The sequence below is a fragment of the Vicugna pacos genome, chromosome 2, assembly GCF_048564905.1.
Source record: "Vicugna pacos chromosome 2, VicPac4, whole genome shotgun sequence".
In the NCBI taxonomy this organism is placed as follows: domain Eukaryota; kingdom Metazoa; phylum Chordata; class Mammalia; order Artiodactyla; family Camelidae; genus Vicugna; species Vicugna pacos.
The window spans coordinates 41098052-42131220 of record NC_132988.1 but is presented as its reverse complement, the minus strand read 5'-3'; the positions used below and the strand labels follow the sequence as shown (position 1 = coordinate 42131220).

The 1033169-nt window shown below is 36.7% G+C and overlaps 3 protein-coding genes, 5 long non-coding RNA genes, 2 other non-coding genes and 4 pseudogenes across 27 annotated transcripts; 5 read left to right on the top strand and 9 right to left on the bottom strand.

Moving 5' to 3' along the window:
• The first annotated feature begins 48530 nt into the window (after nucleotides 1-48530).
• Nucleotides 48531-55198, top strand: LOC140686034 (uncharacterized). 2 transcript variants are annotated; one of them, XR_012059460.1, is made up of 5 exons: nucleotides 48531-48593; nucleotides 49221-49466; nucleotides 52958-53101; nucleotides 54761-54895; nucleotides 54988-55198. It is a non-coding gene; the product is annotated as an uncharacterized lncRNA (long non-coding RNA). The 2 variants fall into 2 exon arrangements; XR_012059461.1 differs by having other exon boundaries at nucleotides 48543-48593; nucleotides 49304-49466.
• A 61983-nt stretch (nucleotides 55199-117181) lies between these two features.
• On the top strand, nucleotides 117182-638256 carry ANK2 (ankyrin 2). 4 transcript variants are annotated; one of them, XM_072938391.1, is made up of 48 exons: nucleotides 412282-412646; nucleotides 444051-444152; nucleotides 465713-465811; nucleotides 467949-468047; nucleotides 497541-497639; nucleotides 502101-502286; nucleotides 505769-505867; nucleotides 507082-507180; nucleotides 513604-513702; nucleotides 519157-519354; nucleotides 521554-521652; nucleotides 521817-521915; nucleotides 527126-527224; nucleotides 533968-534165; nucleotides 537406-537504; nucleotides 538028-538126; nucleotides 542224-542421; nucleotides 546493-546591; nucleotides 547277-547375; nucleotides 552763-552861; nucleotides 553727-553825; nucleotides 562270-562342; nucleotides 570678-570822; nucleotides 576308-576410; nucleotides 577087-577190; nucleotides 588057-588281; nucleotides 590014-590112; nucleotides 591102-591256; nucleotides 593794-594005; nucleotides 594320-594524; nucleotides 596688-596784; nucleotides 599447-599675; nucleotides 600498-600623; nucleotides 604017-604139; nucleotides 606110-606142; nucleotides 608068-608089; nucleotides 610890-617147; nucleotides 618692-618766; nucleotides 620913-621044; nucleotides 622077-622220; nucleotides 624904-625177; nucleotides 626817-627108; nucleotides 629452-629544; nucleotides 630028-630111; nucleotides 630223-630387; nucleotides 631381-631563; nucleotides 632977-633068; nucleotides 635962-638256. In XM_072938391.1, the coding sequence occupies exons 1-48, from the start codon at nucleotides 412512-412514 to the stop codon at nucleotides 636143-636145; spliced, it is 12429 nt and encodes a 4142-aa protein (XP_072794492.1). In that variant the 5' UTR covers nucleotides 412282-412511; the 3' UTR covers nucleotides 636146-638256. The 4 variants fall into 4 exon arrangements, with proteins under 4 accessions (XP_072794487.1, XP_031547059.2, XP_072794491.1 ...); XM_072938386.1 differs by lacking the exons at nucleotides 412282-412646; nucleotides 590014-590112; nucleotides 606110-606142; nucleotides 610890-617147; nucleotides 632977-633068 and adding exons at nucleotides 117182-117341; nucleotides 193765-193825; XM_031691199.2 differs by lacking the exons at nucleotides 412282-412646; nucleotides 590014-590112; nucleotides 610890-617147; nucleotides 629452-629544; nucleotides 632977-633068 and adding exons at nucleotides 117182-117341; nucleotides 193765-193825.
• On the bottom strand, nucleotides 122335-128471 carry LOC140686036 (uncharacterized). The gene is made up of 2 exons (XR_012059463.1): nucleotides 128401-128471; nucleotides 122335-123234 (listed from the first exon to the last, which is right to left on the bottom strand). It is a non-coding gene; the product is annotated as an uncharacterized lncRNA (long non-coding RNA).
• Nucleotides 207021-214306, bottom strand: LOC140700107 (uncharacterized). The gene is made up of 3 exons (XR_012078328.1): nucleotides 214240-214306; nucleotides 213630-213741; nucleotides 207021-208176 (listed from the first exon to the last, which is right to left on the bottom strand). It is a non-coding gene; the product is annotated as an uncharacterized lncRNA (long non-coding RNA).
• Nucleotides 214148-214219, bottom strand: TRNAG-ACC (transfer RNA glycine (anticodon ACC)). The gene has a single exon. It is a non-coding gene; the product is annotated as a tRNA-Gly (tRNA).
• Nucleotides 216370-216847, bottom strand: LOC102532950 (large ribosomal subunit protein eL29 pseudogene; annotated as a pseudogene).
• Nucleotides 314623-323081, bottom strand: LOC140700106 (uncharacterized). 2 transcript variants are annotated; one of them, XR_012078326.1, is made up of 4 exons: nucleotides 322999-323081; nucleotides 317202-317317; nucleotides 315426-315507; nucleotides 314623-314837 (listed from the first exon to the last, which is right to left on the bottom strand). It is a non-coding gene; the product is annotated as an uncharacterized lncRNA (long non-coding RNA). The 2 variants fall into 2 exon arrangements; XR_012078327.1 differs by having other exon boundaries at nucleotides 317202-317284; nucleotides 322999-323072.
• LOC116283385 (peptidyl-prolyl cis-trans isomerase A pseudogene) lies at nucleotides 364293-364778 on the bottom strand (annotated as a pseudogene).
• LOC116285611 (RNA-binding protein 42 pseudogene) lies at nucleotides 456063-457474 on the top strand (annotated as a pseudogene).
• On the top strand, nucleotides 463041-464270 carry LOC140688526 (nucleoporin SEH1 pseudogene; annotated as a pseudogene).
• LOC140686038 (uncharacterized) lies at nucleotides 547382-549173 on the bottom strand. The gene is made up of 2 exons (XR_012059464.1): nucleotides 549101-549173; nucleotides 547382-548503 (listed from the first exon to the last, which is right to left on the bottom strand). It is a non-coding gene; the product is annotated as an uncharacterized lncRNA (long non-coding RNA).
• A 7816-nt stretch (nucleotides 638257-646072) lies between the features above and the next one.
• On the top strand, nucleotides 646073-733163 carry LOC140688736 (uncharacterized). The gene is made up of 6 exons (XM_072948514.1): nucleotides 646073-646155; nucleotides 646533-647086; nucleotides 647179-647294; nucleotides 703501-703678; nucleotides 731683-731811; nucleotides 733013-733163. The coding sequence occupies exons 1-3, from the start codon at nucleotides 646073-646075 to the stop codon at nucleotides 647283-647285; spliced, it is 744 nt and encodes a 247-aa protein (XP_072804615.1). The 3' UTR covers nucleotides 647286-647294; nucleotides 703501-703678; nucleotides 731683-731811; nucleotides 733013-733163.
• Nucleotides 696430-990904, bottom strand: CAMK2D (calcium/calmodulin dependent protein kinase II delta). Of its 13 annotated transcripts, none has more exons than XM_072938444.1 (19): nucleotides 990146-990904; nucleotides 988447-988541; nucleotides 901157-901216; nucleotides 842080-842134; nucleotides 784250-784315; nucleotides 780043-780115; nucleotides 770572-770674; nucleotides 764314-764397; nucleotides 754129-754223; nucleotides 751108-751230; nucleotides 750751-750834; nucleotides 750263-750305; nucleotides 746941-746978; nucleotides 738191-738239; nucleotides 715066-715141; nucleotides 710236-710330; nucleotides 701491-701719; nucleotides 699602-699697; nucleotides 696430-698425 (listed from the first exon to the last, which is right to left on the bottom strand). In XM_072938444.1, exons 1-18 carry the CDS (start codon nucleotides 990208-990210, stop codon nucleotides 699631-699633), a joined length of 1500 nt encoding a protein of 499 aa, XP_072794545.1. In that variant the 5' UTR covers nucleotides 990211-990904; the 3' UTR covers nucleotides 696430-698425; nucleotides 699602-699630. The 13 variants fall into 13 exon arrangements, with proteins under 13 accessions (XP_072794545.1, XP_006217404.1, XP_015105933.1 ...); XM_006217342.4 differs by lacking the exon at nucleotides 780043-780115 and adding an exon at nucleotides 781063-781135 and having other exon boundaries at nucleotides 990146-990902; XM_015250447.3 differs by lacking the exon at nucleotides 780043-780115 and adding an exon at nucleotides 781063-781135 and having other exon boundaries at nucleotides 746941-746975; nucleotides 990146-990902.
• On the bottom strand, nucleotides 761432-761535 carry LOC116276858 (U6 spliceosomal RNA). Its single transcript, XR_004186372.1, has one exon. It is a non-coding gene; the product is annotated as a U6 spliceosomal RNA (small nuclear RNA).
• Nucleotides 990905-1033169: the final 42265 nt, after the last annotated feature.

Genomic DNA, 1033169 nt, shown 5'->3' with positions numbered 1-1033169 from the left:
GTGTTAGACACTGTTATAGTACCTGGAAGACATGAGTGAAGCACATCAGGGATCATTCTCTACAGGAGAGAGAGACAAACAAAAGTAAGTAAAAAATTACACAATTTGTTAGATAAATCCTAGGGACAATCAAAAAAAAGGTGGTGGAGGAGAAAACCCCATTTATTAATCTATGTATTCTTACTTAATCAAGGGAATGCTTATTTATTTACCCCTGCTACATATTAGAGCTGTAAACTATAGACATTAGAGATACCAAGAAAAGGTAAGAGCTCCTGCCCTTGAGGAATTTACCACTTTTGGGAAGACAGGCAAGTCAACATAAAATTGCAGTACAATGCAAGTGACTTGACAAGTTAAACCAGATGATATGAGTTGGGTTCCTGACATCATAATTCTGCATGACCTTTCAAGATCACTAACCTTTCACCCTCTGGGTAAGTGTATTCCTTCCATTATCCAATAGTTAGCACATAGTAATTGCTTACTAAATATTTGTTTAATTGAGCTAAATTGAACAGTGTACTTGAGGATGGTCCCCAAGGTCATGTGTTGATTTAGTTGCATAAATGATATTTTCATTTCAAGTTTCTGGTTCTCAATATTCACATTCCTTTTTTTTTTTAAAGTACCTACTTCGGACCTGCCAGTGTGCATGCATACCAGTGGAGTTTGCTTCCTTTAACTGCAACACTTAATTTTATATAAGCACCTTGCTCAATATCACTTTCACGTATGCTGTACACCAGAAATTGATACAACATTATAAACGGACTATACTGCAATAAATATATGTGTGTGTGTATGTATATATATATATACATATATATACCTAAATGAATAAATAAATGCCAGAGCAATGAAAAAAAAATCACTTTCACAAGGAAAACCTCATCTCAATGAAGTAGGTACCATTGTTATCACTACTTTAAAAATGAAGAAACTGAAGCACTTGCCCAAGGTCATAATAGTTAGCTAGTTTAGGAATTAAACTCAGTTCTCTTACTGTAAAGACCACGCATTTAATGATTAGGACACCTCCCTTTCTCCTCACCAGTCCCTGCTTCCTTCCTTTCTGCCTTCCTTATTTCCATCTTTCCAACCAATGCTTTGCACCTCACAGTAGAGATGCACTGCAGTTTATATAACTGTGCTTTTGCTGGACTTGTAGTTGTCTGCTCTATTTTACTACTAAAAGCAATGCTGCAGTGAACATCATATCCTCCACCTTTGTTGATGTGTGTGTGTGTCTGCAGAACAGATTTCTGAAATAGCAATTCTGGAGCAGATACATTTTATATAGCGTGTCTGAAAGAGTCCAAAAATGCTGTAGAAATTTTTACTGCCAACAACAATTAGTACATTCCTCTAAATACTTTCTCTCATTCAACCTCTTACCTTTCATCTTGGTTTAAAGGACAGTTGTTGTATAGGTATTTTATATTTTTATAAGGCTATATCTTTTAATCTGCTTTTAACAGAAAATCATTTCCTAGTCTGGAACCTGTGAATCCTATCTGTACTTCACTTCTTGTTTTTTTATGTCTGGCAGATTGAGATTTAAGCAGAGATCATTCTTGAGTTAGCATGAGTGACTCTGTTCTTTGCAGCCAAATATAACCTTAGTACCATTTAAAAAAAAAATCACATCTTTTTAAATGCCTTAAGAAGCTTATAGAAAAGCAGTTGGAGTGAAAAACTAGGAAAGAGTCAACATGATTACTTGTACTTAGTCCCCACTTGTCTGTTGACTTTCTTAATGATACTGCACAAATAAGACTGCCTTATTCATACACAAGTCGTGCCTTGGCATCAGCATTTGCATAGATTACAATATGAATGGTGTTCTTGGATTTGTGCAGTGCACAATCTGCACACCATACATGGCAGCTCAGTACACAAGGGTGTTTAGCTTTTTGTATTTTGTATTTGAGAGAATTCTTCCACTACTGAAGGAAACAAAACAAACTAACATTCTTATAAATCCTTGCAAGTAGTACAGGTCTGTGATGATCCAAACCTAGAGGTATGATTTGTGTTATAGACCAGATCATCATCTAAGTAGAGACTTCAGGAACAAGAATTAGAATAGGGATCTGTAAATGTGGTCTGTCTCCCAGAGATTTTCAGCCATTATAGGACAGTGCTTTTCATGATTAATCATTCTGTAGCAATACTTAAAGCCATAATTATAACTATTTCAAGGTTATGGAATATAGTTTTAAGTTACTGGAAGGCTTTAGATTTGCTTTATCTTGACTGAGCAGGTCTTGGTCTTAAGAAAAGTGTTTTTGTTTTTAATCCTACAAACCAATGAGTAAAAGTTAAACAACTTAATAGAAAAATAGATGAGGAAGGAGAAGTATAAATGGCCAATAACCTAATAAACAGACCTATAAACTCATTAGTAACCAAAAAATGCAAATGAAAATAAAATGAGGTGCCCTGCCATTTTATGGGTCAATTAGATTAATGAAAATAAAAAAGATTAGTATTATCCAGTGTGGTCAGGAGTAGGGTAAAGGAGTAACATAATACAGTGTTTTGTGAATTGATAGAACTTTACCACTATGCACCTGGAATCCACAGTAGTATTTACAGTAATAGTTTATGTTGATGAACAGTTACTAAAAGAATCAACTGACAATATCAACATGCTTATATCCCTACAATGGGCTTAGCTGATGCCAGGAAAAGAAAAGGCTATTTTATGCCTTGAATCCATTTGATAAGCCTCTTGCTTTGTTATCTTTTCACTGGAATAGATCTAGATTTGTATTTCCATGAGTTTCTAGTGGCATGAATAAATAAAAATTGTTAGGAGTTGGGGGGAGGCTGTAGCTCACTGGTAGAGTGTATGCTTAACATGTGTGAGGTCCTAGGTTCAATCCCCAGGACCCCTATTTAAAAATAAATAAACCTAATTACCCCTTCCCCCTCAGGATTTAAGGAGTTTTTATTTTCCTGTATTTGAAGAACATTTCATGGAATTAATGAAGTAACCTTTCAAACACACACCTGCCTAATCCTTATTTTAATATAAAATGATATGTACCAAAATAGGATGGACATTTAAAAATTAAACTTCATATCTTGTAGGGTAACTAGTGAATTCATTATTCAAGTAATAAATTACATTTTGAACTGAGTTTGGAAAAGAATAATGTGCATCTTACAGTACTTTACCTAAAGTATTACAAAATCCATTATTTCTATTGCAATATAAATCTCAGCTCACAAACTAAAATGTGCAAGAAATAGAACTTTATTTTCCTATAATTCAACTCTATTTCAAGTCCCACATCCCACAAAGTTTCATAATCTCAATCACTTTAGTGTTCTGTCCTTTTCTCTTAGTGTTTAGTCAAAATTCTGGAGGCTTATAGAATACCAAGTTGAGGGGACCCATTTGTCTCCAGAAATATATCTGAGAATGCCACTGTCCCAATTATGAAATCCCAAGTCTTGAATTCACTCCAGGTGCATAGGTATTCCTGTATCCCTGGCCCATGTAGTTCTCATGCTACTTCTTGGCCATGAGTAGGACAGAAGAATAACTCCAGAGCTTTTGTGCTGTAATGGAACTTGCCCGGCTCATGAACTGAACACTCAGTGATGCTGATACTCTTCTCTTCACCTATCAATCAGAGTAAGGACCCAGCAAACGTATTTACAGAATAAATGCGAGAACAAATGAGAAAGAAATTACATTATTTGCGATTTTTTTTGGTTGTAAGAAACAAATTAACGCCATGACATTAAGCAAAGGAAACGTTATTGTAAGAATACAGGGGAGGTACATGAAATCTGAGGAAGAAATAGGTGAATAATAAAGCCTCAAGAAGTGCAGAAGCCCAGGCAGTCTGGACAGTCAGAGTTTTTAGAGAGGCTGCTTGACGTCGCTGTGCAGCTGACTCAAGCAATGCTGTGTGGGCTCATGGACTCTCACTTCAAAATCTCCAGTTCCCAGGAGGCAGCCTGACGGACCAAGTCTGAGTCAAATGCATACTTAGACTGGTCAGTTGTGGCCAGAGGAATAGATTTTATGAATACTAACTCTAGGACTACGGGTTTGGAAGTATTTCTTAAAGAGGACAAAAGTTGTTAGCGGAACATTCACTCCACTAATTCTTTTATAGTAGAGTTAAAAGAACAGCACATATAAAAATACTAAATTTGGAACTTGCCTGGCATGTCTGGGACATAGCGAAGAATCTCAGCAGCTGAAGAAGGTTAGGAAAAAGTAGGAAAAGATAAAGAATGGGATAGGTTGATAAGGATCAGTCTATAGAAATGTTCTGAATGTCAGACTTGGGGGTTTTCCCTGGAGGCAATTGAAGATTCTAAACAAGGGAAAGATATCATGAAACACCAGTCTAACAGAACCAACATCAATATGTCAACTCTTTGAAGTGAGGAAGGAAAAACCAGGTATCAGTGAAACACGATTTGAAAACGACTAGAAATTTCAGACATGAAAAAATGGAGTTCAGTGAAAATGGAAAGCGTATTATGAATGCAAGTCCTAGGTCCAAGGAAAAGCTTACAATCCTTGGTGATGTAAATGTTGATGGAAGTGGAAGAGCCAAAGCCTGAGATTTTAGGCTGGATGGCAGAGCATAGCAATTGATTTAAAAAAAAAAAAAAGGTTAAGATGAGAGTTGATTTTTAAGACGTAGACTGGTAGGGTGGGGGTATGATTGTTAGGTTTTTAATATGTGCTATTTGGGGGTGAAATTCTAAGTGAAAATGTCCTACAGACTGTTGGACAAATAGGAACTGTGATCAGATAATATCAAGAGGCCAAATCCAGGAACTTGGATTCCCCCATATAGCTGTACTGTTGAAGCTATGATGCTAGAATAGTACTCTGGAGAAGACAGTGTAAGGTTACATGCATCAATCATATATTTGTAACTATTATATATTTAGTCATTTAAATATGCAAAGCACAAAGCTAGAACTCAATAAAAGTAACTCAAGTAATCATTGCTGCAAAAAGGATCAGTGTTTCACAAGCAGCAATTTCACTAACAACTAACTCTTTTCAACTTACTGAAATACAACATGGGTGCTGAAAACTGTACATTATTTTGGGGGTGGGGGATGGAGGGGGAAATAATTAGGTTTATTTATTTTTTTAATAGAGGTACTGGGGATTAAATCCAGGACCTCGTGAATGCTAGGCACGTGCTCTACCACTGAGCTATACCCTTCCCCTGAAAACTACTTTAAAGCTTAGTAAAAATCAATGACACTTTACAAAAGGAACACACTTGGGTAACTAACATCCAAATCAAGAAACAGATAAGCAACCTAGGAACCCCTCTTCCAGTCCCTTCACCAAGGGAGGACTCTTAGCAAAGATTAGTTTCACCTGAATTTGTGCCGTATCTAAACAGAATCAAACATTTAGATGTTCTTTTGTCACTGGTTTAGTCATTCCAGGATTGTTTCTAAAAGAAAAATTCAAAATCATCAAAAAGAAACTAGTTTATATTATAGTACATTTATACAAGTGAATACTGTAGCAATTAAGATTGAAATGGAGAAAAGATGTTGCAAACCAGTAATAGAGTATGAGTCCATCCATCTGGGTAAACATATTAAAGACAGTATGTCTCCTTTTAAAAAGCATATATCATATATGTACTGTTACATACACTAAACACATGCTAGAATAACTCACAGGAAATTGATCATAGTAATCCCTTTCATGAAGAACTGAAGTAGTGACAAATACTTTTAAATTTTATGTCTTTCTGTCCTATTTGCATATTTTAATAAACAGGAGTTGCTTGTATATAATTTTTAAAATATGAATAGAAAGTTAAAGAACTCTCCAAAAACAAACCTTACTTTTAATACGAGAACACTTCTTGACAACTGTACAATAAGACACTGGCCCTTGAACTTAAATTGTACTGTTAGAAAATGTCTGAAAATTCTAGGAGGAAATGGTGACCCACTTAAAATTGTTTATTTAAACTGTTAAAATTGTTGGTTTAAACTTTGAATCAGGCCATTTTCACAGTCATCATTTTCAAGCTCCTAGAATAAAATTGGACTGATAATTAGTATGCATATCTATTACTCAGGAAATCCAAACAGTTTTAAAAGAAAGTAATGGAAAAAACAAAAAGAAGAGAATGTTTGTGAGCTTTAGCTGCTATTACTAAGGAAACCAACTTTATTTGCCCTGTCTCTAGATAAAAAAAAAAAAAAGGCAAAAGAGTTTGATAAAGGATAAGGAAGACTAAATAAAGGAATGAAGATATATTTATTTTTAAATTATCTCAAGTAATGAAAAATAACTTTAAGTGTTTTAGTAAAAAAATTTTCCCATTGCTTTATTTCAGTTATATAAATAACACAAAATCTGAGGAAAAAATTAGAAAATAGGTAAGAAAAAAAGAAAAGGGAGTCATCAAAATTGTATACATGTTGTTACACTGTTTTATAACTTCCTATTTTTACTGAATAGTCTACTGAAAAGGTTTTCTGTCAGAAAATATCTTGAAGTCAGGCTTTTAATCTGCAAAATAGAGATAGTAATATCTACCATCTAGCACATGCCTGCAATGTGGTAATCATTTATCAAATCTCTCAAACCTAGCATCATTGTTTTTAATAGCTATCTGGTATACCATTGTCTAGTTTTTATTGTAAGTATCTGCGTGTGCTTAGGATAAATTCGTAGAGGCACTGATGGCAGGCAAGAGGTAGAGTACAGAGGAGGTGGTCCATGAATTCTTAAGTAAAGGCCTGCTATTTCTAAAAGTTCTTTATGCTCCTCCTGTGAACTAAACATGCCTTGAGCCAGGCATGTCAGGAAACTACCTTGCTCCTATGACTGTGACTGATAGGCCAGAGCCAAAGGCACACAGGCGTGGGCTGACTTGGAGGAACCCAGTCCCGTCCAGTCGGTGTATTACTGGATCCAGCATCATCTTCTCTCTTGGATGGTAGGTTGATAAGGAGCAAGCTGAACTCCTGGGTTGTTCTCCCACAGAACTGTTTTCATCACAGGCTTGACTGGAATGGCTAATGAGCTGACATCTATGTCATATTCTGAAATAATCTGGGTATGTCTGTCTCCTACCACTTTTAAAGAAACTAACCTTCCACCTTCAAAACAAAAGAAGAGAAACTGGAAGAAAGAAACACCTTAATTAGACATTTCTAAGAAACTTTAGGCTTTTCTTGGTTCTGAATATGCCTGTCCTGCTTCTGAGCACCAGCTGAACTCACTATCTATGCCAGCATGAATATTCATACATGCTGTTTCTTCCCAAAATTGTGTTCATTGTTTTAGTAATCTGATTAAAAACACTGCCTTTCTAAGAGTAAGCTGTCTGCAAACTTCAGACCACATTATGCTATTCACTTGCATTCCCCACTGATCCTACCTAGGATCTAGCCTTCAGGACTGTCCTCTGCTTCTATGGGCATATTTTGGTTTGGATGCATCAAGCATTAGTCTCAGGCTTAGTATATCATATATCAGATTTTTGTAGATTACTTTTAAAGAAGAAAGGCTGACCTCAGTAAATGTTGTTGAATTAATAGATTTACTAGCTAAACAGAAGACCATATTCTGTATTACACATTTATCCTCTTTAACCAGAAATTGTCGAACTTGGTTCAAGGCAGCCTGGAAGTTATTACCCTATCCATATTTGATTATGAGTATCTGTGAGAGGGGCTTAATTTATGTACAGTGTATTTAATTCTACATAATATGTGGTGACTCTTTCTGATTATAAAATAAATATAGCTAAGTGAAAAAATAAGTTCAAGAGCAGAATGATCCCACTCTTGTAAAATAATTATACACATACATGTAGATTTAAAATTTGTATATGCGTATAAAAATATAGACAAATATCAACCAAACTGTTAACACAGATTATGCAGAATGGGGTGGGATATGGATTTTCACTTTTTATTTTATATATTTCTGTATTAATTAATAATAAAAGTGAATACTCACAGCTGTTACCTCTGCCAGGCACTGTTATAAGCACTATGCATTTATTCACTCCTAACAATCCTATGAGATGAATACATTTTACATGTGAGGAAGCAGGATCAGAAAAAGTCACATGCTTGTCCATGGCCACACAGCTAGTAAATGGCAGAGCTGGGATTTCAAACCAGGTTTCTTCAGTGCCTAGATGTATAGGAAGCATCAAAAAAGATGTTGGTTATGGTTACTGAGAGGGAAAGGAGGGGTGGTAGAGGGATAAATAGGGAGTTTGGGATTTGCAGATACTATTTATAAAATAGATAAACAACAAGGTCCCACTGTATAATACAGGAAACTATTCAATACCTTGTAATAGCCTATAATGAAAAAATATGAAAAGGAATATATATATATGTATATCTATTCTGATAGATATACATGTCTGAACCACTGTGTTGTACACCAAAAATTAACACAATATTGTAAACTGACTATATTACTATTAAAAAAAAAAGATATGTTGGTCATTTCAATATATGCACAAAAAGAATTTACCGAAATGCAACATCTTTTCACAAAAGAACTGTCAACAAATTGGATATAGAAGGATGTATATCAACATAATAAAGAAGAAACACTAAAAGGGGAGGGTATAACTCAAGTGGTAGAGCACATGCTTAGCATGCACAAGGTCCTGGGACCTCCTCTAAAATAATTAAACCTAATTACCTCCCCCGCCCAAAATATAATTAATTAATGTTTAAAAAGAAGAAGAAACACTAAGAGTCAAGTTTATCTAGGGAAAAAAATTCCCCAGGAAAACTCATTCTTTAACCTTAACAGAGCCAATTTTCCCACCACTATTAGAAGCAGTCCATGTTCCTTCAAGACGTCCCCAGTGTACATGAGGGTCATGTCATATGACAAATGAATCTTGAAATGCTAAAACACACTCAAGTCTAGTCCCATGTTCACACTCAGAGAGGAATGTGGAAAAAGAAACCAAGGAAGAGCATATTACCATTTCCCAATTAAGTAGACTTTCCCATACCAATTACATTGTTACCACACTCTCTTTCTTCCTGTCCCCCTCCTGCCTTTCCTGCACTCCCCCTCCTTTTCTCCCTCTCTCCTTTCTGAGCTTGTTTGTTATTTAAGGTTAATGTACATATTTTCTGACTCTACCATAGTTGGTGGTTCCATAGGACCACAAGAGGAACTGAAATAGCAGGAACAGAGAAGAAAATACAAAAATGATATGCATCTTCTGGCAAGGAATCTACCTAGCGATTTCCTTTGTTTTATATCAAGTAGGAAATCCCTACACTTCTTTTCTCACTATCCCAATGATTTACTCTCATTTCTCAATACTGAACACAGTTTCGGCAAAAAGTTAGTGCTGACCCTTTAAGCGTGTTGAATGAAACCCATGGGTTCTGTTTTTCAATACTTTGCTCTCTCCAGGTCTGAGAGTCCTGGACAGATTTGGAAAAGCTTCTCTTTGAAATCATCACTTCCTAGGCTATCAAGTCTTGACAAAAATTTCTACCCCGATTTATTATTCATCAAATCTGCTCTTGGTTTAAATTCACCACAATATCCTCAAGTCATGTGGACCCCAGAGTGAACAATTATAGCTCAATTACAGATGGTTTCTTAGACATGTAGAATATCAAAATTTTAAAAAAATCAAGATTAGTAGTGAACAGTATAGCATCACATTTTTCTTTTGTTCAATGTCTTTGACATATTCAAAATATCAAGGTTTTAATTTTTATTTATTTTTTATTGAGGTACCATTAGTTACAATGTGTCAGTTTCTGATGTACAGCACAAAGTCCCAGTCATGCATATAGATACATATATTTGTTTTTGTATTTTTTCATTAAAGATGATTACAAAATATTGAACATAGTTCCCTGTGCTATACAGCAGAAACTTTTTTTTTAATATCAAGTTTTTAAGAGCTATTTTCAGCCTTGTTATTGCTCCAGTTAAAAAGACAGTGAAATTCAAGTCTAGATGCAGTTGAATTAAATGAAGCTGACAGTGTTTGCAAAGGACATAGCAAGCAAGGATTTCACTGGTTAGACTAAGGTTAAGTGGTACAGCCTTCACAGCTCAATGCAAGTGGAGTTTCAGAAATGTAGTTCAGAAATACAGTGTTAGGATTAGTTCAGAAAAGCCTAAACTACTTTTGCATGATAGAACTTGGTATTAGAGGTTATTTTTCCCAGCACAGATGTACATTAGAATTATTTTACACTCTGATGCTGGGAGAAATAGGGCAGAGAGTTGTTAAAGCACATTAAGTATACACACAACAGGAGAAAGACATAATAAAGCAAGTAATTATTATATGTTTCACTCACAATTCCTGCTTTGAATGGCTTATGTTGCCAACAATATAAAGACATAGACTTTACATCTATAACAGTATTCATGTTGGATGTCAACCTTTTTTTTTTTATTGTTATCATAACACTGCCTCATTGTAAATCTACCAGGATTCCCTGTTTACTGGTTACCATCTCTCTCAGTTTAGCATTCTGGGCTCACTGTCAACTCTCCAACCTCCACTTTTATTATTCCCTAACATGACCTTCTTCTTGAGCCAAGTTAATTGGCAGATAGCACCCAGCATATGACTTGCTAGTTCCCCTCTTTTGGCCCTTGGAAAGGCCATTCTCTAAACCTGGAATGGCTTTCCCACTCTCTGCCAGTCCATATCCATCACTTCCGCTCAATGCTGATCCAAAACTTAACTTTCTTCAAGGAGCCTTCCCATTCTGATCACTTCTTTACTGCATATTCCCTAATCACTTAAGCTCTGTGGTGCTTACTAATTTCCTTAAATTACTTCATATGACTGTTGTCTCTACAGAACTGGGACTGATTCTTTGTTTCTTTGTTATTTGAGTTGAATTTAGCACATGGCAGCACTCAATGCTGTTTTCTGCAGGAGATTCTAATGCTATGCCACTGTAACAAAAATCAGAGTTAGTTGTTTTCCATTTTTAAGCCACTGAAAAGAAAACACACAGAAAGATTGTAAAGCATAAAAATGGTAAGCTTATTGGCTAAACTGATAAATGGAAGTGTGTACATAAACCAAGTGAAAAAGAAGCAGTGGCCTCAAATCTTTGATAGATAAAGGTAAAGCATAAATAAATAAAAAATAAAAATCATATCACAAAATTAGTACATACACACTGATTTCAACTCAGTAAAATATTATGTACATTTACTTCATACAATGTAAATAGTATTAGAGATTAATTTTTATCTAAATTTATTTTTAAATTGAGGAATAGTTGATTTATAATATTTTATTAGTTTCAGGTGTATAGCAAAGTGATTTAGTATTTTTGTAGATTATACTCCATTTAAAATCATTACAAAATAATGGCTATATTTCCCTGTGCTATACAATATGTCTTTATTATTTATTTCTTTTATACATAAAAATTTGTATCTCTTTGTAAATTTGCTTGAGTATAACCAAAACGTGAGAGATGAGTGATGGAAGTGGGTAAACTCTGCTTCTTTGATATATGAATATGCCCCTCCCTTCCTTCTTTCCATTCCTCCACAAACCCACAAGGATTGATAAAGAACCTGTTCTGGACAGGGCATCAGATGTTGTGATCTATGTCCAGGTGAGGATTCTGATGCTCACTAACATTACATAACTACTGCACTAGGGCCTAGTTGACTAGTTTATTGGTTCTCAAACTCCAGTGTGCAGCAGAATCATTGGAGGGCTTGGTTGCTGGGCTCCATTCACAGAGTTTCTGATTCAGTATGCCTGGGGTGGGAATGACAGTTTGTGTCTTGAACAAGTGCCCAGTGATGCTGATGCTGCTGGTTCAGGGACCACACTTTGAGGAGCACTGTTCTCCTGATTATCTGATGCTTCCTACATGGGAATGTATAATTATCTCATACAACAAATTTTTGTATATCATTTGACTTCTGCTTGCTTAAGCCCCACATCATATTCCTTTGTAAGCTAATCTTTTTTCTGCTTCCAACATACCCTCTTTCCATTTATACTTACTTTTCCTTCCCCCAAGACCTTTATGTAAAAAAGACCACTATCCTCTAAATAGCATTTCCCTCCATCCCTGCTTCTTGTCTAACTTACCTATGCCAAGAAAGAGGCAGCTATAATTAAAAGTTTTCCAAAGCAAGTTTTGGATGACTCTGCTTTAATTGGCACCCAAAGCTAATGTTTAATCCTAGAGTTGTGAGACCCTGCACACAGGCCTGAACAAGTGTTCGATTTCCCCACACCTTTGGCCTCAAACTGCATAGTGTTGAAATGTAGTCTCTACTGATCCTATACTTAAATTTTGAAATGGTTTGAAAAAGTAGAAGGGGACTTAAGATCTTTCTCATGTTGTTCTGATCTTAAAAGTTTCTTGAAAATAGACTTTACAAAGACACAGAAGCTAGAAGAGGCCGTGGGTACTGGTTTGAGAGTGTGCGTGCTATCATAAGTGAGAAGAATGCTGTCACCACATGACAAATGTTCTTGCAGCAGCTGGGAAGGCATACAAGGCTTCCAATATGATACAGTGTATTTTTGTCTGGAGTCACGTAGCCCCGGCCTTTAAATATCCGGTTTGCACTTTGAAAGAATGGTCCAAATACTAGATCATTTAAAATTTCTAATTATTATATGAAAAATGGAGAATTGCAAATGCTAAGTTTCTTAAACTTTCCCATCTCAAGGTTGAAACCAGAAACAACATAATCTGTTTCTTGTTGACAGGATCTGACTTTGGCAGACTTAGACAGTCTTTATTTCTTACAGTATGATGTGGCTATATTTAGATAAGTCATACCCTTCTGGGCCATTGAAGTAACTTTTTTTTTTTTTTATGGCTCTACTGCTCTTAGAGGAAGAGAAGAGATCTATTAACATGAATGGGAAATAGCCACAGAAGGGTTTTATTACAGTGGTGTATCTGAGATGAGGTTTAGGTGTTCTTCAGTTGCCAAGATTAAAGCAGTATTATTTCCAGCCCACCAGAGAGGATAGGTCTTCTGCAAAATGAAGGTAGACAAGTTTATTTTCGGACCTCTAAGACTGTCCCATTCTGTGCCCTTTACCTCCTTGGCTGTTCCATCTGATTCTGATGCTTCCTCTCATGATTATATTTTCATTAAAATATTTTCTTAGATAATCCATTTCAAATGGTGATCTATATGATTCATTCATTTATTCTTTCAGCCAGTATTTACTGTGCAGCTATTAAGGGCTAGGCATTAACAACAAAATATATACCTGCCCTTGTTGAGCTTCTGCTATAGTGAAAGGAGATAGTAATAAATATATAAATGCATAGTCATTATGGAAAACAGTATGGAGATTCCTCAAAAAACTAAAAATAGATTTACTATATGAGCCAGCAATCCCACTCCTGGGCATGAACCCAGAGGGGACTCTAATTCAAAAAGATATATACACCCCAATCTGTAAAGCAGTACTATATACAATAGCCAAGACATGGAAACAACCTAAATGTCTATCGACAGATGACTGGATAAAGAAGTTGTGGTATATTTATACAGTGGAATACTACGCAGCCTTAAAAAGAATAAAATAATGCTCCATTGGTTTAGCTCCAGTGGTAGAGTGCATGCTTAGCATGCAAAAGGTCCTGGTTCAACCCCCAGTACCTCCATTAACTAAATAAATAAACAAACCTAATTACCAGTCCCTCACAAAGCAAAAACAAAAACACAAAACCCTCCAAGAATGAAATACTGCCATTTACAGCAGCATGGTTGGACCTAGAGATCATCATTCTAAGTAAGCCAGAAAGAGGAAGAAAAATACCATATGATATTACTTATATGTGAAATCTAAAGAAACAAACAAACACACACACACACATGAACATTTGCAAAACAGAAACAGACTCACAGACACAGAAAACAAACTTACGGTCTCCAGAGGGGAAAAGTGGTGGGAAGGGATAAATTGGGAGTTTGAGATTTGCAGATACACACTACTATTTATATAAAATAGATAAACCACAAGGTCCTACTATATATAGCACAGGGAACTATATTCAATATCTTGTAGTAACCTATAATGGAAAAGAATATAAAAAGGAATATATGTATGTATATTTATGACTAAAACATTATGCTGTACATGAGAAATTAATACAAAATTTTCAACTGATTATACTTCAATTTAAACATATCTATATATCTATATCTATATCTATCTGTCTCTCTCTCTATATATATAAATATATAAATATAAATGCATATATACTATGTTGGATTATGATACATACTGTGGAGGAAAATGAAGCCAGGAAGGGTTGGCTTCATTGAGAAGACGACATCTGAGCAAATAGCCTGAAGGATGTGAGATAGGGAGAATATAGATTTTAAATCCAGGAACATCAAATGCAAAGGCCCTGAGATGGGAGTGTGAATCAGATGTTGAGGACAACAGGAAGGCCAGCGTGGCTGGTGTGGCATGAATAAGGGAAAGACTGGTAGAATGTGAAGCCAACCAGAGCTGGAGATCAGATGATACAGGGCCTTATGGGGAAGGAGGTCACTGTAAAAAAATTTTAATTTTGATTCTAAGGGAGATGAGAAGCCACCAGAGGGTTGTGAGCAGAATGATGGATCTAAAACATCTTAAAGTACTGGCCCTTCCAGGACTACAAAACTGTAGAGATAAAGTAATGACAATATGTAATATTACATATTATATGGTAATAGAAATAGCTATCATATATTGTACAATTAACATGTACAGGCACTATGATAAGCATTTTACAAGGAAATTCTGAAATAGGATTTCAGGGATGGGAAGATATTTTTAGGCAAGTGGTGTCTTCTTTCTGAAATCACCTCATTTTTCCTCTTTCCCTGGAAACAGACAAGATCAGCCAAGCAGTGCCCTGAATTTTCCTGGTGATGTGAAAATGAAACTATTCTTTTAGTGATGAGAGGTAAAATAAGAAATCAGAAGAAAAGTTTCAAATTACATTGCTCCAGAAATGTTATTCTTACTGTAAACCCCTCATTAGAGGGCAACTCATCATTGCTAACTCATCATAGAAGACGCACTGACCAACTCTTAGCACTTTGTATCCAGTTAATGCTATGTGTACGGCTCTCTCCTCTTGGATCCTAAGTTCTTTCTAGGCTGAGGCAGGAAGATTATTTCTCTTCTCTTCCCTTTCTAAATTCTCTGCCTGAACCAGATTTATATTGAGAGTCCCTGAAGCTGATGGCTAATGCAAAGTCCTATGTAACTTTGCCGTCAATTCAGTAATGTAGGCTCTATGACAACACACTGGAAAATTCCTGAGTGTGTGTCCTCCTGACCACTCTTAAATTCTCAGTCCCCTTCTTTTCTGACCTGAACCCAAGTAGACTCCATAATCTGGGGTATTAGAAGTGGGTGGCAGTGCTCAGCACCATTTTGCAACACAGAGGGACCAAGGAGTTTTCTTTCTCCTTCGCAAAAGTTCTCAGATAACTATGCTGGTAAAGAATTGAGCTCATGTCTATATGCGTTCATCTGTTTAATTCAGTTGCAACAAATGCATCTGAGACACCATTCTAGCTGTGATAAGAAATAAAAGTTTAAAAACCTATCTGCTTGGCACTCTATTAATATTTTTGAATATATCATTTCATTTAACACTTAAGTTTGCAGTTAGGTATTAGTAGCTCCATTTTGTCTAAGGAAATTGAACCTCAGAGAATGAAAATTACTTAGTGAAGTTCCCACAGTTAATAAGTGCCAAGGTCAGGAGGAAGATTTCAAGTTTTTCTGACATCAAAGCTCATGTTTTACCATCACAAATGATAGCATTTTATAAAACAGAATATAAATATCAACATATAATCCATACACATTTGCATTATTTTGCGGAGCATTAAACATAAGTAAACTATTTAAATACCCGTGGCAAGAGATTTCTTTTATCTTTTTTGAGGTGAGAATGTTGCCCCAACACAAGGAAGTCCCCTAAAGCAATGCTGATCATTAGCAACCCTGATAGGTCACTCGGAACCAGCCTGAATGTCATGGGCATTTGCATTGTATGCTTAGTACAGGAGAGTGGAAGTTTAGGCTCACCATTTTTTTTTTCTGTTTTTAATTGAAGTATAGTCAGTTTACAATGTGGCATCAATTTCTGATGTACAGCATAATGTTTCAGTCATACATATACATACATATATTCATCTTTAACCATGTCTTAACATGTGTCTTGTCAAGTCAAGGACAGAAGGGAGGAGAGGGGTAAAGGGCAGGCACTGCTATCCGGCAGGAGGCCAGGTGCAAGATGAGAAGCCACAGCAGCTGAGGACCCAGGGCCTCTGAAATGCATCCTTCCTTTTTGACCTTGACTTATTTTTTCCACTTCTTTTATGTCCAGCATCAACCTTCTCTCACTTTGTGTTTTCTGTTCCCTGAACTGAATAGGTGAGGCTTCCTAAATCCCTTTGAGAAAAACATAGCAACAATATGAAACTTCAGTTTAAGGAGGCAGGTTTTTTTTCTCCAAGATTAAAAATTAGGTTATTCGCCATTGTTGACGACAAATAACACACACAAGTGCAGGTGAGATGCAAGGGGTATATATACATTAAAAAAAAAAAAAAGATGTAGGAGGAAGGGTATAGCTCAGGGGTAGAGTACACGCCTAGCAAGCACGAAGCCCTGGGTCAATTCCCAGTACCTCCATTTAAAAATAAATATATAAACCTAATTACCTACCCCCATTAAAAAAAAAAACATAAAAAAGAATGCAAAAAATGTTTTTAAGACTTATAAAAAGAACTATTAAAAAAAAAACAGATGTAGAATGGTATATGTCAGGAATTAGCATTGTTGCTTGGATTATAGTTTTTGGATTTCTTTTTCCTTTTTCCTTTTTTTTCTTGTCTATTTTATAATGTTCTTAAGTGAATGGGTATTTTTTTTTTAAATAAAGATGAAGATTATATTTATTTTAAAATATGCCTATATGATGACTTACCAATATACTTAAAAATGGAAAACTAACATATACATTGGAAAGGCTGTATAAGGACAGATGCAGCAAGAAACTGGAATTAAAGAAACTAAAAATAATAGGTGAATAGTTAAGGAAAATCTGTAGAGGACTTAGCATGGAAGCTTCTGTAAGCCTACTTTTGGGGAAATCTGTTCAGTGGACCCTAATGGGATGCTAAGGGAGGACTGAAACAATGGCTTAGCTTGACAGGTCAACCTTATTAAACTCTGATGGATTGGTTAACAACAGTAAAAAATAGGTCATATTAATATCCAAGTAAATTCCACAGAACATTAAAGTCATTAAAAAATTTTATTTATGAAAACTATTTAATTATATGGAAAAATGTTAAGTGAATAAGTTGGGATGTGAAATTACATTTATAGGAGGAATACAAATAAGTTTTAAAAAAATAAAAATAATCTAAGTATTAAAAATAGACTGGAAGGAAGTCAATCCATCAATAGTCTACCAGTGACTATGACTGAGGGTGGGACATGAGTAAAAGTGTTTTTCCTATGTCTATCTCTCTATATTTCTAAAAAGTTTTAAACAAGTATGTTACCTTCAAAATAAAATAAAGTCATAGTAACAAAAATTTTTTAAATAACTGCATTTTCACATATTAAACAATTTGAGAAAGATTTTTTTGGGGGGATGTTTGACTGAAAATTTAAAAGCTTAGGCCTCCATAAAATTTTTATGTTCACCAAGTTCAGTTTAATTTTGGTCTTAGTTATGCAATATATTAATTACAGAGATATAACTGAAACAATTTTCCAGATTTTTTTCACTCAAAGAAAATAAATCAAATATGTAGGAATGGTCAAGAAAAGTTTGGTATATTCCTAAAGTGAAGTAAGATGTAGCCATTTAAGATAACATTTCTGCAAAACTTTAAATGACATGCTGAGGAAACTATGTTGAGTGAAAAAATATTGGGTGCAAAATTCTATACAGAGTGTGACTCCAATTACATTATGTTACATTTATCTTAGACAATATATACATTAGAAATAAAAAGACAGGAAGAAACCTTGTTAAAATATTTCAAGGAAGAACATATGTTCAAATTTCAAGACTTCAGTACCTTGGTGGGAATTTTAATTTCTTTGTTTTCCTCTTCCTCTTAAAATATTTTCAGGGAATATTAGTTTTATAATCAGGTGAAAAAGGTATTGAAAAATATGCTTCTAAAATTCACTAGACTAGAGGGGAGAGTATAGCCCAGTGGTAGTGTGCATGTTTAGCATGCATTAGGTGCTGGGTTCAATCTCTAGTACCTCCACTAAGATAAATAAAGAAATAAACCTAATTAGTACCCCTACCCACCCCAAAAATAAGTAAAAAAAAAAAAATTCACTAGAATGAAAGGTTTTCCTTCCCTTGCCTTTCCAGCATCCATCTCATTTACTGGCATTCTGTTCGCTTACAGAAATACTGGATAAATAAATATATGAAACTACTGTATATAAAATAGATAAACAACAAAGTCCTACTGTATAGCACAGGGAACTGTATTCAATACCTTGTAATAGCCAATTATGAAAAAGAATATGAAAAGGAATATTTATATGTATGACTGAATCACTATGCTGTACATGAAAAATTAGCACATTCTAAATCAACTACACTTCAATAAAAATTAAAAATAAATTTTTTTAACATTTTTTATTGATTTATAATCATTTTACAATGTTGTGTCAAATTCCAGTGTAGAGCACAATTTTTCAGTCATTCATGGACATATACACACTCATTGTCACATTTTTTTCTCTGTGATTTATCATAACATTTTGTGTATATTTCCCTGTGCTATACAGTGTAATCTTGTTTATCTATTCTACAATTTTGAAATCCCAGTCTATCCCTTCCCACCCTCTACCCCCCTGGTAACCACAAGTCTGTATTCTCTGTCCATGAGTCTATTTCTGTCCTGTATTTATGCTTTGTTTTTGTTTGTTTGTTTGTTTTTGTTTTTGTTTTTTAGATTCCACATATGAGCGATCTCATATGGTATTTTTCTTTCTCTTTCTGGCTTACTTCACAAAAATAAATTTTTAAGAGTAAATAAATAAAGTGCCTTCTAAGACTGGAAAAAAATAAATATATGAAAAGATGAGTGAATGAATGAATGAAGCAATTAAGGCAAAGTCCTGTGTATTCAGGCCACTTTAACTGCAACCTTTTTTCCACATCTCACATCCAATCCATTCCCAGATTTTGTCAGCCTTACCTCTATAAATAACCCAAATCTGGCCTTTCTCATCACCAGTACCATCCTAGTCTAAGCTACCAAACTTGCACAACTGGGCAAGTGGAATAGCCTCTTAACTGACCTACCCCCGCCCCTAGCTTTCATCCTTGCTGCCTATAATCTCTTCTCCATAAAGCAGTAAGAGTGAGACTCAGACTTTCTCACTTGTCTGCTCTAAAGCCTCCAGTGACTTTCGGTGTCAATCAAAATGAAATCAAAATTACTTACAGAGGCCTATCAGGCCTTCCACCCCTACCCCATACCTCTCTAACCTTGTCATCTACCCTTGGTTTCTCCATTCTGGCCACAACAATTTTTCGCGCCTGCCTTAGGCCCTTTGCACCTGCCTTTCTCTCTGCTTGGAGTGCTCATCCCCAAAATAACTGCAAACCTTGCTTCATCACTTCATTTAGGTCCCTGTGTAAATGTCAGCATATCAAAGAGGACTTCCCAGATTCTCATACTAAAAATAGCACCATCTCCATCCATCACTCTCCTCTCATTCTCGGTGCCTTTACTCTGCTTTGTTTTCTTCATAGCTCCTTTGACCACCTGAAATGATACATATTCATTGTCACATCTATCTCCCCTCCCATCCCTCTGGCTAGAACATAGGCTCCATTGAAGCAGGGGAATTTCTTGTTGGTTTTTCACTGCTGTACACAAAACTAATTTTTTTGAAAATTAAAACACAGTTACTAACTGTCAAAAGATTAATGGTATGTTCCCTTCTCTGAATTATCTCAAAGATTTTAATAAGGGCACCTTAAACTCATTTCTTGCTTAACTTCAATTTTGAAAGCTGAAAGTTTCTAAAATATACTAGTACTGAACTGTACAGTGAGAATTACTACACATCTGGCATAAAAGGTAATATAATGTACCATGTGTACAAATTAGGAATAGTTTTGGTTGATTGCATCACAATTTAAAATATGTTGGTTAATATTAATTTATGTTAAAAATGATAATAGCTTATGATAGAAGAAATATGGCAACAGTTATTGCTTGATAGTTTTCTGACATTGTGTCTCTATGAAAATGACTGCTGGGGACCTGAAACTTGATGTCAACCTCCTTGCTACAGATTGTCTTAACAACTACCTGGAAATACTGGTTCCACAGAGCATGCTCCAAACAGTTGTCTCAGGCAATTTAGATGCACTGAATATTATGATCCTTCTTAATGTACATATTCTGAGATAGTTTAGCTCCTCACAGGCTTTGTGATCTTGGCCAAAGGACTTAATCTCTCTAAACTGCAGTATCCTTGTCTGTAACATGGGGATAATAATAGCGGGCAGCTAATAGGCTTATTATGGAAATTAAATCAGTTAATATCTATTAAGTACTTCAGGAGGTAGCGGCAGTGCAGGAAAGGGACATGTTATTAGTGAACAGACAGAAAAAGACCAAAGGATCCACATTCATTGAATTTGTGCTACTACTATGTGTCCGGAAGCATTCAGTACTTTGTGCAGATTTAGAGCCCAGTGGGAAGAGCTTGTGCCCTGCGACTGGACCACCTGGTTCTAACCCTGCCTCTAATAATATCAGAGTGATCTTGGGCAACTTGCTTCAAGGAGAGCTGTTCCATGGAAGCATAATATGAGACATACAAGTAATTTAAAATTTTCTACTAGCCATGTTAAAGTTAAACAAATGAAATCAATTTAATAACGTATGTCACTTATGCCAATATACACAAAATGTTATGCAATCAATGTGAGCTACTATTAATGAGATATCTTACAGTCTTTTAATTTGTGTTAAGTCTTTGAACTCTCATGTGTGCTTCACCCCAACATCTCAGTTCAGGCAAGCTACATTTCAAGTGCTCAACTGCCACATGGGCTTGTGGCTACTGTATTGAATAATGCAGGCTTAAACTTCTGCCCCAGAGTTCCTATGTGCAGTGTATGTAAGAACAGTACGGTCTTGAGGGTGGGTTGGTGGGTGAAATGGGTGAAGGGGGTCAAAAGGTACGAACTCTCAGTTATAAAATAAGTAAGTCATGAGGATGTAACATACAGCATGGTGACTATAGTTAATAATACTGTATTGCATATTTGAAAGTTGCCAAGAGAGTAAATCTTAACAATTATCACAAGAAAAAGAAATTTTGTTACTATGTATAGTGATGGATGTTAACTAAACTTACTGTGGTGATCATTTTGCAATATGTACAAATATTGAATCATTTGTTGTACACCTCAAACTAATATGTCAATAATAGCTCACTAAAAAATAAATGAAGATAACATAAAAAAACAGTACCTGTCTCATGTGATTAAATTAATATATATAAAGTGCTTAGTAGATTCAGAATTTAAAAAGCAAAACCCTCTCCAGGAATGGCCTGGTGGTCTGCAGGGGAAGAGGAGCTTTTTGCCACTCAAATAGAGTAGAGGAGAGGAGATCTCCGGGCTGGAGGCTAAGCAAGGCTGTAATCGTAAATTAGCAAAGGTCACCAAATTGCTTGAAAGAGACACTGATAGCGTACATTTGAAAGGGGTTACAAGATTTGCCCAGTAAATCATTAATGATCTGTCATTTTGCTAAGACTGTAGCTCTCTTTTTCTAATTACTGATGTATACCCTTATCTTATTTTGCAGGTGCTCTTTTTTGCAAGAGAAAATGCCAAATAGGCAAATGCTCTTAAATTATAATCTTTAAAAATTTTTTCATTTTACTATGGTAAGTCCACTTGAGAGCTACTCTCTTAAAAAGTGTTTAAGTATACATACAGTACTGTTGACTATTTAAATTATTATCTTAATCTATTTGCAAACAGCTCACTAAGAAGAATGTTTTTATCTCCATTTTTCAGGCTAGGGATCTTATGGGCGAAATCAAAGGAGAATAGTGAAGTTACCCAAAGGTCACCCAGAGAATAAGGAAGGATTTGGGTGTAGATTTATCTGTTTCCAAAGCTCATGCTTTTTTCATTTCATTGCATACTGAAGAGTACTATAGGTTGTGCCAGATATTTAAATCAAATTGATTTTGTGAGCTGACTTTTCACAAACCGTATCTTACCACTATTTCCCAAATAGGTACATGTTCAAATATTAATTTTTATTTGTGGAATTTGAGTTTTTGAAATGATACTAAGTCTTAACACATTAAAACCATTCCTATCCAGAGCCCAGAGAATCATGAAGTAAGGAAGTATTATGAGTAGGCAAAAATAGTTGTCATTAAGTTCACTGACCTAGAGTTCATGACCGTTCACACAACAGTCTTCAAGACCTAACTCTGAATATGTTTGTATTTTGCATGTAGTTACAGGAATTTTTATGATATGTCTTCCAAACTTGTAACAGATCAGAATGGCGATGTAGAACAGATGCCTCAGGTGACATGTCAATAACAGTAACAATTTCATGTCAGCAAGGAAGGAAACAGACACATATAGAAGAAAACTTAAGTACTTCAAAGACTAGTAAAAAGGAGGCATTTTGAAGGGTCAAACAGTCTTAGCATTTTTTTCAGAAGGTAGGGAGGTTGTAATATATCTTAGAAATTTTTCTGCATAATGTTTTTCCTTTTTGGGGGGAGGTAACTAGGTTTTTTGTTTATTTATTTTAATGGAGGTGTTGAGGACTGAACCCAGGACCTCTTGCATGCTAAGCACACACTCTACCACTGAGCTATACCCTTCCCCTGAAATTTTTTTACATAAAATGACTAATATAAAAATATTTTTGGTGCTTATAAGGAACACTATCAGCTATCCTTAAAACTCCCTATCCATCCATCCATCCACCCACTGGACACTGGATTCAAACTGAATCCAGCATCCAGTGAGTTTACATTCAAATCAGGAGGAGAGACACATAAATCATCACCACATTATGATAATGTAATATAATGTCTGGCACATGATAGACACTCAAATATTTGTTGAGTGAATGAATGAATGAATATCATAGGTAAAATGAGAGCATAAGACAGAGGAATTTAAGTAAGACTGATGTGTGGGTGGGGGTTGTAGAATCCCAACGAAGGAACTTAAGCTGGGTTTTAAAGAAGGGAAGAGCATTTGAGTCATAGGGAGCAGGATGTCTGAAGGCGGGACAGTGGAAACTGTGCACTGTGCAATGTGTATAAATGGTAAATGAGGATACAAGAGCCACAGGCAGGGACCAGACTGGGAAGAGTTGCGTGCATTGAACTAAAGGGTTTAGATTTTTTTCCTGAATACTATGCAGAACCTTTGAAGGAGTGGAAGCACAAGTGCCCCCAGATTAGACATTTGTTTTAGGAAGATCATTCCGGGATAGATCACAGGATCAGTGTTGGAGAGATCAGGAAAAAAAAAAAAAAGAGCAGAGCCTGAAACGAGATTGTGATAACAGTGAAGAAAGAGAAAGGGGCTGATTGAAAAGAAATTGGTATGAAGAAAATTTAATGACTGATGTGGGGTAATTGGAGGAAGAGAAGAAGGAGGTTGTGATAGTTGCTGAATTTCTGGTTTTCACTATGAGTACACAGAGATGCAGTCAAAATGGTTGTGGACATCCTGAGTTAGAGATGCTGACTCTGAATAGTTGACCTGTAAAGGATGTTTTATCCTCATTCTGGTCTTTCAGTATTATTTTTCTCTGCATTCCCTTTTGCACTGTTAAAAAAAATGCACAGAAGTGAAGAAACTATTTCAAGGACACAAACTGAAATTTGCCTGCATGTCATTGAAAAAAATAGATATTAATCTTAAAAGCTAACGTATAAGCACTTTTTGCAGAAAAGGAAAATAATTGTTTAGTTTGGGGATCTAGACATTATTGTCTTTGTCACTGAAATAAACTACTCTCCATTTCTCTCCCGTTCTTTTGATCTATTTTTACAAAGTCACATTTATGTGCCATCTGCAAACCAATGAAATTTGCTATTCAAATTTTCCTAGTTGCCTATGAATATTCTACTTCTATTTACAGATCCTTAGATCACATTTTAATTGATAAAAAACATAAAAGGTCAAAGGCACGTTTCTCCATCTATAAACCTATGTCTAACTTGATCTCCTGTACTTGTAGTCCCTCCATGACCTCACCGAGAACTAACATCTCTAAGGAAAGAAATCCTATCATACGGAAGAATTCTCATGTATTTGTACAATTGTTTTCTATTCCTAGTTTCCTCTTTTAGAACAGTGCCTTTTGACAGAGTGCTATTTCACTGTTTCTGAAACACTTTATATAGCTGTTTGAGCACATGTGAGATTAAATATGTCCTAAATTTGTAGTTTTCCTTCATCTTCCTTTTCCTTCCCAGTTTCCTAACTGCTCTAATGGGCGATATTATCTTAATATACTCCCTGTTCTTCACCAGAAAGTTGTTTCAAACACTAGCATGAGTCCATAGAAGGGTACTTACCCGTTTGACCTACTCAGATAGCTGGTTTTCACTTGGCTTTTCATGTACCAGGCATTCTGCCCTGGATGAACTGGAAAATATCCCAGTGGAGAAGAAGGTCAGAAGTCTTCTGGGTTTCCTTCAACCTAAGGTTACTGTTTTTGTCTCTACAAGTTAAATTAATTTAAATTAAATTATGTCGGCCAAATGATAAAACACATATGAATGCAATGGTATTTTTGAACGTTTACACATTTCCTATTAGAAAGACTGTCCTGGGCCTCACCCGGAACCATATTCATAAAGTTACCAGTGCATCCCTCGAAGCAGACTGGCCTATATTAATTTCATAACACCGTCCTTAACTTTTAGAGTCACTTATATTTGATTTCTTAAAATGTGTTGTGATAGAAAATGCTGCGGTATCTGATAAAACCTCACTGCTTATGGTATTAAGATTCTAACCTCTCTGCAATAAAAAGGAATGAACCATTGATGGACGCAACAACTTAAAGGGGAATTTAACAAAAAATTAAATCTCAAAAGGTGACATACTTTGTGATTCCATTTATATAACATTTTTGAACTGACAACGTATTTAGATATACAGGACAGATTATTGATTACCAGGGGTTGAGAAGTGGGTGTCTATAAAAGGGCAGCATCAAGGATCTTTGTGGTGCTGGAACTGTCTGATGTCTCCTCTGAGATGGTGGCTTCTGAATCAACATAGGTGATAAAATTGTATAGAATTTAACACATACCTACCCCTGCCTATACACACACACACACACACACACACACACACACACGAGTATAAATAACACTGGGGAAATCTGAATATAATTGGTAAATTGTACCAAAGTCAATCTCCTGGTTGTGATATAATTAAACTATAACTTAGTAAAATGTTACCATGGGGGGCACCTGGGCAATGTGTACAAGGGGTCTTGCTGTATTATTTCTTAACAACTGCAAGTGAATCTATAATTATCTCAGTAAAAACTACAATTTAATAAAAAGTAATGTCAAGAAATCCATAGTTTGATTATACCAATATAGGCTCATCTCTTATATATATTATTATATATTTGTTATATAAGTTGTTTGTAGGCATCAAGTATTATAGGAAAATTAAAAAAATAAACAAAGTAGATGAATATGTACTTATATGGAAACATGCTATACTGCAAAGTGAAAAAAAAGTAGGGTGCATAACACAATCCCCGTATTATATCTTTGCAGAGATGTGTGATAAGAGCTGTGGAAGGATAAGTAAGAAACAGTTTATGGAACTTTACTGCTAGGACTAGAATAATGGGGAACAGAGGACTCTTGTCTGTCACTTTATGTAATTCTGCAGTGTTTGTACGTTTACCATGAGCAGGTATTACCTTTATGATTAGTATTTTACCAAAAAGATTATAGCTCAATAATTCTTTAAAGTCTTCATAAGAATTTGTGAAATACTGAGCTATACTTGTCAATATGAGAGTCAAAAACACCTGGAATAACTTTAAGAAATATGGTATCAATATGTTGTCAACTGAAAACCAATGTGTTCTTCAAAACTTGCCTCTCTACACTCCCTATCATTTTGAAGAAGCCAAACATGACTTGACAATGAGAAAAATAATCCTTTCTTAAAGAATTCCTATGTAAAAAAAGTCCATTTCTAGTGTTTTTTTCTATTTCTGGTAACTTCTTCAAATCATCAACAATCATCATTTATTTCATGCCTACTGTTTGTAGAACATGTGCTCAGTTCTGAGAATAAAAGCAAACATATGACATAGCCTCTGACTTCAAGATGTTAATGACATAGCTCTGGGTAATAGAGTATATACATAAAATTTAGACAACTGTTCAATAAATGTTGTATGTATTATGTATGTAAGAATTACAAGGTTGCTACAGACAGTAACCGCTAATAAATGATCAGAGGATGAGGTAGTTACAGAAGACTAGGGAAATCCAGTAATACTTTTGCTAGAAGGCTGAAATAAATGTGGGGATTTATTTATGAGTAGACCAGTTCAGCTTTAAAAAGGTTTATATAGAGAAAAGATAGGAAAGAAAATTGGAGAGAAGCAGAGCAGTCCTGATGTGTAGTCTTCAATGTCAGCTTCCAAACATTCAGTCTAAATTTAATATGAAATAGAACTTGGAGCAAGATCTCTGTAAGCTAGAATATCTGAATTTCAGTCTACTGATGTGTTTTGTGCTGCTGAAACTCCTGTCCTTTTAGTTGATTAGTTTTAAGATTGTTTTGGACCTTATGTATATTGGTTTAATATGTTTATTAGGGAATAGGTCCAATTCTCTTTAGAGACTTATGACCCTTCTCAATTTTGTCTGGAAGCTGGAGAGAGACTTTTTAAGCCTTTGTTAGGGTATAGTCTGGAAAGCAAGGTCTAGGGCTTTAGACTACAAATCCTACCCAAAATACCAATTATATTGTATTAAAACTATCTTCTCTTAGGAATAGGATGGGTCCTTAACTTCTTTTCCAGTTCTATATGGAGGTGGAGGAGGAGAAAATGCCTATAAGCTAATTACAAACACTGGCCAGGTGGTGTACTGGGAGTAATACTCAACACTCGTATGCCCCTTATCGTTTGCAGTGTGCTGTCACATATATCTGATCCTCTGGAATGCAGCCCTTGATAAACATCAGAAGGCCTAGAGCAATGGCACATTACTGACAGACCTATCACTTCCTAGGAAGTTGATCTGGTGTCTTACACGATCTAGCCAGATTACACACTGAAGCTTTTATTTCATGGTGTTCAGGGTCTTCAAGCCTCAGAGTAAGAAAAGAAAAGAAAAAAAAGAAAAGAAGAGGAGAGAAAAGAAAAGAAAAGAAAAAAAGAAAAGAAAAAGAAAAGAAAAGCTTTTTAGTTGGAGTCGTGAGACACGTAGGAGAGAGGGGTAGATAAAGGAACTTTGTGAGTGGTGGATATGTTCATTATCATGACTGTGGTGATGGTTCATGGGTGTATTCATATGTCTAAAAGCCATCAAATTGTATAATCCAGATGTACACCATTTACTGTGTGTCAATTATGCCTCAGTAAAACTTTAAAAATGCTTTTAAAGGCATGCTTACCACAGAGTTATATTTATATGATGTTCAACAACAGGCAGAACTAATCTGTGGTAGTAACCAAAAAAAAAAAAATCAGAAAACACCTGTGAGTTTTAATAAAGCACCGTAATAGTACAAGTCAGCAGGAAGTGATTAACAGGGGCTCTGAAAGCAGTGCTCACTGACCACGTGACTTGGGTCATCGAACTAATCTTCTCTGGGTCTCATTTTTCTTATCTATAACATAGTGAAATACTGTCCTGCCACTCCACATAGTAGTTGGGTAGATCAAATGCGTGATAAGTATAAAAGCCTGCAAATAAGAGCGTAATTCTAAATGACAGCTTCATGGGGGTGGCTGTAGCTCCATGGTAGAGTGCATGCTTAGTATACACAAGATCCTGGGTTCAAGCCCCAGGACCTCCATTTAAATAAATAACCTAATTACTGCCCCCCCAAACTAACCAACCAAACAAAAAAATAAATGGGAACTTCAGATTAAAGAAAAAATAAAACCTAATATTGTTTCTCACTGACTTAGTTCCCAGATTCAATAAGTGTTTTATAACCCACTCAGACCCCCTACTCCAAACAGACACACAGGCACACACACAAAACAACCTCTGAGGTTTAGAGAAGTTACTTGCCTACTGTCACAGATTATAGAAGACAGAATCCAAACTCAAAGCCAGGTTTGTCACACCAAAATACATACCTTTACTTTTGGAGCTGCACAAATATTTCTGTGTTCTGGCAATGATGGTAATGAGTCTCTGCTATGAAATAGAAATCAGGAGTTAATTGGAGACATTGGAGGGTTTGGGAGGGGCCTGTATTTTTTAAAGCTTGATTGAAATGCTAATTAATGCATATTTAAAATATATAATTAACATATATAATAAGATGTATATAATACTATTTGAGGAGTTTTGTGAATCTAATAAAATATAAGATCATAAACTTATTTATAAATTTTGGGAGGAGAGTATAGCTCAAGTGGTAGAGTGCCTGCTTAGCATGCTTAGCATGGGAGATCCTGGGTTCAATTCCCAGTACCTACTCTAAAAATAAAAACACCTAATTACACCCCCCCAAATAAAATAATTAAACAATACAATAATAAACACATTAAATTAAAAAAGTAAATTTTTATTACTGTTTAAGAAGTTATAATCTCTTAGAGGAAACAAAGCATCCATCATTGTGAAGTGTTGGACTGTTTTCTGAGAACTGTAAGTTAAGAATTATGTGGTTATGGCAGGGGAGGGTATAGCTGAATGGTAAAGTGTGCACCTAGCATGCATAAGGTCCTGGGTTCAATCCTCAGTACCTCTCAAAATAAATAAATACCTAATTAACTCCCCTAAAACAAAAAACAACAAAATGAAACAAACAAAAAAAAAGAATTACGTGGTTATGTTTCCTTGCTTCGTATTTGATACAATGGTCTCTCCAAATTATTTATACAAAAATACACTAACCTACATACACATGCATACACACACTGTCACACACACAAAGTTTGGTTGAACATCAATGCAATCAGCTATCTCTAGTTATAGATTATGATTCAATATTGTTTCAAGTTGTGCTTTAAATCACAAGCTTTACTGAGTACTTATTAAATGTGAAGAACTATGCTAGGCACTGGGAATTCAGAAAGAAAAAAAAAACAGAGTCTTAACCCTTGGGAGCTCATAATCTGGTTGGGGAGATAATTGTGTAGACAGACAAATTACAGATGTACAAATATTAAAATAGAACTAGGAAAAATTGCTTTTGGGACACAGAACAAAACCCGTCTGTTTAAGGGAGTCAGGAAGGCTTTTTCTTTATCTAGGTCTTGCAAGGCACACAGACGTTAGTCAGGTGAAAAAGAGAGGTGAGGGCATTCTGGGTGGATGGATCCCAGCATGTGTGAGGCCACAGTCATAGGCAAGGCTGGCTTTCAAGGAGCAGGGAGTGGCAGGAACAGAGCATGAATGAGGAAGAGCAGGAATTCAAAAGACCAGTTGTGGAAAGATTGGCAAGGGCAGGCACTAGAAAAAAAAAACAAAAACAAAAAACCCAACCAACTAGTAACTTGAAACAATTTTATTATGACAACTATACCCAAAACATTTGCCTAAAGTATTATGTGAATGGTTGAATAGCATTCCATTATAGATCCCAATATGTGGAAGTGTTTTTTTTAAGGTTTTTTTTGTTTCGTTTTGTTTTTGTTTTTTGGTGTGGGGAGGTAATTAAGTTTATTTATTTAATTAATTTTTTTTCCCTTTGGCGGGGGGAAGTAATTAGTTTTGTTTGTTTGTTTATTAATGGAGGTACTGGGCACTGAATCCAGGACCTTGTACATGCTAAGCAGGTATACACAGCTTCTGAGCTACACCCTCTCCCCTATTTAAATACTTTTTTAATGGAGGTACTGGAGATTGAACCCAGGACCTCCTATGCATGCTAAGCATGTACTCTACCACTTGATTTATACCCTCCCCGCAGGAAGTTCTATAATGTATGCACTCAATTTTAACTTAAGAATAGTTAGGTGATTTCCAGGCTGTTGTGGTTTATTTGTTTATGTTTTTACTATTATAAAGAGTGCTTCAGTTAAACAAAAAAAAATCTTTGCTCTTGCTCCTTATTTTCAAAGTCAAAAGTTATGTGCATTTTTAAGGTTTTTTTGCACAGAGTGATAAAATACCTTTGAAAGAGTATTTACCAATTTATACCTCTGTCAGCAATGCCTAGGTATACTTTCTGAAGCTCTGGAGAATTTTCATTGCTTGAAATCTCTTCTCTAACCGTTTATAAGTGAAAGTAGTATTTTTTCATTTGAATTTGTATTTCTTTGATATCTAATGAGTCTAATTTTTTTTTTGAATCTGATCATTGGAAATTACTGTTCTTTTCTGAGTTTTCCTGAAACCCCTGCTCTCTTTTGATAAGGTACTTGTCTTTTCCTCATATTATGGGTATTAACTCCATCTATAAAAATTATGTAAATATTTTTTCATGGGATCATTTAACTTTTAATTTTTTTCTCTTCATTCACACAAAAATATACACACATTTATGTGTATTATACATTTTCATACCCAAATTATAAGAGTGAGATTTGACAGAAAGAAGTTTCATAATTTTGTGAGAAAAAAATCTATCAGTCTTTTTCTTTTTTATTATTTTATAGCTATCATTCTTAAAAACATCTTCCTCAACACAAAAAGTATCTTAATATCAAGAAGGGCTTTTACTTCAAAGCAAAGGGACGTTTAAGGGATTTTTATCCTGAGGGCAATCGAAAGCCATCAGGGCTTTTGAAATGAGAGCATTCTTTTTTTTTTTTTTTTAAAGGAAGATAACTCTGGCTGAATTATGCAAGATGTTCCAGGATAGAAAAAGTTCTACAGGGTCATTATTAAGAAACTACAATTCACTAAGGGCAGCTGAAAGCCTGGACTAAAGCCATGAATATGGGGAAAAAGAAGCAAGTCAAATTACCATTTAAAATTCATGGGGTTTGGTGAGAGATTCTAGAGTGTGAGAGATGTAGAGAGGTCTAGAATGACAGTAGTTTCTAGTTTGAGCCACTCAGCTGATGGTGAGAATCTTCATCCAAGTTAGGAATGAAGAGGATAGAGGAGACTTTGAATATTTGTATATATGGATGCACAGATGGGGTGGATAAAGAAAAAGAGATGTGTTGTAATTTAACTATCTCATATTATAGGGACTGAACAATGCCTTTACTTAACCCACTGGAGTGAACTCTTTCCTGGAACGCTCTTCACTGTTGCAGCAAGTGACAAGTACTACCAGGATTTATGATAGTAAAGAAGGAAATATTTTCCCACATACAAGATTACATTATAAATCTATCCATACCTATCAATGTCAATATCTACCTCTTTTTATGTACCTAGTACTTACCTATCTGCCTACTTAAAACCTTAACGTTATTTTTGACATGTTCCTTTTTTTTTTTTTTTTTGGTCAATTTGAATTAAGTACCCCAGGCCAGTAGAGATTAAAGACCCTGATTCAGGGCCAATCATAATACAGAAGAGCAGGAAGTCAGAGCCGAAATCCTGTCACTTGTGTCACTAAATTTCCTCTGATTCTCTAAAATTGTTTCTTTTTTAACTACCTCTATTCTCAGCATCCTATTTTTCTCTTTTTAAAAATTATAGTTGATTTACAATATTGTGTTAGTTTCAGGTGTCAGCAAAGTGATTCTGTTTTTTTTAATATATATTTTTTCAGGTTATTTTCCATTACAGGGTGTTATAAGATATTGAGTACAGTTCCTGTGCTACACAGTAAATCCCTGTTGCTTATCTATCCTATTTATAGTAATATGTATCTGTTAATCCCATACTCCTAAATTTATCTCCCCCCAACTCAGTCTCCTATTTTTTAGGTAGCTATCATTACATAAAAAAATAGTAGTAACCACATAATTGAGAGTTTATGTTATGTGTTTGTAATGTTTATGTAGATTACCTCATTTAATAGTCATAATAACTCTATAAAGTAAGTACTATTATTATTTCCATTTCACAGATAAGGAAACTAAGGTATAGAAATGTTAATTAACTGGGATTTCAAAGAAGTAACTGACTTAAATTCACCATCTTAACCAGCATACTATCCTGCCACCATAAAAAGTGTCACGTTGGATGACTTGCAATGCTTACAAAGGGAAAAAAAACCAGTTTTTATAATGTAGTTTCATATAGAGTTGTTCACGTTTGACCATGAGTGTAATTCTTATCCACACATTTGAGAAATAATGGTACAGTGTTTGCGTTATAGTATAGACTTTGGGCTTTAAGATTTGAATGAGTTCAAATCATGGCTCTGCAGACTTTTAAATAAACTTGACAAAAATATTTAATTTATCCACCAGATATTTATTGAACATCAATGTGTCAGGCACTGTTCAAGGTGCCGGAGGGTCTATGGGTTTAAAACAGTGAACAAAACCAGTTCCCTGTCCTCATGGAACTTACCTTCCAGTGACAAATGTCAACAAACAAGTAAATGTACAAACTCTGTCAGACAGCAGTAAGTGTATAGGAGGGATGTACTACTGCAAGGTAAGAGGAATGAGAAGGGTGGAGTGTTATTACCTTGTGGAATATATTTGTTTTCTAGGGGGTCCTATAACAAAGCACCAGAAACTGGGTGGCTTAAATAATAGAAACCGATTGTCTCACAGCTGTGGAGGCTAGAAGTCTGAGATCAGTTTCGACAGGGTTGGTTCCTTCTGAGGGCAGGGAGGGGGCATCTGTTCTGTGCCACTTTCCTAGATTCTGGTAGTATACTGGCAAACTTGGTCATTCCTTGGTTATAGAGGCATCATTCCAATTTCTGCCTTAATGTTCACATGGTATTCTCCCTATGTGTGTGTCTATGTTCAAATACACCCTACTCCAGTATGACCTCATCTTTACTGATTACATCTTCAACAACCCTTCCAAATAAGGTCACATTCTGAGGTACTGGGGATTAGGATTTCAACATACGCACTTTGGGAGACACAATTTACCCCATAGCATAGGATAATCAGGGAGACCTCACTGATAAGGGGATATTGGCACAGGGGCCTGAAGGAAGTAAGAGAATGATCCCTGCAGATATCTGGGGGAAGAGTGGTCCAGGTGCAAAGGACCTGAGACCAGAATAGGCCTAGAATGCTCAAGATTTAGAAACAAGACCAGTGTGGCCATGGGGAGAGAGTGAGAAGATGGCTGGACATAAGGTTAGAGGGGTGGTGGGCAGAAGTGGAGGATGGATTACATAGATCTTATCTTAGAGCAAAAGATGGAAAGACACTGTTCTTACTTCTGTTCTTGCCCTGAGTGAGATGCAGAGATATGAGAGGGCTTTGAGCACTGCTAGGTGCTCTGTTGCAGGCCACCTGTGAGGAACGGGGGTAGAAAAATGCAGGCTGGCTAGAGATTTTTGCTCTCAGGCGGGTGAAAGATAATGGTGGCCTGGACTAGAGGGACTGTAGTGAAGATACAAAAGTGGTTGGATTCTGAATTTAGGTAGCAGCAACAGTAATTGCTGTTAGAGCAAATGTGGATCGTGAGAGCAAGTGAGGAATTAAGAATATCTCTGAGGTTTTTGTCCTAAGCATCTGGAAAATGGGAAAAGCCATATCAGAGCGATTAATCTGGCAGGGGAAGGTAACCAGAAGCTCAGTTTTGCACATGGTAATTTTGAAACTCCTAGATATCAGATAGAGGTGAAGGCAGTTGGCAATAGGAGTTTGAACTTGATGGAGAAGATTGGGGATGGAGACAGACATTTGGAAATACAGTATGTATCTGAATATAGATTCTATTTAAAGCCATGGAACTGTATGAGATAAACAATGGAGTGAGTACAAATAGAGATGAAAAGGAGGACCAGAACTACTCTTTGACATTTCAAAGTTTAGAGGTCTGGGAGATGAGGAAGAACCAGTAAAGAGGCTGAGGAGAAGCAACCAGTGAGATAAGAAAATGATCAAAAAAGAATGGTGTCCAGAAGTCGAGGGAAGACATGTTCAAGAAGAAAGGAATGATTGGAAAAAAAATATTTAGAGGTCAGGCCAAATGAGGACTGAGAATTGATCATTAGATGTAGTAACACAAGGGTCACTGGGAACCTTGTCAGGAGAAAGTTTGGTGGAGGAGGTGAAGGAAATTCTGAATGAAGTGGCTTCAACAGAAAACATGAAGAGAAGAACTGGAGATATTAAAACTTTGTAGAAGATCTTGATGAAAAGCAGTGTAAACACTATAACACTAGCTGCGGGACGGGGAAGGAGGCTGAGAAGGGAGTCTGTGGTAAAGGAAAACATTTTTTAAAGGTGGTTCTATGTTTGCATGGAGAGCAATAAGAAAGGAAAAGCATTCATGAGAGGGAACTAATCTCTTGAGGGTCATCTTCTTATCTTTAAAAAGCCATAATAATTCCCACCTCAGCGAAGCAGCTGAGCCAAAGAAAGGAGATAATGATCTGGTCCTGGAAAGTGTTTTGCACTCAGTCAATAACTCCAACGACATGACATCCCTGAGACACAGTGATGCACACAAGGCTGCCGTCCCCCCACCCCTACCCCGTGCGGGGACTCACCGCTCCTCCCACAAGGCCTGGCACAGTTTGAGGTCTGCTAAATCCGGTCCTGGCCCAGAAGACAAGCTCTCTGCCTTAGTGAGGATGGGGCCATCACTAACCTGGACAGTAGCTGGAAGATGCTTTCTCATAGTGAAGAAGGTGGGAAGGGAGAAGCTGGATCTTGGGGAAGGCAAAAACGCCCAAACCATAGAAGACACGGCGCTTAAGTCACTTGATTCACCAGCTCACATCTGACATGGGTCGAAGTGTCAGTGGCATTTCACACCGTGTTCACTCCATCAATTTATTCCTACTTATCAAGAGCGAGTGGTTGGCAGAACAAAGAATGTGTGTCTGTGGAGGCCAGCAGTGGGTGGGTGCCTGTCACAGCGCGAAAGGGGAGAATGCGTATGAATAGGAAATGTGTGCACGGTATGAATGGAAAGAGCCGAGTGAGTGTGGCGTTGGGCAGGGAGGAGCTGGACGTGCCACAGCGGCCGCGGGCCTCCTGAGGGAACGAGCGTCTGCCTGTGATGCGGGAGCGCCCGCCGAGGAGCCTCCTTATCCCCACCCACCTCCCTAACTCCGGCAGTCAGTGGTGCATATAGACATATTTCTGGGAGCTGTCCATGAGCTCATCGCTTTCCCGGCGATAGCGGCAGCAGCGAGGGAAGCAGCCTCATTTCTCCGGGAGCCTCTAGAATAAGCCCCGCCGCTCGCACATTCAGACACACGCGCGACGCGCGGCGCTCGGAAGGAGCAGCCGCCAGCCCGGCCCCGCGGCCAAGGTCGCGCCCGACCCCGGCCAGCCATGGCCCCGAGTCTCCCCTCCGGGAGGTAGGTGGGCGCAGGCAGGGGCGACGGGCTCCGGCCAGGACTCCCGGCGGGCGAGCCAAGGGGGCAGCCGCCCCTCGCGCTGGGCGGGGCCGCGGGCGCGGCGGCTGAGGAGACTCCCGGCCCATCTCGGGCCGCGGGCCGCAGGCCCGGCGCTGAGGAGTCGCAGGGGACGCGGGAGACCCGGGCGTGACAGGAGGAAGAAACCCGAGCACCAGGAAGATGGCTTCTCCCACCTCCCCGGCCCCGGAAGGCGGGGCCTCCACCCCGCCGAACCCGCCGCGGATTCGTCAGGTGGGTGCACAAAGTGCGGGGAGGGGCGCCCGCACCCCATTGTCCTCGCCTCCCTGGGGACCGGGACCTCGTCCCAAGGCAAAGGCTGACTGAGGAGCGGGACTGACACAGGCATACTTGGCCTCATTGCCTGGCCCAGGACCATTCTCTGAATCCCTTTTTCTCAGTCTCGCTTCACACATGGACGCAGGAACACACACACACAAACACCCTTAGAAAAACACGTTCTCCAGAACCAGACGTGTAACTTCTGCACACACGCGCACACACACACACACACACACCCTCAAACACACCCCGCAAACTCATCCCCCCGCCGCGCAGAGGCACACGCCCATGTCACATGACCCACTGCGGAGCTACACCATTAGAAGGAGCCCGTGGTGCCCTCAGGGGAAAATTCACCCCACACCCCAAACCCTAAGGACCTTGAGGGGGACCGCTGGAAGCTTTCACTTCCCACCCGCAGGAGAGAAGAAACCGTGTCTAGAGGTTGCTTACCAGTTCTCAACTTTCGGACAGAGCTACACCCAACAATTGCAGCCCTGTATTAGACACTAGTACTAGAAAACATGTGTGTGCTCTCCCGACGTCTGCAGACACAGTTTTCCTCAGCACTGCAAGGGGGCGGGGGGAGGGGAAGGACGCGCATTTCTTTGGCTGTTTGACTAAGCCCTGTTTTCTGTTTGTATGGTAATATTAAAACATGGGAGTACTCCATCTGGTTGTGATCTGTGATTTGGTATCTAAAAGAGCTTTTTTGTGTCTGTGCTACCATTGCCAGGAACTACAGCATTAGCACTTTAGGTTATCACAGTAGTAACGCCAAGTGTCAGCTTGCCCTGTTCATTGTAGTGTATGGATGTGAGAATATGATCCACTGACTGCAGATAGGCAACCTCTTTACCAAAGATAATCGAATTGCTGTTTAGAAATAGAGTAAAATTGGTTGATGGAGCAGGAAGATAATGCCCAACAGAATGGTTTTTCTTCACGTTAATGTGGAAATTTTGAAGAACCCAGAAGCTTTAATGAGAATTTATAAAAACATGATAGTAAAATTTGGTTGACATTTAACAAGGTGTTTGTCATATTTGAATTTTAATATGTATAGATAATGTTATTTTAGGGGTAACTTGTTTATGTTTATTTTTAATACAGTAACTATGAATCAATGAGTGCTTTTTTTTTAATGGCACCCTGTGTCTCAGTGAAATTGTTAAGGTTTTAAATTCTTATAGAATCGAAGACTTTAATTTTATGACAGTGCATTTTTAATTGCAGTTGCAGCTAATTTTTTTCCCCCTGAAGAACTGTGGTAGCATGCATCATTAAGTCTGTATTTGTGATATTTATGCATCTAAGAATGAAGGTGAAATGATTGCTGTTTGCAATATAAGAAAAATCACATCCTATGGGAAAAGTCATTTTTATACCTATTTGATTAAGTATGTATATATGTGTATATAGTTATATAAGCATTGAGGAAGTAAAATATGTTAATTTAAATAGATTATATGCACTAATAAGAATCTCTGTGAAATCTCATTCTATATTTAGAATACTACTGATCTAAGAAATAGTATGCATGAAAATAGTTACTAGAAAAAAAACTGCATGAAAGGTCATTGCTATTTTGCAGAGTAGATACTCTACTTAGAGGACCTCATAATTAGAAGCTGTATAAATGACATCATGCTGCAACATTCAAGTAATTGGTGTCCTCTGCTCAGACTTTCATTTCTGTGACCTTACAGAAGTACTGTTTTAGTGATTGGTGCATTAATTTGCATAGGATGTAGAAATAGGTTGCTGGAATTATTGGAATCATTCCAGTCTATCTGATTCATCCAGGCAGGTGGAACAGAAGTACGGACAACTGCTGACTGCAGCATCACCACTTTTCAGCAAGTGATTTTGAGCAAATTAGAAATAAAAAAAACCAGAAGAGATAACAGTGTTTTCTTGCAAAGTGGTGAAATTTTTAGGTCCTAGTCCCAGTATATTTTAACTGTGTCCCTGACATATTTCTCCTTGTTCTTTAGCAATTCCTTTCTGAATCAATTCTGTGTTGAATCAGAATTGAATTAAAATCTTGATTGTTTTCCTCTTTCTAAACATAGTTACAGAAAAAGTATAATTGAAAAAGCATGGAAGTCCAATCCAAGGTTGAAAGATGTTAATTAAAGACATCTCATGAGTTTTAGCAACAGATAAATTTATTGGTCATAATTTTGATTATACAATAAAAGTTTAGAAATAAAAATATTTTAGAAAGGCTTCCAGTGACTATAAATATAAAATATAAATATATACTATAAATTTCAGTAAATTAGTATATTTAACTGCTAATTTCACTGAAAATATGCTATGTGAAGATTCATTTATTCAACATTTATTCAGCGCAAAGTAAGGTTTTATACCCTAAACACACAGAAATGAAGAAGACAAAAATTTTATCCATTAGGAGCCATAGTTATTTTTAGTGAAGACAAGCAGTAAAGAATTTGAAATTTGAATTGCTTGTAGGGCTTTTCCATGTTATTTTTAAAAATATATATTTATTTCTCAGCTTTTTGTCTTGATCATTCCTCTAATAATGAGTCTAAATAATACCTAAGTTTGCATATACCTGAAAAGTCATTGTATGACTGAATTAATATTTGCATCCACTTGACATATGTTTCTGTTCTCTTCATCTTTTGGAAGAAGTTTTTTCTTTTTAAGCTTTTGGAAAATGCTGATATAGCATGAAATAGCTAATGTAGTTCAGTGCATTTACACAATGCAGTTAAAATCTAGGTTCCCAAAAATGAGAAGATCAAGGGAAATTGACCTTCAACTTCATTCTGTAATGTTAAGGAAGAAAAAAATATTAATATACTGTGTCTTCTTAGGCTCCTAAGATATTAGACATTTTTTTTCTCTTTTAAGAAAAAGGTTATTTTTTCTTTATTTTATATATAAGATAATTATGGTACAGAGGTTTCACTACTTTTTTAAAAAACATTTAAGTCAAAAAATTTTTTTTTCTGCTTTTACTTTTATTTGCATTTATTTTTTGCTGAATTTATTCCTGGGCCATAAGTTTTTGTTTCTTCAGTTTCTTCTGGGATATCTTTTTCTTCTGTGCAACCTCCTCTTCTGGTTTAGGAACAATCTGCTCTTTTTCAGTAAGGATCATCTCAATGTGGCAGGGAGAGCTCACGTAAGGGTTGATCCGACCATGAGCTCTGTAAGTCCTGTGCTGCATCTTGGGAGCTTTGTTCATCTGGATGTGCTCAATGACCAGTGAATCTACATCTAAGCCCTTAAGTTCTGCATTACTTTCTGCATTTTTGAGCATGTGCAGTAAAAATTCAGCACTCTTTTTGGGACATCGATCCTGTGCCCAGCCCCACTGTTTTGCCTAGGCACACCTACCAACTCCACCATTGTAACAACTGAACGGCACACATTGCTTCTGTAAGTGACGTCCTTCAGCTGCTTGGTGGCTTTTCGGATATACATACCCTTAATGGCCTGGGCAGTTTGACAAGTGTTCTTAAAGTGAACATGAAGATTTGAATCTCTTGATTTGCATGATTTTTGGGGGTTTTCTGGGTCTAGTGAATAGCGAACCATTTTTAGAGGTCACCTCAGGCCGCCTACTGGAAAAGCCATTTAAGTCAAATTAGTTACCAAACTATGGAGACAGATTTCCTGAATTTCATTATCTGTTTATTCTTTATTCATTTTCTGACTTTGTAAAAGAAAAGATTTAGAAATGGTAGTTTTGCAACTAAGTTTTTAAACAGTTTGTTTACATGTGTTATGTACATTAAGAGACCCATGTGACTTCTAAGGCCACTGCCAGAAAATTTAAATCAATTAAATGAATATTATTGAGATCTTGAAGTTAAGACGCTTTGCTAGCATCTTTTTGGGCCTCATCATCTTTCTAGTGAGCTCTGATGGGAGTTTCCAAAGCATTGGTTGCTTTGAGAATTGAGAGGTCCAAGACATCTGTTATAATTGGTGCCGGTAAAATTTAGTGTCTTTCTCTTATTTCATGATCAGTCCTTCTCCAAGATCTGTGAGTATTAGTGTTATTTCATTTATGGAAGCAAACCAGTGTTCCTTCTTTGTTTGCTGTGGAAAGCCAGAGACCTCCCATATGGTAATAATAAAATATGTGCAATGAGTTGGTGTGATGCTAAGCTAGTTACAGTTTTCCCAACAGTCCTATGAAGGAGATACTATTATTCCCATTTTCGAGATGAGAAATGTAGGTTTAGTGAAACTAAGCTACATCCTCAAGGTCATAGCTACTAAGTTGCAACTCAGAGATTTAAAATACATTTAAATCACTATTGTTTTATTGTCTTCCCCTTCTAATTCTGAGACATTATGACAGGGGAGATCTTCTTAGCACTCTTGCTACTTTGAGCCATTTGTAACCATTCTCAGGAATCCTTCATTAGGTTGCCTTGATTAACTGAAGGATTTACAACAGAGTTGAAATAATTTTCATTACTCTAATTCATTAAATGAGAATAACTTGAATTTCATTTCTACTTCTGTATTAAGAGAGCATTTCTCCAGCCTCAGGGTTGCTGAAAGGAGAGACTAAGGTCCTTATTTAGTTTTCCTTTTCCAGAGAGCTCCTCAGTTATTCCTGCTATTTCCATGATGGTCCTGGGAAAAATAATTCTAAGAATGAGTTGAGTTAGTGGAGAGTCTTCCTGAACAGGCATAAATATATAGTAGGCCTGCATTTTCAAGTGTTTCAGTTTCTTCCAATATTGATTCCATTTTTTGTTTATGCTTGTCAAGGTAAGCTATATATTTTGAATTTTCATGTTATGTGAAGTATTTGAGTTACAAAAGAGAATACTTTAGACAGTGAAGGGATGAGAGAAGAAAGCAATAAATGAATACAGTGACACATTGATATAATTGGTATAGAGTTTTAAATTTTGTTTTTTTCATCTACATACAGTAAAATTCACTTTTCGTACAGTTTAATGAGTTTTTTTTTTTTTAACATTTTTCATTGATCTACAATCATTCTACAATGCTCTGTCAAATTCCAGTGTTCAGCACAATCCCTCAGTCATTCATGGACATATACACACTCATTGTCACATTTTTTTCTCTGTGATTTATCATAACATTTTGTGTATATTTCCCTGTGCTATACAGTGTAATCTTGTTTATCTATTCTACAATTTTGAAATCCCAGTCTATCCCTTCCCCCCCCTCTACCCCCCTGATAACCACAAGTCTGTATTCTCTGTCCATGAGTCTATTTCTGTCCTGTATTTATGCTTTGTTTTTGTTTGTTTGTTTGTTTTTGTTTTTGAGTTTAATGAGTTTTGACAAATACTTAGAGTTATGTATCTACCACCACAATCTAGGTATAGAACAGTTCTATCTCCCTGAAACATTCCCTTGTGCTAATTCCACTGCAATCAAACAAATCCTCCCGCCTCCAACCTCTGGCAGCCACTGAGCAGTCCTCTGTCCCTACATTTTTGCCTTTCCTAGAGTGTCATATAAATGGAATCATCCAGAAAATTTTGGAGTTGACTTTTTTCATTCAGCATAATGCTCTTAATAGTCATCTAACTTCTTGCATTTGTCAATATTTTGTTCCTTTTTATTGTGGAATAGTAATTCATTGTATAGGTATACCACTGTTTAGCCATTCAGATGAAAGACATTGGGGCATTTCCAAGTTGGAGCAATTATGAATAAAATTGCTATTAGACATTTGTACACAGGTTTTGTGTAAACATACATTTTCACTTCCCTTGGGTATATACCTAGGAATAGGATCACTGGATCATATATGGTAAGCGTATGTTTAACTTTATAGGAAACTGCCAAACTATTTTCCAAGGGGGTTATACTGCTTTTGCATTCCTTCCAAAAATGAATGAGAGTTCCTGTTGCTCCACATCCTTACTAATTTTTGGTGTTGTCATTTCTTTTTTTGCATTAGTCATTCTGATGGGCAGAAGTAGCTCATTGTGATTTTAATTTGTATTTCTTTAATGACTAATGATGTTGAACACTTTTGCCAACATTTCCTTTGTTGAAGTGTCCAAATATAATCCAAGGGCAGAACCTAAGCCCAGGACTCATTAACAATTGAAAATCAGACAACATGCAAACGTACAGTGTTTGCATATAGTGATTTATGAATATTTAAGTGGGAAAAAATTATACCTACTTTGGCTGGAAACTCTTTTTCATTGAACTCCATTTTTTCCTTAGATCACTTTAGATTATTCAAATTCTGCAGTATTATTAACAAGTACTGTTTCTGTTCACTTTTCAGAGTCCTGCTTTCATTGTAATTCTTTGCAATCACTTAATGACCAATATGTGTAACAACTTGGAAAGCAGATAATCCATACTTTAGATTTCAGATTAGTTTAGTGGATGCTCAAGGAGTATAAGTAATTTGCTCAGGACTACCTAGCAAATGAATGGCAGTCTGAACAAGGTCCTGATTAGTAATTGTTTGCTCTTTAGCCAATGGAATTTTATTACATTTCAAACAACAAGATAGCAATCAATCACAGTTTTCATTTTAACTGTCATTTAGTGGAAGATATACTAATAATGTAACCTTCCTTTACATTTTCGCTTGGATATAGAAAGTATATATTTGGATACATAGAAAGTGGCCCTTAAAATGAGAAATCAAATTTAAAATGTCAGTTGTCACCTGTAGAATACCCCTTGGTGGTCATTTTAAGAGATAACTTAGATTTTTCAAAAGAAAAGTCACCATTATATAAAATAAGTTATGGTTCATTTGAAAAATTCTTGCTAAAAAGGATATTAGATCTATCACTGCTCTCAAAAATCTTACAATCATAGAAGAAGAAATCCAGCAGGGTACACAGCTCACTGTAATACAGATAGAATATGGGACGTATGACAGCAGAGTACAAAGTACCGTGGGAGGACAGATAAAAGTTTATTTTGTTCGGAGGAAATCATATTAGGTTTAGTGAAACACTTGAAATCTGAGTGGGATATTGATGAATGCATTTAATATTGACAGGTAAAGATTAGATAAAAAGCATTTCAGATCCAGAATGAACAGCGTGAAAAGACACACAGAGATGGAAAAATATTGGTGGCTAGACAGAATGGTTAGTAATCAATCCCAGTTGGCCACAGAGTAAGAGACAAGGAGAGATTGGTGAAAGATAAATTGGAAAGATAATACATAGAACATCAGGGAGAGTCTTCAGGTTACCAGAGTTTGGTTTTTATTCTGTAGAATGTGAATACTCCTGCTAGGGCTTATCCCTCCCATCCCCAGATAAAAGCTACCTTCAAATAAAATCATCATCATCATCATCACCTAATCATGGATGAGCCATATTTTCACAATCTTAACTCAATGTAAAAAAAAGTAACTTTAGGAAACATTGCTGTTTTCATCGATTCTGTAACATAAAATCTAAGAAAAACAATGTTTACTTTCTGCACAAATAACTTCGTGCCATGCTCCCTTAGATTCTGTCTTCTAATCAGATCACCTTCTCTTGAATAGAAATTCTGGAGCTGTTGTTTCATGTTGGGTTTTGAAGGAATAACTTTTTTCAAAGGCTGACCAATAATAGATTTAAGATCATAGCTCTCACTAAGATCTCTTTGTGAAAATGTAACTTGTAGAACACTCAGAAAAGAGATGAACATTGTAATAGATATTGCTTATCTGGCTTGGCTCATTTGAGCACCAGGATCTTGATTAATGTCCGGGAATTAGTCCAGATATCTTTTGGGAACAATGCTTTCAAAAAGTTCTTTAATTTGGGACTTTTTGAAGGTAATAAAACAATGCATAAGGAATAATGGAACTCACAATATAGAATGAAAATTACGAGTATTTAAAGATGCAATAATTTAAGCGTATCTTTGCAATTATTAATACTATCCAGTGGGGTTTTGGTATGAAGTTCTGTGCATATTCAGTAAGAAGTTTCAGTCCTGTCTGGATTTCCTTTCTTCCAGATGTAACCTGATGACATTCTAAATCCCATATCTTTCCCGGCAATGTCTGTGCTGCAGTTGATAAATTCTTTGTTTAAGGCCATTATCATTATCTGCATATTAATCTTATTTGATGCTAATGTGATTTAATTTGAAAATTGTTAATGTGGTTAATTTAATTAAAGTTAATTTAAATATTATTTGAAGTATAAGTTTCTGGGGTGTTTGCCTCTGTTGCTTTACTCTGCAAATCTTCTGCCACTGTGTATCTACTAACCTGTTAATGATATATCTGTAATCAGTGTCTTCTGTCTTGAGAATGTGTATTTGGTCACGATCACCATTTGGTGAGCTGTACGTGATGGAAGGATATTTTAAGTTACAGCTTACTCGGTCATTTCTTGATGGGAGTTCGTGCTGAAAACAAAACTCTATGGGCAGACTGATGGTACCTCCTTGTGCTACACATGACCAGAGTAGAAAGTTTAGGGAATGGAAGCCAACAAGAAGCCAAAGATGCAATCATGCTCATTGAGAATGGTATCTCACAGTTTAAAGAAATTGGAGGAAACATCAAGATCTGAGTTTTTGTCAAGTGTGACATCTGGAATTCATTTTTTCTTTTAATGGAAATTAAACAACATTCTTTTGTTTTACCTGAGGAGGCCTGAAAACAGTTTTCTTCTTTTAAATGCTTTATTTCACATCAACTAAAGTAGTAACAACTCTCCCTGAATCTTCTACACTATCTTTATATACAAGTTATTTATCACAACAATTTTCCCTTATAATAGATAGTAACTTGCCAGCCACTTGGTATTAAAAATCAGACTCCTGGAAATGCAATATTTCAAATCCGTTAATCTTTATTCAACTCTTACGGTAATAAATGTAGAACGATCACATCATTTTTTCTGCAGTGTATGATCTAATATAACTTGAGTTTGTCTGACCTTTTTTCTGACTGTCCTAAAGGATAGGCTCACAAAACTAAAAGAAATCTTCCCACAGGTTTTGTGAATACTGTGTTTCTCTTTTGATGTCTGTCTTTGCTTTAATATCATAAAGCTATTTCACCCTAGTTTATTTTGGTATCAGGAAATCCAAAATAAAACTTTTCTGGAACTAGATTTAACCTGGTTTAACCAATTTGCTGCCACATGTAATGGCTGATAGTCACAAACATGAGCAAAAATATTAGCTGCATAGTATTGTGATATTGCTTAAATTGTGTGAGCTTATAAATTTAAGAATAACAGATATATTTAACATAAATTATATGGACTTATCATTTTCATAATGCAAGTTTATAAAGAAAAATATTTGTTTTGTACATTTGCACAATTGAGCTAAAAATAATATCCAGTAAATTAGTATATTTAGTGTTATTCCCTACCCATGATAGTTATCAAGTATTTGTGTAGCTTTGTTAGAAGTTCTTATAAATTTTATTTCAACACTAATGAATAAATATTTAAGAAAACATGAATTTATAAATATAAGAATAGGTATAATGTAGAAGAGTAACAGGGCTGTTGGCTAAATCAGACTTCTAATTGGATAAAAGATCTCGTATGCTAACTTAGAAAATCCTACCTCTATTTTTGATAAAAGCTTGGATTTTTGTATCACTGGCTTAATTCTTTCATCTGAGAGTACAAAATGTTTTATTCATGAATGCTTCTTTCATAGCCACCCTCTTCAGTTATAAAAGAAAGCCAGAAACACACCTCCACCTCTAAACATTGTATTTTCACATATTCTTCCTTTCTTCCTGTTTCAGAGGAAGAATTATTCTGACCTTAATCACACTCATTTTGCCTCTTCTAGGACTTGATTTTGTCCAGGAGTTGTTTTCTTTTTTCCTCAATTTTTTCATCCTCATTGTTATAGAGACTGGAGCGGGGATAAGCCTGATAAAGAGGTTAAGGAAATCCAACTGCCATGAAGAGAAGGATGCTTTGGTTGAGAATTTAACAAACTGACAGCCTTAATCCTTCTAGACTCCTCGGCAGTTTTGATTCTGTTGAGCACCATTCATATGTTCAACAATTATATTGAACTCCTCTGAAGTAACGATACTCACACTTAACTGACCCCGAGTATGTGCCAAGCTCTGTGACAAGTTCTTTACCTGTATTATCTCATTTTACTCTCCCATCCATTCTAGGAGATAGGTACAGTAATTATCCCAATTTAAAGATAAAGAAAATGAAGCTTAGTATTTTGCTCAAGATCACACAGCCAAGTAAATGTCAGAGTGAGGGGTTCATACCCACATGTTAGGCATCAGAACCCCTGTCCTTAAACAGAGCGTATGATGCTACCTTTTCATGCCAGGTGCCATAGTAGGGACTGGAAATACAGAGGTGAAAACACTCAGTACTCATGGAACTTAATCTATAGTTATATGGCATATATGTTATCAGGAAAATAAACCAAACAGATAGAATGTCATGATTTTGATATGGAGGTATGATCCAATGCAATGGGGACCTTTTATTTGCTTAGGGAATTCAGCAAAGGCCTTAAAGAGAAGCTGGTGCTTGAAGGAAAGAGTAAGAGTTTGCAACGTGACTAAGATAGGGAGGGAATTCCAGGCAGAGGGAACACAGGTGCAAAGGCATGGAAGTAGAGAGCATGTTGCATTTGGGGGAATTATCCGTAGTTCAGAATGGCTGGAGTACAGTGTTTGGAGGAGGTCACCAGAAATGAGACTGGTGAGTCAATCTAGAGCCAGATCATAAAAAGCCTTATTTGTTATGATGACTCATTTGTGGTTTTCTTCCTAGCGTTTTCCTGGGCAGTTCTTTATCATTCTCCTCCATCATTTCCTCTTCCTTTGCTTGTTATCTCTATATTAGTGTCTCTCAGAGTTCTGCTTTCCATCTTTGAGTTTCTTCTCTTACATATTTATACTTCTTCCCAGACTACCACCATATGTTACCACCATTACCACCCATATGCTAACCTTTCTTCCATCACTATCTTAGTGCCAACCCCTCTCTTGACTTAATATTTTCATCTGACCTCTCTAAACCTTCTCCTTTTTATTCTTCAAGTCCTTCAAACTTAATATGTCTAAAAGGATACCACTATTTGCTCCCCACCCCACAAAAAGTCTCACATATGTAGACTAGGTAGAAGGGAGAAAATGGAGTTTGGTTTTATAATGTACTTTTAATAAGTAAGGTATTTCAGAGCACTTTACTATGTAATGGATAACTCACATATTTTCTAGATTAAATTTCCGTTGGTAAATGGAAAAGCCATTATGAACTGTAAAAGAACTTAAATTTGCCTGTGAGTATTCGTGAGGGATGAAGGATATAATGGGTTCATGATTAAGAAGTTTTCCTTATCTGTTGTTTTTCTGAAAAGTTCTGGGGGAGGGTATAGCTCAAGTAGTAGAGCACATGCTTAGCATGCGTGAGGTCCTGGGTTCAATCCCCAGTACCTCCTCTAAAAATAAGTAAATAAACCTAATTACCTCCCCGCCACCAAAAAAAAAAAGTTCTATGGTATTATCTTAGTATGCAAAAAAAAAAAAACCCAAAACAAAAGAACCCCATGACACTCCGTCAACTTTGTGGGCTCCTTTTTCTCTCTCCTTGAAGTTCAAAAGCTCATGCTCCTGGATCACTCTAAAGGTTCAGTACCTGAAAGGTAGGGTGGGAGGTAGGATGCTGAGGAAAGAGTTAGGACGGAAGATGGAGAGTTCCTTTGTGCCTCTTAGACCTGGGTTTGCCACTGTGATGAAGGTAATAAAGATTCCTTTATCAGCCTGGAACTGACTAGGAGTTTGGCTGCCCTGAGGAAGTCAGTGTCCCTGTACACCTGGAAAAAGGCTGTGACTTTCCAAATTAGAATGTGGGAGAGGTGGAAAGGAGAGATGATTCTCAAGTTATTGCTCTTTTCAAAGAGGAAAGTAACAATGAAATTGTGAATCATGAAATGAAAATGTCAGGATTTATTGTGTCTAGCTAGCAACTCTATGCAGGTGTGGTGGAAGTGGCATTGTGGGCATTAATAGAAAAGATATCAAAAATGAGTCATTGTTTGAGTAAATGAATCACCTGGGATCACCTTAATCCAAACTGATGGCATCTAGAGTGATTAAAATGAGCTTCTCCTAGAAGAGAAGTAAAAGCATCAGAGAAAGAATTTTCATATCTTGCATGTTTTATTATCAGGCTTCATTTGTTGTCCTCAAATTTTATAGAAAAAAATATAATCTCATAAAAGTTTTTGTTTTATTAACTTTCATTAAAGATTTTGTTTTATTAACTTCTATGCCCACAGATTCCTGACCCTGCAGACATATTATTTGAGTGATTTCTAACCAGCTACCACAATTTGGTATGCTCTAAATTGCTTCAAGGCTGGCAATTGATCCCTACAGCTCCAGCAAAGATAATACAGTTGCAGTTTATCGTTTGGTCTTCAACTCTCTGTTAACTTGTCCTTACTCTGGCCCCTAAAGCTTCCTTGTCTGGATCACCTAACAGTCTTTCTTTCTCTATTGTTGCAAATGATGAAGTTGTGTTCTAGAATCACAGCTATTTAATGGAAAAGTCTACCTAAAACACACACATATCATTAAGATGTTTCATCTAATTATGCCGTAAGCCATAAAGGTATCTACTGTTTACCTATCAAGGAGGCCAGAAGTTATTAGTCCTAGGATAGTTGCTTCAGTGGTTCAGTAATGTTATCAGTGATTGAAACTTCTCTGATCCTTCTGCTTTGCAGTCCTTGGATGTTTTGCTATCTCTCTTGGTCACGAGAAAGCTGCCACAATTCCAAGCATCATGTCTTTATGTAATATCCAAAACCAAAAGCAAGGTTGGGGGAGGGTGGCAGGTAGTGGCCAGGTCTTTCTCTGGTCATACCTCATTTTTTATGAGGGAGGAAAATCCTGCAAAAGCCTCTTTTCCTTTCATTGTTAGAACTGTGTCACGTGTCTGCCTATCCCTTGAAAAAAATCCCTAGAAATGAACAGGATGCCATGTATTGGGGTTGGGTACATTGTCATCCAATCCCAATGGCTGGAAAAATTAGAGAAAGGTATTTGCTAGCCAACCAACAATATACATCTACATAGCTAGAACTCAATTGAATTTTAGGTCTCATGAATCTGCAATTAATTTACTGGGTATTTACTACTGTTAGATTGAAAGGCTGAATCTTATGTTCAATTTATCTACCTTTAAGGAAGGAAAAGTAGTTTTTAAGTTCTTTTTCTGTTTATCTGTTTCTACAAGGGCTTGATATAAACATTGTGGTTGATGTTTCCATGGTGATGAAAAACATTATCATCTAAGAGCATTCCTTTTGAACCTAACAGCAAAAGACACAGTTTAGATGATGATTACAGGAACAAACAAATACGGTTCTTGACAATTACAGAGAATGTGTTTTGAAGAAATTTGTTTTCCAGTTGATGTTATGTGTACAGTGTATTACTGAAGTTACATCTGCTTTTAAATTTTAAAATACCATCAACAGAGGTAAGAGTCTCAATTTTGCACTCAAATTTCCGAGGGAATCTATTAGAGGTGGTCTGTGTAATACTTCCTACTATAACTATTCTCTTATCTTTTCAGTTTGAAAGTTATGCTAAGATAAAAGAAATCTTTTAAGGGGGATGAGTTTAGCTCAGTGGTACAACACATGCTTAGCATGTAGGAGGTCCTGAGTTCAACCTCCAGTACCTCCATTAAAAATAAAAAATAAAAATGTTTTTTAAAACCAAAAAAAAAATGAAATCTTTTAAGATGGGCTGTTATTAGTTCATTCAACAGATATTTTTTGAATGCCTAGTAAATATGTGTCAGGCAGTGCTATAGGATTTGGAAATAAAACTGACAAAAATTAAATCCCTCCCCTCATGGAACTTATATTCTGGTAGTTAGGAAAGATAGAAAATAAAGGCATAAAAATATATATATAAGATCTCAACCACAAGCAGAATATAATAAGCGTTGGTGAGGATGTGGAGAAATTGGAACCTGTGCACTGCTATTGGGAATGTAAAATGGTGCAGGTGCTATAGAAAACAATATCGCAGCTTGTCAAAAACTTAAAACTAGAATTACCATATAATCCAGCAATCCTACCTCTAAGTTTAGAACCAAAAGAGTTGAAAGCAGGAACTTGAGCAGATATTTTTACACCTATGTTCATAGAAGCATTATAGCCAAAAGGCGAAAGCATCCATTGATGGAATAATGAATAAACAAAATATGATCTATAAAGTTGTCCCTTGGTATCCACAGGGAATTGGTTCCAGGACCTCCCTGGATACCAAAATTGTAGGATGCTCGAGTCCCTTATAAAATAGGGTAGTATTTGCATATAATCTAAGCACATCTTTCTGTATACTTTAAATAATCCCTGGATTGCTTGTAATATCTAATACAATGTAGATGCTATGTAAGTGTGACAGATGCAAGTTTTGCTTTTTGGACCTTTCTGTAATTTTTTTTCGAGTATTTTCTGTGTGCGATTGGTTGAATCCATGGATGTTGAACCCACAGATATGGAAGGCTGACTGTACATACAATGAAATATTATTCAGTCTTAAAAAGGCAGGAAACTCTGATATGTGCTAGAATATGCATGAATCTTGAAGACAGTGAAATAAGCCAGCCACAAAAGGACAAATACTGTCTGAGTCCACTTTTATGAAGTATATAGTAGTCAGATTCATAGAGACAGGAAGCAGGATGGATGCTTGTTACCAGGGACTGTAGGGGTCAGGGGGGTGGATGTTTTGTTTATCGGATACAACGTTTCAGTTTGGGAAGATGAAAAGAATTCTGGAGATTGGTTGCACAACAACATGAATGTATTTTCACACTACTGAACTGTACACTAAAATTTAGTTAAGATGGTAAATTGTATGTGTATTTTATCACAATTAAAAATATAAATAAAATGTCAAGTGGTGATAAGGACTATGGAAAAGATAAAACAAGAAAAGTGTGGGAGGACATGGGATGCGGTCAGACAAGACCTCCCTAATGAGTGATAGTTAAGCAGAGGTCTGAAGTACATGAAGGAGGGAACACACATCTGGGGGAGGAGCCTTTTAGGCAGATGTTAAAGCAAGTGGGGATGGTCAGAGGTAGGACCAGTTTGGTCTGTTTTAGGAATAGGGAGATTGCCAATGTAGCTCAAGCAAAGTAAGTAAGGAGGAGAGTGGTGAAGGTGGACAGGTCATGTTTCAGGTTATGACACTGAGTATGTATAAATGCATCCTTGTATGAATAAAATACGGGTATTATATTTCTTTGTAATTGTAGGCATAGTGTTGGTTTGTTTGAAAGCAGATGGCTATATTGACCTAAAGCATGTGTGTTCACTCTGTACCTCTACAGTTAACAGATGAACATTTGTATTGGCTCACACAGTGCCTAAACACTATTCAGTATAAGTCTTCCTCACTACCCCACAACCGCCCCTACTCTGCCCCATCCTGCTGTTCTACTAAAGGAATATTTTCCCATGTTTTTTAAATCACAGATTTAATATTGTGTTTGTATCTTCAGATAAAGATATGGTCAGAAATTAAACTTATTTTAAGAATTCTGTTACTGCAAACGTAAACTAAAAATGACAGAAATCAAAGTGTAAGCCTTACTGATTTCAGTATCACGGGTGATTCACTGGAATATATGCACTAAGGTGAGTTTCCCCAGTGTTTATAAATATCCAGCTACAGCTTTCTGTGGACTTTATATACAAAATTTTATAATACATACATGGTTCAGTATATAGTAGCTATAGTATGCAGTATAGAGAGTTATTGTTAAAGTACTGTAAGTTAACCCAAATTTTTACATGGAACTGAAAAAGAGAAAAAACCCAAAAGAAACCCTCTTCTAATTATGCCATAATGTATGACAGTGGAGCAAGCCTAAGGTTTAGCCTCAAAAGACCAGATTAAGTGTATGTTGTATTATTTACTAGAGGTATGTCCTTTGGGAAGTTATGAATCCTGTCTGAGCCTCAGTTTCTTCACTTGAAAATAATATCCACCCAATATGGTTGCTGTAAGGATTCACTGAGATATTGTAAGTAAAGCACTTGAGATACACAATAATTGTTATAAAATTATAAATCATGTATCATTGATAATGTCATTCAAATAGGAATCATTCATGCTTTTACTTGGTTCTGCTCTATCTAGGAGGGGAATAAGGGTGGAAATCTGATTAGAAGGAGCAGAGACATCGGGGGAATCTGTCTGGAGCTGCATTGGCATAGTAAACATACTGTTTTAGTTAGGTTATAGGTTTTTTGGGGGGCCTCCTGGGAAGTAGGACCTCCTGGGCACTACTATAAATTTAGTTATTCTGAAAATTATAGTGTATTTGAATGATTCAAAATCAGAGGAAATACTGTCATATATTATATTAGTATATATAGTAACTAATATTTACATATTGTATGTGTGTGTATATTTATAAAATGCTTACCAAGTGCCAGACACTTTTGTAATACTTTACATGCAGTGGTGTGTCATGTACCAGCTTGAGAGAGCCAGTTGTTAAAACATCAGGTATTCTGTGAGCTGATTGGCTTTATGTTGGTAGCTTAAAATTGGCCCTGGTAAGAAGTAGGCCATTTGCACAAAGCATCCTTATCCCCCAGGGTGATTGTTAAACATTTATCATCACATCACTATATCAAGAAATTTTAATTTCAAAATTACCCCATAAAAGGGATACCATTATTCTCATTTTAACAGATGAAGGAATGGAGGCTAAGGAAGTTAAGGTCAGTGGCCCATGGACACTCAGATAATGGGTAGCAGAGTAGGGATTTTAATTGCAGCAGTCAGGCTCTGGAGTTCATGGTCTTAAACATTTTGCATTGTTACTACTGATTACTCCCAAAGAAGTGTTCTCGCCTTGTAGTGTTTTCTGCAAAACAGCCTCACAATTTGAAGGTTGGAATGTCCTCTAAAAAAATCACCTTTTTGGTTCTTCACCAGCACCAGACAATATGGTCTGCTCTGGATTGGAAAGAGCCTGGGTCTCTCTCTGCATCTACATAACATTCACTGTTCTGCCTGAGGCTGATTCCTCACCAAAAAAGTGAAGAATTTGGATTTGATTACGTCTAAAGTGTCTTCGAGGTATAAAATTCTTATTTAACCAAAGCTTATCCATTCTGCCTCTGGGCCCTGATGTTTGGGGACTCGCATCTGCTCCACATGTATCCTATAGCTGTACCAGTGATTAAGCATTTGAGTCCACTGGTAGTTTTTCTCTAGTTGTTTCATACGTGTGCATATTTTTCACATAAATTAGGTAGGTTTTACACTATGCAAGTTAGACTTTAAGCTTTGTCATGGCAGAAACCCTGTTTCTTTGGTTCACTGGTGTAGACTCAGCATCTGGCTGAAATTAGACATTTGTTGAATGAATAAATAAAATTTTCTTCAATTCAGTCCAACAATTCAACTTCAAATCCACAAAGATGAATACTTATGGATATAGGTATTAATAATGATACTTATAGATAATACTTAACGGAATATATCGGAGGTGGAAAGAAATAGGAAAACTGAACACAGATCAGTTGTATGATGTGATGTAATGTGTCTATGTAACATACATATTTTGCATCTGTATACACAAAATATGAAAGAAAATGTGAGAAACTAGTAAGATTGCTTTCCTTTAGGGGTGAAGAGTGTGAGTTCAGTTGTAAGCCTACTCATAGTCTCTTCATAAGAGAAGATGCCATATCTTCTACTTTCACGGGGAGGGAACAAACTCCCCATGTTGGATCACTGATGGGACTTGACAAGTTATATAAAACATTCTCCTTAGCATAATAAGTGATCGGAGCATTCCTGCTGTTCCCCTTTCTAGTTAAGTTCAGGGCCAAAATGCCCCGCAGGGATGGCTTAGTGCCTTCTGTCTTCTGTGTTCAGAGTCATTAATCGTCAAGAACTATTTACTGAGAAAACTATGCTGGGAAGAACCTGGTTAGGGGTATGTAAAATCAAGGAAAAGCAAGTTACCTGCCACCATGTAGCCATAATCCCCACTTTGCTTGGTGATACACAGATGCAGAGCGATCTGAGAAGGCTTTGAGGGAATCTGACTGAAAGAATGTCCCCTCATTTTATCAAAGAGGATCCCCATCATTTTCCCTTCAGGACCTCAAGAAATACTTCTTTCATTTTCCAGTGTCATTCACTATAATGGGAATTTATTTCATTAAATGTTTTTCCATTAGAAAAGGTGTTCATGCTAATTTTTAAAACAGAAATAAAAAGAAACAGGGAAAAAAGAAAAAAAAAAGTCTTCCATTGTTTTACCACCCAAAATATAACCACCATTACTGTGAGACATTTGTTTCCATTTTCACTTTGTACAGTACTTTGTTGGTTTGTGTAGGAAGTAATCTGGGCATTTTGCCCAGTTTGGCTTAATTTTTGTTTATTTGTGAAGTGTCTTAGATTGCATTACACTTATTAAATCATTACTGTTATTAGCTGTTACTAATGGTATGTGATAATATGTTCTTCTCAATCTAGGATTGAAGCAATAAAAAGTTCCTCCCCTAAGGCAATCTCAGTTATGAAATGCTGCACAGAGGCGATATAACTCTAACTGCAATGAAGTTAAAATTCCCAGGATTGTGGTTCTTTAAGTATTTTTCTCTGTACTCATTGTTTAGTGCAAAATCAGAATGGTTCTCTTCCAGTCCCCCATACACTGTGGCCTTTTCTGCTTCCCCAGTTTTTCTCATCTCTTCAATTTTTCCTATCTCTACCTCTCAGGACTCAAGTCATCTTCAAAGACTGCCACCAATTTTACTTTCCACAAAAAGGTTCTCATCACTGTAACGTTCACACTAAACAAACGGATCTCTCATTCCCCGAACCCCTGCACTGCGTACTGTCTATACAGTTCAGGTGGTATTTATATTCTATTTTCTTTCTTTTTTATTGTGGTAAAAAACTCAACAACATAAAATTGACTACTTTAACCATTTCTAAATTCACAGATCAGTAATATTGTGTTCACATTGTTGTGCAACCAATCTCCAGAACTTTTCAACTTGCAAAACTGAAATTCTATTCCCATTAAACACCAGCTCCATATTTCCACCTCTTCTCCAGCCCCTGGTAACTACCAGTCTGCTTTCTGTTTCTATGAATTTGCTTACTCTAGATACCTCATGTAAGTGGAATCATACAGTATTTGTCTTTTTGTGATTGTCATTTCATTTATTGTATTTTACTTGATTGCAATTATTCACATATATATCTTTTCTTTCCTACCAGATTTAAAGCTACCAGAAGAATATTGTCACATACATATTCTTTTTTTTAATGTACATTTTCTGATCATTCATGTTGAATAGCACAGAAAATTTTTCATTAAATATGTTCAATAAACTCGTGTTAAATGAATAAAACTAGACTTTTAAATTTGACCCATACATAGAATTGCTTTAGCCACATGCCGTGCATACTGGTGGGGACCATGAGGCTACTTATGGAACATTTCTTACTCTCAGGTTTAAAAAAATTTTTTTTTCAACAAGTTTTAACTGCTGGCGGATTTAATGTAGATAATTTGTCTGGGAATCACTGGTACTAAGGGTTCCCTAAATACTCCTTTTTCTTTTAGGTTTCACACTGGAAATATACCCCATTTATTATGAGTACCTTTCATTTATCATAATATTTTATAGTCCTTTACCTAATTTAATAACTTAGGCAGCCAAATTACCTAATTTACCTAACTTAATGACATAGCTGCTAAATTTATCTTAAATAAATAAAAAATAGAACCACAGAATTTAAAAAACAAAATTCTCTGATTTTACATGTGAGAAAATTGAGTCCAGAGAGTTAGGTGTACAGAAGTATGTGAGATCATTGTCATTTCCCCTCTGTGATGGTACATTTCAGGCATCTACCAGTTGGGGAAGAAATTTTTGGTCAGACAGGTTTTCTTTGCAATCACATCATTTCCATAGGTGCTGAATGTTAGCAAGGGTGACTCTCTTTCTCCAAACCCTTTTTAGAGGCAAAATAATGCTGATTGTCCCACTCGATCAATAGTTCTGGAGGAACTCTGCTGAAACTGGAAAGAAGAGTGGTTGGCATGACAGATTTCTGTCTTCCTCCTTTAAGAAGCACAATTAAATGGTTCTGATGATTGGATGTCAGTGGTGACGGTGTTGGTAGTTCTTTTCTGAAAGTCACCATGGTGCTTTTAAGATCTTGGGCTCTGAAGATGCATTGTCTGAGTTAAATCCTGGCACTGAATCTTGCTTGCTGTGTGACCTTAGACTGGTTACTTCATCTCTCTAACCCTCAGTTTCCTCATCTGTAAATTGGGGATAGTAAGTGATACATACATGTAGGTGCAGACACTTTAGACACTTCATAACACTTGATTTAATGACACATCAGACTATTATATGTCCAGAAAATATACAAGTTCTTTCTATAAATTTGCTGCTTTTCGTTGAAGCAAATCTTTGTGTATGCTTGTGTATATATATATATCTATTGGGTTTGTTATTTATTGGGTATTATTTGTATGGAATTTAATATCTATCAACCATCTATCTCAGTTATCAATTCCTGCATAATAAGCCATTTCAATATTTAGTGGCCTAAAACCACAGCAGTCGTTTATTTGTTCGTGATTCTGCCATTTGGCCCATGTCTCTGCTCCATGTGGCATCAATTGGGAACACTTGACTGGCGTTGGATGATCCACTTCTGAGATGGCCCATTCACATGCCTGAGGAGTTGGCGCTGGCTGGGGGAGAGGTTCAGTTCTTGCTCAGTGGAGTCCTCAGTTCTTGCGTCGGCTGGGTTCTCAATGCTCTTCCGTGTGGTCTCAGCATATGGATAACTTAGGCTTCCTCCTAGCTTGGTGGTCTCAGGGCAGTTGGACTGTGTATATGGAGAGGAGCTTCCAGCTGTGCAAAAAGGGGAAGCTTCTAAGCTTTCTTAAGGCTTAAGCCTGGTTACTGGCAGAGTATCTTCCACTGTATTTAATTGGTTAAAGTGGGTCAGGAGAGGGGACTGCATGCATGAGGATGTAAATTGCAGGTGTGGTCCATAGAGGCCACTAATGTGACAGACTGCCACACCTTTCACCTAATAGAAGTATTTGACTACCCTTGGTGTATAAGAGAATATTCGTTTATTGTTTCCACAGTTATTTACTGAGCATTTGTCCTGTGCCAGGGTTTGTAGTAGGCACCAGGATACACAGTAGAACAAAATGTACAAGATCCTTGCCTTGACAGAACATACATCAGGCAATGAAGCAAGTGATCTCATTACCTGGTGATTCCATGGGTGCTCTGAGGATGATAAGAGATGTATGCTGGCAGCATTCAGCAGGGGTCTTAACCTAGTCTGCGGGTTCAGGAAAATTCTGAATTGTGAGGTAAAGATAATGCATTCCATAGGAGTTCGATGAAAGGAGGGAAGCAGAGTTAAAGTAGGCAAAGAAAAGTCTGTTTTGTCTGGATATTAAATGATGTGGAACACTTAGAATGGTAAGGTGTAGGGAGGGAAGCATTCCAGATAAAAAAAACCCAGTGCTGAACCTGGAAGCAAGTGTGTGTGTGAATGAGCTGAGTGGCTCCTTTCTAAAGCAGGAGCGCGTGGTTGTGCTGCTTCTTTACTGGTCTCTCGCTTAGAGCCAGGGGCCTGTGCTACAAAACAGCAGCAGGGAGGAGTGCACTTGGTACTGATGAATCTGGGGTTTAACCCTTCGACCTTGAGGTTATCAGCAAAATTCCCAAGTGATTCCAGAGAGGGAGAGGCAAATGTGTGTGGGCTATGTATATATGAATCACTTTGCTGTATACCTGAAACTAACACAGTGTCGTAAATCAACTATACTTCAATAAATACATAAATAATGTGCACGGGAAGGAAGCTTTTAAAAGCTATCTCTGCCCAAGCCCCCCTTATGCCAAATTACCAAATTCCTGATGTCCCCTTGGGAGCAGGGGAGCAATTTCCTCCTACCTCCCCTCCATTCACTCTTTCTGATAAACCTGTTTTGTTGCCTTCTCTTTTGTTAGCAGAGGAGAATATTAGAGAACTACTGATTTAACTCAAGCACACTAAGACATTTCCAGAAAAATATTTCTTAATGATATCATTGTCATCATTGAATATAACCATTGTACAATTTCCTATTGAAAGTAGGAGTTCTTATCCATTAGAATAAAATAGAGGCCAGTTAAATCAGCTCAGGCATCGTCACCTGTGTAATGAGGCAGTTGGATTAGATCCTGTAGTTTAGGTTTCATACTGTGCGTCTGCTTTAGGAATGGAAAACAGATAGTTCGGGTTTTATTTCTCAAATATATTTGTTTTATTTTTAAACATTGGAAAAAACATACATTGAAATATGTTACAAATAAAAAATACAATAACAGGATATCAGAATTTGAGTTAAATTAAAATCTCCATTTACTTCAACCCTGCACCTCACAGTTAAATTTGGCAACAGTGGTTCCTGATTTCCCTTTAGATTCATAATCCTGAACCTCCAGGTGCTTTTCATGCTGTCCAGAAATGTCACTGCACTTCCCTCATCCATATACTCAGATTTCAGTGCATCTCACCATCGCCTGGGGGCCTTCTTAGCACCAGACATCCAGAAGCACCTCACCTCCACAGTTTCTGATCCAGTAAGGCTGGTGGTCCTTGAGATTTGTAATTTCTCATAAATTCCCAGGTGATACTAGTGATGCTGGTCTAAGCACCATACTTGTAAGCTAGTATCTTAGACCATTCACCCTCTCACTCTATTTTATAATTTCATTTCTCTACTCTCTTAATCTTCTAACATCTCCTCCTTCACCCTCACTGTCTGCCGATGACCTTGCTTCTGTACTCACTGAGAAAACTGAAGCCATCGGAAGAGAACTTCCACAAGCTCCCATCAGCACCAGCATGCTCTGTCCACCAAATAGAGCTAAATATATAATCAGCTCCAAGTTATCATCTTAGATTAAATCTTATTAAGTGTCTTTGCAAAAAAAAAATATATAGATTTGAATTTATATAAATTCCTATTTATAGGAATTTAATCCACATTTATCCTAATAAAACACAGCTCATATCACTTATATAAAGTGATATATATATATAATTGGGTTGCTGTGTAGTTGTTCATATGAGTTATACTGCTAAAAACAAAATTGAAAAACTACTGGAGTTTACGACCTTTAAGATCTCTTGCAGCTGAATCATTTTCAGACTTCATGTAACATGGAATAATGAAACAGGAATTAAAATGAGAGAGAATATAATCCTCAAGAAGGGAAGGAAGGTGTTTCATGTCCATTGAAAAATTTGAAGAAAAACTGCAAAAATTGCCCTGTTGGACAGAAAGTCACTGTCATGATGAAGAACTCTGTGTAGAGTTGCTTATTAGAACTTGCTTATTAGTATCCACATTAAAAGATACTATGTAGGTGAATGACATCATCTGAATTACTTTTTAAAAAATTCACTCACTACTGTGGGGAGATTAGATGTAATGGGGACAAGAGTGCTAGCAAGACTGGTTAAGATAGTTTAAGTAATCCATGGAAGAGATAATGTGACTGGGAGTAGGGTACTAGCAGTGGACATAGAGAAAGTGGATGGTATTGAGTGTATTTAGGAGATAGAGTTGCAGACTTCCTGATGAACTGGCCATGTTGTGTGAGGGAAAGCAAGGAAACAACAAGACGCAAGGTTTGTGATTAATGATAGTTTGAATAATTTTATTTTTCCTCAACACTTTCTGTATTTCCCAAGTTATCTTGCATTGATAATGTTAAAAATAATAAACAGAGTCTAAACCATTTAAAAAGAATGGTAGGCACAGGGTGAAAGTAACATCTGAAATACCTGAATGCTTTGTACAATCAAAACAAAAGTATGGTAATGAAATAAAATTTAAGATTTATCTTTTATGAGGATATATATAAACTTCTTTTTCTTCAAGTATAAATTCCACAAGGATAGGGATTTTGTTTCATTTTTCACTTTTCATTTCCCCTGAAACCTAATTGGAGCTAAATAAATATTGGTAAATTATATTTATATATATATATATATTTTATCTGTACATATTATATATATACATATAATATATAATCTTACATACACTTTTGAAGTTTGTATCTAAAATATTTTGATGTGGGGAGGGTATAGCTCAGTGGTAGAGTGCCAGCTTAGCATGTGTGAGGTCCTGGGTTCAACCCCTAGTACCTCCATTAAAAAAATAAATAAATAAACCTAATTACCCCCCCAAAATTAAAAAAACAAACTATTTTGTTTATAGTAAACAATTTTGAGCTATTTATTGACTGATAGATACTTGAGGAGGACAGCCTTCAAGTCCATCAGTATGTTCTTGTGTTATTAGATTTTCTTCAGAAAGATGTGGAAAATTCAACATACTCCCAATTGATTGGATCACTGTTAATCCTAGGATGTTCTTTCTAGCTCTAAGAAAGCCCAGGTAAATGTCAGGTTACTTTTTTCAGTTAGTAGTTTCTCTGCTTACTTCCTTCCATGAGGCTAATAGTTTGTCCTGAATTAGAAACCTGATCTACTTCAGATGCCAGTGCATAATTAGCATAAAGGCTCCTGCGGGGCCAGGAAGCACCAACATGCTTTCTTTTGGATTTATCAGGAAAGCATGGTTGTAGTTTCAGGGCTGGGAGAAGAGCTGTGAGATACAAACATTTTGATACTGAAACACTAGATTAAAATTTAATTCTTGTCAGTTTTCCCCCCAGGTAGGATGATCAGGTAACATCTCTTACCTCTCCCTTTGCTCTTTTGCTCTCCTTACTCTGTCTCTTGCTAGCCTGTCTCCAGTGTCCCCTATTTTGTCCTTTACTTTGCTGCCAGTGATACCTTTCTAAAACTCAAATTTGAGCCTGTTATTTCCTTGCCTGAAACTCTTCAATGATTCTTTATTGCCTTTACGATAAAGTCCAGATTCTTAATAAGGCCTCTGAGATCCTCTGTGCCTTCTGCGCAGGGCCCCAGGTCTCTGAAGGGACCATGCAAATTTTGCTTCTCTTACAAATTCCTTTGTTTGAATTCCAAGCTTTCCCCCTCCCTGTCACCCAGGGAGTCTGCTTCTCTCTCCAGACTCATCTTAAGAGTCACCCCTCTATAGGAGCCTTTTCTGAGTCTCCCACAATGAATTGATCAGTCCTTCTTAGTGCTCCGCCTCCACCTTTACAAGCTTTCATTATCTCTAACAGTTTAATGCACTTCTTTGTTTTACTATCTCTAACATCCTTGAGGGCAGGGACTATGTCTTTTTCATTTTCTCCCTAGTGTCTAGCATGGTGCATGGTACAGAGAAGGCATAAGATATATGTTATATGAATTGTTAAATGGTAATGTTTTTCTTGAGAAAAACCCTTAAGAAATAAAAATCTTGCTTGCAAGCTGGTTTTTCTGGCTAGGCTATTTTATTTTCCAAATTCTTGCCACCAATCTGCTCCTTTTAAGTGTGGTTAGCTGTCAGAATTTGTAGTCCAGGTTCTGATGAAGGGGGAGGGGAGAGGAAAAGCAGAAATAAATGGCTATTACCAAAGGGCAAAAGCATTATTCTCTGAAGGATCATTATCACATATGACAACCATTCTCTTCCTAGCAACAGCCATTTATAATGTGCTTCTGTGTACAGAGATCCAGCTTTGCCTTTCTGACCTTGGCATAAACACCCAGGAGAAAGAGATGAATGTAACTCCCTTTCATTCAGTGATCTAACTGCTCCCACTGAGCTTTTCCCTCATCCGTAGGCTTTCCTCTCTTCAACAGCACTGTCCAATAAGGCCTCTTCTTTCCAGTGAGTCTGGCACCCCTTCCTTTTCCTTACTCGGTCATCTTGACCAGGCAAGCCTGCCCTGTCTATGCTCTCTTAGGGCTGGAACTGGGAGGTGTGGGTGGCAGAGCTGTTAGGCTGTCCCCCACCACAGCCAGCTCTCTCAGGCTAGGGTCTGTAGAGTTATCTAGTATAAGCACCCATGGTCAGATTTTGTTCTGGGTGTAATTTTATAATCATGAATTTATTTTTTGTTCTCTATTCCATTTGGATTTATTATACTTGTGAAATGGCTAGCTTGTAAATGTTCAAAATTGCCCTTGGATTCAAAACACTTCTCAAAGCACTTTCCTTATACTTACTTGAATAGGTTACTGCTTAGAGCAGACAATAAACACTTAAATGATGTGTGATAAATACCACACAAACTTAGGAAAGTCTCCATAGAGGGGATGAAGTCCACGTGTTAGCACTGTGTCCTCATTAAACTTTTCACTGAGTTGTGTGTGTGTGTGTAGGTTGGGTGTGGAGTTGAGTGAATGGAGACCCTAGATAAGACTGGTTAAGTAAGGTAGGTTGGGGCCAGAATGTTTGCTTTGATAAGGAAGACTTTGGGCATTATCCTTTGAACAATGTTTACCCATAATAGATTTGCAAGTAGAGAAGTAATAGGATCAGAATTACTTTGTTTCTTCTTAAAACAAAGTAAAACTAAAATTGAATAAAAGTCCCCCAAAATGAAATGCCAGATGATCCGAAATTCTATTACAACAATCCATAAACAGATTTCGGGGGTTTCCATCTTCATTCCACATGTCTTTTTGAGATCTACAGAGGCTACCAAATCAAGTCAAAGCCCAAATGTTGACTGTGATCTTTTGCATGAAGAATATGGAACTTTAATCTTCATCAGGCTATAAAAGCAAATCTTTCCCACATCAGCTCCCTACATTGCTTGGTCAATATTCCTGTTGTTAGAGAGCTGGCTTCTTCCCCAGTCTCACAACATTTAATGATGTTCTATGATGTTTCCTTTCTGTTTGGGACAGGTACATGAAAATATGGGCAGTGGTCTGTGGCTGATACCTAACAAGTCCATAATCACAGAATCTTGCATGAGTAACTTTGTTTAGTTACTAAATTATTATTTACAAATTTTATTTCAGTTCTACATATTGAATTTTATATAAAAATATGTATTTTTTTCTGGTTACAGCATAATATATACTTGTAAAAACTTCAAACACTATAGAAATATATTAAAGGAAAATATAAGTCCTTTATAGTTCTCTTCCCTAAAGATAATTTCCTTAGTATACACTCTTCCAGCTTTTCTTCACGTGTCAGTTGTTTAAACCAACACGTATAGGTGTTTATTATTCTGTAGCTTATATTCCTCACTGAACATTTTAGATAAAATAGCACAAATTGATTTACATAATGGCTATAAGGTATTACATTTAATGGGTGATTCTACTCTTTGGGTGCATTTCTATTGTTTCCAGTTCTTCATGTCACCTATAATATTTCCTTACATGAGATCCTAGGAGTTGAATTTCTGTGTCAGACTACACGTATCTTGAATTTTAGTATTTATTATCAAATTGTCCTCTATAGTTAGAGTACAAATTTATGTTCCTGCTTGAAGAATATGAGACCATCTATTTCAACAAATGCTTGCCAATGTTTAGTATTTTCTCTCATTTTTTATCTTAGCAAATCTGATAGCCAAAACACATTTCATTGGATAAACATGTATTTCATCTTTTGTCATTAGGTTAAACATATTTTTGTGAGTTTGTTAGCCATTTGATTTTCCTCGTTTGTGAATGTCTGTTCAGTCTTTGTCATTTTCTGTTGGTGCTTTGGTCTCCTTCTAATTGACCTGTGAGACCTTTTTGTGTATGTTGCACATGTGATCAAATAATTTTTCCCCAGTTGGATTGGAATCCTTGGATTCCATTTATCATATATATATATATATATATATATATTTTTTTTTTTTTTTACTATGTTCATAAGTAGGTGGTCAAATTTATCATTTTTTCTTTCTTCATTATATACTTCTTTCCTGTCTAATTCTTAAAAAAAAACCCAGTTACATATTGTATGTATATGCAAAACTGGTACATTGTGCTGTATACCCAAAATTGACACATTGTAATTGACTGTACTTCAATTAAAAAAAAAGAATTGCCTAACATAGTAAGATGGATGTACATGATATATATGTTAAATTCTACCTTGGAAAACAGTATTTTTCCCAAATTACAAAAAAAAAAGTTATATATACAACTATTGTACAGGTCACAACATATATCAAATATAAATTTACACATTAAAAAGTATAATACTTTTTTTCCCAATGCAGTATTGATCTTATCCTCTTACCCAGTCCTCCTCAGTTCAGCCCTTTAAAGGAACCTACTGAATATTCAATTATACAATTATTATGATATTTGATATTTTGGAAGTTCTTAGATAAGATTACACATATTTGGGATGACAATTAAATTAGCATGCATGGCCAGGTTTCACTGATCATTATAATGTATAGGAATTAAGAAAATCTAAAAATTATATGAATCCTAAGAGTAGTTTCCTAAATATATTTAAAGAGCACATTTTTGTGTTGAACTTCAGTTAAAACTGCTTTTTTTTTTAAGCTCTTACATATGATGCAAATAGAGAGTCCAAATAAATTGTTATTTGGATTATGGGGGTAGTAGAATTAACTTGAGGGCCAGAAAATATCTTTAAATACCTTTCTCTTTCTAACATGCATAATTTTCTGGATGAAGAAAGACATCATTATTTTTCTTATATTTGAAAGGTGCAGATGTGCCCCTTACCTTATGCACGTACTTTACTGTTAATATTTACTTTTATTAGAAGATTTGTAATATGGGGGCAAATACTTGACACATATTAATCTAAAAATTATTTTTATTAATTTAAAATAGGTTTAAGAGAGGAGGGTATAGCTCAAGTAGTAGAACGCATGCTTTAGCATGCATGAGGTCCTGGGCTCAATCCCCAGTACCTCTTCTAAAAATAAATACACCTAATTCCCTCCCTCCTGCCAAAAAAAAGCAAAAAAAAAAAAAATTAAATAGGTTTAAATGATTTATTAATTTAAATGTTAATTATGCACAACAGGGAAAACCTGATGAAGGTTATTAAAGGTATTCCTATCCAAAATAACCAAAAAAAGACATGGTCTTATTTTTCTGTAAATACTTCAAATGTATTCAAATGTCCAATTTTAAGCAATAGCTAGGTCTATAACTGTATTCACATATTTATAAAATCCCTAAAATGAATTTTAACATGTGTTATATTATTTCAGGAATTAAGTGCAATTAACAGTATCACTTTCAGATTTTCCCAAAAGAAAGGAGTAACAGTAACCAGGTCTTTTGAGACTGAGGAATTCCTAAGAATGTAAGTTATAATGAAGGATATCAACATCCTGAGGTGATACATTCTTCACCCAAAACTCTGTGGGGATTTTCAAAGTGAGAAATTCTTTTGTATCTTTGAAAGCAGGAAAATCAAAGGAATGTCTTTTAATCTGGTTTACATCCAGGCCAGTGAGTGGCACTAATAAGGAACAAACACATTAGCACCAAAAGGAGATGATAATTAGAAACTAAATCTTAATCCAGAGACCACAGGCTGGGATCTCTAAAGCCACTGGACTTTAAATGGAAAAATCACATTTAAATGTGCTAAATGGTAAAGTACAAGAATATTTGCATGTGAAAATGGGGGTTTATGGGCAAATTGGTTAGGTGAATACCTTTTGTTGGGGAGATGGAAGGTGGTTTTTCTCTTGGGGTAGAGGGGGTAGGGTAGCGAAGCTCTACCTGAAAGCTCTAAATTTACAAGTAGATTTATTTTACAGATTGAAAGTTATTATTAAGTGCTGACAGTTAAGCAATTTGAATTTACTCTTAAGTGATTTATTTTAGTGGTGGTTCTCTAATTTCTGATTTTACATATTGGAATTAAGCTGCGCTTTTAGTATTGAGAATTAAAAGAAAGTGGAAGATGTGTGGAGCGTGATAGGACAGAAGTAACAACAGACTTTAAATGATATACTAATCCTCCAGTATCCTAGGGTTGGAAGGGAGAAATAGTAACTGTGAGATAAAAGGTAGAAATTGACTAAGTATTTCTAAATCTAAATGTTATCAAGATAATCCTAGCACAACGAGTTAGAAAGTTAATAGTTCTTTGTTTTAGTGATTCCCAAAGATGTCATTATGTAAATTTACTTGTTTTTAATCGATGAAAAGATCTGGGTGTTATCCTAGAATATAATGAGTTCTGCATTAGCCAGTGAGATATAGTAAAAGCTATTTTCATACATACACTTTTTTGGTAAGGCATCCTCTTAGTGATTCAATATTTTCAATACATCAGGAAAATGTAGTGATTAATGTTGTATGATGTAGGACACTAAAAGCCCTTCTGGAACACTCTCTTGTTCCTGAATTTCTATACTGATTTACTAGGGATACCTGAGGCACAAAACAGTTTTTAATCTGGAGCTAAATCTCCAAATTTGCCTTTTTATACAAATGTTTCCCATATGATAATTGTTAGATAGCAAGTTAAAATGATCATTGTGGGTTTTATAGAGTAAATGTGGCAGTGCAAGTCAGTAATAAAATTCAAATTCCTAAGTGGTGGGAATTCTAATTCAGACTTGCTACAACTGAACCTTCTATGGAAACAGAGAGAACATCTTCATAACAAATCTAAAGCACATACTATTTTTTTTTTAGGGAAGTATGTGACTTGTGTCCTTAATTCCTGGAGAGGGTTAGTTCACAATGATAAATTCTTCTTTCCTTAAATATGCTTTTTTTTTTCTTTCTAGTTGGCTGTATCATCTTATGGTTAACCTGTAAGTGTGTGTTGATTTCATACACATGAAAAACACTCCTGTTTGACCTTACTTCCTTTCCTCTAACTCCTGTTCCTGTTGGGCCTGAAGTTTCTCACACACAACTTTGTCCTGCATGTGTTCTGACAATGGATGAATACAGGATACTCATATATGTGCTTTATGGTCCCCTGAAGCAAGGCAATTAAAAACCACTTGGTTGGAGAACATTTTGAAAGACACTCATGCTTTTTAAATGCTTAGAAGTATTGGAAACAAGAATTTGCAGATAATCAGCTTAGTAAATAACAGTTAAAAGTAGAGATAGTTCTTTAAAATAAAGATATTGGACTGAATAAAGATTTCATGATTCTAAGTCATCTTGATTCGGTTCTTCTATGACCCCCACTCATTTCAGCAGTTATCACCATCTATAAAGTCTCCAGTGATGTCATTGGTAACGTACATGTGAGGATTTCAGATTTCTGGTGGGAAAGTGTCTTGGTTGACTTTGCATTTAGGTCTAAAACTAGATCCATAGATAAAGATTGGCAAGCATTTGCTTATGGACCTAAAGAAACTTTGAAATTTGGGAGAAAATTTTACATTCTGAAAATATATGGGAAAGCATGGCCTGTTTATTGTAAAATTTCCCAAAGTCAGCTGTCCCCAACCCTGCAGTGCTTGGGAGCTGGATAGTCAGCTACTGAACAGAGTCAGTGGATTGAAAATGATCCCAGCAGTATTTTCTAGGATTGCACCATGATGTTCTAGATGGTGCTGCATAATAAGGAAGCAAATTTTTGACATTGAGATTCATCATACAACATAAAAGGTGTTCCTTTCACTGTTATTTGACTCTAGTCACCTTCTAATACATTATTTTCTCATTTCCATAAGTTTTTATTGGAAGCTCAAGAAAGATGCCTCAAACCCCAAACTTTTTCGATTACCCTGGTGTCCTTGAATGAGAAAAATTTAAACAGATCCATAGTTAATAAGCAGCTGTTTGTTTTCATGCAGTAGAGCGTGGATATTATTAGGCTTTATTTTATCTGTAAGAACATTCCCTTTTTCTGAAAGGGAGCAGATATTGAAGGGGTAAATCTCAGGGTAACTGAAGAGTAATTAACAGGAGGAGTCAGTGTGTATAGAAAGCCCCCAGGACCTCCTGCCCCATTCTAAGGCTTTTGTGGTTGAGCATATCAAGGAAAGGCAAAAAGAAAATAGAAGCCCTTCAGACGGAAGCTCACTAAGTGGGAAATGTTTACCTCTTTGTTTAGACATATTACCCTTCAGACTTTAAGTATTTAGGTCTGGATGGGTTATAACTGCAGACAAGAATCACAGCACACTGCCTTTCAATGAGACTTATTGTTTGCTGTCTAATATTCCTATTTACCAGTAATAAAATTATGTGTATCTATTGTATGTATCTGTGGGCTTGGAGATTTCTCCAAATCTCTGAGCCCAGGAGAAGCCCCCAGGTGAGGCTTTGAGAAACAATGAGGTCCTCTCTGAAGGAAAGGGCCTTCAGAGAGGACCTGGAACTGAGGCCTGAGGAAAGTGAGGCACCAGGCTTGTTGGAAGGTCACTGAGAACAGCGTTGCTATGAAATGAAGGCAGTGGTGGGAGAGAGACAGGTGCAGCCAGGAGAGTGTTGCTTCAAAGAGGGGGAAGGAAAGACTGGTGTACTCTCCAAGGCCAGGCCTAGAATAAAAAAGAGGCACCTATTGCCCAAAATTTCATGACCCAAAGAGCAAGCATCTCTCTTGCTTATCTTTGTCCCAGCTGTGTCCCAGATGTGAAAGGAGTGCTCACTTTGCACACACCTGTGCATGCCTTTCAAAGAGGGTTGGTAGAGTTGAGACAGATGGTAAGGGGCAGAGAATGATGTTAGTAATCAAATGAGGACAAGGAACCAGAGTGAGGTTCCTCACAGTGTCCCTTATAGAACTCAGTAGAGGACTGATGAATGAACAAAGGATTGATTTTTTCCCCCCTTGATTTTTTCTGTCTCCTAAAGAAACCATAGTTCCTCAGAGTGGGGATTAGGTTGTGCCATGTGCATAAGAAGTTTTGGCTTCAGTGATCATGTATCCTCAGGCAATAAATCCTACGAATTATAGCTAAAACAGCAGAGTGTACCCCAAACCACATTCCCCCTATTCTTTGTACTGATACTAAAAGTGACTCCCTAAGATGTCAGTCTTCACTGAGCTGGTTGCAACATCCCTTCTTGAGACCTCAGCACATCCCCCACAAGAAAAGGTCCAGAAATTTGCCCCACTTCTTAAATCCTTAACAACTCCTTTGGGATTCCTTATGCAGATGGACCTCACTTCCTACTTTAGAGATAAGATCTCTGCCATCTGGTGTAATCTCCCTCCACACCTACCTTCGCCTATCTCAGGATGCATTCCTGGCTCTACATTTTTGCTAAAGTTGTTTCCTTCAGCTCCCACCACCCCTCTTCTAATTCTGTCACTCCTCCCCTGCTGCTTAATCCTTCTCATCCTTTGGGACCTAATCTAATCCATAATTCCTCTGCAAAGTTTTCCCTGATGTTTCCTGCCCACAAAGATATCCTTCCTCTTTGAATTTCAATGAAGTCTGTCATAAAAAGTCTTAGAATTAAGGAACTGGCAGCTCCTTAACTTGCCTTCCAATCTAACCTCATCAGTTTAGGTATTTGCCTAGTCCTTGAACTAGTTAATGGCTTAGCTAGGACTAGATCTCTGCTTTCCTATTCCCAGGGCGATGTTAGCACCACCACCATACTTTTAAAATGAAAGCCCAAGTGTTTCTTCTCTTGCACAGGTTGCCTGATTCTGGCACATGGCATTCTAAGGGCTGGGAGCTTTCCTCCATGTTTGCAAGCATGGCACATTTTATATTGCTACATTTCCTTTGAGGGAGGGGTTGGGGTTGATTTTAGGAACAGGAGGCAGCCTGGTGTAGCAGGAAGAGCTTGAGACAGAAGAAACAGGGTTGGGAGGACAGACATCAACTGACCATCAGAGAGCTGACTGCGTCCTTCTTTGTTCTGTTTCTGTACCCTGAACGATCTTCTCTTATTGCATGGGCCTTAATAAAACTGATTTCCAAGTGTTCATGGGTTCTTTCTTCCAAAAGCTGCTGTGAGCAGATTGAGGACAGTCTTTGAGGACATCCCACGTCCTCTGTCTGGCATGTAATTTCAACCGCAGTCAGCACTGATTTGCCTGCACTGGAGCTGTATCCTCTCTCTGGGCCCCAGTTCCCTTTTTGCCATAAAACAAAGTTTTTGGTTTGCTTGGTGATTTCTAAAATTTTTTTCAGTTCCAAATTTCTGTCGGCAATCTAAAGTTTTTGGTAAATCAAAAGTGTAGGTGGCTGTCAACTTGTGGGCTGAGTTGAGTTCTTGTGTTTTTGTTGCATGTTTTTTGGGCTGCATTCTGTCAAAAACTTTTTGCTTCCAGAGATTAAAAGTCTTCATATAAAAGTATGGATTTCTAGCTTCTCTCAAAACAAACAAACAAATAAACAAACAAACACTTTCCTTCAGATAGCTACTCTTTTGTGGCCATCACCTGCAGACTCTATGAAGTTCACTAGGCCCCAGGTCTACAAGCCTGTTTCAGTTTTTCATCTTATTTCCCAAGCACTGTACTCACTGTGTCTGAGTCCCTGCCCTAAAGCTGCTCAGGAAAACTGCTAGAAAGGAAAGTGGTATCTCCATTAAAACAGATAATAATAATAAATAAATAAACCTGATTGTTTTTCTCATCACCCCCCCAAAAAGAAAAAAAAGTGGTAAAAGAGCTAGAATAGAAAGCAAGCATTGATAGTTTATTTATTTATCTCTTTAAAACACTTTTTCCGTAATACAAAGTAACATGTAAGTTTTTTCTTGTAATTGGAGAGACTATGTTTTGTAGGCTTCTCAAGAAACTAATATTTGTTGCCTATGGGAATAGGAGCTTATATTGTCGGAGAGGAAGGATACTTCTGAATCTTAAAACATTTGAATGTAATAATTAAAATAGTGATATCTTCTAGTTGAGGAAAAATACAAATAAGAAAACAAACAAAAAGAAGAAAATAAAAATCCCTGATTTTATTAACCTGCAAATGATAATTGTTAACATTTTGATGTATGCTTTTCTGTTTTTTCACCCATGTATCTAATTTTTAATATGAAAAGCAGGCCAAACATATATGTGTAGAGTTTTAGTTACACTAATTGTCTGAGAAAAATCAACAAATCCCTGTCTCATTCTCTAGAAAGACAGGCTACTTTTTGTTGGCAAATCTAGTCCTTTTTTTCCCATATCCTTTCACTGTGAAGTTATAGAAAGCAAGTTGTAATCAGCCTATGAAATGTAGGTGATAAATAGTGTATCAGTGACTGAGGAAACCACTCTTCTTGCAATCAGAAGTTAGAATATTTTAGATCCAGGAAGAACCTAAAAGATGAAGGTCACATCCTTCATTTTTAAAGTGAGTAAACAGGCTTCTGAAAGGTGAGTCACACAGCTGGTTGGTGGAGGAATGTGGCCTGGATCCCAGGAGAGAATACCTCCCACTGCATTGTGTCACCATGTCCTTCTAAAAACCTTAAATTCCAATGTATGGCCAGACCACCCAAGAGGAAAGCATAGCAGAAACTTGGCTTCTCTTGATATTGAAGAAATTCTATTTTGATTTATTTAGGAATCTGATTTAAAGTAAAAGCCAATAGCACAGGGAACTATGTTCAATATCTTGTAATAACCTTTAATGGAAAAAAAATAATGAAAATGAATTTATGTATGTATATGCATGACTGGGACATTGGGCTGTACATCAGAGATTGACACATTGTAATTGTGCTTCAATTAAAAAAAAAAAGTAAAAGCCAAGATTACGAATGTTAATAAATCCAAAGAAGAACAAACCAGCAACAACGAAATGACTACTGAGTTGACTGTAACCTTTTAAGCACTCAATAGATTCAACAATAAGTAATAGTAATTATATTGTTGTTTTAAGAGTTGTGCACTTCTTAATACTTTTCTGATTTTTAAGATTACTTGTCTTATTAAAAAGGTTTTCAACCCTACAGAGAAGTAAAGAGAATATTTTAATAATCCTCGGTATAACCGTCACTTGACTCAACAGTTATTAACATTTGGTCTTGCTTCATCTAAATCCTACCTTTTTCTTTCCTCCTATCCTTTATTTTTGTAGCTACAGTATTTTAAAGTCAACCCCTGACTTCTTGTCATTTCATCTTTTCCGATTGTGATTACATCATCCTGCAATTCCCATATTACAATTTCCTTGTTGACTGTTTAGCGCACTTTCCTGAGGCCATTTAATGACGGTGATATTTCTTATCAGTAATTAACAGTATTAATGAGAATCTATGTAGATGGCACACCATGTGTTGGGCACGGGTCCAAACATTCTACATGCATTAATTTTTTGAAGTCTCACAACAATCCTGTGGGAAGGGATCTGCTGTCATCTCTGGTTTCTAGATGAGGACTTGGAATTACGGTTAGTTTGTAGTAGATTACTTCTGAGCAGCTCATTGCTTAATTAAGATGTAATCTACTGTTTAAAGGTTATTTATCCTCAAAATGGAAGTCATGGAATTTCTCAAGCATGAATATCTTACACTTTTTGATGTTTTTGCCTGCTAGATTTTAGGGTGAATCTTATTTTTGTATCAATAGCCATCTCATCACAACACAGGAATAAAGTCTGTGGACTGAAATATGGTGTGTGTGGTAAAAGACAGAATATAAGGGGCTTCATAATTTGGTGTTGTTAATTGTAGGAGAAGAAAAGTTTTCCTTGACCCTTTTAGGGTCCCTGACTGGGTCTGCAAATTAGACTGGCAAAGACAGATAAATAGGAGAAAGCATACAAATTTATGTAATACAAGTGTTACATGACCATGGAAGCCCTTGTACGGAAAGATCTGAAGAAGAGGTTAAGCTTCAATGTTTTTATGCTCAGTTGATGAAGAGTCAAAGGTCATGGGAAGATATGATGGGACAAAGGGTGTGAAATAGTGGAGTAAACTGGGGGAAACATAGCACAGACTGTGCATTCAGATTTCGCTGTGTCCCATTCTCTTTGGAGATACGGATGCTCCTTTCCACTGGGTATAGGAAGGGCATCTCTCACCTGAGGAACTGAAGACCTGCTTCAGGGGAAGGCCAGAAAGTTCTTCCTGCACCTGCTATTTCTCAGATTCCTTCAGCTTAAAATATTCAAAATGCCAAAGTGCCCTATTGTGGTGTAGTGTGTCCTAATAATAAACCCTGTCATACCTTTCCAAAAATGCAGTGTTTTAGTTGTGTCGTTCTGAGTTACATACAAGTTTTAAGTTAGAAAACTTAACTTATTAAGTTAGTAAAATAGAATTTATTTTTCTATTGATAGTTTAGTTTGGATTTGAAGTACAAGCCTAAGTATATTCTTTTCTCTGATCAGTTTTGAGTATCATTCCTTCCAAATTAGTTTTTCTATTTATGATTTTCAGTAAACAATACCATGGATCAGATCTACCAAACTGTCAGAACAGTCTTCACAAGGCAGCAAATCTTTCTAAAGACCAGACTTGAATTCCTCTTTTCTTTACTTTCCTAGGAATTGTTATCAGACAATAAGAACACAAGAAGTTGCATAAAAATAAGAGAATTCCCCCTGGTCTATTCCTTGGTGGTAAATTCCATCTCAATACTGTAGAGAAGTAGGGGGTGAGTAAATTAGCATGTGAAAGGAAAGCTCCCTTCCTCTCTCTCATTCTCAACTTCTCTAGTTTTGGTTGGTTTCAGTGGTATCGCTCCAGCATTTCCCTGTCATCCAGACTTGGAATCCTATTTGATTAATAGGGATTATCAGAGCTCCGTATGTTGTGGAGGACTTTATGCTTTTCAAAGTGCTTCTGCATCCATGCTATATTTTTTTCCTTTTTTCCCTTCATCTTCTTCCTATCCAATTTGTGTTAAGTTCCCATTGATTCCCTGACTATCATGTCTTTTAGATTTAACCCCTCCATTCCAGTACCTGATGCCGTAAAAATCATAGCGTGGTGGGGCTGGAAGGATCCTTAGAGCTCATTTAATGTGAACGCCTCACCTGTTGATGGAAGAAACTGACATATGAAAGTTAAACAACTTTGGCAAGATTGTAGGTCCGTCTGAACCTCCCACCACCCAGGTCCCTGGACCACTGCCTTTCAGGCTGTAAATCACAGTCTGGTGACTTAGTTCCTTACCCCCATCGACTTCGATTCCAGTTCATTCTGTGTGGAGTTGACAGGAAACTATTTTTCGTATTCCATTTTCTTAGAGCTGGGCTTTCTGCCCTAGACTTAACGGGACTTCTTATTTTCTGATATATGAAATCACAAGTATTTTAGGTGGGTTTATTATGTGAACCTTCTTTATAAACTATTCCTTTTTTTCTTGAACATGTATGCATTTTCTTTCTAGTACACACGTTACATTTAAATGTATATTGCCTTTGTAATTTCTGAAGTTGTGGGTGTGTATGTTTTATTTACTCAGTATGCTTAAAATACCTGGAGTTAGAAACTGTGCCATTTATTCCTTTTATATGCTTCTTCACAGTATTTGATACAGTGTTCGGAATTGGTACTCAATGAATAAAAATAAAGTTCTCTTCCAAGTTGAGTGCAAGGATTAGTGCTTGGAAATATTTCTTTCAGTAATGAATGCCTGTTTAATGTTTACTCATCTTCCTCTACTTCTTCCATTACTATACACCTACTTTTGCATGTAATTGTATTTTTTTCCTCATGTCACTCTATTACCTATCGTAAGGGAGAAAAAACTTTTTTTTTCCTCTGTTCTTTTTAGTTCTGGACTGTGACCACTGTAAAAATAGAGTAACAAGAGAAAAGCATTTAATATAAGTTTTATAAAACACCAGAGCCTTTATAGGGAAATGAAAACCCGATGAAACAAAATGGTGCAACCTGAGTGTTTTCATGCTAGATTTGATGAAGAGGGGAAAGTTTTGGAAAGATACGATGGGATGTGAGGTAAGTGCAGTAAACTGGGGAAAGCAGCAGGGCCTGCTCCTTCAGATTTCTCTGTGTCCCTTTCTCTTTGGAGATAAGGATGCTCCTTTCCTCTGGGTTTAGGGAGGGCTTTATGATCTGCTTTAGAGGAAGGTTAGAAAGCCCTTCCTGTCCCTGCCGTTTCTCAAATCCTTTCAGCCTGAAATATTAACTATGCCAATGTATGCTACATGTACGGCAAGGTGACCCGAACCCTATGATATATAAACTCCTCGAGGGAAAAAACTGAGCCTCTGGTGCACGGCACAGAGTAGGCTCTTAAGAAATATTTCCTTCGTCTGATTACCTTGAAAACATCAAGTGTTGTAGGAGTACAGGGAAGCACAGAGGAAGGAATGTTTAATTTTTCTACAGGTGACATAGTGTTAAAGAGAGCTGGATCAACATTTGAGCTGGTCCTTGAGTTTACTGGCCTGGGGGAAGGACATTTCAGGTAAAACAGTTGTGTCACCAAGGTAGGGAGAGTTCCAGCATTTTAGGTAGACTTTATCTAAGTTGCACCAGTTGATCAGTGCATTGGCAGACTGAGAATATAGACCTCTAAGGGCTATTCTGTTTCTTAGGAATAAAAGAAGTAAAAAATGTTTTGATTTTTGATTGAATAAATTTCATTGGAACATAAAAGAATGCAGGGAAATATGTTGGCTAAGGTGAAAATGACTAAGCTCAAATCTGCCCTCTAAGTAAAGTGAGGTAATTTATTTGGTTAAGCAGAATAACTTCTAATTTAAAATTGTAATAAGCTTGATAATTTAATTCTGATTATTTACTTTTGTAACAGTTTCAAATATTTAGTGTCAGTTTTTAAAGAATCAGTTTAAAAATATTTTGTGGAAGAGAATAAAATTAAGCTATGAGTTAGATTTTCTTTTTTTTGAGTTAGATTTTCTAAATATTTTGACATTCTAACCTGTACTCTATTTTTTAAAACATTTTTTATTGTACTCTTTTTTTAATACTTCAAAATTGAATTTTTAGCAACTTGAAAACGTTGGTATTTTTAAAATGCTTGTGCGTCTAAGCTTTTGGTGCCATCTAGTGGCAGGAATGAACTATGACATCCCTAATTAAGTTTTGAAAATGCTCAATACTGCTTGATATAGTTAATTCTATGCATATTCAACATTTCATTAGGAGACAATTAAGCTTGCAACTAATGGGAAGAAAGTACTAATCTAGATTAGCATAAAGTAATACCTCCTAGAAACAGTGTTGGAACACTCGATGAATATTCAATTCATTTAAGGAAGAAAAAGAATCACTGGGCTACAGTTCTCAAAACGTATTGAGGTACACAGTTTGGAGCTGAATGCCGTGGAAATTTTATCTAGGAAGCTAAGTATATCAAATCAAGAGGATGTCAAGAACATACAAAGTGGAGTGATAATTTACATAGTTTCTTTCATCTATAGATTTTTGATAATTAGGGAATTTTGCCCCTGGGAGGTGGTAGTCTGCTGCATTCAAAAGATAACTAAGTGCAGTGGAATTTTCCCTGGTCCCAGAAATCAGATTATAGAGGCACAAAGTATGAGATAAATGGTTAGGTTTCTTTTGAAAGACTCAAGGCAGAATCATGCAGCTGAAAACTTTAATAAAAATCTTGGTTCTAGTTTAAGATCAGCCTTTAACCAGCGGTCACCCGTGGGAGGGTGGTGCCTCAATATTTCAAATGCCCTTGTTTGCATCACCCCAATGGGGTTAACAAGATCTGGAGTCTGGAGACTGAGTTTGGACACTTGCTTCAGTTCTGGCTGGTGCTGTTTATCCTTGTTGCGCTTTAGTCTTCTCATCTGTAAAGTGGAAATAGTAATAGTTTACTGTTTATTAGTTTGATTCTGTGTCTTAAATGAAATGTGTAGATAAAGCACTTGCTCAGATTTTAAAACAACTTTAAAAATGAGGTTATTATCATTGCTAGAAATTGTTGCTATTGGTACTAGGCATAGTGTGAGGAGATAGAGAGAGATGGAAGACTATTCAGAAGGGATATTTCAACAAAGCTTCTGGTGCCTGCTGAGAAATTTTGAAAATTTTGCCACTCTCTCTGTTCAAAACTGTAATGCATAAGGTGGCTAGGCCAGAAAGGTAAGTAAAGGCACGTAGAATTAGTCTCGCAAGGGAGAGGAACCAGAAGTTTGTCTCTGGATCTGTGAACAGTATTTGTTTTGCACCTTTCTCTTTTTTGCTAAGTTTAACTGTTAGGGCTTCATTTGGGTCTTTGTTGGGGGCTCTGGGGTGTTTCCGTTTACCTTTATGAATTGTCCTGGAAACTTTTCAAAACATATTTCATGTCAGTTATCACTTTATTTAGGATACAGCCATTAAGATCTAGGCCCCATGAAGAACCTCTGCTTTTCCCTACTTGAGTCTGCCTGTGGATGTTAACACCATCAGACTCCAGGGAGGTTCTGGAATGGAGGGTTCACTATCCTGAGGGTTCATTTTGCACTTTGACTAGATCTACCATCTGGCAAACAGGAAGTTTTCCCTCAAAGAAATCGTTCTGTTGGAATTCACAGACTTTTCTTCCACTGAGATATTCCTCTGTATCTTCTAACTGGTCTCCTGACTCCACTCTCACCCGTCTAACTCAGTACTTCATAGTCCCATTAAGGGAGAACCCATTACACCTGCCGAAGCTAACTCAGGAGTTCCGGGGGATCTTGACGAGTAAGTCAGAGGAACCTTGGCCATGTCCACATTATTAAAATAACTTAAAACAATGACAGTCGCAAGCATTTCTGGGGCACAGCTTCTCAAAATAACTTGTCTTTTCTTTCTCCTTTGTTTTGCACTCCCTCTGCTCTCTAGTATTTCCCAGCCTCTCTTTGTACTAAGAATGCTGAGACTCTGCTCTAGCTTCCTACCTGGGTCTAGAGTTTTTATTTCAGTTCTAAATGGAAACTAATCAAGAGGCAACAATACCCTCAGTGGCTACATCTCTTGAATTCTCACACAGACTTTGTTCTCCTAGGCACTCCATTGTCACTGATACGCAGCCTCCCTTTAGAGTCTACCAAACCATTTCCACCTAATCCTGATTTAGCTGCTTTTGTAGTGAGTGCGTTGGTTAGTCTAGCTCTTTCAATCAGCTGTTTCTGGGTTCCTTTCTTCTTAGACTACTTACCATTCATATATGAACAACGGACCTGCATGTGTACTCACACACCGTCTCGTTTGACCTTACACTATCATTATGGGATAGGTTACAGTGATCCCATTTTACAGATGAAGTTCAGAAACAGTTAATGATTTGCTAGTGTAGGGGAGCAGAAAATTATTTTTCCTACTGCCCTCCAGGTTCTCTGGCTGGGGTCCAATAAATTGGACTGACAAGAGGCAGATTAACAAGAGAAAAGCATACAAGTTTATTTCAGGTAAGTTTTATGTGACATAGCAGCCTTCCTAAGGAAATGAAGACGGGAAGAAATTGTTAATCCTGAGAGTTTATGAATTAGGTTTGATGAAGAGTGGACAGTCATGGAAAAATGTGGTGGGACAAAAGGGTATAAGCTAAGGGTAATGAACGGGGGGAGACTTAGCAAGGCTTGTTCCTCTCTGTGTCCCTCTGTCTTTGGAGATAAGGATGCTCCTTTCCCCCAGGTGCAGGGAAGGCACCTCTCACATGAGGGTCTTAAGACATTTCAGGAGAGGCAGGGGAGGTCAGAGAGTCCTTCTCGCACCTGCCATTTCTCAAATTCCTTCAGTTTAAAATATTCAGTATGCCAAGGCACCATGTTTTGGCATGCTTTGTTCCCTAGATAATGGCAGAGAGGAGACAAGACTCCACATCTCCAAGATCTTGGTGCAGTGTTCTCTCCACTGAATTCTGTTTCTCTTTTATCTTCTTGACCTCTTACCTCTTCTCTCTTTTTGAAATACCTATCTGCCTACTGAGATTCTTCAAGGACAAATGTTGAGTGTTTACTACTTCAGTATTTTATATACAGTGTCTCATTTAATCCTCATGACCTTATGGTGAAGTTATTACTATTTTTTTTTTAGTATTTTGAAAAATTGAAGTATAGTTGATGTACAATATTATGTAAGTTAGAGATGCACAATATAATGATTCACAAGTTTTAAAGATTGTACTCCACTTGTAGTTATTTTAAATATTGGCCATATTCCCTGTGTTGTACAAAATATGAACTTGATGTTACAAATGAGGAACTGGATGAAACATGGAAAAATGAAGTAAGAAGGATGCATTCCAAAGTCATATGTGTAATATCCAGCAATATGAACATGTGAACCCAAGAAGTGTAATTTCAGAGTTCTTGCTAGGCAGGCTTTTTTTTTTTTTTGGCTTTCTTTTCTTTCTTTCCTTCTTTCTTTCTTACTTTCTTTCTTTCTTTTTCCCTTAAAATCCTTCCCTAATCTTGTCAATGTGTTCTTTTCCTTTCATCACTAAAATTACATCCATTATCTCTATTCCCTTATCAACTGCTTACTCTTCCATTCCCTGCATGCTGACTTTCTATCAAAACTTTTTTTTTCCAGATCAGCAGTTACCAGTTGTCTAACATATTTTCTTTCTTCTTTCCTTTATTTTTTTCTTTCTTTTAACCTTCACTTACTCTTGGCATTATTCTCTCTTGAAGTTTTTCATTTTCTGTGATGCATTAATCTGACTGGTCCTTTTCCAAATCATGTATTCAGTCATTCATTCATTTAGTGTGTGTGTGTGAATGTAAGAGAGAAGGTGAGAGACACTGTACTAGTTATTGAGATTGGAAAATGGGTTCTGTGGTGTTTTATGCTTTATTTCTTATCCTGATTACTTATTATTTGGATATGTTTGTGCAAATTTGTCAATCATACACCTTTGTGAGTGAAATATAATATTTACAACTAAAAAAAAAATGCTTTATTTTCTCTTCCCTCTGCGTTCTACAGAGAACCAGTGAATCTAATTCAGTTTTTCCCAAAGGATGAGTATCACCTAGAGTGACTGTGGACCAGAGATTATATTTTACTAGGTTTTTGATAGGGCTCAGGAATTTGTAGTTTAAGACTGTCTAATCTAATTCTTTCTATATTCACTTGCTAAAGTTGTATTCGTTAAGCACAGATCAGGGCTAACTTGTGGTTTCAGTTTTCTCAAGTGCAGTGAACATGGAGTGAGAGGCATGTGATTAAGATTTGTCTACATTGTTTATTAGCTCTGTGAACTTGAACAAATCCTTAATATCTTTGAACCATGTCTGTAAAAGGGGATGATAATAAGTCATATTAATAATCATAATATTGATTTCTTATCTGGATCAGAAACTTCTTCCGTTATGAAGATCTTTTATATATTTACATTCCACTTTCTTCTTATAATAATGTGGCTATTGATAACCACTCAGTTTCTCTCAGACTTCAGAACTGGGTCATAAAGTGAGAATGGCCCTAGAAGACAGGGTAGCCAAATGCTGAGACGTAGGGTCAGAGCTATTAAAAAATCCCCTCTTCACTCAAGCCAGTGTTAGTTCTGAACTGCAGGATGGTATCAGGAATTTGATAGGGCATTGCCCAGACAGGGATGGGGAACCCCACATCCACACATGAATGCAAAGTAAAATTTGGGTCAGTGGTTCTCAACTTGGCTGCTCACAGGATGCACACAAGGAGCTTTACAAACTGCCGATGCCCAGTTTCTGCTCCCAGAGTTTCTGATTTAATTTCCCTTGGCTGAGGCCTACAAAGAAGTTTAAAATACTCCCCAGAACCCAGATTATTTTAATGTGCAATTATGCTTTAGAACCATTACTTTAGGATGTCTCATGAGGAATTTGCTTTTTCCTTCCAAATTGTCAGTTACTAAACTGAAATGATCTTTTAAAAAAGAATTTACATACAGTTTTGTATGTACCAGGTATCGTTTTAAGCATTTTACAAATATTAATTCTTTTGATCTTCTCAACAATGTATGAAATAATTATTATTTCTATTTTACTAATGAAGAAGTTGAGGTATTGAGATATTGAGCAACTTGCCCACGTTTTGGATTCAGGTAGTTTGGAAATGATGTTCTGAAAGTGTAGGCCAAGCTGTTTTTGTAGATTTTTTTGCGGGGGGGGGAGGTGATTAGGTTTATTTATTTATTGTTTTTTTTGTTGTTTGTTTGTTTTTAACAGAGGTACTGAGAATTGAACCTAGGCCCTCCTGCATGCTATGTGCTCTACCACTGAGCTCTACCATCCCCCCTGTTTCTGTAGATTTTCTTCAGCCTTAAAAGGAGGGGGGAGATCAAAATATTATAGCACAGTTTATGTCCTTCAGTGTTTTTTGAAATAAACATTTATTTTAAAAAATAGAAATTGGTTAAACTAATTTTAATATGTTACCATTACATAGAAGCTATGTAGGGCAAGAAATAAAAGGAAATCGTAGAATGGATGCATATGTATTATGTCTTCAATTAACTCTGATAAAGTTCTAATTTTTTAAAGTGACGTTTTATTGTGAAAAAATTTCTAGTATAAAGAAAAGTAGAATAGGCTAGTAAAAATGATATATCCGGCAGTATTTAAACAAAATAATTTAAAAGGCTGTTAAAGAGAGAATTAAAATGCTAAATTGAATCTCTAACACAATATCCTAGCTTTAGCAGTTATGAGGATTCTGCCATGTTTGTTTCATCTGAAATATTTTAGAGTGCTTACAAACATGATTGTCTATCCCTAAATATTTAACTATATATCTCTAAAAACATGAAGTTTTTCTATATAACTACATCAAACAAAATTGACAACTTTTTTTGTATTTATTATATATTTTTATTGAAGTATAATTAGTTTACAATGTTGTGAAAGTGTTATACTTTTATTTTGTTTTGTTTTTTCTTTTTCAAATGGAGGTACTGGGAATCGAACTAAGTACCTTGTGCATGCTCAGCATGAGCTGTACCAACTGAGCCATATCCCAGCCCAACAACTTCTTAATATTATCTAAGATCCAGTCTATGTTTAAATTTTCCCGATTGTCCCCAAAATGTCTTTTACAGCTAATTTGTTAAAATCAGGATCCAAGCAAGGTCCACATATTTATTGCATTTGGTTGTTTTGCTTCTGAGGTCTGTTTTAATCTAGAACAGTTCTCACTGCCCTCCATCCCTAACCTTTTTATGACCTTGCCTTCCTGAGAAGGAGGACCAATTGTCTACTGAACATCTCCTTTTTGAATTTGTTAGATTGAAGCTCTATTTTATTATTAATTTGTTTAATCTTTCTCCTGGCTACTTGTGACTGCAAGCATTTTTTCTCTTTTCGTCTTTAATCATTTGCTATTTTGTAACATATCTGTTAATTGAAACCCTTATCTACCTTTTACCTTCTAATAGTAGATATAACCCTGTTCTGCCTTCTGGAACAACTTTTCCTACTCACTGTTTTCCCCTGATGGGTCCTTCTGACATGTTTTTTATATTGGATATGCCTCACAGCTTTAAAATCCTTCGTTCATGATCAGGAACTTTCTGCTTCAGTTCAGTAATTCTCAGTTGGAGTAGTACTGCCCCCTAGAGGAACTTCTGGAAATATGTGACAATTTCAATTGTCACAGTGACTGGGGGTTTATTGGCATATATATGTTGGCCAGAGGCCAAAGATGCTAAATGTCCTTCTCTACTTGGAATAATCCTAAGCAATTAAGAATTATTTTGCCTACAACTATAATAGTGCTTATGTTGAAAAACACTGCAAATAAAATGGTCCTAGTTAATTTACTCTTGGTTGACTGATAGATCGACACATAGCAGGTGTTCAATTTACTGAAGTAATGAATTTTGAAATATGACCTTTTAAAGCAGACGATTTTGCCACATACACACATTATACACACACATTACACAAAACTATTTTGTTAGAACTCCTTTAATTACAAGTGAGAAAAACTAAGTTCACAGTGGCTTATGTAACTGAAAAGTTCAGGGGTATCTGCCTTCAGAAACTGCCAGATCCATGGGCTTCAAAGGTATTATTGGTACTTGATCTCCTTTCAGCTTTTGGCTGCTTTCTACTCTGAGTATTGACTTCACTTTCTGATGGTCTCTTTCCTCAACAGGGTGTCCAGCAGCTCAAGGGTTACGTCCCTTACCCTGAAGTCCAGCAGAAAGGAGAATTTCCTCCTCCTAATAGTTCCAACCCACGCTTCAGTCTTGCTAGAGTCATTTGCATCATCTGCTTGTGTGTAAACCAATCACCGTGGCCAGAGGAGGTGGGGAGCATTGATAGGTCAGGCAAGATTGTGTTTTTTTCTCTCACTCAAGGCAGGCGTTGAATGTAGCTCACCTGCACCAGTGCTTTTATCAAAAGAAAAGGGGAAGGATGCTGAGCAGGAAGCAAACAAACAACAAAAATGATACACATTTCCAGTGCTGAAACCCATCACTCAGTACAGAGCACCAATCAAATGTTCATTCAGTCATCATCATCTGTGCCAGGCACAGATTTTTAAAATGTAATTTTACAGTGTAATTTTAATGTGATTATACAATACCAAACATAATTTGTGTATTTTGAATATCTTATGATATAAAGCATCATTTCTCTCTTACTACAAAACTATAAACTAAAAGAATAGTCCAAATAGAACTGAAGTCTTTAATTTTTTTTCTTTTTTTTTGTGGAGGGGTAGGTAACTAGGTTTATTTATGTTTAGGGGAGGCACTGGGGATTGAACCCAGGACCTCATGCATGCTCGTGCACTCTATCACTTGAGCTATACCCTTCTCCCACTGAAGTATTTAATTCAGTTCTACAGGTGTTTCTTGAGGCCTCCTTGTGGTGTCAAATATCTAATAAAATGGTTGAGGAACAATTCAAAGTAGTATGAACTTAAGAGGCTAAATTTAATCTAACTACTAAAATATTCAGTTTAGTCCATATATTCCTAGCTTTCACCTCTGGGGCAAAGGGAGTGGGCAGCAGGCAAATATTTATAGACTAAATTTTCTTTTTGGATATGCCTTGAATATGTAGATGCCATTGTTAAATATTATATGTCTCCTCACTGATAGCATTTTGGGCCATTGTTGTTCCCTTAGAAGACACTAAGAGTAACATTGTTTTTTAACTTTAAAAGGACTTAATAGCTCAAATAGGCTGTGATTCCCAACCCAGGCAAATACTCCTTTTACAGGAATATCTTTTCCCATCTCCTCAATCCTCTACCAAGGTCTGAAATACTTCCCTTTTGCCTTTTAGCTGAAAACAATCAGAGGAAGAAAGGAATAGGGTCAGAAAGGCTCAAAAAGGGAAGGAGACAGGGAGACAGCAAGGAAGAAGAAACCCGGGAAGACAGCATTGATATGCAAGATTTGTTGAATGGCTGCTGTCAAAGGGGAGTTAGGCATATGGATATAAAGGATATTTGAGTTTATATGTTGTCCTTTCTATCTGCATTGACATTACTCCATAATCAATAGGCTTATAATCTTTCAGTCCTCATCGTAACTGAAATGAGAAGCATTTGGTATTATTGTTCATGCTTACCTTCTTGAAATTCTCTTTTTCTTTATATTCTGCAGTAGTATTTCTTCTGAGGCAGGAGAGAATTTCTGTTTTTCTGACTACCTTTTAAATAGTGTTCCCCAAATTTCTTATTTTGCTGTTAATAATAATCTTACTCTTTGTACTCTCTGAGATCGATTTATGCTGATGTTGCAAATGTATGTCACCAGCTCAAAATGTTTTTTGGTTCTAGACTAATGTTTCCGTCTGACTTTTGGATGTTTTTATTTTTACCCAGATGTCCTATAATGATCTCAAACTCAAGATGTCTAGACCTGAACTTGTGTTTCTCTACTCACATGCTCTGCCTGTTTCAAAGTCTGTAAAAAGAACTATAGGGTTTCTTACTGTTTTCTGTTGCTACAAAAAAAAAACTGCATAGCAGTTCTCTCTGAAAGTTCAGTGGCTTAAAATACAGTCATTATTATGGCTCACAGGTTTCAGCCAGTTTCATGCATTGAGTGTGAGGTCAGCTGCCCTTTGGTTGCATGGCTCTGCTGATCTAGGGTGCAGGGTGAGGGCTGGGGGAGCCTATCAGTGCAAAGACTCTGATAGTAATCCAGGAGAGTGATGGTCAGGTCTTAAATCAATCAGCATTAGTGTTTTACATTTTGACGGCCAGCTGGTTATGGCTGGTCTAAGATGACCTTCATTGGATAACTGGGCTCTTCAGGTGTCTCTCTTATGCACGTGTTTCTCATGTCCCTCTAGCAGACTAGCCTAAGCATGTTTTTAAGCAAGCTTAGAGAATACACTCATAGTGATCAGAGAGAAGCAGAAGAAGGTGGAAATCCTTAAAAGTTTTTTCAAGTCACTGCTCGCTTTAAGCTAGCTAGTGTCCCATTGATGAAAGCATGTCACATAGCCCAGCCCAAAATCAGAGTAGGAGAGAACTAAACACAAGTATAGGGTAAAAGGTGTAGATATGAAAGGCCATTTAATTGGGGCCATTAATGGAATCAATCTATTGCACTTGTCTAAGTTCAACTCAGAATTATCCTTGGTTTCTCTGTTCCCTTTACTTTTCATGCAGTTATTTGATCATGTCTTCTTCCTTCCTTTGAAATAGAATCAACCCTTTCTCTTCACCAGTGCCCGTGAATGGTGATTGATTTAAGACCTGACCATCGCTCTCCTCCATTACTATAATTGTCTTTGCACTGGTAGGCTCTCCCAACCCCCACCCTGCAGCTTCCTATCAATTTGGTTTCCCTTTTCTGGAAATTCCAACCCACAGCCCCAGAGAAATTTTAGCTCTCTTGGTCCTGTGCCCCATCTGGGGCTCTGGGGAGTGTGGACATACAGTTTGGGTGAGCCTGTTACAGATTCTGTGCTGTATGTTCATCCAGCATTGGATATGGTATCAGAAAACATCCCAAGGACTCATATTCCATTCATCAGTAATATCCCTGGTTAAATGGAAGGGGAGCAGTTTTTACTGTAGTCAGTGCTGATGAAGATTCCAGTTCCCCGCAGAACACTCATCAGCAGAGCATCAGCTCTGGATGCATCAGATGCATCCAGCTGCATCAGCATTGGAAACAGATTCTGGAGGCCTCTAATGCTGGGGTCACAAAAGTTCACTAAAGCAGATCTTGATTGCGAATGCAGTGTCTCTCTGTGGTATCTCCCTTTGAGCATGCCTCTGCTGATGCCTTGTAGAACCTTAAATCTTCATTCTTTCTACGAGAACAGCAGTTGGTGCCACAAACAGCAGTTAGTGCCTCTGGCTCAATATTTCTAAAAGAAAATCTCTTATGGCCAAAAATCTGGGTTGGATACTGGAATATTTCCACCATGAGGATGAAGTGAGGAAGTGTTTGAGGAGGACTATGACCTCAGGACCATCATGGTGGAAATTAGCAAGTGTCTCATCCAGATCCAGCCCAGTGTCTTCTTTTTGTTTACGGCCCTAGGACACAGGGGATGGAGGAAGGAACTGAAAGTTTGATGCCAATTTACCATGCTGATCTGAGGAGCTCTAGAGCTTTGTGGCAAAGAATGAAACCCTAACTCCTCAGCATGGTTAATAAGGACTTCCATAACTTGACCTCAGGTGTGAAGACAGGCGATTTTTGCCACAGAGAAATGACAATGCAGAGAGCATGAATTAGGCCATCCCTCCTCTGGTGCCTCACACATGGATTACCCTCCCCTTTTGGCCAATATTTAATCTCCTAAAATCTGGCTTAAAAGATTATGAAGAATTGTTTTGAGGGGACAAGAAGGCAGTAAAGGGAACTGTAGCCTCACTATGCTATGTAATACAGCGTAACCCAGGGGAAGAAGTGTATGTTCAGGAGGAGAGGCCCAAGACCCTTGCTGTCTGGTCGCTTTTATAACCAGGTTACACCATCAAGTCCATCTTATTATCTGCTGGTGAAGTTGCTTTCTTCTTCTGTTACACTTTCAACAGAAGTTACCTTGCCCATATCCCACCAGAGGGAGGAGGTTATTGTACTGGGGAGCACCTGTCCTGGGGCTGTACAAGAATCATGAAGGGAGGTTGGAAAAAAATGCAGATTCCCACTGCAGATTTACCAACTGAGAACCTCCAGAATGAGGCCTAAGAATCTGTACTTTTCTCTATATTCTATTTTACTTATTTTTAATTTATATATATATTTGTAATTGAAGTATAGTCAGTTTCAATGTGAAGTATAGTCAGTTTCTGCACAGGACAATGTCCCAGCCATGCATATACATACATATATTCATTTTCATTAAAGGTTATTACAAGATATTGAACATAGTTCCCTGTGTTATACAGCAGAAACTTTTTTAAAATTATTTTTTATATAGTGGCTAGCATTTGCAAATATCAAACTCCCAAATTTATCCCTTCCCATTCCCCTTTCCCCTGGTAACCATAAGATTGTTTACTATGTCTGCGAGTCTGCTTCTGTTTTGTAGGTGAGTTCATTAGTGTCCTCTTTTTTCTTTTTTTCTTTTCTTTTTTTTTTTTAGATTCCATATTTGAGTGATATCATATGGTATTTTTTTGTTTTTCTGGCTTACTTCACTTAGAATGATGATCTCCAGGTTCATCCACGTTGCTGCAAATGGTATTATTTTACTTTTTTTTATCACTGAGTAGTATTCCACTGTATGAATATATACCACAACTTCTTTATCCAGAAAAATCTGTATTTTTATTTAACTTTTAAACAATGTATTAGGTTTTTTAAAATACAGAAAAATAATAAAAAAAACATAAAATGACCCACATTCCTCTATTCAGATAAACCATATCTGGCAGTAAGAAAAGAATAGAAATATGAACAGAATTTGGAACATTAATATAGTAAAGCTTCCCTCCACCCTCCTCCCTTTAGTCCACTGACTAAAAAGTAATACCTCATTGCTTTCCTGTGTTTCTATCTAGATAATATTTTGGGAATCTACTTTTTGGGGAAGAAATATACATACATAACGTACAACTATTTTTATTACAACATGAGAACTCTAAAACATATCTGTGTCCCTCGCTAGTTCCTCTTCCCTCATTTCTTTCTTTTTTTTTTTGCTTTTCACTTTTTTATTACTCAAAAAAGCTTCATTTTTAAATTTAGCTTTCTGACTCTGTGCTTGTGCTTTCAACACCTTCACACCGATTTTCTGCTCCTCAGTAAGGAAAGCATGCCTGATCCTGTCACAGACACATTCAGCACACATGGAACCACCATGAGTCCAGCTGACGTGTTTTAGACAGTCTCATAAGAACTTTAGGTCTCACAGTGTGAACTCCTCAAAGTCGGCCTGGGCACACGCCACATGTGGATTTTGGTGCTTTCCCAACTTTCTTGGTATAAAGGTAAACAATTCTATTACCAGGGGTTCAGGACAGCCTAGTTTTGTTAGAGGCTGTATTGTAGGCCAGCCTATGACCATATGTCAAAAGCTGGACCAACCATTCTGAATGCCTCTAGATACTGTCTCTGAAAGGGGAAAAAGGAGTCATTTTCTTCTTAAACTGGGCACTCTGCAAAATCCACTCTTAGCTCTCTTCTTTCACCATTGGCCAGGTGTGATAGCCCCCATCCTGGAGAAACCAGGAGAGACACCTTCATGCATTCAATTTGTGCAGAGACAGGTTGGGTTGGCTTAACCTTTGTGTGGTAATTGGTACAATTTATATTTCCACTCAGTGTTTATTGAATGTGTCTTAGTCTGTTCGGGCTGCTATAACCACATACCACAGACTAGGTAGCTTATAAACAATAGAAGTTTATTTCTCACAGTTCTGGAGGCTGGAAGTCCAAGGTCAGGATGTCAGCATGGTCCTGTGAGGATCCCCTTCCTCACTGCTAGCTTCTCATTGTTTCCTCACATGGCCAAAGAGGCTAGGGAACTCTCTGGGCCTCTTTATAAGAGTGCTAATCCATGCATGATGACTCCACCTTTATACCTAACCACCTTCCAAAGGCTCTACCTCCAAATGTTATAACATTAAGCCTTAGAATTTCAAAATATGAATTGTGGGAGGACACAAACATTCAGACCATAGCATAGTGCTTTCAAAGTGGGCTAAGTAGCATAAGAGATAGATATGAATTAAGGCTTCCATCATGCCCTTAAGGAAGGAGCTTCCATCCATGTGTTGTCAGAGAAGTAAATAACTAAGTACCATATGCCTGGAAGCCAGGAAGCTCTCATAGAAGTGTAAGAAATGTGCCATAGGCGGCACAAAGAGGACTGATCCATGAGTTCTGACAGGCAAGTCACATTTGAGCTGGTCTTTGAAGGATAGAAAGTGAAATGGTAAAGAAAGAGGAGTGGCAATGGAAGGTGAAATCCAGACCCAAGGAGAAGCATGAGTGAAAGCGTGGAGTAGGACCACACTTTCCACGGGAAGGCAGGTGTTTAAAAATTTATTGTCAGTTTAAACAGTTGAGATTTACAGACAGTGGGAAGTTTTGAAAGTTTTTGAGAAGAGATTTAACAGGATAAGACTGATGTTTAGAAAATAACTCTATATTATTTGTGAGCAACAGGGTCACAGAGAGAGTTAAGTCCCAGGAAAATCATCTTTTGGAAATCCCAGCAATGGGATGATATTGTTATACAACACGATCTTCTTCCCTCTCATGGGTTTTGTCCAGCAGAAGTGTGAGGGATGGACTTGCATGGAGATCAACCAGTGATGAATAAACCGGTTCCTGCAGTGCAGTAGTGAGAGTAAGAAAGGAGAGGAGGACATAAGAGACTTGCTAAGGTAGAGTCACGACTTGTGACCAGCTGGGGCAGGTAAGAGAAGTAGTCAAGTATAATAGGTGACTTTTAAGATTTCTAGGCCAAGAGACTAGGTGAGTGTTAGGTATCATTCACTGAGATGGGAGAGCAGGAAAAGGAGCAGGCTGTAGGGTAGAAGTGGTCAGGGAGAAGGGTAGGAAGGTCGAAGCTTATTACTTTGCTGAGTGTGAGTTACCTTGGGGATATTCAGTGAGAGAGCTTTAGCAGGCAGATAGGAACTCATATCTGGAGCTCACAAGAGAGGTCAGAACCAGGAAGTACAGGTTTATAGGCAGAGGCCTTGTGAGGTTGAGATTGCCTGGCAGCAGTGGTTTTCCACACTTCAGCACACGTCAGAGTTACCTAGAGGCCTTGTTAAAACTCATTGCGGGGCCTTAACCCTGGAGTTTCTGATGTAGTCTGGGATGGGCCCAGTAATTTGCAGCTCTAACAAATTCCCAGGGGATGCTGCTGCTACTGACCTGGGGAACACACTTGGAGAAGCATCAGCCTAAGCAAACGTAGTGAAAGAAGAGGGCTGAGAGTGGGAATTGGGGGGGGGGTGTCCAGGTTAAGAAGCAAGTAAAGGAAGAGGAGCTAGTGAGAGCTATTATGGATATATCTTCGAGTTCCCTTGCATAGTAATGAAGATAATTATACCTTAAATGTGTACATTACACCTATATATTTGCATAGAAGATATGCACATTTTCAGTATACAGTTAAGTAAGAAGTATCAGAAGAGAGCTGGAATCTCAGAAATCTGGTCTTTTTTTCCCAAATATTTTATTATTATTATTATTTTTAATATATGTATATTTTTAAATGGAGGTACTGGAGATTGAACTCAGGACCTCATACATGCTAAGCATATGCTCTTCCACTGAGCTATACCCACCCATGCATCCCCACTTCCCTGAAAGTCCGGTCTTTTTTGAGGAGTCCCTCTCACTTGGTTTAATCCCTGAATGGCTTTCATTTGGGAGTCATCCACTTCCTACAAGTTTCAGCATTTAGTTCTCCATTAACTGATCAGCTTAACCCATTCCTGGAATTAAAAAGTCAAACCAAGTTAAAATCTGAGGATTCATGTGAGTTGCTTCTAGAAATTGAAATGGATTTTAATTTTTCTTATGAGGAAAATGAAAATATTGGTAACAAAAATAGCTCAGTGAGTGTTGGTATAATATGTTCTTGCTAACTGGGGTAAGTGGTTTCGATATATAGTTTCGTTTGAGGGGTGAGCTACAGCTGACCAGAATATGCACATAGAAGACTCAAACAAACAAAATCACATTGTGAGGAACTTGCTCATCAAGGTAAATTTTTAAAAACCCCTGCTAATAAAAATACTGGAAAGTATAGAAATTAGTTAAAAAATATATCTATAATTCCATATTTGAGAAACAACCACCTCACTATGAAGATTTAGGTATTTCTTTTTAGTCTCATATATATTGTAGGGGAAGAAAACATTTTTTTCTTTTTTTTTACTACCTGCTTAGTTTCTCTGACTGGGGCCCTATAAACTGGACTGACAAAAGACAAATTAACAAGAAGAAGGCAAACAAATTTAAGTTTTATGTGACATGGAGCCTTCTTAAGGGAATGAAAACCTGAAAAAGCAGTTAAACCTGAGTGTTTTTATACTAGATTTGATGAAGAGTAGATAGTCATGGAAAAATGTGATAGGGCAAAAAAGAATGAGCTAAGGGTAGTAACTGGGGCAAACTTAGCAAGATCTGTTCATTCAGATTCTTCTTTGTACCTCTCTGTCTCTAGAGATAATGATACTCCTTTCTTCCAGGTATAAGGAGGGCACCTCTCATGTGAGGGTCTTATGACCTGTTTCAGAAGAGAGAGGGGAAGTCAGAGAGTCCTTTCTGCATTTGTCATTTCTCAAATTCGTTTAGTTTATTCAATATGTCAAGGTGCCACATTTGAGGGTCAGTATATTCTGAGCTCCATCAATATTTAGAAACTTGAAATCAAATAATTGATTTAATTTATATCATGCTTTTTTCCACTGACCATTGTAATGTGGATGTGGACATGTAGTATCTTTTAGAAACTTTATTTTTTTTTGGCGGCACTGCATTCTAGTTTACCGTTGTATCATGATTTAACTATTGCTTCAAGTTATATCCTTTTTAAAATTTATTCTATTAAAATATAGTGAGGTAAAGATTAATATTCTTTTTTGTTTGATGGGGAATTTCTACTAAAATGCCATGAACAGAAATGAACCTTTGGAAACATGCTCTTTGCTGTTTAGATGTTTAGATGATACCTCATCTTAGTCTCATGGATGCATCTAGTGCTTACATTTGCTTAACAGTTTTACTTTTCTCAGTTTCTTTCATTTTGTTAGACGTGAGTCATCTGCTTGAGACAGTTTTTTTTCCTAATTGTATATGTGTACTTTTAACAATACTCAGTAGCAAACATGTATTAAACTCTATGTATCAAGAAATATTAGGTGTTATGGGAAATTACAGATGTAAGTAAAATGGGGCCTCTGCTCTCAGAAAGATCATATGTAGTGAGGCAAAAATATGCTAAGACTATAAATGATAATCAAGTTTAGTTTACTGGTCAGCCACTCTGATCTAAAGTTCTAAATTAAAAGAAAGCAGTTGTTAAGCAACAGAAATTACATGTGTGTTTCCTCCCTTCTCTAGTGTTAGGGAAATAAATCATTGTGCTGAGAATGAACATTGATTATAAAATGCATCCCTGTTTCAGAAACATTAAATGTGAAAACATATATATTTCAGAATTGAGAAACTATAATTTATATGTATGTGTCTGATATGTATCTACCTACTCACCTATCATTTACCTATGTTTCGGCTTTTGAGCTACATTTCTTTTCCTCTTATATTACTTAAGGGAGTCTCATTTTCGGGCTGTTTTCATGGCCCTTTAACTCTTCTACCTGCCTCCAGTCACTTCTGAGCTTGCTTATTACTTCCAGACTAATATTCCCAATCCTCAGCTTTCATCAGAACATAGTGATAACAAAGTCCATGCTGGCCCTGCGGCCACAGCTGGTCCTGGGATTGTCAAGACAGTTGATCTTTGTATTGGTCACAAACAAGACTATGGTCCTTCTGATAAGAACAGCAGAACCTTGAGAAGGCAATCAGGTGGCTGTCGCCAGCCCTTCTCTTTCAGTAGTTGTTGAAATTGGATAGCTCAACAGATGAGGTATGGAGAAAGCACACTGGACATAGTATACCAGAGTTTGAAGCCCGCCTTTGTTACCTATCTTGGTGTGTTTAATGAGGTCCCATGTAGTTTTGGTCAGCTTTTGTAGATCAGGATAATAACCATTCTAGCTCCCTCTGAAGACTGGTGAAAAAGAAATCAGCTCTGTGTAGGAAAGTGCTTTCAAGAGGATATGTTATTTTACAAGTATATAGAAGTTAAATTTTGTCAGCACCCTGCTGCTTCAGGGGTTGGCTAAACACAAATCCTGAAATGTTATGATTTCCAGTCAATTGCAATGTCAACAAACAAACATCTATGGAGGATACAGTGAGACCTCATAGTGCTCATTGGGTCCTCTACTGGGGAGGCAGGGGCAAATAGAGCACAGTTCCTTTCCTTAAGGGGTTTGTCATGTCTGCTTCCTCTGAAGCAGGTCCCTGTACCTTGCTTACCCCCTTGCAATAAATAGTTGTGTCACAGAACCACATCTTTGAGAATGGATACCAGGTTGCTGGATTATTCCTGTTTATGTTTGGGGGGTGGGAGCAGGATGAGAGAGTGGCTTGACTGTCAGATAACCATCCCAGACACCGCTGTCTGGAACTGCATTTGTTGCTTTGCTAATTTTTTGTATGGCGAAAACTGAACTTGTAATAACTTCTGCCTTCTCAACATCACCTTTCTCAGGAAGCTCTAGTACTTACCACTGATTTCTGACTTGCTAGCCTTTATATCCAGCTGGATTCTAGGGAAGTCTAGTTTGTCCCAGAGTGGTCAGAAATGAAAGCCTGCTTCTGTGCAGGTTTCCTTATTGTCACTCAGTTTGTGTGATCTGCAGCTTCAACACTGTCTTCTTGGACTGTGGAAATAACTCTTTGGGTGAGGTCCTGGTATATTTTCTATAGCTACATATGTCTTATAAATGAGGAATAGGTAAATTTTTTTGAAAAGTCTGGATTTTCTTTAAAAATCGCTTTGTTCTTATTAACAATTCAGTGTAATAGTACATAGATCATTTGCTTCTCATTTACTCACATAATTATCTCAATTTTACAATGTACTAGAGACAGTCTCAGGCTTTACCACCAGATTTAGCATTTTTCTCAAATTCCTGGAGGGTGTAGTACTGTACATGACTGTTTTATGTAAGCATTTAAATATATTTTAATTTCCTTTACATGATGATTTTATCAAACCATCTTCTCTTGCTTTCACCTGAACGTAATTTTAAAGCAAATAAAAAATTTATGATAGAGCCTGACTCTGTTTTCCCAGAACAAGGGATGTATTGTAGAGCATCTTTCAAGGTTCCCTTTCCCCAGGAACTCTGCCAGAAGACGGCGTCCTCCTCCCAGAGCCCCTCTTTGCTGCACCCAGTCTTTAGAAGTCAATGAAAACTCTGCAGTTGGAAGGCGCATTAGCCTCAGAGAGGCTGGCAGGAAGTGAATTTGCTTGTGTATCCCCAGTCAAGGACAATGCCATTAAGGGCTGCAAAACTACAATATCGCAGAGTAAAGATTTTCAAATTCTATTACTGGCACACCATTAAGACACTTTCATTTCATTTTGACCCAGGGCTGGAAACCCAAGTAAGAAAGCACAAGTAGTTGAGGTAGAACACAACTGTGATTATGATGAAAACAAGTGAATTCTACAAGGGAATCTCTATACTGAGTTAACTGTAGAGTAGCTCTCTGGGTGTTTGTTATACTTTTTTTTTGTTTGTTTATTTGTTTCTTATTGAGTCGTATGAGCTGCTTATATATTTTGGAGATCAAGCCTTTGTCGGTTTCACTTGCAAAAATTTTCTCCCATTCCGTAGGTTTTCTTCTTGTTTTATTTCTGGTTTCCTTTGCTCTGCAGAAGCTTGTAAGTTTCATTAGGTCCCATTTGTTTATTCTTGCTTTTATTTCTTCTAGGAGAAAATTTTTGAAATGTATGTCAGATAATGTTTTGCCTATGTTTTCCTCTAGGAGGTTTATTGTATCTTGTCTTATGTTTAAGTCTTTAATCCATTTTGAGTTGATTTTTGTATATGGTGTAAGGGTGTGTTCTAGCTTCATTGTTTTCCATGCTGCTGTCCAGTTTTCCCAACACCATTTGCTGAAGAGACTGTCTTTATTCCATTGTATATTCTTGCCTCCTTTGTCGAAGATGAGTTGACCAAAAGTTTGTGGGTTCATTTCTGGGCTCTCTATTCTGTTCCATTGGTCTATATGTCTGTTTTGGTACCAATACCATGCTGTCTTGATGACTGTAGCTCTATAGTATTGTCTGAAGTCTGGGAGAGTTATTCCTCCAGCCTCTTTCTTTCTCTTCAGTAATGCTTTAGCAATTCTAGGTCTTTGATGGTTCCATATAAATTTTATTATGATTTGTTCTAGTTGGTGTTTGTTATACTTTAATGACCATAGTTGAATCTGTTTTTAATTTTCAATGGTATTTCCCTTTTAAAAATGCTATTTGTTGGTAATGCCTTGAAAGACTGCACTGGCAAATTTCTGACTTCCATTCCTGCTGCCAGTGATAACAGTATTTTACATATTCTAGAAGTAATGAAAAACATCTAAGTTGTCTAAAAAGTAGAAATAGGCTCATATCCTTTAATATTCATTGAAAAATTAAAAATTATTGTGTAAGAGACTGTCAACCATTAGTAAGATTTGACCCTATCTGGGTCCTGATTTAAAAAAAAAAGTTGTAAAAAACACAAAAAACCCAAAAAACTTAACATATTATTTCTCATTCCTGGCTGGTTACACGGGAATGTTCACTTTGTAAAAATTCAGCAAGCTGTGTACTTACAAATACTGCAACACAAAATATACATAAAAGTATTTATGAGACAAACAATGAAATTGAAGCAGTGATCAGATATTTCATAATGTTAACATGTTGTTAATTCTTAAAATGTGAAAATTTTTTATCATGTTTCTAAAAATCCTTATATTTTAAAGATATATAATGAAGTACTTATGGATGAAATCTAGAATTCCCTTAAAAATAATCTAATGTATGTTTCTGTGGAAGAGGGTAGAAGTGAAACATGTTGGTCATGAATTGCTAATTTTAAAGCAAAGTGACTGGTACATTTGGTTTATTATAGTAGTCTCCTTGCTTTTGTTTATACTTACTGTTTTCCATAAAAAGAAGTGAAAAATATTTCTATGAAATAGTCCAGCTGTCCAAAAAGCTATAGAATATGATAGTAGCTGAATAAAATAGTGCTTTTTAAAAAAAAATTAATCACCTCTAACTTTTATTTTGTATTCAGGGACACAATCAACCAGGATAGGAGGATTCTTTGCTCTGTCAAGAAGGCATATTTAAAAGCTAGCAAGCATCAGAGCAAAATTAAGTGCCAAGTCTATAAAAGAGACAGGGGGAAAATTACTAATAGTTATTTACTGCTATGCAAAGTTAACATATTACAACATAATATAAATATATTCAAAAGCTTCATTTCCAATACTTGACATTTCAGATTTTGAAAACACTAAAATTATTGTCAAACAAAACTCAGACCAGATGATGTGCTTAATAAATGTTAATTTATTTAATCTTCCCTATACTCCTGTAAGATATATATTATTATTTTCCTCATTTTACAGATAAAGAAATTAGGTTAAACAAATTGTCTAGGGTCATAGAGCTAAATAATGGTGGATCCACATGGGTTCCTGTGAACCCATGTGTATCCTCTTTTAGCTTAAGAAATAAAACCTTTTTAATAGAGTCAAAGACCACTTACATGTGAGGTTGACCCATATATGACATTGCTATTTTTGTAGATCAAAAATTGTGGAACATTGGCAATGTCATGTGGTTTAACCCAACACCTTGTCCCAATTTTATCCTCCTCCCAACCCCCAGATAACTACCATCATTCCTATGCATTTATTTGTCCTCTTACTTCTTGTACATGTGTCCCTAACAGTAGATAGAATTGTTTCTCATGTTTTAAGATTTTATATGAATGACATAATACTGTTAGCATTTTAGCAATTTGCATTTTACCCTCAATTTATGTTTAAGATATACATTTATGTTGATATTTTATGAATATATTGTGGTATACTCATACTCTGGGGTACTATACAATAGTGAAAATACATAAACTAAAGCTAAACTTTCCATTTTCTCTTATTTACAGTGTCACTTGTTAGTCTTTGGTGTACTTTCCATTTCAGAAACACAGATCTACATCATTCCTTTTCATTAGCTGCATAGTATCTATTCATTGTATGGGTAAAGTAAGTGATTAGTTTATAAGTTAAACATTTAGGTGGTTTTCAATCTTTTGTTACGACAAGCAATGCTCCTACAAATATATATGGCATACTTGTATAAGTATGTTCAAAGGATAAACTCCCATCAACAATGGCAACTTATATACTTTAAAATTAATGGGTAAAAATGCCTCATTAAACTTCTTTTGCTTCTCAAATATATTTGATTGGATTTTACTTGCTGCTCCCTGAAAATAGTCCAGATGGTTCTTTCTCACTGATTCTCATGACAGACTATATTTCATCTGTTCTCACAGAAAAATATAGCTCCCCATAAGAGCAACTGGAAGTGTACATAGATAGACAAAGCAGATAATGTGGTTGAACTGGAAGAGGTTTACTCAGTTAGACACAGTGACCAATAAAGTAAAACAAGAGGGAAAGAACCAGAAATATATATAGAGAGGGAGTCTACATATAATAATATGTTATCTTGTAGAAATAACCTCAGTGAAGCTTTGGTGAAACAGCTGCTTGCTCTAGAGAGAAATCCATCTTCAAGGGTCTGGGGGCTGTGGATGTAAATGATGGAAGAGCTTGTACATCTGCATTGTTGGTGAGGCTATTTATCCTTTTCTACTGCCCAGTCTCTCATGCTTTTTTTGCTACCTCCCCTTGATTGGTAATATATCTTTTTGCCTCAGTCTGGATTATGAACAGCCTTTCTGGTGACCCACAATGCTTGAGACTCTTGGAAGTAGTGACTTTTTCTCTCATAAAACCTGAAAAGATAAAAGGAAGCCTGAGCCTTAGTAATGAATATTGGGCACACCAAGGTGAATCTTCTCTGCCAGGCTGCTGTGGCCCTTGTGCTGTGGTACACACATTTGTAGAAAGAGGTGAGAAGTGCTGGAATGACTTTGGAAAATAAATTGTTACCACTTTTCTTTTTTTTTTTTTTACTTCTGGGAATGTGTGTGTGCGTATATGTGTGTGTGGTCTTAATTCTTATTTTCTATTGAAGTATAATCCTGATTTGCAACATTAGTTTTAGGTGTACAGCAAAGCAATTCAGTTATACATACATGTGTGTATATATATATATGTATTTTTTTTTGCAGATTCTTTTCAATTACAGCTCATTACAAGAAATTTAATATAGTTTCCTGTGCTATACAGTAGGTCCTTGTTTATCTGTTTTGTTGTCAATCTATTGCTATATAGTAATGTGTATCTGTTAATACCAAACTCCTAATCTATCCCTCCCTCACCCTTTCCCCCCTGGTAGCCACAGTTTGTTTCTATGTCACTTGGTGTTTTTTTTTGTTTGTTTTTAATTGTAAGCTTTTCTGTTATTCCCATGTTAGCAATCCTTAGTAGCCAATGTTCCTGCATTGTAGGTTGATTCTTAGTTGAGATTATTTTGGAAAACTGAATACTTGCTTTTTTTTCCCCCTGACTATTAAGCATGTTTTGTAAAAGATTTCAGCTTGTATCCCTGCCCTCATTTCAGAGAGAGTCAGGAAGATATTTCAGTTAGAGAATTATGGTTAAACATTTTCTTCAAGTGTAGTACTAGACGTAAGAAAGAATTTTAACATCTTATTTCTTTAAACTTTCTTGCTACTTATGCTTTAAAAATCCTTATAAAGCAGACCCAGTTATGCATTACCAATTGAAACCATAAAGCCTTTAATATTTAAATTCAACTACAAGAAAAATCAATCTTATTTTGAGATAGCCTATAAATTTTTTACAATGTTGACCAAAATATTTTGGCTTGCAAAATCCATTCTTCACTGTGTGTGAAAAAAAAAATATATGGCAATGTGAGATTTGGATGTAGATGTATATCTTTTTAAAAAGAAAGCTTTGCTCCTTAGAGCAGTTTTAAGTTCACAGTGAAATTGGGAGAAAGGTACAGAGGTTTTCCATAGACCCCTTGCCCCAACACAAGTATAGCCTTCCCCATAATTGACATCACTCGTCAGATTGGTACATTTGTTACCAAGGATGAACTTCCATTGACACATCATTATCACCTAAAGTACATAGTTTACTTTAGGGTTCACTGTGTTATACATTCTAATTCTATGAGTTGGACAAATCCTGTCAGAAAAGAATGTGAGTTGCTCTTGCTATACGTCCTTGCCAGTCTTTGATGTTGGCCAGCCTGATAGGTGTGTTGTGGAATCTCATTATTTTAATTTGAATTCCTTTGATGACATATGATGTGGAACATCTTTTCTTATGCTTATTTGCCATCTGTATATCTTCTTTGGTGAGATGTCTGTTAAGGAACTTGGAACTTTTAAAATCTGGTCATTTTCTTATTATTGAGTTTTAAGAGTTCTTTGAATATTTTGGATAACAATCCTTTTTCTGATGTGTCTTTTGCAAACATTCCCCACCCACCCCCAGTCTCTGCCTTGTCTTCTAATTCTCTTCATGTTGTCTTTTGCAGAGCAGATGTTTCAATTTTAATGGAATCTAGCGTATCAGTTATTTCTTTCATGGATCATGCCTTTGGTGGTGGTGTATTCAAGGTCACCTGGAAATTTATCTTTATTCCATTGTATTGCCTTTGCTCCTTTGTCAAAGATCAGTTGAATATATTTATTTGGGTCTATTTCTGGGCTCTCTATTCTGTTCCACTGATCTGTCTATTCTTTCACCAATACTACCCAGTTTTGACTACTGTAGCTTTATAGTAATTCTTGAAGTTGAGTAGCATCAGTCTTCCAGCTTTTTTCTTCTCCTTCAATATTGTGTTGGCTATTCTGGATCTTTTGTCTCTGCATGCAAACTTTAGAATCAGTTTGTCAATATCTATAAGATAACTTGCTGGGATCTTGATTGGGATTGCATTGAATCAATAGATCAAGTTTGGAAAAACTGACACCTTGACAATATTGAGTTCTCCTATCAATGAAGATGTGCTATCTCTCCATTGATTTAGTTCTTTGATTTCATTCATCAGAGTTTTGCTCACATAGATCTTGTACACATTTTGTTAGATTTATACTTAAGTATTTCATTTTTTTGGTGCTAATGCAAATGTTACTGTGTTTTTAACTTTAAATTCCATTTGTTCATTGTTGGTACATAGAAAGCAGCTGACATTTATGTATTAACATTTTTTCTGCAACCTTGTTATAATCACTTATTAACTTCAAGAGTTTTTAGTTTGATTCTTTCAGACTTTCTACATAAGTGATCATGTCATCTGCAGACAAAGACAATTTTATGTCTTCCTTCTCAATCTGCCTGTGTACCTATTTCCTTTTCTTGCCTTACTGCATTAGCAAGGACTTCCAGTACGATTGCAAAGAAGTGGTGAGAGGGGATGGCCTTTCTTTATACCTGATCTTAGTGGGAATGTACATCTTTTTTGTGCATGAGAAAAAAAAGATTTAGAGAGCATCTGCTTATTTTGTTAATGCACCCCTTGATTTCTTTGGTCTATTTTTGGTGGGAGGAAGTAATTGGGTTTGTTTGTTTGTTTGTTTGTTTATTAATAGAGGTATTGGGGATTGAACCCAGGACCTTGTGCATGCTAAGCATGTATTCTACCACTGAACTGTACCCTCCCCTGCCCCTAGATTTTTTTGATAGCTTTGGTTGTCTGTGACAAATAGGTATAAAATCAATACAGCCACAGTGGGGCTAGGGCTTTGGCATATGAATTTTGGGAGGACACAAACAAAATGGGAAAATCCTGTGTTGGACAGTTTAAACAGAATCTAGTTGCCAGCTATCAGAAAAGTTTTAGAGGGGATCCTCAAACTAGGAGAGGCTTGACCATATGATCTCAGTTTTTTAAAATCTGAAGGAACAATTTAAGGCTGTAGGTTTTTGGAAGCAGGCATATATTGCAGCACACGTTTGAAAAAAAGGTTTGATTTTATTCTGGGAACTTCTTAGGAACCAAAATTATAGGTGTTAGAAAATCAAGGTGGAAATAAAGAAAATCTCCTACCTCTAGAGCTGCCTATCCTTGGTTAGATATGAGAATCAAAAATGTTAGAATCTACCTAGATAGAATTTCCCATACCATAATCTTCATAAATAACAAAAATAAAAGAAATACATATATATTTGTCATGTAGCTGGTTCTTTAAAGATCAAATTCATAATTACATTATAAATATATTGTGTAATTAATGAAGGTTGACAACTACTTTTTGAGAACATAAACTGCATTTCATCTTATTCTTTAACACATAATAACATAGTTTGTTTTCCAGTAGGCAATGAGGTAAATTTTGCATCAGTTAGGATATCAGATTTGGACCTAATAACAACTAAACAATTGAATGACTTGAAAACATTCTTAAATACAGGTTATACTGCAATGGAATTTGAATCCTTTTAGCATGAAAAATAGATGGTGGTCTACATTGTTCAGTGTTGTTGATGGTTACTGATGGTTAGTAATGGTTACTTAGAGGATGTTCATCATCTTAGGTGGTTGGTATTTACTTTGGGTCTCACAAAAATTTATACTGAATGCTAACTGCTGCAGAAAAAAATTTGGTCCACTACAAGATATGCAAGAAACATATAGATGATACACATTATATAATTTTCTACTTCCTTGTTTAGTTGATTTGCTAGTATTTAGAAACATGGAGAAATGAAGGGCCAAAAAGGAAGGAGAGAAATAGAAAAGTTTTGTCCTGATATAAAGGAGGATGTACATTTTATTTGAGTGGTATGCTATTCTTTTGTTTTTGCTTTATTATAAATTTGATACTTGCTTATTATAGAATGCTTGGAAAAGAGTGCATTATTTTTAAACTTACCATCTGTTACCTCAAAACTAGAATTTTTTTGGATATCATGGACTCATCATCCCTTTTGATCCAGATTTATAAAAGAAAACCACAACGATATGGCTTACTTTTAAAAGAACTACAGTTTTTACAGTTAAGAACCTTAAAGTACTAAAAATATAAGAAAATCTTCAAATTAAGTTTTTATCTTTTGATGTCATTTATTAAGTTATTTTATCAAGAAATTAAAACAAGTCACAACTGAGCCAAAAGTTAAGCTGTTAAGATTGTTCATATCGAGACTATTGATATGAAAGGCTAGAATATTATTTACATTTTGTTTAAAGAATTTAACTATACTAGTATATACTTGCATATTAGTTATACAATAATAACTTAGAAAAGTAGTTATAAGACAAGTAGTTTTATCATATTTTTTACCCTGAAGACCCTTTGTTAAGAATTTTATCTCATCATGCATTATTAAAAATTAAATAGGAACTATTTTATATTGTGGTTTATCACATTGCTGAATAACCAAATCATAGACATTTAAAGACTGAAATATTCTTAGAGATGATTTTGTTCATTTCTATCTTTCATAGATGAGAAAACTTAAAGCTCAGATAGAAATGAGGTGATTTCCTCTGTTGAGTAACTAGCAGCTCCTCCCGCCTCCAACCCCACCACATTTTATCACTTTTCATTTGTAGGGTTTATTAGAGTAACTAATTGTTGATTTCCCACCCCAACCCAATGTACTTGAAGATATATTTAACAATGCAAGAGAGCTCTGAAGTGCTTCTATTACAAAAGTAGATTTCATTTTAAGACAAGCCATAAAAGTTCATGAAAATCCACTGGAAAAATTTTCATGCAGTTAAGAGTTTATTTGCATAGATTTCTAACTTTGATGTCTTATGAAATCAATTGCTGTGTATTAAGGTTTCATTTATAAGAATTTGATGTATTTAATACAGTATTTTGATAGACAAGTCTCTTGTCTGGAAGAGGAATCAGGTCATTTGTTGGAGGAAATTCAATTGATTAAATAATAAAGGCAGAGTATATGGTTATCTCATTTGTTTACTGCTTTGCCTATTCCTAGCCAATAATAAAATAAGTCAATGCCATAAAAAATACTCCTCAAAATTCAATTTAAGTATAATTGAGTCTATAAGTTCTAGAGTGCTTGTAGGGGAGTACAGTATCCAAGCCTGAGTTAATACTAAGCGATCAGGTTTAATTTCTTTCATCAGTATGAGTTGTTAGCTGCTTTCCCTTTGAGCCAAGGGAGGTGCTGAATGCAGAGGTAAGAAGCACTTTATTCTGTTGCCTCTAATTATTCTAGCTGGGAATCAGTTCTTAAGTGCATTCATCAAATAGTGAACTTGCTGCCAGGAGCCTTATTTGCCTGCCAACATGAGAATTTGGGTATAGATTTTTGATTTCAGGGTAGCACAGTTCTTTGCAAGGAAGAACCAGTGACAGAAATTGACTCTATAGGCAACTGTGAGACAAAACAATAAAATGAGCCTGGGCTATAGAGTCAGAAAATAATTAGGTTTGAATTCTAGTCCTAGGACTTGCAAACAGTATGACTGGGAAATACTAATTGCTTAATACTAAGCCTTAATTTGGCCATCTATGAAATGAGGATAATAATAATATGTTTACTTTGAGAATCAAATGAAATAATGAATGTCAAGCCCCAACAGCAGCATCTGGTACATGTTGCATGTCTTAATTCCCTCCCTGTCTCCCTACAAATCCAACTCTACTTTCTTTAGATTCTTTTAGAGACTAAACTGCAGAATAACTGAAGTGGGGACAGAGAGCATTGGGCTATTACAGAAGTCATCTTATCTGTAGACATTGCCTTCCAATATGTGTAGGAGGGGGACTGAAATTACCATTCTCCACTGTGCTCTCAGCCTAACCCCTGCACTGACTGTAAACAGTGCAAATCCAATTAATTCCAATTCCCAGAAGCCTCATCTCTGGCTCTATTACTCAGAGACTTGACATGATGACAATGAGTCCTGCATTCCAGGGTGAAGTGATTCAAGATTGGTTCTTTGCTTATAGAGTCCCAGTGCTCAGGTAGGGTGGGTTACTATTTTTCTCTATGAAAGATGAACAAGAGCCATAGATGCTAAAGTAAGATAGATGTCAAGATCCAAGGACAGGATCAGAAAGGACAACTGGATAATCTTTAAAATTGTGGTAAAATGCATATACCATAAACTTTACTATTTTAACCATTTTTAAGTAAGAGTACAGTTTGGTGACATTAAATACATTTACATTGTTGTGGAATCATCACCATCCATGCCTGGAACTTCTTCATTCTTATGAAATGAAAACTCTATACCCATTAAACAATAACTTACCCCCTCCAGCCCCTGGCCACCACCATTCTGCTTTATGTCTTTATAAATTTGACTACTCTAGATACCTCATGAGTGGAATCATACAGTATATGTACTTTTGTGACTGGCTTATTTTGCTTACCATAATGACTTTGGGGTTCATCTGTATTGTAGCATTTATCAGAATTTCCTTCCTTTTTGTGGCTGAATAATATTCCATTGTATGTATATACTATATTTTGTTTAGCTATTCATTCATCAATGGATACTTGGGTTGCTTCCACCTCTTTGCTAGTGTGAATAATGCTTTTACAGACATTGGTGTATAAATATCTGTTCAAGTCCCTGCTTTCAGGTCTTTTGAGTGAATACCAAGAAGTTAAATTGCTGGATCAAATGGTAATTACATTATAATTTTTTTAGGAATTGCTGAACTTTTCCATAGTGACTGCATCATTTTACATTGCCACCAGCAGTGTACACATCCTTGCCAACACTTGTTAGTTTCTGTTTTTTTTTAAATAATGTCATCCAAATGGGTGTGAAGTGGTAGATTAATCTTAAAGAACATGAATTATGATGTCCCATGCATAACCTGTTTCATTTCCTAGCCTAGGCTCCATGCTCATAGTAGGTACTTGTTAAATGATGAATGAGAACCCATACTTCATAAATGAAATGAAATACTAATAGAAAATAACCCTGGAAGTATTACAATACAACTTATTCATCTATCCATTCATGAAATGGAGTATGTGACAAGCACTATGTTAATTGTTAGGAGTTCAAATTTCAATAAAAAGTGAAACCAGAACAAATGTAGTTCCTTCTCACAAAGACCTCATAATCTGTTACCTGTAGGAAGAAAAGCTGAACCAAGATATGACAGCTTAATTAAAATATCCTTAAACACATCTAACCCTTTTGGTTCTAGGGTCTGTATTTTTCAAGGCAAATAATGATTAGTAATGATACTGTATTTTGTTTTGGTGACACGTGTATTTTCTTTTGTGAATTAATGTATATCATACATACATACATGTATGCATATATGTGTATAAATTGGATAGATAGATAGATAGATAGACAGACAGATATAGTTTACTTCATTGGATTCAAGGACTCAGGAGTTCTGGCAGTAAAATAAGCCCTGATGGCTGTAAGGCATCCATTGTATGTAATGAATTAACTTCTCTTTGCATCTAGAATGGTAGTAGTTATTTGCCATTCTTGGGAGAATTGAGAAGTAATCTCTCATATAATTTTTGGTATTCTGTACTTAGATGAAGAACCCCTGTTGTGAAAGTCTGCCTCAGTGACTTTCCACTTTTGAGTGAAGTAATAAGAATTGATCTTGTGAACCTACAAAGTGGAGGAATATTCACTGGACCATGGTAATTGCAGAGACACCCAGGACACTAAAGGAGTCAGTTGACTCGACTTGTACATTACTGCTTCTGCCTTCCATATACATTCAGAAGGATGAGGAGGAATAGTCTGATTTTCTTCCTGTAGAGAGGAGAATTGGGCTTATTTTTTTTGAGGGGGTGGGATTTGTTTTATGCCCAAGTCAGCAACATGCTGCAAACATTGATGCTGCCATTTTGTTTATTATACTGAAGCCACACACTGAACTGCCTCCTTGAACATAAATGTACAGTGCCTTGCTACTGGGATCTGCACTACTCTTTCTACCTATTTAATTTCACTTATGTAACAAGTATTTATGGAGCTCCTTCTCCATCCCCAGTACTATGCTATGTCCTGAGAATACAAAGGTGGACTGATCCTGTGGTCTAGTGGTGAAAGACAAGTGAATAGCCAGTTATAATTGCTGCTATTCATAAAGCACAGGAAGCTGAGGTAGCACAGAAAAGAAACCCCTAATTCAGATGAGAAGAATGAGTGGGGAGACTCCCTGGGGAAACTGATAACTAAATTAAGATCTATCGATTGATTAGGAGTTAGCTAAGCAAGGAAAGGGAAAACTTTTTTAGAAGAAACAGCACATACAAAGGCCCAGAATGGGTAAGCATGCATTCCTAAGAAATGAAAAAAAAATGTAATCCTGGTTTGAGACCAGATTTGAGGGTGTGAGATGAAGCCAGAGAGATAAGCAGGCGCTAATCTAGGATATTACAATCCTTCTTCCAGACTTTGGTGACTTTTTGGATATGTGATGTGGGGGGAAAAGGGTGACTCCCCCTGGTTTCTGGCTTGGCCACTGAGTGAGATGGAAAACAGTAAGAGTATCAGGTTTCCTAAGGAAGATAGTAAATTCAATTTAAGGTAATTTGTATTTGAGGCGCCTGTGTAACAACCAAGGAGGCTTTTAGGGTGAAAGTTTAGGGGGAGATTAGGAGAAATTATTGTTGTTGATGTTTTAATTGTTGCTCTTATTGCAAATCTTCTTTTAGGATGCCTCTGTAGAATAAATAATTTACGAATTAGAGATATTTCCTGTGGGATTGGATCCAAAGAGTATAAGAAGAAAGAGCATATAACTTGCTGCTTCTTGGGAGCATATTGGGCATTGTTTTGATGATCATTTTTTTACCAACAGCGAAATAGTTCTCCTTCAAATTTCCTTGTATATATATGGTTATATATACATAGATAAGGTCTTTTTTATGAATTAATTTTTTTAAAGTTTACAATTTTATTTATTTTTACTTTTTTTGTTTTTGGGGGTAGGTAATTCGGTTTATTTATTTATTTTTAAAATGTAGGTACCAGGGGTTGACCCAGGACCTTATGCATGCTAACTAAGCACACACTGTACCACTGAGCTATACTCTCCCCTTGATAAGGTCTTGATATATTGGCTGATGTGCTTATCTTTGGGAAGTGGGATTAGCTGGAGGAGAGGGAAATATTACTTTATGTCACTTTATATTGCTAGAACTTTTTTACACAAAGCATTTTATTTTTATGAAAAAATAATCATTTGAAAATTATTGAGTAAACATTCTGAGTACGTTGGATGGATAAAAAATAATTGAAGGGGTAGGGGAGTTTTGAAGGGCAATGTAGAAGACATTGAAAGAAAAAAAATGGCTGGAAGTGAGTTAGGAGGTTTGGGGATACTGCACAAACTACACGGGGAAGTCTTCTTGCCTCCCTAAGTGGTTTATTAGGAACCATGTGTAAAGGAATTTTTGTGATTGAGTTGTTACTTCTTATTTATCCTCCTGTAGCAAACCTCCAACATTATACGTGTTAGCAAGACTCAACCAGTACTCCCTGTTAGGCTGTCGTGGTTATTTATAGCTAATGTCTGTTCTGGTTGGTTTGATTACTGGTTGTTATTATTACTACTGCCTTAGTAATTTACATTCTGTGGCATCACCGAATTAGGAAACCTTTTGTGACATCTGCTTTTTCTTCCATCTCCTTTTAAGTTGAGCTGTTAGCTCCTTCTCCGTTTATTCAGTATTCCCTGATCCATGCCTATCTTGGTACCTGTGGTGGGTTAAATAATGACCCCCAAAGGTATCTGGTCCTAATTCCTGGAACCATTACATGTTACCTTATGGAAAAGGGATCCTTGCAAATGTGATTAAGTGAAAGATCTTGAGATGGGAACATTATACTTGGTTATACAGATAGACCCTAAATGCCATTACAAGTGTCCTTATAGGAGATAGGCAGAGAGAGATTGACACACAGACAGAAGAGAATGCAATGTAAAGCTGGAGAAGACAGAGATTTGAAGATACTGGCTTTGAAGATTGGAGTGATGTGGCTACAAGTCAAGGGATGCTGACAGCCACTAGAAACTAAGGGGTAAGGGACAGATTCTCCCTGGAGCCTTGGGAGGGAATGCAGCCCTGCTGACACCTTGATTTTGACCTCTTGAAACATTTCACGTTTCAACTCCAGAAATCTGAGAAAATAAGTATCTCTCACTCCATTGGTCACTTTTACATTTTGTTGTTTGTTTTCTTTGCTTTACAACATTTGATATAGTACCACTTGTTTGTTATTGCTTCTGTTACCTGTGCTTTTGGTATCGTATCCAAAAAATTGTTGCCAGAAGGTTGTTTTCCTATGTTTTCTTCTAGGAGTTTTACGGTTCCAGGTCTTCCATTTAGGTATTTAATCCATTTCAGGTTAATTTTTGAGTATGGTATAAGATAAGGGTCCAATTTCATTTTTTTTTACATGTGGCTGTCCTACTTTCCCAACATTATTTTTTGAAAAGATTATCCTTTACCTATTCTGTATTCTTGGCACCCTTGTCATAGGTTAGTTGACTATATGTGCATGGGTTTATTTCTGGGCTCTCTATTCTGTTCCATTGGTTTACGTGTCTGTTTTCTGCCAGTACCATTCTGTTTTGAATACTGTACTTACATAATATAGTTTGAAATCAGGGAGCATGATGCCTTCAGCTTTATTCCTCTTTCTCAGGAGTTTTTGGGTATTTAGTGTCTTTTATGGTTCCATTTGAATTGTAGTTTTCTTCTATTTCTACGAAAAATGCTATTGGAATTTTATAGAAATTGCATTGAATTTGTAGATTGCTTTGGGTATTATGAACATTTTAACAGTATTAGTTTTTCTAATTTGTGAACATGGAGTATCTTTCCATTTATTAGTGCCGTCTTCAATTTCTTTCTGTAATGTGTTATAGTTTTCAGTGTACAAGTCTTTTACCTCCTTGGTTAAATTTATTCCTAAGTATTTTATTCTTTTTGATGCTATTGTAAGTGAGATTTAAAAAATTTTCTCTGATAGTTTGTTGTTAATGTATAGAAACACAATTGATTTTTGTACATTAATTTTGTATCCTGCAACTTTACTGAGTATGTTTGTTAATTCCAATAGTTTTCTTTTTTGAGGTGTCTTTAGGGTTTTCTGTGTATAAGAGTATGTCATCTGTAAACAGAGACAATGTTACTTCTTCCTTTTCTGTTTGGATGCCTTTTATTTCCTTTTGTTGCCTTGTTAATGTGGCTAAAACTAGTGCTATGTTGAATAGACCTGTCAAAAGTGTACATCCTTGTCTTTTTCCTGATCTTAGAGGAAATGTTTTCAGCTTTTCATGGTTGAATATGATGTTAGATGTGGACTGTCATATTTAACCTTTTCCTGTGTTGAGGTTCTACACCCAATTTGTTGAGAGTTCTATTATGAAAGGATGTTGAATTCTGTCAAATGCTTTTTCTTCATCAGTTGAGATGACCAGCATATTTTTCTGATGCTTTGTAAGCTCTAGGCACTGACCTAGGCACTGAGGAGACCATTAGAAAGGATCCAGACACTAGCCCAGTGCTCCAAGAGCTAATATTCTGGTTGCAGTCTAAGATCACAAGGATGTAGGGACTGTGACAAAGTAGCTAGGTCTGTGGATTTTTGTATCTTTGTTTTTAAGATTGTGTGGGGCAAACAAAATGAGTCTGTAGGGGAACCTGGCTCTTGGGTGGCCTGAAGTTTCTTAGCATGGTTTCCAAGACCCTCTCTGATTGAGGTCCCTTTTAAGCACTTTCCATCCTTATTTCCTGCTACTCCATAATTCTCAGTCCAGCAGTACAGACCTGTTTCTAGTCCCTGCAAAACACTATGCTGTTCTACACCTCTGTTTCTGTTGTCTTTTCTATTGTCGCTCTCTCTCCAGTCACAATTGCTGTTAAAATACCTGACACTCATTGACTGTAGGTTGAACTGAACTGAATATGACTCAAGTGTTATTTAAGTAACTTACAGTCTGGTTGAGGAGACAAATGTGTATGCAAACATCTTCACAGAAACACATGCAGGCACCAAAATAAGTTCACTGCTCTAATTGGAATGATATACCACAGCAATGAAAAATGTGCAAATGTAATTTACAGTCACTGTTCTTTGAGGAGAGCTGGAGAATGGCAGAGATTCTGTGTGATGGGTGATTTTTATTCATATTTTTAGAAAGAGGTTAAACTTTGGATTTTGCTGTACAATAGGGTTTGACATTGGTCCTCAGCAAAATTAAAAATGAATTTTAAAATAGGAAGTGTGTGAGGATTCAGATTGGGGAGCAATAATCACTAGGAATCAGGGTGGGTTTACAAAGAGTGGATGAGATCAAACTCATCTTGCTCCTTTTATTCATAGGTCTCTTAATTGGTAAGGAAATGCTGAAGATCCAATGTTTCAACTTGGCCTTGGACAAAACCCCAGAAAGAAGCATTTAGTTATTTTGTCATTGGACTTGATTCTTTACTCTTTTTCAGACTTCGTGGATGAGGCTAAAGAAAGACATGTTAATTAAATTTACAGATGACTATGTTTTAATTCCTTTCAAATTTCACAAGGGTACATGTAACCATATATGTACAAATAGATTCAGCATTCATCTGCTTATATTCAAGAAAATGTAGATCTATTTTAAGAACAATTCAGTGGAAAAGGTCTTGTGACTTTAGTTAACTGCAAGCTCATTATGAGCAGATAGTGCAGAGGATTGCCAAGAAAAGTGAATACAAATCTAGGCTGCATTGGGGGTTGGAGGTTGTAGCTCAGTGGTAGAGCAAGTGCTTGGCATGCATGGGGACTGGGTTCAATCCCCAGTGTCTCTGTTAAGGGAAAAAATAGTAAAAAAAATTTTTTTTAATTTTTAAAAAATAGTAAAGTTTTTTTAAAAATTAAAAAAGAATCTAGACTGCATTAATAACAGCTGATTTTCAGGATAAGATTACCACTTCTTTGTGCTTCTTAGACCAGATATATTTGAAGTCTTGAGTTCTTAGATCTGGGTTCCACATTTCAAGAGGAAACACTGACAAAATGGAGCATATTTGGAAGTAGGTAAGCAGGACAATGAAGAGAGTGAAAAATTATGTCAAACAGAAAATGGCTGAGTAAACTGGGAACTTAATTGCTTTCTTCAATTATGTGGAAGAAAGGGTACACAAATTTTATGTCACTCCAGAGAACAGAACTAAAACAGTGGGGCTGAGGAATTTGGAGAAAGCATTTTATAACTCAATATTAGGAAGAACTAAAAACTAGAGCTCTTAAAATTTGAGTGAGATTAAGTATTAATTGTCAGTAATGTAGAGATGATAATTCTTTCCTATTCAATTTTAATCAAACTCTAATAGAAAACAAACAAATGAAAATGGGATTTTTTTTTTCTAAAGTTGGGGGCAAATTTCAAAAATTACCTGAAAAAACAAATGGACAGAGAAGGACAAATACTGTATGATATCACTTATATGTAGAATCTAAAAAATAAATCAAACTAGTGAATATAACAATAATAACAAGAAAAACAAAGGGGCAAAAATGGCTTTAATTGAAAAGAGAAGGTTGTTTCATTATTATATAAAGCTATAGTGATTAAATTAAAATGGCGCTGGTATAGACAAATCAATGGAATAGTTATCTCAGAAATAGACTTTGATATATCAATAATTTAATAAAAGACGAAAGTATAATAAGTGAGGAGAAATAGATGGATTATTTAATAATTTTAAAGGATAATTGGTTTCATAATGGGGAAAGACAAAAATACTCAAAAAAAAAATCCTGGTAATTTAAATTGTTATGTGATTAAAAAAAAATCAAGCCATAAAAATTAGAAAAATTGGAGGTAAATATTTAGAAAACTCCTAGACTTGGGAAGAATTTTTCTGTGTTATTATGTTTTACTGTACAACCTATCAAATATAAAAATAAATAGGGTGAATAGTATGGCAAATACCCATACATTCCTACATAGGTTTACTAATCATTAACATTTTGCCATATTTTCTTTCCTTTTTAAAGCATATGGAAATAAATTATAGTCATATTGTTTTACCCCTACATTCCATGGTATGTATCTCTAAGAAAAGGATATTTTCCTAACTACACATAATATTATTATCACATCTGAAAAATTAATAAAAATTCCCTGATATCTTCTAATAGTCTGTACACATTCAGTTTCCTCAGTTGTCCCCAAAGGGTGTCTTTGTTGTTTTTAGCAAACTTTCCCAAACCAGGATTTAATCAATGGCCAGCATGGCTCTTACCATTGGGCTTTTTTTTCGGGTATGGGGGGTAAATTAGGTTTATTTATTTGTTTGTTTGTTTTTAAGACAGAGGCACAGGGGATTGAACCCAGGACCTCATACATGCTAAGCACAAGCTCTACCACTGAGGTGTACCCTCCCCACCGCAGTTTGGCTACAATAGTTCTCTTTTCTGTGTTAGTTCAGGAAAGTCCTCCCCTCCCCTCTTCAAAAAATTGTATTTACTTATTGAAGAGACTAGGTAAATTTTTTGGTAGAATTCCACCCTCCGGATATGTATGATTGTTTCCTTCAGGTTTCATTTAACTTTTCGTTCATTCCCCACTATATTTCCTGTAAACTGGAAATTTCGATTTCAAGTTATGACTAAAGTCAGGTGAAACATTTTTGTCAAGAATATTTCATGGATCATGCTGTGAATATTATATTGTATTATTTTAGGGGTTGCACAATACCTAGTTGTTTTACTTTTCATAATGCTAAGCCTCATCACTGGGTTAATGGTTAATGTGAAAATTGCAACATCACTCCATTATAAAGTTATGATTATTCCCCTTGAGACAAGGAAATATTCTGTGTTGATAACTTGGCAGCAGATTAGTATCCAGTCCCTTGTCCACCTTATGCTCAATGCTTTTAACATCCACTGCTGATTCTTGCCTGAACCACTTATTCCATTACAAGTTGCAAAAACGGTGATTTTCCAATTCTGTCAGTCCTCTTGCATTCATTAATTAGAATTCTTCTGTCAAGAAGAGGTTCCCTCATCAACTAGAGCTAATTGTTATTCTGAAATAGATTTCCATGTGAGAAAGAAAGAATTAATTCTTAAATTTCTTTCTTTACCAATTTTTAAGTAAGAAATTGGTAATAACTGTCATCTCAATTAGTGGTAAATGTGATTTCTTTCCCCCTATGTTGAGTGTCATTAGGATTTTTATATATTCAAGTACATCAATCAGTTATAGTATCCTTTATGATGCTGTGATTGTGTTTACCAAAGAAGGCTACACTAATATATTTGGTCCCACATGTTCTTCTTACAATGTGATGTTGACACTTCTCCATCACTTCTGCCCAGCAGAAGTGGGACATATGCTTTTAGTGAAATCCAATCACCCTGAAGCCATTGTATTGGAAACAGCTCATGGTAAGACACTATACAGCTATAGAGAGTTAACTAGGAAGTCCTAAGTGTTCCATTTTTTAGCTGTTCAAGTCCAGGCAACAGACATGCAAGTGAACAAGCTCTCAGTAGATTTCAGCCTCCAGCTTTTGAGATGCCCAGCTGATACTGAGTAGACACCAGCTGACCCACTGAGCCTTACCCAGACTGAAGATTTGAGCAAAGAATGAATGTTGTTTTAAGCCAAGTTTGGTATGGCTCTTACATAGCCATAGTTACTAGAACCGATGTTTTGATGAAGTTGGCCTTTGGGAGCCTCCCTAAATTGATTCCTGTGTCCTTTGACACAGTGCCAATGTTCTTCAATAGTTTCCTTGCTTTCTGGCATAAGACAGTGTCCTAAGTTCACCTTATACTTTCTCTGCCTCAGATGTGAAATCAGCCTTTTCCCCGAAAAACCCTGATTCTTTTTAGTGGGTAATGGTATTTAGTTTCAAAATCTGGGCATTAGGAATGCTTTCCATGGAACAAGTTACAATAGGAAAATTACAAATTTGATGACAATAAAACATATCAGCATGTCTCCCCAAAGCAGAAAAACTATGAAGCTCAATAGAATGGACAAGAATAATACTAAAAAACCAATAAAAATGAAAAACATGAATAAGGAATTCTCAAAAGATGGAATACCAATGAATACAATGTTTAACTTCCTAATAATAAAAAGAGAACATATACTGTTAATTTTCCTTTGTCAATTTGGTAGATTTTCTTTAAAAGAAATAAGCTTCAATGTCAATAAGAAGGTGGTAAAACTGTAAGCTTTTTGGCCTTCTGCTAAGTGATTGGGCAATATGAATTAAGTTGCATTATTAAAAAGTTGTGACCACTTGTACTAGTTAGGACAGAGCTTAAGATATGGTGATGAAGAGGTGCCAAATAAAGTGTCTTAAAAAGCAAATTTATTTTTTTCTCACACAACAGTCCATAGTGAGTGGTCTTGGTTGGAAGGACAGCTCTGCTGTCTGTGGTCATTTGGGGATCCTGTTTCCTTCCATTCTCTTGCTCTGCTGAATTTCCAAAGTGTTAGCTGTGTGATTGAAGCTAGGTTACAGGCAAGTCTGTGTTTCAGCTTGCACAAAGGGGAAAGAAAGAAGTCTAGGATAAGGAATTTTCTTTTAAGCAAGAGAGGTAGAATTCTGCTTACAAGGCCATGTATACCTAGCTGCAAGGGAGGTGGGAGCTGTGGTCTTTGGACAGTCAACTATGTATCTAGCTTAAACATTATTATTTTGGAAGAAGATGGTATTCTTTGATTCAGTAATTCCATTTTCTGGTAATCTATCCTAATGAAATAAATCAATCACAGAAAGTAAGTGTTAATTACTTAAAGAACAATAACTCAGCCAAGGAGAGTAATGTTCAGTATGTTACTAGAGAAGAAAGCCTGTTGAGAAACATCTGTACACTATTATTGAAGGGTTTTAGAGACCATGGTAAGGAATTAAATGAGAAAGGAAACTGGTGAAAGGTTGTAGGTTAAAGAGTGATTCAATTTGACTAAGAACATTCTGTTTCCTGTATGGAAGACAGAGTGGAAGCAGTTGCCATAGTCTAGGGAACAAATGATTATGCAGTTTGAACTTGAGTTTTAGCAGTGGTAGTGATAGTTTTTTGACTATTAAATTTTTATTAGCTGTTTAGATTTTGGAAGGAACATTTTGTCTGTGAGGCCAAACTTCCTACTTAGCCCATGTGGTAAGAGATAATGACAAAAGATCACTAAGTGGAGTGTTGGTACAGACACATATCTGGGAATTATTATTTTAAAGTGCTCAGAGTTAATTATGTTTATAAAGTTAAAGATGAGTAAAATGCCAAGAAACTATACAAAAAGATACTTTCCGAGTAGAAAAATGTATCATTTTCATTTTCTTATATCTTAGTTTATTGATACGCTCTTTTCTACAGAATAATAAGAAACATTTTAGCTTTGTTCTTTACGTTTAAAATGGACACAGCTAGTATGTGATAGAGTTGCCATTCAAATCCAAGTCTTGTGACTCCCAGTCCTGATGATATTCTGGCTTGATTTTCAAACTTAATTTATAATTTATGGATGGCATAAGGACTGAGAATTCCTTAACATGTTAAATGGCACTCAGTATATTTCTAAAATATCAAAAAAGTGGATTATATTGTTTTCTTTTGCCCTTATTAAAGCTATAATATTAGTGTTTAGATAGTATCTACATGTCCTCTTTGTTATGAAAACAGTCTAATCTAATAATAATCTGTTAATCTAATTATTAATCTAATAATTGATCTGTAATTTTATATGTAATATTTAAGTTATTTATTTATTTATTTCCTCCTGTATTTTGTATCAAGCTTGTGATGTTTTCCTGTGAGAAAATTACCTGGTTGCTTGCGATTATGGAATTCAGTATGAGATGCCATGGGGCAACTAATTTCCATTTCATCTCTGTTGGGAATAAGCCACATAAAGAATAAAACTGAGTCAATTCACTTACTTTATTTTTTGATTGTTAATTAAAAAATTTTTAATTGAAGTATAGATGATTTACAACGTTGTGTTAGTTTCTGGTGTACAGCATAGTGATTCAGCTATATGTGTGTATGTGTGTGTGTGTGTGGGTGTGTATGTATTCCTTTTCCTATTCTTTTTCATTATAGGCTATCACAAGATATTGAATATAGTTCCCTGAGTCAATTCATTTATTCTTATTACTTGTTGAACACCTATTATGTTTAGGTGACTGTAAATAATACCAAAGTGCATGACATTCAATGGGTTTATAAGCTGGTTAGGGAGATCTTATTTCTACATAAATATCTGAAATGCAGTTGATAAGCCAAATTCACAGGAAGTAATACAGTTAAGAGTGCATTCTCCTCTTGGTTAAGGAAGAATTACATTTCTGGTCATTGCTGCCTAGCTTGGCTATGCTTTTGCTTCATAAAAGCTTAATAATTTTGGTTATTCTTACCTTAAAGGTTATATTACCATTTATCATAATGAATTTAGGGTAAAACATGGGTTTTTTTTTTTTTATCAGCCTTCAGATTTAGTATTAGATACAGTACATATTATAAGGAGCCTTGATAAAGCCATTACTTCCAGAACTTATTACAGAAATAGAATTAGAAACCCTATGCCAAATCAAAGAAAATCTTATTTGAAATTATACGTATTGTTCAAATATTCACCTCCCTCAATTCTAATATTGGTAATCAATAAATGGTTACTGAATGAGTGAATGCAAGCATGAATAGATGATCCTGACTTTCTGCCTACTTACGGACCTGTCTGTCCGTCTAGGTGTAGAAATTTATTTCTGTTGGACTGTATCTAAGTCCTCTTATGGTGGAATTATTGTATGTGGCACTGAATCTAGTGGTTACCTCCCTGAGATCTTCCATGAACTAAAATCAGTGGTGACTAGCTTAAATAAAATCTACACAAAATCTATCAATATTTTATTGTATATATCATCATATGAATATGATCTAAAGAAATGTGGGGGAGGCGGTGGTGATTTGTGGATGAAATCACTCCCATAGTATTGGCATCTTGACTCATTCTTCACCCTCCCTGAACCAGGGGTGGAAGTTCAGTTACTTTCCATATAGCTGATAAATTCTGGCTGCTAACAAATCCAAGTGCTCTTCTTGCTTATTTTTTCCTTCTGTTAGAAACAGAAGCAATCAGGCAAAAAAAGAAAAAAAATCTTGTGAGAAAACAACAGTTCCTTACTCTGTACCACCTGCTTAAATGCAAGCTAAAGGCATCCAAATGATGCAACTCTTGAGTGTGGAAGAGGCTGGCGGATGGGCTGTCACGTCTGGCTGATCTGATGTCAGAGCAGATCATGTGGTGCTCTGTGGGCAGCTGGGACTGGCCCGCCGAAAGCACATGGATTACAGTCTGAGGCTGTAATGGGAAAGTCGGCTCCTGGACTACCGTCTCATAGACATCAGCCTGCGGGGAAGCTAGGGGCTCCCCGATTTGCCCTGTTCTGAGGCCCCTCCTGCTGCGTGACTCACAGGCACAGTGCTGAGAGAAGCTGCCGCTCCCTGTAAGTGCTTAAAGAAGGTCTTTATTCAGAGCATTTTGGAAGCGTAAAGGAGGCATTGTTGTTGATGGGGGTTCCTGGAAGCCTTTTGTAAAATACTCTCCCAGGGTCTGGGCTGGGCAGCTTTGCTTTCTGTGTCACCCTGGAGTTCACAGGCACAGCTGGTATGCAAATGTCCCTCCAGCCACGATTTCAGTTTGTTCTCCACGTGATGCATTTTTCTGAATTGTATTTTCTATTTTTGTAATTGAAGGATAGATTTTTTAGATCTGGTTAATGTGAATCAGTTTCAGATTTGCAGACCCTTGAGTGGACTTGGTATTCTCCATATGGTGAGCCGGGAGAGGGGAAAGAGGGTGGTGGCTCTCTTGGTCAGAATCCCTGATTATGTTCAGATACTGGCTGTGTCTGTGCTGGAGAAATATTTAGTGGTTGCCGCCTCTTTTCTGCTTTGGGTGAGTAGGTGGTGAGAGAGAAAGCAGGGTGAAGCAGCAGGGAGGAGTGTGTAGCTTTAGGTAGTTACTGGTAAATTGCCTTCTTTTAATGGTCAAATTGATATTAGGTGGTGTCAGCTGGCAGAACAGGTGCCGGTAGTGGGAGAATGATGGAGTTCTCTCTCGCTTTTTCCAGCAAGCAAATTGTCTTTCCTGCTTCAAAAACCTGATTAACGAGTGGTGAGAAGTGCGAGAGTACAGATTTCTAAGTGTTGGTTTTTGTTTTTTTGCTGGTAACAAGCATCACATTCCCACACCCATGCATCAGGAGCGATCCTCACCTTGGCTGTTTAGGTGTGGCCTTTTGGGAGAGCAAGGGAATAAATCCAATTAACATCTTTCTCTTCCCTCTAGGCATATGACACTAAATTTGTTTTAGAGACTGAAAATAAGTGTGTGTGATTGGAAGGGGCTCTAAAGGGAAATTTAGGAGAACAAATTGTTTATTTGCCTTCACACTTTTCTATGAACACTTAACTGAATTTTAGCTCGAGGTATAGGATGTCCACTTAAAAGACAATGGCAAATAAAATAAAATATTTATTTTTCGTTTTATTTTGAGGGATGATCCTAGTCTTTTCTGTGAGTATCTGCACAAACTGTAGGCTTTGGGGCCAAAGACTGATTCTAGAAACATTTAGGCATTAAAGAAACTTTTGGGTGGGAATGATGGTGAGCTGGGAGCAAAGACAGTAAGGTTAGATGAGGTCTATTCTTTTTTATAGCCTTTTGCAAGAGATGATTTAAGTCACAGAACATCACACAACAGACAAGGACTTGCCCCACCCATAGTGTTGTGAACATTATTCACTTGCCATTTTATTCCACTGAATTGCATGGGCACTAAGTGCAGAGAGGGTTCTAATTCATCCTCTGAGTTCTGTGAAACAGAGGACAAGTGAAATAAAATGAAGCCATAGGAAAATGAAGATTTCCCCGTCCTGCCCCACCCACCCTGTTCTCCTTCCATATTGTTGAGTGAAGCTAGATTTGTGCTGGAAAGGGACCTACCACTGCTTGTCGTTTTTTCAGTTATTTCAGAGAAGCTGACAAAGCGCACAGGACCTACAGCTAGTACTTGCCAGGGGTGAGTGGGTGAGCACAGTGTGAGGAATGTTTTCGGAGGTGCTCTTACTGACCCTCAATCTCTGCCTTCTCTGCCGGACCCGAGACCACACCCCCTTTATTGGCTACGTGCCAAACACCATCTCTCTCTGAAGGGAAGCCTGATGCAGCGATGCCCGTGCTTGGGTGTGTTAATTCTTTGGACATAAAACCGAGGAGCCCTCATCTTTCTGTAAGCAAACAACATCTGCTTCTCAGGGTAGTGATGCCCATTTATGGGAGTTTTAGAATTTCTTCTCTTCAAAAATTGATCCACTACTATGAAAAGAAATGGAAGAAAATTACACATTTCCCAATCTCACTCACACAAGCTTCATGTTACTGTCTTTTTGTTCCCTTGTCTTAATCGTCACTTTCGGCAGGCTATGATTAATGCAGAGGCCATCTACACCCCAGATTGCTACTTTTCAGGGAAGGCACATGCAGTTAGGGACTTATTGCTGAACAAACCTTCAGGACTGACAGTTCATCCCCTTCCCTTTTTTTTTTTTTTTTTCGCAGAGGGGAACACTGGCCAGAGTTATACATGAGTGACAGAATCAGGACCAGAACCCAGATCTCCTGATTTCTGACTCAGTGCACCTTCTGCAACCACATTACTTAAGGAAAGAGCATTTTCCTACAAACTTAGGTGTTTCTTCCATTTTAGGTTATTTTTCTTTTTATTGAGCTGTAATTTTACTAGAATACCACTGCAATTTCACTTTCTAAGAATATCTTGGAATAGATTGAAAAGTCCTTAAAAAGAAAATTATTTTATTTTTTTAGAGGCATAGCATGTATATATTCTTTGCAGGTCACGTGATGAGATCTCAAAAACGTGATCATTAGTCTTCCAATCTTGCCTTACTGGGAATGAGGACCACCCTAATTAATAAGGGGATTATTGTTCAGTTTTGGCCATCAAATCAAATGCCACAAGAACATTTAGAAACTTTTTCCAATTTGGGTAGTTTTCTGAGTCATATTAGTGTTCTTTCTTTATGCAGGTCCTGTTTATGGTGACATATTTAAAATCATTTAAGAGATGTTTAATTTAAAATAAAGCTTCACTCTAATTCGAAAAGATACAGCACTATTTACAATAGCCAAGATATGGAAACAAACTAAATATCCATCAGCAGATGACTAGATAAAGAAGTTGTACTAAATATATACAATGGAATACTACTCAGCCATAAAAAATAACAAAATAATGCCATTTGCAACATGGATGGACCTGAAGATCATCATTCTAAGTGAAGTAAGCCAGAAGGAGAAAGAAAAAGAAAAATACCGTATGATATCTAAAAATACCATGTGGAATCTAAAAAAATTATGCAAATGAACTTATTTACAAAACAGAAATAGACTCACAGACATAGAAAACAAACTATGGTTACCAGAGGGGAAAAGGTCTGGGAAGGGATAAATTGGGAGTTCAAGATTTGCAGATACTAACTACTATATATAAAATAGATAAATAAGAAGTTCATATTATACAACACAGGAAACTATATTCAATATCTTGTAGTAATCTATAATGAAAAAGAATATGGTAAAGAAATGTGTATATATGTATGACTGAAACATTACACTGTATGCCAGAAATTGAGACAACATTGTAAACTGACTATACTTCAATTAAAAAAAAAAGAAAAAAAATAAAGTAAATCAATAAAAATTAGAAATAATTATAACTGTACATGAGCTTGAAGAATAAAACCCAGCTCAATCTGTTTCACCAAATGTGGAAGCCATTTATCAGTTAAAAATTATTTTCAAGCAAATGCTGTTTTCAGCTACTTTAATCAATAAAATTTTGCCTGGAAAAAAGTAAAATAAAATAAGCCTTCAGCTTGACTAACTCTCCTTAGATTACTGCTAGACTCAAAAGAGATTTTTGAAAAAATACTTATTGATTGAATGAAAGAATTTACAGAACACTACAATGCCTGCTGATGAGTATAATGAATTTTAAAAGGTAGTGCAATGTTATGCCATCCCTTAATGGTACTAGAAAGCCCATCTGTTAATTAGTCAATCTAATTTTAGTCAGGGTGAGATTCACATATTTGTTTGAAATCAATATACATATGAATAAATGTCACATGTAATTCATCTATGTTAATGCTATTTGTAAAAGCAATAAACACATAATTAGATTGGGTGTGTTTTAATTATATTTTTTGGAAACCTTGGCTACTATACAGAAGCCCTCTGATTATATCCTTAATGTGCAATAATCAGTTTCTACTGGTCTAGTGAGGGCATCTTTTCATTCTAGATGTTAAACTATAGTGATATATTGGGAGAAATTAGTTCTGGTCGCTTTGAGTGGTTTCAACAAGAATAATTGGAACACTGTTCTACAGAGCCTGCACTCTCTAGCTTAGAAACAAATGATTGCATGTGTGACATTTCTAAATGGTGACATATTCAAGGAACCCTCTAGCTGATTTTTTTTTTAAGCTTCAGGTTATGGAGTGGGGGAAAAACACAGAAAAGGGAAATTAGGCATTAATGTTCCTAATATGGAGAGACAGAGACTCCAAATAAAGGTACCACTTATTTTAAAAAGATGTAACTGAGAGGAAATGGAAAAAAGAAAAAAAAAACAAAAACAAAACAGATGTTCAGTGGATCCTCAGTACAGTGAATAGCTGTTGTCTTGGATATAAATTTCACTCTTTAAGGTCTTGGGTGCCTTTAACTGGTTCCATTTAGGCAGAAAGCACAAACAAATATCTCTTGTTGTAAATAAAGCAACAGATTTAAGTTCATGCTAATGTGTTCACAGCCATAGCCAAAAGCTTTTCAGGGTTATTATAACACACTGAGCTCTTAGCCTATCCATCTAAATGTGTAACATAGACTGAAGTTATGGATCAGTCCATTGTATACACCATCCTACTTGAGAGCCAGATGCTACTGTTTACTGTGCTGGTGACTTTGCCAGCTTCAATATGAAATCTGAGCTTGCTGTTAGAAGTTACAGACTGATTTTTCTGATCATGAATTCAAGGCCCTATATTCCAGTCTGTTTTGATTAATGCTGCTTTTTTAGAACAATCTCTTAAATCTAATTTATACCCAACTGTCCAAACTGTTTAGATGGAGGGCTTCCTTATGAAAACTATTGTCTTTTTGGCTCTGGGTTTGATGTAGGTCTTCAGCATACTTTTAAAAAATTTATCAAATTTATTTTTTATTATGGATATTATAGCAGAATATAAAAATTGAATGATAAAAATTTCTTCTAAGAGTACGGTTTAACTTCATCTTAAAAAAGGTTCATTTTTTTTTTAAACTATACATACTCAGGTAGAAAAAGGCTCTTTGACTTAAACTTATGGCTTCAGAATTAAACAGAAATAAATCCTATGGCCATCTAAAAGTTTATATTGACAAATTGCATGTATTTCCAAATTATAATGCAATATTTGTACACAGAATAACTATATATACACTTCACTTACATTGCTGATATATAATAGTTACCCAAACTGTCTTGAGAAATGAGGCTTAATATAGATTCAAACTAAGTAGATCACTTTCAATTACAACATTTCTTTCACAACTAAGAAGAGGTAATCCAAACATTTGCTGAATGTAAAATAAAGTCCCATCCTTCATGGTGTGTTCTGGGAATTCCAGTATATTTTAGATGAGATGTTGACCATAAAGGGGTTCACTGCTGTGCTCACTTGTAAAGTTGGAGGAACTCTCGTTCAAAGGAAGGGATTGCCCTCCATCCATTGGCCTCAGTGCAGCTCAAATGGAGATCTGACTGAGTGAGTGAATGCAGCCTGGCCGTTTGGGAGGCCTGAGTGGAGGGGAGGGAACAGCACAGCTTTAATATAAGGGCCCACTCCTGGGAAAAGGACCATCAGGACTTGGTGCTTGGTCCCCTGGCTGGTTTGTAAAAGCCCCTTGTGATGTGCTGATTCTCATGACCTCTTCCAGGAACTTGAGCACTGTTAGCATCTCTGCCATCGCTTCTCATGTAGACTGCAGGGATCTCTCTGTCTTCAGTTCTTGGAGGAGAAAATTGATTTCCTTCCTCGAACTCAGGTTGACTGTCATCAACTTTCTGTAAATGTCAGCGAGACTGGGTATATTTGCTGGCCCCTTCTCTAGCCTGGCATTCTTTAAAGTTGTCTCCATCTTGGCATACTCCTTTTTAGCCACACAGATCTTGTCAATGAGGTGGCATTTCTCCTCAATCTGTGCAGCCAGTGTTTTTGCCAGTTCTTTTCATGTCTTCCATTAAGTTGACTTCAACAGACTGAATAAGTCTGAAAGAAAGTAAGACACCCACCAATAAGCTGAGGACAGGCAGACTCAACACTGTCTCCCAGTGGAGGCTCTGGAACATGAACTGAGAACACAGGCCATTGGGCAGCAGCAAAACCAGGACCGTACTCAGATTCCTAAAGATCAGCCCAAAGCCAAGCTCCACAGAGGACAGCAGCCCCTCCATGGCACTGATCCACTACAGGGCTCTGCCCAGTTACCGTGGATCCACCAGCCACAACAAGCCCCAGGGAACACCCCAACATTCTACCTAGAACCCAACCAGCAGCTGACATACTGGATTGGTCAGTTATCTGGTCATTGTCGGTGGGGAGGAGGGGAGGTTGTCAGAGGATCTTCAGCATACTTTCGTCCTTTGTCTTGAGCATGTAAAAGAAGTCATGAAGATCTATTGCACCAACACACCACTACTACACAGTCTTTGAGAAGATTGGGTAGAAAAATAGTTCTATGTGTACAGATAGAAAACGGCTATCTACTGCTCTCAGTTGAAAAGAAAATTCCATTATTCATGACCCAGTACTGGGTTTTATTGACTCAGTTAGATCCCTTGTTTTAATCTTACCCCATTTGATTTGTGCCTTTTTATCATATTTTGAGGAAATATCATAAGCAGTAATAATAACAATAGCAACTGCCATAGGCTGGCACTTCCTATATGCTAGGCCCTTTCCACATTTCCTTTATTTATGGACATTTCAAAAATAGGAAGATGAAGTTGCACCAAAGTACACGACTTGTCAGCCAGGATTTCCAACCAGGTCTTCCCAAGTCTAAAGCTCTCTCTCTCTGTAAGTTAGAAACTTATGCTTATTGTTTCAACTATCAATTTCTGTTGAGTTGTGTACACAAACATAAAAGTTATGACAAAACAGTTTTTATCTACATACAACACAGACTTGGTGATGGGGGGATGTTGACTTACAGATGAAGAGAGAATGCCTTTATTTTAGAGAAGATTTCATTATGTTAATAAATTGTGGTGTGATATGGTTAAAAGGTATGGAGAATGCTTGGAAGTAACACTTACTGCTTGTTAGTTCTACTGTAGGTATCTAGAAGATAGTCCTCATAGCAAGTTCCTAATGAAAATATCATAATTTAATAAAAATTTGCATTATAGGACCTTATTATTAGAAGGATACTTCTTTTAACTTTATCCAAAACATGGTAGACTTGAAAGCCCTGCAATGATTAAGGACTTCCTGAAGGTAATCAGTGTAACTTAATTCATTAATAGAAATATTTCACAGAGCAATATTACTAGAAGTCTGAAAAAGCACATTGTCATATTTGTTATATTTTCCTCCTTTTATGTGTCAGTTCACGTCCCTGAAATTGTGTCGCCAGTTGCCCACATACCTTAGATTTCCGTAAGTTCCTTGAGAGAAAGGCCATGTTTTACCTGTGTGTTCTCAGAGCTGGTCGCAATGGCTGGTACAAGATGTTGCTTGTTCACAAAATTGCCACCCACCTGGAGGGCAGCTCTCTAAAAAATGTAAGCTTAGTGGTTGAAACTTCAAAGTAGGATTTCTTTGACTTTTTAGGAGAATATGTTATAGAAAAGCAGGAAAAAAATCTAAGTAATCCAAACTGAATTGCTTGTGTCTTGTGTTTTAGCAAAGCAATTTGACAAGTCCTTTCATGCTAGCCATTCAGAATACCTACCCATTGTTGCAGGTCTTGTTTGTGAACTTAAAAGTGTACCTATAAATCTGCTATTCAAGTATTAATGAAAAAGATGTTCCAGGAAGTTTTACATGATTAGATCTTTTCTCATCTTGGTGTTGATACATCAGTTCTACAATTTATACTTTTTTCTTACAGCTCAATGTCATTGGGTTTTATAATAAAAGAACCATTAAGCCATCCCTCATGAAGAATGAAGCTGAGTTACAAAGATTCTGCGTGATTTTACAGTTACACAATTATTTTGTTTTGCCCGTAAAAGACTATTGTTCCTCCATGTTGTGTACTTAATGCTTACTAAAACTGTTGGTATGTATAAAAGCACATTCTTTCTAGTTGTAAAGTTCCTTGTAGAATAATACTGCAGAATTTCAAATGTCTCATCCTGATATTGTACGGTATTTAATTTCAGAATAAACTAAATCTTATAAGAACATTTGGCCCAGATGTTACTAAAAATAATTGTTGCCCTAAAATTTCACAAAAGGAATAACATTCCATGATTTTCTACTTTTTATGTACTCTGGCTTCATTTTCCATTTGGGATTGAAAAAAAAATTTAGAAAAAATATTTTAAAAGGAGATGTGCTTTATAAACTCCCAGTATGCTGCCTCAGTTAAATCTAAATTGTTGCTATTAAAGACAACTGTACACTTGTGTTTAGGCACTAATCTGTTTAAATTATTTAAAATTTAATTTGGAAAAAAGACAAATCCCCTTAACAACAGCTAGCCCAGTATATGTTACTTAATCAATACTTAGCTAGGTTGGAAGGACAGAAAATGATCTGTAGCAACTGGACTGTAATACAGATCTCATTTGGATGTGGGACAATTTTGAAAAGTGGTCTTGCTTTCAGTTTAACCACCAGAGAAATAAACAGAGGCTTTGCTCTACTGAAGAAAGACTTGGAACACAAATATAGAAAGATTTGAACCGGAATAAGCCAATCTTGTCATAGTAGGTAAAGGAGATGACAGTACGTTGAAGTGGCGATCTTTTAGACCACAGTAGCTCTAAAACCCGAACACAGTATTGGATTAGACAGATGACTGGAGATTTCTGATTTTAGAGATAGCAGGGTAATTTTCCAATCTAAATCTGGTAGGATACCAAAGTTAGATTATTTTAAGCTGTGACTGGTAATCATAGTTAATTGTTTGTTTTAATGATACATGATACATCAGGTGTCTGTACATTGTTTTTTTCTTTTAATTTATGAATGATGTATGTTTTTGAATAGATAATATACCATCCTGAATCCAAAAGATGCACAAGGATAAACGCATCTTCCTTCTTCCCTGGTGCTTTAGTTCCCCTCCTCAGAGACAACTGCTGTTTTTATTTCCATGTGTACTTTCCAGTTATATTTCGTGACTCTCTCTCTCTCTCTCCACACACATACACACACACACCTCTATATATCTTGTTAAACCCAAATTGTAGCATAGTACATATACTATCCTGTGTCTTCTTTCACTTAATATGTCTTGAACATTGTTCCATCTTACTACACAGGAAGTTGCCTTATTCCTTAAGCAAATGTTTCTTCATGAAAACTGTCAAACATACACAACATTAGAGTGTATAAAGAACCCCCCAGGTATCTATTATCCAGCTTCAACATATATATTGATATTTTGACAGTCTTACTGTATGTTAGAAAATATTGAGACTATGATTAACTTTGATGTGATATTGGCCGAGTCGTTATGTGAAAAAAAGTCTCCTTATTAATTGATGCATGTTGATATATTTATGAGTGAAATGATATGTTGTCTGATGTTTGAGATTTACTTTAAAATATACAAGAAAAAACTACGTGTGAGAGGAGTAGCTTGAATCAAGATTGGCAAAATGTTGAAACTGGATGACTACAGATTCATTGTATTACTTCTCTGCTATTGTGTATGTTGGATGATGTCCACAATACCTTTCCTTTGGTAATCTGGCTTCATCTATAGCTTCCCTTTTTTCTCTGGAGTATATTAAAATAAATCCAAAATATTATGTAATTTCACCCATAAATACTTTAGTATGTACTCCCAAGACATAAAGACTTAACAGAAACCCATTATAGTGCCATCATCACATCTCAGAAAATGAAATTTTTAATGTAATCTAAAATTTAGTCAATTTTTCAATTTCCTTGATTTTTTTCAAAAATGTCATTTAAAAATTATTTTGTTTGAATCAGGAGCCAAATTAAGTCCACATATGGCATCCATTAAAACTTTTAAGCTTCAATAATTTTCTTCCTTTAAAAAAAAAAGTCATTTATTTGTTCAAGAAACTAAGTTATTTATCCTGTAGAAGACCCCACCTTCTGGATTTGACTGTTCCCTACAGGTATTGTTCAACTTGTTCCTCTGTGCCTTGTATTTGAGGCTTGATTGGATTCAGATTGAATATTTTTGGCAAGAATCCTTCCTAGGTGGTGCTTGCTGTGTTCTTCATGCTGTGTCACGTTTGGGGGCTCCTATATCTCATGTTTCACTTTGAGTGATTCTAAGATTGAGCAGAGGATTTGGGTGGTGTCAGCCTTATCTGCCCATTGTAAACTTTCCCGTCAACATGTTATCTAATGTTTTATCCAGTGATTATTACTGCCTCGGTCCATTATTCCATTAAGGGTTGCAAAATGATTTTCTAGTTCTTCTACTCCTTTTCAAGATTTATTTTGCCTGGGATTGTCTACAAAGAAGTACCCCTTATCAACTTGTTGATTAGTCTAAGTACAGTTGGTTTATTCTTTCTAAAGACCATATAGCATTTTACTATCCCATAATTTAACTGGTGCTCTATATATGGGTACTTGAGTGTTTCTTTGACTATTTCTTGGATTAAATGTTTTTTCTTACCATATTTACTATTCATTATAGATACACAAGTATATGAATAAACTACGGAATTTTAAGAGATTTATATTTTGATGGAAAAATAATTATTGGATTTTTTACCTTCCACACATTAGTTTGGTATAAATATGAGAGTTAGTCACACAGACCTGTATTTTAACCCTGGATCACTTATTAATCATATGACCTTGGGCAAATTATTTATCCTTTCTAAGTCTTATTTTTGTCATTCATATATTGGGAATAATAATATCCAATTCCTGATTTTATTTAATCTTTAAAACAATCTTTCAAAGTGCTTGGTATAGTGCATACTATATAGCAAGTGCTCAGTAAGAGGAACTTTGTTAGTATTTCAGGTTTACATGAAATAGCACATGCGAAGTCCATTGCACAGCCCCAGGCAAATAGATGCTCAGTAAATATTGCTACTTTTCTCCCTTTCTTCACTTTCCTCCCTGTCTAAGCATTAATGATTATTTTTTTTCCTAGACCATTTTTAGGAATGAAAAAAATAGAAAACAAAAAACCTGAGCTGCCCAGAGCTTTTTGCTGAGAGAAGTCATCTTATCATTCTGTCTGCCCTTGTAGATACCCACCTGGAATTTCTGGGGGTCACAGCTTACTATTGCAGAGGCCTGGCTGCATACTGAGAAATGGCTACTTTTCAGGTGTTCTCTGTTCCAAAAAAAGAATGCAAACAACACTGGGTGTTAACAGTGAGCTGTGGAAATAGAATGTTCTTCTCCTCTGCCTGGCCCTCTCTGCCCAGTAGAATCATGACAAATGAACATTCCCATCAAACATAACCTTATAGGGGGAGGGTGTGGCTCAAGTAGTAGAGCACATGCTCAGCATACACCAGGTCTGGGTTCAATCCCCAGTACCTCCTGTAAAAATAAATAAAGTAAACCTAATTACCCCCCAAAAAGCCCAAACAAACAAAAAAATTCTTTAAAAAAAATGGCATTTGCCTGAAAGCTGATATGCTAGCAACGCATGAGAATTGTTTTCGCCTGCTTTCTTGGCATTTCTCTTTTCCATCAATCCCTCATTTAGTGAAATCTTTTTTTTTTTTTCAGTGCATCTACCTAAAGTTTGTTTGTTTGTTTGTTTTAATTGAGTTATAGTCAGTTTACAATGTGTCAGTTTCTGGTGTACAGCAGTGAGGTCTTCATCTTGACTTTATTTCTCCACTTTCCTCTATCAAATCATGGCTGCTTTTCCTCTCTCCCCTATGGACTTAGGTTTCTAGCATCTCCTCTTCTTACTTTTGCTATATTCTTTCAATTCTCAGAAGCACCATCTGTCCATGAAGGAGATGTTTTTGCATGACTCCTTTGTCCATGTGATTGGATAAAACTGGCATTTCTTAGCATTACCTCATTTCTTTTTCCTGTGTTCCTATAAAATAGCTGACAAGCACTGTTCATTCACTGGTCCCATGTTTTTAGATCTACAGAATGCAGAAAGGTTGAGTGATTTGAAAAGATATGCCGAAGATAATAACAGAGTCAGCACTGCAGACTCTAAAAGAACAGTTGGCTCCCGGACACTTGGGATCAGGCTATTTTCAGTGAAATCTGCTGAAGGAGCACACACATATTTTACTAACAGCCTGGTAAACAAGAGGTGCTTTTGGTATTTCTAGTGATGTTCTATCTACTTGGAGAGAAAGATGAACATGTGCTGAGTCTTTAAAGAGTGGTAAATTAAATATTTTGACAAATTTGAATGATTTTCATATTAAAGTGTGATTTTGGTTAAGATTAATTCCATTTGTTGTATTAACTGAAATTTGGACCATCATAATCTCTCATGAATGTCATCCCTACTTAACTAAAAAAGTAAAGTATAAAGCAGAAGAAAAAGATCAGGAACACAGAGACTGCTTGTTTTTTCAGTCACCTTATGATTAATCCATGACGAGTAAGTTCAGATGTCAGCAACCAACTTTAAGCCATAATGACCCATGTCTGCTCTTAATCTTTGGTGTAGATATTTTTCTATTGAAGGATGAGTTGAAAATTATATGTAGCAGTTGAAATTTTCTCTTGCACAATCTCTGTACCTGGGACTCCTTCAGAGGAAAACCTGTTTAAAATGCTGACTTGTGATCTTTCTCTGCTAGTTTTGCACTCCTCTGTATGTTGGGCAGTGGATTGTTCTCATCTATGAAGGACAAGTGTTATTCCTCCTGCTCTCACTCATTGATGCAATGATAGTTCATTAAGCAACTACTATGTGCTAGATCTGGTGCTGGGTGCTGGCAGTGCAAAGATGAATGAGACATGGTCCTGTTCTGGGAACTATATTCAATAACTTGTTATGGCCTATAATGAAAAGAAATATATATTTATATGTATCACTATACTGTACACCAAAATTAACACATTGTAAGTTGACTATATTTCAATAAACAAAACAAACAAAAAAATGGTCCTTTTCAAACAGCTGGCACTATGTTAAGTGTCTCTGCCTGGAACAGGCAGGGTTTCTCAGAGTGTGGTCCCTGGCCTCTCCTAGGGCCCTACCCCAGCTCCTGAGGCAGGGTCTTGAGATAGATCAGTGATCTGCATTGTCATCAGATGGTTCTTGTGCACTGGCCCAGAGCATGATAGGAGTCAGGTGGTTGAGGGGGAGAGTCACAGCCTGCATGCAATGCAGGGCATCCCTCAGAGAGAGCTTTCCACTCAGCATTAATATTTCTGGGAGGCTCCTCAGAGGGAAACACCTTGTCTGGCTTGAAGGAGCTTCCCCTGGAGGGGGCATGCTGAGTGCTGAGATAAAGACTTCTGGGTATGGTGTAAAGTCTGTCCTCCAGGGAGTCTTAGTCCCAGACTGAGGGGCAGATTCTGGGTTAGGCAGGGAGTGGTGGTGGTGGGGATTAGGGCCAAGGTCTTACATCCCTCGAGGGTCCATAATTTAGCCTCTGGATTCTCCAAGGGGAGAATAGAGCTGACAGCTGAAATTTTGAGGATTCATTTACAGAGAGAATAATGCAGATATAAAATCATAAGAGCTAGTACATATACAGTGTCTTGTTACTCCTAGGTTCTTAGAAGCACTTTACATATATTAATTCACTCAATCCTAACAACCTTATTAGGTGACTCTGTTAGTACCATCATCCTCGTTTTCACAGAGGAAGAAATGGAGAGGTTAAGTAATGCCCAAAGTCACCTAGCAGAGCTGGTATTCCAACACAGGTGGTGTGGTACAGAAGGTAAGCTCATCACCACTGCAGTCAACTGCCTCTTAGAAGCATCATCATTTAAAATGGTAAAAGCAGAAGTACATAGACCATTCACACTGTTCTACTTAAGCACTGATTTCCCTCAGCTTTCCACCGAATTGTATCCTCCTCCGCCTTGGACCACAGAAAGAACACTTCTGGGAGCCCTGACAACTGCCCTCTTAAATGCCTTCAGAACTGGTTTCTTCTGTTTCAGAGAAGAGATTACATGCTTCTTTTTGCTATTACTTTATAATCTAGATGCATGTGAAAATCCCCATTACAGAAGATCTGGTCCTTCACTTCGCTGCCTGAGTGAAGACTGGATGCACTGTTTTTAGAGATAACCCCCCAACATCCCAGTCCCCAACATCCCAGTCTTTAAGGAAGTGTGTGATACCAGAAAACCCCAGAAACCAACCTACCAAACAAAAAGCCCCCCAAAACTCACAGCACATATTTAGAAGGCTGAATAACCTTTCAGTTTCTTTTATTTGATTTTAATTTCAGATTGGGTATCTAAAAGCTTTCATATTGTGTATTCAGTAACTTGGATAATTATTAACAAGTTTAAAAAATGTAAACAAGGGAAAATACTTTCGAACTTTTGAACTGTGTCTCAGTTTCTGACATGAAAAGTTATTTGACTTGAGTTCTTTTTCAGAAGCCATTTAACATTTTTACATATTGCACCAGTTGACAGAAACCTGGCTTACAGACTGATCTGAAGGTATCTTGAATCAGAAGGAACTTGATGACTGAGATCACTCTCTTTTTTTTCTGTAGAATGAGGAGCAAGAGGCCTGACATTTCTTGGAAATTTTGCCCAGTAACCTGGCGCTATAGACATCTTCCTGGCTTCCTTGGTGGAAGAATTACACCTGCAAAACATGATCTTATTGACCAAATCATTCTTAGGTACAGGTTTGCTGCATAAACAATTATTCTTGCACTCAACAATAGCCTTGCCTTAATGGGTCAGCTCTTGTAGCTGTAACTGTAACTGAGGGCATGGTTATTTCTGACTGTGAAAAGATGCATGAACCTCTGATAGACAGCACTGAATATCCAAAACCAAATTATTTTATTAATTTAAAATAATTATTTTCTGTTAAAATAATATACTCCTCTTATAAAAAATTCATTAGAAGAAATGTTTGAAGTAAAAGGTGAGTGATCCTGGCCCCTCAAATTCTTTTCTTTTAAAAAATTATTTTTTAGTATGTTTTACTATTTATAGTATGGGGAGGTAATTAAGTTTATTTATTTTTTTTAATTTAATTATTATTTGATGGAGGTACTGGAGATTGAACCCAGGACCTTGTGCATGCTAAGCACATACTCTACCACTGAGCTAAATCCTGCTCTCCACTCCAAATTATTTTCAATGTCCACAGATATCTGGTGCTTCTCTTAAAATAACATTTCCACTGAAGAAAACAATAGTTTAAACTTCTGAAAACTAGAGTTATTGATTCATAAGAGTAAGTTTTAAATTTTTGACTATTAAGAGATTGTATTAATTTCCTACTGCTGCTGTCATAAATTTCCACAAATTTAGTGGCTTAAAACAACACAACTGTATTACCTTACAGTCTGGCGATCACAAGTCCCAAGTGGGTTTCGCTGGGTTGAAACCAAGGTGTTGGCAGGGCTGGGATTCCTCTGAAGGCTCTAGGGGAGAATTTGTTTCCTTGCGTTTTCCACATTCTAGACGTTGCCTGCATTTCTTGGCTCCTACTCCATCCACCATCACCCCGACCTCTGGTTCTGTCATCACGTTGCCTTCTCCCTTGTTGACCCTCTTGCCTCCTTTTTATAAGGATCCCTGTGGTTCTATTGGGCCCATCTGGATAATCGCCTGTCTCAGAATCCTTAGTTTCATCACACCTGCAAAGTCCCTTTTGCCATCCGTGGTGACTTTCACTGGTTCCAGGGATTAAGATGTGGACGTCTCTGGGGAGGGAGCATTACTTAGCTACCATAGAGAGATATAACTCTGATTTACTAAGGAATTTTGTGTGGGAGAAATTCATATTAAATTATCACTTCTCCCTCAACTATCCTTTCTGTTTTCATCCAAATACCAGAAGCTCCATTAAGGTCTCGCATTTGGTTTATCTAAGAACACCTGATAGTAATGTGAAACGGGCCCCAGAGCAAAGTTTACCAGAGTTACCAAACTCGTGGGAGCTCTAGTGGCCCATGAAATGTTAAAGGTGTTCTGTGTTAAAAAGTATTCTGAGTCAATAGGATTGAAAATCATTGCATGCTTCTTCCTGCCCACCTTCCTCTTTAATACACATTAGCATATAGGAAAGGTACTGAGAATTCTTACTATTGCCTGTGATTCTGAATGTATTTTACAATGAAATCTTTTTTTACTATTTTTTTAAAAGCATGCTTATTAATGATTTTCTCAAGGATACCAATGTATCATGTTCAGGAAATGTCCTTAATGTGGTCTTTCATTCTAAAACTTAACTATACTGCCCTGAAAAAATAAATAAAATTAAAAGGGTATATTGGAGCTAACCCTTATATCTCCTAAGTGACATCTTTCCTATTTAATTCTGTCTCTGCTACCTATGTGGAACTTAGTTTCTTTAGACTTTAAAGCAACCAACTTTCATAATTTAAATTCAAAACCTGATATTAGGAATAACTTATGTTTCTGTTAATAAATATTTAGAGTAATATTACATGCATATAAACATTTTGTGACTATGACAGCACAAACAAGATAGTTTTGAAAACTGAGATAATGTTTTGATGTTTTTCAAGGTGTATAAAATAATTTTCTATTGTGAATACTATCCCTGAAACATTGGACTGGGATCCATTAATTTCTTAAAAATTATATTCATCTTTTTCCTATTTTGAGAAGACAGTTCCTCTAAAGTGGTCCAGAATGGTACTTGATAACTTATGCTCACCCAAAATCTCCCAACAACGGTGTGAGGACAGCTTTAGCTTCCTCTACTGGGTTCAGGGAAAGATGCCAACCTGAGCGTAGGTTGGCAGTGCAGTCTTCGTCAGATAAGACTTTCATTACACTTTTTTTTTTACCTTTAACATTTTTTTATTGATTTATAATCATTTTACAATGTTGTGTCAAATTCCAGTGTAGAGCACAATTTTTCAGTTATACATGAACATATATATATTCATTGTCATATTTTTTTCTCTGTGAGCTACCACAAGATTTTGTGTATATTTCCCTGTGCTATACAGTATAATCTTGTTTATCTATTCTACAATTTTGAAATCCCGTGTATCCCTTCCTACCCCTCACCCCCTTGGCAACCACAAGTTTGTATTCTATGTCTGTGAGTCTGTTTCTGTTTTGTATTTATGCTTGGTTTGTGTGTGTGTGTGTGTGTGTGTGTGTGTTTTATATTCCACATATGAGCGATCGCATATGATATTTTTCTTTCTCTTTCTGGCTTACTTCTCTTAGAATTACATTCTCCAGGAGCATCCATGTTGCTGCAAATGACATTATGTTGTCGAATTTTATGGCTGAGTAGTATAAATTCCATTGTATAAATATACCACATCTTCTTTATCTAGTCATCTGTTGATGGACATTTAGGCTGTTTCCATGTCTTGGCTATTGTAAATAATGCTGCTATGAACACTGGGGTGCACGTGTCATCCTGAAGTAGGGTTCCTTCTGGATATATGCCCAGGAGCGGGATTCCTGGGTCATATGGTAAGTCTATTCCTAGTCTTTTGAGGAATCTTCATACTGTTTTCCACAGTGGCTGCACCAAACTGCATACCCACCAGCAGTGAAGGAGGGTTCCCTTTTCTCCACAGCCTCTCCATCATTTGTCATTTGTGGATTTTTGAATGATGGCCATTCTGACTGGTGTGAGTTGTAGTTTTGATTTGCATTTCTCTGATAATTAGTGATACTTAGCATTTTTTATGTGTCTATTGATCATTTGTATGTCTTCCTTGGAGAATTGCTTGTTTAGGTCTCCTGCCCATTTTTGGATTGGGTTGTTTATTTTTTTCTTATTGAGTCGTATGAGCTGCTTATGTATTCTGGAGATCAAGCCTTTGTTGGTTTCATTTGCAAAAATTTTTTCCCATTCCGTAGGTTGTCTTTTTGTTTTACTTCTGGTTTCCTTTGCTGTGCAGAAGCTTGTGAGTTTCATTAGGTCCCATTTGTTTATTTTTGCTTTTATTTCTTCTAGGAGAAAATTTTTGAGATGTATGTCAGATAATGTTTTGCCTATATTTTCCTCTAGGAGGTTTATTGTATTTTGTCTTATGTTTAAGTCTTTAATCCATTTTGAGTTGATTTTTGTGTATGGTGTAAGGGAGTGTTCTAGCTTCATTGATTTCCATGCTGCTGTCCAGTTTTCCCAACACCATTTGCTGAAGAGACTGTCTGTATTCCATTGTATATTCTTGCCTCCTTTGTCGAAGATGAGTTGACCAAAAGTTTGTGGGTTCATTTCTGGGCTCTCTATTCTGTTCCATTGGTCTGTATATCTGTTTTTGTACCAATACCATGCTGTCTTGATGACTGTAGCTCTATAGTATTGTCTGAAGTCTGGGAGAGTTATTCCTCCAGCCTCTTTCTTTCTCTTCAGTAATGCTTTGGCAATTCTAGGTCTTTGATGGTTCCATATAAATTTTATTATGATTTGTTCTAGTTCTGTGAAATATGTCCTGGGTAATTTGATAGGGATTGTATTAAATCTGTAGGTTGCCTTGGGCAGTGTGACCATTTTAACAATATTGATTCTTTCAATCCAAGAGCATGGGATATCTTTCCATCTTTTAAAGTCTTCTTTAATTTCCTGCATCAATGGTTTATAGTTTTCTGTGTATAATTCTTTCACCACCTTGGTTAGATTTATTCCTAGGTTATTTTATTACTTTGGGTGCTATTTTAAAGGGGATTGTTTCTTTACTTTCTTTTTCTGTTGATTCATCCTTAGTGTAAAGAAATGCAACTGATTTTTGAATATTAATCTTGTAACCTGCTACCTTGCTGAATTCTTCAATCAACTCTAGTAGTTCTTGTGTGGACCTTTTAGGGTTTTCTATATATAGTAACATGTCATCGGCATATAGTGACACTTTTACCTCTTCTTTTCCAATTTGAATCCCTTTTATTTCTCTCTCTTGTCTGATTGCTGTGGCTAGGACTTCCAGGACTATGTTGAATAGGAGTGGTGATAGTGGGCATCCTTGTCTTGTCCCAGGTTTTAGTGGGAAGCTTTTGAGTTTTTCACTGTTGAGTACTATGCTGGCTGTAGGTTTGTCATATATAGCTTTTATTATGTTAAGATATGTTCCCTCTATACCCACTTTGGTGAGAGTTTTTATCATAAATGGGTGTTGAATTTTATCAAATGCTTTTTCTGCATCTATTGAGATGATCATGTGGTTTTTGTCCTTTCTCTTGTTGATGTGATGTATTACATAGATTGATTTGCATATGTTGAATCATCCTTGTGTCCCTGCGATGAACCCCACTTGTTCATGATGTATAATCTTTTTTATGTGTTGTCATTACACTTTCTTTATCCCTTTCTTATGACACTGGTCATGTTTAACCATACATTATTAATTATGTATTATGGCTTATCTGTACAAAGTAAAGTTCCTGAGGGTAGGAGCCATCCGTATATCCCTTGTGTGCCTATTTCAATGTTTTCCCTTAGCAGGGACTGGACCAGTGTTTGTCAGATGAATGCCTCAATGAATGAACTTAGGATGGGCATCCTAGCAATATCAGCTGTGTTTGTCAGTCATCCATCAGTTGATCTATCCATTTATATCCTTCCCTTAAAAATTTGAGGAAATTCTCAGGGTATATATAGAACAAGGAAAAAGTAAATTAAAATTAGGTAAGATAATTAGGCAAAGGAAAGATAAGGGTTGGAAAGTAAAATGGATTTAGGACTGAGCTTAGTTCTGAAAAATATATACCATAAAATCTTATGCATTTGCAAGGGTAGAACATTAATTTGGTGCTAAGCGTACTAGAAGCCTATGGAGGAAGCAGTGGTTATTTGATTTTCAGTATCTAGAAAATTAGGATGTCAGTTGCTCACATGAAACATAGTTATTCCTTGAACTAGGGCCAGAAAGAAATTCTTCTCATGGTGTATCAGAAGGAGTTTACTGTGTAGTATAAAGAATAACATATTCAGCGTATCTTTACACTAAACACAGCAGTGCATTTCAAAAAGAAATTTCTTATATTACCCTCAGTTTATACTGATAGTGCCCTCCCCATAACCCAAATAAAGAGTACAGCTGTGGAGGGGGATAAACAGTGGTTCATGAAATCCTGTTATGCAAACAAAATTGCAAAACAGCTATCAAACATTTCTTGCAAAATCCATACTTAGCAATTAATGTGGATGTAAAATTTCACTAGAAGGTAAAAGAAAACAATGTGGAAATAAAGCAAAATCTAGTGCCTAATTATTAGAGAAAATAAATTGTAGTCAATTAAGAGAATCAGTTATCTGAAGATGGGGCTCAAATATTGAGAAGCATCCTTTACTGTGTGTTTTCTTTTTTTACTTTTCTCTCTTACTATAACTACAGAATGCAGCAAATAGGACTAGTTATTAAACAACAGGGAAAATTCAGTTAAATATAGAATAAATTTCATCCTTAGGCTGCAATTTGAGTTCCTTTTTAGTAGAAGGAAATGGACTCTAGTGAGAACTCATTGTTACCAATTAACCCAGAAAATGATGACATGGAAATGGAAGGTGAGAATAGAAACCAATTAAAGAAAGGCATGCACCTGGAGCCCTCTCTTGGGGATGGGGAAGTTGGATGGGAGTGTCATAACTGTAGGGATGTGATAGATGGATATAGAGTATGTTTTGGGAAATTAATCATCACTCGCCTCCCATCTTAACGCGCCTATGTGGATTTTATATTGCCATCTTGTAACAGAGGTGCCACCAATGTCAGTTTGGAAATATCTGTCAACATGTAAAAAATTACTAAAGAATTTACAGAAATTTGAATTCCCAACATTTATTATTACATCTTAGAGATTTTTCTTGGAATGTGGTCTTAATATTGGAAGTTCTGAGGTTAGGATAAAAACTCACCCTAACTTCCTCCTTTACTTCTGACTTCTGGTGTTGGTACTGACAAGTGTACCCAGTCAGATCTAGGATGGTAAATAAGCCCTCTTATTTGGTTTCTAATTCCTTTGAGCCACTATACGTTTAGAAATTTTAAGCCTATTTAAGAAATTGTAGGTGGGGAGGGTATAGCTCAGTGGTAGAGAGCATGCTTAGCATGTACAAGGTCTTGGGAGGAAAAAATTAAAAAAAAAAGTAATCCTGACCCTCAAAATACTTTTCTCCATCTCTCTTCTCTTTACTTCTTGAAACAGTAGTCTTCCCCAACTGTATCTGCTTCCTTCCTTCCTATTAAATTTTTTTTAGTTGAAGTATAATTGATTTACAGTATTATGCTAATTTCTGGTGTACAGTAGAGTAATTCATTCATATACACATATATATTCCTTTCCATATTCTTTTTCATGATAGGCTTTTACAAGATATTGAATATATCTCCCTGTGCTGCACAGTAGGGCCTTGTTGTTTATCTATTCCTATTAACTTTTAATAGGCCATCCACCCCCACTACTTCGCTGACTTTGTTCTGGCAAAAGTCACCAAATTCATTAGCCTCTTTTCAATCTCCATCTTAGTTTTCCACTGCCCCGTTTTTATTTCTAAACCAGTCTTCCTGTCTGAAGTACCCTCCTCTCTCTTGATCTCCCCCACCTCTGTGGCTATTTCTTTTTGGTCTTATAAAACAACATTTTCTCACTTTTTAGAGACTTTTGTTCATTTTCATGTTCTTCTAAGTTTTCTCTCCATTTTCTGGTGATCTCTTTCATCCTGAAGTTTCAACTATATGCTGATGATCCCTGCGTTAGTCAGAGTGAGGCTAAGCTGCTGTAACAAAGAGGTAGATGGGTGATTCTGCTCCATGTAGTCACCCAGGAACTCAATTTTCTTCTCTCATTGCTCCACTAAGGTGCTGTCTTTTTCTGCACAATCCACGGTCGCCCAATAGCACCATGTCTGTGTTCCAGCACCCAGGAAGTGGAGGTCAAGAATTTCCTTCTAAGGAAGTGATAAAGAAATTGTGTGTGATATTTCTACTGAAATTGCATTGACAAGGACATAGTTTCCTGACCCCATGTAGCCTCAAGAGGGGCTGGGAAATGAGTGGCCATATACTTTGTGAAAACAGTGAGTTTAATAAATATGAGGAAGATAGGGATAAGGCAAAGTTTGTGGTCTCTGCTAAAAATACCTTCAGCTCTACTCTTTATTGTTCCAGATTCATAGATCTGTCTACTTTGTGATGTCTTTTATTATGGTTCATTAGTTAAAAAAACTTTTTTAGCTTCATGGAGGTATAATTGACAGAAAATTATAAGGTATTTAAAGTGTACATTGTGATGGTTTGATATACATGTACATTGTGAAAGGATTCTTCCACGAATTAATTGACATGTATCTTCTTCTGTGTGTCCTGCAGACACCTCAAACTCAACATATTAAAACAAAACAAATTCTGAACTAATTGTTTTCTCCAAGCCAACTCCTCCTACAACTTTCCCAATCTTAATTAGTGGTCATTACTCTAGTGCTTGAACTAGAAGTCTCAGCCATTCTTGATTTTTTAAAATGTCTTATTCCATACAGCAAATTTATCACCAAGTACTATATATTTTAAGTATTGAATTTACCATTCTAACACTGTCTGTGTCTCTCTCTAGACCCTAAAAAGCTCTATCTTGTATTATTCCTGAAGGCCCTGATTGGCATCCAGCCCCTAAGTTGTTTCCTTAGATGACTGTCCTCCCTACACAGCCACCATATTTATCTTTCTAAATCATATCTGGATGATCCACTTCTTTTTCTTAAAAGTCTATAATGATGTTCTGTTTGCTCCTGTGGGTCTTTAAGCATGATTTTTAGAAATGGAGCTCTTTTAAAAAAAATCCTACCCCAAGTTCCCCACATAGAGAATATGCAGAACTTCTTGTATGGGCATTGTCCTTAGAATGTCATTTGAATATTACTGGCATACAAGATTTTAATTCAGATGACTTATTGCTAATTAGAGGACCCTTAACCCAATCCCAGCTGACTTTTCCAAACTTACCTTTAGCCAGTATTTCCTCTGCTCCTCTGCTCTAGTCACATGGCATTAATCACTCCTCTTACATGAGGCAGGCATTCAGGGATCTGTCTTTGCTCCTGTTCCTTCAGTCCTGTTGATCACTGGGCATACCTTTACTCACCTGAAAGAGCATGAGCTCTGGCTGACGCAGATTCAGAGCTCATCTGAGCCTTGGTTTCCTCACTGGAAAAATGGATTTAGTAAGAGAATCTACATAAAGTACCCAGGTCATAGGAGAGTCTCAAATGTCAATTTTCCTTTCCCTCCATCCTCAAATGTCACTTCTGTTTTTGGTGTGTGTGTGTGACTACCACAGGAAGAAGTAGGTTTTCCCAATCTATGTTTTATAGCATTTGATAATGCTATAAGAGAACTTTTATTATTATATTTATTTATGTATGTGGTTATCTCACTTGTTGGACTTTGAGCTCTTTGAAGGTAGGAGTCTTCACTCACTCACTTTTGATCCTTGGGGCCAGGCCAAAATAGACATAAAATAAATGACTTTTAAACCGAATTGCATTGCATTGAATTGAAATGGATTTGTGGTAGAAAATAAAGGTCAATCAGTTTCCTTGGCTCTGAGTCACCCTCCCCACAAGGAATGGAACAAGAGTTTGATGGATGGGCATATGCTATTTTGTAATAAAAAGGAGCAGTCTTATGATTCTGAACATGAAATAGCAACTGCTGGACTGTGAAACAATCTGCAAAATTGCATTTATCCTGGAGTGTTTTGTTTTGGCATCAGTAGGGTAGAATGTTGTTTCATAGTCCATGTTTATTGAACCATGTAAGGGATTTACAGTAGCATCTGTATGGAGGCCAAAGTTAAAGTGGGGCACAGTCCCAAAAAAGTGACATGTAAGACAAATTGATGTGTTCAAGCATTCAGAGTTGACAACATAATCTGCTATTTTTATAGAGGACATTCTGGCACTAGGAGCAGGGTGTGTATACATGTGACAAAATCAAGCTAAACATCTACTGCCCCCATCCCCCCCCAAATAAACACATTCCTCTTCTTTACTTTTCTATGTTTAAAAATTTTTTTATATTTTTATGATTTATAATCATTTTACAATGTTGTGTCAAATTCCAGTGTAGAGCACAATTTTTCAGTCATGCATGAACATATATATATTCATTGTCACATTTTTTTCTCTGTGAGCTACCATAAGATCTTGTGTATATTTCCCTGTGCTATGTATTTCTGTTTTTTTAATGTGGTAAAAAACATAACATAAAATTTATCATTGCAACCATTCTTAAGTGTCTAATTTAGTAGTGTATATTCACATTATTGTGCAAAAGATCTCTGGAGATTTCCCATCTTGTGACAGTGAGATTCTACACCCACTAAACATGAATTCTTCCTTCTCCCTTCTCCTTGTCCGTGGCAACCACCCTTTTACTTTCTGTTTTGGATTTTGACTACTTTAGATACTTCACATGAGTGGAGTCAGACAGCACCTGTCCCTTTGTGACTGGCTTATTTCATTTACAACGTTCTTAAGGTTCATCCATGTGGTAGCATGTGACAAGATTTCCTTTTTAAAGCTGCATAATATTCCATTATATGCATATACCACATTTTCTTTATCCATACATCTGTTAATGGACATTTGGATTACTTCCATCTCTTGGTTATTGTGTTAATGCTGTGATGAACATGGGTGTGCATATATCTTTGAGATCCTGCTTTGAATTCTTTTGGATAAATATCCAGAAGTGGGATAGGTAGAACATAAGGTAATTCTATTTTTCATCTTTTAAGGAACATCCTTGCTCTCTTCAATAATGGCTGTGCCATTTTATATTCCTACCAATAGTGCACAAGTGTTCCAATTTCTCTTCATTCTTACCAACACTGTTATTTTCCATTCTTTTGATAGTGGCCATCCTGATGGATGTGAGGTAATATCTCATGTGATTTTGATTTGTATTTCTCTAATGATTAGAGAATAATATTGGCTATTGGGGAGAGGGTATAGCTCAAGTGGTAGAGCACATGCTTAGCATGTATGATGTCCTGGGTTCCATCCCCAATACCCCCACTGAAAAACCAAATGAATAAATAAACCTAATTACCTCCCTTGCATATATATATATATATATATATATATATAGAGAGAGAGAGAGAGAGAGAGAGAGAGAGAGAGAGAGAGAGAGAGAGAGAGAGGGAGAGAGGGAGAGAGGGAGAGAGGGAGAGAAAGAGTATCTTCTTTGGAGAAATGTCTATTCAAGTCCTTTGCCCATTTTTTAATCAAATGTTGTTGTTGTCATTGAGTTGTGTAAGTTCTTTCTGTATTTTGGATATTAGCCCCTTATCAGATATATGATTTACAATTATTCTTTCCCATTCTGTAAGTTGCTTTTTCGCCCTGTTGATTGTTTCCTTTGATGTGCAGAGGATTTTAAGTTTGATGTAGTTCTCCTTGTCTATATTTGCTTTTGTTGACTGTGCTTTTGGTGTCCTATTTAACTTCTTTCTTTCTTTTAATGGCATTACCAGTCTTTGTATTATACACGTCTCAGGTTTTGAAATGATATCTCTCTCTTCTCTCTTGTCCTCTATAGTTAATAGCTGCCTAAGACCACTCAATTCTGTAGTAGTTCTCATATTCATTCTCTCTCTCTCTCACTCCATTCCACTGCACACCTGGTTTATCACTCCTCTCTGGATTTCTCTGTCTCCTCCTTATTTGGTATCTCTCCCCTTTCCAGGCTAGTGGATATACTGCCTTTATGCTTCTTAAAGGCGCACATGTCTAGTCATAAATCTGTTCAGAATACTTGTGGTTTCCCCATTGCTTTCCAAAAATGTCTAAATTTTTCTACAATCTGGCTCTGACTTACCTTTCCAACCTTATCTTTTGTTCTTTCCTTCTATTCCCTACATAGACTTTATAGTTTATTCAGCAGATTTAATAGTTTAATCGCCTTTGTCTTATATTGCCTCAGTTTCCTGACTTGGCCTGTGTTGGTCTTTTTGTTTTGAATGCACTAGAATGCGTTAGTGATCCTTGTTTGGTCATTCATCTCTCTGTCTTCCATCCTCTGCTCTTAATCCTTTATTCTCACTCCTAGGGAATCAGCCTTAACTTTGACCTATATATTGATATTTCTTAAATCATCATCTTTTTATATGATTTCATTGCCTGAAGAATATTACTGAGGTTTTAGGGGGCCAATGGATAGAACCCATCTTCCACACCCAGGATATGAGCCAGTTAAGGGATAAGAGTAAGACAAATGAAACCAAAAATGCCATCTTTATTATTAATAAAGCTGCAACTGGAAAATGTGGCTTATACTGGGATAAATTGACTTCTTAATACTGGATGTAAAATCAGACAGTCCACTTTAAAACTTATTAAACAGGTGGCATAGAGCAGGATGCATTTCCTACTGGCAATTGCTGCCCAAAGATAAAGAAAAAGGAGAGATGCTATAAGTGTCCAGCTTTTGCTCCCAAGTTCCCTGATCAGCCTCATGTGGGGAGGAATGAGTGAGGAGGTAGAGTGAGGCTGAGGGAGTCACACTGCTGGGCAGTCAACCACATGGAGGAAACATCGGGAGTGGGAAGAACATTGCTTACCCCACCCCCACATATTTCTGTCCAGATATTCAGCTCTCATCTCACATCCATTGTCATTCATCATATTGTCCTCAGCCTTCCTCCCCAACTACTTTTGTTACACTAGAACTTTTCTTCCCCTTTGACTTGACTTCCCTCATATGCCACAAAATCGAGTATTGTCATGGTTTTTCTTTAAAATGCTTCTGTTATTTGTCTATTCTCCAACATTACCACCACTGCTTACAACAAACCCTTAGCACCTTGAATAGATTTTTCCAATCTGTAAGTGTTCTCCTTTGCTTCTGGTTTGCTGCCTACAGAAGATTGTTCATAAATCTGAGGTATTTTGGATTAGATGCACACTGGCATTTAAATGTCTCTTCTTTGCCCTAATAAATGACATTCTTTTACAACATCCTCCAACTTAGACGAACAGCACTTTAGAAAGCTAATGTTTTTGAAACATTTCCTGCTCATTCCTGTTGCATCTTTGCCCAAGTGGACATTTATGTGTGGAGAGCGGCCTTGTGACCCTTTATATTCTTAAATTTCCAATTCAACTTCCATTTCTCCTAGATGGCTCTCTGTGTACTCTAGTTGGCATCTCTACTATTGTATGAAAAATTATTATTTTATAATTCTCAAATGGTTTATTTTTTGGTTTTATGTTTTTCAACTGATTTTCTTGAGGATTTCCTTTACTTCTTATGTCTGGCCGCCCTTTCTCTGTATATCTAGGATTGGCTAAACACAACAAAACATCAGCAGAACTGATTAGTAGAGAAAGTTAGAGTAACATGAATTACTTAATATGTTTGAGGTTAAATTTCCAGGCTAAGAAGGCTTTTACTTCTTAAATAACAAAAAATTTCTGTATTTCCTAGTTAGGAATTCCTGTAAATGAATTGGCATTTACATGTGTCCTATCTAAAGTTCTTCTGATGCTTCCTTGTTGGATTATAAGACCCTTTTCTTTGGTGCATCCTAAGTGAGGGAATTGGAATAGAATACTGACAGGACAAAAAAGCTCTCAAAAATAACACATGGCCTCAATCAAGAAAGCATCAGAAGGAATTAAGCAGGAATTTGGAGAAAAGAAATGTCATCTGGGCTCACTGATTTTAAAAGAAAACATTTGGATACATGCAATATTTAAAGCCACTTTCTGAACTCTTCATCTTGGAAAATAAACCAAATTATTTATTTATTTGTTTATTTATTTATTTGTACTGACGTATAGTCAGTTTACAATGTTGTGTCAATTTCTGATGTACAGCATAATGCTTCAGTCATACATGAACATACATGTATTCATTTTCACCGTGAGTTACTGCAAGATATTGAGTATAGTTCCCTGTGCTATATAGTATAAACTGGTTGTTTATCTATTTTATATATATACTAATTAGTATCTGCAAATCTCAAACTCCCAATTTCTCTTCCCATCCCCTTCCCCACCGTGGTAACCATAAGTTTGTTTTCTATGTCTGTGAGTCTGTTTCTGTTTTATAAATAAGTTTGTCTTTTTTTTTTTTTCAGATTCCACATGTAAGTGATATCTCTTTCTTGTTTACTTCACTTAGAACAACAATCTCCAGGTCCATCCATGAATTATTTATTTATAATGATTCTGGTTTCTCTCTGATGTATATAATAGTAAATTTGAATTGACCTTGCACAACAGCATAAAATATTATAATGGAAAGGTCAACAAGTACTCTGGAAATATCTACTAGAATTTAGTTACTAAAAGAAAACCTTAAAAGAAGAAGCTTTTGTCTTACTTACATCCCCATAATTGTTTTTTATAACAAATGCAGAACAACTTGAGAGATTGGTTCCCTAAGCTTTTATTTTATTTATTTATTTTTGCTGTTTTTTTTTTTTTTAATTGACATACAGTCAATTACAATGTGTCAATTTCTGGTGTACAGCATAATGTCCCAGTCATACATATAAATACATATGTTCTTTTTCATATTCTTTTTCATTAAAAGTTATTACAAGATATTGAATATAGTTCCCTGTGCTATACAGAAGAAATTTGTTTTTTTATATATTTTAATATATAGTGGTAAACCCTAAGCTTTTATTGTTCTAGACTTTCAGTTTAAAAATGTGTTTCTTTTAATAGCAGAAGAAAAAATATTACAAGTTAGCTAACCACTTGAGTCTTCCATGTTTATGAGTATTTTGGACAGCTAAGAATAGGAGGAAATCTTGGAGAAATAGGGAATGCTTCTTAATTCACAGGATTTCAAGATCCCGGAGAAGGTGCCATTTCTAGGAATGACCACAAGATGGTGTCAAAATAAATCCCTATACATGTGTCATTCATTCATTCATTCATTCAGTAAACAAGCATTTAATAATCCCCAACTGCATGCCAGGAATAATGTTAGGCGCCAGAGATACTGAAATGATTCAGATACAGTTCTTGTCCTCAAGGAGCCTAGAGTGTAGTAGAGGGAGATGTATCTGTATGGAAATAAGGGCAACAGAGTGTCACTGGGGCTCTGCTAGAACTACATATGACAAAGAATGGGGACCCAAAAGAGGGAATGGGCACTTCGACAGAAGTTGGGGGATGGAGGAGGGAATGTGGGTTTGTAAAGGCACAACAATGGAAATGATTCTTAAATAGAATCTTAGAGACTTAGGAGGGGATTACTAGGAAGTAGATGACATAGGATGTAGAACAGGAGGAGGTGGGACCTGGGAGCAGAGGCAGTCTTTCAGGCAGAAAGAGAGACATGATTGAAGGATCAAAAGTTTCAGAGCCCATCTGGCATGCTTAAGCAGCCTAATGTGATTAAGACACATGGAAGGAGAGGAGGCTGTAGACAATGCAAGTAATGGATGGCCCAATGTGCTGTGGTGCTGTGCTAGCCTTGTGTTCGAGCTGGCTCACTTTGGTGGAGGTGTCCATAGGTGGTGGCAGGGAAGCAGGGACATAAGTTGGGAGACTGTTGTAGACTCCAGAGGACAGATGCTAAGGGCCGGTACAGTAGGAATGAGAGGTTAAATCCACACGATTCAGCAATTCAACTGTCTGGAAGAGGTTGTATTTTAGGAAGGCATCGAAGAGTTCTTGCTTAAAAGAGAATGATAAATGATTGACCAAGATTGGAGTTACAGAAGGAAGAGTGGTTTCAGGAGCAAAACATTAATGATGAATTCATCATGAACTTGTGTCTGGAGGGTTCAGTTTAGGACTGATGGTACAGAAGTGGGGACAGGGGTGAGAATGGGAGGACCATGTGCTGAGAAGGTGCCCAGCATGGGAGGACTTGGGTAGCATGGGGGGTGGTTATTTATGTTTTTGTATTGCTTGTGTTTCTGATTGGGTGTTAAAGATTTAGGTTGAAGGCATATAGCCGAACCTCAAAAAAAGTTTTAGTTGGTTTCTAAAGATTAAGCTCAGAATGATATGAGTGTTGACTTTGCAGTTCAGTTTCTTAATCCATCAAATACATTGATTAAGATAGGCTGTCCCGTCTCTGAGCACTGATCATGAACTCAGGCCCTACATGACGCTGGACAAATTAATGATTCTTTCCTCAGTGTCGTCATTTTAAAATGGGAAAATTTATTAAGCAGGGGGCTAGTATAGAATACTCCTCTTCTCCCCATGAGTTGTGAATTAGCTGAGAATGACAAAGGATTCAGGCAAATGGACAACAAAATTCTACCTTCAACCCTGAAAAAGCTGAATGAAAGGATGTGGCTCAGATATGTGGAAACGGGAAGCTTCCTAATATTCTCCTTCTCTCGGTGGAGACCCTGCAGTAGATAAGTTGCACTGTAAGAAGGGATACTTTCTGCAGTATTTTGTGAAGACTGAAAACAAGTGTATGGACTGAGGGCTACCTTCCAGGTGGGCTCGGCCCGGCCTCACGCGGTTATGACTCCTGCCGGGTTGCATCGCCTCCTGCAATCACCTCAGTGACAGCTCCTCGGGCCCAGAGCCCAGTGTCCATCTGCATTCTCTCAGCACCCACCAGCCTGCTCAGGCCAAAGTGTTACCGACATTTCCATTCTGTCGTCTTTGTGCATTTTAAGCACCTGCTGGGACCACTTCCAGCTATGTTAAGTTGTCTGCCAGGGCAGTCCAAGCAGTACCAGCTGTAGTTTTTGGTAGTGCCCTGAGGACAGGATGCGTAGGTTCTGAGAGGTCCCCCAGGCCTCTTTTTCCCCGCCCATAGACCATATTTTAAAACACAGTTGTGTAGAATACAGGATTTTTTTCTCAGAAGGTATACATCATGCTATAGCAGAAGTACCTTTAATTATCATAACTAATAGCTCTCTAGGACTTAACTGTGTGCCAGGCATTGCCCTTCTCGAGTTACACACCACCACAACCCTATGAAGTAAGTAAGTACGACTCTAGGCAAGGAAACTAGAGGCACAGGAAGGTTAAGTGACTCATCCAAGATCCCACATCTGGACAGTGGCAGAACCAGGGTTCAGACTCAGGCAGACTGGCTCCAGAGTCCCTGTGCTTAACCACTATGGCACCCATCTCTTCAATAAAACAGCAAATGGCAAACAACCGTAGGTGCCAAGATCACCTCTATTCTCCTCCCAGTACTCTGCTTTCTCCAGTCCTCTTCCCATTTTTCTAGTGCCCTCAGTGATTGTGTTTCATCTTTCTGAATACATGGGAATGGGAATTGCTTGTGAGCTGCTGCCACCAGGCTGGGCTTTCCCAGTCCTGTCAGGTGCAGGTATGTCGCCTCAGCCCCATGGGCCACCTGAAATGCCTCTCATCCTTTGTGCCTGTCCCAGCGGGACTCTCCTCTCACTTCCTAACTCTGTAGTAGTGGCTCTTCTGGGTGACTGTAGTCTACCTGTAGGCTCTCCACCTTTAAGGGAAAAGCAAAATTTCCTGATTTTTCTATTTGTTAAGAGATAAGAAAGTGATGCTGGTGGGGTGTGTGTGTGTGTGTGTGTGTGTCTGGTGAATGACATACCTTAGTCCTATCCTTTATAAGCTTCACTGATAATGTAACACACCCTTTCCTCCCAACTCCTCCACCTTTTCTTTCCCCAAGAAGATGAAGTCCTTACCATAAGGTTTAACAATTTTCGATGTGTGATTCACAATGTGAGATTTAAAGAAGGGTTCTGTGGCAATTGCATTTGAAAAAACCTTGGATCAGAGAAAATTATACAGGCTCCTTTCCTTCAGAACTTTTCAGACCCATGTGAGTTAGAATCTTTTATATGCTAATGAACACATGAATCTTTAAGCAGGGAGGATTGAGCATGCATTCTTTTCCAAGTTTACTTGATCAAGAACCATATATATATATATATATATATATTTTTTTTTTTGAGAACATGGCCTCGGGAAACAGGTGTGGATAATGAAGCACACAACCAAGGAGATGCCTGTAAAAGTGGCCTGAAAATGTCTTATTATCTAACCGTATTTTAATATCTGCATCTACTTTGACCTATGTTGTTAATTTTTGGACCTGGGAGTCTTTAGAGGTCTTTTAGAAAATATCCCCAGTGGGGCTGCTTGATATGATGGGCAGTGGTGTGTAGAGTGCCCCGCCCTTTGGAAATGGACTGCCCTGATGTCATCTTGACAGCCTTTGGGGAGACGTGAGAAGAGTCTCCTGTTTTGGGACTTAAATAGAGCAGTGTGAGTGAAACTTAGATGTGGGTACCTGGCCAAGAGGTGAGTTAATACAGGATCACTGGGCCTCTATTCAGCTTGCTCATTTTGATTTATACTCCAAACAGAAATAGATCATTAACATTTTGGGGCTTCACATTTTTGGACTGTTGTTTAGATGTTTGATTTTATTTAGACTATCTCTAACATTCTGGGTCAAGTCAAAGCCTTGCATCGCTTAACCTGTTTTTGTGAAGTGCAACAGTCTCAAATATACTTCTAATAAAATAAATTTTATTCAAACAAACTGTTCCGAGAGTTTTACAGCTGTCTATAGATAAGCTATAGTTCTTGCCAGTATGTCTGTGCTCTGGCTGCTTCTTAATAAGAATTTAAAAAATGCATTGTTAAAGAAAAAAATTATTCTGACGTTTGTTAAAATGGTAAGGAAGACTATTTAGGACTATTATGAAAGATGTCAAGACTATCGTAATAGAGGTGAGAGATCAGGCTCAAATCCCAATATAGCAAAGAGAGCTGGGGATTTACAGCCAATGAGCAGAGTGAGGGGTCAGTGGATGGAAAATTACTAAGAGGAGACAGCAAGGGTAGGAGGATTCTTGCTGAGCAGACTTAACAGGATTCTTGCTGAAGGCAAGCTAGGGTGACTAGACATCAAGAGTGGGAGATGGAGAGTTTGGTCAGATGTCCAAGGTGAGAGATTCTCTCCAAACTGACATCGCAGGATTATTTCTAAATGTGTGCTATCCAGCCCCAGCAAGGATAGGGGCCAAGACTGAGGCTCAAGGGAGCCTAACTAAAGTTTGGTAAGAGAGTCTTTGTCAATTAGTACCAGAAAAAAAAAAAAAAGATAAAAATTTTAAAAGGACTGTGAACAATAGACATGTGGATGAAATTAGTTTTCTAAGAAATGGATGAAGGTATTCCTCAGACTTATTGAGCATTCATATTTCAAAAAGTCAGGGGAACGTCAGGAGATATTGAATCAGCAGTGCATGTAAGATAATCTACCTTCTGAGTTCATCACTAACATATTATGTAAAATGAGGTCCTACCATATAGCACAGGAAACTATATTCAATACCTTGTAATAGCCTATAATAAAAAAGAATAAAAGGGAAAGAAGATGTGGTATACACACACATGATGGAATATTACTCAGCCATAAAAATGAAATAATGTCATTTGCAACAATGGAGGGACTTAGAGATTATCATAGTAAGTGAAATAAGTCAGATAGAGAAAGAAAAATATTGTATGATGTCATTTATATGTGAACTCTGAAAAAATGATAAAAATCTTATTTACAAACCAAAAATAGACTCATGGACATAGAAAACAGACTGTGGTTACCAAAGGGGAAGAGGTGGGGGAGGGATAAATTGGGAATTTGAGAATAACAGATACATATTACCATATATAAAATAGATAAACAGCAAGGACCTACTGTGTAGCATAGCGAACTATACTCAATTTCTTGTAATAACATATAATGGAAAAGAATCTGAAATATATGTGTATATACATATATGTATGTAGCTGTATAACTGAATCACTTTGCTGTGCACCTGAAACTAATATTGTAAATCAACTGCACTTCAATAAAAAACAAAATTATGAAAAAAAGAATATGAAAAGGAATATATATATATATATATAAATATATAACTGAACCAGTATGCTGTACACCAGAAACTAATACCACAACGGTTTTTTTTAAATTGAAAAAACCATATTATGTAAACTGTATTCTCTGCTACAATGGCCATAGCATAAAAGGCAGAGATGCTCATGGTTTGGCTTAGGCAGCTTGAAAAACCATTAGGAAATACTCATCTAGTATTCTGTCATCATGTTTAAATCCACAAGAACATATTTGTCCAGAATTTGGCAGCATGGATATTCCGAGCCTTTTACACTTTGTACAAGGCCCTAATTGGGTTTTTAAAAAAGAAGTAACATGTTACTATGCTGCAGTGATTTACTTAGTCACCTCTTACTGATTAGAAACAGAATAACAGCATACTACCACTCCAAGTTGGTTGGGCTTAGAGTGTCATTAAATATGCAAGTTGGGGAATATGGATAGTAAGGGATTCAGTGCTCCTCAGACTTTAAAGTGCATGCAGATCACCTGGGATGTTGTGAAGATGCAGGTTCTGACTCCCTAGCCCTGGGATGGGGCCTCAGATTTTGCATTTCTATCAAGCTCCCATGTGATGCTGATTCTGCTGGTCCTTGGAATGTGCAGCAAAGATGTGACTCAAAAGAAATAGCACTAAGTGCTCTTTTGAGCTCTTTATTTACTTGTCTCCCCTAAAATTAAGATGAGTAGTTCTTAGTTTCAAATCATATATACATTTGTAGGGGAAGAGAAAAAGAACTTTTTCTCTACCCTCTACCTTCTGTTATTGGGATGTGCAAATTAGGCTGAAATTGACAAAAGACAGATTAACGGGAGAAGAGGCATACAAATTTCATTTGATGTTAATATTTTAATTTTTGTGGGCACAGAGTCCTTCATAGAAAGGAAAAGAAGATCTAAAGAAGCAGTTAGGCTTGAGAGTTTATATACCATTTTAACAAAGGGCGATGAATTGTGGAGAAGTGATTAGACAAAGAAAAACAGGTTTGGGCTTCTAGGAACAGTAGATTGTGGGAAGGTAGATATATGGGAGGAAGTAATGGAAGATAAAGGTTATTTTAGTAAGGTTTGCTTATGCAGACTCACCTTGGTGTTGTCTTCCTGTCTCCAGTGATAATGGTTGTTTTCCTTTTTATGGTATGGGAGAGGGAAGAGAGAACACCTTCACAAAGGGAAATTTCTGTTTTGCTTTTAGGCAGGTAGGGTGAAGGCAGAGATATCTTTCTACATCCTACATTCACTGCATTTTAATTGCCTTCGGCTCAAAACAATTCTGATGCCAGAGTGGCATATTTTGGGGTGGCATATTTTGATCCCCTTCACATTCTTGTCACATAGTGAAGAAAATCAGAATTATAATTTATTTATTACCTCCAGGAAGTGACTATTTCATGGATATGTTGTGCATTATTTATAGGTAGCACTGCTTCCTTCGTTCTAGTAGTTCTTGTTAAGAGGAAGCATTTTTGTGGATATAAGCAATATTATTATTCACAAAAATAAGGTCAATCACAAAAGTAATAAAACTGTCACATACTGAGCACAGACTATATGTGAGGCATTCTTCCAGATGCTCTTTATATATTATCTTTATAAGTCCTTACAACAACATTGCAAGATATATTGTTAGATATGTTTTGATTGATGGATGAGGAAGTCGTAGTTCAAAGAACTTAAGGTACCTGCAATCAAAAAAGGAAAATTTGAAGTCAGACTTGCTTGACTCCAAAGTTGTTTTAATCTATAAGAATAAATTTGGAGGCAGTAATAGGAATGATACTCTTTTATTTTCCCAGTGGGATTTTATTCTATTCTTCACATTCCATCTTAGTTCTTGTATTGACTGAAACAGAAGGAAATTAGAAAGGAAGACCAGCTTGGCTAAATGATTCCATTCAGGGCTGTGGCTGTTGGTAACATCATTGAGGACATAGATGATTTACAGAATATTTATACTCTTATTGAAAGTTTCTCTTTTCTTGACCTGGAATCTTGATTCTTGATTACGCACTACAAATGCTAATCAGTCACTTCTGAAGTATATTAACACGCATACACAAGTATTTTCTTCACAGAAGTGGGTTCTGATTAAAAAAAATAAACAGCAGCAAAAGGCTTAATATATAAGCTGACAAGATCTAAAAAGAAAACCCAAAGCAAAGGACCTGAAGGATCCTATTTACTGTAAGGGACGTGCATTTTACAGCTCACCAGACCTTCAGAGGCCCAGCCTCCAGCCATCCTGGACTCCCACCCTGATCATCTTAGCAGCAGTCAGTGGGATTAACAGAGTACGTCACCCATATATACCATTCTTGTCTTTACTGTTTTATCATTTTGCTAAGAAGATTGGAGATTCTAGAAGTAAATGTAACTTCACAACTTTTACAGTACCTTGTTCCAGAGGGTGACCTAAGTGTAGGAAATTTCCCATTTAATTTCCCCCCATTCAGGAAAAACAAACACAAGCAGACATGGGCAGTGGTGGGGTCCAGTGGCACATCTCTTGAGAGCGTGGCCAGTCATGGTTCTCAGGTTCTTTTTGTGCACAGAGTAGCTGCTCTGAGTAGAGGAAATGAGGGAGGGTTGTTTTCTATTCTGTCTGCACCCTCATTACCATGTGATGTGATATAATAAAAATGGGTGTCGGACCAAACTGTGTCCCATGAACATGCATTTCATAGCGAGTAAACACAAAAGCAGTCGTACAACCTGGAATGCAGCTTCTAGTCTACAGTCTCCTTCATGCATTCCTGCGATCCCCAACATAAGGGAGATCCATCTCAGGTAAATGTTATGATGATCTGGCAGCAGGGTTCCTAACTGTGTCGTTGGATCAGGTGACAGAATCCTCTGATATGTGACAGACACAGGAAGAAATGAAGCTCTAGTCATAAGAACTGCCTCAAAGTTGTTATGCTGCTGGGCAGACAGGTGCTAGACCCCGCAGGGCAGAGCTGTCTGTCTAGTATTTCCAGCCAGTTCCCGTTGCGTGAGCACCACTCAGTTCACTAGTCATAGATTATATCTCAGGCCCTTGTGTTAATTCATGACCCATCTTGCATAGATTCAGAGGGAGATGCTTGAAGTTTTTTCCTTGGGAATTTGCACTTCTGGTCAGGGTTTGTCCAAAGTGAAAAGCCACCCCTCATGAAACGTGGTTTAGCTGCCCTCAGAGTGTAGAGTCAATGTCCAACCACGTCGTCCCACTGACGACCATGAAGTCTTTGAAGTAAATGACAGATAAATGTGTTTGGGCCTTGGGCTAAATAGTCACTTGGCTAAATAGTTCCTGGGCAAAGCTAAAGAGCGAACTTAGGAGTTCTCTTAGCTATACTCTCTCAAAGGGTTATGGTTTTAGATAAGCTCATTCTGATCATTTGTTTCAATATTCACGTTAAAGTCTCATGCCTTTTACACTCCTGGTACCCTTTATTTTGTGTGTTCTGGATTTGGGAAAGGATGAGGGGAGGTGGACCCAGATAGATGTTGGGGTTTCTGAGTGATTTGGCCTCAGCAGTCTCTTCCCCTGGGTCCAGGCGGGCTCCAGCCCTCGGGGGAGCTGTCTTGCCCTAAGCTTGTGCTCTTCTGTTGTCTCTTATTTGCTGCCAGCTTCAATGGCAGGAAGCCAGAGGTTTTTGTTCTGCTACTTGAAGTCTCTTTCATAAAGTCTCTGCTGAGGAGCAATCAGCATGGGGGCAGCTGCATTGCTACTCATCTGTGACCACCCTGCCCAGCCTCAGCGCCTTCGTGGGGCTCCCTCTCACCTGACCAGCTTCAGCTTAGATCATTCAAAGGGCTAGTACTCTCCTGAACAGATGACCTTTATTGCTTGAAAAAAAACAAAAACAATGAAAAGATGAAATTTTAGTTGCTTACTTAATTTGTCCTGGTTTCCATGATGTTGGTTTGCTCCCTAGCAGACTGGACTGCACTGGCTGGTTGCTGCTCTGCTGGTCATGCAGCGACCATTTTGCAGAATACAGAGTACCACTCTCTACATCGGTTGGGTGGTACCTACCAGCAAATCTGATCCATTCTGTTGGGGAAAATAGCTCTAGTGAAAGGAAGGTTTATGTCAGTGTTTCATTATTACAGCATCCTATCACTCAGAGAATAAAACATTTATTTGATTAAGTGCCATTCACTGTACTGCTTTTCCCTGTCTCTCTCTCCTCCACACAGTCCCTTGGAGTCAGATTTACCATTTAATTGTGACCCAAGTTTTTAACAGAGGTTTTTTTTCTTCCTTTAAAAAAAAAGTCTTTATTTGAACACTAAGAAATAATTGAGAAGATCTGGGTTCCGGACCCACCCTGGTACTAACTGGAAAAGACACTTGAACCCTCTGGGCCTTTGATTAAGTATCTAGAGAAATGAAGCAGTTAGAAAAATGATTACTGATATCTATCTTTAGGTCTAAAATTCTATCACCAGAGAGTTACAACATAAGGCAATACTCTAAATTAGGAGCTTGCTTCATTATGTGGGTTTAATAAGTACTGGTAGAGTATTTAAAAAATTAACCTCTTAAAGTGGAAAGGTTTTACAATGGCTAATTTTTGGATGTAAGTTTTGCTTTCCAAGCTTGGGTGACTGGGGCTATTGTGATTTGGGGCCCTTAGCCATAGGGGCTGCCAAAGGGTACAAAAGAATTGCTTCACTGTGAATTCTGCTGGACTTTTCTAAGGGTAAACAAACTTCCTTTGACATGCACAAGTTTCCAAAGCGGTGCTCTCCTTAGGGAAGGTAGTTGCAGCTAAAAGGAGCCAAGCCTTTTTATTCAGTGGGTGAACATGAAAGCCACACATAAATTTTAGAAGAACTGTGCTTTGCTGGGAGGCAGAGAATTCTCCCTGCACTCTGATGTGGGATATGCAGGAGGAACCCAGGAGGTCCCTGGGAGGGTGCAAACCAATTAAGTAAAAGTCTTGAGCTGAAATAGCTTTTTATCATCTGGGTGAGAAGCCACAGTTTTAAAGAAAAGGACTATTGTTTGACAAAGACCTAATTAGCTGGGCTACACTCAAGCTCTTGGATTTATGTCTTCTTAGGGAAAGGAAAGGTTGAAATTGCATATGGACTACTAATTAGGTTGGGATTCCTTGAAATTTGGAACTTCTAAATCCATTTCTGAGGAATTAGGATTCTCCTAAAGGCTGATCATATTTGACTAAGGAGGATTTAGATTGAGACCCAAACTATATATGTGGTTACTCTGATTTACTGAGGATTGTTTTAAATATTCTCTTTACCGCAGGCTTGGTAGTGCACATATTTTAACCTATTAAAGAGCATGGACTCTGGAGTAAACAATATGTGACTTTCAAATTCGGCTGTACAAAACCTCAGCTTTATAAGTAGCTACTAAATAGCTATTTGCTGTGAAGGGAGTTACTTAAATTACTTGAGCTTATGTATAAAATGGGGTACATAAAGGGTCATTGAAAGGATTAATACAATTTGATGGTATGGTTTGGGTCCCGGGGCACCCGATGGGGCTTCTAATCCTTACCTGGTATGATGTTTTAACACATAGCTCTTTCAGGGTGGCAACATTTTATCATAACACATAGCTCTTTCAGGGTGGCAACATTTTATCATAAACACGGATTGAGGTAACTCTTTGTTAAAAACAAGCAAATAAAGAGATGGTGAGGGGAAAAGAGGGGATAAGATGGGGAGGGACTCAGAGCTATGTAGAGAATATAACAAAGAAAATTTTTCTTGTTCTATAAGAACATCAAGAACTTGGCCCTGAGTTCAAATCTAGATTCAGATCTAGAGTGTGTCACTTACTAAGTGACTGAAGCAAATTATTTAGCATCTCTGCTTCAATTTCCTCCTCTAAAATGCTGAAGATGGGGGGCAGGGTATAGCTCAAGTGGTAGAGTGCATGCTTAGCATGCATGAGGTCCTGGGTTCAATCCTCAGTACCTCCATTAAACAAACAAACAAACCTAATTACTAACCTGTCACCCTTCAAAAAAGAAATGAAAAAAATAAAATTAAATGGTGACAATAATAGTGGTCTTAGTGTTGTTCAACCTATGTTTGTGAGCATGATGCACTGTGAGGCCAAACAAACTAAAATGTTGGAGTTTGGAGCAGAGAAATGTCTATTTCAGGGCTGAGCAAGGAGAACGGGTGGCTCTTGCTCAAAAGATCCAAAGTCTCTTTGCTTTCAGGCCAGGATTTTTAAAGACAGTGTGAGGGGAGAGGGTTGTAGGATGTCTGATCAGCTAGTGGACCTTCTTCTGATTGGTAGGTGGTAAGATAACAGGGTGATGCTTCTGGAATCTCCACCTTCTGGTTCCAAGCAGTATGGGGTCTATGTGCTTGTGGTCAGCATGTGGCCACCATCCTCCACCTGGGTGGGGGGGTCTTAGTTTCTGTAAAACAACTCAGAGATATATTCATCAGATTGTTATCTATATCCATTCAGGAGGAACTAGGAGGCCTGCGACTCTATTGTCCTAATCAATCATTAAGTGTTGAACCTGCTCCTTGGAACTTGGGGAAGGCCTTGGAGACTAAATCCTTTTTTTCCCCTACAAACAAGAACTGGGGGTGGGGCACAGGGGGGCTTTTGTACCCAGGAAGGCCTTATAGGATCCTGCTCAGTTTCAGTCCCCCTTTTTCTTAGATACTCCTCAAGCCTGGAGGGGAACAGGTGCAGGACAAGAAGAGGAATGAAGTTTTGGATAGAGAGGTTCATCATAAACTCAACAGGGGAACTCAGTTTTAGGGGGACTCAATTTCACTAGAGTAGTTGTGAAGATGAAAAGAAATACAAGTTATAAAGAAAACATCTGGCATGTGCACAGCACCCAGTAAAAGTTAAGGATCATCATTACCTTCACGACCAACATTAAACTGCTGAGCTCTCAAAATCAAAAATAGGGACAAACAGCTTTAATATAGTGGTATTTGACAGATTTAAGGAATGATGCCTCTTCTTAAAGTAAATTAATTTCATTATATTTTAGCACCCAGTAATTACTTTTTTGATTTCATAAAGAGAGAGAGATGTTTTGTCCAAAGAGGACAGTTCTAAGCTACATTTTTAAACATGCTAATCTGTCATGTGAAAGCTGGGCTTCATTATTTCTGGAGTGTTCCTGGCCAAGGCAGATCAGAGCTTTAATTTTTGGAATGCTAACAAGGGCAGCTGTATTCCAGAGTCCCAGTTGTTTTTATGGGATTTTGTTTTAAAAAGCACGGAAATAAAACTAATGGAGAAGATGTTTATAGACCCTGGTTTGAGAAGGGTTATTTCTCTTCAAATTATATGGCAATAAAATTAGTCAATCTAATACTCAAATGTGAAGTCTTATGACCTAATCATATTTTAGATGAACTAGTTTTTTTTCTTTGCAATTATTTTATATATTTGACTTGGAAAGCATTTGTAAGGCATGAGATAAATGTTTTTCCTATGAGTAAAAAATTAAATGAAAACCATTTACTCTAGAGGATTCAGGAAATCCCAGAATTTGAATTTTCTTGTAAATAGTTTTTATATGTAAAATTATATGTGTACCTTTAGTGATGAAGATTTTGGAATCTATTAAATGCTTGCCATGTTGTAATTTATTCTAACCTATGTTTGTGTTTTTTTCTAGAACAAAAGATTATCTTTTTTCCCCAAATTACACTGTATTTCATTTTTGAAAAAATGATTTTGAGATACTAATTTCTATGTAGTCAGTGTGATTGTAACAATGAAAATCTAAAGGGTCTTTCAGTAGAGAAAAGGCTAGGAAGAAGAGTGGCCATGTGAAGGTAGTGGAAGCATTGGTGATTTAGAGTTTTTTATCTTTCCAATGTTCTTATTAAAATTGTTTTGATGATCATGTATTACTCCCAAATTAAAAAATCATCATTTCTAACTTTATGTAAGGTATACTAAATTCAATAGCCTGAGATTTCAGCATCATCTTAAAGGTTGAAAAATCTTGTTTTTTATTTTTTTATTCCTGCATAACTTTTAGGAAAACTTCCAACTTTAGTGTACCTTTATATATTTTTGATGTAGTATAACTATAATTGGTCAACTCAATTTTGTGTATTATAAGGAAAATAATCAAATATTTGTAAACAAAGGAAGGTCACATATCATATAATAAAATACTATTATTAAAGGAATTAACGAAAGATGAATGACAGTACAGTCGGGTATCCCCACGAGCAGGAATACATAGCAACCAGAATGACTCTCTAGATGGAGAGGTCATGAGAAGAAGAGACAGGGATTAGGTAGGGTATTATGAAGAAGAGCCAAAAGTTATTTGTAGAAAGAAGAACAACAGAGTCAGAATAATAGGGAGGGACTAAAACAAGAGTTCTGGTTAAGAAATGAATGTTAGCATTCATTTAGCATTCATTAAAGATATTGTTCCAAGTGGGATCAAGTTATCCTTAACCAGATACATTACTGATTCTCAGTGCCAGCTCATCATTTTGACATTGTGACATTTTGGGAAGGACCAGTAACATTTTCATTAAATGGTAAGGATTTTTTAAAACTTAAGTTTTACTGACTTATAATCGACATACAAACTTGTAAGATATTTAAAGTGTACATCTTGGAGATTTGGTACTTGTATACATTGTGAAAGGAATCTCCCGTCTAGTTAATTAATGCATTGATAAAAATTGTTTAAGATTTTTTTTTGACGGGCATTGCCAATATCTGCATCTATGACTTCCCTTTTGTGTTCTTCCACCACTGATGAATTCTAATTCAAAATAGTGTATTCTTACTTTAGATAAGTTCATATAGTAAATGAGATCTCAGAATGTTAATGATCTCAGAAACTTGCCACCCATTCATTAAACAAATATTGTCAAGTCATGAGGCTTACATTCCTTCTCTTTATTTTAACTTCTGCTACTCTACCTCTTTAAGATGACTTTGCACTATGGGCTGATTTTATAGGTTAATTCTCTGAGGCAATCAAATTTCTCATTTGTGACTGTTAACATTATGTACTTCCTGTAATACAAAAGAATAGGCAATATCTTTTATTAGGGTTTTAGAAAAGGGAGAAAGACACGTTAAGTTCATCAGGTGATTACAGTCTTGGAGTCCACACCTCCAAGATTTTTTTTCTCCAATGTTTACTTGGTTGAAAGTGATTCATGAACTCATGCTGTATTTTGAAATCATATAAAAACAACTGGGTGCTATGCTGATGGCCCTTTAATTCGAATGATTGCTAAGAGTAGAAACTAGGGATTTGTTAGCCTTAGAAATGGCATTAGCTGAGACCTGTGCGTTGTGATGGCTTTGGTCCACCCAGTGTACAGGCGACTTCGTTTGTTGCCAAAGTAATGGGGAGAACTCTGGCTCAGGATTTTAAGTCATAATCTCTCCTGTATATAGTCCTGAAACTAATGTGGAGAGTTTTAAAAACTGCAGTAAAGAAATTAACCTTCCCATCTTTCATTTTCTCAAAACTTTTTGAGAGCTCTGTTGCTTGCAATTACAGTGAATTTTGGTTTATATCAAACTCACAACTGTGGAAGGTGTCAATGAGAATGCTTGTGTATTGTTTTAAATTCAGGTTTGTTTTTTAAATCTCTTTTAAAAACATTTCTGGCTGTATGAAAAGCATTACTGTATCACTTAAAAAGGATGGACTTTGTTGCAGTAATTTCATACTGCAGTTTCACCGATGAAAAATAGATGAATAAAATACTTATGGAATGGTGAGGGCAAAACAAAGTGTGATGTGGGGATGTGGAGGTGGGAGCATCATGAATCAAGTTGAATGAAGTTTTGCTGCAGTTAGAATTTATAAAAAGTGAAATGATAGGAAATATTATAGATATCGAATTAAATTACACACCATAACCTTAGAAGTATACGTAGTCACTTACCTAAGATTAATTTCCTAACATAATACTTTAAACACTGAAGATAAATGAGTTTCACATATTTCCTTACAGCTCTGAAAAGTTCTATGATTGGTAGGATTGGTTTACTAGGCTTCTTATACATTCATTCCAAAAAAGTCATGCTCCAAGTTTTAAAGAAATTAAGTACCCTGTTATTTCCCATAAAATGTGCATTTCAATTGTTTAATAATGTTTTGTGGGAAATTAAGATTAATTACACACAGGTACACACAAACACACACACACTTTTGGCCTTAAATCTTGGGTGGATCATTTTACTACATTTATGAAGCATTTTAACAAGAGTCAGCACTGCTGTTTTTCTTAAATGCCAGCCATAACTATTTTTTAAATTGGGATGTGGTATATGGAACAGCAAAGAAAAAATATCTTTTGGAGAATTAAATATTCTTAACTATTTGCTATTTGGCATCTACTTTGTGACTGTATTTTATGTCCTCTTACTACTTGTAAATCCTGGGTGGAAAAAATCGTTAAGCAGCGTGATACAATGGGTGCTGCTTATCCAGCTGCTGGGTCAGAACATCAAAATCTTGATCATAGCAGAGGTCCTGTTAAGGTCCTAGTCAACATACCCGAGGGACCCATTTGTGTGAGATTATAGAATGACAATAAAAAGAGTGACTAAACCCAAACTTCAGAATAGGAACGACAGGAAGATGAGAACGCTTCAGGTACCTTAAACATAATTATATTTACATAGCAAACTAAGATTAATATATGGCATTGCTCTTTTATGTTCTTTTATTATGACTTGGTTATTGCTGAAAAATGATAAAAACATTAACAAAACAAGAGCAAAATGAAGATAATAAAGTTCATTTATTATCCAACCACCCAGAAATTAACAGTTAATTTTTGACATTAGCACTAGTATAAACGTCTTATATATTTTTCCTCATGTTTATCATTACTTTTTAAAGAGCTGGGAGCACTATACTTTGATCCTGATGTTAAAGTCTTAGATTTTCCTTAAAAGTGAGTTATGTCTAAAAGAAAACTATGGTCTTTTCCTTTTCCCCTCACAATTCTACTTTGTCTGTTGATAATCTTTTGTGGTGGTTTAATCTTGGTCTGTGTCAGAATAGTTACTTCTTTGTATCAAAGCTTATCATAAATTGTAAATAAATCTATGTTTCTGCAATTACTTCAAACTTACTTTTCATGCAGTTAAAAAATTATTTGTATTTCTATAGGTCTAGCTATTTCCCAGATCCACACTATACTGGGTTTCTAAGTTCTTTAATCTACTTCAAAAGACCTTATGTTTTGTCTGTAATGTTATTCTTTCTGCTTTCACAATGATTTTCCTTTTTGAGGTATTTTAATTTTTTCTTTCATTTTTTTCTTGAACTCTGCCAGCTCATGTTTTTTCTTCTGTGAAAATATTTCCTTATCTTACCTAAGTACTTTCTACTTTGCAGTCTTATTTTATAAAGGCAATCACTTTTTAAAGTTAAAAAAAATTATATTAATATATTTGATTAATTTTGTCTCTTTTGGGGAGCATTTTTCTGGTGAATACTCTTAATTTGTTATTTATGTTATTTATTTCTTCTGTTTTTCCTTCATTTTTCACATTATTTTTGTATAAATTGTTTTAAAAAATTGAGATGTGATAGATATACCATAAAATTCACCATTTTAAATCATACAGTTCAGTGTTTTTTTTTTTTTTTAGCATATTTACAGTTGTTTGTGGTGTTCCCTTATGTTCCTTTCTTATTCCCTGTAATATTGGTAGTAAAGTCTCCTTTTTTATTCCTGATTTTAGTAATTTGAGTTCTCTCTTTTTTTCTTGGTCAATTTATTAAAAATTTGTCAGTTTGTTGATCTTTTCAAAGAACCTATTTTTGGTTTTGTTGATTTTTTTCCTCTTCTCTATTTTGCTTATTTATGCTCTAATCTCTATTATTTCCTTCCTTCTATTTGCTTTTGATTTAGTTTGCTCTTCTTTTTCTAATTTCTTAAGATGAAAGATTAGGTTGTTGACTTGAAATTTTTTAACATAGACGTTTACAGCTATAGATTTCCCGCTGTTATCGTTGTATCCCATAAGTTTTGATGTGTTGTATTTTCATTTTAATTCATCTCAAAGTATTATCGACTTTTCCTTGTAATTTTTTCTTTGATCCATCAGTTATTAGAAGTATGTTGTTTATTTTCCTCATATGTTTGAATTTCTAAAATTTCTTCTGTTATAGGCTTCTAATTCATTTTATTGTAGTTGGAGGGTATACTTCATGTGATTTCATTCCTTTTAAGTTAATGACTTGTTTTATGGCATAATATACTGTCTATGCTGGAGAATATTCCATGTGCCAAATGACTTAGTGAACATTTAAAAATTCATATTTTAATTTTAAATATGATAAATAATGATAGATATAGCTCATAAACTAAAGTTTTTTGAGGTTCCCAGTAACTTGAAAGAATGTGAACAGGTACTAAGCTGAAAATGATTGATAACCATTGATCTAAAGGAATGGTGAGAAATGACTCTGGATATAAATTTGACTCTGATTATGAAAAATGGTAATTGCCTTGCCAGTAAGTATAGACTTTCCTCTGTAATCAATAGGAGTCAGTGAAAGTTTTTAGAAGGAATGAATAATTACAATATCTGCTTGTACTTAGCAGCTCAGCAAATGTTTGTGGGTTGATAGTCTGAAGTGTGGATTGAAACATTGAGAGACCAGAGGCAAGAAAACCAGTTTGTTTTTAGAATTTTAGGCGAGAGATGTTTAGATGAATGAAAGCCATCCTGAGAAATTATGTTTCAACTCCAATTACTTTTTAATTTCTCTTTATCATTAAAGCAAAGGTGAAATAGTCCCTAGATATTTGGGAGGTTTTTTCCTGTAGAACATTCAATGTCTTTCCAACAGTTTAAAGTGGTTTCTTGAATAAGAATAATCAGTCTTTTGCCAATGCTATTTTTCAGATGTTTCTATTTTGAATAAATAGAAAGCCAATATGTAAACTGAGCACAAAACACCTTAAAGGTATTCACTATGGTGATAATCACAGTATCTCTTTCAAATAGAGAATCCTGCTTGGAGTTTCTTGACTGCTTTGAAACATCAATTTAAATCGAGGTAATTTTGCATATATTGAGGGGGTATTTTGAGATTTTGCAGCCTATGAACCAGGATTCCAACAGAGAGCAGCTGGCACACTGAAAATAGGATTAATTAGGGAGAGGTTTTATTTATGTTGAAACTATTTACAGAGGTAAAAAAAAGAGGAAGAGGAAACCAGAGGAATGGCAGATATTTTAAAAGCAGGGAAAAAAATACGTGTGGGATGGAGGGCACAGGTATAGGCTTTAACTTTGAGATGAGGCGTACCACTTCCTTCAACCCTGCAAGAAAGGATTAAACAAACAGACATAAAAATGGATATATCGCAACGAAAAGGTGATGGGAAAGCACATGCTGCTTATCTGGGACTGGACTAACTCTTGCCTTTGATTCTCACAAGAGCTGTTGGCTGGTAAAGGGGAGAAGTTATCCTCATCCTCTAGTCAAACAGAAAGTAGTTTAATTTGCTTATTGTAGAGACAGAGACACCCATACAGGTCTACATGGGGTTAATCTTCCTCTCCCCTACACCCAGGTGTCAGGTAGCACACACTGTGGTGTCCAGGATCACTGATGTACCCCATCCCCTTTAGCCGAGATACTTTGTGGCACTGGAGAGATGAGAAGTACAGTCTGGTTGTTCTGAAAATGACACAGATCTATTTACTCAACCTATAATTTTAAAGTAGCTTTATGAAATTATATACATTATATTTAATATGCAGAATTTGGTAAATTTTGACATGTATGGACAACCATGAAACCATTATCACAATCAATATGGTGATCATATCCATCACCCCAAGTGTTTCCTCATGCCCCTTTGTGTGATTCCCCACCCCCACCCCACCCCGCCCCTCCTCTACCCCTAGGCTTGTTGTCACTATAGATTGATTTGCATTTATAATGTTATATAAATGGAATTACACAGTCTACTCCTTTTTTTCATCTGACTTCTACTCAACATAATTATTTTGAGATTTGTCTAGGAAAAATATTAAAATACGAGTTAGACTCTCAGTTCAAATCAACCTTTCACCTGCTTTTGGTGAACATTCTGTCCCATTTCCTTCTGGTTTAATATCTTTTTCTTATCAATTTTCACCTTCTCTATCCAACAATCTCCTCTGCCTTCCTATGAATACATGACTTTTGTTTCCCTTCATTGAGATAAATAAGCCTTCAGAACAAAACTACATTACTTTCTCCCCATTTTTACCTTTTGTTCTCTAGTCTCAGGGATGACGAGTCCACCTGGCTCTGTAGTATTCGTTCCCTTCTTTCTCATCACTTTTTGACTCTATTACCCATCTCTTCTGTCTTCTGTACCTTTAATTTCTTTCCACCATTGCCTCATTTCCCTAAGCCTGTAAGTCTTTCACATCCTAAAATAAAAATGTTAACAACAACCAGAACAACCACAGTAATTAAATAGAAGAATGTCTGCTGTCTGTACTTCCTCCCTAATCCCTCATCTCTCTTGCCTTGCTTGGTCAAGCTTCTTTAAAGTACGATCTAAACAGATCTGGCTACAGAATTTGCAGAGCTCAGTACAAAAGGAAAATGCGAGGTCTCTTGCTCAAAATTTTTCGGGATTTCTAGATGGCAACAGCAGATTAGTAAACCAAGTGTGGGCACTGGGGCTTGTGTAACTGCGTAGGTTGCATGTCATGAAGTTGACTCTAGGTCTATACTCCTCACTTCTACTCACTGAGTGCCCATTCACCTCTCACCCCACTGCAAGCTATCTTTGACCTCCTTCTTAATGTCATGTGGGATTATCACCCAGCTAAAATCAGTGAATAGTTGTCAGTTCTTATTTTGAATTTTTGCATTAACCTAATCTTGCTATATATTTCCATTCCCAACTTCCTTTCATGCATTGTGGTTGCTAGAAAATTATCCCTTGAGTGAATGAATGGGGTCATTCTTGGACTTCTGCTCACTGGATTCTCAGGATCCTACAGTCTTCTCACTTACTCCATACTTTTACCCTAGTCCTTCCAGGTTTTCATGTAAGCTTGTGACTTCAAAATCTATATGTAAACTAGTTTAACTCTTCCCCTAACTTTAGGCACACACACACACACACACACTCTCTCTCTCTCTCTCACACACACACACACACACACACACAGAAATACATATTTGTTGTCTCTGAGATGTCATTACTTCGCTGATCAATTGATATTTCAAATTCAACATTTCCCAAATCAAACTCATTTTTATCCCCTACTCCAAAGTTTTCTTTTTCTCCTGTGGTTCTTATTTTTAAATGGCATGTCTGGGCACAAAATACTAGGGAGGAATCCCTGAGGGAGAAGTTGTATTTTCTGACCAGTGTAAGGAGCTCAGGAAAGATGACAAATCTGAAATAGGGCTTGAAAGGTGACTAAATTTTGAAAGATGTAAGTAAGGTGGGAGTTGCATAACAGAGAAGACATTTTTCTTCTCTTGGAAAAAAAAAGATAGGATTATGGTAACCAATTTCTAAGACAGTGTCTAATGATTCCCACCTCCTGATATTTACACCCTGTGTAGTACTTGTGAACATACAGGATATTGCTGAAATAATGAAATTTGACTTCTGAGGCTGGGTTATAAAAGATATGTGAGTTCTCTCTTGTTCTTTTGGATCATTAGCTCTAGAGGAGGCTACCTTCCTTGGTGTGGGGCACTCAAACAGCTCTGTAGAGAGGTCATCTGTTGAGGAATTGAGGCCGCCAGACAAGAGCCATGTGAATGTTCCTTCTTGGATGCAGATCCTCTACCCCAGGCAAACCTTCAGATGCTTGTACTACTGGCCTCTGTTTTGATGCAACTTCCTGACAGACCCTGAGACAGAATCACCCAACCACACCATTCAAATCCCTGACCCACAGAAACCATGAAATGATAAATGTTTATTGTTCTAAACCATTAAGTTTTAGAGTAATTTGTTACATAGCAATAGATAACTAATGCAGAAGGCTTTTTGTTGTACACATTTTTAGAGGTATTGAACTTTTGAACCATGGGAGTATATTATCTGTAAAACAAACGCAACAGCAACTACAAAGGGAGCTCTGAAAATGAAATCCCTGCCTAAACCCCCCAATGGTTTCCCATTGCACTGAGAATTCCTTGCACTTACCCATCTATGTGATCTGGTTCCTGCTTCCCTCTTCTGCGTCTCCAGCCAGGAGATACTTAGTGCTGGTTCCCCTGGACTTTCATCTATGTTCTGACATTTCAGAATTCCAGGATCAACAAAGATCAGCCTCTTGAATTGAAACTCCATCTGTATACCCTAAAGCAGCTCTTTAATGAAAATGATATCCCCTCCGTGTTTCTAGCACAGTGGGACACACACACACACACACACACACACATTTACAGCTTTATAGAGGTATAATTAAAATAAACTAAACTACGTATTTCAAGCATATGCTTTGATAAATTTAAAATACATCTGAAATCATCACTCTGCTCAAGATAGTGAACATATCTATTATGCTTAGAGTTTCCGCCAAGCCCCTTCCTCTCACCTCATCCCCATCTTCTCCAAACTGCTTTGACATATGATGCTTCTCTGTATAAATTATAGAACATTTCCACCATTACAGAAAGTACTATTGGAAAGCAGTTGTGTAAGTCTGTTAAAAGCATACCCCATTTAATTTTGTTGTAGTTAATATACTAGTTGCTTCCAAAGTCAGTGAGCGTTGGAACCTAATAGTGCAGGGAAACAATTCCATCCATTGACAGCTGCTGATGAGAGAGCTCTTGCGTTTTAGAGATCTGTTTGCCAGATCGGGTGAAATATAGGAAGTTTCCACCACTGTGCAGTGTGAAATGCCAACAGTAAAGCATCAGTTTCCTCCAGGAAACTAGCTCTTGATTGTAATTAGAAAAGTTAGCTTTTTAGGTTGAAAGAGAGATTTGAAGTTTTTGATGGAGGTGGGGGAAAAGCAGAACTTGTTGCATTCATTGAATTATTGCATACGGATTTGATCAGAGTATCCTCTGTATCCTGTGATCCTCTTTCCTTTCCCTCTTTTCTCTATTTGGTTAGATCAGAGGTTGGTAACTTCCCTATAAATTCCTCAAAGAGATTGATGGAATTAGGAGGGGTCTTGTTCGGTCCCTTTCACCTTCACTTGGAGGCCTAGACTGAGGGGAAAATGGGATAATACAGTCTTTTCTTAGAGAATAGCTCTGATTTTATTTGTTTCTTGATAAAAAAGTTTATTATTAAAAATTAGATGTACAGATAAACTAAAAAAAGAAAGTAAAAATTATGAGTATGCTTAAACACAGGAATAACTACTTTATATATATAGTTTTTTAATAATTATTGGTTTGTTAATTATTTTATGTTTAGTATAAAACTGAATTCTCATTCTTTATAAGAATGAAAATACACTACACATTTTAAGTCTTACTTACTTATTATATATCGTGAATGTTTTAAGTTATCAGTTATGTTCTATAGCAAAATAAAATAACCAATGAAACTATATACTGTCATTTAATGACATTTGAATATATTAGCTGCTATGAATAAAGACTTTTTTTCCCTAACCTTCTGACCCTTGAATTGTTTTTACAGTCCCACATTTAGGGGAATTTATACAGAAGTTATTTCCAGCAATGTTAGGGGCAAGATTGCCAGCTTAGAAAAGAAGAGACTATTAAATCTTTTTTTTAGTTGCTGAAATAGTCATTAGTAGTTTAAACGTATTTTCAAACTCTGAATGGTGTTTACTAATTGGAATGGTTGGAAATTGGAATGATCTGGGGAATGGAATTTGACAGCTGTCCAGTGGTTCAGAATAATAAGAATGTTGGTTTAGGATTGGACTCAAAGGATGCCATATCTCACTGAAAATTTGGGCAACTTTATGTAGGCAAAATGGAATTACCCAAACTAGAATTAAGCAAGAATACCAGGTCTAATGCATCAATGTTTGAAAGATCGAAAAACAAAACAAAGCAAAAAAAAAAAAAAAAAAAGAAACCAAAAACCCTAGATTCTGTTGATTCCATCACTTAATATAGGCTGAAAATATTTAATTTTTTTAGGAACTCTGAGAATATGAAAAATATTTCTAGACAAATTCCATGAAAATAGCAGTGTCTTATACAAAGGATACAAACCTTTATTAGCTTGTAACAGGGTACAGTAAGTGCTCACAAAGTCATCAGGCTGGATTAACCTATATGCTCCTCTCCCCTGGAGATTATGTTGAATGGGGCCGGAGTGCACTGAATACATGTGGCTAGGGGCCACTGTCTGGTTTGCCTGGGAGTTGAATGCTGACTCACAGTCAGGTGTGTTTCTGTCTACTTGTATTTGTTATTATAATTAGGCAGACTGATTAAATGGTACATAGGCAGAGGAAACATATTTGAAAAAAAGTTAGTTCTATGAAAAATGAAATGCTTTGATAAAGATGAGTCAAGGTGGACCAGAAACTGTAAAAGATTAGAGAGATGTTCCTCTTAAATCTTGAAGGATCTGTATTCAGATTGCCTCACATTTGGCTTGACATGTTCCCTCCATTTAAAGAAGCTGAAATTTGAAATAGTACACTATCCATTGAAGATGTGGTTTAGCTACGAAGAAGACTGGGAACGCCGTATTGTAGACATGAAATTAAACAAAGGGTCTTGGCCCTATTTAATAAAATGGTGAATAAATGAATGTTTAATTAAAATAAAATGTTTAAGCTCTTTATGTATCTTTTAAAATAATTCTCCATCCTAACTTTTTCAATTTGTCAGTCAACACCTAGACCTGATTACTCTACATTAGGAGATAAGAGAGTGAGTTTACGCTGTGAGTGGTTTTCAATAGAGATTAAAAACAAAAAAAAAGATTCAGTGAGGGTTCAACCACATTTAGTCTCATTTCATAAATTCCCCTGAGTGACTATGAAAATGTGACTTAGCCTCATCAATGCTTTTGGTAAGTAATTACAGAAAAACTTGAAATTCTGGTAAAAGATTTTCAAAAAAGTGATAGACAATAATACGAATTTACAGTCTTTAAAATTCTCTCTAGTAGTCTTATCACAAAAATGAAACAAACTGACCTATTTTGACTTAACTTTTTAAACTTGTTGGTCTGTGGGTAATAGACTAGATTAGGAGTCTCAGTTTTTTAGACCATGGGTTGCAACTTTTTTGGTGAAGGACCAAAAAATAAATATTTTTGGCTTTGTGGATTATATGATTACTACTCAATTCTACTCTTGTACCAGAAACAGCTATAGACAACACATAAATGAGTCAGGATAGTTGTGCTCCAATAAAACTTAATTTATGGGCACTGAAATTTGATTTTCACATAATTTTCACATGTCATGATATATTATTCTCTTTCAGATTTTTTGGCAACCATTTAAAAATATAAAAACCATTTTTAGCCCACAGGCTGTTAAAAAAATGCAGTAGGCTGGATTTGGCCCTAGAGCCCTTGTTTGCTACCCCCCAATCTAGATCTCATTCTAGTTTTCTGACATTGCCTTTTCATGACCTAATCAGAATGTTTCAGTATCACAGAAACACATTGTGTTCATATTTGCTTACACATTTTTCACTCATATTTTTCTTGCCTGAAATAACTTCTGTTGTATCTTCTAATCCAGAATTAGCTGATTTCCTCTGCCCTTCCTCATAAGTTTTCCTAGCTTCCCTCAGGAGTCTTGCTGGCCTTCAAATTCTTTTCAGTACCTTCAGTCTCTTTTCTGTGAATAGTGGGAATTTTTCCTTTATTATTTCAAATCTGTGAGCTTTGATTCTTTTGATTATAACTTCTCGGATCAGAGATCACGTATTATACTCCCTCTAATTCCCCTCAGCATAGTTCTGAGCACATAGAAGGATAAATGCTTATTAGATTGGCATGTTTGCTATCAAAATACAGTATTTATTATTCTTTCATTAAGTTTTAGAGCATTTTTATTTGGGTCTTTGGTCTCGATATCCTTTCCTCCTCACCTATCTTTACTTAATCTTTCTCCATTGAGTTACTTCCTTGCCCATAATCGTGCTCAAGTCTCCTCTTTATGAAAAACTAACAAAAGTAACAATAAAACTTTCTGTTTGTATTGGTATTCATCCATTCCTTCCTGAGTTAAGGAATTTGTTTTTACCCTGAGATAATATTTTTTTGGTATCATAGGATAGGGAGGAGGTGGCTCTGAGAACACTTTCCTGCCATGACACATGGAGATGGAGCCCAAATGGAACACAGTCTTACTGGGCTTAGGAGGCAGAGATCAGAGATTGGGCCTGCAGAAGCAGCTGGACGTTTTAGGGTTCTGGAGAAGAGGAGGAGACTCACGGAAGTCTTCTTAGGGACTCACTGTGCATCCTCGGCCAAAGGCAGCCCAGCATGTGTACCCAAGACTCCATGGGGTCTAGCAGAAAGTGCCTGCTGCAGGGCTGAGAGGTGCACATGATAGAGCTTGTGCTGTGCTGGGAGGTGTTTCGAGTTCTGGCCCAACAAGAATGGAGACACCACATTAGACACCTTAAGTGTTCAATTGACCTCTTCAAAAGACTACATTTCAGTGAGTGTGTGGAGAAGGGATGAGGACTATGCCTTAAATCTAAGGTCAAAATGAACAGACTTGCCCTAACAAAGAATGCAAAACTGATTCTGATGGGACCAAAAGTATCTGTGAATCACTTAACTGCTTTCCAAAAAAAAAATAAAGCTTGACACACTTTACAGGAAGATGTCATAATCCAGACTTCTTACAATATATCACCCACGGTGTTCACCAGATATTAAAAATATTGCTAGTCATGTGGAGAAGTTGAACAAAACCCATGTCAAGAAATAGACACAGTCAATAGAAAGAGTACCTGAGATGACCCAGATATGGCCATCCCACAAAAACCCTGTAGTACCTTTTCCCTTTTTTTTCAGTTAATATTTAATACATCCTTCAAGATCCTATTCAAATGGTAGAAAAATTTCAAGAGGCTGCCCTGAATTCCTCCTACTTGAAATAATTTATTTCCCGTTTGACTTCTCACTGATTTATGTCTCTTCCATGGTACCTAATTGTATTACATTATAATTACCTCCATGTATATTTTATTTTCTTGGTTGAGGTCAGGGACTGCATTTCCATATCTTTTTAGCCACTAACGTATTTACCCGCCAAAGTCGTATGGTAAGCACTCAAAAATTATTTTTGAATATATGAGTAAAAGATGTATGTGTTCTGTATTCATCCTGTTTTAAAAATATTTACTTTTTGAAATCTTTGTATTTACTCATGTATGTATATGTATGAGTAGAAAATCTTCCTCAGTTTTAGCATGAACTGTGAATTTTCATAGAGGTTTCCATGAATTAACAGGCTAAAGTGATGGATCTTTTTTCCCTTTGTATACATGGAAAAAGTAATAGCTTATTGTTTTTATCCTAGAATATTAAATATAAATTTATTTGTTTATCTTTTCCACTAAAGTGTAGGCTCCTTGAGGATAGAGACTTTCTTTGTATTCCCCAGTATTTTCAACAATTTGTGGCACATAGTATATGCTTCATAAATATTTATTAAATTTCTTACATTGACTAGTATTTGGCCAAACTTTGATAAATACAGTACACATTTTACTATTTTCACGATACTTTATTTTAAACCATTTGAGTGTGTCAAGAAAAGCCTTCAGAGTTTTCAAACAATTTTTCTCAGAAATGATAGTTGCAATATAAGGCCTATTAACTAAAATCTATATTTTAACAAAAATTAAGTAGTCTTTTCCTTGTTACTTTTTTTCAAGTTAGTTTTTTTCTTAGCTGTAGATTTTATTTGCTATTTATACATATTATACTGACAGTAATTTTATTCTCTCTTTGATAACAGCTTACAAGTTAAAAAAAATCAGTTGGTGGCAATGGTTAATAAAATTTACTGTCATCATATTCTAAAGCTAAAATGGCCCCTAGATATTCATTTAATCACTAGAGGTGATGAAAAATGATTTCCAGAAAGTTAGAGTGGTTCACATATTTTGGATAATTAATAAAACTTTTTTCAAACAAAAATACAGAAAGAAGTTTTTTTTTGCATTCTGAAAATAAACAAATGTTTACATTTTCAAATATAACTCAAATAAATACTCAGTATAAAAACATATTTTCGGGGAAAATTTTTAGCAAGATAAACAGTTCTAAATTACTTTAATGTTGGTATTTTCTTTTGACTTTACAGAAAGGGAATCCTGTTTTCTAACCTCTTATCCATCCACCCCCCAAAAAAGAAACAAACTAACAATGCTCAAAGAGATAAATCCAGCCTTTGTTCCACCAGATTCTTTCAACCTGGCACTGGCACTACCACTGGCTTGGTCTGATTATAGTTAATCCACTGCCTACAACATGACAAATGTTTTTGGTCCAAGTTGAATGGCAAAGTCTTTTCAAACAGGAAAAGCAGTGGTCAGCTGTCGTTGTTGTGGTACCAACATGTATCATGTCAGGATAGCCCAACAAAGAAGAGGATGATTCAGAATGCTGACCCCAGTACCCTGAACCTTATTGACTCTGGTGGGTTTTCTGGAAGGCTTGTTAATAGTGCTAGAAAAAAAAAATCAGAGCATAAAACCCATATTATGTTTGGTCTCTTTGATGAAAATTTACCAACTAACTTACATCAAGTGGTGTTACAAAACTGTGAACTGCAACTTCTAATGACATGTTTCTCTTCTCCTTAAAAATCTCAGTTTGTGAAGATTTGTAAATGACATGTTTCTCTTCTTAAAAATCTCAATTTTGAAGGTTTTCATAGAGTAAAAATATTTTCTAGTATTTTAAGCTTGTCAAATAGAAATGATTTCAATTACAGTTCTTGAATTCTATAAGTGCTTTTTCTCTTGAAGTACTCATTCAAAAAGATAAACTTTAAATTCACTACAACACTAGGTCTGCTTTCTTTATGGGAGGCATTGGCCTCTTTTCCCTTTGGGGAGACTGGTGTATGATGTTGCTTTTGTAATACAGCACTACATACAGACTGTTGGACATGTTTAGAGATGTGTGCTCTATGTGGCCTCCAGTGATCCTTCTAGGGACAGTAGAGCCCACAGTTCTGCAGAGCTACCCTGAGTAGAACAGAATAAACACTCATGTCAACTGTATTTTAGATATCCCTCTTCAGATTTGGAGTATCGTATTTTTAAAGCACTTTCTTTTTTCCCCATTTTTTTGGGATGGGTTCCTAATGTTTTTCTTTTTTTTTCCTTTTAAAAAATGGCCAATTTTTTATACTTTACTAAGTTTATCTGAGAAGTTAAAATACACCATGATACTTTCTTTATTAGTAAAGCATGTTATGATACAATAGGTTTATGTTTTAATTTATCCTTGAAAAGAACTATATTTATCGTCTTTATTTCACATCCCAGCTGTTAGGGAATTACTAAATCCATAGGGAGTTGCATGAGTTATGTTATTGGCATGAATTATTTAAGTTTAAAGAAACATAATCACCCCACAATATGATAGCCAGTGCTGGATAAATCCACATTCTTCAAGGAGTCAGGGTTCCAGAGGTCTGTGGGACTGGGATGTTTTCTTAGTTGAGTGCAGTTTTAAATTTATTTCTTCTCTTATAGGTGGAAACACATAATTCCTTAGCACTCTGTGTCATGACTATCAAGCTAAGCCATGTTACGAAGAGACTACTTAAAAGATGAAATAAACAAATAAATAGGCTTAGAAAATGTTAAATTAATGATAATTCGTGGTTTATAATACATTTAGACCCCCTCCATTCTTTTCTACCTCTTTTTCTTCTTTCACAAACAGTATTTCTTGCCAAATAGTTCAGTTCTTTTAAGTGGGAGAAAGGGAAAGAGTTTCATTTTACCTTGCTGCTCAGGGATTTCCTGTTCCCTCAAGATGTCTTGAAATTTGGCTCCTGAGTCTTTGAAGTCCCAGAGTCTAGAATAAAAATGAGTATCCACAACCATGGTGTGGTTTTGCTACTTCAACCTACATGGTAAGACCACCCTCAATGAGCTGATACTTGGGCTGTCCGAATATTGTGTGGCCTTTATGGAATGCATTATGGAATGAATTTACTTACATAATAATTCCCAGTGCTATCACCCTGAAGACCACAAATTATAGCAAGACTTAATGGTATAAAGTTCTGTTGGCTCTGAATGTTAGGTGCCTATCCAAAGGCTGTTTAATCCCTCAAGAACTCATCTTCACTTGCAGTACAAAAATCATGTAGAATATAAGAGAAACTGTTCCAAAGAGTGACTTAACATCTATTTTTTAGAGACATTGTCATGTTCCAGGTACTTATCCTATGTAATCTTTTTGCTGTGTAATCTTATGTGCTTTTCATCACAGCCCTAGGAGTTGGTTTTTTTAAACTCTATTTTATAGAGGATATTAATTCAGACTCAGAGTATGCATCTTGGCTGACGCCACATAATTAACTAGTTGTAAAACCTGGTCTTGAATCAAGGTCTCTTGACTTCTAGTTTTTTGTTTTCCCTTTTTCTCCGTACTCCCTTTGTATCCCAGTTACTATGCTATATAGAATTCCTGTGCTGTTTTCTCTTCCAGCCATTGATTGGAAATTGGGTGACAGTATAATTTATTCTTCAAAGAAGGTCCCTTTTGAGAGTGAAAGGGGGTACTACTAAATATTCTAAGAAAACAGGCTCCTCTCAGAATTATCCCAGGCAAATTAGAATGTATGCATGCCGTAATTATAAAAACAAACAAAACACCCTAGAGCAAGTATAGCTTATTATGAGTAGCAGCTCTCAAGACAGAACTTAGTTCAAACCATGATTCTGCTATTTGTTAGCCAAATAATTTTTGTCAAAATATCTCACCACTATGCTTCAATTTCCTCATCTAGAAAATGGGAATAATACTGTTAGTACCTATTTTATAAGGTCATTGTCTGTTTTAAATGAGGTAATACATGTATAGCATTAAAACACAGTAAATACTTGGTGAATATTATCTACTGTTATACACAGAGAAATTTGAGTGCCATCCAAACACTTGTCTGACAATAAATATAGCTTCATTTGTTCTTAGAATTAAAGCATTAGTTATTTGGAAGTATTACATGATAAGTTCTCAATAAATATTTATTAAATGAACGAATGAATATACTGTTCCAGAGGAATAAAATGCATTAGCATGCATTTGTGTTACAAAGGTAATCTGTATCTTAAAGAGACAAAAGCCTAGCGATGGGTAATAAGTTCTGACGACGGCAGTGGGAGGATGGGAGTTTGGGTGGGGAAAATGTGGTATGGAGCTTCTGGGAGGGCAGACTCAGCTGGGATGCGGGCATTCTAGACAAGATCTCTGGGTTAGTGAACCTTCTGGATTTTGGGTGGAAGGAAGGGGTAGAAATGGCAGAAGCCCTCAGACAAATGTTATTTGCACAAAGATTTTATTGGCATGATATGCTCAGAAAAGAGAAATAGCTCTGGCATAACAGGAAAATTTAGCCCTTAAAATCAGATTATCTTTATTAATCTTGAGCAAGTCCCTTGGGCAAGCAGCCTCAGCTGCTCCACTGGAAAGCTAGGGGTAATAGTATTTATTTTATACGGCTGTTGGAAGGATGAGAATGAAGTATGTATGTGCTTGTGTGTATATAATGTTTGCTCACAGTAGAAATTCAACAAATAATAGCTTTGTAATTCCTCAGGATCACAACGACTACCTGACGTAGAATTTTGAAGAATTTTGCAGTCAAGTACTTGAAAGCTCTTTGTGACTGTAAAGTGCTTGACAAAGATATGGCTTTGCTATGAATGCTGACATTGTCCCAGTTAGAAGCCCCGGCCCTTGGGTGTGCTGTTCTTAGGAAACAGTAGTGTTCCATATTCACATGAGCTGAGCAGAAAAGATTCAGAGTTGAGGTTGTGACTGATGTGTTTGCTAAGAGGGTACTGAGGTTAAACTTGAAAGCATTATTACTTTTTTTTTATTCCCTTTAAAAAAATATCCCTTTGAGTCCTGGAGTCATAAGATATGGGGCTTGAATCATTTTGAGCTTAGTAACAATTTTTGAAAAACCAGTTTGACTCCACATATTTGGCCACTTAATGCTGTCATGTCAGTGGCCTTTTAAGGTGAGAAAAGGATAATCTTCATGCATTTACATGCTCTTCAAGTATCTTATTTATATATGTATATTTTAAACAAATTATTCATTAAACAGTTAATATATTCAAAAAATAGTCATTTCAACTGCATTTTGGATAAATCTTTAAGGGTTTTTCAGTAAATTGTTTTTATGGTTTTTTAAGAGTCCATTCTGATAGTCTGACTCAATCTTGTGAATATACCTAGAATTATGAACTTCAATTTTCTCAGATATAAAATGGAAATTATACTACATTGTTGATTGGGTTAACATGATAAGCATTATAAGATGGTTAGAAAAGTGCTTTATACCTATAAGCATGAAATATTATTATTATAATAACATTAATATTAAATGTTAAAATGATTAATAATTATGTCAAATCTTAATTTGCTATAAATAACCTTAGGAAATGATAAAATGTATTAAATTTACCATTTTGATACTATTTATCAAATTCTACATTTTACATGTATTCTCTGTTCTATAATAGTCTTGCTAGATTCTTCTTTTTTCTTAGAGATGGACGAAGTCTCTACAGAGGTTGAGTTACATATTTAACATCACACAAACAGGAAATGGTAAAATCAGGATACAAACATAAGCCTGTGTGACCCCAAAGCTTGTGCAGTTTCCACCATGTCATGTTGATTCCTAGTCTCTAAATCCCGTGAAGTCCCAATTGAAGATGTCCTCATTGACTACTTGTAAGCATGTTTTTTAAAACCTAATTCTTTCATTTCTTGAGCACCTTCCATGTGCCAGGTGTGTACCAGACCCCAGCACTGTAGAAGTGAATATGACACTGGCTCTGTCTTTGAGAAATTCTGTGGGGAAGGTGGACTCCATGCATTTGTATAAGATGGCATCTTCTAGGCTTTTCTTTTTAAGGAGACTGATATTATTGACTGAGATAAAAGTTTGGGGGCTACTTGTTTTCTCTGGGTGTGCTATGGAATGTTCCACAAGTGCCTGCGAGGTAAATGTAGAAAAGACGCTACAATACAAATACTCAAATCACCATGTCGTTCCTCGTTGGAAGCATGATGTTCTCTTGGATTTAGTCGCTGCCCCAGTCTTTCCACGACCCCCTGCCTGTTCCAGCATGACTTCACAGGAGTGAAAACAAGAGGGGAATTTGTTATACTCATGATTTTGCTGTGGTATCTCTGAGTCACATCAATGAAACATGCTTTAGAACAGCAGGGCTCATGGATATGGTGAGGCTGCATGGGCGGATGCCAAGTCTGAGATATAATATTTCTTTTTTTCCTCAATCTTCATGACCAACAAGTGATAAAATTTCTAGCAATTCTCTAAATGCCAGGCAGGGTTAATGTACAAATTATACCCCTGGTGACATCAGAATGCTGGTGCATTAGACACATTTCGTGCAGTAGTTTTATAATGCCACTTTCGAGGGAGACGCTTAGAAATGAAGCATCAACATCCTGGTAAGTGACCTAAGGGTAATTTAGTTATCCTGAGTACTCTTAAACACATTTTCCTAATGGAAATTTTTATTGTGATATGCATTAAACCACTTAGTACCGTTGTGATCATATTCCATTTGTCTGAGTGAAAATACAGCTGGCACTAAAAACAGGCCTAAAGCATAATTAGCCTAATGCCACAGTGGATGACATCAATATAGTACTTAGGGAGAACTTGATACACTCACCATAAAGCTGGTGAATCTTCCCTTTCACAGACCTGAGTGGGTATGCCTATTTTCAATTTAAAAGAAAAAAAATCATTCAAAACAGGGTTTGCAAAAGGAATTTTTATTCATTAGTAAAGATCCAGGATCACTTTCTGCACCAATTTGATGACCTTTTCGGTGAAGAATGCCATCAACTTCTCCCCAGAGTGGCAGAAAGTCATCATTGTCTATTCTATGGGGAAATTAAATAGATTTTTTAAATGCTCCACTGAGGTCACAGGTTTACTTTTATGCTTATATAGTTCCAGAGCTTGCAGATGCTGGCACTTGTCTGTTTTTCAGACAAGTGATACAATCACCATAAGAACCCAAAGGAACACTTGTAAGTCATAAGCAACTGCGTTTCATAGTTCAGTTACTTTGAAATTCTGCCTAACGCCCTTCCATGTGTCCCCAAACTAAAGAGTCATGCAAGACTGATGTTTAAAAAAATGCCAACAACAACAACAAACCAGGCTACATGTCCAGTCAAGTCTAACTTCTTAAGTATTCATGAATTCCAAAAGCAAAATGTGAACAAAAGCAGTTTAAAAATAGTTTTCTTGGTTGGCAGTAATTTCAGGAACAAGCTAGAGAACTGTTCGACTCTGGGAGTGTGTGTCAAAGTGAAAGCATTCAAACCGTCTGTGTTTCGAAGTTGGCGCACCATGGCCTCTGCGCTGCCCCTAATTGTGTTGTATTTGTGAGTCAAACCCTCATTTTGTCTCAGCGAGCCACACAATGGAAGTGCTTGTTCTCAGTCTCTTGTCACCCCACTGCTTCAGTTCCAGGCCACTATGCCCAAATTCTAACGGAGAGAAAGGAACCTACTTTAGGGTGCTCTGAAGGGTCAGCAGGATTGCAGGACTTGGAGTAAAGCACTGACTTAATTTTTGTCTCTTGGTGATTTTGAGAGTTTAAGTTGTTTGTATGTTGTTTCCCAGCCACAGGGGGAGGAACTACTTTCAGAAGTTATTTCTTTTGCCATGTGTGATATAGACTTTGGATTGAAAAAGTTCTGTTTAGAACAGAGCCATTTATTCACCAGGGTCATATTTTCAAGTGCAACAAGCATGAATTTCTCCTGCATTCCGTTTGTTGCCAAACCCTTTGCTTTGTCTAAGAAAGTAACAATTCTGAGAGATAAATCTGTGCATTGGAAAGAAAGTTCAGATCTTTTTCACCAGAACAAAATAAAGAGAGGGAGAAAAAAATTGAGGGACATAGCAAAAAACTTCTCAGTTTATTGAGACTGCTCTATCCTTGCAGAAAGAATAAATGAACATCTGGGTGCTGGTAACCCTTTTCTCAAGGTAAAGAAAGACAGCCCTCGAGTTCTCATTTAGGGCATTTCAGATGCTGAGAAAGTGGTTAAAGAGCTTTTGGCCAAGGTTTTTATTGCTGCTCTGGGGCTGGTTTGGACAAACACTATGAATGCTGGACTCACAGTGGTGGCTTTGTCCATTGTCACTTATGTTGTCACCAACCTGAGACCTTATTAGGGGCTTCTCTCTGTTTTCAACCTTGAAATCGTGGCCATGGCCACTTCCCTGCTGTAAGGACAGCTTCTTCCAATGGGTCATCACTGACTCTGTAGTCAATCTCTCCTTGAGAGAACAAACCACTTCACTCCAAGTAGGAGGATGCTCGGCATGTTAAGGGTACACAGACATGCCCGTTAAAGGGCAGCCTCTTGTATTACAGGCGAAGATCATTCCTCAGTCATGAATTCCCTTTTTCAACTTCCTTTCTCCAGTGCACTCTCCCACTGGTTCTCTTCCAGCTAGTGATCTGACAAGTCTTCTTTTTCTTACAGCCAAGGCTAGAGTCCCCTCTCCCTGAGCTTCTCTGTTAACTGGTCACTGAGAAAGTGGCCAGATCTTTAGAGGTCTGGCAAGGGGAATTCAGGTGTTCACTTAAGTAAAACAAAAACCATATCTGCCTCCAAAAAGCTTGTATGGCCATGGCTTCTGGTTCCCCATGACAGAACTTTCTCCCCTCTCCTGGGTTTTCCCGTGAGTCTCAAGTTCATTGACATCGTCTACCAATCCTCTCTTTCTTTGCCCAGAGCCTCCATTTGTGACTGTGTGCTTGCTACTGTTTGCATTTGCACCCCCCTTTTTTGCTAGCACATCAAAGCATATTTCTTTTAATAAAAAATTGACAGTATGTACATTATTTACAAAAGAAAGAAAGAAAATGAAAGGAAAGAAAAAAAGAAAGAAAGAAAGAAAAGAAAGAAAGGAAAGAAAGGAAGGAAAGGAAAGAAATCCAAGTTAAAATTGTATGTGTGAGTGAGAGAGGGAGTAAAGCCGGTGGGTGGCCCTAGGGTAGACACGTAAAGACACAGGCACAAAACAGTTCCACGGGAGCTGAACCAGAGTTCAGCTCTGAGACTGAGAACCAGAGGAGGGAGTAAAGGGTAGGCAGCATGGAGTTGTCGGGAATCAAATCCACAAGATGAGTTCAAATGGAAAATCTCTTAAGCAAAAATTATTTGCATACATGACGATAAAGAAAAGAGGCTGATTTTCCTCTAACCTCTTAGAATCAGCCTCTTTGTTTTTCATGTTTCAAAAAGGGTTGAGAGGATTACTTATCAGAAATTAGTTGGCCGTTAAAATTCTCTCATCTGTGAAAAGGAAGAGATTCGAGCAAATGACCTCTTAGGGTCTTTCTAGCCCTCAAAATTGCCGTGCTCTGACTATGTTCTGTCTCCTTGTGGGAGAGGACAGATGGAGGCTCGGCTTCCATACGGCGCATCTTTTTGATTGATGGGTTGGACATCTGTTTGGGATCTCTGATCCCACTGCACCGCAATTCCCACACTCACCCTTTCAGCTGGTAGTGGCAGAAAGCCTCTTGTCTCTGGAAGAGCTTTTTTTTTTTTTTAATTGAAAAATACAGTTGACTTACAATATTGTGTCAGTTTCTGGTGTCCAGCATAGTAATTCATATGCATTTTTTTCATTATAAGCTTTTACAAGATATTGAATATATATTCCCTGTGTTGTACAGTAAGACCTTGTTGTTTATCTATTTTATATATTGGGAGAGCCTTTTATTCCTATTATTTCCAAGAATAATATAAGAGCTAGTTTCCTCCAGATTTCATTTCTGAGACTGGGATATCTATTTTGGGGTAGTGGAGAAAAAATATATATTCTTCTCAAGTACCTTTAAAGAACAGAGATTTAGTATCCAGTCATAGTATTAATTTATAAACTATAAATTTAAAAGGTAAGGATATCTTTTGACTTATTTCATCAAGGGAGAAGCAAACCTTTTAAAAAATTAACAGACTTTATTTTTTAGAGTAGTTTTGCATCTACAGAAAAATTGAGCAGATAGTACAGAGAATTCCCATATTACTCATCCTCCTTGTATTTCACATATTATTAACATCTTACAATAGTGTGGTGTATTTGTTATAAGTAATAAGAAATTATTATTAATTATATTTATTAGTTATATTATTATTGGCTAAAATCCATAGAGATCACCTTAGTTTAACCTAACGCTCCTTTTCTATTTTAAGATCCCATCCAGGAGACCACATTACATATTGTCCTGTCTCCTAAGTCTCCTCACTGCAGTTTCTTCAGGCTTTCCTTGTTTTTGGTGACCTTAATAGTCTTGAGGAGTTCTGGTTAGGTGTGTTGTAGGATACCCTTCCATGGAAATTTGTCTGATGGTTTTCTCATGATAAGATTGGGTTCTGTGTATTTGAGAGGAAGATCACAGAATAAAGTGCTGTTCTCATTACATCATATTAAGGGTATTACTCTCAATATGACTTGTCACTGTTGATGTGAACCTTGGTTGCCTGGCTTGAAATAGTGTTTGTCAGACTTCTCCACTGAAACCAACTAGTTTGAAACCAGTGTTGACTATTTCTTCAAATAAACATTCTAGATTCTAGATTTGGAAATTAATTTGGAAAATAACCCGAGGAAAGGGCTTTTGGCATAATACAAAACAAATGACATAATCTGTTTTCCTTCTTCCATCTAAAGAGCACAGACCTAGATAGCCAAGCTTCTGACTTACTCAGACCACTCTCTCCATGGGAGGTAAGTTGTGTGTGTGTGTAGTTGACACACCAGAAGATAAAAAGGGAGGAAGCAAGAGATGATCTTTTCCTCTGGGAAGGGTTAACCCCTTGAAGAATTCACTGTCCTACTGATGGTGACTGTTGACTCAAATATTTCATTCTGGTCTGAGAGACATTTAAAGAAATGACCATGCCGGGGTACTTGTAGCATTTTGAAAGACCTTGCTCAGGGAAGGAGGGACAAAGCATGTCCTCATCCTTGTCTGCATCTTTCTAGCCTGACTCTACCCAGGTTGATGGGGTTGGAAAGCCTTTCCTGTGGCTCATTATTTTTATTTAAAATTGGGTGAAAGAAGTATTATGAAGACTAATTCTGGGTGTGTAGTTAACTACATATTTTACATAAAATATTACATATTTTAATATTTGTGAAAGTTAAGAAAGAAATCTCCTTGACAGAATACAGATGTGACCTTAGTAATTAGATTTACTTTGTAGCATTTGAATTCTAAATATCACATATTTGACTTCAGTAAAAGGAGTGTCCTTTAAATAAAACCCATTGCATAGATTAATGTGTATTTACATACTTTTTTGTGACATCCAAAATGATTTTCATAATGTTTATTTATGTATTTCTCCATACTTTTTTTTTCTCATTTTGTTAGTTAGTATGTACATTATCACTGCTCTGCATATGTATATACAATTTCCTTTTTCCTCCTCTAGCCCACATGTACAAACACCCTTTTCTTAGCCATTAGCATAGATGACAGGGTCAAAAATGTGATTTTCTTTACAGAATTGGGTACAAATTAGGCACCCAATAGAGATAGCTATTTTATTATTATTAAGAAAAATTATAAATACTATGAAGAATTCTATTACTTCCTTAAAATTTCTTTACATTTCTTTCTTTCTTTTTCTTTCTTTCTTCCTTCCTTCCTTCCTTCCTTTCTTTCTTTCTTTCTTTCTTTCTTTCTTTCTTTCTTTCTTTCTTTCTTTCTTAAATTGAAGTATAGTCAATTTACAATGTTGTGTTAGTTTCTGGTATACAGCATAGTAATTCAGTTATACATACATATATACTAAGTGAAATCATACAGAGAAGGACAAATACCACATGATACCACTTATATGTGGAATCCTTAAAATTTCTTGTGTCCATCCTTTCTTTAGTGCTGCTACCTCAGTTCCAATCCTCATTTCCTCTGCTTTTCTTCTGTCTAGTAAGTACCTTGCAGCTGGAGTGAATTTTCTAAATGTTAAATTTAATTACGTTCTTTGTGTCCCCACTGTAACTTGACTATATCTGATTGCTGTCACTAGTTTTCCACCGTGCCTCCTCTGCAGGATTGGGAGATTTCTGAGGGTAGAGACAGTGTCTCATTCACTTGGAATAACCCCCAATACATTGTAGACTCAATAACCATGGCCTGAAGGAATGAATGCGTGTAACTGTATTTGGAGGGCACCTGGTAGACATCCTCATGCATAGACTAAAATATTGGCATTTTTTTTTCCAGCCCATATTTTATAAGCCTTTAAAAAATCTTTTATGGACATTTTCAAACATGGACCAAAGTAAGGAGAATACTGTAATGAATCCCCATATATTCAATAGCTTCAAAATCATCATTTTGCTAATTTTGTTCCATCTGTCTCCCATCTTACATTTTTTGGTTTGATTTTGCTGGACTAGTTGAAAGAGAACACCAGACATCATGTCATTTTACTTGTAAATATTTCACTATGCCTCTACCTAGAAAGCCCTTTTTTAAATCATGTCATTATCGCACCTCTTTAATATAACTTAATAACAAATATCTAATATTCATATTTTCATGATGGTCTCAAATCTGCCTTTTTTATGGTTGATTTGTTCAAATCAGAACCCAAGTAGGGCATGTACATTCCATTTGGTTATAATGAGGCCTTATTTAATCTTCACGTATAGGGGAGTGTGATTTATGTCAAAGATGGGTAGATGATGATCTGTATAAAAACCTCTTCACTTTTTCTCTCTTCTACCTAAACATTTAATAACATTAAGCCTAGAATTAGCCATTTACATGATTGAGCATTTTGGCTCATGCGTTCATTCATTCAATACGTATTTACTGAGTTGCCTTCTCAGTGTTAAGCACTGTTCTAGGCACAGAGGTTTAACAGTTAAAAGAGCAACTGCAGTCCCTACCTCATGGAGCCCATATTCTAGGGGCTGAGGCCTCTGCAGGTGTTAGCCCTAGATTTGACCTGGAGGGAGGAAAGGATGTGCAACCACCAGTAAATCCAGGAGATTTAACTGATGTAGATTTGTTTGGCATTTAGGAGCTGAGGTATAATTCTTAAGCCTCCAAGTGTTTGGCAGTTGTCAGGTCCTTATTAGAATATTATTTCTGTTGTAGTTATTCCTTTTTAACCCCTGTCCAAGCTGCCTGCCCACTCACTAGATGAATATCCTTAAAACTCCATTTTGATTATGTCTTTCCCTTGCCAATAAACCTGAAGTATGATTCGTCATACTCTATCAATAAAAGTCAAACCGCAGAGCTTGAGACATAAGACCTTTAAATGACCCTAACTTACATTTGCAGTTTGTCTTTCTGTTTTGTTACCTATACTGCAGCCGGACTGATTTCTTGAACTTGCCTTGAGAAGTCCTGTTCTGTCCCTTTATGTTAAACCAACATGAACTCATCTTACTTTCTTCTTTGGGTCTTTCTCTTCTCTTCCCTCTCCTTCCCTCCAATTTCTTGTTCTTTTCTCACCTCTTTACTACTTCAAAGCTCAGCTCAAGTGTCATCACCTAAGTGAAGATTACACACCACCAAGCCATTTAATGCTCGATCCCCATCAATATGCCACTTAGTTTATATTACCTTCATTTATAAAACTAATTGCGGCAAAGGCCTCTGTTTTATAAATCAGAAAGACCTGGTTTGATTTTCAGTTCAGTCACTTATTAGCAACATAGTCTTGGGCACATACCTTTATTTCTCAGAGTCTCACTTTCTGTCTATAGAATGTAACTATAGGATGATTTTCATGGGGCTGTTTTTGAAGAGCAATTGAGATGATATATGTAAAGTAGTCAATGCAGTTTTTGGTACTTGGAAACATTCTATAAGTTATTGGTTATTATTATTATTATTAATTTTTTATTTATTTGTATCATCTCCAACTGGATTGAAAGGCCCTTAAATAATACCTTGTACACTGTTGATACTATCATTTTGTGAGCAGTCATTTTTTCAGGTTTCTGACCTACCACTTTTAGCCCCTGGGGTTCCTACATAGTCATCTAAATATTAATCCAGTTGTTCAGGTATTGTTTTTAGTAGTCAGTTGTGAGTAGATAACTATAAGCTATGAATGAACACATATGTTCTGAAAAATGACTAGAACACGAAGGAAAGCAACTGTACTTATTATTCCTATTAATGCAGTTGTTAAAATTAGGCAAAAAATATGATTCAAATTAGTGAGTCTCTATCTTCATGTAGGATTTCTATTAACTAAGAAGGAAAGAGGCGTTGAGAAACTGATGCTGAGGGTATCTGCCTTGTTAGTATTTTATTTGTTGCAAATGGTTTTCCAAGCTGTTTCTCTGCCAACCTCAAAGCAAAATACTCTGTCTTGAAAGAAGAAAAATCAGAGGTGTGGTATATTTCTACATGGGAAGCTATTCACAGTCAGAGGCCAGGAGAATCCAACTGAATTGTGGATTTGAAGAAGGCCAAGAAAGTACATTTTAAACCGAGCTAAGCATAAGACACTGCCTCATTAAGAGCAGAGAGTTACAGGAGAGGAGAGCACGTCAACTGCTCTCGATTCTCCTGGAGACGAATAAACACGTCTGCAGAGGCCCAGGAGCTGGTTTTCAGTTTCAAAAGGAAATAATGCCTATTCTGTCAGTGCAGCTCAAGCTATTCAAAGGCTCCACAGAACAGCCCGACGGGAGCTGGATGCAAGGACTTCATGCAGTAGCTCTGTGTCATTGGCAGTCTCTTGAAATTGGGACTAAAATTAAAAGTAGTTGAGTGCAACCAATTCTGAAGGTCAGATGGAACACTTTGCTCAGCATGCGGAGTACAACGTTGATTTTCCTGTTGTGTTCTGCATTGTTGCATGAGATGTTGAACCAGGTCCCTGTGAGTGCATTCACAAATATAAGAGCTGGAAAGCAACTCGGTCCACAATGACTATTCTGTGATGTTATTTGCTATTTGCCTTGAACTTTAATTGGGCAAGGTTTTTTTGTGAACTTCTTTTATTCTTTTGACACCTGGAGGCAATGTTTTTCTTTCAATTTGATTGGTCTTTTCCATGGAAACATCTTATGAATGCTTAAATGTTGTACTTTCTAAATTGGTGCTAAGGCGCAGAGAGGATTGTTCATCACATACAAAGTGAACCGGGGAAGACTTTTTCTAAGAAGTATTACACAAACTATGTGGTCTCTATGGTTACATACATGATTCTAAAGGAATCTGAAATGATGGTTCTGATTTAAGTGTTGATGATTTTGTTGGCTGCTAGTAAGATTATGTGAATGTGAGCTCTGCACCTGTTGAAACTTTAATCTAGACATAAGGTAGATCAAATAAGATAAGGGCAGGGAAAGAGATGGTGGTCATTGAATACTGTATGTACCAGAGAGGTCTGTTTTGTGGAGTTAAAGAGCCTCCTGGGAAAGTGAAAAGTGACAGTGCCTTGGCTCCATAATGGCTCTTCAGTAGTCCATAAGTGGAAAAATGTGAATAGGACAAAGGATCCAGGAAATGGCTTCACAAAGGGCAGCGGTCCTTACACTTTCACTTGCATCAGAATCACTTGGAAGGCTGGCTAAAACAGATTACTGGGCCTATTCCCAGAATGTCTAATTCAGAAGATCTGGGGTGGGGCCAAGATTCTGCGTCTCTAATAAGTTCCTAGGTGATGCTGATGTACTGCTGGCCCAGCAATCACTGAAATAAGGCTTTTATTCTTGCCTTATTTTCTCAAACTTTAATATGTGGGAGAATCACCTTGCAGAGGGTGTAAAAAGTATAACGTCTTAAAAATTATACTGGAGTGAGGTTCAAGACTCTGTGGTTTGAAAAAAAAACACCCCTAGATATTCTGTTGTAACTGGTCCAGGGACACTGTAGGAACTCCAAGCCATTGGAACATCACTAACCCTTTAGTACTTGGGTCCTTCATGTTTTCATAACTATTTACGGCTTGACTATCAGGTAAAGACTGTTAAAGTTTTACTATTTCTTGACAAGTAAGAGAAAATAAAATGGAAACATTATGATATTTTAATGACTTAATAATACCATGGACCAAATCACATCTTATGAAAATATGATGTATTTTGATACAATAGGATGAGCATTTAGCAAAACCTGATACAATATAACAAAACTTGGGCATGATATCAGGTAAAATGTAAGTATACCCAATCTTTTATAGGAGGCAGCAAGATATAATGAAAAAGAAGAGGAATTTGGAAAGGGACAGGGCAGTTCCTGGCTTCAGCACTTGGAGCCTAGGCACATTACTTAACCTATATGATGATTAGTTTTCTCATCTGTGAAAGGGATTTAGTAATTCCTGTCTCACATGGCATGAGGAATAAATAGATAATATAGATATAGAGAGAGACTTACTGTAGATGTTTAATAAATGGTAGATATAAAAGGAAGAAGAAATGATAGGACAGACTGACTCTGAAAGTAAACATTTCCTGTCAAGTTTCTTTCATGTAAGAATTATGAATACAACCCTTGAAGATATAAATTAAAACTAAGAAAATTTTAAACTGATTTTTTTAGATAATAGAAAACATATCTTTCTTTGATTAAATAGATATGTGGTATATGCATATTTTCTAGAATGCTTAGAAAATATTTAAACAGATGAGTGAGGTTGTATATACTGACTTGGCCAAGGTCCATCTGGATAAAAGGAGCAATGTTTTATAATAAGAATATTATATAATATTTAAGACAATAATTCTATGTATGTATATAAAGTGAACTCTGGAAGTAGTGTTTCTTGTTATACCTAGTTATTCCAAGAGCATCTTTCTCTTTACTTTTATATGCTTTATACATAGAATGTCTTCTTTTATGCTTTATATGCTTCCATTGTTTTTGAATGAGAAGGAATAGATGAAACACTCAGTCAGGATTCTTTTTTTTTCTTTTCTTTTAACATTTTTTTTATTCAGTTATAGTCATTTTACAATGTTGTGTCAAATTCCAGTGTAGAGCACAATTTTTCAATTGTACATGAACATACATATATTCATTGTCACATTTTTTTCCCTGTGAGCTACCACAAGATCTTGTATATATTTCCCTGTGCTATACAGTGTAACCTTGTTTATCTATTCTGCATATGCCTGTCAGTATCTACAAATTTTGAAATCCTAGTCTGTCCCTTCCCACCCCTTGCCCCCTTGGCAACCACAAGTTTGTATTCTATGTCTATGAGTCTGTTTCTGTTTTGTATTTATGTTCATTTTTAAATTTTTTTTTAGATTTCACATATGAGAGATCTCATATGGTATTTTTCTTTCTCTTTCTGGCTTACTTCACTTAGAATGGCATTCTCCAGGAACATCCATGTTGCTGCAAATGGCGTTATGTTGTCATTTTATAGCTGAATAGTATTCAACTGTATAAATATACCACTTCTTCTTTATCCAGTCATCTGTTGATGGACATTTAGGCTGTCTCCATGTCTTGGCTATTGTAAATAGTGCTGCTATGAACATTGGGGTGCAGGTGTCTTTTTGAAGTAGGGTTCATTCTGGATATATGCCCAGGAGCGGGATGACTGGGTCATATGTTAAGTCTATTCCTAGTCGCTTGAGGAATCTCCATAGTGTTTTCCACAGTGGCTGCACCAAACTACATTCCCACCAGCAGTGTAGGAGGGTTCCCTTTTCTCCACAGCCTCTCCAGCATTTGTCATTTGTGGACTTTTGTGTGATGGCCATTCTGGCTGGTGTGAGGTGATACCTCATCAAAGTTTTGATTTGCATTTCTCTGATAATTAGTGATATTGAGCATTTTTCATGTGCCTATTGATCATTTGTATTTCTTCCTTGGAGAGTTGCTTGTTTAGGTCTTCTGCCCATTTTTGGATTGGGTTGTTTGTTTTTTTTTTTATTAAGTCGTATGAGCGGCTTATACATTCTAGAGATCAAGCCTTTGTCGGTTTCATTTTTTGCAAAAATTTTTTCCCATTCCGTAGGTTGTCATTTTGTTTTACTTATGGTTTCCTTTGCTGTGGAGAAGTTTGTAAGTTTAATCAGGTCCCATTAGCCAGGATTCTTGATGAGACTTTAATGGAGAGATGGTTTAAAGAGAATTGAGTTGGGGTGGGGGAGGATATATAGTTCAGTGGTAGAATGTATGCTTAGCATACACAAGATCCTGGGTTCAATCCCCAGTACCTCCATTAAGTAAATAAATAAATAAACCTAATTACCCCCCACCTCAACAAATTTAAAAAAACCCAAAAACCAAAAACCCAAACAAAACAAAAACAAAAAGCAAAAAAGAAAATTGAGTTGGGTTGAGGGAACCATCAAGAGGTGGTGAATTACCATGGGGCAACCACCCTAACCCTTAGGCAAGACCTGAAAGACCAAAGGAAAGACCAAGGTGGAGGAAACTATGTTACTCGAATGTAGAATGGGAACCACCTGATGGAGGCTGTAGTACTAGAGGAATGCAGCTACTGCCATGAATACAGATTTCAATCTCTGTCTCATTCCACTTTGGGATCCGTTGCTGGTACGTCCTACTGAATAAATGCAAATGGAAGCCAGTGTGCAGGAGAGCTTGTGTGACACAGTGTGTAGAGATCAGCCTCACAGGATGAGAGCAGGGCAGAGAAGAAAAGTGAGCAGATGGGAGCTCAAGAGAGCTGAGAAAATAACCAGCACAAACAGTTACTTCTTTTGTAATAAATTAAAAAAAAATGAATTGTCTTGAGATAAAGCCTGAGGATAAGAAAATGAGATCAAATTTTGCAGGTACGTAAAGGGAAATAGCAAAGAATTTGGTCTGGTTGTAGGACAAATAAAGGGAAGTAGTGATGATTAATGTTGGAAGAGGCATTTTGAATCAGACAGATAATAATTGTTTTTAATGACAGTTTCAAGATTATAGACATTATTCACTGGATTTTAATGTAAACTTGAAAAGACTCTTTTTCAGTCATTTTAAATTAAAAGGAAATCTGTAGAATATTATGAAAAGCCAGAGCTTAGTAGGGAAAGTAATGAAACCAGGAGACAGGTGGCCATAGTGGAGACAACATTGACTTAGGATCAGAGAGCCAATGGCTAGAATTCTGAATCAGCATTGATTATTACTGTGAACTTGTTCAGTATAGACTCTGAACTCATTCATCATGGACTAAATGTGCATAATATTTCACATGGCTATTGTGAGATTAAATGAATAAACATATGTAAAATGCTTAGAATGAGGTCAAGACATAGCTTTCTGTCAATGGATGATGATACCTACCAGTCTTCAAGTGCCAGAGTTATGCCAGGTGTATCCTACCTACTATCTCTAAGCCTCCAAGTAAACTCACTGCAGGAGAACTTGGGCTCGGAGTTAAGCCCTTTGCGAGGGGCCTGTTGTTAGCAAGTGGCAGAGTCAGGTCTTGAGGCCAAACCAGTGGGATTCCAAAGCCAGGCTCTTCCTGTGAAACCACAGTTCACATCCTTTGACTCTTTCTCCTGTAAGGTGCAAACACACCTAAAATAGCTTTCTGAGAAAAGCCAAAGGATATAATTGTGTAGTAAGTTTTCTTTAAAAATCTGTTCAGGGAAACTATTTAGTTTGGTACTTACAGGCTCCTAATGCAAAGGTATAAAATATTTGAATATTTGAATATTATATATGAGGTCGTACAATTTCCAAATGGAAGGACACACTAGAACCAAAGCCTGCTTTTGAAATGTGGCTCAGTAAGTCATCTTATTCATCCTCACTCATTAACTCCATATTGTTCTGCATATCACAGTCTGTCTAATAATATTAACTTCTGTAATAGGAATACTCTGGAAGACTTTGTGAATTTTCCTTATAGTTTTAAAAATTGTGATGTAATTAGAGAAATGTCAAAAACTTTCAAAAGCCTGTAAACTTTCTAATGAGAATAAACACAAAATGACAGTGTAGGAATTAATAATAGTAATGTATATCAGAGAGAGAATGTAGTGAGAAAGAAGATTCTGTTGATATTGCTGGAAAAAGCATTAAGTACTTCATAATGAACTTAGCAAAGGGTATGCATGGACCATACAAAGAAAACTGAACACTTTTTTGGGGAGATGAAAAGGGAGATTTACATAAAGGATGGATGAGATGACAATTATTGGGATGTAGATTCTTATCAAGTCTATTTATAGACTGAATGCAATGTAATAAATCTAGTTGGACTTTAAGGAATTAAACTGTCAACAAATTGATACTAAGCTTCAATTGGGAAAGACAGAGGCATGACTATAAAAGTATATTCTGGAACGATAAGAACGAGGAAGGATATATTTTACTAGATGTAGGGACACACATAAAGCAGCAGAAGTTAGGACTAAGGATGAGTGGAACTGAAAAGAGAAAAAGGATATGTATACACACATACTTAAATTATTATTATTTATAGAAATTTGACAATATTTAAATATCATTAAAAAGATAATGGCTAAGAAAATTAGGAAACAGCAGCTCAGTGCACAAATTTGCAGATATTACAATGACATGTAAGAACAGTAGGCAGTGACATGGAAAATAATTATAATAATATTAATAATTATAATTTATAATAATCATCTCATATTATATAATTTAATTATATGATATTTATTATATAAATTATGTTATATAATTTATAATATATTGTAATTATTATTTATAATAAAATAATAATTATAAACAATAAATAAGAAAAATAATGCATTTTGTACTTATATATCTTGTGTATGATATGTTTAAAGGAGAACATATTTGTACTTGTGCTAGATGTATGTTCACCTGTTTAAACAAGTACATATTTATATTCGTAGATTGAAAGAGAAAGAACATGGATAAATAAAAAGTGTTAAATTCAGATAGTGGAATAAGAGTGATTTTTGTTGTTTCTAAAATTATTTTACTATTTTTGTAATGTTTAACATTAAAAGTTTTAGTATAGATTATGTGAACTTTCATACAGAATATAACAAAAGCATCAACCACAGTGTATTGGCTAAATATTGTTTGGCATACTAAACTTGAACCAATGAAAATAATTCTCAAGTATAAACACAAGAATTTACCTTGTTCTCAATTATCTTGACCATCTCAAATCTGTTAATGTTGCTTAAAGTTCCTTATGAATAGATAAACATTTTCATAGTTTCTTAAATCTGTTCCTCTTTTTTAAAAATATATATTTTTATTGAAGTACAGTCAGTTTACAATGTTGTGTCAGTTTCTGGTGTACAGCACAATGTGTATGCTGTTTTTCCATCTTTTCATCTACTCTGTTTTGCCTAGTTTTCTGAGCTCTTGAAATATTTACATATTTTCAGTTGCTCTTTTGCATTTATAATGGAGTCACAATTTTCTTATAAATGAATTTATTAGTGCATACTATAGACCTATTTTTATTATAAATGTAAAAGCTGTTCTTAATGATAAATTGAAGTGATTTCAAACTTATATTTCCTTTTTTGTTCTTTTAGGTAAGTAACTGAACAGGGACATGAAGAACTGATATTTCAAATGACAGCCATGTTGCAAAAGGTACTTTTAGTATTCTAATATTATTGTAGAAGGAATTCTATAAAAAGACACAGAGGTTGGAATGTATAAGTTCTAGTTTGGTAAAAACAAATTTTTGTGTAAACAGAAATATAAAGATGTTATAGTTTTAATAACAGTGTAATTATGAGAAATGTAACACCTATATGATAGGGCATTTCTTTCTGTAGTCTAGGAAATTGTTGTCAGCATTATCTGGGAAGGGAAAGATGAATAAGTTGATCACATTGTCAACATATTCATTGGTGGAATGAGGGAGGTGGGGGAAAGAAATTAGATGCAACAGATAAAATGAACATATTGGGATTTGTGCATCAAAGTCATCTATTTTCCCTAGGGCTTATGATTTGTTTTCTGTGATCAAAAAATTATCTTCAAAATAGCTCATAAAATTGATTGCTCTAAGCTTGTCAATAAGGCAGTTTGATTCTGGATAATTCAAATAGATTGCATCAGTGTGGAGAATTCTCCAGATTCTATTTATATTAAAAATTTTTAAATAAAAGGGAGGGAAATATTACACTTAAAGAAATAATAGAACATAAATGTCTTGGATAGCTATTGTATGCACGGTTTGGGGAAATCTGATTTCTTTCTAAAGTTATAAACCTTGTCTAGAAGAATCTCTTTATTTCCAAGAAGAAATATTTAAAGTATTATAGAAACCATGGTGTCTGGTTACGAGGAAACAATTGCATTATGAACTATTTCATGAGCTGTGTGATGTCATTAACTGCAGTCATGCAAAAGACCAGTGACATTTTAGATGCAGTGAAGCGTATTGGTCCTTTATACTAAATTAAAAATTCATTACAGTGAATAAAAGATATATGAGAATACTAAAAGAGAAGAAACCAACTCAACATTTATATAAAATTAGAATTTTAAAAAATTTCTAATTTTTGCTTAGAAATTTCCTGAAGGGCCTTACAAAACTCTGGGCAGGTGCAATGAAGAGACTTAATTTGGAGAGAAGTTAAAAGAAAGGAAAATAATTTTACACCAATAAGCTTATACTCTTCTAATGGTCATTTAATTAGCATGAATTTTATTTACTTTGTGGTAATTTTTTGAGTGTCAAATGAGAAATTAAGCAATTAATTAGTACTGATGATGAGAGAGCACTAATCAGCTTGGGCTATTTTTAGGAAGGGCAGATATTCCCCTGTCTTATTGTATTAATATATTACAATACAATTTACTTCACTTGAGACACCAGTAAGACTTCTGAGTGTAAGTGCTAAGCTGGCAGTCAAGTAGATGAGTCTTAGAAACTCAGAGTAGAGATCTGTGGTAGATTTTGGAAACCATTGTCTCACATTTGGTAACTAAGACCATGGGGTTCATGAGACCACCTTTGTAGAGATTATATAGAGACCACTTTTGTATAGAGACCACTTTTTGTAGAGACATCTTTATCTGATAAAGAACAGAGGACCAATTCCAATACTTAAAAAAAGGGAGAGAATGTAAGATGAGATGGAGTGGCAAATGTTGTCAACAGGTCAAGGAAGATGAAAACTTCAGTAAAACTACACTGGATTTTTCCAAATAAAGGTCCTTAGGGTCCCTTTGTCTTAGGGAAGTTCATTCCAAGGGAAGTTGTGGTGGCATGGTGGGAGCATAAGCCATCTTGGAGTGGGCTGAAGAATAAATAGGATGTAAAGTGATAAAGTTAGCAAAAAATATCGTTCTTGTGAAAAATTTCATCTGCGAATAAAAGTGAAGAGAATCCAGTACCTGGACCAGGATGTTGGGGTGACACAGGGTCTCAAACATGTTTAAATGTTAATGGGAACAGTGCAGAGAAGGGGAGAGCTTAAAGGGTTTCTGAGAGGGAAGGAAGGGACGGAGCAGCAGTGTGGGAAGGGGCATTACCCAGAGCTGATGGGAGGATATCCGCCTCAGCATAACTTGGGTAGGAAATGGACAGACACAGATAGGCTTGTAGACTTGGTAGGGGAGGTTTAGGGGAGTATCAACAAAGGCTTCTATTTCCTCTGTGAAAAGGGTGTGGCCAGAGTAGTTAGGAAGCATTTGAGGAAAGGAGAAAAGTTGGAAGTAGAGTTTGTGGAGGACGAGAGAGGGAAAGTTGCATTGGGGACACTGTTGTTAGACAGGGCTGGTACCAATGACTAGGAATTTGTAGTGTCATCAAACTCCTTAAATTTTTCCAGTGGTCCTAAGCTTCCAACTTTGTTACAATTCTCAGTCAGCCACTGTAGATCATGACAAGCCTTAGGTGGGAGAAGGATTTTTTTAAACCTAATACATAATGACCTTCTGCCATAGAAGAAGAGCCATATTAAAAGACATATAATCATATTAAAATAGAGCCATATTTGAAGACCTAGAAGACCTTAACCTAAGTAAGGTGTTTTCCTGTAATTTGCATGAACATATGTGTGCTTGTAAGTGTCTATATGTGTGAATATTTCTTTCTAAAAGTCAGAAATCAGAGATCTTTGGCTTGGAGGTGAAGGATGAGAAAGATATCGAGTATTCTTTTTCAGGTACTCATTATTGGTGTGTGTCTCCTAATGATAGTATTTGTATGGCAAAATTTCAGAACACTATTTGACCTTGAGGGAAAGATGACTTTTTTAAAAATCCAAAACTTATGTCTTGTTTGCCACGACCGAAGGGAGTCTGCTGTTTGTAGCTACTCAGGTGTCTTGGCTTGGCGCGTTCTTCTTACTCTGGTGCATGACCTTTGTGTGGTAGAGTTAGACTGCTGAAGTATTAAACAGGCTTGAAGATGAAAACTTGGTTCATTGACTCTGAATATGCCCATTTAAATAGGAACTCTAAATTTCCACTTCCCATTTTGATTTTTTAGAGTGTTTTTTCTTGAGAGTGTAGAGCTTTTTATAAAACTGAAGAGATCTTTTAGTCCAGAGACATTCAAATGTTTTCTTAGCTGTAAAACCACTTTGCAAGATAAAACCTGGTGTAAATAAAGATAAAAACAGAACTATTCTGGTTCCAGTAGGCATGGGGGAACTGGAACCCACTTACTTGGGTCACCTCTTTTCTCTCTTCTTTATCCTACTTTTGGGTAGGTCCCCTGAGACATCACAGTTGAACCTCCATGAAACATTGTTTGAAAATTACAATCCTAGGTGGTCACAACTATATTGAATTTCATTAAAATATAAAGTCCTTAAGATAAATTAACTGTGGTTTTAAGATAAGTTTTCTTCTCTCTAATAAAATAGGTTAGTGTCTATTTTGACTCAAAGTGTATAATTATCTTATGTTGCTAATTTTAGTGATAATAGATACTAATTTTGGCCAAAGAAACTCCATAAAAACTATTGCTATGTATGTTACAAATCTGGGGTTTGAAAAGCCAGGTACTCAATTTAATTAGTTCTCATTTCAGGATGACAAAAGTTTGTAAATGGGAACTGTTTACTAAGCTCCAGAGTAGAACTCTTCTTTATTGTCTTCAAAGGATGAACATATGACTATGACAAAGAGGATTTAACTGCCTTGATCTTGAGCAGCCATGAAAGTATGTGGTATAAGTTATGAAGATGTTGCTCTTCCATGAGGGTTTGACTTTGTCTAAGGCTAATGGTATCCACAGACATGGAATTGGATGTTTTCAAGAAAATAATATTACCCTTTTGGGAACTAGACATTAGATAAGGTAGATACAGGGAATGGTGTAAAAGAAAAAAAAAAGCTAAATTGGAGTACATAGAACTCAGGGTAATAATCTCAGACTAATATGGGACATTATTGAATGTATGATTGGTGCCACAATGTCAAATTGTCTTCTTGAGTTATTTTTGATAGTCATAGCAACTGAATGAGATAAATGTTATGACTTGATTTTATATTTGATACAGTCTCATAGAGGTTAAGTCGTTCTTCCAACTTGCACAGTAAATTATCAGCAAATGTAGTGGTATCAAAATTTAGATCCAGATCATTTTATTTCATCACCAGAGTGGCCTAGTGAAGTCAGACCCAACAGCCAGCTGGGGTTAGAAGTCACTGAAGTGAAGGCGACATTCAAAACTGTTAGAGACGTAGCAGAAGAGGGCTGGTCTTTCACTGCAGAGTTCTTCCCAAGAAGTTAAGTACCTCCAACAGCTCACTGAGAAAGAGTATCTCTGACAGTCCAATGAGGGTTTGTTTCCTTAGAACCTATTGCCTTTTTCATTGCCTCCAAACAATCCTTTTTTAATATTATGCTGATTAGAGGACTGTCTCTCAGGGATCAGGCCACTTGGGGCTTATGCCGCCAATAACTTTTAATATTGAGGCCAGGTGGGAAGAACTCTGGCTGGCTGAGGACTCCTTGTGATATCACTGGCTTGGTAATCTGGCCATTGAAGGGGAGAGCTTTGTCTTTTCATTCCAAGATTCGTTTCCTGGGAAAAGAAAGGGAGTTCAGTTCTGGGTTATGTCCTGACATCTTCTACTTAGTGGTATATTCCTGAGTGACACATTAAGATCTATATCTACTGGTCTGTGAAATCTTGTTCTAGTTGTAGAGAAGAAAGTGATGGAAGGAAATGAGAACAATTAAAAGGGTTGAATGTGACATCATGTGGGCCAGATATAAAATTTACAGTCTTGACTTTTTAAATGGTTTTTCAAGGCTTATTTAAACTGTGTAGGACTACCGGGAGAAAATAGCAAAGGCTAATAAACTTCTCTCATGTTAAGGAATAGAATACCCTGCATTGACATGATTATTGCTAATGTGTGTATTTTTGTTTGCCTGTGGTGTCAAAAAACACTTAGACCACAGTGGTGGCAATTTCTTATCTTTTTGTTTAAATCAAATGTAGTATTTGAAACATTTCCTACAGTGATGGATAACTGATGTTTGTTCTGATCAACAATTATAACAATTTGCTTAAATTTAGAAAACTCAGGCTCTGTATTTTCTATAATATTTTTCCCCTGGTGATTATATATAATTGGGAGTAATGACAGAATTAAATTTGTTCCTCTTAATCCATTTAAGTGTTACCAACCATCAAATCAAAGTGGGAGTTTCTAGTCTCTTTCTCTTTCAGCCAAATATAATAGCTATATTATCCTTATATTATTGTAACTGTATTTTACATACAATTCTTGTGACTGAAGACAAGAATCTTTTCTTTCATCCTGTTTCCTGTTTTGTTATATTTTGTTTTTGGTTAAAGCTGTTTATGTTTGGCATAAAAACCCTTTTTCTGTCCTCACTGTGAAAAAGGGAGAAAATGAAAATTCAGTAAACCAAAGTACTACCAATTTTTCTGAAAGGAAAAAAATTGGATTTTTGAGGGGGAAAGTGTTTGCTCTATGATTAATTTTTCTGGAACCAATCCCTTATTCTGTATTCAGTCTATGTACAACATGGACCATGTAGAAAGAATTGGTATCCGATAAAGTGAACAAAGCTCTAATGAGCTAATTGATCACTTAATGTTTTCAAAGCAAAATTTGCCTTCCTCTCCCAGTCCCTCCATTTGACTTGTACAAATTATTTGTAATTCTAGCAATGCTAGTAATTTTTTATTACAGTTACCATATTGGTCACATAATTAATCAGGGGCACAACAGTAAAATTTGTGTTAGTTATTTATATCCACCATATCCTTTAGTGTTTAAAATTTTGTAAACAAATAAACAATAGAGTAAGCATGTTCTTCTTGGGCAAGTTGGAGAGCCTTTTTTCCCCTACAAACTTATATAAATCACAGTGATCTCCAATGTCTGAATCCCCATGCTTAGAGGCAAAGCATATGAGGAAAGCAGGACCTTACCCTCAACAGTGGACTAAAGCTGGAAATACTGATCTCACAGAAAAGATCGTGCCCTTCTCAGCATACATCTGGCCCTTTTCATTTTGCTTTCATCAGCTGGGGCTGTTCAGTGATGCAAAGAAAACATTGTAAAATGCTTACAGCTTTTAGAAGTGCTTCTGAACTCTTCAAATAATGGTAAGAATTGCAAATCTTATAGGAAGAGCTCATCACAGAAAAGCTTTATTCAGCTCCACAGGGAACAGTGAATGCCAGTTAGAGAGCTGCTCTAAAGTAAAATACTTATAAGAAGGGGATACTGAAGTATGCATTGTTGTAAAGCTTAAAGGGAACAAATGTGTGTTTCATCGCATGTCCAAACCTAATATCTGTGAAGGGTGTCTGTGACCGCCAGCAGAGGGAGAGTGAAATTTTGCAGATGGAGAAAAAGGAACTTTCAACAATCCAGCTTAGTTCTTTGGCCAAGATCCAGTGCACTGGGAATTCTCCAGCAAAATGGGTTGAACTTGGCAGATCTGCAAATATGCATATTTCTACTCAGAACAATAAGGCAAACATGGAGACTTCCAGAAGAACTAATTATCTTTAGTATTTTTTACCTTAGAACGAGGGTAATATTTGGAAGACAACTGCTAAGAGATTTTAGAAGCAGCGTTTGAAAAATGTTTAAAGAAAAACCTATTTTTAGCTTTTTTCAAAAAGGTTTTTAATACCCACTTGTGTTCCTCAAATAATTTATCATAATTGACAGACACCCAAGCCATATGGTTTACAATTTGAAGACATTTGTTTATTATTTGCTGTTTGCCTTTTAACGAAAAATTCTATTTCATTATCTTTTGTTTTTCTTGCTGCTTATTGCTATAGTTTCATCATTATGAAACTAGTGCCATTCTTTCTCTTATGATGTGTCCTTATGAAACAAACCCTGTTTACTGACTTACATTACAGAAAAACAAGCTACAAAAGAGTAACAATGAGTTTATCTCCAAAGAATACTTTCTGGAAAATATTGGCATATATGAAAATGTTCTGTATATATCAACATTAACAGATAGTAAATGTTTTATATGTGTTTGCATGACTATATATGAGAAGAGTGATGCCATGGTCTTTCAGAACAAATTGCTATAGTAATTTAAAGTAATTTGACCAAAGTGTTTTTAAGTTCTAATATACATATTTAAAGTATTTTATTATAAAAATTAAATCATACAAAACAGTAGAGAGGATGACTTATTTGAAGTGTAAATCCTTGATTTTTCACACTCCGTAGAATTTTTTAGTTACAGTTGGGGCATTACAAAATGTTTAATGTGCTTAAGATAGGCACCTTAAAAGAAAATAGGCATGTTTAAGAGTGGACTGGTGAAAGAGAGCTTTTTAAAGAAAATAAATAAATGTGTATGTTCTGGGGTGGAAAGATGGCCAAAGTAAAAAAAAGAAAAAAGAAGAAAGAAAAAAAGGTGTAGAATACTATGCTTGAATCTGCTTCTGTGCATCGCCTGCGTAGCCATAGTAAAGCTCTGAAGGACACGAAACTGTCAATGGTTGGTTGCCTTTGGTAAGTAGGACTCTCTCAAAGTTGACATAAGCGATCTTAATAAATACATTCTGTATTGCTTGGATTTTTTTCAATGAGTGTGTTATCAATACATATGTATTAAAACAGACATATATACACATATAAGGGAATGTGTATATATTTTAAAGGGAATAACGTAGTGGAAAGGCTACTAGTCCTGATGTTGCGATTGAGTGTGTGACCATCCAAAAAAGTAAACAGATCTATTTATTTTACATGATTATTATTATGTAATTATATATTTTGTAATTATTATGTTATTATGAGACTCATTTGAAATTATGGATCAGGAAGAGAAAATTAACTTTTCTGCTGTTAAATAAGGGCACTGACAACTAGAAAATGTGTCAGTTCTATTGAGAGAATTAGGCTAAGAACTTACCCTATAGGTCTGATTGACTTTGCAGAAAGTGTAGAATTAGGGTAGTGTCGAGAGTAGCACTGACATAAAGTTATTTCTATTGGTAAATATTACTCTGAAAGGACTAAAATTAGGGAATCACAAACACATCAGCGTGATAGAAAAGATTAGATTTGGTGGAGTTACAAAATACATCATTAGCCATTGTTAATGAGTGGAAAAATAATTACTGATTAGGTTTTTATTTTCCTACATAACGCATGTAGAGTTTTGGTTTGGGTCTATCAGTTTCACTTACTACAAATCTACATTAAACTGCATACGGACTGTATCCTTCAGAAACATGATAATGACTACATCTAGAAAATCATCATTAGGGAAAAAAAATCTACTAGACTGAAAATCCATTGACATCTCTAAGGTTTCTTCCAGATGTATAATTTTCTGATATAATAGCTCAATCAATGATTAGAACAAGATACACCGTGAGGCCCAGGTTGCCTGTGTCACAGTAAAAGAACTAACATTACCTTGTGTGTTGGGGTAGTTTATTTACATAGTTGTTCACATCTGTTGTTGCTAGTTCTTCCCATTGTAACTATCCACACTATCTGATAGCACTAGAATTGTGCTATATTAAATATTGCCTGAATAGTTAATATTTATGATATGAAATATTTATATAAAATTTCAGTGATCAGCACTTCAGTATCTTTTTGTGTACAGTTTTATGGCAAGAGGAAGCTTGTTTTAAAGGCTTTTAACAAGTATAATTCCTTTCCCTGTTCAATAGGTAAAGTTACTATCATTCCTACTTTCTAAGCAAGGTAATTAGGATAGTGAGAGGATAAGAGATTTGCTCAATATAATAATCCTTAATAAAAGTTTAAAAAAATGAATACAATCTCTACCATTCTAAAAACAAAATAGGCAGAAAGGAAGGGAGAGATGGAGGAAGAGAAAGAAAGTGAGAGAGACTTTGCAGTGAATCATATGAGCACTTTATCAAGTCCATATGAGCCCCTTTTAAATGGAATATTTTAATGTTGAAAATTGATTTGAGTTTGTACTTTTTACTTATTTTCTTAACATTTTTTTGATCAGGATTACTTTTTGAGTAATATATTTTGAAAAATAATATGTTTGAATTTTTCCAGTTAGATTTTGGAGTCTATATTTGAGTTCAACACCTTGAATTCTCTAAATGTTTCAAAAGTCTCTTCTATAGATTCTATTCTCCTTATCTGTATTGGCCTCATCTATAAATGTGTTAGACATATACCATAAAGTTGTTCAGATATACCTATTTTTGTTCAATAGCTTAAAAGCCCTATTTGGAAACCATAGGGAAGTTGTAGTGTTTGGAATGGAATTTGAAAAGAGATCCAAGTCTTATAAAAATGGGACAATTTGCTATGACATTTAGAGATAATAGCATCTTCAAGTTATTTTTTCTGTACTTATGTTTTCTTATATTAGGGGACTTTCCACAGATACTTATTCTGTGTTCTCTTCAATAGCATGTTTTATTGCAGTAATAGCTGACATCTTTAGTGCCTACTAAGAACCTCAGACATATCATACTTTGATGTAGATTTTTATTATTCCCATTTCATAGAAGTGGAAACTGAAGCACAGCATGGCTGTAGAACTTGTGTGGATCACATCAATTGTGACATAGCTAGGCTTCAGATCCACACTTGCCTGATTTCAAACAGTTTGATAAAATCAAACTGTTGCCTATGTATTTATATACATAGATAATTGTCCTATGTCAACATAATAATGTGTGTAACCTTTATTGCAGCCTATCATTGATGGAAATGACGTAGGGTAAAATGAGATGTGATTTCATAGGGTTTCTAATGTGAATTACAATTTGATTGCACACCTGCTCAGTTATCTTTCTGTAACCTGAGGGAGAAAAGGCCCCAGCATGTGGGTATTCAGATTGTGAAGGAGTGGCACCTGCTCTTTCCTAAAATTTCAAGCCAATAGGGGCCTTAGAGAGCTAGTCCAGCTCCTGATTTTTTTACATTCAAGTCTCCGAATTGTGGTTTAAATGATAGTCTAGGAAGAACATAATGTTTCTCTGTTGGAGGAGAGATCTGTTGGGGATACATAAAGGAACATGTGAATTTGAAGATGTGAATCCTATTTTTGGAAAACTTAATGCAACACAGTCTTAAGGTTGAGGGTAATGACTAGTGCTGCTGGGGCTGAGTGCCAGTGACTGCTGATTTCTCCTAAATAGTTACTAGAAAATACATCTAGACTAAGGTTTGTAACTAAATTTAGGGTCTATATTTTCTGATTTTCCTCAAGATAGGTATATGACTCCAGTGAATTGAATTGAGTTGTAGAAATTAGATTTTGACTTCTTCTCTGGTTATTATTGCTCTTTCTACTTCCTTGTGTGTTCTAGAGAAATCTTTTTTGTGGCAGGAGCCTTATCTGTTTTTTCAGTCGCAGGATCCTCAGTGCCTGGAAGTAATGATGGGAGCTCAGTAAACATATTGGGATAAACAAGTAAGTGGTAAATGTCAAACTTGATTTAAAGAAATCTTTACCAAGAATATGAATTTGACAGGAAAATTAGACTCCAAAGAAAATTTTTTAAAGGAAAAGTTAAAATTGTCAAAGAAAAATATAGACTGGAGTGTATCTTGAATAATATTTTCAGTTTTAAAAACCGGTAACAAGATAACATGACTTGTTTTTCAGTTTGTTTTGTGTTTTAGTCTTGCACTTGCTGTCATTATCTAGGCTTTGCAATTTTGTTTGTGGGCCCGTGACTTTGCTTAGTATAATTATTAAGTATACTTTGTATAATTTTGTATAGCATTTGCCTGTTAGCACAGAATTTTATACCTAGAATGTAAAAAATTAGCATGCAAATTTTTTCCTTTTCTGTATACTTTTTAGTGTTTTTAATCGATATTTAGTTGCTACATTGAGAAAAGCTGATATATGAATTTAATTAAGATAAAAAAATGTTGTTAAACTATCTAGTACATATATTCTTTTTAGGGATCAAACAACACTTCTGTTTTGTGGATTCTAAATGTTACAGTTCCTGAATTAATAAACCAGACACATGAATCTGTAGCATTTTTGTTTTTTGATGTGGTTTTGAAGAGGAAACGGGCTAACATTAAACTGAATAGTTTGGACATAAGTAATAAAAATCTGCCTTTGATTTGGTTATTGAAGGTTAATGCACTAAATGTACTATTTCATCATTATCACTGAGCAAGTCAGTGAGTCTCAGTAATGGAAAATTGGGAGAATGTGGGGTTATTTGTCAAATTCATCTTTGATGCACATTGTAGTTCTATGCTGAAACTATATTTATTAAGCAGAGGAAATTAATCTATAAATGTTGCCAAAACTTGGCCCTCGTACCCCACTTACTGAATTGAGACTCAAGAACAGAGTTTTGGAAGAAGCAGCAGAGACAGCTTTATTTCTTTGCCAGGCAAAGGAGGTCACAGTGGGCTAATGCTTCTAAGACTATCAGGCTACTGGGGAAAGAAGACAGGGGGTTTTACAGTAAAAGTCCGAGAGTTCAAGGGGCAGACCTAGTTTCCATAGAGAGATCATATACAAGGTAAAGAATTGTTGCAAAGTTGTTCTTGTTTTCGTAGATGCAGTGGTCCCCTTCCCTCTGCTGGGTGTGAAGTCTACCTCCAGCTTTGGGATTCTCTTAATATTCTTGTACCTGGAACAAAGGATGCCTAGGAAGGGGCTCCATGGAAGAGAGTTCTAGTGAAAAACTTGTGCAGTTTAAAGTCAGGCTGATAAATGCTTTTAGACTTTTAGGCAGGCTGAGGCTTGGGACCTCCTGCTACAGGCTGAAGCCTGCAGCTTGAACAACAGGATACAAGGAAATCGCAAAGAGTCAAGAGCAGGGCACTGACCATGATCCCTGCACATAGCATCATGAGGTATTTGGGTGGACCACCCAAGCCTCCCTCCTCTCCAGCCCAACCTTGGTCAGCAAGAGCATGAGAAAAACCCTTTAAACCATTATGCAGTTAAGCAGTTATGAGCACCATTACAGATATCAGATGGTCACCAATGATGACAATATGGTCCTGCTCAGTTACATAAAACTTGATGAATAACCAATGCATAAATTAAAATTCTCACCTTTAATCTATTATTTAAATATTTCAATGAAACATTTATAGTCTATGTGTATTTTGTGGGAATTTGGATAGCAACATGACTGAGTAAAAGTGTCAACTTTCTGCTAAGACTGTAATTTTCTTAATGGTCAAGATTGAGTCACTTTCATATCTCCCATTCCTGGCACAAAGTCTGACACGTTAAAAAAGTAAAAAACAAAAACCTCAATATGCATTAGTCAGATAAGTGAATAAATATCTTCAACCATTATAAAAGCATCAAGATTTCCCATCAATATATTATAATGAGTAATTCAATGATCAAATTACATATCTCTTTACTGTACATAAAGTTCTGTGAAAGGCACTTTAATGAAATGGAAATGACATAAAAAGGGCTCTGCTTTTAAGGAACTTACCCAATTATAAAGGAAATATACAGGGACAATTTAAATTCCAATTCCGTAAATGCTGTGGGAGCAGAAGGAGGGGAAGGCTTGAGTAAAGGGATATTTTGGAAAAAAGGAAAAGTATGTGCGAAGGCACAGGAATGTGGGAAACATACCAATTCCAGAGCAGCAAGTAATCAAGATAGCTAGACCTAGGGTTTGTGCACAAGGTTGGTTTGAGTAGAGGGGTACAAGAGTCACACAGCTGCATTCAGCTACCGTCTTTCTACCAAAGCACGAAGCATCATAATACAACAGAACTCCTAAAAGTCTCTTTATTGATAGAGCTTTTGGATCTAGACCCATTTTTCCATATCATATTACAACGAGGTTAATACTACAAGCTTTTGATGCTCCCAACTTCCAATGTTGTTTATCATTCTCCTATTTTATATTTTGCTTCATAACTTGAGATTCTATGCATCCTGTCTTCTTTCACCAACACTGCAGTGGGTGACACTCCTGCTGTTGGTACTAACTGTTGGACCTCATCAGAGGTAAAATTGGTTAAAAAAAATGAGGCTCAGATCACAAGGGACCTGTCTTCCGTGTGTTAAATTTTGAGGGTCTGGTGGGAAAGAAGTTGCATTAGCAATAAATTCCAGCTATTTCCTTGTTATGATACATCATAAGATGACATAGATTTTGGGGAGAGCATCATGGTTCTGGATTGAATTCTTACTTTGTAGGCTCAGAAATTATGTTTGTCAACACATCAAGAATTGACCAGTTTCTTAGAGGTGAATTCATGTTAACTGACCTCACAGGAAGTGATGTATAAAACAGAGTTCCAATGTATTGTCACATAACATTTTTTTTTTTTACTGTGGTAGGTATTTATTGAAAGAAAAATCTGCCTATAAGTGGACCCATGCAATTCAAACCCATGGTGTTCAAGAGTCAATTGTAATTGATAAACAAGTATCATTATTTCGGCTTAGTGAGAGGAAGGCATTTGGTGTTGTGTGGGTTGCAGAGTGAACTCGTTTTGTTCTCACTCCGTTACAGTCCCAGAGTGACCTTGTCTAACACTGAAGTTCATGTTCTGTTATGTTCTCCAACAGCAGAACAAAGCCTAGCTGTTAATGATAGTCCAAGTTGAAGTGGCGTGCGTGTAAGACCTAGTTGTGAGCATCAGACCAGTTTCTGGAATATTAGAGGTTACTTTTCTTCTCTCCTACTGTGGAGTCAGTGGATGGGGCAGATCTATGACTCCAAGCTGCCAAGCTTGCCTAGACCTCAAATGGAATGGCTGGGTCACTGTAAAGAAAACTTTTTTGAAATCTGCTTTACAAAGTCAAACCATCGGATCAAAGCAGAACAAAGCAGCATTTCCTATCTACTAGCGCCACAGTAATGTAAATTGGAAAGCTAGCTAAATCTGACACCTGGAAAGAATTAGGTTTGAGTCCTGGCACTGCTTCTTGATTACTGTGTGACTTGATATATATATGTGTCACATAACATTTAAATAGTAGTGCCATCATGGGCGTGGTATTCTAACTCTATAGGCAAATAAAATTGTATGGAAACGAAATATTAACAGAAGATTTTTACATAAGCAGGGGACCAGGGGAAGAGGAAGATAATTATATAATTGATTGTCAATGGCATCAGCCTAGGATCGCAAGACACCATCAGCATAAAAGGATTATCTGGCCAGCACGGTAAAAATGCAGGTGACATGGAGCCCACGCATCACTTTCCTTACTTGGACTGGCACTGTCTACATCTTTCTTCTCTGACTCTGCCCTACCTGTGAATCCTCTGTTGCCTAGACCCTCCTCTGGGCAGAGCACTCTTCCAGTTAGTGTATTCAGGAGGCAAACAGGTTTTATTTCATGGCCATCTTTGGTTGATTGGAAGTGGCTGACTGAAGCAGTCTTGAGAAAAACTCCCAGACTCAGGCAAGCTAAGTGGACCAGAGTGCCTGGGAGGTTGTGGTTGAAGAATGCTCTGGGCTCCTGAAGAGGGAGAGTGAAGATGAGTTACTGTATTTGCCTCCCTTGCGTGAATAATTCATATTATGCACAGCACCTGAAAAGAGTATAAGCAGAAAAGTAACATCATCAAATTTTCAGGGGAAGGGTCCAGCTCAGTGGCACAGTAAGTGGTTAGCATGCATGACATCCTGGTTTCAATTCCCAGTACCTCCCTTAAAAATATAAATAGATAAACAAACCTAATTACCTCCACTTGCAAAAAAAAAAAAAAAAGAAAAGAAAAGAAAAAAGAAAGAAATTTTAAAAAAAGAATCTAAACAAAAAGATTTTCATTTAAGGAGGGACACAAGATGATCAAATCACCTGCCCAGATTTGTTGCACCCAGTACCACTCTGAGGACAAGCTATTGGACTAGAAGCAGCTGAGGGACAGAGTGGAAACATCTAACTTCAGACCCTAGTTCCCTGTGATTACCTTCACCATGGCTGGTGGCATTGGTTGTCCCAGTGAATACTATTGTATACTATTTTTTCCTGTTTGAATAATAATGAGAAGCATATTAAAAATCTTGGCTTTGTTGGGCAAAACTGAGGAACTTTTTAAATTCGGTCAACACTCCTCAATTATAAAGCGGAACATTCCTACTTAATTCTTAGTAATTGTTTATTGAAAGACAAGTCTATCATATTTTATGGCTGAAATCTACCTACTTGTGCCTTTTAATTTGAACACTACTAGTGTTCAGACCATTCCACTAAGAGCTTTTAATGCTCACTACCTCACTTCCATGTTCACGTCTGAAGATTTATAGTCTGTTTGTTGCTTTATTTCATTAGTAAGTGGAATAAATTTGATAAAAGACTACTTAATTGATGAAGAGGGTCATTTTCATCAGTTTTGCTTTGGTGGGATTAGGCAGCCCTGGACTGCAGATGAGTTGAATGCACACCTCACTAACAGAGTTAAGCTGAGAAACTTTCTTGAGCAGATTTCTTTCCTGGAAATAGGAGACTTTTTAATGACTTGAGTCTCATTTGCCTGTTAAAGATTATTTATAAAATATTATATATGACACATTCTGCTTAAGGATATAATTTATTGTAAGACATGGTTATTTTGCCAAGTAACTACAAGCTAGTAGACTTGGGCCTTTTAAGAACCAGATGCTTTTTATGTGCTAGACATTTTGTGGATGTAATTTTACATCCCTACATCTAATCTTTGAGGGAATATTATTAATATTCACTTTGAAATGTACATTATAAGGAACAGTGATCTAATAATTTGCTCAAGTTTAGACAGCTAAAAGTGATATTTAAATTGGAACCCAGGCCTGATTTAATGACAAAACCTACAGTCATTATAACTTCATAGGAACATATGTGAGGGAGGATAGTTTGCAAAATACAATAATTTGGGTTTTTTCCTTTTTTAATTTCATTAAAAATTTTTATTTTTTTAATTTGAAGCATATTCAGTTACAATGTGTCAATCTCTGGTGTACAACATAATGTCCTAGTCATACATGTACATACATATATTCATTTTCATATTCTTTTTCATTAAAGGTTATCACAAGATATTGAATATAGTTCCTTGTGCTATACAAAAGAAATTTGTTTTTATCTATTTTTATATATAGTAATTAATATTTGCAAATCTCAAACTCCCAAATTTATCTCTTCTCACCCCCTTACCCCTTGGTTACCATAAGATTGTTTACTATGTCTGTGAGTCTGTTTCTGTTTTATAGGTGAGTTCATTAGTGTCTTCTTTTTTTTTTTTTAGATTTCACATATGAGTGATATCCTATGGCATTTTTCTTTCTCTTTCTGGCTTACTTCACTTAGAATGACCATCTCCAGGTCCATCCATGATGCAGCAAATGGCATTATTTTATTCATTTTTATGGCTGAGTAGTATTCCATTGTATAAACATATCACAACTTCTTTATCCAGTCATCTATTGATGGACATTTAGGTTGTTTCCATGTTTTAGCTATTGTATGTAGTGCTGCTATGAACACTGGGGTGCATATATGTTTTCGAATTTGAGTTCCCTCTGGATATATGCCTTGGAGTGGGATTGCTGGATCATATGGTAAGTCTATTTTTAGTTTTTTGAGGAATCTCCATTCTGTTTTCCATCAAAATACAATAATTTGAATTATTTGTGCTGTTGTTCCCAAAGGATTCTGCAGGGCATAAATTGATTACACTATTTACATTCTGTCTCAAAATCTCTTAATCTGAAGATTATGCCACATTCTAACAAATAAAATAAAAAAGCGTGACAATAATACTAATGATATTCTCTGCCATCTTCTTAGTGTTTTGCATTTTAGATTTATGTTGTTTGGCATGCTAATAGAATTATTGGTTTTGGATTGCAAATTGGTTTTTTGTATCCTTTAATTTTTTTATTTTCAATATTCATGCTGATTACTCTCTGTTTTTGAAAAATTGTTACAGTTTTTCCATGGCAATTTATTTTCCTATGTTCCTACCTGTTGTTTAGTTGGCTATTGTTTATTTGGCTACTTCTGGGACTGGGATTAGTGTTTGCTTATCATCATTTCTGCATCATTATTTAAGTCTATATACTGCTAATCAGGGGTGGCAGTATCCTCTGCTTTAATTGACTTCCCCATTACTTAAGCTTGCTATTGAATTTCTATTTTCTTCTACTTTGTATTTAATAAATATTTATCATTTTCTACACGCAAATACCTTTTGGATTGACCAAAGTGGAACTTTTCTTAGCTTAGTAGACATTTATTAGTATACTGGGATATGCATATTAGGAATGTCCTCTGGCCTTAGTTCCATATTGAAAATTGGCAGAAACATCTTCTAGAGTAAATGAATTTATAGGTGACAGTGAAGACTTGTAGCAGCTCTACAGAACTGTAGTTTATAATTCCATTAGCTTTAGTCAGGTTACATTTCTTTATCACAGATATTTTTCTTTATAAGTATTAACTATGCTTTTAAAAAAACAAATGATATTTTTAAATAAATAGGACACTTAACATTAGCTCACTCATTGGCTTTAACATTGGTTGAAATCCAACCTTTCAGGTGAGGAAATAAAACAATTCGTTTATTTTATGAAAGCCAATAAAAATAATTAATGTAACTAATTTTAATATATAGTGAATTATTTTTAATGCACCTAAATCCTAACAATTTGAGATGCATAGAGCTTTTAATATCTTTTTATTTTTCCTAAGACAAATGAAATAGGCGTATTACAAGATAGAATTCCCTTAGCACAAAATAACAAGTAGAAAATTCATAAACCAGCATTTTGTTCATACTTCTGTAATAGGGAATAATCCTTTGTTTGCTTTAATCATACTAAGTGTCTTGCTAATGCTTGCAAATGTAGCTAAGTGCAGCCAAACTAAAGTTGTAGTTAGGAAATGCAAAACTGAACTTTAAATGCACTAAAATGTCTGCCAGTAATGAAAATTGAACATCATAATGAAAAAATTGTTTGTCTAGGTAAGAATAAATATCATTTTAGTTAATGAAGCTGTCAGTATGCCTATAGTTTTTCCTTATGCAGATATTAATATAATTTATTATACTTTAGAGGGGAATAATAAAATTATAGAATTTTATATCTACCGGAAAGGACTCTTACAGATCATTCAGTCCAGTGATCTTACTTTAAGTGCTATGGAAGTGAAGGTTCTCCACCTGACTGGTTAGTGGCAAAGGTAGGTTTCGAACTCACATCTCCCACTTCCAAGCCCAGAACATTGTTCCTCACACAATGCTACCTCTGATTATGGTATACAGTACCCACTAAATCTTTTATATGACCCAAAGTAAATCTGCATTCCTAATATTGAGGAGACTCAGCTCATTTTTCTTTTCACGAATATTTATAAAATACATTCCGTGCAGGTAGCAACTCCTGAGATGGTGTCAGGTATGAGGCTTGATCTTATGACATCTGAATGGGAACTGTCAATATAAATATTCCCCTTCCCACAGCCAAGCACAATGTGTTTCTCTATCAAAAAGCAATTAGCTAAACTCTTCATAGAAACAATGAATAGCTCATGTATGTAAATTTTAAAAATGTACAGTGAAAAAAATTTTTTAATCCAAAAAAAGAAAAGAAAAGCAATTAGCTAAGAAATAATAAATGTCTCTAGAATATCAGACACATGACAGTGGATAGAGAATGTAATGCTAAAGAGACAAGATATATTTTTATGAAGATCTGTGCTTTTAAAATCTGAACAAAATAAAGCAATCTTCAAGGATTTTTGATTACTAAAAATTATATATATTATTTTCAGCTATGAATAACAATTTTAGCATTAAAATCTTAAATTCTCTTGGCTTTTTAGAAGGATTTACCACATTGTTATAAATAACGTGCAGACTGGCAAAGAGAAGCCATTTATTTGCTTAAGTTCCTCATAGATACAGTGTGTGTAGATTTTTATACTGCCACCAAATATGATCTGTTCTGTTCTTATTTAATTAAATTGTCATGTTTACTCTGTAGACTTGCTCTAATTCTGGCTACACCTTATTGCACACACATACTTAAGAATCAAGAATTCTCCTTTCCACCCTCCTTCCCTTTCTACTTAATATTGCTTTAAATGCTAAATATAAAATTGTTAAATTTTACATTTAAAACCCAACCTTAAATCGAAACTTTGGCTTGTATAACTCAGATATATCTCGTTAAGAAACATTCAGAGATTCTTATTTATTTAAATTCATCATGTTATCAGAGTGTTTTTAATGGTGACCAGTTCAAATGAATAATTCTAAGTATTATTTTCTTATGAGAAAATTTTCTGCGTTAGGTTTTCTTTCAATCTTTTTATAGTCGCTATTATATACTCTGATACAGAGTTAAGTAAAGATATTTTGAGAAATATGAAATACCATTTCTCTAGTTTTTATCAGGTTTTTAAGAGTGAATTTAAGTACAGTTCCACGTTTTTGCATCTTCCTCTATTTGTTCCTGTATTTAAGTTTGTTACCACGGCAACTTAGAAAAATTTATTACTTGTTCCTTTCAGAATGTCAAACAGCATGATCTCCTCTGTATGGTGGTTATAACTCACAGCAATTCAGCTCTCATTCATTTGTCCTTGAATACACCTGCCTGGGGACCATCATCTGACAGGCAGCAGAGGGAACAGAACTCTGGTCTGGAAGTCAGAAGACTGGGATTGCTACTTCTAGCCCCCAGTGGTGCTTAATCTTGTGGCCTTGAACACCTAACCAACATCTTCGGGCCTCAGTTTCCTGAGTTGTTAAATGAAGACGTAGGACTGAATGGTTTTTAAGGTCCTTGTAGTTCAATTATTCTTAATTAATGAAATCGTAGGGCTGCTGTAAATGATCTTGGGAGTGCCTCAATATACTAATCTCTAGAACCCTCGATTCCCTTTAAACTGGACAGTTAGAGAGGGAAGGCTGGTTCTTACCTTTGCAATTTTTGAGGAGAGTAAGCAAGTTTTGAGTAGATCTCTATTGGGTTGCACTTGAGTTATCCATCTACTGACCTGCAATTTTCTTGAGTGGTTGGTCTTTCAATCCTCTTTTTCATGGAGTCCGAGAGTTCTAGGTCTGCTCAGTATGCCACATTCAGTTCTGCGACCAGGTTCTTTATTATCCCTGTGAGCCATAAAGTGATAGAATAGTTGACAAAGAATATTCCCCAACTGTGAAATCTTTCTCAACTGACTTAGCCCAGTCAGGATTTATGTTGGCAAACTTTAAACTTTAGTAATGTTCTCAAATACTGCTCTGTGTAAAGTGATACAAAGAAGCTAAAGAGGGCTTGAATTAAGGACATTTGAGTAGGAGCAACTCACTTCTCTGTGTCTCCCCTTTACTACTCACCCAGAACACTTCACCTGATACTTCTGGACACCAAATTTGTGACCTCCTCCCACCCCTCGCCCCAAGCAGGGTGTTCTACAATTTTTTTTAAAGTTTTTTTCTTTTTTCTTTTTTCCCCGGGGAGAGGGTTAATTTGGTTTATTTATTTATTCATTTATTTATATTTATTTACTTTAAACAGAGGTACTGGGAATTGAACCCAGGACCTCACACATGGTAAGCATGCACTATACCACTGAGCTATACCCCCCTACCCCCCAAGTGTCCTACAATTTAACTCAGTTTTGACAATATTTATCTGGAGATAATGTCAGATCCCACACACTAAGGGCTCAAGACTGCCTCCACCCTTCTGATGTCAATGGCAAGCCCAGGTTGTTACTGGTGTTTCTGACCGGCAAACTGTCAGTTGGAGGTTCCCATGACTCCCTCTTCTGCATTCTATTATTTTGCTAGGGGGGCCCATACAACTTGGAAAACAGTTTACTTACTGTTTCCTGGTTTGTTACAAAAGAATATGATAAAGAATACAGATGAACGTCCAGATGGAAGAGATGCATAGGGCAAGATATGTGGGAAGGGGAGATGAGTTTCTACCCTCTCTCCTAGCGTGCTACTCTTTCAGCATCTCCATGTGTTCACCCACCCCGAGGCTCTCCAAACCCCCTACTTCTGGGATTTTTTTGGCAATTTCATCAAGTAGTATGATTCATCATTAACTCCATTTCCAGTCCCTCTCCTTTCCCTGGAGAATGGGGAATGAGGCTGAAAATAACAAGTTTCTAATCAAGGCTTTATCTTTCTGGTGACCAGCCCCCATCCAGGATCCCACTAAGAATCACCTCATTAGAACAAAAGGCACTGAGATCACACAGGAAACTCCAGCTCTATGTCAGGAACCGGGCTCAAAGATCAAATATTGAAACAGAAGATACTCCTAGTACTCTTATTATTTACATGAGTTTTAGGAGCTCTGTGCCAGGAACCAGTTGCAGAAACAGATATATATATATATATATATTTTCCTATTATCTCACAACACTAAAGTGCACATTGAATAATGTAGTTTTGCTTAGGGTTAGTTGAGATAGTTGCAAAGATGACTCAGCCTGTGTCACAGAGTCAGAAATGGGGTGGGTCACTTATTTTGCGCAAAGATTCCACAAAGAATTTACTTAGAATATCAAAAAGAAGATCTTGACGTTTGATGCTGACTCAATACACTAATCAATTCAGACAGTTCAATATCAATGTTGCATTTTAATCAGGTATAGCCAAACCCTGGAAAAAAAGCTATAATTAAAAATAACTATATTCATTGTCACTGACACCAACCTAGCAAAACTCAAAATGTGGTAACAAAGGGAACAGAGTGGTTTTTTTTTTTTGGATATATGTATTTTTATTGAAATCAGTTTACAATGTTGTGTCAGTTTCTGGTGTACAGCATAATGCTTCAGACTTACATGAACATACATATATTCGTTTTCATATTCTTTTTCACCATAGGTTACTACAAGATATTGAATATAGTTCCCTGTGCTATACAGTATGAACTTGCTGTTTATCTACTTTATGTATATTATTTAGTATCTGCAAATCTCAAACTCGCAATTTATCCCTTCCCACCCCCTTCCCCTCCTGGTAACTGGAAGTTTGTTTTCTATGTCTGTGAGGGAAACAGAGTTCTTATTTTGGGCTGTCTCCTCTTTTTCTAGTATAAGTTGTTTTTAACATTCCTTTAAAAAAGGAAAAAACAGTCTCATGTAATGCTACAATTATTTTTCTAACTACAAAGAAAATAATATCTTAAATGTATTATTAGAAAGACGTAGATTTAAATGTCACAAGCTATGTACTTCCAAAATGGAGGTGCAGTTTCATTTATCAGTTTAAGCTAGTGGACATGTTATTCTGTTTTTAACAGTTTCATATTTTGGCATTTAATAGCAGTAGATTCAAAGCCATCTAACTTAACACGTAGCACTAAACTACACATCAGTGAAATTTTATTTATTTATATTCCAACACTTTAAATAATTGCTGTAGAAGATAGCAAAGAGTTTTTTTTAAATGTCTTTAATATTGTTGCTTCTTTGCCTTTCCAAATAAAATGCTAAAACAATTGCTCTAGTTGGAAATGTGTGTTGTGGGTCCTTAAACCACTAACTAAAATGTTAAACTCTGTAGTATGAAATTACTTTTGGAATGAGGCTGATTATTAAGCAGATTGTTGATATATATATATATATATATATAATATATATAAATTTTTTTGACTGAACAGATCTTGCCTCAGGTTTATTTGTACAAACAGCACAGGTAGACATGAGCCCCATGCAGGCAGCAGCCCAGGGGTCACACTAGTCCTTCTATCCTCACATCAGTAGATGAAAGCCTCTACTCTGGAGACTTTGTAGGGGCCTGGGTGCCATTGGGAGCCTGAGCTGGAGCCAGAGCCAGAGCCGGAACTGCAGCTGAAGCTGTGGCCTTGGTCTGAGTCTTGTCCTTGGCCTTTGGCCAACAAAGCCTGAGACCCTTGGTGATGCGGGCAGGAGCACGTTCCCCGAGCTTGGAGTGAGCACTGTAGGCAAGTCGACTGAGCCTGAGGCTGCTGCCCTCTGAGATCTTGGGCTTGACCTCCTTGGGCTTTAAGAGAGCCCTGACAGCCTCAGCATGTGCACTCGTGGCCTTGGCGTTGTTGGCCTGCATCTTCTTCAGGCCCTTCTTGTACTTCTTGGCAAAGCACATGTTCCTCAGAAACTTGGGGTCCACCCCCTTACGAGATTCGTATAGTTGTGATCAGGGTTTTTTTGATGCTGTTTCTGTGCCATTTTCAGGACTGGTTGTGTGTGGTGTGATTCTTCTACATGGCCATGTCTGCACTGGAGCCGGGAGATCCTGAATCGCCTGGGACCGGAAGAGAAAGAGTGTTGCTATATTGTTTTAAATGAGCATTGGGCCAATAAAACCCAACAATACCAAGCTCAAGTAACACATGAAGTTGGGGGAAAATAACAGGAACAAGATATTTTTGAGAAGAAAACAAGACCATCTTTTGCAAATATGAATTAGATATTAAGTAAAAAAAAAAAGTTCATGACTGCTCTAAAATTAGAATGTTTATTTTAAACACTCCAAAGGGCCAAGTGCTGTAATTTGAACAAAATAGAACCAAAATATTAATATTAAGTAATCTCTTGAGTGCAACTGTAAAAAAAAAGAATTGGTCACTTTTGTTATGTTGTTAAGATATTTTAGATATTGGAATAGAGAGGGATGAAGAATTTGGAAAGGAATATAATGAAACGCCCAAATTCTTGGAATTTGGTTCAAACCAAAAGGAAATGATCTCTGAAATTCAGGACGGATTTAAAAATAATGATTCTTCCAGTTGTGAAACACTTTAGTCACACCTCTCTTTTAGCGACACCAAAGATAATTCAATAAATCCTGGTGTGAAAAACAAAAGCATGGTAAGTTAAAATGATTTTTCATATTTAATTATTTATTTAAAAAAAACCTTTTTCCCATTTTATTGAGAAATAAATACATCACTGTGTAAATTTAAGTCATACAGTATAATGGTTTGATTTACACATATTGTGAAATGATTACCACAATAGGTTCAACTAAAATCCAAATTCTCATATAGATATAATAAAAGGAAAATAAAGAAGAAAAAAGGAATAAAATTCTCCTTGTATGATAAGAGCTCTTATAATTCGCTTTTTCAGTAATTTTCCTATATGACATTCAGCAGTATTAGCTATAGTCATCATGTTGTATATTATATCCCTAGTACTTGTTTATTTTGTAACTGGAAGTTTGTATCTTTTGACCACCTTCCTCCAATTCCTCCTCCTCACACCCTCCACGTCCGGTATCCAGAAATCTAATCTCTTTTTCTATGTGTTTTTTTTTAATAATTCCACGTATGAAAGAGATCATACAGTATTTGACTTTCTCAGTCAATTTATTTCACTTAGCATAGTGCCTTCAAGGTCCATCTGTCTTGTCACAAATCCTCATTTTTTATGGTTGAATAATATTTCATTGTATATATTTATACCGCAACTGCTTTATTCATTCATCCATTGATGGACACTGAGGTTGTTTCCATGTCTTGGCTATTGTAAGTAATGCTGCAGTGAACAAAAGTGTGCAGATACCTTTTAGAGTTAGTGTTTTTGTTTCCTTTGGTTATATTCACGGAAGTGGGGCAGAAGTGGGATTGCAGAATCATAGATAGTTCTATTTTTAATTTGTGGAGTATCCTCCTTTCTGTTTTCCATAGTGGCTGCATCAATTTACATTCCCACCAACAATGTACAACCATTCCCTTTTCTCTGCATCCACACCAGCATTTGTTGTCTCTTATCTTTTTGATGATAACCATTCTAACAGGCATGAAGTAATATCTCATTATGCTTTTAATTTGTCTAAAAATCATTTTGAAATTAGAAGTATATACTGACATTTTAAAACTAAGGGCTTTTTAGATTTCTTGAAACATCTCCAGAATATTCAAGTGGTTTGTCCATGGGTAACACTTCATCTTAGACAGCTAGTGCATAATATGAATATTATTTGGTGAGAAAACAGCTTTTTAAAAGCTGATTTACAATTATTATAATGACTCCAAATGGAAAATTATCTAAGTATTTAATAATAAGGAAATTGTTAAATAAATTATGGTTTATCCATGAAATGGAATATTTTGTAGCCATTCTAAAAGTAGTTTTTAAAAGAAATTTTAATGATGTGAAAAATACTATTTATTAATTTAAAAATTCAGGGTGAAAAAATGCATGCAGTATGCTCTCAAGTATATTACCCATATGCATAGAAACATACAAAAGAAATACATATATGTCAATAGTAGTTTTATTAGATACTTCTCATTTTTCTTCAATTTTTTTTGTTAATTTCATTTTTTTTACAGTGACCTTTATTACCTTTTATACTTAGAAACTATATATTTTTTTAAGCTTACTGAGTCCAAATATTATTGCAAACTACAGTGGTCAAAAATAATTATTATCAATAGCATATGTTAAAAGTTAGTTTTTTTTTTTCCTGAAACATGTTGGGGAAAAAGCAACAATGAATGCAGAAATACCTTTGTTATTCTGAAACTGGGACCGGCTGCTTCAGTTCACCTCTCAAGATTAGCAGTCACTGTCTTGGAAGAGTAACATTCATGTTTTCCATCTGCCATGGAAAGTTGTATGACATTTTTAGAATTGTGTATATTTTTATCATATTAATACAGGAGATACACCTGCCTAATATAGATCCCACTGCCTATACGAATTATGTCCTGAAAGAAAAATGTCACATGATTGTAAGAAAATAATAGCTTAAATCTGGCAAATCCCCACCAAGAGGAACCTCACATAGTCCTCCTAATACCCAATGATAGTGATAGTAAGTACCTCAAAGGAATTTTTAATTAATAAAATCCAATGGTGCAAGTATACTATAAACATTTTGAGGCTACTTGAAGTGGTATAAACTCAGAAGAACTTTGAGAGGTTATTCAGAAGAGTTAGCTGGTACAGACTGTAATAATTTAAGTTATAGAGCATGAAATAAGTTTCTTTCCTGGACTTCACTGGTAATCAATCCATTCTTCCACAGTTAAATGAAACTATGGGCAGGTAAAGGAGAAAGTCTGTAGTGATCTTGAAAAGAAAATATAGTGATACTTTGGTTTTAATAGAATAGTTGCAAGTAAAGTCAGGCATTAGTTTGTGTTCTGGACTCCACAGCAATTTGAGAAAATAACTTCTTTGAACCATTTCAGTCAACCAACAGCATGTCTTTCCTGTGGCTACACATCAGAATCATTTAAAAAGTTCAGAAAATTGGATTCTGTGCCTGGAGAACCTGATTCAGTAGATTTCAGTAGGGTCAGGATGACTATTTAAACAAAATAAAACAAAACAGAAAACCCATCTAGTCATTTTGATGTGTAGCTCAAATCAAGATTGACTGGGCTGTATGTGCAAGTCATGCAGGATACGAAGAAATACAACGTTAGGCTGGTCCTCCCATTGTTTACTCTCTGAAAGAGCTCAGAGTCTACTCTTTAAAATAGATAAAATATTTATTTTTCTAATAGAAATATCTTTTCTCCTACATGCTGATAGTTTTTATGTCTATTGTCTAAGGTTTTACCAGGCCAGGAATACAAGGGCAAAGAACAGGCTGATTGATTGATTTAACTACATCAGAATAAATTGTCAAAAGATCCGAAACCAGCAGAAGAGATTAATGGGTGTCTGTTCAGTGGCGTTCTGGGCATTGTCTAGCAGACCTTCCAGGAATTATGTGATTTTGTAAGAGTTTGCTTATTTAATTCTCTTTCAAGTCCATTTTACAACTTTGTAGAGGTAAAAGTTAATTTGTAGAAAGCTGTTGGGGGTTGGGTATAGCTCAGTGGTAGAGCATGTGCTTAGTATGCGAGAGGCCCTGGATTCAATCCCCTGTACCTCCATAAAAAAATAAAGTTAAATATTAAAAAAAGAAAACTGATAGGAATGCAAATGATTTTTTCCATAGAAATGCTAATAAATTTTGTCCAGTATGAAAACAATTAATTTGTCTTATAGAAAAGGTAATCCCAAACAAAGTATTTCATTGCCAAATAGGATATTAACTAGTTTTGTCTTTATTAGCAAATGATTTGAGCATATGGCTTGTTTAATGGTCCATGAATAAATCTGTTCTTCAGATTCTCCTTTGAACACTTTTTAACATCTTACTGATCTTGTCATTAATTAGCAACAGCAAATCTTTGACATGTTTCATCTAATATTTGAATGGTAGGTGTGATTTTACCTTTTGGAAAATTGTGCTTTCTCAGCCATAAATCCCTGCATAATTTCATTTGCCATTGGAGAGGATTTCCCACCAGGGACATTTGTATACCTGCTGCTCTTCCAGGTGGAAACTGTTTTCTCACTTATCACCACTTGCCACTTGGGCTGGAGAAGCTCTATATCCTCCTTGCCCATCACTCTTTCTTTTATAAATTGAGATGATTCCTTCCCTGATATCACACAGAGAAAATTCATAAAATCATCTACCCTGGCTTTTTCTGAAAAATTTATTCTGGCAGACTTATTGACAAAAATTAACTATCCTGCAGGGTTTGATTACATCATAATCATTGTTACATCTTGTACTAAGCTATGGTCATAAACCCCATTGCATTCACTGGAGAGACATTTCTTGCTACTATAGCAACAGGCAAAATATGTCAAGTTATATGTATATTGTACTTATTTCTTTGACCTGTTGTGTGGAGATGTGGCTTTGCTCTTGAAACAATTCAAAGATATTCTCTCTTGCTTTCCGGACCAATAAATTTTCTCATACAAGATGATCAGAGCCAATATAAGGCTGTCTCTAGGTACTCTTCATATTTAATTAAGAAAGTCCCTGCTAGAGCCATTAGCCTATAGAGTTTATAAGCATTTTCTGATTTTCTAATTGTCTTGTACGTTCATTTTGATTTAAAAAGTCAAAAAATAAAATTAATATGTACACTTTGGGAAATATCAGAAAAAACATTGCCATAGAATCATCTGTGACAGCATATTTAATAAGTTTTAAAACAATAATTATAATTGCATTTTTAAGTAGCATAAATATACAGGAAAGAATAATACATTGGAGTTCAGAATAAAACAGTTGCTGTTTTTTTTTTGAACCAGCTTTTGCAGTAATTGTAACTGACAGGAGGAAGTGCCTTTCATTTTCCTAAGCTGATGCAATTAGGAAATGTTTTAAATAGGAAAATACTATGTCCTCATGTCATTAGCACTTATGGTAGAAAACACAAATGACACTATGAGATATTTCCATAGTCAATCATAAAAATATACATTTTTCTTAAAACATCTAAGGTAGGAGTTTTTTGAATAGTAACTGTTATGGGCTGAATTGTGTCCTCTCCAACTCAAGTGTTGATGTCCTAAACTCCAGTACTTCAGAATGTGACTATATTTGGAGACAAATCTTTAAAGAGATAATGAAATTAAAATGAAGTCATAAAATGAAGGGTAGGCCCTAGTCCAATATGACTGTTGTCTTTGTAAGAAGAGTTTAGGATACAGACACACCCAGAGGGAAAATCATTTGAAAATCCAGGGAGAAGACAACTGTCTAAAAGCCAAGGAGAGAGACTTCAGAAAAAAACAACTCTGACTTCACTTGATCTTGGAGTAATTGTTGAGAAAATAAATTTCTGTTGTTTAGTACACTTAGGCTTAAGTTTTTTTTTTTTCTCCATTGAGTTCAATGTTAAATAAGGAACCATATATATTAGAGAGTCTGTAAGTAGATTAATTCGTACTTACTAGTCAATATTTATTTGACTTTTTTTGGTCAAAGTCAACTTCTGTTTTTAGGAAGTCCCTGATTTATACTATTATATATCTCTTCCTTTAAAAATGATTGACATACTATTTATTCCTTAGACATGTATCTATTTTAACAAGGGTTTGCCGTCATAAAAACAAAGTGCTTTTAGGATTATGAAAAAAAAAAAATGAAGAAATGAACTGAGCAAGAAGCTCCCGAACTAGAAGGCTTGCTGTGACAAATACTCACCTTCCTTTTTGGATTCATTTGTAATTGTGTTCATATGCAGCCATTGCATTAATCTTTCTTTTTTTTTGTTTCTGTCTTGACCGGCATAGGCACTCGCCAGCTGGCCAAGCTCATTTCCCCCTAGAGATCTTCTGTTTCTTCACCTCAGATGACTGTCTCTAGGTGAACTCAGAGATAAATGAGTCTGAACTACAAGGAGCGATTGTTCTTGCGTCCCGAGGTGGGAGCGCACCCTGACAGTCTGCACTGCTTAGCCTCGATTCTCCCTCTCTGATGACCGCAGACCTAGTAATATCCCTCTGTGGGGTGAGCACTGGTGGGGTGGCCTGTTCTCTCTTGCTCCCAGAAAGTAGTACTCTATACAGACTTTGGAAGGACTCTCCCAAACCCTGTTTATAGTGAGTTCTAAGTTGCCCGGTGAGGAAACTGTGATAGAGTCTCTGACTTGTGAAGTGTTGTCTCTTTGAGTGAGTGTTTTGCCACTGGCAGAATGATGCACTTTTTGTTTCCAGGCCCATAGAATGGAGTTGATGAATAAGATGGTGCCGAAAGGGTAGAGGAATAGAATATTTGGATGTGGAAGTTCTTGTCAGAATGGGAGCTCACATTTTACAGGCACTTTCCTGATTATTGAAAAGGTTTAATTGTTGTTTCAGTGTGCTACCTGTGAATACCAGGCAGAGGAGTTAGGTGTGAAGGGCAGAGATAGAAGGCTGGATTGGACTGTGTGGGTAGGGAAAAAGTGATGTAAGACTAAGGCTCAAAGTGATAAAGGACAATGGACAGGAAAAGCAAGTGAGGTCTCTAGACTTTTACAAATGTAAAATGTCTAAGGAGGGAAACTAAATTAAGCAAGGACTGAGAATAACTGCCAGGGTTTGGTCAGAGTACACTGGGATAGGACATAGAGGCATCAAGGTATCAGGGGTGTAGGTGAGCAGAAAGTTTGCTGTTGTGTAACAGTACTTTAGTCCTTACCTTGTTGCAGAAAAATGTGTTACAGCTCAGTTGTGACAGCAACCTGGATCTGGGCGAGAGACCAAGCAGCACTCGGAGGGTTGGAGTACTCAGGTTTATTATGCCAGTGGACCCAGAGAAGTTAACACTCCAAGCTCTGGACCCTGCCTGTAGGTTTACATAGCTTTTATAGGCTGCCAGTCTACACTTTGCAACATCATATGCAAATAAGTTGTAACAAAGTTGACTAATTAGTAATGAACTTTGTAGAAATGGACCAATCAGGAGTGATAGAAATGGACAAACCAGGAGTGAGCTCCATGCAAATGAGGCACTACAAATGGACCAATCAGGAGTTAGCTCAGGGAACCAATAGAATCTTAGGGGTAAGTTCCACTTTCCTAGAAGTAAGCCATTTCAGAGGCAAAAAGTGAGATAATGCCACTGGGCCAGGGAACCAGATGGTGCTGGCAGGAGAGTAGTGGCCCTGCCTGGGAGTCCTGCCGTCTTTTTCATAGGGCTTCCCACCTCAACCTCTCAGTGATAAGGACTTTTAAACTCATTGTGGACTCTGCCTGTGACTAGGGAGAAAACCTGGTGCAGATGATAGGGGAACTTCTCTAGGAAAGTGGTTGAGCAGGACAGAGTGTTGGAGACCAGAGTCTCAGTGCTTGGAAATAGAGAGACTGGCATCCTGCAAAACTGATCTTCCCCTCAATCTCATTTTATTATAAACTTAAGCATAAAAAATGAGAATTCAAGAAGCCATATATTTTTTGTAAGTTAATCTTGATTGCATACTCTTATTTTATGTACAGTTCCAGGATTTCTACCTTAACAAGTCCCATAGAGGCTCCTCCTTCACTTAAAGTAACTGCAGGTTGGTCTTGCTGCCTTGATTAGAGAATCACGTGATAATTCCATCGAACAGCATCTCATGCTGATTTATATCTTAGTACAAATGCACAGTTTTTACAGGCAATATTTTCACTCATATTTCGGAGCTGTCATGAAATCAAACAATGAGAGCTTACTGTGACTCTGAAAAATTGGAAATTGCTGCTTAGTATAGGTGTTGATGATTCAGATTAATCCATATTTTAAAAGACAACAGAATATCATAATGTTCCTACTGCTAAGAACCAGCTACTTATCAATGAGTGTAAATTGGTTGTTTAATAAGTGCAAGGGTCAGCCTCTAGCCTGGTGAGTGATAAATATAAAATATTTGGCCAAAGTGTTGAACAATCTTAAACAAGTTAGCCTCATTCTCATGTCTGCAGCTTAATCCAAAATTTAAGTTGTTTGTAATCAGATTTAGTAGAATATTTTAAGGCCAATGAAAAAGAAAAGTTGAAAATATTTCACAGATTATTGCATATAAAAATTCACTCTTGTACCACAGTGTTCATAACAGCACTGTTTACAATAGCTAAGCCATGGAAACAACCTAAATGTCCAGCAACAGATTACTGGATAAAGAAGATGTGGTATGTATACACACAAACTTACACACACACACACACACACACACACACACAGGAATATTACTTAACTATAAAAAAGAATGAAATAATGCCATTTGCAGCAACATGGATAGACCTAGAGATGACCATATTAAGTGAAGTAATTCAGACAGGAAAGACAAATATCATATGATATCACTTAAATGTGGAATCTAAAACAAATGATACAAATTCAATTTACAAACTAAAACCAGACTCACATACATTCAGAACAAACTATGGTTACCAAAGGGGAAAGGGTGGGGGAGGGATAAATTAGGAGTTTGGGATTAACAGGTACACATTACTATCTATATATAAAATAGATAAACAAGAATCTACTGTATAGCACAGGGAACTATATTAAATTGCTTGTAATGAGCTGTAATTGAAAAGAATCTAAAAATAAAAATATACATGTATGCGTATGTATAACTGAATTGCTTTGCTGTACACCTGAAACTAACACTGCAAATCAACTGCACTGCAATAAAATTTTTTTTAAAAGTCACTATTCAAAAGTCTCTTTCGGGAAGGAGGGTATAGCTCAAGCGGTAGAGTGCATGCTTAGCGTGCCCGAGGTCCTGGGTTCGATCCCCAGTGCCTCCACTGAAGAACCGAATAAATAAGCCTAGTTACCTCCCCACTGCAAAAAAAAAAAAAAAAGCCTCTTTCAATTAGTTTTCAAAGTAGTTTCATTCTAGATAAGATTAAAGTTTCTCTAACGTAAAGCTAAAGGAAAATGATGTTTAAGTAATAAAACGTTAATGAAAGTTTGATAATATAACTTTCCCTCATTTAATCAAAGGAGTTAACTTCATGACCTCTGATATTCTCTTATGTCTTCCTATATTGAGGAAAATGTAAAAATCAGTTAATTGATTTTTCAACAATTTCCCCGTCATCTTTGCTTCTGTAAAACATACCTTTTTCCATTTTGTTCGTAATCCCCATAGTAGAAATAAAAATAGATCAAGAGTTAAGGAATATGACTCATTAATAAATTAATTGCAAAGAAATCCAGCTGTTGGGAAACAAGTGGAGAAATTTGAATATGAAGAATTAGGTGATATTAATAAATTATTGTTAATTTTGTTAGATGTGATACCAGTTCATGGTTATGTAAGCAAAGGTCCTTATGTTTTAGAGATGCACACTGAAAGGTTTAGTGATGAAATGCCACGATGCCTCTGCCTGAAATTTGCTTTAAAATAGTTTACCAAAGAATAAAAAATATTTAGATCAAGCAATGTTAATAAATGTTAAATCTAGGGAAAGAGAATATAGATGTTCACTTTATAAATCTCTCTTTGCTTTTTGTATGTCTGAAATTTTTCACAGTGAAAAATTAAACAGAAACAAAACTAGAGATAGGTATTTGTTATCAGACCTACACTCTGTCATTTTGGATATGTCAACAAGCCCCGCTGATTCTCAGTTGTTCTGATTTCAACTTAAAATTGAAAAAAAATTTTTTACAGTGAGTATTACACAATATAGTTCACATGAAGGAACTCCGAAAAAAGTAGAAGGTGATTCCACAAATAAGATACAAGTTATTAATGTAAACATAATCACTTAACTTTGGCCTATCTTTGTTCAAATAATTTTTTAAAGAAGCAAATTGAAAAATTATGGTAGCTCTAAAGGAGACTGATTAAGAGGATGACCATCTGGAAACTATGTCATATAGAATGGCCAAAGACACTGGGGAGATTTAGCCTGGAGGAGGAACAGTTGAGGGGGTTGGGGCCTGTTTATTGATTTTGAATATTTGAAGAGTTGTGGAAAAAGAATCAACGTGGTTCTAGAAGGCAGAATGTGACCAATTTAAAATAAAGTGGAAGGTTTGGGTTCAGAATTTGGAAGAACTTCTTAGCGGGAGTTTTCTCCAAATAGAATTTAATTATCTTGCGAAATAAGACTATTTCTATGTTGAAGCTTTCAGCTGAAGCTAGTGACCTACCATAGAGCCCCGCTGAGGTGTTTCTGTCTTTAAACAGGAGGTTAGATCCTCTTGAGCTCTGAGGAACCTTCCAGCTGTCTGGGTTTCATTGATCCCTGTTACTCCATATCTTTCTATTTTTCATTTTATCCAAGACATGACTCTCTCTCTCAACATTCTTTTCTTCTCCCTCTGGTCTCCTAATTCCTCTTTACTTGAATTTTTAGTCAACATCTCTATTTTTTCAACATTGAAGTCAATTCGATGGTATTTTATTAGATTCCATTATCATATTTTCTCTTTAGCCTCTAAAAATCACTATCAATCCACCGCCTTCCTTTTTTCAATATTTATTGTAATTATTTCTTCATATTTTGTTGAACACATATTAAGAAGATGATGTAACATTAATTTGTAATAAACAACTATTGAGCATCTTCTACACGCCAGGCCATATTTTGGTTACTGGAGATATAGCACTGAACAAAACAAACCGAAAATCTTTTCTCATATGGAGTTTATATTCTTGGAAGAAGACAGAAAACAAACAAGTAAGAATATATTTGTTAGATGGTAATAAGTGCTATAGATTAAGGAATAGGGAGTATAGAGGATTTTTTATATAAGTATAAAATGGACAGGAAAGATCTTTCTGATTAGATGACTTTTGAGCCAGGATCTGAAGGAAGTGAGAGAACAATGTGAATACTGGAGGTGGGAACCTTCCCTAAGCAGGGAACTGGGAGTAGGAGCCTGCTTGGCTTGTTTCAGGATTCCAAGGGAGACACTGTGGCTGGAACAGGGTAAGTAAGGGAGAGTGTAGAAACTGCAGTCAGAGACATGTGTGTGTGTGTGTGTGTGTGTGTGTGTTTAAAAGGTACAGCTGGGGCACTATAAAGACCTTTAGTTTTCCTCCTAGTGTGAGATAGGGTGCCTAGCTGTGGAGGGTTTCTAGCTGAGAAGTGACAGGATTCAAATTGCCTTTTAATGTTTTCTTCTATTCAGGATTTGCACCCTTGTAGGTGAAAGTAAAAAGCAAAACAAACAAACAAAAAACTTACTGTAAAGCCCTGAAGGCAAATATGATATCATCTTTGTTTATTTGATTAAGTATTTTGGGGCACCTACCATGGGACTGTAGCACCTATGATTTCTGATCAGTGGTATGAGAAAAAGATTATCTAAGCCATGTCCCTGTCCTTAAGACCATCCCTCTGGTGTCTTTTCTTCTCAGTTCTGGTGTTTGGGGGAGTATGCAAAAAGCATAACAAGGATGACAAAAACACCCTTTGAGAGTCTTCCATGGTCAATATTATGAAGGCTATAAAGATAGACAAGACCCTTTCTCCAAGGACTCTAAAATCATTCATAGCAGGAGACAAAGACATACAGAAATTAAAATTTAAGAATGACAAAGGAATAGCAGTGATGTCAAACAGAGAAAGATTATCCTTCTTGGGGTAGAAAGACTTGCTAAAGTAATTGGTCACTGGTTCAAAATGACTATCTGTCAGTGACCACTGTCACCATCTATCAAGGAGAGACGCTTTTCTTGTAGAGCGTTGCTTTGTCTGTTGCTGGAATTGTGTTAACTGAGAGTTTGTAAGTGGGGGTGCTTCTGTACTGAACAGCACTAAATGGCAGATGATTTGGCACCAAAGTGTAAAGAGCTCATGTGACTTGACTAGTAGGAACAACAAGAATAATGCTAACATTTATTGAGCTCTTACTAAGTGCTAGGTTCTATTTTAAGCATTTTCTATGTATCAACTCATTTTCCTCTTGCAATTCTAAGAGGTACTTGTACTGTCCGTATTTTACAGATGCGGGGGTTAATAACTGGCCCAAATCTTTTAACTGGCAAATGGGGAGCCAGAATTCACCAGAACAGCCTGTACTCTACAGATAGATCATGTTCCAAATTATTCTACTGATAAAGTTTCTTTGTATGTCAACATTTGAAAAATTACCAACAAATAGACCTGGGGGTAGGGATGGGGGGATATAGATCAGTGGTAAAAGCCTGTGCTTAGCATGCATGAGGTCCTGGGTTCAATCTCCAGTACCTCCATTAAAAATAAATAAATAAATTTACCCTGCCTCCCTAGAAACCAAATAGATCTGAACTTGCTTTCAAAGAGCTTACAAATATTTGAAGATCTGAATGACATAGCCATAAATTATCTTTCATAACTTACCTTTTGGATGGCAGGATTTGTGTTGGAACAGCTATAGAAGTACCCAAGATATGTGAGTATAGACTTTACTTGTATGATCACAGTTCTCAGCTCTTTCATTTTTAGCATCTTGAGGCCTGAGTAGCTTGATCTTCATGTATGAAGCAGTTACATTCATTACCCTGTCGTACTCTGAGAATTCCTGTTCTTTAGTTCTCACATACCCTTGATGTTCTGTTGGTTATGATGTTTCCAGTGGCTCCTTATACAGTAGTGGATGTGGTTTAGAGAAATAAGATGGTCCTTAGGAAGAGATAAGCTATGGCATTTAATAGTTGGGTGGCCTCTGGCAAGTTATTCTCTCTCTGTAACACAGTTTCCTCAGCTGGAAATGAGGATAATAATAGTATCTACCTCACAGTGTTAAATTTAAAATGTCAGATGAAATAATATTTTAAAGCAGTTGAAACAGTTCATGATATATAGTAAGCACTAATTAAAATACCACTTATTATGTTTATAATTCCAAAAATCATATATTTTCTCCTAGTCGAAATATCTTGTCAGAACCACATAGCTAAATGTGTCCTCAATAGCACTTGCACCGTCTTTAAATCATTTAATCTTTACAAGACCCCCTTAGGTGAGTACGGATATATTACTCCAAATATTTTTCTAATGAGAAACTTAAAGGTCATGGGATTTGTCCCATTTGGCCAGGGTGAATTGTCCCTGGTTTCTCATCTAAGGTGGGTTAAAGGTGAGCTAAAACTAGGACATGAATGCATAGCTCTAGACACCTTCTCCAAATGTCTGTTCCATCATTCCATCCTATACTATTTCTTTTTAGGAATTCTAGTCATTTGTGGTGAAGAGTCTATCCAACACCATGTGTACTGGGGAGTGTTGAGTGATGGGTCATACCTTTACTTGGCTTGTTAGAAGGTGGTGTGTTCCAGCAAACTCAGACTGATATCTCATCTTATTGGATATATATTTTTTGTTTTCCTTCAAATGGTATATTTTAAGCTATGTTTTGGTCATACACACAGAAAGCAAGTTAAAAACAAAACCAAAGGAGACAGGAAGAATACATTGGAAACGACCGAAGTTACTTTTATTCTGATTAGTGAGACAGTGCCACCTAGTGGATTTTTTCTAGATAGCTGATCTAAGAAAAATTAGAGGAGGCAAGAAGATAGAGTGGAAAATACTGAAATAATTGGAAAACAAAGGGGAGGTGTAAGACATGGGGTCTGCTGACTACCTTAGAATCTCTCGTATACTGTTAACCATCCATCAGTGGAAAATTACCCTGGAATGTAAGCACCATAATTTTTCTTTCCTGTTCACTACTGTATCCCCCAAACCCAGGACAATGCCTGCCACATAATAGGAACTCAATCAGTATTCACTAAAGAAATTAATTGTTAAAGGTGAATTCTTACTTTTGTGAACAAAAAATACTGCAAACCGTATCAGTAAATAAAGAATGCTGAAACCATCAAGTCATCAGTGGCTGCCGCCACCCCCCAGTGAGGACAGGCCTGCAGCCCAGCCTCTGCAGCCACTCACAATGGTGCACCCTGAGGGGACTCAGGATAAGAAAGGACAGGATACTGGCCTTAGATAGTTAGGTGCTTGTCAGAGGAATGAATTCAATGAGCCCAAATGTTTGCTTCCTCCCATACGTAGAAAAGCGCTAAATTCTTTAATTTGAGATGCCTGGTTTTCTTTAGATAACAAGTAATCTTTTAATGTTCCAACTACCTGGTCTTTGTCGTAAAGCTCCTATATATCCTAGCTTCTCCCCTACCTCTTTGGAGCAGTCCCCTACAGCGATCTGGGAGGCTGTCATCCTGGGCTCGAAGGGGTTCGAGTCCTCAGAAATGTCCACCACATAAAACATAACTCTCAACTTTTAGGCTGTGCATTTATTTCAGTTGATACTTTTAAATTTAAAATATTATTCATGTTTTTCCTTTTACTGGAGAATTTTCTATAGTTCATATATAAAAACAAGTTTGTCAGTTTTATTCGTACTTTATAATTTTATATCCCAGCTCCTATCATAAAGTTAGTTTGCAAAAAAAAAAAGTTAGTTTGCTAATATTTGGTGGAAATTGAAACACTTTTTTTTTTTAACTAAAATAAAGCTTGTGGAGATATTTTCATGAGGTTGTTAAATTTACTTAGGCAGTGAACGGCAAGTTCATCAGTAGAAAATGAGAAAGCTAGTAGGTATATTAATCAAGTCAAATTCAGGAGAGACTGAGTTTAAAAAACATGATATAAAGGAACAATCCATTCTTTAAAATTTAAATTCTATTTTAAAATTAGTTATTCATTACAGTGACTCAAAATTCAGAAAACATAAAAAATGTGTGCTGTGGAATTTCCTCCTCTCTGTCTCTGTCCTCCAGCTACTCAGTTCCCTCTCCTGGAAGCCACCAATGTTATTTTCCCATGTGTCCTTGAGACTTTTTAGAGTTTGCAAGTGAATATGCCTTTCTATAAAATTGCACCTATTATTATAAAGAACTACTATGCAATTTTAACCTATTATTATGAAGAACAAAATTTGATGGAAAACGTAGTTGTCTCAATTTTCACAATAAGCTTTTAATTATCAAAAATGGCAGTATTTCCCCATTGAAAAAAATTCCTTTTAGTAATCCTTGAATTATGTTTAAATAGGAATTTTTATTTTAGTTTTGTCAATGTCTTAAGTTAGTTTTCATAATAAATTTGTATTTGTAAGCTTTTTACACAGATTTTCGGTATGTTGGTTGACAGTTTCCCCAGGTTGATGGAAGTGTCCACCAAGCAATCTCATGTTTCCAGTGCCTTCGTAATTTTCTGCAGTCATATCAGCAGACAAGAGAAACACAATTACAAGCATTTTACCTTATCAGATGTTGCTTGCCTGTTACCCAGGCCAGTTTTTGCCCAATTTCTTTATTTTGCTATTAGGAAAATGGTAAAGATGTAAGACACATATTCATTTGACAAGTCATTCTTAAATACTCCGATGAACCTAAAACTATGCAAGAGACTATAGAAATCACCTACTAATTATGCAGAGTATTTGTGGTACAGATTCTACCGAGGGACACATAAATAAAAGAACATAGTGACGTTTAAAAAATTGGCTCTATCTGAATACACGCAGGGAATGTCTAATTAAAAAAAATTACTGACACCAGATCACTTTCAGTATTTGGTTATAATGAGAAGTGACGTCATTAGCATTTTAAAGACTCTTCCAAATGCCAGAGGCATTGTATAGAAAATAAAATTACCCATTCATGTCGTGCGTTGGGGTTTGGACTGTCTGACACATGCTCGGTTGGATAACTGTTGTAGGACTTCATTTATTTAGCAGAACTGCCTCTGAATCATACCTACAATGCCAGCGCAGTGTTTACATTTCAACCAAAGGGACCCAAGGTGGGAGTCAATTGAAAATCTTTGAGGATTTTTTTGGTTTGTGTTTTGCATGGAAAAGCAGCATTTTTACTTCAGACAGCTTAAAGGGCATTGATTTGTCCCCGAGGCATTGGCCTGTCTTGGTAAATGTGAAGCCAAATGGGGATTCTTGTGTCAAGGCGGATGATTTATTTATGTGCTGGAGCATAGACTTTAAAGCTCGAATTCCTATTACGGACTTAAGATCAATGGGAGGAAGGGACAGAGACTTTCAACCCACACAGACTGCTGTAGATAAGATACTGGCATTTTTTTAAAGGTTGAGAAAACATATACTGAAAAATTGTCAAAGGAGTTTGGCTACTTCATCTTAAATGTTACTAAAAGCATCTTTAAGATATTTATATTCTTCATTTCTATAATACCCTATTAAAATCATATGGCAGAAGACTAGTGATTAATACGGGAAAATGTTCATGCTATTTTGCTGAGTAAAAAGAGCATATTAAAGCATATTAGAAAGAAATATGAACTGTATTTAATTTGGGTAAAAAGAAAAAAATATATATGCGCAGAAAAAATGGAAAGCTATACATCAAAATTTTGGTGTTTTATCTGTGCCTCAGTTTCTTCAACTTAGGATAATGACAAGACCTATTTCATGGGGTTGTTATAAAGATTAAATAATAGTTATAAAATGCTTAGGCTAGTGCCTCCTATAAATGATAGCTTTTATATTGTCATCTTTATTGCTGTGAATAGTGTTTTATTGGTTATTGTTATATAGATTTATTTTGTTTCCTTCATTTTCCTAATATTCCATAATCAACATATTAATTTTATGGTTAAGTTATTTAAAAGTGTATTATCTACTAGGATTTTTTTTTTTTAGTTCCCAAACACTGTCATCCAAGCATTACGGGGGCAGATAGGATATTATCATTCTCCTTTGTAGCACATACTGATACTGTAATTCATTAATTATCCATTTGAGGATTGTCTTCTTCCGTAGCTGTAAGCTTCATTGGGTGGGGTGGTGTGGGTCTTGCTGATTTTGGTTTCTTTTGTGTCTAATGCTTTTCCCGTCCCTAGTCTGTTCTCAGTAGATATTTGTTGAATGAATGAAAGGTAAGGCTGTGTTCAAAGCAGTTCATAGTCACTTAGTACTTTGCGATTTGGTTTTATGAATTATGTCATTTAATGATATTACTCCCATTTGATAGATGAGAAAACCGAGATGACTCACAATAAGTAAGTAACAGGGTCAGGATTTGAACCCAAGTAATCTTATTAAAGGGTACTGCCTCCCATAGGAAAAATGAGGAAAAATGATGAAAGCAATACTATTAGGGAATTACACCAACAATATAGGACTTTTTTGAAATATTTATTGGGAATAAAACAATAAAACTGAGAGGAATGGAACTGAATGAATAGCATATCTAGCATTCTTCAAAATGGGTTTGCATGTGAACACACACCAAATTCTTCCCTTATAATTTCCCCGAACAAATCATTTTTATTTATATAAACTTTAATTTTATATTTATTTGATTATCTCTTTATATTACCTCCTACTTATAAAATAAAATTAAGAAAACAATTTTCTCCATCAATTTCTTACATACTGTCTCTTTTCGGGGAGGGGAGCTTTTTAAAGTAATGGTAAAGTATTAGCAATGTCGACTGAAATAAATGAGCAGCCTAAAAGTTGAGAGTTGTTTTATTTGGCGGGAGGACTCGAGCCGGGATGACAGCCCCTCAGATCGCTCTGAGGAAGTGCTCTGAAGAGGTAGGGGAGGAGCTAGGATATATAGGAGCTTTACGACAAAGACCAGGTAGTTGGAACATTAAAAGTTTACTCGTTATCTAAAGAAAACCAGGCATCTCAAGTTAAAGAATTTAGTGCTTTTCTACGTATGGGAGGAAGCAAACATTTGGGCTCATTGAATTCATTCCTTTGACAAGCATCTAGCTGTTTAGGGCCAGTATCCTGTCCTTTCTTATTCTGAGTCCCCTCACAGTGCACCCTTGTGAGTGGCTGCAGAGGCTGGGCTGCAGGCCTGTCCTCACTGGGGGGTGGCGGCAGCTGCTGATGACTTGGTTTCAGCATTCTTTGTTTACTGATATGGTTGCAATATTTTCGTTCACAGCAACAAGACAAATTGCTAACTTGAACACAATTTTACTTGCTCAACATATAAATAATTAACCTTGGTAACCATCTTTGCAGCTTTTAATCTTTCTTTTCTTTCTCTAGATTTCTGTGGGCAGGGGGATGGCAGAGTCTAAGTCTCATAATAAACCTGTAACTCTGAGATCAGATTTAAGCTTAAAGAGGGGGTTTATCAGGTGGCTAATTCTTCTTATCCTGCATCATAGATGCTGATGCCTCAGATGTAAAGCTTGAAAGGAAAGTGTATTCTCTGTGAGAATGCTCTCATAATAAACTGAAAATTTCTCTCTTTCTCTCCCCTCCCCTCTTTCCCTTCCCCTTTCCCTCCGTTTCTCCCTTCCTGCCACTTGCAAATGTAAGCAGCCTCAATTAACAATTAACTATAATGACTGAACAACTGCTGGGAAAAACATTAGAGATATTGGGAGAATCAGAATCTGTTTTTCTTCTCCTTTCTGTTTATTGTCACTTGTGGCCCTGTGCCATGGTGGGAGCAGCCCTTGACTAGAAGTTCTATAATCTGGATTCCAGTGTTGGTTTTGATTTCTGTAGGAGTCTGTCTTCTCATTTTTGCAATAGTGGCATTAGGCATCTAAAGACCCTTTCAGCTCTGAACTCCTCCAGTTTTATTGTCTATCAAAGATCTCTCTCTGTATAAGCTAATGTCAGGATTAATGGATTAATGAAGTCTCATATAAATAATAGTAAAATCTAACCTATAATTTTTTTTTACTTTCTCCTCTACCTTGTTTCACTATAAACATTTGGGAGGTGGAGTAGGAGTGATGGAAAGAGAAGATTACTCTGAGGAAATATAATTTAATTTGTTTCCTGGCATTTTGGGGGTAACAATTTTTAATTGGGAAGGCAGAGTTGATATTCAGTAATAAGCTCTATGTATTCAAACCTAATTTGTACATCAGATGTAATTTAGATGACTTCAGACTATTTATACGAAATGGGAATGGGTTTTGGGAGCCCTTCTTTAGAGAAGCCTGAGCTATAGTTTGCAGAATTTTCAGTCCATTGAAGTAATACTTATATTTAGCAAGGACTAGAGAACACATGTATAAGGTCATCTACATTGGACATCAGCCATTAAGGCCCCTCCCCTTTCTGGACAAGCCTTTCACTTATTGTTCTGGGGGGGGTTCAGGCTTGGTCTGCATTTCTTTGTTATGGTCTATTCCTAATTGACAAGAAATGATATACTGTATTAGCTGCTCTGTCTATTTGTCTACCATGATCTCACTGACAGACAAGTATTTTCATTTTCAGTTAATAATAAACTGAGTAAAAGACTTTTCCAGTTGTCAGACCTGCCAAATATAGTATTTTCTTTAATGTGGGTAAGTACAATCATCCATTAATTTGGAATTTTTCAAAAATGCAAACATATTATCTCTTTGTGATAGGATAATGGGAAATTATTATGAAAACACTGAATGAATGCTACAGTGCATAAAAGGTATCTTCAACTTTAAGAGCCTAGGGCCATATAACCCTAATTTTCTCTTTTATGTCCACCTCCTCCCTCATTGTTGATGACCTCCGAATAGGTAGATCCCTGAGGTTTGATGAGCAGAGTAGTTGCTTGCATATGGCAGTTGGAAAGTGATTCCAAGGTTAAGGCTTAACATAGAAAAAGGAATGAAAATACAAAGCAAACCAAGCTGAGGTACATAGTATAGAATAAACATATGGCTTGTAGAGAACATTAGAGGGAAAGAGAGGTAACACAGCCATCAGTGGACTGGTGGGGATGACACCTCACCTTTGAGGAATAGGATTTAGTGCAGGAAGCTCTCCTTCTCAGGGCTGATTACCTTTTAGGAAAAGGTAGCTTACTGAAAAAGGCAATGCTGTAGTGAAAGTGAGCATTCTCAGATCAAGAGTATGATATCCAAGTGTTTTATACAAGTTATTACATAATATTCAACCATGTACCAGTCAAAATGGGCTAGGTTATACTGAATAACAAGGACAAAACTTACTGACTTAAAACCACAAAGATTTGTCTTTTTCTCATACCACATGCGCATCTTGGGTTGGTGGGGCCCCTGCTCCACATTGCCCTCATTCAAGGCACAGGCTGGCAGAGCTTTGACCGTCTGCGGTATTGCTGTCTACCATGGCACTGGGAAGCAGTAGGGTGAAATGGGTACTGATTATCAAAGGCTTTTCCTTGGAAGAGAGAAATGTTACTTCTACTCATACTTCATTGGCCAGAGCGAATGCAGGAAAAGGGCAGTCCCACCTTGTTTCCAGAAGGAGGAGAACCAGAAATATTGGTGAATTACACCAACCTCAACCAAAAGGAGCAACATTTATTTCCAATTACTTTTTAGAATCAAGATTTCAGAAAAATGGACATAGTGACTAATCACGAAAGTTATTTAATAAATCCCTGGATCTGGGTTCTCTCGTTCATTCTCTTTCTTTTGATTTTGCAAAAGGAATCCAATCTATTCAATGTAGTAGTCTGTGGGATTCTGGAAAGAGGCAATATTGGTCAGGTCTCAACACTCTTGGCATCCCACAACTGGGATGCCTACTAGATGCATTAGGATGTTCACTCTCTGTAAACCCACGACAGCCCCACATGTCACTTACACTGTCAAAAAACCCAAAAAACCAAAAAACCAAAAAACAGTTCTCCTCCAAACCAAGGAGGACTGGGTGATAGCTAATGATGGAGTCCACCAAATGCAGCAGTGCTAAGTGGAGATGGAGTGGGGAGCGTAACGGGCTGCTGTTTCTTATCGGTAACTGTATAGCCATCACTCGGAGAAGTATATCTGAGAATGCTACCAGATACGGCAGTTTGAGGAGCCATTTAAGATTCAGCCATTCAGATTTAAGAAACGGAAGTTTTATTTTCTGAAAATATCTCTTAATTGCAAATTATCACTAAGGCAAAATGTATTTCCTTTGAAAGGGGTAAAATAATTCAACATGAGTACAATAGCAGACACAGGAACCCACTCCCTCCCCCTAAGGATTCTGTTCAGCAGACTTCAGTTAGAGAAATACAAGGTTATATCCTTTGGTACTTACAATAAGTGATGGAGGTATTATAATGTCTGTTTTGTAGACGAGGCACGCAGGCTCTGGGAGATGAAGTAACGTTTCCTGAATAGCACAGAGCTTTGCGGGTCTGGCCTCGAAGTGCACGTGCTCACCCACACCTTCCCCTAGCTTGCCACACGCCTGGGCACGCGGGATACCTGACCCCTGGGGCCGTAGGTGGGTCAGGAAACAGCGACTGGGGGAGAGTTGGTGTGGCTCAATCAGTCGGACTCGGAGGCGACTGACTGATTTCGGCACTCTGAAAGAGTCGTGCTCAGAATCTTACCAGAAAAAGATGTATTTTTAAATTAGCGGTTTTCTGGGCTTTTGCCACAGAAGCCCAGCTATTGTTGTCTTTCCTGGGCCTGGGAGAGGAGCCGTGTCAGAGGCTGGAAGCCAGGAGTATCCCAGAAGATGAAGACCAGAACCCTTCCTGGAAAAGAGCCCTTGCCCGGCAGAGCTGGTCTGATGCTCGGATGTGGTGGGGCGGAGGGCGAGGGGGGGTGGCTTTTATGAGCCGGAGCGCTGGGGAAATGGACCTGCTGAGTGATAACGCCCTAAGTGCTGCTGAAGTCAGAACAGGGGTGTAAATAGCAGGGCCTGTGACGATTCTTGTAAGTTGAAGACCTCCTATAATTTGATTAAGGCACAGACAGCTAATGGACCTTTAAAGGAGTGCTTAAAGCAAATCAAACGAGGAAGATGGCACTTGGGGAGAATTAAACAGCAAATAGGGTGAAACTGTCAGTCAACCAGATGCAGCTGTCCATTATTCACCATTCCTAACTTAGAAATGGATTAGGTCTACATCATTTATTCACCACGAACAACATCAGACCAACTAATTTGGGGATTTGGAACAGGGGGAAAAAATCTACTTTTTCTTAAAACTGACTACTAAACAGTGCCAGGTACTATGCCAGACACAGATTGTTGATTGACTCCTCAGGACAACCTTATGAAGTAGGTATTATGATTCCATTTTATGGGAAAGCAGACTGAAGCCTTAAGAGAGTAAGTAATTTCCCCCATGGGGATACGGCTGGAAGGTGGTGGTGCTAAATTTCAGATATCTGCTTTCTTCTGAAGTACACCTGCGTAGGTGGTTATTTTCCATGGATCAGTTCTTTTAAGTTGAAGAATTTTATCTTTTTGAGTCTCACTTCACCCCTCATTTCTAGACTACCCTCCCCAGTTAGCACTGTTAAGAAACCGATGCAGAAACAGCAAAGCAGTGTTTCCTCTGGAATGATTCACTCTTCCAAATGGGTGCTGCTGGCTTGTTAAGTCCGTATTATCTTCCACATAATTTTGTATGCCCTTTGGGAGTAGGAGCCATAGCTAAACAGTTATTTAATCCCCATTATTATTCTTAGTGTGGTGCCCTTCAATTAATGCTTGATTTTATGAAGTGTAGTTATTTTATGGTTAGGCATTTTATGTAGCTCATTAACTGATGACATATGCCCAAAATTTTAATGAAAATCTTTGCTTTGGGATCTTGCTATCAAATAAGGTCCTTATAGTTTGTTCTGTGTTACACCAAAAAATGACTAGAATTATTTAACTATGCTATGATAAGCTTAAGATATGAACAAGGGAAGCATGCAGGCATCTGGAGCAAAGCCACACGAAATGGGTACTGAAATCTGCACATTTGAAGGTTATAATTTTATTGTTTCCAGATGATGAGAAAGTATATATTTAGCATAGATGTTATACTGATAGAGTCAAAAATATTAATTCATAAAATGAAAAAAAGGGTATAATTTATAATAATTAGCAGAGAGCTTGTGGGAAGAAATGAAAAGCACACAGGGCAAAGCCTGTCAGGTAGACTTGGATTCACACCCAGGCTCTCTCACTAATAGCTATGTCACCTACAGCAAGTGAAATAATCATTTTGAAACTAAATTTTAAAGATTTCTTACTTGGAGTTTGCAATTCTAGCTTGTAAGATTGTTCTGAGGACCAAACGTGTAAAAACCTAAGCAGACCCTCAGTAAACAGTAATTACTATTATCATAAATGAAGCCCAGCACTCAGGACTATTTTAATAAGTTGGGGAACCTAATGAAGATGCCATGTTTTCTGTTTTTCTGGAGAACACATTGTGGCAAATAGGGGGATCTGACGATATCTGCCAACCTCATGACGAGGTTTAAAATTTCTGGTCTTAGAACGTGCTCAGAAACACTCTCCCCTTGTTAACCCTGGTCACCCCTGGTTGACCCTGGTCATTGTATTACATGCATTTCCTAATGTCACAGGCAGACCCATGATGATCAATTTCCTCTTCACACTTTTCTGCCCAAATTAGAAATCAGAGTAGGGAAAGATGGGAAATGGAGATTTTTTGATGGGTAGGTTATGACACAGGATTAAATGTGTGCCATTTGCCTTGAGTAACTGGGCAATAACAATCAACAAGGCTGCTTGAGGGGCTGGCAGCTGCCTTTTGCCTAGTTACTAAAAATCAGCACCTTGGAGAAGTCATATACATATATGTGTAGATGTATACCCTATGTCTACTTTCTATGGTTCATTTTTGTGAAAATTATGAAAGTTTTTAACTGTTTGGATTAAATTTGAACATATTTGTTATTTGTGTTTGAGCAATTTTAAGTAACAATAATTAGTCATTAAAACTGGCCCTGGTGAAGGGAGAGACAGACAGATCAATGTGCCAAGATGGAGTCCAGAAAGAAATCCAATTATATGATACATGTGTAACTGGCTTGATTCAATGAAAGGGTTGCACACAGGAAACAGCTTTAATTTTCTCTCAACATTTCATTCAAGCTCTGTCATCTCTCTTTCCTGGCCCTGGATAGCGTCTCAAGTCAACCGATAGTGTTTTGTTCACTTTCATGTGACCAAATGGTCTCATTTTCAGACCTTAAAAAGTCTAGTGTGTGTACATTGGTGCTGTCTCCTTTTAGCTCAGGTCTGACTTTTGGTTAAATTTGTAATCAGCGTGGGGTGAGGAGTATGGGCTGTTCTTTTACTCTTGTTGCCTCACATTCTCCTCACTTTTGGATCTTCTAGGGCTCTTTTAAGGTGCATGCCATACAAAAGTCTTTAATTTTTGCATACCTCAGTTGAGCATTCCTTTCCTTTAAATATGACACAAAAAGGAACAAAGGCTCAATATTTAATAGGCAACTCAATAAAGAAGAAATGCAGTTGATCAGAAAGCGTAACTATGATTACATGTTCAGTCTAACAAATGACTTGCTGTTTGGTCTCCATTAAATATTCCCTTCCTTTCCTCACAAATTTTATAAGCTTGATTCCTTTTCCCTCAGGCCTTCACTCTAATGCCCCTCAACTCAGTAACCTTCTGTGTCACTGCTTACCTGTCTGCCTCTGTTTGTATAGAAGCTTTTTAAGAAAATTATTTGACAAGTGCACAAAGATATATGCACATGGTTGTTTATCAAAAATACTATATGTGATAGAGAAAGTTATTAGCAAGTGAAATGTTCATTAATAAATAGAAAATTGATATGTTGTGGTACATCCAAGCGACCAAATACTCTGCTGTCACTAAAAATAGATCTGTATTTCTTGAGAGAGAAAAAATGTTTGATACTGTAGGGGAAAAAATAAAATTATAAATAAGTATGTGTAATATGACCTACAAGGATATTTACCAAAATATTGATAGCACTTAATTCTTTAGTCATTTTATGGGTCATTTTACTTAATTTAAATGGCCTAATTCATTTTTTGAATTTTTTATACTGAACATGGGTTATTTTGATAACTAGCTAGTACAGATTTAAATTAGTCATAATTTTCTTTTCCAATATTATTTAATGAATCAAATGAGAAGAAAACAAATGAAGTAATTTCTTTGTAAATTCCTTTTTCCTTCGTTTTCCTGAGATTTTCTTAATTCTTTTACTGCCACCTAGTGGATGAGGAATTGTTTGCTTTTTTACTGTTTGAGAGTACAGCTTGTTTTTTCCCCTCAAAGATAGCTCCTTCTATTAAAGAGTTTAAAAAATCACCAGTGGTGTACTGGTAAATGTCTAACAACCAGCTCTCCAAAAAACTGTATCTATCTATAAATTTTTAACAAATTTTACTCACATAAAAGATGCACACAATGTATGTAAAGGTAGCACACAATTTACAAGTAATAATAAAATAGGAAGTACTTTTTAAAGCTATATATCTAATTAATTATGACAAAATACTTCAATTGATTTTTGCTGAGCTCACATGTCTGTAGCTAACCAATGGCTGCAGTTGAACCATGATTATTTCTTAACTGAAATATAGTTGATTTACAATATTGTGTTAGGTTCAGATGTACAACAAAATGATTTCATTTTATATATATGTGTATATATTATATTTTCAGATTATTTTCCCTTATAGGTTATTACAAGCTGTTGAATATAGTTTCTTCTGCTATACAGTAAATCACTGTTGCTTATCTATTTATATATAGTAGTTTGTACGTGTTAATCTCATACTCCTAATTTATTCCTCCCCACCTCTCTTCCCTCTCTGGTAACCATACATTTGTTTTCAATGTCTGTGAGTCTCTTTCTATTTTGTATATAGATTCATTTGTATTAGTTTTTAGACTTCACATACAAGTGATATCATATAGTATTTGTCTTTCTCTCACTTACTGCACTAAGTACAATATTCTCTAGGTCCATGCATTACTGCAATTGGCATTATGCCATTCTTTTTTATGGCTGAGTAATATTCCACTGTATATATATCACATCTTCTTAAGCCAGTTGTCTGTTATTGGGCACTTGGGTTGTTTCCATGTCTTAGCTATTGTAAATAATGCTGCTGTGAACATTGGAGTGTATGTATCTTTTCCAGATACATACCCAGGAGTGGGATTGCTGAATCATATGGTAGTTCAATTTTTAGTTTTTTAAGGCACCTCCATACTATTCTCCATAGTAGCTGTACCAATTTACATTCTCACCAGCTATGTAGGAGGGTTTCTTTTTCTCTGCACCCTTGCCAGCATTTATTATTTGGAGGCTTTTTGATGATAGCCATTCTAAATGGTGGGAAGTTCAACTTCATTGTGAGTTCAACCATGATTTGACATGTAAGAGTTGTATCCCAGTCCACTAACTCTTTTCCCAATTATGTATGATCTACTGTATAACTATTTCTCACTCTTGTACAAATTATATTCATTCAATTCAAAACTCAGTCTTAGCGTTATATCAAGCCCTTATGGGTAGCACTTGTAAATTTCCATTGTGTAAATATTCCCACCATGGTCAATCTCAGTCTACCAATGTGACATCACTGAACATGGATTTGGGAAATGATGCATAATAGCATACCATTATATAATATTTTCACTATACAGATATGATAGGCATTGGTAATAGTAAAATGTAGTAAACATAGTAAAATAAACATGAAGTGATGAGTTTGAGGTGTACATTTATCTTACTTTTAATATAATGTATTTAATTGTAAATTTGTTAATAACTGGCTTGCAGAATTCTTGAAAATTTAACACTTGGCTCTCGCAAGCTTGTGTGAGCCAGTGCACCACTGAATGTTGCTGTTATCTTTGCTTTCTGAGTTATCTTTATTGTTCTAGGAAAACTGTAGAACCATGAAAGAGAACCATTCTTTGTGTTTCTAATCTGTATTTGTGCAGCATATTATGGCATGTTATATTGTTATCTACCTCTAGTACATGTTAAGGAAGAGTAATTGCTTCCTTAACATGCACTAATTAGGGAGCTTACTCTTCCTTAACATGTGTGTTTTAAGCCCTTGAGCTTCTTGTTTAAAAAAAAAGGAAGAAAGCATAAAAGAGATATACAAAGTTCTCAATTATCAAGTGAAATTATTACCATACAGATACAATTATCTGAACTAAAATATCTCGTGGGGATGCTTTTGTAATGTAGTCCTTTTACTTTTTAAATTGTTTGTTGATGTTGTCTCATTTGACCTTCTTAACAACCCTGTTTAGGGGGATATTATTACTCTTATTTTGCAGGTTAGGAAATGGAGATACAGTGAGATTAAGTGACTTGACCAAGGTCAAAAGAGATTAGGAGAGATATAATAATAAATATTACAGAGCAGCAACAGTCACTATAGGAAACTTTGGCTGACCGCTGGGGATGTATTAAGCATTATTCTAGACACACTGCAGGTAGTGTTTCATTTAATCCATTCAACAACCTTATAAATCTCCATTTTTCAAGTAAGGAAACTAGACCAGAGAGGTAGAGCAATTTGCCCAAGATTATAAAAGAACTGGGGAACATGGGATTCACAGCCGGCCCTTGAGTCTAACTTCAAGAGGTGCTATAATCTCCCGCCCCCCATTTCTAATCTGTACTCTGCATATGCAGATAAAGAACTAGAAATGCAGTTTAGTGTTCTACCCACTCCTCAGGCAGGTATAGCTTATTATAGCTTGAATATTGCAAAAATAGTTCCAGGAAAATATCATTAAATACTACCTTTCTCCTTAAACAGGATTGTTTTTCCTTTTTATTTTTTAAAATTTCTATTATTTTAAGAGGCTGTGGGAGATTTTTTAGCATCTTCCCTATAAGTAAGTAAAGAAATTATGATGAATAGCTTTAAAAATTTTTTCCAAATATGGATTAAAACTATTTCTAAAACAAAGATACTATTCTGATTTCTGTTTTTCTGGTTTTAACTGTCTATACTTTTTTTCTCCTTTTCCTTGCTCTGAGACTTTCGATCTGCTCTGCTCACCCTTGACTTCACCTGAGAGTCTTCTCATCCAAGATTTAATGTGTGGAGTAATTTCTCTTCTTTTAACATTTTAATACTCAGCAGAAAAATGCACCATAGCTTTTCTTTATAATAAATGAAAACTAATTTCTTACAGCACATATACTCTATCATATCACATCTTTTTGGGGTCTTGTTTGTTGATTCTGGTTGCATGTGAGTTTCTCTCTGCTAACTTGTTAAACTTAATATTCTGTTTTGGGGATTGCATATTTTTAAACAATTAGTCACTCAGTAGTACAGTTTCATTGTTCTCAGCTACATATGTTCCTATTTTGCATCATTCTAGAAAGAAGTAAAGTGCAGAATTCAAGTATTTGATTCTATGTGAAACTCAAGGACCAGAGTTCTTTTCTGATGTTCCAAGGAGGGAGTTGTTCACAATGAGGGCCACCCTGCCTGTTATCCCCCAAGCCTCCTCACATGGAAGTGGTGAGAATCCCATTAGTTTGCTGAGAAGATTACATATGTTTAGTTCGCATTAATTTAGGAGCTTTGACATTAGTATTTCTCATATGGGACCCTTTCTGATAGATACTAATTTCCTATTAAGGAAATTGAGCTTTTGGCATTCTCTAGAGGTCTAATCCCTGGCTCTCTACTCTGCTAGAAGGTAGTTCTTTTGCTTGATTGGCGCAAACGCCTGCCCCTTGAATTTTGATAAGGATTATTACTGAGGGTTTGATGGTCTGACATTAAGCATTTCATACATTGTGAAAATAAATAGGAACTAGCCACAGAGATCTTACCTACCTTGTTCAAATACCCTAATAGTTCAGATTTCTGTTAGGTGGTTAAAATTACACAAACAGATATTTTCTTCTTTCATATAAATGTAACCTCTTTGTCCGCCCTGACTCAGAGCCTAGAGAACAGGATAGGTTGGCACTTTATAGACTAAGAAAAATGCAGCAATTTCTGTCCATATTTTAAACACAAACAGGATTTCATTACTTAATTACTATTGCCATGTGAGTAATTTGGTTCCTTTTTATGGAATTACATTTGCCACTTATTTATACCTTTTTCCCTCCCATTTCTTTCCCTTCTTCCTTCCTTCCTTCCTTCCTCCCTCCCTCCTCTTTCCATAAGTCAGTTCACTAATATATCAGCCCTGAAAAAGCATAGTATCCCTATAGAGTTAGAATGGCAAAAAAACACTTCCATTAACTTATTTCCTGAACCAAGGAAGAATATTATTTGAACTCCAGTTATGCCATTTACTGTCCATGAGAGTAATTAGATAAAGTATTTAAATGGAAGGGATGATGCACCAGGAGCCCAGATGGCTCATATCTAATACATGATTCAGATGTTAGCATACTACTAAGAGCGCCAAATCGTTGCACAGGTGGTGGCTTTGCGGCTTCATTTAGTAGAAAATAGTACTCGCTCCCTAGACCAGTAATTCCTGGTTTTCAAACTCCATTGATGGTTTGATAGATTTAATTTTATTTGACCATTAACTGATATTTACTTCAAACAAAAAGAAGAGCAAAATATAAATATAATCCAGAAGACAACATCTTCTTAAACTAGAAAGATGCTAGTTTTAGAAGTGAAAAAGTTCAGAGAATAAAACAAATCTGCTTTTTGTATGTAAATACAAATTCTATGTAGATATAGTATTATAAATAGAGCTTGTCTGCTGGTATGATTATAAGATGGGGTAATATTTTTTTAAAATAATTTGGGAATATATACTAAAAACATGAAAATGTACATAAGCAAGAAGTCAACTTCTATGAATCAGTCCTAAAGAAATAATCCTAAATATATTTTAAAAAAAACCCAAAACCCTGCATGGCCAAATATGTTTATAATTGTGAAGAATGTAAATCTTTGGCAAGAGGTATAATTATGCTAACCATGCTCACATTACAGTTATATTAACAAAAACAAGGTAATAAAATGAATTTTATGACGATGTAAATAGAAAAGAAGATATAAATCTTTTTTTTGATCGAATCATATAAAGATCACTAAAAATAAGCAACAACTTAAGCTATCTATGGAAGAAAATGTTCAATATTCTAATAGTAGTTGTGGTCTAAATATTTCATCTTTTTTTAAATTCAAAAGATCATATTACTTTTATAATAAAGAATATGAAAAATAAGAAATTGCATTCCTAACCCAGAACTAGGCATCAAATTACTGTAGGCCTAATGATTGTACAAACCATCTTTCACCCCTATCATAGTTTAAGATTATGCTCAAGGTAAGAATTTTTAACAGTGAAAGGGCCAGAACCTTAGAGATCACATATTCTAAATTTCCATTTGACATGTAGATGGTACGACTTTGGTAGCAAGGAAGACTGAAACTCTAGTCTTTTCATTTTTAGTCCAAAATCTTTTAAACTCCAAAATACCTTATTGTAAAAAAACTTTTTTAATGAAAGTGAAGTTATTGTGTACTTGATTACATCAGGAATTACCAGTTTACTGCATGGCATACAGCCTGATACAATGAGATTCTCATGAATGTTACTTATTGAAGACAAACATATTATACACAGTAATATGTTGGGCATAGTAAAACATTAAATATATAATTAACAATATTTATGTACTAATCTTCGATTAGTAAGATTTGAGAGAGGAGGCAAATGAAAGACCTATCTCTTTATTTAGGAAACTTTATATGGATGTCATCTTGTTCCCTAAATTTTTTTTTTTTGCAGCAAGCACAGGCATTTATTAATTTATTCATTCACTTAATAGGTACTTATCAGTCACCTACTATGTGCCAATTGCTGTACATAGTGCAGGAGAGGAAATGGTTAGCAAAGACATATGAAAACCCTAAAAAAGAATTCCTTTTTTTATTCTTCCCTTCAAAGAGAACCACTACATTTTATAAATATGCAGCACCCCTAGATAATCATTGTGGATGATCCCTAAGTCATTACCACCTTGGGTCTTGATGAAAAACCTAAAATTGACTGACAGGAAAAAAGTGGATAAAGACATTGAGTCCTCTGGGTGTTAATTAAATGTAATGGGTAAGAATAGGAAAGTGGACACTGTCTCTACTATGTATTACATAATATAGTTCTTTAAAGTGGCCTTTAAAATTTTTCCAAAGTGAATCTGCAGTATTGCTCCTGTCTTAAAGATTTAATACGTACAGCATAAGATCAATTGTGTTTGAGTTGACTGTACTTGAAAAACATGTAATGATGAATTATTATTAATATATGGAGCCAAGTGCTTGTCCCTATCCTATGATAGTGATTCTCTTTTTGGGAAAAAGGGGGTTGAAATGCAGAGTGGAATCCTAATTTAACCACTAAAAAAGCAGATATTTCTGGAGAAAAAAGCTTCAGTATTTGAAATGTTATTTTCTTAATGAAGCCCTCTCCACTGCCATAAGTAAGAGGATATTCCTTAGGAATTTAAAAAAAGTTATTTTTGAGTCTCTAATGCTGTTATCGTTTGCCTAGTTGAATTGATGCAAAGGTGAACTCTTGGGAACTTCTGAAGTCTTGGGAAGTCTTGGGAACCTTGTGAAGATATTATGGGGCGCACGTGCATATAGAGAGGTAGATAGATAATAGTTTGTTCTACTTGAGATAGTCTGTGTCTGCAGTCTAATTGCCTTTTATGACCAGAATTCTTACCTCAAATGTATTGACGTGCAGAAATATATATGCAAGTTTTCATGTTTGTAAACAGTACTGCTATTACTGAAAGTGCTGGCAGTGAGATTAAAGAATGAAGGTAAAAGAAATACTGACTAATAGACTTTAGAAAGATTGGGAGAGGAATTGTCAAATCCATCTGCCAATACTCTCTGGGTGCATGAGGAATACATTATATCAGCCCAATTTGAGAGACCTCTTCTTTGAAATCTGCCTCCAAACTGTCAACAATTACAAATGTTCCTGGAGTCTGGAGGCCAAGGCTTAGACTGAGTTAATGTTAAGCAGCTGAAATAGCTTGCAACTGAAAAACAAAATGCATAATGGAAGCTCTGATGAGTCTTTCATTGTGTTGGTCTCCTGTGGCGGTACTGGCAATAATAATTTATTTAAAATAACCTAGGTGGAGATGGATGTCTTTGTATATCTAAGTCAAACAACTCAGATGAATAATATCATCTGAGAGAAAGACTTTTGAGAAAAGCATACTGTGGTAATATGAAGCTCATCTGTGTCAGTAGTATAGGGAGGTGCCACAAGGCGGGAGGACCTACATATATGGTCAGAGAGCCTCCTTCTGGGCAAGGTTGTCTAAATGGGGTGACCATGAACATAGAGAAATGTATGTAGAGTAGATTCTAAACCAGAGAGGAACAGTGTGAATGTTGGATGTATTTTTAAAAAATATTATTGTTATCTTTTGGTATCTCATTTTCAAAACCACTCAAAATGACTGAAAATAGATGAGTTGAGGATTACATCAGACACATAAGAAGTTTCTATTTTCTAACATAGTTTTTGTGGCTCCCCAGTATAATCACTGTTTGTTTTTTCCTGTCTTTTGTTTGTTTTTTTAAGAACCAGAACCCAAAGCATCTTTTATTTTAGAAGAATTTGTTATTCCTAAACTTTGGTGCAATCATAATGTCTTAAATTAGATTGTATTTAGCTCAAGACCAGAATTAAATCAACTTTAAATAAACAAACACTAATATCTTGATAAATTTACTCTTTAAAAAATAAATTAGCAATAATTCTTCACATTAAAATTGAACTCTACCAATGGTTACCTTAACTGCAGCATTTTAATTCTATTAAGAGTAATTAATTTTATATATTGGCTTGCCAAGTTTCCTCCCAGGCTCTTCCCCTTTCAACTTTCCCAGCATCCCTATGAGGATATCAGTGTAGGTATCATTATTCCAATTTTATAGATAAAACCAAGGTTCAGAAAAGTTCATTTTTTTCCTTAAGGCATAACTTCCAGGTTATTCTCAGTTTGCCACAATTGCCTTTTCATGAGATGCCTTCATAAATTATCAGATTTGTAAGGTATTTGCAGTACTCAATTTTCATATCAATCTGTATAGCACTGTTATTTTTTTTAAAAGGTATACTGTGAACTCTTTAGCTTCTGTAAATTATTTAAGTAACTGCTATTATAATGGTGGGCTTAATAGAGACAAACAGACTACAGATAAAATTCCATTGCAAAAATGTCACTAGAGAGAAGAGTTCTGTACCAACAGCCATTTCCTTATCTGGGCAGACAGCCCATGGAGTGTCTGATCTAGCTGCAATGAATTCTGTGTGAAGAAAAACCAGTGCTTTCCCTGGATTCTAAAAGTCAGTGCAACAAAAGCTACAGTGCTTTTGTGTGCTATTTTCAGCGTCAGTAGGAAAAGAACTGAATTAAGGTATAGTTTTGGAGTATATAGCAGTAATAGTTACTTGTTTCCATCTCAAAAAAATTTACTGAACAGAACCCAGAACCTGTCTTTACTTCAAAATTACCAAAACAAAGCTATGGACAAAAGAATTCTGAACATAGGTTATAGAAAGGAGATGTAGGTGTTTAATCAGTCCCTCATTTCTTTAATGGTGTCTAAATACTTTAAAGTGCCTTAGAGCCTGGGCCTTGGCTTACCTCTGGGTACTATAGGTAGAGAGTAAATACCATTTGCTTTTCTGCAGACTATGACTCCTGTAACCAGAATGAAAGCATGCTGAATTTCCCTTCATGTTTAAGACTGTTAAACCATATGTCAATGGTCAACTTTTTGTTAGCAGTGTTCTCTCCTTTTTAAATTAATGTAAGGTAATGTGTTAATGATCTTCAGATAAAAAATTGCCAGCATGGTTAGAAATGACCAGAGCAATTTAAAGAGCTTTCAGTAAGTCAGATAATGCAGTGGTTCTCAACTCTGTCTGACCATTATGATGACTTGAGGGCCTTTAAAATGTACTCATACATTCTCCACAGATTCTAATTTAATTTGTCTGGGATGGGGCCTGGGCCTAGGAATTTTTGTGACTCTTCCAAAGTACCTCCAATGTGCAGTCAGAGTTAAGAACCACTGATCTAGTCTGTAGTCCTCAAACTTTGGTTCCCTGTAGATAAAGGGAACTAATTAAGGAAACATGTCTAAGCCCTACCCCAATGTAATGAATCAGAATCGGTGGGGAGAGGACTGCCAGCATCTGGATTCGTAAAAGCCTTTGAGAATCACTGATTTATGGCAAGAGTAGAATGACATGACTTCACTAAACCTTAATTAGACTTAAATTTTAGTCTGGAGTCACTCTGTGATAGAAAAGGAAATTATTTACTCTGGGAATCTACTGTAGGTTGCTGCGAATCATTTATGTGCTAAATGATTCTCTTTAAACTCTAGCCTTTTTTCAACCACTGGATGAATATTTCCTGATTATTTACTTTGTTTTCCATCATTTAACTTTTTTTTTATACTGCTTAATAGTCAGTTACCTAGGAGAAATATTTAAATAGATAGTGATGTGTTCTGACTCTGTTGTCCTGGTGATGAGATTGACCTTTCTAAGTGATCTTAAGCTGTATCCTTCTCTGAAAGCAATATGAAAATGTATTTTGACTTAATTTTCTCTTTCAAGACCGTGTGTTTCCAAGTATATGTTGGTTTTATTGGTTAATTCTCTTAATTTTTAATGGTCTCGACAATACTGAAGCCATTTCCACCTTTATGCTGTATGAGGCAAAATTATTCTTTTCTGGGAAATAGATTTCATGCATCTATTATTGCCTTTTAACCTCTAATAGTCAAAATATCACAGCACCAAAGGTAATTACATCTTGGGTTGAGTGGGTTTTGGTCATCCTTGAAACTACAGAAATAATTTATTAGTTCAAAATTTTGGTAACTAAAAATAATCCCTGGGCCACAGTAAGAGAGTAGCACTTGGCTTTACAGTGGATGTTCAGAGAACAGAGTTGAATTTCTTTCCCAATTTAATCACTCTTTCTCTCCACAATATTTTTCAGTCTCAGTGGGTGTCTCTATAAAATGTAAGTAATAAAATATTTGTTAACTTCTTACAGATTTTCTTCAGGGGAAAACATACCTTAAAAATCCAGCATAGAATGTGGAAGCTGAACTGTGTCCCTACAGAATGTGATATTTACAAGAACCAAACAGTTATATTTCAAAACATCTAACATTACTTTAATACAAAGTGAAAACAAAGACAATATCCACATACTAGCACAATTTCATGTTTTGTGACCCTTTGCTGTCTTTGTCACCTTTATTTATAGTAGCTAGCTACTTACATCTATTAATGTTGATGTCTTGTAATCACTTCATAATTGTATACAATCTTTCTATACATCATGCTAATAGCTGCATTATATTATTATTCAGCTATATCCCTGGTGTGGATTCTTATATTATTTACAATAAGGCATGACATTCAACTTTTACTATCCTTTTGTCCAAATGATATCTTGAATCACATTTGTTAGAATACTCCTGTTATAGCAAACAATGGAATGCTATTTTTTATAATAAGTTACTACCTGATTTTACAAAACCATTCAAATTCATAAAAAGAGTTTTAATAATACTTTTGGATTAAAAAAGTCCTCAAATTCAATATGTTTAGATAGGATTATACTGTCACATTGTATAAAACTTAAAACAATTGAAATCTTATAAACATCTTTAATTATAGTAATTTAATTATTTGTATCAACTAACTTTAAAAATACTTTAGAAAGAAACTATGATGGTATATTTCCATTGCCTCATGAATACTTATGCTGTGAAATCAAATTATATCCTAAATTTTTGATTAAATTTATGATATCTTTTGCTTCTTCCTAAAACACTATATGATTCATTAAAAAATTAAAATATACTAAAATAATTTGTTTATGCAATTTGAGTATAACTCTTTTCAAATGTATTTTTTATTATAAAAATTTATTGGTAGATAATTTAGAAAATTATTCCCATTAGTCACATTAGTCATATAAATTAGTGTTAATGTTTTATTTTTTCTAGTCCTTTTAAAATGTATGTATATATATATACATATACACATACACACATATCCTTTTAAAACTAAATTTGTAATCATGTTGAACATTAACCTTTCAACTTAATTGTATAATGAGAATTTCTTCATGTTTGTAAATAGTCTCAGAAATTGCTCTTACCAGTGTTGCTTTTTTTTTTCACTATTTCAAGTAATGCTACAGTGAATGTTTTTGTACATAGAGTTGATTTCTAGAGAATTAAAGATGTCCCATATGTGAGTATCACTGAAAACCACAGCCATACATAAGATGGTAGATATAGAAAACAGCATACTCTACACAAGGCTTTTAAAAATCTATTATATAAAACTGTTCTATATATGACTAAAAAATCTTGATCTGTTATGTTTGGTTGACAATGCATAAAGTGTTGTAAAACCTTATTAAAGAAAAGTGTTACTCCTCTGACCCTTTCCTCCTGGAATGGCAAAATCTCATTTTCAGCCTGAACAAGCACTGTCAATAAATGTAAGAAAGCTGGATGAGAGCCTTGGGGTCAGCATGTCAGGGCAAATTGCTGGTTCTGTGGCATAGCAGTTGTTTGGGGATGTTCTTAAGACACATTAAGCAGTTCTGTGTGGTAGGAGAAAATATATTCTCTACAGTTATTTGGAAATTTTCTCAGAAATATTCTACAGATGAGTTAGAAATGAAGTAAGTACTTATTAATTTAAAATGCTGAAGTGTTATGGTATTGTACTGAGTTCCAAACAAAGAAATATAAGTGTAATGTAATCTCCACCTTCCAGGGAGGTGCACCTGGCAAGTTTGTGTGCGTGGCCTGCTCTCCCTGGTCAGGTACAAGGGCTGAAAACCAAGAGTCAAGATTAGACTAATCCAGATCTTTTTCTTTTTTCCTTTTTAACAAGTGAATAAAGTGATGCTTAAAGAAGGTAAACAATTCCCCAAGACATATAATTCCAGGCCAGAGTGGAAACCTGTATTTGTGGGCTCCAGTTTGATCACATTTTCTCTCACCATCATTTAATACAGAGGTTCAGAAGTCTCTTTCCTTCATTTTACAATCAAAATAGTAGTTTAGATAATGAAAGTTGCCCAATGTTGAATGGCTTTTGCCTTTTTTTATCTGTGAAAATGGCTGCTGAAATGATGTATACATTGCCAACGGTGTAAAAAAACAAAAATGATCAGAGATGAAACCAAAGTTGTAGTAAGTCAGAAGTGTTAATGATTTCATATTACTCTTTTTTTTAAAGAGTCAAGCCAGTACATTTTTTATGTTATATTGATTTTTATTTTAGTTAGATCCTTCATTTCTAGCTTGTTAATCACACTCAGACAGATCTTAAAAGCAGTCTTTGGTGTGGGTGGCAGAAGCAGAGAGATAGCAGCTTGCTTATTTTAATATTTAATCATTTCTCCTCTCAGTTTGAGGTGAACAGATAGAGGCTTGTGGGTATGTCAAGGAAGATTATGGAATCCATTGTCTCTCATAAAGGGAAATCTAGCTGATCCATTTTGTCTACCATACAGACATCTTTCCCTAGTAGTCGATGGTAGATTACTTATGCTTGGAGGCAAAAATATGATTCCTATAGTGATTTTATTTTCTCTTTGGCTTTTCTTTTTAATTCCAGAGAGACTTATTTAGTCACAGAATATGTAAATTGTGAAGGCCTTGAACTTTCTTTCAATTGATTATTCATGTGAAGGACTTTCCTATGAATCATTAATTATTATTTAACATGAATTATTAGTGGGTTAGTGCAGATCTTGGACTTAGATCTGTATTACTGCACAAGGTTCAAAAAGGCAATAGTGCTATTGATTAATGGTCAGATGCATTGATCCTCTTAGCCACAGATTTTATTTTCAGGTGTTAGAGCATTTTGACTGGGATGTCTGTCACTTCACCATCAACAGGGCTCATCAGACTGACTGGATAGTGCTTTCCCTCCCTGAACTCTCCTATACCATGCCCTTGGCTGATGAGGAGAGCCATCCCGGAATAAAGAGTGAGTCTTTGGTTGAGCAATTGCTCATGCAACCCTAGGCCAGATTTTTTTCTTCTACTTGTCTCTAGTACATTTATCTGGCCACCGAAATGAAGAACAGAAGGATAAGGATACAGAATTTCTGCAAAGACAGATTCCCTGTAGAAGCATCATTTTCTGTTTTTCCTCTTTTCCCACATTGTGACTGCCGTTGCCCATAGCAACTGCCGTTATAACATTCACAGCAATTTTTACTATGATGGGAAGGAATCCCAAATGAGAAATTATATGCTTTTTCCATATAGAACACAATCCTTTATTACTTAATTAGCTTAGTATAGGGTTAAAACATTACACAATCTGTTCCAGAGAGCTCAATATTTTTACTTACCCTTTAGTTGCTCATTTCCTTACTGATTGTTTACCTTTCCTGATTGTTTACACCATTTAAAGCTGCTCCTGGATTTCTGGAGAAACAGGCTCTTTTTGTGTCTTGGCCTCAGATCCACCCCCTCAGAAAGGCTCTCTTCCATAATAATTATAGTTTAGAGTTATTTAGTTAGCACTGTATAGTCCAGGAACTGTAGTGGAGGCTCTGCATACATTGTCTGATCTTCACCTTATTCTTACAAGGTAGGTGTGAACATCCATATTCCACAAATGGGAAAACCAGGCTCTGGGAGGCATTTAACCAAGGCTACATAGTTAATAAGTGGTGGTATCTAAATCTTTCAGACTTCAGGCACTGGAGCTCTTTTCTTGAACCCACAGTGATTTTGTTGGTGAGAACTACTTGTAGCTCTGCTTAGTTTTCAGGCCTTAGAAATGCCCTGAATACTCTTTGCCCTGGACATGCAGCATCTCATTTCTCCTGGGGAAGAGTCTACCATTTCCTGAAATATCTACGGTATAGGGAGCCGATTCTCATCATTTCCCTCTTTGCTTCCAAATCTCTCTCTTCAATTCTTATCCTTTCATCCTTCTTTTCTGACTTCTCATATCATTGGCCTTGCCGAGGACTTAAGTGTTGAATACTTTATGCTGTTTCCAAAAGAAGTTTAGATTCTGCAAGGGCAAAGCTTAAGGAAAATGAAGGGTAGAGAGGAAAAGAATAGAAGAGTGAACTTGAGGCTGATGTTCTGAAGAGTCAGAATATGGACTGAATGGTGTGGAGGCCCGAACAGGGACCTGAAGGGTAAGTATTCTCCCTGCGGAGTAGATAGGCTGTCACCTAGGGTGCTGCAGACCCCTCTGCATAAGATAGGTAGGGTAAGTGACGGGTGACTAATCCTTCAAGAACTTTTGAGAAGATTTTTAAGGCCCTCTAGTATAAGGCTAGAGAGATTTAAGAAATAAGCATGGGTCATACTGCATCAAAAGAAAGGAAGCTTTTTACAGAAATAGTGGGACATATGCTCTCAAAAAGAGGTATCAAAGTGACCCATGGACAGTTGAATCGCTTTTTTCATTATGTGCAAGAGCAATGTCCTTGGTTCCCGGAAGAGGGGACTGTTAATGCTGAAACCTGGCAAAAGGTAGGGCAACAATTAAAAACGCATTATACTTTGCAAGGCCCAGAGAAAGTTCCAGTAGATGCTTTTTCATTATGGAATTTAATTAGAGATGCTCTGGACCCCTCTCAGGAGGTATTTAAATATCCCTCTCCTGTGAATTCAACAGAAAAAACCTTTTTACTTTCTCCCAAGCCTTCAAATGTTATGGCTGCTGAGAAAGGGCCTCCTCCATTCGATGATGAGCTATCTCCTCAGGATGAGGAGGATCTTGAGGAGGCTGCAGCCCGATATCATCAAGATGATGATGACTGGGAATTTTTGGCAAAAAATGGAGATGATAGGGTTAAAGAATTGAAGGTAAAAGAAAAGAAAACTCCATCTGCACCAGTTCCTTCTATATATCCGGATTTAAATCCCTTTAGAGGGAATTCTGGAGCCTTGCAACCCAAGAAAATATCTTTAAGAGCTAGTCATCCTCCTCCTCCAGGATATTCAAAGGTGAATAGGGGAGGTTCTTTGTTTGGGGCAGCAGTTAGAGCTGCTCAAGCAGATGGAGATTTAACCTTTAGAGAATGCTATCCTGTGGTGTTTTCAGGAGAATTTGGAGATGACGAAGTGTCCTGGGAGCCTTTGTCTTATAAACTTCTTAAGGAGCTTAAGACTGCCTGCCGTGACTATGGTCCTTTGGCACCTTACACTACAACTATTTTGGATTCTTTAACTAGTCGGTGGCTAACTCCCTATGATTGGGTTCAAATAACTAAGGCATGTCTGACTGGAGGGCAATATTTGCTATGGAGGACAGAGTTTGAGGATCTAGTCAAGCAGCAGGTAGCTATAAATAAGAAGAGTAGAAGACACTATGATATCACAATGGATATGTTACTAGGGGAAGGATATTATGACACAGCTCAGAGCCAGATGACCTTACCTAAGGATGCATTGCTACAAACTACTATATGTGCAGTTAATGCCTGGAAGAAATTACCTATTACCCCAGGAAAAGCTGCTACATTAATAGAAATTAAGCAGAAGTCTGAGGAACCTTATGAAGACTTTGTTTCTAGATTGATTCAGGCAGTTCGCAGAGTAATTGCCAATGAAGAAGCTGCAGAATTACTAATAAAGCAATTGGCTTTTGAAAATGCAAATGCAACTTGTCAGGCTTTGATTAGACCTATAAGGAAGCCAGGTACAGTCACAGATTATGTGAAACAATGTGCTGATGTAGGTCCTGCCTTTGTGCAAGGAGCTACAATAGCTGCAGTTCAAGCTTGTGTTCAATCACCTAATGCCTTGCTTTTAAGTCAAGATATGTATGAAAGTAATCTTAAATTGTTCACAAAAATTCTGAAAAGCTTTAGATGTGTAGGCAGGGGCATTATCTGTCTTTATTTGTTTAGGCATTCCCAAATATGAGAAGGCTAGGAAAATATGTTGCACTACATCTTTGTAGGCTTCACCAGTTCTAGCTGATGCAATTATTACATGAGAAAATGTATCTACTATAACATGAACATAAGACAGTTTCCCAAAAGAATTAACATGAGTAACATCCATTTGCCAAATATCATTAGGCATCAGACCTCGAGGATTAACTCCCATAGAGAGAGTTTGAACAGGAGTAGGACAGTGTATACATTCCCTCACAATCTGCCTAGCTGTTTCTCGAGGAATATGAAATTGATACTTTAAAGAATTAGCATTCTGATGATGTAATTTATGTGATTCTTTTGCTAAAATAACTTTATCTGCAAAGAAAATCATCTGTTTAGTAAGCTGATCTGCTCTATTATTTCCCTCACTTAAAGGACCAGGCAAATCAGAATGAGCTTATCTTATGCAGAGGGGTCTGCAGCACCCTAGGTGACAGCCTATCTACTCCGCAGGGAGAATACTTACCCTTCAGGTCCCTGTTCGGGCGCCACTCAAGCAAACCTCATCTAAGCAGCTTTTCAAAATATTTTAGGAGATTTTGTTTATGAAGTATTTGTTCCTACATCTCACCCAGTGTTTGCCCTGTAGAGTGAGCCAGTATCCTCTTGTTCTGTCCTAGATGGATATGGTTAGAAGTTATTCAGCAACTTCCTTTTGTATTTGATAATAAGTATTATGTTTCTTCAGAGCTGACTCCTCACATAGTACTTTAATATACTATTTTCATTAGTGATAGGTATAAGAGGACTAATATCTAACTCAGAATACTGTTTTTGAGGCAAGCCCCTGTCATATTGTTTTATTTGACAACACTTCTAAACTATACATATGATATAAATCACTCTCTATATGTTATCTATCTATCTATCTATCTATCTAAATATAAAAATGATATATGACATAAATTACATGATTCAGGATAGCTTACAACAAAATACATATAACAAAATGGGAAACTATAAATAGAAATTAAAAAATAATGATTACATAAAATATGTTACAGTATGATTTTAAAAACAAAAGAACCCTAACTCATGAAAATATAAAATGAATGCATGTCATAGATTTCATTCATCTTATTAATTGATAAGGGAACCAGTAAAATGTTAAAAACTAGTCCAAAGAATATTTGGTTTTTGTTACAATTTATTTTAGATTGCTAGATTAGATGCAAAATTGGCTACTGTCCAACAAGGCCATAAACCATAACCTTCTGATTCCACTGGAGAGAAATTATTTACATTTCTACTGAACAAAATATCCACATTTTAACATCTGTCCCTACAGAGCCACTAAATGAGACTGTCAAGCTCAGTACTGCACTGAAAGCATACCCAGTAATTTCTTGCCTATTTCCAAGTTTTGGATAATGTTTCTGACAAATAATTCCAAAAATTAGGGTAGAGGATCAAGATCAACGTGGGAAATGGACCATAAGTGCATAGTCTAACTGTAAGTTCCTGTGTAATGGCTATGTTTGAAATTTGCATTTAGTTGTGGGTTTTCTGGTAGCCAAAGTGAATAGAAGATATAAAAGATTATGGTTGGACAAAAGAAATATTGATATATTCTTAAGAAAAGACAAGTCTACCCTGAGAAGCTTTATATTAGGGACCACGGGGTGGGGGCTTGGAATTACACATCCCAAAATCCTCAAAACAGTCCTCTAACAAATGCAATAACAGATGTCATAGGGCTATCTTCTTAGAATACCCTGTGATGGAAGCCTCAAACATAACATTAAAATCCACTCAGAGAAAGCAATTCCAGTGGGACGGGGATAGGGTGAGAAGGAAGTGGAAACAATAATTATAGTCCAAGAATCCGACTTTAAGATGGCCTGCGTGATCCACTTCTAGCAATGGTTCATTGCTATCAAAGGGAAGTAGAAGAATCACTCAAGGTTCAATGGGCCCTTTTCACAATTGTGCCAAGAGCAATGTGAAATTTAAGGGGGAAGAGTCCTGCCAGGGCAGGAACAATGAGGTGATATTGAAAACATAGCATGGTGCCTGGCATGAATTAAGTGTTCAATAAACTGTAGCTGCTAGTATCATCATTATAATTATTACACTTTTTATAAAATAAACTTTTATATGCTTCTTAGATATGCAAGTGGAGATTTCAGGTGGGCTGACTGAAGTTCAGAGGGGAGAAGGGGCCTGGTGATGAGTGTTTGAGAGTTGTCAGTGTATAGGTGTTATTCCAAGCCAAGGGTAGGTCTGGATGGGAAGGGTTAATGTGTGGTAGTGGCCTTGGCAGTAGGACAAGCACAAATAGTGAGTGTGGGAGTGGTAGTAATCAAACAGTATTCCACAAATATAATCTCCTAAATAAAATTTCCATATGAAGAGAACAACAGAGAATTGAGGTTATTTTCTCTAGAATGCATGTTCACCATGTTTTTATTTTTAAAATCAAATGAGCAAATGTGGTTTGAGTTTCACAAAACTTTAACAAAGAGGTGTGGTAGGAGATTTTTATCCCCATTTATAGTTTATAAATTATAAAAAAGCAAAGTGATGTGCTCAAGATTGAAATATATTTATGTGTAAACATATATCTTATATAGTTATAATAATACATTACTTAATACATATTACATAGTTATGTATGTTGGCAGAATTAAGTCTTGACCTCAGAGCTTCTGATGAGCTCAGCACTTTCCTGTCTTATCTTTCCTCCCCTCACTGTGTTTGTTTGTACTCTCCTTGCTGAGTTTTGATGTGTTGCTTTTGAGAAGGATCCAATTATACATGGTCACAGAGAGCTGATTAGTATTTTCTCAGATGCTAATCACTGCCTTCCTTCCAACCTGGCTTCCTATGCAGACTTAATAAGCATTCTCCTTGTGCCATCATTTAGGATATTGACTGATATTAACTAATGCAGATGCAGGACCACTTCTGGCCATTGTTCCTTCAGGATAAATTGTCACACTTTGAGTGATGGGTTGTGTGATGTAGGTGGTTCTCCATTAGGGGACTGGATTAAAATGAGAAATTTATTCCTTACTGGCCACTGCGCTGTCGTTAGGGGTCAGTCACTGTCCATCTGACTGAGTAGATAACAGATTCATTATAATCTTAGGAAGGCCTCCCACTACTCATATCACCAGCTACCATACTTGAAAAAGCAAGTCATTAAAAGGTATAATGATTAAAGCAATGCCTCGTACTGACCTTGTCGCTTGATTCTCTGAGACATAAAAATTGTTTGCAACATCAGTCAGCTTTTGATTTGTGATGTCTTTGAAAAGTAATTCAAATCACGTATTGGAAAGAGGCCAGTAGACCCATCTGCTGAGTTTGTCTTTCTAAATTGAGTGCAGTGCGTAGTGCTGGGGGAAATGACACACCTCTCTTACGCATATTTTCATGAACCTTCTCAGTCTCTAGAGAACCCACCCATGCACTGTTAAATTGTGTCATTTGTGGGAACACAATGACAAGGGCCTAAATTGGAAAGCAATGTAGATTTAGCAAGAAAACGTTTTTCACTCAAAGGGGACCCTGCTAATTTCCTGTGTCCAATATAAAGAACTAGAGGAATCAAATGAACAACAGAAAATGCTAATCTAAAAGGCCTACTTTCTCTTGTTACTAAATTAAGATACTGCCTGATATTTCATATAGATCATCACACAGAGTGAAATGGAATTGTAAATGTTTGTGAAAAGAGGGCAAATAAAATGAAAGAAAGGAAAGAGGACATAGATGATCCTGGCCTAGTCCTGTTCTGCCGTCTATCTCCCCACCATGAATAAACAATAGCAACGAAGGCTGGAATTTATTAAGTGCTGTCTATGCAGCAGGTTCTATTCAGCAGGGACTACATATGGATTATCTCATTAATCCTTGGGGTAATTTTGTTATTTCACTTTATAGATGAGGACAGTGAAATTTACAGAGATCAGCAAATTGGTCTAGTTTCATCTCCTTGGTTAGTTTTCTATAAAGAACTCACATTCTCTATGGAAATGTCTTCTCTGTTTCTTCTCTCCAATTTTGCTCCAGTCTTGCTTTGGCAAAAGTAAAAAAAAGAAGAAAAGAAGTGAGCACAGGTATGGTCCATTCCTATTCGAAAGTGGAGAAGCAGCGTTCTCAAAAGAAAAGAGAAAATAACATAGGAAGGAATTTTCAGTTTATTTGGTTCAAAATTTTCATTTTCAGATGGCTTAACTATAGTCAAGATAATAGAGTAAAACATTTAGTTAGAAGTAAACCTCGATTAGAAACTAATGTTTCTCATTCCCTATTGAGTACTCTTCATATATCACATTGCTTTTCTTCACTTCAAACCCAGAAAGTGCCCCCCACTCCAACCCCAAGAAAAATTTAAGTTAGATGAGGTTATTTATCTAACACTGTCTTTCTGTAAAGGAGTGTACTGCTCAGGGGCTTCCATTTAGCTGCCTGTACAAGATGAGTATATTCCATTGATGTTTATGATCACTTAGCAGGAATCGTAATTTTCCTAAGTTCATGATGATTATTTTTTATAATTTTTTTCTTGCTAGAGTGAATTTGAAGTTGCCATTGCTCCTTCAAATAAAATGATGTGTTTATAGTTTTCAGACTGCCAAGTATAGCTGAAGTAAATATAAACTTGAAAGGAAAAAAAAAACTTATTGGACCCTAAAAAAACATTTTGGAAAATGCACACAACTTTAAATGATTTTTCATTCTTTGATATATTCCATAATACAGAAAAAATGAGTTTAATAAAATGGTAGGAAATAAAAGTAAGGGCTGACAGTTTTATCTAATATGACCTATGAGTTGAAAGCCAACATCATCAACCACTCTAATTTTCGTTCCTTCTATAAACAATATATAGCAGAATTGGGAGCAAATAAACTCCCTTTACCATTCTCCACTCCTTTTTCCCCCCACACAAATGCCTTTCTTTACGTTGACAATAATAAAGAAGCATGGTTCAAGGTGGTTCCTTTATATTGTGATAATCAGATATTTCATTTAAATTAACAACTATGAGATTACAGCACTGACTACTTTTTAGAGAATTCTCTAAAAGTGGTAAATGGGTACCATCTATGGGTACAGCTGGATATGACCAATCTGCATCTGGTGTTAATCTTTAGTTTTTTCATTATGCAGAAAGCCTCAGATGCCTAAGTCGTTCCCATCTTGCATTTAATTGATGTTTCTCAATTTGAAAATGATATGCCGACACATGCTTATTACATTCTTCATTTCATTTCTTGCAGACTTGTTTCTGCAATCCACAAATTCTCTATGCCTTCCTTTTGTAAGTGTACTGGTGTGAAGCTCAGTGAGGAAGCAGTTCAGGAATGAAAAGTGTTTTTTTTATAAATAGCCCTGGAATTTACTAGCCGCATAATTCTGAGCTGGCTGCTTTTCTGAGAGATACCTTCTTCATCTGCAATATGGGAATAATCACAGAGGCCTCTGCAGGTTATTTATACACAACAGTGTGTGAGAAATCCCTTAATAAATTTTACAATGGAACTTAAAGTGATGTTGGAAATGTAAGGTGATATTAATGCTGATATTTGCTTTTTTTTTCTCTAAAGACCTCCATTCCAAACTGGAGAGACTTGTAATTTTCTTTTTCTTTTTTTCCTTTAAGAGAGCTTCAGAATCATCAACTTAGAATTGACTACTTGTTTGTGCTCGTACTATATTCTGAGTCCACCTCTTTTATTAAGTCTACCTCTTTGAATCTCTACCCACAACATGGAGTTGCATTTAAGTGCATGTTTATGTCTCCCATGGGCTCAGTTCCTTGAGAGCAGGGAGCAAGGGTCTTAGTCATCTTTGTATCCCTCACATCTAGTACTAGGGTTTGCCAATGTAAGCTTTTGCAAGTCTGTGTTGAATTAGATTTAATTTGGAAGACTAGAAAGAAGGAATTTGTGTTCTATCCTTTCACTTGGTGTTCTTTTCTTGAAAAAAAAACAAAAACAAAAAAGGTTTACCCTTCTAAAGGAATAGTTTATACTGGGTCAAATTTATTTTAAAAGTTAGATTTTTATGAAAGTGGGGGCAAATAGTAGGAATTAGACTATATTCACAAGCCTTTCTTTCATCTTTATTGTAATCTTTAAAGAAATGAGTTGATGATGTCAAATTGATTGTTTCAATAAGGATAACATTACTTTTAAGTTATTTGTTAGGAATAATTACCTTTCTCCCTTAAAGAATACTGTTGAAATAAATAATAGCCAAGTACACTCTTCTTTTTCAACAAGGTACAAACTTGTTAGGAAGTATTTTGTGAAATTCAATTTCAAGAATAGTTTTATATTGATTTTAAAATATAAAGAAATTTGAAAAGTGAGTTTGAAACATTGATTGTGATGTCTTTTCTGAATTTCATTTAAATGTGATTATTTTTCTAATATCTTTAAGCACTTAATAAACATTAATTCATTGATTTTTTCCCCCTAAGATTCTCATGAGAAAGTAATTATTAGTCTTTTTTTAAAGTTTGTTTTCTGTTACTTTCATTTAAAAATTCCTTTTACTCTGAGTTTTTAAATGTAATTTTGTTCCACTTTTTTTAAATTGTGGTAAGATACACATAACATAAAAGTTACCATTTTAAGCATTTTTAAATGTACAGTTCACAGGCATTAAGTACATTCACATTGCTGTGCGAACATCACCACTATTGCTCTCTAGAATTTTTGCATCTTCCCAAACTGAAACTCCATATCCATTAAACAATAACTCCTTTTTCCTCCCTTTTCTCAGCCTCCAGCAACCACTTCGTATCTCTATGAATTTGATTACTCTAGGTACTTCATGTAAGTGGGGTCATAAGATAGTTGTCATTTTGTGACTGGCATATTTCACTTATCAGTGTCTTCAAGGTTTATCCATGTTGTGGTGTGTGTCAGAATTTCCTTCCTTTTTAAGTCTGAATGATATCCCATTGTATGTGTATACCACATTTTGTTGACCCATTTACCCATTAATGGAAATTTGGGTTGTTTCCATTAATTTTAAAACATTTCCCAGTAATTTAATACTTCTGGGGCTGTTTTAGCAATTTGAAAATGCTTCAACAAGTATAAAGTTTACCTAATCCTTTGACCTTTTATACAAATGAGACGATAGAATGCGGTTAGGCTCCATATGGGCTCAAATTGAGACTCTGCTGATCATTAGCCATGGGACCTTAAATTACTTAGCTTCTCAGGGAGCAGACGTCTGCATTTTTACAATGGAAATAATAATAGTGCAACACTTGATTGCTATGAATGGTAAATGACACTTAGTTCTGCCTATGAGAAGAGTATTGCAAACTAGCCCCACCACTTCAGTTAATTAAAACATGTATGTGCTGAGTGCTCTAATCAGTATCGTGTTAAGTGATCTAGTGTATGCTAACAGGTAGCGCTGTCCTTCCTCTTTGCGATGCTTAGGGTTGTGTGGAAGCCATGGTAGGAATTACTGAGCACAATAAAGCAGAATTTATGTTATTAAAGATAAATATAAAGGGACTTTTTTTAATTGTGAGATTTTTAATTGAAAGAGTTATTTCAGAATAGAAGAAATTGGGAAATTTTTCACTGATTATGTGCCAGAAATGTATGTGTGTATGTATTTCACTTAATCTTTATGAAAATCTATGTCATAAGATTTTTAACCTCATTTTTACACATGAGGACACTAAGGATTAGAGAAAGTGTATAGTTAATAAGAGTCAGAGTTGAGTGTGAGTCAAAATCTGCCTGCTTTTATCAAGCTCGTACATACCTGGGCTCACCATTTTACTACAGTATGCCTCAGCCTGAAAGTGTAAATATTTGAGATGGATCTGGAAGAAGATATGGGAGAAGAGTGTGGAGGAAGGACATTCCAGATAAAAATGGGAGGGATGTACTCAAGTATAGTACATGCTTAAGACTTCACTGGGATGTGCGTAAGGGAAGAATGAGCACTAAGGCAGGAAAAGCAATTTGGATATGAAATTGTGGAGTACATATCTTAGGCAGAATGTCAGTTTGCATTTGACTTGGTAGGCAATGGCAAGATATCGAAGATTTATGTACAGAAATGTCAGAGTTGCCTTTGTGAAAACTAATCAGTAGAAATGTAGAGAATGGAGAAGGGGAGGTGGGAGGCAGATTGAGAACAGTGAAGAGGAATATCAGAAGAGTTTATATGGAAAGAGCTCGATTAAAGTGATAGCATGGAATGAAAAAGAAGGGATTAATTCAAAAGACATTGCAGAAGTGAAATCCAAAGGATTCAATACCTTATTGGATGAGAAATAGAGGAGAGAATGACCAACTAAACTTTCGGGTCAAAAGGACTAATAGAATGATAGTTCTATTAACAGGAATGATAAAATCAGAAAGAGGAAGCAGCTGGGGAGAAGGTAGCAAATTCTGCTTTTGATCGTTTTGAGTTTAAGAGTCCAGCAGTTAATCCTTTTGCTAACAGACCTAAGGAAGAAATACTGAGGGAATACCGACTTTAGTGGAAAACAAAAGAGGTACTGCAAAATTGAAGGGCAAGAGAGTTTGGGCTAAAGGTAGGAATTTGGGATTGTGAAGTACTGCCTCTTTCTTAAAAGCAAATCTTTAAATTCCAAGGTTGGGAGAAGGTCGGATTTTGTGATTCTAACTTTATTAATTTCACAATCATAAGAAGCATCTTCCTGGAAGGGAGGTTATGAAAGGGTTTCTCTGCCTTTTAACAATTGTCTCTGCTGGTATGATGTCTGTAAAAGCAGTGGGACTTTCACTTTGACTCCAGAGAACAGCTGGGATAAGGTTTAAAAATCCAAACAAAGCTGTGCCAAACTCAGCTCTTTTCAATGTGTTCTGTGAAAGGAACATTGTTGGTCTGTGGGGAAAGAAAAAGGTCTATGGTTAAAAGAGCTTGGAAATGCTGGAATTAAACAAAGATATCATTTTTTGAAAATTACAAAATCTTGTTTTATTCTACTTCATTTTTTTTTTACAGTGAATATTAGTAGTATTCACTGTCAATCACTGAGAGGACGCTATAGAATGCTGAATATTTAAGAGACTTTGAAATGGAAAATACTTTTTAAAAAACATGAAGCATGACATAGATAATTTGGCTTACAAAATATTTTCAGCTTCTTTTTAGCTGGGGCCTGCTATAGGCACTTTTTTTCCTCCATGGTCCCCAGACTTCCTCCATGCAATGTCCATTCCCAAACCCACCATCCAGGAACCCAGTTCTAATATATTTATCATCAGGGTATCATTAGGATCTCAATCCTCATATTTTCTTCTTTAGATTTTTTACCGAGATAGATAGGCCAGTCCATGTCTCCTGCCTGGCTGGGGCTCATTTTGATTTTTGTGTGTGGATCTACTTCTCTCTTGGGTCTTTGACATGAAGATGAGTCTCACTTAGATAATATTCTTCCCCATGATAACAGTAAAATTTTGCCATGCAGAAACTTTTGAGTTTAATTAGGCCCTATTTGTTTATTTTTGCTTTTATTTCCTTTGCTTTAGGAGACAGATCCAAAAAATATTGCTACTATTTATGTCAAAGAGTGTACCACCTATGTTTTCTTCAAGAGTTTTATGGTTTCTGGTCTTACATTTAGGTCTTTATTACATTTTGAGTTTATTTTTGTATATGTGTGAGAAAACATTCTAATTTCATTCTTTTACTTGTAGCTTTCCAGTTTTCCCAGCACCACTTATTGAAGAGATTGTCTTTTCTCCATGGTATATTTTTACCTCCTTTGTCATAGGTTAATTGACCATAGGTGTGTGGGTTTACTTCTGGGCTCTCTATACTGTTCCATTGATCCATATGTCTGTTTTGGTAGCATGTTGTGTTGATTATTGTAACTTTGTAATATAGTTTGAAGTCAGGGACCATGATTCCTTCTACTCTTTTCTTCTTTCTTTAAATTGTTTTAGCCATTTGAGGTCTTTTTGAAACACATGTATATTTGTAAGGAGGGATGTTGAAGGGAAAAACTGGAAACAATCATTTTTTTTTTATTGAGGTGGGCATCTTCAGAGAGGACATTTCTGAAGCCATAGTAAAGGATGAGGTCATTGAGGAAAAGATTATAGAGAAGAAAATTTATCAAAGGGAAAAACTTCAAGAAATGTCTATTTTAAAGGGAAAGATAGAGGAAGAAGAGCATGCAGGAGATATGGTCATTGAGAGATAGAAGAAGAAATAGAAAATTGATGGGAAAACGTTTTTAGTTAGAGGTAAGTGATCTCCAGCATTGAATTTTGAAATATGGTCATTATCTTTGACAGACACTGAAAAGTCATATTACTATCCTATATAGAACTATCAATATAAAATGATCAGAAAGGCAGAATAATCTTATTTGTATGAATAACATGAATTTGGCAAATTCTGAAAATCTACCGGGGTCACATAAAGACAGAATTATTCTCCACAAATGAAACTTACTGATTTTAAAAAGCAAATAATTATTACCATATACTTGTAAAATAAAATGGATACAAGAAATTTTAAAACATTTTGTTTGAAAAAAATGTTTTTTGATAAAACATCTTCGGTAAAGGAGGAATTTCTAGTGCCTCTGTCCTAGGGGAAAAGTTGAAGATAACATGGGTGCCAGACCTAAAAAGGGCCTTTGAGGGTTCATAGAAGACAGAGGGCACTGTGGATGTGACCTGTGACTCACCCATGACCAAAGAATTCCTTTTGGAAGCTGTGTCCTGCAATAGGGGAAAAATGATGGAAAAGCTGGCCATATTTGAAACTACACCACCAAGAATGCACTGTTTACGCCTTTTGGTTAAACAGTTCTAGAAAGTTCCATCAGTTAGTGTACATTTTGTGGCTCTTCCTGGTAGCTGAAGGAAAAAAGCAGAGATGAAAAAGCTGTTTTGCAGTCTGTGCAGTGGAATTCATTCTTTCAGTCTTTGTTATTGATTGCAGAACTGATTTATCCTGTATTTGAAGAATGTAACAATACACACCATGGCAACCAGTGCACCAGACCCACACAGTGTTTCAGCCACCCCAACAAGACTAATAATAGTCATCATTTTCATTTCTCTCATTAACTTTAAGCAGTATTTTTAGCCATCTTTCAAGTCAAAATTCTCTTTATTATCTTGAAGAAAAACTGTCATGCTGAATTTTAAGAGAATATGCATTTCTAAATATAATGGGTTTATTTCCTCACATCATTGTCTATTTTATTTTATTCAACATATTAGATTCTTTCTTATTTCTGATATGTATGTACATATTATAAAATAATTGTTCAGATGGTGACAAAATGATTGTTTTCTTAGCATTTGCGTGCATTAAATCTCTATTTATCTGAAGTGCACAGACTTGTAACATCATTGTGCTAAATGTGGGCTAAAAAAATTGAACTCCCTTTATAAATTTATCTCCTGCTCTTTCTTTTCCTCTTTCTCTATATTTTAATGGATAAAATGGAAGAGATGGAACTGAGTTCTAGGCCAGTGAACAACTGTCTTTCCCTTTCTCCCCTTTCATTGTCCTTACACGATTCAGTACACACTTTGGGAATTTTCAGAACCTCAGGGTCATTATTCAACAACCCAAATATTTTTCTGTAGATATATGGAAGTTAATAAAAACAGCTTATGCTTAAAAGAATGTGTCTATATTTTTAGTATTCTTGAAAAAAATAGTGATGATAATTTGATGTCCTACTGCCTAAAGGCAGTTTTAAAAGTTCTAGACAGTTCTTTGCCTGGGCAGAGGCTCAGTCAATATGGAATCATAACCAAAGTTCTCCTGCAATGTGTTCAACTGTGTAAAGTTGAAAATAGCATCTTGATTTTTCTGATGTGTGGGGAGAGGATCAAGATGAGTGTGAAGTGATGGGGTCAGGTCACATAAATAGAGAATTATTCTCCACAAATGAAACTTACTGATTTTAAAAAGCAAATAATTATTACCATGTTCTTGTAAAGTAAAATGGAGTTGATACAAGAAATTTATATACAAGAACTATAATTCAGAGCCCAGGTCTTTATTTCTAGGCCTCTGGCTTCCTATGTAGAAAATAAAGATGACTGATGAGCCCCAGAAATTCATCAAATTCCAGTGAGTCACTGACTAATTTTTTTTTAAATTTCAGCTTTATTGAGGTATAACTCAAATAGGTGACTTGCACATGTATACATTGTGAAAGGATTTCTCCTCCCCATCTAGTTAATTAACATATCCATCACCTCCCATTTTTATCCTTAATTTTGTTTTTGTTTTTGTTTTTGTTTTGGTGAGAACATTTAAGTTCTACCCTCTTAGCAAATTTCAATTATACAATACAGTGTTGCATTAGTTCCTCAGACCGTATTCATTTTATAGATGAAACAACCTCTCCATATTTTCCCTAACCCCCTAGCCCCTGGAAATCAGTTTTCTACTCTTTGTTCCTATGAGTTTGACTCTTTTTAGCTTCCACATGTAACTGACACCATGCAGTGTTTGTCTTTCTCAGTCTGGCTTATTTCACTTAGCATAATGCCCTCAAGGTCTATCCATGTGGTCGCAAATGTTGCTGACTATTATCAAAGTTTATCCTAGCAGTCAGGAGTGAGGTCATGCACCTCAACCTGGGGAGAATATTCAGACCGTCTTTGGATTTGAGCTGCTCAATTATGATACTATTGGAGCCACATGTAGTCCCTGATAAACTAAGTTCAGTGAACTAACTCTTTTTCTGTAGCTTGATTTCCCCTTCACCATGTTCAACATTTTAATATGAAAAAGTTCATATATACAGAATAATTGTACTGTAAGCATTCATAGATCCACCATCTAGATTCTACAGTTAAACTTCTGTGTAACTGTTTTTTAAAATATTGGTGATGTCATTTGAAACTGGACTGTATTCCTATAACTGCTGTTATTAAGATAGAAAATTTCAATTTCTAATTTGTCTGCTGAGTCATCTGAAGGCCTCCCTCAAAATATCCACTTTTGAAATACTGCTTTATGCCTCAGACACTCCAATTGAGATATATTTCCAGCTATTAATCAATTGAGTGTGTCTGCAAACTTGTCATGTTTCATTCGCACAGGTTTTGAGACTACCCCACAACACCCACCTGTGCCAATAGACTAAGAATGCTAACACAAGTCTGTTTTCTTCCCCACTTCTCTCCAGCCATTTTTCTAAGGGTGAAAAATAGGCAGTGAGAGCAAATTGTCTTCTAGGGAAGGCTCTCTCATAGTGGTGTGCTGTCCTTCAGCAGGTGTGTTGTGGTTTTTTTGATTGAAGTACCATCAGTTACAATGTGTCAATTTCTGGTGTGCAGCGCAATGTCCCAGTCATTCGTGTACATACATATATTCATTTTCGTGTTCTTTTTCATTAAAGGTTATTACAAGATATTGAACATAGTTCCCTGTGCAGAAACTTTTTAAAATCTATTTTTTCTATATAGTGGCTAACATTTGTAAATCTCAAAACCCCAGTTTATCCCTTCCTACCTCCTTTCCATGGTAGCTATGGTTTTGACAGAAAAAGACCTCCTTCCAAGCTTTTACTGAGCATAGTCTTTGTTCTCCATATTTGTAAAGTGGTTCTCACCTGGAGATTTGTGAGGACATTTGCTGTTCCACAGGGATTTGCTTGGGTTAACGTTAGCTCCTTTGATGCCGCTAGTTTCAGAGGACATCTGTGTATTGCTAAAGTATTATAACAGTCTACTTGTAGTCTCATCTCTCGAGTTATCTGGTAGACATTCTGATTAGGCTCCACAGTTCCCCCTGGGAGGCAGGATTTAGAACTGAAGATTCAGAAACCCTGGGCTTTGATTAAAGAAATATACTCTCGTCTAAGTTAACAGAATCAAGGTTAAGATCCCAGTAAGTTCAGTTTAGCTCTCTAGTTTCTGTTTGTAATTGAGTTGTGCTATACATTTAGAGAAATGTATAGCTCCTATATATAAATAGCTAACTTTTTCTAGCTGAGTAAGTCATGTCTGTATATACCATTCAAATGCATCTTAATATTTAAAACATAGTAGAAACTTCATTATAAAAAGTATAAGCTTACAACATTTGAAGTGCTTACAATGCTAGTTTTATATGAAGGCCTGTGTTTTGTTAACCTACATGAGTATAAAACCAGCAAACTGTAAAAAACCCAGAAAGGTAGCCAGCAGAGGTTTTCTCATAAGTTATTCCAGCCAGGGAACTGCTGAGAGTGGGAGACGAAACATGTGCATAGAGGAAATGGCTTTTGACTCTGGGGAAGAATCTTCCTAGCAACATTTGGTTTGGAAAATCTTCAGCACATCTAAGATGCCCTATATATTGTGTGACTGCAACAGATATCTTTGTAGGTGACATTTTTACAGAAGGCAGTAACAGAGTGTTTGCTTTTAAGGCATTTCACTGTTAAGCATTCCAGTATCTTGGATTTGTGAAATATCAAATAGGAAAAAACTGCTAGAGTAATAGTATTACGGGTGATAAAGTAGGCATAACTGTTTAGAGTAAACACGGAGTGCTTGCAGGCAATAGGACTGTGCCATGTTCCACTTTTCCTGCTCAAATTTCACTTAACTTGCATTTTGGCACATTAGATAGACATCAGCACACACTGCAGATATCTAATTCAGTTTTTCATATATCAGCTACCTAATGATTTCAAGATATTGCATGGGTCTGCAGTCCCATCTTCCCATCTTGTTTATGCTTAATTAGCATTACAGGGCAGATATCCACTTTTCTGGCTCAAACTCTCTCTCCCCCAGTGCTGTGGGCAGTGCTGGGCTGTAAGAATGTAGCAGTGCCCTCTCTGCTCACCTCTCCTGGTTGGTAGGACAGGAGGTAAGTATACTCAGGTATAGAGCTCATTATAGTTTCACAAAATAAATCTCAGATTATCCTTTGCATCAGGTACTAACCAGGTACAGATTGAATGGCTTTCTGACCTGCCTTTGTTAGAAGGTGGCGTCTCTTGGGGCAAGGAATGCCTGATTAAATATGGCAGGACATGGACATAATCAACTGGCTCCCAGGTCAGCAATTACCAGAAAACTGTGAAAATTGTTACCCACCAACAGGATTCCTTGGCCCTGGAAAAGGCAGTACCAGAAAGAAATTTGACTCAGGCATTATTATTTTTCATGTTTGATTTCTGAGTGAACAACTCTAACATGCAGGTCTGATGTCTAACTTTCAGACACTAAACTTTGTAACATTTTTTTCCAGGGATACCTTCTGGTCAAAAATAGAGAATTTCCTACATATCATTTCAGATTTCAGGAAGTGACAGCATTTATGTGCAACAGCATAGAATATAGAAGCAGGGGAGGTGACTCAGACACTAGAGTCACTAGCATGACAAAGGAGGAATGGAGTCCAAATTAGGATATAGTTCATGCTCTAGCCTTTCCTCAGTGCCCAAGTGAAAAGAAATCAGTGGTTTCTACTGCAGGGTAATAACAGCTATACATATGTGGATGCTATGTGCAAAAAAGAAATCTTATAGAAGGAAGCATACTTGAAGCAGGTTAATTTGTTTCATTAGATATTTATTGAGCATTTACTATTCCAGCAACTGGGATGCAACATTAAACAAAAAGAGAAAACCCTTTGTTCTCTTCCCATTGTTGTGGTAATCGAAGTCTTTAACAGATCTTTGTACCTGTTATTCTGGTGACCCTGTAGGGATTATTGCTTACAGGATGATGGCAGAAGTACCTGGAGTGGGTGATCCACTTCTTACGTACGTGATTCATGTTTTACTTCAGGCCCTACTCAGGTAGGTTCTGAGATGTAGAAGCAAGGATCTAGGAAATCAGTGGAAAGAAGGATTGAGCTGAGAAAGAATACAGCAAATACTCTCAACGAGGGAGGAAACAATTTGCTACAGACCAATCAAATATAGTCACCCCCAGTCCCCAGATTTAGGAATGAAAATGGTGATACAATGACTGATTAAACTTGGGATGTATTTTAACTGTTGTTGTTGTTGTTGTTGTTGTTAAATAATAACAAATAAAATACACACAATGCCTCATATCTACAATCTTTTTTCACCTAACTTATGTTTCTGGAACCTAACAGAAACCTTGTTAGGGAAAATGGGAAAGGTAATATTAGCCCTGATGGGTGCATGAGGACAGGTAGATGAACTAGTAGAAGGAGGTTAGAGCCTTTATTTTACTCATAGCTCTTGACCAGAGGCCAACACATAAGCTTTTTCAGGGTAACCCAAATGGTAAAAAAATTCTGATGGGAGAGAAAAAGAGCTTAGTCTTAAAACAGTCTGATGGGAGGAGACAGATTTTCTAGGTGAGCCAGGTCCCATAGGAATGATTCTGCTAAACACTGTGTGGACAAATGCTACTTTAATTTATGTGTAGCTATGTCTCCAAGTTGTGTTTTTCTTAAAGCAGATTAAAACCAACACCACGGCTAGAGGTAACCCTAGAGATCTAGTTACCATATTTTAATAAGAAAAGTGAGACACAAAGAGGTTATCAGTTTCCCAAGTTAAAAATTCTTACTTAATAGTATAATAGAGACTCAAAAATAATTTTAATAGGATGTTATATTATAATACTGATGAAAATGAAGACTGTAGACACAAACATATGATAAAACATGTGGTCTTACTGATTCATTGATTCCTCTTAGCAATAATGTTTATGTACCAAATTTCCTTCTATTTGTGATGGTGTTTTATATTTATTGTAGCTAATTGATTCTGGGGATAAAAATAAGACCTGGTGTGTCTGAAAGGCTCGGCAGCATTGTACTGTAATGCTCATTATAGTTTCATAAAATAAGTCTCAGATTATCAGATGTTAAAAAACAACACAGTGGGGCAAATTTTAAATGAATAGTTTGGAAACATCCTGCAGCCTTGTGGTGTAGTCTTGTCAACTCCCCCAAATGATGGAAATTCATCAGAGATCTTCGAAAAACTGTAGCTTAAAAGGGAATGGTGGGAGGTCAGAGATCTTGATGGTTTAATGGTAGTATGTGATAAGTCAATAGTCCACCAAGTTTTGTACTTTGGGAATAATACATGCTTTTAAACCAATGGATCATAAGGAGACGTGCACACACACAGATTTTTTTTGACTGGATAGTTTATGACTGTATCATTCCAAGGTGAAATTCAAAATTAACATTAAATTCCATAGCTCAATAGATATTATTGTAATTACATTATCTTATCAAACTGAATTAATAATTTTCTAAAATGATGTACGTATTGAGCTAAAGCAATAGGTTTGAAGCCATAAGAAGGCTGCCATGATCAGAATCTCTAGTGTATGAGTCCCTGCTCCCAGATGTTAGATGATACCTCACTCTGAGTATTATTCTTTAAGCCCAGATACTTCTTTGTTCTCTGAAGTCCAGCATGGTTGTGAAAGGGTTTTTTTTTTTTTTTAATCTTGGTTTTTTTTGTTTGTTTTTTGTCTTCATGTATCTTAGAGTTACATATCTATGTTTGGGTCCAGAGAAAGGCAGTCCAGTATATCATCTCCAGCACACTCATATAAATCAACATTTCAATTTTCAAATGATAGGCACTTCAGAAAAGAAGATGGCAATTTGAGGGGCAAAATAGACAAAGAAAGAAAGGATGACCCACTACTTGTCTGATAAATTGCCTAACCTTATCCCAGGAGAGAATACATTTAGGGCACCAGCATTCCCTCTCCCCACTGCCTCACCACACCCCTGGATGTGCATGGCTCGTGTGGTGGTCATTTTGATGTGTCCACTTGGCTAGGCTAGAGCTCCCAGTTACTCCATCAAACTGTAGGTGTTGCTCTAAGGATATTTGGCAGATGTGATTAAAGCCCATTATCGGACTTTTAAATGAGGGAGAGTATCCTAGATAGTCTGGGTGGGCCTGATTCAATCAGCTGAAAGGCTTTAAAACAGAACTGAGGGCTTTTGTTAGTTTTTGTTTTGTTTTGTTTATTTTTTATTGAAGTATAGTTGATTTACAATGTTTCAGTTGTACAGCAATGTGATTCATTTATACATATACATATATATATTTTTTCAGATCCTTTTCCATTATAGGTTATTATAAGATATTGACTATAGTTCCCTGTGCCATACAGTAGGTCCTTGTGTGAAGGAAAATCTGGGCTGGTCTAACAAGATAACTCACAAGTCTAGGAATGTGAAGGAGAGACTGGGCTGGTCTAACAAAATAACTCACAAATCTAAGTATTGGAATACTGATCTGAGTTCTGCTGGACTAACTTGTAAATTTAAGTTAATTAGTGTTGGTTTGCTGTTCATGGTTTTTGCTAGCCAGATGGATTTTCAAAGATACATATCTGGCTTTGGAATGTTGGTTTGCTGCTTCCCTGCCTCCACTTTTGTGATAATGATGCTGCTAAAGCTGTTCCATGCCTATTGGCCAAATACCCCAAGCTTGTACTTTACCCTATAAAACCTCATGCGCATGTCTTGGAGGTGCTCAGAGCTTCGGAGCAGAAGCCCCTCTGAGCCTGCCGGCATAATACATCTGAGTACTCCAACCCTCCGAGTGGTGCTTGTTTCTTGACTGGCCTGTCCTTTCCGTAGCACTTGTTGTTTATCTATTTCATATCTAGTAGTTAATCCCAAATTCCACATCCTTTCCTACTTTCATACAATGCTGGTGGGAATGTAAAATGGTACAATTACTTTGGAGGAAAATATGACAGTTTCTTAAAAAGTTAAACATATACCTCCAATACCCAGTCATTCCACTCCTAAATATTTACCCAAGATAAATGAAAGCATGAATCCATCCAGAGACTAGTATGCAAATATTTACAGCAGCTTTATTTGTAATAGCACCAAACTTGAAACTACCCAAATATCCATCAACTGGCGAATGGGTAAACAAAAAGAGACAACTATTAATACATACAACAACACTGATGATCTCAAAATAATTTTCTAAGTGAAAAAAGCCAGACATAAAACAAGCACGTGCTGTATTATTCCATTTATGCAAAACTCTAGAAAATACAAACTAATCCATGGTAACAGAAAGCACATCTGTGAGTTCCTGGGACAAGGTTGGGAGTAAGGAAGGACAGATTACAAAGAGGTATGAGGAAACTTTTGGGGGTGATGGATGTGTTCATTATCTTAACTGTGGTAATAGCTTACATTTGTCATATGTACATACATATGTTAAAGCTCATCGAATTGTATACTTTAAATATATGCAGATTATTTTGCATTAATTATACTTAATAAAACTATCTTAAGAAAAGGAAAAGGTATATACTCACACATCAAACATGTACCCTGCTTATAGAATACAATAGGAACACATCCTTTTATTGCACCATTCACTTAATTTGTATTATAATACTTAATTCGTTTTAATTTTACATAAATTTTAGGTTCTCTCCTAGTGCTTTTGCACGTGTATCTTCTCTAGTTAAGATTGTAATGGAATTTATTTTCCTGTAGAAAGAACACGTAAAGGTTTTCAAACTGCACATACATCCAGCTCTATGGAATCTGACAGACCAAATCTAGGAGTTTCCCTCCCTTAACCCGCCTCCCTCATCCCACCCCTCCCGCTCTCCCCCAGGAAACCACTCCTTGGTTTGGACTTAATATGCTTAACAAACACACTAACAGTGTCAACCAGCTCTTCACCTTAAAACCCTTCATAGGCTGAGGTGATGCCTCCTTCACATCTCTTGGAATTTTTTTCCCCTTGGAAGCTCGTTTCTAGTCAAACACTGAAAAAAAAAATAAAAGATCAGTAGAACTCCCCTGTTTTTGGAAACATTATAGCATTTTGTTTTATTGTCACAGTAAATATGCACACAAATATTTTGGCCATTATTTTCTGATTGTGCATCAGTTTTCACAAAGCTTTGGTGCCACTGACTACTTTGTTTAATTACCTAGCATGTGGGAAATTGGAACACATACAAAGGTCATCTTTTGAGCATGTGGTCCTAAATATGCAGTTTTATTCTCAAAAGTTACGAGAATTATAAAAAGTCCATTAGTTGAGACTAATATTTTTATAGATTCTGGTGCACTGTGAGTTTATCATAGATCTCAGATAATCCAGTGGTAATAAATAATTGCCGTTTTCAAGGTACATTTGGCTGTTTTGCCAAGGGCAAACTGATTTTCTCAAGCAGAAGTCAATTATGCCTGCCTCCTTTAAGATGCAATTTTCCCCTCACCCACTGGGCCCTTAGGGTATAATTTAGAAGAGGTCTTGTGTCCAAAATGAGTGATGGTATATTAACTATAATACTTTGTACCATTTGCCAGAAGTGCCCTCTGCCTTTCATTCAGTCTCAGTCACAACGTGGTACATTTCATTTGCATTTGCCAGGGTTTTCCAGGACGAGTTTTCGGTTGAAGTGTTAATGAGTGAGGAAAAGAGTACTCAGCCAGCCTAGTTGAGAGTCAACACTGGGTATCTTGTATTTTATAGTGACTGCTGCAGGTTTGAAACAGATTTCAGCTTTTCCTACATTGTGTTATACAGAACACTAGAGGTTCATAAGATATTAATAGGTAGTTTGTTAAAAAAAATTGAGTGTCATGGTTAAATAAATTTGGGAGACTGTGTTAAATAAAGTTGAACAGATTCCTCTGTTGCAGGATTTCTTGGAACCTTTCATAAGTCGCTGTATTTTTAATCTCTAAGATAAGCATATAGTCCACAGCATTGACTAAACATATTTGATCACAGCACCTTTTTTTAACAACAAAAAAAAATTCCCAATTTTTATCTTGCTGAAAATGAACACACTTCTAAATTAATTTGGAGAAATCTTTCTGTATATGCTCCTTTTCATATATATTTTCATTGCAAATCAAAATAGGAGAAATCAGAACAATAATTATGAATTTACCAAAAGTAGCCTTATGTCTATACTTGTATATGCATAAAGTATATACATAGATAAAGTATTACAACCCTATGTTAGACAAAATGTTCTGTATGTGCACATTATGCCTTTTTAAATATTGAACAACTTCCTGTCATAGATTATCCTCTCCCATTTTCCTGTGCAATGCAGAGATGCTCAGACATCATTCCTTCATGGTTGAAAACATTTTACCCTAATTTTTGATAATGAAATAATGATAAGGAATAGAAAGAGTAACTTTATATTTGTATGTCAGTTTACCAAGCAATTTTAAGTGTATCATTTAATTTAGGTCTCACAGCCACATTGCAGAGTAGATAGGCACAGCCTAGCCTCCTTTTACTCTGAGGAAATGGAGATCAGAGAAGTTAAATGACTTGCTGAAGGTCACACAGCCTGATCGAGGCCTGCCTCTCTGCCTCTCACTTGACACAGGAGGCAAAGGGACAAAATTCCTAGTCTCTACACAGTTTTGAAAAATTCTGTGCTTTTACAAACTTTTTAAAAGAACATCTAAAATTTTATACTGCAAAAACAGTAGGCGATTTCTAGCAATATACTAAGTCTCCCTTCCACCCTCACCCCCTCTTCCTCTTCCTCAAAATAAATGAATTGAAAAAAAAAACATAAGGGCCCATATCCACTGTCAGAATATCAGCCATGAAGGGTTTGTTGGTGGCTTTTAATTTTATTTGAACCCCCCGGAATTCTTTCTGGCTTTTCTTGGCAAACATCATACAAAAATTAATTTGGGAATGTGAAATCCGGTGGGTCTTAGAAATGACCAAGGTCTAGAGAAATAATATAAAATACATATTCAATAACATAAAATAAAGTTGTGGCAATTGGGAGTAAAGTCTGGGTTTCTTAATTCACTGTTTAATACTTTTCCTGTCATACTACACTGGCCAGTGTGTTAATGGAGGAAGATAATATGATAAGCAAGCTGAAAATTTTTTAGGGATATAGAAAGGTATGAAAAAAATCCATGAGAATAGAAATTGGGAAAAGTTGAACATAGTGGCTAAAGATAGATACAATCAGAGTAAATCAAGAAAACTAGGTTTGTGCACACAGCTCCTGGTGAAGGTGTGTGGTTGGTTCAGATCAACTACCAGCAAATCGACTCAAAACTCCAGATACCTTCACATGGCTCCTTATTATAGTTTCATGGCTGAACAGTGACATTAGGATTGTCAATTTGATTATTTTCCTTATTACCCAAACCGTCATCACTGTGAAGAAGAACTTAAATGGATAATGATGACTTATTTGTCACTTTTTCTAATTGTTTACAAAAGACAGGAATAATTTCTACAAAATTTTGAACTCATGTCTGTCATGCTAAAGATGAGATGCACGTTGAACATTTTCTTTCATTCTGTTGCATTTTCTTGCTTTTTTCTCTCTTCTTTAAAATAATGTGAAGCTTTATAATTGACTATTAATAAGAATACCTTTATTATACAGAAAAAATAAGTTATGAAGCAAAGGCAAGATAGTGATCAAATGATTGACATATTCTTGAATATTCTGGTAATATGTCAGCTTAATAAATATTTAACTAAGATTTTTCCTTCCCCATCCCACTCCACCCCCAAAAAAGTAAAGCATTTCAAGTGTTCCTATATTTCTAATTAGGTGAAAATCATTCGAATATTGTTTTACCTTTGATTCCAGCAACTGCTCAATCTTTGTGAATTTGATCCTGCCCTGAATTCTGAAACACTGCTGAGTCAATTCCATTTACAGTTCTGGTTATTCCTTAGTCAGTCTTATGAGGATTCTCTTCCTCCACCCAACACTTAAAGTTTGGGATTTTCTAGGACTCTGTTGTCAGACGTGTCCCCTCTCCCTCACCTCTTGGGTGAATGCAGGTGAAATAAACCACCACCATATGAGTATCTTGACTGTGAGAGTGTGTTTCCTCTGTCTCCAAGTGTTTACCTCCCTGAAGTGATCTCTCTAGTCCCTGCCAGGCACATGCTTAAGCCAAAAAGCTGAAACCCTCCCTCTTACTTTTTATATTCTATTAATTACAAGTCCTAAAATTCTACCCCCTTAGAGTCTTTAATCCATTCCTTGAGCTTCATATTGCAGACCTCCTACCTGAAGCTTAAAATAGTCTCCTATTTTCCTAATTTCTGAGCTAGTTCCTTCCTGGGGCACTTTGGACCTTCCCTGTTTGTAACCCTTCAATATCTCTTAAGTCTACACACCTTGGCAGGACACAGAGTTCTCTTGTCATTGGGCTCTTGTTCACCTTTCAGCCTCATCTCTTCCTGCTCCCTCTAGAGTCTGACGGATTTGCTCTGGGAAACTATTTACAGTCCATCAAGTCACTTCTTTCTCCCAGGTGTCTGTGGCTCTGTACAAACTCTTCCATCCATCTCAAGTGCCTTTGGCCACTTTGCCTTTTGGGAGACACCTATTTATCCTTCAGGAGACCCTCCCCTGTGCAATAATCTACATGGTCTCATTCCCGTAGCATGTTTTTGCAGACTTTTTTTTTTTCCATGGCATGTATCACATTATATTTTAGTGGTTGTAACAACCTGAATGTTCTATTATTGGAGCTTGTACTCTTTGAGTATGGAAATCTTATCTTGCAACTCTTTGTACCCCCAATTACAATAGCAACAGAAAAGATAAAGTAGTTTAGAATAAATAAAACAAGCAATATCTGAGCTCTTATGAAAAAAATGTAAATTTGTTCCTGAGGCCTCAAGAAAAAATGGAAAGGCATACCATGTTTCACATAGGAAAATTTAAATCATATACATTTTCCCTAAGCTATATATTTAACATGACCTCAAAATAATATTACTGATTTGTTTTTTGAGCTAGACACACTGAATCTGACATTCAAATGAAAAAAAAAATAATCAAAAATTAAAAGGTTCTGGGAAAGGAGAATAATACACAGGGAGAGGAGAACTAACTTGGATATTTAAAATATTTTAAAATATTATATTAAATATTTAAAATACTAAATATTAAAAAAACTCTAAAACTATAAAAACATAGAACATAGTATTGGAATATGAAAAGAGACAAATCAACGAACCAAATGGAAGGCCAAGAAATAGACTTGGATACCTATGAGAATTGAATGTATGTTTAAGGTGCCATCTTGAGTCTGTAGGGACCACTCACTGATCAATTTTGAAAAAAATAATCTTATGTGACACCACAATAGATGGCAATGCATTAAAGATTTAAATATGAAGAATGAAACATAAAAGAAATACTTCAATAACCATAGGAGAATAGTTTTATAAAATTAGGGTAGGGAAAATCTTTCTAAGTATGACATAAAAACAGTAAGCCATAAGACAGAAAAATGACAACTTTGACTACATGTGAAGAATTTCTGCATGCAGAGATCACCGTAAGTCAATTCACGAAATAATCTCTAATTCAGGGAAACATTTGCAATTCGTATCACAGACATAGACTAATATACCTACTATATAAAGGGCTCTCACATGTCAATAAGAAAAAGTCCAATTAGCCAATAAAAATAGGTCAAAGAAATGAGTCAGTAACAGAAAAGGAAATATAAATGTCTCTTCAACGTATGAATAGACGTCACTCATAAGAGTAGCTACACATTGAAACTCACTGGGATATCATATATCATCTTTCAGAATAGCAAATATGAAAAAGTTCTGATAATAATTTGTGTTAGAAGATGTGGGAAAACAGTTTTTCTCATAGGTTGTTGGTAGGAGTGTAAGTGGGTACCACTTTTATAGAAGGTAATTTGGTAATATCTATCAACATTACAAATAAGCATACACTTTGATCCAGTAATTCTACATGCAGGGGTTTAATTCTCAGATATATTTAGAACTTGTGTTAATATATTTCCTATATTAGAATATAAATAAAATTTTAAGTTAAAATTAAATGAATTTTGTTTAAAAAAACCTTTATTTCACCATCTTTTAGGCCAACTTTGTCTTTTTCTTCCCATCTTTCTCCACCCTCTGCTGGGACAATGTGTCTCCTTAGATTTTGCTTCAAACATAAAAGACTTTGTCATAAATCCACCATGAATCTGACAAATGCATTTCCCCCAAAACTCATACTTTAAGAATAGCTAACAATTAGAAAATTTAGAGGAAGGAAAATAGTTACTCTTCTTATTGTCTATTTTGAAACTGAAATGCTAGCATTTAATTTAGCCTGAGAAAGTAAATGGTCTAAAAAAATTGTAGATACACCATACATTGGTGAATACCATCCATTGCTTTTCCAAAATACCTATTTTTAAAGTCAGATATATCTTTTAGGCTACATACTTTGATGAAATGTTGGTCACTTATTTTAACTTCTAAGACAAATGGAAAAATCTGTAATACATGGAATTACCTGACTTGAGAGTTTTGTGGAGCAGTTGGTATAAATATTTTGACCTTGGTCTTGGCCTCTGGGGAGCAGTGTACGCTTTGAGCTTTGTAGAATGGAGTACTCACACACATATGGCTACATGCTGTGCCGTCCTACAGAAGCAGGTGGCTGAGTCTAGCTATGAACAAAAAACTCCCAAAGGTTTACCCTTACCTGTCAACCACACTCAGAAACTGTGTATAATCAATAGTTGCCTTACGGGACACCCAAAGTGCCATCTGCCTAAGTGGGTAGATGGATTTTTCCCATGTGCTTTATTGAGAGAGTTTTATTCTCCTCATCCCAGGAGAAAACTATTATTCAAAGAAGAGAAAGAGCTCTGAAAGACTTCGATGTAGGAAAATATTATTCAGCATCACATCACGTTTAACTAATTAAAGATTTAGGTTGTTAAACAGAGAGCATGCTATCAAATTTATTGCTGGTGAGGAAGTTTGTATCTGGAAGTACAGCATCAAGATTTAAAAACAGAAGCAAAAAAGATGAGAGGGCATACAAAAGGCAATGTTATACCAACATAATCATAGGTAAAATGCAAACCAGTATTGGAGTGGAGTGCAAACTTATTATGAAACGATACTGTCATGTGGTAGTCATACGACATGAAACAATAAAGATGCAGTGAATAGGAATTGTAGGCTGCTGTTTCTCGTACCATGTAAATCCAGGCTACTGAGCTTCAGGATTCCACTTCACCTCCTCTGAAATCTTTCCATTTTCTGAAAACTGCAAACATTTTCTTCTTTGGAGCCACCATCTATGTACAGTTTTAATTCTTACATTTTTCAGTAGTTTTTACCCTGATAGTGTTGTACCTGCACCATTCACTTCTTAAGCTTTTTCTTTTCTTTTTTTTTCCTGAATGGAATGTTCTTATTTTTCCTTTTGCACTACATTTTCAATGGAAATAAACTCAGGTTGTAATTTCAGGGTTTCCCATTTCCATAGGACTGTAAACACTGCATACAGCTTTGTGTGCTACACTTTATTGGCTTTTAAAGGCAGTTAAATGGAGGTTTTTGTACATAAGTCTAGTTGGAGGTAAAATTCACATGATTACCATCTGTTTGTTTTTGCAAACGTAGCCTTAGAATTTAGTTCTGATATGCTGAGGGAAATGTTATTTTAGCTTTAGTCAGGACTGGAGTTTTTAGACAGGAAATTTAATTCTCATACCAGAAAGAATATTTGTGACCTTTTCTTATAAGCTAGGTATAGGCTAAAATTTTGAAGATCACTTATGAAAAATAAAACAGATGATATAAGAATGTTATTTTGATTCATGCTGTTCATAAAGTTGGGGTCCCTGAAATAAGCCTTCGGTATTTAGAGAGGAATGAGGTCTGCTGTAGAAAAATAAAACATAAGTGTATCTAAATACTATTTAGAGAACAGAGGGGAAATTTATTGAATCAAGTGGATATTTTCCATTTTGTGTCATTAATAGGATAATTTTCATATCTAATATCCCTGACACTCCATTACTTAAAGCAAGCACCATTCTTGCTGGCCGTGGGCAAATGTGGCTCTGGGATTCTGTGTTCCATGTCTAGGTGGTGAATTGGAGCAATCCTGTCCAGCTGCCCCATAGCCTGTTCATTAGGGAAAAGGGCTCAGTGACCAGAGCTAACAAAGACAAGTGGGAGAATAAAACAAAAAACTTGCAGCTGCTGATTTTCAGCTGCCTCACTTAAGGGGCCTCAGAGAAAGAATTCAGTGTTCCAAACAGCATGTTTTAAATAACAATACAACACACCTGCCCACCGTAGTCTATGTGCAGGGGCTGTTGGGAACTGATTCTGTCCACCAAGCTGGAACCAAAGATTTTAAATTATAAACCTGCAGACATGCAGATAAAGGAGAACTCTGTTCTGGTGAGTGGTTTTGTTTTGTTTTGTTTTGTTTAACTGCCATTAGAATTAGAGCAAGAACTAAGTGAAGTGGATGTGGTATCAAGTGATTCCTCAAAATGATGACCAATCCGGGCTGTTCTTCGGTTTAAATGTATTCTGGAAACGACAGTGTCCAAAAAGTCTGAAACTGTTTTACATATACACTAGTTGTTTTAACATTTTAGGTGATTAGGATGTGTTTCTTCATTGTCCAGATACCGTTTCAGTTGAAGTAACTCTAACTTTAAAGTCGTGAAAAAGGTACAGTAAGTACAAAACAGAGTATGCAAAAAAAGTCTGCCAGCACCAGGATGTTTAGAGGTAGTTCACCTGAAAACATGTCTGGAGGCTGAAGAAAAGTATATGGAGAAGGTTTCATGTAAATGTGGCGATAATATAATACAGCTTTTCTGTTTCCGGACGCTCTGTATTTCTAGAGGCTGCATGCGGCTGGTCAGAGGACACAGGGTGCTTTCTCTTGCTCAGTGCTGGGCCGCTTCTGAGGATAAAAAGTGTCTTGGGAATAGATTTGGAATTTTCAGCATTTGGTTGTATGTGTCCTTTGTAAAATAATCCACAGTAACTCAGCATGATAAATCAATTTTGGAAATGCCTCATTGGATATTTAAAAAATGTTTTTCTTTTATGAAGGAGGTGTGTTTTTCTAATTTCCATTCTATCTTCATAAATGAGGCCAAAGTTATTGGTAGATTTCGTGTTTTTGAAGGCCCTGTTGTTGGAAAGATCACACACACACACTATTATGCTTGTGGTATACATAATATGGCAGCACTTTGGTCTGAAAATTAGGCAGGAGAGCAAATAACATCATAATGCACACATGGTGAAGAATTAAAAATTCAAAAGAATTGACGAAAATGTGGAACCTCTAGAGAGGCTCACTTTTGTCTTTCACTTTTATTTTGCCTGGCTTCTCATTTTGAGGGAACTGCGCTGTGTAATCCTGACTTGAATTTCTTGAGCGGTGTGGGAATAGCTTAAGTGGTAGAACACGAGGTCCTGGGTTCAATCCCCAGTACCTCCTCTAAAAATAAATTAATAAATAAACCTAATCACTTCCCCCACGAAAAAGAATTTCTCGATAGCAGGAAGATTGTGTACTTTTTAAAAATGATAGTAAGTGCTTTCAGAGAAGAGTTTGGTGTAATGTGAATTAGTTTAATCTCTGATACACCAACCCCTTAAAAATTGCTCCCTCTGTTACAAAAAGAATACTTTTCATAGAAAATTTCAAACATAAAGATAAGCTTCCAAAAGAAAAAAATCCCTACTTCTGCCAAATTGTTAATATTGGGTATTTTTCTTTTCTTTTTTTTTTTTTTAAGTGAAAGCAGGTTTATTTAGAGACATACACACTCCATGGACGGAGTGCAGTCTGTCTCACTCAGAAGGGAAAATGGCTTAGGAGATATACACTCCATAGGCAGAATGTGGGCCATATCAGAAAGGTGAGAGGGAGAGAAATCGAGAGGTGTGGGGTGTTTAAAGTAGATACATACTCCATAGACAGAGTGCAGGGCCTCTCAGAATGTGAGCACTGCAGAGCGAGAGCAACCTATTTTTTCATTTTTTAATGCACACATATTTACAAAAACTCATTTGTTCAGTCATTCATTTGTTCAACAAATATATACTGAGCCCAGACTCGGTGCCTGATGTGAGATGCTGGAAACACTGCAGTGAACGAGGCCAGTAAGGTCCCCGTCCTCTTGGAGCTAGTTGAGGGGAGACAGTCACTGGATTTGAAGCAAAGAAACAAATGAGGTCACCAGTGGTTGTAATAAGTGTTGTGAAGGAAATAAACCACATGTGTGATGGAGAGTAACTTCAGGGATCCTTTTTAGACACGGTAGTTGGGAACCAACCCTAGGAGGAGATTTATAAAGTCCAGACCTGAAGGATGAGAAGAAGTAAGTCACATAAAAGTCAGGGAAAGAGTATTTCAGGTAGCGAGAACACCACATATATCACAGGTTTTTTCCTGACTTATTTCACTGGATAGAAAGGTCCACAATTCTTTATATAGAATGCAGATTTTTTTTTTAAACTTTTGAAACGTCATATGTTAAATTCATGTACTAGGAAACATTTTCAGCAGTTTCTGGGACAGCACCCTGTAATCAAATGCATGAATATTTCTGCAGTGAAGCATAAGAATAATCACACTGTGTGAGATAAATAAAGCTTCGGAATAGTCTCCCTTCCCATTAGGTTTTGGTGTCAAATGAGTTCTGGTCAGATCAGGTTTTTCTGCCAACTAAGTTATATATAAACTTTTGGTGTTTTGTACTTTTTGGGTTTCAAATGATAGGTAAGGGGATTGTGGAGCAGTATTTCATGATACAAACCATTGTAATTACTTTAGTTAATACCATGTTTTTATATATTTAGACTGTTTCCACTTCAGTTATCTGTTAGACTGCTGGGATGAACGTTGCATTTGTGCGCATTAATGATTTTCTTACAATACACTGAATTGTTGTGTAAGGGATGTGCAGAAAGTTTTTGATGCAGGTTATTAATATAGATTTGATATTTTAAAGTAATTTATTGAAATTGGAGATCTCTCTAAAGGGCTTTCTAATTCTGTACCTCAGCTGAGAGTAGTTGTTTTCATAATATCCATGGCTCAAATTTAATAACTCTCAAAGGCAATGACAACAAAAAATGGCATATCTTTGCTTCTGGTTGTTTTTCACCTTAATTCCTTCCCACCACACTCCTCCGTTTGTAACAGAAACTGCATATATTGAGAGATCGGATTATTCACCACGAGAATGTAGCCATTCAGGAGGGGATGAGAATGTAATTGATTTCTTTTCCATATCAAAACAGACAGAATGATTTGGTATCTGGGCTTATAGAAAAGCACCCTTCCTTTAATTATAAAACCAAGGGTCATGTTTATAAGTTTCTGGGCTGTCACTGTCTTTTATGAGCCTTCGTAGATGTGATCCTACATCTGACCTTCCTGATTAAGATCAGCCTGGGGATAACTCCAGATTTAGTCTTCAAGTCTTATCCTGCTTGGAATGTGACAGATCCTTTTCTTCAGAGCAATAATTCAGTCAGTCCCCCATATCAGCTCTGGTTTAGCATGTGTGATACCAAGGCCACATTTCTGCTGTGCACCCTCGTAGTTAACCATACATACCCTCACTCTGAATAGTGCCTGTGGCTTCTCAAGTGTAGTCCCAGTTCTGATGAAAGCATTAGCGTCAAAATGTAAATTGCTGCTGTTTGTTGCGAACATAATTTTATCATTATCTTTGTTAATTTAGTATGAAATATACTAACTTGTCTGAGAAGCACGTAAACTTTAACTACTACAATATGAAATTCAAGGATTCTGCTATTATTTATATATACTCCAAGAGCCAAAGGAAATCTACAATTTTTAGCCATGTGGAATACACCTTAATATGTGTTTACTCTATACATATAGGATGTATTCCAGACCCAGGTATATTATTTGTTAACTTACTATTCCATTGGATCTCACAGGCCTCTCATCTCTAGAGGTCTATCACTGAGATCTGTATATTTTAGAAATTGGAATGTCATCATTATTCTTCTTGGAATAAATGAAGGGACTCCGTGGGTGTGAGTTGTGGCTGGTTGCTAAGAATATCTAATCAGATTGCATTGCTATAGCAACGGTGTTGCTAGGACTTTCAAGTTTCCCTGCAATCAGCTGGAATTCATAAGTGAAAGACACTGTTTATCTCAGTGGTATTTTAAAGTGATCCTAGGTAGCATAAGGCAGGAACTCCATACTTTGGAAAGGATCTCATATTCCCAGTGAGTTGCACTCTAGTTTATGATTAGTTCAGAGTAGGTAACCTACAGTAACAGGGTGGTAATTTAGCAGCCTGTTTTGCAGAGTGTTTTGATTTCACAGATACTACCTAATTTAAGGTCATTTCCATCTGACTTTCCCAAGGGCTCACAAAGCAGTTAGACCATCAGTCATCACATGTTGATTATTTGAATGTGAAAGTATCGTTTCATGTTTCTATCACACATCAGAACACTTGAGAACTCCAAAAGTTGTATTAGTTTTTGTATTTATCTCTTTTCCAAAATGAAAAACAACTCTATTTTAAAATTATACTTATTATATATTTATTATCTAAAATACAGAAAGTTCAGCAAGCATAAAGCAGATAGTTAAAAATCTTCTGGAGCTAACTGCTTTGTACATCTCATGGTAAAAACCATGTATGTCTATAGTTGCTAAATAAAGATATATATAACATGTATGTATTTCCTTGACAGTGTTTTTTAAAGGTATCTTTACACTGGATTTTTAAACTGCTTTGACGCTGTCTTTATGTTTGCTCTGTTGTGGTTTTAATGCTGTTTTTTCCTTCACAAGTACACTGAAACATTGAAATGGTCAGGGGTTAGTCATAAAGTTGAAATCCTCTGTGTTTGCTAAGTATCTGTTCTGTCCTGTTCCAAGAGGTATTCAAAATATTTGGTTTAAGGATTTGGTTAATCACCACCTTCATGGAGCATAAAGCCAGCATTTTTTCTTATTTTCGTCACTAAACTTTTGAGTGAGGGAAAGAGACTGTGTGACTGTTTCATTTCAACTTTGTAATGAAGAATTTGACTCAAGGTATGGAATTATAATTAATACATATTTTAACAGACTGAGCATTGAAGCCTGGAGAGCTGGTATTATGTTGGCTGTACATGGGGTTGAGTCAGGCATGAACTATTAAGCATCATTCTCTGTCTATTGTTTGTCATTTCATGGAGACCCATAAGTGAAAAATAAAACAGCCGATCTTTGAGGATTTCATAGGCTGGCTGTCTGGCTGATCAAAAAAGGTTGAGCTGCTTGTGGACCTAAGAGAAAATAATAATAGCCAACATTTGAGAGCCAAGTATGTGCCAGGCACTGTTAATAAGAGTTTCATTATTAACTAACTGAAGCTTTATGATACCATAGGAAGGTACTGTTTCTAATGATAACCCTATGAGTAGCCAATTGTGATTCCCATTCTACAGATAAGAACACTGAGGCAGAGTAAAGTTGAACAACTTCCCAAGGTTACATGGCTACTAAGTATCAGAGCCAGAGTTCAAACCTAGGGTCTGTTCCCGAGGCCCTCTTCTCAAACCACTGTGCTTTGCTCTAAGGGATACTGGGTGGTAGTTTTAGGTTAAGCCATTCTATTCATGGCCCTTGATTTTATCCAGTTTTGCTAGTCCAGAAATTTGTTTTTGTTTTCTATGAGTTCACCCAGGGCTGGAGTATATTTACCCATTTGCTCACAGTGAGTAAATGTTAAACTAATTACACAATTTACAAAGGAAGATACAACCTTTTCAGAAACATAGACTTGTCATCTCCAGAGCACACCTCATTTTCTGTGCACAAATCTACTCAGGGAACCAAATTACAAATCAGAAAGTTCTGGTGAAAATGGAATTAGAATGAATATTTCTCAAAATACGTTTTCATTTTTGACGTATCTCATTTTATTTCATTCTAAGAATATCTTACTGGTAAAGGAAAAAAAAGGTCACCTAAGATCAAAACACTTTCTCTTCATGTTAGTACTGAATAAAAGCTACTCAGTGGTATTAATTGGTTCTTATTCATGCATTTAGCTCACCTTCTGTAATGATAAATGACAATTCACTTCATTTGCTGACCAGCTTCAAGAGGTTAAGGCAATATGGCAAAGTGGTTTAGGACCAGGGCTTTTGCAGGCCAGCAAACTAGGTTCAGTCCTGACTTTGCCACTTAATAGCTATGTGCCTTTGGGGAAAATACTTCTCTAAGCCTCAGTTTTCTCATCTTTATAAATGGAAATAAGAAGTAACTCTGCTACAGATTGCATGTGTCTTTCCCTGCCAACCCCCACCTGCATTCATATGTTGAAAACCTAATGCCCAAGGTGATGGTATTAGGGGGTGGGACGTGTGGGGATGATTAGGTCATGAAAGTGGAGCCCTCCCCCATGAGTGGGATTAGCCTTTGTAAAAGAGACCCCAGGGAGCTGCCTGCCTCTCTGCCATGTGCACGTACAACGAGAGCTCAGCAGTCTGCAGATCCAAAGAGGGCCTTTACCAGAACCTGGCCATGCTGCCCTCTGATCTTAGCCTTCAACTCCTAGGACTAGGAGACATAAATTTCTGTTGTTTATAAGCCACTTAGTCTACAGAATTTTACTCTAGCAGCCTGGATGGACTAAGACAGTCTCTTAAAGTTGCTATAAAGATTAAGTGAGAAAATGTACATAAAGTACTTACTACTTAGTCACACAGAGCTCTTAATACATAGAGGCCAATAATCTTGACATATGGATTGGGATTTAGGAGATATCATTTCTGTAAATAGGGATCATATAAAATTTTATCTATTGTTTATGGAACAGGTTGAAAGAGATTTTAGGAATAGCCCTGGCATCCAAAAGCATATGACTTTTGGCAAATCCCTAACCTCTTTTAGGCCTTAATTTCCTTCTTTCTTTGAGAAGGATATAATATACTAATTTTCAAGGTTGTGATAAAGTTTAGGGATAACAGAGAACAGACTTGGCTCAGAGCCCTAAATAAATGGGAGTGACTTTTTAAAAATAGTGTAACTAGCTGAAATCTCAGAGGGTCTTCACTTTCCTGATCATACGCCCAAGCTTTGAGAGCTTCTAACCTGTAGTCCTCTATGCACTATTTACTGCATTTTCAATTGTTGAACTAAATGTTATGCTTTAATATGTTCATGAGGTCATTCATGATACTGGTTTATTAGTTTCTCTTTTTGCTTCCTGCAGTCTTGTTGCCCTTAGTTCTACTTCATGAATAATGGTAAATATGTGGGTTGTTGGATCATATTGAATCATGCTCCATTTTCCACGCAAACTATATGGTCTAGTGATTTTTGTTATGGAGGGTCCCATTTCACAAAAGGAATTTAGAAGTACCGTAAAAACCTGACAGATTTTGAATTCCCAGTTGGGTATATACTTTTGGGTCCCTTGTTTTTTTTACTATCATGGATTTTTGCTCATTTATTTCCTAGAGAGTTGAAGATAATTCAGCATAGATTTCAAAGTTTTTGCTCAAGGTTTGAGGAATAACATCTTGTACATTTGGGGAGACAAGCAAATCATTAATAAGAAGGTAATGATATGGTCTTTAAAAGTCAATATTAGCAGAACACACATACAAATTTTTTCAGAAAAAAATGTAGAAGCATTCAAGAGAATTATCATAGAAAATTCTCCTCACATGGCTTTGTTTTTTTTCAAATTTCCTAGTAGATGGCAGATTTCTGGTCATTAAGGGCATTTAGGGAGTGCTCAGGGGGCCTTAGAGAGATAGAAGCCTCATATATTGTGTGACCCATAGAATCTTTCATGTGCATTTTTTAAACTTTATTTATGTATTTATTTTAAAATATCGTTTTTCAAGTTGAAGTATAGTTGTACAATATTATATGTTACAGGTATACAACACAGTGATTCACAATTTTAAAAGATTATACCATTTATAGTTATTATAAAACATTGGCTATATCCCCCCTGTTGTACAACACATCCTTGTAGTTTATTTTATATCTAATTGTTTGTGTCATGTGCATTTTTAATGTCCAGGAAGCACAAACTCTTGTGTGTTCTTTATGCACCAAGTTTCTGCTCAGCAACTCACAGTTCCTGTGTTAGACAGTGATGCATGACAGTTTGGGGGAAATGACACATTGTCATGTTGTGTCTGACAGCCATCCTTTCCATTTTCAGAGCTCTTACCATCTCTTCTCTGCTCCAGATGCTCTTCCCTAGGTCTCCTCTTCTTCTCTGGACTGCCATCTCAGCCCTGCAAAAGGCCAAAATACTAATGAAGGCATTAACAGCTAATGTGATACCTTGCCACCCCCTACTCAACCCCGGGGCTCTTATGTTAAGAGCCATGATCCATCTCCCCCACCACAGGGTTTGTGCTCCTTAAAAGGGCTGCCATCAAGACCCAAAGGAATGAAAAATTTTACAGTAGGAAAATGGGTCCAAGGTAGCAGTGCGGAAAGGAAGCTTAATGCCGGTTCTATGGAGACCACCTATACATTCTGCTGGAGGGGCTGTAGAGAGGTAGTGAGGGCGGGAAGATGGGAAGAGCCTTACCCTGCTGAGTCTCAGTCTCTGAGGGACAGGGGAGAGCGGGTTGCCCCTGATGGCCCTACCTCACAACAACCTGGAGGGCTGGGGGGGTGGAGGGGGCACATCTCCATCCCCCAGCCTGACTCCTCTCTCCAGCAGGCGAAGGGGAATTAGCATGAGATTCTTTACTATCCCCATCCTTTCTAATCAAGTATGTTCTCAGAAAGGTGGCAGACCACTTCTGAAAATTTTCTGGGCACCTGGAGTAAATAAACAGCTCTTAATTTTGAATTTCAAAGTGTCTCACAAAGCTTTGTAGCTAATTTTTGACCTCTATGTATGCTACTGAATTTTCTTTTGCAAGGGTTTAGTTTCCCGTTTCGTTTAGGTAAATATTAAACTTATGTCATAGTCCTTGAGCACCTTATAATAGTGGACACTCTGACTTGAACAGTTTTCTATTTTGTGAACAACACTTGCAGAATATTATGGTTGATGATATAACCTCTGCAAAAAATAAAAAACAGAAAAACACAAAGGGTGAAGCCCAGTGTGCTGCATGTAGCAGTCTTTGATCTTTTTTCTTTAAAGAGAAATTTCTGCAAAACTGAAGCCTCGATGTCAGTCTATCATGAAAGAGAGAATCTCAACCAACATTGCAGAAACGAGAGCTATCACACATTTTTTGAAGACTCTGTTCAGTTAATGGACTCTCTCTTCATGAACTATGCTGCAACTATAAATCCTTTAGAAACTCGTATTATTTGGGTTCCATCCAAACTTTGGATTTGCATCTCTCATTTACATGCAGATTTCTGCATGGACCTTTATGTTCCAATCGTTTTAAGTGCACTTAAAAATGGATTAGAAGAACTTGCCTGGTGAGGCTGCATTTTAGCTGCAGCATGCAGTTTTTATGGAAGCCCCTATTAACTAGACAGTCTGAGCTGGTGGTATTTGATGTGAGGCGATCCATGCCAATTGCTCTGAAAAGCTCTTCCTCCCTACCTTTATTTCAGTGTCAAATGACCCATCAGACCTGATCCTCAGATACTGAAAACATTCATTTTCTAAATAATTGGATGTGGTGGTTTTAGGGCAGAGGGCTGCTGAGGCACTCCTTCTTATGTGAATTTAATGGCTACAGAGAAGCAAAGTTCAAAGTCATACTTGGGAAAACAATGGGAATTTATCACAGTTCTCGATTATATTTCCCTTGAAAATCACAAGATGAAATGTTTAGGATGTTTGATTTTTAAAGAGTGCTTTATTTGTCAGTCAGTCTCGATGTCCGTGTGTTTAAATTGACAAAACCAGTATTCTGTTGCCTGAGGCAGCTGACTGAAATTAATGATCTAAAACACAGGCAACTTGACAGGAAGCCATTTTACAAAGCTAGCGGTTGTGACTTGGAGAAAATTTGAAATTAAGTCTATCTTGGAGTAAGGGCAATATTTTAAGGAATATTAGTCATTGACCACCAATCAAAACAACGGCTTACAATTAAAAACGCATGCTTTTGCTTTAGTAGCAAAATTTCTAAGGAACCATTGTGTTAAGGATCAACGTCATAGGAGTTGATCATTCTCTTAGGAGAAAAGCCTGTGTGAATGGAAGAAAAATGAAATCATTCTTTACTACGTGACAGCTCACTAGTCCAGAAACTTAGAATTTAAACAGTGCTTCCTTTAGCACTTGCTCCAAACGTGATGAGATGATTTTTCAGGGGATATCCAGGGCTAGCCAAAGCAGAACTGTAAGGATTATAGCAATATAGCATCAGCATGGTTTCCTCTCCTATCATCCCACAGAAGCATAGGCACCTGAGTCAAGGGTATGTTTCTCCAGGTTGTCCCTACCCTTGTTTCAGCCACCAATGGGCAACTGCATCCTTTTAGATCTTTCTGATGGGATAATCTGTGGGCAGCACTGTTGCTGGGATTAGGTTCTTGCCTCGTTGCAGAAAGAATTCAGAGAGGAGACTCGGAGGTTGGGAAAGTAAAGTGAGGATTTATTAAGGGATGGATAGGACACTCCCAAAGGGAGAGCTGGCAGGCTCAGGTGAGCAGCTGCCCTGAGTTTCTTTGGTAAGTTGGTTACACGGAGTGTAAAAATGAATGGATGGAATGTTCACTGGGGAGGGAAGAGTCTGGCGTCATATTCCCTGATTTTAATCCTAACTCCATCTTCCTGAAGGGAAAAGGGATTTTTGTCCCTATTTAGTCTGGATTGGAAATGTCAGGGCATCAGTGCGTGATAGGTACTTTTAGTCTGCAAGGCTAATTTTATTGAAATGAGGGCATAATGAGAAAATGTTACCATTTGGATACTGGAGATTCCTGCCTTTTCCTACCTTTCTTTGTCAGTCTCCAGGTCACCTGTCACCCCAAAATGTGTGATGGCTTATCAGCCCAGAGGTTCCTGCTTTTGTCTGTCCATGGACCCCCTGTTGTTAACTTGATGTATTGTTTCCTGCCCCTCCTTTTTGCCGAGTTCCTGCCATTTGGCCTAGTACCCATTTCTCTGCACATATCTAGCTGCCTGCTCTGATAACACCACTCTTTTCACTTGCCCCATTTCTTTGGGATGTGAATGGATAGAACTGAGTTGCTGATTCTTGCAAGGATATCACTTTCTTCCATTAGTCCTACAATTCTCTGTGATTATTATTCTTTTCATCTAAGTAGACACATAAATCCAAGGTGTAGCTGAATTTCCTAAAACACTGGACTTCTTCCCAAAATAACCAACTGAGGGGAACTATGTGACTTCCTTATTCTTGACCATTTATGGCAGGATTTCAAAGCTTTTTATTTAAGTAGCAATTAAAGATGTGTGTATACATTTTTATATTTTAAGATATATGTACTTACAGATTCTGTATATTAAAAAGGTGGTTAATAACCTACTGCTGATAGGCTTAAATTTTTTTAATATCCTAGTTTAAAATATTTTGTATTTCTCAATAATATTTGAAGTTCTCTGTCACTACACATACAGTGTGAAATAGATACACAGAAAGTGTGTTACTTTAACCACACTTGTAAATAAAGTTATGAGCATACTTTTTGTATCTATAACCTGCCCTATGTATATAAAAGTCAGTTTTTCCAAACAAAATATTTTCAGTTAAATGTTTTTATTTGATCCTGTGTAGTCTTTGATTTTTTGGACGGTAATAAATCAGGTAAAACAAAACACACAAAATATTCCAGAAAAAAAATTGTAGTTGTTTTTGATGATTGAGTAAATACAACTATTTTTGTTCATATTAATAGAATTCATTCTTTCAAAAAAATTTCATCTTGGAAAGAAATGAAAATGTATGTTATTCATGAACACAGATTAAAAATCATTTTGAGCATTAAAATATCTTCTGTACATGAGAAAATTATAATGTTATTCAACAAAATTTCAGTACTTCTGAGAATCTGCTTTTGGATCTTTGATATGCGTTAGGGAGAAAGTTCCCATTTTTCTGTTTCCTAAAAGAGTTAGAGCACTAATTTAAAATCTGCAATAGCAAAATTATTTTTTATGATCATAAAAGTCCAGAAAAATAGTGGATGTATTCCTAAATACAACTGAATATATGTATGCTGTGGGTTTTATTTCTAAACTACATGTAGACGAAGGCATTCTCTATCATCTAATACATATAGTGCAACGGTAGGGTTACAAACTTCAAAGGTTAGATGTTGTTAATTGTATTAATAATGTATTGGTCTTGCTATGATAACTGGGTTACTGGTTAGGCTTTCAGTGATTATATTGATACTAGCTGTGTAGAATTTTTCTATTTTAAATATTTATCATTTAAAAAATCTATATGCAAGACATTTCCCATTTTCACTGTCTTTTTTTTTTTTTTTGGTCTGTTTGTTTATGTTTTTTTGACTTCCTGAGCCAAAAAAAAAATGTTATTTTTGCTTATGAGGTAATTTTAATGATAAAATGTTTCTGGTCTTTATTCCACCAAAACACAAGAAAGGATTTTCAATGAATTTATTTGAAAAATGGAGAGAATAACATAGCAGATCCTTTAGAGGATAGGGATATAAAATCAGGGTATTGCTTTGGGTTAGGGAAATAGAGAAAATAATGATTTTTCTTTCTTTTTACTCTTTCTGGCAGATATTCATTTATTATAAGGCAGGACCTATCACATTAATTAATAAATAATAACAGTGTGGAACACATTCTTTGGAATGCAGTTCATGGCTTCTTGCCCAGGACAGCAGAACAGCTGTTTCTGCTGAATTACTGGAATGTGAGAAGCAATGATGTAAACCCTTCAAAGCACAGAGAGTAAAGGGGATTTTTTTCCTCTTAAATCCCAATGAATAGAAGCTTTTATACCCAAAGAAGGAATTCAGAGAGCCCTGTACTCCTTGAGAATAAGATTTTTCCCCCTTGCACATCTCCATTATTCTACCAGATCCTTAATGTAAAGTGTTTCACTGGTTTCTGGTCTCACAAGACTATTCTGTTCATCCACAAATCACTCAGAACCAGAGCACCCTATGGTCAGCCTACGGTGAACCCATAAGATCTCTGCAGGGAGAGGGTGGAGAGCAATGCCAGGCTGGGGCGTGGCCAGCAGGGCGTACAGTGTGGCAGAGGCTCCAGAGTTGAAGGCCTTCAGAGCAGATCCCAGTTCTGCCTCACTGTAGTGCTGGGACCTCAGTCAAGTTACTTAACACGCACAGCATGTTGCTCAACTATGCCTCAATTTTTAATCAACAGCATGAGGATAATAATAGGATTGATCTCATAGGATCCTGGATGAATATTAACAGAAACAATCTGTGTAAAGCAGAATGCTTGGTTCATGTAAACACTGAATACATGGTAGTTATTTTTATTAGGCATTTTATTCCAAAGCATTTTTCAATAGGTTTGTTGTACAAAAGGGCACATTTATGGAGTTGAATAATGTCCGTTTAAAAAATGTACTGGAATGGAAATCAAGCCAGACTGGGATCAGACACCACTAATACTTGCTGTGTGATTTACAAAAGTCATTTAACTTCTCTTAAATCTCAGTTTACTTCTCTGAAAAAAATGGATGTAGTGATGGTTTCTGTTGATTCTATGCTTATTACATTCTGGGTACTGTGCTAAGTGTTTTACATGCCTTAGGTGATTGAATCCTGCAAACAAGCTTAAGTGATAGGACCTACTATAACATTTTACAGAGGAAGAAACAGGTACAGAGAAGAATGTGATTCCACTCATTTAAATAGTACTTACTGAGCATCTATTATATGCCAAGACACTTTTTCTTGATACTGGAGATGTAGCCATGAATAACACAGACAACAGGGGCTGGGCCCAAATATGGCTATGTTCTAATAGGGAAGGGGAATGAACAAACATTTAAAAAAACATATATCCTATATTGGAGTGGTAAGTGCAAAGAAGAAAAAGAAAAAAGAAAAAGAAAGCAGTGAGGTGTGTGCCATGATTAATAATTTTAGGTGGGGTCACCAGGGATGGTCTCAGAGAAAAAGGTAACATTTTGAGGGTAAAAACCTAAAAGGGTTGAGGAAGTAAGAATTCCAGGGAAAGGAAAGAAGCAAGTATTTGCATTTTCAAATGATTACCTATGTTACTGGTATAAACCTACCTACCTCTTTGGGCTCTTGAGAAGATCAAGTGAAATAATGTAAATAAACTTTGTAAACAATAAAACACTAGGTAAGTGATAATTCCAAAGAGGAAGAGAACATTGTGATACAATTTAGTATCAGACAGAGGTTTATCAGGTTTTCTCTACTATTTTCCTGTCCTTTTGTTTCTTAAAAGTACATTTTCAAAAAGTGTTCTAGTACAGAGGATGATGTGAATTCACTTCCTAAGGCAATGTCAATAGAAAAGACACATCACGCCTGTTCCAGCTGACGTAAACTCATCACTGAATTTCAATAGCTCCTCAGAAAGATTCAGAATTGTTCTTTGCCTATAATGAAGACTGAACATGTCTTATAAAACCATTCTTGATTTCTCAAATGAAGGCCATTTGGGATATCAGAAATTTCCTTATTCTTTTGCTGATATTACCTATGAATGATGCAGTTCATTCAAAGTCAAGAGTTTTTTTTTTAATAGTCAATGAATTATTAGGTCACCCATATGATTCACCCCAGCCTGACTAAAAACTAGCACTGAAAACACGTGCAGATGTTGTTCCATGGTTCTATAATGACCTGACTGAGACCCAGTTAGCCAAAATGACTGACCACTTATTCCAGGGATTGAATCCAGTATATCCTCCCATTCTTCATTCTAGTTTTGCTTTTTAAGGTAATGTGGCTTTAAGTAAGAATTCCTCCAGTATATTTACTGAAGTTTAGGAGTTTGCAAAATAAAGGAATACATTAATGAGGAACAGCCTCCTGTAAGAAGTTTTTCTTCTAGGAGTGCAAAACTTGCAGGTATGTAACCTACAAGCTACAGGTCTTGTATTACTTCCAACAATAGCGATTACTACTCTCAATTACGTAACTATTAATACCCTAGGCGATGCTTCATGCTTCTTTTTTTTTTAATTTTTAAATAAATTTTAAGTATATCCTATTCAGTTTTGTGGTGAAAAGGCTTCCCAAATGTATGGGGGGTGGGAATGATGTAGAGAGAGCCTCTGGTGATGGAGCCTGAGCTGAGAAAGCCAATTCACAGTAGAGTCAGGGAAGAAATTCGGGCTTGATTCCAGAGAAGCAGAGAGGTAAATTCTGTGGAGGTTTTTTATTTACACTCACTGGATTAGATTCCCTTTTATCTACTGTCTAATTTTTTTAAATGTCAAGAGACATGATCTTGAAAAATCACTGCCATCTTTAAAAGGAGATGCCTTTCTGAAATATATACAAGTGTTTGTCATTCAGTCAATGAATTACAGAGTTTGTAATAAATATTATGTATTTATGGCGGTCTCTCTATTTCCCTATGTGACTGTTCGTTAAAGCTGTGTTCACATATAAATATGTATTAGACAATTTGAGCCATGGCTTTTAAGGAGCTTGGAATCTAAAGGGAAAGAAAAGACACTTAGATAAATCTGTTTTAAGAATTAACTATTTTAAAATATTAACAACAACTAAAGTTAAACAATTTAACATTAGGCTTCCCACTTTGAAGTCAACAGTCCTTGGATTGCTTTCTTGTTCTCTTCCATTTTTCTCTTTTTCCACTCCTTCGGAGCTTCTAAATGTTTCCCCTGTTTCAGTATTTTAATAGGTAAACACTTTAGGGGACCAGCAAGTTTGCTTGCACAAAGAATATGTACGTGTGTGTTTTTCCTACCTGAGAAGGGAAAATAGGGTTGATTATCAATCTGTCCATATGATGTTGCTGATCATATGTATTTGGTAACACACATAAATTAACTGATCAGTATTTTAGGGGCAAATTCAGCAACATTGCTCCTGTCATTTATGGAATGCATGTTTTACCAGATTGCAAACTAAGGCCTAAGAGAAAAAGCCTTATTTTTTATTAAAATCTATTCTAGTTCCTGGTCCTTAAATTGGACATTCTTCACCTATATTGTATTTGATATTTGGTTCCAAGATAACAGCATGTTCCAACTAGAAGGGGCTCTAGTACAAACCTATCACTTTTCATGGTGACTTCCCAGTTCTTGGTAAGTCTAGAGTCCTGGTCACATCCTCCAGGCACTTGCCATTGCCTGCCAGCAGGCACTGACCATATGTGTAGAGCTAATCATGATAGAGAAATGTAAAACTAAAAATACAATTGCTTACTTCTATTAATGTGGCTGATGGTAATTCACTTAACCTTGAAGGGGTTAGGGGAGTGCTTTAGTGTCATAATTGAACCATGGTCTATTTTTAGCAGAGACTTCATCTCACTTTTCATTGGCTGAGTGATGCAGTGATGAGTCCTGAAAAATTAGCCCATTTCCCCTCATTATACTTTTTCTGACCTGACGGGAGCTGAATTTCAGGAGGTTAGTGTAATCAATACAATGAAGTTACAGCAAAACAGATGATTTCTCCTTCCATTACTTGACTTTTTATAAAAGTAATAAATATTATTGGTTTTTAAAAAAACCTGTACATAGCTCTAGGGGGTGTCTAATTTTAAAAAATAGTTTAGAGTATTGGTGGGAGAGGAAAGGGGATGAGTCAGCTCATGAATGTGGACCAAAAAATAGGGTGAATTCAGATCAGAGCTTAAATTTCATATTGTTCTTTCCCATTAAGCCCACATCTCATTTTACAGACTCCCCACCAATAATCTAACCCAGCAGGAGCCAGGCTCTCCATGGGTGGTCCCAGCTACCTCAGCCCATCACTCTCCGCCTCCCATCCTCCACTCTGTCTGCTTGGACTGCCTTGGAGTTTACCAACCACTCCACGCATAAGTACTCGACTCTGCTGCCCTGAAGTCTCTGTACAGATGTGCTAGTGGCTGGCTCCCGCACTCATTTCCGGTCCCTCAGCAAATGTCACTTTCTCAGAGCCATTGTATCTGCATCCTCATCTAAAATATCTCCACTCCTATTGCTCTCTATCACCTTGCCTTGTGTTGTCTTTGTATCACCACTCGCCATATTTCATCTGCATTTGTGTGTTTTCTGAATCCTTGCGCTGTCGCACAAACTCCATGAGATAGGGTCTCTGTTTTGTTCACTGAGACATTCCCCAGCACCTAGATCAGTTCCTGGCACTTAGTGGGTGCTTAATAAATAATTGGGGGGGATCAATGAATTCCTTCACAAGAAGATAATTTTGAAAGTCAACAGAGAAGGAAACAGATAAAGTCCCTTCCTTCCTGGAACTTAAAATATTTAGCCTCTTATTTTAGTAACTTAATGTGTATTCTAGGCTAGTAACACAGAACATATGCTCATATCAGGCTTAAAGACACCAGAAAATGAGAGTAGAAACAAAAAAAGATACATTTAAAGGAATTTGTTAACAGCACAAAATTGTATATTTACCCAAAGAGCATCCTCTTCCATAGCAGAGACAGGGTTTAATAATGAATAGTATATGTTCATCTGTTTTACATAAGAATTTCGAACTTACTAGACATTCTCTCAGATGGACACAGGTGACATAGTCTGATGTTCAACAGGATACCAGGTTTCTTTTCTCTCATTAAAGTTTTCCCCCCTCTACTTGTTTATTTTGTCAATTTGTCACAGAAAAAAAAATGCTGTTAAAGGATGTTGAAAGGTTCCTTTATCTACAAAAACAGACAAATGAAACACTAAAGGGAGAAAAAAATAACCCAAGACACTCAAGGGAATACGCCTCCAAACAAAGTGTCCCTGCCAGAAGTTAGGTAATTGTAGCAATCGTCACGTGGCCTGTGGCCAGCAGAATAGATAGCTGTTAAGTTTGCCAGTACAAACCATTCTCCTGTGTCTTTGTAAGGACTCTGGAGTTTGTATCTTAAAAGACTCCGAGGACCTAATGCAAATTTAAACCCTCCTCCACTTACCAGCCTTACAAAGAACATATCATGAATGCTGTGTATAAATTACTGTTTGAAGCTAGAAGATAGTACAATTTATGTTACTGATTCTAAATATTTGTTAGTCACAAAACTTTAGGCTCTGTGATTGTAGTTAAAAAGTATGAGGAATATATTATTAAAAATGTTAGAGATTAATCTTTTCCACCGTACATTTTCTTTTAGGATGTAAACTAAAAGAAATCTCTACTTAATATTATTTATTTTTAAAGCAGTTTTTGGTTCACATCAAAATAAAGAGTAAAGTACAGAGACTTTCCGGTCAACCCCTTATCTTTAAGTTCATAGTTAATCTCTTTGTGCCAATTTTTAGAAATTATATTTCCTGTTAAATTTGTACCTCTTGTTTTTGGTAGCATACAACTGTTTTTTACTCTGAGAATGTTCTTTTATTACTATTTTCAAAATCTAAAATTCTGAAAGTCATCATCTGTTTTTCCCTAATAATCCTTATTCAAAGTACACCTCAATATTCCTCCAACTCTCTTCTAATTTCTTTTCCTTTGCTCTTTTCTGCTCTCTTTCCCAGTTTATCCTAAACATAGCATACAGGATCAATCTTTAGATGCCACTCTAATCACACTGCATTTTTTTATGACTAGGCAACATGTATAAAGTGGCTACCTTCATGAACTCCCCCACCCTTCACTGCTCCCAACACACACCCATGATAAAGGCAGAGTAAGAAAGCTGACTGTGTATATGGCTCATCTCCAATTGTATTCTTCACTTCATCCAAACAGATGTAAATTTCTCTTTTCTTTTGCCTTTATGGATAATCTCCAAACTCCTAATACATAATGTTTCTTCTATTCAAAACATTGCTGAAAATTAATTTCTGTGACACTTTCTAAAGCTTCTTTTCAATTATAGCCACATTCTTTCACAATGAATGAAACTATCTCCTTATGCAGTTATAATTAGCTTTTTTCATTCTTTTTTGGATTCTTAAGAATGATTAATGAATACATCTTCCTTTCTCTCTGTGAAATCTGTAAATATAAATTGCTAAGGGGATCTAAGGGTTTTGGGGAATTGGGGAGTCTCACTCTGTTGGAGGGATCAAGAATTATTTTGTGAAGAAAAAGTTTTTCAGAGATGTGGAAATATGGATGGTGTAACTAATAGTGGTGTGACTTTAAATAGTGAGAAATGAGGCCTAATTAAACTTATGTAGATTACCTCCCCTATATATGTGTTAATTTTCTAATATATAAAATTAGGAGATCAGGAATGTAAATTAAAACAGGAACAGGCAGTTTAAATAAATCAATAAAGATAGATGGACCTAAAAAGAGTTACATTGTTTCTTGGTCATTTTGCACTTTGACGTTTGATAGATGCGTAACAGAAGGTAAATTTCTTAAGGGAAAAACCGCCCACAAACACAAGTGCCATGATTCATGGCAGCCGAGGCTTGGGCCCTGACGTGGAAAACAAATGCCCTGTCTGAAAGGAACCGTGGCACTTTAGCGTTACTTACAGTTGTCACATAGAGATGCGAGCTCAATGTTGCCAGATCTGAGTTTTCAAAAGAAGTAAGCAATTAGAATTTTGATAGAAAACCTCCTGACTTTTTAAACTGAGTTCTAACAAAAACAAAATCCAAACTGTGTCAGCCAAACGAAACACAGAGAGGCCATACCATGAAGCTGTTTCCAGCCCAAGGCCGGCCATGATGCTTCCTAAAGACTAGATCTCCTCTGAGAGTCCTTTCTGTGCCAGAGAGCTCTAGTCTAAGTTCCTTGAGGGCAGGGATGGTCTAGCCTTTAACTATATCAACAAAGCACTACTATTGTGGATCAACAACCAACCATCAGAACTATTGTAATCAAAACTTTAGTTGGATTGAATTTTTATGGAGAAATTTGACCTACAGAGGTATTTTTAGTGGACAGAGTACATTGATAATTGTGAGCTCAGCCGTTTATAAGAAAGGGCCCAAGTGCTCAGCTCAGATTTTGTTAGAAAAGATTTAATAGGAAGCAAAGAAAAGTGACAGAAATAGTTGTAGAGGACGGAATTTTGTCTGGAAGTACAAGACCATGGGGAATCGAGGAGAAGGGAGTTATTCATGATAGTGGGCTGTGGTGACTGGCTTTTCAGAGGAAAGGACTAAAATGATTATAATGATTAGTCCAGGGAAGAAGCAATTTGATTTGGCTGAGAGGAGGTTATTGGAAATCTTGGAAAGGGTGGCCCTTTGCATTAGTTGTGATGGAAGCCAGGTTGGAGAAGGTTAATGGAGTTAGTGGTGAGAAATTGGAAGCTCCAGCAGTATGCCACTTTTCCAGGAGCTTGGATACAAAGAGGAAAAGGACTAGGGTGAGAGTGGAGGAATCCATTGGTTTCAGGGAAGAGGGTGTGTTGGCAATGGGGAACTCCTGTGCTTGCTTGGAGTTGGATGGTGATGTACTCTCTTCATTGTCACTGGTATCTTGGAAAATAAGTGATTTCTTTTGACTTTCATGTCTAGTGACACATGTGAACCCCTCTATGGTGTGAATAGTTGAAACATAAAATTTCTTGTTAGCTCCTGCATGGGATGATTACTAAAATTATGACTCATTATTTGAGCATATTTGGAAGGTCCATATCTTTTCTCACAAGTTGTGGGAGATAAACTGTCTCTCCTATGTGTGAAAGTCACTCTAACATGTCATATGTGTCTCCAGACTCATGGTCTTAGTTCCTTAAAGGTGGGTTGTACTTCAAGAAATATTACTGTGGGGCCAAGCTGAGCCCAGAGTATTCTGTGGTTATTTTTGCTGGCTATGCAGAACCGATCTCTACCTCTTTACATGTAGTCCTTCTTCTGAAGTCCACATCTGTCCCCTTCTTGCGGCTGCCATTACCCGGGCTGAACCACACTCTCCTGCCCTGGGACTTCAGCACTATATCAGATTTCCATAAGCTAAGGACGAGCTCATGTCCCCAGGTGTCTCACAGCCATTTTCTTTGATCTCTGTTGAGTAGTATGGCACACTTTGACCTTCATGAATTTTAAAATTCCTGTTAGCCTATTTGCTGAAGTTAAACACAAATCCTCTGTTGGCTGTATAGGAGATAAAAATGGAAATCTGTCTTTTGTTGAAATTCCCTAAAAACCACAGAAATATAGCTCATATAGAAGAGGGGAGACTGGTGGACTTATCTGGAAAGGTGACTTTGGATGAAATGATTGCTTTCTTTTACACTATCAATACACTATTGTATTGTCAGGTAACGTGGCACAGTTTTGTTGATGTTAAAAATAACAAAAATGTGATGGTGTAAAAATGAGCATACCTCCAGCTCATCCATTTATTTGTTTTAGAGTTCAAATTAATTTATTTCAAATTAATTTCTTCTACTGTATAGCACAGGGAACTATATTCAATATCTAATAGTAATTTATGGTGAAAGAGAATATGGAAACGAATATATGTGTGTTCCTATATGACTGAAGTATTGTGCTGTACACCAGAAATTGACACAACATTGTAAACTGACTGTACTTAAATAAAAATATATTAGCCACCCCCCCCATCAAATGTATTTCTTCTGTTCTGGTAAAGATATTAAAATAGGTGACTGACAGACACAAAAGGACAAATACTGTATAATTCCTTTTATAGGAAGTACCTAGAGTAGTCAAATTCATAGACATAGAAAGTGTAATAGAGGTTACTAGGGGCAGGGGAAGGAAGAATGGGGTTATTGTTTAATTTCAGTTGGAAAGATGAAAATGTTCTGGTGATGGATGGTGGTAATGATTGCACAACAATATGGATGTACTTAAAGCCACTGAACTGTACACTTAGAAATGGTTAAAATGGTGAATTTTGTGTTATGTATGTTTTACCACAGTACATATTTTTAAAAAACAGAATAAAACAAAATAACAAACAAAAAAGTGACTGAAAGTCATCCATCCAACAAACATTTATTTAGCACCTTCGTGGATTATGCCCTAGTGGTAATGGTAAATAATTCTCACATATTTATTTATATCTCGCAGGGGTCATGGCCAATTAAGCGATTGCAATAGTGACAGGTGCATGGTAAGGAGTGCAAAGTACCAGGAGAGCACAGGGTGAGCAAGTAACTAATTGACAGGACAGAGGTTTCTCAGAGGAAGTCACCTTTGGCATCAGACCTGAAGGAGCATAGAAAGGAGCCAGACAAAGGGGGGTCCTGAACAGAGGCAAAGTCAGGTGACACTGTCCCAGAGGTCTGTCAGGGCACAGTAATTCAGAAAAATGGGGAGAAGTTATGATCACTCTCATTCATTCAACACATAGATATATTGAGCACCTATTACGTGCAGGGGCACTGTACTAGGCACTGGAAATTATAAAATGCAAAGGGACTGGCTTCATGGTGTTTACTCTGTAGTGAGGAAGTAACATTAACACATTAACAAATAATTACAAGACAGTATATAGTATATAAGTACCAGAATAGAGAGACATGTACAAAGGCTGCAGTAGAACAAAGGAGGAATAGTCAATTTAGAGGTTTGAAGGAAGGCTGGAGATTTATTTTCCAACCATCCAGATGTTAAGGGGGCTTTGTTAAGTTTTATTTGGAGGATTCATTCTGAAGATAATATTAATTGAAGGCAATATGTTGTGCTACCAAAAGAATATGTTTGTTTTCAGCAGATTTCAGACTAAGAACCTAGAAAAAGTGAGAAGAATGATGCTTGTGGAGTGTCTGCACATTCTATTTGGGGGATTGTTTCTATGATGGAGAAAGACGATTTGCTAACCCCAAGGTTGCAGGAGATACCTCAAAGACCATCTACTTCCATTATATTTTGCTTTATGTGAACCCAATATGTGTGATCTCCTCAGAAAGAGGATTGAAGTACATAATCAACTCAAGTACCATGTACTCATATAAATTAATATCTTGGAATGACATGTTGCTAGGTGTTTGTTTAGTGCAATTTGGCTTCTGAAGGCTTGATCATATCTGGTGTCAACACAACTGAGTAAATATAGAAGATTAAAATAAAAACCTGGATTTAGAGTAACTGGAAAAACTTCAGGCACTTTTAACATATAAATAAGAATAGATTATATATTACTTGTCATTAATTCCTAGAAAAATAATATTTTAAGAAAGCAAAATTATACTAAAGCAAGGACTTTTATGATATGCGGGGATTTGGGTATTTGACAAAAGATACTTCAAATGAATGTGTTTGAAGTTTCCCTTAAAAATGGACCTTTAGTTAGAGCTTAAGAAGCCATGGTGACCAGCAGGTCTGAGGCCAACTGAGACCCAATGAGCTAAAGTGACCTGCTCAGAATGACATACCCCCAGGGAGAGCCTCCCCTGTACACTTTTCTTGTCTTGCCTGTGCTTTTTCTCTGTACATCCATGCCTCAGAATGACATACTTACCTTGGCTGCCCCAATTCCGAGTAGATTAAGAAGACGATTATAGAGGTAACGTTATGGGGACGTCTGTTGACTTCTTAAATTATAAGTGAGAGAGATAATAAAACATTTATACCTTATCACTTAATTAATAGTCACATAATTTTACGTGGTTTTCTCATTGTTCTTTTTGAAATTGAAATGTAAAATCTGGTTTGCTTTTTAGTTTACCTGCTACTAAAGTTCACTTTTTCAATGAAAAGTAAATAATTCTATTTATTATTTAGAATAAAACACATATTAAAATAGTATCTAGTGTACTGTGTGAATTATAAATATCATCAGAAGGCAACAGGATGATGATGTACAGATGGGTAATATGGAAAATGAAGCATGTATTTCATCTATGGAACTAAAGTAAAATTAGAAGAGAGTACATCCTTTATATAATAGTAAAAGAAATTGGATAATTTATATGGACGGGCCAGCCATCTAGAGAATGGGAAGTCCTGTGTTTGACACACTTGATAGTTTCCTGAACAAAGTAACCGTCTCTAGCCTGGCTGACCTGTTGTGAAGAGGAGAGCACTTGAAGCAAGAACCTAGCCAGTTCTCTGTAGCTCAGTTCCCTTCTTACGGGATATCAAGCAATGGGACTGGGATCGGGGCCACTTGATTTAACATCTTTACAGAGGACCTGGGAAAAAGAATCTAGAATATGTTTGTCAGATTTGTGCTTGATGCTTAAATCCTAGGTGAGACCCCAAAGGGTAGAAATAAAGTTCAAGTTGTTTTGTAAACAGGATAATGTTTCCATACAGACAGGTATGGGGCCCTTTAAAATGTAAACACAGGATTGGACTCAGAGCAAGAAATGAAGAGGGAGAGGGTATAGCTCAGTGGTAGGGTACACATGCACAAGGTCCTGGGTTCAACCCCCAGTACCTCCATTAAAATAAATAAACCTAATTACCCCACAAATAAGTAAGTAAATAAAAATTGGCATTAAAAAAAAAAAAGAAATGAAGGAAAAGACCAGGAAAAAAATTGGGTACAAGCTGAACAGGAGTCAGTAATACAGTGCCATTGTTTAAAAATGCCTACACCATGCTGATTGTGGTTTTCATTAATTCCATGTTTGTGAATGGCCAACCTACTTTAAAAAATAAAAGATAAAACTGAAGAATGTTGAAAAGTAATACAAGTGATGGAAAAGAAAGAAAAAGGAAGTCATAGATGAGCACAGGTTTAAGAAATTAGGATAGTTCAATCCAGAAAATAAAATAAAAACAACCAGATAAGCTGAAAAATTACTTATATGGATGCTTTCGAGTACAGGAAGTTTTTTTTTTTTTTTTGGAAGGTGGAGGTCGATTTTCTTTCTTTTTTAAATTGAAGTATAGTCAGTTTACAGTGTTGTGATCATTTTCTTTTTATATTGAGATAGAGGGAAAATGGGTTCAGCGAAAGCAAAAATATTTTGGTGACTGTCAGAGTGATAAATATTAGAAGAGACAAAGAGAAGAGTGAAACTACCATCCTGGAAATCTAGACTAAGACAATGAATGATCATTTTTCCTTAAGATTTGAGATGTTGACTTGCTTGAAAATGCTTTGCAGATGACTTGAATTGTCTCTTCTGCCATTCTTGTGACTGTAATTTGAAGTTTGCCAAAAACTCTGAAATAAATGATGAATTTTAATTAAAAGTAAAAAGGCAGAACTATGTAACATTATTTTTTGAGACTCCTACAGAGGTGCATTAGAAAAACTTAAATTTTATAGTCAATTTATGAATTGGCTCAAAATTTCTCTTTATTTCATCTTTTTGGGAGATATTTATCTGTGAACTGTCCATTCATCTTGCCTTAGATTGATTTATTTAAGGGGAGAGAGGATGCCCAGGGGACCCTTGCAGAATAATGGGCAGATGGGCTGATTTCTTGCTTATTAGTCAGCTGGAATGGTTTGATTTTAAACTTCTTCCTAAGGGATAGGAGCCACTTAAAATGAGGTTTACTCAATCATGGAAATATAATTAAAAATAAAGATATTATTTTGTCTCCCCCACGCCCCCCACTTATTTCTCATTTTTGGTATTCTAGTTGGACTTGATGACTTAGTGTTATCACGGATGAAACCTTAAATCGACCAGTGGTTCTTTTGTTCTTTTGTTATCAGAGTAGGACAGATGTAACTGCAGGGTTCAGCGGGAGCTAGCTAGTAGAAGCCTCTCATTAAAGAAGAATTGGGAAATCCCATCTGAACACCCCTCCTCCTATTATTTAGTAAATGGAAAACACATGATGAATAAAACAGTGAGATCCTTAATATCAAATGCAAGAGTGAGAACTGCAGTAAACCTTATTCTTTCTTTCTCTCCTGCTTTCTTTTCTAAAGCAAATCATTTGTATTTGCTCAAGTTCAGCACAGCATGTTTTGAGGTAGTCCCATTAAATGTAATTACTATGTGATCAAGTTGTAGTTTAACTCCTCCCTGAGCCCAATAGAGTACTTTAGAAATGAAGAGCTTCTCAACCCAAAGCATCCTAAATATCCATGGCAGGAATGTTCATACTGTCACACATGAATCAAAGCATTATTTTGACTCTAATTAACAGTTATCTGTATGGTATCTACTGTACTACTCTTTGGCCACACACAGTATTTGAAGGATATATGCAACTTAAATCTTACGTCTGGGGTTTGGGAAGGGAGAAAAATACAAAGAATGTTTTGAATTCATCTCTTCTTTCTTCTGTTTTTCCAACTGGCTTCTACATATTAGAAAACCTATTGTTCCACGGATTTATCCCAGACCTTGGGCATAAACTGTGTGGAGAGTCAAGGGCATGGGTTAAATATGAGGAATGTGGAACAGTGGAAGTGGGAACTGGAGGACCTGTGTTGCAGCCCCGTCTCTGCCACCGCCTGGCATTTGCTTTGGTTAGTACTTAACCTCTCTGAGCCACCTGTAATATGGAGGAACCAAGGAGAACCTCTTCATAGAGGGTTATGGTGTAGACTGAGGGCAGTAATCTACACACAGTCGCCTCGTGAATGTCATGTGCTAGAGTACCAATTTGGTTTCTCATTGGGAACTGAAGTCCATTTTCCCAGTGGAGCGTAAGAGGAATTCCAGAGCAGTGAGAACTCAGACTTTCTTGTCTCAGAGTCCCTTTTTTGTTGCCAGCTATTCTCCATTCCCACCTTCAACCTTTTTTATTTTTATAATTTTTAAATTTTTTGTAAGTAATTTTTATTTTTAATTGAAATATAGTTGATTTATAATTTTGTATTTTTTTCAAGTATACACCGTAGTGGTTCAATATTTTTCTAGATTTTACTCCCTTTATAGTTATTACAAAATAACGGCTCTATTTCCCTATGTTGCACAATATATCCTTGTTCCTTATCTATTTTATACATAGTAGTTTGTATGTCTTAATCCCCTTTCCCTATCTTGCCCCTCTCCCCTTCCTTGTCCCCACTGGGATCCATTAATTTGTTCTCTATAGCTGTGAGTCTGTTTCTGTTTTATTTTTTAGATTCCACATATAAGTGATACCATACAGTATTCACCCTTTTAACTGTTTTCCCAGAGGGATTCCATGCTGAGAGTGTAGATTATTAATTTCCCAATCTGATACTTTTGGTGTTGGGGCCTCTAGAAGTAGAGTCTCTAGAGATGTTTGTGGGGTTCCCAAATCTTCCGCTTAGCAGTGAGGAAGGCTGTAACACATCTATGAAGTGTTTCCCAAAGGTAGCTTCTTCTGTTTTCTAAAGTCAATGATGCCAGTGAAAGATGCAACAATCAGTTTAGAAAGAAGGAAGGTAGTCTTTTACAATTAAGCAAGTCTCATTTGTATTATCCAGAGACAGCCACCTTGTAGCGTTCTCTTTTTTAATAGGTTATTGTTCCTAGGCTGAGTTAGAATACTCACTCAAACACTTGTAGATATATATTTTTTGAAATTATCTACTATCATCCAAATGAAACATTCTTTTCCTACCCAGGAAAGCAATGAGTTCTCCCCAGAAGAATCAAATTTCAGTGAGTTTTGGAAGAGGGTCGAGTTGACATTCACTATACTACAAAAGAGCTTCCTTTATCGGGAAAGCATATGCACCCTAGTGGAATCAAATACTGCTCTATTTGCCCACATGGACCATTTAAATTAGATTACACTTGAGAAAAAATGAAACAGCCTCTTTCTTGTGTTTGGAATACCACTCACTATCTGGATTTAAGGAACATAATAAATAGTGATCCAAGGCATACCATGCAGCCACCAGTGTGACCCGGTATAACATCACAGTCTTGTATTACATGAGGTGAGAATGACTGAGTGTATACCAGGATTACAAGCCTGTAGAACAACCTTGGAAATCATACCTAGAGTTTAACTTTCTTATTTTAGAAATATAGGCACTGAGATTCAGGTAAAATGACTTGCCCATTTAATCCAATGAATGGTTGATCCAGGAATGAGATTCTTGAATCCTGACTACTCATCCTATGGAGCAGACCAAAAACGCATGGTCTGTAATGGCATGATAGGAAAAAAAAAGTGCTCTCTAGGAAATTAAACCTTAGAAACTAGAGAAATACTTTAAGAAACAAAGCAAAACTTTGCATCAAATGTGAACTGTCTATTATTATCATGTGCCTTTATATATATTATATTATATTTGGGAGAAGAAAGATTTCTTTCTCCGATAAAAGCTACTTCAGTTTCAGGTTTGGTCAGAGGGAAGTTGTCATCATCCCTATTGCCCTCATCCAACATTATCATGAAGCCCAGCCAGGTATGTGAGTCTTTATGATTAAAAGAAAATTAAATGGGCATTTCCCATTTGTTCTAGGAGTATAGGTTCTGAGGCAGACAGCCTTGTAGGGACAATCTAACTGCCCACTTGTCACTAGCACTTGACCCCTATATTGACAACTTCCAGCAATCACCTGCCTTGATTCTCTCTCCTCCATTATCTCATTCCTATATGTTGGATGAGTTACAGGAAGAACTTTCTTAATGATCTAGAAGCACGTGTCTTGGCTTCCTGGTTGAACCCCCTAGTAGAACCTAGTGCGTAGACGGGTACTGGGACCATCTCTTTTCCTGCTTGCTTCATTTTTCTATAGTATGCTGCCATGTCAAATTAGCTATCAGAATGGAATGAGTAATTTTCTGGGAATTACCAAAAAATGGTCCAGAGGAAGAGGCTCTGACTTCAAGTTAAGATCCAGGTTGAATGGTGGAATGGGAAAACCTTGAAGATGGGTGAATTTGAGAATGAAATTATACCAAGAGGGGAAATCAAGATCAATTTTAACTATGTCACAAATGTGACATAGGTGGGCCCAAAAGAAGAATCTCTGCTATTTGTATTTTTATTTAGCTTAAAACTGGATGGAGTTTTCCAATTAAAATAATAATAACTGAGTAGTCTTGACTTATCTGCAATCTATTCAGTTGATCAAGAAATATGCACTGTCTGTTGTATGACCAGAATTACTGGAAAGAAAATATTGATGAGAAAAGACTGCAACCAATATAAAGGAATCTCCTGAGGGTGGTTTTAACCTTCTGAGGTTAAAGTGAAGGCAGAAACAGAGAGTTCTCAATGAGAAAAGAGTGTCTTTTCATGTATACCCTTGAGGGCAAGAATCATGTCTTAATTATCTTTATGTCTCTAGAATGAAGAACAGAACCTGGCACTTAGCAGGTGCACAATAATGTTTGCTGAAGGAGTATTGACAATCTTTCTGAGTAAATGTAGAGAATGAGTAAATTACCTGATTCTTTTGTGCCTAATGACATCCCTGTCTCCACTTTTCCCCATTTCCCTGCTTAGATTACCATGATGAGGAAGTACATTTTGGCATCTCTAGTGGAGAATGAAATTCCTTTTCCTATGGAAGACATGTTTAAACAGAAGTTTAGATATAATTGAAAACTGTTTTGGGGGATGCAAAGGGATTTCCAGGAAATCATCAGGTCACATATAGTTTCTAGGACAAAGTGTGTTCAAACTTGGGAGCCCAGCCTTTTCTAAGTTAGTTTCACATCCATCTATTTTTTTAATAGGCTTTTCTACTATTCTTGCTGCTATGAGTCTGTAGAGGAAATAACAGATATCAAGAGTGTCTTTCACTCAGGATAAAAAGATATTTATCAAAGGATAACTGGTGATAGGGGGGTTGTCCTGAGTTTATCCATGGTTATTTTATTTGACATTGCAAGGCATTTAGTTGGGCATAAAAGATAGTTGCATATTAAGCAGTTAACTAGCTTGTGTGATTAACACTGAGAAGTGGGATAGTGATCTTGAAAGAAGGAAATTTTAACGTAGTTTTTTTGTTAGAAAAAGTGAATTTGGCTAGATTTTACGGAGAAGGTTGAAAATAAGAATTGATATTTTTTAACTGGGAATTTTTCACTGACTCACTTCACTGATGCAATTCATGGATGCTCCTCTTTTTGAAAGCTCCAGTCACGTTTCCTTAACAAAATTCTGAAGACATTATATTGTGATTTTATCTATCTCCCTTAAAATAGACCACTGAGTAAAATACTTGAAGACAGGAATGTATAGATGAATTTGAGGAATCCCTGGGGATATTTGAACTTTATTCTGAGGGTGCTGAAGATTAGGAAAAAATGTTTTATGAAGAATAAAAGTACAACAGTCTGGAGGTCAGATTGAAGGATAAAACCTGAAGGTAATGAGACAGCAAATCCTGTTGATTAAAATAGTTCAGATATGAGAGAAAAAGAGGTGGTACAGTGGTGATAGGAATAGATGCAAGAAGTAAGACTACATTCATGTATTTCTAGGGTAGAGACAAAAGGTTGTATTTGCTGAGTACGGGAGCCTGGAAAGAGAAAAGGAAAAAGTGACAAAGCTTTTAAGCCTAATAGACTTTTTATTTTTGTCCCACATGGTGGGTAAAACTCCATAGCATTTGTACAAATGCCAAATTTGTTTTCCAGGTCTAAATAATTTGTCTCAGAACTGTCAGCATTTCTGTTTTCTCTCATTATTTTCTGACTTCATTTACTGACCTTGAGAAAAGTTAGGTTCTGTCATCTCATAAGTTTTCCAATGTCCTTGTTTTGTACTAGAAAAAAAGGAAGGGAAATTGAAAATGAAGACAGCTCCATCACATTCTGTTTGATATGGAATCACTGGCTATTTAATCTGCTCATTAAATTCTCTTTGAGTCATTTTTTTCCCCTTTAACAGGTAGGTCCATAAATTCAAGGACTTCTAGCAATAAAAAAGGAGTAAAAAATTATCTAGGAGGAAAATAAGAGAATGGTCACACATTCTGAGAGATGTAGAAGCTAAAGTCTGGGTAAATGATATGATTTGTTGTGAGCCATGTTATCAGTTAATGACAGCATGCTGATTAAAAACCTACATGTACTGACTTTCAAACCATTGCTCCTATTGTATGCTATAGTAGTTCTGGCAAAACTATAGATAATGTGTGAAATCTTCCGTATGTTTACAACTAAGCTAACTTAAAAGTTACTGCACAGACATGTATGTATGACTGCAGAGAATTTGCAGGAAACCTCATTTAGTTTCCACTTAAATTTAGACAGTCACAAAGAACAATTTAACATTTATCTCCTCAACTGTAGGATAACTTCTATTTATTGAAACTTTCTGTCAAAGAGATAATTTTCTGTGGGCTTCTTACCTTCCTGTACACCTTGCAAGCAGAGGCACTGGCTGTCTTTGTTCTAGACTATTTTTTCAAGATATTGGTATAGCAAACAGCCCTGGAAGATAGAGGAACAAAGATCAGGCATGCTTACTATCCGATATAAAAAAGAAAATGGCTCCCTTTGGAGCAAAGTACAGATATGCTTATTACCTACTATAAAAGATTCAGGGTTCCTCTCCCGTGTACAATCCACAAAGTGAGCAGGCATCCATTTGGACCATACAGATTTACCTCTGTGAGAGTTGGGAGTAAGGGAAACTGACACAAGTATGTTGATGTCCATGCTGCTTGCTGTGGTGTGAGTAATAAAGTTCTTTGTCTTGGACCCAGGAGTCTCATATCTTCTGCCAGCATCCATGAAATTGTAGCAGGCTAACTTGTTAGCTTGCAAGTAGGATCTCAATCCATCACAATTCTTAACACTTTCTAGGTAGAGGGATTTATGGATCTTGGAAAAAACTGATAACTAGCTAGGAATAAAGGTAATTTGAAATGCTGTATGTCAGTTTTCACTTAGATTCATATAGTTTTAGATAGAACAGTCTAAGATCCAAATGTGGCATTAATATCCCGGGGCTCACTGATAGGATTTGTGAAATAGTGCTTGCTCTCACCCTTTACATCCTATATAGCATTGCATATATTGTTGTTATATTCTAAATGTTTTTGTGAATTGACAGTCTGAAAGTTTTTATTTTTGGACACTTATGCAGGGTAAACTGGGAAGCAGATATTATGTAGTAATTTCCATATGTAGTCAGTGTGACTAAAATGGGTGAATTGACCATACTTTGGTTCCTGAATTTTGCAATAACTTCCTTGAGGAAGATTCTCCTACCTACCTGAATTTGGAGACCCCCTTTCCAGGTCTGTTGATCACTATATTATTAAGGCCTGAGGCATGATTTATTCTTAGTAGTTAAGCAGATTGACTAATTAAAATAGACACTGTCTGCTTTAGTTTTACTACTATGCAATAAACACTAAATATGAGGCCTAAATAGAAGAGGACAAATATTGAATGATAAAGGGAACCCACCAGATACCTAGGGTTTGTTAAGGCCTAGAACAAACATATCCAACTTTTACACAAATCACTAAATACTAAATTCTGGGCTGTAGTAACTGTGTAGGTAGCAAGTTAATAATCTGGCTTCCAATTATTTTCCTGGTATAGGATTTAAAGCTAACAATAAATACACTGCATGTCTCTCTTTTTAGACATTAGGGGAAGTAAGTCCTAAGTTGTAAGATACTTTTATTTTCTTTTTAAGCTTTTTCTATTATCAATTTTTTTGTGTGTGAACAGTAGAATTTAAGGTTGTTATCAGATCATGTTGTTGTTATATAGAACGATAAAATGGATGCAAGAGTGGGTGAGAGGCTAAGGAGGCTGTAAAGAAAGTGAGAATTGAAAAAGTGTAAAAGAAGCTGTTCTTCAAAGATAAAAAGCTTCCTGTGAGGTTGTTAGCCACAATGGCTTATATTTAGAAAGTACAATACGTGAAACATCTTCTGAGATCAAGAGAGACTTCGCTTTGAGAGGAAATAGTAGAGTTTGACTCAGAAACATGTAGTTAATCATTCTAGAAATTAACATTGATGACCTTTCTTCTAATAAAATAAATAAATAAAAGAATGCAGATCCCTGCAGTTCTAGCAAGCAGAGGCTGTTAATTTGAGGGAAGACCTTGTGTTTATAGTATGCAAAATCAGCCCTGTACTTCATCTCCCTCACGGCCTACTTACTTGCTAGCCATCTGTGGTGATTACACTTTCCAAGATGGCTCCCATCCCATATGCTCTTCTTCAAAGTGACCTTTCCATCCTTCCTATCAAGAGGTAGAGTCCACAAATGAACTTATCTACAAAACAGAAACAGACTCACAGACATAGTAAACAAACTTACAGTTACTAGGGGGAAAGGGGTTGGGAAAGGATAAATTGGGAGCTTGAGATTAGCAAGTATTAACTACTATATATAAAATAGATAAACAACAAGTCACTTCTGTATAGCACAGGGAACTATGTTCAATGTCAGTGACCTATAAAGAAAAAGAATGCTGGAATGTATATATGTATATGTATAACTGAAACATTATACTGTGCACCAGAAATTGACACAGCATTGTTAACTGACTATACTTCAATTAAAAAAAAGAGGTAGAGTCCATTTCTTTATCTCCTGAATCTGGATTGGCCCCGTGACTTCCTTGACCAATAAAATATGGCAGAGCCCTTAACTGCCCCAGTACTTTCCACATCCCTGCCTCTTAGAAGCCAGTTGTCCTGGAAGAATACAGCCACCTTGAGACCCACATACAGTGAGAAGCCTGAGCATGTGGAGAGACCCTGGAAAATGAGATGCCGCATGGATAGGCCAGTCAGCGCCAGATAGATGAGTGAGGATGCTATTGTGGAGGTGGATCCTCCTGCCCTAGCTGCCTCACTTGACATCACGTGGATACGAATGAATCAGTCAGCTGAGCCCCTCCCAAATCTCAGGCCCACAAGTTTGTGAGCAAAATAAAATGATTGCTTTAAGCCACTTAGTTTATGAGGTAGTTTGTAATGGCAATAAATATTTGGAATACCATCAGTCTGGACTGGATGGTAGTCCGAAGTCAGAGAGCACTAACAGATGATAAACTCTTCACTTTGACCTTATATTCTAAACAGGAGGAATAGTAGTGTTTGTTCATTAATAACTCATTCTCAGGAATGATAAGATAGCAAACTAGCTTCATTTGTCAACTGTCTTTTTTATTATAGCTATCTGTTCAAAGGCTCTTTGAAGCTTTAATGTTCATATTTCCACTACTTCTCTATCATTCTTGAGGGTCTTTGGCAAAGAATAACATTGTGAAAAACAGTTAATCCTCCTTTGACTTCTACTGTGATTCTGTTAAAGTAAACCCTGATCTAAACTTGGGATATTTTTCAACTTTAAAAAATCAATTATTTTGTCTATTTGTTTCTCTACATCTAATGCCTGAAACATTTCTGACTGATATATAATGACTCAAATAATTTTTCCCCCATTCTGTGAGTAACTGAGCCATCACTGGGCCTGTGTGTTTGCTGAGGAGGGAGGACTTCTTGAAGTTCATTTTAGTAGAGAGACACCCCATTGGAAGACATTGATAATGGATTAGGAATGAGAAAACCTGGAATTTAATTCAAAGTGCTACTAACTGTAGGTACAGTGTTGAGTAAGTAGCTAAGTAGTGCTCCAATTTTCTTACTTGTTAAAAGTGAGGAGCTGAATATAGTGGTCTCTAAGTTACCTTCTAACATTGTGATTTTTTTGTGGTTTTGTCACTTCTGTTACCACCATGGTTATACATCTTTTAAAGTATGGTTTATATTTATATAAGATTTAAGCCTCTGGATTATTAAATTTTATTATTATTATTATTTTTAGTGGGAGGCATTTAGGCTTGCTTGCTTATTTATTTATTTATTTATTATATTTAATGGAGGTACTGAGGATTGAACCCAGGACGTCATGCATGCTAAGCATGCACTCTACCAGTGAGCTATATTCTTCCCACTAGCTTATTTTTATGCTGAATATTTATCAATGGACACATACTTTCTCTTTATAGTTAAAAAAGAAAAAAACATTTGTTGTAACTTTTAAGCTGGTTTAAGGTTTAACATGTTTACAGTAATAAACTTAAATTGTATTGGAAAAATATGTCTGTCAAGGACACAGCCTGCCCCAATGTGCTATTCATTTGCATCTGCTGGGAAACCCAATTATAACAGCTATTTTCAAGAACTCATATCACTGGAGACTGAGCAGAGTGACCCTAGTAGAGCAAGCAGATCACAGTGTGTCCTAAAAATCTGACCTAGACAGGGACATGTACATGGTGAGCTCACCCACATTTTGTTATTCTCCAATGAAATTCTACATTTGATCCAAATTATCATCACTGATATTGATGTAAAATGAGACTATAATTACTCACTCTGCTAATTTTAATTCTTGTGTGTCTCAGGTGAAGTTAGGTGCTAAAATTGTTTGCCATGGGTCCCAAAAGCTCCTTTTTAGGTTGGACATGGTAAGTTTCACAACCAAATACTTTGGTAAACCTTATAGAAGACTGGCTTAAAGGGAAAGAAGTAGGGCCCTAATCAGTTGTTGTTGCTGCTTCTTTAAGATCCATCTCAATGCAACCTTTACTGAGTCCACTCCAATCCAGAGCAGGACACACACCATGTTTACATGAGGAACAAGGGTCCTTCTTCTCAATCATTCCTTGAATGGCAGGCTTATTTAGTGGACTAATTTCTCTCTAATTTCTGTTACAACTTACATAAGAGCTGAGGGTTCTTTAATTTAAAATAAAAATTGATAATATTTGACATAGGCTTTCTAAGTTTACCCATGTGAAGATTACCACAGTGTAAAAGCTGCTCAGTGAGGTGGCATGTGTCCTTGTCTTCCTTCTGCTCCTAACTAGTTGCGGAATCTAGGGAACAATCTCTACTCTTTCTGAATCTTGTTTCCTCTTTGTTAAATGAAACAGATTTCAAAAATGTTTCTCTGAGGCCTCTTCTCCATTGGAGACTTTAATGAAGATGAGATCTCTTTCCTCTTGCTATTTAGATGGGATGTCTCCCCACCACTCTCTTCTTGCTTCTCACTTCCTGCCAGAGCTTGTGACTGTAACACCGTTAATGGTGACAGACTAACTAATGCATCTGTCCGCTCCGCCATCATGATTCCCCTAGACTGCTGATATGGCCTTTTATTTTATTTTATTTTATTTTTTTAATATGGTTCTTTTTTATTGAAGTATAGTCGATTTACCATGTTGTGTTAATTCCTGGTGTACAGCATGGTGAGTCAGCTATATATATATATTCCTTTGCCTATTCTTTTTCATTATTGACTATTATAGAGTATTAAGTATTGTTCCCTGTACTATACAGTAGGACCTTGTTTAGCTATTTTATGCAGCCTGTTAAACACATTGCTTCTCATTCATTCTCTGTTTAGGTCCCACTGAATAGTTCTATATAAAGAATCTTACTTTTAAAAACACCGTATCTTATCATTTCACTTCTCTCCTTAAAAAGATAAAAATGGCTTCATGTGGTTTTGCAGTCTGAATCCCAAATCCTTAACATGGCTTACTGGATTCTTTACACTTTAGTCCCAGACTATACTTCTGGCCTCTTCTCATGTCACCCTCTTCTCTTACTTTGCTGCGGCCTAGAGTTGTCCCACAGAAGACTGAGATGATGGCTCATTGCAAACGACTGCTTCATTTTAGTTTAAATCTGCTGCAGTAGGCACAAAGAGAAACTTTTGTGAAAGGACACCTGGTGATACCAGGCTGAGGGGTGTTGCTGGGTGTGGCTTCTTAAGTCTTCCCATTCCTTCATGGAAGGTGTGCTCAGTTTTGTGGTCATGAAATTTTTCCCATCCAGGTTGAGGACTGGTTTGTCTATCTCCAAACGTGTTCCCCAAAACTCCAGAATAGGTATGCTACATGGTTGCAAAATTTTTCTGGCCATATCTTGGTTTTAACATCCTAGTTCTGGGGACATATTCTTCATAAGCTAACAAGGTCATCTTGTTGCATGATTCACAAGTTATATATTAATGTTTAGGTATCACACTATGATACCTACATGGGGCAATAACCAGTCATGGACAAGCACACTTGGTGATACACTAAGGCCTAGGATGGGGTCCCACTGTGAGCCTGGCTAGGGGCTACCACACAACCAGGTGGGTCTTGGCTCAGTTCTGCCAATGCCATGCTTCTTCCCACCAGAGGCATTCACCGTGCTGTTGATTCTGCTTGAATCATTCTTTCCAAACTCCACTTTACACCTTTCTTTCCACTTAGATAATTCCTAGTCGTCATTCACATCTTCTCAATATTCAAGTCACTTCCTCTCAAAACTCATCTTATTCTTTCAGACTAAGTTGGATGTCCCTTTTTGATGCCTCCATAATACCCTTAACATCTCCTATAGAATTATTACCCTTCTAGTTCAATGACAGTCACCACTTTTACACTGTAAACTCTTTAAAGGCAAAGATGATCTAATTCATGCTAAAGCCCCTAAAGCAGGGAGTCTGGCATGTAGCAGTCTGCCACCCAATAGAAGACCTGTTACTCAAATAAAGGGAATAATGAATGATGGAAGAGGAAGACAGATGAGAGGAAGGAGAGGACCACAGGGAGGGAGAAGTACTTCCTGAGGATGCTGATGGTGGAACAGCAAAGAACTGGGAGAGAAAAATGAAGGTTTCCTGTCTGGCCCTCGAGCCTGACTTTAGCTTCCAAAGAGGTGTAACTATTAGACAGACTCTCCCCACGTCTCCTACGGAAGAGAAACAATATGGAATAAGACTTGTGCGGAACACCTGGCAATTCAGGAAAGATACTGGAGGAGAGCAGTTCTGAACCCAATTCTGTGTACATTCCAACTAATACCAGGACTTTTTTACTGTGAAATTTGAGAGACTAAGTTTTTCCTTTATTTGCTATCTTCATATTTTCCCCAATTGATAACAAAAGTGTAAAAGAAAAGAAAAAGAACATCCTTAAAGAACCTCAAGAAGGCGTTGTGTTTGCTTATATGATAAGCTAGCATTCTACGTTTCTGTTCTCAGTGAGGCAGAGAAGGGAGACTACCATGGGCAGAAGCACGGAAAAGAAACAGGAAATAGGAAAAGAAACAAAGGCTTTATCCAGGAAGGGAGAGAGGGGGAAGAGGAAAGTGGACAAAAGCTACTGAGATACAGAATATGAGATTCTGATCCCATTGACCTATTGGGCATCCTTTTTTCTCTCCTACCTCTAGTCCAATGTTGCTCTCCTCATCTCTTATGATTCCCCTCTAATTATTTGTGGTCCTCTTTTTTTCTTTTTTTAAATCAGACTCGCACCTTTGCTCCCAGATATAGGACCCATTCCCAATCACTCTGCTTTGATGCACTGAGAGTGTCACTCATATAGCAGGCATCCTAAAATATAAAGGTGACTACACGTTCCTGGAAAACATGAGTAGATATAGTAAGCTACCAACGACAGGCTGACTGTTGTAACAAACACCATAAGCACAAAACCCTCATGAGAGAAAGCTACTCAGGTTTAAGGAGGGTCAGTGGAGGAGGGAATGGGAGGCAGAGGGTCCCCGCTCTACCCAGGGATTCAGGGACTCAGGCTTTTTGAAACCTGTTGCTCTTCCACCTTCTGGGTTATATCTTCCTCTATATTCAGCCACTAGCTGGGTAAAGAGAGAAGATTGCTCACGGGCCGTTCGTATTAACTCGGTCTGGGAGTGTGCACGCTTCCACCCACATGCCACAGGCTGGAACTGGGTCAGATGGCTGCGCCCATTCGCTAGGGTGGCTGGGAGATATGACTGTCCTAGTTTCCTAGAATTGCCATAACAAACTACCGCAAACTGGGTGTCTTAAAACAACAGAACTTTATTCTCTCACAGTTACGGAGGACAGAAGTCTGCAGTTAAGGTGTTGTCAGAGCCCCGCTCCTTCTGAATCCTTCCTTACCTCTTCCTCGCTTCTGGTGGTTGGGAGCAGTTGGTCTTTCTTGGCTTGCAGTTATGTTGCCCCCATTTCTGCCTCAGTCTTCACATGGCTGTCTTTCCACGGTGTGTCTCTGTGCCCAAATTCTCTTCTTTTTGTAAGGATACCAGTCATTGGATTAAGGCTCACCCTAATCCATTATGCCCTCATCCTAATGTGATTACAACTACAGAAAGCCCTTTTCTCAAGTAAGGTCACAGACACTGGAGGTTAGGACTTAAACATAACCTTTTTTTGGAAGGGGAGACAGTTCACCCCATGACAGTGGGTTATCTAGCTGGCCAGGAGGAAAAGGGAAATTGTTTGATGCCCTGCTCTCCAATCTCTGCTGAGTCGTTAAGATTCTCTACAAGTAAAAGTGACTAGGAAAGACTTTTGAGGGTTTTAGAGAACTAAGCCTTTATTAAAAACATGGTTTCTATGAAAAATGTATTTTGAACACCAGACAACTTTGACTGACAAATGAGCTTTTGGAAGATAACCTATCTCTCAGATGTAATTGCTAACACTTCAGGGAACTTTATCCTGCTCAAATAATGTTGCAGTTAAAAAAAAAATAGTATGTGTCAGATTTTGTAGTACTATTTTTTTTATACAGTTTATTTAAAAAAATTTTTTTGGTGGGGGGAAGGTAATTAGGTTAATTAATTAATTAATTCTTTAATGGAGATACTTGGGATTGAACCAGGACCTCATCCACACTAGGCATGTGCTCCACCGCTGAGCTATACCCTCCCCACTGTAATACTACTAATTCTAATGATTTAACAGAATAGAGTAGGCTTATTATAATTAATATAATCACCTCTAAACTCCATGCCTGTAAAATATGCTTCACATAAAGCTAATAAAGATTTCACTTTTCTACTTGGGTCACTGTCTTCTCTGCCTGTGGTTTCTGCTCTTGGCATTTTCCATCTAAGTCTCTGCCCATCTTACTTACTGTACTTTATTAAGTGGCTGCTCTTCGTTGAAGCCAGCCATGATTTAATAAAAGAGCAGTGACTTTAGAATCAGAAGAATGTTAGCTCTGTAGGTTATTAACCTTGTTATCTTGGGAAAGGCACCCAAACTGCTTTTCAACCTCAGTTTTCTTACCTGTACTATGATTGATGTAAACCTTTCCCCTGTGTGGTTGCAGGAATCCCCTGAAGTCACTAAACATTTGAGTGCCTGCCAGCTGCCCATATTGTTACAAATGCTTGGGAAATCTCAGTGAGCAAAAAGCTCAGTCATCATGGGTCTTCCATGCTAAGAACCAAAATCAATCCGTTCTAAACTGCTTAAAAATGTAAGGTACTCTCATCACTACTTTTCTGTCTGCAGCAACTCCAGTCTCTCAAATATCTTTAAAAGTCTTATTTGAAATTATGCATAGCTCTTAGATGTCAGAACATACAGAAAATCACCTAAGAAATGAAGAATTTACCCATTAGAAGTTTAACCATAAATATAAACTCATGGTAAATATTGAAAATGTTTTCTTATTGTACTTTAAAGTAAACCTTGGGCTCCTATTATATGCCATACAATGTGCTAGGTTCCATGGGGGGGGCAAAGATAGACACTCATCCTGCCCTCAAGGAGCTTAGCGTCCAATTGGACACATGCCCATGAAAGCCTGCACCACGTGGACAGAAGGGGAAGAATTTCCAGTAGAGAGGCACAGAGAAACTGATAGAAAGCTTCAACAGAGAAACACACTCACACCACCACCATGGGGGTGATTGACATGCTCTTTATATGTAAAGTATATCTTCTAATCCTATAATGAATGTATTGCTACTAGCACCTGTTTATCTACTTGCTGAGATCTTTATTTCACACTTTGAATAGAGGTGTTTACCTCTATGATATGCTGGTCTAGTATGTGTACAATATGTCCACTCTGTAAAGAAGGTATATTGTATAATATTTTGGAAGGAGCGGCCAGGAGGTGGTAGCTCATTGTCAAAACTGGAGGCCTGCATCAGAGCGTTTAAACTGTGTTCTATATATTTGGGTGTGGACAAAGAGGCACTGTTTTAAGAGGCTGATCAAACATAATCAGAAGTTGCTGACTCGTGAAGTAGTGAAATATGAGTACATCTGTTTGCGATTTACATTGTAAAGGTGATGGAAAAACAATGATTAGGTTCCTAACCGGGCTACCCAACCCATTGATTGAAAAACACATTCTGGCATCAAATGAGAATGAAGAGTGTTAGTAAACACATCTCTCCTGTAGTTCCAGTTGCTAGAAAAGTTTTCCTTTTCCCTTCTTTTCCGCCTTTGGGTGTCATAGTTTTTCTAACACATTTGACAAGAAGTGCTCACTTCAGGACCTTTGACCTGCTTTTCTCTTTGCCTAGAATATTCTCCCTCCAGATAGTTGCTTGGCTGGGTGTCTCACTTTGTTCAGGTTTCTAGAGAGCAGAGAGCGTTCCTCAGCTCCGTATCTATTTAGCATCTGTCTCTCATCTCTCTTTATCCTGCTGGTTCCCCCGTAGCTCTGACCACTATTCCTTTTGTTTACTGTCTAGTGCCCCTGTTAGAATAGAAGCACCATGATCGCCAAAAACGTTGCCTGTTTTGCTCACCACTCTGTCCCTGGTGGTTAGGGCACTGTGTCCCTGGTGCTTAGTTTCTGGCACAAGGTAGGCATTCAATAAATGTTTATTGAGTAAATTAATCCAGTTTCCAGGCTGAGGGTGCTCCTAAGAAGGTCAAGTTCACGGAAGTGCAATGGGGATGGGTGAGGGAGTAAGTGAGGCCTGGAGTGAGGGGGAGCGAGGGAGTAGGAGGATTTCAGGGGGGACTTTGGTGAGGGCTCTGACAGCAGTGGGGGCTGGGCTTTGAGAGGCTGCTGTGAAAGTTTCTCTAGGGTTTTGTTTTGGAAAAACAGAGGCCTATGGCCTCTCTCCTGTCTGTGGGATCCAGGCATGACTGGTGGGATCGATCTGCTCAAGCAGAAGGAGGGTGGAGGGAATGAGAGGCAGCAGGATAGGATTGACCCCAGATGGGGAAGTGGCCAGGGTCTTTGGGGCAGAAAGGCAGAGAGAAAAAGCCCTCTCAACAGCAGTGAGGGGAGAAGGTGTTTTCTTGCTGTATTTACTGGAAAGATGAACTCCCAATTTTGGTAGCCATTTTCATGTGAGAAGCATTTTTTAGATAGGCTTTTCTGACTTGAAAATTACCTATATTGGTAATAATCATGAGATTAGCAATAGCAATGACACATTTACATAAGTGCCTTCCATTTTCAAAGGGTATTTGTATATGTTATCTCACTGGTTTAATCCTTACTCAGGTTTTACATTTAAATATTCTGTGTGTTATACTTTGAGTTGTTTTCTAGGAAGAGGGATGCATATTCAGTGTGCATATATGTGTATTTGTATAAAACATGTTGGGTTGCATCTACAATTTAACATGTATAAATACACAAATAGGGCCACCTCAGTCCAGTAGATGAAATTGTGTTTCTTGTTATAAAAACAAGCCCGGATTTCTTTTCTTATCAAGAAGAATTCTGGAACTTTATATTATAAGCACCTTAACATCAGGAATTGTGATTTATTCATCAGTTAATAAAGAAAATTAGGTTAGGAAGATTTGTAAGATCAGTTATAACATATTTTAACTCCACAGCTTTCTTATATTTGTATTACCTGAGATGTTGTACTTATATGTCCGACAAAACTTCATTAACTTGTCTTTAATATGCTTTTGCATTGTGCTTGGTTCCTGGAAATTCAGTGATCTCCCCTGACCCAAACACACACACACACACACACACACACACACACACACACTCTGGCTTCAAGAAATTCCTGGCCTGTCAAGAAATGACAGCTGGGTAAACGTGCAGTTGTGCAGTGTTACAGGTGCTCTGTCAGAAGCATTCAGTGAAAAGAGGAGGCACAGAGGAGGGAGTGGTCTGTGTCACCTGGTTGCTGGGGAGCCTGTTGTCCAGGCTTTGTAACAGAAGTCATCCTTGAGCTGAGTTTTGAACAATTATCCCCTGGAATCAAGTGAATAACATCTTAAAAATGTAACTTTTACATTTACTTTAGGATACGAATAGCTAATCCTTTTCCTTGAGTAGCCTCTTCACCGGCTAAAATGTACCTCTTCAGGTTGACACACAGGCAAGGGTGTTAGAGTTTTCTCATTATGCATTGTGTCTGTTCTGTGTTGAAGTACCTGTAGCAAGAAAATTAAGTGGAGGTTTTGTGTGTGGGTGGAGAGAGCTGATCGAATGCGGGTGTGTCAAAAACTAACCAGCAGAGTCCCCAAATTGTTCGAGTCCCTGGCATTTTTTCCCCCAAGGCTTTCTTCATTGTAACCCGTCCCTGGCGGTAATTGGTTGAATCAGATTTAACAATGCAGTCAGATAAACAGTTGTGGCAGCTGCTGCCATAGCAACGTCACCGTCCTCACCCTCCCAGCGCGCGCCCCTTCCCCACCCCTCCTCCTCCTCCTGCTTTCCTCCAGTAAGTGCATCTTCGCTAGTGGTCTGTACAGGCGGCAGGGTTTAATGGCAGAGATATTTTATTTCCAAACTGTTCAAAATGATGAACGAAGATGCAGCTCAGAAAAGCGACAGTGGGGAGAAGTTCAATGGCGGTAGTCAGAGAAGAAAAAGACCAAAAAAGGTAAATTGCTGGAATTAGGAATGTCTGTATATAGGGGTGTGTGTGTGTGAGCGTGTAATGTCAGTGAGGCTTTAGAATCCGTGGAGTGTTGTGAGTAACTATAGAGTATATCAGTGCCAAGCATTGCTGTTTAAAGAGGCAGGTGCAAACGCTGCTTTTTGAAAATAGGAAAGGGACCATGATTCATAATGGATTCGTGGACTGGAGCATGGTGAAGTGAGCAGAGATAAGGTGTGTTCGGCATGAGGATTGTGGCCACTGCTGGATGCCTTTGGTGTTAATTGGGTACAGAGAGGGTCATTTTATTTTTAGAATGGGTGTGTTTCAAAGGAAGTGTTAAGCAAGGTGAATTGGGAAGCAAAAGGAAGATTTGGGGCCAGATGTGTTTGCTCTGTGATGATCTTGAGATGGCTAGACAGCAAATGCCTTTTGGTTCCATGCAAAGTGTCTTCTTCCTAAGGAGAAAAGACTGTTGTGACAGGGAAAATATAATCCCCAGCATGATATTTTCTTTGGTTTGCTTAGCTCCTCTGCAGTTTTCCCAGACACTAATGTGACAGACAGCTCATTCACTGATTAAAATAAACAGCTAACGATATTATGGGGTGGGGGCTGTTGGGCACACAAAGCGGTCTGTAGGATTTCTTACCCTGGCACACATTCCACACCCTTGATTTTCATGGAAATGATACCAGTGAGAAACAGTGGGGAAAGATGTAAACTATTCAGCCCCACCCAATGCCAGCACTTCTTTCTTTATGGCCTGACTCCTGGTAAACTGTTGCAGCCTTACAGAGCTGATTGAGCCCCACCTCCGAAAGAGATGCCTTTTAAATAAAGTCTCCTAAAACCCATTTATTCCCTGAGTCAATAATATGGGCTGGATCTGTGATTCTCATGTAAATGGATTCCAGTAGTAGATGGTATGGGGTTTTGAATGAACAGGTTAAAAACATAAGGATCCTGAGCAAATGAGTATGTTTTATTTTGATAATGTTGAAATTGCATTGTGCTTCACAATGATAGATCTCTGATGTACTAAATGTCTCATATTTCAAAAAAAACTAAAATAATTCAGAACCTCTGATATTTAAAAAATCATTGTATTAGCAAACAAGGGATTAGTATATTTGCACAATGCCATGTAATTTGATAAAAATAAGCATGCCACATATGACAGCTTTTAAATAATAGCATGAAGATAGTGATGCAATCTGATAAAGGCTAAAGGATAATTCAGGGCAGGCGGGAACATTGGCAGAATGTCCTTCTGTACCTAGGGATTCTGGATCCCCCAGACCTGGAGGGCATTTTATAGAATGTTGCCTAATTGAGCAACATTTTTCTTTTAAAGAAAAAACAATTAGAAAAGAGGAGAGCAAGAGATAGGGAAAAAGAAAGGAAAAGGGAATTTTTGCTTGCATTCACAATATCATTTCAAAATTCTCTTCATTTCTCTCTGAAGTCCCTGTGCTGTATTAGAAACAATATACTCAGAAGTCCTAAAAGGGTGGAGAATGTATCTCAAGGAGATTTTAAACTCTGAGTGATGGCATTAAATTCACACACCTAAGGCATCTTAAAGTATATGATGGGGTCAAGAAGATGAAATTATCATATGTGATAACTATAATATTTTTAAAGCTCCATTTTCCCAAACATATTTATTTTAGGGGCAAATTTTTTTCCAAACTTGCAGTCAAAATGGTAGCAATTAATCGCAAGTTTTGAATGTGTTGTGTATGTTTGTGCCTACATGAAGAGGCATGTATTAAATGAGCTGTTAAAACACGGTGCAGTTTGAGAGTTAAAAGTAATTTCACTCCAAAAGAAAACACACACACACAGGTGAACATCCTTCAGCTGGGCAAGTCAGGTGTAAGTGGGTTTGAATCTTAACTCTCCTTTATATGGCGTGTTTGGAACCTATCAATTTCTCTGATCCAGGTCTTCATCTGTAAAATGTGAATAATTATGTATACTTTCGGTATTTTGTAAGGTTTGGAAATAATGTATATAAAATTTTTAGAGCAGTATGTAGTTGATGATAGTAACTTTAAGGTTTTGTTGCTGTTCCCTTAAATAGAAATTATTTATTGGAATAAACCATGTAGAAGGAAAGTCTACTTATATTTTAGAGAGAGGTAGAATATAATACTGGTACTTCGCAAAGGCTTGTAGTCATTTTTCAAAATGTTGAAAGTTATGGTCTATAATTGGAAACTTTTTATCTCATACAAATTCTTTTTTTAAAATTAATTTATTTTTTAATAGCAGTACTGGGGATTGAACCCAGGATCTCATGCATGCTAAGCACACACTCTACCACTGAGCTATACTCACCCACCCCCTCATATAAATTCTTGAGATTTACATAAATGTACCCTAGGTCTTTAGATTCCCACTTCACATCTTTTACATAGCAGGCAACTTAAATTTTCATATTTAGAAACTTCTAAATTGTCCAAGCCACGAAATACAATACAATGCCCTCTCCTGGTAAATTTAATAGACCATTAAATGTGCTTTGTTAAGGAAATAATAATCAAGAGATAAGCATCCCTAATAAGGATGAAATCTGAGAAAGAAAGTCGAAGAATTGGAGCAAAGTCAATGTCCTCTCACTTCGATTCTATTGTCTGTTTTTCTATGAGAAGTTCGTATTGAATCCACTGTAGGATTCTACATAAGCATCCAGGATTATGGACCACCAGGATCACTGTGGCCTGGGTGTTGATCTTACACATTGAGTCATATTTTTTTAATATATGCCTCTTCCTCAAGTAAATATTTAACAGATGAGCCATAATCCTCTTGTTTATTCTATACTTCATACAAGGAATTCTTCTGAGGGACAGAACTAAAGAGACCTTTGCCACAAAACCCACATTGTGAGAAAATAAGTTCAAAGAGTTTATTTTATGTTAGAGTTTTAGTATCTGGAAGACAGAAATTCTTTCAGCTTTTCTTAAGAATGTCTGTTCTGACTTCAGTAACTGAGCTTGTCAATGCCCTCCATGAGAAGACCACCGGGACACATCAGGGGTTGGGTGTTTTGGAGTTACAACTCACTGCAGTGATGGAGGGTGCACATCATGAGGAGCCGAGTTAGCAACCACTCACTAGATTTGGGCTTTGAATGAGTGATTTGGGGGAGAGTCCAAGAAACTGGGGGCTCACTCTGGGTTGGGTGCTCTCAGAAAGCAGGAACAGTTTTAGGATCTTGTATCCCAATAAATCTGATCTCTAGGATGGCAGACTAAAGCTGTAGTTGGTAAAGAAGCAGCAGCCTTTCAGTTAGCAAGAGAAGTGGGTGTCTGGTAGTTTTGGCTTGGACGATGTTCATGTTTTGTCTGTATTTAGACATGATAAGGGAGTGGTGCCATTTTTGTCCTGCTCCTTCATGGTCACAGGGTGGTCTGATCTGATGATGATGCTCTGTGAAGTTATTTACGTTCAACAGTGAACACCAAGGTCAAGCTGATAGTAACAGGCCAGCTCCTGGATGTCAGCAGCTGCTTTTCTCTTTCTCAAGCTTGAACACAAAGACCCTTTGGAGAGAGAGAGACAGATTTGCTACTGGATGCTCCTTAGTGTCCAAGGAAAACAAATCAGATAGCTTTTTTGCTCAAGAAACCTTTTTCATCTAATACTTTAACAAAATCATTTCCTCAAGGCTCAGTTATTTCACACAAATAAATATTGCCTAAGGTGCAGATTTGGGATTGGTTTTCCAGTGATGGTTCAGTGGAGGAGAGGATATGGGAACTACTCTCTCACCTGAATCCTGGACTACAAGGAAGCATTGGGACCTGTGTGAAATATATCAGGGTGGATTTTTAGCCTATTCTAAATCCCAGGTGACTCTATAAAAATTTCTTCTTCTGGACACTATTTTGGCAGATTAGATTAAAATAGTCCAAGGCCATATTAGTGTTCAGTAATTGACACTTTCCAATTATGTATCAATGACATGGCAGTGGGTTTGCACTGGAACAGGTCTAGGAGCCTTTGATAATTTGCATAAAGGATGATGGAAATGCCTGAGCATCAGTCACACGTGACAGAGCTGTGTGAAACCACTAGGCTTTGTGAGTTCTTCTAAAACAGGTAAATAATTAAGTGGCTTTATTTCCATTTTCCTCATTTGGTGGAATAGCTATATAAAGATTAAAATATAAGTAAGTACTATTGTTTTTAACAGAGTTATAAGCTAGAATGACAGAGTTATAAGATAGAATTCTGTAAGATAGAATATAAGATAGGATATCCAATATTCATTTAAGAAGTTTTGATCTGGAGCATTGTTTTAAAATATTTATGAGCAGTGCAAAAATATTTTGATGTTATATAATTTTTTTGCTGTTCACTTGCCACTGCCTAAATGGGGAGCTGAGAGTGGTACCAGATGTGTGATTGAAATGATGCACCATTGAAAGATGAATGAGAAACATAGTTAAGGTTTATTTTTACAGCAGCCACAGAAAGCTTGGCTTTTTTAGTGGAATCAGGTAGCAGATTCAACATTTGGATATTCAAGTTATCTTGCAGTCAAATTAGTACTGAATTTAGTTGGTGCCTTGTCTTGTTCAGTCAAGTCTACAAAGTCTTTCATGTATAATATCCCCATTTCTTCATTTTCCAAAAACTTATGATTGACCCTCTATTTTACATCAGTTCATAACCCAAAATAACATGTGTTGCCTGAAGACAGCAATTCCCCATCACTGAAGGTATTTTAAATGACCATCTGTCAGAGATGATGGAAATTTTTTTTATTGGATGGAAAAATCCCTTACAACCTGGTATTCTGTGATTTTCTTTTTTATGTCTGTCTCTGTTTCCATCTCTTTTGACCCACTTTCATAATACTGTTTTTTTTCATGCTAATTTCATATGTGAGTAATAGCTAGATACTAATCCTATAATATCTTTTTTAGAGTAAAGTGCTATCTGCTGACCACAACTACCAGAATTACCTGGGTTGTCTGCTAAAAGAATAAAATCCTTAGGACCCACTTTAGATCTGTGCAGTCACTTTTGGAGATTTTTAACAGGCTCCCCACTGTTTTTTATGTGCTCTAGAGTTTAGAACCATTGCGTTAGAATGTGGTCAGTAGGCATGAAGTAGAGCTATTTTAGAAAGAAGAATCTCTGATTTCAATTAGATGTGTTAGATTCCCCTTACATTTGTTTCTTTTAAGCCTAGATGGCAACAGCGATGACACAAAGAAAGAGAAAGAATTTTCCCCCTTATTCTACCCCTAGAACCTAGAACTGCTTCACATACACGGTCTCATTTAATCTTCAAAATAACTCTTGTTGAGTATTATTATCCCAGTTTCGTAGATGAGGAACTGGAGACTCAGAGACCTCATGTAGAGATGGTGCTGGAGAAATGATAGGCAGTTTTCCCACCAATCAACAAGTGACATATTTTGAACCGTTTCTCCCGTGGAAACCAGATGCTAAGCTATTCTATGCTAAGCTATTCCTGTGTCTCTTGCAAAGCTTCTAAGCTATCTATAGCCTCATCTTCTAAGATAGCCTCCAGATTTTTTCCTCCAATGTTTTTTTTAATCTTTATAAAAAAATCTTTTGTTTTTTTTTGGGGGGGGGGAAGGTAATTAGTTTTATATATTCATTTATTTTATTTTTATTATTTTTTTTAAAGGACTGGGGATTGAACCCAGGACCTTGTGCTAAGCATGTGCTCTACCACTGAGCTGTACCTTCCTCCTCCTCCAGTGTTGCTCCCTATGTTTCATCAGTTGATCACATTCTTCAAAATGCTCACTCTAATCTCTGGGAAGAATACATAAAATGGATTTCTTTCTCAACTGTCCATAATTTTCTTCCAAGCAGGACTTCTCTTGTCCCTCCTTTTGCTTTCATTACATTTTGTGATATATTGGTGTGGCTGTTTCTTTTAGTTTATACAGACAAGGTACTGGGCTTTGAAAATCCACAAAAATGAAGGAGACAGCAAAAGAAGTAAACAGGTATCTTCATGTGGATCAGGCATATTGCATTAAGCTAGCAAAAAAAGTTGATCCTACTTTCACAATTTGAGTTCTAATTCTCTTGAGGAACTTTGTGAGTGTGCTATTCTCAATAATTGTTCTGTGGAAGGCTCTTTTTGATATACTTTTTTCTGAAGTGTTTGAGATTTCTTTTTGCTTCTCGATAAAGTTTCTAAAGAGACAAGTGATTGCATATTGAAATAGAATTGCAGATTTTTAATCTGTATTTGTTACTGCCTTGTCCCGATTCAGAGTCCACTAAATGATAAATGTGTCTCTAGCTTGATTTCTTTCCTGCTTGTATGCTGTTCCAATTCCTGTTGGGAGCAGAAACAAAACCACTGCCTATTTTTATCTCAGTGGGCAGGAGCAGGATTCATCGCAACAAATCAACGTATCATCTCAGTTTCCTTTTACTTTGGAAGGGTAGAGTTGGAATTGCTACCAAACGAGACAATCTTTTCATAGAAATACTTGAGACCAAGTAAATATGATAGGATATTTCTTTTCTTTGAAATCCATTAATACCTGCCAACCCTTCAGGGAGGGTCAATTTTTAAAAGCTGGAGGGAGACAGTAAGAACGGTTCTAGTTAACGATACACCTAAATCTAGAGGGTAAGCTTCGACTTAGTTACCAGACCAGGTTTTTATTCATGTTTTTCTGGTAACTTGCAGACAACTGCCATCTTCTTCTACCCACTAATTTGTGTTTGTGCTCATTAAGACAAAGACCTTAATTTCTAACATTTGCTTAATGAGTTTCAATTTCTAAGAATCAGCTTGTTTAACTCAGTTTAATTTAGATGTTTTCTCCTGACACATAGGAAAGCTCCTTTAATTCAGTAATTTTGTATTGGTTTGCTAGTTATATTGCGTTGCAGTAGCTGCTATGACATTGCTGGGCTGAGAGTCAATGATTGATACCCTCACAGAGTTTATAATCTGATTGAGCAGACATTTCTTCTCCACAAAATGTCCAATCCAGAGAAATATTATAAGTATTATGTAATACATTTAAGTATTATAAGTAATGATTATTACAGTGTATATTGCTGAAAGTAATCCAACAGGAGCCTGGAGAAGAGCAAGAGAGCAGTGTGATTTTGTCAAAACATTAAACCATACGAGTGGGTGAGCAATAGCCCTGAGCCTTGAATTTCAGATAATATTTGAGTATGAAGGAAGGGGATACACAGACAATCTGGATGGGTTAGTCCCGGCCATATAATTACAAGTCACATTAAAGGTTAGGAAACTATTGAGACGTTTATTATGGTTCACAGTTATGAACTTTGTGGGTGCTCTGAGCTTTGGTCAGTTGTAGGCTTACATTTTGGAGTCCATCTCACTTGGGTGATTATTTGGTGTCCTATGGCTTGTATCTCTCTAATCCCACTCATCTTATCTGGGATGCCTTGCCTCAAATATATTCATGTTTATACATTATTTCTGTAGTCAGTAGTAAATTCCAGTCAATAAGCCTCCAAATTAACAAGGCATCTCGATCTAATAGCAACCCTTTTTGAAACTGTACAAATAATCAACTTCTGCCTTTACCTTAAGAGACACTAATATGGTTAACACAGGACGGTAATTACCTAGAACACTCATACAGGAATTTCTAAGACTTTACATATCAGCTGAAAATGGCTTTTATCATTTGGTTATTGCTGTATCTGTAGTAGGTTAGCCCACTTTGTGTGTTGGCATACTTTTGAGTTTGCTCCAAGTAGCCAGGTCCTGTTGGATTTTCAGATCCTAGAATATGAAATCCACAACTTTTCCCTTTTTTCCGCTTGCCTGGTCTGTCTACAGGTTAATGCACGTGGTCTTTGTCCATCTTCATCAGACCAATCACTTTACCTCTGGCCATCTTTGACCTTCTAGGATAATTATAACCATTGCCAGCTCAGAGAGCATTCCAAGTTAAAGAGAAAGAAGTAAGGGAGTGTTTTAGAAATAAAACTGTGAAGACAGAAATATGCATTAGGATCTGTGTGGCTTTTGCAAGTTTGAAGAAGTTAAAAATGAAAGGTGGACCATTCTAGGATGTTTCACCAAGTACTAGTTAAGTGATACCTTTTTACAGGTATTTTAGTGTAATAATGTAATAATTTATCATAATGCTGATCTTTGACCATAAATATCTCTATGTGGCAAATTGAATCAGTTTAGGGCAGGGTGTTCTAACTTATAAAAAATAATTGAAAACTTTAAAAAAGCAAAACATTATGGGAATTGTATATGAGAACTTTCGTATTTTCTGTGTCAGAATTTCAGTTCTCTTTTCATATATTGTGTATCCCCAAAGATTCCTTTTCCTAGGTGTTCTAAATATTTGCCCTGAATTCAGAGGGTGTGGTGGCAAGATGCCCTCCTCTCTTATTTTATAGCACTGTCTCACCATAATCACTGCACAGAGGGGGAGGTGACAGGCCTAAAGACCAATATTTTAAAATGAAAATCAGGAAGGAAAAAAAACTAGAACAAGTACAGACACTTTGCATTCAGTAGTTTAGAGATGCTGTTAGAACAATGAGAACTACCCATCCTATTGGCTTATTTAGATGAGTATGAATATCTGCTTGAGTTTTCTCACATTCAGTCAAATCTGTGTCTCACCTGCCACAATTGTCTAGTATTTTCCATGTAATTGACAGTAAATCATTTCAGTGTCCTCTTAGAGCAGTCACATTCAGAAGATGAGATCTACATATGAATTTGGTATGTGTATGTTACTGTCATGAACCATACATAGTAAGTATACTTAATAATTGTCTATGCAGCTGAGCCTTAGTGTGATTTATCACATATCGTCATTTATGTAGAAAAGTTGTTCAAAAGCTGATTTTTAAATGGCCAAAGAATATACTTCATGAATAGCCTGTTGGAATTAGTTCTGTTCTGCCTCAGCATGAAGAGGGGAAGACTATCACAAAGGTGTATACTTACAAATCATTCCTCTGTCCTAGTACTTTGGTGTGGTTTGGGCTGCACACCTGTGCATTGCTGGGTCACGCAGCATGTAATGGGGACGTGTGCCCAAGACAGAGTTAAGGCAAATTTGTTGTACTCAGGGCTGTGAAGTTTCTTCTTAATCTCCTGAAAGAAAACTAATGGCATATTCAATATGGTTCAGTGTGGTTGTCAGCATCCCATCCTCTGTAGAAAGTCAAGGTACTGCTCTGTCCTGATGATAGTGTATTATCCTGTATAGCACAAGGTGAGGAGAAGGATTGAGGAAATGTCCTGTAAGTAGCTTCTCTGCCACCCATTTCAGAAGACACGCATCAAAGTTTGTGGATTCAGCAAGATAAAATAAATTTGCACTGAGGTTTATTTGCAGAGCAGTTTGTGTGTGTGTGTGTGGTGTGGTTTTCAAGGTACTATAATTGTTTGATCATTTTGGACACATAAATCTGATATTAGAATAGAATTTACATTGTAGAGTGTACCCCCTAGTTCTAGTGAAAGGCTTTGTTTCTTCCAAGACAACATTCAGAACAAAAAGAAACAAGTGATGGGAGCAAAATAAAGTAGGTATGTAAAATTCTTTTTGTTGTTGTTGAGAATTTTGTACTTATACTTGAGAATTCAGAAATTGGCAACGTTTTGCTCATAGCCTATAATTTATAGTAGTGACTGTGAAAAGCCTTAAACTATGCATTTGTTTTCCTAAATTTAGACTATTTTGAAAACCACATTTGAGTAGCATTAATAAAATGTTCATAACACATTACTCTGAGACACTGAATAAGTCCATGTACTGGAGTTCTAGGATAAATAGTGACTGGGTTTTGGTTTGAATTGCTCAGCTAGTTAGGGCTTTGTGCTGGTCTGGCCACTGTAGTCCAGACAGGCCAATTATCTTCATTCTCAAAGGCATGGACTTCATTCTTAACCTCAAAGAGTGGCTGATCAGAGGGAGAAAGTGCAGGAGAACACTTAGATGTGTCCGAACCCAAATCTATTACCCAAACACACACACTTTTAAAAAATGAATGTTTTGTTGACACATTTGTGTGTGTCAAGATTATCTTCTAATTATCTCCTCAATGTGAAAAGGAATTCTGTCTTTTGTAGAAGATCCAAATGAGGAGCAACGATAGTAAAATAATGAAAGTAAAATGAAGGTTCTCTATGATTTTATGATGATGTTTACCTAAGTCAAATTTGTTTGAATAAATTATGGTTTAACCAATAAGCTGAGCAATTTAATTATAGAAGAAGTATTCATTAGGAAAAATATTTCAGTACATTGGAACAACATTTTACAAGAATAAATAAAAAGGAATAGTTAAAAATATTGAGAAATTATCATAGTATTAGGTGCTAGCCACTGTGCTAAGAATTCTACATAGATTATCTAATTTTTCCCCTCACAATAATCTGATGAGTAGATGCTGTATTATCCTCATATTAAAGATGAGATTGATGTCTAAAGGGATTGAAAAACTTCCCTGACTGAATTCATATAGCTACCCAGGTGTTACTCCAGGTCAAATCTATCATTCTGCCTGTCTCCAAAACCCTGTGCTCTGCTGATAGAAGAAAGTTTTAAACAGTTAAAATAGGATCAAAAATGAAAAAACAAAATAAGGGTTTCTTCATGTCCAAACCCACTGAACCTATATGCCTTCACTGACTGGTCAATGATCAATGAATCTAAAAGTCTATTTTGGATTGATTTTTTTCAAATGTACTTCAAAAACACAATTATAAATCCAAATAGGAAAATTTTTTTTATGTAGTTGTTGACTAAAATTATCAGACGCTTTCATAATAAGCCAAGCCAAATATGAGTGCCTAGTCTTAGCACTGGAACATTAAAGAATGAAGCTTTCTTTCTACATTGGTGTTTCCATCTGTGCTTGAGCTATTTTAGGCAAATGGCTGACACTCTTAACATAGCTGCTCCAATATAAGAGGGAGTTTGTTAGTGAGTTCATGTTGCTTGTCCTAATTCAAAAGGTCACTAATCTATCATGTGTTCCATAATCTCATTACACAGCAGGGACCTCTTTCCAGTTGTTAAAGAATCAGTAGGAGTGATTGGGCTGTTACACGGGGCAGTCAGGCGTTTGTCTCCTGGCCCACGTAGGAACCTACACTTTTGGAGAAGATGGGAGGTCTGTTTCATCTGCAAACTCTTCCAGATGGTCTGACCCCAAGTGGCTCTCATGCCTGATTTGTAAAGGTAGTTCTTAGGCAACAGCAACAAGTATATGTGGTTTGGGAACTTACTCCTACTTTGACAGAATGGCTTGATCAGATAAAGAGCTACTCTTGGAACAGCTTTCTGAATCACTGGCCAGAGTCCAATGGAAAAATGACATTCTTCTCCTTATTGCTTCTTTCTGATAATAATTTTAAGGGCTGATTATTTTCTTAAACATCTTATTTATAATTTATCCATGTGTGAAGACAATGAGCTGAATGGAAGTATTTTTTCCTTTGTAGAGCAATTAATTTTTCTTTCCAAAAAGGATAGTGGGAGATACTTTTTGTATGCTGCCCATATAACAGTCTCAAGAGTGTAGGAAAAAATGATATACACACATACTTATATATTTTTGTTATTCTGAGTTTCAGCTATGATATTATTGGAACTGGTTAGAAACTTTTGATTTAAAAAATAATGTTGTAACCAGACTCTAACTCATAGTTGCCTGGATGTTGGAAGTGTCTTTATTATTGCTGTTGTCACAGAAAGATTCTATAATGAACTATCCTAATTCTAAAAACCTAATGTCATGCCAGGTACAAATTTTAGATTCTTGTCTAAAGCTGGATTTTTAATTTGGAAGCTATACATTGGATTTCCAAATATTCAAACAGGATTCCTTCCCCTCAGGGTGGGTTTTCATCTGTGTATTTGAGGATCTTGGATGGCAGTCTCAAGTTCCGACTCAGGAGTCGGGGTCATGTAGACACTATCATGTGATGGCCTAATCTATAATGCAAATATCATGTACCTTAATACTTTAAAATAAAGAAATATCCATGTGCATTTTGGAACTTTTACTATTTGGAATGGTTTCTCAGATTTATTTCATGGTGACCAGTGAGTTTAGATCTTATTGTATTCTTTGCTGGCTGTACAGCTCTTTGTGTATTTCTATATAAATATATATTACCCTTTTATAGTACCTTTTTTTGACATCCAGAAGAGCCTTATTTTGAGTAGAGATTATTTAATACTATGTGAACTGCAGAAGTGAACAGTTGGAAGTAAAGCAATAAACGGAGAATATGTGGTCCAATATGGAACTCCCAGAATGTCTTTGATACAAGTAATTATGTTGTGGGGGTGACTGATACTTAAGCAGATGTGGCTGACTACATCCTTCTGTATACAGAATATTTTGGGGTATGAGAATGATCCCTTGCCTCTGTACAATGGAAATTGTCTAGTACATATTCACTTACTATTTATCCAATAATTTCAAGGCTGTATGACTCACATATTTAAAAACAGAATTAATAATGCCTTTTCTTTCTACAGTACTAATTTGATTATTTTCCATAGGCTTACCGTGATGAAAAGTAATTATGTCTGTTTACTCTAAAGTGACCTTGAAGAAATGAGGTGCTTATACCAATTTAGGTAACAGATGATAAGTGTCTGTTAGCTGACCAAAATTCAAGTTCTATAGTGTAATACCTACTTAGAATCTAAAATGTTGAAATTGAATATGAAATTTGGTAAAAATATATCCAGTGGAATGTATGTGAATATGTATTGATATATATGTGCGTGTATAACAAATCTTTGGATATTACCAAATGATAGCAAAAGATACCACAAAATTTGCCATGTTTTCTGAGTGATAGTATTGGTTTATCATTTAGTAAAAGCTTGAAAGTCATACCTGCAGCCAATATTGCAGATAAGGTAACACTTGATAACAGTCACTATTAAAATAAGAAATTCTGAGAAAGATGGATTTCAGCATTGCTTTCTCAGAAAGTAAATTGTAGTTTTTGAGTTCACTTTCCTCCATGTGTCTAGTCAAAGTTTGCACTTCTTTAATGATGCAGATAAGTCATTTTCCATTGTAAAAAAATTGCTTTTTGTCACAGTAAAAAAAACATTGTTTTTATATGGCCACTTTCTCAGTTGGTAGCAGATGGAAGATCAAATAAACAAATAAGTAGTAATCTACATCTATAATATTTATTATAGATTATTTTGATTTGCTGGCAGTTATAGGTAGGTATTTTTTATACTGTAATTTTAAAAATTCTTGAAAATTAATGTAAATTTGGAAATCAAAAAACAGACCATGGAAAATAGTATTTTGTCACATAATAAAAGATTTCTACTTTTTAAAATTATGAAACTGAACTCAATGCAAATATAAAAGTAAGGCTAAAAAATACATTTCAGGCCTATTTTGAGTAGACATCATGACAATTCTTGCTAATTTTCACGTAAATACATTAGAATTTGTTTAGATTACAAAAGGAGAAATACTTTTCTGCTTTTTATTTCATTTGATGTCTCAAATGGCACCTTATTTATGGAAAGCTTACAACTCAGGCAATTTTATTATAATTTTGTTTTATTTTTGGATTGAACATTAAACCTAAAAGATTAAACTGAAATTTTATTTTTTTTGTAAACACAAAATGTTTTTTTTTTTCAGTAGATATGTACAAATAAATGGCTTTCCTTTCATTTGAAAGTCATTTTTGGAACTTGAAGTTATATGGTCCAGTTTAAATTGTTTTGTTCTTAGGTTTAAAAGATGTATATTACTTATTTTAGGGAAGTTTTGCCTCTTTAATTCTTTATGAATTTGAAGCTCTTTAGAATTTGATAAGATGTAAGTTCATTTTGCTGTGAGTCTGACATTAAAAAAAAAAGGACCCTTCCACCTACCTCATCATCTCTCTGTGCGGATTAAGCTCCCTCAACAATACTCTGAGTGGCTTATGGTAATGGGATTGTGTGCCTGTCTTAATCGTGTTTCCCACATGCAGGTGCCTGTTGTTCAGTGAGCATACGCACAGCAGCTGGCAGTGCCAGGCGGCGTCCAGCTGGGATTAACCAGGAGGGCTCTGCACGACACTGTGGCACACGGCCACCTTCTGTTTTTCCCATGACAGGAACCCCCCATTCCCCCCACTTTTAGATAATCCAAACTACAGTGAACATTATGGCCTTGTATGGTTCTTTGAGAAGTAAACAACCTTTTATTTATCATCTAAATCACAAATTGCATTTAACTTTCTATGTAGTTGCATCTGTAGAAACTCTAACAAATAAAAAATTTTAGAATTGAAATTTAAACAAGTGTAATACCTCTCAAATATCCGCAGCACCTGGCTTATATGTATAACAAAGATAATAATATTATCATTGCGATCGCTCTCTTTTTTTCTCTCACTCTCTTCCTCTCTCTCTCCGATGCTCTCTCTCGCACACGTGTGTGTGTGTGTGTGTGTGTATACATGCAGGTGACTTTAATGTGTGAGTCATCCTAGTTTCTTAAGAGTATAAACTTTTAGGGCTCCAAGTAGCTTAAAACAGAGCAGGAATTAGCTTAAAATTTCCAAATCCAAATGTCTTATTTTATATGAGAAAAATGAGATGCAGAGAAATCAAGCACGTTGGCCAAAATCATGTAAGTGGTTCATGGCAGACGTGAATCTAGACTTGGTGTCTCCTGGCTGCTAGAACAGTGATCTTTCTATTGCTTAGAGGTCATCTCAAAAAGCAATCCAAGCCTAGTCATGTGAAGAGCATTTAAGTGTCGATTTTGAGCGAGGTGCAGCTTTACAAAGGCCCCTTATCTGCTGTGTGAAGGTCAGCTTGACCATGAGGACAAGCCATGTTCTAACACCAGGTAGTGTGCCACGTTTTCATCTGCAAGGTTATTATGCAAAAGCTCATTTCTTGATATTTGCTAATCAAGTGCTTCATGAGAACTTTTTACACTAGTGCTACCAAACTCGGGCTGTCTTTCAGCGGGGACTTGGCTGGAGTCACTACTCTGCTGTCACTGGGTTGAGGTATATATTTTATGATACTTGAAGGCCTTTTAAAATTAGAACTTTCAAACAAACTAAGAAGGTAGCCGAAATCAAGACATTATTAAGAAACTGTAAATAGATTTGTTGAACCATTAACACACATCCATCTTGTAAAGGTGCTTGGTTTTACTTAATAGGCTGTGTGTAGCTTCAATTTTTAATCTCTTTCTACTTTGATCCACGTTATCCTCCTTGCCCCTTAACACACACACACACACGTACACACAGGCCTCTTACAGTTTTTGTAAGCTGACTGAAAGGGCTACTGGGCGCATTCTGTGAGTGCTTTAAGTTCAGTTGTTGTGGTACTCTTATTAGGAAGAGTTTTTGGTTACTGGCTGGATGCTCCTTATTCATCCACATTCTTCACTCAACACACTTTTATTGAACGCTTCTTAATGACGGGACACTGCTGTGTAAAATACAATGTACAAAATACTAAATCCTTGAGGCCAAGGAATATGTCTCTGTCATTTAATAGATGATGATTATACTTGGTGGTAACAGCAGTAATGGAAATGTCCATGGTCTACTGTCGGAGCACAGAAGAGGCCAGGCAAGAACTCCCACAAGTTCTGATGACTGAACAGAGCTTCAAGGGATAAGTAAGAGTGATCCAGGGTCAGGTGCAACAGAAGCATTTCCGACAGAAGTTAGAGCATGACTCATGTCAGGGGGATGGGCCAGCACAATCAGGGAACAAGGGCATAATTGAGGAGAGGTTGGAGTCTGGAACAGGACCAGGCGCTCTATGTGTGTGAGGTGTATAACTTCAGACAAGTAATTTAGCTTCTCTGTGGTTTGGTTTCCTCATCTGTAAAAATTGAGATAATTAAAGAACCTGCCTGATAGGGTTTCTGTGAGAATTACATGAGTTAATATATGTAAAGTGCTTAAAACAGGGCTTGGCAATAGTGAGCATCATGTAAGTTTTCCACTGCTAGATTATAAAGTAAAAAAGTAAGTAAGGGTGTGTGATAAATGAAGCTGAAGATGTAGGCAGAAGTAAAACTATCGTATCTCATATTAATGAGCTGGGACTAATGAGTAATTAAAGAGGAGACTGTAAAAGGCTTTAAGCAATGGGCTGACATGACCAGATTTATTTTTTCCATCACCGTAGAGACTGCAGAGAATGGAAAAATCTAGGGACCAAACTTATTTAGGGAGCTCTAAAGCTTGGGAGATGTGCTATGGGAATGAACTAAGATGTAGTGGTAGGTGTGGAGAGGAGAGACAGATAAAGGCAAATTCATCTGATGAGGCCATTAGGTGGACGTAGTCCTGAGGTGGAGTAGGGGAAGAGTTAGAGTCAAAAATGACTCCTAGGTGTCCCTTTCTGGTGATTTGGTGGCTGGTGGTACTAGCAGCTGATGCAGCCAACAGTAAAGGATGAGCGGGCTCAGAGGGAAAGGTGCGGGGTCCTGGTTTTCACATGTGGGGCTTGCGTTTCCTATGGGACATGCAAAGAGAAAGTGCAGCAAACCTTTGAAGGGTGACACTTGGTGGAAAGTCAGGACAAGTATAATTTTAAGAACTAACAGCACGATGAAGTTGAAAGCATGAGAAGTAATGAAATCACTCATGGGTGGAGGACAGAGTCTTGGAGTGACACCTGTAGTTACAGGAAAGTCTAAGGAAGAGATTCTCAGGATGGAGACACGAAAGGAGATACAAGAGCTCCTAGGAAGAGCTGGGAAAGAGAACATGCTCATCTTTGCTTCCAGGTGTGATTTCCCCACATATGGACGCCAGGCTTAGAGTCTAACAAGTATTCATCTGAGGCTGCACTTTGCATATGGTAGCCCAAACCGTGAGCCTGAGGTTGCTTGGTTTTCTGACTCCACCCAGGCTGCATGGCCACAGTGGAAATAAGTTAACTGGTTTCTCCCTGGTAGGTGAACCAAGCTTGTTCTCCCATCCATACTGCTCACGCAATCATTGTGTCTTTGGGGCCATTCAGTAAAGCTAGTTGATTTTCTAAGCATGCTATTATGAGTCTCTTCTAGTTGGGGCATTAAATAAATCACTTGGGCTGTTATTCCCAAATTAAAGAGATCATAAAGATCACAAGTTAAATCATTTGAACAACTACTCCCAAAGAAAACCAAAATAAATCTCCATGATATTTGATTTTTTGTTTCTTTATTTTTTTCTTATCTCTATGATATTTTCTTCAAACAGTTTTCTCCTGGGTGTTGGAACTATATGAACTTGATAGCCACATCTTTGCAATAAAACAAATCTGCTAATAACGCCTATGAATAGCAGATAAAAGTCTTCTTTTCCTGCCTTCATGTGTGAATTTCTCCAATGAAAGAATTGTAAGGATACACAAAAATGGAGACAATTAGTTATGTATATACTGGGTGTGTTGCATGTAAGTGATGATGGAAATTATTATAAGAATATTTACTTTGTTATTTTAAAATAATTTGCATACTAGAGGTCCCTGGAAATCCTTTAAATTATATTACCCATGTTTGTTTCTACCAGTTGCTATATTGTGAATGTCATACAAATAGGCATCCCATAAAAACTGGAAAATTTTACCGTGATACCATATGATGAAAGGCAAATAAAAATAGATACTATTTTAGTAATTGATTAGAAAAGTGCCTGGAGGAGCACCTGAATGGATTTTCCCGATTTCAGAAGTAGAGTTTGATATCAAATGAGGATCAAGAGAGTGATCAGGAAAAAAAGAGGAGTGATCACAAGTGACTCATATGATTGTATATTTGTGTTACAGAGAGAATAATGACATGGCTAAGTGTCCCAACATGTAGGCAATTTTATAATAAATAAACAGTAAATGACTACTGTAGATTTAGGACAACACTAAAAAGTTATAGAATGAAGTAAGGGATGTCAGACTCAACAGATTAAGAAAGTTGTAAATGAAATCAAATTCCCGAAAGTAACAGGTGAAGTAAGCAGATCACAGAAGATGCTGTAGAAAAGGAGAGAGGACTGCTGGGCATGTAATCAGCAAGGAGAGCAGAACGAGCGAGGTCAGGGAGACATGAAGAAAAGAACATTTATGCCCTAATTAGCCAGCAATTTGTTATAAAACAGCCTTGCCACCTGGAGAGCAGAATTTTAGAATTTATTGGCACAAGCCGTCAAATGAGCCAAATTAGAGCAGGCCGTCGTCCTGGTGTCCAGCACAGGCTACAGTGGACAGTTAGCAACAGAACACACCTCAGGAAGACCGAGAGGGGAGAAAGTGCACTTTGGTAAAAGAAGGGATGATGCAATCGAAGAAGATCTGCATAAGTTCATGAGATGTACATATTGCAGTCAGTCTTTTGAAAGTCAAATAATGCATCTGGCCTTTGGCACAACTATGTGATATCTTAAACAGAATGGGGTTTTTTGCTAGTGAAACTAAATAGGACAAGAAAAGAGCTGCTCATCTCTTTATTGCATCATCGTTTATGCTAAACTTTTCCATTAAAGGGTAATGTTTCTCTTTAACCTTGGGGACCACGTGTGACTCATTGTTCCTTCTTATGCTGAATCTTCAGTGTGTCTCTCTAGCTCATCATTTTCCCTCTACCACAGTGCCTATTCATTCCTCCTTTTCTGGCTTCCCTCAGGGATGCATGACTGTTCCACCTGTAGTGCTGCTGCCAGAGTTATCTCCTCTGCTTGACTCTGGTAACCTCCTCCTCCCTTTCATCTTGTTTTCTAGGCATGGTGGCTTTATAGCTTTGCACCGTGCTGTAAATTGGTATTATTTCCCTCTGTGTTGACACTTGACCAGAATAATTTAACCCATCTTATTATCCCAAGCCAAGTTGAATGTCTTGGACAACACAGAGAATTGGCACATAAATTCTCCTCTCTGTGTCTTTCTGTGCAGAGAGATTATATTTTATATTCTCCAAACTAAAATGTAGCTTCCAGGATTCATTTCTCTTGTTTTGGAATGCTTTCTGTTCTTCTAGACAAAGTTGATCAGCTTTCCTTTGTACGCTACTGAGCTCTATTCCTAGAATACCAACGTTCACTTTATTATTTTAAAAATGTCAGCATTGCTAAGGTTCATGAAATTGTGAGTACTAGTTAGAAGTGAAGTAGTGATTCTCCAAGCATGTGATTATCTGGCACTTTTACTCTGGGATTAATTAGTGTAAATGATATTGTTTCATGTCTGAATTTTTTTTCTTCTAATACCAACTAAACTTAGTGACTCTAAGTTTGAGTTCCAACAAAAGTGCAGTTACTTGAATTTCCTGGTTTTGATGTATCGGGAAATCACTTCATTTGTCTGAAAGACAGAATATTGGTTTGCCCTGTGAGTCTATCAGTATAATTTTGGAATCAACCAATTAAACACTATTTTCTTGGGTAGAAACCATTCCTGCTCAGTTAGACTGTACTACACGTCTTTCAACAGAGATCCAGTTGCCCCATTCCCTGGTGTAACTTCCCTGACTTTACTTGCTGCTTCCATTGAATTCACTGAGTCTTTTGAAAACCCTTAAACACTAATTAAATTAATTTATGGCATATGTCATTAACATTCCATTCTACCGTGGTCTTTTCTGTATAAGACAATAAGCCCCGGGACATTTGAAATGCTTATATTTACTTGCTTAGCAAATCCTCAGTACCCATCATAACATCCAATTTTGATGACAGTAATGGTGGTGGATAAAGGAGACTATCACACCCCAGAGAAGTTATGGGCCAAGCATGTCTAGTTAGATTTATTTAGAGAGAAATAACACATAGAATAAAGCCCTAAGAATAAGATGGAGTTTGCTTTAAATTGAGATGACAACTATCCCTTATTCCTAAAATAATGACTACTTCTAATGTATACTGTACATGTCTTACTTGCATCACTTTTATTTAAAAACAAAGCCTAAATAAAATAGGAGCTGACAGAAGCTTAGACCTGACGCCTGACATCTTTTTAGTCAGATTAGAGACAGGGACTGGCAGACAGAACCGCATGGTTTCAAACATCAGTAAGCTGACAGTATAGTAGGCTAGACTATAAACAGCAGTTATGGTTCACTGTGATGACGCCCATGGTACATGGTTTTAAAGAGGGCTGTAGAAATGCACAGTGCAGTTCCCTATTCAGGCCCACGGACCAGGTAGGACTTCATAAACATCTCCATTTATCTCATACCTTGTACTTTACCTGGATCGTAGCCTAGCTTGGCTGCCGAGATAACTCCTCCCAGAATTAAATCCATCTTCTCCTTTACCAGGCTTCCGCTTTCCTTGATCAACTAATATGTTTACTCTTCCCTACTCCCTACTCTCACCCCTGGGAGGATTCATTGCTTTCTTTTTGTTGCCGTAATAGCTTTATAATCTAGTCTAGGCTTAGTTAGTGGTACACCCTACCCCTCCCCTGTTTTTAATAAAATCAGCACTATACAGCCAGAGAGATCAGACAGAAAGACAAGTACCTTGAGTAGGCATTTATGAGCTAACCCCCCACTTTTATCAATACTTTTACTGTTACCCTATTGATACAAGTAGAAGGGGGCTCTGGCTTCATGATAACCTAAGGGTTACTTGGTTTGGGAAGGAAGGCCCAAACATAGCTTTTGTAACAATCTTTCTGTACTCAAACCAGATCCCCTTTCCAGGGTGTCTCCAGCAGGGAGGAATGAATCAGAGATTCAGCTGTGTGGAGTCATATAACAAGCAAACAAGCAACGTAGACAATTGGATTTCTGGGGGAAAACTGTATTTTGAAGGCTACAGAGTTCAAGTGCCAGGCTATTCAGTGTTCAAATGCCAGTCCTCTTGCCAGACTGGCCTTTGTGGTGTCCAAATAAAGTAAGCATGAGATATTCTCAAACTTAGAAGACTTTTCTTAGAGGCATGATGGTAATGGGATGTGAGATCACCTCAATAAGTTGTATAGGGAGGTTGTGGGAGTTGTTTAGGCAGTAACAATGCCTTATTCAATACTCGGCTGAAATGTGAGTGTAAGAAATTACCATGATGACTTTGATGTTCTTTCTTTTTTCTTAGAAAAGCAGTTACTACACAAAATTTTTTTCACTGTCCCATCTTTCCAGCTCCCAAAGCATGTGTTTAGACTCTTTATTGGTTGCTATAATTATAGTTTTACAGTCTATTCAAACACTATTATAGAATTTATGACAATTGCATTGTGCTATTAGTAGACCTGCTTATTTTCTCCACACTTTTCTTTAATTCTTGGAGTTTTACACAATACCTGGCATATAAATGTTGCTCAGTTAATTTAATTTATTTTTTAAATAATGAGTAAATTAGCTCTTATTACTGATTGAACATATACGATTTAGATCTCTACTAAGTAATACTGAAAAATACTAGAACAGATATATCTGGATAACATGGCCAGGGCAACCAAGGATACCTAGACCATCTGTAATTCAGGTAAAACCAGGGCTCAGCCTGAATTATTTAAATAATTCCCTGAGTCCCCTGCAGAAGACTAGGCAAGAAGTAGAACAAAACAAGGAGAACAGCACTCTTTCATACAGCCAGCTTTTCAAATACCCCGTTTTCTTGTTTCCATGGCAAGAAAATCTCCTGGGTGCATTGCCAGGAGATTCTCCCTTAGGAATTGGAAAAAAGAAAGAAAAGAAGGGAAGACACAGAAACCCACTACAGTGTTTTCTGAAAACAGCTTGGCTCTCCTGCTGATCATCGACGGCTGCCACGCCATAGAAACACCTCATCCGATGGCGCCCAGGCTGCCTCTACTCAGCAGGCTGGAAGCTTGTGATTAATTTTGTTTGACAGCAGCAAAAAGTGTGCCCTACCTTGGATGTCCACAGATTATTTCCAGTATGGTTGCTGCTGAAAATTCCATTAATGATTTCTATTATCTATTCAACTTGAAGGGAGGAGAAAAGTGCTTTTCTGAAAAAAGAAAATAAATTGGACCCAGTCTTATGGAAAATCCGCATCCCCAGAGTGGACATCTGATGGCAGAGGAGTTGAGGAATAGATCAGCAATGTCAAACATTTTTTTTTTAACAGAAAGGATTTGATTTAACATTGACAATGTATCACTAAAGATCATGTTGCAACCAATAAAAATTTTTGATAGATGGCGCTTTCTTTTTCTTCCCAGTATTCAAAGATGGCAAATTTTCATGTTCATCTTGATGTGTATTTATTAAGTGCCTACTGTGTTCAAGGTGCTCAGTAAATATTTATTGAGTTGAACTGAGTGTCCTATTATAAATGTTTATGCCTAAGACCTAGTGCAAGCCATTAGAGAGGCTGTCATCCAAGATGCTGATTCTCAACTGTGGCCACACATTAGAATCCTCATGGAGAACTTTAAAACTATTCTGATGCCTGGGTCTCACTCTCTGGAGATTTTGATTGAATCAGTCTTGGGTGGGGCTTGTGGTCTCAGTATTTTCCCTAAGTCTCCTCATATGTAATGTGCCAGTGGATTTGGGAATAAACAACTGGTCTAAAGAAGATGAGAAGGTAGTACACGGCCAAGTCCCCGCAGGTGTTCAGAAGACAGTGTTTTAATCATTTGTCTATGTGAAAAGTATGAGAATTGAAAAGGAAGGCAAATTCCGTTTTATTGAGGCCATCAGGAGAAACTTCATGAAAAATAATATTTCAATGGGCTTTAAATGTGTAAAGTTTTGATTGGCAGAGTTGGGCATCCAGGAAGAGTGTCCAAGGCAAGGATGAGAAAGAATGGGGCCAGTTCTGTGAACACTGAGGAACTAATGCATGATTATGAGAAAAGGAGTACGTAGTTGATGACTATTATGAAAAGTACCATGGATTTGTAATTTTGGCTATCTAGTAAGAACTTGAATACATTTATGAAATGGTGGGCTATTTCAGCCAACTTTTTGCCTCATGCTCCTAAAACAAGATTGAAGGTACCTCATGTATGGTGGAATAGGCATAGATTTTAAGATGCTCTGTAGTGCCTTGCTATTCAGTGTGTGGTCCTCAGATCAGCAGCATTAGTATTATCTGTAGTTTGTGAGAAATATAGGATCATTCTAAGTGAGTAAGAGAAAGACAGATACCATATGATATCACTTATACGTGTAATGTAAAAAAATGACACAAATGAACCTGTTTACAAAACGGAAAGAGACTCGGACATAGGAAACAAATTTATGGTTACGGGGGTGTGGGGAGAAGGGAGGAGGGAAGGATACATTGGGAGTCTAGGATTAGCAGATCTAAACTACCGCATACAAAATAGATAAACAACAAAGCCCTACTGTATAGCACAAGGAACTATATTCAGTGGCTTATAATAATCTGTAATGAAGAGGAATATGAAAAAGAATATATAACTGAGTCACTATACTGGACACCAGAAACTAACACAACATTGTAAGTCAACTATACTTCAATTGAAAAAAAAAGAAATATCGGCTCTTCAGCCCCACCCCAGACCTAAGAATCAAAGCCTGCATTTAAAAAGATTTTTGTGTATCTACTAAAGTTTGAGAAACACCACCTTCATATCCAAATTAGTGCTACATGATTAGCTGTAATCAAAGAGGGCAGTAGAGAAGTGATCACATGTTTCAGTAAATTGAATTCTCCTTGACTATGAATGAGAACAATGAATAATATTGACACGCGATAACAGTCTCTTTTGATCGGATGTCTTTTTATATCTATCACGCCATATACTCCCGTATAGTAATTTATTTGTGTGATTACCACATTTCAATCCATGTGACTGGTGAAATATTTCTCTCTAGTTCGAATCCTTATGTCCTGAACAAGGATCTTTTGACTTGATGGAACTTATTACGCTTTTCAAAGGGATGTCCTCAAAATCACCCCTGAAAACCCATTATAATCTGATGTACTGTGCCACTGCCATATCTATTGCACACGGGTATGGTGGCAGATGGCAGATGGGGAAGAAAGACAGGGACCTGTGACACTTCATCCAGGGACCCTGGATGCCAAAGTAGACCTGAGGCACACGGGGAGAGGGTCTAGCATGGGTGCTTAAGCACTATTTATATCTTTAATCTGAATCAAACAAATAACTGTAAATAGTGATTCCAAGAAGTTTTGTTAAATGCCATAATATTTTATGGATGGCTGTTTTCCAACAGTGCCTCTGATCCAAGAAAAGGCAGTATATTCATAAATAATTACTAAACCATTGCTTTTCTCAAGTAGTATTGGATTTGGTGATCTGGTTAAATATCCTTGGGGTGATATTTGGCATGAAGAGTTATTATGCATTAGATGCAGACTATTCGAGGATGTTGTTCATAAAAGATATTCCAAACCCCACTGAAATTCTGACTTAGTAACTTGGGAAAAGGCTCAGGAATTTGCATTGAAACAAACGTTCCAGGAGATTCTGTTGTTGATGCTAAGAATACTGCATTTTGAAAAACATTGCTGTATGCAGTATATTCTTAGGAACTGATAACTTTCTTCCAGTATCATTATTATCTAAAGCCCAGTTGTCAGGCTATTACCTGAGCTTAGTAAACTGTAGATCGATCCACTTAATCAGGCAACGTTTCTGAAAGAGATATTAAAAAATAATTTTTTATTTACTGTAGAATTTCATCTTCTAGGCATTGAAATGTGCAATCCCATTGTATTTGATTATTGATAACATTGCATTTTTGTAGGAAATAGTTCAGTACATTTTTTGTAAGAAATTATAATCAGTATCTGACTTCACTGGGCTGGAAAGTTTTTTTGTTTTTGTTTTTGTTTTTTTCATACCTACTTACCATTGTAGGAGAAAGGGAGGGAAGGAGGAAGGGAAGGAGAAAAAGGAAAGTAAGTGATGTTCCTGTCCACAGTGAGGTGATTCTGTGGGCTGAAAAATAGTAGATTTAGATAACAATTGTCTTGAAAATCTGCTACCTGAGTCTATGCCAAATTTTATCTTGGAAAGTGGAGGGTTTGTTTCATTTCTTATGCTCAGTTTATCAGTGAATTTTAGTAACTGTGACTGGTCAATGATTTCATTGCCTTCCCATGTAAAGTGGAGCGAGGAGAATTTGTAATATAGAAGGAGATACAAGAGTTTGAATACTCAGTTTGACAAACTTGAAATAGCTTTTTGACAAGTAAGGGAAAAAATACACTTGATTTATGTTATTAAGACACCAAAAAATCTTTTATTTGAAATATGATATGATCAACAGATGATTAAATTGCCTTCACGTTCGTTATCACTTTATCTCTTGTTCCTAGCTTTATTCTGCATCATGTAACAACAACAGCATCAACAGCAAGTGTTTGTGACATTTCAGGCTTTGTTATATTCAAAGTTGGTTTGTCTCCAATCAGTCATGCAGGGTTTTGTCAAGGGAGGATAACAGATCTCATTCTCTGAATGCTTTAAAAATAAAATATATTTCAGGGATTTTTACAAACTTTTGGATTAGCAGATTCAAACATAAATATAGAACATACATTCAAAGTTGGTGAATGTATTGATGGTGCTTTCCTGAAAACAAAAAAGTCATAGTTGTAGTTAAAAAAAACAAAAAAGTTGTAATAAAAGTCAAAATCTTAATACTCCCTCAGCCAGTAATTTCCTTGCTAAGAATTTGTCTAAGGAAATAACCAGACACTTGAACAACCATTTATGTAAATGAATGATCGTTGCAGCATTCTTTATTAATAACAAAGTAAACGTGACTGTTAAACCATGGAAACAAGGGTAAACATATTTTGATACATCTATCTGATACAAGAAAGTGCAGCCATTTAAATTAATATTTTTAAAAAATATTTAATAGGAAGATTCTCAGCATTTAATCAAGCTTCTCTCATATATTAAGAGAAAAAGAGCAGAATATAATAAAGTTAATTTTGAGAATGATAAACACAGAAATAAAAAATTGAATGGAAACACATTAAAATGTAACAATGAGTCATATCTAGAGTATTGAATTGTAGGTGCTTTTAATTTTTTTCTTGATAATTTTCTGTATAGTTCAAAATATTTTCAATGAGCTTATGTGACTTTTATAATTAGGAAAAAATTTTAAGGAAATGTAACTTTGAAAAATCTGGAATTGTGTTAAGGGTAGTTATGCTTAAGAACAGGTGGATGAACCTTTAATGAACCTTTAATGTCTCTTCAGTTCCAAGGACCATCTGCCCAGTCCTGTTAAGCAGTAACCACTGAAAGAAGTTAGATCCAATTAGTAAAGGCAGAGAGAAACAGTGCCTTTGTGAGTTGTATCTGTATCCCTGTGCATATCTGCCACCTTAAGCTAATGGAGCTATTTACTGAGTTCAAGCGGTCCCCAAGGAAGGCTGCTTTCTGCTTTGCTTCTATGCAAGTGTTGTTCACTTTTTACAACTGGCTACTGAATCAAAGCCAGCAGATGACCATCCACGCTATTACAGAGAACAATAGTCGAAGCCCAGGCTTCTCAAGAGGGGCCCTGCTCCCATATCTTGAATATGACTGCAAAAAAGCAGACACCACTCAGGACTGTCCTATCTGTTTCTGCTCATGGGAGAAATACATAAAATGTGAAGACAAAACACGTCGAGAGCCACATTTCATTGCATGACCTTGGAAAACTCAATTGAACTTCAGTGTATTTATCTTGAAAATAGGACCCTTAATGGCTTTCTCCTATGATTTCCCATAAAGCACATAAGAAAGAAGTTCGTAAACTACAGTTCTGAAACAGTCGTTAGATGGTTATGTTCACATTTTCCACATGATTTCTTTTTCTTTTCAAGTACTTAGTGATGCTAAAGAGATAGTAAAATAGCATCAGTCCTCCTGCCTTGCCCGGGACCTCACGCTGCTTTGTAATGTGATCTCAAAATGCAACGCAACTGCATGGTCTGATGCTATTTATTATCACCATTTAAAGCGAACCCACATGTCAGTGGCATACTGAGCTGACAAGCTGTGATGTCATTGGCAGGAGCAGCACTTCCAGAAGGCAGAGTTGCTGAGGATTGTTTACGACATTATTCTCTCAGCATATTGAATGCTGCTGGTCAGTAGTGGCTGGGGAAATAAGGTCAAGTGAAGCACTGCGTTATTCACGACTTAGGGGTTACAGTCTGTCCGAGGCGTAGGCTGGACACAGACAAACTATGATTTCTTTTTCCTAAAATGAAGCTTAAATCTCATAGAGTTATCAGCACTTATTTTTGTTGCCTTCCAAAAGTTTATTAATTTTATGGTAGACAGACACTTTCCTTGGCAGAATAGAAAAATGCCCAGGTGTGAGCCTGTCCTGCTGTATTTTCTTGAGCTGTTTCATTACTTAATTTATAGATCAGCATTCCTGCCATTTTGAAAAAGGAAAAATACTGTTGATGTTTGTTGCAGAACTGTTCTGATGTAGTGTGTACTGTTCTGATTCTCTTTCTACCTAACTGATTAGACCTTTCCTGATGTTCTCTGTGAGATCACCCTATGGTCTTTTTTTCCCTAAAGCCTGATATGCAAAAGAGGTGAGCAGACACCATATTTTTTGAGATCTTTAGAAGCCAAGCTAATTGCTCTTTAGGCAACGGAGTTTTGTGAAGAGAGGAAATGATGGTAATATTTGTATTACAAAAACGTCACATTGGCAGCTCTGTGGACTATAGGCTGGAAAACATGGACAGATGCTATTATCATCCAGGTGGGGATTTCTTCAATAAGGGCATTGGTAGTCAGGGATGAGAAGAAGGATTCAAGAAATATTTAGGAGGTGAAATCAACAGGTATGGATTGGGTGTAAGGATGACCACCAGGTTTTTAGATTGGGTGTCTAGGGTGACACATCAAGAAGTGTTCTCTGTCTAGATACAATCTAGTCGAGAAAAGAAATGTAAGAATATGTAAATGCAATTATCGAACAATTCCTGTGTGCCAGGCATTATACAAAACATTCCAGGTGCCTTGTCTCATTGATTCCTCTCATTGGTCCTATGAGATACTATTGTTATTGCCATCTCAAAGATGAGGAGACCGAGGCTAAGAAAAATTGGGCAATACACTCAAAGTCACATGACTGGTAAATAGTGGATCAAAATTTGGAACCTCTCAAGTAGGCTGATTGTAAAGCCTCTGCTGCTCAACACCTAGCAATGTTTATCCATAAATATTCTAGACAAAGTTCAGAAAGGAACATTGAACCACTTAGAAGAACCAACTGCCAAAAAGTATTTTAGGGATAGCCATTAATATAAAAGTAATGCAAAATAGTAAGCGGCTTTCTTCTCAAATTCATACTTTAATACATAGATAAAATCGCTAATTCCCCAAATCAGAGCTTCTCAGAGGATAGTTTCAAAGATGGAAAGTTGCAGAATATTTCCTATAACCCCTTTATTTTTTTAAAAGGGAAATTAAAACCTAGAGAATGCTCACTTACTCCTCAAGTTCTCCTAGTAAAACAGGTGCAACCTACACAAGAACAAAAGCAAAAAAAATTCAAACCTAATCAAAGATGAAAATATAAAGCTGTTTTAATCATTAATTTAAGAGAGGAGAGCTGGTCACCACCCTGACATTCTTAAAGTCTTGCTTCTGGCGGATGCAGTTTTGGCTAACCTGGCTGAGGTCCTTTGTGACTTTAGAGAATGATGCACTTGCCACGTGGGTTCACTGGGCTCTGAGATGATCTTGAGAGCAAAACAGTCGCAGTGGCTCTCCCCGGGGAGAGATTTGTGTGTGGCTTATCGAGGTGAAATTGGTTTTGTTTGTTAGGGCCGTCTATCATATTACAGTCACCCTCTAATGGTCCTATTTTCCATTGTTATTCCTTATCACTAAAAGATTCTAAAAAATCAGGAATAGTAAAATAAGGTATAAAAGCCCTGGGAAGCCTTTTAAATCGTTTGATGGGAAAACAGTTTTGCTTATCAAGTGCTCATTCTGGAAAGCCTGCTTCCCATATAGTTTTGAGAAAATATACCCCAAAAAGCTTCATTCTAATCAAAGTGAAAGATCACTTTCTAAACTGAGCCATGACCAATTTTTATATGATTATGAATTGTAAGTGACTAAGCTACGCAGGAAAACCCATTTTATGACTTTATATTCTTACAGGTTAAAATATTCAAGCCTGGAATCACCATAAGTATATGCAAAAACCCTTCAGAGGGAAGGGAAGAAATCCTGCCACTTGGGGTAAAAAAATCTGTCACATCTGTAGCTGGCTTGGCCTGCTTACTAGTTTTTCCTAAGTCTGTGCCCCATCATTTGTTGGTTAGTGGACGAGTAACCCATTGATTTCGTTTTTCTTTGTTTTTACACCTTTGTCCCTGTAGGAACTGTATTTGGAATCAGTCTCCTCAGTTCAGAAAGGCAAAGGGAGACATGGGAAAAAGTGAAACCAAGGATGAATAGCAGAGATGGGGAGGGGGAGGATCGTTGTGAAAAAAGACACAGAAAGACCCATTAGGGACAGTGTGGTGACCTCCACATTGATCCATTATCAACGCACTGACAGTACAAACAGAATTGTATGGGAACATTTTAATCTATACCATCCATGAACAAACTATTTTCAAGCACTTCAAAGGTATTACAAAGCATATATTATTTTTATCAGACTCCAGAAATCTAGTATTTTATATATTTTAAAGAAGTAGAATTTCTTTTTTAAAAACTATAATGTATAGTTTTCACTAACTCAGACTATCTTTTCATTTAATTAGGCCTTTAATAAGATTTTTACTGCATATATCTAGTACCATTTACCACTTTACATTTTTAAGCTCAGCATTAACAGGTATCAGTGGGACGCCTCTATGTACGTTGATTGCTTTTAAGTTTAAAAGGAGTATATTTCTAAATAGTCATTAGTTCCTTAAAGGAACATAATTTCATTCCAGGGTAACAGTCTTTGATGCCCAGCTAGACTGGCCATTCTCTCCCAATTAATAAAGCTGGCATTCACTGAACTAAATTAATCACTAATTCAACTATCTCAATCCTAGTAACATTAAGGACCATTTAGTAATAAAGTAATAAGAAACTGAATATTTAATAGAAAGAAGGGTCTATCCTTTAATGTGAAAAATTCATTATCATTGACAATTCTTGGGGAAATTTTTGCTGGCATAACGACTATTCTCAGCAGAATCTTGCCTTGTTCTGCTTTGGTTCTGCAAGGTGTTTTGATGATTGAATAAATTATTTAAGTCACATGTGGGGAACATGTCATAGTTGGTTTAGACTTCAGATGATTTTACTTAAGTGATAAGTGCTTTTAATGATAGTGAAAATTATTTATTAATAACAAGCAAAATTGGCCACTTATCTCTCAAGTCTCAGATTAGATATTATTTCTTAAAGGAAATCTTTTCTCCTTATAATTAAACTCAATCATTACATTCTACACTTTTCTATCTTGTTCCCCATAAAATAACTTGATCCTACTTATATTCCCAGCAGTTGCTGCACCTTCTAGGTCCTCAATAAATATTTGCCAAATAAATAATACATGAAAACCTGTTATACAAAAATGTTAAACATTTTATACTAAATTGGATTTGGATTTGCATGATCTGCATTTTGCATTTAAATATGCAACAAATGTGTACAAAAATTCAGCTTTATTTGGTAGAAGAATGAATTACTTCTCATTTCTATGGGATTATTACTTTTTTCAGATTTTGTAATAGCTATACATTTTATTAATTTATATAATAATTTTATACTATTATTAACGATGAAATGCCATGACTATTAAATTGGCACATGCTTAGTTTTAGTGCACAATTTCCCCTTCCATTTTACTCATTAGACTGTTTACAAAACCAATTTAGTTTCAGCATTTGAAACCCACATGAGAGTATTCCTCTGATGTGGATAATTGTTTCAGTTGAGAACATTATACAAGAGAAGAGAGAAAACAGGGCTCAAATATTCCTACTCAATGTCCTTTGCATCTTATGAATATTATAAGACAGACTGCCTTAGTAATTTATTCCTAGTTCTCTCCTTAAGTTTTATATATTTAGGGTTTATTGTTATGTTTCTTAAAATATCATGTAAATTTTGCTATAAATATTGAGCCATCTTTGTGAAAGTAGCCCTGCTTAAATTAAGCTACAAAATCTGTCTGAATCTCAAAGGTGGGGACATGTCTGCACAGCTTGGGCACAAATCATGTGAGTTACTCTCTGAATCATGCCCTCTGCTCCATCTGGAGAGGACAATGCAAGTCTCTATAATTTCCTAGTTACTTCTGCAGTTCGAGTGCACAAGTGATTTGTATCTTGTCTTCAGTTCCATCTTCTTTCAGAGGCACAAACCAGGTCCATCACTGATCGGTATAAGGAGTGGGAAAGGGTAATGACGGTGTATTCCTCCCATTATGTAGTCTGTAAAGCTCTCTGGGCCAAGCAAAATCATGTGGGCATTGAAGTTCAAAACCACAACATAGGTGCATTGATTTATAGTGACAGTGTTGCTTAGGAAATAAGAAATCTCAGTCATTAAAAAACATCAGCCAGTAGCAAGTATGTAAACTATTTTGTTTTACATATCTAGTATTCTGAATCAATTCATTCAGGTAATTTTTTTTCTGAAAATATATCTCTAATGGATATTTAGATTTTATGCTAAATTTAGGTAATGTAAGAGTTATGGCTGATAATTACTATAATACATGACTGAAATTTCATGGCTTAGCAAAAAGAAGCTTAGTTTTATTTATGTAAAGTCTAGTGCCATGATGGTGGCTTGGGGAGTCAGGCTTCTGTACATTTTGCATGCAGTTGTCAGGAATTTGGGTTTATACAGGTTTGTTTAGAGACTTAGGTTGATAGAGACTCTGTTTCTTCTAATATTGGGTTTCTGAGGTCTCCCTTGGGATTGACCCACTGAGGAAATGAAATGTGGTGAATTGTGCAGGAGAGTTTTATCTAAAGTGGGTGTGTATTTCTTCCGCTTGGGTTCCATAATCTGTCTTACAGTCTAACCAAATGCAAAAGGGGTGGGAAGATGAGGTCTTCAGTGGGTGGCCATTTTCCAAAAACAACCCTTCACTGTAAAAGGGCAGTGTGAATTTTTCGTGAATAGCTTGCTTCCTCTGCTATGATAAGAGAGTGACTACGATTGCTGTATTCAAGCAACCTCTGAAAATTGCCTTTTTAGTAATGGTGTTAAAAAGAAGGCTATTTTTAAAAATGGAAACTTAACACTGTTGATCCATAAGTGAATACGTTTAGGATTATTGTTTTAGAACTAGAGGAGTTGTTTTGTCATCAGGTAGAATCCCATTTGGATGATTATGGAGATCTTCTTAGATTTGGGAAGTTTAAAATAGTTATTTTCCTCTTTTCCTCTGGTGATTATTTTTAAGTAAAGGGATAAAAATTCCTCTTTCTGTGGTGGCTTAAATGAAAATTGCTAAGCAAGATGAGAGTTTTATTTAGAAGATACACATGACACATCATTTTGTATTATAATGATTATGACATATTAGCATTCAATGCTGCTAAAATAAATCTATGATCAAGAGTAACTGTGTCCTCACAGTACTTTACAGAGTATTTCTAAGTCCTTATGCCACTTGAACCTGTCAATGACTCTTTGAGAAAGAGAAGATATTATTAGCCTCCTTTTTGGACAAGAAATATGAGACTCATGGTGTTTCAATGACTAGCTTAAAAACCTTTGGATTGTAAGGGTTATGTGAGTGAGAACTATAATCTTGTAATGCTGTTTCCATTACTGACGTGACTACATCTATCTGAACATTGGAAAGAACCATTAGTTTGACTTTTTCAGTTTGTACGATCTATGAAAATGACCACTGATGCAGGTGATGTGAGAGTCACAAGGTGACAGAAATAACAGATCAGCATTACTGGCTTGTTCATTTTGCTGATTCAGGCATATCTTGCATATTAGCTTTTAAATATTTATAGAGGAGAATTCCAGGAGTGGACAGATCTTTTTCTTTTAATCCACAAAGGCCATCAAAATTGTAGCTCCAGTCTATTTCTAAATGAACCCAGAGCTTTTTCTGTTGTTTTTCAAAAATACTCTTAGTATAGTTGACTTTTCACCTTTGTATTCATTGATACGCGGTTGAGTTTTTATTGCCTAAAATTGTTTCGTACAGATATAAAAGACAAAGTCACTTTTCTCTGGAAGATCACTGTCTCATGAGGGACAGAGAGTAAGCAGGGACTTCATAGAGTCTGATAAAGTTAATGAAAGGATATTCAGGAAGCCTTATACGTCCTAGGAATAGAGGCTAACTCAGTGTTGGATGGGATAGAATGGGTGTTGTAGAAGGGATTCCAGAGGAGTGATGTTTGAATTGATTCTGAAAGGATGAGTAGGAGTTCAGGAGAGACACGTGATGCTTTTTAAAATGTAAGATACCAGGTTCAGTTACATTACAAATATTTGACTTAAAAATGTGACATCATTCTAAAATTTATTATCCACATATAGGCCTCAGAAAAGGAACTTAAAGGATAGCTCAGTAAATAGTTATAAACATTGGGAAATAAAACCAGTTAAAAAAGTAAGATGCTAGATACTAACTGATATATATAGAATAGATAACAAGTTTCTACTGTATAGCACAGGGAACTATATTCGATGTCTTGTAGTAACTTACAGTGAAAATGAATATAAAAATGAATATATGTATGTTCACGTATGACTGAAGCACTGTGCTGTACACCAGAAATTGACACAACATTGTAAACTGACTGTACTTCAATAAATATATATATATATATATATATATATATATACACATACAAAAAACTAAGATGCTATAGTAGGCATGTGTTATGGTTAGATTTATAATTAACTTGAACTTATTCTGTGCTTCCTCACGTATTGTGACCCATGTATATTTCTTGATTTGTAGTTTAGTCTTCTCTTTAATCTGTCTCTGTTCTACCTCTAGTTATCTCCCATTAAATCAGTTCCCATACCTGTGGTGATGTACTTATTTTTTTGTTTCCAGGTGGATTACTTATGCTTAACTTTATTGTATCAATCCCCGTCCTTTATAGGTTTCTCTGGCACTTTTGTTTCTGTAGGCTTTTTTTTTTAAATTCATTAATCCCAGTGGCAGTATTTATTGCCTACCCAGAAGGTACCTGTGGTTGCGAATTATGACTTTGCATGTTAAAATTCTTTGGCAGATCAAAGAAAGTTCATCACAGAGAAAATAGAACTAAAATGCCAGTCTATAAAAGTGTAGAACTTCATGAAGGCCCTGTTAGCAGAGGGGCTGGCTGTGAGGAACTTGGCAGGGAAGGCCCACCAGCACAGGCTTGGAGGGCAACCTAAGAGGTTTAGAGGAAAGGGGAACTTTCTGTCACTAGGTTTTATAGAACCTTTATCTATTTTTCTTTAAGAGAAATAGTTTCTCATCTTCTGGAACAGTTTATTGGAAGCTCTACATGAATGTAGACCGAAAAGGGAAAGATGGAAAAATCAGAGGAGCTAGCAAGATTGCTTTTAGATTTGAGTCTCTGTATAATGTAAGTCAATTTACTTACAGTTTTTTCTTTATTTTGACTCAAAAGCTGGTTTGATGTTATATATTTATTGATCATTGATCAGATGATTGATGACTACAATAGAACTAATGTAATATATTTAATATAAACATAAAAACTGCTTCAGAACTCATATAAGAACCACTGTACTCTCTTAATATACTTTGAGCACCTTGCGTACCTTTGAAATGGGTCTCAGAAGTCAATAAAAGACAGTACATCTGCAAGGCTCTCCTTTTTTGTTTTTAAAAACTATTTTGTTTTTATGGAAAAAAATCAGCACAATACAATTAAAGAAAAATTTGAAAAGAGGTTGATTGCTGTATTACCTTAAAATTATATTTATGTTCCATTTTTTGTGTGTACTCATAGATTTTTTTTCTATAGTTGCAATTCAGTCTAACGCAAACATTCATCACTCTTTTTTTCAAGAAATGATGATTAAGTGCTCACCCTGTGAAGGGCTCTGTTCTAGGTACAGGGAGCCTCTGCTGTGAATAAAATAGAGTCCTTCCCTTCTGGTGATTATATTCTAGTGGAGGAGGTGTGTGTGTATGAGAGGGAGACAAGGAAAACAAACCAAAAGACAGACGATGTCAGATGGCAATGAATTCTATGACCAGAACTAAAGCCCAGTAAGGGGATAAAGGGTGATGATGGCTGTTTAAACTAGTGTTGTTAAGGAAAGGAGTGTTGGTGATATTTGATCAGATACCTGAGAAGGAGTGGCCTCTGTGATTCTCAGGGTAAGACCACTCCTTGGGGAGGAAACAGCAGGTGCCTTAGAAGCGAACTTGCTTGGCTCGCTTGATGAGGACTGGAGGGGTCAGTAAGTCTGAAGCGTCGGAAGCAAGAAGGAGAATGGTCAGAGATAAGGTCAGAAGTCACCAGAGACCACATTATAAGTGCTACTGTGTGTGGCAGGTTGGGAGATAGGAATACAGAAGTGACTAAGACAGCCCTTAACTCCAAGAAACTTATATTCAAAAAGCACATAAATGTATAAACAAATAAATTCCAATATAATGTGTTAGGTGCTATTATAAGGAAAGGAACAGAGTGCAGTGGCTAGCATAACTGCACTGGGGGGGTCAATGATGCTGAAATCGAATTTGGGGGATGTGTAGGAGTTTTTCAGGAAGAGAAGGAAGGAAAGGGCATTCTAGACATCCAGGGCAGCACATGCCAAAGTCAAGGCATATTTTTAGGTTTGGAAAAATGTTTAATGAGGTTAAAAAAAAAGCAATAAACCAAAGATGTATATTGGAAAATAATAGGAGATGAGGCTGGAAAATAGATTAAAACCAAATGATGAAGGCTCCCCCCCCAAAAAAAAATTTTTTAAATTTGAATCATTTTATTCTATGGGAGTTTAAAATTTTTATCCATGATGTTAAACTCTTTGTTTTTCTCTATGTTTTTTTTTGTTGCTGTTGCCACTTAAAAGCAGGGAAAATTGTTAACAGACAGATTAATAATATCAAAGGAAGATGATTTATCCATCCTTCCAGTGTCGGCAAATGGCTACTTTAATTTTCAGTTTGGGGGAAAAAAATCAAGATCTCCAGGTTATAGCTGTATTACTTAATAATTATTTACCTTTTCAAAATGATGGATATCCTGGTTTTCTCATAGAAATTGACTTTCTATAAGTTCTAAAGATATAAATATAGTAATGTATTTTAACCACTATTTCTTGCTGAAATAATATTACTTTTCAGAAGATGCCACATGTTTTAAATCACTGTTATCATTATTTAAAATTTATTTGCTCTATTGTCTTCTGTCTTGGCTGGAAACTTTTAGAAATAAATTATAAGTAAATTCTAGATTCTGAACATGAAGTTTCCCAATGTAATAATTTCATTGGTACTCTTTTGTTGTCTGTTTGTTATTACATGATCACATACCTAAGTCTGCAATCCAGCTAGACCTTTACGGAGATATGAAAATGGGGACCTTGAAGAACTATAGTGAGAGCACGAAGATTATAGGGTGTTGTCTGCTGATGGGGGTGGAGGGGTGCCCTCCTGAGCTACATAAGGAATGACCTGGTGGTTAAAATAAAACACAAGTCAAATTTACTAGAGTCATCCACAGTGGACAATGGTGAGCCTCTTGCTGGTCCTGCCATTCCTTGACCCAAAGTGTTCCATGGCTTCCACTGTATCCCCTCTTTTGCTCTTCCCTACGTGAGCCATCCAACTACTTGTCTTGTCAGTGCAAGTGAAAAACTGGGAACTGCTTGGTTGGTCCAGTGTTTGCCATGGAAAAGATGCCAGGACTATATGCTTCAGGAAGGAGTTCTCATCATGAAATTTCTCCCTATAGATGGATTTACCATTAGTGCCATTATCACGTGTAAAGTCACCACCCAACCAACACATAAACCCTAGAATAACTGAGTGAGAGCAAGAACCCTTACAATCAAAACCTTTCTCCCCATTGCTCAGAATGCAAATATTTTGCTGTCTTTGTAATTTTGTCTGCAAATAGCTTGAAGGAGATGTGTCCTCATCTGTGATGTCAAAGAACAGGGTGGGTTGACTTTGGCTGGGAGTTGGCAATGGTGGCATCTGCAAAGCCACATTAGTACTGTTTTTGGATATGTAAGTGTTCTAGAATTCCTAGAAGAGCATTGTATGCTCCCTATAAGAAATCAGAATTCACTCATGAATGTTGTTCACTGGATAGGTTTCTGGGTGACAAATTACTATGTCAGCTATCCCTGGATGCTCTTCATTAGAGTTAGAAGTACTATGGTGAAGCAATGTCTTGGGAACCGTGGGCTGTGTAGAATATGAGCTCAGGGACTCTGAGCTTCCTCAGAGGTGTCAGCAGCTCCCTGAGGGACACGTTTCCGTCACTGGGAGTTTTTCACAGGCGCCTCTCTGGCTATGCAAGAGAGCCTTTTGTTAGTGGCTGACAACAGTCACATTTCATCTAGGATTGAGCAGACAGCACTGGTGTTTTAGAATATGCATGTCCATATGAACAAAACATTAACATCGTCCTTAATTTTCAAACACAGTTTTGAAATGGAGATTTTCAGAGCACATTATTATCAAGTGGCCTCACGTGCCTAAAAGCGTGATTTTAGTCTTGCTTTACGAGCTTTATGTAACAAAGCTCAAAAACCCCAGAATATTAATCTTTCACAAGATGTGATTTAGAAAAGAACATTTTATGTCTCCAAAAGGTAATGAAATGGAAGACAAATGACCCGAGCCAGGAAGGCAACTAACATTTATCTGCATTTGGGTCTTCATACATTTGTGCATTTGCCACAGTTTCTTACACAGATATAATTAGCACCATATTTACAGATGAGTAAACTGAGGCTCAGAGAAGTTGGATAACTAGATCATGAATTGGAATCTAGGCCTTTCTGGCTCTAATGTCCATGGTCTCACTTATCATGAGTCTCAGTTCTGCTTAAACACATCGTTTGGTCGTTCAGAGCCATAGTTCTGCTCTAGTTAATTATCACAGCGTAACAAACCACCTGAACACTTAATGGTTTGAGACAACAACCTAAATTCTCTCTTACTCCAGTAGGCTCAATCAGTATTTTTCATGGTGATCTCAAGGCAACATTCCAAGAAGGTGGAAAAGGAAGTTGCAAGGTGTCTTAAGACCTAGGCTTTAAAAGTCCCACGGTGCCACTTCACCACATTCTGTTAGTCAAAGCAAGTCACGAGGCCAGCCCAGATTCAAAGGAAGGAAAATAGATTTTGTCTCCTGATGGGAAGGGCTGTAAACATTTTATGACCATATTTACTTGGTCACTTTTTTTGTTTTGTTTTTAATTTTTAGTATATTATGTTGCATTATTACCAAAGCATTGAAGAATGTAAGAAGATAGAGCTTTAGATTCTTAAATGTGTCTTCTAATTTTGTCCTACTTTACTATTGTGATGCAGATATTTGAAAGGGGATAATAAGCATGAAGATACCTTGAAAACCCACAAATAGAGCCCATGGTAATCTAAGGTGTTAGGATTTTTAGAAGATGCTCAGATTTGCAGTTGAAAGGACCTTTTAATAGATTAAAATAGATGAAAAAGAGATGTAAGGCAATCTCTAGTTCATAGGGCATGGGAATTTTCTTCTAGACTTAGTTTCGTGAAATGTGATTTTTTAAGTGTTTTGTTATTGTTTGTGTGCATAGAATCAAGCAATGAGTAAAAGTTGTGTAAAGTCAAAGTCTTGCTAACATTTGGATATTTAATACTATTTGATTCAGATGCTGTCATATCAAGAAGTCTGTGGAATTGTAACATGGGCATGTAATAGTCCTGGCTAATGCAGAAATGCCTGCTACGTTAAAAGGCTTTCCCCCCGAATAAGATTCTCAGTTAAATTCTCTCTTTCTAAGAACTATTCTAACCTTGAGTATGACTTTCATAAAAATACCAGATAGTTGATAAGCTACCATTTTATATAATAAACTCCTTTTCCTTCCAAAATCTAATTTCTTTTGGCATCTCAAAATATTATTGCAGTGTGCTCAAATGGGTTCTAAAACGGAAAACCTAAATGGTGCTACGAAAAAATATTCTCCTGGGATTTCTTTCTAAGGGGGTGCTATGTGAGATTTGGGGAATTTATTTAGAAAGAAGTTCCTGAAAATGAGCCCTGAGTGATCTGTTTTTAAACGGCTCCAGTAACTGACGTTGTAAGGATTTAAAAGTTTCTTCCTGTGGGTCTTGGTTGTTTTTTGGTTTGTTTTAATGTAAGTGTGTCTGTTCAAATTGCATCCTCTACCATAATATCTGGGTATTAGAAAATACATGGCCTAACTATAGGCAAATTTTGTTCAGCTCACATAACATTTTAAAAATTGGCTTAGTTGTCAATATTTTGATAGAAGATTTCACACAAAAGCCCAGAATTCCAGCTTCTCTATAAAATCAGAATATCCGGTAATATTGGGCCACATTTCCACTTGAACCTAATGGTTTGAGACCTAACAGAAGCGGTCCTCTTTAGATAGTCACCATCACCTCCACTTCTGATGCTTATATAACCTGCTTCCCCTGCTCAGCATTTGAGTTTAAGACGGTGAAGGAACAGTGGCTGGAAGGATCCAGACACCCCTGTGACTTTTGATAATCAAGAATTTTGGGGCTACTGCGGGACAGAAGGTGGAGAGTCTCAGGTGTATGGATGCAAAGAGGAAAGAAGAACTTAAGAGTTGCATCTACTGGCCCCTTGATCAAGCTCTGAACAGCAGTGGTATAGATGCTGCCTGTCTTTGAACCGTAGCATCAAACCTGATTTTGGCAGCAGTACTTCAGCACAGATTGCACCTGCTGTGTTAAAAATACTTATCAGCCATCTTCAGCATCGTATTGAAATGCAAGTCAACACGGCCTGAAATTTTGACTTCTCTCAATATTCTTGTAAAGCTACAAAGAAAAAAAAATCCAAATGACTTTGAATTTTAAATTTAGGAATTTAGGCAAGTGAAATAGTAGCTGAATCCTTTGATCAAATTTTGGATTGGGACAGTCTTTGTAAGATGTGTTAATTGATCTCTCTCTATATTTTTTAAATGTTGTATGTTCTGCCATGTTTGTCATTATTAAATTTTTCCCGGAGAATTTCCTACCAATTGGCAATTTTAAGGTTTATTTAAAAGAAAAATGACCAAATGCCTATAGTTCTACTTTCTGAAACAAAGAATGGATTCAGCATGAATAATTTTTAAAAATTATCAAAATTTAGTTTTTGATAATAGTAGCTAACATTATTGAGTGCTTATTACATGCCAGTATTTTGAGTCCCATAGTAATTAACTCATTCACTCCTGTTAGATAGCCCTCTTACATAGATAAGAAAATTGGAGCCTAGAGAGGGAGTAAAATCTGTCTAAATTCGCAGGGCATAGGGATTTGCTTGCTTCCTGGCAGTCTGATTTCCAAGTCTGCTCTTAATCACTCTGTTTACCACCTTTCTGCTTGTTTCTCTCAGACATGCATTCCAGCCTCCACTGAATTTCACAAAGGCCTGTTTTCAGACGCTCTAATAATGAGTGGGAGTCTCAAGTGTATTGGGCTTCTGGAACTTACTGTATGAAAAATTTAAGGATTTGTAATCATAGATACCATAAGGATAGATAAAAACAAAATTCATCAATACGAAGATTGGTGGAAACTTATAAAATAAAATCATGTTTCCACTCTAAACATTATTTTTCTCCTCTAATTTGAATAGAGCCAGTGTTCATTCTCAGAGTTATTTTTTGAATGTGGTAATATGCAGAGATGTAAATTAGGGTCAGAATATTTGGATTTATTTAGAATGGCATCTGGCTACAGGATTAAAATCAATGTGGTCAAAGTATATACTATACACAATAGCAAAGTTATATGCAATACTTATCACAGTGTAGAGCTGCCCTTCCTCCTGACTGTGGGGACTGGAGTTTAATAAATGTTAAGCTTGGTAAATATAAGGAAGATTTATTGAGAAGTAACTTGACATACTGGCAGAAACAATAGTATAAATTAAAGATATCCACAGACCAGAAGCATGGGCATCCCCTGGACTTTGTATGAAGTACAGACTCTCAGACTCCCAGACCTAGGGAATCAGACCTATGTTTACATCAACAGGTGATTTGTGTGCACACCAAAGCTTGAGAAGCACTGACCTAAAAAGATTGGATTCTGCCAGTAATTTGTTGTGCAGTCTTGAATGGGTCACTTTCTATTCTTGTATTTTAGTTCCGTCCATTCCTTGTCACTTGCTGCTTTGATTCTGGACAAGTTAATTCTGTAATCTTCACTCAGTTGCCTAGAAGATAGGGGTAATGATAATACCTCCCTCATCCTATTGTAAGGATTAAATGAGGTAATGGGCATAAGGTGTATGGAGTATTGTTCACATATAGTGTGTGGTTAATAAATGTCTGCAGTAGTTATTTTAGTTGTTGCTTCTTTAATATACTGCCTTATTTTATTAATCACATGGCAATTGAGGTAAGTTTCTTTCAAAATTCCCTGTACAGATAATCAAACATGCTTTTTCTTTGCACATTTTCTACTTTATGAGGTAATACAAAACTGTTGTCCGAAGTTATACCAGTATACATATGCTTTTAACAGCTGAAAATTTAAAAGAAGCAAGGTTTTCCAGGTAAAGAGCCCAGTGGGAGAAAGAGTGTGGATTAGATACACTATATTCTCGTCTCATGTTTTTGACCTTGGACCTGTCATTTAACCTCGTTGACTTTCACAGATATTATATGAGAATATAAAGTGCTATAAAATGCTTATAGTACTAGTTTGTTGATTTCATAGAACTGGCAAAACCCAATTATTATGCATTTGTTATCTTAATGATGGGAATTTGTAATAGGGTGTTGAGATGACCGCTCTTTTGTGGCAGTATATTGGGGACTTTTAGAAGCTTCAGAAAATCATTTAAATGATTAAATTACTGTTTCAATCACACGTATGTGCCCTAACTACCTATATCTAATTCCAGGTCCGTTATTTCCATAAGAGATAATTTGCTGTTTGAAAAATCTGCTCATTATGTAATAGCTCATTTATTAAAGCTGCAGATAAAAGTCTGCTCTCCTCTCCTGTTTCTGTCACCTTATTTTCTGGGCACCATGTGAGCACACGGGCTGAATCAGTGTAGGCAGATAACACACCTTCCCTGAGTAGCAGACAGTGCCTTCACCCTAACTGTCTGCTCTCCATTAGGAAATTCTCCAAAATGTGTTGCTTCTCTTTTCTGGTAGTGGAATTCGTAGCACAATATCAGCACCGTGATAACAAAGAATTTACATGTTTGGAGAGTTCACTAATTTTTCATTGCCTTGAAAAGTCTGTTTCGAATTCATAATTAACTCAGCCAGTGTTTATGCTGGACAAGAGTGTATTATGAAACTTTTGTAAGTGAGCAGAACTTATTGGACCTTCCTTACTTTGCTGCTTTTGTATCTCTTTTTCAATTAGTGATGATAATTTTCCTGGTGAACATATGGCCAATACATTGAATACGTATTTAAATTGAATTGGATGTTAAGTGAATGCAAATTAAATTAGGTCATGCTTTTTTCTGCTTATTTTAATATATCTGCAAGTCGTATCCCACTGAGGTAGGTGCTCTGTGATTTAAAAAAAAAGAATGATTTCTCAAAAACCACGGGAATGCTGTTTTGCTTAATTATCAGATTCATAGATAAATAAAGACTTTTCTTGTCAACATATCTCTGAGACAAAAGACTTTGTGTCATTAGAAAAGAGACAGCCTTGAGAAACCATGTTTATATAATGTTTAAAAATTTGGACATTTTTCTAAAGGAAGATATTTAGTTATGGATTCAAAATATTTATTTCAACACTGAGAGGTCCAGAAAGAATTTGCTGCCATGGAAGGGAGTGTATCTTTCCTCTCTCTACACACACACACACACATATATATATGGACTTCAGTTATCTTCTTTATGTTATCAACTTTTAAAGATATAATCAACATAAATATTTAGTGCACATATTTAGTATAGTGTACAATATGATAAGTTTTGAGGTATGTATAGACCATAAGAGCCATCACCACAGTCAAGATAGTCAACAAATTTAGTTATCTTTGGATCAATGCAGGTGTTTAATTGAAATATCAGAATCAAATTCCATCTCTTCCCTAGAAGAAATTTTACTATTATGTTGGATTTTGAAATTACACTTGTGTACATTTATTTATATTTACTTACAAAGCATTGTTTTGTAATCTTATAATATTAATATTACTAACATTAATTAATAATAATTAATAATATTGTAACAATCTACCATATAATACTATGGCAGTATTAATTAATAATATTATAACACTATAATATTGTTTTAGATATTGTAATGTTCTTTTATTATTTTAGTTTTTTTTTTTTTAATTTAGGGTGTGGCTGGAATTCATACTGTAGCATGACTGGCCTCCAGTGGTATCTTGGCAGAATAGCATCACTGCTAGATTCAAAGCAGCAGGTGAATTTAGAGAACAATTACACATCAACTAAGATCATGAACCAGGTGCTGATTGGCAGGGCTGGTGAAATGGAACATCAGATCTGCTGTAACGGGAGGTGGGAACTGCCTCCCCCTAATCTTGGGATCCCAAAGTACGGAAATAGTGCGAGGTGATACTTTAATGCAGTTGTTGCTCAGGACTTTTTCACAGGGGAAGTTTTAGACTGCTTTTCATTTTCTCAGAGGAGAGACTTCTCTCTGGCTATCTTCCCTCTGTGACACTGATACTTCTTTAAAACATACCTTTATTATATTACCTGTTTTTCCTTTTGTGACTTTTTTCCCCTGATAGCCTTTAATTTTGCTTAAATACTCCAAGAATTCTGAGTACCTTTATAGGTGAAAATTAACGATCCACCTAACAATGTCTTTGTTAATTTGAAGCCATTTTAATGATGAGTGTGGCTAACTGGGAGGTTTGCATGAAGACAGGGAGTGTTCAGACCTTAAATTACTATGTTTGGCATGTTCTTTCTCATTATTGTATCTATCATCTTTTGTCCACAGCAGTAGACAAGAGGAACCGTAAATAAAATGATGGGGACCAGGGAAAGAATCTAGATCAGAATAAAGGAAGCAGATATTATATTTTTCTGATTATAAGTATATTAATAATTCCTCTAAAGGAAGTTAAATTCTTCAGCGTTCTTTTCAGTGTTCTTGGTCATCAATCAGTCATTCACACATTCATCCATCTATCGAACAAAACTGAGCCCATATTACATGCCAGTCAGTGTGTGTGGCACCAGGAACTTGCCCTGGCGGAGTTTACATTACAATGGGGGAAAAAAGACATTAACCAAACAAAAACCTAATTAACTTTATTAGTAGAAGTTGTGATAAAGGCTAAGAAGTAGAATACAGATTGTTGTAAGAGAGTTTTATGAAGAGAAGAATGAAGACCATATTCTAGGCAGAGGGAAGTAGATGTGCAAGTCCTGAAGTGAGAAAAGGCTTGTTGCATGGAGGGACTGAAGGAAAGCCAGCGTCTCTGGAGCAGAGTCAGGCGACAAGAGCAAAGAGAGTCCAGATCATGAAGGCTTTGGAATTGTCAGTAAGCTCAGTGGGAATTCCTTGGACTTGTTTATGCATTTGTTCAGCAGGATCCAATTTATAACATGATACTTTCTCACTCAGAGGAATGGAGGAGGGGTGGAGTAGAAGTCGGGGAACTAATGGGAAGCTATTATGATAGGCTTGGTGAGAGGCAGCGATGGCTGGTGGCTGTGGGGACGAAGGGAATGATAGACAAAGATATATTTAGGTAGAAAAATTTACAAATCTCGGAGATAGATTGAATGTGGACAATTCCCAGGTTTTTGGCTGAGTACTAGTCAGAATAGATGCTGCTGAGGAGCAGGATAGCTTGAGAAGAGAGAAGACCCCAGGATGGTTCTGCCTGTCTGAGTTCACGTGATGGAGAAGGAGGACACCCAAAGAAGACTCAAGCATAGCTAAAATGGTGGAGGGAGAACAGACAATTCTAGAGCCAGAACAGAGAGAGGAGAGAGTATTCAGCTGTATGAAATCCTATTAGAAGTTCAAATAATATGAGGACTGACAAACATCTATTAGATTTGGCATCATAGAAGTCACTTGTAACTTAGTAAGGCATTTCCAGGTATCTTGAAAGCACGTAACTATACTGAACTGAATTTCTAGGACCTTCTCATCTTAATCCTTCTCGCTTTTGTTGTGTCCCTGGGGAATGACTCCATTTTCTGTTCCAAGTTATTTTCCCCTATCTGTCTAATTTTCCTCCTCTCTTTGGCCCAAAAGAAAAGTATGACACAGGGAGAGGGGAGGCAGGGAGAATGAAACAGTACAAAAAAAAAAGTTAATACAACATATATTCAACACATAATTATTCTCTACTGTCCTTCATAGAATTACTTTTTCTCTTTGTTATATTCACTTAACTTACTTACTTTCATCTACTTAGAGAAATCAGTAATAAAATATTATCTGTTTTGTCAAACCCAAGTGAATACATCCTTGTTTTGTCTACTCCTGATGTGATTAAATCACAAATAGAGCTTTCTTTGCAATTTAATTTGCTGTAATCCATTGCATAAGATGAAATTGGCCTTAATGTGGAATACAAATACTATGACTAAGTATAGTCAAGGTGACTTGAAACTTTTCATCTTTTTTCACTTATTTAATTTTTTAATGAAATTCATAAAAGAAAGGATGTGGCATTAAAGGCTAAGAAATGAAAGCTTAAATAGCCAGGAATTGACTGAGTTTGATAGCCTTTGTGGTACAAAAACATCAACTGTTTAAAAATTGTGTTATCTAAGACCAAAGATTTCTTCTAAGTAGAAAATGTTTTTTGAAAGAAAAAAAAAGAATATTACTGACATTTTAATGGCAATTTTTGAAAGTGGTCAAAAGTCGCTCCAGGATACATCATCATGAATTTATTGAAAATGACTCAAAGAATTTAGAATCCTGCTTAGCACTAATTAAGCAAAAGCCAGTTAAAATGGTACTTAGTAGTTTTGAAGCACATGGGATCTCTGGAAATGCATTATTGAATATAATTTGTGCCTTGAATGATTGATCAACATTTAGAAGTACAAGCTTTTATTGTCAGTGTTTTAAAAGTCAGCTATATAAAGTTGATGGAGTATACAAGTTAGATATATCCATTTGTCATTTTTTAGGATATTACATAAATATTTCATGGGATATTTCTGCACATCTGAATATTTATTTAAGTGTAAAATAAGAGGAAGGTGTTTAAGCCCGTTTTGTAATAAAAGACTAATATTTGGATTTTCGCAAGTTAAAATATATTAGTTGTCATTTTTGTCCCTGTCCTCCCATGCGCCTTTCGTTCTTTCCCTTAGAAGACAGACAAAATGCTGACTTGAGCAGTACTTCTTAAAATATCAAGGATCTCCAACATTTGGGGTTTGTTGAGTATTTGATAGCCTTGGAAACAGGTTGAAGGGCAAACCTCCTTTGTCTTTGTTATTATCCCCCTAGCCTGTTTCTTTTTTCCATAGTAAGCTAAGAGTATAACCCCTATTTAATGTTTCTATTTCCCCAGGAAAATGCGACAGTCTTTCCAAATGTAGTTGCTGGTTTTTTTTTTTTTTTTTTTTTTTTGCGTGATTTTGATGGAGACATGGTGAGAATTCTGGGGTGGAAATGAAAAGGAAAAGAAAAGCAGGTTTTTGCCTTTAAAAAAAATGTTTTGAAAACGTTGTTATCACAAAGAGCTTTACAAATCTAGACAGTTGTTAAAGAAGAGAAAAGAATTGTGAAAAACATGTGTAATTGAGAAAAAAACTGAAAGAGGAGGCAGAATAATAAGAAAAAGCAAGTGAAGTGAGTTGTGATTTAAAATGATTTAAAATAAGTGAAATAAAAACATAAAGGGTGAGGGTGAAGAACATAATTTTGGTAAAAACTGTAGTATCTGGGGACCTCATCTGGCTGTGTCTAGCTGAGGAAACAATGAAAAGCAGAAACAGGAAGTAGCTAGACTCAATGCTCTCAATACTTGGGCTGAGAGTAGAAAATGACCTCAGGAAAAAGGTGGTACTCCAAACAGATGGGGAGGGTCTTATGTGCTTGACTGCAGTGTGCCAGCAGATATGTAAAGCATGGAGATGGATATTCAGGAGGAGAGTAGATTTGGATGTTCGCTAGACTGATGACCAATTGGTGACAGGTAACTCTTGTCAGTAGGTAGCACTTCTGAAGTCCTAGGCGTTTTACCAGCATGAGTTAGAATTAAATTTTGACAATCAAAGCATAAATGCAGTTATCTACACTGAGATGTAAGTATGAGTTGGTCCTGCATTTTGAGGAATTGAAAAAGAATTCCTTAAACCCTTCTTGCCTTGGGACAGGATTAGCAGAATTTGCAAGTGAATACCAAGTGGCCTCTGCTGAGGAGATGAGAAAATTGAAGAGACTGGACCAGGCAAAACCTTATCAATGCTTAGGAATCAATGCTTAGGAAGCAGTTGTGACAGAGGCTGGGCATGTGAAGAGAGGGCTGAAACTAAGAAACAGTTTTAGGTGATACAACAGGAAGACAGAATTTTTGATAAGATTGGGTATGTGAAATAAAATTAACCAGAAATTGGGGGGAGGGTTAACTCAGTGGTAGAGTGCATGCTTAGCATGCATGAAGTCCTGAGTTCAATCCCCAGCACGGCCACTTAAAAAAATAAAATAAAACGAACCTAATTACTCCCCCCACCAAAAGCAAACAAACAAAAAAACATTAAAAATTAACCAAAAAATGCTCCAAGATCTATAGAGACTATTTCGAGACTCATTAATTTAGAGGCTTACTATTGAGACTAAAATACAAAAATTTTCCAATGGGGTTTGATACAAGCATGAAAGTTCATTTGTGAAACAATTTTTATAAAAATAGTATTATTCTGGGACCTGACTTGTTTCAGAAATTGCACATCCAAATTGAGTTGAATATCCTAGAGTGATTCCGCCATCATGTTTAGAAATCTTCCGACTCTAAGCAAAAAGCCTGATTATATTGTCTTAGTCAAATATGTGTAAGATTAGATCTGACAATGCATATTAGTGTACAGCTTGAGACTGCTTCAACAGTTAATTTTTGATTAGTTACAAATATGCTGATCTAATTTAGAATGAGGTTAAGAGAAATCCTAGGTTGGGATTTGGCAACCAGGAACCTACAAATATCTTGCTTGTGCTCAAATTTTCACTTGCTTTATTTGTTTCAATTTCTATTCTTTTTTTTTTTTTAAAGCCCTGCATGGTATTTTAATTTATAATCCGCATTAGATTCTTCCAGTTTAATGTTATATCATATGACTTGGCAGATAGAAAAAAATATCCATTAAACAACAATAATATATATATATTTATATGTGTGTGTGTGCGTGTGTGTGTGTGTGTGTAGCCAGCATGAATGTAGTGCTATAAACCTTATAAAAAAATTTAGTTCCTCAAATAATCCTTTAGAGCAAGTGAATTTAATATCTCTCCTCCAGCAGAGGGCTACCAAACTCTATTCATTTCTACTGACAAATGGTAACACATTTATGTAGTTTATTTCAGTTTTCAGGCTTTTGTTTGTATGCTTGCTTATGTTTTTAAGCACCAGATCCTTTTCTCAAATTGGAGTGTTCTAGTCTGGGAAGGAGATACACCTGGGGCTGCTTTCATTGCAGAAGGGCCACCTAGCTGCCTCTGCAGAAACCCCAGTGAGGTGTGGAAAAGAATCGAAACCCTCTGCTCCGATTTATCCAAAAATACTCTTCCAAATTCAGAGTCAGCTCTTTGAGTAGAATCGTAAATATTTTTCCCTCTGTAAAAATCCTAATGCTGACACTGCACTGCAGGGAAAATACAAAAGCAGAATGATGTTTGAATTATGGAAATTCCCCTTGCAGGGCTTTGTCTTCAGTTGTGATTGTAATTCCCACTGTGTGGTTGTACATCTTGTTTTTGTTTGTTTCTGGAAAGATGATTTTATCTCCAATCTTATGAGTGAAGAAGGCATTTAGTTTGACAGATTTTCTCACAGTATTTCAGAGGTGTGCCACACTGACAGACTGTTTGTGTACTTATAAAACTATTCTTGTAAGTGGGTCAGTCTTGCCCTTTACTAAAATTGAATTTTAGGATTAATTAAGAGTGAAAAAGCATTCCATCTCCTGCCTATTTATTACTTTACCCTGGTAATAAATCTGTTTGAAAAGAGACCATTATAGAGCCTTCCATTGGAACTGTGCCTACTTGGTAGCCAAATGGTTATTGTTCTTTGCTTTGTTCTTCCAATTAAAATGAAGCTTTTGTAGGGTGTCCCTTTATTCTGATTGAGGACTGGTCTAAATCTTTGGTGCTGAATTTATTTAAGTAAAATGACTCTAAAGAGCTATACTTTCATAGGGGCTAACAAATACTTTCTGAGGCACATGTGTCATCCTAGTCTGTTCTAGCTGCTGTAACAAAATACTTGCAGCTTGTGAACAACTGAAATTTATTTCTTATAGTTTTGGAGTCTGGAAGTCTGAGATAAGGGTGTCAACACGGCAGGATGAGAAGAGGGCCCTCTTCCAGGTGGCAGGAATCTCCTTGTATCTTCACATGGTAGAGAGGAGGCAGGGAGCTCTCTGGGGTATCTTTTATAAGGGCATTAATCTCATTTGTGACCTAATTATCTCCCAAAGGCCCCACCTACTAATACCATTACATTTGGCATTAGGATTTCAACACATGAATTTTGAGGGGGAGCACAAATATTCAGACCATAGCTTCATTGATTTTAAGACTCATTCCTTGTTACCAGGTATGTGTTGACTTTATTGTTACCTAATAGTCTTAAGAGTGAACTTCTTCATGATGCTGATTATCCAAAATGATCAGCATTTTCTTTCTACCCACACTACTTTGAGGGGTCATCCTATCTTATTTCCTATCTATTTCCTGTGTTTCTGCCTTATAAGGCTACGTTTCTTCCTTTTCATGCTTTTATCTTCATGTTTATTTTTCTCAAAACAATAATCATAGTACCTATTAGATGTTATACATGTGATATTTCTCTTGGTTCTACTTCGTAGACATTATCTCCATTTATTGAGCACCTATTAGATGTTTTACATGTGATATTTCTCTTGGTTCTACTTCGTAGACATTATCTCCATTTATATCAAAGGATATTGAAGCCTTTGTAGACTAGGTAATATACCCAAAATTATAGAGCCTAAGTTGGAATTCAAAACCCAAACTCAAAACCCTTCATCACACAAAAGAAGCTCTGTTTTATAAAATTATCAAAACTATTTTTATCCTTTAATTTAAAAAAATTGGTTAAAGTGGAGAATCAAAAACAATGATACACACATACCCTAAATGTTTTATTTTAACTTGAAACATATACATTGGAATTCTTTTACCGATAGTTTGATGTAGGATCAAAATCTTTTGTTTAAGAATGTTTTGTTTACAAATTTCCCAACCTTTTTTGAATAAACAATTGCATTCATCTATATTTTGTCTCATCTGTGTTTTCCAGTTTGGCATCTTTTAACTGAAGTCAAAACTTAAAGACACTTGCAGAACAAGTTGATTGTAGAATTTCTAGATATTTCTGAAGCCTTCTTCCCAGTATTTTATGTTTGTTTCAGCCATGCCCGTAATTCAACAGACATATTTGTTAGGAATTCATCTTTATCAAGTCCTTACAAAGCATTTATATGAATTTTCGTATAACAACTACTTTTTTGGCACCCGTATTTTGTTAGATAATGTTTATTTAAATTATATAATTGCAATAGCAAGTACATGTGGGATAAAAAGTTTAGTAAGAAACATTCTTGGCCCTTGGTAGGCACACAGCTTAGCTGGTGGGAGAAGAATTGTACATTGTATAGAACAGCTGGTAAGCTCCAAGCTTTTCATATATACTGGGCATCAGTCAGTATTCACAGAGGCACTGGAGACATTTTATTAAGTAAAGGTTTGTTAAGAGAACTTCTACTCTATGTCTTTCAAGAAGTGAGGGGAGGAAGAAAACTCATTTATTCCATTTCTCTGAACACACTGAAAGCTAAGTGTATCACAGGACTTGAAACAGTAAAAAAAATCTACAGATATTCTTATTTTACAAAGTTAGCTGGGTTGAACATTGCCTAAAGTTTCTACCTAAACCATCAAGTTCGTTTTTCCTATAAAACTTCTAACTTGTGAAAAATATTCTATTGTATGTTTTCAGTGACATCTTATGTATCCATTAGATTTTGGTGACAGTTTTGAATCCTTAAATGTTTAAGGATTGTAATTCTTTATTAAGATTCATTACTTTGTTATCAAAACTTTTTCTTTAGAAGTATAGTGTTCGAAAGCCCTATAGTACCTATTGTTTCTACAATTCACGTGATGCATTTATTGCCCATTTATCTAACATTCATTATCATTTATTCTTATGCACAGTAGTGTGGTTTGGTGGAAAGGTAAAGAAAAAAATGAGGTAAGACTGAGCTTGAAGAGTCTGGATTGCTTAACTTCCCAACTAAGTGATGCTACTTTGGGGAACCAGAACAGCTTTGTTTTGTTTTTTTAATTCATTCCTTTTGTGTCAGGGCCTTGTTCATAGTTCCATTGTTTCAAGTCTTTATAGGTCTGCTCCTCTGTTCTATGGTTTCTGCCCTATGCTTGGTTGTCTTTGATTATATGCTGTACGTGGGAAATTATTTATGTAGATAATTTGAGGCCAAGGAGGAAGATAACTTCTTCAGAGAAGATATATTTTTACATCTGCCAGGCTCTGTGGTCACAAATGATTTGGAGAGCACCCTAAACCAAGTTCAAGTCTTGAGTTTTGTTCAAACATCAGGCAATAAAACCTCTGCTCGAGGGCTGGTTATTTATTATTCCACCTCTGGCTTAAGAGTGTAGCTTTCTGAGGTCTCAGATAATTGTGGGGAGCCCTCACAATTGAAGCCTATTAGACTCTGCACCTTGTGTAGACATTGGCCTTTGATTTCTGCCTTCTGGCTCATGAAGTTTACAAAATGAAAGTTCAAATGACCGAGGAAATACACTCAGGAAACACAAGGAATTTTTCTGCTTGTTTATCTCCAGCAGTTCCATTTTTCTTCAGTTTTGCCTAGGAATTCCTGGTTATCATGTCAGCTCTTCATTGCTTTTAAGAAGATGTGATTTATATTTTACCAGTGGGAGGGTTGGTCTGAATGTCTCCTGTTAGCTGGAAACACATACTGTCCATGTTGGTGCTTAGTCTTTCAGTGATTAATTTGATTTAAAAGTGACAGAAACACCATGTCACAGAAAAGGCCTGACTGGGCCTTACCTCTGGAAATGTAGTTTCCAAAGAAAGTTTGATTTAGTTTTCTACGTTGGCTTCCTTATTTGTGGACTATGACTTTGCATGAGTAGGTATAAAATGAAAAGTGCTAGTCATGCTGAAAGCAAGAAACAGTGACTGCCTAGCAACAGATTTTTATTTATAGGTCAATTAAACAAAGGCTGCAATAAAAAGAATATCTTATGTAAAACAGTTCATTTTTTTTTCTTAATTAAACTCAGTGGGGCAGGGAGGAGATAGTTAATTATATGCAGGGGCATCCAAAAGCAGTAATAATCCAGATCTTTATAAAAATTACTAACTACCCAAGGATACAACAGGAGCACTTTGTAGCACTTCAGTTTCCTGCTGCCAACTATGCAGCCACAAGGGGATTGTTTTTTGAATGTTTGTGTTATTGAAACAACAAATGATATGTCTTTTGTATTTATTGCAGTATCTACTGCACAGAAACTTTACATAGAATTGGTTGTTGGAATTGCCTGAAAGTGTTCATGTTCCTGCTTTAATGATAAGGGTATTGAGTTGGAAAACTTGAGATCTGAAATGTCCATCACTGATTTGATGTTTGATTTCAGCAGATTTGAGTATATTCTAAGATTACATTTTGTCATCTCTCTATAGTTAATTTTGGATAACAGTGAGAGATTTTTGCTACTAATTTACTGGCCAGGAATATTGAGTTAGAGGGCTATAATTCATGGTCCATAGAAAATATAAACTAATAGCCCAGTCATTTAAACCCACATTTACTGGCTTTTAAGCCTTACTGATTTATAGGCAAATATGAATTATTTCATGAAAATTTAAGAGATGCATGGTTTGAATTTGGGGTCACATGAAGAATAACAGTGAAAAATAGTTTTGTTACTATCAAGAACAAATAATCTGTTTTGGTAAACAATCTAATTAAAACATGTTCTTTCAAACTGTTTATCCCAATAGCACTTCTAACTGACATTATGCAAATGTAAACCTTTCAAGTACTGATCACACTTCTCTCTCCCTCACCAGTGAAATTGTTTCCTTTGAGATGCTAAAGCTATTAACATATAGTAATTCCTGAGTAAAAATAAAATTCCTAAAATAAGAATATAAATTTCTTTATGGATAAAAGGCACATAAAAACATCTCCAGGAGTCTTCAGGAGTAACAGGCTTGAGACTACACTTTTACATTTTAACCACAATTCAGTGTTCTTTATTTGACCAAAGTAAAAGAGCTAAGAAACACACCTAGAGATTTTACTAAAAGCTGTTACAAACCCAAAAAGGAAGTTTTATGTGTTTTAAAAAGTAACGGTAAATTTTCAGTAGGAGTTAGAACTTAACCCTAATGTTTCAATTCCTAATAGACTATGGGGCTTTCTTATCCAAGATCAGAATGTTTTTCAGAATAAAATTTATGAGAGGAGAGTGGTCCTGAGAGGATATTTGAAGATATTTAGACATAGCTGCAAACTTGAAACCAGGCATTTGAAGATTGTGTATCAGTTTTCTAGTCAAGATCTGAATATCAGTAGTTTTAGTCTCTGCAGATTTTACAGGAAGTCTGAAAATAATTCACTCATAACAGCTGGATTTTCATCCCCACCTGGGCAGAGGCTGTCATTGTCACCACTGGGTCCCCAGTGCTCCTCCAGTTCACTGAGTTCATACAAAGATGGCACCAGAGACAGCGCTGTGCAGTAACAAGATGGGGACAGGGAGACGGTTTTCATTTTCAACCAAGAATAACTAAAAATAAAATTTGAAGATTAATTCCTAGGCTTTCAATCTAAAAATACCATAGGGTAAATGAAAAGGAAGAAAGATTTTAGCGTCATGGGGGCTTTTCTCAGTCCTGAATGACCTCTCTTTATTTCCTGTCAAAGTCGGCACCGAGAAAACGAATGTGAGTAGGAAGCCTCAGAGAAGGGATTTTCTGTCAGAAGTCTTTTCGCGACAATCCGGCCTGGTGCGCAGGCCCACTCCAGCTCACACAGGCCAGGCGAACGCATGGTCAGCCGTCTTTGTCTACACTCACACTTTGGGGATGAATGATTGGAGTTGGGAGGTTGGGAGGACACAGCGAAGGATAGGCTCTGTCTCTCTTTTTCTTTTGAACTTAGCCCTTTTTGATTTTCCTTTCTCTGTCTGTGCCTTTCCCTTACCTCTGCCCACTGCACTTGTGGCTGCTGCCAGTAATCTCCTGACCAACCTCACAGGCATGAGAGAGCTGAGGGCTATGGTGACAAAATGCGAACTACTTATGACCTACAACTTTGTGTGGCTTGATTTTCTTTCTGTAAAGGCATCTCCAGAGGGAAGCTTTTCACTTGTCCGCTTACCATTGTTCCTAGCTGGAAATTTTTTAGGAAGCCTCAGAAGTGCTCTGAGCTTGCTTCAGAGACTGGAAGGTGGGGGTCTTGAGACTTCTGCTTCTCCACCCTGAACTATGGAAATCGCCTGTTTGGATTTGGAACCAGGGTGTCCTTGTTTCCATTCCTCAGGCAGAAGTAGAAGGAAGATAGCATTTGAGTAGTCTCATTTTAACCAACTCATCTCCTTACAGAAACTGTCATCAACAGAAAATAGGATTTATTATATTACCAGCAAGCTCTGCTTTGTTAATTTTGTGTTGTCAGATTGGTTTTTGGATTTGACTTTACGTAAAACAAGTTGGGGGGTGATATATCAATGTAGTTACTCATTCAGTTTGCTTTATCTTACCCTTGACAATTCATGAGTCTCAGAACACACAGGACTTCTTAAATGTGAATAAACACCCTTGAACTTGAGTAGAATGAATTCTTGGTTAATAGGTCAAGTGAGCAGAAACTTTTTTTTTCCCTAATTAAGTGATGTTTTAACTGTCTTTTGCAGTGCATCTGCTTCTTTTCCCACTTACCACCCACATTCCATTTGTGGAGGAGTGACAATATATGCTATTTAATTGCATAGCTGCTTCTTCTGGGTGAGGATGGGGAGAGAGAAGGAGGATTAAATTGCATATGGCTAGCTCAGTTGTTATTGAACGATGTCCTGACTGATACCTGACGTCTGCAGAGGATTTTCTTTGGATTCTGATCAATGGAATGTTGGACACTGAGGACAGCAAATGGCCATTTTCTCTCCTGTCTTTAAAAAGAAGTATGTCCGCTTGAAGGGCAATCTATCTAAGCTGGTTTTCGAGTTTGAATGTAAACGACAGTGCGTTCCTTACTTTGAAGGCAGAGACAAGCTTATTCCATTGATGGCCAAGATGCTTTGTGAAAGGAAGCAGCTTTTATTACAAGTTCAGAATTCAGCCAGTATTCTATCTCTGCTGGAGGCTTGATGGGACGACTCCTTTAATGTGGTACATGCATCATTTAAATGGCTGGGAGCTCCTGGGACTGGAACCTGGTGCCCTGTCTGTGCAGAGGTCAGCTGGTGAGTGTGCGCTGCTCTCTTTCTTCAGAAAACTGACACTGATTTATTTTTCCGTTCAGATAGAAATCATAGGAGAGTTTTAGCAACACAAATATACAGGAAGGAATGGCTTTAGAAAATTCTTTCTTAACAGTTTACTATTACGTAAGTTAGTTGTAGAGACAAGTTATCACTGTGTAGGAATGTCTGAACTGCCTGGCACTCCAAAAAGGATTATGTGCCTCCATTCATCTCATGTGGGAGCAAAATTTTCTATGATTGGGGAAAAGATAAATTTAAAAAATCACATGCTAAAAAAGAACTTGTGATCAGTTAAAAATATTCATTACTAGTCTGAGATTTCCTGTTTTGTGATTTGAGTAGGAGAGCCCACAGTGGGGCTTTATTGAGTGGATCCCTTCTCCCCAGGTGGGCTGATTTAAGAGAAATGAACCTTGACCCGACTGCTTGTTCAGGGAGGGCTATTGGAGCAAGTCGTTTGCCTCTAGGGTCTTCAACTGTAAAAACAGGGTGACTTTGCTTCCCTGGATTGCATCTGAAGATGTTATGAGAGAATGTAGGCGAAGTTGTATAATTATTGTTTTTAAAGATCTGGCAATCATGGTGCTTTGTGAAATATTAATGTCAAACTAACATCTAACAACCTAACATCTGATTCATTACCTTTTCTTCATGAGATAAAGCGAAGAAAAGAGCTCTCGTACTTTTTGTAGAAAAATGGAGGGAATCTTGGAGACTAAGACTTTGTTAACCACACCTGAGAACTTTTTAAAAAGTTATTAGTTTGAAGTTTTAAATACATTTAATTCTTCTGGCCTTGGAGAAATCACATAATTAAATTGATACTATCCAATTTTACAAGTAGGGAGATTGAGCTCATGCAAGGCTAATGAAATAAACTAATGTTTTTTGACAGCAGGAACTCCCCCACTTTCTTCTCTAGCTATGCTAGTGGTTTTTCACTTTCCTTTGGGGAAATCTGCAGAGGGGAGAAGATATTGTCATATAGTATAAGCAGGTTCTAGAGGGGCCATGGGAAGGGCTTCGTCCCAGAAGAGCCACCCTCACTAAAGGAAATCCACGGTAGGAGGCTCAGTTACAGTTTGTTGAGACTCGTGTTATTAAGTTAAAAGGATGTCCATGAATCAAGTGAGACTTGTTGGTTGTAAACATTTTTAAAAAAATATTTAGAAGAAAAGAGACTGCCAGATGGCATTAAGATCATCCTGTGCTCAGTCTTTCTGCTTTCACTGAACCACTTTTATCCCTAATGAATGCTTTGACACCATCACAGCTGATTCTCTCAAAGCACCTCAGAGGAGATGTTTGAATTCTGTCCTATCAAGTGGCAGGCGATGACTCACTTGGTTAAGGAGATACAGGAATCCTCCCCAGATCCACATATTATCCTCCCGGGAAGCCTATATGTCTCTGTGTGTTTCTTTGTAAATTTGTACAAAATTTTCCTGAGGAGGGAGTTAATGAGAAGCTGATTTTTCTTTTTTTAGAAGATGAATTCTCCGCTGTTCGAATCAGAGAGGGTTTGGCTCCCCATATATAAGAAACTAATCGTGCTGGCTAGAAGTTAACTGACCCATGAACTATCATGGTGCCAGTTCAAGGCTGGACCACATCATTGCAATTATTCCCTCCTTTGACTTTTAAATCCGATCAAGTGCTGGGTTCTCTGTACTACCATGGAGTGCATTTTGTTTGCCTGTGGGATATTTTTTTAATCCAGCTGCTTTCAACTTAGTTTAGGTAAAAAAGAAACATTATAAATTATTTTGTTGTAATGAGCTAAAACAGGTAGTGGCCATCCACAATATAGAGAATTAGTATTTTCCCTCCTGGAAGAGATACTATCTTCATGTAGTACTGGTAGTGAAACTCTGCATTCTCCATTCATCTAGGCAGATGTGTCACAGAGTTAGGATACAAAAATGTACCATTTTCTAAAAGAACACATCTAACATTATTTTACTTTTTTCTTAATAATAGGATATATGTAGAATTGGATTATATTGTTTGAATGTTAAAATGATTATAATACTAGTGAAAACTTTTCTTCATTCTGAAATGAGACAACTGTGTGATTATATATAGGGGTGAGGGGAGGTCTATAATCCACTATGTATAACATCTCCAGAGTCCAGGGATGAGTAATTGAGAAATGAGTGACAGCCTTTTGGCTCTTGATAAAACTGTGGTAAGACTCAGAAAAATCGGTACTATATATGATTGGAATACTATAGAGAATTTCGTCTTCTTGGATTAACAGGTTGTATCCTTTCCCTTCTTTCATTGTATCTTTTTATTGGGTATACATACAGGAACATCCAGAAATACTAATCTTGTGTTACCTAATGTTAATTTGATATTTCACAAAAGCATTTGGTAATGAATAATGAGTACCTGTGTGCCTCTTAGAATGATGGAGAGTGGCTTTAGGTGTTGCCTGCTTCCTTCTATCCCTGTTTCTGCCTCTGCCCTTCCCTCCCTCTTTTGATCACCCCCTCAAAAATCTCCCAGGATAACCTGGCTGAGCCCAGATTATGCAGTGTGCTCACTAACAGCTCCTTTCCATTCCCTGCTTAATGCAGCTCCCTAATGCAGCCTCACGAAGGTCTGTAAATAACACGCTGAGGACCAGACTACTCCTAGCCCTTCCCAGGCGTGCTCACCCCTGTGTTTCTCTGGCAGTGACAAGTTAACTCCAACAGTGCTCATCTTCTCCCCAAAACGGCAGCGTTGATTCTCTTCTCTAAATGAACCTTGAAAATGGGAAGGGCTGAGAGATTTAAAAGGCAGGAATTCATGTCATGTGCTATAGCAGAGCAGCCGTAGCCACGGCAGCAGCAGCGGTGGCAGCAGCAGCAGCAACAGCAGCAGCGGCAGCAGCAGCGAGTCATTTAGTGGGACTGCACCATTTTCTTCTCACCCTGCATAGAGGTGTGGTTGGAAGAGGCAATAAACTACCCACCCCCTAGCAGTTCCACAGAGGTGGCCTCTTCCTGGCTCCAGTCAGAAGACACAGACTGTCTGGAGGAGTCCCCAGAGACCGTTCCAACTGGTGATGTGTGTCTAAGGAAGGCTTTTTCAACTAGTAGGATGCTTGCCTGCACTTGCGGCCACCCAACTGCTGAAGAGCTCGAAGTCTAGTGCTCCGCCTTCCCATGGGACCATTTCCGAGTGTGGGCGCACACCTATGCCTGCGCTTGTGCAGGTGTGTGTTCCTGGGGGGCCTGGCCTGGGACCTCGGTACGCTGTAGTGAATTATGGGTGCTGCAGAGGCTGGAGCAAGATTACGACCTAGCTCCGGGGCGGAGTGGATTATTTTGTGAGCCTTCTGGCTGCCAGCCATTGCCCTAGTGGGGAAAATCACATATCCCCATCTACCCCTAAAATCACTTGGGTTGCTGAGGAGTGGAGACTCAGCCTTGGCGACAGCTTCTGCTGCTTTCCTCTGCAAAATGGCTCACGCTGCTGCTTCTATTAAAAAAGTTCGAGAGGCTGAACTGGATGAAAAGGAAAAAATCCTTGAGAGAGAAAGAAAAAAACAACGAAAAATCCCCAGGGAACGTATGGAACGGAAAAGAAAGGTATGAGGAGCATCCCTTAACCCTCTCCCTCTGTGATTCTGTGTAGAACCGTCAGCCTTAGAACTGGCAACTTCATCCTCTCTTCCCTCCATCATTCCCCTGCACCATTTCCAAGCTCAGTTTGCAGCCTATAGCTCATGCCTAAATTTGCTGCATTGGGAGGAGATGCCTGAGCAGGGCAAATCTCCTTGGCTTTAACCAAGTAAAGCAAAAAAAAAAAAAAGCCTCTATTTCATTTTTCTGCTTTTCTCCGTATCTTTATATAGTCTCAAAGCCAGGTGTTTTATTCCTTAAAGTGAGTCTGAACACTTGTCATAGAAGAAGGAAGGGGCTGATTTTTGGTTGGAGGGCTAAAGTATTTTCTTCTTGTTCCTCATCTCTACTACTAGATCTTTAGCCTGAGCCTTCTCACTGACTCTGTATATTTGATGTTGATTTCTGGTTAAGAATAAACCACAGGTTTTATTTACTCTCTCTTTTCTCCTTCAGAAGGTTGACACTGTTCTGTGTGAAACTGCACTAAGAATATTGGTGCAGTGAGCTGTGTCTCAGAATTTTTTAAATTTTAATTTTCATTAGTCTACCTTTTTGTTTTCCTCATTAACCTTAGGATTTTCTTTTCTGACTATAGCAATTAAATGAAAAGACTACGGTTAAATAACAGGGTGAAATGTTGATTCCTTTGACATGAAACTATAGAATCCTTGCCTCCCTCTGTCTTTTAAAATACTTTTTAAAATAGAGATCATCTTACAACTTGATGGAACTGAAATATTCATTTAGCTGGTGGTCTGTTTCAATAAGGGGAGACAATCTCTGTAAATGCTTTAATTAACAAAGTAGGTCACCAAATAATTTCAGATGATGATAAATGGCATATTGCATTAGCAGAGCATAAAAATAGTGGTTTGTATACAAGCTGTTAAGCATAGCTCTGGGATTAGGGATGCGCTGGGGATCCACAGGCTCAATAATCCATGTGCTCAATGTCTCTCTCTCTTTTTTTTTTCTCTCAGTAATAGATATGTTTACCTTTCCATTTGGGGGATTTTATCTTTGCCTCACTTTTAGAAGGATACTGGAGGACCCACGTTAAGTTGAGATCTTACTGCATAGGGATTCATTACATTTCAGTTTTACTACTTATTTCATCAGTAGTTAGATCAAATGACAGTCATTAGGCAACACAAATAAATGAAATTTGCAGTATATTATGATTTCCCTTCTGGGGAAAACTTTAATACTGCCTGTCTGACCTTTAAAAGGCCTTGTTTAGAGGATGGATTAGTTCTTTTTTTATAATAGCAGAAGTATCATTGGCCATTCTTGTGGGAGTTGGCTTCCTTCTTGATAGCGACTGCAGTTCTGTTTCTAATCCTCTAAATGGAACATTACTGCAGAAAGCAATTTCCTGTGATTATATCTTTTTTGTCTTTTTTTTTTTTTTGTAGTCTGTTATTTCTTGGCCAGGAGTGCTTGTTCAGCATCCAGTGTGACCTAGTAACTTTGCTCACCTAGTGTACCATGCGTACACCTGGAAGATCTCTTGGTCTCACTCTGGTTTGTTTCTGTCTCTGTAGTTCGAGCTTCCTCTTTTTCTATACTTTATTAAAATTGAAAAACTACATCATTAAAATGGAAAAGTACCAATAGTTGTTGAGAATCTCAGTTACCTGGATGCTGCATTGCTTTAGCTTGAATCCAGCACAGTGGGCGAGATCATTGGTTGATACTGTGATCATGTGATGAGATCATCTGATCTTCATATTTAGATAATATCATTAAGCTAGAACCAGAGAAATTGGGGGAATAATGGCATATTTATTCTTGTTCTTCTCTCTCTCTCTCTCTCTTTAATACACAGCTATTGGTCCTCTTCCCTTTTCTACTGCAGATGCTTGTGGCATTGTATAGATATTTACACAGAACAAATACTTGCAAAAATGTGGCTGGGTTTTTTAGCTGTATCCTTTTTATTTTCTAGATGCATTTCCACCCCTCCACCTCCCCAACCTGGCCCCATGCACACATAGCCAACTGAGTCAGTTCTAAATTTTGGTTTGAAAGAAGAAAATACTTTACCTCATAATTATTCCTCGAGGTATATGTAATGGTAATTCATAAAGAAATGATAAAAAAGGATGGTTGCCTGTTAGTGGTACCCTGAAACACCATCTCCAGAAAGTAATCTAAAAATCATTATACTTTATTTGCTGATGCCATTTTATAACTTTAAGGGAATACATCAGTTGTTTAGATGGTTGAGTTTACTGTTTACACATCCATTTGTAAAGTGCCTTGCAAATGAATCTGTTTATTTGCAAAATTCAGATGAGACCTGCCCCAGTGGAGATAAAAGCCAACTATATGAGCTTGAAAAAAATATATAAATTGCTGCTGAAAAGATTTTTACTGAAGTAAAAATTACTGAGTATTAAGACAAGTCAATTAAGCAGCCCCATATTTGGATTTCATTTTAATACAATTTTATAAACTCCCTGTCAATTAAAATAATAGTTGCATTATTATTTTGTACTCCATTAAACATCTAAGATAGATTTTAATTAGTTGTAAATTTAAAACATTTTGCATGCTTGACTGTTAGCTCTCTACCAAGTTGTCAGTGGTATGGTTTTTTAAATGGCTGAATTTATACACTAGGGGACCTAGTTTCAACCTCATTATAAGCAGAATTTATCTTAGAATAAAACATTCAGATTTTGGGCTATAGCCTGGGTAGTTAATATTTAAATTATTGTATGTACCAAAAGTATATTGTATATGTGTCATATTAGGGTAGACTAAGATAAAAAAAATTTAAGGAAATGGAGCAAGATTAAGATTAGTTGAAACAAACTACTTTAACATTTATTTGCTCAAAAGAATACATGGATAGTCTAGTTTTTTTTTAACAGGGACAGGGGCTAATTATTAGCTTATGTTACTTATTTCTTTGTATGTCTAGATATCTAGTTTATATGCTAAAATCTGAGATTTTTAGACTTGAGAAGGATTCCAAAAGGAGTGATTTCTCACAAACTTGTAAGGCTTTGTTCTAGAAAGCAATCTTGAGTATAATATTCCTTCCACAACCATGTATTATTGCCTAACTGTACTTTTCTTTTATTTGAAAAAATTAAATAATTTTCAGAAAATCAGTTAAAAAATTCATTCTTGAAAGTAAGGCATATGTTTAAATGATCTTCCTCATTTAAATTTATGTTTACCAGTTATTTTCAAATAAATGGATATGTTTTCAATTTCTCAGCATGGACAAACCATTCTCTGACCCATTATAATTGCATATGTAATCCATGTATGCAAAGATTTCTGGATAACAAACTAACTACAATGTGATTACAAGTACAAAGCACAACAGAATAATGTGATCCTGTATAATTGATTATACTCTAGAACTCTCTAAACATGGAAAATTCCAATGACATTTTAAAAATTATTTTCTTTTAATGGCGGTACTAGGGATCAAACCCAGGACCTTGTGGTGCTAAAACACATATGCACTCTACCACTGAGTTATAGCCCCCATTTTTTTGCACTTACATCAAATTGTGTTTATACAGCTTCCTATAACTCCTTCATCAATATGTCAGTACTTCTAGAAACTACACTAACATAAAGTGGATTGGTGATATCTTGAGTTTTGTTCAGACACATGCTCTTCTTATGTCCTAATGTTCACTTGAGACTAAATAAATCTGTTTAGGCATATCTATTTACGTGGGGAAGCCTCTATAGAATCATGATTTTTTTAAAAATCCATTTTTCAGGGGGAGGCTATAGCTCAGTGGTAGAACACATGTCTAGCATGTACAATGTCCTGTGTTCAATCCCCCGTACCTCCATTAAAAAACATAAACAAAAACATTTTCTTCTTGTTTTAGACACCTTCTCTCCCCCATTCTTAATTAAATTCAGAAACCTATTCCTGGCTAGAATAACTCGTTATCTAAGTAACTTGCACTATTATTGGCACTCTTGGCCAGCACTGTAAGTCTGAGTTTTTGTTAGTTTTCAATTACAAAGAACCTCTCTCAACCACTGAATGGGTGAATAACTACTAGTTTAGGATTACAGCTGTCGAATTTGTGGGATTGTGGCAAGAATAGTCCCAAGTATATGGCTTGAGATAAGTTTTTAAGAAGGCGGTTAAAAGACAAACTCTTAAAGTAAAAAAGCTACTATGAGTGAGTTTAATTTATTTTTGGAATCTGAACTTTTTAAACACAACCCAATGTCATTCTCCCCTCCCCTTTTTGTTGTGTTAATCTGAATTCATATAAATGTTTTAATCATTATGAAAACAGAATTCATTGGTGACCTTTATTACCAAACTTTAATTTGGTTAAGTTACTTTATTCATCACCGGTGTAAAAGTATGATATTTCCAGCATATTTTTATATCATAAAGAATACTGAAAATATTTTGTAGAGTTTTATAGGAATCAGTGAAAAATACAAAGAAGTTAAGAATTCTTCTTGCACCATATTTAGTGATTTTTGTGTTTATGTTTTTTCATTATGTTACCCTTTTTCATTTGTATTTCTCAAAATAATTTCTTCTTCACAAAGAATACTTACTTTTATTTTCAGTGAGAGAGACACTGTATTAAAAATAAGAATAGTACAAAGAAGGCACTTCCCAAATTTTGGAGTTCTACATAAATTCCTAGTAGAATCATCAACTATTGGAGTGTGAACCTTTTTGCACCAAAGGTGACTTGTGATTTTTAAATGTATATTGTGGAATATCTCATCAGAGTCATCTAACTCCATTCCCTTCATGATAAATCAGGATCCTGGGGTAGACTGAAAAGGAAAGAAGACCATAATCTATATATTTTTAAAGCTCCCCTGGTGATTGTAACCAGAATTGGAAACCACTGCAGTAAATATTTTCATCCTTCCACCAACCCTGACTCTGCACCATCTTTGAATTTGGAGCAATAACATTTCTGTTTCTAATAAGAAAATTTTTCCATATGTAGATGGGAGACACCTGGCAACCTTTTGACTGTTTAAGGAGACTAATTGGTCTGTATAATAAGCAATTAATTTTGAGTATGGAGAGGAGGAAACAGTGTTTAAGAGGTACTTTATAAGGCTTCATGATCTGCAGTATGACTGTCTCTGCCTTGATGGAATTATCTTTAGGAATGAAGCTTGTGTTTCTGATACAAACATAACTAAACCCTGAGAATCGAGGTGTTATCTAAGCTAATTTCTTTTTTGTTTGGGTGATATGAATTATTATTATATTAATATGCTAAATGTTTGAAGGAAAACCACTAAGATGTGATTTAAAAGTTACATCTTAAACAGATTGTGCTGAAGGATTCAGGAAATATTCTAGGGATTTAATTGGTAATTTAGCAGCCATGGAGACCACAAACCTTTAGACATGTCAGCACTTCTCGAACTCTTAACACAAGTCAACACTACTTTTTGTTATTTGTACTTGATTTTAATAGATTTTCTGCGTGTTTAAAATTAGGGAAAATCCACGAATGCAGGGAAGGAGGAAGGAATGAACAACTCATAGGTCAATGATCTCTCCCAATTCTTCAGATATTTCCTTTTAAAACTTCTTACTCAACAAGCTCTTATAATGCCAGATTTTTTGGTTTGCTTGTTTGTTATGTTTTTGGTTTCTTGCGTGAATATTTTACCAACTGCTCTCTCGCTCTCTTCCTGGCTTGCTGCAGCTGTCAGGGCAGCCGGAAAGGGATTCCCCCCTAGGCTGTAGAGAAGTCTGGGATGGACTTTTCAGCATGAATAGTTGGAATTATCCCTTCCATTTTCCATCACTTTATTAGTAGCTTGCAGAAAAAAATCACCTTATTTTTCCCATTGGAACTTTATTGTAATCCAACTTAGCCTTTTTCTAAAGACATCCCTTTATTGTATGTATATCATTACTCCACTGCTCACATCAGGAGGAACACCTCAGTAGAACACTATGTAGTATTAAGAAGGAGAAATATCAGGAATACAAAAAAGTACTATAAACATATCAATCTCTCTTTGGTTAGGGCTATTAGTGTTATTTCATAGTAATAGTTTCACATTAATATATATTTCTTGCCTTTCTCTATATTTTGCATAGAGACCTGTGAATTACCAATTTTAACTCACTTGTTTATAGTTTTTCTGCAAAAAAAATGTTAAAATCAAAACTGACATCGACCTCTCTTTATGTATGTCTATGTAATAATGGTTTTTCCAAATGTCTGCTTTTCAGGGGAGCCATTTAATCCCTAGATTAAATTTTTTAAAAATAAATTATACTAGCATCGCAAACATCAACTCTAAGAATCTACTTTATTTTTACTATAAATATACAGAAATCAGGTATTACTGTTGCATTTGAAACTAAGTTTAGCTGCCACCCTTTTAAGACATTCAGCATGATTGCAGGTGGATGTGGAATCTAAGGTTATAAAGAACAGGCAACATACCAGAAAGCTGTTTACTAATTTAATAAGTGATATTTACACAAAATTACCAGATTCTTCTAAAGCTCCATGAAAACAAATTCAGGAGGCTTGTGTGGAATTCTGTCTACCAACTGTGACTTTAAGTAAACACCTATAAAATGATGAGGACCTGAAATCTGTTAGAATTCTTTCTGTTGTATGATTCTGCACCATTTTAAATTATCTTGGCTTCTCTTTATTTTTGTAACTGATTGAGATAGTTCAGTGGCATTTCCAAGGTTTTCTTCATTTAATAGGAATTTTTTTGAGATGCCACCTCATGTCCCAGACACACTGCATTCATCCAAGAAGCTCTCAGACCACCTTGGGTGATAGGTACTTTCACAAATAACAAGAATAAAATGTTATTTGGGCCATTAAGTTGGAATGGATATTGTCTATTTTTGTGTATGTGATGCAAGTTTTCTTTAATAGGTCTTGTATTTGTAAGCTCTTATCTGGCAGAAGAAATAATGGAAGGAAATAGTTCCTGTTGTGGTATTTGAAGTTTTCTGGAAGTTGTTAAGGCAGGATATAGAATATGAAGTAATCCTATGAAACTGTGTGGTTCTTTTCGTTTTGTATTTCAGGTACTGATTTGAGTCATTTCACAGGAAGAAGTTTATTGCGGTTCCCTTATTTTCTGTTAGAGCCTCTGAATACTGACCATGCCACGACTTATAAACCCACAGACAAATACCATCATGGTGTTGTTAATCATTTCACAAAGATCCAATGGTAGTAATGGTAGCTACCTTTGAACTGCAGGGTGCTGCGGTGAACAAGAGCCCATAGCAAACACATAAGGAAACCTCAGAAATTCACAAACCATTCAACTGTAGAGCTCAGTGAAAGTAAGACATCTCTTGGTTCTTCCAAGGGTAAGAAATCCAAACTGCCTTCTTATTTATGGCTCCTGCCTCAAACTGGGCCAGATGCTTAATTAAACTATGTCACATCCTAGCACAACTGAAACCAATGAAGTGTAAGGAGAATAGGTTACCTGGAAACAGTAACTCCTTTGAGGAAGAGGTCACTTAGGAAACGGAGCTTTTGTTCAGGGCAGTCACCTACAAAATATGGGGCTGGAGTGTGGGCTTTGAGGGGCAGGAATCAAAGACTGGGTGTGGGTAGGGGATAAAAAAGCCATCTGTGAAAGCACAAGTTGTCATTAATGGGGAGATAGCAGATGGCAAAGGACCCAGTAGCAGATGCCAACCCTATGACTACAAACACTTTATCGAAACATATAAAGGACTTTGTCACATAAAACACCCATACCCAGCCATTTAACACAAGAGGCAGTATTTTAGAACTTTCAGCTTTTCTACTTGAAAGCAACAATGGAAAGATAGTAGAAGAATTTGTAGTAAGCTAATATAAGAAATTTTTTGCCATTGGAGGAAGATTGCTACCTGAGTTACATGCCTCTTTAATCGCTGTTATTAGCCTTTACACATAAGCCTTCTGGGTTATGTATTCTATAGTAAATTGTGTAAGAGCTTATGAAACAATTTAGTCACTCCAATGATCTTTAAATTTCCATAAAACTTGATTTGTCAAGAAACTCAGATAATTATGCTGAAAAGTTTTACATTTTCCACTTAGAGTCACCCAGAAGCTCTTTGAGATTGTACTTGTTTATTTCTTTCCTTTCTTGTGTTAGATTAAAAGAAAAAAGCTTATCATGATTCATTTCCTGTCGCTCACCCTCCCTATTTCCAATATGAGCTCAGATATAATTGCAGATAGTGCAGCTCCTTGCATCAGATAATTAAGTGAATAACTACTCTGCGCTAAGTTTTATGGTGAGTGGTAAAGATTTTTGATTGAGTAAAAAAACACATTTTCTCAAACAACTGCTAGATAGGTGTTCAAGGTTAATAATGTCAATGAGGAAAAAAATTAGAGGATAGTGCTAGATCAATGTGCTAGCCTTTGGTTTTTGTAATGGTTGGGTACTTCAGGCTGGGCCTTGGGAGGACAGGTAAGTTTGACTTAGGTGGAGAGACTGTCTCAGAGGATAGGCCTAGAAGTTGATGAACAGCCTGGCGTGACGTGACCGGAGTGTAGGGCTGGACAGGGATTGGTGGATAGTTGGAAATAAAGCCGGCTACTCAGGAGAGCCTTAGAGCAAGGAAGAGGTGACTGAGCTCAGTGAAGCAAAAAATAAGAAACTGTGGAAGGTTTTGTGATGATGTAAGCTTATGGGGAGGCAGTGGTGCTTGTGGGGTCACCCCGGAGGCTGTAAAGTAATCCAAGAGATGGGAACAGGGCTTGAATTAGAAGAGTTGCGCAGGGAGATCAGTGGGGAGGGAGACAGGGTGGTTATTAGCACTCAACTGGGAGTACGGAACAAAAGAGGTGAATGACATGGCTTTAAGATTATACATTTCAGTGATACTAAAAGTGATTGTATCATTGATAGAAATGAATTTCAAGTACAATTCAGGGTGGAAAATAAAAATACACTCCTCTATACATGGTGAGTTTGAAATGGTAACAAGATGATGTCTCTCTTACTTAAATAGAGACTTTACATATAAAGGCCAAAAAGTAAAACTATTTTCTATCTTTCTGTTTTGCTATAGTGTAAGAAATATTAAAATATGAAATTTAGAGTTGGAATCCTGCTTTGCTCTACCACGTTCTGGTGATTGGATGCTCAGATTTGGTTTTCTTTTCTGTAAATCCAGGTTTATGATGAACTCCGATTAAATAATATATATAATATATATATATATATTATGTATATATACAGAGTGGTTGTAAGGACTAAAATGAAACAATGTTTTTGAAAGCACCATGCATTTGGTAAAAATTACATACTATATCACTAGATTTCCCCCCTCTTTAAATGTGAAAGAAGGAGAAAAGGAAATATACTTATCACTCAAAGGATTAAAAATATCCATGAAGGCATCAGTATAAACTCATTGTTTTATACGCACACATATACACATAGATATAAAGAGAAATAGACAGATGTGTTGTGTGTGTATATGTATATACATCTCCTAGCTCTGTCCGCTGAGAGGGCCTTACAGCAATGGCATCTCAGTAGCAATGAGCATATGTAGCCCAGGCCTTTTCTAAATACAGTTTTCCAATATGAGGAGCCAAAACTCCTTGTGGAAATGGCTGAATCGAGTAAGAAAGTGCTTAAAAAATGACGGGGCATGCCAACCTGAAGGAGCTCCCAGTGACCTACTACAGAGAAATTTGAGCAACAAAATAAATAATGAAAGTAATGAATTATAACTGATAGAATAAAATAAATATCCATGAGTCTAATATACTAAAATATAAAAATGTACTAATAGAAGTAAATAATTGGATAACTAAATTAATAAGCAAGGAGAAGGGAAATATTTTTCTTACAGTAGAATTTCAATTAACAAATCTGGAAGAAATCACATGAATTATAATTAAGACAAAGATTCAAAGGTAAACAGCAATCTAGCCTGTTTGATAGTTCAAACTCTCAAAATTTCTATCAGTGAATTGTTTTTAGCTACAGAATTTATTACTTATTAACTAATTGTGTCTACGTCTTCATAGAGGGAAAAACTTAGGAGACACAATTATCTTGTACAGTTTAGAATAACTTTTGCTCTCTCTTGAACTTCCAGACACATTCAAAAAAAGAGACTGTTGTATTTTTTTAATTTACTGTAAAGCTATAATGGAATTATAAATGCAAAACAGAATTGTTTGGGGTTTTTTGTTTTACATATATTTCTGCAGATTTTTACCTAAATTAATATTTTAAAAAATGGCACATGCAAAGAACTTATGTATAGTATATCAACAATATAACTCAAATTACTAGAATTGTATTTTATCCATGATCATGCGATTTTTCAAATATCTGAAGTTGGTCTTAATGAATCACGTGTCTGTCTTATACTAAGCATCACTCTCTTGACATAGATGACCTTGACATTGCTGCAATGCTTTTCTTATTTTTCTTATTTTATCCCTGAATCCTTTTTAAGTAAAATGTCAATTTAAAAGATCTTTGTTTTGGTAATGGGTAGAAGTATATTTATTTGTTTCCTGATGATAAAATAACATTGCAACTAGACATTTGTTGAGCACTTTCCATCTTCCCGCTGATGTGCAAAATTATAATTTTCTGTAGTTTGATTACTGGGATAATTGTCCTTCTTCTCTGCTTCTTTTTTGTAACTAAGAAACACCATGAATCTGCAAGGATCTGTATAATACGCTGCTTCTGCTTCAGTGGTGATAATGTATGACCGAGTTGCCCTTTTTCCACTTAGGCCGTGAGAATTAACTTTCTCTCTGAAATACCATAGTTGAATCTCTGATAATTTTCTGCTCTCCATATACAAGTAGTACTCTCACAACTCATGACTCACCCCCTGGTCCCTCCCAGCAGTGCATTCCATTTCTCATTTTAATTAACTTCGTCACCTCATAGCTGAACTAAGTAAAAATTTTCCTTCTGTTTTCTTTACCCATAGGAATTCACTTGCCCACCTCAATCTAGCTTGGTAAAATATTTAGGTATGTAATGTTGGTTCACTTACAACACTAAATTCTTAGTTATAGTCAAATGTATGATGATATTGTAAGTTGAGCATGTGTTTTAAACCACCTCCTGCAGAGCACTCGACCACTGATCAGAGACCATACAGGTACTTCTGTTAACATTACATGCATTTTCTCTAAGTAAATACTGTATGATATAGTGATAACTACATGTGTTTACCTAGGAGAGTTTAGGTTCTTTCTCTAAGCCTATGGACTTCAGAGTTTTAATGCGTGGTGAGAACAGTGTCCTGTGTGGAACAGCCTAATGCCCTGGTGTCAAGGGATTTGATGAGCTTGCTGTGCACATAATGATGGACAATTTTCTTCCTGATACAGGCAATGTCACCATTGCCTAAGACAGAGTAGATTCTAAACATCTAATTACTATTTTTGTGTCCTTAACTCCAATTTGTCATAGATTAGTCTTCTGAATCAGACTTAGAAAGCAAATTTGGGTAACTTGTAGAGTGTACCAAGCATAAGCAGTTATCACAGAATAGAACAGAACCAGAGGTTTTAGTATTTTGTGAACAGCTATTCTCAATTGCATATGTTAACAAGGAAATTAACGATGCTATGAAGGATGGGACAGAAAGTTTTCTGGAAAAATATTTTTTAACCTTTCCATGTGCTTGTGTATTTAAATGTTAATACATTATATTTGCATCTTAAAGTCACACTAATGTTTAAGACTATAAATTAATAATTGTGTAAACTATTAATTTTACTATTTTCAATATAAATTTCCTTGTCTTTGTAGGACTTGAAACTTTCCTTTGGGGTGTATGAAGTCTAAAAATTAGGCTGGCAATGCTGTCTCATAACTCCTATTTGCATTGTTTCTCCCCTTAACCTTGATCCTGTTCAAACTCCAGTGCATATTAATGGCATGTCTAGCTGCCCTAAAGCTTGGCTAAACTCAGTAACTTTCCTTGCTCTCTACCTGCTCTATTTTAATGAATGTCACCCAAGCTCCTATGATGAGGTGGCTGCAGGCCAGTGACTGAGGCATACAGCTTATTTAGGTATAGGCTGTTTTCCTGAAATCTGAGTTTCATTCCTTGTGATGCATTTCTGTGTTCCTGTGGTTTATAAAACTTTTGAAGGAGTCCCTCTCCCAATATGTATATGTTTCTCCCACTGGAAAGCTGCTAAAAAGCAGGCACATCGTTGTAATGCAAAAGTAAAGCAAGGAAGAGTGCAGCTCACTTAGACTTTAAAGGCTGCACAAGCACCTGTGGCGTATCAGCATATTTTGTAGACTCTCTCAAGTGGGGACCAACCTGCAGGACAGAACACCAAAGGCACACTTCTGTTGCAACAAGCAGTGTATTGTAACTGAGTATAAAACCTTCTCACATTCCTGCACACTAAAGCACAGGAGAGTTAAATGGGATCTTTGTGATTGTCCATATCCTGAAGAAGCAGTTTTTCTCTATGTGAAACCACATGCATTTTCATAGGAGACTCAGGGATAAAAACACAGCTGGGCAAGATATAAGAATGAAATGTATAGACAAGAGCTTTAAGGGTTCAAAGGCTTCCGCCTCCACTTTCCTCCTTGAGTTCAATTATCATTTAATACCATGAAGTAAATAGGTCAAGAATTTGACCTACCAGAGTAGTAAAGTTGACCAGGAAAGTGTCTCTATCATATAAAAGAAAAAATAGAATACTACTCTGAGATGTTACAACACTCAGCCCATAAATGCTAATACAACTTGATTAGAGGGTTTTGTTTTTTTCCTAGTTAGCTCATTTTGAAGTAGGTTCTTCTCTGAGAAAGCTTATCCTTGGAATTCTGTTCTTAAGGCATGATATGTATGTATATGTATGTACATATGTATCTATAATCTATACATCTACATTTTTCAAAGTTTTATTTCCATTTTTATATGTGTTTTGATAATAATAATAATATCTACTTCTCCCGTCCTGAGTGTTCAATATATTGAAGTTAGAGTGTTACAGTTTTACTGAAGTATGTACTTCAAATGTACTTAAGGGAAGGATCATTTTAATAAGATTTAACAAAGGGATGGATCCTTTTCATAAGTGTGTGAAATTGAAAAACAAATTCTGTAAATTAAAAAGTATCGAAATTTAAAGTATAGGATCTTTTCGCAGCACTACTTTGTACCTTCCAACTCCAGCCTGAGGCATGAAGGAAACGGCCCATGAAATAGATGGGCGCCTTTGGGATCCAACATTAGACCCGATGTGGTTGCAGAGACTGGGCTCAGCTGGATATCACATAATTACCTTATCCCCGATGTAAGAAACAGTCAACACTGGGGTTTTTATTGGGTCATGGGGAATTTCAGCAGCCATCAATACTTGAGAATCAAGCCATCATCTCTTGGCCAGCATGGTACCCTTCACTGATATTGATCATGGGACTGAGATTCAGTGTTGGGAAAAGAAAAATGTGATGAACGTACCTTGGAAGTTGTACGACCCATGACCCTCTTCCCAGCAGCCCTCTAGCAAGAGAGAGGCACTAGCATTTTGATCACACAGACAAAATTTAGCCGTAAGTGTTACTCCTCTTTAGTGACAACATGTGAAGGAAAAAGAAGTTATACTGTGGGAGTAACATAATTTTTAGTTGTCTTGAGATACAGGGGAAGGTACAAGGACTTGCTTCTAAATGGTTGGTGAGACAGGGGAACAGGAGAAGCTTCTTCTGAAGATGATTTCATTGTGAGCTACCACTGAGTGGAAGTCTGAGGAAGTCTGACCCATTTGTCCTGAAATTAAGGATGAATGGAGGCAGCCAATGGGATGCCGAGAGAAATAAGAACATATAGGCTCTATACTTGTTTTTTGCAATTATTTGTTGTTTACTTAATTCTCACAGTAAGATAGATATTTTCAACCTCATCTTTTATGTGAAGAAAATGAGGCTTAGAATGATGAATTCATTTGCCCCCAAATCTCACAGCAAATAAGTCCTTGAGTGAGAGACAGATTCCAGATATCTCATTCCAAAGCCTATGCCTGCTCTTTAACCCATACTATGACACAATATCCGATTTTGTAATACTTTTAAGTTAAACTGTAGAATAGATAATAGATATGATTTGGGGCCATCCAATCCAAAAAAAGAATAAAGGTAAAAATAAATAATCATAGCTAACATTTCCTGAACAAAGCTATGTGTCAGGCACTGTGCTAAGCACATAAGATGTAGCAATGTATTTAATCTGTCAGCAATACCATGGGGTAGAAATGATTACGACCCCCATTGTCAAATGGAAAAAGTAAAGTTTAAAAAGGAAGAAAGAGAAAACTTTGGACAACCTGTATCTGTACTTCTCCATCTTATGATGCTAGAGAGAAAAGTATCTGTGATCTGGATTATAGATCACTAAGATACACAAAAATATTTCTAAGATTTCAGGGAACAAAGCAAAATGCATAGAGGGACCTCTTAAGAGTCATAATGTAGTTTATACTATAGTATAGTAAGGTCTTCAATAATAAGATTAAAGGAAGAAGGAGAATGGTTAAAATTATCAAGTGCTCAAGTCCGACTCACATCTCCAGCAATCAAAACAAAATAGCTTCACAGCAGATGTCTAAGTCCTCCACGTCTTCCACAGGAATCTGTTGTAAGAGTGGAGGACAGATGAGTTAGGTCTCATAGATCCAAAATATCAAATGGTTGGTTAATTGGAAGTCAGCTTATCAAACTGCAGCTGGAGATAGTTCTCAAATTTCTTGAAAGTTAGTTTTTTCACTGGGCCACAGGGAGCACCCAAACATAAGTACAAAGCAAACTGGAAAAGGAAGGCCATTGAGGTATTGTTGACCCCAGACGCAAAAAGGTGGGCAGCACGAGGAGGTCTTTGAGTGCCATTTCTGCTTTGCTGAATGGTGAGGTCAAGGATCTGTATGATATCTTTCTAACATAGAGAGATCGATCCTCCCTTATATTACTGTGGGATATTAATAAACTGAACTATTTTGGGTTCCAGAGCCAAGAGAAGGAAACTTAGCAGAAATGGTTTTTAACATTTGATCCCCAAAGCGGCTAAAATCGAACGTTATTAAAATAGAATGAACATATTTCAGTAAAATTGACATTTTAAAAATGTCAGTGGTTAATGGAGGCTAGATTTATACTTATCGATGATTCTTTTTTCGGAAGAATTTCCATAACATGCTTCTTAGTCAACCAAATAGAACATGACCTATGTGTTTATTGAAATTTGACAAAATCTGATTAGAATCTTGGAGTAGAGTCCTTTGAGTTATCAAAATATGAAGTTAGAAATAAATGTTATTGCCATAGGCACTTAGAAATTGGAAAATTTCAAACTTCCGAAGTGTCATAAAAAAAGAAGGCAAGAATTTGAATTTTTATGGTGCTCCTTTTTACAAAATGCACATTTACCGCAGTTAACATATATCTGAGTCACTGATGTCTACTAGTGGTTAAGATTGTAGAATTCCACCTAATCACTTTAATTAGTTGTTTTTTATGAATGAAAGTAGGAAATGCACATCTTTTTTATGAGTACTTACTGTACATTGATTCATGAATTTGCTATATTATTGGTTGTTGTTGTTTACAAAAGGTTAGTTTTTGCATTAAAGGTAAGACATGTTAGAAGTAAGGATACATGTGAAGAAATAAAGAGAAACAGTGGAGAGGAGGAGGAGGAAGTGAGTGGCACAGACTGGAGGCAGTGTCAGAGACGGTCTTGGCCGCAGAGAGGTAATGGCTGTGAAGAGGGTTAGATGTGACAGTAAGTGCAGGAATCTATTGATGACCTATTATTATCAATTTTAAAAACAGCCTATAATGCAAGAGCAGAGAGCAGCTGGACAGGTGGAAAGAATGGAATGAAAAGAGGTTTCTACCACACAGAATACCTTGGAGGCCCATGATGGCCAATCTGCAGAGCTGCGCGCGTGTGTGTGTGTGTGTGTAGACATCTATTGTCAGAGTAATCTATTTTACCTCTAGAGAACAATCACTGCATTTGTCTGGCATTAGCAGTGATTCCTCTCTGTGGAGTTTAGGTGTGGATGAAATATCCATGGTGTGATCAATTGTCTTAAAACCATCTTCTGGCTTGTGGCTACTATCACTTTTGTGGTTATTTGTATTTTTGGTCTTTTCACCCTCCTCACATTCAGATGATTACCAGTAGGTTCAGTGCCTAGACCATTTCACTACAAAATCAAACATCTGAAAAAATAATCACATAGGAGCTGACAGAATAGTAATGTGAACAAAACCAAGGAGCATTTCCTGATAATTGAATAGATAGCTGCAGACTGCCGTTCTCAGAGATTTCTTGGAGCATTTCTGTGTGTACATCAGACATATTACACATTTGTCTCTTTTTATTTAAGTGATATGTTTGGGTCTGGCATATAGTGCTGAATAAATATGGGATGAATGAAATAAATGTTTGCAGAGCAATCTTATTTTAAATGTGTTAGGGAAGAATTTTATTTTTTATATACTCGGTAATTAATTATGGGTGTCTGCTATATTAGAGGCATTATCAGAAGCACTAGAGACAAACGGAAAAAGAAAATATGAAGAGCTCATACTCTAGTGAAGGAAACAGGCACAAAAAGAGGTGATTACAGACAGTGCAGTGTAGCTGTCGCTGTGATGACTCCATGTTCACAATAGGCCCTTAATCCTGGCCAGGCAGGGCTTCCAAGAGAAGTCTTGTCAATACACAGGGAGACAGGAAGGTGGTCCCGATGGAGTATTAGTTGTTTATAAAAGTCCAGAAGAAATTACAAGCAAACAGGTTAAGATGAGGGAGGGAGGGGGTTAGATCCCGAAGGACTCTGTATACTGCAGTAAAGATTTTCCCTTTTATCCTGAAGATTATAAGAAGTGCCCTGAACAGGTTTAAGCTTTGGAAAGATCACTCTGGCTGTGGTGTACAGAATGGATTGGAACAGAGCAGGACTAGAAAGCGGAAAGTCTTTATGAGATGGTTATGCTCAATCAACCGAGAATTAATTCCTGACTTAACAGAGTGGCAAAGGGATGGAAAAAAGTAGACCCCTCAGGACTGGGTGTAAGAAAAGGGAATGTCAAAAACGTCAGCATTTCCAGTTTAAGCAGCAAGGTGTGTAGGGGCGCTTGTTGTGAGAAGACAAGGTGAGGAGCAGGTTTCGGGAGGACAGTAGCTCAGGGGAGAGATTCTTTATTGACCTGAAAAATCTCTGAGATGGTTTAAATACCAGCTTTAAAGATCTAGTAGAAAGGAAAAACATTTCTATTAAAAAGATTTTAAAAATAACTCCTCTTAAAAGGAAAATTCTTAAGTTTTAGAAACAGGTCTGTATTTTCTTATCATATTTACATTCCTTCCCTTCTTACCTTCTGCAGAGAAGATACGTGATACATTGACCTCATAGAGTGATTTATAGACTTATAACTCTAAAGATTATACACATACAAACATTAGCATGAGTCTGTTTACTGTAGTTCATTATAATACGCATGAGAATAAATTTCAAGATGGCCACAGACGGTTCTCTGTCAAGTATTCATTTCTTCTTCTTTTTCTTTTAATGTAGGTACTGGGGATTGAACCCAGGACCTCGTGCATGCTAAGCATGCCCTCTACCACTGAGTTATACCAGCTCCTCCTCCCCATATTTATGTCTTAACAACATATGGTGAATAACATTGTAGCTTGCAGGACATAAGACCACATTGGCACAATTTTGGAAAAACTGAATTAATGATATTAATTTTATGTTTCTATTTTTATATTCCCATGGTTTTTGATTGCCTGTAAAATTTTTTGTTGTCAAAAAAAAAGTAGAGGATAATTAAAAACTTTTCAAAATTCTCCCATTTTCCAGGGAGAACAAGTGACATAGAATCAGGATATTTATTCCAATATGAATAATATGTGAAAGATTATAAACATTTACACCTTAAGGTGCATAGAATAAATTTGCTCTAGAGAGATCTTGAAATACAGCCCTAACTAATTATCAGTTAGACAATAAAGTTCAGGTTCTTTCTGGTGCTCCAAGTGTTCACAGTCTTCGAAATAAGCTGAATTTAGCCTATCATTTTATAATTGCAGTTCATTAATTCTTGATTAAATGCACACTCAACATGCAGTTTTTAAAATACTAGTGATACCATATTTTACAATCAGTCCCTGAGGTAAGTATAGCACAACTGGATGAACCTACTTGATTCAGTGTTTTAACACAGTACAAGGAAATCAGTTACCATCCTCATAATATATCAGTTTAATCGGTAATTTTGATAAATACTCATATCCGTTCCAGTTTGAACCAGTATTAGATATTTATTTTGAACTTGAATTTGTTCTTGAGTGATCAATGCCTGTCTATAGCCTGGCAGTGTATTTTAAATGTCTGTGTCTCCTGCTTCATTACAAATGGTCTGTGTGTGTGTGTGTGTGTGTGTGTGTGTGTGTGTGTACCTGTGTGCATTTATTTTGTTTGGAAAATATTATTTTAAAATAATTTGAGACCAACAGATTAACATATCTGATTACATTGAACTAGACTCTGTTTTACAACTGAAGACATTCTTTCAGTAATGACAAATGTATCAAAACACTTAAACCCTTATATAATATATATATTATATATGTCATAACCCAAAAAGTTAATAAACAGTGGCTATTTTTCTAGAGCCTCTACGGTGACTGCACTAACTGAGAATATAAATGCATGTAGCTTAATGCCTGTGAACCATCAAAGGGAAACATTGTCCAGATACTGAGTGAAGTGGGAATTGAGCAGTATGGTAGGGATAAGTGAATTTTTATTTGCTGGTCTCAGTCATGGATAATTCATTTGAGCTTAGGAGTGGGGTTTCCAATATGCTTAATTGTCGGACATTATTTGGAGAGTTTGATCATAAATTCTCATTAGGACAGCACTTCGGTTTATCTTGTCCTAAAGCTCAAGTACCATGTCTCACCGCTGTGGCATGTGAGAGACCTCTTTGATAGATACGTCTAGACAATTGTGGCATCAACATTCAGAGCAGAGCTGGTCAGCTTTCTCCTCAGCCACTGAGAACGTTGCCCCTTCAAGCACTAGACTTTCCCCATTAACTGAGCTACAGTTACACCATGCACCATTCATTGATTGGAAGATCACCTTGATAGAGGACTTTTCAGATTGCCTCTATCAGCTGTCTTCCTCATTTACAGATGGAAACTTACAAGGAATGTCAGTGAACTAAAACACTGACTTATGTTTCAAAAGGTAAATCTTAAAGCCAGATTGTAATGGAGCCCCCTTCCTGCTTTTTGACTTTCATCACTTGACCCTCTCTATAAACAAAGCTTGTCCGGAACTCCTGCTTTAGTAGTGAACCTTTTTCTGAGTATTATGTACACACATATTTTTCTTCAGAAAAAGTGGGAGTGCACAATGGCTAAATTGTTTTATTCATGTTGTGTTTCAAAATCCAGTTTAACACGACAGCATAGAATTAGTCAAATGGCCCTTTAGGCTGGCTTTGCACTCCCTCCACTTCTTGTCTCATAGTCTCTTTAATGTCAGGCAACGACATTTATCGAGGGCCCACTTTGTGGTGGGCCTTGTGTGGAGGAGCCTCCAGAAAAGTTGTTAGCACTGGTTACTGAAGAATGTCCTCTTTTATATACTAGAAGTCAAGAGACAGCAGTCTGGAATGGAAATAATAGCTGGCAGGAACGTAAAATTAAATTGGCTAATTGATGTTTGCGGGCACATAAATAGCCTGGCAATATTCACTTCAGTTAATTTGTGTACAGCATAAACAGTAAAACTCCTTTGTACTGACCTCAAGTGGCAAAGTTATGCCACACTTTAATATAGGGAATCGAGTGTAGATCTATAAATTATGCAGCAATTGTCCTTATCGATCAATTATATAACAGATCCAACTGGTGAAAATCATTACATATTTAACTTTAGCCAAAGAAATGATATTGAATGTACCCAGACAAGGGGGAAAATAGCATGCCGCCTCGGTTGTTGCACAAAATGTTCCAGTTTTATTTCCACAGGTCAGTGGTTCCCAAAGTTAGAAGAACTTGTCCTTGGTTTTGTGTGGTTGGGCATGGAGAATTTTTGCACAAAATTGGAGTAATGAAATATGACTGTAATCAGATAAATACATTTGACCAAAACAATCAGTCTTCAATTATGGTTACCATGGTGAAAAAAAAAGGAGATGGTTTGTAGTCTAAGCAGATTTCTAAATTCAGCAAATGTAACATAAATCTTACATATTAGGAATGATCTGCAAAATACAAAGTGCTAACTAAATATCATGTTAGGACAATTTGTTTTGCACATGCATAGTTTAGGTTGAGAGAGACTCTACATTGATTTTTAAAGATATGTGTGATAGATATTCTTGAATAACCCTTACAACTTGGAAAAGAGGGAAAATTTAATTTCTATGATTCTGAATGAACCTTTTTTTCTGATGTGCCACTTTAAAGACTTCTGGCAAAATATTTTTTTCAGTATGTTTAATATGATAGCACTTGCCCTTTAAGAACACATTTTTAGTCTGAGGAAGAATAAAACCCCTACTAGCTTATGCAGTTGGTTTGCAAAAACTTGTTCTACAACGTCCTATAAAGCTGTCTTACTATGTCAGTTTTGGTAAGCGAGCCCATTCCAGGTGAAGGTTGTTTTACAAATTATGAGGTGTAGAAAACTGGCAGGGTGTGGTTTCCAAAATGTTTCCAGGTTTGCAGTGGGGCTAGTATTCAGTAATGGTGTAGTCAGAGCAAAAGAGGCCTCATCTTGGAAAAGAGCTCCTGGTTACCAACCTAGAGATTTTCATATTTCACACTGTGGTCCTTTCATCTTCCCTCATGAGTCTCCCAGGGAAATGCTACTGAACATAGTCAGCTCATAGAACCAGAGATGCATGATGTGCAAGATGCTGAGTAGTTCTAATCTTTTTTTTTTTTTTGCTTTTCATGCTAATGAACTAAATAGATGGTTTGCTTCAACCACCACCTTGTGTTAGATGTATGTTTGTGTTAACAGTTCTGTTTCATAGAAGTAAAGAACTTCAGAGCTGGAAGGGATATAGAAATCATCCAGTCTCATCCCCTTATTTTAAGAAAGAGAATGAAAGCCCAGATTTGATAGAGACACACAGATCCACCCAGGTAAATTAGTGGTAGAACCAAAATCTGGGATTCGTTACTCCGAGCTAAGAGGTCTTTTTACGCCTCTGCAGGACCTGCGATCTAACTCTTCAGGTTAAATTATAGAACTGAGGCAGTTATTTCTTCTCCAAGGTGTTAGTTTTCTGATGTTTCTGTAGTCATTGCTTCTTCTTAAAACTGTAGTGGATGGTTTTCAGATTTGCTGTCATAGGGACTTCAGCCTCTACTTTCAGATTACAGCTGAGATAGAACTAGCTTTTGCTTTCAGTCCTTAATCACCTCTCTCTTTTGATGGATTTGAAACACAGTAATACAGATGAAATAATAACAGTAAAAGTGCCTGGGAATTTAAGAAGATATTGCAAATATGTCACATCGTGGAGGTTTTGAATTTCCCTTTCTGAATCATGCACCACATTCAAGTATCCTGCTCTAAGTGTGGCCAAACATGCAAATATTTGCTTTCTGAGTAATTTGCCCTAATGACTTTGAAGCATTTTTGAGAAACAGTGGTGGCATTGTTCTGCCCAGGCAGAAAGCATATCCCTTGCCATGTCCACAGAGATTCCAGTAGTCTGCTGGCACATTATTAAGGCATGGGTGCTGCACAGTATTTGCTAACCTTGCCTTCTAGGCAACACAATGTTAGGTATATAGGTTGTCAGGTCATCCAAGCCTTTGTGACAATCCTGCCTGGTGGCCACTCTTATTTCTTAGTTAAGCACTAGGAGTCAAACTGGAAAGGTCTTACCTTCTGAAGTAATGCTCTCTTTGGTGGGCCCCTCTCACCCTTAGTTTTGATCAGGCTAAAAGCATCAGATCATTGGCAAGTTTGGAGACATCACAAATGTGAAAACTTCATTGGAAGTTCTGTTTTCATGGCTATAGTATCTTCTAGGTCTATAATTTAAATCTGTTTAGCCAGCAAAGAGAAAATTTCAGCAGTCACAGGAGCAGCAGCGGTGTGTACCTGTCTTTCTTTTGCCCATTCTTGTTTAGGCATTCAACTTTAGCAGTGGGACCACTATGGGAAGTGTTTTGGGCAGCGCTAATAATAGCAGCATGGATGTGATATTCAACAAGCATGAATTTTCTCTATTAGGGAACGAATGAGAAGATTTTCCTGGGATGAAGAAAAGAGAGAAGGGTAGACAAAGACTAATTGCTCATCATTTAGAACAAGTGTCTTTTAAGACTTGTCAACATGTTTCTTGTTTGGTTCATAATTCAGTGTACTTTATAAACATTTTTTTTCTTTTGTAACAAAACACTACAAATTCCTTTCTAGGAAAATTCACCCCAAACAGGGTTAATATGTTTTCAAAGACTTAAAGTTTATTGCAATCTGGAAATAAATGGAAAGATCTGTCCTGCTTAAAATGTTTATAATGATCAAATCTGTTACTGTTAATGTGTAAAAGAAGAAGTTTAGGGCGATGAAGTCCAGTTAAACATTGATGTTATGAATCGTGCTCCCATCTGTGGCTGCCTTTTATTCATTTACTTAACAAACATTTAATCCTATTGTGTGTATTTCACCTCAGTGAGAAGGTCAGTGAGAGAGATGAGGCATACTGTGTAAAAAGAGTACAAGTTGATAGTGGTGCCAACTTCATTCAAAAAGATAGAACAAATTAAGAGACTAACATAGGGGTAATTAAGACTTTCAGGGGAAAGTGAATTTTAGGAGGAGCTTTGAAAAAGACAATGGATGTGTACTGATGGAGGAAGGGAGGGGCATGCTTGGCTGAAAGAGAAGCAAAATCGACGGCACAGTGGTAGAATGGGTCACGTATTAACGAGACAGAAACATGCCAGGAAACAATTCATGCTGTTAAAGCACTGTAAAATTAGTTATCAAGCACCTAGGAATATCATTCCCTAATCCGGAGTAGTTAGGTATTCCTTTTATGTGTGTAAGTACAGACTTTCAGATCTCAGCTCAATGAGGGGAGGAGGCTAGAGAGAAATTTTAGGGTTCACTTCCAGTTTTTAAGTTGCATGATTCTACGTGTGAAGACTGCTGAATATTTAATTTCTTGTTTTAAAAATAGTCAGCTAACTGATTCTAAAGGTGGGGGGAAAGGTGCTCCTCTTTCAACAGCTGCCAAAATCTTGGTTTATATTTTGAATGAAAGAGTTCATATATATTCAAGAAGAAGCAGCCATTGTTAAGGCTTTGTAAGGCATTGTAAAGCTTTAAGAACCTTCTTCTAGAGAAGATGGAACAATTAAAAACACATCCTCTTAGAAGAGTTTATAACCACATCATTAAACATCATAGCTTACTTAATTTGGACAGTACGTGGTTCAAGTATGTGAAACATTTGATGAGAATTACCATATTATGCAAAATCATTACCTTAGTCTATATAAGAATAATTCAGGCAACATAGAAGGCTTTGCTAGAGACGTCTCAGCTGCCAGTCTAATCTTGTTACGCTATTGAAGCTCCATCGTTTTGAATACTTTCACCCCAACCTTTAACATTTAAAATGTTTAGGTTATGCTCCTCTTTAACATGAATGGAGAAGTTATGTTCACACCCTGCCCCCCATGTTGTCCTAATATTGTAGGTTCAGTCAGTACATTTCTAAAAAGAGGTTTAAATGATGCTTTCACCTATAGCTGAAAGGTAAAAAATATTTCCACTGAATGCTGATAATGCCTTTCAGAAATTGGAGTTTAGGGCTCTAGTATTAAGTAACATCCCCTAAGCTCATAAACTCTGGGATAAAGGGTTATTCAAACAGGATTGGTAAAAAAGCAACATGGGGGTCCTTACAGAAATCAAGCAAACATGATTTGAGTTCATAGGGCTTTGGGCAGCAATACAGAGTGATAGACTATTACAGGAACGCTGTTTTTAATGAAAAAAATGACAAAGCATTTCTAGTTTTTTTAAAAAGTGACAAATTGGAAAGGTGAGTTCTAGTCTATCAAATGTAATGTGGTTAATTTCTAAGTATCTTCCACTTCCTATTTCCCCAAATGATTGCTTTCAATTCAGTACACTTCATAAATATTTAGCATTTAATACAGAACATGTAGATGGATGATACAGAAAATCTAAGTCTGGACCCTACCAGTGAATAGTTTAAAACCTATCTAGCAAAGAAGATATGCACACACAAAAGAAATAACCAATGAGGAAGGACAGCACTGTTAAAATAATTCTATACATAATGTTATGGGGGAAACCCTAAAGTGGGGGGAATGAAGTTCAACTCATTATGGTCTATAACAAAGTCTTGATTTTTTTCAAAAATCTACCATATATTTGCTGTGCTCACCTCATGGGAAACAATTTCCTTCAAAAACCTGTACTATGGTTTCAAAGCTAGTATGTATGGTGTTGAAAGCCATTCTTTATTTTTTTTTTTATAGAGCTGAGGGAAACGTTGTCAAAATAATAAAAAGTAACAAGAAGTATAAATGAAGCCAAGTGCTTGTTCTCATTGGAACCATCATGAATAATGAAAAACTATGGATAATTTATAAAATTTAAAACATCCATATCAGTGTAAAATGAACCATTTTGAGGGATGTATTTCCAATGAGTTTTAAACGCTGCAAGGATGGCTAATTTTTTTCTGCAAATGATTATGAAAAAAGAATAACGAATAATGTAGTAAGCCAAGTGGATGCTTCTTGGTTTAAGCAATTACAAGAGTAGTTTTTACCTGTCATGCCGGTGAAGCGAGGTCATTAGCAGCTTTAGTGTTCTGTAGAAAGACCAAGAGGGAGAAACTCAAAGGCATTCACTGAGTCATGCAAAAATTCTCCTATGTAGAGACGTTTACACAGCAGGAACTTAAGTCCATGTGTAAAGCAGGCTGCTCGCATGCTGAAAAACAAAACACCACCCCTCCCTCGCCTGCTCCCCCTTGGCCTCACCCCCCTCACTCCATTGACATGCATAGCTGGCCTGGTAGGTGTAAAAATAGACTGGCAGCGCCTGAATTGGAAATGGTCACTGAAGGCAGCCTGCAGTTGCTGGGGTTTTGAGTTCTCTCTGACACCAGCAACCCGGTCAGCAGATGGGGAGAGCTGGTGAGGGGCGTGTAGGGGAACTGAGCAGAGGAGCCAAGGGTCGTCTGGATGAATCGTCCCCGTTAGTGTCCCCCTGGGAGCCCTGGACAGAGCACAGACGGCAAAGACCGGCCCACTGACGGCAGAAACCGTAGAACTGAGATGGGGAATGCAGCTCTCTGCCCGTCTTGCCAGGCGGATAAGAGCGTAAGAGCACAGGGACACTTGCAGGAATTGGACAAAACCCCAGACTACTATGGCTGTAACAGCGAGGACACCAAAGAACTGGGGGTGCGGGTAAGTTCTAAGCCACGAACAGGAGGACAAAAGGATGGTGGCATGAGACTCAACGTTGGCCCTTACTGGTTAAACCTCTAAACTTCCTGGGAGGAAGCTGACGGAACAAAACCAATGTGATCAAACCAGCTGACAGTTTCTGATTCAGTGGCCTGCTGCTGTTTCCTCTGGGTGCTCCCAAGTGCTCGTATTTTTTCCTCCTGAGCTGGCTTCAGCTAGGAATTGACATTTGGGAATAAGTCAGAGTGATGTCTCTTTAACTCGAAATTTTGTCCAAAGCTAAACATATATTTTATGATAGAGTGACTTGCAGCAATATTGCAGAGATTCACTTACATTCAGGCTGTTAAATTATTTTGCCTGTGTGTATATTCATAGTTCATTTTTATGAGGTCACAGAAGATTTTTTAAAATTCTTTAAAAATTATTTTTTTGAGGGGGAAGTTAATTAGGTTTATTCATTTATTTATTTTTAGAGCAGGTACTGGGGTTTGAACCCAGAACCTCCTGTGCTCTACCACTTGAACTATATCTTCCCCCCCAACAGAAGATTTTTTAAGCACGTGCTAATTTCGAATCCCAACTTTAGACTATAAAGGCGTTTTATTTCTAATATTTTACTAACTTCAGTGCAAAGACCTTTAAATACTGTTCTGGTTATGATAATATTTTGTGCCGACGCCTAAAAGTTGAGCAATCAAATATCTAAGTTGACTTTCAGACTTTAGTAATTCATAATCATGGTATGTTCCTTAAAGTGGTTACAAAAGGCTTATTGTGATTTTGGGGAGGGGGAGGGCAAAAAATCTCTCTGAAATATTTTGATTTTCAAGTTGCTGGAGGCTAAAGTTTATCTTTGATCTGTCAGATGCAGGAATTTGACCTTATAGCGAGTCGTTTATTTCAGAGGGAAGCCATGAAACTAAGATTCGGAGGATTTCTGAATGGGAGAAACGGAGAGGTTGTACTTCACAGGGGTGCCCGGTATTTCCAGGAGGGAGGGCTCAGAGGAGGTTTCCTTCTCTCTTTGGCTTTTGCTCTGACCTGGATGAACCTGATAATTTCGTAGCATTGATGTTCCATCAGATCCCAGTGAAACTGAAACAGAAACTAAGAGCTTATCAATAAAAACGTGTTTGCAGTTAGCAAAATTGAAAAGAAAGTCAGGTCAGTACGGTAGTGACAAACAAGGGCAGTGCTTCCAGAATTGGAAAGAAGCCACCCCAGGCAAGAGATTTAGCAAAAAGTTGGGGAGTGAGGCGATCCCACTGGGGTGGGAGAGCACCTGCCTTAACAGCCGCACAGCCCTCGTTTGTGACCAGGGGCTGGTGCATTTCTCCTTCTGGGTTAGACTTTATGGTTTAAGTGGCCTCCACCCACTAGGAGCCTCACTCGGGATTTCTGAGCGGTCACTGAAGTGCAATTTCTGGACTGAGGGCCCCCCCGAAAAAGGGTGAACATTTAGGTAACTCTTTGGTACCTTTACAAGCTTACTTAGTTGCAATATATAAATAATAAATGCCCTAACAAATAACTACCTGATTTAAAAGGTAGTTTCTAGGAATTTAAAAAAAATTAATTTAGCATTTAGACTATTCTTTAAAATATTAGTTAATAATTCCTTCAAAATTTTGAAGTTACACAAATGTATTCCATTTTTTCACCTTTTAAAAACCATTAAAATGTAATGCATGTAATTTATTTTAATTAGAGGCACTTTAAAAATTAAATATAAAAGCCAATTTAAATTTTTTTTTAATTTTTATTTTTGGAGGGTGGGGGATGTAATTAGGTTTGTTTGTTTGTTTGTTTAACGGAGGTACTGGAGATTGAGCCAAGGACCTATGATGCTAGGCATGGGCTCTGCCACTGAGCTATACCCTCTCCCTAAAAACCTATTTTTTTCAATATAAAGAACAGAAGTCGTGATATCTTGATGCACTGATAGGTTCTTTTAGGTAACAAAGAGGATGTGTTAGTGTGATTTTGAGGTCCAAGGGCTGAAATGAGAAATTCATCCAAAACTTCAGAGTTCAGAATATGATTGAAAACTTTTTAAAAAGAAATAATCCATAGTGATGTCATTCTCTTGTTGAAATCCTTCTAACCCTCTTAGTATAGCCCTGGAAAAAAAAAAGTGAGTTGATCCTTTAAAAAATTATTATGATCTGATTTCTCTGAATTAAGTAATATAACGTGCCGATCATTGAATAAACTCTTCTGTCAATGACGTTATAGACAGGAGCATACAGTGATTTTTGTGACATGGAAAGTTATGGTAGAAATGGAAATGCACCTGTTATCTACCTTCTGAAGGGATATTGTACTCGGGATTTCATCACTTTAGACACAGGGGGGAAAAAGTTAGTTCATAATACCAAGAATGACTGAAGCAAAATATGTAGTTCTATCCAGCTTAAGTTTCCCAAACTTAAGAACTCTATCACCTTACTTTATTTTTAAATAGCTACTAGAAGACTGAAGTCACTGCTTACATCGTCTAGGTACATTTCTTAATTAGCCCCTTTTCATCATTTATGCTTGTCACAATTAATGATTAAGTTAATTGGTTCAGAACTTATTAACAGATATTTTTATAGTTTTTTTTGAGGGGTAAAACAGAAACAGAGGTCCTTAGCACTTTTTTTCTTCTGGAAATTAACTTAGAAATGTTTTATAGAGTTTATTGTGTTTTTAGGCCAAAAAATTCAAATAAATACATTGTCCAGCTTTATTCATAATCAGAACTAAACTCATGGAAAAAATACAAATTTTGAGGTTCTAAAACTTCTGAGCTTTATGTAAATTAATGCTTCATTCTTTTCTGTAAGTTTTATTTAGAATTTTGAATAGTTTGACATTTATTTTATACAGATGAGTATAGCCATGTGGAATAAATCAGTTTCCAGGAATTGTGTTTGAAGTAAACAAACAAAAAATAATTTCTTCTTGAACAATATTGTTGTATGTCCATATTTGAAATTCCACTTACAGGCTTTCACATTTTTTTATAAGATTAAAAAAATCAGACCAGAATTTATTTCTAGATATGGTACATAGTTAAACCTAGAAATTATATCAAAAAAGTAGAAAATGAAACTAAACATTGTTTCGGCAATATAATAATTTTCTAAGCCTTAAAGCAACTTTAAAAGATAATAGCAAAAAAGGTGAACAGCTAATATGCCACAAAATTTTAAAATTCTATACCTGGACAAATAACACATTATTTTAAAATAAATATACAAATTAATACTTAAATCAGCTCTGAACTCTGCAAACTCTGTAAAGGGCCATAGAGTGAATGTTACACTTTGTGGGCTTGTGATCTCTGGTGCAGCTATTCAGCTCTGTTGTTGTCTGAACAAAAGCAGCCATAAGCAGGAGGTAAACAAATAGACCTGGCTGTATTCCAACAGTTCCTAAATTTTCTGTGATTAAATTATCAATTGCTAACATTTTCAATTCCTAAATATTAATTTTAGTTACAATTTTTCTGTTTTATAAAGATACACATTAAAACGATAAAATAAAATATTCTGTCTGTTAACAAAGATATAAAATATAATAATATTCAGTCTTAGAAGATTGTGTTGAAACTTGTAGACATTCCTGGGTGTGTTGTAAATTTTTCTAATTATTTGGAAAGCAATTTGGAAATACATTTCAAACGAGTTACAGCTAGCTTCTCTTTTCCTTTTTGCTAGTGCAGTGAGGACTCTAGTAGCAGGGAGGTATTTGAGTGGAGGAAAAGAGTAGGCAAACCTTCTGTGCAGACTCCCACCCCCAACCACAGATAATGGACTAGGCTGGACTGCAGTCCCTCTGTTGTACTGTATTTCCAAGTCCATCCCTCCCTTCACTCAAAATTTGAGGACACCAGAGAGCTCTACTCCCAGAGACCTTATTCCAAATCCACAGAGAAAAAAAAATGTCTGCCTTCCTCATGAAGATGTAAGACTTACGAGCTCATGTTAGGGTTTTCCTCTGAAATGTGGTTGCCTCTTATGTTAGTCCTTGAAGGACACGAAGATCTGCTATTATCCCCATCAACCTGACAGTTCCAAAAAGAGGAAGCAGGTGGGGCAGAGACAGTCAAGAACAAAATTCAGCTGTATTCACGTTCTTATTCAGAATAAGTCCTACTAATAGTTCTGAATGTTTCTGTTGATTGCAGAAGGAAAAACCACATTATCTCTCAGATACCTTTTTGTTTTCATTTACGCAGATGATTGGTATGTATATACCAGGTTCACTTATGAAAGCAGAGGCTCTTAGAGATGCCTTACAGACTTCATCCTGGGCCCTAGAGAAGCTCTGTCTGGGACATGAGTCAGCAAAGCCATGCAGGGGCTAAGTGGGCTCCAGATGGACGGCTTCTTGACCATGCTTTGGTAAAGTGCAATCTAGAACAGCATCAGGAATATGTTTTATTTCTTGTTCTTCTTCTTGGCATGAATTTTTGTTATGGCATCATTTATAGATTTGCATATTGACCTAAGTGCTCTCTATATTTTTCTTGCAATGGGACCATGTGCTTTTATTGTAGTTTCTTTACCATATCAGATTAATTTGCTTCATCCCAACAGCAAAACCATAAATGTGATGCTTCATCACAAATATTCCTTAGGTTATCTGTCCTAGCTGATTTTTAAGTTAGTACATCCTTCTCTTTTTACCGTGTATCCTCAGAGATTTTTCTGTTCTTGTTTCATTTATTTTAACATCTTTTCCCAATTATAATAGATAATTTTATCTTCTTTATGTCAGCCTTCTGGTTATAGTACACATATTCTTGGGAATTGAGCCCATGAGCAGTGAATTCTGCTTTTACAGCGAAAACAATTCAGTACTTTTCTGCTCTGCTGAATCAAAAGATAGTAACTCAGTCAGCAGATCTTTATTGAGCTAGATATCATTCAAAATGCTGGTGATATGTTGGCAAGACAGAGAGGAGACAAACGGTAACCCAGCGTAGGGAAATGCAGGGAGCATGCTGCCCAGGTGAGGTAGGAGTGCACTGGGCGTGGCCAAGGGCCAGGGAGGGCGCGTGGCTGCAACGTAGTGAACACAGGAGACAGTGGCAACAAGGTCTGAGGTGCAGGCACAGGCCCACCTTGGCAGAAATTTAGATTTCTCTCTGAAAGCAGTGGGTCTTGGAAAACAGTCTGGATTTCATTCTAAGAACAGTGGGAAACCTCTGAAGGATTTTAGTCAGAGAAATAGTAGGACTCCATTTATACTTCAAAAGCTCTCTCTCTGTCTCTGTCTCTGTCTCTGTCTCTCTCTCTGCTTGGTGGAGAACGGATTGTATATTCCATCAAGCGAGGAAGAACAGAGGCCAATTTAAGGCGTCCCAGAAACCCCTGAGGAGAACGATGACATAGTATTAAATTAGGGTCTTAGTGTTGTGAGAAGTGACAGATTCCGGATGTATTTTTGTTTTTACTGAAGGATTGTTTTGGCTTATAAAAGAAAGAGAAACAGTTATTGACTTAAGCCAGTGATTATAAGACAGTGCTATTTACTAAGGTGGAGTAGGGTGTGTGTGTGTGGTGTGTATGTGTGAGAGAGAGATGATTCTTTATCTACGAAGCATACAGTATGTCAAGAGAGTTAAACTTTTTTCAGTTTTGAGTTCTAAGAGGATAGAAATAGGGACCTTCAAGGATATAGTGAACATCCCCTTCAGTAGCCTTTTTATAACTGCTGTGAGAAAGCTTTCTTCATATAGTTTTGCTATTAACCTGAAAAAGATCCAAGAGTGTAATGAAAATCATGCTGATAAAGCATTTTTGAAAATATGAAATGATATAGAGCCTGATTATGTGACTTTTGGATGGTTTATTTAAAGATAAGTTTTGAAAGAAGATACGTTACGGCTTCTGTGCTCTAGGAACTTTCAATCTCGTTTTAGAGACAGGACTTATCCACGTATAATCCCTTAACTATCAGAGTCAACAGGCAAGTGAGTGGTAATGGGAGTGGTGAAATGAATACCCATGAGATGCCAGAGAAGGAGAGGTACAGTGCAGACCACAGTGCTTTGGGAATGCCCCACGGACAGGGCTGAGGCTCAGCCAGTGTGGAGCAGAGCAGCTGTACTGACTGTTCACACTTGGCAATGCTTCCAAACAGGCTAATACTGCTTCTAGGAGCCCACCAAGCTGCTGGTTCTACTGTTAAGGATGTGGAGCCTGTCCCCAGGATCCCTCAGTCCACTTCCATCCCCAAAATGAGCAAACAAAGGACTAATGCCTGGACCAGCTAGGGGTCTCCAGGGCCACCTTCCTCCAGTGCTACGGCCAGCATCCGTTGTGATTGCTTGGTGCCTAAACTGTACCAGTTGTTAAATATTTTGAATATCCCTTCTGCCAATGGAGAAGTTGGAGCCTGTAGTCGATTTTTTAATTTTAAATCTTTAAATTTAGGTATAGTTGTACAATATTATATGTTTCAGGTGTACACCATATTGATTCACAGTTTTTAAAGGTTATACTCCATTTATAGTTATTATAAAATATTGGCTATATTCCCTGTGCTGTACAATATATCCTTGTAGCTTATTTATTTTATATATAGTAGTTTGTACCTCTTAATCTCCTAACTTGCGCCTCCCCCTTCTCTCTCCTGCTGCTGGTAATGACTAGTTTGCTCTCTCTGAGTCTGTTTCTTTTTATATTCTCTAGTTTATTTTTTGGATTCCATATGGAAGTGTTATATATAGTATTTGTCGTTCTCTGTCTGACTTATTTCACTTAGCATAATACCCTCCAAGTCCATCCATGCTGTTGCAATGGCAAAATTTCATTCTTTTTTTTAATGGCTGAGTTGTAATCCATTGTATAGATATACTAGCCTGAAGTAGATCTTGGAAGCAGAGTACAATCTTGGTTCCTGTTGGGAAGAAGGTACGTTCGGAAATCATTTATTGAGCATCTGCTAAATGCCAGGCACTGGGCCTATCAAGATGAATAAGACATGCAACCTTGGCTTAAAGGAACATAATCCAAGGATGGACAAAGCAGGAGTCCCAATATTGTGTTCCAGTGTGATGAGAAAGCATGTTTCAGAGGGTTACAAAAAAGTCAAATCTTGAATCATTATGAGCAGATCACAAGCTCAGTCTTGGAGTCAGTGGTAACATTAGGATGATAGAGAAGCAGTGTATAAATCCCCATGGCTGTAACACCGATAAGAGTTCCAAAAGGCATTTCTGAAAACATTTAAAGTACCTGGAGACTAAGATGTTTTAATTCTAACCTACTCAAAAAACAAAAAAAAAGAAGTACCCTGCTATACAAATGTAAACACATTACTACTGTGAAATATTAATTGTATAAAACATATTTGCTGTAGTAATTCCTGTAATTATTATGCATTCTCTAAATTAAGTTGCACGTAAAATGCAATAGATGCCTTTCAGTGAAAGAGTACACTGTGATAAGAGGAATTATTATAATATAAAAAATGTCTACTTCTATTATATTTTTCTTACAATGAGGTTCATCCAAACAAACATAATTATTTATTTAAATTATGTAGTACTTAAAAATTTTTTCTTCTATATTTCATAAGATTAGTTCTACTGGACGTACAGTGGCTTTTTCAAGGTCACATGTAGGGTGGAGCTGAGAATGCTCTGTGGAGAGAGAGTTGTCTTTTCAACCATATTTTGTTTCCTTCCCACACAGACATCTGCTGTCTTTCTTACCCACTTTCAGTTGCTGTTTTGGATTGAATGCCCTTTTAATGGATGAAACTTAAAATTTATTTGGCCATAGGAAATAGCTACTGGTTTTCTGATTCCTTCATTTTCATTTAAAGGTTTCTCCTTGAAATGTGGGATATATTATTATCACATTTGATTGTCAACATTTTAAGAGTTTGACTTTTCAAAGCTGACATTCACATCGTATTTGTGTAAGCTTATGTGGCTACAGTAAAACTGTTTTTTTTACCTTTAAAATCTGCTTGTAAGAAGTACAAATATTATAGTGATCATCTGCAGTATAATCACTTCATTGGTGTCTTTGAGCTTATGAATTATATCTAAAAGCTATGTGAAAGCCAGGTGTTAAATAGTAGAGGTTGTGAGTTGAAACTGTTTTTGATGAATTATAAATGTTGCTGACATGTTTAAAATTTGGGATTTTGGGGGTACTCTTTACTTACCTCAGTTATCAATGAGTTTCAAAAGATTATACTTTGAAGTATAATCTTATGTTCTACCTGATACTGTAGCAATTTCTACATTCTAGTCTAGCAACTCCATTAGATAAACACATCATGTACTTAAAAATTGACGCTGTAAGATTGATAATTTGTCTAACAATGAATTCTCATTTCATTAAGGAAAAGATCTCTCCAGGCAGAAATAATGTATTAAAATTAGAGTTTGAAGTCTCTTTAGATTTGCTCCTTTAGAATCATACCCTTCTAGATTGTCAGCCTTCTGAAGGAAATTAGTTAGAAAGCATCTACTAAGACACCTAGTAAAACAGAAGCACACAGGAGCATTTGCAACTCTTTTCTTTGTGAAAACCACTGGTTGTCACATATGTATTTTTTTAGATTTACAAAAGGAAAAAGTCATTTTTCAGAAGTAAAAGACACTCAACAGTTTTCTGTTAGTAAGGCATATGTTTCACAAAATCGTCCATATATCTGTCATACATCATTATTTCTTTTGAAAAATAGCTGATCTAATTCCGTTTCTCATGCATTTTTGCACCATGCATTCTGACAGACTAAATGATGGAGGCTGGCATAAGGGATAAAGTGTATTTGGGTTGTGTAATAAATACAGAGAATGAAAGGTCTAGCTAATCCTTTATGTCATCACCCCTCAAAATGTGTTCCGTGAACCACCCACATCAGAAGAATCACCTAGGGTGTTTTAAAGTGACGTGGATTGCTGAGCCCCATTCCAGACCTCCAGAGTTAGAATCTCCAAGGTGGGAGCCAAGAATATTTACTTAACAAGATTAACCATGATCTCTAAGTAACCCTTAAGTGCATTAATGTATGATAAACCACTGCTTTATGTTCTAAGAAGTTGACGTTACTGAAGAGACCAGATTGAATATGTAACAACTGCACAGAGGGCATAAGAGTATAAAAACCCTTCATAGTCTATTCAGTTTCTTCTAATCCAGGTTAATTCAACTGGTTGCCAAATTCTATTTAAGAAACCAAGACCACACAGGACATGTGGGAACTGAGGCTGCTTGGCCAACTAATGGGACCTCCTCCAGATCTTATGTATTATCATAAAAGTAAGAAAGTGTCTGTGTTGTATTGCAATGGAATTTTAAACCATAGCACTTAAGGTAAATGTAAGCTCCACCTCTGAAAGCTAACAATTGCTATACACCTATATAGAGTCCTTTCATTGTTTAAGCTTGTCAGCTCCCATCAGAAGTCTAGGGACTGAGGTACTATAAGATGCTGTTATGAAAATGTGTCCCCCAATTTTTTAAAAAGCAGAATTTCATTCCACTCTTGGGCAATCAGCTTGAACAGCAAGATTGCTCTGAATGATTTGATCCTTCCTTGGAATTGAAGTCCAGTACAATTTTCTGGCTGAATTCCACACTTCTGCCTAAAAAGTCACGCAGCCTGGGAGAGATGATTAACAAAGTTCTTTTGGCCTCATTAAAATTTCTTGGTACATCAGCTAATGTGAGGTGTTAAATATTCACTCCATGTATGTTCAATTTTAAGAATTCTATATGCATTTCTAAAAGACCTATAAAATTAAGTGTTAAATCAGTTTTTTCCAAGAAAGTAAATAACGAATTCTACTGTCTACATACACTTTCTTCCTTTTTTAAAAATATATTTTTATTGAAGTATAGTCAGTTTACAGTGCTTTGTCAATTTCCGATGTATAGCACAATACTTCAGTCATATAGGAATATAAATATATTTTTCATATTCTTTTTCACCATGAGTTACAAGATATTGAATATGGTTCCCTGTCCTATACAGTATAACCTTGTTGTTTATCCATTTTATATTTATTAATTAGTATCTGCAAATCTTGAATTCCCAATTTATCCCTTTCCACCCCCTTTCCCCCTTGATAATGATAAGTTTATTTTTTATGTCTGTGAATCTGTTTCTGTTTCTGTAAGATCGTTTGTCTTTTTTTTTTTTTTTTAAGATTCCACATATAAGTGTTACATAGTATTTTTCTTTCTCTTTCTGGCTTACTTCACTTAGAATGGCATTCTCCATGTCCATCCATGTTACTGCAAATGGCATTATTTTATTATTTTTTATGACCGAGTAGTATTCCATTGTATAAATATACCACAACTTCTTTATCCAGTCATCTGTTAATGGACATTTAGGTTGTTTCCATGTCTTGCCTATTGTAAGTAGTGCTGCTATGAACATTGGGGTGCGTGTGTCTTTGAATTAAGGTTCCTTCTGGATATATGCCCAGGAGTGGGATTGCTGGACCATATGATAAGTTTATTTTTAGTGTTTTGAGGAATCTCTATACTGTTTTCCACAATGGCTGTACCAAACTACATTCCCACCAGCAGTGTAGGAGGGTTCCCTTTTCTCCACACCCTCTCCAGCATTTATTGTTTGTGGACTTTTAAATGATGGCCATTCTGACTGATGTGAGGTGATACCTCATTATAGTTTTAATTTGCATTTCTCCAATAATTAGCAACTTTGAGCATTTTTTTCATGTTGCCTGTTGGCCATTTGTATGTCTTCATTGCAAAATTGCTCGTTTAGGTTTTCTGTCCATTTTTAGACTGGGTTGTTTGTTTTGCACTTTCTTTCTTTCTTTTGTTACGTAATATATAATACAGATGAAAGAATCAGTCTTTGGTGTTGATTTGTGTAAACTCACCAATTTATTCTTTGAAGAATTAAACAGTGATCCAGATGAACATGTCAGTTTCCATTCCTGTTAAAAATGTGACCCATGCAGTTACAGCTGTGTGTTAGACCCCAGCCATGACACTGTGAGCCAAGTTATTGATTCTGGGCTGCTTTCTTGTCTAATGCTAACCACTTGATTTGGCATTGGGACTAGATCTTTTCTACTCAGGATCAACAGTTGAATTAGATATGGAAAATAGCAGGAAAATACAAAAAAAAAAAAGAAATAAAAGAAATGTAGAATGTACAGGGGGTTCTATATTAATTACTGATAATGATAGCCATCATTTATTGAGCCCCTGTTATTTCCTGGATTCTGTAATGGTGCTCTACACACCATTTACAGATCTAAATTTCATTTCTTCTGATAATAGCTCTGTGAATCAAGTATTAAAGTTTACTTTTATTGAGTGTCTGCTATCCCAACATACTCTTCTTAGGGATTTTACATATATTACCTAATTTAGTGCATATAATCCTATACGTGTTATAGACAAGTAAACCAAGGCTTATTTGAGTTCAGTACTTTGCTCAAGGTCACATAACTCATGGTAAGTGGTAGAAACAGGATTGAAAATGTAGTTCTAAGCTCACTGTATTACATTAACCATTTAAAGAGAGAGAAATGTAGAAAGGAGACATTAGAGAAAGTTGAAAGTAGGTTGAATGATTTTTAACAATTGGAAAAAATTGCCCACTTGAAAAATTTCAAGTAAGATTGTCAGTTATGCCCCAAACCAAAACAAATTTCAGGTAAGTAAAAATTAAATGGAGGGAAGAGGTTATAGCTCAAGTGGTAGAGAGCATGCTTAGTGTGCACAAGGTCCTGTATTCAATCCCCGGCACCTCCATTAAATAAATAATAAACCTAATTACCTACCTCCTCAAAAAAAAAAAGTTAAATAGAAAAAGAAGTTTTGTTTTTTAAGCCAGGAGAAAATGAAGAGGTTTTTTTTTTTTTTTTTAACTGATTTCAGGGTTGAAAGGAATAAAAGCAATGGAATAAAAATCTAAAAGTAGAAGCTTACACTTTTCAATTTATATAATTTAAAAGTCAAGAGATATATTGACCTTTAATAAAAGTCAAAAGATATATTAAAAAGAACATAAACTTGGAAAAATTTGCAACAAATATGGCAAAATGTTTTCTTGTCTATGTGGAGTTTTTAAAAATAAAAAAGATATTTGAAACTCTAAAAGGACAAAAAATGTGGACAAGTCAAAGAAGACAAAAATTGTAATAGACATAAAATGTATGGTTAAGTTTTTAAACTCTTCAAAAATGAAAAAAAGTAAATCCAAACCATAATGATATACTTATCTATTGAGCAGAGCAAATTTGAGCATGTGATTGAGTGGAGACAGGCTCTTCCACAAACAGTCATGGTAGCATCTTCTGCATCAGCCTCTCTCAAGAGTAGTTTTGCAATGTTACAATATGTACCAAGAATTTACATCCTTTGACATCATTATTCCACCTTTAGGAATTTAAACAATGGGCATAATCAAGACAAGGACAAAGATTTAGGTAAATAGCTTTTAATCGTAGCATTCTTGACAACAATGAAAACAAAAGCTTTAGTGGTACAAATGATTAGGGAAAGCTAACACCAGTTATAATCCATCCAGAAACCACTATATGAGATTTAGAATATCTTAAACAACTTTTAAATGTTGTAGGCAATACTTATTTGGTAATGTTACTTTTTAAAAGTAGAAGACAGAGTATTATCCCAACTTTGTAAAAATATCAATTATATGCACATATATAGTGTACATGTAGAAAATTCTAAAAGAAAATACATCAAAACATGCACTGTTAAGTTTGAGTAATGGGATTTATGGCTGCTGGCTGATTGTGGGTTTTTTAAAATTCATTTAAAAATGTTCTATGAGAATATGTATGTTTTTTAATGATCCCACTACCTTTTTTTTTTAATAGAGAGGGAGACTATAAGAATAAAAAAAAGGAGTTAAAGAGTGTAGAAACATGTTCCTAGACAAATGCTCCAATGAAATAGGTGTGTTTTTTAGGCTTCATAACAATTTATTATTTTATTTAATGTTTTACACTTATTTAGCTTTTCAATTGATTTGAAGGGGAGGACTTTTTATGAGTAGATCCTTATTAAATTTTTACTGTGAAAATAAGACTATTATCATTTTCTTATAGGTGTAATCAACATTTAAATAGCGGGTATGGTGATTAATTAAGAACAGCTGAGAGTTTCATCCATCTTGGAAGCAGTCCAGGTTTAAATCCCACTCAGGAAAATATGTCAGTACAAGCTAGTAAAAGTCTGCATGCTGCTTTAAAAACAGAGGAACAAATGTCTTTGAAGCCTGCCGTGCTGGGAAACTTGAAAATGTTTTTCCTGTGAATGGTAATAGTAACAATGGTGATAGAGACATGGCTCTAAATTCACTCCTCGAGTGTAATGTGTAACAATATTTTGAGGTAATATAACTGTGTCCCTAAAAGTCACAACTCTTGGGTTAGCAACATTAAAGAAAAGAAATCTTAGTATTCCACTACTCAGCCACAAAAAAGAATAAAATAATGTTATTTGCAGCAACATGGGCAGAACTGTGATCATCATTGTAAGTGAAGTAAGCCAGAAAAAGAAAGAAAAATACCGTATGATATCATTCATATGTAGAGTTAAAAATAAAAAGCTCATAATGTAGAAAAAAAAAGGAAAAAGAAGACACCAATGAACTCATCTACAAAACAGAAACAAACTCACAGACATAGTAAACAATCTTATGTTTACCGGTAGCGGAGGAAGGGGGGTGGGGAGGGATAAATTGGGAGTTCAAGATTTGCAAATATTAATTACTATATAAAAACATAGATAAAAAACAGATTTCTTTTGTATAGCACAGGAAACTATTCAATATCTTGTAGTAGCCTTTAATGGAAAAAAATATGAAAAGGAATATATGTATGTATATATATGACTGAGACATTGTTCTGTACACCAGAAATTGACACATAATATACTTCAATTAAAAAAAAAAAAAGAAATCTTGATATTCCAGAGGTGTCAGTGCCACATGGTTCAAACTTCAGGCCGGGCCCTGCCCCCAGCACAAGAAAAGGAATTGGGCATCCAGGAAAATCAGAACATGATTGCTGGGGCCAGGAATGTGGTCACAGAAGCTTTTCCTCAGAACAGGAAGCAGCAGACACTCCTACAAGTTATTCAACAGTGGAAAGGTATTTGGCACTTTTGGGTAGAGCTAAGGAGGTGGTGTCCTGCACGGTGGTGTGATTGTGGCCTCTGGACTGGCTACCAATCTCAGCTCTGGCATTTATTACTCAATATCCAAGTACTTTAATCTCACTAAGGCTCAGCTTCTTCAATTGGGTGGCTTATGAGGATTAAATGACACTATAAATGTTTTGGCATACAGTAGGATTAGCCATTAAAAATATTGCAGTAGTAACTGTGAGAAATAAATACAAAAAGTACAAAGTATTATTCATGCCTTCAAGGAATGTATAGGCTAGTTGGGTAGTCGGGGTTTATGCACACAAAGCAAACCGTATGCTGTAGTCTCTTGAGTAGATGAACACCGTAAAACAAAAAGCATGTAGAATTCTGATATGGTGTTTGTCAGTTCATATTCTGTAAGAAAATATTTTTACATTTAATTAAAAAATCATTAGAACTATATAAATACACAGGAATCATGTAAAAATGATGAAGAATTGACTTGCTTGCTTAGTGTGTCTTTGACAATTGTTTATCTTAAAACAAAATTTAGTGAAAAAAAAAGTGTAGTAACCCCCACCAAAACACATATAATTAATTCTTACTTAAAATCATAACCAGAAGAGAAAGGCTTGAGGTCAGGCTACATCTTTGTAATGATTACTTTACATAATTTGTACTAAATTAGTATTTACATCTATGAAAAGATATTATTATTAAAGGAAACTCAGTTGCTAAAATATCCCGCAATTCTTCTATGTGGGAGAAGGGGACCTAATATAAGTTGAGCTTCTCCAGGTATAAAGAGCTATATCCTGTAGAGGTGCCACAGGATTTTAATATATACCCAAGTTTTCATCATGCTTCACATTATGTGCTGGGTTCCCATTTCAAACATTGCTAATCAGAAACAGCACAATCTAAACTTTTTTTGTTGAAGTATAATTGGTGTACAATATTACATAAGTTACAGGTGTACAATTTAGTGATTCACAATTTTAAAGGTTATGCTTCATTTACAGTTATTATAAAATATTGGTTATATTCCCCATGCTGTATAATATATTCTTGTATCTTATTTTATACATAATAGTTTGTACCTCTTACTCCCTTATCCCTGTATTGCTCCTCACCTCTCCCCTCTCTGCTGATAGCCATTAGTTTGTTCTCTGTAAGTCTGCTAAGTTTTGTGTTATATATACTAGTTTATTGTATTTTTTAGATTCCTCATATAAGTAATATTATATAGTATTTCTTTTTCTCTGTCTGACTTATTTCACTTAGCATAATATCCTCCAGGTCCATCCATGTTGCTGCAAATGGCAAAATTTCTGTCTTTTTTATGGCTGTTGTATTCCATGTGTATATACATATACACTATGTATATATGTATACACACACACACACATATATATATACTATATATACATATACATATATATATACATATATATACACACACCACTTAATAGTCCATTGTCTATATAAACCACATCTTTATCCATTCATCTGTTGATGAACATTTAGGTTGCTTCCATATCTTAGCAATTGTAAATGATCCTGCTGTGAACATTGGAATTTATGTATCTTTTTGAATTAGTGTTTTTTTTGTTTGTTTGTTTTTTCAGATATCTACCCAGGAGTGTAATTGATGGGTCATATGGTAGTTCTATTTTTAGATTTTTTTGAGAAATCTCCAGAAAACCTACTGTTTTACACAGTGGCTATACCAATGTACATTCCCAGCAACAGTGTACAAGGATTCCTTTCCTCCACATTCTTGCCAAAATTTGTTATTTGTGGGTTTTTTTTTTTTTTTGATTATTATCATTCTGCCAGGTTTGAGGTATCTCACTGCAGGTTTGATTTTCAGTTCCCAGATGATTAGTGATGTTGACATCTTTTCATTTGCCTGTTGCCCATCTGCATTTCCTCTTTGAAAAAATGTTTGTTCAGGTCTTCTGCTCATTTGTAATTAGGTTGTTTGTTTTTTTGATGTTGAATTGTATAATCTGCCTATGTATGTCGTGTATTAATCCCTTATTGTCATATCATTTGCAAATATTTTCTCCCATTCAGTAGGTTGTCTTTTCAGCTGTACAAAAGCTCTTAAGTTTAGTTAGGTCTCATTTGTTTATTTTTGCTTTTATTTCCTTTGCTTTTATGTCCCTTTTCTTTTATTTCCATAAATTAAAAAAATTATTTATTTATTTATTTTTGTGTGGGGGATGTTGGTGATTAAGTTTACTTATTTATTTATTTTTAGAGGCGGTACTGGGGATTGAACCCAGGACCTTGTGCATGCTAAGCATGCACTCTACCACTTGAGCTATATCCTAGCCCCTTATTTCTATAAATTTAAAAATTATTTGTTCTAGTTCTGTGAAAAATATCATTGGTATTTTGGTAGGGATTGCACTGAATCTGTAGATTGCCTTGGGAAGTATGATCATTTTGACAATATTAATGCTTCCAATCCAAGAGCATGGTATGTCTTTCCATCTGTTTGTGTCATCTTCAGTTTCTTTCATCAGTGTTATAATTTTTTGAGTACAGGTCTTTTACCTCCTTAGTTAGGTTTATCCTTATGTATTTTATTCTTTTTGATGCAGTGGTAAATGGGATTGTTTCTAATAGTGTACAGTTGTTAGTGTATAGAAATGCAACAGATTTCTGTATATTAATTTTGTACTCTGCAACTTTACCAAATTCACTGATGAGTTCTAGTAGTTTTCTGGTGGTGTTTTTAGGATTTTCTATGTATAATATCATGTCATCTGCAAATAGTGACAGTTTTATTTCTTCATTTCCAATTTGGATTCCTTTTATTTCTTTTTCTGTTTGCTGTGGCTAGGACTGCCAATGCTATGTTGAATAAAAGTCACGAGAGTGGGCATCCTTGTCTTGTTCCTGATCTTAAAGGAAATACTTTCAGCTTTTCACCATTGAGTTTGATGTTAGCTGGGGTTTGTCATTTATGACCAAACATCTTTTGAATGAAAACCTCAACATCTTTTAGTTTCACAAGTTTTGTTTTTTAATTACTGGATAGCTTGCCACCGGTTCTTAGTCAAGGGCCAGTGATAAGGTATTTACAGTTTTAATATTTAAGAAAATTTTTGACATTTCAACTAAGTTTATTTTGGTGGACAAAAGAGGTCTTTTGAGCTACAGACAGCTACTGCTTTGCAAAAAAGTTCTGATGCTATCTTTTTATATGTACAAAAGTAACCTAACTCTTTTTAAGCTATTTTCTAAGTTTAATTTTTGAGCAATTAAAGCTAGAATAACTAGTATTTATGTTGCCTCTTGTCAGCTTTGCATAAGACTAAAAGAGATGATAATGCTCTTCCCAAGTTTCCATTGTCAACATAATCTTCTTTATTGGCTAATATATTTTAGACACTAAACTAAGCTTTGGAAATTCTAGAATTATAAGATATGATTTCTGCCTTCAAGTGAAATTATAATTTTATTCTGACCGAAGGAATATATGACTCTCTCTCTCTCTCTACACACACTCATACACATACACCACACATACACATATACATATATTTGACAATTTAATTTTATATGTCATGTTACAGGTAGATATTTATATAAGAATGTAGAGGTAGAATTAAATATATAGTTCCATATGACTGAAGTGAGGCATATTTTATATGCATAATAATTCTAAAAGAAAAACAGCCTCTCTCCTCTGTGTCTTTTAACATACCAATGACATCTTTTATTTAGAAGTTAGTTAGTCTTACTGTAACTACTGAGACTATTGAAATAAATTACTGCATGTTGTTATGCATTCAGTAATTCCCCTCTTCTTTGGGTAATTTATACAATAATAAAAGAGTTGTTATTGCTTTATGTAAAGTTTTTCCCCCAGAGAAGAGCTGAATTATAGTTTATTTCTGAAAAACAGGATGCTAATGGTTCTGTAGTTAGTATCAGTAAGGTACCATTTCTTTCTATATTTAATTTCTTTGCTAATGTTATAGTTGGCAATTATCTGTTAAGCTAATTAAGGTCAGAGAATGTTGAGCTCCAAAGCCTATCTAATCAATTCCATTGCTAAGTACAATAGTTTTCCCAAAACTTCATCCAGAAGATTAAGATACAGATGGAGGTCATCTTTACCCATTACTCTTCACTCACTTACCCTTCAGAAGGGACAGGCATGATGTGGCTTATTGTGGTTATCTGATAGAATTGTAAAGGCTTAAGAATTAACATAACAGCTATAAATTTTGCTAATCAGGATTTGAAACCAAGTTTTAGAATCTAGTAAGTCTGAAAAAATTTACTTGATTCACCAAATTTCTCACTCGTTTTATTCATATTGACTGACGCTGCTTCATGTGTCTATTTGGCCAGTTTTGCTTCTGTTGAACTTCTTCCTTTATTTTGTTTTATGTCCCCAAGTATTTATTGATCTACTCTGTGTTGGGTGCTGTGCCCAGAAGTGGAGACACAAAGAGGAGTAAGTCATGGCCTCATCTACCCTGAAAGGCCAGGCTGGTTGGGGAGATAGATAAGTAAACTGATAATCTGGGGCTCCTGCTAGAGCCATTCACAACACCTAGTGCAGTGTTGTGCTTATAACTAGTAATCAACAAACATTTATGAATGACTGCGTGCTCAGGGTGTATTGGGGCCCCAGAGTAAAGGAACGTGGTCAGACTTGAGGGGAGAGGATACGCTGGGAGGGTGCTGTGAAGAAGCTATCCCAAGCCTCTGGGGGAAGACTCACAGGGTCCACTTAACCCAAATTCTTGTAGAAGTCAAATAATAAAAAACAACTAGCAAAGCATTATCCATTTCTCATTAAACCTGGCTTAAGCCCGATTTTTTTTTTTTTAATGGTCTTGGGCATCTGAACCAAAGCTTAGTTTCATAAGATGAATTAACCCTACTTTTGTTTTTAGTTATGTTTAAATTAGGAGTTTCCTTACTTTTCAATATTCTCTTTGGAGTTGATGCCAATGCGTTTACCCCCAACAAATCAAGAATTTGTTTTGAAAGCTTCCCCAGAAGAAGTTCAGATATTCTCTGAAATGCAGTAGTAACTAGAGGGGTTTTTATTGACTGATTTCCAACAGAGGGATTTTGTAGTATGAGCTAAAATGTTAAAAAAAAAAAAAAAGGGCAGTGCAAGCTACAAATACTTGATCGCTTGCCTTTTCCCACTGCCATGTGTTATGTACTATAATTAATTAGACACATTCTTTTTTTAAAGCCAGTTTTTCACCCTATCTTTTACATACCAGTGTAAAATTACAAAAGCTCTTTACCTTGCATGGAGTTAGAGTTGAATATCTCAAACCATTCTAGACAACTGCAGTTCATAGCACAAGGGTAAATTTAGAAAGTCACAGCAGGTCACATCCATTGTGGATAAAGTTGTGGATCTCTGTTGTATACTGATCTTACGGGGAAATGTCAGCTGCATGATGTTAGTATTCTGAGCACATGAGAAGTCTCCTGTACAGAATACTGTTTTAGTCTTACTGGTACCTATATACATACATACATATGCTGCAGTATACATATACATTGCACTTATTTTATCAGTACTTCCTGGCAGTTCACGCACGATATTGATAGGTTGACAGTATTTGCTTCCAGAGGCAGTACAAGAAATGCTTCCATACTTGGAGTTTTATGGACAGAGAAATGGTAAGGAGTGAAGCAAAATCCAGTATCACTGCAAAAAACCAGGCCATCTCCCAGAGGTTATTCTATGTCCTGTGTCTGTAATCAATACCTTCTCTTGGATATGTCAGTCTTGCATTTTATCAGACCAAAACCAAACCATTGTGCTCTCTCCAGGTTTAGGGTACTGTTTCCCCAAATTTCTGGTCTGGGTTAGTTGCGTCACTCGTTACATGCCAGAGCTAGATGTCGCCAAGTTTTCCTTAAGTTCTTCTTTTCCATAAACCCTTAAATTCAATTCCCCCAAGTTTTATAGCTTCTTTTCCCTACATATATGACAAATTGCTTATTTTTCACATTGCTGTCCTGATGACATTGCTTGTCAGGACCATGTCAATTGTATCCCAAGTTGTCCCCCAGATTCCATTCTCTTTGCCCTCTAGCTCATCCTCCATATGTTACTAGGGTGATTATTTTGAAACAGAATCTGGTCTTGGCTTTTCCCGTCCTTTCACCTAAAGGCTAATGCTCAGTCTTATTATGGCATACAAGAACACCCATGGCCTGGGCCCTGCCTTACTTTTCCAATTTTACTCCTTTCTCATTTCCGACATGACCCTTATAATTCACACACACTGCATTACTTACAGTGTTCTGCATGCTGTGTTCTTTCCACCACTATGCTGTTGCACTTGCTGTTTCCTGTGCCTGCTCTTTTTTCCAGCTGACTCATCACCAGGAACTTTATAAAACGCAATGTTGCTATTCCTACTCTATATCTAAGTGTAAAATATGTTTGTAAAATAAAACAAATGTCTATTGCTTGGACTACTGCCTTTAAATGCATCTCCCTGGATCCATTTTTACCCACTTTAATCTAATTCATGGACCATACTGCAGCTATAAAAAATTGGTTTAATGAAGATCTTGAAATCTTTTGAGGGGATGGAAAATGTTTATTTTTTTCTATATTTAATCACTTGAAGCTAACACCGTGCTTGGCACACAGGATGTGCTTCAGAAATATTTGTCTTACTCTCAACTAAATAACTTCTTGTTGTTTAAGGACTGGTTAAATTATTTTAACTCTTTATTATCAAAGTAATCTGTTGTTTGATTAATTTATTCCTACTTTGTCCAAACTGAAGCTATGATTTTTTTCACTATGTATACATTTAGATAGGTACAACTATAGACCTTTTCAGTAGTTTAATCAGGTTAATAAAGTGAGCCAAACTGGGAAGTGATTTCCTTCTTATACAGTACACATGTTGCATATTCTTAATTTTTTAAATTTATTTTTAAAAAGGTTTGTTGACATTCAGCTGTGCACCACTGGGTCGGCAATATGGGGGTAAAGAAATGAATGTAAAAATGATTTTCTATATGACATTTAGCGTAATGCAGACTTCTTTAGAATTGGAATTTTGCCTTCCACGTAGATCATCACAAATATGGAAAAGACTCTGAAAGCTGTGCACTCTCCCTTGGGACCTGCATGCTTTGGAGAATGGGGTGAATAAACAGCTTCTCAAAAATTATATGCACATTAGAAAGATGGGCTTTTGCCATCTTACAGATGACAATGAACTTGATAGCGGTTTAACCAAAGGAACTAGAGACACAAATTGCTTCCAATAAGCAACAAAATTATCATGCTGAAATTCCTGACACCCAGTAATTAGAAAGATTTCCAAAAAATAGAAACCCCAAGGGGTTGCACAAACAGAGTTCTTGGGTCTATTATTCCTATAAAATTAAAATACTGTCTTGGGTCAAGAAATGATACTGGGAAGTAATGAATTCCAATTCTTATTTTATTCTGAAGTAGATATTGGTATTGCAACACTTATGTACTCAAAAAAAGTGAAATAAAAAATTGAGTTAGCAGCTCAATTTTGATGCATTTGCTCTAAATTAGTCTTTTTTTTTTGATAATAGTAGAAATGAGTTCAGAATTACATTTAAACAAGTAGAGTCAGGTTGTCACTGTGTGTGGTTGCTAAACTGTAATTAAGTGATACTCCCTAGAAAATCAGACTGACAATTACAGATGTACCCCAGACTGTTGTAAACAGAAAGCGCTTCTGTATTTCTATGTGCATCTTCACAGGACAACACTGGAACCAACAGTGTAAGGATAGAAATATATATCCAAGTTCTTTTAAAATAGTGCTCACATTGTAAGGTGCTGTGAAACTTTCATTGCAAGATTGTATTTTCTTGTCATTCAGTCTTGAATAACTCAATGTTAGAGAAGCAGTCTCCTTTTCAGTGAATGCAGTGTGTGGGGGTGTGGTCGGCGCCTCATCTGTGCTGTGTCACGAAGCTGCTTCTGACTGAGTGATGTCTGCGTCAGAGCAGATGGTCTGAAGATGAATAATCAGACCGGTGGGGATAGAAATTTGGTGCCTACCTCAAGGGGGCAATAGTAAATTAACACTGTAGGATGCCTGGCATAATGAACAATTGACGAAAGATATTTTCACTTGATTGGGTTTGTTTTTTGCATATCCTGACAGTTCTAAAAGCCTTCAAAGGAGTCTACAGCCTAATTCAGGTCCATTTATCCTGATCCTTAAGTATTGCTGTGGGATGAATTCTAATATATCTTTTCCCTCAAATATCTTGTAACACTTTAACACCCTGATTAGTTAGGGAATGAAAAGAGTTTTGTGTAGAGAAGATTTCTTAAAGAAAGAATTAAATAAAATATGGTTACAGAATTATATCAAAAGCTCTCTGTTTTTTCTCCCGACCAAAATGTTATGGCAGTAGGTTATTATTCATTTATAAAAACCTACTCTCTTATGGCCAGTGATGACCCGAAGAGAAATTCCTTTGGAAATATGTGTACGCTACATAAAACTTGTTAAGCTCTTCCATGTTTTGGCCCATATTCATTCATGTTGAGTGTAAGATGCTGGCATCTTACATTTTTACAGAGATGTCCAGCTTACTGGAAATTAGGCAAGATATTAGACCTACGATACAGATTGTTTTAAAAATATCTTTTTCATTATTTTACACACGATTAATACCGGTTGGAGATCTCAAAGCAATAATAGAGAACTGTTTAGAATTCAGTCCTCTATAGATGTGGTGTGTGCTACTAAGTTTCTATTGTGAATCTCTTAGGTGTTCATTATTTTTATTGCTGGCATGTTAAATGCACATTTCCATGTAACTTTAGCTATTGAAAATATTAGGGAATATTATGGAGACACTAAAATTGTCAGTTTAGGATTTGTAGAATATTTTGCCTGTCTTTGCATTGTCAACCTTTTGAACGTAAAAAAAGTAAGCAGACCTTTTCAAATGTATTAGTTCAAGTGGTAGTGTTAGGGATTGTATATGGCATTAAAGCATGATGTTACAAGATATTTCTACACCAAGAGGAACCAGCAACGCAAGTGGGATATCATAATCTCCTAATCATATGCCATTTTCTCAAAGTATGATAAGCTCTTTAGGAAGAAGTTTTAACTCTTGATAAATAGTTTAATATTTAAAGCAATCATTAAGATGATCACCTAACTGAAGCAGTAATGTCTTAAATCTGTTCATATAACTGAAGCCTCCCAAAGAGTAATTTATCCCTCGAAACAATTGGAAGCGTGCAATTGTAGTGCTCTTCCATTCATATTTTTAAGACCTACAGCTACAGCAAAATGTTTCCTGTATTATCCTGATTTGCTTAGATTCGTAAGTGTTGTGGAGGAACCACACATATTTCCATCTACAAACTTACTATTTTCCCATTTAAATTCAGAAGCATTTCACATGTTGTCTGTGTGATGGAATTTCAGAGTTCTGTGGGAAATGCCTAGAATACAAATAATCAAAACCTATTGATTTTCTGCCTTAGAAGTTGCTTAAAATTTCAATTCACCATAATGTTCACTAGGAAACAGAATTATAAGCACTTAAAGTTTTTACCTATCTTTGTAAAAATTTCCATTTTAGTGAACGTTTCAATGTGTCTTACTGTAATGACATCCTAGTAGTGAGCCTGGTTATAGAAACATTTTATGAAACCAAACTCATGTCAGCAAAACAAAATTACTTTTCAAGTCAAACTTTTACTGTCTCATAAAATACTGACTGGGAAATTCGTATTCCTTCTGTTCAATGATTCCTTTTAAGGGAATATATATACATACTCAAAAATTTAAAAATCACATAGGGATTAGAAGTCTAAAATAGTTACCAAATGTACATCACAACAGTCATTTCTGATTTAGGGGTTTCGTTCCCACTAGTTTTGTGTTTTTGCAGCATTTCTAATTTATTGAGGAAGGATATTGTCACATTATTAATATTTTGATTCAGTTTTCAGAACAGTGAGTGACACAGAAAGTGAGTGTACAGAAAATTTTTTAAGGTATAAAACTGTCTCTGACTATTTACTTCTGTTTATCCTAGAAAAATTAACAACTGAAATCTCTGAACCAGATCTGGTCTTTTTGGATTTGTGGTAAACATTTTCGAAGACCAGTGGAGTACAATTTGTATTACTGTATGCAAAGATAAGAAAAGTGGAATAACTTTCACTAAAGCTAAATGAAGAGTATAATTCATGATGATCAAATAGAATTGTGTAATTTTTAGAATTACAAAGCCTCGGTGGATGTCAGAGCAACTCATAAAAAGATGCTCTAGAATTTGACTTAGAAACCTCCTTCTGAGGTCAGGAACAAAACTGTGTGAACTTAGCAGTCTGCATTGTCTCTTAGCCTGTGTAGTGCCTTAAATAAATGCAAATACAATTTTCATTAAAAGTCTTGCGCAATGTGAATAGTCTGCATCAGAAAAATTGCCTCCACTGTAAGAAAAAGATACTGCTTTTGAATACTAATTTTTTCATCTGTTTACTCGTCAGTGGTTTTGTCGCCATGGTGTAAGTTAGGAACAACTTGTGTTTCAGTGTCAGCATCTTTTTAAAGTAAATATTTCATTTGATTATAATATTCATACAGAAAATGCATAAATTATAATGTTTATCTTGATATTTCTCACAAAGTTTGCATACCCATTTAACAACACCCAGAATTAGAAACTAGAAGTACAGTATTACCAGCAACCGAAGCCCCTTTCTACCCCCTTCCAGAAACTACTATTCCAACTTCGAACAGTTGAGATTGGTTTTGTCAGTTTTTGAACTTTAATAAATGGAATCATAAAGGTGTCCTTTTTGGGGTCTGCCTTAATTTTCTTCGCATTATTTTTGTGAGATCTGTTGGTGTTGCATGTGGGTAAGGTTCATTCACTTCTCTTCCCACTGCTACATAATCTTCCAATTCTACTCTCTTGACATATAAGAATTGTACAAGGGATTCATTAATCTCGACATGGTATTGCAAAATACTCTAAATGCTTTGAAAGGGGTGGAATTGGTATGCTAGAGGCAGTGCTTACTTTTCACGGATGATAATCTTAGGGAAAACTTGGATAATGAAATAACTCATCTACTGTGCTAGTGAAAATCAATGTCAGAAATATGATACTAAGTTAAGGGGGGGAAAACATTGTCCATATAAAAATGTAATTTCAAATGATCTCACACAACAAAAAGAAAATATTCAAGTAGAGTTTATCTGTTTAAAGTTAGATATTGTTCTGATACCAATTCTCAATTGTATGTGTTAATCATTAATTACCTTAAATAACATTTTAAAAGTAAAAATAGGAACACCTATACCTAAACCAATTTTTTTTAAAACATAGGTCACTGAAGTAAGAACAAGCTTCAGGGAAGTTAAAAATATAAACTCTCTCTGCAGATTAGAGCTCTTTCGGCATTTCTCATTTAGTAGAATGAAATGACACTAAAAATGTAGCTTAATTAGCGTGTTTGAGCTATAGTGTACAAACTTATGATTTGTAGAAATTTTTGTTGTTTGTGGCAGCTGAATAGAAATTATTGAGTAGAAGTTTGTAGTGTAAAGTGTTTTGCTTGTGATTTACATGTTCTAACTAACTGCAAGAAGGCAACTTGTGGGATTCTTCCTAAAAAATGTCAGTACATCTAGTGTGCAGTTCTCAATTGCCCCCCAGTTTTTGGTTTATGACAAGATAGTGATAGGAATTTGAGTTACTGAAAGAACTAAAACATTTAAACAATCCAGCAGTCCCTATACAAAAGTAAGATTGTTTAAGTAAAAGCATTCATATATCACAAAGAGGGTGCTTTGTAAAATCATCATTGGAGACAGATCATACCCAGTTCTGGCTTTTCTGTCTTTTTGCTCCTGCACACAGCAGCGTATTTTCAAATACTCTGGTCCTCTGGCAGCAGCCTTTTTATCTAAAGAAATTCATGTGTGTGCAGCTATACTTTGCTTTGCTGTTGTTGTCTTGCCTTTATCATTTACAAGAGAAACCACAGTTATAAAGCAAATTCAGTAAGTGTCCTCTGTGCCTGCCATTGGGCTAAGCACCTTCAAATAGTATTTAATTCTTCCAACAACTCCATGAAGTATATTTTTTGATAAGGAAATTGAGACCCACAAAAACTCAAGATCATACAACTCGTGATTTATTGAACATGGGTTCAACTTATCCAACCTTCCTAGGAAACGATCGAAAGAATTGTAGCAATGTCGCTTATTTCGTGATATTCATATTAAAGATTTTCCCCTCAAGTTATTTTAGTACATTTTATTTATTTTGTATTGCTATAAAAATGTGGGTTTCACGGTAGGCAGGTAAATGACCCTGTTTCTGCAAAGGAATAACTGCATCCTAAGGAAATAAACAAATTCCTTAAATTCCACAAAGAACATGTGCTTTCCTATGGTTAATCAGGCAGCAAATATTTGTGGAGGGTACAGGATAAGCCAGAGACTATGAGGGGAGGTGCCCTGCATCACCCTGGAAGAGTCAAAGCGGCTGGCTGAGTCACATGAGTGCTTCTCAAACTTGAGTAAGGTATTCATCTCTTTTAAAGTGTGAAAAAAAACTTGGGAGTCTGGTGTTGTTATTCTTATTATGGTGTTAATTTAAATGTCATACTAAAACTCCTTAAAATCTTAGATCATTACTAAAAAAGAAAGTAATTTTATCAATTAAGCAGAAACAGAACTACAAAACTAGTATTATTCAAATAAATGACACCGACAGAATGGACAGAATTGCCTAAAACTAAATCACAAGTATTGGGTTTAATAGTAAAAAGATTTAACCTCAGATTTCTAGAATTTAGTATATTCCTGAATTTGACTTCAATGAAAATAATATAGAGAATGCATGTGACTGTTATTCATACATTTAAGTTTTGTTTCCCACTTAAGAATAGCAAAACTTAAAGCTATCAGAGAATTTTACTAATGCCAATTTTAATGGGATGCCATTTGATGATCATTGAAAGCTCTCTTCTTTTACTTGGTGTGGTAGAGAAGCGTACCTAATCTAGTAAAAGCTGCAGTTGGGAACTGAAAAACATTTAACTCTGAATTTTCTATTACACTCACCGCTAAATGGTGGAGGCGAGTTGGACCATACAGAGATAGCATCTGAGCCTGCTGTTTATTTGCATCATTAATGCACTGCTGAGTGCTGTGCTCAAGTTCTTTTGGTACATCCTGCCACGTATGAGGACTAGATTCTCTGATCAGTCTCTGTCACGTGGCAAAACATTTTGCATATCATGCATCTGTCTCCGTTCCGTCTCTAATTCACCTGTTACGCACTGAATTAAGAACACAGAGGCGTATACAACCCATATATGGTTGTACTCAGTTAAGGGTGGCCATCTAGGTGACCTGGAGCATGCTTATACTTTCCTTATTAGGTTATTATTGAACTGTAAATATAGAAGTTTTACAAAATCTTGGCACAAACTCACAGACCCCTTTGTGCCCGCCCCTGGACCCTATGGTGAAGCACTCCTTTAGGACATAATATGGCTCTGTGAATGCACATTCCTCCTTGCCTTTCATGTCCACCCTGCTGGGTGCTGAGAAAGTATTGTTTTTCTAACATTCCAACCAAAAAACATACAGAACTGTGTCAAGAAGAATTTAGGAGGAAATTTTTCTTTCTTGGCTTGAGATGCCACACTTGGGTTGTAAAGGGGACAAGTTGTAATGACATCCATCTGTTGCAGATTAAACTAAGTGTGGCTCAGCCTTTGAATACCTTGTCCAGCATCAGACTTTATAGGCATCAGTACAATTGGTTTTGGGATTGAGAGCTGTAGGGACATAAAGCAGAAAAGCAGAAAGAGATTAGTCTATTTCCCTGAGACTTTTCCCCCAAAGGAGTTGCTATTGCCTCATTTTCTCTTTATTGTGCTTTTATGTGTGAAATCTGATTGAGCTAGGAGACGACAGTCTATTTTGAAAGCATACTTCCCCCCTACTTAATTTTAATTTTAAAGTTCTTAAACGTTTTTTCATACTCGGAGGGAAACATCGCATGGTAAAAATTGCTGCATCTCTCACCATGAGTCCCGGAATCCTCTTTCATCTCTCTGTTGATTGAAGGTAACCAGACTGACTGCTGTTTATCCTAAGCTCTTGTGCCAAGAGCTTTAATCACAGATTGACCTCTTTGCAGCAAAGAGTTTGCTTGTGTTCATGTGGAAGTAGGAGAAAGAGATATATTTCCATGTTGGTCTATACTTTTAAACTTCCATAATGTTAATATCTACCCAGAAATTTTGAAGTCTTTTTAATTTTGTTCTTGAAACCTGTGTCCTGGAACCATTTTATTATAACACACTTATTTGCATTTACATTTGCAAAATGCATTTATAACTCACTTTCTCACTTTGGGGAAACTGAATCCCTTAATGTGGTTCTAGAAGAAACCAACTGATAGCAAAATCTACCGTGAGTCAACTGTTGAGGAGGTCCCTGGCAGGATGACTCAGATGTTACATTTCCACTGGCTCTAGCCTCTCCGAAACAGTAGGAACAATTTTTGCTAAAATTCCAGGGATTGGCTGTAAGTCTTTGACTTGCATCTACTTTTCAGGAGTTTGATTCAGGAAAGAGAAAACTCGTTATGAAAGCTTGCTATTATGTAACAGCAAAAGCAGTCCTCAACGTCATGCTAGGCCCTAGAGAAGGTTTTAAGAGGGTCTCTTGGGTACCCCTCAGTGACGCCTGAAGCCCCTTCAGACTGACAACTGCCCCCCTTAAGCTTCCAAAGGATGTCTCCAAGGTGTTTCTGCATCCCTTCAGGGTCAGGTACTCCCTTCTGTCTCTGTTCATGGCCTTCTTTTTTTCCACAGGAGTAACAGGGCACCCTGACCTCGGTTCGTGCATTTTATCATGTTTGGCATGTCAAGGTAGATAGTCAGCCGGCTTTTTAGCGCAGTGTGTACTTTACTACCTCCTTCCTTATTCCCAAATGAATATGGTTCTAAGTAATTTGTCTCAAGTCAGCTCTTCATTTTTCTAGGTGCATAGATGGCTGATAGATTTGATATCAGCCAAGCATTCTCTTTCCAGCTAAGGCAGTCTATTTAGCAAGTGCCACGATTTACAGAGCGAGTATGTAGACCAAGGGCATGCCGAGGTTATCACAAACGAAATAAACATAGAGCTCATGAGTTAGGTTTCTGTAGGAACATCTGCTTTGATACTCGGCAGGGGTGAGGCAGAACACCAAAGACTAGCTTTGAGGCTGATAAACATGAGTTCAATCTTGGATCTTCCACTGAAAAATTGTGACCTTGGAAATTTTCTAAACTTCCTTCCTCACTTAGTAAATGAGCAGTGTAATAGTTCCTTCCTCCTGGTATTATTGTATTAATGATATAGTGCATGTGACTTCTTAGCTCTGTGCCTGCCCTACAGTAAACACTCAAATGTTACCTATAATTATTAAGCCTCCTGTACAAGTGGTACTTTCTAGGCGTTATCATATAATATATAGCGCATGGATTTATTTTTTTAACTACATATGGAAAAGAATATTGTCATACTTTCTGTGACCTAATATTATTTCATTGTTGTTTTGTAGTAAATAATGTTTCTTGTGGGATATTGACATAACATAATACATTGTATTACATTTCACTTTTGAGTGATGTGGCAAGAAACCAGAGGGCAGAAAATCTTCCTGAAATTTAGAATTTGCTGCAAACTGCAAAATCCTTTCTTAGAATAGGCATTTTGCACTGAGTCACAATTCGGTCACTGCAGCTTTGCAGATACACTGGGGGCACCCTGCCATGGGCACAGCTTTCAGGAAGGATGAAGCGTGAGGCACAATGCGGGGAGGAGGAACAGTACAGTGTTAGTCATGCCGTGATACATTTCTGAAGACTCAGAGCACCAATTCCAGATGTGTAGAGTTCAGTCGTACTTGACAACTCCTTGTAAATTATCTATCTGATTTGTAAATATATAAGCCTTTGTGGTATTTGGGTTAAATGTGAGGGGATTTCATCCTTGGGTTTTCAGTCTTCCCCTGTGTAAATCATTTTAACAGTATGTGAATGAGTCCGTATTTGAGATTCCTGGAGAAAACGCTTCCACTGCTATCTCTGGACATCATCACCAGTCATGATAAATGGGTCTGACAGCGTGTGCCAACGGCCCTTTCCAAGCACATTCTTCGAGGGAGGGAGTCAGGCAGGGGAGCCGACCGAGAACACTGGATTCAGAGCCGTCCCACCTGCGGCGTCTCACTTCCTCGTAGTTTTCTCTTTAGTCAGATGTTACACTACAAAAAGAGCTATAAAGTGATGCCAGTGTCTTGGAAGCTAGCAAAAGTTCATCATCGTGATTGTGTTAAAGTTCGAAAGGCAGGCTTTGTCAGTGAGACAAAGAGGCAGGGTGAATGTGGCTACACCTCTGGAGGACCCTTTCCAGGACTTTTCTGGTGGGTGTGAAATTCAGCTGATTCACCCAGGATCAGATTTTGAGAGGAGTAAAGGCAAGATGAGGACTTAAAAAACAGTCTCCATCCAGAGTGATCATCTTTACCCAGAGATTTGAGTCTGGTATTATGTCAGCTGGTTTAAATTTAATCTTGTTTTTCCAAAATCACCGGGATTTGCATCGGGCCAGTCCACACCTGCCAACTAGTGCTGTCCGCTTTCCTCAAAGCATCCTCGGAGCTTTCTGTTATTCCTTTATAATGAGGACAGATGACTGCCAAGTTACCCATGCTCAGTGTTCTCCCTCAGATACATCCAAAAACCAAACAGTAAAGGAAGAGAAAGAAGAAACCCAGTGCCTTTCATTTCTTATAGTTTTGTTTTCTTTTTTATTTCCCTTTCGTCTTACTAGGCTCGGTATAAAGTCACTAGCTTCCTGAAGCTAAAATGAATGGGAAACAGTGGATTTGAGGGTCATGTAAATTCATCTTCAACTGTGGGTAAAGATTTAGAATACAGCATAACAATTATTTTTTATTATAATGGTTCTTTTGCACTCTTTAATAAGCATGTATTTCCCACCGACTTTAATGTCCTTGAACAACTCTCTAGGAATACTGTGAAGTTGCTACCTTGTACTGTGAGTTATTAGTCAGTGTTTTAAATTCAAGATTGAAATCTTTTGCAACTAAAGCTTTTCTGATGTGTAGTGTAAACATTCTTGTCTTTCTACCTTTGATATGTTTTTATTTTATCAATAATTCACGAAAGGTCTTTCTTTCCCCCTCACAGTCTGACAGCAATGCAAGCTTTCTCCGCGCTGCCAGAGCCGGCAACCTAGACAAAGTAGTGGAATACCTGAAGGGGGGCATAGACATCAATACCTGCAACCAGGTAAGAACACGGCAGCTGGCTCTGCATTACACACTGAAGACACACTTAGTATCAATACATATATTCCAAGAGTCCAAGATTTTTTTTGTCCTTCTGAAATTCACGAAAATAGCATCAACTCAGAATGGTGAAAGTCCATTTTTGCTCCCTTACCAACTTTTGAAGCCTCAAAGACATTTGTATCTAGAGCTAATAATGCTGGCAAAGTAGACAGATCAACAATAATTGAACATCAATTTTGTCAGTGAAATGATCTGGGTTGCCCTTAGCTGAAATGTTGATCAAGATTGATGTTTTACTTCTCATTTATCATCAACCGGTTATCCAGACTCTGGCTTCTTTTCTTGTCTGCCCTATGTCTTTTACTCAGGGGTAACTAACTGTTACAGTTTGGGATATAGAAATAAGAGGATAAAATCGAAATGATTCCTCCTTTACCCCCAATTAGGTTTATTTATTTATTGTTTTAATTTTTTAATTTTTGTTTTTTAGTTGACATAGAGTCAGTTTACAATGTTGTGTCAATTTCTGATGTACAGCATAATGTTTCAGTCATACATATACATACATATATTCCTTTCATATTCTTTTTCATTGTAGGTTACTATAAGATATTGAATATAGTTCCCTGTGGTGTACAGTATAAACTTGCTATTTATCTATTTCATATATAGTAGTTAGTATCTGCAAATCTTGAACTCCCAATTTATCCCTTCCCACCCCCTTTCACCAAAACCCTGGTAACTGTAAGTTTGTTTTCTATGTCTGTATGTTTCTGTTTTGTAAATAAGTTCATTTGTGTCTCTCTTTTTTAAAGATTCCACATATAAATGATATCATATGGTGTTTTTCTTTCTCTTTCTGGCTTACTTCATTTAGAATGATGATCTCTAGGTCCATCTATGTTGCTGCAAATGGCATTATTTTATTATTTTTTATGGCTGAGTAGTACTCCATTGTATAAGTTTACCACTTCTTTATCCAGTCATCTGTCGTTGGACATTTAGGTTGTTTCCATGTCTTGGCTAATGTAAATAGCCAATTAGTTTTAAAATATGGATTTGAATGAGAAGAGGTTGAAATTGTTGGCTTAAGTTAAGTGTTTGGATTATTTATTAATCACATCTATTTTATAAAGACTTTAGACTTTGGATATTATTTGGTCCCAGGACTGTTGAGATTTTTGCGCTACTTTTAACTGATGTTAATGCCATGAGTTGTATCCAGTGGATTTAGTGGATTCCATTTTTTCACTGTAGTGTGCTAAATGTTGCTTGTGCACTTGTGTGTGTGTGTGTGTGTGTGTGTGTTTGTGACAGAGCTGACTGGGAAGTGAATAATTCCAGAGAGTTTTATGTTAAGAAGCAAAAAATTTTATTGTTGGATTCTAAATCATCTACAGAATGCCTCTTTCTATCCTGATACATATTGAGCCCAGTTATGTTCACTCTGTAGTCCCCTGAAATTAGTAAGTCTTTCAAATACAACTTTTCAAAAGCTGAACCTGAAATTTTCTCATACTCAAACTCACTCTTGTCTTAAATTCCTGCCTGCTGATTTCCTCACCTATATGTCAGTTCCAATAGTACCCCTCCTCCTTTATCTCACTCCAGTCCAGCCTTTCTTTCTTGGTCCATCATCCGCATTCAAATTTGCATTAATTCAAATCTTGACATGGTCATTTACCATAGTGGCCATAACAGCTGCCTTTATTACGTTCTGTCTTCATCTTGTCCATTCTGGTCAACCTCCACACTATGTCTGGGTCATCTTTCTAAAAGAAAAATTTGGTTATGGCACTCCCCCCTACCTTCAACTATCTTTGGCCACCAATGCTTAGTTCATTGAGGTAGGTGTATCAAAATGACCTGGAGGCTTTTGCAAAGGGTGCAGGATTTCCTTCGCTTCTCTTGAGAGTTGCCAGCATAGGAAGCATTGTCATGATGGCAATATTTCTCTCCTTTAGAGGAGCACATCTCTTGGCAGCAACAATACTGAGAGTGGCTTGCTGTTGGGAATATCAATCTGCTGTCACCCTGAGCATCCCTACATATTCTTTTGGGTGTGGCAAGAATGAAAGACCCTGAATGCTCCTTATCTGGTGACCACTTCTCAGGGTGGTGCTACCAGTGAGCAACCTTGAGAGATCAAGTAACTTTTTCTCCAGATAAAAAGTAGAAAAAATTTTTTCTTATTTTAAAAGCTACAAATCCCCCAAGGTTAGTGTTCTTTAACATAACCCACGACACAGGCATCCATTGCTGATCCTATGTGTCGCTTCCATGGGATTGGGAAGAGGGCATAGGGAACTGGTGCAAGTAACATATTGACACTCAGCTGCTGCTTTTGCTGTGAACTAGAAAGTCCGTTGTCTTTGATCCAGGAGACTCATGTCTTCTACCAGCATCATGCTACAGTAGCCGTTTAGCTTTTTAGCTTGTAGGTAAGATAAAAATACCAGACCTTGTATGAGCTTGACAGTGACCTATGGAATAAGGTCAAATTCCTTTATCCCAATATATAAGATCTTCATATTTTGCATCTCTATTTCTTATCCATTTTATATTTCATTATGAATCTTTTTATTTGATATGTTTTTAATGCTCTATTAAACAAGTAATTTGGGATTTATGTACATTAATTACTTTAAAAGAGAAAGAACATTCAAATTCTCATATGGATATATGAACTTCTTCCAAAAATGCCTATGAGATTGGATATGAAATATTTTAAATTTTAACATGTTATTTTAGACTTTTTTCAAGTATATTGCATTCCCTCAATTGTAATATTGATTCATTAACTTTCTAAATTTGCAATATGCTGGAAAATAGACAATGAAACCACAAGAACTCTTAGTTCATTTAGATAAAATCATCATAAGTAATGCCAAAAAAGGAACCCAAGGAAAATGAAGTTAACCTCAGTCAAACCAAGTCCACTTCACCCTGAACCATAAGAAATATATTAATTGTATGAAAGATCTTAGTTTTTTTTTTAAAGGAAAGTAAACTCTCATCAGTAAATATTCAAGTCTTATCTGCTTTATAGAACAACCTAACTTCTTGAGTTACCTTGCAAAGTTTTTAGTAACCTAACATATTTTTCTTGTAGTGGCCCACTGTCCACTAATATGTTACTATAAAAAGGAAGAACATTTATTTTTGTGAGAAGGCAACAAAATGTCATGAAACCACACAAAACTTAGAGCCCAGAGGCTCAAGTTTAAGTTCCATCTCCACTTTTGTCAAGTCATTTCAATTCAGAAAGTGACATTTTTCTAAACTCTAAAACAAGAAAATAATAATACATTCAATTTTACACCACTGGGTTGCAATGCAAATTAAATGATGAAATGAAAAGGACTTCCTAAGGTATACATATTGTCATTGCAATTAGTGTGTATAATTCACCAAGAATCAGAAAAATTAAAATTGACCTCTACACAGACTATGAGAGTGATTCTCCTCAGTCACCTGAATTTTCTAGGTATAAAGTAAATGTTGTTATCTCATGTTGATTCTTTATTATTACCCTTCAAGAATGTGCCTTAGAGATTTGGCAAATGAAATGACTAATGTTAACTAATGAGCCACTATCTATCAGGCTTTGTGCTGGGGGCTTTATGTGTGATGTTTCATCAATCAACAGAGACAAATGTTATGAGGTGGGCATTTGCCTGAGTTTACAAATGCAGGCACTGAGCCCACAAGTGGTTAAGTGATGTCCCCAGGGTCACAGATCCGTCTCTCACATACAGGTCTTTTCTACTGAAGGATATCGTCCTGTGATGTTTGAATCTGCCTTTCAAAATTTACAATGGTGGTATCCTTTATTTTGAAGCTGAAACCTTATTGTTAATCTGCCATCGCTAATATATAAAAGAACTTCAGTCATCCTCAGATTAACGTAACATGTAGTTAAAGGAATTTTTAAGTCAAAGAGCACCACCACTAGGATTACTACTAAAACTCAATGAACTAAATAAAATAGAAAATAATTTCCAAACACCCAGGAGGGCAAAAGAGGCAACTCTTCAGCCAAAGTATTGCTGTTTCTAAATACATAAAACTCGAAGCTAGTATGGTGTATGAAAGAAGAGAAGAAACAGTAGTCTCTCTTTTGCTTCTAAGCTTGAGTTTCTGGGGAGCATTCTGACATGTAACATAGAAACCAGGACTTTCCATACCCTGTTGTATTTCTCAATGGAAAGCAATCTGGGCTGCACCAACTTTCCAAAAATATCACCAGTGTTGGCGTGCTGAGATTCCTTAAACTGAAACTTGGATGAAAAATTTTTTCTTTATAAAATTGGTCTCAAAACTACCATGAGAATTTGGAAATTTGTTAAAAAAAATACCATTTGGCTTCTAATCATTTAAAGGATATGGGAGAAATTCATAAATTTTGCATAAGACAATATTATTTTTTAAAAACTTTGAGTTTTAATTTTTCTTTTCCAAATAGTTATAAATCTGTTAACTTATTTTCCTTAGAAGATTAAACTGGTCATGTATTTATCTTTTTATCTCTTACACATTCAGGAAAGAGAATAAATCTTATCATTTGCTCTCTATTCTTGAAACTCGGGTATACTTATGCTTTTTTATTTAGCAATTGTTCCTAAGATCATAATATTATAAGCAAGGTTAACATCCAGATATTAAAAATAGACTCTGTCACCATTTCATAAAAACTTATAGCCAGTTATAAGTCAATAAAATTGTCTGAAGGTTCGGATACTCGCACTATGTACAAAATTTATTGGTTACACTGCAGTGACTTCAGAATGAAGGACATCATTTATCTTTTATTGGACATAATCCCAGATATTATACTAAAGGCTAACAGTTCTTAAAGTGCTCTGATTTTTGGTCTTGACCTTTTTAACCACTGAACTGAAAAGGTGCAAAAATATCAGTTAGTTCCTATGTTTCCTTTCTCAAAAACAGAAGGGCAAGGTCAAAGCACCATTTTCAAAATAATGTTAGACCTTTACCAGACCTTTACCAACCAGACCTTTACCAACAAGAAGGTACCAGACCTTTATCAACAAGAAGGTACACTCAACAGTGACCTTATCATATGCTCCCATAGTTATGACTCAGACCACAAAGCCTTTCTGGAAATCACATTAAAAATGTGGGTGCTGGAATCTAAATTCTCATTTTATTTACTTACCAGCTATGTGACCCTGGGCAATCAACTTCTCCAGGACTCAACTGTTTTCTTAATTGCAAAACAGTGATCATAACAACACTGAAGTCATAGCATTGTTGTGATAATTAAATGAGATGTTCGCAAAATGCTCAGCAGAACAAGCATTCAATAAATGTTAGCAACTGGTAGTCCTTAATTATAATGAGGTCATCTTTTTATATTGATTCTCCACTTAAGCTTTAGCAAAAGTGGTGCTGGTTCTCACAGGCAGGACAGAACATAAAAGGTATTGTCATAGCCTGTGTCATCAAATAGGAAAGATCACATTTAGTAGCAATTTGATAACAGTTACTGTTTATCTGAGTTACTTTAAATTAAAATCTTTTTCTGGAACTAAAATCTTTTTCTGGAACTAAAATCTTTTTTACAAATATCATTCGGATCTATCTGGTCTGGACCTCTCTTTTAAAATGCCAAAACAATTTTATTAGCCTGGAACTTTATAAAGGCAACGAAAATGAATAGCTGGGTATTGAATGAATGGAATATGAAAGGAACTATATATCGTTTTCTAACAAGTTAAATGAGGTACAAATATATGTGCAAATAATCTAACTATACATCAATGGGTTTATTTTGACCCCTCATTTAGAAGCAGCAAAAGGTGGCACGTCTGTCTAGTTCTGGTTGTGTGTGTCCTTTTGTTTTTGGATTTTGCATTATTCTCTGATTTTCTTCAATACATTAATGCCAATTCTTGCTCTATACTAAGTAGTGCTGATTCAAACTGGATTTGAATGATGTCTGCCAAATATTTTGAGCACCCAGAATTTTCAGTTTCAATGTTGATAGTCCTTCAATGTAAAATAATTCCAGTAGAGACTTTTCATCAACTACTTGTCCCTAGTTCTGAAAAATTTTGCCTCTCTTTGTAACAACATAAATTTGTGAAGACGTTTGATATGTAACTCTTATTTCATTTAAAAAATGCCAAGGGTAACTTCATGCAAATTATTTCTGTGACTGTCTTCTTAAATACTCTGCTGAAGTGGTTTAGATTGAACAGAACAATTTATAGTCTAAGAATTATCCTGAATGCTCTCTTTCAATGACTAAAAGATGTAGATTTTAAAACAGCTGTTAGGCAGCCACTCAACCTCAGATGTTACCATCAAGCAGTCTTTCTGCCGCTCTGAACACAGGCTCACCCTCTGCTCCTCTGTTTAGTCAAGCATGTGCTGTAAGTTTCCTACATGCAGGCACTGTCCTAGGTGCAGTGAAGAGAGAGACAAAACCCTGCTCTCATACAGCTCACAGTCTGCAACCTGATAGGAGGCAGCCGATCACCAAGGAAAAAAGAAAATATGTGGGAAGAGAGATGATGGTAAATGACAGTGAGAGACACTGTTGGGGAGGAGGAGTGGAAGCGGAAAGGGAGCAGCGTGTCACTGGAGGAAGGATGGTCGGAAGAAGACCTGGAGGAGTTGGACAAGGAGGCCCTGTGCTGTTTGGAGGGAATCCCTTTTAGAGGAAGCCCTGATTGGGAGAAGCCTCAAGGAGGGCACATGCCTGGTGGATCTGAGGCCAGTGTAGCCGGAGTAGAATGAGGGAGGGGGAAGAAGCAGGAGGTCAGGGGAGAGCCGAAGGCGGCACTAGAGAGCTCATAGGCTATTTCAAGAAATAGGAAATGACCATGGAGGTGAGTAGATGAGGCAGGGAGAAGGAAACATCATTGGCAGAGAAGTCAGGAACCTGAAAGTCTAGAGTTTTGGAGAAACCACGTTCATCCATGTTGGAGAAAGTGGCAATGAACTAGTAGCTAAATTCTTCAACAGATGAGGATGAGATCAAAAAGATACAGGCTGATGGCATCTGGAGGTTTATGTAAAAGGAGGAGGAAAAATAGTTTCAAAGAACAAAGAGGATCAAGGAGCATCAGCACAGCTCCACCATGGCCAGTGGTCACCTGGGGCAGTGTGGGGAGCTAAATACTATCCCTAGAGTAGGCTTCAGGGAAGCAGTGGCTTTGGGTTTCTTTTAAAATAAAAAGGCTAAGAGAAATGTTCAGAGGAAAAATTTAGGATACAGACAACGCTGCTGATAACCACATTCGTGTGTTCTAGACAACCTTCAGAAAAAGGAAAGTGATCAGAGACAGAGTCAGAAAAGGGGACAGCAAGGCATACAGGGGTTGCATTTGGAGGGATGAAGAGTGACTTGGTGGCTGGCACAAGCAGGGATACAGGGAATGAGAAGTTTAGTCCAACTAGATAGTGATGGTGAATTGTGGGAGTCATTTGGAGAAGGAAATGGGGCAGGGGAGTCTAGACAAGAGCCATAGACGTGGAGTCCTACCTTGGCTTCTACTGTGGAGGGTCGACAGAGGGAAAATCTTGATCCAAACGTGTATGCAACACAGCTCTTCAGATATGCACTCAGCCAAACACAGCTGGAGTGTAAAGTGGGATGTAGATGTCATTCTTGCACAGTCATTTTTCTGCTTGGTTATTTCCTTTGTGCCGTTAAAAACCATCCAGCCCCTTTGCAGTAGCTGAGATTTTGCTTGCTCCTAGGCTAACGTTCTCTTCCTTTGCTGATCACTTACTCTAAACAGTCTTTTTCTTTTCTTCTATAGAAGTTTCCCAGTCCTTTCTCCTTTCCTCCCTACTGTCATAAATTTCTCTTTCTCTTTGTGTATGTGTGTGTGTGTGTATGTGTGTGTGTGTGTCTTGATGATTGTAAACAAGTAACCCCAAATCCTAGGGTCTCTAGTCTTTTCAAGACCTTCTCTCTTTTGGAATAAAGAGAAAGAAAAAAAAAAAGAAACCTTATTTCAGATGATAACTTCTTCAGATTCTTAGAAATGAAGGAAGTGGACGTATAGAAGAGAATTAAGCAGTTCTGTATTAAGAAGTGGTTGATTGTCCATTAAGATGGACATGATCAGGGGCTACCAACTTTGGGCTCAAATGATATGACATTAAGTGGGTGAGAACACCCAGTGTGCTGCACATACTAATTCAGGAGACCAACTTATAGCTCTGACAGCTGCAGTTGGATAGAAGTTAATTAACAAAAATTGGGGCTGGCCATAATTGGTGATGTCACTCAAACTAGAGTAGCTGGATGGAAAAATTCTGGATAAATACTAATGAGTTTATTCCTTCCAATGTAATCAAAATTATTATTATTTCTTTAAGACAGTTTGTAATTCTGTGGGAAATAATAAAGCTTCTAATACTTAGGAAGGTTCTAGTCATGCCTTCTCAGACATCTATTCTGCTTTCTAGATGGAAAAGACCCAAGTTTTATCAGGTTATGTTTACAGCCATCTCTTGAGGCAGTATTTCTTCTACTGTGAGAAGGAGACTTTTTGGGGGCCCCTGAGAACACATCTATACGTTTCAGTTTGAGAAATACTGCATTAAAATGTATGTTCCTTGAAATGATTCCTCAGAATCAATCAAGAACACAGCAATCAAGAATGCAAGAACAAGAAATTACTAGATTATATTTAAATAAATGTGATTATCCAGATGATCCAGAATATACTTCTCTTAATTTTTTTAAGATTGGCAATTAAATGAAAATATTAAATTGAAAAAATTCTCAGAGAATTCTGAGATCCTTAAGAACAAACACATCCAAGGATTCTAGACTGAGAAAGGCTACTTTAGATTAAGTGTTTCTCTTAGGGACTTATTTGCTCTTATACATGTTAATGTTAACCAGCTTCAGCCTCAGAGAGTGCACTTTTCCTGACTGTTTCCAAAGGCCAGAGATGGGTGTATTTGTGCCTGACTTGTCCATGCACTGACCACATTTACTGACAAAATGTATGGTGACTGGAGGAAGTAAGCAAACTCCCGTATGTCTCTGCGTGGTACTTACTATTCATTAGCTTGTCCATTGTAGGAATATTGCCTGAAGTATCTTCCTCTTGTGCTAGGCACTGTGTTAGGGGTAGAGGTTACAAAAGTGAATAGATTTGACTTTTCTTCATGGGAGGCCTTGTTGGGAAGATAAACAGGAAACACAAAGCACAATCAGTTGTGAAAAGAAACAAATTTTGTGACTGTTCAGAGGATAAAGTGACTAAACTAGCTTGTGTATCAGACAAACCTGAAATTGATACCGAATGCAATTTCCAGGAATTATTTTATAATGATGGTGAGCAGAGTGTTGGTGTGGTACTTGGAAGACTCCTATAAGCTAACTTTTGTTGTTTGATGGCTTACTCCTCACTCTTCCCATGTTCTTTTAGACTCCAGCAAGCCAAATTTGGCTTATTTTTAATTAAAATTGTTAAAAGTGTGTGGGGGGGAGGGGAGATTAGAAGTCATTGTAATTCTCTACTAACATGACTAGATTTTTGTATGAGTACCTTGAAATATACTTGGTTCCTAGCACAATGTTTGGCATACAATAAATGTTCAAAAAAGTTTTAATAGGTGAATAATTGATATTCAGTTATTATTTATTGAATTTAAGCTTTCTCTAATCTATATTCATTTAAAACTCTGTACCACGTTTTTATCTGAACGTAATATTTCATCCAAAACTGTTTCCTCTCTTGTGCCACATTATGGGTGGAGGACACAGCACATACTGAGATAAGGTGTAGAACCTTTTTAGGTTCCATTCTCCTTTCTTGCTTCCCTCCCTTTGAGACCCCACCCATCCATCCCTCTCTCACTTCAGTCTCACCCTTGGCCCACCTATCCACTTCAGGCTGCCCCACTAGGGAATTTTCTCAATTCATTTTTTTAAAAAAGGTTACTGGTTAATTCTGATACACACTCCTTCCCCTGCTTGCTGATCTTGATAAATTCTGTGTTGGAAGGAGAAAATCCATGATTTTAATGCCCTCTTTTAAGATGAGTTGATGTAAATGTGAAATGAGCCAGTGATAAATATACGAAGAGAAGACAGTCTCGTAGATGTTTTCTTTAAATCTTCTGGAAATTATACTCTCATTACTTGTCAGCTAAGAGCCACAGAATTTTATTACTGTAAGTAACTTAAGGGATCAACCAACCAAACCCCTTTCCTCCATTTTTACTTTAAATTAAAACAGCTTAGCTTGGCATGGATATGATACTATAACATTCTGCATTCATTATAGAATTCCTTTCTAATTTTGATACATTTAGACATTATATGTCTAGAAGACTAAGGCAAATAATTTTCTCCTTAATTGCTGACTTATTATGAGAGATGGGGATATTTTTATTCTGAAGAATATCAAATAGAGTTAATGAGAAACTGAAGTCTAAAGAAAGTGAAATAGGATTATAATACAGGGTCCATAGCTTTTTTATTTTTTTAACTGTAGGGGTTAAGAGTGCAGTCTGTGAGCTAGAATCACTGAGTAGCTCATAACTCATAATGTTCGATTCAGAGTTAAATGAGTTAATGCAATTAAAAACGTAGAACCAAGCCTGACATGAGAATAAACTCTAATAAGTTTCAGTTATTATTTAAATAATTTGCTGCTGACTTTTAAATTTAATGTTTAAATCTCTTTAAACCATGACTATTTATGGTAAGTAGCTCAAATAGTTCGCTTTCTTTGAGCTTCATGCTAAATCAGATGTTTTGCTTTAGCACATGTTAAGTCAAATACTAAAGAAATAATTGTATCTATCATTTCTCTTAAATTAACTTAACCAAAGAAAGGAGACCCTGTGAAAGTGACATTTAAATTAAGAGAGTTAAAACTCAGTAGTAAAATTGCTATTTTGAATTGTTGATAGAATGACTATGAGTGGACCAGGTTCCTGTTCGCTTTTTAGGTTTCATTAGAATTCAAAATTCTTTTTAAAATAATCATGTCTGCACAAATTAATAATATTCCCAACCCAGGTAAACATTATATGTTAGACTCAAAAATACTCCATTCAATTCATCATCTTTAACCAAATCTCTGTGATAGAAAACAGAAGAAGAGAGTTAGGAATGTATGTGAATTTGTTAGAACCTCGCACTTAGAGCTGAGCTTACTGATTAACTGGCACGTGTATATTAGTTATAGATTTGTCCTAAGATGCAAAACAGTTTAATGTGTTTTGATGCAATCATTTAACCTTCATGGGTGTTCAGCTGTATCTTTTTGAATCTGTTCCTCAACTTTTCCAGCAGGACTAATCCACACCTTTTCCATATGTGCCAGAAACATAACTAGTGCTCAAATGGCCCTGTCAGGTTTTTATTGACTATCTGTTCTACCTGAGGTTTCATCCACTGGTTTTATATGATCATAGAAAAGCAATCAGTGGACAAAATATCTCATAAAATCAGCACGAGAAATGGAGAACAGACCTTATTGTAAAATTTGATGGTAAACAAAATGTTATAATATTATTTTATAAAAATTTAATAAGAGTGCTAAACAAAAAAGATAACTCTGCCCCTCAAGGTGGATAATGTGCACATGGCTGTTTTAAGGTTGTATTAAGATCTTATTTTTTTAAATGATGTGGTATATTTAGTCATTTTAGTGATACTATATAGAAATAGCATTATTCTAAAAATTGTAGGTCAGGATGACATGTTGCCTGGGACTCACAGATGTACAGGCCCAATCAATACTTTGTTTCCAATAAGCCAGCTCAATAAATATTTGTTGGTTGTTTCAAAAGACTCAAGTTCATATTATTTTATTAACATTAATTTACATAAAGCCAGTATCAAAGACTTATCAATAGTAGCCTGCTTTGGTTGGTTCCTATTCAGGATGCTGCCACAGCAATGGCAGCAGCTGGCAGGACAGCTCTGGGATTCCTGGGTTTGAGAGGACCCGTGGTCCTGGGCCCTGGCCCCGGCACTCGGGCAAGGGCAGCAAGGAGTGCTTGAAAGAGATGGAGGCAGAGATGGCCCTGTTTGAGCAGGAAGTTTTGGGGCTCTCATGACCAGAATTCCAACTGGTATGCCTGCGGCACCCATGGTGCCCACAGTCCCCACGGTAGAGTCGCTGCGGGTCCCAGCAGTTCCTGTGATCTGCCCAATGATTACAGCCAACACCATCAGGTCAAACAGACTCTCTAGACCCACACAGCTGCTGCAGCCACAGGGGTTCCTCCCAAGATAGGTGACCCTCCTTTTGTGAACTCAGGTGCATTTGGTGATTGGAGTCACCTAGACAGTCTAGAGGCTTGAGAAGCCACATTCCTGCCAGAGCAGCTGTGGCCCCCCCAGAGGGTTCTTATCTCGCATCCAGCCTTAGTCTTCCACGTGCTACAAAGAGCACATTCTGCTCTTTCCTCTGCAGCAGGTGGTCCTCAACCCATGGCCCTGTGGCCCCCTCACCAGGCCCTCATGGGCCCCTTTTCTGCTTGGACCAACCCCTGGACCACCTCTAATGCTGCCACTGATGGCTCGGGGTGCTGGGACCCTTCTCTGGGCTCCGTGGCTGCCCTGAGGCCTCCTCTAGAAGACCCAGCAACAACCCAAGAGCTGGGTGTTGAGACCTGGGATTGATTCTGTAAGAGAAGGAAGAGGCAGTGGTGGTGGCAGCAGCGGGGCTGGAGGAGCCTGGTACATTGGTGGCTGCAGGGGCAGGAGGCACCCTAGCTAGTCCTGCAGACTTTGGATCCTGGCTACCACTGGCCCTGACCATGGCTTTGCCTGAGTCCCTGTCCCTCCTGCTGGAAGCAGTCTGCCAGGCCTACTGTGCATTCCTGAACTCCTGGTCCCACTGTTTGTGGTCCCAGACCCCCTGCCCTGGCCTCACAGCTCTCTAGATCCCAGAGCCCTGGGGTGAGGACAGGAAGGAAGTAAAGCTGGATAAATTGAAACATAACATTCCAATGGCAACTGGGAGCAGCCGGGAGGACATCAGCCTGCTGGAGTGGGATGCAGATGACTTTGGATCTCCTGTGGGGATCTGGCAATGAAGAGGAACTGACATCTTGGAACTCACCTTTAGCCCCTTCCCATCCTTGCGTGAGGCTAACGTGATCCCTGACAAGTGCATGGTCAAGACCAAGGGCTATGACTTTCTTAGCTTTAAGGACCCCAGTGACAGTGTTCACACCCTGTGTGAAATAAACGTGAAGTATGTAGGCTTGCGCCCCACCCAGCTGCATCAGCATCCGTGCAAGGACTGGAATCTGGACATTGCGTGTAAGAAGCAGAAGGAGAAGACACTGGGCCAGAGATAGGATCTGTGGCCAGACACCCACTCCCTTTTGGCTGGGCACTGGCTTCTCTCTGCAGTTCTGTGTGGAAAACTCACAACTGTCCCTTCACCCATCCTCCCCAAAACAGTTCTAGTAAATTTACATTCATTGCCCCCCATCCTCTCAAAAAAGGCGAAAGTAGTGACTTTAGCACATAACTGGTGCTCATAAATGTTTGTTTATTGTCATCGTCATCATTTTTCATCATCATCGTTATTCTTCACAGATAAGACCATTAGAGGACAGAGAGGTTAGGTGATTTGCCCAGATCCACACTTCTGGTTAGTAACTGCGCAAGGACAAGTTTGCAGTTCTTATCATTCCCAACACCACGTTATTATGCCTTCAGGTGATCATACTGCCTTCACAAAAAAAAAAAAAAAAAGAAGAAGAAGCAGCAAGATAAAAGATAAAAAAGAAGGGAAGAAAGAAAAACGAAACCCCCTCCCCAGCCACATTCAGTCAGTTGCATAGAAATAAGAAACATTCAACCTTTTAACAACTGTAAAAGGAAAGATTTCCAAATCTTCTTTAACTCAGTGACAAGGATTCACTTTCATTGCTTCATCTAAATTATTTTTACTGCCTATTTATCTGTTTTCCTCCAGATTTGCTTCAGTAGAATTATAATACCAATGACTTTTATTCTCAAGCACACTGAGGATATTAATTCTCTGCTTTGCATACTGTTTTCAGGTTTAATTAATTCTTGGATTTTTCTCTTAACATTTTGTTTTTGATTTTTAAGTCATTTAAAATTTTCTAAGTTTTTCCCAAAATGTCTGTCAGTATTTCGAGTCACTGAGCAGTCTAATTACCATCAGCCACGTTAATAAAAGTATAGTTGTTGTCTATAAATCCTGCAAGACAGGGAGTACATGAAACTAAGTGAGCATAGCACTTGGCATAGTGCTGTTTCAAGATACCAAAGGACTGAAAATGTTTTACAATAAAGTATTGGTGGCACAACATATACATACACATACTCACATGTGTTCTGTAATTCTGATATTATTAAAAATGATACAAGAAGGGGCTTCAAGATGGCAGAATAGGAGGCAGAGCTCACCTCCTCTCACAAATACATCAAAAATATATTGACATGTGGAAAAATTCTCACAGAATACCTGCTGAACTCTGGCAGAAGATCTTATACAGCAAAGCTACAAAAAAATCTCCACAAAACTGGATAAACAGCAAGGTCCTACTGTATAGCACAGGGAACTATATTTAATAGCTTATAATAATCTATAATGAAAAAGAATATGAAAAAGAATACATATATGTATGTATAACTGAGTCACTATGCTGTACACCAGAAACTAACTCAACATTGTAAATCAACTTTACTTAAATTTAAAAAAAATGAGAGGGAAGGATATAGCTCAGTGGTAGAGTGTGTGCTTAGCATGCACAAGGTCCTGGGTTCAATCCCCAGCATCTACATTAAAAAAATAATAATAAATTAATAAACCTAATTGCCTCCCTCCACCAAAAAAAAAAGTGTTTAAAAATGAAACTAAATAAGACAAAACCAAAATGAAGTAAAACGAAGAAAGGAATAAGGACTTGTGTTACTTAATTCTGATGGATACTGAATTTATGCTATGTTTCCTGTAAACTAGTGAAAAAAGCCAAACACATTGAATTATGCAATTTTCCTAAATTAAAGATTAGTGAAAACAAGCATAGAGGCTTTTCTTATTCTAAACTTTTTCCTGTTATTGAACTCAACTATAGTTCATCAAGAGATCCCATATAAAATAGACATAAGGACATTTCTTATATCTGCTTTATATGAAAACCAAATGTGTAGTAATATTTCATGATTCAGTGAAGCCATTTCTGTAGTGGATAGAGACAACATGCCCTAGGTACATTGCTTTTTGGTGATATCACTGAACATCTACCCTGATGTTAATCTTGCAGAATGGATAGTTCATGTTTCTGTTCAATATAAGTTATCTCAGAACACTCTTTGATCAGAACACACTACACTCATGATGAGTGTTCTAATAATTGCAGAAACTGACAGTATCTTATGCTGTGATACAAAAAAAGACCTGTGTGCCTCAAACACTATCTGTATAGGAGGCATTACTGGGAAAGTACCAGGCCCTGCCCTGTATTTGAACCCAAACATAAAAGTTGTGACCTGTTTTGCATATCTACCTCCTTCCCACCTGCACAAAGTGAAAAAATATCTAACAACAAAACATCCTTTGGAATGTGGGCCATTATTGCTAATTGACTTTGGTAAGTTAAAGAGGGTTAGTGTAGCTCCTGGGGGAAATTTGAATTTTAGAAACATAAAGTGAAGGACTCACCAAAATGGGTTAACTGCAAAGTATATTCTCAGGGAGTTAGCTGAGTCCTACTGAATGGGTTTATTTATCACTTGCCATTTAAAATACGATTAATTTATATGTTAGCTCATATTCACAAGATAAAACATTTTGGTGTTAAGTCCAGTTGATGCCGAGTTTTTTCTGATAACAATTACCCAACATACTCAGTTGCTAATTAAATATATTTTTGGCTAGAAATTCCAAAATCAAAACATTAGTGTAAAGACAGTTACTTATCTTTTATTTCCTACGGTTGAAAGACATGAATTCAATGATATGACAGCAGTCCCGATTGGATTGCATTTTAAAAGAGGGCAGATTAAAAATTCAGAACATTTATAATTAGAATTTCACCCATCATCTGTGTCTTTACAACCACTCTAATTTCAGTAGGCAGTGTTACAGAAATTGAAGACACATGTATGTCCTGAATTTGACTTACATATTATGCATGGTTTAGTTTCTGAACTAATCCCTCATATAGAAATTTTTAATCAAATTCTTGTTGATTTTTTAAATAAAATGCAACTATATTGTAGTGGTTTGTATTGGGGTCGTTGTGTCCCCCTAATAGGTAGTTTATTCTCATAAAATTCTTTTAATTTAGAGCCTCATCCTTGTAATTAATTGAGAAGAAAGCTGGCCAGTTATTGAAAAAAATATTCTATCCTGTTTTGTGGATTTGAATGCTTTTTGTTTTTTGTTTTGTGGGTTTGTATTAAAATGAGATCAGCTACATTTTGAAATCATGAAAAGAAAGCTCTGTGGGGTAAACTAAGATAAACAGTTTGACATCAGAGGGCTCCTTAGGATAACCTCTCCTGAAACTGTTTAATTTAAATATTTATTTCAGTTTCATAAACTTTTAGATTATGTCAACTATATTCTATTTGAGATGAAGTCCTGTTACCTTTAAGTTTAAAAAAATGTTATCCATATTTATTGAGAAATAAAAATAGGAAGTTTAGTGTTCTAGTAGTCTGGTCACAGCAAGTTAAAGCTTGCAACTGAGCTAATGCTGTAGCGGGAGAGGAGGGCTATCTCCCAGAGGGGAGGCTGAGAAGAGTATTGTAAAACTCTAACTTCAGAAAATTGGTCACTCATGGAATCAAAGAAAAATATACACCTTTAAAAAATCTTAATTCTCAAACCTTTCTATTTTAAATTTGTGGAAAGTTACATTCAGAACGCACTCTTGAGATCATTTTCAAGCCAGCGTAGAGGACTTGTTTTAAATAATGGATTGATGATTAGTTAATAATGCTTGACCCTTTATTAAAAATGTAAACAAGATTCCCTGTAGATTTATCCCACATGCTGCCCATGTTATAGCATTTTAGAGATAAGTGAAAACCAGATTCAGTTTACTGTACCTTAGAGTAATTGGCAATAGGGGAGACATTTTTCCGGTTCATCTGGCCTGGGTTGGCATGGGAAGGATGGAGTGTGGAGCTGCAAAAAAGCCCTGATGTATATTATTTGCGGATTTACATAGTAAAATATTTCCATGACAGGAAAGGAAGATGTGATACTGGGAAATACTGGGAAATTAAGAAACTAGGAGAGAAGTCACCAACAAATATTGAAGAAATGCTTTCTTCTTCTGTTCCTTTTCCTCCTCATCCTTCAGCTGATTACAGCTCAGAAGCCATGGGCTTAGTCCAGGAAGATCTGATCTGTTTGGGGTGGTTAAAGGGCTCCAGAAATCTTAAGGTGGGAAATCCTCCATGTTTCCTCAGCTGGCAGTTTTAATTTACAGATTACACTTTTTTTTAAGTTAAATATACATTGACATAAGATCAAATAATTTCTAAAAAGTAAAAGTGATCCAATGGGAAAATTCTAATGGAGTATAAAAGTCACCAGAAAGGAATTTTTTTTTTAACTGAAAGATAGAGAATTGCAGAAGAACAAATAAAATGATTCCCTATTCCTCCACCCTTGGAGAGGAACTTCATAAAAAATGGATCAATACAGAAAGTCACACATGGAGAGATTTTGTTATTTGAGCAAGATAACTGTTTGCCCCTTAAGTCAGAATTTACTAATAATTATATGGCATCATATTTTAGAAAGAAGATAACAATTCCTGGGCAGAATAAATCCAGTTGTTCCCTAGGCACCTGGAAAAAATAGCTCCAGACCATGTACCTTTATTCCCATTTGGACAAAAATACTAAAAAATAGCTTATAAATTCCAGGGACTACTCAGTCTTTTTCTCTCAAATATATTACATTGTGTTGATTATTTACAAACATAATCTTTATCAAGATATTCCTTTATGCTCTCTTTATATTCATTCACTCATCCAACAGTATTTATAGAGTAGATACTATATGTCAAGCCTGGGGCTGAGAGCTAGGTAAAGAAATCACTGGACTAGATGGTCTTCAGGGTCCCTTCGAACTCTCAGGTTCTGAAATCTCAGATGGAGTCAGAGATAGGAATTAAGGAAAAGGAAAGGCAACTTCTTGCAATAAACACTTCAAAATGCAAAATTCTTTAAGTGTTAATTTGCTGTGCCATTTAGACAATTCCCAATGATTGGAACATTTGATTCTTACTGACTGAAGTAATAGATCCATTCTCCAAAAGCATTTTAAGTAATGGCTCATGAGACAGAGTAAAAGATTTCTTCCTGTAAACAAATTAGGAAAACTGATAGAGGTCATGCTGAAGAATGTGTAAAATAAAAAAGATACCAGGAAAGCTCAGTTAGCCTCTAAAAAATTCCTAACCTATGGTCATACTTGACTGTTAGAATGAGTTTACTGTTTGTGAAGTAGATTACATCTACTTAAATTAAATACTTCCTGTTACCAAAGAGACTGGGTGTGGAGTAATTGGCTCAGAAGACGACTTTAAAGATGTTGAGTAATTAGCTCAGAAAACAACTTTAAAATGTAACACTTTCCTTGGTCTAGTAAAGGGAGTGAAGATTAATTTTTCTTTGTTGAATCATTTGTGTATAGTCAACACCATTAACATCATTTGCATGCTGATAGAATGCAGGTGTCATAAAACTCCATCTTTTTCAAGTTTCATTATATTGTTGATTCATTTGTTAAATTCTCTAGGAATGTACCTAATAATAAATTTCAAAAATGCTTTAATACTTACCACGTTGTGCCAGTAAATATATAGAAACCACAACATGCGTGTATTAATAATACAACTATGTTGGTGAGAAACCAGGACCATGTTTTATAAAGAAAAACAAATATTACTTTATTTTTGGCGGAGCAGCAAGCGGGAAGCACCACTGTGCGCGCCCGGGTGTCAGTCCCAGTGGCTGCGGTCCACGCGCCCCGCGCCGCCCTCTCGGAGGCGGAATGAGCCCGGCGCGGCCAGTTTGTGGCAGGCAAGCATCGCGGCGGACCGCAAGGACCTTACCTACGGTGTGTCTTTCTTTTTCCACGGGCGGCGAATGGCCACCTGCTCCAGCGACCAGAGCAGTCAAGGTCTGCGGTGAAAGTGGGGACTGGCATTGCGCGGCTAGCTGGAAGACACGTAGTGGATCTGTGTGGCGTGTGACATGGCCCCAACCTGAATTTGGACAGGTTTTGGCCTCCTATTCTTTTGACCGAACAGCTGCCGTACGGGAAGAAATACTAGGAGAGTCGAATGACAAACTATGAGGACGGAGCCACTGGGTGAAGAGGACAACTCTAGTGGACAGTAGAATGTCCATTACCAATGTGAAATTCGCTCCTAAGCACATGGGCTTCATGTTAGCGACCTGCTCAGAAGATGGTATCGTGAGGGTGTATGAGGCACCAGATGTAATGAACCTTAGCCAGTGGTCTCTGCAGCACAAGATCTCAGGCAAGCTGAGCTGCAGCTGTATTTCTTGGAACCCTTCAAGCTGTGGTGCTCACCCACTATGATCGCGGTAGGAAGTGACGACAGCAGTCCAAACGCAATGGCCAAGGTTCAGATTTTCAAATTTAGTGAAAACACCAGGAAATATGCAAAAGCTGAAACCCTCATGACAGTCACAGAGCCTGTACATGAGATTGCATTTGCTCCAAACTTGGGAAGGTCTTTCCACATTCTAGCCATAGCAACCAAAGATGTGAGGAGTTTTACATTAAAGCCTGTGGGCAGGAAAGAACTTACATCCTCCGGTGGGCTGACAAAATTTGAAATCCATATAGTGGCTCGGTTTGATAATCACAATTCTCAGGTCTGGCGAGTGAGTTGGAATATAGTAGGTGTAGTGCTGGCATCCTCAGGCCATGATGGCTGTGTGAGACTATGGAAAGCTAATCACATGGACGATTGGAAATGTACCGGAATCCTCAAAGGTAACAGGAGCCTGGTCAGTGGGAGTTCTCAGCAGGGAAGCTCAAATCCTCCCCTAGGGTCCAGTATCCCAAATCTTCCAAATTCATTAAATGGATCTTCTGCTGGCAGAAAGCACAGCTGAGTCCCAGCTATCTGGAGTAACTTGCTGTTTTACTGCTTGTTGCATGCACACAGGAATGAAAAGCCACCTCGTTTTCCCCTTACCCAGCGCTGTTTGACCTCTCCCAAGATACACCAGCGGCCTTCTTCCTACTAAACACAATCCAAAAGGCGAAAGGCCTTTAAAAATACAGTGTACATCTTTTTCCTTTTCTTTTTTTCTTTTTCTTTCTTTCTTCCTTCCTTCCTTCCTCCCTCCCTCCCTCTCTTTCTTTCTTTCTTTTTTTTTTTTTTGACTAGCCAGTTTATTGACACTATTTGAAACTTTCCAAATATAAACAGAGAGGCTTTTTGTTGAGACATGGTCACAAAAACAATGTTTTGAAATGTTCTGAAACTAACATGGGTTTTAAAATGAAAGGATGTTACTATCATCCTTATTAGTCATTGAGAGGAGGGAAAATACCACTTTATTCCATCTGAAAAATATATACAGGCTTATGTCTTTTATTGTCTAAAACAATAAGCTAAAATGAATTTCTGTAATTTTAATTTGAAGATTGAATAAATATTTTTCATAGAGATAAAAGATTACTTTATTTTTGAGTCAAATATAAAAGCCTGAATACTTTTCATAAGAAAATCATTAAGTGTAAGATGTACAATGATCACAAACAGGAAATCTGCCATATAGCAATTTGTATTTGTATTTTTTTACATGTATGACAAGATCTACTTTCAAACTTTGTGTCAGTATAATACATGTAGATATCATTTTAGTGAAATTTTCAAGGGTTTTTTTTCAATGCAATGGTGACTAATTCATTTTTCAGAAATTTAGATAGGTGGGAAACCAGATATTACAGTACTATCAGGGATTATAAAATAACTTAAATTTTTGGAAAAAAAACTCAAGACAAATTAGTGACTTAGTACTAAATGTCTTTTAAGTACAATGTTGTCATTACAAAGTTGTGTTACCTTAGAAATTGTCCTACGGGTCTATTCACTTTTTGTGAAAAGGGTATTTCCCTACCATTTGTTATAATACTTTTATAGCTTACTTAAAATACTTAAAATACCTTACTAGGAGATTTATTTAAAGCTTTCTATGTTCTAAAACTGGACAGATTTTATTTCTGGCTGGCACAACAAATGATATAGGGTTGCTCTTTTTTTTTTTTCTCACTGGAAAAGTATTTAGATATTTCTTAGTCTAAAAGGAAAGTTTGTTGAAATGAAGTTACCAAATCCACATTTCTTATGAATATTTACCTCTTTGCCTCTCTGAATTAAAACCACTGAAAATTAGTCTCTCTGAAATTAGTAGCTTCAAGCTAATGCAAAAAGAAAGAGAAAATGAAGGGAATGAGAGTCTGTCCTCTGGGTTATACTCTTGCATAAGGTCAGCAGCTGTCTGCCTCGTCATTACCCACTTCTGAGCCTTGTTTGCCTCTGTTCTAGAATGGACTCAACGCTCTCCATCTGGCTGCCAAGGAGGGCCATGTGGGGCTGGTTCAGGAGCTGCTGGGAAGAGGGTCTGCTGTGGACTCTGCCACTAAGGTAATGTTCATGCTGGTAGAATTTATTTCCTTGGAAGAGAGGAAGTGATTTACAGCTTCTTTCCCCTGGTTATAGATTTCGGAGGTTTGCTGGAACACCAGGATTCTTAACAATGCAGAACTGAAATAGAAACCCTGTCCGTTAAACTTTGCGAAGTTTGAATTGTTTCCTTTAGGGACTTAACAGAGACTGAAGAATTCTGTATCTCTAGTTTCTAATGTTTTATCTTTTTCCCTTTGATTCACAGAGACTAGATTGATATACTCCTTTGTAGACAACAGCACCTAATTTCCCAAAGTTAATTCATTTTTTGAATAAATTGATATAGTAAACTCAGTGGAAAGGAGCAAGTAATTTTCATGCTTTAAGTTGTTATGTCTTTTAATGTACTCAGTTAACTTGGTAAAATAATATACAGATCCTTTATACTATAATGGTAAAGAGATTTTGGATCATGGGTTGAATTATTAGGGTAAAATTAGATTTTGTCACTATCATGTGTGTTTGTAAAAACTTGAATTTATTTTTAAAGAAATGTACAAGATGCTTGGTTTACTAGAACTATTGCTTCCTTGTTGATACTGCTTTTGCTAAAATATATTTGAACTTTGCCTTTGGGGAATCATTTCAGAAATAACTGAGATTTTAAGAAATAGCATCAGTGGTGACAAATCTTTGTCTTCAGAAGGTGAAATTTTAATTTGGAAAAAACCAGTAACCAATCAGAATCAAGCCTGCTGACCAGGGCTGGGGTGTGATAATTTGGTTGTGGGAAATGCAGGGAGAGGTGACAGTCATTCAGACCTTCAGCTGAGGCATTAACCTAACCAGGGATAGACAAAAAGAGTGCTGGAATAAATTAGGAGTATGGCCAGTTAACCCAGATTTCCAATATCTCTCATGCATAATTGCCAAAATGTAGAATGACCCTGCTCACAGTAATACAGCAGTTCTAGTCAAAATTTAAAAACAAAAACAAAATAAAAAACTTCAGCAATTCCAAAGTTAAAATGTAAGTTCACTGTATGCAGTACATTCTTTACCTTAAACATAGAGAATACACATTTTTATTAACATTTCCCTTGACCACATCAAATAAATGTTATACATATATTTAAAGAATGTCAGTTTGAATGTGTATCGAATTATTTGCTTTCCCTGAATTGCTCATATTAATATCTTCATTAAACCAAACACTTTTTCTTGCTTAAGTGTTTGTTTTATTATCATTTTTCCTTTTCTTTTAAACTCTATTGATGTTTTAAAATATGGGTTCACTTTCAATCACAGGTTACAATTTAGACACAGAAAAAAATCTCATGAAAAGCTCCTCATTTAAAGAGGAGGCAACTGAGCCTTCAAATCAGTATGTGAGGCCCACAGTCAGTTGGTAACAAAAAGAACTAGTGTCCAAAACTTATGGCTTTGAATGTACAGATATATTTGTTTATTAATTTTTTCTTTTTGTTATTTATTTTAATCACGTCATAGGCATCGTTTAATCTCTTAGCCTATATTTTCTTTTTATGAAAAGATTAAATTATTTTTCATTTTTGTTTGGTACTGTGGATGGTAAATTTTGATGTAGCAAATGGTAGAAATTATTGGTAACGTTATATAGTTCACACAAAATTTACTATTTTATTCCCAAAATATTTTGAACAACCATGTGTTCTGGTGACTCAACATATAACAGACTTGTCAGTTTCTTTACCACTTATAATTCCTAGGTTTTCCTGCAAGGTGAAATAAACTCAGTGGTTCAGATAAGCTTTTTTTTTTAGTTAACTTTACCTTGTTGTAGGACTCTTTAGTTGTTAATTAAATAACATGAATGATAATATTGTCACATAACACATATACACATACCCCCACCCCACTTAAATTATTTGATTAAGAACTCAGTCCTTCTATGTTCTTAACACTACACTAGAATTGTTCAGGATAGAAAAGAAAGACGCTATTTGAGATGGCCAATGTTTTGATGATAAAAATTATCTTTTCCCAAGGTGGACTGCTGTCTCAATAGAATGACAAGTTTTAACCACTTGAAGTAATCAGCAAAATTGAAAGTGCTTGTCGATTTTGATTTTTACATTTGGAAACTAACATTTTCTATTTTGTTTCTCCAAAACAGAAAGGAAATACTGCTCTTCACATTGCATCTTTGGCTGGACAAGCAGAAGTTGTCAAAGTTCTCGTTAAGGAAGGAGCCAATATTAATGCACAATCTCAGGTATGACATTCAGATTTTCTCTGATGTAAATGAGTTTAAATTAGAACAGCTTTGTGAAATTGATTTAATGGTTTAGCCAGCTGTTGGGAAGATAATGTTTACTATAAACACTCTGATTTGTTTCAGCCAAATTATTTTATTAACTCATGCCATGATATTTCTTCTTTTCTTCGTGTATCATGATCTCCCTCTTAATATAACTGAAAATTTGACAAGTGCACAGTCTATCATTCTTTAAGTACATTAAAAAAAGTGTTTTTTCCTAGAATGACAGTGACATCTGTGAAATATGAATTATTAATACAAGTTGTATTGCTCTATAAAAGTATTTTATATATATATACTTTATAAAAATAGCTTCTCTCCTTAAATTTTAAAAATTCTCAAAAAATTAGTATTCCAGTGGGAAATCTGCTATAAAGTGAGAATTGCATTATTTTGGGTACTTCACATGTCAAATGTGGGCTTTACAAAACTCCTGAGGGAAACAGGAAAATTTGAGACCCACAGCCTTATGATGAATATAATAATAATTATATAGGATAGGAAATGATATTTTTAAAATGAAATTAACAATTTTAAGAGAATAATCAAAATATATCATACTATAAACTTGACCCCTATTTTATTTTTCTGGTTGAAAGTGGGAAGAAAATTTTGCTTTGGCCAAAACTTTACTCTTGGTATCTAAAATGTATTTATGCAGAAATTGAGATGCATATATTTATAATCAGATCCATTCGTTTTCTCTTTTTTTTAAAGTCTTTAACCTTTCTAATAACATAGACCACACCCAGGGGCTGTTGGCAAAAATAAACCTGTTCCTTTCTATCCACTCTTTGGGATAACGTCACCGGCTTGTCTTTAAAGGCCTTTGTATAGGAATATCTGTTACCTGTGTTGTCCATTCATCCATCATCTAGACACGGCTCTAGTTGAATGAAGGGCACAAGTTCTAGACCCATAAAATACTAATGGAGAAAAATTAGAATCACCCCTATGTTCTTTGACCTCAGTTGTAGGGAAGAATCTGTTGAAATGGTGAGAGACATGACATTATCCATTTTTATCTCTATAATATCATACTGTTTTAAAAGATCACATTTCTCCTTACAACCCAAATTTTTGGTTAAATGCACGTCAATATTTGAACACTTACTGAGAATATGCCATATTCTGAAATCTTTATTAAATGAAAAATTTTAAAATTGATATCATCTGTAAAGTACTCTGGTATATTCTATAGAGTATGGCAACCTGAGCTTGGAGACATAGGACACTACAAAATCTCCTGCTCCAAAGGAAGGGCTAAAAGCTTTTTTTGATAGCTAGACAACATTTTTTTGCTTTAGAACAGCATCACCTGTGTCACCTGTAGGCCTTGTTTCTGGGTCCCAGCCTAGAGTTTCTGATTCACTTCCAGTGAGGGACCTGAGAATGTTCATTTCTCACAAGTCTTCAGGTAGCGCTGATGCTACTGGTCCAGGGACCACACTTTGAGAAGCACTACTTTAGAGACTGTAAGAGAAAACTGGGTGTAGGAATATTGCAGCAATATTGTCTAAATACAGATTCCACAACCTGCGTGAATCAATAGTTTGTGTACTTAAAAAAGCATAGAGATGAAAGCATTGAATTGACTGTAGGAGGTTTCTTTTGATGGGAAGTTCACATGTATGTTGGCACTGTTAATATGTATAAAAAGAACTTGATTATTTTCCTCAAAATGACTGGTTGAACATAGTGATTTCAAAAAAATGCCGCAAGGTAAAAGCTTGTAAAAGTTGTATCAGTTATTATGCTGTGTTTGTTAGAAATGTATATGCTTTGGGGACTTTTCCAGGAGAACAAGCTAAAATCATTTAATCAGTAATTTGCTTTCAGTATCAGTGAGCCTGTGCTTTAGAGTCACAATCATGCCAGATCATAACAGATCTTAAAGAAAGATATATATTATCATTAAGAGATTAAAATAGTCTTTATTTGTACTGTATTCCGTTAGCTCAATTTAGATTTATATTGTAGGGAATCCTGACAGATAGCTTCACACTGATTTTTATATTGAGAAAAAGTTTTAGACTGAGAAAAATTAATAATTACAATTGGGGATTTTTTTCTAAATGTCTAAGTCATTTGATAAGACCTGTAACCTTATTTGCTATATTAAATTTAGGTAGCCATCATTACCAATTAATAAAAACTATTATTACTTACTTAGAATATTTTATAATTTAATAATTGAAATTAAAATGCAGGAATTTATATAAAGTAGGTTGATTATTTTGCCTTTTGAGAGAGCAAATTCCAAAGGCATGGTTTTAAGGATTATTGGGGGTGAATATGAGTCCTTCTCCATGTGTGATTCTTCTCTGTTGCGTCCTGTTTAAGATACGGATTTCTTGTGTGACAATGATGGATATCGGGTGAATTGGTTGGAGCCATGATTATAATAGTTAGACAGTCACTCACTTTTGAGAGCCAGAGAAAGGGCACAGGTACCCCACATGCACAACATAAATTCTGAATTTTGTACCCAAGTTATACCTTCTCCTCCATCTTTGTAAGAACACAATGCAAAACAAGTGCAGAGTAGTCTGTTATTATAGGAACGTGGGTGACTGCATGGTAGTTTGCATTTGGTGAACTTCCAAATTATTTGGAAATGGAGCACTAAGGTTATTGTTGAACTAAGAAGGTGAAAAACTCTCTGAAAAGCTCCAGGGAACAACTATTCAGTAAACATTTACAGGCTTCTAGGTTGTGCAGAGGTGTGCCTCTATGGAATTTTCTGTATTCTCTACATAATCTGTGAGGCCCATGTGAGGCTTACCTTCAAGTGACACTGTGCCAATTTTGATAGGCAGTGCTATAATTTGTGAAGAAATTCCAGAACACCAGTAGGAGCAGTTTAAGTATTTTAAATAGAATTATGTGATTAATATAAAACTATCAACAAATATTTCCGTTTCTGTGCTTCCGTCGTAGCAGTGTAGTTTCTACTGAGCAAGTTTTTGGTGCAGTTTTAAGCCTTGCCCCGACCATGGAGCTCTCTGGCTTGGTTCTTTGGTCTCCTGGATTTAGTGGCATGCAGGTCTCATCAAGACGTCAGTGAAGGCTGTTTTGGTGGAATAATGGGGCTGGGAGTCAAATTAGAGTGATTTGAGGAACACTGTTTGCCCTGGGGGTGGTTGCTTGCTTTCTGAAAGCACAGACACGTTCATAAAATCTAAGCATATTAACATCTTCTAAACAGTCCTATATAAAGGATGCTGGAATTTTTTGTTTGTTTGTTTGTTTTTTGTTTTTTGTTTTTTGTTTTTGTCGTTATTTTGTTTTGTTTTGTTTTGTTTTGTTTTGTTTTGTTTTTTGTGGAATTTTTTCCAGTTATCTGTACAGACATTTGTCACTTTTATAACCTGTAAATCTACTAGATTCAGAGATACGACTTTTAAAAAATCGTCCCAATTACATATTATCAAAGAAGTTATATTTTTAAAAAGGTTTTAAAATATTCTCAGAGTGGTGATTATCTTTACATTTTGGTAGCATTTTTTGCCTGTTGATATTTGCCCATCTTAGGTTTATTTTTTTAAAATTTATCTACAGTGGGGAAGTGTATAGCTCAGTGGTAGAGTATGTGCTTAGCATGCATGGAGTCCTGGATTCAATCCCCAGTACTGCCACTTAAAAATAAATAAGTAAGTAAGTAAGTAAGTAAGTAAGTAAGTAAGTAAGTAAATCTAATTACCCCTCCCCACCTGCACAATAATTTTTTTAAAAGATCACATATTTTAAAAAGTACATCTAAAATTTCTGCAAGTGGTAAACTTCTTGGAAGCAGATTATTTTTCTCACACTTCTTAATAGTTTCAGGATGTGGCATAATGCCTTGCTCATATATGATTGGAGGCTAAACATATGCATGTGTCCTCTTCAGGTAAAAGAATTAGCTTTGGTGTGTATTCCAATCATTCCTAACAGTAGATATTAACATTGATAATAGTATAAATAATAATGTTGACTCCTGGGCACTGTCTCTGGTGCATTGTGTACATTATCTCTTTTGATTTTCATTTGCTCTGTCATTATCGATGACAAACTGAGACAAAGATGATCATTCACTTGCTCATAATTTTCATCTCCAGGCAAAACTGCTTTTCCTAGTTCACGTAACAGTTCTACCTCTGCTACAGACCCCAGAGAATAATTTTTCAAATTTCTTTTTCTTCTGGCCCAAATCGTATTAGGGCCCAAGTGAGCTGATTCTCTTGAAGTGGAATCCATGCAAAAGGTTTAAGGTGAAAAATTTTTACTTAGTCCTTTTTGTGAGTTATAAATGCTCTCTTTCTTCACAGTGTTCAAAATATGAACATGTGCTGTTGCTACCAAGGAAATCTGGCCTGAGAAATCTCCTCTCTTTAATTTTCTCTACAAAAATGTGACTTCTTGTTTCTCATATAAGAGTATTTTTTTCTTTAGATCTTTATTTCAGTTTCTATGTAAAATCATTAAAATCAGAATAACCAATGTAATAGAATAAAATGACCTTAAAAATCTGTATTTTTTTATTTTACAAAGCAAACTGTCTTCTGTTATGTATATTTTACTACAGTTAAAGGAAAAGTGATATCTCTGCAGAGCTAAGTAAAATTGTGGAGAGTGGATAAAGTAGGACTTGTGATCAGTTGCAGCTCTCTATCTTTTACCTTATTCAATGGAGTGCATGATGTTTGAGTTACCTGGTAGTCATATCTAGATAGGATATGCAATTTCATTAGAAGAAAGAATGGGTTAGAAGCTCCCAGGAGACACTTTAAAAAGTGTGTGTCCAGGGAGCTGAGTTTGGCTTGGAATAGATTTCAGATGCCAAAGAACTACAGCCCAATAGTAATACCTTGCACTTAGACTCTTTATTTTAAAAAGTGTTTTCATGTGTTATTTAATTTCATTTTATCTTTCTAATGATGTGAATCAGCAATGATTATTTTCATTTTGGATATGGGGAAAATTGAGGCACAAATAGGAAAACCAAGGTCTTATTACAAAATAGTGATGGAGCCACAGACCTATGGCCATTTGGTATGGACCCATTTCTTTTAGTTATCTTCAGCATAATAGTATACTGTTTCCCATTTAGCTGTCTCCATACCTTCGATATCCACCAGAGAGATCCAAGACCCTACCTACCTACCATGAGGGCCAGGTCCCTGACTTAGACACCATCCATTCTCTCTTGGTCTGGTCACTCTGGTGCAGGGACACTAAAAGCATTGCACAAAAGCAGGCAACTAGGAAGTTTACCCTTTAGGGATTCATGAGCCCTGTGACACTCAGTCACACATTCTCTTAGAGTATTCTTTTACCAAATGATTTTTAACACCTGGAAGACTATATTTTCTGAAATATGACTTGTGATCATTTTCATTCACTTTTCTGATCTATGTCTATACTATTGTACTTTTTCTTGGAATTTCTTTTGTGTTTAGTGTGTTTTGTGTTTAGTCCTTTTATGAGAACTTCAGGTACACTATATTTTTCTTTTTATTTTATTTTAATGGTAAGTGAGTCCAAATAAAATATTCTGATTTGGTATTCTTGATCCTATATTTTACTGAAAATTTACTTCTATTTTCATTGAATCCTTTTGCCTACTTTATGTTTACCACTCTTTGTTCTTTCAATCTTGGAGATTTCATTCCAGAAGAAGACTTTTCTATTTGTAACATGGACATGATCAGGCTATTATTTTATTAGCTTTCAGATATTTAGACCATGACCATTAATGCCAGTTACAAGGTTGCATGACCACTGATTACACGTCCAGAATTTTAGGGGTGCATACACCTACTACATGCAATGATAAATGTCTTTTCAGGTGTAGTGTCCAGTAATTTTTTCTTCATTAGCTCTTGCTCATTGTCATGAAGAATTTGAATTGGACTGTGAAGAGGAAGAAAGCCTACACAGTTGGCCACCATGCCCATTACAGCAAATTGCTTCAGTATGGCCATCAAGCCATCCTTGGCTCTTAAAGTAAAAACTCATAGTGGAACATCCCATTCTATCACACACACACACACACACACACACACACAGAGTATGAAGTGGGATCTCTCATCACAGATTCCAAAATAAGATTTTGTTTTCAGCTTCCCTCCCACAAATATATAAATATGGTTCTTTCTTAATTGGTCTGTTGGTTTTTTTGACAATTATTGTTGTAATATAAATTTTCTGAAGTTAAGATGATGGCATGTACTTGCATTTGACCAGGAATAAGAAAGAAATCAGGACATTTTTGTTGTCTTTTTGACTCTGAAAATCAGTTCATTGGGTGATTCCAAGTTTGCAAAAGCATCTGTGTTCCTTGATATTCCAAGTTAAACAAAGGAAATATGCTTTCTTCACTCTCTAGTATGCTTGGAGAAATGATGAGAATTGATGTCTTTGAAAATTTGCATTGGATAGAACTATTTTCTCAGATCCCAGTTGAATTATAACATTAAAATTACAAGTCTGCTAAATACACATACGCATATCTGAAAAGACATGATACTATTTTCATTTGTAATAAGATAAAACAATTTTTCAATTTTGAAATAAAATTAATACACATATTTTGTCTTTATGCTCATTTATCTGGGTACAAGCGGGATGGAAAGTGAATACTAGTTGTCATTTTGTCCTGAAACCTGAATGAATTAAGGCCTAAACATCATAAAATCTAAATCTTTGGTAAATGTTCCATTTTTTTATTCCTTCACAAGCCTATCTAAGTCCAATATTATTGCATTTTAAAGGAACTAAATTTGTAGTGAGGTAAGACTTGTAGGGAGAAGAGTAAAATGGCAAAGATAGCTCCAAATTTCTCTTAATAATATAGAGCTCAAATTTCATACAGGAGACCCTTCTTTTTCTCTCCTTTCAAGTTAATATGAAGGATAAGCTACTCTGGCAGTAGATATATAAATAGAAAAAATGCTCAATATTGCTAATTATCAGAGACGTGCAAATCAAAACTGCAATGAAATATCACCTCACACCAGTCAGAATGGCCATTATTAAAAAGCCCACAAATGATAAATGCTAGAGAGGGTGTGAAGAAAAGGGAACCCTCCTACACTCTTGGTGGGAATGTAGTTTGGTGCAGCCATTATGGGAAACAGGTTGAAGATTCTTTAAAAATCTAAAAGTAGACTTACTGTATAATCCAGCAATCCCATTCCTGGGCATATATCTGAAGGAAACTCTATTTTGAAAAGATACATGCACCTCAGTGTTCATAGCAGCACTATTTACAATAGCCAAGACATGGAAGCAACCTAAATGTCCTCTGACAGATGATTGGATAAAGAGGATGTGTGTGTACACACACACATGCACACACACACACAAAATGAAATACCCCTCACCCATAAAAAAGAATGAAATGATACCATTTGCAGCAACATGGATAGACTTAGAGGTTATCATACTAAGTGAAGTAAGCCAGAAATACAGGGAAAAATGCCATATGGTATCACTTGTATATGAAATCTAAAAACAACAACAAAAAATGACACAAACTTATTTAAAAATAGAAATAGACTTACATAGAAAAAAAAACCTTATGGTTACCAGGGATGGAAAGGGGTGGGGAAGGATAAAATGGGAGTTCAGGATTCACAGATACTAACTACTATATATAAAATAAGCAACGAGGTCTTACTGTACAGCACAGGGAACTATATTCAATATCTTGTAATAGCATATAATGAAGAAGAATAGGAAAAGGAATATATGTGTATATAACTGAATTACTATGCTGTACACCAGAAACTAACACAACATTGTAAATTGACTATACTTTAAAAATAATTATCAGTGAAAAACAAACAAAAAAGTTAAGTAAAATAAAATAGAGCTGTAGCAGTCTGCCTTTTACTTCAGATCTCACAGCTAAATGTGTCTGTTCCACAACAACTAAGATGCTAAGTGGAACCATCAGGAAGACCTCAAAGCAATGATCCTTCAAGGCAAGGATCGCAGAAAAAAACAAATTGTAAAAATGTGATACAACTTACCAACAGAAAATTGTTGGAAGTAATCATTCAACCCCTTCCTCCTTTCCTCACTCACTCAGCAGGTATTTGGGGATTTAAGGTGTGCTCTCTAATGCTTGCTAGAGATACAGTGATGCAGCGGGGGTGGAGGTGGTGGAGCCTGAGGAAGTGATGTCTAAGTGGCTCTCTTTTTTTATACTCATAGATTATTTTATTTTTTTAGTTTACTTTTCCCCCCGATTTATTGAGGTTTGATTGACAAATAAAACTGTGAGATATATGAAGTGTGTCGTGAAACAAGTCAGGCCAGTGTTGTGGGCGATAAAAGAATTTACCAAAGACAAAGACAAAGAACAGGAAGGGAGTTTAGTAGTTACGCTGTCACAGATAACAGTGGACCACAGAGACAGAGGTGCCTGTGCGAGCACCGAGGGCTGGTTGTTTGGGTCTTTTATAAGGTCGGGTCACAAGGTGCCTGATTGGCTCATGCACAAGTCTCTGATTGGTTGTAGGTGAGGTTAAGAAGTTTAGGGTTTGTGAAGGGTGATGGGGTTTATGACTCTGATAAGGTGAGCTGAAACAAACCAGCCTGAGCTATTGTGAGATTAGGCATTACCTAGGGCTATTAGTTTGTTAGGGCAAACATGCCCAGGGAAGAATGTATTTTACCTGTTTAGGAGTCTCAGGCAGACATCTGAGGTCCCAGGAATAGGAGTCTTTGGACTTTGAAGGACTCAAGTTGGCCCCACCAAGTGTACAATGTGATGATGTGGTATACAGGTACTTTGTGAAAGAATTCTCCTCCACCAAGTTGATGAACACATCCATCACCTCTCATATTTCTTTTACTTCCCCTTCCTTCCTTCCTTCCTTCCATCCTTCCTTCTGTCCTTCCTTCCTTCTTTCCTTCCTTCCTTCTTTTCTTTCTTTCTTTTTCTTTTTTTAGGGGGAGAACATTTAAGTTCTATTCTCTTAGGAAATTTCAGTTATACATGTTACCAGCTATAGTAACCATGTTATACATTAGATCCTCAGACCTTATTCATCTCATAGGTGAAAGTTCATATACTTTTACCAACCTCTATTTCTGCCCCAGGCCCTGGCAACTACTTTCCTATGCTCTGTTCCTATGAGTTTGGTTTTTTTTCCCCCTAGATTCCACGCATAAGTGATACCACGTAGTACTTGTCTTTCTCTGTCTGACTTGTTTCACTTAGCATAATGCCCTCCAGGGAACTGTTCTCTTAAAGAAGGGAATTGATATGAAACTTAGACGTAAGAGGAGATAAAGTGTGCTGTGGGAAAATGAAAGAGTATATGCAAGAGCCTAAAAGAAATCTGGGAGCTGAAACATTTAGGGGAAATATGGTATATATGAGGCTTCAGAGAGAAAGCCAGATCTTTTCGGACCTTGTAAGCCATACGAAAGATTTTGTTTTAAGGTATTTATCCTAAGCCCAGTATGAGGTGGAAATGGGTGGTAGAACAAGATAAGCTTTAGATTTTGAAAAGGTCACCTGGTGCAGTTTGGAGAACAACTTGAAGGAGGCCAGGGCAGATGCAAAGCTATTTGGAGACTATTATAGAGGTTGACTCTAGACAATAGGTGATATTAGCTTAGAATGGAGTGCTGATGGTTTGGGTGATGGAGAAAGGGGACTGCATTGAAAAAGATGTAAGACCTATTTCAGAGCACTTGGTGATGATGGCATATGGAAGGTGAGGAAGAGGATGGTGACAAGGATGACTTCTGGATTTCTCCCTTACTTATCAGTGGACACGGTGATGAAGTCCACTGATACAGAGAATCCTGGATAAGGACAGGGTTTTATTTTTGTTTTGGGTTTGATGGGAAGGAGGTTAGAGAACACAAGCTGTGTTATATATACATCCAAGAGGAGATTTTAACGGGAAGTTTGAGCTACAGGTCTGGAGCTTAAAGGAGAATTCTGCAATGAAATGAAGACATTTATGGGTCATCTGACAGAAATGGTCATTGACGTAATGGACTTAAATGAGACTGCTAAAGCAGTGAAGCCAGGGAAAGGTGAAAGAGGGTCTAGGTTTTAGGGAAATTTTTCATATTGGAGGAAATCAGATGATGAAGCAAATTTTGGACATATAGCCAAAAAATTGAAAAAGTTCTAGTAATTGTCCAGAGGACTCTGAGTCTTTAACGTAAAATGAGTGAAAAATAGCAGGCTTTGAAGAATTAGAATGAGAACCAACCAAGGCTAGTGTAATAAGCATTTGATTTTAACTTGACAGGCTTCAGCGTATCAGTAGTTAAGATCAACAACTTGGAGTCAAATAATCTGGAATCCTGAATCCTGCTCCAACACCCACCCACTAACCTTGTGCTTTTGGACAAGTTACTTATCATATCTATGCCTGGATTTACTTATGTGTAAAACAGGAGTCTTTCTAGTACATAGAGTTTAGGGTTATTGTGACGCTCAAAGGAACTAGCACCATCCATGGCATGTAGTAAGCACTCTCTGTTAAATACTGTTGTTATTTTTATTGTTTTTGGTGTTAGGGTCATGGGCATGGGAAGGCTGTTTCACTAAGTGGGAAGCAGTGGTTCAGTTGGTACTGACTCATTAGGTCCTGAATGACTTTCCCTTTGTTTATTAGATATATCAATTCTTAAGAATAAGAGCATAGGGCAGTCTAGGTTTGCATTCACAAGTCAAGCACAGCAGAAAGGAGAGGAGACCAGTGTGAACTAATAGAAACCTGGGAACTTAACTGATAAAAAAGAGAAGCCCAGAGACAATAAAAAATATCCAGCTATATCAGATTTACAGCTTCTACTAGCATGCCTCTTTCAACTGGTCTGAGCAAAAAAGGATTCTTGTATCAATGTGCACACCATGTATTGCAGCTAATGACAAAAATTCTACCAGTCATGGATTTGTTCATTGTTCTCGTTTATAACTAACATTTGATGATTGCACCGGCTGCAAAGACTAGAGGTAGCCCTTCTTTTCCTTCTTTATTCTAATACCATTGATCAGCAATCAAACAGCTTTGCATTTTGGAACTAGGTTCCACATACTACATCTTACATAGATACTTTGATGTTCTTTCTGTTTTCTGAAGATATTTGAAAAGTTTTTGACCTTCTAAATTAGCATTGTGCTTTGTGCTTTAACAAAAATTGTAGAGGCAGTAGGAAGGGGGACAGTATTCTATTTTGAGGATGTCTCCCATGGATGAACTACTAAGTAGTTGGCTTTATTTGGGGAGTATGAGTTCCTTGCATTCTCCCCATATTATGCCCTTCACTAAATTATTGTAGTTTAGAACTGGAAGGGAGTATTAAAGACATTGTATCTATAGCAGTTATTATACAAATTTGAAGTCAACACAGTCAGGTGTCTTACCCAGAGTCGTACTGGTGATCCTAGTCTTCTGATATCTGGTTAAAAAATTCCATATGATTTGAGTATCTATCTATCTGTTTGTCTGTCTGCTTATCTATCTATCTATCTATCATCTGTCTTAACTTCACAAATAACACGTGAATTTATACTTAAACAATCAAAACAATGAAAAAATGTATGTCACAAAAAGCATAATTCCCCTTTCCCATCTACCATGCCCTTCCTCAGAAGTAATTATTTTTCTAGTTTCTTTCTACGCAGTTAAACTCCCTTTATATCACATTATGATGCTTCATGAGCAATTACATTTTTATTGTTCCTTGATGGAATTTTTCAGGTGTGCATGTCTAAAAATCTGAAAAGCATAGGAGATTTGAGAATATTTTATTATTCTTTGCTGCATTATTTGCACAGAGATCAGGCATTGCTTTCTTCATTTTATAGAGAGGAAACTGAGTTTAGATAACACTCATGGTCCCGGGTGATTTTTTAATACTCCAGACATTGCTTAATTACATAACCATATTGAAAGATGAACATTAGCATCCACATTATGTTTTAATTTTTTTAACTTCGTATTTGGTGCAATTCCTCATAATTCTTTTTCAAGTGCTATTTTAACCAGTATCTTAAGTATGCATTTCCTTTCTTAATTGCAGTGCTCAATAACTTATTGAATATTTTACTATAAATTTGGATACAAATATATTACACTGTTAACTATAGCTAACTGTTTATGTGTTGTAACTGAAATCTTCTGATTATTTCTACTCTGTTGAATGCATGAAAGAGAATACATGTTTTTAAGACATTAAAATTGCCAGTGATCCCTTTTGACATAGCATAGGTAGGCAGCATACTGAAGTGAATCAGAATACAAATTCTGAAGCTAGATTATCAAACTCTTCTACTTTCTACTCATGTAACAATGCTTCAGTGTCTTCTTCATAGAAGTTGTTGTGAAAATTAAACTATTTTATTCACATATAGCATGTAGAACAACACTGGCATGAGAGCTGAATGACTGGTAGCTGTCATTGTCGCCAGATTCAGTGATGGGGCATTTGTGTAAGGGCAGCCATTCTGCAAGCCCTTGGCTGTCTGTTCTTAGCATGGTGAAGAATGCAACTGCCAGTTCATTGATGTAGGTTTTGCTACTAAAAGTGAAATCTATAGTTCAAATGACTGGCTTTTCCCACATGCTCTTTGAAACACTGTCAATTTGGGTGCATGAGGTTGCATTATCCTAAGCACAGATATGATAGTCATTCACTAGTTTAAGCAATTCAGTGGTCAGGACTTTTAGTATACAAACATCAATCACTTAGAGACACTTGCAGCTTCATAAAAGCTTCATTAAAGAATAAGAATTCTCAACTTAGGCATTCTGGATGGCGAAAATTAAAGTATAACTAACCAAATGTGGTCATAACCAATTATTATTTTTAAAAATCACTTTCAGAGGTGAATTCCAAATGTGGAAAATTATAAATAGAACACATAAACCTTAAAAGTATTGTTTACATTTGCTTATGGTACAATAATAAAAAGATTTTTGAAGCATTTAAAATATAGCAGTAGTATACTGTAGTTAGAACAAGTAACAGTGAGGCTAGTTACAAGTGGAAGGTGTAGAGAAACAACTTTAAATAGTTTAAAAAAATCTAATGTGTTTGATCGATATGGGTTGATTTTCATTAAATATAAAGTTCTATATACCACACCTATTATTTGGGCAGATACCACTTTTCAGGATGAATTGGTGATATATTATGGGTCATTTTAGCCCTCCACTACACATGTTTTTGTATCTAAGATTTTAATATTATTTAAAATGATGTGTTAAATATGTATATAAATTAATAATTTTAATTTTAATAACTTAAAAAATTACCCAACTAGTAATATCAGACTGCTCTTGGAGGAAATATACCAAAAGCCACTGCAAAAATCAGTCTAAATGGTAAAATATTAGAAGTATCCTCATTAAAGCCAGTAACAAGAAAAAACTCTTGTCAGTGATGCTATTCAGCATTGCATTCAAGCCCTAGCCAATGCAATGAAATAAGAATATGAATGGGGGAAAAAAATAAAAATGTGGTTTTCTAGAAGATATAATTATTTAGGCAATCCAAAACTAATCAATTGTTAAAATATGTTTACATTCACTAATTTATTAAGAGCTTACTGTCTGCATAATTCTGTCCCATGCCTCACAGAAATGTCCTTTCATGGTATTCAGCTAAGATAGTCTTCAGTATGAAAGCTGAAATGAATTATTTTCTTAAATAATTAAAAAATTAAATATGAAAGCAAAGTAGTAAGTTTCATATCTAAAAATGGTAGCTTAGGTCTTTAAATATTCAATATGAAATTAGATTTGTGAAGCACAGTCTAAAGCTTCATCAGAGTGTGCTCATGTAACTGAGTTCAACCAGATTTTTTGTTCTTTTCAAATCATTGGGAAGTTTTTTGTTTAATGGTTTTAAAAGGTCACAAAGTCAACTCATTGTGAAAGTATACATCTTTTCCTTTACAACCAACAGCCCTTTAAAATTTTCAGTTTTCAGAAATTGAAACACATGTGAACCAAAAATGTCATCAAAAGACATTTATTAACTATCTGATTGTACAAGAGATTCTCACACATGCTTGTCTGAACACACTTGGTACAATGTTTTAAACTGTAACCCTTAGACAATTTTAGGTTTAAATGACATATTGGCTTGAAGACAGGAATAGCAGGAAACATAAGCAGTAGAATAAAACCTTGACATTAAAATGCAAAACAGTAATGATGTATCTTTTCAGGAGAGCAGGATAAGGACGTCACTAGGTGGACACAAACACAGAAACAGGGCACATTCCACTCTACTTCTGAATAAGAGAAAAAGGGCGATGAAATATGTTAGTTAATCCAGGAAGTCTACATGCAGAGATGCAGACTTTGAGAGACGCCATAGTCTAGTCCTGACGAACCTCTATTCTGTCACTGTTTGTGTGACCTTGGGCTTGTTACTTAACCTCTCAGTGACTCCAGTTTCCCAACTTTAAAATAGGGATAATAATATTGACTACACAGAGTCAATATAAAGATGAGGTGGTTTAGAACCCTGTGAAGTGCTTAGAACAGTGCCTGATACACAATAAATGCAATGTAAATGTTAGCTATTACCCTAATTATTAGGTATAATGGTATTACCTACTTAAGTTATGGAATAAGCAATAAATATTCTGGAGATCAATTGAGGGCAATATCTGTTATTTTGACTGATCTCACATTGGAGCTGTGAGATCATTATCATCTGGAGGAGAGGTAGAGAAAAGATTGTGCAGCATTTCATCTTTAGTGATTAGTAATATATAATTTTTCCTTAGTGTGATACAGGTTCAGAGCAAAGGGCATGAAGCTGAATAATTTAAAAAAAGCACTTGCTACAAACAAGAAAGAAAAATGATTATATTTATTGAACACATACCATGTGCCATGTACTGTTGTTGCCATTGGCGAGGCAATGAAACACTTTCCGTTTTATTCACTTTTTGGTAGTTAAAACAACCCAACTAAAAAATATCACTTTTATTTTGTGTTATCTTAAATAATTAATTTTCTCTTTTCTGTTATTTTAACACAATTTACATTTTTCATCCCAGTATTTATTTAACAAATTTTTTAAAATATGATTTAATAAAAGAGTAAATGCTTCTTTTTAATTTCTTACTCATGAAAAACACATTTTGAAGGCTGAAGATAAAAAATTGCTTGCTTAGAAAAGTCCTTGTTTTCTCGCTTTCAACTGTTCAAACTACTCTCTCTGCATCTTCTTGGTATATTTCAGGTCCCAGCCTCTTAATACATTACTGTATGTCAGGAAAAAGCAATTTTGGCAGAATGATTTTATTACTAGTATTTGCCATAATCTTTCAATTTACTGAGAAAATCATTTAAAACAGTATAAATTTTCACAAACCATTTTACCAATTTTTTTGTCACCTTCTGATTTTGTAATTAGATACTGTTTGAGGCCACCCTACAGGATGCTATGAGCAATCTCACACAATACAAGCTTTCTCAAGGGGTGTAGTTTATAGTGTTAGGAAAGGAAAACACTCTCTATTGACAAATCAAATTCTAATGTTAGACCTTTAAAGATACTTACATCTAAACAACCTGATTCTGCACTTACATGATTTAGTAAAAATTCACTTGCCACAACCAAAAGAAAGATAAGAATTCTGTTCAATGGCAATGATGATGCCTTATGAACACAAACTAGGAGTTTTCCCTTTTGCAATTAGTCTTTTAAAAGATTGCCATTTGAAAGCTTAATAATAATTATTATCTCAGCATCCATGACAATTTATTGGGCAGGCATGCTCCAGAAAGCACATCTAACAGACCAGCCTGGTGTTTGTTTCTGGGTGCATTTTGAAGCCACTGCATTCAGGCAGGACTATCAGAATATATTTTTGTTTAAAATCTGATTTTTAATGGAAGAATAAGAGATGGATGGGGCATACATACAGCCTCTTATGGATGAGCTTTGAAGGGTTACATCTTCCCTCAAAATCGTTTGGGTACAAATTATAGCTTTTCTATTTTGAGATCAAGAACTCTATGCACCCAGATTTTTAAGCAGATCTAATAACATTTTTTGATGGAAAGTGCTGCTGTAGGTACCTCTAGGTTGGAGTAGGGCAGACTCTGTCTCTGTAAGGATATGTCACACTCGCAGTTTCAGAAATAGCATGAATCAACCTTGTCACCTCAGATGCTAATTAGAGTTTATTTTCCTGGATGAGAACTCGCTTTCCATTCAGTGCCAACTCTTCCCCTGACATATATGCACCTGAGACAACTCTTCCAAAGAGCAGCCTCAGGCATGTTTAGACAACCAACTTCTGTGTCTTCTCTGTCTCTTGTATGAAATCAAGATTCTAGACGGCAATCAGCAAGTTTTCTTTTCCCAGAAATGACAATTCCCACCATCTATCACATTTCCCTTATTTCTGTGGCTGCCAAATCCAAGTGTTCTTATTGCACCAGTTCATTTTGTTCCTGCTTATCCCCCCACTGGATTTCTGCAACCAGAGTTTGTTCATAGAAGCCTTGATAGCCTTCTCTTGACTACAGATTATGTATTTTAACAATGTGTGTACCTAAAGTATTTTAAGTAACCTAAAGTTCTTCGTGAATGTGAATATGTTTGGAATTACCAATTATAAGTAATACCCCAAAGGACACTAAGTCTGGGTACGGGACCGAATGGTTTCATTTGTTGTCTACGTGAGTTTTTGGATCATTACATTGATGTTAGTCATTCGTTGAGGTTATCTTTGGCAAGTTGTGAACTCAGATGTGTTAAGCAGCTGTTAAATATTGAGTATATCACTTGGGGCTGGTTATTTTAATGAATCTATTTCCTTTCTTGGTCTCAACACTGCCTGAGAGCACTGTCTGCTCTAACTCCCTAGCAGCTTTTAAAAGAGCTCAGATAAGGGTGAAGCAGCACAGACAAAAACCCACACTTAGTAGGGGAAGAGTCCTATAGTAAGGCTTTTATTGCCCTTAAACTACTCTGTTGCTCAAACATTAATGGACCTGTTTATGTCCCCAGGTTTTGTTCTAATTTCTATTGGTGTAATATGATAGGAAATGAGATGTTGGTTATATCCTGAATTGTTAATATCACATAAAAGGTAAGTCTGACTAGTGTTGAGTGACTGAAAAAACTTACAGCAAATATTTTGGAGTCAAAAGAAAGAAAACTTTTACTTGTAAAGACTAAGAAAGAATGTTTGAATCCCAATGGAGTCTGTCACTGTGTCTGTGTCTGCATGCCCTCAACTGTGTTTTAATTTTTAAATTAGCATGCAAAGTACTCTAATCATTAAATGGCAAAAAAATAATTAACATTGCTGAAGGAAGCAATGTCATTTCATTAAATATTTAAACTTTTTGGATGCGTGTCTCAGGCAATAAAAAATGCTATTTGATCACCTTCTATATTTATTAACAAAGCTAAGTCTACTAGTTGCAGCTGTTGACAGGATTATAAGAAATGTGGTTTTAGATACATTGGTCCAAATGAACCATATAGTGTTTTGATATTAGATGTATATTTGAAAACTCGGAGCAGCATTTTATTTTCTCAAAGGCAGTTGGGTAGAAATAAGAAAACTATTTGGTAAACATTAATTTATTTTTTTTTGTATAATGTGTTGAGAGAAGTAAAAGAACTATAGATTATTTTGAGTATTTTAATCTAGTGAGTCAAAATTCTTTGATCCTTGTTAGATTTAATCAACCTCAAAATAATAAAACAGTAACCAATTAAATTAGTACTATAGCTGAATTCAGAATAATTACTTCAGGTTTATAGATTTTATTCTGTTGAGGAAAATAAAAGCACCCTACAGTGATTGTTATTGACTTAATTTTCTCAATATTATGAACTTATATAGAGTAGTCAATATTTTTGCTTTTGGAGGTGACATTTCCTCTTGCTTCTAAGCTTCTGGGTCATTTATGAGGTTGCTCAAAAATACACATTTTAAAAGCATTTGCTACATATACCAAGTAAATTGTAATACATACTAAAGAGCTGATCCTAGTAATCTATGTTGTTCAGCAATTTGAACATCTAGAAAAAAATTATTTAAAGAAAATGTACCAGAGAATTAATTTCCACTTAATTTCAATATTCAAATATTAATTAGATTTATGTTAAAGTTTCATCTCTGATACTGAGGCATTTTTATTACTTCTATAGAGATTAGTCAGGGCAAAACATCTGCAAATTTAATTTTAGTTGTTATCATTAAAATTATTTATTACATATACAATATAAAGGTATTTATATAGATTATTATAAAATTTTATGTGATATAGTGAGGAAGCATTTAATCCAGGGTTAGATAAACTTGTCATTTCTATCAACAGCTTAAATAGAAGTTAGCATTATATATGCAAAAATAATAATGGAAGAAAACTTATCACTGAATACTTTATTTTGTATTTGTCACTCACACAGAACAGAACTATTTTAAAATCTTATCACTTGGAGGAGCAAATGTATTTCCTTACTCAAAATGATCCATTTGCTTTTTTATAGTTTAACCTCATTCTTGAAAGTCTATTTATATTTTTATTTTTCCAAGTTAATTAAGAAATAATTGGCATATGTGACCATGTAAGTTTAAGGTGTACAGCATGATGGTTTGATTTACATATATTGTGAAATGATTACCACATAGGTTCAGCTAACACTTGTCTTCATATAGATATGATAAAAAGGAAAGAAAGAAAAAATTTTAAAAATTTTCTCCTTGTGATGAGAACTCATAGGATTTACTCTCTTAACAACTCTCCTAGATACCATACAGAAGTGTTAGCTATAGTCTTCATGTTGTACATTACATCCCTATGAATACTTTTAGTTTTGTGAGACACTTTGTGATACTACAGATTTCCTGGGAAATGCTTTTATTTTAAACTAATGGCAGTATAAGCTATATTTTAGTATAGATGTCAGTATCAACTTGGATGCCTTAAATTGCAAACAAGAAAAAGCTTAATGCATATTTGGGTAAATAAAAAATGGACTCTCTTAGCTTTCATGAATACAAAGTTCAAATATAAGGTAAACTCCAGTACTATATGGGCTTTTTTTGTCCCATCACTCTGCTTCCCCAACTGGCTTATTCATAACCAAGGGCTCAGATTCTCTTTTTATCTTTGCTGTCATTTCTGCAATGCCAGCTTTATTCTAGGCTGGCTTGCCTTGTGGACTTAAGATTAGAGCCAGACATTTTCTTGTTCAGAGTTAAAATAAGAGAACTTTGTCCCAGCTTTCCAAAAGAGAATCCTGAGGTTGACTGATTGGGACATCTCTTGCCTAAACTTGAACCAGTCATTGTATCCAAGAGAATGGAGTGTGTTGATTGGCTTAAGTCATCTGAGGCTCTTCCTCGGGCTAGAAGATGAGAGAAGTTCAGCTTCTTGGAATGACATATACTACATGAGGAAGGATAGATACTCTAGGGAAAAACCAGGATGCTTTCAAAACAGAGAAAGGATCCTGAGTAGGCATCAAAAAATACCTACTACTGTATCTTGGGCATTCCAATTTGAAAATTCATTTGCTTTCTTCATTTAAAAAATTTCATTTACTTTCTTTTAAAATTCATTTGCTTTACCTATGGTTATTTAAAAATTCATTTGACTTCTTATTTTTTGTTTACAAATCCAAGAACATAACCTATAAAATTATGCAGCCATAGTTTAACAGTTCATTTTTATAAAGTGAAACATAGAGATACATATTTTCAATATTATGGAGTCATGTGAGTATAAATAAAATACCACCAACCACTTCAGCTCCTTTGTAGAATGAATATAGATAAGTCACCAGTTAAATTTAAATTTTAAACTTGAATAAGGGAGAAAAGGTTAAATCTAAGTTATCTACAGTTGTCAGGAACTGAGGGTAAAGTTGTTATTCAGAAGCTGCTTACTGGGTGCTCACTGTGTACTCAGCAGAGTTCTCACTGCTGTGGAGGATTCTAAACAAGTGCCAGGCAGGAAGCTGCTTTTAAAAAGTGGACAGGCTGCAATGCAAAGTCAAAACAAGCACACAAGAAACAAAGGCAAACAGCAGAAGATGGTAGATGATTTGGTACTAAATTGTATGGAACAGACTAGATCTAGAGAGGAAGGTTGAAATTGGCTAAATTCTGTTAATGAAAAATTCATAGACAACCTGAGCCCAGCATTGAAAAGGAGATAAGGTCTGCAGAGTAGCAATTGAAACAGAAGACTTTCTACAAGAAGATTAGTTACAAGAGTGGTAGGAGGTACAGTTGAGCCTGGTGAGTGTAGAAATATTGGCGAGACAAGCTGGTCTGGAAAAACATCAGAATTCGCATTGAAGGTTTGTTCTTAATATGACAATGGGAAAGGATCTAAAAGATCTTCATCTTTAGCCATGGTCTGTGAAAACCGATCATTAATCATGGTTGGTAAGATGACAATCAATGTAGGAAAGTAGTTTGCTGAAACAGCTTTTAGGAAGGTTAGCTCAGGTTGATGTATAGGGTGCACTGGAGCAAGTTATGTGAAATACATAAAATTATCCACATACATTCTTGGTAATTTATCCATGAGGAGGTGAAAGTGGTGATTATGGTAAACCCAATGGGAATGCACTTTCAGTGGTGTTTCTGATTGTTGACAATTGCCAGACATGACAAAACGTTGTCAGATTTACTGCTAAAACACATGAGAGAATATTGTAGTAGAAAGAACATGAGCTCTAGAATTAGTTTATGTGTGGGTTCAAATTCAGTTCTGCATTGTAAGTGGGGTGGAACTTCAGGCATGCTTCTTAATCCCTGTGAATGTTAATTTCCTTGAGTCATATAGGGATTTCTTACTTATTTCACTGGGCTGGTAGGGCTAAATAACAAATATAAAATGTGCAGCCTTCTCTCTCTTCTACCACTACCCTAAATTTCTTGACCACTGGAAATAAAAACTGGAAGACTTCTGGTGCCTAAGAGTGCGCTTCGACAGTCTTCATCCACCAAGTCCTGACATTTCCAATACTGTCATCTCAAGTGAATGGCTTAGGAGAAGGCTAAGTGTTCGATTACCAGAGAAAAGTGTGATTGTTCTCTGGGTCAGTTTGATCCCAGGTGAAGGGGACAGCTTGAGGGGAGTGGAAGGAGCTCTGAGTTTGGAGTCCTTCAGGGTTCAGACCCAGATCATACCACTTGTCGCTGTGCCCTTGGGTGAGTGACTATGAGCCATCATCTTAAATGGCCCTAATAGCATAGTGGTGGGGATAACACAAGAGGACATAGTAAACACCCCATAAAATTTAACCTTCTTAGAAAGATTTAGTACATTAATCATTTAAATATCATCTAATAGTTTAGCTGTAAGCCTAGCTACAATCCTTTAAAGAGGACCTTTGGAGAGGAGATGGTTAAGATAATTTGTAACATCCTAACTCTAGGAAAGAATTGTCATATTCAGATTATCTGAGAAAATTTGTATGACAGTTTAATTAATAAAATGTTTTTTAACTACTGAGCATGGGGACAAGCATATCTTTTGTTCTTTTGCCCTAAGCATACCCCCAGAGTACACAAAGTAGTCCTTATTTTTGTGACTACAATTAGTACCCATTCGTTTTTTACATCCTTTGCAGCTGCGCATTTACGAGATATTTAGGGAAATAATTTGAATCATCCTGACTTTAAAACTGCATGATAATTTTGGGATGCTTCCCAACCTTATCTTTCATAATGCTAATTCAAAAGAAGACAGTGCATAGTATCTGGGATAGAAGCTTAATAGTAGTTCCCAACCAGTGCTAACCGGTGTGTGACAGAGGCCTCTCGGCATGTTATAGCTAAGGCTCCTGAAGAGTTCTGCTCTGTGAAAACACCTAAATCTGAAGACTGACCTTCTTGTGAAAGACAAGTTTTCATCAAAAGGCGAATGCTGCTTTCCCTAAGTTCAAACACAGAGCTATCTATAATCATGCTGTTTTCTTTTTTTAATCATCATATATGTATTTTATTCAACTACAGTCAGTTTACAGTGTTGTGTCAATTTCTGGTGTACAACACAATGTTTCAGTCATACGTGAACATACATATATTCATTTTCATGTTCTTTTTCACCACAATACTACAAGATACTGAATACTGTTCCCTGGGCTATACAGCATAAATTTGCGGCTCATCTTTATCAGCGGTGCGCCACAGCGTGGGCGCAGACCCCCGCCCCGCCCCGCCCCCAGCGAAGGCGCCAGAACTCAGCTCGCTGCCTGTTCCAGAGGCGCGAGTCCAGGAAGGGTCCGGAGAGAGCAAATCCACCCTCTCTGTCTGAGGTCGTAACCAGTCTCAGTCCTGCCAGATTTTGTGAGAATCCTACTGTATTTCGAAGCGAGAGACACTTTGCCAGAGTTCTGTAAGTGTTCCGTGCGGTTCAGTGGGTTTGTAGGTGTAAGTCTTGGTGTATTTGTGGGAGAGGGTGAGCTGAGGCTCTACTCTGCCATCTTGGCTCCTCCCCTCCGTGCCATTTTCTGCTGTTGGAATTGGCTGAGTAATTTGTTGATGTGTTTTCCGGTAGATGTAGAGACTGCATGTGATATTCTTTTTAACTGGCAAATGGCATATGGAATGAAGGGTATTATAAATATTTAAAGCTGAATTTTCAAACTCTGTTAGATATAGATTGCTCCATTTAAGCAAATGTACACAACCTCCCTACTTCACACATTACTTCTTACAAATACAAGGACTCTATCTTTTCTAGTTGCAAAATACCCTAAAGGAAAGTAACACATGACTGCCATGTTAGGCTGCCTCGTCTTTGTGTTTTCCAACAGTGATAGCTCGCAAAACTCACCATTCTTGTAGAAGGATCCCTGAGGTACCTCCTCGGAACACAGCAGTTTACAAGCCATTGTCCTGGTAGTTAGGAAGTAAGGAAGACATTGCTGAACAGTCATAACTCACTTAACATCAAATAGAGTAGCCGTGCTTAATATTTTATTTTCAGAGTTTCTAGGGTAGATAGCATTTGAAGAGAGTTAAATGACTAGAAAGTTTGAAGGAAAAAAAAAAAAAAGAAAAAACTGTCTAGGATCTGAATTTCTTTCCTAAAGAGAAAGGAAGCAGTACAGAGTAAGTGTGGTAAGAGGTGTAGTTCGCAAGGGAGGCCGTAGCCAGATCATATATGACCTTGTTGGATATTATATTAGTTACTGCCACACAACAAATTACCCCAAAACTTAGTGACTTAAAAATTGTGATAAACATATATTATTATCACAGTTTCTGTGGACCAGGAATTCAGCCCTGGCTTAGCTGTGAAATTATGAGGCTGTAGTGAAGATGTTTCCCAGAGCTGATGCCATCTGAAGGCTTTCCTAGAACTGGAGGATTCATTCATTCCCATGGTAGCTTTTTCACATAGTTGGCAGATTGGTGCTGGTGGTTGGTGGGAAGTCTCAGTTCCTTCTCATGTGAGTCTCTCCACAGGCCACTTTAATGTCAGAATGACAAGGCAGCTCATTTCCTCCAGAACAGGTGATCCAAGAGAGACCTGTAGCAGGGCAGTGACTTTAATTCTTAGCCTCGTAAGCCATGCATCGTCAATTCCACCATAACTGATGCTTTGGAAGCGAATTACTAAGTTGGCCCACATTCAAGGGAAGGGAATTAACTTCCACCTTTTGAAGGGAGGAGTGTCAGAGAATTTACAGACACATTTTAAAACCACCACAGGCATAAAAAGAAACTTGGATCTTCTTCCACTTAATTGATTCACCCATTTATTCAACACCTACTATGTGGTAAGCATTGCTATGGGCATTGAATAAGGCTTCTCAGAGAGTGTGACACTTGTGTCAAGGCCTGAAAGACGAAAAGAAAAGGGTTAGAGTTTCCAAGCCTCTGCTTTACTTTCTGTCCACAGTAAATATGTCCATTTACTTCTTACTAAACTTCTGGTCTCTCCTTAACCTCTGTAGCTGGCGAGTCCACTTAACAGTTGACTCAGTCTCTGGGTTACAATTTCCTCGACTGTAAAATGATGAGTCCCCTTTTAGCTGTAACATTTTCAGCTAGAAAAATAGGGCAATCTCTTTTAATCATTGAAATCTTCTTAATTTTAGCAGGATAGTACTGAAAAGAAGAACAAATAAAATAACAATGAGCTTTTACAAAGAAATTAATTAATACATCATTTGAAGTTTCCATAGTCAGTTTTTACTCTTTTAGCTCACACTTGATCTGTGAAATTATCTAAAGCATAATCTTTAGCTGGGTGGTAATAGGTTATATATGAATTGCAGTTATCTATGTTAACAGTCGGGTTGAGAGATCTTTGAATTCTTTTTTTAAAAAAATTTAGACCTGTAAGAGTTCTTTTCAAGATGCATTCTTGCATACGCTTTTACTCATATTTGGTAATTTTACTTCCAGTTCTTTTTTTTTCATTCACTAGACTCAGTATTAGGCTTAGGGAGCAGAATTCCCCAAGTGAGATACATGCCTTTTGTAAATGCACTTCGGCTTCTGCCCAAATACCACATTTTTTGAGAGACAGGGAGAATGAAACAAGAATAGGGAAGAAAAACAAAACAAAACAAAAAACGGCAAAGGACATTTCATTTTCTCTAGATTTACCATCTTGATTTCATTAAGGCTTCCTAATTCCTCTCAGGTCTGTTGGCTTGGGCCAGAGATACCTTTCTTCATGTTATTAATTGCTCACTCTTTAGTGCTCTGACAGCGTTTTATTTACACATGTCTTTTGGCAATTATGGTATGTCTTGTGCTGTAGATGTTTCTGTGTATGTGTACTCAGTGAATTCTGTTTTATTATTTGTTCTTGAAGGCAGGAACAATATTACATCCATATTTGTTACTCTCAAAACACCTAGTCCAGTGCCAAGATGAAAAATTTTAGAACAAATTTGGTGCTATTAAAAAGACCTTTTTTTTAAAGCCCCCATCAAAAGAAAAACTATAAATGGTGACAGATGTTAACCAGACCTATTGTGGTGATCACTTCTCCATGTGCACAAACATCAAATCATCGTGTTGTACACCTGAAACTAATATAATGCTATATGTCAGTTATATCTCACTTTTTTTTTAAAAAAAAGATTTTTTGAAATGAAAAATAACATGGACTCATGTTAAGGGTAAAGTAATTTTAAATGATTTAGTATTTCAAGTCATCCAACTGATAAATTTTGATCTGTGTAATAAAAGAATAAGGCTCTATGTACTGACAAAATTTAGTCTGAAAAGTTAAGATTCTTTAAAAATTGGTAATAATGATAGTTTTTACAATTTTCAAAAATCATGACGTTGATTTTAAATCATTCCTTACTTTTCATACTGACATTATTTGTCTCTGTATAGTTTATTTGAAGTAACATATAAATATCAATGGACTTACTTACATAAAAATGTCCCCCAAAGCTGTAATAAGTCTACATTTGATAGGGAGTTTATCAGCTCATGTTCATTCAATTTTCTCAGATAATCCAGTTACCAAAAAAAATTCTTTCCAATGGCTAAAGCCTGATTACTGGTTCATCATTAAATCACTAATGAAAATAGTAAAAATATTTTTGGTAATATTACAAGTGTTTGAGTTCTCTAAAGTATGATATAATTTCTGGGTTTGAAGAAAAAGTTTTATAACTTTAATAAATCAGAAATATTATCAATGACTAATAAATCATACAGACTGAAACCATTTATAGTCTTTAAGTGGAATATAAATATGTGAATACTAAATGACATTTTGAAATCTCAAAATCATATTAATGTTTCTAATCCTCACTTCTCATCTGAATTATTATAAAAACCTTTCTATTCTCCCAGACTGTACTCTGGCCATTTTCCAATTCATCCTCCCCAACTCTGGCAAATTAATTTCTTTAAAATGCAAATGTGACCATGTCAGACCCCTGCTTAAAACCCTTTAGTGACTCCCAAGATTTCAGAATAAAATTCAGACTCCACTGCATGACAGGAGGGGGCTGATTGCTGCCTGTCTCAGCCTCCTCCCTCAACTAGTCACACTGAATTATCAGAAGAGCGCTATATGTTCAGTGCTTTCTCTTCTCACAGGGTTTCCTCTGTTTGAAATACCTTTCTTGCTTCTGTGCCTAAATTCAGTGTTTTCATAATTCAGCTCAAACCAAGTCACTCCCAGTATCTTCCAAGTGTCAGAACCAGTGATTTCCTTTGGATGTCATTTTTTATCCAGCTGAGCCCTGTGTCCTTGTATGTTCTTCTTATAGCCAACACTTTTTTTTTAATTAAAGAAATTAACGTATGTGTTCACTGAATTGTAATACAGTAGTTTGTTTACTTGCCCATCTCAGCGTCTGGACTGTAAGCTCCTATAAAACAGGGAGCTTTCATCTCTGAATTACCAAAGTTGAACACAGTGCCGAGCAGAGAAGTGTCACCAAACACAGTTTTGGGGAACAAATATAAATGAATGGCAAATAATAATTTGCCATGGAGAGGAATAACATTGGAAATATTTAATAACCAGTTGGTAGAGGCACCTATTGGTCGCAATGGAACTACTGTAACGACAAATAATGCTGTACTTATTGGCACCCTCCAGGTATCAACCCAGGCTGCGAATCTCTTTGTTTTTTTCATACCAACAAGGAGAAAATACATGTACTCTCATACCTACATGCAGCCAGACTATTTTAGGAAAACATGGAAACAATATATTGGAAAGCACCTCGAGGCATGGACACAGGGTCCCATAATCCTGTGTTGTTGATTTATTTATGTGAGAAGGTAAAAGCTTGCCTGTGAAATTTGCAGTGGCGTCAAAGTGCTGCCAGCCCTGCCCCAGTTATCCAGAGGCATGTGTCACAGTCTCTGGTGGACTGTTCTCTCCTGAAATAGCATCAGTAAGTTAAGGAAGGATAATTTCCCATGTCTTTAGGACCTGGAGTGAATCTTTATTGCCTTCTTACTTTATACGTTTGGTGACAGTAAATAGCTCCCCTTCCTCTAGCCAGGATATTATCTTAGCTCCAGTTGCCTACATCTTTTAAATATGCTATTGGAAAGACTGCAAAAATAGATTCATCTCTTACTTCTCCCTTTGTCTCGCACCATCCCAAACCCAGGCGTCTGTGGTCACCAGAGTGAACTTTCCGAAATGGAAATGTGACCCCAGCCCCAAACCATTCAGTTCTTCTGCCTCACCTATAACAAAGTCCTGAAGGTGATTTAAAAAATTGAGCTTTTTAAAAAGAATACGCATGTGCTTGGGCTTCATATGTGGAGAGTCTGATTCAGTAGAGGTTGGTGGTGCTGTAACAAGTGATCACAAATGCAGTGGCTTGAAATAACACATATTTATTCTTTTATAATTTCAGAGGTCTGAAGTCTAAAATTAGATCCCCAGGGCTAAAACCAATGTATTGGGACTGCTGGTTCCTGTTGGAGGCTCTGAGTGAGAAGCGATGTGGTGTCTCCTCTCCTCTCTGACCTTCTGCTTCCTTCTTATAAAAACCTTTGTGATTACATCAGACCCACTTGGATAATCTCCCCATTAACTTAGTCACATCCGCAAAATTCCCTTTGTCATATGACGTTACATTTACAGGTCCCAGGGATTAGGATGTGGACATATTTGGGATCCGTTGTTCAGACTACTGCAGGCTGTGCATACCAGCGGACCCTTGAAAAGTGAACCCAAGGAAGAAGTCTGAGCAAGCGCTGGAACCACACTTGGGGCTGCATGTGCGGTGTGTGGTCTGGAAGCAGGGGAGCTGCAGGATCAAGACGGGCTTGTCCCTTGGCCCTCTGGATCCCCTCGCTGCTCAGAGAGAGGAGGTCCCTTTAAAGTTCAGGACCCAGGACAGGAGCCTAAGGATCCCAAGTCTCCTCTCCCCTTTTCTTCTGGCAACCCCGGCAACTTCCCTTTCTCCTTTCTCCTGATCTATACACGAGATTCTGTCAGAGGAAAACATGTATGCAAATTGTTTTATTCTATTCAAAGTTCTTTTTTTCTTTCTACATCCCTGCCTTTTACTTGTCGTGAAAGAGCGCCATTCCAACCCACACAATGTTTTTAACCATCCTCACTGGCTTTCCCTTCCTTTGAATCTCTAATTCTATCCTTCCGCCACCTCTTCAGTTCTTAAAATACACAAGATTTCACCTGTTTGCTGTGTTTTAAAAAAATATCACCCAGCTAGCAAGTTATCCCTGAATCCTACAAAACTGTCAGTTCATGCCTCTTGTAATATTTCTTGCTTTAAAAATTTCCACCATCATTTGAAACTTACAGGTTTTCTTTTGTAATCAAATTTAAAATTACTTTTCGTTCTTCTTGTATCCTCCATACTTTGCTGTGTCTTGACCATGTTGAATAATGTTTCCACACATATACAGAATTTTTTGAAAAAGCTATTTTGCTCTCCTTGTAAGTTTTTGAAAATCCCTGAAGTTTCATCTTTGTTTTTACTTCTTCTCATTCATGAGTGGAATTTTTAAAGGGAATCAACTGTGTTTAGGACTCTGACATAATTTTGAGAGAATTGTTGTGTTTGAGAGTTTATGAATTATTTCATAGGTTTTCTTTTTTAATAAAGTTTGGTAGATTTTTACCTTAATGAAATATTACATATTGCAGAGGGCCTAATGAAAAGAAAATTTGCCAATTTAAACTTAGTTTCAAACTCATGTTATAAAAGTTCGGTGCTTTTTAAAAAAAAAATCTATGACTACATAATGTTATCATGTGACCATAGTATATGCTCCACGAGGGCAGATGTCTGTCTTGTTTACAATTGTCTCCAGTGATGGTCCAGCTGCCAGTGCTTGGATTTTTACTAAATAATTAAGTGAATATGAGAATTAATGACTGATAGAATTTCAGAATGGCTTTTAAGAAGAACAATGGAAAGATGTTCCTTGTAAATCATGCTACCTCAATCAGAACATTGAAATATAGGTTTTTAAATTTTCAATCAGATTTGCAATCTCTCCCAGCCTATTCCGCTATGAGTAATAATTTATACCTTCAAGAGTATTAAACTGTGTATATTCAAGGTCATGGTCATCTGTTTAAATAGTTTATGAATTGATAAATACAGGAGATATTATACAAATATTTTATATAGATATTATATATAGTGAGAATTCTATTATTATAGAATTATATAGCTGTTAAGACACTAAATATGTGTTAGGTGTTGAGAAATGTGAATCTCTGGTACCGAAATGAAGACAGGAAATGAGGGAGATACTTCTTCCCTTTCTCCTCATTTTTTAAAAAATTGTGGGTGGGAATTGGTTAACTGTGATTTTGTCTAGTTTTATAGTGGCAAATACATGTATAACTTCTTCAGCGTGAAGATACGTTACATTTTTACCATCTCAAAGTTCTGCTTCATAGTATTCTCTCTTCGCTTGTCTTGTATTGGTCCCTGGTTTAAACTTTGCAAATGATTGAAGATACCTATCTTACTGTTTGTCCTCAGAATGGCTTCACTCCTTTATACATGGCTGCCCAAGAGAACCACATTGATGTTGTGAAATATTTGCTAGAAAATGGAGCTAATCAGAGCACTGCTACTGAGGTAAGACTGTCAATTCGAAAGACTTGAATTCTTTGATCTTAGTGTCCATATTCTTTGTATCCAGCTGCAAAGGGTCTCCACTGCCTTTTATCCTAGGAGTGTTTGTGTTACTATTGCAACCTACGACAGTGGCCATGAACAAATGACCCACTGCACAGAGTTCGATGAGTTTATGCCTTGATTTGGGATTCATGTCAATTTATTCTTACACGAAATTGTGCTTCTATCAGTTTGCCCTTCTCTAGCTTTTAGGAACTTTATACTGTTCTAAAATTAGATTATAGTAAATTCTACCCATCCCTTTTTGTTAATATTTTATCTTTGTTAGAATCTAATACAATTCCTTAAAGGAACATTTTTAATGATTATCATTAATTCATAGTTATTTATGTTTGTACAATTTCATGAGGAATGTGTCACTAAAAAGCTGTTCATAACCACAAATTATGACATCTGGTTGTATGACTGTGATTATGGCAACAACTGAATAGAATTGATACAGGAAAAATGGGCACAAGAGGATGACACTATCCCAGGTCCCGGGCAAGTCCCTGGGATGCGCCCCACCAGGTAAGGGTCCTTGGCTTCATGCAGGAAAGAACTCAAGTGTGAGCCATAATAGAGTGAAGGTAGATTCAGAGAGATATACCCTATAGACAGAGTGCAGGCTGTCTCTCAGAAGGCCAGAAAGACCGAAAAGTGTGGGAGGTATTTAGTTTAAGGTAAAAGTAGATACACACTCTGTCTGCAGAAGAGTGTGGGCTGTTTCAGAAGGCAAGAGAGAGTGACCACAAGGTGTGGGTTTGTTAGTTTTTATGGGCTTGGTAGCTTCATATACTAACAAGTGGGAGGATTATTCCAGCTACTTTGGGGAAGGTGCAGGGATTCCCAGGAATTGGGCCACCGCCTACTTTCTGGCCTTCTATGGTTAGCCTCAGAGCTTTCAAGGCACCTGTGGATGTGCCATTTACCATGTTAATATATTACAGTGAGCTCAAGGTCTCCTGGGAGCTGAGTCTTCTACCATCTTGGTGCTAATTGCTGTGTCATTCTTTTAATGGTTGTGCCCTGCCCTCTTCCCTCCTGTTTCAGAATGTTCCAAATCAATCCTGTTTCAAAACATTCAGAACATCTAGGCATAAAAAGGGGTTGGAGTGGGCCAACTTAGAACATGACTTTCCTTTTCCTGTGAGTGTCCTCCAGTAAACAGAACATGCTTTGTATTTTCCTTCTCATTTTTGCCTAGGCAGTTTAAGGAGAGAATTCAATGATTATTTAGACACTGACTTTTAAGTGAAGCTCAAGAAGTTCTTGAGCTTGGGGAAAATGCCTCAGGGGCCACTGAAAGGTTAGGAGTAGGAGACACAGGAGGGGAGGGGAAGAGAGCTCTACTGGGACACCCTCTCCTCATCTCCTTCAACCAAACTACACAGGCTTTATTTTTTCCTATTTCACGTTCTCTGGCTCCACTGATAAAATTTTAAAACTCCTGGCCTGGAGTAAAAGATAACTGGCAGGTGTTTGTTCCGCCCCCCCCCAAACCTATCTTAATCATTTTGAATGTCTAATATGACCTCCTTTCTGAACAATTGAGTCTTTAGGTGAAATAAACATGAAATCCCTTCTACCCTGCATTGTGGGGAGAGGTCATTATAATCTATTAAGTTCATGTCCAGGCCCTTTGGGAGAAAACTTTTATTATGGAACCAATCAAAATAACTTTCTGACAACTTATTCTCATTAGTTAAAAACAATCCCAAGACATCACTATTAATGGGACCATACTTCCTGTTTATGAGAAGAAAGCACAACTACCTAATATGAAATGATTTCCTGTTCTCTATTCAACATACACAGATTTTACACTCTTAACACATGGCTACAGCGTGATTTTTATGATTATGGTTTTGTGATTTATTTTGTGACTTTCTGAGACACTAATTCTTTCAACGAGTAGCGTGTGAATAATCTCAGGCAAAGCTTGGGTAACAATATGAGACACTATCTCTGCATTAGGGCCTCTGAGGAGTGTACTAAAATAAGGAAATCTGTGTTTATTTCCTTGAAAGCAGAATCGTTTACCTAGAGAAACTTTTACACTACAGAGTTCTCCTTATCAAATAGACAGTATTTCTAGTGTGTGGTTTAGAGAAACACAACCTGATGGCATTCTCAGCTGTCTCGAGGCTCCTCCAGTCCAAACCTCTGTGGCATCTCAGTCTGGTTCCAGAAATACCCCTTTATGTATGTTGCATCAGCAGAGGCCATGTGGCACTGTGATTCTCAGAAAATTAAAACTGTCTCTGATTTCCACACAGAAATGCAGCTTTTGCAAGTAAATCACGTAAGGTTTTTGACTCCTAGCTTAGATACATATATGCCTGTTACTTGTTTCATTCTTTAAAAATTATTTAAATAACTAAAATTAATTTTTCCTAACCAGACAAATATAAACTTAGTTGATTAATTCCAGACTGCTGGTCCTAATGATTATCAAGAAATACACATATGGAAAAACCTTTGCATGTTCCCTTTTAAGCTGTCATTCTGTAATTGAACATAACATCTTCACAGGGCTACACAGTTGATTGCTGTTAGATATTTAAGGTTGCATTGCTAAACACCTCCTAGAGTCATGTGTACATGTTTGAATATACCAAGAGAAGATGCTTACCCTGAACCCAGTAGTAGCCCTAATTTGCAAAAATTAATTACTAATCAAGACATTGTGACTACTTTAAAAATCAGATAACTTTGAGATCATTCAATATGGCAATGAAACTCATGTTTGAAAAGAAATATTGAAAGTTTTGAGATTTCCCATAATTATAACAATTAGCACCTGTAAATGATGAAAAAATGAAGCTACTAAATTTTAATATAGATTTCCTTTTCATAGAGCTAGTTGAGATACTTGAAAAAAATCATTTCAAATATTCATCCTTCTCCCATGAAGTGTAGATTAGAATGGAAGCCATGTGGTGGAGTTTAAATTAAATTCTCTGAAGAGAGTTCTGTGTCCCTCCAATACCATCTTTATAATTCTCTACTCTCTTCCTTTTCCCTGAATGTTACCAAAATTAAAGGCTAAAAACTTTTTAATTAGGTTCGATACTGTCAGCAAATGCTTTGTCTCTAACAAAAAAATAAAGTTCACTCTCTTTTAATATCAGCTATCACAGTGTTGTGGGGAAATCAAATTAAGTATGCAAATCATGATGAACTTGCTCTTTCCTCCTTCACAGAGGGTTTAGTTTGTGCCAAATAAAGTTCTAAATCTAGACTACTGTCTTTTACCTTACAACACGACATGGTTTATTCTTCCATTTCACTAAGTAATGTGCTTATTTAAAATTCAATTCTGATTTAAAAAATTCAATTCTTATTGTGGTAGTGCATATATGATATGCATTTGAGGAAAATGATTTTCCCTCAGAAGTCTGCAGTTACCTTTTTAAAAATGGTTGTTGAAAACAAATGGAGTAGTTAGATTTGGGTAAATTGCCATTATCTCTAGAACGTAGTCATTAAATATACCATCCGATTGCCCTCATCTCTCCTCTCTGTGAATGGAAGAATCTAACTTTGAGATATGTTTTCAAGCTTTTGTGAATTAAGGGAGGTTTTCACATAAATAGAGCCTAGAATATATATTTTTTCTACTTATTTATCACCCTTCTATTAACTGAATACTTGTTTCTAGAGAGGAAACATGGCTTCCAAGTTTTCCAGCATAATTATCCATCTACCCCGGCTCCTCCAACTTTGATGATCTGTGCTATTGTGTTTTTTTTTTAATTTCTAATTGAAAGGCTGATTTTTTTTTAGCATTACTTAGCACATAAAATTTTATATCTAAATGATCTAAATAAAATATAATTCAACTAAGGGCAAAATTAATGAGTTAGCCTTATTTGCCAAAGAATTTTAAATCATATATGTCCCAAATTTCCCAAATTAATTGGTAATAGACCATTCCATTAACAGTTATTATTGTTTTCCCTAATTAATGTAGAGATACTTAGCAAGTTGCATAGTTAATCATGTAATTTATTTCGCTCTCTTGACTACCATATCTCTGATTCTCAGTCAGACATGGTCTCTATTATTTCTACCTTTCCCACATTTTCCTTTCCATAAGCAGGCATTCTGTAGGGTTGGTTCTAATTTTTATTTTCACATTCAAAACACGTTTGAACACGTGCTATGTGCAGTATTCTTTGTTAGGGAATGCAGATGTTTTAAAAAATACGTAGACTAGAAATTAAAAAAAAATCTGATGAAGCCAGTGCAGAGTATAACAAATGACTATAATTTGCTTTACTCGTCACAGGAATACTTAATCCTTTTGTTTTTCTTATCAATTTTAATCATTAATTTAAAAACGAGATACACTATTTCTTGGAGTTGACTCCCAGGGTCCCAAAAGTTTATGGGAGATTTTTCCTTCTGTTTTTCCAGGATGGCTTTACGCCCCTAGCTGTGGCACTCCAGCAAGGACACAACCAGGCAGTGGCCATCCTCTTGGAGAATGACACCAAAGGAAAAGTGAGGCTGCCAGCTCTGCATATTGCAGCCAGGAAAGATGACACCAAATCTGCCGCACTCCTGCTTCAGAATGATCACAACGCTGACGTACAATCCAAGGTAAAAGCTGAACACACTGGTGGAGAGGAACTCGTCGAGCCGCCAGATTCCTCCTGGGGGATGACAAAGAAGTAGGCCGTGGTGATAATGCAAAATTACTTCTGCTCATCAAAAGAGATAAATTACTTTCAGAGGTATTTCAGAGAAAAAGGGGATGTCTATTGGGTATAGTAACAAACAAAAAACCTAAAGATATTTTTTTTTAAAAGATGAGGTTCAGCTTTTTGGAAATCTGCTTATTTATTCTATTTATGGTAAAAAGTAATAGAAACAGAATTAGAAAGATACAATTGTATAGTGTTATGGATGTCTTTTCTCAGTGGAATGCATTTTGGCATGCTAGAATGGTATACCCAATTGCAGAGAGCGGACTGATTGTTTCCTTAATTTTGCACTGTGTAATATCTTCCCTCTTTTTCCCACACAACACTGCTTCAGATGATGGTGAATAGGACAACCGAGGTACAGTATTGTGGTTACACCAAAATATGCCTTGTTTTTATTTATTTTATTTTTTGTCCAATTAGAATAAATGCTCACTAATTCATACTAATGACTGGAACTTTCATTATTAGGAAGTTAATTTGGAAACTTTGCCCATAATTAAGGCAAATGGATAATTCAAAAAATTTAATGTAGCATATATTTGAAGCATTATTTAATCAATGATACTATTTAAATAGCTTATTAGAGCATTGAAACAAGATTCTTCTGCAATATATATTTTACTAAGAGAGCTTATTATGAACTTTTTGCCTGTGAGAGATGTGACCTCCTTTTCATAATGAGAATTCTCAATTTAGTTAGTAAAGTATGATTTAAGGATGTTTCTCTGCCACTGTTTTATCCTTTTATCTAATTTTAGTTGTCCTTTTTTTTTCTGAATTTTTTTTTACCACATTGTATATAATCAGTAGTGATATTGAGCATATCACAAGCAAAACATTTGCTTTTATCTTGCTATCTTACAATAATTGTCATGAAGTCATGTATTTTTCACATACCTAAATAAGTACTATCAATCAACAAAATCAACAGAACACTTTGTTCAGAAGCCTCTGAATGTATGTGTGGGTGTGTGCACGGGAGTGCGTGCAGTGGTCTCTCCTTGATCGTAGGCTACCGAGAGGCACTGACATAAACATTGTTGACAGTATATTATAAAAATTAACCTGTATTCAAAGGCAAGTGACTACTTATGTAGGTTGATTTTTACTTTGCTGAGGGAATTCTTTAAACTAACATCTCATATGATGACTGGGTTGTGTATCTATGGGGGTTTTGAGCATTCATACTTAGCATTTACCGAGTGTAGTATATTTTTAAAACTCCTATATTGTTTATTAACAAATTTACCCATTGAGATGTGACTATAGTTGAATTATTCATATCATGTCTTCTGTTCCATATCTGTGTATGGAACTTAGGTCAGTTCCTTATTTTTAAAAAGCCGCAACTGTTTGGTGAAATTGCTCAAGACTGGAATCATACAAATTGACATCTTAATTGGTGATTTTGATACTTTTTATTTTTAGGTGATTTTTGGTAATTGTTTAAAGTACATTTTTGAAAGCAGTATTGGCTCTAATCATTCTGTTGAAAGCAGTAATTTGAACAGATACATACTGAGTTAGCAATATTTCTTTGAGGACAGTAGACTAACAAAGAGGGGAAACCCCTCCATGGATAATCATGTAAGAAGGTGACCCCTGCCTTCCACCTCCAGGTTAATCAGGGAAACGTTCCTCTGAGGGGCTTTTACCAGTTTCGTGCTGATCCCAGAGCCGCAGCCTGCGGCATCATTATGGATTTTCAGTGAGGCTGTGTCAGATGATATATTAGTTTATTTCTACAAATGGGAAAAATAATATCATTACACTTGAATAATTTGAAAATGATTCATCAGCAGTCACTGTGTTTTTCTGAAATTAAATTTTAACTTGAAGAATAGATGCATATTCAGGATATGACTGGGCAACAGGAAATATCAAGATAAAAATGAAAAACATCTAGTCGATTATTTCCTAAAATATGAAAGTTTGACATTTTATAAAATGACAGCCAGGTTGTAGAGTGATTTTCCCCCTCTCTATTGACGCGAGTACTTGGCTTGTGTCGACACAAAATAAAAATATCATGAGTGCAAGGGTAGGTTTTGGATTGATAGTTACTATTCTTACTTTGTGTCTGGCTTCTCTACAGTCAGAAGTTATTTGCAGCTAATTTGGCTGTTAGCACAGAGGAATTTCTATTACCTAAAGTATCTGAATGCTTATTTAGGCCATTTTGCAAACAAAGTTACCAAAGCTGATATATATCAAATGAATAGAAAAATAATGATGGTGATTTAGATAGCATTTCTTAAAAACAATATTATACACATCAAAGTTCATTTCAAATAAAAGCAAACAATAAAAAATAACCTCAAACTGCAGGATCTGATATCCAGTTTTATGGGAACAGTCTTTATTTTTCCTGTAATCTTTTATTAAACAATGAACATTATGGAGAGCAAGAATAATGCATCTTTCATACTTTAATAAGAAAAGAATGAATATGTTTCTCCTGTAAAAATGGCAAAAATTTCTAGCTAAATTTTTATTTGAAAAAGAAATGAAAGGAAATGTGCTTTTCTTCCATTTTAGATTTTCAGACTAATTTTTCAAACTTTCAGAGAGTAGTTTTCTAATGCCCATATAATTGATTTAACTTGCTTATTTCATATCAGTCTCATTTTACTGATAAAATTTAGCTTAGTTAACATTCAAAAATGGATTCCACTTCATTTTTTCTTCATTTTATATTCATATGGATTACACGTATATTGTTTAATTTTTGTTTTTTTTAACTTTTTTTTCATTAGAACAACGTAGTCTATCTAAACTCTGTATAGATAAAGAGAGTAGAAATATCAGGATAGTGTCAATGATGTGGGATGAATTGTACATCCTCTGTAAGAATTTCTCACAGTATTTTCATAGTTCCAAAGATACAATACCAACCAATGCTGTTTTTCATTAAAATAAAAAAACCCAAACCAAAAAACAAACAAAAAGAAAACAGTAGTTTTGAGTTTTTTTTCCTAGAGAAAACATTTTTATTTGTAATTATTTTAATTCTATGGCTGTAAAAATATGTTGTTTACTCATACTCTGTTTTGCTCTAAAGCTAAACCAACTCAAGAAGCATGATTTTCTGTAAACAACAAATGTCATAAATAGATAAATTGTTAAGGTAATTAGAAATAATATCACCAAGAAATGTAGGATATTTATTTTCCTGTTTATATATTGACTTATTTACCACTAAATTTAAATGATAGCACTAAAGCTTAAAGAGTCTTATTAAAGCATTTATGACCTGAATTGCATTGATCGCATATTAGGCAGACAGTTACCATGTGATTTTCTTCACTAATCCAGTGACTGCAGCATATGGAGGTAAAATGCTTTATTGACTGTCATTTTCCTTGTTTTCCATAGAGTGGTTTTACCCCTTTGCACATCGCTGCCCACTATGGAAACGTCAACGTGGCAACTCTTCTTCTGAACCGGGGAGCTGCGGTGGACTTCACAGCCAGGGTATGAATTGAAACAGTTTCTCATTTTAGGTAGCAGTCAGTGGGCGTTTTACTGAAGTAACAATTAGCAACAATAAAGATTTTATTTCTTTTTCCTTACCTGGATCTGTCTGCTTGAAGATATTAGATTTTCCACATTTTGTTCTTCAAATCACAGGAAGTCATCGTGACCCAAGTGAAAGATAAGAATGTGTAAATTCTCATGCCCACAGATCATTTGCAATAAAGAGGATGTTAATTCTGACATCAGTATGAACAGTTACGTTTAAAGATCACACCATGAATCATGAATGAACAGCTTCAAGCCAATAAATGATTAAACTGTTCAAATATTAAGTATAAAATGTATAAGTATATTTATACTATGTCTTAATAATGCTATAGGGCACACTAATTGACAGGGATTTTTTTTTAATGAATTGAGAATTTGCCTGTATGAAGAGTCTTCCCAAAATAATAAAAAGACATCATGTTGTATTATATATGTTTAATGGTATGCTTTTATTGAAAAGAATTCACTTTCATGACAATTATAAAACCCAATATACTTAATATGAATCAGTAAACGTAATACTCGAATATTTGCAGAATTATAACACATCAAAAAATCAGGTACATATCCTTGACCTAATGATGATATATGTTAGCTAATAAAAGAAATATATATAATTCATGTATGTGATATTTTTGTCCTTAGAAGTCTTCTGGACTGAAATGTTATTTTCAAGTTTTTCATACTGAATTATTGTGAAGAAGGTGTCTTTAAGAATCATCTTATCCATTGAATTTTGATATGTTTATGTGTATTCTATTTTTAAGCATAGGAAACTTTAAGATTCCAGAATGTTTAAGTGCATGGATATTATGATAAGAAAGATAGACTTTGGACTAGGGCTCTATCCTAGGTAGGATCTGAAAATTTGTTTCTATTATGTGCAAGTTCTCCCTTTGTCTCTTGACTGTAATGTGTACATTCAGTACCTATGTTGTAATTATTGACTTAGTTATGCAGTTTCATTCCATTTTTCATTCTCTATAGTGTTTTGTGCTTTGTGTGTTTTTTTGTTCCTTAAAAATCAAAAGCATTAAACCATAGGAACCTCAGATAAAATTGCAAAATAAGTCACAATCTCCTTTGTGCTCTTTAACACAAAGTTATCACCATCATGCCTGGTCATACCCAACATGCTCTTGTTTGGTCTTTCCATGGTGTAGAATGGAATCACTCCTCTGCATGTGGCTTCCAAAAGGGGAAACACAAACATGGTGAAGCTCTTACTGGATCGTGGTGGTCAGATCGATGCCAAAACTAGGGTAAGTGTCTCTGTTCTTTCAATCTCCTACCATTATTATTTTTTGTATTCTTTTAACACACACTTTAAAATACCAGTCCCTCCACACTGGCAATGCATTTTCAAGGAAATTGCTTTCTTGGATTTGATTTAAATCTCATACAATATTTAAAGGTTTCACATCATAAGGTGGAATTAATATTTGCTCACAAGTGCTGGGAGGAACAGAATGCTAGTCCCTCAATGAGACAGTTTTACCAGTCCTTGCTTATTGATTTTCTGTGAACAAAGATCAAAGGCTGAACTTGCTCATCTCTGATTTGGTTAATTGTCAATATCAGGAACTCAAACTCATTAGTGTACATTAAGCTGTGAGAGTGTGGATTTTATATAAAATATTTTAATACATATTGAAAATCTTTTGCTTCCAACTTTTCCATTCCTAAATCATTTTTCTTAAGTGGTTGTGCTATATGGACCTGAGTAGGAGATCTCCTGTTATGCTTATGGAAAAAAGATACAGTTATTTGATTGTACTTTTTCTCATGTCAGGTTAGTAAGAGGCAGTGTCCTTCGTTCATTTCGAATTTGATTCTGAGTTTTTATGCACTCCCAACAAATAGTAAGTTAGGCAGGACAATACCATTGTTGAAAGTGCAGACTCTGAAGGCAGACCATGCGATTTCAAATCCTACTTCTGCTGCTTCCTAGCTGAATGATATGGGCAGTGTACTTACCTTCTCTGAGCTTAGGCTAATAATACTACCTACCTCATAGGGTTGTGTGAGAATCAGCTCTTAGTGTTTTTGGTTTTATTTTAAGCAGGGTGTGTAAATTACTTAGCTACTCATAATTTTTTATTATCTTTCTGAAATTATGTGCAATTACTTGTTTAAACATTAAATTAAACTAGTACTTCTGTGTTAGTTCTCTGGAGTAGATTTGATTAATCATAGACTTGAGCAAAACTTTAAACATTCCTAGTATATAAAATGTTGAAATACATGGCAGAAGAAGTCTATGGAAGATGGTAAATAGAATATGTCCCTTGTGATATTTTGTATTCAGTTTGTTTAATTCTGGGACTTTGTGTTCTCATAGTCCAAGGAATAAAGATCCAATCTAATTCTTGAGGCAGACTTGAGGCTAACAAATATTTTGTTTAATAAGCCTTATCATCATTGAGTTTCTAGAAACTACACCAGTCCTAGACTATTCATTTTGGTTTTTAATGATCTTAGGAAATGTTGCTTTCTTAATCCCATTTCTCTAGAACATTTGGTTCTGTGTCATATTATCAAGTGGGAGTTCTGGTATGGTTTGCTTTGTCTGTCAAGATCTTTGTTGTGGTGTCCAGTGTCTTTGCATCAGAGTTTTATGTGGTTTCTGTCTTTGCTTTGTTGGCATGCCTTTTCCCTTGCTGTGCTATAGGTCTGCCGAATTTGGAAAAATTACTTATAATGCAGTGTGCTTTGCTTACTTTTCTTTATGTTTAAAGGAAAGAGTTTCTGTACCTCTTCCTTTAAGTACATTACTAACATAATGTGTCCCTTTACACTTACCTTTCTGTTTCTATTAAGACTCTCTAATAATTGAGAACACCAGTGGAAAGACAACATTTCGTAAATGCAAACAATTTTATCTTGGCCATTGTCTAATGGATGCTCATTGCTCTTATTAATGCTTTCCTGCAGTATTCATTCATTATTGAGACCACTGATTTTGTTCTTACTGATCATTACAATATTTGCTTTGTTCTTTAAAAGATACTCTAATTTGCATGCCCTACACACATTTGCAAATTCAATTAAAAGTTTAACTCCAAATAGGCATTGCTTTTTCATAAAAAGAGTACTAAGAAATGGAGAGAAATGGATTCTTATGCTAGTTCTGCCATTAACAAATTGTCCTTGAGCAAGTTAACAATGAAATGTAAGCCTTGTGTTTTTCTTCTTGAAGGGGTTAGTTGGACAGTGTGGCCTTTAAATATAGCAAATAAATTGAATTTCATTCAAGAATTTATACAGTGAAAATAGATTTCTAATTGTGTACATTGTGTGGACATTCTGTTCATTCAAAAACTCAAATAGTTTTTGAGTTCCTGTTTGGTGCTATGAACCCTAGAGATAACAGCAGTTAACTAGATAGACTAGATCCCTGCACTCAGAGATGCAAATCAACAGTACCCAAAGGATTAGGTTAACAGTGTGCTGGTGAAAGTTTAATAATCAGCTTTTTAAAAAAATAAAATATAAGCTCTGATTTTTAACCTTTGCCTTTGCTGATTCCCATCATGTAAATACTTCCATACTTTCATCATGGCCAATTAGAGCTACCAATGTGGTATCACTGAATGCAGAATTGGAAAGACGTGTGCAAAAAAATGACTCTCACTAGTTTGTGCAAACTAGTTTTAGCAAACCCCAGAATCAGTCACAGTATTGAAAGGTAGCACTGAACTTTCTCCCATAAATGAAAATACTTCCTCATTTCAAAGGAGTGAGACTTTATAAACAGTTAAGTTCTTTCAATTTTGGCTATAACTATCAGTCCTATCTCCTCCTTACCAAAAGTAAAATCAAGTAGGAGATAACTACTGAAATCCCGGACTGTAGTCTAGAATTAGGAGGCCAATGCTGGAACCATAATATTTAATTGCTAGAAAGAAACACTATGATTTGCTTTTTCTTTTGTTCTTTGAAAATGTATTTTCAAATAAAAAAAATTATCCTTGTTTTTGACTATCTCTTTATGTAATACAATAGAGCTTCTGTATATGGAATTAAAATACTATTAATATCATTCTTTCATTTTTTTAATCATAGAGGTCTCAATTTCCCCTAGTAACAAATTAGCCATAAACATTCTGAATTTGGTATATTCTGTCAAGAATTTTCACTTGATCTTCTTTTCTCACTTATAAGGTTTTCATTATTTGGAGAAAAGCAAGATAGATAGAGGCTTTGGGGTAATTAAAAAAAAGCGTAGCCAGTTTCTTCCCTGCTTTTACCAGCACTGTGTCCATCCCTGAGACGTTCTGCATCTCATTGGCATTCTCATCATTGACTAGAGACTAGTGTGAAACCCTGAGACATTTTCACCAGAGCCCTGGTTTGCTGGTATCTGCAAAATCTCATTTTAGTGTTAAAAAATAAACTTTATAGCTAGTTAAAAATGATATTTTTAATTCAAGCTTTATTAAAGGCATTATTCTTTTTTATTTTTAAACTTGTTTATTATTTAAATGTGAAAATACTTCATATAAGGATTATGGTTAAAATATTGAAATCCATATTTCAATGCAAACAGTAAAAGTATACAAAAACATTAAAGGATGCTGAATGAAAAACAATGCATCAGAATAAGGGATCACCCTTGCTACTTGTTATTAGAAGTAATAATTAAAGTAATAAGAATAGTGGCTACCAATTGTCATAAGCACGAAATGTTCTAGGCAGCCTGCTAAGTACTCTATGAATATCATCTTAATTCACCTTCCTAACAGTTTATGATGTGTGGATTATTTTCTTGTTGAGAAAATATGGAAGTCTCCATCTGAGAAATGAGACTCAGTGGGCAAAATGAGCTTCAGAGGAGTAATATAACTTGACCTAGGATGCACAGCTTAGTAATTAGCAGAGCCTAGATTAACACATTGACTTCAGGATACATTGATGGAAGAATAATCTAAGCTGAGAGGGAAGAGAGGAAAACATAAGGAGAGAAATGGTGGTGAAAAGCTACTACTGTGGGTTACCAGCTATATAAATGGTGTTCCTCTAATGTTGATTGACCTTCCCTTGTAAGAATTATTGACATCACACTGTAATCTGAACTGATTCTATTGAAGAAAAAAGAGAACACAGGGAAGGGGACCCTGGAGGGGGGAAATGTAACCTTCAGACACACTCTTAAGAACTTAAGTAAATAAATAAAAAAAAAGATAATGAACAGATCATAGCCCCTAAGAGTTTAAAAAAAATAACAAGATGCTGTGCTTTGTAGAAAATATCCAAAATCTACTCAGATTGAGCATGTTGGGCAACTTGAATTTGATACAATTAGCACCTCCTTTATAAGAGCAGATAAATGGCATCACTAAAATGTAAGATTTAGAACCACCTATATAATCCTTATCATTCCTTGATGTTCTTGTGGATTTATTAAGTGTTCTCCACATTTTTCTACTGAACTGAGAGCATTTTGGAGGTTTCACCATGAGTACTCAATGAATAGTTCATGTAATCCATCGAAAACAATACTCTGCCTTTTCTAAAAATGACTTCAGGCAGCATCCCTTCATCTTTCAAACAAGGCTGTAAGTTAAATAAGGTGAGAAAAATCATCCTCATTTTACATATTGTGAAGCTGAGCATCAGAGGGATTCACCCAGGGCAGGCTGACCTGAAACTCACACCCAGAGCCCTGTGATTCCGGAGCCTACATGCTGGGCTATTGCACACCATGACTTCGTTCACTGTGTTGGAGCTTTCCAACTCTAGATCTCACTGAATCCCCCACCAAATATATATTTGAAAAATCAGGCTCTATCTAATTGTTATTTAACTGGTATAGCAACTAATGCTGTATAGTTCCACCGCAGGGTATTGATACCAAGATACAAAACCATAATCATTTTAATCACTTTACCCACACAGTTTCTCCTTTAAGCTCCTCTCTGACAAACTTTACAATGACTTAGCATCCCAACTACAGTAGTTACATTTTTTTTTTGTAAAAAGACAGTTTTTTCATGCTAATTCTCAGGTATTCAAAACTGTACGATCTGTTTTGGTTATTTAATATCTTAATATTGGCTAAATAGATTTAACAAAGCAAGGAATAATTAACATCAAGGTTCGAGCCAAAAACAGATGACATGCTCAAATTTGATAATTTGAATAGAGATTTTTAAAGGGCCTACTTATATCACTGTGGATGGATTGAAGGGGAGGCACAAAGGATAATGGGGTAACCCTGGGCTGGTAACAGCCGGGCTCATTACCAATCCTAGACCTGCAAGATGAGAAGTGGAAAAGGTCATCAGCCCTTCAAAGGAGAGAATTGTATGGAAAGGCTGCATTGAAGGGAGCTTAACCTTGGATAAAGAGTCCCAGCCAGATTTAGAAGATCCTCAAAGAAGTTGCTTCCACGGCTTGCTGTGTACCCCATTGGCCAACCCCAACCCTAAGCAGAGGGCAAGGTAGCCCAGTGATACAATCTAAGGAGGTCAGACCATTGGATGCAAAATGGAGTAGAGAAGGTTAGAGCATGGATCTGGAAGGGCAGATAGAATATAGTTAGCTTACAAATCCCAGAATGTGGAAACAGGAAGAGCATTGTAATCCAGATGAATTATATGTATTAGGAGGAAAGCAAGACCCAGAGATATGATCCTGAAAGCAGAGACACAAAAGATGGGCCATTAGAGATCTGGATAAATCAGAAGCTTCTAAAGTCCTCTTAACTGTTCATCCCCACTCATTTTCTCTACTGCTACCTACCTTCTCAACCTCTTTCCCTGTGACAGCCTTTTTTTCTCTCTTAAGCCTGAAATCATCAGTTAATTTATGAAGTTGGGATTTCATTTTCTCTTTCATTTCTTGCCCATTATTCTTATATTTTGCCTCACATGTCCCACCTACTGTGCTTTTTTTGGGGACATATCACCCTAAAAAGAAATAAAATCCAAAAGACAGAGGGTATATGGAGATTGCTTGAGAATCAGAAACTGTGCCTGAAGTATCAAGGTCAGAAAGTTTCATAAATAACATAATGTATAGTTGTGCCATAATTTTATTTGATGCTGTTTTAATGCTATTTATTGATAATAGATTTCATTTTTGAGCAGTAATTATGTAATTTGTAAATGATAATGAAAAACATGCATGGAAACCTTTAGAAGAATGAAAAAAGGACCCTTCTCTTTTATGAGCCTCAGAGAGCACTTCAGGAGAATTTATGAAAATAGGGACAATTCAAGGGAGAAGCTAGATGGACAAATTGGATTAAGAAGAATTTTCAGGTGGAAGTTGTGTTAGGACAATCAAAATGAAAATAATGTAACAGAATCTCTAGGTGTGGCTTCAGGCAAGTAGGATTTTCAAGTTCAACAATGCAGCGTACTCTGCTTTTCCATCTTCTTGGGCTTGCCAAACATATAACGAGCCACAGTCTTTTTTATACTGACCCTCCACACATAGGATCTCTCTTGCTCTCTCCCTTCTTCTTCTGTTTTGTCTCTGTCTTTCTCTGGCTCTCTGTCAAGCTCTGTCTTGTTTTCTCTCTTACTCTTCTTTATCATTTCACTGATAGGAATCCTATTACCGATCTACTGAGTTGCTATGACTGAGTTTAGGAAACCCTCTCTTCAGATTGGCAATGGATGCAATCTTAGTTTTCATCAAAAGTGAACTCAGGTCTCATTCTTTCATTCTCTTGGCAGGATGGGTTGACACCCCTTCATTGTGCTGCAAGAAGTGGACATGACCAAGTGGTAGAGCTTCTGCTGGAACGGGGTGCTCCCTTGCTGGCAAGGACTAAGGTGAGTTATTATGGGTAAGCCAGAGTCCAACAAACTCTTTAAGACATCTTTTTGATAATCTCTTTTCTTCCTGGAATCAGAGCATCAGTCAAGCATATTCTTTTCTTCCTGGAATCAGAGCATCAGTCAAGCATATTCTAGTTACTCTAGGAATGAGTAATATATATCAAACTTTTTAAACTATTTAAAATTTTAAAATATATGCATTGATTAATGCAAAAAATATGCATTGAGATGTATTAAATGTATAACTTCAAATTCTTCCTATGTTTTTAGCTGCTATTCTCTGTGCAGATGGAAATATGAATATTACTGTATTATATGTAAATAAGAATATTATATGTAAATGAGAATATATCTTGCATTCTATTAGTTTACACTTCTATGATACTCTGAGATGGCTATAAAATATGTATAAAATTATCTTTTTTATTGAAGTATAGCTGATTTACAAGGTTGTGTTAGTTTCTGGTGTACAGCATAGTGATTCAGTTGTACATATACACACATATATACGTATATATTCCTTTTCCTATTCTTTTTCATTATAGGTTATTACAAGATATTGAATATAGTTTCCTGTGCTATATAGTAGAGCTTTGTGTGTATATATATATATATATAAATAATATATAGTAGTATCTTCAAATCCCAAACTCTTAATTTATCCCTCCCCCTTCCCCTTTGGTAACCATAGTTTGTTTTCTATGTTAAAATTATCTTTTAAATCAGCACAAGTAGCAATACAAGATAAGTCTTTTTACTCTCCAATCTTTATCACTTGGACAAAACAAATAAGAAGAATTACTCACCATTGGCGTTGGTTGATTATAATTGGGACTATAGGTGATCTAGAAAGCACGAGTTGGGAGAGGCCATCTACAAAGGACCAGTGAACAAACATATTGTTCTCTCTGGCACAGCACATCTAGCACTTCCTGTCTCATTTCATCCATATGCCTAGCCATGGGGAGAACTCTTATCCATATAAATAAAAACCAAGTGATGAGCTGATATTTTGGAGGTTTTCTTTGGGTTACTAGAAAATATCATGAGACAGAAATTGAAGATAATGACACAGAGTTATTAAATGGGAAATGCATCAACCCTTGGATCCTTAAATACAACAAACATTTAGACAAGGGACATTTCTTACATTTTCTCTCTGTTTCATCTCCCCACCCCTTGAACATGGTTTGCATCAACTGATGCTGTTACTAGGGTAAGCTGAGAAAAATAAGGCAGCCTACACAGCAATTATTTTTCAACTTATATTACATTTATTTTAATTGAATGTTTAATTGAAATCATTTGGAGCAAAAACCAGCACACACATTCAAAATTTACATAGAATGAACTCAGTCTTTAGAGGTGGGCTCCACAGACCACGAAAGGGTGACTTCAGATCAGAAATGTATGAAGATGAGAAATAAGTCATCTGCATTATTTTCATTCTCATACTTATACTGTGAATGTTGTAGAGCTCTGTCTTTAAAATGCAATGTTTTGTCCTGGCTAATGCAGAGATAATTGTTTTGCTGAGGAAACAGATTTAAATTTAAACGGAAATAACAAAATTTCAGACCAGTCATGTTATAACCAATAAAAAGCCTGTATCAAACTGAAGATAGACAGATATGCTACAGTTTCTTCCACAAACTATGAAATAACCTCATCTACAGAATTTGTCAGTAATTGTCATATCACTAATGAAGACCATGGATTACCTGGATGGAAATTTTTAATGGCCTTCTTGTAAAATTAAATGTCATTCATATATAAGGATCCAGCATAAAGCATCTAGGTCTGCGTGATTATATTCATTCACACTTCCAACTATCATAGTGAGTCACTACAGTGTGCCAGGCAGTGTTCTGGTCACTAAGGGACTCTCAAGATAAATAATCTGCAGTCTGTATTTTCAAGAAGGTCAAAATTTAAGTAGGTAAGATAGACAAGGAGATAATTACAAAGAGTAGAGCTATGTGCAGGGTAAGGAACACGAAGGAAAATGAACTAACCAGCTTGGCGTGAGGTGATCCTACTAGGCTAGGAAGGGAAAAGGCACCTAATACCAGACTATCTCCCTCCTTCTCCATAAAAACTCCCAGTTTTGAATCATCCATTATTCCTCCTTCAAGCAAATATTCATCTATCTAGTGGTCACTCTCCCTCATTCTTTGAAAATTCAAACTCTCAGCAAACTGTGCCTCTTCTCCACAACCCCTGTTCTAATTCTTGATGACTTGAATGATCTTGGCAAGAGCAGTAGATGATCCTTCTAGTTGGCCTCTCAGTTTGGTGACTGTAAACCCTCTGTAGTGACTGGGTTTAACCTCCCTACTGTCTCACCACCTCCTTCCATGTTGCATCTCACTCTCTCTGGAACCCCAACTCCAGAAATTTGTTTTCCCTGCTTGGCTCCATCAGCCGTTGTTAAACTGTCCCTCATTCACGTTATGCCCTCAGCTCTGCCCAGCATAAATTCCACTGGTATTTATACCACTTCTAGATATATTCATACACACTTGCTATATTTCACCCTGACTGAATCCAACTCCTGTTTTTGCAGCTGAAGGCAGCTGCAGAAACCACACAATCACACCTACCGGACTGACTTTAAATTCATGATCCCTAATGTCAAATCACCTAACAACACCCTGTATTCCCCAAGTCTGCTCACTCTTACTCCTTGCCGTCTGATCGTTCTATACTTTTTCATTTTTCTTCCAACTTCATACACTTGTTTCCTTGTCTTCACTTCCCACAACACCGAGAAGTTTGAAGCAATTGGAAGAGAGTTTCTACAGGCTCCCACCACTGTACCTCTACAGTGACATGAATCAGAGCCCATAGTCTGTTCTTCCCTCTTGCCATCATCTGGCACAACTGCTTACTCCTCCCTTCTCAAGACACTTTCCTTATTTGCCCTCTGGGACATCAGTCTCCTGGCTTTCCTTCTGTGTTTCTAGCTGTCACTTCTCAGTCTCCTTTCCTAGCTCCTCCTCCTCACTCTCAGCTCTCTGAGTGTTAGAACCTTCAGAGGTCAGTGTTTGTGTCTTTTCTCTGTCTGTGCTCACTCACTAAGAAATATCCAGTTTCACCTCTAGATACTACCTATATGCTGATGACTCACAAATGTGCATCTCCAGAATTCTGCATTGAGATGTCAGCTCACCATTGCTGCTTGGGTGTCCACTGGACATCTCAAATTTAGTAAGTTCAAAATTCAGCTCCAGGTATTTCCCCCACCCCTGCACTTAACCCCTTTGTAGTCTTCTCTACAGTGAGTGGCCATTCCATACTTGCGGTTTCTCATCATGCAGTGTTTGGCTCTCCTCTTTCTCCCTTTCTCGCTCCATCCTGTCGCCACACCTTGTCACCTCTTCCTTCAGAACATATCACTAAGTCAGCAACTTCTCAGCAGTCTCATTACTACCACTGTGGTCCAGCTCACCATCAACCCAACTGGATAACTGCAAAAGGCCGCTAATTAGCCTTCCTTCTTCTCCCTTAACCCCATCAGTCTACTCTTAACACAACAACTTGAGTAATCCTGCTGTCCTAACCTTTCCAACAGGGCCCATCTCACTCTGAGTAACAGTCAAAGGCCCTGCGCTGACTGGCAGGGTCTCCTACATCTCAGAATCCATCTCCTTATAAATCCTCCTCATTTACTTGCCTTAAGCCACATTCTCCTGCTGTGAATCGACTGTGCCCAGGTGTGGACCTGTTTGCACCTTTTCCTCCACCTCAAAAGCTCTTCCTTCAGATCAATAGACCAGGTCTCTTATTTTCATCATGTCTTTCATCAAAGCTCACCTTCTCAGTGAGGCCATTTCTGACCACTCTATCCAAAATTGCATTCATATACACAAACTCTCTTGGCCATCCTGTGCTTTAGTTTTCTTCTGAGCACTGATGGCCTTCTAACGTATTGTGTATTTTAATTCTTATTCTTTTTGACCTGCGTGTCTACCACATTAGACGCAACCTCCATGAAGACAGGGGCTCCCTGTCTGTCGTAGTCCCTGCTGTAGCCTTTGTACTCGAACAGGGCTTCAGCAGGTGCTTAGTAAATATTTGTAAAAATGAATAAAAGATTAAATGGTGAAGGCTTTTATTTTCCACATAATCTTTAAATGGATTAAACAGCATTAAAGATTGATAAACCAACTGACAGAGAAGCATGTGACACACCAGTCCAAACATTACCAAGGCCTGAATTTCTCCTGTACTTTGCCCTTTGTACTATCTTCCCCATACTGCATAACTAGCTTCTCATCGACTCTGTTTTCTGAATTCACTTTATGAATTTACAAAAATAAAGTTAATAATTATAAAGAGTATTTCAAAAATAAAATATTAATATTAATAATTTAAAAATTATGTATACTACTACTATCCACAACCAGCACAATTAAGATTTTCATGTATTTGTTTTTAGCTGTCCTTCCTATACTGTTGAAATCACCTTCCTTGTTGAAAATACTGGGCCTTGGACCTATTCTGGCTTCTAGGACAATTTCTGCTTCTTTAAATGTAGTGGCTGCCAAACTAAATACTTGGTCAATAATTATTTTCTCGTCACTGTATTTGCATTAATTATGAAGAAAAGACAATAATCCTCTCTCTTTAACATTTTCTAATTAAGTTTCTTTACAAATTTTATGTACTTTTCCCCTATAAGATTATCTATTTATCTTTAAAAAGTGAGAGTTTTACCTAGACTAATAGTTAGCAGTGAGTTACCCTGCTCTCTTGTGTTCCTGCTGTTGACCTTCTGAGGATGAAGGCTAAAGCTGTTTTTGGTAGTATCAATGATGTAAATTTAGATTATCCTCAAAATTTTAAAGTTGGGAGGTCACTGACACATGGTCCACATTTGCCTCACACTTTTCTAGCTCTTTCATGAGTGCTTTCTCCAAGTGCAATTCATGTCTCATGACAGAAAAAAGAAGTTACAGAATTTCAAAGCAGCATGGATCTAAGGGATGACCAAAATCTTTTTTCCCTGACCCACCCACTCGCTTCTCCAGCACCCACCTCCCTCTCCATTTAGAAGTAAAGAAATTCATGCAGAGAGATTAATTGAATATAGATGTCTATATATGGGATTGGATACAGATCATTTAAGCATCAGCTACTACTTGTTTTTGTACATCTACTATCTCCCTAATAATTGTGAGAGCCAGCGGAATTGCTGCACACATGATGTGTTCATTCATGAAAGACATAATTTATTTTTGCCGAAGAATAGCATAATTATGAAATTAAACATTCTCTTACTTCCTTCTCTGCCAAACATAATCTACTGCATATTTAGATATCTAGTGGTAATTATTTTTCTCTGCTGCCAACTGTGCCAGAGATCAAGAATTGGCTGTTGTGTTTCAGAATCCTGAAAGTAATGACTAAAATGTGGACTTGGTTTGGTTTTGTTTTGTTGCACAGAATGGGCTGTCTCCACTTCACATGGCTGCGCAGGGGGACCACGTGGAATGTGTGAAGCACCTGCTGCAGCACAAGGCACCTGTTGATGACGTCACTCTGGACTACCTGACGGCCCTCCACGTTGCCGCACACTGTGGCCACTACCGTGTAACCAAACTTCTTCTGGACAAGAGAGCCAATCCGAACGCCAGAGCCCTGGTAAACCTGGCCCAGTCCACGTTCACTGAATATAGATCAACACAAGCAAACCCACATTGATTGACCAATGGTTGCAGACACCAGCAGTGCATGGTTACAGATATGTAGTTAAGTCTAAGTTTGTCACCTCCCACAAGCTGCCTGCCTACTTCATGCCTTCACAGTTTGCTATTAAATGTCGGTGAGCACAGGTAGATTTAAGAGAACACCAAGGTGATATTTCCATAACCAGAAAGTTGTAGATAGCTATGAAACCTCTGGAGTGGTACTCATTTTCACATGGAAAGTAGAAGGTGAAAAATAGGCAATTATAAAATAAGTTCTAGACACTTGTATATAGAGTCACAGTAAAATTGTAAAAAAGTGGAACTTCATTAATCTTTTTTGGGAAAAAAAGGTTTTAAAGTGGTGAATAGATTTGACTATGTAAGATACGCAAAATATAAGCCTGTGAAAGAGTCACTTGGAGATTTTCCTTATTGACCTGATTACTCAACCATAGGCTAATGGAAGAGTAATGCTTAGCGTCTTTTTGCTTCGGGAAGCATTTTATATAGACTATTTCAGGAATTGCTCAAGAGAATCTGCAAGGGGCTGTCCATAGAGCAGCTTCTGCTTCTCCCAAGGTCTAATAATGAATGAGTCTGCCTCGCTTCACTTACGTTCTAACCATAATCACTGGAAGAATTAGGCCTGTACTAATGGATGCCTCTTGTTTCCTAATTCTCAAACTAAAAGCAGTCCTTTCTTCTATGTCTACATGGTTTATGTCAGTGAAAATTAGTCATCGGACAGTCATTTAAGAGAATGTCATTAGAATTAGCAAATATTAAATATTATTATTATTAGAAATTTTCCATTGGAATCAATTTATTCAGTATTGACTGGGAAGCAACTATACTTTGAGGGTTATGTGCCATTATGTGAGGATATTTATTTTCTTACAAGGAGGAAAGGACTCACTTTCAATTGGATAGTGATCAGTAAGCTTGTGAAATGTCACAGTCTAATCATTGCAGATCTTTTAAGGGCAGCATGTACATGTGGTTATTTATACCTGGCTTATTACCTAGCTCATAAATGGGAGATTACTTAACAAATATTGTGAACAGTGATGTCTTTAGGTTAAATAAAATTGTGTACTTTCCTGAGAACTGCTAGTGTAGAAAACTACTGACTGATAAACGGTCCCGGTTGAGACATGCAAAATTGTTAATTAGCAGAATAGGCATAACTATTCTATATAAAGACATCATTATTCAAATAAAAATATAATGCTTAAATATAACACATAAGGATTAAGCATGGGGTTAGTTAACAAATTTTCATATAATTTCCCCCAATTCCTGCACACTAGCTGAGTACAGAAAGTTAGGAAGTACCTTAAAGACTCTCCACATTCCTTTGCTTCTAAGAGATATCTTCTTCCAGTTACTCCAGAAGTCCTCCATACTTTTCTTGAAAATTCTTCAGGAACTTAATAATCATTTCTTTTTAAAATAAAATATATCTGATTGGCGTATGTCATAAAAACGTTTTAATATAAGAAATATAACTTTTGGCTATAAAATATTATCAACATAAATAATGATTTCCAGCAATATCCAACAACTCCTTATAAAAATGTTTTAATATAAACAATATAACTTCTGGGTGTAAAAAATTATCAACATAAATAATGATTTCTATTAATTTACAACACCTCTTCCCTAAGGAAAACGTTAGCTAAGCTGAAACATTCATTATAGAGGCAGTCATGTCTTTAGATTTTTGAAGTAAAACAGGTAACGATTTCCTGCTCTAAGAAATAGCCCATCTTCAGAAATCCACTTGCTCATCTGTGATGCATCTTCAAACTTTTATAATCTGACCCATCAGTCTACTTGAAAACATTTTAGAACTTCTAAAGTATAATTACCTCACTTTTCTCTCTTGGAAGGGTAGGCCCATGGACTTTTCTTCCCTTTTGTTTTCTCTGTAACCACACAAACAATGACACACCTGCCCACCACATATAAGCCAAGTTCAGAGCCTCCAGGAGGACACCACCACTTTCTTTCTAAACCCAACACCGACCGCGTTTGAAGAAATGGTGACCTTATGTGATGATGTAACATTATTGCCTGCAACGTGCCAGCATGGAGTTGTGTGAGAATCGTTTCTGCATGTTTTTGACTAACTTGATTGTCTTTTGCACAGAATGGTTTTACTCCACTGCACATTGCCTGCAAGAAAAACCGCATCAAAGTCATGGAACTGCTGGTGAAATATGGGGCTTCAATCCAAGCTATAACAGAGGTAGAAAAATGTTTCAGCTTGTCATGAAACATTCCTGCTCTTGCTCCTTCTCCCCTTTCCTTCCGCCCATCTTCTGTCCTCTTCACTCAAGTGTTGTTTATCTGAAGAAGCCCCAGAGCCCCACTGGTGCAGGGGAGTAAAACCGCTGTTGCTTTGTTTCGCAGTCTGGCCTCACACCAATACATGTGGCTGCCTTCATGGGCCACTTGAACATTGTCCTCCTTCTGCTGCAGAACGGAGCCTCTCCAGATGTCACTAACATTGTGAGTATGGCTTGGGTCAGAATAACCACAGGGAGGAAGAGCGAGAGGAAGCGTGTGGGTGTGTGTAGGGGTGTGTGTGTGTGTGTATCTGACCAAAGCTCAGCAGCCAAGCTTTGAGAAGAGCCCCATGATAACATATTATTGAAACGGTTGCTAGGACATCGCTGAAAAGACCCTCCCTGGGGTAAGAAATGTTTTAAAAAAATAAAATGGAAGTTGTGGAGTAAGACTGTTCCAGCTTCCTGAAGGTACAGATGAATTGAACATCTGCATGCATCTTAAACCCACTTATTAAAAAAAATACATTTTACAAATATACTTGAACTTGAATAAATGATTGATTGGAATAAAATCTTCAGGGCTCACTCTACTTGCTTGAGTGAATTGTATTCCAGGTAATTTTAGTTAAAATATTAAGTCAGTGATATCAAATGATTAACCAGAGATATATCAAAATTAGGAGATTTTTTTTTTACTTAATATCAAATTCTCCCTCCTTCAATTATGTGGATTTGCCACACTTTAACTTTACTTTGATTTTTCTTTTTGATTTGATTTTGTTTGCCACGAGGTTATGCCTTGCAACTTTTTCATGTATCCTGAAATCCATGTTGGTCTCCAGACAAGTTTTGTACTGCCAACAAATATTAGATATTCCAGAATTATTCTACTTAATCTAAATTAGGATTTTTTTCCCTCTTGTTTCTTTGTATTTCTCTCATTTTCTTGGAGGGTGCCCATTTAAATCTTGATAATTGAACACAAATTTTCTCCTGAGCAAGAGAATTTGCTCTGCACAAGATACAATCATGTATTTGAAGCTCACCAGGACCCACTGGAAGATTGAGATTTTTAAAAATTATTTATCAGAAATAACTCTCCCTAAATAAATATTAATGCTCATTAAAATGAATCATATTTCCAAATGCAGTGGACTTAGTATTATTGCTAATTTTTGGTATCCCATTAAATTTGAGTTGTGAAACGGAATGTTCAGTTTCATTTTTGATTCGTATTCCCTCTCACTCTGTCATTCCTTGTATCTTACACAGTTTCTGTGCTGACTTTTCTGATCCATGGAAAAAAATCCATGTGAAATTATTTGATTTTAAATATGATTTAATACTCTCTCTTCATAATACTTACAGTCAGAGTATAACACTATTAAAGAATTGAAGTGTAGTCTGTGTGTGTTCCCCAAATTGCAGCTTATTGATCCTAAAGTAATAATATTATGTGCTAGTTTTAACTACTCTATTAAGAATAAGAGGAATTTCACAACATTCCAGTTTGAGTTTAACTTGTAGTCACTTCTTCAAACTTCAAAAGAAATCAGTGGCATCGTTTTTCTGTTCAGAGATGCTCCCTTTTTTTAAATTGAGATCTATACTTTTAAAAAAACATTTCAGGGCTAATTAGGTTTATTTATTTACTTATTTTAATGACGGTACTGGGGATTGAACCCAGGACCTTGTACATGCTAGGCAAGCACTCCACCACTGAGCTATACCTTCCCCCCAAACCAGTACCTTTTAAAAGAAGTTCTCTGAATACTTTCCCACTGTACTGTATTTTGCTTCTTTGCATTCCAATGCCTACAGAATCATAGAAGCAATGGTGGTACTATGTTTAATTGTGTTATCATGTTATAATAATCACATAGACGAGTCTATTCTAGGCAATGCTCAATTGAAATCCCCTGTGTTAATCTTTCAGAGGGGAGATTTTTGCAAAATCATCAAAGAAAGTGCATATAAAATGTTTGTGTGATTCTGTGGCACTCTTTCTTTGCTTCTTACCTGACTAATTCCAGATTATCTGATGATGATGGATTTGTTCCATATTGATATGTTCGTCTTCACAAAAAAAAAAGCTATATAGGTTACATATAGATCTTCAAATAAAAGTAAACAAAACATTAATTATAACAATCAAAATGCTGACATCCTTTACGTTCTTAAATACTCCCAGATATGGCAATTTCTGTGTTAAACCTTAACTTCCACCTGTTGGTCATTTTAAAGTTTTTCATTTTGTTTGTCTTCTCATTTGTCCGTTACATACTCCTTCACTTCATCCCCCTCAAAACAATTACTTGAGAGGCACCTCTCCTCAATGTGTTTCCTACTTAGTTTTTGTTTGTTCATTTTAATTTTTGTATGATGTGTCCTTCAGGAAGCAGATACCTTATAGAGTTGCCAGATAAAATGCAAGATTCCCAGTTAAATCTGAATTTAAGATAAACAATGAATAATTGTTTTTAGTATAAGTATGTCCCATGCAATAGTTGAGACACACTTATACTAAAATAATTATTCTTTGTTTCTCTGCAATTCAAATTTAACTGGCCATCCTGTATTTTTATTTGTTAAATCTGGCAACCCTAAATTTAGAGGAATTTAACTTTCTCTAGCAGCGGGATGCCTGTGATTGGTGTATTCTCAGAATGTGAGGATATAGCTATTGGATCCAAAACTCTTTGCAGGTTGATTAAGAAGCAGTGTGAATGCTGACTGCCTGCTTGCTGTGTCAGAGTTGGTCATTTCCTGATCCCGAAGTCCCCCACCCTTGGAGCCTTTGTGTGTTGCCTGAAACCATGTTGCATTTTTGAATGCAATGCTATCTGTTGTGCTTTGATGCTTTCCAACTGATGCAGCCAAAGTGGAAGTCACTGTAGCTGTGGGCAGAGTCGGTTTTAACAACTGGGAAGAGTGGCATGAAATTTAGTACCTGCTTTGGACGTGAGCATACCCATTCTCTTGCCAGTCTTGTTTTTGTCTCAAAACTCACTCCAGGTATGAAGCGTACCAGTAACTCAGTCATGTGCAGATATTATTACCACAAAGTGCCCTTTCCAGAAAGCTCACAAATGCACTTTAAAACCTAGAAAGCTGAACTGCCAGTTGTAATACATCCATAATCCAAAGTATTCACTGACAACCATGGGAGTAGCTAACCAAGCACTTTTGGGGCTGTTCAGAGTGCAGTGTGGGGGACTACCACGTTTTTCTCTTCTTACGGCAAATCAGTGGATTCATGGCTCAGTTCACACTACATGTTATGTTTAAGAATTTCCCCTAATCCTTAAAGTTAATTAACTTCAGATAAGGAAAACACGGGTATTGAATAAGATGAGGTGCCCAATAACCAAGAAATGAAAGTAATTGATTAAAATAATATACACCCTCTTTCATTTTCTTATTTATACTTATGTATAAATGAGGGTAATATAACTTTAAAAGGGTGAGGGCAATTTACAATAAAAGTCAATTACACGAAAGTCATTAAATAAGAATTGAACAAGACCATTGTTTTAAAATGGAGAGACCATTTGCATGTATATATGTATAACTTTTCTTTGAGTATTATGTTTAGTACTTTAGGTTTTATATCTAACTCATAAATTTCAAATGTGTAAACACCATAAAAATAACTGAAGTGTAAGTTAAGAGTATGGGAAATATTAAGACTGGTATTGGAAATTATTTTACATTTTGAAACCTCTTATTAATAAAGCTTGGCTTGTAAAGTAAACATATAAATTCGTCATTGAGTAGGTACTCCTGAAGCCTCTGACTTTAACGTCTTATAAGGAAACTTATTTTTGTCTTCATTTCTACCAAAATTAGTAAAATTGCTGTACTGTTATGGCTTAGAAATGGAATAAAAATTTGAGAGTTTTTGGTTTTTTTTTTTAATAGAAGATTGGGTTTCATCTATTTAGAGACAGGTTTTAAGTGATACAGAAAAGTTAGAGATCATGGTTGTCTGAAGAGGAAAAATTTTGCCGTCCATCCAAAGTCTGAAAACAGATACTGCTGTTCCAATGTTATTTTATGTAATAACACTCCAGATACGTTTACTTTACAAAAGTCAAAAGACATCGTCAGAAAATAAGGCCACTAGAGAATAACTGAATCATCAACGAAAAGGAGAAAAGGAGAATAGACGTCCAGCTTAGTGCTTTCCATGTCAGATCATTGGGAATGAATTTCTCATAACTTCGTAAGAAATGGATCTTTGAATACTAGCAAAAAGTGAACTGTGAGCCAGGCACCAAACTGAAGTTTGTCTTAAATCTTTTAGGTTTAAGGGTTTATTGTGCAAGGAATCAGAAGGAATTACTCACTTGAAATTTGTCAGATGTTATCCAATTACCGCACCCAACACTGAGATCAACTTAGTTTATTTGGAGTAGTTTGCTTTTCCTGGTTGAAATCAAACTTACTTTCTATCATAGTGGTGACTAAACTAACTTTTATTCCAGTGTCTTATTCTTTGGTAACTGTAAAATTGTTTGAAAAAATGAACCCCTGACTTCTGCAGAATTATATGTGGTTTTAAAATGTGTTGATTAAAAAAAAATTCTCTCTCTTAGAGGCAGTTATTAACAGGCTTCCCAGGGAGAAAGTTCTCTTACGTCTAACCATCATCCTTCATGCTGCAGGTTAAGCTACCTTTCCCTGATAAGAGTGTGTTCCTTGATGCAGCACAAACACACTTGAGGAAGGACCTGATGTTCAGTGCTGCCCACCTCAACAGATGGCACTGTTAACTTGCTTCACTCATCTCTCAAATAACTGTCTGTAATTAAATATGCTCATCAGTAATAAGTAGGGGACCTCTGGGGCAAATCGGATTTCTCATATGGACAGCCTTTATCTAGTCTCATAACACAAAGACAAATCCAATGTAAAGTAATAGTTTGTTTCCAGAGCAAATTTTGAATTCTGAAAAAGAATGGCTTATGTGTGGTACAAATGATGTGTTTTTTTTTTTTTTTGCACTGTGTTGACTTGCTCTTCAGCACCTAGAGTTTCTCATGAAAACGAGATCAAGTTGTAATCACATAGTCAAGATTTTAGGTTTGAAGGATGAAAGGTAGCTTTATATCACCAAAAGTAATTTAGGTTATGCCACACTGATTGTGAAATTAAACCTCAGGGTATCCTGAATGTTTGGGTAAGTTCACTGGTTTGTCATGGAGTGTGAAAAAATAAAACAAATAAACATTTTTTTTATCCTTCTGAAGATGGAGAAGATACAAAACTGTTTTTTCCAGGCTAACCAATTATAAATAACTATGATTTTTCATAGATTGCTTAAACCTTTGGCTATATTGGTGTCTTTCACAAAAAGACACATTTTTATTCTATGCCATCCAGAGCAGTGGGTTCACTTATGATTCAACAACGTTTGTTTCCCGGCAGCGTGGGGAGACTGCACTGCACATGGCAGCCCGGGCGGGGCAGGTGGAAGTGGTCCGATGCCTCCTGAGAAACGGTGCCCTTGTCGATGCCAGAGCCAGGGTAGGTGCTGGTGTGCGGGGTTCTCTTCTCTTGTGTGCATGAGTTCCATCTTTCGGGGATGGTGCTGTTCTTCCTCTCTTTATGTGGAAATGCCAAGGACTGTGAAATGCCAAGGACATGTGAAAGCACTGATTTCAGTAACAATTTTTTAGGCAAAAAATAAATGGTGCAGTAAATATACACAATGGAAAATGCACTTTAATCACGGAAACATTAACAGTTGAAAAAATGTATAATTTTGCATCTAAGAAATTTGGAATTGACTAACATTTTAATACTTTTTTTTACTTATGAAAGCACTTCCATGTATATATTCATTTGCCTGAATTTTAACATTTTACCTCTATTTTATAGATACCATATGTATTAAATTCATTTCTTACCACCAAAGCCAATCAAATTTCCAGAGACATTCCTTGCTAGTTACATAAAAATAAATCATATTCAAAGTTTTAATGTTTTTCCTTCATTTGTTTGACTTTCCTCCTTTTTTATGATGAATTCTACTTTTTTTCTTACTCTGATATCCATATTTAGACATTCTGCCCTTCCACCATTCCAAAACATAAGAATTTTGACCCTGGAGATTGCGTGATTGGATTATCCTGTTTCTAATTCTTCCACAAGTTCATTTTTTTCTTCTTTTAAAGAATTTGCCAGTTGCTTTTTTCACCTTCTTTGTTCACATTAGATATTTTATCAGTATCTTCTATTTCCTTTTCCACGCTGTTCTTTTGTACTAGAGTCTTTGGGATTCTCATTGAATATTTCAATACTTTCTCTCCTTCTTCAATATTTGATACACCTTAGCTGGAATTCACTTCAGCTTGAATCTAACTGTTGTGGGTCCATTTTAGAAATAGTATTATATTGAAATAAAAGCATCTGGCTGGAGTCATACAAATTGTCATTTTTGGCAAGTCATTTCGTTTCCAGGTCTTTATCATTAAAACAGAAGGCTGGACTTAGTTAGATACCTTGAAACTCCTTTCCAGACTTTCTTAACAGTCTCTGACTAGGAGTTCTGTGGCATTTTTCTCACAGACCTTCATGCAGAATCCAGTGACACACAGGCAGCCTTGATGTTATTCTTGTTTTTAGATTTTATCTGCCTTTCTATCCATTGTACAAGTAGTATAGTTTATGTTCTTTGGTAATCATCATTGGTATTTTAGGCTCTTATATGCTAAGTGCTTTTGTTATTCAAACTGTATTCCTCCCTGTCTTGGCATTTTTCTGGTTTCCCTGTTTTTCCCCCCTTAAAGACTATCTTTTTAAAAAAGCTGTCTTAGTTTCGCAGCAAAATGGAGAGAAAAGTACAGAGATTTCCTGTATGCCTCCAAGCCCAGGGCCTCCCCCGTTATCAGCACCCCCCACCCCAACCAGAGTGGTCCACAGTTAGGACTGACGGACCTGCTGCATCAATACATCGCAATCCCTCAAGCCCGTGGCTTACGTTAGGGCTCACTCTGGATGTTGTACCTTCTATGTGTTTGGACAAATGTGTAATGACGTGTGCATCCTTATCCCATCATCATACAGAGTAGTTTCACTGCCCTAAAAACCCTCTGTGCTCTGCCTACTCTCATTTCCTTTTAACTTTACTTGGTTAAAAAGTTATGGTCCATAAATGCCCTCTGAGTATCATGAGCTTCACTAATTTTTACCAGAAATTGTAGTAATGTTCCTGAGAAATATTTTGTAATGCATACTTAATAATAAAAGGATTTCTCATTTATCTCTCTTAATATAAATGGAAATGGCTTAACTGTTTTTCTGTAGTCAAATTACTCTATTTTTAATGGAAATGTACTCATTTTCATGCATCTCTGACATTTTTTAATGTTACCGATTTAACGTATTGTTATCGCCTTACACCTTTTAGATACCATCTGAAATCTCAAAAACTGCTGGCTACCGACTCTTTCCCTTGAAAAGTTATAACATTTATGTATTTATTTTTTCTACATAGAAATTCCATCAATTCTATTGTTTTATTTCTCTTTTGCAACAAATTTAGTCTCGTGGTCTATGTATATAAATAAACATCTTAAAATTTTATTCCTCCTTATTTAAATATCAAATTTCGGGTCATCCTTTTTTGTTTGTTTTTAGAGCTCTACCACCTATAGGATGCAACTGAAATCCCTTCCCTATAGCATCCTTCTGTGTGGACAGGAAACACTACATAGCTTTATAGAGTGGTGCTACCCAAAGGTTATTATGCATAAAAATCACCTGGGGATCCTCTTGAAATGCAGATTATAACTCAGTAAGTCTGGGGTGGGGCATTTCTAACAAACTCACAGGAGATGCCAGTGCTTCTGATTCTGGGATTACGCTTTGAGCATCAAGGAATTAAGGTTTTTACTTTTCACATGTTCTTCTTCTTCTTTTTTTTTTTTTTTTACTTTTGTAGGAGGAGGTAATTAGGTTTGTTTATTTAATGGAGGTACTGAGGATTGAACCTGGGGCCTCGTTCGTGCTAAGCATGTACTTTACCACTGAGCTATACCCTCCCCCCTACATGTTCTATTTTAAGTTATACTTTCACCACGAGTTTTCATTGTCATTTTTCCCTTTAATGTTTCCCTGGAACTCCTTGAAGTAGTTAACATTTGTACAGTGGTTTATAATTTACTAAGCATTTTAGCACAAATCATCTTACTGCACATGGAGAACAGCCCTGTATTGTAGGGTGGCTCAGGGTCCTAACATTATGGATTTTGCTGGCCTGTCTGAGGTCACAGAGTTTGAAAGGCTAAGAAAGAGTGTTCCTCCTCTAGTTCTGTATCTTCTAGCTCTTCTCTGCTGATGTCAGTATCGCCCATTGCAGATGTAAAGAGAGCTCTTCTCCCTCCCATCCAAACCAAGTATTGGAACTGGATGCTAGCTGGTCACCTTCCCTACCTGAGCTGACCACTATGGCCAGAATATATTGTCAGGCCCGGGCTTCATAGCCATTGTGTTGCCCATTCATGGCAGGGGCGGGGGTGGTGGTGAGATGATTGGCAGCTTCTCTAGAGCCACATAGAGTGTGGGATGTCCACTTCCCCTTCCCCTTGTTCCCAGAGAAAGGGTGACGGGAGTATTGGGCAGAAAAAGAAACACCTGTCCACTCTGTTTGACCTTGTGGTTTCCAGCACACATATCTACCTGCATGCCTTTTTGAAAACTCCTTCTCTTAACCTAATACTATTGCTCTACAATTGCCTCTCTTCCAAAGGGGAGATAGTAAAAATTATACCCGGTTACTACACTGATCTCCAAGGTCAAGATCTCTGAGGAGTCTGTATTCTTCTCTATCGGGCTTAGGAATAATACCTCCTGGTTATATAATCGTGAGGCTGAGTCATATTTTTGCCCACTACCAATGTATAATGAAAGAAAAGTCATATCATCATAGTAATAATAAATAAATAAATAAACGAAACAAACAAACAAGTAAATCTCTTATTTTTAAAGTGCAAGCGACATTCTCTATTCAACAGTCAAGAGCATAAGATATATTTGCTGGACAGACTGGAGAGCAGGGGCTGGCGTGGCCTGAGTCCGCGGGTCGGTCAGTGCGCTTACCTCCAGGCCCTGCTCTCAGGAAGGGCCTTTCGCATCCAGGGTCCTCCATGGACATAACCGAGAGGGCCACTGGGGCCTGCCCTTCTGGGAGCTCTCTTGCTTCAGGTACCCATGTTCTGTTGGCACAATACGGGGCTCTGGCATTTGCTTTAGGGATGGCGCAATCACAGGGCCCCCAGGCTTAAACTTACTTGAAACTTAACTCACCTAAAACTTTCATTAGCTGCCAGTGGATCTGGTTCCTGGGAATCCTGTTAGCTAGTAACTAATAGCAGAAATCTTACCAAGCATTTGAATCTTGTTCCAGCCGTTGCTATTTCTGTCTTTTGGTAAGAGGAGTTGATTGAGGCTCAGCAAGTCTCCCTAATTTTGAAAACTAGTAGTGGTGGTAGGACAGTGCACATCTCTCCCTGGACAAGGATGTGTCCCAGTCAGCGATGCTTCATGATGAGGGAATTATTGCCCCTTGTATTTGGAAGAGACCTAGGGGTTCGAGCTGCACACATTATTTTCTTTAGCTCTTCCCATGAACATTATCTTCTGTGCTTTCCCAGTTCTTTGCCTTGGATTGAATTAGGTTTAGCTTGGGGCTGCAAATTCAACTTTTCCAGCTCAACAGGGAAACAAGTACCCAAATCTTCAAAGATCTCATAATCTCTGATTACAGGTGGAAAGACTTACCAAATGTGTATGTTCTTCCCTTTTACACTTTCAAATAGGACTGAACCAAAAGTTGAAGAAAATGGGCAAGACAGCTTATTTTTTAACTTTTGTTTTTCAAAATAACTACCTTAATGCTCTGTGGTCTAAGAACCAAGAGACACTAGTTGATAATTTAACCAGTTACTTGGCCATCACCAGTCAAGGATTACCACTTCTCAGCTATGGGTTAAAGGGTCACCAGTGCCCCAACTCTCCCTCTTGCTCATTGAAAACACATTTTATTTTTTTTTATTTATTTTTTATTAAAGTATAGTTGATTTACAATGTTGTGTTAGTTTCTGGTGTACAGCATAGTGATTCAGTTATACATACATATTTTCTTTTTCATATTGTTTTTCATTGTAGGTTATTACAAGATACTGAATGTAGTTCCCTGTGCTATACAGTATCTACTAACCCCAAACTCCTAATTTATCCCTTCTCCCCTCTTTCCCTTTTGGTAACCATAAATTTGTTTTCTCTGACTGTGAGTCTGTTTCTGTTTTGTAAATAAGTTCATTTGAATCATTTTTTAGATTCCACATATAAGGGACATGATATTTGCCTTTCACTGTGTGGCTTACTTAACATTTAGTAACTTAGTAACTAACACTTAGTGTTAATTTCTAGGTCCATCAATGTTGCTGCAAACGGCATTGTTTAATTCTTTTTTATGGCTGATTAGTATTCCCTTGTATATATACCAGAACTTCTTTATCTAGTCATCTGTCTGTGGACACTTAGGTTACTTCCATGTCTTGGCTATTGTAAATAGTGCTGCTGTGAACATTGGGGTGCATGTATCTTTTCAAATTAGAGTTGAAAACACATCTTAGAGTGTGTCACTTGCAATACCAACCTCAATCAAATTCAGCTGGGCAGAAGTCCAAGAAGGGAAACCCAAAAACAACAGATGTTCATGATAGCTATTCTCAAGTTCTTTGGTCTTTTGATGGTTATTGTTTGTTTTACTATCCATTTATTTTTGTAACTGTTAATTCTCTCCATTCCTCTCTTTTCTCCTGTATATTTCAGAGAAAGTTGTATCTTATAAAGTGTCATCAGTCTCCTTGCCTATTGAGAGTACCCTTGTCCTGTTAGTTTTCTTTGTCACTAATATATTGGATGTATAGACAAAGATGTGTCTTTAGAATCCAATGCCTGAATTCAAGTCCTGTTTGAATACCTGAGTGACTTTGGACAATCCTGGAGAACTCATTTAATTCCTCTTAATTTCCTTTCTCTAAAAAATGGTTGAATAATATATTTTATATCTTCCTTTCAGGTCCATTATAAGGATAGGTTCTGTTATAAGGAAGTTTATAAAGTGCAAGTGTTTCTAAAATTCCAGTTCTGTTACTAAAATAATTACATTGTTACTATATTATTACTATTATTATCTAGTTCTTACCTCCCTGAAATGCATACAGTGCTATTTCATCTCTTCCTGTAGCTCCGTCTGAAGACTCTTTTCCTTATAATTTTAAGATGCTGGATTTATTTGAACAGCTCTTCCTTACCCTATTCTGTCTTCTGCATTCATTCTTAGCCCTGGGCACTGACCTAGCTTTTCCTTCCTCACCTTTGTTATGACAGCCCCCTGGGCAGATTATAAAGATATACCTCTTTTCATCACTAAGGTTACAGACAATTTTCTGTTTACAAGAGGATGGTTTGGCCTGGTTTTCTTAACACTGAAAACATTTTCCTGACCACACACTAGGGTTGGGTGGTTTCTCAAGCCTCCTCAAGCATGTCCTCCCTGCCCCTTATACCAGCTGTCTCCTCCCCCTGTTTTTAAATGAAAAGAATTTGGCAAAGACTCCACACTGTTTGCTTCTTGCTGGACTCCCATTTCATCTTTGAAGTCCTGGACGCAAGTCCCAGACTTGTCTGCAACATTTCCTGGAATAACATCTTTTTAAATCAAATTACAATATCTTCTTTATCCACAGTCTGTCCCTGAAGGAAATACTAGCAATTTCCACCACTGGATAGCTGAGTGCAGTAAGAATGAAGTCTTCCCAGCATCCTTGATTCTTTTTCTCTTGATACAGTTCCCAGAGTAAATACTGTCTCTTAGTGAAAGCTTCTGGATGAGAATCTAGGTCTTAGGACTTCTGGACTAGACTTCTTTCTTATTCAGCACCATGGGCTAGTTTATATTTAAACATAAGTGAGAACTGAAGCCTTAATGAGCTGAGAGACATTTTGGTATGCCTAGGAAACAATGAGCAAGTTCATGGAAGTGCATACTCTTAAAAAATCTAAGGAAGATTTTGTGACCAAGCAGGTCATTCTACAACAAGAGATAAAATTAATTGTGTTTGGAGCAGCAATGATTTCCTTTTGGGTAGGGTTTCCCAGAGATTCTAAGAGGACATGGTGAAATGTCTGAGTGAGATGTCTTACCAGTGAAGTTTGGTCTGTCCTGGCACTAACTTCTCACTTGACTTGAGTTGTAGGAGGAACAGACGCCTTTGCATATCGCCTCCCGCCTGGGTAAGACAGAAATCGTTCAGCTGCTTCTACAGCATATGGCTCATCCAGATGCGGCCACTACAAATGGGTACACGCCACTGCACATCTCCGCCAGGGAGGGCCAGGTGGACGTGGCATCTGTCCTCCTGGAAGCAGGAGCAGCCCACTCCTTAGCTACGAAGGTAAGAAGAATGGCTTCACACTGACATGGACCAGGAGGAATCCTAGGTCAGGGTCCTCCTTCTCTATTACACAGAGATCAAGAAGGGTAGAGCCCCTTGAAGCCTCTGACTTACTTCCTTTTCTTTGAATTTTTTAGATTCATTTTCTAAATGACAAAGGGGATTGTGAGATTACATACAACATCTTCAGTAATGAGTGCTGGGTTCTATTCTTCTAACTAATGCCAGTGTTGTTTCTAGGGCAACTATCTAGTATTTTAACTAAGGTGATTTCCAAAAAGCAAGGGCTACTTTCTCTTGACTTTCCATTATAAAATCCGCAATATATTCCCAAGAGGGAAAAGTAAGATCCCCCAATACATTGAGCTGGTATTACTAATGAGGAAGAGAAAATTGCATTAGATTGGCAAGACTGTATTTGTTTTAAGAGTTTTAGTACCACCTAGAAGTTCGCTTTACTTAATCTTTGATTTTCCCAACCCTGGTATCAGCGGTCACACCCTTTCTGCTCTCTAAACTTTACCAGCTACACAGCATCTAAACGACTATGCTGGAGAATCACACTTTATTAGTTGTTTTGTCATCTAATAAAAAATATACGAAGAACATACATCTAACGAAGAACTTTACTTATTTTCAAAGTTTCATGTGAGGGCAGAGTAATTTTCCCTCCACTTGACACATTCTATTTGTGATCCACTATTTGTATGTGACTTAGAATAAAACATGAGCACATCTACTTAGAGCACAAGAAATTGGGCTGGTGCAGAAGAGCAGGAGGGTGAGACCCATTACAGTCGACAGCAAGCGAATTGTTCTCAGGACAAAATAATTCCCACAAATACAGCCGTGATTCAGATGATTAAAGAAACACTTTCAATTTTCTCATAATAAATAGGCATTAATACAGCATCTGAGGGAGAAGGAAGTTTGCAGGTGTAAACTGAAGGATGGCAATGACATGTGTCCTAGTGGTGGGAGCAGTCTGCTAACCGTTATGACTTACCTAGTTGCCTGCGGCTGTAAAATATGTTTTGGTGTAAGAAATTGGTAATTATTCAAATGCTGAAATCTGAAGGGCTGAAAGGATTTTGTAAGTCTCTCTTAAAAAAAAATCAGAAACTGAACGACAAAAATATAGGTGATCCTTAAACAACAATGAGGGTGTTAGGGGCTCCAACCCTTCACGCAGTTGAAAATTCTCTTATAACTTATAGTCGGCCCTCATAGCCACACTTCCCTGGGTTCCTCCATTTCCGTGGCTCCACATCCTTGGGTTCAATCACTTACAGACTGTGAAGTACTGTAGTATTTATAGTGGAAACAAAAATCCACATATAAGTGAACCTCCACAGTTCGAACCCGGTTTATTCCAGGGTCAGCTGTATAATAGCAATACCAATAATAGTAATAATTACCGAAGAGAGACCGAGTGATTGTCTCACCTGATGAAGGTGATAAATGAAATTCAGATAAGTCAAATACAGAAATAGAATAAAACATAGTCCCTGGTCTTCTAGAGATTTTTAGAATTTAAACTATATCTAAAGCAATAGTAAATTAGGACAGAGAAATGGAAGAAACTATTCAACAAAGCAGCTCAACAGTGGAACAGACTGGGGTTCTGAAGAGGAGTTGGCTCATCATCGTTAAAGCTGTTAAAGAGTTTATAAATATCAGAGGGTAAATGAAATCCTGATGAGATTAGCATAGGGGAGGAAGGAAGATGTGACTCAAGCGATGCTTTCCAACCTCTATTTTGTGATTCTACAGTAAAGAGTCTGTGTAGTTTCATCTAATAATAGTTTCTAAATTTACAAAGGGGCTGGATCACTATTCCAGCAGGACATTAAGGGTAAGGAGTTTATTTTTAATTCCTTACCATGTGGTTTGTCTCAAAGAACTCTACCTCATCCTAGGTGTCACCCCAGTCATTATGTGCATTGATTGGAGGGAGGAGAGCATTAACAACAAATGTTGGCTTAAATGGACTTCCAGTTCTTGTTCTACACTTGGGAAAAGCAGATTTACTCCCCTCCAAGGTCTTATTAGTACCTAATGTTAAGTAAGAAAGAGAGAGAGAGAGAGGGAGGGAGAGAGGGAGGGAAGAAGGAAGGAAGGAAGGAAAAAAAGGAAGACATCTTAGCTAAAAATAATTTTGTGTAGTGACACTGTGAAGAAGCAATATTGCTTCTTGAGGGCTATTCTGGATTCTGATGAGGGATTCAATTGTCTGGAATATAAGCGTATCTTAGACTACTTAACCCAGGCATATTTGCTGTGTGTGTTTTGCAGACCCTGATCAGCTTGAGACTCCCACCCCAACTGTAGGGCCAGAAAGGCATGTGGTTAGACTGTCTGGCCAAGAGGATGGATCTGAGATCATGGTGTAGGAACCATGCCATCCTTGAGATCTGAGTCCAGGGACTTGGCTGTATATGTAACACACTGCTCATAACAGTGACATCAGTTAGGCACACAACACACTGAATCTGTATGTATAAACTTGTGTAGGAGATCAGTCTTTAAAAAAGCTTTAAAGCTGTGTCTTTAAAATAGTCTGGTGTTAATCAGCTCAATGTCATGCCAGAACTAGAATGTATTTTACAAGAGGAATGGTATTATATACAGTGTGGATCTTCTGGGAAAAGTGGTAACAGTCAAGATGAGTCTGCTTTTTAATGATGAACACTTTTTGTTCTGCTGACCATTTATCTTGCAATTTCTGTAGAAAATGCAGATCAGCTTAATTACAAAGAATTGATTTTTCTTCTCATGGCTGCTGAAATTCTCTAAACCTTAAAGAAATTTGGAATTCAAGTATTATTAAAAATAAAAAAAATAGAAAAAAGAGAAGAATTGGACAGAAGTCAGATATTGTCACAATCCTATTATTTTTAGAGGCAAGAAAAAGGTTTTTTTTTTTTTTACTCATAAATCAGAGCCATTTTACTCACACTGGTGGCTTTTATAAATTCCACAAACCTATGAAGTCAAATTTCAGTCTCCAAAGCCCTCAAAATAAAACTTCTTTTGCTCAGTCGATCAAGCCAAACTCTTGCATGTTACATTTTATTCTTTATCCTACTCCTTTTTTATGGATAACAGATTTAATGCTTCCAACGTTTTTCCCAACTGGGAATCAACATAGTTTGCTTAATATGTGAACAAATAAAAAAGATTTTGTTTGGAGTCACAAGGATAAATACTGCATTTTACTTTTGTTCTTCACGTTTGCAGAAGGGTTTTACACCCCTGCATGTAGCAGCCAAGTACGGAAGCCTGGATGTAGCAAAACTTCTCTTGCAACGCCGTGCTGCCGCAGATTCTTCAGGGAAGGTAAAAGTTTTCAGTAATATGTTTGTTGTATAACTTGGTCAAGTTGGGAGCTTGGGAGATCTGTTTCAAGATATTTTTCTCACTCTTGTGAAAGGAATTTGAATATAACTGATTAAACAGCTTTGAGATAATGGAGGTGTCTGTCCGTGACCTGTCCACGTACTGATTCAGAAGGTGTTTAAAGCTGCCCCTCAAATGTGTGTTCTTGTCACAGCAGGGCCCGGAACTTCTCTGTATGAAGAAGAATCCCTGCAGTGTTACTGTAGTAATTGTTACATAGCATTTAGACTTTTATTTATGGTGGAATCAAGATGCCCTGTGCTGATTGTATGCTCATCGGATCATTTATAGTTTTAGTTAACGTTTCTAATATGAAATTCATTAGGTATCTATTTTGATTTTTTCCTATTGACTATATTAATTAATTAACACGGACTTAATATCAGTTTCCAAGTATCCTGGCAGCTTCAGGGCGACTAATGCTAATTGATTAATGCTGAAACTTAAAACACACCCTTTACAGAATGGCCTTACCCCGCTCCATGTTGCTGCTCATTATGACAACCAGAAGGTGGCGCTGCTGTTACTGGAAAAGGGTGCTTCCCCTCATGCCACTGCCAAGGTGAGGACCATAGAGAGAATTTATAGACAAGAGTGTGACTACTCCGACAGACTGTGGGAATTGTGTGTGTGTTTTTTTAAACGCTTGGTATTGATATACCTGCAACTAATTAGTTCTGGTAATAGTAGCTTTTGGTGGGGTTTTTTTTTGTTGTTGTTTTGTTTTTTTGTCACTTCTACCTGTTTCTTCCACAAAGCCTGTAAGATTTTTTAAGTCAGCCAATATTACAGGGATGTATCGAGGAACCAGTAAAGATGACACTTCAGATTTTGATTGCCAACACTCTGCTTTAGAGACAGCAGTATGAATTTTGAGAAGTGAAACGTAAGAAAGGCAGTTCAGGTTTTTCCTTCTCCTGTATAAAAAGAATGTTATGATACACTTACCCTTTTATTCATTCCTTCCTTCAGACCTCAGATTTTTCATTGTGCTATTTGAAAGACTCTGTTTCTTTGTTCTTTAATTGTTTCATTTGTGTGGGCTATAGCCTACATCCTTTTAAGTTCCTAGGCTAGGAATGTATTTTGGGGTTATATGTAGCACCAACTCATAAAACAGCTCCGAGACTTGAACCCTTGGACAGGGTGTTTCCCACCATTTGAGTTGCCCCTTTATTATGCTGAAAATATACATGAATGTCATATAACATATAAAGTGATTGTTACATCTTTTGTTTATTCATTCAACAAACATATTGAGAACATGTCAGAGTTTATTTAAAAAGAAAAAAATATTTATTGTGATGGGAAAATATTCATGCTGTATTAGATGACATAATAAAACAACTATTACCAATTATATGCCAAAAACTGCACCTAGTGCTGTAGTATATGCATATCTCACTTAATCTCATGTTTTACAGATACAAAAATGAGATTTAAATAGGTTAATTTGTAAGTCCAAAGTCACATGACTAATAATTGATAGAGCTTGAACTGACCTCAGACAATCTGACTTTAGAGCCAGCACTCTGAACACTAGGTCTACGGTGTTCCAAAGCAGTAGAGAAAGAATTATTTTTACTTCTACTGTATAAATATTTACATATATATTCACATGTCTATTTAAATTATACACACTCTACATATATAATAAAATGAAATGGTCTATGTAAAAGTGAATTCTGTATATACCAAGTGTTGTGTATATAAATAAGTTATATATAACAATTATATATAGAACTTTGTACCCATAACTACAGATACACTTATGTATCTATATCTACATAAATAGATAGATAGATAGATAGATACATAGATACATTTTTTGTTGGTACAAATATACAGCTTACAATAAAATAATTACACTGTCAAAAGAGGAGGACAAATTTTATAATCACACGTATCATTCTTATTTCTTTATAACCCTTTCTCTATAATCACATCAATTCTGCATTTGTTTTATGTCTTTTTTCGCACTATATTATGAACTATTTGAGGACAGTAATCATGTCGTTTTCATTTGCATATCTTGGAGGTGTCTCATACAATTTTATGTGGGTTCTCAATACATCTGAATAAAAGAATGAAGACTGAGCAACTATTTCAACGGAATGAAAAATCTGCTCATTGAATATGCCAGGATTTCTTTCATTAACTTTCCAGGCTGCCTATGTTGAACAAAGAGATGAAAGGCTTCATCAATACCCAACACAACACTTTATTTGAGCTCTTAAAATGTATAACAAAAGGATTGTAGTAAAATTAAAATGCATGTTCTCTCCCACAAGGGACTCTCAATCTACCAGGAAGAGAAGACCTAAATTATAAAATAATGTGTATGGTTTTTCTAAAGAGACAGATGTAGCCTTGATCTCTGGCCTCTATAGAGCATGGTCCTTACTTGTCAATGCACATGAACAGAGTCCAGATGGCTAGGTAAAGTACCCTCCACCCCACAGTCCACAGCAGGGTGGGGTCAGGAGGCTCCTCCAGTGTCTTCCACGCATCTGCCCCAGGCTGTCGGTAAGCATGAGTCCTTTAGCTCTGGGGCCACTCCAGGAAGCTTCCATTTGGTGGGACCTCACCCTTACCTACACTTTTGACTCTCTCTTCACTACAGTTTCCCACCCTACCCCCAACACATACAGTCCCTTGGACCCCAGAACCTCTTTGCTTCTTTCTGCCAGAGTCCAGAATCTTTTCTTAGTCTCCATTGAGTTTGATGTTGTTGTTGTTGCTATTTGGTTCCAAAACCTTTTGTTCCATGTGGAGTAAGATGATTTTTCAGACTTGCAGGTCAAGTACCTGCTGGACAGTTGGACCTCTTATCTTGCTAAAATTCTCACTCTCTTTGATCACCTTTTATGTTGTTTTGTTAAAACTCCCCTGTTCTCCTCTGCATGTCTCTGACTTTACCTAACCTCGTTAAGTTTACTGATACTTTGCTTAACCTTGGTAAAGCCTGTGCTGCAGGAATGAGGTGAGTTAGGGCTGCAGAAAACTCACTTTAGCAGAAAAAAATGTTTAAACTTCTAGGGTCTACAAAAATCTATGTGCCCTTTTATTTGGTAGAATCTGTGGTCCCAGTGTGATGTTCTAGAGCACATGGAGCATCAAGGACCTATGATCAGACACTGAAAAGACTTCTGAGAGCTGCTGTCAAGTTTTCTGAGCAGCCTAAAGAGAAATATCATTCATCTGAACTGAAAGATGCTGACTTTGACTTAGAGAGATGAAGACAGAATGGATAGATAATGGGACATCTGAGGATCAAGATTTCATGACAACACATAAGGACATTTACAGTCTCAAAACTGCTTTTTATTTTTGGTACACTTTGCAGTTAGACTTCAGGAAATAACAGAACCTAAAATTCTCCTTAGGGTCTCATGAGAAGCACTTGATCAATATGCTTGCTGTCTTTCCCCTCAGTATGTCACAGTGAATGGCAAAGCCACTGTTTTCAATTTCTTTCACACATTTTTCATAGAAAAGTCTACCAGACGATAAAGAAAAGGAAAGGAAACAATATAGGTTAGACTTAACACTTGCTCCAGAGTTTTGTTTGTTTGCTTTTTCTTGTAACTAAGTATGGGGTTTAAAGTTTGGGTCTTGTAAGCAAAATATGAGTTCCTCTGGTCCTCTCCACAAACTTGCACGTAAAGCCATTAGCTTCAGATTTCTGCTTTTGAGCCAGCAGTTTGTAGAGACAAGGGGGAGATGCAGGGTTTTAATTGACCACACAATTCATATAAGCTAATTTTGTTGTTTCATTTCTTTTTCACTAGGATGCAACCCCTTAAAGACAGAGATCAGGTCTTGTCCACCTTGGTATCCCCACCTAGCATACGTATGCTTAGTACTTACTAAATAGTGGTTGAATGAGTAAAAAGTACAATCCAACCAGAAGCATATTAGTAGGAGTGTTATAACAAGATCATAGAGGAGGGAGGGTATAGCTCAGTGGTAGAGTGTGTGCTTAGCATGCACAAGGTCCTGGGTTCAATCCTCAGTACCTCCGTTAAAAAAAAAAAACAAACCTAATTGCCTCCCCCATGAAAAACCAAACAAAAATAAATTAATTAATTTAAAAAACCAAGATCATATAAATAATTCCATTTTATTCTGTGCAACTAAAACCATATCTGAAGTAGAGCATTCAGTTCTAGGCAGCACAATTCAAGAGCTATATTGACAAACTAGAATCAGTCTAGAACAGGTCGTCCTTAATGGAGAGAGGTCCAGAAATGGAGCTTCTGTCAGGAATAGTTGAAAGAATGGGAAATTTAGCCTGGAAAAGGGAAGACTAAAGGGATCTATGAAATCCATCTCCAGGTATTTAAAGGACAGTCATGTAGAAAAGGAACCTGGCTTATTGCTTCTGAGGAGCAGCATTATGAGGGGGAGATTTCAAGCTTTGGGGCATTGTGTCTGTGTCTGTCTTCCAGGGAAGTAGCATGGGATGCCTTGTGACATGGGTTTCAAGGATTTGGGTGTTGTTGGACGGAAACTTATGATGGGCAAGAATTTGAATTTACTATAAACTCACTTTGAATGTTCCTACTGATTAGAGACTCTTATTTCCTTCAGACATTTATCAGGGCAATTGTTAAACTTCCAATATATGTATGTGATATTATTATTATTATTTTTTAGAATGGCTATACTCCTTTACATATTGCTGCCAAGAAGAATCAAATGCAGATAGCTTCCACACTCCTAAACTATGGCGCAGAGACGAACATTGTGACAAAACAAGGAGTCACTCCACTGCATCTAGCCTCACAAGAGGGGCACACAGATATGGTCACCTTGCTTCTGGACAAGGGAGCCAATATCCACATGTCAACCAAGGTATTCTGGTTTTGACTCTTGCTTTAGTGAAGAGTCTTCTGGATGAATGTAAATAGAAACCAATCAAAGATAACTTGGGACAAAAAGGGGGTGTGTATTGAAAAGGAACAGAGATATCCTCTAGAATTCAAGGGTAGCAAAGGAGTCAAGCCCCATGAGGGACTGGAAAACCACAAGGAAACAAGAAGTGAGGCTCACAGGCCCAGCCATAGGGCTGCATGTTTGCATCTTGACTTTTCCCTGCAAGTCAGTTACATTTACCTCCCTCTGTGGATCTGCTTCCTCTGCTTCTCTGGGTATGTGAACAAAGAGGCTGCCCCATGGCTCCCAAGAGTTAACATCACTGCAGTTCAAGCAGTCAGGCCAGATTGCTGTAGTACCTGCTGGTCCTAATTCCAAATTCCAGAGAGGGAGAGATGTGGCAGCCTCATCTGGGGTCCAGGTCAAACTAGTGCTTCTGAGCTGCTGGTCATTTTTCAGCTGGGCACTGGGGCGCGGGGGCAGTAAACATAGATTTCTGAGCCAGCCTCAGCCTAGCCTGGGTGATGGTGGTGGTGGTCAGAGAATCAGTGTTTTTAATAAAGCACCTCTTTCATTTAAGCCTTGCTCAAGAGAATAGCCTTTGTGGGTAAGAATATTAATCGTAATAGAATAATAGGGATATACCAAAAAAAGATACTATTCAAATATGAAAATATTTAGATTTTTATAAGTATGTGTCAGTCTCTCTCCATATATATCTATAGCCTTATCTATCATCTATCTATTTATCTATCTATCTATCCATCCATCCATCCATCCATCCATCCATCTGGTTTATATCTATCTTACACTTCTGTATACTCCACTGGAGCCAGCTGCTGGGAAACAAAAAACTGGAGCATGTATTTATAAGTTAGTTCATCATTTACATAACTTAATCCTTTTTTGTAGCACATGGCGTGGGTTTAGTGAAAATTAAGTTTCTTAGGATTTTCTGCAAATACACAAATAAGATGTTTTCCACATCTCCTATTGAGTTAATTGGTACTTTTGGAGACTCGATTGTAAATTAGTCTTAATAACATTTGTAAATAGGTTATGTAGTATATGTCCTTTAGGAAAGCTGTGAGGAAGACAGGCTGTCTTGAATGCCTCTGGAGTGCTGTTCTGCGGCTCTGTCACTCAGAAGTGTTCCAGTTCCTCCCGTGCCCTGACGCACTTCTCTCTTCTCTATCAGAAGTCCTCACAGATCCTTTTTTAAAGTATGATGAGATTGATTATAGGCTTAGCCCTCCAAAAGATATTTGCATTTTAACAAGAATGAATATGACGAAGCCTTATGGCAACGTTCAGTATGTCAGACAGGCAGTCATTCAAGTCTGGGGCATGGATTTCCTTGTGGTCATTAAAGTCATGCCATTCAGGTGGTCTTTTACCCTGTTGGGAGTCTTCTTACCATGAAATCAACAGTAGAATATTTTACTTAACATCAATATACAAATGGATCGTGTAAGTGTTTACTGTCCATTAAAAACAAATCTTCCTTCAAAATAAACACAAGAAATCCATAAACAAATCAAGCAAGAGTTTGAGTAGAATGGAAATTCTTGACAGTTCGTGAACTGATCATGCAATGCTTCTGATTGTATAATTTTTAATTCATTAAAATGGTACGTACATATATGGAATCAGTTCACCATGTTCTCCCCAATGGTATTTTTCTAAATGTATTACTTCCTTTGAGAGAGTTTTAGCAGTCAGTCAGCAAATACTTAATGAGTATTTTTGAATTGCACACTCAGCAGTAGAAAAAAATAATCAGTTTGGAACACAAGAGTTTATATTATCTTTATAAAAATGATTTCAACATTGGATGGTGTCCTAAGAATAAAGGCATGATGCATTTGTCACTAGAGTAAAACTTTAGTATGTTAATACTATATTATGTTAAGTTATATCTAAATAACAATATAATATGTAAAAATACCAGCTTGAATTTGGTTGGTATTTATAATTATAAATTATGATAACAAATAAATAAATTATATATAAAATAAATAAATTTATAATTATAAGATAATGCAACTGTGGAAGTATCTCTGGTAATAAGCAAATCGATAATAAATTTTCCCATTGCATTTGTAAAGTACATACATTGTTTTTCTATTTAAGACTAACTGAAATCATTCATTTCATATTCTCCAAATGGTTATTTCTCAGTAAGAACTATAATATAGAAATGATGTTACAATCCTTATCTAACCACCATGTAATAATAAAATAGAACCAGTTGTAGAATCCACCAGCACATCTTAGGAAATTAATTACTTTTTTTGAAAAGAACTCCTTCAACATCTTCTATTTGTTTTGAATTATTAGGAAGGTTTACATAGCTTAATTTAGGTATGCATGTTTACCATAATAAACTGTAGAGGATTTTCATACTGGTTGTTAGTTTGCAATCTTTTATTGTAGAAAATCCATTCTGCAAATAGAGTAGAAAATGGCACATATATTTGAAATGCCATTAAAGATGCCTTTGAGATATTTGATGATCACTTAGTTTAATGATCACTTCAGTAACACTTTTAAAAGATCAGAATCTCTGAGGAGAAGTATTTTTGTGTTCTCTATTTTAATATGGAGAAAATCAAGATGAAGAATAATCTTCTGTTTTGTCCTAATATTCATACTGTTTATACTTTGGGACTGTATACTATTTGTTTAGAAGTTATGACATTTTAATGCAAAAGGGTATATCTTCCATCTCATCCTCATGGTTTATGAAACTCAAAGCTGAATTCAGCCAGAACTATGTGGATTAAAAAGCCTCAGGCTCTTAAGTATAAAGCCTTTTCTCTAGTTGGAGATTTTTTTTTTCTCTGTAGATATCACTTAGATTTTTTTAAAGGTCGGAGAACTTGTCAGTCTCTAGAAGTAACACCATGGCTAGAGATCATGAATTTTGAAGAATGTGGTTTAGCTTTCTCAACCTAGCCTGCTGCAGGAGAGCAGGCCTGCAAAGCCGTGGTCAAGAGGTCTGGTCTGTTTTAGTTGGATATAAATTGGTGGAGTGGGGGTGCCGACTCAGAGCACAAGTAAGGTTCCTCAGTATAGAGCTGCAGGATGTACAGGAAGAGGGCAAATATACGAGGTATTTGAACAACAGTAGCAGGAGAGAAACACATGTTATGGATAGTCTGTTAGTTAGAATATAAGCTCTGTGAGGGCAGAAGCTTTGGTTCACTGATATAGTCAAGTGCCCAGAATACTTCCTGGCATATGAAAGGTACTCAAGAAACACCTTCTACACATACAAATGATTTAGATTTTAAAGCTACTCTTTAAATTTCAGTTTCGCTTGATGGAAGATACTTACACATGTAGTGAGGCTGCTAGATTGTGGCACTGACTAAATAAACCACTTTCCCCCTCCTTTCTCATGTTTTTATCTTTTACTAATTCTTGACTATACTTTAATTGCATATTCAATTAATCAAAATAATTACTTGATGGATATATGGCAGGAAATTTACATAAAACTGGTCAATTTATGATGCTCTATATAAATGATGGGGTTATTTTTTATTTAGCACAGAGAGGAACCCCCAACATAGTATACTATCTTCGGGTGCTGGAGAAAATTATTGTGAACTCATTTCCTGTAACTCTGGACTTTTTTATATTGATATGATATTTTATTGATGAAAATATGGATTGTTGCCATGGTTATCAAGTAGAGGTAGTAATTGGCTGATCAACTATTTGAGTAAATAAATAGATTCAGCAGGAGGCACAGATGGGTTTGAAATGAATATTATTTGCAAGCTTATTAGCTGAGTTATTTTAAAGTCTTACATCATGAGTACCCAATATAGAAAATGTAATTTGCAGAAAGTGTTGATTAACTTCGAGAGTATGTCTTGGATAGGAAGTCATATTAACTTGGAGGGTTTGTCTTTATATATCAGAAGATGCAGTTCCTGGGGAGAGGCTATGAATTTTCCAGGAGTTTTTCAAGACGTGACATTACAGATGATGCAGTGTATCTTCTTCAACTGTACCCCTTTGCTTCCCTTCTCTCTACAGAGTGGACTCACATCCTTACACCTTGCTGCCCAGGAAGATAAAGTGAATGTTGCTGATATTCTCACCAAGCATGGGGCTGACCAGGATGCTCACACAAAGGTAGGGCAAGTCACTGTCAGTATTGTGACAGGTTCTGACTCGGATGATTCCCAGTAGCCCCCATTTAGGTCACCCCTAGTCTAAGCTCCATCCGCACCTCGAAATCCCATTCTGAATTATTTATGACTCTCTCCTGCTCACAAATCTATAATGCTTCTCCATTTTTGCTCGAATTAAGTCCAAATGGATAGCAATAGTAGGACTCTTTACAAAAAGATACCAGTTTTGCAGACCTCTCTCTCCCTCATCACTTCAGCTAGTGGGGATGACTTGCTGTTCCCATCCTGTGCTTGCCTCCTCCATGCCCTTGGTTGTGAAATGCAGTGCCGTGAAGTTCTATGAGCTCACTATGGCAACATTTTTTCATGCATTTCCTCTGGGTCCTCCTGTCAGACTCAATCTCTCACCCCTGTTTTCAGATCCTATTATCCGTCTCTCTCTTAGCTCTTTGTCAGATTAAGTGGACACACATGTCTCCCTTCCTGTGTTAAGTTCCTGTGTTCAGGGATCTGTCCCTATTCATATTTATATCCACAGAACGCATGTATCATTTGCCAAGTAATATTTGTACCATCAAATAGAATTTCTACCCAACCTACCATAACCGAAGCTCTCCCTAATCCCCCATCCCTTGAGTATTTACCACTACAGTAGTTATTTATTTGTTTATTATTATTATTTATAGCTTGGTTACACTCCTTTAATCGTGGCCTGTCACTATGGAAATGTGAAAATGGTCAACTTTCTTCTGAAGCAGGGAGCAAATGTCAATGCAAAAACCAAGGTAAAATACTTGTACTCATTTTTATTTTCTATATGCAAATGGTTCAGCCGTATGACACTTCACTAGCTCACCATAGCTACAAATGTATTTTCCTTTTAGTTCTTCTAAAGCGATTTTGAGTAAGTGATGTATTGTTGCACAGTTGTTTGGACTTTTCATCCTAATGACTTTTGACAGCCATGTAGGTTAGCTTCAGAACGACTTCTGTGGTAAAGTTCCAGTAGCTGACATGGATTTAACAGTTTACTGCAGGGTATGATAGTTGCCTAGTTAGAACATCTTGATGTTCTGCCCAATTTCCTTTACATTGTTTCCAGGCCTTGGCCCCCCTCATTGCCCAATCTTCAGTACAGGCAGTGTGCCTTTCAGTTTTAATAAACCCTGTCGTATTTGGAATATCACATGGTCATGCTCAGTGAGGCAATAATACGTAAGGCCTGGGTTGGAAGTTTTCAAGGATAATGCAGAGCTGACTTAATCCCAAGTGTTTTTCCCAGTGGTGTCTGAAGGGTCCCATTCAGCAAAGCAAGATGGGAACATAACATCACACTTCAGTACATTCAAATTATTTCAAGAGGAAGACAAATGTGTGAAATAACGGCTGTTACTAGTATAACTTTTGCAGCTCCAATTTTCTTGGTCCAAAAAGTATGTAATTGCATTTTTTAAAGTTTATATATCAGAAATCTCTAATTGCAGCTATGTGAGTAGGCTCAAGTAAACTAGTGTGAGCACATTCAGGAGTTTTCAAAGTCATCATTAAAGATGCCACTCATTAGAAGCAGAAGAAGTTTTGAAGGTCAGTCTTTTTATATCCACTTCAAAGCAGAGACAAAAGCACGTCTGTACATAAGTGTATGTGTAGGTGAATTAAAAAATAAAATTATTTTAAAATGATAAATAACACTATTAATATTTCAGAATCAGAACTTCTAATCCAACTCTAACATGATAGATATTGCCAAGTTGCTGACTAATTCTTGAGTTCTTGTGCATTTGTACTTTGAGACTTATTGAAAAGCTCCAAATATGAATTCTCAGGCATTCACATGTAATAGGATTTCTGTTGGGTCAGTTCACATATAAGCACTGCAGGAAAGATTTTCTCGTTGGAATCCAGGTATTCTCCTGAAAGGCATAAATGCAACAATGCAATGAGATTTGGGCAGAACTTGAAAACCTTTACCATATTTGTTTTGTTAAGTGTTTGTTGAACTGGCTATAACATTTAGAAGCCAGACATATTGTCTAGATAACATCATTTGCCTCCCTGGAGTTTGATCTGCATTCAAGTGGGCATTTGGTTGAGAGAAAAATCTCATCTTAACTTCCAGAGTTTTTAAAAAGTGAACTTTCTAGATTTTACTTGCTTTTGGAAACAAATACATCTTTTTATGTATCTGCAGGGGAGTGGATAGATAGATACCCAAAGGATTTCATTTAATAAACACTTCATAATTTTATGTAGAATGACATTTTTGGAGAAGGAATTATGTTTTCTTCCTCACGCCTCATATGTAACCATAGTTACTAAAAATTGTTTTGTTGCTATGAAAATATAAACATATGTAATTCCTTTACTCCTTAAACATCCATCACTTGGTATGAAAATTTGGAAAAGTTTATAAAACTTCAGTATACTATTTATAAACACAATGGAAAGGAAGAGTTTTTCAGGAAAAGAAATATCGCATACTTGATGCTCCTCAAATATCCATGGATTACCCGATTTGAGAGCAGAGTCCCTGTAGGAGTGATACATATCTCAGAGTCCCTGTAGGGGATTTATAGCTCCAGGTTTCCTGAGGTCATTCCATTGCAGGGATGTGTATCAGACATGGCAGAGCTGATGCTATTCCAGCCTGAGGGACAGTCAGACAGATAGATAGTCACACACGTGGTACATCCCCATAGATGGAAAAGCCATAGTGACAGCTTAGAGGGAATCATATGGCAACCTGAGCCTTGTTAAAAAAAAAATTCAACTAGGTAAATTTTTAAAATCTAATTGGCTTTATTGAAAGATTCATGAATTGGGCAGCATTTGTCAAGTGAATAGAGGGGAGCTCCAAAGGACTACAGAAAGGGAAAGGTTTTTAAAGGCAGGACAAGAAAGTCCTAAACAAAAAAGAGTAAGGCTTAGGTAGCCTACCTCTTGGGGGTGAAAGTGGGCTGTGTGGCAGATTAACTCACCTTTTGGGGAATGGAGGGGGCCCATGTGACAGATTACCTCCTTGGTGCTGACCAGAAAATACCAGACTGACCCATTAAGACTGCATTTCTGGGGAAAGCTTCAGCTAGCTTAGGTACTAAGCCCCAGTTTGGTGGTGTGGCCTAGCATAAGCGACTCCATTTTGGGCCTGTGGTTTTATGTTTAACAAGTTCCTCCTTTTGATCAGACTCTCAGCTTAACTGAGATGTGACCAATATTTAAGCCATCAGCCCCACTCTCTGCTACTTCTCTGAAGTTCTCATGGTTTTTGTTGTCCCTTTGGTATCCATAAGTTGTGATGTTTCTTCTGCCCATGTGATATTCACAGATCACAGCCTCAGGTTTACAGTCTTTAAGTTGGTCATTCTCTTTGTTCCTTTTCTAATGGAAAATGTTCCATTCTTAGGGAGATCATATGCTTTGTGGCAAGTGGCTATGAACACATATTTAAAGCTTTCGGTGGGGGGGACGTGGGGGTATAGTTCAGGGGAAGAGTGTGTGCTTAGCATATACAAGATCCTGGGTTCAATCTCTAGTACCTCCATAGAAAATAAGAAAATAACAAAAATAAATAAATAAAGCTTTTGAGAGAATACAATGCACCAAGGAGATTATTATGATTATTATAAGTAGGATAATTCTTCATTTCTGGAGTGCATTTCAGAGCCATGATGCCCAAGACTCAAACCAATCAAAATCAACCAAGTCAAAGACCTCATTGAAGGAGTCCAAGCGGCTTGCCCAGTGATCTGATGCAATTGTTTCAACTTCCCCAGAAGTGTTAATCCAGGTAGAGCAGATGGTGTTGGCCCCAGCACCCGGTCTTGCACAGCTAAAAGAAAATCAAGGGCTATCTTATGATCAAGAACAACTTTGGCCAGAATGTCTAAAGATCTTGTTGGGCAGCTATTATCTTAGCAATAGAATCTGCAGTATATTCAAGAGTTAAGGAAAGATTCCTCGTTAGCACTGACCCCTAACCAGGGAAGCAGGGTTCTGTCAAAGGGAGTTAATTTTGAGTCATGATTGCCTGTTGGTATTAAGGGTCTGTGGGCCACACAGGCAGTTGTATTCTGGTTATTCTCATCTTGTATCCCTTTCTTTACATAGAACCTGGGCACAGAGTTCCCCAAGTTTGGGGTGTTAACCAGAGACAGGGAAAAAGTCTGGGGGTTTCTAGCATCAAGGACAGATCAGAGTTTTTGATGATAAATCCAGCAGTCTGCAAGCTTACTCCTCTTAGCAGTGGCCTGGGAGATATGAATGGTAGCATTATCTTTCCTGGCCAAGGTAAGAGTAAAGGAAAAAAAAGGAGAAGAGAGGTTTTCATGTTTAGTTAAAGTGAAGTCATGATCTGGCATCTTGGGAAGAAGCAATCTCCCTTAATGTCAGCTACTTCTCTTCTTAGTCAGTTTGATTTGGAGGTCTCCAGCATTCGGATGGGACCAGATGTCAGGTGGCATCTTCTTTAACTTATAAATGTGTACCCAAGGCTCAAACTGTTGAAGTTTAGCTGCCATCTGAATAGTAAAGAAGATCTGGTATAGTCCCTTCCAAGGAGATTCAAAGGCAGTCTTTGTTTTCACCAATTCAGTTTTATGATCTTAAAAGTTATCAAAACCCCACACTTGTCAAAAAATTATTTTCTTGATTTATTCTGAAGATGAACCACTTTTGCTGGAAGACTTCTGCAAAGCATCAGAGTAAAACACTAACTCTTTGCAAATGACAAAAAAGACTTTAAAATGCCCGTTGTTAAAGATCTTGGAATTGACAAGGACATTTGGACACACAACATTTAAGATAAGAACTGGAATTATGACTAATACAATTATACCAGGACATATCAAACTTCTGGGATTTTCATAGAATTTATGAAATACTTACATACTTATATAAACACAACATAAAGAAGGCTTTCTATTATTTCTTACTTGACAATGCTTCCCATGTAATTTAACATATTGGTCATGAGGAGGCAGTGACACTAGATGTAAGGGAAAGATACTCTTACAAGTTTAAGGTGTGAATGGGCTACCCAGAACTTAGAGCCCAGGACACTTGGGTCTGAAATATATAGATGAAATTTTATCGGTAGTGAGGCAGGTTGATAATAAAAAAGTAGTCTGATGGTCATTGTCTATCACTATCTTCTCCATAGGATCTGAACCTAGAATGATAGTGAAGAAATTACTTAACCTTGCTATTTTCAGATTCATCATCTCTGAAATGAGGAGAAAATTCATTTATTCAATCAGTTTTTTTGTGGACTCATTTAGTCACCCATTACCTATAAAACACCTACTATGTACCAAATACACTCATTTGCAGAATGGTAGTAAAGATTAAAAGAGACAATAAATACAAGGTCCAATATCTGGCATAAAATTATGCTTAATACATGATCACTATTAATGTTTTGTTGTGTCTCCAAGGAGTCTAGTGCAATTTATTTAATTAATGTGCATTTGCAATTAACCTGTACCAAACCCACCACCCACTAAAGTTCTGAGCCAGACTGGCTTTCCACTAATCTTAACTGCAGTTCCTCACAAATCATGGATTACAGAACTTTCATCTGAGTGAACGTTTAGACCAGAATGTTGAAAAGAACCTACTTTTAGAAGACATTTATTGAAAGTGGGCCACCCAGCTTCCAATGAAACCTTCTATTAAGTGTGCTCGTCTTTGACTGAAGCCGTTCTCTGAAAGCAATATGAGATTTAGATTTACTTTCATTGACTTAGAATTCTTAAAGCTAGCCCAAAGGTTAATGAGAAGGGAAGTCACGATGAAAAAGTAGTGGTTTGTACGTTTTTCCCTAGGGAAGAAATCACTGTGATAATGCACTTTCTCATTATAAATCTTCTCCAGCAAACCCCTTTCCAATGCTCATGAAAATGCTACTTGGTGAAAATATAATAATGGTTATAATTTGGAGTCTGTTTATCTTGCTATTTCATCAGCCAGCCTCTTCTCTTTGATTAGCGGACCATAAGGTGTGAGGGCGTGTTTGCTGCCGAGAAATGGGTTGCTGGTATGCTGCTCGCCTAATAAACAGGCATCCCTGATTATTTGATTGTAAATAAGGCTAAGAAATTCAAAATGAAGGCTAACCTAGTTTTCCTTTTCCTTTGGCACATCGCTGCTCGGTCCCCGCCCCTGTGGCCCACAGAACGGCTACACGCCCTTGCACCAGGCCGCCCAGCAGGGCCACACGCACATCATCAACGTCCTGCTGCAGCACGGGGCCAAGCCCAACGCCACCACCGCGGTAAGGCGGGCGCCGGCCGCCCCTCCCACGCCGCTCCTTCCTCCTTTCCCACCCCAGCATCCTCTTTAAATACGCCCCCGGCGCTCTGGAAAGCCCAGGATTTCCAGAAATCAGCACGACTTCGCCGGGAGTGCGGGTTCGGGAAGGGAGCGCAGCGGCTTGACTCGGTCCAGTCTCCGGGGAGAGGGGGCCCTGCGCTCGGGGCTGCCCCGCGGCCAGCTGGTTCTGAGCTGTGAGCGAGTCCTCCCGCCCCGCCTTCTTAAGGGAGCACAGTTTCCGAGACCGCTGGCTCAGACTAAGCTCTTTGGGGGATGCGTAGCCATTGAAATGTAAACTAAGCGGTGCAATTAAACAAACCGGGATCCCCAGTGGTCTGGGCCGGGGCCTGAATTGCTGGCTTGTGTTATTCTGCTGCAGCCGCAGCTTCCGCACAGCTGTACCTAAATCTGTTACTGTGTTCCCCGTGGTGACATGTTACCTGCAGCAGATGGCCTGACCTCAGTGAGGAGTGAGTGTACTTGGTGCTTGAGTAGTTTTTGGAGGCCTCATCTTCCATTCACGAGTTACTTTCCTAAGCACAATACAGAATTCGGAGAGCCATTTGACAACCTTAGGGTTAAAGCAGTCAAGTGCTTCTTATTAGAAAGAGCGGGCAGATGCAGCTTGTTGTGTTACCATGGTGACCTGGGCTATAGTCTCAAGAAGTTACAAAGACAGATTCAGATGTAATGGTAAAAACAAGTGATTTTCCTAAGCTGTGCCTTGTTTTGGAAGGAAATGCTGGCTCATGTGGAGCCGCGGGTGAGCTCATTGGCTCACATTGCCGTCCTCCCTCCCGGCTCTCACTCTTTCACTCTCCCTTCAGAATGGCAACACTGCCTTGGCGATTGCTAAGCGTCTGGGCTACATCTCCGTGGTGGACACCCTGAAGGTTGTAACCGAGGAGGTCACCACCACCACCACGGTAAGTAAAAGGAACCCACTGGCTTCGGCCCCATTGTCGTGGTTTTTAAGCCACGTACTTTTTCACTTATAAAATGTTTTGATCTTTCCGTGTTGAAATTTACTTCTTTTGGTGAGCATATTGTAGAACATCCACTGAAGTCGGCAGATGTAAATGCATTTACACAACTAATACAGGGATTCCAGCTTCCTTTACCAACATAAATCCATCTAACATGCATGCATGTCATTTTAATAATACTTAGTTTCTTTTTCTGTTACTGACTTTTTTTTCCCCACCCCTCTGCCCTTTTGCTGTAGTTGGGTGTGACACCTACTGCTGGCAAAGTCATAGGACAGTCCACAGTGAACTTCTTATCTTAGCCCCAAGGTTACGCCAGCCTCTGGGAAGACCTTGATGCCTACCTACTATGCTCACAATTGGGCCAGATGCATTCCCAGTGAGGGCAGTCCATCCTCATTTTCTTTTTATTTCTGATTATTATTGCTGTATTCAAAAAGAAAATTGAATATGCTTAAGAGGAAAACGGTGTCTGTATCTTGGCAGAGCATATATTCAACATTTTAAAAAATAATAATTTGTTGCTAGTTTCTTTTTTGTTGTTGTTGGTGGTGGAGGTACTGGGTATTGAACCCCAGACCTTGGGCCTCATGCATGCTGGGCACACACCCTATCACTGAGCTATACCTCTCTCCCAACCCCCTGCGCTTAACATTTTTAATTTTTACTGCTTTAAATATGACTGCTGATTCTTTAGGAGAGAACAGTGATCATCATTGACCTTTGCCAGCGCAAACCTAGAAGAGGAAGACGTGATAGTAATGGATCCTAATGCTCTTGTGCTGTTTAGCTGGAGCAAAGATTAAAGGAGGCCTCCTGGGAGGGAGACTCATAGCTGAAAGCAGAAGTGCTCCTCTCTTTGCATTTATTTATTAACTTTTCTCCTTAAGCATGAATTCTAAGAACAACAGCTCTTTAATTTCTCTTTGTAAAGTAGAAAAGTAGAGCAATGGTACAACATTAGAGGTTCCCGAGAGACAATAAGATCAAGAATTGACAAATACAAAAATTGTGAGTGAGGTTCTAGGAAATGCTCCAAGCTAGGAATGATGCATCTAGAGTTTTAGAATGCTTGGTTCTTTTGCTAGATGTGGGGGAAAGGAGAGGAATTTTATTCTTCAGGCTGAGAGCAGGTCCCTGTCGACAGGCATTGAGGTAGATGGAATACAGTGGGTTTGACGTGAGGTTTTAAATAGAGTAGCATATGATTTATTAATGAGCTGCAGGACACAGACTGAATTTAGATGCGAGAGTGGCACTGTTTGTTTTCTCAAGGCGAATCTTAAAACCTTTGGCCAGTGTGTCACAATATTTTTAAAGATTTAAAGTACAGCTTCAATAAATTATATAAGAAAGAAACAAATCTCGCCACAAGCTAGCATTATACTCTGAGGCATTATATATAGCTGAATTGTAATGGCTTTTCCTTACTGTATGATTTCTTATACCAGGAAAATCTTCGTGTTAAGGACCTGTGCATATGTTTCTTTATTTGGCATCTTTGAAACAATGTGTACATCTCAGATGAGTGAAACTTGTAATAGCAAGATTGGCTGAACACATCTGTTCTTAGAAATCATGGATTTTCTCAACTTTATTACCTCTTCCATGTTCTGGGAATCCTGAATGTACATTTCTATCAAATGACCACTAGATGGCAAACTTGTATTTTTTTTGCTGTCTTGAACTGCTTGACTTCCATTCATTTCATTAACTCACTCACTTAGTATTTATTGGATATAAAATATGTGCTGGATCTGTGCTCAGTGCTAAGGAGTCATCGGTGGTGAAAACATTACTCCACCCCACCAGCAACTTACAGTGTGGTGGGAGTGGAGAATGAGACAAGTTTTGTAAGAAAATAAATTCTTTAATAGCAACAAAGGTATAGAACTTACATGTCCAATTTCAAAGAGATTTCAGGCTCATAAATATTACTTAGAGTGAATGACTTCCACTATACAGATATATATATTTAAAAAGAGGAGCAATTAGCTTTCTAAATACTGTAACTAAACAAGACCTCAGATACGGTGTCAGAAATCAGACATACAGCCGTATCTCCACACGTCTAGTTCAAGGGGGATATGAAAACGCCTCATAGAACTCCCACGGGAATTTTTTTCTTTTCTGGTAACTATTATTCTCTACACTGTCGAGCTAAGCAGTGCTCCAACAAAACCCACTGTACTCAGAAATCAAATTTCTAGGTGAAAAGCCAACAGACAAATAGAAAACATAATAGCGTGTCTGTTTTCAGTTGGGATAATAAGAAATCATGGCCCATCTTAACTAAACAAGTTCTCCCTTTACTGAAATGGGTAGATTTATTGGTTACATGTTTTGATGCTGCCCAGTCTTTACTTTCTGCTTCTCTTAGAATTGTGAGTTTTATTGTTTTGTGAAGTGGAATTTGGGGTTAAGGACTGGATATCTGAACTTACTCCTGTCTGGGATGTGAGGCTTCTTACTTTGCACAGCCTCTCTTTCAGAAGAGATTTTCATCATTCTTTTCCCACATACTGATGATATTAAAAATATAATATATAGTCATTACAAATATGCCAGACTTTGAGGGGAGATCTAGGATTCAAATTTAGGCTGTCAGAGTCCAAAGTCCATGTTCTTAACCACTCTGCCATAACTGATCTTGGCTTTGTTAGAAGTAGCTTAACAGGAATTTTGTGAAAGAGATGTTTTCACCTAACTTTCAACTTCAAAAAACTCACTTAAGACGTGTCCTTTATTGATTTTCATGGGAGCATCAGATTCAATATCATTTTCTAAAGTCTACAGCTTCACTAAAAATAATTTGAAACTACTCCCTGGTGGGAAGCGAAGAGCATGAGGCAATTTGATAATTATGTAAATTAATAAAATTAAATTTACTGTTACTTCCATTTAAAAGTAATGGTTGAACTACAGCCACACATCTAACAGACGAATCTCACATCATTGGCTTCCTACGATGTGCCCTTTGAGCAGCTGTGTGAGTTCTCAGCCATCAAAGAAAGTTTCCTTTGCTCTCCCTCCTTCCAGAGTATGAATAAAGTCATTGTGTGGGGAGGAGAGTAAGGCAGCAGTTGGTAAAGGAAAAGCCACTGCTTCAGAAATTTCTGAGACATTTTGGAATCATGGTTTGTTTCCTTAACCTTTGCTTTTCCAACTTTACTTTGTAAGACCCAGCAGGGGCTATGAGACAGTTGAGCATTCTCCAGAGATTATAGTCATTGTCTGTTTGCCAGAATGGACATTAGGGTAGAAGGGACACATTACTGGCAACAGGAGCCAACAAGCTCCATGTCCTAATGTAGTTTGGAAGAACTGTGAGATATGACTCATCCATCTACTTATTGACCTGCTGTCATCCATTATTTGCAGAGATTTAAAGTGATTGTGTTATATGTTGCATATAATCGTTGAGATGTAGAACATTAACTACCGGGTAAGCTGCTAAAATTAAAGTGACGTTATATTTACATTATTATGTATACTTTGGTCGTAAATCTTATCTTCTGCCATGTCAGTTAAAATGGGAGTCATAAAAATGGCAATGCAGTAGATACACGTAAAGTGTGTACACCTTTTGAGGTGAGATGTTTTCTTTGAATAGAGATCTGTTGACTAGCAGACTAAGTTGTCATTCTTGTGCAAAGAACATAATACATCTTATATTGTATGTGTATGTATCCTATAATATCTGTATCTAATTAATATTTATCCTGTGTATTGTCTTTAAGAGACAATAGACTGAGTGCAGAACCTTTTAAACTTTTGACGTCTTTTTTTCCCAATCTGCTATAATTATCTCCACTACACCTGAGTAGCAGTCATTTTTTGGTGACTCACCTTTGTTGAGACTTTTCAGGCCACTTTAGTTCTGATAGAAAAATATTATTTACATAATACTGAACTGATATACAAAAATTATGTTAATGTGTACAATTGGTATAATGGACGTGGGAACAAAACCAGGTTTTACGTGTGGCTGTGATAGGAGCCAGTGTGTGTGGTCATTGGAAGGTGGCATCCCAGCCAGGGGCACTTGTCATGCAGGGACTTGCTGAGGATGTGGTTCATGGTTGATCAGGGGGAAGAGTTAAATGAAGGGCAATAAAGCACACTTCTTCTTTTGCACAAAACAAAGTGGATATTATCCCCTACTTATTAAACAACATGTTAAGGACTCATGTTTTATTTGCTACATCATGAAAGATGTAAAAACAAATTATAGTCTGCCATCTATCATATTCTATTCGGTTTTTTTGCTACATTATATGATTTAATTACATACTATTAAACTTACGTATCGTGCACTACTCATTTTAACTTTTAAAGCAGTTTTATCTTGACCATAGACTCTGAGATTATACACAGAAGGAGATGCCCATGATCATTTAATTATATCCTTGTTTCCTATGGGCTATTCAGAGGCAGTTGCATAAAGCCATATTTATGTTTTGCTAATCAGGTTTTCAAAGGACACTTTAGTTAAAGGGACAGTATGTATTCATTTCTTACAACATTAGTCATGAGTAATAGGAAGACTTATTTATTATCTGTTCAACAAATATTTGTTGTTGAGCTTTTAAAGATCAAGCACTATGTCACATACAAATGAATACTATATTTACTACATTGTATATAGAAATCATTTTTATTATCTTTACCCCAAAAATCCATGACCAATATGATCAGTGTGTTACTTTTTCTGTTGCCACGTATATTTGCTGATAACTTTGGTACCATTTAGTGACCAAACTAAAGCAAAGTTATTTCCACTCTCACAAGTTTATAGGAAATGTAGTCCCATTATAAGCATCTGCAAATAGAAACTGAGAATGTCAGGCAGTATAACTCAATCATTTAAAGAGTATTTCCATCAATTATTTTCAAATAGAGAAGCATCCTCTTGTGGAAATGTTTCCTATGAAGGGCAAATACTCTAAAACATTTCTGCAAAAAAGGACTTTCTGGTGTAGTCTAATACAGTAGATATCCCTTAACATTTTTAATCATTTTATTCATACTTACATATTTATTTTAGAAGTTCCCCCCAGAGTCATAGTTTAATAGGCTATCATTGTCTCTATCCTGTATTTTTAAAGTAAGTTATTTTTCTGCAGTCTCTGTATTGTCATAATACAGGAACGTGGGTTGCAAATTGAGCTACACAGTAGACCCACCTGAGGAACTTTTTAAAATATCTTTAGCTGGGCCCTGCCTTCAGGGATGCTGATTTAATTGGCCTATTTTGGGTCCCAAGTAACAGTACGTTTTAAATTTCTCTAATAATTATAATATGTTGCTAGAGTTGAGAATTACTGATATAAAACATAGGTTATCATCTATTTGTATTAAATTTATAAATCAATATTATAATTAGAATTAAATGGTATGTTATAATAGTCTTTTTAAGTTTGTTCTTTCATCAAATATTTATTGACCACCTGTTACTCTCCAGAACTTTAGGTAGATGCTTTTGTCTTTCCATTTGGAATTATTTAAACATCATAAGCAAAATGCTAGAAAGCTGAATTAACTATTCTAGTCTTCAACTGTGTCTTCATCTGGATAACTTAAGACTTTCTCTACTGTCTCCATTTCTTCCTTTTCTTTAACTATGGTATCTACCAAAAAGAAAATCTGTTTAGTCATTATGTGAATTTTAAATATATTTTACATCATTTTATGTCATCAATTTATTTGGTATGTATTTGAGAAGCAGCTACTGTGTTTCAGGTTCTGTAGAAACAATCTTTGTAATGACTCACACTCTCACATGGGAGGCAGATAAGGCACGTACAGTTGTGTGTGATGTGTCTGTGATGCTGTAGGAGTGAGTAGCAGCAGGTAAACACGGTTAAACAAATACATTCATTGGGGAGGCTCAGGGAATGTTTCTGCAAGGAAGTTACATCTTATATGAGCCAAAAAAAAAAAAAAAAGAAAAAAGAATATTTCTGGCAAAGAAAAGACTATATGGAAAAAACAGAGGCATAAGAGAACACAGTCTGCCAACATCTTTGTAGCATGCAGGGAGAAATGAAGCTTCCCCACCTCTCCTTACTACATCACCACAGGTCTTCTGAGCCAGTTTTACCTGACCCTTGAACAACATGGCAGGTTCAACCGAATGTAACTAGTGTCAGCCACCCATCGCCACGGTTCTGCACACATGAATTCAATCACCTTTGGATCCTGTAGTACCATTATATTTACCATTGAAACATATCTGTGTGTAAGTGGACCCACATGGTTCAAACCCACATTGTTCAAGAGTCAATTGTATTAAGCTTTTTTCTGAAGAAAATGAGGAGCCACTGAAAGGCTCCACAGTATCACATTATGATTTAATCAATCTCTCAACACACAGTGTATTTTCAAATTAATTAGTTGAACTTCCCTGAAAATATATTTGGAGTTCTCTACTGCTTTTGGAAAGGAGTTGGCAGTAGGGGCATTGTAGCCAAGTAAGTCATTAATATCTATGTAGCAAAACCGAGAAAACCTACTTACTGTATTTTGGTGGCTTTAGTTGAAGATTTTACGCTCATTTCGAGAGATTAGATTTTTAAAGTTCTCATAACAATACCAAATTGGTATACTCAATACAATTTCAGTGAAGAAACTAGAGATATGAATTTGAGACTCAACAATCTTCAGGAAATATTTTAAGTCATGAGATTTGGATTTTTATCTTTTTTTCTTTTTTTTAATCACCATAGTATCTCTGATGTTTAAAACAACGGTGCCTGGCATGCAATAGGCACTCAGAATGTTTCATTTTTTTTCCTTTTGAACCGTAACTTGCATCTTTTTTTTTTAATTGAAGTACAATTGATTTACAATGTTGTATTAGTTTCTTGTATACAGCACAGCACAGTGATTCAGTTATACATATGTGTAAATATATATATTCTTTTTCATATTCCATTTGATTATAGGTTATTATGAGATATTAAATATAGTTCCCTGTACACACAGTAGGACCTTGTTGTTTATCTATTTTATATGTAGTAGTTAGTATCTGCATATCCTGAACTCCCGGTTTATCTCTTCCCCTTCCTTCTTCCCATAACCTTAGGTTTGTGTTCTATGTCTGTGAGTCTGTTTCTGTTTTGTAAATAAGTTCATTTGTATCTTTTTTTTTTTTTAGATTCCACATGTAAGTGATAGCATATGGTGTTTTTCTTTCTTTTTCTGATTTACTTCACTTAGTATGACAATCTCTACATCTATCCATGTTGCTGCAAATGGCATTATTTCATTCTTTTTTATGGCTGAGTAGTAATTCCGTTGTGTAAATGTATATGCTACTTCTTTATCCAGTCACCTGTCAGCGGACATTTAGATTGCTTCCATGTCTTGGCTATTGTATGTATATAGTGCTGCTATGAACATTGGGGTGCATGTATCTTTTCAAATTAGAGTTTCCTCTGGATGTATGTGCAAGTCACAATGTTTCTTGATGCTGAAGGACCAAAAAGTTCAGAGTTTTTAAGATAAATTTAATATTGAGTTATAGTAATGATAGTAAGTTATGATAGCTAATATTTTTTTGAATACTAACATATTATATAGCACTGTTCTTAGAGCTCTTATATGTATTATTATTGTGTATTATGTATGATATGTATTACTTCACTTCATAATAATTTTATGAAGTAATATTATTTTCTACATTGTACAGATGAGGAAATCGAAGCACAGAGAAATTAAGGGATTTGCTAAGGCCTCATAGCTAATAAATGATGAAGTCAGAATTTGAACGCAGACAGCTGGACTCCAGAGACTGGTCTCTTATGGAAGGCAGGGGATTTGACAACTCTGGAGTGCTATTGTGAAAGGCAAATAAGCAACAAACTAGAACTGTAGCCCAGTGAAAGACTGTAAGGATGATTGATTCTGCACTGTTGATCCTCTAATCCCAGAAGAGATGCATCACATTTTCTGCCTAAATAGTTTGTCTTTCACATTGTTTACAACTTCCTTCCAATAGCTTTGTTTTTAATAAATTGCATATGTTCACTGATTCTTATTAAAGCTTTTCTGGAGATATTACTTAGTTCAATTTAAGGAAGCCCTGACATTAATTTGCTTTCTCAACATGACTATTAATGCCATTGCTAAATAATTTATTTTTCAAATGGGAACTCAAAATAATGAATTCTCTCTTGTATGACTTCACTGGAATAAATGATCATTTATCTTCAGAAAGAACAAATGTGTTTCCATAAAGGAGAATAAGAGACTAAGCTTCCAAGATGTACATGTGTAGAAGATGGAGTGCTCATATTGACTATGACCTCTTTGCTGGTTCTTTTGATCTTTTGTTTGACTTTTGTTTTTAAGTTGAGCATTAATGATTTTTGTCTTTCCAGACCATCACTGAAAAACACAAGCTAAATGTTCCTGAGACAATGACTGAGGTTCTTGATGTTTCTGATGAAGAGGGTAAGACTTTTATTCAGTCTTCTTTGACATCTATCATGGTCTTACATGAAGGAAACCATTCTTTTTTTTTCAGCTACCAAGGTGTTACAGTGGGTGTGGATGACAGCATCTTGGCACCTAAAGTCACTTTTGAACCTTTATTTCAATACGTTCACCTTTTCAAGTTGGGGGAAGGAGGATTCTGTTTATATATTTTCAACTGGTATTATCTATGATGACTAAATAACAGGACTGGGAAAAGGGGAAGAAACTGGCAATTAGCTATGTGTTAAAATATCTACCTGATAATACAGTTATTGTTAATATGTTTATTATGCTAAAGTAGATTTTTTATTAAAACTCCTTAAAGTAAAAGAACTTACAGTATACTCTATCAATGGTATATTGAGAAATATCTGCTTTCATTGGTTCAAACATACAGAACATGTTTAAAATCCAGAGGAAAGAGTCTTAGAGAGGATTAGAAATAGCATAGCAGTAAGTCATACAAATTCAACATAAGAATTTTATTCTTTAAGTCAGAAAATATGACCCCTATAGTTTAAAGCTAAATGTTATCAAAGCCAGTGGATTTCAAAGAGACTTTAAAAGGAACACTAGGGACTGCCTGGGTGGTTATGGGGACATCGTGCTACAGGTCCTGCCAGCAGGGTTCCTGGTTTTCCAGCTCTGCTTTAACTGGAAGAGTTAACTTTTCTTGAATAACAACAAAATCTGCTAAGAAGATTACGAATGCAGCACGTAAAGTGTGCAACCAAGTTTCAACAGTACAACTATTGGGCAAGTTGCATGTTTGAAAAATATATGTGTATATATTTATGTTCATGGCAAATGTATATGTTTGAAAACTTATTGCCATAAAGGATGGAACGAGGCCCAGTACTAATTGCTTTTATGGAGAAATAGTAAAACTATTTCTTTAGGTTCCTCAAGATACAATCATAAGGTGAAATTTTATATTGAGACGCCCTTATTTGGAACCCATTGTTAATTCACCTATCAGTGACAGACATTGTGTCAACTTTTATAAGAACTTATGACAAGAATGAACAAATGTTGCTTCAATGTCTTTGAGTAAATTAGAAGATATTGCCAAAGCTAATGGTTCCATGTATTTATTATAACTTAGTGTTCCATCCTAATACTTGCCAATTTTCAGGATTCATATATGCACATTATATTTTGTTTTGTATGCTCATCTTTCTTATCTTCACTTATATGTTGAACAGCTCTTAAACAGTTTGGTGACCACTTTATTGATGGGGAAGTGCTTAGTGATTCAGGTACCTCTAGAGGACATTATTGAAGTGAAAGCTTGTCTTTGCTTTTAATTTTTCTTAACAGGCTAGAAGCAACTTGCTTACTATGTAAATCTGGGTGCTTACTACTAATCTGTTATTCTTGAAATAGCATGTGTAATATGAGTGGAATTGTGTAGGTGTGTGTTTGAGTGTGTGGATTGTATTAACTTGGAAGCTTAATGCCATGAATTGCTTATGCTATTGTAAGATTTTGAAGCTATTAATGAGACCTATTAATATAATTAAATTATCTAAGGAACACTATATAACATTTTTCCAAAACTAATATTTCTTCCTAGAATACAAATTTAGAGAAAAATTAATTTTTGATAAGTTGACATTGAACTAACATGAACATGTCAACAACTAGGTTAGACTGCTTGGTATGCAGTCATAGCATTATTGGATAAAGATATGGTTTCGATGTGGTTAAAAATATATTTTAAGTTAGTAGTTATAATGTAGTTTTTAAAATTAGCTAGGAATAAAGATAAATTAACCTTTAAAAATTATTTAGGGAGAACTTTGGGATACAGGGAAAGATGAATAAGATAAATATTCTATTTAGTAAGAAGTTTCCAAAGTACATGTGGTACCACTTTAAGGAAACCTGTTCATGAAAATCTAAACTTATAAATCAGCTAAATTAGATAGTGATTATTTAATTTAAAAATAGTTCTTTATTTCCAAAATAATTGTTAATGTATTCCAACAGCTAATGCATTCAAAGTATTTACTGGGTTTATAGAAATTCCATTTATATGAGACATCCTCTTGGACCTGCCCATTATATAAGATCTAGCTGTAATATCTTGTACACTTTTATTAAAACTATTCTATATTAAAAATTACTAGTGATAAAAACTCTTGATTTGACAGGGATATTGGCTAATGATCAAGAACATCTTTATGGTGAGAGAAGAAGCTTTCCATGGCTAGTTAAGGCCAAAACCTTAACATTTTTCCCCAGAAAGATATTGAGGTTGAATAATTTTTTTTGTATAGGGTATATTTGAGTATTATGAAGTACCTTTTAATACCAAGAATTAGTCTGAAGGAATTTGACTAGATGACATTGCCAACCCTTCAATTTTTTATGCACTTAAAATGTTTTCATGGAACCTACCTTCATTCATATGGACAAAGTGCAGCTACATGTATTTGGATAGTGTTAACCAATCCCTGGTTTCTTTACAGCTCTGCTGTTTTAGTAATAGTCTTGTAATCAATACTCAGGAGAGTATCCAAGCCAAGTACACATGTCCTTTCAGGCTAACTTGCTATAGTAGAGCAATCAAAATTATCCATTTATGAATCAAAACAGACAGTGACAGCGATGTTACTGTGTATAAAGCTCTATGACTGGTACCATGGGGGAATCAAAGATGAACATATATGGAGAGAGAACGTATAAATTAATGAAGCATAACTGAAGGCACTATGTCATCTGCATTTCACATCTGCCTGGGAAGATCAGGAGAGGGAGAGTCCTACTACAGTCTCATGGACTTGTCGAAGCTGACAGAGTAATAGGAGGGTGGCACAGGTTTTTAGGAAGTAGAGAAGGAACAGTGTGGAAAGGTCCTGAGATCGGAAAGAATGAGAGAGACACAAAGTGGCAAAATAATCTAGTCATTCAGTTTGGCTGATGCATTAAAACATACTGGGCTTCCACGGGGAATGTTTGAGTTCTCAACTGAAAAGTCTAGGAAATTATGGTATATTAAAGATTTCAATTAATGATTGAAACAATTAATTCTTTTTTTTTCTAAACAAAGATTGTGTATTAGGAAGAAATTGGAAGGAAGCAGATATCTGAGGGAAGATAAAACATTTACTAAACATCTACAGTGCTAGGTGCATTGCCTCATTTAATCCCCAGAGCATCCACACAAGATAGGCTATGGATTTCCCCACATCTTTTTCTCAGGTGAGAAAAAGCTCACCTGAAGGTGAGGGGACTAAGACTTAGACAGGTTAAGTAGTTTGTTCAATGGCACACAGCTATTAAGTGGTGGTTGTGGAATCTCAACCCAGTATGATATAAATAAGTCATGATGGAGCCAGATAGCAGAGAAATGGAAGGAGAAGAGAAATGGGAGCTCAGCCTAAGAGTATTCTACTGTGCAGGCTAGAGCAAAGCTGTAGATGTAGTCTTCTGCATCTTCATAGGATCATGAGCTGATCCCTGTCTTTGCTGACTCAGCTCCTCAGCTGTAAATTATGTGGTGGGGCTTAGGGGTTATAACACCCGTGTAACTAAAATACCTGTGGAAATGTGACCCACATGTCCCTCATACACAGAGATTCATGAGTGGGTGCTTTGTACAGAGTTCTCCACTGGTTCTCTGGGATGGTGTGTGTAATAATCAAGAGAACACTAGAATGGCTGAGTGTTGGGATGAAATACAGAGGTACCGTCTATCTTCTCCTTTTGATACACTTCCACTGTTGACATTTGACATTAGAATGAAAACATGTCAAATAAGAAGAAAGGTCAGATGCGACGTACCAACATTTAAGGAGAGTGGAGACTGGGAAGACAGACTCAGAGCGGTAGGAGGAAGACCAGCAGAGATTTATGTCAGAGAAATTAAGGAGGGTGGTTTTCCAAAGAGGAAGTCATCTTTTGGCTACTGATTAATTTGTAAAATAGCAAGCCTCTTTTAATAGGTTTGGCTATGAAAGGAAGAGGACTCAAAAGTGTGAAATAAAGAAGGTCTAAGAGTTGGAGGAAGAAATTTTTGTATTTCAAAGGTGGCAGAAATATAGATGTTTCTATAGCCGGGGGGAAAGGGCTGACAGAGAAGCAGAAGTTGAAGGTGAAGGCCTAGCAGACAAGGTATCTAGGAAGATAAAAGAAGATGAGGATCTAAAGGTAAGATAGGCTCGCCTTGGACTGCGGAAGTCACCTCACTTACCAAGATATAAGGCAAAGATATGATTCTTATTTTTTAGACATATTAATAACATTTAAAGCCTTGAGCAGTATGTAGAATTTCCTAGTTATGGATCAACTAGGGCAATTTAATTTTTTCCCAAACTAATTTTTCACATTCTATTCATTTCTATAGGCATTTCTACTTTCTATCCCATACTGCAGATATGTACTATTTAATAGCATGCTTTATCCACACATATCCTGGAAAAGATATTTTATTATAACACTGGCAAGATTAGTACCCAAACAGGTACCTTTCCAGGTGATTGCCACATTGGTTTAACATCTGGCCACTGATACCAGCATTTAGGGACTTTGCATCTTTGGGCCATTTCTGTCTCAGACAATCAAGACATTAGGATATACACCTAAGGCCTCCAGGGGTGTCCCTGAACACCTGAACTTCACATTTAGTTAACACAGAACCTAGGAGGGAATTTTTTTTTAATGTAGCAGCTATCTAAGGCAGACAGCATTGTAATAAAACCACCAAAATGCAGAAAGTGAGGGAGAATGTAAAGGACGTCCACTATCTCATGAACTCAGTGTAATCACAGGTTCTTAAATTGTGCCTTGACTCATCTCCAGAGTCACAAAATTTGATTTATTTGATTAAAATGTACTCTTGCAGTTGCTTCCATTCTGTCTTCTAATGAGATTTTTACATGCATAAGAGAGGGAAGGCTAATAAGTTCATGCAGTCCATTTGCATCTCTGGCAAGACAAAACTGCAGATGCCAGGCCTTGCTTCCCCAGACTTGGAGTCAATCCAGCTAGACTTTCTTCCTTTCCCTTTTCTTTCCTTTACTCTTACAAACCTTCTTTCTACCAAGGGATGACAAGAGGGAAGACGGGAGGAATAAGACAGAAAACTTGAAATGCTGGCCCTACTTAATTAAGGAGTTTTGAGTAACTTTAAGAATCAAGAAATTGAAGCTTATTTTGAGTCGTCTTTGTTCCCTGTAACCATCTTGGTTGCTAAGAGACTGTAGTGGGAACTGGCAAAGTAGCAGAAACAAGATGAAATGCAAAAGCAAATTGACTCTGAGAATGAGCAGGATGCCCTAATCTGGATGGAATTAGAAATTTGATGCTAGAAAGCCAAGCTCAACTATTTTAGAGTCTTGGGGGTTAGGGGTGGGATGGGGGTAGTAGAGCAGGGGATAGAGAAAGAGTGAGAGTGTATTCAAGCATGCTTTTGAGTTTTAAAAAGCTTCGTAGACCTCTTGCTCAACAGATAAAGTACAACTTGTATTATATGACATATCCTGCATTCAGTCAGTCCTTTCAGTTTTTCATAAATAAGAATAGACTTAGTCTTCACAAATGTTAACAAAACATCTTTTTTTCTGGAAATGATTTAGGTTTGTATTCAAACCAGACAATGCCTATATTTTGGTAAGCCAAGTCTTAGGCTTGATCTTAGAACTTTTATTTTTCTCAGAAATAAACCAAAGGGGATCCCAACTTATTTGATTCATAAAAATACTCCTATGGAAAGATTTACCAGTCCCGCAAGTCCTATAATAAAATGTCTAAGCTTCGTGATCTCATCAATATAATCAGACACCAGCCTTCTTTCTGAACTTTTTGCCGTTGCTCACTAACAGGAACATTGACTATTGCTAAGTTACTCCACTTAGTATTCTCTAAATAAGTAATGCATATTACTTTTTTATCCATACTGTTTTTGCTGCCCTGCATGACCCCTTACACACTGGCCTTGCCCCTGAAATACCATCATCTCTGTCCATCAAAATTGTGCCCAAGCAGTTGACCAGCTCCAAATCCTTCTTCAGTTATTCCTTCTCCAGGTACACTGAAATTTCCTAGGGCTACTGTAGCAAATTACCACAAAGTTGGTGGATCAGATTTATTCTCTCACAGGTCCAGAGACCAGAAGTCTATGGTAAGACCATGCTAACCCTAGGAAAGATCTAGGAAAGATCTCTTTCTTGTCTTTTCTAACAACAATCCTTGGTGTTACCTTGGCTTGTAGATACATCACTCCAACCTCTGCCTTCTCATGCCATTCTCTTCTGTGTGTCCTTCCCTGGCTCTTGTAAAAACACTCTCATAGCATTTATCCTATATGAGCTTATCTAAATCCTACTTTTAACTCCTTCTGCAAAGATCCTACCTCCACATAAGGCTGCATCCTGAGGTTCCAAGTGGACATGAAATTTGAGAGACACAACTCTACCCACTACAGTATTCTAAAGTAATCTCTCCTTCCTCTCACCTTTTTGGTCCTTAAAGTTGACCAACATCATGCATTTCATGTTCAACCATATTATTTATCTACAAGTTGCTGTTATTGTTGCATCTTGCTTTGTGAGGGGACATTTTGAAGAAGAGAATATATACAAGGGTGAGGGGAACCACATTAACAAAGTTAATTTTAAAATTTTACTTGTGTTTTCATTAGCGTTATCAGATTTATGAAATATTTAAGCAGAGCACAATTATATTTTTCTTTGTATTTTTCAAAAATTATTTTGCCTAAAAGATTTTAACTTATACTTCATTGCTGTGTCAACACTTTTACCATTTTGTAGTAATAAAAATAATGGCTAGCAATAACTATATTCCAGCACTGTATTATACACTCTTATATGTTATTTAATTCATATAACTACCGTGTGAGGTAGATTATTAGTATCATTCCCATTTTCTACTTGCAGAAAGTGAGGCTCACGAAGATTAATTGGCCAGTAAGTACCAGAACCAGAATATGAATCCAGGTCTATCTGATTCTATAGACTCAACTTCTGTTCTATATAGGCTAACTCACTCAGCTAAAGCTAAATCAAAATCTAATGATCTCAATGAAGGAACAATAAAAGTCATTTTAATGATGAGACTTGTAACTCAAATATCAAGTGCATTGATTTTTGAGACAAAAATCTAGTGGTGAATAAATTACATCTCTTTTTACTGGAAGGTCTTTTGTTGGAACTATCTTTGGCCTTAAGTAATTTAGAGAGCTAGTCATCTTTTGGTTATGGGCTCTTAGGATCATAAATATATAGATAAGTAATGAAATGCTAAAGACATATCTTACATTTCTTTAATGCTGTATCTTTGTAAATAATTTAGTGTTGATGTAGAACAATTATTTCAAACAAATGAGATTAAAAGTATATTTAGCTTAATTATAGATGTGACGTACATTCCTTCAAGTTTTCCCTTACATAGGTTATCAGGCTTTAAGTATGTGATTAGTGCTCTTAAAGAATCATCAAGAACTTTTATATCTCAGCTAAATTATTTCTCCATCCTAGCACATTAGCAGTACAGAGAGCATTTCCGTGAATGAGGTATTATTTAATGAATTCCCTGAAATTTGTATTTTTGAAAGTGTTTTATTTCAGTTCATGGGCAGGAAATGTACTCTTACCATCTGTGCTTCCAAATGAGAGCTACAATACTTAGTCATCTCTTTCTGCCGCTGCTTAATTACTTAACTCACTTTTTTCCCTGTATTTCACCTGGGGAAGCCATCTAGTTTCCAACAAAGCATTGTTTTTATGCTCTGTATTTTTTTTTAAATATAAATTCCAGGTTGTTTATTAAAATGCCACAATCTGCTCACTTCCTCCTAGTGTTCTTTCCCAAATGTGCCTATTTTGTGACTCTTACAAGTTGCATTACTCCATTTCGTAATCTCATATTTATTTTAGAGCAGTCGATAGTTATTAGCCTATTGTCAATTACATGAAGAGACTGTTAATGCTGCACATTATGCATAAAATTGTTGAAACTACATTAAGTTGTCTACATATTGTACTAATTGTTAAGTTAAATAATATATGCTGTCAATCAGCTATCATGATAAAGAAATGGGTAAACTGATATTAAAAGAATTCCAATCCAGGTAATTATTCTTCTTGATAAGTAATAAGAAAATGGGTCAAACATTGTTTCCCTGAGTTTTGGCACTTTTTAATTGCGTGTGTTCTGTTTTCTTCTAGTGTGCAGTGTTTCTGTGATGTCAGGCTATTCTGATGTTTTTCACAATTGTAATCATGTTTTGTAGTTGGTGTATATTCAACAGGTAATTCTTTCTCCGTCTTTCTATGATTATTTCAAGGTGATGACACAATGACAGGTGATGGGGGAGAATACCTTAGACCCGAGGATCTAAAAGAACTGGGTGATGACTCTCTACCCAGCAGTCAGTTCCTGGATGGTATGAATTACCTGCGTTACAGCTTGGAGGGAGGACGCTCTGACAGGTATTCACGTAAAGCTTTCATTTGATATCAGAAGTGAGCATAACACATTTTTACGATGGTAATTTAAAAAGTAGACACAATTATTGACACTTAAGGGGCATCTCACTGCTCTCAGGAGTTCTCTGACAACTCTAAGTGTCCATGTTAAAGTACAGGAAACTGAAGCCTGGAGAGACTAAGGCTTAGTAAAAGTCAAACATCATAAGAAGCAGAGCCATGATCAATGAAGAGCCCACTTCCGTTAAATATGATGTTTTTAATCATCTGCAACTTTCTTCTCCAGGCAAATAAAAAGGACAGTTTTGCCTTACGGGCACTCTTACTAAATGGCAATTATAGATACTTCCAGTCCTCTTGGGTTTTTTTGGATGTGCCCTGGTTTCTGTGAACAGAAGTATGCTGTGAAGAAGGATTAAAAAGTAACAAATTCTGAAGGAAACTTTGCCTGGAACTGACTTTTTATGAAAAAGAATCAGAACAGAATCCCCCAAGAGCCTGGATACCAAAAGTGATCTGAGCAAAATCTGAAGGAGCCTAGGTTTCATAGCCAAACCTGAGGAGGTTTATATAATATTCTGAAATATACAATCAATTTTATTTTTTGGTTATTGCTAATTAATGCAATTGGTGTTTATGATTTTTTAAGACAAACCGATTAAGAACATTCCATGGTAACTCATTATAAGCATGACTGTCACCTTAGGTTAAGATTATGGTTGTCCATATGGTGTAATGTCTGTTGCTAATCAATAATCCCAGGTTTATCATTTGAATCTTGGCTCTATTTTAAGCTATTTCCAGCATAGTTGGGGTCTAAGAAATAAATACTGTAAAGAATAGTCAATTCTAAATGGATAGCTAGCAAAAACAAGCTTTTCTTAGTTTTTTTTTCCATGAGTACTAATGCTCTCCTCCTATCTTTTTTTTTTTTTAATTTGATGTGCATGTAATAAGTGCCTTTCTGGGCTGGCTTTGTGGTAGGTGCTGGAGATGCAAACATGATTAAGATACAGTCACTACATTCATAGTCTCATGAAGAGGCAGAGAGACAAGGCTAGTGGTACCCACTGAGTGTAACTGGAACCTTGAGGCTCAGGCTTCCTGCAGGAGATGAGCCCAAACCAAGACAGGATGATGAGTAGTGATGGTGAGGAAAGGTGAGGAGGGCATTTGAAGCCTTAATATAATGAGCAAAGACTCATGGTGTGTGAGAGAAACTAGATAGTGCAGTGTCGCTGAAATGTAAGTATAAGGAGGGAAGGTTACATTCGCATTTGGCATCCCTGTGATGGTGAGGTAGAGGATGAATTTTAGAGGAAAACTGTCAAAGAGTTAAACCTGGCAGCAGCAACCATCTGAGAAACTATTGCAGTAATTTTAGCGGAAGTTACTAAGACAAGATTTGAACTTTGGTAGTAGCAGTCATGGGGAACATTTTAGAAATGAAAAATTTGAGAACGTATCTATGAGGTAAAACTGGTCAGATTTGGTGATGGATTTCATGGGGTAGGTGAAGAAGAAGAAGATTTGATTGACTTTGTGGCTTCAATGACTTAGACAGAGAGTGGTCTGTGGGATCAGAAGGAGGAGCTACTTGGAGGGTGAGGGTAGCAAGGTCTTGTGACGTATCAGTGTACTGGATATTGAATTTTGACACACTGACAGATTTAGACCTCACAATCTGAGATTCTTAAAAGACTTCAGATTTCAATAAAATGAAATGTTTATGGCTTTGTACAAATTCATAATAATCTATGAATAATCATTACTGTCATCCAAAAAGTCTTTTTTTTTCCCCCAGCTTGGTCAGTTTTATTAAGAATAAGTGCTTGATGTGATCCTTTTGCCTTCTTTGAAAACACTTAGTACTGAGAAAGAATTCAGAACAATATTTTCTATGAAACAGACGTCCATGGTTTGATGATTCTACCTGAGACAGGGACAGGAAACAAAGAAGATACGATCTGTTCTCCAGGTCCACACTTGCATTTCTAGAACACCAGATGTGTTCATGGTCTCCAGGATGGAATTATAGGCAGCATCCCATTTTCATGGTTGCAGTGTTTTATTTTTTAATTTTGCCGAGACAATTCAGTATGTCATCTTTTTTTTGGTAACCATTTTTTTCCTTCTCATTATTTCTTTATTTGGTGTGCTTTCAATAGTACCATGCCCAGGTAGGTACTACATGGCATGAAAACATGACCCTTCCTGGATACATTCACATTTCCCTGCTCACTGCTCAGTGTGTGTGTGTGTGTGTGTGTTGACAGGGGGTGCTTATGTTCTAGAATTATGGATTTATTCTTAAATTGTGATTTTTATGTATTAAACTGAATAACTTTTTGAGTTAGAAGGGTAAATGTTTTACTAGAATGAAAGTCTGTGGTATGTCCCAGGCCTGACTTTGCTTTATCTGTCACAGCTCCACCTTGTGGTTGAAGAAACATTAGCGTGGCTTCCCTCAAAGGAACCTAATAAGCCTCTGTATAGTTGGAGATGACAGATGATTCTGACACCTAAAATGTACATGGATACAGAAGAATAAAAATAGTTAAATTTTAATTACATTGAGCAGAAACAAAACCAAGTTCTGGTTAGCTAGATTTTGTGTCCATTTTATTTTATTATTGTTTACAAATTAAAAATGCTATTCAAATTCAACACAAAAGCCTAACAGTGAACCACGGAAGTTTTTCTATGTGTTAAAGTAAACACATTGAAGGTTTTGTATATTCACTTGTCCAGTAAGTTTGAAACACTGTTAATTGAATGTCTTATAAATATTGCAGCTTACTAAAATGGTAATTATTACCATCTTAGCGGTAATACAGTAGAACTACAGACTTTGATACCACCTAATATATGTCCATAAAGCAGTTGTAATACAGTGAAAAAAAGTATAAATTTAAGATGGTAACAAAGTTTTGGCACATTCCTTAGCTGGACGGCAAGTAAATTTTTACACTTCTGTGGATATGTGTTATTGCCAAATTTATTAACTGAACAGCACCACCTCTGACTTAAAAAAATGGAAACTCTATTGTGAACTATTTAAACTTGTTTGCAATGTTTTAAATCAGGGTTTTAAATTAGACAGTTTAGATTGAATTATTCTAGACCTTTGTGCTGGTCATTACTCCTTCAGAAAGAATAATTTTTTACTCTTGGAATAGTCTAACTTCATTTATTTCACTTAAGTAGATTCTATGACATCATAGAAAAAAGAGCAATTGATTAAATAACATTTAGCATTTTAGAAGGCAGTAAACTAAATCTACCTAGTGACTAAGTTTCCTCTTGCTGTTATGAGCAGGCATTTTTAATCCTGCATCCCAGTGCCTCTTGCTCCTTTTGTGCATTCATTCATATAACTCTAACATTTTGCATGTGTAAATTCACAGTCTGGATCTTTGAAGTTTAAAGTCATGGATAGAGATTATGTAATTAACAAATCTGAGCCCAGTAGAGCTTGATGGAGGAAAATGTTTGAGCCCATAGACAGCCATATTATTTCAAGAGGTTGACCCCTCTACTGTTTTCTCTTGGCTCAGTTCAACACTAAATAAAGGATATTAGAATTTAGGAGCTGTTGATCTAATGCTGTCTGGTATAAAACACATAGAAGTGAATCTTAGCTATCTTTGTGGTTTAAAGCAGGAAAAAAAAAATATTCAGTCCACCAACTGAGAAGAGCTTTTGCTGAGATCAAAGACCGCTTTCCCCATTAATTTAATACTCTTTCCATCCTCAGTTTCAAGGTCAGGCCAAGGTTAGTCACAGCAGCCTGTTTATGAGTTGCACTGTCGAAATCCAACTGCACAGCTGTAAAAACAGCTATAATATCAGTTGCTTCCAACTCCCTGGACTAAAACCTTTGTGGGTGGATTTACTAGGCATCCAGGCTGCTCCTGCCTTGGCTATGTAGGATCCTCAATCTTCTCCAAGAACCAATATAACGTAAAATAAAGACTTGCCAAATTCTGTTTAGATTTCCTTTTACTGTAAGCACGAGATTTATGTAGGTGTAAAAATGTAGGATCAGGCAATCAAGGAAAGTTTTTTGATTCATGTTGTTTATTCTCTAATACTCGGCATCTACTTTGGGAGCATAAATTCTACAGCAGAGTAGGAGGGAGAAGTCCCTGCATTACTCTGAATTATCTACCAAGTGATGATTCCTCAAAGATAATTGAAGTTGGCTATATTGACACTTCATAAAGATGACAGTATATGACTTACAAAAGTAGATATAGTTTCTACTAATAAATATGCTAACTTGACATTTAGTCCATAATTCTATAGTGCTTCACTGGCCAAATACCTACTAGCTGAAAGTAAATGAAGCCTTGTGTCTGTAAATATTGTGAAAGTTTGTGTATCTCTTTATTTTCCTCTATGGGCTTTAGGCTAATATTTTGAATACAGATCTTTAATTCTTGGACTAACATGTATAAAATATAGTTTATTTAAGATATCAATCTATTTGTCATTTGACTGTACAAATTAACTAGAAAGGAATGAAATGGCATCTGTGCAAATGTCAAGCTTCACTCATTGCATTTGAGCATATAATTCAGAACTTTGAAATTCAGATTTATCAAAAATGTAAAGCATTGATTATCAAGGCCTAAATCCCATTTTGAAGCCACACCTCATTTTTGCTCAGTGTCCATTGGCAGTTCGTTTTCCGTGCTGGCAGATGTGTACGTGTTGTGGCTTGGTCTTAAAAACGTGGTCTCTTGTGCCCTTGCGTCTCGTTGCCGTAGCAACCAGCTCTCTTTGGTGCTTCACTCACCGCTCACAGGACGTGCACAGGGAACAGTGCTGTCCTTTGAAATAGCATTGTTGGAAACACCAGAGACAAACAAGAGGAACCCCACTTCCACAGGAAGCATGCATCCGCCCATAGTTCATCTCGCTCTGTACCTTCCAGGGGTGTGTACCAACGTTCAGTCATTCACAGTTGGAGAGGAAAAGGAAGAGGCATGGAGAGAAAGGAAAATGAGTGAAAATGAAACCTGTGCTTTCATTTTGTTCTTTCTGAGGGCTGTCTTATTCCCCCCGCTAATATTTTTCTTAGCTGCAGGGAGATGAACATTTAACGCAGATTTAAGCCATCTATCCTGGAACTGTTTTCTTATACTGGCTGGAAATAAGCTACAGTTGCTGGCTTCAAACATTTCTTGGAAGAAAATGAATCAGATTAGGAGTATCAAATTTTATCTTCTGGATTCCCTGGTGCCCTTGCCATTGAATGGTAGGAACCAGTCAAAAGATGTGTTAGTTTAGTTGTTGGACAGAGAGGTACTGAACACAGAAACCTGTGTGTCCTTCTTCTACGGTTGCAATTAATGTCCCCCTGGAAGTTGCACTGTTAGCTAACAGCATGCTTTTTTCATTCTCCTGCTCGGCTCACTATTTCATCCTCCCAACCCTACCTCTGCTGTTGGTACATGACCATGACCTCCTGCCAACCTACCAGCCTTCGATCCTTCAGTTCCGACAGGTCTCACACCCTGAGCCATGCCTCTTACTTGAGGGACAGTGCCATGATCGACGACACAGTTGTGATCCCCAGTCACCAGGTATGTGACTTTTTGCCTTCACGTTTCTGCTTTCTGGAGAGCTTTTTAACATAATCTGATGCTGGAAATGTCCAGAGGAGGTTTTTTAATCTAAAAAAAAAAAAATCACCTAAGTCAGTTGACAAGCTAGTATCCAAGATTTGAGAGTTTTTCTGAAACATAAAAAAATATTTGCTGGATTTTTCAATGAGTAGAGATTTTCTAAAATAATATACCTTTTGTTTCTTCAGCTATATTGAATTATTCTGTGCAGATTATATGTAAAACTCAGTTTCTTTCTTAAATCTCTATTAAAGGAAAAAAGTAATAAGGTGAATGGTACAGGTTAGAATATGTCTCTCAATATTTAAAATTGTTATCTATTAGAAAAGATGTAGGGTTTGTTATGAATATTTTAATCTGAGGTATGATTTTATCAGTTTTGGCTGGTTGGATATAGGGAAATGGATGAACGTCTACTCTTCTAAGACAATGACACAAATATGATCAATAATATCATTTAAATGGGAATCCATTATAAAAGATACATTTTAAATGCCTCAGGCTTATATATGTTTTAAATGAAAGTTTTTCCAAGTAATACCACCTTCCTGGGATACCACTTTTTAGAGTTCATTATATTTTAATTCAATCAAAGAAAAGTATTTTTATTAAATCCAGTGTTCTTTGTGTTTAGGTGTCAACTCTCGCCAAGGAGGCAGAAAGGAATTCTTATCGTCTGAGCTGGGGCACTGAGAACTTAGACAATGTGGCTCTTTCTTCCAGCCCTATTCATTCAGGGTGAGTAAATCAATATTGTGTATCCAGATCAAGAGGTAGAAAGAGATGAGTGAAAATAACAGCTTTGTCCAGCAGCTTTAGCTGATGGCCAGCTCACAGGGGAAGTGACCTTTTTAAAAACGTGTCAGTGCTTCATCCAACATGGACTCTATCCACACAAACAAACCGGCAAAAGGGGTTGAATTCAGCATAGAAAAACTGACTGTTGTTTTAAAATAACTAGTAGAATTGCGTCAAACAGCTTGCTAACTAACAGGAATATACCGATGGTCTCTTCCCATTCACATTTTGTCTTTAAGATGTTTTAAAAAGAGGGGCAGGATCATTTGCTTTTTTTTGAAAATTCTCTTTACTTAAGATGAACTGACTGGTTTAATAGATGCCTGTCCTTACATATTAGTACATTTAAAATAATATTTATAGCAGTTTGAGTCACACAAATATACACAGGAGCTATTTGAAGTAGGGATATACTAAGAAAGGGAAATTTGAAGGCAGCCAGACAGGTTCTCGGTTATCTTTTAAAAGTCACTCGGATAATCTACGTGCCACTAGTTAAGAAATGCTGCCTATTTATATTAACTCATTAAAAACTGGGACTCTGAGTTAATAATTTTAAACATTCTTAAGGATGTTCTTAAGTTATAAGAATTCAATTATGTAGAATATAAATTCCTTAAGGAGTTTTAAATTATATTTTTCATACACTCTTCATTCTTGGTTTTTTCCTTACATGCTAGTGGTTTCCAGTTATATAGTAATTGCATGACTATATATACACTTTTAAAATAGTTTTTATTCAATTGCTTCTTAAGCCCCCACTTTTTTATCTAACTATATGTAATATTTTGATTTAAATTTTCATCCCCAACTCCTTATCCATAATCCCCAGATCTATTTTGGGTAGTGGATCCTATCTTGTTTTTATTATTCTAAAATATTCTTCTTTCAGGAAAGCATTGTAAGATATTGTGGTTAAATTTTTGGATTTCTTAGTCTGATCTTCTGCTAAAGGCTTGTAGAATATAAAATTAGTTATATAAATACTGAAAATAATCATAACATTCTTTATTAAATAAGTAAAAGCTAGTTCTTGATGCAAGCATTATTCAAGGGAATAAAAACCAATTAAACTGCATCCAAATTTAACTACATATTTTTAAGTATAAAATGAGACAGTTAAAATCTGACAGCTATAAATTATTCAAAAAGCATAACACTGCATTATTCTAGTAAATTTCTCAACAATGATGAAAAGAAAAAAAAAGAAACTTGGATCTAGAGTGTTGATAAATAATAGATCAAAATCTGGAAGCCATAATCAAGTATTTGAGGTCCATACCCACAGCCTACAACTTGAAAGGTTATTTAAAGCAAAATGTGATTAACTATTAGTAGCTGAATTTATAAAAGAGTCAAAATGTTATGGTAAAATTTTAATTTTCAAAATAGTTTACCTTAAAAAACTAATTTCTTAAAGAAGTCTTAACTACTGAAAGGTGGTGTTATACTTAGCTGAAGTACATCAGTATACATACCAACTGAATAAAACAAGATACATGCTCAAGTAGAGTTGATTATTTACGATGAACCAAGAGTATCCAGTGGTTAATGATTAATTACTTATTAAAATAAGGATCTTTAAAATCTTGGTCTGTAATAAATCAGTTTTTCTGTGAACTTCGAACGTGATCACCAACTCTAAACGTCAACTCTGGCTGCACACTGGAATCACCTGGGAGCTTTAAAAATACTGATGCCCAGGCCCCAGCCCAAACCAGTTACATCCCAGTCTCTGTTGTTGGGGCCTTGGCACTGGTAGTTTCTGCAAGCGCCAATAGTCCAGATATATATGTTTTATATAAAGTGTTAGAAAGAAACAACTGTGCCTAATAAAGCTCTGACTATAAGGGAGACTTAGGTAATTAACACATGGCTAGTTCTCTCAAATGTTTTTTACCCTTTCCATTTCCTTAAAGATTCATTCTTTGTACACTGTTGAATTTTACAATATACCAAACCTTGTACCAGGCACTAATAAAAATAGATAAGTAAGACCTAGCCCTTACCTTTAGGAAACACACCTATATGTTGTTATTTGAATTTGAAGACAATCTATGGAAGAGAAATAACATGATGGTTGAGAGTGCTTTGGAGTCAGACCAATCAGAATTCAGATCCTGGCCCTGACACCCTATGTGACACTGAGCAAGTTGTATAAAATATCTTGAGTTTCAGTTTACTTATCTATGAGATGAATGTTATCTTCTGGATTCCATAGGGGAGTTTTAAGGATTAGATGCTTCTTAAATAGTTAGCATTCTGCCTAGAAAGAGTAAGTACTCAATAGGTTGTAGCCATTAGTATTTATAAAATCCCCATTCACATCTTCCATATTTTTCACAAATTCCAATCAGTTATGCAGAAAGGATTCTGAGTCCTTTATGTGACAATACCAATGTGGTACAGTTCATAATGGCAGCATTTGACTTACTTCTATCAGGTAATCTATCATCTAGTTATGTCTCTACTACAGTATTTGAACAAACAGTGCCCAATAGATGATTCTAGTAAGATGAGCAGTACCCACTGAAAACTCAAGGATTCTGAGTATGATGGTATTTGAAAGTTACCATGATATTAATGTATGTAAATAACATTCATAATATCATATCATGTAACAATGATTTCTTGTAATTTTATTCACTTACACCAGGTTCCTGAGTAATAGTTTTTATATAGTGTTCAAGGAACTGAGTTTCCCTTTAACTAATTGGGTGAATTCTTAAGCCACTTTAAAATCTCCCCAAAATGTAAGAAAAAAAATTTTTGATAGAGGGGATAATAAAGTTAGCTTTTATATACATATGCTACTAATTTGGTATATAATGTTCTATTAGATTAAAGGGATTTTAGATTAATATGAAACACAGCTTCTGCCAATAAGGAGTGTTAGTGATTTTCTTTCACCTTTACTATTTCCAAAGACTAATGTTCATTGCTACAGGAAAATAAGCTTCAGTGATTAAAAAATATGTTCTGCCCAATAGATACAGCCAATTATCCGGGAAAAGAAAGGCTGACAGTAATATTTTTATTGTTCTTGAAGAAGTTGCATTACTCATTCACAATCTAACCAACAGTTGTTTCTAGTGTCACAATCATGATCATACCCAACACAAGCTTGGGTAAGAATTTGAACTACAATTCTCTATTTTCTAAGTGCGTAATGAATCAACAGATATTAGGCACAAGTTCCTAGGAATAGCTAGTTTCATGACTCATTTTAAATATTATTTCAAAGATCTTTATTTTTATAGTTTTTTAATAACACCCAAGTGCCAACAATTAAATCTCAGTTTATGATGTAACACTACAAGATATTATAGTAATGAGAAGTCCGTAAGAAAGAAATCTTTTAAAGGACTTCTTTTTCATAAAAACATGTTGAAGACCGTTTCACCATGAATCTAAAACTACTCTAAAAATGCAGTCTATTTTTAAAAACATGTAAAGTTGTTAGCTCAAATAGCAGAAGTTGATATTTGAAATACAAGGAAATTAAGGCTGTTTTTCATCTGACAACATTAATTTTTATCTAAGTATCTATAACAGTTAATTTAGCTGTTCGTGTATTTCAAATACTCTAATTTTTTTTAAAGATACATGAAAGTAAATTCTTCTAGGTGAAGAAAATTATTTTCTAAATAGCTAAATAGCTATTTCATAAGGTTGAATTTCCAGTCCAAAAGATACGTATATCCATTTGTTTATCATCAGGTGTTGAAAACCCAAGTGAACTCTATGAAAACTTAAAGAGTGTTTTGAGGAAGAGCAGACTCGGGTAGAAGAGGAGTGATAGGCAGGACTATAAAGTGGGATTAAACAATACCACCAGTGAGGAAGACAGCAATCCCCAAAACAGGGAATGAAAGTCTTGAAAAAAAGCACGAAGACTTTGTTTGCATAGTTTTCTGTTACCGACTAGTAGGTAATTAATGTTATAGTTTATGCTACTGTTTGTCATTGGAGCTATTTTTAAAATTGTGCCTTTTCTGTTTGCATTTCTTCTGTAATAGCCCAAGAGGGCATTGCCATTATTTTGGAAGTATTAAAAACATGAACAAAAAGCTTTGGAATCAAAACTATGACCATCAAATCAAAGACCCTGTAACTGTCATTATAATGCCCCTTGATGTTTTTCAGTTTCTTGGACATTTAGACTTAAAGTGTCCATGTAAGCCAGTGTTGAATAGGGCTACAAAGCCATATCCAGAGATTTTGTTAAGATCCCAGTTCCCTAACCTGGGAGGTGCCACAAAGCTCCCATACCTGACTCTTCTCTCAGCATTTGCATAGAGCTATATCTCATTTATATTTCCATCTTTTTTCAAAGAAAACTGTATTGTTATATAGATAATATATTTCAGTTGAAAGTCACTTCTGATTTCTTTCTTTATATTTCCCTTTATCCATTCCTTCTCTGTGCTAAAGTATCTATTCTGTTGCAGCCGCACCTCTCCATGTCTTGATCGTGACAGCAGCAGGTGAACTTCTGCATAATTCCTTCTCTGAACATGTCTCCTATTCCTCTCCCCTTTTCACCATCTCCCTCTGCATATACCCTGCCTCAGGATGCTTCAGTGTGACAGTACCTAGCCAGAGAGAGGGCACGAGGGAGAGAGATTTGTCTTCTCCAGATCATGGCCATGGCTGAATTCCCCTTTCTCTATGGTAAAGAGAAAGTGGGTATTGTTTATTTTGTTGGAAACTAGGTAGGTTTGTGCCAAAATTAATGTAGACCTCATGTGAAAGCCTGTCTTGGTCGTGGATCTCCATATCTCAGCTTCTTTTGTGAGAAAAAGTACTACATAGAGCTGAAAAATGTTATTCCTGGCAGTTATGCAAATTGGTTGAGATATTTTCAAGTCATATTAAAGGTTATGATTTTAAGCGTCACTGAGCAGAGTTTTTTTGAACTATATTCTAGGTGAACCAAAGGCAGAAAGTTTATTAATAGTGCATTTGCTTGCTAGTACTTCTTTAAATGCACCCTTTTGATATTTTGGAAATTGTAATTGGAAATAGAATGATTTCAGTTTGTGTTCTAAAAATGTCCATTTTTCTATGTTATTTTAATAAAGTTATTTTAAAGGTTCTTATCAACCTGCTGATTATACTATTTTTATTATACAGCCATCCATCATGAGACTACAGGTTGTCTACAAATAAGACATTTTGAAAAATTTATATAAGTTCTTTTCCTTTTTCTGAAATACATTCTAAATATTATGTTTCTGTACATAAATATAATGATAAATAACTTTTTGGTGATTTTAACAAGTTTGAGTCACTTTTTTCAAAGCCATTTTCCATCAGTTTTTGAAGTCATAGAATTTGGACGATCAGGAAGGAATTAAGAGAATTACAGAGAAGAAAGAGCTTGTGACACGATTTTCTCACAGGACCCCAGAAATCAGATTTAATCTAAGACCCTCTTGCTATGTATATGTGGATCACTGAAGCACCCTGATGACTTTTTTTCCTATTTTTACCCTATAACTAACTCAGAATGCTACAATCTCCTCCTCGTCCCCACCCCATGGTCCTGGATGAGTTAAAAGTAAACCTAAGGATTCATAACTTTTGGGGTGGAGGATATAGTCCTCAAAAGACCAGAATCTTTGTTTTCTGCTGCCTCCTCTGAAGCATGTACTGTTTAGCTAATCAACTACATAATTCCTAGGCAAGTCATCTGCATAATAATGGTGGATTGCATTTGCTTTTATTCTTTTTAAATTGTGATAACACTGTATCTCACAATTTAGAAAACTTCAATAAGAATTTCTACTTTGCATGATTGCTGAATTTCATTTGGAGAGTAAGATATACAATTAAAACTGAGTATGTTAATAGGTTTTTTTTATTGTCTGTACAGTCTGAAGTCAATGTTTAGTGCAGTATGTGTATACATTTTCTGCAAAACTGCTCGTTGACTGTTTTAACCATACAGCAAAAATAATATCTATTTCTTAGAGGAATAGCATTTTATTTTCCAAATGGAAATTCTTCCAGAACATCTGATATTGAACATTCCAGTAAGTTCTCTAACCTAGCTAGAAGTTTAACACCAGAAGGTTACTTTAGAGTTTAATCAAAGTCTCTCATTTTATGGATGAGAAAACTGAAACCTAAAAACGTTAAGTGACTTGCCCAAGGTGACAGCAGTAACTCAAGACAGGGATAGATCTCATGGTAGATGATAGCTAGACCCATGAAAGAGCATGGTCCATGCTGCTCTGTGACAATAGGGTTTTATATCTTATTTAAATAGTACAGTTCACAAACTAATGAAGACTCCCCCATCATATTAAACTTAGCAAAGTTCCGGGTTCACTGTAGGTATTTAATAAACATTAGTTTCTCTGTTTATGTATTAGATTGTACTATAATTTTTGAGACATTCAAAATATATAAAATCGTATGGGTATAGGGAAAGGCAAATGATGGAAGCAAGCATTGATTGAATTCCATATGCTTTACCCACACGTGGTTTAATCCTCACTCTACCCTTAAGTGGTGGTAAGATTACCCGTCATTGATGGATGAGGCTTCAGTCAACGCTCACCAACAGCAGAGCTGAGCTTCAGTCCATGTACTGTCTCCTCTGTGCATACTTACTTACATGTTTTCACTTCAGTTCTTTTCCTCTCCAAACATTTACATTATGTTGTCCTATTTTAATCTGAAAATATGATGCAATTACATTTATTTAATCAACTCTAGTATGTGAACTGATTCATCTCATGACTCACTCCTTCCAACCTTTTACTTTTTCTTATGGTACAAAAAAAGCGTGAATGATCTCTTCCAGTCTGCTTTTTGCTTTTTGAAACTGTTTTCTACATCGCAAAATAACTATCCACTAATTCTACTACCTGTCCAAATAGTGACACCTTTTGATATTCTGATATTTTTAATGAAAATGCTCAAATGCTAACCCAATTTTATAAACTGTTGGGATTAACTGAAGAGCATGTTGATTTTTATCTAAAAGACTTTTTCATCAGCACCTAGATATAAACTTGAGTCATTATTTCTCTTATTTCCTATTATTTGAAGAAAATACTTCTTTAAGTATTCAATTCCACACAACCAGCTTTTTTATTAGTTGTTTATTCTGCATTTATGTTATTTCAGTCTGGTTTCTTAGAGTATTTTCTTGCTAATTTTGTGGACATTTTTATCATTTTGACTTTTAATATTTAGCTCTTTCATGACTTCCAATTCTTCTGTTTCTTTCTTGATATGTTTCTGTTTTGCTTTCCTCTCCTCTCTCTCTCTCTTTCTTAAATAATTCCCTCACTAGAGCTTGTTGCTTTTCATTACTTTGTGCTACTTCCTTCAGTTATTTGCTAAAGACACAAAGGCTTGTTTTCATTTGAAATTCAATTTTTCTTTTCTCTGAATTATGCATATTGGCATCTTAATTTTTCCAACTTGCTTTGTGTTCTAGTGAAATACTTAAATATCATTTTCCAGATCTATAATGACACCAAGACACATACAGTTAAATTTATCTACTTGCAGCTCCAGTCTTTAAGTTCTTTTATTTTCCAGTCTTCAATCTTTCTTCATATAATTTTCACTCCTTAGAAAATTCTTTATTTTGGTATACTCAAGCTCTTGTCTTTTGCGTACTCCCATTTTCTACTCATCCTTTATCAAGGGAAGTAAATATACTGGGTTTCTCATTTTGGAGCAGGAAAATGCCTGTAGAGGAATAGTTAACGTTGAGGTTAGTCCTTCCCAACTATTTTGCTATTTTATGAGCTGAAATATCTGAGTGTAGTAATCTGAATGAATTCTGACTGGATTGGTTGGACAGAGACCAAAGAATTAAATTACTTTCTATTTTCTCTTTCTTCTCTGCTAGACATAAATATAGACAGTTTCTCACAACTTACCTTTTTCACTCTTCCATCTATTCACTTATTCAATGATGATTTATCAGCTACCTGCTGAGTGCTTCGTTCACATTGTGCTAGGCACTGTGGGGACACAGAAAGAAATATGGAGAACAAGATCACTGCCATTGTGGCACTAATATGGCTCCTATATGAAGTGTAATTCATTTCTCATTGACCAGGAAAGTAAGTGATTGTGAGTAAGAGAAGCCAACATGTGACATCTGGGGCTTAGACTGTGAGCATCTTGGCAGCAGCGGCTCTGTTCTTACTTTCTGTATCCTCACTCAGTTCATAGCAGGGCACCTGGCACTTCATAGGAGGGTAGCAAACATTGCATGGAACAAAGCATAGACATTATGGAGTAAATAAGAACAAAAGAAGATTTTAAAAGGAACAGTCAGTGACACAAAACCAGAGAAAGTAATCAAGCATGTAGTTACTTAAACATTGTTTCAGCCAAGAACATAGCTGCTTCAATTCACTGTTGAGAGAACACACCACCAGAAGATATTCTAGATAGGGACATTAATTAGGCCATAAGCCATCACTGGGATAATATAGTGGAAATATGATAGCATGTAACATGAATGTGGAGACTCCCTAAATGCCTTTAAAAGGTACAAATAGTATTGAAGATTGATATTAAGCAGATGTATTATAAAAATCCCGTAGTAATTTGAGTCCCTGTTCATCACCAATGGTGCTAGGAATCAAAAGATGAAAAAAAAATCATAAAATAGAGAAAGTTAGGAATACAGCCATAAGTTTGGGACAGCACTGGCTGAAGTTTAAGTCGCTTTTTCCCTAGTTTTTATAAAAATCAACATAAATGTCATAGTAAAATAAAACTAATAAAATGGGAAAGAAACCTTCATATTCATCTGGAAGTGCTACCAGTTCTTTTACTCTTTTGAGTGACAGTGCATTATTTTTAGAGGGGGAGGTAATTAGGTTTATTCATTTGTTTGTATTAAGAGGAGGTAGTGGGTATTGAACTCCAGACCTCATGCATGCTAAGTATGTGCTCTACCACTTGAGCTATACCCTCCCCCGCCGAGTGATAGTGCATTTTAAAAAGCAAATAGAAACCAATTTTTTCAAAAATTCATACTTAAACACTAGTAGTAAGAAAAGCAGTGGACATTTTCTCATTGTGTTTTGATAAAGACCAGAAACATCCACACTTTAGAACTGAACTGTTGATTATTCTCCCTAGTTTGTTCCCCATAATAAACACTTAGAGGACTGAGTATGAATTGATAGGTCTAGACTGGCTTCTGCATGTGGGAAGGAGTGTGACGCCTCTTCTTGTGGCCTTTTCCTGCATGACCTGCTGCAGACAGGCACTGTGGGCTCCTTCATAGCCATTTGTATTAACTAGCAACAGGGGTTCTGTTTAATAGCATGCTTGATGAGCTCTTTGTTCTGCTGTGAAGAGGATGCTAAGGTATTTTTCAAAAACTTCCGTTATCTAAAAATAGCATAAATGTATTATTTCTATCCCATAACTTACTTTGATGAATATCTTTCAAATGTCTTAAATGTTGTCAAGGATGTCAATATCTAGGTGTGACGAATCTGGTATAGTTCTGTGCTGGTTAAGGTATCAGTAGATTCTTGAGACACCTATGTGTTGCTCTTCTCTTTCTGTTTTGGTATAAAAATCTTGCAAATGCAGTGAAAATTGGGAAAGACAGTAATGTTATTTGTGTAAGGATCTGCACACTGTTTGTTTGTGTCTTTGTGTATATGTGCACGACAGATTGCCTGGTTTAATTTTTGCTTTTTGACAAAGTGAGTGCTTCCAAGACTTTAATAAGTACTAACAAAGTGACAAGAATCAAACTAAGCTGCATTACCATCTGTTAAGACCATCTCAAAGGAAACAACTTCAAAATTAAAACAAACCCTTTCTCTTGGTACATTTACAATAAACAAATCAAGTCACTTTGAATTATTGTTCCCCATTCATGGGCAATTATCTCGGCAGAAAAGGAGCAAAACTGATAGAGATGCCTTTACATTTCTAAATTATTAGCTATGATTTTCCATATTCAATTTATTATAATTTAGGGAAAGTCACGATGCAGAGCCCAGTGTTTCCCACTTCAAAACATAGAACAGAAGGGATTTATAATCTGTTACCTGTCTACCCCACCAATTACAATGGTACAGCTGAGAGATTCCTACTTAAGAAGTGAAAAAGTCCATTTTAACCAGTAAATTGGTTCTATCCAAAACATTTGATTATTTTGCTTTACCTCTTTTTTTAGAATGTAATCAGTTAAAAACCTGCCTCCTGGGTAAGTCGGTATTGGAGCAGGATACATGTTCCGAGGTTTGATCTTGAGAGAAGGCCTGTGAATTTTTTTAAGTCACAGAATGATATCAAAAGGATCTGGACAAGACGTAATTTTTTAAAAAGCTGAGTTAACTTAGAAAAACTACAGTTTGGTCTTCCCTCTCTGCTCTAGCCTTACATTATTTTCATGTGTAGATTTTTCAAGACACGTGTGGAAGGAGGCAGAAGTCTTTGCATTTATAACAAAAGGAGACTCATCAATGTTCTCTGTATAATTTCATTCCACTTTCAATTGGACATAATTTAAATTTATAGTTTATATTTAGCATCACCATGGTCCAAAAAAATAAGCAGAGCTCTTCATTAGTTGCAGATCAAAATAATACAAAAATGGAAACAGCAACCAAACTGAAATAAAGGCATTGGGATAAAGTAGAATAACTTTTAAGGACAAAATTTTTGGCCACCACTCGTATAAATGAAAAAGAGATGTCTTAAGAACAGAGCATTATGGAAAAAAACTAACTTGACAAAGCTTGTTGATCCACCTTCAAATATGCCAAGACACATTTCATCTTCTGTTTTAATTTTTAGTTTCCTGGTTAGTTTTATGGTGGATGCCCGAGGCGGTGCTATGCGAGGATGCAGACACAATGGTCTCCGCATCATTATTCCACCTCGGAAATGTACTGCCCCAACACGAGTCACCTGCCGGCTGGTCAAACGCCATCGACTGGCGACAATGCCTCCAATGGTGGAAGGAGAAGGCCTGGCCAGTCGCCTTATTGAAGTCGGACCTTCCGGTGCTCAGTTCCTTGGGTAAGGGTTTCTGATAAACCTCCCACTTAGTCACCGATGAGCTTGTGTCCTCTACATGAAATCACTAGGATGGAGTGGAAAAAGGTACGTCAAAACGTTCTGAAAGACGATTGGCCCCTGTGACATTTTTTGCAAATTGGATTTCATGCCTCAATGCTTGACTCCACTTGCATGCCTCTGATTTTAAGGCATTAGTGGGGTAAACATTCAGCTTAACGATTACTCTTTCTCTTTGGGTATGATAATAGCTGCTAGACTCCCAGTATGAATAATCCTGTTTTAGTCAATGATAGGTATTTTTTTTAATCTTAGATTTAAGTGATAAAGTCATAGAGAAAAGATACAGTTGGCCCTTGAACAACACAGGGGTTTGAGATGCTGACCCTCCACGCAGTCGAAAATTTGCGTCCAGCTTAGAGTTGGTCTCTCCTATAAAAGGTTCCTGCACACTCCAGGTTCTGCATCTGTGGGTTCAACAACCACTGATGGACCATGTGGTTCTGTAATATTTACTGTTGAAAAAAGTCAGGGTGAAAGTGGACCTGCATGGTTGTTCAAGGGTCAACAGTACTACTCTTATTCCAAACATAAATTTAAATCGTCATATGGTGATGGAACAGAACCATCACCTTCACTTTGGAAAGCAGAACATCAAAAAACTTAGTCTATGTGATTTGTCTTTTCTGTTATCAAAATTGCTACCTTTGAGTCTTAAAACTGCACTGACAGTTTATTTAGGCATAGTTTTTGTTAAGAGGACACGATCAAGAATAACTTCTACCACACTCATTTTAGCAATTTTGAGCAGAAATAAGCATTTCTTCTTTCTTCTGTTTTTTTGTACGGCTGCTGTGATATTAAGTGGTATCTCAGTATGCCAAGAAATGAATAGCTAACACTGACAACTAACAAAACGGTGAAGTTTTGGAGGGGGACAAGTTTCAAAATCTTTTGAAACCAATCAATTGTATTTAAGTCTTGTCATATCAAGTCTTTGTGTTTGAAAACTGGGAGAAAATCCTATTAATCATGGACTCTTGCCTTTCCAGTGTCTTACTGGGGAGAGGATTTCTTGCTTTAGAACTCAGGGGATGTTCTAGAGCCTTGTAATTTGGAGGAGACTGTTAACAGGTTGCTCCAAATTATGTTCACACCTGAAAAGGGGTGTGTCTGATTGTCCCAATTATAGAAACCACCTCCCAGATCCTCCTGTCAGACCGACCAGATTTAGAAGGAGCCTGTGAAGTTCTGGGTTGCATCAGAAAATACTGTGAAGGTTGGAATAAATTCCCCAGTGATTCCCTTCATATTTACCAGGCCCCTTCCCCTCCTCACATGCAGGCCGTTGTAGGCTTTTTAATAATTGTCAAATCTGTTGGGGGATATCTGTGAAAACATCTGGCCTCGCTACCGAGTCAGAGTTTTTATTATACTCCCAACAGCTTTGTCTTTCCCGTGGAGCATTTTTTTTTCCCTTTTTTGGCTCATGCCCTGGCAGTGAACCTAAGTAGGGACAGAGTCCACCCCCAAGTGCCCGCCTTCCACGCGCCTCCATTGTACACTCTGGGTCTCTGTTCCTCACTCTTTGTGACCAATGGAGGGGGCAGAACCGAATGCAGTGTGAAACCAAACTTCACTCTGTTCATCAGCTGGTGATGCTGGGGTTCTGTGGAAAACGATACCTGAAGCTTACTTATGTTCTTTCTTTCACTGCTGCTTTGGATGTACTCAGTAAACTTCACCTGCCAACGGCTCCTCCCCCACTTAATGAGGGAGAAAGTTTGGTCAGCCGCATCCTTCAGCTGGGGCCTCCTGGAACCAAATTCCTTGGGTAGGAGTGACTTAAAACAAATTGATGGCTGCTGGCCCCCATTCTTCTCCTTCTTCTGCAATATGATTTCTCTTTTTGTCATTGTGCCCATGACATGTCCCTCTCTATGATTTAAATTCTGTATAACCTATCTTTAGTGGACCATTTCTGACCCTTGTGGTATGTGACTTTTATTTTTGAGTGATGTTTTTATATCTTTTCCCTTCAAGTGCTGTGACCTTCATTTTTGTTTCAAGCATGAGATCTGCCTAGTTGTACTATGTGCTAGTTATGATGTTGTTATGATAAATTTGGAGTCTGTATCAAAGCAACCTGGACTGAAAAATCAAAAGCCTCTCTATATTTGGAGAGGGAATGCAACCTGAAAATAGTAGGGCCATGCATGTTGTGGGTCCTGAATATAATAATAGGCATTGGACACACTGGGCTGACTGCTGAGGAGCTCAGTTAGGGCCACCACTGTGTACACATGCCTATTGTTTCCTCGAATGAGGAAAATATAAGGAAAAAAATCCACAAGTGCATGTTTCTTTAGTTCCCGAATAGTCAACTTTTTGACATCTCATCTACCACACATCCAATTACGCAGCATATGAGCCATTTTCCCTCCCAAATCATTTTGTCATTTTGCACCTTGTAGAAAATGTTTTAGGAGATTGGCATACATCATAGATATGCATGGACATTTCTTTTGGTTAAATGTGTTACACTTACATTTATCAAAGGAGAAGTTCCAGAATGCCACATGCACTCACAGGGAAACATCCTTGGCTTAAGGTAGCAGCATGGCCCTGAGGATGGGTGCCCCTGAGGTGGAGTGCTAGTATTGTGGGACCATCTGCTAGCCAAAGGGCTCCGGAGGATGGCCTGCCAGGTCCCTGTCCCCAGAAAGAGAATTCCAGGTCACTTTGCAACAGACCAAGTCCAGGTGCTTGTCTTGCTGTTGGTTAGCTCCTGTCCACACTGAACGTTCTGCCTTACTGTGTCAGGCCTGTGATCGTGGAGATCCCTCATTTTGCTGCCCTTCGAGGAAAGGAGAGGGAACTGGTGGTCCTGCGCAGTGAGAATGGGGACAGCTGGAAAGAGCATTACTGTGAATACACTGAGGACGAACTGAATGAAATCCTTAATGGCATGGATGAAGGTACTTCGTATGAAAAGTTTTAAGGGAAATCAAAAGTGGAAGCATGGCAATAATACATTCTTCTATGACCTAGGAGAGAGTGTGTATATGTGCGTGTGTTTGTGTGTGTGTGTTACCAATCCAGTTTGGATCTGTTCTCCTGAGCGCAGTAAATCCAATCTACCAACACCGGCTTGTAGTGAAGGAAAGTCCAGTATTTATTACAGGCACCAAACAAGGAGTCTAGATCTTTTGAGCACTAGCTGCTTGGACTCCTTGTTTGGTGTCTACAGTAAAGGCTGCACTTTCCTTCACCACCACAGCCAGGGTCAGTAGATTGGCTCTACTGAACAAGGGTGAGCGGACCCAAATTTTGGTTGGGCAACAAATGTGTCCCTTTGTTGTTTTACCTCAGCAAGTATTCTGGTATGTTCCAGTGGTGATCCATTGGGGTGCATGATATATTTGCCTAGTCTTACTTCTGTTACATTCAGGAAAATGAGAATTTTTGAATAGTAAATACCTCATTTTAATAAGGAGATACAGCCTGTCTCTATCTGTAGTGCAGACTTTTTCAAACCCAAAACATGAGATAGAATAGATATTATTATTTCATAACAAAACAAACTGATACTAGATGTTAAATGTATGTTTTGAAAAATGCCTATCCTGAACATTTAGATATTCAAGACACTGATGAAAAGTGCTAAGCTTTCTATAGGAAACCACACACATAACCATAACAAGCACATCATAGGATAATATAATTTTTAACTTTCTGTTAAGGAGATGGGAAAGTTAAGTTCACTTAGACTTCTACACATTGTTCACACAGGGAGTTAGCTGGGGTGGAATTTCACATATATACCTACACATTTCATTAAGGAGCTTATTTTTCATTATGGCTTTAATCTCTGTCAATCCCAAATCCAGCATGGGCCGCTTAGCCTCAGGTTGAGATATCTTAGTTTGGCTAGAAGGAGGTCGCTCCATCTTGGGCTTCTTTGGGTTGCACAGAGAGGAGGCCCCAGTCCTGATACCCGGGGATATATTCCAATGTATGTAAGTACACAGACAGGGCAAGTTCTTTGCCTAAGTGCTGGGACCGTATCAGCATTTGCACAGAGCTGGACACACAGCTGTGCAGCTGTTTGTTCCGTTTCTCAGTCTCCCAGGGCTACTGGCTGTAGCTTCAGGTGGGGCTCATGGATAGTAAAGTGTGGCCCAGCAGCAGCTGCTTTAATATTTCTTTTCTGCACTCTGCTGAGGTTGAATAAGAAGAAGGGCCAGGCTTACCCTATCCAAGGGATAGATGGAGGAAGAAATCATGCCCTCTAGATGTATATAGGTCAGTATCTTCCAAGAAGATGAAAAGATCAGGATTCTTACTGATAAAGCTTTTTCCATGCAGTATTTAGCTGTTCCTTGGAACCATTTCTTTTGCAAGCATTTAGTTTAGTAGGATATTTCCCTCTGAGATATTCACTTGTCATTAATGCTGCTGTGAGCACTAGTATCTTGTCCTTGGATGGGGACCCACTCTTAGTAAAAAGCTCGTTTTAAAACAGAGTATCAGATTTATGTATTTTTATGTTTGTTATGTGTGGAAATGCATTCTTTTATAAGTTTATGCTAGTATTTGCCAGTGTATCAATCTTCAATTATGTATGATCAGATCCTGGGACTTTTGGCTTTTGTTGTCTAGTTATACTCAGTATTTAAGAGAAACATAGTTGCTGTTATGCCTTTATAAGAATTGTAAATACTTTCTAAAAATTAGCAACTTTGCATAATCCCTTAAAATTCAGTGATCCTCTTAGTTCACATTTTCTACATTTTAAACCAGTCTGATTGTTTGCATCACCCTACATATCCACACTAATGCAATTTATAAGGAGCCCATTATCCCATTCTCCTGATGCTAGATGATCTGTTTGGTAAGTTAATGGTTTTAGGGGAATATTGAAACCCTGAACTTACAATAACTGATATTTTTATATTCACAGTGACTATCTCAGAGACAACCATGCCACTAGAATGAACACACAAACCTTACCCTTCCAAGACAGATTTTATTCTCGTACTACTCCCCTGAGAAATGAAAGGGCCATATTACTTCTTTAAACCACAATAACTGGGTTTTGAGCTCACTTTGAAATTTGCAAAGAAAAGGAGTCCATAAACAATTTCCTCTCCATCACATTGAACCAAGAATAGAAGAGTTTCAGTTTTCATTCCAGGTTTGCCCTGAAATCCCCTCATTGACAAAGGCAGTCCTGCAATACTGCATCTGGAACTAGGTGCTTTTCTTTCACAGTGCCCTGGGAAGACCTAGTCTCCACAAAGAGAGAAGATGTGACGACTAAATGCGGACAGGTCTTGAAAGATGGCAGTCTCTTTCTGGTGGTATTAGGATAGCCTTGCTTTTGAAATGTTCCTGTTACTTAAAAAAGGTGTTTTGCTGCCACATCTGTTCACTCTTAACTATGCTAGTGAGTTTGCTAGAATTCTTTCAGAAGGAAACCCTCGATATGAAGATGCATCATTTCTTGTCTCAGTGCTGGATAGCCCGGAAGACCTAGAAAAGAAACGGATCTGCCGCATCATTACCCGTGACTTCCCACAGTACTTTGCGGTGGTGTCCCGCATCAAACAGGACAGCAACCTGATTGGCCCAGAGGGAGGCGTGCTGAGCAGCACGGTGGTGCCCCAGGTGCAAGCCGTCTTCCCGGAGGGGGCGCTAACCAAGCGGATCCGCGTAGGCCTACAGGTGGGCCCACATCCTATTCAGGTTAACCTAAGCTCACGTGGATTTTATTCCAGTGATTAAAAAATCAGCTTTTCAAAAAGGAAATTAAATGGTTAAAGAATCAAATTATTCCTAAGTGAGGAAAAGCTGCCCTTAGAGATCTTAGGTCTCAGAAAGTTTTATAAGGGTGCTTGGTAACAGTACTAAACTTAGAGTTCCTGTATTTGAAGCAACCAAACTGATTTATGAGATAAAAAGCAATGTTTTAATAAATTTGACATGGAATATTATGATTTATGGTTGATTTTATAATTTTTTTTCTTTTCTTTTAAAAGGCTCAACCTATGCACAGCGAGTTGGTTAAGAAGATCCTAGGCAACAAAGCTACCTTCAGCCCTATAGTCACTTTGGAACCTAGAAGAAGAAAATTTCACAAGCCAATTACCATGACCATTCCTGTCCCCAAAGCTTCAAGTGATGTCATGTTGAATGGTTTTGGGGGAGATGCACCAACCTTAAGATTACTATGCAGCATAACAGGTGAGGGACATAGGACATTCGTGATAGAAAGTTCTGAAATAAGGAACTTAGATTGTTGTAAATGTTGAATTACCTTTGTCATTAGATACCTGCAGAGTTATGTGCATTAATTCAGGAAAAGCATTTTAACTAGGGAAGTAAAAGGTAAAAGGAAATGAGCTAATATTTACTAAATGAAGCCTGTGTGCCAAACTTGTAGACATTTCATATGCACTATCATTTTAATTTCCCCGGTAGCTCTGTGAGGAGACTTTAGCCCCATTTTACTGAAAAGGAAACCAAGGTTGAGATAGGTTCTATAACTTACCTGTGATTATTCTGTAAATATCTGGCAGAGTTGGGATTTGAACCTAAGCCCATAATCCTCAGAACCCAAGCTTTCCTTCATTGAAGACGGTATCTTACATCTGTTGAAAAATGAGTAACATCTTGACTAAGTACACCCAATAGTTCAAACCAAACTTTTCCGTCTAGGAATTGGTTATGCCTTTAGTCATTGATCTGTTGAACTAACTTCAGAAAAACAAAGTGAAGGTTTTTAATGATTAACTGAATTTTCATCTTTTCAATTGGAATTTGTAATAGCTTTCAGTCAATGACCAAACTCCAGAAGGACATTCCTAGAACATGGGTTATCTCTGCCCAGTAATACCACCACAAGTGATGAGAGCTAAAAAACCCACACAAGTCACTGTGTTAGAACTACATAATTCGATAATTTCCGTGTCTAACAATAGCCACATGGTAATGACATTCAGTAAATACTGACAGTGTTGTCAGGAGGAATGATAACTATCTCTGCTTGCTTAGGTGTTGTTAGAATTTTTTTTTCTTTCTCCTTCATATTAGCAGGAATGTTCACCTTTGTTTTGTCCTTTCTCTAATTCTCCCTTCTTTTTTTTTTTCTGTACTCATGATGGCAAACCATTGACACTTTACCCTATATGTTTAATAATATGACATGATTTTAAAATTCATGAACTAAAATGAAAATTGGGGGAAATCATATGCTTCACTTACAGTCTCTTTCCCAATTACTGATTTCTGGTTGTGACCCAGCATTCCTGGGTATCTTTCCCATACTTTTTGGTCCCTGTGTATATGATTGACCTTTCTGTAACGTGCAATATAGTGACCTGGATGCAAAACAGCTAAGGTTGAAAAATGTCTATAGGTCAAGTCCTGCCCTTGCAGATGATCAAATGAAGATACCAGATGGGTCTAGACATCATCTAATCTAGTTATTCTAGCCCTCTGTCTTTGGGTGGATTCATACTATAGAATTTCTTAAGTTTATTAATTTTTACAAATATGTTAGCATAGGTTGTAAAATTTTTTTTTTGGATTTTTCTGGTTTCCTCTATCATGTTATGTAGTTCTGCTTAGAATTTATATTTTAGTGGCCTCCTAGAATAGGTTTCTATGACCTTTGTTTGATAACTCATTCCCTTCTTTAAGAAATGTTAGAGTCAAAATTTGTTTTCGTCTCAAACATATATTTTTCTGCAGTGCTTGAAGACAGTTGTATCCTAATCTATGCCAACTTAATTTCTCAGCAAATGAAAGTCAGTGTCATCCTCCATAGTGAGTTTTCTGTGTAAGAAGCCATCTCTTGGCATTCAATCATTTGTTCATTCATTTTGCAGTATTTATTAAACTCCTAATATTTTCCAAGCATCTTTTTTTGCCAAACTTCAGTTGCAAATTGAGAGGAAATTTTATTTCTTGAAAATAATTAGATAAAATATGAAGTTCAGAAACAAAAGAATATTTGGATTTTTATTTTAACAAAGCATTCAGCTCCTTGGTTGGTCAAAGGATTTTTTTAAATTGTCAACTGTTCACAATTCAAAATTATGTTCAGAGCCTAGCAGTTACAATAAAAGCTTTAGAATGTTAGGCAGAGAATAGAGAACCTAGTAATTTAAAGCAGTTATTCAAATGACCTCCCTTAAATTTAGTTCCTTGAAATGTTATGTCTGCTATTTGTTTTCAGTGTGTCAATTTTTAGCATGTGGTTTTTAGTCATTTTATTTCCAATGTGTCACCTTGAGGGGTGGGTAGGTTTGTGTTGGTGAACACAGCCAGAACCACAAAGACTTTGTTTTACAATCCAGAGTCTGGAGTTTTGCCTAATTTTTTTCAACAATCATATTATTTCAGGTGGAACCACCCCTGCTCAGTGGGAGGATATTACAGGAACTACGCCATTAACATTTGTCAATGAATGTGTTTCCTTTACAACCAATGTGTCTGCCAGGTACGGTTATACAGCACAGAAAACCCCACTGTGATATTGTGTGCCCCTCAATGTCTTTTGTTTTGTTTTGTTTCATACTTTCTTTAAAAGGGACTTTTTTTTTGGTTTGGTTTTAAATATGGTCTGCCAGTAAATGTAATAGTGATAATACATATTTTAAACTAGACCTGCCAGTAAATATAATAGTGATAACACAATAACAAAGTACAGCCAGTCAGATTAAAATCTAAAGAAAATAAGTGATTGTTGGCTACTACGGTATGACCCAGACTCTGGTTTTAGTGGCCATTGCTGATTTTTCCATTCCCAAAAGTCTTAGGAATAATAGATTTCCTGATGTCAACAAAACAGCCTGACCTACTTTTTCCAACAGAATGGTAATAAAAACACAAAGCATACCATGGTTTGCTTAAACAGTTTAGAGGTTGCAGTGACATATGCATCATAGCACGTTTACACATCACCCATTTGTGTATCACACATCTTTAAAAAGCTGAAGCTACCTAGTTGTATTGCATATGCATACACTAACTCAACTGATTAATAATTGTTCTCATTTGCCTAATCTTTAATGGATTGTTAAACATTTTCCTATTTCTTTAGTTTGATTACTGCAACAACTTTGTGACTTAAGTAGGGCAAGAGACATTATGTCCATTTTACAGATGAGAAAACTGCTGCTGAGAGTGATTAAAGCTTAAATTCTTATTCAGGGGGAAGAAAGATAGATGCATGACTCACAACAGTGAACACATTAGTTCCAGTCACTCAGGGGGCTCAACTATTGAGTCTCCAGTTCTGTGCGTCAATGCGCCCTGCCACTCATGCATCTACACTCCCGTGCCAGGAAAGGACAGGTTCTGAATGGAAAGGTCCACAGGAGGTACTAAAAGAATTCAAAAGAGGGTGTTTGCATCAGGGGAGTCAGAGAGGATGTCTGAGAAGAGGTGCCTCATGAGATGGGTAGGAACCTAACAGGTGGATAAAAGTGGAAAAGAGATGCCAAGATGCAGCAGGGTATTAGGAGATGGTGACAATGGAGTCTGTAATTCAGAAACAATGCTGGCATGTTCCTTAACATTATTTACAGAAGGCGTTGTAGGGTAGACCAACAAGTCAGGAGTTATAAACGTATTGAATTGATAATTTAATTCCCTGACAATTGAAGAAGCAGTGAATAAAGTATAACTGAATCAGTATAAAGAGGAAGGTAATATTAACTGCTTGCCAAGGACCAGGAACTATGCTGAATCTTGAAAACATTATAGTAAATGAAATAGGACAGACCCAAAAGAACAAGTGTTGCATGATTCCACGTGAATGAGGTGCCTAGAATAGGCAAATGCGTAGAGACAGAAAGTGTAGTAGAGGTTCCCAGGGGCTGAGGTGAAGGAGAAAATTGGAAGTTACTGTTTCTGTTTGGGATGATGAGAAAGTTCTGGAAACTGAGAGAGGTCATGATTGCATAGTGTTGTAAATGTACTCCATGCCAGTGAATTGTACACTTAAAGAGTGGTTAAAACGGTAAACATTATATGATGTGTGTTTTACCACAATTAAAAAAGAAGAGGGATGGATCTGGAACTTGAAGGAAAGAAAGGCTAAGAAGATAGGGAAATCTCAGAATGTTGAAAGATTATGGGCAGTGAGTCCAGGGGAAGGAGAATGATCACTGATGGAGAAAGGTTTCAAAGCAAGAGGATGTGTAATAAATCTTGGAAGTGTATACATAGCAAAGTGACAAATGCCCATCTGATGGTCTCTACTTTCTCAGCAGTTACCTTTCCTAGGGCCTGAGGTGAGGGGGAAGCTCCAGGTGTGTCATACAGGTTTAGCAATGTCACTGTACTGAATAAAGTGAGAGCTGCGAAAGAAGTTGCCAAGCAGTGCCACAGATTTAACCGATGCCAGAAATTATAAATTAGTCACAAAGCCAATCATTTCTTCTCTGAGTTGTTCAGCGATATTTAGAAGTTCTGAAACAAAAGCAGGTTTTCTTTTTTTTTTTACCTGGTTGGGTTAATCCAACCTTGGTGACTAGAGAGTTCTTTGGAAAAGAACAATGAGATGAGGAAAAGCTAGGTAGATTTTGTTGAATAGAGATTCAGGAAATAATGAAGAACAGGAGAGTCAGTCAAGGAAAACAAACTCATCCAGTGAGATACTTGTCATAATATCCAACACTGGGCTTGCACCACTGAAAGGTCCTAAAACACTGAAGACATTTTAGAAGGTTGAATGCTCAGAAGGGCTTCCAAGGAAGGAAATGACCAATACAGCATTTAAGAGTTCATCTTAAACCCTGGTATGTGCTTCTCTCTTCCCCTTACCCTCTTCCTCCTTCCCCTCTGTCCCCTACCTGTCCTCCCTTCCCTGTTCTTCCCTGCCCTCTTACCTTCTCCCGTAATCTCCCTTTCTTGCTTCCTTCTTTTTCCATGACGCATTTGATGGTTACTTTGACCATACTGAAGGAGCTGACTTGTTTTTCACACAGTTGGCCTTCCTTATTGGCGGATGTGAAACCCGCGGATACGGAGGGCAGACTGTACTCCACCACTTTTTGTAAGGGACTTGAACATCCATGGGTTTTGATATCTGTGGGGCTCCAGGAGGGCTGACTGTACTTTGAATTTCAGATAACTGACCTTATTTCATTTTATAGGTTCTGGCTGATAGATTGTCGACAAATCCAGGAATCCGTCACCTTTGCATCACAAGTGTACAGAGAAATTATCTGTGTTCCATATATGGCCAAATTTGTAGTGTTTGCCAAATCACATGACCCCATTGAAGCCAGGTTGAGGTGTTTCTGCATGACCGATGATAAAGTGGATAAGACCCTTGAACAACAAGAAAACTTTGCTGAGGTGGCCAGAAGCAGGGATGTGGAGGTACTGTATTTGAAAAAACAATTTATGTTAATATATTGTTTATACCTTTATTAATATATTATACTTAAAATAATATCTAATAAATAGAGCCAGAAAAAGAAACCCAGTTGACATCTTGATCAGTTAGAAAGGTTGAGGTCTAAAATCAGCCATTTTTAGCTGGTTTCAACCTATTCTATAGGGTTAGTCTCAGTGTATGTGAGGAGGTAAAAGGACTCTTTAAAGATTATTATGGGGAAAGTTATGAGTTATTGATAAATTCAGTGTATAAAAATGAATATAATGATTTACATGTGATTTTTATCTTTCCTTGTTCTTTTTTTTTTGAAGTGAATATTTATTTGATTTTTTACTATTATTATTCTTTAACAGTAAAGAAAACAGTTCAAGAAGTATATCCTTTGTGTAAATGTGAAATATGGGCTTTCTACATTACTTTTTCTTACTTCAGATTTTACCATCAGTGTGGACCTTTGGATATTGAGGTCAAGTAACCTGACTCATTGTGATAATCAGAAAGAAATCTAAATTTGGGACTTAAAGATTTATTGGTTTGGGGAGGTAATATGTCATAGTGTTAGAAATGAGTGGAAATGAGAACATTAATATTAAATACCACCATGCATTGAAGATTCCCATTACTAGAAAGAAGAGACATGCTTTATCACAGATAACACAAAATGTTTCTCAGCAGTTTAAAGATTATTGTATGCACTTTATAAGAATTTTAATGTTCTGGGTAATACCACCACTTCTTTATGTAAATAACAAGTAATAATTGAAGCTATTATATTCTGTGATGTTTTTCTCTATTCTCACCAGGTATTAGAAGGAAAACCCATCTACGTTGATTGTTTTGGCAACCTGGTGCCATTAACCAAGAGTGGTCAACATCATATATTCAGTTTTTTTGCCTTCAAAGAAAACAGACTTCCTCTCTTTGTCAAGGTAATATACATATGGAATTTTGTAAAGCATTTAATTCAAGATCTAAAAAAGCTTTGACTTCCTTTAGGAGAATAGAATATTTGCTTTTCAGTCATTTCCAATGGTTTTTAAAGCCAGTTCTATAAAATTTTGAAATCTTAGAAAACCAACCATATTTTTTTTTTTGAAGTTGTGTCGACTTCTGGTTTACAGCATAATAGTTCAGTCATACATAGACATATATATATTTGTTTTCATATTCTTTTTCATTATAGGTTACTAAAAGATGTTGAATATTATTCCCTGTGCTATACAGTATAAACTTGTTGTTTATTTTATATTTAGTAGTTAGTATCTGCAAATCTCAAACTCCCAATTTATCCTTTCCCACCCTTTTCCCCCAGTGGTAACCCTAAGTTTGTTTTCTATGTCTGTGAGTCTGTTACTGTTTTTTAAGTAAGTTCATTTGTGTCATTTTTTTTTTTAGATTCTACATAAAAGTGATATCATATGGGATTTTTCTTTCTCTTTCTGAATTACTTCACTTAGAATGACTATCTACAGGTCCATCCATGTTGCTGCAAATGGCATTGTTTTATTCTTTTTTGTGGCTGAGTAGTATTCCATTGTATAAATATGGTACAGCTTCTTTACCCAGTCATCTGTCAGTGGACATTTAGGTTGTTTCCAAGTCTTGGCCATTGTAAATAGTGCTGCTGTGAACACTGAGGTGCATGTATCTTTTTGAATTAAGGTTCCTTCTGGATATATGCCCAGGAGTAGGACTGCTGGATCATATGATAAGTCTTTTTAGTCTTCTGAGGAATCTCCATACTGTGTTCCGTAATGGCTGCATCAAATTACATTCCTACCAACAGTGTAGGAGGGTTCCCTTTTCTCCACACCCTCTCCAGCATTTATCGTTCATGGACTTTTGAATGATGGCCATTCTGACTCTTATGAGGTGATTCCTCAAGATAGTTTTGATTTGCATTTCTCTGATAATTAGCAATACTGAGCATTTTTTCATGTGCCTATTGGCCATTTTTATGACTTCATTGAAGAATTGCTTATTTAGGTCTTCTGCCCATTTTGGAGTTGGATTGTTTGTGTTTTTAAAATGACAATTTCAACCTTAATTTTTAGCTATATACTATGTTTAAGGCAGAGAATGAGGGACAAATTGCCAATTTATTAAGTAGAAAAACTGGTTATTCATTGCCAAATGTTAAGGGAAGTCTTTCTTTATCTTTCTTTCTTTCTTTTTTTAATATTATTTATTTTAAATATTTGTACTTAAATTTTTAAAATATGTGATTTCACAAGTATGGAGGCCAAAAGAGTTCTTAGTGACAAATTTTCATAATAAAAGCTCTCAAAGGACCCAGGATCTCACTTAATCTACTAAAATATTATCCCAGAGTTTAGGATTAACAGATACACATTACTATATATAAAATAGGTAAGCAACCAGGACCTACTGTATAGCACAGGGAACTATATTCAGTTTCTTGTAATGAGCTATAATGGAAAAGAATCTGAAAAAAAATGTATGTATATGTATATCTGAATCACTTTGCTGTACACATGAAACTAACATTGTAAATCGACTACATTTTAATAAAAAATAAGAATTAAAATAAAGAGATTATCCCAGATAGAACTATAGACTGGATATACTTTCATAACTCATTCAGCAAACATCTGAAGAGACACTTCAGTGTACCATGAATTTGTTGTCCCTGTTTGGAAATATTAATCCAAGTTAGAAATTTGGCTGTAACATATACAAGTTTCATTTTAGATTCCAGTTCTAAAGAGGGACAAAAATGAATATGAGTGAGAGATTCATGAAATTAAAAGGAAGTGATAATTCTATTTAATTTTTAATAAGTCTGTTAAGTTTTCTCAAGATCTCCACTGAAGGCTTTCATTGTGCCAATTCTGGTTCAGTTGTTTTGCCTGATTAAAGATAGGCTTTTACAGATCACCACATTGAACAGTAACAGCTGAGGGGTAATAGATCTGTTTACCACAAACAACTATACAATTGCGCTAATATTTGATACTGTTGACGTGCAAAAGTCATTCTGTAAACAACATAATACAAAAATAGGAAAATGACAAACATTTCTCCAAAGAAGATGCGCAAATGGCCAATGAGCACATGAAAAGATGCTCAACTGCTTAGGGAAATTCAAATTCAAATCACAATGAGATACCACTCCATACCCATTAGGTTGGCTATTATCAAAAACAAAGAAACAGAAAGTAACAAATGTTGGTGAAAATGTGGAGAATCTGGGACCCCATGCATTGCTGGTGGGAATGTAAAATGGTGCAGCCGTGGAAAACAGTATGGTAATGCCTCAAACAGTTAACCATAAAATTAGCATATGCTCCAGCAATTCCCAAAGAATTGAAAGCAGGGACTCAAACACTTATTTGCAATGTTCATAGCAGCACTACTCTCAATAGTCAAAATGTAGAAACAGCCCAAATATCCACTGACAGATGAATGGATAAAAAAAAATGTGGTATATGCATGCAATAGAATAATATTCAGCCTTAAAATGAGTAAAATTAGTCAGACATAAAAGGGCAAATGTTGTGTGTTCCCATTTGTATGAGGGACCTAGAGAATTCAAATACAGAATCTGAAAATAGAATGGTGGTTCCCAGGGGATGGGGAAGGAAGGAATGGGAAGTTATTGTTTAATGGAAACAGTTTCAGTTTGTGAAGGTGAAAACTTTCTGAAACTGAATGGAGGTCATGATTGTACATCAGTGTGAATGTATTTAATGCTATTAAACTATGCCTGTAGAAGTGGTTAAAATGGTATTTTATGTATATTTCAACACAATTTTAAAAAAGAATGAAATTCTGATATATGTTGCAACAGGAATAAAGCTTAAAAATATCATGCTACCTGAAACAACCCAGACACAAAAGGACAATTATAGTATAACTCTGTCCATACCAGGTACCAGGCAAATTTATAGCAACAGAAAGTTGAATAGAGGTTACTAGGTGCTGGGGAAAAAAATAGGGAGTTCTTTCTTAATAGGTACAGAGTTTCTGTTTGAGATGATGAAAAATTCTTCATGATGGTGATGATTGCACAGCTTTGTAAATGTGTTTCATGCCATTGAATTGTATACTTAGAAATGATAAGTGTATAAATGGAAATGGTAAATTCTATGTTATATATATTTTACCACAGAGTTTTTGAAAGCTGAATGATTTTAAATCATTCTAAATGATAATAGAAAAAGAAAAAGAGAACACCTCCAAAACCTTACTCAGCATTACCAAATGAATTTTTTTTCCCTAGCTTTTTTTGAGTACCATCTCATTAAAATAAATGGTATGTGTCATATATGGGTGAAGTATGTATGCCTTTCTTGTTCAAGGTACGTGATACGACTCAGGAACCTTGCGGACGACTATCATTTATGAAAGAGCCAAAATCTACCAGAGGCCTGGTGCATCAAGCTATTTGCAACTTAAACATCACACTGCCAATTTATACGAAGGTATTGTAATCTGTATAGTGCAATTCAGGCAGCATAGGATTGATTCTCAAATCCTGTAGAATAAACAAGTGCGAAGATACTGACTGAATGCAACCACATGCAACAGTCATTTTTGATTCCCTGTCCAGTTTCCATTTAAGTACAGAAAAATGTAGCTCTACCTTATTTCACATTAAATTCACTTTGATGGAAAAAAATTCTATAAATATATATTGGAGATGGAAGAGAGAAAATTTGAATTTAAGATTTAACTTTTTGAACTAATTTCTAAAAATAAAATAATTGTCTTTGACTTATTATGTTCTTACATGCCCTCCTGCATCATACAAGTACATTTGGCCCTACCAAAACATTATGAGTGCATTAGCTTCTGTTTATTACCAGTTCACAGGGAGATTATATATTATCAAATCTAGAGCAACATTATGATATTTTACATTGTTGCTGAAATAATTGTTCATTTTGTAACCTACATTATTTTAGGAATATCAAATTAATTTTTCAACCATTTTGGCATGATTAGTATACAAAAGACTCCCATGTTACTGGAGTAAATTTGAAACATTGTTGAAAGGAAAAATTCATTAATTCCTGACCCAAATCTACCAACAGGTATTACTTTCTATCCAGACCTCTCCCCATTGTAGAATTCCTTGATCACTCTGATCAAATCAAAGAACACAAGGGAATGAATTAAATGTTAGGGATAACTTTTCTTTTATTAAAAAAGTTTTTAACCAGTATCCCTTTTGAATGGAAAGCTCCCACATGGCAGTTTACAGGAGGTTATGGCAAGCTGTCAGTGTGTGTGTTAGAGGTTGGGGAGTGGACTGAACAGTGGTAGAGGAGACGTGCAGGAGAAGAACTGTATTTAAAATCCTCCTCTTGACTCCACAAAGCAAAGCGTTTCCTCTACTTCTTTTTATTCACCACGGTATGTTTTTTTCTTAATTATTCTTATAAATTGGAAATCAGTCAAGAGAGAAAAGTATGTAGCATCATGTTTAACATTATAAATTCTTACTAAATGATGAAAATGAAATGAAATCCCAGTATTGGTATACGTGAATGTACACGTTATTCTGAGAACCAGAGCACAGCAGTGGGCATGTCCACCCAAATGAGCATAAATCTAATCACACTCCAGTGATGCAGAATGTACTCTGGAGTTTGTGGTGCTGATCACTTTGAGTCACTGAAGCAGAATGCCAAATAAGAACCACAAAGAAATATGTACTGCTGGGGCGATCCACGTACTGCTGGGGCGATCCACCTGAGTGATATGTAAAGATGAAGGAGCTTTGTTTCTGATTTCAGTGAGCTTTCACTGTGCTATAAAAGAAAACATTTACTTTATTACTACTTTTTATATCTCAGTCAAGCTCTGTCAAACACAGTTATTGTTGCTGTGATGGTCCAGGACAACTTTCCATTGAGTAACTCAAAACATAAAAAACTGCCAAACATCGTATAGTTCAGATATGCTTTAGAACTTAGTAGCTCTTTATCATAATAAAACTCCTAAATATTGCCTGTGTATTGAAAGTACATTCACCATATGTTTATTTGTGGCTTTTAACAGTCTTAGTCAATATCTGTAGTGACTGAGATATTACCGTCACCACTTCGGTAGACATATGCCATCAAATTCGTTAAATGTCAAACTCTGAGGCTGCTGGTAACCTAGCATCTGAAATTAGTATTTTTTCATTTTAGTTCTTTTGCCTATAAATGAGTATATTTATCATCTTGGTTCTTTTGTCTCTGGAATCGACAAATGTTTGTATTTAAATCAATCCTCTTTAATTTTTGTGCCTGTCTTCTGTAAACTGTTAGAAAAATTACGAGTACGCTGAGTGTATGCTTGCCTGTTGATGTTTTTTGTCAGGGTATTTAATCTTTTCTTCTAAATACTCTCTACTCTTCCTGCTCTCTGTTTTCCACCTTGCATGGCATCTTGGGGCGGCAAGGAATCAGAGTCAGATCAAGAACAGGAGGAAGAGGTAATTGTATGGCATTGTCACCTGTTCATGGCTCTGTCATTGCTGTAAACAGTAATAAGACCACATGGTTAAGCTCTGTTCTTAGAAGGATTACACAGTTGTTCTTGGTAATTAAAGGATCACAATTTTCCTTAACCTCTCTGAGACTGTTTTCTCATCTTGTGGACTGATTTCAGAGGACAGTAAAATTTCCCTATAAATTGTTACCTGTCTTATGCAATAATGTAGATTTCTCTGCTAACTACTGAAGACCAAACCATTATCCCAGGGATTCTCAAAGATTGGTCTGGAGATGCCAGCAGGTCAAACTCTTTCTTTAGTTGTAAAGACATTATTTGCCTTTTAGCTCCCATATCCTCACAAGATACACAAGAATGTTCTAGAGACTCCATTATATATAATAACATCATCACCTGACACTCTGGAATGTGCTCTTGTGTATACTGGGTTCTAGCATTTTCACAGCTTTAATTTGTAATAGAGATACTTATTTATATATGTTAAACATAACAAAAAGTTCTTCAGGCTCGTCAGTAATTTTTAGGAGTGTTAAGGTGGTCTTAAAAAGTTTGAGGACCACTGAAATAAAAAACTTTAAGGAGCATGTAGTTCATCCATTTGACTATAATATTATAATACAGAAGCCTACTGATCATGTACACTTCTTATAAGGTAGGCTCTTTACTAAGTGTTCCACGTACTCCGTCCACACTGGTCTCTCACAATCACCGTATGAGGTGTGTGCTGTCATATCATAGATGAAGAAAATGGGTCTTAGAGAGGTTGCATTGAATAAATAGCCATTCGAACTATATCTGCTTCGATAGTTAAAGCAAGTACGTGTTTGTTTCCTTTATAAAGATCTAAAAATGCCCAAATGTTATCACGGAAATGAAAGAAATCATTGGAAAATTATCCTTCTACTTAATTGATTAACATATTGGTTCCTATTTCTGAGATAGACAAATGGAATTGTTATTAGCTGCAAGTAAATGTTTTCAAATATACTAGTTTTATTCTTTAATGTTTTTCTGATGGATTTGAAATACAAAAACATTAAAGGAAAACATAATAAACACCCTTGGATCCACCAGCTTAAAATGTAAGGCCTTAGTTCAGAGAATGCCCTTGAATTCACTTTTTTTTAACTGATACCCAGGCAGTGGAGCAGGACAAGAGAGTGATTATAGACTCATCCACCTGCCGTGTATAACCAGACACACAGTGAACTTCTGACAAGACTGACGCCATTCTCTCCCTTAACTGTGCAGTCACTCTTTGTCTCACATACTCAGTTTCCTTCCTGTAGTTGGTGACTCAATCCCCAAGCTGTTCAAAATGATACCTACGTACCTTCTAGACAGAGTGATAGTCATGAATCCAACTTTGGTATATGTTCAAATGAGGTTTTCCCATTAGGTTTATGATTTTTCTATTGACTATTTCCAGGCACTATTCAGGGCAGTGGATCTAGTTTGTATGCTTTTCAGGATTTGGAATTCTGGCTTGTAACTCATAATGACACTACTTCTGTAGAACAGATCACCCTGGCATGCTGTTTGTTCTTGCCTTCTTTTTCTCAACTAAATTGACACTTACTGTTTCGTACCTACTTCACTGTTTCCCTGGCCTTTTCCCTAATGTGTATTTCTAATATCAAACACTCCTGGACCATATCTCCCCAGGAGTAACATTTTAGAAAGGACTTTACACTCATAGTGTCTAGGAAAGAGATTTGTTTTTTTCAAGTTAGCATGAGAATGAAGGAAATCCTCAGGAAGAACTGTAGCAAATTACTCTGACCTTCCTCTAGCTTATGGTGTCTCCCATGTGTATAATTATGAATAAGAGGTTGTTGTGCACATCAGGGGTGGTGAGACAAGATGCTACTTGTAACCATTCGATTTATGTATGTTTTCTTTCAGATCGATATGACATCAGAAAAAAGTAAGATTTTAAAAAAATTGAGTTTGTTTGAAAGCTGGCTACACTAAAGAAAAGCATGAATTAAGATGCAAGCTAGTTGCCATTACTAACCACTGTAATAAGTATATTTTTATATTATCCTTATTAATCATTAATATATGTTTAGAAAAGCAGCTTGACCAGTTAAATTATGAAGACATAAATTTGTGAGCTAATTAGCAGTAAAAATGCAATGATTATTCATCCAAGCATTCACTTTCTTTTGGATATCCCTGTTACCCCCCGCTATCGCTGTTACGCTTGTTTAGAAACCCACCCTACCGTTTTTGTCCATTTGTTAGCACAGCATTGTCATCTCATTTTTTTAAGCTCTGATGTGACAGTATCACTTTTTTATATCAAACGACACTGACTTCAGTAGAGAGCTCATTATTTTTGTAGGCTACACCTGCAAAAGTGATACTGTCTTAATAGTGCTCAGCTGAAGCTAACTCTCCCCTCACCCCACTCCCCGCCGCCTTGCACCTCTTACTGTGGTGAAGTGTAACTGACTTCTCTAGGGCTGAGGTCTAACAGACTTCGGTGGAAACCTTCTGGGAAAAAAAAAAGCAAGGAAGCAAAAATTCAGACCTCCTGGATGAAATTACTAATCACAACAGTGTGTCATAATAGGGCTAATTTTAAATAATGATGCAAATCCTAAATATTATCTAGTTCAGAGAGAACTTGTTTTTACAGACCTTAAGAGAGCTATCTTAGAACTCATTTCAGGTTTGTACCATTCAATTAAATTTTTAGTTTGTTGGACTGTTTCTGGTGACTCATTAGCTGCTTGTGTGGAAGAAGTTGAATTTTCAAGTTTCTTCTTGCTTTTATGCCCCAGATGCTTTTGAAAACAAAAAATCAAATTTTAATGTTTATTCATTTTAAGATTTGACTCACTATGTTTCAAGGTGCTGTTCCCGAAAGGAGGAGACTTAGAACCATGTTGAATATGGTCATTAGGCCCTATGCAATTATCTTAAAGCTTTTTCCCCCTTTTTTTGAAGTCCTTGCTTCATGTATTTTACTGTAATGTAAATGTAGTAAATGTAATTTACTACTAAGTTATTGAAATACTTTTACTTGAGAGTCTCCTTACTCTCATGTTAAATCATTATTCAGGACTAGAATATTTGAAATTTGGGATGTTTTCATTGATTTATATTTGAATAAATATTTACTAATATAAATATTTTAACATATCTTTGTATATACATTTTCACAAAGTATATCTTCTCAACAAATACTGACTCTCTCAAGAGAAGGCATTATGTTTATAGAAAGTTTACATTATCACTGCCTTCATTAATTCCTTTTTTTAAAAGAGATTTTGTTATTTGGGACTTTCTTCTTTGGGGCTATGGTGTTTATTTAAATGGCCCTTTCCTTTGTTCCTTGTATCCAAGTTAGTAGGAATTAAAAATTAACCCCTCCATCTGGCTCAATCATTAGTTAAAAAAAAAGTTACTGTACTGCTATAATGCCAAGGATTCTCCCAGGTAACTCCTAGGTATTGTGACCATTTAAAAAATTTCAAATATAAGTTCACATTCAGCTTTCTTTTAGTATAAAGATAATCAGTCATAAAATAATCTTCATCTAGGCATGCAGTAATCTCCAAAGAAGGGCTCTGTGGAAGAGATTCTTTCCTAAGGTCTTTTCATGAATAAATACTAAAGAGTTTGCGCTTCCCTCCTTGCTTTTAATGGGTGCAGCCCCTGCCACCAATGCCTTGAACATACTGCATTGAGCATCTTAGGGACGGACTTGTAGGGAAATAAATACACTTCACCACAGTAATGTTTTACATATTTGTTCTAATTTCTTACCATCCTTCTGCCCATGCAACTCAGCAAGGCCACCTTTCCCACCAGTTTTATTCCACCTTTGCTTTGCATGGAAATAACTTGGCTTACATAAACTGTGCGTGTGTCCTGTGTGACTGTCTCTGATTTGGGTTGCCATGCATCACATTTTAACTTTGGACTCACAAATAAATTTAATCACAGTTGTTGTTTGTGTTGGTTTCCTTTCCTTTCCTTTCCTTTCTTTCCCTCCTTGGTCTATCCATTACGTGTCTAAACAAGGAGGTTGCTCCAAGGAAAGGACCATGCCTCTCAGCACAAGACTGTTTGTTTCATTGTTAGGTGTGAATTTCCCTTAGATGAAATGCCGGTTTGCAGCTGATTCAGATATATTTTATATAATCATTGTATGTTGGTGGAAGTAAACATACTGAACTTCAGATTTTTATATGATTTTATATTTAATCATATAAATGAACACATATACATCATTAGAAGGTATTCTGAATTTGCTACTACTGGCTTTCTCCTAGAGGAAATCAACTTTCTGCAATTTCTAATGCTTTTTTTCCTTTTTTTTCCCATGTTTATTTTTTTTCAACATTGATCTGTAACATCTGAACAATCTTGAGATATTTCTGTATAATTTCACAGCGTTCGTTCTTTGTTTTGTGATTTTGTGTGTGTGTGTCTTGATTATTTGTTACAGCTTTGTTGTATGTGTGGATGAGCTACAAGTGAGAAAATTAAGCAAGTTATTTCCTGCTCATTTTTCCTTTTCAGTTTTTTTTTGTTGTTGTTAGCCTTGCTTTGCTTTTGTATCCCGAGACCTTGTGGATCCACCATTCCCAGCCCATGTTGTTGTGCCCCCACCACAACAGGAAAAGACACTGTGTGGTTTCAGTCCTGATTACATTTGCCAATATCTTTTTTGATTTCCATTTTACTTTCAATGTTTTTCATTCACATCAAAGATGATGAGACAGAATCTACAGAAACATCTGTCCTGAAAAGCCACCTGGTTAATGAAGTTCCTGTCCTAGCGAGTCCGGACTTGCTCTCTGAAGTTTCTGAGATGAAACAGGATTTGATCAAGATGACTGCCATCTTGACCACAGATGGATCTGACAGGGCAGGTTCCATTAAAGTGAAGGAGCTGGTGAAGGCTGCTGAGGAGGAGCCCGGAGAGCCTTTTGAAATTGTTGAACGAGTAAAAGAGGACTTAGAGAAAGTGAATGAAATCCTGAGAAGTGGGACCTGCACCAGAGGTGAAGGCAGTGTGCCAAGGTCTCAGTCAGAGAGAGAATTAGTGGAAGAGGAATGGGTTATTGTCAGTGAGGAGGAAATAGAGGAGGCTAAGCGAAAAGCACCTTTAGAAATCACTGAATATCCATGTGTCGAGGTTAGAATAGATAAAGAGACCAAAGTCAAAGGAGAGAAAGACTCAACTGGGCTAGTGAACTACCTTACTGAGGATCTAAATTCCTACAAGTCTCCCCACGAAGAGCAACCGCAGACAGTGCGTGACCTGGCAGGGGAGATATGTGAGTCCCAGGGTCCTGACAGGAGCTCTGAAAGTGAAGGGAAAGGTGCCCCCTCCGAGGAGACACAGAGTACACAGAAACAGCCCAGACCCAGCCTGGGAATCAAGAAGCCAGTGAGAAGGAAATTAAAAGAAAAAGAAAAACAAAAAGAGGATAGTTTACAAGCTAGTGCAGAAAAAACTGAACTTAAAAAAGAGAGTTCAGAAGAATCATTAGATGAAGACCTCGGTTTAGCCCCTGAGCCTCTTCCCCCCGTAAAAGCTACGTCACCTTTGATAGAGGAAACTCCCATTGGTTCCATAAAGGACAAAGTGAAGGCCCTTCAGAAACGCGTGGAAGATGAACAGAAAGGGCGAAGCAAGTTGCCTGTCAGGGTCAAAGGCAAAGAGGATGTGCCCAAAAAGATAAACCACAGGACACATCTTGCCGCATCCCCCTCCCTAAAATCAGAGAGGCATGGCCCAGCATCACCCTCCTCTAAAACAGAAAGACACTCTTCTCTTTCCTCCTCTGCAAAAGCCGAAAGGCACCCTCCGGTATCACCATCAAGTAAAACTGAGAAACACTCACCTGTGTCACCCTCGGCCAAAACTGAAAGGCACTCTCCTGTGTCATTGTCAAGTAAAACTGAGAAACACTCCCCCGTGTCTCCCTCAACAAAAACTGAAAGACACTCCCCCGTGTCCTCTTCTACCAAAGCAGAAAGACACCCACCAGTCTCACCTTCAGGTAAAACAGACAAACGCCCACCTGGATCGCCCTCTGGGAGAACAGAGAAACATCCACCAGTATCCCCGGGCAGAACAGAAAAACGCTTGCCTGTATCACCAGCTGGAAGAATGGAAAAGCATTCGCCTGCATCGACCTCTGGGAAAACTGAGAAGCACCTGCCTGTGTCACCTTCTGGGAAAACAGACAAGCAACCACCTGTCTCTCCCACCTCAAAAACAGAAAGAATCGAGGAGACGATGTCTGTTCGGGAGTTGATGAAAGCTTTCCAGTCAGGTCAGGACCCATCCAAATATAAGACTGGACTCTTTGAGCACAAGTCAGCCAAACCAAAACAGCCACAAGAGAAAGGCAAAGTTCGGGTAGAAAAAGAAAAGGGGCAGGTAGTAACCCACAGAGAAATGCAGAAAACAGAGAGTCTGACAATCAAACGAGGCCAGAGATTCCTGGTCACAGGACCCTCAGAATCCAGAAGAGCAGTTCGTGCTTCCTCCATAGGGTTTAAGAGAGAAGACGTAGCTGGAGAGAAGGAGAAAGTGCTCAACCACAAAACACCTGAACCTGTTCATCCAGAACCTGAAGGAGAAAGTCGTAAAGATAGTGAAGCCCCTAAAGAAAAGCTGGCTGATGAACAGGGAGACATGGATCTCCAGATCAGCCCAAACAGGAAAACCTCCACTGACTTTTCTGATGTCATTAAGCAAGAATTGGAAGACAATGACAAATACCAGCAGTTCTGCCAGAGTGAAGAGACAGAGAAGGCACAGCTCCACTTAGACCAAGTGCTCACTAGTCCTTTCAACACAACATTCCCACTGGATTACATGAAAGATGAGTTCCTCCCAGCTCTGTCTCTACAGAGCAGCGCTCTAGCTGGCAGTTCTGAAAGCCTAAAGCACGAAGGGGTAGCAGGTTCCCCGTGTGGCAGCCTGATGGAAGGGACCCCTCAGATTAGTTCAGAAGAAAGCTATAAGCATGAGGGCCTGGCAGAGACCCCCGAGACCAGCCCAGAAAGCCTTTCTTTCTCACCAAAGAAAAGCAAGGAGCAAATCGAGGAAGCAAATGGGACTACCAAGTTAGAAACATCACCAGAGATTCACTCTGAAAAAGAACATCCATCAACAAAGGACATTACAGATGGCTCTGAAGGGCAAGGGGACGCAGTCACAGGGGCCAAGGAGCCCTCTGCTGAGCCTTTGCTGAAGGAGGCTGCCCTAGACCCTTCTAAAGACACTAGCCCCCAACAAGGAAGTGATTACCTTGGCAGACAAGATGTGTCATTAGCAAAAGAAACATCCAAAGGACTGACTGAGGAAGTGTCCTCTGATGAAGGTCCACTTACATATGTTAGTTCACCCCCCGAGACACAAACTGATATGAAAGTTCAGGAGTCCTCAACCACTGAGCCCTCAGATGAGAAAAAGACATCACCACTGTCTGATGTTGCTGTCAAGACAGACCCAGGGACTGAATCAAAGCCCCAGGGAGTCATTAGAAGTCCCCAAGGGTTAGAACTTGCACTCCCTAGCCGTGACAGTGAGGTCTTCAGCCCTGGGGCTGATGAATCATTTGCAGTGAGTCACAAAGACTCCCTGGAAGCCAGCCCTGTGCTGGAGGATAATTCCTCACACAAAACTCCTGATTCTCTGGAACCGAGTCCTCTGAAAGAATCTCCATGCCATGACTCTCTTGAAAGCAGCCCTGTTGAACCAAAGATGAAGGCTGGAATTCTCCCAAGTCACTTTCCTCTCCCTTCAGTCGTTGCCAAAACAGAAATCTTCACAGAAGTGGCCTCTATGCGGTCCCGGCTGCTCCGTGACCCAGATGGCAGTGCTGAGGACGACAGCCTTGAACAGACGTCACTCATGGAGAGCTCAGGGAAGAGCCCCCTTTCTCCTGACACCCCCAGCTCCGAAGAAATTAGCTATGAGGTCACACCCAAAACCACAGATGCAGGCACACCAAAACCAGCTGTGATTCCCGAATGTGCGGAAGAAGATGACTCAGAAAATGGGGAGAAAAAGAGGTTCACACCCGAAGAAGAAATGTTTAAAATGGTAACCAAAATCAAAACGTTTGATGAACTTGAACAAGAAGCAAAGCAGAAAAGAGACTACAAAAAAGAACCCAAGCAAGAAGAATCTTCTTCATCCTCTGACCCTGATGTTGAGTGTTCAGCAGACATGGATGAACCAAAACATACAGAAAGTATAGAGGATGAAAACAATGTCCCTGTTGTAGTAACATCAGAGGGCAGGAAGGCTTCTTCCTCCTCAGAGAGTGAGCCTGAGCTGACACAGCTGAAAAAAGGTGCTGACTCAGGCCTTTTATCAGAGCCAGTTATTCGAGTACAACCTCCTTCCCCACTTCCATCCAGCCAAGACTCAAATTCCAGTCCTGAAGAAGTACAATTTCAGCCTATCATTTCCAAACAGTATACGTTTAAGATAAATGAAGATACTCCAGAAGATTCAGGTAAATCAGAAGAAGAAAAAGATGGTGAACCTCATTTACGTGAAGACAGTTGTACAGTTGCCACTGATGGCCCAGAGATGTCTTATGATGATCGAAATGGAGATGCTGATCAACCAAAAATCCACAAAGGCCGTGGGTGTGAGGCTGGGAGTCCTAGCAGCTCAGCCACTCTGGTCTCTTCAGGTCTCCACAGTGCCACTGGTGATGATGTCAGTGAGCAGCTCATTATCCATAAGGAATCATTAGCTCTCCAAGATGCTGGTGAAAGAGAAACAGAAGGAGAAGAGCTTGATGTTTCTAGAGTTGAATCTCTACAAGTAGATTACCCCAGTGAGAGCTCTTCATCTTTGTCCTCTTTGCCTCATTGTCCAGCATCTGAAGGAAAAGAATTAGATGACGACATAGTCTCTCCATCTTCTACTACAAAAATGGAGGTCACAAAAACTGACCAAGCTTTTGAGAGTGTACCAGAGGACTGTTCCACTCAAGACTCATCCATCACTACTCAGACAGATAGGTCGTCCTTGGATGTTTCAGTGTCCAACCCAACAGAGACTGATGAAATCTATAATCCTCAAATCATAAGCCCTTATGAAAATGTTCCTTCCCAGTCTTTCTTCTCTAGTGAAGAAAGCAAAACCCAAACAGATGTGCAGCTCACAAGTTCTCACTCTTCTGAAGTGTATTCTGTTACTATTACATCCACTATTGAAGACGGAGTAGTGACAAGCTCCTCTGATACATCTGTTTCAAGCAAAGAATCTAATTTTGAGGACCAGAACTTGGAAGCAGAATGCAAACAAGAAAGTACCTCATGGGAAATGCAGCCAGATAGAGCCCCCTCATCTTCGGAGCCAACTGTACCAACTACATCAACAGTCGTTGGTGAACAGATAAGCAAAGTCATCATCACAAAAACTGATGTGGATTCTGATTCCTGGAGTGAAATCCGTGAGGATGATGCAGCCTTTGAGGCGCGAGTAAAAGAGGAAGAGCAAAAGATATTTGGTTTGATGGTAGACAAACAATCACAGGGTACCACCCCAGACACCACTCCTGCTAGGACCCCAACTGAAGAGGGGACCCCAACCAGTGAGCAAAATCCATTTCTCTTTCAGGAAGGAAAATTGTTTGAGATGACCCGAAGTGGTGCCATTGATATGACCAAAAGGTCTTATACAGATGAAAGTTTTCACTTTTTCCAAATTGGGCAAGAATCCAGGGAAGAGACTCTCTCTGAAGACGTGAGAGAAGGAGGTACAGGCACTGAGTCCCCACAGCTGGAGACATCAGCTGAGTCATTAGCACTCTTAGAATCAAAAGAAACAGCAGGTGATGAAGCAGACTTACTCCCAGATGACATGAGTGAGGAAGTAGAGGAAATACCCACTTCAGAGGCTCAACTTAACTCTGAAATGGAGATTTCAGCCTCCATGGAAACACCAGTGAAAGAGGCTCCTTCTGCAGGGGCTGAGGACCTTCCTGCTGCGCAAATGAGTGATACACCTCCTCTGTCCAGTGTGAAGGAGACAGCTTGCCCTGACTCCCCTGAACCAGTTGTACAAGTTCAGTTAGATTTTTCCACAGTCACTAGGTCTGTATATTCAGATAGGGATGATTCTCCCGATTCTTCCCCAGAGGAACAGAAATCAGTCATTGAAATCCCTACTGCACCCATGGAGAATGTGCCTTCCAGTGAAAGCAGATCGAAAATCCCCATAAGGACTATACCCACTTCAACCTCAGCACTTCCGTCTATGGCATATGAGAGTTCCCTTTCTGAAGATTTTCTTCCCAGCCTGGATGAGGAAAGTAAAGAGGATGAAATAAAACCAAAGTCTAAAATCCCCGTGAAAGCACCCGTCCGGAGAGTCGAGCAGCAGCTTTCACATCCAGACTCATCTCTACAGAAGACAGCGGCTCCTCAGGGACAGGACATGACAAGCAGAGCACCGGAGAGTAGAAGCAAATCTGAATCTGATGCCAGTCCTTTGGACACGGAGGCCAAAAGTCCAGTAAACGCTAGAAGTTACGTTGAGACAGAAACAGAGAGCGGAGAGGAGGCAGAGGAGCCTGAGTTAGAATCAGAAGAAGACGCCGCAAGACCAAAGATATTTGCATCCCGCTTGCCGGTAAAGAGCAAAAGCACCACATCTTCCAGCAGAGGGGCCGCGAGCCCCACGAAAGAAAGTAAGGAGCACTTCTTTGACCTTTACAGAAACTCCATAGAATTCTTTGAAGAGATTAGTGATGAGGCTTCCAAGTTAGTGGACAGACTTACACAGTCAGAAAGGGAGCAGGAATTAGTTTCAGATGATGAGAGCAGTAGTGCCCTGGAAGTTTCAGTAATTGAAAATCTACCACCTGTTGAGACCGAGCACTCACTTCCCGAGGACATCTTTGACACAAGGCCCATTTGGGATGAGTCCATTGAGACTCTGATTGAACGCATCCCTGATGAAAATGGCCATGACCATGCTGAAGGTATTTGCCAGCCACTGGGATTCCCTGTGCTCCGCATGTCATAAATTTAATATAGTTTTTTTGTATGTCTGTTTTATTTGGTGGTTTATGTCTCATTTTCTTTAAGCCTTCTGTGGTGGTTACTATGTTTGTGTAAGCCCTTTGTGTTTTGTGCTTTCTCTGTATACTCTTGTCTGTGGAAACAATCTCAAGATTGAGTAATGAGAATGCTTATGGAAAACATAAACATGATTGGCAGGCAACGGGGGTCTTGCCTTTTCTCTAGCCACTGCACGTGAGGCCATGCAAGCTTTGAGTTTTGTTGTTCTGAAGTTCCAGGCTTAACTTCAAATTAAACAAATGAATATTCTTGGTCTTGTTTCATATTATGAGAATTTATTGCTTTTTTTCTTTGTGTACTTTTAAATAACTTGCACTTAACAATTTTGTGATCATTAGGAAGCCATTTGCACAAGATTTCACATACCATGAAATTCCAATTGTTGTGGATTTGTTTTTGATTCAGAAAGGTTGGATTTCAAATACCATTGGTAAACACTTTAAGCAAATAGACATAAGGTAAAAACATGCTTTTCATTTATGCTGTAGAGGAATGGAGAATGTCCTCTGATTAGATGCAGCAGACAACAAAAACTCAAACTTTGCATGATTTAAGTTGACTGTGAGGGGATGATGGTTCTTTGAATTATAAAAAAAAAAAGAAAGAAAGAAAACCATAGATGGCTCTGAGAAGCTGCCTCTGATCTTCTAATATCTCTATAATAAAGACTATTATTCTTAAATTGGGATTATAAAAAATGTCATGATACCTTGACCTAAAATGCTGCCCATCAATTAATGGGGGTTAAAAAAAGAAGAAAAGTTACAGTTTGTGGGAATATATTAGCTTACTTAGTAGTGAGCAGACAGAAACTTTGCCCAGAAGACACATATACATACTAATATACACAGACAACTGTGTGCACTTTATTCTTCCTTTTTTCAAGGCCACCAGGACCAAGGCAAATGTTGTTTCTGACCATACTGAAAAAAGCCAAGATGGTTTGATTAACGCACGATCTAGGTCTCTTGCGAATGTTGGATGTGATTTCTTTATGATATGACTCGGAAGTGATCTATACTGCCATGGGCAATAATAGGGAGTCCTAACCAAATTACTCCATTTCTACATCCTGTTTATGATTTTTCTGGTGTTCGATGAGCAAGATGGTTGTCTTCTGGTGGGCAGTGTCCTCTCAGATAATTTAAAAGGAAAGTCCTAAGATCACTAGAAATCAATAACTCATATAATTTATGTACAGTGACTAGTCTTGATTAAAGAGATATGGAAGTAGATGGTTTTCTTGATTTTTTTATTAGATTAATTCCCCATTCCACTCCAGAAGTCAGGCAAACACAGAATTTAATGTGATTTAAAATGTGCTAGTTAATTTGTGCTATCGTCAAATATTTGGACACTTGACTTCCTTTCTTTGGATGATTGGTACTGTGGTTCCTCTCGTGTCATAGACAACCATTGGCCATTCTGTTTTTGACCTTTGTAGATCAACAGGCTGAGCAGGAACGGATCGAGGAAAGGCTGGCTTATATTGCTGATCACCTTGGCTTCAGCTGGACAGGTAAAATGAGCTGACCCATTTTTTCAACAAAAACTGGTTGGTTTAAATGACATAGTTGCATCAGTCAAGTGTCATTAACAATGAAAAAGGTCTCTTTTTTTCTTTCCTTGAGGAGGACCACGTGGAATGGTGAAAAGAATAATAAAGTATGAACTAGAAAACCCAAGCTCTACATTTACTCACTGTGTGAACTAGGGCAGGTCTTTCATTGTCTCTGGCATTTTGAATAATAGAACTTTAGATTGGGAGATTTTGAGAATATAACAACCCCCACCACCCTCCTTTCAGAGCTGTGGATATCTAAACCTTAGGGAGATCACTCTGTTTCAAAACCATTGTTAGATGTAATTGTCATAAAATTTAATTTGAGATTCAACTTGGGCTCCTTGTTTTAGATACCTTGTGTCAGGTATCTTCTTCATGAACAGTACTAAAATTTACTTCTGATGAATGTTGAAATACATATGAATGAGATGTTCACAAATTTTCCGAGAAATGAGAATGTTTAAGTTTAGAAATTATGTGTTAAATAATTTTTAAGGGAAAGTGAATTCTAAAATCAATATGATTTATTTACAAATCGTGATTTGTAGGTTTTAAAAATTATGCCCTTTAATCTTTCCTGTGATTTAACATTATTAAAGCTAGATTGTCAGTCTAGCTTTTTTCTTTTTTCTTTTTTTGGTCCAACTTCCTTTTATGTCACTTGTGACTACTTAATAAAACAAACAATATAAAGTTAATGTTAATCTTTTTTCAGTTTCTTAAAGATTTGGTCATGAATAGGAGATAGGAGTCATAATATCCTTAATAAAAAATGATAATGTAGAATAATGACTGAAACATTTAAAAGTAGTTTTTAAGTACTGATCTGACTTATTTAATTGAGGGATTTAGGGAAAGAAAGGACATCAAAATATTCCTGGTTGACCTGTTAAATAGGAAACATTCAGAATTATTTATTTTGCCTCTTAAGTATTTATATGTGTGTGTGTGTGTGTGTATATATATATATATATATATATATATATATATATATATATATAAAATGTAATATCTGTTATAGTTGGTGAAAATTAAAATTGTGCAACCACACTGAATAGTATAAGATGAAAAATAAATGTCTCTCGTACCCACATCTGGTCTTTGAGCCCCATGCCTCAAAGGGAACTGCTAACACTCTCATGTGTTCAGAAAAAAATCTGCAGTGCCCACATCTATGCCTATTATTTAAAAATAAGCAAAATTTTATTTAACAATATTCAGCATAGAAATATCTGTCATTCTTTTAAATGGCTATTTAATTCCACTGTATGGAGTTACCATAATTTTATCAGTAGCCTTTGTTGATGGATATTTAGGTGTTTCCTGTTAGTGCCAATAAACATCTTTGTGCACTGGTAGATTTTTATGGGTATATCTTATAGGGCATATTCCTAGAAGGAAAATTGCTGTGTAAAGGATATGTGTATTTTTAATTTTGAAAGATATTGGCAAATTTCCCTTCAAAGAGGACACCTCATTTACACACACCTCCCCTTGCCCCACAATGTATAAGCATCCATAGAGAATGTTAATGGTAGACTTTAAAGGAAAACTTTGTGGCTTCCTCCCTAGGTCAATTAATGCTTCCCAAACCTTTTATTCATGTGACATCCAATCAAAGAAAGGAGTTTATCCAACCACCATAATATAGCCACAACCAGTATTTATCCAGGTGCCCAGAAACAGGATTTATAGTATTTAAAACATCACCTAATGATAATTAAAAGTGAGACATGGTCTATTTCTACTGTTTTCAGTCATTTATTTTCCATTATCTTGGTTAAGAGTATGAGCTGGTATTAAGGGTCTCTTCCACATTTTGGAAGTAAATGGCCCTGAATTTACATACTTTATCATCATTGCCTCAAACTTACTATTGACACTATGACAGTGATCAATTCTATACCCAATTTTAAGGAAAATACCTGCAGTTAGCGCTAGAAGAACAAAGGCATATGAGCATCGCTTCTAGTAAGGAGAAAACAATAAAGGAACTCTTACAGTAACGCTGAGAACACATCATTCACAGAATCACAAGGCAAGGTGTAGAGACTCAAACCTGGAAGTTAGTGTGTTTACAAAGGAGCATCTTCTCTTCTAGAATTAGCAAGAGAACTGGATTTCACCGAGGAGCAAATTCATCAAATTCGAATTGAGAACCCTAACTCCCTTCAAGACCAGAGTCATGCGCTTCTGAAGTACTGGCTAGAAAGGGATGGGAAACATGCTACCGGTAGGTGGGGAGCTTATGTGAGGGTAGTAGGCCAAAGGTAGAAATAAATCTTGTTCCACAAACCTTTTATGTGGATTCAGTAAAATAAGAAAAAAACAAATGCCATCAATCTGAAGTGCTTCTCTAAGCAAATGAGAAGAAGCTATCACATTTCTCAAATGTGCGTGTTGCATAAAAATTCTTGTACTGTGTTCCCATGAACAGCATTGACTAGTGGAATGTGATACTGGCACTGGCTGCTCACAGTAGTCACAAAAGTCCTAAAACTTTCTAAGTATCGATAGCCAACCAAATTGCTTTATTAGTCATTGTTTTATTGATGATGCATTACCTTCAGTTCCTGCTTCTCTCACTCCTAAATGACTGAAATGGGAGAGAAATGTCAGGTAGATATTCTTTATAATGATTTATATGTGATATTCTGACCACATCAAATAAAATGAGAAGTGATACTGACCATAACCGCTTCTCATCCCTCAGCTGGTCTAAATTTGCCACTTCCTTTTATGTCTGTTGGAAGGTCTACCTGGAGACCTCTCTGATTCACATCCAGCCCACATTCATCTTTCCTTCTGTTACCATTCTTCTGGTAGGATTGCCAGTTTTAGCAAATAAAAATAGAGAGCAGCTAATTAAATCTTCAAATATTCAACAAATACTTTTCTAGAAGTATATCCCGTACAATATTTGAGATACACTTTTACTTGTAAAGAAAAATTTGTTTTTTATCTAAAATTCAGATTTGGCAAGGTGTCCTACGTGTTCTCTGGCAACTTTACTTTTAGGGCTTGTGCCATGCTGTGCCCCCCTCCTCTTTTTGTGTGCATCTCTTATTGGTCTGTTTGCTTATTTTTACAAAGACCCTTAATTGGGCTTTGGTTGTTTCCTGTACATACATCAAAATTTTAGTAAATTTTTCCTGTGTTTAAAATAGTTCACACACAAAAAATAATTCAGTGAGAATAAATGAAAGAGATTTTTTTTAAAGAGTACCCTTTAAATGTAATAAATAGTTTTTCTCTAACATCCCAGATACCAGTCTCATTGAATGTCTCACCAAGATCAACCGAATGGATATTGTTCATCTCATGGAGACCAGCACGGAGCCCCTCCAGGAGCGCATCAGTCACAGCTACGCAGAGATTGAACACACAATCACCCTGGATCACAGTGAAGGTCGAACAATTCATGTGTGTCTGAGTGTCTGCTATGTATGGTTAATTCAGGCAACTGGACCTGTCCTCCACTGTCTTCCTATTTTTAGAAGGCAGACTGTGGCCTTTGGTAATACGATCTTCTCCTGAATACTTTGAGGCTTCCCTGCCCATTTTAGATGCCCCAACAGTGCTCATTCTTTGTTATTTCATCATTGTCTGAGTCATCATAGGCTGATATAACAAAATACCATAAACTGGTTGGCTTAGACAGCAGAAATTTATTTTTGCACAGTTCTAGAGACTGGAAGTCCAAGATCAGGGTGAGAGCATGGTTGGGCTCTGGTGAGGGCTATCTTCTGGACTGTACAAGGCTGTCTTCCTGCTCTGCCCTCACATGGGGGAGAGAGAGCAAGCTAGCCCTCATATCTCTTCTCATAAGGGCACTAATCCCATCCATGAGGGCTCTACCCTCATGACCTAATCACTTCCCAGGGGTACCACCCCCAAACACCATCACACTGGGACTAGGGTTTCAACATACGAATTTTGAGGGGACCCAAACATTCAGTTCATAACAACCATCAAAAAAGATGCTCCATCCAACGCCCTTTCCTCTGCTCCCTGACAGCACTTCTGATACTTGCATCTTTTCTCCACCTTAATGACCCATTCCTATGCCCACAACCAAAACTAAATCATTATCAATGACTGTACTACTTCCAGTGAAGCATTACACTTGCTTCCTCGTTTGCTTCTTTGCAGTAATTCTCCAAACCCACTGGGACATCCAGTGGTCCTACCACCTTTTCAGTATTAAAGTTTCCCTAATCCACCCTCATTCATTTCCATGCTCACTCACTCTCCTTCTTTTTCTCCTTCTTTTTCTCCTTCTGATACTCACGCGTCACTATTTTTGCACCTTCTCTTCTTCTTTCAAGCCTTCAGCATTTCTCTCCTTTTTATTTATTCCAACCTGATGACCACATTTAGTATTTCTTAGAAAAAATAGAAATAACCATAAGCAAATGTCCATATTCTTTCACCACAAAATTCTCCCAACCCAAATGTATCTCAGTGTGTATACTCTGCCTTCCCTTCTCTATGCAGTGTCCTGGCTTTGCTAAAACCATTCTCTCTTTCTTTGCATAGGATCTCATCCCCTTTTACCAACCACGGACTAATTCAATTCTGCAATTAACTACTCTGGCTTCCTACCAGTAGACCCTGCTCCACAGCATCAAAATATGCTTTAATAGAGCCCAGCTTTAAAAATAAAGTAAAGCAAATGACTCTTTTCACTCAGTGTGCTCCCCTGTATAATCACTGTTTCTCCATCCATTATGTAGGAAATCTCTTCCAAAGAATAATCTTTCTTTCTTTCCATTCTCTCCCGAACTGTCACTAGAATTCCGTAGCAGGTTTTGTCATCCCCACTGGACAAAAAGAATCCTGCACAATTCACTAATTGTTTCCTCATTGCCAAATGCACTGAACAATATTGTCTTATCTTCCTTTACCCCTTAGTAACATTTGACAGAAAAAATTAATCCCTTGTTCTGGAAACATTTTCTTCACTCACTTTCCATGATACCTTCTTTTCTTGGTTTTCCTTTTCCCCTATTTTGCAGGATATTCTTCCTCAGTGTCTTTCTGCAGCTTCTTACTTTCCCTAGATTTACATGATGCCATGTGTTACTGAGCGCCAAGAATCCCGTAGCGTGTCCCACCTCCCGTCCCTCCCTCCTTCCCGAGTCCCTGACGCCTGGCCTCTGGGCTGTTCCCTGGGCACCCGACACATTCTTGGGCTTCAGGGCTCTGGTGCTTTCTGTTCCCTCCATTCTGGAGTGTTCATCAGGTACCTTTTGCTCTCACTTTATTTGCGCCTCTGCTCAAGTGTCACCTCCTAAGACGAGTCTGTCCTGACAGGTCTACCTAAAGTACTGACCTGATTTACTGTGTATCTTTACCCTGGGTTTCTTGTCTCCTAAAAGTTATCTAAGCATGCATCTGCAGAAATGCAAGTTCAGTGAGGCCAGAAGTTTCTTCTGTCTTATTCACTGCTATGTATCCAGCATCTAAACAGCACCAATTACACAGTCAGTACTCGATATATATCTGTTAAGTGAATAGATAGACAGATGCATGTCGATCACACCTCTTTCAATGGCTCCTCATTGCCCTGGATATAATGAAATAAGAAACCCTCCATAAAAAGAGTACTAACATCAGAGTGTTGTTTAATTCAAATTACTGCTTGCAAAGCACTTAGAACATTGCCTGACAGAGAGTAAATATTCAGAACATGTTCGCTATTATTAATTATTATTATTATTAACTATTATTAACTTTCTTCTTACCACATAGATTCTATGCCTTAACTGTTGCAGTTGATATCTGCTTACCATTAGATCTGCTTACGATGTCACACTCTCTGCATTTCCTTTCCTGAGTCTTTAACCCTGAGTTGGATGCTCCCTCATTCATTGACTGGCAGCTGTGGCCCAGCCGCTCTGCATTTTAGTATCTCTTACTGCCTGAGCTTCCCGAGATGGTCAGCATCATGCAGGCAGAGACAGTGCCTCCTTCAGCTTTATAGCCATGGACCTATCACAGATGTGGCATGTAGCAGTTACTTAGTAAGTACCCACTTAATATTGTTTAGCTTCAATTAAATGCATAATTTAAATCGTTCTCCCCTGTAGGGTTCTCAGTACTTCAGGAGGAGCTATGCGTTGCACAGCACAAGCAGAAAGAGGAGCAGGCTGATTCCAAAGAGGGCGATCATCCTCCCATCGTCTCAGAGGAAGACATTTCTGTCGGCTACTCCACTTTTCAGGATTCCATCCCCAAAACTGAGGGGGACAGCTCAGCAACAGAGCACCTTCCCCTGACTCACCAGGAGCACGCTCAGCAGGATTTCTCAGGGAAAATGCAGGACCAGCCTGAAGAGTCATCTCTTGAACAGCAGGAATACTTGTGAGTTGCAAACGAAAACCTGTTCAATGTAATTCCAAAGAAGCAAGCCTGTAGGGCGAGGGTGCCAGGCATATACAAGCGTAAATTGTTTTCAGATAGTTTTTGAATGATCCCCCCCCATAACAACTGGCAGAACTACAGAAAAAAAAAAAAAAGCAAAATATCTATGAGACATCACTGTGACGGCATTGCACCGCACAGGTCCACTTGAACCAACCTCTAGTTCCATGAACTTGGGCAAATGCCTAAGCCCTTTGAGTCTCGGTTTCCACATCTATAAATTATGATAATAATATATACCTTATTCCTCTTACAGGGTTGAAGGTCCAGGGTATGCCTGTGAAAGCACTGTTTAAACTGTAGACCATGCAGTTCTTACTTGTACATTTGCTGGACCTCACTTCTCTCTGTATGTGCCCGTTGCTCCCTGGCTGGTTCAGAGTGTGCACCCTGACAGTGTAGGTGAAGCAGCCCCTGTGTGGCTAACAATAAAAACAGAAATGCAGCACTAATTCTTCACACAGGATGAAAGACCATTGGGGGTTGGAGTGGGATCCAGAGATGTCTCCTAGAGAGCTTCCGGCTAAAGAAAGCTGCAGAGCATAGTCAGCTTAGAACTCGGGTTCTGGGCTTTCTGGAAGCAAAGGCAAAAGAAGTGACACTTGTCCTCTAGAAAAAGCAAATGGATCCTGAGAATGGCAGGCGTGTCCCAGCCTCGAAATCTGAGAACAGTGTGTCAGGAGACTGTATCACAGCCTCTCCTTTGTCGAGTGGGTTTTATGCTGGGGTCACTGGAACCTGAGGAGAGGGTAAGATGGGTATTGAAATGATCTTTTCTTCCCTGAGCACTGCCCCTTAGCCCATCTACTTTTAGACTTTAGGGGCGAGCATAGAGAAGAGGTAAGGAAAAGAAAGCAGGATAAAGAAAAAGATGGGAAGCAAAGAGGGCTTATCAGAAAGGCACTTTGGGCATTTAACTTCTATAGAGTGACAGAAAATTAAAGGAGCAGAAACAGCAGATTTTTTTTTCTTTTATAAATTGACATGATAAAGGTTGCATTAGTTTTCCCCAAACTACAGCCACAGACAGAATTTCAATGCCAGTAGATCATCCTATCAAGTAATAGAGTTTCCTGGAGGTATAATGAGAATCTCCCTGTATTTATAACTATGATAACTGTATTAACATGGTGTTTATATATTGCTTTTGAAAAGTTCTGCCAAATTTTGATTCTTGCTTCAAAAGCCTTAGTGTCTACAGATCTTTGTTACATAAACCTCTTTAAATCATCCAGAGTACCTTGAGTTATCGAAGAAAAGATGAAATTATCATGCATTTATTATCACTAATATTATTTATTATCTCTGCTTTGTAGAGATTAGGAAATAGTAATACATTTGAGGACAATATTTATCTTTAGAATACATATTTTCCAGTTAATGTTAGATCAGTGAGCTGTAACTCTGTATCTTACATAATGATTTCTATTCACATTTCATTTCTTGACCAACTTTACAAAACCTTTTGAGACTTCCATGGACTGTGAAGACAAGTCCCGTCTTCCTTGCCAGATTCCTTGCTTCAGCAGGGGCAGAAATGCATATGCTCCCGTGGCATAATTGGGCTTTTCTGTTTCAGCGTGACCACCCCAGGAACAGAAGTATCAGAGACCCAGAAGGCCACGGCAGTGCCTGGCTCTCCCAGCCAGACACCTGAGGAAGTCAGCAGCCCTGCCGAGGAGGAGAGGCCGTACCCCCACACCCTGACATCGAGCGGGCGAGGAGACTCTCCCATCGTACAAGAACCTGAAGAGCCCCCAGAACGGAGGGAGGAGGGTTCGCCCCGGAAAAGCAGCCTCGTGATAGTGGAGTCTGCCGAGGACCAGCCGCGGGCCTTTGAGAGGCTCGATGAAGAGGCAGCTTTTCAAAAGGTAAAATCTCCTCTGCTCTATTCCTTGCCCACCTGTAACAAAGCTACACACCTTTGTTTCCATTTCTCTGATGACTTACGTTTTCACTGCAAAACAAAAAGGGTCGCCAAGTTAATTAACCTGGGCCATGTGAAGCCCTCAGTCCCTTTTAAAATCTGGAAACCAGTGAATCTTGAAAAAGATGATGCATAGTTCCTGTTCTAGCTACTTGACTGTAAGCCCTCATTTTATAGTCATAAACCATTTTGCTAAGAAAAATGAACACTGGGGTGAAACACTGTACCTGACGTAGCTTTTCAAAATTAGTTCTCTTAGGCATGAAGAAAGCCCGTGACGGGGATGAACTGAGCCTCAGGTGAGACGGCCAGCCAGGGCGCAAGTGCCAGACCTGCACCCCTAAGTCTGTCCGTGTCTGTCTCTGCCGTCAGGACGGACACACAGACTGCGGGTGTCGGGTGGGCTCTACCTCCCAAAACAAATTTTTCTTATTAGAGGAAGGATTATTTCCAAGTGAGATCTTCTATTTATTTTAAGAATGACAGGAAAAAGACATTATGCCTAAAGTGATGGCTGGTTCTAAGTGTCAGAAAATCAATAGTGGCATGAGATCTGCATCACCGTCTTTCCTTCTTTGTCGTCAGTGAGTTTTGACATTGTCCGGAGGGGTGGAGACCATCTTAAGAAACTCATTCAAACCATTTATTCTCAAAACATGGTCTGGGTGGTTCATATCCCTCAGTTTTAACTGGAGGACTTGATCCCTGCTTCCTCAGAACTCCTGAATCAGGATGAATCCCAGGCTGGGGAGGGGGACAAGAGTCTGCATTTTCTGTTTCTCCCTAGAGGACTCTCATACCCTCCCCTCACAAAGTGTGAGAATCTGTTTGAATTAAACTTAACTTAATGTAGATTAAATTAGATAGTATTTTTCATTTTTGAGCTCAAAAACTGTGTATGTGTCAAGGTTTTTTTAAAGCATGAATATATGTCTCAGTAGGGAAGAATAAGTTATATGAAAGAATTAAAGTGTGATGCAACATATCTTTGGGCTTGAAATTTTTTTTTTCACTATGAGTGTGACATCTGCTGACAGGATTTATCTAAAATCACAACTAAAATTAGGAGAGTTCCCGGCAGATGAGAACTATTCTCTGATTTTGGCAGTTATCTTAAATGATGAATTCATCCCATGAATGGATTTATATTCCAAGTTTGCCTTTGTGCAGAATTACTCATCTCTCAAGTTCTTGGCTTAAGTGAATTCTAGTGAAAATGTTTCATAGATGCTGTCTGACTTAAACGTTGCCAATTTCAGTCTCAGAATCTAACTGAAGTATAGGTTAAAAACAGTTACCTGCATAATTCATACATTTAATCTGTTCTATGCATATAAATAAACTTTGATAAGTCGTTCTGTTTCATTCTTTATACAGGCCTGTTCTGCTTATTCTTGTTGAATTTCCAGTTATCTCTCCAGCTTCCTTTTTTGACCCTTAACCTCTCATAACCCTGACTTGAGGATCCAATTTCAATCATTTTCCTTGCTGACCATATTTCCAGGCAGCAGATTCTTGAGTGTATTTAAAGTATAACCTGCTTTGGAACTTACACGTTTTCCTTTAGCAGGAAAGAATATAGAAATATAAGTGGTATTTTAGTATGTTGAGAAAAAAAATTTTTTTAAATAGCATTCCATTAGGAAAGAGTGATTCGATATATGGCTCCCAAGACATGTTCTAATCTAAAATTATGTTCTTAGCTCTGGCTCTGGCTTTGGGCCAGACCCATAAAATTGGCTTGACCTCTGCACCTCAGCTTCTCTACAGAATGAGTTTAATACTGTCCATAGCCTGCCTTCCTTGCTGGCAGGGAAATGCACTGCTGGCCAGATAATAGCCACAGGAAGTTTTGACTTCCTGCAGAAAGTCCTGCTACAAGCATAAGACATTTCTTTACCTTTGGGTGAATCATTCTGAGCCTCAGCCCTAGTGTCCGTGGCTTTATTGTGCTGCTTAGGGCCCATGTTTACATTTGGTTATACCTCAGGAGATTAAGTCCAATAAATAATGTGGGGAAGCTGTTTATTTCCTCTGACAGATTTTGACAGATGGGTGCTCAGAAAGCTCTCAGAATTCCAGAATTTTCTTTTTTCATTCAGTGAACAAAAAGCTATCTTCTCACTGAAGTTGGAGCCTCACATGCACTGTTTTCACCCTTGCTGGCTTTTTCACCAAAGCCTCCTTGAATAAAACTTTCAGAAACCAGTGTGAGCTAAAGCAGAAACCAGTAGTGAAGACATTCCTTAGTGCGATAAACAAAACAATGCTTCCGTGCTTCCACCAGGAGCTCACAGAGGAATTAGGTGAGCTGGAGGCCAGCTCAGATGAGGAGGCGATGCTAACTACCAGGGTTGTCCGCCGGCGAGTGATTATTCAGGTACCAGCAGTTCAGTTACTGCACGTCCGGGACGCTTGTGTCCCCGTAACCTATGGAGAGTGACTGACCTGGAGCAGAGGGCTCGGCATGCTCCTCCGGTAGTGCATGGCCTTTAGAAAGCAGACTCCTTCACCCTCCCAAGCTATGTTTGTAAAGAAATGCAGCAGTAATGATACAGCCTACCTCCAAGAGAGCAAGCAGCAAGAGCAAGATTTCGCCTCTTCAGTTCCACCCACCTCACCTCTGGCTTGTCTGTTTTTGTTTTTTGTTTAAATTTTAGCTAACTTTGATCAGATTTTCTAGCATGTTATTATCTACCTTTTTTTTTCTTTTAAACATACTACTTGACAGGATTTGGCATCTCAGCAATGCTTCTCAAAGCTCCTTTAATTTTCTAACATTCCTTGCATTATAAGCACCTGGGAGTAGTTCCTCAGCATTGATGCCAAACAGAGAAGTGACCCTTTTCTCTTAATTGTTTAGGGAGAGGATATGCCTGACATACCTCCAGAATCAGTCACTGAAGAAGAATACGTTGATGAGCGCGGACACACTGTGGTGAAAAAGGTATTATCTTCAGTATCATAACTTAGTTGATTTCTAAACCTCCTGTCTAAAATGTACTAGAACCCGGCACTGTCACTCAAAAACAAGATGCATGAATACAATATCTTCCAGGTTACTAGGAAAATCATTAGGCGGTACATATCTTCTGATGGCGTAGAGAAAGAAGAGATTACGATGCAGGGAATGCCACAGGATCCTGTCAACATTGAGGAAGGGGATGGCTATTCCAAAGTCATAAAGCGCATCGTACTGAAGAGTGACATGGAACAGTCAGAGGTGAGACCATCTGATTCTCCAGAACGGACTTTATGGAGAGGTATAAAGTCGAGCTCACAAGAGAGGGACGAGATTGTTTATTCCTACTGGCCTCACTTCTCCCATCCATAAGGCAGTCTGCGTTCAGTTAACACATTCATTTTTTGTTTCATGATTTTGTGGAATGTTTAAATAACCATCAGGGAGATTTGTAACCATTGTACTCATTGTCTTTGTTTGGTCCTTTTTATTTCTTTTTGCTCTTTAATTCATACTTGACCACAGCAGAAATCCAAAATTTTAAAAGACTAGAATCCCACCGGCTAGCGAGCAGTAAGTTCTGAAAAAGCCCTGTGCAGACGCACCCAGTCTGCGTAGCAGCCTTCTTTCTGGCACTGCAGATAAAGGTTTGGTTTTCAAACTTCTGCATTTCAGAGTCACTAAAACCAGGATCCAGAAACTCCTTGACTTAGAGTTTTATCTCTTCCTGTTTTACTTCCCTCTTTCAGAAACGTATTTACTCTCTTCGACATGTAATTTGTGACATTATCACTGCCTTGCATTCATTCAGATCCTGAAAGTGATATTATTATACACATGAGATTCTCTACAAATCTACATTTTCAGTTTTTCCTATCTCTGAGAGTTCCTCCTTTGGAGGTTCATTTTATCTTCACAAGGCCAAAACAAACCACTTAGACATGGGAAAAGAGGGTTCAGGCCCAGGGCGCTATGTCTGTGTTGCACTGAGCAGTCAGCTTCTTAGTCAGAAAACTTCCTGACCGATTTTCATTCAGGTGACTAATTAAGTGGTTGATTTGGTGCTGGGTAGTTGCAGTCATTATATAGACATGACCAGCCAATTATAGATTTTTTTTTCTAACTCTTTTACAAAATACTGTTTTCAGTGTATACCATTGTAGTGTATGCGTATGTTTTATCTTAATGGAAAAATTCATCATTGTTACATTTTGGCAGTCAGAAACTGTATTCTGTGTGTCCTTCATTCATCAGGTCACTGTGTCTGAGCCCAGCCTTTTGTGCAGTACTTCACAATTTCAGGCTGAACCTGTGGAAGGCCGTAGAGTCAGCAAAGTTGTTAAAACAACTATGGTACACGGAGAGAGGATGGAGAAGCATCTGGGGGATTCTAGCTTAGCCACTGATCTTCCTTCAGCCAAAGATGACTTTGAAGAGGTACAGAAGCATCATCCTGTGTGTGTGTGTGTGTGTGTGTGTGTGTGTGTGTATGTATGCTTTGTGTTTGAGAAGAACATGATATGATTTATTGTTGTGTCACTATATATGTTCATGGATGGGTGCAGGATAATTTAAGAGAGTAGAATTCCCGTTTGACTGACATACACAGTGAAATAATATTTTCCTCAACTTATGGTGTTAATTCGTGCCACCTGAAGAGTTCTAAAAAAAATCCAGTTAACCAGGATTCTCTCGAATCCTGAGTCAGAATCAGAATCTCCAAAGTTGAGACATGATTGTACATCTTGCCTAAAAGTCCCAGAAGTGACTTGCACTCCCAATTAGTAAGGGAAAGAAATGTTGCAAATTATCTTTCCTAGTTGATAGTCTCAGATGTTTCCAGTGATAGGCATTACAGAAGATCCAAATATATTTTATACCCAGAGATGTTTTAAACAAGCATTTGTAATTATTTAAGCTCTAATTTCCAATAATTAGGAAATGGGTCCAAAATAACATCCATAAACACTTACTACAATTCAAAAATCCCCAAATTCTGAAAACCAAAACAAATTTTGTGAGTTAGTAGCAAGCTACTTTGAAAGTAAAACTTAATGGGAACTGACATGAGGCTGTAATGACTTGGTGTCTTTTTATTCTACTAGAGTGAATATTCATGTTTTGCTGTTGCTGTATTAATGGGTTTGATTACAGGATGCTCTCCCCATGCCATCTGGGATATTAGAATATACAGTATATACATCATATTACCTTTCTAAAATCCCAAAGGAAAAGAAATTTGATCTCTGAAACACATTTGGCCTCAAGAGTTTCAAGTAAGGGATGGTGGGCATGTACAAACATCTGTAAAACACTCTTTTCTGTTGAAACATTTTGAAGTTAAATGTTACATGTTTGTCCTCTTTCATACCCACAGTATGTGTTGAGGTTATGTATGAATGCACTGGGATATTAAGAGCAAACCTTATTTTAAATACTTTTAGTTCTTCACATTTTGACAGCTGGTGGCCTTGGACAATCAAATGATCAATTATCTGAGTTCTACAGTTTGGGCTTTATTTGTTTGTTGCTTGTTTTTGCTTCTGGTCATAATTCATTAAATTTATAATTAGAGTCTGCACTATAGAAAGGAATTGGGTGAGGCAAGGAGGAAATTAGAAGTCAACCAGTATAGTTAACGACACTTGTAAAGTAATACAACAAATGGGAGGAATATAACAGACTTGTTAAATAAAACTCAGTACTTAGATCTGCTCCTAACAATTGTTTTTCTTTATCCTCTCAAGCATATATTTTCATACTGACTACTCATTAAGCAAAGTAATAGATTATGTTAAAATCTATGGTTTATGATGGGCTTTGTCTTCTTTTTTTTCCCCCTCACTTTAGGCTTTGAGCTACACAGGTAGCCACATGAAAGTCCACTCCCCCAGTTTAGTAGAGAATGAAGTCCTGAAGGAGGATGGATCAATAATTAGAAGGTTTGGGTTAGCATGGGGTGATGCTTTGCCAACTAACACCTGTAAAAAGTTTTCTAATTTCAGGGAAAGGAAAATAGAGCCCCTGCATACACCCAAAGGCCCCTTGGAAACTGCAGACTCTCCCTGCAGTCTAAGGCTTCTGTCAAGAGGTGGATCTGGCACTGTGCCATACCGGAAGTGTCCTTTTGATGCTTTACAAGTAAGACTAAGGCATGATGATAGTCAGATGACTGTTTACACAGTCACTCCCTGTGTTTTCAGCAAGTCATCAGTTTCATTGAGACCAACCAGCTGGGATATTCCATAGTGTTGATAGATTTGGAGAGCATTGTAAGAGGACTCTAATCAGTTGCTCACAAATTAATCTTGTGACCAACTGCCTTCAGCTCAATCTTGATAAATCATTCCTTTGAATGGCGTATGCTTTTTCATTTGTTTGAAGCAAGCTGTTTCATGGTTCTGCATGTGAGTGGCCAATAACACGAGCATGAGTTTGATACCCATGAACCTAAATGTACCCAGTGATGCTGAAACCAGGGGCTGTAATAAGTTACCAAAATATCATAAAAGCAGTTGGTGGCTCATAATTGTGCATATGAGAGGATCTGGCTGTGAGGCTCTCTGGTCCGCCCCCATCCTCTTCACCTATTTAATGTGTGAACTTGGGCACTGTTGCCTTGGTCTGCCCTCACTTTTCTGAGCCTCTAGCAGCACTGTAAGCATTAATAAAATGTTCTCAGCTTCGCAGTGAAAAGACACAATGGGAATTGAAGTTACTATTGTGCTTTTCACTTCATTGAAGAGAAAGATTGTCATTTATAGTACTCTACCAAGCTATGTTTTAGCCTGTAGAACATAATAATTAGAACAGTGAAATTAAAGGTTCTGTCACAGTTCTACCCTCCAAACACATGTGAAAAACAACCCCAGCTAGGAATTTAAGAGAGTAATTGCTCACAGAGCTTTAAAAGTGCTACATGAATTAAGGATAAAGTGCTTTTTATACTCTGAACTTTTAAGTCTTTTATCCAGTTGTTCAGATGGAACCACATAAACCACGCACACCCTGGCATCATGAGATCTTCAAATGGGGATAGATTTAGAGACCAATTAATTCAAAATTCTCAGTGACGGCTAGTGAATTTGAATCCAGGGATACAGACATTTCAGTCCAGTCCCAGAGCTACTTAGTTATGGGAGACAATTTGTGATCTACAGCATTTTATCTTATATGTCGCTGAACACATTTTATCATACCCACAGCTCCCCTGAGATATCTACAAGTAAATTCATCCCGTTGCTTGAGTCGGATACATGTGCATGTGCATAAACACATTCATCTACATACTTGGGCACAAGATACCAGGGAATGTCCTCTCCTCTGACGGAAGCTTAACCCCCAACACCAATGCCTTGGGTGTTTCTACCAGCTTTTGGCAGAAATAGTCACATATTTGCCTTTTTGGAGAAAAGACTGTATATGGGTGCTGAATGGTTAGAAAACATACCCTGATTTCAACCACTGGAACTAAATTAGACAATTTTATCCAAAGGAACAAATTAAAGTTTGCTCTTAGATACAAAATAATTCACATGTAGAATCGGAGGTAAGAGAACACGAGAGGAGGGGATGAGCCGTCCAAAGGAAAGCTGGACGCGTTTTGGCTGAAGTCAGCCATTTTCTAAAACTCAAGGTGATTTTAACAAATGCAGAGCAGTATTGGAAGGGAGAGTAATGATGAGGGCAGCCCCCAGCCCGAGCCTCCAGCCTCCAGACACTAGGAATCCACAAGGAAAATGCTGGGTAAAGCTAGGAAAACGGATCCTTCCGACAGCAGTGTAAAGCATGACGCTGTGCAGCCTGACTTAAGGATTCAAGCTCTGGAATCTTTGACTCTTGGCCCAGCTGCATATTAACTGGGTTATTTTTCACTTGGAGCTCTGCTTAAATTCTCTGAGATCCAGTTTCCTGATTTGTTACTATAATAATAGCACCTGGCCTATAAGACACGTTCACCATATCTTTGTGGAATGAAAAAGCATTATTTCCAAGTAGAGAGGGAACGACTCACAAGAGAATCCCTTTCAGGTAAGAACACAGGAAAACAGACAGTACCGATATCCTCGGACGTCAGAACCCCTTCTCTCAAGCAACCACCGGTCTGATGAGGGGGCCGAGAAAGCCGCAGACTGCCGAGTGGCCGTGGGAGGCATAAAGCGGGCCTGGAGCATGGGCTCTGAGGGGACGGCGGAGAGATTTGTGTCTCGGTGGTTTCCCTTTTCCTCCCCTCCCTCTCCATCTCCAGATGAGGCTGCAGGAGCCCGGGCAGACCTTCACCTCCTGCTGGTAGTCATCTTCCCGTATATTGATAGGGTCATCTTGCAGTTTTTATAGGTCTATGCCATTTGGAAAAGTTCTCTGAGAACACTTTCAGGGAGTTGGGAAGTGACTTATGGGTTAAGCTGGAAGCTGTGGTGTTTTAAAGAAATTCAATTAAAAACTATTTTCTGTACCCTGTCAAAAAGTATGTATGGAATAGCTATTTCAGAAGGAGCCACGTTCTCTTACATCAGCTCACCCTAATCAAAACATGAATGAGCCTATGGTTACTTTTTGAGAGAATCATATGAAAGCATGGTTTCACTTACTTGAAATATTTCTTAAGGTTAAAAAAAATACTCCTTGTTCCAAAACACTTGAAAAAAATCTCACGGGTCAGTGAAGATGGGGGAGAATGTGGCAGTAGTTGTTACACTAGCCCCTGGTACAGAAATACCTAGGGGTCAGACAGGAAGCACTACCTTCATGTCATGGGTCCCCTCTTACCAAAGGTAGCAGCTGCCTGTTAGCAGTGAAGAAAGAGCATGATATTCTCTTGTCTCTTCCCTCCAGGACAACCATGAGTAAAGCTAGAACCCAGAAGAGGGCTGTGGTGAAGGACCAGCACGGAAAACGCGTTTACTTGGAGCACCTGGAGGATGTCCCAGAAGCACTAGACCAGGACGACCTCCAGCACGACCTCCAGCAACTCCTTAGGCACTTCTGCAAGGAGGACTTGAAGCAAGAGGCCAAATGAGGGGGCTGCCCAATTCTCACAACAGAAACCACGCATTCACTTGATATGCAACTTCCCATTTCATTAGAGGGCTGACCTAACTGGCCGGATTAATGGGATACCCTGATATTTCCACTTCTAGCAAATACATGGCATCTCGTTTGAGTTTTTCCCCCATCCTCTTTAACTGTAAGCTAATTTGTGACCAAAGATAGCATCCTTCATTCTGGATGCTGTATCCACTACTTTGTTGTGTCTGTGCTAACCTGGGAACTGGCCACCTCCGTTGTTCTTCTTGGCTTCTGCACAAGCTCCATGAAAATCCATTGAACAGAAGAACTTCACCTGCAGACCTCTTCCAATGATGACACATAGGAATCCTACAAAGAGAGATCTGTGTACAATGTATATAGCTAAAATGCTCAGATGGACAACACGTTAAAATTAAAACCACTGCCTATCATAACTACACTGGGCATCACAGAATAAAGGCCTCTAGAAATTGCTGAACAATGGTTCATTAAGATATTGCTAACACAATCGAATGATAATACAGTTCTACTGCAAAAGAAGCACTTCAGACCTACCATGTCCTTAGAACTTCCAGAGTAGCCCTTGCTCCTAGTTAGCGATGGACTAATAACCTTGAAGAACTGTCCTAACTAAGCACTTACTGCTGATGCTGGCCAGCCGTGATTTATGACTTGCCAACAGCCACTGAGGGAGGGCAGGAAGGGAGCGGAGGTGACCAGAAGGAAACAATAAGGTACTCAGGTGCTGGCAGCTGCATCCTGTGCTGTCCGGCATCTTCAGGTCCTTTGGATTTGGGACACGTTGGCAGGGTATTTTAAAAAGCTATAACTACTGTAGTTTTCCAGTTTTCATTGCTGCTTTAGCAAACCACGCTGTCTTATTGGTGGTACTTTCTCCTGGCCACTGCACTGTAGATAATTCATTGGAAACAAGATTTGCCCACTACACAAATGGTTAAGCTCCTTCACCATGTTGGAGTGGTTTCTTCTTCTTTTGTTTTACCCCCCTCTGGGTTTATATCTTCTATGATACCTGCATGTAGCATTGAAGAATCAAAACCACAGTCCAGACCCCTCTTCTGATCACATTAATGGTTTTCATTCTTTTGACCCTCAGCAAGCACTGTTCACTTTTCAGCTAGGTCTGTTTTTTAGCTTGCAGACTAGATTGAGAAATCCTGAAAAATTTGGTTTGGGTTAAAACTTTTGATTTATTTATTTGAAATCCAAACTCCCTTGGAAACTCTGAAGTGTGTTCGTGCACTTTCCTGTTTGTTTCAGAGAAGGGACTTTAATCATCTGAGTGATTTCCACGTCCTATTCCTTATTCCTCTAGTGTTTGATGCTGTGTAGCATTTTAACATATATATATATTCACAAATATATTCATATAAACAGTATACATTTTGAATCAGTTATTTGTTAAAGAAAAGTATATTCAATGAAGATGAGATTAAAAAGATTTTAAAAACCAGAGTCTATCCTCCAGGGATTGAACATTTTCCAATTCTATCTGGTCTTTTCCTGTTGTGCAAAAATGACTCATTGTTCCGAATGTCAAAAGCAAATACGACAAACAATGGCACTTCATCATTTCAAGTAATGTTGCCAAGAGAGAAAATTTCCTGGGAGGGAGGTTTCCCACAAGCCAGATCTCCTCAGCCTCAAAGGCTAGTACTGTTTGGCAGTTGGATAGGAAATAAAGCATTCTTTGGCAGCCAAAATGAAGGAGGCCAGTGGTGAAACTTTTTGAGACTCACCACGGCCTTCTTGTCCAAACCTTCACTGGAGCTCAAGAAAAGCATTTCTGTTGTGTTATTTGCAGTGCAGATGATGTCTGTGTAACAACATAATGGTTATTCACCTTTTTTTTTTTCAGTTTTGATTTTTGCTGTGTAATCAGAAAACTTGAATACTGTGAGAAGAAGTGAATTTTCAGTTGACGAATCAGCATCTTGTTCCCATGGTGATAACACTAATTGAATATATCTATGAGGGCATGTATTAGTTAACGGAAAAAAAATACAACACTAACAATACATAGCTGCAATGTGTACAATGGCTGATTTAATTAAATAAAATGTACAAGTGTTAAATGTGGCAACAGTGATTGGTTCTTCTTTATCACTCACGTGTGATTTCAGGAGATGAGAAACTTAATATTAGAGAGACAAGATAGATGTGAAGCCAAAAGAAAGGCACGACTTGCTTTTGTTCTTTTTTTTTTTAACTTCATTGTGGTATAATTTCTGTAGAGTAAATTACACATATTTCAGATGCACAATTGGGTGACTTTTGATGGATGTCTACACCTATGAAACCACCGCCACAATCAAGATCCCTAACAATTCCATCACTCCCCAAGACGTGCAAGTTTCTCGTTTTCCTTTGGTAGCAGAATGTGTGATATGCCCAACTCTGTATTAAGCCCTGGGAGGAATAGAAAGATGTTGACCCTGCCCTCAGAGAAATTTTATTGCTACTCTTATGCAAAGGGGGAAAATAAATATTGATTTTTAGTTTGGGGATCGCTAGTAAATGAGAAATAGGAATATGTGGGTTGGAGGAGGTGAGGAGAGAGGGTAACCAGGGGTCAGCAGCACAGCCTGGGGCCCCATTTCACTTCTCTCCTATAAGGTCAGGACTCTCCGAAAACACCTCCTGCCTTTGGGAACAGCATTTCGCTCTGGGGTTCTATTCATCTCTTATAGCCTGAGAATTAGAAATTATAAATTGATCCATTAATATAAAGACAAGGGCTGGAATATGCAAAACTGAAACTTGTTCTATTTGGAGTGTATTTTTTGGTTTTTGAAAAATCCCCTTAGTGTTGCTGTAATAATATTTTTCTACTGCAAAAACAGAAAGACACAGTTTAAAAACTGAGTAGGTTTTATTTCCATCTTACCCAGTATGCGATAGGAAGCTCTTCTGCCTGGTTGATTTACAAGATCTTCCAAAATTAAAGTACCAACTATGCTTGAAATTTTTCAAAGAAAAGAATCAAAGTTAAAAAAAATTTCCCCAAGTAGGAGTGTGTGTGTGACCATCCGTCTTCCACCCATCTGTTTCATGTGCTGTGCTTTCTGCTGACAGAAGCTCTGGGCTTCCATTGCCTTGAGTTTGATCAAGGAGATGAAAGCATCAGAGGCTGCTCAGTGTCTTCCCACGTTTTATTGTGTGGTGTGCAGACCCCAGTACAAAAAGAACAGTGGTTTACATGACCTTTTACAGAAATACATTTAAAGTGTAAGGTGAGGCGGAACCCTCCAGACTGAGGGAAGATTATGTGCAGCTCATAAATGACTTGAATTAGCCATAAGGAGGTGCAAATTCCGTGCAGGCACATTGACACAGACTTGAATTTGAACTTGAAGTTGCCCGTGTCATTTAATTTATGTCATCACAGAAGGTCTATGTGTGGGCAAGTAGACAAGCACATGAGTAAAACAGATAAAGGGAAGCTAAACAAATATTTAATGAGAACCCAAATCACGACATGCTTTTCTTGATTAATGGCACAAAGATGGTCTGCTTGTTTTCATTACACTTTTGAAAAGAACTGTTTGAAAGTCTGTCTTCAGCTGCTGCTACCTGCTTGAAAACACACTCTCCTTCCTTCAGTTAAGGTATGATTTCTGTTTCTGATCTAATTGAAGTTACAATTACAATCACAATCTCAGAATGAAACACCTAAGTAAAGATGTAATACAACCTTTTCTCACTCTAATAATAGAAACATTTAAGAAAATCTTCAACTATCATAAGAAAAATTTTCATTCCCAAACCCTGCACGCAAGTTAAAATATTCTTTTTTGGTTACATTCAGACTTGCTGGGAAAAACAAAAGTACTTGCTTGCTTGCTTTGAATTAGCTCCATGGTATGGAGTAAATGATATGTATGAATATACTTTGGGTAGAGCTGTTATGGACAGTAGCCAGAGATATGACAGCAGTATTTGTAGTACTTTAGTGGGTCTCTTCAATCAGTGGAAGTGTTCAGTTGACAAATCCTTGAGATGTTTCAGTGAAGTAATATGACACAAAGGTTAAATAGGTGATTTTGGATAAGACTGGATTGGAATCAGTCCAGCTATGTCAATATTTACATGACTTCATGAAAGTTTACCCTCTGGAACACAATTCCTTCATCAATAAAATAAGAGGTAATAATACAGTCATATCTCGTTAGCCCAGGGGGATCAGTTTCAGACCCCCACGATACCAAAACCCACAGATGCTCAAGTTCATTACGCAAAATTGTGTGGTAAAGTCAGCCCTCCAAATCTGTGGGTTCCACATCCAGGGATTCAACCAAAGAAAAACTGATCTGCAGTGGGTTGAATCCATGAACGTGGACCGAGGGTAAGGAGGGCTGATGGTGCCTGCTTCAGAATCCTCTGGCCTCACCGGACCAGGGGAGGGCAGCCAGTCCTGCCCCATTTGTCAACCCCTCTAATCCGGGAGTGCCACGGTGGCCTGTGTGTCCTTGAAGGCCATTAGTTACAGACTCATACTTGTGACCTTCCGCTTGTGTGGGGAGGAGTGAGCTCTGGGTAGGTATTGAAAGTATTAGCCTTTCAGGTCAGAGAATAGAGTTAAGTGCTTGCTCTCAGGGGCTCACGCGACACGCTTGTCAGCTCGCCCTTCGATTCACTTCCCCTTCAGAGGAAGGGTTCTTCAGAGTCTCTTTTTCTTCCCAGGCCCTAAAGCATGGTTCTGGTTTCCCATCCTTTTTTTAAACTTCCCACACATACTCTATTTTTGGTTTTCATTTTTCTTCACTTTCAAAACTGTGGAATTAGATAAAGCCACCCAAATTCCCCTACTGAATGTTCCCCACTGGCAGCAGGGCCAGCTCAGCTGCTTCAAAGAGAAGTGCTGGCAGAGCCCTGGGCTGATGGAGGTGGATGTGAACACAACAGCTGGCTTTGAGGATGTGCAGAAACAATGGGTTTACAATGTCAGCATGAAATACACATCGAGCCTGTTTTTCTTGGGCGTGGACCAGAGTTCAGCGCTCCTCCAGGCTGTGACAGAAGGCTTCCATGGCACTCGCATAGCAGCAACTTCTGAATGAGTTGGATCCCATGTGAATTTTCCAAGTAACTCACAAATAATTGATAGCTCAGAAAATGGCCTCCACAAGCACATGCTGTCACCCCTGAGAGTCACAGGTGGTCGTTGGCATCTCTAGAGCCGGTTGGTGACACAGGAGACAACCTGGGGTTCTGACTAGTGTCTGAAGCTGGGGCAGAGGAGTGGGGTGAAGGAAGGGACAGTCTTGTAAGACCCAGCCCTTAACCGGTGGGATCTGATGCTGTCTCTGGGTAGATGGTGTCAGATTTGACCCATCCAGCTGGTGTCATGGAACCCCCCCAACACACACACACACACACACACACACACACACACACACACACACAGGAGTTGGAAACAGAACACCTTTAGGGAGATAATCAGGGAAGAAATAATTATATAAAAAAATTACCTAACTTTATGTAAGTAAATTTAGAAACCTGAATAAAAGAGATGATTTTGTTTAAACAGAAATTACTAAAATTGATCACAGAAGAGACAATAAAGGTAAACCCCAATGTGATGGCTAATTTAATCTGTCAACCTGACTGGGCTGACGGATGCCCAGATGGCTGGTACCACATTATTTCTGGGCGTCTGTGCGGCCTTTTCCAGCGAGTTTAGCGTTTGCTGGGCAGACTGGGTAAAGATCCGCCCTCACTAGTACAGGTGAGGCTCATCTAGTTCATTAAGGGCCTAAACAGAACAAAAGGCAGATGGAGGATGAATTTGCTTTAGCTAGGACATCTATCTTCTGTCCTTAGATGTCAGTGCTCCTGGTTCTCCAGCCTTGGGACTTGGACCAGAACTTGTACAGTGGTCCCCTGCTTCTCAGGCCTTCGGGCTGGGCTGGAACTACACCACGGGCTTCCGTGGGCCTCCTGCTTGCAGACAGTGGATCGCAGGACCTCTCAGCCTTCAAGATTGCGTAAGCCAGTTCCTCACAATAGGTCTCTTTCTGTCTACTTATATATGTCCTATGGGTTCAGCTTCTCTGGAGAACACTGATCTTAATACACTCAGTGACTGTGGGAGAAATTAAGAAAGTAGCCAAAGATTTAAACCCCCAAGAAAGCACCAGAACTCTGTGCTGTCACAGATGGATTCTATTAAGCTTTAATTACACAGATAATTCCAATAGCATTTACACTGCCACAGGGCCCTGGGAGAACAGAAAATTTTCCTTTTTTCATGTTTTTTTTCTACAAAGCAACATATCTTTGGTACCAAAACTGGACAGGATACAATCAAAAACATTCAAAATAACAACATTAACAAAAACCCATAGACCAGTTTTTCTAAGGCATAGCTATGTAAAAATCACAAATAAAATAGCAAATATAATTTGGCACACACTTTAAAAAATAATAAACTCTGACCAAGTGACTCCATTCCAAAATGCAAAAATGGCTCATTACTAGTAGCTGTTAATTTAATTACTCACATTGAAAGGTAAACAGAGAAAAACAATCTGTGATCATTTCTATAGATGGCCAAAAGGCATTTGGTAAAATGTAGTATCCAGTCTTGATTTTTGTATCTTTTTAAGAAGTCAGAAGTCATATATTCTCCCTTAAAATGATCAGCACTTTCTTAACAAATGTTCAAATAAATTAATGTTCAAATAAGTTGGTTAAGAACATTTAAGTCATGCCCATCTTGGCACAGCTTTTGCAATGAGAGAGAGAACCTCATCTCTGACTCCATACCACACACAACCACATGTCTCTCCTCAACGGCCTTCAGCATCATCAGTGTCATAAGACAAAAACAGAACAATTTAGTAACATGTTTCATGTTCTTTATTCAAGGGTTTGGGGGCAAGAGTGAGCTTGATAGAACACTAGAGGAGGCAACTCGGAAATGGCACGATTGGCCAGGAGGTCATGTATTCCCTTACAAGGTTTGCAGGTCCTATTTTCTAGAGTCAGGTAAGCTAGCCAAAGCTAAGTCGGAGGCTTGTGATCAGTGTGATTGGCATATTACGTTTCTTTGACAGTGGGGGCTGACTGAGATTTGTGACGTGGGCCAGACCACTGGGGCAGGCTCCATTTTGTGAATTCCAATATACAGATTACCTTTATCACCAGCAAAAGCATTCCTTTTTTGTTTCTTTTCCTGCCACACCCCCCAACCAGGGTTTTTTTTTTTAATTTTAGTAAGATTTTCAGAATTTTCATACAGTTGATGTATAATATTATGTTACAAATGTAAAATATAGTGATTCACAATTTTAAAGGTTATACTCCATTTATAGTTATTATAAAATATTGGCTATAGTCTCTGTGCTGTACAATATATCCATGTAGCTTATTTTATACATAATAGTTTGTTCCTCTTAATCCTCTACCCCTCTCTTGCCCCTCCCCTACTGGTAACCACTATTTATTTTCTATATCCATGAGTCTGTTCTTTTTTGTTATATTCACTAGTTTGTTGTATTTTTTAGATTCCACATATAAGGGATATCACACAGTATTTGTCTTTCTCTGTCTGGCTGATTTCACTTAGCATAATACCCTTTAAGTCATCTATGTTGTTGCAAATGGCAAAATTTCATTGAAAATATTCCCATTTTCATTTGTATCAAAGCTTGTTCACCTGTCTCTTTGTAAAGTAATATCATTTATGGAATATTTATGAATCATCACATGTAAATGATTCAAAATTAATACATTCATGAAATTATTTAAAGCAAAAGAATAGAAAGAATGTGTAACAAATAGAGGATTCTTCTGTTTGTTACATGATGCAAATCGAAATAATTTACATGTAAGATGTATTCACAAATGATGTTGCACTTTTGAGCAAAATTTGTTCTTAATAGGAAATTACTTTTACTTCATTGGCTTTTGTCTAGTAACCTGGATTTTTAAAAATAAATTAAAGGCACTAAGGATTTTCCATTTGGATTTTTTCCCAGACTAATGGTATGTGTACAATTCTCTCTCATGACACTGGGCAGTGGCCACAGCTCCCAGTCAGCCATGCCATCACAAGGATAAACATCTGATACACTTACAACAATTCTGTCCCCAGATAACCGTTCTGTTTTTCACTCTCAGTAGAGAACTCAATAAATTACATGAGGTATTCAACACTTTATTATATAGTAGGCTTTGTGTTAGATGATTTTGCCCAACTTTAGACGAATGTAAGTGTTCTGAGCATGTTTAAGGTAGGCTAGTTTCAGCTATGATGTTTGGTAGATTAAGTGTATTAAATTCATTTTTGACTTACAATATTTTCAACTTTCAACGGGTTTATCAGGACATAACCCCACTGTAAGTTAAGGAAGATCTGTATGCAAAAAGAGGAATAATTCTGCATATGATTTGTATGGAAAGAATTTTAGCTACTAGTAAATATAAATAGTAACAAACATCTAGCAGTTTTAACTTTCACTTCATAATGCAAATAGCATATAGACTTTGGTACATGCCTGTTGAAACTTCTGCGAATAAGTAGTTCTTGTTTTACAGATGACCCTTGAACAACACAGGTGTGAACTGTGAGGGTGCAGTTATATGCAGCTATTTCTCAATAGTAAATACTGTAGTACTTACACAATCCTCAGTTGGGAAATGTGGATATGGAACCACAATACTGAGGGCCTGCTACAAGATATACCCGAAATTTCAACTCCACGGAGGCTCAGTACCCCTAACCCCCACCCTCCCATATTCAGAAATGAACTGGATGATCTTTTTTCTATTGTTGTTCATAAGAAAATTTCCCCAACGTGCCACTAGAGGGCAGCAGACGATAGGTCATTTGCCCAGCGGCTCCAAGTGGTGGTCGCTACAAATAGAGTGGAAATCTCCCAGCTCTGGAGATCTGTGACTGGAAAAGTTGCTGGACTTTTCAAAATCTCAGTTTTACTGGGAAAATGGGGAGGGGGTGTGGGCTGGAAGACTTTAAGACCTCTGCCAGCTCTAACAGGCTGTGATTGTAGCTTGCAGTCAGATTCACATAGTGACTACAGTGACCGTTCAGTGAAAATTTAACCACATTTAAGTTTAATTATTAAACAAGTAAAAGCTATTTAAACCCAAATCTGTTTAGATATTATTCTATTCTTTTAAAAATAGCTAACAGTTTTTGAGAGCTTCTTATGAGCAGATACTGTTCTAAGCACTTTGCTTGTACACTACAACGTTCCTGTTGAGGTACATGGAGTTAGCCTTCCCATTTTGCAGCAGAGGAAGGTGAGGTACAAAGAAGTGAAGTACTTGCCCAAGGTCTCGCAGCCAGGAGTGGTAGGGCTGGGATGTGAGAGCTCTGATGCCAGAAGCCACATTTATAATAACTGCTCCATCATATTGGGAATTACTTGTGTAATGAAAGGCAGCCCAAATGTCTAATAAAATGTTATTAATTGTAGCTGGCTGGCAAGTCAGTTTTGTCTTTATAGAAAATGACTTTCTTGGGAGCTTTTCCGAAGCATATAATCATGCAATTGCATCCTGTACCTTGTTATTTAAGCAATATTTTGTTACCATAAAAGCACTGTAATCTCTCCATTGCAATGGCTGTTGATCTCCACGCTAATCTCTCCCTCTCTCCTCTCCACAGCCGCTGCGAATGTTCCCCCATAGCTTTTCCCAGCTTAATTTAAGACAAACTTGACTAGAATCTGCTGTTTCCCCAAATCCATTCCATATCTCTCCCATCCTCACCTTTCAGGCCAAAATTTCCAACTACCGTTCCCAGGTAGGTAGAGAGGAACCTAGAGGAAGGGAAGAGCACAGCCAGGAAGGAGGGCGTGTGTAAGGCAGATTCAGGGACTAGGAATAGATCAGTTTTCAAGACGGAGGAAGCTAGTTTTGGGGAATGATGAGAAGTAAATCGGAGAAGATTTTTAACATTAAATTACAGATAGTCTTGAATACCAGGCTTTGGAGTCTGGATGCTATGTGGTTGGCCCTACACAACCACAGCAGATACTTGACCAGGAAAGTGCTGGGTAGAATGGGTTGAGGCGGTAGAGACAAGAGACAGAGAGCAGTCGTGCGGTCCAGGAAGGAGGGTCGAAAAAAACACCAAAAAGAAAAGAAAATCCTGATGGTGATACCAAAATCAACCTTTTTGAAAATAACCTTTTTATAAAATTGAATACAACTATCAAGGACAGGGTTTATTAAAATAAAGCTGTAACGTGTTCTGACTGACAAGCAGCTGATAAATTTTCGGAGAGTTGCTGGTATGTGGGGTAAAATGTTATTTTGCAAAGGAAAAATGCATATACAAATACACGTATGCGTAACTAACGTTCTGGAAAAAAACGAGGGATTAGGAGGGGTGGTCTGTGGCGCGCATGCGTGTCCGCGCACGCATGCGCACACGTGATTTGGCCCGAGGGCCTGTTTCAGTCCTGCGGCTCTGACGGCAGCTCCGATCTCTGGAGCCCGTCTGCCGGCTGCTTGATAACTGCCCACCTAACCCCAGCTACCAATACTCTGTTTTGGGGGCCGCCTCACGCTGCATGTCCTCATACTGAGTTCTTCTTGCGCCACCTCAAGGTCAGTCCCCCTTCCCTGTCCGCTTGGCCGTTGTGCCGCTTGCCCTGTGAATCTCTGGAAGTGCAGGCCGTACCAGGGCAGACCTGCTCCTTGCCTCTGCGCTGCCCCGGTGGACCGCTTCGCACTCTTTGGGCCGGAGCAGGCGGTGTCGGTCTCCTCGGTTACAGAGAACACGTGCTTACCGTGCAGGTGGCTTCCATGAAGCTCCCCGTGCTTAGCTGGGGAGTGAGAGGGGAGCTCACAGGACGTCAGCGGTCTCAGCAAGGTGCAGGCACCCTCAGTTTTCGAAAGTTCACTTCATGCCACGTCACCTTTACGAAACACCTACGTAAGTACCTGTTTTCACTAGCTGAATTTAGGATTTTAGTGTATACGGGAAAAGGCAAAAATCAAAAATAGCGTTCAGTGTTTGTTTTGCAGGAGCCCTTATAGGGGCAGCGCGTGTCCCCAGCCGCAAGAGCCCCACCTCCAAGCTCCTTCCCCCAGACTACACTTGGCAACTCAGCATCAGGCCACCATACCTTTGAGCCGTGTCTGTGAGCATCTGTGCTTTTTTTCTCCATTTATTTTGTGTACCCGTTAGCCGGATGTGACCTTTAGGTCTTTGCTCTGTGTCATTTCGGCTTACAGAGATTTCCTGGGAACGCTGTACTTTCAGTTAGCAGAGGAAACTTGTACTCCACGCCGTCAGTCTTGGCTCTTCTTTCACGGTCCCCTTTCTGTTAGATTCTTGCCGAGTGAGTGATGAGCTCGGGTTGCCAAACTGGTTTCACAAACTCAGCTTGTCCTGCATGGGGGGATGGCCAAGCACCTATGGTTCTTGCCCTTTGGGCCTTGCAAACACTCCAAGCTCTGAGTCAGCAGAAAAGTATCATTTAGCATCTGAGACACATGCATGCACACGCACTTGGTCACACTCACAGGTTCTCACACTCATACACATAGGCTCTCACACATTCATGCACAACATGGAGAAAGGACAAGATGACATCTGCTAGTACAAGAATTAACTTTTATTCTTTTTCTATTCTGTGCTTTCCAGGTTTTCTGCTTTGAAAATATACTCCTTTCACAAGTAACAAAACAGTGTATATTGTAAAATAGAAGGAAATAAAAGCAAAATAAATTTTATATAATATACCTGTTCCAATTTAGTAAAACTGTAATATGTCTAATGACCCATTAGACTCATTTCTATTTGTGAAACTTCATAGTTTCATTCCTTACCTTGCAGAAATCCTTACTAACTTACGTCATAAAATAAGTGAAATATTTATATATTTTAAGTTATTGAACCTTAAAAAGGAGACCTTACAATTGTGCTGATTTCACATTTAGTTGAAAGTTCAGTTTGGAGCTTTATATTGCATTAGAAATTGTTGTGGCTCATAAATATTTATTTAGAAAATCTGATTAACGCATGAATGTTCTTCCTCTCCTTCAGATAATCACAGCATAAGCCCAGAATCACACATGTAACGTTAACAACTTCGCCCCCACCCTCTCATCTCACCACAGACTGGGGCTTCTGAATGTGCTTTCATTCTGGCCTCGTATATCACAGCCACTTTGTCATTGCTAATGAGAGTTATAGGTGACCCTAAATTTGGCCAACAACTAACTCAACAAAACAGTCAAAAGGTTGATTGGAATTTCCACTTTCAAAATAAATTTTTGAAAACAATTTTTATAAACCAAATCTGAACTTGGGTTTACATATAAGGAAGTTAATATTCTTAATTATCCATCCCTCTGCTTGTAGTGAAATGTGAAGGTGACAATGAATCACATCCCCTCTCCTGTGAGTTCTCAGCCAGATGGGGAAAACTTTTAGGGGTAAAGATCAGTTTTAATTTGGTAAGTAAAGTAGGATTACACAGGGGTCTGGAACCAAAATTAGGCTTCCTACTCTGTTTCTACTTTTTTGTACTGACTTTTCCACTCAGTTTCAGGGTGGGTGAAGAGGCTTTGCCCTGATGACCTTTCTTTTCACGTGGTGGCAGTGTTTCTGAACCAAACATGGGTCTGCTCACCCTTGTGCAGTAAAGCCAATCTACTGACACTGGGTTGTGGTGAAGGAAGGTGCAGCATTTTCTGCAGGCATAAAGCAAGGAGTCCAGGAAGCTAACGTTCAAAAGTCCCAAACTCCCTGATGGCTTTCAGGGAAAGATTTTTAAAGGCAGTGTAAGGGAGAAGGTTGTGGTGCGTGATCAGCTCATGGACATTCTTCTGACTGATTTGTGGTGAGGTAATTGGGAGTCACCATCACCAACCTTCTGATTCCAGCCAGTCTGGGGTCTATGTGCTTGTGGGCAGCATACAGTTAACTTCTGCCACCTGGGTGGGGTTTTAGTAACTGCAAAATAGTTCTAGGATATGGCTAAGAATATTATCTATAGCCCTCGAGGAGGAACTAAAGGTCCTTAACTTTGTTTAATGGCTAAACTATTATTATTTTGTCATACTTGACTATTTTCCTTTGTTTCTGCATTTTCTCAGTTCTCTTGGAACTCAGGGAAGGCCTAAGAAACTAAAGATTTTCTACAAATAAGAGGCAGGTGGTAGACATGGTGGGGAGCAGGGAGAGGGGTCTGTTCCTGGAAGGTCCCATAGGATCCTGCTTGTTTACAGCAGGGTATGTGTCCTGCAAGAAGACATGCATCCTGCAGACTGGCTGGACCTGCCAAAGCAAAGTGAGAGTTAAAAAAAAAAACAAAAATATTGTCTTCAATAATTGTTCATTCATAGAGAACAGAGCTCTCTCTTTAGCAATATGAGGCTATTGTAGTAATAAATGTCATGGTTACTACTAAATATGTCTGAATTTTTTTTCCCTGTTGCTAAAATGTCAGGACTCTGTAGATGAAATGAGGTGATTGGTGGCTTGCCTCTCACGATATCCATGGTGGTTATTTGGATAGTGTTTTACTTAGGATTTTATGTATTTCCTTCTTTTGGATTAAATGAGCGGACTTGATCATTAAAATGAAGAGAGTAATTCACGAGGAGTTTTAAAATAAGAGTTTGGTTTCAAGAAGAGCTAACAGCAGTGTTTATTGGTCTTCCTCTCTGGCTTAGAAATAAATGGAGTAAACAGATTATGGCCTCATGCCCTCCCCTGTCAGGGGAAGATCTGGTGACTGAGCTATCCTGGAAACAACGAATGCGTCCTGCAACAAACAGAAACTGATAAATAGAGGTCCTTTTTGATTCTGGCCTGGGTTCCCCAATAGTGGTCTAAGATTTAGTGCAGAGAACCAAATTTATGTGTTGATCCAGGGTTTTGTATTAGGAGCCAGCTTGAATCAAGAGCAAAGCGCTGAGGAAAGGTCAAAAGCCTTGATGGGGGAGGCAGGGCGGGAGGGGAGGACGACTGCTCCTCTGTTCTGCCTCTGTATTCACAATGGGTGGGATTCTTCTTCACCCTCAGCCCCTGCATTAATTGAGCCAACCCTGTTCTCCTGAGCTTCCTCGGTCTCGCAGAACATAGGCAGAAGGGAATGAAGTTCTTTATCTTAAAGGAACAAGAGGAAAGGCAGTGCCCCAGCAAATGCCTAATGCCCAGCATGTTTACATTCAGTAAATGCTATTTTACTAAATTGAAGTAGTTTGGAAAAGGCTGTTTGGGTGAGGGAGACCTTTGACTGTTTCACCACTGATTAGCACCTGAACCAGGTGGTGACGAGAAGGAGACTGAGATGGTGAAATCAACACAAGCCTGGTAATTAATTCTTAAGGTTGGTGAAAATAGAGTTAACTAGTTTCAGCTGAAATGGAGTTTGAACTGTGGATAAGTATCCTTTCCTACTTCTGGTCTTCTAAGCACAGGCGATTGAGAGGTGTCTGTGATACTATTTAGCACTCTGACCTTATCACATATTCATGTTAAGAAGAGTTTAAAGCATTTTTTTCTCACATTGTGATACTGTGATTTATAATAAGAAGTATATTTTAGATATTTGTTCCTCATTGCTCCTAAAACCCTTGGAATTTCCTAAATGATAAGAGCAATAAAGATGTCTTTTGTTATGCTAGTGAGATGACTTTTGGTAAGCCCCTAAGCGTGGGGAATTGGTTGCAGGTGGAGCCAACTAAGTGATTAGTGGATTGGAACTTTTAGTCCCACCCCCTGACTTCCGGGGAGGGGAGAAAGACTGGAGGTTAAGTCAGTCACCAATGGCCAATCCGTTTGTCAATCTTGCCTATGTAATGAAGCCTCCGTAAAAGCCCAAGGAGGCCTGGGTTTGGAGAACTTCCGGGTTGGTGAGCAAGTGGTGGTACTCAGAGAGGTCGGAGAAGCTTTGCACCCTTTCTCCAGACCCTGCCCTACGCATGTATTCCACGCGGATTTTCACCTGTATGAGTTATCACATCTTGTAAGAACAAACCAGCAAACGTAAGTAAAATGTTTTTGCGAATTTTGTGTGCTGCTTTGGCAAATTACTCAAACCCAATGAGAGGGTCGTTGAAAGCTGTAACGTTTAGCGGGTGGGTCAGAAGCACAGGTGACTACCTGGGTTTGCAATTGGCATCTGAAGCGGGGGAGGGGCGGCAGTCTGGTGGGACTGAGCCCTTTACCTGTGGGATCCGATGCTGTATCTAGGTAGACGGTGTCAGAATTGAAATAAGTTGTAGGACACCCAGATGGCCTGGAGAATTGCTTGCTGTGGGGAAAAACCCCAACACAGTTGGTGATCAGAAGTGTGAGAAATGTGTTGTGTTATGCGTCGTTGAGTAGTGAAGGAGACACTCGGGAGAAAGGCTCATTGGAATGAGCCTTTCCTTCCAATGAAAGACTGGGTTTTTCCTTCCAATAGGGAAGAATTGTAGGTTTTTCCTTTAAAGGTGTAACAAGAAATCATTGTAACAGCGAATGTTTGAGAGATTACCTGTCCAGCGCGGCCTTAAATACTTTATGTACATGGTTTCCTTTCATTCTCACTACAACCCTAAGTGGTAGATACTTTTATTACCCCTATTTCATAGTCACAAAAACTGGGCCATATCCAAGCACACATACCTAATAAGAGGCAGTGCTATCTGATTGCGGAGCCCAAGAGTTGAATTATTCATCCTCCATACTCCAATAGCAAACTATGACATGTTCATTTTTAAAGAAAATACGGTGAACATATTTCTCTTTTGCGAAAGTGAATTTGTGAATTTCTTTCCTTCATGGGATTAGAGTGGGATGAAATATTTAATTGAGAGCTGAGACCTCCCATTCTATGTCGATAACTCAGTCATTAAAGCAACTCTCCCTGGACAGTCTTTATCAAATTAGTTGGCAATAAAGTACATGTAGACCACGTTTTATTGCACTTAGATTCCCTGGGCTTCACAGGTACTGCGTTTTTTCTTTTACAAATTGAAGGTTTGTGGCAACCCTACGTCAGGCGAGTCTTTTCAGCACCGTTTTTCCAACTGCGTTTGCTCACTTCCTGACTGTCACATTTTGGTAATTCTCACAGTATTTCAAATCTATTATATTTATTATGGTGATCGGTGATAAGTGTTTTTTTTCTATGTTACTACTATCTCCTGTGAGGTTAGATAGATAGCAACTGTGGGCTGCCATCGTGCACCACACTGAATCCTTTTCTGCCCTTTCTGCTCCGTAATTCAACAAATCGTAAACATTTCTCTAGCAAGTGCTAAAGAAGGCAGCAGAGAGCTCAGAGCAGGCAACTCAGGTCACCTGGGGGCATGCCAATAGCTGTGCCTATTGACAGTATTGGAAAGCCCGATTAGGCTCCAGAAAGTTCCCTTGAGCAATCTGGTGTTGACTTTTGTGAGGCCTCACCAGTGCAGGGTGCCTGCAGAAGGGCTCATTAGCTCCAGGAAAGCTCTTTTGCTGTTCAACTGCACCCCTAGCTTAGAAACCTCAAACTTGTGGCAGGTAGAGGCTGTCAGCAGTTGGGGGAAATCTTTTCCTTTGGTTTCAGTGCACAAGGTTTAGCAACCTCTTCAGTCACCTGTGAAGAAACTGAAAATCCACAGTAAACTGCAGCCAACTCACCCATTTGTAATGGCCGTGGCCATGAACACTATTGCTGTAGGGTTCCAGGCACCTTAGAGCCCTTTTGAACTTTAGTCTCCCTACTTAAATAGAGAATCTGTGTTTTCCCCCCCACAGATCTTGCCCTTTTCTCTATTCTATGTGATAACATCTAAAAATAACGGGTCACATTTACTATCACTATTTGTTTTAGTTTGTTTGATTTGCCCTGCAACGACCTTTTAAGTATTTTTTTCCTACTGAGATGAATAAATTAGGGAAGCGTAATAAGAACTGGGGTGTAAGGATGAGATTGTAATTTTGGACTGATTGGGCAGGGAAGGTCTCACTAAGGTGACACGAGTAAAGACTTGAAGGAGGCAAGAGTAAGTCTTACAGCTACATGGGGAAAAACAACTGGTCAGAGAGAAGAGTGTGGGTATTTACATATATGTAAATATATATACATTTATTTATATATCTATAGGCTGATTCCTTTTGGTCTTTGTGTTGCAAAGGGAGACAATAATTACATAATGATTGGCTGTTTTTATGATTAAAACCTATTGCAATGGACTGTGAGTTTGGGTTCCCCTAGAATTCCTCTTCTGAGACTAATCCCTGTATGAAGGTGTTTGGAGATGGGGTCTTTGGGAGGTAATTAGGCGATGAGGGTGGAACCCTCATGCATGGGATTAGTGCCCCTACAGGAAGAGACTAGGCTCTTTGGCCCCATGTGAGGATACAACCAGAAGTCATCAGTCTGTAACCTAGAAGAGGGCTCTCCCCAGAATCCAACCATGCTGGCACCCTAATCTCAGATCTCCAGCCTCTAGAACTGTGAGAAACAAATTTCTTTTGTTCATAAGCCGCCCAGACTATGATAATTTGTTATTAGTAGCCCAAAAGGATGGGATGCCTATAAAATTAACTAATTGATTTGGAAGGCTAAAACATTGTGAAGAAATCTCAAAAGAGTTGGTCTAAAATTGCTGTGTTTATACAAACAGACTTGACTATTTTATTTGAAAGCATTGTTAAATTCAGCTAGAACAAAATACTATATTTTATCAAATAACTGATTTAACTACATTTCATTTTGAAGTAATTATTTTTTATGGCAAGTAACCAAAAAGGTTCTCTGTACAGAGAAAAAATGAAGATACAAGGCAATGATCAATAAATTCAGGTAAAAGAAAATTTAAGAGGGTGATCTCATTAAATGTTCTCCAATGAAATAAATTTTAAAAAATAAATCAAATCAGGTGAAAGTCTTCAAGGACAAATTAATCTGACTTGATTTTCCAGCCTCTGTTTGAGTCAAAGAAATGTAATAATTTGAAAATATTTCGTTTTATAAGCCTAATATCATCCACCCCTGAATCTTCTATTAATGACTAAGAATATCCCTAAACCGTTTTGTGTGTGGAAGCAAGAATTCTGGTCATCTCCTCCGTATCTGGATAACCACACTGGGAAATCCTTCAGTGCCTATGCAATTACTAACTGTTTTCCAATATGAGATGCTATAGGGAAGGAAATAGTAAGAAAGCAAGGATGCTCAAACCCTTTAGCTGGGTTTTCTCAATGGTGACATTGTCAAAGTCCCAGGAAGAGACTTTGACATATCCTCTTGTGTTGGAGAGGGGTCCCCACTCTGCTCTGGGCTTGCTGTGGGTCCATCACACCCTCACTGTCTTTGAAGGTCAGTGCAGTTTGTGCACTCAGCAAGTGTTCAGGAAACTTTTCAAGAAAAGTGAACACAACGATTACTTTAGTCTTAGAGTTCAAAGGCTGGTTCTATCATTTCGAGTAAGTGACAGCACAAAGAGAGTGCAGTAGGAAAATCCAAAGACTGGTATCAAGGCTCTCTGCAAGTGCACAGAAGCTTCCGGATGGGGCTGTGCAGTCAAGTCAGGCCTGACCTTGCAGGCTCCGCCCCTGCTGAGGCATTTGTGCATTTAAGGCCACAAAAGGTTATGAGCCACTAGGCATTTTAAATCTCTCATTGAAACATTGCTAACTTCCAGATAAGAATGTCTTTCATTTTCCTAGCTCTTTTCAAACACATCTGGCGTTTGTTACTGGTTTGGGACAACAACATTGAAATAGCCTCTTCTTTTGTAGAGATCTCAGGAATCTGCCAGGATTTTCAGGGACTTCATGCTCTTCAGTGGTGGTTGAAAATGTTTTCTCTACTTTTCTGTGTTTGTTTGTTTCCCCCCAAATGGTACTATGTGGCTTGTCAGCTAAGTGGTTCTATCTGGTGTGCTGTTCTTAATGATTCTCTGTGGCACCTTTTCCATTTCTCACTCCCTGATCACCAGAAGTTAATAACAGTAGAACTCTAAACAAATGAGCCACTATTTCCAGGGGACTGTTTCTGCCAGCATTAGATTATTTTTGTATTGTATGAGATGATTGCCTAGGAGGCTTTTATTTTCAGTAACCACAGTTTTTGTTGTTTCTTGATTTCATGGATGGTAGAAGAAAAAGCAGTTTGGGACTATATGTAGAAAAATTGTCTTTAAAATCTTCAGTTACGTAGCATATGATTTCCTATTAAATTCTTACTGTGAAACACAGAAGAGCCTTTTAATGGAAGTAATCACAAGTGCTTTAATATAAAGTTAATAGTAAAGAGATATTTTCTAAACTCAATCTCATATCCTCAGGTCCGTTTAAGTTCAGGGGGTGAACTAACCATAAGGCTATGATTTCAGCCTGTGGACTGTTTATTTGCTTGAAAAAGTCTCTAATAATGGACAATGACTTTAAACCAATGTAGAGAGATTAGTTTGAATTGTATGAAATAACTGGATTTTGCCGGTCTAAAAATGGTGGACTGTCAGCAATTTTATAGGGTCTGATTTAATACAAGACATAAAGTGGTAGAAGTTAAAAAAAAAAAAGTACAATTCAAGATCCTTCAAAGACCTAGAGAAGTGGAGAGAGGGTAATCTATAAGGATAACATAGAGCAACTGGGCAACCAGGGGTCGATTCTCCACACTGGCTGCTCTTTTGCATTGGTTCAAAGTTTAATTAAAATGCATGCACCCCAGTGTTCATAGCACTGTATACAATAGCCGAGACATGGAAACAACCTAAATGTCCACTGACAGATGACTGAGTAAAGATGTGGGGTGTGTGTGTGTGTACACACACACACACCACAGAATACTACTCAGCTGTAAAAAATAATGAAATAATGCCATTTGCAGCGACATAGATAGACCTAGAGATTGTCATACTGGGTGAAGTAAGCCAGAAAGAAAGAAAAATACCATTTGATATCATTTATATGTGGAATCTTAAAAAAAAAAAAAAGACAGATGAACTTACTTACGAAACAGGCTCACAGACATAGAAAACAGACTAGGGGTGAGGTGGAAGAGGGTGGGAAGGGATAAGTTGGGAGTTTGGGATTTGTAGATATTACTACTATATATATAAAATTGATGAACAACAAGGTCCTACTGTATAGCACAAGGAACTACGTTCAATACCTTGTAGTGGCCTACAATGAAAAGGAATATATATATGTATGACTGAAACACTATGCTGTACACCAGAAATTAACACATTATAAATCAACTATACTTCAATAAAATTACTGCTTTCTTCTTCTGGGGAACATTTCTAATGAACTAGGCACTTTGCTAACTAATCTCTGTATAATCTATATATGCTGTCTAGAGATACATGCTGTCAGTAATCTGTGAGGTATTTTTAGCTTCATTTTTAGAGATGAGGGAATTGAAGTTCCTGTAGTCGAAATAACTCCCAAGGCCACACAACATTTTGGTCTAGTGTAGTCTGATTCTAAAATTTCTGCCCTGAATCATTATGCCATTTTTTGTCTTGTGACCAAAAAGCAAGAGAAGGCCTAGGTACTGGGGGAGTTTTGTGGGTGCTCTGCTTCTTGAATTATTGAGAAAGATTCCACACCCAAAAGTGAATTCTACACTGTTTCTCTTTATCAGGTGATTCATCTTTCTTTCTATATCAGAGCTTTAAAACCACCAGGTGTCAGAGTTATGCAGGTTTTAAAAGAAATTATCCCATTTCCTGCTATACCTCTGAGATTAGACTATCCTATTTATAGCTAGAGTCTAAATTTCAAAAGCCACCCTTTATTTGTCTACCAAGGATGCATCAAAGGTAGAACATAGCTCAGCTGCAAGGGCTGTGGATGGCTAGGAATGGGGCAGGAGGATGCTAAGGAGACAAGAGGTTTTCCATTCCCTTTTCTTGGTGGGATAGCGGAAATATCTTAATGTTTCCTTCCAGGGTCCTTGTGCATTAAGAACGTTTTAGGAGATGGTGAATAATAAAACTCTCCCAAATTACCGTATTTCTTTTCCAACTTGTATCCAATTCATGTTTTAAAAAAAATAAATAGAATTCAGTATATTATAAAAAGGGAAACAATGTGAAAAGGAACAGAAAGGGCTTTTTAAAAATTAAGGCCTTGAACAAATCTATAATATGTGGGTTCAAAAATGTGTCTTCAAATGTGAAAGTTTAGATTCAGAAGCTTTATAAGCTGTGAGAATGCCTTTAACTTCCCACCCCTCACCCTCATGCACACACACACACACACACATGCCTCCTTCATGTCCAAGCTTGCCCTTTGCCTTGGACATCTCAAATTTGGATCTCATAAGGTAAATTTCATTTTCAAAATCTCTTTCTGACCCATCCTTCTAGAAAAAATCTGGTGCAGTGGACAGTGCGGTGTTGAGATGTGGTGAACTGGTTGGGTGGCAGTGTGGCTTCCTGTGTGGTTCTGGCCCCGCTAAAGGAACCACGAATTTTCCTAGAAGCTTGTGGGAGAAACCACCTCTACTTTTCCAGGAGGTTGGTTTATTGATTCATTCATTAGACTATTGGTTCTTCATTGTCTGCTCTAAGTCAGGCATTTTGCCAAGAGCTGTGGATACACAGATGGTCTTCACATAATTCCTACCCTCAAGGGAATGACAGAGGGATTCAGACAAGTAAAGTGTCAATGACAGTACTGTTGGAGGCTATAAAAGAAGTGTGGGGGCACAGGGTGCTAGACTACACCAGACGGGCTCAGGTGAAGTGTCTGCCTGAGGTGCTGAAGTTACAGGGCTCTTTGCCTGGAAACCTGAGCCCTAGTGGAGTGGTATTGCCTCCTGGGTACTTTCCATCACGTGCAGTACTTTTGCAATTGATCAAATAAATGCATCTTCCTCAACTGACAGCAGACAAATGTGAAGAGAGGTGACATACTGAGGAACAACAGAGAAAGAGAAATGAGTACATCTCTGTAACTATGAACACTTCCATTCATATGTTGTCAATCATGGAGAGAACAGCCAGCCATAGGAACTGTTGTGGCCAAAGGAATTGTATGCACTAAAGGAAGGAGGGAGTTTGAGGGAGGGGGGATGTGTCAAAGAATTAATGGCCATCTCTACTATTCAGATAAAAAAAAAAAATCCATCAGCCCTCTATTCTGTTTCTCAGTGGCTAATGAACCACGGAAAACTCCATTTCTGTATGGCAAGTTGGCTATAGGAGTGCTTAGGAGGCAATTACCAGCAGCTAACACCTAGAGTTAGTTAAATATTTCCTGGCATGGTATAAATCACCCTAAATGGAGTAGGTCCTTGTCCTTTCCGTTTGTTTTGTAACATGGGATCCAAGGAGTAGCTGCATCGGAATCATGCAGGGTGCTTGACACGAGAAAGTTCTTGATCTCTCTTCCAGATCTACTGATTCAGAATTCTTTGCTTAATGACCCCAATGTGCATGTTAAAAAAATAAAATTCAGTGATGTTTATGCACACCACAGTTTGGAGAGTACTGTGATGGCAGTTTACAATATTAGACTACAATCTGGCACACATATAATACATATAACAATACATATGAAGGAAGAGCTTATTGAGATATAAGAGATTATTTAACCCATGATAATAAAAACGTGGATGAAAAGAATAATACTCATAATATTGCAGTCCTGGAAACCACTGAAACACAATTTATATTGAGAAAAATTCATGAAGAAAACAAAGTGGTGTTTCAGAGTTTCTTCTTGAATCTGCTAAGTTTACAAAAAAAAAAAATTAGCTGGACTTCAGAAGAATTAGGCAGTCCAAAAATTGCTCTTTACTAAATTTGCTGAATTATAAAATAGTTCCAACCATGTGGCATGGAACTTCTAGACATGTTGCATGTATAAATGGTAAGAGGAAGGTTTACCATCAGTGAGGACAGAGACATGCCTTTCAGCGAAGGAGCAAACAACTTTAAATATGCTACATGCCTCTCAGCATTAGAATCCTTCTTGCTAATAAGCATTAAGCCCAGAGATGCTAATTGCAGTCTCAAATCCAGGAGCTTTAAGTAGATTTTCCTATGGGCTTAGTTGGCTTTTGTGCTACGTGTCTTGCTAGTGGTTAAGTTCAAGGACTATTTCATAGACACTAATGGCACCTTGGTATAAGTACAAACTTCACACCAGAGCCAATTTTATTCCATGATAATAGTCAGCATCTGGGGTGAGGCGGTGTCCTATTACAACCAAGAAGAATTGTACAAATTTCATCAGCAGTTTTACAAGTAATTTTCTTAATTATCCAAGCCTAGGTTAATGGACTTGCAGATTTAGACTCTCGCTGTTCCTTGGCCACTATTCACTGCAGGTGCTGATTCCTCCCTCCCTTGCTCCACCTCTCCCTCTTTCTTGGGGTTAAGTGTCAAATTTTTCTAGCCGTCCCTGCTAAACAAAGAATTCTGGATTATGATCCTACATTGGCTGAAGCTAAATTTGATGAATGAGATAGTTGGGGGAAAAAAAACCCCGGAAGTTTCAAAAGTCTGTATCCCAGTTTTTAGATTTTCATATCATATGGGAAGAAAGAGTGATGGGGAAAGAGAAAAAGTAGAAGGAGAGAATAGTGTAAATATGAAATGAAAGCAAGATTATGCCAGCTGGAAACATCAGATGACAGAATCATTTTACAAAGGTCAAACTCGAAGAGGAAACATTTTTACCTGTGATTAGGAGTAACTTTTTTTTCCCCTTCTTGTGATAAGTTGAACTGTGTTAAGGATGTTGACGTCCTAACCCCCAGTATCTGTGAATGTGAACTTACTTGGAAATAGGGTCTTTGCAGATGATGACATTTAGATGAGGTCATTAGGTTGGGCCCTATCCCATATGGCTGGTGTCCATAAAAAGAGGAAATATGGGCTAGAGAGAAAACAATGTGAAGACACAGGGAGAATGCCTGAGGCTACCAGAAACGAGAAGAGACATGGAGCAGATTCCAGACCACAGAAGGAACCAGCCCTTCCAACACTTTGATTTCTGACTTTCAGCCTGCAAAACCATGAGACAGTACAATTTTGTGGATTAAGCCATCCAGTTCATGGCACTTTGTTATGGCAGCCCCAGGAAATGAGCATACTTCTTGAAAATGATATTTGGAATGAAAAAACAAATTAAAAAATGTCTTCAAGATGTAAAACTTTGCTCTGTGGGACAGAAGAAATTTTCTAAGCAATTTTCTGGCTTGGTAAATGGATTGATAGAAATTGAACGTTGGCAAATAAAGTTGATAGGCAAGGCTGTAACTTAAGTTGAAGTCAAATTTTCTGAAAAGCAATGAAGATAGAAGTAGAATTATCCTGTGCTGAATAATAGGGACAAATAACCAAAGCCCTGGGTCTCGAGTTACTCTCCGGCAGCTGTGTGTGGACTGATAGGGCGTTTATAATCTGGCACAAACTCCCTTTTTTCACGTGAGGAAGTTGCGGCTCAGGGATGTTAAATTACTTGGCCAAAGACTAGCTTTTAGCTTACAAAGAGGAACAGAAGTGTGACATGGCAGAACCGATTCCATGTGCTTTATTACACAAAGCGATGAACTCAGGCAGGCGTCATTGTCTGCTGATAGGATTCCAGAATCCAGCCTCAGCTTAGGGGGCAAGGGTATTAAGTCCCTGCTGGGGGACTTTCAGTCAGTGAACAGCTACATGCCATGTTCACTCACCTGAAAGGAGCAAGGAAGTTAAGGTTTTAAGGGACTGAGGAGTAATTATTGCCACCCTTACCACCTTTGTTTTATTATATCGTTTGAAGGTGGCATGTAAGATAGTCAGGTGATGTCTCCTTTCCTCCCTCCCTCCTTCTCTATTATCATTATAAGCAGGAACCATTTCAGAATAATGTAAAATTCATAGGCACGGTATTAGAATCTCAGATCTGTGGCTGGATGGCTGTTTCACACTGCAAAACAAAAAACCAAAAAACAGGAAGTCTTCAACACTATAGTTGAAAGTGAGCCCCATTTATCAAGGCCTCCATGTCTGGTAGGACTTGTTGGACAGGATGCAAGAATCATCATTTGATGGGACAGTAGCTTCGTTTTTGAACTAAATGCTAATATTTATAAATGGTGCTGGTATGCCACTGAGTGCTTTTCTGAGAAAATTGTAATACTGTCAGATGTCTTCTAAAGTACCACTTGGATCTAATTTTTAGGAGCTGTGCCTCAAAAAATAAACTTTTCAGGTTGGCCAGTTCACTCACTGATCATGGTATTCACTGATAATTGTATACATAAGCCCGTATAATTAAGGCAGGGATTCTGCACTTTTGTCAGCTTTTTTTTAATCAAAATAAACTTTCATAACCCCTAACAGTAACTTTAAAAAAAAAAAAACCTTATTTTCAGTTTACAGAAAAAACATGAAGTAAATACAGAGAATTCCCGTAAACTCCACATCCAATTTCCTCTATCATTAGCATCTTACATTAGTATGGTGCTTTTGTTACAATTAACGAACCAATATCAATACATTATGATTAAAGTTCATACCAACTCAGATTTCCTTAGTTATTACCTAATGTCCTTTTTCTATTCCAGGACACTGCATAACATTTAGTTGTTACATCTCCTTAAGCTCTTGTTGGCAGTGACTGTTTCTCAGACATTCTTATTTTTGATGACCTTGACAGTTTTGAGGAGAACTAGTCAGACTGTCCCTCTGTTGAAGTTTGTCTGATGTTTTTCTCACGATTAGACCAGAGTTACGTGTTTGAGGGAGAAAGACCCTAGGCCATTTTTATCATTTCGTATTTCAAGTGTACACGGTATGCATCTCACCGTGACATCACTACCGGTGTTAAACCTTGATCAGCTGGCTGAGGTGGTGCTTGTCAGTTTCTCCACTGTCAAGCTGCTCTTTCCCCACCTTTTTGAACTGTACTCTGCAAGAATGTCATCTTGCACAGTGCTCACTTGAGTGGATGCTTTTGCTCCACCTCCTTGAGGGAGACATCTACGTGAATTATTTTTCTTCTTATGCACAGGAGACTGGTTTATTGTCTCCAATTACTAATTTATTTGATCATTTATTTATGTCAGCATGGACTCAGGAATATTTTTATATCTTGGGTTATAATCCAATATGACTTTATTTTGTTGATCAGGTTGTTTCAGCTTTGGCTGTTGGGAGCTCCTTCATTTGGCTCCAGTGTTCCCTTTGATCCAGTCCCTTCACTGTGGGTTTTTTTTTTTTTTTAAGCACGTCCTTACTTAGTGGCACTACAATTATTTCAGGCTCATCTTGTTTACTTCCCTCTTCAGTCCTAGAACCAGCCATTTTTCTGAGCCTTGGTTCCTTTCATTGAAGAAAGGTATAAAAGTTCTGGACAGTAAGTATGCTCACTGCTACTGGGGTTCTGTTTCTTCTAGGCCCTCTCAGCTGTCAGAGCAAGGAGATATACTTGCATAAACACTCTTACATTTATATATATTGAAAAATATTATTGTCTGTAACCATATGTATCTACATTAGGCTAAATATAAGTTCATAGTGATGTCTCCAACTCTAATCCATTATTACATGAATCATTCTAGCCTCTTCTCCTTATTGCATTATTCACTTATCTCCCATTTAAACCATCTGTTTTTCATTTATGTTTGCTTCTAGTATATGTTTATAATAGTATCAGAATTATCAGCCAATACCCCCATAGGAAATAAATTTATCAGAGTACAGAACTTACATACAGTTTCTTTTGCTTTTAGTCTTACAGATGCCACTCTTTTCCAAAGTTACCTGGGTCAGCACCTTTTCCCTCACCCTGTTCTGTGAGGTGTTTCATGCATTTGTCATACAGTTAGGTTGTATTGTCACATTCTTCATTCCATCCTTGGATCCGCTGACCTCCTATGTGATATTTTAAAAATTTATTTTAAGATTAATTCTTTGTACTGTAAAAGTCTCTGGGTGAGTTTTGACAAATACAATGTCATGTAGTCATCATTACAGTGTCAATACAGGATTGTTTCACAATCTTAAAAAGAAAAAAAAGCCCCGGGTTCCATTTATTTAATGTATCCCCCACCCTTAAGCCTCTGCCAACCATTGATTTGTTTTTTAACTATCAATAGAATTTTCTTTCCCAGAATGTCATGTAATTGGAATATAGAGTAGGTACCTTTTCAGACTAGCTTCTTTCACTTAGCAATATGAATTTAAAACTCATACATGGCTTTTGGTGATTTAATACCTCTTTTTAAACCTATCCCTGCTGAAAAACATTCCATTGCAAGGATGTACTGATTTGTTTACTCACTTGTCTTTGGAATGACATCTTGGTTGCTTCTAATTTTGGGTACGAATCCTGCCGTAAACATTCTAGTAGAGATTTTTTGAGTAGACATACACTTTCATCCGTTTTGGTAAATACATAGTACAATTACTGGGTTGTGTGGTAAGACTATAGTTTAGCTTTGAAAGAAATTTCTAAACTGTCCTCTAAATTGGCTATGACATTTTCCATTCCACAAGCAGTGAATGAGAATACCTGTTGTTTGACCTCCTTACCAGCAATTGGTATTGTCAGTTTAATAAAAATTTTTTAACCAAAATAATGTGTGCAGAGATACCACTTTGCTGTTTGAATCTGTAATTCCATAGTGAAATGTAATGTTGAGTCATAATCCTTATTTGCCACCTGTATATATTCTTTCCTGAGGTGTCTGTTTTAAGGTTTTTTTTGCCTGTTTTTGAATTGTGTTTGTTTTCTGTAGTTAACTTTTAAGAGTTAATTCTTTGTATGTTTGGGGTACAAGTCCTTTATCAGATATGTGTTTTGCAAGTATTTTCTTCTAGTCTGACTTATCTTTTCATTCTCCTAATAGTGTCTTCTACAGGGCAAGGGTTCAACTTAATTTTTTCTTTCATGAATTATGCTTTTGCCTAAAAAATCATCACCAATCCAAGGTCATACAGATTTCTGTCTCCTAGAATTTTTATACTTTTAGAGGAAACTATAGAAGAAGTGCTGTATACTTTCCATTTTATACTTAGGCTTATGGTGCATTTTGAGTTAATTTTTGGGAAAAGTATAAGGTCTATGTCTAGGTTCATCTTTTTGCTTATGGACATCCAATTAGTTTCAGCATCATTTGTTGAAAAAAGTATCCATTCTCCATTGAATTGTCTTTGCTCCTTTGTCAAAGATCTATTGACTATATTTATTTTGGTCTATTTCTTGGCTTTCTAGTATAGTCCAATGATCACCTATATCATGCTGGTATTGGATACTTGACTACTGGAGCTTTATAATAAATATTGAAATTGGGTAGTATGAATCTTCCAACTATGTTCTTCCTTTTCAATATGTGTTGCTATTCTGAGTCTTTTGCCTTTTCGTATAAAATGTAAATTACTTTGTCAATTATCTACAAAATAACCTCTTGGAGTTTTGATTGGGATTGCATTGAAGCTACAGAACAAGTTGGGGGGGGGAAATGACAAAATATTGAATTTTCCAGTCTATAAACATGGAATATCTATTAATTTATCCTTCTTGATTTATCAGAGTTTGTAGTTTTCTGTGTACAGATTTTGCATATATTTTGTTAGCCCTCATTTTTGATGCTATTGTAAATAGTATTTTTTTAAAACTTCACATTTCACATTGTTCATTGCTGGTATATAGACAAACAGTTGAATTTCTTATATTAACAATTGTATCCTGCATCCTTGCTATCTTCACTTATTCATTCCAGGAGTTTTCCTGTCAATTATTTGGAGGTTTTGGCATCAGCAGTCTTACCATGTGTGAAAAAAATAAATAAATTCCTTCCTTTTTCCCTTTCCAATCTATAAACTTTTTCTTTTCTTATTGTACTTGTTCGGACTTCTCACATGGTATTGAATAGGAGTGCTGAGACAGGACATCTTTGCCTTGTTACTAATCCTAGGGGGAATATGTTCAGTTTTTTACTGTTAAGTGTGATATTAGCTGGTGGGGTCACTTTTTCTTCTTCCCAGTTCATAAAAATTATATACATTTAGGTTGTGCAATATGGTGTTTTGATACCCATGTATGTTGTGAAATGACTGCCACCATCGTGCTAATTAGCATATTCACCTCCTCACAGTTACCTCACTCGTTTTTATGGTGAGAACACTTTACATTTACCCTCAAACTTACAATTAAATTTCAAGTGTACCATACATTACTATTAACATAGTCATCATGCTGTACATTAGGTCTCCAGAACTAGTTTATAACAGTTTGTCCACTCTGACATTTCCCCTTTCCTCCTACTCCCCAGCCTCTGGCAATCACAATTCTACTCTGCTACTATGAGTTTGACTTTTTTTCTTGGATGCCACTTGTAAGTGACATGAGTAATATTTGTCTTTCTGTATCACAGATGGAAGGATTTCCTTCTTTATTAAGGTCTTATAATATTCTGTGTGATATTTTCTTTACTCATTCAGCTGTTGACGGATGCCTAGATTATTTCCATATCTTGGTTACTGTGAATAATGCTGTAATGAGCTGAGAATTCAGGTATCTTTTAGAGATGATTTTATTTTCTTTGGATATATACTCAGAAATGGGATTGTTGGATCATATGGTATTCTATTCTCAGTTATTTGAGGAACCTCCACACTGTTTTCCACAGTGGCTGTAAAACATTCCCACCAGCAGTGTACAAGTGTCTCCTATTTTTCACATCCTTATCAACACTTGTTATTTTTTGACCTTTTGGTAATAGCTACCCTAACAAGTGTAAGGTGATATCTTATGGTATTGATTTTAATTTCCCTGGTAATTAATGATGTTGAGCATATTTTTATATACCTGTTAGTCATTTGTATGTCTTCTCTGGAAAATGTCTATCCAGGTCCTTGGTGCATTTTTTAGTTGTTTTTGGAGGGGTGCTGGTTTGTTTTTGCTATTGAGTTATTCCTATGTATTTGGATATTTAACTCTTACTGGATATATGGTTTTCAAAATATTTCCTCCCATTCTGTAGGTCATCTTTTCATCTTGTTGATTGTTTTCTTTGTTGTGTGGAAGATTTTAGTTTGATGAAGTCCCACTTGTTTTTTGTTTGTTTATTTTGTTTTTGTTACCTGTGTTTTGGTGTTAAATCTAAAAAAACTATTGCCTGGGCCAAGGTCAAGGAGGTTTCTCCTATGTTTTTTTCTAAACATTTTACAGTTTCAGGTCTTACATAAAAATCAACTCAAAATGAACTAAAGATTTAAATATAAGTTGTTCTTATAGAGGTCTAGTTTCATTCTTTTGCATATGTGTCCTGTTTCCCAACAGCATTTGTTGAAAAGGTTATCCTTTTCCCATTGTGTATTCTTGGTGTCTTTGTCAAAGATTAGTTAACCATATATGTATGAGTTTACTTCTGGGCTATTTATGCTGTTCTATTGGTCTATATGTCTGGCTTTATGCCAGAACAATACGGTTTTGATCACTATAGTTTTGTAATATATTTTGAAATCAGAAAGTATGATGTCTCTAGCTTTGTTTTTCTTGCTCAAGATTGCTTTACTTATGTGGGGTCTTTTGTGGTTCCATACAAATTTTAGGCTTTTTGTTTCTTCTGTGAAGAATACCATTGGAATTTTAATAGGAATTACATTGAATCTATAGCTTGCTTTGGGTAGTATGGGATTTTAATAGTATTAATTCTTGCAATCTATGGACACAAGATATTCTTTCACTTATTTGTGCCTTTTTCAACTTTTCATCAATGTGTTACAGTTTTCAGTATGCAGATCTTTCACCTACTGGGTTAAATTTATTCCTAAATAGTATTCTTCTTGATGCTCTTGTAAATAGGATTGTTTTCTTTATTTTTATTTCAGATAATTGGTTGTTAGTGTATGAAAATGTAGCTGATTTTTATATTGACTTTTGCATCCTGCAATTTTACTGAATTTTTAAAATTAGCTTTAACAGTTTTTTGATGGAAACTTCAGGTTACATATAAAATAATATCATCTATAAACAGAGACAATTTTATTTCTTCCTTTCCAATTTAGATGCCTTTCTTTCTTTCTTTTTTTTTTTCCTTGCCTAAATGGTCTGGCTAGGACTTCCAGTACTCTGTTAAGTAAAAGTGTGGAGAGAGCACATGCTTATCTTGTTCCTGATTTTAGAGGAAAAGCTTTTTAGCTTTTCACTGTGGAGTATAGTATTAGCTGTGGGTTTGTCTAAATGGTCTGCATTATGTTGATGTACATCCCTTCTATAACTAATTTGTTGCGAGTTTTTAATATAAATGATGTTGAATTTTTGTCAAATGCCTTATCTGCATTTACTGAGATGATCATTTGATTTTTATCCTTAATTTTTAAATGTGATATAGCACGTTGATACTCTTTTTAAAATTTATTGAAGTCTGGTCAGTTTGCAATGTTAGTTTCAGGTGTACAACAAAGTAATTCTATTATACATATAAATACATACATATATGTTTCTAGTTTCTTTTCCATTGCAGCTCATTACAAGAAATTGAATATAGTTCCTTGTGCTATACAGTAGGTCCTTGTTGTTTATCTGTTTTATATATAGTAATGTGTATCTGATTCATATTCTTATGTTGAACCATCCTTGCATCCCAAGGATAAATCTTACTTGAGCATGATGTATGATCCTTCTAATGTGTTGTTGAAATTGGTTTGCTCATATTTTATTTAGGATTTTTGTATCTATATTCATCAGGGATATTGGCCTAAGGATAATTTTCTTATAGTGTACTTTTCTGGCTATGGTATCAGGGTAATGATTGCCTCATAAAGTGAGTTTGGAAATGTTTCCTCATGTTCAACTTTTTGGAAGTGTTTGAGAAGTATTGGCATTAATTTTTTTTTTACATGTTTGGTAGAATTCACTAAGTTAAACCCTCTGGTCCTGTGCTTTTCTTTGTTGGAGTATTTTAAACTACCGATTCAATCTCCTTACTTGCTTAATATATTAACGTTTAGATGCCCTAATATTGGTGCATATATATTTACAACTGCTGTAGCCTTTTGATGAATTGAATGCTTTACATTATATGATGACTTTCTTAGTCTCTTCTTAAATTATTGGACTTGAAGCCTATTTTGTCTGATATAAATATTGCTACCTCTCTTCTTTTCTGACTTTCACTTCATGGAATATCTTTTTCCATCCCTTCACTTTCAGCCTATAGGGTGTCCTTAAAGCTGAAGTGAATTTCTTGTCAGCACTGTATAGTTGGGTCTTATTTTTTAATCCATTAAGGCACTCCATGTCTTTGGATAATTTAATTCACCTATCTTTAAAGTAATTATTAATAGGTTAAGACTTACTATTGCCATTTTGTTAATTGTTTTCTGACTGTTTTGTAGTTTCCTTTTTCCTTTCTTGCTGTCTTCTTTTGTTATTTGATATTTTCTGTAGTGGCATGCTTTGATTTCTTTTTCTTTATCTTTTGTGTATTTACTGTATGTTTGCTTTTGTCATAAGGCTTATGTAAAACAGTTACAATATTCTGGTTTAATTTGATTGCATACAAAAACTCTACCTTTTTACTGCCCTACTCACATTTTTTTTTTGCTATAACAATTTACTTATTTTTATATTGTGTCTAAAACGTATTATTGTAGCTATAGTTATTTTTAATACTTGTATCTTTATACTTGTCTTTAATATTTACCTTATTTTATACCACAGTTAACAGTAGTTTACATACTACTATTGCAGTATTAGAATATTCTAAAGTAGACTGTATATTTACCTTTACCAGTGCTTTGTATCTTCATATGATTCATGTTATTAGTGTCTTTTCATTTTAACTCAATGAACTCCTTTCAGTATCTTTTGTAAGGCAGGTCTCATGGTGATGAAATCCCTCAGATATTGTTTGTTTAAATAAAGTTTTTCTCTCTCCTTTATTTTGAAAGGACAGCTTTGCCAGGTAGAGTATTCTTGGTTGGCAGTTTTTTCTTTTAGCACGTTGAATATATTGTGTCATTCTCTCCTGGCCTAAAAGGTTTCTGCTGAAAAATTTGCTGATAGCCTTATTGGGTTCCCTTTTATGTGAAGAGTTTTTTTTTTTTTCTTGCTGATTTCAAAATTCTTTACCTTTGATTTTTGACAGCTTTATTACAGTGTGACTTGGTAGAGTCCTCTTTGGATTGAATTTGGGGACCTATGAGCTTCATATACATAGATGTCCATATCTACCTCCAGATTTGAGATGTTTTCAGCCATTATTTAATAAACTTTCTCTTAATCTCTTTTACTTCTTCAACTCCCATAATGTGTTTCACACGTAAATTCCATGTTTTTACTTCAATCTTTTCTTTTTTGTTTTCTGCCTCTAACTGGGTAATTTCAAATGACTTGTCTTTGAGTTCACAGGTTCTGTCTTCTGCTTGATCAATCTTCTGTTCACTTTCTCCAGTGCAATTTTATTTTAGTCATTGTATTCTTCAGTTTCAGAATTTGCTTGGTTCATTTAAAATAATTTCTCTCTGTTGAATTTCTTGTTTTGTTCATGTACTGTCTTCCTGATTTTTTGTCTATCTATACTCTCTTGTACCTTACTGAGCTTCCTTAAAATAATTATTTTGAATTATTAGTCCAGCAGTTCTTAGATCTCTATTTCTTTGAAGACAGTTACTGGAAGTTTACTGTGTTGCTTTGGTGCTTTCATTTTCCCTCGCTTTTTCATGTTTTTTGTGGATTTGCCTTGATGTCTGCACATTTGATGGAGCAGTTACCTCTTCCAAACTTTATGGACTGGCTTTAGTAGGGAAAGATCTTTACCTACTTGTGGGTGTGAGGACTCTGGCTGAGTGGGGTGTGGTGGTTCCAACACTGAGGAGGTCATAGCAGCACAGTCTCCATGCAGCTCTGTTAGTGAGGCTATAGGTCTGGGCTGTGGGTGCTCTTGCTGCAGAGCTCATGCTCTGGTGTCCTGGGCATAGGCACTTGTGGACTGGCTGCTGAGTCAGAATTTGTAGTATGGGCATGGGCAAAGGAGCCACAAAGCTGAGGTCTGGAGCATGGCCACAGAGTGGCTGTGGCTCCAGGTCTGGGGCATGGGCAGAACTGTGGGAGTTGGGAGGTGTGTGGCAACCCTGGTCCTGGAATGGTGCAACAGTGGCTCCCCCTTGGAGGGTAGGGTGTGCAGGGTGGGGAGTAGGCATGCAGTAATGTCTCTCTGTCCAGTGGTCCTCTGCAGTGATGGCTGTTGGTTACCCCCATGGCAAAAGCTGTTGGAGCAGGCCCCTGGGCTTCACTCTGATGAACACTATGGAGCCCTCAGCTGTGAAAACTATAGGAAATCCACAGCTGTCAGCTGCCACAGAGCCACTGGGAACCGTGGTGGCACCTGCTGTGTGGCTAGTACTGAGAGTCCCAACCCTTCTTTGTTCCTAGCCACTTCCAGAAATCTCAGTTATGTCAATCTCCCCAGAGATCCTTTGTGTGCAGTTACTCTGTTTTTTGTTCCACTGTGTTTCTACAGGTTCTCTTGAGTGTACTCTTGAGCCCTCCCAGGGCTTTTTTTAATTCATGGATAGCTATGTAAGTGTTGCTTCTGGTGCAGAGCAAAGGCTCCTATTTTTTGCTGACATCACTCAAGGAAAGCCTTGTCTGTTCCTAGTTTGCTGAGAACACCACCATGAATGGTTGTTGAATTTTGTTATATTCTTTTTCTGCAGCTCATATGATCATATTATTTTTTAACCTGTTGATATAATGGATTACATTAATTGATTTTCAAATGTTGAACCTGCCTTGCATATTTGGAATAAAACATTTGGTTATGGTATATAATTTTTTATAAATTATTGGGTTCAACTTGCTAATATTTTATTGAGGATGTTTATCTATATTCATGAGGGATATTGATCTATAGTTTTCCTTTCTTATAGTGTTTTTATCTGATTTTGATACTAGGGTAATTATCAGCCTCATAGAATGTGTTAGAATTTGTACACTCTGCTTCTGTTTTCTGGAAGAAAATGTGAAGAATTAATTTTTTTTTCCTCCCTAAGTATTTGGTAGAATTCACCAGTGAAATGAGCTTGGTACTTCCTTTTTTTAAAGTTTATTAATTACTGAATTAATTATTTAATACATAACAGGCTTTTAAAAATGATCTGTTTCTCTGAGTTTTGGTAGTTGTGTCTTTCAAGGAATTAGTCAATTTAATCTGTTATCAAATTTGTGAGCTTAGAGCTGTTTATAGTTTTCCTTTATTCTTTTGACATCTGTGAGATCAGTAGTAATGACCCCTTTTTCATTTGTGATATTGGTAATTTGTGTCTTTTCTCTTTTTTTTTTTCTTGATAACAGCAAGTTTTTAAATCTCTGAACTTTAAAATTTGCTTCTATCTAAGAAGTCATTATTCACCTTGTCAAAATTTCTCTTATTTTTAAAATAAACTTCCTGGGGTTATGTATTGGAATGACTCCCTCCTGATGAGCTGCACAGTTCTTCAGATACCACTTTGTTCCCGGGCAAGGGAGCATCCACCAGAGATGGAGTCTAGAGTCACACTTTCTAATCTACAGCAAATTAAAATCCCACCTAACTGAAGAAACATCACAAATAACCGAAGAAACATTGCAAATAACCCCAAGGCCTTAAGTAAACTGGTCAGGGCACATTTTTTTGAGGCTGTATCTTATGAGGTCATTTGTTTGCAGTCCTACTTTCTGGCATATTAAGTCATTGTGTAAAGAATGTTCCCATGCCATGCCTCAAAGTTTGCAACTATCTATAAAGAAGAAATTATTAGTCTACAAGTTTGTACAAATCCAACAATATTCTGCATAAACCTTCCTGTCACCCCATTCTCAATCTCTTTGTCTCCTTTAAAGTTTATTATACCCACATGCAAAGAAAACTTAATATCCTCAAGAGAAAACTTTGAAGCACTGCCTAATTCTCCTCAGATTTCTCTAGATACCAGTACCTAATTATTTTATTATGGGGGTGGTGTGGTAATCCACTCCCAGAAGTAGAAAAATGTATTAAAACTTGATTATCCAAATAAAATCAAAATGAATAATTAGAAGATATGATTTAAACTCTCTTAAACCTCATAAAGGGCAGAGCATGTAAAATGTAAAACCATATCATCATACTGGGTTAATTTTAGGACAGTGCCACTAAATCAATATAGGTGTTTTGATGTATCTCTAAAACAGGTAATGTAGTCATTAAGCAGTCTGGAATCAGAAAAGATTGAATCATAGTTCTGATATTACTAACCCTGTAGTCTTAGGCAAATTACTTAATTTTCTCTGTACCTCAATTTTATCATATATAAAATGGGGAAGCAAATAATTGTTGGTTGACATAAAAATGAAATTACAGATGCAAAGCATTTTAGATGCATGCCTGGTACAAGTGCCTATAAATATTAATGATAGTAATGATAAGGATGATTAGTTGAATATGTTCAGAGGAGAGCAAGCAGTACATTTGCCTACCTTACTTCAGTGGTGACCCTTTTAAAAACATCTTTATTGAAATCTACTTAACATATTACAAAATTCACTGATTTAAAATGGTTAATTGGGTAGTTTTAGTGTATTAACAGAGTTGGGCATCACCGCCATCTAAGTTTAGAACATTTTCATCATCCCAAAAGAAATCCCATATCCGTAAGCAGACTGTTCCTCTCCACCCTGACCCCAAGTCCTAAGCACTAATCTGCTTTCTGTCTATGTAGATATACCTATTCTAGACATTTATATAAAAGGAATCATACAATATGCAGTCTTTTGTAACTGGCTTCTTTCACTTAGCGTTATGCTTTCAAGGTTCATTCATGTTATAGCATCTATCAGCACTTAATTCCTTTTTATTGCCAAATGCTATCCCTTTGGATGGATATACCACATTGTATCTATTCACTCATTAGTTGATGGACTCTTGGGTTGTTTCCACTTTTTGGGTATTACGAATAATGCTGCTCTAAACATTAATGTAAACGTTTTTATGTAGACATGAATCATGACCATTTTCAAGAGGAAATTTTAAAATTTCCTTTGATAAATATGAAAGGATCCCCTGTTCACATCACCTTCAAAGAAGGCTTACTGCTCAACTCGTAAGTGCGATTATCTGACAACCTCATAATCTGTGAGCTCCTTCAAAGTCGGCCTTGGCAGCAGAGAATCACTTCACTTAAGTTCTTGCCCTTTCCAGGGCAGCCCACATAGAATGACTGACCAGAGAAGGACTATAAAGATCAGCCATTTCAGTTCAGTTTGCTCAAGGGCTTCCAGTCTGGTTGGCCAAGGTTTGCCGGCAACCCATTGTAGTTTGACTTCTTCCCATCCCCAGTCCTGCTTCCTGTCCTTTTCTTCACAGGTGTTGATCTTTCTAATAAACATCTTGTGCCCCCAGCTTCATCTCATTGTTGCTGTCTTGGTGACCCAACCTAGAACATTCCTGGATGGGGATGGTGTTGGGAAAGAATTAATGACAGTGATCAGTGGATAATGATAATGAGTCCTCCCCATCTCCAGTCCATTGATCACAGGTTGCTTTGGGATCATAAAACTGAGATATCCAGAATGGTGGCATTTTATGGCCCTTGGTGAAAAGTAGGTATGAGAGATATCAGAGAAGGAGGTCCTCCCATATCTAATGGCAGTGTAACTAAAACCAAAAAGCAAAACATAAACAAAACAAGACCTTGGTAAGTTCAAAGGATAAATCTGAGAATAGGCTGGCTTTTACTCAAATGTTTGCTATCCCGTGGAACAGTCCTTGAGAAAGTAGAAATTCAGAACTACTTGACTCCTCAAACCTCCTAACATTAATTTTGTTGATCCAGACAATCCTATCTAGATTATTTAATTTACCAGGAGAGAAATATAAAAATTATTTGAACTTGTCTCACATTCTTGTACTGCTTCACATAGGGCTGACAGTTCAATTTGTTGAGAGGCAAAATGAAGATTTGAGACAACTGACTATTAATCTGATATTTGAATGTATGTCATGGATGAAAAGGGATTTCTTTCCTACATCTGTAATATGCTTTTATCTAGGGTGAAATATGAAACAAACTCCATATCCTTGATTTATTTAGTCAGAACATATGTTCTCCTCTGAAGCTTTTATGTAAGGTGAGAGAGAAGGTGTGAGAGGAGAGAGAGAGAGACACTGAGCAATTAACCATCTAATTTCCTAGGTACAGTAGATGTCCCAGGAAATTAAGAGGTTGTCCAGTAGCCCTTAACATGGACTGTTAGTAGATCTTTGGTACCATACATTTTTAAAGACATTCTTATTATCTCTACAAACATTTTGCCATCAATCTCTCCTTGTTAATATACATTCTATTATTTTCAATGGCCATGCTCTTTTCTGTGGAAAATCATGTATCCATTCAACCCACACAAAACCAGACTGCTTGAGGAAATGTGAAATTCAATTGACTAGCACATTTCAGACTAAATATGGTCACTGGCTCTTTATTTCCTGCACTCGTTTAGTTTACAATTCACATTTGGGTATTTTCTCTTCAGTAACTGCATTTTGTTAGAGGTCTCTAGAGCCTGAGTCTATTTTGCTTATTGGATTTCTTCCAACGCTTTGTTCTGAGAAATTGGGATGGCTTTCACCCAAAGCAACTGAGAACTTACTTGCTGTTTTCCAGCCACCGTGTACCTTTGACCTGAGGAGACCCTGTAAGTTGCTCTCCAGTTGCGCGTGTGTATTTCAGCCGTCCTGGATGGAATCTCTTTGCCTCAATTTTTTCTATCTTTTTTACCAAACTGTTCTATGTTGCAGTGTTTTTAAGAATGAGACCATGCTCACTTGGGCTCTTTAAAGGTACTCCTAGTTCTTCATTACTTTTACTGACAAATTATTAGCCTCTCCTTTTATCCTAATGGAGAGTCTTGATGCTATCATTTCACCCCACGGGTTGTTCTCTTTAGAACCTGAATCATCAGGAAGAATCTCCATATAAGAACGTTGGTACAGTTGCTGTATTAGAAATAGTGAAATTTTAGAGTGTCATCTTTGCAAGAAAAAAAATGGTGCTTCGATTAGCTATTTTTGCTGAAGGTTGCCTGTACATTTAGGAAGGAAAAGTGGGAAAAAAAATTCTAGTTTGAACTCGGTATTTTCTATGCTCTGTGTGTGTGTATGTGTTTAACCCTGGGAAAACCTGATCACAATTTCTTAGTCAAATTTGAGTTGAATGGTTGCATTTTCTTACAGTCCAGCTCAGTTTCTTTCATGTGCCTTCTCTTGACAAAACATCTTCGGTTCCAAAAGCCACATGGTTGATCCAGAATGTTCCCTACTGCCGCATTGGCTCCTCTCCACACCAAGCTGTCACTGGGCTATTTCCTGCCCACTCAACCCTCCATTTCAACAGCAACAAGACACCGTCTCTCCTCTGCCTCCAACTCCCTTCTGAAGAGGCACACTCAACCGGGAACTCTTCATCATAGCAAGCTTGTTTGTTCTTCATGACTAAGTACATACTTTAATTGACAGTTTCTTCTGACAACCAGGTGTTTCTGGCTCTTTGAAGAACATGCACAATTAAAGGGTTAATGTAGTTTTCTTGAGTTTTTGTTTTTGTTTTGTTTTTTAGTTCACCTTCTCTTCGTCCAAAGCAAAATTGGGATTTGGAATTATTTGCTTGGAATTCTCACTGCCTGGCTGCATCATTTTACTTACTTGGTTAACTGGGTTTTTTGGGTTGTTCTTTAAAAAAAAAAATTGGTTGTTAGCAGAGAGAAGGGCTGCCTGATGTAAATGAGGCCAGAAACAATGACTCATCCTGTGTCTGGAAGTGCTGATTTTACCCTCACGGGATTGAGAGTGGAGACCTCTTTAATCAAGATTGAGATGATCAGCCTGGCTGCTATGGTGATAGAATGCATGTTTTCAGAGGTAGTCAGAGCTGGATGGTACTTCAGCATTCCCTGGGGAGAGAGACACCGCTGCCAGCAACTCCACTCTGTTCCCAGGCGAATTCAGGGACCAGTTGCTTACCCTGAAGACGGCTCTTAATTATGAGTCACAGCAGTGGTAGATCAGGCATGTCTGGAAAGCTGTTGTTTTAGCCTTACACTTGTTAAACTTTGCCTGAGTAAAGTTTATCTTGCTGTTTCTTTCCAAACACTCTTATTTTAAAAATGACTTATTAATGAAGTCGCTTTTTGTTGAGAAATGAGTATCTTTGAACACCAACCTGAAAAGGCACCTATGTTACCCTCCTCCTTTCTTCTATCACCAACCCCTCGGAAATGAAAGGCTATTGTATATGAGAGCTTTATTATTATTAATTATTGTTAAGTAGATATTTGTTGAGGAGCTACTATGTGCCAGGACACAGGAGTAATGGTGTGTCTTAGAAACACATCTAGTTATTAATAGCTACATCTTTTAAAAAACTCTTAGTTTTCTTTGTATCAAAAATATTTCATATTATAGAACATTTGGAAAATTCAGAAAAGCATTAAAAATAAGACGGAATTATCAATGATACCAATATATAGTCAGGCATATTTATTAAAATTTTAATGGATATTCTTCCTTGTTTCTTCTATTTACATAGATCTTTTTTACAAAAATGGCATGATTCCTTACATGTGTGCTTGTATTGCTTTTACAATGACTATACCAATATCAGTCTGGATATATATTTGCCATCTTTTATAATAAGCCCCATGTATTAGTTAGGACAATGCTACCACCTATTATAAATATGCTGCCAAATCTCAGTGACTTAACCGCAGAGAAGTTTATATTTATCCCACATACATAACAAACTACTGTGGTTAGCTCTGGTCTGTGGGTGACCTTTCAAGTGTGGATTCAGGCATCCAGGCATCTTTCCTTTTGTGGTTTGGCCTTCCCCTAGAGTTCCAAAATATTTTACCATCAGTGTCAGATGAAGAATGAGAAAATGGAGAACGCACGCATGTTTCACAGATTTCAAGTTTGAAAGTGACCTGTATTATCTCCTCCCACATGGTATCCACATTGCTAGAACCAGTCATGAGGCTCCACCTAGCCTCACAGGAAGCTAGGAGACGTGGTCTCTCTCTGGGCAGCTACTTCCCAGTGATGGTTCTGGGCAATGGAAGGGAAGCATAAAATTTGTGATGATCAGTTATGTGTTTCTTAATGTGTTACACCATCTGGGCAGCCAATATCTACACACAAACTTCTTGTTAAACACAGAATATACCTACTTCTTCCCCAAGGAATTTCCAATTCATGCATCCTCCAAATCTTGGATTTCTGGATGAGGAACAGTCCTTTCCACAGGTTTGGATGTAGCTCCACATGGTTTGGCAACATTTGAGTTAAAAGGCACCCTCTGACAGCCATATCATGATGGAGCAGGGACAGGATGGCTAGAATAGTGAGAATTGAGACTATAGTGTCTGTGTGACTTAGCTAAGTGTTGTGGACCACAACTTTATCATTTGTTCCTGGAAAGCCTTATCCTGGAAAGATGTGGCTATAGGTCAAGAAATCATTTTATTATTTGTTTTAGGAAATTCCCACAGACTTTTTTTTTTAAGATAACAATGGTCTGCTCACCTGGGTAAGGAGCTAATTTATCAGTAACAACTTACTTATCAAGGCTTTCCTTCAAGACCTTCCCTTTCATTTATATCTACCAGCCCTAGACTGTTATATCACATACTTTGCCTTGTCTCAAATACTACCTCACCTTGAATGACTTGCTTTAAAGCAATTGATCCCAGACCCTGAAATCTGTCACTGTCCCACTCCTGACTTTTCCCTCCTGAGACACTGCTAAACCTTCATCAAGGTGGTAATCTCTTTTACTGCAATAAGATTTCAAAAATTTAATTTTGTTTTAACACATTATCTAATGACATTGGGGAATTCAACAATTGAGGGGAAAAATTGGAGTCACACAGCAGTCACTGGTCCCTGGCAAAGTTGCAATCATTCTGAGTTTGTGGCATTGTGAAGTCCCTCTGTCCTGACCAGGGGGTGGGTGGTCAGTTCTTGCCTGAGCTCATCTTTCTTCTAATAGCATGCTGGAACAGCCAGCCACAAGCTAACACAACCAACATTCTAATTTAGAGCTACAGGCTTGGCAAGTACTGAGTTATTGGCAGCCAAGTTTTTTCAAGTTTGTTGCCGCTGCGTAACATGAGTTTCCATTTTTCCAGCTTCCTACATCAATTTCTGCTATCCCCTGAATGGCCAAAGGTACTGTAGGATTCTGTTAAAATGGCATTCTAGTTGCAGTACCAATTTTGGGGATGAAAATAAATGTCTCAAAATCAGTGAATTGAAAAGATAGAAGTGTATTGCTTGCTTACACAAACTTATGTGGGTGTTCCTCGTCAGCAAGTGACCTTCCATATGGAGATTTGGGGACCTCCGTTCATACTGGGACTCTGCACTCCACTGCTTTCCTGCCACTCAGAGCCTTGGAACCCTCACCCAGCCAGGGATGAGGAAGGGAGTACGGAATGCACACCTGGGTATTCAGGTCTTTGGCCTGAGAAGTGACATAGTGTTCTTGTTCACATTACATTGCCAAGATGTAGTCACATGACCACTTGTTGTCAGGAGACCGAGAAGCGCAGTCCCTCACCCGAGCTGGGCAGTGACTTTCCAGTGACACTGCTGTACTTTGGAAGAAGGATTTGTGGTGGCAGGTTAGTCATCTGCCACATTTCCTTTTTTTACGGCAAATTTCTTTCTGATCTGGACACCAGAACACTGATTTTCTCTGATCAGAACTCTAATAAATACCCAGTGATTTCAGCCTGTCTTCTCCACACGGACCATTACCATCAGGGCTGGGGGGTTCCATCGTCCACCTGGATGACCGTCTTAAATTCCTAGTTGAAGTCTGTATTAGTTTCCTACTGCAGCTGTAAGAATTACCACAAACTTAGTGGCTTAAAACAACTCATTTATTTTCTTCCCATTCTGAGAGTGAGAACTCTCCTTGGGCTAAACTCAGTGTGTACGTTCTGGAGGCGCTCTCTCGAGTCTGTTTCCTTGCCTTTTCCAGCTTCTAGAGGCCACTTGTGTTCCTTGGCTCACAGCCCTGTTCTCCATTTTCAAAGCCAGCAGTGTAGCATCTTCTAATCTCTCCTTTTCTCTCTCTAAGTCTCATGTCTGCTCCTATAGTCACATCTTCTCTAATTTCCCTCCCTCTTTTTTTTCCTTACAAGGATTCTTATTATGATACTAGGCCCACCTAGAGTTGTCTCCCATCTCAAGATCCTTCATTTACTCACATAGGCAAAATCCCTTTTGCCAGGTAAGATAACATATTCTCAGGTCCCAGGGACTAGGATATGGACATCTTTGGAGGGTTATTCTGCCTGCCCCAGAAGCCACATCTCTAATCTTGACCCACTTCAATATATGCGCCACACTGCTGCCAGAGTGATCTCTCTAAAATGCAGAACTAACCAAATCATTCTTATCACTATAACTTTTTTCTGTGAGTAGTACATTTCATTACTAGTGAATTTTGAAAACAACTTCTCAAAGCAAACCTAACATAGGAAGAATCAAATGAGATCACACCAGTTGGAGAAAATGCATGGAAGCAGGAGCATTTGTAATTTCCAAGTTTACTTTGTTGGGCCCTATGACACATGATTTTAACTTTTTTTAATTGAGGCATAATTGACATATTTGTGTCAGGTATACAGCACAATGATTTGAGTTCAGTATTATTAACTACAGTCACCATGCTGTGCATTACATCCCCATGACTTATTTGTTTTATTACTAGAAGTTTGTACCTTTTGACTCCCTTCACCCATTCCTAAACCATTCCATCATCCCACCGTACCCTGCCTCTGATGGTTACCAATCTGTTCTCTGTATCTATGAGCTTAGGTGTTTTGCTTTGTTTTTAAAGATTCCACATGTAAGTGAGCTCATACTGTATTTGTCTTTCTCTGACTTATTTCACTTAAAATGATGCCTTCAAGGTCCATCCAAATTGTCACAAATGGCAAGATTCCTTCTTTTTTATGGCTGAAAACATTTTCTTTATCCATTCATCTATTGATGGGCACTTAGGTTGTTTCTATGTATTGATTATTGTAAATAATGCCATGATGAACATAGGAGTGCATATATCTTTTTGAGCTGTGTTTTTGTTTCCTCTGGGTAAATACCCAAAAGTGAAATGGCTGGATCATATGGTAGTTCTACTTTTAACTTTCTGAGACATTTCCATGCTATTTCCCTAGTGGCTGCACCAATTTACATTCCCATGACTGGTGCACAAGAGTTCCCTTTACTCCACATCCTCACTAACGCTCGTTTTTTCTTGTCTTCTTGATAATAGCCATTCTAACAGGTGTGATGTGATATCTCATTGTGGTTTTGATTTGTATTTCACTGATGATTAGTTATGTTGAGCATCTTTTCATGTTACCTGTTGGTCATCTGTATGCATTTGGAAAAAATATCTGCTTAGAGCCTATGCCCATTTTTTATTGGATTTTCTTTTTATCGAGTTGTATGAGTTCTTTATAATATTTTGAATATTAACCCCTTATCAGATAGATGATTTGCAAATATTTTCTTCCACTTGGTAGGTTGCCTTTTCATTTTGTTAATGGTTTCTTTTGCTCTGCAGAAACTTTAGTTTGATGTAGTACTACTTGTTTATTTTTCTTTTTGTTGCCTTTGCTTTTGATGTCAAATCCAGAAAATCACTGCCATCACTGATGTCAAGAGCTTATTATCTGTGTTTTCTTAGCAGCTTCATGGCTTCAGGTCTTATATCCATTTTCAATTAATTTTTGTGTATGATGTAAGATAGTGATCTAGTATCATTCTTTTGCATGTAGCTGTCCAATTTTCTAATACTGTTTATTGAAGAGATTGTCCTTTTCCCATTGTATGTTTTTGGCTCTTTTGTCATAAATTGACCATTTATGTGTGGGTTTTTTCCTGGGCTCTCTATTCCTTTCCATTGATCTGTATATCTGTTTTTATGCCAATATTGATTACTATAGCTTTGAATATAATTTGAAATCAGGGAGTGTGATGCCTCCAGCTTTGTTCTTCTTTCTCAAGGTTGCTTTGGCCATTCAGGATCTCTTGTGGTTCTATACAAATTCTAGGTCTTTAAATTCTATTTTTGTGAAAAATACTGTTGGAATTTTGATAGAGATTGCACTGAATCTGTAGATTTCTTTGGGTAGTGTAGACTTTTTAACAGTGTTCTTCAAATCCATGAGCATAGATTGTCTTTCCATTTATTTATGTCTTCAGTTTTTTTCAATGTCTGATATTTTTCAGTATACAGGTCTTTTACTTCCTTGGTTAAATTTATTTCTAGGTATTTTCTCTTAATGCAATTGTAAATGGGATTGTGTTCTTAATTTCGCTTTCTGATAACTCATTATTAGTGTATAGAAACACAACAGATTTTTGTATATTGATCTTATATCCCATAACTTTATCAGATTTGTTGATTAGTTCAAACAGTTTTTTTGGTAAAGTCTTTAGGGTTTTCTCTATATAAAAATAACATGTCACCTACAGATAGTGACAGTTTTACTTCATCCTTTTCAACTTGGATGACTTATTTTCCTTGCCTAATAGCTCTGTCTAGAACTTCAAATACTATGTTGAATAAAAGCGGTGAAAGTGTGCCTCCTTGTCTTTTTCCTGATCACAGAGGAAAAGCTGAAAGCTTTTCACCATTGAGTATGTTTGCTGTGGGCTTGCCATATATGAACTTTATTATGTTGAAGTACATTGCCTCTATATTCGCTATGTTGAGAGTTTTTATCATTAATGGATGTTGAATTTTGTCATGCTTCTTCTGATCTATTGAAATGATCATATGACTTCTGTCCTTCATTTTGTTAATGTGGTGTATCATGTTGATAGATTTTTTAATTGAAATATAGTTACTTTACAGTGTTATGTCAATTTCTGGTGTAGAGCATAATACTTCAGTCATACATATACATACATATATTTGTTTTCATATTTTTCATTATAGGTGCCTATATGATATTGAATATAGTTCCCTGTGCTATACAGTATAAACTTGTTTATCTTTTTTATATGTAGTAGTTAGTATCAGCAAATCTCAAACTCCCAATTTATCCCTTCCGACTCCCTTCCCCTCCTGGTAAACTATAAGTTTGTTTTCTATGTCTGTGAGTCTGTTTCTGATTTATAGATGAGTTCATTAGTGTCCTCTTTTTTCTTTAGATTACACATATGAGTGATATCATATGGTATTTTTCTTTCTTTTTCTGGCTTACTTCACTAGAATGATGATCTCCAGGTCCATCCATGTTGCTGCAAATGGCATTTTTTATTATTTATTATAATTTTTAATGGCTGATTACTATTCCGTTGTATAAATATACCACAACTTCTTTATCCAGCCATCTCTTGATGGACATTAGGTTGCTTCCATGTCTTGGCTATTGTAAATAGTCCTGCTATGAACATTGGGGTGCATGTGTCTTTTCAAATTAGAGTTCCCTCTGGATATATGCTTGGGAGTGGGATTGTTGGATCATATTATTAAGTCTATTTTTAGCCTTTTGAGGAATCTCTATGCTCTTTTCCACAATGCTGCACCAAGCTACATTCCTAACAGCAGTGTAGGAGGGTTCCCTTTTCTCCACAGTGTCTCCAGCTTTTATCGTTTGTGGACTTTTGAATGATGGCCATTCTAACTGGTGTGATTTGCATGTCTCTGATAGTTAGTGATATTGAGCATTTTTTTCGTGTGCCTATTGGCCATTTGTATGTCTTCATTGGAGAATTGCTTGTTTAGGTCTGCCTATTTTTGGATTGGTTTTTTTTTTCTTAAGTTGTATCAGCTGTTTATATATTCTGGAAATTAAGCCCTTGTTAGTCTCATCTTTTGCAAATATTTTCTCCCATTCTGTAGGTTGTCTTTTTGTATTGCTTATGGTTTCCTTTACTGTGCAAAAGACTTATAAGTTTAATTAGGTCCCATTTGTTTATTTTTGCTTTTATTTCTATTGCCTAGGTAGATTGCCCAAGGAAAGCATTGCTAATATTTATGTCAGAGAATGATTTGCCCATGTTTTCTTCTAAGAGGTTTATAGTGTCTTGTCTCATGTTTAAGTCTTTGAGCCATTTTGAGTTTATTTTTGTGTATGGTGTGAGGGAGTGTTCATTGATTTATGTGCAGCTGTCCAGTTTTCCCAGCAGCATTTGCTGAAGAGACTGTCTTTACTCCATTGTATATTCTTGCCTCTTTTGTCAAAGATTAATTGACCAAAAGTCTGTGGGTTTATTTCTGGGCTCTTTATTCTGTTTCATTGATCCCTATGTCTGTTTTTGTACCAATACCATGCTGTTGTGATTACAGTAATTCTTTAGTATTGTCTGAAGTCTGGGAGGGTTATTCCTCCAGCTTCGTTCTTTTTCTTCAATATTGTTTTGGCAATTCTGCGTCTTTTGTGATTCCATATAAATTTTAGGATTATTTGTTCTAGTCCTATGGAAAATGTCCTGGGTTAATTTGATAGGGATTGCATTAAATCTGTAGATTGCTTTGGGTAGTATAGCCATTTTAACAATATTAATTCTTCCATGTAGATTTTTCTTATGTTAAACCATCCTTGCATCCCTGGAGTGAACCCCACTTGATTATAGTGTATGATCCTTTTAATGTATTATTGAATTTGATTGCTAATATTTTGTTGCAGATTTTTGCATCTGTGTTCACCAGGGATATTGGCCTGTATATTTTTTCTTTTTTTTTTTTTTGTGGTGTCCTTGTTTGGTTTTGGTATCAGGGTGATACTGATGTCATAAAGTGAGTTTGGAAGTGTTTCTTCCTCTTCTGGTTTTTTAGAGGAGTTTGAGAAGGATTGGTATTAATTCCTTTTTAAATGTTAGGTGGAATGCATCAGTGAAATCATCTGGTCCCGGACTTTTGTTTTTTGGGAGTTCATCACAACTCCTTAATGGCTGTCTATCCATTATGTATAAGTAAATTCTGTTATTCTTACTATACATGATATTGTGTGTCTTTTGCAGTCTGCTACTTTTAGTATATTTACCTGCTGGGAGAAAATACTAAACCATCAGTCTCTCTAGTATTATTTCTGGATACATTCCTTGCTCTTCTAATTTTTGCTCCAGCAACAACTAGACTACATGTAGGTTTCTGAATGTATTTTAGTCTTTCATTTCTTTCCATATGTTGTTCTGTCTCCCTGAATCTTCTCTTTCATATGTATCCTCTCAACTGAAGTGTCAGATAATTGCCTTGTGTAAGCCAGACTAAGTCCAACTATTGATTTGTTCAGTACCAGCACATATGCAGATAAACATGACAGGAAAAAAAAAACATTTCACTGTGCTGATTTGTCTCTTATTTGTGACCACAAACTCTAGTGGGCTCTCAGAACTTCCTGCTAATCCAACTGCATTTCCCTAGCCTGCCCCATCTTCTCTTCCTCCCTCCCTCAACAATATTTCCTACCTTCTCCTCCTTTTTTTTTAACATTTTTTATTGATTTATAATCATTTTACAATGTTGTGTCAAATTCCAGTGTTCAGCACAATTTTTCACTCATTCATGGACATATACACACTCATTGTCACATTTTTTTCTCTGTGATTTATCATAACATTTTGTGTATATTTCCCTGTGCTATACAGTGTAATCTTGTTTATCTATTCTACAATTTTGAAATCCCAGTCTATCCCTTCCCACCCTCTACCCCCCTGGTAACCACAAGTCTGTATTCTCTGTCCATGAGTCTTTAGATTCCACATATGAGCGATCTCATATGGTATTTTTCTTTCTCTTTCTGGCTTACTTCACTTAGAATGACATTCTCCAGGAGCATCCATGTTGCTGCAAATGGTGTTATGTTGTCGGTTTTTATGGCTGAGTAGTATTCCATTGTATAAATATACCACCTCTTCTTTATCCAGTCACCTATTGATGGGCATTTAGGCTGTTTCCATGTTTTGGCTATTGTAAATAGTGCTGCTATGAACATTGGAGTGCAGGTGTCATCCTGAAGTAGATTTCCTTCTGGATACAAGCCCAGGAGTGGGATTCCTGGGTCCTATGGTAAGTCTATTCCTAGTCTTTTGAGGAATCTCCACACTGTTTTCCATAGTGGCTGCACCAAACTGCATTCCCACCAGCAGTGTAGGAGGGTTCCCCTTTCTCCACAGCCTCTCCAGCATTTGTCATTTGTGGATTTTTGAATGACGGCCATTCTGACTGGTGTGAGGTGATACCTCATTGTAGTTTTGATTTGCATTTCTCTGATAATTAGTGATATTGAGCATTTTTTCATGTGCTTTTTGATCATTTGTATGTCTTCCTTGGAGAGTTGCTTGTTTAGGTCTTCTGCCCATTTTTGGATTGGGTTGTTTATTTTTTTCTTATTGAGTCGTATGAGCTGCTTATATATTTTGGAGATCAAGCCTTTGTCGGTTTCACTTGCAAAAATTTTCTCCCATTCCGTAGGTTTTCTTCTTGTTTTATTTCTGGTTTCCTTTGCTGTGCAGAAGCTTGTAAGTTTCATTAGGTCCCATTTGTTTATTCTTGCTTTTATTTCTTCTAGGAGAAAATTTTTGAAATGTATGTCAGATAATGTTTTGCCTATGTTTTCCTCTAGGAGGTTTATTGTATCTTGTCTTATGTTTAAGTCTTTAATCCATTTTGAGTTGATTTTTGTATATGGTGTAAGGGTGTGTTCTAACTTCATTGTTTTACATGCTGCTGTCCAGTTTTCCCAACACCATTTGCTGAAGAGACTGTCTTTATTCCATTGTATATTCTTGCCTCCTTTGTCAAAGATTAATTGACCAAAGGTTTGTGGGTTCATTTCTGGGCTCTCTGTTCTGTTCCATTGGTCCATATGTCTGTTTTGGTACCAATACCATGCTGTCTTGATGACTGTAGCTCTATAGTATTGTCTGAAGTCTGGGAGAGTTATTCCTCCAGCCTCTTTCTTTCTCTTCAGTAATGCTTTAGCAATTCTAGGTCTTTGATGGTTCCATATAAATTGTATTATAATTTGTTCTAGTTCTGTGAAATATGTCCTGGGTAATTGGATAGGGATTGCATTAAATCTGTAGATTGCCTTGGGCAGTGTGACCATTTTAACAATATTGATTCTTCTAATCCAAGAGCATGGAATATCTTTCCATTTTTTAAAGTCTTCTTTAATTTCCTTCATCAGTGGTTTATAGTTTTCTGTGTATAATTCTTTCACCTCCTTGGTTAGATTTATTCCAAGATATTTTATTACTTTGGGTGCTATTTTAAAGGGGATTGTTTCTTTACTTTCTTTTTCTGTTGATTTATCATTAGTGTAAAGAAATGCAACTGATTTTTGAACGTTAATTTTGTAACCTGCTACCTTGCTGAATTCTTCAATCAGCTCTAGTAGCTTTTGTGTGGACCTTTTAGGGTTTTCTATATATAGTAACATGTCATCAGCATATAATGACACTTTTACCTCTTCTTTTCCAATTTGGATCCCTTTTATTTCTTTCTCTTGCCTGATTGCTGTGGCTAGGACTTCCAGGACTATGTTGAATAGGAGGGGTGATAGTGGGCATCCTTGTCTTGTCCCAGATTTTAGTGGGAAGCTTTTGAGTTTTTCACCGTTGAGTACTATGCTGGCTGTAGGTTTGTCATATATAGCTTTTATTATGTTGAGATATGTTCCCTCTATACCCACTTTGGCGAGAGTTTTTATCATAAATGGGTGTTGAATTTTATCAAATGCTTTTTCTGCATCGATTGAGATGATCATGTGGTTTTTGTCCTTTCTCTTGTTGATATGATGTATTACATTGATTGATTTGCATATGTTGAGCCAGCCTTGTGTCCCTGGGATGAACCCCACTTGGTCATGATGTATAATCTTTTTTATGTGTTGTTGGATTCTATTTGCTAGACTTTTGGTGAGGATTTTGGCGTCTATGTTCATCAGTGATATTGGTCTGTAATTCTCTTTTTTTGTAGTGTCTTTGCCTGGTTTTGGTATCAGGGTGATGGTGGCTTCATAGAATGAGTTTGGGAGTATTCCCTCCTTTTCAATCGTCTGGAAGAGTTTGAGAAGGACTGGTATGAGTTCTTCTTTGTATGTTTGGTAGAATTCCCCGGTGAAGCCGTCCGGTCCTGGACTTTTATTTGTAGGGAGGTTTTTAATTGCTATTTCTATTTCCTTTCTAGTGATCGGATTGTTCAAGTGTTCAGTTTCTTCTTGATTCAGTTTTGGTGGACAGTATGTTTCCAGAAACTTGTCCATCTCCTCTAGGTTATCCAGTTTGGTTCCATATAGTTTTTCATAATATTCTCGTATGATATTCTGTATTTCTATTTTGTTTGTTGTAATTTCTCCATTTTCCTTTCTTATTTTGCTAATTTGTGCTCTCTCTTTTTTCTTCTTTGTGAGTTTGGCCAGAGGTTTGTCGATTTTATTTACTTTTTCAAAAAACCAGCTTTTGGTTCGGTTGATTTTTTCTATGGTCTTGTTAATCTCTATTGTATTTAATTCCTCTCTGATCTTTATTATTTCCTTCCTTCTGCTGCTTTTTGGGGCTTTTTGTTGTTCTTTTTCTAATTGATTCAGGTGGTGGGTTAACTTGTTTATTTGAGATTGTTCTTCTTTTTTGAGGAAGGCCTGTATCGCTATAAACTTCCCTCTTAGCACTGTCTTTGCTGTGTCCCATAGGTTTTGAGTGGTTGTGCTTTCATTATCATTTCTCTCAAGGTATTTTTTAATTTCAGCTTTGATTTCCTCATTGATCCATTGTTTTTTCAATAATCTTCTCCCTTCTTAAAAGCTTAATATCCCTTCTTCCATCCTCACAGTAAGTTGGGGATTTTGCTTCCTATTTCACTGAAGCAGTAGGACTAAGGAGAAGAGAATTTCGTGCTGCTTGTCCAAAACCTACTGGCCTGTCTAATTTTGTAAGTGTCAAAAACATAATCCACATAAGCATTAGCTTTATGAGTTTTTCAATTATTTTTAAGAGTATAAAATCTCTAAAGGCTAAAGTCTTTGAGAAACATTGCTCTAGGTTTTATAAATTCATCCTTTTTCATTCCATTTTGAAATTGGCAATTGCTATTCTCTTTAATGGAACTTCTTACTCATAAGATTGGCTATTAGATTGGATACTGTCTACAAACTGTCCATTTATTTGGTCTTTTTGAAAATGAAACAGATTTTTTTTTCTGAATTACTGCTAATACTGGTGTGAAGGTTAATTTTATGTGTCAACTTGACTGGGCCATAGGGTGGCCAGATATTTGGTTAATGTTATCCTGGGAGTATCTGTGAAGGTGTTTCTGGATGAGATTAACATTTGAATTTACAGACTGAGTAGAGCAGATGGCCTCCCTCATGTGGGTGGGCCTCCTCCAATCAGTTGAAGGCCTGAATAGAATAAAAAGGCAGACCTTCCCTCCAGTAAGAGAGAACCCCTCTGAGCCTTTGAGCAGGAACTTCAGTTGGTCTTTTTCTGCCTTCTGACTCAAATGGAAACATTGGCTTTTCTTGGGTCTCAAACTTGCTGGCCTTCAGCCTAGAACTACACCATTGGCTGTTCTGTGTCTCCAGCTTGCCAATTCATGTGAGCCAATTTCTGACAATAAGTCTCTCTGTATATGCATATAACCTATTGGTTCTGTTTCTCTAGAAAACCTTAATGCGACCAATAGAACAAAAATAACAAGAGGAAGTTTCAAAGGCTCTTGGATCCTTTTGAGTGTTCATAGTCATTTTCACCAACCTGTAGTTCTCAAACTGATAATCCAGGCTGAATGATTCCACCAGGACTTCCTAGGCCTGTCTAAGGATGCTTGTCAGCCCAAATAATATTTAAGAGCAACCTAAGTGGTATCTAGAAAAATAGGTGTGTCAATTTGAAAGGGCAAAATTAAGTGAAAAAACAACAAAAAGCCCAAACAGGAGCCTACAGCAAAGTCCATGTGTAGAAAGATCTGGGGATGAATGTAATCAAGTGGAAAATACAAGTATTTTAAAACTAAAGCTATGAATAGCAACAGTGCTCTGGAATTTCCCTCCTCTGCGGTACCTTGTCCTTCCACTGTGGTGACCAGAGTAGAGCATGATTGGACAGCAGAGAAGTATAGTAGACATGAAATGAGGAAACCTGGATTTGAGATAAAATTTTGCCACTGAGTGAGCTTGGATATATAATTTATTTGCTCTGATAATTTCTGCCCAATAAATCATAACTGTTTTTGTGAAGCTAAAATTGAATGGATGATTCAGTATTTTCTTCTCTGGTAATTTCCCTAAGGAAATAATCAAAGGTCTGTGCAAAAAGTCAGCTGTAAGGATGTTCATTACTCATCGTTGATGGCATCCGAGTAAAAGAAACACACGTGTTCAACAATAGGGAACTGATTAAATAAATGGTATATCATTTAGGTAAATAGTATGAGGTCACTAAAAGGAATGTTATAGGAGCATATTGAAATGAAATTTGTTTATTATATGCTAGTAAGTAAGAAAACAAGTTACATCAGAGAACATATAGTATAATCTTGTTTTTGTTTTGTGTATGTAATTGGGAGAACTGAACATCCTTTTTTCCTTCCTGCAGATGAAGAATGATAAGAATGAAAGTTCCTCAGCATTTCAAGCCTCTGTTGTGAAATAATAAATAAGGGTGATAGGGCTCTGTGCTGCTTCTAGTAAGCTGAAGAAGTAGGAAAGAAACCAAATCTGTTGAGAAGAAAGGCTGTTGGTGATCATGAGGCAGCTAGCAAAGTGTTTTCTTTCTGTGTCTTGGAAAAATTAATATCTGTACTCGAGAGGGTGTGTGTATTCATGCTTTTAACAGGTATGTCTAAAAAAAAAAAAAAAGAGTGAACGTGGAGCGCAAAGATAAGATTAACCCAAAAGTGAAGCTTGAGATTTCATGCTGCTGAGTTCTGGAGCTTCTTAATTCCCTCTTCTTCTCATTCCCTCTTTCCTTCTTTCTTGTTAAGTGGCATCATAGCCTCAGCATAGGAATCACATAGAGAATACAGTTGGCCCTTGAACAGTGTGGGGTGCAGGATGCTGACCCTCTGTGCAGTCGAAAATCCTTGTGTGGTTTATAGTTGGCTTTCCCCATATACATGGTTTCTCTGTATCCACAGCTCTGCATCTGCAGATTCAACCCACGGGGATCCTGTAGTGCGGTATTTACTGTTGAAAAAAAAATCCACGTGTAAGTGGACCCGCACAGTTCAAACCTGCATTATTCAAGGGTCAACTGTACAAGGAAGGCAAGGATGCCTCTTCAGATCCAACGTCTCAAACCCTGGTGTCAGCTCTTAGGGAACGAATAATAGATTGGGCGGTGAAAGACCTCCATCTGTTATATCTCCCCAAAGTAGGATGTGTTTACTTGGGTAAGTTTTAAGGGGTTTTGTGGCCTTAGCATGGGTCAGAGAGCAGGAGAGCAGGTTAAGAACGAGGTAGAAGCCCAGGGTGGTGGTCTCCTGGCAAGGGGCTCTCTTCTTCTGGGACAGTTTTTATCACTGAGCCTGTGACAGAGAAGGCCCTTGGTTAGTGTTTCCTTCTGTCTTTGTTTTCTGCCTCTTTTATTTTTATTTTGTCTTTCGCATTCATCACCTCTAATTGCCAGTGCCTGTTCGCCATCCCAGAGTGCTTTGTTTTGCCTACCTGTTCACGTATAGGTTTGCTTACATGTGTGCATATTCAGTGTTTCATCTTTTAGCAATGTGGTCTCAAGGTGGGTGAGTTAATTTTTTTACAAACTGAACGAGGGGAAGGCAGGAGCGTGAAATCGATTGTCACTTTTCAAATACATCCTCTTCCCCTTTGACCCCGAAGGACTCCCTCCCTCACAGCTGGAGTGATCGGGAATCTAGTTCTTTTGTTTGGGAGTGAAGAGGTGCTTATGGAAATATTAAAAGAGGAAATGTGAGGTAGGTAAAGTCTGAGAATTAAGGCTTTTGTAAGGAGGGCAGTGACTAACCCACCTCGTCTTCAGTGGAAGATGTGTCTTGAAGCGCCTGTATTTGCAACAGTGATACCGTCGAAAAGGAATATTGTGCACATAACACCGCTTAATCACCAGCTAGCCAAGCACTTCTTCCCACAAGGCAGCAAATTGTTGCTTCAGGCCCTGCGGGAACAGGTTCTGGAGATGAACTGCTATTTCTTTTGTTCACTCCGTCAAGTGGGTGGATGGTGAGTAAGATCACTGGTGTTTACTTAGATGTTACTCCCCTGGCACCACGCCCAGCTTTCCTACTTCATTTATTCAAAGTCATAAGGAAGAAAAGCAGAACTGAAGAAAACTGATTACTCAGTGTGGTTTCAGGCACTACAGGGTCTTTACTTTGTGTTCCCCCCTCAACTTGTTCTTTGAAGTTAGGGCAGGGCAGAGGGTATCTGGAGGGGGCAGGGTGCAATTCTGGTTTAATGGGCCCTTTATGGGACTGGAATTCCTGGCAGAACTTCAGATGGAGTGAAATGCCTAAATTTTCCCAGTCCCAAGGAGTTCTGTGGTGGGAGAATTCTCCAGCACTGAACCAGCCGAACACATCAGAAACAATACAAGGGTGAGATGTAGAGTTGGGAGGAGATGATGATTCATTTTCTTACATTTTATTTTATAATTGTTGTTGTTATTTTTTTTTTAACCATTCATTTGCCATGCATAGAACAGCAGCTTTAAAGGGGACAATAAAAAAAAAGATTTTTCTGACTTTCCCAATGTACTTATTAGACCATATAATGTTGGTTCCTGAGCTCTTTTTGAAGAAACTTAATAAGATGCAGTCTCTGTGCAGAAATCCTTCTTTCCCTGAAGGGCCCTGGTCTAAGGGAATGCCATCTACCCCTAGCTCCAGGGAGGGTCCTTATCAGTCTAAGCTAAACAGGATAGGATGTGTGACCCACTTCTGGGCCACTTGGGCTTCTGAGAAATGTTCTTTGCTAGGGGCTGTGGGGTGCAGGTGGGGGAGAAGAGCAGGAGCTCTTCCATTGAATGCAACACTAGGAACCATGTCATGCATTTTGGGAGCCTGAGGTCTTTTAACCTGTATTACAAAGTTTATACCCTTGAGAGGGCAAGCTGAAAAATGGAAAGGACTTGGGTCCTTTTCTATGTTGTTGAGTCACTGAATTTATCACATTGTTTACACAGGTGGTTTATCAACCCAAGAAGGAATTCATCCATCTCTTGTTCTGTGAAATAATGTATTTTCCTTGTTAAGATATTTGGAATTCAGTTTTCTGTTCTTTGCTGCCTAAAAACATTCCAAACTGAACAGTTTTCTAACTGCAAAAGAGAACAATTCATTAATTTATTTGTTCAACTCCAAATATTTATTAAGCACCTACTATGTTCCAAACACTGTTCTAGGAGCTATAAATGTATCATGAACAAGGGAGACAAAAATCTCCACCCTTATAAAGATAGATAAAATGAAGAAATAATATGCTGAATAGTAATTGTAATGAGAAAAAAAAATCAGGGAAGGAGGATAAGGTGTCTGAGGGAGTTAAGTTTGAAGTCTTGGATAAGATGGTCAGTGAAACTTTCTCACTTTAGTGAGAAAGTGACTTAATTTTGAGAATAAATAGGTAAGTGAAGGAGATGGCTACTTGGATCTCTGAGGGAGTGTTTCAGGCACAGTAAAAATCAAGTGCAAAGGCCTTGGGGTGGGAGCACTCCTAGCATGTTCACAGACAAGTGGTGAGAGAGGAAATGGGGAGCCATAGTAGGTCCATACTCAAAGGCCACTTTCAGGACTTTGGTTCTTACTGTGAGTGATAAGGGAAACTAGTGGAGGGTTTTGTGCGGAGAACTGACATGCTTTGACTTTTAACAAACTCATTCTAGCTGCTGCATCAGGAGTAAATAGAAGTGAGGTAAGAGCAGAGGCTGAAAGACCAGTTAGTGGGACACCCCAGTAGTATAGAGAACATGATGGTGATTTGGCCCAAGGGAGGTAGCAGAGGCCATTGTGAGAAGTGGCCAGATTCTGGTTATAATTTGGAGGTAAAGATGACGGGTTTTCAAATAGGAAGAGGAATTAAAGACACCAAGATTTCTGGCCTGATCAAAGGAAGAACTGAATTGCCAATTCTTAAAAAAAAAATTTTTTTTAATTGAAGTACAATTACAATGTGCCAATTTCTGGTCTACAGCATGATGTCCCAGACATGCATATACATACATATATTGGTTTCCATATTTTTTCATTAAAGGTTATTACGAGATATTGAACACAGTTCCCTATGCTATACAGAAGAAACTTTAAAAAATCTATTTATATATATAGTGACTAACATTTTAAAATCTCAAACTCTCAAATTTATCCCTTCCCACCCCCTTTCCCCAGTAACTATAAAATTGTTTACTATGTCTGTGAGTGTGTTTCTGTTTTGTAGATGAGTTCATAGTGTCCGCCCCCCTCCCCTTTTTTTGATTCCACATATGAGTGATATCATATGGTATTTTTCTTTCTCTCTCTGGCTTACTTCACTTAGAATGACAGTCTCCAGGGCCATCCATGTTGCTGCAAATGGCATTATTTTATTCTTTTTTGTGGCTGAGTATTATCCCATTGTATAAATATACTACAACTTCTTTATCCAGTCATCTGTCGATGGACAGTTAGGCTGTTTCCATGCCTTGGCTATTGTATATAGTGCTGCTATGAACATTGGAGAGCAGGTTTCTTTTCGAATTAGAGTTCCCTCTGGATATATGCCCAGGAGTGGGATTGCTGGATCACATGATAAGTCTATTTTAGTCTTTTGAGGAATCTCCATACTGTGTTCCATAATGGTTGCACCAAACTACATTCCCACCAGCAGTGTAGGAGGGTTCCCTTTTCTCCACATCCTCTCCAGCGTTTATTGTTTGTGGACTTTTGAATGATGGCCATTCTGACTGGTGTGAGGTGATTCCTCATTATAGTTTTGAATTGCATTTCTCTGATAATTAGTGATATTGAGCATTTTTTCCTCTGCCTATTGGCCATTTGTATGCTTTCATTGGAGAATTGCTTGTTTAGGTCTTCTGCCCATTTTTGGATTGGGTTGGTTTTGTTGTTACTAAGTTATATGAGCTGTTTATATATTCTGGAATTTAAGCCCTCATCAGTATCATCATTTGTGAATTTTCTCCCATTCCGTAGGTTTTCTTTTTGTTTTGCTTATGGTTTCCTCTGCTGTGCAAAAGCTTATAAGTTTAATTTGATCCCATTTGTTTATTTTTACTCTCATTTCTATTGCCTGGGTAGACTGTCCGAGGAGAACATTGCTAAGATTTATGTCGGAGAATGTTTTGCCTAAGTTTTCTTCTAGGAGATTTATGGTTTCTTTTGGATATTTAATCCATTTTGAGTTTACTTTTGTGAATGGAGTGAGGGAGTGTTCTAACTTCATTGATTTACATGCTGTTATCCAGTATTTACCAATTCTTAAGATATGAAAAGAACTGTAGTGGGAGGGGGTTTTGGCACAGACCATCAAAAGCTCAGCTTTGGACATTGTATTTTGAGATGCCTAGTAGATCTACAACGTAGATTTCAAGTAGGCCGTTGGAGCCACATGTTTGGAGTTTAGGAGACCGTTCAAGGCTCTAGATAGATATTTGAGTCATTGACATAATTTCAAGCCATTGAGATTGGGCACAATTATCTTGGGAGTGAGTGAAAATAGAAAAAAGAGTTCCAAAATTTAAAAGCCAGGTTGATGAAAAGGGACCAGGTAGAGATTGGGAAGGAGCATCTAGGATGGTAGGAAGGAAATTAGGCAAGTGTGTTATCTGAAAGATGAGAGAAAAATGTTTCAAGATTGAGACAGTAAACTGTTGGCTTACTTTTGAGAATTGTTTTGTTTGATAGAAAAGTAGAAATGGTGTAAATACCCTGTGCTGCTGTCTCAGGCCTAGGTGGTTTATGACTGCTTAGTGTTCAGATCATGGACACAGGGTCTAGTGTGTAGATGTTCATCATCACTTTTTGATATATTTGTACTTTCATCTGACAAAGGAAACCATGGAAACCGTGAAACGTTCATAGAAGTCAGTAGAATTTTATTTAATGAAATCACTCAAAGGTTGTGCTTTCTATGTTTACCGTTACATTATATGTAGTTTTTGTTTATACAGAGATTCAAAATTTCAGTTACTTAAGACTAAGATTCCTTGAGAACTGTCCTGGAATATGCTGATTTACTCCATTTCGTTTTTCCTAGTTTGGGCTACATGACTACCTCACTCAATTTACCATTTTGCTGTTGCGACTTTTGAAAATGAGTATATTCTCAGTCAACTCATATTAAAAGGGCAGCTCCTAGCAAAACAAGGGTCTTCTACTCCCCTGAGTAAGGAATAACCAAAACAATGGAAGTATTAATATCAGTGCTTGGAACAGTTATAGCTGCTACCACTTAGGATTACGTACCAAGTAGCTTCTAGGCACGCTGTACCCATTATCTCGAATCCTCACCATATTGTATTCATTGGTATGTTTTGTCTCATTTTATAAATACAAAAACTAAGGTTCAGAGAGAAGCTTGCTCAGAGTGTCAAAGACAACAGTGACAGAGCCAAACATCAACTCCAGACTCTCTGATTACACCTTGAGTTTCCCTTTATGGTTTGGCCACAGTTCAACAATTATTAACAGCTTCTTCCTTCCTGGCCCTTATATGGGTTTATGGGTACTAATACACAGTTCTTGCCTACAGCAGCGTTACTCCAGTAGAGGAGACACAAATAGAGATATATTTCCAAAACAGCGTGGTTGGCAGGAGAGGCTACCACAAACCACTACATGAGTGTTGACAGCCTGGAGCATGTCTAGGAAGGTTTGCTGGAGGGGATGCTGTTCTAAATTGAATTTCAAGGAATGAGTAAGAAATAGGGGAAGACTATTCTAGGTTAGAAACAAACTTTTAATAAATTGAGAGAAGTTGAGCATTTTGGTTCACTCAAGTTCAAGTCGAGGAGGCGCTTGCCTGTACTTTGGAGGTGACAACACAGATGTATTATATGGTCAGATTTGGATGAAAAATGGAACCATGAGAAGGACAGAGGGAAGGGTACATTGGAAACTTTCAGGACTCTTGTTTTAACTACTTTGTTCTCAGAAAAATCTGAGGAGAGACCTTTATTTTGTGCTTACTGTAAATTTAACTTATCACCAAGTACAGCCTTAGAAGACAGCTCAGTTCAATAACTTCATCTTTACAAAGGCAAATGATGTACTAATGAGACCATAGTAGGACATGTTGTCCCTGGCACCAGCCAGTGCCACATGTGCGTAAAGACAGTAAGTACTTCTAAAGAAATAAAGATGGACGCGTCGTCAGCAGAAATCACAAATTTATTAACTCTTAAATAGTCATTTACCATTATGGCAAGAAATATATACAGTGTCCCATGGTAAACTGCAGTGTTTCAAAATGATAGCAGATAATAAATGTGTAATTCAATTGTGGTGGAGAGAACAAATCACAATTTCCTCACATCTTAGTGTGGAAGACAAACTTGATCTACGGTAATACTTCAACACCACATGCTAAAAGTGTAAAAAAAAAAAAAACACTGTATACCTATTTTTTTTTAAATACATGTATGCCACGTATAGCTGCTTCACAAAAAAGATAAGAGAAATTAAAAAGGGAAAAATGAGGCCATTACTTTTTCACAGATCTCATTGGCAGGTTAACATGGCTCAATACATTTACTGTATATATTTACTTTAAATATATATTGTTTTAAATCGTGTAATAATTATCAGAAAAGTTTCAATCCATCTACCATACATCCACTAGCAACAATATCTAAGGTGATTAGTAATCAACACAGAAGGTGAAATGAGAGCGAAGAGGGAGGGTTGTTTTTCTTTTTTGCTTCAGCTTTAAAAATAGGCTTCTGAGGATTCTGAGTTACTATTGTTAAAACAACGTTGATGAAGATACCATGCACTCTAAAGTGGAGGGAGGAGAAAAAGCCCCGCAGGAATTGAATAAACAGAGAAATGAGAAGCACGAAGAAAACAGGGACGTTTCCCTTTTCTTTTTTTAAAACTGGAAAACCCGAACTCCCTGGAGGACAACAGCATCACTGACATGAGAGACGCTATGAAAGCACGAGTCACGAAGACCGAGGTCAAAATGCTTAGGAGAATTGAAGACCTTCGCAGGCCTCCCAAACTTCAGAACACCAGCCAGTGATGATGCAGGAGGGCCCGCCCCAAGAGGCAGAGAAGTAAGTGCATCTGCACAAAATCCTGATCCATGACCCAGCTGGTGTCTCCTGCCAGCTGCCCCAGACGGTGAGCACATGCAGGCACAGCAGGCCCCTACTCGCTTTTTCTTCTCAAAAGTTTACCTCCAACACAGGATCCCTACGTCCAAACTAGCACAAAATTAAAAACCTTTAAAAATCTTCTTGACATTTTTCAGGGGCCCTGAAGATGATCAAAAATGTTAGTATAGCTACCCTCCAGGAGGCCTCAGTTTTTATTTTACCTTCATTATGCAAATTTCACTTTTCTCACACACTACTTGACAAAAAGGAAAAAGTAAAGAATGGAAAAAATATAAAAGGAAGCAAATGAAGAAAAAAGAGCACAGGTTTGAGAAAGGAACAAAAAATTCAATTCAGCAAATGTCACCCAAACAGGGCGAGAATACCGTAAAGTGATCAAACTCGTCTGTGACGTGAGTTTTTCCAGTTTGACCCAAATGACATGACTCTAGGTGGGAGCAAACCCACTGATTCTCGCTTTCACATTCGTAAGTGATTCTTACCCACAAACCGACCCACTTTAATTGTTAAATAGCAACTAAGCTTTCAATCAGAAACCATCCATTTCAACCAGAATCACACCAGGAAACTTAAGGTAATCTTTTTTTTTTTTGCCTTTTTTTGTTAAACAAACAAGCTAAAACAGACTAACAGCAAAGAGGTTTTAAAAATTTACATTTCTCTTATAAACTTGTCATTCAGAGAACAGTAATTATGAAGTCTGTTAAATCTTGGCATAGACAGAGAAGTAGGTTTATGACTAGGTCGATGACTAGGTTGTACTCGGAATATCATGGAATTTTCTTTGACCTCCCCCTATTGTTTGCCAACAGCTATTGAAGTTTGCATGGAACATCCCCATAGTTGACGTGTAAACAATGTATAGGAAGGAATATATGACAAGGTGATGCCTCACGTATGCAGTACACGTAGGACCTTCACAACTTCATGCACTCAGAAACATGCATGAAGAGGAGGAGAGGACGGCCCAGGGTTACCATCCGGGTGCCTTGAGAACAGAATGTGGAAGTGGCACTGTTGATACTTAGCTGCAAGAAGAAACGGGAGAGGGAGAAAGAAATTAAACACTTTTACAGAATATCAGGAAGTGCTTTGCCAAGCATTGAGGCTAGGCTGCGATTTTACAGCCAGCTAAGTACTGGATTGAAAACACTGTGTATAAGACATCTTGGCTTGCAGTCACTGAAAGCTCAAATGCACAATGTTAAACAGTTAATACTGAGTTCCAATTTTAATATTATCCATCAGTTTGTCCACACAGAGCTAAGCTAAAAATACACTCAGGCTTCAATCACATGATTAGATCCAAATACAGTTTGAGCATTCCTACTTACCAGACAGATTAATAAATGAATAGTATTATTTAGTTGAAAAAGACTAAAAGTTTAAGGACATCCTTTAGCTTTTGTCATTATTCTTAGACTTCACGAGAAATCAAACCTAGAAGTCAATTTTACAGCCTTAAAAAGTAGAGAAAACACGATTATTATTTAATTGGAAGTCTTATTTCTTTAAACCAACAGCTGGGAGCACTAGTTCTTCAAAGCTCTGACAAGGTTCAGTGCTTTGAGTGGAAGAAAGATTCACAACAGTACCACACATCTCTGAATCCTAATCCAAGTTAGGAAACAAATCTTAAAAAACACAACAAATACAGGCATGAATTTATTTAGTCAACTTTCAATTATCCTCTGGAATTACCCACTTTGTGAGTTTTAAATTTCAACTTGACTTCCTCCTCCTGGTCAAATACCAATATACTAAGCAGAGCAGATCAATTTATATATTAACCTCAGCCCAGTGCGACACAGGAACTGCAACTTCTTGAAAGAACGGTGAGACATTAAAGGATCCCAGAGCCTGATATAAATTTGGTCTGGATAATTGAGAGTTGTCTGAATGGACTCAGATAAAATTGACTTCTGATGTGAGAACTCCAGGATATTCCAAAATACCACAATACATATGCTGAAGATAGGGTCTTCTCAGCACTTGTTACCTTGAAAATAAGGGTTATTCTACCAAATGGTGCGAAACGTTAGACTCGAGCTCATGCAAAAATGCTACGAATTCTCCAAGACCTTTTATGATTTTCATTGAATATAATGCAAGAGAAAATATCCTCAAAGGGAAGAAAAACAGCCATGCAGCTTTTCAGTCATTAGCTCCAATCACCAGGTATCACGGAGCAGGATGTTACTTACAAGACCCATATGTGAATGGTTTTCAGGCCTTAGATGTTTTGCCACAAAGAGGTGCTTCCTGAGAAGTTGTCTTTCCCATTTGGAATACAGGATGGCCTATTAAGAGAAGCCCCATTTAAGCCCCCTGGCATAAAATGAAGTTGTCTTAAATAGGCTCTATCCCATAAACACTTCAGGGAGTTGTAGAGAAACCTTACCTTCTAATACAGTATGAATGCAATCCCTTCTATAGTAACTGGCAATTTGTGCTGTACCTCTTTGGGGTAAAAAAAAAAACCACAGAAATGCACAAAAATGGTGTTTCTATTCTCGTTACCTACCTTTTATCTTTCTCTTAATTACATAGTTATTTGTTTTGGAGTGAATTTCAACCTATCTTTTGTTTTTTTCCTTGTGACCCACTTTTAAACAAATCCAACAGTGATAGTAATTATCAAGGCTATAGAGAAGGCCATTGAAAACCACTGCGGTGGGACATCAGGAAACTAAGAAATTTTGGTGGATTCTCTGGAGTTGAATGGCTGTTTGTGTGACCTTGACTCCCCATCCCATGCCCCCCAGATATTAACAGGTGGATCCGGTTAGAGAATCTGGAGTGAGAGCGGCAGTGGGCTGAACCCCTACCAAGCGTGAACATCCTGTCTTCTTTTCTGATGAATGTTATTCCTGTGGTTCCCCTTTACTCCAGCCGGAGTCAGCCTTCCCTACCCATAATCCTCTAGCATACGAAGCGAATGACTGACATCGTGCTTTTTCTCATGGTGCTCCTTGAACTTGGAATGCCTTCCATTTGTTCTTTCTATCCTTCAATTTCTCCAAGGTCCATCCTCACTTAAGACCTTATCCAAAATTCTATCTTCTACACAGTATCCTTCCAAACTGTTGTAAGTTTGTTATATTGGTCATTCATTTCCTTCTACTCTGGAGCTGATTATGAACTTTATTATAGTTTTTCCTTTGCTCTTGGTGATAAATTGTTTTCTAAACTTGAATATAAGTTCCTTGAGGGCAACGTCTTTTACTTTGCATTTTATCTGGCGCAGGTTAAACAGCTAGGTGATGTGAAATAAATGTCTAGCAAATACCACATCTGAGTTAGTGTGCTGTAGTGAGAAAGATGCGTTTCAAATGCTGAACTTCATAAATTTATCCTAATATCTGTAATTGAGCACCAGTAGAAAAATCTGTGAAATGAAACTACTGATATAATACAGTTGCCCCACAGTATCTGGGTGGGGATTGGTTTCAGGTTCCCCGTGGATGCCAAAATCTGCAGGTGCTCAAGTCTCATATAAAATGGTGTAGTATTCATATAAACTACGCCCATCCTCCTGTATACTTTAAATCATCTCTGGATTACTTATTAATACCAATACAATGTAAATGCTATGGAAATAGTTGCCTGCATGGCAAATTTAAGTTTTGCTTTTTGGAACCTACTGGAATTTCTCCCCCCTGAATATTTTCACTCTGAGGCTGGTTCAATCTGTGTGTGAGGAACCCATGCGTAAGCAGGGTCAACTATATTGGCTAGTTTAGAAACTCCTATTTTTCCCTTCCACATCCCCTTCCTCTGCCAATTGTGACAATGAAGTCATAAAGAGTTTACCTTATTACATGAATTCTCCCTGACTTAACCATGATAGGAACTAGAGGACACCCTATCTAAAACTGTTGAGTACTGCTCTAAGGGAAGCATCAACCCACAAACAGCTGGTCTTACTTATCTTCCCAGAGAAGTATAGATTGTTTCTCATGAGACTAATTCCCACCAGTATAACTGACCACTAGCATTAAGTAACATAGGCCATGCTATTACGCTATTATGGAATAAGTAAAAACGCTGACCATGGGTGTATTAAAGAAGCTGACAGCCTGGAAATATTTACTTGATGGGTACGGTTGGTGATCCCGAACGATGAAAATGAACATTCTGCCACTTTCCATCCCGGCGGTGCCACACACGTGTCTCTTCTGACTGCATTGTTTTTGGCATTCCGCTGCCATCCATGTACTGGGTGAGCCTAATGTATGCTATACAGGCAGCATCATCGCCTACCAGATGTACATGGGGGTTCAGGATAATGGTGTGGATTGGTTTATTACTTTTGGACAAAGCTGAAAGAGAACAACATGGAAAACAGAATTTAGTTTCTATGTAAAATAAACCAAAACCAGTAACAACTTTAGCTGGGACCAATAAATGGAATGCCATTCATTAATTCAGTTATCCACACAAAGTGAGTGCCTGGTACTATTCAAAGTATAAAGAAAAAGATCAAAAGTAGTCATTTTCTTTGATTCCTTTTGTAGACAATTCATATGCCACTCTGAAAACTTTTGGAGTGGGGCAGCTGGAGAGGCGTTCTCACTTATAATGAGAAGTGGTTAGAAAGAAAAGCCTAATATGAATAGAGATGAAGAAAGCCTGGCCCAGGTGCACGGAGGAGTTCCTGTCTTCCCAGTGAAGGATCGGTGGGACAGGATATCCTGTGGTCTTGTTTGTTTGTTAGTTGGTGAAGATATGGGACAAGGGAAATATATCAAGTATGCAAGTATGGAGACTGCTCTTTCCAAAATAGGCTGGCCAGAGCATGAATTTGTTTCCCCATCTCATCCAGTGGCTCCTCTAGTTGGTAGAGTCCATTCTGTGTTAGTCCGGTTGTGGTCATCCAGTAAAAATCCAAAATTTCATGCTGGCCAATATAACCCTGATTCTGATCCTTTAGCTCTTTGCACTGACTGAACAGCCCTCAGTAAGCTCAAGCCTGTGTTGTTTTGACAATAGCTATTTGTTTCAGTTATTCAGTGACTGACTTGAGAGAGAGAAAGATTTAGTGCAGACAATTAATGATCTCTCAGATCACTAAAACAGGTTGAACCGATTTGCCTGTTATCCAAACACACTCTATGAAAAGATCTGAATAAATTACTAGTGCTACAGTCAGATGATAAAGAATATCCCATTATGAAGAAGTATTTATGGAAAGTAGTGACATATAGTGTCATATTGAAATAAGTTAAAATATTAATGAGTTAATTCTTTATTCGTTTACTAGAGATGGGTGTCACTTGAGAGTCAGTTAAAGAAAACATTATGAGATGCTGTCAATCACAGTGCTGGATGGAACACAGGGAATATAAGAACGTTTACTGAAGCTCTATTAAGGGCAGTTTCTTACATAATTATCTTTGTTTGCAGACGCGTAGTGTATATAAGAAAAAGTAATTTGTTAAACATATCTTGATGTAAAAATCCATGCCAAGGCAGACTCTTGGCAAAGCTTGATTATCCTAAGCATTACTGCAATTTCTAATTCTTCCAAAACACTGCAAATGGTGAATTCACTCCCTGCATCATGCAAACACAACACAATACCCAGTCTCTTTAGGTGTTAAGGAAAAGGATTAAAAATTTCTGGTGTACACTTTTTTTGATGACCTGAAGCATTTCTGCAGGAGTGTCTTTTGTCACTTTCTCCGAAATGTGGCTGTTTCCCCTGAGACCATTAAAATTCTTGTAATCTGAACTCATTTACTGGACTACTCCTATTCATTTACATTTTACCTTGAAAATGAGCACGAATTATGCCTGATAGCACTCCTCTATGTCAAATATTCTGGCATGCTGCGGTTTCTTTTATTTTTTCATATGTAAGGTTTTATGAAAACCTGAAATAATTCCACACTTTCTGCTAACTTATGTCGCAGCCTATATTATACATTTACTGGGACTTGTATGGAGTGCACTTACTCAACATCACTTTTTAAATAAAAAAATCAGGTATGTTTCAAAACATACCAAAACTTTTAAGCCTGTCATTTTTTTCCCCCAACTTTAAACATAAAACATTTTTATGATGTAAGATGCTAGACTAAGGTAAAAATTCTCATTGCAGAAAAGAACCAAAGATGGGGTTGAGCCAAGATGGCCGAGTAGAGAGACTCACAGCTCGCCCTCTCCCACAAATACACCAAGAATTACATCTACAAACCCACTGAATTGCACAGAACACCGGCTGAACTCTGGCAGAGTGTCTCTAGTTTTGAGATTTAAGAGGATTCTCAGAAAATCTGGTAAGAAAAAAAAAACTGGTGCAGGGAGGGAGTGGCATAGGAACAAAGGCACCCCCCACACTGGGACACCCCTCTCTCCAGCCGGGAGGTCAGCAGACACAGAAGCAGAGCTTCCGAGGCTCCAATGACAAAGTGGCAACCACTTGGCAGACCGAACTAAGGGAAACTGTGATCCCCAGCGGTAGATGTGAGCCATCAGGGACAAGCAGGGACTGGCTGCTGGAGATTGGTGAGGAGCCCAGGCACAGGGCTGGGGCCTGCTGCACAGAGGCAGCCTCAAGGGACTGGAGGGCAGTGTGAGCTCTGGCTGGGACCCCCATAAAACAGCACTGTGCAGCCACGCTAGTCTCTTTCTCTGCTTGACTCCATTGTTGGTGTGTTCTCCTGAGAAGAGAGGAGGGGTTTGGTTATAGCCATCACCGCTTCATGGAGGCAGGGCTGAAAGCTGAATCTATACCCAGTGGCCCTGCAACTTCACAAGCAGGAGACAAACAGGCAGTGAACAGAGTTCTGACTCATGGTGGGGGCGAGTACGGGTATTTACAACAGGCCTGCATACGTAGGCAGGGCTGAGGTCTGCCCTGACCCTGTGGTGCACCACAGATTCAGGTGTGTGGTGGCACACTTACTACGGTGAGTCTGAGTGCCTGACACTGGCAGATCTGCAGTGGTGGTTCCGGGGGCCGAGAACCTGGGGGTCACCAGAGCAGGTGGCTGATATTCCTGCAGCTAAGGCAGGGACAAAGGCAGCATCAACAAAGAGTACCTTGTAAGCCGGCATAACAAGTGAGACACCACCAGAGGGCACTTCCTAGTGGACATCTCCTGCCTACACTTCTTCCCAGCTGAAGTGCTCCAACCCTGCCTACTACACACCACAGCCCATAAATGGGTCTGGAAGCCTCTATTCCAGCAACAGGGGGCAGACCAGGCCCCTGTCAAGGCTGTGACAACCACAGAACAAAAAAGAAGGCCTGGCTCAACAATCAGGGCATGCTCTGATCCCCACACCACCAATCACACTTCACAGTCAAAGGAATAACAGCCAAAATACACGGAAAGTATGGACGGTTGCCATGTCTTCCAAGAACAGCCATTGCAATGAAACTATTAGACAAACAAAAAATAAAACAGCCTTTCAAGATCACAGTTGATAACTGATACTCCTAAATCCATACAGCCAGAGAAATATAAGTAAAATGAAGCAGAGGAACTACTCCCAATTAAAAGAACGATCAATGAAATAGACCTTGATAGTCTACTAGATGATGACTTCAAAAATGGAGTGATCAGTGCACTGAAGGAACTAAGAGACTATCAGTAGAGACAGAATACTTTAAAAAGGACATTGAAATTGTAAAGAGGAGCCAATTTAAAACAGAAAACTCAGTTGCTGAGATAAGAGCTGAGCTAAAGACAGTCTCAAAAGCAGACTAGACAATGCAGAGAAATGAATAAGAGACTTAGAAGACAGGATACAGAAGTCACCCAATCAGAACAGCAAATAAAACAGCAAAAACCAATGAAAGCGATATAAGGAACCTATGGGATAATATAAAGCATTCCAACTTACGCATAATACAGGTCCCAGAAGGAGAAGAAAAGAGAATTGTAAAGGTATTTGAAACAATTGTGACTGAAAACTTCCCAAACCTAAAGGAAACATATCCAAGTACAGGAGACACAGAGGGCCCCAAATAAGAAGAAACCAAACAGACCTCTACACCAAGACATAATTAAGATGGCCAAAGTTAAAGAAAGGCTTCTAAAGGCAGCAAGAGAAAAATGAGTTAGTTATAAGAGAACCCCCATAAGGTTTTCAGCTGATTAGTCTACACAAACTGCTGGTCAGATGGGAGTGGCAAGATATATTCAAAGTCCTGAATGAGAAAAAGCTGCAACCTAGGTTACTCTATCCAGCAAGACTATCCTTTATCTCTCCTACTCTAAAGAATTTCACGGACAAGCAAAAACAAAAAAAAATCAGCAGTACTAAACCTATACTAAAAGAAATATTGAAAGGTCTACTCTAAATAGAAAAGAAACAGGAAGCTATAGAAATGAGAAAACCATAATTGGAAATGTGATAACTACAGTGAATTGCAAGAGAATAAACATGAAGATGTAAAAAGTAAATAAATAAAAATAAAGAATATCAAAATCATAAAAGGTGGGAGAGGGGAGCAAGAAAACAGTTTTTTTTCTCTCTCTCTTTTTCTTCGTTCTTTTTAGGATGTGTTTGAACCAACATGACTATCAGGCTAAAGCAAAGAGATACATATAGAAAGGGGTTAATATACCTGAAAAACAGGAAAACCACAAATCAAAAGCACACAATAGTCACAAAAGCCAAAAAGAAACCTAGCTAATACAAAAGAAAAATGATCAAACCACAAAAAGAAAAACAAAAAGGAAAAGAAAGGAACAAAGAAGAAATACCAAACCAACCGGAAACAAAGTTCAAAATGGTAATAAACACACATCTACCAGTAATTACTATAAATGTCAATGGACTAAGTGCTCCAGTCAAAAGACAGAGTGGCAGATTGGATAATAAAACAGAATGCTGCAATATGCTGCCTACAAGAGACCCACTTCAGAGAAAAGGACACACATTAGATTGAAAGATATTTCATACAAGTGGAAATGACAAGAAAGCAGAAGTAGCAATACTCATGAGACAAAATAGACTTTAAAACAAAGGCCATAAAGAGAGATAAAGGACACTATATAATGACCAAAGGAGCAATACAAGATGAAGTCATTACACTCATTAATAAACATGCACCCATTACAGGAGCACCTAAATATGTAAAACAAATACAGACTTAAAGGAAGAAATTGATGGGAATACAAATAGGGTGTTAGTCTCCTACTCCTACCTCTCATTGGACAGGTCTTGCAGATAGAAAATCAATAAGGCAGTGGAGATATACTAAATGACACAATAGAACAGTTAGACTTGCTTGATATTTTTAGGACATTACATCCTCCCAAAACAGAATATACAGTTTTTTCAAGTGCTCATGGAACATTCTCTAGGATAGACCACGTACTCAGGCACAAAAGAAACCTCAACAAATTTAAGAGGGTAGAAAATTATTCCCAGCATCTTCTCTAAAAACAATGGCATGAAACTAGAAATCAACCACAGAAAAACAAATGAGAAAAAAATAACTTATTGAGACTACACAATATGCTACTAAAAAACCAGTGGATCAATGATGAAATCAAAGAAATTTAAAAAAAATTTAAAAAATGACAAATGACAATGAAAACAAAACCATACAAAATCTATGGGATACAGCAAAAGCAGTCCTAAGAGGGAAGTTCATAGTGTTACAGGCCTTCCTCAAAAAAGAACAATCTCAAATAAACAACCTAAGCTGCCACCTAAAATAATTAGAAAAAGAAGAACAAACAAAACCCGAAGTCAGCAGAAGTAAAGAAATAATAAAGATCAGGAGGAAATAGAGATTAAAAAAGCAATTAAAAAATCAATCAAACCAAGAGCTGGATTTTTGAAGGAGTAAACAAAATTGACAAACCTCTGGCCATCAAATGAGAGAGAACACAAATAAACAAAATAAGAAATGAAAGTGGAGAGATTATAAACCAACACCACAGAAATACAAAAAAAAAATCATAAGAGAATACTATAAATTGGACAAGTTTCTAGAAACATAGAGCCCACCAAAACTGAATCAAGAAGAAACAGATCATTTGAACAGACCAATAACTAAAAGTGAAATGGAAGCGGCAATTAAAAACCTCCCTGCAAACAAAAGTCCAGGACCAGATGGCTTCACTGGGGAATTCTATCAAACATACAAAAATAACTCATACACAATTCTTCTCAAACTCTTCCAAACTATCATTCTATGAAGCCATCATCACCCTGATACCAAAATCAGACAAAGACACTACCAAAAAAGAAAGCTATAGGCCATTATCGTTATGAACATAGATGCAAAAATCCTCAACTAAATATTAGCAGACAAAATCCAACAACACATAAAGAAGATCATACACTATGATCAAGTTGGATTCATCCTAGGGACATAAGGATGGTTCATTATATGCAAATGAATCCACGTGATACACCACATCAATAAGAGAAAGGACAAAAACCACATGATCATCTCAATAGATGCAGAAAAAGCATTTGATAAAATTCAACACTCATTTATGTTAAAAACTCTTACCAACGTGGGTATAGAGGGAACATATCTCAACATAATAAAAGCTATATATGACAAACCTACAGCCAGCATAGTACTCAATGGTGAAAAGCTGAAAGCCTTCCCCCTAAAATCTGGAACAAGACAAGGATGCCCAATTCTCACCACTTCTATTCAATATAGTATTGGAAGTCCTAGCAACAGCAATCAGACAAAAAATAATAATAATAATAAATAAAAAGGATCCAAATTAGAAGAGAAGAGGTAAAACTGTCACTTTATGCAGATAGCATGATACTATATATAGAAAACCCTAAAGGTTCCACACAAAAACTAGAGCTAATAAAAGAATTTGGTAAGGTAGCCGGATACAAGATTAACTTAAAGAAATCAGTGGCATTTCTTTACACTAACAAATATCAGAAAAGGAAAGTAAAGAAACAATCCCTTTTAAAATTGCATCCAAAAATATAAAATACTTAGGAATAAATCTGACCAAGGAAGTGAAAGACTTATACATGGAGAACTATAATTTGTATTAAAGATGACTTAACAAAGTGGAAAGCTATCCCATGTTCCCATGGATTGGAAGAATCAATATTGTTAAAATGGCCATGCTGCCCAAGGCAATCTACAGATTTAGTGCAATCTCTATCAAATTACCCAGGACATTTTTTCAAGAATTAGAACAAAGAATCCTAAAATTTATATGGAATCCCAAAGGACCCAGAATTCCCAAAGCATTACTGAAGAAAAAGAATGAAGCTGGAGGAATAACCCTCCCAGACTTCAGACAATACTATAGAGCTACAGTAATCAAAACAGCACAGTATTGGTAACAAAAACTAACATATGGATCAATGGAACAGAATAGAGCCCAGAAATAAATCCACGAACTTTTGTTCAATTAATCTTTGACAAAGAAGGCAAGGACATACAATGGAGTAAAGACAGTCTCTTCAGCAAATGGTGTTGGGAAAACTGGACAGGTGCACGTAAATCAATTAAGTTAGAACACACCATACACAAAAATAAACTCAAAATGGCTTAAAGACAAGACACTATAAACCTCTTGGGAGAAAACATAGGCAAAACATTCTCTGACATAAATCTTAGCAATGTTCTCCTCGGGCAGTCTACCCAGGCAATAGAAATAAAAGCAAAAATAAACAAATGGGACCAAATTAAACTTATAAGCTTTTGCACAGCAAAGGAAGCCATAAACAAAACAAAAAGACAATCTACAGAAGGGAAGAAAGTATTTGCGAAAGATGAGACTGACAAGGGCTTAATTTCCAGAATATGTACACAGCTCATACAACTTAATAAGAAAAAAACCACCAACCCAATCCAAAAATGGGCAGAAGACCTAAACAAACAGTTCTCCAATGAAGACACACAAATGGCCAGTAGTCACAGGAAAAAATGCTCAATATCGCTAATTATCAGAGAAATGCAAATCAAAACTACAATGAGGAATACCTCACACCAGTCAGAATGGCCATCATTCAAAAGTCCACAAACAATAAATGCTGGGAGGCTGTGGAGAAAAGGGAACCCTCCTACACTGGTGGTGGGAATGGTTTGGTGCAACCATTATGGAAAACAGTATGGAGATTCCTCAAAAGACTAGAAATAGACTTACCATATGATCCAGCAATCCCACTCCTGGGCATATATCCAGAGGGAACCTTAATTCAAAAAGATACATGCACCCCAGTGTTCACAGAAGCACTATTTACAATAGCCAAAACATGGAAACAACCTAAATGTCCATCAACAGATGACTGGATAAAGAAGTTGTGGTATATTTACACAATGGAATACTACTCAACCATTAAAAAGGAATGAAATAATGCCATTTGCAGCAACATCGATGGACCTAGAGACTGTCATTCTAAGTGAGGTAAGCCAGAAAGAAAGAAAAATACCATATGATATCACTTACATGTGGAATCAAAAAAAAAAAAAAAAAAGACAAACTTATTTATGAAACAGAAACAGACTCACAGATGTAAAAAATGAACTTATGGTTACCAGCTGGGGAGGGGGTAGGAAGGGGTAAATTGGGAGTTTGAGAGTTGCAAATACTACAATATATGAAACAGATAAACAACAAATTTCTTCTGTATAGCACAGGGAACTATATTTAATATCTTGTTATGGTTAAAAAGAATATGAAAATTAATATATGTATGTTCCTATATGACTGAAGCATTATGCTATACACCAGAAATTGACACAACATTGTAACCGACTATACTTCAATAAAATATATTAAAAACAAAAAAGAAATGAGCCAAAGAATCTGCAAATTTGGGAGAAATTCAAAGAGCAGTTGGAAAAGGCATGTTACTAAATTTAGAGTAAATGTACCATTTTCAAAGTAGAATCGATGAAAGTCCATCCCTTCCACTAAATTCCCCAAAGCTTCAGGTTCAAAAGCAGTAAGGCCTGGGTCACAGATTTTTCTGTAAGAAAAAAAATAATGAAAATAATAAATGAGTTAATGTATTTTGCTGTTTCTCACATGTCCATTCTTACTTACCAAGCAGTCAGTGGTGGAAAGAATTTAAAAAAAACAAAACACTAATACAACATTTCTATCACAGGCCTTAGCAACATGGGATGGGGAGCAGACCTGAACTTATCTACAAAACAGAAACAGACTCGCAGACATAGTAAACATTCTTACGGTTACCGGGGAAAAAGGGATGGGAAGGGATATATTTGGGAGTTTCAGATTTGCAAATGTCAGCCACTGTATATAAAAATAGATTTTAAAACGTTTCTTCTGTATAGCACAGGGAACTATATTCAATATCTTGTAATAACCTTTAATGAAAAAGATTATAAAAACAAATATATACATAATTGGGACACTCATGCTGTACACCAGAAATTGATACATTGAAGCTGACTGTACTTCAATTTAAAAAAATAATTTTGAGGAGACCTCAGATAGGGGCAAGATAATAAACCAGCTCCAGCAGATGATAATCTACAATATATTTTAGGAGTTTCCTTTTAAAAATTTCTACTTTTTAATTTCCAAGTTGAATTCTCTAGTCATTCCCCAGTTTTTCTAATTCCTCAGTTTTCTGGTGGTTGTAAGTTTATTATTTTTAAAATGCTCTCCAAGTCGAAGTCACTCTCAAAGCCCTATAAAGTCAACTTTGGCTCTGAAATTAAATACTTCTGGAATAATTTTTGACACCACTACATTCATGTCACACATCTACACATGACTGACTTGAAGACAGGTATCACATCCTACACCTTCTGGCAGTGTCTGCAAGATGTAAGTAAACCTCAAACATAAGTTTCATTAACTTTTAAAATAAAACTCATGAGGGATTCAAATGCACATTAGTTTTCTTTTCAATCCTAGAAATATGATTCAAGAGATACACCATTTTAAATATTCAGAGAAAGCCAATGGGCTTTCTTTGGAGAAATTCATTCAACAAAGATTTGTTAAACATTTACTATATAGTAGAGATTCTTTGAAACACCTGTAACACAACAATTAATACTGGAAAAGCAATAAATACAAAATGCTCAAGAACCAGACTACTTATATGTAGGACAGGAAAGATTTATGAGAGAGAAAATTTGAGCCAGGTTTTCAGGAATGAGTAGGAGTTTTCCAGGTGTGTGGAAGGCAGGAGGAGGGCAGTGAATACAACAGTAGAGGGTGTTTGGGGAAAGATGTGAGTTGCCTGATGCAAGGACTGGATGGGCATATAAATCTCATGGAAAAGAGAGGAGAAAATGTATCTTTGGGCCTGTGGTGATCAGGGTAGGCATCTTAGAGGAGGTGACATAAAATCTGGATTTGAAGAATTAGTGGAAATTCACAAGGTCAGATAAAAGGAGTACATGCTGGAAGATTTTGGATTGCTTATTAATTTGGTGGGGCTACATCTAATTTCATGTGGAAATTCCCCATTTGGGAGGCAAAACGTTTTCATTGTTCAACAGAAATACAAGTTTCAGAAGGCTCACTCATTATGGTTCTTGAAAGTATGGTTCATAGAATGTGGAACTGATGTTTTTTAAGAACACTTTTAAAGTAGAAAATACTTCTAAAATAAAAAATCACAGTAGTTATTCATTGTGGTAAAGAAAGCCTTAGAAAAGGGTGGGGTGGGAGTGGGTAGGGATTTTAAACTTCCTGGTGGGCATGTATTAAAGCTCAAAGTTAAATATATATAATCGCTTTCTAAGTAGCAAAATGGGAAGAACGGTGTTCCTATGGTAACAGGAATTTATTCTGCCAGCGGCTAGTACTTCGTCTATAAATACGACTTTTGGTTGTCAACATTGGAGAATCTAAATTTATTACTACTTTACATCAGCACCAAAATCATACAAGAATCATTGTACTATGATGAATCATTTTACCTAGCCATCAAGAGTCGATATACTTGAAAACCTGTTACTGTGTTCTTTCTATGTTTGTATGTAAGTAATGTATGTATGTCTCTCTCTCTCCTATAACAGGCTTTGAATTAATAAAAGATTCACAAAGCTGCCACCTGACACGGGGGTGTGAGTGCTCTGAACAGGTGTGCTCAGGGCCAGCTGACAGAGCTGTACCAGTACATTCACCAACCCCAAAAGCTCCCAGATGGAAGGTCCCCTTGGATTACCCATGGGCCTGAGTGTACAAAATCGAGCCAGATTACAGGCAAAGGAGTTAGTGAGCTGATGTGATTCCTTGGAAATGGAGTTTAAAAGAACACTCTTTGCTGTCAGAGAATTAATCAGCTAAACAGTTGTTAAAGAGTTGTTTAGAATTCTGTGCCATAGGACAAATACCCTATTTTAAATTGAGAATATGGGAAATGCTATATTTCACCTCTTTTGCCTGGCTAACAACACCAACAAAACACACTTTCTACCAATCCACAGGGGAATGCTAGTGTGAAAGGAGATTTTTTTAAAAAGTGTATTATGATCAAAATTCATCAAAGTGTACATCTGAAATATGTGTTGTTTACTGTACAGGAACCATATCACAATAAAGGTATTAACAAATAAAAATTAAAAAAAGGAAATAGTTCAAGGTTTTCCTTTTTGGTATTCTTGCTTAATGATTGCAGAATTTTCTAGCAATTAAATTGTTACAGTTTAACTATTTAAAAAAATTAAAAGTGTATTGTTTGAAGAATCATATGGGTCTAACAAAGTTGTATCAGCAAAAAGGATAAAAGAGGTCCTATGGCACAGAATTCTAAACAACTCTTTAACAACTGTTTAACTGATTAATTCTCTGACAGCAAAGAGTGTTCTTTTAAACTCCATTTCTTACTATTTCTTTCATTCTAAGTATACTTTTATTAGGTCATATTAAAGAATTGATACACACAAACACATACATATGTATGTGCCTGTGTTTGCACACACGTTAACTTATAAGAAGCAGTCCTGGATTTAATTTAGTTCTTACATTCAGTTACTCTCTTCCATATTTTTTAAAATATTTGGTTATCTATTTGTAACTGATGATAAACATAGTATCTTCTTGTTACATAAAACTTGGAAAGAAGCAGGAAAAAAACCACACAATTTTATCTCCCAGAGGCAACATCTCTTTTTCTTTAAAAAAAACTAGTTTGACATAGCTCATTCCATTTTTATATTTTCTCCTATGTAGTTGGAATATTTATATCCTTTATCTTCAGTGAACACTCACAAGCATTTTGCCAGATGGCTAGGAACTCTGCATAAACATCCTTGGTACCAAACACACCACAGGTTAATTAATGTTAATCTGTGGTGTGCTGGTTCCCTAATTAAATAGTATTAGACATATAAAGTTGCTTACAGTTTTTCACTGTTTTGAATGTTGTTTCCATAAATATCTTTGTTCATAATTTTTCTCCATTTTTGAGTTTTAAACTCAAAGTCCATGCTCACGTTAAATTTTTAGGGTTATAGTAATAATCCGAACCTTTATAGACATTTGCTGGTATATAATAACTGTGCCCCAAAGCCTTGCCTCCACCCCTCCCCTGAAAGCTCGCCCCATTTACACTCTGTCAGGTGGTGGAGGAGCCACGTCCTGCCGTGTCTGCAGCACTCCAGTCGTCTGCAGAGCTTTCATCCCTGACTGGATCTGCAGAAAACGCTCCTCCCCTCAGACCTGCATACCCTGAACTGGTGGGCATGAACATGCTTTCAGTCGTTTACTTGTCATTTATATTCCCTCTTTTCCTAATAGTTCATCTCCTTTACCTATTTTTCCACTTTTTAATCTTATCTTCTCAATATAAGTGAACTTTTGACAGGTTTCACAAATACTTTCCTGTTTATTCTTTGTCTCTTAGTTTTATTTTGGCTTTTAAAAAATTCAAGTGTGTAAGTTTTAGGTAGTCTAACCATTTTACCTTCTCATTTTTAAGTCTTTCCCTGCTTTTAAAGTTAGATCTTTCTAACCCCAGAGATCAGATTCAATCTCCTTTTTTTTTTGCATTTAACTCCTTCATTTAAGAGGAACTCACGTGTATGGTCTAAGGGGAATGTTGAGAACTGATTTTTATCTCCACTCAAACAGCTACCTTGTTGACCCACATCCTTTGTGTGATGTTTCTGTGCCCTATTTATTTGAATGATTTATTTTTATTTGATCAAAGTGATTGCCTTTATATACCTATGGTCCAGTAGTTTATAAACTTTAACATTAGACCTGTTTCTCTTTAAATAAAATTTTTAGGTTAAGAGACAAACTTATAAAGAGATGAGGATAAAGCTGAGCTGTGCTGGCTGAAGAGGAAAAGACAGCCGGATGTTGCCTCCTAATCTCTTTCTCTGTCCCGTCACCAGGGCAGAACTGCGAGGGAAAACATCCCTTAAACCAAAATGCACTTTTTATGTGCTTTCCTGGTCCGTGTGTCTCTCCTCTTATGGACTGCTCTACTTGGAATGCCTCTCTCACATGGAGGTGCAGGGGGTTATGCTTTTGCACGTTGACCAAAAAAAACCCCATCCTCCTATCAGAAGTCTTGTTTTCTCTGAAATCTTAAATACATTCATTTCTCTCCTATGGCACTTAGGTCATTTGTACCTTGAAATGAAGCTATTGTAGACATACCAAAGCTGGGGTTAGATACACATGAATTCAGGTACACAGAAGAATGAATTCTTATAGAAAATACCTTGTTATATGTGTGAAAGCAAAAGAAATGTGCCTCTACTCACGTGTAAGCTTCAAAGTCCCCATTGTTGATAGCTTCGATCAGCTGCTCAGTGACTTTGATAATCTCTTGCTTTCGTGCTAAAGGCAAAGACAAAGAATTGGGTGAGAATAAAAGGCAAAAGCTCTATAAAATAATAGTCTAATACATCCCTTGTGACAGCTTGGTGTTATTCTCACTACAATCTTGCTGCTCAAAGCACACAGATCAACATGAGCTGCCTCTTCTGGGAGCCTGGCAGAAACACGGATTCTCAGGTCCTACTCCAGACCTACAGATTAAGAATCTGCACTTAACAGGGCACTTAGGTGATGCCTGAGCACGTTCATGTGGGGAAGTGCCGTGACCTTCCCTTTGTTAGAAAACCACAGTCACCCAGAAAGTCAAGGCCATATTTTTAAAAATTAGTTCTTATTACCTTTATCAACATGATTGGGCTTATGAACATTCTTTTTTTTACCATTAACAAATGTTATTAAAAATGATAATCTTAAAGTATCACTCTACTAATATGTCTATCTTCACAATACAGCTGATATCTTGCATTGAGACATTTAACTTCATATAAATGTTGTTGTTTTTTAAACTGTTCAGCTCAGCTAACTACAAAAGCGGATGCCAACACTGTAATTGCCCTCATACTTAGGCAAATGGCCTCCGGAAACTGTAGACTGGAAAAGCAACGTAGGAATCAATGCTGTGGATGTAGAGGGAAGCCCTTCCGTGTAGCTGTCAACTCCAACACCAGATATGATGTGTTTCTACTCCTAGCCCGCAACTGGCAAAATTATTAATAGTTGGCTTAGTTCAAATCCCACCTATTCAGTAAATTCTTTTCTGATTACAGACACTTCAAGTGTTCCTTCTCTTTCTTGAATGCCTCTCTCGTATCATTCACAGGGTAATTAAGCATATGCTACATACCATGACAACTTCTCTGGTTCAACTGAATTACTGTTTTAAATTGTTACTGAACTTTGTGTAATCTGTCTTACTAGTTAAATTAAAAGCTCCCTGGAGGTAAATAACATGTCATTTTTTTTTGTATCCTTCAAAAAGCTTTATCCAATGTCTTTAATAAAATAGATGCTTGATAAGTCTGTAAATTTGATCAAGTGATACTGATAACCTTTTTAAATTTCAGAACACTATTCTCTTAACAATGAAATAAATGTATGAAATTTTAAAAATTAAATTTCATTGGATTTTGTTTTTAGAATGTCATAATACTTGGAAATAAATTAGGAGTAATCACAAAATGTTATTTCCATTCTATCTTAGTGGGGCAGTGAGGCTACCTTCATCATAGAAAAAGCTGAGTTCTGGTTTTAGGTTTGTCATTGATTAAAGGCAACCAGTTGTGTTTTTAATGAAAATGATCTTTCTTACACAGATTCTTAACCACAAACTTAAATGTTTATATTCACTTTCAAAACTCCAAGTTACCCAGGTTATGATATTCCTTATTTAAAATAAATGACTTCATTAAGACTATATTAGACTACATTTTAAAATATGGTTTGTCCATAAAATGGTTGCTGACAGTGTCAGGATCGATAATATAAAAAAAAAATTTACCATATAGATGAGATTTCATGTTTAGCTACATGATTTCATCTATATTTGCAAAAAAAACACAACATAGGATTTCTTACCTCCTATACACACTGAAAACATTTCTTGCCCATGCTTATTTGATAAATGAATATAATATATCCAACATCAAAATATACTGACAGCAGTAATGGCAGGGAATAATTCTGTAATGGGGTGAATGCCAATGGCTAATTTAGTTAGGCAGTAAGTGATTCATCTGTGTGTGGCCTCAACAGTATGAACATTTGGCAAAAACGCATGACAGCTGACCCAATTCTGGAATATAAAGGATCCACGTGTAGAGGAGCTCAGAAAATGAGATTAGGAAAATGTGACTACCAAAACCTCCTCCTCGCATTAAGTCCTTGTTTAAAACTAAGAGGTTTCTTAGGATGTTATCTGGCTAAGAGGAAAAAACTCATGTTTAGAAAACGGTGTCAATTTTTTTAAAAACAAAAAAGAAGGAAAAGATGAACATAAGATCATTGTCCTCTGGAGAGCTGCATTAGGCGAAGATTCGGTTCACAGTGTGTGAAAAGTGCAGGGTCACTTTCTGAAGTTTCTGAAAGTCTCTGGACTCCTTCTTAAGCATAATAAGGACTTAGAAACATCAGGTGGCCACGGCTACATCTCACTCATCTCATTCTCTGAAGAAGCACTGTGGAAATACTCACTAGCTCTTCAACAGTCTACATCCTCCAACTGGCTTAATTTTTGTCCTGCAAGATCAAAGCGACACACATTGCCTTATTAGTTCTTCTGTTTAGAGACAACAGTGCTTGAGCTGGCAGGACAGCAAACAGGCAGTAGCCAGGATGCTTCTGTGCTGCGTCATCATCGAAACAACGTGACTCTCTTGGCTCAGGAAGGGCCTGGAACTCAGGAATCTTTAGAGTGCTTGTTCCCCTGGAGCAAAGGAGCTGGAGTGAGTCAGGGCAGCACATGACAGCTGACTCTTCAAAGGAGAGCAGAAGGCTGGAAATGAATCATCTGCAGATATTTCTCTTGTGGTTGGAGCTGCTGCCACAGTGACTGAGAGGGAAGACAGGGTCTGATGCCAGTGAGGCCTCCTCTCATGAGCAGTGAGGTGGAGGGACGATCCCTGGGCTAGGAGTCCGGCTGCCTATGTTCTGTGGGGAGGGGCCGCTGCCATCCGGCCTTCCCTCTTCCTGAACGTCAAGTAGTGGCCACTCCAGAGCCAAAGTGGGGAGAGCGTTTGATGTGTCACTAATTATACTTAAGGTGAGGGAAGAGTGTACCCGTCAGGCGTTCCCTGAATACCAGAAGCTTCTAGTTCACGGCTGGTCATTTAATCACAGGGAACTGATGACTAAGTAGTTTTATTTACAGAACTGAGGTCTCAAGCCTATACCCACAGTTCCCCAAGTAGATTCTGAGGACTTCCAGGTTCCCGAGGGAAAGGCAGGAGAGAAAACAAGTTGGAGGGTAACTCCAGATTCTGAGTGAAGTTACTTCCCTTGCAGTTCTGCAAAGAATTGGAAACATGATCATGTTCAAATTCTTATTTTTTTTTGGCTCTTTTATTGTTCTAAAGAAGCCTGGAAGAGGAAGATAAGAGTATGAATGGTCCCAGTGTTTAAAACAAAAAACCCTGGGAACTGAGAGTGACTGTGCAATAAAATAATTGATAGATTTCAACATTTCTCAAGCGTTATCAGATCCGAGTGGCACAAGGATTCTCTGAGATACGAAGACCAATGCTGGTGATCGGAGAAGTGTGGGTACAGGCAATGCCCGAAGGCTGAGTGCTCACTACTCCTTTCCTCCATCTCGAAATACTCTCCTTTCACTTCTTGCCAGCTTTTCTTACCAGCTTTCTGATCACATGACCTCACTCCCATTTACATGTTATTTTTCTCTACCTGGACTTTAAATTCCTAGAGAGGGCTCGATTCGAGGTCCTCTTATCACGCGCAGTTATCCCTATGGTTCTGTCTGTACCGGTTTTAAGTTGCTGTCAATATACCAGTGACTCCCAAACTGTCACCTCCTTTCTAGACCTTTCCTCTAGATTTGCATGTCACTGCGCGTTTTGGAATCTCCATGTGGATGTTTCATATGCATCCTGAACCCAACAGCCCCTAAACTGAGCATGTGAACTTCTATCTCCTCCTCCAGGGACCTCCATCTTGGTGAATGGCTACATCACCCGCCCAGTCGCACAAGCCAGGGAGAAGCCTGAGACTCATTTTCAACTCCCTCATCCCACCCAACCCAATCCAATCTTCCCAGTTCTGTTGAGTTTGCCTTTTAAATGCCTCACCCATTAGTCTACTTCTTTTCTCATCACCATCACTCTGATACACAGGCACCCATCATTTCTTGTCCAGAACAAGCATCTGAGGAGGGACTATATGAAACCAGTATAATCTTAACCAGACTCGCTTAAAGGCTGTTTTACTTTATCCACCACACCCCACCCATGTTTCTTCCCTCAGCAATTCAAAATGACTGAGCTTCCTCCAATGGCCAACTTTTCCCATGGCCATCCTCTCTTCTTAAAAAAGTGTCCCCTATCTTTGCCTCCATTTCTTTATCAGATTTCAACTCAACTTTTATTTCTCACAATAGCCTAGTCAGACTCTCATTTTAGGAGAGGTCCCTGTGTTAGAAGTTCACGTCTCCTACACCTGCTGTTCAAAAGCACTTGGTACACTTATATTTACACACTTGTTTGTGTGTATTTGATCAGTTTTCTCTATTATTTTGTAAACTCTCACCATCACAACCCACATCTAGCATAGTACAGGACACAGAGTAAATGTCCCATAAATATATGAATGAATAGTGGATCCAAAACGAGCTCAAGTGCTTTCTGACTCCCCATCCAGCAGCCTTTCCAACACGATACCACATTTTTTGGTGATGGTCAGAGAGCTTTTAAGAAATACACACTGACAGATAAATGGAAACATTGGAAGTATAAAGCAGCATGCCTAATTATTTACTGACAAAGAAAGAAAATATTTTCAACTTGTCTAAACCTGTTCATCAAATTCCTTTCTCCTCCTGACCTCATTTTTCCTAATTGTTCTAACGGAACCACCATTTACCAGTTGGCTAGCTCTAAACTTTGGGCTTCTCTGGACTCTAATCTCTACTTAGTCCCCACATCCAGTCATCTATGAGTCATATAGTTTGCCCTTAGTAGTTACAGTGTTGTTTCCCAGGGTACGTCTTCAGCCTCTTAATCATTTGTTTTGCTGCTCTGGGTAATCTCATTTATTCCTCTAGCTTTGACCATATAATGAAGGCTGTCAAATCTCTATCACTGGCCTGAAATCCTTCTGGGATCCAAGTTCATTTTTCTAACTGCAGCCTAAACATCCCCTGTTGTCCTGGCATCGTAATCTACTCAGTTACCTACGCCCAAATCCTTGATGTCTCCTTTCAGTTGAACAATTGATCACCAGCTCCTCTTCACTTATTCAGATCTTTCTCGGATCCATTTCTTCCTAGCTGCCACTGCTCTGATTCAGGCTCTCAGAAGTTCCTAACCCTCCTGCCCTGAGGTCTCCTCCCATCCCCTCCCCTACCACCCCCTCCACTCCTCACTGCCACAGAATCATCTCTCTATAGGACAGAGCTGACCAGGCCACTCCCCAGCTCTGGAAGCTAAAGCCCACACTTGTTTGTTGGTTGGTTCTTTAAAGGTCTTCCTACTGTATTTTTCCAGCATCATCTCCTGACACTTCTTTCCTCCCAGGGCTCCCACATAACCCATTCTACAGCCACGCTGAGGGAGCTCCCTCTTTCCCAGCTAGTCCTGGCTCATTGATAATTCTGTGCCTTTCCTCTCACCAGTCTTTCTGCCTGGAAACTCTCCCTCATCTGTCCGGAAGTCTTCACTACTGTGCTTCAATGTCACCTCTTCTGTATGGACTTTCTGGACACAGCTATTTGATCTCACTGCAGTCCTACTGTAACAGCATCATGGGATGTTCACAGGACTTGACCACTTTCTACCTTCAACACCTAGTACTGGGTGAATGTCTGTAAATGCATGCACATGTGAATAAATAAATACATGGAGAGACAATGTATATAAAGTACTGTGTACATTTTAAAACATTAGATAAACGCCAAATATACAGGTGATGATGTTCACTTCTGAGAGCAGTGGAGGTGATTATGCTAACTGGAAAGGCACTCACGGACCCTGTGTCTCTCAAAAGCAGCAGAATGACCACCATATACATTAGGCCACAGTATTTCGGATGGTGGAGTAATCTGTGTAGGTCTAGAAAGATAAACAAGGCATATCTAGTCTATGTTTAAACTCATCATTTGTTTTCAAGAGAGTTGAGGGGAGAGAAAGATCCAAGTTATTTGAGCTTGGGCTTTTTCTGAATCTTTGCTCAGATTCTGAATTTATTAGTTTGTTGAGGTGAACCTATTTAATAACAAAACTTATTCATTGAAATCTGCAATGAAACCTGGGCTAGGAAACAAACTGAATTTATACATGCAAATTGATATTCACAACAATGTTAGCAGAGTACAGAATATTGAAATCATTTAGTGAACTGTGCCTAAAGATTTACTTCTTCAGCCATCAAAAGTTGCACAATGAAAACACTTGTTTAGCTTTTTTTTTTTTAGGTGTAGCATCTTAGTTTAGCAATTCTACTAATTTACTCTTTGTCGATATTTGTTCCATTTAATTTAACTACTACTTTTCCGTTTCTCAGAGTTATTGGGTACTTGGCTGCTGGAGATTTGAAGGACAGGGAGGTTAAGTGACTTGCTCAAGTCACCCAGCAAATTTAGAAGCTGTGCCAGGGTGGGAGCTTTATTTCGCTGAGGTGCCATCTGCTGCTTAATTCATTAATCTATGATCCTTTCCAGTCCACAGTGCCTAATTCAATATTCTGAAATCATAAACTTAAATGAACCACCTAAATGCCTTTGAACTTTCTCTGGCAAGGTGACTGATGACTTAATTACTGAGCTAGAGTTGTAATTAATTATTATACCAATTTCACAAAACTGAGTATCCCGTGGTTTTATTGTCTTTTTCTATGCTGCCATTAACAAAAATAACTCTTATGAATAGTTATTATCTTAGGCAAATTTACAAATTAGGATCATTTTTATGCTCTTGAAGTTTTACAGAAAAAGGTACCTAATCAACTCAGCTATGTTTAGTTTCCTGTGCAATTACACAGCTTGTTTCCTAGTGACAATTTTTATTTCACTTGTTTGATATATTAGTTAACATTTGGGAGATTAATTTCCATTATTTTGGCTTTGAAATCAAAGCCATCAAAGATACTGAAATTGATTGGTTTAATAATCCATTAAAATTTTATTCAAAGATGACACCCGGAAATTACCAAACTTCTATTCAAGACTGCTTTCAAGAAATCATTGTAAAGCTCACTTATCCAGAAGCCACCTGTTCAATAGCACCAACATTTCAGCCCTTTAATCGTTAGAGGCCCTCAAGACTTAGAAGATAAATTATTCAAGCCACCTTTGTACTTTGCTGTATAAAGACTAACCACTCAGTTTCAAAGCATAAATCGTTAATTGGGGACAGGCAGTATTAGTCTTGGCCTTGTTAAATGGCTCCGGCCTGACAGTAAATGAGTAACAAATACTTAACAACAGAGAAGCCTGGAATTGGGATCATTTAGTGTAAGTGAAAATAGGTTTAGAACTTTTTGAAAGGTTTGTGAAGATATTACTGGGTTACAAAATACATCTGTGTCATTACTAAAATGACTCTGCATCTGAACACAAAACAAAATACTGACATTTTTAAAAAAGTTAAAGGATGTGTACTTCAAATATTTTCATTAAAAATGACTTAAATAAAAGTTTCAGAGTCTAAAGAAGCTACCTATCATTATATAGAACATTTACTGATATGAAAGAATCCAGCCCAGCCACCTTAAATAACAGGGTAACCGTTCTGCTACCCCTAGTTGATTTGCAGAAGCTAGAAATAGCACAACATTATGAATGCCACGGAGTATTTTAAGTATTAAGATGTTTCATGTATCAGATAGGTGTGGTACCACTTCCAGTTAAGAGTTGATGACATGGAAGAAAAAAAGATTTTAGATGGTTCAACAATTCCCATCAACTGCTTAAATTTAGAATTAGAATTGTAGTCTCCTGGGATCAGGTTTGTAAACTTCTGCATGACAAGAAAAAAACTAAGCAGTCTCAAAGGGTCTATCTTTTCCATTGCAGAACCAAGGAGATGGTCAAAACTATTTTCTCAAAATAAAATAAAAAACAGACTTGGAAAAGAGATAGTAAGACTTGGGATTTTTAAATATTTGGAAAGTTCTTTTTTGCCTTTTTGGGGGGATTTTGTTTTGTCATGAAGGAATTCCAGCTTCCCACAAATCCTGGAACTGTAATGATTACAACTAACCCTTCTAATCAATTTTACATGATATTAGCCAAAAGAGGGCATGTATCTTCCAGGTCAAAAGTAAATGTCCATCAACAAAAGAAAAGACGAAAACCACATGATCATCTCAATAGATGCAGAAAAAGCATTTGATAAAATTTAACACCCATTTATGATAAAAACTCTTACTAAAGTGGGTCTAGAGGGAACATACCTCAACATAATGAAAGCTATTTATAGTAAACCTACAGCCATCAGAGTATTCAATGGTGAAAAGCTGAAAGCCTTCCCACTGTAAAATCTGGAACAAGACAAGGATGCCCACTCTCACCACTTCTATTCAACATAGACTTGGAAGTCCTGGCAACAGTAGTCAGGCAAGAAAAAGAAGTAAAAAGGATCCAAATCGGAAAAGAAAACGTGAAAGTGTCACTATATGTGGATGACATGATACTATATATGTAAAACCCTAAAGGTTCCACACAAAAACTACTAGAGCTGATAAAAGAATTCGGCAAGATAGCAGGATACAAGATTAACATACAATAACCTGTTGCATTTCTTTACACTAACAATGAATTAGCAGGAAAACAAAGAAACAATCTCTTTTAAAATCACATCCAAAACAATAAAATACTTAGGAATAAATCTGACCAAGGAAGTGAAAGACTTATACATGGAGAACTATAAAACACTGATTAATGAAATTAAAGATGACTTAAAGAAATGGAGAGCTATCCCATGTCCTTGGATTGGAAGAATCAATGTTGTTAAAATGGCCATACTGCCCAAGGCAATCTACGAATTTAATGCAATCTCTAACAAATTATCCAGGACATTTTTCACAGAACTGGAACAAACAATCCTAAAATGTATATGGAATCACAAAAGGCCCAGAATTGCCAAAGCATTATTGAAGAAAAAGAACAAAGCTGGAGGAATAACCCTCCCAGACTTCAAACAACACTACAGAGCTACAGCAATCAGAACAGTCTGGTATTGGCATAAAAACAGACATATGGATCACTAGAACAGAACAGAGAGCCCAGAAATAACCCACAGACCTATGGTCAATTAATCTTTGACAAAGGAGATGAGAATATACAATGGAGAAGAGACAGTCTCTTCAGCAAGTGATGCTGGGAAAACTGAATAGCAGTATGTAAATTAATGAAGTTAGAACACTCCATCACTCCATACACAAAAATAAACTCAAAATGTCTTAAAGACTTAAACATAAGACAAGACACGATAAATCTCCTAGAAGAAAACATGGGCAAAACATTCTCTGACATAAATCTTAGCAATGTTTTCCTTGGGCAGTCTACCCAGGCAATAGAAATAAGAACAAAAATAAACAAATGGAACCTAATTAAACTTAGAAGCTTTTGCACAGCAAAGGAAACCATAAGCAAAAGAAAATGACAGCCTACAAAATGGGAGAAAATATTTGCAAATGATGCAGCTGTCAAAGACTTAATTTCCAAAATATATAAACAGCTTATACAAATTAATAACAAAACAATACAAACAAGCCAATCCAAAAATGGGCAGAAGACCTAAACAAGTAGTTCTCCAATGAAGACATACAAATGGCCAATAGGCACAGGAAAAAATGCTCAATATCGCTAATTATCAGAGAAACACAAATCAAAACTACAATAAGGCATCACCTCACACCAGTCAGAATGGCCATCATTTGAAAGTCCACAGACGATAAACGTTAGAGAAGATGTGGAGAAAAGGAACCCTCCTACACTGCTGATGGGAACGTAGTTTGGTGTAGCCATTATGGAAAACAGTATGGAGCCTCCTCAAAAAAACTAAAAATAAACTTATCATATGACCCAGTAATCCCACTTATGGGCATATATCTGGCGGGAACTCTAATTTGAAAAGATACATGCACCCCACTGTTCACAGCAGCACTATATACAATAGCCAAAACATGGAAGCAATCTAAATGTCCATTGACAGATGATTGGAAAAAGAAGTTGTATATTTATACAATGGAATACTACTCAACCATAAAAAGAATAAAATAATGCCATTTGCAGCAACATGGATGGACCTACTGATTGTTAGTCTAAGTGAAGTAACCCAGAAAGAGAAAGAAAAATACCATATTATATCATTCTAATCTGGAATCTAAGGAAGAAAAGGACACTATGAACTCATCTATGAAACAAAAACAGACTCACAGACATAGTGAACAATCTTATGGTTACCGGGGAAAGGAGGTGGGAAGGGATAAATTGAGACTTACAAATGTTAGCCACTATATATAAAAACAGATTTTAAAAAAGTTTCTTCTGTATAGCACAGGGAACTATGTTCAATACCTTATAATAGCCTTTAATGAAAAAGAATATGAAAATGAATATAGGTATGTATATGAATGACTAAGACATTGTGCTGTACACCAGAAATGGACACATTGTAACTGACTGTACTTCAATAAAAAAAAAAACCATCAATGTGTTAATGCTCTGTCCTTCAGTATAAATAGCCAGCAGTATAAATTAATCCTGTGCAGTCGTGAGTGTAGCCTTTTATTTTTTTCAATGATTTCTATTGCTGTTGTTTAGCTTATAATTAGTTTCTTTTAAATAACCTATTCCTTTATCAAAAGTATAAAATTTGAGTTTAATGAAAAAGAATTCAATGTATGCTTGGGTACATTTATTTAGAACTATACATTCCTGAATAACTGAACTCTTGGCTTCACGAGCGCCCCCAGATCAGAACGCAGGATAGCTGAGGAGGATATCCTCTCTGCTACAGAACAACATATATCTTTGTTCTGCAAAAAGCAAAACTAAAAAACAAAAAGACCCACCAAAATTAACTGAAGTGTGATGTCCTTGGTTTTGTTTTTTGAGAAACAACTAGGCTTACTACAGTTAGAATATAAAAAAATGTTATTCTGTCTGCACATTTACTGAGTCCCATATGATAGTTGTTTCCAGGTCCACACAAGTTTCTGATCATATTTCAGTATTTCTCATACCTGATCATATTTCAGTGTTGCTTCAATGAAGTTGACGCTAACGGTTTTGTCACTCACTGCTATACAGATCACACAGATACTTCAACAATGTCATTTCCCTTTTTTATGAGTGTTAAATAGTACTCGTCCCCCTCTGACCCATCCCCCCTGATGGGACTGACAAGATAACACAGCAGATCTTACTACTGCCCAAGGATATGCAGCAGTCTGCTGTCCTTATAATCCCATACTTTCTAGCTAATTTGCATCTTCAGCAGCCACAAAAATAGTAGCTTGTGCTTTCATTGCAAAGTCTATCATTATCCAATCTATCATTCCAGAATCAATGAATGGGACTTGCAAAGGCACATCAGGACTAGTGAAGAGGAAAGAAGAGAGGCCAATTCATAAAACACGCCATAGAACCCAGCCTCATCTGTACACTGTTTGAAAGAACTACAGCATCTACAATCAGAAGGAAATTAGGGAACTAGTGAAAAAAAAAGTTTATGGAATAAATAACATAACTGAGGAATTTTTTTAAATTTGAAAAATTATGGGAAAAATAATAGACTCTCTTGATAAGTCAATTATATAATGCATTTGTCTATGGCATTGTGGACCCCAAGACCAGGGCTCAATGTAATACACATGCCTATATGCCTAACTTAGATGATTTGATGATTATTGTAGCCTGAGATGTCAGACCATGGATCAAAAAGGCACGGCAGTAGTTATCTGGATAAATTTACAATGGCTTGCCAGGACTTGCAAGACTTACTTAGATTTGGAGGAAAATCACCTCCCATTTCCACTGCACTCATATACACATTCACAAAATGATGTGAATCACTGTAACTCTTCTGATGTCCCCATGCATTTAACAGTTAGCAGTGATGAGACTCCTAGGACCAAGAGTCATTTCTGTGATTAGTTACTACATTTTTCAAAGCTTAATTTGGGAGGGTGAAGATATCTTATTAGATCAGAAATTCTTAAATGAGTTCTCGTGGCTAATGCTTTTTATTAAAGTGATACCTCATGCTGGCACCATATAACCAGTGCAGCTCTGGGATATTCTCCTCTACATTCTGCTTAAAAAATTAATTTAAAATTACACGGACCAAAAATGTTGCCTGCCATTTTCAGCAAAGTATGAATGTTGCTGCCATCAATTTATCAGCCACTGCAGCCCCTAATGGTGCACTCTGAGGGGAATTCAGGATGGAGCAAAACAGGACACTCGTCTTAGATAGTAAATACACATATTAAAGTAATAACATCAATAAGCCCAGACTCTTGCATCCTATACACAGAAAAGCACTAAAATCATTCACTTGAGATGTCTATTTTTTTGTGATTAGCAGAAATCTTTTCATGTTCCACTACTTATTTTTTTTTCCCCCAGCAAAAACTCCTATATATCCTGGCTCCTCTCTTCCATCTTTGGAACAGTTCCTTAGAGCTATCTGAGGGGTTGCCTCCAGGGCTATAGTTTTCAGTAAGGTCCCTACATAAAACATAACTCTAACTTCTAGGGATGTGTGTGTGTGTGTGTGTGTGTGTGTGTGTGTGTGTGTGTGTTTTCCCAGTCAACAAGTACATGTTGGATTATCTTGGCCAAATTTTACAGGACCAGGACCAGGAAAGTTATTCTTGTTTTAATCAATGTAAGTGCAGTAAGAAAATTTATGAACTATGTATTTCAGAACTAATAACATATTCCTGTTGTTTTCATTTATTCTAGGATGTATTATAAATGTAAACTATCATAAAATATAACTTATGGTAGATACATATTTGTGAGTATGAAATACTTTTTTCCCTATATTTGTTGAATTCAAAAGATGAACATTCAAAGACACTATTCAGGTTATCTGATGAGTAGTTAACAGTCCACATTTAGAAACTTGAAGTTCCAGGGGGACAGACCACTGGGAACACCGACAACGGTTATCTTTAGCGCTTGCACAGGCAGATTATACAACACGTCACAAAGCACCGAAGAGAGAATTCTTCAACAATTCACAACACTGCTCACATTAGAAAATTCTAGTACAGACTTTAAGGACCTTACCAACTCAGATACAGGAGCCTACACATTCATCCCAAGCAAATGTATTATTTGTTTTATCCTCCATAACAAACAAATAAGCGCTCCATTTCGTTTTTAACTGTTCATGTATTTAAACAGCATTAGTAAGTTCCAGCTTGGTCTACTCTTTTTTCACTTATAAAGGTAATAAGTGAAGAGCTTCTATTTCTTGAAGAGAAATTTAAAAACAGTCTCATATGCTCACACTGTTTCTACATTGGTCAAAATACCTCTAAAAAAATCACAACAATCTCTTTAAAGTAAAGCTATCTTTTTGGTCATTAAAGACCATTAACCTTTTCAGAGGCATTTCTCTATTCTTTAGATTTTTGTTCACCTTAACTCTATATAATATAACACAACATTTGATTAGAACACTATACTTCTCAGTACAGTAGGTGAGGTAGACAGTAAAAATCCTCCGTAGTCAAAACAGACATCCCCACCGCAAGCTGTGTTTCCCAACTGAAAACATTCTCTAGTTCAATGAAAACAAATGACATTTTGGAGCAGAATTTCTTTCTTTTCCTTCTTTTAAAATCTGAAAACACACAGTGATGATAGGGTTTTGTCTATTACTCCAACTATCCCTAAAATCCAAAATTCTCCCCGTAACATTTGCCATCTGTATTTTGCTAGATAGACACAGTGTAAACAACCACATGTAGTGATGTTAATAAAGAAACCAATGATCCCATAATGAATTATTTCAAAAACAAACAAATAATAGGTCTTTCGCACTTAATCTGTTCACTTCTGTCAAGATGGTTAGTCTCCCTTTGAGGAGACACTGAACTGGGTAATCACAATCTCCAAAAGGGACGTTTTATGTATGGTTCTTCAGACAGTTTGCTTGAGAAGTGTATAAATAATTTTGCATTGACATGCTCCTTTCAAAAATACGTATTTTACTTTTGTCAAAAACAGTCTGCCTACTTTTCTTTTATTCCCATCAGAGATAATCAAGACACTCAAAAGTAAGCCAATTTTTCAAAACATCTGGAAACATCCAGGGATGAAAGGATCCATTTTAATGAGGGAAGACTGAGTCATTACTCAAAATATGTTATGTCTAATTAAAAATAAAACATGTCTCTGAACTCAAATATTTTAAGGGTTCAAACAAAACTTCATGTAAAAACCTCATAATTAATTCATTTATTTATTGAGTGCCTACTATATGATACCATGGAGGCAAAAAAAAAACCCAGTGAATTAAAATAATCTGCTTGTTTAAAATTCATGCCAAGTTAAAATAATACTGTTACCTTAATAAAAGCTTTTTTAAAATCCTGGCTTCAGTTTTAACCCCAAAATTAATTTATTTTCTGTACTTGGGCAGCTTCCATGTGTGTTTATGTATATAGATGGGCTGGATTCTATATTGTGGGTCTTAACATTTACAGATGTTTACCCACTTATCAAAATAAATGGCTTAGAAAGTAGAAACACTGATGCTAAAATAAAAAACACAGGTCCCTTTAGATTTGTGGACTCTTTTAATAGTGGATCTCTGTGCTTATATCTACTTATCAGAAAGAATGGCCAGAAATAATATAATTAATTTTCTGACTAACTATCATAGGCCAGGCATTTAACAAATATTATCTCTAGTCAACTGACTGTTATGTTATTGTCATTGTGAAGTTTGAACCATATGAAACTGTCATTTTTGAAGGTAAAAAATGGTTAAGTATTGAGACATTATTATCTCTACTGCACACAATATGACTCCGAGAGGTTTACATGAGCAGCCGGACTACATAGCTGATCAAGGGCTGGGCTGTAATCCAAACTTACTATGTTTGATACCAAAACACACACTCCATCCAAACAGGAAAGAGGATCCTGTGATTTACTTTTTATATTTTCATTTTCTATATATTTAGCTCCTAAATTATGGGTGAAGGCAGGGAACACATGGACAAAACCTGTGAGGATAAACAGCTGGGATATGATCCTAATTTTTAGAGAATTCTAATCATTTTAGTAGCTGTTAGGACATGGCATGGTTGATGTCCACCATGGAGAATGGGAGCATTGGATTTGGAGGAAAACAATTTAAAAGAGGGTAACATTTGACCAGAGCTTAAAAAAGAGAAGTGCCAGCAAGCACATAGAATCTAGATCAGGACATAGCAGGCAGGGGGTGGGAAGTGCAAAGGTCCTGAGGCAGAAACCTGCTTGAAACATGTCAGAATAGTGTTCCTGAGACATCAGATAGTAAAGGGAGGTATGGCTGGAGGAGGTCCTGATCACTGAAGGCCTTATGATCTATTCTAATGGCATTGGTAGCCACTGGAAAATACAAAGCAGAAACAAGACATGATCTGATACAGTTTAAAAGCATCACTCTGACTACTGTGTTGTGAAAAGACCAAAGGCAGGTAATGCCAAAGCAGACAGACTGGTTAAGAAGTCATGTCAATAATACAGGCAAACGATGATGGTATATTGGACCAGGGTGATACAAGTTGAGTTAGTGAGCAGTAGTAGTCAATTAAAAAAAATTGAGTGTATTTCGAAGGAAAAACCAGTAAGATTGGTTGACAGACCAGGTGTATAAACAAAACTGGGGAGACAAAAACAGCAATACCTATAACTAAATTCGTCTTTTTGTACCAAACATGATGCTACTTTTCATACAATGGACTAGCACATTCTGCTTAATAACACTGACCAAGGGGAAAACACTACATTATTACATATCAAAGAAATAACAATAAGTCGACTATACATTAATAAAATTAGTTTAAAGAAAAGAAATAAAATATAGATTACCTAATTCACTAAGTGTTAAGGATAAACATTTCATTCATGCACCCTGGAAGAAATTCTCTTTAACATAGAGTAAAATTTTAATGCAAAAGCAGCCATTCATTGGGGAAATGTAGCAGCAGATGTAATTTTTTTAAAGAATGTACTACATGACTGAGAACTCCTTGTGGGAAAAGGTCGGTCTTTTTAGCCTCAGCCTAGTCATATCCAGTACACAGCAGGTGTTCAATAATCTTTTTTAAAAAACTGAATGAATCCAAATTTTTCAAATAGAGGTCTCTTTGTTAGGAATTATGTGTTCGTGAATCTGAAATTTTGTGTATTTGCTCACATATGACTACTTGTAGCAATGTCCTTACGTTTATTTTTCAATGAACATTTTATTCCCTGCTTTAGAATAATCTAGATACTAGCCAGACACAAGAGACATTATCATATGCAGAATCATCTTGATCTTTTCTAGACTTGCTCATGAGGGTAAGAAGTGTGGCCAGTGCCTCCTTAGTGCACCTTACATTGTAGGTGCCTAGGGAATATTTACTGCACTAAATTGAATAACGAAAATACTATCCTAAATGCAAGTAATAAAAACTATTACTGCTAGATAACTCTCTTCTGTTAGCTCCCTCATTCAGTCCTGCTTTCTCTGCTCCTCCTTGTAATGTCTTAGTTCTCGACTAAACATACTGGTTTAAAATTGAATGACTTGTAACCTGGTAGAACAGACTAAAAATGCTAAGATTAAGATGAAGATTTATTTCTCTGACTACTTTAGGCCTAATTTCTCCTGAGAAAATCAGAGGAATTTTATAGCAGAAATCTCTACCAGAAAAAAAAAGAGGCCGTTTCACGGACAAGAAGAATCACTAAAGGATACAGACATACAATTTCACATAATTTCTAGGTATGTTTACTGGATAGAAAATAATATAAACCCAGCAGAGGACATAGTATTTCACTAAAGTAATTATTTTATTCTAATAAATAATTTCAGAATTATGAAGTTCACAGTTAATAAAACATAAATAATAATGATTTAACTTCTGCATAGAAATGGATGAGGTCAAGTAGTAATTGTAGATATTAAATTAATTTTATATAGGAGATAATTTAAAAACATGAAATACAACCCCATAATAATTCTTACTGGAATGTAGTTAAAGTGCTAATTTTATAGCCCATTAGTACTGTAATAGCTTTGTATATATAGGTTAGAAATCATATTTTTCCCATTGTAATAACATTCCCTAAAACTGCAGTGATTTATTCTTGTGATTCCAGTGATTTAATTCAACTTCTAATTCAACTTTGAATTAAATGTCTTTCTATAATTATTTTGAATAGTTTATATTATTAATATCCATATTACTTCACTATATATTATTTTATAATATATAATTGCACATATTTAAAAAAACGAGATCCCCCCCCAACAATGTCCAGATTCCAATTAGATTCTTGCTAAGTTTTTTTAGGTCAGTAAAAAAAAAAAAAAATAGAGTTATCATCTGAAAAGATGAAGGAGATATAAAGAGTAATAAAATATTTTAAAACTTGCACATAATGTTAAATTTAGCAGCTTATTAAATTTTTATCAAGTAACGGGAAATAGATAAATAAAAAACTAAAGTTTTACACTCAATATACACAACTATATTATAGCGTAAATTAGATCTTGTTGACCATGAAATTTTTGATCATATAAACTGTGAGTCTGATTACTTCTTATATTAACTTCCACATAAAGTAGTATCTATGAATGGTAAATGTTAAGAGTTTTAAACTCTGAATTTTTAAAATGAATTCAAAGTTAAAAATGTGGTAGCTTAATCAAGATTTAGAAACTGATGGCAGGAATCTTATAACATAGCTGCTTTTAGAATTTATGCAGTATTTAATAAAATAATGCTACATTATTTTCCTACAGAGTTTTCTAAGTTTTCTAAATTTCTATACAAATTTTTGCAAACTTGCTAAAAAAGCCATTTACAGAATTTTTGAACTGAGAAAGCATCCTAATATAGAATGAACTTATGTTTTTCTAATGATAAAGTGAGTAGTTACATGTTTCTGTTGTTTGGTTTCATTTTGTTTTTTTATTTCAGATTTTGTTTTACGCTGAAGTTGGCAAGAGTTTTGACCCTGTATTTTGTCAGCAGGGCTAAACAAGCCTGAGGCTGTCACTGACAAATGTAAGACTCAAATCTCATAGAAAGCAAAGTGTAAAGAGAAAAAAAAGTGAATGTGGAGGGTAAAATAAAGGGAAAAGAGAAAATGAAGTCATTTTATGGTCATTTGGTGGTAGAGTAGAATGGATTTTGCATCAGTCCCACAAGTTATTGATCCTGATTGAAAAGTTGAAAGATCAACAGGTAGGTATGTGCATGCGGACAAGAATGTTTCTAAATAAATCTTTTGAAAAATCAAATTTTGGATTAGAAACCTGAAAGAAGTTATCATACATGGCACTACTGGTTTTCTAAGATACTTTGAACCTAACAGAATGATATAATTATCAGAAGTCCTTAAATACAATATCCAGGAGTTTCTTGATTTGCAGATTCTCTTGAAGCAAAACATGCATGCAAGACAAGGTCTGAGTTACAGATTACACTCATGTGAAGCTGAAGAAAACTTCCATCAAGTGGTCATCTACCCCAGGGGAGCCTACACAGAAAGGATGATTTGCACTGAACAGTTGAGTCCAAGTTTTAAGTCATCATACTGTCCACTGAAGGTCAAATTTACAAGACACTCACATAGAAAGCTCATTAATCAAGTGATTCTGTAGATGAGCTGAGACCATGATATCCAGGTGTCATCACATACCAGGCCCCACTCATAAGATAAGGCTGTCAACGCCTGTGCCTTTAATGGGGCCTTATGCAAACATTCTAGGCAGCTTCATTACCACCGCCTACTTGTCGGCAAAAGCAAAAAGAGGGTAAACAACACACACAGTCTCACAGCAATACATTTCTACCCACAGCCAGTCTCACAGCAATACATTTCTGCTTGCAGTACAGAGGTCCACCCCTAGACCTGTGGGAAAGATGAATGCAGCAAGAGAGTCAAGCAGCTGCTGAACGGGGAGCTGAAGTGAGATACTGGAAGCAGGATGAGTGACATAGATTGCCGAAGGGCACACAGGAGCCCAACTTCGACAGGCGATGCGCAGGTGCGGCATTCTGGGAAAGAGCAGCAGATGGACCTAACTGACGCACACCCCACAGGAAGCAGCAGCTGACTTTGTGCAATGGTGCCGGGGAGGCTGGGAGGTGGAGACGCACTGTGGCATACAGCGAAAGGCCCTGCAAACTGTGGCTACAGTCTTCACACGTATACAGTGCTAAAAGCACTGCTGCCATGTACCATGGGCTTTCAGTACACCCACCCCCACGGAGAGCAGCACTGGTGGCCCTACTGACTATTAATGAAAGGCTACTGATGACAGCTGTTTAATAAGACCTGACATTAAAGAATGTAACTGTTTTACCAGAAATATATTCAAAATGGAATAACTATTTCAATAATTTTGGATAAAAAAAAATCTCATTTTGAAAACCCAACTAAGTTCTCCTACAAAGACTTTTCTAAAAGTGTGTAATGGGTTGTTATTGTCACAGTGCTTCGGTGGTAATAACTGCTACATTATGGCGCTCATTTGTTTTTAAACTGTTAGTATCTCTCCATTACACAGAGTTTACTGACAGAGCATTAGAGATAATATTTGGTTTTTGAATACAGGACAAATTTAGGAAGTGGCTCAAAAGGTCAACACTATGAAGTCAATACATTGCCCTGGAGAAGGCAAACACTGGACTAGAAGCTTTTTACACAGAACAGATGTAAAACAATGTGAGTCTCTGAGGATGACTGGGAACTTGGGAAGGAAAATGTCGTGGTTATAACTAAATGCTGAAGGTTTTTAAGAAAACGAAAATAAAATAACTTTTAGATATAAAATGCATTTATCTTGGGTCTCACTTTTTCAGTAAGTTTTCCTGATATTTACTGAATTAAAATGTGAGAAATGGCTTAAATTATAGCACGAAAGATTCATATGAATCAGAAGAATGTTTTGACTGAGTTGTTGAAAGCTCTTGAATAAGACAAGTTCACAAAGACAAGATACGGCACTCAGGCAAATGGGAGACTTTCACTAGATATTTCCTAAAAGAACGAAGAAACTGAGCTAGCCTAGATACAATTCGAGAGTAGCATGGACCGGGCCCTCCTGAAAGGCAAAGGCCATTCTGGATGGAAAGTAACAAGCAGAGTTCAGGGAAAAGGGACCATCTCCAAATCTTGGCTTTCTCGGTGCTCTACTACAACTTCTGCTTTCTTTCTCCTCTGACGACTGCTAGTCTTTCTACCTTTTTCCTCCAGAAGAGGCCAGAAAAAGATATTCGGTTGTTCATTCACCTCATTTCTTCCTTTGGCAAGGTCACCATGATGTGTTCATTTCCACTCCCCTCATCTCCCACCACGTTTCTTTACAGAGGAGAGGAGGCAGAACTGTTTCTGCCAGACTGGTCCTTGGGATGGGAAAGCATGTGCACTCCCTTGGCACAGGAAGCACATGACATGGCGTTCAAGGATCACACACCATGACAAAATGATGAGTCTCAGTGCTGGCGTCAGGTGGGACAACCAGCTGGAATGAATGGAGCATGTGGATGGGCACAGGGAAGTCTGCTATGGGACTATACCCTTAAGACTATGTTAAAAGCTGTGGTGTTTCACTCCAATTAGAAGGTTGTACACAGAAAGGATAGGGTTGGAAAGTGTATGTGTAGAAGAAAGACATGCAATTTTGTGGAGAGGACATAGTTCTGTGATGAGGGTATGGACCTGGTCAGGTTGTATAACTGATGGGTCTTTGTGAGCTCCTAGATGTTAGATATGTGGTAACTTTGGGTTCCAACAGAGCTGGACAATAAACACATTCCCTACTAAGCTATTCAGAGTTCTAGCAAACTCTGAGGTGAAAAGAGCCCAGTCATTCAAATGTGGAAATTTATTAGGGTTTTTCTGAAAGACACTGCACTGGTCAGTGGGGAGATTCCCCCATAAGCACATCACCACCGTGATCAATACATTGAAAACATTGGTAACAGTTTTTTGTACCACCTGTCTTACAGTCAGAATGATGGCCTGGCTGATTTTTCGAGTATCTTCTAGTCTAAAGTTTTCTGATAACAGTCAATATTAAAAAGGTTAGCCACCAAAAGTCTGTCTGGGTCTTAAAGAGAAAACAAATGAAGACAAATGTGTTACATACATGACTCTGTGGCCACATCCACGCTAGGAAAATAAAGCAGACACTTAAATAATTAGTTCATTGAGTTCAAGGAAATGAGCCAAAGCACTTTGGGCTCAATTACCAACTGGACATTTCTTTTGATCTCAGTATTACACTTAACTTCTCTAACATTTGGTGTGCATAGACTCAGCATAACTATAAAGACAAGTACCGTTTCAATTTGTGAAATCCCAGAGGTAAGAGGAAACCTACGTCACGGTGATCTGAAGTGAAGAACTGTCTTCTGAGAAGTATGATGTAGTTTCATTTTGCCAAATAAACGTAAGCTGCAAGGTAAGCCTGTCAGGGACTCTGTTTATCTACTGACATTCACACAGGTTCATAGCAGTCACCCTAGACCAATAATGTAGTACAGTGGAGAGTTGAATTCAGCTCAGAAAGACCACTTATTAAAACCCTGCTTGTGATCACCTAAGAATAAGCACATTCCTTGGAGGATGAATTGCACACAGTGAGGTGTTGGTATTCTCCTAATTTTAATCAGTTATTTAAAGATTCAATCTTGCCAGTGGATAGTGCACAGGTTATTTCTTCTTTTTGACTCTTGCGCAAGGGAAGAATGTAAAGTTATATAAACATGGTGTTTGGCTGAAACAGCTAATGAATCCAAAGTATTTACAACAACGATGCTTCCTGAATCACTGGGAAAGCGAAATGACACATCTGCTTGTTTGATTAAAAAAATCTCTTTATCTAATATGGCTGGTATAGATGATTCATAAAATTACTTCAGCTCAAAATTTTAGCTCAGAGGTAAGAGGGAGATGAATAGACCTACTAAATAAAATCCTTGACACACTATCCACCTTTCCACTGTGAAAAATAATGACTGACCACCTCTAGCAGAGTTAGGTCAGTGCGCCAATAATATAAATAGAGAGCATGCTTTAATAGTGTCTGCTGTTCTATTCAACCAAAGAGGGAGAAGTCAGCAGAGGTGACTGGCAACTTGTGGTCTATAGACATCTTTATTTCCTAAATTGCCTATATGTCTCCTTGACCTGAGACTTTCCAGGTTCTTTATTCTACAACAAGAATACAATTTTTCAAAATTATATCTTACTGATTTCACCTATGGCATTAAACCCATGGTGACACTATCAGGTAATAATCTTTCCAGATAATGTTTAATTATCCAATGGATCATTTCCCTGAATTTGTTTTATAATTCTTTAATACTTCTGTTTTAAATATCCCCATTTTTACCATTCTTTTTTGGAATGGCTTCTAGGTAAGTGGCCTGCAAAAGTTATAGTTATGTACATTGAGTTACAAAAATAAGAATACAAAACTGCAAAGGCAACTGAAGCAAACTGAACACTTCTAAAAGAGCCATGAGACCAAAAAGAAGAAAAGTAATTGCAAACATGTGTTTAGTATGTGTGTGCAGAGGCACTGAGATGTCTGCAGACGTGCTGGCAATGACTCACATGTGTAGCTAGCAGAACCTGGGCAAGTGAACTGAATGGGGATCAGAACATATTCGGAAAATCCATGAAAATCTAGCTTAAGAAGGCTGCCAAATTCAGAATTCTACTGAAACCCCTTTGAGACCATTGAAAAATTTTAAAAATGGTTATTTTCATACTTCATTTTCGAATATAAGTTCTTTCCTAGAGATACATATACACTGTATATTACCTTTTGACTGATACATGTACCATTTCATCTTATGATCCCGAACTGTCATTACTAGTTTAAAATCACAATATGCTTGAGTATGCCACATTGTTCATAGTTGTCTATAGTTTAAAGACAGAGAAAATAGTATAATGTGGAAGAAAAAACAGACAAAACAAATACATATAATTAAAATAGTAATGTACTTATAAAAAGAAACTTATTTCTCATGTCTTAGAATAAGCCTAGTTCCTAAACTTATTATTTGAAACAAATATTTTTTTCTTACAGATACGTAACCGTGAATTGGGATTTTCTGTTTCTGGTTTAATCATACCTTTCACATCTTCATCCTCAATTGTTGTATTTGAACTCTCAGTTGACTCCTGTTGAGAAGAAAACACATTTAAGTTTCAAACAATGAATCACTTAACTTTTCTTCTTAAAAAGCCGGCGAGTGGTGTACATATCATGCAAGATTCTTCAACAGGCTGTGAGCATATGCTGACATGCAAATGGACAAGTACGTTATGTGGCTTTAACAGAAATGAAATGCCAAATGCCGCAAACATTTCAAAAAGGGAGTACTCTGGTTGCCTAATCCCTGAAGCACGACACATTCAGGTGATTTGTAGAGGCAGCCGAAGTATGCAACTTATTTTAAGTGCTGTGTAAGGATGTGTCGTGCTACAGTGCCCCGTAAGATGTGCTTTCTCTAAGTTATTTACGAGAACTTGGATATATTAGCCTAATGAGTTTGAACCTTAAACAATATTTTTTATATTCCCAATTAGTTAGTAATTAGTCCCTTCTTTGTGTAAGGCACTGTATCAAGCACTGAATTTGGAGCCTATTTGTCTGCCTTACTCCTTTGAAGAAAAGAAAAGCATTTCATTACATCATTTGATGAAGATGCTAAGGGTACTAAGGTGCGATAAGCTGAAAGTGCTTTTAAGAATTTCCACGTTTGTGATTAGCACAATGGAACCATATGAATAATTTACTTTCAAGAAAAATTAGATGTTTTTCATTCACTTCTAAATTAGAAACCACTGTTACTGATAAGAAACTTGCTCCCAGAGTGAAAAGACAAAGCTATTTCTTTGTAAAACTACAAATGAAGTTGCAGATGAAGAAATGCACTTAGGACACTGTAACTGCCGGTATTAAGGTCCGTTCCTTAAAATGGTTTGATAAATTTTTCCATTTACAATATATTAAAAATATTTTCTAGCAAAGAAGTTTAGTAATATTCATAAGAAAGACACAATTTTCTAGTTGGAATGATTAAAGGCTAGAGCTGAAAAAAAATTGGAAACTTCCAATCAATAGCTACGTGCTCTGTGATAAAACACAAATTTTGGAAAAGGATGCAAACACCAGTGTCCTTTTAGAGATTCAATATTCACAAAAGTGATCCATTTCTATAAAGATCATGTGTATGATTTAAACCAAAGGGACAGACTACTTAAAGATCTATCCAGAGTCTCCACACACACAAAACCAAAGCAAAGAGTCCTCATGCGTTTCTTAATGTGACCTAGTGTTCAGATTTCAACTCAAGATGAAAGTAAACTCATGCACAGTAAAAATAAACTAATTCATGTAAGCAGGAAATATCATGCAACAACTCTTACAAGTGATAACCGCTAGAACTACCGAAGTGTCCACTCCAGCTGCTACGCTTGGACTTTGACTTGCTAATGATACTGGAAATAACTGTTCACCTGTGTGGTGCTCCTGACTCCCTCAAGTCTTTTAGGCACTTAAGAATATTTTAAGTGTCATGACTATAAAATACATCTCATATTAAGGAATCCAACACTTCATGTTTTTTACTTTAATGATTTTAACATTGATCAACCAAATGGTAAACCAGAAGAAATGTGTTTTTTAAGACTACCACTTAATAAGAGTAAGGAAAAGTAAGAGAAGTGACTACACTTAATATTTGAAAAAAATCTGATGAAGTATTTTTAACTCCCCTTAGAGATGTAATAATGGATGAGGGAAGTAATTAAGTGGAAACATGGAATATGTTCAGAAACTGTGCAAACAATGTACAATAATGGACAGGAAACATAACAGTCTCTTTTCGGGGTAAGCAGTTTAAGTGTCTGTTACTGAAATGTATGTAATTCAACAAAGACAAACATATTTCACAGGAAGTGAAACTCCCCCACCATTCTCCTCAAATTCATGCCAAATAACAAAAACACCACCAACAAGGAGTTAAAAGGAAAAAAAAAAGACACTATAACAACAGAATAAATAAAACTCAAAAGCAACATTAAATTTAAACAAATATCTGTAAAATCAAGTTGACTTTTTTTTGAAGACAATGGAATGACAGAGCAAGAAATTGTAAAATTTCATGCAAAATACATCTAAAGTACTATGCAGACAGGCATGGGGGGAAAAAAAGACCAGATGGAATTGCTTAAGATACACAGTCATCTTGACATAAAGACTTACTTAACCCAACTTTTATTGACTAATGGTACCATTCATTTCTCTTTCAAGAGGTCATTTTTGTTTTGAAAGAAATATGTGTATAGTTCTAAGATAAATTAGGTCCAAAAGAAAGTGTGGTTAAAAAAAATAAGGATTTTCTTCCCTATTTTTAGATAATGAATTGACTTTGCTTTGAATATTCTGATGAGATGTGTAATCTTGTTAAAGCAAGATGATGTTGATTCTTTCTGAATACCTTGTTTCCATCAGGGTTGTGGATTACAGTAGTTTGGGGCTCCTGAGTGAGAACAAAATAGAGAAAGAAACAGTTCGCATTGGTAAGTACATTCTTCACTAGTAGGAGGGACAGAGCAGAGGGAGCCAGCTGACAAAACTAAAGAGTGACAAGAGCTTAAGCAACGTTAACTACTGTCAGAGGCTGCAGCTGACAAGATCTCTGATGAAAGATCTCCTGGTGAGCCCACAAGCGAGCTTGGTCACCTCTGTACGCAGCAGCAGCATGCAAAAGACCTTATTCGTCGTCAGCAAACAGACATGGCTTTGCAGTCTGGAGAACTAAAGAGGCACTTGCTGTTTCACAAAGTCCTGTACCAGAGAAAGCTCTCCTTTCTTCTTTAACCAACGGACTGTTAATGTCTGTCCCACAGAAGACTGGCCAAGGGCACTGGAGATTAGCACTCTGTGAGAGGATCTCAAATTCTTTGTGAAGATATTTTTTCGGCTGTGTTGCTTTGAGAACCGATGGTGGTATCATAATACACAGATAAATACCCCTCGAAAATCTAGTCACTGGACCACATTTGAAAAAAGGGCTATCCTAAAGAATGTATTTCCAAAGTCCCTAAAAAATTCTGAGAAACATTTAAAAGGTTCTAGAACTAATCATATAATCACTATAATTTGAGGCAAATTGCTGTTAATTCCCATGTTAATTCATATATTAGAGAACTTTCTGCTTAACAGAGTAGGTATACAGAAGATTTGTTTGTAAAGTCATATTTTTTTCTGCGAGGAAAATATTATTTTTCCTATTGCTTTATATCAGAAAATTGAAGAAATACCCTCAACTGGAAAATAACCATCAGATCGCTGATGTAAAAAAAGATTCACTGTCCATCAGTGGCATGCCTGGCACTTTCATTACACGATGTCCTGGCAACTGGGAGTTCCTGCAGCCCACTGAGAGTTCTCTCCAGTCATAAGCACTCTCCCCACTCTGGGATCTCCTCTCCACCACAGGTTATGCTGCAGAATTCAGAGAGCATGTCTGCTGCTTGCTTCTCTTCTTCCTTTCCCTGGCTAGACGTGTGATCAACACATTTTTTTTTCCTGCTAGTACGTAATCCACTATCATGATGTGCCTTGCCTTTAAATGGAGCCTTCTGGTTAATGCTAGTGAAACAATCCCCTAACATTTTTTATTCATTTGAACTTAATAGTACAGAGGACAGTAAAAATTAAGAATCACTTCTAAATGAATGTGCATATGTCCATGAATGACTGAAAAATTGTGCTGAACACTGGAATTTGACACAACATTGTAAAATGATTATAAATCAATAAAAAATGTTAAAAAAAAAAAGAATCACTTCTGAAAACCATAAATCAAAACTTGAAAGAGTTTGGGGAAAATCTTATGGGACAAAGAGCACTGAATGCCAGTATGCAAATCCTGAATTTTAATCCACAGAGCCTCAGAGGGTTAAACTGATTGAGTTGTTAATTATGTGAATTTGATTGACATGGACAAAACTGATTCCCATAGATCATTCAAAGCGCCGTGCTATGCAATTTCATTCTTTGGATCAAAGTGAAACAGTGATAATTTAACTTAAAACACAACAAACAAAAAGCTTTAAATTATCCAGTGCCTCTTTATCTCAGAAAATGAGGTCTTACAAAGCCCTGCTGTCTTTTAATAAGAGGGAAATGAGAACTCTGAATAAGGTCTACATTTACTGTTGTCTTGCAATAACCTCCTTAGCTCTCCTCGATGTCAACATGGGCGTCATGAAAGGAAGAAACCATCATATGAATATCCAGAGCTGTCATCAGAGGAAGAGCTACGAGCAACCAAAGCGCATTCTACTGTATTCTAAGGCAACATGCAACAATTTCAACTACAGAGACCACAGCTATCAGTACAATGTTCAACAATGAAATGAGATCATCTAAAGTTAGAAACACACTGCTTGACAAGTACCTTAACAAAAAGAAATGAACTTTTTTCATATCTTAGAAAGCAAAACCGAAACCCAAAAAAAAAAATTTTTTTAAAGTATCTATAGAGTGAAAGCAAATGAGAGAAACAACAAAAACAGGAAAGAACTTAAGAAAGGTTACAAAGAGTCCAGGTATACCAGCGCCGGGGTAGGAATATTTTCTTTGGGGCTGGTTACCACGTTGGCTTTGTTGTTTATCTGTAGGTATGCAGAAAATAGAAACAGAGATGCCTTAAATCCCTTGGTAGCCAATGTCTCTCTATGCAGCATGTCTACATGGAGAGATAGACATGAAAATAAAGAGCCACTGAAGATGAACGTGAAAGACACTGCGATGATGGACAGGAACGATGATCGATTCTATCTCCAACGGTCACATACAGGCTAGGATTGTGTCTGTGATGGTGAAATGACAGAACGGACTTGGCTGCTTTGGCTGTGCCGCCTTAGCAAACAGACAAAGAGCTGCTTCAACGGAGCTCAAATCAAGTTTCAGAGTATGAAATAAATAGAAACATTTTCATACTCTTCAAGTTGAATTCTGTTTCCCAGCTTCCAATTGTTCACAGTTATGAATACATTCCTTTTTTCATTTGATTCTCCAGCCTGAAGTCACACATAGACTGTCTTTCTCTGGGGAGCCATCATCACTTTGTTTAGTAGGTATCCAATTAAAAACACAGATCTTCTGATGAAATGCAGGCTTTATAATAAATTTCTTAAAATGATAAGTCTAGGTCTTTAAAAAACAGATCTTCCATTATAAACTGGCAAATTGAACTCTTTACTATATTCTGGACGCAAAATGACTTCATTTTTCACAGTTGTTTGAGAGGAAAACACTATGGATTCTGTCAAAGTGTTAACTGTTGTCGTTGAAGACTATATTTGGTAACACCATTCCCTTGCTTTAATCTAAGTGGTTCTGAACTTAAAGAAAGATCATGAACACTATGGAAGCCATGCTGTGAAAACAACTCAGTGGGTCAATAAATACTGTAATGGGCCCGCAGAGAAGACTCTTTGTTGACAAGTGGCAACTTGAAATGACAACTGAGTTTGGGTACTAAAGAATCAAAGACTGAAAAGTAATCATCAACATTCATTTAAACTCATGCATGACAACTTACACTGTGGTTATTAAACAAAGAGAAATTAACATTCATTTTCTTACACTATATTGTTTCTTTATATATTATTATCTAAAGGAATACATCCATAATTTTAATATAGATGTACTTAAGGACTTAGAAAAACATCTTGCACAAAATAAATGAATACCAAATGAATATTTATAAGCAATGACACCAATTTAATTGTTTGGACTTTCTGGGGATTCTTTTCTTTCATATTGAAACTAGCACTGAAAGATAGAAGGGTCAAAAAATTAACTTAGGTATGTAATATTTTGCTTTTCTATTCATTCACATTTGTGTGATTATTTGTTATCAGTATTATCGAAATAATCACTAACACTGTGCTGTGTGACATGCAAAAAAAGAGAAAACTTGGTGCCCTTTACTAGAAAACTCTTTAAATATTAAACCATCCATCTATACTTTGCAGAGAGTTTAGAATTTTTCTTTAAATAGAAGTGCTCAGAATTGAACATAAAATGTGTGTGCAACAGCCCAAAAGAGAAGAGATAATGGAGTTTACGAAAGAGGGGTCAAAACTCAGTACTGACGTTAGGATAGAATATATGAGAAAAGAGGAGAGATGCACACACAAGTAACTTCCTATGAAGGAAGAGGGCTTGGCAAAACACAGCTGACTTCCTGTCAAATGAGCAGGAGTACTCAAGATTAAAGCACACATGTATTTAATATGCTACATTCAGTTTATATCAGTGGATGCAAAGAATGAAAAAGGAATATACTGAGATATTTTCTGTTTTGAGATAAAACACTTGAGTTTTTTTCCTAGGATGTGATTGCCAAGAACTGCTTTATTTTAGTGAAAATGTCTCACATACAAATCTATGCAAACAAGATACACACACGCGCACACTTGAACACACGCACACCCACGTTCACACGTAGACACACAGCATACACACACCGTCATCGCTTCCACATAAAGGCCACTCTGTCCGCGTGAGCCATCCTTTACTGTCACGCATGACTAATAAGAGTTAAATGAGTATGTGTCTCAACCACCACTTTTCCTTGTGTTTAAATGTACAATTACAATTTTTTTGTTAAAGATTAGATTAATTATCTTTTGTTTTTTTTTTTTACTATAGAAAATCTCTTGGATGTATCTGTAATATTAAGTACTTAAAAGTAAGAGAAGAATTCCAGCTAAAATGCGAGGAGGACTTCCTTTAAAGAGTCAAATATGGGCTCAACCACAGCTGTCTTTTAAATATACAAGAGCTTTGGCACTTCTGTGTGAAATGTAGTTATTTTATATTATGGAAGCAGAATATTTTTATTTAAAAATTTAAATGAAACCAGATATTTAAATGATGCACTGAATTATTCTTATGAGGCATGGATGGGCAAGATCTTCCTATTTTTCAGGTGTTGAGTTCATTCAGTTTTGAGGTTAAGAAATATTTTATCTAAAGGTGCTTAACTAGGATGGATCCATTGTCAGACCACTTTCACATTATTTGTAACACTCCATGGTGGATGGTTTATCTATACTAGGAATCACTCCTATTTTAGTCATCGTCATCCTTACTTAAAAATAATCCTATAGTGTTTCTTCACTTTTCACAATAATTCTAGACATTACTTATGTCATGGTCTCTTCAGTTTTACAAGAAAACCGCACTGTCTTCTAAAAGATCCTTTAATAGCACATGGATGATGGTATCAACTTTTTAGATATTTAAAAAATTCCATTTCAAAGAAAAACAGTAATATGTGAGCATGGGCACCATGTTTTAATAGTTAATTAACATTAACCTGTAACGGTCCTATCCTTTCTCCACTTAACACTAACTTAGGTAAGTAATACTGTTCTACTCCTAAGTGTGAATTTTCACAGGAGGAGAAATCTGGCAGATAGAGATCCTCACCATCATCTGAACACTCGAACTGGACTTCCTTTTCTGAAGTGACCAGTCAAAGAGAAAGGAAAAGAAAAAAATATGACCGGTTGAATTTTTAAAGTATCCAAGCATGGAGCACAGAATAATTTTGTCTTTCAGGAGAAACAATAAGGTGACTGGAAGAAAAAAGTTCTGGAAATATCTCCTTCTATATAAAGATAGTAACAAAACTATCTCAACAGAAACTGTGAGCTCTGCATTACTGAACAATACAGAAAACCACAGGAGAATAAAACATTTGGAAAATTTAAAATACCACATTTCCACCAATGTAACACTGGGGAATAAGGCAGACATCAACAGTGATTACTGAAATTTAAACTGAGTAAAGTAAGCAGGAGGAAGAGAATATTACAGGTAGAGGAAATGCCATCCTCATGGGAATCACAAGTGCATGGTCACCATCGCTCTGGAAATTCCCAAATCACACACAGACAGGGGGGTGAAGAATGACTGCGCATGAATGTAACAAGTGACAAATGATTTTCTATGTCATATTTTCAAAATGAACTGACCACCTGACTTTGGGTCAAGTTCAAATGTTAGAAAATTAATTCCCAAGAATGTTGAAGTGTTCATGAGGAATGTAGGTGTCTGCCATTAGAAGAGAAAGAAAGGATTAAAGAAATAAAACATTGAGGTAATATTCTGCAAAGACAACAAACATAATGCAAATATAAGGTTCTATACAACCAAAGGTAAATTCCCATGAAATGAAACAGAATCAGTAGAAATTATGTTGTATTATTTTGTTTAGAAATCCAAGAAAGTCAAAATAGTCTGCCGTTATCTTTCTTGGAAAATTTTTCTAATATTTGTTCAGGATATTATGTTAAGCCTGTCTCAATATCTTATAACAGACAGGAACAATTAAGACCTTTATAAAAACTGCCCAAGCAGAGAAATAGTCTTGTGAGGTATGGTTTCCTAGACTCAATGATTTGATTTTTTTCCAGGCTAGAAATCTTAGCAGCCTTCAAGAATACAGCATAACTAATTGGAAAAGCACTTGGTTTTCACAGATTTTCAGGTCACCATGACAGTTTGAGGCTGCAGTAAAGCAGAGAGGATTTAGATGTTCAGTTTCTATAGTAACTTCATATAATTGTCATGATTATTTAATATGTAATAAAATAGAAAAATGCAGCTTTTCTTGGTATAAATATTAATCATTTTTATATATGAAATTATTTTATATTTCAACTTGCATCCTTTATCAGGAACTATAACAACTGCAAGCTGCAATGACTTAGAACTTACATTTAACGTTCAAAAATGACCCAGCAACTGAAAGGCAGAAATGAGTTTAGGAGCACCTGTTTAACTTACCTTCACTCCATCTGGTTTCTTCAACAAACTCTTGGCTGCTGCAAAATGAAAGTAAAATCAGTTTAGTGAGTTACCCACAGAAACCCACAGCCAGGCAACAAGACAGGTTCTTGTTTCCTTCCACCGCCTTTACTGAGTTATGGCCAACTTATGCCAAATTATCAAGGTCACACTGATGAGCGCGAGCTTACAGGACACTGAAATGCAGTATCACTTTTCTTGGTTTTGCCATATCAAATTTAGGACTGAATTCTTATTTAGTTTGTAGCATATGATTGGGCGCTTTGCCAGTTATATTATAGGACTTTATTTCGCTGTTGGTTGCGAAAAGGATACTGGAACTTTAACTGGACTATGCTTTTGTAATCCAGAAAGTTGATTTCAGTCTTCAGACATCAGCTTACAGACTGTATTACATGTTCATTCATACCACAAGAATGGTGACCGAGTCAGTTCTGCCACTGAAGCCCCTCCTCCTAGACGCTTAAAACTCACTTGTGAAAATTTGCTCTGGCTAAATAACATGTTTTTTAATACACATATTAGAAATCAGATCATTTGATTTTTATAAAAAGTATTCATAACTATATTTAAAATGAAATGGTATATTACTGACTTGGAGCAAATTGTTTAAATGTTGAGCATATTACCTTCAAAGAAAGGTATTATGTATTCTATTATACTTCAAAATCTGAAAACAAAGGCTTCATAAAAGCCTTTAACATTGAAAAATGAAAAATCATAAAATTTGAGGCAAGATAAAAAACAAAATGAAATCTTCAACTAACTCAGAGAACTCCTAAAGTACATGGTCTTACATGAAACTATTTTTTTGGAGGGGAGCTTTTAGCATTCCTTCTGCTACTGAACTTCTTGAGTATATTAAAAAATTATGTTGTCCTTTCAAAAAATATACTTATGAATGGGTACATACACAGTGAACAGATTATATGACTGTCCATGACAATTACTAGATCAAATGTAGAACATTCACAAATATGCAGGACAAGGTACACACTTAGTTTTCCATTTAATGTTAATTATATTACATATATGGTTACTTAAGTATATCAGAATAGAATTTGGTTTCTGAAATGGAAATATCTAGCTATAACAGAACTGCATGAACATGTAATTTCCTGACATCCATTTGATTTGGGCCATTATTTTGATATCACTTTGGTATAATTTTAAATTTATTTAAGAGATACAAAATGTTAATTTTATTTAGCCTTTAGCAACAAAGCTATTAATTTATTATTAATGAGACTGCAAGAAATAGTAGCCTTAGCTCTAATACCGTGTGCCTGGAGCTAAAAAGCAACATTAAGGAAATCTTGTGGCAGTTAATAGGTTAGAAAGCAAACTCAGAATAATTGGAATTGCAGTAGCAAGCAAAGAGAAGACAATGATTCGGGGTAAGCAGGGATTTGGCCTGGGAGATGCAGAAATGTCCCTTTTGGTTACTATTCACCTTACCTCACAAGAAATACATTCCACATAAAGGGAGAAAAGAAAAAATAAAAACAACTTTATAACCATATACTCATGGACAAATTACTTAATTTAAAGAGCATGTTTGGCAATGAAACAGAATGAATACTCAAAACTAAAATGCAATATCAAGTACAAGATGTAACTGGGTCTCATGTTATTCAGTTGGTTTTGAAGTGATGGATTAAAAAAAAAAGTTTGCTTTTCATGCTAAGACATTCAGAAACGATATAAAATCCACGTATTAGTCATGAGTTTTTAGTTTACATGATGACGAAAAGGAAAATGTGAGGTAAACAAAAAGCCTCTATACATGGGTGCATATATTAATAAAGGCCCAATTTTTACCTAAAAGTGTAATTAAGACTTTAACAAAATATACAATCTTCAAATTCAGATTTTGTAAGTTAGTTTGTCACTAACAATATCTACTATATAAATAAATCATCCTACCTTTTAGTGATTCACTAATTATTGGGCCACAGTGAAATATTAATTTATCTGCATATAGCATATATTAGTTATTATTTAATGAGATGATATTGAACTCACCCATATAACGTCAACTATATTAATCAACTGTTCATAAAACAGATAACTTGACAAAGGCAGTAACAAGGTTTTATTACATGAAACAAATTGGACAAAATACATACAACTGACACAGTCCCTCAATTTGCAGCATTTTTCATTGTATTATCACTGATGCTTGACAGAACACTGGAAGCCTTCAGAAAGACTCCTATGATTTCACAGTTCCGTACAGTGAGGGATAGAAGGTGGCCATTTAATAAAATGGTAAATAATAACTAGAAATTGGTTTAGAAATTTAGAGAACATTTGATAATTATACAGATCATCCGACCTCACTACAATATTCAGGCTAAGTATGGAGCAGAAATAAAGAAGTGAAGAAATACCTGGGGACTTTGATGCTGCAGATCACTTACAGAAACAGTAAGCAATGTAAAATGGTAGTATTTTTGGCACAATCATCTGACAAATGTTGAAAGTCTCAACAGCCAAACAGCAGCTATCTTGCTGCTTCAGTCCCTCCCCAGACACAAGGATGATTCACTTTTAAGAAAATTTTATCTTTGGAAACCTGATCCTTTGAGGTAATCTATCAAAGAAGGGGGCTCCAAAATTCAATTTCTGGAAATAGTATATACTTTATGTCAACTGTGGAAAGTCACTCCTATAATAAAGAAATAGCTTAGCTTCTATTTTAGCCCATTATTTAACGAGAAATTTAACAAGGAACATTTATGACTGTGGGGTAGGTTCTCTGAAAATTCCTGAGTTTAGATACGTTTGAAAGTTGTAATCATTCTCAAAGCTTGCCAAGATACTGCAGTCCTGTACTTTCAAAAGAACTCAGGCCTAAGACAAACAGGTTCCTTAATAATGGCCTTCTTTTAAAAATCTTGCTTATTGGGATTCTCTAAGAAAATGAGATAGAAAAAAAAGAAACTATTCATAGTGATTAATTTATGAGATATCAGTAAATTCTACATTCAAAGTGCTGAACTTCCAGTTGGGAGAATATACAGTTCCAAACTGTGTGCACTCAGGAGGGATGACAAATGGGTTCCAAGCCGAGGGCTTCCTGAGAGCTCTCTGGCAGGGTGCAGTCACGTGCTTCTGTGACACAGCACCTGGGGAAACTCCTAACGGCAGCCACAGACGTGGTAAAAGTCCATGTCATGCCTTTACCATCCCTGAACAACAGTGTTTTCCCAATTATTAGATTCTTTAAAATTAAATCCCCAAAAGGCTACTAGAGAGGAGAGCAGAGGAAAAGCAGCAGAGTTCTTGACACATGTACCTGAGAAATTCCTTGTAGCCAGCATAGTTGTCAAGATGGCACCCTGTCAGGACAGGAAGGATACATGATTAATGCTGCCTCTGCAAATCTCTGACCTAGCAAATAAATAGTCCTTGATAACAAATCTTCGCCTGGCCTTACTTTCAGTCGGGGGTTTTTGTCTGGTTGTGGGTTTTGGTTGCCTGAGAGGAGCGGGCCTCTGTCTCTCATGATGCAGGGACCACCCTTGTGTGTGTGGTCAGATTTCCATTAGCAGTTTGCACAGCTGCCCCTCACTGAGGGAGGGACCACCGCACACATCACCACAGTGATCCTAGCTCTTCATCGTAGCTTTAACTCCAGTGTATACTCCATTTCCCCAAGACCCAGAGGAGGAGAACTTAGGCCTACACATTGAAAAGCCTTTGCTAATGCTAATGTTCCTCCTACAGAGTCTCACTCCTCACTCTGCCAAATTCTCCTCCTCACAAAAATGTGAGATGTCTTACCTTTAGTTTTCTTCTAGCGTTAAATTTCTTCAAGCAGTCTACAGTCTCCTGTCTGTGCATCATGGAAGCAACAGTAGAACGTTGCTGGAAGAGGAGAAAAATAAACTTAACTGAGGATATGTAAAAGATATTGAGCATAACAGTATCTTCAACTTCATCAAGTTTTTATTAATGGTGCCTGTACCCATATGATGAACTCATAAGTATTCAATTGCAAGAGTTTCCTAATAATGAAAGATTGATTTTGTAAGACTATTTGTTAAAACACAAAAAAGTGAAAGAAAAACCCCAAAACTTTGAAAGGAGAATCTGTTTTTCATTTTTAGCCCCTGAGGTCTTTGGAGAACCGTCACTTACACAGATCCATGGGTGTTTCAGTGCCTCTGAGGCTGTGATACGCTTGGCAGGGTTGATAGTAAGCATTTTATTGATGAGGTCTTTGGCTTCAGGAGTCACTGTGTCCCACTCTGGTGATGGAAACTTCAAAAATACAAATTTATGATGAGTTTTAAAAAGAGACACTCAGTATAACAGGGAGGAGTCAAATATCCTAATCATTTCCTTATGTAGTGAATTCCTTCACAAATTTACTTTTTGTATAAGTTAAATTATATCTACATAGAGATAAACTGATGCAGAGATATACATCCACCTCTCCATGTATATATCTATATTGAAGATATTGAGTGTAACTGATAAGGGACAAACAGATATATTAAATTGTCACGTTATAACTAGTGAAACATTTTAAAATTTAGAAAAATAAATTCAACCTTCTAGTTCTCTCAGAGCATCTTTGCTTTGATCTGAAAATGCAATTTTATGCAATGTTTCTCATATTTATTTATGCAAATTTGCAACAGTCAATAAAGCTGAGAAGTTGTCATGTCATGATGCTATTATGCCAAGGTTCAAAATGATATATTACATACTGTCACAGTTCATAAGAAGTAATAGCAGGGATAATAAAACAGCTTCAGTTCTTGTTCCCAAAGTGACCTATTAACTGTCACTATTTGGAGTGAGAAGTAGTAGTGAGACTGCAAGAGCCTCAGCAGGACTTCATTCTAATACTTCAAAAAGTTAATCACAAATTGAGAGTTCGGGATTAGCAGATACAAACTACTATATACAAAATAGGCAAACAATAAAGTCCTATTGTGTAGCACAGGGAACTATGTTCAACACCTTGTAATAACCTATAATTAAAAACAATATTAAAATGAATATATATATACATACACACACACATATATATAACTGAATCACTATGCTCCACACCAGAAACTAACCCAACATTGTAACTCTACTTCAACAAAAAGGTTAATCTATTTAATTACAAGTTTCACCAAAACAAAGTTTGTGAAAGTAGCCAACTCTGATAACATCTATTAGTAATCCATTTGCATACTAATAATTGTGTAATAAAGCTATTTATCCTAAATTTCTGTATGTGAATCTTTTGTTGATACTTACGTAGCCCCACTTTCACATAATAAGCATATTTAGCAGAAATACTGTTTTTGATAGGTTAAGAAAAGTGTGTATCACATTAGTTTTTAAACAAACAGAATATCAGGGTCTTTCCCAATTCATGAATGTTTACACACAATCTTGAGAAAAAAGCCATTGTCACTGGGTCATGGACTTAAGTTAGTTCACTTTTAGTTGTTATAAAATGGGCAGGCTGTGAACCATTGGCAAAATGAAACATAAGAAAAATGATACTAATTCTTCAATACTTGCAAATTTTGCCAGTTTAACAACTGTCATTTTAATTCCAGAATTTTATTTTGGGCATCTGTAAAAACTTGCTAGCAATCAGAAACTACTGAAGAAACACCCAAGCCTGACTCTTCATGATGTGCAGCTCTTCTGATAGCAAATGAGGAGCTGGGATCAACCTGGGTCAAGGTGGACCCTTTTCTTATTTTTCTAATTTTCACAAAGACATCCCTTCATATTCAACAAGCACTGCATTTGCAGAGCTATGTCTTCCCAGAGGAGTGCCTGGCCCTCCTTGAAGGCAGTGAAAGTGCTAGCTGCGGCCAGTGCAGTCATAATTCGGCCCAATTATTGTCAGTCTGGCTAGAAGGGAATGCTTCAGAACGAAAAGATTTTCAATCCCTGTGATATACACATCCACCTAAATCGAACATTTAGTCAGAAATGCATTGGGAGGTTGATGATACCTGATACAATATAACATAAACTTCTCATTTAACTTCTCTTACTTCCACACGTTGAGCTTCTCACTTTTCCTTTTTTTTTTTAATTGAAGTATAGTCAGTTCACAATGTTGTGTCAATTTCTGGTACACAGCACAATGTTTCAGTCATACATATACGTACACATACTCATTTTCATATTCCTTTCATTAAAGATTACTACAAGGTATTGAATATAGTTCCCTGTGCTATACTATATAAACTTGTTTATCTAGACATTGAGCTTGTAACATGAGCACAGAAGGTAGACACCAAATTGCCTGCCACTTAATACCACGGGAAAAACATCTCCACACTTTGCACTCTGACTTCCAGAGGGCTGTGCAAGGTAAAACCAGAGGAGGTGGAAAATCATACTTACGGACATATTTGTCAAAGGAGAGAAAATTGTACCAAAAAGCACAAAGTTAAGCCGTAAAGAGAAAGTAGATAAGGCTTTACTCTACAGAACTTAATTCAGATGCCTACTTTCAAAGATTTCTAATTGTAAATGAAATGTATTGGAACTGTGATTTTCAAACTTTTAAAAAATCTTTCTTTTTGTTTCCCCTCTTTAATGGAGGCACTGCGGATTGAACCTAGGACCTCGTGCACACCAAGCACGTGCTCTACCACTGGGCTGTATCCCTCAGGCCCCGCAACTGTTTTTCAACTGCGAAACCCATTCTTCAAATGAAAGTTTGCACAGAAGCCCACCGGGTAAACAAGACAAAAACAGTCAAAACTGACATAATGGAACAATGCTCTACTTGATACATGGATCATTGCAAAGTACTGTTTGTATCTAATTATGAGACAGGCATTGGGAAATATACCTCAGCTAAACAGGTAGTAATCATTTCTAAAGCAGAAATCATTTAATTTTTTTATATTTTAAAATGCACTAAGATCCAAAAGCACTGACAAGCAAGGCCCTTCCTTACAGACTTCAAGCTGTCTTCCTTTAGGAAGATAGAGAGCTGCAAGCAAATACAAACTGAGTATGTATGCTGCATTTCTCATTCCTTATCTCCCTTTCCCTAAAAGAGAGGAAAACGATAAGGGACGTTATTGAACATAATGGTTAAAATAGCAATGAAAAAATCTGAGTCTTAATCAATAAACAAAAACCAAACCCTCAACTAAAGGTACATGAATATTTACTACATACATCATAAGCTCCGGCCTTTATCTGCTGATAGAGTCTGTGCTGGTCTTCATCCCAGAAGGGTGGGTATCCAACCAGTAGGATATAGAGAATGACTCCTGGAGGGAAGGAGCACATTAACATAGCTTTAAGTCCCGTGGACAACAACTGGTTAAATGTGGCGGATCACAATGACATCAAGCTGCACCCATTCTAAAAGAGGAACCTGAATTGTTGGTAAACTTCAGAGAGACAGGTTATTCTCTTCTCTGACATGTTCTGTGGAGAGTGAATGTTGATCCTCCCACACTCAAGAGCTCTGACAAGGCAGCAGTCCAAAACTGGCACCCACGAACCCTCAAGATGCACGTCTGAAGACAAAATGGGCTTGCCCCTGGGGGGACATATCTGGCCTCCCTGAACTCTGCTTGTGTGTGATCCCCCTGCACTCTCATCTGCTTAGATACCACGTGATTTTAGTCACGTTAACACTTGACGTATAAAAAATAACAGGTTATATGGCAACAAACTGGACAACCTGGAAGAAACAGGCAAGTTTCCAGGAACATACAGGCCACTAAGACTGAATCAAGAAGAAACAGATCATTTGAACAGACTGAACACTAGAAGTGAAATAGAATCGATAATAAAAAAAACCTCCCTGCAAACAAAAGTCCAGGACAGGATGGCTTCACTAGGGAATCCTACCAAACACACAAGGGAGAACTCATACCAGTCCTTCTCAAACTCTTCTAAAAGACTGAAGAGGAGGGAATACTCCCAAACTCATTCTCTGAAGCCACCATCACCCTGATACCAAAACCAGACAAAGACACCACCAAAAAAGAAAATTACAGGCTAAAAACATAACATGTTATTAACTTCCTCTTAGTCATCCTGCTGCTAATTAGGACATTTTGTTGAGTGATGGTGCCCTGGTTGTAACTTCAGACTCTAAATAGCCAGGGTCCTTGGGAGTGTGGATAATATATAAGGAGATGAAAATCCTTTTCTCTTTAATGATCTGAGTCTTCAAAAATAGAGTTCTTTAAAACAACAACAACAACTAAACCAGTGATACTACAGAAGAGTATATATTACAATGAGGGAAAAGGAAGAGGAGACTGAAGTTGAACATAAAATTCAAAGAGTTAAATACTCAGCTTTAACACAATTTGATATATTTTTCATAAATATGTAATTATTCACAAATCAGTGTCATCAATATCTGATTTAACTTTTAAGTTAAAAAAAATTCTTGTCATCACTGGCTTTTAACTTGCTTTGAAATCATATCTAGGGTCTAAATGTCTCCTGGGAAGGTCCTCTTTCTCATCATACATCCCTTCCTCTACTTTTGAAATACTTTATTGCCCTGCTTAAGGTCTTCACTTTCTTTTCTAGCCCCTTGTCCTGGAGTTAGGTCTGCCATGGCTCTGATGTCTCCTGCCCCCTCTTTTCCTCTTGCTGCACTCCCTTTCCGCGGGAAGCCTGGGAGAGGTGGGTAAGATAGGGAAACTCTGCCTGGTGTGCCTTAGATTCCTCTCTCCGCTCATCAGGGCTAGTCACTTGTTTCCTTACCTTTCCTTTGTCAGGGACATCTAGCCCTGTCCTGTCCATCAGCCTGACATCTTTACACGATACACACCACCGCGGCTGCAATGGCTTTAAACACGGGTTTAATTGCCTTAGACTTTTCTAACCTGCTTCAAGGAGATCCAGTTCAAAATCAGATCACTACCAGAATAAAACATTTTAAAAAACATTATTAAATAAAAACCCAACAAGGTTTTTAAGTCGAGATTGAAAGTTATTTCATCACAGTGGAGTTAAAAATCAAAAAAAAAAAAAAAAAGGACCATATAGAAAGTCACAATATATTGGTACCTCACGTTCACAACATACAAATATTTTTCCATCTTTCACTACATTATAGATTTAATGTGCATTCACTGAAATTTATTTTCATATTTTTACTATATGATGTAATGGATGCATCTAGTAATAATGATGACAACAGTGATGACGAGTGCCTGTGTTTGTGTCCCCAGGATGCAAGCAGAAAAGAGAACGTACCCTCAACGGTTTTAGCCCTCAGCTATGGTTTAGGGAGTGAAGAGGAAAATCAGTTTTGTAATGGCAATAGTTTATACTAATTTTTAATTAGACATTTTCTAATAACAACTGGAGTTTAGGCTATTATAAAATTAAAAAACAAGCTCACAACTGTGACATTTAGCACTCTGGACCTAGGCTGGGATTGCAAGCCTGGCCTGCTTCTGAGGGTTTATTCTTGTGCATTACATTTACTTGCTGTGGTACTTCTCTGCGAAGGGAGGGCTCTGAGACAGTTCATTCCCCAAGAATCAGCAGCCACAGTGTAGATAAATGTTCATTATTTGTTTGATTGAGGGGTTTCTACCAAAAATGTACTTTTAATAAAATAATAGCATAAATAGAGAAGATTTAGAAACACTTTCAGGTCAGAAGACTTAAAGAAAAAAGTTACAGAGGCACTACTGAGCAGGCTAATGTTAAATTGTCAAGGCCTATTAAAATAAACATTGTTCTGTAAACTAACTCTGACTTGCTCATTAGACTAGATTTGGAAGCATTTCTGAGTTGTAGCTCTTTCGTGGTTCTATTTTCTGAAAGTATAGAACAAAGACGAGAGTTGTGGCATACTAAGAAGGATAATACTAGTCAGTCTTATTGTAGATGACACTAACTGGGCAGTTACAAGTGCTTTAGTGCATTAGCTCATGCAACCTTGATATGTTACTATGTGGTAAATGTTACTGTTTCCATTTCATAGATGAGGATGTGGAGGCTGACAGCTTAAGTAACATAACCGAGCCACAAGCAAGTTTGACAAAGTCTTGTCTTAAACACCCCCTGAGGTCACTTTTTCTTTCTCTGTGAACTTTAACAAGAATGGTCATTTTCAATTTTAAAGTGTTTGTGTTGTCAAATTGAGAGGCCTTGACAGTCACACAGTAAGGTCCTGCCTTAAATGTTCCCCATAGCCACTTTTTCCTTTACCTATGCACTTTAACTTGAATATTTTAAATTTTCTGTTGTCTAATGGAGAATCCTTGCCTTACTAGTAAGGTTCCAATTTATAATTTTCTTTTAATCCTAGTATTTTACCATCTTCTCCTGGCAGAGAAAAAATATGAGAATAAATGAAAAAAAAAAAAGAGTCTTTTTTCTCTACCTATAACTAAGGCACTAACATTTTTAAAAGCCAATCAAAGAGTCTTCTTTTGCTTTTTCTGCAAGAACATATCAGGGGGCGATATGACCTCCAAATGTCAGATGTCTCTCATGATGTTAGCAGCCTTCGATGATCACTGCCTAGATACTTTGTTTTGCAAAAGAATGATATTCTAATTCCTTTATGCCTTTTTTAGTCGAAGAACAACTCATAGTTCATATAAGAAAAGTAGAGGAATTGATTTTTTTCCTTTTTTATACATCAGTTTTTAAAATAATACATTAGTTCCCCAGCATCCTCTGAAGGCTAGGATTGCTGTTCTATTTTGATTATCATTACGAATGCATGGATTTAAACTTACTTGATGTTTCAATCTATTACTGTAACCTTTCTTATTTATCCTCTAATTATCCCATCTTTAACCAGTAGGAGACTCTTCAAGTTGGCTCCTGAGTCCTGTTAATGCGAACTCTGTGGTCTCTAATAGTCTCTGTTCTTCCTGGTACGGCTGGGTGCTCCTGAATCATTCTGTATTTTTCCTGCTCCAGACTTGGGATCAGTTACTTCTACAAGTAATCCTGGTTTCTGTTAGTGGAAACCAGAGTGTAGAGACCAGGACTGGGTACTCTGAGGGGTGCTCTGTAGTAACTACAGGTTTCTTCAACAAATAAATTGAGAAGAGAGGAGTGAGGAGAGTGGGAAGGAAAGAGAAGAGCAGAACTTACAAGTGAAAAGAGAGTTAAAAGACCAAACTGATAACAAAATGATAAGACAGGAGGGCAAATAGCAAAACTACTAGATACCTGATGATTTTAAGCAATTACTATTATATGATACTTTAAAATATTGCTACCATTGTCACACTTTTAAAAAAGCCCTTTTCTTTTAGAGATATTCATTAAAGTAATTATAGATGTATTGATACAATGTTTGGACTTGACTTAAATAATCTCGGGTGGAGGAATGAGTAGGGTGGTGTAGATGAAATAAGATTAGCCATCAGTTCATCATACTATCATTCTCTCTACTTTTGTAGAGAGAATTTTCCATAAAAACTTAAAAAGCTATTTTGACATAGTCAGCTTCATATAACATTTTAAAAATGGAACCTAAAACTAGTCTTCATCATCTTATGTACATATTTGTGCTTGGGAGATGCTAGAGTTGTTTGATTAATAAGAGTTGAGAAGCACTGATTACTGATTACGTAGAAAGACTACATTATCAAGAACATTCAAAACTGATTTTTAATAAAGTCTAGAGTTAGAAAAATGATTAAAGCTATAATCACACTAATGATTAAACCATTCTAAAGCCTGCTTTTATGAAAAAAAGAGATGAAGAAGCAATGTTGAGAAACTCTTGAGAAGCCAGAGGCAACTTAATGGAGCAGTCTAAAAAGACATCCACTTCATAGTCTCAGAAACTAAAGGGCATACCACGAGCTTGCATACAAAATGCATGTGGGGTCTGGAAACGCACAATTAACCAGTGAGGGATATGTATGGCTCCCTTTTATCCCTTATGCAAAAAAAAAAAAAAAAAAAAAAAAGAAGAAGAAAAGAAAAGAAAAAAAGAAAAGGAAGAAATCACAGTTCAAATAGTGATAATGCTCAACTAACACTCTGGGACCTACAGGGCAATGATGGATAGAACAAAGATAAGATCAAAGCAAGCAAGATAGAAAATTACTTTTCAGATAATGAAAATTATTCAGACCATGTAGTAGGAGTGGCAAACTGAAAGGCTTTCTGGCACCAGGCTAGGGTGAATGCCAGTCCCCGCCTTGTGCACGAGGGAGGGCAGGAACCAGCGGAGAGCAGGTGTCATCTGTCTGGCAGGTACAGCTGCCACATAAGAACAAAAGCATCCTGTTATTAGTTCTTTCGGTTAGAGAAGCCAGGAACTGACAGTTTCCAAGGAAATCTCCTGGTAACACATTATAAAGATAAAGGCCAATGCCCCAATATAAAAGCTCCAAATGTCTGGCCAAGACATCTAGAGGCCAGCTCTTTGCAACCTTTGCTCTGTTCTGTCACAATCCCAAAACCTGCTGCTCTAAAAGAATTCGCAACTAGCTGGGTAAAAGTTGGTGTGCCTCAAAATCACCGGGCAAGCTTGTGAGAATGCAATTCCTGAACATCACAGAGACTATTTTCCTATTATTATTATTATCATATTATTATATCCTATTATAATATTATTCAGGTTCTTGGGTAGGTCCCAGAAAGTTGTATTTTGATAAGCACTCAGGTAGGTCACTTTGAAGCATGTGGTCTGTGATCTACAGATTGAAAAACATTAAGTTAGGGAAACTATGAACACTATATATTTTGAGAAATATCTAAAGGGATGTAAGTTCAGAGTAAGAGGATATTGGTAGGGACTATCATTGAGGATAAAGCTCTGTGGGTTGAGGACCGATGAAGATGTGAGTCATGAGGGATGAAGATGAGAGCTTTCTGACTGTAAGACACACCTGTGATGGTCTAGTGTCAGTGCACTGCAGAATTGCTGAGAGCAACGAATTGTCCAGTAGCTTTGAGATTTCAAAATGGTAAGTACTTCCTTAAAAAGTGCTTGATGCTGATTTATCACAGCTGAAATATGAAAAGGCTAAGGTTCAGAAAACACACAATGGCTGGACCTAAATTGGCCATAAAAGAAAAAAATGAAATACATTCTATAATATTTCAAAGGTTGGTCAAAAGCTATAGTATATTCTGTGATAGCCACTAATTTATTATCACTCATAACTGTTCTGGTATCTAATTCAGGTAGAGAAGTAGCAAGACAAGGGGTGTGTGTGTGTGTGCACATGTGTCTGTGTGTCGGCCATGTTTATGGCTTACATTTTTATCTTCTAAAGCCAGGATGTAGAAGGAAGTTTGGTTCAAAACCATTGCTCCAGTGGTATCTCTAAACAACATTTGCTCATCCCGTTAGGGAATTATGAAAATAGCTCTATATGCAAGAAAACTATCAAAATCAATTTACTGTTGTTAATAGCAGAACACAGGGCTATGTTCTTGCTTCATTAATGTCTATTATTTACTTTCCAGTAATGGACTAATAGCTTTCAAAGACCAGGAACAGGTCAGACTCTATTCTGTGTGAGATCACAAAAGCAAGGTAATGGTGGTAAATATCTGAAATTTCCTGTGTACAGATTATTGCATGTTTCTAATAAAAAATAATGCACAGGCTTCTTTAAGCCATTACACCAATACTGTGCTTTACTCTGTTCTGTGTCAACGACCCAAAGACAGCCAGAGTGAGTGCTCATAGTTTAATTCACATAGAAGATGACCTGCCATTTTGCCAAATAGCTTATCTTGCATTTCTTTTGTTATCTGGGTTGTCATTTCTTACCACACTATCCAATGTCTAACCTTGCAAAGAAGTAGTTATTCAATTGGCAAGAGCTAGTGCTGACAGATGGCTGAAAAAGAGTTTCTCTCAAGATATGCCATTACCTAAAAGCTGTCAAATAATGCGTACATTTCTTTCGTGGTTATTACAATGGAGATGAAGAAAAGTGCACCATCTTAGAAGTAAACTGAATTTAATGAAACTCTTATGACATTTAATAAAATGGTGAAACAATATTCCAAGCCCACAGCAGTAACCCAGAAATGTAACAAAAGGCAGAAGAATCTATTATGATGTTCCTGGTGGTGGGCAGTGGGAGATCATTTCCCCCAGGTAGGTAATATTAGAAAATATAAGACGTTTCTGCAGGTAGCTGTGCGACCCCAAGTGCATTTCTAGGCATGCAATCAAAAGAAATTCTAAAGAAAGTGGAAGCTGATGGCAAATATATGCTCTAAACAGGGTATAGCTTGTCACAAAGGGATTTGGTTGCTTGTAGAAAATTGTGTGAAAAAAGTAAAGGTAAGGATAGAACTGAGCAAAATGGAAGGTGGATCTGCTCACAGCAAAAGTGGGGTTGAAATCTGTGGCTCTAAGTTTCTAGCCATTCATGAGATCTGTGTGCACGTATATATTTGTAGGTATATGTGCATGTCTATTTAATATTCACTTATTTTTTATTGAAGTATCATTGATTTATAACGTTGTGTTAGTTTCAGGTGTACAGCAAAGTGATTCAAAAATATGGAATGCTTCACGAATCTGCGTGTCATCCTTGCACTGGGGCCATGCTAATCTCTGTATCGTTTCAGTTTTAGTGCATGTGCTGCCGAAGTGAGCACTACTTAACAGCCTGTAAGACTGTTACACAGCTCAGACAACAAGGAGAGAAACAACTCTTCATCTATCTTTGTTCTTCCAGCCAAGTAATTCAGAGCTTCTCTCACAGAAGTTATCTCACATTTCACAGATGTGAAGTCCCATTATTACAAGATATGCCATTATTTTAAAAGGTTATCTACATAAACTGTATTATGGAAATGTACTCAAACAGAAAATTCCAAAACCAAGTGTGCTCAAATTTACCAAAGTAATATCAAAATTGAGCACAGTATGTTTGGTGAAGTCTAAGATAGAGAGTCCAAAACATGATGATATGTCACAGTTATTAAAAATGCAGCTGCCCAGCCTGAGCTCAGAGCCACTAAAGTGAAGGGGCCCATATAGGGACTGGACATTTCCACGAACATAAGTTTCAGCACTGATTCTCTTATAGAGCCATGAAAGAATTCCTAGTACAGTATCACGGGTTTTGTGGGATTTCGTGTTAAAGATCTGATATTCTTCAACACCAATAACATTGATACGTTGTAAAACAATGTTTTTAATGCAAGAAACAAATCAGTGATTGAAATTATTTAAAGGAATGAAATATGATTCAAGAGCTGTGAAACTGGTCCACAATAATATGTATTGCAGAATAAAACGGAAACAAGAAGATAATCTAAAGGTGAAGAAAGAAAGAAGAGAGAGAGAGAGAGAATTTGGTATTCAAATGAATGGGTGAAGGCATCACAATACTCAGCTGGCAGTCACAACAATAATGCTGAGTCATCCATTAAAATGTGCTCAGTCTCTCTCACAGGGCTACATATCCATTATCTGGAAACTTCATTTATAAAGAAACATTTTCTAATAACTATAATAATAATAACTCACGTTTACTTTATTTAAAAAAATCCTCTTGGCAGTCCTAGGAGGCAAGTACTGTCACTATCTCCATTTTGTAAGAGGAAGCTGAGATGCAGGGACTGCAGGATTTGTGCCGGTCCGAGAGCAGGACTGAGGGGCTGGGTGCGTTCTCTTACCTGCTCCACACACGGCCTCCTAACTTAGGAGGCAGGTGGGAGAGAAGAGGAAGAAGGGGAAAAACTAGGAGGGAAATGAGAAAAAAAAAGAAAGAATAAAGAAAAAGGGAAGTGGGGGGAGGCTGGAGATGCCCTTCTGATGAAGTGAAGACTATGAGGTGCCCTGACCACAAGCCCTCCTTGCCCTGCTTCTGACCCATCTACACCATACTCACTCTCTCTCCAGTGTCAGGTCTAAGGGCCGAACTTCAGCTACCTACACCCACCTCCACCGTACCCTCCACAAAACCCATCTACATCTGCCTGCCTCTCAGGGTACTAGACTCCTTTTTAAATTCATCAGTAGAAACAGATCAGTGATGGGAGCTGATTCATTGCAAGGGAACTAGTCGAGTTATCTGCCATTCATGCCTAGATTTGAACAAGGACATTTGAGGCAATGCTTTAACCCAAAGTCATTCTGGAGTTCCTGCTTAAAAGACATTCTCCGGGAGGCAGGAGGAAGACACAGCTTGGGGCACACCTAAGACCGCACACTTTAATTAGGTGACAATTCCAACTTTTTGGAATAATAATAGCTATTTGTATTTTCATTAGCTTTACAAACTATAAAATGTCTTCATTTACTGTATACCCTATTTGACCCTCATATAATTCTGTGAGGGCAAAACATTCCTATTTTATAGGTAAAGAAGCCAACTTAGAGGTATCAAGGAGATGGGGGCAGAAGGTGCAAAGCAAAGACTCGAATCCAGGCACTGTGGCTCCAAATACCGTGCTCTTCTCATAACTGCCTTCCCCGGCATGAGGGTAACTCAAAAACCCAAGATGCACCAGTTTAAGATCAAACAAAACACCAAGTTGCTGTTGCTAATGAGATAAAGCTGACATGAAATACAGTGGGATAATCTAGCTGGACAAAGCAGTAGTAGTGAATTTATTTTTGTTTTTAAACAAAACTAAATCAAAAAGTTATTTTCAGAACCAAAGATTTTTTTTTTTTATCAACTCCTTCCAAGCTTACTGACGAACACCCAAGGCAACAAAATCTGTCTGCAGCATAGGAAAGTCAAACTCTTTTAAAGTCTGGTAGTAATGACAGTGTCAGGAACCGAGAGGATTAGCTCCTGTCAATAACCCTGGTAGAAACATGTTTCAGAAGACCCTGTAGCACCCTTCTGTATGTCAGCCCTCACCTATGTGAGAAGTCTGTGTTGACATACAGAGAGACTTTTATAACAATTGCAGTAGAAATCCTCCCCTGCACAGGCTACTTATTAGACTAGAGTCGGTTGCCAAAGGTCTAAATCCCCACAGGACAGTCATTTTCATTTTTTTTTTTCCAAGATCCCACTATTTCCCTCTTAACTCCTGCTGAGTACCTCGTGGTGCAGACATGACACCTGCTGTAAGGGTTGCCTGGAGAAGGTGAGAGGACAGGAACATAAGTGTATGACCTCTGTGAGGGCTGCTCTATGTCCCTGATCTCAAGGTGTTTCCCAGGACCAGGAGCATTAGCCCCACCTGGGAACGTGCTAAAAATGCAAATATTCCCACCCTAGACCTACTGAATCAGAAACAGCAACCTGCTTCAACCAGTCCCTCCACGTGACCATGCTGTAGGTAGAAGTTTGAGAATGTTAACTCTAAGCTGACCGCTAGACAGCACCAACTTCAAAATGAAGAGATACTATTTTTAATTACAACAGAACTGGTGTCCTACAGAATCCGCATGAAAATATGACTCCTTACCGCATGCCCACATATCCACTGGCTTTCCATAAGGATCTTTACGTAAGACTTCTGGAGATAGATATCCAGGTGTGCCAGCAAAACCTAGGAAAACAGACGTTGATGAATCAAAACCAACTTGACAAAACCAATACGAAACAGCAAACTAAGGAAGAAAATTTCTTTGGGCTTCTTTATTTGCTGATCTGTTCATCAAGACAAAACAAGGCTCTCAGAGTACTAAAATAATGGGGTCGAGTTTCTCTCCATAACAGAATCAACACTAATGTGTCCTGCTTTGGAGCTTATTAGAAAAAACACATCTTTCTTCCCAGATATGAAGGCCAATCCATTGTGCCATGTGGTCAGGGTGTTTACTTTCAGGCCACTTGGTTAGCAGTTCTGATTCGCACTGACTTATATGGGAGTTAAAACTGAACCTGTGAAGGGGATCAGAACATCCTCCCCAACACCTGAAAAGAAATTAGGAGAAAACTGAAGATAGGGTGAGAACCCTGCAAAAGATGATAATTATCATGATGCCTACCTACTTTATTATGAGAAGTAGTCATTCATAAAATAAGACTCAAAGCATAGATCCTAGGGACAAATTTAAAGCAAATTTTTAGTAAATATTTTTGAAAGTGAGGTAGTCTGTGGGTGGGTGGTGCTAACGGTAACTGAAGAACTCTCTAGGAGAAGAAATAACCTCAAAATATATCAAAGAGCTCGCCATGTACTAATAAATCAATAATCAGTGTGAACTTGTAACTGGAAACTAAAGAGAAGACTTGGGAATATTCAGTTAAATCACTATTGAACAAGTTTCAGCTAGAATTTTAATGTAAGAGACATTAAGTTGGCAGATGGCAAAAGGAAGTTTCATATGCTATAAATCAGTGTAGAATCCAATAAGGTACACTTAAATCACAACTTATAGCTAGAATCTAGAGTAAAAGATTTCTTACTTCTGAAAATAATAGTTTTCAAATAAAAAAAATTTACTTTACCAAAAAATAACTATTCCTGCTTGGAAGTTGTGTTTAAAAGCACAAAAAGAAAGAAAGAAAAAATACTTAAAAGGATATGTAATTAGAAATTCCTCTAACTACGAATCACTGATGAAGCATATTATATTTACTGGGATGCAAAGTGCCCAAGGAAAGAGCTTTTCCCCTCATCCTCATGACAAGTTTGTACTTAAAAATAAGTGTGTGTGTATATGTGTGTGTATATATATATGTGTGTATATAAATATATATATAGAGAGAGGGGCATGGTTACTTCTCTGAAAATTATATTAGAAAATGAGGCAAAGGATTTTGGATTTCATTTTTTCCATTTTCATTACTTTTCGCTTTCCTTGTTTGTTTTAGAGGAGGATGGGTGGACAATGAGAAAGGACTTCAAGAAAAGACCCATATGTTATAGCTGAAGCCCTACATGGACCACAGTGCATCCAACTCTACCTCACACTTTACTTGATAGAAATGTTCGCTTGGCAGGTGTGAGGTGAAGAGAGTTACTGAGCAACAATGGTGGCTCCCCTGCCTACAGCACCAAGATCACCTGGAGGAGGGATGTGGAGGCAGCTGATCCTGAGGTGGGGATAGGCACAGCCGTCCTGAAGAGCTCCCCAGTGCTTCCCATCTGCCGTACCTGCTCTCTCTCATTCCAACCACTCCTCCCTGGCTGAATTATGGACAAAGGGAATCCGATGAGAAACCAATGTCAGAGGCCAGATTAAAGACCAAGGCCCTGGCTGGTACATGAAGATCGTTTATCTTCTCATCCCTGCCCCACCGCCCTTTCATTCACCCAACATCATTTCTTTCTCCTTCTGAGCACGTACCCTAAAAAATCTCTTTAAAGTCTCTTGAAAATAAACTTCTCCTTCTCACCCTTGATTATACTTTTTCTATTCCTTGAACCCTCAATTTTCTTCCCCTACCTTCCTTCTCTGAGAGTGGCTCTAAATCATTTCCATGTTAGAGATCTCCTTAGCTAACTACAGTTCTCAGTAGTCCTTTCTTTCTCTGAATTTTGACTACCCTTTTATACACAATCCATACCCTTCTATCTAGAATTGGTCAACTTTAATTCATGTCTTCAGTAACTCAGGAGACTACATGGCCTGGAATAGGAACTGTTAATGATATTGCATCTAGGTAGAAAAGACAGGGAAGTGAGTCATTATGTAAGAAATTAGAAGATGATCTTAAATATAAATTACTACCTCTCCTGGAGACTCAAATGCTAAGAGAATATCATCACACTCATTCATATTCAGCACTACTATCATTGCAGCAGCCAGTGGGGTCCTTACTCCTAAGAACATGGAAGCCTACATCTAAATGCGTGAACGTTAAAACGGCATGCTTACTCTGCAAGATGTACGTATGAATACAGAAACACTGAAGGTAAAATAAATAAGGTCTTCTCTAGCAGGAGATTAAACTCCTAAGAATCTAGTCTATCATGATACATGCTGTTAACAGGGAGTTAAATGAGGGCTTGCCTTCTCTAGAGACAGCATGTTTCTTGTTCTGAAAAACCAATAGCAATATCGGAACAGATCACACAAAGAGAAAACAGACTTACTTACTGTTGGAAATGTATCCATTGCAACATACTGTCATTAAAAAACCTTAATATTTAAAAAAGAGACATAATAGCAACCAAGCAAAATCATTCTTCCATGAAGTAAGATCACGGCAGTTATCCTGCTCTCCTAGCAGCAACAAAAAAACCAGAAGCGTACTGCAAACAGCATTTCTAATCCCATAGGAGAAACAGACTATTTTTCTTTGGTAAATTTTCTAGCCATCTTAACAAGTGTAATGACACAGGGTGTTACTTCTAGCCTTCTTGGCTGGTATTCAGAGAGGTCAGGGCTAGAGAGACAGAAGAAGCAACATGGGAAAAGCAAACATTTGAACTTGAAAATGAGAATTAAAAAAATAATAAGACACAGTAGATAGCTTATATAATGGCTTTATTTTTCTTATTTGTATTAGACCTCTTATACTTATTAAAATTACGTAAAAGCCTGAAACTCTGGCATTAACACATCATGGAGAAAGAGTTCTGCTCTTGTCTTATTAAAAAAAAAAGGCTCCACACTCAACAATGATATTATATTTTAAAAGGTAAAATTAATCAAATACATGTGACTATGATGGCAGATAACACTGAATATAAAAACAAGTCATTCATACTAAAACATGCCTTTACTCCTAAAACCTAGAATATGTCAGGCAATATCCCCCAAAGAAATGTAGTACATCACATGCCCACTTTTTTTCCCTAGGTAGGTAACCACGAGAATTTGCTTGAACTTGAGTAGAGTAAGTTTTAAAAAATAGCTTAAAAAAAGCTAAAAAAAAAAAAGGAAACATATTCTCTTAAGCTTAGAAACTATGTGTTTCTTTTGAATACTTTTGAAATGCTAAATTTTCTTAGAATTTAAAATGTACCTCTTAAAGTCATTACTCTAATAGATACTTCAGCAAGAACTTAACTGACACCATCATACTGAAGAAAAAATGTGAACTTTACTCTCCATCTGTCATTGTTTCTCTGGGACCAGCTTGCTTTGAGAAACGAATTACCACAATTTGAAATTTTGTGTACTTCTGTTTGGACACTATTGCTTTCACTAGTCTGATATCTGGTCATTCACTCAACAACTTTCACTGTGTGGGCAAAGTACTGCGACATGTGTTTCATACCAAGATGGTTTTGAAAACCTACTGAACAGCTTTCACAGCCCAGGCATGTTCCACTGGACTACTTCACTTAGTCTCGTAACAGCCCCGTGAAGGAGTGTTTATTATCTTCATCTACAAAGAGGACACTGACCTCACAGAGCTTAAATGACTTGCCCAGTGTCACAGCTATGGAGAATCAGAGCCAGGATATAATCTCTAGTATTTTAAATGAAAAAGCAGAAACTTCTCCCTGCACACAGTCACTCAAACAGCTTGTGATCTAGCAGAACAGATAAAACACAGAGCACCAAAACGGAACAGATTTCAGGAGTTCACGCCAACCCTCTTGTAAGTATCATCCAAGTGTTGATGTTAAATTTCAGCCTCAGCTCTGACAATAAAGCTTCTGTCTTATTCCTGGTATCCAATCGTCATCTTGTATGCAGTCCTGGGAATTGCATCCCTGAGCCTAAGTCCCTCTTTTTGGTGGGTGAGGTAGGGTTCTTGCTTTGCTCGGGACAGGACTAGAGTTCTATCTTTGAAACCAGCCTCTGGGGCTCCAATTTCCCCTAAACAGACTCTTAAGAGTTTAGAGGCTTGTTGCCTGGAACTTGCTTGCTACTAATGTAGTCCTCCATTCAAGCTGTTTAATGCATAGTTTGAACTACTTCCTTAGCCTAATTGGCTCCTTGTCCTTAGGCTGTCCTCAAAGCCATCCTCCACACTGTGACCAAAATCATCATCACATAACATAAACCCAAGTACGTCCCTTCCTACTTAAATTTTTACCAGATCCCTGAAACGTCTAAGATAGAAGCCAAACCATTCAAAAGGACAAAAATCCTTTCCTATCTCATTAACTACCGTGCATCTCAGTATACTTTATACTTTAGCTGTAACAAATTTCTTGTTTCATGCCTCTGAGATTTTGCATGTGCTGATCCCATCTCCTTGAATGTCTGTGAATAAACCTCTCATTCAGCCACTAGGAAGGCAGAAGACTCATCCCAATCACTGAAATTTCAACCAGAGGCAGAACTTCATAATTCCTCTCTTGTGCTCCAGAGCACCTCCCTCACGTCTCTGTGAAGGTGCTCCCACACTGCATGGTAAATACTTATTGATATGAAAGTGTGAGCTTCTCGAGGGGAAGGACCTCCTAATTAACTGATGCATCTTCAGTGATTTGCTCTGCCCATCTCTGTGACAGCCCTGCTACTTTCTGTTGGACCCTGATTCCTGTCACTGCATATTCTTTATCTGTGTCAACCATACCTTTTCCTAGGATAAAACATCTCTCTGAATCTCAGATTTATAGAACTAATTCTAGGTCCTACCTTCTTTCAGTCTGCAGTTAACAAGAACAAGCTTTACTCATATGTCAAAATATGACAAACCAAATGCCAAATTTGGAGGTACTGAATTCACCTGGTGCTTAGGGAGAGCCTTATTGTAAAAGGCAGTATGAAACTGGAAAGATATCACAGACAAGGATAATGGTCAGGTACTACTGAAACAGGACAGGCAGCAGAAAATGAGGTCCTCAGTTAGGCTGCCTGTAGGGGAGACTGACAAGGCTGCCCCACCAGCCACCCCCATTAACTAGTGGGGGCCAATCAGAGATGGTGAATCCTGGGAGCTCTGTGTACATTTTAGTACATTTGTGTGTTTAGGGATACAGAGAAGCATTTGTGTGTAAAACAAAAGAAGTAAGCACTTTTTGAGCTCTCTTTCTCTTTGTTGTTGTTCAAAGTGAAGGGCATTTAAAAGATTTAGCTAATCTCAACAAACTGAAAGTCAGAAAAGAGGAGATACTGGGGTTACGCGGTGTGGTTGGTTATATTTAGGACACTACATGAAAAATGGGCTGAAATTGGGAAATGGCAGAAAGAGAGGCAGAAGAAAATCAGTGAGTGAAATAATGTATTCAGGCTAAATATCGAAACAATCCATAAGCCTGGTAAGAAATGCTATAATTTGAAAATTTGTTTAGAGTTAACCTCTTCCTTAATTGCAAGGAAACAGTAATTTGATCATATAGAAATTTTGAAATTATCAAAATTGCAGAGAAGAAAGTGGCACTTTGGAGAAATAGAAGATGAAAAACACACATAGACATAAATCTGTATATACCTTATAATATTTTTAAAACTTTAATTTGCTCATCACAAAATATGTAAAATATTCTGCAAGTATTTCCTGAGTACCTACTACTTACAGAGGCGTTTTTGGCATCAAGTGAGGCTGTCTGTGAACAATCAGTTTTCTCTCAAATAAAGTAATCTTAGAATATTTGCAATCCTCCTACTATTCTCAGTACATAATCCGTTTTTTACCCATCCTTTAACTTAAAAGTCTATGTGTTATTGCTCTATTATATTTTCCCTTAAATTATTTCTGCACTATATACCTTTCACGCCAGGAATGTTAGGTACTTATAATGGTCCGATATCTTAAAATTAGTCAAGTTGTCAAAATGAACATTTCCATCCAGTTTTGGTTTGGAAGTGGGATGTGCCTGGAGCCAGAAAAGAACAAGTTGCTCAGGGGAAGGAGGGCCTCTACTCACCAAACCACGCCTGCTGGTCTCCTTGAACTTCTATGGCTAAGCCAAAGTCTGCCAGTTTCACAGCTGCTCCCTTGGATTTGCTAGCTAAAAGCAAATTCTCAGGCTTTATTCAGAAAGAAAAAAGAAAGACTGAAGTGAGAACCGATTTTAAGTGACTATTCAAAACTAGCATTTTATAAGATAGGGAGGGAAAAAAAAGTCATGCACTGTCCTCTCTCCCGGAGACTGTCATTCCTAAATCCCAGGGAAAATGTAGTTAGAAAATGATTACAAATGATCATGTGTGCAGGTTTCAGACAGATGCATAAATGCCCTGGAGAGATACTGGGCTGAAAAGAGAATTCACTTAGGGAGAAATCCAGCGAAGGGGCGCACCTGTCTTGACCTGCTCACATGCTTCCAAGGGCTGCATGACTTGGCCACAGACATTGGCTTAGAAGCCTAACAGAGCAGACATTTTCAGCAGAAGGAAACTTGGCAAAATGATAACAAGAGTTGGACCAAACTACAGACATTTGGCAAATGAAACTGTGCAAATTAAATCCTAGTTGACTTCAACAGTTTGGACCCAAATGTAGTGATTTTGACTCCTCTGTGTTTCCAAACAGTTTCCGTACAAATTTTTGAGTCTTACTCTGAATTCTGTATTAAAATTGCTGTCTTTAAGAATCTGTTTATTCTTAAAGGCAGAAAGAGTCTACTATTATTTGCCAAATGTTATAGTCGGCTTTTTTTCATAAGCCAATTTTTAAAAATAATTGATATGTCTTCAAAGTGTGATTCAAAGCATTACTTATATATTTATTTTCACATCTCAGAATACTGTAAGAAAGACACATTTTATTTTCTTAGGTATTTATTGTTACTCAAGGACTGATAACTCAGACTTGGAATAAGGCTGTGTCTACACCACTGTTTCCCAACCAGGGCATCGAGGTACATTGGTACTTTGAAAATAAGCACCAGGACAGTCTTAAATTTCCCTGGGCCACCTCTGTGGATTTTAAGAGATGAAGGGAGAAGATGGTTAGGAAAAGGAGGCTAATTAATAAATATGGTGAAGTCTATCATCCCCAGGTATCTGGATGAATGTATGTCCGGATTGGAATATATATTCGGGAGAGTGGTTCATCTCCTTACCTTGGGATAAGACCTGGCAAATTCAGAGATGTGCCTCAGATTGAAAAAAGCTGGGAAACAATGGACTCTACAAGTGCCAAAACAATTGTCTGAAAAATCTAAAACCAGTCAAACTGGTTTTGTTTCTACATTAACAACTACTTTCATTTTTTTTTTCACGAAATTGGCTACTTTTTTTCCTCTTACTGAATTAGTCAATTCTGTAGGTTGTTTTGACCTTGGGTAAACACAGCCTAAACCAATATTTAATTTATTAATTAAGCCAGCCATGCAAATTAGCAAAGACTCATATCCAGAACTTGGAAGAAATTAGGTTAAGTCTGCAAGAACTAGAGTGTAGGCAAGTAAGTTTTAATAAAGTACCAGACTTCTTCAGGCTCTTGCTGCTCACTGCCATCAGATTCATCACTGCCATGACAATTGGTAATTGTAAGGAAAGCTCTGTAATTTTTTTTAGGGCTGATAGGGTTTTTACATCGACACTAACTACATGATAATTTAATGTGGGTGTTGGAATGAAGATGTCTCAAGAATATGAAAGATATCCACACTAAAATAACTTTTAGTAAAACCTAACATTCAAAATTACTTGGAACTCTGTTTATTCATCAATATACTATAGTACCTAACCATGTTATATTATTAATATCTGACATTTTATTTTCACAACTAAAATTTAAAATTTATACTCATGCATCTTCTAATTCAATCAAGAAGTGATTTATAGCTCTTAATTTATGGAATAAGTAACTTGGAGAAAACCTCATTAAACTGTAAGCAATGGTTTATTTCTCAGTAACTTTCACTTTCAAAAGCATTGCAATGTCAGAAATCTCTGCTCATGCACATCTGTCCTAGTTTGACAAGCACAGACTCATTCAAGGAAAGAGTTCCAAACACTTTAGGAATCAGTCATTTTAGGTGTTTTAAATCTCAAGTGGTATTTAAAGTTTGTTGAGCAAATGCCAGTTTCATCAGTGAATAAACTTTAATGTGCTTTTATTCCTATCAATAAATCAAGAAGTTTTAGGGCAGTGCTCTGTGCATTATGCCCTTAAATGCAAAGTATCTGCCAATTCAGAAGTGGAATGGAATGCCCCAGAGTTTTAACATGCATGGCCTCTGAATGACTGAGGCAAATAGTCATACCTAGATGCGACCTAGAAGACCTCCCTTTAGGGGCCTGTGAGTCATTCGGGAAATAATAAATCCATCTGGATCAGTGTTTCACCTTATACCCATGAAGACTGTTCAGCTGCAGTTATGTACAGGAAAAGGCAGGGGTATTTCAAAGGTATTGTATAGATTTAAAAATTAATAGCACTGAAATGGCTTCATGTTTATGCATATCTTTTAGGCAAGCCTAAAATAGAGTATTATGGAATGCCAACTGAAAAATTAGGATGATTACTGACTTTATTAAAAGATTATTTGCTTTATAAAATGTTTTATCACAGTGTTTCTTCTAATGGCCAGCTTCGGAGAAAATTTACAGTATCACACAAATTTGACTTATATACAACTCTTTGCAATACAGTTGTGTGAATAATCCTGACATGTCCTGCAAGGATATGGGAGGCTTAATTACCAAGAATTTCTAAACCAACATTTAAACCAGGGCATACATACTTATTCTGATTTTCTTTAATTACTACCATTCACACAGCCTCCAACTTAAAAACATACTGTACCACAAAAGTTCACTGGCAAGTAGGTTAGTTCAGATTGTGAATGCCTACAGGAAGGAAAATGATTTGTGATTTTACTCTACAAAAGCTGAAATAGTAGAATCTCTCACCTAATCAGTGGCTACTTCTTTAGAAAGATCATCATTACCCTTTTATCTGCTACTGTTCCACTATTTTGATTTTCTAAAACAAATGAGAAAGGTGAGGTCAGAAACCTAGGCCTTCAATCACAGCTCTAGGTGAACTTGGGGGCATAGCACTATGAGAGAAATGGGCAACACTGATGATTGAGGATAATCTAGAAAGAGGGTGAAGAGCTAGACTTACGTCCTGGGCCTCACTGTTATCAACTATGTGGACTGGGGTAACTCATAGACTCTTGGAACTAATTAATTAGTTCTTCATCCCTCAAATGAACATCACAAGTATATAGATATCTCAAATTCTTATAATGCAATCACTTTTTAGGTTGGTTTTTAAATAGATTCTACTGACATTCTCACACCCAGGTTCGTTCCCCACCCCATTGCTTCCTAATGATGCAGGATTTTCCACGACATCTGGTCTTAGCGTCAACAACCATTTATAGCATATCAGCTGTAATGAGCAGCAACTGTTTGCAAGCTTTGTTCTGTACTTCCATATGGACATAATGACAACTCCTTTCATGGTGATTTGGGATTTTCTTGAAACTGTTCTAATATCTCAAAGTACAGAAACAAGTTGCTGGAATCACTTTTAGAACCAGAAGAGACTTGGGAGATAAAATAATTCAGCCCCCTCAGTTTATAAGTGAGGTAAGGAGGCTCAAAAAGATGAAAGACTTTGAGGCCAGACTTCCTCACCCTTTCCTGTTAAAGATATGATGCTAAGGAAACTCCTCAGATGATATAAACATTGTTCATTCTCAAAAGGTAGTCCATTCAGTAGATATTTTTAGAATTCAAAGTACTCAAAAATTTTTACTACTCAGATCCAAATAAAACAGGGGGAAAACTTATGAAAAGACATAGTTTTAATCTTGCTTCTTGAAAATCTCATAAACATCACGAGGGTTTCTAAACTAGTATGATCTTTACTAAGGAACTGATTCAACAAAGGTGATGATCGTCTTTAATATTAGTCATATTAACATCTTCAACATCAGTCATATCACAGATTTATCCGTGCACTATGTGATAACCATCTAACCAATATAAACTCCAACATTCGGAATATACATGTGTAGTGAAATCATGTGATTTACTTTTTTTAAAAAAATGCTTTTCTCTTTACGGATATTATAAAACAGCAAGTTACTAGTTTTATTAGTCCGTATTATTTGACTCTTACATTCCCTTGGATATTAGCTTTTATGAAGTGAAACTGTTCTTTTAAATTTCTTTTCTCTATTGGAAAGTCTCAATATTTCAACAGGAAGTTAATCATTCAATGCTTTGGTGTGTTTTCAGTCACTTCTCCTTTGCCAAAGAAGGTGTGAACAAAGCTCCTAGAAATAAACTAAACTAAATGAAACTGCATGAACTAAAAAACTTGACTATCAGCTCATTCATGCACGTGGCAGAGGTTCTTTATGCACATTGTACAAGGGACTTTTGCTTTTATTTTCACATAGTACAGATGCCTGAATTTATGTCCTTAGCATGGGGAGTTTATAGCTGATGCATGTGCTTGAGGTTTGTGATTAGGAAGTACTATTTCTGTCACCACACATATATACACAAGTTTGTAAGAATCACTCTAGTCCATTCCTGTTTCTTGATTTACTTCTACATTATCAGCACACACTATCAGGTAGATTGAAAGAACCAGAGTATAACCACAGTGAGACTTTGCTGATTACCCACTGTTTCTCCACAGCCTGGCATACATGAAGCACTCAATAAACCAACTCCAGAATGACTGGGATTTTTCACATATATAGCTTGTTTCTAATATACCTACGCACATTATGCACAAATGATATGTTCTTTAAGTTTTTTTTTTAAAAGATGGTTCTATGAAAAGTGGAATAATTGTGATTTTATAATTATTCAAGATGTAGAATTCACAGTTTGATATATCTACTACCCACGGTGACAAGGATTTACTGAATACTTATCACAGTGCCAGAAAATGGATTCCTTTCTTTTCTGTTCATACACTTGATTTCTATGAAGTAGTCTTAAAAATCCCCCCAAATCTCTAGATTATCTTCATTAAAATATTTTTATCTATTCACCCACACATCCAATCATCCATTTATCTCTCTGTCCATCTATCTATTTACCTACCTGTCTGTCTCATATCCATCCACTCACCTAATGATTTTTCCATTAAATAACACTACTCTGTCAGGCTTTATGAAAGACAGCACTTTCCACTGAGGCAATTCACGGGTGTTGACTTGTTGCTAAGAGACTCGGTTGTATGTATGAAGCCTCCTTTCCAGATTGCTGCTCATGAAGTGGTTTAGTAACCATTTCTCTTATACTTTGAACTAAAGAAATCTTATGACTTTGTATGAAATACAGTTATTTGAAAATGCACAGCTATCTGTCTCCTCGGACTTACTTCTTTCTGTCAACTGATTCACGGAAATTGTATTCTCCGGGCTCTGAAATGAGAGAACACATCTGACTTGATACTCCTTTATTTCCTGTGACAGAGAGTTGTCACTTGTTACTGCAACCTCTTTTGGACTGATATATTTCTGGATGCCGTACTTCTCTGATGTACTTCTTTCTGGGAAGAACAGCACACGCACACTTTCCACATATTTTTCAGTGATCTTTAATTCACCGGCCTGCACGTTCCACACGCACAAGGTCTTTTTCTGTTTGGCTCTAATGTATGTCCACAGCCGAGACAGGGCTGTAGGTGCTCAAGAAATGTTTGATTAACGTTTACTTTTTTCTTTTGATACCTGGATTTTAAATGATTGGTTCACAAATATCCAACACCAAGTTACACTTATCCACTCTTCGAAAATAATCTCTTTTTAAGCACTCCAAACTGCCTGTCTTGATGTGGCCTAAATTAAATGTGGCAAATCCATTTCGTTCTTCTCTATGTCTCATCTTCCAAAGGCTGTGGCCAATGCCACCTTACTGATCCCAAGTCGGGTATTTTTACTTTATACATTGCTCTTTTGCCAAATTATACTGCCCTCCTCCTCCACGTTGTATCCTAAATATACCTTATTCTCTTATTCCTACTGATACAAATTTTATATAGCTCTGAAAAGCCATAGGTGGGGATTATTTTAATCTCTTCAATCACTAAATTTAGACCCATTTTCCCCAGTAATTCTTAATGTTGCTGGTAAAATTATTTCCCCATCACTGCTTTGAACCATTCTTTGGTCTCTAGAAGGCTTTTCGATTCATTCATCTAACTCAGTTGAGAGGCAGTAGTGATCAGCCTTGCAGACCCTGTAATCTGACTGCTTAGGCTTAAATCCTATCTTCCCAGCTGAGTGACCTGGAATAAGTTCTCTAACTCATGGTTGCCAAACCTCCCCTTATGCAACCTGGGGCCAATCATAGCACCTTCTTCATCAAGTTGTTCTGAAGATTTGTGTGCTACTGCAGCACAGGGTCCATGGTAACTGATAAACGGCAGCTACTGCTGCTTTCTTAAGGTTCTGCCTTGATCCAAATCCTCTCAACAACTAGAGTCTTATCCCTGAATTACAATGCTATAATTATGTCACCACTGCTTAATCTTCCTAATACTGCTTGAATCAACATCCACAGGCCTGACACTTTGCACCTGAGACCAAAGGCTATGGTCCATGGACCCAGCAGATGCTGCTGGTACTGACTGGTGTGCTTCCATCACACCAACATCCCACCACTCTGAACCTCCCCCCATTGTCGTTTCTGGGGCATCCTCAAATTGCCCGCTATGCCTTAGCCTGGTCTCTAGATCCTGATAATTTTCTATCCAGTAAATTCTACTGTTTGATAAGCCCCCAAGAGTGGCAGTTACTCAAATACTCAAATGGAGATCTTTACAATATCACTGTATCAAAGAGGATATGCTTATCCTCTTTATTTTATCCAATATTAATTAACATACACAACGATCTATTTTACTCAATGTTGCCTTTTACATTATAAATGTGCTTTAGGTTGAACCGCATTCATTCCTCAAACGAAGGACTAAGCTGCAGTATTTACCAGGGAGAAGGTCCCACGTTGAGTACTGCAGAGGGGCACAACGCTAAACAGCTACTGTTCTAGGAGGGGTTTCTAAACATACTATACTGTTCTAGGAGGGGTTTCTCACATGCTCATGGGTGCCTGTGACAATGATGATAAATGAAATACTTCCTATGTTTTTATTTCAGTGATATGGACAAATTACACTGTGCCTCTGTACTGCACGTGAATTAACGTACAACTCATGATATGGAAACAAAAATGTATGGCCTGATAATAGTAAGGGCAACCCTTTGTTTAAAGCCTGGTAGTAAGTTTCAGCAGTTGATCTTTTCCATTTTACTATGTTGGTAAAAACGCTATGACAAGTCATATCCTTATCAGACTATACATGGTGGGTAGAAAAGACACGAAACAGAGCCGGCACCAGAGCACACTCAAGGTGTGCACAGGCTGCCTTTCAGGCACAGGCGCGGGCCTCTCCTAGCACGCTGACAGAACAGCCTGTTGAAACGAGCACAAGAACTAGACTCAACCCAGGTTTATCCAAGTCAGCAGTGTGACAGAAACCAAGACACAATGACTGAAACTGTAACGAGTTCTATCAAGAAGTTCATCTCTGTTCTCTCCTAAAATCAGAGTAAGAGTGGAAAGAAAAACATTTATCTCCCCTGTAAGAAATCTGACAGGGGACACAGCAGGCTATTTCTCTTGGTCGTGAGCCTCTCCAGAAATCACCTGCCTGAGTTTTTAATTAGACTTCTGCTCATTTGCCAGAAAATATGTTTTTCTTCCCAGCCCACAGGCTAGGCCCACTCCCATCTCTGATTCGAGTTCCTGCCTTTGAAGGGCTCAGCTGAATTTGGACACTGACAGAAGTGTAATATCATGACCTCAAAAAATATCTTTTAAAAGTCATGGGACAGAATTCACATTTTTCATCCTTGGCCTTTACAGTATACTTACAATTACATAAATGGAGCGAAATGTTTCAAATGACAAATTTATTAGAGTCTCTGATTAACAGCACCAATAACGTGTATGTGCACATTACAAAGGAAAGTACCACTGTGAGTTCTAAGAAGTAACAAAATGGGCACAGTCTTCCTTTGGCTAGAAAGGAATTTTGAAGTTGATTGCCAAAGACATGGAATTTCAAAGGAATATATTGTTTTCCCTTTATCCTGATGGGAGAATTTGGTAAGTGGTAGCAGACAGACACAGTCCTGTCTTAGTTTTCCAAAAGAACAAGCCATTAACCTTCCCTTCCTCTAGACATTTAGAGCTCCCAAACTCAAACTGAAACCAAAGGAAGATTCTAGAAAACTAAGGCAATGTTTTGCTACTAAATCACATCTTCAAGTAATTCACCGTGGATCTTTAGAGACATATTCTTCTAGAATATACTAAATGAGAAGAAAATATAGATTGACAATTTACTATAACTAGAGAAGTCTGTCCAGGAGAAACCAGCCTAGGGCCTCACACTGAACACACTACAGTTCAACACTCTCTAAATTATCTGCCACCATCGAACTAAAGCCTGGAAAAGGCTGGGGTTTCAAAGAATCACAACTATATAGTGCTGCTCATATCTGCTATTTTGCCCACCCAGTTAGCTTTCTTCCACTTAAATTTCTAGACCGTCACTATTTCTCTGAAATTTCATAAGTAAAAGTAGAATGCTGAGAGAAGAGGGTCAGAATATTAATAAAGAATAGTCTTCTTTTCTGAACTATTTAATTTCTAAATGATCTGAACAATTCTCATCCTCAGTGGTATTAGAAGCTGAGTCAAGTTTTAGAAAGTCTTAGTATGTATATACGTTAGATATATATTATTTGATAATAAAATTTGTTTCACTTTTTTTCCACCTGTTTTAAAAGGCAATAGTATCTAGGGGATAGTAAAGGTTAAGCGCGTCCTCTTGGCCCTTAGGTATATAAATAAATAAAAATCCAAGAAGCCTCAGAATTCCCAGGACTGGAATGAAGGGAAAGAGGCTTCAGCATTCAAACTGGGGTTCTGTAGCACCCAGTCACTTGAACCAAAATCTACTTAAGAAATTTCTCACTATTTACTTTTAATTTTGATAACCATTTACATAATATTAGTATATAGTATGACTGTAACAACACATTTGATCAACAAAAATTATTATATCCACAGAACAAGTTGAGAATGAAGAAGAGATCACCGGTCCTCCTCAAAGTCACACTGAATGCTATATCCATTCTTGGGAGGAAGGAAATATAACCTATTTACTGGTCATGTTAGGAAATTGTTTCTCTCTGGATAAAGTAGGATTTATACGACTCTCGAGTGTGCATTAGAGAAGAGATGAAATAAGAGTGTGGAGAGGGTAAGGGTTTTCATAATGTGTCAGAATGAGTCCACACGACTTTATTGCTCATCCTTTTGCCTTTACAGGCATAACTACAGCTGAACAGTCATTAGGAATTGTGTGGTGGTTTGTCTGCTCCAAGGGCATTACTCACCTTCAGGTCCCGATGGACTACGCCCATCTGATGGCAGTGTAGCACAGCCTCCAGGATCTGCTGAATGCAATGACTGCATGCAAACACCAGGGGGCGTGTGTTAGTTCCAAGCGTACACTCACTGTCTGTACACCCTCAGAGAGACTGGGTTAAGGTGCAGAACTAGCAGACAACTGGCATTGTATTGAAACATCTTCAGCAGTGTAAACACGTACTCAAGCAGAGTGACTACTACCTCAGAACAATTAGGATCTTGCCAGAAGTGAGCCAAAATGTGGGTCCACTTGTCTCAGAAAATCCATTTTGAAAGTATTTGATTTAATTCAGCAGCTCATTTCCTGGGTACGATCCCTTGCAGGAAATGAACTGGAACACAACTATGATTTTTAAAGCTTCTGTGCTCCACCTCCAACCCACACAGAAAAGCTACTTCCTTATCCTCTCCCATTTTTTCCAGTATCATTCCAAAGCTGTCACATTAGCAGTCAAGGCACCATTAAGGTTAAATTAGGATACATAATGAATTTTTGATAAATCATTAACTTCATGTGCTTTAATTTAGCTGGCAATTATTATCTCTTGCCTGAGGGTTCATCAGACTCAAACGGAGCAATGCGTAACCAGTTGTTCTGCTACAGCAACCCATGGTCTCAGAACAGAAGTGGTGTTTAGATCTACAAGCGGACATACATCACAGGCCAAGTTCATCTCCAGGCAAGTGCTGGACATTTCAGGAAAGCCTCCCCGCCTCAAAACACTTCTGGTTCTTTACTGCTTGGAAACTTAACAGGTTGTGTTCTTAATACTGTCCTCCCCTTTCTGCTGTGATGTATATTTAGCCTGTAGATGAGCAAACTGAAAGAGGCATCATGCATTATCATTTCATCATTTAGTCATTTTAGGGAGAAGTTGGGAAAGGCAAGGGAACCGTTTTAAACACCCACCCTCTGCCCTTTCCCCAGAAAACCCAAAAAACAAAAAACCTCCTTTGATTTAGATTTATGGACTCCATATACTGACCTTCAGGTCCCTGTGAACTATGCCATTTAGGTGACAATGATTTACACTTTCTAGAATCTGCTGTATACAATGACTGTAAAGATACAAGGGCAGAATGGAAGGGAGAACATTTTAAAGGCACATAATCACATTTAATACAAAATAAAATGAAAGTTTGAACGAAACAAACAAACAAACAAAAATTATATTTTCTCACTTTTTTTTAGCTTTACATTGGAATTAAATAATGCTGAATAAAGCTAATTCTGGTTCTAACAAAAATGACATCCAACATAGAATTTGTGACATGTTCAGACAAAACAATTTGAGCTGTGTTTTTTTTTCATTACAACTCTACAAATTAAATCATTTGTATACGGAAGCCAAAATTTCCATATTCAGGGAGAAAATTTTGCAAATAATTCCCACAATGTTTGGGGAAAATTCTTCAGCTACACAAAATTTATGGGAATTTCTCATACACATCTAAACTGTTTAAAATCTGAGGTCACAATTAAACATAGGTGTTGAAACAAGAGGGTAAACACAGATGAAGTGGCAGGTGAAACAAGGATCAAAAAAAAAAAAAACGGAGGGAGACATTTACCATTTTGACTTAGGAATGGTGCTTCTTGTGTAATATAATAATAGGAAAACTAGTGCAAGTCTCCAACAACAGAGGGAGAATTTAAAGTAAACCCCATGGCACAAAACAAACCCTTCTTCAGTACAGGGATACTCTGGGGAAAGACTAAGAACTTACAAAACCAAATAAAATTTAAAACCCCCTGGAGCACTGGTAAATGTTAAACACATTTCCATACACCTTACTGAAGGAAAACTTTTGCTTATTACTATGTTAAAATGTACAATTTATGTTATTCTTAGTGAAGGCTCATTGATGTCCAACAGACTGCTAATTAGAGGGGAGAAATCACTGATGGGCACCTATAAGTTTCCAGGAGCTGTCATCTGACGCACAGTAACATAGAACAGATCACACTGAAGAATTCTGTACAAGGCTCAAATGCTGGTATATACAGAGCTATATCCATTTAAGGGTTAAGCAAATATTTTAATGAGGCCATTTTCAATCATTTAACGTACAAAATAATATTACTGCAAAGTAAATTCTTGAAATAAAAAAAGTGATCACCGTCTAATCTTTTACAATGTACATATCAAAACTGATCACGATTGTGATTTTCTAGCTCTTACTCCTAACTCTTACCACTGAAAGAGCCTCACGTTGATTGTTTTTAACTATACAGTTTATTGGAGTGTTGGTAATTATTTGTTAAATCATATGACTCTTTTCCCTTCTATAATAATGTTCACTTTTATTTAGGAATATTTCACTCTCTCATATCAAACCACCGCTTATTATGGCTTGAAACCTGTAAGTTATTTGGCCTAATGAATAACAGAAAATAAAGAAGTAAACAATAATTCAGATTAAATAAACTTCACCATTAATTCCTAGTGAGAACAGACTCAATTCTTAACTTCTTAAGGACTAGCACTAAATAGTGTTTTACAAATTATTTGTAGAATATGCTCTTCATGCTTGTAGTTGGGAAGAGAATGTTTCCTCTCCTTAATTATGGGTGGAATCTACCCTAAAATGTATCCTATAGTAAATTCCAAAACTTGATATAAGCATGCATACGAAATGATTCAACCCACAGGGCCTATCCTGTGATCTGTAGGGCTGTTCAATAATGAATTCAACCAATATTTTCAAACACAATAGCAACTTGTTTAAACATAACTTTGAAAAGCAAAATAAATGAAATTCCCTAAACTCTTTATTACCTTGATTAGAGATTACTCCTTTGGCAAGTGGGCAAATAACTACTTCCAAGGCTGTTCTGAAGCCCCTTTTCAGAGGCCTGATATGAGGATTGGGCCATAAACTGAACAAGTGATGATTCACTCATCATAGGATAAGCAATATGGAATTTCTATTTGACTTTGGCAGTAAAAATTCCATTAAAAGATTAGGGTAGTCATGTTCAGATAAGATTCACAAAATACAGTAAACAATAGCACTAAAACAAGAAAACTAATTAGAAATTTAGAAGTGAGCCTGTGTATGCATGTGCTACTCTGGAGGGATGGGAACCTTCTGTCAGCTGCCAGTCTCCTGAGGGCCAGGCTATAGGGGGATCAGGAGCCTTTGGAAGCTCTGACAGCATTGGAGAACAGGCACGTACAGACCATCAGTAATTGAATTTACATACCATCTCACTTACACTGTTAATAATGAGCCACTCACGGCTAGATTTTTCAAAATACAACTACAGAATATACATGTAAGAAATGCCAACGAAAATTAATACCACACAGTCTAAGCAGTATTTAAGCAAGCAGATTAATGTTACTTCACTCCAAAAGCACTGCCTTTGTGTAGCCTACGAAGTTTCAAATTAGACAAAACGTTAGTCATTTTGTCAGTCACTTCTGCAAAGATTTCGCCAATTAACAAGATTGGGAAACCCTCTTGAACCCTCTGAAATACCTGAATAAATATTTTTCAAGTGAGAGTTCCAAGGGCTTTAGTCAAATTTCCAAAGAGTTAAACAGCTCATAAGGCTTTAAGGAGACCACTGGGGCTTTTGGAGTCTGTTCATTTTTATGGTCTCTGATTAGCCGTGGGCTATTCACGGAACTTTGTGTGATGATGGAAATGCTCTGTATCTGCTATGTCCAGTCAGTAGCCACTAGCCACTTGTGCAACTGAGCACTTGAAATGGGGCTAGTGCAACTGAGGAATGGAACTTTCAATTTTAATTGATTGAAATTGAAATTAAATATGTGACTGGTGGCTACGATACTGGGAAGCCCAGCTTCTAGAGATCAGAGGATTTCAATTTTCATCTCATAACTTTGATAAAGTCTGTACCTTTAGCAGAAGTCTTTCCTGTTAGGCTTTTTAAAATAAAATATGCATTCTAACTATAGACATTAGATAAAAATAAAGTTTAGACCAGATTCAGAGCTTTTTCTTTTCCTTCAAAGAATCATCTTGGAAATCCTTAAGAGAGAGAAATATCAATTGAGAGGAATTCATCATGAAAAGAAGTCTAAGATGGTATTATGAAATTCTCATAAATCCTATGTGTCATGATACATCTGTAAAGAGATATACTGAGCAAGTGTCATCTGAGTGCTGAGTTCTGTATCTTGCCCAGGGCAAGCCACTTACCTGGCATCGGCTTCACTGTAATATTCTCTCGCCACTATGTCTTCAAACAGTTCACCTCCAGTGACTCTGTGAGGACAGACAAGATATTCATATTAAAAAAGAAGAAAATACTGTGTAGCACAGGGAACTATATTCAAAATCTATGAAAACAAATATACACATGCATTTGTACGACTGAGATACTATGCTGTACACCAGAAATTGACACAACATTGTCGACTGACCATACTTCAATAAAAAAGAATGCAAAAAAAAAAGAAAAAAATTAGTCATCAACAGATTTGTACTTGTGGTCATATAGAATTTTTGTTTTCATTGTTTTAAAAATTATTATCAAAACAAAGTATATTAAAACATTATGAGACTTCATAATGGTCAATTTGTATTAATCTAAACATTTCCATCTTTTCTATTTGTATCACTAGGTCCTGAGGACATAATTTTCTATATACCAGAGATATATTCAGACCTATCTCTTACAGAAAATGGTTTCTATGAAACTCTTCAATTCTCCAAATATTTAGTGAGGTCTGATAAAGTGTGTAGAGCCGTTTAGGAACATTTTCTGAACAAAAAAAGTGATGACACAGATAGTGGCTGTAGAGTGTGAGTCTGCAGGCTGTATTTCTCTGGAGGGGCTCATTTTTAAAACGCAATGAACATGCCTTTACAGGCTAGAGATAATCTTCCAAAATACACACCACTTTCAGGCTGAGTGCTTGATTTTCTTTGTAGAGCACTCCAGTTTCCTTTATGTTCCATGTTTTTGCCAGTGAACTAAGAGTCAGGGTCTTGGCAATGACCTGGGAGGCAGCAGTGATCCCTTGGCCAACTGGGAAGGAGCTGCATCTGCCTGCCCTTAAGTGAAGACTTTCCCACAACTCAGCAACTGGATTTGGTTCCTCCAGGAAGTTCATTCAAACCATGGACTTCAAAGCTCTTGAAACACGGAAATGTAACTACCTTTGGGATTCATTTCTTCTCCAGGTCCAAAAGATTACTGCTTTGGGGCTAGAATTCCCTAACCAGTAAGTCTTTGGCTTAGGCTTTTTTTTAACCCCTCACTTAAAAATGTGTTTTTAAATTTTAAAGTCATATTATTTTGTAGTAAAATTTTAAAAATGTGGAAATGTGCCAAATTTTTCCCTATCTCTTTACCCAATTCCACTCTCTGGAATAAAATAATTTTAATTTTATGTGTATCCTTTCAACTTTTTGTGTATCTTTCAACATTTATATTTTTCCCTTTGTAAACATAAAGAAACACTTTTCTCACTGAAGTGTGATCATGCAATAAATATGAATTACTAGGCTAATTGTGTTTTTCATTTTACATTAAATCATGGGCACCATTTCATGTGAGAAGCATTTTTTTTCTATTTAAAATAAGTAATGTGTGTTGTACACACATACATACATTTGCATCTTTGAGAGTATTTCTAGCAGATAAAAGTACAATTACTGGGTCAAAGAATATCCACATTTAAAATTTTGTTGGGAAGACAAAGCAAATTGCCTTCCAAAATGGTTGTACCTCCAACAATGTGAGAGTGCCAACAGGCCTACATCATTACTAATAATAGTCATTATCAATAAATGAAATTGCCTATTTAATTGGAAAAAAATTATCTCATGTTAGTATGAATTTGATTATTAGTGAAATAAACCATTTTCTTATGTATTTATCAACCATTCCTTCCTCTACTATGGCCTGGCTTTATTTTAAAAGAAAATTTTAGCTCTGGAGTTTTGTCTTATAATAATAGCTAACGTTTGCTGAGTGCTTACGTGCCATGCAGTGTACTAAGCATTATATTAACTGATAAATTCTCATAATTTATGATGGGTTTTACCATTAGCCCAGTTTATTGATGAGAAAATGGAGGTACAGAGAGGTTAAGTAACTTGCTCAATTTCACTCAGCCTTAGGTGGCACAGGTGGGCCATCCACTCCACAGCCCGTGCCCTCAGTCACTACACAGCACAGCTTTTCCATAATTACACTGGCTGTATGTCTAGAAGTTTAGAAGGTATGAGTCATTTGGACAAGCATAGGGTGAAGGTATAAAATTTGGTGTATGTATATTATAGAGTGTGAGATAAAATTACTCGAGTTTTTTGTTGTTCTTGTTTGCTTTTTCGTTGCAATAAGTTCTGAAACATCATCAAATGACAACATGCTCCAGAGATCACCAGTTATTATTCTCCTCTGCATTCTCCTCTCCTAAATGAAAAGATGTGATACTAAAAACTGCAAATGTGTCCGAAAGCTTATGCAACTTTCCCTCCATCTCCATTGCATTCTGGATATTTATAAGTCCTTTAATGATGAAGTTACTATTTTCAATTCTATTATTTTTACAGATAAAATGGACCTCTTAAAATGATCACTTAAAGCTTCATATGGGCTTATTATGAAATCCATGGTTACAAGTACATGTAATTTCATTTACTGGCACAGATAGGTTTTACTTTCAATTAGAACCTATAATAATGATGCAATCAACACAATGTGCTCTAGACAAATTATAATACAAAGTAATTAAATACTAGAGGGAAAGCACTTCCAACAAATCCATTATTGTCTCTATAATGGTGATAACAATTTTCTGGTATTTCTTTCCTTTGAATGTGACTAATGTAGATATGATATATATTCATATTTATCTTTGTTTTTGACCACAGGTACCTAGAAAATCTTTACATACTACAAATAAAATTGTTAGTGTTTACCATTGATTAAAAAGCTTATTGTCAGTAATAAAATTGCTACTGCATATAATTATCTCCTTAACTGCATTACGTATCCCATGAGAAATGTCAGATTATAAATCACTGGGATCAGGACTCACATTGATTGTTGTTACCTTAGCACCTAACTCAGCAACTAAGACATAATGTTTGGTCAATTAACGAATACTGAAGTAATGATTAAATGAATTAACCAAGCCAGAAAATCATGCTACCCATCTATTGTCAGTCTAGACTTTACATATGCTTAAAAAGGAAAACGAATCACTAAAATTTAGTTACATATGATGATAGGTTTTATTTCTTAAGAAGTTTATATCTGAAGAATATTAAAAAGTCAGGTGTAACTATTAAATTTAAGGAGAATAGAGGTTTAGATTAGATAGTAAACTGTCTGACAGTACTCTCGCTCATTTTCTAGCGGTCATTTTTCTCATTACTTCAATAACATCCTTGTGCAAATGGAACCATTTTATCATTTTTGCTATATGTGTGATAAATGTCCAGAAAGGAAAAAAATGGAGTCATAATAGAACACACTGCCTTAAAGAGAAACTATTGAATTTTCTAACTTTAACACATTTCTATACTCACATTACTGTTTAATTAAGCACAAAATTAAGCAGTAGTGATTACACATTTTTGAAAAATTTTAGTGTGCTATGTGAAGTCTTATACAGCGTCACAAATTAAATCAGTACCATGAATAAACTGTTAGATTAATTAAGAGTCTTTGTGAATAAACTGATGTTAGGATTCTGCTATAATATGAGGCATATCAATTATATATTTGAAGCATTAATTATCATTTATGAACCTCAAGAACATTAGGGCTTAAAGGAAAAAGAGAAGCTAATTCTAGAAATACGAAAAGATGAGACTCCACATATCAAAAAGATAAACATTTTTGTTGTTATTAATAGGAATGCTGGTTCATTCTGTGTTATCCAGCAAGAATGAATTATTTTTACTCCTAGTATACATATTTGTGAGTCATATCAGAAATGCGTGAAAGGAGTTTCATCTTGCATAAAACCCTTACAAAATTTCAGGAGGATTACAGCCTCAACTATGACACTAAGCAGCTTCTAGAGTCTAGGATGTCCAGACTGGACTTTGGAAGACAAAGCGGGCCACATTAACCAGGAACCAGCACTGACATAGAGATGAGGAGCAATGTCCCAGAAGGCGGGGCAAAACCCAGGAACCTCAGGCTGTAGGCACATTGGTAAACAGGAAGCCAGACCAGGGCCCAGCTAACTTACAATGAGGAGGCAATCTAGCCAAGGCAGGGCCAGGAATGTCTCCAACAAAAAGGACTAATTTCCCCTGGAACTCTAAGCATAAAGCTGAATAACAAATTCAGTGAGCAGAAGCCACCAGACCTGAAATTTAAGGCTCTGGACAGAGACAGCAGGAGTCATGGAACAAAGAATCACAATGGTCAGATTTGTTGTTTGTTTGTACAAAAACATTTCATTAGCTGCTTTGCATTTAGGTGACTGGTGTGTGGTCTAGTGATCTCCAGGGCAGAGGCTGTGATGGTGATGTATTCGTCTGGGTTACCTGCACAGTGCCCAGCACACTGCCTTCCATATCAGTGAACAATAACAGCAAACATCCATTGGTTGCTCCCCACGTGCCAAGCCCAAGCATTGTTCTAAGTCTCTACAGGCTATAACAGAACCACCCCATGATTTAAGATGCCAGTGCTATCTCCTTTTTACAGATGATGAAACTAAAGTAGGGGAAGTTAAGGACTTTTCCCAAGAGCACAAAACACAAGAAATAAAACGAGTTTGTTTACTCTCATTGTGCTGCCCTAATAGTTGTCCATTGGACCCAATCTGGAGAGCAAGAGAAAGGCAGGTCAAGCATCTCTGGGGAGCCCAAAGGATTCCGCGGGAAGACTGGGAAGAAAAGTGACATAAAGGCATTCCTATTTACATTCCCTTTAATTCCCTGATTAAAGTCAGTTCAACTGCTGGTAAGAACTGCTCAGAGTGAAGCAAATCAGCGTTCATTAACTGAGGTGTTACTGGTTTTTTTTTGTCCAGACAATCCTTCACCATGTGGGACGGTCTCTTGAATGGCAAAATTATTAGCACCAAGCCACACTAGGTGCCAGGGGCACTACCCTGACAGTGTGCCAATTCCATTATTTGCAGTCACCCCAAGATTGCCCTAGGCACCCCAGTTGAGAACTACTGAGCTAAGGGGACAAAGTCTATGGAGATATAATTGAAAAGCTAGCACCACCTTCTAACATACATAGTCAATCAAGCCAACCAGAGGTGCAAGGGTCCTTTGGGCAGACATCTATGATGGAACATTGTATCTTCAGTACCTTACAGAGGGCCTAGCATATAAAAGGGGCTTACTAAATCTTTGCTGAATCAATAAATGATTAAATGGGTGGATGAAACCGTAAGTATCAGTCCACAATTTTATCGTTTAACAGGTATTTAAGCTAGAATCTGAGGGTGAAGAGGCCTGTCTTTCATATTATTTATCTACCAACCTCTAAACAAATCCTGCTGATTTTATCTCCAACATGGATCTTGAATCAAGACTTCTCTTCATCTCCACCACAATGTCACCAGCCCAGGTCATCGCTGTCGGACCTGCACTACTGCAGTAGCCTCCTAATTGGCACCATTTCCTTGCTTGTCCCTCTGCCATCAATTCTTCAGAAAGCAGCTTTAAATGTACATCAAATTTTGTCTCAGGCTTAAATGAAGCCCTGAAATAACTGTCCATTGCTTTCCCAAGCAAAATCCTGACATGACCTGCCTGTCTTCTGACCCACCCCGGTGCCCCTCTCCATCCTGTTCCAAGCACAGTGGCCTTGCTCCAGTTACTCAAGAGCACCAAACTCCTTCCCATCCCTGGGCCTTGTCACATGCTTGTCTCTCTTCCAGAACAACCCCAGTCTGTCTACATTTACTACTTGGTGAGAAAATCCCTCCTATTCTTCAAAATTTGGCTTAAGTTTTATATTCTCAGACCTCTACTCATTTATCTCACCCCTTTTGAATCTTGTGTCATTCTTCATAACACTATCATCATTATAATTATGTGTCTGTGTCCTCATTTGTTTAATGTTTGTCTCTCTACTAGTATTGTTGCTCTGAGAGGGTAAAATCTGTTCCTGCTTTTCCACTATAAAATATCAAGTGTTGACTCATAGTGCCTGTGACAAGCTCATTAAATGCTTGCTCAGTGAGTGATCCCAGGGTTTTATATTTCACAGAGAGCCAGATGTGTGGGATGATCACATATCAATGCCATAATGGTGATATTCCTGACATCGTATCACCTACCATTATATTTTATAAGAACACAGGGATCTTGCAGGCAGTCTTTCCCTAGAAATCATGTATTTCAGTTTTGGATCTTATAGTATCTTTCCAACAAGACAGAGCTTGTCTATGAACTAATCATGTCTGATCACAAATGCAGGAAGTATTTGTTGAATTCATTATTGAGGTACATACTTGGATGAGAGGTTGAGAAAGGAATAAAAGCACAGTGTTTTATGATTCTAGGAAGATAATGTTTATATTTCACTTTTTGAAGAACTGAACCCATACACCTGTTTTACTATAACTGAATACAGAGACCAAGAGCATCTACATGTTCAACTTCTACTTGACATTATGTCTTTCTCATATGTTTAGAAACTTTCAAAGTTCTTGGTGAATGATGAGTTTTAAGATGAGTCACGTGGTGTAACCATGACATGAGCAGAATCAGCTATGACAGCCAGTTCTGATAAAGTGGCCATGGTGGGCATGGGAGTGGCTGATATGAATTGGGGATGGAGGGATTCAAAACACAATTCTGGTCCATTGTTAACATCATTGCTAGTACCTTTTTTAGCTAAGATTAATTTATTATGTAAGTTATTTTCTAACTAAATACCTAGTATTTGATAACAATGCCGAGGTGGTAGATTATCTGAGGTTTCCAGAAATGATTTTCTGAATATATATTGTATGATGGAAATCAAAAAAAGCTGAGAGTTGCCTTTAATAGAAGGTCCAAAGAGTTTCTTATGGATTCTGATGTAGACAGATTTGCTGAGTCATACAATCACAATAATAAAACTGAGACAGGCCACTGGAACTGTCCCATTCAAAACCTGAGTCAAACCAGGAGGAAAGGCACCACACTGGGAGAGGCACAGTGTGGAATATGAGAAGCAGGACAGTGTATTCATGGGCACTGTCCAACCTGTGGTATTAAGCAGAGTGGGGAAGTGGAGTGGGGCTACAGGGTCCTAAATCCTTCAAAGGAGCACTTACTTTATTGTTGTTTTTCTAATCTCTGGTTGCTGAATCCATCCTCTCAATAATGTTCTGGATTTCACCTTCTCTCATTTTACTTTATTCATGATCCCTTATATATCCCTTCTCAACTCTAAAACTCCTGCCACGTCTACTTTGCAATTTTCCCTTCTCAATCCACCTATCTTTCACAAATGCAGGTGAAAAATCTGAATCACTATTAAAAGTTCAGACACTTAAAACTGTTTTTCCTACTCAATGATTCTGAAAAAGCATGAATGAAATCAGCACTTCTAACCATAATTAAGGGCACATGGAATAAAGCAAAAGCAGAAAAGGGATAGGTTACTTTTGTTCCGTTAATATCACAGGCCTCCTCAGGTCTCAGCAATGGCTGAACAAATCATCAGCCATTAAACTTATTATTTAATACTTGTCTGTGTGTGGTTTAACAAGATGCCTTGATCTAAGACTGATTAAATGCTCAGCTAGTGTTTTGCCAAGATGTGCATATTAAAATGAATGCTTCCTAAAGGCAAGGAATAGATTGCAATGTTATGCATTAAAAAAAGTTTGATACAAATTTAAATCACAATGAGATACCAACTCACACCCATTAGGATGGCCACTGTAAGAAAAACCAGAAAATAACAAGTGTTGGTGAGGATGTACAGAAACTGGATCACTTATGAATATTGGTGGGAACGGTGCACTACTGCTGTAAAATGGTCCACCTGCTGTGGAAAATAATATGACAGTTCCAAAAAACCCTTCAAACAGAATTACCATATGATCCACCAATTCCACTTCTGGATATGTACCCAAAAGAATTAAAAGAAGGGTATCGAAATTAAAAAGATACACCAAATTCATAGCAGCATTATTCACAATAATTAAAACTTGGAAGCAACCCAACTGTTCATTGGCTGATGACGGGTAAGCAAAATGCAGTGTATGAAAACAATGAAATTTTATTAAGTCTTAAAAAGGAAGTAAATTCTGACATATGCTACAACAAGGATGAACTCTGAGGACATTATGCTAAGTGAAACAAGCCAGTCACAAAAGACAAATACTGTATAACTTCACTTATATGAGGTACTTAAAATAGTCAAAATCAGAGAGAGAAAGTAAAATGGTGGTTGCCAGGGGAAGTTATTGTTTAATGATTGCAGTTTCAGTTCTGCAAGATGAAAAGAGTTCTGTAGATGGATGGTGATGATGACTGAACAACAGTGTGAATGTGCTTAATGCTACTTAACTGTACACATAAAAATGGTTAAGCAAATGTTAACGTTATGTGTATTTTACAATAAAACATTTTTTAATCAGAACAAAATAAAATGTTTGATGATAATAATGACGACATTGAAAAAGAATATAATCTAATGAAGACTAAATAATGCCATTTCCTATTCCTTTGTGGATTGCAGAGGGACTTGGAAAATTGTCCAGACCATTATTTTGAATGCTAACAAACAATTCTGCATTAGCTAGTTGTTATTACTGCTAATTTGTTCACTTTTATTTTTCACTTTTAGGCAGCCTGGTCAAATAGAGAAGGAAGCAGGCTCAACATAACATCAACTGGTTTGTTACTAGCCAACTTTACGAGGTCATGTCAGGTCAAAATTCTTCTGTGCTGTACTTTGCCTATTCATAAATTGCAAAGGGAAAGGACAGCATTCCTCCTTATTCTGAGCCACCACATAAGGGTTGTGCAATTTGTGTTCTACACAAAGGCACAAGCCAAGGGGGTAAGGGAGGGCTGTAATCCAGCTCTATTCCACCCTCTCCCAGCACAGTGCTCATACAGGAGCATTTTCTAATGGCATAGAAATACTAAGAGGCTAACAGTAGCTCTGTCCCTATTTGACAAAGTTCCATGAGTAATTTAGTTCACATTACCCCTGCTCACCAAGATATGACCACCAAGACCCCAGAACCACTTTGGGATACCCAAGGACACTCAGTGAGGCAGCTGAAGTGTTCTCCTCCTGGGAATATCAAGTTTGACCTGTAGTGTCTGTGAGGTGTGAGCCATTTAAAAAATCCTTCATAAGTCCTAATGGAAATCTTAAAATTGAATATAAGGCAGTGCAACCTGTGTTTGGAGATCAGCAGAACTGTTTGCCTCTCTCATGTCTTATCATAGAACATATCGTTTTTCACTTGGGGTTGGTCTAAGGGGCAGATTATTTCAGCAGCTGATGACTTGCAGCTACATAGCTTTGCACCAGGCCTACTCTGAGCTCACTGAAATCCTGCTTGGCACATGCACATACTTTCTGAGAATGGATGAACTGATATAATAATTCACTCAACTCTCCAGAAGAAAAAGTTGTAATTGACATCACAGTGCCTATGTCTATAGAAAAAAGAAAAAACAATTTTGAAAAACTGATAATCTATCAGGTAGATTGTGGTGAGTGCCTTGTTGAGACATTAGGCTCCTCTGCCAAGCATGGGCTCTGGTCCCTCAGATTTCCATCCAGTCCCTAGAGCTGAAGCTGGACCCGCACCCAAATGTGTGAGACACTCCTGCAGGTGAGAGATCTGGCTGAAGAGAGTTGGGTACAGCCTGGACCCACAGTTTGGCAACAATAATCTTCAGCAGAAGATTTTGAGATGTGAGATCAAAGGAGAAATATCTTTCAACACTCAGGTAATTTACAATATAAATTTTAAAATTCCGTTCTTGTAATTACTACTTAATTTTCTGCTTCATCTAGTCGAGCTAACTGCATATCCTAGCCACATTTTTAAAAGAAGTTAGTTTTCACATATTCTCTGCAAGTTTTTTTAAAAATAGTGAAGTCACTAATAGTGATCTTTATTTGATGACCTCAATATTTTTAGTAATTTCTTATAATTATGTATATTGTATTTGTTTTGTATATATCTCATATATACATGTAAAATCTCACTTATAAAAATGTAGTTTCTAATTTTAAGTAGTGAAAGAAAAATTTCTAACATATATCATACATCTCAACAAGATAACTGATACCCTATGCTCTAATGTGCATTAAAAAAACCCCAAAACAGGAAAAAAAAGCACTTACCATTTATAGATTTACATATACTACAGATATTCTAAAGAATCACAAGAGAATATTTACAAAACATGTCTTTAAAAGAGTAGGAAAGTCCATCTAATCAGATACAATTTGAGTACTACAGAGAAATTATCTATTAACTGCAAAACTGGAACCAGTAAATCAGAAGTACTACTCTAGAAAAAAGAAAGTCCTGACACCTGTACTACCTCTTGTCTTTCACTAGACTAAGTTTCAAGCAATGGACATGATTATTTTAAATATATATGCATATTAAAATCATTGCCATTTAAAAAATGTCTTGTATTACCACAATTTTTGCTCATATTTTGTTATTATTTGTGCCTGGGCAATCCTCAGAGAAAAATTAAAGTAACTCTTTGAGAAAATCTACCATTTAGCCCTCTGACGAATGTTACTAACTGATCATCATCACCTTATAAATTACATATCATTAATCTTTTTATATATACTGAAATAGTCCAGGGCTCCGGCTGAGGTTATGCTGAATCTTCCTGTGAATTCCTGTTTTCATTGTTAATGCCAAGGCAACTGCCTTTGACTGAAAATATCACTGAAGCTAAGTTTTGTTTCACAAGTTAATTGGGCTGAAACAGTTTATGTATCTCAGTAATTCAACTAAAAATTGGCTTTAGTCTCCAGAAGAATGAGCCTACATTTAGCTACAAAATGTTTGGATCATCTTATAAAAGCAGCAAAGCCACAGCAAATGATGGGCAAATTTGCACTCCCAAACTGAGATTCTAACATATTTCTGACCAACAATATTCCAGAAAAAATCCTGGAATAGAGGAGGTGACAGATGAGTAAACCTAGTGATTCAATGATACTTCCCTCTAAGACGAAGTTCTGAAACACGGGTTTACCAAGATGACAGGTATCACTCTGGAATATTCAGAAGAACAACAGACTCTCTGCTGGAGAGGACACACTGTTATTGTTGATCCCTGCAGGTGTGTAGTTTACCGAGGAAGGGCTCCAGCTTATGTGGCTGCCAGTTATTAAATGGTCCTTGTTGCTGTGAGAATTCTGGGGATAACAGGAGTTTCCTCACTAAGTTCTCCAGTTAGAGACACATTTGTCCCCACAGTTTTCTTACTGATAGTACAAATGCCCCCTTTATGAGAAATTAAGCTTGTCACCTATACATCAGTACCATTTACATGCTAATTCTACAAATATGACTGAACTGTATTCCTTATATGTACGAGGCTTGCCCATATTAACAGACAGGGATATAAAAAACTGAGTTGTAAGTTCTGTCATCAAGCGTTTGGTCTACTGGAAAAAGCAGAAGCATAAATCAGAATTTAAAAGTAATATTTTTCTGTGGAACATAGTTTAAATCATAGGTCTGTTTATAAATCCGTAAGACTTGGCAAATCCTAGTAACTAGAAAATCTTCTCATTACAGAAGAAATATCTGCACCTATAAGTAGAACAGTTGCACCTAACATTCATCTTTTTGGCATGAAAAAAGGAAGAAAATTAGCATGAATGTAGATTCTGTAAGAGTTCACTGATAAATAAGCAGTAAGTACCATCCACACTGGATCATTACATCAGTCGATGCCCAATATTACTGCCAATGTATTATCCTTATTATTGGACAACAGATTTCTAAGTTTGTATTTGCATTTTTAGTTGGGTCTCTGGCGTATGATCGAATGATTTATTGCACATGTGCATGCATACACTTGCACGCACGCCTACTTACTCCCTAAGTGTGAAAAAACATAACTCCATTTGCTCTGGTAATTTTATCTAATTCTTTCCCCCTGGCTCTATAATGTTCGATGCATTACAAAATAAAAAGTAAGCATCATAGTAAAGCTATAGTAATTCAGATTAATTGGCTGATCTGAATAGCCATATTTCTGAATTATGGAACATTTTTCTAAGGAAGTGAGATTATATTTCTTTTAAATAAAAGGTAATAAAGACTTCTTTGCGTCTTTTGCAAATTAAGAGGCTCTGTCAGAACTCCACCAAGAAATAGCTAAGAATATAACATCAGCATGCTACAGGCAAATTACTGTGTTAAGTACTTACTTGAAACCTCATTTATACTCTTTCTCAGCATACTGTTCATCTAGAACAGAAAAAACAACCTAGACCCAGATCATTTAAATTACTGTTAATTTAAAAAATTAATGGTTTATTTATGTATTCGTGTGTTACTTATACTACCTTCCAAAAGGGATATGGAACAATTTATTATCTGTCAAATTATCTAAATTAGCAAATTTTCTCACCTGAACTTTAAGTGCATGTATCAATGTTTCTTATTGAAGCTATCATACAAAGGAATAACAAATATGTACTTAACTGCTACCTACAAAAATCTATACAATCTGAGATTGCCCTCATTTTTCATCCCAACAGCTCAATAAGAGGAAATATGCTTAAATTTAACAATTAATTGTTCATTGAATCAAAAGTATTTATTTCTTGTTTATTATATGCAAGCCACTGTGTTAAGTGCTTAATTTACTGATTTGATCATTTGGTTTAATAGGATTTTAAAAAAAATCAACAGGTTCTCAGGAATATATGGCTTAATTTAATTAATTACTGCAGAACTACAAACTCCTAATTCACAGTTGTTGTAGTTTCATCACTATTCAACAGTAAGACAACATGATTTTTAGATGTGGATTTAAAGATAAAATATATTCTTTCATACATATTAATTAAACACAATATTTGTAGGAATTATTATTGATACCAATTCATCCCTGGAGTATACATGGTAAGTTAGTACAATGCTGATCAGATTTAGCATGATGCCAAAAGTAAAACATGCTTAGATGCTCTGGACCTGGGTGTTTCAAGGCTAATGTGTGGGTTTTCTTTCACTAAGAGTGTTCTTTTACTTTGTCTCTGACAGAAGCCTCACTTCTGGTCCTCTTGTATGTTCTTTCCCTCTCTTGCCTCCTGCCCCTGAATCATTTTGTAGGACCCTAGGGAAGGATACCTAGGAGGCCTCAGTGTCTTGCCGCATCTCCAGCTCTAAGATGGTGGGTTGCTAGATGGATAGGCTAATGGATGGTGCTGCTGTGCAGATCTCTAATGTCAGAGAAGCAAAGATGACTCCCTAGGAGGCACTTCCTGGGATCAGAGGCAGCAGGGGTAGTAGCAGACTTCCATTTTAGTTGATCACCTGGAGGCTGTTTATTTAACTACATTATTCAAGCCTAGAGTGTACCTATATTCAACTCTTTACCATATAAAGAACATATGCCAACAAGCAAATTCAGCATAGTACCATGAATCTCCTAGATATACTCAATAACAAGATTTGTTATCTGCTTAACAAATTATAACATTAGCAGTCCTTGGAAAAAGGTGCAGGAAGAAATGAGTGAAAAATATTGCAGATTGTGACTGTGTAAAAGTTAGCTAGCTTTAGAATTTAAAATTTCCTTAGGGAATCTATGAAATAGAGACTCCTGTTTCTCTAGCAGGTAACTTAAGATGTCTCTTAGCAGACAACTAAACTTCTTTTAAACTCCCATTTGAATCTATTAAGTATTTACTTTTCCATTTATAAAATGTCTCCTATATTAATTCTTTGTACTAAAGCTACTTGAATGCCTTGGTACCCAAACTGAAGTAGATGAGCATCAAATGGGAAAGACTTTCACACATATATAAATTTATCATCACCTTTTTAAGAAAAATCTCTCTTTTTTCCCCGATTCTTTGAATTTGAAACATTCCATTTGCTTACTCTGAATTCTTTATCTGTGCCCTTTACTCTTGCTACTGTCCTTGATTCTTTGACCTAAAGTATACTATGCTTAGACCATTTATTAGGTAAAAATGGTGCTATTAGATTTACAAAAGGAATTTTGGGTGACTGTTACATTTTTTCCGCTAGGAATTTGCATTTTATGATGCTTGAAAGCTGCAGAATCACTAAACTTAGAAGCGTTTGAATTAAGTTAAGAAATTCTAAGCTATATAAGAGGAGCTATTTAATTAGCCTCATCTCTAATAGCAAAAGCATAGAAACAACCTACATGACCATCTTTGCATGAGTAGGTTAATAATTATGATTCAACAGTTTGATGAGATATTACACTAAACCTAAAACTATAATAATGAGGATGATGTACAAACAGGAAAATATATTTATAGTGTAAGAGAGAGTATTAGAACACAAAATAATTCAGTGCATGCATATCATTGCAAAAATGTAAGTACACTGGAGTTTGCTTTCACTTACCTGTAAAACACCCTTCTCCTTGGAGTTTTATGTCACCTGTCATAGTACCACCATCAGCCCCTCATCCCTATTATCCTCACCATTTGCATATGGTCACCTCCAGCTCCCTCCCTCGACACATCCTCTGTCTTGTTATTTTCACTGAGTACACTGTCCATTTAGCTCTTCCCACACTCTATCCTTTCAGTTCCTTGAAGCAGTTCTGGGTGATGACAAGGTCAAAGACGTGGCTGAGGGTAGGAGAAGCTGCCACGAATTTAAGGTACAAGTAACTAAGCACATACATCAGAATTTGTGGCCACAGCCTGCCATTTTTCCTCAAAAAGAAACCCAGACCCTTGACTCCTTCTCTTCTTCTCATCTCCAAGCCCCTTCCTGATCTCACTGATTGTGTCATCCAGCCCATGCGGAGGGGGTGATCACCAGAACACTCATCAATATTCTCAAATCTCATTTATGCCACTATTCCTCTTATACTGGGACTCTCCACTACTTCTCACACTGCCTACCATAAGTTTCACAGCCCCTTAGCTCCATGAGAATCTGACCTGCAAACTTCCTCCTACCTGTCTCATTCATAGACACAGTTTTTCTCTCAGTCACCTCCTTAAGCTTTGCCATGCAATCAGGTAATCCTTTGTGAAAATAGTACTTCCTATGATTTAAACTGCCATGTCTGTGCCAATGAATATTAAACCTGGATGTCCTACAGCACCTTAAATTCGTGAACTTTCCTGTCTTTATCCCAAGACCTGCTTCTCCTCCCATATCCCAAATCTCATTTAATAGTAAAATGAAGTCAACCAAGCCAAAAACCTGGCTAATCATCCTTGACCAATTTTACCCTCTTTTTTCTAATCAGTTAATAAGCTCTGTTAATTCTGCCTTCCAAATATTTCTTGAGTCACTCTATTTTTCATCCTTTCTACTGCTGCCATGGCCACATAATCTCTCAACTGGAGAAATACATTGGTTTCATGACTGATCATCATTCTTCCAATTTTATCTCCCTCCACATTGCAATCAGCATGGTCTGTCTAAAAGGCAAATCTGACCATAGAACTTCCCTGCTAAAAATTCTTCCTTGGCTACCCATTCCCTATGTCAGGGCTTCTTACAATATCCAATTTGTACATATGATGAGTACGAGGTCAAGGCATCACTGACCTTCTCCCCTAAAGCTAAGACTTCTTGGCCTGTAGCATATAGTGTCAAGTCCTTACCTTGACACACATAGACCTCACGACCCGGCTCTTACTTAAAGAGCTCTCACTTTTCACTCCACACAAACTGCCTTGGACTTTGGCTACTTGCATTATGTCTCCATGCATTTTTAATATGATTCCCTGCTGATAATGCCTAGATGGCCTTGATTTCGTTTTCCTTGAGCTTACACTTTATTCAAGAAAGAAGCCCAAGACTTCTCCAGGAAGCCTTCCCTAAAACCTACTCACAACACACTGTGCTTGTTTGATTTAAATTTCACATGGCACTGAGACCATCTGCTATACACCTAGATCCCCAACTATATTCCAACATCAGAAATGGCAAGGACTATGTCTTTTTCTTTTGGTATCTCCAATGCCTAACATATGATCCTAACACTGTGCCTGAGACCTATTAGTAGCTCAAAACATTACTTGAAAGGGAAGTAGCTTAATAAACATTATTGGGAAAGTGCAGATGCAAATATGAAATCAGTTAAAACAAGGAAGTGGTATTATACATAATACTTATTATAAAAATTTTCCTTTAAAGGGGGGATTTAAAACTTCTATCCTTCCAATCATTTGCACATGTATTTTTTTCTAACAAGTTATTTACCAAGTGTCTATGTATGACAGCCTATACTAGGTGAGGGATATGATGGTCTAGAAAATACACAATGTAGTAGGACATCACTAAGTATAAGCAAATACCTATGTGATACAAAAAAAGGATATCAATTCCAACTTTTGAAGCATAAATGCTTAGCTATTACTACAAATAAGTCAGTGGAAAAATCAAACGAAAGCAGTTAAGACAATCAGAGTCTTCAAAAAAAATAACATGTAACCACAGGATGTGGTCAATTCCCAGTTAGACCACAAATATCTTGCCACTAGGTCACTGCATGCAGAGAAGACTATGATTAGAAATGTTTTTAGTCAGTGCCACTGTGTGCTGGTTTGTGAAAGAGAATCAGCAGGGTCTGGGATAGGTGATTAGATAAGGTCATGGTCCTATCAACTTATTCCACATAGCAAATTAAAGAAGGGTTCATGCAATACTTTTTGGCTTGTTGTTTTTTTTTTTTTTTTTTTTTTGGTTGCTAAGTTCCTGGACGAATGCCTTTCACACAGAAGTTAAACAATCGATGAATAAATGAATGCGTGCATGCAACACAAATGCTACTGGTCATGACCTCTGCCACCCAGATAACAGATTCACTTTGAGATTTAAATCACTTCTGGAGATGTTGAAGAAAGAGTAGAGAAGGGAGCTTTTCTGAACTTAAGAGTCTGACTTCCTGCAGAATCGAAATCTTTAACAGAGGCTAGTAATGTTCCCAGGTGCACTTCTGGAAGATTCCATCATGTTATTTGATATTCTGAAATACTGAACAGAATTTCTATATACTTCCCACATTGTAAAATATGTTTTAATCTCTATTAATTATTCCATGAAGCTGTCACATTTTCCCTTCAATGTTATTTTCAGCTCTGATGAAGAAAAGAGAGATTCAGTCAGAAGAGGGAAGGACAGAGAGAAGTAAAGGCTCTTCCCAGGGAAAACGAACTAAAGATGTCATCTTTTGAGTGTGAAATCAGCTAATTCTGGCCCAGTATAAGGAGCAGGCATCCCCTTCTTTTAAACCCATATCTTTATTTCTAAAATCCTAAGTATCCAACATTCTTTATACATTTGCTACATGTATGTTCAGTTAATTTCAAATGAGTCCAATTTACCTTGTCAAAATGACACTGAATTTTCTCTCCTTTTCACCTGCCCCCCCTACCCCACCCAAATTACTATCAGTTTTTTTTTTTCCCTGAACTCCTGCAATATCCATTTCCCCTGCTTCCCCTTCTGACACACTGTTGCCAGTCAGAGTTGTGTAAAATGAAATTCCTCTGACACTGCTGCCGGTCAGAGTTGTATAAAATGAAAACAGATCATTTAATGTCCCGGCTTTAAACTCTCTAGTGGTTTCTCACAGCACACAGTCTAACACCCTAACTCCCATCCTTGGCCTCCAAGGCCTTTTGAGCTCTGGCCCACCCCTGTCTTTCACGTTACTTTACATCCCCATGCCTGAGTCCTTGTGATGTTTTAAGCCACACTGATCTTCCTTTGGCTCCTCATTGAGGTCACTCATTTTTAGAGCTGTACTTGCTGTTCATTGTGGGTAGAGTCTCTACTTCCAGATCTATTCAATATTTAGGTTTCTGCTTCTGGTGCCTTATAGTGGCCCTTTCCTGATTACCCCATTAAATCAGCCATCAGCCCTTAGTCATGCCCCTTGTATCATCCTGTTGTCTTCACAGCACAAAAAATGATCTAAAATTATCTTGCTGACTTTACTTATTTATTTACTTCTGTCTTTTCTATCACCGTATTTCAAGGGCTTGGAAAGAATGTATGCATAGAGTAAGCATGAAATAAGTGTCTGTTGATTGAATTAATTAATCAATAATCAGATGCATTGGCATCAACTAGAAAAAGCAGATCAGAGCCAAGGAAAGAACATTACAGCAAATACTGGATAGGATTTGAAATTGGTTAAAATGACAAGCTTGGAAGCTAGCCATCTTGTGTCAGAATTGTGGGCCTGCTACTTAGCTAATGCGTGTGACCCAGGAGAGCCACTTAACCTCTAAGCTTCAGTGCCTTCATCTGTAAAATGACAATAAGTAGTACCTAATAGTACTGATGTAAACCTTAAGGAGTTAAAATAGTTGAAGAACATAAACAGTCTCAGGTATAGAGTAGGTACTTAATGAACATTAATTATGATTTTTAGTACTTCAATACACTGAGTCCACGTTGGTTACTATGCAGCAACCAGGTAACTAGGCATTATTGTACTACTGGGTATCAGGTTTACAAATTTAGAAGTGGAAGTGATTAACAATAACTTTATACTTAAAGTACAAGATTCTTAAAAAGAATGTATCTATATATTATGGATAGGTGTCTCAAATGATTTTTATGGCAATTTTTTTATTGTGGTAAAATATATATAATGTAAAAGCTATCCTTTTCATCATTTTCAAGAATACAATCTAGTGGCATGAAGCACATTCTGGATGTGTGACCATCACCACACTATCCACTTCAAAATTGTTTTTATCATCTCAAACAGAACTCTGTATCCAGTAAACAAACTCCCCATTCCCTCCTCTCCCTCAGCCCCTGGCAATCTGTACATCCTGCCCTATGAATTTGCCTATTTTAGGTACTTCATATACGAGGAACTATACACTATTTGTCCTTTTGTGTCTGGCTTATCTCATTTAGCGTAATATTTTCAGGGTTCATTCATGTTGTAGCATGTATCAAAATCTCATTTATCTTTAAGGCTGAATAATATTGCATTGTATGTATATAACACATTTCATTCACTTGTTTCTGCTAATGGACGCTTGGGTTGTTTCTACTTTTTGGCTATTGTGAATAATGCTGCTACAAACCTTGGTATAATAATATCTGGGTCCCTGCTTTCAATTCTTTTGGGGATATCTCGAGAAGTTAAATTGCTGGATCATATGGCAATTCTAAGTTTAACTTTTGAGGAACTATCAAACTGTTTTCCACAGAGGCTGCACCACTTTACATTCCCATCAGCAATGCACAAGGGTTTTCTAATGATTCTGGTACAACGTAGGAAAATGGCTGAAAGGGCCATTAAAATTTGTATATATCGATAAAGGTTAATTATATATACATTCAAAGTTTCCTGTAGATATAGGCTACAGAACCATACAATATTACCATTACCAGAATTTTAAGCAATTCACTTCTAAATATCTCACGCAATAATTTGGGAGAACTGGTTAATATTTTATTCAAGTCATTATAGCACAAGACCCTCTCCAAAGGGCAGAATTCATACAATTCTATGATGTCTAAGATAATATCTCTATGGAAAATATAAATTGGCTTTTATCTTGCTGAAGCTTGGAAAAATCATTTGTAGCAACAATAAAATACATATGGGTAAGTAGATTCTCCTAAGTGGTAAATATGATAAATAATATCAATGAAACAAGTTTACTCTTGTTTTTTCTTTCTAGTTAATATCATCTAATTATTAAAGAATGCAGTTCTAAACAGATCAGAAAATTCTCATCTCTATTTTTTCCATAACTTTACTATTTGAAACCTAGCTCATAATTCTCCACTATTTCAAAAGAGCTAAAATAACTTGCTGATATAACAAGGTGTACATCAAACCTGGTCATCAGATGAAGCACCCCTACTGCAAACTTAAAGGTATACTACTAAGAGAGCCATATGTTTCCATTCATTTACCTCTCTATGGGGCATTCAAATATTATAAAAATTAAGGCTATGATGTTTCATTCACTGTAATCAAATTAACTTTAAGAAAATCTCATTACTCATCTTTATAAAAAGATTTTAAATAATTAACTATTCCAAGATGAAAAACAAAAAAATCAAATCTACCTTGAGATATTTTATGAGAAACAGTGCTCCCCATCAACTAGGAGAAAGGCATTCATGCTTAGAGTGGCACAAATGAGTATAAGGAAGAAATGAACAGAAAATATAAAGATGAATACAATCTAGAAATAATGCAATATTAAGACTTAGATACTGAGTGGCATTCAGAAAAATGTTTCTTACCCATAGGGTCCAAGTCAGACTTTGTTGAATTTTTGCTTTACCATTTACTATTCTCAGAGAAGTTATTTAACTTCTTTATCCATCATTTATAGACCAATAGTTGTTTTGGGTTTACATATGATAAAGTTGATTAGTATACACAGCGAAATACTTGGCTTAGATTAAGAACTCAATGTTATCTATTTTTATTATTATTATAATGTTAGAAAAGCATGGACTTTTGCTGCATCAACCATTACTACATCTTGCTTCTATTCTTGATGCATGAATAGGAATTTATAATAAAAAGTTTATTTATAAACCAAAGAATAAATTTGTGTGAAGGAAAAGTTTCAAAAGAATACCGTATCTTGTTCTAAATAAAAATACAGAGAATCATAAATTTAGAGCTTTTAACTGATATATAATTTATTCCACTTGCCTTATTTAGCCAGAGACACTATGGCACAGAGAAGATGGTGCATCCAAGGTCATACAAATAGACTATACATTTATAATAAGCAGATTTATGAAAATCTGAAGGTTTCAAACTTTTACAATTTTGGGGGTCAGATTACTGCAATAAAAGAAGTATAAAATGCAAGTGCTTGCTCCCCCAAGAGATCCATCAACAAGGAAAATCATAAATGGGTATCCAAGCTTGGTAATTATAAGCACATATTTCCTAGCATAAGAATTTCATCTTTCCTAGGTCCCACTATCACTACACTTTTTTTGTATCTAATACTACATATTTGTGTCCTGATGCCTCTTTCTCATTATGTTCTCTTTTTTTTTTGGAAGACCTATCAACTGCTGAGAGACAAGATGTCTTAAATGGTTTGGAAGAGTCAATATACTTGAGACTTGGTCTTTTGAAAGATTAGACACATCTTGCTTCCTTTGTCATTGGTCCACCTTGTGTGTCCTTAATGGGAGACATACATACTTCCACTCCCATAGCTGAAACACTGAGTTGGAAACATCAAGGTGGCCAACTACGAAAGGTGACTTTATGCCCTGAGGGCATTTGCTGTAATAGCTGACATTTAAAGAAAAAGGTATAGATTTATTAAGCACTTGCTCTGCTGGATACTTTGTGAACTTAGTCTTAGTTAATCCATTCAAACATATTATGAAGAAAATAATATTCTATCCATTTTAGGGATGAAAAACATGAGGTTTGGTGCAGAAAAGTTACAGAAAATCACATAGCTAGAAGCGGCTGATCTGGGACACATATATGGATCTGAATTGATGCTCCTGCTCCTAACCACAATGCTTACTGCTTCCTACAATGATAACATACTGAATTTACATAGTTTTCACTATATTAAGTTAGCACTGTTTTTCTAGGCATGAGTTTTTATCTTAGGCTATATTATATCTAATATTTATTTTATATCAATCATAGGGAATTATATTTGACGCTAGAAGAATGTAGAAGGCAATATATACGAAACAACTGCAAAATCTAAAATGAACACACAGCCAGACATTATTATTGGACAGTAATGGATATCTAACTTGAAAGCTTGAGCCAATGCCAAAAAATAAAATTTCACTGTCTGAACAAGAGAAATCAAAAGTTCTGCTATAAACAAGATTCCCATACAGTTTTGCTCATGTTTAGGGAGGGAATTTGGTTTTGGAAAAAAAAGAACAAGTAAAGAAGGCCCCTTAGACTTAGCTAGGGGTGATTTGCCTTTGAGGATGAGGCTGACTTCAGTAACACTCTGCTCTGCCTCCCTCCTCCTCACTGGGAAAGCTTCTGGGCCTCAAAGGGGCTACAAGCCCAGTGACCCTGTACAGACGGCAGGTCTTTATTCTCTGCAACTTGTCTTAGTCCCCTAACATTTTCAAAGAAAGGCACATTTATAGAAACTTCTAGGTCGGGTTGTTTCAAAGCTGCCTTGGAGAAAGTGCCAGTGAGCCAACTAAAGACTTTAGATAAAAATCCTTACAGAAATAAAAAGAAATATATACATTTGCACTTCAGTATAAATGAAAAAAGGTAACTAACTGTTCTGAGATCTAGCCTCTGAATATTAACATAAAAAGAGGGCTAACTTTAAAAAGGTTTATAATAGTAGGGAACGTAAGTAAATTAGAAGTCTGTGATTTGCATTAAAATATTTTCTTTTATTAAGCTTATTCTTTTAAGTAGAGTTCAAAATTGCTAATAGGTCATCATCTAAGTTGACAGAGAATTAGAAAACTCAAACTGTAAACATTCATATTAGTTAAAAAAAATCCTGGAAACTACATGATGTTAAACCAGATTAAACAGGATTATTTTTCCCAATGACATTCATAAAAACAGAAATGACAAGTGGGAAAAAAGACCAAGTTACATTATTTTAATATTTTAATTATTATTTATGGATAGGTTTCTGATTTCTTTTTGTAAAATCTGTCTATAACTGTGATACCTATGTAGACACATATTTACATATGTCTGTTGAGTCTAGCAATCTATATTACCTCTTTTCTATGAGACACGCTAATTTCATAAATGTTACTGACAGAACATAAGCTGCACTACAGAAGTGGGAAAACCACTTTGGACACAATAAACTCAATTAGCTCAAAAAACATGCTCTCAAAAAACATCAAGCACTCACATCAATCTCCTTCACAGGGAGAGACATGTTGACCCTAGTTGGTGCAAGATTATTTTACTTCAAGACAGGTAAAAACAAGGACCCAACAACGTCCTTAAACAAAAAATAAAAGTAACAGTCTCAATAGCTGGGGTTTTTTTGTTGTTGTTGTTTGTCTTTAAATCTTTGGCTACAGTACCATTTAAGAGATGGTGCCTTTTTCCTCTCCACAGGATGGCTTACCAAACCAGATACTGCACTGTTTAAATATAGCACATTTACATAGGAACTGCTTTACTCTGAATGTTGGCAGGTAAAGGGAAAAGTGCTTGGATATACGTCATTAACTGACAAGGACTGACTGACCTTCAACTCTGACTTTTACATTGAAAGCCCTCTGAGACCATTCAGACAAATTTGAGACCATATCGCAGACAGAGAAGAGGATGCGTAAAATATTTACTGGTAGTCATTCTAATCTGGCAGACTAGGACAAAGTTTTCATTTCAGCACACACAGAATCTCTAATGAAACTGATTTCATTACAGGGAACTGGATAGTTTCAAGTGACCTTTTTAACACTAATTGATTTAGAAAGTACAATTAGGTTTCTGATTTGCCTGTGCATTTTTGTACTTACTTCAACTCTCTCATTTTAGGAAAAACACGATATATGAGGGTTTGAAGGAATTAGCAACCATTTCCTCAACTGAACTCAGCTCCACTTGGCCTACCTTGGGTACTTCAATAAAACACCAGGCCTGTAGAGAACCTGCAGGTGGAGAAGCAGGGAAATAGCGGAGACCTTGGTGTAGCAACGTAACAGACAGCAATTCTGAGTTATGACCTTTAGACACCGTACAATTAAACAACCAGAAGCTTCCAGATGACAAATAGGGAGGCTTTACAGAACTACTGCTATAGCTCCCACCTTTGAATGGATGTAAACCCAAACTTATTCTTCCCTCCTACCTACAGCAAAGAAGTCTCCCTCCTTCCAAAATCGAAGGCTTCAAATGTGATCTGAGTTCGTTCCTGCTCTTTCCTTCTGAATCTCACTCTTCACTTTTCCCTGACTCTTGCCTTTTTCCTGGGTCATCAATATCCTCTTCTTCATTGGCTCCTTCTAATTAGCCTATAAATGAGTCTTCCATCAAAATTTATCTACCTTCATCCTCTCTCCCACTATTAACCTTTCTTCTTTTCACTAGCTCTAGCCAATGTCTCAAGGGCATTTCATATTGTGCATAAATTTATTCCTTTTCATCTGCATCCTCATATTGTAACAGAATTACTATTTACATAGCCCCCATCACAGTCAAGCTAAATTCCACTTTCTCACCATAGCATCCAGTGGTTTACTACATTCTGCCAAACCCTAGCTCCAAATTTACCTCTGGACTTGATCCCTTCCTCTCCACCCCATGTTCCCCAGTTAGTGCATTATCAATGTCTTACATCAACTACTAGACAGCCTCTTATCTCTAAATTCATCTCTACCTTCTACAAATATATTCTCCATATTGCTACTACAGTTACTGTTCTAAAATGCAGTATGACCATAATAGACTTCATAAATAGCAATCTGAATAAATAAAAAGGTTTTAGAGCCCAGAAAGGACTGTGGAGATAATCTATTCTAGCACAGAATAGTGGGGCAATATTTCCAAGTGAATCAATCACTAACAGATCTGTGGCAGAACCCTAAGGTCCTGATTCCTCACCACATACATGTCAAAGCTTATTTCAAGTTTGACTCTTGGTTTGTAAGTTGAGACATTTCTTTCTCACTTCCAATACCATGCAATCAATCATTAAATGCTCTTTACAAATTATAAGGGATTTGTGAAGGCAAATATGCTTCAGATCTTAGAAAGATTTTGAGAAATGGGTCACTGGGAAAATCTCATCGAGAACAACATTTATCTCTGTTGACATCAACAGGAAAATGCTGAGACTATTTGCCAACTCTCAAATTCTGTTGAATGTTAAATATGTACTCAAGAATAGCTAGAGAAGACTGTAAATGGAAATAATCACCCAATAGGCAGCAGAAAGATGCTGTCGTTCAACGCCACTGGATTTGAGAACTCCATGAAGGTTCTTATACACCCAGTTCTACTAGGATATGTCTTCCTTTGTCAACAGCATATGGTGTGAAACACAGGGGGAAGAATTTGAAGAAAAAAATAAATGAAGCATCTGTGCATTCACTTCTTCAAGTTTTAACAGCTAATTAGGCTTTCTACAGTAATATTTATAGATTCACAAAACTCAGGTGATAAATGTAATCATTTTTTCCCTCTGGAGAATGTAGGCTGTTAAACTACAGAGTAATGGGGTATATTCTATGCGTTTGTTGTCTTAAGGAATTTAAAACGAAGGGTAGTTGTTTATTTGAGATTACCATCCACAGCTTGGATAGAAAGAAAATAGACAGACTAATGCTATACGCCTGTATGTTAATTGCAGTGTTTTCATGCAACAACATGTAAAACAGTAATTAGAGAAACACCTCATTTGCCTGGAATCATTAGGAATGGGGATATTTTCTTAAATTATTTTTCCAAGTAACAAACTGCTTTAAGTTTCAAAACTATTTTCATGGCTATATAAAAATATACTTGAAATACCTCCAAACTCTTAAATATACAAAATATAATCTGTTAATGACTTGGGACCAAAATTAGGATTATAGAATTCTGGGTTCTGTACAGTTTTGGGGCTTAAGAACTGCAGAGGTGAGCAGAAAAATGTGCCCACATGCAAAGTCCTCTCAAACCATGATGTTTTTCTGGCTGTTGTTTGTTTTCCCCCCTCACTTAAAACTTGCTTATTTCCATGCTTGGTCAGGTGGCCAGCTCTTTCTTCTTATTACTGCAATCACTTTGTCAGCTCCCTATTACCCTTTGGTCTGTATTCTCCCCTCAAATTTCCAGCTTCTAATTGCCAGAGATTTGGATATAAGATCATAAAACTTGATAAGATACATGAAAGTCATGTTTTGATGGAGGGTCTTGAGTTCTTTATGGAATAAAGTGCACTAGCTTTCGTGCATGTTTTTTAATAAAGATTTTAGTTACATTATAGACCTGTCATGCTTACTGACTTCCTAATATATGGGACTTTAAAGCCTAAACTGTATTGCTCTTTTTTTAAGAGATGTCTTGCAGGTCTCTAATTAAAATATCTTCTAAAAGCTAAAGTAATAAGATACTAGACATCAACTACTAAATTCTTTTAATATTTTAATTTTTGACTTTTCAAGAAAATACAAAATAGAATAAAAATCTACATTCACAGCTTCCCTAGTTTAATCTTGTTAACATGTCACCGTATGGGCACATTTGTTTCCCATCTACCGTCACCTTACCTTTATTTAAGGAAGAAAAAGATTATCACTGCATTATTTTCAGAGAAGTTAGATATGCTCAGTATAGAGAATTAAAACAATGCAGAAAAGTACAAAATAGAAGCCAAAAGAAGAAACAAAATATTCCAAATCCATAGACTAGAAATTGTGTGTGTGAATGGCAGGTGTGTGTGTGGAGGAGGGTAAAACTGATGACAGAAATTTAGAGACATTTTTAAAATTGGGACTCATCTGCTTATTAATCTTTATTCACAAAATATTGTTTAAATAAATTTGAAATGAATAGAAGAAAAAGTAATCAAAATGAATCTTAAAAATTATGAGCAGGTATATTTCTTAATAAAATTTTTTTTTAAGAGGCTTTTGAGGTTTTCACAATTGCAATTAGAGTAATTTCTAACTACAGGCTTTAATTCAGATGGCATTAACTAACTCCCTGTTTTCAATGAGAATTAGCATTCTCATGTTCCCTTCTAATTCTCATCCCCAACTTCTCTATTTTGTTAATTACAATTTTTAAATTGGCTGGATGTAAACATTCGATTTTCCTGGTTGTCAGTAATTCTCGTAATTGTTCAGTATTCATGTCATCTCAAAGAGGATTAAATAGCCATAGCCACATCTTTCACCCGTCTTTTTCTTTCATGAATTCTTCATCTTGATTGATTTACTGGATTTTAATTTTTCAAGTAGTTCCTCCAGCCCTGCATCTCCTCCCCCACCACAGTAAGAGCCTAGTTAAATTTGTATTTTTGAAGTTTTTTTCATGTTTTAGAATTTTTACCATTTTCTTCCTCTGAAAGCATCTTACCTGGCTGGATGCCTTAGAAGAATTCTTTCGGGATCTAACAAGTCTATCAGCTTAACTAGAACACATCTCAGATTCATGTTCTGATTATAAATTTCCTGGAACATATTGTACTCTTTAACTATACAGATTCAGTTCTTCATTTTAAAGAACTTCCTTGCGTTCTATATTATATTCTTTACTTTGGGTTTTCTATTCAGAGACACAAATTACTCGTATGTTGAATTAGCTTTAACTCTCTTCCGTATCAGATTCTCTAAAGCTACTTTATTTTCATCTCATTCATATACACTATGATTATCATGAGTGTTTTTACCATGTCGCTAATCAGTGGTGTTTGTCAACAACCTCACATTTTGTCACTTAATTGATAATGATGTTCATTTGGTCCTCGATTTCTTTCCTCAGGTATATGACATATCCTTTCTATCTTCCAGGCTTTGGATTCTTACTTTATTGAATGTGGTGTTATTAAGCTGTTCCTCAGTGTGAAGCAACTGTGAGATTTTCTTTGGGTTATATGTGTGACAGTTTTTTCTTTGGGTTCTTGCGTGTATACTAAGTTTGTTTATTTATTTCATTTAGCTCTGGTAGGTTTGTACAATTGTTTGCCTAAGTGCTGTGTCATAGCATTTTTTGTTTTTTTTTTTTATCCTCCATGTGTTTGGTCTCAGTCAAGATCTTGCACTTGCTCTGAAAGATCGTGCCTGATTTGAGTTTCTCTCTCCTTTATGTAAGACCATGTACTTTTTCTCCACCCTGAGCTACTGACTGAAGGCTGATTGTGGTGTCTCGTAATATACCATCTTTCTATAGCTTGGGAGACTGACAGGGAGGAGAGGGCTGCAGAGTCTGGCTGTGTGGTATGTATTCTTTTGTAGAATACCTGGGTTCTACTCTAAGTTAAGGTACATGCTTTGTACCAAAGTTCAACCCAACTTACTGGGGAAAGATACCCTGTTCCCAGGAAAAGATATCCTCATGCTCTAGAGCATTTTTCCGACAGTGAAATGACGATTTCATAATGTGTCATAGTCATCCCCCTCATCCACATTTCCCCTTTCACCCATTTCTCATAGGCCTCTGCTTCTAGTACTTCTCTTTTCGAAAGGAAAGATAAGGACCCACAACGTCTATTTGTGGATATTTGTGAGAGCTATCAGGATTGGATCAATTCAGTGGTACAACTGTAGAAGTACGGAGTGGGTTTAAAAACCAAGTTAAACTATGCCTCTCTCTTCCAATTCAGAATTGTTTGTTTTTTATACTGGTGAAAAGGTTTTCAAAAGGATTGCTTTAAGTCATGGTTCATTACTTAACTGGTTCATGTTAGTTTAAAAACAAACACACAAAAACTCTTTTAGCTAGTTTTGCATATTTGGTAAGTACTGATGGGGAAAAAGCAGTTAGATTTTATGATGTACTTTCAATATGATATCTTAAGCCAGAATTTTACTCAATCATTTAAAGAAAGACTTTTTCATAGAGATAAGAGAGAATTTAAAAGTATAAAGATATACTCAAACTATTCTGTTTCTTCTTTTTTTCCCTAAGTATTTCCAAAAAAAAAAAAGGCAAAAAAGCTAATATTTTAACTAAGTTTAGGAGAAAATAAGAGTTGAAAGGCTATTTTCATGTCAACTCACATCTTCTAAGATGGGAAGAGTTATTTAAGCAGGCTTGTCCTTGCCTTTCACAGAAAGCAACACTGAGCTATAGTTTGCTACTATTGTTAGAAGATTTAACTACCATTGCAACCAAATCCTTCAGTAAAATAGAGCTCATCTGAAGAATGAAAAGTAATTTTTTAAAGGAAAAATATCTTAGAAAATAAAAACTCCCTTCCTCAGAAATCCTCCTACACCATTGGTGGGAATGTAAATCAGTATAGCCACTATGGGAAACAGTTTGGAAGTTCTTTAAAAACTAAAATTAGGGTCACCATATGATCCAGCAATCTCACACCTGGACATATGTCCGGAAAAGATGAAAACTCCAATTTGAAAAGATACATGCACCCCACCCCCCAATGTTCATATCAGCATTATTTACAACAGTCAGGATATGGAAGCAACCTCAGAGTCCATCAATAAATGAATGGATAAAGAAGATGTGGTTAAAAAGAAGAAGTAGTGAGATACACACACACATATACACACACACTATAGAACATTACTCAGCCATGAAAAATAATGAACTAATGCCATTTGCAGCAAGATGGATAGACCTAGAGATTATTCATATTAAATAAGTCAGACAGAAAAAGACAAAATAGTCTATGATATCACCTATATGTGGAATCTAAAAAACAGTACAAATGAACCTATTTACAAAACAGAGATAGACTCACAGACATAGAAAACAAACATATGGTTACCAAAGGGGAAAGGCGGAGAAGAGGAATAAATTAGGAGTTTGGATTAACAGATACATACTACCATATGTAAAACAGATAAACAACAAAAATTTACTATGTAGCACAGGGAACTATATTCAATATCTTGTAATAGCCTATAATGGAAAAGAATTTTTAAAAGAATATAAATATATGCATATATATGTATAACCAAATCACTTTCCTGTATACCTGCTAACACAACATTGTAAGTCAACTATACTTCAATTAAAAAATTAAAATTAAAAAACTCTCTCCTATAAGCAGGGACTACCTCTTAATTTTAACTACGGAAGAAATGGAAAAAAGCACACTATACAAATCAGGACGCAGGTCTGAGTTATGTGTACCAATCACTGACATCCTCTTCCCTTTTAAATATGATGTAAGAAAAGGCTAGTTTAAAAACATGTGTTCCATTGACTGTTTCTGAAGATAAGAGCTCTAGGAAGAAACTCTTCTGTGGGCAGGAAAGGCTACACAGGTGGTATACGATGGTTCTGGACACAATTCCTAGGATTGTTGCATCTTTTCCAGGTTGGGCAGCTCCTTTTCTCTGGAATTAGCACACCCATTTTTCAAAGCAACATCATGTTCTCCCTTTTACTTCTTCTTAATCAAGTCCTCCCTTAGCATTCTGGAAATAGCTTGACATTTTTCAAATGGAACTTTATTAAAAAATAAATAAAAATTTTTCATTAGAATATTTACTAAAAATACAATCACTTTTAAAAAAGTCAACTTTCCAAACTATAGGCCTCCCAACCCTAGACTCCAAGTTGACGGCACAAAAGAGCTTTTATTCAACAGTTTCTTATCCTTACAGACATTTATGGCCACATTTGAATGACACAGCTGCTTAAATACCTATTTGGTTTCATTCTCTCCTAAGTCCCAGGATCCACAATGAAAGATACTATCTTATTTTCCAAAACAAGAGAGTAATCTTCTGTTCATTTTGTTCTATTTTAAGGCCAAATACCACGACCATAGTAATTAAACTTGTTTTCATTCACATTTCTTTGACACTTAGCCAATTTAAAAAACAGCAGAGAACAGCATCTTTGATGCTCTAATGAATAATCCGATGCCTTAGATTTGGTTCTTTAACTTTGGGGATATTCTATAATAACACTCCTTAGCTGTGACCTCTAAGGACATGGCTTATATGCACAATTGAATTTTAAAAAGAAATGGTCTTTCATAGCATGTTCATTAATTTCTGTAACGTTTTATCAACAATTTTACGATACCATAAAGATAAAATAATAATGATAATAATAAAAAATAATAAATTTAGTTTTATATCTTTTCTTAAATCTGGATATTACCTTCAGAGATTCAGAAAAATAATTCTTCCTTTAGCTCTAATAGTTTAATACACTCTTTGCTGTGGTTAAGGGATCAGACTCAAAAGTAGGTCTGTTTGGGCTGAAATTCAGGTGTTAAAACTTACTATTGTGGTGCTGTAAATAATTTACTTAACTTCATTAAGGCTTATCTGTAAAATGTTGATAACAACCGACAAAGGCTTGATCTCCAGAATATATAAGCAGCGCATACGACTCAATAAGAAAAAAATAAACAACCCAAGCCAAAAATGGGCAAAAGACCTAAACAAGCAATTCTCCAAGGAAGACATACAAATGATCAAAAAGCACAGGAAATAATGTTCAATATCACTAATTATCAGAGAAATGCAAATCAAAACTACAGTGAGGTATCACCTCACACCAGTCAGAATGGCCATCATTCAAAAATCCACAAATGACAAATGCTGGAGAGGCTGTGGAGAAAGGGGAACCCTCCTACACTGCTGGTGGGAATGCAGTTTGGTGCAGCCACTATGGAAAACAGTGTGGAGATTCCTCAAAAGACTAGGAATAGACTTACCATAGGACCCAGGAATCCCACTCCTGGGCTTGTATCCAGAAGGAAATCTACTTCAGGATGACACCTGCACTCCAATGTTCATAGCAGTACTATTTACAATAGCCAAAACATGGAAACAGCCTAAATGTCCATCAACAGGTGACTGGATAAAGAAGATGTGGTATATTTATCAATGGAGTACTACTCAGCCATAAAAACCAACAACATAATGCCATTTGCAGCAACATGGATGCTCCTGGAGAATGTCATTCTAAGTGAAGTAAGCCAGAAAGAGAAAGAAAAATACCATATGCGATCGCTCATATGTGGAATCTAAAAAACAAAAACAAAAACAAACAAACAAACAAAAACAAAGCATAAATACAGGACAGAAATAGACTCATGGACAGAGAATACAGACTTGTGGTTACCAGGGGGGTAGAGGGTGGGAAGGGATAGACTGGGATTTCAAAATTGTAGAATAGATAAACAAGATTACACTGTATAGCACAGGGAAATATACACAAAATGTTATGATAAATCACAGAGAAAAAAATGTGACAACGAGTGTGTATATGTCCATGAATGAGTGAAAAATTGTGCTGAACACTGGAATTTGACACAACATTGTAAAATGATTATAAACCAATAAAAATGCTAAAAAAATAAAATGTTGATAACAGCAACCACTTCAGACTGTTATGAAGATTAAATGAAATTATGTATTCAAGGCACTGAGTGTATAGCTAGGACATATTAAGCACTTAATTCAAGTTGGTTATCATTAATTCTTAAACCTATACTCCAATTTCTAGAAATAAAAGGTGATTTTTTTTAAAACTCTTGTTTTAGTTTTAAAAATATATCAGTCAGCAAAAATTAAGTGTGAAAGTAGAGGTAAAACAGTTTCCTTACAAAGAGGTTAATTTTATTGAAAGAAGAAGCTACAATCAATTGCTATGACTCTATTTTACCTTTCTGGACCTTAAGAACTTTTCAGAAAGGAAGAGAAAAAGAAAGGCCAAGGAAAGTGTTCAATTCTTACTTAGAAGGTATCTGATTTTTTTTGAAAAGCTCTGAAATTTCCAGATGAAAACAGAGCTGACACAAACAGCCCAGACTTCTCTGTAAGCTTCTGCTTCCCCTATACCAGAGCCATGTATTTTAGGAACAAAAGAGGTGATAGTAACAAAAACTGGTGTTTGCCTATACTTATCAAGAACATGATACGGCACTGGGTAAGTTTCCTGTTCCTTATATAAAAACTGAAACTCACACTGGCTATATTAAGTAAAAGTAGATGTATAGGGAAAGAAAGTCAGAGAAGCCAATTTTAAGTTCAGGGAAGTCTCAGAGAAACCGGAAGGTCATCTGCGTGCTCCTTTCACCCCTCTTCCCATAGAGACACATGGGCTCTTGCTCTGCTTTTCCACACATCTGCTCAAGCCTCCCTCCTTAACACTGGCTTCTTTTGGGTAATTTCTTGTTTTTTCAACCCCCTGTGATTCTCACTTGCCCAATGGCTTTCCAAGTGTGTATTCTGACTCCAGCCCCAAATCTTTAAGAACTTACAGTTTTAGCCTCTGTCCTGGTTCCTAGTTCAGGTTAACCTCCCTCCAGATAGGTGTCCACACCTAATCCAGTAAGCTGTGTCCACAAGGACAGAATCATGTGACGTGTGTGGTGGCCCATGCTGGGGTGTGGGTAGGATATGTCCTCCAAGAACAGAACGAGGGTAGGATGGCAATTTGTATATAAACCATAAAACACATAAAGCATTTAAAATCTAGGACACACACTTCCATTTAGGAGAGCGATCTCTATAACCTGTATCTATCAAGTTATTATTTTCATATAGCAAAGCTCACCCTTTTTAGTATGTAGGTCTATGAGTTGACAGACACATATAGTCCCGTAAACATCACATGTGATTAAGACAGAGGTTTCCATCAACGTTTCTCGAAATTGTTTATTTTAAGAATACTTCTTCACTTTAAAGAAACAAGCCAATTAGCAGCTATTTCTTAGATGCTTTCATCAAAAAAAAATTGCCTTTAAGGAATGACATAAAAATTGTATATACTGATAGCAGGACTTGAGTGATTGGATCATATGTAAAAGAAAATAAAGGCTTTTTCCATTATAGCTTACTTCAGACCATTATTTAAATAAATAATGAAGGCACTACCTTAAGCTAGGACTTGATGAAACACAAAGTGGAAGAGGTCCCCAGTCTTTAGGGATTGACAGAGTGCCTCTCAGGTAAAGGGTCTCTGCCGTACATCTAGCAGATACTTATTGTTATAAGTTTAGACAATGTCTGAATTTAGACCACAGCTTGCTGACAAATATACACTGTCCCATGGCACTCTGCCAGTGGAGAGGTAGAAAAGCTTGGGAGATAATCAAAGGTCACAGCTTAATTTAACACCATCACACACCGAATAGGAAGACAGGCATTCCTGACTGGGGCAGAGACAGTGTGTCCTCCAGTGACTGCTCAGCCCTTTAGCAGAGTCAAATCCTGCCTTTAAAAGGTGGGGCTCACCAAATGGCTTAAAACAGGTCTCATCTTTCATCAAGGGCTTCTAATTTTAAATTGCTGCCACGCTAAATTTTATCTTGAGTGTCTCCCTGAGTCTCCACCCAGTTTGTTCAGATGTAACACTGGTTTTAGATGAGAATTTCCCGGGACCGTGGATTCCAATTTGTATTGTTTAGCACACAGCTTGTGTGCAGCACAGAGCAACGAAAGCTAAGAATTTGAATGAAAGTCTTATATATCCATTTTTTATTTATTTCATATAAGTATATATAAGTTGATGTATAAAAATCCTAATCTCTATCGGTATCTCTGTGATAACAGAATCAAAGAGAGATTAAAAACAAAACTATTTCCTCAGAATCAAGTTAGAGGTCCTAATTAAACGTTACTTAGAAATGCACTGAGGTAGCAACCTGGACTCAGTTGGTAAAAACGGGTAATATCACATGTTACGAAACTCAACTCCTCTAAAAAGTGAGGCAGAAGGGTTCCTCAGGATAACTTTGCTCAGAACTCACATGTCTCTGGTAGTACTGCCAGTGGGAAAATTCAATTGATAATCACTGATAAAGCACTTACAGTTTGGAATGGGACCATTCAGGAGAAAATGAAATTTCCAGTTTTACTTGCTACAGCTAAACTTACATAAGACAAGGGTACGAGCGAAATGTACTCACAAAGATGTAGTTCACATAACCAGCAACCCATTCAATTTTTCCCCCATGTGTTACAGAATTCAGATTCCTACACACAGATTTAGCTCACGTAAGCATGTATTTTATTCCAATTGTGGACAAACCTCCCGGTGGCTCAGTGTGCAGTGTAAGTAGATGGAAATGCCCGAATCGGGGCCACCACCGCTCTGCTGGTGCAGGCTACATGTGTCATTACAGACCTGAAAAACCTCAATTACTCTTCCACAAAGCTAATCATCAAGCTGGGCCATGGGAAAATCTGATTCTTCTGCTTGCATTGTAAGGGCCAATGGAATGCAGGAGTATAGGTGGGAATTTTAAGTATTTCTGGCAATCTTTCTCCATTGCCAGTGGAGTTCCTTATCTGTAGTGGGTCAGGAGGAGCTGCAATGTCTCATAGCTCAGGGGAATGTGTCTTCTGGGATCTTACACTCTCAGCAGCACAGTACAGTAAAACTGTACAAAACCTTACCGGGAATAAAATGTGGAAAATGAGGAGTAAGCTGGGAGTCGGGGGGGTTTGAGGTGACTGCCAAAAGCAGAGTTAAAGAGGGGCACAATGAAATGAGTTCAAATGGATTCACCTTGGCTGTGTGAAATGTAGGATGTGGGCAGGGGGTTCCTGGGCCTCCCTCTTCACCCCCAATCATGGCCGGCTCTTTGCTGGCCGGCCTCCTTCTCTGGACTCCAGATGCACGAGGTAGAAGGCCTCCTTGGCCAAACCAGGTTGTATATATTGTCATCCAAATAAAATTCACATCAACTCTCAATCTGGCTCAAACTGATCTTTGATTCAAATTCTATTCTGTGTGTGAAAATTTATATACACATAGCAATCAAGTATAGGTAATGTTTTTAATCTTCTAGTTGGGAAAAACTCTTTTCTTCAAACTCCCTGAGCTCAATTTACACATTTCTCATGGAATCTTTTTCTGTCCCACATTCTATACTATTGCATCGACTACCAAAATCACATGGTGAGCAATTTAACGCCAAGGAACATCGCCATTATCTTTGTGTTCTCTATAGCACCTAGCTCAGGAACATCACACATTAGGTGTTCAATAAATATTTACTGACTCAATGAGGCAGATGCAATAGAAACTTTTCCTACACAGAGCTTAGACTTAAAATTACAGATAACACTTACTAAGTGTGGACTCTGGCAAGTACTGTTCGGGAAGTTTTACATCAATCAAATCATTTGATTCTCACAGCAGTCCTAGAAGTTATATGTTACTGCTTTTTCTGTTTAACAGCCAAGGAAACTGAGGCCCTGAGAGGTTAAGCAAATTGTTCAAAGTCAGACAGGATGTAAGTGGCAGAGCTGGGGGTTAAATCTAAACAAGTGGGTTTCAGAACGAAGTCAGGAGTCAAGAATCAGGAAGGCTTCCTGTTTCCAGGCCACAGGAACTGCAGGGTGTCTTCTAGGCATCTCCCCATGAATCCACTCCTACAATTTTTAGTCTTTTAATTACCTGGCTCAGATTTCAAATTCCAGAGAAGGGGGAGCACCTGACAGCCCCAGCTCAGGTCATGTGCCCACACCTTAAATAAAGGAGGACAAGACACCTTCTAGAATAGACCCACCAGGCTACATACAGTTGACCCTCTGTGTCCACAGATCTCGCATCTGCAAATTCAACCAATGAAGAGTAAAAAATATTCAGGAAAAAAAAGCTCCAGAAAGCAAAACTTGAATTTGCTGCTCACTGGCAAATATTTACATAGCATTTACATTATATTTACAACTATTTACATAGCATTTACATTGTATTAGGTATTATAATCACTCTAGAGATGATTTATGATATACATAAGAATGGGCATAGGTTATATGTAAATACTGTCCCATTTTATATAAAGGGACTTCAGCATCCTTGGATTGTGGTATTCAAAGGTGGTCCTAGAACCAACCCACCGTGGACACTGAGGGACGACTATATAATGGGGAAGGGTTGGTCCCACAGTTAAATTGTGGTGCTTACCAAAAAAAGAACAGAATCGTTGCTGGGCAACAAATTCAAAAAGTATTCATGATTCCCATCTTTAATCTTAAAAAAAAAAATCCTCTATGTTTTTATCCATTTTTGCCTAATGAGCCATTAAAACCAGTGATGGCCTTATTCACCACTCACAGACCCCTGCAGAGGCTGGAACCAGAGGCAGCATCACTCTCTACAGCTCTTTATCTGGGTACCCTACTGGCCTACTGTCTCTTCTCATCATCTCACTATGGACCAGACATAACTAGGGACTTCAGAGCTTACAACAGTGACTTGGTTGAACATGATGTTTTCAAGTCCTTAGTTAATAGCCTCCACCATTTTTTCATTCAAGGAGAGGAAATAATAAGTTAGAAATTTGACATATTTGTTGGTTAAATTATCTATAGATTAAAATAAGACCAGGTGCTGCTTGAATTTCAAACTCAGAAACTGTGTAATAAATTTTAAAATTAACAAAAAGATTACATTCGGGTATAATCAACAAAGGAAATTTCAGGCTTGAAGTTGAACCTCTAAAGTGATTCTTTTCTAAGTCTCACTGGGTGTCCCTCCCCAGCCTTGTGTGCACATATGCACACACAAGCATACATGTATACGACTATATGTACACATGTATAGATGCATACACATATACATATATACACACATATATGGATTCTCTTTGTATATGATTAACTATATAGAGCATACACTGGATAATTCACAGGTACTGATTGATTGATTGATCACTTGATTTAATAAACTGTTTTCTTATTTTATACATATTTATTTTTTTGACATTTTGAATCAGAAAGCCATGAGAGGAAAACTTTTTAAGCTGAAGTCCATAAAGTCATCTGAGTTTAATTTGATAATGACTGAACTAAATATGCAAGATTTAAAATGCCCAGTGTAATTTAGCATATACACTTTAATGCTTAAAACTAAAAGCAATTTTAAAATATTTAGTTCCTGTTCTGCAAAGAGAACTTTTAAACTTGGCCTCCAGTATTAAATTAAATCATTGTGTTTAAGAAGAGAATGTTAACTAGCATGCGGAATCCTTGCTTCTGTCTCCCAGACTACTGGTTTCTTCTCCAAAAGCATTTTTCCCTTTGGCTTAATTCTTCTCCACCTCCTCTCTTTATCTCCCTATTATAGATCTCTGGGGGTTTTTTGGTTTTTTGTTTGTTGTTTTGCCTACTTGCATTTATTTCTCCTTTGTTAACTGTACTCCTTTTTTATTTTAGTAAACTGTCTTGGCCATCATCCTTTTTCAGCTCCAAAGGCTACTGTGTTATTTCCTTAGAATAACTGGTTCAGGGATAGACAACACAACTCAATTTTAGTACAACTGCTGGAATTAAATGGAAAAAGAGGCTTTCCTTACAATAACACATTACTGTAAGAAATATCTAGGGGTCACCATTCTGAGAAAATGTGCCTGATAAAAAACCAGAAAAAAGCACAGAGGACCAACTGAACATGGGCCACTTTTGAGCCACATTTGAAACTAGATTTACTTTTACATATTACTGTCACTGTTAGAGCAGGCAGACAGCTAGAATGAGCAGACAAAGGGGGATGCAAGTCAAACAGCAGGAATAGGCAGAAAAAGGAGGGGCATGGACCAAATTCAGGAAACCATATACCATGTAAACAACAGGGGACCCTGGGCAGAGAAAGAAAAGCAGGAACCTTTGGGCTGATAAATGGTCACACACTGTGGGTTGACAAGTGGCCTGGAGGCCAACTAAGAAAGGTGGGAAAAGGCAGGACTCTCCAGTGTCCCAATGTAACCTTTTGCTCATTATGCCCTCATTTCAATAAAATTAGCCTTGCAGATTAGAAGTACCCACCATGCATTGACTCCATGACACTTCCGATCCAGACTAAATAAGGACAAAAATCCCTCCTCCCCTCAGGAAGGTGGAGTTGGGATGAAAATCAGGGAATACAATCCCAAACCCTTCCCTCCCCAGTGAACATTCCATCCATTCAGTTTTACACTCTGTATAACCAACTTGCCAAAGAAACTCAGGGGAGCTGCTCACCTGAGCCTGCCGTCTCTCCCCTTGAGAGTGTTCTACCTATCCCATAATAAATCCCCACTCTTTCTTAACCTCTGTGTCTTATCTCTGAATTCTTTCTGTGATGGTACAAGAACCTAATCACTGGCAACATCACCACTTTCCAGTGAAATTTCCCCCAATTCTATGTTACGGGTGTTTCTAGCTCCCAAGGCATTGTTCCTACTTCTCTTAACAAAATAACCCTAGGGTGTGAGGCTCAGCTCAGTTACCTTTAACCAAACATCTTCTGAATATGCTCATTTGGATTTACTTCAAATTAGGCCCAACTTTCATAAACCTAAGGCTTTACCTCTGTATTCCACAAATGAACCATTTCCAATACTACTGATTGAGGGTCTGTAACACCCAGAAGCTTACAGAAAAGCCTCTTTTCCATGACACTTGCTAGTTATACTAAGGATGGGATGAAACTGATATTCTGTCATCTTCATGCTCAGGGCAAGCGTAAAAAGAGTAAGTCCGTGGTGTGGGGGAGGGGTGCAAAAGGCAGACCGAGTTTGAGTGAAAAATAACAGACTTCAAAAAGTCCCACGTTAACATTCAGGTAGAAGAGGGAGAAGATAAAAACAAATTATTCAAAACCAAATGTGAGTACATGATACGCCACCATTTAAATTTTGTTAATAGCAATATTTCACATTGGTTCGTAGCACTGTCTTCAGTGTCAAGAAAATCAAAGTTTAAGTCCCAGCATGGCCATTTACTCTGTGACCTTGGATAAAGCAATTAACCTCTCCTGCTCCAAATTCCTCACCTGTAAAGAGGAAGTAAATAAAACTGTATACCTCACAGAGTTACTGTGCAGAAAAAAAAAAATGAGACATGTAATAATATGCTTGTCATAATTTGGGAAGGGGAGTTTGTAGTACTTAGCAAATGTTAGCTTCGATTAAAGTCAGATATTCCTTTATAAAACCCAAATGATTTTCCAATAATATAATGTGTTGATAAGGATAGTTCAATAAAACTGATCTAAGCAATTCTCATTTGACTATGTATCTTTTGATTCTTGGGTTTTAGTTACATGCTAACTAACTCGGTTTCATATAAATATTCATGCTTCAAATCAGCAGAGACCAAGTTAACATCACAAGTCTCTAAAACTCTCTTTCTACTGCAACTCTCAAAAGGAAAAGTGTGATTCTTTTTAATCCTTTACTGTTTTCTTTAGGTAAAGAGATTACATGACCCAAAAAGAATTTCCACGTTGAGATGGCCAACGAGAGAAATAGTTAACAGACAAAAAGCTGTAAGCCTGAGTGCTTAAGGGAAATGTTCTTCCTTCTCTAGAATATCAGCAACTATCACTTATAAAGTTTTTCCAAACTTCAGGCATAAATTTCAAGGGTCTAAATATTCCAAGTCCTGAGGCACTATGCCTTATCCATTCATCACTGCACTTCTATTCATAGTCCCCAAGTGTTTCGGGTTTTATGACTGTCAGTTAGGCATGCCCTTAGAAAAGGTCCATATTGTCACTCCCTAGGACATTCATTCTAGGACAAGAAACCAAATGCTGATGATGTCGTTCATCCAGATCAGTGGTCTCTTTGTTCAAGTAAGAACAGGCAGGAAGGATTTCTTACTGCCCATGAAAATGCCCCAGTTGGGTCAACGTTTCTGGAAAGGGTTGAATAGTTTTCAAATTCCAAAAAAAGAGATTAAAAAGCAAACAAAAGCGGCTTTCTTCCCTCAGGCCCCAATGAAGAATGTGACCATTAAAGAAATACATCAGGCCATGTATACATTGCATGTTTCAGTCTTGGCACCTTGTGGATTTGAGAAAGAAAATGATAGGAATGACTTCAACTGCCTAAATAATTGCAGTCATCAGCATCAGGTAATTGAATCTCCTACTTTGCTCGCTAGCTAAAAATAAGTTCCCAAAATGTTCCTAAGAAAAAGTCAAGGTAGACGGTAAATATCAATCAATTAAGCATCATAACAATCAAGAAAAGTCAGTATTTGAATTTAAGTACATCATAATATCATGCCTGAGAAAATGACATCATTTTAAGGATACAGGCTTAGTTACTTCACATTTCTTAAAGTGTCTGTTCACATGTGTCACATTTTGCTCCAAAGTAGGTATCTGGCAAAACAAAATCTCCAGTTTTAGCTTTGGTTAAAAATCCATTTCTATGATTCTGAACATGCTAATTATCTAGTATTTAGGCAACAGGACCTTCAAAGAGCTGGCACCATGGCACCACATGGACCCGAAGTAGCAAGTAAATAAAAGGAGACCTATAATAGTCACTTCAAACTCTTTGAACTCTATAGAAAACAAGTTTGTATTCTTTCCAGAAGCTTCCTCATAGGCTCTTATGCAAAAATATTTAGTGAATGCCTACTGTGTGCTAGCACTATTCTAGGCACTGGGGATAAAAAAGTGAAAAAAAAGTTCCTGTATTCATGGAACGTTCTAGTGGGCAATACAGATAATTGACCAGATAGATGAAATTTAATTTATGATAGGTTAGGTGGTGATAAGTGTCAGGGAAAGGGGGGGAAAAAGGCCAAGAAGGAGTTGGGAAGAGTTGGTGAAGGGCAGCTTTTAGGGACACAGGGAAGAACTATGAACCAAACCCTGCAGCTGGGGAGAGTTAAGCTAGGCAGGTTGCTGGCAGATGAACACTCAGGGCCAAGGGAACAGGAAGTGGAAATGTCTAGCTTGTTCCAGACTATGAGGGAGGCAGTGTGGCTGGAGCTGATTGGGCAGGAGGAGAAGGGTAATCATGAGACAACGGAGGCTCTGAGCAGAGTAGCCTTTGGCTGCTGTGTTGAGAATAGATGCAGGAAGGCCAGGGCAGAAGCAGGGAACAACTAGTTACGATGCTATTACAGTGATCCAGGCAAGAGATGACAGTGGCTTGGGCCAAGGCAGTGCTGTGGACATGGTGATGAATTACTGAATTCCAGATATATTTTAAAATTAACAGGAGTTGCTGTTGATGAATTAGATATAGTATGCAAAAAAGAAAGGAAGAAAGAGAGAAAGTTAGTAATTACTAAAATGTTGGGGCCTGGGAAACTGCAAAGGTAGAGTTGTCACTAACTGGCAGGAGCAAGTTTGGCCGAGGAGAAATGAGGTCAGTTTCAGACATTTTAAATTTGAAATGCCAGTGAGACATCCAAGTAGAGATGGTGAGGAGGCAACAGGAATTCAGGTAGAGGTCTGAGCTGCAGTGATCAATTTGGCTGTCTTTAGTTTACAGGTGGGATTTAAAGCCATTATAGCGGATGAGATACTCAGGAAATAAATATCAACAGAAAATAGAGGTGCCAGAGGAACAAATTTTGGATTGTCTAGGAGATGAGGAAGATCTAGCAAAAAACGACCTAGAAGGATCAAAGAAAATTATCTGTATAGTAAATCTGAATTACCTCTATGGTATTTTGCATATATGCATGTTGTCTCATGAATAACTAAAAAAACTTCAAGTGCCTTGAAGAGAAGATAAAACCTAACTCATTGTGGGCCCCAGGGACCAGCACTGTATCAACTATGTAATAAACACTAAACGTATTTGTTGAATAAATAAGTGGTTGAATAAATGAATTCAGGATCTGGAGGGTTCAGTTTAGCTCAACAAACATTTATTGAATACCTTCTAGTTCCAGAAACTGAGCAAAACACTGGGAAATAAAGACACATAAGTAGAGACATTCCCGATAGAGAAGACAGACAGGTTAACTTGGTAGTGAATTGGTTTCATTTCTTACCAAGGGCAACATTAAGCCCATATCCATACTTAATATAAAAATATTAAGTATGGATAAAAACAGTTTGTTCTTGAAAGGGAATGATAGTTCTCCCTTTAAAAAAAATTGTTAAGATCTGATTCCCTATCCTCCCTTTTAGCAAGATATATGAGAAATTACAGCGAAAGTTGATAAAAAAAAATCATGATTCAAGGTAGTAAATCTATATATAAAACTTTCCAAAAACATACCATACCTATCACTACAGTAGCAAAGGAGAAAAATGATCAAGACCATGAATTATAACTTTCTTCAAAATTCTACACTGAAAGCTTTTCTCTGAGGATTCAATAAAAGTCCTGATTGTAGGTTACTGATTTGGAATTCAAAAAATTCTAAAGCATTTATGGTAAATCAGACTTCTCTAATATATTTTTTTAAACAAAAGAGAGATCTTCCTTGAAACAATTATTCTTGTCTGCCAACATCTTAACAAATTTATAGCCACACCAACACATACAAAATACACACACAGCAGAAATACATAAATGGCTGGCTGGAGGGCTAAAGAGATTGATGGTTTGATAGGGAGGCAGGTGGGCTGAAAGACTGACAATTACACAGGCATTATAAAACAGACAATGTTTAAATATTAATTCATATTGAAATGATATTATCAGCCAAATACTATCTACAAAATTATCACTAAATCATGAGTGGCCATATTTAATATTTTAAAAATTTCAGTTGAACTTTTCTAAATCAAACCAATTAGCAAATCAGTAATTTTCACATTTTTGCCCTATACCCTCACAGAACTGGCACACATCACACAACAGAAGTGTATGTTATATACATATACACCAAGAATGAATATATGCATTTGAAATTGACATAGCCTCAATAATTCTTTTCACTTTTTTTCAGACTTATTTAAAATATCAAAGAACTCAGGTCATTTATCCAATAAATGTTTACTGAGTGCCTATTATGTTTTAGTGCTGTTTATATCCTTGCTGTAGTTAGCAAAGAGGTGTTTTTTACCCCCTCAAAATCTGCTTGTTTGTCAAAAGTCACATACTTTTGGATGTTTTACTTATTTTATTCACATAGCTAGAATTTCAAAACACTGAACTGGTAACTGTTTCTGAGTCTGCTGTCTTAACAAAATGTCATTGTTTTAACTATTCTCAATTAACATAGCTATCAATTAGCTAGTCAACACATTAAAGAGAGAAACTATTCTTTTCTCTCATCAGATTATTGTAGTTATTTTAGAAATGGAATGTTTAACTCAACAGAAGACATCAACAAAAGAGTTTCAGGTTCAGTTAATCATTCTATCTATTACTTCTACCTCTTAAATTACTCTCAAAGCTTTCCACGTTTCTGCATTTCCACTGCACTGCTTCAATCCAGAAACCAGTATCTGACACTAGGATGCCAATACGCTCCCAGACTTGTACCTGGAATGACTTTGCTCAAGTATCTCATTACAACATTCCCCTTAATTCTCCTTTTTAAAAATCAGGTTTTAGTTCAAGGAGTGATAAATGAGGAAGGGGCATTGAGAACTGGCCCCTGCCTGCTTCTTCCGTCCCACAGTTTCACGATACCCCCTTTCTCCCCTCAACCTTAATGGCTCATCCAGACTGAGGTACAAATGTTACAACTGTCTACAGTCTCTCTCTCCCGTGGGCCTTGCACATGTTATTGGTCCTGGCATTGCAGAAAGGAGACGGAATCTAGGACGGACTAAATTTTCCTTATTCTCTAGACCTCAGCAGAGAGTCTCCCCCTCCATGCTCTCACTCCTGTGGTCATTAGGCACCATTCCTCCCCACGAGCTCACTCCATCTTAGGGCTCACCATAGTTTATTATCTCTCTTCCTGATTAGGCTGAAAGCTCCTAGTGGGCAGGGACTATGTCTCATTCATACTTTAATCTCTACTATTTAGCAAAGTGCTTGGCATACAATTAGCACCTAATCAGTATTCTAGTCATTGGATGAATGCATCATAATAGCAAATCTATTTATAGAGAACGTCTAAAGTACCAAAGCTTGGGGAAAAGCTAGGCAAACCAACAGCAGCACCTGTCAAGTTTGGGGGTCTCAAGTAGAAGTGAAAAGTATGCAGGGATCACGTAGGACTTGAGCTTCCTGCCTACAAAGTCCAGGCTGGCAGATGGAGTTGATGAGAGTGTGGCAGAAAATATCATCATATCCTGAAGAAGCTGATTGCTAAACTTAGTCCAACATCTTTTAAACTGTGACTTTTCCAGATTCTCTTACATAGCAGAATGTCACTGACAGTCCATAGACACTGTCTCTAAAATGACAATTAATACCCAAGATAGCCTTTTCCAAGGAGAGCCATCTGACCCAGGAGCTGAAAGGCATCTACTGAAGGAGGGAGCACTTTAATAAGCGTCCAAGATTTTATACTTAATTAACTTTTTGAGAAAATTGGGCTTTCAGAATCTGGTTGAGCAAGAGGCAATAAATCTCTCTAATGAGTCTGCACAACAATTTCCATGAAGAAAGAATAGTTTCAGTTGTTTTCTGAGAAATGCTTACAGTACTTTATCAATCTTTGCAGCCTATAGTACATGAGACACACATAACTCAGACCTCTATTATTTTAAAAATACATTTTAAAAATTTTAATTTCTAGCCTTGACTTTTGAAGTCCAGCTAATGAATGACTATGCCTTGCTTGCCTTTTCAATTCCAAACAATTTTGGAATTTCTAATTAATTTTATAAAATTCAAGATTAAAAAAAATTATATGGTCTTGTGATTTCTGGTCCGGCATGTAAGGCGCTTAAGTGGTGTCACTCTGTCCTAATAACAAGTAAAAAGCTAAAGAAACTGAAAAATTAACAATTCTTCATAGATCTGACCCAAAACTGGAGAGACAGACAGGCATATACAGAAGACCACAACTTCCTAGAACAGACACCTCTGCAGGAACTAGTGTTATGGTAGGCAAGTGTGAACTGTAACCGACAAGCTGCTGGAGGTTCAGTGTGGATAAGCCTGGAACATAAAACTCCAGGGGCAACCAGTCATGGGAGGTCCCCAGACTTCTCAAAGTTTACCTCAGGGAGCTCAATCAGGTCCTCACAGGACTTATTAGAGAAAAATTCTCTTGTGTTTCCAGCAATGAGAAGAGAAAAGTAATCATTTTGAAAAATGGCAGAGCATTCTGTTCTTTTTAGCAAGGGCTGCATTAATGAGATTTTACCAGAGCCTAAACTGCTATGGTATTAACAGGGCCTAACTGGCTTGGAGGAATACAAGCTAAAGAAAAGAAACACCCAACTCCAGCTTTCTCTAGCTATCCTGTCCCTCCTAAGGGGGAAGAAAAACCAAAGCAAAACTGAGAAGCACTGGTGAAATTCACAGTGCAAGGAATGAGACTCAGCAAAAGACTGAGACCACTCAGAGGACTGTAAAGCACTTCCCCTCTGCCAGCACCTTACCAATACATTCCTAAAGGCTTACTAACCACAGTTACTTTTACTCAGACATCATGTCCACCTTTCAACAAAAAATTATAAGATGTACCAGAAGGCAAAAACACACTTTAAAGAAACTTAACAAGCATCTCAGCCAGAATCAGATGTGGCAAGGATGTTAGAGTTATCAGACCAGGAATTTTACACTATGGTTAATATGCTATGATTAATGTGCTAAGGATATTAATGGAAAAAACAGAAAACATGCAAGAACAGATGGGTAATGTAAGTAGAGGGATGGAAACTCTGAAAAACAATCAAAAAGAAATTCTGGGATAAAAAAGAAACCACTGTAACAGTAATGAAGAATGCCACAGAGTGCTCATGAGTAGACTGGACATGGCAGAGGAAAGAACCTTTGAGCTTGAGGAAATGACAATGAAAACTTCCATAAAAATGTGTGGAAGACAACAACAGTAACAAAGAACAATGGAAGCAAATAGAAGATAGTAACAAATATGATAGATGTTAATCCAACTATATCAATAACTCTTTAAACATCAATGAACTAAATACACCAATTGAAAGAGACAGAGTGGATTAAAAAACAAGATCCAACTATACATTGTCAGAGAGAAATTCACTTTAATTATAAAGACACAGATTAAGACTACATTGGAGAATAATACAATATGCTAACACTAATTGAAGAAAACAAAATGAAAGTAGCTATATTAATAATAGAGCAGACTTAAGGGCAAGGAAAACTATCAGAGAAAAAGATGGCATTATTTAATGACAAAAGGGTCAATATTCCAAGCATATATAACAATTCTTAATGTATATGTGCCTAACAATACAACATCAAAATATGTAAGACAAACACTGGTGGAACTGTAAAAAGAAATAATGTGAATCTACTATTGTAGCTGGAGACTTTAAAATCCTGCTATAAGAAATGGACTGATCTAGCAGGCAGAAAATCATTAACAACATAGTTGAACTCATGAGCACCATAAATCAACTGGATATAACTGACATCAGTGACTACTTCATCCAACAATAGTATAAAACACATTGTTCCCCAGCTCATATGGAACATTCACCAAGATAGACCAACTTCTGGGTCATAAAGCACACCTTAACAAGTTTAGAATATCAGAAATCATACAATGAAATTAAACTAGAACAATAACAAAAAGAAAACTGAAAGATCCAAAATACTAGGAGAACAAACAGCATGAATCAGGAACGAAATCAAAAGAAATTTTAAAATATTTTGAATTAAATGAAAAATACAACTTGTCAAAATTTGTGGGATGCACTACATAGAAGGAAATTTATATGTGCACTGAATGTGCATATTAGAAAGGAAGATATAAAATAAATATTCTAAACTTCCACTAGGAAACAAGAAAAAGAGGAACAACTAAATTCAAAGTAAGTAGAAGAAAAGAAATAATAAAAATTGGAAACAAGCAATTAATAGAGAAAATCAACTAAAGCTAAAAAGCCAGTTCGGTGAAAAGATTAATAAAATGGATAAGCCTATAACTAGTTTAATTAAGGAAAAAGAGAGAAGACACAAATTACTAATATCAGAAATGAAAGAAGAGACATTACTATAGATACCATGAACATTAAAAGGACAATAAAGAAACACTGTGAATAACTCCATGCCCACATATTTGATAACCTAGATAAAATCAACCAATTCCTTGAAAGACACAATCTGCTAAAATCACACAGGAAGAAATAAACAATCTGAATAGGCCTATCTATTAAAGAAATTGAATCAATAATTAAAACCTTCCAAAACAGAAAGCACCAGGCCCAGATGGATTCACTGGTAAATTATACCAAACACTTAAGGAAGAAGTGATACCAATTCTTCACAATTTCACATAGAAGATAGAAGCAGAGTGAACACACTGCAACACATTCTATGAGGTCACCATTACTCTAATACTAAAATGAGACAAAAGCACTACAAGAAGGAAAAATACCAATCAATATCCCTCATGAACATAGATACAAAAATCCTTAACAAAACATTAGCAAAATGAATCCAACAATTTATATACCACAAGCAAAATAAATTTATATTTCAGGTATGCAAGGCTGGTTTAACATTTGAAAATCAATAAATGTTATCCATCAATCACATCAATAGGCAAAAACAGAAAAATCACACCAGTTGATGCAGAAAAAACATCTGACAAAATTCCATACCTATTCATGATAATAACTCTCAGCAAACTAGGAACAGAAGTGGCCTTCCCAACATCATAAAGAACATCTACAAAATACCATAAGCTAACATCAAATTGAATAGTGAGAAATAGTGAAGCTTTCCCACTAAGACCAGAAACAAGGCAAAGATGTCCCCTTTCATCACCCCTTTCAAACATCATACTAAAAGTCCTAGTTAATGCAATAAAATAAGAAAAAGAAATAAAAGGTATACAAATTAGGAAGGAAGAAATAAAATGATCTTTGTTCACAGATGATATGACTATCTATGTAGAAAATTCTAAAGAACTGACAACAAAACTTCTGAAATTAATAAGCAATTATCACCAATTACAGGATGTAAGGTTAAAATACAGAAGTCCAGCTTTTCTATATGCCAGAAGTGACCAAGTGAAATTCAAATTAAAAACACTTCACCACTTACATTACCATTTACATTATACTCCCTAAAAATGAAACACTTGGTATAAGTCTACTAAAATATGTCAAAGACCTAGTTGAGGAAAACTACAAAAATCTGATTAAAGATTTCAAAAAATAACTAAATAAGTGGAGAGATAATCCTTGTCTATGAGAAGGATGCCAAGATGACAGTTCTTATCAACTTGATCGACATAATCCCACTTAAAATCTTAGCACGTCATTTTGTGAATATTAACAAACTGATTCTAAAGTTTATATAGAGAGCCAAAAGACCCAGTGTAGCCAACACAACATTTACCAAGAAAGACAAAGTTGAAGGACTGACACTACCTGATTTCAAGTAATCAAGAAAATGTGGTATTAATGAAAGAAAAAACAAACTAATTGTACAAAACAGAAAGCCCAGACATGAACCCATATCAATATAGTCTATCAATTTGGACAAAGGAGCAAAGGCAATATAATGGAGAAAAGACTCTTCAGCAAATGACGCTGGAACAACTGGATAGGCATACATTAAAAAACAAAAACCAAACAAACAAAAAGAATCTAGACACAGACTTTACATCTTTCACAAAAATTAACTCAAAATGAATCATAATCCTACATACTATGCTCCTCAATGACCATAAATTACAGGCTTTTCAATGTTTGTATTACCTAATTTCATTTCAACTGAGAGTTTACAATAATGTATTTAGAAGACTCACATTAGGAGGAGTCAACAAGACTAAAACTATATGCAATAGTCTCTCTCTCCCCTCCTCCATATATATAATCGCTTTATCTATCTATAATTACCATCTATTCTTCTCTTTTTCTGTAACACATCAGTGGGGATGGTAGAATACGAAATTTAGCTTTGCAACAGCTAAGAATATTTGATAAAAACCATAGATTTCTCTCCCCCTGGAAATGCTCACTTGCACATATTTAAACTTGCTGTAAACTTTCAGGGGGGTTGTGTATCAATCTAAACCCATTCATGGACTCCAAGTTAAAAAAGCTTTACAAGACATTTTAATTGTAAAATGTAATTTTTATGCTACTCAAACTCATTAAAATGCTATTACACATAATTTTCCATCCCAAATCACAAATTTCCCACAATGCATCTTTAAAAGTTTAACATAAATCATGTTTCTTCTTCTCAGTCATATATTCTATATTCCACAGGGTGCTTCACCTCCTGCCTTCTGCTGTAAATATTCTTTCCTTCTCTCTATAAGCATTTCTGTTTCTCCAAGGGGTTAGAAACCGTAGGTTTTCAGATAAAAGCTTTTATTTTAAAACATGAATATACAACTCAACACAATACTACTAAAGCTCAGAAGTTCTTCCTAATGTTTATATTAATTTTCCTATTACCTTTGCTGCTTTTGCATTATGAACAGATTACCCAGTCTACAATTCTCTGACCTACATATTAGCACATCCTGCTACTTTCAATTTTCCATGAAAGCCTCATCCTTCAAGCATCTACTCTCCCACTATCTGTGGCTCTCTGGTGGCGTTTACCTAACACTAACCCTAACATCATACTTCTGGGAGTGGCTTTTCAAATGGAGTAAGTAGCTGTATGGGATGCAGATCTTCTCTTTTTAATATGTGAAATATGTATTTTAATAAAATTTGAACTTGGTACTAAATGTTATACATTACTAATATTACTATATAAATATTACATAAATATAAATATAAAATATCACTGTCATATTTTTAAATAGTAAAACCACGTTAGAACATTAAAGGAAATTTTTTAAATGTGTCTCTTCCAAATTTCAACAGTGGGAACTAATTTTATTTCTGTACATTCTTTTCCAGCTTTTTGCATGTTCTCAGAGTGTTACTGGGTGTAATCAATGTGGATATATACCCATTTGTTTGCTGATCTTATTTTTTTGTTGAAATATAGCTGATTTACAATAGTTTCGAGTGTGTAGCAGGGTGATTTAGTCATATATGTATATTTTTAAGATTCTTTTCCATTACAGGTTATTGCAGGATATAGAGTATGGTTCCCTGTGCTATACAATTAACAAAAACAAACCAAAAAAAAAAAAAATCAAAGATCGAAATGTAAAACTCAAAACTATAAAATTCCTGGAAGATAACATAAGAGAATGTCTAGATGCTCTTCTACATGGGGATGACTTTTAGATACATCAAAGGCATGGCCTGTGAAAAAAAGAACTGATAAGGTGAACTTAATTTAAAGTAAAAACTTCTGCTCTGCAAAAGACACTGTCAAGAGAATGAGAAGACAGGTTACAGACTGGGAAAAAATACTTCCAAAGACATTTGATAAAGGACTGTTATCTAAGCTGTACAAAGAATTCTTAAAACTCAACCATAAGAAAATAAACAATCTGATTACAAAGTGGGCAAAGGATTAGAAGGAATACCTCACCAAAGAAGATATGCAGGTGGCAAAGAAGCATATGAAAAGATGCTCCACATCATACATCATTAGACAATTGCAAATTAAATCAAGATACCACTACACATCTATTAGAGTGGCCAAAGTCCAAACCACTGACAACACTAAATGTCGACAGGATGTGGAGCAACAGGAACTCTCATTCATTGGTGATAGTAATATAAAGTGATACAGCCACTTTAAAAAGACAGTTTAGCAGTTTCGTATAAAACTAACCACACTCTTACCATACAATCTAGCAATTGTGCTTCTTGGTATTTATTTACCCAAAGGAATTGAAAACTTAAGTCCACACAAACACATGGATGTTCACAGCAGCTTTATTCACAATTGCCAAAATTTGGATGCAACCAAGATGTTCTTTAGTAGGTGAGTGGATAAACAAACTGTGGTTCATACAGAGAATTGAATATTCAGTGCTAAAAAGATATAACTATCAAGCCATGAAAAAATATGAAGAAAATATAAATGTAAACAGCTAAGGGGAAGAAGCCAATCTGAAAAGGTCACATAGTGTATTATTCCAACTATGACATTCTGGAAAAAGCAAAACTCTAGCGACAGTAAAATGATTAGTCATTTGCAGGGATTAAAGAGGAGGTTGAGATGAACAGCTGGAGCACAAAGGATTTTTAAGACAATGAAATTATTCTGTTTGAAATACAATGGTGGAGACATGTCATTATATACTTGTCAAAAGCCCAGTCAATGCATAATATCAAGAGTAAACACTAATGAACTCTGGGTGACAATGAAGCATCAATGCAAATCCACCAACTGCAACAAGTGTATCACTGCGGTGTGGGAGTCAGCAGTGGTGAGGATGTGCATTTTGGGGAGGGGAGTATGGGAATCCTCAGAACTTTCTGCTCAATTTTGCTCTAAACTCAAAACTGCTCTGAAAAAACTGAAGTTTATTAAAAGTATAAATTAAAAAAAACAACAACTGTTTCCCGAAGTCCTAAATTATACAACCATTTTTCCTAATTCATAAAGATAAATATGGGAATAGACAAAATATCAAGCAATCCAAATTTATATTAAAGAATGAAAATGACTAAAGTGAACAAATAAATGAAACAGAAATAGGCCCTCTGGAATTTAAGACAATTATCCCTGACAATATTCTAAAGAAGCCATTAGATAGTACTCATCTTGAACAGCCTCCTTCCTCCTGTAGGCTGTCAACTACAGAGTATTCATGAGACATAGTTATACCTTATGAGACAAGGTTACATCTTATCCCACACAAACTGAAAGTGTCTATTAACATAAAAGAACTATGACATGTGTGGGTCAAAGGGTTGAGTTTGGCACCTTGGAGCAGCACCATAATACATGAGAAAAGTTGAGTGTTAATTTTGCCTTTCATTCAGAAAATAATAAAAAGGATATGAGTATCTCTATCCCTGTCTATTAAAAGTACAGGGTGTCATGATCATTTAAAAGGTTTTTTCTTTCAAATTATACAGGTATACCTCGGAGATACTGCAGGCTTAATTCCAGACCACCACAATAAAAGTGAGTATTACAATAAAGCAAGTCACAAGAATTTTTTGGTTTCCCAGTGCACATAACAGTTGTTTTTAGACCATACTATATTCTATTAAGTGTCCAAGAGCATTAGATCTTAAAAAAAGTACACACCTTAATTAAAAAAATACCTTATTGCTAAAAAATGCTAACCATTACCTGAGTCTTCAGCAAGACATCATCTTTTTTTCTGGTGGAGGGTTTTGAAATATTGGGAGAATTACCAAATGTGATACAGATATATGAAGTGAGCAAATGTTGTTGGAAAAAAATGGCACTGATAAACTTGCCGGATGCAGGGTTACCACAAACTTTAAATTTGTAAAAAATGCACTCTCTGAGACTCACAATAAAGCAAAGTGCAATAAAACAGTATGCCTGTAACAGAATCATTACCATTTTATTAATTTGACAACAAAGAGGACACTGAAATTGTTCAGGATAATCTTGTGAAACGTGTATTTTCCCAACAGTGAACTTCTACAGTTCTAGATTTACAGATTTCCAATATGATGGACATTAAATTCCTCTTTCACAATAGCCAAAGTGTTTAAAAACACAATTCTGTTTTTAAAAACAAATAAGAAATGCAGTATCTTTACAGCATCAGGATTTCTTTGTTATTTAAAATATCCTCCATTTTAACTAAATTGACTGTTTCCTGCATATAAGTTGCTAACTAAAAGCAATAGTTGTAGACTCGACTTTGTTCTAAAAACTATTTTCAGAGGGATTATACAGTCATCCCTTGGCACTCTTTGGGGACTGGTCCTAGGATCCTCAGCAGATACCAAAGTCCCTTATATAAAATGGTACAGTATTTATAAATGACCTACACACATCCTCCCTTATACTTTAAACCATCTCTAGATTACTTACAATACCTAATACAACATAAAAGCTATGTAAATAGTTGTCAGCTACAGTAAATTTAAGTTTTGCTCTTTAGAACTTTGGAATTTTTCTCAAATATTTTTGATCTATGTTTGGTTGAAATTGTGAATGTGAAAGATGAGGATATAGAGGGCCAACTGTACCTTTTTACTTTTTTTATTCCTACGAACATCTTATATACTTCCGAGATTTACTGTCTTCTCCCTGGATGTTAGTGCAGCCAACTTCTAAGTGGGTTCTCCGCCTCCAATCTAATTTCTCTTTTCTTCAAGCTGTGTACACAGCAAAAATACTATGGCACAAATCATCCTTTACTGTAATTACTGACTTTTTCTATCTCTCTTTACAGGAGATTAGCCTACAGACTTGTACTCAAGTACTGTTTTACTACAGTAAATAGTCTTCAATACTGTTCTTTCACATTTTGATCTGAGTGTAAAATTATTTTTGCTCTGTTTGTTATATACACTGTTACAGTGATATAAATCAAAGGAAATATTACACTTCTGAGGTTTTAAGAAGGATAAAATTAGCTGCAAATAATAGGCAGAAGGTATTCAGAAAAATCAAACTAGACTTCCACCCTCTAAAAGACTGAACAGTCACTGGAATATGTCTGCCTTGTGAAATTAAAGAGAGTATTATCAGCATAATAGAAGAATTTTACCAAATTACCATAAAGATGGCCAAGTGACTAGGGCACACATCAGATGCTTTCAGATACTGTGAAACTTGTTATGTTATATCTGAGTGTATTTTGTAAATGCTGCTGACCTGTTGGTTACATAACCAAACATTCTGGTAGGTGAAATAATGTCATAACATAACAAGTGGGAAACTGCTTTTCATTCTTTTGAAGACAAAAATGGTCATTCACCTTCCCTTCAATCTGCAGCCCCTGGTACAGAGTAAGTACATACTGAGTGTATATTTGGTGAATGAAGAAACATTCCTCAGGACATAATTATGCCTGCCTCAGCTTCGGTCCGGTCCTTCCCACTGGGTGTCCTGATCTCTGCAACTAAATGAATGTTGGCTTGCTCTCCCAAACCCCTGGGTAACTCTTACAGTGTTCACCACATTAGGCCTATACCACAGACATTCTGAAGCCACCTAATCCCCTTTCTCAACTATAGTCTTTGAAAAAGGGTGGTGTCTGACTTATTCTTTAGTCCCATTATTACCAATAAAACTATCAGCTGCCCAGTCCAAGGGGTGTAGTCTGAAAAAGTATTTTCAGTATTATAACTTCAAATTTGCAAAAATGAAAAATATACATGTTTTCCTAACAGTAATTACAAAACATGCAACTTGACCAGGCTTTCTGGTTGGTACAAAAATGGTAAACTGGGGCGGGGGAAGCACATCAGATTCTCTCAGAGTATGCCTGTTTGAATTTATCAAAATGGGGCACTTATTTTAAAACGTCCAGAAAGACTGCTTTCCCCCAATGCCAAAGCATTAGGCAAAGTGTCTTGCTTTCAGTAGGCACCTATCTTATATTTGATGAATAACATTCCTTATCTGGGGACAAAAACACAAACACTTTAAGACAGAGAAAAAAATACTTCACATACAAAGATGAGTCTTTACTAAAAGTGTTATTTTTAAAGATGTAATAATGGCAATTTTCTCTATAGTTTAGAATCATAAAAAAATTTCTAATATTTAAAAATGGCATCAGGAGTCCTAATAATTCTACCAAAAATCTCAAATTGATGAGAACAACATCCTGGCCTCACAGACTAGAAAAGAACTTGAGAGATGTCTAACACATTTTTCATTTGGTCCCACAGCCTCATTCTATAAGAAAAATAAGGCTTACAAAACGGATAATGTTAAGTATTTAGCCTTGGGTAGCTTTGAGACTGAAACTTGAATCTTTTCATTCTGGGTCAGCACTCTTTCCAATAAACCTTAATCTAATCTGTCTACTTTAGTTCCCTGTTGAAATTACCAAAATTCAACGCAAGTGTTATTCTCTTACACATTTACTTAGAGTGATATTTCTATACCTCATTGCTTGTTTTCACCTGACACGCACATAATACATATTTGTGACGTATAGTTCCAGAAATATACATGTTACATTCAGATGACTGCCCTTGTCAAGGCCTTATTCCCCATCAGTCCCAGAAATTCCCTAAGGACAACAGCTCTGCCTTTAGGCCTCTCTTTTGCGGACTACAATTTCAGCTCCATTACTTCACTGTCTTATCTTCCCTTAGATTTCAGATAAATCCACATCTCTTGCCTCTCAGAGTTGCTGAGGTATGCCTGAAAACCCTGCTAGGCACAGATCTTGAGGAAGATGGTTCTAAAAAAGCAGGCAGTTCAATATATGCTGTGACAATATATTTGCTTTTATGCAGGGCTTTCCCACTGATTCCTGAGTCTATTTGCAAAATTGACTACTAATGCTTTGTAGTTGGTGGCAGTAGAGAGATACTTGAATAAAAAATATAAATTAAAAATAGCAAGAAGAAACTATTTTTCTCATAGAATTCACGGCCCCTTCTGTTTTGCTTTTTAGAAAGGGAAAAGTATTCCTTTAGAAGAAGACTCAACACACCTATAAAAATAGAACTTCCCGTTAGTTTCTGAATAGCTGACATTCCACAGGAAGTATGCACATGTACCACACTGCCAAAACCATCATCAAAAGGACAAACACAGAGAACATTCCTTCTTTAGGAATTCAAGTAGTTATTTTATCTTGGAACTGATTGGCTAAGTGACTTCCAATTTTTCTGTATGAGTATTTCATTGATATCTTAAAAGACCAGACTTTTCTTAACTATGGTTAAAATATGCTTTTTTTAAAGCTACTTCCTTTTCCACTTTCTAGAATATTGCCACTACAATTAGATAATTTAGAGGAATTATTTATTTATATTTGTTATAATCTCTTTTTACTCATTGCAAATCTATACTTTCAACCATTGTTTTCCAATTGTCTCTAATGCTGGGTGCTTTGTTGGATTAGGTCTAAGTTGTTTATTGATCTCATTACTGGAAAAGCATTTTGAAGAGAATTGCTGCTAACTCTCCTCTATACTTCTAAACATTAAAGAATAATTGCAAAGAGTCTGGTCTCTTCAATATATAAGTAGATATTCAATTGCCTGACACAACATATTTCATAGTACTGTGGTTCAAGTGTAAACTTCCACCTTCAGAAGTCTCTACATTTTGGTTTCAGAGACATTAATAACACAAATACATATCATCGTTTCAGATATGACCTACTGCAACAGAAAATCTTATTTTGTTTTCACATGAACTGCTTTCATTGTATGTTCTGCACCAAGTATTAAGTGCTGAAGAAAAAAATTATGCATTTTTAAAATGAACTTTATTCTAAACAATGTGATTCTTATAATTCCCTCCACTTAGTAAGGAAATCTTACTTTTATAGAAATCTATATAATTTAAACTAGATACTAAAAAACTTGATGACTGTGGAAATGTGGCATGGTATCCTTTTACATTTGATCTAACCCTGAATCACTTCTAGGGCTGAAGGGGATGAGAATCTGCCACGCCCAAACATGCCACTTAGGCATAAGAATTATTTGGAGATAAAGGCAATTGAGAATCAACAAATACAGGAAGAAGTCTCCACCCAACCCCCCTTAATCTGCCTAAAGCAAGACATAAATTTCCCTTTGAGTAAGTAAGGTGTCTGCTCCATGTACCAGGGAGAGAAGAGCAATACTCACCATCTGGGACACAGAGTTGACACCCTGAGTCTAACTGCTTCTTTCAGTTTCACTTCTTTCCTGTAAACTCATGTGCACACAAATATTAAAAATGTTGTGCCTTTTCTACTGTTAGTCTGCCTTTTCTCAGTTTAATGCACGTGCCTCATGCACTGAACATAAGAGCATTGTTTTCCCTTCATTCTTATTGTAGAACCTTGGTTTATAAATCCAGGTTAGTCTAAGTCAATCCTGGCAATCCCATTCTCCTTGCCAGTGATTGGCAAGGGGTAGCATGTGACCTAGTCCTGGCCAATGAGATGAAATGGGAGTAAATTTTTCATTCTAAAAAGAAATGAGACAGTATCTTCTACTCTAAATTACCATGTCTACATTTAATAATGTGAACCATGCCAGTCTGAGAACAAAGCCAATGAGCTGGGGTAAAAGACAGGAGTTTGATGATGTTGCTGAAACCCTGAATTAACCAGCCTCAATAATCCCTGAGTCTGCTTTTTATAAGATAATAAGTTACAGATACTTTAAAAAAAATTCATTATGCTTATGCCAGCCATTTTTGTACCCCAAGGTAAAACTGAGAACGATTTACGATATCATAGTGAATAATCCCAAAGGAAACAGACTCATATCTGTTTCACTTAGGAAGATAAACTTAAATTTTAAACCAACAGTGCTGAGTAGTCACCTCTTTTCAAAATAATTAAGAGTTGAATGTCACTTGAAGAACATTTTAAATATTATAGGGTCATTAATTTGGACTATATATAACTCGAAGAAAAATCATGTTTAATTCAAAATGGTCTTAAATAGATAGCAAAAATAGACACAAAGTGTGTTGTACTTACAAATCAAACACCAAGTAATGGAAGCCTTCTTCTGATATGCTGTCATGAAGTCGCACTAAAAAAAAAAGAAAGAAAGAAAGAAAGAAAGAAAGGGAGAAAGAAAGAAAGAAAGAAAGAGGAAAGAAAAGAGGGAAAAAAAAGAAGAAAATTTGTGTTATATGTATGCCAATGATCAACATTAAGCCAGACTTTTAATAGGCATCTGTCTCCTAAATTAAAATGTTAGCATCACTATTTTAGCCTCTGATGAGTCAGCATCCTTTACAGCAGGGCTGGGGTTCAGACAGACCCAAGGTTTAGGTTCTAGTCTTGGTAATTATTAACTGTGTGATTGTAAGCAAAGTAATTAATTTGTAATCATAAGAGGACCTATACTTTATAAAATGGTTGAGAAGATTAAATAAGACAATAAAAGTAAAATAATTTGCATGTTGCCACATGAAAATGAAATGTTAATAACTGCCTTACTATATATTGCTGTATGTCCAAAATTACCAGGTTCTAGCAAGTCTTCCACTGAGAGTCTCTTCTTTGCCATTCCCTTTGCTATTATCATAGTCCAGGTCTTTAAGAGTCTAGTAAACAGTCTCCCTGCCTCTGCTCCCTCTTTTTTCTAGGGAATTTCTGCATAGCTCTCCCTGAGCAAGCAGTCAAAACAGTTTATATTATGCTACTTCTAAACTCAAGTCACCAAAATCCATTTACCAAGTCATCAGCCAGAAACATACAGCTAGAACTTTCAGTAAAATAATCTACTAGTTCTTCATATTAATACTACTTTAAATTTTCCAGTAAGCTCAACATTCAGTGATAACTAGCCAAAACCAATGTTTCTCCCTTCTGAATTTCAAGTACTCATTGTCTGCTATAAAATAACTACACACGTAAAACTTACATTTTTTTCTGCTATTTATTTTTGCATAAGTCCCCTGCCTCCCCCAACTCACCCCCATAGATGGTAAACTCAATTTATCCAATTGTTTAGGGTGGCTTGGCCTTCACTGGGAGCAACAGAGGGCAGAAAAGCAACAAACTCATAGGGCACAAATGCTTTTGAAGTCACCACAAAAGGATGATGATTTCTACTAAGATCTGTCCTTAGTATGTTCCCCATGCAGTGATGACCACCATATTGAAAATGCGGATTCAAAAGAACATTTAGATTCTCACACACACTGCAATAATCTACAAGGGGAGTTTGCAGTACCCACGATATTCCCAAGTTCATGGACTTAACAGAATGTCCATTCTTTACAATTCAATTCCAACCCCTTCAGATAGCATCCTGGGCCCACTATGAAAGTTTTTTCTCAAACCGTCTCTAGAAATTTCTCCAAAGTAGAGAAAGTGAGGCTTTTGATTCACTCTTAACTGTAGATTATCATCTGTAAAATGTGGATTTCCTGTATCATTAACATGAGAAGGGGGGCCCATAATGTGACAACTGGGCATGTGGTGAGCGCAGCTCAGTCTCAGCCCCTCTGTCTCCTGAGTTCATGGAATGCAAACACACTGGCAGCTTCCTTCTCATCTTGTTTGTTTCTCATAGTGTCACCCTTGAATTCAGTTTATTTTTTTTAATTAGCTAGCTCTAATGCCTATCTTTTCTTCAGTACACAGAATTTCTTTCTCATCAATGCTACAAAACAGAAACTGTATTTCATAAGTCTTTGCATCCCTCACAGGGGCTTCAGCACATAGTAGATGGCCTTTCATGAAGTCGGTTTTGAGCATTAAGTGTTAGGCACTCTTCTAGCTTTTTGGACAGACATTTTCATCAAAGCTCAGTATACCTGTATGCGTCTGAAATAAAACCATTGATGTGTAAACAATTCTTCTATAACTGTAACTGTATGAAGAATAATCTTCAATTTGCCAATATCAGAGATCACATGCTTCATCCATAAATTCAAGGGTGACACTAAAGATGAAGAGAGGGAGACGGCGGTGTTCTTACATTTCATGTGTTTCATTTGCCTGCTACCTCTGTTTAAACTTATGCTGCCAAAGAACGTCAAAAGTTTGGCTCAGTGATGAGTTTTCTGCCCACAGTCGTTCAGCACAGGAAGGAAAGCTAGATCATGGATGATAACTCAGTGGCTTTCTTGAATGACACCATCTCACAGATACCAAATGAGCAGCTGTCACACAATCTGTGTTTAAATGAGTTCAAATAATGGTATGGCTACTTAAGAGAATTCAGACAATCTGTGAAAATAAGGTGAATTTCCATGCTATCAAAGTTTAAATGAAAAGTAAAAATTACAATGTGATCAGAAGTGGCCACTTTCTTCTATTGTGTCAAGGTAAAATCTGCAAATGGAGGTGGGATCTCAGGTTTTCAGATCAAAGAGTTGAAGAGCTAAATAGAGGTGGAAATTTCAGGTCCAAGTGAGGAAGCAATACTAATTTCTGGTTATACCAGGGATAAAATTTTCTTAGTATGATTACCACTATCTTATTAATCCTTGGAAATAATCATTTGGAAGTAAGTTATTTTTTGAGTAAGTCAAGAGGTGCTCAGATGCAAGCATGATGATCAAATGTATGATACTGTTCCGGGTCAAAACCAGTTTGAAAGCAATTTGCCAGCAAGCACATGATAATGGTTAAAGTTAAACCATTTGACCAAGTTCAACTGTATTGCATTACACAATTCTAAAATAATCTCCACTTTTTCTAACCTGACATTTGCTCAGGTGAAGTTAATTCTGAATGAATTCTGTTACTGATACAGCAGAAAAACGCTAGCATCATCTTTACTTGGGATAAAGATGTACTCGTTTCCTCCCTTCCTTCATGAGCTTCCCTATTTCCTTCCACTCTTAAAAAAAAAAACTAAAACTAAAAATACAAAACTAAATGAAATTACACAATTTTCATTTATTAAGCAAACCATGTAATATAGTCTTCACATGGATGTTTTACATATGAACAATTACACTGAGGATGGGCTTGTTTCCTTTGAAAACATTAAACTCTTTAATTTTTATTCTTATATTATTGATGATATGTTTATAGAGTCTGGGAAACAGTGTCTTACCCAGTCACAGATATTATCTATTTCTCTCAAGCCTTCTCCACTGGTCAAAAGTATCCATCTTTCATCCTTTTTTCCCTTTTCAATACTTTGTCATGGGTTGAAAATTGTGTTCACTTTTACGAAAACTTACATTAATCATTCTCCATAAATAACTCAATTCATTTTCACACAAGAGGCTTTACAGGATGTTCTGTTCACCACAGCTGTCAGCCTCATACTGACTGCGTGGCCAGGCTCGAGAGCATGGGGGCTGCACCACGTTCTCACTGTGACTGCTCCCTGCTAACCTCCATAAGCTGCACATATGGGAGCACACAATTAACCTAATTACAGTTGCCCCCAAGATGCTTTCAGAAAGAAATTTTAAAGAAGATAATGGGAAAAGCATTTGAGAAAACAGGTTAAAATCCATCTTGGCAGTCATTCTTCTCTGCAATTTGCTCAAAGGTAGTATCAAGTCTATCAATAAATAAGTTTTCATAAACTGAAACAGCATAAGTTATCTAGAATAAAAATTTAAATTCTAAGGCATTAAGCATGAGATTTATAAGAGGGAAAAAGCTGCTTCTGAAGCTAAAATATTTCCAAAGTTTAGTTGACCCTAGGCCTAATCGTTTCCCTCTCTCTCTTGAATGACAATCTCAATCTCTGAAACTGAACATGGTGAGGCAATGCTGCCAACGTTATCATAACAGTAACAGAGTATTCATACAAAACAGATTGTACACTACATCCTCATAATCAGTTTGTCAGCTCTGAGCAATAGCTGTGGTTATAAATGAGGTAGATTTTGCATTTTTAGGTTTGCTGTGGTGCAAGGATTGAAGTAGTTGGATTTGATTCACATACTTGGATGCAAAAATGGCAGCTTGTAAGTCAGATACTTTTATATTCTCATCAGCAGTTAATTATATTTCACAGCTAGAGCAAGCACTAGCCAAGTTAGGCCATGCACTATGCCAAGCCTTCTCACAACAGGGATGCCAACATTGAGTTCATCTGTTAATTAAAAATATATATATATATTTACTAGTCTCAGACATAACAGTCAAATGGCACCATTCTAGGCAGGACTTTCAGCTCAACCAGTACTCAGCTCTTTTGTGACAAAGCTGGTCACTTCTAGAGAGAAAACTTTTCAAATAGAAAACACAGAAGCACTGAAAACCAAATTCAAAATAAAACTATCATTTCTAGAAAACTAAAGGCAAATTTGCACATATGATTTGATTTTTTATCTCTATTTCTTATTACACAAGTAATACATTTAATAAAACAACACCATTTTTAAAATCTCCCCAGTAAAAAATACTAATTTAGGTTGTGTGTATTTGTGTACACTATTTCTTTGTAATATGAATCTCTGAATATATATTGTTCATTTTATTTTAAATTGAGTAGAAAGATAAGCAGATAAAGCTAGGTATATATAGTCATTGTTGTCAAAGTCAATAGTCTTGTAGCATTTATTCTTCAATTTTCTTTACTTGTCTTAAAAAACACTTTTATAATTTGGGCATAAAATGTTTGGGAATTTGACTTAGCTGTCTAAGTCAAACAAATAAATTGATCTGAACTGTTCTAATTTTAGATATTTTAACAAATAAATTTCTAAACTTGCATAAGAGATGTATTTTGACAATATATTTACTAATGTACCCCATTAATAAATGACAAATAAGCCACTACTCAGTACTCAAAATTTAAAATATCAGAAACCAAAAAATTGTTTTAATAAAATTTCAAATATTTTCCCTGAAGTGACCAGAAAATCTTTTTAAACTTTAAAAACTTTTTAACCTTTTAAAATCTTTTAAACATTAAATTATATTTAAAAGCAATTCATTGCTTATACTTAAGAAAAAAGAATGAAAATTAGTAACTTTTTGAAAAATTATATATATAATTATTACATGAAAATTCAGTGGGGAATGCAATGTCATCCATGGTAATTTTAAAACTATTCCAAAAATACACACAAAAAAGACATTAGAACACAAGATCAGTTCTGAAGGTCAAAGCATATTCAACTCTGTTGAGCGTGATTTCCATCCTTATTCTCAAATTCCCACCCTATTTCCTGATTCCAGATTAAAAGTCAACTTTACATTAGCTTCAGTATCTACAGGATCAGGTTAGTAACATTCAGGACTGACAAGAAGGAGTCATGATGTCGTCTAACAGTCCAGATCTAATTGCAAGGTCAAATTATTCAAAGGGGCTTCTGGGTGGTCAACATATCTATCACTTGGAAGAATTACAATCTGGGAAGATGGTAGGAAGTGAGGAGAAATGACCAGTGAATGTGAACTATACAGCTACCAGCTACACTGATCACGTGACACCAAAAGAATAGGAGGAAAAAATCAGTTTTTTTGCTTGAAAGAAAAAGTCATAAATGACTAAATACAGAATTTGAGATGGTTAATAAAAAAGTAAATGAAAAGTTATTTTAATATCCTTTCCTGCTCATTTTTAATAAAAGTATATATGTGAGAGAAAATAACAGACATATTATTAAATCAAGTATAGTATCTAGAAATATTCTCTGTTTCCTTTGAAAAATAATTTGAGATTATCTTGTTGCACATTTTCACTTCTTGGAAAAATCAGTACTCATTTCAAGTTTCCTTAGATAAACAACATACTGCATAGCACAGGGAATCATACTCAACATCTTGTCGTAACCTATAATAAAAAAGAATATGAAAATGAATATATGTATGTATATGTATGACTGAACTATTATGCTGTACACTAGAAATTGACACAACAGTGTAAACTGACTACACTTTAGTAAAAAAAAACTTTGTTTGCATCAATATCATTCACTTTATGTATTTCAATCAGTTGTTCCAACTTTCTTCATTTTCTTCTTTCTTGCCTTATCTTTTTGCTATTCCATCTTCCAATACTTATATAAAGCTAATCAAAGATCACTCATGGATATCCTTAAGCAACAGGAATATCAAGAAAGAAAGAGAAGCTGCTGTCATCAGATGACTTGCATATTAAAGAAATCTCAAGATGGTGCACTGTCACATTGTATTTTAAATATAAGGGCCTAATAGAGCTTTGAGCTAATACCGTCTTTCAGTTAAATTCATATAAAATGCACACACCTATCTACTCTGTATTTAAATGTGTAAGAGTGTCTGGTGAAGAAGACAAAAACTGGCCATTGGTAATTCCTCTGTTAAAGTACCTCAATAGCACCACCGTAGTTCCCAGTGTAGAATCCAACGCAGTCTTATCACTCTGCCTCCTAAAATCTAGGCCAAAAAAAAAAGCCCCACTGCTAATAACTAACTGCCCACCAGGCTGCTCAGGTGACTCCATATTTAATCAGCAAGACACAGACATATTAAATGTCTTAAAGTAGTACAATATTTACCTACAATTTAAGATTAAACAAAGGCTATGTTATTTATGATAAACTAGGGCTATCACACAGGAAGGAACCTGCTTCATGCCAAAAAATGGACCAGATAAGGATTCTTTTTTTTAAAGTACAGATCAAGGCAGCATTTAAAATAACAATAAAATATACTCAAGTGCATTTCACATTCAAGGTAACCACTAAAAGCTTTGTGAAACTTTCACTTGAGTTTTATACATATATAGCACACTGTTTTTTTGTTGTTTTGTTTTATTTTAAACTGTGGATCATGGAAAAAAATGTTTAATGAGCACTGGGTTCCATGATCCTATAAGAGAATCGTGTAAAGTTCTTTCCAAATCTGAATTTCTACATTTCTAAATGATTATAGCTAGTAAGGAATATGGAGAAAAAAACAAAACAGTTATTTCCAATACAAGGTTGAATATAATCCCCTACATTTGAGACTTCTCCCTCTTCAATATTCCAATGAATTTAAATTTAAAACATATTTCATTTACTTTGGATTTGTTTTTAATGAATAACTAGAGAGAGAACTTCAAATGTTTTATCTTGACAAATTAAAAATTCGTCCTATTCAAAAATTTACTACGCAGATGCATTGCTTTTCTGGCAATAGCCCTTGGAGAACAGAGTAAATGGAAAACTTATTAGATCATCCTCTCTTTGCAACTTACTATCATATTATCTTAACACTTGCAACTGAATTTTCCCTAGAGATACACCAGCCCAAATGCTCTCTTCTTTCAAACCCCTTCCTGAATATTCATTTCTTGCATAAAGTATCTTTACAAATTTGATTCACTCCATAGGCAGGAAATGTGTGAGCTTAAAATTCTACTAAAATGATTTTAAAAGTGCAATGTAAAACTGTAGCTAGTAGCTATGTTATGTTATCTTAATATTTTTCAATAACTATTTTTATGCAGAAAGTGCTTAAAAATATCAGTTTATTTCCTCTGGATAATATACACAAACATGAAGCACATGAAAAAGGATATACTGTCTTAGGATCCAAATCGAGGAGAAACATGAAAGTTATTCATGAACTTATTCATAAGTTAGATATCACTGGAATTATAAAGGATATTAATAGATGCAGCTCCAGGCACTGGCACACCAGTCAGGGCCAGTCAGCACCAGATATGTGGTAATATATTTTTGGTTAAGTGTTCAGTGGAACAGTTAGTTCACCTAGGTCAATAATTATTTTTTTTTAAGTAAAGAATAACTATCTATTTATCAAGGACACAATTACAATGAGTGTCCGCATCTCAAACATCGGCTGCATTTGCTTGTCTCACAGACATCTCAAACCAAACAAGCCCAAAGAACTCAGTCTTCCCCCTAAATCCTGCTCTACCTGGTATCTTCATTATCTTTCCAGATGCTCAGGATAAAAACAAAAAAAACTTCAGTGTAATTTGACTACTTTCTTTCATACCGAAAATCCAATCTGGAAGCAAATCCTTCAGTACATATATGGAAAAAAAATTTGAGGTTTCTACCCTGCCCCTCTCACTGCCCTTACCACAGAAGCCAGAATAATCCTCTTAACATGCCAATCTGATCATTGCCTCACTACTCAGTACCTCAGATGGCTCTCCAACTGCTCTGAGCAAAAGCCAAAATCCTGTTCATGGCCTACAAGGTCCCATGAGGTCCAGCTCTGTCCCCGCATTTATCTACCAGGCATCTCCCACCACCACTCCTCTCAGGCTCACGGTGCTCCATTCACATTGGCTTCTTTGCTGCTTTTGACGAAGGCCGGACAAACTCCTGCCTGTCTTTGCACTTGCTGTTTCCTCTGCCTGGAACTGTTGCCCCAGCTGTGGCTCACTACCTCATCTTGCAAATCCCCACTCAACTTTTCACCTGTTTTTGTAAATAAAGTTTTACTTGAACGCAGCCATGTTCACTTGTTTATTTATTTTCGTTCATGCTTTTAAGCCAGCACTGCAGTGTTTAGCAGTGGCAACAAAGCCCCTATCACCAGGAAACCGAAAATATTCACTATTTGGCCATTTACAGGCAAAAGCTGCTGACCTCTGGAGCAGAAGTAAAAATTGTTGAAAGGGAGAAGATAGGTTGTGAGAGGCTAGGGTATGGTACCAACAATCTACATGGCTAAGTTAAGGCCACCAAGAACAACGTTAAGCAGTGGGGAAGAAGCGAATATAGCAAATCGGTTCCTATATAATACAATAAATGAGGAAGGAATCAAGAGAATGGTAGGAAACTGTGGCACTGAGAAGTATAGGATGTTGCAATCTGAGAAAACGTGCTTCAAAGATGGGGTGGTGGCAGGATGGAGGCGGGAGATACTGAGGGAGGAGGTAGTAACAGTGGTTTTATAAAACCAGTAAAAGCAAGAAAACACTTCTGCACCCCAGGTTCAGGGTTATGTGGAGGACAGAGAAAACAGCCAACACTTCCAGGTGCTACAGCACACTCCAGAGAAAGCCAGACTGCAGAGAGCTCAAGAAGAAACGAACACAGAGACAGCTAGGAGAACAGAGGGACCTCTGCAAAAATTATGACATCAGCTTTCCCACTTTCTAAATAAAGGGAAAAGGAAAACTAACAAAAAGTGCTCAAAGTTGGCAGTCTTCTCACAGTCTGAATATTAAGTCAGCAGTTAATTAAACTGTTGAATATTTTCTCTTTGATAAATTTTCACATTTGTTTTTCTTTCTTAGAAAAGACATACTTTTAAATATATTAATTTTTAAAGACCAAATTTAAGAAGTATGAGTTTCTATCATTTTATTACTATCACACTCCAAGAAGGTTCCAAATCTTATTAAAATGTTGTGATTTTAAATTTTTAGACATATGTCCTGTATTTAAAGCACCTAAATTATTTACAGGACAACAGTTAATCTGATTTGATTCTTTCATATCACAATAATTTTAATATCTTCAATATTTAGCTCTAAGTTTTTCTTCCTGGTCCACATAGGAATGCTAGAAAAACAAATGAAGAATATACATTTTTGAATGTGTTCTTAATGAAAATAACTACATGGCATTTTTTTCTGATGGAAACTGGTTTTGCCATCTCTTCTCCTAAGTAAAATATTATGTCAAACTGTATTTTAATACTGAACAAAAAGCATTAACACAGTTTTGAAATATATTTCAGATTTATTGGCAAATATTTTTATCTCTGTATTCATGACCATAGTCTTCAGAGATTATAAGCCCCTGGAATAAATGTTTAAGGAGCTTCATGATGTTGTACCTAACATTTTTAAGAAACAAATTATTTAATTTAAAAAAAATTGGGGGGGGGATTAGGTTTATTTATGTTTAGAAGAGGTACTGGGGATTGAACCCAGGACCTCATGCATGCTAAGCATGCCCTCTACCACTTGAGCTATATACCCTCCGCCAAAAATTCTTGATAGAGGGGAGTAGTTCATTCTTTCAGTTATTCAGCCAATTTTCTTGAATGCTACATACTGGAGATATAATTGTGAACAAGTCATTGGTGGTCCCTGCCCTCATACAGTTTTCAGTCTTTAGGACACAACTTCCTTGCTAATTTTGTGATTCTGTAATTTCAGACGATTAGATTCATAGCTAAAGCATATCCAAGAGTTTCGTTTTATAGTTGTCTCATTATCGCCTGTGGGAGCATGTGAACACAATGTGACTATGTGGCAAACAAGTCTAAACAGGCTATCAGTTATAACTAAATGCACTATAAAGTGCCTTCATCTATCTGGGTTACTAAATCAAGTCTTTATCCACTGACCAACTCATTTCATTGAACATATTTCCCCGATTTTCTTTTTTTCCTGAATTCGCCTGCTCTCGAGAAATTTAACAAGTTATTTAACCTGAAAGATACATTTCCTAGTAAACATTAACCTAACATCCGTATCCACAAGGCAGCCATCATTCCAAAATGCAAATCTGATTATATCACCCTTGCCTAGCTTAAAATTCTTCAACAGCTTCCTAGTGATTTTATGCTAAGGAGCAAACTCCTTGACATTACCCATTTATCAAATAATTTATCACCCCAACTGTGACACCGAGAGTGAAAGAAGGTGATTAATTGTTACATCAGTAAACCCTGGAAAAGAAGTCAGCCTGTTCACCCACCCAGAAGGCTCTACTCTTCAATTTCCCTCACTCTCTCCCACCAGTTCCCTCCAGCAACAGAGGTCCTCTTTCAGACCTGGTACTCTCAGTTCCCTCCTGTAATAAGCCACATCTTCACTGTAACCTTATCTGCCCTTCAGAATGTATTTTAAGCATCACTTCAGTAAAGTTCCCTCTGGCTCCCAAACTCTTATAGCACCTCCCACCTCTCCTTCATAGAACTGGTCACACTTGCAATGTTACCTTTGATCGTGTGATCGTTTGACTAGCACTATCCTTCTTGCTTAACCGCTCCGCTTGGATAGCTAGATTCATATGCCCCTAGAAAATACCTCCATAGCGTCAGACATCGCTGTTAAGAATATATACATACACTCCAAATAGACAAAAGGACAAATGCATGCCCTTGAATATCATAATGGGACACTAAATGGCTCATCCAGGATTATCTAATTCTCTAGCATATTATCTCTGCTCTGTTTTATTATTTATAGACTCCTAATTAGGGCCTAAAAAATAGTAAGCTATGGCCCTGGGTCAAATCAGGACAGCAACCTGTCTTTGTATACCCCATGAGCTAAAAATGGTTTCTACATTTTTAAGTGGCTGTAAAAACAAAATAAAACAAAAAGCAGATGAGATTGGACAGAGAACTTATATGGTCCACAAAGCCTAAAATATTTACTACTGTACAGAAAGAGTTTGTCAACCTGTGGGTTAGAGCATTTCACTTGTACAACAAATGGTTCTGATCTGATAGCAATGCAGATGAGTACTGTATGCTACAGAGATGTAAATGGATTCCAAGGGTAATAGTTTTATTGCCTGTAGAGCAGCAACCATTTTAGTGCTGTAGCGATCATACTCCAGAATTCTTTCTTTCCTCGACTATAAGTATTTGTTACTCCTCCATGTTTTTGAACTAGCTTTGGCCTCCTGCTAGTTCCCTCGCTGATTAGGTAAATCTTTGCTATTACAGATGGACATGTAATAACTCTAACAGATGTACAGCACCACATTATATGGATGTACCACAATCTACTTATTCAGCCCCGATGGGGGACATTTGGATTGTTTCCAACCTCTTGTTCTTCAGCCTTAGCACCACTGCCCACCCTTAGTGAGCTCCCCATTCTCTATTAACTACACATATAGCAGCACAGGAGCCAGTGTGCCAAGGCCTTCTTTGGTGCAGAGGTATTTCCCTGATGATCTGTTGTTTGTACTTTATCTTCCAGACAAGCAGGCCTTCTTGCTGTTCCCTAAGAGACTTACCCTTCTTGACCTCTGAGACACAAGAGCTTCCTTCCCTGGAATGTTACCTATACCAGTCTCTACTATGAAAATCCTATCCATCCTTTAAGCTCAAATGCCATGGGCTTGACATGGACTCCCTTTATTTTCTGTAGTCCTTTAAGCCTCACTTCAGGTAAACTTAAGGAAAAGGCAAAGTAAAAATTACTCACTGAAGTAAAGATATGAAACGTCATCAATCTTGAATAAGTTTAATCATTTTGGAATTAACACATCTTAAGATTTGTTTGCTACATAATCAGATACAGAAAACTGGAAATTATATCAAACTTCCATTCAGAGCCAAGGTGTACAATGGGAAACATGGCTTGAATGTTAACTGACGCAAAACAAAAACAAACAAATCAAAACAAAACAGAATCCTTTCCATCACCTTGTAGCATGCTTGGTATAAGGTAATGATATTTTTTTCAAATTGGGAAAAGAGAGAGAAATGAAGAATAAGAATTGCTGTTGTCCCTAAGTACCTTAATCAGTTAAAATGAACATTCCTACTCACTTAGTGGAAAAGTTGGCCATATTTTTTTGTGCTGCCTCTATATACATTAAGCAACTCTGTTCTTAATGTGCATTCTGATGGGAACTCTCATACAAATGAGACAGTAACACTGAGCAATCAACAAAGTGGTGTCCTACAAGCTGTTGAGCTCAGAATCTGATGCTGTATTTCTGGTCTCTGTATTAACTGTGACTAGCATATTCTGGCACATAGAAGACACTGGGTAAATGCTTATTAAAGGAATGAATGGATTCTGGCATTAGAGGGTTGGTTTAGGCTAAGTTAGTCTCCTAAACCATCTCTTGGAGAATGATAGGTCCAAATTTCTGTAATTACAAAATAAACAAAGTCAAACCTTGGACATGTGGTGACCCATAATCAACACACAAGTAGACTAAAACTTGCCAAGAAAGTTGACTTTCAATTTCTTACCAAACAATTAATGTCCTCTTAGCTACAATAATACTTATCAAACCCTGCCTTGTCCTGAAGTTTTTTGTATGTCCTTGATAGAAGCAAAGTCCTCTCCTCTCTCCAATCAAGCACATGGAATAATGAGAAGCAGCTATCTGCCTAGTCGGCCAGATGTCTGGTGATCAACGGAGCAGACACAGGAGTTGCTGCCAGATCAGGCTTATCTCTTAGTTATCTACATATGCCTTCTTTAACCCACAGGATGTGGGCAGGGAGCAAGCACTCAATAAGTAGTTGTTGGTGGCGAATTCATTTACTCTTTGAGTATATACTTACTGCGTTCCTACTTTGTGTAGAGTGTGGTAGATACCAAGAATGAAGCAGGGAACAAAATGTGCCCAACCTTACAAAGCTCATGTTCAAATGTGGAAAGACAGCTCAGTGTCAATCAAATAGGCAAATATATACGAAAGAGGGTGATAAGTGCTCCAAAAAACAATAAAGCAGAGAAAGGGGGAAATAAACACCATGGAAGGGAAAGGGAGAGGGAGGGCGTTTGGAGAAAGCTTCACTGATAAGATGACTCTTAAGGAGAGACCAGAGGAAATAAACAGAGCCAGCCACAGGGATGGCTCTAAGGAAATCAGATGGAAGACAGAGGGAATACAAGATCCTAAGGGAAGACTGTTTGATATGTTGGCGAAACAGTGTGTCTGGAGTAGACTAAACAAGGGAAATGGTAGCAAGAGATGAAGTCAGAGGTGTGCATATAAATATGAGTGCGGGTGGGGGATGGATATAGGGCTTTACAGGAGGGTATCATGAAGGTTTTTGGCTTCTCCTCTGAGCTACATGGGAATTTACTTTAGGCCTCTGAGGAGGGGGTGGGCAATGTATTGAACACACTGTAAGGGGGCAAAGACAGAAACGTAGAGAAACTAACATAGAAAGTCAGGTGAAAGATAATGGAGTTTCAGACAAGGCTAGTGGCAATGAAGGTGCAGATGTGTTCACATTTTGAAAGCAGGGCTGACAGGAGAGGAGGAGAGGAGTCGAACATGACGTCAAGGGTTTTGTTCTGAGTAACTGGTACTTCAGAATAGGTGAAGCAGCAGGTTGAGGAGATGGGAGTAAACTTGAAATGCCAAACAGACATCTAAATGGAGAAATCAAATGGTCAGTAGATAAATGAACTCATTCTTTAGCGAATGAAATCTACTCTTGGCTTACTTGAATGTAACACATTAAAACCAGGTATCAGAACATGATATACCATGTTTGAGAGCAAGGCTCTGAAGTCAGAACACCTATGCTCCAATCCTGGTTCTGTCATTTATTAATAATTTGATCTCATTTACTTAATCTCTCTGGGTCTCAGTTCCTCAGTTGTAAATGAGAAGAATAAGAGAACCCTTCCATTGGCTTGTGACAATTAAAGGAGATAATATACATCAAAAGCTCAAAACAGTACATATTACCTAATAGGACTGGATGAATGCCATGTATTATTATCATTAAATTAAATGACTATAATTATTAAATTAATAGGAATTTTATGAAGTGTCTGTTTCAAATTTTGGATCAAATACATTTGATAAGTTAATTTGCATAATACTGTATGAAGTAAATGCTCTCATACTTGTGGTTAGCACTAGGCAGTTACAGCAGGATGTATGACAATAGGGCTTCAGCAAATGAACGTCAGAGGAAGAACAGAAGCACCTGACTAACCCAGGAAGCGCAGCGCAGCCCAGGCCCAGCTACTTAACAGCCTGCTCTCCAGTCTTGGCGAAGTACAGAAAGGATTCATCTCTGTTCTTCAAATGCAACTTAGGAGTTAGATGGGTTTCAGCTGCTTCCTTTAGTTAGACCCATCTACCAGCATCTAACTTTAAGATTTCTCCTAATTCTGATTGTAAAATGAAGAGTTCGTTTTTATGGGGATTTCTAAAAAACTGTTTTTAAATAATAGGCTTATTGCCACCCATGAATAAAGAAGGCAAATTATCACCTGGAAATTTTCCCTTATTGCTCTTAAATCATGGATTGCCATAAGATGCTCTCTTTGAAACTAAAAAAAGTAGAGAAAAATACCTTTCAAGTCATTATGCTGATAATTCTGTGTAGAAATGTGTTCCCCTAAAAGTGAAGGTAAATTTGATCCTCCTCAGTTCAAATGACTGTTTTCCATTAATTGTTCACAACAACAAATTTCAGATTGCTTGCTGCAGTCAATTCTCATTATTTGTGGTAGTTATGTTCTACAAAGTTGCCACAAACATGGAGTCAGCAAATACTGAACCACTGTTTCTAGGGGAAACACAGGTGGAAGGTTCCTGCAAGCTTCAGGTCACAATGTCTTGGTTAACTAATATACGACCTTGCTTTATGCATGTTTTTGTTTAATGATACCCTATTAAATATATATTATTGATTTATTAACAGCGAACTCTTGGCCAACAGCACTATGACTGATGCCTGAAGGCAGCTTGGTTACAAAGCTTATCTAACATATGTATTTTCTCATATCTTCTCCATAAGGCACATCAGAGCCTTTCTGGGATTAGAAACACTAGACAGCACTTCAGCCCTCTGCTAGGGGGCCATTTTAAACAGCAAAACCAGGCACTAAATAGATGGTGAGAAAGACAGTTGCTTCGAGTGTGAGAGCCAACACTAGAAGGCAGAGTGTCACCTGTCAGCCCTCCACTGGGGCTGCCCATGCACAATGGGTGGCTCAAACTTTTTGCTGTTCTGTAGGGGTCTGTGAATGTCCAAGAAAGAGCACAAGCACCCCAAGTATGGATGGAATTACAAATAAATTTTAGCAAGTAGGTGATTTCGCAAATATAGAATCTGCAAATAATGAGGACTGGGTTTGTCTTCTTATGCAGCTTGAATTGACTGCAGATCTTAACTCTTCTATTATATATATCTGCTCTTAAGTATTACAATCAAGTGTTATTAATAAACAAAAATGCTTAATTATAAATGAAGAAATTAAACCTATGTGGTTAACCATTTATAAACTTTTTAATATATTACTTATCATTTGATCAGTCTACTTACATAAGCTTACATTTTCCATATACAGTCTCCCTAAATATATCATTTATGTAAAATCACAAACACTATTAAAAAACTATCTTTGTACAATGACTCTGTGTCAGATACTACATTAGCAAATTATACTGCAGTTTATAACCTACTATAAGATTGGCTTCTACTCAGGAAAGAAAATTTTAAAAAGGGAAAAAGAGTAAGGGATAAAGCCTTGTTAATTTTAAAAGGCCATCTTTAATATTGATATGAACTATGATTAACACTAAAATGTGAAATATACTTGAAAATGGGCAGTAAAACCAGAAGTCTAGGTGACCTTTCTTCTGGATTCTGGCTATGGAAAGGTGCCATCTGAAGAGAGTTTGGTATCTATCACCTTCTCTGATCCTCTCAAAGGACTTATCTTTCCTGCTACAAAGCCTTTGAGCATTAAAATTACTCATCATTTCATGACATATTTGGGGCTCCCTGACAAAAACAACTCTCTAAAGATGATGCACATGAATAAAAAGAGTAGAAAAGAAAGGTATTTTATTATATAATGAAAAATGAAGGTAATGCCTTCTTTCTGGTAAAGGTGAATTCCTTTTTTTTTAATTTTTAATTTTTTAAGAGCAGTATCATCTTAGAAAATAAAATGTTATTTCAGTGTAATTTTGGAAAAGTTACAATTCTTACTAGCTCCTAAACAGAAATACTCTTGAACTAGGTTAAAGGTTTGTCTGAACAATCTGAGAACAGAAAAAAGACCAGCTATACCTGGTCTTCTTGCTTCGAGACAGCAGTGACACAAAGCAAAACAACATCTAACAACATCAAGCACAGCTGGAAGAACATTCCCACCAACCTAAAACATTCTTTATTCCTAGAACTGGACAAAGCAACATCTAAACAGTAAAAAACACTGTAAACCAACAGTACACTGGAATTAAAGGACTAATTTTTTGAGCATATTCTTTCTATTACATAGTTTATTAAACACAAAAAACAGAGAGAGACGGAGAAGATGGCGGAGTAGAAGGACGCTCGTAAGTCACCCTCTCCCACAAATACACCAAGACCCACATCTACAGACCCACTCAGCCAACCAGAGCACCTGCGGAACTCCGACAGAACATCGCCCTCTTCAAAAGATAAAGACGCCAAAAATCTGGTAGGAGAAAAGGAAAAAAGAAAGAACAAAAGGCAAAGAAAGCAGCGCAGAACGGGTCCCGAGGGGAGGGAGCGGCAAAGGAGGACTGGCGCTCGCTCGCTAGGACTCCCCTCTCCAACTGAGAGGCCAGTGGGACGGAGGGGGAGCCTCCGAGGCTCGGATCTGTACAGAGCAGCCCTTGTCTGACAGAAGTAAGTTAAACGGGCACAGAGCGTTCCCCCGACACCCAGCCTGAGACGCGGGCCGGTGCGGCGGGCAGGGCCAGGTTGCACAAGCCGGGCGGAGGACGGGGGCGGCTGCACGGAGGCAGCCCCGGGGAACTGCAAGGGGCTGGGCGCCGTGGCTGTGGGTGTACAGGACAGAACAACCTGGGCCCTCCATAAAACAGCAAGGTTGATGTGCTCTAGGGGGAAGGGTGCATACCCCCATCTCTGAAAACCCGCGGAAACTTTTCAGGGGAAGAGAGATGGGGCTCAGGCACAGCCGCCATATTCTCGGGCGCTGAGCACCCAGGCGGGGTCGGGGCGAAACCTGCATTCGCACTGAAGGGCTTAGCAGCCTCAAGGGCCAGACTGAGACAGGCCTACAGCCCGGGGAAGATAGGATCCTTCCATCCTGGTCCCTCAGAGAACTTGCTCCACAAAGACAAACAAGGAGCTGGATCTTGGTTAGGAGCAGGGACGAGGCTGTCCCTCGGTCTTTCCCGAGCCCAACCGCGGAGCGCCGACTGGGACGGAGCGAGCAGCCGCACAGAGCAGCAGAGCTACCACCGGCGCAGGCAGAGGAAGAGCGCCCCCCCCCCCGCCCCCGCCCGCCTGTCGGGCAGGAACACAGCCCCCGACCAAGGTGCTGGGAGGGGGCACGACCCGCCCTCCTGCCTGGCCAGTCTGCAACATCTGACTGCGGCATCCGGAGGGGCAGTGACCCGCCCGCCCACAGCAGAGGAGAGCTGCATCTGACCCCGTGTTAGGAGGAGGCGCAATCTGCTTGCCCACAGGTGCTGGGAGCAGCACAGAAGAGGGCGCCAACGGAGGGCCTATGAAAACAAGCTGAGCTTCCAAAACAGGACGAAGACAGAAAGACTTCACATTAAAAGCACACAGACTCCAGGAGAACACCGACAACCCCCAACATTTTTTTTTTTTAAATCTGTTTTTACCTGTTCTATTTTCTATTACTCTCTTAATTTTTACTTCTTAATTCATTTCTATTTCTCTTGGGTTTTGATGTCCTGTTATTGAATAGACACAGGTTTCAAATACATCTATTCATCTCCCCACCCCCTGTTTTTTTAAAGGTTTTAAAAGGACGTCTCAACCCAATTAATACTCTGCTTCAACTCGCTCTTCTATTATTCATTTATACACTGTTCTCAAACCCTCTTTCTCCCTTCTTTTAAAAATCTTTCTCTCTCTCTCTTATTTTTCTTTTTTTCTAAGTTCTATTCCTAAATAGGCATTAGATAGATAAAATCCTTAAGATCCAAAATAGACAACTGATACTCCATAAACCACAGTGCCAGAGAGGTATGAGAAACATGAAGAAGCAGAGAAACCTTTCCCAACTAAAAGAACAAGAGGAATCCCCTGAAAGAAAGATCAATGAAATAGACATCGATAGCCTACTAGATCAAGATTTCAAAAAAGGAGTGATCAAATTGCTGAAGGAATTAAAAGAGATAGTGTTTAGAGATATAAAATATGTCAAAAATGGAATTGAAGCTATAAAGAAGAGCCAAGTAGAATGGGTAAACTCATTGACAGAGATGAGGAATGATCTAATAGCTGTGCAAAGCCGACTAGTTAAAGCAGAGGAACGAATTAGTGATCTAGAAGACAGGGCAATAGAAAGCACCCATTCAGAAGAACTACAAGATAAGCAAATAAAAAATAATGAAAATAACATAAGGGACCTATGGGATAATATAAAGCGTCCCAATCTTCACATAATAGGGGTCCCAGAAGGGGAAGAAGGATCAAAGGGGATTGAAAAGCTTTTTGAAGAAATCATTACTGAAAACTTCCCAAATTTAAGAAGGAATCAGATATCCAAGTACAGGAAGCTCAGAGGGTCCCAAACAGGAAGAATCCAAATAGACCCACAACCAAGACATATCATAATCAAGATGGCCAGAGTCAAGGATAAAGAAATGATTCTAAAGGCAGCAAGAGAAAAGCAAAGAGTGAATTACAAGGGAACCCCCATAAGGCCCTCAGCTGATTTCTCTACACAAACACTACAGGCCAGAAGGGAGTGGCAAGATATATTCAAAGCACTGAATGAAAAAAAGATGCAGCCTAGGATACTTTATCCAGCAAGGCTATCCTTTAGGATAGAAGGAGAAATAAAGACTTTCACAGACAAAAAAAAAGCTGCAGGAGTTTAGCAACACTAAACCCATGCTAAAAGAAATATTGAAAGGGCTATTCTAAATAGAAAAGCAGCAGGATGCTACAGAAATGAGAAACTCACAACTGGAAAGGTGATAACTCATGAATTACAAATAAAGAAAACATACAAATCACTGACAGTGGGAGAGGGAGGCAGGGAAATATAGAATATTTTTTTTTCTTTTTTAAATTTTTTAACAGTAGGATGGGTTTGAGATCATGTTACTATCAGTTTAATAAAAACAGTTATAGTAATGGGTTAATAGATTTACAAAAAAGGGTAACCACAAGTCAAAAATTTACAAGGGAGTCACAAAAATTAAATAAAATCCATGATAATACAAAGGAAAATTACCAAACCACAAAAGGAAAAAGAAAGGAACAAAGAGGATATACCAATTCAACTGCAAAGATAAGTTCAAAATGGCAATAAACACACATCTATCATTAATTACTGTAAATGTTAATGGACTAAATGCTCCAGTCAAAAGACATAGAGTGGCAGACTGGATAATAAAGCAAGAACCTTCAATATGCTGCATACAAGAGACCCACTTTAGGGAGAAGGACACATATAGATTGAGAGTGAAAGGATGGAAAAGGATATTCCATGCAAATAGAAAAGCCAAAAAAGCAGGTGTTGCAGTACTGATTTCAGACAAAATAGACTTTAAACCAAAGGCCATAAAGAAAGATAAAGAGGGACATTTTAGAATGATTAAAGGAGTGATACAAGATGAAGATATTAAACTCGTTAATATATATGCACCCAATATAGGAGCACCTAAGTACATACAAGAATTACTAACAGAGATAAAGGGGGATATGGATGGGAATACAATCATAGTTGGAGATTTTAACACTGCACTAAACACTGCACTAACATCACTAGACAGATCTTCCAGACAGAAAATAAACAAGCAACAGAGAAATTAAATACTACAATAGAAAAACTAGATTTGGTGGATATTTTCAGAGCATTACACCCCCCAAAAATAGGATATACATTCTTTTCAAGTGCACATGGAACATTTTCCAGGATCGATCATGTACTTGGGCACAAAAGAAACCTCAACAATTTTAAGAAGATAGAAATTATCTCAAGCATCTTTACTGACCACAATGCCATGAAACTGGAAATCAACAACAGAGAAAAAAAGGAAAGCATGGAGATTAAATAATGTTATTGAAAAAACAATGGATCAATGAGGAAATCAAAGCTGAAATTAAAAAATACCTTGAGACAAATGATAATGAAAGCACAACCACTCAAAACCTATGGGACACAGCAAAGGCAGTGATAAGAGGGAAGTTTATAGCAATATAGGCCTTCCTCAAAAAAGAAGAACAATCTCAAATAAACAAGTTAACCCACCACCTGAATCAATTAGAAAAAGAACAACAAAAAGCCCCAAAAAGCAGCAGAAGGAAGGAAATAATAAAGATCAGAGAGGAATTAAATACAATAGAGATTAACAAGACCGTAGAAAAAATCAACTGAACCAAAAGCTGGTTTTTTGAAAAAGTAAATAAAATCGACAAACCTCTGGCCAAACTCACAAAGAAGAAAAAAGAGAGAGCACAAATGAGCAATATAAGAAAGGAAAATGGAGAAATTACAACAAACAAAATAGAAATACAGAATATCATACGAGAATATTATGAAAGACTATATGGAACCAAACTGGATAACCTAGAGGAGATGGACAAGTTTCTGGAAACATACTGTCCACCAAAACTGAATCAAGAAGAAACTGAACACTTGAACAATCCGATCACTAGAAAGGAAATAGAAATAGCAATTAAAAACCTCCCTACAAATAAAAGTCCAGGACCGGACGGCTTCACCGGGGAATTCTACCAAACATACAAAGAAGAACTCATACCAGTCCTTCTCAAACTCTTCCAGACGATTGAAAAGGAGGGAATACTCCCAAACTCATTCTATGAAGCCACCCTCACCCTGATACCAAAACCAGGCAAAGACACTACAAAAAAAGAGAATTACAGACCAATATCACTGATGAACATAGACGCCAAAATCCTCACCAAAAGTCTAGCAAATAGAATCCAACAACACATAAAAAAGATTATACATCATGACCAAGTGGGGTTCATCCCAGGGACACAAGGCTGGTTCAACATATGCAAATCAATCAATGTAATACATCACATCAACAAGAGAAAGGACAAAAACCACATGATCATCTCAATCGATGCAGAAAAAGCATTTGATGAAATTCAACATCCATTTATGATAAAAACTCTCGCCAAAGTGGGTATAGAGGGAACATATCTCAACATAATAAAAGCTATATATGACAAACCTACAGCCAGCATAGTACTCAACGGTGAAAAACTCAAAAGCTTCCCACTAAAATCTGGGACAAGACAAGGATGCCCACTTTCACCCCTCCTATTCAACATAGTCCTGGAAGTCCTAGCCACAGCAGTTAGGCAAGAGAAAGAAATAAAAGGGATCCAAATTGGAAAAGAAGAGGTAAAAGTGTCATTATATGCTGATGACATGTTACTATACATAGAAAACCCTAAAAGGTCCACACAAAAGCTACTAGACCTGATTGAAGAATTCAGCAAGGTAGCAGGTTACAAAATTAACGTTCAAAAATCAGTTGCATTTCTTTACACTAATGATAAATCAACAGAAAAAGAAAGTAAAGAAACAATCCCCTTTAAAATAGCACCCAAAGTAATAAAATATCTGGGAATAAATCTAACCAAGGAGGCGAAAGAATTATACACAGAAAACTATAAACCATTGATGAAGGAAATTAAAGAAGACTTTAAAAAATGGAAAGATATTCCATGCTCCTGGATTGGAAGAATCAATATTATTAAAATGGTCACACTGCCCAAGGCAATCTACAGATTTAATGCAATTCCTATCCAATTACCAGGACATATTTCACAGAACTAGAACAAATCATAATAAAATTTATATGGAACTATCAAAGACCTAGAATTGCCAAAGCATTACTGAAGAGAAAGAAAAGAGGCTGGAGGAATAACTCTCCCAGACTTCAGACAATACTATAGAGCTACAGTCATCAAGACAGCATGGTATTGGCACCAAAACAGACATATAGACCAATGGAACAGAATAGAGAGCCCAGAAATGAACCCACAAACTTTTGGTCAACTCATCTTCGACAAAGGAGGCAAGAATATACAATGGAATAAAGACAGTCTCTTCAGCAAATGGTGTTGGGAAAACTGGACAGCAGCATGTAAAACAATGAAGCTAGAACACTCCCTTACACCATATACAAAAATCAACTCAAAATGGATTAAAGACTTAAACATAAGACAAGATACAATAAACCTCCTAGAGGAAAACATAGGCAAAACATTATCTGACATACATTTCAAAAATTTTCTCCTAGAAGAAATAAAAGCAAGAATAAACAAACGGGACCTAATGAAACTTACAAGCTTCTGCAGAGCAAAGGAAACCAGAAGTAAAACAAGAAGAAAACCTATGGAATGGGAGAAAATTTTTGCAAGTGAAACCGACGAAGGCTTGATCTCCAGAATATATAAGCAGCTCATACGACTCAATAAGAAAAAAATAAACAACCCAATCCAAAAATGGGCAGAAGACCTAAACAAGCAATTCTCTAAGGAAGACATACAAATGATCAAAAAGCACAGGAAATAATGTTCAATATCACTAATTATCAGAGAAATGCAAATCAAAACTACAATGAGGTATCACCTCACACCAGTCAGAATGGCCGTCATTCAAAAATCCACAAATGACAAATGCTGGAGAGGCTGTGGAGAAAGGGGAACCCTCCTACACTGCTGGTGGGAATGCAGTTTGGTGCAGCCACTGTGGAAAACAGTGTGGAGATTCCTCAAAAGACTAGGAAAAGACTTACCATAGGACCCAGGAATCCCACTCCTGGGCTTGTATCCAGAAGGAAATCTACTTCAGGATGACACCTGCACTCCAATGTTCATAGCAGCACTATTTACAATAGCCAAAACATGGAAACAGCCTAAATGTCCATCAACAGATGGCTGGATAAAGAAGAGGTGGTATATTTATACAATGGAATACTACTCAGCCATAAAAACCGACAACATAACGCCATTTGCAGCAACATGGATGCTCCTAGAGAATGTCATTCTAAGTGAAGTAAGCCAGAAAGAGAAAGAAAAATACCATATGAGATCGCTCATATGTGGAATCTAAAAAACAAAAACAAAAACAAACAAACAAACAAAAACAAAGCATAAATACAGGACAGAAATAGACTCATGGACAGAGAATACAGACTTGTGGTTACCAGGGGGGTAGAGGGTGGGAAGGGATAGACTGGGATTTCAAAATTGTAGAATAGATAAACAAGATTACACTGTATAGCACAGGGAAATATACACAAAATGTTATGATAAATCACAGAGAAAAAAATGTGACAATGAGTGTGTATATGTCCATGAATGAGTGAAAAATTGTGCTGAACACTGGAATTTGACACAACATTGTAAAATGATTATAAATCAATAAAAAATGTTAAAAAAAGAAACAAACCAAAAAAAAACCAAAAAATAAAAATGGTTTTCTGAGAAAAAAAAGAAAGAAAATAGAGAAATAGTTAATTCAGCAACCAAGTTAATCAAACAGCTTTTATAAAACAATTTTTATGAGATATATTTGATATATAATAAACTTCACGTATTTAAAGTAAAAAAAAAAAAAATACACACAAAAAACAATGAGGAAAAAACTGCTAAGTACCAGACTGAACAGAGCTGCCCACTGAGCTGAGCCTCAGAAAAACTTTTATAAACTGCCCATGTAATTAAATGATCTGAATAAATAAGTTTGTAGCAGGAATTCCTAGAACCTAGGGTAATAATTTCTGTTGTGACCCTTTGTGCCACAGTCAATTTTGAAAACCAAAAATGAAGTCAAAATAATTTTAGTATTTTGGTTTTTGAAGGAAATATAGATGGTCTTAACTAACTAAATGTTTGGTCTTTTAAACTTTTTTCAGTAAAAAACGACTCTTAGTAAAAATTACACTGTATATATTACATAAATGAAAATACCGACATGAACACAATATAAACAGTACACAAAATGATACCTAACCTTACTACATGTGACACACTCTGATATCTCTATTACATATTTATTTCATTACATTTAGTGGTCATTATTGGGTCATGATGTACTGTTCAAAAAACACTAGACAACACTATTTGTCATCTCTCTCCCAGTTGGGCTTCAGTGCTACTAGTAGAATTGACTTAATAGTGAAAAAGAATTTCATCTCTCCTAAAGCTCCTTAGATGACAATATATGTCATATAAATTTTCCCTTGTCAATTAGAGTATGTTCTGAGTAAAAAATAGAAAGGATGGAAAAACAGTCTCCATTCTGCCATTTTACTCTGATAGTTCTCAAATCCAATTACCCTCAGGCACACTTACATAAAGGAAATGACGTAAAATTTGCAACATTAAAAAAGCTCTTCAGTGAACATTTCAGATATTAACTAAGAAGAGCAATGTAATTTAGCAGCATGATGAATCAGACCCATGTTCTCCATAAACCAGACAATTCAGACATAAATTCAACACTTCACCTAGTCTTAGCCTTCCTTCCTATTCACATCTGGTTCTACTACTGTGCTATAAATATCCATTTGTCAGGTAGCAAAAAAATGAGCACAATTTTCAATGGAGAGAAATGTTTACATGGAGTTGGGATGTGAGGAGATAGAGGACAAAGCATAAATACAGCCTGTTTTTCACTATTGTAAAATTGCCCTAAAAAACATTATCAATGTATGTTGTGTAATACTTTTGATCAGAGGTTTCACAAACACATACTATGCCACCTTTTATAGTCTGTTCATTAATTCATTCTCACTAAAATTACTAAATTATTAGATATAGGATATTTAGTCTTATAGTAAAATGACACACATTTATTCAGTGAGGATTCTTAGGATTATTAACTAAAATCCGCTCCATCTAGTCTAAGGAACGCATTAAACCAATATCCAGAGCTTCCAGAATTGATGGGAGGACTCAGGACTAAGTTTCCAGGAAAAAAAAAAAAATCCCTCAAAACCTAGCTCCAGAACTAGCTCGATGAGAAATCAGCTGTCACTGTATCTACCACCATTAATACCAATAATGTACCGCAACTGCCAGTGCCTCCAGGATAGGGCCAGTTCTGCACCCAGAATTAACTGTCACACGGCTGACCCCGCAAGCCAGAGTCCTCTGCTACCACACTTACCAACAACATGGAAGGTACACATAACACCTGTTTCATAACATCAACCCCCAATTTAAAGATGGCAAAAGTTTGTCAGATTGGACACACCTAGGTGTCATGCCTGCATCCTAGCTGCAGGGGAGCTGGGAATTTGATTTTTGACTACTACATTGGTAAGACAGGACTCACAATGTTGTGTTTCACAACTTTAGAAAGGCTACTCAAAAGATCATGGGAAATGGCAACTGTCTACCATACGTGTACTTTGTGTAACATATTGTGAACATTAAAAAAAAAAAAAAAAGTCCCAAAATTTTAGACCTGACAGAGGCCTTCAAAGTCAACCACAATCCAGCCCCTTTGTTGTACGAATGGAGTCCAGGGGTTGTCTGTTCATTTAAACCAGAGCCACACACAGTTATTCCAAAGCAGGTGATAAATTTGTATTGGACCATTCAAAAATCTTATCTTCCCCTAGTGCTATTTGTGAGCAGAGAATGTATCAGTTGGAAACATAGAGAATTACGCTGAAGGTGATACATTTGATTTTAAACAGTACCAGACTGGTTACAGTTGTTATCTCCAACATCCAACTAACATTCCCCTCACCTGGGAGAATCTGCTGGCCAATGACTTTGTAGACTTAGAGGGCTCCTGGAACGCTTCTAGTCCCCCTACCCACCAGCATACACAACAAACCAAATGCCTCAGAGGGATGGTCCAGAAAAAAAACAAAATGTTAATTGGGTAAATATTGTCTTTGGCATCTATATGCCTGTCATTAAATTGGAACTGGGCTACAGCTTCAGGGAGATGAGATGGGAGGAGGGTGCGGTGGTGAAACTGTGGTGTCCTGAGGCTGCTTGTAATTAGCAAGAGGATATAAAAAGTCATTTAGAAAAGAGATTTCTATCCACAGTGAGTGAAGAAACAAGTGTTCTGGATGATGATCATGCTTTCCTCCTATGTTAGTGAAGTTAGGGTGTCATTATAGAGTTTTACTTAATTTGGAAGTTTTAAAGGAAAATGTAAGAAACAGGACTCCAATGATAGAATTGCAGCATTAAGCCTATTTTTGTTAGTTGAAGCAGTATTATGTACAATTGGGAGGATAGTAAGCATATGTATTTGTGATCCTTTCTCAGAAGGTTTGGCATAGTAAGTTACAGAATAACTACAATGGTTATCACTTAGTAGCCAATCAAAGCTTCTATGATATAAACAGGGAGGTTCCTGAGCAAATTGGAAATCTTCCCCAAATCCAAATCTACAAACTTCTTATCAAACTTCTGGTAGCTTCCCTCTCATTCTTGACATTAAGTGTCCTCATGTTTCTTTCTGGTTCTCAAATCTTTTTCTCTGCTGTCAACTTGAGCTTTAATCCCAAGAGAATGCAAGGTGAGACTTATTTCTAAATAGAGACAGAACTCTTAGAGCAAAAAAGGAAACAATCTCTCATTCATTGCTCTGTTCTGTGTGTTCGCATGAGTTTTCATGACTCCCTGACTTAGGATTAAAATCTTTCATTTATAATAATTTGATCATACATCCATAGGCTCGTCATAAAAGTACAACTTCAAAACATTTCAGAGTATTTCAGTACGAAAACAGTCAACCAAATAACTCCTTCTCCACCAAAAAAAAAAAAAAAATCAAAACAGGTACAGAGAGCTCAAAACATTCACATGACTTGCGAGTCATTGCTCTGCCATAATACAATACATCATGTAGTCACTAAATGATACCTACCTTGCTAGATCTTGGTTTCAAAGTCTACAGACACTGAAAAACACTTTAAGGAAGAAACAGAGTAAAATCTGAGCAATTTTCATGCCCAAATACCTATGTCCTTCTCAGCTTTAACTGGAAAGTGACAAGAGTGGCACAGAATCTCAAAGAATTGAAAAGCATCACAAAGTAACGTTCAGGGAATATTTCCCTAGGACTGGGAAATAAACTATTCCTAGGCATAAGGTCAATTATATAGTTTTCATAAGGTAGCTCATTTCCTACAACCATCTGCTCTAAATGAAAGAACTGCTGTTTTCTCACACACACCGAAGTCAGGAAATCTGGCCATAAAACTATAAAGTAAATTCTACTGAATAATGTATTGGGGATTTCACAGGCAAATCAGTATGAGCAAAATAAATGCAGTCATTAAAAGGTATCGCATATTACGAGTTGTCATGGGTTATAAGATTATGTATATGGAAAAATACATTTTGTAAGTTACCTACTTATTCATTTGTCTATTTCCGCCAGTTTTTTTTTTTTTTTGGAGGGGGGGTGGTAGTGGTGGGCTAACCAAAATCTAATTCCCATTGCACATGGGTTTTGGTTATCGCCACTCAAAGCTACATAACCAGAGTTGCCACATTCACTTAGTTACTTATAAAGGCTGCTTTCAAAGGACATCATTCAAATAGCCTAACACAGAAAACACTGTCAAATGTGGGGAGAGAATAAAATCGCAACACCGACTGTAACAGGACACCAAGTCCAATACCAGCAGTCACAGCTCCAAACAATGTCATTTGTAAATCAATTAAAAGCTTCATTCATAGAAATCAGATGCTCATTCAGTTTACCAAACATAATCAAATGACACTTCCAGGGGGAATTAATGTCACAGTGTATTTGGTCATTACTGCAATTGTCATTTCCAACAGGATAAACAAAGTAATCCCAGGCCTCCACAGCTATCATTGAGAGAGACAGCACAGAGGTGAGGGGCCTCTGCAGGCAGAAGCCTGGCGTGCAGTCCCAGCTTGGCCAGTTGCTGGGCAACTGTGTGCATGGTGCTCAGTATGTCTTAACTCTTCCCTTCATTTGTAAAAATGAACATAATAATGTGCCTACCGTGACTCCTATACAATATAACGTACACAGCCCATTCAGTCCCACACCTCACGTGTGTGACATACACTCAATAAATTTTTAGCCATTGTTATTTCAAGAATCAGGTTCAAAAATTTTACAATCACACGAAGTTGGACAGGGCAAGATACTGTACATGTTTTATTAGAAATACTTCTGGAGAAAGCCTCTGCTTTTAAAAGCAGGATAAAAAGCACAAACAGAAAGCGTAGTCCAATCTGCAGCAGAGTCCTACAAAGCACAGGAAACCCTTTGCCAGCCTTGCAGAGTGTTGTCTGAGGTTTCTCTGTTCATCCCTCCCTTCTCCGATGCTCTCTAGTAGTCCATGTTTCCACATGCACATTGTGGAGAATAGGCAGTTCAAATCGATCGTGGCTATGTCTGCTGCTAGGTGCTGACATTTTTATTCAGGCTTGTTTGACAAGCTAGAGAAAGGATCTACTGTAAAGAGGGCCTGCGAGTCCTCCGAGGAGAGGACACTACCCGAAAGAAGAGAGATCTGAGTAATTAATAGTGAGTCAGTAATAAAATGGAGAATGCAGCATTTTCTGTATCTTTTTGATGGGGAGAGACAAGTTAGCAAGTAAAATCCATAATTCTAATGAGGAGAGGAAATAAACAGCAACGTCTAGTGCGACAGGACAGGAAGCTGAGTACCGGCAGTCATTGCTCTAAGTAGTTCCATTCGTCAGTCAGTCAGAAGCTGCACTCACAGAAATGAGATACTCACGTAGTGTCTGCTTCCCGCAAAACCCCACAGGACACTGAGGTACCACGGATACCGTACTGCTTTGTTTCCATGTATTAATTTAACAAATGTTTCTTGAGCACCAATTTGTGCCAGGAAACTTTCTAGGTATTGAGGAATCGACAGTAAACAGTCTCTGGCCTCACTTGCACCAATCTGGGAAGGCGGCCAAGGCACTCTCCCCACATCTGCCCAGAACAGAGTGTTGCATTAAGGACTGGAAAGTACAGGATCTTTAGAAGCTTAGAAGTCCAGACTCTCTTCTACCTAACACACACACATGTACCTGGTCCTGTAATTGGCCTCATATGATGGTGCTCAGTGTCGGGCCCTGAAAAATCAGAGCCAAGAGAGAAACGGGATCGAAGTTTATTGACAAATGTGAGGGGTTCACAATCACTTGGCGATGGTGGGACAAGCAAATATTTATATAAAGATACAATTGATAGTTTACAAAGTAAGAGAAAGCATCTTTTCACATTTGACTTGTTGAGAAAGAACTAATCAATATCAAGGTCTTTCCTGTGATAACCACTCATACTTCCTCTTGGTGAAAACGGGTGTCCACACATGAGTAAATCTAAGCCCAAACATTTCTGAATGTAGACTGGATTCTAAATCTAACTTAGGAGGTATAAATAGTGTTGTAACGATTTATTAGTCATTGTTAACAACACAAGAGAAGGTAAGGGCCCTTCAAACTCTGAAATCTCATGAGTTAGGTGGGGAATGGTACCACAAATAATGGTGGTGTGATAGGCCTGTGATAGGCCCTTCACTTATAGAATTTCTAGTCCTCACAGCAAGGTAAGGTAATCATATTTTCAATTTTACAGATTTGGCTTTCAGAAAAAAGAAAGGAAAAGGAATTTTTTTCTGCAAACATAGGCTGTAGAATGGAAGATCCAGGATTCAAATACTGGTGGGTTGTACGGGAAAGCCAGTACTTTCAAACCAGTCTTCAAAAATGTGTTAATATGTTAAATATCTGTCTTTAACCAATCCTTCAAGGAAAACAGTGAGTATAATATGAATAAGGGAGTGGAGAGATGAGAAAATAAATGTACCCTGCTGATACTTTCTAGTCAGTACCTTTGTGGTTTTTACGGGAAATAAGCATTTATGGCTTATCTGTCAAGTTCGCAGCTTATCTGTAAAGACTACAGAGGGCCAAGCAGAAAGGTATGTCTTTACCAAACATGATGGAATGTTGGACTGATACTCTGCTGACAGAGAGCCACACAGTCATGTCTGTTAAGATTGGCACTGACCTAACTGGTTGGTTGGTACTCAGGCCATACTAGTTGTTAAATGTTTGAAGTACCATTCTTAGCTGCATGCTGCCAACTCCTGATTTTATATTTGCAGCCCTGACCTCCCACTGAACTTCAGACTCATATCCATTGACTTAAATGACATCTTCACTTGGAAGTCAAACAGGCACTTAAAAATCTATGTGCTGGTAACTAACCTTCACAACATCCCCCACCCCAGTCATGCCCTTCTCTACCTGGGGCAACTCCATTCTTCCAATTTCTCATGGTTGGTCACTGACTCCCCTCTGCCTGTGACAACTCAAATCAAATCCACCACAGATTCGCCTCTACCTTCAAAACACATCCTGAATCTGACCACAGTTCTATCTCCAATGCTGAGGCCCCATTTCAAGCCACTGATTACCATAACTGCCTCCTAACAGGTCTCCCAGACTCTGCTTTTGCCCTCATAGTCCTCCAGTAACATAGAAGCCAGAGCAATCCTCTTAAAACAGGAGTCAGATCAGCTCACTTCTCTCCTGAGAACTTCAAAGACTTCTCACCTATCTCAGTCAGCTAGGGCTGCCATAACAAAATACCACAGATTGGGTGGCTCAAACAACTGACATTTATGTCTCACAGTTCTGGAAGCCAGGAAGTCTGAGATCAAAGTGCTGATTCAGTTCCTAGTGAAGGCTCTCTTCCTGGCTGGCAGAAGGCCACCTACTCACTGCGTCCTCATATGGGGAGGTGAGGAGTGGAGAAAGTTCTGGTCTCTCTTCCTCTTCTTGTAAGGGCACTAATCCCCTCATGAGAGCCCCACCCTCATGACTTCCTCTACAGCTAATGACTTCACAAAGGCCCCACCTCAAATACCCTCACATAGGGAGTAAGGGCTTCAATGTATGAATTTGGAGGAGCCACAAACATTCAGTCTATAACACCATCTCCCTAGGAGGGAAAGTGAAGGTCCTCACTACCATCTACAAGCTCCCATCACCTTTCTAGTGGCATCACCTATAACCTCCTGCACCCTCACTCCACACCATGCCATGCCACATGGGCCTCTGTGCTGCTCTCAGCCACGTCAGGCAAATTTCCAGCTCACTCATCCCAAAAGGCCCTTCCTTTGGGTGTTGCAAAGCCTGCTCTCTGACTTCCTTTTGGGCTCAGCTCACTTATCACCATCTAACCACGGACAGGCTTTGTTTGTTTAGCCCCAGTCCCTGCCCCTGCCCTTGAGTATAAGCAGCATAAGGGCAAGGGATTTTGTCAGCTTCGTTCACTGCTGTATCAGTGTCTAGAGGAGTACCTGCAGCATTAAAAAAAAATAGATAAGTATTTTAAAAAATTTGCTAAATAGATGAATAAATGACTGAGGCTAATTTTGTAGGCCAAGTATAATTCTAAATCTGTAAGAATTTTCCTACAATTCTTGACATAGTTCTGTATCCAAAATCAAGCATATCCTCAGTGTTTTGTTTCCCAAAATAATGTAAAATAAAATATATCAAGCAGAACAAGAGAGTTGAGTGAGAGTAAAGTATAAAAGGGAGTTATTTAAAATCCCATTAGCAAGTTTCATAAACTTGTAAGCCCTTATCTTTCATCCCTTGGTTTCATTCGTGTTTGGTTTCAGAAATCCTCATTGAAAAAACTAAATACACTCTTTTGTTTAGGTTTGGGCATGTAATCAACAATCTTTAGCAGCAAACAAACAATAATCCAGCTATTCAGGAGATTCCTCTGAAATCTGTGGTCTACAGATTTACTATGGTGTAAAACTTAAAGGCAAATTGCTACAAAAATCAAGTAACATATAATCTGACATTTTTTCAGAAACTATAAAAGTGTAAATTTTTGGCAGGTTGATTCCTAGACCTTTACTGTGTAAGCCTAGGCCACCTGGGCAAACCAGAACTGAAATGCTCTTGAAATAATAATAAATTCTGTATCTTCAGGCAAGGATAGCATGTCTCTAAACCAGTTCCCTAGGTTCTACAGCAGTTTGTGGACCAAAAGCAAGAAAGAAGAGCAACCTCGTCCCTGTTCACCTGCAGGAGGACACGGAGCCGTCTGTTCCACCCTCCCAAACCTGCTTTCATTCTCTCTTTGCACCTTCCAATTTGTGACTGCAGAGCCTCACTGAGCAGCCACTCTCCTAATTTCTGAATCCTCTAAGCAGCGGTGAGAGCTAATGGTGTACTCAAATAATTCTGTATATTGGTTCAGGCATAACAGAAACATTCGAATGAAGAAAAGGGAATCCTGACTTGAAAGATGAGGTTGAAAACTATGACGCTTGAACAGAAACATAGAAAATAGCTCTGATTAGAAAGACAAGGGTGGGTGCGGGTGTGAGACACAGAGAGAGAATATGAGAGCAAGAGTGAGAACTCTAGAGCACAAGAAGGAAAATGAGGCAGGTGTCTGAGAAGGCGAGCGCGAGGATCAGAGAGCTAGGCAGGAAGTACACTCCTTTCTTGGGTGGATTCCTGGAGGGGCTCTCTTTCCATGGGGAGGGCTACGTACTTACAAGGCACAGAATACATTGTTCTCTCAGTTTTGCCTGGTGCATATTTAGGAGAACAGTCTGGAGTTAGAGGTAAGAGGCAACTGGATCAGTTCCTGACCTTAGCAAAGAGAGATTTAAGAAAATGGAGAAATTTCACTCTCAGTAAGCACACAGCTGCTTCTAAAAAACAAACTGATGAGGGCTGTGCTCCTGTCCAGCTTTCCTTCAAGCAACTCTAGGGAAAGTAGTACTCAAACATCCTCCAAATCTGCTCCCAACTTAATTCAGCCAATATAAAAGGAATCACTTACAGAAACAAATGGACCATCCAAAGTGCCGTGTTAGGGAGAGAATGGTGGTAAGGGTAGGGCTCCCCACATGAAATAAAAGGTAACATTTTAATCTACTTCCTCCCTTTCCCAGGTGGTTAATGACCTAGGCTTCTTATAAATCAGTAATTAATAAATTAATTGTTTAAATGCACAATAAATTGTGAAAACAATGTTCATGGACAGGAATGATTATGGCACAGTTTGTGCCAGATTAATGACAACTTGTATGGTAGTCTGTGAAGATAAAATGTGAACGTAGTCACTAAGGCCAAGAAGCTAAGTTTCGGGGGTGGAAGTGGAGGGGAACAGGGTGTGTAATAGGTGCTGTGGTGCCAGACCTCTACTGGCCTGCACGGCACCTCTGTGCAAATTAGAAAAAGGCAGCCCTGCCCCGCCTCAGCCCTTCCACTAGGCACCTTTGTACAGTGAAAGGCCTTTCCTACTGGCCAGGTGTCAACGAGGGTGTCAAGGAAGGCTGAGGGCTAACGTTAGAGACAAGGCCTAAAGAAAAAGGAGGAAATGATACAGGCAACGGGGGAGAAAGAGAAAGAGCACTTGGCACCCAAAGAGTGTAAGTGAAAAGGCATCAAGAAAAAATGGAAAACTTAGAAATTGGGGTTGAAGTTGGAGAAGTGGTCTGTGTGACTAGAGAGTAGAGACAATTAAAAGAACCGCGATGTAAAAGATTTTGCACTGTTAGGATTTTAGACTTTAGCCTGAGGAACCAGGGAACCATGGAAATATTCTAAGGAAAGGCATGACAGATCTGATTTGCATTTTTTAAATATCTCTTTCTCAGAAACGGAGAGAAGAACAGAGAAGTTTATTCGAGCCTGGCTGTTGGTATGTGGGTGAAGAGAAGGAGACAGACTTACAAGCCATTAAGGAAGCTAAAGTGAGAGGCATTGCTAAGTGACTGCATAAGCTGGCAAGAGAAAGAGAGATGGACAGGATGACACCAAGTTTCTGGGCTAGGCAAGGCGATGAGACGGAGACAGGGAATGCAAGCAGAGAAGCAGGTTTGGGTGGGGGCTGGGTGGAACAGGGATGGAAAAGAAGGCTCATTTCATGCATAGTATTACCAGCAGGGTACCAGTACAACATCTGAGTGACACTCCAGTAGAGAGCACGAAGCATGTTTGGAGAGAAACGCTAAACTGTACAAAATAGGTTTGGGAATAAACAGAATATTACTGAGGCCCTGGTGGGAGATTTAAGAGATAGGCAAAGGTGAGGAACTCAGGAAGGAAATTGAGAATGAATTGTGAGAGGTAAAGAAGACATCTAGAAAACACTAGTGTTTCAGAAGCCAAAGCAGTGACTAAACTGTAGAGAGACATCCAGTAAGCCCAGAACCTAAAAGGCTCCACTGAGCAAGAAGATGATCGGTGATCATGATGAAAGCAGTCTTTGGAACACAGGAGCAGGGGCCTGAATGAGAGGCCAATGAAATGGAAACAAAGAGTGTTTCTTCTTCCAAAAGTGTTCCATGGGAAGGGAACAAGGGGATTACTTACATAGCTAATTGTGTGTTAATAACTGTTAAAATGCAGAAGGATAATTACCCAGCATTATCCACAGAACTGACTCATTTCAAACTTCCATGATTTGGGAACAACATTGCTCCCAGCTCTCTTAAATCTAGTCCTTCGAGATATTCAAATCTGTCCAATATCCTGCATAAAACATTTCACACACAACATGAACCTCTCTCCTCTCTCTGTATCTAATTTGGGCACTTAATTACACACTCCTTTGCAATGCTGAGTATTTTCATAGGTAAATGTCCCAACTTCCCACACAGGTAGGAAACCCCTTACATGTCAACGATATTTGGTAGCCTGCTGGTCACATTCTGGTGCTTTATTTAAATCAAAAGTAATGCAGCCGCACAGGGAGCTCGCATGACTTTGAGCAGAGGAGGAAGTGAAGAACAGAAGGTTTGTGTAGTAGAAACTTGAACTTTGGAATCAAACAAATGTATCTGAATCCTGGTTCCACCCTTTGTGAACTAAGTAACCTCAGACAAATTAATCAATCTCTTTTGAGACTCAACTTCTTCATCTGGGCAATGCACACAGTGGGTGCTTAATATCAACTGGACTGGTTAAAAATGGAGATAATATTAATACCTGCAGAGTAGTTGTTGGAAAAATTAAATAAGATCATTATGGTGAGTGTTGAGACACAAGAGGTTTCAGGTTATCACTAAGAATCTTAAGTTTTCATTCTTTAAACCTAGTATGGAAAAGATAGAGACAAGGAGTCTACTGATCTACCAGAGTTGAATACAAGTTTCCCAGCCCCAAGCTTTACTGGCGATTTAGCTCTTTGTGACATCATCTCTAGATCAATGCCTTTTGTAAATTGTGATCCTTGAAAACTTTAATTAGAATCCCCTGGTGCTTGACTTAACAAATAAGCAAATGAACCAGAAAAGCAAACAAATACATGGCAGATTCCAAGAGCCCACCTCCCAGGTCAATCTGTGATGTTGAAGCCTACAAATATTCACTTTTATCAAGCGAATCTTATATATATGAGCATTTCAGAACCACCCCGCTGGCAGTCTAACTCACCCCCAATTATGCTGCGTTCTAGTAACACCAGGAAACTAGTTGAGTTTTGAGTATTTCAATTATTCTGTAGGATTTCCATTCAGGATGGGCTCTATAGAATTATTTTTATCTCAAAGAAGCCATAATCTTAAAGTGAGGTGAAAGTGGAGGGTGGTGGGAGGAATACAGAGTTACCACCGTCGGAGCTATAGAATGTCAGGGAGCATCTGGCCACTATCAGAACCTTCCCTCCCCACCACTCTCCTGCCTCCCATCTTCCTCACACATCAAATGCCATCAGAAGCAGATAACTGGGCACTTCAGGCTGAATTAAACCCAAACTGATACCAAAGTACATCCTTCAAAGGGAACTTGCCTCAGAATCTCCAGAATCTCTCCAGGTCAGCTGTGGCAAGCAGGGGGAGTGGAGCTATTTATCTTTCTCTTTTGTGCAATGTTCATCACCTAGCCTAAAGACTGATTTTCTTCTCCATGAAGGGGTTGTGAAACCATAGCTTTCTCTTCCTAGGCTATCTCTGGGAGCTGGTGAGGACAAAAGAGACCTTCCTTCCACCATAGGGCACTGGATGATTTCATTTCTCCAGAAACAGATGGAAGCCAGGTCCCGCTTCTTGATCTCTGAAGGATCATGCACTTGGTGGGACTATATACATGGCAGCATTAAACATCTTACTGGCTGACATGGATTGGAAGACTGACTTATTGGAATATGTATTTCCCATATTTCCTGCCTATTTCCTCAGTTCTTCACTCAGGGAGCTACTAGCCTTTCAGATCCTGAAGTTACCAGGTCATGCATTAATATAGCCATTTTGAATATCATGTGATATTAAAACACTATATGAACTATTTTCATATTTTCTCAAGGTACGTTTTAAAAAAATGTTATCTTTTGCAATAAAATACTGTCAAGAGTCTCTAGTAACAGTAGAAAAACACTAAGGCAATAAATTTGCTATTGGAGACTTAATAAAATCGATACAATCGGTGCTAGGCTAAGTAATGATTGTCAAAGTCCTCTGCAAAATGAACATAGGGGTAAAGGTTAAAATATATTTGTGAAATAGGAGACATACTACAATTTAAAATTAAAAACAAGAAAAAAAGAACACTATATATTAAAAATAATAATAGTTACATACAGTTGACCCTTGAACAACATGGGTTAGGGGTGCTGATCCTCCAGTGAACAATCTGTGTATAACTCTACAGTCGACCCTCCATAACTGGTTTCACATCCACAGAGTCAACCAATCTCAGATTATGTAGTATTGTAGTATATATTTATTGAAAAACATCTGCCTATAAGTGGACCTACACAGTTCAAACCCAAGTTGAGGGTCAATTGTGTGTATACATGAATGTACACACACACAATGTAGGAATTATCGCTATGTTATATAACTCGAAGACCAGAAATTAAAATACCAAATAAATGAATTCACAAAAGTGAAAAATCTCAGTTATATTTCTTCTATTTATATCTATTTAAATAGCTGCTAAAAAAAAATGTGATGTTTCAATGGAAATGAGTAATTCTGTCTTCCAGGATGCTACAGGCAAGTGGAGTAGAAAAGCCAAGCCAGGCCAGAAGCATTACTGTGGAGAGAGAGGAGGACGGAAGGTCAAGGCCAGAGGCAGCGGTCACAGGTTCAGGTCACAAACAAGGCTATCTGCAAAGTCACGCTTGTGGGCTCACAAGCTCAGACTTCAAGTGTGTAGAACAAATGGTCCAAGCCTAGGAACAGCAAGTCAGAAAACAAGAACCATGCCAGCAGTATCAATCACCTGCAGGAGGACAGGGTCTGGGACTGTGTTAATGGTCCTTTGAGGCCAGGGAATTCTGATAAGCTGTCGACACACAAAATAAGAATTGTCAACCATCACTGGCAGCTTGTGGTCTGTGTTTACACACAAGGGAGTGAATAAGAGTGGGTCAGTGTCTCCCACAGTGGAAACCAGCCCCTCGCCTTCCACTGCCCATCTTGATAACCTGCTGGAATGGCTCTGTGCCTAGATGCGGTCTGCTGACTTCCCTGAGCATACCTGAAAGGCCAACGTGTTCAGAGCAGCAGCACCCTTTCTGAGTAATATCAGACTCCCCACCAGTGCTCATACTACACCGCCCAACTCTAACGAAACTAGGCAGGGTATTTAAGGGGATCCAGGTCAGCTTTACAAGTGCAAATAGACCTAAAGGGGAGAGGGAATATCCTCATGAAATACTTGCAAATCAAGATGAAAGCAGTATGTTCTCTTCCACACTTTCACAGAAAGGGTCTTCTATGACGTCAAAATCAGTTCATTCTAGTTTACACCCATTATTGTCACAATGGTTTTGTGTTATTAAGAAAAGCAAGCTCTCAACTGAGGCTATTCTACCTTCAATTTCATCAGAGGTACAGATCCTGCTAGACTCAGTGTTTTGGGAAAATGAGAGAAAGATTAGATTCAAAAAGAAAAAAAACCTCAAAAATATCAGAATAAACAGAAAAAATAACACGCTGTCAGACTTATGGCTTAGAGAGCAGCAAATCTGCCTAGCGAAGACAAAGCTGGCCTGGGTTATGCACAAGCCAAAGTCTAAAAGTATGAGGAAAGTCAGGGTCAAAACTGTTTAAGAATAGTACATACGTGTCTGTAAAATCAGAGGTGATCTGAAACAGATGATCAATTTTCAAGTGAAAAAGAATACAGGTAAGCTTTGAGTGTCATCAGCTCAAGCTCTAAACCAAATCCACCATGCATAGGTTTCCTCAGTGTGGTCTCTGGCTGACGAGGCAGCAAGAGGTGAACAGCAACTATCTACATCTCACTGCAGGGCAAGAAATCCAGTCAAGGGTAACTAGGGGCAGAGGTAACAGCAAGATCAACAGCCAGATCAAAAGGAAACCGAGTCGCAGCGTGAAAGCTTTTCCTATCATTTTAGACCTAGAATCTGAAACAGCACTAAATCAGAAATCAAAGTTGAAATGAAACTATGTTCCTGAATTAGAAGACTTCAGAAATGGAAAGCCATTCAGGTCATCATTGTACCCAGATATTTTAGCTCTGTCCTCTGAGATTTGGAATATACAAGATGGCCAGGAAACAAAGATGAAGCTGTTCCCCAGGCCCAGGAAACAGAGCCTTAGGAGTCAGCAGATATTCAAGGTCCAAATAACCCACAAAGAGATCTCCCAGACTCTAGAGCAGGGCTTGGCAAATTATGCCCCACAGACCAAATCTAGCTCAACATCTATTTTTATATAGTCTATAAATAGAATAGTTTCTTCTTTCTTAGATTTTGAAATAGCTGTAAAACAAAAAACCAAAAAGAGTATTTTATGACATATAACAAATAAAGTTCCGATATCAGTGTCTGTAAACAAAGTTTTATTAGGACAGTCACACTTGCTCATTTATGAAGAGTCTATGGCTGCTTTGCACAACACTGGCAAAGCTGAATAGCTAGGACAAGAGAAGGCATGGCTAGCAAAGCCTAAGATATTTACTACCGGGTGCTTTACAGGAAAAGCTGGCCAATCCTGGCTCCACAGCAGGGTTCCCAGGGGCCTCTACAGGTTGGTAATTCATCTGAAAAGTAGGGTTTTGCTTTGAAGAGTGAAGTAGTTAAATTAAGGGCCACCCCATAAATGTCTAAGAATGAGGCTTACAAACCAGGATCAGTAGGTGATCTGGCAAAAGGGAAACTGGTGACATTTATCACTAGCTGGGGTATCACTAGCATGCTCCCCAGGAAGACAGGGAAGCAGCAAGCAGTTTTCGGTGTCTGCCAGATAAAAGGGACAGGGAGACACTGACACTCCTGACAAAGTTCCCTCAGATTCTCCAAGTTATATGGGAAATACCTCAAAGATCACCACGATAGGTGTGGGCCAAGATTCCAGCCCAAAGGATGGGTATTTCAGACTAAGTGATAAGGGATTACTCAGGAAAACCAGGCCATATAAAAAGCTATGCTGACTGATGGTTTGTTGACCTGCCAAACCAGATAGGGAACCTTCAGTTTGCTCTCTGGTTTTATAATCTTTGTTTAGGTGTGGGCGCTCCCTAAGCTACTGAAACTCACTTTAGCCAGAAGGAAACCGAAGTTCTCTAGTTGAATCCTGTCCTTGAATTAAATAACTGTGTCATAATTTTAAAGTTATGCTTTTCTTCTATCAATAGAGGTTTATGTTCCCCGTCAGATTATCTAAACTTAACTTAGTAAAAATGTGTGCACCCATGCATTGCAACATTTCTTAACTGAGCACAGACTCTAGGTCAGGTGCTATTTTAGTTATTGTAAAAGTTAACAAGTGAAGTCCCTACCTTCATAAGGTTTTATATGCCAGTGGGTAAAAATAATCAAAAGAACAACTTATACATACGGTGCCATGGTAAGTGCTGGAGAGGAAAAAAAAAAAGCAAGGGAGGGAGGGAGTGTGGGGTGGGCAGGGGGGGAGGAGGCTGCTCTTTGACATAGAGCTGTCAGGGGAGGCCCCCCAGATGAGGTGATGGTCAAGCAGAGGCCTCAAGGAACGAGCCTGCACACCCGCTGGGGAGCTGTACCCTCAGAAGGAACGTGCAGGGCACAGCTGAAGTACCCACAGAGCCCAGAGCGGGTGGAACAGAGCAAGTGTCAGTGAGAAAAGCAGAGCTACAATCAAGAATGTAAAGGGGTGGGGGACCCTTACATAGGGTCTCAGGCCATTGTGAGGACACTAGGGTTTGTCCTCTAAGTAGGAAGCCACTGAGCAGTTTCTGAGCACAGACATAGTCAGCCTCACAGCAGCCAGAGTAATCCTGTTAAAATTCACCACTGAAACATTAAAATGTTTACAAATTAAAAACAAGTAATTACAACACAAACATTCCATTCCTTTACTGTCTCAAAAAAAATAACATTTTCTAGTTTATGGGAAGACCTCAGGAGAGAGTTACTTTTCTTTCTTTCTTTTTTTTTTCCTATTTTATTGGGAAATGCTTTTTTTTTTCCTATTTTATTGGGAGATGCTTTCTATTTTATTGGGAGATGCTTTGACCTCAGGAGAGAGTCACTTCTCTTTTTTTTTTCCTATTTTATTGGGAGATGCTTTCCAACGGTTACATCATAGTAATGCATCACTGATTCAGATTAATTGGGGACAAGACCTGTCAAAATTAGTTAAAAGGTGGAGTTACTGTATTTTATTTAAATAAACTTCATTACCCTTTGGTACGTGAAGTCAGGAATCAGGCTTGCCAATGTTGCCTAGTAATACTTGTTTTAATGAACAGATTTTTAAAGGACTGTAATCAGCATATGTCAGCACCGGTTTCTGCTAGGTTGACTTCTGCTTATAGTGCAATTTCTATGCTTCACTTTAACTAGATACTCCTAAATTACTTCAAAAGCAGCTTATTCTCTTCACTAGATACATATATCTTACATTATTCATTTTCTTAACAAATTCTTTTGGGAGGGAGGGGCATTATTAATGTAAAGGGACAGATAGGCATAAATAAATGTGAGGTTAGCTTAGTTTCTGTTTGAGAGTTTCATTCCCAAGTGAATTGCGTGGTATTTCTCCCTTCCACGGCCAGGATGCATCCCAACCTCAAAATGCATGTTTAGTAAGATGGGAGATGGGGCTGAGAGAACTGTGAATTACAAGGCCATTAAGACTAACATGAGAGTCGCATTTAAGAGTAAGAGGGCATTTTACTGTATTTCTTCAAAATAAATTTTGTTTTGTTTTAATATGAAATCTATGGTCTAAAGGTCCATATTCAGGGCTCTATTGATGTCTGTAAATACTCCAAACTACATGAAAAGTTAGATATCATTATGAAATTTTGTGAAGAGATCAGTAGCCTACAAAAGTTCATCCAAATGAGGTTTAAGATCTAAAAGAGGTAAGAACCACTGTTCTAACTGATTGACAATGAAGATAAAATTATCTCACTAGAGAATTATTTCTCATTTATCTCCATCTAATTCTTAGGAAGTATTCTACTCACTTTACTTCAACATTGACTAACATAGTTTTCATTTAATTTTAAATAAAACAATGTTTCATGATCGAAATATCATTTTCAAACAATTTAGAAAAAACAAAATTCTAATCTCTGCTTCACCTTATTTATGACTGATATTCAAACTGGTTATTTTTCTACTTTTTTAAAAAAGGGAGTATTTTAAAAACTTTTGCTCAGAGGATATTTTATGTAAGTATCAGTGCCTACTTGTCCTGCATTTAAGGGGATACCCTGACTAGGTTTTTTAAATGTAGACATCTGCAAGGGTCCAGAGCTAAATCAAGTCTGGTTATTTGTCTTACTGTTCTTGTTGTCATTTTCACCTTAAATCAGGGCCTCTCAATCTCAGCACTACTAACATTTTGGACCAAATAACTCAATTCTGCGAGGAGCTGTCTTGTGCCTTGTAGGATGCTGAGCAGCATCTGTGGCCTCTACTCAGTTGAGGCCAGACAGGCACCCTCAGTTGTGACAACCAAAACACACATTGCCAGATGGCCCCAGGAGGAGAGAGCAAAAGGGACAAAATCACCCCAGGTTGAAAAGCTATCTTAAAACAATGATTCTCTGGCTTTCGGGTCGGGGTCGGGGCGGGGTGTCCTTTCTTCTCTTGCCCATATTGTGAACATATTCTTAGAAAATGACTGGGAGATATAATTTAATTTTGAAAGGCAGATTTATAAAGGAATATCAAAAGAAAAGGTCACCAGAATAATCTACACATATGAGAATGACATTTGAAAACCATGTCTTACCTGAGTTTTTCTCCTGGAAATTTCCTAACAAACTTTAGTGCATAATTGGAACGATCAGCTTTTAAATGAGAAAATGTTTGGGGGATGGCAAGTGACTGAAGAAAAAATATGATCTTGAGCACAATAACTTCATTATACCACAAATAAAAGTGAATCTGTTCATAAAACCTAGTCTTGGTACTTATATAAGAGTAAAAACTGATGTAAGTCTACCTAAAATCAATACATTTAACCTATTATTGCTAAAAATGAAAAAAGCCAATATTGTTTTTTGTACATTTCCAAATATTTTGTCCCCAAATGTAACTGCCTTTTATTCATCTACAAAATTCCAGCTATTTTATATAAAAATTTTGTTAAAATACATTGAGAATAAAAATAATCTAAAAAAATTATTGTTACAGCTCTTTTTAGAAAAACTCTTCTTGCTCTTTACAAGTAGTCATCATCTGTCTTTGGTCCTCTTCATAATCCTCATACTGCTAGGTGTGTTTACCCACTCTCACTACCCTCTACATGTAAATGTCTCCAAAATACATATTCATATTCTCTAGAGCTCTATGTAGTGTCCCACGTGTAAGATAGGATATAACCGAATTAAAGTAATTTAAGTACTGAGACAATAAAGGATACATGTTTGGCTAAGGTATGAGGAACCAGTGAGAAGTGAGCCTTACTCTGGTGGAGAAAGCATGGGAGAAAGAACACTCTAGAAATGCTAAACCACTATTAGGTGACAGAGTTGGCACAGTGACTATTTTGTTTGTTCAAAAGACACTTTGAGAACAAATCTGACTATCTTGTCTTCCTCCATAAAACCCAGGACCCAAAATCAAGAGTCTAGCTACATTCAAGTATTGGTCTAGGAGGGACAATCATAATCACTGCCAACCACTTCCATCTTGAAGAGAAATGCCCAAATGGTGAGAGGAGCGCGATTCTGGGCAAAAAGCAAATGACTGGCATTTTAGGTGATGTTGTTTGATATTTCTATTTTCTATTTTTTGTCCAAGATCTCCCAAAATAGGTATTTTCCAGCCTTTAAAAAAAAAAATCACATGTTCTCAAATCAACTAAATTTCTAATTTCTCCCAACTTTTTTCTCCTACTTTGTTCCCTATTCTTAAAGGGGTCAACATCTCTCTAGTCACCCAAACCAGACACCTCAGAGAAACCTCCCTCTACCCCATTCACTACAATATAACTGCTGCCCAAGAGCTTCTGACTCCACAGTATCTCTGGTATTTCTGACCTTCTTGCCCTCTCTGCTCCCATTACTGTGGTTTAGGAACTTACCATGTCTTAATCATAAATTAATTCAAAAAACTGTAAAGTGCTCATTTCAACATCAGTTTCTCCTGACTCTAAACAATTATGCTTATTATTACCAAATATATCTCACAGAGAAACTCATGTAAGCATGTGTGTCAACTAAATATATCTTCAGTAACTCCCTACTTTCTACAGCTTAGAGATCAAGTTCCTTGATAAAGAAAATCAAAACTCTCACTATTGTCCTAACCAAACTTTATGGCCAACACACAAATTATACCCCAAACATTCCAGATTTTCTGTCATTCTTCAAGTGTGACAAGGACGTTAACATCTGATCTTTTATTTTGACATTCTGTCTTTCTATAATGCTATTAAGTCCAATTTCTACTTCTGTATGGCAAAATTCTGTTCAACATCCAATGTATTTCAGTAAAGTCTTAGCTTATTCCCTAGTGCTTTCACAGTACTCAGTAACAGCTTCATTATATTATACAACCACATTGTATTTTAATTGCACACATCACGATCTGCCCTCCTAAACTATAAACTCTTTGTGGTCAAAGACTATGCCTCATTCATCTTTCTAGTCTTTCAGTATTTTAACTGTAACAGGCTTAGCACTATTCAACTAAATCAATGCTTAATACTAATCACTGGAAATAACAAACTATATATACTTTATTTCACTCATTGTTTCATTTTATCTTTATTCAGACTGGTATAATAATTCTTTAATTCTAAAATCAAATGTTGATACAAAAATTTGTGAGAAAGAAGCAAGATGGCGGAGTAGAAGGATGCTTGTAGCTCACCCTCTGCCACAAATACACCAAAACTCACATCTACGGACCTACTCAGCCAACCAGAGCACCTGCCAAACTCTGACAGAACATCACCCTCTTTGAAAGACAAAGATGCCAAAAATCTGGTAGGAGAAAAGGAAAAAAGAAATAAGAAAACGCAAAACAGTGCAGGACCAATCCCCGCAGGGAGGGAGCAGCAAAGGAGGACTGGCACTCGTTCGCTGGGTCTCCCCCCTCCAATAGAGAGGCCAGCAGGACAGAGGGGGAGCCTCTGAGGCTCAGATCTGCCCCGAGCACCCCTTGACCGACAGAACTGAGTTAAACGGGCACAAAGGGTCCCCACGATACCCAGCCCGAGATGCGAGCCGGCAGCTGGGGGCCAGGACAGGCTGCCCGAGCCGGGCAGAGGACTGGGGCAGCTGCACTGAGGCAGCCCCGGGGGACTGCTGGGGGCTGCGCACCATGGCTGGGAGGGGATACGGAGCAGAACAACCTCGGTCCCCCACAAATTGTGAAAAAAGCAAAGCAACACGGCTGGTGTGCCCTGGGGGGAGGGACACCGTAGCTTTTGTCTCCTCAGACCCGCAGCACCATTACTGGTGCATCTTGCAAGAAGAGAGGTGGGGCGCAGCCATAGCCCCATCTCCTCCTGTGTGCAGCACCTGGATGGGAGTGGGGTCGAGCCCTTAATCCACACCCGGGGGCTCTGCAACCTCCTAGGCAGGACAGAGACTTGTTTACAGCCCATGGTAGATAGGATCTTTCTGCCCTGGCACCTCAGAGAACTCACGCCGCCAAGACAAACAAGGAGGTGAGATTTGGCATGGAGCAGGGGCGGGACCATTCTACAGTCTTCCCAGAGCCCACCTTCGAAGCGTCAATCCGAGGTGGACCAGGCAGTGGAACAGAGCAGCAGAGCAACCGACACTGGGAGAGGGTGGGTGGCTACCCCCGTTCCTGGCAGGAACGCAGCACCTGACCACAGTGCTGGGAGGGGGCACGATCTGCTACCTGACAGCCACTGAGAGCAGCACAGATGAGGGCGCCAACAGAGGGCCTCTGGAAACAGCAAGCTGAGTTTGCAAAACAGGGCAAAGACACAAAGACCTCTCGATAAAATCATTAAGAGCACACCATCTCCAGGAGAACTAGATAACTGATACTCCTTAAGCCACAGTGCCAGAGAGATATGAGCAATATGAAGAAGCAGAGGAACCACTCCCAATTAAAAGAGCAAGAGAAATCCCCTGAAAGCATGATCAAGGAAATAGACACTGATGGCCTATTAGATCAAGATTTCAAAAAAGGAGTGATCAAAGTACTGAAGGAACTAAAAGAAATAGTGTTTTGAGATATAAAATATGTGAAAAATGAAATAGAAGCTATAAAGAACAACCAAGTAGAAATAGTAAACTCATTTGCTGAGACGAGAGCTGACCTAAAGGCTGTACAAAGCAGGCTAGATAATGCAGAGGAACAAATAAGTGACCTAGAAGACAGGACAACAGAAAGCACCCAATCAGAACAGCTGAGAGAAAAACAAATAATAAACAATGAAAACAATATAAAGGACCTATGGGATAATATAAAGCATGCCAATCTACGCATAATAGGGGTTCCAGAAGGGAAAGAAAGAACAAAGGGGATTGAAAAGGTATTTGAAGAAATCATGACTGAAAACTTCCCAAACCTAAAGGAAGAATCAGATATTCAAGTACAGGAGGCTCAGAGGGTCCCAAAGAGGAAGAACCCACACAGACCCACACCAAGGCATATCATAATCAAGATGGCCAGAGTCAAGGATAAAGAAATGATCCTTAAGGCAGCAAGAGAAAAACAAAGAATGAGTTACAAGGGAACCCTCATAAAGCTCTCAGCTGATTTCTCTACACAAACACTACAGGCCAGAAGGGAGTGGCCAGATATATTCAAAGTCCTGAATGAAAAAAAGATGCAGCCTAGGATACTCTATCCAGCAAGGCTATCCTTTAGAATAGAAGGAGAGAGAAAGAACTTTACAGACAAGCAAAAACTCAGAGAGTTTAGCAACATTAAACCCATCCTAAAAGAAATACTAACAGGTCTACTCTAAATGGAAAAGAAGCAGGATGCTACAAAAAAGAGAAACTCATAACTGGAAAGGAGATAACTGCCATGAATTACAGAAAGAATAAACACAAAATTGTAAAAGAGGACATCTAAATCATTAAGAGTGGGAGAGGGAAGCAAGGAAAGCTACTGTGGAAAACAGTATGGAGATTCCTCAAAAGACCAGGAATAGACTTACCATAGGACCCAGGAATCCTGCTCCTGGGCACATATCCAGAAGGAACCCTTCTTCAAAATGACACCTGCACCCCAATGTTCATAGCAGCACTATTTACAATAGCCAAGACAAGGAAGCAGCCTAGATGTCCATCAACAGATGACTGAGTAAAGAAGTGGTGGTATATTTATACGATGAAATACTATTCAGCCACAAAAACTGACAACATAACGCCATTTGCAGCAACATAGATGTTCCTGGAGAATGTCATTCTAAGTGAAGTAAGCCAGAAAGAGGAAGAAAAATATCATATGAGATTGCTTATATGAGGAATCTAAAATAAATAAATAAATAAATAAATAAATACAAAACAGAAACAGACTCATAGACATAGGATACAAACTTGTGGTTGCCAAGGGGGCGGGGGATGGGAAGGGACAGACTGGGATTTTAAAATGCAGAATAGATAAACAAGATTATACTGTATAGCACAGGGAAAAATATACAAGATCTTGTGGTAGCTCATAGCAAAAAAAAATGTGACAATGAATATATATATGTTCATATATGACTGAAAAACTGTGCTCTACTCTAGAATTTGACACAACATTGTAAAATAACTATTACTCAATAAAAAATGTAAAAATAAATAACAAAAACAATTTGTAATGATTATTTAAGAAATTAGAAGGAAATGACAGATGGAAAGAAATAAAATCGCTATTTTTTATAATATTTTAAAATTTTTTTGAGAAATATCTTCAGAGCTAATCAAAATGTAAAAAACTATTTCACCACTTCAATTTTTAAAGTTAAGAGCTTTGCTCCTAAAAAATAGATTAACCAAACATTCTTTGGGGTTCTTCTGTTTGTTTGCTTTTACAAATAATCTAACCCAAATTCATCTGAACATGCAAACCACTGATATTCAAGGGGCTCAATTATGAATATCTTTACAAGGGAACTGTTTACATAATTTAAGATTCAAATTGAATATTCATGAGTAAAATTATTCATTTCTGAACAGAATGAACGAAATACAAAACTTCCTATACATCAAAACAATGGACTTACAAAAATTATCACCATCTTCCTTGGACATAAGCTTTGTAGGCTACAGAAATTTTTCTTCTTAGTCTAAGCCATTGGTTAAAACACTTACACAATATATCCATTATTGAAAATTGAAAGTAATCTTTGAACAATGAACTACTGAACTTCAATAATATGAAGAAAATCTTCTCATTTAATATTTCTGTCATTTCACAGAAAACATTATGACCACTGAAATACAAAATGCTAAAAAATATTTTAAGAGAAGAATTCAAGTTATATCACTGTATGTATGTATTTCCTTTCCTTCAACACAGTCCATTAGCCTTTTAAACTAAATAATCAACAAAATTAATATATCAAACAATAGTCTGACAAAATCATCTCTCCATGGCAAGTTCATCAGATCCAGGATTGTTTTTATTAAGCAAATGCACTATAGATCAAATTAAAAGAGCAAACACTTCTACCTTTGGGACATTTGTAAAGAAAACAAATTCCTGGTTTCAAATATATAAATAATAGGAACATAGAGCTACTATTTCTAAAGTGACAACTTTTCTACCAAACTAAACCACAGCAAGCATTATAAAAGGCTAGAAATAAATGCTATAATTAAACTCTAAATTGCACTTTCAATAGTTATTTCAAAACTCTTAACTGTACTCCTGTACGTACTCTGTGAGCAACAATGGTCGTTTTAAAAACATTTGCCCACCTGAGGGTTCATATGATAGTAGAATTCACATTCCGTAAGTATTCTGTCCTGATTCTTTTTCTGCAGTTTTAAGAATAGTTTATAAAGTTTGTTTTGTCATATTACACATCACATTAATTGCTGTTGTTGGTTTGTTTCCTTAATCTTCATTGTTTTCTGACAAATATTTCATTCATTTTCTTTATCAATAAGAGAAGAGAGTAAAAGACTGTCTTGCCTAGCAAGTAAATAATTAATTCAGGGTCAGATATGACCACTTAGTGAAAAATCTTTTAAGATACTAAAAATCATTATTATTAAAATAGAATTACATGCACCCCAATGTTCATAGCAGCACTGTATGCAATAGCCAAGACATGGAAACAACCCAAATGTACACTGACAGAGGACTGGATAAAGAAGTAACATATACATATACGATGGAATACTACTCAGACATAAGAAAGAATAAAATAATGCCATTTGCAGTAAGATGGATGGACCTGGAGATCGTCATTCTAAGTGAAGTAAACCAAAGAGAGAAAGAAAAATACCATATGATATCACTCATGTGGAATCTAAGAAAAGAAAAAAGAAGACACTAATGGACTCATCTGCAAAACAGAAACATACTCACAGACACAGTAAACAATCTTATGGTTACCAGTGGGAAAGAGGGTAGGAAGGGATAAATTTGAGAGCTTGAGATTTGCAAATATTAACTACTGTATATAAAAATAGATTTAAAAAAAAATTTCTTTTGTATAGCACAGGGAACTATATTCAGTATCTTGTAATAACCGTTAATGAAAGAGTATGACAATGAATACATGTATGTATATGTATGACTGGGACATTGTGCTGTACACCAGAGACTGATACATTGTAACTATACTCCAATAAAAAAAATCATTAAAAAAACAGAATTAGTTCTATAGTATCTGTATTTGCTATCAGTGTTTCAATAATCTCATGCTGATATTAACCCTCCGCAGTAAAGACTAAAGATAAATAGTAAAATTATGTAATACCTCTAGGAAAGGATCTCAGTCTACTGTTATTTTAACCAATCTTGATAAAATTTTTAGATTATTTTCTCTACTTACTAAACAGTGCGAGTAATCCAGTTACACAGTAACTGGAGGCAATAGAGTGTACACTGAAGAGCATGGACTGATCCTAGAAAGTGCAGGTCCCAGCTCAACCACTTACTAGCTGTTTGACTTGGGTTCATTGTGTAATCTCTTTGGGCTTTAGATACGTGGTCTGTAAAATGCAGATAAGAACTGCATTTGTTTGTATTGAGGATTCAAAGACTGTATGCGTGGGAAGCACTCAGTCCACTGCCTGATAACACAGTAACAGTCTTGTTATTAATTCTAGTGGCAAAATTCACTGGAATTCCAACCTAATTTTTCTTCTTTTATGTAGCCCATTTTCAAATCTTAACACAATAGTTTACTACATGTAAATGTATTATTATCAAAGCTAACAGTACTAACGAAAAGAGCAATGATTTTTAAGCAACTTAAAAGATTCCTGAGCTCTTTTCACAGCTTCCTGGCTACATGAGCTGTTCTTGCGCATGGTGGGATCAGGGAGTGGGGAGGACATTCCGTATAACTCAAGCCCTAATAAAGAAAGCAAGCAAAGAAAGAAAAAGGTGCTAGTAATGTTTAGAATTATTTTCCTTTCAAGTTTTAGTTAAGGGCTTACTCCTGAGGCCAAGAAACTATTATAAACTTTAAATACTCTGTTAGGGAATTCCACCCTGAAACTAGGGAAGACAGAACAAAATGGAAACTAAATAGGTTTAGCATAAAAATCAGGCGATACACTCAAGTCAACATTATGCATTATCCAGTAAGTCTGAAATACAAACTGTCCTTTGTTATAGGATCATTTTTCTCTATTAATTTCACGTAAAATCCACCTACTTATAATGTAACTCAGAAACTGACTTTTTCATTTGATATGAAAAAAAAATTTATAAAGGAACCAATAACAAATGTACTCAAATCCAAACTCACCAATTAAAAGAGAATTTAAAATATTATCTTGAACTTACAGTTTTTACACCCATATTTTATCTTTCTACTAAATAAGTTGTTTACTTAAAAAGATTATGAATTTAACATTCCACCAAGAATTGTAAAGGGTACATGACTGGCACCATATTAAACAAACAAAAGAAAAAAGAAAAAGCTAGAATAGATGACTATTTTTGAAAATATTTACTTGTTGGGAGAAAAGAAATCTGTGATATTTTCTCACATTTGTTAGAAAAGGATAATCAATTCTGCAGACAGTAAGATATTCTAAGAAGCAATTTAGCCTTCACACCAAATAATCAACAAAAAGAGGTGAGATTTAATTAAAATGTGAACATAAAACAAGAATACTTTGCTATTTACTACTGAATAGTGCTAAATTACCTTTTATTTGTTGCAGAATCACTGGGGAAAATTGTTTAACAAATGTTACATATTCCTGTGTAATTAAAAATTATTATGAATATTGGGTAAAACTGTCAGTAATGGAAAAGGTCATAGAGAAAAACTGTTTAAGCATCATTCTTGAAATGCTGAATTTCTCACAACACTGAAAAAGACTTTTGTCTGTCATTCATAAAAACATTAACTTTGTTTTCTCAGGACATCAATTAACATTTACTTACACTAGCTGTTCTTTCCCATGTGACTCTTTCTTTCAAAGGGTTCAAAACTGAAATCTTGTAGCAACAGCCATTTAAGGCAATTTAATCATTTGATAACTACTGGGAATATTTAAGATTAACATCTCTGGGGGGGGGCGGGGTAGAGGGTGGGAAGGGATAGACTGGGATTTCAAAACTGTAGAACAGATAAACAAGATTACACTGTATAGCACAGGGAAATATACACAAAATGTTATGATAAATCACAGAGAAAAAAATGTGACAATGAGTGTGTATATGTCCATGTATGACTGAAAAATTGTACTGAACACTGGAATTTGACACAACACTGTAAAATGATTATGAATCAATAAAAATGTAAAAAAAAAAAAAAGATTAACATTTCTGAGTTTTAGCTCATACAATGTGATTGGATTGGTTCCTTCTAAATTCTAGGAACCTGTAAGAGGACTGCATGCAGAGTGTAACAAAAAGGTAAAATTTTGTTAAAAACAAAAGAAAAAACAAAAATGACTGTGAATTTTGTCTCATGAAAAATAGAGGGATGACATTTGATTCAAGAAATTTCTGCAAAGACCAGGGAGGTCTAAAACTGAGCTTCAGGAACAGTTCTCAGAGCTTTCTGACATGCTGTTCCCAGGTTATAATCCTCAAGTTTGGCTTGAGTAAAATTTTCCATTTCTTAAAAAATAAAATAAAATTGAGGTTCAAAGATTACTTCTACAGTATGACACCTGCCTCCAAGATCAGGTAAAAGAAGAGACCGTACATGTAAAATGAGGTAATAAGCAGGTTGTGCATTTTTCATCTCTTTGGAGGTCTGTATGGGACTTGGTTGGGCATATTACTTCTCTACTGACACTTCCAATCTCTAGCTGTAGAATCTATGTTGGGCTTAGATAATTCCCAAGGGCTCTTCCAGTTTTATATTTTAGGAAAAGGAAATTATATAAATCCATATGCCATAAATTATCACTCACAGGCATGGGAAAACTGCTTATATAGAAAGTAAAGCCTTTACATATATTCTTCACTCTCAACCTGTCAGTGTATGTAATTTCATGTATTATATATACATGTCAAACTATAAAACTTGTTCAATCGGAGCATTTTTCTGAAAGATAATGGTTCCACATTAGGGTTAATATATAATGTATTACTTATGCTCTCTAAAGCTTACAAAGTTTTCTTTTCTGGTATTAGTATTAGTAGTTTTTAACTTAATGTTTATCCTATATGAGGGAAGGACTGATTTGAATCAAAAACAACTTCAAAATAAAATTCTCCTCGAAAGGGAGCATGAATACCAATGTCTTTTCAATCTTGCTGTTGCAAGTCAAGTTCCCGAAACATCAGTACCTCATTATATAGAAGGTATGAAGAATTTAGGTTTGGCAGTGTCATTGAAGAATTGTAACTTTGGATCAATCACAGAGATTTGGAAAAGTTTAGTTTCTTTAATTACTAACACAAAAAAGTTAAGAGTTTGTAGTAAATAATCTACGAAATCTCTTGTCTTGCAATATTATGATTCTGATTATACATATTATATACAATACTACATATAGACAGTATATATCATATATATATAATACATAACAGTTTCTAAAATATATTTTCCCACTACCGAGTATATATCTCTCAGGAAGAAAGCACTAAACATTAAGAACTTTGACTAATTAAGTGTAAAATATCACTTATATGTAGAAATCTAAAAAATGAAACAAACTAGTGAATATAACAAGACAGAAACAGACTCACAAATACAGAGAACAAACTAGTGGTTACCAATGGGAAGTTGGGAGGAGGAGGAAGCATGACGGGGTAACAGATTAAGAGGAACAAACTACCACAAATAAAATAAATAAGCTGCAAGGATATATTGTAAAACACAGGAAATATAGCCAATATTTTATAATAATTACAAATGGAGTATAACCTTCAAATAGTAAGTCACTATGTTGTACACTTCAAAGTTATATAATATTGTAAATCAACTATGATTTAAAAATAAATAAGAAATGATTAATTATGTAGTACTTTGTAAGTGATGCTCCATAATAATTTATTCAGTTGTTTATTTACATTAAATATCTTCCAAAGTTTAATTCCTCACCAAGATATATTATTTGATTCTCTAATACCTCTCAGAAGGAAATAAAATAGTTAGTACTTTCTCTGCTTGACAAAGAGAATAGACAGAAGTTAATGAGCACATGGGATGTGCTTCAATAGTTCATAGATCAGTGTCAGAAGCAGAATAAAGGGGGAGTCCACAAAGTCTACATAGTTTTCCAGTAAATACTATGTCTTTAATTTTCTACTGCACCTTATAATAATATATGAGTGATGGTGTTTATGTGTTTTGGGATAGTGGCTGAGAAGGGGTAGAAAGGCTGTAATCATTAAGAGATATGATAAGATATCAAGAAGGTGAATTCATTGTACAAGGAATCCTGGGACACTAATACAGACTAGATTTCAAGGCCACAGAGCCCTTCCTTTGGTTTTCTAGCTACTGAGATTCACTGAACCTTATTAGTAAAGGCTCACCCTAAAAAGGTGATAACTGATCTTCTGCAAATATAAATGTTTCTTCAAACTTTCAAAAAATTGTCTTAGTCTTTCCAAAGTTTACACAAAGTGTAAATTCAGGTCTTTAGAGAATGGGATAACCCAGTAACAAAATTTTTCATACCACCAACTGCAAAGTTGTCTCAAATACTGATGTCGAAAATAAAGGGTAAGTAGGTATTTTCTCACTTAGGACATCAAATGCATCAGGTCAAAGCTCTTGATAGTTTCTCTTTTCTTTTCCTAGTCGAACTGTTTTCACATTCATATAGTTGAATTAAATGAGTGTTTTGCCATCTTCCTGGTTGTTCCTTACTGTTTTTAGCTATTTGGCTTTCACCATTAGCTTTCAATTCCTCAGTAATAATGATTATCAAAGATCAAGCACAAAAATAATGGAAATGCAGAATAATTTTTAAAACAATTTGGCTATGACTTTAATTTCACTACCTTAAAGGTGTTTTCCCTTTAGTAAATATGCTGACATACAGTTCAAACTGTTTGGTCTACCACAAATATGTTTATACTTCAAGGGAAAATAAGCCATTTTATTAAAATTAAAGATAAATATTATGATCAAAAACAAGCTAATTAACAGACGCACCTCAGGAAATTGCCTGCACTTCCAAATTTGTTGAGCCAAAAGATGCACAGCACTTTTCACAGACCACGTGGACCACACGGAAGAGAGAGCCCCCTGGAGCTATTGAAATCCTTACCCAAGAAGATGGAGCCAAGGGCATTAGAGAGAGTGATAAAAACTAGATTCTGAGGAACTGGTGGAGCACTATGAGCCCTGACTCTGCTCACGTGACTACAATCCATTTCACACACAGCAGACACAGTAAATCAGACTGTGACACAATCTTTTTGCTTCCTGACTTCCCACTGCACTCAGAGTGAAACCCAAATGCTCTAACTTGGTTTACAAAGCCCTACATAGCCTCATTTACTTCCCCTTCTGACTCATCTCAGGTCATCTGACTCGCCTTCACCCAGGGCAGGTCACAGGCAGATCCCTGTACTCCTCCCCTAACGCGGGAAGCTCCCTCTGCCTGCAACCCTTTCTCCCTGAGCTCTTCCACAATGGTTTGTTCCTGTCATTTAGACACCAGGTTAAATGTGACCTCCACATACATCTCCTGCCAGATAAGCCACTCTAAAGTAGTGACAAAGACTCTCTCCTTGACCAGACTCTAGACAGGCTCCTCTAAGCCCTCTTTTCAACCCAGGTCTTGTCCTCTGGGGCCCTGCCCTCAACTTGCCTAAGCCAGTCTTGGCAAAGAACTCCAGTAAGCCATCCTCCCACCCTTGATATTTATGCACCCTTGATAACTAATCAAGTTCTTCATGGCCCATCCTTGATATCTAAGTCCTTGGTCTGCCTTTAATAAGAATCTCGTTATTCTAAGCCGGTTTTGCAAGTATCCCCCTACTTTTGTTGTCTCCTCTTGATAATTTTCCATTCACTGACCCCCTCAATTCTGTTCCCTGGCCATAAATCTCCAAATGTCCTTGCTGTATCAGAATTAAGCTCAGCTCTTTCCCTTACTGCAGTAATATTGAATAAAATCTATCTATTGCCTTTGTCTGATTCTGCCACTCTTTGACAGTAGCCACCCAATGCCCTGCTATTAAACTACCCTATTTTAAGTCTCTGCACAGAACCAGTCCCTATGACAGCATTTGATGGTTTATTTGTTTATGGCCTATCTCCTTACACTGGGGTGCAAGGCTTTGGAAAAGCGGGACACTGTCTCTCTCGATCACTGCTTCATCAGCAGTGTGAACCTACAATATGGCAGGACAATGGCTAAACACTTAACAAATGTTGAGTTTAACAATTAAAAATCGTATTTTCATGGTTTATCTAAAGGGGTGTGAAAATGCACACAAGAGAATGCTGAAAATTAGCATATACATAAGACTTATTGTAAAAAAAGCAGAAATGAATAAAACTAGTATTAAAAGTTGCTCCCTCTGGTTTCTTCTTCACACATGATTTGTGCTTTCCAAATTCTCCACTAAATGTGTGTATTATTTTGAAAATCAGAAAAACACACAAAAATAGCACTGAAAGAAAATGGTTGAGTAAATAACAACTTTTCTTTGGTTTAATATGTTTCTTTGGGAGAAACCTTTCACTTGCCACAAATTCTCAGATTATTGATTCTGTGCCAAGAGAAAGACACCTAAAAAAATAAAAATGTAACAAGCAAATTTTCACAGGAGAAAAAATTGTCAGAAGTAGTATTTCCTTCTTTGAAGTTTTAAAATCTGATAGGTTTTAAGAAAACCAAGCAAATAGCAGAATGGAGGAAGGCAAAGAAGAGGGTAAGAGTCTCACATTCTCAGGTATCAGATTATCTATTTCAGAGAAATCAGGACCAACTGCTGTTTTCCCTTTGTAATCTGACCAGTAGTGAGTAAGTGCAAGTGATCCGTGCGAAAGTGTTCACCGGGCACAGTAATCTCAGCAGGAAGAGCCACGCTTGGCTCACAGCCCCGTCCGTCCCAGCTCTCCAGTCCACCCTCAGATGTCCACTGTGGCATCTGCCTTTAAAACACACCTTTGTGTGCCACTGCTTACAATTTTATGACAATTACTGTTGCTGCTGTTTAATCATTTTTCTTTACGGGAGTAAATATGACATTGTCACATTACATGACATGGAGATCCACTGATCAGGGTAAAACAAAAAATAACTCATCCTCATTTCTCCAATTAAAAAAAAAAGAGCTTTAGTGGAATCCACTGGGCAACTCCTGCCTCAGGGCCTTTACACAGGCAGTTTGTCCCTCTGCCTGTAAAATTCCCTGCCTCCTCCGGCCGAGAGCCTAATGACCGGCTTCCTCTTGTCTTTTAGGTTTTCACTCAAATTTCATTCTCAATAAAGGCATCCTGACCAATTATTTAAAACATAATCCTCCAATACACTCAATTTCCTTTCCCTGCTTTCTTTCTCTCCTGGTAATTATCACAATCTAACATTCTCTACTTCATTTACTGTCTATCTACCCCAACAATGCCAGCTCCATGGGGGCAGGAATATTGCTCTCTGTGTTCCCATTGTATTCCCAGAATATTCATTTGTTGAATGAATGAATAATATGAGTGAATCTGCCACTGTCACGATTTTTGAGATTGTATCTTGGAAGTTTAATCTAGCTGTGATTTATACTCTGAAGTACAGGATCATGAGAAATCTCTTCTGTTAGAAAGGGTCCGAGAGTTCAAAGACCTGAAATTTCCACAGTTGCTTTTGTGCTCCTGAAACATCCTGAGAGAGAGAAGAAAATCTCAAGCAAGGTGACCAAGGAGTTATGACCTCGGCAGATATGCACCCCTAAAAGTATTCTCTGTTGTGTCAGAATGTGTTGATGGTGCTATGTCATAAAACCTTAGAATTTTTCCCAGTGTACAACTTCCCCTTTTTTTTGGTAAAGTTATTTTGCATAGGGTGTCAAAATGAAAATCATTCTTGATTTAGTTGGGGCGTCTTTGGGTTGACTTTGGCCCGCTAGAGGAAATGGAGGCAACTAGTTTCATTATCTACAAAAACTGAGTTTCATAGAAGGATCCTGATTAAAAACAAAACAAGCAAAAAACCCACTCTCCTTCATAAGAAGAACAAGTTCAGTAAACAAAGATTTCATTTTATCTTAAACCTAAGCAAGCAAAGTACTCTTTGAACTATACAGTGGGTCACAGTGTATAATTTCTCTTTAGCCAACATTATGGACTGAACTATGTCCCTCCAAAATTCATGTTGAAATCCCAACTCCCAGTGCCCTCAGAATAGGACTACATTGGAGGTAGGGTTTTTATAAGAGTAATTAAGTTAAAATGAGGTCATTAGGGTAGACCCTAATCCAATATTATTAGTGTCCTTATATAAGAAGAAATTACAACAGAGACAGCATATAAAGGGAAGACCAAGTGAAAACACAAGAAGACAGCCATCTACAAGCCAAGGAGAGAGGCCTCAGAAGAAATCAACTCTTCCCATACCTTGCTCTCAGACTTCTGTTTTCTCACAATTGTGGAAACATTTCTCTATTTAAGCTACCCAATCTATGGTACTTTGCTACAGTAGCCCTAGCAAAAGAATACAGCCAACCAAGAAATGCCACAGACTTTTATCAGGATAAAATACTAGTAGAGGCAGATCTGCATTTCAGAGTTGTTTTGTTCTCTCCACAAACCAGAAGGTTCCCTTTAGACAGCTGCTAGTTTGTTAATGCTTTAGAGTAACATGGTAGTGCTTACTTATTCACTTCAGAACCTAAAAAGTGCCTACAAAATGCAGGACACTACACTTCAAGGCAGGAATAGAAACTGAATGGCTCTATACATAAAAATAAAGAACTATAAAACTTAGTCAATGATTTTGCTAATTCTACTGCACTAGCACTCCTTTTCTTCCTTTTACATCAGAAAACTTTGATTGCCAATAAAACTGACAGACCTGGGACAGTAACATTTTTCCAAAATAATCAAAATTATTGTCACAAAATATGGCATTTTCTTTTCCTCTGATTCTTTCTTCTATTTCTCTTATATTAATCAATGTTTTAAAATTTTGAACATTATCATGCTATTTTATAATTCATGAGGGAAAATATTCCAAAATATTTTTACTGGCTTCTGGAAGAGAATCAATAATTATGAAGTAAACACTTTATAGGATAGATGAAAAGTAGCAGCTGACTAACATAATGGCAGAAGTTCTGTCTCTCCATATTTCAATAGCAGCAGCTGACAATCCTTAAAGACACATAAAAGCACTATTCAACCAATGATGCCTTATATCTTTAAACCATTCTTATGAAAGATCTGCTATTTTTTGAAAAACTTTCGAAAAACTCTGAAGAACCTAATGTAACAAAGAACAAAGTCAGGAACCTATTTGAAAATATTCTAGATTATTAAATTAACAGTTTTAATTGTGACAAAAAAATACAGAACATAAAAATTTAATTAATATTTAAAATATACTGAAAACATTTTCTTACCAATATTGGGGTGCTTCAAAAGACGGCAGATTCTAGCTTCCCTTTCCAGTTTCTGGTGATCTGTTTTTTTAAAAAAAAAAAACACACAAAAATGAATCACAACGTTTAGCCAAAATAAAAAGATTAAAAGGCAATAAACAGCATATCAAAATGACATAGCTTTTACATTTACTTATCTTTTGATTTGTTTTTAAAAAGTAAACATTTGAATTTGGAATTAGGTGAACACAACATAGTTTGACAGTCTAATTATTTTTTTATTGACTTGATGCTTGATAGAGTGAGGTACAGAATAGAGTTGAATTTAGATGTGGGCTGGGGACAAGCGAAAATGGCACCAAAGAATAGTATTCTTTCTTATCTTCACCCTATGTATATCATGTTATAACAACTTAAAGAAGCCAGTATAGACACACATTTAAGCAAAGGATATATATCTGGCAATTGGAACACCAATGGAACAAGTGCTAAACAGGGTTAATTACAGTTTATCCTTAACAATGATGTGTTCCCTGTCCCATCATATTTTCTATCAACCCCTCTTCATACAATTGTTGGTCCAGCTTCTTGGGCGTGTGACGCTTTTCCTTATACCAAAGACTCCCCAAAACCCTAAACTGCTTGCTCATCTCCACCCTTTTCTGTTTCCCTAACCATTTCTTTGAAGGGGAGTAGACCACTGTAACTATCTGATACTCTTCTCTGGTTTCTTTATGGTAGTTCCTGTACACATAATTGTAGCCAAAAGCACTACCCAAAACACAAAATAAATGGCAGAAAGAGGCACAAACACAGGAGAAACACATGTTGCCAACAAGAACAGTACTATGGAGTGGTCCTTAGTTGTAAGCGTTTATATACAGAACTTGATTTAGACCCTATAATAGCCCTCTAATATAGGCAATATTATTATCTCTATTTTACAAATACAAAAATTAAGGCAGACAGAGGTTAAGTGGCTTGCCCTAGATTACAAAATTAGTAAGTGACATCTACCAAATCTGCTCACATTAAATATTGTCATAAAACAGTCTTTAGAGAATGAGGGGGACACCTACCTAACCATCCCATACACAGTTTATGCTAATGGTTCTCAAACTCTGTGGTCTCAGAACCCCTCAATACTCTTGAGGATTATCAGGGACCTCAAAAAACCTTTATCTGGATTAGATCTCTTAATGTTTAGTCTATTAGAAATAAAACTGAGAAAAAAATGTAAATTTATATTAATTCACTATAAAAACAATGAACCCATTACATTAACATAAGTCACTGCATTTAATTTTTAAACTCTCATTTGAAAATAATTGAAACTTACAGAAAATTTAAAGAGTATAAAAAACACCTGTGTACTCTTTATTCAGATACATTATTAATATTTTACTCCTTTTGTATCATTTATGCTCTCTCCCTCCCTGTAATTCATGTAATTGTAAACATATATTTATCTAATTGATACACAGGTATATATAAACATATAAATGTATATTTATACCTAAAATAACTTTTTTGAACCATTCGAAGGGAAGTTATAAACATTAAGGTCCTTTACCCTGAACACTTCAGTGTATATTACTAAGAATTGTGATATTCTCTTACAATCACAGTAGTTATCAACTTTATCAAATTTAACATTGATACAATACTTTAATCTATCGCACTTACTCAAATTTTGTCAATTTAACACAATGATGTCCTTTGTAGGATTTTTCTCCTTTTAATATAGGCTCCAGTCTTGGGTCAGATATGGCATTTAGTTGTCACTTCTCCTTTGCTCTTTTAATCTGGAATATTTCCATCATTTTCCTTTGTCTTTTAGGACCCGACATTTTTGAAGAATATCATCGTGTCTATTTCCTAAAGAGAATATTTCTCATTTTGGTTTTGTCAAGTGTTTCCTCATGATGTGACTGAGGCTATGCATTCTCAGCTAGCACATTATCCTTCTCAGGCTGTCACATCTAGAGGTACACATTGTCCAACTGCCCCTCAAAAGTGGTATCTTGGATCACCAGGTCGCAGTGCTGTGAAATTTCCCTGCTAAATAATTATTGTTTTAAAATTTTTTCCTCTGTAACTAGTAAGTACATGGGAAGATATTTGAAAACCAAGAAAACATCCTGTTCCTCATCAAAATTTCCCTCTAGGTTTGGCATTCAGTGATGATTCTTGCCTGAACCAATCTTTATTATGATGGCAGCCAAATGCTGATTTTCCAACACCAGCATAGTAACATATTTTTCGTGAAAAATACTATATTCCTCTCCCCCTTCCAAAAAAAAGTGAGAAGAGTGACACTGTTACATTTTTGCAATCTCTTTGAAGTCTGGCTTAATAGAGGACAGCTGAATTCTTATGTCTGCTTCTATATTCAATATGCTGCAAGATGTTGTTTGGGTGAAGTGTATGAAGACAATCTGACTCACAAGGACACAGAGTTGGACAAGAAGGAAGTATTATAATAGATAATTGGGCATGTTATTCTTTAATATTATACCAAAACTCAACAAATGGTAGTTTCTTAAAGGTTAGTTGCCGTGTGAAATCTGAAACCTTATTAATAAACTTTATGAATCATATCAATGAAGTTACGAACTTCAAATTTATTTTCAACACTATATTTTCTAATATAATAAAATTTTTACTCTGCCACATTAAAATCCACTGCTCCTCCTTGCACGTGGAGTCTTCTACTGAGGCATAATTTTATAACATGACACAGCGGTCATTTGGAAAATATCAGTTCAATACATTATACAGTTCTTGCAAATGTTGCCACGTTTCATTATACACTATCAGAAAAGTAACAGTTGTTAATATCACCACTAATCTCAGCAGAACATTCTTTAAATTCGGGGATCAGTCTAGGCTTCGTGGGCAGATACAAGTTTTCCAAAATTCCAATTTTGTTTGAAAGCCAGAATTGTGTTATTGGCAATAAATGCTGTCAGTTGTTCTTGAAATGACAGGATCACTTTGTTCATTTTTGAGAAAATGCCTGTCAAAAACCTAAATCTGAATAATCACAGCTAGTTGTTCAGTTATTTCAAGTAAAAATGGTGTTTCATGAAGTAGCTAGTTCATCTTCAAACACAAACAAACCTCAAATGTGCAGGTACAAGTGTTCTTTGAGCTAATAATTGTACTCTGATGTGGAGTAGAGGTGCTCTTTGCATTCTTCCTATTGAGTCATGCAGAATGTTGTGTGATCAAAGGTTTAATAACAGTAACAATTTTAATTGGTTCATCAAGGACAATCTGAAGTGAAATGAGCTCTTGCAATGAGGGGGTCTATGAGTGCATGTTGCTGAAAAATACAGAGTCCAATAGTACAGTCTGATACCACTGCTCTGATTCAGGCAAAGGTCTCAGCAATTTTATCCACTATTGCTTTTGCATCACATGTACAAGTGTCAACACATATAAAAAGAAATATCTGTCATTCAAGTCACCCAGTCTATGAAACTTTGTTATGGCCTCCCTGCAAACTAATAGACCTAAGTACTAGTTTTCTATCGCAATATAATGAATTGCCACAAACTTAGAAGCTTAAAACAGTACACAATTTTAACCTTGCATTGTCTGCGGGTGAGGAACCTAAGCATACTTTAACTGAGCTCTTGGCTTTAAGGCCTCTCACAAGGCTGCAGTGAAGGTATTAGCCAGGTTTGGGGTCTCATCTAAAGTCCTGACCGGGAGGGATCTGCTTCTGAGCCTGTCGAGTTGGTGACAGTACTTAATTTCTCAAGAGTTGGTGATATGAGGGCCTTAGCCCCTAGCTGGCCATGGGCTAGAAGCTGCCCTCAACTTGCTTGCCACATGCCAGCAACAACTTGCTTCATCAAAGACACCAAAAGCAAGAGTCTGCTAGCAAAAGGGAAGTCACTGCCTTGTCTAGCCTAATCACAGAAGTGACACCCCACCACACTTCTCATATCTGATTGTTAGAAGCAGGTCACTAAGCTGGCCCACTTTAAGGGGAAGTAATTATATAAGGAAAGGGGAAGCAAGGGTCATCGGGGCCACCTTAGAGGTTTTGTGCCACATCTGACTATAAGCACTGATGTTTTCACGAGCTTCTCTCTGATAAGCAGCTTCACTTACTTTCTCTTACACACAATTACATAACTTAGAGATCTCTTATGAATCATAAGGCATCTGCACTCTTCCACTGGGGCATGTTTTGACATCCCAAACAAGATGATAGAACTAAAGTTTGCATTAAAATCAGAATTTAGCAATAATGGAAATACATATTGCCTGTATGTTTCACATTCAACATCAAGTTCATGACTTTAGAGGAAGTAGGTAGGTGAGGAGGAGTGCCTATTATTACCAAAAGCCAACTTCTGTATTTATCCTGCTAAAGAGATGGAGTTAGTTTTACATTTAAAATTCCCTTCATTTTTAACTGACTGGGCAACAAAAATCATACACCCTACCCTCACCATTCCCAGCGATCACAGCTACAATGGTAAGAGGCCAAGACAGACCACAAAAGGCAAGAAAGACATCCATAATACTGTTTATCACCATCTGAAGATTTCCTTTTATTATCCCCACACCCTGCAGCTAGTGTAGAACCAGTTTCATTTATCATTTCATATTTATTAAAGTACTCAACCTATAATAGTTTGACTTTATTCGTCTCCTGTGAAGCTCAAGTCCACAATGTTATATGAATAAAAGTATAACCCTGCAGGCTGCAATCTTGTCAAGTCTGATAAGGTACATGCTGTTAGTGATATATGGTTGAAGACCTACCGTATAAAAATGCCTTAAGGAAAATATACTATCATTCAGTTTTGACACAGAATCAGTAGGGAATAGTACTTCCCAGGACAGAGAATTCTGGATTTTAAAACAGTTTCTGAGAATTTTGAGAAAATGTATTTATTTCTTCCTAGCTTTAAGGTATTTTTGGTTATTTCTAACTTAATAAGGTATTTTATTGCAGATGAGGTGGAAAACACAAATTTGGACCTAATGAAATAAATCCTTCACTCCTGTTCCCAATCTAATTTTAATCTTTATGCAAAATAACTCTGATCACAAATATAATTAAAATGCTAGCCTTGAATCACTTTCATAGAGCAATAGAAGTATCATTAAAGCTACATAAAGCAACAACTTATTTATCTGGCAGCATCAAGGAATGAGCTTTTATCAGTAAGTTAATTTCAAAAGTAACTCCCCCTCGCACTGTCAATGACAAAGCTTTAAAAGGTAGGGGGAATCTAATAGTCGTTGCTTTCGTGCATAGATGATGTAATTTAATCTTTTTGAAGCCACAGGTTCATCATTATTAGCTTTAGTTATTACTCTGCTATGTTTCAGGGAAGGCCTCAGAGGCTGCTGAGGTGTGAAAGCCCACAGGTCGCTGCCCTGTGATCCAGTCTGCCTCCTATCTCTCCATGAGGAATCACCTTGTCAGCATAGGTGATGCCAAGGGATGGTTTGGGCAGGGTGGGGAGTTTGGCTTTCTGTCTGAATTGGTCACTTACCACCTCTCCGCAACAGTGTGGGCACACACACACAAACACACACCCACACAGACAAACGTAAACATACAGCCTAAGGAGACATGGCTTTGCTACACCAAGACAGCTTAATTCTTCTAGCTCCCCCTCCCTTAAAACAGATCCCCAGCCCTAAAATCATCCTATACAGAAATTATGGAGGAGTCGGCCATGCGGCCCATGAAAATGCAAAGTTTAAAATCCAGCCCCACCATTAATTTTTGTTCTGCTGGCCTCCTGCTTCCCAGCTTAAGCCGCTGCCTTCCTGCTCCTGTCTCCTGGGTTCTCCCTTGGCCCTAGGCTCCAGTGTGAGATCAATGCCTCAGAGCCACCTTTTTTAAGCTGCTTCTCTGGCTTCTGCACTGCAACCAGCCCCACTTGATTCTCAACTTTTTTCACATTTGTTGGGCTTCTAAGAAACTACATTTTCAAGCAAGAAGCTCCCCTGTTCCCCATCTAAAACCAAAGCTGGCTGGTTATTCATTCTCAGAAGAGGGAAGAGTAAACAAAATAGACCTAAACTACCGCACATTTGTTGTCTGTTGCTGCGGTTGTTTATTATACCTTTTCTAGTCTTCATACTTTTTTTTTTTTTTTTTTTTTTTTTTGCTGCCAGCTCTTACTGCTTTGACTTTCTCCAGCAAGGATATAAAAATATACAATAATCACAGCCTGCCAGTGAGAACCTAAAGTGATCTCTGAATAAAAGGCACAGTCTTTAGTGTACAGATTCTAGAGCACTATAATGTGGCTACCTATATAGAGATCTTACTCCTGCAGGTTTTGGGATTACATTCTGAACACATTTTTCTTCTTAGAAAAATTACTTTTAGCTGAATGAGGCCTTTCTCTGGTAGGAATATAACTTCTGTCCATTTAAAGTAGGTCACATTTAAAACCAGATTGTGAGTTAGAAGGAACTATTTAAAGGTTCACTTCGTTACAAACCTGAGCATGATATGTATGAATTTAAAGCTATCATTTAACAAAAGGTTCTTTAAATTAATAAATATTATACTTTCACTTTACCCACTTATTTTGAACTATGTTTAATCCATACCATAAAATTGATTTTTTAAACTATGTATTTGACCCAGATTCTTCCTGACATCAGGTGTTGGTCACTCTCCATTATTCTGCTGCCCACTAATATCCTGGAGGGATGGAGATATCTCAGGTTTTGGAGCGAAGCAGACAAGAGTTGCTATCTGGTTCCACCAGTTACTATTAGCTAGGTGTCAAAGTTCCTTGACCTCTCAAAAGATTCTTCTATAAAATGAACATAAGCTACCTAGCACCTGGCACTGTACCTGGAACAAAGTATAAAATCAATAAATTGTAATCAATATCATCATTATTGTTACTAAAAATCTGTTCAACTTTAAAAGAACTAGATCCGTAAAAAATACATTAAAAAGTGTATCAATTCCATCAAGTATTACTCATTTTATATGCACTTTAATATATTATGAAAACATATTTTCCATAAAATCATATGATTATATTATTCAGGCCTTTGATAACTGAAATAGTGGGGAAATCACTGATTATCAGTGGTCAGAAAGAGACAAAATCAGTACAGTAAAATCTGGACAAAAACTCGTAGTTATTCAATTCTATGGTACACTCTAAATAGCTCAGAAATAAGAATACAGAAAAATTTTTATCTAAATGTAAAACCTTCAAATTAACCAGTTACATACAAACTAGTGATACTCTTATTCATCATTTCACATATCCAAAATAAATGCCATTCTGATAGATAAATTATCATATAATATTGTTTAAGAGGGAGCTGGCAGATAATATATTTCACATACTTCCTAGGTCTGTAAAGGAATAAGCAGTGAAACTTGATGTCACCATTCTTATGTTGTCCTACAGGAGAAATATCTTCCCTCTTCCACCACAATAATGGCATTCACTAAGACACATGACATTATATCTGCTATGAAAATAATGCTTTAAATAAAATTACGCAAATGTAAAACAAAATCCCTATCTTATAAGGCTCCTGGTTCCGCAGCAATTTAAGCAAGAATACAATGTTATAGACCTTTAAAAATTGTAAACAATAGTAAACATTAATTTTCATAAAATACTTCCATAAAAATGTTTGTTTAGTATCTGATTATACAGAATATCTACATAGCTACCAAAAATGGAGTGAGGAGATGGGAACACTGTTCGGACCTAACAGAAGTCTTAGGACATCTCTTAGCCCCTCACTAGCTCTCGCTGAGGGGCTAAGGAATTTGAACTGAGCTGGTATCCTTTGAAAGAGGGAGCAGGAGCATAACTGTGTAGAGCACAGGCACAGAGCACTGGAAATGAGAATGTTGCTTTCCTCTAGTTGATAAAGCGAGATGGGCAGAAAGCCCTGCTTATGGCCCTTGTAGCAACAGGTGACCTTAGCCAGCTCTCCTTCTGGGTCTACAGCCCCTGATGGCATTGCTGTCTCCCTTTCAGAGGGGTGCCTCTGCCTGCCTGAGTATCTATCATTCTGCCAATGATATCAGTCACTGTAGGTTCTAGAGAAGGAAACCAGTACTATGAGGGTCCCCAGAGGATTCCATCATGAGGAGCAAACCAGGAAGCATAAGAACAGGAGGGAGGTATCCAGAACAGGCAGCTAGCCAAGACAAGTCCCTGCAGTTGACCATGGTCAAGACTTGTCCACAGCAAGACACTATAAACATCTTAGGAGAAAACACAAGCAAAACATTATCTGATATAAACATCAGCAATGCTCTCCTAGGGCAGTCTACCCAGGCAATAGAAATAAAAGCAAAAACAAACAAATGGGCTCTAATTAAACTTGTAAGCTTTTGTACAGCAAAGGAAACCATAAACAAAAAGACAACCTACGAAATGGAAGAAAATATTTGTGAATGGTGAGACTGGCAAGGGCTTAATTTCCAGAATATATAAATAGCTCATACAACTTAATAACAAAAAAAACAAACAACCCAATCCAAAAATGGGCAGAAGACCTAAACAAGCAATTCTTCAATGAAGACATACAAATGGCCAATAGGCACATGAAAAAAATGCTCAATATTGCTAATTATCAGAGAAATGCAGATCAAAACTACAATGAGGAATCACCTCACACCATTCAGAATGGCCATGATTCAAAAGTCCACGAATGATAAATTCTGGAGAGACTGTGGAGAAAAGGGAACCCTCTTACACTGTTGGCAGGAATGTAGTTTGGTGCACCCATTATGGAAAACAGTATGGAGATTCCTGAAAAAACTAAAAATAGACTTACGATATGATCCAGCAATCTCACTGGCATATATCCAGAGGGAACCTTAAGTCAAAAAGATACATGCACCCCAATGTTCATAGCAGCACTATGTACAATAGCCAAGACATGGAAACAACCTAAAAGTTCATCAACAGATGACAGGATAAAGAAGCTGTGGTATATTTATACAGAAGAATACTACTCAGCCATAAAAAAGAATAATGCCATTTGCAGCAACATGGATGGATTTTACCCATCCATGGAGATCATCATTCTAAGAGAAGTAAGCCAGAAAGAGAAAGAAAAATACCATATTATATCACTTACATGTGGAATCAAAAAAAAAAAAAAAAAGACAAATGAACTTATTTACAAAACAGACACAGACTCACAGACATAGAAAACAAACTTACAGTTACCAGGAGGGGAAGGATGTGGGAAGGGTTAAATTGGGAGTTTGAGATTTGCAGATACTAATATATATAAAAAAACAACAAGTTTATACTGTATAGCACAGGGAACTATACTCCGTATCTTGCAGTAACTTGTGAAAAAATATGAAAATGAATATATGCATGTTCACATATGACTGAAGCATTATGCTGTACACCAGAAATTGACAATATTGTAAACTGACTGTACTTCAATAAAAACACACACACATACACAAAAGAATTGTCCACAGAAGGAGAGCAAAACTTTCTAAGATGACATTTAGAACACAAGGTGTCAGACTGAAGAGTTCACACAGAATAGATGTCTGTCAATAGTGCCATTTTAAACTATTATGTCTTAAGTGATTGTTAATAGAAAAAACAAATCCTTATAGGAATAATTTATGATGCTATTAGATGGTGCATATTAAGAATTAAAGGTATAGATAAATGGAAATATCTTTATGTTAAGTGTACATCAATAATTTAATCCATACAAATTTTTTAAAATAGTCTAATTATACTCCTGTAAAGACGTGTGAGATAAATTTTGTATAATACGTCATTCTGCCCTCAGTCTCCACAATTTGTTCTATACTCCTCTTTCCAGGTGTTAATTTTACTTGTTTTGGAAGGATTTGCCAGAGTTTTCTTTCCTGATTAAGCAAAACAGAGCTAAATTACTTAAGACATGTATTAAATCTCTCAAACTGACTACCTAGAGACTAAAAGGACCCAGAACAAAAACAAAGCTTATACAATCCACTCTTGACCATTTGATTCCAGTGGCCCAGATGGTTTACGGCAGTTGCGTAGTAACACAAGAGAGGATGTACTTCAGGGACTTGCTATTATTTTTAGTTTTTCTTATTGTGGTAAACAAATTTTGCTGTTCTTAAATATGTTTTTCTAATAATTAGTACACACAATTTATTCAAAATGTGAAAAAGATAAAATGTTTATGTAGTTTTTCACAGGAAATTTTTCTTGTGTAGTTTAATATTAAAAAAAGAAATGAAAGAGTAACTTCAGATAATAATTTAGAAGAATGTAGGAAAGAGATGTAAGAAATACGGATTTTTCTGGTTCCTCTAAGCATCTGGAACACTCAGTCATCCATTTTTTCTGTGAATGAGTTGCCCTCAGAGGTAACTGCGAAGCTAACTTCAGGCCCTTCCAGAGGCACAGGCCACTGAAAGGATCTCAGCTATATGAGCATGTGTTTTCATAAAATGTGCAAATCTAGATATTTTAACACCATCAGTTTCAATCATTATTTTTTCCCCACTCCCTCTTCTCCTCTGTCACACTTCCCCTCTGCTGAGTGACATCGAAGTGGCCAGGAACATTTCTGAGATCTAGCTAAGGGGAAGTTTAGTTGAAAATACAGTTTTGTTTGGATTTAATGATACATTTACCTAGTTCATAGACACTTCTTGGTACGTTTATCTTTTTTTTTTTTCCTTAATCTTATTGCTAGTTATCTCAATGTGGGAACACTTCCAGGAAGATGCCCGCAGCCCAGCCTGCCCAGAGGTGGGCCCATGATATAAACCTGTACTAGAGTTCACCCCACAGTGTGTGCACAGAGAAGGAAGAGCAATGTTTATTCTTGCTATTTTTCTGAATTTTGTTGTGCTTTGCAGTATCTGTCAGCTTTAAAAATTTATAATTTATAATTTCTTGTGAGTATTTTCATTCTAAGTATATATTTACTTTTGTGTTTAATTTTGTATTTGTAATTTTATTTTCCTTTATTTAGAATGTCCCAAATTGCATAAGCTTCAGGACCTACTAAACCTGGCTCCATACTCATTATACTTACAAAAAAACAAAACTGGAAGATACATTCTTGTTTAAATTCTAAACATAAAAAACCACACAATACTTCACAAAATGTATAATATTAATTTTCTTCTTAAAGTAAATAGAACTCATTTATACTACTAAAACTAGTCATTAAAAAGCCATACATATCTTATATCACATCAGTCCTGAGTGACCAACCACAGCGAAAAGATTACCAAGTTGAGTATCAGGGGGAAAAAGTGGTTTTCAGTCGAGGCTGTGCCAAAAATAAGGGCAAAAACCAGTCAATCTTACACATGTGACTTATTCCTTTCTATCCTGTGAGAATACTACAAATTTGATATAACTTATCTTTGTATTTAGGAGGGAAAAATCCTATGTTAAACATCATAATTAACCATATTTATTATTAATATATTATTAAGCAGACATAGGCACACTGATATTTTGAAGATTAACTTATAGTCTAGCTACTCATGAACTACTAATTAAACTAGAAATTACTGGTTTTAATAATAATAATACCCTTTGAACTGAAAAGGAATGAAACTATCATTTGTTACAGTGTACTCTCCAAGTGAAAAAATTCAAGGCATCTAAAATTCTTGCTTCTACATATTTTAATCATATATTCCTAGTTTACCACATTTCATAGATGCTTTTATTTCCTGTATGCACACACAAATATGAGGCTTAATGCAGCCACCTAAATGGGAAAAAAAAACATTACTGAAACAAGATATCAAAATGAAATTGTCTTGGTTTAGCTGAAATCCTGAAGGCTAAAGACAAAACTGTCAAGTACAGGGCGCTCAAACCAAATTCAGGGCTCGCCAAGAGGTCAGCTCAAGCCATCCCTGTCACGAGCCCACTGCTGGTCTCCAGGTGCACAGGAGCAGGTAACAAGACACGAGGCAGAACCGGTGGACAGAGTGGTCAGAACACTCTGCCTCCCTCCTGCCCAGTGCTGGGAGGGTGCTGACCCAGGGTACCGAATTAAGGACGGGAGGTGGGGCGGTCTCAGAGAAATATCAGAAGAGGTGCATCCCTTTGAGTTTGAGGAAGAATAAGCTACCTATTTTAAACCTGACTCTAAGGCATAAAATTGTGGCCAGCTAGCTGCCCTGGTATTGCAAAGCAGGGAGGTCTCTGTGATCAGGATCTACTTCCACCAGTGGCAAGACAAAGAGGCACATTTCCATGAAACCAGATGGCAGGCCCATAGGAGGAACTGACTGTCTTGCAAGACAATCCCCAAGAGGCCCACCTGGGGAGGCAATGTGATTCCAACAGAGGGGTGGACTGCCAGAAGCCGGGGAGCTGGAAAGGCAGTTTAAAAACATCCAGCCAGGGGAAACGTGGCCATCATTAGCATAACTGTCACCAGAGGTCCCTAGAGGATGGTCCCAAAACCCACAAAAATGCCCCATGAGAGAGTCGGCAATCAAGCAATCCTCAGGTGGCAGCAGGCAGAGTAGAACTGCTCCTCTGAAATCAGACTGGCAAAGCTCCTCACGGCTCTGTCCTGAAGGGCCCCACACAGCAACCAGTGACCGGGAGAGGAAGGGAGGTGACAAAAAGTGTTGGGTATCACACCCCTTCCCTGATCCACGGAGGGTCTCAAGCCTGAGACAGGCCTGACCAGGGAGACGGGAGAAGTTTTAAATGGTATTACACTGGTCAGGACTTTCACATTTCTGAAATGAGACTGGTCTTGTGACTAGAAGGAACTGCCAAACTCTGAAATCTGACCAAGATGTCATCGAAAGGTAGAAGCAAGTATGTACACTGGATCTGAGGGAGAAGCTGAGAAAGGGGAGTTTCAGTGGGGTGCAAATGATCTGATTATGGTATTTTAATGTAACAGTCATAGATTATAAATATCTTCTTTAACACATCTGTAATTATCTAGAATTTTGATTTACTGAATATTGTTATTTCCTTCACATCACAGTCCTCTGCTTTCAGAGTTCCATGTTCGATTCCCTTTGGAAGCAGAGCTATAAAGAGCCTAGGTAGGCAACATGAGAGCATCTCAAGTGTGGTTTCAAATCACCTAAAATTTTTCTAGATAACTTACACTTTAAGAGTGTATCATCTTACTCTTTCTGATCCTAAAATTATAATGCATCTGAAATGCAGGATAAAATTTCCTGGACTTAAGAGAGTGACATTCTTAATTCATCATCATTCTAGATGTCACCCATCATCATTCATTGGGAATGAATATTTATCTTTTACCTAGAATGCTCTATCTCAAGTAAGTGCTACATCATATAGAACATGTGTTTGGCACTGGCATGGCACTGCAAACTGGGCCAGCTCTAAAGCAAGAGCTTTTTGCAATCCTGTCTGGCCTAATGCCCACAGTTTACAAGGAGGCATATTAAACGCCACCTAAACTGGTTCCTTCTAAACTCTGAAAGATGTTTGCCTCTATGCGGTAAACTTTAAAGCTGTCAGGCAAAAATCTGACTTGGACTGATGTGAAGTTAATGTCCACTCCCATACGACATGAACAGACCCACAGCCCAGCTGCTAAGTGTCTGTCAATAGAGTGACACTAAAAACAATTTCTGATTTGTGTTAATCCACAGGTATTATCAGCATCAAAACAAGGCTGCCTAGCAGCTGTAAAGGGGGCAGGGGAAGCCCTAGGAGCTTACTGGGGTTTTTTTGCATCACAGTTTAAAGAAATCAATGGCTACCTCTCCCCAGGGAATAAAATGCCAGAGGCACTGGGGAGAAACCTATACTATTTGCTCCTTAAAACCTGAGACTCTAGGAATTCTGCCAAGTGACCTGGAAATGTGGGACCATGACCAGAGGCCACTGAACAGAGCACCCTGTTAGCTTCTTGCAGTATAATCAAATATACAGCTTAACTCCACCCTGCGTACTCCACCCTTGACAACTCATCTATCTCCTACACAGTAAACCTTTCTTCCTTCTCACATAGCCTAATTATTCCTGACTTGTTTGTCCCCATCCTAATATTATTTTTAAAAATCCTATTGTAAAAATGATAAATTTCAACTAGAAAAATATATATACATACATGTGTTTTATATATACCCACATATGACACATTTCAGCTAAAAGAAATATCATTTAAAACTCCACTACTCAGATATACCATTATTTACATTTTGATGCAGGTCTTCCTAGTCTTTTTCTTTGTACATATATAACATACTCCTTTTGGCTTTAAAAATCAGAGTTTATACACTTTTGTAAACTGTCTAAATTCCTCAAGCAATTTCTTGGTACAGACTGGTAGCGACTGGCTGGTAACATGAATGATAAAAGCTTACAAACCAGAATCTGGGGAGAGGGAATACCCCTTCCAGAAAAATACATCCCAGTCACCCCAGAGAATGCCCCTCTGTGCAGTCTCTGTCAAAACGATGTGACTAATTGGCTCCTGAAAATATCTGCATAAATGGTCAAGTTCTCATGGAATCAGAGGAGAATTACTCTGATTAAAAAGTTCACTTCAAAAGAAAAAACATGAGACTGCTATGTAAATAATGTACATGCAAAGGTTAATACAGTCAGAGTCACACGAAGCCATGAAAGTTCATAAAATGTGTAGGCTTATATGAAAATAAAAACCATGAAATCTTCCATCTAAAATAGCTGTGTTGTTTACTTCATTCATAGTTTATCACTATGCTTTTATTCATTGATGTCTGCCATTTGTCTTTTGGTAAGCCAAGAAGATCTATACAGCAATTCTTTTGATCCGTGTGATTAAGACACAATTCCTGTCATCTTGGAATTTGCAACCCAGATGGAGAGACTCCTTCAGCTCTGATTTTGATGTATCTATATACTAGCCAAAATATAATGAAAATATTGGGGAAATAGCACTCAAAATCCAGGCTCTCTCTTCACACAAACCATTCAAATCTCATGAAATGTTTATTTGGCTTAAGTGGTTCTCCCTCCTCCCCCCATTGGTTCCCTCTACCCCAACCATTCTGTCTACTTTATTTATTAAAGACTTGGCATCACGCCAGTCTCTACTTCCCCCAAAGCTTGCCAACATGCAGGGCTACTTCAGCAAACACATGGTTCCTTGACCACCTCCACTCAATGACCTTCGCCTACACTCCATTTCAGTCACCATCCTGCAGTCATTCCTTGACACGTGATCATCCTCCCCCAGAATCAGAAAGTTAAAGATCCTGATTAACCACGAACTGTTCATTCTCCAAACTGCTCCTTCAACATTTCCCAGGTAACTGCTTTCAAACCATCAGGACCACCAGTGCACTGACTCCTCCACTTTCCCAATCCATTATTTACTTACCTCCACATCCCTATGCACTCTACTCCAGCCATACTGGCTGGCCTTCTCTGAATTCCTCAAATGTGCCATGGATTCTCCTGCTCAGAACCTTTGTGCACGCTACCCCTACTGCCAAAATACTCACATCACCTCTCGTTGATTTCTATCTACTTACTCTCCATATTCTAAAACAAGCATTTCTCTTCAAGGAAGCCATTTCTAACATGCTGAAATCCCCTATTACTGCTCACACACAGCAAAAACTCCCACTTCACAGTTACAACTAAATAAAAAATCACAAATATCACAAGAGGTACAAGGCTAACCTGGTCAGTCAATCCAGAGGCTGCTGTAAGAGTCAGACAAGACAAAACCATGTGAGTAAGAAAACCCTGGATAAGAACTGAGCCTAGATTCTAGAAAATGCAATGCTTGCTGGATTGAGAAAGATGAGATGATTCATTAGATCATAAGAAAGCTAAAATCAATTATTCTATATATATATATATAGACATACACATGTATATGTACACACATATATATATATACATATATGAACTATAGGCCCTAAATTAAGGAGAGTAATCACTCAAATAAAAATAGCCCCATGTATACAGAGAAAAAAGTGGCTTTCCATGGTGGCAGAATACATGCAAATCTAAAGGGGATCTCTTACTAGTGTTAGGTAGAAAATAAGGATAAATATGCATACAAGAGTATCTAGCAGTATCTTGATTCAAGCTTCAAAGATCATCCAGAGCTGTTCTTTTTAAACTACTATGCAAATAAGAGCTAACTGACAGACCAACTGTCATGAAAGCAAAGATTTTTAAAAGCTGTGGTAAAATTTCAAACAAATGGAATCTTTTATAATTTGATAGTTCTGGTCAGCTGATAATCAGGTTACCTGAGGGTTAAATAAAAGAAACTTTTTGTCTGAGTTGTCATTACAAAGTACGTTATGTTAAGGCAAATTCCCCTTTTAATAAAGAAGGGTACTGTGAGGGAGCTGCTTTAATGCAGAGGCACCTGGTGGATCAGAGTGCTCTCCTGCAGGCTTTGGTGGGACCCTGGGCAACTTCCTCCTCCTCACTGAACACCAGTTCCCCTGGCTGTAAGAGGAAGAATCACGGTACCACAGGACACATGCAAGACTGCAAGGCCTCTTAGCCACCTATCCTCCTCGTGACATCAGTGGGCTAGACAAAGATCTTTTCCATTTCTGAGAGTCCATCTATATTTAATTCTGGGATTCTTTCCTGTTTGTCTGTGGTTTGGGTTTTGTTTCTTGTTCCAGGATTCTTAAAGGTCTAGGTGGAGGCAAAGTACATGGAGCCCAAAGGTATTTCTCTATCATGATACTTTTAAAAATTTATTTAAGTAGAAAATACAAACAGAAAATGACATAAACCCTAAGTATACTGTGCAATGATGTTTCCCAGAATGAACACACTCATGCAACCAGCACCTAGATCAAGAAACCAGCACCTAGATTATCAACACCTAGAAGCCTGTCAACTCCCAGACCCCACCTCCCAGGCCAGAGTAACCACTATCCTGACTTCGAATCACATAGATTTAGTGTGTTTCTGTACTTCACAGAAAAGGGATAATACAGTATGCACTGTGCTTTGGTTTTATTTCATCCCTGGAACACATTCCATTCACGTAATACTGCTCTGGGGTGTGGTGTTAGCAATGTTAAGAGCTGAAAATTTGTTAAAATAGATGAATGGCCAGATTAAAAACAAATAGGGAAGTATAAAACTTTGTTAATGCTAAAGAGCTAATTCAACTTTCAAGGGCTTGGTGTAACTGATATAATTTACTTTCTCACCACAACATAAATAAATAGTGGATAAAACCAAAAGCAACTTATATTTACTACACATGCACAAACACGCCATTCTGATACACGCTATTCTTTTTTAAATGCTTGCTTCTCCCCAGCTCCTCTTCTTTTAACTCTTCTCTAGATGTCTGCCATACAGACTAGTCATATATTTCCCAGTCTCTGCTTTTTTGCTCTAAGTTAACAAATCAACAACAGTCTGTTAAAAACACAGAGAGGTACTAAGACATACCCCTTAATCACAGAGAGGGAGAAGTCAAAATTTTAAAAAGTTACAATGAGTTTTGACATCTCTCATTTCAAAATAGAAAAAAAAATTAAGGCAAATCTCTAAATGCAAATCTGAAATTAAAGCACAAGCAAGGAAACACCAACCTACCATTACAATATAAAATCAAATTTCTTAGAAACACTCAGCATACATTCATTATAATGAGATCAATTTCATAGTAGCTGTCAGACTCACTTTTTTTTTAAGGCCAATATAATGATATCTAAACCATTTAGGGAAGAATTCAGGAAACAGAGAGAAGGAAGAAAGAAAAGAAAGGCCTCATACTCAAAATGATGTATTTGAAAATCAACTAAAGAACACTTTAAAATATGTATCTTTAAGGCATACTGGGAAAAGCTGATATATTTGGTGTTTGTTTCTTTGCAAAGACTGTTAATAGTCAATTACACAAAAAGGGTAAGGAAGATGTTTAGAGGTAAAGAACAGTGATTTAAAAAACAACTTACTGCAAATGCCACCAATAGAAATAAGAACTTTACCTGTCAAAGGCTTCATTCATGCCCAGTGAAAAATTTTATATAGTTATCCTATATGAAAATTCTATCACAAACCCAATAGTGACTGAACTTTTCCTTCTTGGATGTGCTTTGTTTTAATCTGTAAATACTATTTTCAAAAATAATAAATTATATAAGTATAACACAAGCTTATTAAGCCTATTCATTTGCAGCTTGAAGAACTCCCTTGTACCAGTGTTGTTTTCAGATAATGTTTAAGTGCTGCTCACTGACCAGGCTCCATGGAAACAGAAGCAGAAGATACTTATAGAGATCAATACTTATACAAGAATGGGGAAGGAAGGAAGATCAGGCAGAGTGAGGCACTGAACTGTAATGCAAGTCCAACACCACCACGACCCTCTGGACCAGGGAGACCAGCTCTCTGCAGCTGAGGCTGACCCTGACTGCCACAGGCTCTGCTGACGGCCTGCCCCACCCCCATCCAGCGAGGCCTTCCCACGAGGGGCATCTGAATGGCCTGCCTCAGCATCTGCCAGACCTTTAATAGCACAGGAGCTTAAAAAAAGAAAAAAAAACTTAATAGGTTTAAGAAAGCTAGGAGAGACAAGAGAAGCCAAAGGACAAAATGAGACCTACTCCAGGGTAAGTTCCCTTAAGGAATCATCAAGCTGCAGACGGCTACTTTTACAGATGAGGTCCACAGAGGTGGATACTGGCCAGATAACACAGAACTAGAAGAAAAAATGTGCTCTGTGTCATGGGGAAACCTGTCCTTGGACTGAATGTAGGTGACCTCCCAGTAGGACATGGGGGGATGGCACCATACTGCGCAGGGACTTGAGACGAATGGAGGCCTCCTAATGCTAGGACTGATTTATGGAACACCTTTCTCTGGGGCAGTGCTGGGCACTTGGCCGGCATGGTATAATTAATCTTCACCATCTCCCTGTGAAGTAGGTAGGTCACAAAGAGCATTACTCTAAATTAAGAGTCAGCAAAAATGAAACACAAAAGCAATTTCTGTAATTTTCCTATAATCATTCAGTACATTAAAGAAGTACCAGTAGAAGACCAGGTATCAGCTACCTGTTGACAGTATTTACTGAGGCGAACAGTTTTACTGTTAACTGTATTTAAGCTTAAGCTGTATTTTTTTTCTTCTCCTTCCTCCCATCTATCATATGTGATACTTCCATATTAAAAATGAAAACTGAGATAAACTGTATACTCTATTTTCAGTGCAAAGAAAGTGACATGGCCAGTCCCAACAGATCATTCACTAGCTACAGAAAACTCCAAGACTGTTCTGAGAAACAAAACCTGACCTCAAATTTTATGCTTAGTTCATCCCAAGCTACAGATATAAGTGATCATATTGAGGAGTTAAAAATCATAGATTAATACCTGGTTAGCCCACCATCTAATCAAACCCCCTATTGAGACTTAAATGACAATTGAAATATGAATAAGTCTTTTATTCAGATGACTTATGTTTAAAATAAACCAAATGTTACACAATATAAAAAACAGCCTTTCCCACTTAACAATTTGTTATTTGATTAGTTTTGTAATTTTGGTATGTTTACTTCCCTAGCTCAAGAGGTATCTGTAGTCAAAACTGAAATTCTCTAGCCAGTAAAAAAGTGTGGGATGCAGGAACAGTGGCCCCTAGCCTGAATCCCACCCTTATTTTCTGGGGCAACTGGTGAGCTTTCTTTTCTGTGCTTACATAATGGAAGATGAGAATGCTTTTCAGGGTAACTGCAAGAATTAAATTAAATTATGTACATGGAAACTTCCATCACTGAACCCAAGCTAAATGTTTTAGCTGTTTTGATACTGGAAAAAGAACATATTGTTTTTGTATTAGGTTTTCTTTTAATAAGTTCTAAATAAATATAAACTGCTTTAAAAACAAAATAAGGTATATGAGAAAAGTGTACACTCAGATATTTATAAATTCAATTAAAAACAGTAGTTCCATTAATTTTTCTAAATTGCAAGTATTATCATTCCTCATGAGACATATTTCCACAATTTATAAATTTTTAAAATTTAAATCCTTAATTTATTTCAGAGCCATTCAGACTTCAACTTCTACCGCTACACTGAATAAATTATAGTGCAATTATGAATAGATCATGCTTGTTTTCTTCTCTTTTTCCTTCTCTATCACAATCCAGGGACTTGGAATCCTCAAGTAATCTCCATCTCTCTCACTCTCTTTTTTGCTGAAATCATACAAACTCCTTTAATTTTGGCATTTATTTTATTTAAAATTAGAAATTAGATCAGCTTAGCATTTAGTACAGTAAACACAAGAAAAGTGTTCCTCTACTATTATTATTAAAGTCAGTGTTTTAATTCAAACATTCTTCAGTTAGAGTCAGAATGAGTCACCAAAGTTTTGCTGGATCGAAAAAGAGCTAAAGTACATGGTGCTCTATGATTGTAATAAACCTGACTGAATTCACTGCTTTCTTTAGAGAAATAAAAGGCTCTTAGTTTCACCATGTTCAATCATCTGCCAGTTTCCCTAAATACACTTGAGTCAGATGATCTATAATCAAGAAAACAGAATAAAAAAAAGAAGGTACTGAGGAATTAGTCAATGTTCATCCAACATCTGGAAACTGACTTTCTAAATTCAAGTGACTAGAAAAATGAGGAGCAAAATATTTTAAACAACTTGTATGGGTTATTTTATCCCATGCATGACACTTACTTGGCAACCTCAACTCCAAGAAATGGGCTATGTGCACTAATTTTTTCCCACCCACCTCTTATCATACACAGACAAGAGAAACTATTTTAAGTGGGTGTAATGGTTTGGTTTCAGGCATTTCGAAATCCTCCACCATTGCACAGGAAACTCTGACTGAAAACCAGGCAGGGCCCCTCAGAGCAGTACCCAGGACATGGCAGCATGCCTGAGGGGTGAGTCTGGTTGGGAGATGGTCACATGAAATCAGCAATAGGGACATGGTACTCCCAGCATGTGACACAGTTTCCTTTCAATAAAGGTTTGCTACCAGATTCAGGTTAACTCTACCTTCTTGCTAATCTAGGAAGCAAACTGATTCAATGTTTAATTCAATTAAATATTGACACTATTTCATGAGCACCAACTATGAATCAGGCTCTGTGCTAGGCAGGCTGAAGATACAAAGGTGAGAAAACCGGGTCCCTGACTTCACGAAGAAAAACACAGAAAAATAGCACCATACAATGTGGGAATTGCCAACGCTGAGTTATGTATTATGTACTGCGGAACACAGATGAGAGAAAAAATAATTTTACCACAACGCATAAAACAGGTAAAGTCTGACCTGGGCTTTGAAGAATAAGTACGAGTTTTCCAGTTAGATAATGATGAAGCAGATTCTAGACCAAAAAAAGCATAACATAAATAACCCTATAGAATCAGACAAAAACATCTGAAATGTTTGGAGAAGAGCAAGTAGTTTCATATGTCTGACTATGGACAAAGCCCTTCAATGTGAGCAGAGGTGAGTTGTAAAGAGCTGAGAAGTTACAGTTGACCCTTGAACAACACAGGTTTGAACTACATTGGTCCACTTATATGCTGATCTTTCTCAATAGTAAATATTTGGCATTGGTTGAATCCACTGATGTTGAAGGAGCCTCAGATACGGAGGAAGGACTGTAACTTACATGCTGATTGTCGACTGCATAGAGGATCAGCCCTCCCAATCACCCTCCATCCCGTTGTTCAAGGGTCATGTGCAAGGGTCAGCTGTAATCCAGTACTAAAAAGACAGTTTACTGTGCTGCAGAGAATTTTAATTAGAAGGGTGAGATAACAACTTTTCATTAGCAAGGAAGTATAATATAGTGGTTACGTGTAGAGACTCTAGAGTTAGACTGCCCAAGTTCAAATATTAGCTCCACCACTCATGAGGTTTGTGACCTGCGACAGGCACCTGATCTCTCTGTGCCTCAGTTTCTTCTTCTAAAAAATGAGGATGTTAATAGTACCTACTACATGCAGTTGTAGAGAGATTTATATATAAGAACAGAACAGTGCCTGGCATATAGTGAGCAGTACCAAAGTGCTGGCTATAATTGTTATTTTAGAAAAATAAAGTTGATGATATTATGGAGTATGGAACCAAAAAAGGAAAGATTATAGGCAATGATTTCAATTAGGAGACTGATGAAAATTATATCTGCAAAAATTAAAATCTGTGAAAAAAATTTCTCTGTATAGATATCCAAATAGCGTAACCATGTACCATACACATTAACACATAATCCGAACTATTTATATATATAACAAGTTACTATTCATACATTCCAAGTGAGATACAAATAAGTGTGTGTGTGTGTGTGTGTGTGTGTGTGTGTGTGTGTGTGTCTCCAAATCTCTTAGGCAAACTAACAGATAGATAAGCCAGGTTACAAGTTATAAACATAAACATACTCCCTATAGAAAACCTAGCAGATATTGTATATATAAATGTAATTTAAAGTTTAGTAACTTGGAACGTAGATAACTGAAAAGAATGAATGCTTCTTTGTATATTAGGGGCTCGCTTAGAATGAGGGACAAGAAGATTACACATCTTCCTTGAGAATCTTCCAGTCTCAGAGCCAGACAAACTTCAGTGGGAATAGGGGAAGCATACTGCTCCCCATCTCTCCTTTTTGGCCAGAAAGTCCCATTTACCAGAAAAGCTTCAGAAATCTTTACCAAAAATCCATTTAAAATCCCAAAATTCTACTTCTCAGAAAAATAATATTTCTCTTCAGGCTAGAAATAACATCCAGGCCTCAAAGTGCTATACTGTCATTACTTCTAAAAATAAACTGAGCAGATCAGTCTTGAGGTCAGTTTTAAATAATGTGCTGCAGCAGCTATACAAGCTGTGGCCCCGCTCCATCACACTGGAGGCAGTGGGTTCCCTGAAAGGACAGACCTGCTTTTCCTCCTCTCTCATGCACAAACCTGCAGAGAGCTGGCGGCCAGGCCCCCGGAACCAAAGAGGCTGAGCAAAGCCCTTCACTCTGGTGACTGCCTTTAGTAAGGCACCCAGAGAGAGCACACCAATGAAAGGAGAGATTCTCCAAATGCAGCAGCTTATCCAAATGGCACCTCACTCTATCCTGAGGGGTCCTGTCATGGATTTCCTGGGCCCACTATCACGTGGAGGAGCCCCTGATGCCACCTTACATCCTTTTAGCAGTTACACATAACTTAGTCAGATTTTAAAAAAAGGAAACTCATGAGCCTAAAGAGAAGAGTAAAACACATCTATAAACTATGAAAATAAATAAAAATAAGGGATATTATAAAAAGTGTTGAGTAGGGACGTTTTAATTTTATGTCAATATAGTCACAAAAACTATCCATTTATTTGAATAAATAATAGATATCTTTGGGAACCAGAAGAGAAACATTGCATTAATATTTCCCCATTATTTTCTATGAAAAATACAATTAAAAGATAAATAAATGAATAATGAATGAATGCCAACTCACTAAAATGCACTTGATTCTACCCAACATCTCTGACACTGAAATTCAAATAAAGTTTTATCCTGAAAGTAATGGGAAGAATTCATGCAAATATTTTCAAATGAAGTTCAAATAATTGAAATGTATCTACAGGAAAAGACACTCTCTGGTACACCTTTGTAGTATGTCTCTATCTCTTCTCAATTCTTTGTAAAAAAAAATATCCATAAGTTATGGTACTAAAGAGAACATTTCACTTCTCCTTTTTTGCTAACAAAATCTTAAGTTATATTTCTAAATGCCGTAATGATTCTCACATTTGTGGGAGAGCTCTAATCTTTAAAAAAGGATTTTTATTACCCTTTCAGTGCATTTACCTTTAAGTTTAAGAAGGAAGTACAAAACTTACTTCTGGAACCACTTCTTTACAGGGTAATTAAGAATTTGGAGAATTAAATCTACAAAAAATTTTGGCCACAACCAAATATGTGAAGTCTTATAATGCACTAGATACCTGAAATCTTATAATGCTCTAGATATATTTTTAATATGATCATTGAGAAAAAAGCTTTCAGCCCTGATTTATCAATAAGAGAACAATTCTTATGAATCCTGGTTAGTGTGAGATTTTATGCCGCAAGTTTTAACACAAACATACTAAGCTACTTTCTTGTTTTCAACACATGTGTGCACATATCCACATACCAGATTGCTGAAATAATAGTTTCACAATACAAAACTCCAAGAGTAATGGATACGTTTCCCAGAAAGGAAAAAAAAATTGATTATGTATCTAATAAAATGTTTGCAAAAGTGCCCTGGGAACTAGCCAGGAGCCCTCGTATCCTTTTCTTTGAATCTGTATCTATTGTGACCTTTCCTAAACTGAGCACAGGAAATTATTAACAATCCTTCCCTATTTTTCCCCCTTCCCTCTTTGAGGGAAATAAGCTCATCAGTCCTTATGGTAGACTTTCAGACATGTGCTATTGAAGGGGAGGAAAACATATTTTAGAGCATGCAGTAACCACTGCATATGTTCCCAGGTAATCTGTTACAAATCACTGCTTAGCTGTGATCAACAGCAACAAAACCTCTAGCAGTACCATGTCCACACAAATGGGTCATGTCTAAATATTTATTGACTGAATAAACATCAACTGGCCTTACATGTCATTTTATGTGGCCTGTGGTCACAAACCATCTTAAGGGAAAGCCAGGTCATCAATCAACTCTAATTCAAAAGGTTTAAGCAACTGGGATGAAAACACAGATAGCCTAAAAAGCTGTCAGCCTCTTTATCAGGAGCATCAGGGACTGAAATGGTCCAATGGGCATTTAGGATTAACAACAATGTCAGACAAAGGCTAATAAAACTGTCTGTACAAGTAGGCACTGAGTTTGTCTTGCAGCTAAACAAGGAGATCTTCAGTATCTGAAGCTTTTTATCTGGCATATGCTTTATAAGAAATAAGAAACTTAAGAATTCCTTAGACATCCACCCACCACTGAAAATGGGTAGTTTCTGACTGTTCCTGGCAGTAACATAAAGACAACCAAATATAAATGAGGCATTTTTATTCTTCCTTTACTTCTTAACATGAAATACTAAATCATCAGGCACTCTGCCTGTTCCCTACATCCTTTCTTGGTTCAATCATCACAGAGAATCTCACATAAACATTGTAATTTTCAGATAATTCTTTGTTACAAAATAATATATAAACTGAAACTGCTAAAGCACTATGACAGAATAACACCTACATTTAAAAATTGAAACATACATACGCACAGGAAAAAAAAGTTCTTTCAATTAAATAGACATTCACACCTTATCAAACGAAACCACTATTAGGTAGATCAGGCTCAGCAAAGGAAAAACAATTTCTTAATTACTAAGTAATGACTTTTTTCTTTAGTTGCTAACAAGCCTTCCAGAAGACTCTGCAGTCCAACATTAGCTATCAAAACTACGTCTATTGCAAAGAGGTCCAAGAATCTTGCCATCCAAAAGCAGCATGAGGCAAACTAAGTGGATTTCTCCTTTACATTATGTATCTGCCAAACCTGTGCCCTTCAGGAGGAGGTCTGTTTGTTCCCAGAACTTCATCCTGAAAACAACCATATTCAAAAGAGCTTAGATGCCCTGAGTGAGGGAGGAGGCATTCTTCTTTCTAACCATGCCCAGTCTTTAAGTATTTGAAAATAAAATATCCTTCCGTCATTTGCCAGTTAAATGACATGGTTTCTGTTACATGCACTTGACATCAGAAATAGCATAGTAAACCATCTATTTATACAATTCTTATCCATGTAGACGTTTCTAAAATTTGTGTCTCTAGCACAACCTCTATCCTGATTTCCAAACATCTCTAGATGCCAGGGGTCCATCTTCCTAGGGCTGTCCTATGAGGTGCTTCAGAGACATCCTTCACAGACTGGAACCCATCTTCTTCTGGTTCCTGCTGCCTGAACTTGCTTTATCCTCTCCGCTCCTTGCTTTCCTTCATCTGTGTATTCAGTCACACAATCATCAACTCTCTGACCCTGTAATGTCAGATTCATCTCCAATTCATCTCATCTTTGCCTCCCAACTTCCACTGCCCTATGCCACATCATCACTGCTTCTTGTCTGGATTTATAACCCTGTCTGTTTCAGTCCCTTTTGGTCCTATACCAAAAAGTGACCATGGAGGAAAAAAGAGCAAAAACAGGTTAACATACAAAGACCAGGATGAGTATGTTTGGGGAAAAAAAAAAAAGAGTTAAAGGAATAAAGCAGAACAAAAGAGAAGAAGAGTGGGAAGAAGACAGGAGACTCTTCCTCCATTCCTCCCATTTTTCCTATCCTCCTTCCGCCTCACCTTGAACCAAAACAAAGCTATGTGCTGCTGAATTCCCTGCATTCCAAGTTCTGTCCTCAAAACTCACAAGAATACACATATATGTTAATGAGAGAATTTTATGCACACACATAATTTTACATGTGTCTGTGCAACTGGGTCTGTTCTTATCTCAATTTTTACTAAGTACAGTTGACCCCTGAATAACAGGAGTTTGAATCCACTTACATGCAGACTTTTTTTTTCAATAAATACTACAGTCCTACAGGATCCACAGCTGGTTGAATCCATGGATGCAGAACCATGGATATAGAGGAACTGCAGATACTGAGGGCCATCTGTTGGTTACACTTGGATTTTTGACTGTACACAGAGGGTCGCCACCCTAACCCCACTACCTTGTTCAAGGGTCAACTGTATTTAAAAACATAAATGTAAACTGTTTTGAAAAATAAGCTGAACCACTACTATGGAGTACTTTCCCGTGGTGTGACAAATACTGTGGTACCTCTCTTCAGGACTGAGGCATTCATTCCTTAGCTGCTGGAATCAGTAAGGAGTGATGTATGAGACAAAGAAAAGTGAGCTCCCAGTTGTGGGAATGAAGGTTCTCCTGGGCAGATCTGTGCCTGTGCTATTCAATGGTCTTATATAATTCTCCAATGAATTATTACCTTGTTAAAACCGAGGCAATAAATTAATTGGAAATATTATTATATTATGTTCATTTAAAAAATAACCAAAGTTTTACTTTTCAAAATGTCTACTGAATGATTTCCACATTATTAGGCATTTCCCAGCAACTGCCTTATCCTTCTGCCATGTCTGATGATGGTTAGACCTCTTCTCCACTTTAAAATGTCTAATGTTTTCTCACTAATGTTGAACAAACTTTCAGATCTGTCCTAGGCAGGCTTTAATTTGAATTTATTTATTCAATACACATTCACTGATTTCACTGAACACTGTGTATTGTACTAAGCTACCTTAGGAATGAAATTCATTAACTGCAATTCTGTGTATGATATTAGTTTCCCTATTGTCTTGGGCCAGTTTCTCTCTCTGAATACTTCTCCATTGATACTGGTAATAAATCACACAGGGAAATATAGAAGAGATTGTTTGTGAATGCTCTGAGACTCAAAACCCTTAAACACTAAGAATATTTTATGGCACTAAAGAAGTTATTATTATCAGTACAGAGTAATTAAAATTCATGATTGTCTCAGGATATACAACACGAGATGCTCCTTAGTACAGAGTGCTCTGTATCCACAACAATGCAAATGTGTTAAGGCAATTCACCATCGTTACTGTCACTTAAAAAAAAAGATTTAAGAAATGGGACACTCTCCATTAGAATTAAAAAGGACAAAGATTATCCATCACAACACTTTCAAAAACCAGAAGACTGAAAATCCTACCTGCTCTGCATAGATTCCTAGACTGTGGCACCATACCTGTTCTACCAATAGTTTAGAACGTGAAGGCACATACTTTTTATAAGATTAAAGCTAATTATGCTGCCTATATTGGAAAATTGGATGGAAAGAAGTACATAGTTTGATGGTGGGAGTAAAGGCAATGCCGTCAGAATGAGTAGACTTTCCCGGGCTACAGCCATTCAATGGCTGCATCTACAACTTTAAAGAGTATAAATGTTCTTGAATGGCAGAAGAAAACCCAATTATGTTTGCCACACTGCTTAAATGGGTAATGAGGGAAAATGGCCAAATTACACTATTCTTCTGTGAAGCATGACCAACGAATGTAACTCTGTTCCACATTTAATGAAATTTTCTTCCTACTCCTGAGAAAAGGACAAAAAAAAATAGCAATACATGAGAAGAATAAAGTCAGCCATGAAATAATTACATAAGCAAGACTTAAAATGCTGAAGAAGAACTCACTGAATTATTTAAGAGTCCTTACTAAGTATCTCAACCTTCAACTTCTGGTTCTCTAAGAAAAGATGATCTCTAGCACTCAAAGTTCTTCATGAATTCCAGGTGCCTTGTCCCTGCACAAGCATTCTATTGACCACATTTCTTCCATTCATACATCAAAACACCAATTCAACTCTATCTGAAGAGGATGAAAATATGTATCCTCAGTCCTTCTGATAAAATATACTTCAAAAAAGTAGTAATATCAATTTGATAGTATCATTCACTAAATAAAGTCTATGTCTAAAACCTTCAGTTCGTGAACTTCTTGAGTACCATTAAATTTTGCTGATTTACATATAGTTATCTACTTTTGCACTATTTATAGATAATATACATGCACAAAACATTTCTGTATACACATTCCTTGAATATGAGTGTATGAATTTTACATTATTCTTAGGGATATTATCTCATTGACTATCATTTAAAATGAATCTTATTTTCAAGTTTTATTAATGTAATTTACAGAATAGCTTATAATGGTTTTCATAAAGCACAGAGTTCATGAAAGCTTTTACTTCCTTATTTAGACAGGAGCCCACAGGAAATCATTTATACTCCCTCTGACCCACAGGAGATGTGAAAAATAAATATAACCAGTCTGCAGCAGCTGGCTGTAAACTGGTACTGAGCTAACCTTTCTGACAGATACCATGCACAGAAAAGAATGTTGGGCAAGGAATAATTCTGAGTAAGGGGTCAGGATAAGAAAACCAATCCTAAATATATAATCTCCCCAGGTAGCAGTCCTTCCCAGTATGGTTTCATTATGTTGTCAGAAGGAACATTTGTTAAGTTTATGGGCTCCAAAGCTTCCATAAGAAATTCCTAGGAGACCATCCTGGAAGTCAAGAAAGCCAAAAAAAGACTTAACATTTTGGAATTGAGCCAAACTAGCTAACAGATTTTTTGAGATTTTATTGGTGTAAGGTATTTGGAGGTGACCCAATAAAATACTGTCTTCTATTGGTAGCTTCAATTAAGCCTTTGCTAAAAATCAGCTACTCATTTCCTAAGACTCAAACACTCTTCTGATCCTTACAGAGAAAAATGGAAAGATCGGGCAAAGGTAGCAAGTGGCAGAGCAGAAGGAAAGGAATTAATGTCCTATTTCCCTTCTCCTTGGGTCTATTTGTTATTCATATTCCTTGCATTCCAACTAGGATGGAAATACTCTATTTTTGAAAGGCTACTGAGTTCTATTTGAAATTTTTTCTCAAGACCTAGGAATTTAAAAGTATATCCATGAATTCTGAGGTCAGATATAGCTCTAAACAAATACACGTAAAAAAATAAAACAATATCAATAAAAATGTTTTCACTTGTCTACATTAATGCTTTTGAGGGGTTGTCTAAACACTTTAGACTTTCTTACACTACCTAATATTTTTTAATTTAAAAATCTACTAAAATGAACCCAAATAAGAAGATATTATCTGTTATAAAAACCATTCTACTAAGCTTTCCAAGGCTAAATGAAAATGAGTTTTAATGTATCCACTCTCCCTCACTTATTCATGCTAGAGTAGCGTTACCAAGCAAAAGCGTAAACTCTCCCCTTCTATATACAAATCTCTTCTGTTTGTTAGTCTTTAAAAACCTTGTATGAAAATAAAAGACTCGTTCATTATCCACATCAGCTAGTTTTTCTGGGGGCAGATGGATTAATCTAGGGGTAAGAATTAGCCAATCTGTCCAGAGAATGGAAATACAATGTGATATCATCTGACCTCCAACTTTAGGAGTTTCCTGACCCCTAGACCAATGGAGCATGAGACACATTAAAGTCTTCAGGAAAAGGAAGATCTAGTTTCTTACCCACTGCTGATTTATTAATGAAGCACTAATACAAGCTCTCACTAATACTCTCAGTTCTTGCAATGAAGCTGTTCTCCCAGTGCCACCTATGTGTTTTTATTTGGGGAAGTTAATAGTCAAGAATAAGATGCAACAGGCAACCTACTTAAAAAAAAAATTAAAAATGATTGATCTATTTCTCAAAAAGCAGATGTTTCTATAAAGGAAAAAGTCAACTTCTGGGTTTACAGGAGGCTCTTACTTGGGAATGTGGGTCACATGCTCATTAACCTTAGTGAGAAGGAACAAGCGGCTTTGACTCTAATACTTCTCAAGGGCATCACCAACACCTGTAGGATGCCAGACAGACAGGAGGAACCCTCTGCTGTGCCCTCCACCTTTCCCAGTGCTCCATTCTATCATGTATGATGAAAAGAAAGCAATTTATCAGAATATTGTCAAAAATATCAAAAGGTTAATTTAAATAAACTTTTCCTGTTACTGCTAAACTACACAACCTAAGGCACAATTAAATGCTGTCTGACCTTGTACTCTAATTGGTTTACCTGTGTGAGTTCAGGCTCTCAAATGATCAGCAAGTGTCTTGAAGCCAGAAACTTTAGCAACACTTCTCTTATATCACCCACAGCAAAGGTACACAGTGTTCTACACATGTTTATAAACTGATTCATAGAGCAGTAGACCTTGATTAGCACACAGCTGATGCAAAATAAATACGGCTAACAAAGGAACATGAAAATAAGTTTCCAATTTTCTATTTAGAACATGATCTGATCACAACTGGAGAGTCATCAAGAAGATTCCTTCATCTTACTGAACTGAATAATTATTCTAATTACATCTCAAAATGAGAAAAGAGAAGTAGAGTGCTCCTTCACATTCCTCAAGGTGGATGATAACTGTCAACACTGCTACCATTTTGAACTTTGTGGGATGGGAAGATGAGTAAGAAGAATGAGTAAAATAAAGATACACAAACTAAATTAAAAAAAAAAAAGGTGTGGGAAGGTCAGGAGGAACTTGCCAATCATTCACTATCCAATCTCAACATTTCAAATACTATCTACAGGTTGACAAATACAAATTTTTATCTCCAACCCCTGAATTCCAGACCGTATCTAAGGGTCAGCTCTCTATCTCGATCTTAGTATCTAAAAGCACACCCGTCTGAAGTGTCCATACTTAGCTTTTGTTCTCTCCCTCCAAACCTACTGTTCCTTCAGTTTTCTCCACCTCAATACATAACAACTCCTTCTAAGTTACTCAGCCGAAAGTCTTAACCATGACCTCTCTCTCCCTGATATCTTATATCCAATTGTCAGCAGCCCTCATTGGCTCTGCTTTCAAAATACAACCAGAATCCAGCCACCACAATTACTCCAGTCCAAGCCAACATTATGTCTCACTTGAACACTGTAACAGCCTCCAATGTGTCTCCCTGCTTGGGCTCTTAATCCCTTCAATCTATATTCAACACAACAGCCAGAGTGATCCTTAAGTCAGATAATATTACTCCTGCACACAAAACCTTCAAAAAAATTCCCCAACTCAGCATAAAAGACACAGATCTTGTCATGATCTACAGTGTTCTGCATGAGCTGTGCCCCCTCACCCAATACATACACACAACTTTACCTCATCTCCTATTACTCTCTCTCCAGCCCCCAACACATTGGCCTGCTCGCTTGAACATACCAGGTATGCTACTGAATCAAAACCCCTGAACTTTCTGATTCCTCTGCTTAGAAAACTCTTCCCACAGGCATATATGTGGCTGTTCCCTTACCTCCTTCAGAACTTTTCGTAAATGTGCCGTATGAGTGGGGTCTTTCCCAACCATCCTGTTTAAAATTGCAACCCACACACCTTGACAGACACACATACCTACACCCACACCTATATACACACACTGAGGCCCCTGCTCTTGCTTCATTTTTTTCCACAGCCCTTATTACCATCTCACATACTTTTTTTTTAACATTTTTTATTGATTCATAATCATTTTACAGTGTTGTGTCAAATTCCAGTGTTCAGCACAATTTTTCAGATACTTATATTTTACTTAATGACTAAAATGTTTCCTCCATGAAGGCAGGTATTTTCTTCTGTTTGGATTCCTGCTGCATCACCAGGACCTAGAAAGGTGCCAGGCATATGGTAAGCAGTCAATAACTATTTGTTTAATAAATAAGCAGACCTACTAAGAAGCAAAAAAGAATTAGCCTCTACACAATCACTCAATGGATTTCAGTCATCTCCCTCACACTCTCAAGCATTATGTTATCATCCATTATTACTAATAACCCATCCGTTACTAATAATCTGTTAACAGGAACTATTTGTTAACAGCAACTGTATTTGTGTGGTCCAGGAACAGTCCTGACCTCATCATCACAAGTCAGGCAAAATATAAGCAACCCAATCATAAGCTAACACCTACTGAGTGCTTACAATATGTCAGGCGTACATGTTAAGCACTTTAATAGGTTATTCAATCCTCACAACATTCTAAGACATAGGTTTCTATTTCTTTCTTTCTAAAGGAGGAAACTGAAGCTCAGAGACTAACAAATTTAACCACCATATGATCTGGCAGTTTCACTTCTGGATAAATACTCAAAGGAAATAAAATCGTCTCAAAGAGATACCTGCACACCTATGTTCACTGCAGCATTATTTACAATAGCTAAGACATGGAAACAATCTAAGTGTCCACTGTCCACTGATGAATAAATGGATAAAGAAAATGTAAGATATATAGACAGATATAGATGCACAGACATATCACTTACGTGTCAAATTCATAAAGACAGTAGATTGACAGTTACCAGAGGCTGAGGGGTAGGGAAAGTGGGAAGATTTGTCAAGGGGTAAAACCTCTCAGTTATAAAGTGAATGAGCTCTTGGGATCTAACGTATAGAATGGTGACTATAGTTAACAATACTGTATCGTATACTTGAAAGTTGCTAAGAGAGTACATCTTATATGTTCTTACCACAAAAAAAAAAAAGATAATTATGTGAGGTGATGGATGTGTTAACTAACCTTACTATCAAACATTTTGCAACATGTACACGTGTCAAATGTTGCACAGAAATTTATATAATATTGTATGTCAATTATGTCTCAAAACAATCTGGGAGAAAAAATGAGGGAAAAAAGTGACTTTACTAAATTTTAACATGGCTAGAAAGTGAAAGAATCAGGATTTGAATTCAGGTCATCCAAACGCCATGTTCTTAACTCTTGTGTCTAACAGAAAGATGGTCCCACCCTGCAGCACAGAGAAGGTAGTATTTAACTATGTGATGAGGTAGTCTGAAAAATAGCCTAGTAAGACATAACACTGGGATGTACCAGGAAGCACAATGTCCCTACCTTGAAAGGATTCCAGACTTGGTACAGGAGGCAGTGGGGACCTGCTACATCTGAGCCAGAAAGTCGGTGATACTGACTGAGGGTCTTTCCTAAGTACAGTGACTCTAGTATAAAGGTTTTGCAAAGGTTGAGGAAATAAAGGAAGGCAAAAATGTACATGTGGAAATGTGTATGTACAAGAACATGGAGACAAAAATTAATGCATTAATTTTTGTTCATTTATTCAACAACATAAGTCTCTAATGTTAGAGGCATTGTTATCGATATCAGGAACACTAGGAACAAACAGATGATCCCTGTGCTTAAGCAGTTCATCGCCTGGCAAAGGCAGTTACAGGGCAATGATTAAGCAGCCAGCCTGAATAGGTCAGATGATGTAGAGAGTTTATTGGAGAACAGTGAGTGAAAAGGTTAACAGGTAAAAAGGGAAGACATTATGGAGAATTTTGAGGGTCAGAGAAATTTGAATTTGGTTGTAAAAACATGTTAATTGTACATTTCTGACATACACAATAAATACCTGTTGAATGAAGGATCATAATTCTTAAATGCATTCAAAGCCCTGGCCTAGAAACTATTTTTCTCATTTCTGTACTTGGATAACTACTGCAAGAGAGAATCATTTATTAGAATCTCTCAATCCACCAATAATCTTGGAAAATAAGGGAAGGATTCTTTTTACTATAATAGGCCAGTTCTTATGAGAAATGACTCATATAATACCTCTCTGTTTTGAAATATCTACAAAAAATTCCAAAGCATAGCTGATTTTTTCCCTCCTGGAAATGACTCCCTCAAACAGACGTTCTTGGAATTTATCAAATAGCCCATTTTCTCCTTGAATTAAACTCCTAAGAACCATCGCAGAAGTCATGGGGTAAAAGATCCACCTTCCCTTTCCAACCTGCTCACAAAACTAACAAGTCACAGCGTTTAGCCTCCTAGGTCACAGAGGAGAGGTCATTTTTAAATGGCAATATTCATTCAATATCTATACCCAATGCTTTTGACTCTTTCCTAATACATTGACTTAGACATATAACCACAGTGCTCTGTGCCTCAGATCCATTATCCATAAAACAGAATTACAATAGATCTACCTGATAGGATTTGTGTTACCACAGTATCAAATTTAGTACCTATGCCACAAGTATTCAATAATGCTTGGCCCACTGTAAACCCTCAGTAAAAATCAGCACTCATCATTGTTATTACTGTACCCATTGTAATGTCTATCAGTGGTTTACATCTAATTTTACATATTTTACAAATGTATTTACTGCTAAAACAATTCAAACAGTACAAAAAAGAAGAAGTAAAGACCCAAATCCTATCTTTTCCACCTCCAGTTCCCTTGGTCCCACCCTCTGAAAGTATCATTGTCTGTACGTCCTTCCAGACATATTTTACACCAGGAAATAAAAGTATATATTCAGACACTTTCTTTTTTGTTTACATAAACTGTTCTATAATTTGCTTTCCTTTCATCTAATGATATGTGTTGTACACATTTCCATGTATATTTACATCATCTTCCTAACCAACACAGTCAATTTTGGGTGCACTGGCTCCAAAATTTATTTATTTATTCATTTATGTAATCTCCAATTGATAGACATGGAGGTGTGTCCAATTTTTACCATTACCAAACTATGCCTCAATAAACCTTTTATACGTGTACATACACACTTTGGTGATTTTGTCATCCTAGAGGTATGGTTGCTAGATCAACGGCTATATCTATATTATCTATATTTCAATTAGGTATTAATTGTGTAATTAGATAATAATTATATTTCAGTTGTCAAACTGCTTCTAGAAAATAATACACCTCAGTGGTATATGTTTAAAGTCTTACCAAAGATTACATTAATTAGTAAGAATAGAAATATAGGGACTCCAGCACAAAGAACAAATATGATGTGATCCCTGTGCTTATCCACTGGTATACATAGTTACAGAAGATTAAGGAACCAGCCTGAACAGACCAGAGGCACAGAGGATCGATCTTTTCTGGCAAATAGTGAATGTATGCCATGAAATTAAAGTAAAAACCATCATGTAAAAACTTTTATCCTGCTTATCTGATATCCTTGTCTTATTTTGTTGTAAGACTAAAGTTTTGCTTTTCAGACAACATATTCTCAGAAAAAAACACTGACATATTTAAGCAGTGTAAATGCCTTTTAGTAGTATGTCATGGATACTCAAGGATGCAATCTAAAGTTTAGCAAGACGTTAACTCTGACTTATCATCAGTCTACAAGCTGGAGAGACAGGTGACATGACCACATTCCTTCTCCCTCCCATTCTGCCCCACTTTCCAATCTCCCTCCATGCCTAAAAAGTGATTTATATAATCCATAATCATCTTGTTCACATCCCCAAAGATAATAAGACCTATGGGAAATAAAAATTATACCTATATAAAACAAACCACACTTCGGGAACTCTAATATAGTTATACAGAGAGCACACACAAAATATTTTGAGTATAGAGACAAAATTGTTCTGGTACAAATTTAAATGAAGGAACTCATTTCTATGCATCTGCATTCATTAAAATACACATGTCAATTTGTGTTTTGATAAACCGAAGTCACCAACTTTTAGGAATAGATTTATGAACAAGAGACAGTCATTCTTTTAAGAAAACTACTAGACACTTTCATAATGTAGACGTTGCTGGGGAATTATGAGTCATGTTAAGAAGCAAGTTCCACTATTTGTTTATTTCATTTCAAATGAGTATGTACTTAAGCATCCTACATTCCTGCTTGTCCATAACATCTCCATCTGGTTCTTTCTGAATATCAAATTTTACAAAATTGTTTCTGTGGAAACACAAGCATATAATATTCAATGGGCAACTGAAACTGAATTAACTTCAGAGGTACCGACCAAAGTCAGCCAAGACTGAGGCTACTTTTTATGAAACACCCTAAGAAATACTGCCAACTTTAAACAGGCAGCCATTTCACTGCCCTGTCAAAGGGTTATTTTTAATAAGCTCATAATTGTATGTTGCCCATCTTTACTTTTGTCAATGACATTTAAGCAAATTCCAATTCATAATAAAGGCCAAGGGAGGATAAACCTTTGGTTGAGAAAATTACCATATACAGAATATAGCATTTCTTTTTCCTGCCGATTCTTGGAGGCTGAGACACTGGTAAGAGAGTAGCTGTTTCAACTCCAGGAGAGTCACTGGTACCAGTTTTGTTCGCTTAATTCCAAAGCCTAGGCTGGTGCCACACTTCCCAGCCTTGGTAATAAAGGCTTCTTCTCCTCCTTAGCTCTAAATAGCTGTATCAAATAACCAACCCCTTCAGGTCAAGAAACTACAACGACGAAAATAAATATGCTTCCCTCCAAAACAGGCAAGGAAGTGTAAAACTGTGAAGGTAACAAACACAAGGGGCCCAGGTAAACTGTGCCAGCTACCTATCCAGGAAGACCACCCAATTCAATTTTCCCTGCCTGAGAAGAAAGTGGTCAGAGCAAACTCAACTGGCAAGAGTAGGCTCAGCTGTGTCAGTCAGCTGGTATTTGAAAAAACTAGAGTAGTAAAATGCCAGGCAGCCCTTAGGATGAGCCCAGGACACTAGGAGGGCACTCTTCCTACCCTCTTCAGGAATAGACTGGAGGCAGGGAGCCTGATTCAGCCTTCAGAAAAGATCCAAAAGAGTATATTGCCAGAATAATTTTGAATTCTTAAATCTCCATTAATAAAAGTTTTAGTTAAACTAAAACCAATGTATGTATTCAATCATCACTTACTGACAACCCACAAAATCAGGCATTGATGAAAAATTAGCACAGGCATGGGTATATTTTCTTTAATAATTTTGTTTGCTATAATCCAAATCCACACTTCTCTTTACTAGATTAATTCCCCTAAAGCACTCTTCCTTCATGTCACATCCCTGCTCAAAAGGCTTCCTGTTCTCCCCAGGGAAAAGCCCTTTTGGCAACGTTATAGCCTGTCATTTCAAACATAAACACCCTCCACTATGCAGGTAATTAATTTTACCATCCCCGAACAGAGCTTTTATTTATTCTTGCTTCTGGTTCCTCTGTTCCTGCAAGTCTCAACAAGTGGAATACTATTCACTTGCTGTCCGAAGCAGGCTGGATTTGCTGGGTAGCAGACTGAGATGGAGTTCAGCATGCCCAACATTTATCAGAGGAATGCCCTTGGGATCAAACCTGAGGGAAGGAGAAGAAGGATGCAGACTTGGGAAGAGGGAGAATTGAGCTATGACACAGCCATGGCAGCCTCAGAAACACTTTGAGGAACTCTGTGGCTAAAACGTCCCTTCAGCCTTGTCTCCAGTTTGCCGAAATGGTCAGGCCTTTACATTCCACCCTGAAACCCCAAGGGCTATCGGCCATGCCAGGAAGGTTGTGACCTTTGGCTAGCTGGCTCTACAAAGGCAATCCCTGAAGGGGCTGATAACATTCCCAGTAGCTGAGAGAGCAAGAACTTCTTTGAAGGGTTATCTGGGAAGCACATCACCATATGCACTACTCTTCCTGCCCAAATCATCTCATCCTTTAAGGCTCAGCTCTAATCTACTTCTACCTCATACAGTCCTCGAACACATAACACTATCACTTAATAAAACTCTCATTGTGTTATGTAACATTTCAAAAATGTTATTTCCAACAAGCTATACAGGCTGCTGGAAGGTAAGAATTATAAGTTACATGATCTGCTAATTTCTTTACACAGGGATAAGCTTTTTACACTGAAGTCCAGAGAGTCAATATTCTATGTTTTGTGTACCACATATGGCTTCCATTGCATTTTTTTAACATACACTTTTAAAAATGTAAAAACCTTTTTAAGCTCATTGGTCATATAAAAATAGGTCAGCTGCAGCCCATGGGCCATTATTTACCAACTTTTGCTTCAGAACAGTACTGTCAAATGGCAATTTAATGGAAGACATAAATGCAAATCACGTATGTCGTGTTAAATTGTGTGGCAGCCACAGTAAAAAAGCAAAAAGCAATATGTGCACTCAATTTCAATACGGTTTATTTAATCCAAAATATTTAAATATTTCAACATAGAATCAATATAAAAATATCAACGAGCTATTTTACATTCTAAGTCTTTGAAATCTAGTGTGTATTTTCACTTACATCAAATTTCAGTTCAGGCTAGCCACATTTTAAGTGCTCATTAGCCACACAGAGCTAGTGGATACCATACTGGAGAGCACAGCTAAATACAGGGAGGATGGTATTTTCATAAATGTGAATTTGTTCATTTAAAGAGCATATACTGAGTTCTAGTCATTGACAATGCAGATAAATCTGTGCTAAATATGAGAATATAGATTCAATAGGAGTCAATTTTTCCCCTTAAACAGCCCAGAGTTTAGTGGAGGATACAGACAGGGGATGTAATAACAATGTAATATGTTAGTGGCCTGGAGGACGGCTATAGTAGAATACAAAAGGTAGGTCTTTATTGGTCACCAAATCCATAAAAACTTCTTCAGTGTACTACAGGGTCATTAAAAGCATAATTTTTTAAAGTTAAAACAGTTCAGACTTTTAAAAATAACTTTCTTGCTTTAAATACCGTCTGAATGAGAGAAATTAATTTGGGACACAACAGAATAACTCCACACAACTGGATAATAAGTGCACAAAGGTTCACGATGAACCAAATATCCTATTTTACAGAACACATAAAATGGAAGGTATATTTCAAACACATTTTTGAAAATGTATTTCAAGCTTCTTCCACAGGTGCAGCTTTCTATTTCTTATCACACTGAGTTTTTTTTTTAAAAAGGAACAGGCGCTTCATGTGGCAAAATGATGCTGGTGGCATTTCAACCAAATAGTTAAGAAGCTTTTGTCTTGCATAATTTTATGCAATTAAATTTTATGATTCCCCAGAAAATATAATTGATATAAAAAAGTCTTAGAAACACAGTACTATTCCTGAAGAGATAAAATAGGGCCTGCTTTCTCTATGGTCTGGGAGTCAGAATGAATACTAAAATAAAATCTGAATATTTTCTATAAATATACAAGATTAGCATTTCCATCAGTTTCCCCCCCAATAACCTAACAAGCTTCCTAAACATTTAGTCCTTAACATTTCTGGAATGAAAATAAAATAATCTGTTTTTTTCTTTGTGTACATTGAAATTTAATGGTTATAAACTATCTCATTGTACTGGGATATTCTGGCATATTTTACTAATTGTGAAAAACAAACTCCAGTGTTATAAGAAAAATGGGAAATTAATTTCCTTGACTAGCAATTTAAATTTTACTAACCTGAAGTAACCTGATTAAAAGCAAGTCCATAACTAAATTTTCTTCTGAATAGAAACATGCATATTTTAATATATACTGATAAAGAATAAATACACATTTAAAATCACATTAACAATGTGTAATGTCGGCCTAAATTACTTGACATTTTCTATGCTATCTTTCTCACACTGGAGCAGAAGGATTATTGATGTGGAGAAGGAGGTAGAGAGCAGGGAGTGTTACATACACTTGGGAAAATGTCATAAAACCTATAGATCCTATTCTCAGAAAAACTAAAATTTTCATACACACTATAAAGCTCACAATGAATCCATAAAAGTTCATTTACTCCAGGTTAAGAATCTATCCACTAAAAAGTAGATCGAATTTATCAGTGAATAAAGCATTGAAATTAAGTGACCAAGAAAGTATTATCGATGCATCCTTTACACTACTACAAGTAAATGTTGCATGAGAATAAGTTGCCTCAATAAAATAAGAGTGTCTAAAATTTATAGCGGGCATCAAACAATCCACAGTAGGTAAAGTGAAAAGATGATGAGTAGATTCGGTTGCTGCTACCATGCTGTATTTGATTAGAGACAGGGGATGTTCCAGAAATACCTCTTCTTTCATAAAAAGTGATAGATGGAACCCAGCACTCCCTACTTCAAAACCTCACTGACCTAAATGATGGGTATCTGAGAATATTCTTTACTATCTTTGCAACTCTCTGGCAAATGTAGAATTACTTCAAAATAAAAAAGTTCTAACAAAGATGTGCTTCTGAGAGATGACTCAGTGTAGTTTTTGTTTCCTCCACAGACCTGTGTAGACTGGAGATTGAGTTTTCTTCAAAACTGATGGTGAATGGAATTTAAAGGGAAGAAATATTACATTTGTCTTCTGAGTAAGACTTCCAACCTTTTTTTTTTTTATTTTTAAAGGTAAGAAGTTATTGTCATGAATTCAAAGCAAACCATCCTATCAATCTCTGAGCAAAACATTCTCAGAGAAAAGGAGCCCTGGCAGAGTTGTCGACAGCCATGCAAGCCTGTTTCACAGCAGAATGTTCCTCCCTGCTAGAGGAGGGGGCGGGCGGCGGGGGTGAGACAAGAACAAGCAGACACGGCAGTATGTCTCATGTCAAGATAGAGGCTAAAGACAGAAAACTGCTACTTTTGAAAACTGTACAGTTTAATGGGTCATTCATAAGTAAAGGAGCTGCTACTCAACTCATAAGATGTTAAGAGATGTGGAAATGCTTTTCCAATAGTTGTACTGAGCCACACACATTTTCTATGGGAAATAGCTTCTCTCTAAAATGTATCCCTAAAATTAGCTAACTTTTATCAAGGATTGATTTAATGCTATTAAATCAGGAGTGAACATCCTCTCAACCACTTTATGTAGCACTTACTGAGTAGGCATAAACTTTTGATTAAAGTAAAAAAGCCTGTGTGAAGAACTCCAATTCTAAACTGGCACATTTACAGCACTGTTACAGAATGGAAATGATTGATCCACTAATAGGAACTCTCCCATTTAAGTCAGATGAAAACAAGCCATTCCCTAGTTAAATAAAAATGGTAACTTTGACTCCTTATCCAAACTAGGAAAGGTAAAGCACTGGCATAAAACTGAATAGTAAAATAAGCAAATCTAAATTTTTAAAAAATACTACAGTAATAATACCTCCCAAGAAACAAAGTGACTTTATAAAGCACAAATGTTCTGATGTGTAAAGGAAAATAGCTGGCTATTTTACCAAAGAATGCACACATTGGAGTGATTTTAAAGGATAGTGTGGCTAAAACTTGGCCCAGTATTTAGTAGTATTTAACATTTCCTCAGTAAAATAGGTAGTAAAGTAACCGATAGCAAGCTGCTTCTTAAGTTCACATTAGTAAGTAAGCCAGAACCAAAGGTGGACTCGAATAACATTCAAGCTGGTATATTAGGAAACCATATGTAATAAATTAAATGATTGAGGCAAAGCTGCATTATCAACTATTTAGATCCACGTGAAGTGTTTCCAGTTCCTGTTGTATACATAAAGAACAAAGCATCTTTAATCAACCATCTTGAACATTCAAATATTTAAATTTTGTTTTCTCCAACAAAATATTCTCCATACTTTCACAGGTCTTTTCTGTCATTCTTCAAAATTACATGTTATAGAAGATAAGATATAGCACATATAGGTATGGCTGGCCATATGAAATACAACCGGGAAAAAAACCACCTTGTACCACAGCAGACCTATAAGTGAAATGTGATAGCAGGCCACCATTCTTGTTGTGTTGTAAGCAAGCACATTACTGGGGTTCATAAATAGAAAATTAGTTTAGAAACTCTGAGGTAAGCTTCTTATTTTACTCCTCACCGCTTGACTCATGCTGCATATCCATGCCCAGTTATGATCTCCACATCTGAGAGGGAATGCAGAGAAATAAAAAGGAAGGAAGCCCACACAGATGATGAAAGGGTTGGAAAAAGAAGAAAGATCACAAGGATAGAGTGTTCAGGCTGTGAAGAAAACTCTGAGAGGAGACTTTTTAATGTCCTTGAAATACACGGGCTCTTATATTGAGAATGGTAACCAGCTGTTCTCCATCTCTATTTAGGACAAACCAGAAGAAAATGGCTTAAATCAAAGCAAAGATAGATTTAGGTTACTAAGGGAAACTGTGGAATCTTTTCCAGAATCATTTAAAACTAGACAGATATTTACCGAAGGGGATTAAGGTACAGGAGTGAGAACTATAATCTGATTTACAAGACCCTTTTAAACTCTTAACTTCTATGTAGTCTTTATCAAAACATATATTAAAATGTATAGAGAACTATTAGATATTATTGAACACAAGTCAATTACTCTGAATTACAGGAAGGAGACAATGAAAAGAAAATTGCTTTGGCTCAAACCATAATGTGAGACCCTGGACAAGATTTTTAACCACAGAATGCTTCAGTTCTGTGGAAACATTCATCTCTAGAAGGGGGTTATAATAGTATTCACCTTGTAAAAGTATTCTGATGATAAAAAAAGTAACAATTTCTTAGACATAATAGATGCTCAGTTAATATTGGTTCCCTTTCATTCATTGATAGATGCAACACACGAGGTCTTGAATTTTCCAAAAGGAACAGAGCTCTAATACCATCAAACTTCCCTGAATTTGTGTTTGTATTATTCACAGAAGTCAAAAGCAGGAAAGTACAAGTACCAACCATCAAAAAAGACCTCTCTCTAGTCTGTAATTTCTCTCATTCTCTCCTCTTCCTCTCTCTCAAGTTTCCCCTGGAGTTCAGAGGTCTGAGCCTTATTTTGAACATCATCATGTTACTATAATAAAGGAAAATTATGGTAAATCAAAAGGAATCCACCTTTTCCGTCACAGGTCATCACAGCTCACTTTTTAAGTGGTTCACAACAAAGTCAGTGTTGGTATAATCCGAAGGCTTCTATGGTATTTCAGCATTCAGAAAACAAAATTTGGGGACAGATTCTCCATGAGCAACTAACTCTACAAACAACCCCAGAAACTGGGCTGCATGGCTGAAGAGTCTCTTTACTGACAATTAAATGAAAGAAGAATTACAGTTCACATCTTTTAGCCTTGCTATCTGTTGCCTGGTAACTGGCCTTCTGCACTTTGACCATTTCACGGATAGTACAGTAGAAGTATTTAAGCATGCAAATTACCTAGTAATTTTCACATCAAGAGCAGAGTAAAGTTTTACTTCATCCCTAAAGTTTCCTTCTTTAGGAATAATGTTTTTAAAAAGCTAAACCTTCCTGACAGTCTATAACCTACCCATAGAACATGTTATCAAATTAAACATGTTTCATTCCCTTCAAAATAAAAAGGGTTTTGGTTTTTCTGGTGTTTGTTTTTAATGGAACCAAATTACATGAAATTTTAAGGACAGAAAAATATTGATAGAGGGAGCTGATCTGGCTTTAAAACAGGAAATTATTTTCCTGTCTATTTTTTGTGAATAAACCACCCCATCATCTATAAAATAAATTACATTCTCTCAAAATCATCTTATTTCTCTAAGTTACTTATATTATGATCAACTTTCCCTTAGAGAAATTTTACATGTAGTCAAAAATTTTTTTTCAATTCCAGGGAAGTTAAGATCAGTGATCATTTTTTGCAGTTTAAGAATATTATGTTTTATAAATTTAAATACACATTAATGCAATTATATCAGGTTCAGAATTGAAAGAAATGGTTAAAATATTGGTCGTATACCTTCCAATTCAATTAGAACACAGGAAAAGCCAAAAAAAAAAAAAAACAAACTAGTAAAGAAGAGAAGATTAGGTATATGGGTATGTGAACCTAGAAGGTAAAAGGTATAGGGTGAAATGATTTAATTGAGAGCTGATTATCTGAATCTAACTAGAATGTACCAAAGAATCAAGGTAGTGTGACAGTCTTCCAAATGCCACATGTCCCTGAATTCAAAGTGTCTGAAAGACCCAAGACCACAGGGTATCTACACAGATAAACCAAGTGCACTATGCTCTGCTTCCAAGGAGGCCTTTACATGCAGAGCAGAAGTGAAAAGCTAAAGCTATGAGAGGTGCAGGCATATATAAGAGAGCCTTCAGCACCGAGTATAAACTTCGCAGAAAACAAGCAGGAATTAACTAGGTAAACTCCCTTTTAATTTGTGAGTAAAAGCAGCCTCAGGTTTCGGAATAGCGCATATTTTTACTTTAATGCCATGTGGGGAAAGGGGCAAACCAGCACTTTTTTCCTTATTTATTTCCATAGCCTGCTGCTGATGTGAGAAGCAAAATATAGAAAGAAATCAGGATATTTGGAAGGTAATAGTTTTGAGTGCCAATCTTTTTGAGGACACTGGATCTCAAAAGTACAGATTTCCAGAGACATGCACATATCCGGATATTTAAGAACTAGGATACTCTGACAAGACTTACTCACATAGTTTGGGAATAACTGTTATTTTTCAAAAAGGTCAAAAGATTTCAATGGCATATGTAGACTACAGCAGGTTAAGCTATATTTATTTAGTAGGGTACAGAACATAAGCTAGAAACTCATCACTAACTAGTCTGACAAGAGAAAACAATTCTAGAACTTAAGAGGATATGTTAACTAATTAATCTTTGTCTGGACTTTTATTCCCATCAAATCTCTGGCACAAATTCAAGACATGCAAACAGTTCTTTAAGGCTGGGTGAACAAAAGCCAAGGAACTAAAGCTATAAATACAGAGACACTCAAAGCTCCCAAGACTTTGAGGCCATGTGTCTCTACCCCACAAAGACAATAAACACACCTTGCTCTCTAGCACCTAACTAAAATTACTGTTCAAAACACACATAAAAGTGCACACATACACACACCGTCAGTCCCAAGTGTCAATAAATTATTTCTTTTCCTTATTTATTCAGGGAAGATGAAAAACGTGGGATTATAATTAAGGGGTAAATATTTTAATTGGGACAGAAATGCAGATCTGGTAGAATGTACCCTATTAACCAAACCTTAGATAAGTTTTAAAATTCCATGTGTGGCCCCAGCAGTATCCTGTGGACTGTTTCTACTGACATATCACTGCTGTCTCAGCTGTTGCTGCCACTACAACTTCAGCAGCTAGGTGAGGCAGTACCAGAGTGGAAGGTAAGTTTGTGCTATTTTCAGAGAAAATACAGAATCAAAGACTGCTGACTTAAGGTATCTTAAATTCATACTGAGAAACAGGAAACTGCCTCAACAAGCACTCGGGGTATCGATCCAAGCGCACAACTCCTACGGTAAGAGATCGAATGTTTCTTTGATGCATGTCTTTTTTGGATTAATTCTGAAATGTGTTCTGCATAATAAATACTTCCTAGCTCTAAATCCTGTGGAATTGCCAGAAAGTTTTGTTTATAGTAACTTTAACTTCTAGTAGCTTCTTTATAGTAGTTTTAATTTCTAAGACCTGTTTGAAACTTTAGATATTAATGAACTTACAAAAAAATTGACTCCATTAAATATAAATATATTATATACTTTTCTATATCTAAATAGATTTGTAAATATATAAGTACATTATACACATCTGTTTTATTATCTGTTGTATCATACATATTTTAAGTGGAATATGTGTATAACACATACACATTTTAGATTTTCCCACCTCATCCTTTGCAATACATTAAAAAAAATACTAACACAAACCATGAATAATGCCATTAAATCTCCTATTTCTACACTAACTGTCTCAATGGAAGCTGTAATAAGCTTAAAAGAAAATAATACTGATGAATTCGCAGTCTATACAAAAGCTAAAATATCTATGTGTATAGGTAGGAACATACTTCTACTTAAGAGTTCTTGCCCGTTTGAACTAAAAGACAAATATGGAGGAGTAAAGTTTGGCCTCTTGGGAGCTGCAAAACTAAACTGAAATAATAATATTGATTTACAACAAAATGGTTATTCCCCAAAGATTCATATCAGCATGGAACTAGCCTTTTTGTTGACCTATGAAAATTAATGATCTAGGCCTTTATTTCTAATGTCTATCCCAGTGACATGGATCCAGTCAGCTTACTGGAAGCTTATCACTGGGCCTTCACTCACTCTCCACTATGTCATCTCCTTAGTGTAGATGTACTTCATTCTATGCATATAAAGAATACCTGAATAGTAAATATTTTTCAGGGTGAAGAGATTGTGTGATTTCTAATTTGTCTCCAACTTGCAACTTTTAAAAATAACACTAACATTTTCATTAAATATACTTCTCCCTCATTTTATTTTCCCAGTTAAAAAGATGTGTTCATTCATCTCCTAAGTATAGCATATACTTCCTAGGTGACAGATTTGAGACATCACATGAAGGACACTGTCAACCCCCACTCTACTAAAGGAAGTCTTAACTTCTACTTTTGGAAACCCATTATTTTGGTCTAAGTCTTTGAACTTCCCCAAAATGCAAGTATCATTTGGAAAGGAAACTCATTATTCATCCTCAGACATTTATACTTCACTTCATGTAAATTTATCATCTCATGGCAGTAAACTTCCATAGGAGAGGATATAGGCACCAATTCTTGAGGTACAGAGGCAAGCCTGAAGGAAACCTGGGGTAGTCAGCAGTTAAATCTGACCTACTGAAAATGTGCCCAAGAACAACCCAGGAGGACTACGGTTGTTAGCAGTTATTTTAAATTACTCGTTATCTTTAGAGTTAGGTTCAAGTTCATAGAGTTATAGAGTTTTAAAGCTGATAAGAGAAATAGTGTTTCCCAAGCTGGATGCTAAACTAGATACTGTGCAACATACATTCCTATTTAAAAACTTTACTCCTGACTCACTTAAATATGATTGCCAGCAAAAGCTATACATCATTACCTCAAATTAGACAATTTGAACGTTTCAGCATGCATTCAAACATCATCAAGGCATTAGCTATCTTTACAGTTATTGCAAAAGGCTTCCCTTTGATGTTTCTCTAATCTAAATCTGCAAAAACTCAAATTTCTGTGAATACTTTTTAATTTTTAATTTTTAATTCTGTAATAGTATAATTATATAGAAAATTTTTAAATTTACACATCACCACGTTTAAACCAATATTAACATTTTGCCATATTTGCTTCCAATTTATTTTCTTACCAAAAAAAAAAAAGAAATTTGTGTGTTTAGGAAATATCTCTCAGTTAATCTTTATGGAGTACTATCATCCGAGATGCTACAGATTGTTTCCACGATCAAGCGGGTTTGGGAAATGCCATGAACTGTATGCCTCCTTCTTAGGAATTCACAATAATGTCATTACATACTGGCTCTGAGATTTCCTGTACTAAGAAAATATATATTTGATTGTTTAACAAAAGTTTCCCTCAGCTTTTATCAATCAAAACACAAATTTGAAGAGCCAAATACCATTCTATTATATACCACAAGAAATGGTTTGTTGTTTGATTGACCCTGTCTTGTCATTTGATAAATCATGAACAAATCTTAAGAACTCATCTCTAGGTCAAAATCTTTCCTTTAATGTACTTAATAAAATGACTGCATAAAAGTAAAGATGTCAGCAACGTGTACCAGTAAAATAAGGAAAGACACTTAGTAAAGAACAAAATGTTTAGTTTCATGTGTTCCTAAAACTGAATCCCTACAAATCCATATTTGGTACCATTTAGGGATATTTTGTAAACCAAAAGAAAAACAACCCAATGATACTGCTATGAACACATAAAAGTGAACAGGAGAACAGAGTTCTTAAAACTCCCATTATTTTCATTTAGTTTCCAGAATTAAAAGTTTGAATGGATTCCTGGAAAAGATTAATTTTTCCAACCTGTTTCATCCTTTCCTAACTTTTAAAAGTGATCAAGTCCAAATAAATCTTCTAGCATTTTGCTGAATAAACCAGTGGGATGTATCTTCCTTGTTTCTTTCAGAATGGCATTCACTATTATAAATTAAGAGGGAAAGGTAGATGTCTCTGAAAGCAATAAATTTAAATTTGTAGGTAGTTTATATTTTCCAGAATTGTCTATCTTTCCTTTCAAGATCAATTAGAAATAGCATCAGTATCCAAAGAAAATGCTTATAAAAACAACGTAAAACAAACAAAAATCTCTTTGTTAACAGAAAAATTATCTTTGCTGGTTTCTACCCAAAATGAGTTTTAAAAATATAGATGATAGAATAAATGGTTTTTAAAAATTTATAGAAACTTCTTAGAGAATCTATTATAATGAGTTTTATGAGTGAGCTCATAATTAAATTCTCAAAAAGATGCAGGGACTTCGTACCATTTGAAAGTTGTCTTGTACATCTCTCTCTTAACTGTACTTTTATTATGAGCATAAGCAAAAAAAAAACAACTAATCTTTATCTCCAAAAGTGAGTGATGTGATAAAGTTAAATGCTTTTTTTGTGAATACAACTTAAAATGATTCTACTAACTCTCTATGCTCTAGTTTTAAATTATGAAGGCAGGAGAGGGGAGGATTTAATTGGCATTCCCTAAAATCTTTGATTATTGGATAGAGAACTGTCCATATGCTCAATTATCTTTTATTTCCCTTTGAATAATCCCAGTTTATTAATTACACCTTAAAGTTATAGCTATATAGGTATATCAAGATTATATAGGTAACCAAAGTTATATACAGACCACTGACCTTATATTACAGAACTAAGATGATTACGTCTTAGAGCAGTTATTTATGCTGATAATTCTTAGACCCTTAAATATTATATTCTGCCCTTGAGCTTCCATTAGCTTTTTTCAAAACAGTCTTCAATAAAATTAAATTTATTAACGGGCATAACTTGGAAAAGATATAATTTTAGCAAATCTATAAGAATTATTTTTCAATCAAAATGGAAACAAAAGACAGATATAAATACAATTTTAGACAAAAGCACTTAATGACAAATTAAGTTCTTTTTAGAAAGAAAACTAAATAATACTAAATATTAAGAACAGCCAGTGAAGATCTAAATTAAATAAATAAAACGAATACATAATTTAAGAAAACTATATGCTAACTTTTATCCTCAAGCAAAAAATGGAGTGATAACAAATACAAGATAAACACAAGCTATTTATAAACAATTAAAATGCTTACATAGCTTCATACATCTGTCATCTTAGAATTTTCCAGCACATCACATCCATTAAGCCTCCAAGCATCACTTTAAAATTGGATGGAAGGCAACAAGACTCCTGTCAAACTAAATAGGCACAGCTTATAAAATTTTTGCATGCTCACTCTAAAATTTTAAGGCCCCCTTGAGAGGGATGGGGGAGAAAGAAATCTCTAATATTTTTGTTCTCATTTTTTTTAATATCTAGTTCAAATCCCAAATTTAATCAACACTATGATAGTTTTTCTTTTTATAACAGCTTTGGTCAAAATATTCTTCTATATTTCTTTTGGTTTTAAAATGTCTTTTTGTTACCAAAGAAATGTCAAAAGCATCTGCTTTTTCAAACTTTGACATACTTTATTCTATTTTGCACTTAAAATATATGTTTTCCTCCTCGGGGTTTCTAATTTCCAAAAGATCCACTTTTGAGAAAATTTAGAAGAATGCATTAGAATCAATCCTCATTAATAAACTTAAGATGTGGGATTAAGAATGCATTATATCAAATGACAATAAACTAGGTAAGAATTTTGAAGATAGAAAATGAGAGAAAGGGTCTCCAATTGAGTAGCATTAAAGTCTTGTGTAAATCTACATATTTTTTAAAGATTAATGGCTAAAAAAGATAAATGCACATCATAATTCTGGAAGGATTCACAGGTAACTACTAACAGATAAACAGTGATTATTTTTACAAAGTGAAAATAGGGTTTGATGAAAAATAAGTTTTTACTTTATAACTTTAGGCTATTTAATGTTATTCATAAAAATGAATCACTCTTAATATATTTTTAAAATGTGTATATGCCAACTCTTTGCTCTGAATCAAATTTACTTTGCCTAGAAAGGAACATGTCTTCCTGACTTTCTAAGCTACTAATGGGAAGTAAAGCACTCTTGCCCTAAATAGTTCAAAAGTAGCTTCCAGCAGCTACTAATAGGTTTAATCTGCTTATAACAAATTACTTCAAAATTTATTATCAGCAAACATTTCTGGAGTGACTATAAAGCATTGGATACAGTTTTTGGCACTTGCATTGTCCACAAATTAACTTTTTTATAACGATCTTAAACAAATTCTTGAAAAACTGAAAGGTCATCTCCTTAATATCCTTTAATATTTATACACATCTATGTTTTCCCACCTCTAGGGACATTTTTAAATCTACAAAATTAAAAAAAAAGAGGTCACAAGATACCAGGTCAATAGACAAAAATCAATCATATTTTCATAGGCTAGCAATGAAGATGTGGAAACTGAATTTTTAAAAATATCACTTACAATTGCAAAAAAGAAATGGATTCCCTAGTAAAAATATAACAAAACATGTACAGGATCTGTATGCTGAAATTACAAAACAATGATGAAAGAAATCACAGATCTAAATAAAGGGAGAGACATACAATATTCACAGATTGGAAAACTCAATAGATGTCATTTCTCCTCAAATTGATCTATAAATTTAATGCTATTCCTATCAAAATCCCAGTAAGATTTTTTTGTAGATATAGACAAGATTATTCTAAAATTTATATGGGAATGCAAAGGAACTAGAATAGTTAATAGAATTCTGAAAAAGAAAAATAAAGGGGAGAGTCATTCCAACTGATACTACAACTTAGTGTAACCCACACAGTGTGGTATTGGAGAAGAGGCAGACATACAGATCAGTGGAACAGTATAAAGAACCCAGAAATAGATCAACACAACATGCTCAACTGATTTTTGACAAAGGTATGAAAGCAACTCAATGGAATGATTGCCTCTCTTCAACAAGTGGTGCTTGAGCAATTAGACACACAAAGGTCAAAAGAAAAAAATGAGCCTCAACCTAAACTTAACACCTTATATTAAAAAATTAACTCAAAATGAAAAACCTTCCAAAAATTAAGGGAACACTTTGAAAACCTAAGGCTAGACAATAAGTTTTGGACTTGATACCAAAAGCACAATCCAGAAAAGAAAAACTTGATAAACTGGATATCATCAGAAATCAAGACTTTTGTGCTATACAAGACCCTGTTAAGAGAATGAAAAAACATGCTACAGAGGCAGGAGAATGTATCTGCCAACCACATACCTAACAAAAGATTAATAATTACAATAAAAAGAACTCTCAAACTCAAGAGTAAAAACCAAAGAGTCTAATTAGAAAATGGGCAAAAGACATGAACAGACATTTCAGTGAAGAGGAAATACACAGGGCAAATCAGCACATAATAAAAGGTGCTTAACATTATTAACCATTAAGGAAAAGCAAATTAAAACCACAATGAGGTATCACTACACACATGAGAATGTCTAAAAGATAGCAACAAATGCTGGTGGAATGCAGAGATCACTCATTTGTGACTTGTCAGAATTTAAAACGGCTCAGCCCCTCTGGAAAACAGTCCGGCAGTTTCTTAGAAACTAAACATGCAATTACCATACACCTAGCAATTATACTCCTGGGCATTTATTCCAGAGAAATGAAAATATATGCCCCCACACAAGCCTATACACAATATTCACAGCAGCTTTATTCTTAAGAGTAAAAACTGGTAAACACATGGATGTCCTTCAACAGGGGAGTGGTTAAACAAGCTGTGGCTGATTCATACTGATGAATAAAAAAGAAAACATTGATACAAGCAACAAAATGGATGGATCTTAAGGGAATTATGCCAAGTTCAAAAAAAAAAAAAGCCAATCTCAAATGGCTATATACTGTATGATTTCATTTACATAACACTCTTCAAATGACAAAACTATAGAGATGAAAAAGATTGGTGGTTGCCAGGGGTTAGGCATGGATGCAGGAATTTTGCAGAGCAATATTGGTGGTGGTGATTATAAAAGGGCAATAGGAGACATCTTTGCTATTTAGTATAACAGTGATGGTGAATACAACTACCTACATAGGGGATAAAATTATAAAATTGCATACTCTTAAACCCATACATGCACAAGTCAATGTAAGACTGGTAAAATAAGATTGGTACATTGTATTAGTGCTAATTTCCTAATTATGATATTATTCTAAAGTTTTGCTAGACACTACTATTGGAAGAAATCAGCTAAAGGATACTTGGGATCTCTCAATATTACTTCTTACCACTGCATGTGAGTCTACAATTATCTCAATTTAATAAAGCACAGTTTTCAAAAATAATTGTGACTTTAAAAAAATTCTTTGTTTAACCCTTCTGTTCATCAAAACACAGTCATGAACATGAACAAGTAATGAACAGACTGGGAAAAAATATTCACATTACATTTATCTAATCAAAGACTTTGATCAAGAACATACAAAGAACTCTGACAAGTCAAGAGCAAAAAGCAGAACACGCTAATTTAAAATTAAATTAAGAAAAAATGCTTCACCAAAAAAGGGTATACAAATGACCAATAAGTACATGAAAAGATGTGTAACGCCATTAGGCATCAAAGAAATGAAAAATCAAAACCACAATGAGATACAATTTCACACCCACTAAAATGACATAACTGGTAATACCAAATGTTTAGGATTGTGGAGCAACTGGACTCTGACACAATGTGATAGGGATGTAAAATGGTACAACAACTTTGGAGAACTACCTCATAATTTCTTACAAAGATACAAAAATCCAGGACCCAGAAATTCTACTCTTAGAAATTTACCCAAAAGACATAAATCTACAAAAAAAACTTGCATAAGAATGTTCCTTATAGTTTTGTTTATAATGTCCAAAACCTGGAAATAAAAATAGATATAAAGTTATATATATTTATATATCAATAAGTATCATAGTTAAATAACAAAATAGTACTTTTCAATAAAAGCAATAAATTAGTAACTGCAGAAACACAGATGAATCTCAAAAACACTATGTTGAATGAAAAGAGTACTGCATGATTCCACTTATGTAAATTTCTAGAACAGCCAAAAATAATCTGTGATCCTATTGTTATGAAGTTCTAAAAGAGAAGTAATCTATGGCGATAGCAATCAAAACAGTGGTTGGCTCAGTGGGAGGCAGGGCACAGGAAGGCTAGTCTGGGAAATGACACTACGAAACTTTCTATAAGTGATGGCAAAGTTCTATAGCTTCAGAGATCTGAATTACAAAGGTGAACACATTGGCCATAACTCACTGAACTGTATATTTAATATATGTTCCTTTCACTGTAAACTCAATTTAAATTATAACCCAATGAAAATTTTTAAAAAAAGAAAACCAAAACAAATTTTAAATTAAAATAAATGCCCAATCAAAATCCCAGCAAGTTATTTTGTGACTATAAACAAACTAATTCTGACCTTTGTCTGGAAAGGCCGAAGATCCAGAAGAGCCAACACAATACTGACAGACAAGAACAAGTCAAAGGACTGACACTACTTAACTTCAACACTCACTATAAAGCTACATTAATGAAGAGTTTGGTATTGTGAAAGAATGGATAAACAGATCAATGGAACAGAATAGACAGCTTAGAAATTGACTCTATAAACAGAATAAACATAATCAACAGATCTTTGATAAATACAATGGAGAAAAGATAATCTCTTCAAAAAATGGTGCTGAACAACTAGATATCCACATGCCAAAAAAAAATGTAGACACAGATTTTATGCCCTACACAAAAATTAACTCAAAGTGGATCACAAGTCCAAATATAAAAGTCACAACTAGAAAACTCCTAGAAGATAACGTGAGAAAAGTCTAGATCATCTTGGATATGGCAATGACTTTTTAGACACAATACCAAAGGCATGACACATGAAAGCAATAACTATTAAGCTGAACCTCATTAAAGTTAGAACTTTAGTTCTATGAAAGAAACTGTTATAAGAATGAGAAGATAAGACACAGGCTGAAATATTTACAAAAGATACACATGCTTATTATCCAAAATATACCAAGAACTCTTACAATTCAACAATAAGAAAATGAACCATCCTATTTTAAAATGTGCCAAAGATCTGAACAGACATCTTACCAAGATACACAGATAGCAAACATGAAAAGATACCTCACATCTGATATAATTAGTGAATTGCAAATTAAAACAACAATGAAATACCACCACACACCTATTAGACAGTCAAACCAAACAGTAAATGCTGGTAAGGATGTGAAGCAACAGGAACTCTCATTCACTGCTGGTGGGAATACAAAATAGTACTGCTGCTTTGGAAGTTAGTTTGGTGGTTTCTCACAAAAATAAGCATACCACTTACCATATGATCCAGCAACTGTACTCCTTATTTATCCAAATGAGTTGAAAATACATGTCTACACAAAAACCTGCACACAGATTTTATAGCAACTTTGTTAATAATTGCCAAAATTTGGAAGCAATCAAGATGTCCTTCAGTAGGTGAATGGATAAACTATGGTTCATCCAGAGAATGGAATATTATTCAATGCTAGAAAGAAATGAACTATCAAGCCATTAAAAGACATGGAGTAAACTTAAATGCATATTGCTAAGTTAAAGAAGCCAATATGAAAAGGCTACATACTACATGATTCCAACTTTACACAATCTGCAAAAGGTAAACTACGGAGACAGCACAGAGATCAGTGGTTTCTAGGGTTTGAGGAGAGGAGAAATGAAAAAGTAGAGCACAGAGGATTTTTTAGGGCAGTGGAGTTATTCCATATGGTACCATAAAGATGGATACACGTTATTATTCACTTGTCAAAACCCACAGAATATATAACACCAAGAGTGAACCCTAATATGAACTATGGACTTTGGGTGACTACAATGCATCAGTGTAGGTTCATCAGTTATAACAGATGTTCCACTCTGGTGTGGGATGTTGACAGTTGATGAGGATGTATGTGTAGGGGCAAGAAGTATACAAGAAATCTCTGCACTTATGCTAGAAGCCTAAGACTGCTCTAAAAAAGTAAAGTGGATGAATGGATGGATGACTTGATAGATGGATAAACATTCATCTTATGAACACAAAGAAAAGTTTTAAAACTAAAAAACTGCCTTATTGGAATAGCATCATACACTATACTCCCAGAATTTTCTATATTTCCTCACAATTTATATTAATAAAATGAATCCTAACACTTTAAAGAAAATTTTACTCAGTCCTCTGCGTTTTTTCTCAGATATTAACATTAGCACATTTTCAGATTAGACACTCCATTCCTTTGTTTCTGACACAGAGAACACAAGCAATTTTTTAATGACCAAAATGTTACTTCTTAAGACTTGAATATTTTGAACACTTACTGTATTTCAAAGCAATTTTAATAATACATACAAACATATAGGCTCACCACACCTATATATACATACATATATCTTTTTCTTTACTTTCCATTTGGGGGTGGGGTAATTAGTTGATCAATATTTAATCAGCTAATTTTATATGGTAGAAATGTTGGACAATCATCTTGACAAATTCTTTTTCTCAAAGGTGTAATAATGTGAAAAGTTGACTACTGCTCATTTTTAAAATGCAATTATTTTAATGCCAAAGCCTAACATGTTAAGCATGCTACGCAGCAATTCATTTAGAACATCTTCCTCAAAAATACCTAAAGTTACACATTTTCCATAAGCTTGAACCATCACTTCTGGCTTTCAGTATATAAATCCTAATGAATTTGATTTTTATCTGATTTATTTGTATCGATTTTTCTTAAAGTCTTAATACTTAAAACTACAAAAGTTAAAATTAAACTATGCTTCCTATGCTTAAAATAAGAAAACCTACTCAACAGGATAAGTGAGTTCAAATGGAAGGTTGAGTATTTCAATAGGCATGTTTGATTTCATGAAAATATTTGTTTAAAAGATGTTCAGCATCTAGACTTATATGTTTTTCCAAGTAAGTCCTCATGAGAGCCTCTGGAAACCATGAACACTTCTGACACTCACTAACTGTTATAGATATAGGAAACATCACCCTGTCAGCCACCTGAAATTTACCTTAAGGGGGAAAAAAAAAAGGCAGTGTGTGTTGCAAGTGAAATACTCCAACTGTGAAACAGTATTTCAAACCAAACAGGATCTCTGGGTTCCTAGGTATCTATCTTTCCAACTTAGAACCATGTGATATACATTTATTTAACTTAGACATCATAACAGAATTTGGAAGTAAATATTCTCTGGGTTTCTTGGCACATGGCCAAAGAAGAGAGGCCTTATTTAATCCTATTGCTTAAATATGCATAAATATATTTAAAGATATAGAAATAAATTCAAAACCCACAGACACACATTCATATCTTAGACACAGAAGGGGAAAAAAGACCCAAAAGACTGAATCTAATGAAAATGCATAATGTTAAGCGAAGTATTTGGAATAAAATTCTATTCATCATAAATATTTAAATCATCTCCTTACTAACCACTTGTTAGCTTAAGCATGAGACAAAAAGCATTAAACTACATTCCCATGCATTCTTTTCTCCTTTCCAGCCTCCTTATTTCCATCTCTGACTTGTACTGATAGCTAATATCTAGATTGAAACAGTCTCTTATGTCTGTAGAAGGATAACAATTTATACCAATTAGCCACATATTCCAAACGACACCATGAGAGGATGGTGTAATTTCTCACATAACGAATATGATAATACCCAACTACAATGTAGGAGTTAAAAGTCAAAAACAATACATATATTAATGTTAAGATAATCACAAATGCCATGGGTCCATAAATTAACCACTACCACTGGATACAGAAAAAACTGTATGGCATTTCATTCTTTTACTTTAGCTATAGTTTCTAGTCAAGGAAAAGAAAAAAAAATCCTTTAAGTAAAATGGACATTGATTACGTACGTATGTACTGTTTACTTGATTAGGACGTAGGATTCAAAATCAGATTAGTATTTGAGAAAAACAGCACTTTTACAAAGAGTCTGAATACTGAGATCTATGACAGCTTTCTAAAGCAAAAGCCCAAGAGATTATACAGGTTGAACACCTGCACCCAGAACTTGTTCTGGATCAAGATGCAGATAAAGAGACAGAAGTTTATTGAAAGTTTACCTTATATCCAGCCATGTGTTCAGTACTTAACATATATTTTCTGCTCTAATCCTCTCAATAACCCTGTGAGATACACATTATGTTACTCCTCCAATATTATATACTGAAAGGTGATTACTCTGAATTACTGTTTATTACCACTGGCATACTCAAATCCCCAAAGCTATTATTTTCATTAGTTTCATTGTATTTATAAGGAAAAAGTATTTCTTCTAGACTTAGAGTTACTTTGAGAGATTTTCTGATTGCCTCTATATAAAACTGATCGTCAATATACACTATTTTATGAGAATACTACTTATCACAAACTAGCTTATTAGGTAATTGAATTAAACCATGAGAGACCATACTTAGCACAGAACATATATTAGTCAAAAGACTTTTTTTTTTTCAGAAAGCAATGTTTCTTCAGAACCAAATACACAATGAATTTTTAACTATTCCTCACAATGTAATGAAGAACGGCTCACTCACTTTTATGAGAGAGCCTCTTCTAACATGAAATGTATGTTCTAAGCATTGGTTTTTAACAGACTTAAAAGAGAAATCCCTATGCTTGCTAGAGCTTAGTGATCATACAGTTTGAGTTATGAAATAAAGGGAGACATAAAATCATGTATGCAGACTGGAAGATTCAACGTTACTAGGTCCATTCTCACAAAATTAATCTGTAGGTTCAATGCCATTCAAACAAAAATCCTAGCAGGTTTTTTTTATAAGAAATTGAAAAGCCATTTCTAAAAATTATATGAAAAGAAGAGAATCTAGGATAGATAAAACTAGTTTGAAAAAGAACAAAATTAGACAACATACACTATCTAATTATACTATAAACAAGACATTGTGGTATTGGCATAAAGATAGACAAATGAATCATACTAGTGTCTAGAAACTGACCTGCACATATACAGTCAATTGACTGGACAAAGGCACTAAAGCAATTCAGTGAGGAAAACAAAGTTTTTTCAACAAAGAAGATGGAACAATGAAATAAACATGAAAAGATGAACCTTGCCCTTTACCTCATACCATATACAAAAATAAAATTTTAAACAGATGAAAGACTGAATTCTAAGCTAAAATAAATCTTTTAGAAGAAAACACAAGAGAAAATCTTCGTGATTGTGAAGCAAGCAAAGATTTCTTAGGACACAAAGCAGTAACTATGAAAGACAAAACTGATAAATTGGACTTCCATCAATATTAAACATTCCTGCTCATCAAAAGACTGTAAGAAAATGAATAGGCAAATTACAATTTGGAAGAAGATATTACAGTACACATAATCCATACCTAGATTTTATAAAGAAACCCTATAAATCTGAAAAAAAAAAACCCAAATAATCCAAAAAATTGTAAAGGGCAAAAAATATAAACAAATGGCCAATAAATACATAAAAAGGTACCTAATATCATTAATCACTGGAGAAATGCCAAGTAAACCCACAAAATACAACTTCACACTCACTAGAAAGGCTAAAATAAAAACACTGGAATACCAAATGTTGGTATGGAGGATGTCCAGCAACCGAAATTTTCATAGACTGTTGGTGGGAAAGTAAATGGTACAACCATTCTAGAGAACTGTTTGGCAGCTTCTTAAAAAGGTAAATATACATCTTACCTTATAATCCAGCAATTCTAATCCTAAGTATTTACACAAGAGAAATGAAAATATATTCTTGTGCATGAATGCTCACAAGAAGTTTTATTCATAAAATAGCAAAGAACGAGAGACAACTGAAATGTCCCTAAACAAGAAAATACACTGATGTATTTATATAATGAATTACTATCCTGTGGGAATAAGAAAGATTAAGCAACAAGCAACAGCACAGATGAGTCTCCAAAATGTTATGTTGCATGAAAGAAGCCAGACACAGAAGACTATATGTAGTGTCATGTTTCATTCACATGAAGTCCAAGAAGAGGCAAAAATTGTATATGGTGTAAGAAGCCAGAAAGTAGTTGTCGAGTTGGGAACTGACCAGAAAGGGACTTAAGAAACATTACACAGTGATAGAAATATTCTATTATTTTGTTTGAGGCAGTGGTCAAAATTCATCAAATTATGTACACTTATGATCTGTAGATTTTACTATGTATAACTTGTTTCTTAAAAGGTATGCTACTTTAAAAAAAAAAAGGTTTTAACTATGGTATGAGAGAGAACTAGGTTCAAATTTCAATTGTGCCATATCTTCTCTGTATGACCTTAAGAAAGTTCCTTAATTTCTCATTCTCTTGGGTACCTTATTTTCAATATGCAGATAATAAAAGCACTTACATCCATCATAGGATTATTGTGAAGATTAAATGAGATAGAGGATTTAAAAGCACTTAATGCAGTGCATGAAATAAGAGTCAGCTCAAAAAAAAACCTGCACTATTATTATTCATTCATTATTAATCAGAGCTTTCCAAAGAACATGCCTAATACAATCATAGGTAAATGCATACACAATTTTCCACCTAAAACTCTTTTCTTGCCACAGTAAGTTACAACAAAAAGCCTCTTATGGTATTGCAGTTTTGATTAAAAAACTGTGATTATTTTAAAATTGCTTTCCAATGGACAATGGAAAAACACAGGATTGAATTTGCAACTATAATGACTGTGGATAACAGACAAAACAAAACAAAAACCCCCAAACCTGCATTCAAGTCATTATCATCCCTTCCCTGTACTATTTCAATAGCCTCTTAACTAGTCTCATAGCTTCTATTCTTGGACCTTTCCTCAATCTGCTACCTTAGGGAAGCCAGAGTGATTGTTTTATAAACACAATTTAGATCATGTCATGCCTCTGCTTAAGTTATTTCAATGGCTAAGCAATGCTCTCAAAATAAAATCCACATTTGTTACCACAGCCCACAAGACCCTCCATGATGTAACTTCTTCTTAGCCATCCAACTTCAGTCAGTCCCCTCCACCCTCACAAACTGCATGTGAACTCCCACTGGCTCTTTGTGCCATTCCAGCATGCCAAATCCGGTCTCATCTCCTGGCTTTTTCACTTGCCATTCCTTATGCCTCACATGCTCCTGCCCAGCTTCTCTTCTGCCCTTGAGCCTCCACTCAAATGTCTCATCCTCAGAGAAACCTTTCCTGGCCACCCTAAGTAAAATTGGCCTTCCGGGATCAGCTTCTATTACATTAACTTGACAGCAATTACTAACTCCTGCACACAACTTACATCCATGTTTGTGGTCTGTCCATCTCTTACCACTAGACTATAAGCTTCATGAAGACAGAAACTCTCACTGTCACCCAGCAGCCTGTCTCTAGCAGATTGAAAGTGCTCAATACAGAGTTGTTATATTAATTAATGAATCCCCAAGGGTGACTATTTCTTTAACTTCTCAGTTAGTATTAATAGCAAATTCATTTCAGCAACATATCATTGTCAACTTTTTCCTAAGTTCATCTTTTTATGGTTCTGTTCACTTCTTATTCTCATGTCTTTTGTCTGAGGAGTAGCTTGTTCTAACTGACAAATCGAATTAAAATTATGAGGGCAATAATGATACAAAATCTCCTGAAATAATTTCATGTAAATGGCAGAAAGTACTTCCTACTTCTTAGAGATATTTCACACTAAGATACTCATGAGTGATACTGGCCATAAGCACTATTTCATTTGCTATAGAGACTTCATCCAGCAAACTACAAACACATATTGCAGAGAAACTTTTACCTTCAATAGGTTCATCAAGGGCCCAGCTACACAGGGACCAAAACTGTTATATTATTAATACAGCCAGGCCTATAGTTGAGATCCCTTTTGCATTTCTTTACTGGAATTCATGGAATTCTGGGCCTTATTTATTCCTTCCCCGTGCTTTAGAAATGATTGAAAGTGTCACTATTTAAGTCACTTTCCTCATAGCAACTTCTTCTACTTGGTCGTTGATTCAACTCACTGACTTGATCCATTTCTTCAGAGTGACTGCGTGACTGCACTTCTTCTAATCTTGTTTATTCTTACATCACGTGTACACACAGTGTGTAAGCACCACATTTACACCTCTTGTCAACTTACATGACAGTTATACCGCTGAACTGGTAAAGTCTAATCAGAAAGTCACCTTTTTAGCACTTACTGTGGTACCAAATATTTCCAATCACTGACTTAGAAAATGCAACACATATAACCCTTAGATGTTGTCATCAATTTCAATCCATTCACCAACTGATTTTTTTTTCAAAAAGTGCTACAAAAAACCAAATAGATTTCACTTCTTCACCGTAAATCTGCTCCCTCACTAGAAGAACACAGGAAAGCAAAAACATGCCATTAAAGTAAAACACAGACAGTGGACAGAAAATAAAACTGAAGGTTAAGAGACCTAGACTCAAAGACTAAGAAATTCATGACCACAGGCCATTCACTTAAATTCTGTTTATCAGCATTCCCAGGTCTTAAAGAGGGCTCACCAAACCTTCCCTAATCGTTTCTCAGACTTTATAAAGATATAAAATTATAATTATAAAAATTATTTCAAAAAGTTTGAGTACTATCAAAATGATGATTCTGCTATGATTAATGAGTTTCTAAGGAATCAAAAATTAAAAGCATAATAGAAACAATCCCCATAAGCACTACGTAACATTACCTTCGCTAATCAAGTTATTCCTTGCCTTTTATTCCCTAATGGTAAAAAACCAAACAAAGAAAAAAACAGTTCAAACTATTAAAAGTAACATAAGAAAAAGTTACTGCTCCTTATACCCCTCACTCTGACAAATTCCAGTCCCCTTTGTTAAGTTCAGAGCTCTACAGAGAAATATTACAGAGCCATAGGACACCAGAGCTGTGCTCTAATCTTAACTCTGATACTCTGTGCTGTAATGTTGCATGGGTCATTTCACTTCCTTGGGTCCAATTTCCTCACTTTTTAAATTAGGCAACTGGACTCCAGCAGTAATGCCTACACTCTTGGGGCATCAGCACCCCCTTTCAATGTCAACACCTGCTACCACATGGCAGTGATGGCATTTTCAGTGTTTTTGGTTGAGCTTTTCTGAATTCAGTAAAACTTTTAAATTAACTTGCCTTTATCAAAATAGCATTGATTCACAATGCTGTCATTGCATGGTAGTTCACATATTTCCACGTACGTGAATCAGCATACATGAACACAAGGCCCTCTAGGAGTAGTTCAATGACAAGGGCCCTGGGCTGAAAATATAGGAACTTTTGAACTAGAAAACCTTCAAAACTCCCCCATCCTGCCCTCTGCCCAGTAATGACAGGACATGATCCTAGCACAAGGGAAGGAACATAAGCTAAATAGATATGGTATCAACATGCATAGTGGAAATTTCAGCAACACCCACAGGGTAGGTTAACAGCCTGCAGGAAATGCTCGTTCTTCTAGAGCCTCTATTTAATATATCCCTTTTTAAAGACTTGAAAATATTTCTTCCTATAGCAATCTGTCTTTGGCCATCTTTGAAATGTGACTTTTCACATATCATTCAAACGAAAAGAGCCTGATGTAAGTTTTCATTCATCACTATGACTCCTCCTTGAAGAGTCCGTGCCTAATCGTTTAAAACATAAGTACCTCGTCTATGTAGTGCATTATAAAAAAATACGTTAGGAAGTCAACTTCTACAAGAAGTGCTACACAGTACAAATGAAGAAGATGTACGAGTAGTTAGTTCATCATTTCCAAATAATTTCAAATAAACATAGGATAAAAATTAATATAAATATGTAATGAATGTAAAATAAAAGAGCCCATGAAAGACAGATTTGCCAAGAAGTTGCCCACTGAAGAATGTGAGAGTTAGGTTTTAGAGGGAGGTATGAGGCAGACTAAGGGAGAGGAGGAGGGGGCTTTAGGTGGTGGGACTTGTACGTGAAAAGTGGCAGAGATGGACGTGAAGTCCTTGTCTGACATGGTTACTCAGCAAACCAGTGTTGAGAACAGAATCATTTCATTAGGCTTCTGAACAATTTCAAAGGAAATCTTTGTAACTCTCCCATGTACCTGTAGTAACAGTTGCCTTATATTTATGGAAGGAGTCTCAGTCCTCAGTGTCTTTTTTCCTTCATAAGCATTTTTTCTTTAGTTAATTTTAAAATGTCTAGGCATGAACACTACAAATGAAAGATGAAAGAGTAAGTAAATGCTGGTCTGATTTAAAAAACTGTTCTCAGAAGTACAAATCCTTTTTTAATTGCTAAACTGAACCATGTTTTATTCCTACTTTTTTTCAGTCACTTTTCTTTTAAGTAAGTTAAAAACCCCCAAATAAAGAGAAGAAAAGGTAAGTGATCAGGCAACAATCACAAATTCAAATGAAATATCCATAATGTTGCAATTACCAAAAGTTAATCTGCCACTCTACTGAAAGCCTGACTATCATTCTAAAAGAAGAGATAGAGGAAAAAGATAAGAGTTGCTCAACATGTTTTTACATAAAAGTGAAGGGCCATTTCACTTTTTAAATATAGAAATATAAGCTCTGCTGAAGCATGTAGCTTTTAAAGTATGAAATTATATAAATGGCATTTTCTTCATGAGTAAACTGTGATGCACACATCTAATTATAATGGGCCTTTTTATAAGGTGATTACTTGACATCTGCCTTTTAAAATACATACACAGTTACTTTGTTCATGACTCAACCACTGGTAAGCCAAAGAGCAGGCCAAGTATGTACAAATGAGAACAAGTTTCCATTCTGCCTTTCAACAGAACTGACAAAAAATTTTAAGGAAAAACAACTTTCAATTTTAAATATCAGAAAGATTCTCACCTGACTCCTATAATAGAATGAAAGAATTGGAATTTTGTTTGGAATTCTCATGTTTAACAATTTGTTTTTAAATAAGGGTAACTGATGTGTTTCAGCTTTCAGCTGAGGGTATAAAAATCTTTGCACACAAAATTCCTAAGAAACATAGAAATTCAAGAGTAATAATAAAAGCCTTATTCTAGACGTTGGTTACCAGAGTTTAGCTCAGTTGTTTAAACTTTATTTCTTTTTTCCATGGCTCTTTCTAAAATACATTATATGGGCATGGAGAATCGTGTGGTAATTTTTACTTGCTTGAATACACAGTTGGTAATTGGAAGGAAAGGTCATACAACCACCTACTGAAGCACAAGTAACAAATGTATAGAATATTCTACGACATGCTAATATACTACAGAATAGACTAATTAGAATATACTACAGAATAGACTAATACAGGCTATTTAAAATTGTTCTTTTTCATTCCTATGATTATCACTTAGATTTAACCTTCTCGAAAATAATTTTCCAGGTAGATGGCATAAATACAAGTCACTTAATGAGTATGCAAATCAAACAGTTTCAGTTGTTCAGTATTATCTATTGACAATAAGAGAGTGGGAGGTCTTAGCATTAATGACAAAGCAGCTTCACCATTTCAAGAACTAGATGACAGTCTAGAAAGACTGGTTATTAAAATGACAGCACTTTCATAATCAACAAGATATAACAAATTTGAAAAGCTGATAGGAAAACATGTTTTACTGTGAATACATTTATACTTCTCTAAATGCAATATATGTATTCATGTTAACACAAAGGGAAAACAGGAATAAAACGTGAACACTCTACTTCCCTCCTTTAAAATGCTTCAAAAAAAGAAAAAAAAATTTTTAAAGTAATTTTACTCCTAACAGTTTTAGGGAAGTGTAAAAAACTAAAAGAGAAGAAAAAAAAAACCAACTAAAATGAGCCAGGATTTTTTATTCTTATACGACAAACTTCTAGATTATAATGCATAATCATCAAATTAACAAAGTAGATTCCTAAAATGATCCAAAACACCTAAGAACACAGTCACATACCTCACAAAGAAATTATCTGCCTATCAGAGAAACTGCAACACCAATAGCATGCAGGAGCCTAAGGCAGAATAATACATAGGGAATATTATATTTAAAAATTCTGCCTTTAAAAAACTTGTGTGATACGCAATATATAATTTATAGACATAAATAAAGTGTATGGTGCTTTACCAGTTTGCCAAGTGCTTTCATATTCAAGTATCTGACTTTCACAATAACCCTAAGAGACAACACAGAACAAGGGTTATTATTCCTGGGTTTGGGGTTTTTTTTTTTTTTTTTTTTGGTTGGGGGAGGTAATCAGGTTTGTTTGTTTGTTTATTTTGATGGCAGTACAGGAGATTGAACCCAGGACCTTGTGCATGCTAGGCATGCACTCTACCACTGAGTTATAACCTCCTCCATTATTCCTGTTCTAATAACGAAGAACTGAAGCTCAGAAAGGTTAAAATATAGCTGTAGTAACTTAATAAACATTAATTTTATAAGAAACAATAAGAAAGCTGACAAATTTTTACATTGAAAATAGAACAGTTGAAAGAACGGAAAAACAAAAGGGAGACTCAAGTAGACAAAACCAAATGACATTAAAGAAAGCATATTCATATAACTAACTACATTAGCACTATCACCTCTGCAAATGGCAAAAGAACGTGAGTTCCCATAATTTTCTTCAAAATAGCTACAATTATGAATATCAAAATTAAAATGATAAGTATCCTTTTGCACTGTTAGAGCAGACAAATTTTAAAAGACTCCATCAACTTTATTTAACTACTCAAGAACATATAAATGGAGACTATTTGGAAAGAAGCAACTCCTCGTCTAAAACATACTCAATTAGAAGTCTTCCTGATTCACAACTAAAATAAAAACAATTTCACCCATTAACATCCCCCTAGTTATATTAAGAGAGTATTTGAGTTTACTGCCATCTTTGAATAACAAATCTATCACTTTAAAGCAATACAGCTATGATCTGATCACTTGGTCAAATAAATCCTTTAAAAAATACAAAAACAAAAATTAAACAAAACAGACCTCAAGCAAAGAGCTTTTCAAAAAGGTTTGCTTTCCCACTCATAATTGTAATTTTACTTTGAAATATGAACATAAAATCAGATCTTCCAAGTCATCCAACTTATTCTAAAGGCTTTTTAGATGATATTCTTCAATGCTGACATATTTTAAATATCATTTTATCTAGTATTAGACATTAAGTATACAATGAAACATATTAAACCTTAAACTCTTCATCTAGATTAACCCCAAAAGCTAACACTGTGCATACCATGCTTCAACATATCCTAGCACTTAAAAGATACTGATTTAGAAAGGCAATTCGCTGCAAAAGTTAATAACTAGATAACCAAAGTTTGTTTCATTTTTGTTTTAAAACAAGTGAAACAAAGGAAGCCACAGGTAATATAATGGCATATATTCTCTTTTAATATTTAAATTAGTACCTGAAAAAGCTTAATGAAGTTTGCAGATACCTTGCAAAAAGTCTAGAGCATGAACAATACTCCATATGGTGCAATGAGGTATTCAACAAACTGAAAAATATTAACAATATTTTAGATTTGAAAATACAACAAACATTATGGCCCTTTGTTCCTATTAAAATGTATTTGATAAAACTAGTCAAATGTGAAGTAACTATAAAAGCCAAACCAAGTGCTAAAGAAAAATATATATACTGAAAAGCTAAGGATTAAAAAGAAAGGCAAAAATATCCTTCCAGCTTCTCTTCACTTATTATCACATTATCAAACACTACAAAAGTCAAAACACAAATGAGAGTTTAAAATTGGCAAACCCATCATAATATCAAATATACATATTATTAAGAATGCCATTTTTCCCCTCCAGGTAAATAAACACACATCATGATATATACTGCAACACTTCTATTCACATAGTAGAATATTCAAGGTAAACAGCTTACAAAGTAATAAAAAATATTTGAGGGTAAAAATGACCCCACACATTTCTATGTACAATAAAGAAATAAAAATTATAAATATATAATATGTATTCCTTTCTTTGACCCAATTAGAATGTTCAACTAAATGATCATATATAGCTTTCTAGATAAACTGTTAAAAATCCCTACTATTCACAATTGCCAAAAAATGGAAGTAAACTACGTGCCCAACAACAGATGATGGATACACAAAATGTGGTATGTACATATAACAGAATATTATTCAGCCTTAAAAAGGAAGGAAGTTGTGACACACACTACAATATGGATGAACCTTGAGGACATCATGTTAAGTATAATAAGCCAGTCACAAAAGGACAATAATGGAATGAGTTCACTTATATGAGGTATCTAGAGTAATCAGATTCAGAGACAGAAGACAGAATGGTTGCCAGGAGCTGAGGGAGGGGAAAATGAAGAGCTATTATTTAATGGGTATAGAATTTCAGTTAGGGAAGATGAAAACATGCTGGAGATGGATGGTGGTGATGGTTGCATGACAATGTGAATGTACTTAACGCCACTGAACTAACTGTACACTTAAAATGGTTAAAATGGTGGATTTTATGTTACACACATTTTACCACAGTTAAAGAAGAAACTCTACTTATTACATCTATCTTTCATTCTCCTTTATGTTTTTGTTAAGGAATAACAGCATTTCCATAATTCTTTAATAGTTTGTGTCATCTAGTCAATAAATATCTTCAAAAGGAAGTATTTCTTTACAATAATAATTAAAATTGGAAATAGGTCCAAAATAAAACATCAAGCTCACTAATAAATGAGAACATGCACTGAGAAAGAGGGGCAGGAAGATGGCATTTGGGTCAGTGAATCTGGGCAAGGCCTAGAACCACAGAGTTGCAATGTATTATCTCCATCTGAGAAGCCTTACTAGATGGAATATTTGCACCAAAGACCATGTGCCTTGTCAAACTGCTGATGTTAAAAATTAAAGTTTCTAACTTTGTATAAAAGAATTGATATATCAGTTTTTATATATCACCGACTCACAAGAATAAGTGACAAATTAAAGTATTTCTTTGAAAATCACTATTGTGAGGAGGAAAAATTTAGTTAGATGAATTAACAAATTAAACTCTTATCTATGAAATCACTGTACTTTGTTTTCTGATAGTTTTCACTAAATTAGATCTGAATACACAAGATGGTCTGTACATGTTCCCCTTTAGTCCATCCTCCACAAATAATGGTTTCATGTGGCTGTTTAAATATACCTATACAAAAACCCACAAGGGAGAAAGAATGTGTGGGAAAGTTAACCAGTCTCACATTTCTAATTAACTTACCAACCTGATTTTATTTTTTAATGAAAATAGGATATAGCACAGTAAGTGAATGCAAAATATTTTTTATGTGTTGTCATTCTATTCAGATTCTGGCAAACATACATGGTACTTTTCATAATCCTTTTTCTCCTTCTTTGGAATTCTGTGTGTGTGTATTCACAAAAGACTACATAATGTATGATTCTATATACTTTCATTTAAACCCTACATATGAATAAAAATATAATACTAAAATATATAATGAAAAAACATAAGATATTTACTATTTCAAATGCTAAGGCAAACTTTTCCAATAAGAATTTCTCCATGTCACCAAAAATTTCTTGAGAAGAGTTGAGACTGAAAGGCTTAAAAGGCTATTAATAATCCAACCAAGGCCTTAAAATTAAAACATTATATGAAAAATGTAATGTGAGAGACAATACTTTTTAATTCACTTGGAAATATCCATCAAATTGTAAATATACATGACAATATAGAACCCATCCAACAAATATCTCGCCATTAATGCAAAGTGGGCTTTTTAATGTAGTAAACGTAAACATTAACTGTGAATTAGAACATCCTTCCTCCACCAAAAAAAAAAAAAAAAAGTCTTAGTTCTTTTCCATTCCTAAAATTCTCCATAGCACTTAGAAGCACAGTACATGGAAATACTCCAACAGTGGGGTTAATCTTGCATTGCCAGATCAAGAAAATTCAATGTTGCAAAAGACAACCGAAAGTCATCATTCAAATTTCATGGGAAAGAAAGGCAGCATTTTTAGGCCTTTAATGAACCCTAAATTCACTTTTCAATTTAAAAGATGAAAATGGAAACTTCTCACTGATTATGAAGCTAATCTAGGATTATAGTGAAAAGACAACTTCAGCCTACTTCTTCTCAGCAGCCCCCAGCCACCCCCGCCACTCCCCAAAACAGCTCCCCACCACAAAAACAAAAAATCTAGCAAATTTTATACGAGTGTCCACAGACTATGGCTAACTGCCACAGCCTGGCAAGTAATATGCAGAAACAGACACCTCTCCTACAAAGGTGTCATAGGAAGGGTAGGTCTAGTTTAAGAGTATTACCACACCTTCTATTCAGCCAAAAGAAAAATACCAATTTTCATTAATATTTTAACAAAAATCCATGACACAAATAAAGATCCTGATGCCAAATTCTTTCTAGTAACAGTCAACGTGATACAGGAATAGACAGGCTGGGCTGGTGATTCTTTGACATGAAACAGATGTTCCTTTCAACTCTGGGCACAGTTAATTTAAAATAATGGTTAAATAAAGAACTTCCTACTTGGTATGATATCTCTATTCCTTATACACAAAGGAAGATGGTCATAATTCACTTTCTTATTCTGAAACCCTACTTTCATTTCTTTCTCACATATAAAAATACCTTAATTACAATACTTTTCTTATGTATGTGTCACATGCAGATATGTTACAATGCAAATTAATCAGATTAGTAATCAATAATTCTTATAACTACACTATGGGGTACTGTTGTTTTTATAAACTATTTTTTATTCCTTGAATATGTGTTTGTGTGTGTACAGCATTTCCTCCATTCCTAGGTATATACACAAGATAGATAAAAATACAGGTTTATATAAAAAGCTAGGACACAAATGTTCATAGCAGCATTACTTATACTAATAGCCAAAAAGTGGAAAAAAACCCAAAGACCCATCAACTGATGAATGGACAAACAAAATGTGGTATATCCACCTAACAGAACATTATTCAGCAATAAAACATGCTACAACATAAATGAATCTTGAAAATATTATGCACAATGAGAGAAGCCAGTCACAAAAGACTACATAATATATTATACTTCTATAAAATGTCTAAAATAAACAAATCTATAGAGATAGACAGTAGACTAGTGGTCGCCTGGAGTGGGCGAGGGAAGGAGGAAAGGTGGGAATGAGGAAAAACTGCTAATAGGTAAGAGGTTTCTTTGGCAGATGATGAATCTCACGTTTAACACATGGAAATCTGAACTCTTAGTTTCCCATCCCAATCTAATTCTACTCCAGTATCCTCCATCTCAATTATTAGCACCACTATTGGACAGTTGACCTGGCTATAAAACTAGTAGTCATGCCTCTTCACTGTCTTTCACACCTCACAATCTTTCCATTAGCAAGTCCTATACTTTTACAAAAGGTATCCTTCTCACTATCTCTACTGCCACCTTCACATCTCCCTAAGACTGCAAGAATCTTCAACCTAGTCTTGTTTTCACCCACACATCCTTTCAATTTATTTTGCACATAGCAGCCAGAGCGATTTTCTCAAGACAAAATCTGGTTACATCACTTCCCTGCTCCATTTCATCAATATAGCATACCACGGCTTTCAAAATAAGTCCAAATTCCTTAACTTTGGCTGTAAGGCTCTATCTAATCTGTCCTCTGCCCACCTCCCAAGATCGCTGTGTACATCTCTCCTCTTGGCTAATTACACTCCAAATGTGATGACTTTCTTTCCATCCCTGTGCAAGCTCATTGTCACCTTGGTCTTTTGGCCCAGAATGTTCTTCTCTCATATTTTCTCATGATTTGCTTCCTCTCATCATTAATGTCTCAGCACAAATGTTAACATCCTCAGAGAGGTCTATCCAAAGTAATCCTGCTTGAGGTCACTATTTAACTTATAGTCCTGTTTTATTCACTGCATTGCACTTACCCATCCAAATGACTGTTCCAGCCTCTCAAATACCAAGTTTGCTCACATCCTATACCAAGTTCTAGAATCTAGAACTGTGCCTACCCATAGTAGCTGCTCAACCAAGTTCTAGAATCTGCAAGCGTATCTGCTCATAGTTCAATAAATGAGTGAATGAATGAATGAATGAATGATGACTGATATAATGAGGATAAAATAAGACATAAGATCCCTTGGGAACTAGAGTACAAAGTCCAGAACTACTTTCAAAATTGTAGAATAGATAAACAAGATTACACTGTATAGCACAGGGAAATATACACAAAATGTTATGATAAATCACAGAGAAAAAAATGTGACAATGAGTGTGTATATGTCCATGAATGACTGAAAAATTGTGAACACTGGAATTTGACACAACACTGTAAAATGATTATGAATCAATAAAAAATGTAAAAAAAAAAAAACCTCAGTATAAAAGATATCCAGTATTTTCATTTATCAGACAAAAGCCAGTAACTCAGAAAGGTAAAAAGATGTCTTCTTTTCAAGAACTTAGAAGTCCGAACTCAAGACAATTTTATTTGTGGGCAATTGGGTGGTAGAGGGAAAGAAAAGTAAGAGTAATTAGATAGCAAACATCAACAGTAATAGCAAAGGGAGAAAGAATGGGGAAATGAATAAGGGAAAGGAAAAACATTTTATGTAAAAAGAAAATAATGAAACATTCTGATTACATCTATCTCAGTAACAATCTTTGGGTTCATTGCCTTTGTAGTGAACTTGGAAAAGCAAACTGAAAAATGACACAGGCTTTTAAGAAAATTATTCAACACACCAGTGCTTATGGGAAAACTCATCAAACCAAAAGTCCTTATCATCACTGTGAATGAACTAGAGGTATGCAGATAGGAAAGTAAGCAAGGCACATAAAAACAAGTATTCATGATAAACCTCACTAAATGTTGGTCATAAAAAATCCAGGATGAACCAGCTTATGGCTTTATAATATTTATTTCACACTCCTGACATGTAACAATTTTTCTCCACAAGCAGTGCTTTCCATACTGATGAAACTATGTACAAGTCAAACATTAAAAGGTGCCTGTGGAAAAATAAATAAAAGCTGCCTGTGGAGTCTTTTGTTTATGTACAGATATTGAATAAAATTGACAGAAATAAGGAAAATAGCCAATTTAATTTGTGAATTAAAGATTCCTCAGACTTCCCTTCCAGGTAGAAAAAGAAATCTGCTACCAAACAGTCTAAAATGATGTCATTCTGGCTGTCATTCTGGTAGAATAAAATTTTCTTCCCAATTCTTTGCCTCCTAACTTCCTTCCCACCGCCTCTCCTGCTGGATGCACCCTAGAAAGAACATAATAGAATGACAACAGCAAGGGCTTCTGCTATTACCTAGGGTTGGATTTAAATTCTAGCGGTTTGATTCTTACTAGCTGTACAAATTAAAGAAAATGAATGTTAAAGAAAGAAACCTTCTTCCTTAAATGTTTAGAAAGTGCCAGATTTCCGGTCGCCTCACCTTTTAAAGCCCTAGGTCCCTAGAGCTCCCTCTGGGCAGTTTGGGGCTAGATTCAAGGCCATGGTAGCTATACCCACTACTGCCCACTGCACGATGCTTTTCGTGGCTTCCTCTCTACAATCCCCAAAGACCGTCCCAAATCTCTTCTCTCCAAGCTCTCAATCCTGCTTCCATTTCTCTTCCCAGCTGAACTGTAACTGTATTCTCCATCCCAAATGTCTCAGCACTGTGCTGTCTTCTCACTCTCCTGCTGTCCTCTGTGAGGAAGATTTTTTCCCAAACAAATCTCTTGTTCCCACTCAGACCCAACAGTCTCCATCACTTGGCCCCATAGTTTTTCCTCTCTTCCCTTACGTTATCAGTCTTTCTATTCTTGAGTAATCCTGTTTCCTCTTCTGTCAAATAAGCTTCAGTTTTATTTATCACCAAAGTTAATTCCCTTGACCGGGTTAATCCCTGAAATTACTCCTTAGCACTGTGTCCGTCTCTCTTTTCCTATTTTATTAAACCAGCAAGGTTTTACATGTTATCTCCATTTATTCTTTAATCCCAAGAAAGTTTTTTCTTCTATTCATTTAGCAAGTATTTATCATATACCATTCTACTTCATGCAGTACGCTCAGCTACAATGATGTGGACATAACAGATGAGCCTGATCCTCATGGTCACTTTCCTAACATGACTGAAACTCTGCTATATGGAAAACCAAGGCCTTTTCCCAGTCTTCATTTCTTCCTATTTCTCTGTAACATTGAACATCACACCTACCATTCCCTCCTTCGCAAAAATTCTCTCCCTCAGAGTTCAAAGCACTGCATTATTCCTTTTTGACATACCTTTCACTTCTCTTCAAATAGTTCTATTTCCTCCTCTCATTCATCAAAATGCAGGTTTCCCTCCACAGCACTGTCCTGGGCTCTTTTTCCTGTCTATCTTCTCTCCTTTATGATCTTTTCCACTAGTACAGGTTTTACCATCATCTTTGTGCAGACAAGTCACAAATTGCAGCTAAAATGATTACTGCAGTTTTATTGATAAGAAAACCATGGCTTGGTGAAGTTAGGAAGTTTATCCAAGATCACAAGGACTCGGAAGTGGCAGACACAGGTCTTGAATCTTGGCAGTCTGATTTCAGAGCAGATGCTCTTAACCTATACAGTACATGGCACCACTTCCAAGTCCCGTTCTCAAGGACCACACTCAATTTTCAATGGTCTCTCAGATGTTTCCACCAGAATATATAGCTTGTACCTTAAACACAAGTCAATTCATCATCTTCCTTCATCCAAATCAGTTCTTGATTTTGACTCCTCAATTTGTTATATTGAAAATCACAATTTTCCCCATGATTTCAACCTTGAAACCCCAGGCATCCTTGTGTTCTCACTCCTTTCCCTTTACTGTCCTAAAGTTTCAGAATTTCAGTATCTCACGCTCAATGCCAATCCACCCTGCTTATTCACTGCTGCCAAGTAATGTCTTAGAAGCCCTCTTTAATGTGTCTTCACCATATGTAAGACAATATTCTCAACCTGGCAGTCAAAGACCTTTACATCTTTTCAAGCTTTTTTTTCCTGATTCTCCATCTTTTGCCCAAACATTACATGACTTTCTGCACCTCTATGTCCTTGCCCTTCTTCCTTCCTTCCAGTCATCTTAACTTCTACTCCCTCAATGCTTCCTTCCTTGCTTCCACAACTAAATGCCGCTACCTGGTACACTGAATGATTGTAATGCATTCTTCTGCTACTCATCTTTATCTCCTCTATAATTATTTGTGTGTATCTCCTATTCTCCAAGCCAAACAGTAAATTTTTTTCCTGGGAACTGAGCATATTTTATTGTTTTCATGCCTCCCACAGCCTGCTTTTGACAGGCACAATGCAAATGGGTTCCTTATGCCCAGTGCTAACCTGACTTTCCTTCATCATGAACAGTCGATACAAGCTATTGTATCCTCGTTATTATGTTAAGCTCCCAAATGTACAGAATCATGCAGATGGAAAGTGAGGTAGGTTTTATTTTCTTTGGGACAAAACAGGATATAAAATGTTTTACAGATAGAACATTTTTATAGGAATGGGGTTACTGAGCCACAGATCTAGCCAAATTCCAGTCCAGGTAATTTACTCCGTGCTCCCTAAATCTCTCTGCTATTTCAGCTGGGTAATGCTGCCTCCTGCACTCCCTGGCCCGGGAGGGCATGTGATGTGCACTATGACAAACAGCTGCAATGTGCCACTCAGGAGGACAGGCCTTACAGCACTGGGCACCGGAATCCAAGGGTCCTTCACCCACAATCCACAAGCCCTGTGGGAGTCAGTCAAGAAACATCCTATATCCTTGAATGAAAGATGTTAAATAAGCATTCGTGTGGGCTACAAGGATTCTTCAAAACTCATTTCGTACTTCCCTTCCCACCTCTTCTCCCCAAAGCTTGCTACAGGAGTTCTGAATGAAGAATTTACATGCAGGATGAAGGAAAAATCACCCTCTCAAAGCTAAGTGCTATTTTTAAAACTGACCCTGTGTGCATTCATTGTATATTTCTAATACTGATATCTCTAAATTTGGATTTATTTGGTTCAGATTATTCCAAAATATAAAATCTAAAATAGTTTCTTAAAGTTTGCAAAAGGTCAACAAATACTAATTTCACTTGAGAGAGTCATTTTCACTTTGAAACAAAGGATTTCAGTGATCTTTTAGCCATCCCTGTGCATGCCTTAGGGTCTTCTCTTCATCAAGTCACTGGCAGAATATAGACACCGTGATTATTAGCACTAAACAAAGGATACAATGCTATAATCAATTATTGGTTCTGTCAATACAAGATATGATATACATTTTATTTTTTTCCTATCAAACAGACTTAAGGTTAACAATTAAATTTTGTTTTCCCCTTTCCTGATCGTAAAATACATAGGAAGCAGGAAGCAAGGTCAATCCAAAGAATTTTTTTTCCAAAAATAATTTCCAAAGCACATAAATATTAGTGAAAGTAGGCCTCAATCCAATTTACAGGAGGCAAATAGTTCTCTGACACCATTTTTTGTTTTCCTTCTCCAATTCTACTAGAATGAAAACTGTACTGAAATCAGGAGCTCTACACTCAGGTAATAGGAGTAGACTTTGACCCTGAAATTCTGCTTGCAATCTGGAATTAGGATTTTTCCCACCCTACTAACTATACCAAACTTGAGTCATTACTTTTGAAGTCAATAGGAGGCCTTCTCCTGTATAAACAAAGCCCCTTCCTTGACACCAAAAAATTCTACTATAAATTATGTATATACATTGAGTAAAACAATACTTCCTCCTTTAAACAAGTTATAACACTAATAAAACTGGTGGGACCTTACAAATTACAAAATTCTATAGATGCTAAGATCCCTTTAAAATGGGGGGGTGTTGGGCAGGTGGAATGCTGTATGGTTAAGCCTAGGTAAGGAGCTAAATATTTAAATTGAAGTTGTCTTCTAAGGGAATGAGAGACTTTTCCATTATTTAAGTGAAAGGAATAAATGACTATTTTCCAATCAAGAGCTTATGCTAAATTACATACAAAACATGCTAAATTACATACATCACAGAATTTACCTGCTAACTTCGCACTTTTCATAAAATAGTATAGTGTATACAAATCTTACTGCTAAAAGTCTGGGTCCCTAAATATTTATCATATATGATGTAGTTAAAGAGTCATTTATTCATTCACTTATTCAATAAATTACTGAAAGGTGCCAGGCACTATTCTAGACACTAGGAATTCAGGCAATGAATAATGTCGATAACATTTTTAGACATCTTTTGGTTTTAAACCAAAACCTACAAACACTTTTTATAAGTCATTAATCTTAAATCACAACCGCAGAGACTATCTAGTTTTCTCTGTTATAAATCAAACGTAATTCCCTAGGGCACTTTAAATATTGGGTTTTTTTAAAGAATTCTCTAATTAATCCTTCTGTCCTTTATCTTTCACTTAGTCACTCCATTTTTTTGTACTGCCCCAAAGCTAAATAAAACAAAATGTGAGATAAGAGATAAGAAGCTTTTATTCCTCTCTTATCAGCTGTTTATCCCTTATGACTCAGAGTTGTAAAATCCCCTCAAACCACTTATTTAATACCTTCCAACAGATCTTGCTACACTTAATGATTCACTGAAAGAAAAAATGCCCATCTCTTTCCATCAGTTTTTGCCTGCTTTCATGAAACTTCATACCCAGTAAATTGATCATCAGGCTTAAAAAATATTTATCTACTTTTCAGTTCTCTCTTTATTGACTTTTTCTGATTTCCTTGCTTCTCATGATTTTTTAAAAAATAATATCCTATTAAATTACATCTTTTCTATCCATCTTTAAATTCAAAAGTGGTTATTTTCAAAACCCAGTTCAGACATCAGCTCTTCCAGTAAGTCTTCCCTAAATTTTCAGCAATCCAACAGTTACCTCCTTATACCCAGAATGAGTAAACACTTCCATTGTGACACTTATCAGTCTCTTTGGTAATATACTTGACTCCACATCTATTTCACCTTGAAATGAAGGACCTTATCTTTGTACTTTTGTTTATCCAGCACTTAGCAGAGGGTGTGAAACAAGGTTAGTAACTGTTCTTTTGTTAAATTGAAATTGAAATGTAGAATTATGCTCCCCAAAATTCAGTTTCACTAGCATACTTGTTAGTGTACAAATATTACTGGTGGAAATGTACAACTTATAGGATGCAATCTAGCCACATTGATCAAGAATTTGATAATCCAATCCTCTAATCCATTAATTCTCCTTCATGAATATTTCCTAAGAATCAGAAATATGAAAAAGTTTTACAAACCAATATTTACCATTATGTCATTTACAACAGCAAAGAACAAATTTAAAAAAAAACTAGCAACACTAAAACTGATGTTTTTCTCAGTGAAGTGTAATTCAAAGGAATTGTAGTAACACAGGGAATTTTAATAATATTAAGCAAAGAAGTAGGACACAAAATTGTATATTTTAGTCTAGTATTCTGACAAATTAAAAAGACAAAAATAAAGAAGACAAAATGCTAACGGTGATTGTTTGGGGTAACTGAACTATGAATGTGTCTCCTTTCTTTTTTTCTGTATATTCCTCAGATTCTGTAACTAGAATATGTATGTTTTTATAATATAATAATATAATATTTTATATATAAGTAATATATATGTACAGTATTTTTAACCAAATTGGTAATAAATGCATCAGAAGTATGTCCAAAGTATACAATTCTCTAACAAATATGAATATATATGTAACTTTCAATATACAATTTACTGTGCAAAAATAAGATTTATCATAAATGAAGTTTCTACAAAATGGCCAGAAGGTTCAGCTGAACTAATTTCACAAATCACTTCTGCCCCCATGATCACAGCCTTTACACTGCCATTTAAAAATATAACTGGAATACATTAATGAGAAGAGCGTATTTCCTAATTATATAATATACACTTTAAAGTGCTTTAAAATATGTGTTCTGTTTTAAAGACCTTCCAATATTGAAACAAGTGCACTTTCCAGTCCTTTTCACCAAGATTTTGAATTGACGGACACAGTGGTTTTAACAGCTGGCCTCTAACTGCCTTTCCTAGAAAATCATATAATCACTCTAAACAAATAATATCCATGATTTGTATATCCAAACTTTATAAATTATCACCAAAATGCTTTTAAAAATGAGTTTGGTTAAAAGATAAGTAAAAAAGTAACCATCTCTGGAGAATGAACCAAAAATTTTAAAACCCAAACATGTCAAAGTAATATAATTGACATGAATCTGGCATTACTGAAGTAGTACTGATGACACAAACGTCACCCCTTGGTATCGAGCCACTTCACTTTACACAGCTAAAGAAAGCAATAAGAATTTGCACATGGTTGCTCAAAAGTTTACTGAATTAAACAAAATTATCTCCAACAAAGAGTAATTTGTCATCAGAAAACTAATGGAATAAACTGGGAATTATGAATAATTGGGAGTTAATTTATTCAATTAGTGTAAGCTATCTGACACAAAGCTTCAACTCAGTTTTCATTATTTCATGTGTCAGGGTCTCTCTTTGTTAATCATATGTCTATTTCAAGAGACAGAAACATTTGCTCATTTGTTCATTTGTCCACTCATTCAACAAACATTAACAAGTATATGCAATACTGTAATTAGCATGCTAGGCACAGATTCAAAGATAAGTTTAAAAATGTCCACAAGATGTTTGAAAATTACCACATAAATAACTGCAATGCAAAGGGAGAAATGTGATAAGCTCCTTAAGGAACGTGAAAAAGCTACTCAAAGGATGAAAAAAAGAGTCACATCTGGCTGGAGAAGGGAAGGAGGGGTAAGAGGAAGTTAGGGACAGCTTCAAGGAGGAGGCAGCACCTGAACTAGGTCTTAAAGGAGAGAGGATTTCAACAGTACTAGGTGTACTCAATCCATCTGGAGGGTGGAGCCAGACTTCTTCCTTTGACCATGTTGCTTACTTTGCCTGGGCAACCATTTCTCCCTTTTCTACCAGGCTCACTTACCATTCTAAACACAATCTCACACAGAAATCTCTTCAAGAAATCTGTGATACCAACCACCGCTAACCCACATCTACACTGAAAGCCTTGTGCATACCTCCATTAGAGCCCTCAAAAGCTACGTATACTGTATTTGCCAGGCTGCCGTCCACATTAACAGACCAGGAAATCCTTGAGGGCAGAGTCTATCTTTCAAGACCTCTACCTCCATATCTTATCAAATGCTCAGAACAGTGAGTACTTAGAAGTCTAATGATAAAGTGAATAAATGAATAAAAACCAGTGCAGCTATCAACTGGAAAACCTGTGTAGGAAGCTATTCAAAACAGCTGAAGAGGAAAAGAGTTCAAATTAGAATGGTGAAAAAGAAGAGACGGAAATGGAGTTGAAATGAGCTAAGGAAAAGAAAGGAATCAAGCCTGCTGGAAAGCCTGGGGAAATCATGGCATCATTCGCAGAAGGGGAACATTGGTGAGTCCCCTGGGGACATGTAGTTTGGGCCTGAATTACTAATGAACACACTTCAGCAGAAATTCAAGTTATCCAGAGCACAGCCTCCAAAAATCGCAGAACGATTTATTTGCCAAAACATCAAATTTTAATTTAAACACTAATGCCATAATACGGCATATCTCAAATCTCTATAACTTTCTTATAAGACAGAATAAAAATCTGATTAAATTTCACTTACTGTATTTATCTTAAGTTAGTTTTACATAACTTACTCTTGACTTCAATGTGTATATATCACAAATGACATTTTTTCAAAAGTAATTTCTTATTCCTAAAAATATTCCAAATAATGTAAGCCTTCCCTAAAGGGACGAGGTAAAATTATATACTAATATGAGAGCTAATACATTTCATAAATTCATACATATACAACTCAAAATGGGATACAGTTTATCTAATGAGTGCATAGTTTTTCCACTGGCAACTAATTTATCAACTAAGATCAACCAGTGAATTATAAAATCCCAGAGTATAGGGAAATGAGAGTTGTCTCTCCTAAAAAAGTTAGGTATATTGATAAATTCTTGGAACAAGGCAAGGGATAGGAATCAGCAAGAGGCACACAAATAGTTTAAAAGTAGAAGGAATGTTCTAGTTATTAAGTTGGGTGGAAGTTTACTGGGGGTGCATAATTACTGTTTTATAATTAGGTATTTATAATTGCATATGTCAAATTTTATGTAATAAAAACATTTTAATCCCTATGTAACCTAACAAAAAGTAGAGAACCTCAGGTAGAACAATGAACTGCATATAAATAATATGTAACAATTTTTTATGTTTATCTTTATACTACTAGCTGTTCCTGAGTTATTTTTTCAACAAATCAATTTAATGTTATATTTTTCTTTCGGTTGCCACAACTTTGTGTGAATGTGACACACACAGCAGTGCTGTCTGAGAAGAAACAAAACAAACAACTGTTTTCCACTCTTCTGATTAAACAAGATGAGCTAGAGAAGGAGAATGGCTCTCTGAGTAGGTTTCTCTGGGCTTTGGTTAAGGGCTGAGTTTTTCTTTTCAGCAACAAGTAAATTATTTAGAAGTAATCCGACAAATTATTATTAATCAGTTAACAAACTAAGTTCACCAAAACATTTCTTCTGTAGTCATTTTCCTACCATTTTAATGAGTTTTCATTACATTGTTTTCCCTAAAAAACAAAAAAACAAAAAACACCAAAAGATCTTCTGAATCTTCAGTTTGATCTTATGTTACTGCAGCAATTAAAACACTCTCTTTTCTCACAAGCTGGAATCCAAGATATATTTTCCCCAAAGAAATACTCTATTCTATTTCCATACATTGCATTGGAAATTTAAAGATGTATAAGGCATAGTTCTTTTTATAAAGGACCCTGAATTTAGTAGGGAGATCAGTCAAGCACATACAGATCTGTACAGAAAGGTTGTAAGCTCTCTGTAACAGCAATCAATGGGATGTGATGGTGGAAAGATTCAAGCTTTAGAGCCAGAGAAAACTGGGTTGAAATTCTTGCCTCTACCATTTACTAACTATTTAAAAATGGAGGTAATATTGTCTATCTGGAAAGCTGCAGTGTGGATTAAATTATGTATCTGTCACTTAGACGGTTCTCTTTAAACAATGGCTATTAACATTTCTATTTTATTATTATTGTTGATTTTGGTAGTAATAAGCAAAGTTCTAAGAAGTTAAAAGGAAAATGTAGTATTAGAAAAGAGGTTCACCTAACCAAAAAAAAATTGATATTTAAAATCCAAACCAAAGTAGTGCTTTCTACCCTCCAAACCTACCAGTTTCCCCATCCTAAATAAGAGACAGGCTATTGCAAATGAAAGGTCTATGAATTCACCTTAAGAAGTATTGTTATATTTACTTTAATTGGGAGCATAGGAATTTTGTCACCAAAAAAATTTCCTACCACAAAAGTAACTTTATACTGATAGCTGCAAACACACCACGTGAGTAAAATAACATTTCATTGTAATAGATATTTAAACTATTTTGAACACCTTCTCCAAATTGTTTACCTAGACTTTGGTACTTGAACCCCATCTGCATTGCGTTTTTAAAAAATTTAAATCCATAATATATAAAAGCCTTCCTTCAATCTCCCTAGACAAAAGTAATCTTTCCCTCCTTTGAAAATTCACAGCACTTTACTCATGCTAGACTTAAAACACCATTTACGTCTTCCATGATGTCTATTTGTGTAGATGACCTTATTTTTCCTAACACTCTGCCCATTATAATCATTAAATATTTATAAAATAAAAACATAAAATGAGGTCACCTTTGTGAATGTGCTTAGTAATGTATAAAGTAGCATGACACATGAAGTATAAAGGTATATTTTAGAGTAAAAATATTTTGCTAAGATTCCATTTAATATCTCACAGAATAGTTTACTAAATGATGCTAATATAACGTAAAAGCTTTAACCTAGCCTTCCATGTAAACAAGCATTAACTGACTGCCAATAATTCATAAAAAACACTGTACATACTATACCCTAATAAGTGAGGCGGGTCAGATGTCAACAAAAATATCAGCCTAGCCCTAGAGACACTAGGAGTTGGCCTGCCTCAGTATCAGCCCAAGGAAAAGACTTAAAATTTAATTAAAATTCGAGTTAACAAAAGAAGCTAAATGCCTAAGAAAATCCTAGTATATGTTTAATATTAATTCATGATTATTACAATTGAAAAAATTCATAAAAAAATTTTTACACTGAGTTGATTAAATATTTCAATGAAAATGAAAAGTATTAATCTAATTGTATAGACAATCAAGGTTCTCAGGGTGTTCAATTCCTATTGAATGATCAGTCAGGTAGAAGTGATACTGCTTAACACCATAGTGAAGTACCTGACAAAGGTACCACATTCTTTAAGAATTTAAGAATTCTTAAAGAACCACATTCTTTAAGTTTTCCTTATTTAATGATGCTAGAATTTTGAAAGTGTTTTTATTATTTCCTGGAAATGTAGATAGATAAATAAATAAAGAAAGAAAGAAATATAAATATCTATCTATCTCCTAACTACTTTTGAATGAAATAATTTTATTCATCAAAAGAGGAAAATAAATGTCTAATACTAAAGCCTATGTAAATATAACTAAACATAACTAAAGGACACTAAAGTATAAGGATGATATACCACTTTGGGTTTCAAAAATTGAAGAGTTGTAGAGATTCCAAATACAAAAATAAAATGATTTACTAATTTTTCTGAAAGTATTGTTTGAGCTGAGAAACTTGCAAAAGTTAATATTTACCCAATTAGTTCCATATAGCCAAATCAATAATGCGTAATCAGAACAACTTGATTCACCTATATCGTCTCAGTTCTACTTCCAATTCAAGACAAGTGACCATGAGGTTGACAAATTACAGTAATTTCTTGGCTGTCTGGATGCCAAAAAAGGAAAAAAAAAAATGTAACAAGAGTTACTGACATCCCTATTAAAACAAAGACTACTTAGGGATATAAATGCAATATTCAGATTTCATAGCTAAGACCTAACTTTGTGTTCATGGTCAAATAGTCTTTTAAAGTCCTAACTCATGTTCTGGTAATACCATCAATTTAGGAGTTAACAAAACTAGCAATATCAAAGATGGCCAAAATCATTTAACTGCATTATATCTGAAGTTTTACAGAATGTAAAATGAAACCCCTTCATAACTTTAGCAACAGAGGTAAAATATAATTGTAATAACATATATTATTTCAAGCTTCTACTGTAATTTATTATATTTTACAAAAAAATAACTTGTGGCACATCACCGACTTTATGTAATAAGTGGTTTCTAATTATCAAAAAATACACTGGGAGATGAACACCAAGAAGTCATTAGTACCATAAAAAAATCTTTTACCACAGGGAGGCTTTAAAATGCAAAATAAAACACACGTACAGCTTCTGAAGACATCTGCCATCAGAACCAGGAGTCGACTGGATTCTCAACTGCAATCACAGCCCTTCATGGACTTTACATAATCTGACAATACCTTACAGTTATACAAATGTCAAAGTAGACAAACTATCAAAACAGCAGGGCAAATTAGCACTTGTTAAGTACTAACCTAATTGATCAAAATGATATAATTTCTAATTCTCAATTTAATATGAGGAAATTCTATTATCACTATCCACCATTTACTAAGCATTCTATTCCTAGCTGACCAAAAAAATGTTTAAAAGACAGAAATTACATGTAACCTATCAGATGCTTGAAACATTTCTACGCTATTTTTTACTTTAAAAACAAGCTACATTACATGAATGTATTTATCTATCTGATCAGTATCCTGTAATGAATGCCCTTTGCATGCACGTGCTAACTCAGAAGAAATTCTTCAACAGACTGAGTCTCCCAAATATGGTGTGTGTGACTAACAGCTGAGAGGAAATGCAACTGAAACTGTCTGCTGGAAATCCATTAAAACCTAGGCACAGAAAAACTGGGTGACAGTATAGTTGGATGTGCAAATTTATGCAGGAATATAGCCAAATTTTTGGCAATTCCCTCATGGTCTTAGATGTATTGACAATGGCCTTTCTTTTTCACCTGTAATGTTACATTTAAAGAATATTACTTTGAGTTGGAGGACCTGCTTAGACTTCAAAACAAGTAAGCTTAAAGCTTGGATTTACAAAGGCATGATATTTCAAATAATACAAACAAAAATCTGTACAAAAAATTACATGTTCCACAAAAACTGCCATTTGCAACCAAAAAAAATCATTACCTTAGGGGGGGAAAAATCATTCTATTCTGCATTTCATTCTACAATTCCCTTTATATATATTATTTTAAATTTTTTTCTGCAAAAGAAGTTTTTTTAGGATCATTATATTCTGAGAAGGGAGTGTTTTGAAAGAATTCATATTTTTAAGCGTGTTTTCTCAATACACTACTTTACAGATTTCTTTACACCCAGTATTTGTTTGTTCTTAGGAATGAACTAGGTATCTAATTCCTTTACAAACATCTAATAACCACACCTGATAACTAGTCACTCTGTACAGAGCCCCTCCTATGTCCTCAATGTTGTAAAATGTTATACTGAAAAAGTGAAAGCATGGTATTTTTCCTTTAAGAGTTTGTAGCTTAATATGAGTATAGATTTAACAAACGTACACTTTCAAAGGTATAAACATTCTATAAATAGCTCTACTTTGTGTGGCAATATAAAATAAATTGAACATTTTGAAGGAAAAGTACTATAATATTTTACAGGTGAGACGTCATAGGTACAATTGACACAGCACTTTGCAATTTAAGAAGTGATTCTCAAAATCCGCTGACTACTCAAAACCACCCATAAAACCCTACGGGGATTTTTTACCCTCATTTTATTGAAAGAGCCACCTGAGATCAAGAAAAGGTAATTGACTGAACCAAATTTATACACAAAGTAGTAGAGCCAAGATTCAAATTGGGTTCTCATAGCTAAATCAAGGCTGCCACTGGATTTATAATTCAAGTTCCATCATATAAATAATTTCACTTGAACCTTACAAAAACCCAATGAGATAACAGCAGCTAATATTCATTAAATGCATATTACATAGCAGGCGCTGTTCTACTATACTAACCCACTCTGTCACAAAACCCTATAAAAGGAAGGATTATGTTATTAATCATTTTACAGATAAGAAAACTGAGGCTCACAGAAAATATGTAAACTGCCCAAGATCACACAGCTAATAGGTAGGGGAATCAGAATTTAAATCCAGAGCATCTAGTTCCAGCACGTTCTTCCTCACCTCACTCTTCAAAAGCAGGTTAACATAAAGCAGGTAATCACAAGGAAAGAAAACTGCAGAGCGAGAACAAGAAGCACACATGTTGGCTCTTCACCCTACTTTTCCTAAATGTAATTGGAACAATTAAGATCATTAAATTCAAAAGGAGCAAGGTGGGTTTGGAGTAGACTGGTCTTTAAAGCAGAGTATGAGCAGGTGAGGAACACTAGAAGGAATTCCATCAGGCTGGAGAAGATTTATCTTCCATAAACTGAAGGCAAAAGAAAGTAAAACGTATGTGAGAAGAGACAAGCTTATTTGCCATTCTGGTGCAGGTAGTATGAATCAGGGTGAATGAAAAGGGATGATTCTAACTAAGGAAATTAGTAAAGATGAAGCACAGGACTGATTTATTTTGAGAGAAAATTTAAAGCCACTGAAAGATACAGGATAGGTGTTTTAACACCTCCAAAAGAACTGGTATCCCCACTCTTGCCAAACGTTACCTTCCTGTGTGCTACTCTTACCTAGCACACAGGAAGAAATTATATAAGCACTGAAAGAATCTGACTACACATTTTCATCTTTTTTTTAAATGACATTTTAGTGTTTTTTTTTTTTAAAGTTTAGCAACTCCTCTTCAGTTAAAAACATTCCTGTGGAATAGAAAGAGGGGAAGTGAGACATAATTGAGCATAATGAGCTTCTCATTAGTTTATGTCATGAATTTGTAGTGCTGGTTACTTTAACACATAGATCTTCCTCAGAATCATTTTAAAATCAGATAATCACAACAAAATCCCATTTAAATGAATAAACTGAAATGTCAACCTAATCTTTAAGTACATGTTAGAAGAAGAATTTGCAACAAATAAAAAAAATCATGGCAGAGCCCATGATACCAGGATACTAGGAAGCAACACTTTTTAGAAGACAAATTAAAGAAAGAAAAGTAACCCTAATGGAATTTCTTCTCTCATTACTTAAAATAAACCAGGTCACTGAAATGGGCTTACACTATGGCATTTCGTTCATTTTAATTTCAAACCATAAATTCCCATGGAAATACCTTAGACACGTGCTCACAATAATTGGAATGCCTAACCTTTAAGTGTAAGTACTTTTGCATGAGTTCAACAAAATAAAAAGAATGCAATGAGGCCCCTCCAAGTTTTTTGCTTATGTCAACAGCTATTTTATGAGTATGAATTATCTTTGCGGTTATAAAGCATGTGTAAAATACATTACATGAGTCTGTGAGAAGCCTTACAGCAGATGATCAAGTAAAGGTCTGAAATGCACACAGAAACATCACAAACAAGCCAAACTTCCTAGAATATAGCAACCATAAAATTTTCCTCCCAAAGCCATTACTGTTAAATATACCTTAATGAATTAAGTTCAAGTGTAACTACAATTGAAATATAGGATTCAGCTGAGCTATGACCTATTTTTCCTCTCAAAAGCAAAAGGGAATAATGACAGTTGTGAGACTTAGATTTTTCCATTCCAGGGTTTTTCTGAAAGTTATTTCACAGTAGAGCTAAAGGCAAATGCACTTGGTGACACTTATTTGCTGTAAAATATAGTTATTTATGCTACTGCTCACAAGACAGATAGAATTTAGTAAATTAATGAATAGCAATTGTATTTGGTCATTTTTAAACTGTACAGGCCAAGAGGCATTCAAGAAGGAAATAATCTTAATATGTAATATGATACTTAAGTCTACAATTATAACTAAGAGAAATATTTAAATACAACAGAACCAACATGACAAATACAAAATTAATATAAATGTGTTTGAAAATACCCACCCCTAGCAGAAAGCTTTTTGGTGTTGATAATTTTGGCAGCATATTCTTGTCCAGTAGGGATTTTCATACATCTTCTCACCACAGAGAATGCCCCCCTGAAAACCAATAATTAGCAGGTCATCAATATAATCAGCTCTGATATTCTATTACAAAATTACAACATCTGAGTATTTTTATTGAATTTGGTGTATTGTCAAGTATCAGTGCACCACTGTAATATCCAAAAAATGAACAATTCTTCCTGGAAACTCAGACCTTCTTTAATGTTGAATAAAATTCGATTTTATTTAACTGGGAGCACCCATTATTAATCAACAAAATGAAAGGAACTGCCAATTACGACGGCTCCTGTTTGCACATGAAATCTGAAAACATTTTACAATTCACACTCAGACAGCACCAAATGCTGAGGGGAAAAAAAAAAACCTTCAAAGAGCAGAGCTGAAGAGGAGCAGCAAAAATCTGCTGCCTATTTATTTTGGTGGGAAAAAAAATTAATGTGGCTCCAAGTGAGTAAATATGACCATTGTTTTCATTAAAATATAAACCTTAGGAACATGTGAGTGTGGTTTAACAAATCCTGCTATGGTGATTGCTCTGTGCCCTGTTTTGGGCTGGGGGAGGGGAGAGATTTGAATTAAGCTGCTCTTCCGACATATTCTCCATGTTTTAACAGCAGACAACATAAATATATAAGGATATAATTTTCATTACATTTAAAATATACTTACATTTCCTTTAATTCAACTATATAAAACAATAACATATATCTAAACGCACCCCTCTCAAGTAATGTTGGAAACTAGCGATAACCGGATTGGGTTTGGGTTTGATGCTACATAAATCAACGCTCACAGCTGGGCCCCTAGGTCCCTTTGCTCAGGTCTTCACTAGGTCTCCTGCCCCTTCCTTAACATCGTCAAGTAATTCTGCCAGCCAGGTGTAGGAGGCCGTTTTATACAATGCTAGGCTACCCCAGGGAAGCTTTCTCCCGGTCTCGAGGGCTTTTCCGCTGCCTGTATAAGTAAATCCTCCCAGAGAACGCGAAGATGCACACGTAAATCCTAGGAAGGATGATGATGAGCGCGTAACCCAGTACAAAGAATAGCAGTGGATATGGGACAGGGGGTCGAGTTCCTTCGGGTGGCCCTTTTCCTGGACAGAACAACTACTGGATGCGAAATAGACTCTACGTCAAGTTGAACTTTCGGCATCAATAAATATGGCACCGTCTGTGGCAGTGAGTTCTCATTTGTACGTGGTTCATACGGCAGACACGCCGGCGAACCAGAAGGCATCTCTATTTACAGAAAACATGATCTATGTTGCATTTTACATGGGTTCTTGTTTCCTCTCTCTCTACACACACACACACTCGCACACTTCTCAGGATGACAGCTACAACTGCAGGGATCGTAAATCCACTAAGTCTCTAGTGCAAGAGGGTGGGGGAGAGGGAGAAGGTGGGCTAAGGATTATCCGAATGGGCTACAGCTGGGATGGGGGGTCTTTCCCCTTCTTCGTCCCCTCCGCTTAGCAAGACAGCATCTTTTTCAGAGCTGACACCCCAGGGACCCTCCTTCCTCTCCTCGCGTCTCCCAAACTCCCTAGCCCCACGCGGGAGGCTGGTGGGTCGGGGGTAACGCGACCCGCCCTCTGCTGGAAAGGGGACGTGCGGGTGCCGGGCAAAGGCGCTTACTTTCCGAGCTCCTCGAAAAGCTGATACTCGTCCGTGAACCTGGTGCAGGTTGCAGTCGAAGCCATCCTCGGTCCGGGTTGTCCCCCTGGCTGGGAGCGCGGCGGACAAGACGCGAACAGACGCACGGCTTCCCCGGGACTAACCCCGCGGCGCTGTCACCCAGGGCCGCCGTCACTTTCCTCGTCCGAAAGTAGCTTGCCAGCGAGGGAGTGTGCGCAGGGGCGGGGCGGGAGGGGAGATGACCAGAAAGGGTGGCGTGGGGTCTCCTCCCTACGGTCCGCCGAGCCGCCGTCTCCTCCTCCGGGCCTCGCTTCCTTCTTCTTTTCTGGACGCAGCACCCGCCCCCTTTCCAGCCCCTCCAATTGCAAGGGGCAAAGTACTTAAGAAGTGGGGCCGGGAAATAGAAAACAGCAGGGCAAGGGGCGAGAAGCGAGCAGTTGCGAAACGATCCGCACCGGAGCTGGAGGGGTAGGGGCGGAGGGAAGGGAGCCCGAGGGGGCGGAGGCCGCGGAGCCGGGAGCGGACAGCTCGAGCCCAGCTGCAGCTGTCAGCAGGCGCGGGCGCGGGGCGCGCCGGAGCCGGCCTCCCTCCCGCGGGCACCTCGGCGGCCTCGCGCTCCCCACGAGCCCGCGCGGCTTGGAGACTGCGCGGAGAAAGAGCGAGCGCTCGGCTCAGGCGAAACCTCTTCTGCCGTCCCCAGGCCTCCGCCTCCTCCCCGGCGCCTCCTCCCGCCGCTCCCTCCCCCTGCCAGCACCCCTCCCTCGCAAAGCCCCCTCCCCGCTGGTCCTACACCTCCTTCTAGCGACTCCAACCCTGTCCCTTCGTGGATTTCTCTCTTCCTCCCTCGGTCTCACACACTCGCACACCCGTCTAGAGAGAGACCAGGTGGGTGGAGGAGGAGGTGCGGGGAAGAAAACTGGAGAAGGTTTAGGTAAATGAGGCGAGACGTCAAAATTACACAGTTAAGCCCGCAATTAGGCTCCAGCCTAAATGTGGGGCTGATTAAGCGGGAAGATGCGGGGTAACCCGTGGACTGCCGGGCGCTGCCGCCGGGGTCACGGAAGCCCCCAGCCCGGTTCGGGGCGCCGGGCACTAGGGACAGCCCCACACGGGCGCGGCAGCCACTGCGCCCCCGTGGAAGGGCGAGGGGCGCAGCCACTCAACTCTACGCGGCTCCGTGTTGACACAGCGGGAGCCGGATGTGGGCAATGGCCTGCCTCCAGAGAAGGGTCTCAACCTCCCAGTGACTGTCGGACCCACCCCAGAAGCAGCGCCCCGCGCGGAGTTTCTCCCTCCCTCAGAGCCTCTTAAGCGAGGGGCGACGCCCGCCGCGCCACGTTTCACTTCTGATATGACTGCCACCTCACTCTCCGCCTCCCCCGCCGTTTTCTAGGTTGGGTTGCTCAGACTCTGGCAATTCCCAAAGGCCTTTATTTCGGCCATGAACGTTAACAGAATAAAAGCAAAAACTACCAGTCGGCCACACCTTCCCTTCTGAGTAACTCCCCTGTAACCTCAGTAAGTTCTGATAGTAAGGCTGGTTCTCGCGAGATTTCCTGCTCTGGTGGAGGGGGCGGGGCAGTGGGAAGGTTGAGTGTCGGTCACGCGACCTGGTAGAGGCTGACGTCATTTGCATCACATGAATAGGTCTAGTCCGTTACGCTTTGTAAAAGGAAAAAGAGAGGTCGTGTATTATTTGCCTGCATGCTCTAAGATCTGGTCGGATAGTGGCACCTGAGTGTACTCCATAAATGGATAGCTGAAAAAGCACTTAACAGTTAAAGAAAGCGTCCTACTTATTAGCGTATCTGCCATTGTTTACAGTAAATACGAGAAAAAAGTTATGCATTACGTTTAAAATACTTGAATTGCTGATTGCTAAAACAATACCTGGGCCTTCCTTCTAGTCCTGTGTCTTTAATAAACTAGGCAATTGCAAAATTTAGAGGCAGGCCCTAAACGAAAGCGTTGTGAATGCTGTTTGCCAAATTACTGCCTTTTGTTTTACAGCACAGGGACTCTAAAAACCTGGCAATTCTATTGCTAATTTGTTCACCTTTAGCATTACATCAGAGGCTCAAAATTTCAGAGCAGGAAGATGAAAGATAACTAGGAGATACAGAGAATCTGAGATTTAAAGGAGTTATTGTTAGCTTCCAAGGGCTGGTATTAGTGAATTTGTCCGCGGTCGCGCGTAATCCTAATTGCCTCATTTCCTGGTCTGGGGAAGGCTATTCTGCCAATAACTGGGCTTTTACCAGAATTCTCAAAATATTCACGATTTTTGACACTTATTATAACAAAATTGGACTTTGTAGATATTTTACTTCCTAACCATAAAAAGCAAATATTGTGTAAAGTGTAGTGATACAAGAAAACAGGATACCAAAAATTATGTAAAGAAACAAGCTAAGTATTAATAACTGGGCTAGAAAGTTAAAAAAAATTTTTTGATCCAGGCTAAAGATTTTTAATATATATCTTAAATATTTAACAATATGGTTCCAAGTTTTAATACAATGATTTAATATTCTTCTCTGAATCTAAAAAGGAAACAGAAGTAAAATTAAAACAATAAATAAAGGTAATATGAAATTTTACAACTCTGGGGAAGAAAACTGTCTTTTAAATATTCAAGTAATGAGACCTACGTAATTACTGTATTTATCTCAGTTATTTAAACTACCTATAATTGTAAATGGTTATGATAATTGTGTGATAGAATAAAGGAAATGTAACAAGTTTTAATGCTGATGTAAATGACTCTAAATGTGTACTTTTAAGCAATCATTGTCTGCTTAATCTGTATTTGCACTGTTCCTTGATCTGTATCTTGGACTAATTATTTCTCTAATATTATTTAACAAATATAGACAAATATTTTCTGAAGCTTGCACCTCCTGAAGACATTCATCCTTCTAAAGTTATGCTGAAATTCCATTCGGTTTCTCATGTCTTGCCTCCTTCCTGATCTCCTGCTTTTGCCCTGGCCTCCCGTTATTCAAGTCTCAGAACAACCAACCAGAATGGATCCCCTTAAAAATCCCAGATAGAACAAACCATGCCTTTGCTCAAAACCTTCTGAAGGATTCAGCCCATCTCAGTTGGACTAAAACCAGGATCCCGAACATGGCTTGCAAGCCCCTAGGGGATCTGCCCTCTACCCTCAATTAGGCTTCTTACCTCAATTTGTGCCCAGGCTCACTCTACTCCAGCCATAGTGGCCTCTGGCTGTTCCTGGAGCATGCTCCTGATTAGGGACTTTGCATGTGCTGTTCTCTGCTCTCCCAGAATGCTCATCTCTTAGTTACTCTCCTGTCTCATTTCTTCACCTTCTTCCAGTATTTTCTCAAATATTAACTTACCAATGTGGCCTTCCCTGGCCACTCTGTCATTACTGCACCTCATTCAGACATGATTTCTAGTCCTATTCCCATCTTTATTTTTCACCTTAACACCTATTGCTATCTAGTATATTACACATTTTTTTTCCTTAATTGTTTATATTCCCAACCAGGATATAAGCTCCCTCAAGGAATGAATTATTGTCTCTTACTCACTGTTCTGTTTCTAGCAACTAGAATATTGTCTGGCATATAACAGCTGCTCAATGAATTTTGTTGAATGGGCAATTATTTGGGGATGTAGATTCATCACAATTTTCATATTAAAGTTGGTAGTTGATAATTAACATACTGACAAGACTGCTTACTATAAGGGTGATCATTTTCAATTAAGATGGTCACAGTATCCCATGACTGAGTGTTTATGCACAGAGATGGATTTTAAAAATACACTAATAATTGGCATCAAGGGAAAAGGATCTATTAATAATTTTCTTGTCATTGAAGTTCATAAAGGAGGAAGGAATTTCTGTTTTTCAGATATATTGGCCTTACTAAATTTTACATTGAAATGAAAGGCAGATGCCAAAGGTTTTAAATAATTCGATCTCATTGTGGAGAAAAGTCAATGTAAGGAAACAGAACATATAGCTTTAAAATAGCATTTGCACTTTTCAAGTGCAAAATGGAAAAAAAAATTCTAAACAGTAATATATTTGGTTTCACAATGTATTTAATCACACAGAAATTGAGATTACTCAATGTATTGTTTACAGCTCCAGCTGTACTTTGCTAAGGTGGAAGCAAAGCATTCATAATATATAATCTTTAAATTTTTACCCTTTAATATTGGAATGGCAATAGCAACAAACAAGGGAGAAGAGGCGAGGGGCAGTCTGGGGTTGGGGGAACGTCTGAAAAGTAGTTGTAAGTAGAGCGCTGTCACTACCTAGATTGCCAGACTTCCATAAGTTGAAATCATGTTAGTGCCAAGACAAGGACTAAATTTTGTTCTAAATGTATCCCATCCGTTTTTATGTGATTCCCTCTGCACCTGCACCTCCTCAACTGACAAACAGTAGCAAAGAGATAGAAGACAGAAAACTTGCAATTAAAAATTGCAGTACTTCAATAGCCCAACTAAGAAGAGATAAGTCTCTAATACTTAAATAAATGAAGCAGATTTTCAAAATCATTGACTTCCCTTGCTACAAAGTTACAAGACAAGAAACAATGAAGAGATGACTGTCTTCTGGTTCCCCAAAGCGGAGACTCCCTCAGTAATACATTTCTGTGAGCATTGTAGCAGTGTCTATATCGTAAGCCGCTGTTCACTGCAGATTTAGAGGCAAGGAGAACAAAGTGACTTGCTGTTGCTTTTTCCAGTTAGTCTTCCTAAGGTACAATAACTTAGCCACATAGAGCCAGACACAAAGATAGTCTACAAGTGAGTGGATAATCTATTTGCCAGACCATCCATTTGTGCAAGATGAATTTGCAGATGAAGAAATTAACTATTCATAAAATGAAAGCTTTCTTTGTTCCATCTGGTGCTAAAAGAATTTATTTTTTACTAAAAATTATAAGAATAAATGTGTAAATAAACAATAAAATAAGCAATATCCACACAATCAAGAAGTGGTTCTTTTCCCGTTACTTTCAGGTATACTGAAATCAAGCCTACTTGATTCTCCATGAACATACATGCATACCTAACACTGCTAAAAGAACTGTAGCAGGAAATTATGTTAAATATGATGTATAAATCAAAACAACTGTATAAATTATTCTGGAGTCATCAATAAGGTAAAGAAAACATTAGTAGATGTTGAGTCTTCCTCTGTGCACTAGTAACAACTTTCACTTACTGTTGTTGTAACACTTATCACTCCTGTAATTAGACTATTGGCCCCTTTGTGGCAAGGAACTGCCATTCAGTCCCTCCTCACAGCTCTATCACAGAGCTTGTGCCCTAATAGTTACTCAAAAATGTCTCTTCTTTTTTTTTTAATGAATATATGTTATCATTAGTCTTTGTCTTCCAAAATATTAAAAATGCCCAATCTTTAATAGGGTGTATTGATTCCTCTTTGTTGCCATATATGCTGGATCCTTCTCACTTCTTATGTAACTTGACCTCTCTATATCATTTCATACTCTTGACCTGAAATTCTCTGTTGGTTTCCATGTCTGATACCACATCCTCCATTCACAGCACCTCACTCTCCTCCTCGCCCCAACACACATGCACATTTCTGTCTCTTCTTTACTTTAGGCTCATTCCTGGCTCTTTTTCTCCACCTTTGTGGTAAGATAGTTGCTCTTAGGATCCCATCTTGGGCAGCTCTTTTCCTTATTTTACACACCTTCCCTGGGCTACCTTAATAACTCTCATTATCTTGATTATTGTCTGTCTTAAATTTGACTCTCCATATATAGACCCTTAGACAAAATGGGGATTCATTGAGGCAGTGCTCTCAAAGAGAAGGGTAAGAAAGTGAAGCAGGACAAAAGCAAAATAAAAACAAACAGACCACAGCATGTGCCTTCAGGCAAAGTCCCAGCCTCAGCCTGATTTACCAGCAGCTGAGTGCAAATTATACCCAGATTTTGTTCCCCTCCAGGCAAGGACTTTCCTATTCTTCACCAGGGGGTCATTGACCACCAGTTATAGGGGAGAAGGGAAAGAAGGAACATAAACTGCCAAGGGGTCAGGTAGGGCCCTCTTTCCTTGCAGGCACATAGAGAATGCAGAAGGGAAAAACGCTAGATATCAAAATGCTGGTCACTGAAATCTTTATCTTCAACTCCCATCACTCTGTGAGCTTCAGACTTGTGTTGGCAAATTTCTTGTTGGAAATTTCCTCCCATATTGTCCACTTCTACCTCTGATTCAACACGTCAAAAAGTAATCTCCCAGATTCCCTCTGCACCTGCACCTTCTCCAGATCTCAGCAAATCTTAAGAGTCACCTGTAACTGTCCCTCTCCCATACTTCCACAGCCAATCAAGAGTCCTCATACCTCGTGCCATTCCCACTGCAAACACCTTGTTTTAGGCCATCACCTTTTCTTACTTGGATTAAGGCATGAGATCACCCTTCTCTAGTGAATTCACACTAAAGGAATCTAGTGTGTCTCTCAGTGTAGATTCTGTTACTAGCTCATATATATCCTTAGGGGGAAAAAGGGCCCCGATTCCTTAGTTCATCTTACCGTAATGTGTTGCATTTCCTAGTTTGGGCCTGGTTAGTTACATAGACTCAACTCTCTTGTCCTTACCCCTCTGTCAGTCAGCCTGGGTCCCTGAAGGCCTTCGTAAGAGCTGAGCGCTGCTCACCTGGAACGCCTGCTCTAGACCAAAAGAATAAACTTCTGGTTTTAAGAGAACTGAGTTTTGAGGATTCTGTCTATTTCTGTGAGTTAACCTACAGTAAACCAATTATGCAAAAAACTCTTAAAATCAAGTCCTGGACAAATATAACATATCACTATAATTCAATGCTTATGAATAAAAGTACAATTAGTAAGTGACTGGAAATAGGTGATTTAGATTATGACCATATTTTATTTTTCCACATTGCCAGTTTCCATTAGTGTGGTAATTCAAAGTTAGCTATGTTATAGAATGGCCCAGCTCCAGTCAGAACAAATATCTATATGGTTCAAGTTTAAAAAGTAAAAATAAGAACCACTTTACCATTCTCACTCCTACTACTACTATTACTAGTACACACACACACACACACACACACACACACACACACACACACAAATGCAGTTTTCATTCAATAGGGGAAGCAAATGTTTAGAGTTTCTGGAAGCAACAGCAATACCCCTGCAAAGAGCCAGGCACATTTCTGTCTAAAACCCTCCCATTTTTCATGCTTTTCTCTTTTATTATACCTGTGGGGGGAAAAAAGCTTCAATTAGTAGCTTATTTGTGAGCAACACTTCTTTTTCACGATTACTTGTTTCATTTAACAAAGAACATGTGCCCTCAAATTAACAGTGAAAAGGTGTTTTTGAAGGTGGAGGCAATTAAGCTGGGTTATCAAAGTACACAGAAAACAAAACAAAGAATTTCTGCAGCTTAAATGTGAAGAATTGTGCCATTCATTTTGCAACATTTATTCTATAAACTGTGTGTTGATATATTAGGCCAGGGAGCAGGGAGTCTGAGGATGTAATGTAGAGCGAAATAAATACTATCTCAAAAAATAAAACATATAAAATATAAAATATTGCCCCTACTTCTGTAGGGCTTACTTTTGAGTAGGGAATATAGGTATTAAATCAATTATTCATAAAAAAATGAAATACTGTGAAGGAAGAATACAGGGAGCTATGTGAATATATATTTGTATTAGTGGGTAGGAGAAAGGCTGAGCATAATGAGATCTGAAGGATAAGTATGAATTAACTAGATAAAAGAACGTATACAGAGAAGTATCCTAGCAGATAGAACATAGCGAATTCAAGGAGCCAGAAGAGGCCCAATAGATCAGGGTGCAGTGAGTGAAATGAAATATATGCAGCCATTATTGCATTAAATTATGCTACAGCAAAGTATTGGCATGGGAAATTGTCACATATTAAATGAAACTCCAAGTTACTAAAGAATTTATTTTAATCCCAGTTTAGTTAAATTTAGTTTAATTCCAGTTTGTTATGTTTGGTTGTTTGGATAGATAAGTAGACAGATAAATAAAATTCTCAGAGGACAACTTCCTAAATTTTAACTGTGATTATCTTTGAGGGTAAGACTGTAAATGAATTTTTTTCCCCTGTATTTCCAGATTTTCCTTCATTGAGTAAGTTTTATTTGTGTAATAAGGGCAATGAATGCTATAAAGAGATAAAACTTTTGAACCTGCACATATTTGGGAACTGGAATGTGGATTCCAAAATAAGAAGAAGTTTAGAATTTATAAACTTTGTGGTTTCTCCCTTAAAGTTTCCTTGTTTCTTGATGGAGAAGTAGGATGGAGGAATAGTAAGAACTATTCTTTTCATGGTACAATTTCACAGTAATCATGGAAGATACATCATATTTTTCATCTTACGGATGAGGAAACTGGACCACTAAATGTCTAGGTAACTTTATTTCTCACTAGAAACAAGAGCAAATTCAAGGTTTGCTTTCAGGAGTGTCTAAGATACTAATGGGTAACATTTGTTGAGTGTTGACTATGACTCAGAACCCTCTGAGAGAGTTTTCTGTTACTTTCGTCTTACAGATGAGGAGACAGGAACAGGTCTGCGTGTCCAAAGGAGAGAGACAACAAGGTAAGGACTCAAACCCAGGTGAGCTGAGCCCCAGAGCCTGTATTTTTAATCACTATATGTTATTGTCTCTATTTTTATTCACTTTACGTGCCGCAGGTAGAAACTCTTGCATATACTTTATATCTTTCAAATGAGAAACTCTGAAAATATTTAGCTCCTCAGGAGTGGCTGCTCTTTAAGGGGAGGAGCAGTGTGGAGTGAACAAATGAATTATGGAAGTCTCTTGTCTTCAGGGGAAAACCAGCTGAATGTCCTGCTTCACTCATTAACTGCACCAATCCCCAAGTGTCAAATTATATTAGCCAGTCAACAGCTGCTTTTCCAGAGATCGGTGACTCATTTGCTAAACATACTGCTTCTGTAGCTGTCACCTCCTGCTACACAGGCTAAGCCTATCCTTCCTCTCTCCTTTGGAGGCCTCATCTTCAGTTATTGCTTCTCCCTGGCTCTGGTACCCCCATTCCTCAAGTTAGTTTCTTATTTCATCTCAGGGCTAATCCAGGTTAGGATCTGCAAATCTGACTAAATGTTAAGGGGGGAAGTTAATGATTAAATCCAAAGTATTCACTAAGATATTTCAGTGTTTGGAGGCAAACCCTTTCCCATTATGTTCCCAGCCAGTCTCATGTCCTTAGCACATTTCCAAGGTCTGCTTCCTGAACTTTGGTCCAGGCTCTTCCAACGGGCTGGCAAAGCCAGATTCCAGGTGATCGCAGAAATGAAAGGGAGGACTCACCCGCGTGTGTGTTCCATCCATAGCTGCCACTTCCCTGCTGAAGTCTGCGCAATCTGGCTTTTGTCCCTCTGCCACTCAGGATCCTACTAATACCCAAGGTCTCCCAATGACTAAATCCAGGCCTTGACCCAGGCATCATCTTCATAGGAATCTGTGGGAATCTATATAACCAATTACCACCTTTTCTTGAAACTGTCTTCCTTTGACGTCTTCAATTTCAATTCTCCTGGTTTTCTCACTACTCATTATTCATTTTTCTGCCTCTTCTTCTTCCTTTTCTTTTCCTTTAAATGTAGGCCTTCCCCACCACTTTGGACTGGATAGCACTGCCAAAGCCCTTGTCTCTTGCCTCCATATAGATAGCCCCTTAGCTATCCAGAGAGACCTGGATGCCAAAGTCTCAATTTATGTGAATGGTACCATTTCACCATTTATTCAGATTCAATCCTTGGAGTATTGTTTGATCTCTTCCTTATATTTCCCCATTTCCAACATTATCACATCCTGCAGATTCTACAAAATACCTACGGAGATTTATTCCTTCTGAGTTCTATGCCATCATAGAGGGGTTCTATTATCTTGGTGCAATGGCCTCCTGACTGTTTCACCCAGTGAGCCTTCTCCTCCAAACCATCAGATCATTTCCCCAGTCTTTTATGATTTCCATTAGTCATATTCTGTATTAAAAATGAGGCCATGTTAAAAAAATGAGACCCTAAAATAAATTTTCAGGCTCATTTGCATTCCTCCCATAATAACTACTATTTACTTAGCATCTACAGTGTGCCAAACACTTTGCTAACCACTTTACATATATTGTTTTTAATCCTTTCAGCAATCATGAAAAGTAAGGCTTATTATACTTAGCGTTCACGTGGGCAAACAAAATTCAATTAACAGAATGTTTGCTTTCATAAGGTCACACCTTAGAAAGCAGATAGAGCTGTCATTTGATCCAGGTCTCTTGGATTCCAAAGCCTGTTCTAAGAATTTAACACATGATACTACAAAGATGCATAAATCAGGTAATCACTGGATAAAAATGAAAAATTTTGTTTTATATGTGACTATATAGCAGAAAAAATTCAGAAGTCAATCCAATGATGTTAAGAAATTCTCAGGAGTTTTACTGATACAGAATGACATTAAGTACAAGAAAATAGATATTGAGACTTTAGTCTAAATTTCTTTAATCTAAATTTCTAAATTGGAAACTGATACTTAGAAATATCAAGACTTTAATCTAAATTTCTCCAATAGCTAAGTATTTCATTTATACCCAAACTGTGATTGTCACTGTAAGAAGGAAAACTATCTACCTCATTACAGACAATAGCAGGGACACCCTCTGGACAATGTTGTGTGAAATGGGTGCTTGTCAGGACACGACTACACAAAAGACACCTGTAATGAACCGTGTGTTAGAGTGAGTTTGCCTCTCATGTGAAATGACAGAAAGACAGCCAAAAGACAACTCCCTAGTTGGCCACCTGGAAGGAAAGTAAATATGTCTATGAAAATGGCTCAAGAGGCTACAATTTATGAAAAAGCAGAGCTTTTCTCCACCATCATAAAAACAAAACAATATAAAAAGCTCTGATAAATTATAAGCTACTTCCCAGTAGGTCTTATTAATACATTAAGTGGTTCCATTCTTCTTATTTATTCCTCTGTTTCTGTCTTTTTGCCCTCATGTCATTATACAGTGTTTGTATAAAAGTTTCTGGTTCCTTCTTTACCACCTCTCCAATTCTATATTTACAAATTTTTCCAATGAAAGAAAAGGCGTTTTATATCAAACAACACAGTTTATAATCCAGCTTGAGGAACTCATTAGGCATAGGAAGTGAATGAAAATTAAATTCATTCTCAATGCAATTGAAAGCAATCCTTTTTGTTCACAGGAGGATTTGTCAGCCTCTGAAGCCAAGATCAATCCAGAAATAAAAGGAAGGCACATTGGTGTAGTCAAATGTCAATTCAATATAGATTATTGCCAGAATTTTATCAGTATCTGTAGTGACTCCTAAGACATTATTTTTTCCCTAAGACATTACTTTAAAGCCAGTATTTGTATAACTAATTACAATTTTCTGTTTTCAAGTGTCAAGAATAAATTTGAGCTATCTAAAGCAAAATGAAAGATTGTATTATTGTATGGTTCCTCCAAAATAATTTTTGTCTTCCTCTTATGGTTATTAGATTAAGCAAATAAAAATACAGGGTACTAGTTAAATTTTAATTTCATACAAATAATAAATAATGAACAAGTATGCCCCATGTATTGGGAACATACATATACTAAAAATTATTGCATGGGACAAATACTAAATAATCACTCATTGCTCATCTGAAACAAATTGAACTGAGTGTCCTTTGTTTTACCTGGAAATGGCAACCTTACTTCCTTTTTATTATAAGCAGAACATTATAGAATTACTTCTAGACATTTCTAGATCTAATTTTGGCAGAGGGATGGAGTTAAAGAAATAGAAACAGATGTCTGTCCTTACACGTGAAGGATATTAAAGCTCGACTTGGTGACCTTACAGTGAAATATGACATATGATCACCTGGCCTACATGAGTAAAAAGGTCTATGTTCTCTTTGGTGAAAGAAAATAATTGAAGAATGTATTGTATTATTTTTAGAGTGTTAATATGCACTCAATCACACAATAGAGCAGGATATTTTCTAAGTAAAATATAACTAACAAAATAGCACATGATTTCATCAGAAATCTAATTTACTTTTTCAGAGCTGGAAGAAGTCAGATGATATTTCCATATATTAATATTGTCACACCTTTTTATTTCTTATTTTTATTTATAATTATATAGAATCACTGCAATTTTTTATAGTTAGTCATTTTTAAAAAATCACCTAATGCTGACTTTAGTCCTTGAGAACTAGTCCTGCTTTTAAAAAATGGCACACTGGTATGTGTGTTAAACTTAAAAACTTAAATCATAGAATTCTGAAAGAAGGTAATTATCTTATTAAGTCATCTACAACTTAAAATTTTGGAATAATTATTTTTTAGGTATTATTATTACTATTATTATTATTGCCTATTATTAGTATTATTGCCTTCTATTATAATAATTATTACTAATTATTATTATTAGGTACACATAAATGCATTTGGGTTTAAATTTAATTCGGTAATTTCAGTAAGGGTATGTCTTTTGTAAGAAATTAGAGAAAAATCTTAATTTTCCTTTATTACTAAAAAGTAACATGATTTTAAGAATTAATTAGCATTGGTATTCACTAACTTTTTTTTTCAACAACTTTTTTTGATGTAGTGAATTACTCAGTTTCAACTGTGGCACATTGTTTAGGGGACGTGGATAATGACTCGTCAGTCATCTTTTGGTGGAAACATTTTTGTAAGTTATAGTAATTTTTTCTTTGAATACTGTCCATTTTAGAGCACAATGTTGACCACTAGAGGGCTTAAAATTTGCAATCCTTGTTAGCAATCTAATAGTACTAATGGACATTTCATTATGGGCTCTGGTCATTTTTGAAAAGGGAGATAGACACACTGACTCTATAGATCAATCTCATGTGGTGAAAAAAATGTTATAATTAAAATTAATTTAATGTTTGTTGGATTCTTTACTTCTAAACAATTATGCTGTTAGGGTGGTTATTCTACAACTGTTACTTGATAAATTTCCCAGAGAATCTTAGAGTAATTGGACTATAATATAATTGAAGTATTGGAATTAACAATAAGGAGAGACCCTTAAGAATACCTGTTGGGAAGAGAAGCTAACAGAAGACTTGAAGAGAACCTCTGGAGAAAAGAAAAGAAAAAGATGACAAAGGAGCAAGAAAACCAACCAGAAAACTGAGTATTCTTTCCTTGGAGGGACTGGCATACTTGGCAATAGGTAATAATAATAATTATAATAAAGTGACGGGTTTTGGAATTTTACTATGTGCCAGGACTCTACTAAGGCATTTACATATACGAACTCATGGAAACATTTCACAAACCTCAGAATATTTGCTCTTTTTCTTATTTTACAAATAAGGAAACAGATGCTTCCTTCTTAGACATTTGCCTTTCCCCTCTAAAAAAACAAAACAAAACGAAAAAAACACATTCAATGAAGGCTGTAGCAATATTAAGCAGCTTTCCTAAAGCAGATGAATTCTATACAGACCCAGGGTTTGAAACTTATTGAGTTCAAGATCTAGGACAAAGCACTGATCCCAGATGAGGATGCATTCTTCATGAGCTTTGGAAGAACTGAGGTCAGTGCATTTAATGATATCTGATAGTACGAAGTTAAATGCCATTAAAAATATCTGATAATTGGAAGCTGGGAAATTGCACATGGTCTAAAATCTTGTATGGGGGACCAAGGGGGAAAAAAATGTTAGTAAACTACACTGTTAGATGACTAGACATTTAAAGGCTGGTTCTCCATAGGTTCTTAGTGGCTTTAAGTAGTGAAACAAAGCAAAACACAATAGAAAACAAATGTCTGATGGACTAAATAGGTGTTTTGTAGCAATTTCTGGCAATTAAATTTCTTGGTCCAGCTAGTGGTGAGGAAATCCTGTATTTATGACACTTGCTGAAGAGCTGAAAAGGAGGTGATGAGAGATCATGCCAGTGATCCATTACTTAGAGGAATTCTATGTAAAAATGTGCTTATGATGATTTTAAACACAAACACACTCAAGGCTGTAACACAATATGAATAATATACCTAGAGAAAAAATTATTTAAGAGGAGAAAGTGACCAGTGAAGACACTGGCTTAGACATTGTCTTTGGCAAGTTGTTGTTCATGGGCGACTTCGTCAACAGAATTATGTCATATTCTCTAGAGTATTCAGTCACTTGAATGCAGGAACAGATTAACAGATAGTTGGATTTGACCAGAGTTTGGGTTTCGTCAGGAATAAAATGCTTGAGGAAAAAGGAAAAAGAGTTAAGGACATTTGTTGGGAAGTAGTTATAGGGCAAAACCATGAAAAACAAACTGGATAGGGTGACATGTGAAGACATGGGATTATGATGAATAAAGGTAAGTTAGAGGGTCAGCGAATTGGTATTCTTGAAGGGGGAAAGAGGAGCAGCAGTTTGGAAGTAGGAACAGGGAGTGGAGAGGACACCGCCTGTAAGTCCAGGTACGTTATGGTACTTAGAGTATGAGAAGAAAAAGTAAAAATAAATCAAGGGCTCCAGGGAAAGCAGTGTTTTCAGGAGCCAAGTTAAAATTCAGCAAAACTCTGAAGGAAATGTTCAGTGAAGAGATTAAGAGAAAAATGTTTTCTGATGATAGGAAACAAGTTTGGGCAGAAGGGCTTAGATGGCCAAGAGTGTGGGAAATGTGGCCAGATTTGTGGAGGCTGAGAGCAGGGTGGTGATAAATATCTGTGTGAAACTGAGTGATCTGGGAAACCTGGACTTCTGATAGCAATACAGGAAAACTGGTGGTGGAGACATGATGGGATTTGTTTCAGAAGCCACAGGACACCATGATTAAAGGTCATGGGGTGGCTGGTCTTGCCTGCAGCTGCAGATGGAGTGATGGGGAAGATATAGCCTCATCCCTGGGGTTTTAAAGCAAGGGATAGCTGGAAATCTTGGGCCCTATGTTGCTGGAGAAATAGAGCAATTCTGTGCCCTTTGCTTGCCATTAAGGACCCTCTCTACTAAGTTGAGTTTTTCCATTTACTGGGAAGTGAACTCCTACAGAATCTCTAAGCCCCAAAGTCCCGTTTTGTGAACCTTTCCAGATTCCAATATCTCATAGTTAGTCATTTTTTCTATAACTCAAATCACTTTGCACAAATAGCTCTTTGAACCTGTATGACATTTTATTATAATTATTTATGTATCTTTCCCTGCCAGTACACACTAAACTCTTTGACCTACAAATGGTGACTTACGTTGTAACTGTACCGCAAAGTAGATCATATCCACACAATTGGGTAACACACATAGGAATTATTAAGTGCTCTATAGTTTCTGAAAAGTGACTTAAAGTGAATTAACAGACTGCTTCAGCAGTGTTACTATTATGACTAACTGTTGAGAGTTTCCTGTGGGCAAAGACTGTGCTAGATGTTGCATGTGCCCAAATCTGACTTGGTAGGTGTCTTAGTTCAGGTTGATTTGTAACAAATATACCACAGACTGGTTGGCTTAAACAACAAACTTATTTCTCATCGTTCTGGAGGCTGGAAGTCTGGGATCAGGGTGCCAGCACGGTTGGGTTCTTGGTGAGGGCCCTCTTGCTGGTTTACAGATGGTTCTCTTTTCATTGTGTCCTCACATGGGAAAGAGCAGGGAGAGGAAGGAAGCAAGCTCTCTCCTGTGTGTGTCTCTTCTTGTAAGAGCATTCATCCCATTCATGGAAGCTCCATCTTCATGGCCTACTTACCTCCCAAAGGCCCTGCCTCCAAATATTATCACACTGAGCATTGGGATTCTAACATATAAATTTGGGGGAGATACAATTGTTCAGTTCACAACAGTAGCTGATAGTATTGTCATTTTATCAACAAAAAAGCTGGGACTCAGTCTTGAAGGTTGTGCAGTCAGGAGGATGTAAGACCAGGAGTCAGTCCTAGTTTATTTGATACTAAAGCCTTTCAGTTCTATCAGATGACTCTCCTCATTTTATTTATCCTAAGATATAGGAGTTTAATTTTTGCCAGTGCAGATCTAATACCATGGTGACAAAAAGAGAGAAAATGAAGCTTGTTGTTTTATTGTAATATTTACTCTTTATTAATGTGACTCTTTAAAAAATCTTTCTGGAGAGTTAAAAAAATAGAAAAGTAAAAAATGGCTGATATAATTCAGATTTGATCAGAACCTGCTTTGGTTTACAGGACAAAATATGCAAATTACACTGTTTGAGAGGGAGCTCAGCTTGGAAAATGCAAAGAACTCTCAAACACTAATTCCAACCAGACAGAAAGAAATATGGAAATGTCCTAGAGTGTCATGAAGTTTCATAGTAAATCCTGACATAGGTAATAAAACATGAAACTCTATTTTGCATTTAAATTATTTAAAGTATAGCACACTTTTTAGAGTATGAGAGGCCAAGTGGCCTCATGCACTTTTACCTTTGTTAACACACTCTTTCCCCGAGTTGAATGCTGCTAACCAGGGCCCGGGTTGGGTTTGCCCAAGTGAGAATCCCAGACAGCCCTCTGATGTGAATCCTATGTTCTAACTGGCACAGGAAGATCATAAAAACTTCCTTCATTGGCAATAGCTTAGATGTGCAAGGCCAGGGTAGGGGCTCCCTGTCATTCTGGAGAGAGAAAGATTTGAGTACTTTCTCAGATCTTGGAAGCAACAAAGCACCCTATTTCTTTATTCTTATCTTCTGGGGTATTCATGGGAGCATCAGGTTCAATCTGGACAAATAACAGGATTCCAACAATGTACTCAGTGATCACAACAGTCCATTGTGGGTACTGTACATGTGACAGGAATGTGACTGTACCTGGGAGCAAGGGAAGTAGCAGCAGCAGCAGCAGCAGGTCTTTTTTTGGAACGGGGGATAGTTGTAAGCGCTGGTGAATAGGTCCTTAATAGATAAAGCATTTATTTAATTAACTTGATCCAAGTAGCCAGCTAAATCTTACGATTTAGTATAATAACTAAAGCCAGTAAAACACTAGGTCTCGAATTATATAGTCGGGTGATCCATGTCCAGATATGCAGATGATTTGCAAATCTTCACTTCATTTGATGCTTCATAGGCATATCTTGAAGTTTACAGACAAATGGAGCAGAAGTTGGTTCATTATATAATTAAAAGCCTGTGGAAGAGGCCAGACTATCAAAATTGGAATTTGACTCTGTGTGTCACAACCTCTGACAGAATGACACTTCAGTTTCATTGGCTAATCTGCCAAAACTACTGAACTCTGAAAGAATCTTTGGGTGCTAATCCAGGTTTAACTATTTTAACACCCAACAATTTCTGTCTAGATTAAACAAGACCAGGCAGATTCTTTCCTCTGGACATGTATCAGTAGAATTTATCCTGTTAAGTTTTTAAAATTCTGAACAGGAAACAGGAATAACAAGAGCTACTAGGTGTTATCAGGAGCTAATAAACTTATCAGCTATAATCTCAGATTCCTATCTTTACCTTTAACCTTTATTTGCTGGTTGTATTAAGCAGAGCTTTAAGCCTTTTCCTAAAATCAACTATCCTGCTTAGACGTGGTTGCTGAGGGTGTAGGGTGGGATAGGAGAAGTCAAGATTTGGGGTTGGCCATGTAGGAATGATACTGGCTGATACGGTAAAATCAGAAAAATAAGAGATTGTGTCCAGAGAGGTCAGCTACGAAACAGAAGGACAATGTGAAAAAGTCAGGGTTTAGAATTGTCAGGTGCCGGAGATCAAAATAACAGGCTGAGAGATTGGGATGAAAAGGGTCAGAGACCCAGAAGGGATGGAAAACAAGATGGGTTGGGTAGTTAATACTACGGGTGTGTGTAGCAGGAGGCTAGACTCTAAAGCACAGAGTCTAAGTAGCTGTAGATCTTAGTAGTAGTAGTAGCTATCCTTAACTACTTTTATTAGCTTTATACTACAACTACCATGGCAAAGATCCCTAGCAAATTTTGTTGCTTATATCTCAAAATATATCCTGAGTCTGTTCACTTCTCAGTATCTCCATTGCTACCACTCTGGTTCAAGACATCATCAACTCTCACCTCAATTACTGTAAGAGTGTCTAACTGGTCTCCTTACTTCTGCTCTAGATATATAGAATCTATTTTCCATCAGCAGTTGGTGTAGATTTTAAAGAAATATGAAAGATTTTGCCATTTCTTCCTCAATCAAGTAAAATCTATAGGCAGTTCCGTGACCCTCAAAGCCCTACATGATCCTGTCACCTCTCTGAGTCCAGCTGCTCCCACTCTCCATTTTGTCCACTGTGCTCTGGCCATACTAGCCTCCTTGTTAGTTCCTGCCTTTGCACTTGTCATTACCTTTGCCCAAGACATAGAAGGTCAAAGCATGATTTTCTTCCCTCATTTCCTTCTTGCCTCTGCTTAAATGTCATCTTATTGTGAGACATTAACATCTTTCCCGGACCCTTCCCGGACCTGTCCATGAAGCTCCATTTAAGGCACTGGACTGTAGTCCTCTCTAGCTTACTGGCTTACACCGTAGGCCTCAGAAGCTGATCTAATGCCTGCCTTGCAACTTATCTTTCCTGACTCCAGTTAACCTCGACAGCTAGCTGCCAGCTCTAGCCTTGGCCCAGTCTAACTTTAACCATAATTAAAACCAGCTGTCCCCTGAAGCACTTCCTCAAATTGGCAACTCACTTCTCTAGACTGTTCTCCCCTATTGCTATGATTATTACTGTACCTTTGAACTCTGATGATGAAAGAGGGACAACTTTTTGGGTTGTAGGAGAGACAGCAGTGATAGGATAAACAGGGAACTAGGTGTACCAGTTGACCAGGCTTGGCTTCATAATATGCCTTTAATAGAATCTAGTCTTACCCCAGAATTTCTTTTGTAAATCAAATGAATTATACTGTGCCCAGGAAGTAAACTTTATGTTGACATAATTCAAATAATATATTTCTCATAAATATGAATGAGAGTATATAACATCAGGAATTGGGCAAAAATAGAAAATTATTATTCAAGAAGAGAAGACTTTAATCAATGCTAAATGGAAGCAGGACAATTCATATTAATAGTCCCAAATTATATAAACTTAGAAACAGCTTGGGCAGGTATATTAAGTTAGAAAGTCTATTGGTGTTCATAGTGATTTTAAGTTTAAAGATAATGAAACAAATGGAGAGTCAGAAAAAGATTTTTTAAAAGCCCGGTCAGAAAGAGAGGTTCCAAGAAAATTAGAGGAAATAAATTCAGATATGGCTCAAATACCTATACTATTGTTGTTTGAATAGCCATTTAAATGGTCTTCTTTGTTGCCATTATTTTTTCTCTTTTCTCCCTCCCAGCAAACAGTGGTTTGTCTGTAACATACCACTGCCTAGCTTAAAAGTATGTGCTGTGCTTCAGCAACCAAAGAATCAATCCCACAATCCACTGGGGAAGGGGGATGCACACTCTTACTTTTTAAGATTCTTCCCTGACCACCTATCTACTTCTGTACTTCTAGCTATAAGATAGCCGTCCCCTAACTGTCCTTCCAGACCTTTGCTAAGGTCATTTTCCCATCCAGCAATGCCTGGCTGGGAGAATCCTGCATATTTTTTAAGTCCAGATCAAAATTCACTCCCTAAGGGAGGTAGTTACTCTCCTCATGCAGGATTTTTTAAAGTTTTTCTGATCGACTAAGGTGAAATTGCAGTAAAGATGTTAAGACCTATATAAATCTAGTATTTGCAACATAAAGGACACACAGCAGGTTTACATAAAGTTTCTTAGTTCACAAGCTCAAATCATTTTATAAATTCAATGAATTCTCTTTACCTCCAGAGTAGAAAAATAAAATGAAGTTAAATTTGATGATGTGATCAAAAAGACCTACTTAAACTCCACTGGGTGTTTAACACACCAATGGCCCCTAGGAATATATTATGCTTATCCAAATTTATGCAAGAACTAGAAACAAACTAAGAATATTGAAGCAATTCTTTGCTTTCTAAAGTGTTCAAAATATTTGCAAGATGCATTTAATCAACTGCTTTGTTTTGTGTGTATGTATGTGTATTTAAAGGATCTCAGACACAGCTGAAGGTTTTCAGAAATGTCACGTAGGTAAAAAACACACTAATAGAACAGGACAGTCATTATGTTACACTCTGCTTTTAAAACTGGCTGTTAATGTGAACTGGTATTGCTTGCTAATATGGTCGAAGATGAAGAACCCTGAGAATTTCTTGAGCAGCTAGGTAGTAAATCCAGCAGCCAACCCAAGTTCTTCTTTGTCTTGATGAGTCTTACTTTACAGCCAGAGTTACAAAAAGCCAAACCTTCAAATAATGGGCCTTCTTCCTGTGCACTGGCAGGTTCTGGTTAGCTGGCAGACAGACCTCTGGCAAAATTCAGACCTTTCATGTTCTAGGAAAGAAAAATGTTTTTTATGGCTGGCCCACAGGCCCCAATTCAGAAATAGTCTGAGTCATGATGGATATGATTTTTAAAAATTTATGCCAGCATCGCAGCTATCTAACTTAAAACTGTAAAAAAAGAAGGCACAAAAGCAAAAAGATAGCTTTAATGACATTTGCTACCCTGGACACACCAGGCATTCCATATTTGTTGTTTTCCTTGTTGCAAGGAACAGCCCATTTGATAAAACCATGACACAGGAAGGGAAATCATGACATGATTTAATGAGCTTACTGGTAGTTTTCATTTTAGGTGATATTTTTTCAACAGTCATGAAAAGTGTCAGAAGATATACAAGGCTTTACATTGGATTATTTCCATTAAATTTAATGGCTATGTTTTACAATTCAGAATGTAAGCATCTCAATCATTGCAATAAATATTTGTAGTAATCAGTGTAATAATCATTGCAATAAATATTTGTAATAATATAGAGTTTAGCTCACTTCCCTTCCCAGTTTTATTCATCACCCTCATATTACATTCTTAGGGACTGTATGTCTATTAATATTCAAAGGAATCTTATATGTATTACATATTTCAAATACTATTATTTGTCAATACTATTCTAGAAATTTAATTAAAAATGTAAAATATCTTAAAACAGTCAAAACTGGATCCTTATGAATTTAAAAACTACATATATTGCTTAGGGAAGAAAAAAAATTGAAGCAATAAAGGTGTGATGGGACCAGACTGCTTTTGAGCAGACATGACACAAAGGAACTGAGATCAGTGTGTCATAAATGAATGAAGTTAAATTTAAATGTAATAGTCAATGCTTGATAGAAAAAAATAATGTGGCAGTAGGATATATAAAGAGAACCATAGCATGTAGGAGCTATGAGTTTCTATTTTTATAATGACTGTCACTCAGGTTTTATACCAGAGTCATGATAAATTTGGGTTCTGCAGTTACTCTGTAATATGGAAAATCTGCAATGAGATTCAAGGAACAATCCATTCACAGTTTAATGAGGAAAAATTTCTTGGGTTAATACCACAACCAAATGGGTCTAGTGGGGAGACTGAAGTGGTCACCTAGAGCTGATACATCAGCTCGTTCCTTTAAAATTAACAAAATTTCTTCTATTGCAGGTATTTCTAGTTCCTCTAGTATTTAAAAGCATAATGTTAGGAGGGTCACTTTAACACATCTGTAGATAAGGGATTATATTACTTACTCAATTACCTGAATCACTCTTTTTTAAATTGAATTCTAAAGTCTGTGCAAAATCAATAAAACTTTTTCACTAACTAGAAATATAAATGCCTTTTAAGGGTCATACACTCTGTAGTGGATTATACTCTGCATTAGTTATCTACTGCTGAATAACAAATAATCCCACAATTTTGTGGCTTAAAATAACAGAAACATTTATCTCCTGGTTTCTGTGGGTCAGGCATTCATGGGTGGCTTAGCTGTGTGCTTTTGCCACAAAGACACTAATAAGACTATAATAAAAATGGAAGTCACGGGTATGATCTGTCCTGAAGGCTTTACTCAGGGAGGATGCAATTTCAAGTTCACTTATGTGTTTGTTGGCAGGATTTAGTCCTTTGTTGACTTTTGGATTGATGTTTCATTTCCTCACTGGCTGTTGACTGGTGACGCCCCTCAGAACATTTCCATATAAGTTTCTCTGTAGGGCAGCTCACAACCCAGCAGCTGCTTCCATCAGAATGAGTGAATAGGCAAGCAAGACGGCACCAAGGCAGAAGCCACGGTCTCGTAACCTAACCTTGAAAGTATTATACCATTACTTTTGCCATATCCTTTTAATTAGAAGTGAGTCAATAGGTCCAGCTCACCTCAGGAGGAAGGTGTATTACACAAGGGCATGAATATGAGGGAGTGGGGATCAATGGGGGCATCTTAGAAGTTGCTCACCACATGCACATTTGTAGACTTGAAACACCCAGAGAGTTTTAGTAACATTGAGCAAAACAGATAGTAAATGTAGAAGCTAGAATTAAAACTGAGGTCTGATTAAGTTCAAAGCCCCGAATATTTTCATTGCCACACATTGCAACCTTGTGATAATGAAAGAATAAGTTCAAGTGACCTGGGAAAGCGCTGGAACAAGTTGAAGCATCAATATTAATAAGAATTTTTTAAAGGAGCTAGATTGTAATTCAAGAGGTAAACCCAGAGAAAATGTATTATTTTTATTTATAGGAGATAAAGAAACCAAATGTATCATATGACATGGTTGGGTATATAAATATTTCAAATGAATCTTATACATACTAGAGTTTAGTAAATGAATTTTGAAAGTTTGTTCAAAAATTTTAAAAAGTTACTTGAATTCTAATTTCCAGCAAAAATGTTAAGAAAATAAAATAAGAGTACAATACTATTTAGGAGGCATAGAAATTAAACACCTAGGAATAAATATAAAATATGCAAGACTGACACTATGGAAACTACTGAACCATTATTGAGATAAATTCAAGAGGACCAAAATAAATCAAATGATATATCATGGTCATGGTCTGGAAGACTCTATATTGTAAAGAAGCTAATTCTTTCCAAATTGATTTATAGATTAAATGCATTCCAAATATTAATTCCAATGTTTTGTGAGCATGTGTGTGTGTGTGTGTGTGTGCGCGCGCACGCACAAATTGATCAAGTGTTATAAAATACAAAGGGCCAAGAATGGCCACAATAATCTGGAAGAAGGAGAATTGGTTGGAGGATTTACCCTTGATATGAAGCTCATAAAACTACATGTGGTACTGGTCCAATGTTAGTTAGACAAGTATATCAAAGGTGCAACCCCCCAAACAGACCCACACACATACAGTCACTTAGTTTTTGATGATGTTGGCACTTCAGAGCAATGGATAAAGGAGTGTCTTTTTGGCAAATGGTACTGGGTCAGTTGAAAAACCGTATGAAACAAAGTGAATCACCTTGTATACAATTATCAATTTGTAAGTATAAATTCAAAGACTAAAACACCAATCTTTTAGAAGAAATCATAGAAAAATATCCTCATGAATTTGGACTAGGCAAAGATTTCTTTGAAGGGACACCAATAGCACAAATCATAAAGGATAGGTTATTGAACTGGGCTACAGTGGAACTGAGAAATTCCATTAATCAAAAGAGATCAGCAGAAAGTGAAAAGACAAGCCACAAAGTAGAAAAGATATTTACAAGATTTATAACTGAGAAAAGACTTTTATCTAGGATATATAATGAATTCCTTACAAATAAATGTGAGTGCAAAAGACAGCTCAATTTAAAAAAAGAGCTAAAGAATTAAGCAGGTACTTCAGAATATGACACCCTAATGGTGAATATGCAGATGAAAAGAAGAATTAACTTCAATCATAATAAGCAAAAGCAAATTAAAACTATAGTGAGATACAATTATATACCTGTAGGATGATTAAAATTAAACAAAATTAAACTGATAATCACAAGCATTGACAAGGATATGAAGCTGGTAGGATTGTACTTTAGTGGAATCATGTTTGAAAACCCTTTGGCATTCTCTATTAATGGTGAACATATACTACTCTATGATCTGGAAATCCTAAGTTTATACCACATTAAAATTTGGTACAAAATAAATATCTAAGAATGCCCTGATCAGTATAATTTTAATAGCCACAAACTGGAAACCATCTAACTATATATCCATAATTGGTAGAATGGACAATAAATATGATACATTCCAGGAAAAAGAACAAACTACTGCTGTTCAAAACAACAGGGATGATTCTACAAACATCTTCTTGAAGCCAGTTAGAAAATAATATGTTCTATGTAATTTCATCTATATAAAGTTCAACAAGAGGTGCTGTATTAGGGCAAAAGATGACCCAGTTAATAGGTAGCTAGTAAGATAATTCACAGGTCAGGTTTATAAGCATACGGTAGAAGAAAAATTAGTCCCACTAGAAAGAGTACTGTTACGAAAAATGACAAACCAAATCAATGGATTGAAGAAAATTAAGTTGTTGAAACAATAAACATTTTAAAAACTTTGCCTACTTTTAAATACATTTAAAATACATGTAAGTAGTTGATGTATTCAGAGTTTTGTCACATCTAAACAGTAGTGTTTTAAGCTGTCTTGACCTCTTTCATTTGTAGTGGTAAATTCTTTATTCACAGAAGCAAGTCTGATGAATACAGCTGGAGAATTTTAAAAGTATCTAAAATGTTAGAGAGCCACAAATTAAATGAAGTGAATATTCTAAAATAAGTTTTAAGTCACACTAACTTTTAATGACAATAACATAGTCCTAAGATTTGAGAGAAAATCTTTTAATGCAAGTACATGGACCATGCATGAAAATAGTTGTAATGACTAGTATACAATGTTATCTTCTGTGTATGTGTGATAGGTGACTAGGGGGTGGCTGTTTATTATGTAAGATTTAATTTATAGACAGAGAACTAGGTGCTGGCAATGTTTTATCATATTTTAAATATTTCTGAAAATAAATTCCTTTAATTAGAATATTAGATAATTGACATTCAGTAACCCAATTGTATAATGCCTCTATAACTTTCTCTTCCTATATGAAAACCTACACTCTGGCTTAATAAAAGAAAAAAGTATTTAAAAGCTAGCAATTTAAAATTTCTATTTGCACATGACATTTTATATGAACAAGGATGACAGGACTGTGCACATAATTGTTATTTAGGATCCTGCAGAGCACCCTGAAAGTAAGGGCACACATATCTCCACCCCGATGTAGCGTCAGAGATGGCAGCAGGGAAAACATTCTCTGCTGTGGTCATCTTAAGTCTGGCTCAACACAGAAGAAGCCTCTTACCTCTTTTGCATTTTATTTCCAGTTTATTTCCTTTTCATGAAAACACTGACATAATTAAGAGGGTGGTGTACACCTTTGATGTATTTTATTTAAGGATACACAATGCATCAGAGTAAGTTGTCAGATGTGTGACATCTAGATCCACTTTGCCTTCAAAGTCCGTGTTCGTGGAAGTGGCTAGCATTGTCTACCAGGTGAATGTGTGGAGCCCACTGGCAGTCTGATACCTGGTCTCTAATCCTGACCATCATCTAGCTTTGTCCACACAGGCAAATCAGTTCTCACCCCCAGATCTTATTTTTCTCAGATACAAAATGAGGCTGTTGAGCTCATTTAAACACTCAGAAAATTTCATTTTGCTTTATAAAATTATGTGGCAGCCATGTGATGAACAGTCTATATGACTTAAAGGTCAAAAATGTATATGGAGGCCCAGGGCTTGCTAGACCCCAGTAAGAAAATGAAGAGAATATTCAAGTATTGTACCTGGAGTCAGAGAATAGTGAATCCCAACTCTGTGGTTACTAGCTTTAGGGTGTCAAGAATGCCACTACCTTTTTTTTCCTTTTTTTTTAATGGCATTACATGTTTATTATTAAAATTTTGGAAGAGGTGGAAGCATGTTAAAAAAAAAAGGACAAAAGAAATGATTCATAATTTCTACTGCCCAGAGGCAACACTGATATTTTGGATTATTTTATTTCAGTCCTATTTCTATCCATGAAAAAGTATATAGAGCCACTACCTTTTTTTAATCTTTAATTTTGTTCTCGTTAAAATTTTTACCTCCAGGAGAGCACATTTTACCTATCACAGAGTTGGCTTCCCAAAATTGCTAGCTGAATCTCAGTACAACATACTTGCAAGTGAGAAAACTTATTATTCTTCTACTTTCTTCCCCTCAAAGGATTTTTGAGGAATTTGTGTCATGTTTACTAGCTTTTCCACTCTTTACCAACTTAATTTACTTTCATGGATAAGAAACAGAGTCTGCCGTCTTTTGATTTGAATTGCTAAGTCTCCACATTTCCATATTTGGTGAATTATTTCTGGTACCTAACTTTTTCCCTCATGCAATACCACATTCAGTGATGCGGAGCCTTTTATGTTATCTGTTTTTCTCCCATAGCAGCCTCAGGAGTGCTATTTCATGTGATTTGCATATAACCTGTGATATAGTCAGTGTACATTTTGAAAATTTAAAAAAAACCCCGCTGACTGAAAGCATATTAGATAAATAAATTAACCAGCAGAAACTTACAGCAGCTGTGTTGGCACCCAGGGGAGCAAGGGGAGCTGTTGGAATTGCTGGTTCAGGGTATTGGTTGCCCTGCCTGCGGACAACCAGAGTCTGTCTCTTATTTAAATTCTTATGAGGTAATCTAGTTGGTGTCCCTCAGCCCATAGACTGGGTTCCCTCCAGTTGGAGTCCAGTGCTGAAAAACAGCTGTGGTCTGGGTAGTGGAGTTAAATTACTAAAACATGGCCACCTGAGATGCCCAGGGACAATGAATGGGGTAGTGTGCGGCAAAAGGGACCATGAGTGGGAACTTATTCTCTGAGGAAATTGTTCAGAAGGAGTAGCACATTTCTAATGTGCCCACTGCCAAGCAGTGGAGCCCAAAGACAAAAGGTGTTTATGGTTTGCCCAAAGCTGAAAAAATAAGAAAGCTAAAAATTGGTAACTGTACAATATCTGTGAACTCCAGCTTGCAAATTTCAATTCTAAGATTGTATGTTTTGGAGTATAGACAGCAAATTATTATGTACTGTGATCATTCTATGCTATGCCAAAAACGTGCCATTATTGATCATATTTTTCTCATTTAGTTCAGTTCACCATGTAAGGAATTGAACATATATTCATACATTTCTAAGTTAAAATTTATCTGACTTTTAAAAATCTTCTGTTTCTGTTCCCATAGGATGTGTAATTTTGAAAAAGTATACTTAGAATTTAAAAAGACACAGCTGAAAGGCCAGTGAATTAAATATACCTTAATTATTTCTTAAACCAAAGTCCAATTTAAAATAATGTTCTAAGTGGAATATATTACTTATTTTGATAATTTTACCGGCTTTCATAGGTATGCTCTTCTAGCAGCTGTTTTTGAAACCCTGGGAAATAAAATGAAGGAGACTGTTTCTCCTAGGACAGCTGCAGAACAATAAACTATACATGGTACCACCAAAAGGTTGCCTTCCTTTGTATGAATTGAGAACTGACTTAAATAACTCAAATCAAAAAGGGCAAAAAAATTATTTCTCGTAGCTGCCAGCTTCCTCCTTGTGTGGCCCTTTAAAAGGGAAGTAGGAAAAAATCTTAGCGTGAAGGAAGAAAGGTGGCTGAAGGAAGACAGGGAGGCTGCTGCTGTTATAGGACTGGGGAGCCCCACTCTGCTCACCCTCGGTCTCGCTCCCAAGTAGGGCCAATGGTGAAGTGTCCCATCACCTGGAAAGTAGGCTGTGCTTGTCACCACTTTAGAGTCTTGACCAATCCCAGAGTTGGCATTACCTTAGTGAGGCATTTTGGGGGAATGGAGGTATCTTATCTGCCACATCAAATTTGCCACTGCAATCCCACTGCCCCCACCTCCCTGTGTTGCCCTTTTAGAGAGAAGAGTAATTCTGAAAGCTGCCAAGCATAATTTTACAGGGAATTTTTTTCACGGTCTTTTTTTTTTTTTTTGAAGCCCTAAAGTGGATACATTCAGAAAAAAAATTACAAGTTTATTAGAATAAATTATTTTATAAACAAGAACTCATAGTGTCTGAATTTCTACTATTACTTATTATTGTTATAGATAACAGATTTTAAAATGAACTCGAATATATTCCTTTTCTGTTGTTGAATTTTGACAGAATTCTTTATGCCTGACTTTTTTAGGTTAAAAAAAAAAAGACCTTTTTGCCCTTAGAGTAATATATAACAAAAATCTTTTCATCATTTTAAGTAATTGCAAGCATAAAATTCAAATTACAGCAGTTCTCAATGTAATAGCACTGAACAATCACCTCATTAGCAGTGATTATCTGGATATTAACAGAAGTTTCTGATCCATAGATTCTTTTCGCAATGTTTAGTATGATTTGCAGCAATGTGCTACAAAAATGTAGCTATATATTTTTTTACTTTGCCTTAGTATTGACAGGGTGAGCGCTATGAAGATTTATGAGATACTGAATGATGTAAAATTTATTATTGACTGTCAAGAATCTTGTCTTAAGGAACTGCACAGCTCTTTTTACTTCTGGAACCATTCTGATATGTTGTAAATAGAAATGTGTGTGTGTGTGTGTGTGTGTGTGTGTGTGTGTGTTTTCATCATTTATTTTCTTTGTGGTATTAATATACACTAAATCAAATTACATACTGAAATGGGATACCAGCCTTAGGAGAAGCACTGTACTTTGGTGGTGAGTGATTCTGTACATTAAAAATGGTTGGTGGTAACTTTGATGGTATTACTGGAGAGTTTTCCCATAACTACAAATTTAAGTTTTCAAGTACTGAGAGGCAGAATTTCTTTTCTTCCTATTTTCTATTACTTGTTTAGTTAAAACCCTCCACTTTAGTAATACCAATTTCTCTTTGCTAACTGCCTCGGTAGAAATAATTGGGTGAAAAATGTGAGAAAATATTTTGTCTACTAAAAACATTTTCCCCTTTTTAAAGGTAATCATTTTTCTTAACTTAAATAATTAAGCCATTCAACTGGATATTTTTTTAAGTTGAAAGATAAAAATTAAAACACACCATTTGTTAGCTAAAAAGTCTATTATTTAATTCTTTATCCTCTGCTCATAAAAGATAGGGTTTTTTTACCTTCACTAATATTTTAATACACTTCTTTATGATGTTATTACTCATGGCCTGAATTAAATAAGAAACTCACAGGAAGAAAACAACCAAGAAAAAAAATCTAGTCTCATTTCTAATACATTTTTAACATGTTATTTGCTAGAAGCAAAAGCCAAGAATCAAACCTTTCTTCTTTGAAAGTTGCTTGAAATAAAATGTTTTTGAGTCAAATTTAGTACTTTGAAAGGGGCCCTGGAATAATAACATCATACATGAATCCTGGAATCATCCTTACATTAATTGAAATGAATACTTACTGTGTGGAAAGAATTTTGGAACAAATATTTTAGAAAGATGCATTTCAGGGAGATAGCTGGCAAAGCACTTAGCATTATATAATCAAAGCTTCTCCTTAAAATGTGTTTTTATTCTGCCAATTCTATAATATAAAATTTTAAACGTCTCTTTGCAGAACCAATTTATTATATTTCCCCTTATTCTTTCTTTTATAAGCTGACAGTAATATCAAAAGTCTCCCAATGCCTGTCAGGGACCATCTCTAACTCAGCCCTTTAGGTGGTTTTACTGAAAATTAGATAATATTCTGCCAACCTTAGAAATCAATCTGATTTAGGAAATCATTCCATGGCAGTCATTATTTATGATGACAGAATTCTCTCACCTCCCCTTTCACACTTTCTGGTTTCCAGTTTCTTGTGATATTTTTGGAGAAAACCTATCAAGAATAAAGTTCAACATAGGAAATCTAACTGGGGAGTCTTCAGGAGCGTCTTTTAGAAAAGAACCAAGTCCCTTCTCGGGGAAGACCTTGTCTAGGCAATTTGCAAATGAAGCCAGAGTGTCTTAGGCTGTTGGTTTTCTTTTGTCCCAGTGATGCAAGAAATACAAACCAATCCTGGTGCAAATTCAGGAACAATTAGCAAAACATCTAACTGTTTAAGTGTTCTATTTAAACAAGGAAGAGATTACAATGAAAGGAAAGAAATTACAGTGCCAGAAGGGATTCCACAAGGATAAACCTTTGTATACACTAGATATTTTACAAACTGCTTGCAAAGCAGCTTTAGAACTTTAGGGACTGTTACACACATTTATAAATTAAGCTGAATCATAGAGCTATTGACACAGACAATTTGTCAGCACTTAAGAATTAAGACTTTTGGCATGCATAAGAACACAAGCTGCAACCCTCTGAAGTGGAAAGTTACAACATCCAATCATTGATTTTCTGTCTTTTGTAGAAAAGAGACTGAGCTCTGAGGAAAGCTGCAGTTGAAACATCAGTTATCAAGAAATATATAGAATTCCTCCAAGAGATGAACATGTTTCTTTCTAGGCCTGGGTTTTCTTACGTATTTTAAAGGTTTAAATATTTCTTTGTTAATTCACAAATGGATATGTATGTAAGCAGGCACGGAAAAACTGAGTGGAAACCAGGTGGAAAATTAATATTCTCACAAAGAAACAAGAGATGAAGCACAGAGATCTCTTCATGCATTAATTGGTCACAAGAGTTGTGACAAAATGTTCTTTGAATTTTTTTTTAACTTTTTCTAATTCCCTGTAATTTAAAAGAATTTGGGTGGGGAAAACACTTAAACAAACAGATATAAACAACCACAACAGAAAGGCTATTCAACTCCATATTCTTGATAGTCTGACAGTGTTCCTTAACTCAGTATTTTGACTCCTAATATATGCAATACTAAATAATTTTCCTTTGTACAGTAAATTTAAGTTAGGGATTGGGACTCATAGGCAGCAATATTACCTTTATTTTGATTATTGGGATGTTTCATAAAATTCTGATATTCATTGGATAAGTGTTCAGATCATTTCAGAGAAAATTAGTGCTTTACATCCATAGAAATCTACATGTAGCCTTTTATAATGCTTACTTCATATGTCGATGCAGTTTAATATCTGTTAAATTTCAAAATAGGAAGGAAAATCTGATATGGCCTTCCATTTCTTTCATTTTATATATAAAGAAAAATGAAGTCTCTCCAGACATTTGTTCTTGTCAAGAATAGGAAAGTTGAAATCTCATTCAAAATACACAAGAGCCTAACATTTAAAGGAGTTACTGAAGAAAAATCATCTAACCAGCAAACCAAAGACTCTTTGTGAGGAATTATAATGATTACTAACTGCTGTGTGAACTTTATGCAAGTAAATTCAATTCACGAAGCCAATTTCTTTGTCTATAAAAGAGAAATAAAAATTATAATAGAATCTACTTCAATGGGTCATTGTGAAGTTTGAGATAAAAGCATGTAAAGTAAGTTATGTATATAGTAAGTAAGCTACCTGTGATGATGAGGATGATGATGGTGATCACGGGGAGAAGAAAACAGTATCTGGACTCTATATGAAGGCCCTAGTGTCCATTTTCCTTGATTCATTACTTTTTAATGCTAATTAATGATATACATTGTAAGGTTCTCTGCGAAGAGGTACTTACCTTTATTTACTCTCCTATCTTCCACAGTGAGTTATCCAAGTTCTACCTACAGTGGCTGCTTAAATTATAAATAAAAATGTGACTTTGTGCTAGCATGAAAACTGGACTACCTTTCCTTGGATTGGCTTCTTCACCCATCTAACTCATAGCCCTTCTCTATTTCCACTTTATTATATCAGCAATTTTTCATGTATATTTTAAAAATTAATTCTGTGTCAAAGTTTAAAAATCTTTGACAGTTTGTTCATTATATTTGGTATATGTGAGCATGTGCACTGATTGCATTTGAACCCATTTGGCTGCAAAGAACATGCAAGCTCTTTGATGGGGACCAAGGGAAAGGAGCTACAGTCGTCTGGATAACACATGGCATATGCAGGTTTGGCTTATTAAATGTTTATTCTTTGGATCATTTTGTCTTTCCTCAAAGCTGATTAAATTTAGATATTGAAAGAATAAATATTCTAAATATTTCATTAGCTTCTCACTGTACAAATGAGGGAAACGAAAAAAGCTATACCCTACCCCACCTGAAGTATAGGTATGGCAGTGGCAACTAAGAAAAAGAATTCAGTGAAAATATACTTTTAAAACATGAACTCATGCACCTCGCTCTGTGTACAAAATGACAGTAGATTATTAAAACTAACATTTTTATTCTAAATCCCAGTATATGGCTAAAATCAAAAGTCCAATTTCTCTTTCTCTTCCTTTTTGTTCTCTCACACTTGCCATGTGCAGCAATATTGTGGACTAAGAAAGAACACATCAGGGAGGAACTAGCCTGTGTTCTCACCAAAGGGTATTCAATCACCCGTGAATGGTTTGCTAACAGCAACAACAACCACAGGATAGTATTTACTGGGGGTTTTCTGTGAGCAAAGCACAGTGAAGGGTTAAGGAGATAGAAATTTAGTTTGTATAAGAGTTCAATGATATTATCCCCATTTACACATAAGGAAGCTAAGGAATAGAAAGATTAAGTAACCTCTCCAAGTTCACACAAATTGCAAATTGATTTGAACCTGGGCTCAAATCCAACCCACAGGAGCAGCCTGTCTAGTAGTTGAGATAAAATATGATTATAACAAGACACCACAAAGGGCCCAAGGGGATTTTGCTTAGCAGTGTCCCCATTGCTGGAAATACCTCTTTCCAGGCCACTTAAGATACAGAATATAATATTGAACAATTCTTTTCTTCTTTCCTCTTTGCAAATATGTGTAAAATAAGGCCATAGAAAATAATTAAATGTAAAATATCATACATTTAGTAAATATCTGTGAGATCTATTTGGAAATTAATGGATGCCTTCCAGTCAAATCTCAGTGTAGAGAGGCAGTATGGCTTAGTGGTTAAGAGCAGGATCTTAAAAGTCAGTCTGTCACCTATCAGCTTGAGCAAATTACTTCACCGTTATGGGCATCTGTTTTTAATCTGCAAAATGGATATAATAACAGTACTTACTTAAAGAATTGCTATATAACTAAATGAGGTGGTGATACTTATAAAATACTCAGTACAGTGCTTGGCACATAATAAATACTCAATAAAAATTAGTTGTTGCTGTTACTGTATTATCATTATCACATCTAAGTAAATTATAGAAACACAGAGTCTTGTTTTTCTTAGTGTTTCTCTCCAGGTTTTCAGAAACCATAGTAGATGCTTTTTTTTTTCCCCAGAATTCCAGAACCAATATGTGGGATATGGTCATCCTAGTGACAGCCTTTTGTTTTCCTGTGGCTCATTTCCTTTCCTGGTTAACATCACTTTTCTTTTCTTCCCTTGTGCCACTGACCTATTAGCCTCTCCGTCTTCCTGGGGAAAAGCAATCCAACGATAATGATGACAAGTGCTCTCTGCTGTCCATTCCTGTTCTTGCCCAGAGTTCTGCAGCACAGAGTTGGCCACGCTCTCCTACTGGTGGCTCTGAGCTCTCCCTCTTACCTCCTTAGATTCCCTGTATTTCACACAGTGATAAGGGGGATGTGCCCATGGGAAAACACATAGAGTGCTGAAGTAAGCTAGAAAAGGGAGAAGTTATTTCCAGCTGGGAATTGTATCACTTCATGGGGCAATAGATTTAAGCAAAAGTGGAATCACAAAATGATTTTATGTAGCATCTTGTTTGATCTTTAAGTAATGCCTTGGAAAAGTTAGGTAGCTAAACATGATTTTGATATTTTATAATCAAGAAACAGACATCTACTGATTTAAAAAAAAAAACCTTGGCTATGAAAGTAAGTATTTCTTTTTCAAAGTAAGTATTATTATGTTTATTTTCAGAGATGGAAGTGAACACCTCTTTTCCCCACTAAGACTCAGGGCAGTTAACTTGTAATGATTGTAAAGCAAATAAAGGACAAAGGCAGAATGCAGAGTACAGGTCTGCTCTAATTCTGTGCCCTTCCCATTCACATCATCCAAGTCCCACAAACAGGAAAAGAAACACATAGCTGTGACCCATGGACCAGAAACCACAACTACCACTGCTGCTGGTAGTAGAAGAACCTTTGCACTGGGTGCCTCCATGAAGCGTGGACTGCCAAAGCCAGCTCAGCTAGACTCTCCTCATGTGGGGGATTCAAAACCCTAACCATTTCTATAACTATGTTTGCAAGCAATAGCAAATTAATGAGCCTAGAAATGGCTTCCTCCTCACTTCTGCCCTCCACATTTTGCTTAAGAACATTTTATTGTCAGCACCTAATTTGCACTCAGAACCATAACTGCAGCAGACTCTGAGCACACGTAGCTTTCAGGTCTCTAGCCATAAATGATGACATGCCAGCAGGAGGGACACATTCTGAGCAGCCCAGGCCTTCGTATTCATCATTCCATTGCATCATGGTACCTTTAGTACTTCATGCTTGAACGTCCACTTGGAAATCTGGTACTTCATATTGTTAAGTCCGGACAAGCAGAGGTTTGTCTGAGATCTTTGAGGTTTGGAGGTTTGAGTTACCCTACATTTTTTGTCATGTAACTAATTGCCTACAACATTTAAAAGTAAGGTGGGCTTTACAAACAGATACCTATAAGCAGAGTGGAGAAATGACTGAACTACCTCAGAGTCAGAAATCTGAGGTTTGTGTGTATGTTTTTCCCCTCCAGTCTCCTAATAACTGTGTGTCACCTACAACAAGATATCTAACCTCTCTGGGTTTTTTGGTGTTTCTTCCTCTATAACATGAATAATGGTTCTCGTCACTTCCCTGCCTCTAGGGATGTTGTCAGAATTAATGAGACACCAGGGTGAAAGCTTTCCACTTCTTTTTTCCCTCAGAGAATACTGGAATGTAAATAAAGATAATATCTCTATTTTGTGAACACTTTTTCTTTCTTCATGTCTTAATAACGTTCAGAAAAGATTTTTTGAAGCGGCAGCAATTACCATAGGTGTTACATATAATAAAGGAACTGTATCTGCCAGGAAAAACAAAGCAGGAACCAAAAGCTTGAGTCAAAGAAAATCTGCTCCTGGCTTACTCTTTAATGTAATCAGTAGGAGGGCTGGGATAATGGCAAGTAAAATATTACTGTACAGAGAGCATATGAAAGTAGGAGGACAAACTACTAATTGAAGCTGCCATCCTGAAAGGAGGAAGAGAAAAGAGATGCTGACTGCTGACATGCTGACTGAAATGTTCTTAGTCGTACTGGAGAGAGAAGATTAGAGTTGGAGGTTAAAATGTTTGTGCATTAGGGCTGAACCACTCAAAGCAATGAGAATAGTATCACTGCTCATTATATCCAACTGAAAGTTAAACTCTAATAAGATAAAAATGTTCTCAGCAATGTCTTTGATTAATTAGCCAATGGATTGTCTGTTAACATAGGCAACACGCACCCTGTCAATTCTGTCGCTGTCATGGAATACAATCCTCTGGTTTTGACTGATGTAATGATGTCAAAAACACACATCCAAAAAGATTTAGTCTTTCCATCTGCAGATGGTGAATTTCTAAATAAAGTTACTCTCTGGGATAGAAAGTAGCCATCTTCTCTGGTGGGTCATGAGTCCAGGCACTGCTTAGCTGGGTCCTCTACGTAGAGTCTTAGCATACCACAATCAAGGTGTCGGCTGAAAGGCGTTCTCCTCCGGAGGTTTGAGTGTTGAAGAGTCTATCTCCCAGTTTACTCAGAATGTTGGCAGATTTCCCTGTGGCTGTAGGACTGAGGGCCAGGGCTTGACTGTAGGCTGGGGCTTCCCTTAGCTCCTAGAGGCAGTTCTCTTCTAGTGGCAAAGTTCTCTGTAGGCGGTTCTTTGCTATGTGAGTTTTCCAGCGCGCTCCATACTTCATCGAGCCAACAAAGGAGCCAAAATAGAGTGACATTCCATCATCTTTGCCATATTCTGTTGGTTAGCAGTATGTCAAGGCCCTGCCCACACTAAAGAGAGGGACTTAATCAAAGATGGGACCATCAGGAGAAGGGGATCGCAGGGCCACCTTAAAATCTGTCTGCCTCAACTGGTTAGGAACAAAACTCTGAGGCTGTTACGATTTTGAAAATTTCCAGGATGACAGAATAAACAAGATACCCAAGTCTAACAAATGCAGGGGAATTACTAAGTAAGAACAGAGAGCAAGAGGGACAAAAGTTGAGATAACTGTGTAGTCTGAATCTTGGAGGAGCAGAAAGTTTTGTGTTTGATGGGAGGAGTAAGACAGGAAGCAGTACCAACTACAGAAGGAGAAAGCTTAAATCAGAGCACAGGGAGCTGGGGAGAATTAATGGCTTACCTGAAGAGACTTCAGGGAAAGTGGTAACTTTGGTTAAAACCAAGGAGTGGAAAGATTACTTTGTGAATAGGCTGATATGTGAAAAATGTTGTTTGCTATGGATGAGTTGGCAGAAATTAGAGGAAGCATGAGATAAAGGAGTGCAGTGGAGAGGTGGCTCACCTTGTATTACTTTTACACCTACTTCTGATCCATTAGCATTTGCTTGTGTTCCTTTATTTTCAACCTTTTCCTGTTACTTGCTATAGATGTGTCTCTTATAAACAACACATATCTGGATTAAAAAAAAAAAAAACTCCAATCTGAGTCTCTGTTACTTAACAAAAGAATATAATCCTTAACTACTTTGTGCTTACTATTGTGCTTAGACATTTTCCTCCTTTGTTTTATACTTTCTTTTTCCAGTGCTTTCTATATTTCTTGTCCATCTTGTTTTTTTGTAGGAAAACTTTTTATTTAAACTTCAAAACAAGAATTTTTTTAATATTTTTTATTGAGTATAGTCATTTTACAATGTTGTGTCAAATTCCAGTGTAGAGCACAATTTTTCAGTTATACATGAACATACATATATTCATTGTCACATTTTTTTTCACTGTGAGCTACCATAAGATCTTGTGTATATTTCCCTGTGCTATATAGTATAATCTTGTTTATCTACTCTACATTTTGAAATCCCAGTCTGTCCCTTACCACCCCCACCCCCTTGGCAACTACGAGTTTGTATTCTATGTCTTGAGTCTGTTTCTGTTTTGTATTTATGTTCTTACTTTTTTTTTTTTTTAGATTCCACATATGAGTGATCTCATATGGTATTTTTATTTCTCTTTCTGGCTTACTTCACTTAGAATGACATTCTCCAGGGACATTCATGTTGCTGCAAATGGCGTTATGTTGTCGGTTTTTATGGCTGAGTAGTATTTCATTGTATAAATGTACCACATCTTCGTTATCCAGTCATCTATTGACGGTTCTTGTCCATCTTTTGTATGATTGATATAGTATTCTTCTCCCCATTCTTTATCCGCCACACCTCGCTTCTTCCTTTTTATTGCTGAGTAGTATTCCATGGTATGGATTACCACAGTTTGTGTATCCACTGACCAGCTGAAGGACCTTTGAGCTATTCCCAGCCTTTGGAGCTTGTGAGTAAAACCACTATTCACACTCACATAAAGGCTTTGTGTGAGCATGTTTCTCTTGGGTAAGCGTCTAACAGTAGAATTAAAATCACTGTCCTGTATTTTAATGTGTTCGCACCATTTTGCATCATTTTTTAGTACATCAATTTTTCTTTTAGATAGACGTTTAAGTTTACTTCCAGACCCGTTAAATTAGTAACAATCATAATGTATTTGTAAGTTAAGGATATTCGTAAAACATGTAGATTATTCACTCCAGAAATTGTATTTATAGAATAATGTTTAATAAGGTCCCTTTCATTATGAAAAAGTCATCCATTTATAATTATATAGTGATTAGAGAAAAGATGAGAAAAAGTATGTGAAATTTCCACAATGATCTCTAGATAATAAGTACTGTAGTTAAGATCCTTTGTTGTTAAGTCACAAAAAGCTCAGTTAAATGTGGTGAATATGTTGGCTCTTATAATCCACATGAAGTCCATGAGTACACAATGAGTACACAATGGATTCAGGAACAATTTGGTTTAGGACTCACAAAGTATCTCCAGGTAGCAGTTTCTCCCATCCTTCTGCTCTGCTAATCATTGTTTTGACTTCATTCTTTATCTCCATATGGGTGTATAATGGTTACAGAATTTCTACATTAGAAAAGAGGGAATGTCTTTGTCTTAATATTCCCAGAATACTCCTGAAATTCTCTCTGATTGGACCAATTTAGTGCATGTGCCCACCCCTGATCCAATACCTGCAGATTATGTTGATTTGATTGATTTATGCTTGATTTATTTGTTTCATTCAAGGGTTGAATGGGGAAGGAAACCTACACACACCTATATGGATAGAAAACCGAGAGGGGTGGGAGATAGAGGATGAGTCCCAAAGGAAAATTTGGATTGTTGATACTATGGAGGAAAACAACAAATGTCCGTACCATGTTGTTTATAGAACATCTGTGTGTGTGCATGTGTATACACAGTACATGATGTATTTATATATAAATACTATATAATTTATGTGTTATATTCAGTAATATATATATATCATATATAAAATAATTAATGGCTACACTTATATTTAAATATTATTACATATACTTATATACATATGTATCATTAAATCTCTACATTATATACAACTATACACACACACAGACAAACAATATTTTACCTAATTGGCATGTATCACTTTTAAAATAAGAAAAAGTAAACATTAAAAATGTTGTGGGTTTATGCCAGTTATAAAATTCTGGTTTTTGAAGTGACAAAGAAAAGTGAATGAAGGGCTGCAAATGGCAAAATATCCTTCTTTCTTATGGGTGAATTGATTCCATTACATATATGTGCTGGATCTTCTTTATCCATTCATTTATTGATGTGCACTTAGGATGCTTCCATATCTTGGCAATTATAAATAATGTTGCTGTTAATAGCAGGGTGTATGTATCTTTTTGAATTAATTCTTATTTTGTGGTTGGCTTTATTTCTTTGATAACTCTGTAAATTTAAAAAGCTAAAGCTCTAACTGTTCTTAGAAACAATGAACAGTACATATATGTAAATATAAAAAATGTGCAGTATATTGTGTATATGTATTTACATGCAGTAGATTGTATATGCACAGTCAAATTGTAACAATTCTACCTAATAAAACTGAAAAATGAAAAAAATTGTTGTGGCATCAATCAGTATTTTATAATCTTGGCTAAGAATTTATAAATTATAAAAGAGTAGGAATAAACATGTATTTAGATAAAAACTTTGTCTTCAGGCCTTGACAAATACCAGAAAAGCATGAATTTCTAAAATGAGGTCAATTATATTTTATGTACCTAAGTAAATGATATGTGAATCTAAACACTTAAATTTAATAGTGGCTTAACAATGCTTCAAGCAGGCACACTGAGCATAATTTAGTGCTGTTTTGGAGCTGTTTTCTTGTTTTAATTTTCCCCAGGCTTTTGAGAATGGAAAATAACAAACTCTAAATGTCAATTATATTTTATAATATTAATTTGAGAGAAAGTATTTTCATTCATCATTTTAAAATCAATTCAATTAAAAAGAAGCAAATGGAAATTAAACCCACAGTTTCAAGTCATAGCATGGAGGATTTCTGAGGTAGGAAGAGAATCAAGACTGAATTTTGAACCATTCTCAAAAGGTAGTGATATTCAATGGAAACAGTGGAGAAGGGAGCAGGAGGAATCCTGATGGCTTGAATTTTGTCCCCTCCTGCTAAGCCTGTGAAATATACCTCTCCCAATAAGAATTCCTGTGTTTTCCTTCCCTATTCTCTTTCCTTCCCAAATTGCAAAGTTGCTTTGGGTAGATCGAACATAGATGAAGTCTGAGTTAAAGGTGGTAAGGAGGATTATAGAGAAGGTGGGAAAGCGCAACATTTCACTTGATTTCTTTCTCCATCTCAAGCTTAAGCAGAGAAAACAAACACAAAAACAAAACAACCAAAACAAAACCTTTCATAAGAGGAGATGATGAAATGATGCCTGTACTGCATGGCTAATGTGAACCATGGAAATGACAGCTGCTTTGTAAGAGCAAAATAATTACTTTTAAGTCTTTTTCTCTCCTTAATAAGTATGTATACTAATTTCGAGATTCTGAAAGATCTAGCCTATCTTTGATTCCATGTCAAATAAAGAAGGGAAAAAAAATGGGGGGCTTCAAGGTCAAAGGAGGAATGGCTGGCTTCCATATGAGTTCAGACACTAAACAATTCCTTTTAAAACTACTCCTATTCAAAGGAACAATTCACACATAATCATTTGATTAAGTGCTTCACATAACAAAAATTGGAATGGAATCAACTTCTTTGGTATTTTCAGTGTTCTATTACTTCAAATATTCAAACTGGCTGCAAAAATATTTAAATAAATGAATTAAAAAAATCAAAAACCCTTGAGATAGTCTAAAAATGAGTTTTGGAGCAGAACCCCAGAATGACGGTCGGGAATAACCCACATTGGCTGACCCTAGCTGCTTATGTAACACTTGGCTTATCTAAACCTGGAATAGTCTGTATTCAGACACCATGTGTGCCGTTCTTTCTGCCAGGATGCTGATGGCATAGCTGTCTCTCTTTGGGCTCTATGCTGGTGGTCTCCAGGTGGTTGAATGCTTCTATCTAGTTCAAATGTGCTTGTTTTATAATGCCTAAGGAGGTTATTCAATGAAAGAGTATGGAATACAACAAAATATCTAGTTGAGGAAAACTCAAATGACGTTACGATAAACTATATACTGGTGTTGCTGTTAGTGAACTTAAGCATACACAGATAGCTAATTACCTATTCTTGACTAACCTGTAATCTCTCCACATTTGTATCACTTATTTTTCATTCTTCATACATTCAACAAATATTCATTGAATGCCTGCTATGTGTCAGACACTGTTCTAGGTGCCTAGACAGTGATAAGTGGACCAGACACAGTTCAGCCCATCCTCATGGAACTGCAGCCTGAGCTGGAGAGAGGTATACACTAATCAAGTAGTTATAAACAAATCACAATTCTTCAAATACTACAAAGTAAAGGTAGGGAGGTAGATTTTTCAGGTCACTGAATATGGATGGTTGTGGGTCCTTTTATGACTACAGCTAAGCAGTAAGTTTTTACCCTCTTGCTGGAGGATACTTCTTGTGCCCATTCCAACTTTCATCCATCACCACCTTTCCCAGATTCCAATCACATGTTGAAGACTTGGGCTTCTCCACCCCTACTTTCTAGTCTGAGTTGCCTCTCCACTTTCTCAATCAGGTCCCTCCCTTTCCATGGCTTCAGAATCATCTTGTTTCTAGGAGCAGAAAAATTCAGCCTTCAAGCCGACTTCCAAATCTTTCTGTCTCACACAGTGACTACTGGCTTCATTCTTTGGGTCTTTGGCTTTTTGGCTCATGGGGGCTATGGGTTAGGGAAAATACCCTCAGAGTACTATTTAGAAATAGAGGGAGAGAAAATACTCAGGATATACAAAAATAAATACCTTGAAGAATAGTCCTACCATATTCGTAAAGCAGATAGGTAGACATCTGGTACAGAAGGAGGAACAGTGATTAGGTACAAGAAAGGGATGAAGTTCAAAGCATCCAGTCAGAGATGAGCCAGTCCATGGGACTGCAAGGTCAGGATGGTAGCAAGATGGATCCATTCTGTATGACTACATAACTACATGAATATAGGAAGTTCTAATATGCCTTCTGAGTATCCTAGTGGTTTCCTGTGTCAGGAACAAATCCTATTAGACTTCCTTAGATAGAGCAAGAAGAGCAGGCGACTGAGAATATATAGCAGAGATAGGAGAATGAGGCGATTCAGCTGAAACACTTAGTGAAGATTTTTAAAGATCACATGGTCCCAGATCTTGTCTAAGGGTTTTGAAATTATGACCTCTGATTCTGGATTAAAAGTAAGCTCCTATCTCACAACACTTTGGAAGAGAGAAAACATGATAATTGTACTCAAATAATTAAAGGATTGTAGTAATATTCAGAAACACCAGGGCTACTGTTCAAGACTCCAGAGGACAAAGGTAGAATTTTATTCAATAGATGTTTTCTGACAGTGGAAGCTGTCAAAGTAGAATAGGTTACCATGTCAGGTACCTTGTGGCAAGATTCACAGGCTACTTGGCCTTTTGTCAGTGATGACCAGAAATTTATGCGTCAATCAGAGGCTTCAAATGAACTCTAATCTTCTTCCTTCTCCACAACTTCTAGGTTGAACATTCCCAATCAAAAAACAAAACAAACAAAAAACTAACAAACAAACAAAAAAACCAAAACAACAAAAACCCCCTTAGGAGGACAGTGGTTTTAAAATACTTTTATGTGAAATAAAATGTTTTTATAAGCATAACCAAGAAATATTTAAGAAGAAATAACACAATTGAAAATTGCATAGTTTCATTTCAAGTTTTATATTGCTATGATGGATTTTTTCTGGTTTTACATTGCACATGGTATGTCTTAGGAAAGGAGTTGGGAGTTGAATTAGAAAATAGATTATTTGTTTTTAACATTTAATGTTTCAAATGATGTTTTGTTGAAATTTGCAGAAGTTCAGTTCTCAACTCCATTATAAGCCAAAAATTCAATTTACCATTTTACACAACATAGACATCATGTTTTTTTTGGCATGAAACATGATTATTGTAGGTAATGCAGAAAAACTTGGAAATGATTGCCTCTCATCTCTCCAATGTTGGCTGTTAAGAGATCCAGCAAATACTCTTTAATTAAGATAGGCTCTCCAAAACAAATGCCTTTCTGCCTGAGTTATAGCTTCTGGAAGGTAAATAATTGAACATAGCTACTGATGACTAATGTATATCACTATATATACCAGGCATATCATAAAAATGTCAAATGAAGTTTTACCAACTGTTCATTTCTATGATTTATATGATATATTTTTTAAAGATATGCTTCATGTCTGAGTTCCTTGTTCACATTCATTCAAGCAGTAATTGATCTCCTACTATGTGCAAAGCACTGTGTCAGTTACTCTGAGAAATACAAAGATGTATAAAGTAAGGCATTTTCCTCCCT

Coding starts and splice junctions, on each gene's coding strand:
- ANK2 (XM_072938391.1), top strand. CDS start 412,512: ATGGGGAATGCAGCTCTCTGCCCGTCTTGCCAGGCGGATAAGAGCGTA. Junction 505,868..507,081: donor CGGTGGACTTCACAGCCAGG/GTATGAATTGAA, acceptor TCCATGGTGTAG/AATGGAATCACTCCTCTGCA. Junction 629,545..630,027: donor GCCGGCGAGTGATTATTCAG/GTACCAGCAGTT, acceptor TTAATTGTTTAG/GGAGAGGATATGCCTGACAT.
- LOC140688736 (XM_072948514.1), top strand. CDS start 646,073: ATGAGAAGTAAATCGGAGAAGATTTTTAACATTAAATTACAGATAGTC. Junction 646,156..646,532: donor TGGAGTCTGGATGCTATGTG/GTTGGCCCTACA, acceptor ACGAGGGATTAG/GAGGGGTGGTCTGTGGCGCG. Junction 647,087..647,178: donor CACCTTTACGAAACACCTAC/GTAAGTACCTGT, acceptor TTTGTTTTGCAG/GAGCCCTTATAGGGGCAGCG.
- CAMK2D (XM_072938444.1), bottom strand. CDS start 990,210: ATGGCTTCGACTGCAACCTGCACCAGGTTCACGGACGAGTATCAGCTT. Junction 784,316..842,079: donor CATTACTTGGTGTTTGATTT/GTAAGTACAACA, acceptor CTGTCCTCACAG/AGTCACTGGAGGTGAACTGT. Junction 738,240..746,940: donor AGAAACCAGATGGAGTGAAG/GTAAGTTAAACA, acceptor TCTTCTCAACAG/GAGTCAACTGAGAGTTCAAA.